Source organism: Rhopalosiphum padi, chromosome 3 (assembly GCF_020882245.1).
Source record: "Rhopalosiphum padi isolate XX-2018 chromosome 3, ASM2088224v1, whole genome shotgun sequence".
Taxonomy (NCBI): Eukaryota; Metazoa; Arthropoda; class Insecta; order Hemiptera; family Aphididae; genus Rhopalosiphum; species Rhopalosiphum padi.
The window spans coordinates 3,820,653-4,946,916 of NC_083599.1; the positions used below are offsets into that span (position 1 = coordinate 3,820,653).

The 1,126,264-nt window shown below is 29.1% G+C and overlaps 19 protein-coding genes and 6 long non-coding RNA genes across 30 annotated transcripts; 12 read left to right on the forward strand and 13 right to left on the reverse strand.

Moving 5' to 3' along the window:
* The first annotated feature begins 17,764 nt into the window (after positions 1 to 17,764).
* LOC132926642 (uncharacterized) lies at positions 17,765 to 19,570 on the forward strand. Its single transcript, XR_009661488.1, has 3 exons — positions 17,765 to 17,885; positions 18,744 to 18,947; positions 19,449 to 19,570. It is a non-coding gene; the product is annotated as an uncharacterized LOC132926642 (long non-coding RNA).
* A 1,935-nt stretch (positions 19,571 to 21,505) lies between these two features.
* Positions 21,506 to 22,834, forward strand: LOC132924719 (pterin-4-alpha-carbinolamine dehydratase-like). Its single transcript, XM_060989162.1, has 3 exons — positions 21,506 to 21,523; positions 22,426 to 22,548; positions 22,607 to 22,834. The coding sequence occupies exons 1-3, from the start codon at positions 21,506 to 21,508 to the stop codon at positions 22,793 to 22,795; spliced, it is 330 nt and encodes a 109-aa protein (XP_060845145.1). The 3' UTR covers positions 22,796 to 22,834.
* Positions 22,835 to 23,596: 762 nt separating this feature from the next.
* On the reverse strand, positions 23,597 to 24,844 carry LOC132927853 (putative uncharacterized protein DDB_G0293878). Its single transcript, XM_060992441.1, has 4 exons — positions 24,615 to 24,844; positions 24,391 to 24,550; positions 24,110 to 24,234; positions 23,597 to 24,013 (listed from the first exon to the last, which is right to left on the reverse strand). The coding sequence occupies exons 1-4, from the start codon at positions 24,783 to 24,785 to the stop codon at positions 23,774 to 23,776; spliced, it is 696 nt and encodes a 231-aa protein (XP_060848424.1). The 5' UTR covers positions 24,786 to 24,844; the 3' UTR covers positions 23,597 to 23,773.
* Positions 24,845 to 38,961: 14,117 nt separating this feature from the next.
* LOC132926708 (uncharacterized) lies at positions 38,962 to 40,664 on the forward strand. Its single transcript, XR_009661502.1, has 3 exons — positions 38,962 to 39,018; positions 39,819 to 40,022; positions 40,515 to 40,664. It is a non-coding gene; the product is annotated as an uncharacterized LOC132926708 (long non-coding RNA).
* Positions 40,665 to 44,682: 4,018 nt separating this feature from the next.
* On the reverse strand, positions 44,683 to 45,991 carry LOC132924720 (uncharacterized). Its single transcript, XM_060989163.1, has 3 exons — positions 45,821 to 45,991; positions 45,316 to 45,495; positions 44,683 to 45,219 (listed from the first exon to the last, which is right to left on the reverse strand). The coding sequence occupies exons 1-3, from the start codon at positions 45,989 to 45,991 to the stop codon at positions 44,980 to 44,982; spliced, it is 591 nt and encodes a 196-aa protein (XP_060845146.1). The 3' UTR covers positions 44,683 to 44,979.
* Positions 45,992 to 54,977: 8,986 nt separating this feature from the next.
* LOC132927720 (uncharacterized) lies at positions 54,978 to 56,563 on the reverse strand. Its single transcript, XR_009661813.1, has 6 exons — positions 56,389 to 56,563; positions 56,266 to 56,325; positions 56,076 to 56,185; positions 55,296 to 55,491; positions 55,172 to 55,231; positions 54,978 to 55,089 (listed from the first exon to the last, which is right to left on the reverse strand). It is a non-coding gene; the product is annotated as an uncharacterized LOC132927720 (long non-coding RNA).
* Positions 56,564 to 71,300: 14,737 nt separating this feature from the next.
* On the reverse strand, positions 71,301 to 81,308 carry LOC132924721 (SANT and BTB domain regulator of class switch recombination-like). The gene is made up of 11 exons (XM_060989164.1): positions 81,203 to 81,308; positions 79,127 to 79,297; positions 78,537 to 78,647; positions 77,608 to 77,825; positions 76,075 to 76,133; positions 75,819 to 75,972; positions 74,663 to 74,806; positions 74,402 to 74,555; positions 73,158 to 73,306; positions 72,975 to 73,067; positions 71,301 to 71,368 (listed from the first exon to the last, which is right to left on the reverse strand). Exons 1-11 carry the CDS (start codon positions 81,277 to 81,279, stop codon positions 71,301 to 71,303), a joined length of 1,398 nt encoding a protein of 465 aa, XP_060845147.1. The 5' UTR covers positions 81,280 to 81,308.
* A 1,812-nt stretch (positions 81,309 to 83,120) lies between these two features.
* LOC132924949 (GTP cyclohydrolase 1) lies at positions 83,121 to 100,364 on the reverse strand. 2 transcript variants are annotated; one of them, XM_060989385.1, is made up of 5 exons: positions 99,894 to 100,364; positions 99,412 to 99,621; positions 88,656 to 88,853; positions 87,328 to 87,412; positions 83,121 to 84,188 (listed from the first exon to the last, which is right to left on the reverse strand). In XM_060989385.1, exons 1-5 carry the CDS (start codon positions 100,048 to 100,050, stop codon positions 84,059 to 84,061), a joined length of 780 nt encoding a protein of 259 aa, XP_060845368.1. In that variant the 5' UTR covers positions 100,051 to 100,364; the 3' UTR covers positions 83,121 to 84,058. The 2 variants fall into 2 exon arrangements, with proteins under 2 accessions (XP_060845368.1, XP_060845367.1); XM_060989384.1 differs by having other exon boundaries at positions 99,882 to 100,364.
* A 33,922-nt stretch (positions 100,365 to 134,286) lies between these two features.
* On the reverse strand, positions 134,287 to 137,149 carry LOC132924722 (uncharacterized). The gene is made up of 3 exons (XM_060989166.1): positions 136,557 to 137,149; positions 135,924 to 136,425; positions 134,287 to 135,842 (listed from the first exon to the last, which is right to left on the reverse strand). The coding sequence occupies exons 1-3, from the start codon at positions 137,034 to 137,036 to the stop codon at positions 134,287 to 134,289; spliced, it is 2,538 nt and encodes an 845-aa protein (XP_060845149.1). The 5' UTR covers positions 137,037 to 137,149.
* Positions 137,150 to 170,565: 33,416 nt separating this feature from the next.
* LOC132928020 (uncharacterized) lies at positions 170,566 to 171,322 on the forward strand. The gene is made up of 2 exons (XM_060992577.1): positions 170,566 to 170,812; positions 170,881 to 171,322. The coding sequence occupies exons 1-2, from the start codon at positions 170,566 to 170,568 to the stop codon at positions 171,201 to 171,203; spliced, it is 570 nt and encodes a 189-aa protein (XP_060848560.1). The 3' UTR covers positions 171,204 to 171,322.
* A 17,513-nt stretch (positions 171,323 to 188,835) lies between these two features.
* LOC132926266 (uncharacterized) lies at positions 188,836 to 224,149 on the reverse strand. The gene is made up of 3 exons (XR_009661391.1): positions 223,735 to 224,149; positions 214,299 to 214,454; positions 188,836 to 189,185 (listed from the first exon to the last, which is right to left on the reverse strand). It is a non-coding gene; the product is annotated as an uncharacterized LOC132926266 (long non-coding RNA).
* A 93,372-nt stretch (positions 224,150 to 317,521) lies between these two features.
* LOC132927338 (uncharacterized) lies at positions 317,522 to 319,215 on the forward strand. The gene is made up of 2 exons (XR_009661703.1): positions 317,522 to 318,594; positions 318,763 to 319,215. It is a non-coding gene; the product is annotated as an uncharacterized LOC132927338 (long non-coding RNA).
* LOC132927337 (uncharacterized) lies at positions 319,025 to 321,641 on the reverse strand. Its single transcript, XR_009661702.1, has 4 exons — positions 321,394 to 321,641; positions 321,065 to 321,281; positions 320,747 to 320,998; positions 319,025 to 320,680 (listed from the first exon to the last, which is right to left on the reverse strand). It is a non-coding gene; the product is annotated as an uncharacterized LOC132927337 (long non-coding RNA).
* Positions 321,642 to 352,613: 30,972 nt separating this feature from the next.
* LOC132928070 (neurotrimin-like) lies at positions 352,614 to 533,256 on the forward strand. 2 transcript variants are annotated; one of them, XM_060992632.1, is made up of 11 exons: positions 352,614 to 353,534; positions 493,468 to 493,599; positions 503,476 to 503,676; positions 517,967 to 518,088; positions 518,762 to 518,912; positions 520,820 to 520,917; positions 525,168 to 525,342; positions 525,541 to 525,737; positions 525,936 to 526,173; positions 528,462 to 528,509; positions 528,764 to 533,256. In XM_060992632.1, exons 1-11 carry the CDS (start codon positions 353,372 to 353,374, stop codon positions 528,883 to 528,885), a joined length of 1,647 nt encoding a protein of 548 aa, XP_060848615.1. In that variant the 5' UTR covers positions 352,614 to 353,371; the 3' UTR covers positions 528,886 to 533,256. The 2 variants fall into 2 exon arrangements, with proteins under 2 accessions (XP_060848615.1, XP_060848617.1); XM_060992634.1 differs by lacking the exon at positions 528,462 to 528,509 and having other exon boundaries at positions 352,615 to 353,534.
* A 5,224-nt stretch (positions 533,257 to 538,480) lies between these two features.
* Positions 538,481 to 620,252, reverse strand: LOC132923690 (lysophosphatidylserine lipase ABHD12-like). Of its 3 annotated transcripts, none has more exons than XM_060987611.1 (10): positions 620,016 to 620,252; positions 553,997 to 554,036; positions 552,963 to 553,081; positions 552,112 to 552,217; positions 551,245 to 551,438; positions 551,047 to 551,179; positions 547,168 to 547,285; positions 546,873 to 547,034; positions 539,555 to 539,676; positions 538,481 to 538,798 (listed from the first exon to the last, which is right to left on the reverse strand). In XM_060987611.1, exons 1-10 carry the CDS (start codon positions 620,233 to 620,235, stop codon positions 538,771 to 538,773), a joined length of 1,242 nt encoding a protein of 413 aa, XP_060843594.1. In that variant the 5' UTR covers positions 620,236 to 620,252; the 3' UTR covers positions 538,481 to 538,770. The 3 variants fall into 3 exon arrangements, with proteins under 3 accessions (XP_060843594.1, XP_060843595.1, XP_060843596.1); XM_060987612.1 differs by lacking the exon at positions 620,016 to 620,252 and adding an exon at positions 558,556 to 558,822; XM_060987613.1 differs by lacking the exon at positions 620,016 to 620,252 and adding an exon at positions 555,248 to 555,348.
* Positions 573,973 to 576,005, forward strand: LOC132923802 (tigger transposable element-derived protein 6-like). The gene is made up of 2 exons (XM_060987774.1): positions 573,973 to 575,515; positions 575,911 to 576,005. The coding sequence occupies exons 1-2, from the start codon at positions 574,090 to 574,092 to the stop codon at positions 576,003 to 576,005; spliced, it is 1,521 nt and encodes a 506-aa protein (XP_060843757.1). The 5' UTR covers positions 573,973 to 574,089.
* Positions 578,527 to 929,207, forward strand: LOC132923691 (uncharacterized). Its single transcript, XM_060987614.1, has 7 exons — positions 578,527 to 579,349; positions 635,151 to 635,210; positions 734,436 to 734,685; positions 735,803 to 735,909; positions 837,538 to 837,667; positions 855,075 to 855,253; positions 927,610 to 929,207. Exons 1-7 carry the CDS (start codon positions 579,235 to 579,237, stop codon positions 927,690 to 927,692), a joined length of 924 nt encoding a protein of 307 aa, XP_060843597.1. The 5' UTR covers positions 578,527 to 579,234; the 3' UTR covers positions 927,693 to 929,207.
* A 127,003-nt stretch (positions 929,208 to 1,056,210) lies between these two features.
* On the reverse strand, positions 1,056,211 to 1,060,852 carry LOC132926609 (uncharacterized). Its single transcript, XM_060990982.1, has 7 exons — positions 1,059,759 to 1,060,852; positions 1,059,233 to 1,059,420; positions 1,058,867 to 1,059,071; positions 1,058,601 to 1,058,796; positions 1,057,887 to 1,058,096; positions 1,057,697 to 1,057,822; positions 1,056,211 to 1,056,427 (listed from the first exon to the last, which is right to left on the reverse strand). The coding sequence occupies exons 1-7, from the start codon at positions 1,059,811 to 1,059,813 to the stop codon at positions 1,056,304 to 1,056,306; spliced, it is 1,104 nt and encodes a 367-aa protein (XP_060846965.1). The 5' UTR covers positions 1,059,814 to 1,060,852; the 3' UTR covers positions 1,056,211 to 1,056,303.
* Positions 1,060,853 to 1,061,027: 175 nt separating this feature from the next.
* LOC132926608 (putative ATP-dependent RNA helicase TDRD12) lies at positions 1,061,028 to 1,066,449 on the forward strand. Of its 2 annotated transcripts, none has more exons than XM_060990980.1 (2): positions 1,061,028 to 1,061,743; positions 1,063,698 to 1,066,449. In XM_060990980.1, exon 2 carries the CDS (start codon positions 1,063,719 to 1,063,721, stop codon positions 1,066,104 to 1,066,106), a length of 2,388 nt encoding a protein of 795 aa, XP_060846963.1. In that variant the 5' UTR covers positions 1,061,028 to 1,061,743; positions 1,063,698 to 1,063,718; the 3' UTR covers positions 1,066,107 to 1,066,449. The 2 variants fall into 2 exon arrangements, with proteins under 2 accessions (XP_060846963.1, XP_060846964.1); XM_060990981.1 differs by having other exon boundaries at positions 1,061,028 to 1,061,660.
* Positions 1,066,450 to 1,069,439: 2,990 nt separating this feature from the next.
* Positions 1,069,440 to 1,075,855, forward strand: LOC132926323 (arginine/serine-rich protein PNISR-like). The gene is made up of 12 exons (XM_060990670.1): positions 1,069,440 to 1,069,778; positions 1,069,879 to 1,070,019; positions 1,070,087 to 1,070,284; positions 1,070,341 to 1,070,561; positions 1,070,623 to 1,070,737; positions 1,071,787 to 1,071,941; positions 1,072,031 to 1,072,195; positions 1,072,324 to 1,072,426; positions 1,072,571 to 1,072,615; positions 1,072,883 to 1,072,989; positions 1,073,083 to 1,073,260; positions 1,073,590 to 1,075,855. The coding sequence occupies exons 2-12, from the start codon at positions 1,069,932 to 1,069,934 to the stop codon at positions 1,074,093 to 1,074,095; spliced, it is 1,881 nt and encodes a 626-aa protein (XP_060846653.1). The 5' UTR covers positions 1,069,440 to 1,069,778; positions 1,069,879 to 1,069,931; the 3' UTR covers positions 1,074,096 to 1,075,855.
* A 3,928-nt stretch (positions 1,075,856 to 1,079,783) lies between these two features.
* Positions 1,079,784 to 1,083,522, reverse strand: LOC132926758 (cleavage stimulation factor subunit 2-like). The gene is made up of 9 exons (XM_060991149.1): positions 1,082,686 to 1,083,522; positions 1,082,542 to 1,082,620; positions 1,082,316 to 1,082,485; positions 1,082,101 to 1,082,249; positions 1,081,933 to 1,082,040; positions 1,080,621 to 1,080,720; positions 1,080,358 to 1,080,496; positions 1,080,105 to 1,080,291; positions 1,079,784 to 1,080,039 (listed from the first exon to the last, which is right to left on the reverse strand). The coding sequence occupies exons 1-9, from the start codon at positions 1,082,729 to 1,082,731 to the stop codon at positions 1,079,917 to 1,079,919; spliced, it is 1,101 nt and encodes a 366-aa protein (XP_060847132.1). The 5' UTR covers positions 1,082,732 to 1,083,522; the 3' UTR covers positions 1,079,784 to 1,079,916.
* A 337-nt stretch (positions 1,083,523 to 1,083,859) lies between these two features.
* LOC132926760 (pterin-4-alpha-carbinolamine dehydratase-like) lies at positions 1,083,860 to 1,087,615 on the forward strand. The gene is made up of 3 exons (XM_060991151.1): positions 1,083,860 to 1,084,202; positions 1,087,194 to 1,087,316; positions 1,087,375 to 1,087,615. The coding sequence occupies exons 1-3, from the start codon at positions 1,084,119 to 1,084,121 to the stop codon at positions 1,087,561 to 1,087,563; spliced, it is 396 nt and encodes a 131-aa protein (XP_060847134.1). The 5' UTR covers positions 1,083,860 to 1,084,118; the 3' UTR covers positions 1,087,564 to 1,087,615.
* Positions 1,087,616 to 1,088,767: 1,152 nt separating this feature from the next.
* LOC132926759 (protein ecdysoneless homolog) lies at positions 1,088,768 to 1,090,074 on the reverse strand. The gene is made up of 4 exons (XM_060991150.1): positions 1,089,774 to 1,090,074; positions 1,089,494 to 1,089,698; positions 1,089,213 to 1,089,337; positions 1,088,768 to 1,089,116 (listed from the first exon to the last, which is right to left on the reverse strand). The coding sequence occupies exons 1-4, from the start codon at positions 1,090,008 to 1,090,010 to the stop codon at positions 1,088,877 to 1,088,879; spliced, it is 807 nt and encodes a 268-aa protein (XP_060847133.1). The 5' UTR covers positions 1,090,011 to 1,090,074; the 3' UTR covers positions 1,088,768 to 1,088,876.
* Positions 1,090,075 to 1,096,879: 6,805 nt separating this feature from the next.
* LOC132924723 (uncharacterized) lies at positions 1,096,880 to 1,097,515 on the forward strand. The gene is made up of 2 exons (XM_060989167.1): positions 1,096,880 to 1,097,087; positions 1,097,157 to 1,097,515. Exons 1-2 carry the CDS (start codon positions 1,096,880 to 1,096,882, stop codon positions 1,097,513 to 1,097,515), a joined length of 567 nt encoding a protein of 188 aa, XP_060845150.1.
* Positions 1,097,516 to 1,099,954: 2,439 nt separating this feature from the next.
* LOC132927298 (uncharacterized) lies at positions 1,099,955 to 1,103,018 on the reverse strand. The gene is made up of 6 exons (XM_060991808.1): positions 1,102,721 to 1,103,018; positions 1,102,449 to 1,102,656; positions 1,102,168 to 1,102,292; positions 1,101,023 to 1,101,120; positions 1,100,711 to 1,100,946; positions 1,099,955 to 1,100,336 (listed from the first exon to the last, which is right to left on the reverse strand). The coding sequence occupies exons 1-6, from the start codon at positions 1,102,961 to 1,102,963 to the stop codon at positions 1,100,272 to 1,100,274; spliced, it is 975 nt and encodes a 324-aa protein (XP_060847791.1). The 5' UTR covers positions 1,102,964 to 1,103,018; the 3' UTR covers positions 1,099,955 to 1,100,271.
* Between the last annotated feature and the right edge of the window lie 23,246 nt (positions 1,103,019 to 1,126,264).

The following is a 1,126,264-nucleotide window of genomic DNA, read 5'->3' on the forward strand; positions in this document are numbered from 1 at the left end:
TTATAATATAAATATTTTAAATTTTATTAACAAAAATATATTTCACATGTTTTCTTTGTCAGAAAATTGCAATAAAAGAAAATATTTTACAAATATGAAATATTTAAATGTCGCCAGATGACTACCACTGTTGAAATTGATATTGATCAAATTCATCACAAGTAGCATTACAAAATATACAATTAAATGGCTGTTTGACTACACATATTTCATGTAATGCTTTTATATGATTTTCGTCAATTACACGTGTAATTTTTTGACACCTTATTTTACTATTATCGTCAATACTTATAAAGACTTAATTTGGTGATATAGATAGAAGATGATCAAAACAATGACATTTAAAAAATTAATCGTGATACATTGGTTTTTAAATAATTCAACACATTATTTAAAATGTTTTAGAATTAAACTAATAAAAATAATAACAAAATAATACCAATTATTGGACTTAATTTACGGTCGATATAACTTACTCCATCAGACATAGATAGTCAAAATTCAATTCTGTCGAATAACATCAGTGGAAGTCGAAAGATCATATAGTCGGTATAGGACGGTATAAGGCAATTTTACGACCAAATCTAAGATCTATTAAATTTGAAAATTTAAAAATTCACGTTACCATAAATTATAAACAATATAATTTTTATTTTTTTTTTATATATTTTTAATACCTTTTTTTTTTTTAATAATAATTTTACTATTAAGATATAATTTGTTTCATTAGAAACTCATATGGATATATTATATAATAAAATAATAATAAATAAATCATTTTAGTAAAATATAAATTTTGAAATTTTTAACACATATTTTGGTTTCATAAATACATATAAATCTGAGTCCTACTAATAAGTAAATAAAACAATCATTAAAAAAGATAATAGCCAATAACCATAAAAAAAATATGTCTGGAACACTTTATATATTTCAGAATGAAAACATTTAAAATATTCTAATTTGTACTTAAATTAATCTTTTAAACATTATAAAATAATATCATACAATAATTAAATTTATATTAATACATTATTATAGTTTATTTACAGATTCTTCATAATATACATAATATAGATAGCTTATAATATAAATATTTTAAATTTTATTAACAAAAATATATTTCACATGTTCATTTCATGATGTTTAAGTTTTCACTGTCAGAAAATTACAATAAAAGTAAATATTTTACAAATATGAAATTATTAAACGTCGCCTAATGTACACCACTGTTGAATTTGATAATGATCAAAATCAGCACAAATCGCTTTACAAAATATACAGTAAAATGGCTGTTTGACCACACAAAATTCACGTAATGCTTTTATATGGTTTTCATCAATTATACCTGTAATTTTTGGTGGTAAGAATTTACTTTCATCGTGAAGTTTTATATAGACTATATTAGGTTTTTGGTTATCAGTCTTTCTAATTCTATCTCTTGTTTTCTTCTGTTTGGTGAAATAAAGTTTGGAATTAAAAATTGAACTATCTTCACTTGACGCATTTGGGTTTAAATTTGTTTGACCGTGAAAATTTTTCATATGTGTTTTATATGACGCATGACATGAATAATATTTACAGCAGATTTCACAATATTTTTTCTTCTGTTTAGTCTGTTTTCTTGATTTTTTTTGATTGTTTTTAATAGTCATATTTATTTAAGTCAGTTGATAAATGTCTGGTTATTAAAAAAACAGGTAAATATTTCTAGAAGTAAAAATGTTCGTTTTTGATGATTTTTTTTGTCACATATAAATATTCACTTTTTCAATCAAATTTGAGAAAAAATTAGTGTTCGATGTGTTCATAAAAATATTATGATATTCAGTCAACCTGTCAACAATTGAAAAAAACCATTGATTTTTGTGACATTAAGTTAACAAAATAATAATTATATCATTATAATTTATAAGCAAATATTATATTTTAAAAGGAAATCTATTTTATTAAATTTTTATACTTGTTTAAAAATGTTAAAGGAATACTTTATACCATAACAAAATAATGACTATTGATTCTATAATGATGTATTTGTGTGTGTGTGTGTGTTTGTCATCATTTGTTGGGGCAGTAAAAATGCTTTTTAAATTGTGGGGTTGGGTCCTGGTATATAATTGGTTCAAGTTGAAATTTTAGAGTACAAATTGCCAATACTTTTCTTAATAATTGAGGAAAAACAAAAAGGGAATTATTATTCAAAATAAAACAGTTGAGTTTAAATATTGTTAATATTTTGGGTATAAGGGGATGTACAGGCAGCAGATAAACTGCAACTTCACAAACAATCTAGTCACACAAACATGTCTTTGTTTTCTTAACCGATTACCCATATTGTTGCTAGTATGTAGCTGATTCATACAAAATTACAGTTATTACAACTTTTTTGACCATAATTTAAAATAATTCTATTGATATTAAATATGAGTTATAAACATGTTTTGTGTGTGTATTGTCGTTGATTTTAAATTTTAATGAAAAATAAATAATTTTTGATCATTGGGTGAAAAAAAATACATAAAAATTTGTAAAATCATAAATTAATTGTTGAACAATTTAATGATTAAAATTTAAACATTAACTAGTTGTCATTCAGTTAATTTTAGTTTTAAAGCCTTGATTAAGAGATCAAAATAACTTAAAATTGAATTTTTACAAAATTGGTATTAAAAACACCTGTTGCTATGTAATAAAAATCAAGTTGTATTGTACTACAAGAAATATAAATTTAAAAATATATATTTTTTATTCCCTATCTCCTACAGAAAATCTGATATTCATTTGAGGTCACCCAACTGAAATGTTTAATGTTATCTAAGGAAACACACTAATTTTAATGCTTAGTAGTGTTTTTGGTAAGTTTGATGTAATAATATTAAGTGAAACCTGGATGTATATTGAGTTAAATGATATATTAAACGGATATTGTAGTATAAATTCATTGGGAGAACTGAATAAAAATGATTCCGTCACAATTTTTAGTAAAAATATTTTTTTACTGTCACAAGCATTTAAAAAAAAGTAATATCTGATTGCAATTCTATTACAATACTATTTGAATTAGATAAATTAAAAATTTCAGTAATATGTATATATAGGTCGCCACAATGTATTATTGATAGCTTTTATTGCAATTTGAATACATATTTAGAACAATTAAATAATAACAATATGCACTATGTTATAGCAGGAGACATTAACATTAATATTAATGATTTACTAATTTCTACCGATTATCTTTATGTTAATAATTTGCAAGCATTAATAATTAAATGTCATATCACCCACCACTATGGAACGATATTAAGCTTTAATGCTCAACCAATAGACTTTAATCATAACAAACAAACAAAATTCGAAAATGTCATTTATAAAATTAACATTAACTATTTAAATCTGACATTAAAATCTGAAAATTGGTCTAGTATATTAAACTCCGCATGTCCTGATAATGCTTTAAATATTTTTAATACTAAAATGAATGAGGTTATAAAAAAGTCATCATTCCTTAAAATAATAAAAATATCCAATAAATATGCAAAAATTAAAGAATGGATTACAAAAGGACTTATTATTTCAATAAGAAACAAAGACAAAATATTAAGATTTTGTCTATTTGACATTAAATTAAAATTGAAGCTAAATCGATATAAAAACATTTTATGCGCTGTAATTAGAATGGCAAAAATATTATTTTATCAGAAATCTTTAAAAAGCATTAAAAAAAATCTAGTTCAAAAAAAAATTTGGAAAATGATTAATGAAATAACCGGTAAAGTAAAATCTAAATATAGCAACATAAATAAAATAAAGCAAGGTGGAGGTAATTTGTTAGAAGATGAATTTAGTATTTGTAATGAATTTAATTCCTTCTTTGTGAATGTAGGTAAGAACATTGAAAATAAAATTTGATGAATTAAGATGGGATACTCAAAATTGTAGCTGTCATAATAATAAATCTATATTTTTAAATCCAATTCGCAAGGTAGAATAGAAAATATACTAATAAACTTAAAGATCATACATCTTATATTGAAAATAATATTTCTAACTACATTCTAAAAAATACAGTTCATAACATTTCATACCCGTTATGTATTATTTTTAACTTGTCTTTATCTACTGGTATTTACCCTTCAAATTTAAAAAAATGCATAGTAATTCCTATATTTAAAACAGGTAATAAGTTATTTTGTAATAATTACAGACCAATTTCTTTATCTCTTAGCCTTTCCAAAATATTTGAAAAATGTATTAAATCCAGATTAATGATTGCAATTATTTTTCTAAAAATCAATTTGGATTCTTATAATGTAAATCTACAACTGATGCCCATTTGATCGTTAATAACTACATACATTAAAATTTAGATACAAGTCGAAAAGTAATGGGTATATTCTTGGATGTTAAAAAAGCATTTGATAGTGTGAATCATGAGAAACTTCTAAAAAAACTAAATTATGCTGGAATCCGTGGCACTGCAAACAATATAATTAAATCATTCTTAGCTAATCGAATACAAGAGATAAAATTAAATAATACTTATAGCACTTCATTAGATATGGAGTACTACAAGGTACAGTCCTGGGACCTATATTATTTATTTTATATATAAATGGTTTATTGAACCTGAATATTGACGCTAAAATAATTTCTTTTGCTGACAATACAATAATATTGATCTAAGAAGAAAGCATTCCAAGTTTATATAACAAAGCTAACCTAGTTAAATTGTGGTTTGATAATGATTTCCTAGAGCTTAATCTTGAAAAAACTAAACACGTTATTTTTAGTATACAATAGGGAACTATACAACATAATTTTATTTTAACGGATTATTCTGACACATGTATAGCTAATAAGTATTTAAATTATACATGTAAAAATATTGATAAAGTTAATAGCATAAAACACATAGGTAGGCTACATATGGATAGCAACTTGAAATGGAATAAGCACATTGACTATGTAATAACAACAGTTAGACAATTTTTCTTTATCTTTAGAAACATAAGAGATATACTAGACAAGAAATACTTAAAAATAATTTATGTTTCTTTCTGCAACCAGTTATTACATATTATGGTATTGAAATATGGAGAGGAACATTTAATACTCACTTAATTAAGTTAAAAAATATTCTAAATAAAATAATAAATATATTCTGAAGTTACTTTGTTTATATAGTACATGTCTCATTCATAATGATCTCAATGTGTTCGGTTTTGATAAATTATTTAAAAAAAACTTAATTTTACTAGCTTATAAAAATAAAAACTGTTTAATTACATGTAAGCATAATTATAATACTAGATATAAGAAAAATATTAATATAATTAAAACAAATTGTAAAAAACATTTTGGATTGCAAAATTGTAGTAATACTGCAACTGAGCTATGTATATCATTAAATATTAATTTTAATAAATATCAAAATACTTCTAGTTTTAAAAATGCTTTACTCAAAATAATTTAATTTTCTGCATATTATTAATGTTTATTATATTTCTATTCTGTGTTCATAAAAGATATTGTATTTAAAAAAGTTAAATGTCATGTATATTGTTTTTGTTATTTTCGATTAATAAGAATGTAAATACCTATTTTTTAACTATGTAAAAAAGTAATTTTTCTTTTTATATACGTAAGAACTCTGACCTCCATCACAAGCAACCTTAAAGGAGGTTGAGCAAGTTTATTGTTTTAATTATGCAAAATGTATAACGATGTATTGTATAATCTTACAAAATAAATAAATAAGTATATTATCATGTATCAATAAATATGAATAAGTCAAACTGCTCAAGTCAACGATGAATTCCACAACGACAGATGGGTTTTTTCTTTAAAATTCCTCTAAATTAAAAGTGAAATAAAATATAACTAACGAATAATAATATCATATGATGTGCATATATCAGCTACATATCAGTTAATATATATATATATATAGGATCAAACATGAGTAGTGAGCTGTGAGCACATTTGTCGAAGTCTCGAGTACCGGAACACGAAATCAATATTATGATGAATGATCAAAAGTTAGTGATAACTGATAAGCAATATAGGAAAGAAGGAAATCTTCCCTTGCCTTGGTATTTCATATTATTATTAACGACTATTAAGGTGACTTTTGCCCGGGCAACGCCAGGTGGGACAGCTAGTGACTAATACATTTCAAAATACTCGGTACTTAACTGAGTCTTTTACTATTGTATTTAGTTATTAACATTTAAATACAAAATGAAGCAATATTGTAATGCTTTGAGAGTAGGTATTAAAATATTTTAAAATTAATTGATATGTATACATATTATAAACATTATTACCTAATACTATTTTATACAAACAATTTAATTAACAACTTACTTTCTCAGATTTAATTCTCGGGTATGACCGCAAGCGTTCTATTTTGAAAATGAAAATGCCTCAATGGTTCAAAGAGAACTGCCCAGATACATCAACAACCATGTGAAATGTGAATATTGTGAATGCTTGGAAACTGCTCAACAGAAAACGACAAATGTTATAATCACTTGTTGAAATAGTAAACAACATATCAATCCTTATCAATAAATAACCATTATTTAATAATTTTATTAATTTTAAATTTATAAATTAAAAAATAAGTGTATTAAATTCTGTTTTTTATACAAAATTAAAAATGTTGATTTTGATATTATGACGAATTTTGTCGTCAACAATTTTATAGAAAATGCGTGTAATAACGAGCGTTCCGTTAGGTTATGTATCGGTTTCGTGGTATACGGTTTAAGCGTGGGCGGTCCGTATAAGATTGTATTCACCAAAATACGCCATCTTCTAGATGGTTCTACATAATACGCACTTGTTGCGACGATCATCGCGAAGCACGACAAACCACCAACCGACAAAAGGTCACACGACGGTTGTTGTCGTACAGGATTATGTCGTTTCCCTTATCAAAATTCGACATAAAACAATTTCGGTGAATATCAACACGAATCGTGTGAACGGCAAGGTGGATATTATAATATTATTATATCCACACAAATATGTTACATTAATTTGTTAATTTTAACCGTGCACCAATCGTTTGAAATAATTATCATTTAAAAATCCAATGTTACATATTTTGTTATGAATATATTTGTTTGTGTCCAAACCTAACCGGTGTAGGGGGGGGTGGGTTGAACCTCAAACACCTCCCCGTATTTACGTGCTGCCTGTAAATACTTGGTTCAGGACACCAAAGTTCACGGGAATTCGGTTATTTGACATGGTCGTAGTATACAATTCAAAACGTATAATATACAACATAATATTATATCTTTAAATTATTTTTAAATGTTAAATTATTGTAACTATGGCTATATGAAATGATTTGGTGAAAATCCGATGTAAATAAAATTATTACTTTAGGAGATATTAAGAAATGTAAAATAGCCGCGTGACGTCATTGGGCCCTACTCTTCGTAATTGCCTATCTTATACGTGTAAAAGTTCCTCGCTTCTCACAACGATTTACCCACCTAAACATTTTATTTTTGAAATTTAATTTATGTAAATATGTGTGGTTTTATGTGTTTTAGACGACGCAAGAATCAGAATTTCAATATGACGTTTAGTTTTTTAAATATTAAAAATCTTATAAGAGACATTGCGTCATGGCGGTCGGCGGATCCGTTGTTCGAACGCCGCGCGCCGCTCGCCATGACGTGCTGTTTAACTAAAATGTCTCTTATAAGATTTTTGATATTTAAAAAACTAAACGTCATATTGAAATTCTGATTCTTGCGTCGTCTTAAACACATAAAACCACACATATTTACATAAATTAAATTTCAAAAATAAAATGTTTAGGTGGGTAAATCGTTGTGAGAAGCGAGGAACTTTTACACGTATAAGATAGGCAATTACGAAGAGTAGGGCCCAATGACGTCACGCGGCTATTTTACATTGCTCATAAGTCATAACTTATTGAATAATGTGAGTAGAAACGTAAAACCTATACCATTATCCTTAGAATTGAACATTCTTTCGAATAAAAAAAACTTATTTTTTGTGTTGTGTGCTCCTTTAATACCGAAACAGTCTATACGGGGCACAGACGGTGCAGTCCTGTCCGTACGTTATTGTGTTGTAGGTACGCGTATGTATAGGCAATTGGTATACACTCGAGAAAAATACCGTTTCCTTAGTTGCTGAACGCCGTGCTTTGTTAAGTTTATATATTAATATTTTAAATTCGCTTTTAAATGAAAAGACACCAAATAGGTGTATTGGCATAATAAATAAACGCTGGTTTTCTACAATTTTGTGTCTTTCCATTACATTATCAAGTACATACCTACATAACAACTTATTCTGTACCACAATTAAAACGTGTTCTGTAACAAGACACGCAACAACAACGTGCGGGTGTAAACAGATAAAGCCAACCGATTTTTTCAAACAAAAATAATTAATAATAATTTGTAAAAAATATAAAAATGTAATAATTTACAATCAATAATAATAGTAATAAGTAATAACATTATACATACACAGTAGTCATAGTACATTGTTATACGAATAAATTTAATTAATATATTATTAGACGAGTAATGAAAATTTTCATTTATCATTCTTAGCTTTAAAATACTTATTATTATTTCATTTTGAAAAATTATTAATTGTGCCAAAACTACGTGGCGTCCAGAAACCGGACACACTGCTATTGAACTCAAAGATAAACTACCTACTGGGACGTTGTTGGCTCATTGTTAATTGTTATCCGCAGATGTTTTTAATCGCCGTAAACATGAAAAACGTCTTTTGCACACGACGCAGTATTCGTAGGACAAGTACAAACGTATATAATACCTTTGAACCTACTATGTATTGTCAGGGACTTGCACCCACGTATTCACACCACTGATGGCGTGTCTCTTTGTGATCGGTTCTCGGTATCTCACTGTTGCTCTTGACTCTTGAGAGATCTATATATATAATGGTCGTGTGTTGAAATATTTTAAATTCTTCTTTTAACTATTCCGGTGTTAGTGAAACCACAAATGTATTCATTAAATATGCGCATACATATATATTCATACCATACAAATATATGTATTTAAATAATGAATGAATTATTTGCATATTCAATTCATATTACGAACAATATATATATATATATATATATATATATATATTATATATGGGCTACATTTATTATTTGAAATTCGATCCGAAAAGTTAGTAGATATAAAACGAAAATGATGATCACAGTTTAGTAGTTTACTAGCAGCAAATGTATATGAATTGATTTTACCTCAGATTTCACATTGAACTATGATTTTATATATTTTTATTAACTTTGTTTTCGCTGTTATAATATTTCCTTTGTCCATAAAATAAAATCATAACTTTGAGCAGTAGTTCCAATTGTTCCAAATGTATCGTTTATTATAATATATTATTATGGCTCACGGTCTCGCGCGAGATTAACGTCTTTAACTACGGACAACGTCTTATCCCGCAGGAGTAGGTACGATTTTCGTTATTATTTTTATTTCATGAAATTATTTTTGTAACGAATAAATCGATCGTGTAAGATATTAGAGTCATATCGAAATAATAACAACTATATAGGGGTGAACCTGAGCCGTGTCTGTGTTAAAAAAAAAAACAATAATCTTACACTGTATAAAATTATAATGGTACAAAATAAATAATATCTGTACAAATTTACGAAAAAAATAGACTTGTACGGGCGGAAATAAACGGAAATCGTTAAAGATAATATTTTTTTCCATCGCATCTGTATAATATTTGGTTTGGGACACCAGACTTCACGGGAATTCAGTTGTTCGACATTGTCACACTATTCAAAACGTAGGTATACACAATATAATATTATATTGTTAACACCGAAACGCGGCACACAGTGTGCAGTCCGTTTATACGCCGTGTCGTACGCATATATATGCCTATACAATAATAATAATAAAATACGGTCCACATTGTGCTGAGCATTTTTTTCGTTATAGCCGCGCATTACATATACGTATATAAAGTGAAATATATTATAACATCGACAACAGTCGTGTCCTCTCTAACGAGCCGCCGCCGATTGTATACACGCTGAAAAATCGTTTACTTTTGTACACACGCTGTGCCGCTGCACAGCTTACTTTTTCCCCGTAGGTTTTTGTTTATAAAATATGGCTTCTATCTTTGTGACGTCTGTACCGCCGACATTGTCCTTTGTGATCGGAATCCACGTTATGGCGCTATACCTCGATGTTGCTCTCGAGGAAACTATATAATATAGTTAATAATACCCCAAATTTATGGTCCCGATCCATTGTCATTGATTTCGTTTGGCCGAAGTGTATTTCGTTTTATTTGAACAGAATGGTGTTAGAGAAGCGTTCGAACGAAACACAATGTACACTACAATATTATCGTAGTATGGTAGGTCTGGCAAACGTCCGCACAAAAAATTATTATGTCCGTGCGGGCATAACCAAAGACGAAAAGCAAAATGTTCGACCTTGGGACGGATTTATACTGCCTTTTCATTTCGACGTATTGGTTGAATAAGGAAAGAACAAAGTGACCGAAACCGGTGACGTGCCGTGAGTGTGGATATTTGATGGTGGCCGTACGGGTACGGATCGTCGCGGAGTCGTCTTCGCTGTCGTGTTCTCCGTGTCGCACACTCCCATTAAACACGCATCGGTCATAATTATAATGTATACCGTCGTGTACCTCAAAACCCTTGGGCAGCAGTCAGCCCCGCTCGCCATTCCTCACACTCGGCATATTAGAAGCGCGTGTGCCCTACTTAAGAGGATGCCAGCGTAGTATTTGTTATCTCTCTCTAACTCACGCGCAACATAACACATTTTACGTTCACAACAATGACTATAACCATAATAATTTCTCAAATTAGAGTAAAATGGCCTATTATAAAATTTAAAGTTAAGAACATAATCTAGGGCATCTCATAAGCGCTTTATTATATTTTTATTTTAAAGCGAGTTATGAGTGTTTTAAGATGTATAAGCAATTTACAATTTTAAAATACTCATAACTCGCTTTAAAATAGAAATATAATAAAACGCTTATAAGATGCCCGAAATAACGTTCTTAAATTTAAAATTTATAATAGGTCATTTCACTCTAATTTGAGAAGTAACATGGTTATAGCCATTTTTGTGAACGTAAAATTTGCTATGTTGCGCGTGGGTTAGAGAGAGATAACAATTAATACTACGCTGGTATCCTCTAAAGGATTAATGTATGATGATGTGCATAGTACATTGTAAATATTATTTTATTTTGTAGTTTATAATTTTAGCGAAGGTTGGCCGTACTAAATTTTCTGAATTCAATCTAAGAATTTTTAAGTCCCATGGCTGTGATCGGCTGCAGAAATCGTTATTATGTACCATGTACGTACTATATAACATCCGATACCTATATGGCGCCAACGAACAACCCATCGCCTGTCATGATTAATGATTTTAGGGTTCAATAAATATATTATAATAGAATTGTACAATGTACATTTTTTCGTGTACAACTACAGTATATTTTAAGGCGATGGGGGAGGTTGCCAGTTAAATAAGGTCACAATGTGCATGTTACAATGTCAAGCCTGCACGTATTGTGTTACTCCACCTACATATTCGTATTGTATTTTTTCCATTTATATAAGAATAGGTACACCGTACACATTACAAAGACTTTTCTGAAATAAATCGAAAGTGGTCGATTTTATTATCTGCTGTATTATTATACAGGTGTAAAATAAAAATGTAGATATTACTTACATTCTGTAAACACATTTAATTTTGAAGTAAAATATACTTGCGAATTTGCAGTCTGATATTGTAGTATTAATCTGTATTATTAGCAGCTAGCTGTTCATTAATTATTTATTACTTTTTTTTTTACAATAATGGGTATAATTATTTCTTTTTTTTAAATAGTACTTTATTTTCAAATAACCAACCAGTATTTATAGGCTTATAAATGTTTAAAAATAATATTAATCACGAGTTATTATAAGTATTTTGTTAGATTAATTACATTATACCTATATTAATTATAATATATTATATTAAACCTAGTATACTTCATATAACCACCCAATTTACAAACTTATACAAACATTGCAGCCTTCAAGGTTTAATAAAATATTAGGTATAAGACAATTATTAATCTGTAGCAAGGTTTGTTTAACATTTATCAATTTAAATAAATTTATTTACAGACTTAAATTATTAAAATTTAATCAACATTGGTGGTAAACAATATTCATAGACTGGTCATTGTACTCTAGAGGTGTTCCGGGTCAATTCGGTCATCAAGTCCAAACCGGGTACCGATATCATACTCAGTACCCGACCGTCCCGATCAATACTCGTTATCCGGCGTGTTAGTAAATGTTGACTTAGACAGTACCCGGTCCTCGATGAAATACTACATTTTTTCCCTAGAATATACTCAGTACCCGGCTAACTGACTAATTGAATGATAAAAAAAAATGTGTGCCCGCAATCGACTTACCTAATACCTTTTTATACCCAGGGGCCGGGACTCAACTTATTATTGCTTCCAAAATTAACACAAATTATTGCAATTTACCTAGCCCCGTTAGGTTTTACTTATATTTAGACGATGTCAGATATGTCAATTTCAATAGAGTTAAAAATCAACTATGATAACAAGTTTGCGGTGGTCAATGAATAATTATAATTCAACGCGATCACAAAGGTAAAAATGTTATTAATAAAAACAAATTTTTAGTAAATAACCTATATCATATTTACATAATAATATAATATAATCTTTTCAGAAAATATAAAAACCAATCTTTAAGAAATTTGATTTATAAATGTATAATAATAAAATTAATATGTCCAATAATAATAACAAAATATGTTTCATATATAATAAAATATTTTGGTAATATTATTATTTAAGTGTTTTTTTTTTCATTTATAACGCTTATAGTTAAGTGTCTTTAGTCGGGGAATAGCAAGTTCCTACACGAGTACTAGGTAAACAATTATATACGTTAGTTCCTACACGGTAAAAACCAGGTACCTACGTATGTTAGTTCCTACACGGCGGAAAAAATTAAATATGTATATACGAATTATATATATATATTGAATTGCAGAATGTTTTACAGAATATTTTATGGCAGACAAACCTGATAATACGGCTATTACAGAATTTTGTGATTATTTGATAGACAATTATATATATAATCTTTCCCCCGAAAATGTGGGCGCGACAATGTTCTGGTAAAGTCCGTACGATAAACGCTTGTGAAAGTTTTCACTGAGATTTTAACTCAAATTTATATCACCAACATCCACATATTTTTAAAATTATTGAAATGCTCAAACTTTTTCAAGTAAATACGTATATTAAAATAAGAACCACAATAATTAGTAACACAAAACCAAAAATCAGTAAAAAATACGCCGAAAAAGAAAATTTCATAAATGAAAAAATTTCAGATTATACAACATACAAAATAAATCAATATGATTTTGTTAAATTTTTAAGATATAGAAATAAACCTCATAAAATATAAAATTTCACATTATGCGATTTTTATTATATTTTTTTATCATTATATTATATTTATTTGTGAAAATGCGCTATGAAATTTGTATTATATTTTTTTAATCATCATAAATTTATTTTTAAAATTTGTATATACATAATATGTAGCTTTTTACGCCGTATAGGAATTAAAATACGTACCTGGTGTTTACCGTGTAGGAATTTACATATGTATCTTTTGTACCTGCTACTGTCGTGTAGGGACTTACATTCGCTCCTTTAGTCCTGTAAGTTCCGAAAACTTTTCATAACCGACCTCATATAATACAGTGATATTTAAATTTATTATAATTTTTTTTTAATTTAAATATGATTCAGTTTGGTTGTGTTTTTATGTATAATTTTTTTTTTGCCAATCCATTACGTAGTTTATGACTGTTTAAATATAATCATACACTGTATATCTACTACCTCGTAGGTGATGAAATACTTAATATTATATTATTTATTAGGTACTATTTTTTTATTTCACGTTCAGTTCCGTGAGTGGCGGTGACTATTCACAACAATTGCAATACAATTTATTGTGTATAAACACTGAACACGACGGTGATGCGTGAAGGGGCATATAGAAGAAACCATGCGTGTCTATATGATAATTAATATAGGTATATATGTTGGCTGCGACAATACGAGATTTTATAATATCTTGTGTGAGTTGTACACTTTCTCCTATATGTATTTAACAGTTTTTGAAACAATTTTATAGTCAGGGTGGCTGGATAAGAGATGCCAGACTGCGTATACTACACATATTTTACTGTGACGATGAAACGTATCGACGCACCAGGTATAGAGTTTCGACTACAATAAAAAAATGCATAGCGCTCGTGTATTCACAAGTCACACAAGTCACGTTCAAGTCGTGTATCCTTCTGTTTTATCTTTTGCACTTTATTCAAAAAAGAGACGACATACATACGTATGTCCGGACTCCGGAAACACACACATACACGTAAAACGCATCATTTTATAACCAATACATTTTAACGCTCCTCTCAGCCCTCTCAGAATCTAAAATCATTCTTCAATCAAGATGAAATTATAAATTATATTAATACATTAACCTATACATAATAAGGTTAGGTTAGGTTTTGATTTATTTTATTTTAATAATTTAATTAACTTAATATTAAATATTTTATTCTCACAGTTACACTATTTACATAAAAAAATCTTATAAGAATGTGAACCGCCTTTTACAAATAAGCTATATATTTACATTGTCGTATATTAATCAAAATCTTATCAGTCTAATTAAATATTAAATTATAGGGAACATAATTCATCAAATATCATCACTGAATAAGTAAATAACAAATGTACAAAGATAAAATATAATTCACATCAATGTAATATTTTTCATATTATTCATGAAAGATAATCTTTTAAATTAAATATAAACATTTTTTTTTCTGTTCAACTAATGTTTATGACATGGGTTTGACAAAACATAAATAGCATTTACTAAATCGATTTTTCGTGTTTGTTAAATGTTCTTGATTAACTTTAAATGTTAAATAAACACATAGTAAATATATCTGTTACTTTGATTTTATTACATAAGTTTGGTAGGCAATATACGGTAATTTTTATTACGACAAGCTCTAGTATATAATATATATATATACGTATGCAATTAGTGTATACTCAATACTCATACGGTCATACTATAACTATATAGATATATATATATAAATTACTCAAAATATGACATAAAAATTACAAAAAGCGTCCTTTAAAATTAAATAATATATTACAAAAAAAAAATCATAAAATTTAGGTATATTCACTACAACATGACAATGGCGACTGTAATCGGTGAGATAAAATTGGATAGGTACTAATCTTAGTCCGTGGTACTTTCAAAGTTCTAAGTAAGTTATCGACATAATGATAAGAAGTGAACAAATGTGAAATCAGTAAAAATGACCCAAAAAATGACTTAAAAGCTTTAACCACCGTTTTAATTTTTGGCATCTCAAAAATATTACGAAAAAAATAATACAATATTTAGGTATAATAATATTCTCTACAACACGACAACCACGACTGTAATCGGTGAGATAAAATCGAATAAGTACAAATTTTAGTCCGTGATAATTTCAATATTTCAAAGTTTTAAATAAGTTATCAAAGACATAATGGTCGACAAGGAATAATAAAAAGTAAACTAATGTGAAATCAGTAAAAATGTGAAAAAATGACCAAAAAATGCAAAAAAAAAAAATTAGTTGTTCAGATTCACATGCTAATAAAACACAATTGTGTCTAGGAGAGGATTGTCTAATAAGTTCCAAAAAAAAAAAAAAAAATGCATCAACTTCCGAGCCCTAATAATAATTAATAATGATAATATATGACTTGGAACTATGAGACCCGTGAAAAAAAACGTTTGTAGGTACGGTACTTGAACGAAAAAATACGAACTTATAATAAGATCGTACGGGTTTTTGCCATTTCAAAAACTCGTCTACATAGTGCAGGTGTCTTCGAAGGTAATATAAAACATTTGAAGCTTTTAGTATAGCGATATATACCGTATTTATACGAAAAAAATATGTCAATTATAAACGTATACACTTACGTACCTACACTTGAATATTATATGGACAAAATAAAATATCAGTGCAGCTGCACAAACATAGACTAAGCAAATATATATTATTGTGAACTAAATTAATCAACTATAAGATAAAATTACAATTAATTAATTCAATTACCCTTAGACTTAGAAATAATCACAATCATTGCAGCTGTACAAATATGGGCTATTTAGTAAATAGGATACTGATTATGAGCAACGCCGTAATCTTCAAATTCTATCACAAAGGCGGCATTATAATGTCTATAAAAGGGCAAAGAACAATCAATTCCGCGCTCAGTCGCTTACACAACACTGTATCAATAAATGTACGATATTTTTCTGTGTCAAATTCTTACAAGTTTAGTCTCGAGTCATCCGAAAGGTAAGTGAAAATTCATATAATAGATATTTTAAATATAATAGTTTATTCAAAAGGAAAAACTCTGTTACCCAACCCCGTAATTTATCTTACAAGGTGATGAGTTAAAGACAAACATTAAAAATAAATAACATTTGAAATACTATCTCTTAATGATAATTATATACCATAATTTTAACTCATTACAATTGTATCAATATAAAATATTAAAGTTTTAGGTTTTTAAAACCGCTAAGGTTCATAGCCGGGACCCAACTTTTCTACTACCTTTTAATATCAGGGACTTAACTTACTGACATAATACCAATATATCATACAATATAGACAATAAAGTGATATCATAATATTTTACAATGTAATAATACTAGTTTATAAGTAATATTAAATGTTTTATTCTCACAGTTACACTATTTACATAAGAAAAATCTTATAAGAATGCGTGAACCGCCTTTTACAAATAAATTATATATTTACATTGTATGTAAACCGCCTTTTACAAATAATCTATATATTTACATTGTCATACATTAATCAAAATCTTATCAGTCTTATTAAATATTAAATTATAGGTAGCATTAGAAATATCATCCCTGAATAAGTAAATAACAATTAATGTACAAAGTATTAAGATAAAATATAATACACATCAATATAATATTTACACTAAAACAATATTTAATTATATTAATCGCTGTAAAAATTGTTTTTCAATAAATATTTAACATACCAGAGACGATTTGAACTAATAATAGGTGTATTAGGCTAACTGCATTCCATCTCATTGTTACCCGGTAATTATTTTCATTACATTACGTCCTACTATCTTTTTATACCCGGGACTCAACTTATCGCTTTCAAAGTTTCAAAATGTATACAAATTGTCATGGACCCGATTTACTTAGCCCTGATAGGTTCACTTATATATAGACAATGTCGGTAATACACAGAAATAAGCAAACTGTAAATTAAAAACCAACCACGATTACAATAGTTTGCGGTGGTCAATGAATAATCATAATTATTCAATAATTCAATGCGATCACCCAAAGGTAATATTGATAAATTAATATTATAACTGTTCTCTGCAGCGTTGGTCCGTCCTCCCATCCCGTGATCACTGTCAAACGCCAAACTATTGCAATCGTCTCCGCTGACCGCGTCGAGCGCTCCAATACGCCCCTCTTTGCGTTCCAAATTCCGGTTAGGGTAGGTGTCATTATATGCTCGTATACACTGGTCATTCGTTTCCGTATTGCACGTTTGAACACTTGTGTTTCACCTTGTTCATTCGCCGACGTTTTTATCCGAAAGGTATGTTATTCGTTTTATTGTATTTCTTTGCTTTAATATAGGTAGTATAATGATTAATACCATTGTTCGACTTTTAAACTTTTCAATTAATTTTAGACAATATAGAGACATATCGATGCAATATTCTCATAACCATTATTTTCTTCATAAAATATTTTTCTACATAATATTTATAGCTACAACATAGTTTCTTATTACTTTGGTTTTAAGAGCGGTACTTTTTTCTTTTTCATATCTACCGTAAGGGATATTGCTATTAGCTTGAAGACCATATAATAATTTCAAATTATAATATAATGTTTATAATTATCATCGTAGCAATTATAATAAACACCTTTTTACTCCGTCGTTTAATTGGTTATTATATCGATGAAGTTGGTCAGTTATGGAGCCTCGAATACAATATATTTTTAAAATTATTTTTAAAGCATAACAAAACTTGAACTTGTTTCTCTTAAATTCAAGAAATAAAGTTGTCGGTAAATTCGAGGGTCTTGTGATCAAAAATTGCTGTTTTAAGTGATCTTGGATGTGCAGTTGTCCACGTGCATGTCGATAACCACGTGGTTATATTGTGTACGTTACGGGTTACAAAATACCGCGCTCTCTTAGAGTCACTAAAATATCTAAATTTTTATACTACACACATAATCCCGAATCAGCCCAATCTAAATAAAAAAATCAATGTTCTATAACCTATTAACCTAATAGCATCAACGATTATGGACTTAAATAATCAATAACTCATAAGATAAATTAAATAACAACATGTATATTATTTCATAACTGTGATAAAATTAAATTGTTAGTAATTAATTAATTAGTACAAATAATTCACTGAAACTATTATTTTATTAGAATAATTTAAAATGGGTTACTCTCTTATCCCTGTGCGATATTGGTTCAAGAAACTTCTAGAAGACAAAAATGAATACCAGAGTTCGCCCATAATGAGTGTTGAAGTATCTAATCCAATACAAAACGACAATCGAGGACAAATAACAATTATTCATCAACAACATTTTTGGACGCCAAGACCTCAATGTTTATTGAGAAAACAGGGTAATGTATAATTTAAATACATAAATATTTTTTAAATTATATTATTTATGTAATTGTTAAAACATCAATATTAAAATACTAGAGCCAGATTGCATATATGAATAATAATCACTTAAAACATATAATAAATAAATAGTAATGGCCAATGGCTATTAACTAATACCTAATGATCTCTTAAATATTTAGTGCTTCAAATCTGGTCCGTTAAATTTTATTTAACCATTATATTATATTGGTCAATTTTTCATACAATCCTGCTTTAGTTTGTGCCTTATAATAAACATATATACTTATTTTCCTAACAAACACTGAGGAATTGCATTCATTTTAAATCATCTGTGATGAACTTTAAAATGATATTAATGATATTTATATGAGAAATTAGATTTTATGGAATAATTTAAATTTAGAAATATATCAAATACACATATTATTATCCCTGTAAGTCATATATATTTTTAATATTGAATACATATTTATTTTGATGTTTATATTTAAAAGGTTCAAATGAAAACGCCATTGACTGATGTTGCCGAAGTCACTCAAATAATGTATACAATTAATTGTAAAGAAACTATATTCAATCAAATCATTCACTCGTTCAACATCACTCAACACACCAGATCATATATATATACTTAAACCTATTCCAATATTACTGTTAACTTTATTTTGTCTTGGCAGATAATAAAAGAATTAATAAACTATTAAATAGTGTTTAATTTATTTCCTTTACATATTCTATTTTAATTTTAGAATTACTTCAACGTTAAAGGTTAAAATAATTAATAAATGTAAAATGCAAATGGTCCATTTAGTTATTTTATGTCAGGGATAGCTAATTTTTTTAACGTTTTGTGCAAAAAATTACGTTATTATTCTCCTGCATGTTATTTAACTATAAAATATATTATAAGAAAAATAAGAAAAAAATGTAGGTACCTATTACTTTAAATTTATTTATTGTTTTATTTAGTAAATGTATAATGTATATATTTAATTTTAAAAGAAATAACAATACTTTATTTATTAATTTGCTTGATAAAGTTGTAAGTAAAGTATAAAGTATTAAGTATTTAAATTTTTGGGACATTAATAATTATAATTCTCACACAATTGACGTACAAAACAAGTAGTTTTGAAATACAATATTTGTATATTAATGTTCTCTGTGTATTATATAATTTTGATGATTCGTTTCCAGAGATTTCCAATGAAATTAACTATATTTTATTTTACATATTTTTACATATTTTGCCATAAGTACATGTTTTTACATATTTCTCAGTAATTCAATTTTTTTCCTACATATTTTGACAATTTGTTCATTTAGGATTTTTTTTAATAATTATTAATTATGTACAATTGAATTTTCAATACAAACCATTTCCCAAATTTCCAAAAGTACAACATAGTAACAAAATAATACCAATTATTGAACTTAATCTACGGTAGATATAACTTACTCCTTCAGGCATAGTCAAAATGCAATACAGTTCAATAACATCAGTGGAAGTCGAAAGATCATTTAGTCAGTATAAAGAAATTTCACGACCAAATCGAAGATCTTTAAAATTTCAAAATTTTAAAATGGCTGTTATCATAAATTGTAATCAAGATAATTAATATTTTTATTTTTTTTTTACCTTTTTTTATTTCTATTTTATAATTTGTAACACCTTATTTTTAAATTATTTTACTATTTAAAATATAATTTGTTTCATTAGAAACTCATATGGATATATTATATAATTAAATATTAATAAATAAATCATATTAGTAAAATAAATATTTTGATTTTATTAGCACATATTTATGTACATATTCTGCTAACGTAAACACATATTTTGGTTTTATAAATACATATAAATCCGAGCCCTAGTGATTATATACATAATGTTTATAACATCTACTGTTTTTAAGTATTTAAGCACGACAGTGGTTCTTAACTGGTGGAAACAAATTTATAAAATAAGCAAATATTCTACTTTAATAATTTTAATCTTTTGGCCTTTAACAATTTCTAAGACAGCAGTACAAGTGTATAACCATCCAGAATAATTTTTAAGTTATTTTTTATAAATAGTATACCAAAATATTATTGTTAAATGAAAATTTAAAAAATGTATATACAAATACTATTTTATTTTACAGCTATTACTAGAAAGATTAAATGTTAAGTGTTTCATCATTCAAAAAAGGTTATGAAATACTGAGATACATTATTTCTATTAAAAATATGAGATTATAAATATGTATTATTATAAAAACTGCAATTTTTTTTTGTAGATTAAATTAATATTATTTTAGGTATCTGTAACAAACTTATGATAAATTAAATAATAATACAAATGCATATCATTAATAATATTTAATAACTAATAATATTTATTATTTCTCGTAGGTATAGAAATGAATACACTTTTTACTATTATTTATAACTTTGTTTATAAATTACCCCAATTACAGTTACAATAAAATATATAGTATTAAAAGCCGTGATAAAAGTATATTGCTAAGATCTGAAAATTCTTAGGCTTCCTCATAAGTTATTGTTAATGGAATTTGAGAAAAAGGTTTATTGTGAAGTGACATACATTTTATTTTTATTATTCAAAAAATATTAACTATAGCATTATAAAGCATTCCAATATTACCTAATACCTAAATCATAATTTCCATACAAAGTGAATTTTAAAAACTATTAATATTATAATTAATAGCTATATTTTATGTTTGTTGTTGGAAAAAATTAGTTTAACTTACCGTATTACTAAGAGAAAAAGAAATCACTAATACCAATAATGCAATATAAATATATATATATATATAATATAAAATTATTAAAAGTATAGGCTTGTTTTAGGGTTATCAGATTATATTTCTCTGAAACTGGGACATTTTGAATGGATATATATATATAATGAATTATGTATGCAAGAAATATTATACTAAAACCTATTATTCATATTATCTTATTATTTATAAATTATGTTCTACAACCGTTTTCAATCAAATTCTACGCCTGTCAATAATAATATAAATTATAATTATAATTCATTGATCAGTTCTTGGAACTTTTGGAGTCCAGGGTTTCTCCTGGAGATTTTACTAAATATTCGTGAACTCGATAGATCCATGAACTTGTTTTAATAAAGATTTATAAAGATAAAAATTTGGTAGTAGAATGCTTCACAAAATGTATGTTTGAAGCAAGTTTTTATAATAAGAAAAGATTTAACCGTTCTTGAATTTGACCATGTGTTGTATATGAGTGAAAATACACATTCCACAGCTGCATTGAACCCGTCAAAAAAAAAACTAAATTCAACAAATTTTTTTTGTAGGATGTTGATGTTTTCTCCTAATTGAAAATCGGTATTTTATCGAGTACAATTTTAAAACTGTGACAAATCACTATCCCAAAACACTTTCACAGGACACAGGGACACTAGGTTAAAAACCGGTAGTATATTAGCCAAGCCTATTAACTAAAGAAGAGAGAGAGGAGTTACTCCAGCTATTATTCTCTAATCAATGGTCATTAGTAAAAGACAGAGATGCTATTTACAAAGAATTTTTATTCTCTGACTTTATTCAAGTATGTACATTGTATAAATGTTAGATATTTCTATTAATTTCATGTTTTATTAATATAGGCATTTGGGTTCATGACTCAAGTAGCATTAAAAAGTGAAAAAATGAATCATCATCCTGAATGGTTTAATGTGTACAATAAAGTAGAAGTTACATTATCCACACATGACGTAAGTGGTTTGTCGTCAAACGATGTTAAACTTGCCACATTTTTGGACAAAACAGAAAAAACCATTAAAGTATCTTTATAATTTATGGATGTAATTTCTAAATAAATAAATTTTTAGAAGAAAAAATACAAAATTTGTTATTATTCGTTAATATTGTTAATTGATAAATTATTACTAGAAAGATTTCAAAGATTATTATTTTATTTTATTTTATCATTTGTTTTTTATTCTTTTTAGTATACTCAACCTAATAATATTAGTTAACCATATGAAAATATTTATTAGTTAAACCAATTTCAAATTTAACAACTGTGTGCCACTGGTACAATGCTTTAAGTATTATTTAATTATTTATATGACAAAAAAATAATAATTAAAAACCTTTGGTATCTTTCTATAAGATTGTATGTCGAGATAATAGCAAAGGTAAGGAGTATTCAACTTCCACTATTTAAGTCAGTTTCAAGCATGAACAAGATAATTATCTTAAAATCGTTATGTAGACATGTACATATAATTGTGATTAACTAGTAAAAACATACCCTATATCTTAGCTAGTTAGTGCAGATATATTTCTGGAAGAAAATAGTTTGTTTTCAAAACTATAATTGAATTTGCGATGAGCTCGTTCATACAAGAATATATAGTTTTATATAATGCGGCGGTACATGTCAACTCTTGTCAAAAATATAACTGTTGTTTTAATTCAGAATTTCATACATTATTATTATACATGTTTTTTTACAATCTTATTATAATTTACGTATATGAATAGGTCAACATTTTAATTATATTTAATATAATATTATTTTACTTTTTAAACAAATATATATATAAAACTGTCTTTTTTTTATAATACTTATGAGTAATGACATTGTTAAAAACAAACTGTTAAAAAAATAATAGTTAAATATGTAAAACTATTTAAATCTATCAAAACCTCGTCTCTTAAAACTTGTAAATTAAATAATTTAAAGACTACTACTACTACTACTACTACTACTACTACTAATACTAATAATAATATGTTAATTAAATTATGCCGTTGCGGTGAGCGTGTTAACCGAATCTTAACTCTTTGAACAAGTCTTTTTCAAGTTCCATTTTTAGTAAATGAGAAAGAGGAATATTAGGTTTTATATCTTCCTCTTCATCCTCATCACTTGAATATAAGTCTCTGTACCATTCTATTGTAGAATCTGATTCATCATATTCATTTTTTATCTGTTCAGTCTGATTTAATTCTTCCTCATGCAATACAAATTCTTTTTTTAAATCTGCACCTAGGCTTTCACCGCCCTAACAATAAAAAATTTAACATTAACTAGTCACTTATAATATAGTATAGCACTGTAATTAAAATCATATGCATAGGTATTAATAATTTATAATTACAATGTTTGCAGATGTTTTCGTAACATTAACATTCTCTTTCTTGACTTTTGGATTAATTGTATCTAATGAAATGTTCACACCTTGATAATTACTATTGTAATGATCAATTCTTGCTTTTTTATTCACTGAAACATATGGTAATAATTCAATATACGTAATATTATTGTTAACAACTAATTCCTTACATGATTGAACAAATAATCTTGTTTGAGGTTCTTTACCAAAGAAAAGTATTTTAAATTTATATTTTCTAAAACTTAAATATATTTATAAACACCTACCATTTTTAATATTTTGATTTTGTGTAATTGTTGAATCATTAGTTAATGGAACAATTTGTGCAATTTTTCTTTGTTCTCCATTGTTGATTGGATGATTTTCACTTTTAATATTATTGGAATTATTAGAAATATTTAACATATTATCTTGATTATTTTTGCACTAAAAGTTATAAACATTAATTATGATATAGATATATTTAAAAAATAATTTAACAGAATCTTACCTCTTTCAATAAGTCTTTTTCAGCTTCTATATTTAATAAACTAGAAAAAGGTTTTATATCTTCCTCTTCATCACTTGAAATTATTACTATGTTGCAATCTAATGTAGAATTTTTATTTTTATTATTACGAAAGTAATTATCTTCGTTCTTCGCATTTTTTGGTTTCACCATATTGTCAGTGTTATTCTTTCAATATGATGTCGATATTTATTTTTATATTTTAATTTTAAATCACTATATGAAAAGATCAATCAAAACCTAAATTTATTTTTAATTATTTATATATAAGTTACCAGTAGGTAATAAATGATATACATAAATTTTTTTTTTCTTACCTGTAATTAAATTATAGGCTGAAATAATCCATGATAATTCTATTGCAATATAAATTCTATTGTGATATTATATTATTGTTCAAATTAAATTATTTATTTTTTATTGATTTAAATAAATCTGAAATTTTAAATTCTTGAATGTTGGTAGTACCTAAATAAAAAAATAAAACAATAACATAAAATAAATCATTAAAAAAAAATTATTTCTCATAAACCAACATTAAAATTGCAAAGACAAAAAAAATTAACTTAATTGATCAAATATTAGAAATTGGGTACCATTATAAATGTATTATTATATCTGCTTTTATATATCGGTGTTAAATTTTTAACTATTGGTTTATTAGAAAACAAAAAAATATTATCATAAGCTTTAATATTGGTCTGAAATAGTACACTTTTTTTTATGTAAATAAAGCTATAAACTATTTTACTAGAACTATAAATAACTATAAAAAACTATCTTCATCTGAAATATCTATATTCTCTAAAACAAAAATAAAACTAAAGCCTTAGGCTACTACTGCGATAGTTAAATCCATACGACTTAGGGAACACCTCTACACTCAAGTTAGAAAATATCCCCTAAAATTAAAACTATATATAATCAATACTATAGTACAACTAAAAAAATGCCAAAATACAATAATTAAAGTAGCAAATAAAAAAGATAGGAGATACACAACCAAAATACTATATGAGGAATTTAACGTCCTCAATATAAATCAATTATATTAAGAAGCAACCACTATATATGCCTCAAAAAACAACCTTTTATCCATTATGCAACATGAAATCCACACTAGATAATATGCAATCAATAATTATTCATTAAACTGGCTGTGAAAGATGGTTTGAGTTTATAGGAACTCAAATACTCAATTTAATGCGTCGTAAGGTAGACAACATGTCTTTAAAAAAAGACAACATGCCTTTACCCGCATTTAAAAAATAGAATAAGTAGGTATATATATTAAATATTTCTTGTACTAATACTAGTATAATTTAATTATTGATTTTTAACTCAAAGTGTGAATTTTAGTTTAAAATATTTTGTGTACAAAGATAACTCCTGGGCCTCCGCACAAGTATTCTCAGTGAAGCCTTTAGTGAAAGTTGAAATATCACCACATTGGGCCTAATAAAAAATCAGTTAATTTATGCACTAGTCTTGTATTGTTTTTGCTATAATAAAGCAGATAACCCTTTAAATATACTAAATAATTGAATCTTCAAATTAAAAGTTGTTAACACACGTATAGCATAATAATAATAATATTATTGTAGATGGAAAAGACTTAGAAAACAAAAAAAATTATAATATAATAAACATAATATAAAAATATAAATCTATAATAGTTTTTTTTATCTTTTTTCTTGAAGTATTTTTTTTCTTCAAAATATTTAATTAATTACAGATATATTAAATTATTGCGTACCTGTCTACAGCTAAAGCTAATGGGGATCCATATAATTTGATAACACAACAAAACGTGTTTTGCTGAACGCAAATTTGCTATTGAGTATTGTTGTGTTTCTTACCACCGTAGTTGGAAACACATAATAATGTAAATGAACACCTTATTTCAATGCTGATTTATTTAAGTAAAATATACATTAACAAGACACGTTTACTTAATAAGTTTTTAAAATATAAAAAAGCGTGACAGCAAAACGTAAACAACTAACAAACGAAGTGAAAAGAACATAATCTAATTTATCACTCGTTTGGCAAAATCCGTCAGAGCGCGTTTGTGTGCATTATAACCACAGAACAACAGTTAAAACCGTATCCGTAATCTGATTAGAAGTTGGTAATGTGTATCCCTATTTGTTATGATATTATAAAAACGGAAACAAATTATTTATTATGTTTATTATTATTTATTATGTATTTTAATAAATCTTAGTAAAATAAATAGGTGTTACTGTAATATTGTTATTTGACACTGATTTATTATTAAATAAATAACAAAATTATAACAAAATATACTTCGCTGTAATAATATTGATATTATTTATTAAGTGATAACGTATGTTACGCCCACCGGAGACAGTGTTCAAAGCCAGAGACACCAGATTTGGCCAATATCAGACAGTGTCTATAACCTGATACAACACTACTTCACTTTTAATTTTAAAATACATGTATGAATATAAAAATGAGTAATTATATTTTATATAATACAAAAATAATAATAATAATAATAATAGAATGAACAAAATGTATATATTGTTTTAAATAATTAGTTAGTTCTGTATCTCAAAGGTAAAATACATTTCCTTTTAAAACGATTAGAGCAGGGCTCAGGAGTTACACAATTCGTTACTTTATTACTGTCAGTGTTTTTATCTTTTGCCCCCTTAGAGTCTTCTTTCCCAAAGGTATCCGAATCATCTAAATTGTTTGTTCCTAAAACTTCTTTTCTACTTTTCACTTTTAATCATTTGATCTACATGCCGCTTGTGTATACTACTATTTGTTGGATCTACACAAAAATAAACTGATTGACCTAATTGTTCTACTAGGTACAGTACAAGCCTTCCATCCTCTTTGGTTGGGTTTAGAGTAATCTCTTATATAAACTTCCTCACCAATATCAAATTGTTTGTTAAATTTTTTACCTTTGTAATTTTTTATCTCACTATTAGTATTTATTTCACTATCCTTATTTTGTTTTAATCTGTCGAACCGTGTCATAACATTCCTACCAAACATCAAGCTAGTTGGTGTTTGTTTTGTGCTAACATGACTTGTGTTTCGGTAATAAAATAAATATTTGTTTAGTGCTGACTGTATGGGTATATTTTTTCTATCAGATAATATTTTTTTAAAACCTAATTTGAATGTTTTCACTGTATTCTCAGCTGCGCCATTACTCGAAGGGTGGTATGAAGGACTGGTTAAATGTTGGATATTATTTTATAGGCAAAATTCACTTAATTCTGAAGATGTAAAAGGTGTACCATTGTCAGAGACTATGGTCTTTGGTAAACCAAATCTCGCAAAAACTTTTTTTTAACTTAATTAAGATATTGTTGGTGTCAGCTTTTTTAACTTTAAATATTTCAGGCCACTTTGAAAATGAGTCAGAAATAACAAGAAACATTTTGTTCACAATCGGACCTGTATAATCAATATGTATTCTATCAAAACATTTATAGGTTCTAGGCCATTTTGTTAAGACTTTTTTGAGGCTCTGGTATTTATGCATAATACAGATATTGCAACTATTCACAGTCGATTCGATATCCGTATCAATATTTGACCGCCAAAAATAAGATCTTGCCAAGCTTTTCATTTTGACAATACCAAGATGTGTGCTATGAAGTTAGGTTAAAAGTAATTTGGTAAATTTAGTGGGAATGACCGTTCTATACCCCCAAAATAACACTTTACCTTCTACATGTAATTCTAATTTACGATTATAAAAATATCTTATATCGTTCTTTACAGTCTGAGGCCAGTTACCTTAAAAACATAAGTGATTATTTTTTGTAAAATAGGGTCTTTCATGGTTTTAGTTTTAATTTGACAAAAATCAATTGGTAAATATTTTTCAACCCAATTTACTACATCAGAATTTTCATATTTTTGTACATTATCATTGGTTTCTGAAACTAGACGGGACAAACTGTCTGCAACCAAGTTGTCTACACCTTTAATAATATCATCATTAAAGCCTGTCACAAACTTGTCTTTGAGGACAGCAATTAAGTTGGATCCAAATTGGCATTGTGTAGCTGCATTTTTAATTTTCATGTACCAGTCGTTCACAGACTCTTGAGCATTTGTACGTAGAGTGTAAAATTCCTTACGTTTTCGGTAAATAGAAATTTTCGGTGCGAACTGTCTGCTTAAAATGTTGCATAATTGTCCGTACGTACTTTTCGCCGGTGTAATGGGATCGCATAGATCTTTCAACATGATGTATGCTTGTTTACCCATGCAAGTAATTAAAAGTGGAACTTTTCTTTCTTCTAGAATCATGTTTGCTAAAAAATATTGTTTCATGCGTCCTTGGTCCAATTCCTGTTAGGTTTGAATCCCGAAAAAACGCCAATAGTACCTACATGTGGACTCCATTAGGTATGGGACTATTTACAATTTGTTTGTTACCGCCGGTCATTTTTCAGAAAAATAGATTATTCAATTAATGAATGAATGACTAGCGATGCCGTGCCTCTAACTTTATCCGTTTTAATCTGGTATTGTGCTTGACGCAGTGTCAATTTGTATAACACGTACTTTTTTTATCTTCATCGCCACTGTTGTGTTTTTTGCCACCGTAGTTGGAAACACATAATAATGTAAATGAAACACCTTAGCTATGATGTACGTTAGACGTTAGTAAGATAGAGACAACACATACGGCCATACGGATATAACGCCCTTTTAATAAATTATTGAAGTAGAAGTCCCTTACAACTTTTCTTGAAATAGAACTTATACTAAATAAAAATATAAAATTGTGAGAATGGGGAATTGAGGTATCATTAATCATCTTCTAAATGTATAGACAACATGGTAAATGTCTTTATTAGTTATTTGTTTGGTAAATAAGTTTTATAAAACTTGGATACATTTAGTAAGTCATTTAAATCGGTTATTAAAATATCAAATTGGATAGATGATTGATGATTCAATAAAATAAGTTTTGAAAAATAATTATTAATGGTTTCAAACATTTTTTACCGGAAAATATCTATACATAATATGTATATATTATTTTATTATAGTTGGTAGGACATAACTTTTTTACAAAAATAAATAAATTGTAAGCTTGTATAATTAGTTGCGATGCCAGATTTAGGATTTTTTAATTTTTTTTTAGGGGGGAGGAGCAAAATTATTCATATTATTATATTGCATATAATATATTTGATGATTGGGGAGCTCCAATGAGACTTATTAGTCTGCTACTGATTAGCTGTGATAAGTTTTTAAGTCAATACTAAAATACTGTAGACTATTGACCTAAGTACCAGTGGCGTAGAGGAAAAGGGTTAATGATTAATGACACCTAGATATCATGGTAGAATATAAGAAAAAAGTGGTTAATTATTAATTTTGTTAAACCAAGTTAATTATAATATAAAATAGGGAAAAGCCTCTTAGAATTTAGTATTCTCAAGCAGGAATTAGTAAAATATAAGTAAGTGGGTAATTAAATCTTTATAAGTTTTAAGTTTCCTTTAATTTTTTTTTCTAACAAATTTCATAGTTGTGCATTATAGTTTACAAATGTTCACAATGCTATTGCTATGTACTGTATCAAACAGATACTGTTAATTTAGAGTAGAAACACTTCTTGAAGAATTTGGAGTTAGAACCTGCCTTACAGGTAATGAGCCTAGTTCAACTCAAAAGGTAGAGCTGGAGAAGTAGCAAAAAGATGACAAGAAATGTAAGTCTCTAATTGTGCAATGTGTTGCTAACAGTCACTCAGAGTATGTAATGGGCAAAGAAACTTCAAAGGAAATCTGGAAGTCGCTAGTTCAGACTTTTGAACGTAAGGGTGTTGCGAGTCAACTTTATCTAAGACAGCGGTTACTTACACTAAAATCTGAAAATGACACTAATCTTGAAGCTTATTTTATAAAATTTGATGAGCTTATAAGACAGTTGAAGTCAGGTGGGGCAAAAATGGAAAAAGAAGATAGAGTATGACGTATGTCATCTTCTGTTGACGATGCCAGAAACATAAAACAATATCGTAACAGCAATAGAAACACTTTCAATTGAGAAATTAACAATTGAATTTGTCAAAGGAAGATTGCTGGATGAAGAAGCAAAGAAAACAAACACTAGAGATATATCTCAATAAAGTAGTACAGCTACTTGGGACTACAAGTAATAGTAGTTTTCCATTTAAATGCTATGGATGTAATAAAGTTGGTCATCGAGTATCAGAATGTAAATTTAAAAAAAGGTTTGCTAGAGAGAAAAATAATTCAAAGAATAAGAAATTTTGGAAAAAGTCAACAGCAAATAATGTAGTCAGCGAAAATGAAGATGCAGTTTGTTTCTCAATTGGAGAAAATATGGAGTCTACTGAGAAGCCAAATGAAATTTTTTGGTTCATTGACTCCGGTTGTTCAGATCACTTGGTGAATCAAAAAAAAATATTTCTCCTTTATAAAGCAACTGGAAACTCCTCTGAACATCGGAGTTGCCAAAAATGGGGAAAGTTTGGTTGCCACTAAGACAGGTACAATAATTTCTTATAGTAGAGTTGATGGTGAAGAAATTCTGTGCAAATTTGAAAACGTATACTATATACCTAATCTGAGGTACAACTTGTTATCAGTTGGTAAGATCGAACAGTTGAATTTTAAAGTTGTGTTTGAAAATGGTTTTGCAACAATCACTCAACCTAGTGGAAATGTAGTTGCTGTTGCACTAAGAATGAAAACTCTGTATGGTATTATTTTTTCTCTAAAACCAAATACTTACGCCTATAATTGTATTGATACACAAATTGATCTTGATGAGAATTTGTGGCACCAAAGGATGGGACATCCAAACAAAAATTATTTATGGATGTTGAGAGATATGGTTACTGGACTAAATCTTAACAAGAATGATATTCCGGACTTCTGCCAAATATGTGTAGAAAGTAAGCACTCAAGAAAACCATTTCAATCAAGGTCTTTACAGACTCGTCGTCCGTTGGAAATTGTACACAGTGATATGTGTGGAACATATCACCGATTAAATGGAATGGTAAGAAATATTTTCTTTCATTTACTGATGATTATACCCGTTTTTCAGTTATTTATCTATTAGAAAATAAAAGTCAAGTGTTTTAATGATTTCAAAATTATGAAGCAACTGTAAATGCATATTTTGATTTAAAAGTGTCCATATTGAAATGTGACAATGGAGGGGAGTATATAAGCAATGAGTTAAAACATTTTTGTTCAGTTATAGGAATTGTTGTTGACTATACTGTTCCGTACAGACCTGAACAAAACGGCTTAGCAGAAAGATTAAATAGAACATTGGTAGAAAGAACAAAACCCTTGCTATTACAAAATGTATGTTTGAAGCAAGTTTTTATAATAAGAAAAGATTTAACCGTTCTCGAATTTGTCCATGTGCTGTTTATGAGTGAAAATACACATTTCACAGCTGCATTGAACCCGTCAAAAAAAAAATCCTTTTTTGTAGGATGTTGATGTTTTCTCCTAATTGAAAATCGGTATTTTATCGAGTACAATTTTAAAACTGTGACAAATCACTATCCCAAAACACTCTCTCAGGACACAGGGACACTAGGTTAAAAACCGGTAGTATATTAGCCAAGCCTATTAACTAAAGAAGAGAGAGAGGAGTTACTCCAGCCATTATTCTCTAATCAATGGTCATTAGTAAAAGACAGAGATGCTATTTACAAAGAATTTTTATTCTCTGACTTTATTGAAGTATGTACATTGTATAAATGTTAGATATTTCTATTAATTTCATGTTTTATTAATATAGGCATTTGGGTTCATGACTCAAGTAGCATTAAAAAGTGAAAAAATGAATCATCATCCTGAATGGTTTAATGTGTACAATAAAGTACAAGTTACATTATCCACACATGACGTAAGTGGTTTGTCGTCAAACGATGTTAAACTTGCCACATTTTTGGACAAAACAGAAAAAACCATTAAAGCATCTTTATAATTTATGGATGTAATTTCTAAATAAATAAATTTTTAGAAGAAAAAATACAAAATTTGTTATTATTTGTTAATATTGTTAATTGATAAATTATTACTAAAAAGATTTCAAAGATTATTATTTTATTTTATTTTATCATTTGTTTTTTATTCTTTTTAGTATACTCAACCTAATAATATTAGTTAACCATATGAAAATATTTATTAGTTAAACCAATTTCAAATTTAACAACTGTGTGCCACTGGTACAATGCTTTAAGTATTATTTAATTATTTATATGACAAAAAAATAATAATTAAATAACAGAATCTTACCTCTTTCGAATTATTAGAAATATTTAACATATAATCTTGATTATTTTTGCACTAAAAGTTATAAACATTAATTATGATATAGATATATTTAAAAAATAATTTAACAGAATCTTACCTCTTTCAATAAGTCTTTTTTAGCTTCTATATTTAATAAACTAGAAAGAGGTTTTATATCTTCCTCTTCATCACTTGAAATTATTTCTATGTTGCAATCGAATGTAGAATTTTTATTTTTATTATTAAGAAAGTAATTATCTTCGTTCTTCGCATTATATGGTTTCACCATATTGTCAGTGTTATTCTTTCAATATGATGTCGATATTTATTTTTATATTTTAATTTTAAATCACTATATGAAAAGATCAATCAAAACCTAAATTTATTTTTAATTATTTATATATAAGTTACCAGTAGGTAATAAATGATATACATAATTTTTTTTTTCTTACCTGTAATTAAATTATAGGCTGAAATAATCCGTGATAATTTTATTGCAATATAAATTCTATTGTGATATTATATTATTGTTCAAATTAAATTATTTATTTTTTATTGATTTAAATAAATCTGAAAATTTAAATTCTTGAATGTTGGAAGTACCTAAATAAAAAAAAAAACAATAACATTAAATAAATCATTAAAAAAAAATTATTTCTCATAAACCAACATTAAAATTGCAAAGACAAAAAAAATTAACTTAATTGATCAAATATTAGAAATTGGGTATCATTATAAGTGTATTATAATATCCGCTTTTATATATTGGTGTTAAATTTTTAACTATTGGTTTATTAGAAAACAAAAAATATCAACATAAGATATAATATTGGTCCGAAATAGTACACTTTTCTAATGTAAATAAAGCTATAATCATGAAAATAAGAAAAACAAGCAACAGAAATATATCTTTTAGTGAAAGTTGAAATATCACCACATTGGGCCTAATAAAAAATCAGTTAATTTATGCACTAGCCTTGTATGGTTTTTGCTATAATAAAGCAGATTATCCTTTAAATATACCAAATAATTGCATTTTAAATTTAAAGTAGGTAACGCACGTATAGTATAATAATAATATTATTATTGTACATGGAAGACTTAGAAAAAAAAATTATTATATAATATTATTATTATTATTATTATTATTTTAACATAATATAAAAATATTAAGTTTGCGGTGGTCAATGAATAATATAATATTATTCAATGCGATCACAATGGTAAATATTTTATTACTAAAAACAATATTTTAGTAAATAACCTACATTATATTTACATAACTAATACTATAATACTATAATACTATAATATATACTATAATCTTTTCATAAAACTTAAAAACCAATTTTTAATAGAAACTTGATTTATAAATGTATAATAATACAATTAATATTTCCAATAATAATAACAAAATATGTTTCATATATAATAAAACATTTTGTTAAAATTATTGTTTAAGACGTTTAAGTGCTTTTTTTCATTTATAACGCATAGTTGCAGAGTGTCTTTAGTCGGGGAATAGCAAGTTCCTACAAGAGTACTAGGTAAACAATTACATACGTTAGTTCTAACACGGTAAAAACCAGGTACCTTCGTACATAATATATAGCTTTTTACGCCGTATAGGAATTAACATACGTACCTGGTGTTTACCGTGTAGGAATTTACATATGTATCTTTTGTACCTGCTACTGTCGTGTAAGCACTTACATTCGCTCCTTTAGTCCTGTAAGTTCCGAAAACTTTTCATAACCGACCTCATATAATACAGTGGTATTTAAATTTATTATAATTTTTTTTTAATTTAAATATGATTCAGTTCGGTTGTGTTTTTATGTATAATTTTTTTTTTGCCAATCCATTACGTAGTTTATGACTGTTTAAATATAATCATACACTGTATATCTACTACCTCGTAGGTGATGAAATACTTAATATTATATTATTTATTAGGTACTTTTTTTTTATTTCACGTTCAGTCCCGTGAGTGGCGGTGACTATTCACAACAATTGCAATACAATTTATTGTGTATAAACACTGAACACGACGGTGATGCGTGAAGGGGCATATAGAAGAAACCATGCGTGTCTATATGATAATTAATATAGGTATATATGTTGGCTGCGACAATACGAGATTTTATAATATCTTGTGTGAGTTGTACACTTTCTCCTATATGTATTTAACAGTTTTTGAAACAATTTTATAGTCAGGGTGGCTGGATAAGAGATGCCAGACTGCGTATACTACACATATTTTACTGTGACGATGAAACGTATCGACGCACCCAGGTATAGAGTTTCGACTACAATAAAAAAATGTATAGCGCTCGTGTATTCATAAGTCACACAAGTCACGTTCAAGTCGTGTATCCTTCTGTTTTATCTTTTGCACTTTATTCAAAAAAGAGACGACATACATACGTATGTCCGGACTCCGAAAATACACACATACACGTAAAACGCATCATTTTATAACCAATACACTTTAACGCTCCTCTCAACCCTCTCAGAATCTAAAATCATTCTTCAATCAAGATGAAATTATAAATTATATTAATACATTAACCTATACATAATAAGGTTAGGTTAGGTTTTGATTTATTTTATTATATTAATTTAATAAATTTAATATTAAATATTTTATTCTCACAGTTACACTATTTACATAACAAAAATCTTATAAAAATGTGAACCGCCTTTTACAAATAAGATATATATTTACATTGTCGTATATTAATCAAAATCTTATCAGTCTAATTAAATATTAAATTATAGGGAACATTAGAAATATCATCACTGAATAAGTAAATAACAAAATATGTACAAAGATAAAATATAATTCACATCAATGTAATATTTTTCATATTATTCATGACAGATAATCTTTTAAATTAAATATAAACATTTTTTTTTCTGTTCAACTAATGTTTATGACATGGGTTTGACAAAACTTAAATAGCATTTACTAAATCGATTTTTCGTATTTGTTAAATGTTCATGATTAACTTTAAATGTTAAATAAACACATAGTAAATATATCTGTTAATTTGATTTTATTACATACGTTTGGTAGGCAATATAAGGTAATTTTTATTACGACATGCTCTAGTATATAATATATATATATACGTATGCAATTAGTGTATACTCAATACTCATACGGTCATACTATAACTATATATATATATAAATTACTCAAAATATGACATAAAAATTACAAAAAGCGTCCTTTAAAATTAAATAATATATTACAAAAATAAATCATAAAATTTAGGTATATTCACTACAACATGACAATGGCGACTGTAATCAGTGAGATAAAATTGGAAAGGTACTAATTTTAGTCCGTGGTACTTTCAAAGTTTTAAGTAAGTTATCGACATAATGATAAGAAGTGAACAAATGTGAAATCAGTAAAAATGACTTAAAAAGTAATAATCATCACAAAAGGCAAAAAAATGCAAAATAAAAATTAGCTGTTCAGATTCACATGCTAATGAAACACATTTGTGTCTAAGTGAGGTTTGTCTAATAAGTTCCAAAAAAAAAAAAAGCAAAATGCATCAACTTCCGAGCTCTATTAATAATTAATAATGATAATATATGACTTGGAACTATGAGACCCGTGAAAAAAAACATTTAAAGGTACGGTACTTGAACAAAAAATACGAACTTAAAATAAGATCGTTCGGGTTTTTGCCATTTAACAAACTCGTCCTCATAGTGCAGGTGTCTTCGAAGGTAATATAAAACATTTAAAGCTTTTAGTAAAGCGATATACCGTATTTATACGAAAAAAATATGTTTATTATAAACGTATACACTTACGTACCTACCACTTGAATATTATATGGACAAAATAATAATCTCGATGTCAACTTATTTCAACATGACAAAAGAGACATCATATAATAATGAAGGTTGTAACTTATAGGTTTATAATATTGTTATAATATGGGTGAAAAACATGAGATATGTTTCACTGTGATATACGTTTTACCTACCCAGGTTACACTAAAGAAATTATATTTTGATTTATATATTCCAGTATTCCACATATTATCGCATTTTTAATCGTTGAAATATTTGTTATTAAATTTATATTTTAATACAAATTAGTAAAATCATATTAATATCATATTATATTATACAGAACTATTTAAAAATAAATTGTGTAATGATATATACATTATTATATATCATTATTTAAATATTCATAAAATATCAGTGCAGCTGCACAAACATAGACTAAGCAAAAATATATTATTGTGAACTAAATTAATCAACTATAAGATAAAATTACAATTACTTAATTCAATAACCCTCAGACTTAGAAATAATCACAATCATTGCAGCTGTACAAACATGGGCTATTTAATAAATAAGATACTGATTATGAGCAACGCCGTAATCTCCAAATTCTATCACAAAGGCGGCATTATAATGTCTATAAAAGGGCAAAGAACAACCAATTCCGCGCTCTGTCGCTTACACAACACTGTATCAATAAATGTACGATATTTTTCTGTGTCAAATTCTTACAAGTTTAGTCTCGAGTCATCCGAAAGGTAAGTGAAAATTCATATAATAGATATTATAAATATATTAGTTTATTCAAAAGGAAAAACTCTCTTACCCAACCCCGTAATTTATCTTACAAGGTGATGAGTTAAAGACAAACATTAAAAATAAATAACATTTAAAATACTATCTCTTAATGATAATTATATACCATATTTTTAACTCATTACAATTGTATCAATATAAAATATTAAAGTTTTAGGTTTTTAAAACCGCTAAGGTTCATAGCCGGGACCCAACTTTTCTACTACCTTTTAATATCAGGGACTTAACTTACTGACATAATACCAATATATCATACAATATAGACAATAAAGTGATATCATAATATTTTACAATGTAATAATACTAGTTTATAAGTAATATTAAATGTTTTATTCTCACAGTTACACTATTTACATAAGAAAAATCTTATAAGAATGCGTGAACCGCCTTTTACACATAAATTATATATTTACATTGTATGTAAACCGCCTTTTACAAATAATCTATATATTTACTTTGTCATACATTAATCAAAATCTTATCAGTCTTATTAAATATTAAATTATAGGTAGCATTAGAAATATCATCCCTGAATAAGTAAATAACAATTAATGTACAAAGTATTAAGATAAAATATAATACACATCAATATAATATTTACACTAAAACAATATTTAATTATATTAATCGCTGTAAAAATTGTTTTTCAATAAATATTTAACATACTAGAGACGATTTGAACTCCAAAAAATAGCATAAAAACATTTATAAAATATTACTACAGGTAAGAAGTTATACATTTCCATCAAATCATTTATCTACCAGTGAATTAATTATTCAGCTACACATATACGATTAACAAGGTTTGCTTTATAGTGGAACTCTAATGTAATAGACATTTACGAACCTCTTGATAATAATCACTCCTATAGGATAAGGTAATCTAAATAATAGGTATATTAGGCTAACTTCAGTCCATCTCATTGTTACACGGTAATTATTTTCATTACATTACGTCCTACTATCTTTTTATACCCGGGACTCAACTTATCGCTTTCAAAGTTTCAAAATGTATACAAATTGTCATGGACCCGATTTACTTAGCCCCGATAGGTTCACTTATGTATAGACAATGTCGGTAATACACAGAAATAAGCAAACTGTAAATTAAAAACCAACCACGATTACAATAGTTTGCGGCGGTCAATGAATAATCATAATTATTCAATAATTCAATGCGATCACCCAAAGGTAATATTGATAAATTAATATTATAAACTGTTCTCTGCAGCGTTGGTCCGTCCTCCCATCCCGTGATCACTGTCAAACGCCGAACTATTGCAATCGTCTCCGCTGACCGCGTCGAGCGCTCCAATACGCCCCTCTTTGCGTTCCAAATTCCGGTTAGGGTAGGTGTCATTATATGCTCGTATACACTGGTCATTCGTTTCCGTATTGCACGTTCGAACACTTGTATTTCACCTTGTTCATTCGCCGACGTTTTTATCCGAAAGGTATGTTATTCGTTTTATTGTATTTCTTTGCTTTAATATAGGTAGTATATTGATTAATACCATTGTTCGACTTTTAAACTTTTTAATTCATTTTAGACAATAATAATAATATTTATAGCTACAACGTAGTTTCTTATTACTTTGGTTTTAAGTGCGGTACTTTTTTCTTTTTCATATCAACCGTAAGGGATATTGCTATTTGCTTGAAGACCATATAATAATTTCAAATTATAATATAATGTTTATAATTATCATCTTAGCAATTATAACAAACACCTTTTTACTCCGTCGTTTAATTGGTTATTATTTCGATGAAGTTGGTCAGTTATTGAGCCTCGAATACAATATATTTTTAAAATTATTTTTAAAGCTTAACAAAACTTGAACTTGTTTCTCTTAAATTCAAGAAATAAAGTTGTCGGTAAATTCGAGGGTCATGTGATCAAAAATTGCTGTTTTAAGTGATCTTGGATGTGCAGTTGTCCACGTGCATGTCGATAACCACGTGGTTATATTGTGTACGTTACGGGTTACAAAATACCGCGCTCTCTTAGAGTCACTAAAATATCTAAATTTTTATACTACACACATAATCCCGAATCAGCCCAATCTAAATAAAAAAATCAATGTTCTATAACCTATTAACCTAATAGCATTAACGATTATGGACTTAAATAATCAATAACGCATAAGATAAATTAAATAACAACATGTATATTATTTCATAACTGTGATAAAATTAAATTGTTAGTAATTAATTAATTAGTACATATAATTCACTGAAACTATTATTTTATTAGAATAATTTAAAATGGGTTACTCTCTTATCCCTGTGCGATATTGGTTCAAGAAACTTCTAGAAGACAAAAATGAATACCAGAGTTTGCCCATAATGAGTGTTGATGTATCTAATCCAATACAAAACGACAATCGAGGACAAATAACAATTATTCATCAACAACATTTTTGGACGCCAAGACCTCAATGTTTATTGAGAAAACAGGGTAATGTATAATTTAAATACATAAATATTTTTTAAATTATATTATTTATGTAATTGTTAAAACATCAATATTAAAATACTAGAGCCAGATTGCATATATGTATAATAATCACTTAAAACATATAATAAATAAATAGTAATGGCCAATGGCTATTAACTAATACCTAATGATCTCTTAAATATTTAGTGCTTCAAATCTGGTCCGTTAAATTTTATTTAATCATTATATTATATTGGTCAATTTTTTATACAATCCTGCTTTAGTTTGTGCCTTATAATAAACATATATACTTATTTTCCTAACAAACACTGAGGAATTGCATTCATTTTAAATCACCTGTGATGAACTTTAAAATGATATTTATATGAGAAATTAGATTTTATGGAATAATTTAAATTTAGAAATATATCAAATACACATATTATTATCCCTGTAAGTCATATATATTTTTAATATTGAATACATATTTATTTTGATGTTTATATTTAAAAGGTTCAAATGAAAACGCCATTGACTGATGTTGCCGAAGTCACTCAAATAATGTATACAATTAATTGTAAAGAAACTATATTCAATCAAATCATTCACTCGTTCAACATCACTCAACACACCAGATCATATATATACTTAAACCTATTCTAATATTACTGTTAACTTTATTTTGTCTTGGCAGATAATAAAAGAATTAATAAACTATTAAATAGTGTTTAATTTATTTCCTTTACATATTCTATTTTAATTTTAGAATTACTTCAACGTTAAAGGTTAAAATAATTAATAAATGTAAAATGCAAATGGTCCATTTAGTTATTTTATGTCAGGGATAGCTAATTTTTTTAACGTTTTGTGCAAAAAATTACCTTATTATTCTCCTGCATGTTATTTAACTATAAAATATATTATAAGAAAAATAAGAAAAAAATGTAGGTACCTATTACTTTAAATTTATTTATTGTTTTATTTAGTAAATGTATAATATATACATTTAATTTTAAAAGAAATAACAATACTTTATTTATTAATTTGCTTGACAAAGTTGTAAGTAAAGTATAAAGTATTAAGTATTTGAATTTTTGGGACACATGCTACGGATTCACCATCCATGTACTACGTTTTTGACATTAATTTATAATACACTGTTTCTATTCATTTCATTATGTTATATCGAGTTGGATTGTCTTTTTTAAACAAAACATCAATATGTTAAAATTATAAAATCAATTTAAAACTATATATAATTATAATTCTCACACAATTGACGTACAAAACAAGTAGTTTTGAAATACAATATTTGTATATTAATGTTCTCTGTGTATTATATAATTTTGATGATTCGTTTCAAGGGATTTCCAATGAAATTAACTATATTTTATTTTACATATTTTTACATATTTTGCCATAAGTACATGTTTTTACATATTTCTCAGTAATTCTATTTTTTTCCTACATATTTTGACAATTTGTTCATTTAGGATTTTTTTAATAATTATTAATTATGTACAATTGTATTTTTCAATACAAACCATTTCCCAAATTTCCAAAAGTACAACATAGTAACAAAATAATACCAATTATTGAACTTAATCTACGGTAGATATAACTTACTCCTTCAGACATGCAGTCAAAATGCAATACAGTTCAATAACATCAGTGGAAGCCGAAAGATCATTTAGTCAGTATAAAGAAATTTTACGACCAAATTGAAGATCTTTTAAATTTCAAAATTTTAAAATGGCTGTTATCATAAATTGTAATCAAGATAATTAATATTTTTATTTTGTTTTTACCTTTTTTTATTTCTATTTTATAATTTGTAACACCTTATTTTTAAATTATTTTACTATTTAAAATATAATTTGTTTCATTAGAAACTCATATGGATATATTATATAATTAAATATTAATAAATAAATCATATTAGTAAAATAAATATTTTGATTTTTTAGCACATATTTATGTACATATTTTGCTAACGTAAATACATATAAATCCGAGCCCTAGTGATTATATACATAATGTTTATAACATCTACTGTTTTCAAGTATTTAAGCATGACAGTGGTTCTTAACTGGTGGAAACAAATTTATAAAATAAGCAAATATTCTACTTTAATAATTTTAATCTTTTGGCCTTTAACAATTTCTAAGAAAGTTAGCAGTACAAGTGTATAACCATCCAGAATAATTTTTAAGTTATTTTTTATAAATAGTATACTAAAATATTATCGTTAAATGAAAATTTAAAAAATGTATATACAAATACTATTTTATTTTACAGCTATTACTAGAAAGATTAAATGTTAAGTGTTTCATCATTCAAAAAAGGTTATGAAATACTGAGATACATTATTTCTATTAAAAATATGAGATTATAAATATATATTATTACAAAAACTGCAATTTTTTTTTGTAGATTAAATTAATATTATTTTAGGTATCTATAACAAACTTATGATAAATTAAATAATAATACAAATGCATATTATTAATAATATTTAATAACTAATAATATTTATTATTTCTCATAGGTACTTACCAGAAATGAATACATTTTTTACTATTTATTTATAACTTTGTTTATAAATTACCCCAATTACAGTTAAAATAAAATATATAGTATTAAAAGCCGTAATAAAAGTATATTGCTAAGATCTGAAAATTCTCAGGCTTCCTCATAAGTTATTGTTAATGGAATTTGAAAAAAATGTTTATTGTGAAGTGACATACATTTTTTTTTATTATTCAAAAAATATTAACTATAGCATTATAAAGCATTCCAATATTACCTAATACCTAAATCATAATTTCCATACAAAGTGAAATTTAAAAACTATTAATATTATAATTAATAGCTATATTTTATGTTTGTTGTTGGAAAAAATTAGTTTAACTTACCGTATCACTAAGAGAAAAAGAAATCACTAATACCAATAATGCAATATAAATATATATATATATATATTATATAAAATTATTAAAAGTATAGGCTAGTTTTAGGGTTATCAGATTATATTTCTCTGAACCTGGGACATTTTGAATGGATATATATATATATAATGAATTATGTATGCAAGAAATATTATACTAAAACCTATTATTCATATTATCTTATTATTTATAAATTATGTTCTACAACCGTTTTCAATCGAATTTTACGGCTGTCAATAATAAAATAAATTATAATAATAATTCATTGATCAGTTCTTGGAACTTTTGGAGTCCAGGGTTTCTCCTGGAGATTTTACTAAATATTCGGCTGATCCATGAACTTGTTTTAATAAAGATTTATAAAGATAAAATATGGTAGTAGAATGCTTCACAAAATGTATGTTTGAAGCAAGTTTTTATAATAAGAAAAGATTTAACCGTTCTCGAATTTAACCATGTGCTGTATATGAGTGAAAATACACTTTCCACAGCTGCATTGAACCCGTCAAAAAAAAAACTAAATTCAACAAATTTTTTTTGTAGGATGTTGATGTTTTCTCCTAATTGAAAATCGGTATTTTATCGAGTACAATTTTAAAACTGTGACAAATCACTATCCCAAAACACTTTCTCAGGACACAGGGACACTAGGTTAAAAACCGGTAGTATATTAGCCAAGCCTATTAACTAAAGAAGAGAGAGAGGAGTTACTCCAGCCATTATTCTCTAATCAATGGTCATTAGTAAAAGACAGAGATGCTATTTACAAAGAATTTTTATTCTCTGACTTTATTTAAGTATGTACATTGTATAAATGTTAGATATTTCTATTAATTTCATGTTTTATTAATATAGGCATTTGGGTTCATGACTCAAGTAGCATTAAAAAGTGAAAAAATGAATCATCATCCTGAATGGTTAAATGTGTACAATAAAGTACAAGTTACATTATCCACACATGACGTAAGTGGTTTGTCGTCAAACGATGTTAAACTTGCCACATTTTTGGACAAAACAGAAAAAAACCATTAAAGCATCTTTATAATTTATGGATGTAATTTCTAAATAAATAAATTTTTAGAAGAAAAAATACAAAATTTGTTATTCTTCGTTAATATTGTTAATTGATAAATTATTACTAGAAAGATTTCAAAGATTATTATTTTATTTTATTTTATCATTTGTTTTTTATTCTTTTTAGTATACTCAACCTAATAATATTAGTTAACCATATGAAAATATTTATTAGTTAAACCAATTTCAAATTTAACAACTGTGTGCCACTGGTACAATGCTTTAAGTATTATTTAATTATTTATATGACAAAAAAATAATAATTAAAAACCTTTGGTATCTTTCTATAAAATTTTATGTCGAGATAATAGCATAGGTAAGGAGTATTCAACTTCCACTATTTAAGTCAGTTTCAAGCATGAACAAGATAATTATCTTAAAATCGTTATGTAGACATGTACATATAATTGTGATTAACTAGTAAAAACATACCCTATATCTTAGCTAGTTAGTGCAGATATATTTCTGGAAGAAAATAGTTTGTTTTCAAAACTATAATTGAATTTGCGATGAGCTCGTTCATACAAGAATATATAGTTTTATATAATGCGGCGGTAGATGTCAACTCTTGTCAAAAATATAACTGTTGTTTTAATTCAGAATTTCATACATTATTATTATACATGTTTTTTTACAATCTTATTAAAATTTACGTACATGAATAGGTTAAAATTTTAATTATATTTAATATAATATTATTTTACTTTTTAAACAAATATATATATAAAACTGTCTTTTTTTTTATAATACTTATGAGTAATGACATTGTTAAAAACAAACTGTTAAAAAAATAATAGTTAAATATGTAAAACTATTTAAATCTATCAAAACCTCGTCTCTTAATACTTGTAAATTAAATAATTTAAAGACTACTACTACTACTACTACTACTACTACTACTAATAATAATAATAATAATAATATGTTAATTAAATTATGCCGTTGCCGTGAGCGTGTTAACCGAATCTTAACTCTTTGAACAAGTCTTTTTCAAGTTCCATTTTTAGTAAATGAGAAAGAGGAATATTAGGTTTTATATCTTCCTCTTCATCCTCATCACTTGAATATAAGTCTCTGAACCATTCTATTGTAGAATCTGATTCATCATATTCATTTTTTATCTGTTCAGTCTGATTTAGTTCTTCCTCATGCAATACAAATTCTTTTTTTAAATCTGCACCTTGGCTTTCACCGCCCTAACAATAAAAAATTTAACATCAACTAGTCACTTATAATATAGTATAGCACTGTAATTAAAATCATATGCATAGGTATTAATAATTTATAATTACAATGTTTGCAGATGTTTTCGTAACATTAACATTCTCTTTCTTGACTTTTGGATTAATTGTATCTAATGAAATGTTCACACCTTGATAATTACTATTGTAATGATCAATTCTTGCTTTTTTATTTACTGAAACATATGGTAATAATTCAATATACGTAATATTATTGTTAACAACTAATTCCTTACATGATTGAACAAATAATCTTGTTTGAGGTTCTTTACCAAAGAAAAGTATTTTAAATTTATATTTTCTAAAACTTAAATATATTTATAAACACCTACCATTTTTAATATTTTGATTTTGTGTAATTGTTGAATCATTAGTTAATGGAACAATTTGTGCAATTTTTCTTTGTTCTCCATTGTTGATTGGATGATTTTCACTTTTAATATTATTGGAATTATTAGAAATATTTAACATATAATCTTGATTATTTTTGCACTAAAAGTTATAAACATTAATTATGATATAGATATATTTAAAAAATAATTTAACAGAATCTTACCTCTTTCAATAAGTCTTTTTTAGCTTCTATATTTAATAAACTAGAAAGAGGTTTTATATCTTCCTCTTCATCACTTGAAATTATTTCTATGTTGCAATCGAATGTAGAATTTTTATTTTTATTATTAAGAAAGTAATTATCTTCGTTCTTCGCATTATATGGTTTCACCATATTGTCAGTGTTATTCTTTCAATATGATGTCGATATTTATTTTTATATTTTAATTTTAAATCACTATATGAAAAGATCAATCAAAACCTAAATTTATTTTTAATTATTTATATATAAGTTACCAGTAGGTAATAAATGATATACATAAATTTTTTTTTTCTTACCTGTAATTAAATTATAGGCTGAAATAATCCATGATAATTCTATTGCAATATAAATTCTATTGTGATATTATATTATTGTTCAAATTAAATTATTTATTTTTTATTGATTTAAATAAATCTGAAATTTTAAATTCTTGAATGTTGGTAGTACCTAAATAAAAAAATAAAACAATAACATAAAATAAATCATTAAAAAAAAATTATTTCTCATAAACCAACATTAAAATTGCAAAGACAAAAAAAATTAACTTAATTGATCAAATATTAGAAATTGGGTACCATTATAAATGTATTATTATATCTGCTTTTATATATCGGTGTTAAATTTTTAACTATTGGTTTATTAGAAAACAAAAAAATATTATCATAAGCTTTAATATTGGTCTGAAATAGTACACTTTTTTTTATGTAAATAAAGCTATAAACTATTTTACTAGAACTATAAATAACTATAAAAAACTATCTTCATCTGAAATATCTATATTCTCTAAAACAAAAATAAAACTAAAGCCTTAGGCTACTACTGCGATAGTTAAATCCATACGACTTAGGGAACACCTCTACACTCAAGTTAGAAAATATCCCCTAAAATTAAAACTATATATAATCAATACTATAGTACAACTAAAAAAATGCCAAAATACAATAATTAAAGTAGCAAATAAAAAAGATAGGAGATACACAACCAAAATACTATATGAGGAATTTAACGTCCTCAATATAAATCAATTATATTAAGAAGCAACCACTATATATGCCTCAAAAAACAACCTTTTATCCCTTATGCAACATGAAATCCACACTAGATAATATGCAATCAATAATTATTCATTAAACTGGCTGTCAAAGATGGTTTGAGTTTATAGGAACTCAAATACTCAATTTAATGCGTCGTAAGGTAGACAATATGTCTTTAAAAAAAGACAACATGCCTTTACCCGTATTTAAAAAATAGAATAAGTAGGTATATATATTAAATATTTCTTGTACTAATACTAGTATAATTTAATTATTGATTTTTAACTCAAAGTGTGAATTTTAGTTTAAAATATTTTGTGTACAAAGATAACTCCTGGGCCTCCGCACAAGTATTCTCAGTGAAGCCTTTAGTGAAAGTTGAAATATCACCACATTGGGCCTAATAAAAAATCAGTTATGCTATAATAAAGCAGATAACCCTTTAAATATACTAAATAATTGAATCTTAAATTAAAAGTTGGTAACACACGTATAGCATAATAATAATAATATTATTGTAGATGGAAAAGACTTAGAAAACAAAAAAAATTATAATATAATAAACATAATATAAAAATATAAATCTATAATAGTTTTTTTTATCTTTTTTCTTGAAGTATTTTTTTTCTTCAAAATATTTAATTAATTACAGATATATTAAATTATTGCGTACCTGTCTACAGCTAAAGCTAATGGGGATCCATATAATTTGATAACACAACAAAACGTGTTTTGCTGAACGCAAATTTGCTATTGAGTATTGTTGTGTTTCTTACTACCGTAGTTGGAAACACACAATAATGTAAATGAACACCTTATTTCAATGCTGATTTATTTAAGTAAAATATACATTAACAAGACACGTTTATTTAATAAGTTTTTAAAATATAAAAAAAGCGTGACAGCAAAACGTAAACAACTAACAAGCGAAGTGAAAAGAACATAATCTAATTTATCACTCGTTTGGCAAAATCCGTCAGAGCGCGTTTGTGTGCATTATAACCACAGAACAACAGTTAAAACCGTATCCGTAATCTGATTAGAAGTTGGTAATGTGTATCCCTATTTGTTATGATATTATAAAAACGGAAACAAATTATTTATTATGTTTATTATTATTTATTATGTATTTTAATAAATCTTAGTAAAATAAATAGGTGTTACTGTAATATTGTTATTTGACACTGATTTATTATTAAATAAATAACAAAATTATAACAAAATATACTTCGCTGTAATAATATTGATATTATTTATTAAGTGATAACGTATGTTACGCCCACCGGAGACAGTGTTCAAAGCCAGAGACACCAGATTTGGCCAATATCAGACAGTGTCTATAACCTGATACAACACTACTTCACTTTTAATTTTGAAATACATGTATGAATATAAAAATGAGTAATTATATTTTATATAATACAAAAATAATAATAATAATAATAATAGAATGAACAAAATGTATATATTGTTTTAAATAATTAATTAGTTCTGTATCTCAAAGGTAAAATACATTTCCTTTTAAAACGATTAGAGCAGGGCTCAGGAGTTACACAATTCGTTACTTTATTACTGTCAGTGTTTTTATCTTTTGCCCCCTTAGAGTCTTCTTTCCCAAAGGTATCCGAATCATCTAAATTGTTTGTTCCTAAAACTTCTTTTCTACTTTTCACTTTTAATCATTTGATCTACATGCCGCTTGTGTATACTTTTATTTGTTGGATCTACACAAAAATAAACTGATTGACCTAATTGTTCTACTAGGTACAGTACAAGCCTTCCATCCTATTGAGTTCTATCCAATTAAGTTCGATCCAAATTGGCATTGTGTAGCTGCATTTTTAATTTTCATGTACCAGTCGTTCACAGACTCTTGAGCATTTGTACGTAGAGTGTAAAATTCCTTACGTTTTCGGTAAATAGAAATTTTCGGTGCGAACTGTCTGCTTAAAATGTTGCATAATTGTTCGTACGTACTTTTCGCCGGTGTAATGGGATCGCATAGATCTTTCAATATGATGTATGCATGTTTACCCATGCAAGTAATTAAAAGTGGAACTTTTCTTTCTTCTAGAATCATATTTGCTAAAAAATATTGTTTCATACGTCCTTGGTATACAGTCCAATTCCTGTCAGCTTTGAATCCCGAAAAAATGCCAATAGTACCTACATGTGGACTCCATTAGGTGTGGAACTATTTACAATTTGTTTGTTACCGCCGGTAATTTTTCAGAAAAAGAGATTATTAAATTAATGAATGAATGACTAGCGATGCCGTGCCTCTAACTTTATCCGTTTTAATCTGGTATTGTGCTTGACGCAGTGTCAATTTGTATAACACGTACTTTTTTTATCTTCATCGCCACTGTTGTGTTTTTTGCCACCGTAGTTGGAAACAAATAATAATGTAAATGAAACACCTTAGCTATGATGTACGTTAGACGTTAGTAAGATAGAGACAACACATACGGCCATACGGATATAACGCCCTTTTAATAAACTATTGAAGTAGAAGTCCCTTACAACTTTTCTTGAAATAGAACTTATACTAAATAAAAATATAAAATTGTGAGAATGGGGAATTGAGGTATCATTAATCATCTTCTAAATGTATAGACAACATGGTAAATGTCTTTATTAGTTATTTGTTTGGTAAATAAGTTTTATAAAACTTGGATACATTTAGTAAGTCATTTAAATCGGTTATTAAAATATCAAATTGGATAGATGATTGATGATTCAATAAAATAAGTTTTGAAAAATAATTATTAATGGTTTCAAACATTTTTACCGGAAAATATCTATAATATGTATATATTATTTTATTATAGTTGGTAGGACATAACTTTTTTACAAAAATAAATAAATTGTAAGCTTGTATAATTAGTTGCGATGCCAGATTTAGGATTTTTTAATTTTTTTTTAGGGGGGAGGAGCAAAATTATTCATATTATTATATTGCATATAATATAATTGATGATTGGGGAGCTCCAATGAGACTCATCAGTCTGCTACTGATTAGCTGTGATAAGTTTTTAAGTCAATACTAAAATACTGTAGACTATTGACCTAAGTACCAGTGGCGTAGAGGAAAAGGGTTAATGATTAATGACGCCTAGATATCATGGTAGAATATAAGAAAAAAGTGGTTAATTATTAATTTTGTTAAACCAAGTCAATTATAATATAAAATAGGGAAAAGCCTCTTAGAATTTAGTATTCTCAGGCAGGAATTAGTAAAATATAAGTAAGTGGGTAATTAAATCTTTATAAGTTTTAAGTTTCCTTTAATTTTTTTTTCTAACAAATTTCATAGTTGTGCATTATAGTTTACAAATGTTCACAATGCTATTGCTATGTACTGTATCAAACAGATACTGTTAATTTAGAGTAGAAACACTTCTTGAAGAATTTGGAGTTAGAACCTGCCTTACAGGTAATGAGCCTAGTTCAACTCAAAAGGTAGAGCTGGAGAAGTAGCAAAAGGATGACAAGAAATGTAAGTCTCTAATTGTGCAATGTGTTGCTAACAGTCACTCAGAGTATGTAATGGGCAAAGAAACTTCAAAGGAAATCTGGAAGTCGCTAGTTCAGACTTTTGAACGTAAGGGTGTAGCGAGTCAACTTTATCTAAGACGGCGGTTACTTACACTAAAATCTGAAAATGACACTAATCTTGAAGCTTATTTTATAAAATTTGATGAGCTTATAAGACAGTTGAAGTCAGGTGGGGCAAAACTGGAAAAAGAAGATATAGTATGTCATCTTCTGTTGACGATGCCAGAAACATAAAACAATATCGTAACAGCAATAGAAACACTTTCAATTGAGAAATTAACAATTGAATTTGTCAAAGGAAGATTGCTGGATGAAGAAGCAAAGAAAACAAACACTAGAGATATATCTCAATAAAGTAGTACAGCTACTTGGGACTACAAGTAATAGTAGTTTTCCATTTAAATGCTATGGATGTAATAAAGTTGGTCATCGAGTATCAGAATGTAAATTTAAAAAAAGATTTGCTAGAGAGAAAAATAATTCAAAGAATAAGAAATTTTGGAAAAAGTCAACAGCAAATAATGTAGTCAGCGAAAATAAAGATGCAGTTTGTTTCTCAATTGGAGAAAATATGGAGTCTACTGAGAAGCCAAATGAAATTTTTTGGTTCATTGACTCCGGTTGTTCAGATCACTTGGTGAATCAAAAAAAAATATTTCTCCTTTATAAAGCAACTGGAAACTCCTCTGAACATCGGAGTTGTCAAAAATGGGGAAAGCTTGGTTGCCACTAAGACAGGTACAATAATTTCTTATAGTAGAGTTGATGGTGAAGAAATTCTGTGCAAATTTGAAAACGTATACTATATACCTTATTTGAGGTACAACTTGTTATCAGTTGGTAAGATCGAACAGTTGAATTTTAAAGTTGTGTTTGAAAATGGTTTTGCAACAATCACTCAACCTAGTGGAAATGTAGTTGCTGTTGCACTAAGAATGAAAACTCTGTATGGTATTATTTTTTCTCTAAAACCAAATACTTACGCCTATAATTGTATTGATACACAAATTGATCTTGATGAGAGTTTGTGGCACCAAAGGATGGGGCATCCAAATAAAAATTATTTATGGATGTTGAGAGATATGGTTACTGGACTAAATCTTAACAAGAATGATATTCCGGACTTCTGCCAAATATGTGTAGAAAGTAAGCACTCAAGAAAACCATTTCAATCAAGGTCTTTACAGACTCGTCGTCCGTTGGAAATTGTACACAGTGATATGTGTGGAACATATCACCGATTAAATGGAATGGTAAGAAATATTTTCTTTCATTTACTGATGATTATACCCGTTTTTCAGTTATTTATCTATTAGAAAATAAAAGTCAAGTGTTTTAATGATTTCAAAATTATGAAGCAACTGTAAATGCATATTTTGATTTAAAAGTGTCCATATTGAGATGTGACAATGGAGGGGAGTATATAAGCAATGAGTTAAAACATTTTTGTTCAGTTATAGGAATTGTTGTTGACTATACTGTTCCGTACACACCTGAACAAAACGGCTTAGCAGAAAGATTAAATAGAACATTGGTAGAAAGAACAAAACCCTTGCTATTACAATCAAACTTATCAAAAGAAATGTGAGGAGAAGCAGTACTCGCAGCCGCTTATTTAGGAAACAGACTAAAAAGCAGACCTAAGAAGCGTTAAAAGGACAAAATAAAAAAAGATATGGAGCAATTAAGTACAAAAAACGTGGAAAAACACTAAGACAGAGAATTGTGAAGAAGTACTGTAACAAAAGTAAAGGCACTTGATCTTGAAGATCAGTAAAGCCAAAGACTGTAAACAAATAGAAATGCAAAAAAATAAAATAAAAATGATCTAGTTAAAAAAGTAAGAAAATGAAACGATGAATGTTATTTTCTATAATTTTTTTAATAGGTGATTTTACTCCAAGATTATTTCAAAACAAAGATAAATTATTTTGTGCTTTATATATGCTGTTTTTTGTGTGAACCAGAGATTGAAAATAAATATAACACTGATATTATTAACCAAATAATCGAAATGACACAAATAGTCATTTATCGTAACTTTTTCAAATTAATATTTGAAATGTTAAAATCAATAAAATCAAATGTTATCTTCTACTGTGACAAGAAAAATTGTCTATTGTTAATGCTAATAAAACTATGTCACTATGGTAAGTTAGACCTAATAACCTATGTCTTCTTCTAGATAATGAATGTGTAGAATGGGTATCACTGTGTTATTGCTGGTTAATAACAAATTAACCACAAATTGCATTTCTATAGTAAACAGAATTGTTAATTATAAAATTAATAATTTCTCCCGTTTATTATGACAGAATAAATATATTCATGGACATAAAACTAAAACAATATTTATTGTTGTATTGGTGCCTGGTGGTTATAGAATCAGAAGATTAATTTCATTACACAGAAAGTTTGTGGTACGGTCTTGAATTTGTATTTAAAACTAAATACAAAGTTTTTATCATATTACAAATGATAGTATTTTATATTCATAATATTTTGAATTCCGAAAATCTACATTTGCTATTTTATTAGGTTTCACACTTAAGTAATAGTGTTCCAGAAATATTGCGACTACTGGTTAGCTATTAAGTGTTATATTGTTATATTCACATTTAGATTAATACTATAATGTATTCACATATACATGCAGACTTTAATATAAATATAATACACTTACCTATAATAATTTGAATCCTTGGACTGCTGGATTTAATTTGTTTTTTTATTGGATATTAATATTAAAATTTAAAAATAATAACAATTTTTATAAGTTAAACCTGTATTAAATTATGTTTATTTTTAACAAGCTTGAGATATCACTGGAATATTGAATAGTCATGAATAAGCAACTTGTCGAAACATTAATAATTGGTTCCTTAGGATGTAAATATACTACTAAATCTCTCTCATCATAATATTATTTATTTTTATTTTACTTTATTAATTCAAACAGGCAAAGCCCAGATTTAAACATATAGAAAAAAAAAGTGAACAGAGTGAGATTAATAGATATTAAATATTCAAAATAGCGAATAATTAATTAAGATTAAATAATAACAGTAATTAACAAAAATAAGGTTTATAATATTGATAAATAATTTGCATGTGATAATTAATAATATAATTATAAAAAGGTAAAATTAAAAAAATCGACCTGTGTATCATTAGCTAACCTCATTATTTTATTAATAGAAGTATTTATTAAGTAATTATAGTTCTATGTAATTGCGTATAAAAAGTATTAGTAGATCTTGTTTGACATTGAGACATAGTAATTAAGATAATTTAGTAATTCATTAGAATTAATGATACCGTTTACCACTTAATATAAGAACTTTAAATCAATTATATTTCTCCTGGTTGCCAGACTATTCATATTTAAAGTGTTTAATAAAGGTTTATATAGTGTATGACGTTGACGCGGGATATTCCATTTGTACGATATAAAGCGAAGGAAGCGATTTTGTATACTTTCAAGCACAGTAGATTATAATCTACTGTGATTAGAACTAAACGTAATACCTAAATCTAGATTTTCAACTACCCAATTAAGTAAAACATTATCTAAATAATAATTATAAATAACTGGATTACGAGACCTGGAAAAAGTCATTACTTTACATTTATCAATATTTTGCATTGATTTGTTTTTTTGTTACACCAAATATGTTATATGAAATTATGTTTTAGAATATCCCATTTTAAATTTAACCTTAAGAAATGTCTACCTTTTTTTTTACCAACAAGTAGCTTTTAATCGATGAATGTTTAATAGACATTGCCACTAAAAATGATGGATATGCAATAACGATAGTAACATATTTTAATAAATAACATTTTGTCAGAAAATAGAGTTATCTAATCAAAGTATTAAAATATCTAACACATAAACACATCTAATATCTATATTAAAGTATATGTATTAACCATACTTATTTATAGCTTGGGAGATATGTCAAGAGCCATTAAATATATATATATATATATTATTTGTATTAATTTTAAACAATACTTTTTACCCTTCAGTAAATAATTTATATTTTTGACAATTAATGTTAATTTATCACATCAAAAATTGACTAATACTATCGATCCACTAGATATAAAGTACACCTTGGATTGTTATAAAAAAAAAAACCCTGTATGTAAATATTACATTTAACAATAAGCATTTTTGTTGAATTAAAACAATTTTTACTACATAAGGTTTAAAGTTCTACTAATCTACACATTTTATTATTTGTAGTTGGAAAATATGTACAAGGCGGCTTACGAAAACATTAGGAGAGACCCGAAAAAGAAGTAGGATGTTTCAAATTCAAAGATAACTACACATTCAAGCTCACTGTGTTGTTGCTGGATAACAATTAATCACTAATTGCATTCCCATAGTAAACAGAATTGTTAATTATTAAATTAATAATTTCTTCCGTTTATTATGACAGAAATAAATATATTCACGTACCTATATGTAAAATATAGAATTTTTTTATTTTATAATTAATGTATAAAAATTACTCACTGGTAATTCAAGTTATGGTAATCCATTTGATATAGAAGTTAAAAATAATATCCTTAGCATAGTAATTGACTTCACTCAAGTCGTCAATAAAAACCGAGTCATCTACAGTTCTAAAATTTAAATTGAAGTATTAACCATGTCTTCTAAGTAATTGTTAATTTGAAAAAAATATTCAGTTACATCAATTTTTACCTCTGTTACCGTTTCTGGCCAAGTTATTTTTCTTCTCCATAGTACATTTGCAAAGGTGTACTAAAAAACAAATTAATTTAATTAAATATGAAAAAATATTATATGTTTATATATGTATATATACCTTTATGCCAATTGTCCATTTATATTAAGAGTATCTACACATTTTATTATTTGAAGTTGGAAAATATGTACAAGGCGGCTCACGAAAACATCAGGAGAGACCCGAAACAGAAGAAGGATGTTTCAAATTTAAAGATAACTACACATTCAGGCTCACTGTGTTGTTGCTGGATAACAATTAACTACCAATTGCATTCCTATAGTAAACAGGATCGTTAATTATAAAATTAATAATTTCTTCCGTTTATCATGAGAGAAATAAATATATTCAATACTCATGTACCTATACATAAAATATAGAATTGAGATAGTTAAATAAGTTTAAAGACTGATTTTATTTTATAAACTTTTACACATTTTAGTATAATTATTACATTCTTTAAAAATATATACACATTTAGTGGGTTTTGTATTAATTTATTCAATATTGTTTATAGTATTTTTTTATTTTTATTTTCCATTGATGATATTGATTCTTAGTTGGTTTTTCAATTTTTTTTTCATATCTAATATCAATATTTTTTCATAATGATTAAGTATTTTGGATTTTTTTGTCACACATTTCAACAAAAAGTGATTTGGAAAAATTAACACAAAAAAGTAACATAAATTAAATAAATACTAACTAATTTTTTATAGCTACACGTATGTTTTAACTTAAGTTAAATCATACCTCAACATTGCAAGGGACATTAATGTATCATAGTCTGTTATTTCAAAACGGGATTGTATTTAATGCATTTTTTTTTTATTTTATAATTAATGTATAAAAATTACTCACTGGTTATTCAAGTTATGGTAATCCATTTGATATAGAAGTTAAAAATAATATCCTTAGCATAGTAATTAACTTCACACAAGTCGTCAATAAAAAACGAGTCATCTACAGTTCTAAAATTTAAATTGAATAAGTTTATTAACCATGTCTTCTAAGTAATTGTTAATTTGCAGAAAGTTACATCAATTTTTACCTCTGTTACCGTTTCTGGCCAAGTTATGTTTCTTCTACATAGTACATTTGCAAAGGTGTACTAAAAAACAAATTAATTTAATTAAATATGAAAAAATATTATTATGTATATATATATATATACCTTTATGCCAATTGTCCATTTATGTTAAGAGTATGTATACATATATCGTCATTGATCGCATTTTTAAGTAAATGATATCCAATGTGGTAATCTTAGGGTTTGAAATTTATTTTTTAACTATTAATACGTATACACTGTGTACAATTTAATTATTTTAAGAGAGAATATTTATATTAAATTGGTAATATTTTAAAATCAAAAGACGAACTTCGACATTACAATATAATATTACAATAATAATATGATAACTCAAAATCACAGACTGAGATAGTGTGATAATGGTAAATACGACAACTCCATGGCATTTGTGAAGTTAGTTACCAGTAAGTTAGTAGCGCTAGCGGTATTGCCGAATAAGCCGCGAAAGTAGGATTCACATCGTCACATTTTACGCGCGAATATAACATTGGTTTTTAAATTTTAACGATGAAAACCGTTTTTGGAGCGTTTAAGTGAAAAATGACGGAAAAATTGTCGTTTAGAAAAATCGTCACGCAATGGGTGCCTGACCCCAAGCTGGTAACTTCGTAATCATTTATATTATCGGCCGGTTAATAAATTGCTCTTGTTTAAAATTATCAACGCGATTTTCACGCTGTTTCCGATATACGTTCACTTTACAATCCAATCGTTGTAAACAGGTGTAATGTGATACAATTATAGTCGATCGGTATTATGATATTTACACAATATCACGAAAGAAGTTGAAAAAATATCGGAATTATAATTGTTAATATATTGTTAATCGACCCGCAAAAAAGAAAACGAAAAGAATATCTACAATATGTTGAAACGAAATTATGAATTATGATAATGATGAGTTAATGGTGCTGGATTATGTTATTATCCGTGTGTTCCTAAATTCATTACCTAATCCAGCGGATCGATTGGAGTTTAGGAACGCTTTTGTGGCGTTGCGTTGTTACCAGGCCCGGCGCAAGGCTAAATGACGCACCAGGCTAAAACGCCAACTGGCGCCTTTTTCATATCATAATTAGGGCTCGGGACTTAAAGCATTTGCTTATTTTTATGAATTGATTAAATATGTAGCAGAGTGCTATAGAAGTGTAGCCATGTTACAACACGTTCAATTATGAAATTTAAAAATGTTTTTTTTTGTTGCTTTTTTGGCCAGGTTTTCTACTTTTTATAGTTTTTTCAGAAAATCGCTCGGAAAATGTCTCGAAAGTGAAGTTTGATTTTTTTATAATATAAAGATTTATTTGTTTTTGATTTTTTAGTTAGAAACTTTTCCTAATCATTTTGTTTCAATATTTTTTGAAATCTTTAATTATTTTATTATTTTTAGCACAGTTACAAATTATGTCTAGTACCTAGTTAATGTTGCAAAAAAAAATTTTGAATAATTTTTTTGAATAAATATTTTTGCTCAATTTTAAGTTTTTGAAATGCTTATTTGAGTGCTTATAATGACGTTTTTAAGCGCTTTTTTATTGATCTTAAGTGTTATAAGTCTGGAGCCATGATCACAATACTCTAAAAAAAATGTTGTTCGTGGACAGAAATACAAAAAAATGATATATTATGCATTTATGCTTAACTTGTACATAATTTGTTATATCGTTTAATAAAAAAAAATAACATATTATGACGAAATATAATGTTTGTATAATATTATATTATACAGTAAATTCCCGATACAACGAATACCAATTTAACGAAAAATCCTGTTATAACGAATGTCATAGAAGTCCCCTGCCGAAAAGCAGGGCTCATAAAGAGCTTATTCGAATCTTAACGAAATTTCCGTTATAACGAAAAAAGAGTCGGTCCGCTGCAGTTCGTTGTAACGGGATTTTACTATTTACTGTATTTATAGAGCAACATATTATACAATAAATATTCTACATTATAGTATACGCTTATACTCATATTGTTTTAATATATGGCTAAACAAAATAACCATAATAATAATTATCAATATTTCAGTACAAAGTTTTAGGTAGGTATTTTATACTTAAAAAAAAATATTATTGACAAAAGTCTGAAAATTGTAAAAAGCAATTTCGGCGCCCCCCTGAAAATAGCGCCCTAGCCCCTAGGCGATCGCCTGAGTCACCTTACCCTCACGCCAGCCCTGGTTGTTACTATAGTTGTAACAAGTTGGTTAATACTTTTGACCGCCATCAACCGCCATATATCATCATATCGGTTATCAATTATATTCAAACAAGATTGTCGATTGTGTAATGTGTATAATTTTTTAAAACTTTGTTCAAACATTGCATTTGAATTATAAAAAAGTGGATAATAATTTATCAAAACTCTTTTTGTTATACGGTTTAAACCACTTCAAGCGTCTAAATGAATCATTGGATTTAAAAACAAATTTTGGTATAGTTGATAAATGTTTAATGGTATTCCATAATTTTAATACATTACAATTTCTTACTAGTTATTTCAAACAATCAGATAAATAATTTTAAATAACTTTGAACAATTATGTTGTGAATAAGCCTGCATTCAGGTATTTCTATAACAACTTTTTGATTTTCTTCAAATAAAACACAATATTTTATTAATAGGTCAGTTAGGTATGTTTTTACATAATGTTTCTTCATCAAGATCTAATTAAATTGATAAATGAATAATTAAAATATAACACATAACAATTAAATATCTTAATAATTATTGTTAAATATAAATTAAAATAATTAATAATAATATTTATAATTAAATAAATTAAGCCTTCGCAAAAGCCGTGCTATCTCATTATCTGGTGATAAATGTTTACCTGACAATAGCGATGGTGCTAACCAGTCATTCAGCTACCTAGTCATATATTGTGTCGATCGTTTACTTTTTACAAATCGGTGATTAATATGATTATATTATAATTATTACCTATACAACGTACAAGTGAGTAGGTACATGAATATATATTATTATTTATTAGTTTAAGTGATATATTCGATACGGCTCTACGTTGCCACGTTGACCTGGCCGAGTGGCGATTACGTTTAATAATAATTATAATTTATAGTACTTTAATATGTTATCGCAACAGGAAACGGAATGGATAACATCATTGTTGGGCTGTTTTAAAAGAGAATCGTATACAATGATCACGTATACAAGTCAAGCGGATCGCCGCCGAGTGAGATGCTGTTAATATCAATAAATCGTTTTACTAACGATGAATGTACACAACAGAAAAAGTCGTTCGTATAGGCACACGAATTAATACGTTAAATCGAGGGGATTGTCGAACTGCACTCATTACCTAAATCAAAATGTTTGAATATTGGACTTGGGGCCAAAAAAGGTACCTACATACTCGTAACGCTCGAATTGCACTCGGGTTACAGAACAGGTAATGTTCGAATTGCACTCGATCCGTGACATTAGTACTTTACTATGCGACGTACTAATTTAGAAATAAACGTAAATAATACATATTTTTACAATAATATAAAGTGTTGTTTTGAAATTCTTGTTAATTTTGAGAAAATCGGTTTTCATATCATTATTTTTTATTAATTTTTAAAAGTAAAAATATTTTTAACTTATTGCTATAACCTATATGAAATGATTATAACAAATACGCAATCGCCTTTAAGTATTATAAATACAAATTATTCTTCCATTCATCGACAGTTGATAGATAGATGTTGTGTAATGATCGAAACGAGTCTAACTTGAACATATAACCTTTTTCTTAACCGAGTGTGACCTTATACCCATATTGATGATAGTATTATAATAATAGTTCGATTGGAATCCAGCAAGTAGGTAGTACGATATACCGAGTGATCCATTTATCACGGGACACTTATTATTTAAAAAACAACTTTTTGAAAATATAATTTTAAGTCGTAAAGCGACAACGTTTTAAGGGGTACTCCGCAAAATATTGATTAATTACTCAGGCCATGTCAACTTTAAATACTTATTATAATTTATAACTATTAAACTATTTTACCGAAATTTAATTTTTAAAGATCAAATTAATCCGATTAATATTCAGCTTAGGAATACGAATTAAAAATTGTCTTTCGTCATGGATGTTTAATGATGACGATAAAAAATAGTAAAAACATTATTATTTTCCAAAAATGTTGATTTTTAAAAACTTAAAATTTGAAAAAATATATTTTCATAACCGTAAATAGCTTTGGAAATATGTATAATGGTTGTCTTACGGTATAGGGATCAACCCGTATGCTAACACAGTCTAAATAAGGGAATTAGAGAGTTTACAGAGTGTATACTACTCGACTATTTAAATTTTACAGTCAGAGCTCGGAAAACAGAGACTAGAGTATAAAAAATATAAAATATATATATATATATATCAACAATTGACTATTAAGCATATCATATGCCGTCATTAGCGCCTTATCGAAAAAAAAAAAAAATGATTGCCTGTAACCAATTTAGTGGCCGCCGTATATTTTATGATCGATAGCTACAGTCTGTAGCAGTCCGCCGCCTATTTACAGTCCCAAGTCTCATCTTACGCGCGTGCATCAGTCGATACGGGAAAACAATTGATACAGAATAATAATAATAATAATAATATCATAATATATTATAATATAAAGTACACAGTCTCGCGTCTCGTGTTTGTACTATTTAATACCGTCGTAAATGTCTCTCGTCATGGGATACTCATCATACCTCTATCTCTCTCTCCATATTTATAAACAACTAACTAGGTAGTAGCCAGGTAGGTGTATAACAGTCAATCGCTTGTATACGTAGGTACGCCAATATTCCGTTGTACCATCACCGCCCGTTAACATTTTATACAGTAGAAACCATATTTTGTAATGACACCGTTTATACAGTGACAAACCGGGTGCAGTGGTCTTGGATTGCAGATCTCAGCAAAAACTCTTATTTTGTATATGTACTATAGTTTGCATAAAATATTATGACGTTTGTATAACGACTATGCGGATTTCATGACTGTTATTTTTGGTTACACTGGAAAAATATTTATGAATAAGTATGATCTTTATACAAACAGAAACAGAATAGAAACTAAGATAAAAATGTTTCAATACAACGCAAATTTAATTTTAAAATAATAATGTAATTTTTTTTTCTGTATTCATTGACGTCGCGAGACTTAGTGATAAAAACATAATACATTAGTTATAATACAATATTGTGTTTATGTAAATATAATACATAAAGTCATATATTTTATTTTATCATTATCGGTTATTATAAATTTATAAGTAATTTTGACTAGTCCCTTGAAGAATGTCATTACCTATAAACGGTTTCTACTGTATTTATAAACATCGTTTTACGTAAGGCAAATGAGAACGGCGTACATTTTACTACGGCAGACGTCATAAGACTGTCTAATATATACAGTGAAACCTCTGAATAGCGGACAAAATGTCAGTGACCGAAAGTGTCCGCTATTCAGAGGAGGTACATTTTTAAAAGTCATAATGGGTAAATATTTTAAACAAAAAATATTCACTATGTTAAATTTAATTATAATGTTTTAGCAATCGACAAATTAGTTGAATAAAATATAAACAAATATTACTGTTAACATTTAAAAAATAATATCAATGTGAAATTTAGTTAAAAAAAAAATCAAAAGATTAAGAAAGTGGGTAAGTATCGAGTGAACCATTTTAATGGAAGTGTTCAATTTAAAATCATTGTTATAACATTTTATATGAAATTTTGGTAAAGGAACAACTTATAAGGAATCTTTTATTCAATTGTTAAGCATCTCAAACCAAAATAATGTTATCGGCATTTAAATAAAAAGATTGAAAATCCCAAATGTCTGTATATAGTTCAAAAAGAAAATATTTAGAAAATAATTTCATATTATGTTAAACATGTGCTAACATAAATATTTTGTGAAAAATGAAAATACTGAAAAAAAGAAAATCGATTTTGTCAAATATTGGGTTTGCGTAAGAATTCCAGCTATTTCAGATTTTTTTTTAATATGCGTCTGCTATTCGGAGGTTCTTACATTGTAAAGTAATGAAAATGTCTCGCCCCCCCCCCCCAAGAAATCGTTCGCTATTAGTGATGGGAACCTGCCAGGGGAGGTTTCACTGTATATATAAATACCATATTATAATATTTTACTGTAAATCATCAAAGTATTATAAGTAATTATTTGTTTCACATACCTATTTATTTATTAACCATTAGGTATATATAATTTATAGGTAGCAGACTTGTCTCGGAAACATTATACTGCGGCGATTTTCCAGTTTTTGTTTTTCACATCCGGTAACCAAATTAGACGTAATATATTTAGTTATCAAACATGTGTCTTCCGAAACCAATCAAAGAGGAAGTTAAGAAGAAAAATGCCCTCAGACACCATAACGCTTTAGTTGCGTTGCAATTGATGAGTGAGTTTTGATGACACAAGATCGGAAAAAATAATACATATTTTTTTAGTTATTGTTGACGATATTATTTCGAGCCAATATGAAAAACATTATTACACGCGTATGTATTCCAAATCGTAATCGATATTTTATTTGTACATAATATAGAGATATTCGTTAACATGTTCGTCTACGTGAACCTTATACACTACTGGTCGTTCGTCAACGGAGGGATCGATTTGGGGCTGTCTGAAGAGGACTGGATATTAAGTTTTCTGGGCCCCAATGGCGAAGTCCCGTACTTGTACAGAGCATTTAGCAACACGGGCTATACCTCATCGGAAGATGATGACGACACGACGTCTTGATATAATGACAGTATAAACTGTTACCATTTTATAATTATAAATTTGTAAAGTGAGTAGGTAAAATCTATGATAATTGTAAATCACAATAATTGTAATATTAATATTTTAAAAGTAAGCACATGGGAATCAATATAATTATTTATGTTTACAACGATAAAATAAATGAAAATTATTAATAATTAATAATTATTTATTATTGTTGACACTTGACTGTAGGAGTGTAGGTACTTTTGTGTGTACGAGTTCAGTGACATAGCCGGAAATTATCCACGGTGGGGCCGGCAGGAGTGTACATTATTTATTTATTTATCGTACCTATGACATATTGAGACGTATAATAAACACACATATTCAGATTATCTTAATGTTAATTTTAATAGAAATAAATGTCAGTATAATAGATAACATAAAATAAAAATAAATAATATAATATAATATCAAATAAGGTAAGATAAAATAAAATACAATTAATACTTTCGTATGATTACAAAATGTATATCAAGTATGACCGAACTCTTATCTATAAGTTTATGTCTTAGCTAATTATTATAATTATCCACCCTAGAGATTGTCTGGTCAGTTTCGTGATACCTATCCTTCATTTATCTTTGAAATAATCTTCTTGGACAATCTGACATAATATTGGGTTTCGCTGTCTGTATATTCATCATCACAATCAATTTAGGACTATCTCTAAGTTTCCACCGGCGTGCGTTGCATCAAATATCCGCATTTGTCTCGACTCGATCAGAGCCGTTTTAGAGTCACTCACTCTTGATAGTTAGGTAGTATAAAATATCCCGGCGGAGTAGACATTATAAGCGTATAATCGATGGCGGGGGAAGGGCCAGGGGAGTGTACAAGGAATTTTAATATATTAATTATAATATATTTTAATATACGATGTCGGGGAAGGGGTTACAAATTACAACACTTCAAATCCTCTGGCTATACATCCCTGTATGATAAAACCGAATGTCCTCTATATATATATAATAATATCTTCTCCGATAAGACGTGTTGGCAATATATACGCAATTATTGTGAAATTTCATACAATTTTTAGCTCCTAGATTCAACGCGCGGTGTCATTTAGTATTAACCAACAAAAACTCAAATTACTGTAACCAAGATTTTAAAATCAGAGGTCACGGGATTTTTAATTAAAACAAAAATCGGTTCATCGGTAGAGTTGATGGAAAATTATATAACAATTATATAAAACCAATTAGGTAAAAACATTAAAAACACTTTTGACTTATAAGAAAAAAACATAATTAATATGTAACTTATTGTGATAAGAATAATTGATGAGAGATCTTGTATTAAATGTTCAAGCTTTTTTAAATAACTCTTAAAAAATTAAAAATTACGATAATTACCTATATTATAGCTATATATTTACCATATAATATTATGACTATATAATACTTTCAAAAAATAAATTATTTTCGCAATGATGACTTTAAAATAAAAAAATGAAATAGATGTACTATAAGTCTATAAAGTTGTTTAAAATATTTTGTTAATTATTAATTGTAACAAAGTACTAATATTAAAAAATAATTCATTTTAGGAAAATGATAAGAATCGTCCACTCGTGGTGATGTTTTTTGGTACATCTAAAGTTTTCAACAACTTTTAGGCCTAGTTTTATTTGTTTTTATTTTTTTAGTTTTCAAATGATTTAAATGTAGTAGAGTATAACCAAATAGTAAAAATACAGTTCTAATAAAAATGTTCACCAATTGAGATTTATGATACATTTTGGTAGATTGTATAATATTCTATTGATTATTTATTTTTGAAAGTGTACCTATCCATTTCTTCGACATGGTTTTTTTCATTTTAAAAATAAATATAAAGCACTGAATTTCTTTTTTTATCAATTTGATTTAAATTTTAAGTTGCAACTAAATTTTATTGTTTGATTTTTTTCTCTATTTAAAGGATAAAGTTAAGTACACAACACGTTCGATGTCACTTAACTATTATTACTTAAACGTTTGAATTTTAGATTCTCAGCGAAGCAATAGATGTTGTATTGATTTTACAATAAATTAAATGTGTGATGTTTTTTTGTGTCCGTCATAACCTTTGAGATTTTCTAATCATGCCTAATCATAAATGTCAAATTTAGTTTAATTTTATTCTAATCGATATTGCTTATATCGTGCATTTTAAAAATATATGTTTTTTCTTTTTGATAATATCGGTGAAAGTTGCATCAGTTTAGCAACCATACGTTAATACCTTACATTTAACAGGATTACATGAGTCATAAATACCTCAAAGCCCTAAGGTAAGTTGAACAAACTCAAAAACAGAAGCGAATCGCACGCCACACGTATAAAATCCTGGCATTTAATGGCAGCGGAGTGATCCCTAAAGGTGATAATCGAACATTTTTTTTTTTTTTTTTTTGGTCTCTTCTTTTTGGTAAGCGTACCTATGTGGTGGGGTCGTGTATTATAAGCACGACACCCGTGGAAAAAAAATTTGTGTATCTCTCTATTTGACGAAATCAATGCGTGCGAGTTCAACAATATGCCGCGTGTGGTGGCCCCGGGGTTACATAACTCGATATCCAATAGCATTAGCGTTCACACTATAATATTATTAGTTATTACCATGTACGTTTCTGATAGCGAATGCTCTTGTTGTTAATAATAATAAAAAGTTTTTAATTATTGAACCGTGTGTGCCGGTTGTTGACCCGCGATAACCGTTCTGAAATGTACACTGAAGAAATAATTAGTTGACCCGGTGTCCGACATAAAAATTCGTAGAAATCCTTCTTAATCTAACTATTGGAAATAAATAATAATATTTATAATTCAATAGTTTGATTGAATAATGCGTTACTTATAATACACGTTGAAATTTAGCAATAACACCACAGTTCTAACCATAAGTCAAGTCATCCAAGGTTGAAATTAGAAGCGTGGCACGTTAATAGGAGAACATAATATTGTCGGCCGAACGTCACAAACATTCATTCAATTATTATAATAGATAATTTATAACTTTATCGAGACTGTAAAATTTTAATTATTATTAGTAAACATTATTTTTCACGTATAATATGTCAATGATAAAGTCGACTACCTTCATCATTTAAACGATTTATCAATAAAAATATTTCATAAAACACGTGTAAGTTTTTATTAGTAATTTAACTTTTAAATCGCACTACGATTTACAGATCTCTAATAAGCCGATCACCTTTAACATGACATTTTAATATCTACATTTTTTATACAATTTTGTAAATACCCAACAACAAGCAATCGAAATTACTTGATACCAAAATTTAATTCCACGAATATTTATTTATTATTATGCACTTTATACAAAATATGTGTAATAAGATAATTTAAAATTTAAAAAATATTAATTAAGAGTATTGTAGTATGGAAAGAGGGACATACCTGGAATAGAGCTGTGATGTAGTTAATTATACTAATAATTATGCATAATATCTATATTTTTCTAAGTAATAGATATCGTGATGTGTACTAATTGAGTCCCAATACCCAAACGGTGAAAAATAATATGATAATTATTGAGTCCACGGTTGGGAAATCATATAATTATACTAATAAATGAGTCCGACGGATTGTTCGGAGTAAAAATACAAAACCAATCATAATTTACGTATATGGACACAATTACGTGATATCGTTGATATAATTTTATACAATGCTTATCGCACACATTTTTACCAATATAAAAATGTAATTTTATCGTCACATCTTTTATTCATTTAATTATACACAAGTAACAACTAAATTATTTATATTATATTATAGTTACACATTAAAATATATTATAATATTAAACATAAATAAAACATTTTTTATGTCTGTAAAAATGAGAATAATTTTTTAAAGAGATATATTTTTTTAAAGTTTGACGGGACTCAGAACACGCGCGTAACACGATTGCGTTTGAGTTACCTTTTCACATAGGTCCGAGCCTATAATATAGATATTGGCCTTATTGCCATTATTGGCGTTATAAACATTTGTCATATTTTTGTTTAATAAATTTATTTTTCCAGTATGTATAACTACATGGCACATGCATAACCATGTTACTGGAAAAAAATAAAAATTTAAAAATACAGTCATTTTTGGTTAACTCGAACTTTTAACTTCGACTTCGAGTTAACCAAGTCTGGCTGTATTTTTAAATAGTGTATTGGAAAATTGTCAGAAAGGACAAGTACCTATATTATAGGCCGGAGCGCAGTCATGGTGGGCTTTTTGCAGGTAAAAAGGTATGGCGAGCGAAATCGTGTAACGGACTCAATTAGTATATACATAACCTAACCCAAGACTCAATTAAAAGGTTTTTGGGATTAGGTTCGTATGCAGTCAGATAATGGTTTGATGTTGAGGTCGTTTTCGACTTCAGTGTACAGTGGTTATTCTTAATTTTTTTTTAATAAATATGACTTAAGAATCTTAAATTATGCTCTTTCGATTTTTTTAAATTGGCAAGTATTAGAATGGATTAAATACTAATGAGTGCATAACGGACGAACTAGAACGCAAAATAATATTCAGACAGTCTGAGACAGAGGACAGTGTAAATGTTTTTAAACGATGAAGTAGATCTGATTAGAAACCCTTTAATGTTCTTATTACTTGTATACTACTTTGATCGATAAAAGTGAAAAATGTTAGATTTTGAGGTCATTTCGAGGTCATCACAGTCTATCTATAGCATTGGGCAAATACTATCGTCATACATTTTATAGTCAACAGTTATTTGATGTTTTTTATAAAAAAAAAAAAAATATGAAATTTTTAAATATTTTATCTCGGTCTATAAACCTTAACATTTTAAACTAGCGCAATATCGTTATTCAATATAATATACTAATATTAATATGCTTAGGTAATTTTAAATGATACCTGTCGGTGAAATCTCGACAGAACGACGTGAATTCGTTCGGAGGTTGTGTAGTATTTCTGAGAGACACCGTCAGCAGTGTCATGACAACCGACAGGTGTGTATAGGTGCAGTGTGTATCAATTGATACAGATGCGTGTTATATTGGACACTACAATTGATGACCTACGTGTATTCGCACATGTTAGTGTTTTGGATATCGCTCAATGGTTTCTTTTCTTTATGTTTGGGGTGTATGCGCGTATCATTATTCCACCACTGTTTGTTATTACAACACGTCATATTATGCTTTTAGTTGTACGCGTTTTTTACATTATTAAATTGTATGGTGTGATGTATTTATATAATATGTATAATATATTTTTAATACCCTCACCATTGTTGTAATAATTGATTCCGTCTGTGATGTGCTATTATTGAGACTACAGAATTGATTTAATGCGGTGGAGTTTGATTTTCGGTATCATTACGATACGTTTAACGTATAATATTTGATCTGTATCGTTTAAATGCGTATTATTATACGATGACCCGCCATTTTCACTACCGCAGTAGGCGATTCAATATGATATTGAAATGATCTGCCTGTTACACTATCTAATGTATGATTAAGTATGGAGAAGTCCAAGTTATAAGTATTCTGTTGATAATAAATATAGAACTTATCATATTTTTGATAAAAATATAAAAGGCTGACTTAATCTAAAACATTGGAAAATAAAACTTAACTTTAATTTAATCTTATCTCGTCTCGTCTCGTATGTTTTGCACGTAGTACAAAAATACTTAAATTTTTGACTATATAATTATATCTATCGTTAATCCGTTGATCACTGTCTGGAAATCCAAAAAAAAAACCAGAAATTTTGGTAAACTTTTCTTCCTACTCAAATTTATTGATAGAAATTGAAAAATCTAAATTATTAATTTGATTTATTATGAAATAGCTAAAAAAATATATTTTTATAAATTCAATCATGTTTTGAAAATTTTATCACAATTTTTTGGTAAAAATATTAAGTCGCTAGGATTTTTCCTTTCGGCACAAGCAAATTTTTTGCTCTAAAACATGACATGACGGATACAACGAATACATAAACAGATTAACAATGGTGAAAAAAACACATCATTATTAAACCAACACATTCCTCGTCTGTTATTTAAAAAAATATTATTACCTAAGTTACCTGCATAATAAGCGATACCTATTTTAAAACGCCTGAAAATATGCGAAAAAGCAACACAAAGACCCGTTATGGATGTACGTAAATAATGACGTAAATTTACACGAATCACTACTAAATCAATAATCTTGTTTATGTTATTTTTTTGTTGTTGTTATAAGCCATAAAAATTACTGAAATTATTGTGCCGTGTTGAGTTAAATAATATGATGCTTAATTTGTAGGTCAAGTGTTACCAAAATGTCGTCATCCACGTAGGTATTGAATTTTTTTGAATATAGTAAATATTGTACACCATATAGTCCAAACAGAATACGAAGCAGTATAAATCTATGACCCGGCCATTTGATACAATTATTTTCAAACCAGTATCTCATCAGTTAGATATTGTTTTTTCGCACAAAAGACTGCCTATGTGTAGTGCCAAATTTACGGTTTTGGTGTCTATGTATTTCAAAAAAATATAAGCTATATTATTTCATAATATCTCCAATGTGCTGTCGTTTATCTTCATCGTCGAATTAATAGAAAATAATAAATAAAATCTCCTGTGTTACTATAAATCGTTATAGGTTAGGTATTTTTGATTATTTGTTTTTACTCTGTTAAATATTAAACGAATGTTTACAGTGAAAAGTATATAATTTAGTATATTTTGTACCTCAAAACATGTGTTTTTGAAAATATATTGATAATTTGTATAGTTGATATTATTTCCTTTTCTTGTCTGAAAATACAATAAACACTTATTATTATGTTTATGTAGAAAAAAAAACTTTTTTATGTTATTTAAATTATGTTTCAGGTTTTTTCATAGCCTCGCACTCAGGTGTGTGCAAACGTTCTAATAAAAATAATGTATTTTAGTATGAAAAGTTGGGCTAAAAAAAACTATAATGAGTAATGATTAAAAATTAAATTTTTAGTTGAAAAATCTATGAATTTAAATAAATATATATTTATTAACTTTGTGAATACTAAAGGATTGAGTTTTTACATTTATTTTTGGGTTTAAGACGGTTTAAGTAATAACTATTTATGTAGAACCTTGTATTATAAACAATAAAAATTATAAATTTTAAAAATTTCTAAATGAACAATTTATGTAGAATCTTGTAATATATTTAATTTTTATGACTCATAATAAATATTTTGTATTAACACTTCAATACAAGAAAAAAAATTCTAAAATTTAAATTGTCTATAATTAACATATTATACGTTTTTCAAGTTTTTGTGATCTAGGGCACATGGTTGAAGCCGTTTGGACGTGGGGACAATTGGACTTACATAAATCAGTAAATAAAATTGATTAGCTATTTATATTTATTATAAATTGTAATATTATTATATAATTACCTATATTTAAATATATAAATTATTCATTATATAAAATATTCAAATTAAAAATATATATAAAACAAATGTTTTATTATAATAGGTAGGTACGCCAACAATTAAAATACAATTTCAAAAAAAGCTATTTATACTAATTATTTATTTATTCTATTTAATTTCATAAACATATGAATACTGGGCCCCACTGAGATGACTCGTGTATTTATTATAATAAGTACGTAAAAATGTATATAAAATATAAAAAAAAAAAATATTTATTGTTAAAAATATTTAAAAAACTTTTTGAATGTCAAACATGGTTATTTATATTAATATTATATTACCTATCATGTAATAATATTAAAAAAATGATCAACATTTGATTTTAATGCAGAGAAATATTTTGAGCGATTCCGCGTAAAAATTATATTTTAGTTCTAGTGTCATAACTTTGAAGAATTATTAGGTTAGGTTAATACATTTTGATGATGATTTATTATAATATTATCTGTTTTTTTTATTATTTTTTTTATGTACAATTGTCCCCACATCCAAACGGCTGCGTCCATTTGTCCCTATTCGAAGTTTTGGTTATTATGAACATTTTGAACATTATTTAAATTATGATGAAACATGAAATGATATTATTAAAATTTAAATTATTTATAGCTATTCATTTTAAATTATAATTAAATAAGGAAATAAATTTTGTCGAAAACTAGTTTAATTTAATTTTTTTTTATTATTATTCCTTATTATCACTTAGACGAACACTGCAGTGAATTTTTACTTTGAACGCCTAAAAGTACCAACTTCAAACATTTTCCTACAAAAATAGAGTTATAAATCTATAAATTGTTAAATGTATAAATGTAAATGTGTTGTAAAACTTATACATATCATCGAGAATTTAAAAACAAAGAAAATTTATCGAAATTAAGTACCGCATCATACGGTAGTGATTATTATTGTATATGCTTAATGATTAAAAATAATTTTGGTGTCAGGAATTGATATCAATAATTCAAAAGTACACTATATAGTTCCAGCTATGAGGGTGAAACTACGTTTCTTGTAACAATTTGATTTAGTTGGTACTTTAGAAGGCTAAAAGTAAAACAAATTAGGAAAATAGGTACCGCTTTGCGGGTTATTATAAATTGTTATGGATGTGTTAAATTTGAATTTAATGATAAATCATTCAATATAAATAACGGTTTTGAACGACGGACTGTCAGCTTAGTTTGTTTCATGACATATTTTTTGATATTAATGTTAAAGTATACAATTTAATTTACTGTTAGTATGGTTGTAAAAAACTAGTTGTAAATAACAATTAGTGTAGATTGATTTAATTTTTGCTGAAAACATTGCATTTATTATATTATTAATATTTAATTACTACAATAGTATAATATGTATAATACGATAAAAATCATGTCAAGTATCTATAAAATATTATAAATTATTTGAGTTACTTTATGGGAAAAAATCAATACACATTCAGGTAAATTTTTTTTTACTATAGATATAGGTTTGTTTAAATCATAAAAAAAAAATAAATTTGTGAATTTATAATTACAAAATAATTTGAAGATTTTCAATATTTTACGAAATTTGTAAAATTTGTAAAATTCAAAATTCAATAACTTAAAAAATATTATGAGTACCTATATGTTTTTTTGCTAATTTTAGCATGCAATAATCATTTTGACTTATAAAAAGCTGTTTATTATTATTTATATAATATATATAAAAAAAAAAAAAATGGAAAATTTTAAATATCTTTAAATAGCTTAAAAGCATTTAAAAGATATGTTAAATATAAACGTTTAAATTTTAAATTTTGACCAAATTAGATATTCAAACGAAGAATATCTGGTACTTAGCCACTTAGGTTGTTTTATTTTTTTTAACTATTTTTCGTAGAGATCTAAAGTTTTACGTGTACCTATTACTGTATTATTATATTTTATGTACAAAATGTAAAAATTATACTTTCAAAACATTTCAATTAATTTTATGCTATTGTTAATTTATATTACAAACTGTATTTAACTATTATTTACATTGTTGTTGACGGTATTGACGAATACGTTAATAACAATAATATATTATATAAATTCATACTATCATAATAATTAAATGTTGGTACCTAATACAATAAATGCAATATTTTTACGAAATATGTACACAATTAATTATCACTTTTCTTCTAATAAAATAACTTAATTAATGAAATACGCTTAGTGATATTATAGACTGCAGATCTCTGTAAGCAGGAATTGCAGGATCATTTCGCACATGCAATGGATCGTATCATTGAATTCGATTTTCATTTCAATCGAGTGACCTACTCAATAATGAAATACTCTCGATACCTACTGTACAATCGGAGCAGTTAGTTTTTATCGTATTATACAAATTATTACCGTGAAACAATTTTGCGGATTTCGTAGTCGCGGGTTTGACGTGTGATTCGATTTTCGCTAGCATATTTGCATGAACCAGCGAATAACTGTCTCCTTGGTATAAGCGAAGAAAAAAAAATTGTTTGTACACCGTTATATAAGACAAACACAGTGGACGTTACAATTTCCTAGGTAAAAACTTACTGAGTTGGTCGGAACTTCCAGGTGTACCTTTTTCTCCTTTTCTCGATTTGATGAGTTTTACCGTGAGTAGATCGAAGATAAGACTATCTTGTTCTCTTTGTGAATCCTGGATGGAAACCATCGGCGAATGAACTTTCCAAAAACTCCCTCTAAAAACCACGAGTATTTAAATACGTGAAATTTTTAAACGTGAAATTTACATTTCTCAGAATGCAAAACATACTATGAATATTTTTAATTAATTTATTTTTTTTTTATGGGAATAATTACGTTTTATTTTTTTATTTTACATAACATTTTCTAACCATTTTTATACCAGATACTTATTTTGGTTTGTACAAAAAATATAATATAACACAGTATTTAACAATATTTAATCATAATTATTACCAACGGTAAATTTTTCAAAAACATAAATTTTTTTTAATAGAAACGCAATTTAGTACAATTTATCAAATTCATTAAACTTAAATTTATTAACGTCACAATTATATTTTGAATGATGGTTGATTTTATGGGAAATAATTTAATTTTAATAACGCTTGTCACACCACTCTGATGTTTGAAGATTTATTGTTATTTCATTCGTACGTTTTAAATTAAACTATTATATGAAAAAAATTTTAAACAAAACCCATAACTGTCACTAACATTCCATAATATTAATTATATAATTATAAAATTATCAACAAATTTTGTTATATATATATATATAAACAAAAGCAATTAACAAGGGTGTGTTCCTTGGCTTCAATTAGAGAGTTATGATTTTATAAATGAAAATTATGTTTCTTATGTCTTACGTGCGCAGTCAGTGGAAACAAATACTTTGTGTACCGAAATTAAAGTTAAATTAATTTAAATATATAGTTTGAAAATCGTTTGATAGACATGTATTTTTAACAATATTTTTAGTTTTATTATCGATAAACAAATAATCTTGATTTGTGTTTTCTACCCATTAAATGATCTATTGTCATTCCCAAAATAGATGGCTTAAAAGGATTTTCTTGAGTTCTGGTTATATTTTAGTGATTACAATTTTTAGATTGTTTCAAAAGCATTTGCTCATACTGGTGATTATTCAAAACAAATTTTTTAAAAGAGTTTTTAAAAAAAATATCTTTTGTTAATTATCATCATAAATGTACGTATTATGATTCAGAAATAAAATTTTCAGTATTCAAACAATGTTTTTACTATCATCTGGTTGTATTATATTAACGTATAATGTAAGTAGGTACTGGGTTGTTAAATCCTTGTTGCTGTTATCACTTGACATTTGAGAAGTGATTTCTGGACTTTCTTTAAAAATTATTGAGCTATTAGATGGTGGACATATGTTCGATGGCTTATTGTTCATCCACCTCTTTAGTTCAGAAAAATTTTTTATCCTTCCTATATAAGTATAGAATATAAAGACACACATGCTATGGTACAATATAAACATGAATAGTTTGCACTTTTCAGATCACTATAGTTTAGTATGGTTTTAATCTGCTAACTTTTAGTTAAGTCCTTCCAATTTTTCCTTTTCTTCTGAAAGTTTAGAAAGTTATACTCTAAAGAAATCATTGGCTGGTGTATATAACCATTCGTTCCAAACGTTAATTTTGTCCACCAATGTTGATGATTTTGTCTTTTTATTCCTGTAAAATAAAATACTATTAAATAGTTATCAATATAAAATATTAGTAAATTATGCATTCGTAGATTGCTTGCGTATTGTGAAGGTGCAAACAAATATGCTCTTTGTTATGTATTTAAATATTATTCGAGTTATTAGTTAGCGCTGTTTGGCATCATTGCCGTCATTTCTAAAGCTATTATAGTTATTATGTATTATTTATGAGATACCGGAAAAATGCACGGAGATATGAAATTGCCTATCCAAAACGCCGCATCATCATTATTTGTCAAAAAGGTTTAGATAGCTTTAGCTTAAATATTTTATGTGAAGACTGTAGACTAACTTATTTAAATTATTTTGAATTCTAACAACCTGAGTCGTCAATAAATTATTGATATTAAACAAATTAAATAAAAATATGTAAAGTCGTACTAGCATGGATATTGTGATACATACGAAAGGTACGGTGACACAAATAATTAGGCAATTATACATAACTATATTAAGGACAGTGTGAAGAACGTAGCGTCCAGTGTGTGAACTTTATAAATAAACGGGGAAGGGATAACCTCAGGTATTCACCAGAAGTAAACGGATCAACTAGAATACCAAATGTTACAGTGAAATCCGCCTAGATTAATCGTTATAATATTATAACCACCAATCTCATTGAAAGATACCACATACCAGGGAGATGGACACGAGAGCTTGGCAGACGGTTAGAGATATCGAAGACACTTCGGGTTGTAACAATTCTCATAGTTGAAAATAATGAATTATAAAATTTAATTTGTAATTTGTTTTAAAACGCATTGAGTTGAATATACATTTATATTATTGATAAGGCATAAGTATTCATATTATTGGCAGATGATGCATTTTTAGAGAAGTTTAGGACCGTATAGAAATATTAGACATATTATATTATGCACACCGCCAATTTTTCTGAACGCCAGAGACTCTGGCTATTTTTTTTAAAAATTTTTTCTTTTATTATATTTAACATAATAATAACATGATCTTAAATTTACCAGGGTCCACACATACGAATTTCATGATTTTTTTTTCGTAATTCAACGCAGGAGGGCTCGCCACAGTCATTTCCATATTACTACACATCAAATTCATGATATGTTGACAGAATAGGTTTTTTTTATTCGGTACGTGCATACGGAATCTACAACCCTAAAATAAAAAAAAAATAATGAAATAAAACATTGTCTTACTTAATACAATATTATGTTGAAATTGAAACAATAAAGTACTGATAGTAAGACGTTATCTTACGAAAGGATTTTTCACCAGTTCAAATCGGAAAGCTCTTTCACCGCAACACGGATAACGGCCTGTATTCAAATATATAATAATAAGGCATATTTATTTTTATTTTTTTGACTTTAATTGAAAATAAATAATATAACTAATGAGATAAAACAATTATTTGGTAGTGACTGCGATAACTACTCATGGAAATTTTATTTGTGCACTATTGAATCTTAATGTGTATATTATTTTGTTATGCGGGTGATGTGGAATATAGAAATTCCAGTTTTTCCATGTCTTATCAGTTAACTAAAAGGATAAGTATTAATTTAAGTATAACTTGTTTGTGTATAAATAATTAATTAAAAAATTGTGTATAACTCTCATGTTTGTAATGTTATTTTGAATATACAAAGTACACTTATAAGTTATAATATATTATGTTCAAAATATATTATACATATAATTCCGATCGTCCGTTGGCGATAAATATCACCGCGGGAGTTCATTACGACTTGACGTGAATACAATATTATGCTATACTATACCACAAAGCTACCGAAATGATTGCAGTTAATTGATTTGTTATTAACAATTATTATTAACGCGAGTTAAATTATTTAAATTCGACATATTTTAACTAACAACAAGTAAAAGCCCGTAGTTCTAAAATATATATTAAACGGGGTGTTTTAATACACAATAATATTGATGCTCTTTGATCATTTATGAGGACTGCGAACTGTATAACAAGAAGAGGAAATCAAATACAAATTATTGTATTCCAAAAAATGAGTTTTGGATTAGATATTCAACGCATAAAAACATATTTAACGTTTTTCCGCGGTTAAATAAATTTTATCAATAGGTATTCTCAAGACGTGAAAATCAACTACTTTCTGTAATTTTTACGTATACAATATCATAAACATCGAAACGTTAACAAAAATAAAATGAGATATTTAAGTTGAAGTATGTGGAAAGAGATCTCACGTTGCTATAGGTTAAACAATGCCGATATAATAGATTATTTTAATTTCGACTATGGTTATAATTCGCATATAATCGACAAACAAGTCGAAGAATATTATCCTTAAATGTATATACTTAGGTATTTTATTGTTTTATATTTCTTATTTTATTGATGCCAGAAGAATTAAAGTCGACCTTTGATTAATTTTAAGTGTTTCATTATTTAATCTCAGAGAATATTAGATAGTTGAAATTTAGTAGTTATTTGCTGATTTATTTGATGCTAAATCAAATTTAAAAAAAAATTTATAAAAAACTAATAGTTTTATTCATTAGCTTAATAATTTTTACCTGATAAAATTAACATGTTTCGAACTAAGTAGTACTAATATAATAATTTACTTCAACCAGGGGCTTCTTTGGGACTTGATTGAGATGAGAGAACGTGGATTTTATTTTTATTTTGAATATACATACACATTTATAAACATAAGAAAAAATTAAATTCATAAAAACATTTTTTTTTTCAATATTTTATAAAAACGTTTATATTATTATTATGATAAAATACGTAATTCGTTATACCTATGGGTTGCTCCAAGCCCAAATCTCCAATCGGAAAGTATTCGGGTTTCTCCGGATGGTACAGGCACATACCTGAGTTCCTCGCCGGATATTGTAATTTACACACGATGCAAGATAAGAAATGACATTCCGACCATAAATGCCAGTACGTTTTTTCCCAGCTTCCAGATTCTTCGACTAAGGAATGTATGTATTTTGGCAAGTCCAGTTTTTCGCAACTAATCAAATCGCACAGATTTTCATTCAGTGATTATAACTCCGATTGCACGGGGCCGGACTCGAATTATAATTTCAGGGGGGGGGGTGCATTATTACGGTAACTGTTAATTAGTAAACTAGAAAATCATCAATTACCTATAATTTATTATTAAATCAAACGATATCTCTTGATTCTAGATCGATGTTTTCAATGGAAGTATAAGAAAATATAGTCAGACGATATTTCGTCTGAATTTAAAAAAAAATAAAAATATTATTTGTTCGTACTTTTCAAAACGAGAAAGTAATAAGTTAGTGTATTAAATTGGTTTTTTTTTCTTATCAATTATTAACACTCAATCTTTTAATAATTCCAAACAGTGCGTTGAACGAAACGGTGTAATTAAACATCACGATGATGCGTACTCCAACAATCCGCGTGCGAACGGTATGCGTAAAACGCGCAGACTATTATAACGAAGAGGTTTTGAATTTCCGATTTCTGATTTTTTTAGAGAAATATTTTCTCCTCGCTAATTACCCGCAGCTTGTCGCTCGTCGACGCACGCGAGCACTGGTTATTCGCATTATACAACCGATAAATTGAAGTCCGGCCCCGCTACATAGAGAACCCACACAGGTCGGAGTGGTTGCTTCACTCTGTGGTATTGGAATAACACCCTCACCCGACACACAGATCGCCCTCCCACCCCCTCCCGCCATCGGATTACTTAGTGTGTATGTAGGTCACGGTACCGTCTTGTTCCACGATAAACTCGGGCACCTTACACGGGATCTGGGAAACGTATTTTGGCCGCAGCATCAACCGACAGTCACGACAACTGCACGCGGGCGACGACGGGACGTGATCGTCATAAAACAGAATGAAAAAAAAAACAAACGATGATAAAAATAAAAATAAAACATTATATTATAATAGCCAATAGGTATACGTTATAATTAGGGCCAACAATTATATGCCCTATAAACCTATAAGATATACATTATGCAGTTATGCCCTAAAAATTATCAAAATATGCTCTAAAAAAATGTTTGAAGTTTTCACTTTCAGCGTTTTAAAATTATTTATCGATTTATTAACGCACGACTGGAGAGTACGAATTATATAATAAATCATAACTATATTATAATATACAAAAATATGCAAAATAAAATTGTATTTGTTATGAAACAAATTTTGGTATAAACTAGCTATTTTTTATCAATAAAAATATGCGAATGCATACAAGTGTTGGCCTTAATTATAACATATTTTCGTGTCGGATCGACTGTAAGCGGCGTGCGCCGTTCATAAACTCACTACATGGCGTTGGCGTAAGACTCGAAATGTCCGTACTCGGCATTCGGATTGGTTTTGAGCAGGTCGTTAATGAGGTTTGTGAATGACGATTGTGTTTGGTCCGTAAGTGTCAGTCGATTCGTATTGGTATCGTCGGCAGAATCGTCGGAAGTTTCATCGCCATAATCGTTCCTGCAATGTTATTCATCACGACGTCAACCGAAAAAACACGAGTGGCCAGTCCAGAGATCACAATTAAATAATTAGGAGTCGATCACAAAACAATAATTAATATGCACGGGGCGATTCACCAAGTATGCTCACTTTTACATTTCCAATTTTTCCTTTAATAATGAATTTATTGCATTTCCGATTTTTGTAAATCGTAATAATTATACTTAAAGGCCGTACTTTAAAATACTCGAAGATATATAATTTAACGCGAATTGTTAAGCTGATTATTGTTTTTAAAACGTTGTTATATATATATATATATATATCAACATTTGAATGAGTAGTATACAGCTTTATGTTCCAAATATAGTTCATGATAATACCTACGTCGGCCATGATTTTAAAACTATGCAAATTAATTACAATAATTATAATATTATGGTTTGTAAAGATTGTCTTGGTGTTATATAGCTTATAAGAACTGTATACCAATTAATAATTATTACATCGATTTTATATTATTTAATATGAAACCATAAAGCCATAATGATTATTAGGTACGCATACGACATACAATTTGATAACTCAGAAACTACTCGTTCAAATTTAGATTTAGAGCTATCAAAGTTTTCAAAAATATAATCGGCTTAAAAACTCGTATTAAAAAAAAAAAAAAAATGGTTAAGTAACCACTTTGTTCTACAATAGACGTTGAACGTACCTTGTTATTGAATAGATCACTGCAATGAATGAGTTAAATTTGAATTCAATGATAAATCATTGGACGCGAAAAATGATTCTGAGCATAATCTGTCAGCCTATATTTTTTATAAAATACATATGTATTTTATGGTGTACTAACTAATCTTGTACAACGTATTGCCGTGACGAATTAAATGCTAGTGGTTTTAACACTTCTTATACTCGATTAAATGTGAACTATAAACATACTAAACATCATTTTGAAGTATCGAATGTTTTGTGTCTTTGCGATCAATATTTTTGAAGTCGTTTTATCTATATTATTGAACGTTTGAATATCAATCACTCATAAATAAATTTTGTGAATTTACAAAAAACTTTTTTTTTTTTAATTGTTAGTAAATCAACTTATGAGGAATATCTTATCAAATGTTCAAGTATTTTTTTACCCAAAATTAAAAAGATTAATCACATTTAAAAAAGTAAGCAATTCAAGTAAAGCATACAAAAATCCTTAATACTAAAATAATATAATAAGTACATAATATGCAAGTATGTAACTTCATGTAATAATTTTTTAATTTTTTTTTTACCTGTATCACTTGGAAACCTGTCTAAAATGGAAAAAAAATAGCTGATCTTAACTGTTTCCATATTACACAGGTTTCACAGTAGGTACTTTGAAAACTAAACCAAATACTTATTTAAATATCTGTTAAAAATATACAATGAAAATAAAAAAAAAAAAAAAATTGAAAAACTGGTTTTGAATAGCTTTGCCATTTTTTATTTTTGGTTCTCTAAATTAATGTAAATGAAATAAATTAAAAGTTTATAAAAGATAGTTCTTCTTAAATTGGTATACAAATCTAAGTATTTGAAAATGAGCATGTTTGGTGAATTACTCTGTATGTTATTATTTATTAAAATGTAATATTATAATATATTATACAATATTTGTGTATAATATCGTATAATATTTATATAATCATATTCTTCTAATGTAATAAATAATAATTATCTTCTGCTCTCTTCGCGAAAGCAGTAACATACTGAGATTGTGTGATGAATAATAATTATTCTAAAATTAAATAAATATGTTTTTACGTAAATTGTTTATGAAATAATATTTAATTTGCATATTATTGAACATATTATGTTTTTTTTTTTGTTTTTTTTTACTATGAACGTAAAAGTAATTAAATTGCATTCGATACCTACATTAGACGATTCAACGAGTTAATAAATATTTCTGTATCCACTGTATCTGTACTCAATTTTGTTGGTAACTCCTCCATTTCATCAAAAATTTTGAAAACTTATTTAACTAAAGAAATTTTAAATTTTAAATTTTAAAAATTACATCAATTTTTTTCTTCTTAATATCTTTTGGTTGCTATGTAAATTGTTCCCTATAGCCAATACATTAAATACACAATTATAATAGTCAATAACTAAGTAATTATTATGTTCAATATTTCAAATGACATTATTTGTCATTTAAAAATTAAATGAAAATATAAGCAATCGCGTTCAAAGTACCTATATATAAACAACATATACTATTGCATATACGGATACAAGCATACAACATAATATTATAACCATCAGACATATACTAATAGTGTTTAACATCTATATATTAAAATTAGTAGGAATCAATTAAGAGTTTCGTGTTATTTGATAAAGTGTAATTTATTTATTGGAATTTAAAGAGAAATATTTATTGCAAATAATATTAACGTTTTTAAATATACGTGAATTTAATTTTATAATAATTAATAAATTTAACTTAACTTATTACGATTTGTAACTTTGTTACTTTATATTATGTTATTTTGTCTTTTCTATGTTAACTTTAATCACTTGTGCTTATTGTAAATAATTATTTTACAGATTGTACAATTTTCTAGCTTAAAAATAAAAAAAAAAAAAAAAAAAAAATAATTAACAAATTTTATCAGCATAAAAATAGTTTTCAGTTGATAACAACTTAGTCTTTGCATTAGAAACATCCTGTACCTATTATTAATAATAATAAAAAAAAATATATATATATATATATGATATTGGAAATATCGTAGATCGCTGGTCAAAAATTGCAATATATTTATGAGCATCGTCGGTTTGATACATCGTAACCGATTACAAAACTGTTTATCAAATATGAATGTATAAACTTTTTAGTTTTTACACAAAAAGTTATTTTTGTAGACTACCTATTATTAAGTCAGTGAACAAAATAACGTGCAAATAATGTTATTTTCTTAATGACAATATTTAAAAAAAAACGTCTTTATATCTCATATAAATATTTACATTATGTTTTTCAACAATATTTCAGACGCACTGTACTTTGAAAACAGTTATTTTAATCGTTCACATTAATATTATGATTCGTTTAAGTCTACTCGTTACTTGTTTCTCATAACACAGTCGTATTAAACAAATATTATAGCATTTCATAATTAGGTAGGTATATTATGTATATATTATTGCAGAATGAATATAATATTATACGTATTGTATATTATTATATATTTTCATCTAATAACGAGAACGTTTTAAACATGTTATTATTATCGGTCGTCTGTTTTAACATAAAAAGGTCGGCACAACAAAGAACTGTTAACGAATGGTCATTAGCGCGTGTTCAAAGGCTCCATATTTTGTTTTTTATACTTCTGTTGCTGGGCAATTATATCGATTACCAAGCCATCTATTTTAAACTTTTTGTTACGAATTTACAAATTCGAATTTGTCATGAATTATTAATATCAAACTCGTGTCTTGTACATTTATATTTTCTGCTGAACACGTATGACAGTTAAATGTGTATAATATTGTAAATTACAATGATACCAATTTGTTATATTTGTTTTTTTTAATGTTTTATCGAAGTATATCAACATTTGTCACCGAGATTACTACACTTGACCGTAGTATATACATACTCGAGTGGAAGGATAACGGGTTCACATTTCGTTCGTTGCGCAATTCAATACACAAAAATAACGTTTACAATTTTGAATTAATGATATATAATATATTATTTTATTATTTTAATAATTTATAATGATCAATATATATATATATATTATATATATATATAATAATAATAATAAATAAATGCAAAGTATAACCAAACCGTGCACAAAGCGAATATATTATTTTTCAATACAATTTGGTTATAATATATATAAGTATCAATCAAACCAGAACAATAAAATCTATTTCACGGCAATAACACTTTGACAAAAATATAAAAACAATAATAATATCGTAGATTTTTTTTTCTTAAATAACAAACATTAACACGTGACTCGTCTCCGAGGGGCAAGGGAGCACAGAAAGAACCAGAAAGGGCCCGTTGGTTAACAGTATACCATTAACGATATTGTAGTATTATAGTAGGTAATAATAATGATAGTTTTCGATTAATGCTAAGTTATATAATATTATGTTATGTTAATAAATAAACGATTCTGGACATTATAGTAAATCAGTTGTTTCGTTTTCGTTTCGTTAATACTGAAAAATGGAAGAATTATAATGTATAATATTATCTGTTTTTGGTTACTCGCGACACGAGTTCAAAGGAGAAATAACGACGAAATAATAAGATTAGAATCATATTGCAGTGTCAATTGAGTTGAAAACGGATTATACTTTTTTTTTAATTAAAATAACGATTAGTAAACATTTATGTATAGGTAGTATCAACAAAATAGTATGTCTGTAAATCAATAACAATCAACCGATCTTTTTTTTTTTCAATAATATTTTAAAACCCAGCCTTTTATATGCCCAAATATATTATGTGCTTTAATATCAGAAGTGTGCACACACACACATATAATTCCAGTAAATATTTTTTTCTCGTGTATACGTAGGTAAGTGAGTGGCTAATAAGTTTGTGTATAACGTTATTTATATTATGTATACACATATTGTATAAATATATATATATATGTGTGTACGAATGATAATAGTAATAATCCATTAGGGTTGTATATAAAGATTCGCTGTCGTAAATGTCTTGTGAATGTAATGACGTTGATGCTGTTTTGGCAAAATTCAATTTGACTGGACTAGGTTCAAAAATTCTTCGCGCGTCTTTGAGTCGTCTCTGAACACTCCCAACATGGTAGACGTGACGGTTTTGCTGTTTATCTTTTGCACGCCTCTCATGACCATGCACATATGACTGATAAAATAAATAGAAAAAAAAAAAACAAACAATTATCACGCCATACTTTATACCTACTCGTTCTACATATATTATGCGTTTGGCTACTGCGATGTCAACATATTATTATAGCAGTGACGGATCCAGGGGGGGGGGGGTAATTGGGGCGATCGCCCCCCCCCCCGTTCTCTCAAAAAAAAAAAAATAGTTTGAAGTCCCTGATTTTAGTTTTTGACGTAATCATACGTCTTCAAGGGTAACAAAATTATAGTGATATATTTTTTTATTACTAACTATTACTATAAAAAATATTTTTTTTTGTTCTGTACGAGACCGCGGAGAGTAACATATTATGTATGTACCTAAATAAATACTTTATCAAAACTAATGTGTGCCCTTTAAAAATCGCCCCCTGTATTATAGTATAGGTAACCGGGGATTGTAAGACATTATAACGGACTGGCATCGTGTAAACTGGAGGTGAAGAGCGGCGGAACAGTATATATTATCAAATGTTTGGCCCCGTACTTCGCCTATTAAAATCCGAGTGCTCCGAATGCCATCAACAGCATCGTTTTTGAAATAATGTTTTTTTTTTATATATTCCTTATTTTCTATTTTAGTTGGAAACAATATTTAAATTAATATTATATTCGATTAATGAGGTTTTCGATGCATTGATGTCGATGCACCAGATACCGTTGTGTTCCAATCCATTATATTTAACATTTTTTTTTTTTTTTTCATTAGATATTTCATTATATTATTATTATCTAATAATACTCCCTCTGGCCTCTGCATAATCCTTATTGTTTTTTTTTTTTTTTAAGACAACAAACGGTGATATCATAATAATATCATCTATTCGTATCAATTATTTGAATAGTTTTTCAGTTCATTGTTTAACATAATGATATTGTGCACTTATAATAACGTTATATTATACTGTAATTCATCGTTCGAATAATAACTACGCGCATTGTTATAATTTATTTATTTATTTGCAGCGGTTTTTAAAAAGCTGTTATCAAGTTTCTTTTTTTTAATGAAATCAACAAGTGAAATTTTCATATTAATTAAATATGCCAAAGCACAATTTTATTGACAACAACCACCTGCAGGACTACAATTTAGTATTTACATACCCTCGTAAACACCGACTTAATATTATATAATAATTGTGGCGGTACAGTAACAATAGCTATCATAACTTAAAATGATTGAATACCACTTATATCGCAAATTGAAAGTTAATAAATTTGATTGCGGGACATGATAAAAACGTATTTCACCACCGCACGACCCGTGGTATTCTTACACAGGTCGTTAAGTTATGAAAATTGTTTAAATATTTATTTTAAAAATCAATCTCGTTGATGGCCAGATACTGCAACTTTTATAATTTTCATTGTCAATCAGAAAAGGGCACAGTATTGTAAACATTTACGTAGAAAAACTTTTAAGATTCAATTTTAATCCTCGAAGCACAGTTAATTTGTTTCGCGATTTATTATGGCTACTGGCTATATACTGTTACTTCGTACTCAATGTCTGCAACTATAATGATTTAAAATACGATAGAAATGTTATTCAGCGGAAAACTGTTTCTTTTTAAATGCGATCAAGTAATTTATCTAGATTTATTTTGATGCGAGTTGAACACATTTTTGTCATTAATTTACAGAGTGAAAAAATACGTAAATTTGCTAAATTATAAATGTATATATTATAGTAACTGACACCAGGACGCATTCTCAGAAACATTTCCCCTCTCGTATTTCATAAATGCATAACTAAGTTATTGTTTATTTTGATATTATGGTAAATTATTGTAAGTGCCGAAATATTCGCAGGCCATTTAAAATTACTACAAGGCCGCGATCATGATGGGATTTTTTTTTTTTTTTTGAAGGGAAGGGTTCAAGGGGGAAACATACCTCCCCTGTCTGCTTATTTGCCTTGTCTGCTAACTATATAGGGTCGGCCGCCATTGTCCTATATACTTCCATAGTACTTTGTCCTCCACTTCTCTTTTATTCACACCAGCTGTTTCCACGTGATTTTCTATTTTATTCAACCACATTTTCTTCGGTCTTCCTCTCTCTCTATTTCCTTCGACATTCTTTCCCGTAACCACACTTACTGCCTCTGAGTTATCTCTCCTTACAACAACTAGTCATATTATCCACTATGTAAAATTTCAAAAATTGTAGAATATTTGTGTAATTTATTTAAGATGATGTCACTTATATTAGCATTAAAATATCCCCATCGCAACTATTTTTGTCTAATTATGTGTACTTTTTATGTATTTATGTTTATAGTTATTTCTTTGGTTACTACATTATTAGTGGTATTTACACTTGGTAAATAAATTAGTGGGCATAAGCACTTTAATAATAAAATATCTAAGCTAACTTTACCTAAAAACTTTTTAGTCCTGCGCTTGAAATATATAATATAATATAGTTAACTAAATAAAATCTGAAATTTATTCTGTGAGCACCCTTGCTAACAGTGACGCAATATACAGTTTACTTAATTCTTATTTCTATATTTTTCCATTTGCTATTTTAATTTTTTTAATTTTACAATCATAAAACAATATTATGACTCAATATCTGATTTATAACACTTGGGTATATCGGCGCTTATATTTTATTTTCAACAAGCTAAAAGGTAAGGCGTTTAAAAAAAATGTAGTCTGACTACACACCCCACAAAAAATGACGTCCCTGACTTAGTAAATTGTGATAACAGAATGTTTTTAACTTCATATACGTGTAGATTGTTGAGGTCACTTTTTAATTTTTTTGATAAAAAAAATATCAGTTACCTATTTTATTATTTATTTATTTAATTATTACCAGTAAATTTTCTAGACTTAAATATCTCTACAGTATTTATTCAAATTAATTAATTTCTAGATTTAATTAGATTACTAAGGTCATTTAACGTGATTTCCACACCAGCTGTTGGCCTGTAGCAATTGTAGCATACCAGTAAATGTTTCTGCGTTCTTTCAATCAAAATATATATATATAAAGCCTAATTATTCACTATTAGAATTTCTATTGAAAATACTTTGCCCCTTTTATAAAGTTATAGAAACGTTACCATACATGTAGACATTTTTTGAAAACAAAAATCAACTTACACTCCTTCAATGACCACGGCAACTCCAGCGGGCTGGATGGCTTGGGTGACAGCCACAGCGATCTGTTTAGTTAATCGTTCTTGCACTAGCAGACATAAAAAATAAAACGATGTTATTATTTATAAATTAAATATTAAACGGAGTGTGTGAGCCGAGCTACACCAAATTGTTCCCATTATTCCTAAATAATTTTAAAACTGAGAGGAAAAAATGTCGATTAAGCTTTTCTATTAAAAATCAGATCAAAAGTTGTAACGGAATTGGTTGCCTTGGTTTAATAGTCTATAAAGAAAATTATACGTTAGTATTATATTTTAAATAAGATTGAAATCTATTTTTTTTTTAAGATCCGGTGAACCAAAAAACTAGTAGTCTCAACGCAAATTTGTGATATTGAAAATTCCATATAGTTTTTAAAAATAATTTATATCACAAATAACTATAACATAGATGTAAAATGTGTATAAATTAAAAAGTTTATTTAATTTATGTAACAATTGATTGGAAGCGAATTCTGTATAACAATATAATAATAGTTTTTTTTTTTCAATTCGACTAACAGAAGCCATGTGTTTATTTTTCTATTCATTATTTTTTTATTCTCTCTTGAATTGTATTATTAATTTAAATAAATTAGAAATATATTAATAAAAAAATTATATCGATGGTTTATATTTTATATTAAAGAAACGTTTAATTTTTGGTTCAAAATAGTGATGTTATTATTCATTTGTACATTTTTATAAAATGTTAAATGACCTAAATGGAAAATGGAAATAATACAGTAATAAATATCGTTATATTTTATCTTGTTACAGTTTGTTATATTACGATATTCTGATAATCCTATTAGATTAGACCTTATCCTTTGAGTTAATGGTTTGTTTAGTAATTATTCTAGTGCTTAATATTTAAGTTTAATTTTGTAACGAAATACATTTTACTATTAATAATATACACATATATATTATATCTACACCAGATAGAAATAATAAAAATATATATTTTTATAATTAGGTATGTTTTTACAACTTTAAATTGCTATGTTGAGAGTACAATCCGAAAATATTATTCGATCACCACTACATGAAAAAAATTTCAATTTTAATAATTGGATTCCAATTTAAAGTTATGAAATGGGCAAAGTTTTGTACAACAATAGTTTCAAAAACTTTATCCATAATAATCAAAAGTCACATAAAAACATTTTTCATCCACCTAATAAATATCCAATATTTAAACAATATTGGTGATATTATGCGTATAATATTTGGTTTATATTTAATATTTATTTTTTAATATTTTTATTTCACATTGTTTGGTTTTACCTTGAAGTCTTCTGCTAAACATCTCCACGATGCGTGCAAGTTTGCTGAGGCCCAAAATTTTGTTTTTCGGCAAATATCCAATCGAAACTTTTCCGTAAAATGGAACTAAATGATGTTCACACATACTAAACATTTCAATGTCCTTCACCACAACCATTTCATCGTGATCCTCGTCAAATACAGCATCGTTAAGTACGTCTAAAACACAAACGTTCAATAATTTATAATTTATATTCATTAATTATAAAATACTTATATATATATATAATTAACATGAAAATAGTGCAATGATGTTTATAGTTTTCCATTTGAGTATTTAGAAATATAAATCATAATACACATAAATGAAATTTTAAAAGTTCTCAGCGTATAATTAGTACCAATGCCATTTTACTGAAAATAATATGAATTCATTATAAAATAAACTCTCAAGCATATTAAATAGTTTACGTTTATAAGTAAAAGATTTTTTTGTTTTTGTTTTGGGTGAAGGAAAAACACAAGGACTCTCCCTGAAAATAATACGTTGTCTTAGTAATACAATGATTAATTTTTTAAGAAATATCTAATAATATTTACGAATTATTACTATTTTAAAAATGTTTCGATATATTTATAGTTGTTATAATATATTATTATAAAAATAATTATCGTTGAATTAATGATATCATTATTTTATAATATAATATACTCCCTAATGAAATACCAGTCAATTATGTGGTATGATTGTTAGGAAAACTACTTTTAAATACTGACAATTTTAATAAACGAGTACAGTATTCGAGTGTGTTTTAATTTGCTCTTAGTATACAACATAATATTATATTATACACGGATAACGATTTGATTCGAATCGCGTTAAAAATAATTATTATAAGTCCTTGGCAATAAAAATGTTATTAAAGTATAACTATTATTACCGTTTTAAGTAGTGACTTTAACCATATTATGTAAACTACGTTTTTAAAGTTTCTACAAAGCTCATCCTAGATAAGCAAAGGTCTTGTAAATCTAAGGCAGGCCACGCTAAATTATTTATATGTTTTTCTGTTGTATTCTAGAGATTGTAATAATTATATTATAATCTCGTCTATCGTTCTAATCGAATGACGTTTTGTGATAACACATATTTATTTCAAACTACATCGAATGAAAAAAATTTCATTCATAGAAAATTCGTCTGTTTGAAATTTATACATTATTATTGCATATGTTGACATGTTGTCTCCCCTTAACAACGCATAACGCAGCGAATTTTACCGTGTTGATGTATTGTCGATTGTGATGTGTTGTTTTTAATATTAGAGAAAATTGATTTATTATAAAATGAAATATTATCTAAAGCCTCGCGAGTGGGTTTGTTGATTTTCATGCTAGTTATGAACCAACATTTTAAAACGTTTATATTTCGCTTTAAAATCAAAATATAAAACGAAACCTATCGCGGGACTAAAAATAATATTCTTACCCTTAAATTTGTGAACACATCAATTTACTGTTAAATTAAAAAATAACACAAGTAAACACATTGTTCTGAACGTAAAATTTGTTATTTCGAGCGTTTGTGAGATATAGAAAATACTCGTGGGTATATAATATATCCTTTTAACATTATTAGATTGAAAGTGAGTATTAAAATTTAATCCGGAATCCATTATAATATGCGCGGGAATCTAGTGATTAGAGGTAAATAATAGACACGACCTGGAATTATGTGATATGGAGAAATTCGGACTAGTCGGGATATTATTAAAAGTTTATAGTTAGACGAACTTACTGTATCTACTGCGCGTATTATAGCTGTGGCGTATTTATAGCGGTTTAAGATAATGGGGAGTACTCTAGACTCCTTAAGTAAAATTTAATAATACGTACATTTTCACATCTAAATAATATTGTATCTGCGATAAAGTAAAATAAGGTATGTTTTTTTTAATGTTTATTCGTTCAATAAAATTGCGTCACCTCTCCTTTGAAATTTTAAAATTTTTTCAATTTGCTCCACTGTTGCTGTTGCATTTAATTTATTGCCTAACATAGATAAAAAAAAAAAAAATTCAGAGACGATGGCTGAAAATCTGTGTACGAGGTCTCACCGCCAAAATATGAATTTAATTCAATTTAATTCAGTATAAAAATCCATCATGTCACTAAGTCCTAAATAAGTACTTAATTAAATGTAGTAAACAGACAAATAATGCATCTTGCGAGTAAAACGCTAGAAGAAGTATTTAAAATAAATGGTAATATTTTTATTTAGTAGTTTTGTTTTTAGTCTTATTTAAATATCAACAGTTGTCTCTTATTAGCTACGTATTAACCGATATTTGGCCTCCAACCATTGGTGGCCGTTGTACGTAGGAGTTTCATTTCAGTAATAAGTGGTAAGCCCGAGCAAATCGCCTATTGTTTCTCGGAAAATCAATAATTGTCTAAAATATTAAATTCAAAAACGCATTTCAGAGATATAATATTACAGTTTTAACCATAATTACTTACAATCGATTTATTATGCGATACTTGAGCTTTATATGTTATTACGAACAGCCGCATATTAATATGTCACGAATCACGATTATTAACTATCCACTAAAAATGCTACATTAACATTTTTAGATTAAATTGAGCCTAACTTATTGAATTATGCACATATTTATAATATAACATATTTATACATTATACTTTATACCTACGGCATACACTATGACAAATTAAAAAAATCTAATGAATTACTATTTATTTTGCATAATTTACATTATCAGCTAATCGAAATAAAAAATGTATTCAAATAGTAATAAAAATGTACGATGAATGCAATTTTAAATTGTGTGGAAATGTTTTTTTGAATTGTATTGAATTATCTATCTTACTTATTATAGACTATCTACCTACGTCGTATGGTTATTACCACATAGTCGTTAGGTTAAACTAATAGTTTATTTTGTTAAAATACAATAAATTTCACTATTAGAATATTATGTTGCAGCAATAGGTACTTATAGAAAACCTATTTATACGTATTTATCAAATTACACATTATGAAAACATTAGTTTATATTTGTTTATTAAAAATTATCAAATCTTTAAAATCTAAATTATTTTACAACGACAAAAAAAATTAATTAACTACTTACGGTTTTTAATTAAAAAACGAATCGATATATATTATATTATATTTTTGTGTTTGGATTTAATTCGTTTTTAAGACACGTTAATTGATTTTATATACTTTTGGCGCAAACATTAAAATAAATAATTAGTTGTAAAAACAAAATATGTATTTTTTAAATATCAAATATTATTTATTATAAAAACAAATTGGATTTAAATAATGGTTTTCGATCTATTACCGGTCTTTTTGTATAAAATAATAATAATACCGTATTATTTTTCCATTGAAATATAAAAATAATAATTCTTGTCTCTCGTTTTCATTGTACTGATTAACATAGCGGACATAGTGGATGCTTTGGAGTGCACCTACAACCTATTATACGTCAAATGTCATCGTCAGATAACGCGTTTGAAGATGTACCCAGAAATGGTATAATTGCTACGCTTTGTGCACGTACATAAAGCCAGCAAAGAGAAATCATGATTCAAATATGAAATATTCCATATAAAAGTGATGTCGATTAGAATAATTCACAGTAAACTTTTAAAAGCACCCCCCCCCCCACGTAGTGTTCGAATTCTAGTATGTGTACGAAATGTATAAGCTTAAATAAATTAATACGATACAAGTAATCTATGTATTTAAAACATTATGACGAGCAGACATCTTTTATTTTACTTATCGGCGTAGTTTTTTTTTTAATTTTTTATTAAAATATTACGTTTTTTTTTCTATTTGTACACATTTGTCGAGTCGTTGTCTTATAAAAACTAATCAAACAAATTACCGAAGACACATTAGTTTAAAATAAATAATTTAATCGACCGCCGTTTGAGTTATTTTATTTGTTCAATTGTGCAGTACACGAATTTTTGTATGCGGTTTTTTCTGTTTTGTTTTTTACATTTTTATGCAGACGAAATAAAGTAATTGGATTAAAGTACGTTAAGAATTATCGAGTATAAACCAAATACAATTAATTACCGCGTTCATTAGTTCTTTTGGACGGATTATTATTTGACCTAGTGATTCCGATAAATTTCGATTATTCGCTGATGCATATAGGTGATAATTAATACAGTGTACGTGTGTTTGATGATAATAAAAATAATAATTATACGCACAGATTACAATACCCCCACAATTGGCTTGTTATAAAAATATGTACGTAATGTGATATCGTTAACACAAATCAGCCCTCCAAATACCCCCATATCGTATTTTTAGTGGAAGGCAGGGAAAAGAGGTATGGGGCGTTCAATCAGAACGTCGACAACCACTTGTAACCGGACCAGTATTGTACAATACCTCAAAAGTACGATGATTTAAAAGCTTTTCCGTCCCGTTTCAGAAATGATGGCAATTTTCAATTTGCTGTTGCCAAGGTAACAATGCGTAGACGGTTTATCAGTATTATCGGGTCGATATGTACGTATATTATTTAAAAAAAAAAAAAGTACTTAAGAACCAATAAAATATATAGCCCGACAGCGTAATCGTATAGGTATATAATATTATAGTATTGAGCAGTCGGATTCTGTCTTATAAGACACCAATTCGATATTTTTGGATTGACAACTCACCGGTTTCGCTAATAAATCGTGATACGAAATTCATCGATTTACCGTAGTTTAACGTTAATTTAATAATAATATAATGTACCCACGCCGTAAATGACTTCACACTCGCGATTATTGGACCTTTTACACAATAATGTCCGACTCACACGTGTCCCGTTGAATATTATTAAACGATGTAACCCGAAGTGTTAAATTGAATTTTATGTAATGAAAATTCAGAGAAAAACATAGACGATAAAATAAATTGACATAGTTCCCGAGGCGCTTCCCAGTACCTTTATTGTTTTCAGAGAGCATAATATATAGGTAGAACGAGCGAAGGACACACAACAGACACTCACTGCACACGTATAATACATATAACACGTGTGTATATAATATTATGTATTTAATTACTATCTTCAGAATACGTCGGTAACCTTATGATTATAAAATGCATAATAATAATATACTCTTATTATATGCATAATGCATATTACTCGTGTACAGGCGTATGTACGTATATAGTGTATAATATTGTAATAATATAAACTCTTGGCTCGGTCAATTGAAGAGTTAAAGTTTTTAAATATTGTTTTCATACCTACGACGTAGATATGGATAAAACAGTTAATAAAAACGGAAGGACTCGGCGGTGTTGTTGACGACTTACACGAACCTATAATATATTTGATATGCTCGCTTATTTTGACATTTTTAAAGAAAATAATCGCATTACTATTCAATCACTCATATCCAATAACCGGAGAAGACATCCGAAACGTGCAATGTAATTGAAATAATCTACTGAAACTACTTATACTGAACAGAAAAAAAAAAATATATATAATAATAATAAACCGATATTCGCGAAAGGCTTATTTAAAATCTATCGCTGTAAATAACGCGAAAATATATAGCTGAGCCCCGTGAGCTTAAAATAAAACGGTTCGAGACGATAAAATACCACTGCACGTAAAATGATTTGAGTGATTTGAGTGGATTTTCACCCCGAGGTGTAAATATTTAAAAACTGCAGTAGCTATTGGCAAACTATTAAACATTTCAAAAGGACGGAGGTGTATAATAATTTCACGTATTATTTCGAGTTTGTCACATTTACATGATATAATGTGTACGCTTTCGGCGGTATACGATGAAACGGTACGAAAACGATTAATTATAAAACGTGAACCGTGAACAATCGTGTATATTATTATTATTATATGATATCGGTACGTGCAGTATTATATTTTATAATAACGGCGTGCGAATTCTCGGCAGTCGATTGTTTCTATAGCGAGTTATCCATCAACGATATCATCATTATAATGTACGTTTGTATCGTATTTCCTTAATAACGCAAACAGCAGCAGCAGATACCTACTTAATCCATTTGTTATAATATTTATCATCGAATACACGTGTATAATATATATATATATAGTATTGACGCGTTCATATATTCGCTCGGGGTTATTACGAATTATGATTTCAAAATGATGCACTATAGCCGGATACACTACGGATACGACCGCGTGCGCATATTTACTGTACATTTTATTGTAAATATTTAAAATATATTTCGATAAGTCGGTGACATTACATTGGGATCTGACCAAATCGTTGTGATGACTAACTATACTAACTATATCTAATACGCGCATTAATCGAGTAATAACAATTATTATAAGTGTTCTTTTTGAATATTCTACATATCCATTAATGGGGGACACTACAAATCAATTTATAACTTTAACAAATAGTATTATTAACTAATAACTACACCCAGTCGAAAAATTAAAAAAAAAAATATAGATTTTGTTTTAAGGACCGTATTCTGATAGATTTTTCTACACGTAGATAAGCATTTTTGTTTTATTTGAAAATATAGGTGTTTTTAAATTAGAGATTTTCAGTGTTATAATATATATATCAGTATTTGGCGAATTAAAATATTTTATATTCTCCGTGCATTCGTGCCGTACGATTAAATAATTAAAACCGACATTATTATATTTAACGTCGTAAAATTACTAGGCATTTAATTTTTATTGGTATTTATTTTGAGATATTATATTTATGTACATCGTCATTAAAACAAATCCATAAAGCAGGATAAATTACCAAGTATACAACAGATGTATAGGTAGTTTATAATGCATTTATAAATGGGTGTTTAAAAACGAACCGTGTTCTCGTGAACTATTCACTACTATGATTGTACGTCAAAATCAAATTACTGAAAGCTAATGTACACAGCGGAGCGGCAACAGCAGCAGTGGCAATAGAAACTAACCCGTGAAGTAATGATAGAATTTAATATTCTCGAACGTGATGTAATTTATAGCGTTATAATTATATTATTTCTTCCCCCCCCCCACACACACACACACACACGAAAAGCGTCACAAACGACATAAACCTATTTCAACGGTGTGTATATTATTGAAAATCTTTGCTCGTAATAATCCATTTAACGGGCGATTTGAATTCAAAACAATATCGTCTTCGTTCCTGTTAACACTGCGATATCGATGAACCGACGATTCATTAATCATTGCCGTAAAATTATTATAAAATAAGTGTACCCGCAATGCGCGAATGAGTGATGAGATGAATGCGAGAGCTACACGGTGTTCAACACCCAGTATTTGCGTTCTATATCGCCAAGTAATTAATTTATTCAAGACGTATATCCTCCGTGTTTACTGATTAGGTACTGTTGAATTTCTATGAAACATATTTAAAAACGGATTGTTTTTTATGTGATTTCTTTTTCACTGGACAGGAATTTTATGATATCACGCGTTTGAGTGGACCCAAATGTCTACAAAATCGATCGGATGTCTATAATGTTTATTTTCTATTGAGTTTAATAAAATAAGAATCTACGATGGATATATTCGTTAAAAACCGTTTTGAATTCTAAAATGGTCGAATTAAATGAAATTTATAATTTTTTCTAAAAATTTAATATACATAGAACAACTTAATTCTATAGGTACATTTATTTACAACATTTCGAGTGTTGAACAAACGAGCGGTGATGTGGCTAAATTGTTAGGAAAATCGTACTAATTATTTCAAGATTTTCTTTCCGATTTAAATTAAGTTAATTTATAATACATTTTACACCCGTAATTAATAATAATAAATCATAAGATATTTAATTTAATTTTCCGAATAATTTTTAATTAAATGTAAAATAAATTATAAATTAACTTAATTTAACTTGATTTAAATTGGTAAGAATTTTCTAGACTAAATATCTAATGCAATTATTAATAATGATTCATATTGATTTAAGAAGAATACGTTTACTGTTATTCAGTGTATATTTTAATAAAATGTTACACGCCACGTTCTAAAGTAAGTATTTATTTATTCTTATACATTTAAAAAAATAAATATAGCAATACAAAATAATAATCAAATCGCGTCGATTACTCTATATAATAAATATAATACTATCCACATCTAATTAGTAATTATATTAATCGATTATCATAATATAAGTTGTGAACAAATGAAAACGTAATGATTACAAGCTGATTATGTATTGCATTCAAGTAATCTAGCAATGTTTGTCTATATGAAAATATATTGTGCGCCAAATGACCAAAATCAAACAATTTTCACGTTGTCGCTTATTGTTTTTCTGTTGTTTTGTTGTATAATACAATATAGAAAACACGGAACGAAACAATAATTATTATCGTTATTATTTTATCAAAAGTGATTTACGTAGTCACGTCACGTCGGTAAGAGCAATATGCGTTGTATTATCGTGTCATAATGTGACGTCTGAGCTTGGCCCTACACACTTTTTCCTGGCTTAACGAATTACACAGTAATGCACTTAAAAATCGCATTTTGAAGAGCCAGCGGTGGCGGCTGGCGGCAATGGGCCTGCAGTTATATTCATGTATTATTCAATACCGCGAAACCTTTTCCACATACGCGCGTATCGTCGTCTAGAAGACAGCCGCGGAGTTATCTCGGGAAACTGGCGCATTCAATTACGGCGGAACGCTTTCGAAATCTCCGACACTTTGCCGTTTAATCAGACGAAGTACTGGCAATAAAAGGATTCCCCGGCGCCGAAATACGAATAATGTATACCTAATAATATCAAGGTTGGGTTTTCATTGAAAATGTTTTAAGCATAAACAACGACTTCAGGTTTTTTTCACGCAGTTACGCCGTCGCGTGCAACATAATATTATGTATATATACCTGCCTAAGATGATCGCCGAGAAAGAGTTGGCCGTACAGAGTTAATGTGTTAACGTGCTCGCCGCTGTTATAGATAGACAAGAAAGTCGTTTGTTAACAAAAAAGCTAATACCCATGGCAAACCACTATGTATTTTTTTTTTAAGCTATAAGCTTCTTAAAATTACTTTTTTATTGTGAAACTGGTCTCATAATTTTATCGTGTGATAAACATTTAGTTCGTTTACTTTGTTTCGTATATTTACTATTCACGGAATCGTTTCGTAATTTATTTAGGTTCATGCAATTAATTGATTTCATGTTTTCACACATGACATAATCTTATATTACACTAAAATTAAAAGTATATACGTCGACTATAACGATTTTTCCATTCTAGCGTTTAGATATATCACCTTTCAAAATGTATATGTTTGACATATTATGCTCTAAATTTTATAGTGATAATAACAATTATAACAAATATTAAAACCTAGTCACGAATTTCAAACAGGTTATTTATTAATGATAAGAGATATTATATTATTGTATAGTTGTCAATGAAAGATAAAATATGACATCTAATGGTTTTAAATTAGTTGTGTAAGACGAAGTATATAAATTAATATATATATATATATATTATATTGTATCATTATAATTATTTTTTTTTTTAAACTGAATCTCAAATTACAGCCATATTGAAAACGAAAATAAAATAATCTGTTTATCATAATAAATTCTCTCGTCTACAACTAGGTACATACCACAAAACATATCAATATTCAACTTCCTGAAATCAATTATAAATACCACTCGCATTATAGTTATAATAAATTAGCAACCAATTTATTTAATTAGTTATCAAATTTATTTTTCCAATTACAAAATAATAATATAGAAAAACACATACATATAATAAGTTATTTTCAATGGTGCAAGGCTAAGTTTATAATATACTCCTCAGCCACACCTTATTATTTGTGCCCATGCGTGAACGTTGTTATGAAAATTGTTTTTTTTTTTTTTTTGAAACTAAAACGTCAGGATGACTGATATGATAATAGATACTATACATTATTAGTATAAGATGTACAGTATTAAATATGCGAAATGTATTATACTACTGTTTGAAAAAATCCTAAGCTACGTGAATATATGACGGGTCCATGTCTAATCATATTCAGTGTTTACATCCATTTTTCTATTAATAATGTATTTAAACTAAAATTTTGATTTTAAAAATCATTTAGGCAGTCTTATAAAGTAATTAAGTTAAAAATATATTTAAATACTTTAACTCAAATACGTATTTTAAGTAGGTACTTTTGAAAAAAAGTATTTGGACAAAGTATTTTAAATATTTTCTTAACGAATCTGTATTTAAAATTAAATATTAAATTTAAACAGTTTTTATTTTTAGTTCATATATTTTGTATTTCCAATTCAATCATCTTAAAAAAAAAAAAAAATGAGAAATAGATGTGTAATTTGAGTCAGAAAATATAATTTATACTCTGTATATAAATATATAAATAATACAAATTTTCCAGAAGTTTTATTTTTATTTAAAAAATGATCTATACAATTAATGTAAGATATTATGATAATGTTATATTATAAATCTTAGAAGGTTTAGATTCAATCCAAGTACCTCTAAATATGGCCCTAAAACTTGGATATTTAAAAGTCAACAAAAAATCAAAATTAAAAGAAATGCAGTATTAAAGGTTAAATAGTGGTAAGATGGCTATAGTGACTCTGTATACACATTCAATTTTAATATATATATATAAATATATACATATTTATATAACGACTGTTGTATATAATAATAGTCAAACTCGAACGCCATATAAAATTACCTGTCAGCGTCTGATCGTAGCCTTTCGTGAAGAACAGCATTGCCTTTGCAGCCCTCTCCGGAGTCTTCAACAACCCTTGACGCTCGGGGTTTTCTCCCAACGCGCTCAAAAGCATCTTGTACGAGTCAGTCATGTCCGGTAACAGGGCTTCACGGGTAGGTGGCTTGTGGTCCAACTCTAAGTCATGGTGAAACGTGCAGTGCTCATGACCTGTGGACAACAAATTTGTTGTTATCATACAACATAATATACACATAGACTGTTATCTATGAGTTGTGACGAAAAGTCACCCTCAATTTATTAAACACACGATAAAATTATGTGTGTGTGTGTATAAATTTACTGCACGCATTCGTCATCGGAAAATATATAATACAAAATCATAACGCAAAACTATCATTGTTATAATAACATATTTATATAATTAGTGTAATATTTATTTATTAACGTGTGAATCGTCGTAACCGTACCCGGCATCTTACCCGGCGTAGTGGACGTTCTTGGCGTTTTTGGGTTGCCGGTATCGTCGAATTCGTTTTCGTCCTTCCACGACGCCAGTTTCTTCAGTGCCGGCGGTTTGGTCTTTTTCAGTAGGCTCACCACGTCAGTGCCGTTGCCGTTGGAAACCGTCGCGGCCATGGCTATCGTTAGTCTTTCGGGTGTGTATACAAAATTATCTCTTATCAACAGAATCGGTGGTAACGGCGGTCGGTGACGAACGAGTGGTGGACGACGGAGAGAATATCAAACAATGTTGTCGTGTTATAATATTATAACGGACGAGGAAAAAGGAAAACGATGGTCGACGGGACTTGGGCGACGGTGAACAGAGCCGGACGTCTGGTGGCGGTCAGCGTACGACACTGAATGCGATTCCGGGAGAGTATCACCGCGGCTGTCGTGGTCCGATCGGGTCTTCGGAGGAGCGATGCGCGCGTGTGCGAAAGAGTGCGCGCCGGACGGATTTATATGCGCCGCGGCGGAGGGGAAGTATAAAGAGGTGCCGCCGCCGCCACCCGCCGCCGCCGCCGCGTATCGTTTGTCAACTTCGCACTTTTCTCCCTCTTTCTTTCCCTTTACTCACGTGCGCGCACGCCGTACTCGTGTGTGTGTGTGTGTGTTTTTCGATTTTGGCTTTTACGCGACGAAGGATCGGCGACAACGGTATATGGAAATCATTATGTAATCACATAATATATGGACATTATGACAAAAAATTAAACGAAAACAGTATGGAAATAGATGATAATACTACGCGAGTGAGTTCTTCCGTCCTATACATCATATCGTATATTATTATTGTTATTATACGTTATAATATATGCGACGACAAAGCTAAAATAATTGTATTTTTACGGAAAAGGAAAAGTGTTAGGTTTAAAGCGTATAATACCCACTATATAGACCGTCATTGCGCATCGTATAAAACTATATAATAGGATGCAAAATAATGTATATAATTGTCGACGGACGAGTGGTATCGATAGATTTTGTCATAACAGAAGTGCACTGCAAAGGGCCTTTGCGTTTTAGAGCAAACACTGTCGGCGGATTTGTTTGCTTTCCCTCTCGGTTCACGAGTGAACGTCTCCAAATACACCGTAAAATATAACGATTTTGTTTTATTGAAATTCCGGTAATATATAATATTATAATATGTATACATATATATATATATATAGGTATAGGGATTAAAACCTTGACGTTTTGCCGTAATATCTGACCTAACGGCCGACCGAATAATCGCTATCGAACAATATAATATTATGTATAATATATGTCTCGGACAAATATTTTAATAATTATTACCATTGTTCGGGCAATAAAAGTTTAAAAAAAAAAAAAAAATCGTTAAGATTACAATATCCGTGACATAACGCGTGTTCTATAATGTATGATGATGTATTGATGTGATATATTTCATGGAAGATTCGAGATTATATATTATTATTAACGTTAACCAATTAATATTCTGAAATCGATTATATTCTATATATACATATACATATACGTCGTAAAGAAGTGGTGAAACCAGTGATTTAGTCGAAATATCCATTGGATTATAATAATGATATATAACGGAATTGTAAATTATATTAAAATGAAAAAAATCGGTGCATTTTATAAAACTGATAAAAGTACATACTATTACGATTCACGGGTGACAAAAAACAATTAAACGCACAACAATATATACGATAATATGCTATGATATTATACATCACTTCGTGTATATTATGATATAATATAATGCCGTTTAGATAACTCAACGCGCACTTGTTGTCCATTTATTATTGTAACATCTATAAATTATAGGTACTTACTATACTTATACATTATACCTATATAGATGTCCGCTCTCGGCTGATTATAATATACGTGTTATAGGTACAAACAGACGCGTAGACGATTTAACGGTTTTGAAAGGTATACAACAAAATGTACAAAAATTATACTCAAGGACCTTATTATTAATAATATTTATGATTTCACCGTATTAAACGAGTAATGAGTTGAGACGGCGAAAAAAATTGAGTACATAACTATGAGATCGGTCAGATCAAATGACGCCGGCACTTTAGGTCTAACATGACGTCTATAGGTACATTTTTGGAATTTCAAAGGTGCGGATGAATTACGAGATTATTTTGGAAATAAAATAGCAATAAAAATTTAAATATTTAATTATTGTTTGCTTCGAAATCGATTAGACGCAAACTAATTATAAAGTAATGACTAACGACGTTAAAATTATTTTATTCTTAAATTTTAGCTTAGAAAAAAATTAGTTTATAAAAAATATTTTTTAACAATTATTTTAGATTGATAGGTCATAGGTAGGTAAGTACCTACCGTAAAAGTTTTTCACTGTAGTGTGGTTTATTTAAATTAACTAGTGTTCAGAAACTAGTTTACTATATTGGTTTTAATATTATTTCACTTTTACCTACCCGTTATATAACACGTAATATACACGATAAAACTAGTTCTTAAATATTAGTTTCGTACATTTTACATTATAGGTACTAAACTTTTTTTTTTATATTATGTAGTATGCCCCTTTGGTTTAAATTCTATGTTTCCGAAATTTGAAAACATTGAATTTAAAATTAATTGAATGCAGTATAATATGTATATATTTATATTTTGTTTATACGCATGTGTACAATGTACAATATTAAACGAGTTGTTATACTTACAATAATAATTTAATTTATCTAATGAGTAATGATAATATTATTAAATTCGAAGCACATTCACCTAAAACTCACAACAACTGAAGTTAAAAACAATATTTATCACTAGGATCGACGAAAAAATATTTAAGACAGCTGAATCCAAAATCGATAGTAATATACCTTAAGTTAAGTTCATTAAATGTGTAAATATTACTTCTAAGTTCTAAACTAATAGGCAATGGATTGTAATCTAAATCAATTAAAATTTAAAAAAAAATAGATTGGTATGTATTCAATAATAAACTAAACAAAACATTTTGTTTTCGATTTTTATTATTACGGGAAATTTATTTAATTTGAATTGGTTCAAAAATGAATAAATTATGGTAATAAATACAAATTACTTCTAAGAAAAAAAAATAGGTTTCTTATTATAGGTATTTGTACTACATATAAATGTATAAATGCGTAATGTATAAATTATGTGTCTAATTTATATGTATTGATTTTTTATAATATTTTAAGTTACGGACGTTTAGATTATTTGTTATTAATTTAAATCACGAATAATTGCAGAGTTTTGTGAAATTTAATTTAGGTATTTATTATGTTTACTATATAATATATATTATTTTTTTAAACAAATTTTCCCTAACATATGTAATATGAATATTATTTAATATTATAATAGTTACATAAATTATTTAAACATAAAAAATAACACGAATACTTAAAAATTTAATTTGGTGGATAATTTCAACATGACACAAAAAAAAACTTTAAGCTTAGTACGTAGTAACATCTCAGAAACGTTGTCGTAATAAATTGTACATGATATAATATCATCGATATCTGAACTTCAATAATGATTCGTTAATGATTTGCAGTTTTTATTTAACAACATAACATATATTTTATGTATAAAATTAATATTATTATGTTAATACATATTAATAATTAGTATTCGCATTGGAAAATAAAAACAAATATCAGTTCGTAAATTGATAAATTCCTTTTTAAATCGGTTGATGTAAAAACTGGTTTTATTGAATCACATATAGTTAAATTAAATAAATAATAATAGATTCCATAAAATGAATTAGATGATCAGTCATTTTACAATGTTTCATCACCGTATTGATTTTCCAGAAGCATTACTAAATATTTTATTCAAATAGTTATTTCAATATTATAATGTGTGTGTAAACTGTAAATGAAATGTTGTTTGAACCTGTTACGTGAAATAAAATAACCTTGTGGTCTTAGATCGTTTTGCATGTTGTTCAATTATTTTTTGAAGGAATTATAAAAAAGTAAACAATTTTATTTCGTGTGATATCTTTACCGAAAGTCTTGTTTTTATATATAATCAGCGTAAGACGTAAATGGGTACCTTTAACACTAACAATAAAAGTAAAACAATGAAATACAAAAATAAAAATCACAACTCTACCAAATCATTGTGAACGCGAATAAATAATGTAAATAACTATTAATCGCGTGTTAAAAATATAATAATATACAGAGTAGGTATATTATTGTAAACTTAAACAAATTTGGATTAAAAATAAATTTGAAATAAAATGTGATTTGTAGTAGATGCATTCATATAATATAATATGTAAATGATATGCTTAATCGGACCAATACTTTAATATTACGCGTCATTGTTTGAATTTATTTTCGAAATTAACGTTATCGTTTTCAAATTTAAGATGAAAGCTCGTAAGCATCGCAGGGTCTTCAGAGATCAATACGTTTTTCAATATGTGATGTTTCACCCATATATCGTTTGTTTTTGTACTGAAATATTTCAGTTTTCGTTTTATACTCGGAGAGTAATAATTTATCATTAAATTTTCATAATATTTTCATCAATGATGTAAGACCATTTTAATTAGTGTACATTACGATGTCTGAAAAAACAACAATTAAGTGAATTATATTGGTTTAAAAATGATAACGTTCATGAAACATTTTATAAACATATAATATAATAACACAAAATTCTAAGGCACCAGCGCTTCTCGGTTATTTTTTTAAAGGATAATTTTTAGGCGTTAAAAAACACAGACGTATTTTAAATTAGTTTATATATTAATATTATTATCGTAGGATTTGGCTTAAACGTTAATAAAAAAACGACAGAATGCGCATTGATATTGGCCGAACGTACGTAGGTACCACAAATAAAATTTGGTAAATGTATAGGTATTACAACCGGGGTTATGGGATAAGCTTTTAATCCATTCACCGAAAAAGTAAAAAGTTATCGGAAAGTGGAATGAACCAGCTGTAGATCCAATTATGAGTATGATATTCTATTGATGATTTTGTTACCGACTGCTATATTATGTTATAGAATTATATAACTAATTAATTTTAACTATTGCGTAACACTTTGGGGTTGTATAAGAATACAATTATAAGTCAATATCAAATGTCCTTAACTGGAGAATTTCTAAGGATTCAGTATTGTATGCCTCTCATTTAAAACATATATATATTTTGTCAATGTTTTCCTTGCAAAATCTTTGGTTACACGAGTGCATAGAAAATTATATTCACCCCTTTGCTGAGCTGTCATTAAATTAATAAGTAGATACCGAGTTCATAATCGGTAACAAAATAAATAACAACAATGATATAACAATATGATTTTATAGTATCGCCTAATAGTTATTCATTAATCATTATTATCCTGTAATATGGTGGTGAATAATGTCAAAAATTAAAATAGGAACGAAATAATTACAGAAGACGTGTTTTGACTATTGTAATTGATTTAATTAGTGGATACTGTTAATTATCAGTCGTTTCCGAGTAAAACGAAAGTATCAATTAATGTTAATTAACAAATAATTATTATCCAACAATAATATTATTATAAAATAATACTATAACAATCAGTCGGTACTTAATATTCTAACAATAATAATAATAATAATAACAATAATATGGAATCTACTATACACGTTTACAATCGATTTCTGCATTTATTTTTAATATTTACGAAATACGAAATGCAACGTTATTTCCGCTTTTACCTATATATAGTATGTCGGGACTGCAAATAAATTTTATATTTTTATACGTATGCTTAATCAGTGTTGAATTCATAAATTATTCATACATTCTATGAACAGTATAATATGATTATTTTTTATCATTACTATTGCCAAGTAAAAGTAAATCTTATATGCGTTGTTTATGATACAGTAGAATATGTCACCGAGGTCGAACATTTCATACTTTTTGTAGTGTCGACTAAAAGGTACAACGACAATATTTTTCGTATCGTTAGTATAGGTACATACATTTTAATGGCGTTAAAATCTGTAAACTCCGTTATGCCAGTGGTAGATTAAATATCTATTTTCCTAATTATTATGGTTACGTTGCGTTTAAGCCACGATCATAACCATCGTGGTAAGTATATTCATCGGTGTGCACAACAGTATTTCATATTATATAGTATGTTTACATATAGTCGTGTAGTACTGTACCTATCATTATAATCCCGTTCAAATGCATTTGAACGATTCACTTACAACTGTTGCTTCAATTTAATGCACTGCTAAGTGCTAGTACCCAAGTGCATGTCCTATGCAAATCGTTGTTATTATATTTACACAACCCAAAAGCGTTATTAAAATTGATAAAAAAACATCTTATTTCTAAGATAATGATATTTGTATTGTGAGTGAACAAGCGATTACAAGTGCTTCAAAACGTGTCATCGAAAAAATCTTAAAAATATATTCAATCTGAAAATATTATGAAATAAGAATACCTATCTGTCTCTTATATGTATTTGATTGTCAGAGTAGAGCATAGGTGGGCGCAGACCTGAATTTCGGGGAGGTGCTTACAATTTTCGTGCCCTTTTCTGAATTTGGACCCTCTCTTAACAAGACATATATTAATCAGTGGTATACTGGTATTACCAGTACCAAGTAATATAATATTTCATTAGATAGTTGGATCTAAAACCTATTTTCAAGATAATTACAATATTTATTTATTATTTTTATTTTTGCAGTCATATTGGATCTAGCTGTTATATAATCATAATAAGTTTTACCACGCAAATTTAAAATATTTTACGTTATATTAGGTATTTTTGTTATCCCGAAACATAATTTTTTTTTACGACATATTTTAGAAAAATGTAGTAGAGATATCAGCTCTATAGGCGAATTATTTAGAAATTATAAATATATTATAAATAGATCGTTTTTCTCTTTTTACAGAGTCGCGTATAAATGGATATGCGCGTAGGCTAATAACGGTATTAAATAATTGATTATTAAGGACTTTTTAAATTAAAATTATATACACGGTATATAAAAATTTTAAAATTTTAATCTATTTGAAAAAAAATAAATAATTTTTACTGACTTGTACTATTTTATTGTGATGAAAAAAAACAAAATATTTTAATGGATAACGCTAGTAATTAGAACTATCTCCATAGTATATTTAAAACCCTAACATAGTCATTTTTTGTTATACGTATATTATAATTTATAACTCATATTATTCTCCCTATTAAAAAGTGTATTTTCATTAAAGCGACGAGGTCTGCGAGATCACGCTCGTGTGGCCCACAAACCTGTATGACCGACGGTATCGCGAACTGCGAACAGCCGACCCGCACGTCAACGCAGCGTGTGGCGTTGTCATTATTGTTAACAAAAGCCTTTATTTGCCATATAACAAAGTACATAATATCTTATGACTAAATGTGTGTCTTAATTATGTATACAAATCGTCTTACATCACATTTTTTACTCTCAATTCGCTCCAAACTCTTAATCGAGACATAAAACCCATCACTGTAGGCTTATCGCAATGATCCCTCCCCCCCATAATAATGAAAAAAATATATTCATAAGATCGTTTATCTATTTGAATGTATCGATTCGACATAGATATTTTGAGATTTTTTTTTTTTTTGTTTCGCTTAATTTGTAAAATAATCTAATTTAAAAAAAAAATACAGGGAACTCTCTCTACTGTTTGCGGTAGATTTCGACTTTTATTTTATCGTTTTTCTAATATATTATATTTATTTCAATATTCGAAGATATCCAATAAATTCCGTATACCTATCGCCATAAGTTTATAACTTTATAAAACGTAGTATATTTCTCCAAGCGTTTTTCACCCTAATACAGCTATACTATATAGTTTCGTGTTATTATTTTCATATTACATTCAGTCCTCCTTCACATGTGCTATCGTTTCAGCCTCAAAAATAAAGTGTACGTATTGGATTCTATAATCATATGCACAATGCTGGTATCTATTTCGTCTATCGATATATTATCTTATGAGAGTTGAGGTGGTTTATTCGCAACAGCATTTTTCCAACTACCTCTTACTCGCCAACGTATTTTTTCGATTTTATATTGTCTTATTGATTACAGTTTTATATGTTGTTTAATCATCTATACACGTTTGTTTATTTATACGCAGCATGAGAGTACATCGAAAGTTTAAAAACGAGAGGATATCCGCTCTGTTGTATATGCCTGGATAGTGGACAGTTCTACCGTAAATAGTATATGAATAACGATTCTGATCATAAACTGTGTTTTATTAGTCTCTATATTTCAATAGATATTTATATTACTATATAACATAATATGTAATTTATTTTTCCATTAATAATGTGTCAAGGTTAAAAAAGTATCATTATGTCATATTTTGTCATAAGTAGGTACCCTGTATTTTCATAAAAAGTAGAATAATTTTAGTTTCATGGAAGTATAATGCGAAAGCAGTTCCCACGGCGCCGTCGGTTCAAACACGAAAAAAAAGAAGAATAATTTTAATAGTAAATGTTGAATTAATGAATATCTTTTATTTATTTTTATATTTAATAAGATATGTTAAACCCCGAAATATGTTTTCAATTATGACTTTATAATATATTTAAATCATCGCGTTTATTATATCATTAATTTTAGTATAATAATTATATAACTTATATAAGTTAAAATGTAGAAGTCGATATCGGCATACCGTGGAGTGGTGTAATTATTTTTAAAATTGCATAGTGTATATAGAAACACATATTGATTTATAGAATGGAAAAAAATGTCAAGTATTTACGATTATTTTTTTCATTTATTTATATTTTTTTTTTTAATTACAGTAAAATAATTGAAATTATTTTTGTCAACATTTCAGCTTAATATGTAGTTTATCTATTCTAAAACTGTGTAATGTATTTTTAAAATTTAAAACCAAGAAAAACGCTTCTTTCGACGTTTATCTAAAAATAAAAATAAGAAAATTAAAAAATGTGCGATATTCCTTGTACAGTTTTCTACGATTGTATTTCTTTTTAAATTACAATAAAATAACCAAATCGATTTTGGCCGAAACCTATTGTCGCGGAAATATTTTCGTTTTTCCGTAATTATTTTTTATTTAAATTTTCATGATTATTTGCGGAATATATAAAGATCCAATTTATACTACCAGAAATTATCCTCAGAATTGAAGATTATATAAAGTCTTCTTTTTATCTGCAAAACGTGCAGGAAAACGCATATTATACATTCCTCGGTTTTACTCAGTATCTATCTATAATATTTAAATTAAAACAAAATCACGCGATTCGACACGACTACGCTATTTCGCCTCAATGCGGACCTCTGCAATGTCTCTTTAGAGTTGTTTCGATTTTTTTTTTTTTTTTTAACAACTGCTTTACTTAACGCGTATAACATCGCATTATTGTGTTTAGGTACTGTGCAGTTCTGTCATCCTCGCCGACGACGTCGTGACATAACGTCCGTTATATAATATCTAATATTAACGTCCACTGTTCTACTGTAGGTAGAATACAATATATGACATTGTGTATAGAGGTATTAGGATAATCGCGCGCTGTGCGTCGAGTCGACGATATGGTCGGCGTCGTAACGGCGTATTTATTTTATTGGCGGATTCGACGAGACGTGTGTTCGCCGCAGTTGTTGTCATCAGCGGCTAATCCGATCAAATTTTCCACACACACACACGCGGTGCAGTTATATAATATTACAATACCGATTTTGTAACACACCGTAGGCAGAGTAGTGTATCGTTTTTAAATTTCAGCCAACTCTCGCGGTCCGTATCATAAAAAATTAAGGACAGGTTTGTTAAAAGTCTTCTCATTACGTCGTACAAGGCACATATCTAATATAACACGTATTATATACCTATAAAATGTATTATGTGCCGCGGCATGCCTATATTACCGTAAACCGAATATATAATAATACGACGAAAACTAGATATTTGGCATTCGGCGGGACGCGCACACAGCGTGATATTATTATTATTATTATTATTATTTTAATGATATTATACTGTCAAGACGTCATAGTATGGGTTATTATTGCGTTCGATATTATATTTCAGTTGTCAAGCGGTCACAACTATATTATGTTTGTATAATATACTTTTGTAAACGGCTAATAATCAATCTGCGCCGTATATAATATATATTATACGAATGTGAAATGAGTTTTTTTTTTACTATAACGGTAATTCTCGGAAACTGTACTAGACCGATTTCAATAAAATTGATTCCTCGAGAGTCGGCGCTTGTTTTTGGCTTCGTTTTTCAATCCCTATAAGTATTGCTATACACATTCCCACGCGAATTTCGTTTTGGCTCACGAAAATCGAATATTTTTTCGACTATATAAACGGTAACATAATATATTATAATATTACTGTTGTTAGTAGAAATATGACATACAACTATTCAAGTATTGGGCCACCTCATACGATATCAGAGAAGAAAAACTGCGTTATAATAATGACAATCAATTTGTAATTACGTCGGTTTTTAAGTATTCCTTGAATAAGTTTCCAGTTTTTGTTGTATACTATTTAAGAGTAAATATGTCCATTTGAGTAAAACGGAAAACGATTTATAGATATAATAATTTTAACCCGGGAAAAGTTGAATAAAACAGCTCTAATAATCAATAAATCTGAAATTTTTTTATTTTAGATAAAAATAATAAATTCACAACGCAAACTTCACTGCTTTTATAACTGATTGCATCGTGCAAAGTTTATTGACTGTTGTGAAAATTTTGTAAATATCTCTTGCGACTATTTTCTGCCAGACTTCAACTAAACAAGTTATTTGGCAGTCAGATCTGACTCGAGGCATATTATCATATTATACTGTCGAGACATAATTATTTTTGAATTTTGATATTATGCTTCAGTCGTCAAAAGTCAATACTTACAGCAGCTATATTTTTGCGTTTTTAAGTGGCTAATAATATTATTCTTATACTACTACTGTTATACTGATACAAATGATACAATGTGGGTAATATACCAAAATATATAGTATACAGGGTCAGATTTAATAAAATTAGGGCCAAGTGCAAATTTTTTTTGGGGGCTTTCAAGTCGAAAAAATGTTTTAGAAAAAATCTACATAGAGGGGGGGGATATTGATAATAAAAAAAAATATTTATATTTTAAAAACATAGAGTATACTCTATATGGTTAAAAGTGTTAAATGCCAAAATACCTATCTCAAAACTCATAAAATATTTGTACGTTATTTCATGTATTATAAATACAATTTAGTTACTTGGTCTAGTAAATTAAGGACAATGAAAAGACAATACTAATTAAATAACATAACAAAATTATACTATAATAAAATATTAAAAATACTTAAGGATTTTATTATATGAATTTAAATTAAAATAATTAATTTTCAATCTTCCATAAAATTATATAAATGGAAAATAACTTATTAATTTAACAATTTATTTTATGTAATTAAAATGAAATAAGAAATGACCAATTTCTATAATTTCTATTTTTATAACATTTTATCATAAAAAAGTTTAAATTAGTTATTAGGTATGAAATATTTCTGATGTTCAAACAATTTTCTATTATTATTATTTTAATATTTTGTGATGGTAACTGATTAGCACTGGGGTGTGGAATGACAAAAATAACCAAAATTCAACTGACAATTTAATGATAAGAATATACTAAACTTTGAACATTGACAGTTGGGATTACATTTTAAAAACACATTTTTGTGGAATTAATTTAAAAAAAAAAAACAATTTTCTACAACTTACAGAGCCCGGGGGCTCCCAGAGATTGGGGGGGGGGGCAAGTGCAAGTGCTCCATCTGCACTTGCATAAATCAGGGCTTGCTAGTATATACGTACAATACTATACACATATGATAAGACGATAACATTGATTGATAATTTTAGTATCAGTCGAATTATAATTAAATTTTAAAGCATTTGTAAAATACTCTATACACAGTATACAACTTTTAAATAAATGTATAACAAATAATGAACATTTTGTTCACGTTTGGTCAGAATACTCATGTAAACGTAATAACTATAATAATATTATATACGATTTGTGTTTTATGAAATTCAGAAGAAATGCATGCGAATACACAACTGTACGCCGTACACAACACTAATTTATTACATTCGATTGTGAATCAATACTTTTCAGTAAACGAACCATCTAAATTGTTTTCCCTCTTAAAAAATAGATATATGAATGTTTTAGTGGCTTTTATACAGTTTTACGTATCATTTTATTTACGATAATATTATTACGTTTCTTATATTATATTTTATTTTTTTTAAAACATTTTCTTTCTTTCTGATGGTGTGAATATAGTACAGGGTTGAGCCATACAATATGATTGACACAGTTGAATCTCTACAAATAACGAGATGTAGTAATTTATTGGTTTCTTTGGATTTTAACTGTTCACATAATTGAATTTCTTGCGAATGTAGTTATATATTATATTACCATAATATTATGTTCACTATATATTACTCATTACAAAGATACCTGATCGCATTATCTTTGCAGTGTCATGTTTTACTGTATAGTAGGTAATAGTTATATTTATACGATCAATAAAACAAATTGGCGATTTTAACTGCGTTATTACGAATGTTACTTTTGTGTTTCTTTCAATAACATCCATTATTATATTCTCAAAATAATATTTAAACTTTAACAATATATAATTGTTTTCTAATTGATGCAAACTTTACGGCTTAATCTTAAAATAATCAAAAACTTTTCATCAGTCAAATATAAATATACAACAATATTATTCTGTATATTGAGATGAGGAGTGGAATAAGTATAAATAAGTATATATGTCCGTCAGTTGATTTATTTTATTTCGCTGAAGAGTTATGGAATTATTAAAATGGTCTGTGAATAGCTAGTTTAGAAAAAACAAAAAACTAAATTTATAATTCGGTTGTATTTAATTATAGTTTTCATTATTTTTGTTCATTATTATAATTTCAGTTTTATTATTATTTATATAATCATTAAAAATTGTAAACTAAAGGATTTTCCTGCTACCACACAACTCTAAAATGTGTTATTGTTAATTGGTGCTGAAGTTTTCGGTATGGCTTCGATGCAATTCGCAGCAGATTTACTAGAACCTAGTTTATATAAATAATGCAGTTGCTGAAATATATCATGTCTTGTAATATTTGATTGGTCGTAAATATAATTACAAAACTTGCGAAGTTACAAGATGTTCACTACAATTAAAAACAATTTTGTGTGTATGCGTGTAAATGTTTAATGTATAATAATGTATAATATTATTAATACATTTAGAGATTATTTTCATTAAACACATTAACTCAAAAAGTAAAAACAGGTTTTGAACAATTTTTTTACATAATTTAAATTCATATCAGAAGAAAATTGTCAAAAAAACTAAGTTTTTATTATATTTATCGTTATCATTTTTCGAATGAAAATTTACATATTTTTAATTATATATTATTCTGAAATTTAAAGTGGAATATTCTTCTTAATATTTTAATAGATTTATAAAAATGGAATTTCGAATGAGTTATTAATTATTTACAAACATTTAAAGTTATGTCGAGCAACGTTTTGCGGTTTGGTATAGGTATACTCTTGTTCCGTCTTACTCCGCTCGTTTAAACTTTAAAATACTTTTAAGTTATAACTAGTCCAATTAAATCTGGTTTGAAATTCGTCACTTTAAAATTAGTAAATACGTATATATTTTTAGAATGTTGTCTTGTAATAAATTAATTCAAATTATGTAACTAATAAATAGGTTTTCAAAGAACTTAATACTTTTCATTATAACGAGTGTTTACAGTTAAAAGATTTTCCCTCTATGGTATATAAAGTATATATAGTGTATACATATTATAATATATCAGTAAGTATAAAGTCGAAATTAACTTTTATGTTAAATATTTTATTATTATGCTGTCGGTGGTGTATTAATTAAATAGGATTATGTTTCAATATACGTTAAGTTATATTAGTACATATTAAAAATATAAACTGATATTAAATATATGTTGTATATATAGGTATAATGATAAGTAATAGGTATTGACAGTTAAAAACTATATATATTCTCTATATGAGTTTTGATTTATTGGGTCATATTATTTTTTTTTGAAGAAAAGACAATTTCCAATATTTGTATAATATATATATACACTGCAGCTCTGCGATTCGTAACTTATTAATTATTTTAATATTTTATAAAATCGTTAATTTGTTATATTTTTTTTATATTATACAATACTTTTACAGATTTATCGGCTATTATATTCGACGCAATACATTTATAGGCAATACATTTTTTATTTATTATATTATACCTACTTAATAAATAAATATGTTTAAGACACTGAAAAATGTCGATTTCATTCCGACCATATTATATATATATATATAGACATAGACAGACGCAGTGCGTGTACAATATTAATCGTCTTTTTGACATTATATCGTATAGCAAATGAAAATATGATGTGCCGGAGGAGTATATAAATAATTTTATCCTCGTACGACGTCAATTCATTGCCACACTACGATTTGTCGCGTAATATCTGTCCGTAATAGTTTTTCCCTACAATAGTCCGAACGATGTTTTGATACGGTTTGAAAGGTTCGCCGTGCGCACGCAAGACAAATGGGCACCGCTATTACGTCTTTTAACGAATGGCGGTAAGCCATCGAGTGAAATAAAATTGATGATTTATTTACGACAACTGTCGTTGATGTCGCCGTATCATTATTGTGCTGTACACACAATAATGCTTTGTTGTTGCAATATTGTATTTGGGTCAAGTCTGCGAGTAAGAACCTGTTATTATTTCACCCGTCATGTCAATGAAACGCTGCGGTTTTTAACCGATCTACTTTGTTTGCTTATTATTATTTACCTTGTCTCGGGTTGACGGAGTGGCGAGTTCACACGAGTGGAACACTTGTTGAGGGAAGAGACAGACACGCGGCGATGGATTAATTTCAGCAGTGGTTTACGCGGAACATAATACCGAATTATTATCAACATCGTCGTCGTCGTCGTCATCGCCTCTGAATCGCGATGAATGACGGGTGACGGACGACGTGACGGTTTTAATCCGAATGCGTCGTAAACGACGATTGTCATTAAAACGTATTAATAACGTTATTATATTATAATATGCGAAACGGTTACAGACTTTTGTTCGCATTAATTATAACGAACGCGACGGTAAATAAATTAATGAGTCGTGGTCTTATATATATATATATATATTGAACAGATTAACAATATTATAATTCATTATATAATAGTTATAATAGACGTAGTAACACACTTACGTCCAAAACATTAGTTTGATCGACAAATTAGAAGTTTCAATTTTACTTATTATTATTTTATATTTTTGAAATGTTATCGATAAAGCGAGGAAAAATAATTTTAATATATATATATATATCTTTATCCACAAACGTCTTTGGAAATTTAATAGCCAAAAACATCATGATGGTATTAGAGAGGAGTGACTGAGATTTTACCATACTTCTCATCGCTTTAATAATTATTTTGGCGCATTATTATTATAATATTATAATTTATAGGTAATCTTTAACTCATCACCGTATCTATCGGATTTCAGTTAGGTACTCATCAGTACTTACATAATATAACTATACTGTTAATACATAATTTTAAAATATTTAAATAATACAATAAAACAAAAAAAAACGTAAATGGTGGAATAAATCTTGTTATGATTATAACATGAATTACCGTGTATTAAGTAATTTTAGAGAAGTCATATACTCGTTCGTGAAGGGTTTTAAACAGGAGATTTAAGTTGAAAAAAAAATGAAAAAATATAATAATTTGAGTTTTGAGTTGACTAAGTAACTTATAAGTAGCCTCATATCAAGTAATTTACAACTTTTGTAAAAAAGTAATATTAAAAAAATTACGCTTGAACAGACACCATTTAGAGCATATTCAAATAAATTGAACAAATTACTGTTATAGGTAATAAATAAGATGATCATTTTTAATAATTTTAATTAAAAATTTTTCATGAAAAAATTTAGCAAAATGACAAATGATTATAACTTAATTGTGAAACATGAGTGATGTGTAATGTAATACAACTGTAAAAATGTAATATAATGTCATATATTTTTTTTATGATTTATTAAAAAATGTAATCTTGTTGATGTGTATAATTTGCAAAAAAAAGTTATTAGTGGTGCACATTATTTTGAACTAATTATTAATTTATTTTATTACTTTATTCGACTTAATTAAACGAGTTTTATTATTAATATGTAACAATTTTTTTTTAAAATAAATATAATTAATTAGTTGTTATTTTTCTAGTGAAATTAATGTTTGGATTTAGTAGAACAAGTAATAAATAATCTAATTTATTTATAATATTAATAAATAATTTTTGTTTTGATTGAATTTTCTGTATTTTGAATTTAATTTCATATCATATTTATTTGAGTTCCTGCATTTATTGACGGTCGAAATAGTTGACATCGATAAAATTTAAATCATCTATATATACAATTATAAATTTATGTACACCTAAAATAAATACTAAAAAGTTTAGAATTTTTCATTATCGAATCAAGATGTCTACTGGAGTATGTACCTACGATAGGTATTAGAAAATTACCGATTATTGATTACCTATTAAAAACTATTAACAATGGCGAACAAAAAAATGAAATGGACGAACTCTAGTCGACTTTTCAGGACAATTTTTTCGATAGGGCTTATATTGCAAACGTATTTTTATCAAGTTATATTTCAGCAAGTCAACCGTCGGTAAACAATATTAGCCAAAGTAAAAGGGTTCGTTAGCAGAACAAACGTATTTATAAACAAGAATTTTATGCAATTATAGATTTTAAATTAAGAACATCCAAAAGGCATATAATAATGTTATGAACATGCAGTGATTTCGAATCTATTAGCTAGATTTTGCATATTGTGCTTGTAGACATTCGGTACAATTACCAAGACGTATCGTAAACATTATACTTATATATATGTATAATAATTAATACGCGCAATGGACACGATGTCATTATAACACAAGTGTTGTATAGTTAGTATAGCACAAATCGAGTTAACAATCTAAATAGACATTACAAACTAATTATTTAGCGTAGATAGTGGGTAGGCACTCTTCTATCGGTATTTATAGGTAGTCGCTAAATCATAGATCACTGCATTATTATAATAGTGCATTAAATAAAATAATATCTATTATTGTAATCAGGGCCGGATTTAGACTCCCGGACGTCCGGGGCAAATCTTTTTTTTTGATGCCCCTGACAGAAAAAAAATTAAAAATACTCAATATCTAAGTGGTTAAGAAAAAAAAATTAAAAATTTGCAAACTTACGCATTATGTCTATTCACCTAAAATGTATTTATTTCTAGTTTGATATACCACTGTTCATGTATCACAAATTTAAAAATTCATTTAAAGATTTCAATATTATAATAATTTTATTAAGCCTTCATAATTTGAAGAGTTAAAATAAGTATATTAATCTCATTATATTTTTAAAGTTAATATTTTTTTTTTTTTTAGTATTTCAATATTCGGATGCCCCCAAACATCTGTTGCCCGGGGCAAGTGCCCCTAAAGCCCCCCGTCAAATCCGGCCCCGATTGTAATAAATATAAATCAAATACTTAATTATTATCGTTTTAATAATAGTAATATTTTTATAATATTATTATAGAGGTAGGTATTTAGAACGCGATCTATTGGTATAAAAAACAACTATGGTTCGAATGCGACTGTCTAATGTTTGACGCGTAGAGTGCTCCTCGCACTCGTTTACGCAGTTTATTTGAAATAATATTATCCATTTTGTAATATTCTACGTCATTATAGGCACCTAGTATATTATTATACGCAGTTTTACAAAAGGCAGTAAAATAGTATAATAGCCATCATTTTTTAAATTAAAAACTAATTCAAAATAAACAACAATAGTAGCGGATTAGAATCATTTAATTTTTAAAAAAATGTCATAATTTACGAACATTTTGCTATTAATCTTGTTTCGAGAGAATAATAATAACGTAATGTTTGTTCTTATTTTAAAATAATAATATGATTGTTTAAAAATCAAATTGTAGAACTGTGAGTACACATACTATTATATTACACAGTTATGGAAAATATTATACTAAATTGTTTAACAATTTTTTTACAATAAATTACGTTTTCTGTAAATCGAATAAAACTGTAAGAGACAACAAATAAGTCTACAACAGTCTGATCCACAGATTTCTTTCTATAATTCATATTCTAATTACAAAAAATAGATTTGCGTACAGTAATTTTCTTACATATTTTGTAGAAATTAAACCGTAAACAATTGTATCATAATGAAATAGTTAAAAATCAAGTTTAGATGAGCTTTCGTCATAATCCAGACTATAAGTTCTTATAAATTACTTTTATAGATTCGACGCGGAACGATGAATTTATTGATTTTACAATGTGTGTTTTAGATTCCGAGTCGGACGGTTATTAGGTTTATAATGATGTGTGTTTTCTATACTTTTGTTTTTTTGTGTCTGAATATGCTTTTTATAATAATAGAAATCGTCAGACTATCAACATCGAGGCTGGTTTCTAATAGGAAATAGAATCTAAATTGTACATTGAGGTAAAACAAGTAGAAAAAAATTAAAAAAAAAAAAACACGAACATATCCTAAAAATATAAATTTTATTTTGAAAATAATTTGCCAACAATTTGGACCATCTCTGCTCGGAATCTTTTTTTCGCCGTACACGACGATTTATCATTAAATTCAAATTTAACGCATTCGTCTCACGGTAACGTCAGTAACGCGGAACACTTGACATCTATTCTACAGTAGAGCGGTGGTACATGTCACATATACGTCCTGTCCGCTTTTTTACTTTTAAATATAAATATACCGAAAGTAGACAATATAATATTGTGCTAGTCAGAAGCCACGATAGATACGTATAATAATATTATCACATATTATAACCCAAATATATAATACCTACAACGTTACATCAGGTATAAGTGTCTGTATATAAAAAATAGTAAAAAATCAATTTTTTCTTCAACTCATACCATCAGCCGAGGTTCAGTATTGTGTGCCAACCGTAGATAATATTTTCCACGCGAATTCCGAATTTAATATACCTATATATATATAGGATTTATACTACCGCGGTTAAACAGATAATTAATTACGGTGATATGGGATTAAATATATAATATGATGATGATATTATACCATTACAATAAAATTGTATTATAATATGACGTATTGTAACTTATGAGGTTTTACATGATTATTACCGTTATTGAATACGGAATACGAATATTGTTCTTGTTACACTCGAAGGAATTATTTAGAGAGATAAAGTAGGCACGTTATTAAATGGAAGTCTGTCGTGTTTTATGATAAAATCACAAAATGTGCTCGTATAGTCAGTATACGTTTGAAATTGAAATTGAAATGCCTTTTTCATTATCAAGCCAACTATTAAAGAATATTATAAACGGCTATTACATGCTGACAATAAAATATATTATTATAAATGAAAAAGTATAATGATCACTGGGTGATTTTTTTTATATCAAACAATAACACACTCATTATTTCAAAAACTATAAACGTTTTTTAAAATATTTTTCTTACATAATTTTAAGTAAAAAAAAAAAAAACAACGTATTTTTACTATTTATTATTATTATTGTTATTATTATTTATCATATTTTAATATTTTTTAAAGTAATCCGATGCATACAATTTGAAATTTGGACGAGTAATTTTTGAGTTGTAGACATTTAAAAATTTTAGATAAGCGGAGCAGTGGACCAATATTTTTAAGGGGTACTACTCTGCCACTCCACATCGCTCATCTAGTCATTCTATTTCATAGAAAACCCGTGGTCCGAATACTTCGAATAATATTGGAATAATTTTTTTTATATTCTGCTGTCATACTGACATCATGTAGTTTAAAAATTCATGTTGGGACATTTCAATATTTGCACAGATATACTATATAGTATTAATTATTACGTTACATACTTATATTATACAAGGCATGTTACAATTTTATAAGTATTTTATATTTTAGAAATATTCAAGTACCTACCTACCAGCGGCTACTTTAAACTGCAGTTAAATTATAATAAAATTGTCTCCTCACAGGAAGACTGTGCTTGATTATTCGGATAGATTAGCTACGAACTTCGATGGCATAATGTAAAAAAATCATCTCATAACCATTTGTGGACATATATTATTATTCCACACTGTATATAATAAATTATATGTTGTTGAGAAAATGTGCGATCATTCGTCGTCGTTACAAGATTTTTTTCGTATAGGACCAACACATACTATGGTAACTAAATATTTTTTCGTAACTATACAAGTACTATTGCATAATATTCTCAGTTATAGTTTATACTCTGAGTTTTATTATTTATTAAATATCCACGTCCATGGGAGGTTATTTAGCAGGTATAATTATTTCAAAAAGGTAAGTAATAAAGTTTTCCATTTCACGACCGCAATTATTTAAAAAAAGGTTCATAGTAATTATGCATAATTTAGAGATCAAATTTAAGATGTAATATAAAGTACAAATTGGATTAAGTCAATCTTTACACAAAATTATATCGAAACAATAACGAAATAAAAAATTCAGACCAGTATAATTAATTTTATAAATTCGCACTGTAAAATAAAATTCAAAATAGTAAAACATTTTTTATGTTCATTTTAAATAACTCGTAAATAGTTAACAGCTATAAGTATATTTTCTGAGTTATTTAAAATTATTAAATAAAAATAAAAAGTTTTCAGTTTGATACATTTTAATACAAAACAAAATGTAAAACTGTATAATCTAAATTATTTTTATTTGAAATACTATATAATATGTGTATATGTATAAATTCCCCTAATTTTAAAATATTCACCAACAGCAGAAGTCATCGGGAGCGATTTGCATTATGTATAAATTGTATAAATTGTACTGTGAATAAAAAATGAAAAAAAATTAAATAACATGAACGACTTAATGAGATATTGCAGTTTGATACTAAGATGGATTATGGTGGCGAATATTGATAAGACCCTCGGGAACGACTTTTTAGCGATTCGGCTACTAAGTAAGGACGATTTGACATTTTTGATTTGTATAGTTTTTTTCCCCTATAAATGTCTAAAAAAATTTAAATTAAATTAACCTAACAGTAGTAAAGTTAGTACCTAACAGTAACCTAACTATAATAGTAAAATAAACAATTACTTAACGATACTGAAAAATATATTATTGAATATGCTTAGCGATATAGACTGACAGATCATCTCTGCAGTTGAGAATCATTTTTCGTATGAAATGATTTATCATTGAATTCAAATTTAACACATTAATTATTACTATATAACCCACTTATCACCTACTGCAGTACAGTGTACCCATTTGCTTGTATTTTTTAATAACAAATAAATTACATTTTAATTTTATAAATTTGTAAGCATTTATACTAGTTAGGTAGTATAGTTATACTTGAAGACCACATTTTCAAATACTTGTATTTTTTATACAATTTAAAGAGTATGTTATAAGGGTGTACAGTCGGTACAGACTTATTAATTATTAAGAGTTCTAAATGCGTTTGGTCGACACAATTGTATCGCTACAACTAAATAAATAAATTATATAAGTGAATGCCATATTGTCATTTTATAGTTTTAGTAACTTATCATTACATGGTTGGCCAAATAGTTGAGTATTGTTTTGTTTGTATTGTATAATTTATTTTTATTATTATTATTATTATTATTTCCACCGCCCAAAGAGCAGAGAAAACGAGAGTACAGTTTTAAATATAATAAATGCGAATGTATAAACAATTTAGTATATATATATATTATATAGTATTTACACAAATGTTATAATAAGAGATTAATATTATAATATAAAAAAAAAAAAAAATCAAAATTATTTAAACGGACATTAAAAAATCTCAATATATTGTTTATGGGACTGTTTGGGAGAAAATTAAAATTTCAATTATTATCGAAATAAAATATATTTGTAGATCGTGTGTTAATTACACAAAGCATACCATTATGCCGTTTAATAATTTAAATAAGAGTAGAGCATCATTGTAGTTTCTTCGCGACGATAAAGACAGAATATTCTATTTTTTTTCCTAAATCGGATGATGGCCGACCTGATTAATCTAATTTATAACAACTGATCATATGCGGAAGTCGTCTTTGAACTTTATCGACTTTGCTGATTAGACTTATTTGTGTGGTATTCCATACGAAAGAGCCAATTTCTATGGTTGATTGAACTAAGACGAGATATAAAACTTTTAGAAATATATATATTTATCGTATAATAACAGTGGTGATCAAACGGGGGGGGGGGGTAATGAGAGGGATAGATCTCCACTTGTGACTTTTTTTCTTTAATATTTATAACAATACATTTACGTATATTGTAGAATAATGTTAATGTATTAAATTTTGTTTTATTTTTTTACGCCCCCCCCCCATGACGAAATCATTTGACTACCACTGTAACATAATATGAACTACTTTTATAAGTGTTACAACTATATTATTGTTTTGATCAATCACATGACCAACGGATTGACAAAAGCATAGTTGCTAGCTAGTACATATGATATACCTATACGGTATACATATTTATATATTTGTCTAGGAATTGGCGTGTTTAGAAGGGACTATGCGGGGAGAATCTGAATTCATTCTACCCCACAAAAAACTCTTCGATTAGCACAATATGTTTTAGAAAAATGTAAATATATATGAAAAATACACGAAATAAATAAAATTTGTATGTACGATATTCTGACCAAGTATAATACTGTATACACAATATTATATTTAATTGAATAATAGGTAAGTTACACGACAATTTATTTTCATAACGTTTATTTCTATTAAAATATATTCAAGTATACTGTTATTAATTTCGAGTTCTACTATATATTATAATAATAATTGCATAACGAAGTATATAATTCGTGTTATTAATAACACGTATTACGAAATACCAAAACATCACCGAAATCTTTTATAAACCACTGTAATCTACTTACGTCCGATTCATCCATTCACGGCAGGCCAGGTGACCCCGCAAGACGTGACGTCACGGAAATGTGACGTTTTAAGCGACTAAAATCAACCGCTAAACTCCGCGCGAAGTCCCGTTAATGGATGGTTTTATCACTTAAGAAAATTCTCGGTTACGTAATATAATAAAATTCATCACGCTCAGAACAGTTATTACAGCAGGTTGTTTAAATTATATTTTATAATAATATAACGCTACTAATAATAAAAAGACAAATTATTATGCACTTGTTTTGCACCAGCTCGCTATGTACGCTGCTATACTATCCACGTGCATTACGCCCCCCCCCCTCACTTCTAAATATAATTAATATTTTACTATATGTATATTTAGTAAGTAATTGATATGAATTTGTTCGACCATTTTTGAAATTCGTACGCAACTCGTTCTACGATAAAAATCCATTTTTGTGTGGGGGCTGAAATAACGTTACCCCAGCCCCCCCCCACACACAAAAATGGATTTTTCTCTTAGAACGAGTTGCGTGCAAATTTCAAAAACGGTCGTATAAATTAATACTAATTACGTACTAATATTATACATAGTAAAATATTAATTATTTTTAGAAGTGGGGGGGGGGGCGGCGTAATGCACGTATACCATACGGCTTTTCGAAAACGATAAACCACGTGCATATTTTATATATTATAATATTATAAGTGATTATTATCGATCACGGATTGAAATTATTTGCATGTTTTTTTTTTATGCAATGCATTTGTGCATATGGCAAAGTATAACCGCACGTATAGGTTAATTACGGTTAGTAGATATATAGTACCTACTAACCGTTCTGTATATCAGGCATGTAGCCAGGGGGGGGCCTGGGTGGGCCGGGCCCACCCTAAATATACTCTGGCCCAGGGCCGGCCCCCCTCCAAATGCAAAATATAATTATTTTTACCAATTATCAAAAATGTGATTATGCACATTGAGAAAAATCAATTGTGATTACTACTAGGTAATACAATTATTATTGTAATAATTTAATTTTTATATTCGCGGAACCGAGGATAACTTAATCTGAAAAAAATATATCATAATATGGTCTTGATACCTGTTTTATAAACAATAATAGACTAGCCGCAGTTATAAGCCTATAGTCAGTGCGTACCCGACTGCTATTTGTAGACTGTCAGCGATTCAGTTGTTATCTTATCCATTAAATATAATTTTATTAAACAAAGATGAACTAACATATTTTAATATGCTTCATGCTTGATAGTTGATAGCACTGATATCAGATATTAATTAATGATTAGGTATAAACAATGATGAATTAAAAACTAAACTAAGAACTAAGAAGTACCTAATGGAATATATTTTGCAATTTGATTATTTGTATTGACCCATGAATGCTAACATCTGACCGTGTCATATGTCATACGTGAACTGTTCAATATTTATATAAGTATAAGTGTATTATTAATATTTTCTACTGTATGTTTTTTTTTTAATAAATTTGAGTTTCTTTAAAAATTATATTAATTTAAAAATCAATGATCATTTATCCCTATTATTTTTGATAAGTATTCAATTATGAATTAATTTTTGTAAATAGAAGTTGAACAATCGAAGCAGCTTATTATTTTAAATATGTATGTAAATTTATTTTTCATAGCATGAAAAATGTATCCCATAAGTGAAAATGTAGGTAATTCTATATATATTTTTTTTTATTATCAGGTACTTCCTATTTTTGTAATTCTCAAAAAGGTAAGTAATAGGTATAACTTTTTGTGAACAAAAATTTTTTAACCAATTATGAACTAAAGGTAAATTATTTAAATTACTAAGATTCTTTGTATTGCATACCCCCTACAAGAATTTCACAAAGAAAAATTATGGAGAATAATAAAAGGGCCAAACATTATTGGCCCCCCTAGTAGAAATTTACTGGCTACGTGCCTGCTGTATATTCGTAACAACATCTGAAAAACGATGAAGTATTATAATGATACATTTTATTGGAATTTCAATCATCAACGATGTACCTAATTCCCTTTTGAAGTCTTTGACGTATAATGTATACAAATGTAACGCGATCGTACAATATGTATTATGTATAATTATTATATTTACATAATACTTACGCAGGCTCGTCGTTCGTTCAAAATAACTAATAACATCACTGCTGTTAAACATGAAAAACTATAGTTTGTAGATTTATATATTCAATTGTTCGGCGTTTATTCAGAATGTATTGTATATAATTAAATAAATTACCATGATTGAATATATACGTGTATAGTAATACGCTGTTTATTGTCGAGTGTCAAAGAATCTGTGGCACTGCAGCAGTATTTCTATATATAATTATAGGTACATTTCGTTTTTCTACATATTTATTCGGAGTTATTTTTATAATAAATATAATATTATATACCATACACATACCGGCCACTCCTCGAATGGATTAATAATTAAAACCTTTAACGCCGCGTCGTTGTTCGTATTCGCTCATCGTGTAGCTCTATAAATACGAAAAATGCATTTGTCGCGGAAATAATATCTCTTTATATTATGTTTCCATTGGGTTAAACATTTCAGTTGCATTCTAAGTTAAAATTAATTAACATTTAGACGTAAATATTAGTGCACATAACTACATAGGTGAAATAATTCCGTTTCATAAATTAAATCAAAATTGCAGAAATATGCCAGTAATCGTGCGTGTCTTAAAGAAAACAAATTGTTGAATGAAGGTAAAATAATATGCTTGTTTATTCAGTTCTTATTATTTGTTATGAATTCGCGATAAACAGAATTATTATTATTCATTATAATATCTTCAACTCGTTAACAATATAAATATTTAATTGTAATACTTCGCATTCACGAAGCGCAATAGAACCGAAATAAAGGTCAATTCAATTCAATTAAAAAAAAAAACCGTTGTATAAATTATTGTTTTAATTACGTATATATATTATAAGTTCAAACGTTGTGATCATAACAATATTATAGTGTTTAACATATACCGACTCGTACGTAATATTATACTACAGGTACGAGTGTGCGACATTTATAGGTTAGGTTACTCCACTGTCACGTTATTATTGTCAAAAATACGCCCAAGCAGAATAATATATAACAGTGACCGTAAAGTGGAGTACTACTGTAGTCGATGTACGAGTATAATATCAATATTATAACGACTACTATACGTGCGATTTGATGTTGTAATGAGTAAAATAATTACAAAAGTTAATATATGTTTGACAGCATATAATATTGTAAAGTTATAAACAAATGATTATTTTAATCTGATTGGTGAATACTTAGAACACTTTAAAGTTTGATTGTATCCTAAGAAACTATATATTAATAATATATGTATATACTGGTTAGTAGTTTGTGTATCTATAATATAATTTTGTTACTTTTTCTCGCGGCTGGGCAAGTTAACACATTTATTTAACTCGTTAATTTAATATATAAAATGTAAGTTTAAAGTTAAAAGTAATTTTATTTCTATTTTATTTTGCAAACTAAAAAGAAAAAAATAACTTAGTTAAAATCAGTTACATTTTTTTTAAATTTGCTACTGATATTTACTTCAAAGCACAATAATAAACACAGTAACTGTATCAACTGTTGATAAGAAAAAAAAAAAAAAAAAAAAACAAAAAGACAGAATAATTTATATGTATTTAAAAAATTATATATATAATATACATATTAGATTAATAATTAACAGAAATGACGAAATAATGGTAAGTCATCCAATGTTATTCTACTAGTTATCACTTATCAATTAAGTTTAATTGTTGGTAGATTATTTTTAAAGAGATCGCAACGACAACGTATCTAACCGTTAGTCATCTCTAGAATAGTAGAGTTTTATAATTTATCAGATAACTCCGATCCTATTGATAGTGTAAATAGTATTATAGTTCTGAGATATGAAATTATGTATTTGGGTTAGACCGCAATTTTCTATGGAAATATTTATAAAGTTGTATTTATATACAATAGCTCCGTGAAGTTGGCCGCCCAAAATGAAAATTTTTTCTCCAAATTTTGTCAATAATTTGTAAGTTATATCTGTAAGTTCATTTAAGTACAAATTGGAAGTTTGTAATTTTAGTCGTTTTCAATTATCCACGACAGTTTAAATCACTGCTATAACTTTCGCGCGAAACTTAGCCGTTTCATAATTTCAAAGTTTTTGACCGTGCCAAATTGTCATGCGCAATTCGTAAGTATTTATAAGCACGACTTTAAAATTCTTAAGTAGTCCCCTTTTCTATTTATCCCCAAAAAGAAGTGGGACGTGCTTCTTCGAGCTTATTGAACTTCGACCGTGCCAAATTTCCATATGGGTATTCGATATACACTGTCGGTTTACAAATATGATATTTACAATATACATTTATAATAATATCATAAGTAATAACACCTTTTTCAGAATTTAATTTTTCTCTAAAAAAACTGTAACTCGCACAAAACGTATTTCGAATCCGTGGGGTATATATTATTGAGCTAATAGTGCAACCAGTAGGTTGGCAGCACATCGGGATAATATTAACTCAACGTGACTACAAAATGTATTGACCGCATATCACGAAACACATTTTAACTCGCTTAATTATAGAAGTGTATCTTAAAAAAAAAGTAACTTCTTATGTAACTTAACGTTAACTTTTTAACTCGTTTACGCTCAGCCTTATTTTTCGTGGTTTGCCTTGCCTTGGTTACACATCATTACTCGAAATACATATACTTTATTCACACCATATAATAATATTATGTCATTTTGTAGGTACAACGTTAAATATATATATATATATCTTTCCGGCACTAGTGTTTGCTAATCTAATAACGTGTGAACACACTTTACTCGGTTACTTGTACAAGCGAACTACGTTCAAATGCATATTTGTCAAATACACACAAGTCGTGATTGAGGGCCCGTCTCAAGAGAACGGTAGTCGCCAGACGGGGGGGGGGTATAATGTACGTTCATAATTATTTCTGTACGTGTCCAATTTATTGAATGATAAAACTAAAACAAAAAATAACACGGTATACAATAGACGATGTGGACTAGTGAAATCCGTCGTGTTCAAACATTGGCATTATCGTTATTTTATATTTTATATTGCGCCTAAACTATAAATAAGGCGATTCGTATATGCAGATAATATGCGTTACTGTATTATACAATTTATTATAAATAATCCGATTCGACAATACGATTGGTTAATAGGCAGAGTTATAGATTGGTAAGCCGATGAAATTGTACAAAAGTGCTTGTGTGTGTCTTGTACGGGGACGTATTTATTTCGATGTGTGAGCGTTCGCCGTTCGTGACATACGAGATGGTTGTCCCCTCCCCAGTTGCGCCGATTAAGTATCCATGTCAGAGTTACTGTGACTTATTCTCGCCATCACTATAAAATATAATATAGTTATGGTGATATTGCAGGCACGATGTTCTTTTGAACTGCAGTGAGGTACTGAGCTCTGGTCAACCCTTGACGTGGTTAGTTATAAAATAAAATGTAAAACGATTTTTTCCCCCTGAGCTGCATTTCGGAACCTACAAAATTATACGCAAATTTAGCCGACCCAGCAAGTGCCGGCCGTGTTTACATAAGTAAATAACCGTCTGTAGGTTATAGCTGAAGGTTAAATGATACGAGTTACGCGACGTCTCCCGGAGCAGATGATTATGACATTTTATTATTATACAAATAACGTACTATATTTTTATAATGTTGGTTTTACGAAAGACAATAGTTAACGCGCGTGGAAATGACGCGCTCCAGAGACTTCTTGGTGGTGGGTAGGGGGTGGTTTAAGCCATAATATTCATAATAACATAATACCGTATAGTTTATTTTATGTATTATTATTATTTATTTACACTTCACAGTATATATAACGGGTATATATAGTATACACCGTACGTGTCTATATAATTGCCAATGGTATAATATGTTGTTGTTTTTATTAAATTTTATTTTTGACGGTATATAACTACAATAGAAATACGGATTTGGGGGCAGCCCTAGCATCCCCTCCCCCCACTGGAGCTGCTCCTGAAACAAATGGCGCCAGAAGACTTAATCATAATATAATAACTCGAGGTCGCGGCAATAACCGGCGATAACTTTACTATACGATAACGCACGATATATAGGTGTACCTACAATGACGCACTATAAGTAAAATACGTGTAATATTATCATAGGGACCTATATAAATATAAAAAATAAAATCACTAACGCGGTATCGATGACGGGGTGAGATAACCACGGCAACGGGATGATTGGCGACGGGGCAGCAGGAAACGTGCGCGTATAATATAATACAACTACTGCGGAGAACGTTCTCTGATAATCAGTTGCGGCGTAGTGGTTATACATGATTACAACGATAATACGACCGTCACGATGATGATTGGTGCTATTATGGTGCGGGAGCGTTTCAATCAACCGTTTCGCGTTTTTGCGGCTGCTACCTATTATATACAGCCGCTATATCATATATTCCTCTCTAGGTCGCACAATAAGGTTTCTAATATATATATATAATAATGTTTAATGCGTCGTAGTTACGTACCATACGTTAATAATACGCCCCCGAGTATTATTATTGCTGTGATATCATATTATTAAATTTTTTTTTTTTTTGGGGGGGGGATTTTTGAGCGCTCGATTGCGGATCTCGCGGAACAAAAATAACATTATAATCTACCCTGTGTGCAAAAAAGATTCTCAGACATGTTATTATAATATAGCAGTTGATGTGAAGTTTAATATTACTATTATTAGTTACTGGATGCGATGTCGCACAACAATGTTCTATGTTTCGTCACATTGTAAGTTCCATATGCAATCAGATAGACACTCCCAATTTCAGCGCTCCGACTTCGTTTAGAGCGCACAAAGTGAAGTTCGGAAAAAATTTAAAAAAAAATTCCAAGACTACACGTTGTCATCGTCAAATTTGTCATTACAAATTTAAATCACATAGAAATCACTTTGTGATATCTCGGAGAATATAATTATAAACACTTTTTTTTTTATAAAATCTATTGGAAATCACACAGTAGTATAGTTATGTGATGTGACGTTTGAGACTTAAAAATACAATCTCTGAGATGTTAAAATCACCTTTATGCACACAGCTAGGGTATCGACCCCGAAGGAAATCAATGTTTTAGAAGCAACCTTAATATTAATATTTCTCAAAACTGAAAACACGATGTTCTGCAATGCATTACTTACGCGAGGAAATATTCTGATTAATTTAAACAAGTGCAAAATCGCCATTTATTGTACACCGGATTCGTCTAGCAGATAGTATACACTTAACTAGTTTTATGTTGGCGAAATTCGATAATCAATCGCCTGGTCACTGTGAAAACAGTGTAACCCAAACGAGAAACACGCGTTTTAGACGGCATAAACCGTGTTGCGCGATTGTGATGATGTGTAAAATAAGTGGGAACATTTTTGGCTTTAATATCGTGATAATATAATTTAATTTTTTTTTAAATAAACGTATTCACCTACATCACGAATTCGAAACATATTAATTCGCTTACCGCAATAATAAATGTGGCTTATTTTTTAATACGAGACTGATATATAAATTATGCATTTACTGGAATCGATTAATGCGTCATTAATATTATAATAACTATTATTATAGTGCACGTTTGGCGATGTTATTGTACATTTTCCATCGATATTTTAAACAAAACTATTACAGCGATATTATTATGAATAAAAATCAAAACACTGCCACACGGGCATAACACGGAATGATATAGTTTTATAGTGTACATCATATTTTATACATTATCGCGTGAGAAAAATATTAGTAATAAACCGTACAAAATGTTATTGAATAAATCGGAAAACTGTGCAAATGGATTATTTTTTGGTCCTTTGTTTTTTTCTTATGACCAGATTATACCATGGTATAGTATGAGAGAACAAAGAAAAAACTACGTTCAAGTTTATTGTTTTTAAGACAACTTTTATTTACCTAAATTATAAGTTTTTATTTTACTATCATAAAAATACTTAAATAAACAGACAATTTAATATAGTTTGAAATTGAATTATGATCGTTTTAACTTGGGTAGGTATTTAAAGAGAAAGGGGTTATGGAAAAATTATGCTTGGCAAGTACCTCAAACTTATTATTTCAACTTTGAGTTGAACGAAAAGTTTCTTCATTTTAATATTTATTTATAACTAATTAAGTAATTGTGTTTTGGTATAATAAAGAAATATAATTCAGTTAGGTAAACCTTTACCTCAATACTGCAAGGTAGATAGTCTGTCGGCTCGCGATAATATATCTACAACTTTTTAAATAAAATACAATAAATTAAACAATTTTTAGTTATTGATATACCTGCTAGTTCCATTATATTCAGAAAAGTTAATTTTACGAAATTCGTTAAGCTATTTTCATTATTTTAGTAAACCCATTATTCTGACATTAAAAGCAAAAAGTGAACATATTACTGTACATTTTGGAAGTAAGTAAACCTTGTAATACATTAATAATTATTATAAAGGCATGGATTTTTTTGTAAATAATTAAATTTATTGAATGCATATTTCAGAATTATAATAAAAAATGAGAGTGTTTCATAACGCACCAGATAAAATGGAAAGTATTTATTTTTCTTTAATACTGTAGCACATATTTTTATTAATTTTTTGTATATTTTGAAGTAAATGCGTTTTCTTAAATATTTTAGATGATAAATTCTATAATATTTCGTATTTTTTTACTAGCCTGTAGTTGTTATGGTTTGTTCGTTTGCTTGTCTTTTAAAAGTTTTTTTTTATATATAATTTGAATTTTAAAAATTATTGTTAAATTTACACTTTTTTGTTAAATATTTTATGTTTTTTAATGTTTACATATTTTGGCAAAAATAACAACAAAAATATTTGTATAATTTCACTTTTTATTACATAAAAATCCACATCTGTAGCTATTATAATATATAAGATAAGCGATGAATGATAATCATTATAGTGTTCACGTGTTTCACGGCTAATATTTAATAAAAATATTATGTGAGCCGTGATTTATAATATTATCCGAAACCGGAAAGCAGGAAATTGCAGTAGGTACTACACGGCACATTGTTGAACAAAATCACATGTAGCAAAGGTATATCACGACGACATAACTTTTCCGGGTTTTTGCCAGGACGAATCCAATAAGATAATAATTTATAATTTGCTAAAATATATATGCATTATACTCGCCGCAGTATACCACACAATAATAATTGTGTGTGAAAAAAAATATCAACACCGCAGTATGCCGAGAGAAGAATTTCGGTCAGTAAAAGCAATGTAAGCAATATTATTTATTTGAATACCAAGTCGTGGAGAATAACCAAGTGGTTTTCCAATTATGATTTTCCACGACGTGAGAGAATGTTAAAACCTTATGGCTATTTGTTTGACGTCCCTCCGATGTTATAGTAGTCCGCAAACGTGCCAGGAAGAGTGGATCGGTCTTTAAGTTAATGTGACATAAGCCATTTTAACGACCCTTCAGAATTTTCGGACCAGAATATTATCATATACGATTCAGAGGAGGCACACGGCCGGCGTCGGCTAATGATTAGTATTCAAATTTAGGGATATTGGTATTTGGAATTGTTTAACGAGATATGCGCACACATAAATTTATTGTGCTCTAGTTCCTTCAATAATTTGCATAACTCCAAATACATAAAGTTTATTATTATTATTATTATTATTTTTTTTTTTTGTGTGTTTTCTAAGTTCGAAGAGAACATAAGTGTTTGCGTGCGTGTAGGGCGTTTGAGTTTTCCCGTTGAATTATAATTTATTAAATTAAAAATAGTCAATGCGGATCAACGTACTCGTAAAAAATATACTTATGATGTAATTAAAATAACGAGACTACTATAACTCTTAAAAATGTCCACGGGTATTTTATATACGTCTTACCTGTTTATATTAACGGGGAGTTTTCAAAAAATGTGTGCGGTTTTTTAACTTTTAACTTGTTATTTAAAATATATTAAAATAAGTTAAAATGTAAAATGTATGTACATTTTTTTTGTCGGTAAACTTTGTGAGTATGGCATTGAAACGTTGAAATTCTTCTTTGCTTTGTTGATAATTAATATTTGTAACATGAGATGCTAATGACATTATAAACAGCAACTCTTGTATTACGTATATTTTAATTAGGCATAATTATTATTCCGTATTCTGATAAAAGTGAGGTATATATTATATTGATTTTGTTTTATATTTTTCAGTGCAGTGCTCCTCTAAAAGCTTAGGTATAATGTACTTGAAACACAGAAAAAGTGAATTTTTGATTTTATTAGTACATCGTAGAAGAACAAAAAAATTATAAAACTATAACTATGATATGCCATAATTTCTATAATACAATAATGTTGAATAAATTAAATCACAAGCAATTTTAGATATTATATGCAATAGAATATCAATACTTCCAAACCTTATAATATATTACAAATCTACTAAACGACACGAGTGTAACGCGCCCAATCTAATTGGTGTGAGCCAATCACCTGCATTACGACTTCTTTTCTTTGCAAATTTTGTAAACAAATGATTACTATTTCTCTTGTTTTAAACTACCTACCAGTAAAGCGGTAGATTGGACTTGATTTTATTGGAGGGAACAACACTAAACTGATTGCATATTATTATAACTAAGGCCGACACTTGTATGCATTTGCATATTTTTATTGGTTGGTCAAAAAAATAGCTAGTTTATACCAAAATTTGTTTGAAATGCTGTGATGCTGTATAATATGAAATTTTATTTTGCATATTTTTGCATTTCCAGGACATATTTTAGGATTTTGTACATTTTAAGAGCATATTTATGATTTTTAAGACTCGACAAATCAAGAATCACTAATTATTATATATATGATACTAGCAGACCCGGCGAACTCCGTTTCGCCACCAGATTCGTTTTATGTAACATTTCGTTTGGTGATTAAAAGATAAAGAAAAAAAATTTTTTTTGTTATATATTTGAAAAGGAAAATATTTATTTCATTTCACAACAGTAATAAATTCATTTCAATTACCTACTAAAATGAAGTGTTATTTAATTGTTTCATTGTAGTGCTCTTTGGTAAACCACATTTTTTGTTTTTTGGTCTGACGTTAACACAAACAATGATTTCGGTCCACGTACATTTACTAACAGCAGTCGCAAATAAAAACATTCATCGTTTCTAGGATGAACAGTGTACATACGACCTAGTGCATCAGTTGAAAACCCCTGTGGCCAGTCTGGAACTGGGGTTCCTTGTTTGCGACGTTGGAATTTCTTTGTTGATTGATTCCAAGTGTAATACTTGGGCATTTCAACGTACATCAGCGTCGCTGCGAATGGATCTGCTTCACACATTGCAAAGAAGCTAGTCAATGTTGTCGATGGTGGTCTCTCAGCTCGTTGTGCCGCATTAGCCTCAGTGAAGTAAACTCTTTGGCCATTTTCCAAATGCACTGCTAAATGTACAACTGTGGGATATCTTTCATGAATTTGAAATGACAATAATCGCCACAGTGCTTCATTAGTACTGACGTATCTGCCCATTTGGAAGTTGCTGATTTCGTCATTCACATTTTCCGACGCAATACCAAACACAGCCATGTCGCTGCCTTTTGTGACGTACTTGCACAAATATTTGATTGATTTGGCCGAATGACAACTCTCAACGTTTGCATGTGTTTCGAAAATTCGTGATAGCAGCGGGCAATATGGTACAATGAATTCATTTCCGATCTCAATCTCTTGATTTTGAACTTTAACTTTGATAGTTCGACCGTTATCTTCTTTTGAACGCCGACGATAAACTGGATATCCATCGTTCCCTGTGACTGTTTCAGCAACTAACGGTCGCGGATATCGTTTTGTGCACTTTCCATCAGCCATGCAAGGCGATAATGGATTTAATGCACCGCACGGTCCATGCACCATCTGTGTCGTCACAATGTCGTGTAGACGGGGATCAGTGACTGGATCAGGAATTTCAGCTGATATGATGTCATCCACTTCATTTGAATGTAATTTGTTCAGCAACCAAATTAGGATATGAGCATGCGGTAGTCCACGCTTCTGCCATTCCACCGAGTACATATAACAACGTGTGTCACCAAAAACTCGATACTTAGTAAGCACATCCATCATAACCTTGAGTTTTTGCTGAAATACTCTGGCGATTATGTCATGGCGATCTTGCGGTTTTTGACCCGGTTCCAACTCGCGTTCAATTTCCGTCCACTTCGGATTGCATGTGACCGTAATAAATAAATCCGGAGTTCCATAATTTCGCACGTACGTCATAGCGTCTTGAGCGTATTCGTGCATGTGGCGTGGGCTTCCGATATAAGTTGATGGGAGAATCGTCAGTCGTCCAATATTCTGAACATCACCATCTGAATGAATAGCATCACGCAAGTGTATATAGTCCTCAGATCGTAGCTTTGGCTGATTGAATCTGATGAACGCTAAACGTTCGGTCTCGACTTTGACATACATGTCAACAGCGAATTGCTGGAATAGCCGACCGCACTTCAGAATGACATTCTCCTCATGTGTACGAATCATCATACGATACGCATAGTAATTCATTGCGCTTAGATTTTTATTATTCGTTGATACTCCTGAAAATGCAAAATTAAATGAATTGTTAATGGAAACCAATAAAAGTAATAATGGAAATAATTAGTGTGTGAATATTGTACCTGTAATTGGATCGACCATCTTCAACGTGATGTCGTATCCGTCTTGCCCTTGCCAATAAATGATTGGATATTGTAACGCATCGTACAAACGATGTGTCTCGTTTACACGATGCATGATATTGCTTCTTCGCTGAACGACAATGTCTCGTGATTTAGTTGGATCGCCAACAATAATTGCAGCAACATCATTAACGGTGGGTGCATTGAATCTTCGCACATGTTCACCTGTCGGAGTACAATCCGCTCTTATGACAAATTTGTGCGTATCCGATGGCATTCGTTCCAATGCTGTTTTGAACATATTAACCACAGCATTATTAGCGTGAAAAAATGCTTGCAACTGTTCAATAATTCGTCTCTTTAACTGTTGTGCTCCCTGTATATTGCACCGCACGTTCAGCTGATCCACCATCGACGAAATGAAATATATTTGCAGAAATTGATGCGGTTCATCTGGTGTTGGCACCATTGAACCATGCAAATGATATATTTGACCTTGTATCTGTAATTGCAAATAATCATTAAAATTTGTTCATGAATACATTGTAAATCGTGTGATGGTGTAGTGTGTGGTGTATATGAAGTTGTTATGTGTTGCAATTATGTGTTGGTTATGTGTGTTGTATCTTTTACCTTGCAAGTCGGCATGAGGCCGCCTTCTCGAATGATATTAGCTCCAAAGGAAGTCATGCGAAAGCAGTTATTGTATTCAAGGATGTGTTGAAGAAAATGGCTGGAATCGGGATCACTTCCATCAAACAATGTTTTCAGTGGCTGTGGTGGTGTAAGTAATGGATCCAGTTTGACTTTTCCACTTGCGCAGCACAATCCAACCGTTTCTCTTTTGAACTTTACCGCATTGCAATATCGGCATATAGTCGTCATTCGTCCAATATCCAAATTTTCATCATCACTGTAGTTCGCAGTGGGATCATATTGGAATGCCAAGCGATTGTATGATGCCAATGATCTTCGTGTGCTCACGCGATGTCTCAATCGGTCATTTTCTCTTATTATATTTTGTCTTTCTTCTCTTAAGTTCCTTGAATAGACTTGTTGCTGGCTTGCATGTCTTGTGCGGCGGCCGATGTTCACACGTCGTTCTCTAGGCATTTTGGACTATGGACATAGTGTTGAATTTAACTTCAAATGCACGATCCATATAATTTACAATAAATGAAATTAACTGAACAGAGAATAATGATATCTGTCACACACTTTATCACGCACCGTTGCTATTGGTTTGAGGTACATGCTATGTATAATAGATGGCGCTGTATGTGAAAAACGATTTCCCCACTTTTCTGTTGAATTTTTCCTGAATTTTCCAGAATTTTCTTTGCTATAAACCTCACGGAGCCCAAGACCTTTCCAACGAATGCAAAACCGTGGAAATCGGTTCGTGCGTTCTGGAGTTATAGCGTCAGGGAGGAAAACCGGACTTATTTTTATATAATAGATATCCACCTTGGGTATTGCATAACAATATCATATAAATACGTAATAATATATTTTATCGTACCTATATCGTACTCTTCAGTCGTGGTTCATACTCGTAGTGTGTTATTAAATCGATAAATAATTTTAAAATGTTGAAAGTGAAAATTTAGTACACGATTTCAGAGCATATTTTGGTAATTTTTAGGGAATAAATGAATACATATTTTATAGGTTTATAGGGCATATAATTGTTGGCCTTAATTATAATATTATATCAATTTTTTTAAATTTATAAATAAATCAATATTTTTTTTTCACAATACTTGAAAGTATTATGCTATTTCAAATGTCTATATATTATCTGTATATCAAAGCATATCCGAATTGTTTAGTCGTTTTTTCATATTTTTTTAATCTACATAAAATAAGTGAAGTTAACTACAATGATTTAGGCATAGCAGATAATGTGTATTATTCCAGTACGACTTTATAAACAAATGATACTATATCCAGTATTCAGCTATTTAAACTATTATACAACAAATTGCCAATGTCATTTATGACTTTTTATATAATTATCTAATAGAGATTGACTTTTCGGCTGAAATACCGACAAAAGACAAGTAGGATAATGTAAAATATAAACGCGTGACATACGTGTATCGTGTTGGTGTAATGTATACCAGTTCTTTTTCACGGTGCAAAATTGTGTGGTCATCATAGTGATGTAAAGTTATTATGGATGTGACAAAAATATCATAAAAAAATGTTTTCCTCGCATCTATACAATATATTAATATCTATAATATATTATTATATAATACAAATAAATGTGTATGAATTAAAAATAAAATTATAACTTTCTTTTATTTTTATTTTTAGTAGGAAGGATGTTGGAGCGTCCGCTCTCATGACTCCACTAAAATTTTCCAATTCATTGGCGGGAGATATTTAAAATTTTTTTTTTAAAATCTGTTATTCAAAAAAAATTATTTGGAAAGTTGTTTTAATATAATATATATTTTTTTTTAAGCTCATAAAAGCTCCAAGTCATATTTAATGTTAATACATATATTTTAACCATATGCACGCAGTTTATTACCAAGTCACATAATTATATAAAACAACAAAAGTATGGTTGTCTACGCAAAATAAACATTTTATAGTGATACTAACTTAAACGTATACAAGTATAATCATAAAAATCTTATGTCGGCGGTACTGTATACTATACGCACGACAATTTCTTTTTCTAATTTTAACGAAGAGTGGGTAGAAATAAATTTATTTATTTGACTGCGTCAAAAATATTTATGAATACTACCCACACAATGAAATATACGATTTCTTAATCATTGAAACGCTGTGCTACGTGTATTCCATGTATATGAACAACAAAAGCCATCTCATTCAAATATTTGCGAAAACGTCCGCGCTGCACACTATATATACGTCATATAGCCGTGGAACGACGGTGCCTTAAATATTTATTGTCATAGAAACTTGAAAATTTGTGGTTAACTAGCAAAAAGGACGAGCTCGTTTCAACCGTCTTGTTCGTTATTTTTAACGAGATCACTGCAGTAAAATACGTGAAATGGCGTAGTGTATTTTGCACACCAGTAAGGTTGAGATAATGAGACAAAAATATCTATATATCTATATTATCATTATAAGATAACAAATTACTCGAAAAAAAATTATCGATATAAGTTTTTATCGCATTACCTATATTATATTAGTATATTACTCATTTGTATGCACTTTAAATTGATAAATTAAATTAGTAAATTATACGAGTTTTTATGAGCTTAAAGTTAAAAATTTTAAATAGGTACCTATTTTTATATACATAGTATATAATAGTATGTTAAGACATATTCAGTCTTGTAAAGTATTTGAATACATGTATTTAAATACTTTTATACAAATACTTTTGATAAATAAATTATTCGTCAGTCGTCACATATATTTTTTTGAAAAATATTATACATTTGTCTATTTTATTTATATTTTTCATTCATAAATGTTGAGAACCCTTGTCCTTTATTTCTGATGTCTTGTTCATTTGTGAATGTGATTATTACAAAATATAAATATATACTTAAACGCAACAACATTTTTGGGGAATGATTATTCTTTAATTTGCTTTGTATGTCCTATTTTTTATATTTCATTAACAACTGTTCAATTACTAATTAGGTACCTATATACTACTTCCTATAATATTAAAGAATTGCTATAATATAACAAGTTTTATTTATTTAAATTTTTTAGTATACAATTAACTATGTGGTACAAAAAGTTCTATTAATACCTATAGTTGAATGTAACATGACAATTTTAAATTAGTTATTATATTAACATTAATTTGGCAAGCTAACTAGTTGAAAAGTAAAAAAAAATAGTATTTGAAATGTATTTTAAATACTTTCTGAATAGATGTACTCGTATCTGTATTTAAATACAATTTTAAAAGTATCTTTTACTGAAAAAATGATCAATAAATTTCGCATTAACCATTTAAACTGCTTAATTTCGATACTTTATCAGAACGATAAAAGATTTCTTCACAAACCAACACAATTAGTGTAAAAATAAAAATAAAAATTTGGTTACGCTTTTAACGCTCTTTCATATCGAAGGTATAAACGAGCTGAGGACACAATTACACAACTATAAATTGTGGCTTCTAATGGACTTTGTCACAGAAAAATTACGGTGATTATATTAATAAAAAAACACATTTATTTACCCACAAAATTATACATCTTATATATTATTTGTTATGTACCCTATCGCTGTGACTTATTTGGCGTGCAAGATAATTATACCACTGGCGCGTTTTTAATTGGTACCAAATGTCTGTGAGACCAGATACACGTGCCGGAAATGTATGCATTTTTTTCTTTTAACAATAAATAAATCATCATAATTGTTGTCATTCTATTCTGCAGTAGTAGTGTGTGATAAGACTTATTATTATTATTATTATTCAAATTAAACCACAATAATTCGTTGTATATAAAACGCATATAATATAATGTAATACGATATATGCGTACCATCTACGCATATTTGAATCGAAAATATATGATATTATAAATAACTCGAATAGCTCGCACAAAATCGAATAAGTCTATTTACAATAATGTTTTTACTTAGAATATCAAAAAAATAATATTTATTATTTTGGAATAGGTCAAATCATATCGTTGTTTGTTTCGTAGTGACGCTGTGCTGTTCTCTTCTAACACAAACTTTTAAGTAACGATTTTACCTCGGATCGCGAAACACCGAACAGTGAAATTGATTCAAGTCCAAAGTTAATAATTATTGTTGTTTTATAAATCTCTCGGTCAGCTGATTATTGGTAGAATACTATAGAATCAAAATATTATATATAAATATAACCCACTTCGTTTAATATCATCCTAACACTGAATAGCACATATTTTTCGAAAGACATCAGAAAACCCTATAATACAGTTATATCGTATATAATATCTATATTTTTCAGTGATGCGCATCTATTTTTTTCTAATAATATACCTACTATTATTCGTATAGCTATCACATTCATTTACTCATCACGATTTCATTAAAAACGGTGAAAAAAAATCGATTATGCGCGTTTGGCCTTCACCAATGAACCTAATATCATATTAATTATTTTTTAACAATAAACCTATCCATTGTAATGGTATAATAATATTATAATCTGTAAAATCAGTCTGAAAATGTCCATAATTTGAAATCGAAGCATACCGCGAATTGTGCTACAGTATAGTATATACCTATTATAATAATTGAATATATAAGCGAAAATTTAAATTAACAACTGTTTTATTGTAGGTACATATATATGTTATTGGAACATTTTGAATCATTTGATGTACATTCTAAAAGCATTGTTTGTGTCGTCAACAGCACCTGTTTATGCAGATATTAGAAATTCATCTATAAATAACGTTTTAACTAAATATAATATACAGATGTACAATATAAATATAAACCTTTTATAGTTTCACGACTGTAATGTATATAGTCGTTTATTAATATGGAATATTATTAATTGTGTATTGTTGAACGGTATAGGTTTATATCGTATAATATTATAAACTGTAAATGTAAATATTTAATTAAAATGTCAAGTCAGAAGTTATAATTTTATTTTGTTTCCGCCATTATTGTTAAGTCGACGTGAACGCGGAATTAATGTAAATAATAATTTACGATAATTGTATATAACAAAAGATTTAGCCGTATTCGGTGTAAAATACCTAAGACGCAATATTGTAAATTTCCCTCATATTTATTAACCGTTTTCGGATCAAAGGCGTATGTCGAATTTGTGTATTCCGCGAAAACGGTTCTAAATCTACTTATAATACTTATATATTATACACGTATTATTTAGTAAGTAGTAACGTATAATTGATTGGAAGTTTGATAATATTCTGAAATAATCGAGACGCCATCTGTTGTATCTACTAATTTTCAATTTCCACGTCTTATTTTAATAAACTTTTAAAGCAAAAAAAAAAAAATAAGAAAGTATATAATTGTTTAAACGTACTCGTGTTACGCGTTTCATCGGAGAGACGAACCTACTACCTAGTCCAAATTGTTGCACGCGGCGGCGGTTCTTAATATATTTGAGCAACAGTAAATATATTTCCGCGCATTGAACTTTAAGCCTTAACAACGCACTGAAATTCCCATCATTATCAATGGACCGTTCAAATACCCAGAATCTCTGTGTACCTGTATTCTAAGAGAAAGACCCTATCGGCCTACTTTATACAGCAATTTCTATAGTTTCAACAATGGGCGATTGCAGTGCACCGCGTTTATCTTCAATTTGTTGTTTTGCAACTGAATCCAATTTAACCGTCGAGTGAATTTTGTTTTTTATTTTAACACAATTAACTTGTTATCACACAGTAATATTAATACGATATTTTGTGATATTCCTCTATGTATCAAGATTTATGAAAAACTACACCGTATATACTTGGGCTAAGTTAGGCTAATAAGTACCTAATAAATAATAATATTTTTTTTTCACTTATTATTATTATTTTTTTGGTCGCCGTTCTTAAAATTAATGAATTAAATAGGTAATTTATAATTCAGATTTACTGATTCGCTAACAATTTTAAAGCGTATGATTTTTTAACCTTATTTTCTGAATGGTATTGCAGTGTTCAACAACGATAATATGTTTTTATTTTTGCATCGTACAAAACTTTTCCGGACATGAATACATTTCAACAGTAACTTCTGGTAAAAAAATATTTGATCCACGTGGATATTTTGGTGAGTAAAAAACAGAAAATTTCCAGTACTTTTAAATTACTGTGAAAACTAAAAAAAAAAAAAAAACAGAAGGAAATCACGAATAGTACTCAACACGTGTTTTTAACAGAATAAAATAATAATAAGGTAATAAAAATAATGTGTTATAACAATATAATGTGTTATGTTTTTGGCAAAGATACTATACTGTGTATTATTATTAATAGAAATTGAATAACTAATATAAATATAAATATTATTGTAAAATATACTTAAAAACAGTCCGATACGTCGCTTCTAGTTGGGTTCGTCGTTTTTCGTGTACAATGACTGATCGTTTAATTCAAATTTAATTGTGAGAACAAATTGTTAAATAAATCGCCATAACTCATAAGATAAAAATCAAAAGTTGCAATTCTGTTACCAGCAGTATCGCCGTGGTTGTACAGAAACCTGCAGGTCCTGAACAATTCAGTTTTCAAGGTTAAAAGGATTTGATACGGAGAACTAAATGGGGTACAGTAACATTAAACTAATTAGAGGAAATCAGTAGGTTTATATATATATTAAATGGTGAAAAATGTATAGTCTTCGCTCAGCAGCAATAAACCATATCGACCATATCGTATAAGCTCAGAAATGTAACGTATAAAGTATATTTGTATTGAAAAAAAATACATTTTAGTTAAGCAAAATTAACTGAACGCATTTTATCCGAAGAAATAGTACAGTTTCTAATGTCGCAAATTCAACTTATTAGGAAATATATCATACAGATATTTATGTAAATAAAAATATTTACTTTACATATATACCATCAATTTATGGTTAGTTTTCGAGGGGCACAGACGAAAAAGAATATATTACTATATTAACTATATTTTACTTTTATTCAATAAGTCGGAGAAAAAATCCAATACAAAACGTTTGTATAGAATTTTGAATAGAAGTATAATCGACGTACATGAGAGAGCATAATATTTGTGTAAATAAAAACCAATCGTTCAAATAACGTTTATGTTATTGTTGTTTTGATGTTCCATTACTAAAATTTGTTCCTACAATATTATATATAGTCGATTTTTTTTTTCGCTACACAAAGCTACAATATAATACGATAAAGAAAAAATATATTCACACCGTTTCACTTTATTGACGTACACACATACTTTATTTCGCTTATATTTTTTAATAATATTTCCTGAAAATATAAATTCGATTAAATCACAACATCACAGATGGTTTTCGATTTCTTCTGCGGCGTTCTCGCATGTTACACATGCAGCAGACGCGTTCGCATAGTAAATGTGCGTTCGATTTTTAATCTTCCGTATCACACACACACACACACACACACACACACACATAGGTACCTCCTAATAGCGTTATAGAAGTTAATTGGTTTGGGGGGGGGGGGGGGTCTCGTACGTACTCTATACGTATATGTATAGCGATCAAACGCGTGTAATTTTTTTCGATGGCCATATATGTGTACTCGTACAACTGGCAGACGATCGGCCGAGCGCGTGTCATATATAAATAATAACATTATAAATGTTTTATTTCTATACCCGCGACGGAATAAAAATCTTAGAATATTATTAATATAATAACGACGTGAAGTACACTGGATGACGCGAGTCACAATCGCACGTGTCCGTGTGTGTACACACGTGACTAGTAAAACGGCGGCAGATTAATGCCGTACATAAATCATCGCGTATAGATCCGGACAATTGATTTCAGCGGTTTCCAAAACGGACAATCTGCCGCGTAGAAAATTTGGGGAAAAACACGGCTATTGCGCGGTTTACGCGACTCTCGCAATGATCGGCGGCCCCTACACGTCCTCTACATACCCTCTGTAATTCCGTTAGCGGGAGATTATTTACACGATCGTCGTGGCACCCGTTCATCCCGCGTTATTAATGGATACACTATTCACATGGGGTTTTAGTTATATTGTCTGGTTTTGCAGCGCGAGTCCGGGTGTGTGTGTTTTTTGTTTGGTAAACTAAAAATTCCGAAAATCATTTTTATACTACAAAAAAACAGTACCTGAAACAATAAGTTGTACGCGTCGTGTTATGAGAGAAACAACTGCACGCGCACGCTATAAATAGAAATAAGTCTCTCGGGATGTTTGTGATGAATTGAAATTTTATAACGATTAGTGTATTGATTTATGGTTTTTGCGTATTTAGAAATGTCTTAAGGGCCCCCCCCCCCGGGTACAAACAAAAGTTCAAATTTGCGTACATGGGGCGTAGAGTTGTAAAATATCTCATAATATAATAAAAATAAGTATAAAATATGGTGAATTGGAGGGGGGTACGGGCCCCTCCTTTAAATACGCCTCTGGCTCGATGCATATATAGATTCGAATATTACAATTAGTGTTGAAGCGACGTGATATCGAAAAAAATAATTCTTCTTCACAAACTATATTGTCGTTATACTGTAGTGTTTAGACAATTTGTAAGAAGAAAAAAAAGAACGAGTCAAAGAAATACAATAATTTAGCTCTACGAACCCGTGATAGTGCATGTATCGTGTATAGAAATATTTATTATGATGTCACTTGTAATAAAATTATTACATTCTACTATCTATAAAGTTTTTAATAAAAAGTAGTATTAAATGGAAAAAAAAGCTGACAATCTATAGCCGATGCATTTTATTCTTGTTCGAAAAAGAATTTAAAAAAACATAGTTTGTGTTTTATTGTCTACAACAGTTGTTTAATTCATAAATAATACAACTAATTAACTAAGTTTTCTTTTTTATTGCAAATTCGACGAACTATATATATTATATTTTCAATATTAATATACTCATTTAAACATATTGTTATTGTTATTGAGACATTTTTTTGTTTCATTTTTTTTAGTCATTGTCTTAAAATAATTGTGTATTACGCATCGTCTATATTATTATTACGTTTTCCGAGAAATCACAAAAACACGACAAATACGCTGCGCACGTTGAATTTTTCATACGGCGGCGGCGCCTCTGTTTCAATTTTTCTTTGTCGAAGAGTTTTCCGTTGTAAACCAAAGTTTTTTTTATTCTCAGATTTATACGTATTTTGACGGTTCACCGAGCAGAAGAGCAAAAAAAAAAAAAAAAATACATGCACATATACGTATATATAGAAACTTTTTCCGACCAAGGGACTCAACCCGAATGGTCATTTTTTTTTTCTTCGTAACAATGTGGAAAAGTAAAATATGCATACATACACGTATACACACACACACACACACACACACACACACACACACACACACACATATATATGTAGATGTCTTCTTCGGACCCCTATCAGCGGGACACCTATAATATTTCCCAATAAAAAGTAAATATTATAATGCACATTTATTTTATTATTCGACGGGTATATTTCTTTCTGTTCGAGTTGGTACGAGATCGTCCGGGTTTAAAACTACAAATAAAATAAATAATATTATTGTGTTGGGAACACTCTGTTTTGTCGTAAATATGTCAAGTGAAAAAGGCACCCTTCGAATATTTTATACCACGCTCCGTACGACCGTATACACGGACATTTACATTTTCCCTCTCAATCTTAGCTTATCTGTAAAGCGTCATGCATAAATATTAATAATTCATATTTTTTCGTTTTGGTATTTTGGATTAAAATAATGTTTTTGTTCAGATGTTTTATTCACTTATACGAGTTTTTGTCGGAGAGTTTTTAACCGATTGTAATTTCTGTATTAAATTAGTAAGAATACCTCGTCGTTTTACCGTCGTTAGCACCGAGTATAAAAGTTAATAGTTTTATAAAAATCGAACATATCATAAATATAATAACATTCATTCATTTAAAATAAATAAATTATTAAATTATTTTTGTATTACAATTTTTATTGTCATAAATACGTCATATTATACTTACATACAGTAAATGAGTAAAATATAACATAAATTGGCCATACCATATAAAATGAAAAAAAACATGTCTAAAGCCACGCCAATTCAAATTTAATTTTTAGTTTTCAAACAACTTAACAATTTACAGTTTACACATATTATATATTATATTTTAATAAAATAAAAATTTTAAATTGTTTTCAAAAACTCACTTTGTGTACTTTTCAATTGCACGTCACTTTAGACTATAACTGACACTCCAAATTCATAATTTCACTAAACTTGCCGAACTTGGATTTACGTGATTTTTCTTTCTGTCTTTAGTAATAGTGAACAGTAAAGGCGTTACGTTTCTTTGGCAGATATAAAATCTAGTTTAAAACAGGATTGTAGTATATCGTCATCTAAACTAATTTTTAATTTATTGAACATTTTTTTAATATAATTAATTTTTATTTAATTTCGTTATCATGCAGTTATATATTTTATATATTTATTTTTATTTAATCTTCAAAAAGAAAGATATTGGGTCCCGCTGAATAAGTTCGTGTAATGGGAGCCCATCGACTTCACATTTTAAACTATACATTTAATAAATAGATAGTACAATTAATAAAATGAAAAATTACTAAAAAATGAATATTATTAAATACATATTTATTATTATTCCTATTTATTATAACATTATTTATAAAACCGTAGAGTAAAATAATACAATATAAAATAACATAAATATTATCAATCATTAAAATAATTCTTTGTTATTGTAATTTAGTAATTTTGTTTACACTACCTAATACATAACTATATTTTTAGATAAGCTATTGAGAAATTTTTTTTTAATAATTTTGGACGAATGACCATGTTTAAATTCTAATAGTAGTTTGTTGTAAATTGTTGGACGAATATATAAGAATGTGGACTGTGTTAATTTTTTATGCATGGTTGGTACTTTAATGTAAAATATTTGTCGAGTGTTATGACCGTATTTAGTTTTAAAAGTAAGGTTATTTTTGATTATTTAAAGAACATTTTTTTATAATTAATTTTTAACGCATTATATATGTGGTCATTCTCTTTAAGATTATGACACATTTCTATGTGTTCTATATTTTATAAGTATTTACAAAATAAAAGTTTGACAATTATTACATATTTTTTAATTTAAACAATTATTATCTCATGTAAACATAAACTTATTGTATTTGGTTAATTTGAATTAACTTTATGATGTGATAAAATGGAAGTATTTTCGATGTTACGAAACACAGGTAACCATTTTTGGATTTTTCTCATGTAGGTATATTACAGAGGTGTACACAAAATAATTGCATAGTAGGTGTTTATTATTATATCATCGCTGTAGTTATTTAATCAGTGGTACTACATAATGTTTTAAAAAATAATTTCAAAATAATAAAAATTCAAAATGCTCGTACGAAAAATTTATTTTAATTTTTATGTTACAAGTAGGTCTATTTACTGTACATATACATAAATACTACCTATATTAATTATTAGGTATAAATTATGATAGTTGCACATTTACATCGTGTATTTTAAACATATAACTCTGATGAAATGTATCGAATTATTGTATTTATATAGACGTCATATTTTAAATATTTTATGTAGCTGTGGAGATATTATTACGATGTCAAAAAAAAAAAAGTGAATTCTCTTAAATTAACACAGCGAACCAAATATCGTCCTAATAACACTTTTATCCATTGTCATCGTTATAATGAGAAAGCGATATTTGTTTTGGCGTTTATATTGTTTGGTAAATTAACATTGTATAGTATAAATACGAACGCACAACGTCAACCCCTTCTGGAACTAATCGCGTAATGTGTTGTGTAGGGTGCACCGACGCGAATATTGGGTCGTAAAAATAAATCACAGATTTGTACGATTTTTCGGTTAATCTTTTTCTTCGATTTCATTCGTGCTTAAAAAGGGTAGATTCCAATTTGCCAGCCACTGATTTCGTGGCAGCGACCGAATTCCCTTTGTCAAAATCTCTAGATTATGCAAATGAATCTGGAGCAAGACAAGTTTAATACAATACGGAACCGAAAGAAGTAAAATATGAATCGAGTTGATTTCCATTAATAAAACATTAAATAACGCAAAAAAAAAACTATTTTAAATATTACTAATTATATTGTTCACGAGCTGTACTGTGTCGCGAGCTTATTATTTTTTATTCGTAAGTATAATGTATGAAAACTCGTCGTCGAACTTCGTCAAATAATACACAAGTATAATGTTTTACAGCGTCTTAACTATAAATAACATTAATTTCTCGTTAAAAAATTTAAAGCTCGTTATGATCGTTATTTTAATTCCACGTAAACTGTTCCAATGCATGAAAATATGCATAAAATAATAATATAACAATGCAATTATTGTAAAAGATATTTCATTATTTATTTACTACCAACTGTTTAGCTCGAAGGGTGAATCTCAAATGCGTGAAATTAGAGTAATTGAAATTTAATTCCACGAACAATAATATTCCTCGTAAACTAAATTAATGGAATTTTTTTACTGATTACGTCAATCATGTTTTAATCAACACCAGAATCTCCGAGACTACTCGAAACGATGTTAAAAACTAAAGGATTTGGTTTGTTAATAATTCTTATTTTTTTTTTTGTCAACTATTGGTCTTGCTGCGTAGTACCTGATAATCTATCTATATTTGGAAACTAATTTTTTCGACATGTGATTTATATTTAATATAATATATTAAATTATATATTTTTTTATTTTATTTTTTTACTTATTTATTACGGTTGGAGTGATGATATAAATGTAATTTAAAATTTCGATTCAACAAAGGCCCAATGTTATTATTATTATAAAAAATATTATAGTTGTGGGACACCACTAGCTATTATTATAAAACTTGACAGTACTCATTTCATTTTGCTATAAATGTGTATGAGGTTTTATTATTTGTGTGATGAATTTAAAAATGTCCATTATTTATTTAATTATACGCCTTACACGTATGCTCATTGACTCGTCTTAAGTGTTATCGTTATGTGCGTTTTTTACTTTTTTGTAATAATATATCAGTATTACAACAAATACGGTTTCTTGTGTTAAATTTAGTGTTAACAAAAAAATATTAATAATCACTGTATAGTATACTTTATTTAAATATAAATTATGGCTTTGACAACATGCTGAATATTATTGGGAAATGGTCTGAATAAAAAAAACAATAAATGATCTATAATCACATTTTCCGAGTTTTATCGAAGACCTTTCTCTACTAAATTATTGTCAGTTAAAATAGCATATTAGTAAAACAGAGATTATGTGCGCATTTTTAGTAGTAAATAAGTTTAACCGGTACACTTAGCAAGGTGACAACCATGATAAATTAAGGTAATAACTAATAATTAAGTTTTTACACGTGACTTGTAATCTTCCCTCTGAGTAGTTGCTTTTTAATACATTATATATTATCTACATTATACATAATATGTTCAAATTATACACAGGTATTTACATGTTATTAAAATACACATATGTAAATATTAATCATAATGTACAATAATATTAATAATACAATAACCATTATCCTAATTATTTATTTAATGATAATAAAAATTTGTTAGTTTATTCTTCACAGTTTGTTTGTTTATTTTTTATTTTTTAATAAAATTGATTTTAAAACACAAAAAAACAATTCATACTCCCTAATACCAGTAATACCTACAATTCGAATACCTAATGACATATTTAATGCATTTTAATAACATTTAACTTTCTGAAAAATTAAAAAGTTAAAAGTTCTTTCTGAAAACGACCAAGATATATATTGATATTAAGTAGGTAGGTTAGGTTAGGTCAGCATGCTGTTTGAATGGATCGGAAAAGTTCTCTAGCCAACAAAATGTACGTACAGACACAACAACCAAAAAAAAAAAAGAGTACCGTCATAAAACCAATAGCTAAATCATTTTTTATTTTTATCCCGAGTTGATAAATTTATAAGTCAAAGTTAGACCCTTCTATAAAAAGCATTCCTAATGTGTTTTGGTTTGACAGTCGTCTAATCGTTCTTCTTCTATACTCACATCCAGTAAATCATAATGTTTTACGATCAATATAACTTATTTAAAATTCACTGTTCCCCCGTTTTACTTTATTTTTTTTAAATATTTTATTTTCATATTAGGGTGGAAAAGTAAAGAAAGTTTTCAAGTGTAGAACGGCATTTGGATGTCCCCCATGATACGCTGACACCAAATACACATCCGTCGTGCTTCCGGAACTGTATAATAAATAACAGTATTTTTTTTTTTACTGTGATATGCTTAATAGATTTTCCCAGGTCGTTTTGCCAACAAATATTACCATCGAATAACACTGTAACAGTCTATTCAAATAACAATGAGATAACTCTGACAATAACTTGTGTATTGTTATCGCGTTTGTATGTAGGTAACTTACCCAGTCGGATATGAGTTTTTACAATAAAATAATATTACAATATATTAGGCGTATTGGGTCTGAAACATAGGCAAATGATTTCAATAATCAATGTGGAATATCGAAATATTGTCATATTGACGATTAATTGCCGATATTATAATGTTGACTCATAAAAATATGATTTGTTTTTTACCTTTGGTATTTTTAAGTATAATGTTTAAATGTATTTATGATTTATTATTTTATATTAATATTATTATTCATTTTGATTTCAAAAGATTACTGGACCTCACTGAGAATAGCTTGCGCGGAGGTCCAGAGATATTTTAGTTTACAAATGTTTGTTTATTAACATAAATCAACATATGATAATAAAATTTCATAATAATGAAATTCCTATTACAGATATTTAAATATAATACATATTTTTGTTTTCATTTCGGAGCCATGTGTGTTTTGTATGAGTGATGGCATATGGTCCACATCACTATCCATTAAGTAATATATCTGATTTTCTAAGAAACCGAACACCTTTCGCAAACAGTTAAATTTCGCATTTGGCCGATGTAAGGATAAATTATTAATTGATCCATAGTTATTTTCCTCCAATAAGAAATTAAGAATGTAATAAATATATTTTTAAGCCATAATGTATTACCATGGAAAAAAATTATATTTTATTATAACTATAGAATATTTCAGCAATGCAAAAATACTCGTTGAAAGAAAAAATATATTAGACACATAATTATTTTACTTTTTTAAATTTCCTTAAAGTCGTCTTTGTTTAACTCTGGATTTATGACCTAACCTAACCAGAATGGAATTGACAACTGATAAAACATATAGTGCGGCCCTAGCTCCCCTAGTTTTATTATCTCTTTATAGCTTGGTACACAACATTACAAACCTGGTGTAGGCTAAAATGTCAGATAAATATTTTAATATTAAAGGAGAATGGACATTTTTTTAGTCTAAAAAAATGTTTGTAGTAAAATGTACCTATCTATTAATTACTTATCTTGTATTGACCTTGGAGTTTATTATTATAAATAATAGATTATGTTTTTTTTATATGTATGGTAAGAGTTTTTATATATTAGTTAATTATATTGATGACACTCAAATTTTCAAATAATTATTTTATTTTGAAATTTCCAATCTCGTTTACTTGTGACCACAATTGTATTTTGGCATTTTTTAAGTTGTACAACAACAGCATCACCCCACTCAACCCAAATATAGAATATGCAATTTAATATTCAAAGAGTGTTAAGTACAGTTCATATGTTCTCGAATGTTAATATCTTATGTAGTTGTTTCAAAATGTATAATATCATCCTTTTTAACTTGTTAGAAATATATGTTATTTATTTTTTCTATTCCATGTCAGAAGATATTTCTATCTATATATGCATAGTTTTGAACAACAAAAAAACTATAAAGCTTTTATTAAAATTAAAATAATAATATAATGTATACAGATATTTGACATTTTAATTCAATTTACTCGCAATTATAATTGTAGTAATAATTTAGATTTTGATATAAAATGAAGTAATGAAAATAATAACATAAAAATTTATTTTAATGGGAATAATTGATTTATTTTTCATTATTTGCATTAAAATTTCTAGTTTATATTACATTCTATGAATTTTTTTTCAATTCATGAAATCAGATAAAATACTTTTTAGGGACTAGAAAAAAAATATTTTGGATATTCCTTAGATTAATATAGAAATACAAATAGTAAACAAAAAATAAATGAAGCAATTAAAAAAACAGTTTTTTTTTTAATTATTACAATAATATGGTGATTTCATATTTAAAACTAATTGTACTAGACAAATACATTTCTGGAAAAATAGGTATTAAAAAGAAATACATACTACAAGATTGATTATTACAAAGTAATATATGCCCCCAAAAAATGAAAAATAAGTTAAATGATAAAAACAGGAAAGGTTTACATTATACATTTAATTTATGGCTAGCTTTCCAAATTAGATTTACAATTTCAATTTTAGCTTTTTATAGTTTTACGCCTTTAGTGTTGTGTTATTATTATGTAATTAAAACCACATTGTCCATGAAATATTACAATTTATAAGATATTCATTTAATTTAGAGTTTGTGTCATTTGTATAAGTTAATTTTAAAGTAGGTACAAATGGTACAATAGGTTAAAAACACCAAATGTAATAAATTTATTTTTATCTTTCAGATGGCAATAAGGAATTAGCTGAATTTTTACTTTTTTACTCGATCAAAATAATATTAAATACTAAGATCTAATCGATTGAATATAAAAAGAAGGAAAATCATTGTATAAATGCTGGCACTGATCCATATAAGGGGATTAAAAATATATATATAGTAAATCTCATTAAAGTTAAACTAATAGCACCCGTTGTATAATAAACAAGTATGAGACTTACATGCTAAATATTGGCGGTGTCCATATTCAATTTATAAGTTACGATATAAATAAATACAATCATTTAAGTTTATTACTCAGATTGTAAAATTGACATTTGGTTAACATAATAAATTACTTATTATCATTACTTTATTGGTAGCACGGTATACGACGTAAAACACAAAATATTGAGAATTGAAATATAATGTGTAGAATGTGTTATCTGTGGATAGATTCATCATCTGTGACCTGTGTGAAATTAAAAAAAAATATAATACATTTTAATATGGTGGGACTAAATAATAATCAATAAAATTAGCTTATTACAGTAATCTACAACTCCTTTTTGTCACGTCCTTAAAGAAAAATTAAAACGTAATTGGAGATTGAACCTATAGTAATTCAGCCGCACATTTACACCACGGAGAATCGTGTATTATAGAAACGACACGAGTCTAGAAACTCAACATGCACCTCCTCTATAAGTCAAAACTTTTTTTTTTTACAAATTGTGTATCTCGTTGAGTTCTTTCCATTAGACCTCTTGATTTATCCACCATATAATATAACTGGTAGCGTAGAAACGGTTTTTTTTTATTGTTTTCTTCCAATTACCTTTTATTGACATACGTCGTTCTCAAATAGGCGGTTCATTTATAATTTATATACGGTCAAAATTGTATTCAAGAGTCATCACAGTTGTAAAATACAAAATAAAATAAGAACTACCTATATAAATATAGTAAACAGTTAAAGTATCTAGAATTACAGTGAACCAACCAAAATCAATATTATTAAAAACGGTTGTGCATAGGGTTGTGCTGTAAATTTCCCACTTTTCTCAGTTAAAATAAATATATATAAATAAATTTACTAAGAAATAAAATATCTTTAAAGTCTAAAGTCAATATATCTCCAGTCAATATATTCAATTTCCAATTTATAAATAAAAGCTAAATGAAACTTTAGAACTACATAAAAAAGTGTTTGCTATTAGAAAAAAAATACGATTTTAAAATAAATCATCACTTAGAAGACCTTTGAATAACTCATAATCTTAAACTCCGTTATGATTCAACCTTTAAATACTTTATTATTTTTTAATCGATATATTTAATATTTAATATATATAAAAAATCGAATATACTTATGTGAATATGTGATATATATACAACATAATTTTAAATGTAACATTATGGTAAGTGTTATTAAACAGAGAAAATTATGTTAAATAATATCTTATCTAAATACTCAAAATGAACCTTTTGTATGCGGATGAACTATAGTAGGTATACATACGTCTTATTAATAATGTGATAAATATGTTTAATGTAGTCAATCATTACGTTTACATTACGTTTCATATCATTATATATTTAATGTAATTCATGCGATTAGTTTCACTTTGATAACCACTGAAAATATTATAATGGTGAAATAAGAGTGTTAAATATTAAATAATGCAATCGAACAATATTATAATAATCACATAAATTCAACAACCAAAAATAATATAAACACGAATATTATTATACTAAATAAAAGTATTATGTCGAATTTATGATTAAATGTTGATTAATGGTTCCACTATTGGGTTTTTTATATTTGTTTTCTTCATAAACATCACCTTGACATATCTCAATAGTTATATAATATTGTATAATACATTTTACAATAACAGTGAACAAATATATCTGTTAAATGTTCATTCAGTTAACAAAATTCAGTATTACACTACAAATATTTGAAGTAACCAAACGACACAAAAAATATTTTTATTAACAGAGATCAATAACTAAGTAAAACAGCGGAAAAAAAATTTTTCCCCAAGTCTAGAATCTAAAAATAGAATTATAAATAAAAATTGATTATAAATCGTTAAACCAGGAATTTATAAATTAAATTTGACGATATTCTATATATTTATATACTTTTATGGTTTTCTTTGTTATTCGCCGGGTTGTAATAGTTTGGTAATGATCAAATAAAAAAGTATGTACAAGAGTAGGGCAAAATCAAAACGCGTAGAATTAAATTTATACTCTGCAGTATATCAAGTATTCGTCATTACAATTATATCAACATAATATTTTATATAATAGATACATATTAGTATATTGTGTGAAAGTATTCGAATAACTACGGATAGGTCATGTTAGGCACGGTTAGAAGTTTACCTACTTTATTATTTTGTTTGATATATTATAATATAACTACAATAGGTACACGTCGTAATATTACACAACTGCAAGTCTGTAACTGCAAAAGTTTCTGAACGAGCAGATAACGAAGCGAGACATGTATATATTACACTAATTTTTACATTGAAATATTGTACACCACGTACCATGTACTGCTACCATACCGTACCTCGTGTATTGGTAAATAGCCAAATGGACTTTTAGGTCATGTGGTAATATGGTAATAATGTTTCATCTGCTATTAGTCATTTGGGAGTACAGAAAAGCGTGTGTGCAAATAATAACGCGTATTACATTTGGTGACCGAAGAAAATACACTAAAATTTATCGTCGTGAATTTTATACACACTGTTTGAAAATTAAACTTAGCAGGTACAACGCACTATTCGTATATTCGTTAGTCGGGATAATTGTTTTTATTTTAAAAGTTTCTCGCGAGTTTAAAATAATAAAAACATTCAATTTCGTAACCAACATTCGTATATAAAAGTTGTGTACGACTTAATAGTGCAGTTGTGAAATTGACTAAAAGAGTTTAAACTTTTGGTCGTTGATAACAATAGATTTGAATCATACCTCGCGGGAAAACGTCACACAAAGCAGAGAATTTATAGTCAACTATAAGGTATTATTCCAATGTACATTATAGTCAATAGATGTCTACAATAAATTAACTATATATAATATTTGGTACACATTTTTGCACACGAATATAATTGGATAGCTATAAACAAATATTTTCTTATATTTTTGGTTCTGAAATTAATTTTGATTAATTTTATAAAAATTTTATTTGCAGCAATTCTAGTAACTCTTTTGTCAAATACCTTGGCTGTAGGAACACTTAAATAATTTCTATTTGAAACGAAATTGAATTTTATTCTGTGTCGTTTGACAACCAGGACAATCAATTTGCTGGGGTTTTCTCTCTTTTCAAGGCTTTTTTTTCTTTGATACATTTCGAACGTCCATTTTGAAATACACATTTTATTTACAAAGTTTTGTTTTATTTGATCAAATTCCAATTAAACCAAACTAAAAATTAAAAGCTATTGTTAAAAATTGTATAAAATATTTATTACAACTAACTTTTGAGGTCGAGTAAATATAACTGAGCCTCGTTATTTTTCTACATTGTGACGTTTTCAAGTATAAATTAGTAAAAATATTTTAGATTTATCACAAAGTAGAAATGGTTGTAGTCGTAGAGCTTTATGATATTATTAATATTTATTTTTTATTATTAAAGACTACATATTTTTGATTTTTGTTATATATATATATGTAACTATGTTACTCTACACAATTTATATTTTGTGTTTCATTTGACCACTCTGGTAATTGTCCCACGAACAGTATAAATATCTGAAATTGCTCACAGCAACTTACCTTTTACTAGTTATTACAATATACAGTAGAACATCAATTAATCGTCAGTCTCGGGACCAAATCCCTGACGGATAACCGAGAAGACGGTTTAATGAGAAACCAACATTTTTTTAAACATTTATAACATATATATCATTATTGATTTTTTTTCAATAATAACTTATGATTTTTCAGTACAAAGATATGTCCGCAATCTCAACAGACTGTTTTTATCTCATATCCATTAAATGTATTTATCACTTATCTAGTTAATATTGCCGGAAAGTTTCGTATAAATCAGCTCACATAATATAAGGCGATTCGATTTTACTTAAGCGCGTGAGTAATGGAGGTTAATCGAGAAAGGTGGTTAATTGGTGGGCGGTTAATCGATGTTCTACTTCTACTATGTACTTTTTGGAATATATATATATATATTGAATAAGCACAGTTATACATATTATAAAACAAAAAACGTTCTATATACCATTTAAAAGTTTCTTTGCTACTACTTGGTCAGTACCTACGATTTATTGTAACTTTCGAATATTTTATTATGTGTTGTTTATCTATGAAGTTCAAATTTTTACGACATTAGATATTCACTCGTATAAACAACTCCTCAAACAATTGTTGATATTTTCTTTTAATTTAAAAATAAATAACCATAGAGTTGAAATTACATGAACATTTTTGAGTTACACTGTTACACATTTGAAAATTGAAATTGACAATTTGTTTTAGTTTTCATTCTATAAAATATATTAATAATAATTTTTTTGTCCGGTGAAAAAGCATAAAAATTGAATACAAGGTTTAACATAAATTTTCCTTATAACCATATAAAACTACTTAAATACATCATAAAAATAATTTTTTTAAAACAATAGTATGCTTTTGGTATTGAGCTAAAATAAAACAGTATTTATTTAGCAATATTAAATTTTGTTTATTCAATTAAAAATAAATATTTAAGTATATAAAAATTATATTAAAATACAGATAATCATAATTTGGTATAAAAAAATAATGAGTAGATAGACTTTTAATTTATTTTTGTTTTTAAATTTTACGTGGTTTTTATATAAGTTACAAAATAGTGCAGTAAGTTATAACAAGATCAAATATGACTTATTTAAAACTGTAAATATTGCTAAAAAAAATTAGTGTTGAAGTATGAAGATTGAAGAAATATATGCTCTAAAGAAATTGTATTTTTAATCACGTTGTCTTGAAACTATTATGTGCTTACTTAAATAATATAGTACGATAAAGCAGCCAAAATATGCGAATACAAAACGGAGCCTAAGAAAAATAATGAGCCATTATTATTATTTTAGCTTTTTCTCCTTTATTTCATAAAAATGATAATATAAATATTAATTAGTAATAATTAAATTAAAACATAAATATTTATTTAGATAATACAGATTTGAAGAAAATTACTGTAATGTTATAACCTCATCATTCATATCGATAAGTCTTACGAGGTTATTATTAGCGAAGGACCCCTTATTCTATCAGAATACTATTTGGTGTATGCATATTGCATATTGTAAATTTTTTTCTTTCAAAGAAACAAATATATCGTTTTTACAATAGACTATTTTCACATATTTATGTGTAAACAGTATAATATTAAATTCTAGAATTATCGTGACTTGTTTTTTAATAATTTAATTTATTTATGTCATTGACTTATTTAGTTATCATCAATTTGTTTATATAGTTTTACAGTAAGAGCCACATTTGGTGTGTATGCATTTAACTAAAATGAATACACATTACGCATAATGGAGGTGCTAGATATAAGGTATTGGGGAGTTGAAGAGAAAGTATCCAGAGTTTTATTTTATTTATAATGAATATTTTCATAATGATATGAATTATACATTATGGTATGTCACAAAAAAAAAACATTTTGAAAAATTTGGTGTAAAAAAATATATCCTTAGAGCATTATTAAAAATAAATATATTGGATACATAAAGGTATCTTAAAGGAGTAATAAAAAATGGTTTTGTTTAGCATTTTTGAAAATTTTGATTTTTTCTTATAATATTACAAAATAATAATCACGCGTTTTAAATAAAATTAGAAAATATTTTTAAATATATCTTTATAAATCTTTTCTGTATCTTCAATAAATTTAATTTTGACTGTAATTTATAATATAATATGCTTAAAAAATATACATATTATAACTTTTAAGTCTATTTTGTCAAACTGGTAAACTTAAAGAAACAAGCAAAATTGTGTGAATGAGTTAATAGTTTTACCCGAAAATCATGACTCACAATTATTTAAATTTCCTTTGATTTGACAAAATATTTAAGACAAGTTACGAATAAAATTAATACATCAAGTCATATTATGACTTTCAAATCAGTGATATGACATATCGTATTATTCATTGTATGACAAATGATAAAATATATTATATAACAAACACTGTATTGATTTGAAATGTAATAAGATGCTTACGATGAGATGGTACATTATTGCATTATATTTATATCGGGTAAACTTTTAGTCCATTTTTTCCTATGAAATAAAGTTTTAATGGATAATATTATAATGGTTGAAAAAATATTTCAATAGGTATCAATATGCATATTATCGAACACTGGATTTCAAAAATGTCCCTATAATAATTTTGGGCGATTATTTGAGCGATCATCAGCATCTCCAAAAATACGCTCCTGCGTAAATTAGTCTCACATGTTGATACTATGTCGTCTCCGTTTTTCTTTAAAGAGAATGGTTATTATGCCAATATGGAATATAGTTTGTTTTACTTAATTTTCAGATGTTTATCAAGCATTCGACGATTAATAACTTTTAATAATATTGTGCTTAGTATAGTTATTAGCAAGTACTATATTATTGCACATGCGTACGGTTATGCAATTCAACTATGATAGTAAACTAAATTAATTTAGCTTGACTATTATCTATATTTTATCACCAAGAAGGATATGATCAAGCGGGAATGTTACACACCTAAAGCAACTAGCTGAATACTTATACTATCATTAATTATTACCGTAAGTGCAATGTGAATAATGTGGTTAAGTATATATATAGTTTATCCCAGTGGTGACCAAGTACGGCCCGCGATCATTTATTAACCGGCCCGTCAAAGTAATTAAAATTAAAAAAAAATATTATATTCTAAAAATATAACGTTTGTAAAACATTTCCTGTTTCTTATCGTATTATCGTCAATTACGTATATTCATACTTAATATTTATATTTAATTTTAAAACAAGCAATACATAATAAATAAGTAAATTTATTAGTATACCTATATTAAGATGTGTCTAAAATAAAATATATCATTCAATTTAAAGAAGAAGTTTAAATTCTTGGTCCGCCGAGAATTGTTTTATTTTTTTATGGCCCTTGGTAAAAAAAGTTGGTCACCACTGGTTTATCCAATAAAATATTTAATTTATTTCAATGAATTTTATGAAATGGGTAATGCGTTGAAGTTTAAGTCTTTGTTTTGGATTAAACAAACCGCATAGTTATTTAAATAAAACAACCTACTATAATTTTTGTATGCTTTATTATTATTATTATTGTGAAGGTAAAATATGAATTTTACAAAAAACATACCTTCTAGGAACTAGATAATAAAAGTACTATGACAATGTATAATTCTGTATTATTTTTACTTATACTCAGGTATGCATAGAATAAAAAAAATCCATGTACATGGAATCATAATAATTTAATTGCAAATTTATACCATCAACAATTTAATATGTAAGCCATATTTTAGTGATGTTAACACTAAATCATACGGGTCAACATATTTAAATAATTGAATGGCTTAGTAACCCACAACACCCACAAAAATTTACTCATGCACTTCCAAGAAGTTGATAGTATACTGATTTAAATAATTGAAAACTAGTAACGTAAATATGTATGATACAATTTTGCTCACTAACAAGAACTAGGTACTACAATAACGGGTGTTCAAAAATTAATTTTACTTTATAATAATGTTCAAGTCCAACAATAAAACATTTTTGACTTTAAAGATGCAAAATATGAAACTATTTTATTGTTTTATCTTATGAGAATTTTTTTTTTACAAACAACTAAATTTGAAAAAGATTTTTATAGTTTGTAATATTATTATAAAATTATATTATTTATAAATTACACAATAATTTACAAAAATATTACAAGATAGTTTAATGGGTGGTTCACTGTTTAAATAAACAAATAATGGGCAGGTATCTAAAACATTTTTTTGCTAACATTCTTTACATTTACTTTTATTTGTACTGTTCAAAATATTCTTTTAATGTATTATGTCAACAAGGCTTAATACATTTGTATATAATGCATTTTTTTTAATAAATAGAAGACAATATTTTACTGAAAATATTGAACTTTTTATTTTGTATGAAGTATATTATATTGGTATAGGTATATTTGGTTTTTAAACGGCAACTTATATTTCAAATTGCATTAAGTTTTTTTTTTTTTGTATTGACAATACAATGAGTAATACTGTGCACCAGTCATATCAAAACGGTATCTACCACCTTTGAAATATCAATTTCTATACAATAAAACCACACGCCACTGGTGTAGTTATAAGACTCTAAGTCACCACAGAGCAATGGGTACCTGATTGATAGGTACACCTATACATATTTTTGACGATTTAACAGCATATTTTGTAGTTACTATAATGTATACTGCGCACGATGACGTCAGTGTTATCGATGAAATTACGAAAAGAAATTAAATCGTCGTTATACATAATATATACGGGTGTGCTATAATAATTTTTAATAATAATAATAAGCTACATCCGTCTGAGTGTGCCAGCGACCCCATAGAGATGCTGTAGCAAACACACGTTTCTCGGTATTCGAACAACTACGCGATTCCCCGCGGATGACGGTATATATATATATCATAATAATTTATGATGATTTTATTATTATCGCCCCGAATCGAAACGCACAAGTTCTCGTTTCGCGTGTAGGTGCACGACGTACGTAGTACGTACCTATAGGGTTTTAATAACAACAAAACTAACGCAAAATAATATTATATATAAACGCCGCCGCCGCCACCGTTCGTCTACCCGCAGCGCATGTTGTGTATTAGATAATATATATATATTGTTATAAGACAGGTACATCTATGCGAATATAATAATAATAACAATAATAATAATAATAATAACAATAATAATAATAATATATCTAACAAACTCGCGGAAGTCGCGTACACAACGCCGCGGCTTATTTTCCCGGAAGTGCAAAACAGGGTTCCCCCCATCGCGCGTCACCCCGCAACACCCGCCGACAAACGCATCCCGCCGACAACACAACCGCGCGCACCCCCATCGCACAGCCGAATGTTTTTGATCGACATATTAATAATTATTCGGGGGCGAGTGTGCTATGTGTCTGGCGCAGAGGACGACGACTACGTCGACGGCGGCGGCGCGGGGATGCGTGTGCACACTCGAGTCGCGGCGATACACGACGACGACGACGACGACGACGTGCAGTATGACAGGTAATACAGTTAATTAAACACCGGAGGATATCGTACCTACTACAATATATATATATATATATATATATGTATAATAATAAAACGTTATATATACCGCAACGCATGCGCCGCCGCGTGAGACTGGAGGAGAGACTTATACGGATAATAATAATAATAATATGGTGCATATTATATTGTGCGGCTGCGGGGGGGGGGACGTTAAGACGATGCCCCAAGGTAGGGCGGAAAACCTTCGAGAGAGGGGAAATCAACGCCAAACTACTGCTCCTGCTGCTTCTGCTGCTGTTGCTGCTGCTGCTGTAGCCCCAGCCCCACCATAATATTGTATATACGCGCGCGCCGCTGTTCGAGTGACTTCTCTCTCGTCAAATTACATTCTTAACTATTTACCCTCGGGATGCTGTGCTGATAATAGACGTTTAATAAAACTTTTGCCGCACGCGCACGCAGTGAGAATATATACGCTAATTATTATTACGACATGTCTGAATGTACGCTAATTATTATTACATAGCGAGACGTCTCGGTTTCTGCGGCTGTGGTGACGGTGGTGGTGGTGGCGGCGTCGCGCCGTCACATCAAAGAGATGATCAACAAACTTCAAAGTTTTAATTGCACGACGATAACTGTGCCACTTATATATTATATATACGCGAAAGAGTCAAAGTTAAATATTAGTGGCAACGGTGCTGCGGTGTTTGGGGGGGGGGGGAGGGGGATACCGGCGGTGACGGAGTCGGCTTGAAATCTGACCGGGTCCCCTCCTCATCCCTTCTTCGTCGATCGCGACGGAGTAATAACAACAATAGTATTATATATTATAATAATATTGTCTTATTCGTCCGAGCCGGAGCTCCAGTGCGTTTTAAAACGACCGACGCGCTCTCTCGATATGTGTACGTACGACAGATATCCCGTGGCAGACGTATAATAATAACATTAAACGCGCCAAACAGAGAGCGACACAAACTTTGCGAATAACGATAATTGTATTTACTAACAACGATTTTCATTTCATTTCTCCGTTCTATATTCTGTCGAATATATACGATAACACGAATCTTGTTACATGCAGAGTAAAAATAAAAAAAAAAATAAAACAAGGGGCAACCGCTGTGTGGCGTTTTGTATAAGTGTTCAGTGTACTTCGTCAAAGTCACCGCGTTTTACGCGATAAATAAGAATTCAGTTTTTAATCGTTGCACATTAGAAACGTTTCAAAACGAAGACGGCCGTCTGTCAGTCTACTTATTTCTGAGTAAATTTGTAGGTGAGTTACGCTGGCATCCGCAGGTTGGAATAAATACTCAAAACCGGTACAAAAATTTGTAATATAATTTGTACGAATTTGTAATCGTATTTTGGAAATTTGTACACCCCCCCAAATGGGGGAAAAACACTTTTTCATCTCGGATGCCAGCGTAACGTTACTCCAGCATCCGCATTCATGATTTTTATCTTAGACACTCAAAACCGGTACAAAAATTTGTAATATAATTTGTACGAATTTGTAATCGTATTTTGGAAATTTGTACACCCCCCCAAATGGGGGAAAAACACTTTTTCATCTCGGATGCCAGCGTAACGTTACTCCAGCATCCGCATTCATGATTTTTATCTTAGACACTCAAAACCGGTACAAAAATTTGTAATATAATTTGTACGAATTTGTAATCGTATTTTGGAAATTTGTACACCCCCCCAAATGGGGGAAAAACACTTTTTCATCTCGGATGCCAGCGTAACGTTACTCCAGCATCCGCATTCATGATTTTTATCTTAGACACTCAAAACCGGTACAAAAATTTGTAATATAATTTGTACGAATTTGTAATCGTATTTTGGAAATTTGTACACCCCCCCAAATGGGGGAAAAACACTTTTTCATCTCGGATGCCAGCGTAACGTTACTCCAGCATCCGCATTCATGATTTTTATCTTAGACACTCAAAACCGGTACAAAAATTTGTAATATAATTTGTACGAATTTGTAATCGTATTTTGGAAATTTGTACACCCCCCCAAATGGGGGAAAAACACTTTTTCATCTCGGATGCCAGCGTAACGTTACTCCAGCATCCGCATTCATGATTTTTATCTTAGACACTCAAAATTGGTACAAAAATTTGTAATATAATTTGTACGAATTTGTAATCGTATTTTGGAAATTTGTATTCCATTCTAACCTATAGATCTAGACAAAAACTGATTGTAATAATACGTTACCTATTTAAAAAATAGTAGAGGTACACCTTCCTAACATGTGCAAAATCAACATTTAACGTCGGGCGCCAGCGTGACGTTATTTCATCAACCGTAGAGCTGTAGTATATAATCATGATTTATTTCCAAATAATTTTAAATTATACAACAAATGTATTTGTATTTTTACATATTATTACGTACAATATTCCTTATTGATATACTTAGAGATAATTTAAGCAAATAAGCAATGCTGGTAGAGTTTCTTCATTTTTTAAGCTTGTTTAATTTTAATTAGTTTCTAAAGTAGTAACTCAGTTATATCATATTAATATAATTGTATTCTTTGTAATATTTTTATGTATAATTGTTAATCATAATATACTATTTTATTTTGTTTATTTAAAAAAATATAAATATGATAAATATCGTGCAGTTTTTATTTTAACTGTATGGTAATAGTTAAGTTTATGTTGTGGTTATTCACGTGCGACGTGCAGCAGATATTTTGTTGGTTTTTCCTAATTTTGACGGGCGTCATCGTAGCGACCATCTCTATTATTTATTGTTATATATATATAATATATAATATATATATATATATAGACCATCCTCTATTGTTATAAATAGCTATTTTGGTCTATATAATATAAATTAAAAATAATTTTGTAATAATATGATTTCTGATGATTACCGATTAGTATTTTATACGATCATTTGTCGTTTGGATTTCTCCGTGATCAGATTTCCTGATTTCCGAGTTTTTATTTTGCTTAATTCAATTATTTATAATAATATTCAATTTCACCGTCGTTATAATGGTAAGTACCTATTATTAATCATCATAATATAATGTTATAATATATTATAATTACCTTGGGTGAAACTACGGGTAAATACTAGTAATACTGACTAACAATTTTTACATTTTATATATTTTAATAATTATTTAGGCATTATAAATAATATATTTAAATTTACATGTAAACGTATACCTACATCTGTACATTTTATATAATATAATATCAATATTATCATATAGTATATACTATATTTATATAGGTACAAATGAGGATTATAATATAATTATAATATTATAATATTATAATAAAAATATTAAAAAATAAAAAAATATAAATAAAAAATAAAAAATAAAAATATTATTATTTTTTTTTTTTTTATTTTTATTAAAATATTATTATAATAATATTATTATATTATAATATTATTATATATACTAATATTTTATTATTATATAACGTACCTAATAAAATGATTTTTTTTTTTAAATAACTAATAGCATACCTATTTATTTAAAATGAATAACTTTATTTTTCGCATATAAAATTTGTGAAATTTTTCGTTTAAATGTTTCTTACCTACTACACGATTATTATACCGCTCGTACCTATTAGAAGTGTAAGAATATGTGGAATTTAAATAATTTCTTAAATTTAAAAATTGTACATACTACACAATATGAACATAATAATTAATAATAACATTGATCTATGCCTAGACTATCTTCTATTTCATATTTTAAAATATGTCGTTAGTGATATTAAATTAATAAATGTTTTATATGTGTAGGCAGGTAGAAAACCAAAAGTCGATCCATCTGTTGTTGATAAAGAAGTTTTAAAAAATAAAAATGAAATTTTCGATGGTAAAAGTAAGTAAAACAATTATTACCTATACTGTTAACAAATATTATTATAATGAAATCAACACAATAGAATTCCTAAAAGCAACTAAATTAATGAATTTACTTTAAGATAAAATATCAATATTGTAAATTATATATATATATGTATTATTTTTTATGTAACGCTAATGGCCTCAGCTGTCGAAGCGGAAATTAAAAAATTTCAAGATCAATAACAAAAAAAAAATATATATTATTATTTCTAACAAATATCTTGTAGAGTAAATACAATTTTTTCGAAGTAAAATACTTTGTATTTTTACGTTTCAATAAAATTGTGTATTATAAAAAGAATTACCAATCTTTTTGTTTTTTTTGAGTAAGGTAGTTATAATTAGGGTCAGATTTAGGGATTACTATATTAGGTAACTATATTTTTCTTACAATTTTAGTGATTAAAGTCTGTCAATTTTGATTTTGTGGGTATATATGGTTCTCTTAAGAAAAGTGTAAAATGTTCATAGGTAGTATATTTCAAACTAAATCTGACACCTTTGCCTAAATCAGACGAGTTTAAGATGGTTTTCTTTAAACGCTTTGTTAATAAATTAAACGTTTACGCCATCATTTGAAATTGGAATTATTTGAAACAAATCAAATATTTACTTGAACATATTGATGAACATTGTCGGTGCCTATTTGTTGTCAGTAAAATTATGTTTTAATCTAGATATTGCTGGTGTTAACGCAGAAGTGTGGCGAAGAATAGCGTCCAGTGTAAGTGAAGGGATTCAAGATGTTGTTACACCAGGATCAATACGTATTCGTGTTACTCGTAATGGTGGAAATATACTAAATATTCTTGGTATTTTACCTGCTAATAAAACAGATGTAAACTCCCCCCACACAGTAAAAAGTAAGTACATATATACATTTTATATACCTAGTTTACATAATAATTCGATTTAGCTTAGAATCATTATAAACTTTATTCTAATTATAATTTTTAGAACATTATGGTATTAACTCTACAACATATTATGATACATCTTCTTCTGATGAAAATAATTTAAATTCTAATAACTATGAAAAATGTATTTTTGATATAACATTTTCTGTCGATGAATGGAAATTAATTCAACCTCGTCAAACAGTGCATTGCGAAAAGAGAGGTTATAGAACTTATAATATACTTACTCCGTATGAATGGAGCAATGTGATCCAACAACACTTTTTTTTACATACAAGATTACCTTGTTGTCTTAAATTTCAAAAAAGGCCGGTGGTCAGCTTTTCTGGTATCGTTTTTCTTACCATACAAGGACAATGTTCAGAATGTAATTCATCATTTAACGGAAGGATAGATTCAGTACCAGCAGCAGATACTCGGTTAGTATAAACCTATTTCATATACTTGTCTTAATATAATATAAGTTATTATTTCATATTATATTTTACAACTATTATTAATAATTTAGAGTAGTTATGAAATGCGTATACAGTGGAAATTTTAATGGAGATCATTTTAAAAAACGGAGACTTATGGGTGCGGAAAAAGAACGTGCTTTAAACGCATTGCTGAGTCAGCGAATGGATCCGTCGATTTATACTCGAAATCAAGCAAATGTTTTAATGAAAGAAGGTAATTATGATATTATATAATATATTATTATAGTACCTACTATTGATATTTTTGGGCAGCATTTATTTAAATAAACATTATACTGTAGATTCTAAAAAATGTGTATAACGTGTACAATTCTTAACCTTATACCTTTGTAAATAAACTAATCCAATTTTAACAAAATTATTTTATTTTATTTTTCAATTTTAAAGGTGACAGTATCCCTGCTCAAATACCTAATGTCAATGCTTTAAGAGCTCTTAAGCACAGAGCAGCATCAGCAACTAGATTTCACAGTGATCCAATTAAAGCATTAGAATTAATGAAAGACAATAGTACATTTTCAACATCCATTCATGGTATTGGTCTAGATAAATTTTTTATTCATTTTTGGAGCCCGTTACAATTACAAATATATAAACAGTATTATAACCAAAATAGTACACCTACAATTTCATTTGATGCTACAGGTGGATGTTGCCGAAAAATTAAAAGAAATAAAACTGGTCCTATATTTTTGTATGAAGGTGTTATAAATTTAAATAATAAAAATTTTACTGCCTTTTCGATGCTATCAGAAGAACATGACAATTTGGCAATATTTATGTGGCTTAAAAGATGGTTAAAATGTAATGTCAAACCTCCAAAAGTAGTAATCAGTGACCAATCTTTAGCACTGATGTCTGGTCTAGTACAAGCATTTACTCAATACTCATCTCTTGACAGATATCTGAATGCATGTTTCTCTCTGGTGGTTAAAAACGAAGACATAGAAATACCTTTATGCTATATAAGAAACGATATAAATCATTTTATACATCTTGTGACTCAATGGGGCCCAATAAAAAATTCTATTTATCCTAGCACAAAACAAATTATTACTCGAACTATGGGACTACTCGTTCTCTGTACATCAATTAAAGATGCCGAAAAGATTTTAGAAGCATTATTCGATGTCATTTTAAGTAAATTTGATGGAAATATAGAGGGGATGAATACGTGGACACCTTGTTATAAAGCCAAGCGTTATTTACAATCATTAGTAACAACCAGTGTTATAGATTTAGTAGAATCTGATGAGTGTAATGAACCAGATCCAAACAATACAACTAGCAGCATTGATGAATATAATACTGATGATGAAAATACATCTAACACCAATACGACTTTCAAAGATTGGGCACAAAGTATTGCTGATAAATCTAGATCAAAAGTTAAAGATGTAAAGGGAATTTCCGATAATGCACAATATCTACTTGCACTCGAACCTATCCTTATAAGAACATTTAAATTATTTCCTTGTTGGTCCGATATAATGAGACAACATTTTGGATTTGGAGAAGAAACTGCGTCTAGTAGCAGGATTGAGAGTAATTTTAATCATATAAAAAATCGTGTGTTCAAAAATAGTCATTTGCCCCTGAGAGTAGATTCATTTGTAGAAGAACTGATTTTATATTATAGAGGCGATCATCTTTTATTACAAGGAGAAAACGATAATAAAACGATAAAGTCACTCGATCAACGCTCACGTAGTAATAATGATAATAACACATATTATGATAATCAAAATAATGTAAGCTTATCCCATTCAATTAATAATGATGACTTAATGGCTTATGAAGATGATTTCTTGATAATAAGCGATACTAATTTTATGAATCAAAATGATATCAGCTTATCTCACAGCCATACTGATAATGACTTGAACACATACTCGAATGACAATGAGCTCTACGATAATTTTAAGTCTAACGAGCATAGTGATGCTACTGCCAATTCTACTGATGATTCATCATTATCTTCATGTATTTCTATTGACGTAAACGAGCACCAAACAAATAATAAAAGTTCAATTTTTGATACTGATTTAAAAAATATTCAATGCCAACTTTGCAGAAATGGAGATATCCCAACAGGTCTTTACAAGTGTATACAGTGTAAAAAAGCTGTTCATTTATTTGGTTGCTCCATTAGAATTCCTAACACGGATGAAGGTTATGGAGAACCAAGAATTTGTCTCGATTGTGATAAAAAAAATTCAACTATAGCTGAAAATAAAGCAACAGAAAGTTGGAATAGAAAAAGAAAACTACAAAATTCACGATCTTCGCGTTCCTATCTTGTTCGACAACCAGGATTTGAATTATTAGACCTCAATAAAAAGGGAAATATAACTTCAATTATACTTTTGAAAAATGGGAATTCTCTACTTAGCAAACCAATTATGGTACCCGATCATGGAAAGTTAATTATAAGCAATACTTGTTCGGTTGATTCGATATTGTCACTCTTAGCAACATCAGCTGCAGACAGTGGGGTTTATCGAAAATATTTAAGCGACTTAAGTTCATCAAATTTGACTTCAAATATAGCATTGCAAATGATTACTGAAAAAAAAGTTAAACAAATTTATTATAATCGAGCATTACTTTTGCTACAATTTTTCGCAAATAAAGTTGAAACTTTAGTAGGTGGTCTTAAATCGATTGATACAACTGATACTGCTGCATCCATGGCAAATAAAATGATGAGTGAAATGCCTTCATTTATAAAAACTAGTAAATGTAACCACAATTTTTGTTCTGTACCTGTGTTAAAAGTCACATCTACACAGCTTTCATTAAATGTGTACGATGGTCGAATAAATATAGCAAATGATCTGCAAGAATATATAAAGGACTCTGAAGAAAATTGCTCTTTCTGTGGAAATAAAAGAAGTATAACAGTGGAATCTACAACACATATAATTATCGAATTGAACTCGATTCCTTCAGGTAAATATTATTAGCTTGAACCAAAAAAAATTTATAAATATTTTATGTAATAAAATGCTTTTATTTAGATCTAGAAGCATCAACTAGCACGGGAAATATTGAGAGTGTTCCACTTCATTTAATAAAACAAAACTACGCACGTCCAATTACATCTAAATTAGATGATTTGGAAAAATTTGTAAAAGTTGGAGATAAAATATTCAAATTAAGAGGAGTAGTAAGTTTTTATGGTGGAGACAGGAGAGGATTGCGAAATGCCATGGGACACTATACAGCATCTGCTTTCAGAGAAAACTGTAAATGGGAAACATATGATGACACAAAAATCAAAGTCCAAAACACACGCTTATCGAGTGAAAATGATGTAGAATTATTGTTTTTTACGGTTTAATTATCATTACTTTTACAGTTGTATTTAATTTACAGATTGGTTTTTTTTTGATTTATTAGTTTATTTAAAAGGTTTTTAAAAGCAGAGAAGCATATGTAAAATTTAATTCAAGTTTATAATTTTCAGTTCATTTAAAAGATTTTATAACCAAATAATCTAATACTATTTATTATTATCTTTTTTTTTATTATGAAAATGTTTACTGTTAATTTTAAGATTGATCTCTACTATTTTTTAAATAGGTAACGTATTATTACAATCAGTTTTTGTCTAGATCTATAGGTTAGAATGGAATACAAATTTCCAAAATACGATTACAAATTCGTACAAATTATATTACAAATTTTTGTACCGGTTTTGAGTGTCTAAGATAAAAATCATGAATGCGGATGCTGGAGTAACGTTACGCTGGCATCCGAGATGAAAAAGTGTTTTTCCCCCATTTGGGGGGGTGTACAAATTTCCAAAATACGATTACAAATTCGTACAAATTATATTACAAATTTTTGTACCGGTTTTGAGTGTCTAAGATAAAAATCATGAATGCGGATGCTGGAGTAACGTTACGCTGGCATCCGAGATGAAAAAGTGTTTTTCCCCCATTTGGGGGGGTGTACAAATTTCCAAAATACGATTACAAATTCGTACAAATTATATTACAAATTTTTGTACCGGTTTTGAGTATTTATTCCAACCTGCGGATGCCAGCGTAACTAACCTTAAATTTGTTTAAGATATTTATATTGCTATTCAAGTTATTTATACTTTACTAATTATAAAATACAGTACGTTGAATTATGTATAACAATATATATATATGTATATATTGTGTATACAAAATATAATAATTAATAATTATACAATGACAGTTCTAAGTACACACGAGTATTTTAACTTAACACAAAATAACCTAAACCGTCATTTTTTGTTTAAATATCTAATTTTGTCCAAATTTTAACTTAAAAACGTGTCAATAAAGGAATTGTATATTTATTGTTTATAGTATAGATTACTTATGAGGGGAATCTCGTATTAGTTATAAAAATTGAATATTTTATACATTTTTAACTACAAAACTATTTGCAAATTTTCGTGAATTTAAAATGCTCGAATAAAAAAAATATATATATTATAAACACCAATATGTATCTTTATTATTTTTAATGTCTTAAATAATAATTCATGAAGAATCTTATAGGTATATTAAGTCTTCAAGTAATTTTATCAATAAAAAAATGTTTGATTGATATTTAAGTTTTTTAAAAAAAGAATCTTTTATTTTCAACTATAGAATTTATTATTTATTTTATGAATAATTATAGATATTCTAAGTATCTATGGTTTTCGGTATTTGAGCTTTACTAAATAACTACATTGATTTTGCATAAAATTACAATTTTTTGCTAAATTTTTTTGGGTTTTTCCTGTTTTTTTTTTAAATAACCAGCTAGATAGTAAATAGTATTAAATAAATTCTATCAAAATAACAAGGAAAAACTGTGATTTAATGCAAAACCAGTTTTCGATAAAAGTCATTTTGTCGTTTTGTTGTTAGTAAAAAAAATGATTAACTGTAGAGCTTTGACTTTCAATGAACACATTATGGTGTATATGGTGTAGCCGTATAGGTAACCCTAATTATAAGTTATAAATACAGATAGTTATTACTTAATGGATGTTTATTTGTTTTAATAAAAATAAAAATAATTGATATTTATAGACAATTATGATTCATTTTTGTTTTTAAGTTTGTAATAAGATTTGAAAATAAAAAATTTAATAAATAATAAAATTACAGGGAATAATATACTAATATACGTCATTACGTCATATAAAACAGACTGAATTTAAAGTAATTTATACAGGTTCACAATAGAATATTTAATTTTTTGTACGGTTAATTAATGCTTAGTAAGAAATTAAAATTTAATTAAATTTTAAATAATAACTGTAAAATATGAAGAATATCATTTTTATGGTGAGCTTCTCAATTTAATGAAATATTTTATTATATTTTATAAAATAGTAATGTATATTAAACTCAGTGTAGAAAATGTATTTGTATACTTAGGAACATTTTTATTTCGGGAAACATAAAATCACTAACAGATTAACAACGAATAATGCAATACATAACATTTAATGTGATAGCAGATAGCATCATGCACCTAAATTTAAAATACCTTAAGCACTTTATTACTTTAATATTCAACACGTTATCACGGGATTTGGGGAAGTAATTTTTTTTAAACAATAATAATTGATTATATGATAATATTGAAGCATTCCAATTTCATAGGATTTGTTGTTCCCAGTAGATTTATTAAATTTGTACTTTTTTTTTTTGAATAACTAAAAGGTCTTTAGCCTCAACAAATTCTTGAATGTCCATTCAACCATAATTTAACCGTCCTCTGGGACTCACGGAAAATATTCAGGATTCAAATGCAGCATGTAGCTCACCTTAATCTACTGTTCTTTTGCGTATTTGGGAATGTATTACTTTATTTAATAATTTAATAAATATAAGAAATTGTATGATTGTTTGTACTATAACTACAATTTTTACATACATGACATAATAAAATTAGCATACTATACGAATTTGTTATGTTCGTAATAATCACTTAAATATTACAAATATCTTAATTTAAAGCCGCAGAAAAAAGTAATCAATAAATTATATTCGTTGATAAAATATTAAAATAAATTGCCACTAAAATGAATGTATTTAATATTCTAAGCCATTTAAATCAATTCATTACAAATAATTATATTACTATATACATTTTGAAATGAAACTTTCACAGTATGTTGTCATTTTGTCATAATGTTAAGTATAATTTTATTGAACCAAAAATAAATTCTAGAGACTATTGCGTATGGTTTATCCAGAATTAAAGAAACTAAGTGTAGTATAGCAAATATTGTGCTTCTGATAAATTAATTTTAGTTAAAATATTGTGTATTTAGTTAAATAATAAAATACAATTGTAATTATAATAACTAATAAGTACTTACTTTAAATTATATCACGTTAAAAATGTAAAAAATACAATTTATTAAGTAATAATTTTGAAAAATTTCATTGATGGTTAACTCTTTTTAACAAGGCGCTTATTATCAATATTTCATATTATTTTCAAATAATTTAATAAAGTTTCAAAATTAAACTTTTATTTTTTTTTGCATATTTTAGATTGAAACGCAATATTGTATTAATAAAAGCGTCTTTCTGAAAAAGAAAATGTTATTTTAATTATTATTACTGTTAATATCATTTATTGCAATATGTTCTATAAATACCTGAGATTTTTTGAGATATTTCCATAAAAAAAAAACTAAGTCAAATGGAATATAAAATGTAAAATTCGTAGATATTATTCATAGGAATTTTTTTTTTTATGGAAATATTCTACTTCATAGTGTGATCAATGCATTTGAAAAACATTAATTTTAGTTTAATTTTCAATTACTTGTTCAATCAGCAAAATATGTAGAAATTATATAAGCTAAATAAAAAATAGTTCTATTTTTTATTTGCGTATTATAAATTGGTATTGAAATCCAATTGATAAATAAACAATAAATTGTATTGTTTCTAGATTGTTTTTATTTTTTTTCTTATATAAACTACTAATAATATAAAAATATTGTATTGTTTTTATTAATTTACTACGTTCCTTATAATTTTGAAATAATAAAATTCAATATAATTTATACTAACTTGTATATTTTGTAAATATATAAGTGTCAGGATCATTTTAAAATATTTTGAACATGTTTTATTTCTGAAAAAAAAACTCCAAAATTACTTTATGTGATGTTTTAAGACCCTTATATATAAATATATACAACTGGAGACGTCTCTTAATAATTGCCAGGGAAATGATAATATATCTAATGGCCATTTAAGTTGTTTCCTACCTTTTAAACAACACACAGCAACAAACCTAGTAATTTGAAACGGACCGCATGAAATCTGAAAGAAAAAACAATGTGTTCATATAATCACAGTTTTATACGTGAGAAAATAATTTCATAAGATATTTTCTTACGTTTTGATTAAGAAATAAAAATAAATTGTTTAAACGTAGTAATATCACGGGAAAAGTTAAGATTTTACAGCCAAATATTTTACTCGAGATATCGCACATATGAACAATATTTTTTATTTTTTTAATGGTTACTAGTTGTATATTAACATTTAATACTCTCTAATAAAGTATACTAAAAAAAAAAAACTAGTTTTATTGTGTCAGATTTTAAGAGAAAAGTCTTGTCTCAAAATGTATGCATTTTTTAAATTTACATGTCGATGTACATATTATGTATGATTATTCCTTGTATTATAAAACAATTTTTACTTTATATTATTTGAACATTATATTTAGCTTCATGAATTTTAGAAATTATTACTCGGTGATATGACATATATACCAGTTTATTGTTTTGTATAGATTAAAAAAGAGGGGACCTTCAAACGGGAGTAGGTGGCCACAGTCCATTATTTTCTCGTTAAATCTACCACTGATGTTCATATAATAGAAGTTTATGTAAGAGATCGTTCAGTATGACAAAACACGTGTGTAAAGAGAATTACGTATCTCAATTGCATTAATTCTTGTGCATGCTAATTCTGTAGTACAAATAAGTTTTCATATTAGGACATCAGATGCGCGTGTTTATTTCGAATGAATAAACCACATTTTCGGCGAACAAACAACTATTTGTGAATTGTGAACTGCTGATATACTATAAAATGAAGAATCTCAGAACGCTGTCTGACAGCATTAGGGAGCAATGGAAATTAATTGACAATCGAGTTTATGTACCGCCGATTCTTATGAACACAAATTCGTATCATGAATAATACGTGACTTAGAGTACTCGCGGTGACAATGAAAAGCGCCAGTTGCCACTGTGAGAGTGTCGTTGTTGTAGAAACGGAGTAATAGGTAATAATAAAACCATTGCGATAACGATAATCGAATCATCGTGCATGATAGCGCGAGAGTCACTATCACGAAAGTCTCAATGTATGTCCCACTATATAAAGTAATGCCGTACATTATAAAAAAATATTGTTACCTATACGATATCGTTAGTATTATTTTTTGAGTGCTTAAACAGTTTTGGTTGCATATTATTATTCATATAAAAAATAGATTGGCTTAATTATAGGTACTCGGAGGTAGTAAGATTAATATTTCACGGAATATAAACATTTTATCAAGTCATAGATTATAATTATTTTAAGTGTCTTATATTATAAGTATGCAATATGTATTATTTATTATTATTATATATAGTTTAGTTGAAAAACATTTAAAAGCCATTTGATAATAATTGATAATATTATTAATCGTAATTTGTATAATGTTAAATTAAAGTATCAAATAGGTACCCATTATTTTAAAAAAATATGCTAAAAATGTTATACTCAATTGTTTAACACGTGTCACCCTGAATTCTGAGGATATCGTTTATACAGTAGTTATTCAATGATAGCGCAAGATTTTAATCAAATTAGTTAATTTTAGTATTTAAAACTTTCTAATATTGAGCTAGTGCTCAATGTAATTTATAAAAACAAATTTTTTTTGAACTCGATTGTCTAAAAAATATAATACAAATATGAATGGCTTGCCCCATTAAAAGTCACGAAGGTCGAAGTACTTCTTTAATGGTTTACAGTCATATGTAACAAAACAAAAATATCAAGCTTAATATCGTTTTAGAATTTGTTGTGCACAAAACGGATATGTTATTGGAGTGGTATAAACGGTTATGAATGAATACGTGACCTTACCAATATAACAGTATTATACTATAATAAAGTGATGAATTGATAAATCACCGGGTATTCGAAAAACACGTTCTGTCCCACGATTAGGTTAAATTACATAATGAGAAAAAAATTAGATATTATTATTACTCACACTGATGAGCTTGAATGTGCATTAAAAAAGTGTTGCAGTGACTTTGTATAAAAATATTAAAATATCTAACTACCACACTTCGCTAGTCGTCGGATAAAAATATATTTCGATTTTAATTTTGTTTAATATTAAACTGTGTAAATATTAAATTGAATCATATCACAATAAAATATTATTATATCCATATGATATTATTAGACATGTCGAGAGATTATGACTCTTCTAATATATTATATTGATTGATATGGATTTGATTAATACGATATAATAAATAGTAAATACTGTCAATAATAATTGATAAATGTGTATTTTGATGATGAATGTTCAATAATATTAGATTATGAAAATCTAGGTCTATATATATATATGGCTTATAAATATTAAAAATATTATTGAAAACACGATATTATGCATTGCACAGGAATCTTGTTAAATATCTTACAACAGTATTTGGTATAGAACAAGTTAAAAAAAGTAAAAAAAAAAAACACATATTCTAGATTATAATAATTAGAACGAATAATCAGTTTTTCAGCGATATGTGTTTGTGATCATCTCATTTTGTCTGAGAACGTTTTTTTTAATAAGATTTAGTGTTCAAAAAGTGTTTTATATAAATATTAAACAGCGAACAAATGAATATTGATGAAACATGGAATTGTAATTTTAACTGTACATACCTATTATAATTTCGCTGTAATAACAAATTATACGTTTTAATATTTTTGACATTTAGTTGCGACTACTTGCCAGAATACATATCTCATAATATTTATTGTAACCATAAATATTATAATGTATAACCGAAGAATCATTAATATTGTTCAACGTACCTGTCTGGTGTATTTTTTTCTCATCGCGAGCACCCCTGCTACGCTCACGTTAGAGAATTCCCAACAGTAAGCGTGCCATAACTTCGAGACACCGATGATGATAGTCTGACATATCAAAATCAAATAATATAATCAGTTTGGTATTATAAAATATGATATACCATATACATCGATAAACTGAAAATAAATAAATATTAATGGATCGAAGAACCATGAAAAGCTCTATAGTAGGTAACGTATTTACAAATATATTTTTAACTAAATTGTGAATAAAATAAGTTATAACCTTTACATTTTAAAATATCCTTCACTTAAAGTTAACTAAACTTAGTGATAGAACTAAAGTGTTAACCCTTTCCGACCCAGAAATGTATTACAGAATTATAAATAAAAGTACGATTTTATTTTGTGTGTAAGTAGATAAATGTACGTACCTATAATATTGTAATCTAAGTCTTATAGAAGATTAGATGAGAATATATAGTTGGTATTTATATTTAAAAATATCTATGTTGTTTTTTTTTTTTTATAAAATTCGATAAATCATAAGTTTTTATTGTAACCATTGAGATTATTAAAGATCACGATTTTTTTTATAAGCATTTGAAGTTTAAATTTTGATAATAATTCATCATTGAATTTAAATTACATCCTTTAAATTGGTCTATTCAATGATGAGTTACACTTGACTCCTACTATACAGTAAATGAATATGTATTAAAAGAAAATGTTGTTAAGACTGGGTATCTAATTATATCTAAACGTGGTTAAAAAAATAAAATAGTGTAGGTACATTTTATTATAGTATTATTTTCATTTCACTTATTCGGTTTTTGAATACTAATTAACAATATGTTTTCCTTATTAGGAATATTATAATATTATTCAGTCTTGGGTTGCATATATTCAATGCAATCAGAAGTCAAAATGGATGATTACTATTTACACAATCTAATAGATTCTAACGGCCATAAAGGACTATGAATTTCATTAACAGTGTCCTGTCACAAGTACTCACAACTATCGGTATTGTGGCTAATATTTGAATACAAAGACCGAATACTATATGGTATCAAAATGAACAATTATTCTCCGCGTAGTATAACTAGACAAATTCTCTGGCGTAGGTCTCGTGGTAATCAACTTGATCATTAGGTCCATGTTTATTTATATTGAAGTAATACTAAATAAATAATCTTCGAAGGTTGATTAGCACTTTAATGGAAATCCATAATAGGGCTATATATACAGCATTTTAATAAAAGCACCAGATGGTAGGTACCCGGTGAGTTGTATCTTGTATTTTCCAAGCACCACTCGAAATGATACTTTGATAATGCTCCTACAGATTTGCGCTCAGTGGTGATTTTTGACGTTTAAAAATGTACTAGTTATCATCAACCAATTATACCAATTGATTATGTATAAGGCATTTTTTCTCGTTGCCAAAATAGAAAAAAATATGCACGATTATTAATGACAAGTAATTATTTTCGGTAGCCTATAAAGAACAACAATTAGACTTAATAACAGTACGCATATTATTATCACGATTATTAAAATTGCTTTCAAAATATAATAAACGTTATTAAGTACATTTTAATAGGTAGTCAAAAGTAGAAAATATCTAACGTCAATAATATGATGGTACATATACTACTATACGTTTTATAAAGATCAAATTACTCTAGCGGGTTATTGAAGTCATTTCAAAGCTGTACCTACATAAGTGAATATGTAGAGGTATTTTATTTTTAAAACAATCGAACATAAAAATTCGTCTCGTAAAAATTTAACGAAAGAAATTATTTCTAATCGCCTAAAACTGAAAGCTGTATTTGAGAAGTATATAACGCTTCCTCCAATTCCAAAATCTATTTCTAAAGTTCACCCCGTAATAAAAATAATTGAGTTACATGATTATAAATATGAGAATATTTTATGATACAATGACTCAGAAAATATTGTATATTTTGCAATACTATCAAATTTAAAACTATCATGTTCCCGAGATCAAATGTTCGTGGATGAAACCTTTGACTACCTACTGTGTGATATTTTTGCAAATTTCGACAACATATACCACGTAAAAAAAGACATTATAAAATAAATACTGTTAGGGTTTTCATTACTATCTAGCTAATCATAAAAAAATATGAATTTATTATTTAACATTTTGAAAGAATAGTGTACTAACTTTGAGTTTGCATTAATCCTTAAATAATCTGATTTCGAACAAAATATTTATAAAGCTTCCAAAGCTTCCCTTCACAGCTTGTATGAATTTGCATTTTCTTAATGTGTATACGCTATTTAAATAGTGTAGAAAAAAAAAGTTAAACTTTGTTGATAAATTATTGCAAAAATCCACTTCAGTGCGACTTTGATTTTTTTCAAAATAAGTGGTTATTTTGTTTTTAAGCTTAAATATGCTTGAGAGTTGAGATAGTTTTTAAAACGAGGATTCAAAACTTGTCATACAAATTCTTACACAAAGATAAAAATGCAAAACTAAAATGTTGACAAGTTGGCAGAGGAAGGTATAGCATCTCATCAATTCCTCAGAGGTGTTTTAGTAAATGTGTGTAAACAGGGAAATATTCATAGTTAAAATTCCATTCAAATAAGAATATAGCAATAAAATAAACATTATAATCATTAAAAAATACCTTTACCTATGTGGTGTACTTTGTCTATTGTTATCCATCCATAGTGTAATCCTAAGTGTGCTTACCTTTTTTGTAATATAAACATGTCGGTAGAAGAATTTACACTATTATTTATTTTGAAGAATCGATAACTAATTTTTTCATTAGAAAAAATCACTTAGCTGATTTTGAAAACGTGCTATACCTGATTAGGTAGTGAAGTAAACATTTTATAGTATAATTAACATAGGAAATAGAAATAATGATTGAAGTATAGAAGGAAGTTATATAAAAATATCAAAACATACTATACGGAAAAAGAAATGTTATTATTTTATTTTAATTGTATTTTTAGTAATAAAACGTCAATAAAAATTATTGTAACTTCAATTGGTAGATAAGATCATAATATAAAATTGTCATAGTTTAGTTAACAAAAAAATAAAACCTATGAAAATGTATTTTTAATATATCAGGATTATTTAAAAAAAATAATATTTGTCATCTAAAAATTATTTCCTCAACATCGTCATTTCTTATCTCTTCTAAGCACTTTTTTAAGCATTTTCGTAATACTGACTAATTTTATTTAAAATTAAAATTTGTATACTAAAATGCTAATAAACGTTGAGCAGCAATGATTGTCGTTATTTTTTTAAACAACATTGTTTACCAATTAGTGTTTACTAAATGGTGTATTATTGAAAATGAATCTAAAAAATTAAAAATCATTTAAAATACATTTTTTAAATTTACCGTTTTGATAGGACCCATATTACGTGGTAGGATGAACTTCACACAGTGATGAAGCTATAATGATGTTTTAAAATTAAGCTAAATTTTGAGGATCTGATAAAGTGATTTAACTTTAATAGAGCCCGTCAAACGGGATCAAGAAAAAAAAATAACGATCAATTATTTAATTTAAGTACTTTAAGCACTACTAAATAGTGCCTGTCAAACGGGATCAAGAAATAAAAAACGATAAGTTATTTAATTCAAGTATTTTAAGCTCTGGCTATATTAAAAATATGAAAATATTTTTTCTTCGATTTTATTTTAGGATAACTCTGATGGGTAAATTTACCAACCTAAAATCTCGTTTTTGACGACGAGATAAATGTTGATCGTCAAAAAAAATAGAGCTAGAACCTATGGAACATAATTTGATTGTCCACGAGTGTTTGATTTGTGTAATAACAACGAAAGACAATGCATGATACTGTACTTAAAAAAAAGGACAATACATCATTGAACGAAATTATATAAAGAGAGGTTATGTATAGTTAAAAGGTATACGATACACTCAGATTAGTAGTGAGGGTATACAATGGACTTTTGAACCCCTTTCTTACATATTATATAATGTTGTAAACTATAACGATAATTTTGTTGATCCGGGGTCAAATGCACATACTCGGAAAAGGGAAAGTTTGTAGAAGGCTTATTTGAGGTTAAAATTTGTAAACGATATGTGTGGTACAACTTTTGATATACTTCCAAAGTAATTATAATTATTACCTGTATAGTTTATAAACATATAATATTATATCAACTATTACAGGTATTGAATTGAAATTTTGTGGGTAAGCCTAAATAAAATAATAGACATAATTTACAATACATTTTGAAAGGAAATAGTGTAAGATTTTTATACCAAACCAAATTTATGTTAATTGTAACTCCTGTTTAAATTATAATTTTTTGAAATGATATTTTTTATTGGTGAAAATGATGTTCAGGCTTTTTTTTTTTTTTTTTTGGTTAATATAACTGTTAATACTACAGTGAAAACTCTCTATAACGAATTTGAAGAGACCAAGAGATTTCTTACGTTATAGAGAGTTTTCGTAATAGAAAGGGTCTAAGAGTTATTAATGTTATTATAAACTAGATTATAGATCAAACCAACCATTATAATGTAATATTTACGTTGTATAGAGTTTTTCGTTGTAACGAATTTAATTATAAAGAGTTTTTACTGTATTAATTTCAGTATATTCATATCAAGTAACTCTAAAAAAGTTCTAAAAGATAAGTATTATACAAAAAATATGAATTGAACATGTTTCGAATATTTTTAGGTAAAGCGCACATTGAAATATTATTACACTGTTGACAGTAGAGCGCAAAATAGTATGTTAAGATAGTCTTTAAAATTTATCATAATATTCATAAAAGAGTGGAATACAAAACGATAACAGGGAAAAATTCAAATTTTGTAAAAGTGCCTCCCGTGGGGGGATATTTTTTGATATTAACTAAATTACAATTACCAGTGATGTTGATGATACAAATTCATACCGATTGTATTATTATAGGTATTAAGGGTTGCATATACCAACAACTACAGTTATTTTAAGTTATACTGATGTGTATAAATTATATTCTGTAAATCATATATTTTTATAGCTATTCGTTTTCGCTATACTTGTATAGCAATATAAAAATATCACGAATAAATTATTTGAATATATTTCTTAAATAAAGTAAAGATTTTCCTTCTGGTAGGTATATTTGTCATGTAAACATTTTAACCAACTTTTTCACATAAAATATTCAGCGATTACGGCACTAAAAAACATAAGACCAAAGTAATATTAATTGTTATTCCAGTTCGCAATTAACGTTAATTCTGTCGTTGCAAAATTCATGATGCTCTCACACCGTTTGCATATTTGAATACACTGACAGCCGCGCACAGTTTATTTAAAAATTATTATTATTATTATTATTATCATATCGTTCCTACTGGCGGGCTTTTTTGCCCCGTTTGTAACGATTTTAATGCGTACTATGACTACCTAAGACGTATAGTCAGACAGCAGAAGTGTCATTATACCCGCACACTCATATAATATCTATCTTTATCATACCCGGTGACGTTACCATTGGTACCATCACCGCTTTGTTTGTATAACGTGTATAATGTATATGCGTGCATTATAATATAGGAATGTGTAGGTATGTGTTTAACAAAGCTGAATACGAAGAGCTTTGAAGAGTTAAAGTTATTCCCACAACATTCAAATTACAATAACAATAATCGGTTATGGTAAGAACACGAAAAGTGTAGTTTTGCCATGAAAATTTACGGTATTAATATTTCATAATAATAAGAAGAATAATGAACGCGAATCTGACCCGAAATTAAATTATTATTATTATTATTATACGTCACAGGATAATAATATATACCTTCGCATTGTTTACATATTCAAGTTTCCCCATAAGTATATCATGTATATATATATATAGACTATACACAAATGCGTGGGTATCCCTACATGTCAAAAATCCGTAAATTGAACGGCGGTAGGTGGTTGCAGTTGTGCTCCGATGCACATTTGGTTTGTTTTTGCATATTTATCCAATGTAAAATGGTTTCTGTACGTGATGTATATCCACACCACAGCGTTCTAGATGCAGCTGAATGACGTGAGCACACTGATCGGAATGCGTTTTTTGCCTGATTGAAACTATTCATCAACGAAACGTGTACATTTGAGCAGGCGATGCGTTGCTTATTTAGTAGCTAAATTTATTGTGAATTCCATTCACCCTCACAAATATTTAACGTTTCATTAAAAAAAAATCAAGTTTAGTTACACTGGAATAATTTTTTACTTTAATAAACGATCTGAGAACGCAATCGTTATAGGAGTTATGATAATTGACACAGTTTAAATTGATATTATATTGTACTAATTTTTTAAAATTTAACAAATTAAATTTAGTTGGTACTTAGAAAAATTTAAAATAGATATGCAGTAGTCCATATATTTTTAGATTATATTATTCATTTGTGATGTTTCTATATCATATATATAGCTATTTTCTCAATTGTTTCTGTATTGGTTTTACTGTCTATTTTTATTGTATCGATTTTGTATACCTGGGGTGGTAATGTAATTCTGATCAAACTTTTATACGTCCTCGAAGTTGCATAAGTTAAAAATATTTAAATTTTTTATTACGAATTTCAATGAATTTATTTTCGTTAGTTGTATTATGAATTAGGCAAAATTATAAATTATTACCTTTTATACGAGCAATTGTTTCTGCTGTGTTAACGAATCACGATAATACATTATGTATTTATTGATTAAAAAAAAAAAAAACTGAATAAGTATTAATTAATGTCGTAAAACTAAATTGTTTGTGATTGGTGTCAAATCGCATAAAATCTGTCTATTTAGAGCACTGGAATGGAAAAAAAAAAACTGTAGTTTCACCACAAACGCTCATAAAGATGTTGATACATTTAACGAACTGTCAAATAAAAATCCTCGTCTTGTTAAATCGGCGAGATCATATGGTAATATTATTACGGTTATTATAATCGTACGTGAAAATATATGATTCTATGCATAACTACGCTGTTAAAACATACCCTCGTTAATGTTTGAATTGTTATCACGCGAACAATGTATTCAGACTTCACATAGAGTTGTACAATATAATTGTCACTATAATAATATATACTTACCCAAAACAACAATCACAAATATTTCCTGATGAAATATTAATATATATTATTATGTGCGGTTTATTAGATAATCGTCTTGATATTGTACATACCAAAATACCTTCTTATTTTTGACACATTGAGTATTGTGTTAAGGTTTTAAGATAGTTTCAAAAATAATTATAATAGTAAGTTGTATATATAGGTAAAATATACGTACGTGAAGTTGGCTCACCCATTTAGGTTTAGTCGAAATCTTCAACAATATTTTGCAAGTCAATTGTGTAAATTTGCGAGTTCAATTTTAGAATTTTTAACATAGCCATTTACATGTTACAAATTGAGGGCTCAATTGCACGTAGCTCTAAAATGTCAAAATATATAGATATCAAAAGATGTGTCAAGATTTGTGAGCCAATTTTAAAAATTTTTGAGTTTACCCATCACTAAACTAATGCGTCAGAATTACATAAAGTATATATTCGCAATTCTTTCTTATGATGAATTATTGAATCTTTTTAAATAGTTATAGAAACAATTTATGGCCGTCATTAAATGTCTCCCGAATCCAGACCCATATAAAAAACAAACACATATCATTGTAAAACCAGTATAGTTTTTTTGAAATTTTATTTTAAATAACGTATAATAGTCATCCGTTCAAATGTTTGAAATGCTTAACATTGTCTAGGTATCGAATTAAATATATAAACAATGTTATTTAAATAATACATATTGCACACAACATTCTACGTGGAATTTATGATTATTTTATTTATAGAGCACCAGATTTGTGTGAATAAACATGTTATATGCATACGCATACTAGTTCAATAAACACGAGTAGGATTTAATAGTTGTTTAGCATATAATAATATAAATTCTATATATTCCATTAAACAAATTGTCATTCGATTCATACTATAGATGAGTTTCAGCGATATATGCATTTTAATGTATACAATATTTTCAGAAACGATGTATTGAATGTTGAAAATAACTAATAACTTTAATACATATACCAACTCAAAATTTAAACTTATGTGTGATCGTATTTCTGTTAAATATTATTTTCTTGAAAGTGTTATAGGTTCTCTGCTCATTAATTATAACTATCATCAAGTATTTTGAAACTCCCTAAAATTACAATATACCTATACGTAATGTAGCAATACCCTGTGTTTATTAGTTATTAGGTGCATACTACATTAATGGAATACCGAATTGATCAACAAAAATAGTACAATCTGGATTCAGTGTTTAATTACTGACTAAAGTCTTATTTTAAACTTATGAATACTATTATCCACTTGGTTCCATTATTTATGAATATAAATTGACAACAATTTTAAAATTTTAGATGAATTTATCCATAAAATTATTCCTAATAAAGTGATGAACTGACATTTAGAAAAAGTTTCACTGTCACATTATGTTAAGACAAAAATAATTAAACATTTAGAATTTTAATTAAAGAGAAGAAAAATGTGGGTATTGTTTGAAAATACTTTAGTCATAAAGATCTGATGAAACGCTACAATATTTTCGTAAAAACTTTGAAATTATCTGGCACTGAGAACAGTAATTATACTGCGTGTATTGCCATGTAAAATAAGTTAATCAAATACTGTTTATTTTTGGTTAAATTTTTTTTATAGAAATTTATGAAATATTAGTGATAGCTAATATAAAGAAAAAAAAAGTTTCGTAAATTTAAATATGGTAATAAAACATAATAATTCCAAAAACAATAAAAACAAATATATACTCGTTATACTAATTTAAAAGAATTATTTATTATAAAACAATTGTATTTCAAAGAGTAATATATTTTATTTGCAGCTTTAATAATTTGAACCGGTGGAATTCGAAAATTATGTCAGACTCGGCACATTAGGTATCTAACTACTCACGTATTAAACATGTATTAAAATTTATTGATTTTCTTTCAAAAACGTTTAAAATTTGATGCGCGCAATGTTTTCGAAGATTAAAATTTAACGGGGTAGGTAGTGTTAACTTACTAGTGTTAAATATTAATCTTGTTCCATTCTCTTTATCTTACTTATTTAAATGTTGAAATATACAGATGTGTTATAAATGTATTTAAATAATATAATTTTAACGATAGAACTTTCAAAGGACTAGTTAAAGTAAATCTAATCAACTTTCTCAAAGGTATAAACATACTTATTTAATTCAAAATAACATTAACAAAAAAAACAACATTTTTGAAACAAAGTGTGATTTAATACATAATAATATATTCTAATATAACACTTATAAAGCACGCTCATATAAATAACCTTAGTCATTAATCCCTACCTCATAAAAAAAAAAATAATAATTATACTAATAAAAACGAATAAATTGTTGTTGTGATCTAATTATTATTATTTACTAACTTGCTCTCTTATTCAGTTAAATTACATAGTTTTTATTTTCAAAAACATATTGCATGTTATATTCAAAGTTACTATATTATATTGGTTTTAAAATAATAGTTTTTTTGCCTGCACCTAGTTTTAAGTAGAACAATTCATTAAAAAAGTTTACAGTAACTTTAGATAAGAAAAATATAATCTAGTTGATATATAAAATACAGAATTTATAATATTAATTTATTAGCTAATGAGTACATAATAATAGTATACAATTAATTAATAATATAAATAAAAATAACACTGTTTAATTTTAGTTGTAAATAAAATCCCTTGGTTAATTTTTACCTAAAAATGTTTGATTTACTTTGAGAAAAAAACTTTGTATTAAAATAACAGTCAATTAGAGATGAAATTAAAAGTACTAACTAGACAAGTATAGAAAATTAAAAAATTAAAGTGCTGGTAAAATTTAATTAAACTCATGAAAATTGCACGGACTAAAAGTTTATTCCTAGATATTAGGTTCTCGTGTAACTACGAGTTAGTTGAATTATCGCCCAGTTGGCCAGAAAATGAAATATAATCACGACACGATTCTCCATTTAGCCCAAAGTCAAGTAGTTAACAACTTTAGTCCGGTCAACAAGGTATTACATTTTGTTTAATGCCATTATCTATAATGCAAATGCACTGGGAACAAAATAATAACATACGAAGAAACGCGGGACATAATATTTTAATTCGTCTAAAACGATGATTTATAAAACATGAATCTACTTACACGAAGTAACTTTTGTATATAATATAATTGATTGATAAATTACAGAATAGATTGTATTTCATTATATAAAAATCCTGGCAATTATAAATGTACAAGCTAAAATAATTTATTTTGTTATTTTTAAAATAATTTACAGAACACTGTATTGAGATTATAATATTTTTTTATTTACAAATCGTCTTAATTAATAATTTACATAATTTACAGTATAAATATTATTTTTTATAGTTGTTGTAGTGTTTATAAAAAAAAAAAATAATATTAATTTATTTAAGAATAGTAATGGTCTTTTAAGACTGGAAACTTCGATTAAAAATGTTTTCATTAAGTACTTGTAATATAATAAAACCATCTTTAGGGTATTATATTTAGAATTAGTCTTATAATAATAATAATAATAATAATAATTACTATATTATAAATTAATTGTCTATGATTATGTATTATATCCAACGCCTATTATTACTATAATCATACTCTGTACAGTGATATACATATTATAAGCATAAAAATGTATGTTTAAAAAACGAGTAAATGAGTAAATTATTATTAAAATATCGAGGTATACAAATTATTTAGAGTTGAGATACGTGGTTAATAATTTTGGTAAGAATGATTATGTTTTATTTCCTAAGGAAAAAAACCTAGCATAAAATAATTAAATGTGTAGTACTTACTTATATTTTTTTTATAGTTGACAGATGGAAAACTAACATATTATATAGGTTTTGTAGTATGTACGTTTATGAACCTATACTCAAGAAATGTTTTGAATCTTTTGCACCCCAGTGTTTTAACTTCTATGGCGGTAGTTGGAGAACTTTTTAACTTTTTGATCCTAAACTCTTTCGCTGTACTTTTGCTTTTCTGGGCGATAAAATTTTCAAATACAGTTTAGTATATAATATACTTGACTGCGTGAAATACTGAAAAAAAAAAATAAAATGCGATTTATTAAATTTATCAGACTTTTTTCAATATAGGTACCATCTATAACAATTTCGAGTGAATATGGATTTACTAACTTTAAAGGAGTTTTTTTTTAAATGCTATTGCGGAACACCAAGAAATAAAAGATTTTTAGGTTAATTTTCATACACGGACAAGATTAATGTATACATAATATCATGCATATTTATTTATTATTCATAATTATCTGGGTACCTATAACATGTAAAATTAAAATCTAAAATCTAAAACAATGAAATGTTTATCGAAGAGAAGGACCATTCGAATTATATTCATATACGTATAATATTAAAATAGTCAAAGATGTGTATTAAATAGATTTATGAATTCAATTGTGAATGGGCGCTAGATAAAATAGAACTTGAGCATTAGTTAAGTCACTTCGTATAACTCGTTTCTATTGATAAAATCTATAATATGAAACGGTGTAAAAGATATTTATTGTTTGGAAGAAAAACGAATTGCGTACTCTTGAAACGTGAACATTTCAATAAAGCTGAAACACCGCGGTGGTGCTAAAGTTGCATTTATTTTATTTAGTGTGAAAACCGGCATGATTATTTACTTTAAACGTAACTATATAGAGATATTTTTATCTACGCCAAACAAATTTCAGCCTTAAATTAACGTTAAACATGCTCGACGCACTTAACGCACGTCCTCTCAAATAGTTTTAAAAATCGAAAAATCCGTTTGTAGAGCACTGAAACGTCATAAGCAGCCCGTGTTCGACAAAAGTAGAGGAATTCGTATGTTTCAGTAGGAGCTGATGGTATTTCGTTTGAAACGATTGTGGGAAACCTAGAATCCTAGATATAATGTGCCAAGAATATCATTAGAAATATTTATAGCTGAATGTATAAAATAATTCATGTGCTTTACACAGATATTTCTACCATTTACACGTGTGTTCGGCCTCCCTACCGCTGTTGTACCGGAACTACCGTGGCAAATCCTTTGTGTTACAGTCGCTGCCGGTTCAAAGTATGTAATAGTAACAAATTTAATATTGAAACCCAAAATATACAATGGTTTATATTGTGAAAAGCACATAATATTATATTGTAAACCTATACACACGATTGGTGTATTAATAAATACATGACATTAAATGCGTTTGAAGTACGGGCCCAGCGGCGTATACATTTTGAACGGTCGACCGAAAAAACATACGACGTTACCCAAATAGTTAAACACAAATATAATATATCACGGTGACTTTCAATCGTGATGTTATAAATTATTACGATTATTTTAGTTTATTTTTTTCATTAGAAAAAAAAAACTACTTAAATATGTTACCAAAAACTCGAATGCTTCTAAGTTCTAGTTAACATATGTGATATAGTGTTTCCCGGTAAAATAGCATACTTATTTATTTTATAAACTACTTAATTTGTTTTTCAGCGTACCTATGCAGTTATATTGAAGTCAGTTTAACTTATTTTAAATGTCTATATCACAGTATTATATATAGTTCTATAAGCCGTGTGTGTTGAATCGTACCGCGTTGGAAATTGGCACGACGTTATATATTGTATTTGATTGCAAATACAGCAAACGAATTCATTATTTCGTTTTTTTAAATGTAATTTTTTTAATATTATAACTCCTTGAACTCTAATTTGTATACGTTTTCGCATCCTTCGATTACTAGCAATTTTCCAACAGGAGTATATGTACAGATTGTGTTCTCCACCTGCATAGTGATTAATTTTTTATCAAACCATAACAATCATTTACACATCACATTACTAACATACTGGTATAGTTGTATATATTACCAAATATTAGTTAGACAAAAGTTACTGTTGCGTACATTTATATCGATACAAAAATTACAGCATAACATGTAATAATTTACAATTATAATTTCTACATGTATAAAAAAAATATTTTATCCATTAGACTGAATTTATTTCCTAATCGTTAGAAGCTAAATAAGAAATAAATATTAAAAAACAATGGATAATTATTTCGATTCTAGGTCATATTGTTTAAACTTAAGTAACACTGATGTTTTGTTACAAAGGTTTAGTATAAAATATAGTCATTAGATTAAATATATGATATTGATTTTCAATTAGCATTTCCTTATTCCATATTAAATATCTAAAAGTAAATAATCATTGTTATATTTTCACGTTGTGGTTTTTCGTAAAACGCAATAAATAACTTAGACACAATATTAGAATTTAATTTGGTGATATAATTTAGAAACATACTTACTTCACTAATAACTCGTTAATAATTACATTAAATGTAATTGTAATTTTAACTTCTAGTTTTGCAATTAAATGAAATTATACATTGTAATGTATGAATTTTGTTACTCTTAATATTCACGGTGCCTAAAGTTGGCGTGTTGTGCTGTCGTGCTAATTTATAGTAATTCAAGTTCGTTTCAACGTAGCAAAAGAGTGGGATTTCCCCTGTTCCGACTATTTATGAGTGTAACCACTAACCTTTACTATGTAAATCAAGCTGGATAAATCTTGACGGCCTAATGGGAACGAAAAATTACGAGGGAGAAGGGTCCTAGGAAAATTAAAATTAACCCCGCTATTTTTTTAATTTTATTTTTTGTGTATTTTCAAACCTCATTAACCATGCAGTACGCGAGTGTTTCACTGGGATTAAGTTTTTATTAATATTATTATTTTTTATTAATTGAAAATAAAAAAAAAATGTTTAACAGATTACATAATAACATAACAGTTTTATAACTACCTACTAATAATACAAAATAACGATACATATTATCCGATTACTGAATTGGTTAACAACATGCAAAACGAAACTAATATGTAAGAAAAAAAATAGTATTAATTACGCAATAAAATGTAATTACTTCTATTACGAGTGGCGGGCGCATCTCTCAATCATAATGTTCTTGATTGTTTTTTTCCATTATTAAATTAATTGACTTGTTGTATTTTTGTTTTTAAAAACTCAAGCAAATGACTGTTATCATTTAAAATAATATTTAATAATATAATATATTTTGTATGTTTTACATTTTTTAAGTATTTCCATTTTACTGCCCTAAAGTTAATTTAATTTTGCACTAATCATGGTTAGAATGTATATAATTTCAAAAATGTCTACGCACAAAATTTATATTAATGCCTTATTTTATTGTATGTTTACTAATATCAACATTATATAAGTTAATTTAGATCAACTTGATTTCATCTAAATATAGACAACCTTAAAATAATTTTACTATCCATATAGTGTTTGAAATCTCTCTCCTTTTCCATAGCCATCGGCTCTTGATGAGATCCGTCTTATCATATTACTTATTAAATATTATTTACCTTAGAATGCTTGTTTGTTTGATGGAATAAATATTATTATTATTATGAAACATATTATAAAACAGAAAAAATTACATCAATCTTGTACGAAGTGTGATTATTTTATTTTATGCAACTCGAAATTACACATCCGTACACACACACGCATACACATACAATATAGTTTAAACAGAAGACATCCAAAATTACTTTTGCGAATGTATGAAATATATGAGAAAATAAGATGGTTAAACACTATCACAACTACAGATTTCCTAAAAGCCTATAGGTCCAAACTGAACGTCAACGAAATTCAAACTGTTAATGTATATATACGAGTAAGCGCGAGAAAAAACATTCTGTGCAAATAATGTTACTATACTCATTACTAACGAAAATAAAAGTTGTTATTAAATTGTAAACATTGTAAGAGCAATTCATCGAATCGTTAGACCATTGATAATAAGTAATAGAAATAATAATTGCTTTTAAATAAACAATACCTAATACAGTAAAATAGCAAGAGAAATCATTTAAAATTAAAATCAAAATTTTCTTAAATCAAGAACTAAAATTCGGGTCTCTGTCGTACAATAGGCGTCGAATGTGTACCTTGTAATTGAGTAGATAAATATAATGGATGTGTTAAATTTGAATAAAATGATAAATTATTACATACGAAAAACGATACTGAGCGGAAGTAATCTGACAGCATATATTTCTGAAGATATTTCATTATATTATATTATTTAATAATATATTACAACTAATTTATTTTTCTAATACGATAAGTGGAATTATTTTTGCAAAAAATAAGTATAATATGATATTACTTGATATTATACATTTATAATTTATAAGTCAATATTGGTTTGTATTATAAATAGCTTATAATTAATCTAAGCACTGAAACCATTTGATTATTTGCCAAAAGAATTTCGGAACAGAAAATCATGTAGTCACCTGTAACTTTAGGCAAGGTCACCAATCATAAGTCGAGACCCGAAGTGACGGAGTGCCATATATTTTAGAATTAGCTTGTGAACATATTATGAAAATTAATAAATAGCAATAATAATAAATAATAATCAAATAAAACTCATCACACAATAATGGGTAGAGGAAATAAATACGTATATTAAATACAAGTTAAATTAATGTCAAGAAATCTAAACGGGCGTAGAAATTGGACAGAAAACAATAGAAAAAGAAGTAATAATATAAGTATAATAATAATAATAATACAATTTAGAATGACAAGACAAAAAGGCATGACAATTGTGACGATTTCATAAATAAATAATGTGTTATTCAAAAACTCCTATGACTACTCTGGACGGAGACCGGTTAATAGATTATAATAATAATTCATACGTGTTTTGTATCGGTCAGATACTTAAATGATAATAACTAAAATATAACATTGTAACAATACATACATTATATAGTAGATCAAGAGACCAAACACCTGTTGTTATTCGATGGACCCTCATATTATCGTTATTCCCACAGATATCGCGGGGGAAAATTTTAGCTGGTCCATGTTGACGAAAATAAAAATGGTATTGAAAAAAATAAACTATTGTCCAGGTGTTTTTAGGTGGATGGTAGAAAAGGAAGAGAGAGAGAGAAGATGGAAAGTGATAGCTGATCAACGTCTGTTGAAAATTTTTTTGAGAGGCCGGTAATATAAAGGAAAATGAATAGTTAAAATATGTAATTGTAAGCAAAGTTGGTGATGGTTGGACGTAGGAGTGTGCGAGCGGTGGTGCCATGAGACTTTTAAACACTATCGCATGGTACCTACAAGCGATTGTTATGATAATAATAATATGTAAAATAATATGTTACATTATGATAAACTAAAATGCAATACCATTATACCAATAATAGTACAAAACGGATAAACCCAAGTTACACTGAATTTGAACTAATAATTTTTTTGGAAATTGTATTGTAAATTACGTATTAAAAACAATTTTCAAGTCCGTGCGAATAATATTTATGGAATTACAATAAAATTTCTAAGATCATTATTTATTTATTTTTGAAAATCTGAGTTTTAAATTAAAAAAAACATGTGCATTTTAATCTGTCTATGTATTTTTAACGTTTTTGTATTTCTATAAGATTATCTTTTGCCGAAATTTGTGATAAATTATGAAATATTTTTACTGATGTTTAAAATTGTTATCAACACTTACAAAAAAAAAAAACTAAGCACATTTAAAATTATTTAAGAAAACATATAATATTTTAAAAATTGTATTATATGATGTCTAGGGAATAATAATAAAAATATGTGGTGAAAAATGCATGTCTCTAAAGACTCATTTTTGAATTGCAATAAATCAACAAAATCTATTTTGTTAAAAACTAATTTTACGTAAATATCTCAATATTTTCTTGTTTTATTTTTTCTACAAGATTGTTTTGAAAAATACTTTAATTTTTCAATGATTGAAATTGTAGCAGTTCCACTGCTCCAATAATTGATGATTTACCATAAAAATATATACTAAAAAAAAACAACACATAATTTTAAAATCAATATATTCATTGCTCATCCGTTAGAATTTAAAAGTGTTTATTTTTTTTATTATACACTAAAAATAATGATTAGTGGGTAATAATCAGAATAAACAAATGTAAATACACATATAAATATACATCTAAAAGTATTAATATTTTTGATAGGGCATAGGTATTTACTAAATGCGTAAAATAATTGAGCTTAAGTAGGATTCATATTGTACAATGAGATTAAATATATTTTTTTTTTTTTCATGAATAATATTATATAGTTATTAGTAGAAAATAATCAATATTATTGAGTTCAGTGTTATAAGCCCTGTAAATTTTATCAATATAATGTATATAAATATTAAGCTAACCCACTGATACATTTAATGAAAATAAACTAATAAAATAATAATGTGATACAAATCCACATATCCTTAAAAAAATATATTTTTACCTACATCTATGTACATCCATCAAACAATACTTATCCGTAAAAATTGCAATCCTAAGTGTACAAAATATGGTTTTAGGAGGTTACAAACTGAAAACCAACTACAAAAGTGGAAAACGTTATTTTATCAAAATTGTAAACAAAAAAATATTTTTTTTCATTCGTTTAAATTTTTGCTTATCAATAAACTAAAAAAAAAAAAAATGATAAATTTTACTTAGATAGTTAGATCAAACTAACAATATAACAAATTATTTTAATATAAACTATAATTTATAAATTGTATTAAAGCAATGAAAAATATGAGAGGAAATAGATAAAATAATTAAGAATTAAAATAAGAAAATATAAACTAAATAAATAACTGGATTATAAAAATATATTAAACAATTACTTAGAATTATTATAAATAATACATTTTTTTTTATTGTACAATTTTTGCATTTTTTTAAATGATGAATAAGTTGAATTTTCTGTTATTTCAGTAATATCTATATCATTGGTATTTATTTTTAAAAAATATATGTTTTTGAGCTATTTTTCAAAAGTGGCTTATTTAGAATTATACTTATGTTTAATTCACTATCTTTAGAAAAGTTATTTTAAAAATCAATTTAGTTAAAGAAAAATAATAATAATATTTTCCAAAAAAAGCAAATCTATTAACATTATAATGCAATGAAAAATAAATCTTATATTTATATGTGTGACGCTAAAAACCAAATAATGAAATACTTATTCATTAAAATATTCTATAGAAGTGTATTATATAGTAAGGCAAAGGTTGGTTTTTACACAAGAAAAACATTTTAAAAAGCTAAAAAAGTATTCATTCTAATTTTCAGCAAAAATGAATTATTCTGTAACTCAAAATACATTTATCATCTATTCATCTGAAATACAAATCACAAAATTTGATAGCATTCTACTTGTCACTAAACCAATCATATTTTCCCTCGTATGCTTATTATAATGAAAATGCCAAATGTGACGTTTATCACATTTGAAACGACTGTTCACATTTTCTGTGCTTATTCTGATATTTTTATAGGTTCCTGTTTGAAATAATTTGGTTACTTATTATAAATAATAATTCAAAAAATAATTTATTTTTAATGACAATACCTTAAATATCGGAATTCAGTAACAAACACGTATTATTTCATTATATCCACTGAAATAAATGTATGTATGTATGTATAAAATATTATTATTAGTGTTATATTATTACAATCTAATAAAAAAAATATTGTTTGATAAACTGACATTTAATTTACGTTTTACTGTTAATACATTTTCTAGTTACATTTTCTAAAAGGCTAAAGTGAAAAGCTCATAATTTATCTTTTTCTTATCGCCAATTTAAAAGCAAATTACAAACCTTCGAAAACTTTTAACTAAATAAGTATACCGATCATATACTATGTTCTTTGTTGCAAAAACTGTATACTTAAATTGGAATTACGAATTTTCTTTTTTAAATTAAATTTTCTATGAATAACACTAGCACGTATTTCATGAAATCATTATTATACATTTTAAAAATATTGAATATATTATATAAACCAAAAATTATGAATATTTTTTAAATTGTTGTCTATATGGGTTATAATTTAATTATGTTTTAGAATATTTATACTTATATTACATAACTATAAGTATATGTATTAAAAAAATATTTCGTCGTATAATTTAAGCATTATACATTTTTTTTTAATTAGACAATGTTGAAAATACCTAATGCAGGTATTTAATTTATTAACTACGGAACTTGAGACATAACGAGATCATAAGGCAAAATAAGAACATTTATTAAGTACATGTACATATGTATATTAAGTAGGTATATGCATACAATTTACATTATTTTTACAAGTTAAATAAGCTTATACATTTTATTTATCACAATAAATATCTTAACTTTTAGATCATTTTTTTATGTTATTTTTAAATTATTATATTAATTTAAAGTAATTAATAATAATAATACGTGTATCAATTAAGCTAAGCTCTTATCCAATAAACGGAAGTATACATTTATTTTTATTTTTGAAGAACTCTAAAATAATGTCAATCGTTGCGATTGAATAATTATAATATCAATTTATATATCAAGTATTACAATCATATATTCATATATATTTTATAGTATGTCTAAAAGAATATTAAAAAAATAAACAATTTAGACCAATGCAACCTTAGCGCTATGATTTTTTTATCCCACGTCATCAGTTCATTTAAATATTTTGTCTTATAAAAATGTGTTATAACAGTAATACCTAATATTAACTTCGATCATAATACATTAATATGTATACTGTATATTTTTATTAATTTGTAAAAATTATTCTAAACAAATGTTTTTTTTTTATTATTATTAATAGTAACGTAACCCAAGATTTGTAATCTTTGTTTCTTTTACGTATGTCATAGAGAATACAAATGTATTCGTCACTAAAATAAATCATTGAGTTTCAATTATTTTAATACGAATCTTAGTTGTAGTTTCTTAAAAATTTTAAATTGATCTATGGTAACTTAATTAAGATACGATGCATGTGTGAGACACAAAGATAACAGACCTTTGTTGTCTGGTATAACTTTAAATTATCATTTATTTATGATTATTTCGAAGTTATGTGATACAATATATTTACGATAAATTTTGTATTATTCATAATGATCAATCAATATACCTAATAACTAAAGTGTGCAAGCATTTTCAACATTAAATTGTATGATTAAATATTACAAAATATAATGTTAAAATATTTATATATTTTATACATACTTTTTGAAATGTATTAGTACATGAAATATTGACTTTTATATGTTTGGGTCAAACATCTGTTATTATAAAAGCCCGATTAAATAAAATAAACATAAACTATTTTCCCATGTAAAATACAAAATTAAGATTTCATATTATTTATCATTTTCAGTTATAATGTAAGCCTCACTTTATTTATTTCGCGTTTTATTTTCTATATATTTTTTATTTATATGATATTCGTGACTAGTAATATAAATGTGAATGTTTTCAGACGGAAAATCGAAATTAGCAACTACAGAAAAATAAATATAACTAAAAAGTACGTGCTGTGTCGAATGAATACTTTTTGGAGTCAGTTCATACGTCACGTCTCTAGCTTCGAAAAAAATCTATTGCTAAATAAGTTTTCTTCGCTTTACTGCGAGTCCTTTGACGTTCTGACAATTTGTTTTGCAAATAATTTGTAGAAATGTGTTTTGGGACGTTACCAGATTAAAGGGGAAAAATCAAATGTATTCTGAATAGGTATTTTTCATCATTCAGTCGAATTGCAAAAGAAACAATAAAAATAAATATACACAAAAAACAATTTAAATTTCTATTTCCATTTAGTAATATTGTGTTCAGTTAGACATTTTCAAAGTTTTAAGCAAATCAAAAACAATTATTTTATTTTCATTTATAATTTGTAATTTTGAATAATGAATGGTATATTTTATAGCATTGAAATGATCTAGACAACAGCTTTAGGTTATATACGACGAAGTAAGAATACTAATTTTAATTTGTTTTTAATTAAAAAATATAAATAATTTGTTTCTTAAAAAAATAGTACAGGTTGATAAAATAATAGACGTGATAAACAAAAATAATATAATATTTTTAATACTTATAATAACATCGTTATAAATGGGCAAGTCGATGTTCCAATTTTACTAAACATTATTTTTATTTTTATATTTAATATTCTTGCATTGCTTTTTTTTATACTTCACGCATAGCTAGGTTTACGATAGTCACAAAAATAAAGAGATTTGGTTAAATGTGGAATTTTGGAAAAAAAAAGGAAAGCAGAATTAATGTCAAATCGACCGAACCTCATTGATGAGTGGAGGGAGTTCTTTTTAACGAGAAAAATAAAAAGATAAGGGTTTTGAGACCATTAGTATGGGCTCGAAATGTTTCTTCTTATTATATATATATATATACATATACTGTTAAGTTATTTAGATTTTCTTTTTTATATTTAAAATTTATTCGCACAGTTCACGCTTTGAATGACAAAACTTAAATAAATTTATAAGGTGTCAAGGTATAACCGAATCCAATTGATGAATAATTGAACCAATAAGGCACGTATATATATTGGTGTATAATAATAAGAAAAAAAACAGAGATTGTGACTAAAAAATACGGTTAAAACGCTACAACAACCACTGATTGGTTTATTTGAATTATATTTGGTTAAATATGCGTTGACATTTGACGGTGAATCAGATTCTATTAAATATTTATATTTAAATCACTTGCGGTCCCAATGGTTTATGTGTTATTTTATGTATAGTACATTCGATGGTGATTATTATTTTACAAAACGTAACACATTTTTAGGTTATAAAATAAAAAAATTAAACTAATGAATATAATTCACATAATTATATTTTGTTAATATTTATTTTTTAAATTATTTTAACCATCGTTTAGTATAGATCGAGTTATCTCGGAAGGCTTTTGCAACGAAAGAACGTGTAAAAAGGGTAGACAAGTGGGTACCGCTCTACTGTACATCACGTGTCAAGAAGGTCACTGTTACGGGTGTGTTAAAATTGAATTCAATCATTGTTTACGAAAAACGATTCTGACCGGAGACGGACTATCAGCCTTAATCACTAAGTATGTAATTTCATGATGTGTCTTTTTGTATATTTAACTATTAAGGTCATTTATTTTACTTTTAGTGTATGGTAGGTTGATATAAACTTTTACCAAAGATATTGTTTTTATAATACTTAATACCTAATACCTTTCTGTAAATACTATAAAACTTTAAAAATGGGTTCATAATATAAATAGAATATATCTTAAAATAAACCAAAAATGTCGTTGCGTATAGTAAAATAAATAATATATTATACGTTAAAAGTTTTAAGTTATTACAAATAATGTTTTTAAATTATAAAAAACAACTAAAATCGTTATATTTTATTATTTGAATAAATAATATCGTCCAAATATTTACTTAAAATATCTAACAAAATAATTGTAAACGATTACTTCTTAAATTTGATGATTCCAGTATGAGCTACCTATGAGGAATTCCTAATCACAAAATAATCTGCAATTTTTTGTGATTTTGACGAATTTCATCAATATTCTAACTTCATATGCATATAAAAAAAAGCTATTTATGTAATTTTTTTTATATATATAAGGACAATTTAAGAAGAATTTGTATTAAATTAAATAGAAATGTTGATCTGGTGAATAATTTTTTATCGAAAATTATAGAAATAAACTTGAAGAATTGTCATGCATATAAATAATTCAAAAAAAGTTAAAAATTTTGAACATTTTATTATGCAATAAGATGATAATATAAACATTTATTTAAAATTACTATATTATTTACTGCTATTTATTTTTTTTATACAACACGCTATCAAGTATTGTTTGAGGAGAAATAACTAATTTACAGATAAATATCCATTGTTGTAAATACTTATATAAAACATAAGGAAATATTTAAAAGTAGTAAATTTAATTTTTAAAAGCTATTTTAAAATTAACATAAGTACTAGCTATGTAAAATGAGATTAAACTTATTGTAATTTACAATAATTGAAAATGTAAAAAGAACTTTCCTTAGTAATAAATGATATGGAGGAATGCAATCAATAACAATACCTATGTTTGAGTATGTGAACATTTTAACAAACACTAAAAATAAGTTATAAAACTTTATTAAATGATAGAATCATGAAATTATCACCAGATAAAGATTTATTAAAAATGCTTAAGATTATAAAAATTGTAATTAACATAAAATATCAAGAAAATCATAAATTAGGATGTTTATACTTGACAAAGTATTATATTTAAACGTCGTGCCATCATACATGTAACATCAATATTGTTGAAAAGGAAAATCATTAATCAACAATAAATTATAAGTATCATAACACAAATTACATACAAAATGTCATTCAAGAATGTCAGTCAAGAATCTGACAAGTTTGAAGTATACATTATTAGCCTACATTAGATAATATCGCAGAACGGAATTTATATAATAATGTAGCAAAATTAATCAAAAGAAAAAATGTATTGTAAATCTAAGCGCATGATAATAATTTTTCTAGTGAATATATAATTATATTTACATTATAAACACTATTAACTGTATGCAAATAATACATATCAAAGCGAAAAACAGTATTGTTCCTATATTTGTATTATTTGAATTCATTGTATTATAACTTATTTAAATTAGTTAAAATAGTATTAATAATATTACCATGTAAAATTTAAGTTAAAATTTAGTAAAAATTTACGCGTTTTTAATCACATTATATAGTAGACAATTATTTTAAAATTCAACTAAGCACATTTAACTAAATTTTAAAATACCAGAAATCATTTTAGAAAATTAAAAAACTTAGGTACTTTTATATTCAAACTATGTGCTAATACACATAATTTAATTATGTGTTAATAGTTAATAGATAATTATAGAGAGTATGGAAACAGTATAAATGGATATGAGGAATTTAATATTTTGAAATGACTCAATATATTTAGGTATGTCCACTTAGCATTATAAATTATAATAAATTTAATCAAAATGTAGTATTAATCTAAACGAAAAAGCACAGAAAATTTTGAATCTGAGATGAAAGCAGTGGCGTCATTTCAGTTTTCAATAGAAGGCCGAGTGATAAACGGCCTATTAGGCAACTTAAAAAAACTACTCGATCACACTTATTTTTACTTTTTTTTATTAAATTACTCTGCCATATAATATTGCATATTTTATAATTTCTTTATTTAATCTTTACAATGAAAATTTTTTTATTAATTATATATATCATAGTTAAGCAACTGCAGGATAACAACCTCAATACAAAATATTGCTATTCGATTTTTAATTTGAACAACGTAACAATATTATGTTAATAAAAAAACAAATCATGGTTAACACAAAACATCTAGCTAAATTTTTTTTAAAACAATATCCTCTTCAGATTTTTATCAATACTTATTGTATTTTTCAATAAACTCAAAAAAATTGAAAAATTATCTTTTAAATATTTTGTGTTAAATAATTCGACTAATATAGATCAAAAGTGATGTGAAAAACATGCAAATTTCGCACTTATACCCTTCCCCCAAAAAAAATAAAATAAAAAATAATATATTTTTGTAAAAACAGGAAAATTCAATTGAAATTTTGTAGAAAAGATATAACCTTAAGTTTTAGAGTTTTTTAGATTACTTTTAAATGTGCATACAATTATTTTTTCTTTTCATTTTATTTTGAGTTATATATACAATTTATTGAACGTTTTACGAATATTTGACAATCCTTTGACAACTTTATATATTTTTTTATTTCTATAAAAATTCATTTCGTATTTCATTTGAACCTATATATTTATTTATGATTCTGGACAGCCTCGGTTTAGCTATGATGCGTGTATTTTTTTTTTTGGTCTATCACAACCTTTATAAAGCTATAAGATTAAACTTTGAAAGTGGTTTCTGATATTATGATCAATTCAAATTTAAGGACCACCAGCACCGGGTCTGAAGGCTCGTACCTTTTCAAGTCGTCGTGTCTGACACAGAAATTGTAATAGTCCCTCTTCATACAAGAAAAAATAATTTTGTTAGAAATATTATCCTGTGAATCACTTTATTTTAGATTATTTTTGCCCCTAAAAATTCAACCAAATTTTCGCCTATAAAGATTTCTTCCTTCACTAAGACGAAGTAAGTTCTTACTTACTATAACATCGGTTCATAACTATTAATTTTCTGCCAAGGTAAGCTGAAAATGGCATTAAATATTCATATTTACAATTACTTGACATGGGTAATTTTCAAAATAGTATGATCTTATTGTGCGAAATATAGAAATTTGAAATTAATGTACGTACAATAAGACTGATTAAACAATTCATCAAAATCAAGAAAATATAAAAGTTATTAATATAGAATTTTTTAATAGATATTTCAAGTTAAAAATATACCAATATTTAAACGAAAAAAAGATTTTAGTTATTTTGTTTTAATTTAAAAAAATATTATTGATAGGGACTTGAAAATGTTTATCATTTATATCGTAGGAATATTATTATTTAATACACATCGACAAAGTGAAATATATTAATTTTAAAATTATATGTTAGTATTAAATAATATTATAATAATTAGGTACTATATTAGTACTCGTATATTAAATATAATATATTATATAATTTGTTTGATTTTTTCATTATTTTTTTTTTTAAGTTTTTACGTATCTACCTTTTTCCATAACGAATCCATTCGAGCATTTGACTATAGTTTAATGACTATATTATCATTAGTGTCCATATAATCGTATTTAGGTACATCGGTATTTCATATCATATAAAAGTTTTGAACTGCTGAGAGTAATTTTTATTGTACTTTTTATAATACTGGCTAACAGTCGAATACTTCACCTTAACTGTTTTGTATATATATTAATTCTATTTCTTTAAGCAACGCTGTTTTCGAGTATTTTACTATATTATTTATGATTACAAGTATCGACTTGCCGATTTGTATATAATTTTTGTTTAATGTTGGAGTATACCGTCGTTTTGTAATACAGACGATATATTCTCACATTGGTACTTACAGTAATTATTATATCTATAGGAGTTTTGTTCTCCTCGCGTATTCTTTGCATGATTTATGCTCACCGTACAAGCGCACAAGGATAATTAGAAAACTTTAAAGAATTAACATGATACCGAGTAAATATTAATATTGGGTTGGGAATAAATATGTCAGATGAGATATTGACATAATAACATAGTCGACGTGGAAATAATATTCTCGTTTATTTTTGCTGTAAGTGATGAAAAGTGTTAAATATCGAGTCAATCAGTTAAATAGTAATATTCATCATTATAAAATAATAATATAGTATAATATAATCTATGTACATGATGTACCTATCATACTAAATTCAGTATAATTCCGTATTAAGATAATTAAGTTTATATGAGAAGATCAAAAATCCTGTATTTGTTCACGGAGCATAATATTATGTTTCTTTACTTTATGTTAATAAGATATTTACAACGAATTCAAGTAAATTATCTATCGATGAAATATAATGCGGGACTAAGTTACAATTCCATTTGTGGAATGATTTTGAATGAAACCTACATCACGAATAAACATATTATATATGTATAAATTGACTCTCGTATTTGATTTCCTACATCTTTATTTTTGGAAGACTTCAATAACACTCCCTTAATAAACATTACACAACGGGCTGCCTTTCAAAATGTATTTAATTTTTAAAGGTTTTGCAAATTTATTAGAAAACTAACCCAAGTATTAATTAAGTAAAACGTGTTTAACTGTTTTAGCTTTCTGCCATCAAACGATAAATTATGTAATAATGTACCTACATAGAAAGATACGGAGCGACGTGAGCTTTTTGTGATGTGATATTCAGTAGGTAGGTAGGTAGACGCAGGGTAGCTAGGCAGATATACGCGTCAGGTTCTAATTATAATATTACTATGGTATAGTTGTTACTATTAACTATTTAAACGTTTTAAAATTCCTCTTGGATCGTTAAAACGGTTCATTTTGTCAAGTTATATGTTGTAGAAACCGCTGCACATGTATAGCGAGTGATTCTAGTTTTACAATAAACCGTTTAAATACATTACATTTATGATTCATAAAAAAAAGCACTTTTAAGAGTTTATAGAAAATATTATAAATAAACAAAGATGAATAATTCTGAGGGTTAGGAAAATCGATACAGGAGGTGGGGGCACTCTGTGGCTATAGTATTAAATACTACTAGGCATAAACGTATATTTAATGTCTGTGTAAGCATGACAGTACTTTTGCAAACGACCGTAAAATTGAAAAAGGAAAAAAATCCCCGTGGAATTTATACACGGTAAACAAAAACCAGTCGTCGGGGTTTGTCGAAGATTTGCTATGACGGATGAGATGAGCTAAGAATACAAGCGAGACAAAGCTACCGCGGGACATTGTGAGGAGAATGCCCAAGGCTTTTTTCGCTTACCCACCGCGTAGACAAACGGCTAACCGGCCACATAATGTAATAGCTTTTTTTTTGCGTCAAATGTTATTTGGCATTGCTTATTGAACCAATACTTTTGCAGGAGGAATAGAGGAGACATTATATATATATATATATATATATATATATAAATAATAATAATATAATATAAAAAAAAAATGTATAAATATAATAATAATAAATACCAATAATAATAATATCGAACCTATATAGGATTCTCGGCGGGCTCCTCTTCCGGTCCGACTGACTTATAATGTTACCAGCGTTCGGTTTGCATTTACGTTCCAGTGCATTTTCATTAAGCGTTCTTGGTGCAAATCGAACTTCTGGATGAAAACGATGTTGGGCACGATTAACAAATGCTTACGCGATTCCAGTGGATACGAACGACATAACTATAATATATACGTATATACGCGTGTGCAGATATGGAGATTGGAAAATCCATTATAACTTACTAATGTATTAAAATACCTACGCGAAACCCCGAAACAATTTAAATGAAATAATATCAAACAGCATACCTACCGCATACGTGCATGCTATTTTGAATTATAGGTGAATTTCTGATATGGACAAAAGGTTAAATATTAACGATATTGTATTTTTATGAGCAATTTATAAGTTAAAAATGTTTTTAAATCACATATAAATACAATAAAATAACACTAACACCTCTGACAATCATTTTTTATTTAATCATTAATATTACTGCTTTTAATTTTAAAATAATAAGTTATCATTATGTTCTATCGACTTAAAAGAAACAAAACACGATACTTTAATCAATAACAAGTCTTACCGGTGACTCAAAAGGAAAAAGGGAAGATTTTACTTCTAACATTTTCAAATATCGATGATCTTTATTTTGTTTTCTTTTTATAATGTAATTTTTTCGTAATTAGTGTTATCACCTTATATATGCGATTACTTATTAAATGTGATTAAGCGTATCTTAAAGTTGTATAATAACGGTGATAACTGATAACTTAAAAGATTTTTTCAAAATACTATTAAAACCAGGATTCTGTGAAATCATTGAACATTTTTTAATATTCTATAATCTTAGTTGATTCTACATTTCTTATATATTCTACTAACCCAAACATTTTTACTTAAAGATAGCAGCTAAATTCCAATATCGTTTTAATAACATTTTTAAAATATGCGTTAAATTTTCTGTTGTAGGTGTCCGTATTATATGAAATGTTACTGCGCCCAGTACTGGATTTTGTCCTAGGTATGTGAGGCCAACGCCTAGATCAGTAAAATTTTGAACAAAACCAAATAATTTACTTCTTTTTTTTTGGTTAGAATCTTAAGGAGGGAGGTTTGCAAATCAGTCAAAATCTAAGGTGACCTATTAATGGAGATCTACAGTGATATTTTTTCTAAATCCGGTTCAGACTGCGCTTAAGCTTATTAGTTATAAATTAATTTATGTAAGTTCAAGTTTAATTGTATTATACATTTAAAATATTTAACTATAAATAAATTAGTGTCTCAACCAAGTGAATTTGTTTCAATAATTTAGCAAACGTGCTGTTGCAACAGCTATTATCGAATATAATACTTGACTTTATATCGTTCAACATAAATATTTACTTGCTGAACATAATATGTATTCATACATATTCATTAAATTATACTATAATATAAATGTATAAATAAACTTCTTTTAAAATCTTAAATTAAAGTTCGTGAAGCGTAAAATATGTATCTTATTGAAATTTCCATTTTCACTAACGTTGTTGAATTGTTGTATAATTGAATCCTGATGATAATATTACGGTCTGTATTGAATTATCTTTATTAACTACTAAAAATTACTCTAGTTCAAATGAATTTAAAATAAGGTTCCATCAGATCGATAAGGTGAAGCTCAGCCCCCTAAAAATTAAATTGCTAATACTATTAAAATGTTATAACAAACAAACAAATAACTATATTTTATTAATTGTTTAACGATTAGTAATGTTTAGTAATTATTTAGGTAAAACTGTACATATGTTTATAAAATAGTGAGCCCTCGTGACATTTTCAAAACCTGGCGCCTCTGGTTTCATGTATTTTTAACTATATAATATGGATCGTCAATATTTTGAATATTCTCTATAGCTGTTAATTAATTTAATTTAATCACTTGTTTGTTGATAAGTAAAGATAGATTTAATTTTTCACATTAATTCATAATAAACCAAGTAAAAACGTATATTTTTTTTAATTTCTGAAAGAATTCACATGTACCGGGAAGCATTTGTGTGCATAAATATTTATCGTACGGTATAAAGGATAAATTACATATTTAATTTTATACTATTACATTAAATAAAAATGTATCCTCTTATCGGGATAATTCGTATGACTAATAAGGTTAGGTTAAATTGATAAGTGCTTAACAGCTTTATAATATATTTATCAGGGTTGCATTTCAAGTATAACTACAATGTACCAATAACATTATGAAATCTTACTTTTTATACTCAACAATTCATAAGTTGTTTATATTATATAAATATGTAATATTTCGAATTCATAGTTATGGAACAAATAAATACTTGTAATTCAATTTTTAATATTATTAGCTTTTAAAAGTTAAAATGTATAAAATATCTAAATAAAATCAATTCTTATGTATAGAAAATATAGTTTAATATTCATATATTATTAAAAAACAAAATATAATCTAAATACTGAATAAATCTCGAATATATTATATAGTATATTGTATTTACCTTTACAAATATAATAAAATGTAAGTAAATTAAAATATGATTATTTTATATAAGAAGAGTTTGATATTAAAATATATTTTAATTCGCAAATAGTAATAATACAACAACATAATGTATTATTATTGCATACTATGCTTATATAAAGTTTATATAAACAATAAAGAAAAACTTAGTGATGTTTTAAATTCTAAATGGAGCAATTAATGTACTAACAGTTTTACAATAATAATAATATGTGTAATTTTATTTTATTATTTGTTTTTGTATACTCGTTTTATAAAAGGAAAAAAATATCTTGGTTATCAACTTTAAGGGTGGTTTATATTAAATTAGATTTAGTTGATATATTTTTTTTTTTATAAAGGGACAAAAATAAATTCCCTTTCACTTTTTTCAAAATATTTCGGGTAATTTTTACGCAAAATCAGTTGTTGATGAAACCAAAATTGTTTATTTGTTGCAATTCAAATATTGTTAAGGCTTTTTTTGCAGAAAATGTTAACATTTTTTAGACATGCTAAATTGTTTAAGATATATTAATAGTTTAAGGATTAATGCATTTCATCACTAAACTTATTATTTTAATGTTAACTACAAATATTCTAAATAAACTGTAGTAGAACACCTCGCTTAATTATTTAAAGCATAAACCTGATGTTATAGTAAACATTTTTTATCATTTAGTTTTTTTTTTGAATCAACGATTGACATACTAAACTTAGATTTAATTTATAAAAATTTTAAATTTTACAAAAAATAAAGCTACCGCAATTACAAAAATACAATAAAAATGTTTGCTAAGTTGTAAGACTTTTAGTCTAGAACACGGGAAATACAGACACTGTACGGCAGGGTATTTGAATTAAAGCAATTTATTATTTAGATATAACCACTGAGTCTCAAGAACATTCCACTAGTCTATCGTACTTATACAATTTTATTATATTAAACTTGTATTTAATTTAATATACTTATTATTTTTTTTATTTAACTATGAAATTGACTTGATATATTAATTATTAACAAAAATTAACAAGTATGGTTGCTAAATAATAAAATTGTTTGAAAGTAAAATCAAATTAATTACTCATAAGTTATTCTAACAGCAATTAAAAATACATGACCACAATTTTTATTTTAAAATAAAAAAGGAAAATTTGAATTAAAAAATTATGTTTAATGTTAAGGTTTGAAACTTAATACTTTATAAATTATACAATATGTATATCATACGTTTGTTTTTTATTAGAAATAAAAAACAATGTTAAGCATAAAACCACATATATTTTTTAGAAATGATTAAAATTAAAATATTGATACTATCCATCCTTCTCTGTTTGACAAATAACATCTGCGCCATGATACGTCTCAAATTTCTCATTACACAAAAACTTAAAAACTGAAATGGTCTCTACTCTAGCTAAAAACAACTATAAAGAAATCCTCACCAAATCAATCAACCACACAAATTCACTAGTATCTAAAACTTAACCATGAATTCATCTTAGATAAGCCCTTACGCAGCTTAAAAAGACACTACTGTCGAGATATCTTGAATCCCAACTTGTATATTGTAAATTAACTAAAAAAAACCTAGCCGGAGGGGTTCCACATTGGCCAACCATTTGTATCGCGTTATTCGTGTTGTATTGTTATCTTTATTGAATTGACTTATTGTATATAAATATCAAATATTGTGAATATTCTTTTATTTAAAAAATAAATATATGTTGATGACATTGTAGGATATTTAAACGTATATTACAAGGGTGATCAACGTGAGAAAAAAAAATCATAATTAGAATAGGTAAGTACATTTTTATCGCTAATCACTGATATACTATTATAAAACATAGCTACTTCCTACATTATTTTAAAAATTAATATATGAATATTAATGAATATAGGTAAGTATTAAACGACATATATAAGAATGTGGTAATTGTAAAATAATATAATTGATAAAATTTATGATTTAAAAGTTAGTATAATATTTTTTAGCACATAATCTAACAATTTTTTTATTCAACAATTTTAAAACATCACAGAAACTAACGGTATGCATATATAATATGGATATAATTTATCAAAATAATATATGTAGACTAATAATTATTATCATAGCATGAACATTGAAAAGCTTTAGATGTAACTCCGAAATTACTAAATATAGAGTACCTCTGATATTATTACTGTTATTAAAATTATAAATTATTCTCATCTATCAGTATATTTGTTATGGTTATATATTAAACATAATCAAAAAGGGATACGTTTATTAAAATATTTAAAATAGAATATATTTTGTATTTTATTAATATTGTGATAGTGTAGTTACGCTAAAAATTTTAAAAATTTATTCAATTACTACTGACTTGTGTGATAACCACAGCCACGATTAGACTCTAAAATGGACCGATAATTAAAGGTTTTTTTTTTTCAAAAAAAATTAATTCATACATATAAATATACTATTATTAAATAAAATTTTCCAATACTTAAGAGTTGAGGATAAAGATGATGTATTATTAATGCTGAAACAAATATACATAATTTATCGATGAAAAACAATATAGTTTATGAAATTAATCAAAATCTTTGATTAAAAAAGTTATTATCATTGTGTATATGTGTCTATGTGTTAATCTGTATTAATTGTATTAATTAAAAAATATATTTTAATTTATTCCTTGTTAACTTTACTGTGGCCATTAAATTTAAAATTACAAGTATAATTATTATAAGATAGTTTAAATCATAAAATGTATTATCAATTATATTATGTACAGTTGAGTCTTAAATAAATTATAACTTTGAGTAAGTTCGATATTCTTATGAATACTATCAATAAATTATTCGATGTTGCATAGTTTGAGGAATTTGACAGGATATTGAAATCTAGGTTTCCCGTATCTCCTTAGCGTTATAATCAATATTATATTAATATATTATCAATATAATAATATTAATCCATATTATAGTTAATGACATATTCCATGAATACATAAGTATTACATTTAAAATGATATAAATAATCCTTATCAACTGTAATCATCAGTTAATTATACAGTTGTTTGCTCTTACACTGGGAATAATCACAATTAATAATAATATATACGGAATTTCGAATTATTTTACAGTAAGAGAAAATCGATTAAGCATATTTATGATGTATGTAAGAAGAATTCATAAGAATATATTGCTAAAAAATATATATAAAATACACACACACACACACATTTATATATATATATTGCTAATATATGTTTATATTTCCCTATATATTATATTATACTAAGAACAATTTACCAAATATTTTCTTTGGATCAATAAAGGTAATATGGTACTATAGAATTATGTTAATGTTAGCACGCAGTTTATTATATTACTCAAAAATATTTTAATGTTTACACAAATAAAATTTAAATTAAAAATTAACAATAAAAAAGCAAAAATAACTATATATTTTAAAATTAATTAACTTTGACCATTAAGGTTTGGAATTTGTAGTAAAGCATGTAACGCTTAAACCAGGTTAAATCTGCAGTTAAAAATAGATCAATAAACCTAATATTAAACATTATTAAACATTATACTCTAACACTTAATAAAAAATATTGCAATTTTTAAACTTTTTCTTGAAATCATTATTTTAAATTAATACAGTTTTATTGAACTACATAAATATTTTTATTTACAGTGTTCTTCGTAGAATTCCACAAATTTTGTTTGATATTCAAGTTTTTCGTAAAAAGAAATTTTAAACTCTAGTAATTTAATGTGTCATTAAATGTTTTGTATTATCCATTATATTAACTTTTGAAAGGTTAATTTAGAGAAATAAACTTGTCAACGGTAACACAAACATTTCAATTTATTATAGCACTTATATATGTGTATTATGGAGTTAAAGTTTGATGGTATTTCATATTTGAGTTAATTGATACAAGTTCAAAGTCAGTTAAAATCATATTACCGTAACTGAAACTTTGACATCCCAAAATATTATCCTGTATTTTATAAGTTCTAACAAATCCCTTCCAACATATTATGCGATAATGACGAAAACTGTTAAATTATATTTGGTTGGTCCGTGAATAACATCGTAAGAAAATAATAACCTATTTTAATAAAAATGCAAATATAATCTTTTACGCAATAAGGGTCGCAAATAATAAATGTCGGTTTATCAGACCCTTTATCGGTCTTTCGTAGTTCAAACACGCATAAATAAATAGTTCGCAATTGTCATTTCCTGCAAAATATTTAATTATAATCGCGATTATTATAAGATTGATTGCACCATGTGACAAGTAAGGGATTTTGAGGTATAATGTATTAAGACTTAGTGGGTTTTTATGCACATTGTTCAAATAGCAATTAATAAACAGAAGGAGGGAAGCTATCAATCATATATTTATTTATTTTTTTTGTTTTGTGATATGAAAATTGTTTACATTGCTTAGGAAATGCATATGGTTCCTTGTAAATATATTATTCACGCTGTCCCATACATCATTTAATACTTAAAAGCTGTTTCACGCAAAAGTAATTGATGTGAATAATAATTATTTTTATAATTGCATCTCTCATATTACGTATGCGTAATTTAATGTGACCTAACCTAACATTTATTTCATAATTATGTGTACTTACAGGGTACAGTGTATAAAACATTATATTTTAATGAAGACCTTCGATCGTATTTACATAGGTAAGGTCGCAGGAAATTTGATAAATAAAAAATGCTCCAAATATAATATTACAATTGTTACTACCGTTATAATACATAAATTTCATATTCATATTGGTGTGATGATGATACACTGAAATTCATTGATCGTCATGAATAATCATGACTAGAATAAAATAAAAATGACATCACTGTACCGTTAATTAATGTCCTCAAACTACGTAGTGATTTTTATAAGAAAAAAAGCTAGCTCGCTATTCGTCCGCTCATCTCGCAAATAAGATGACACGCGGAGTTCGAACGTAGCGAGAAAAAATAAATACGAAAACGTTTTCGAAAATAACATTCACGCGTCCCCCCGAAGAGAATACCGACCTTTTGGCGTTTTCGTCATACTCCCGTCAGACAATAAAAAAAAAAAAAAATAATAATAATAATAATAGTAAAAAAAAATCAAAATAACTTTGTGCAAAGGGAGGAACCGTGGAAGAACCGTGTCGTCTCGTAGTCGTCGACGCCACCGCGCCGGAAGCGTGTCACATAATAATATACGACGACGTCGTAGTCGAGCATTCGACGCGAATATATGCGTGCACATAGGGAGTGTCAGCGTCAAGATTAATGTTATACATCGCCGTCGGCGGATAAACGGTCAATATGGGGTGTCGAATGGGGAGAGCGAAACCCCGAGATGACTAGGTGATGACAAATCGAGGCCGTGGGTCGTGGGGCTCCGAACACTGTATCGCGTCGTCGTCAACGAGTCTGTCAACCGTCGTTCGCCGCCGTCGCAGACTCGTTTCATGTTTTATATTATATACACCTATATTATATACACCTATATTAAACGTACACATTGGAATGTACCGAGATTTCAATTAAGATATAGTTGCGTGTTGCTCTTGAAGTTTCCGTAAAATATGTGCGTCGCATATAGATGGAAAAACACTATATACTATTATACACCTATCTAAAACATACGTATAATGTTTCCTCCGCTTGTGCGCTCACGAATCGTCGTTGTTGTGTGTGTATGTGTGAGCAGTATTCGCGCGTCTTGTAAAAAAAAAAAAAAAAAAAACCAGCGCGTAACGTATAAAAAGCAAGCCGTACAGGATATTATTATAATACATTCGTTAGCGATTCTCGAGAATTTGTATAATACATTTTTACAATTTTTAAAATATATCATACTGCAGGTTAGGCTATTATGATTCCTACATACTTAAAATAATAATAAATATAAAAATTGTAATTATTTGTTTTACATACCATCATAACATGCATCTTTATTGGTTACTCGACCAAGTGGCCAAAAACAAAACTGTACAGTTGTACTATTTGATAGATTATTAGTATCGTTTTGAACTACTGTAATTTGTAGTCCTTGAAGTCCAGAAGTATGACAATAACCCAATATATTTTATTCTGAAATTAAAAAAAAAAAATAGATGAGTTATTACTTACCTACTAGAAATATAGTAATAATAATTATGATTAAACTCAAAACAAAAATTATAAAATTATAGGCACCTATTCAGTAAAGGGCAAAAATATATATTATATGCATCTAAATTATAATGTACATTTTTAATATTTATAGAAACTTGATTTTTACAACAGTAATTTTTTTCTTAAAAACAACTAATTGATCAGAAATAAATTGATTTTAGGAATTAGGTAGGTACTAAATATCATATTTGTATATCTTTGTACCAGAAGTAACTATAGGCATTAAACATTCTAAATAAGTGTAATTTTTAAATTTTTAATATATATTTTTTGACCATCTTAAAAAAATAGGTATTTACTTTGTTTCAGTGTTGCAAAAATAATGAGTTAGATATTGCTACTCTAGTTTTTCTAATTTCCTTATCATATAGAAATAAGCTTACAAATAATAGTATATTAGTATATGAATCAGATAGGAATAATTAGGTACGCATATTTTCTAGTTAAAATGTGTATTATTTATATTATTATTAAGCGACTTGTCATTCTTATATATATATATATATATATATATATATATGTATATATATAAGTGAAATATTATAGAAATAAAATGTACCTACCTATAATTTATAATATTAGGTAGTAAAACAGAATGCATTTTTATAATGGGATGTTTTTAGAATAAAATTTGAATAGGTATATAATAATCAATATAAAAAAATCATAACTAAATAACAATAAATCACAATCATTGTTAAAAAAAAAAAACTTAAAACTCAATCAATGGTCAATACACATTTAAGTTGTCATCAGTCGAGTTATTAGTATAGCTAAAGTGGACAACATTTGACAGCGTGGAAGAAATTAAAGCCAAAGCGAAGGAAGTTTTCAACAAGCTGACAGAAGCATATTTTCTACACTATTTTGATTTGTGAAAAATTCAAATGGAGCGCTGTAGAGATCGTCAAGGAGAATACATGAAAGACGATTAACTTTCTGATGTAATTAATCAATAAAATGTTTTCAATCATAAGTCTGATTATTTAATTGCCACACCTCGTGTTGTACAGAGAACATTAATATATTAAATAATAATACATTATGAAATAACAAAGATAAATAAATGCTCAACAACTTAAAATGTATACAGTTTAACTTGTTTATACATTCATGTTATGCATATACTTATATACAATATACATAATATATATGTAATTCAAAAATAGGTAAAATTAGATTCAGAATATGAATTTAGGATTTAAAATTAGAAAAAAATTGTCTATGATCCCAAATCTACCATATCATACATGTTTTGAAAATTAACTACAGCTGTTGACTGTTGTTGATAAACATCACATTAGTAGTTTTAAAATTTGTAATAATACTAAAATTAAGTTAAGAACATTTTGTGTATAGAGTATAAAAAAATAAATATTACAGTAAAACAAATTACACTTAAATTCAAAGATAAAATAACAGTTAATTATAACAAACAACTGATAAGAAGGGTTTGTGATGATTTTAATTTATCACCGATAAGACAAATGATATACGTATATGGGATTTTTACCATGTAATATTATCATAAGACCAATGATTTTAAATATCCAGTTTTTAAATCATTGTTACGAGTATAATACATAAATATTAAAATGTCCCCGTTTTACCGCATGACCCCATTATGTCCCACGTTCCCCTATAATTGAGTTTAAAAAAAAATGACATCTGTAGTTGTATATAATGTATTATATACATACAACTATGATACAAGTGTAATCAAATGGTTTTATGTATAACATCTATATTTTTTTCACAATTTAAAGTAGTTGTATGAATTGAAAAATATTGCTTTTTATTTGTATAAATGTACTATATGTGAATAACAAAAAAAAACAGCTTTCAAGATGTCCCTCAACTGTCTCTCACTTGTATACAATAAACATATTACACTGCAAAACATATATAATATGATCGAATTCGTCTTCTATTTGCGAGGTCTTTTTAAATCTCGCAAAAATACATATAACACGAAATGTTATCCATTTTCAAATCTATGTACAGATGTGCGTACTGATATATTATAGTATAAGTAATAGTGTCGTCCAATAGACAATGTCCGTATAGTGAGCCAATACAATATAAATAACGCTAAATCGATCAACTCTAAAATCTACCTTATTTAATATAATATTATACACACATTATGCATATAAATTGTACAAACAATATTATAACCTATATTATTTGATCGTTATTAAAGTTTATTAATATATTTCGTTACCGTAAAAATGGATTGAAATATTCACAAAAAAGACCAAGCTTGATATTATTATAATACGAATATAATATATATTATGATGATGTGACTTGTATAAGTTCTGTGATTTTGTAATTCAAAATATATGTGAACCCATTTCATAATCATTAATTTTATTAAGTTACAACATATTTTTACGTTTATAAAATTATATTAAAGTTTTCAATTTTACGAAACAGAGAAAAGAATAAAAATATATTCAAATAAATAATTCAATGATTCAGAAAAACATATTTTTTGAAAATTTGATGGAATCCGCGGTTGTTGAGTCAGTTAAACTAAACTAGTTAAATTAATTTCTGTGTTATTTTTATAAATTGTACTAAAAATATACATGTATTAAGCTTCTAGTATTAAAATAAGTAATTCAATTTTTTTTCTTATGTACAAACAATTGATAATTCACATTTATTTTATAATTGTGTATTTGGAAGTGTTTAAATATAAATGTCGATTTAAATATTTTACAAGATGATTCTATTTTACTATAATAAAAAATGTTACACAAAATAAAAAATATAAATTATGTACTATATTTCAAATATATAAAATAATTGACTTTGTACGTTTTATTTAATGACTAAGACAAGGCGGTAGAAACACAATGCATGTTAACGTAATTGAGAATACTTAATAAAATATAATTTACCATTTTAATGAATAATTAAACCGTGGGTATTGCAATAAAGTGAGCAGATAAATTAATACCACGTAATGTAGTAGTTCACATCAGACATCCTTGTTAAAATTACTTAGTTTTGTTTTACGACAACGTTTATATAATCTATATGCTCAAAGTATGTATACCCACATTATTGAATGCCTGTAAACAATAATTCACTTTTAAAAATTAGTTTTAGCTTACTCGGATACGTTTAATTCGTATAATATAAAACTATTGTAGAGACCAATGTAACCTATACAGTTTTAAATAAAGTTTAGGCTGTGGGTATTATATAGACATGGCTGAGGTTAAAATTAATCATATGTTTACAAGGATAAAATAAAATATACTTAAAGTTAAATACTTTAACTCGATCATTAATGAAAACATTATAATTCGTAATAGATTCTCATAGTTTCAAATAATATTATATATATATAATAGTAAAAAGTGACGAATTTCGTACTCAAAAAGTAATCGTAGTAATAGGCCATGGCTCTAAAATTTGTACTAATCATTCATAATATTATTTTGAATTCTATTATACTTTTTCTGTCGTCATCATTTTTAATCTACTTGGAAATGTGCAATGATGGAAATTATTTGAAACTAAATTGGTTTCTGAAAAAAAAAATTACCTAATTTACTATTAAAGTTTACGTATAATACTTTTTTACTAAGTGATAATTATTAAATTATTTCATTGCCAACGTGTATCGGTATCGATGAAATCTGTTTATTTAATTTTTAATTTTGTGCCAATGAAAAAATGTATATATGTTCTATTATATAGCATACAATTGGTTTTTTATTTTCTATAGGTAACGAGATAAAATATTGTAAGAATAATTTTTATCACTCGATAATGCTGTAATAAAATATACAGTAGGTACAAAAAAAATGTCACTACACATTGTAGGTGTACAATATAGATGGTTTTTTTCATGAATGAATGTATTCTTTTTTCCAAGAAATGAACGACGCCAAGAATGTAAAAATGTCTAGGTATATTTCCCGAGGGAAAACATTCATATCTCCTTAGTACTGGAAATAGTACCGGACACAATGGACTCAGCTATCATTCGTTTTCATGTGAATTCCTCTTCCGTGGGGAATAAAAACAAATCGAAATTTTAGGTTCCTGCCTAATAAACGAACGATAAAATATACTATATCACGGAGAGTTGACTGAAAGTGTTTATTGATACAATTGTATCATAATGATACTTACATATTAAATTGGTCGTTCTGAGGAAAATAAATAATTATTATGTTTACAAATATTACAATAGGTAATTATAATTAATTAACAAATTTGTTATACCCATTATAGCTCTATTTAAAATTTGAATTTACTAAATACGATTGGTGGACATAGATATATTTGCTGAATGAAATTGTAATCAACTGATTTTTGTAAAATATACTTACTCCATTCAAATTGCTCTTATATATTTTAATTATTAAGTATATGACATCTATTTAGATTTTAGACTATAATTTTAAATTGTAATATAAATATATGTCTCGCTCAATTAAAATACATTTTATTTTATCCAGAGTCGTATGTACACATATCTTGTTGGATGTGTTAAGTTAGTTGACATTGAAATTCATAATAAAATATATGGATAACAAAAATATTGATTATATCAATCATATTATCAAATAAATAAAGGAATTTTGCATTGACTTGAATTAGCATTTTTTTTGATACTTAATACTTAAAAAGAGATTTTAACTTTTATTTACATATTATACATAATATTATGTTTATGATATATTATTTAAATATTATGTTTCATTCATCATTTTAAAATTCTAATTCGATAAATTGTATATAATTATATCAAACAAAATATTACGTAGGTATAATATCATAATAACATAATGTATTTATGCGTACATCTGCCTCTAAAATATAAAATAAAATTTAATATTAATATATTATTGTGTATTTTATATAATATTAAAATATTTCAATCTCATATAGGTACAAGAAGAAAAATGTAGTTTGTTGTGAATTTTATCAACTATACCTAACTAAGATTTTTTTAACTAATCATGTAATTATTAATAATTTATACTAGTTAAATACGTTATTTGTAATTTAATTTATTTAAGATAAGGTTTTTTTTAAATATATTAAGTAATTCTTATATTTTTCTCACAATATTGCATAACGTTGAATAAGAGAAATACTATATTTTGGAGCAAATGCGACGTATAAAAAATATTACTGCTAACATACATTTTAAACAAATTCGTATTATACATTCCAAACTATTAGGTTTTCCAATTCAAGCAATATATAACTACATTTAACAACACAATATATTATCATTATTTTCATGCGATTGTCTCAAAATATATTTTTTTGAAAAGTTATAATGAAAAAACGATATCTACTAAAAAATATTTACTTGATATTGTTATTTGATAACAAATTGTTAATTTATTTTTTATTATAATAAATTATTATTTATCCATTTAACAATAATATATAATACCTCTATTTGTTAATATAATAATAATTTTCAAATTAATTTTTATTTTTGCAGATAATTTTAGACCTGTATTTTATATTTTTTTTCTAAACAATTCAAATACCTAATTGTATTAAATATCTGTGCAGTTTACATTTGATGAATTTTAAGCTGGTATAAATACACGGGCATTCAATTGTACAACAGTACCGTGCATAATTACATAGTAATTAATAATATTGATATTTATAACAATTATTTAGCAAGTTATTGTTGTATTAAAATATTAAGTCGTATATTAAATAAAACTGAAATATACTCTTAACTAAAATGTACCCATGTAAATAATTGAATCAAACCAAATTATTATAAATATTTAGCACTGTTTAAAAAAAACCTATGTACTGTTTGTTATATATGATATTTTGAATGAGTACAGTGAATATGGTGTACGGTGTACATGTTTAAGTCGTAAAACAAATATTAAACACGTTGTCAAGTAAATTAAAACCATTAAAACAATTTTCGTTTTCATATTTCATTTTGTTATTGGAAAATTAATTAAGTAAAGCTTATATAAAAGTAAACTAAAATCTTAAAAGTAAATAAGAGATGAGGACTATATTAAATTTAATTCGAAACAGGAAAGAAAGATATGTAAGGATATTCATTATGGCACAAGGGACCAATTCAATGAGCCCCGGAATATAGTCTTTTGGATAAGCGCAGAAAAAGACAATTATGGAAGTTACTTGACATTATTATTATTATTTTAGGCGTATTCTTCTAGATTTATATTATATTCTTTGTGCTGCGTTTTCCGGAGACGTATAAAGTTGATAATTTTTTTTTTAAGCAACTTACATTTCGTATTGTATGATAATACTTATCCCGAGACGTATCGGCAAATACCTGCAATAGGTAAGACATAGTTATTTTCGACGTCTGAACTGAATTATTTGTCGACTATAATACGTCTACACACTCTATACATCGTAAGTAGAATCATTATTTGAACAAAGCTTTCGTCTACGTTAAGGTTTTTAACGATACAATGTTGTCAATATTAAATATACTTCGGTCGTTGAAGAGCGTATTGTTCAAAATAGGTACTATTAACTACGTATCTACGTTTCACGGTTTTAAAACATATTTCAAGTCCGGGTGGTCTGTCAATCATCATGACGAGTTTTGTTGCGATTGTTCTCGTTACTTACCAACATTGATTATTAAAATATTTTTTGTTTTTTTTAAGCGAACAATATATTTTTGTAGATATAAATTTAATAGAAAAATAAAACAAGAAAAAACCAATTATAAATAATAATATTGTTAACAAAACGTAGTAAAATGTTTATAATTATACTGTAATTGAGCGTTACAACACTATCCCTATTGGGACTCGAGTACCTGTCACATAGAAAGTTAAATAATAAGGTTATAAATTGCATAGAATTCGCGTTGGAGTTGCCGCACGAGATTGTGCATCTCAATACCTTATAGTTTTCGTAATATTGGAATTGCCCATCGATGTCGGGACGAAAAACCGAAACGAAAAAAATAAATTAATAAATAGACCTTATAAAAACTCGTACATCGGCGATAAAAATGTTTCTTCGCGGTAAGTTGGGGGGACAAAGACGAGCAAAAGTAACTATAATACTCATAATTAGTACTCGGAAGTTGATGACATTAAAAACATTAAAAAATGACCTAAAATAATTACAAATATTTGTTTTAAATTAATAAAAATATATTTTTTTTAAATTATACTATACCTACTCCCTCCGCTATACTAATACTTTTTATGTAGGTACAACCAAAAAAACAAAACTATAGTCACTATGCTCCCATGAATAGAATTTTAATAAATGGTAACTCCAATAAAAATATTGATTTTTTTTGATTCACCAAGCAAGCTAAAAAACGTTCTTAGTAATCAGTTATAATTTTCTACTTATTGTAATCATATGTTGAACATTTGTTGTTTCGATTATATTTCAATTTATTATTTACTTAATCGAGATTATTATTTACATTTATTACTTTATATTATTCTGTATTTACTTCTATATTCTGTACTCTTTGCCCTAAAGGGCGTTATTATTATTTATTGTAAATTTTCCTCTTTACAAATAAATAAATTATTATTTATTATAAAATTCTATATACATTTATCAACGCTTACAAATTACTCAAAATATGGCAAAAAAATGACAAAAAATTTCCTTAAAAATTAAATAAAAAAATTAAAAATATAGTTGACGTAGACGGACATTAACCGACGTTTTAATTTTAAGCATTTCGAAAATAGTACGAAAAAATAATAAAATGTAGGTACAATAATATTCACTACAACACGACAACGACGACTGTAATCGGTGAGATGAAATTGGATAGGTACTAATCTTAGTCCGTGGTAATTTCAAAGTTTTAAGTAAGTTATCGGCATAATGGTCGACAAGAAACAATAAGAAGTAAACTAATGTGAAATCAGTAAAAATGACTAAAAATGTGGGAAAATGACCTAAAAATGTCAAAAAATGACTTAAAAAATAAAAAATACCAAAAATGCAAAAAAAAATTTAGTTGGGCAGATTCACATGCTAATGAAACACACTTGTGGCCAGGAAAGCATCGTCGAAAAAGTTCCAAAAAAAAAATACAAAATGCATCAACTTTCGAGCCTTACTCATATATGTTACAAGACTTCGGGTTTATAGGTTACAATACTACGTCGGAGTTACTATAGTCCGGTAGTGCATCTCAATGCCTATATTATACTTCTATTTTATACTTTCCGTTAAACGTATAAGAACTCGGATCATTACTATTTCGATGATGTCGGGGCGAAGATTCGAAACGGAAACAAAAAATAAATATATCATATTATTATTACTATAATAGGAACCCAAACGTTGTCGACAAGAGTGTTTCGTCCTCGTAAACGGAGACAGAGACGAGCGACTCGCCCGGTGTGTAGTAGTTAGGTACAAGACGTCTTGTTCGCGGTCGGCAGCGGATAGGACATACGTCGCGCGAGCTGATTGAATTCGTTTGATTATTATTTGATAATATAATTTAATACACCGCGTACTCGCTCGTATTATACATTCGGTACGTCGTGCTATATATTTTATGATATAACCTGATCGTATATAGGTACCTACGACGTACCCATATTATGTCGTATATATATATATATATATATATGTGTGTGTGTGTGTGTGTGTGTGTGTTTGTGTGTATGTGCGGCAGTCATACTGATTACGAGCGTAACTGCGGCGCTGTGGCGTTATTGAATTATCCGCTTATTCGTCTACCACTTACTCGTTGACTGTCAATTTATGGTGCTAATTTACGTTAAACGAATGGTGTGTGTGTGTGTGTGTGTGTTATAATACAGTGCGCGCGCGGTGTGATATGCGTATATTATATTATAATAGGACGTGCACGTTTGGAAATCATTCGTGTTCGACAAAGTCGTCAAATATTTTAGTGTTGTGCGGTTCGAACCGCCGACGATCCACAATCGATGATATTATTATATCATAATATATTATTACCGTCGTATTACCCATAGTATTATAATAATATATAATATAATATTATTATGTTTTTGAAATCGTCGATACGGGCGCGCGCCGATTGCTGCGCGTGACGTACCTACGCCGCACGGCGATTTATTTATCAAAATAATATTATTATGTCATTTGCGCGTGTAGCTCGTAAAGGTCTACCCACCTCCGAGTCGCAATACGATTATAATAATAATATGGTACATACCTCTCTTATAATACGCCTATCGATTGAGTGCACACGTTTTATACTCTCTCCGATTTATAGGTAAGATGTCGGCCGTTGTTAACGGGTAGCAGCGCCACAGCAGATGATGACACGTGCAATAATTATTATTATTGCAGTGTTCGGCCGAAATTCAAACGTATCGATTACACGTTTTGCCCGTTTTGGTATTATACATTATTTCTGTGATGCGGTTTGCGAAAAACAGGTAGAGGACAGAGGTATTCCCGATATTTACATTTCGCGTTCCGCACTATGACCGTAAAGACGCGAAAAGTGTTGCAAAAACGACGTTATACCTACCGTACGGCCGCGTAATATTCAACAATTCCTCCGAAAACACGATTATAATAATAATAATAATATATTATACCGTACACACGGTCGAATTCGTAGTATTATTGTTTCCAGTGTGCGTACGCGTAGTCGTACCAACCCACTTCATAATTCATGCGGTTATAAAATGCAACAATTTTATTTCGCAACACGCGATATCAGAGTTAACGTTAGGTTTATTAGTGTTGTGTGGTCTTACGCGTTTCGTTTTCATTTATTTACTTTTGAAACTTTACCCACCCGCGCCAACTAATTATAATCACGTGTCGGAAGGAAGTAAAAATCACTACTCACGAATCCTCGCAACAGCAACAACGACAACGACAACAACAACAACGGCTAAGTACCTACCTACCTACCTACCTACCGGCCGACCAATATAATATACCCATACGAATACGTATAATCAAGTGCCGCGACGCAATGTAATGTATTACACATTTATTCGCTATTACGACAATAATAATTTGCGATAAGCGATTCGTAGTTATAATATATAGTACAGTATCCGCCGTTATCACTAGTCGGTCGGTTTTCGCGGACGTCAAATCAAAACGCCGTCCGGTCGTTACAGTAAGTGTACTTAAATTATAATATTATTTTTTCCGTTTTCATTTTTTTATCTCTCGTACGGCGTTGATACGCACGCCAACTTACTGTACTTTGGAACGCGACGACGTTCTCGCGGCTCTTAAATCTATCCGCGTTTATATTATAATATACCTATAATACGCGACACGACGATATTACGGTGTTGTAGGTGTTGCCCCTCCCTCCCCCCCCGCATCCCGTTCGACTAACAGGCCCATAAAAATAACAACCATAGATACGCAATATCGCAGCAGTTTTCTTGCGGCGGCGCGAGGGCATAAAAAATAACTGTCGCATCGCGGCGTCCTGCGTGTACAATCGTAACGCCTGGCGTTAACGGACTCGTATAGACGAAAAACTTTCAGAATATTATATAAAACTTTAACGGCCACACCGTAGTATTCATAGATAAAGTTTATTTTTTATTTATTTATTTTTTTTTGTATTTTTTTTTTGTTTTTTTTTTTTACGATTGCTAGTAAATTCGATTTTTTTGTAATGCTCTCACTAATAGAAACTGATTCGTTTGCGATTTGATGAACTTTTATGGAAACGGGCGGTGGCGGCGACGAAACACGAAAACGGCATTTTTATTACCCGCGGGACATTAACACTTGAATTGCTCGGGTTTGTTTTCAATGCTTTTAATACACACACACACACACCGAGCGAGTGATGCTGTACGCGAGTTATGCACAATTTATACATATATATATCATCTCGATAGTGACGTATAACTTGCTACATTTGACACTTGAATGTAATAAATGCACCGCGCATAATATCTATGTATATCGGTTGTCACGGTGTTGCAGTGGATATTTCTGAAAAGCACTACCTGCACACGTCCTCATACGTGTAATAATATGTAAACCAATTCGATGAAGTATAAAAAAGCACGAATTTATATTTCCATTGCTCGGAACACAAAAATTTTAACACTCAATACATTTTAAAGGTACTTATATACATATCTGATAATATGTCCTACATATATGTTATTATGTGTGGTGGAAATATTTACAAACCTCTAGATCGGGTTATTTACACGAGCGCCGTTATATAATTTTACCTATAGCGACGTCCACGTAGCCTTTGTTTTTTTTTTAATTGGTTCACGTGTTCAGCGTGAAATTCCTGCCATTACATATAACTTGCTTTGTCCTAAACCCATAATAATTGGTATAGGTAAGTCTTGATAAGAATTGTTTTGAAAAGATCATTTATGTATTATGTGCGTAATTTCCTATATCGTGCCTTTTTACAACCTAGCTGTGTCCCTAACTATTATTTTAACAATTGGTTATATTGTTATATTAATATAGGTATAACTGTAAAAGACATATTTTTTAAGAACGTAAAAATATTATTGCTTATATTTCACTCGTGACACACACACATATCATATGCACACAAAATGTTTATACAATGATATGAATCTACTACCAGTAAAAAAAATATTTTGTAAAGCTTCAGTACTTTAAATAATTAAAAATAACATAACTTTTAAAACATAATACTCGACAAATATCTAATACCAAAAATTAACACAATTCACATACCTACTTATTTATTGATCCAAAAATTTACAATATATTACCATTAAAAATTTAACAAAGCAACTCTTTTAATATTCTTAAAAAAAAATTTTGGCTACTATACAAGAACAAAATATAGACAAACTCATAACAAATGAATAGAGTTATTGTATTATTTACTTATATTAGTTAGATTTAATAACTATTGATATATTAAGCTTTTTTGCCAAATTTTTATTATTTAACTAAATGATTTTTTACACAACACTACATTATAATATTATATTTTATAAACAAAGAAAAAATATGTACTTATTTATATTGATATTTTAATTATGCGAGAAACGTTTATTGTAAATTGTAATGCTTTAATTCAATAATAACTAATTAATGAATTTTTATTTAAAATTGTGAACTCATGGGCCCCCACAAGAACATGTTCAGTGGGGTCCACTATCTCCTCGAAGAATAAATAAAATAAAAATATACCTATAATAATTATTTTTAATAAAATTGTCTTAATTTTCTTTTTTTTGTTAGTGCGTACCTAAATAATTGTTAGAGTTTCCCAAATATGTACCATTTATCTGATGCATCAGTCACTTCCGCGTAACGATTCATTACTACTTCGGGGAAACGACTTTTAGATAAATCCCATACTTCCTCGCTACAGCTCAAAATATAAGAACCGAGTACACTGCAACGGACGTGTTATTTTGTTAAATCGAATTCTTAGTTGGAAAGTAGGTTGTTTATAAGACTTCCGAGATGGCTCAATCCTATTTGCAAACGATTAAGGCTGCCCGAGTGCTCACGTGATTTTCTTAGTCATAAGTCCGTATTACCTATCTGATTATTCTGTAGTAGCTCACATTCGCCGACCGATTACATATATATTGCTGGTAAAGCGAGCGAGTTTTATTTGATGTCACTATCATTTTGTGACCAACAGAATTATCTGCAAAGCTACTATTAAAATTACAGTTTGATCATACGAGAAAAAATAATATTATAAAGCCTAAATCTTCGTATTATATACATAAACAAAGTAAAAATGAGTAAATAATTGAAACAAAACGATAATATTATTGTAAACTTTTTGAGTGATGTATATATACACATTATTTTTATCAAAATATAATTTTCCAAGAATAAAAATTATGTATAAAGATATAAGTTATGTTGAAAAGTGGGTATTTGTTTCATTTTATTTTAATCCGCCTATATAAATAGTCATGGTTTATTCACAAAAAATGCTTATACGTTATGCATTTATAGTAACTTCCCTAAGAAACTTATGTACAAAATTAAACATAGTAGGTACATAAGAAAATATTTAAGATATTTTTTAATTATAAAAACGTTGCAGATATCTAATTACTTTTGCGCAATATATTATTATAGGCAGACATTTAGAATTAAAATAGTTTATCATAAAATTATAATAATAATAATAACAATAATAATTTATAAAACAAGCGATTTATTTTTAAAAGACATTATTGTTGTTTGAAGTAAACAACTATTGTTCAAAAGTTGTTTCTTAATAATAATATTTTTTTTATTAACTTACGGAAATAAATTCCAATAACATAAAATAAAATATTATAATAATAGTGTATGTATATACTATTATTATATTATATATATATCTAACAAATACCATTATATTAGTGAGAAATATATAGATAGGTAGATAAATATAGAAATATATAAAAAGCAACATATAATATGATATCAGTAAAATAATTATTTATGATTAAATAGAGTGAAAAAAATAGGATGGAAAAGAGAGGGAGAAGGAATAATACAATGAAGGATAAAATAAAAGTTAATTAGATCAAATATATAATAAATTAAAAAGGTTCATATTAAAATATTAAATACATCGAAATATTTAGTTGAATTACCTGCAGACTTAAGCATATTTGCAGAAGAATATAACATATTATAATTTGAAGAAACAGAGGATAGACAAAATATTGAATTATTTCAGAAATTAGATTAGTTTATGCTCTAAAATTTAGAATTGAACTAGTGCGAATAGAATATTATAAGGATTGATTCGTTACAGATACGAATTAATAAGCCTAGTTTTTTTTATGATTTATTTCTTATATTTGTATAATTAACATGCAGATTGAATAAATGTTGTATAACCTCCAAATAGCGGACATTTTGGTCACCGAAATTTTGTTTGCTATTCAAAGGGGGTAAATTTTTGAAATTTATAAAGAGTAATAAATGTTTTAAAAGAAAAAAATATGCACTGTGTTAAATATAATTAGTGTTTTAATAATTGACAAACTAGTCAAATAAAATATAAACGAATATTACTGTTAACATTTAAATAATATAATATAATATCAATATTTTACCCAGTTTTATTTTAAAGAAATCAAAATATAAACAGTTGTGTAAGTGTAGAGTGGAACATTGTAATGAATACGTTCAGTTTAAATTCGTTTTTATATAATTTTGGTAAATGAACAACTTATAAGGAATCTTATATTCAATTTTCAAACATCTTGAGCCAAAAAAATGTTATCAACATTTATTTATTTACAAAAAGCTATATTTACAATCTATAAAAGCACAATAAGTAAATTGGATAATATAATAATAATAATATAAATATCTTGATTGGCCTAAGGGGGAAAATCGTCCATCAACAGTACCTTCTGTGTAATTTGGTGGGTTCATATGGAAAGACCGTATTTTTTTGTGTGTTATATGGCATAAGGCTTGACTATTTTCTTTTTGATCTCCTTAGAGGGATGGTTATTGAGGACTTACGGGGAATAAGAGGGTTTTGGTTTGAATAGAGTTTTGAGTGGAACTTTTTGTAGTGTCCAGTTGCTATTTCATTAACTGTTGAGATTTGTAGATCCTTATTCAGTGCGTCATTGCCATGGTCATATACCATATAGGGCTCCAGTTATTTATCTAAAACATATATACTGGAAAGTTTGTATATGGATATTATACTAGAATACTAGATGGTTTGGCTTGGCCCCAGATTTGAAACCATATAACCAAATGATCAACATTTAAAGTCCCCGATTTCTATAAATAGCTCAAACAACTAACATATATAATTTATGAAAATTTCAAATATCTACGGTTATTTGATTTGAGTTTGAAATTTGATTTGAAAAGAAAATCGATTTTGTAAAATATTGGTTTTTCATAAAAATTCCCGTTATTTGTGATTTGTTTTTTAATTATATGTACGCTATTGGGAGGTGTCCGTTAGGTAGAGGTTTCACTGTATTAACATTAAAAATTCAAATTGCAAATGTATGTAAATTATGAACAAATTATTTTTGGTTAATTTTAAATTTAATCATGTTAAATCAAAATAATTATTATATGTTGGGTAGGTTATAAAACTTTGGATAAATGCAATTGTAGTTGATTCTAACCACTAAACCAAATTTATTTGATGAATTTAGATACTTAATAGTTATATTTCTGAATAAGTTAATAATGTAGACAATCAAATAGCCCACTGTTTTATTGTTTACATTTTGGATATAATGACATCATAGAAAATGAATAATAATAATACCACGATTTAAACTTATTATTGTGAATAAAAAAAAACATAGATTTATTATCTTTAGTTTATATCCTAGAATACTTACTTGTTGGTTCCTACTTTTATGAATATTTTAATAAAATAACTAAATATGTGATATTATATTATTATAAAAGTAGGGCAAATACCTACTAGTATATAAGGTATAGAAATATACTACATTTTTGAGAAATGTAGGAGGAATCGTATGTTATATACATTTGATAATTATTCAAAATATGCATGATCTCTTAATCTGAATTATAATCAATTAATGTAAATAAAATGGTTATTAAATCAATAACAATATTACTTTTTAACAACTGAACAAAAATTAGACGGAAAAATAATCTGTTTTAATTAAAATACCATTTGTCACAAAAACTGTTATAAAAATTAAAAACAAAAACTATATTAAACAAAAATAAAACGAATAATTTATTTGTCTTTAAAACATAAAATATAATGCTTCAGGCTATTTGTTATGGAATACATATATTGTTTGCAAACACGGTACATAATTATGTGACATTTGGGATGGATTCATTACATTAAATTTTAACGCAGAACGCTAAAACTTCGAGTAGCCGTATAGGTATACACATAATTTAGTATTAAATTTCTCGCTTAACAATATATATTTATATATTACAACCTAAAGTCTTGGTCGACATATTTTCACAATAAAATTTTAAATTATAATATAAGACATAAGTAAACAGACAAAAATAAATAATACAATTTTTTTTGTATCGATTTTTGCAATATTTTATTATATATTTGATAATAATTATTAAAATAGGTATTTGTACATATTTTATTTTATCTTATCACAGTTATATTTTATGTTATGTGAATAAATAAAAAAATAATTAATTTTAACAATGTCGACGATATATGTATTAAAAATCGTATTTATTGTTTTAAAAAATATATAATACTGAGATCGAAAAAAAATTCATAATGGAATATTATAATATTATATATCAATAATTAACATCAGAAAAAGACAACGACGGGTGTAAACCAGTCTCGCGATGTTCGTCGAGCTTTTAAAAATATCACAAAGCAAATCATTTGTTTTGATTGTAAATATTTCCTGTCGAATGAACGAAACGTATTGTGAAAGTTTAACATAATAGCCCAGGGCGTGGCATTTTAACCCGAATTGTGGGTGTACCTATAATGAAATTTCCATCCCCTGGTTTCTGTTATCTGCAATGTAGGACTAGTGCATCGGTTGTAGCTGTAATATTTTTATCTCCGTGAAACGCTTTTGTAACAATATATCACGGAGGCCCGCGTTTCAATGCACAGTGAAATCACTACCAGATATATATTTTGATGTTTTGATGCGCGAAGGCCGTAATAATGTAATATTCAAATATGGTCGGACCAACGTTCAAAAGTTTTTATCTTTTGAAGCCGAGTAAATAAAATTACACGTGTATCGTTGTGATGGAGGGCGGTTATGTTCGTCTGAGTGAGTTTAAAAGTATAAGCCGCATAAAGTAGCAATCCAATGCGCGCGCCTTTTACGGTTTTTATAATGGTTTTGGACGATTTATCGCTGTATATTTTTTAAACAATATTGTATACCTTTTTCTAGACGAATGTCTCGATATCTGTGATTTCCACGTGGCAAGTTGATTGAAAACACAAGTCTGAAATTGAATTCTCGTGATATTCGCGAATGGAGTATAGGTAAGTATCGAGTTTTTTCCAAATGACAATCGTGAAGAAACTCTGCAGTCCGGACGAAGACAGCTATTTAAAAAGTTCGACAAAACGCTCACGTGTATATTATAATATCTCATAAACTTACTGTAGTCTGAAATCATTTTAATAAAATACTTTAACAATGGTCAATGACCCAACGTGTGCCGCGACGGATTAGGTTAAATAATAGGCACTACAATTATTAAAACTTTACCCGTGTTACAACTAGACTCTTAAAATTAAGATGTCAACAATAATTTATAGGAACAGTAATTTCAAAAACACCACGAGGTTTAAGTTTTCAGGAGTAGAAAAATACTGTTTTAAAACCACGGCAATAGATTAAAAATAATCACGGTTTAAAATATAAACCTTATGCACTGATTATTACGAGCCAAAACTATATTTGGAGTATAAAAATAGTCGGAAACATAAAGTTTGACTATTCAAGGGATTAGAAAAAAATAATTGAGCAAAATTATATTTTTATTTGAATTATAACTATAGCTATAATTTAGTATAGATATTGAATAATTTAAGAAGATGAGTGGCGTACGCAGGGGGGGCTAACGGGCTGAAGCCCTCCCATTGCCTGTATTATTATTTTTGTTTTTAAATCTACCAACGATTTAATATAGCGTGTATTTACCCATTTATTTGAACCACGGACTAAGATATTAATAAATATTATATAGGCATTATATTATCTTAGTCTGTGATTACGACCACAGTCCATAGATGGGTATTTATAATATTATATAATTATAATATAAATTTATATATAATTTTTTCATATATTTTTTGTTTATTTTATGCTTAATTTAAAAAAGAAATAAAAAAGCAACTATTTTAATTTTTAAGCCTATGCGCTTGTTACAACTGAGTCATTTTTTATTTTAAAGCTCTCCCCCTATTGTAAAATCCAGCGTACGCCACTGAAGGAGATAGTATTATGGCAATCGCCAATCAAATATTATACTAACCATATTGTCTGCGTGGCAATTGATTTATCACGATGAATAAATTTTGATAATATTTCAAGATATTAAAGGTTTTTCGAAACGACCGTTTGAATTATCAAAACAACGTTGGCCGAAATTAAAAAACGTGTGCTTCGGCAAACGCTGCAGGTCGGCCGGGGCAAAATCAGGATACAAACAGACATAATACAGTTGTTTTGATTACCCTGCGTGGTAATTAGTGTAATATAATTATAATAACGCTTTAATCGCCATTTTTATCTATATTCGGGACGCGATTATGGTGTGCAGCTGTTATGGCCAACATTATCCGCGTCGTTGTTTTTACAAAACTCTCACCGTATCGCGAATTTAATGACATCGTTTCTGTTTACACGTTAAACATAATATAGCTACACGAATACATTTTTCCGCTCGTAACAAATCGCTCTTCTTGTGATGGCCGTGGTAAATTTATTATTTTATTTCAACAAACCCAGTAATTGTGTTACTCGTATACATTATAATAATATGTCTTCGTTTTTTAATTTTTTTTTTTTTTGTGTGTGTAACGAGACGATAATTGTTGCGTGTGCAATATGGTCTGTCTGTGCGGGACAAAAACTAATTTCGTTTCTTAACCGTTTTGTAATTGTACATTTAATCGGATACATGCAGGAATTGACAGCGACTAATAAAAACAGTTAACAGTTTAAATAGTAATTGAAAATCAATTTTTTTTTTCATCCGTATATATTTGGACAATCAACTAAATCGCAGTGTTCCATGAGACTTGTTTTGATACCTCCTCCGACGAAAAAAGTGGTTTTGTTATAATTGATTTTAAAAAAGGTTTTTTTCCCCGGCCCGTTCAAACACTGCTCTGTACAGTCAACAACTTCTAACTCGCTGGTTATTCGAATGTCTCCGCAGTCCATAGTAAATATGACAAAATAAAACATTTATTTATTTAGAAATATATAACTGTTATGGACGATTCTGCGTAAATTGCATTTTCTTCATTTGTTAAATAAAGAAGGTACCTTTATGGACGTACATTTTGTACCGCTGTTATAATATATAAACTTGCCCTACATTTTATGATTGCATTCCAAGTAAACAGACTATTTAAGTAGTCTAATAATAGCTAAGATTGTATAACAGTTTGTATAGTTTTAAAATTGCTATTTAGGTTTCCAATGGTCTCATCAACTCGTCTTATCAGGGAAACGATAATAATGTTAGGTACCTAAGTAATGAAAATATATTTTAGAACGTTCCTTATTCGGAATAACCTAGCAAATGGAATAGCCAGCGACGGTTGGTTTCGATTCAAATAATTGAATATTCACATCACGTTGATTTCAAATTAGTATAGCAGAAATTAATGCGCTACATAAACTTTTAAGTTAAAATATATAAGATTTTTTTTAATTCGTTATTTAATGGATCACTTACGGTCATCAACTCGTTTAATTAAAATAGCACTAGTCGGAAAAATAGATTACAATTTCTCTTTTAATTTATTTAATTACACATATTTTTAAAACACTTAATTAGGTTTATTACAGTTGGACATTAAGTATCTATTAATTCTGTATTTGATTGATTGTTTATAGTATTTCATTTTAGCAACAACATATACATATTTTATTTAATAAACAAGTACCATGCATATTTTTAGATAATTAAATAAAATATACATACATATTGTTTTCGCAAACCTACACAAAACAAAATAGGTACATAGAATATTTAGGAGTTCGTATTTATAAATTTAAACCTAAAGAAATCATGAATATCAATTAAAAACAATAATGAGTATAATTTTTGTCATCATTTATATTACTATATCTTGGGAAATGAATAATTACAATTTTATGTTTATATTAGTCAACATACTACTTTTATATGAGTTTAAAATATATACGAGAGTATTTAGTTTTCTTTGAGAGTTGTACGAGTATATACCATAACAAGTAGTCTCCTTATTAAGGTATTTTTTTTTTTAAATATAATGAGAATTTCGTCCTTTTGATGAACTTTCACTACAATATACACGCTATGTCCAATCCAATTACTTTATAGGTAGGTACATTCACAAAATATATCCAAGCACTTTCACTGTTATAGGGAAAAATATATCAGAAAAGTATAAAAAAACCTCCATAGGTACCTACATTATCATTGTAAATCAAATAACTCGCTCATGATGTTCAGAACTTTGATGTGATTTAAAAATGAATTCCACGGTTTTATTATTCTCGTAGAATGTGAATTTAAACTACCAAATAGTTTATTTTCAATGTATGTGAATTATATTCCTACGTAATAATGATATGCACACATATTATATGTATTACCATATAGTGATTGGCGAATTTATTTAATAATCCCAAATTAAATGCTGTATGAAAGTTTAAAATAAATAATAATATGTATGTAAATGTCGTTATTGACTTAAAACGAAATTAGATAGACTAATTCACACATAAGTATGAATTAGTGTATTTTGTTTGGGATAATAATATTATCATATTAATTAATACATTAATTATGGTTTCCAATTGATTTTATATATATTATAGTATGATTATTCTATTGTATATTATTTTTTATATAATATATTAAATGTTACATATCATTTTTATTCTTTTAAATTCATTGTGATATACGTATTTTAAGAGCGCAATAGCATTTGTTTTGATTATACAAATAAGTGTTGCTCATGCATAATTTAGTTTTATATAAATATGTCTGTTCAAACACATAAATAAAAAAAGTTTTGTATGTAGAGATATAAAATATAATAATATATTTGTATCAACATAAATCTTCATAAATATCTCAGAACTTTATTAAGCTATTAATAAAAATTCTTGACTATGAGGATTACTTTCATTCAAAAAGGTATAATGATTTAAGCGAATTTTTCGTAAAGTAGATGGCGTTTCTTTTCGATTATAGAGTTTTATAGATTGCTTAATGGGTTATCGTTGTTCAAAAATAATTTTGAATTATTATAAAAGGTCTTTTGATGATATAATAATACATACTGCACAGTGTATCGGGTAGGTGGTACTGACATTAAAAAAAAGAATCCGTGAAATGAAAATTAATTTTATACAATAGTATGTTGTAATATTAATAATATAGTTGCTCAACTATTTTAGGTATTTTAGTTTTTAGTAATAAATATAGAAGATATTGTAGTTGAAAAATCATCAATGAATCATATAACTAAAAAAAGTTTGATTTTTATATTTTTTAGGCAATTATTATTATTATTATTATTATTTTTTTTTTTTTTATTAACATCACGTATTTAACTTATTAACGAACTAGTAGATGATCATCACATAGTATTTAAACTTACTTTAATCAATAAAAATAAATTATCATTTATTTACTGAGATAGAAATATGCTTTATACCAGTTAAATAGCTAAAATTAAAAAAAAAAAATGTTGAAATTTATCAACACCGTTCACATCATTAATTATACACATTCAATTAGTTCGATACGTGATAACTCGATGTACATTTTTTCAAATTACTAAAAATTCAATAACAAGAACACATGATTAAGAAATAACTGAACTGTATAAAGGTCAATAATAAGAGAACTCCGAGTGTTTTTAACTGATAAAATAAGTAATTTTGGTTTAGGTGAATAATCGGGAAAAAATTTGAAAGTTAGTTTTGGTTCTTTATTATAGACATTCATCCACATAAGACGTAATAGAAACTGAAAACTTGATTGTAAAATGAAAAATGAATAATTTGATTAAATATATTTGTGAAAATTATTTTCATTTAGTTTATTATCAATTAATTCATGGGTTATGATAAATTCGAATTGTCAAATAGTTTTGTAAGTGCATAATTAGGAAAATGTAAAATGCGGTAGACACAATATTTTTTCATAAAGATTTCAATGTCAACCACCGAATCATATTGCCTATGAATTATTTATCAAATAGAATAATATATATATATATATATATATATATATATATATATATATTCAATTATCCATATAGGTAAAAGCATCAGCATAAGTTCTATATTGTTGATTTGTGAGAGAATCGTTTGTATAACATAATACACTTTAAAAACGCTGAGTTAAACCTTTGTGATTATAGAAAGCGTATACTTGCTTTATCACACCAAATGTGTCAAAAAATAAAATGACCGAACACTGCAGGTGCGTTTCGTGGGTAAATTACTTATTTTACAGAAGCTGACCATGTGCGCGGGTTTTTTTTTTTTTAAAGGTCGATGCGATTTACATTTTTTTACGTGTTAGAAGCATCTGATACACGGGTGATGAGTATGTCGTTCTATGTCAACAAACCCCTTACACCTGTCAAAACCGTTGTGAGTAGATTTTTTTTCAATCTACATACATTGTGGAATAATCGCACAGCACCTCGCTTGTGGGAAAATGGAAAAAAAAAGATTAGGAATCTCTATACTCTGTATATATTAAGCCACTGAACAAACTACCGCTGTGGTTACCTACATAAAGTAGCACATTGCGTTATACATTTCATTAACATAAATAAATACAGTTATTTTCGCCAGAAATAGACTTTTGAAAGATAATAATATTTATATTTAAAATTATTAAAAAGTACCAATCATGGCTATACCGAGTATAAATAACGTATAAATAACGTTCTGTATACTTTGTTTTTCATAATTTTAAAGGTTCTCCGAGTTGGTCATTAAAATAATTTAGTGATAATTTACAATATTTCTAAAAATATTTAAATTTGTTTAATAGTAATCATAAATAGTAAAATAATAATATTATGTACAGCGTAGGAGTTAAGTGTGTCTCATATAAACAAATAGGCACTGTAATTACAGGTATATTTAATTTGAATTCAATGATAAACTTTTAAATATAATAAAAACTAATTCTCAACGAATATACAGAAGATGCTCTAAGTTTTACGTTATAATGGTTACCAAACAATTATTTTAATAATAATAATAATAACATTTATTTTAACAAGTGTATTTTTTTTTTTTTGATTATTTTAAAAATTACTAAGAATTTCAATTTTGACCGAACAAAAGTACAAACTAGATCTAATTTTCTACAAGAAACTTCTATCAAAGTATAAGATCAAAGCACTTTTTCTAATAGAAAAAGTGTCTTCCCATAAAAAAAAACATCATTGTAAAACCAATGCATTCGTTATAAAGTTAAAAAAAAGATTCACATTCTATTTTTTTGCTATTTGGAGATTTTGACACTCAAAATCTAATAATAAAAATAACAATTAATAACAGTTATATAATAAAAATAATGTTCAACATGGTACCTTTTAGATTCTGAACGGAACAAGAAATGTATTGATTTTACAGTATGTGTATTTTTTTTTTTTTGACATTTTTAGGGCAGTCAAAATTTCAACTTTGAAGATGGTTACTGATAGAAAATTAGATCTAGTTGGTACATTATTGGCTCAAAAGTAAAAATGTTCTATTATTTTTAAATTAATCATGAAAAACAAACAAAAAATTAAGACAAAATAGGAATTTTTACTCAAAATCGGATTTTAACAAAATCTGTTTTTTTTTGTATAATTTAAAAAAAGATAATCGTTAATACCTGTACCTAATGAAATTATTCACCAAAAGTTGTTTTTAGTATTTCTTAAAAACAGAATAATTTTTAAATATTTTTGTCTCATTTCGAACTATTTAAATAAATAAAATGTAAACCTTGCTTAAAAATGTATTAAAAGTTCTTCATAAATGGTTTATTCACCTATAAAAAACATCGAAAACATACGTCATAGAGTTACAATATTTTTTATAAACGTTTAATGTAAAAAGATTAACAACAATTTTCAAGGTATTCTAAAATTATAAGATTATAAAAAATTTTTTTTATATCTAGCGTAAGACTAGAATATTTAATACACAAATCGTAATATATTTTTTTATTATTAGTAAAATAAAATGTTTACATGTAAGTCAAAAAATTTTTATGAGCATTTTAAATTCAAATTTTTATTTAAACGAAATTTGATAGATATAGTGTTGTAATACAAAAGCAAATAACAGTAGATATTTGAAATTTCTACAAAATGTGTATATTATCAAAATATATTGATTCTTTTCGTGATTTTTTTTAGATACGAAAAATCTAAATTTTTTCCAAGTAAAAAAAATTTGAACATACAATAGAAAGTTCCTTATCTATAAATTATTATAATAGTCATTTAAACACATTGATGATATATACACAGAACTTTATTTAATTGAAATAGGTACAGTTAGTAAATTAGTTAAAAATCCATAAAATGTTAAATAATATAACTAAGATTTAAAAGTTTGATATAAGATTATTTATAACTAGTTTTTATTGAAATCACAAATTTAAAAAAAGTTAAAAATTTTTTTTTTATAGACATTTTGAAGTTAACATTTTAACCAAATTAAATTTTTAAACGAAGAGTTAAAATTTTAAAGTTAGCTATTTTGTTATAATTCAAAAAATCTATTCGCGAATACCGAAAACTTTTTACCTACTTAAAAAAAAAAATGAAATATTGAACAACACACGTGGTGAGAAATAAAGACGTGTTTCCCTATTTATATTTTTTTGTTGTAGAAATATTTTTGTGCAGTTTGCTGTTTTATCTGATAATCGACTCGAAATAATTTTTTATGTAATTGAAAAAGTGAATTTGAGATAACTACAACAATTTATGAATTCGGCTTTATGACTTGAAAGTTTAATCACTTATTGACTTGCTTATTTGAAGTGCTTACTGTGATAAACCGTATTGATTTACACTGATATATATATATTACGTTGCAAGGACGAAAACCCTAATTAGGTAAAATATAAATTTATACGCTCTTATATATATCAACTTTTGCCATAACTTAATACTTGGCAAAACTTCCACAATTCTACATACTCAGTTCTTGTGTATTTTAAAACTCACCAAAACATATATAATTTAGACTGCATGTATATACTGTGAATTTTGTGATAGATATGAAAATAAGAGAAATAGAATCTATCTTATAATTTTTAATTTTTAATTTGTGATTTTATTTGTATTATAACTTATTTGAGGTCACCTCAAAATTTACTTTAAAATATCTTATAATTAAATGGAGTTCTAGATTGACTATCTTCCACTTTTTTTTTGTATTATATACACACTATTAAGTCTATTTATGACTGATATTATTATTAGTACGATGATTTTTCATTTGTACAATGCCGAGTGAGTTTTCAATGAGACGAGCACATCTATCATGAACTCAGAAGCTACAAGAATAAAGACGAGTTCATCTGTGACTTAGTTAAATACATTAAATTTGTATGATAATCGTATGCCATGCCAGTGCTAATTATTGTTCAATCCTATTATTAAAAAAAAATTTAAATAGCTATATTTTATTGATCAGCCATGTCGTCACTGTTTTTTTCGGAGACACATCAAAATATCCTGCTTAAATATGAATTCATAATTTAAACCTTTTTATAAAAATTACATAGATATTACAATAATCCAATTATTATTAACATATTTTATAGAATACAAAAAAATTAATTAAAAAATGTTTTAAAAAAATATTAAAATTATATTGTAATATTATATTATATTAAATTTTATTAAATAGGTATACAATTATTATAACAAGTGTTAATTTAATAATTTAATTTAAGACTGTTAACTCACGAAACGCGTTGTAGGTAATTTTATAAAACCGTTATCAAAATAACCAATAACACACATTTACTTTAGATAAAGTTCAGTATTATTACTTCTAATCGCAACTTTTATAATAGAGCTTAACATTTTAAGTTATTATTTACCCGGGATATTTTGATTTAGGGATATTTTTGTGGGGGTATATTTTGTCATGGAGCCGTTTTTTTCATTTTCTAGCGTCTGTATCTACTTAAATTTGTTATTTGTGTTGATAATATTGTTATTCATCATATTTTGATAAATTGTGACATCATTGTTGTTCAAAAATGTCTATATTTTTTAGTATATATAGTATATACGTACTATGTGTGTTGTGTATTATACATTGATATGCATTTTTTAAAACTCAAATTTTGAAAGTTAAATATTACATATGATAAATGTTTTACGTGTTTACTTTTTATCAGGACTTTCGTTTCAGTTACTTATAAGAATACAATATAATATAAATAAATAAATATATGTATATACCATGTATATATATATATATAAATATAGTTATATAATTATGTTAATTGCTTAGTAAACTGTATAGTGTACATACTTTTATGCGCTGTTTAAATATTAATACTGTTCATATTATTTTTGTTTTGTATATTTTATTTATTTCAATTTCTTAACTGTATTGTTTTTAACATTTTTCTTTGCAAGTATTCGAATTCGACATTGGTATAAATAATAATGATAACGAGCAAGTTATAATTATATAATGCACAAATTAACAACAACCACAGTTTATTCAATAACGGTGTCCAATAGACTGGAGAATATGTGAAAAAATACGGTAATATAAATTATTTTAATACCCTAATAATTATGAAATAAATCAAAACAATAATATACTGTGTATGTATACTTAATAATTAAAAAAACAGTACTCGTGTGAAAAAATACTAATTTTGCCATGAGTTCAAAACGTTAAATAAAATAGTCATTTACATTATAATATAATACTACCACGATTATTTTATTAATGCTATTATATAATATACTCCAATCTTATGCTATCGGAAAAAAGTTGAATAAATATTATAAACAATAATTTATTTATATTTAGAAAAAGATTAAGAACACAGAATACATTAATTTTTTTTCTTAATTATTAAATGTAAGTAATATATTTAAAACATAATAATCAAATACAATTAATATAGCAGTATAAGCAGTAGCCAATATAGGAAAGAGAGACAATGTGTATCATTGTTATTCCACTGAACAAATGTAAAATTAAATACGAAATAGGAGAAGAATAAACTTTTATTTAGAAAAATTAGAAATGTATATATTTATAATTTATATATTATAAGCAATAAAAGAACACTGCAAGTGTAATGTAAATCTTTGTGTGTAAACTAATAAGTTATTACTTATAAGTAAAAACCATATGGCTGATGCTCTAAACATAAAAAAATATCAAATGTGAAATAACAACTACAGAATGCATCGATATAATTTAAATATTGTGTACTCAACTCATTGCTCATAATTCTTGTCGGATCTAGATAATGGTGAATTATTTATTAATCAATAAATGCATATATAATTTATATTATATGTAATTTAATAGATTATGTTTTATAATATTTTTATTTTTTTTTTTACTTTGTAGAGAAAATACAAAATCTGCGTTATTTTTCGCAATAAGAACTTGTGTATAGTGATTTATATAATATGTTCATCATTTGGAAGACTTGAATTTCGTTACGGTATTGCGTGTTAGGTTAATGTAAGACAACATTAAGAACCTTAAACTATAAGTTAATAGTTAACAGCAATACATATGACTGAAAGTTTATTGGTAATATTAACATGGAGAACAATATTAACTTAATTCAGTTAAAAATAAGTTATGTAATTCTTTTTTTTTTCAATTACCGTCTGGGTCATGAATAGTGATTTTTATTTTGTTACTACCTAACTAAACATTATGTTAAAAAAGGATCCTACTGTTTATTTTTATTGCACACTCGCTGCAATTGTTTAGGTAATTACACGTGTTTACTACATCAATACTACCTAATTATTAATTAATTAATTAATTAATATTTGAAATCATCACTTACAGCATAATTATTAAAAAAAAAAAATTAATTAATCAGTTTTAACTACAATATTATAGATATGTAACGATATGGTTTTAACTTACCGTATTATTTTTTTAAATTATTAACCACCATAAATGTTAATTTATTACAATGGCCACATAACTTGTTGAGTTATTAAGTCAATATTTTATTAGGAAAAAAAATATAACTCAGCTAATATTATAATATATATAATATATAATAATATTTTTTGAAAAATCATATACTAAGAGAAAATATTGAAATGAAGTTAAGGATAATCTTAAATTATAGTATAAGAAATAATATGTACTTAGCTGCAATTATATAGATCGGAAATGGGTTTTATAATACATTGCATATACAAAAACAAATAAATAATATCTTAATTAAACATTTAACGGGGTAGGGAATATATCTATTTTATATCATATATTTTTTAGTTTTTCACCTAAATCGGTTAGTAGAATGTTGGTCCAATTTACAAGGTCAATCCATAATTTTTAATTCAATAAAAAATATATAATAAAAGAAAAATATTATATAATATTTAGTCTTTTTAGTACAACATATATTTTAAGTCCTATGTCATTTTAGTCCAATTAGATGGAGCAGCTGTTAAAGCGAAAGAAATTGTTCAACGAATCAAAACGGTAGCTAAAAAAAAGTACTTAACTCGAAACCAAGTGAAATATTATAAACCAGTATGGAAAATGTTCATAAGTTCTTGTTAAATTTCCAGATGGAAATGCAATCAAACGAATGATAAACTTACAAAGTTACATCAAAAAAGAATGAAACCCACTGTATACCACATAATTTATTTGATGTTAAAATTCTCCATTTTTACAATGTTACGATAAGTGATGACGATGAATCATTTCTTCTTATACATGATACTGGGAATAATGATCCCGATTGATTAATAATATTTTCAACATTTGATTATTAGTTGCAAGTAACATAATTTTTTCAGATAAAACTTTCAAACTGTACCAAGACAGTTAATGCAATTATATACTATACACGGAATTTAAATGAAAAATGTATTTCTTCTATTTCATGCATTGATTGCTGATAAAAACGAACGAACCTATAATATAATTTATCAAGAACTTAAAAATTCTGCAGTGTGGTACATAACTTGAAATTAATAACTCCTCAATATTTGCAGTATATGATTTTAGTCAGTAAACATTAATGCGTTAAGAACTACATTAAAAAACTAGACTTAAAAAATAACGGACAAAAATGTACCTATATCGGATATAACTGATAGTCGCCAGTCGGATTAACAAAAATCGGACCTTATATTGTATATGACCATTATTCACGTAACCCCTAAATCAGGTTAATCGTGTTAATATGATTAACCTTCAAAAAGACAAAAATATAAATATTTGTTTGTTCAGTCAAAATAATTGGTGTATAGTATTCATTAAGATCATTATTTTTTCAAAGCGGGAGAGAAGCGTATCTCAAACTTCCCACGGCTTACACTCTTTCCATAAACATATATCTGTGCGGTATGTCACCTCATTACCACGGTATGGTTAACAGTAAACATGCTTCAACTTTTAGCTGCGATTGTCAAACCCGAACCATCCTCGCGCGGTGACAATAATAATTGTGCTCGATTTTGTTATAATAATATACGAGTACATCACGTTTGATGATCGGGCGTTTTTCGTCATTATAACTGTAGCAGAACTTTTCTCGTATCATAATAATATATGCGTCCGGTTTTTAACGATTTTAACACAAATATAATATGTAATCTTATTAAAGTTATTATCAACGTATTGACTTTACAATAAATGATAATGCGTGCTTTGTCGTCAGCAGAGTGTCTAACTCTCGTGTATTTATGATTTTTCAAAACGAAAGGCAGCACAATTTTATCAAGCCGTAGATAATAATACATACATAATTTATCATGAATATATATGTTGATTACCCGAGGGAACCGTGGGTATTTGAGTGTTCACAAAAAAAAATGTAATTTATACTAAAAATACATTTGTAAATAAATAAATATAATTTTAGTACATCAATAAAGAACGATTGAAAAATTAACAAAACTAAAAATATTTCAAATCAATTAACCATCATGATTTATCATAAATGCATGAACAATTAAGTAAAATAAAAAAAAATTGACCATCTAATTTATATAAATTTTATCATTTAACTTGATGCATTTTAAATCATACCGCTTCGATAATATTTTAAGACAATACAATAATAATATAGTATCGATTTAAACGCTATAGATTACAATATTGTTGTGTATTTCAAGTACTCTAAAAATAAAACTGATTACATTTTTATATTCACTTTCTAATGTTTCTATTATAATATTATCACATTCATATTCTATATAATATGTAATATTATTATGTACTAAACATGAACATAAGTCAAAACCCTCCCACCTCTACCACCCTTAGACAAACCGGTGTACGTCGATAGGACATAATAATAATAAAAAAAAAAACGGCAAGCTTAGTTACTATCGCGCATATTCATTTTCGATGTCGCCGTTACACGACTGCCGGATAATCGTGCCGAATGCACAGCGGTCTGCAACTCGATCAACCGAATCAATTCTATCGATTCACTCCGCGGATAACGACATGCCGTGCGTTTGTTTTAATTAACATTCGACACACATTAACACGTCCGTTCGCGTATACGACTTAATAATAATACATAATAATATATTATTATCAATGCAATACCGTCCACAGTTCTACACGTATATTATAATAACACCTGTATAATACGGCTAAAGACTACGCGTGTCGACGTGCGATCGCGTGAGTTGTCCAATGCGAACGCGCGTTTATCGCGAATTCTCATCGAATCGATAATATGATATTATAATATTTATCTGGCTATCGGTGTTGCGAGTTTGCGACGACATTGGAAACCGTCCAAAGCCTATTTTTTCTCCGAAGAATTTCTGCATTACGAAGATACTTTTATACGCGAGCGAGTCTCCGCGGTCGCGCAGCGGATGAAACGAGTTTTATTTTACTTTCTTGATTTTTAATCAAGTATGTATGGTAATTGAAATGAAAAAAGTCTGAATTTTTAAAACTTCAAGAATTTGTGTTAAATAGGAAAATGATAAATATGTAACTCAGTTGTAATGAGTAGGTGGATAATTAAGCTAGCTTTAACAAAAAATATTAATGAGAGAGATCCGATATCACATCTAAGCCGTATAACGATTTGATTCCACAAAAACGTCGGCGTGAACAGTCCCAAAATTTCTATTTTTTAACTTTTCTCCAAAACTATTATAGCTAAAAAATTGGTTGATAGCTCATTAAAAAGTGATGATCAAGTAGATACAAAATGTGAGATTAAAAATGTTCAAAAAAAAATATTTTTTTTTTCACAGTTCAAAAAAATAGTTATTTTTTGCTAGATTTTCATTTAGCATGGTAGATTACGAAAAATGGAAAACGAATTTTGTTATTTGGGGTCTTTTTAGATTCATATTAGCTAGGAGAAGTGCTGTGAAGATTTTCAGAACTTTATCTTCAACCGTTAACTCACTACAAAGCTAGCTGAAAAACATAAAAAAAAAAAACGCCCAATAAAATGTGTTTTAATTTTTTTTTTGAAGCTCTGTAGTGAATTATCTATAAAATATAAAGTTCTTAAAATCTTCACTGCACTTTTTCTAGCCAATTTGAATCTATAACAAAACCTCGAACAACAAAATCCGCTCTCCGGTTTCGGATATCTATCTCACTAAATGAAAATGAAAACAAAATACATTATACATACATATTGCATACAATTAATAAATTTCTAAAAATTGATAATCAAGAAAGTTTACATGCAGATCTCTGAGTTGACAAGCTATTCTTTTTAGAAGACATATCGTGACGTTGCGCGAGTACCGACGAATTTTCAAACAAACGGCAATACTTTAACGGTTTTGATATACGTGTAGTACCTACACCTATGAAAAATTAACGTGTTTTCGACTACCGAAACTATATAATGTAGGTAGGTAGGTACCTGTAGGTTAGTACTTACTATACCGTCATTAAATAATATAGTCCCGCGTTGTTACTCGTGCGATACGCGCACACTTTTGTACGGCCGAAGAACAAGGCTAGTTTAGATAAAATCGTATTTGTCGACCATCGACGACGATCGATATATTCTAATATTATTATATTATGTCAGTATTATATAGGTAGGGTGAGTATTATTACTTTTGCTGCTACCTACTCTCTCCGTAAGTTCGTTATTGTTAATATTATTATTTTACACGTTTTCATATTACCGATTTTATGCATTTCCGCAATATGTCCCGTTTGAAAATAATATAACGGTGAAATACAATATATTATTAAGTAGGACTTTCGATCGAAATCGAAGGAACGAATATTTCACAAGACGTATGTATAATAGGTATACGGTACACGTTAAATGTTTGTGAGCACAACTTATTTACACGTCAAATTGTACGAATAAGAAAAATAACTATATATACCGCAATTACGTATATGATTTGCTCGTTGTTAAATAGAAATAAGCTGTTTTACTTTATAGGTTCTTAATGTTTTTTTAAGTTTGTAAACAAGAGTTTTATGATTAATATTTTCCAGTGGATTATATTTATTTTAAAATAAAATGAAAGCGAATGGTTTATTTATTTATTTATTTGATAAAATTCAATTTTATAACATTAAATAATATTTACATTTAGTTTACATTTTTTTAGATTTATACCTATACTTCTTATAAGTAAGGCTACACTCAAACAATTTATAATTTGCTAAACCCATTTAACGTGTATATAGATCGGTTCACATGCGTCGATTATTTGAATCAAATATTAGTTATTTAATTGTTGTATAATTTTAGTTTTTATTATTAAAGATAAATTAAATTGAAACACTATGAATTAAATGCAGAGTGATACATAAATGAAAGCCAGCAGATTTAGAAATTTTAATGGATGCAAACAAATTATTGTGTTGTAAATGTCTATCGTATAGTGTAGTAGTGTTGTAGTAGCGCGAATAACTTTGGTAAGTAAAAATGTATTTTATGATTTTGTTTAGAAACATAACAATAAAACGGAATACCAATTTACGATTCCAATCAAAACTCCAAAGTAATTACACCACTTCGTTACCCCTGTAGTGTTTGCGATCAGGTTTTTTGTTTTCAATTTGTAAATATTTTAAAGTTATAAGCAGAATTTCCTAATTTATCTGAAAACAACTTCTTGCACTTAACAACAATGAACGTTGATAATTATGATCGGAATATTTCGTATGAAAAATAAGATTTTAAATCGAACAATTGTTAGAAACAATAGAAATACTAATCTTAACAAATTGATGGTGCCTTAAGTAGGCACTTTTTTTTTAGAAATGATAGTAAAATGCAGATCAGGTGTTTAATCGTTCCCGGGTTAAATTTTCCTGTTGAAATTTTAGAAATAGGGTCAGCTTTATTTGTTGAGTACACTATAAAGCCTTCAATTTATTTGAAATAATGTTGTGTAATTTATAAGTGCCTGATAGCAAAAAACTTAGATCAAAGAATAAAATAAATAGTTTGGACCTTCAAACGCTTTCAAAATATTATATTAATATTGTAACTAGAACTTTAACGTAGAAAATAAGTATTTAAATATCTATCGTGTTTATTGTATAATATTATATTTAAAGTACAATTTTAACTAAAACAATATTATAAAATGCATATCTATATAAATTATATATTTTATATAAATTACGTATATTATACAAACAATTAAATATTTTAAAACCCAATAAGTAACAATGTTTTGGTTTTGTCTAGTTATAATTATTTGCTTGTTTGTCTATCATCGTTGATCATTTGCACCGGTCTTTAATATTGACTAGACTTTCAGTAAAAAATGTAATCTATAGTACCTAGTTGGTTTATTATTTGTCGTGAATAATGAAATACCAGCGTGTTACTAAATTATTGGGAAAAACTAACAAAATGCAAATATTTACTCAACCCTTAATTTTAACAAAATCTTTTTTGTTGTAATTCAGAAATAAATGATATTAGATAATTGACATTTTTAAAAAATATTATTTTTATTTTATTTATATAATTTAAATAGCTTTTTATTGAAAATTTAATGTAATACAAAACTCATCATAAGTTGTTTGTAAAACAGTTACGTTTTTTTGTTATAAATTTGAAGTTAAATTTTTGAATAATTGGATATTTAAATGAAAAAATGACTTTAAATAGTTTTAGTTATTTGAAAGGTAATTAAAAAAATACTAATCGTCTATAAAGCTTAAAAATGTCTCTACAATACTTTTTGTATGGTAATTTCATATACCTGTGCAATGTATTTTCTAAAATATTTAGACTAATTTTTATTTATTTATATCACTAATCTATTGATAATGTTTATATATTCTTAATTAAGCAATTTTAAATTGTATACAGTGTTTTTATCACAAATTAGTTTAAACCTACCGTATTAAGAATTACCAGTTTTAAATATACTTTTAAACGCCAATTTCAAGTACACTTTATCCTTAAAAACAGATGCTGATCTAACCATTTCCTCAATCACTGAATCGTTTTACGTAGGTATACAACGACTAATCGTTGAATTTAAAAATTTAAATTTAACGCATCTATTTCGGCTTTCCCAATAACGATGATAAATACACTCTCAGTTTACTGTGTAAAATACAAAAATAAATGTGATTTCATCTTTTTTTTTTTTATTGTGATGATGTTTAATATTATTATTATTGTGTATTCGTTATTTTTGTATTCTAACTATAGCTATAATTATCTTATTCTCGAGTGTTACATTGTCATTCACGTTTTTCGGGTTTACGAATAATTTAGGATTTAATGTGTATATACCTAACAAGCCAGCGAATGTGAATAAATGCGCAGTGCATAACATGTACATGTGCATCATGTATTATATAGTACAATTTTAATCTAAAGTTTGTAATTATAAAATAAAAACGACTTACCGTGTAAAATTATAAATAGAACATGTTTTTGGTGAAACGTAACATAATTAACACTGCATCTGCAGAGAGTAAAAATATTAAAGACGTTACGTAATTGGGTTTGATCGTACAAGTATTTTATTTTACTTCGAAATTGCGGGAGCTGCAATGAAACATAATAATATATATGTATATGTACCCGTGTACTAAAACTAAGGAAGGGACGTGAATTAACATCGTTAGTAACTTTTTTTTTTTTTTTTTTAATTTCTTTATTTCAATTCTGGACCGACGGCGGATTCATATAATTATTTTTACATTAATTTCCTGGACGACGTCAGTAGGTACCTGAAAAATTGTCGCACACGCCTCGCAGACAATATAATGACGTAGAGAACATTATTAGCCGCAGTGGTCGTATTGTTGAATACATACGATTAAAATCAATAATGCAAAATTGTACAGCCAAAAAACAAATAGAATTAACAAACGCGTGTAAATGTATAATAAGGTGATTATTATGAACCAAAATCTGGTTAATTGCAAACTAAAAACAATTTAACAGATTTTCAGATTATTGTTTTTTAAATAAACTGTATTTATATAAATTATATATTGTTATATTTATACATGAAAAATGTTTTCATGGGTATAATATTATAATGAAAAAAATCCAAAATAAATACATAAATAATGAATAATAAATGTATATCATAAATAGGTACTCCGACAAAAAAATAACATTCTCAGAATTTATTTATTTTTTGTACAGTATTAACGTGTTTCGGTACTAAATAAAAAATAATATACTATTTTTCTTTTTCGCCAATTTATTTCACAGTAACTTTCAACAAGGTTATTAATCAATACAACAACTAGTGTGAAAAAACAATACCTACACATTTTTGTAATTTAAATGTTAGTTATTATTTAATTTAATCCACAAAAAACCCTTTATCTCTGCAGCACTATAGATCTTCTGCACTTAAAATTCAATCACGTGGACGACGATTTGTGCAGTTGTCTTGAATACAATATTATGATCCTTTACTTATAATAGTCGGTGTTTAAATTTGGACAGCTATAATATAACACTAGATTTTAACTGCAAAGTCTAATACCGGTCACTTATATTCTGTAAATATTTTTTGTAGTGTCAAAGTGTTTATTTGCAACGCATTTTTAATCTCTTGTGATGTAACTAACACTCTGCACAACGACTTGAATCAAACAATATTATGCTATAATTTTATTATTTATAAATAAGTATAATAATTCAATCATACGCTTTAAACAGTTCGCTACCTACACTATTATATATACAGTCGAGTCGCGATAACTCGAACCTCGATAACTCGAAAAACTTGACAACTAGAATTTTGTTTTATTCCCCTAGAAATATAATTTATATATATATTAATATAAATTCGAGTTAGAAGTCTTGAATAATACATATCTCGAAGCGAATTGTTATTCACTCCTTTCAACCTCGAGTTATCGTGACTCGGCTGTATTATAATATTATTTATAGACACCTCCGCAGAAATGCTGTTGCAGTGATTGAAAGATGATGCGATTTAGTAGATGGCGTACGACAGAAGAATAGGTTCCTAACGTTTAATTAGTAATTTGTGAAAACTAGGTTGATTTCGGTTGCAGAGTAAACATTGAAACTTTCGTTGTTTATTTACGTTTATAATGTTCACCGACGTTTACTCCCATCGCCGTCTTTGCCCACGCGGCCCCGAGTTTTATTTCTCATTCCGCAAACGTTAAATGCGTTTCGGACTTTTGAATTTCTTCGATATTTTTTTTCCCTGATAGACCTTATACTTACCGTTGACGATGTTTTTGTATCAGTGTTTATAAAGGATCGTCAACAACAATGGCCAATAGGAAACGGCGTATCAGTAAGTGCATTGTGGACAAGTCTTAAAAAAAAAAAAATTGAACTGCGGCATTTCTTAGTACACTATTTTGTATATTATGTTTTGTGATGAAATAAGTTTTTCCAATTCAGTTAAAAAAAAAAAAAAAATTATAATTTTATTTTACGAATACTTATTTTCCGTAAATAACTGTAACAATATCCGCCCTAACAAAGTTGAAATCAGAATAGAAAAAAAAAAGTGCATCACGTAATATTATGTAAATCTAGAAGTTCTATATCAATAACTTAAGGGCAGTTATTTAAAAAGTTATTGAGTAACTAATCACATTTATTAAGCCATGAGCCCATGAATACTCAAATGGGCCGTACGACTGATTTAATGCAAAACAAGCGTTATAAACAAAGAAATTAAAATTCAGTAAACACACAAAACTTTTTATGTAAATATTTATACTTAATAGTTAAAATGAAAATCTCACAGCGGCAACTGAGTTTTCATGATTTTGAAATTAAAAACGCTCGTATACGCTTCGTGTTAAATACTTTAATATTCAGGTCCCGGTGTTTAAAATTATTTGATGAATAGATTGTCGCAGGTATTTAACAATGAATTATAACGTTTTCACTAATTTACAATATTATTCTAATCTCAGTTCAGCATAGATTTAAGCCATCATTGATATTTGATATAAATATTGGAACATATTATACTTATATTACTATTTTTTTTTTTTTTTTTTTTTTTTATTAAGGGTGACATAGAAGCGTATGACAAACGTTAAAAAATATACAATTAGGTTAGGTTATGTCAGTTGACGTGATATATAAAATTAAAAAAAATGATTTGTTTTTATACAATCGCGGTAAATATAATATCTATTAGATAAATTATAGTGTAAAAATATTAAAACCGTTATTAGAGAACACGCGACTTAAAGTGCACACGTTACCTATGTCATAACAATATTATATCCGAGTTTGTCATCGGACAACTTTTTTTCTAATTAATGTTTTTTTTAAATTATAACCGCACTAAAATGATTTAAATATTAATTCAATCCATAATACTTTTTGTATTTATCTGAGCTCAAAATAAAAGTATATAAATGTATTTTGTTTTCGTATTACTTAGAAATCTGAGATAGAAAATTATGTTATATGTGTATATAGTAATAATTTATTGTGAATATTATTTGAAATGTTAAATTATTAATTTCCATAAAGTATTCAAATACTTAATAATATAAGTTTTAAACTTTAATCGGGTAGAGGAATTTATAAAATATAAATCAGTATGTCGGTATGTGTATATAGGTATATACAACACCGCTCGCGCCCCGTCTGTATTCGTATTTATGCGTAAAAAAAATGTATAAATGTTAAAAATGGTTTTCTAAGTAATAACCTACCAAATGATTCCATCTCTCGCATCCAGTCAATCCTGACGTCTAACCCCCTATTCGAGGCCGTATCTGAGGGGAAGTCCAAAGGGTCCAGACCTCCCTCCCCCCGAAATTCCTCCAATATTTTACAAAATATTATGTAACTAAACATTTTTAGTCATAAATGATTAGTAAACTACCGGTTTCTATAGCAACTCCCGAACGAACTTTTTCGACATTAAAACGCGTTAAAACATTTTTACGGAACTCTACAGGACAAAAAAGACTAACTGGGCTAGCTCTATTAAATGTCCATAGAGATGTTACGGTTGATCCCGAAGAAGTTTTGAACCAGTTTGCTTTTCAAAAGTATAGGAGCATATTATTGGTTTAAAAATTAAAATATGATATTGTGTTTGTGAAATTTTTATTTTTATTTCTGAATTTTTTTTTTTCCATATTTTGTATAGCGTAAGGTTACAACAAGTTTTCAAAGTAATTTGGTTTATTTTTATTATATTTTAATAAATGAAGATAATTTATTTTATTTTTTATTTTTAACCAACTATCAAAGCTAAATTCAATAAAATTATAATAAACATGTTTTGGACCCCCCTACCCTTCTCTACGAAAAAAACAAATTCTGGATACGGCCTTGCCCCTAGCCGTCTTTGATTTATGATAGCCCCGCACGGTGTGTATAATCACGATGAATATATTATTATGATTATTGCTGTACTATTATCGTCTGGCGACAGAAATCGGACGAGTACCATCGCGGACACGACCTCTGGTAGTAACCGGCAATGAATTTCCTATATATATATATATATAGTGGCAACAACATCAGCATCTCCGATCGGTGTGATGGCGACGGGGGGGGGGGCAATAATATATATGGTGGTGGTGGCGCACTGCGCGGCTTCGCTCGCATGCGAGTCACGTCGTCGACTAACCGCATCGGAATCGCGTTCTTATATTATATTATGATATTTGCCCCCAAAACCTAGTGATGGTTATCATCGACCTAACCGTTATCTGAACATAATTATCTCGACGCTTCGCCCCGCGCCGAATCGCATTTCCTTCGCGCCACCACAGACCCTCCAACCGATCGTCGAGGGGTTTTGCTATAATAGCTGTACGCCGCTCCGCCGTATCGTTTTGTCGCGAACGAAACGAAAAACAAAATAAAACGAACGCGAATGAGATACACTGCGCCGCGGCTGTAATAATATAATATGATATAATACACACGCACACACCTCAAATAATAATACTCGCGCAACACCTGATACGCCTATGTGCGACAATTTAATATTATTATATTATACACACTTAGCGCAATAAAACGCGATGCTCGTTCTCGCCAACGGCGATGTTTTGCATTTTTATTGCATTAAATAATAAATGCGCAAGACCGTCGTCGTCGTCGTCGTCGTCGTCGTCGTCGTCGTCGTCGACGTCGGCCGTGTGGTGTCCGGGAAGATATAACAATAATAATAATAATAATAATAATAATAGTATTATTATTATATAGCGACGTCACGATAATCGCCGCCACAGCTCACCTCAACCGTACCCAGCGGACGTACCGTCGCCTTACTTTTTACGGCACTCTCGCGAAACATGTGCCCGGGGAAAACATCACATTATTATTATAATAATATATTATTTTGCAAGTGTTGCTGGGCGGCGCATTCGCCACTAACTCCACGGCGCCCCGTTCTTAATACTATACCATAGACGATCCCGCACGGCGTAGCCCGTGACAAGTTTTATCATATTATTATTGTTGTAATAACGCCCGCCGATTTACCTGTGCTGCACTTTGTACACAACGACTCCGCAGTTAAGCTACACTGATTTTTAACGCAAACGTTTGACGGGTGGTTTTGACAAAACGCGAAATACGGGTCCAACACTATATAATATCCCGGTGATATTGAATTGAGTCCGTATAGATAAAATGTCATATAACTATACCTACACAGCGAAAGTCACTCGAAATTAAATGCTTTTTTCACTCCATTCGGGACATCCAAATATTTTTTTTCTTGTGGACACATGTAAAGATATATTAGAAAAAGAAAAATCTTTACGGGAGCAGACAAACAAATATATTATAAATAAGCAAATTTGGAGATAAGACTTTTTAAAATTTGTATCATTTAAATTTTTACCAGCCACTATTTAATTATCAACATCATTATATTACACATAATTATTATTATTTTAAAAACATTATTATTATTATCAAAAACAATGTAAGAAATCAATATATATATATATCAATAATAATTAATAGAGACACAACTCGAACAAACTAACAATATTGGTCGGACTCAACTCCGATAACTCAAAAGCATTTACGGGACTCAATTCAATATTTGGGTCTCAATTCAACGTCAGCCTTTTATTTTACGTAACCGCCGTGCGTTAACAACCTTTAGTTTATTACATGTTTAAAAAAAAGTTGACAATTTTTTTCTGAACCGACAAATAAATCAATCTCCTTCCTTCTCCATAGCTAAATAAAGCAATTTTTCGATTACATTTTTTTGTACATAAAATCGCTTATATGTACATGCCCAGACACTATTAGAAAAAATACTTTCCATAAGTCTTGATGAGATTGATTAATTTATATGTGAGTTTAAAAAGTGTATGTCAAATATAAAATACATAGGTACATCGGTATTTAGAGGTTTCTCATCTCTTGTGGATTATGAATTTCGGCGTGTAATATGAATAGGATACATTTTTTTTTTTTATTATTATTAATATTTATCTACAGATATATTTTAACACGGACAAAGTAGTACTATGCAAATGTGTTTTTCAAATGTATTATATATATATATATAATAAGTGATAATAATAAAAATAACAGAGCTGTCATCTATATAACAACTGATAACAACTGCAATCATTAAATTTAAGTAGGAAAATGGCTATGTTTAATGATTATATTTAAATACATTTACGTTATATCTTTTCTGGCTTATACTACTCGTCGAAGGGGTTTTTTTTTTTGCCACCCGAACAATTTCCCGACACTTCTGCCGATCTTGAATTATATTTCTCTAGTAGTTTACTCAGAAATGATTTAGGTTCTTCTCGATCATATCACACCATATTGTTCTGAGCTGACCTCAAAATCTCTTCTCTGCAGTTGGTCTCTAAGTTATTGCCCATTTAATTGTATTATGATCATTTCTGCAGCTTAAACAGATTAAACGTCCGGGTTTTAATGCGTTGACATTTATAAAGTTTGTATGTTATTGCTTTTATAAAATGCCTAGTACAGCACTTAATACTTTTTTACTTTTCCATATTGATTGCCAACATTAACAGGTTATTTTCGTCATTAAAAATATTATGAAAACTATAAAAGTCAATTATTGTGTGGAATAATGTGTTGCAAATCAATGCAAACTATAATCAATACGTTTTATTATGTTGCCATAACGTAATGATTGTAATGCTATATTTTATTCTCATACATACAAGGAAATCCATTTTAATTCAAGAACTGATACGATGTGTGTGTGTGTGTAACATAATATACTATTAGAAAATATAACAGTAACAAAAATCATAAATATTTGAAAAACCCCGTGTATTCCAATGATATCTTTATTAGAATTTGTGACACGATAAAATATTTTAATGTCACACAAATGCACCGTAAAATATAAAACCTCGAAAGAGAACAACAATCACGCAATCGTAAATAAAGTATCTTATTGGTAAAGTTTTAAAACTTTTTGATATTTCCACGTTTAAATGAATCATAGTAATTTGCAAGTGTGAAAAATCTCTGAAAGTGCTAGTAATAATAAAACATGACTTTTTTCGAGATCAAAGGACAGTTCAAAAATGACCATTGGATTTATACATCAAACGAAAAATGATGAAAAAAAAAAAAGCAATAGGCAAAATAATAAATATAAAATAAGCAACAATGCTCATGTTTCACCTTTTTTTCATATCACGGATATTTATTGTTTAGTATTTAAATTAAACATATTTGAAATACATTTTGTATTTTATATATTTTATTTATGTTAGTTTTTAAAGTAAAAAAAGGCGGGCAATCGAGTACCACTCTACTTGGGGATGATTTCTAAAGTTTAAAATCGAAACATTTTTTCGACTAATTATTGTGTACACATACTATTGCTCGTTATTGCACGTGTACCCACTTTCGCGTATTCGCGTGAAATCGAAGTTGGATGTATAAGACCCGTGCTTAAAATTTTCTGTGAATTTATAATAATATTATATTCACGTAAATGCGTGAATGTATACTACATACGCGCACACACACACACACACTCACAAAATATCATTGTAAAATCAATACGTTTATATTGTCCCGTTCAACATCTAAAATAACTGTTCTTACTTGAATTTTAGCTTATCATTGATATTAGTGCAGAATTAATATTACGGTATATAATTCATTACACCTTGTATTCATTACACTTGTCGGGGGACAATTTTTTAAAATTCATAACTACGTATTATAATATTATACTTTTAAAATATAAATTTTTCAAAATTATATTGTATCACGTCTTATATTCTCATTTTTTTTTTTTTTTAATCATATAGATTTATTAGAATTATAAATGTCATAATGCAGGTATGTAATATTATTTTATATATAAATTATTTTTCATGATTAATATGATTTTTATTTATTAAAAACCAAAGTTCCCTAACGGACCTTAAATTAAAAAGCATTTAGTATTTCACAGTGTTTATCAAATACATATTTGGTATCTTATTTCACCCAAACCTGTTTCCTCGTTATCCCATGTAAGATTAATGTTGTTTGCTTTGGCCATTATTGCTTGTGGCGAAATGTAAGAAGTGCTAAGTATAGAATTCGGCTGCATTGCTGCAGTATAGTGTTATTTTAGAAGTCGTTGGTCTTTATTCAAAAACCAATACTATACCACGAAGATAGACATAATTAAAATTAGTAGTCATCGTAAAGGATACCTTGAGATATTAATACATGCACATAAAATTAACACCATCCAATAGTTTCTGATGGCCATAGGTGAATAATTATTTTATTAAAAATACGTTGTTCACGAGTAATTTAAAATATTTGATACATTCGTATGTCCAATTAAAATCGTTTGAGATGCATTACACGTGTGAAAATGCATCATAAAAGAATTAAAATAATCTATTTTAAAAGGACGTCACATCACAACGCGTCGTCTACGTGTTACAAACTGACAACATAGCAAATGTGCGTTCGTCGGTTTCACTTAGGTACATATTATCATTAAAATAAATTGACCTATTAACAGATCTAAAAGTAAGACAGTTGTATTTTTACGTTGGTATCTTACGATATTTTAATATTTAAGCGAGCTATTAGCATTTAAAAATATTATAATTTTTGATATTCTTGATTTGGTTAAGAATTGAAATAATGTAAAAAAAAAGCAACAAGAATAACTGAACGGATAATAATAATATATTCAGGGCTCGGATTTTATAGTATTTGCTAATTATTATAGGATACAGATAAAAATAGCAAAGTGAGCTATAAATTTGTTTTATGCACCAGGGACAAATTTCATAATGCTATTTTTGGCATATTTGAAGTATTTTAGGTTTTAAGTGCTATTTTTCAAGTTTTGGTGCTATTTTTTGCTAATTTGCATAATATAACGTTTTATTTTGTATTTTCAAATTTTCAAATTTGGCAAAACATTTAATCGTGCAGTTCAACTCAGGTAAAATAATTTAATACATATATTATTTAATTAATAAATAATAATTTATTTTATTCTTATTTCCAGATAATTTTGAATAGTCGCCATGCCTAATTCAAGTAATTTTAGTAATTAAAAAATGTAAACAAAAATTAGTTTTTTTTTAATTATGAACAGAATACATTTTAGTTTTTGCTATTTTTCATGTTTTTAAGGCATATTATGGCGCATATTTCATTTATTTTTAGTGCTTTAAAATCTGAGCCCTGATAATATTTAATATTATTTATTATATAATATTTCAGTTTGATATATTCAATATTTATTAAAACCGCTGAATACGATTGATATCAGTATGTTATACTAAGTTAGTAAAACAAGAGACAGCATAGGACAGATTCTGGTACAAAGTTTTCCTTTTTGACGACTTTGATTCGATAAATCATTAGAAGGAAAACTCGGTAGGCTCGAAAAGTTAGCGTGGTTTTACGATGACGTCTAGACATTAAATGTAAAATTCAATGTAAAAATGGTATTACATTTTATTAATACAAATTCTAATAAGAATTTAATAGGTACATTCTGTCACTCGTAATAGTCAGTGCAGTCTCAGTGGTTGTCGTTACAAGAAATCTATATAATAACGTCACCAATGGAAGTCGCAGCCTATTACTCCGGTCTGTAACCGTCTCGGTCCGCGTCTCACCTCTTCAGCGAACAGGTCAAGTGAGAGAGTCGACCGAGTCGCGCTGTTCGTGTCCCGAAGTGGCGGCTGTACTTTGCATTTGTGACTGATGTGGACCACGACTCGAAGGTGTTATGTCCGTTGGGTTTTTATGCACAAACAGTTGTTTGTATTTTAATGAAACACCTAGTAAAACGACTTGATAATAATAATAATAATAATAATAAAATAAATGAAGCATATAAACTTGTTAGAAATAATGGTTAATTAGGTTAAATTTTGATAATATTTATAAAATGTAAACCAATCAAAAACAATTTTTCCATAGCCAATACCTATTAAAGTCTAAATACATAACAACATTAATTATTAAAAATAGTGCGACGTACTAGCACTAGCATATTAAGGAAAAATTATTCTTTTCCGTTTTGAAATAATAAAACCTCCGCTGAACTTCCTGATGTCAGTTGACCGAAAATGACAAGACCAAATTTTAAAGTAGATGTTGAAACAAAAACTTCAGTGACAATTTTTACCTTCTGGATGATTAAAAAAATATCACCCAATAATATGGTTTCATTTTAAATTAAATAATTTAGGAGAAATATAGGTTAGTATTCATTTTTTTTTTTTTTTTTGACCAAACGGTAAAAACAATGAAAACTCTGTAGTGCAATTCAAATGTAACCTATTCGATAATTCATCATTTGTTTTAAATATCTTTGACACGATTCAAGACATATGTATTATAATATAATGTAATATAAATATAAAATAATAATAATAATGCAATATGTTTACCTTAAATGGTGATCTTCGACAATACTACCAAAATTCACATTGAAGTGATACTTTAAAAGAGTATACTCAAAGCTCGATGTTAGTGGTAACCGTATCCTGTAGGTACATAATAATATACTTTTTTTAATAAATCGGCTTTGACTGCATGAATGAACTTGAAAATCAAAGCTATTTTTCAAGTGTTAAAATAAATATTATTTGTACACAAACCTTTTCTTGTATATTTTTTTTTTATCTCAATTTAATTTACTTGGTATGCCTACACAGAGACTCAATAAATGTGTTTGTTTTTTTTTTGTCTGTAAACAGTTTTTGGGACAGTAGAAATGCTTCAATTTTCAAAAAGCTGAAAGAGTGATTTCTGGTAGAAAATTAGATCTATTAGGTACTTCAAGGGGTCAAAGTAAAAAAAAATCCTAAAAATAAATTTTATAATCGTGTAAAGAAAAATAGAAGAAAGGCGGGAATTTTTACTAAATCCAATTTGTAATCAAATTGTTTTCGGTGTTTATTTATGTAATAAAAAAAAAGAATAACCATAACTACTTGAAATTGTTAAAAAATGTTTATATTATCATTATTTATTTACGATAATATTTCATTTCGAAAATTGTTGAACTATTTATAGGCATGATAAATTTTCAATTTTTTTCAGATTTATTTTTCTATAAATGTTGATTAACAAGTATATTTGCTTGGTAGAAATGCTTGACAAACCTGTCGATAAGTTGTTAATTACTCAATTAAAAAATATCACAAATTTACGGTTTTAATTTGTTTTTTTATATAATTGTTTAAATTAAAAATTTTAGCTGACTTTGTCAATATCACAAAACAATGTAAACTATTTTGTAGTTAGATTATTCATGAAAATTTTACTTTTTCTTTTTTACATAATATTTGAAATTGTAATACAAGGTTTTTATAATATGTTTTTTAACCCGTAAAATAATTAATTCTCCTAAAACAATTTCTGATATTTTGTTAAAAAAAGAAACTTAAAATGTTCACTAAATTTTTATACAATCATTTTCATTATAATATTTTAACAATTTTCAAGATTTTAAAATTTGTATAAGCTATTTATAGGCATGATACATTTTAAACATTTTTTTTTCTTGAATAGTTGATGAAACTAATAATCTACTAGATCAAAATTCTTAAAAGTGTAATATAAAATCCCAATTATTCTTATATCTGTTTTAAAATACCTATTAAAAATACATACACGATTTTTTTTTATATGTACCTATTTGAAGTTAAAATATGGACAAAATCGATAAAATCGCAAAAAATTTCAGATTATTAACTTTTATTTATATATCTAATTTTTATATTTATTACAATATTCTTTGTAAATACTTAACACTAAAACTATAAAATTTGATTAATATAGAAAGTTAATTATTTGCTATAGATATTTTAAGTTCAAATTTGGACAAAATTACTTATCTAAAAGATAAGATGCTAATTATTGCAGTGTAGTATTTAAAAATATTATTCGTGGAAACTTAAAGCTTTAATTATATTATTATTAATTTACTATACGCCATGACATTTTCGATTTATTTTTTATTATTTATTTGTTTCTATTTTTATTATGAATCTATATAACTGATTTACGTTGTTTACTGAAAACATATTATGTTATTAATTCAATTTTGAGTAATGTAAGTTGATAGTTGTAGTTTTTGTATACTATGATATATTATATCATTGAATTCAAATTTAATACACTCATAATAGTAACCTAATCGAACCTTAATGTACAGCAGAACAATAACTTCTTGTCTACCTTTTTAGTAGTCAACTTATTTCAAATAATAAGTTTGCACATTTATTCACAGACATAAAAAATGTTTAGACTGAAATAAACACCGTTAGTTTTCTATTGTATTCGAATTGGTATTAAAGTTCTTTGCACTATAATTGAATTATTAAAATAAAAAAATATAAATGTTATTGAAATTCATTTAAACATAACTATAAATTAACCATTAAATTATTAATAAACTTGTAACGAAGAGAAACTAGTATTTCTTAATCTGCGGGTCGTGGCCCCCTTCACAGTCTAATTTTTTTTTAAGGGTCGCCAACATGTATAAAATATGTTTGTACGTGTATATAAAATATATATTAGGGGCCGCTAAAAAATTAAACATTCATTTGGGAGATCGCCACGGTAAAAAGGTTGAGAAACACTAGTCTAAATAACATACAACATAACTTCGTTTGGAAATATGCCATTTCTTAAAAAATATTTTTATCTACAAGCCTCATTACGAGAAGTAAATACTATACAGATAACAATATTATAATTCAGAAAAAGACTCATTTGAAATACATATATTGGAATTTGGAGTATAACATACATAAATACATAATTTTAAAATTTATAGTTAAAAACACTTTTTATTTATTCGGATAAACGCTCACGTGACTCAAATACAGTACGGTAATATAACTTTATATAAACATTAATACAAAACTATTTACATTATACAAAATAATACAAATAATAATTTAACAACCCGTTGTTAATTAATTAATTTCAGGAATATTATTAAATGAACATAAAAATAACTTAGATACTTTACTAAATAGATATTTAACATTCTAATTGTACAATATGATATTATGTATAAACGTACATATTAATTGGCCGACAAATAAGGGTTTGATGGATATAAATCTCTCCTATTAAACAAAAAATTTATCAACGCATTACATTCCCTGGTTATGCGGACAAAGAAATTATTGTAACCATAGGATGTACGATTAAATGAAATTTCAAGCGTGGGACAATAACGCGATTCGTATTGAGGGACTTGGAAGTTAAATAACGGTATATAGTAACGCAGGACAAGTCATCAAACCATTTACTAATTTAGACAAAAAACATATATCAGCATATCTGCGTCGTCTATTAACAAAATTATCTAAATTAAGAGAAGCCTGAATTGAGGAAAGAGACATTAACTCGGGTGGGTTAACGTGAAATGCCCATATTACGTTTATAGGCAATAAGACTTAAAAATCTGCTTTGAACTCGCTATGACTGTAGACCTATTTGAAAAGGATTCCAAATGATTGAGCAGTGCTCTAATATTGGTCGATCTTAGAGAATAATATTATACTGTATTTTAAGACATCACATTTCATTTTTAAATTCCTCGGTGTTTCTAGTTATAAGCCCAAGACATCTCAGAGCTTTCGCACAAATATTTTAAATATTTTAAAAATAATGTATACATTATTGCATTAGAAAAGGTCTTTGCGCGCTGCTAGTATATGACTTTTATAAAGAGGAAGTAAAAAATATATCGTGTGCTATTTGTACTTAAAAGGTAGGTACACAAATTTAATTTAACCCACGATTAATTTTAATCTAATGACTCGGTGCATTTAGAATAGCATTTTTTCCTCTTCAGAATGTTTTTATTTTATTGGTATAATGAGGTATTTTTCAAATTACTGATACACTTAATATGTAGAACACTACAATTACTATTGATTAAATGTACATATTTAACACGATTGAAAATAATATTGTGAAACTACATTTTTTTCTAACTCGTATCAATGACGGTTAATTAAAAACAACCACCGTAACTTTACGTCGAATGAATAATAAAATTGAAAAATAAAAGCCAAATTCCTGTGTATTCCCAAGTCTTCACACATACTCGTACTTCAAAAGTCAAGTTTAATTTAAAAACATTCTGATGTTCACGAACCATTGATAATTGACGTGTTGTTTCTATATGGAATAATTGTATGACTATGAAATATTAAAAGGAAGATTATTACTACCTGCCTAATGTGAAATTTATGATAGTGACAATAAGAAGTTTATAATACAAAGTAAGTTTAAATATAACAATAAAGTGTCGAGTTCAAACTTCCGCTTTTAACTTTTAACTACCACATCAATTAATTTCTATTCTCGGTATATACTTCAGTACTTCAAAACTCATATCATACTGCATACATCCATCAAAGTTAAAAGCCTGTTGAAAATTCAAAACTATAAACACAACAGTATTTTAAGAACGGTAATTTACAATAATTAGAAAAATTAATAAAGCCTCTGTGAAATACATTCTCATTCAAATGTTACTCGTGAGAGTATAATAAATTATTTATTTATATAACGAGAGGTGAAAAATGTGATCGCAAAATAGGTATTTCTTATGTCAATTTAAACGAATTAATTGCACGTGTGACCTTTGAGGTCGTTTTTGAGGAGTGTCCGGACTACCCATTCCCTCGAAAATAATCATTTATTTTTAACTAAATTAGTTTTAATCATAAATGATCGTTTTAAAATTTCACTATTTACTTTTTTCTATCGTGTATATAATATGATGTATGAACTTCTGATAATAATCGGTGGTCGGTGACAATATCAAATGTGTGTAAATTACAAATATTTTCATAATATTATAATATACCATCGCCTCCCAGACTCCTCCCCCTGCCATTTGTTAATCGCAATCATTTCATTACTTTATTTATAATTTTTTTTTGTCTTTAAAAATGAATAAACTAGAGCACATAAATGTGTTATCAAATTAATTTTGACCAAATACTGTCAAAACTTAAATTCAGTATTTATTGAAATCATAATTAACGTATTTAGACTCCTCTCTTTCTGCTTATCGAAAAAAAAAATCTGGCTACCACCTTATAAGTATATTCATACTTTAACTATACCTACAAATCAGTTTTGTTTATCATGATCTACGTTTAATTAATGATCACAAAATAATAATACATTTTAATTAAATGTTCTTTAAATTTATTATTCTATTCTTTGATCTAATCATATTCTTTAAATTTATAATATATTTTACATCGGTGAAAATTAAAAAAAAAAAAAAATCATACTCCTCACAGTGAACATTTTTTTATATTCAATAAAAAATAAATACAATTAAATCATTATTTGTATTATTTTTTGGTTGGCGTACCATACTTGGATTCAATGCCTTGGTAAAAATGCTGGAGTTGTACAGTTTTTCCATGCGTTTTACTTAATAATTACGTCATTTAACTTAAAAAATAAAAAAGTTCTTTTTTGAAAAATTTCTCCAACTCACGGGTAATACAAATCGTTAAAAAGGGCCTTTGATATGAATATGATGATATGTCTATCAAAGTTTTTTGTATTCTGTGGTGTAATAGCATGTTCGATCATCGAGTATATAATACGACCAATCATCAGGTTTTATATATTTGAATACTCTCAACTAAGTCCATTTATTGGCACCTCACTATATTGGAACAATTTATAGTAATGCATCTCAATACAGGCGATTATCGGTGTTAGACGATCGACTGGTTAACGAGATTAATATCGTCATTGGAAAGTCTTAACAACAGTAAAAAACTATTCATAGAATTTAATCAGAAGTTTAATTTGAATAAAATCAGCATATTAAGTGAAAACAGTTGTGTTTTTCGGATGTACCTACCGGTAAATTTGGTACCACCCAACAGTACGCCATAGGTAGGTACGCATACAGATGCGAAAATACGTAAAATATGTATAAAATCGATTATAACCTTTTTGTTCCTAATATATAATTTCGTATGCTCCGTGGACAGTTGACACTTAATGTAAGACGTCGTTTCATTGGCCGACGCCAGATGGCACGAGATACTTTCCGAAAATGTAATGGTTGTGCTCTCGTTAATAATAAATTAATAAAATAAAGTTGCCGTTTTGTCAACATAATAATATAATACAAATAAACTCAACAAACGCAAATACGGCGGAATTCACTGTAATATTATGTTGAGTATCATTAGTATCAATACAATATTCATGTAAAATTTATAATACGATTTATATTTTTGATACAAGAAATAGGTGCTCTTCAAGTGTGGTATTAAGTTTAACATTACGCAACACCTCATTCGAATCAAATATAAGATTTAATATTATTGTAAGTTACAAAACAAGTGTAAGTAATTATAATAACGAAATATAAGTGTAATGTTACAGATTAAAATGAAAACGCTGTTAGCTATATGTATACAATATTATACATGCAACGGATGTCATTTACATATTATACATTTTTTAACGTCATATAAGCGTGCAACTCGTGATGGCATCTTCTTATAGTATAGACTATAATAGTAAATGTCGTTGCCTACTATTCCTTAAATTCAGTTGTGGAGGTCTCGGGTAAAATGTAGTCTTTGTGTAATATTGAATTCATTAAATTTTTAAAATTGATATATTTTCCTCGTAGAACTCTATAATATGTCGTTAATATTTAGATCTACAAATATAGTTTTAAATGTATTCGTTAAATTCGTACGCCTAAAATAACGGCTCGAGATAAACATTTTTGATTTATTATAAGACTTCTACAGTCGTAATCAGCTGTTAAAATATTTATATTTATAATTTTAAGTATAATATGTACTTTACCCCCACCCCTCTCTCTCACCATCAGATAAATTTGTTTTCAATATTATCTTTTAAGGACTTCATATTATGTTGAAACATGTTTAAAAAATATATTAATTGTTTTCAAAGTAATAAATGTGTCCTAAATTAAAAAAAATCATCCACTGTATATATATATTTTTATTATAATTAAATTATTTTACAGAAAGTCCAGAAGAATGCAATTAAATTATTGATACTAACAATAATACAATTATTACGTTGTAGATTTACAAGAACATTCATTTATTAATACAATTTAACTACACATAATATTTAACATTAAAAAATACCTATAAATTATAGTTGTGTTGAATTAATTATACAGTAGTAAAGTATATTATATATTACTATTTAAAATATTATTAAGAATATAATATCGGCCCTCCACTCTAAGTATCCTTAGCTTATATAGTTATACAGTTCCTCTTAAAGTTAAAGAATCTTTTTGAATTATTTTCGTAGTTATTAGATCTGTAATTTAGTTAGGTAACAAATTCGTTACTAAGTTGCTATAATGAAGAATCCAATTTACTGATTTTTAAAGACATTTATGAATATACCGGATTTTGCAAAGAGTACATATTATTATCAACAAATTATACAATTCACTTTGTATAAAAAAAAGACGTCTACTACAAAAACTAAACTAAAAACTGTTACATTGTTCAAAGACAATTTTTTCATTTTAGTATAAATTGTTCTTTTACAAATAATTATTATATTATACTGCGCTTAGTATTGTTGTTTTTTTTTTTTTTTTAATTTCCAGTTTATATGACTATTAAGCATCAACTTTATAAAACGATTTAAAACTAATAAGTGTACTTTTGTCACAGAATTAACGTTTTGTTATACTCGTATGTTGTATCTTAACAATTCATGTTCGGTACTTATATTGGCTATTACATAATTAATAACGCGTCTGCAATAGTAATTGTATCTATTGAATTTTTAAACTTCAAGTTAAGCCCGGGTATAGTGAAAGTTTAATATTTCAAATTATCACCGTTATAACCCTTAATATACTTAATTTTCTCTATTTGCCAGAGTTTGCCTTATTCCTGTTGTAACATTAAAGTAAAGAGTTGACGTCTCAACTCTCAACGCATACTATACATTTCTGTGTTTTATGTATTTCAAGTTACATCCCAATTAAGTTAATCAAAGAGCTTTTCGAGTATTAAATGCATACACAAAGTCAAGAAGAACTGCAAAAACATGTATTCAAGACAATTTCTTTTTATATACAATATATTATATGGGTAGTATATACGAACTAATACTTAAAAATATAATTTACCTCTATGAAAAACTTAAAAATATAAATTTACTAGCTGGAAAATTATTTTATATCTCAGTAAAAATTGTTTAAAAAAAATAATAGCGTTTCACGTAGTACCTAATTTTATAATACAAAAAAAAATAAGCGTTTGTTACTGAAATTTGAACGTCTAAAATAAACATAATGATTTGATTCACAAAATATGAGACTATAAGTTTATAGACGACTGACTTACTGATTTATATTTCTTATAAATACATTTCCTATACATACAAACAATAAATAATTAAAAAGGCGGACAAGTGGATATCGTTCTGTTGTACAATCAGTGTTGTGCCACAACTAAAATTAATTGGATAAATGCATCTAGATAGAACCATTGTATATTTATATTATCTCTATAAATTTAATAGTTGATATATTACTGCCATAAAAGATCAAAAATTATAGCCATCTATATTTTTCATGAGATGTGAAGCCTACAAAAAAATGCACATTTTTTCAAATTTTATTTATAAACTCGTTTTTGATGTCAACATATTATTATAACATTATAATACAACTTTAACAAAGAAAAATGATAAAATTACAATAGGTAACTTCGTAGGTATGTCTATATTTTGTGACATGGGTTTTACGTTTCCGAAAACAAATATAAATACGTTTTAATTGATTGTCAACGGTTCGAAGTATAATATTATTATGCAATGTACCTATATGGTTTCGTCGTTTCGTGTACCTAAATATTTTTTAGTATTATCGCAAACGTGTGCGTGTGTTCACTTAAAATCTAAACATGTTTCGACTTTCAAAGCAATAATATTATTTTGCTGTTGCTTAATGATTACTGCCTCACTTCAATGAAACCCCGTAAATCGTAAAATAAGCGCTACCCATAATTATTTTTAACCTTGAAACGATGTAAACTATCAACTGATGTTCAAAATATCGATGAATCGAAAATCAAACTAGGCAAGTTTTATTTCATTACTTATCTGCAGAAACATTCATAACTATTTTTAGAACAGTTTTTGTCATTCTTTCGTAATCCGGAGAAAAATGCATTAAATCAAATATATTTTGTCGTTATCAGTCGAGCTAGGAGAATCCCTTCCCTACTTCGAACCGAAAAACTTACTGTTAGTTTATACTTTTACAATAAAGTTTCAAACAGTTTTTAAAATATAAAATTATTTCAACGATACGAAAAATAATCAAGATACCTACATGATAAATTGGAGATTTGTTTCACATTTAAAGGTATTGAGAACATGATTAATGATTTTATAAATATGATTATTTTAATATATGACGTACAACTAACATTTTATAAATGTAAACTTATATTTCGTGTATCCAATAAAAATAGTGTTATACAATATCATATTGTCTAATATCTATCATCGTAAAAACACACATTTTAAAATACTTAAATACCTACCTAAGATATTTAAAAAAAAAAAAATTTACAAGATAGCGAGTAGTATTTTCTCAAAAGAATATTCCTAAATATGAATATTATAAATATGTGGAGAATATTTTCCAAAATAAATTCTTGAGAATTTCTAAGTATGGAATATTCTAGGAAAATTCTTCAAAAGAATTCGCTCTCAGTATTTTCAAACTGGAAATTTTAATTCTATTAAAATAATAATTCAAACATTTCCATTTCCAAAATAATCTCTGTAAATAATACCAAGTAATTAATTTAACAGACTATATCGTTAAATACCTATTTAAGAATAGTTTACATTTTTCTTATTTTCGTAGTACATAAATTATTTATTGAAATACCAATGTGTTTTATATTTGTATAAATTATAATTTTATCAAATCATATTTTTATACTTTTTATAGTTTCATATTATATTTTAATCCTAAATTATTTGAATTAATTGAACTCATTTTATATTATTCTTTTAAATATTATTATTATTTGCAAATTGAAATTATGGTGACTCACAATAATATAAAACACAATATATTTTCTTAAATATTTTTTTAGTATTTTATTAAGTGTTAAAATTTTTTTTTTAAATTAAAAATTAATTATTTAAATTTAGTGGAATATTGACTGATGATAGTTGGTTAGTAAAATAAAATAAATATAATTATTTTTTAGATAGCTTAATTTATTTTTTATTGTAAGTATTGTATCTTATTATTGTGTTAAGAAATATTTTTTTTCAAATTAACGATAAATATTTATATAATAAATAAATGTGTGACGGTTTTATATGATTTTTTATAAAATGTGTTTCTAATTTCTATGTCATAATGTAAGAAAGTCGTTTTAAAATGTCGTAAAAATAAAAAATATTGTCTTTAGACTTTAGAGCGTTATTGACAGTGTTTCATTATTTTTTTTTTGCACTTGGTCACACACACTTAGTCAAAACTACTCTCGAATTTTCTGATTTTCATGATCCACTCGCACGCTCTTAAAAAAATGCTACTACCTGTACTAGACTCCTTTAAAACGGCCAGTGTCCTCAGTCCGCACAATAATAACGTATACGATAATAATACTATAAAAATTAAACAATACGCGCTGGTAATTATTATAATAAATTCATCCCGCATCACTTCGGTCGTCGACTGCATATTGTACTCGCCACTCGGCGATTGACAACATTATTATTATTCGACGCGGTAAACAACGACAATAAAAAAAAAATTCAAAAAAAAAAAAAATCGGACGTATAGGTACTTACGACCCATATACTCGTACATATTTTATACACTCCAGATGTTGGATACCGAGACAGTCGGTTCACTGCGCACAGCTCGCTCAGAATAATTAAATAGGCTCCTCATATTATTATTAATATAATACTGCAAGTGTGATGCGATAACGGTGTATCGCGTCGTATATTATGATAATAATAATATGATATACGATATCGGGCAGAATTTCGAAGACGCGACCGCAGCATCGTCGACAAATGGTCCACTGCAGTGTCGTCGCTCAGATTTGGACTGTTGTGGATTATACATTATTATAATTTGCGCAAGTACACGATAATATAATTATTCTAATATACGATTTCGTATCGTCAGACCGGCAGAGCGGGCAAACTTTCGAGGACAACGATCCGTTGCGTGTGCAATATTATTGTTATTGTATTATAAGACGTTATACGTATATATTATTGAGCTCGGCGGAATCGATTAATATGTTATGACTCGTGTGGAGTAGACGGCCCGCAGTATACATACATAATAATATACTGTCTCGGAGGAAAAGTCACGTGTCGTGTACAGTGTTTTGGCCGTCATCCGTTCAAAGGACTAAACGGTTTTTGTGATTTTTAAAAACGATTTAGATATACATAATATTATATTTATGGGACGATTCCAAGTATTTATACGTATTTAATTAAGCATTAATATTCTCATCAAAAACCATAACTGATGCTTAGATTTTATATTTCGAAGTGCTTATAATATATTTATTTAAAAATTTTAGGTTTAATAATATCGAATGAAAATTTTTTCGTATTAAATTTTTAATGCATAGATACGCGTTTTGCGAATCGCTCTTAATGCGTCACTTCACTTAAATTGTCTAAATGTCAAACGATTAAAAATAAAAAAAAACTCGTTTTATTTATTAATAAATGTTCAAAAAATAAAATAATATTCTGCTTTGAACTATGTGAAATGAAAATATTATTTTTAATAAAAATAGGATTTTAAAAATATATTATATACTATAATTAGGTTTGGGGACTTGTAGCTCTAAAAAAATACCAAAATATGCACCAAAAAATGGCCAAATATGCTATAAAATATGCACCTAAAAATAACCGTATACGGTCTAAGATATGCCCCCCCCCCCAAAAAAAAAAAAAAATAAAAAAAATTAGGTATAACAAATATGTGGTAAAATTAAATATTTATTTTATTAGAATTTATATTATATATTACAATATTACCTTTCTAATATTCTTCTTTTTCTAATAATACTTTGAAAATATTACACTGCATAATAAGATATTTCCTGATGTTTTCAAATATGTGAATCTACGACGATTACTTGATAGTTAATTTTTATACACGGAAAAAATTTTCGACATCTACAGACAACATTGGAGCATATTATACATAAAATAAACCAGAACCTTCCATATCTTAAATTTCGCCATTTAAAATTTTTAAATTTTTCATAAAGCTTTGTAACCAGCTTTCTAAAACGTAATTTAACTTCTGTACGATGGCTTTGCCTTTTGTACATTTTAAATTAACAATTTTATATTTCGCATCTTCGACTGTTTTTGATTAATCGGATAATTTTATTCTTTTCTTTTCCAAAAATTTTATGGATTTGGGTAAAATATGTATAAAGTATAGTTAATACTTAATTATCTATAGTTTTTAAATTGAAATTGGAAAAATTTGTCAAAATATGCAAAAATATGCATATTCAAATTTTAGATATCACGACACCGATAAATAAATTTATTTCGCACTCTGCTATATTTAACAATAATTTAAAAAAAGTATGCAAATGCTTCAAGTCCCTAAGCCTAATTTATTATAATGTTACAGGTTTTTTTACTATAATAGAGTACAAAACGACAACAATTCAATGGTTACCATATTATGGTCGTGTCGGACCATTTTTTTCAGTAAGTACAAGAACGCGTCGAATGAATAAATCGCCTACAAATAAATGCAGTTGACGAGACCAGACGTTATTGAATTGGTAAGATTCGTTTAACGTGCTATACACACGAATACGATTTTTCCGAAAACCGTTAGTGTATACCAACTACGTTTGATGTCGGTCAATTACGTCACGATTGTCATCGGTCAATTTAAGAAAAAAAAAAAATAATGTCAGCTCCGACGGTTTTTCGGCGTATCAATAAAAAGTTATATACGCGGAACGGGTACGTATATGTATATATAACGTTTATGGGTCCGTTTTCCGGTCTCGTTCAACTTGTGTAATTTCGAATTTATTACAACGCCAAACGTTTGTGTATCGTCTACGTGGAGATTTGTAGCGAACCCGTCGCGTGTGCACAATTAGTTTAGGACTTATCCCTAAAACAAATCCGGAGAGAGCAATAGAAACGTTGCAGGCCACCCTCGTTTTGCATCGATTTCAATACTCTGATTATGCCAAACATTTGTGTATCATTTGTATATATATATATATTATATACATGTATAGAAATGTGAATAGATTCCTCGCCGTTAGTGCACAAATTAGTAAACGATACACACATGTATATATATATATATATAGGTTATTCGTGTGTTCGACGAACACGACGACAGTGCGTGACACGTGTACTTCACTTATACCTGAAATTATATTGATTACTTACAGCGGTTACCGCTATTGTAGTTCCGAGTAAGCTTTCGAGTTTTTGCAGTTGTATCTGTTATTATCCACTGTTGCACATTTTAATTTCATCACCCGCTTAAAATCAATAAAAAATTATAACAATTGTTAATTTCAAATGAAAATATATCTTCGTAGTACCTATATATATATATATATATATTATGTCAATAGGTTTAAATTCAGGATTTTAAAATGGGGGGGAGGCAATCTCAAAATACCAAAAAAACAATCAACAATTATTAAAAATAACACTTCATTTTTATATTAAGTTGATACTGGTTGTATGACTCACTGCCTCTTGTTGTGTGACTACGCCACTTGTTTGAAGGTAATATCGCATACAATGGTTTTGGATAATTTAAATAGAAATAAAAAAACAATATGTACTATTCAGTCTTATTCGTCTAAATAATATTTGAACTGTCTGGACTTTTAATAAAAACCATTGAACGAATTCAGATTTATAATGTGTGTGATTTTCGCAGCAACCAGCACAAAACGTTCCGTCATCCGTGTCCCGCAGACCGCAATAATATATCGTACACTGACGACTGATATTTAGTCACGCCACGGGATCGTTTTAAATAGACGTCAAGTATGGTCCGATGAATGTTGTATCGCGTGTGCGTAACGAACTCCGTTTTGTATATAAATCATATTATTATATAATATTATATAATTTTCAGTCTAACCAGATATTATTCTATTCAAAACTATAGTTTAATATCTCTTTTTTGGAAAATGGGTAGCTTGACACAGCCACGGGTTTCGCATAGACGTACATTTCGCTAATTTTTTTTTCAAATACATTTTCTTAGAAAAGTTCAATTGTTTGTTAAAGTTTCTTTTGCTCAGTTAACTGGAAAATGAAAATGAGCGATGTGTTGAATTAGTATTTTTTTTTCAAATTTCATATGGTTTTTTTTTTAAAACTTATTCAAATTGTGACTAAAATATACTGCGGGTGGCGAGAGGGAGAGAGGGAGAGTTAAAATTCGATGCCATTTATAAAATGGTTTTTCCCGACCTTTCTACTGAAAAATAATAAAAATAACTATCCAACTATACCGAGTGTGTTTAATTAAAAATATATAGTATATTATGATGGCTATAGTATAGCGACTGTATGGAACTTAAAGAGTATTGTTTGAAACAAAGACTTATATGTCTAATAAAAATAAAACCCACTCATACTCTTAAACTCTTAAATCAATAGATTCCTAGCGTTGCACGAAAAATAAATTTCTTTTATCATGGATCCACCATAAATACTCTAAAGAGCGACAACTGCACGTCTACAAACCTCTATGAACGGTTAACTTTCCTGAACATCTTTCAAATTTGTTAGTGAATTCTTGAAATTTGTTGGATAACTTTTAACTTTTGTCGGGCTTTTTAGTTCAGTAGTATTGAAATTTTAACTATATGCTGTCAACTTCACGCCATCGGTGCAACTATTAGTCAGGCCTTTTTTAAATGACTTTATATTGTTATGATCTGAACTTGGCTATGATATAGATACCACAAAGATTATTAATAAAATAATCAATTTTCGAATAAAAAAAGGTATATTTTTTATTTCATTTAATTGTCTTTCTTTATTTTCATGTTGTGTGAGAATAAAAGTCTGTTCTATAATCGCCATAATTGTATTAAATATAAAGATATTTCGGCGTAGCGATTTGTTCACCGTATATTATATGAATCGTATTTTAAATTCCATTTCGTACTATATAGGCATTTTAATTTAAAAGAACTATATTGAGTACGAACCAGTGCTCTGAATGTATCGGAATGCGCTGAAATGGAATTGCGGTCCGTAATATTGGCTTTTGCGTCAGTTCCGGTTGGTTAAAATTATAGAATTTAAGAGTTCCGGATCGTAAAAATATTAAGTCAATATTGAAAAAAAATAAAGGAAATTGCCACTCGATAAAATGTTTCCGATAGTATCACAATTATTAAGATGATTAGAGTTATTAATAAATATTTTTATGGAAATCAAATTTCCAAAAATGCAAGTAGTTACCTGTTACCTTATGTGTAACAATTAAACCTGTCACCGAACATATACCGTGTCATATGCACAAATGTGTCGTGTGTGACGTGAGTGTTTTTTTTTTTTAAATAATATCATTTAAATTATAAGTTCTTTTTTATTACAACGAGTCGATAAACGTCCGAGCGATTGGCTTAGAAACAGAAAAGTCTAATAAAAAGTAGCATTAGCATCTGCAGATACGGTTATCGAAAATGTTGAAAGTTCTGATCGTGATGAACATACTCCAACGTGCTGGAATAATAGTAAGTATAACGGTTTTAAATCATCATATATTTGGTTAATTGAAGAAAATAAAAAGTTGGTTGTGTGATATGCAAAAAAAATATAAAGTTTAAATTATGTATTTATTTATACATAGTTGTAAACATATATTTAAAATAAATACCATTAGTTGTTAAAATAATAAAACGTAATCAATATACATTTTATGGGTAGGTATATTCGTTTATGAAATATTTATTTTATAAGTGGCGATAAGTTAGGATTTTTAACACAAATATTTAACAAATAATAATTGTTAGAAATAATATTTATATATTTAATTTAAACTTATATAAAAACAATTAATCAATCAAAACGTAAAATTAAATATATATTTTTTATTGAGAATATTTTACTGCTGAAATATTTACCATATTATATTATTTAAAAAATATTTTAAATTCATATTATATTATTATAAATTATTATTATCATAATAATATATTTGACAATTAAATGGGTAATTTTTTTTAATAATCTGATACGATCAGAATTTATATCAAATTTAAATTACGATATTGCTTTATGCTATTTTATGTCAAATATCATCGATACCTAAATGGTTTTAGTGCATAATTTATATTTTTAAATATTTATTTCTGTTTAAGGTATGACAGGGAATTATTTCTTTAATCTAGTAATGGAGTCGCTTTGTCGATATAGCGACCAACAAAGGGACAATAACAATTTATCTGTGCGTTGGTCATTTCATTAAATAATGTCTATACCTGAACCCCGTGTCATCAATAATGAAATGCTACGTACACGCACATATTATATATGTGGGACGCGTGTGCGTTCGGGCGAGTGTGTAGTGATGAGTGTAATATAATGTTAGCAGAAACGTTCAACCAAAAAATGTCATGTTTGACACGTTCCTTTAGTGTAAAAAACAAATAGCTTATTTTATTATATTTATCAACTTTTTTATTTTTTTTTTATTTTTTGCATAATATTGTCGCATGGTTCGTAACGGCCGTGTAGGTGGTCATACAATATAAGGTTAATAGTATTTTAATATTGTAACTATGACGACTCAAAAATTGCAATAAAATTTACACATCGCGTACATTATTGCGTTTTATATATTACTTTATATTAATAGATTATCAATGCTATACTCGCGTATATTGAAACCGAAACATAAATGCTGTTAAAATTGTAATATTTCAAAGTTTTTACGTCCTATATATTATATAGATATTGTAAAGTTATTAATTCAATTTAAGACTCCAAATAAATCGACTACGATGATAACATCACTGTATATATAAACACATCATCGTGCACACAGTTGTATTATTATGTTAGGTGCAGTTTACTTTGAAGATAAATTATTATATATTATAATTGAATTAATTAATGAATTATAATATTATATCATGTGTACGCCATTTGAAATCGAAAACCGTCCCAAGTGCATTGTCGTGTGCAGCGTGGTGAGTACGCCGTGTTTAGCTTGCAATGCAAATGACATAATAATATAATATTATATAATATTACCTATAGATTAATTGAAAACAATACCATAATCAAATAAAAGACGCGAGCTAGGATGCCCCGGGGCAAATGTTCGCGTACACGATTATTAAATAATAATATTGCCGTATATTAATTTTACGTCCAAAGATGTTTATTCTATCGGTGATTTGTGTGTAGGTACGTACGAGTTTGCTAAAATAAGTTATAACGTCATATATATATATATATATATATATAGTACTGTTGTGCACGATAAATTATAATATTCGTGGTTAATAATCAGTCGGAATTCGAGATTTTTTGTTTTATTAGAGCGCTTGAATTATTTGCACGTTCCTGTATTGGACAGTTTTTTAACGAGCGACAAAAGTAAAACGTGCACCGATTTTAGCGAATTAATATATTTCAATAATGTTGCCGAGCGACAGCAATATTTTAACGGATGTAAAGCATATCGGTCTTAAGCCTAAAGACTTTAAGCGAAACGAAAAAGATTAAACATAACATATAATTGTATATAGGTACAGCACGCAAGAAATAAGATGTTATTTCCTTGGGAGGTGTATAATGTTGTAAGTTGTCGTTGTTGCCGTTGTCGACAGTCGTAGCAAACAAACAAAAATAATAATAATAATAATAATAATAATAATAATAAAAAAAATCTGCTTGGTGAAAATTAGCAGAAACCTTTTTATTATTTAATTAATAATTTCTTTAGACAATTATTGTTGAGACGAAGGAGAAGAACCGCCATTAATCTATTATGCCGGTAATTAGAGTGCTCGAGGAGGTAGGAATGGTTATAAAATAACATGACGGTTATTACTTTGCACGCTGTGCGTAATTTTTCGTACAAAAATAGAAAAATTAGACGGTTTTTCTTTTTGGTCACTGTAGATGAACGAAAACGTTATAAACCCACTATAATATAATACAATAATGGCGTGTCGTCTATACTATAGCCCGTGGGTGGTAACTGGTAAATGGTTAAACCCTTAAAAATAAGATTTTTTTTTTTAATTCGATTTCCTTTCCAGGAATTTTTGTACAATAGCAACTACTTAACTACCTAAATCGGTGTTTAACGGTCACCGCGACAAAGACATTGTTGTACACGAACGCGGGCGTTTGGATTTTTTAAAGGCGAAACAATTAAAGTCAACGAACGAATAATAATAGCTACAACAATTCCGTGGTATAGATTAAGATAAAAAACAATTTTTCACGCTTTTGAAAATAGTATCAGTTGTCTCACTGTTTAAATTCACTTTGAACTGTGCTCGTGGACCATAAGTATACTGCTTGTATATGCATCATATTCTATGGCTTATCAATATTATTATCAATTGATAACTCTACTAAAATACATAATAGTTATTTTAAGTAATTAAAATAAAATGAACTGTTTGGAAAATCATCTCAAATTAAGCATTATGATTCATCCGCAACTGAATCCAGTGCCGTTTTAAAGCACGGGCCCGGGACCCCGAAATTTTAAGGGCCCCTAATTCACATATATTACATTATGTTTACTAAATATCATACTTTTACATTTTTGTTTTTCTTAAAACGTTTTTAATATAAATCTCGAATGAAAAAAATATTAAAATTAGCTTTTTATCAAAATAATACAATTTAATGTATAAATAATTAATAGGAAAGTATTTTTTTAAATTATAACAAAAAAGATACAGAGGTTTACATAAAATTCACTTTTTTCTTATATTTAATAAATAATAATAAATCGTGTGTTAAGAAATGTATATATATCATAATTTAGTATTATAATGCCCCCGAAATATGTTGGGCCCCATAAAACTTTAAGACGGCTCTGGCTGTATCTCGCAGTAGATACAAATAAATATTATGCGCGTCGAGGACCACGATAATGGTTCGTACAGTTCGTAAATTGTTATATAATATTATAGTGAAATTCTAATGACTACAAGCCCGTTTTGAAAATCATAAACATTTACGTTCACTAATCGCCGATAACAATTAGGAGATAAGAGTATATTTTATTATAATCTCTTTTTAATAACTCTAATAATAATAATAAATATGTAACTGAACTCGTTCTAATAAATTCATATAGTTACAGTAATAATTGTTATACGTCCATAATATTATACCGTAAAAGAAACAATCGTTCTCACGGTATTAACCGAACGCGCACATGCAGAGCATGTAACAAGTCGTATAGGTACCACGAAAAACACACTAAATACTATAGGGTGAATTAAATATTATGTTAAACTATTTTTAATGTTTTTTTTTCTCTCTAAAACAAAGGAATGGCTTAGTGAATACGACCGCGTATAAATATTTTTAAATTATTATCTTTAGGCTACACGCAAACGAGTAGGTTACGATGATAACTGACAAATGTGTTTTTTAACACACCTAGTTGTTTGATTTTTATCGCAGGGGGTTCGCTGAGAAATAACGGGCGTGAGTGTAACTCGTACAGACCCGAGTCTCAGAGGCGGGGTTGCAGCCTAGAGGGTACTTGCCGCGGTCCCAGGTGAGCTGCAGGGGCGGTAAAATACCTTTTGCTGAAATGCTCCTCCTCGCGCCTGGTGCATGTATAATGCGGCGTACAACACCGGTGTCCGTGCAAGAGGAAATAATAAATCAACTCGTATATTATTATAATATTATAATAATCGCCGAGAGTGAAAGCGTTAATTAAATAAGGAGATAATCTATTAGGAGGTACTTGCAGTCGTCCGTTTATGAAATAAATTAACTATCATCCTATAATGTAGGAATGTCAAACTATAGAGTATTTACTGTACACAGTTTCATATCAATGGGATTACGATATTTTTCTGTGGCGTTCAAAACGACAGTATATGATGAATACCAATAAACGATTATTGCGATTTCGAATTTTATCATGACGTGTTCTAGTGTGCGGAGGTCCATAATTTTGTACGATTTTAAATTTGATTTTTGAAGAATAAAATGCCAATTTATATTTTAATGTCAAACCCAAAAATAAGAAAGACTTCTTACATATTTTACGAAATTCATAATATTTTAGATATAAAAACGATAAAAAAAAAAACAAAAAAAACAATGAGGTATAAAATAGTAATGATATTTTTCTAAAAATATAGTGTTTAGTGTCAGGACTACGTAGGCCATGGTAATAAATATGAATACCTACTCGAGTAATAAAATTCATCATAATCAATAATTTCCTCAATAATCAGATATTATATTGTTTTGTAGAATACACTTCATTCCCGGATAAAGCTGTATAATTGAAACTGTAAACGAAATAATACTCTACGATTTTGATCACATAATTTGAATTATAGGTATAACGCAATGATTATACATTTATTAACCTACCTCTTATTCGTTCAAAAGAAACATTACGTAGGTGATAGATATAATAATATTGTAATAATATAGTAATAGTAAATAATGGATGTGATATTTTAGTTTAAAGTAAACTTGAGTATGAATAAATTAATGTGTTGTGTATATCTATATGATCTATCATAAAACAACGAAATTAAAATAAATTATTGATTTTTCTATACCTCCAGCTATATGATAGTACTGTAGGTAGTATAAGGCTTAATGAAATTCGCCGTTTATAAAATAATACTTACAAAAAACAAAATTCGTGAAATAATATATCATACTGATTTTCATAATGTAAGAGTATTTTTTAAATGTGTTCGGTTATAGTTGATTAGAAATAATATATTGATTATATACAGAAAATATTGATGGTAAATATGCAAAAATATGCACTATAAATTTTTGATATTTATCACTTGTATTATTAATTGGATCCTTATTGGTTATTATTATTATTATTATTTATTATACATATTTTCTTTGTTTTACACAATAAATAACCAACTTTTGAAAATTTTCACTTGCTAATTGACGTGATTATAAACTTTAAGATATAATAATTTATATTTTATTTTTTATTGCAATGAAATTTTAAAACCCTAAATATACCTATACGTAAAACCATTATAATACCAAAAACGTCGAGAACATTTTTAATTTTAACGTGACGGATTATTTTTAATAAATCAACCGAAAAAGGCTAAGTTATTGCGACAGACTATATTAAACCAGTTAAGTTCTTAAGTTGATTAGCAAATTAACTTACGACTATAGACGATTCAAAACTTTGCGTATATTATATAAATTATTATTATTATGACGCGTTCTAATAACGGAACGTTAATCAATTATTAGCAATTATTATTGTCAAAATCGCAAATTTATACATACGTCGGCAACAATGGCGTTTATACATGACTATTAGGTTAGACGACGGTGGAGAAGTGGCGGAAACACAGGTATATACCATATATATATATATATACCATATATATATAATATATGGTATATTATGCGAACAAGTTTCAATAATGACGTATGCCTCTGTCGTGTGATCGTTGAGCTGAAAGAATCCGTCTCAGCGCGTCCGTTCAATCGAATTTATTATCAGTCGGCAACAGTCGTCGTCGTTGTCGTCGTCGTCGTCGTCGTCGGCATAATAATAATACTGTACAATAAGGATCGATTTTAAGCCTATATTATCTTATATATAATATCGTATACATATTATATAATAATATGTAGGTATAATACGTCGTTGTATGAATATACCGCTTTTGCCAATAATATAATATATAAAGCAGGTGGCGGTGGTGGTGGATCCGAGACATTTAATTTCCGAGGGGGAGAGAATTAATATAAATTATTAGAGTGAACGTTATAACGTATTATATATTTTCTCGGAGGATAAAGGTGACGCGTTATTTTTTTACGGTAAATTTAATACTTACCCAGAACTCAGCCGTTTAACAACCGTTTATTCTTCTGTTAACGTCCCGAATCGCTGCTAAATAACATTATGACGTTTCCTTCTCTATGCATTTTGTCATTGTATAATATTCAGGGATGAGCAACTCGATAGAGGGCTAATTTTTGAAGTGAAAATCTAACGGCCGCCAGAAAGAGGGAGTAATAACCCGTTTGTGCACTTACGACGTTTTTATTTTTTTTTGCCTGAAAATTGACGAATCGATTGCGCACAACGAAACCCGTCGTTAAGCTAAAAACGGACGAATCGTGAACACATAAGCGCTGCGTTAACACATATTTTGTATTTTTAAATTTGGACTTACCAAAGTAATTGAATTATCGGTACAAATCATCAATTTTCGAATATTCTATAGCAATATAAGTTTATTATCTGGCGATAAAACTATATCGTTAGCAGAAGAATACTATACCAAGGTATATCGAGAATAACCGTCATGTATTAAACATATAGATATTAAGGTATTGTGGTAGGTTTCAAACTTTTAAACGGTTGTTCGCCAGCAAGCCGTACTATATAACTACTTCTGATTATGGATATCCAAGTTTTTAGTGTTTTTGAAAAGCGTCGAGGTAAAAAGTGTATACGAGTAGGATATAGTTATAAATTTAGTGAATATCGAACTTTAAAATCTGGTGATACAAATTTTGGATGTACAAATAGATGCGCAAACGAGTCGTTAAAAAGGTGGATGTGCGCAAACGAGTCGTACCCGGCCAGAGAACACGGAGAGCAAAAAATAAAAAGTCATTAAAATTTACAATCGACATATTTTATAGTTCAATAATAGATAAGAATTCATATCTAAGTCTTACGATAATCATTATATACATCGATCTTATAAATATAATTAGATTGAAATACGGAAAAACTCTGACGTTTAATATTGTTATAAAGTAATTTGAAATGTGGTCCTGGACAGTCAAAAACGGTATGCGGGTCGACAGATACTCATCCCTGCAGGTATGATTAAATAAATTATCACCAATAATGTGCCAGTACAAATAATATCATTATGCAATAACAAGTTCGAAGTCGTTTAAAATGAATATTTAAGATTTGTTAGCAAATTTGTTCACTATCTTTAACGTACGCGAAGTTAGCACCCCGAAGCTATGTTTATTTGTACCGCCGTAAAAAAACGTGTTGCAAATTTTTTTATCAACGTTGCAAATTGTTGCAAATTAGTTGCAAAAAAATGAGACCGATTTGGAAACGATCGCGCAAAGTCGGGATGCCAACTTCACGTACGTCTATCTTTATTATTATGTATCGTTTATATGTTATTATTAGGGAACGAATTTAATAGTCTAAGAAACAAGAAAATCACCTTAAAAAAATACGATTTAATGCATTCGACAGATTTTTTTTTTTAAATGCACTAAAAAAATGCTCTTAAAATATAATTATCTTTAACATACTAATTTACAACATAATTTAGGTATTATATACATTTTTGTTCTTAGGTATTAAATTATTATTCATATCATTTTCCTATCTTCTGTGAAAATTATTTTCAAAAAATGAATATACAATTTATATATATACATTCGTTATACTTTTACCTTGTGTTTCATAATAGCAGTGTGTAATCAGGTAGTACTGCTTAATTTTTATCGAATTTTATCGATTTCCATACATAAAAATGATTTTAAAATATAAAAAATGCACTAAAAATGTCACAAAATGCTCTAAAAATCAAAAAAGTCTGAAAAATGTAGAAAAATGCAAAAAGATGCAAAATAAAAGTTACATTTTTTAATTCCTTGATGTATGAAATGAACTTTGTGCTTGGAAAGCAATGTTTTCGGACATTCAGAAAAAAATGCAATTTGCATATTTTATATTCGTTCCCTATAGTTATTATACTTACGTAGTACACGTACAACCCACGTGTCATATTTAACTATACTATTATATTGTATAAAATACTTTATTTTTTATTTTGAAATTTTTGGAGAGAGTATAGTTTTTATGTAAAACACATGAATCTTTTGTAACTACGAGAGCGTTAAAGATATAACACTATTATTATTATTATTATTAAACACGGTGTGTTTGGTGCAGTATAGTGTTGTACGGCGAGTGCAAACGCGGAGAGCTTTCGCAGGATAATGCGATTCATTATACTATTATTGGTCAACACGACGTGTAATATTATATTATTATTATTATTATTATAATGATGATAAGGCGAGCGGCATAATATGATACCATTAAGCACAATAATACTTAGTACTATGGCCGTATTATGTGACGAAGGGTCGGGTCCCTTGTTCGTCGTCTCGGCTCTCTCGCTCGGGCCACACACCAAAATTATATTATATATTAATCGCCTCAGCGCGGGTGTTATGCGACGCGAAGATATTATTCTCTCTATCGCGCGCTATGCAGTCCGTATAATAATATAATAATATAATATTATAAAATGTTTACGTACAATAATATTATATTATTATAGCGTTACGTGTGCGGAATGTATGCGACGGGATCGGACTCGGAACGAATTCGTAAATATTCACATAGTTGACCACCGCGCGGACACGTCAACCCCGCAACAGGTCATTCCACTGCAGCCGGTCCCGTTTAATGACGCTGTGGCGGACGACGTCCTCGCTATTGGCTCTATCCTCGGGATATTAATTTCCCCGAAATGCAATAATATGCAGCGCCGCAAGCTGTTTCTTACTATTTTTTTTTCCTGTAGGTTGACGTGGACATTTTTCTTCTGGTCACTAAATTCTTGTCGATGTCGTAAATTTTATAAATAAAACTATAATATTTACGGTCCACTGAATTCTGCAGACTCTGTAAAGGATAACACGTAGAGCCAATTTATAATAAAGTGCCAACACAATATAAACACACTTGAAATGTAAAAAAAAAACTTACTAGAAATATTATAGGTCTTCGCCGAATTTGTATATAATAAATTTACAACCATATTATACTTAGACGAACCGTATTCGTTTGACGGTTAGGACTTATAAATATGTGTGTACACGGAAAATGATCTTTCAACGTCAACCGAAGTTTCAAGTCCAGAATTTTTTTTTGCTTGATATATTTTGTGTGGCACAAATCTCGTAATTTATTTGATCGGTTTTGTATATTTTATTGACACGAGATCTAATTTGATAGACAACATATAGCCGAGATCGAATTCCCTTAATATACTTTCAATGAAGTAATCGTGTGTAGATGACTTTCGGGTATATCGTATAATATGTATTATTAGTATTTTTATTTTAATGGTACTTCAATCCGTAACGATATGAAAGTTGGAATTGAACTTGTTAAGTTTTAAGCTGTTTGTCGTAATTTTGTATAATAATTCCAGTGACGGAATTCGCGAAGGCTCTTTATTTCTTCATAGAAATGTTGATAATAATTATGATTATTTTTAATGAATATCGGTGAAAGGATTTTAATTATAGTATTTCAGTTTTCGGTAGCCATTGCAATATTAATTTTGATTATAATTTGTTTTACATTTTTGTCGACGTTTAAAGGACTGCTGTATAAGTAGGCACCAGTCTGGAGTAAAAAATATTTAAGAAGTTTATCGATTGCTTGATATTTTTTATTTCAGCGACATTCGTGGTAAAGTATATAAATTGTTTTGATTGAAAAGTAAAACTACGGGCCATTATTTTTTTTATTTTGTTATCCGAGCTGTTGTCATTAAATTATTTAGTATCGATACAAAAAGTACGTAGATATCTATTGATGGCATAATTGTACTGATTGTCTGTGTATAACTTTAATTATTAACACTTTATTATTTTTACTAACCCGAAAGTCAGTTTTCTGCGTGCTATAGCTATAGATTTATCCGGTAACTGTTTAGTGTTTACTATATGTACGTTTGGGTGAGACATTATTGTAACGTTATACTGTTCTCTACGGCATATTGAAGGTAATCCTCGGCAAGCATAATATTACGTGCGATTATTATTATAACGAAAAACAAGTTTGTTTTTTTAAATCCACACGTATAAGATTTATCTAAAATTGTATTGCTTTATTACAGACACATTTAATACATTTAAGCACACAGAGCATAAACATAAAAAGTAAGAGAGAATAAGTAAAAATAACATATTTTTATGTAAATCAATGAAGATATATTATAAAAACGAAAAATTTATTTATCGTCAAAAGTTTTCGATTGGGTATACTTTTAAAAATTAAACGACGAATAAACATACTTAATTTAGTTTCACAATAAAGCATTTAAGCATCGTACTTACTTAATATTTAAATGAAAGAATTAAAAAAAAATGTATACGCCTGTTTATTATTTGACTTTCGAACTTTGAACTTTTGATAGCGAAAAATCTCTACAAATCACTTATGAGCAAAAAATATTTAAAAATAAATTAAAATAGAATAGTATTTATACTATTATTAGAATATGATTTTATTTACTTTGATTACTACTTTTATTCAAAAGTTTCATGTCTACGCGTTTGTACTTAAAAAAATTATATTTTTACAAAAATGACATTAATTTATACAGTTCGCACGTATTAGGAAAATATAATTTTTTGCTTTTATTTTTAATACTCACTGCCAAGTTAAAAGTCTCAGTTTTCTGGTAATAAAAGTTTTTCAAGCCAATTTACAAAATATAAAATAATATTCTAAGAACGATTGTAAACAAAGAATTATAATTATTTTTGAAATATATACAATAATTAGTTGCGCGTTAATAATAGATATAGTCGGTACGTGCAATTTACTGTATGGCCATGTATAGCTTTACACTTTAATCGTAAATACTGGTAGACTGCTTTAACCTTATATTATAGTGTCTACTTTTGCACATTACCTATTTTTATAGTATCATTTGCTACTAGAACCGTTGAAATTGGTGAAATACATTTTGTTAGTCGATGTCTTACCCACAGTATCATTTCTTGTCCGATTTCTCAGTGATAAAAAACAATATATTATTACAAATAGTTATATAAGTTATTACTAATAATAATAAAAATGGTGATTGGAAATTTATTGTTCAAAATATATTAAATCAACTGTAACCTTCGAAACTAGTTTAAGATTTAAAGTGATGACCCTAAATACAATAATGTTAGTACTATGTGGTTATACTTATTTTTATTATTCTCGAAAAAACTTTTCAAGTATACATTGAAAATACTTGAACAATGCAATTGCATACACTGTTTTACTCGATGAAAAACGTACATATAATATATCCACTTTATGAATCTATAGAATTTTAGATAAACAATTAATTCTCCTCGGTATTATATATAAAAGCGTCTGTAATCAAATCGAGCTTTTAAAACATGGTTAATGGTTATAGGTTATATCGTATGTGAAAAAAATGATGTACGCGGTAAAAAAATGTACAAGTTTTGTTATTACTGTTACCATTATTTTTTTTTCATTTTAAAAGGGGGTGGTGTGGGTAAGCGCATAACGTTATATTATAATATATAGCTATTGATATCTTGTACATTTACATCAAACTTTTGTGTAAATTATTTATTTTAAATAATAATGCGATAGATTCTGTTTTCAGATATTCATTTTGATTATTAAATCATTATTTGAATTGTCATATGATATTGTCATAAATTTATTTCTAAAAACTAAAATTACACATGCAACGCGTTCGGAGATAATGTTTTGTGTTTGCTCAACTCATCCTCGAATTACCCGAATCTTTTCATGAAAACTTTTGTATACGTGAATAGTTTTAAATATTTTGAATCTTTCACGTCGATATACCCAAAACACCTTCATTTTGGCCTTATAAAATACTTAATAGGTCTCCGGGGGCCCCAAATATCCTTGCTCATATTTCATTTTGAGTACCATCGCATAGCACGTACTATCTGCAAAGAAAATTATAATGTAGGTAATGTTTGAAAGGTTAAAGTCTATAAGATTAACACATTTTGAATTACAACAAAATAAGTAAAATCGTTTGAAAATAATATAACGTATATCGTTAATTTTCGATTAATATCCAATGTTGTACAATTTTATACACTTAAGAAAACTAATGTAATTATATATTTTTGAATATATTTTGAAGTATTTAGTGGGGAAACATTATAATTTATTTGCTTTTAGACTAAGAAACAAAAATGTTATCAACATAAATCGAAAAAAAAATTTAACAAGTGGAAAATTTCAAATGTTAGTCAAAACCTTAAAAATATCCAAACTATTTTGATAACTATATGTCTCGAAAATGTTAATATAAATATTTGTTGAAAGTGTTTAGTGTCTACAGTTATTTCTTTCTGAAATTAAACATTCTTGATTTTAAATAAAAAAAAAACAAAATGGATTTTATCGAAAGCTGATAAAGTGATAACTATTACATAAATATTCCCGTTTTTTTTTTTTTTATTAGTTTTAACAATAGTTAAGATACTGCTTGACATTTTTATATCTTTAACAAAACGGTTATATATTATACAATTGTTTGATCTGTAACGTATACAAAAAAAATATAATAATAATTATCATAGTATAACTAATTTATTAATTTTATTGTTCCACTAAGAATATTTAGAATGTTTTAAATAATAAAATATAGTCAATTTTTTTTCTGTTTCGTTAACAAAATAGGAATAATTTGGTCGGTTTTATAACACAATATAGGTATTTTAATCATTTAGTTATTAATTTAAAAACAATTTTCAATATTATATTTACTATACATAAATATAACTACTATTGTCATATTTACATACTATGTATTTATTGATACTATGTATAGGTACACGTTTGGGGTATATCTAAGGTAGAAAAAAATAAATCAGCAAATGAAAAGTCTTCGATTTGAGTGCCAGTCAGATGTGTAATGTTGTTTATTTTATTAGAATATATTGTTTAGTTAGAAAATCATGTGTAAAACATTTTAAGTTTTTATTTCTCGTTTTAATGAAACTATATACATATATGTTATTATTTTTAAAATGTTGTTTTCGGAGTACTTTTACGGCCCAAAAAGTGATAACTAAGGAAAAGTACATAGTTACTTTCATTAATAGTTTTCATTAATCCTACGTGGCTATGTCCATACTTTAAAAGTTTTTTTTTACATCCGGAGTTTGGTGATTCTCGGAACTAAACAACTGAACTTTAGTTTAAACGTAACCGGAGATGTATGGTAAAAACCTTTAAATAATAATTACTCATAAATCGTTCAAAATCATTACAAATTTACTGCGGACAGACGAAATAAATCCATAGTAATCTTAATATCAAATATTTGAATGTTTATTTGTTAATCTAAACGTAATAGTGAATATAGTATTTCAAACAAAATCGTATCGGGTACGTGATGATGAGTTTAATAACCGCATTAATTATATTGTTCGTTTATGTAACGCAGCTTTCAAAAGCTTACACAAAAACACAACTATATAACATACTAAATAAATGATAAATTTGGCTACTCTATTTATTACCTCATAAATTGTGAAAATTAAAACTATTCCCGATATAGATGATATTATAGTGTTTAATGGTTAATACGTATAACGTCGAACAAAAATGGTTTCCGATAATGTCTTCAAATTAAATATTAAGCTAAATAGAAATAACTGGTAAATCGAATAGCGGTTTGATATAAAAAAATAGCGGATAAGATCATATTATCCAAAAGGACTTAAAGTAGTAGATAATAATTAACGTGTTGAAAAAAGGTATGGTATAAAATATAAGGGTGGGACAGCTAGTAATAAATATATTGATAAATAAAATACATTTTAGAGGGGAATATAATATATTTATTGTATTAAATGTATACTTACTACTTATAAAACGTGTAAACTTTCATAGTTTATCAAATGTAGTAAAAATGTTCAATATCGAAAAAGGATTATGCTGCGTTCCCAGAGCGGTTTATAAATTTATAATAAACAAATCAAACTATCTTATATTTTTATATTCTATTAATCATGTTAGCGCGATTGAATTCAATCGTATTATGCATATTAAAATGGATCATTGATCAATAAAAAATATTGTAAAACTACAAACAATTTGACCTAGATATTATGAGAATATTTTTTTTTTCGAAAAGTATTTCTACGAGAACATATTTTTAGAAACTACGCAAATGCGAAAATGTAAAGCCTCGAAGGTTAGTCACAGTGACGTTTTTGTATGCACAATATAAATTATTCGTTTTTTTGAAAAATTGAGTATTCCTACGCGATTCACCGTGTTTGAAAAATGTTCTAACGAAGAAAAATAATTACAAATGTGTATTCTAAGGATTCGGAATAGATTTATTTTTGGACGTCATCCGTGAAAAGTTTTTCTTAAGAATGACAGTCAAGAAAAATTCGCGAAATACTAAAGTAAACATACATTAAGAAACCGTATTTTGATTAAGGTTTGCACAACTCCATCAGAACGTCAAAGGAGTACCTCTCAACGTGTTGACCTATCTTTAATGTCATATATTATTATATTATTCTTTCACACTGATATTTCTTCGAATTGAAAACAATTTTCCATTTCGCACAATTCTAGACACCAATTTCATAAAGAATGAAAAACTATTAATATCGAGTATAACGTTACCATGTGAATTCGAATTTTCTAATTGTGGTTTTTTTTTCAATAGAACTGAGATATAAATAATATTTTACTCTGAATTTTATAGACGAATAATAATTTGTTTAGTTTTTTTACACTGTGAATTATTCGAGTGAAGTTTTATCGAATTCAATATTGTAGGTATAAAACAATTATGTTTTGAACAAAATAATAACATGTTCTGTTATCGTGCATAAATTTAACTTCGGAGAAAATCAATCAAGTATCTCGAGTTAATATAGGTACTAAGTCATTTAAAAAAAAATATAAAACGAAAATTAAATATCGATATCTTAAATTAATTATACAAAAATACAAGTGGAATAAAAATTAGTTCAATAATATTAAAGCTTTAAAATACAACGGATATTAATAAAGATACTTTATAAAATAATATTGAATTATAGTACGGAAAACGGGTATCTATGAAGTAATAATTAAAAAAATATATACAAAATGTCGCAATATTTATCGCGTATATCTTGGTATAATATCTGAGGAGCATTTTTTAATATTATTATACGAATCGGTATCCAAACAGTAATACCGCGTACAGTTATTAGATATTGATCAATATTTTATCGTTGAATAATGTCAAAGAAAACTAACTTTATTAAAATATTTAATAACATTATACAAATATTTATACTATTTTGTGTAACATTCTGGGTAAGGAATAATCCTGTAAAAGAATACAAATAATAAGTAAAAAAAAAAAAAAAAATAATAATATTATTCGTACCAATATTATGTAATATTTATTATTATTATTAATTTAATTATGTTTGGAAATGGCTTAATAATTTAATGGTAATATAGAATATTGACAGAATTATAAAATACTATACTCATTGCCGTCCTACTATTCAGTAGAATAGACGAAATACGTTTCTTTGTAAATTGGTGTTCAAATTATTTCTAGTAATAAAAACACTGTAATGGAATAATTATTTTTTAACGTGTTTTAAAATAAATATTAAAAACATTATTTTTATTATTTTTTCAATTTAATTTAATCACCTTATACAATTATATAAAGTTATTTATATGGAGTGTTTAAAATCTAAAAAAATAATAATAATGATATTCTGGAGAAATACATGAATTTGAACTTTATAAGGGCGCTGGGGCACGAATTAAACTTAACCAATCGACATGAAATTGTGTACACTTTATTTTTATGCTTATTGGAACTAATTTAGGGTGATCGACCGAAAAAATTTTAACATTGAAAAATAAGGTCCACGCTAATAACATGCAGAAAATGTAGTTAATAACCATAATACATATTAATAATAATATAAAAAATATTTCGAATTATAAATTCAAATGTTTAAATGTAAATTCGTAAAATAACGAATGCATATAAATTTGGATTTTTCCTTGCGCACATATGATTCCGTTACCAATTAACCAACAATTAATATAATAAATACTCATGTTATGTTAATTACAGCTTTAATATAAAAAATATTTCGATGTTGTATGTACCCATTTTATCAGTCATTTTTACTTTAAAATATTTATCGCAGATATTATCATTAAAAACCATATAATATAAATAATTATATTTATAATTATAATTTAAATCATTAAAACGGATTATTAGTTTAATGTGGAATCTAATATAACGAATGACGTAAGTATAGTTGATTTCAATCGCTGTTTAGGTTAAGGTATTTTATTCGTAATGAGATCCTCTCAGCTTATAAAGGGAAATTTTGGAATTTGTGGTCACTTACCTAAAGGTTAATTCAAGAGAATAATAGCTAGGTAACATTTGGTTTGGAGACCCATACAAAACCTAACATTAACAATATAATGATTTTTCTATATAATATAATATATAGATATGTATATGTAAATACATATTATAATATAATAATAATAATTTCCTTTAAAATGCAACACATTTATACATACGAGTAATATGTTCGTTGTTATGATTTATTGTATGAGTTTTCTACGAGTAATTAAGTTTTTTCATTTTTATATGTATGTATAATATATTTTAATTGATTTATTTACACCTCTCGAATCATAAAATATTCTCTTTATAAAATACATTAATAATTTCGATTTTATTAAATTGGTTTTTATCAATCAATCGGTATTATAATTCTATGAATATAAATGTAGCATACATATAATAATTATATTATTTCCAAAATCATCGTTTACATATACAATGAAAAATTCCATCTCGCACTTAATCAATTTTTCTACAACATTTCTTTCTATCCATACGAATATTGTCTAATTGATATTTGTCAGTATCGTAAGTGTTTTGCCCCGAGGAAAATGCCCTACGACTCGCGGTGGAAAATATTAAAGAAAACTCCGCAATCGCGTATTTTAAACCGATCTACGACCAGAAACGTTCTCCGGAACGCGGCGATTACCCTACACTGCTGTTGTACTCTTTTAAAATATTTATAATTACAATACATCACTGTCGTCTACCGAGCTGAACGATGCGAGACGAGTGTTTGACACTCACGAACTAGCTTTTTTTTTTCGCTTTGTTACTCGAAGGTGCGCATTTACTACGACACGAACGAAATACGGAAATTTACGGAAAAAATATACTCTGAAGAGAACAGTCGTCTGACAAATAAGAGCACTTCATAAAAAACAAAACTAGAAACGTAAAAGCAACATCATTACATATAATAATACACACATTATAGGTATATGCCATAATGTTATCTCTGTTATTATTATTTATAAACTGGTCTCGCAGGCAGTTATATGTCGTATGTATATAGTGTACAGTGTCTGTTATAATTATGCACAGGCGTCGTTTATTATGCCGATTGATAGAACGATATACGTATTGGTTATGATATTAAACGCAATAATATTGTATCGATGAGTTTTATTTTTAAACGTTAAAATGCGATTTTATTAGTGCACGATACGGGTAATATCATTACAAAAAAAAAAAAAAAACTGAAAAAAAAACTTTTTAATTAAATTTGGAAATATTTCCTTTTCTATTTTGTTTTAATTTATTTTTAAAATGTCGTTCAGTCTATACAACACAAGCGCACACACATACACTTACATTCATCGTTGGCGAGTTTATATTTTACACACACACACACACACACGAGTGCTGGCTGATACATATCTAAAACGCGATTACTGTTTTTTTTTTTTTTTTATTATATATCCTCTGTGACATCGAATTACAGCCTGATTAGTAAAGCTGTGTCCACGTCGAGTATTTTTTATGGCTATAGTGATTTTTGTGTGGGCCGTGTTATATAATGCTGACTATTAGTTGATAAATATATATTAAACGCATATTTCAATTGACACGTATAGCCGATTTATCCGTGTATAGTGTATATTGTATATACAGGTATACGTATATTCGATATTCGTATGTGTATTAATTTTAGAGAAACACAACGGATGTTAAAACGTTACCGGTTTCTGTATAAATTACGTGTAAGAAAAGTTTATGGGAAGTAGAGAGACATTTTAGATTATTCCGAATGGTTAAAAAATAAAAACACCTCTACGTCGAACAATCACGGTGATAATATTATGCTAAAGACGAATGACGATGATATTGTATTGTTATAAATAATACGAGTTTAGCGTTGTATACATTTATAATGAACCTACGAGTCTTTCATTCAGACATTTTCGTTGCACAACAGTAGTCGAATCAAGCCGACCCTCCGCAGGCATAATATGCCTCGACGAACGGATTGTCGACGTTTCTCCCACGCAAAAGAGTTCTGCCATTTATCATTTAGATGCATCGATTATGCGCACAGGTGACCACACCAACACGGGCGTATCGCTAAAAAAACAGCGAAAATAACTCCGACGAAAAAAAAAATATGTATACAAATCAAAGTGAAACACTCTACTATATAGCATCACAGAAACTCACTTATCGAACTCGTAGACAATTAAATTTCTCGGTTACAAAATATGTACCTCGCTGATCGTATTACTAATTCACGGGCCGTGGGCGGAGTTGCTATTCTTGTTCGTAACGAAATCAGACGACAACAAATGTCCAAACTTGTCCCGCCAAGCGTAGAACCCGCGTAGCAGTGCTAATTAAATAAAATAATAATATACACGATAGGTACACTTTTGTCAGCGCTTGTCCGACCTCCCCGCGGTCGCCGAACGCACACGACAGACGACGAAAAAATAAAGTTCGCAGATAACTCGATTGTTGTATATTGGCGGCCGGCCGCGGCAGGTGATTTGAACACTAATCATAATAATAATATAATATTATACTAAACGGGGCTGTCGGGTCATATTATTATTATTATAAATCCGAACGGCATTAAATTACGATCATTTATAGCCCACACGCCACATGCATGCGTCTAATGAACCTACTTATATTTCCCTTCGGACGATAATATTATTGCAGTAGTAATTAAATCAGTTCCATTCACATTCGTTCAAAAACCCTCCTCGCAGGACTGGACTCGGGCCGTAAACCAATAAAAATAACAATCAGCTCATCTCCTACCGTCTATGCCAGAAAAATGATTCACTATTTATTTTAATGGCGAACCACGCTGGAATATATTTTTCGACTTTTTTCGATCAAATTTTAAAATACCGACGTGTATATGTTATTATCTATACGACTCGATCATCAGAACGAGCAACCAAACTTTTTACGGACGTCATAACGGAATCCGCAAAGATCTGTTATTAAATCCCGTATCACAAAATCTACACTGACACCTGTGATCTTACCACACTTTGTGTTTTCACTTATTCGACGTAACCGTATCGCTAGGCGCACTTGGAAAAACCATAAGAACCCGATGGATGATCGAACAGTTAAAAAGACACTATAAATTTACTCACCCGATAAGTCCGGTTATCTCTACACGTACAGCAATAGTATTAATTATCAAACACGCGTCGGGGAGAATCTAACCTATGGAAAACAGTGGCGGTTATAAGGGGGTGATAGGTGGATCGTCCCCCTTGGGATTTGGTTTTTTTAAATTTAGTATACCACTGACCCAACAAAACCTACCATATTACCTACTATATTATTAATATATAAACATTATTATACATTTATACTATACCTATATAATTCGTGTATATATTATATTATATATATATTGTATATACTATACATATAATAATGCTATGGGGCGTGGGAGGGTTGGTTTTATTTTCGCCCCCCCCCCGCCGCTTGAACAGCATGTATAATCGCCACTGATGGAAAACAATAAAAATATAACTGAACTAAAAAATTAATATCATTTTTCCTCTTCGCAATGACGCAAAACTTGTCCTAATATTTCCATAGCTCACTGCTCAAATCATCTGGCTTACTCTATTACAATCTCCGTGTGGCGTGCACATCCCCCTCGACGTAAATTAAAGCGTGGCATCGCGGACGACTTTCTTACTTAAATACAACACACAATATAACGTTTATCTGTTACATATATTCTGTTAAAAATTGTGAATGTCTATTTAAATGTTTTTAAATAGTTTATTATTATTATTTAATTACTACGTAGTAATAAATGTAGGGCGCAAATTTGCATGTAAACACATAATTATATTGAATGCAAATTTATTAATTCTGATTAAAAATAAGCACGTTTCATAACACCCTGCAGAATAAAATTAGACTATTTATTTTACATATTTTCACATATATTTAAATATTTTATATCAATACAACTATTTCGTATTTTCATACCTATCACTTTTTATTTGTATAAAAAGTATTAAATTAGAACTTGGAAATTTTTTTATATATAGACTGTAGTATCCTATTAATATACGGCGTTGTACTAAATAATAAAAGATAACTGATAACTCACAAAAAACTTTGGTTTGCAAAAAATTAAAACTATTTACAGAGATATTCTTTTGAATAAAAATGAAAATACATCAATTGATATTGAATTAATATCATCTATTATATCAAATAATATGCTCCATTGTCTTCGGTCGACGTTGAACGATCTCCGTTGCATGTCAATTTTGAGACCTGTCCTAACCACTATACATTTAAATTTTGAATCCCCAAATTTTCGTTGTATTCAATTGTTTCCAAGAAGATAACATGAAGACGATTAGATGAATAATGAATTGAAATTTCAAAAAATGTATATAATAAACCTATAATAATATTGCTATATATCTATACAACAGGTACTTTTTGTACATGATCATTAATATAAAAAAAATAATGTAAAATACCGATTTTTTTTTGTTAAGTATTTCATATTTTTAAATACCTATTTTGGCAAAAATAAGAACATAAATATTTCCATATTTTGACTTTTTTATCACATAAAATTTCACGCCTTAGGTTATAGTTATAACTTATTATTTCGTTACTAAAATTGCTGTTATTAATGTTTTCTTAAAGATGGCTATATATATCCATTATTATCTCACTTTTATTATTATCGTGTTAATTGTTAAAAAATCACAATAATTTAGATATCCGTAGTTGTAAACGACCGCAGCTGGGAACAACTCATTTTTAATACCAATAAAAAAAAAATAATAACCTAATTTCAAATCGAACTGAAAATGTATACACATTTTTAGAAACTTTTTTTTTTAAATGACTATAAGTATTATTTAATAATAATTTTTTTTCATTTCACTGGTACATCCTATGTGTAACCGATTTCTATAACGAGTGTTCTACGCAGCTATTATATAAGTAAGTCAAAAGATAATGTAGGTACGTAAATTAATTTTTACGAATAAGATACCTAAAACCTAACATATTTTGGATCGACTCCCTGACAAAATCTATCCTTCAACACTGAAACGATATAATATCATACAAGTGCATTTTAGTATTTTACCTAAAAAACCTAATCTAGCTGAGCTTTCATTATTGTTAACGTCTCGTCCACGAATTATGTTTCCGGAAAAAAAAAACAAAATGTTAATGCCACACGGCGAAAACGAACAATTATTTATTATAATAGCTATTTAAAAGTTAATAAACTTGGATTACGCCAACCTTAGGTTTTATCTGTTTACCGAAACTGTTACATTCTTTCTTATACATACGTATATATATATATATATAGACACTATATTAAAATAAACTCAGACGTTGAAACCCATCAATGCATTCCAAATGCAAATTAAATGAATGCAGTACCTACCGTACAATACAGATGTTCGAACAGATAAGAACAATAATAATACAAACATACCTACCTAATTATATAACAATCTAATGATCAGTCGTAATATTAAATTCCCCATCATGGGTAGGGGGTGGGGGGCTCAAAATACCAACATCACATAATTTGTCACCCACCTCGTCATCACAAAATTTCCAGACATCAGTATAATAATATCGGTTCTTATTCCTTGTGCCCTAAATTTATAATACCAGGTAAATTGTGTCTGAAGAGTTCGTACGTAATTAATTATCGACGGGTTATTTGCATCTCAAATGATATTTTAATTAAAAACAGATAGGTACCTATTTACATTATTGTCGTATTTAATGATTTAAATAATGTTGTATATTCATAAAAAAAAACCGTATAGATTTATTCCACATATAATCTGTAAAACATTATATTGTTGGCGATTTATAAAAATATTTAAATACTATGTAGTGATTGGTCAATGTATTGAATTGTAATAATATGATCAAATATTGTAACATATTTTTAAAATACCAAAATACTTATCATAATATAATTTAATGTATATAAATAGCTGTTAAAAAAATAAAATACTGGTTTAATTGTGGTAGATAATACCAGGTGCACTAAGGAAAAATGTACTAATTCTGATAAATATATAATTTTCTAATGATAATAAATTAGAGGGCATATAATATACTGTAACGTTATTAGTTTTTTTGGATTATTGGTAATAAAAAAATGCCTTAAAACGGTGACTGTTTCAGATCTGAATCAAAAGTTTTATGAAAGCCATTTACGCCAGTATACACATGTTAAAAATTAATTAATTGACACTTAAAAAAATTTCAATTATATAACTAAATTAATTTTAAAAAGTAATGTCAGGTACAAAATTTGTGGAAATACCAAAGATAAGCTAAATTTACTTTTAATTTATTATATGGCTGGCTTACGTATTTCGATTAAACAAAATTAATTTCTCCCTTTGCAAATTAACTTGGTTTTTAATTGCTAGGTACATGAAGTCAATTTAATTTCCTTTGAAAAATTGACAATTTATATTCAAACACACGTACATAAAAATTAATTTATAATTTTTAAATTATGAAAAAAGGATTACATATACATATAATGTGTACTTATACATTAATGATATTGTAGATATGAATTGGATGTAAAACGCAGGTATGTGTATCTAATAAGTTAATGTTTTCTTATTTTCGAGTTTATCTCACTTCAAAGACATGACATTTCGGTACTTGTAAAAATTAAATGTCACTATATTTATTTTATGCTTTGAATGTATGAAAACATACTTCGCACCATAATTTTTGTTAATAATATGAATTTGTTAAATTATAAATAAATAAATATTTTATTTTTACTTTTTCTGAAATCACTGAAACTATTTAAAAAACATTTATGTATAATAAGATAGTATTTTTATGTTAAAATAATAAACTAGGTATAGTATTAATACATATTTTCGATTTTAGAAATGAAGAGTTTATATTGGATAATACGAAGATATACGATTGCGTACGATTTCTCTACCTGACCGTTAACAACATCACGATTACGCACGAAAATGAAATAAATGTGAAAATGGAAATCTTTGTCATCTGAAACTACTCATCCGATTATCTTGATTTTTTTTTTCAATGAAAGAATATATCACGGAGCTAGTTTTAAGTCAATTTCTTATTCTATAAGTTAATGAAAAATCAAGTTATAATTTTTTTTTCATCTGTGTTACCATTATTATACCAATTATCAGTTATTATTAGAAATTAATACTTTAGTGAATATTTTATATTGTAATATAACAGTACAAACTTTTTCGTTGTTTTTAGTTCATAATCAATATTAAAACTTTATGAGTCATTTGTTTTTGGTCCAGAACAAAAAGAATATCTGCAAATTTGGGTCATGTTAAAAACAAAAAAGGAAAATAATTTTTTTTTTTTTTTAAATGCTGCTGTTAAACGGCCAAAAATACATTAAATCAGTAAACCAAAAATATTATTTATCCTCGTGCGTTATGCTAAATGTGAGCATTAGGTAATCAAATTTAACACGAAGTGTACGGGCATAGTTAGTAAGTTATAAATTAAAACCAACCTTGGCATCGATCAACCAACTCAGTCAATAAGTTAAATTAGTTCAGTCCCTGTTAAAAATTAAATATATTACCGTCTATTTTAAATTGGTCGTATAGTTTTATTATATAGTTGATTTTTCGGTTAATTGAAATGACTTGGGATGCATTATTTTTTTTTTTTGTGTAGCGAAATCAGTTCAAATTCTGACTATTGGCCCATAAATAATAGTCACAGTAACGTAAATGAAACTATCAAATATAAGCAATAATTTTCTAAAATAAGTCATATTACACATTTTCACGGTTCTGAACAACGACAACGTTGCACTAAGTTTGGGTAGGTAGAACGTACGCAATCGTAATTATGAAAAAGGTCCAAACGCAATCGTATCATACGCAATCTTAACGCGCCCGGATAACAGTTCTATTTTTTTCATTGATGTAAAAGGTTTTGTATCTGCAAAATTTCCTTTAGCAATTAAAGTAATATACCTTTGTGTTATGTAATTATGTGTATGTCGTTATTAACTATTGGATTTCCATAAATCATTTTTTTTTTTAATCTGAATATAGAACTTATATTTTTATTTTATATGCTAGGTAAGTTATTTAAAAAAAAAACAATTTTTAAAATATCATACAATGTATATATTTTTTTAATTATTAATAAATAATGAATGCTATCGCTAAATTCCAGAAAATTAAAATGCCATGCTAGTTTTAAGTCTAGACAAATTATTTTATAATTCATAAGACATTAATACATTTAATTTTAATAATACATTAGTTTTGTTCAGAAACGGGATCTATGAATATTTAAAATGTTTTGTTAAAATATGTTAAAAATCTCGGTAAGAAAGTAATAATATAAAATAAATATGTTATATAAATAACAGCTTGTATTTCAAATCAATACAGATAAGTTGGCTTATGGTTGTATACACTATACCTACACAACTAAAACAAAAATTATACCTATACAACTTTTCGAACACGTTTACTTTCTCAGAGCACACAAAATCGTTGTAAAACCAATAAATGTTTGTTACACTTGAGAAAATAAAAAACACACAATTAAAATGGTTATAATTTATTAATCACGAAATAATTTTTGATATTATGATATAACAATATAATATAATACATGTATCTTAAAACGTTTCAGATGTATGTTTAAGATATTTTATTACGCGCACTTTGCAATTACCTACCATATTATTAGGTTGAACGGAAGAAAAGTTTAAATCCGTTTAATTCTGTAAATATTTGGGTCAGGCGTGTATCGACAAAGCAACATAGAAATACATACGTAGGTAGTACGTATAGGTGTACACATAGTCAGTATAGATAGGTAAAACATAGAGAACATGGTTTAGGACTTTAGGGCAATATCCGATACAAGTAGGGTTGGTAATCCCAAAAATTTGTGGGAGTACAAATACAAATGTATTTATATTTGTTGTTGATAATTAACTAATCTACTTTATATTCGCAAATTAATGAGATATTTAAAAATATGACGTATTGTATTTTAATAGATTGTATTTGCTCCTCCAGCGGCCAGCACAAGCTTTACTTATAGGAGTTGCTGTAATTTAATTTATACTAAATTTTTATATATACAATTTATCACTTTGTTTATTTTGCAACATATATTTATTTATTTATTTACTATTAATAATTAGGGCAATTTTACAAAGGTAGATCTACAAAAGAAACATACTACATAATATTAATATTGCTAATAATAGAACTGGGATATGTTGCCAAAATAAATAACAGACATCAATCAAGTATACGTGAATCGTTTCAATATAATGTATGTATCAACAATCTTCAAATGGATGTTAAAATAGCATCTCAACTACCTACATAATAAATCAAAATAGATATTTAAAATAATTAAATACTTATGTACTTATAAGTTGTAACACGTGTGCGCGTAGGAAGTGCAAGGTATATTTCCATATCAAGTATATCATGCATAATTATTGCTGTTTCGCCAACGCCGGACTTACCTTTGTTTTGGCTTGTGGACTATAGGGTTCTGATTATGACGAGGAGAGGGTAGGGTTAATTAATAAAGTAGAGCAACGATACCTATATATAAATCTTACAAATAATATTTCAAAACAAAATATAATATATCACACGTTAAATTATGTTATACATATATTATGTATATAAATAATAAAATAATACGCCAGCTGGCATTACCAAAGGGCAAAGACAATCCGTCTTGATTATATGAACAAATAATAATAATATAATAATAAGAGAAACGGTACCGTAAAGGGAACGATGGGAATCTGGACCACTTCTTGAGTTGAGCTGGAACCGACGACAAAATATCAAAATGTGCCGGAAATGGTGAATATTGAAAATTGCAGCTGCGAGTGACCGGAGCCAGAACTGGCCACGGAAGATAAAAGATAGAGCGAAGCAATAAGAAGGTAAAACGTGCTTTTCCTCAGCTTGACAACATCACGTCAATTTTTTAATAATAACAAGAAAAACTTATATCAGACGCGAGCGAGCGCATGACAACGAACGGCGGACATATTGTTCTTTCCAACGTCGCGCAGTATTGCCGGACGCCACACGTTCCAGCTGAACGGGCGGCGCTGATTTCTCGACCACGGGGGATGACGGTGGCATGTATGCCAACTTGCTTAAACAATTGCTTTGGCATTATTCAATTTGTATTTCATAATTTAAGTTATTTTATCATAATATTTCAACGAAAAAGTTTCTGCTCTGAATCTTTGATCGATAAAAAAAAGAAAAAAAAAAATAATAACTATCTAATTGAAACCCGCCGCTATCGATTATCAAAATAATTAATAAATATTTATTAATTCTAGCGATTTTTTTTTTAATATTTCGTAGTCCATTTGCCGAATTAAGTTCGCGGGAATCGGGGCCGCCGTCCCCGGTACGAGTAAAATGATAACACTGCAAACGAGAACGTAATAAACCGTCCAAGCTAACGCAAAGGATTCGCACGATGGGTACCTACACGTTTCAAGGAATATTCAGAAATCAAACGGGCGAATAACATAATAATGTGATAATATATTATGCATAATCATGCGGCTTGATCCTGCCGCGAACGAACACGCTATGTACGTGTATATTACAATGATATAATATATTGTAATGTGCCACCGAGACAGATCATCGACACGCCAATGTATACCGCTCATTCCTCTACCATCGCGGCAAATCGAATATTGACGAGTCACACCCGATTATTGCGAGTGAGTATATTATTACGATGATAAAAAAACGCTGCGCATTGTTAACCGTCTGCAGTCCTCGTCGGCGGCGCTCTGCAAAACTTATCGCGCGCAGTTCCTTAATGCACTCATCTCTGCTCTGTATTTGCACGTCTTCGTATTATTTTCTACGGGCGGGTTTATTATATCCACCGGCCGCGTTCTCTAGCTACCGTTTCGTTCTACTTATTTAACAACGAGTTTGTACGCACTCAGATTCTGGTTTTTTAAAGAATTTTTTTAAATAATATTATATTTTATTACTGTGATTTGAATGGCCTTAAAAATCCCAAAAATGTCTTCAAAAAATGTATTTATAATAGCTTAAAAATTAAAAAAAAAAAAAATGATATTACATTTTAAATAATATTTTATTACATGAGCGTTTTATTTGATCGAATATATTGAAAAAAGTTTTTAATTTTTATTCTTTATTGTTACATTGAATCACGAGAGCGTGCTTCAGATTAAAAATTACTTAAAAACCCTTATAATGCTTGAAAAAATGACTTTAAAATCAAAAATTGTTAAAAATTTCGATATTATTGTTATTCAAAAATATTACCTAAAACGGATTTGCAATAAAACGCGCATCGCACAGAATGCATAGGAAAACAATGCAAAGTGCATCGAAATACCAGCCCTAATAATTATTATATACTTACGTTTGAATAAATACGGTTTTATTCTCGAATTTTATCGATTGCACGACGTATAATAAACGACATAAAACCGTAGTGATGGCAATCGCGTTTAGTGAAAATCGCCCCGGCCGCATATATAAATACGTAGGTATACACGAGCTGGCTGCTGCCACTGACGTGACAACGAGAGCGTGTTATGTCGGCGCGCAGAGTTATGTTAATGAGGGACTTTAACGAGGATTCGCCGTGACAAAATTATAATTCGTTTAAACGATAACAAACAAACAACTTGGAAACAATTGGTGGATATAGACGCGGCGGCGGCGGCGGCGGAGGCCGTATACGCGTATGTCAGCCGATTGGACTGAGTGATCGTTATAGGATACGTAGGATAGGTGGGTATACGTAAAACAATAGTAAAACAATCGGCAGAAGATATAATACGAGAAACTTTAAACCACTAAATATATTACACGTAATATTATATAATATTATTATTATATGCTGTACCTATGTATTATAATAGCCGTCGTGCGACGCGGAAAACCGACCGAAAACGCCGACGCGTTGAAAACTGCAAGTAGAATTATTAACTTTGACGGTATATAATAGTGGGGGGGGGGTGCAACTAGCAGTCCGTGAACCTTTTTTATCTGGCCCGCGAGATACATTTTCAAATTACACCATACAATTTCAAAGTAAATCGCCTATACTCTATAGTCTATGATGCTATACGTCTATGCTAAATTAAAATGCATATTATTTTGAATGACCTTTTTTTGCTGCTCTCTATATACTCTTGCCCGATAAATTTTAATTTTCTAAAAATTGGCCCTCTAATAACTATTTCAGTTGCCCATCCCCGGTATATAATACATGTATGATATACACAGGTACGAAACTGCAGGTCCGTCACCCCGGCACCCCGAGTTGTGATCTTTTAGGAAGTTCAGAATTTCCTCGTAAGTTACAAAAAAATTTTTGTTGTTACATTTCGTCACATAATGATTGCATAATCATGTGAAATTTTGGTGTAAAAAGTCACAGCTCGAGGTGGCTGAGGTGACGGACCTGTACGAAACGTGTATTAGTTGGTCGGGTTTAGTCAGTCGCATTGTAGGTGGGTAGGCTGCAATAATATTGATTCCGTTATATAATATAGACGTGTAAAGGCTGTCTAAAAATGTGTTACCCGGACGGGCAGGCGTGCCCGGCGGTTGCAATGTTTTTAAAATCCGATATTGAAACACGTTTTATTATAATATTATATATTATATATTATTGTTATTAATATAATATATATACATACCGCCCGAAAGAAAAATACATTTAAGTCCCCGAACGTTATGATAATATTATGAATGCGCGTCAATAAATCATTAAAATAATGCACAACACTCTTTATAATAATATTGTTATTATAATATAACGGCGTTTACAATACTCACTAAATCTCCAACCATAAATATCACGTCGTAAATATTATAACTGTGCGTATTGTTATCAAAAGTTACTTGAATGAAAGAGCACGTACTATGTAATATAATATAATATGTGACTTCGTTTTTATGTATCCAAATATTATAAATTAAACGAAAAAACATTTCATTGTTTAAATTATTATTATCCGATCCTTTGGATTCCTGACACACGAAATAAATCACTAAATTAATAATAATTTACCGCGGTCTCGAAAGATATAATAACATATAATAGCAAGAATACAGATGTATTTATTCATATTTCAGTGGAATAGGCTGGCGTACTTGGTAAATAGTATACAATAAAATGATGTAAAATGTAATATTTATTATTGTAAAATTATGAAAATTTATTATGTCGCATATTTTTTTCCTACAAATTTTCTTTTTGAACACTTTTAATCAAACAAAATATCGGATATTTCATAATTATAGTTTTATAGTTAAAAACGGATAAACTGCGCGTTTGACATTTTACCATAAAAATATCTAAATTTATCGGTAAATTCGACAAAAAGTTATTTAGTTTCTTTACATGTTCATCGATAGGTAATGACTATTACTTCTAAACTCGCGCTGTTAAACGGTTTTGGCAGTTTTGGTGTACGTAACCCAATTCGTGTTACACAAATTACAATTTTATTTTTTTTTTTTTTTTAATAAATAGTTTGAATAAAATATTGCAAAGCTTACATTATTATTAATACATCAAATGTTGTTGTATTAAAATAACACACATACACAATTTATTATATATATATAATATGCAAGAGCGTAAAGTTTTTTAATTATCATATTTATTATAACACAAGTAAAACAATTTTAACCAATTTAATTTATTCATGTAAAAGAACGGTTATGTAATTTGTATACGCATTTAACATCACTTTTTTGATAATATTGATTATTTTTCTAACGTCCAAGGACATTTTTACGAAAGTCTATAAATCAGGTATTTTTAGTATAATTGCATAGTGTGTAGGAAAACATTTTCAATTAGTATACACTATATAGCTACTATATTCTTTTACTATAGAAAAACGTTTCAAACAAAACTAACCGTGAAAGAAACACAACATTTTAAAACCAATAGGTAGGTACATGCTTTCTTCAGAATATACTACAAAAGTAAATAAAATGAAAAATATTAATTTACAGATCTTGTTTATTTTATAAGTGAGATTTATGGTATTGATAATTGACAATATTTGTCATATTTAAATTATTTACGCATTATATTTTATGAAATCTATTTAAATTTTTTACATAAACTATATTATTTATCTTGTCTGAAGTTTTCCTTTTGTGCGTAAAAGACTGAACTAATGTCAATAAGAAACAAAACAAAGAAAAGATACCAAGAGCTCAAGCTTTCTTTTGTGTGAATTCCCTTAACCTTTTATTCTCTATCCTTTTAAGCCTTTCCTAAGAATTTAATAGAAATTTCAATGTTTTTTTTTTTTTTTTAGAACGCCGGACTTTGTTTAAATATTTTTTATTTGTATTTTACTTATGTAAAATTACAAACACCGCATTTTTAAAAATAAAAACGGCTACAGTTTTCGGTATAATATAGTGATACAATATGCCATATACTAATAATATTATACTCCACATTTTCTGATCAAAGTTCTTAAATTTTGTATTTTAACTAAAAAAAAAAATTTGTTCTTATTTTAATATTCAATATGGTGCGTAATAAAATAATTATAATTGTATAATTCAGAGGCATAATTATGGCTTAAAGGAGTTGTGGGATGGCGAGAGGGGGTGATTATTATTATAACTTATACGTCTATAAGTTTAAGCTTTATTTGGAATTGAAGATTTGTAATTGAAATGATTATTTGAAACTAAATGGAGTTTATAATTAATTGTTGTGTTATATTGACATTACTTACTAAGTAGTATACACTACCTATAATTATATAGTACTATATTATAATATCTTCTAATGCAATTTTAAATTGCTATTAAAATAGTTTTTTAAAGCAATACAATTTTTTTTACTATAAATTTAATTAAGCATACGTAAGTATGTGAACATAATACAGTATGGTATACTGTTATAAAATAATTGATAATTTTAAATACCAGTTAATATTTTTATTTGTTTATAATAATATGTATATAATACTATATATTTCGTATCATAAGAGATTGTTGTTAAATTATTATTAATTTTTAATTTTTAATTTAATTACTGTTTTACATGTAATGATGTTTTTTAATATTTTATTAATAGGGCGAGGATTTCAATGTAATAAGTGCCTATTTTTTATTTTTTGGATAATCTTAGACAATGCTTTCATAAGTACATAATTCATTTTATGTAACGAGTGTTTCAAAGCTAACAATTTTATTTTGCATTTTTTGCCGATATTGACGTTTTTTCATTTTAAGAACATTTTTAGCATTATTAGGCTTTTTTTTCGTTTTCAATGTAATATATTATACAAATTCTTGCGGATAATAGAAGATCTTTGGTGTTTGAACATATCGAATAATATATTATAGTTCAATGCAATGCTCACAATTTAGAAAGTAAAATAGGATTACTTAGAATTTTAATTTTACATAAATCTTAATGTATATTTCAGTATGTTTAGAATGGATAATAATAATAATATAATAATATATGCGTGTCATAGCAGCATCAAGTCAATTTTTCCAATTTTCAGATTTTTTTTTTTAATAAAATAATAAATAATAATTGTACCTTATTATTTATAAATTCCAAATTAAAATACTTAATTGTATAAAAAAAATACATGGCATTTTTAAAGTCATTTTTGTGGTAAAATGCATTTTTTAAGCTCATATATCGCTATTTTTTAATGCATATTTGTATGGTTTTAAGTGCATTTAAATTCGAGCCCTATTTATTAGTTAAAGTGCATAATATTGTAGAGCTTTTTTGCATTTTATATCATACGCAGTATGTATTTATTTTTTTTTTTAAAGATTTTGTTATTAAATGTATAACCCTGGTAATAATTATCCTTTTGGAGATGATAAGAATCTTACACGCGAACGTGAGCCATGCCGAGTTTTGACCAATATGGAACGATAAATAAATTTGTTTAAATAAAAATTCATTATTTGATTATACCGAGTTGTACATATGCTCGTATTATAATATGCACGTATAGGGAAAAGGCGTCGTACATATATTCACACTCCAGCTATGTTTATCTCCCTTGAGTTACTATTAATTTGAATAGGTATTTTTCATCATAAAAACATTTTGTATTATATTACTGTTATACTGATTAAATTATATGTATGTTATAGATATTATGTACATGTACTATTATAATATAATACTTTTTGTATCTTACGTTTGATAAATAAAGGTGTTATATGCATTTTTTAGATTTTTCTATATTATAATATTTAAATTGTTGTTTACAAAAAAACCCTCCCCTAACAATAATTACTGGGCACACGTCAACTCCAATACATATTTATACCTACTTATTATTTAAGATTATTAGAGGGGTGATGAATGTAATGATTATAATAATGATGTGTGTTTTTCTGTGCCTGTGTAGACACGATAAGTAATCGAAAATATTCTTTGATTGTTAACTTAAAGGGTGGCTTCGGATGACAAATTAAATCTTCTTTGTACTTTGAAGAGGTAACAATTATCAAGAAAAAAAGTTAAAAACGGGAATTTTCACATAAACTCGGTGTTTGATAAAATTAATTTTGTTTTATAGGTGTAATTTGAAGACGATTAAATATAGATACTTGAATTGTTACCAAATGTTTGTATGATTAGTTTCTATACATTTTGTAATATAATTTTAAAAATATTTTGACTTTATTTATGTTATATCATAAGCATTTTAAAATTTCCATTTTTTTTTTATTTATTTAATTAATATCAATGAAAAATATTTAATGATTAAAAGTGCTAGAACATTTAATAGGAGCTTCCTTATAAAATGCATATGCCAATTAAAAAATATTAAAAATACATAGTTACGACATTTTTTATATGCGATTAAAAAATTTAGATTTTTATGAAATTTATAAAATCTCGAAATATTTATAGTAAAGGATTGAAAATTGAATACACTGAAACTAACAAATCTAAAAAAAATATTTAAACATAATTTATATTAAAAGCATTTCGAGTTCCATCTTAGAAAAAATTGTATATTTAAACTATGAATAACGATATTGTTCATTTTCTCGTAGTTCAAAAACATTATTCATGGGGACATTAGTTTATTATACATATATTTATATTTTATGCACATAATAATATTGTTAAATGCGTTGTTTACAAACAAAAAATATTTCAACTTACTGTATTACTAATAGTAAAATAAATTACTTTACCTAATAACAATATCAAAAACATAACATGAAATATACTACTATTGTGGTATAGGCGGCCGATAGACCGTCTCCGCTCAGAATCGTTTTTATTTTTTGATACAGTGATATATATCATTGAATTCAAATTTAGCATATCTATTACAGTGAATAGTGACCCATTCGAAACTTACTGTATAGCGGAGCTGTAAGGTACACACTTGCCCACCTTTTTTTTCATTCAAAACATTTTTAAAAGGTAGTGTTTTTAGTTTTACTTTGTAAACCGTTTTTATACATCATAATAATATTATATTAGACTCTATAGAACTCGAGTTTCTGATTAAAGAAAATGAACAGAGCCCCAAGAATCAAACATACTAAAGTTTGAAGATTTTTTTTTCTTTCGAAACAGCTAATCACACTCTTGAGATTATATTTTTTATTGAGTCGACTTTAGTAAAAAGTAACTTAAGAAACAAAATATTATAATAATATCAATTAATGATAATCAAAGAGAAGATAAATAATATAATTTATTTTGATTGAATTGTCTTATCAGTTATTAAATACTCTATAGGTATCTAATCAATTTTTATGGAACAATACTTTGAACTTAAATTTATAATTAATTTCAATTTCTATTCTTGAATTTCAATGACCATCGACGCATGTTGTTTATTTCAACCGTTAGAGAATAAGCCAAAAAAGAATAATAAGCTGATATAATTATTATATATAGTAATAAACTAATAAATATTATTATTATTATTTAAATATCTTTGACCTCTTGTGATCATCGCACGGTATGTAAAAGAATAACGTGCCTACCTACTATTCTTGAATTATGATACACCCATTATGATTATAAATCAGTAATAATTAGTTCTTTATAGTTCGATATACATCTACGACATAGAACAATTCTTTACAAATCGACTGAAATCAATTTTAACATCATTATTGCGTAGGTACGATTATGTGGGCACATAATTTAATAATTGCGTTTAATACTAATTTGCAATTCGATCCTGACAAAGCATTCAGCTGCTTTTAATCTCATGTCCGTTTATTCCAATATTAAAATACATTTACAATGTATAAATTAACACGTAATTATTATACATAGTTTCTACGAGGACTATCATTTTATAACATTGTTTAGTGTTTACTTACAATATTCGTTGAGTGATGCTATTGAGTTTCTCCACTCTACTTAGGTAAATTTTGCATTCAGTCTTAAACCTTTAGTAATTGTTCTTGTGAACAGAATAGTTGTAGACATACATAAATGTACCTATATTGTAATAATATTATATATTTTAAAATTTCATGAAATATTTTATTTCCATGAAAAATAAAATAAAAATTATTATATCTTGAAGTTTATAATCACGTCAACTTGCAAGTGAAAATCTTTAAAAGTTGATTTATTGTATGAAATAAAGAAAATATGTATAATAAATAATAATAATAAATTAATATTCAATAAGAATCCAATTAATAGATATAATAATTAATACAAGTGATAAATTCTAAGGTTCGAAAATCGTTGTATTTACTTTTTTTTGGACTATTTGATTTATTCCTTATAGTGAGCTAAAAATCTTTTCCCGGACACAACGAAAAAAATATCAAAAATGTATATTTTTGCATATTTATTATCAATATATTATTTTTAACCAACTATAACCCGAACACGTTTAAAAGAAGAAAAAATATTTCAAAAAGAGTGAAATTTTCAATTTTGAAATATTTCAAATTTAGAACCCTTAAAATATGCATAACTACGAAAGCCGTATTAACAATATGAGTACATTGCAATTCGCCTCGATTTTAGTAATGCTTATAATACTGTATGTTTGTAGTATTTTTTTTTACGTAAACAAGTAATATTTACACTGTAAAATAAAAAACATTTTTAAAAAAAAAAATCCAGTGTGAATGTACGTAATTTCTACCTAAGTCATCTGAAATTATAATCTAGCAACACAATTAATTTTAAACGTAAAAAAAAATACAATATCAAACATATTATATGAAATAATAAGTGTTTTTATTTTTTTTATAAGTAAGTAGGTAGGTACTCATATTGTAAATAATAACTTACTACCTACCTCCTACGCGCGTTAATAAATTATTGTTTATCTTGATTATGTAGGTACATGTTATTTATTGGTGACATGTATGGATAAAAAAAACAAAAAGAATTTATTACGCTACACAAAAACCGAAAAACTGTAACATTTTTGTATATTAATACTAATTGATGTGTATAATACATGTGCGTAGGACCGTGTTTAACGCGCGCGCCGGCGACGGGGTGACGTGACGAGGACGCACTGCTACTATATAATACCACTCTCAGCTGTACACTTTTATTCGTCACTAACGTATAAAAAATAAAAAATAAATGTCAAGTTTATTTTCGTACGGGGTCAGCGTATTATTTTCACGAGAACGGCGGATAACATCACTTTGTGCTCAATAATATACACGTCAACGTCGTTCGGTGGACGTGTGTAAGATGTGTATAACGAGTAGATAAGTTTGAAATGACAAGCGCGTGTATACATTTCGGTTGTGCGGAGGAAAGTTCAGGATTCCAAATGACATTAAAAAAATAACACGAGTGCTAAGAATAGAAAATACATTATTTTCGATGACATTAATTTTGACTTGATACGAGATACTTGCATACACATAATGATAGCTTAGCATTTCTTTTTGTCAAAAAAAATTATCGTTCAAATACAACGGCGAGTTATATTCAATATAAATAATTAAGTTAAAAATTCGAATAAAAATCATAAAATATTTAACACAATTAATTATAGTCATATAGAAAATCATTTAATTTTTAATCCAATTAATTTTAAATTTCAATTATTATTATAATATATCTATCTACTATCATTAAACATATTTTTATGCAATAGATATATTATGATAATAAATTATAAAAATAACGATTCAATACAGGTGAGACGCGTATTTTAATAATATTATGATTGAAGTTTCTATCAACAGCCAAGGTATGATTAAAAAAAAGTGACTTACACTTGAAAATTGATTGCTTAAGTATAAAATATAATTTACGGAAAAATTTTACCAAAGACCACAGACATTAAATATTATTTGAAAATATCTACACAATTAAAATATACAATATCATAAACTGATATTATAATAACTCACTGCTTAAAAATATTAATTATTATTTAAACAATATTTTAAATTGAATTTAACAATATTAGTAGACTATTTGAATTAGACATTTATCAAAAATTAAACTTAGATATTCAAAACTGCTTATAAAAATGCTATACAATACAGTTACAATACATTTTTTTGGGGGGGAGGGTACGAAAAATATTATAATAGTAGGCTTGATCGACGAGTGCAATAATTACAGAGTTCACCGTGTTCGAAATAACTGTCAATGCACGATGATGTACTTAGGTACCTGTTAACCTATAATATTATGACTATATGGCTGACAATTATACACCCTAATACCTATAAAATATGTATGCAGTAATTCCCTAAAAAAAATACTAAAATATGCTCTAAAAAAAAAACAATATTTAATTAAATGATTTATTTATTTTATATTATGCTGCTAACAATCTATAAAAATGCGTGTTATTCTCTTCATCTGAAAACCTAACAAAAATGTTTAATGTTATTAATAAATAATAGTTTAAAAAAAACAACACATTAATTTTTAATGATGTTATTGCATTGCATATTTATTTTAATGATTTGGATAAGTTTTCAAACAGCATTGAGCGTCGATTGTCCATCAACAGATATTTGTAGCGTGAAAAGAGAGCCTTCTACATCGACGGACGTAATATGTGCGTATTTATAATGCAAAAAATCGTTGCTTATCAAATATTTTGGGATACCTCCAAACATGGACACAGTGCTGGGTAATACTTTTGACATTTTCGTAATAATATATAAAACCATAATTTTTTTTTAAAAACACATTTTTCGTTCATATTATAGTGCCGTCTGTACCACTAACTTCACGTGTTAAATTCCGTAGAGTTTTTATCAATTTAATCGAGTCTGCTAGTAATCTAACCTTACCTATATTATATATTTTGTCGAATTACCCACAATGACTTCTACGAGTGAAACAAATTAATATTTTTACTATTACGGTTTTGTGATTCTCAAATTCGTCGAGTCTTAAAAATCCGAAAAATATTCCAAAAAATATATACAAAATCCTGTATTGCGTCCTCCGAAAATGGAAAAATATGCAAATAAAATTTCGTGTGCAGCATTGTTAGGTTATAATATTCGAAACAAATTTTGGTACGAACAAGCTATTTTTTTTTGACCAACCAATAAAAATATGCAAATCGCGTCGGCCTTAATCACGAATTCGTACACACACACACACACACACACACACACACACACACACACACACACACACACTAGTCGTATTAACGAGTAATAATGATATTCGTGCGATTATTACGCATATCAATACGTCTATCATACCTATACGCGAACGTCGAACGAAACTCGCACGGCATTTTTGCCGCGTACCGCGCCATATTTTTTTGTCGTTTCGCGTGTGTGTATCTCAAACGTTGATTTATATGCGGCGGACGAGTCGCACGCGAAACGAAACGAAACAAACGACAGGCGGACGATAAATTGCCGTAAATAAAATCGCATATCGCGCGCTGGAGCTCATATTATATAATACAGGGTGGGGCGAAACAGACTACGCAACTTTCAGAAATTATATTTATTTAATTTTCTTCAGTTCATCATGCCGTTTTATGTATATCAAGTTTTAAAAACGACATTAGAAAGATGATGGCCGCCAGCAGGTTAGGGGATGAAGGCGATTTTTGAAGTTTTCGGCCGTATTTTGACACATTTCCAATGGTATTATAGTGGTATAGCGCTAATTTCCTCCCTAATTCGCTCTTTGAGATCTTCCAAAGTCTGAGGCCGACGTTTAAAAACCGTTTCCTTCAGCTAGGTAGCCCCAAAAGCAAAATCACAAATGCTCAAATCCGGTGAGCGCGCGTGCCACCCCACATCACCCCTCAGAGACGACCATTTTCCAAAAATGTACGTACGGCGAAGCCCTATTGTTCACTAGACCAAACCATGGTAATGACTAGGGAACGGATTTAAATACTCTAAGAAACAAGAAAAATGCCTTAAAAAATACGATTTAATGCATTTGTGACAGAATTTTTTTTTAAAATGCACTAAAAAAATGCTCTTAAAATAATTATCTTTAACACTGAAAAAAATTGTTTAATTTAGGTATTATATACATTTTTTTCTTAGGTATTAATTAATATAATTTTCCTCATCTTCTGGTTTTCCTATCTTTTTTTTACTGTGAAAATTATTTTCAAAAAATGAATATACAATTTACATAGATACATTCGTTACCTTATGTTTCATAATAGCACGGTGTAATCAGGTAGGTACTGCTCAATTTTTATCGAATTTTATCAATGCACTAAAAATGTCAAAAAATGCTCTAAAAATCAAAAAAATCTAAAATGAACTTTGTGCTTGGAAAGCAATGTTTTCGGACGTTCAGACATAACGGCACGGCCTGCCCGACGAGATGAGACCATCGCGTAATCGCACTACTAAACCCACCACACGCGGGAAGAACCGCCAACTTTCAAAACTTCACCATTTTGATTTGCCGCACCCTGTACGCACACAGTCGTATCGCATAGGTAGGTATAACGGCGCGCGCGTCTTATATACACCGGGCGCGCCGCCGCTGCAGTACGTATACTCGAAAATGGGAATCAATAAACGGTCGGTAAATCTATGTCGCGGCCATCGTAAAAACAACAGTGTAAGTGTATATAAATATATTAGTTATTTGATTAATGCTGAAAGTTTGCCTCCGCGAATTATTAGCCTCCGCCGCCGCCGCCGCCGCCGCCGCCGCCGCTGTCTGGACCGTCGAAGAAGAAGAAGACGAAGAAGAAGAGGAGACGCGATATCTCGTCCGCAACCCCCCCCCTCCCCCCGACTCGATCGTGTCTAACGCGCGCGGCTCTATTACGGCGACGACGAACCCGGGCGGGCCCCCGTAGTTATAATACTACCCGTGTACAGCATAAAGTTTCGCTCGTTCGCATTGGACTGCTTTTTAAGATTCCCAAAAGACCTATTAACGTTTTTCGCCCGTCCGTCGAGCGAGTGCATAAACACCGTGCAGTGTGCTGCGTGCATACCGCGAGTTTCCCGAACGACGTAAAAAAAAAAATTATACAATATATAATATCATATAAATAACAGTGAAATAGGTGGTGTGAGCAAAAAAAGAAAATGAATAAATTGATAAATAACCGGCCGACCTAAACGTCCCAAATTGTTTTTTTTAATCGTGTCACACGTCCATTTTTCGACGTACATGTCCCCAACCTCACCCAATCAAAATTTTGATATTTTTTTCAAGTCAACATTTAGCAGTCATTTAGCAACAATATTTGCAAGCCTATTTTTTAATCGTAAAAAATAAAAACTTAGGTTGGGGCTAGAGACACAATATGTCTCCAGCCCCACCCATATCATTCAAATCACATTTTCAAATTTTTCTTGAACCATCATTTAGCAGTCAATTAGCAACTACCTTGCAAAACGTCGTCGAAATTTGCTAACCAATATTTCGTCCGTAAAAAACGTTTTCGAAATTCGCGCATGTCTCCATTCCCATCTGTTTTTTTTATCTATTAATATATTTTTTCCACGAAACCATAATATTATTGTTTTTAGGATAACGTGCACGTGATTTCGTAACCACATACCATACCTACCTACATGACATAAGTTCGTAACGTTATCCTCTTCATTTTTGTTGTTATTAGAATAAATTTGCTGTTATAAAAGTTAAATGTAGCACAGTAATGTGACGATATTACCAGCGGTTAAAGTGGATAGAAATAAATGGTGGTGGTTGGGGGGTGGAAATAATCCGGCGAAATCCTACATTTTGCGTTTTCATTATTGCAGCTGTTGTCTGTATTTTTATGCGCTATTGTCTATTTCAGTTATTATAGTCGTCACTGCTATTGTCATACTATCGAAGATACGAAATCATATTATCTTAAGCTACGTTTTGCTGTAAGTACTGACTTTCGGTTTCGAAATGAAAAAATCCCGACGAACAAAATTGTTTATAAAATAAATTAATCAATACCACATAGCAGGATCTATATAAATTATGAAAATAATTTCAAAACCTACGCGGAATAATATGGAAAATTTTAAAATAAGTATGGGCTATGGAGCGATGAAATAGAAGTTCTATACACGAAGTTTAAGGACTGCGTTTTCCCGCAACCCTTCTCACTTCAACCACTGAATATTACCCATGTTTTATCTTTTGATAGTCTTGAAGTGAGTTGGTAAACATAGTAAACATACGAAATATACAGCAACTAAATAAATAATGAATATTCCCATTAAAATTGTGGTATTAAAAAAAAAAAACAGACTAATATTATACTATACAGGGTGATTTTTTTATCGTGAACCAGTAAATATCTCGGTAAATATTAGGAATTTTAAAATAATTTTTTTTTTAAACTTTCTAGGTTTTACTATTTTACACTGTGTTACAAGTTTGATAATTTTAACTTCTTCCCTTATTTGATAAAAAACTATCAACTTTCGATTTTCAAATGGCAATACATATTTTCGATAACGAAAATTTATAAACATACTGAAAAAAATAATTTTAACGTTTATAGAATTTAATTTCAGTAATCCGTTCGCGACTTATTACCGTTTAAATATTCGTTCAATTTACTGCTACCGGGTAGTTTATCAAACCCAACAGTAAAGACCAGAAGTAAAAACGAAATGATATCTTAATTTAACAATACCCATAACGATCATAATCGATAATAAATCTTAGGTAGCAAGATAGATAAACAATACTGTTAGAAAAAAAAAATGTCCTATCAACACTCCCACCAGAAAACCGTGGTGTCAGTGAGCGACTAGCCTGCCGCATCGAGGTTGAATCAGTTATAAAGTATAAAAATAACATATTACAATTTACTATCATGGTTACATAGTACATCACTGGTTACTGATTCTTGGTATAGGACTTATCACGTATTATTTTAACAAAAAAATGATAATAAATGGCGGTTAACTGTTAATGTTAATTTTCCATTATCAAATATCGAATATTAATTATTAATTAATTAATTAATATTCTTTGAACGTTTAACCACAGAATACGTTTTAAGTAAATACTATGTAAATGTGTATTATTTTAAATATAAATTTAAGGTTTAAACCAATTATTTCAATGCATATGTATTTTGTGATAGTGTTTTAATGTTGTATTTTGGTTAAACAATTTTAATTTAATTAAAAGTATACTTGATATGATATGATCACATTAATAGTTAATTGTATATTTAAATAATTAGGTCAAGTTATTGGTACATAACATAAGTAGGGCTATGGAGTTTTTATTAACCTAAATTGGCAAATTAAAATTTTTTTTTTACATCTGAGTGTCATTTTCATGCAATATATTAAAAGATTTTTATATCTTAAAATATTAATTAAAAATTAACATCATTTCAAAAATAAGTGTAAAAATCAATATTTTTTAAAACATTCATAGCCCTAAAAATATGTTATACTCTATGTATAGAGTAGATAATGTAAAGTATGTTCAATGTTCATTTAATTTGTATTAATTTATCTAGGGTAGTGGACATGTTAAGTGTTAATATTTTTTATTAGGTATGACCTTACCCAAATCCTGCAAAAATTTGCACTACGGAAATTTGTTCATGTTCTAGTAAAATTATTAATAACTAATGTGTTTATTGCCTTTGATAATTTAGTATTGAATTAATGTCCATTATTTGGTATAAGTTCAATAAACTTGAATAAAAACTACCTATCAATTATTTATGACTTATTTCAACGTCTTGAACATATTAATCCTACTGGTTAGTGGCTACTAAAAAACTAAATACTAATTAATAAATGTAAAAAAGTTAATGAAAAATTTAAAAAGAGTGAACATTTATAAAGTTGTTTTATTATATGAAACAAAGAAAATAAGTAACATACTTACATATTATAATGTTTTGTACTACTATAGCATAGAAAAGTACTATAGTACCAATACCAGAGATACCACTAACAATATTAACTAAATTAATTTGTATACCATGGAACAATATTATATCTTAGTTCATGTTTCAAAATTAAACCTATGAAGTATGAAGTTAATATTATCACAGAACTATGTAACCATGGTTGAAATACATACATCTTAGAATATAGTGAATATACCTTATAATTTATAAAAGCTTCCAATATTGGTAAGGAAAGTAAGGATTAGTTAAGTTCAAAATTTAATTAAAACAAACAAACACATACACAATACTTGTAAGTAGTCAATTAAAGTTTATTAATAATTTATTTTAATAGATGTTCAAACTGATGACCATCTACTTCCAAACAAATTGCCAGTCTTTTAAGTAATTCATTTGTAGTAGTTTTCATTAAAACATAATTTGAGATATTAGAACAAGCATCTTTAATTTTTTGTTTAAGATCATTTACATTAGCAGGCATTTCTTTGTAAACTACACTTTGAAGATAACCCCAAAGAAAATAATATGGCGAAGTCAGATCGGGACTACGAGGTGGCCAACATATTTTTGGACTGTACGTTCCCATCCAATTTGTACCAAAAGTGCAATTTAAATACTCTATGACAATATTTTTATTATGAGCTGGAGCACCGTCCTGCTGCCAAACTAAAGTTTTGCGTCTTGATAAAGATATGTCCTCCAAATACATACAAATACATATGTATTTATTTAATATAATTTATATTTCTATATTAGATTGATGAGTTATAATTAGTAAATTACAAAATAAATATTTTTTAAAAAACAATATGGTGTATCTTAATTACTATAGTAAATGATTATATTAAACAGATAACATTTTTTCATTTTAAAACAAAGTAAATCAACAATTTCTATGTATTTAGAAAAATAATTCATAAATGTGCAGATATAAATGTATATGGTTGCCATATGTACTTGGATTCAGGGTATAGAGCTAAGACTAAAGTAGTTAAAGGTCTATTCACACATTTCTTCTTTTTTTTTAATTATACATTTTTACAATGCCCCTTCCATTAAAGGTTTTCTTTTCATTAAACATAAAAATAATTACAAATCAATCTATGTATACTAAAAAAAAAATAGAATAGGTAAATTATTTTGATTACACAAATTAAGTGACATGACAAATAACCTACATCAGACTGATATTACAATGGTTTGTGCATCGAGAAAATGAGTCCTGTGTTGTTAATCTGATACAAGGTTATAGGCCTAGAGCTCGTTGTACATCGTGCCTACCCAATTTTCCATTTATAATTATAAGTTATACTAGTATATATTTTTCGTATAATGTATGATTTGCATTTTATATTAAAACTATCTTGTATGTGAATAGACCAAATAATGGACATTAATTCAATACTAAATTATCAAAGGCAATAAACACATTAGTTATTAATAATTTTACTAGAACATGAACAAATTTCCGTAGTGCAAATTTTTGCAGGATTTGGGTAAGGTCATACCTAATAAAAAATATTAACACTTAACATGTCCACTACCCTAGATAAATTAATACAAATTAAATGAACATTGAACATACTTTACATTATCTACTCTATACATAGAGTACAACATATTTTTAGGGCTATGGATGTTTTAAAAAATTATTGATTTTTACACTTATTTTTGAAATGATGTTAATTTTTAATTAATATTTTATGATATAAAAATCTTTTAATATATTGCATAAAAATGACACTCAGATATAAAAAAAAATTTTAATTTGCCAATTTAGGTTAATAAAAACTCCATAGCCCTACTTGGGCATCGCCCGTTATAAATATGCATGGGACAAAACTGCACACAGATTTTAAAATACTGGATATCCCATTGCCGCACATTTATATTTTGGACGATTATCGTCACTTATCGACAATTATCTATAACGACATTATTAAACTTTATCTGTAAAAGATTGTATTCACAGTGTACAAATTGGTTTACATTTTAAACCAATATAGGTATCTACAATAACATTTATGTTTAAATTATTACATTTGTGTTACTATTATTACTAATACTACTACAAATTATGACTAAAAATTATTTTTAACTATTTAATTCTATGTAAAATTTTTATATTTAATAAATTTATGTGGTATCGTACCATTTGTTGTATGCGGAATTAGGCTATACCTTTTTATAAATCTGTGCGGTATTGGGTCATGTTTGTGCGGTAATGGAAAGCGCCGCCCTACTTATGTTATGTACCAATAACTTAACCTAATTATTTAAACATACAATTAACTATTAATGTGATCATCAACAATTTTTACAAATTTAGAAGTAGTTGGTCTTGATGCTGCACTGTTATTTTTTTTATCAGAATGCAACTAAAAAAAAAAAAACATTAAATTATTTATAGAATTGATTCTATACAAAAAAAATTGTATACATACTTATTAAGTTATCAGGTGAGATGTACAGTAAAACTTCCGTTAATGGTCACCTCTATAGGACAGCTACCTCTAAATAGCGGTCATTATTTATGGTCCCTTTGGTGACCGTTAATTAGAAGTTTCACTGTATTATGCTGTGGCTAACCAAAACAGCAATTTGTATTTGTTCATCCAATATTGTTATAGATATTTAAATTAAAAGTTAGTACTATTAAATGCAATTGGAATTTGAAATAAAATAAAATAAATTTCCTAAAAAATGAACAAAAATTATAATTAACATCAAATTATTTATTTTATAAAAAAATTCATACTTACATAATAGATTGTTTAGTTTGTTAAAAGATTAAAATATAATATAGATATATGTATATTTTATTCTTTTATTCCAATTTTATTTTATTTATTAATTTATAGTCATCAGATAGGTACCAGTAGAAAGCAATATGAATTTGCATTAATTGCTGGTCAAATTGAGCTAGTCATATATTTCACTGTTATTTTTGATTAATTACACCAATTCTACGAATTGCCACTGAAATAAAATTAAGATATTTGAACCATGGTTATTATTTGCCAATAATATTATGCATAAATCATTTAATAAAAAAAAAAATTCTAATTTATTAATTTTAGATTGAACTTACCAATAAATTATACAAAAAAAGTTGTCGGAAAAGTATGAAAACTAATTGTCATACACATAATACTATTGCTGATTGGATTGAAGTATACTTTTAATTAAATTCAAATTGTTTAACCAAAATACAACATTAAAACACTATCACAAAATACATATGCATTGAAATAATTGGTTTAAACCTTAAATTTATATTTAAAATAATACACATTTACATAGTATTTACTTAAAACGTATTCTGTGGTTAAACGTTCAAAGAATATTAATTAATTAATTAATAATTAATATTCGATATTTGATAATGGAAAATTAACATTAACAGTTAACCGCCATTTATTATCATTTTTTTGTTAAAATAATACGTGATAAGTCCTATACCAAGAATCAGTAACCAGTGATGTACTATGTAACCATGATAGTAAATTGTAATATGTTATTTTTATACTTTATAACTGATTCAACCTCGATGCGGCAGGCTAGTCGCTCACTGACACCACGGTTTTCTGGTGGGAGTGTTGATAGGACATTTTTTTTTTCTAACAGTATTGTTTATCTATCTTGCTACCTAAGATTTATTATCGATTATGATCGTTATGGGTATTGTTAAATTAAGATATCATTTCGTTTTTACTTCTGGTCTTTACTGTTGGGTTTGATAAACTACCCGGTAGCAGTAAATTGAACGAATATTTAAACGGTAATAAGTCGCGAACGGATTACTGAAATTAAATTCTATAAACGTTAAAATTATTTTTTTCAGTATGTTTATAAATTTTCGTTATCGAAAATATGTATTGCCATTTGAAAATCGAAAGTTGATAGTTTTTTATCAAATAAGGGAAGAAGTTAAAATTATCAAACTTGTAACACAGTGTAAAATAGTAAAACCTAGAAAGTTTAAAAAAAAAATTATTTTAAAATTCCTAATATTTACCGAGATATTTACTGGTTCACGATAAAAAAATCACCCTGTATATAATGCTATATAGTATTTAATTCTGATACACAACATTAATTTCGTAGACGTAGAGGTATAATTTATGTGGGTGGTGATGTAAGGCAGGACAACAGATATTATATGGGTGGTGTTTTATAAAAAGTAGGTATGGTTTGAACTCTACTACCTAATTATTTTACATTACCTTTTTGTAAGTATTTGTTTTATACTGAGATCTGTATAAGAACGTTGAAACATATTATACTCGTAATATTTAAATCACAACCAAAATAAAACTATAATATAGTAATTTGATTTAGACAAAATATCATTTTAATTTAATAGTATATCCATGAAATATATAAAAAAAGTACTTACGTTTCAGACAAGTTTCCGGTGATTTTTAGTCGTTAGTTTGCCGCCACTAGCAACATTTGCTAATCGACTGTGTGTGTGTGTGTGTATTTTTTTTGTACCTCCTAAAACTTCTTTTGATCATTTAGACATTACAACTGCTGTTGTAATGCAATTTAAGTATAATGTAGTAGCATATGTTATAATATTATAGATAAAAATGTGCATAGTAATAATGTATCGTTTTTTATATGCATTTTTAATAATAATGTAAAAATATAAAAACAAATTTTAAAATTTCACAAAACTATTACATTTTTAATATAATACATTAATTTATTTTCCATCCAATGCATTTAAAACCATCTGGGTTTTTAGAAAAAAACGATAAAATTAATAACCCATTTTAAAACTTCTCTGCCTAGTTTTATTTTTTAGAGATCAAAATGTTAAATCAAATTTACGAGGAAAACAAATTTGCTTTGATTTTACTCTTTACATAGATACATAATATTGTTATTACTATTCTTCTTCCTCTTATTATTATTATTAAAGCAGATTCATAATTCTCTGTCCTGAAAATTCTCTGTCTCTCTTCTGTAGTCAAGAGTATAATAATATTTTTAACTAATAATATGGCAATAAATAAATAAAGCTATTTTTATATAGTAATTTTAAATTAAATCATTAAAATAGACGCTCAACATATATAATATCTTACTATTACTTTAAAAAATACACAACAAAATTATAGTTATTTGATAAAATTGTACATAGGTAGATATATTATAAATGATTTTAGGTTCAGAGCGGAGCGATGGATATGTAATATGTATATTAATTTATTTACAATGATGTGTGTTTTTTTGTATCCTTAAACACAATAAGCAGTCATTGAATCTAGTGATGGTTACTCTGAGGTATCAAAAGTAAAAAAATTCTCAATTAAATACGAGATCCCACAAACGTTGTTCATACACTTGTATAAAAATTATAAAAATAAATACGCATAATTCTTTTTTATATGCATTTAAAAAAATAGTTTTTTGTCAAAATTCGTAAAATCGTAAAATATTGCAAACTAAATAGCTTATTACAAAATTGTAATTATAGAAATTCATAACAACTTTTGTTTTTATATCTATGTTTTGAAAATTTAACACATGATTTCTCGTAAGTACCTAGTTTACACTGAAACCATAAAATTTAATAAATATTAATGGCAATTATTTTTTATAGACATTTTGAGTTCAATTTTGGATGAAATTACTTATTTAAAAGATAAGATGTTAATTATTATTTTATTATGATTTAAAAACATTATCCGTGGGAAATTAAAACATTTACGTATATTATATTATTATTAATTTTACTAACGCAATGCTATTTTTGGTTTATTTTAATATATCATAATTTATTTATACGATGAACCTATATTTACTGCTGTACGTTTTTTATAGAAAGATGTTATTAAATTTTGAGTTATATAAGTTGATATAATATGGTATTAAAAAATCTTCGTAAATTATTTTAATAATTAAACATTAATAATATAATAAATGCAATATTCTCCGAAAAAATCTTATCAATCTAACAGCGATACTAAAAGTAAGATAAATATATTTATTAATGATATTAGACTATTAGAGTACTAACAGTCTCCGCTCGGAATCGTATTTTGTACATAATGGTAGTAATTGTATTACATTGAATTCAAATCGAATATACCCATAATAGTGACCCACTCGACCTCTAATGTACATCACAACAATATCTTATTGCCTACTTTTTTTTGTGTATATTTTATTCATACATATGTTTTTTTCGGAAATAATTTGACTTTGTGAGCTAAAGTTATATTTAAAAAAAAAACTCTACGCTTTTAATTGATTTGAAATATAAAAAAAATATATCTACACTACTAAATTTGTTTGATATTCTTTGCTTAACATCAGTCACTGTAATGATAAATAAACGTAGTATGTAAGGACAATATATGAATAGGATGATGAATTTCAAAATGTAGGTCATAGCTTACTATAGGTGCACCGAAGTAGTTTTCTTTTTTTTAAAAAGCAGAAAAGTTGTTTTTCTTAGATTATATAGTACAGGCTACACAGGCAGTAGCTATAATATTATGAATTCTATAAAAACACAAATTTTAAAAATATTATGATTATAATGTTCTGAAATCAATCGTATATTGGCATAATATATATATATTGCAAAAAAATTAAAAAATTATTAATTAGCTAAATTCTAGTCATTTTAAACATTATTGTATTATATTTTGCGGATATTTTATTGTTGGATCTAAATGTATTCTTCTTTTTTCGCCCAAGAAAAAATCCTACCATCGAATAAAATAGACATTGAACTCGAAAAAAAAAATAGCTAAAATCATAAACACGGCATAATAGTAATGAAGACTTGGACGTACAACGAACTCGAAAAGGAGACAATAAAAGTTTTTGAGATGCGGTGCTTTTGACGTATTCGAAAGATAAGATGGACGGATTAAGCATTAAATTAACAAGTATCAAAACGAATCAATGAACAAAGGGCAATGGTAGATACTACAAGTTTATGAATAGCTCTATACTTACCAATGATATTGTGCAATACGTTGATTAACGATAGCTATATACAGTCAGTTCACTAGAACTACTAGGTATATCGTACCGGGCAAATAAAATGAGACGATGACGAGATCAAATTTAGTTTTACAAACTGCCAATGAACAAAGATTAGAATATGTGTAGACTAAAAGGTCAGAAATTAATGGATAAGACTATTAGAATGACAAAAACCAGTAATAGAAACACTGATATAAGGCCTAAAGAATAAGAATTTATTATAGTATAATGATTAGTAGGACTGGGATTTCGATGCGCTTTGCATTTTTTTCTGAAACTTTCTGTACGATGCTCGTTTTGTTACAAACATGTTTTAGGTATTTTTAAATTGGAATAAGAAATTTTATTTTGCAATTTTTTGAATTTTTTGGCCATTTTTGATTTTAAGTTCATTTTTCTCATTTTTTAAGGACATTTTAGGGGTTTATAAGGCATTTTTGATGTTTTTGAATTTAAAATTAAAGATTATAGATTTATAATATAAAATATTTATATGCTAACAAGTAACAATAAATGAAATGAGCTTTTGTATCTACAAAAAATTATTGGCGGACAACAGGAGGGCATTTCTATTTGAAAACCTGAAGCTACCTCTCGTGATTCAGTGTAACAATATAAAGAATCATTTTTTATTTATTATTATATTATTAATATATGAAGTAAAATAAAATATTTATGTACATGTAATGTAATTTTTTTTAATTTTAAGCTATTTTAAATAGATTTTAAAAACATTTTTTGAGTTTTTTAAGTCATTTTTGCATTTTTAAGGTCATTTTTCGGGATTTTTAAGGACACTAAAATCCCAGCCCTAATGATTAGTAAGTCTGAAATTGTTTATATTTAATTCATATCTTAATTAATTAAATGCTGCAAGAATATTTTTTCAAATACTTCAACTCTTAAATGTATACTCAAACTAATTAATATCTAAGACATGTCAAGATTTTTTTTCAGATTTATACAAACGTATATATACGCTTTAATTCGTCAAATAAGACACATTGCACTCTAAAGCTCTACAAGGTAATTAATTTTAAGGAACGGACCGGAATAAATTAAATCAAATAACCTTGTCCTCAGACTATATATACAATCATTTTAATGCAAACTAGATAAAAACTTAATTAACTAGAAACTATACTTCCGTAGTCAGGAGAATCTTTTTCATCTTGCAGCGCTTTCAACTCGGAGAGTAATATGACGCGTTTTTTAACTTAAGTGTACCGGAGTTTAAGTATATCCCTCCAAATATACAGTATTAATATTTAAAATGAATATGAACCTACTATTATTGTATAAATTATAAATATATTTCGGAGGTTATAAGTTTTTATGGTATACCACGTTAAAAAAAAAAATAATTCATAACTTCAAAATTAATTTCTAATTTTAGATTTTCATAGATCTGCTCTTATTTTTTTTTTAAATAAAAACCCATACTATACATATATATTGGCATATTGCTTATATTTGTATTATAAAGAAGCTTTGGGCTTTTTTTCTCCACTTCCCACTTCTAAACGATAAAAATGCGATAAAATTCGTTGCATTTCGCATTTTACAAACTTCGAAAAAATATTTACAAAATCCGACGAATTAACAGTTACTAGAATTTTATAAAGAATATTTTGATTTTCGACTCTTCATTGCTATATATTTTCATTACTCGGACTGTTTTCTAGGAAAACATCATAATTTATAACTTTTAATTCAAACAGTATAACTTTTTTATAAGAACTTAACATAATTTATATATTTATATGAATACATAATTCATTTGCTAGCAAATACTTCTCAAATTCGTACTACTCACTTCCAGTTGCAGGCTACTCATTGTGTTTCAGGGATTTATAAAAAAACAGGGGTGGACGATCAGGTCTTTATTTACCAAAAACCTTAACCCAATTTATTATGTCCAAACTTCAAAATTATTCCTAAGCAGTATAATACATATTAATATTATAATACTTCGTTTAGAATAATTATTAAGAAATATGCACATAATTAAGTATAGATTTCAATGACGTTGTTTTGTCCAAATTTAAATTATTAACATAAAATAATTGCATCAGACATATCACATATACAAAATATAGTACGTAGGTATATAACGTACGAAATGGACTTCTAATTTACGCTGGATAGCTTTTTACAATAATTTCAGTATAGTGTACTCTGATTGATTTTTAAGTCCAATAAATTATTGTCATATGAAATAAGGTTTTTTTAATACTATATTAATTGTGTTTATTAATTTTATACAGCTAAACATAATGCCTTTTACTGCGTATATCGAATTTACAAACCGGGAAATCATTTCGTCGCAAATTACGACGTTTGTTTTAGCATTTATTATCACTCCATCAGTCGGTGCTGAGATTGCCGTTCGATTTTATTTTTGTATTATATTATTGTAATCGTTTTAATCGACTATTGGCCAATAAAATATGTAATATAATATTATTATTATTATAACGGCATCGGCTCTCGTCGTTAACGACGGTGATCTACACAGATACCATTATATATAGGTAATAATTATTTTCACAACTCAATAACGCGAGCTGAAGTATTTGTGTGCAAATGACACGCCGTAGGTACTTTACCTATGTGGTAGAATCTATATAAACTTACGATTTATATATAGGTACTTATACAATCTGTTTAAGAACGGTTAATTTGTATTCCACTTATTTGCATCAAAGAACCCTTTCGGGAGATATGTTTTATTTTGTTTGTCGTGATGTTTAATATGTTCATGCGTACAATAATATTATAATAATAATATCTCCGCCGAAAGTTCATTAAACCGTAATGGCAGCGCTGTATGTTTTATTATTTGTCCAAGGCAGACTCACTTTAATAGCTTATATATCGAAAGACCGCAACCGTTCAATTATTTCATCGTTTAAGTTTTTTCAATACCGTTGCCTGTTTTTCAATTTTTATCATCTCCGATATAGCACTTCATCGTTATTATTAATAGTATTGCTTTGTTGTATTATATCAGTGACCTAATATTTTATATTATTAAAAATATTAATCGAAATCGCATTATATTATAATTTTAATTGTTGGATTATACACTCCAAATAGTTTTCAAATGCCATTTGTCGTCAACAATCGATCGCCTAGCGTATAATTATTGTAGAACTCTCATTTGTATACGTTAAGCTCTAAATGCTAATTATATTGTGTTCGTCAAACTTGTTCATTAATAACTTAGTCTGCTATTGACCCAATTTAGGATTGAATAATTAATTCATCTTTAGGAATAAGTAAGTACCTACATTCAAATTCGTCTTTAGATAAATTTTATTTTTAAAACGTTTATAACCACAATATGCAAATTAATTAATTTTCAACATCAATTGTTTTTAAGTTTAAATGCCTGTATCAAAACTTGCGTGATTAAATAATATATTATTATAGCTAATAAAAAACGAGGAGATAATACTAGGGGGTTGATATTAAACGATCAGAATAAATCGAACTAAATAGTTATTTAGAATTAAAAGTACAAATCATAGAAATGCGAGTAAGTTAGTACCGCTCTACTATGTAGAAAGCGTCGAGTATAATGTATGTATTTTATTTGAATTCAATGAAATCATATCATTGTATACGGAAAACGATTCTGAGCGCTGTGGTCCATCAGCATATAATTAAATATATTTTATACAATAATATGTGATATTGCCATTAAATTAATTTATTTTTCTATCATTAATACAATAGATTAAATTTTAGTGCACACACACACACACACACACATGTTTGTAAAATTAATTCATTCTTCACTCCGCTCAGAATATAAATTATAATCATTTTAAACTATTATGTTCGCAATAACTTGCCATAATAATTGTATTTTAACTAAATAAGTCCAATAACCTATACCTAATAAGAAGTATAAGATATTTACAGCTTAAGACAAATATAAACATCGATAAGTTATGAAATTTTTTAATTTGTTATAGAAGTTACGAGTATGTACGTGTACGGTGTTGTTCTCGTGGATATGGACAGTGGTAAGGAGATGACACGGAGAGGAATTGAAACACCGATTTCTAAATTAGCCGCGAGGATCGTAGCCACACACTACTTTAAAAATGTTTTCTCTCCCGCAAAACAATAGAGGATATGTTTAAAAATCCCTCACTCGTATTTAAAAAGAAATCATTTATTTTCTAAAAGTATATCAATATTTTTAATATTTGAAACATAACATTAAGCACTTTTTTTGGAATAAATAACCACTTCGCTTAATATTTATTATATCCAATTACGTTTAACTGTTGAGACGGTTATAGAAAATATTACGTTCAACTAGGAAAAATAACTAATTATTATATTGGTAAATTAACTACTTGCGTCGTCTTTAGCTATAGTGTGTTCCCATGAAATAGGTTTTTAGTCTTTTATACCAAATTTTGTATTTCCTAGCTATCATGAAAAGTGTTAAACATTTTTTCACTTTTGATCTCCAAAGTACCAACAAGAACTTATTTTTTACCAGAAAACCTACAGTAAATATTGTTAATCAAAGCAATTTTATTGCCTCAAAAAGTATCTTCCGACAAAAGTGAATCAACATTTATCAAGTATCACAAAATAGATACATATACTTATATATTAAATTAGCATAATATAAAAAACTCTTCAATACAAAAATTACCCAATAATTGGGAATTAAAAAAAAAAAGTCCATCGTTTGGGAAATATTTCTATTATATTATATTATCCTCCAAACAAACCGTAAGAATGCCCGCTGTACGTATACAAAATAAAATGAATCATTTATTTCACAAAAATCAATTTAACTGTATAAAAATTGTGCCTAAAGTTATCGTCAGCATAATTATTTTTAATTCGTTCATTAGATAAAAAAAAAACTATCTCGAAAAGTTTACGAGCTTCCTAACGAGTAACAAGCACATGGTTCGTCAAATAAAAAGTTCTGACGACCTTATATTATATTTTAGTGTGACTATCAGTCACCTTATAACTTCATCCTCGACAAAAATCGTAAAGCATCTTGAAAGTTGTGTATACCAAAAATTAGCTCTCAGACTACACTAGATTTAAAAGTTTTACTATAACTTGTTGATTATGTTCGTAAAATGTATTATAGTTATTTGTTAACATGTTGTCCTTCGTAACGTAACGCGTATAGTATCGATCAAATAAAATCGTACATTAAAAAAAAAAAAAAAAAAACGCTAAATAATAATTATGTTAGATAATATATCATATTATTAATTATTGGAAACGTCAGTGAAACGGTTTTTTAATTGTGATAGAGATATTATTAAATAAATTTTTAATTAAATTTTATGTTTATCATAAGTTTTAAGTTTAAATTTTGAATCTTAATTTTTTAAATTATTGATATTGAGATATACATATTTTTTAATTTGAATAGTATAGGTAGTTTAGATACTTCTATGTAGCTATGCACCTAACCTAACCTAACCTAGCTATTAGGTTCACAATCGAATACGTCTTTATAATAAATAAATATATTATGAATATTAACGATTTTTTTGACAATCCACATAGTTACAGGATATCATTAAATTACATTTTTTTAAATACATTCAAGTATATAACACAAACGTAAACAATTATTATTTTCATTTCTAGGAGTTGCTTTTAACATTTTTAATTTTTGTGAATTTTTGGTATTTTAAATTATAAAATGTTTAGGATGGGTTTAGTATTATATTCACAGTATTATTCATTGGCATTATAATAAATCAAAGAAAAAAATACATTACCTATTATATTGTGTGCAAGAAATATAATTGTATTAAAATTTACAATAACTATAATAACGATAATTTATTGATTTTTGTTAACACTTTTCAATTTTAATTCGTGTTTTATATAATATTATAATGTTTATTTAGTATTGTTTTGATCTATTTTAGTGATTCATTATTTTCTATAAGTACCTATAACGTATAACTATGATTTTCACATATTTTTATTTAATTGCACTATATATTATTTATATAATAAATTCTGTTGTAGTGAATTTAAAAATACAAACAAGTTATATATTATTGCATACATTGAGATTTTTATGAAAACATACATTTTTTTTTGGAGATCATGTTTTTCGTGTATATTTACTAAAATTGGTATGTTGTAGAATATGTATTTTTTATTTCGATTTAGCTAGGGTCAGTGAAATATTAATTAATTTTATCAGCAAAATATTTTCCGTACGCTAACGAATTCAATTATAATTGAGTAATTGGCAATCATCATACAAATATCAGATATTTGACGAGTAACTTACCGGTTTGTTTTTAAAAATAGTTCTCAACATGCAGCGCGTCATCGCCGAATTCAAGTTACGTGCTAACACGCCAGTCTCGTCTCTCGTATTATCAATATTAATAGTCGTGTATCTATATGGAATCTTATAATTTCACTAATTGTTTTTAATAGTCAACAAGCACATTTTTGCTGTAATTAAATTTAAAAACGTAAAAAAAAAACTTTTTTATTTATTTATTTAATATCTAACTTCACACGGGGAAAAAAAATGAACAAAGTCCTATAAAATACGGCTTTCGGTGTATTTTGATTTTAGTTTATCTCCCCTATACCTGTGCCCTAGATTACGAGGATGTCGGTGTCGGTGCGATCTATCTCGCCTTGTGGATAAATTCCACCTTGGTGGGCAATCCGCTGCGGTGGATTCGATACAACGCGCTTTGTGATATATTTCGGTTTAAGTATAATGAAGTTCACGGTGAGCTAATCGGTTTACGTGAACCTATACCTCTGAAAATGAACTGTTTTAAAATGCGGTATTTAAAACGTTTTTTTTTTTAAAAAAAAAGTGTTTTGGGCACCATCAATCAGACGTATTTCAAACTACATACTCTTTACGCTTTCCCGTATAATATATAGTATCTCTGTACAAACTACAATCTCTGAAATGTTCGTCAAAATCATTTATTTGTTTTACTTTCTTGATTTTTAATCAAGTAAGTATGGCAATTGAAATGAACAAAAGTCTGAATTTTTAAAACTTCAAGAATTCCTGTTAAATAGAAAAATGTAACTCAGTTGTAATGAGTAGGTGAATAATTAGGTGGCTAACTTTAACATACAATATTAATGAGAGAGATCCGATATCACACCCAAGCGGTATAACGATTTGAATCCACAATAACGTCGTCGTGAACAGTCCCAAAATTTCTATTTTTTAACTTTTCTCCAAAACTATTATAGCTTAAAAGTTGGTCGATAGTTCATTAAAAAGGAATTATCAAGTAAATTAAAAAATGTGAGATTTCAAAAGTTATTTAATTTTCCACAGTTAAAAAAAATAGTTATTTTTTACTAGATTAACACTAGACAACGGATTTTGTTATTTGGGGTCTTGTTAGATTCACATTGGCTAGGAGAAGTGCTGTGAAAATTTTCAGAACTTTATCTTCAATCGTTAACTCACTACAAAGTACAAAGCTATAAGCTGAAAAACATAAAAAACGCCCAATAAAATGTGTTTCGGTTTTTTTTTATGAAGCTCTGTAATGAATTAATTATAAAAGATTAAGTTCTGAAAATCTCCACTGCACTTCTCCTAGCCAATGTGAATGTAACAATAAGATCCCAAATAACAAAATCCGCTCTCAGGTTTCAGAGATCTATCTCACTAAATGAAAATGAAATTAAAATACATGTTGCATACGATTAAAAAATTTCTAAAAATTGAAAATCAAGAAAGTTTACTTGACTTGGCAAGCGTTTTTTTTTACTATTTTTAAGTAAATTTCATATGATATAATATTATCATTACAAGTTATTGCCTTTTTATAATACCTACTATAATACACGTACCTATATAGGCATAATTTTTCGGTCACAAAGGTATTTTTGTATACAATCAATTTACGTCGCGTGTATTTTACATTCATGTGCAAATTTTCATTTCGAATACCTGATGAAATTGTGATGCGTTTTTTCAGGATTTTCAGCGCAATAAAGCCCCGAATCCCCCATCACACGCGATAATAATATACGGTATGACCAATATAAATTCTTCTGTCTTGGAATCGGGTTTCGCGGTGAAATTAAGTACGGGCGCGCCTATTTATATGCGTCCGTTGGATAAATGACTGTACGAAATAAAATAGGTAGGTAACACACGTCAGATAATAGTATATATATATATATATTATATACTGCGTATACGATTTTCAGAAAAAACAACACATTTCAAAACGTTTCGATACGCCTAATAAATATATAACATAATATATCGTAATATTTCCGTGCCAATGTAAATACCAATTATAAATTATCATCGTGTATACACACAGACGATATTACGTTATTTATCGACAACGAGTGGGCGTGTGCGCCATATACCATATACCTATTACCTGTTATATATAGACATATAGTATCATATATACGAGCGGTATACATATACTTACCTGCGGTCGCCCGACGCACTCGTATATACGGTACCGGCTAATAATAATATTATATATATATATATATATATAATACATTATATGCGCCCATTACGGACTGTTATAATGCGGTATATCATATATACGTATAATATCAATATAATATTATGCGGACCTGCAGACATTACGATACGTATATCGTTCGTCCGTAACGCGATCGGAATGATGAGCCGGAACCGTCGGCTAATTTTTGGACAGTCGGACAGATCGCCCGCGGGTCGAAAAAAAAATATATCGATGTGCCGCGAAACGTTCGACGTTCAACGTATTGTATAATATAGCTAATAGAAATAATAATAAAGTTATTATATTATCGTCGGGTGGTTTTCGTGTACGTCCTACGTCGGACTCGCGTATATAATACACGGAGATGGAGAATTATTTACGTATCTAAAAAAAATATCGGTAAATTTCCTAATAAAGTGGTAAAATATAATGATAAAATAGCTAAGTCTTAGAGCCGTATCGTTTCTATTATAGCAAATACGATTTTTATTTCTATTTTCGTATCAAATTTAGTTCTTTCTTATAATAATAAAATATACAAACCATATGAAAGACTAAAAATGTGTTTACATACCTATATACTATAAATATTATGTATAACTATTAAATATCTTAATATTTATTTTATTAAAATAAAAAAACAATAACAATTTATAAAACATTACGGCGTGTATATATAAACATAATATGGCAAATATGATAATGTCCCGGAAATAGATTTATTTGTGGTTTACTCACAACTAATGGCAAAAATATGATTTGCGCATAATTATTACTGTATTATTTTTAGTTATTATCAAAAACCTCTACGAAAAAAAAAAATTTGTAAAAGCGTTTTTGAAAATTTACCCGGTAAACGTTCAGCACACGAGTACGTCTCTATATGACAATATATATATACATACGATATACCGGTGGCTGCGCATCGCACGAACGCCGCAGCAGTGAATAATCGTAATCGTTCGTCCCCGCGCGTCGACCGAGAAAAAAAAATTGTCTCCGGCGAGTCCATCATTGGAGAGACGACTGAGGTACTATGCGGGCGCGCGTAAGTGATATTATTCCGCGAGATATCATCGTAACGCACTGCTGTTTGTCACACAAATGGGCGAATTCTTTTCAGCCGAACATAGCCCGTTCGTACATTTGCCCGCTTTTTACGTAGACTGCACACACATTCGCCGCGGCGCCGTTCCATTATGCGCCCGTGCATTATGTACCACTACGCGCTGCCTGCGACGATACCGTCGTCGGTATATCATTTACAAAAAAAAAAAAAAATCCAAAACAAATGGGCAGTTATATCATTCTTGATAACATATTATTGAAATATGAATCTAACCCGTGGGGAGCGCGTGTCCCGAGCCCGTAAATATTAATTTGCACGCGAAGAAGTGCATATTTTAATATTAGATATGCGTATTCGTAGCAGCCGTACGCTATAATAAGCGATATCGATGATGTTCTTGTGTGCGCTGACTCAATCGTTTTATGCGCGGCACGATAGCTTTCCAAGCTACAAATGTGTTTTGAGTACCTATATACTCCATATTATTTTTTTGGTGCATTTTTTCAACTTTTTAGGACATTTTTTCCCTATTTTTTGTATCATGACTATAAAATTTGACTTTATTGTAATATAAGTACTATATACATAGTACTATAGGTGATATAAATTATTTTCATTTTGAAATTCACATCAGGTAATCTAGTTTTAAATTAGATAAGGCTAAAATGGTAAATAATTACTCTTATTGTACAGTTTAATGAAAATTTAAGTAATTTAATTAATTTTTTAATATTATACTTTTTAGAGTTTTTAGGTCAAAAATGCATTTTTTGAAAGATCATTTTTCGGTATTTTTAAGGGCATTTATATCCGAACCCTAGAGTCATTACATATACAAGAAGATCGTTAGTGTTTGTGTACCGACGATTAACCACCGTTCATATAATCAATATGAATATGATTATCGTTTTAACGTTGTACCAACGTCGTCATAATGGCGTTATATAATATATAAATGTGTTTGAAAATAATTTTTTATTTCACGATTTTTATGGTTTTTATTTTTAGCAATATACGCGTTTCGTGGGCCTATACTACGTGTAAATAACGTCGCTAAATATTTTATTGTGTTATTCGAATGCCAACGAACAACCGCGTTATTGTAACGATATTCGGATTTATATGCGTTTCCGAAAGCCGACGAGATGCGTCGATAAAATTAATATGAAATAATGTGCGTTTTAATTCTATAAGATTTAGTCACCGCCGATAACCGATCGAACCACACATCGGGTTGGAAAAAATATCAACACGCCCGCAGTATTACAATATCATTAATAATAAGCGCTGTGCACGGCTGATGATGATGATATCGTATATTATATAATATCCGTCGGGGTGCGGAGGAGATTTTTAAAACAGAAAACATCTGTTCTAAACATAATATAATGAATGATTTTCGTTTTTTCTTGACACGATAATAACCACGTGCGACCTATGATTATTATTGATATAATTTAAGTAAATTAAAATACGTTAAAATATAGCAGCCGTGGCGGCGTATCCGTATATAGTTGTTATAATGATCGAAATAGTTTACCGCCCCGGCTTATATATAGTTTCATGTGTGGGACAATTGAATTAAAAATAATTGGGGGGGGAGGGTCAAATTAAATGCAAATGTCCATTATCGTTCTTAACTTTGCATTATGCGACGCATAATAAGAATTAAGAATAACGAAATGTAGATAACCGCGCGCGTGGCTAATTTATTGACGGAAGACGACCATCACGACCACGGCGGCTAATTGTATAATATACTATATAGTATATATTGTAACTGCTGCTGTGCCGCGATTAAAATGGATCGATAAATCGGTTTTTAAGACGACGTCGGATGTCGAATAACACGGCGAAAATCTATTTTCGAATGATATGGTTTAAATAATATTAAATTAAAACTCGGGAGGGTGATGATTATAGCGAATGTTACGGTTCAATTTTTACTCTGCGACACGATGTGGAGGTCCCGCCTCAGTGTATATAATAATTATATGTATATTACATTTGTAAAATATGTGTATTATATATATATTTCTTAACTAGAATTAAATGAATTAGTAAATAAATATATATTTTACTATAAAAATGTCCGCGATCGTTGAATATACTGACTGCAGTCACCGGTTAAAGTCGTCGTAGTACACCAAAGCCATTGGTGAACGTTGGCATATTGATTAAATTTGGATACTGTTGGTAAATATTTTCACTATAGTAAATGTCGACATTTATATAGATGGGCCATGCCCCCCCCCCCATAGGTCGTATAAACTTAATATAAAAATGAACTGTTATTGTTAATCGTTGATTATGTTTTATTTTAGTATTTTAGGTTTGCCACCTCCCCATTTTAAAATCTTGACTACGCCACTGCTCTCATTTTATTATCCGGACAACCTCCGTGTTATGCTGCTTCGCCATCATTTAGTACGATATTTTCGTTCGACGTACAGTTATATATTTTATTGTATTCCTAACCCAATCGATTAAACACCAGAAATCAGTTTTTTTAAGTGTGTTAAGAAAATTTACTATCGATCACTGATACGACAAAGGGATTAAAAAATTTCCTCAAGGCAAATTTCTGCGTCAAATTCATCAATTGGTGGACAAGGCGGTGGACGTGATGTAATTGTAGAATAAAGTGTACCACAAAAAAGTGTGACTGTAGAAATGTTGGCATTTTTTTTTTGTAGTACACAATGTCATAACAGTTTGTCGTGTTATAAATTGTAATAATAATAGAATAATTTTCCCTGAAGGTTTTTTTTATTAAAATAATAATTTTTTGTACAGTAAAATAATCATAATTGTTATAATAATAGAAATAAATATATAATATTATTTATAATAATAACAATAATTATTGATTGATTTAATTAAACATACTCGTTTATATGCTGTTTCTATCTATTACAATATATTCAATTATTATAGTACTATAATAATAATGACAATACGTGCGAATACGTACCTATTATGTCAACATTAACCAAAACCATGTTGTGTACGACGAGATTGACCAAAATCCTGATGTAAATGTCAACATCCACTAGTAAATGTCTATATTATTTTAATTTTCCAATATCAATTTTGTATGTGTATGCAGACATTCGCCAGGTGAGACTGTCAGTATTTCCCGATACAGAAAATGCGGACATTCAAAGTAACATATAATATATACGTAAATACGCTGGTGACGATATCAAAATCATTGAAATTGTATTCTATATATGGACTGCAATTTTAGTCAAAAATACGTTTTAAAATTATTAACGTAATAATTCGTAATTATTATTGTTCCAAAATTAAAAAAAAAGTTATTTGATTTATTTGAATGTACTCTTGCATTGGTGTGCACACGTCAGTTTTAAATACTGATCAAAAAAAAAAATGTATTAAAAAACGAGAATGACGCAATGTTTATTAATACATTTTATTTGTATTTATTAAACCCGCATAATGCGAATTTGTTATAAAAATGTAATAATAAAACATGCATATTCGTATTATTTATTTTAATAACATATTACTTTATGATAACATAAAAATATAAGTAAATATACCACCGAATGTATACTTTTTCGTGTATGGTTTTTATTGGTTTTTATTCTATACCGATTCCGTGCACTGTTATATGTTATGTGTGTGTGTGTGTGCGTGTGTGACACTGTTATAAATTTAACTGAATCTGTATTATTGCTAAACAGAGGCAATGATATTTCATATTCTCTAATAATATCGAAATCGAATAATTATACAATAATTCGTAATTTTCCACATTTTTGTCTTGCTACTAAAGTATACATATATTTATATGTGGATATTGTTGTAGATTATGACAATAATTTCGAAAAATTTTATTAAAATATACATTATTATTATTAAAATCTGTTTCATGGACCACGTCTCTTTTGGACGGGACGCAAAGCAAGTATATATACCTACAACAATACAAAAACTCAGTTTTCTTGAGTTTTAGTAATACTTAATAAAAATGTCAAGTAAGTGCTCATTATATTATAAATTTCAAGAATAATCTATAGCACAATGATAACAAAACCACATTTGCTTACATTCCTTTTGCAATTAGTTTTCAGTCGTTTTCTTTGTTGCGTTGTGTCCTACAACTACGAGAAAATAGAATTGCCAATCCGAAGTAGGTATTACTATCACGTCTATAGACAGAATTTCCTATCTATAATTCAAACCTCACATGAAAATTTAAATTATGGTGTAATTTATTGTTCTTACAAATTATATATTATATATTCCCAACATTTTTTTTTTTTTTTAGTTTTTAGATTAGTCGGTGCGTATTTTTTGTATGTGGTAATTCATGTTTTAAAATAATTAAAATATGGACATACATACTTCTCACGTTTGCAGGTAAAGAACTGTTTTCGCAGAGTATATTGCTCGAAATGGTGTGTAAAAGGCGAGTTATTAAACTGTTAAATGATTTTTATCGCATTCTAAAACGATTTGAGTGGTTGTTTCTTTAGTGGCCTGTATAATAGTACTTTAAATTTTATAGAAAGAAAAAAAACAACAATTATTTCTTTTGAAAACTATTATAGAGCCTATATTATATTCAAACATTCATAATTAAAATATTATGTTTCTGTAGATACATTTATTTTATTTTAAATAAAATATATAATTAATTATACGAAATCTATCATTAGGAATTATTATTATTATATAAATTTAAAAATAATAGTTCATTAAAAAATGCTTAATTAATTACAGCTATTAGTAATTGAATTAAAAACTTCCACTGTATATAAATTACTATAATAAATATTAATTAAATAATCAATTAATAATTTCCCACCTCCATAATTTATGGTTAAACACTTAAATATTGTAAGTGTACAACTGAATCAAAAATCAAAACAAGATTTACAAAAATGTATTTGAGTTTGATAATTTAAAAACGAATTCTATAAGAGTCCAGTTCTAAATTAGTTAATTTATTATTAATATATTATGACCACAATATTATAATATATTATTATAAAATAAATTTTTAAATCATCTAAATATTCATATTTTATACGTATTATTACTAATGTTATCGAACGAAATCTGAAAGTAGTAGATATTGTTATGAAATTAATATAATTTTAATATAAGTACCTTAATATTTTTCACATTATTATATTTTTTATTATTTTATAAACTATGAAAACATTGCACATATTTTTAAATTGAAATTCTATAAATTTTCTATTTTCGAAAATAGTGAATTATTCTAGTATTTTAAATAAAATAACGTAGCTATATACATTAACGGGTTTTCCAATTTTATTTTCACGGATAACACAACAAATGTGAAAATTAGATAGTCCGTCTGTTTTCTATTTGTAATCAATATAGATGTTCTGCTATATGCCTGTACTATGTGTTGGATAATTCGCATTACGGAATTTTCCTGAAGTATTTTATTGAAGTATTAAAATTCTGGTTTTTAGTTATACTTTAAGACCATATTTTTTATACTATCTAAGGAAAACTATCTGTGATGATGTCAACTTATTTTTTAAAATCAGAAAACACTATTTTCCTTGTAAATTGTTAATATTAAAATTTTATGAACCCTTCTAAATTAAAATTTGAGTGATTAGTCTATATTGGTTTTATAAATGGAATTAACTTTGTATCAAATTACATATTATGCCAACTGAAAACTAATAATTCCTAATCCCTTGCTTAGAATCTAAAAATTCTAATTGAAAATTGTTTTATAAAAAAGACATGTTCTTAATGGTTTTATTTATACCTGACAAGTATCCCGAGAAACTCTAACATACCTTACTATAATATGAAGTTTTTTTTGGAACATCCAATGGATAAAACATTCTTTTGAATATTTTAGTAATAATCCGAGGTCAAAATCGGATAGCCAAGAAGGGCAATCGAAAATATTTTATTAAAACGTGATTCAAACGAAATATGTTCGGTACCATATTTTGTTTCTTTTTAGTAGAATTATAAAATATGTTTTTGCAACCATAATTTAATACAAAATTCAATATAATGAATTAGATATTGAAAAACTCCTATAAATAACGTACTGAACACAACGTTTAAAAATAATCAATATACTTTCAAAGTAAACATGAATGTTTAACACCGAATCCGTATAGAGTGTTTGATTGGTAAGATTTTGTTCATTATTTTATTTTCATTACAGTTTCTCAAATCTCTATTGACATTTCGTACTCGAGAATATATAGACAGACTGCAGTAATTCCGTATGTTATTAGGTCGTAATGTACAAAATAAAAATCACCAATATTCTAGAGCACATGGTAGTGAGCAAACAATTTCAATACCGCCCGTAATCATTATGACGACGTTATGGACGATTTATAAGTCGCGCGGTAAACAAATCTAAATTATAAATGTATACATTTACTTTTGCAATGGTACCTATATGTACGGTATAAGTTAGACGAGATAATACGATTTTTTTTCTCGAAATATACGCATTTAAAATTGTAATTATTATTTATTTTATCTACGTGTACGTAACAGACATTTCTGGTTTAAATTAAATACGTAGAAAACTCAAAAAAATAAAGTCAACCCTAATGGCTGTCCAAATATCAAACAATGGCTTTATATGGTTCAGCATTATAGTCGGGATTTCATTTTAACATGGATTCTAAATCTGTATAATAGTACCTATATACATGTATATACATGAATATAATATGTGTGTGTGTGTGTGTGTGTGTGTGTGTTTATTATAAGTTATAACTTATATTTGTATGTGCACTCGTTTCTGTGTATTTCAATTTATTTTATTTCTATCACGACTTCGAAGAAACCTATAATATAATAACATGATGTGTTTAAACTTATTTGAAATTCCGTGCAGAGAGAGGGAATTGAAGGTTTCGCAACAATGTGTGTGTGTGTGTGTGTGTGTGTGTGTGTGTGTGTGTGTGGGTTTTTTTTTTTAACAATTTTGGAAAAATAGCTCGACTATACGATGTTTGTGTGGGTTTTCTGTTTATTTTGATTTGAGCACGTCATCGTATTATTAGGAATAGGTATATTTTAGAAACTCAATTTAAGGGGAATTTATCAGCAAACGTTTTGAATATTACTTTGTCAAAACATGCTCGATGCGCTGTTGATTGGCTGATCGTTGTTATTCGAACAACGTTATTAAAACCGAGTTTAAGGTTCACTCACACCGCGAAATCACCAATAACGTTGCAATATTTGAAAAACTAATATCGTTTTACTAATAAAATCGTTGTCTTACTATTTTTAATAAATATTTTATCAACGCAAGAATGAAAACTTTAGAACTAAAAATAAAGTTTTATAGACATTTTTAATTTTCAATTATAGTCTTGAAATTTGTTTTAGTTATAAGTATCAAATTTAAATCACGAGCAAAGAACTGTTGTCGGATAATTTCACACATAAATGTGTCGCAGATAAAAAAAATACGATTCAGTATTTGTTTATAATATAATAATATAATGTGTGATAAATTACTTTTTATAGTAAACTACTGTATTATTAAAGAGCTGAACGTACTCGTAGATTATTTTTGTTTATAGAATACAAGTATAAAAGTCAATGGTAAAAATAAAATAGAATATGAACATCGATATAACACGTGGAGGGGTAAATAATGTGTACTAATAAGAAATTGTGTCATGAAACAAACTCAAAATAAAGAGATTGGAATAAAAATCACTGTGTTTACACTATCTTACCCGCCGAGAGTGCCTACACAGTATAATTTTTTTTTTTTTATTATTAATAGCTCTGTGATATCATGTCTGAGGAAAACATAAAAATATGCATATATAGCGGTTCACTAATAGATCGAGCTGTAGAGCTACTAAATATTGTTTATTTTTGGTCATGTTATAGAATTATTAAATAGTTTCAATTTCAGTTATTTGAATAGGTACATTACTACTTTGATTTGGTTTTATTACAAAATAAAAAATTACATCAAAATACCCAATTGATTATTTTGTTTATTTAACGGGGTAGTTTTAAAATGCAAATTAAACCGTTTGATAATAATTAAAATTAAATCTTCTTATACTGTTTAATACATTTATTATAATAAAAAAAGGACGTCGAGGATATGACACAGTTCTTAAAAAACAAACCTCTGATAGAGCTGGTAAGACGGTTTTGAAAATGTGTAGTTTTAAAACCAAAAGTTTTCATGCTTCCGATCAAAGTCTTAAATGCAAATATCGTACATAATAGTATATATTAATATTACAACTTTGATTCAACCAATATTCGATGGTAATTCAAATGTTATTTATAAGTTTTCCGAATGTATACACTTTAGTTTCTGCTACGTTTTGGACATAACTTTTTCTCGGTATTCCCGTCTAGAGTTGAGCTGTATAAGTTTCTAAAACGAATTGTTCTTTTGACAGCTGTCAAAACCAAACCATCGTTTAAGTTGTTACATGGATATCTTCCGATCTTCGGATAATAACTTATTTTAAATCTTAGAATATCATGGAACACCAACAGCGGTATATGAACGCTAAATCTATACATCCAATTATTTTTATCATCAACGTCTGAGGAAAATAATAGGTAAATTTAATCAACGGCGATTCGCGATTTGCATATTATCCAAAGCGAAATATACCCCGCCGCGGGTACCTCAGTGTTTTGAAATATTAGTTATATAGGTATACCCACACGTATACGTAGACCTATGGTAATCGCATCGTTTACGATGGATTAATAATAAAGACTAAATTTTAATAACGGACATATAATAAAACAGTAGGTAACCTGCTCGGGTTCGGGAACATTATTATTATAATCAATACCGTTTGACAGAAATGAAAAAAAAAAAAAACGAATAACGATGTCTTGGTAAAACAATATAACAGATATACATTCGTTATTGAAATACATAAATAAATTACATATTTTGTATTTTTATTTAAAAAAAAACGATAATAATAATAATAATATGTATACACGATTGTGATGTGTAACGTAGCATTATATGGGTACTACAATATTATTATATATTTAAATGTTTTTATTATACGCGCAAATACGAAACAATAATAAATCGATATGAATTATGTACAACACACAAGTGTACTTAAATATAATAATATTAATATTAAAGCGTAATATCGTAATAAACATATTTATAAATGATGATGGGAATATATTAATTCTGTATGTACGGTTAATTAAATTACCTTTGGAACACTGTTAAAAGGTTTCCCAGATATTCGTAATTCCAAACATAATACTTATTTAATTCGTACTTTCGCATAAATTATAATATTTTAATCCGCGGCTTTAACTTTGATGATGAATATAATAGGAACGAATAAATTAAAAGAAAAAAAAAAACCAAACAACAAACGTTTGCAGGATGCGACTACTTTTTCTAAAACGTATATACGATGTAATAACATGTCAATAATATTACGAAAATGATTAAAATTTCCGTTTCGCAAAACTCGTCCTTAAGTATTATAATATATTTTTTATGGTTCGTTGCGTTTCACTATCCAACCCTGGCTAACGCCGTGTATTGTGTTGTAAACGTTTCAATTTTTTCTACATGAATAACACAAACCACTTTCTTTGAAAAGTAACCCTTAAAATTTCATTTTACGTTTTAAAACAACTATACAATAATCCATTCCGTTTGAATATTAAAAATCCGCAGGTTTATATCGTATTATTTTTTTTTCCACAGATATAGAGTATTGGACTTTGGAGGATTTCCACAGGCGACGCGATTCAGGTTTATTTTATTTTTGGAATTGAGATCCTCGGCGATTAAAAGTCGACGACCATCTCGCAATGATTGATGTCAACCGATTGCCGCAACGATCCGGACAATTTAAATACGGACCCGTGTACGTCAGTGACCGGAACTCGCTGTCCGGTTAGCCGATCAAGGTACAGGCTGCTATTATACGCGTAGTATTGCTATGGAATCCGATATACAATGGAACATTAAAATATATTATACTCGGGATTTCGCATATCCGCGGAATCAAATGAATATTAAAACGCAATAATTTATCGCCGAATCCGCGTAAACATTAGACTGTAATATCGGCCAAATGCGTCTTAAAATATGCGCAAAGGTATAAGAGTCGTATGATTTAACATCATATAATATTATTTTATGTTGCGCTAGCTGCGTACTAAAAATATTATAGACAATTATTATGGCCATCGAACTATAATATATTCGAACAGTTTTTTTTTTTCGCGTAAATATTGTTTAATAATTTAGTGTGTGGTATTATAAGATTTAACCCGCGTATAAAGTGTATACAGTTTTTAATAACTCCGCATACACTTCGAGTTAAAAACAAAATTAACGAGACAACGGTGAAGTGTTTCGTTTGTTTTACAGCAATTAGAGCAATAAACTGTCATATGTCAGTCAGTAGGTAGACCGTATACGCGAGTCATAAATTATTATGTATTATTATTTGTTTTTTTTTTTTTTTTTAAGTTTGTAGACTAAACACGATACATTATGCATGTATATCAAAAGTATTAGTCGATCGAACAAAAGCTTTTTTTTTTTTTTTTAAGCGCCGATAGAATTAATTACATATTTTATTATGGCCCGAAAATAAGTCGCTACGGTTAAATTTGAATTTTATTTTATTTTTTTTTCACATTAATTTATGTTATATCGTATAGATGGATAATTATTTTGATGTTGAAATATTATCCGATTTTTAATGGGCTGTAAGAAAGTAATTTTGTAAACCGCGGCATCGGACATTTTTAGGACATTACAAACTAAATTTCCATAACACTTTAAAAACTTAAGTAACGACATATATAAATAATCATTACGTTCACGAGAAATGGTATGGAGCTTTGACGTTTTTTCAAGGAAATGCTAAACACGAAATTAGGTTAGACTACTTAGACGGTTAGTATGATAACAGATTATACTCTGACTAGATTATTATTATTATTATTATATAGTTATAAGATATTATTTTCTATTTACCGGCAACAAACATTATTATATTATGGCATTATGCAAAGACGTATAGTTTTGTTTTATTTACCGACAAAAAAAGAATTGATATGTGTCGTGTACGTATATATATATATATAGTAATATAAATCGTTCAACAATAATTAAAGTGAGTACCTATTATAATAGTATATATAGTTGAAACAAAAAAAAAAAAAAACTATCCATTGTTGACTGCAGCTCTTATCGAACACTGACCGATGTGGACAATTATAATTAAAGCCGTGTGTACAGGGTGATTCTCGGAAAGGTAAACACTTATTTTCTGCGAAATATTCTTATTTCGAAATACATATATATGAATTCGAGAACGCACCTATATACTCTCTCTTGGGAAGTAAGGACTTGAAAAAATAGTGACGATAAAAAATTGTTAAAAAAAAAAAAAAATAATCGTTTTTCCAACTATATGTAGGTTGTTTGTATTTATACGACTCCGAAGTTCGAAGAAAAATATTATCTTCTCTAACGCGATATGTGCTTTTCGAAAATAATATAACGACGGTCGTGTATATATATACCTACTAGCTCTAATGCAAAATGCACCCTGTATATATAGGTGTACACCGGCATAAGAAATAAAATATCAACGACCGTAAAGTGCGCAATAATATCGTGAAAGATTGTTTTTTTCTACACAATGTCCCCCACACCACATGCGGTATCTAAAATATGATATACTTGTGAGGGGGCTAAAAAAAAAAAAAAAATAAGCCACAGGCCATTGCGTCTTTCTCAACTGCAAATAATTGTAATCAAGATTTATGATTTGTCAATATTCGGATTTTAGCACGCCGTAATAATATTATAATATGGTCCGCGTGTCATATAAAAAACCGATTTTGAAAATACTTTACAAAATGTATTGAATGTGGTGGGGGGGGGGGTGGGGAGGTCGGGAAGTTTAAGATGTCTAAATCTCTTGTGGCCTATCGGCTCCAGGTTTTTTTATCGCCTCGATTGAACTTGCTGACGACACTATTCTATCGATCGGAGTGGGTTTATTCGTAATAATATTACATGTCTGTCAACCGAAATTCATATTAATATAATGTGCTTAAATTAAAATATAATGTGTATCGTGTTGTACACGTCTTACTTTAAATATTTTCGTTATTACAACGGAATTTAGTCCGAACACTTATTTTAATTTTAATTGTTTTTTGTAAAATATTTTTAATAATATCGACAACGATTACTCTGTATTATTCAAGTCGACATTTCTTATTATTCTGTTACTCCAAAGCACACATGTTTTATGATAATTCGATTGCAATGACAGAAACCAAATGCAATACATTTTTTATTTCACATTCAAGTATCTATGACACACATAACGTAATTACTTATGGTTGGATTCACCAAAAATAAAAAGGTATGACACCGATTAAATAACAAATGTCAACGCGAAAAAACTTTTTTTTTATATTAGTTGTATTGTACACAGTTTAATATTATTTGAAATTATATTTTTCGATAACATCATTTTCATTGTTGTTATTTTGATGTTGCGTATGTATTTTGTGATGTATCAGTGACAAATTAAAAAAATATGTTTTGCTGGGTTTTCTAAAAAAAAAAAAAATAATACAATTATTTACAATATATTTATTTTTATCGTTTGTTATGATAAATCGGTAATATTTTTCATATCTATCCCATTCAAAACAGTAAATGAGGCAGATAATATATATTATGTGAAAACGTATAGTTCAAAACAATTTTTATAATTTGTTTGTTTGTGTACAGATATTTTTCAATAGTTTATACATTTTATATTCATAATATTAATTCGTTATAAAATTTAAATATTATCGTTTTATTTGTATAATCTTATGAATTCTATGATTTATTTGTGTACGGTTATAATTCTATACATAGTACAACTCATAAATATTATAATATTATTATTGTTTTCATAAAAAAAAACCATTAAAATTAAATTTAAGAATAAAACAACAATATTCTCTAAACGAGAATTATTGCCAATTCAATATTCAAGACGTTCTTATGACACCCGTTGTTGGTTCATTCATATTTAATATTTTATGCAATACGAGTTTGTTCATATTATCGCTCCACCCGTGACAGGGTGTGTGTGTGTGTGTGTGTGTGTGCAGTACCGGTTGAGTACTCTATCAGAGCAGTCGTGGCCAGGGGCTAAAATAAAGAAATAATACTTAATATAATATTATTTTAATAGCAAATCGAGACTATCAATGATTGGCCAGTTTAGAGTAAAATTAAATATGAAAACTATTATTAATGTGAAATGATGATCATCATACCAGTGAAGTTCAGTGTTTAGTATATACATAATATTAAATTAAAATACTATAGTAGTAGTGTATTCATGTTGTTTTCGATCTTGTAATACCTACTTATAAAAAAATCGTGATTTTCGAAAGTTTTAAATGCGGTACGTTATATGTATTTCTCGTTGCGTTTCAGTTTATATAGTAACTGAATTTGTAAAAAAATCTTATTGAAAATATTTTGAGTAGGTACATCTGGTGAAATTAAATACAAATCTGTAAAAGTAAATATCGTATAATACGCATGGCCGATGCACACGATTCGCAATACTATATAATTTGTAAAACTTAAGTGTAAATTATTGTTTAGTCGTTTTATATTATACATCATCATATTCATAAATCGTTAATAATAATAAAATTAACGAAAAGTGTACACTCAACAGTTAATTATAATATTTACCTGTTAAACTATACAGTGTATATATTATTTTGTTAATTTTTTTATGTATACTTAGAAAGTAAAAATATATTTAAACATAAGTGTTGCACAGCGTTGAAGCATCATTGCAGGTGATATCGAGACGATTTATGTCTGCAAAAATAAGTAAAATTTAATTTTGAAACATAATAAACATATTGTGCGTTATGTGTGCATTTCCGCAATGAAAAATTACGATTTTATTGCAAAAGTTTGATGGTCGGTGGACTAATTCGATGGATAATGTCGGCGTTACGTACCTATTACTCGAAATGACCGGTGTTATTTTGTAAAATTCTGTGATGGACGTTCTTCACCTGTTATTATGACGGTTAGCAATTTTTTTTTTTTTTGTAATCGTTTATCCGATTGCAAACCCTCACGCGAGGCCTCGTGACGGATAGAATATAATATTATAATCAACAACGAATGCAGCCAGTCTGCCCAGTCGGCCCGTTATTATGCGATATCTAAAAAATAACACAAACATTTAAAATTCAACAAAATATAACAATATCAAATTGTTTTTCTATATTTTTATTTGGGACTTACTCTGCAAATATTATTGATATATACGCGTACTTTTAATGTGATATCAGTCTGTCGACGGCTCTCCGATCGAATTATTATATTCAAGAGGACGCGTGCGATACATTTGTTTATATGATTACGCACAAAAGCAAATGCCATATAATAGTGGAGTCTAAGCCTGCAACTAGTACGGTTTGCATTATGATATGATCTGAATAGGTTATAGGTAATTGAATTCCGATTGATATTTTAAAAAAAAATTTATATATTTCGTTTGTCAGTTTGCAGTATGCCAACCTCTGCGCCAATCGCATAACCGGTGCGCCATAGTCGTGTACATGATATATAATATTATACATAATTATATTGTCATGTTGAAACGTTTTATGTCCATTTATTCGACTAACAGAAAAAACGCGATCCATCGATATGGTTTTTTTTTTACACTGACAATAAATATATATTATAATTTTTCATAGTATATACCCATCGTATTTGCTATAACCCAGGCACGTATACAAGGGGGGGATGGGGTTCAAAAAAATAATTTCGAATAACGAGGAAAAAATTGTTTTATTATATTGCGGCACATTTTGTATTGCTAAATTTTATAAACCCCCCAGAAATTATTTTTTTGTATTCCATAATCTATCAGTGGTCTTCAACCGGTGCGTCGTTACCCATTTTTGGGTCGCGTAAGCTTTAAAGTTGGGTCCCGATAAGTCTTCTTTTGAAAATAAAAATTAAATTTATAAAATTATATAAGGTAAAAATAATTTTTAATTATTCAACTCGAAAAATTAATAAATGAAAATACCTACTAAAATGTAATTGTTATTTATTCAGTATTAATAGTACTACTGCAAAGCATTAAGCAATTTTAGCTTTTTTACAAAGCTTACGTGGGTCGCGAAAATCGTAGGCCTAAAAAGTGGGTAGCGAGTCCAGAAAGGTTGAAGACCATCACTGACCTATATGTTAATATATTTTCGATCGTAGTACAGTCATAAATAGGTACTATATATATGGGTATTACCAATACTGATGAACTTTACAAGCATTCCACCAAATTAAGTCTCGAGAAATAGATGTCATTATGAAAAATACCGACTAAAAAACGTTGATGCTCCAGCACGCTTCGTACACGCCGACAGATCTTTATTGTTTGCATAACTTTATGAAAACATACAATGGCGATTAGCGATAAGCGATAGTATACTATTAATAATAAAAACGTTAGGTAAATATATTTGTGCGATAAGTGTATATAAAATAATAGGACGTAGTGACTGTCACATTCGGTAAACACGTTGAAAACAAACTCGCCCTTGTCAGATCGTCGTTTATAACAACGTCTTGCGATGTCAGCATCTTTATCATGTTATTATAATCAGTGAATTCCTTTTATTATATCTGTTTCTAGTATACACCCACTGAAATGCTTTCAATAATATTCATATTACGTTTTCGTGTTGTACACGCTATTATACGTATAATGCTTAAATTATATTTTTTATTTTTTATTATTATTACTATTTCGGCGCTGTGATTGGTTTTAATAATTTATTGTTTAGTTAGCTATACATAATTTTTTGTTTTGAATTTTTAATTTTGCTGTATAATAATAATAATATACGGTTTATTTTTTTGTAAATTTTATCAGCGATAGCGTAATAATGTATAATATAGATTATATTATTTGTCCAGACCGAATTAATAATTCACGACTTAACAAAAAATGTATTTAAAAATAATAAAAATATAATAATAAAAAAAATAGCATTGTAATCGAATAATTTCAAAAAATTTTTAAATAATAGGTATATATTTATTTACATAAAGTATAAAAACAGTTTCCAGTATAATTACAGAATCAGTATCTTACGGAGTTGCCATAGGTACAACTAGAGAACATGATTATTTCGCCGGTTAATGGTCGAGTCCCAAATATTATAAATACGAACAAAAGGTGCAACACTAATTACTGCGATCCGAATTTTTTCCGGAGTACATTTTTCGGGAGTATCCCAATCGCGTTCCAAGTCGGGTCTGTCGACTACCTAAAGGCGTCGTTCCCGAAATATGAGTGGGGCTTGCGATGTATTAATATATAGTGTTATCGCGTAGGTCCATTTCAAATCGGAAGTTCAGTCATACTACTTATTTACGGTAACGGTATTCGTGATAAGAGAATATTATATAATATTAAATAATATATATATATATTATTTTTTTTTACATTCGCAATAGAAGTAAATGCAGCCAAATCATTTTGTTCGGGTATTGTGTGTATATATACTTTCACGAATAATAATAGTTTTCGGGGGGACAAGTGAATAATAATAGGTATAAATAAAAAAACTTCCTTCAAAGTTTAAATTGCTTTTTTTTAAATTTAACAGTAAGCGCGCACACTCGCCCGTTTAAATTTAAAACCGCGCCTAGGCATATAATGATATTATGATAATATACCTGTGTTCATGGGTACCCTATAACCTTACCTATTCGACACGCGCGTAATATTATTATTATGTGTGTCTTGGAAAAAATTCAAAATCAATTAATTCCGTTCGCTCATACTCGTATATCTATATATTTAGTTGGCCTAATGTGGAGATTTGGACCACTATTAATTATATAACACGATGATACAGTCGAGTCGCGATCGCTCGAAGTTATGAGATGGTCCACAAAAGTTAAGTTCAGAATGGTTTTACCCCCTCTCCATATTATAATTTGATCTATTTAAGTTTTAGTATTTTCATCCTAAATGACTAATTTTAATATTATTATAATAAATGGTAGCTTACCTTTTATTAAAACATAAACTCTTTAAATATTCAAATCTCACATTTTTATTGAAATACCTAACCTAATCAAAAAAAATTTTTTTCTTACTATAAACCATAATATTTTCATCGAGCATTGAGCTTATACTAGTCTAGTACTTCTATAAAAATGTGGGTGGGCACTTGCCTACCAGGCCCGCACCCCCTAAACACGCCACTGGAGATAAAAATTCGCTTTGAGATATGTATTATTCGAGACATCTAACTCGAATTTATATTAATTCATACGGTCTAAAAAATATATAAAAACTTGACAACTCGAATTCTATTTTATTCCCCTAGAAATATAAATTAATATAAATTCACGAGTTAGATATCTCGACGACTGTATTTTTAGGGGAATAAAAAATAATTCGAGTTATTGAAGTTCGAGTTATCGCGACTCGACTGTTGTAGGTATATCATATTATTATTATTATTATTATGCGATCGTCGTCGTCCGAACAGCATCCTGAACCGTCGGCGGCGGCCGTCAGAGAGAGCTAACGTACGCGATCGTCGTCGTCGTCGCCGCCGCCGCCGCCGCCGCTGCCACTACCGTCGCCGTCGGTTGGGCCACACTCGTTCTATACTCGTTGGATCGTCTCCGCGACAGGCCGCCCCCCGCTCGGAGCACTGTACACACGCCGTTTTCAGTATTGCCGCGTAATACATTGCACCAGGTCGCTTTCTGCCCGTCGACGCCGCTCCACCAGGCGCACGTGTTATCTACGACGACTATAATATTATCTTCACAGTGTCACTGTCGTTGTCGCTTGTAATACCATCGACGTTTGCGATTCTTCTTGGGAAATGGAAAACGTCCTCGTCCACAGAGACGATTTGTCGGCGTAAGACGATATAATAACACCTCATAAGTATATGATATACATCGTTTCGGTGTAGTGCGATTGCGATCGACTTAAAAAAAAATTTAAATAATATTCAAAATTTAAAAGAGACAAATACAAACCGTTTTCACCACCACCACCGCCGCCACCGCCGCCGTGAGCGTTCCCCCTTCGCGTTTCCCCTTCCCCGATCGCGACTTTTTTCGACACCTCCCCGTTTTTTTGTTTTTTTTTCCTCGTGTTTTTTTATTTTTTTTTCACTATTAAACGTTTTCCGTTTGATTTTCACATCGCGTACGCCCGTCGGTACTTATAATATAGAAACATTGCCGTAACATCTCGCGCGCGCGTGTGTATATCACTACTACCTTAAACGCCGTCACTCCGATCCACTACATCAGTGCTGAACACACCGATTGCAAACACTGCGACACCGCGAAAATACATACGTCATAAGATTCGGTATCTGATTTATGTATGGTAAAGAATTACCGCAAGTCGACGTTCAAAAGATCTAAAACTGCCCAAAGAGTCGTCACCGAGATGGATCAACCAGCCGCAGCTGAGATGCAGACAATGTGGAAATCGAGGAAACTTTGGACGTCCATTCTGCTGTTCGTGTTGCTGTTCATCACACCAGGTAAACACTACGACAATAATATTACACATCTGTTGGTTATATATATTTATTACCTATCCGATGTCATTCCTAGAATTAAGAAAAACAAATTTCATAACACGTTCATCCGTTTGTTTTTACCAAAAAAAAAAAAAAAAAAAAACATGGACCGAAAGTAAATTAATTAATTGTGGTTCGGCTATGTTTTTGTCATAGTTGACACAATTAAATTAATTATAATTATTTTATTCATGATTAACTATAATAACATTTAATTACTGTTTTATTTTTTTACTATTCTTTCGGGCATCGTATTATTTACGTATTATTTTCATATTAGTACGTTATTTACTTTCGTGGACAATATATAAGTATACGAATTAAGGTAAAAATTAAACGAACTTTATTATAATTACATACAATTATTGATAAAGCTGTCTGTGTTACAAAGATGAAGAAGGATTTCAATTCGCTGAAAAAACGTTAATCGATATTATTGCTCAAAACCAAATTCTTCAAGTTAGTTGTAGTTAGAATATTAGATGTTACGATACATTCATTAGGTATACGAGTATTATAGGTATTTATTATTATATATTAAGCAAAAATCTAAAGTTGTTAGTTTGTATACATTGCCAAAATATTTTAATACGGTTTACGACTAGAATTATTTAAGTTCTAACCATAATTCATATCAACCAAATTCCGGTAGGCACCTATTCAAAATTTCACTAAATGAAATAATGAATGATGAAGTTATTTAAAATATTATCCAACAAGATTTCTGACTAAAATAAAATTGTTTTTTTTTTTCAAAATTATCAAAAAGATATTTAAAATACAACAGTTATACATAGTATAGATATTATGATATTATTTTCAAGACAAGATAAGTACAGAAATAAGGCACAATAGTAATTTTCCTAATCTTGACTCTCGCAAATAAAAGCTTATATTGTACGAGATTATATTTTAGTTTACGTAATTCATGAAAATAATTGTATCCGATGTAAAAGTATCGAACGTTAAAAAAGTTTGAAACATAAACAGTTTGAGAATAGTCATTTTAAGAAAAATGATCACGAAAGTTAATGGTTCAAACGCACATTCAAGCAATACCATTACATTATTTACAAACTTTTTACGTACAACCGTTGAAATAACGACATCATTAATGGCATATACTCGCGTTTTTGAAGAAATTTAAAAACCCTTTTTTATTTATAAAAAATAATATATTTATTACACGATATCTGTATTTTAAGTGTATATTTTATTGCAAAAAAACGATGATAACTTACTGGTCTGTGGTATCTGTAGGAAAATATATGTAAAATGCTTAAATACGAAAATTTGATATTTATTAAATTTATCGCTTTCTTGATAACCATAAAAATAAAACGCAGTGATTGAAATGCAATAGAATCCTAGACACAACTAAAATATAAATCATAACTATAATTTAGGTTGTGTAAGAATATTTACATATTTTGTTTTTATATTTTTTAACTAAATATGTTTATTTTACATTTGACAAAGGTTTTTTGAAGGGGGTTAGACTGCTCTAGAGGAAAGGCTCAGCTTACACCCCTCTCCACACTAGCACCTACGATAGAAACCAATGTTGAGTTTTAAATTATAACCGTCTGAATAACTTTAAATTATATTTTCATTTTATTTAAATTTTAATACGCGTCAATACGTTTTTTTTAAATAAACCACAATTCATATTTATGTTTTGATTGTAACCTTTACATAATATTATATTTTTTACTCGGAGTTTTACATTTAGTCAGCTTTGTATTTATTTGTATAGGATATTTTTTAAAACACTTTTCGGACAATAAATAGCTTAGACAAATACTTTATTTGAATAAGGAAAATCATAATTCAATATTTTTCTATAAAATGTTGGAAAATTGTCGATGAAATGCAGAATTGCATAATTAAAAAAAATATTGTTAACTAGCAGATCCTTCACGGCGTTCCCCGCGTTATATTAAATGCCCTCGAATTTACCCTTTTTTAAACTCCGTTAAATGTAACATATTAATATTTTTTAACATATCAATCGTTTGAGTGGTTTTGATCTAAAGTAAAATACAGGTTTAATATAATTATAATATAGGCCATCGCTTAAAAGTAAAAGAAAAATATTCGTTTTTCGTGAGCCAACAAGTGCCTATTTTAACCGCTCTCTAAAATACAACATTAAAATGTTTTTCTTCAAGTTGTACATTTTCAGGTAAAGAATCATATCTTTGTACCAAATTTCAGAATCAAAATTGTAATAAATTATTAGTTGTGAATCATTTACACACATATTATATTATATGCATTGCCTTTTATAAACATAGATTGATGGGTAAGCCGATTTTAATTGATAATCGAATTCTGAACGCAATTATATAATATCCTATACTATAAGATACTGACAGCTGATCAGGCTAATCTGCCCAATTCTAGAAGTAAACTGTAAAATATTAATTTGTACCACTGATTTATAACGTTAAACATATATCTACTGAAGTGTACTAGAATACTTATTATAAATAAATTGAATTAGGACATGGATTTAGATTAGAGATTCGAGTCAATTAGCAGACTTATTTTTTAAATTAGATTAAAAATATTGTCCACCCGATTAAAAAATAAGATATTCTATCGACTTTTTTTTGCTTAAAAAGTAGTTAATGATTTTATCCTCGGCAGTTTATAAATTCAATAAAAATAAATACTAAGAATAAATATTTTCAAACTAAAATTAGCAAACATATCAAAGTGTTCAAGATTTAATACTAAATTATTCGTTCTAAAATTCTAATTTTCAGAGAAAATCTATTAAATGTTATTAATATTTTAATACATAATTAACTCGATTATTATTACTTAATAATTGTTGTACTTCTTCGTTAAAATCTGCAGTTTTTTATTAAATACTCACATTTACATATTACATAATACGAGGCTAACTTTTTATCTTGTTTAAGATGTTTGTTACACTCTTTGACTGTACCTACAATGTTTATAATACCGCCAAAATTCGGAGTAACCGTATAGTATTTTGATGGTTTAGTTTTTTTTATTTCGAGAATGCATACGATAATACGCTATGCAAATTTTTTTAAATCGATTTTATAACCTTAAAGTATGTCTATTAATGATGTTTTTTGTAAAACAAAATAATAGTTTATCATTATACAATTGTTATTGTTTTTTTGGGAATATATAAAAGTATCATGCATTATTGATAGCAGCTAAAGTAGAATTTTACTGAACGTAGTAAACTCAAACTTTTAATATTATATATGCAATTTATGAATTATTTATTTTTCTTTCTGTCCGACGAACACCTATAATAATTGAAGGTGCCTATTTTAGTGTAAATATTTAATGAACCGATATTGGTTATTTATAAATTACATATCATAGCATAATAATATATGTTTATGCGAGTAAAATAATAAAATATTTATGTATTGTTCTAGTTTGAAATAAATAACGTAATATAATATTTATTTTACGATCGTATTACCATAATATTGTTTAGATACCTGTATAATACATTCGTGATTTCGCTAAATTGTCGTTAACCACTTTTATATCAAAATATACGTTTACTATTATGAATTATTATTATGTTCGCTGAACATCGATTAGTCCGCTACGCGTCTCGTTGGGCACTATTTTAATTGCAGGTAAAAGGCATTTTATTACTTCAACAGCGGCATAGGTATATTATTATACCGAGAACAGCTAGTGTTTTTAATACGGTGTTTTTTTTTCTTTTTCAAATGTGTGACTTATTACACTGTATATACTAAGATGAACACAGCGCTAGATGTACTTGTGCAATCCACTGGTGTAAAAAGGTGAAAAAATTATAATTAATCTTAGAGGTGTTGAATTACTGGTTAAGGTTATAGCTATCGTAGCGTTTGTGTGCGTGTGTGTGTGTGTTAAAGTTTACCGTAGTACACGTATAGAAAATGCCAGTTATTGTTGCGAGCATGCATATACATTCGTTAAAAGTTTTAACTACCGTCGACTGTTAAAAATATCATAAAGACATTTATTTTTTATTTTTTTTTTTTATATATATATATACGCTGCGTTTATTCGATAACGTTTCATTTACTGTTAAACGAGCCACTTCCTAAACGCTGGCGTATGACGGAGACGAATAAAAAGTAATACATATTTAATAATATAGTAATAATAACATATATATATATTATATATATTATATTATTATATGGTGGTAGTATTGCACGTATACCGCCGGAAATATCTAGTGCGAAGAATAATACGTACGACTGTGCCAATTTAATGTGATGTCAAATAAGAGACGGTCCAAAACGGATGAATGGAATTTAATAGTGGTATAATATTTATCGCTCGAATTAGATCACAATATGGCATGCATTTACGAAAATATTACTTATACTATGCGCGTTATAAACCATACTATTTTATTATATTATTCTTTTTTTTCGAAGAGTTGTTTGAGGAAAATCATAATTTAGTCAAAATAATATGCCGAGCTTCAGCGTATAACGCGACTGCACAGCAACTCACAAGTCGCTATAGATAGTTACTACATGACTAATTGGTATTAAACATACAATACTGCCTTTAACAAATATATTATAAATTAATCGTTACACTCGAGAATGTTTTTTCCTCATAAAATATGAATAATAGAAACTTTCTTTTTATTTTTAAACTTTTAACGTGTATACACTATATAATTGAGTAACGGCGATGATATAAATTTCTGATGGATAATGTTTTTATGTTTTTAAAATGCTTCATTTTTCCGTAGACTTATTTTAATGAGCTTAAAGATGAAAAAATATCAAAATGTAAATACAACTGATAAGAAAAATATAACAGTCTTTTGAACGGAATAAATACTTTTTAAAAACATAAATACAGTAAATAATCTGTATATCTCTTGACTACCTCAGAATCATAATAAGAATTATCTTAGATACACACAAATAAATATAAAAGTATATTTTTAAATAATGCTATGGATAAAAATATTAAGTATATATAAAAATGTATTTGTGGATAAGACCAATAGTGAGTGAAAAGTTGCAAAAACTATTCCTTCTAAATGATTAAATTCAGTGTAGATACACTGTACGGGGTATACGAGTACGTATATAATAATATAATAATAATATATATAGTATTTGTTTTTTTTTTTTTTTTTTTTAATAATACACTATTATATTAGATTTATTGAATAATATAAATTGAGCAATAACGTTATGTTTTCTAAGTTTTAATATATGATTGAAAAAATATTGTACTATAATATATACGTTGTACCATGTTTAAATTGTAATTTACTGAAAAACTTTGAAGTAGTTAGGTAAACAATTTTTATTGCTCGTTGAAAATCAATCTGTAATAATAATTGTGGATATTATTGTGATATAATTAATTTTACTTTGTTCCCGAGAGTAAAGCAAACTTAGATAAAAACTTTGTTATACTCATTTTTTAATAATGGCTTTATTTTTACTAAGCAACAGTTATTTTTTAAATTCGTGTCGGACTCGAGTTTAATAATAAATACAATTTCGTTGCCGATACGCCGTTTGAATGTATTTAATGAGATGTTTCGTTTAATACTATTGAAAAGTTAAAAAATGAATATCGACCGGTGTCGAGGTTCAGTTCAGATGTATTGAAAAATAAATAAATAGAAGAAAAAAAATGAAAAATGAGATTATGCACCTATACATTATATACATTTTGTCTTGTGTAAAGTAACCGATCGTTAGTGGTCTCTGTAATTCAGCTGAAGATAGTTTATCCGTAGTTAACCTTATTACACAACTTTATATGTATTTAAATACGTTATGCATATTATATACTAAACGAGTATGTACAGAGTCTGGGTGTCACTTTCGCGTATATTTTATGATTATAATAATTATAAACTTGAATAAAATAACACGGAAAAAAACATCAAACCAAACAATTTAAAACAATTCCATTAAAAGTCGAAATATTATAATATAATCAAATTATATTCTTGAACATTTTACGATGTCTATAAAATATTAAAATAAATAATCGAGGAAAGTCAAAAACCGCAAGGATTAAAAAGTTATGAAATAATGAAAAAGTTTTCCTTAAACCCGGTTTCCTATTTTTGAATTTTGTCGGAACATATTAAATTTCAAAACTCGTTAGACGAAAATTCGGCAGACAATAGGACTTGTCGTATATATTTTCCGTTTTTATTGTGAGTTGATGAATTTTAACTCTCATTAATTTACCTTTCAACAACCGTAAACGGTTGTATTATGTTTTCATGCAGCCTAATAAAATTTGGCAGAGAAGATTACAAAGAAACGGAGTCTTGTTCGACAACAACAACAAAAAAAAAAAAAAAAGTTGATTTTAACAATTCAATAGACTGATTGTCCTCTGTACTGATTTTGGTTTACTCAGCTGTAGGTTTGTTATGCACCTTTCATTCAAATCTGCTACACCAATCAGAAAAATTCATTAAAAGTATGGTACATGATATTATATAGTTGCAGCGCATTATATAATAAAAATATTTATGTTTTTATTCTCGAAAAAATGTGTAAGTACCTACTGGAAAACAAGAAATATTGAAACACAATCTTTTTGTTTTACATTACAACTGTTGACGTTTTAATGTAAGTAAAATAAAAATAATCAAATATACTGAATAGAAAATCGAACGATCGATCGAGAACTTCCTAGTAACTGCGATAAAGAGACGATAGATATTGTGTTGCTGTTATGGTGTTATTATTTTTTTAATTACAATTTATGTATATAATATATATATTATATATACATGTTAATTGATTGAGCATATTTTATACAAGTAATGGTTATTTTCGTTATGTCTTTGAATATGTATGTGGGTGTAGTGTGTATAAAAAAAATACGAAATACATACTAATTGGAAGGATATGAATTCACATCAAATTGTATTGCTACTTATTGTATAAACGAATAAGGTTAATTCAGTTCAGTGTGTTATTGAACGTGTTCTTTTTAACCAGAATTAAGAAATCTGCATAGAAAACTATATGCACGTCCATACACTGTAGTGCCATGATGTTATAGCAAACAGAAATACACACAACTATTACATAAAAACAGTTAAAAAAAGATAATATTAGTTACTTATATCAAATTCTCACAAGTGAATCATATGCAGGTTTAATTGCAATTACAATTTATTTTTTATAGTATTACATTTTGCGATTTGTTTATTATTATTAGTATACCTACATTTTAGATTTTCTGGTCGTAAGCTTGAACCCATTTGGTAAATTTATGTGCTTGTTTAGAGGCAAGAGTGAGACAGAAATAGAAAAACAGAGAAAGTCCGTTTGTAAAGAGTAATTGCTATTTCTTTATCAGTCTTTACTTAGTTTAGTTAATGTGGTTAACCTATACCTTGGTCTATGTATCATATAATATATTTAGATCCCACATGACCTCAATAATAGTGCGTATTATACATCTTAAACCACATTTAAATTTAAAAATTGTTATTTAAGTAATAAATTTTAATTTTTATGTAAGTCGTTTAAAATAAAATACACATGTAAACTAGACATGATATAATATTTTTCTCGTATAATACCTATTAAGTGTTACTGTATTATCTAGAGCGTTGTTATGTTTTTTTTTTGGTCATACATTTATTTATAATTTTTTAAAACAAGTTGTTTGTTATATTGTTGGGTTTAATTCTTTTGTTAGTTTTATATTTTTCAAAAGTTTTCGTCCCAAGGGTATAGTTTATGGGAGTCTAATTTCTTCATCTGCGCCATTAGTGAGGAAGGTTAACACAATAAATAATCATAATAACGCTATAGATCGATAATATATAAGTTATAATATTATGATACTATATACTTAGGTACTAGGTAACATTTTTGAAGTACCAATACGTTATAAGCCTTCGTTATGATTGCAAATAAGTTAATATTTATGACGTTTATAAACCTGATTAAATTTTACATCGTTTCAATAAGATTACAATTTGTATCTTTACGGTTAAGTACTAACGATATTAATTTCTAAACGAATTAATTTATTATATTGTTATGAGAAAAAAAGATTAAAACAATTAAATATTATACACATTATAATCGTTTAAAACTATTTTTATAATAATCCTATTATTGTAGACGAACAAGTTATAAACTGTATAAATAATTACAAGTGAAATAATTAAAACAAATAAATACTACTACAGCCGAAAAATAAAAACAATAATATTATAACAAACGCTACAACAATTATTAGAAAATCGCTCAATAATTATGTCGAGAACATGTTTAATTATTTTCGGCAGGCGCCGTTGTTGCGAATATATTTGTTCAAACGTTGGACTACGAAATAGCTAGGAAAACAAAATATAAGACGCGCGTTCGCGATAATGTGAGCTGCGTTTCCAATAAATCGGTAAAATGACGAAGAACGATGTCATAACATCGAAACGTATTATTTTTCCTATGCTCATTGGCAGTGCCGCTGTCTTATTTGCCGATCTGTTTGGCTCTGTTACAAAAAATAAATAAATAAATACAATATAATATTATGCTTCGACGATTTCGCAAACGATAACGCAGAAGACCACTGAAAAATTACGATTTGTATATTATGTTCAATAACATTGTCGTACGTTGCAATATTCTAACACGCCACGCCGGAGGTCGTACGCGCGTTAATTGATCGCGTTTTTTTTCCAACGATAATATATTATAATAAATAATTATTTTTATTATTATTATTATTATTATCTACAAATCGCCGACTTTGCGTCTGTAAAAAGCCCTCTCACCGCGACGCCGACAAGTGAACGAGCAAACCGTAAACCGTAAACGCGGAGACCGCCGTCACCGTCGTCGGCCGTCCTTAATATCGCGTCTTTCGCGGTTTACGCGGCGGAAGCCGTTTAACTACGCGCACCTGCCGTTCGCGTGTGACGTCCGTTTGAAATTATTAAAAAGTTGATTTTGACGGATTGCGATGGCATCGGCGGCATCATAACACTATATAATACAGTACTGCGGCACTAAAAAAATATCTAAAATTTCCGAAGAAGACCGATCGGTGGGTGTCCCGATTTTTCCGCGTCGTCGAAAACGCGTTTTCCCGATGACATTTTCGCGCAGGCGACGATTCGAGCACTCCGCGAGTGTCTATAAACGCTCTGCAGAGTATCATCTATTATACTCTATGGTACGTCTATGTCAAATCAAAATGCATATTTTGAATGACCTTTTTTTTTCCTCTCTATATACCTACTCTAGCCCGCTAAATTTTAATTTTCTAAAAATTGGCCCTCTAATAACTTTCAGCTGCCCATCCCGGATATATAATATGTATAATAGCAAGGCCATAACTGGGAATTAATTTCGGGGGGGTTTTAATCTAAAAAATTGTGTTCTAATTTTATTATCATATTTTATAGGTACACAAAAAAATGTCGGCCCCCCCCCCGAGTTACGGCCTTGTATAATAGTAGTGTATAACTTACACCGCGTCCATTACTCCCGGCTCGTGTACGAGATGTGTCCCGAAATCATTATAAACGCAATAATAATAATATTATATTAATTCGACAGTCTTTGACGGTACGGCTCGATTGTGGCGAGCTTATGCACGCGCGTACGCAATAATAACGACTTCGGGAGCACAGCAGCTGCAGCAGTGTGCGGGTGCGACGCAGTAGACAAACAAAACGGTTTTTTAGGCAATCATCACACGGTCGGAACGGCACGAAACGGCTCTTTAACGGATCAAACGATTTAATATTATATTATGCGACTATATACATACACACATACGTATATATATATATATATATATATAATCTATAGTATATATTATATATTATTATATTATGTTATTTCTAATACCGCAACGGCGCGGGGCGGCGGCGGCGGCGGTCGGGCGAGGGCAGCAAAGGGCCCGGCGCTTTGCAGGTCGCTCGTCGTAATATTATTATGTACGTTTCGCGATCGTCGACGACACCGCGCAGTTATTTTCGTTTAATCACTCGGCCGTCATATTGCGGCGTTTCGGGTAGTCGTAGGTACCCCCCCCCCCGTAAAGTGTGCTCCGTGCCCGCGAGTCTTCGTCTGTAAACAAAATTATTGCTTTGACGGTGGCACGGACACGGTATACAGAGGTATATAATATATAATATCGATGCGCGCGCGTGGGTACCTATACACAATACGCATGAAATACGCCGCTTTATATCGTCGAAATTGCGTGTGTCATCTCTTAAGACTTAAAAGGGTCGCGGATCGGTCAGAGTATCCTGCGATGGACATCCCAAAAGGTTATAATGTAATATTATTTATTTTATACCTATATAAACCTATACCTATATTTTATACCTTTACGTGAAGTTTTTACGTTTTTACCTTATTCGATTTAGTATAAAACAAAAATATATCAAAATATTTCAAAAAATAACCAGGTAGACAATATATAATTATAATATCGTGACGAAATCAAAGTAACATTTCAATTCCCGCTTTTATTCACTGACGGGTGTTTGCTCAGAAAATTTAATTTGTAACTCTACTCTGTGTTCGATATCGCACAAAACAAAATATTATACAATTTTGACAAGTCGAAACGTGACGTATACATTTTATAATAATAATATTGCCCATATACATGTTGCTCGCGGCGTTCAATATTTGCAGTGCTACCAGACCGTTTTGAGGACTATTTTCGTGCAATTTGGAAACCGTAATTTTTTTCTCCGCCATAAAATTCGGTTGAACCGATAAAAAATTACTGCACGGCCTCCGCTGAGCCCGCCGTACGTTATCAGACGAGGATACTTGAAATATCGAGGGGCTCCGGGAACGGAGCTGCAGACGATCTAATAATTTTCCAGCCGTCCGTTTATATTGCAGTCGGCACGCGTTTTATCTGGTGATGTAGGAAATTCGCACGACGTGGGCTGATTTTTAATCGACCGCCGCCGTGTCTGCGGCCGCAGCCGCGTGCGTCTCGCAAGAGGTGTCTGCCGCGAGAAGAGGAAATACAATTAACCGCACGCGCTTATTAATGTACGAATGTCGCGAAATTCGTATCGTAAATGGTTAATGTCCGATAACACTTACTTACCTCGAACGGGCGAACTTACTGACAACCGACTGTGTTGTGACGACGTTAATTTTCAATTTATTTATCGGTATACCTATGCCGGGAAATTGCTTTTTATTCGATTAATGTCCACCAACTCGTGTTGATTATGTATATTATTTTGTTTACCGTCAAAACCGTCATAATCGGAACCGTTTACTATATACATGTACGACGACGCATTTTACGCATTAAAAATACGAACGGAAAAAATAAATTATATCCAATAGAATAGCAAAAAACATACCATTATAGTGCGATGCTCGGCGGCGGCGATGGTTCGCAGTAAAAAATTAATACGATGCGCGTGCAGTCTTCGCGACGTGTCACTGCAATAACGCACATACTGAGATTGAAACATAATATAATAAAATATAATAATATTATTACGATTCATAATTTGTCAGACGCGCGTGTACGGAGAGATGTAATATTATCATATAACATCATAATATTATAATTTATATTAATTGAATATTCAGTGTGAAAACAACAATATTTAATTTAATATACGCGAACACACTGCTAAGTCAATATCGATCGGATCAGTGTCAATCAAATGAACAATGAATAAAATTATTAATGGTAGTGAAAATAATATTATTACCACGCGGTACTACGCGCTGTTATTAATTTTTGTTATATTCAACTGTTAATAATTTTTTTTTTTTTTTTTTTGGTTGAAAACTATTCCCCCAAAACTTAAAGATTATATTAATATCATTAAAATAAATTATTCGTATTTAAGCAGTTTAAACACAATGGAATTTAACAAAATACATTATTTGATTATTAAAAATAATATATATTTATAGGTACACAATGCGAACACTGATAAATAGTTATTTGAATAAAACAATACATTTCGAGTTTTTAATTATTCGCTATTTTATTTTATTACCTATACATTGATTAAATTTAACAAATTTATCAACTGAAATTATATACACATTAAACTCAATTTATGAATATTAATTAAATAGATATTTTTGATTTAATCAATTTATCTTAAGTTTTATTTATTTCAATACGATATTCATTAAAGATCGAAAATAATATCTATATTTCATGCTCTTTGTCATTAAAAAATAACCTTAAAATATGTTCAAACAACTTACCATATTAATATATTTTGACAAACGTACTCATTTGTAAGAAAAAAAATTAAGAAAAACGAAATCATAATTAAGAGATTAAACAGAGTAAGTTAACTTGGTTCGTTAGTGAGACGAGTGAAAATTAAAGAAAATATTACCACGATAATGTACATTTTATGCGTGCGAGAAGTAAGCGGATGATTTTTCAAACCGTGATAAGTTTAATTTCCTAATTTCCGAAACCGTGTGAAACCGTTAAGAAAGGATTTACGACTTTAACCCTGTCACCGGCAGTGCCTCAGTTTACGGGGGAAAAAAAAAATAATAATAAAAATAAATAATAAGAATAATTCCGGAGTTGGCGTCCCCTGAAATGTATTTGCAGCGTTTATCAACGTATATATATATATATATGCGTACCTCTAATAATATAATTCGACCTCTGCGGTGGCACGAATATCGCAATATAATTTTCGAGACCGTTTAAGGGGGAAGAAAAAAAAAGGCACAATAATATCTAAAGTTACCGCGTCCATCGTTAGCGTCGCCGGTGCGTCTCCCCCCTCGTCGTCCTGCGGGGCGACGAATGAAGTCGTAATTCTCATTGTAGTAAAATAGACTCCCAGGACGATTCGCGCGTTGTTGTATTATGATCGTGCGAGCAGCAGCACCGATGTAATAATAAATTACGATAATATAGACTCGGTAAAATTTTACCTGTTTTGTACACAAAACCGACACGCATAATGTGCAGTGTCAGTGGCGGCCAGGTGGTGCGTCATTGCTGCAGCTCCGCAACAATGCGCAGTGTGTACGTAGTGTGCGCTTATGTATTATATTATGTATATTATATATTATACGGTGTACACACGCGAGTATATTATAATGGCGGTACGAAATATTGGCCGTTTTGAAAATTTTGGGGGGAAAAAAGTCAATTGTCGTGCGCATTGTCATACGAGACCGTACACACGTCGGGCGGCTGTGGCGTCGGTTCCCCGCGAGCGAACTCGGTTGGGGTCGTTACTGGGCAGTTTTTAAAAAAAAAAAAAAATAATGTCAATAAATCTGCGAGCGAGCAGAACAGCCACCATATACGTATAATATCGTATATATGTTATATATTATTATTATTATTATTATATACTCGAACAGGCCAATAACTCATGTATACTGCAGCGAAGAAGAAAAAAAATTCCACGGAGTTCGAGACATGTGTTTAGGGTCTTTTTATTTGCCTTTCGAACGTCGCATTCGTCATCGTCGTCGTCGTCGTCGTCGTTTTTTTCAAGAACTGCCATTCCGTATAATCACTATTACGTTACGCGAACCGTATTGCAAACGTTTCGACCACGTTTCGTCGTCGTACTTTTCACGCCGCCGGTCTCCGTATAGTATACAAACCAAAAACTTTTGAAACCGTAACTATATATATATATATACGCACCACCTACCTACCTACCTACCTACCTACCTATATACAGTATAATATATTATATACAATTGGATTTCGGGGCACGATTTACTAAACGCTTTCGAAACAAAAGTACTGAATTTCGCAGCGTATTACACTGACAAACGTTTAGCATACAGGTATATAGGTATACACACGCACCGGATATACCGGCGTTTCGTCGAGAAAAAAATCTTTTTCCGCAGTCCCATCACTCGTCGTCGCGAGTCCATTACAATATTATTATAATATACCTATACGCTTTCGTCGGGAGGGTTAACTATATATATATTATACTGTATAAAGCTCGTCGATCTCGCGGTCTTCCGCGGCGATCACGAGATCCCATCGCAAACAATGTGCACATAATAAAAAAATAAATAAACTGTTTGTAGACTTTGCAGCTGACGACGACACCGGGCGGCCACATGATTATAATATACAATATATAGATATCGAATTCGGTATGCGATCAGAAATGATTCGGGTGGCGACGAGGGCGACGGCGGCGGATGCAATAAAGCGATTTTATTATTCCGAAGTGCCAGTGATTTTGAACGCGAAAACTATATAATATATCTATATATAGATATATATTATTACACCGTTATATACGCGACCGCGCGTACGCCCAGCGCTCGTGCGTCACGTCGTCGCGGGTTCGGTTTTTACGGGCCAAATTTGTGACTCATATCACTTTACCTCCACCCCACCGCCGCCGTTTAATGCTTTTGCGGGGCATTATTATTATCTTCAACAATCTATTAGCAGACGTGTTCTACATTTCCAGGCTATTTACAGAATTTATTCATCGCGTCCCAACCCCTCGCGGGCTTAAACAAGTCCTCTTCAGTTTCCTCCTTTGTCGCAACACAAAACAATAATGGACCGCCACCGTTGCCGCACTATAAACATAAATTATTTATTACTGCACACGCACACACGCGCACACGAAACATAGATATAAGTGTATGTTATGAGCGCGCGCGCGCGCAACGACACGACGGAAGAAGAGACTAAAACCCCTCGTCGTGGCGTCGCCGCTGTTATGGCTGATAATAATGCGATACACAGAGACGGTGATTCTCTGCCCGTAGCACTCGAATTGTGCGCCTAAACGACTACCGGAAGGTCTGAACTCTGCTGCTGGCTCTTTCGACCAACCCAAATTAAACAACCGAATCAGCGGCGGCGGCGATAGTATAAATTTATACTGTGCGATTATACTCGGATGTGTACGAGTATGTGTGTGTGTGTGTGTGTGTGTGTGTCGTAAAGGTTCGAGAATATTCGTTTTGTGCATTGCCGAGTCGAGAATCAAGACTGACGGGTCGCGAGCGCACTGCTGTTCGACAGCACGCGAAAGTAATATAATATTGGCTTTATGCAATCTGTTTTTTTTTTCATCCGGAAAAAAAACTTTGGAGCCCAGTAATGCAAATAAAAGTTTCGTAAAGCACCTCTCTTCTCGTGATTGAAAATTGAACGTCTCTAAAGATGTCGTGAAAAACGTAAAAACAAAAAAATAAGTGAAATTCCGTTTAAAAAATATATATATTGGATATTTCTTGATAAGTCGAATACCGTTTGAAATCTTTTTTCCTGTATTTTGAAGTGAAACTATTTGATTATTACAAAAAAAAAAAAAATAATAATGTATGGTGCTGTGAACATCGGATTTATTAATTTATTTTTCTTTCTTATTATGTTTGGCAATAGATCAGTCCCGTGTACGACGAGTTAAGACCGTATTATTGGTTTTCTCTGTATTTATTAGAACCATATTTTGTATTTTTATTTTCAATGCTATTCAATTTCCACGTTATTATAATGTATCTGCGAGTACTGTGGTCTCTCCGGAACAATGTAAACGTTAATATTATCTGACTCCAATAACACATTAAATACAATTAACAAATAACTAATAGTTTCGTCATTGTGACGACTCTCAAAAGCTTCTGAAATGGTTAATGTTGACCGATCAATTAGTTATGTCGAGTTGACCTAATTTTTGATTCGTTCAAACTTCTGACATATAATATTAATTAAATCAACATTTTCAGACGAGTACAAGTAAACAACACTCTATAGAGCGTTTTAAACGATTAAATTAAAAAAAAAAAAAAAAAAACCGTTTATTTATTTTATTAATTACCTACCCGTTGGAATCACACAATTTAAAATTATTTCCGTGTCAGTTCATAAAATTCTCAATGGAAATTCTAATTCTTAACACAACGATTATACCGACAATGGTAGACACACAATTACAGTAACTTGCCAAATAGCTCAACTGGTGTTAAATCGTGCCTCTGTGCCCCTTGTTGTTGTTGGTGAATACAAAACAAATTATTAAAGTAACAACAGGTTATGATTGTTTTATAATCTAATTAGAACTTTTTTTTCCACTAGATATATCTTTTTATCAATATACAATAATTATAATTCATTAAACAGACCATATTATGTATTAAAGAAAAATATTTTTTTTTCCAATATTTATGTATCATTTTGGACAGTGGACATGAATGTTTTTGGAAACAACTGTGTAACCAATTTAAATTTAAAATAAAAGTTTAATTTAAAATATTTCCCTATTATATGTATATAGATATTCTAAATATATTCAAAATCGATGAGAATATTCAAAGTAGTTATAAAGATAAAAATTATTTTTACTAGAAAACCCATATCCTTTTTAATTTAAATTATACCAAGTCTTTATGTATGTTTAATGTATACATTTAATACACGTACATGTATTGTATACACATTGTAATTATTATAGTGACCTGTTAACAAAAATATATACTGTAAGAATCTTAATAAAAATCATAAAAAAAATCAGCTAACTTTAAATTAAATATAAAAAAAACACAGTAGAAAATAAAAAAATACAAAGTTCGAGTTAAAACTTGTGAAATAAATTAGTTTTATAAAATAGAACTTGCTACATATTGCTAAATAAAAATCGTTTTTTTTTTTTTTTTTTTAATAGTCTTAATAAGACAAACTTTTGCAATAAAATACGAAAATACAAAATAAATAAATTGTGTCATTTTTTTTTTTTTAATTATAATAAAATAGAGTGAACATTTCAAATGGTGTTATTTTTTCATCGATGTAATTCCAATATTCCTTGACATCGATGCTCCGTGAACGATCTTAGGATTTGTAACGTGCCAAAGTATATTATCACGTTGTTGTAGATAGTAAAATATTTCTCATGTAGCAACACGTATAGGTAGCTGCAACGGCACGCAATAATAGAAGCGCAATAAACAGTTTGAAGACAATTTGAAGTTATAAAATATTCAATTGGGATTATGTTTGGTATAAAATATAAAAATTTAATCCATTACCGAGCAAATAATAACGGTAGGTATATTGTGGAACTTCTGGCCAACTACAGCGTGTTGATTAAATCATATCAATTTTTCCACGGCTCTATATTTTATTCGTTTATATTTTGAAGATGAAAATCGATTATAAATAATTAAATTTGTACAGCTATGCGCCTACGCCGTCTAAAGGGTGTATATTATTATAATATTATACTACTACTACAATATGTCATTAGTCATTACGTTATATCACGTATATACCTATTATTATAGTTATGAACGTTTGAGTGTATAAAAAAAAATATTTTCTTTAAGCTCGTCGTTCTCGGAAACGGTGTAGAAACGTTCTATATAACAACGTATCGCATCTAATTCAAATCCCGAGCAAAGTGTCACAAACGAGTTGTTCCGTCATAATCGCGCGTTAATCACGCAACCCCCCCCCCACCAATGTCGTTTTTATGCCCCGGCATAATATCGCGCGTAGGTATAATATACTTATTGCGCTCGATTGTATGCGGATTGTGTAATATTATTATATCGTATATATATAGAGGTATATGAAAAACAAAAGCTCGTTCTTATATTTCGCCGCCGTCAAAACGCGTTTCGCTAACCGATCGACCGATTTACTCATTAGCGTTTTATAATACGCCGTTGTGTATATGCCGCCGACAACTTCATTCAGAAACTAAATTGGAACTCCGTCGTATATTCACACGCACTGCACATAATATAATAATATTGTGACGCGCGCGTAACGGGAAACCCGCCAAGTGTGTCGATGATTAAATGTTCAAAAGCACAATAAGCACACGCACACACGCTCGCGCGCACGAGCATTTATAGATCAGTATACACGTATACTCCACCTACTCGTAAATCACACATCATCATTGTTTGACGCGATTTTATGAATTTCCATCGCCGCACAGCATAATGGGCATATTGTTGTTTCCCGGGGAACAGTTGTTAATGTCAATCCGCCTTTTTCTAGTATATCATATTCGACTAGGTGGTACCTATATATTTTGTTTTATTCTTTTTTGAAAAAAAAAAAAGAAAAGTTTACTATCCCACACATAAAATAATTGCATTTTCATCTCTGCCGCAGTTGTACGTACACGTATACGTATATATATATATAAAGCATTTTACAGTGTTTCTTTTTTTTCGTCACGTCTCGGGTGCACATATATACGCGCGTTCAGCAAAAATCGTAAGAATATAATAAAAACACGACATTGTTGGTGGAAACAGCAAGGTCAAATAATAACAATAAAAAAAAAGTAATAATAATAATAATAATAAATAAATAAAATACTGGTAACGAAATCATTAATATTTCATCGGGTGTTCAGGGAGACTTTAATACTATTCATTGATGACATATATATATATTGTGTGTAGACGAAATAAGTTTGTTTCAAAAAAAAAAAAAAACAAACTTTTCTCCGTTAAGCCATTCTTCGGTCGTCGGTCGTCCATAGAATTACGATCGCCGCATCAATAGTGTGTCTTATAGTGATACGAGTTTTTTTTCTCTTGTCCATTCCCTGACCCAAAACTTTTGCTGCCCCCGATGCCGTCAACACTACCGCCAAATTCGTATCCGATGGGTCCCGGAACAAAACTATAAATTATGTGAAGACCCCTCAATCGTGCAGTACTGCATATATCCCATCCCTTTAGTTAATAGATTTCCTCTTTCCGATCATATTCGTACCCCGCTGATCTTGCGCCGCTGCAGCACGCACGACAATATAAATAAGTTCCCAATTTTATTTTGAATCCATTTTATTATCTACGTCCGTCCGGGCCGAATCTAAACACAACGCTGAAAAGGCGATTTGTGAATTTACGATTCTTTATGTGGCGGACGTCCGGCGAAACGATGGTTACATTTCTTACAATGACTAGTGTTATTTTAATCATTTTTTTTTTTTTTTAGAAGTGTTCAAACATTTTTAACGAAAACATTCGGTATTCGCGTAAATTTGCTTTTCTTTTATTTGGAAATATGCATACAGATTCCGAGTAAATTTACTCATTTCCGTGAGAAAACAATCTGTATTGTGCTTCCTTAACTTAATACAGACTGTTTCCCTACATTATTAAGTGGTGTTCTTTTTTCATTGTACTCTCAAACGAATTAATAGCGATTATTTTCAAAAGGATTATACTGTCTTGCAACATTTATATTTAGGACATTTTATTTATCAAATAAATAACGTTTCAAGACAATTAACTTCGAACTTTATTTCTAAAACAATTATAAATGCAACAAATATACATTTTCATTTTAAATGACTATTTAAATCCGATGTTCTCTTACAATTTATAGTTGAAAATTTGGTTTCCGTGTTCTATAAAATTGTATACGTCTTGTTCAAAATACAACAACAAAAAATGTGTTCAATTTGTTCTGTTAGTACTTTGTTTGCTTATTTTATGTATTTACTAAGCGTTTAACGGTACATGAGTTTTTCCATGTGAACTACTTAGACTATATTATTAAACTCGCGTCTAAAACTGAACGAAAATAATGCCTCATTATAGGTTCGTTTAACTCCTTTAAACCGTGTTTATTTATAACCATTCAATTTTTATTGTGTTGATGGACAGAAAATAAAATACTAGACGGTTTTAAAATTATCGATAAATCGTCCGTGTTAATTAAATATCGCTGCAGTAGTCGATAAAAACTTAAAACAACCCGCCGTTCGAGTATAATAATAGGATAGTACATAAAAAAGATACACGCGAAGCTATTCGGTTTTTAATATTCTAGTTAGCAGCTTGGATGTAATTTTAGATCGGAGAAAAAAGTAATCTTACGCCAAAAAGGCATTATTACTGGAACACACCCTTCTCCGGTGGCCACCCTTCGGTTAAAAACTGTCGTCGGAGTGGTAATAATTTCGGCAGTAAATGGCTGCAGTATAGAAAATGACATCGCAAAATTAGATTCAGCGGCATGAGCCACACGATAAACGGGGTGAGAAATAAATATTGGAATTCATCATCGCGCGTACGTATATGAAAATAAATTCCGTTCCAAAACGGCGGCGGCGGCGACGATCAAACAATGTCGAGGCCAATGTATACACAATAATCTAATATATATATTATATTCAAAAGTCACTAAATGGTCGTCTCTTTATATTGTACCGGATACGTGGAGTCGAAGTTCGAGTAAAGTGCTTTCGAGTTTGGATTTATCAATAGTAAACATCTGCCGCCACTAAATACTACAATAGTTTGTGCGATTCGAGATGGTAACTTGTGTATACTTCTCCGCGGCAAACAGTAATACGAACTTGAAAATAAAAACAGACTCACCCACCCACACACACACACACGCGCGCGAACACAAACACGACGTACACTCTTGTTGAATCCAAACTATATTGTGTGCAGAATCGTATGTACAAATATTATATTTATATATATATATATATATACAAACGATGGCGCCGACAAAACGAAATCGCGTGTTAATTTTCGATGCGAACGAAATGGAAATAATCGGCGCAAATAATAATTTGGGTGTACGCGAAAAACGCAGTGAGAAACCGTATATAGATTAGTGGTGCGCAAACAGGGGGTCACGGCCCCTAAGGGGGTGTCGAAATTTTATTAGGGGGTCGACAACGATTTCACACCAAATTAAAAAGTTATATACTTTATGTATGCGCTATGACTGTTAAATAAATACGTATTGTACACTTACAGGGGGGGATTCGTGTTATCAAAATAAATAATTTTGGGGGCCGTAGTGGATCAAAAAAGGTCGCGCACCACTGAATTATAAACGACCAAAATATTTTTTACAAATAACGCGCACATTACGATATTATTATCGAATAACGAGTTATCGATATTCGTGATGATAATAATATATAGGTACGCTCAGCGCATTCCGCCTCGTGATGTCGGTCGCAACGCAATTTAAAGTTTTCGACCAAACGCGATGTCGTCAAATCTATTTTCAATAAGACAAACGATACCGCGGCGTTGACGTGTTTTACATTTAAACATAACAACGTGTGGAAGGCTTATTTACACACACATTCTCCGCTGCGTGTATAGTCATCAATCTCCATAATGTGTAAATTAATAACATGAAATATATTATTGTAATATTATTATAGAATCGTATGACGACATGTTTTTTTTTTGTGTAGAAATCCGAACCCCGTGGATCACAATACAATATATGGATTTTTTTAACTTCCGATTTGGTGTGTGTGTCGGTGGGAGGGGGGTGGTGGGGGGGGGGTCGTTCAGAGCATCCGAAATACCCCTCGCGCGCGCAGACCGAGTCGCTGAACTATACTTATTTTTAGTCGTACGACGGCCGATCATATTATTATATCGGACGGGCCCCTCGGCCCACGCTCCTCCCGCCGCGGGGGACGGCGGATGACTCGTATACGAAAATCTCAAAGTTTTCCCGCGGAATGCGCCCGCGAGTTAAAAACCGCGGGGATATAAAGAGCTGGCGGTATTTGACGCTGCGAAATAACGACGCGTTAAAATTTCACGTGTACATTATTATATTATATTAATATTATATTATATATTATAACGCGCATTTTAACGGCGCAAAGTTGGTTTCGAAATATGCGCGCTTTTAAGTCGCGTGCACGTCGTCTATACACTGCAGAATTTCCCGCGTATGCATATATTTTCGTGTCGCGTGTACCGACGGCGACGATCTAAGTAGTAGGACGGTCGCCTACACACAGTGTTGGGTAGTAACGTAACGAAAGTAACGCGTTACTGTAACGCCGTTACTTTGTTTGTAACGCGTTACGTAATTTAATTACAATTATTTTCAAATAACGAAAATGTAATGAAATTTACTTTTGATGAGTAATTTACATAGTATAACGCGTTACAGTTTTAAATTATTTAGTACCTATTGCGAATTTCAAAAAAAAAAAAAAACTTAAAAATAATGCGGGAATTATTTATACAAGTGGCTAATGATTATACGTTCCTAATGTTATATGTACATCTTCTTCAAATTATACCATATTTTCTGTAGGAAGTGTATTTCTAGTTCCTTTGCTTTTTAAATGATAATTGCTAAGCAATTAAAAAAAAAAAATTGTAACGAGAAAGTAACGTAGTTACTTTTATATTTGAAAATTAAAGTAATTTCATTACAATTTTATTTAAGTAACGAGTAATGTAACTTCATTACTTGTATCTCTATGTAACGAGTAAAGGAACTTCATTACTTTTTAAAAGTAACTTACCCAACACTGCCTACACACGCTCGCGCGCCCCCGCCAAACAGCGGCGACGACAATGAGGCTCGTCCTCTCTGCCGCCGTCGCTGTACGCTCATCTCCGACTCGCCGCCGTCATCCGCCCAAATATTATTCAATAGGTACGTCGTACAACTACGTACACTGTTGTTTGCGTTATTGTTATTATTGTTGTACCAACGCCAAACAAACTCGGCCGCGATCTTTGCAACGTTTTCAATTAACAATATATATTAATTATTCATGCGCGAAATCGTGTTGCCCGTTTCCTGCACGTCCTGCAGTCGCACCCACTTAATCCTAATCGTTTAATTGGCAATTCATTGCCACCGCGTGCGCCTTATTACAGTGACGGTAATACACACACACACACACACACACACATATATACATACTTACCGCGCCTATACCGCCACTTTGATGATATTATATTACTTCCCCGCGAGTACGATGTTTTTTTTTTTCAATACTGCGAATATCGTATAGGTATTATCATTATTACGATGAGACGACGAGTACCTCACCCCTTTCCGTATAATATACGCGCTGCACGGCAACCGGCGGCAGCAGTCGCAGTAGTATATAATATAGCTATAGTATATACCGTTATATGATATACCTATACTACACTATAATCATAATCCAAGAGCCTTTGTCGGGAACACGAATATATAAGAGACCCTCATTATTAAGCTTCAATGAATCAAATAGCACAATAAATATTCTCTCTCTCTCTCTCTCACTCTCTCTCTCTATTTCTGGTAAATGCGATGTATATATATATCAGAATATACAGCTTACGTTATATACTATATTATATACATGGCCGTGTTTTAAATCTGAACGTTTCCATTTTCAATCAATATATTATGATGTTGTGATCTCGCTAAACGTGATATATAATGATTGAAGACGGTTTATATGTAAAAACGTTTCCGGTACGCGGAAAATGTTTTTCTGACCTTTAGACAGTATAAATACATTATACCAAACGGCGCGCACATCAAAGAGTTTTTTTTTTTGTATCGCACACTGTAGATCTGCTGATTTTGAAGCACGCTGTATACATATTATTATCCGCGACTGAAATTTTATTCAATTGAGAAAAAGAACGAGAAAAAGCTGCAGTCCTTGTTCTTTCTCGAGTCTGTTCGTTCGCTCCGTTTATACTCTATTCGCAGATTAAATCGTCTATTATGCATTAGTTTTCGTTTCAAAAAGAAAAATTCATTATTTTATAATACTCAACGTATAAAGTGCATTTTCTAAACACCCGATCCGTCAAAAATGTATTAGTTTCATTATTTTAAATTAAAAAAAATATAGTTTTACGATTCAAAAGGAACACCAGCAAATGTTGTCTGGACAGCAGCGAACAGCGCGAGTTATTGCTCTCGCAGGAACGACGAAATGCCGTCGTAAACTCCGTAGTTTTTCCGTTTTCGCTCGTCGGTGGCCTCTCACGTACGAGTAATTTTTTTGATTTATAATATCAGTACGGTTTTCAACCGTTGGTGCTTTTGCGCTCTAATTGCATTTGTTGATAACGCCACTTTAGTTTTTATTATTAAACATTATTGTTTCTGCGAAAAGCCGATCGGCGTTTAGTCATAAACCTCGTGCGCCACAGACGGACGACTCGGCAGAAAGTATACGTGTGACGAGACTGAGAATCGTCGCGATTAGCAGAAAAGTTACGAATTATATTGCACACACGTTCGGCCCGCACAATGAACACGTTCAGATTGGGGAAAAGATAGTCGAGAAATCCGTATATAGGTACCTATAGTACCCACCCCGCGGGCCACCGCGCCGCCGACAAATGAACAAGGACTCTGGGTCTTAGACGCGAATAACGAGAGACGGATTGCAGAGGGAGAACTTCCCGGAGAATTCAATGTGAAAATATAGAGTCGTTACGTGTTCCATTCAAATTTGTCGGTTGGGTATATGGAATAATTTAAAGAAAATCTGTTTGCATTCGGGCGTGGGTTTGCCGCGCCGTATAATAATTCCGGCCGAGTGTAATGACGGACAAATAAAATTTCTTATCATTACGATTATACATTTATACACGAATAAATCTGAATTGATAATAAATCCTTGTTGCGTTTTATTATTCAAATCGTAAAAGTTTCAGTGAAGCTTCCGGTCGATCGCGGTCTGCGGGCCGTGCCCTCGTATAACAATACGCCGAGTGTAGATTTTAACGTGACGGGTTTTTAATTAATTGCATCGTTTTTTCATCTGACCGCGATTATATTATAAACGACGTTATTATTATCTGCGGGATTAAGCAAAGAGCCGGAGAAACATGGCGTCTCTCCGGGCACAATCAATCAGCTAATGAACGACGCACTTTCAGCTTTTAAGTATCCAATTTGCAGTGCGCACGATCGGAGGGCGGCCGGGTTCCCTTCCGGCCCGGCGCCCCGGACGGAAGCTGTTTAAGGCCACCCCGTCCCTTTTTATACACGCGCGCGCGTGCTGCGCGTCGATGATATAAGACTGCGCGCACGACAGTATATATTATTATTGTGCGCGAACAAATACACGCGCGTATACATATATATTTATGGGCCGGAACCAATTTCGTATATGTATACAAGATAATGATCGGTTTTAAGTTTTGACGTGGGGCGGAAGAGACAGAAGAAGAATATACGCGAACATGACCGCCGCCATCGCCGCCCGGTCCAAAATGAAACTTGACAAATGACTGTAATAGCTCGTGCGGAGGACGAAGACGATTGTGCAGTACCGCCGGGTACGTGTATGTACGTGTGTGCGTGTGTGTGTGTGTGTGTGTTTTGCGGACCGGGCGAACATCAAAACTTTAATACTATTAACGACTGATTTATCGCGTTTGGTTCTTATCGTTTTTCCAACCCACCCTCCTCCGCCGGGCGCACCATAACTATCGGTAAATCACGAGTCGTTATATAGACTTTGACACAAAATACGCACTATAATATTATTACGTATACAATACTATGCCGCGTCCGTCTCCGCGGTCCTGCGCTAGAGATGTGGGGCGCTTTCACGTTTTTATGTCCGTAAAAAAAAAAAAAAAAATGTTAAAAGAACAGTAAAAATGGAATGCGGAGATCGGAAACTGCAGCGGTGCCGGCCGAGGGTAAACTCACACATGAAAATTTGCGAACGCACGTCGGTTACACACCACTTTTCCGCGGTGGCTCATTATTTTTCCGACCTACTATACCACTACCACTACTACTACTACAGCTATATTATATACTGGCGCTGTAGGTCCACTCGACTCGTGCCGTAAATCCGGTCCAATTATTTTATGAACGTTTGCTGTGCGTGCTCGAGAAGACTTGAAATTAAAAATAAAGAGAGTAAAAGAAACGACGGCAGTCGAAACGGGGGAAAGAGAGAGCACACGGACGACGGGCAAAAAGAAGAAAATATGCTATATATAATATTATGTATTATATATCATATAAATATGATACGTATAGTATCTGATATATACGTAAGTATATAATAAAATACGTTGTAGAAAAAAAATTATAAAAACGACCGGGTCGGCGATTGGTCGGATTCCAATATCCTGTTTGGCCGTCAATTTGGTGTGGGCATAAAAATTAAACACCGTAAAACAAAATACTTTTTTAGGATACGCGACCGAGAAAAACTTTTCATCTCGGTACGGTCGCTGTTACCGCGGTATGAGGCACCGGTCTTCGTCGTGGTCTCGAAACCGCTAGTCGCACACGTCTACGATTATAACAATATCGTCTAAATGGGATAATAATAATATTGTATATATACCTTCTGTAACACTACTATGTACTACTGCTACTAAGACTTCTATACCACATTTGTGGTATAGTAATCTTGTCCTTCCGGTCTATTAACACTGTCGTCGTAAATCGTGTCGAGTGGTTACCACTACTACTACTACTACTACTACTACTACTACACTGTTTTACAGCCAACGTGCTCGTATATGGGATGACGGAATTATAATAATACGCGTATATATGCGACCACCGTCATCGACTGTTTAATGTCTAATAAACACGACGGCCGTGTGCGCGGTGGTCGATCCAAAGTCACCCGCATCCCACGTCCGAGTGGTCCACGACGACCAAATCCTTACTTCATTAAATTTAATTAACGCTCACGCGTTTTAGGTGCGCGCGTGTACGTGTAATATATTTTAATAAGCGAATGCGTTGGGTTAGACGTCTCGCGGTGGTCATCGCACCGACAGCGCGCGCGCCCGTTTTTCCTATTCGAGACGTCTCGTTAAATCATAATAAATAACAATAATAATAATCGTCGTCGTCGTCGTCGCGGTCGTCGACATGTTTAATGATATATATTATTGGATTCGTATAGTCTTGTGCTCTGAAATTATACACTCGCGCACGCGCACACACGCGACCCACGTACAACACGATAATAAAGATATATATATAAATAATAATATTACTACGGTATCGGATCACTTGATCAGCTGTAGTGTACCTATTAATATGTCGGACGGTGTTCCGCCGCGTCGATTGTACACAACTACTGCAGCAGGCACCCGACGACAACGACATTTCGCGTAGTTATTATGACGTTATCGGACGGTTAATGCCCATAATATAGTTGGCCACGTGCTCGGGGGGGGTTACGCGTTTTCGATAGATGTTTTTTTTTTTTTGATCCTATCTAGGGGATGCGATTTTCCAAAAGTAATCGTTCGTTGTAACGTATATCATAGGTATATTATCGCGCTGTTTTTATATTTTTTTACCGAAACGAACGCGTCGCGTCGGTTTTCTCGTTATAAGTATCTATATGGGCCGTGTACACGTGATAATGTTATATCTGGAATAGATTTGTTGTTAACCATATATTATTTCGTTTGATTTTTTTAATCATCTTTATTTTTGACGTAAACCCGTGAATATAAACACATGCCCACCGAAAACAGACGATATCCCGAACAATCAGAATATTCCGAGTACGTACAACTGCAGCAGATGACGGTTTTTCCACATACGTATTATATCATTATGATTTATGATTAATGATTAAGCACGCCGTGTTCCCACAATACATTTTTTAGTGTACCTATATACATACGGATTTTCTAAAAGAAAAACGCCATTAAATAAATATTTGACATCATCACGTGTACCTCGGGTTACATTATAGGAGATGTAAATCAGTCCGGCTAAATTTTATAAAATAAAGACTAATGTTTACTCGATTGATTATATTATTAATTTTATATTTTTATATTTTATACGACGTGTTTGGATTTTTTTCAACGCATACCTACCAGCTATAATAAAAATAAAAAGTTTTTATTATATATTTTTATACTACCAGATTATATAATATTAGATCTATCATGATACCTACCGGCTTATACAGTCCATACACATAAATAAGACCGTAAGAAATATGACTTTTATTCTGAAATACATTAAAAATGTATACCTCCTAATAAAACATTTTAAATTTGATTTTATTGTATTTTGAGCGTACATAAAAATAATATACAACTATAATATATTAAGTAAACGTTAAAGTTTTTATTTAATGAATTCGTATAGAATTAATTTTTATTACTGGTGTTTAATATTCATACTCAAACTATACACAGACATTAAAAAGCTGTTTAATTAATTAATTTCGGTAAATTATAGAAAAGTGTACCTAATATGCCTGCATTTCGTAAAAAAACCTATTATTAGTTATAGTAAAAATTAGTGTACTATATTATCATAATGAATTTATTTAAAAAAATTAAAATACGTACACAAAAATGATTTTGTATGATTATTTTTAAAGTTTAAAATCAAAAAAATCTGCACGGATCAAACTATTTAACCACTGTAGTTCACTTTTTACTTTTTAGGTATTAATAGAATAATTTTTATTTTTTTAAGTTACCTTATAAATTGTTATTGAATTTTGTGCATAAAAATAAAATATGATGTAATATTGTTTTAACAATTTCTCGAAAAAATACCATTACACTGTCAGCGAAGGCAGTTTTATTTCAATATTTTCGAGTTGAAGATATTATTATTGTCATGACGTTACAAGTCTTTCGCTATAAATAATATTAAAATAGGACATATATATACGTATATTATATATTCTTGTTCTAATTCTGAAAAAAAAAGCATATATGTAATATACAAAATAATATATTATACTTATACGAATAATACGGGATTAAAGTTTGTCGTCTGACAAAGGAAAATCATCTAAAAATTATTGTAATTACATTACCTCTGCTACCTACGATATATTATGATATTGTTATAATCCGCGACGGGACGCGTGTTACTGCTGCATCAGTCACGGAACACTCGTGCAGATAACAACAGGAGAACTCGAAACTTTATACACCGACCTGCCATCCTGCTTCCTCTGTATACGTATGCATTATAGTTGTTGTAATCCGGACGAGGGCTTATAGAAAAACGTAAACCTCCGGCGGTCGTTTGCGCGCTCAGTTTCGTAACTGGCATGGTCGAATCGCGGGGGCGGACTTGCGATAAGAATATTATTATTATTATTGTTTCATGTCGCGCGTATACCGTCCGAAGAGTGCTTCCGACGTTACACCGTACGATATTATAACAATGTGTAATATAATAAACATAAAATAATATAGTAATTATTATTATTGTGTAGTCGTACGACGGTCATCACATAGGTCTATCTACTTTGTGGCGCATCGCGGGGACGTACTGCGCAGAGAGAGCTTAATAATAATAATAATAACAATAATGTAGTATTGTAATACATTATCATAGCATAAAGTGATCGGTGTGTATAGGAAGAAACGAAACAACCGCGGTCGTGGTAATAATAATAAAAATATCGTTATTGTACACGAGCGATTAATAAAGCAATCTCATCGGACGTCTAACGTTACCGATCCAATCCATTTAGTCACGCTATTTCGTCACACCACGCACGTCTTCCGGGACGAACTGACGGACGGACGCCCTGTTATTTATTTATTATTATTACTGTTTTCCACCCCCCCTTTTTTTATGTACAATATATTATATATATATTTTTTTTTTATTGTTCACACAAATGTAACACACCCTATACGACGAGGTAGTTTTGTGTACGGACGTGGGGCGGCGTGAGGACGAATGCAAATGTAAACGACGAGCGTTAGAGTAGAAAAAAAAAATATATATATAAAAACCAACCGATTTCGGTTGAGATTTATTTTTGGTGTCCGTCGTCGTCGCCACCCGTCTACGGTAATGCGCTCGCGAAATCTATACGCGCCGACCTATAACCGAATAACCGTATATTATTATTATTATTATAATAATATAATATACTATGTGTATACAACGACGACGATAATAATAATATTATGTGCGTTCGTACGGCAACACAGCTATTATTATTATTATTATTATTTTACGACGAGGAGACGTGCCCTCGGGGTCGGGGAGAACTAATCTAATTGTTGTCAAAGGGAATTTATTACGCGTAACACAACGCGTGGCACGGCCCCGATTGATTGCACACACATATAGTATTCATACAGTATATATACACACCGCTGTACTTTTGCACACACAGCCACGCGCGCAATCGTTTATTTAAATAAAGTTTATTTTGCCGACTGCTTTGTAAAATCGGATCCAATGAACTGCCGCAGAAGCAGCGCGTCGCCTAAATATTATTATTATTATTGTTATATGTGTACTATATACGCGCGTTTTTACTGCCGAAAACTATTATTTAGTGGCGGGACTAACGCGATTTTTACTGCCCTATCTGTGTAAAAATCGGTTACGGCCAAAACACACTCGACTTAACACCATAAACTTGTAAGTGTATATTGTGTGACAAACTGTTATTGTATGACGTGTATCGCCGCAGTCAGAATTTCCGCCTTCGCTTATTCGCACGCCACGCAGCGCGGCAAAGGAATAAACATATTTTTAACTGCGAGTTTTTCGTCCGACACAGCCGACGAGGAGCATTTATCGCATTACGACCGAAAGAGATGTATATTATAATATTCACGTGATTTATGCGATTTTGTTTTTAACGTATAAGACGTACCTGTACTTACCTAAAACGTATTATGATATTTTAGTCGACTCGTTTATTATATTATATACTATTTTTTTGCTGCCCATGGGAAACGTACAATATTAACGATGCTTCGCCGTTTGAATAAAAAGTTTAATCACATATTTATTTATTTTTAATTAAAAAATGTATTTAATATTTACATAAATAGTATATTAAACAGGTGATTATATATATATAGTATTTTACGATGTATTAACGGTTGCTGCGACAAAAAAAAACCAAGCGATGAATAAGTAACAATCATTGTTTTCTAGTAATGTTTTACTCGTAATGTTATAGATTATATACATAAACGGTATAAATATTAGTTATATGTACCAGAAAACAAAAATAAAATAATTTGAAAATATTATAAAGATACATAAAATAATTAAAAAACACTCCTTCAATATTAAGTTCTATAGTAATAAATAAATAAATATTTGTCTAAAATACATAATAATATGCTATATATAGGTATAAAAACGAGCCACTTTTCAGCCAAAATATACCATTCCCATTTTGACCAGTGTCGTGTTTCAGTCAACACATATTATACAGTTCCCTTTTCAACCGGTAATATTTTCTTTAAAATTTACAATATTATTATAACATCTCAACTTAACAATTTTTACGTTTAATTAAATATGATAATACATTTGAATAATAAAATATAAATTATAATAATTCAATAAATACACAGTATTTACTATTTTTGTGATAATCTATGAATTTAGTGATCTAGTGATCTAGTGCATTTTCTATATTTATCCTAATAACTTCTTCGTTTATTTTTCACGAAACTAATCCAATGCCTGTACTCGGTATTATCGTAATAGGTAAATACGAATTTTGTCCAATTAAAATATTTAATCATTTATAGACGAAACATTTCGATATTTTATTAGCGATGTACTATAATATACAAAATACTAGGTCTATATACGCGTACAATTTAACGACATATCGTGAGCAATTCTATTTTACAGCGGTAATTAACCATAAAACTTTAGATTGATAATATTTTAAAATCGTACCAGTAGAGTATAATATTATAGTAAGTTAAACTCTCTACAATAACGATATCATTAGAAGCACAATAACGACTCGGTAATACGTAGGTATATATATTTATACAACAATAATATATTACGCGAAATGAATGTTAACACGATACACATCACGCAGCTCCGATATATATATACATATTATTATTAGGTTGTTATTATACGCGGCCGCCACTGCGACGACATCACGACGACCGCGACGATGACGAACATTCGGTCGAGTTGACAAACTTTTCGATTATGCCGAGCATCATATATTATAATAGAGTGGTGTAGAGTGTGTGTCTGCGTTTCATTATAATATTATAATCATCTAGCCCGGACATAGTGATACGTAATAGTAATAGTAATAATAATTTCGCTCCCAGAGCACCAGTCGTTAAAAAAAAAGAAAAAAATCGTTAATTTATTTGTTCCGTCCATAAATATCTGTATAGCACGTGAACCGCATCTGTTCCCAATTAGAATAGAACATATATAATATAATATAATATAATACATATGTATATATATATTATATTCCTCGGCGGCCTCCACCCCCGTGTGTGTCCACTGGGAAACGGAGCGACAACTATACGACGACGACGGTTACAATATTATTATTATTATTATTATTATTATTATTATTATTATTATTATGATTTGTGGTCGACGACCGTGTGGTGCGATATTAATAATCCGACCCGGTGGTCGCCGCCGTTGCGTTATTATTGTTATTATTATTGTTATTATCATATACCTGCATACGTATTATTCAGCAGCAGCTACCTACACGGCGCCGCCGCAGTGATCAATGTTTGATAAGCCGGACGACCGCCGTACATAATGTATACGCGTCGTCGGACGTGGCGGGTACACCTATATATATTTATAAAGCGTCGTCGGTGCCGGGGCCGCGTCCTAGGAACGGACGACGCGGTTGACGGCCAGAGATGCTGCTGGACCCGATGAAGTGCCTGTACATTTCGTATAATACGCGCAAATGAAAAATATATTATTACTCGGTTTGAAAGAAGAAAAAAAATACAGTATACGCATATAATATTATAACCATTAACCATCGTTTACCGTGAACCTGGTACCGAATATCGCAAGTATATCGTACAAGTGTGCTGACGCTGTGCAGGCGGGAGACAAAGTATTAGAATATATAATATACCTATAATAACGTTTTCACGAATTAACTAATAATATATACGCGAATGACGATGGCGCTGCGGCGTTCGAAATGTCTTCCACTGTTGGGGAGGGATAGGGGTGGTTTGTACATCCCTCCCCCCCCGAATAAATCCCACACCTCTCGCGACGTATATCCTCCGCTCCCGTCGTCATGCGATATCATCGTCGTCTCGACGGCGCTTATATATATACGTATATATAAATCGAGATCCGGAGATTTTTTTTTCGCTCTCGGCCGCGGGCTGCAAAAGGGATGAGACGCGCGCGAGATGATCATCGTTGTGTGTGTGATGCGCGCGAGGGAAATTCAATTCGTTTTGGAACACTGTCAATGTACAAACACGCGTCAGACGCGAAATCAGACACTATGCCAAAAAAAAAAAAAAAGAAAAGAAAAAAGAACCAATTTAACATATTATATATACATATATGGGTACTCGTATTATATTATACACGTGTATAATACGAAAACATAATAGAATGTGTACGTCGTACATTATAATAACAAAACGAGGGACGACGACGACGAGTCTAATCGTGCGAATAAACATCGGGTTGATGATGGTTATCGGTCGCGCAGGTAGACGAGATAATATTACCTCGTCGCAGTCGTCGCCGCCGCAAATATAACGCCGCGTGTTCGGTCGAACGGAATATGTTTATTATTATTAAAAAATACCTCCGTCGCCCGTCTGTGACGATTGACTGCGGACTACTGACGGAGACGACGAGTCGCAGCGAAGACCGCAAGTCGCAAACGTCTCTTTCTTCGCTCGTCGTCGTCGTCGTCGTCGTAACCGACGCAACTACTGCTGCGTTTTCGTCTATATAATATTATTATTTAATATCACGATAACGCCGCAACGGTATGATATATATTTTATTATACGTATTTTCGTCGGTCTCGCGATGATCACATTATAATATTATTATAATACTCGCGTAGTAGCGATGGCAGTATAGACAGTTCACTGCGCATGATTTCGCGCGCGTCCGTCATCGTCGCCGCCGTCTGCGTATCGCGCGCGGTTTGCGTGTGCAGCTGTTCGTCGCGGTCGTTTTCGCTCGTCGTTTTTCGTCCGCCGCGTATTATTCCATTCAGTGGCGGCTCGTGCTATGCGGCGCGTTATCCATCAAAAACATGTATATATAGAGACATGACTGTTGTTAGATTAATAATAAATTATAATTGGTCGTTATGCTGCACATGCGAGTTAACAATTTAAAAATTGTAAAAAAAAAAAAAAGAAAAGTTTTTGCAGCTTTTGACGTGGACAAGCGTGTGCCTGTAAATGATTAGATAATTTCGCGCAGCACAAATCCGTCATGTACCGAATGTCCGCACTACAGTAGTATTATAATATGGTACGTGAAGCCGTATTCCCACCGACGTGAAATATAATATTATATACTTCTAAATGATGATAAAAAATTAATAATTTACGATAATTTTATTTCGATATTTAATTTTAATTTATTTCATATTAATTTATGACGTTTATACGGATATAAAACTTTATAGTTTCGTATTCGTATTGGCTAGCAAACGGTATATAGGTACTTATTTAAATTGATAAATGGGTGATGATTTCCTATTTTTGATAATGAAGATTTGTTTTGAATATTTTTTAGAGAAGTGCGGTATCCCGTTTTATTAGGAAAGCTGCTGCTATACGATCAAATCATTTACACGCATATACCCGTTACCCGGTATAAGGCGATAGTGCGATTACTATACACGTGGTATTTCGGAACACGATCGATCTGTGTACCACACGTAATATTTTCCATCGCCGAATGCCGAAATCGCCTTATTTCAGCGTTCGCGGACGTAAGCGATTGTGTCGCACCGTCATTTTCCGGATACCCGACGGTTATTCAACGTGCGTTTGGTAGATATCACACGGCGCACGGGCCGTACACAACGATAATATTATATAATATGCAGTCGCAGTCGGATAAAGGAAAATAAAATAAACAAATTGTTCGGAGTCGAAATCGTTCCTGAATTACACGTTCCGTTGTATACAATACGTCGAGTTCTAAATATATATATATATACGCGTATAGGTATCTACTTTAAATTCGCTCGCGTCTATACACACATATTATACAGAGTGCAGGCGCGTCGTCGGCCGATGGCTTTTATATGCGCGTATAATAATAATAATAATAATATATGCAACCGTTTCGCTGGTACAGCGTGTTATTTCCCGTATAATATAATATGTGATGCGGAACAGAAGTAATCTCTATACGTTCTCTTCTCCGACTCGGGCCCGACTGCCTTAAACGCTATAACCGCGACCGGCTTAAGAGAAGAATATACCTATTTCGAAAATATAAGTAAAAACCGTTTCACCGTTCGATATGATTGATTCATAACGATGAACGTTTTATTTTACCGCCACCGCGGTTTTTTTAAGCCTACTTAAATTTATCCCGTAAACTGGATTTAAGTGTATACGGTATATTTCCCCCCCCCCCCTCTGCGCGTATTCGAAAACGTTTAATAATTAATTTAAAACGAGCGCGTTTATATTTTGTACGTACCAAATCCCACGATAGCATTTAAGTATTGACTGAACTCGATATCATGTAATCCAGATATCGAATCTAAGAGGAAAAAAAATATTCTCCGGAAAATTATAATGACTTTCATCCTATTTTCCGCGACGTTCAAATAATGGATAATAAGCTTTCTGTGGATAGTTTCGAAACGATGACGTTTACCATTCATTTGAGCACATTCTTCCTTCGTGACATATAATAGTCTTATCATTATTCAATAACAACTCAATTCGACAGAATACCGCTGTACCCTGTTGTATAGTTTATTGTACCGCTTGATTTAAATAATTTTTATTTCGCAATAAGACAGGCAGAAGGAATAAAATAACTTAAGAGACTATATTTTTACTTTTGTCTGTTCTGTTTTGGGGCATTTGACAATAGTATCGCAATGCAGTAGTACCTATAATAGCAGTATTCATACAGTCGTCTATAGCGAAGACAGAGCTTATCGGTTTTATCTACAAAAGTTAATATTTACCTACGCGTTTTTTTTTTTTGGTATCTTTCTGGAAACCGCTGTAATACAACATAAAATAATACAAAAGACATTATATTTTTATATCTCGTACGTCTCGAACAAAACTCGCATTAAATGACGGTGATTTACATAAATTTCACTGGGAACCGCTACCAACACACACACACACACACACACACGCAATCTGGCATTATGCGAAATCTCGTACAATAAGCCCGTGTGACTAACAGCGACGAGTAGGTGAAAATATTATATATTTTTCTTGGTATATATACATATACTCGTATATTATATCGTATACGTTTGAACATTATACTGAAATAACACAGAGATTGAGAGATGACAAGACGATAACCGTGACAGTGGTACACGCATACATATATGTACACAATGTGGCAACATATATACCTACGTCCTACGGCAATATACGTAATATTATACAACGTGTCCACAAAGTTATAGAACGTGCATAACCCATACATACTCGGTTACGGGGTTGAATTATTTAACTCTATTTTAAACGTATACGTTTAAAGGTCAGTGTATTCTGTTGTTGGTAATATTATGTACCTACGCTGATAATAGGTTGTGTTGTACAAAGGCCGCTTTTCTTTTCTTTTTTCTATTTTTTTTCTCTTTTTTTTTTTTTTTTGTCGAAAAACGAACAAATGACAATCGGACAGATGCCAAATAAACGGTTATGTTTCGTGGGAATACGATTTACTTCTGGTCCTAAACACGTGAGTGTGTGTGATTGTTCCGTGAAAGAGACGGAAACCTTCAGTCTTCTCGAATTATAGATGCAGTCGTCGGTGATTCGGTGGAACACGAGAGAATAAATAAATAAATAAAAAAAATGGACGAAATCCTTCTGTTATCGAGGTTGACAGTTGTCGTCTGAGACTCACGGAATACGGTATATAGCGACAACGGTTGTAGGTATACGGTGACAGAGAAGAAGACGACCCACCGGGGTAAACTGCAGGGTTTGTTTTAATGCGCCAGCGAACAACAATAATGAAAGGAGTGTGTATTTAAAAACCAAAATGAAAACGCTTGCACGTGTAGAATATTTCACAATAAACGTAATCGTTTAACGAACAATGGTCTTTTGAATTTTGGACCATGCAACAGGAACCAGTTCTAATCGTAACACGAGGGATGTCAATTGGGCGATGAGAAATCCAGCCCCTTTACGTTTCATTGGTCGTGCACTCCCCACGTCGACAAAATATCCCTTTGTGATTTCAATTTGTCGTCAAGTAAATATGGATTTAGCCCCCCCGCGATGGCTTATGCGATGTTTAACACGATATCCCGTCATAACGCGTTACCCATGAGTTATAATCATATATTTTGATTTTTTTTTGTATGTAATTCTGTTTCGAAACACTTTAATCTAACAATAGAAAACTACCAATTTATGTGCTATCAAACTGTAATAAAATAACATAAAGACATTATTTAGATTTAGCATGTACGTTGTTTATTAATTGAGCTATTTCTAAGTATTTTAATATACACAATATAAATAAAATAAATACTTAAAAAAACGTAAAATTTTTATTTTTGGAAAAAATTTGTGTGTTTTTGATGCGATAATTTTTATTTGCTTTGCTATGTACAATAATAGCGTATATCTGTTTTATTCTAATTTTAAAATAACCTAAAAAAAAAAATACTTGTTAAATAACCCTTCGTAAAGAAGCTATTGCGTGATATTTAATTATGCCTGTCGATTGGTTTTTTTTACTAACAATAAGCTAAATAGAGTACCTACCATGTTTCAATTAACTATTGGGTGTCCTCTCCATAATGGTCTCCCTTAAGAGTGTCGTATAAAAAGGGGTGCGAGCTAGCTCTAGTGATTTTCTGACAAAAGGGCGTACGGAAATTGTATTAAAATGGAATTTTCGCAAAAGAATACATCGTGTTTCCAGGGGTAAAAAAAATGGTATTATAACAAGGGTCGACAAAAACCTTTTATCAGCTGAAACGAGTGAAACGCTTAGAAATATTTAGTTAGCGTACTTGTATCGACTACAAAATAAAATCTATAAAATCTCAAAAGCAATCGTCGTACACGCTAACCGGGCCGATTAAAATGATTAAAATCGACGAGTCGAAACCATCATATTATTATTTTTATCGGATTTACCTTATTCGTCAAAATCCCAAAGAACAGTCCTACCCACGTCATATAGTATATAATAAACGTAAACGGATATATAGAAAATGTGCCCACTAACCATCTATATAGCCGCGTGCAGTCCGATTTTGACGACGGGTTTTACGTCTTACAGGCGGCGAATTAAAATAAATTATGAATTTTTAGCCGAAAATTATTATCGTATAATCAAAAGCAAGGGAGGAGTGCAACCACTATACTATGGTCTCGTGTGGTGCAGTTGTTTATGTATATTATTCATAAATATTAATGATTTTAGTTAACAACACTTGATAAGCTCTTGGCTTTCTCAATACTTAATTTTACAATTAGCATTCACGTGTTGAGCTTTCTCATGGGGCTTATAAAATCAATTGCTAAGCCCCCATCGTTCTGCTGTTAGCACCAATAGCGGCAACTTATATGGCACTGTTAATGTTTAAAACGCAATAATTGGTTTGTTATGAACGATAAAATACTAAAACGTATGAACACCATGTTTAATAATAATATATAACGTTTTAATACAATCACAAACGCCCGTAAACTACTTCGTTCACATCACAATTAAAGATAGTTATGCCGTCATTAACGGGGGGGGGGACGATTCGTTGTTCGCAATACGTTCTGCCTCGAGCAATGAATTTACCAAACATTTGATTTTCTATATTGTATTTGTGTATACCTACATATTTAATGTATCGTGTGCTATCTTTTAGAAAAAAAAAAAATAATAATATATAATCATATATTATTATTTTTTGTTTTGAAAATCAATTCGTCGCTATTACCTATTATTATGGCTGTGGTTTTACTTTTAAAATATTTTTCCGCACTTACAGTTTATTTTTTCTATATTTTATTTGAAAAAGCATAGCTAAAAAATTTTATACAAAGAACGAGACATCAAATACTAATATTTTTACATTGAAAAAAAGTGCATCCAGTTTGTTTTGTTGTATTATGACTTCAATTCATAATAGAATCACGTGTGTAGTACACCCGGTTGTCCATTAAATTAGACATGTGCTTTTTCATTACGAATTATAAATTCAGGATTTGCATGAACGATTTTTTTTCATTAGCATTTCATAACGTACCACTTTACGTACGTACACCGAATTCGCTATACGGTTCACAGAACTATAATTCAAGTTAAGCAAAAATTATTTATAAAAATGAAACACGCCCGAATTAATATTGTTAAAAACCAATGTACATGGTAACATTTTAATGCTTTAAATGTATTTATTTTTAAAAAAAACGTACGAGGTTCGTTAGGCAACGGCTTAAATTCAATTTTTATTGTTCTTATTTTTATTCTCTTGTCTATTATTTTTTTTTTAAACTATAATTTGAACATGCGGCTTTTAGCCGCAAAAAAAAAAATGTATAAACAGTAATCATTTCGTATTTACTTTGGAAAAAAAAAAAATTATATGTTAATGCATTTTACTTCCACCTGCACAATGAAATGTAATTAACAGACTCGCAAAATATTATGAAATGGATGTGTATACTCTTACTTTTTCTTGAGAAAGCGACGCTCTTTTCCTGTTTGTCAAAATGAAAAATGAAATAAAATAACAGTGCAAAAATAAATAATAAACAATCCTGCTGTTCACATTCTTTTCACTCAACATTTTATTCCGACCAAAAGGAAATGAGGTTGATGACAACCCTTATTTTCAGTAAGGCTACTATAATATAATATGATTGAAAACAACAGCAAACTAAGACGAAAAGTAATTATAACCAACGTTTTTTTTTTTTTTTTGACAATCCTTTTAAGATTAAGCTTACGGAATTTTAATTTTGAAATACACACATATAAATATGGAAAATATATTACATTCATTCGAAGAACGGAAATGTATGACTGAATTGAGAGTGAACTTTATGGTGACGGTCGATGATTGATTTATAAAATGTACGTATATTAGGCACTTAAAATAAAACTCTTGTCGTAAACACTTCAGTTATCATTGTTCAAACGAGTCGGTAAATAATTATCCTCTATGCAAATTTAAAATTTAAGATTTTATGTATGTTATATCAAACGCATAATCGTAGTGTATTATAACATGACCACATCGTATAAAAATAATATTTTTGTAAAAAAAAAAAAAATAATTAAACAGCGAATTCGTAGTACGAATCGACTCGAGTGATTATTTTATGAATATATGATATATGCGATGAAAAAAAAAATAATAATAATAATAATAAAAAACCTCCGACTCAAAGTGCTCTGCATTATATACTTTTTTTCGTATCATTATTTCAAAGAAATAATAAAACACTAACGTGAACGTTTCGTATATATACGTATATACAATATACATGTTATATGAAAAAAAAAAAACGTACTACTCGAACGCTATTTGTGTTATCGTACGTTTGAATGGTCGTTATATTATTATTCGCGCGATGTATATTTTAAAACATTACGTTATAGTCAACAGTGGAAATAAACTATATAATATACGTATACAGACCATCGTTTGTTATACGCGTCGACGGCTGTCTAAAAACATACGGCCCACGACGTTTTAGCAGAGTGTGTCAAACGTATACATAAAATAATATTCTCATATACCTACCCATACTGTTACAGTGGAATCTCGATAACTCGAACCTCTATAAGTCGAATTTTTGATAACTCGCATAGGCGTGCGCACAGGGGGTTCCGGGTGTGCCTGGGTGCCCCCCCCCCGACATGTAATTGGGGCCCTAAAATTCAAGTCCTATGGTATATATTTTATGGGTCCGTATTTTAACTTATGTTACTAGTAAAAATAATAAATCAAATATATTGAATACTACTGATTAATATGTGATATTTGTAATGTTTATTCGTCCATTATAGTTTATTAACATATTATGTACATAATGTCTTGTTAAGAGAGGGCCCAAATTAAGAAAATGGCCCGAAAAAATTGTAGGCATCCCCCGAAATTCAGGTCTGCGCACGCCTATGATATAAATCGAATTTTATTTTCACCCCCAACCTATTCGAGTTATCGAGGTTCCACTGCGTATTATAATATCATGATATATACCTCGCACGGCGTGAATTAATATTCGACTTTATTTTTATAACCGTTAGACCGACAACCGTCGTTGAGCTGTCGATGCAGCGGGATCGTTCGAGTCGGTCAGCGAGCTGTGCACCCGCAAACTAAAACACGACGACGACGACGACGACGACCAATAATATATAATAATTGAGTGTGTTACGATCGTTGCGGTGGCGCACCGTTTCCGCGCCACACGCTAACCGAAGAACGACTATACAATATACTATGTACGAACGGTTTATATACATATACACTCGTATATATTATAATGATATATTATTATAACAGTGTCTCTCCCGTATACCGCAAACAATGACTATTACGTGCAATTATACATTCACACACACACACACACACACACATACACATGCGCGTGGTCGAGCGCGTGCTTAAACACGGGGAGCTCGCGATTGTTAAGGACGATTTCGCGTGTGTGCGGACTGGGGTGGAATATAAAATGAAAATAAATATTGACCCGACTCGAAAACGTAATCCCGCAATCGCATAGCGCGCGGCTGCTGCTGCTGCTGTTCGGCGTCCGTTTTCAGTGGCGCATACGACGTAATAATAATGACAATAATATATACTATACGGTGTCGCCGACGGCGTAACCGACGCGCGCGGACGAGGGTGTATAATACGCGCGCTAAATAATGCACATTATATCGACACCACGTCACGCGGTATCCTTCAGCTTACGTATGTATATATTATGAAAGAAAAAAATGTATCAAATATTAAACACCTATTCAGCCCGCGGCTCTCGGACGTGGGACCGTATACGGCGGTGGCGCGGGCGGCCGCCGAGTACCTATATTTATATACGCGTACTTAGGGCCTTTTCAATTTTTGAGCGCTGCGAATTCCCCGACCGGCACCACCGCGCGTTTTTATACGCATATATATATATTTAGATACCTCATATATTATATATACAAGTGTACGCCACAATCATAATTTAACAATTTATTATTGTATATATACCGTCGCGGTCTCCCACACACACACACACACACACACACAATGACAACGCGAACACAGACAAGTCTTACCGAACAATATATATTATTATTTATTATATTATTATTATTATATATATATAACATAATAGAATAGATTTTCTGTAAGTATATATATCTACGACTAGGAATCAATCAAACAATGTGTCTGTATACATCACTATAAGGTCCACTAGTTGTGTAGCTACTATATGATATATACTATTAGCTGCAGTTACCAATACTGTAACGATGTTACGAGGTATATTGTAGTTGTACAACTGATGATAATAATAATAATAATAATAATCGAAATAATAATCTGTTCGTTTACGGATGTCATTGTTAAAATAGTTTTAGCCACCGTCCACTTAATGCCGTGACCGCCGACTGGACCAATTGGCTTGGTGGGTGTTCCGTCCATCACAATATTTTGTTAGAACTTTGATGTATTACATAATGTAGTTTGTTCCCTCCACTTGTATACTTATTCTTCGAAAAACTATTCATATTTGTCACGTCTCACGATATTTTATTTCCCCGCTAATAAGTAATAATAGTTTTATCACACACTAAATAGACAGTCAGATATAATAGTTGTAAAAAACAATTCGATTCGGATACTAGACAGGATGTGTGTGTGTGTGTGTGTGAATTGTCGTTTGGAAATGTGTAGACGGTAATGGGCGGAAAATAACATTTCTTTGGTATGGAGTAATTTGGTATAAATCGAAAGTTTGAACGTGTGTAATATCATCGGTGGAAAAATAAATTCATAGTACATATTTTTATATATTGAATATTGCACGGATCACTATATATAATAGTTCAGTCTGTTCGGAGAATAAAACACTGAACGGAAGATTTACGAGGATGTTGGAGTACATTCAGTCTATATATATATAAGAATAATAATAGTCGCCCCGCACGAAACGCTGTTCAATTGGGTAATTATGAGTCACGTGTACATATATATAAAAAAAAAATCAATAAAAATATACATCCATCAAGCACAAAAATAGAAAATGACTATATTTATTTTTTAATGTTCGAAATCCTTTCTTTCTAAAAAAAAAAACGAGTCTGGATATGAACGCGCGTCTGCAATCACAGAGAACACAGATCGACGACACGAGCTTAACGAAGCGCGGCAGTTGTAGCTTACCACGTCACACGATTCAGAAATCTGTCGTCGTCCGTTTTCACGTACACACTAAATAGATCCTTTTAATTGAGGTGGATTAATATGAATACTCTCGCCCTGCAGCGCGTTACATCATAATAATAATACTCAGTGCGGTCGTATATAATTAAAAAAAATATATATCGCTCGCAGTCTGGTCGAAATTGACGGCTATTATCGTATGGCATTTACCCCGCTAAATGACCCAGAGACCTTTTACGAACTCGTACTTGGCACGCACACGTTTCACAAATGTATATACTACACACATTGTCGATTCAAAAATTAAAAACAACAACAACAACAACAACAACGATAAATTAACGTTAAAAAGTATCTAAAATGTGTTTGACCAGCGTTGCTATTAATTATAGATAATATCTGCAGTATACCGTGACACGACGGTGCACGTTTTCCACATATTATACCTACCTACCACCTACCTGCCTACACACACACACACATACCTCTGTATAATACGTTTACCACATTTATACGTAATAATATACACGTATTCCATAAAACGGGTTGATTTACAGCGATCTGGAATTACGTTGCATCTGCGCGCGCGTATATATATATATATATTATATTTTACAGTATATTATCGAGTTCATGCACATAACGAACGGTCATTTGTGCGGTGCAGTGTGTGCGCGGATCGAGGTAATATAGTAATACCTGTAAGTAGTAGTAGTACACGGTGTGCGCGCCGAGGTGCGGAAAGAGCGCGCAAAACAAAACAGGTTCGTGTCGGGGGGGGGGGAAATGTAAAAAAAAAAAAAACAAAATAATAATATAAAAACGCGTATACGCGAACCGAAAAACGTCTCTTTAGCACGCGATCGACGACACGGCGGCGGCGGCGGCGAACGAGCACGCGGAAAGTGTGTGTGTGCATTATAATAATATTATAATATATACGCGTATATTATGGCGTGGTCGAAAACCCCGTTCGAAAGGGGTGGAAAAAATGACGGAGAGAAAATAGCAAACGGTGACGGAAAAACACACACTCGCGCGCACACCAATAAATGTATACATATATATATATATATATAACAATAATAAGGGTGGCTGCGGTATATAGTGGCTGCGTATTACAATATATTATACATGTATAATGTACACACACACACACACACACGCGTGCGCTACGATGCTGAACACGGTACATGGTGAATGAGGTATAGTCTTTGGGCGCATATTATACGTATATTATAACTATATACACGACGGCGGCACATAATAGAGTACGCCACTTGGATGACGGCAGTCGACGAGTTCACACACACGAGCTCTTTGCACTGTACTTATACGTATACATATATAGCTGCACCGGTGTGCCTACCTACCGAGTATGTGTGTGTGTGTGTGTGTGTGTGTGTACGTGATACACGATGACACGATCTCCGGTGTAGTAGTGGTAGTAGTATATATTATAGTGCGGTGCGGTGCCCGGAGAAGAAAAAAAAATAATATTCAACAACTTTCTAGAACGGCTGCAGTTTCTTCTTCCCCGCGGAAGTGTGGTGCGGTTCCGGACGACGACGGGACGGCCGAGGCGTAGGGGTACTCAAAGTTTTCCGCGCGGCCCCCCCCGACCGCGACGCGCGCACTCGCACGGGCCCCGGGCCGGGGGCACGCGAGCATATTTTTTTTTTGCGCGCGCCAAAGCTGTCATGTCGTCTTCGCTTCATTTATCATTCCGACGCGTTAAAACGCGACCCGCAAAATATTCGGCACGGCAATCGCACACTGTTGCGCAACGGTGCCGCGAAAACGACCGCGAGGGAAAAACGAAAAAAAAATAAATAAAATATGCGGGGGAAAAGAATCACGTTAAAATTCATGAATTGTAATATAGCATCACGCGCGAAATGTCCTCCGTCGTTAAGGTAAAAATAATATAATATAATATAATATACGTATGCGCGTGAGCGGAATGCGATTTATTTCATTTTTTTTCCCTCTTGCCGTAATCTGCTTCTAGATTTGCGTGAAAATGATATTTTGGCGCGCGTAATTTATGTACCTATACCGCTGTCCCCGCGGTGTCGTCCGTGCGCGTGTAAATTGAATGTTTCGAGCCGCTGAAGTCAGATTTAAGTCGTCGCCGTCGCCGCCGCTGCGGATACGAAGATATCATTAGACATAATATATGCGACCGTTTTACAGAATATCGTGATAATAATATACGATATAATATTATATAATATTATAGTGTACGTTATGATATCGCGTTGTCGCAAACGAGACGCCGCCGGCGCGAGCTTTTGAAACGTACGACGCATACCCACCTACGCGTATACGCATTAGGAGATTAAATGTCATGATTCGACCGTATATATATATACGTATAAGGGAAATTAGAAATGGCAATGGCGAGTTTTACGACGACGGGCCACACTTAAATTGTTACGCACTCATTTATTTTCAATATATACTGGTGAAATATATACAACGCGTGTAACAAGAAAATCCTTCTTATACTTTGTGAAAAGCTGTCAGAACGGACACAAACGCGTAACATATTAACACGGTTGTCATTAACGACCCCTACAACCACCTCTAAAGTTGTTTCTTTGACCGTATGACCCAAATGCTCGTCTAGCACCACACCCACGACGTATACACACACACACACACACACGACAACGACGACGACGACGACGACGACGACTATGTAATGAATTTTTAAATTTTAAACGAGAGTGATGGTACCGCACACACGCGAAACAAAAATATAGCGATGATGTATAATGAATAATGATGTATATATTAGATACGGCAAAAACAACTTCTTAAAAAAAAAAAATTGCAATAATAATGATACAGTGAACATATACCTACCTCACGTATTAAAATATTCAAACATAATATTATAGCGCAGTAGTGTACGTATAGCAGCAGTAGACAGTAGAAATATAATAATATAAGCTTCGTTTTGCGTGTACCTATATATATATACGTCAAATGTTCGGCATTGTGTGTGACGGGCCGCCGAACACGCTGAAGCGTATACCGTCCACATTGTGTGAAACGGTTTTATGTGCAATAAAATAATATTGATAAAAAAAAAAAAATATTAATTTAATATCATCATGATAATACAGCGCAGGGGTGTAGCCAGGGGGGAGGGTTAAATACTTTTAACTTGAATTATTGAAAATCAAAAACAAAAATACTGATAACGTATGCGATGTTAACGTATATTTATTATTTTACATAATTAAAATTTGTAAGACGATTTCCATACTTATTTTTAAATATTGCCATACAATAATGTAAAAAATACGGCCAACGGGGGAGGCTATATAGGCCAAGTATAATATTTTGGCATTATCGGTTTCGTTTCGGTTGTATTTTCCTTTCCGTATTACTTTTAATCATACCAAATATTATACACAGAGTGATAAATAGAATATGCGCTTTTTAAAAATGTATGCGCCCACGTCCGCCGGGGATCCGTGTGTACTAAACAGTGTTTATTGCACCAGAATATTGGATTACGGCGAAACGATTACGCGCGGTAGAAGCAGGAACCATAACCGCAGAATCGAAAATGAATTTATGATGATGACGCCGCGATCACTTCTCGAATATTTCTCGCGGACGGTTTGGCGAAATCGTTATAATACGTCGTCGAACCGTCGAGGATTATAATATTATACTGTTATAATCGCGACGAAATAAATAATAACGATTATTGTGTGCGCCACCTCGAAGACAACGACTGTGGCTCCGGCGGGTTGAACACCACACTACCTATCATTATTATTATTATTATTATTATTATTACGCGCCTGTATAAACGTCTGTAGGTGTACAGCTGCAGCGCAAATTCCCTCGACGACGACTGCGACTGCGACTTACGACATCGCACAAACGGAGCGTACGTTTTTTAAACGACGTCGTCGTCGTCGGTGACGGCGCAAAACAATAATCGATTTTTTTTAATTTAATATTGAAACGCCGTTTCACTTTAACTATACACACGGCAAGACCTTCGAATTACGGTCTGACAACGATAATCGTATCGATATATACGCGCACACGGATGCTGCAGAAACCACGCGCGCGCCCATCTCAAATCGACAGATCGACAAGGTGCAGCAGTTATACAGTATTATTACTTCTGGTGTGTACGTATATATATATATATATATATATACCTGTCTATAATAATATACCGTCGTCGTCGTCGTCGTGGCATTATTGGACGTATCGCTTTTGTCCCTTTTTTTATTTATTTTTCCCCTCGTCCACGGGTATTATATGGGAAACGAATTAATTCTTTTCTACGTCTCCGGCCGTCGTCGTCGTCGTCGTCGTCGTCGCTGCAGATCTGTCGTCCTTTTGATGTTTTCGATGTTTTTATGCGTGTAAGGTTATAGGCTTGTACCTATACGTAAACGAGAGACATACCTTTACATGTGTATTATAGTCGATGACGAGGAGAATTTTCGAAGAGTAAAACATAATACATACACACACACACACACACACGGCATATACGCATTTATGTAATATGTATACCTTATCGACTGGAACAATCGTTCCACTGCAGCAGAGACATAATAATAATATTTTCATATATATCTGTCCGGGCACAGGTAGAACCAGGTGAACATGCGCACTGGCATTCAGCTCTTTGTATAGCTCGCGTTATTATTATTATTATATGTATATATACATCTCTCCGGTGTACGATATTCGCGCGTCGACAGATCGTCGTCGGATACACGCGCGCTCGATTTTCCTTCGGGCCGCCGATCCATTTAACCGGAACGAAATTGCCCGTTTGTCTTGATCCGAGATTAAAAGAAACAATACAATCTCCCCAAAAACGACGACGACGACGACGAGTAAATAGAGAACTCGATTCCGCAGCACTCTGGTATTATATTATTATTATTGTTATTACTTTTTTTTTTGTCCACCGTCTCTCTTTACACGGAATGTTCGACGTGCACTAAATTTCTATGCGTCGTACGTGCATTTGTGAGTGTGTGTGTGTGTGTGTTACTCTAGTTATTGTCAACCGCGCCCAATTCAATTTGACAAATATGGCCAACCCACCCGGCGGTCGCATTGTGCAGTTAAATACCGAGTTCTTATTCTTTTTTTACTTTTTTTTTTTTTTTTAACTCACTATATACTGCTGTATTGACAAGCGCCATTATTCTATTTACCATTTTTTCCTTCTCTGCATTTTTTTTTTTTTTTTTTTTGAAATTTTATTTTTATTTTCATTATTGTCGGTTTGGTTTTTTATTTTTTTTATTTTCTGAATGTGATATTTTTCAATTTCGAGGTTTTTTTATTCTCTCACCCCACAACGTTGTCGCGCCGACGGTATCCTCCCACGAGAGTATAACCGAAATATCATAAAGTATATTATAATGGCCGTATAATCAGTTTTATAAATGACCCGAGCCACGGTTTTGACAAGGCTACCTACAACAAGACCAGCGCGGCGACGGCGGCGGCGCGTTCACTGACACTCTTTCATCAGCGCTTTATAATATCGTTTACCAGGTAGAGGTATTCGCAGCGGCGGCCTGTTTTTGTTACTAATGCTTTTTTATTCATTCCGTTCAACTCGTCACAAAATACGGATTGTCATCCATCCCTGCGCGTAGTTGTCTGTCACAACAACGCGACGTGTACAATAATAATAATAATATTATACGAGTGCAGAGCACAGTATTTTAATAATTATTATAATACCCATCGTACAAAAAATATCATATTATTATAATTAATATGGGCCTTATCGTCATGCCGTCACACACATACACAATATAAAGACCCGGTTTATTCGTGGCAATAACAGATAGGTACCTACCTAATACCGACGACGGTGCATATTATCCTTTTCGAGAAACAATATAATAATGTTATACACACCGCCGTCGACGGACGATGCGCATGAATTTCGTTCGATTGTTCAAAACCGAAATCAGTTTTTGATTAATGAAACGGCTGTTACGGGTGTATAATATTATATAGGTATACATCTACGAAACGCGGCACGACGCGTTTACGTTTCGACGAGAATTTAAGAAAAAGGATGTTTTTCGATAATTAAGTGATTATATCTGTCGTCCTGGGTATCGGAACGTCATAATCTCCTGCCGCGTTACGCACGAGTTTTTAACAATAGCCACGGGAAAATAATAATATGTGGATATATATTTTATGTGTGTGTGTGGCCGTACGCAGACGTTGGAGTCATAACAATAATAATCACACATATTCACACGCGGATGGATGAACCTGTACAACGGATAACCCATATGCGCAAGTCGAATCGACTTCCGTTGCAAATGTCCACGAGTGAGGACGTCCGATAAGAATTATACAGGTCGGCGTACACGGATAATAGAACAATATAATATAATATTATAAGCCTATTTGAAAAGAAAATGAACATCATAATAAATAATATAATATGTAAAACGATGTAACAAAATGGTTGTATTATATGTATACCGCGGATTATTATGTATATTTTCTCATTTGACTCAATATCGACGCTAAAATATGATGAACCGGTCGCCGGAGAGAAAGAAAAAATCGGTCGGAAACTGTTTATCATAATTGTTTATCACGTTGTTATGATATATTATTTTTATTTGTGGTTAGTCGCTGTTGTAGTAGTTGACCTGACTCGCGTAAACGAACAACGGCGGCGGCGGCGGCGGCGGTGCAGCGCGAGCGGTCGTGATTTGTGCGAACGACTGAGACGCGGCAGAGGATAACATGGATAACTGCAACGATGACGGCGGAGTATAATATTATTGTAGTAATATTATTAATAAATAGGAGAAGAACCAACAGAGAGATTATTATTATTTCATAACGTCATCGGAACGTCTATTTACCGGCAGTGAATCGGCGATTATTATTATTATTTTTATTATTATTTTTTGTATTATTATTTTTGTTCTCATATCCGCCTAGATGTATATTGTGACTTGCATCGCCACCGCCGTCTCTATACATATATATATATACACATTATCGAACGTATGCCACTTGGCCCGTGAAATTATTGTTGTGCCGCCAGTGGATTTAGACGGATTCATAAGCCGAGACAAAAACTATCGGCGGCGGTGATGGCATTACTTATATATTATGCCGATGAAAATAATAACAGTAAATATATTATTTATACTCTTCGATTTTCCGAGAAGACTACTCTTCTCACATTATTATACCTATCGTCGTCATCGTCGTCATTGAACCCTGTAACCTAACCGCGAAATATTCAGATGACGACAAGATTGATTGGCCGTCGTCGTTGACTCAATAATCGCGCAGGCGGTGGTGGGCTCGAAAAAAAACAGCTTCGTTATTGAGTAGTGTGCTTACCTACTGCTGAGTACCGAGTGTAATGTCTACTGTTTGGTCGCTGTTTTTATACGCAAACACAATAATGAAAATAATAATGCGGTTGGCTCGGTATCAAAAAAAAAAAAAAAAAAATCAAAATAATTACAATTTCACGAGAGGGATGTAGTTTCTTTTTCTTATTTGCTTTTCGTAGCAATGATACACGTATAATATCACATAATATCATGTTCGCGACAGTGTTCGTTTTCAAGACACTTGTCGACGATAAAAATGTCAAGTAAAAAAGAAGATTTTATCGTAGTGACATTCGCAACGATAGATGTACATATAGGTGCACATATAATATGTACGTACTATATATGTATGTAAGTATACGTGAATGCATGTATATGTATGTATGTATGTATGTATGTATGTATGTATGTATGTATGTATACGATATATAGGTACTATTGTCAGTATATTACATTCGGTATGGGTTTTATACTCATTGCAGAGTCGGTCTCCGTTAAATGTCATGCCGTAAGTTCATCGGAATAAAATACGATATTTATCGGGACACAATATTCTGTACAGCGTGATTCCAATCAATTTCTTTTACATTAATTTGCTTGTATCGTTAGCGGAATGTTATTTCATCCGTTTGCGAAACCTATTCAAAAACTTAAAAATACCAATTATTTCATAATTTATGTTGGTAACGCAATAAATTCACCTTAGAACCCAACGATTATTATACACGGACTTATCAAAACGAATCTGGTAGAGTAATATATTATTATATTATGCGTAACGGGCGAGACGAAGTAATGCATTTAATGATTAATTTGTGTAAACTTTCTGGGCCATAATGTAAACGATAATAAATGTGCGTTTGTATCCGTTTAAGAATTAAACTAAGGTATCGAAATATTGAATTCCTAAAATTCTGATGACCTTTCGTTCGTAATAATTGTATAGGGACAAATATTTTATGAAAACACTGGATCAAATACAAAAAAAAGTCACTGTGTGTACATAAACGTGTAAATAAAAAAAAAAAATAGATTATAAAAAATGTAATTAAACTGTCATTAAATATGATAAATTATTATATTCGATATAAACGTAGTAATTAAATGTCGATTGAAAAACGGAAAAAAAAAAAGAACCATAGAGTAATAATAAACTCGGTGAAAATAGACAACACAGGTAGGTATATATACTGGAAATATATTTAAGAAAAAATAATCGATCACGAGTAAAGGTTTGACAGGAAAATACTTCAAAACCGTCCAGTCAAATAATATATAATATCATATTATTATAGGCGAGTAATTAAAAATTATTAAAGCGATTTTTTTTGTATTCGATTAAATTTTTATCGGTAAAAAAAAATATGCAGTAGTTTTCAAACTATATAACTGCTGTCAGAAAAGTATTCGCGTATTGTAATCTGTGGATATAATATTATATTAAAATGAACGAATACCTATATATAGCCTGCTTCGTGAAAACGAAAAAGTATTACAGAAATTCAACGCCGTTATTCAAAATATTATTGCTACCTTATTATTGGCACTGTAATCGTTTTGTTTGTTCTATGCAAGACACTTATTTTTAGTGCGTGCGCCTCTCCAATTCAATAAAGCGTTCACTCACACACACGTTCACACACACACGGCGGGCGCGCGCGCACACACATACGCGCACATATATTATATTTTCAATTTTCCACGGGCAGTAACTACTTTTCGCAATGGGGCACCATCGCTTCCGCCGGACGATGCCGGAAACACTAACGTGTGGAATATTTTCCGACCACGTACAAGCACCGTACGTCAGCTTCCGGTAGACAGGTCAACAATTGAAGGGTAATATTACTTTTTCCCTTCGACCCTGATGCCTGTGAGCTAACAAAAGAGAAACGCATGTCGTTGTCGTCGTCGTCGTCGGTGGATGAAGGAGTTTTGGTAATCATACGTCTCAGTAATTTTTCTGATTCTTTTCATATTCCGCTACCACTTTTATTCGGAATTTGAAATGTAATATTTTGTTTTTTATTATTAGTACCGATTTAAAGCTATGTACGAAATATATACATTATACATAAAATAATACAAAATAAAATTATTTATTTCCAATCAACGAAAAAAAAAAATTAGTACTTTCATTAAAAACATGATGTTAAGTTAAAAATTACAATTATGTTAGTGTCCGTTTAAAATACATATTATTGCGTATTTAACGTAACGTAAATTTCGTAAAGGACAACAGCTGAAAACATGTTTAAAAAACGATTACATGATTATAAATACGTTAGTGTATATCCAAATTTAGAAGTAAAAAAAAAAAAAACAAATAATATATTAAACTGCTTAAATAATTTATTGTTACATTATATAACTTTTGTTTGATAAATAATTCCATAAATAATATAGTGCTACATATTTAGTTTGTATTTCAAACGTTCATTTCAATCATAATATTATTATTATTATTATTATGTAATATTATATTGACTACAGTTGCATTATATTTTCCACGAAGCACTATATATTTTCAATATTAAATTATACAATATTCGATAAAAAAAAAAAAAAAAAGGTAGGGTGTTACTAGACACAAAATACAAATTTTAACATACTAAAAAAGCGTTATTTTAATGTGTGAAATAATAAAAAAAATATATATACACTGTTTTAAAGGCGTACCTTTAGTTAATTTTTATTGTTAAATACCTATACCTACAGAATAATAATTTCAATATTTCAATTTGCCGTGGCATTAGTTTGAAAGATTGACATGACGTGATAATAATATATTTTTACTGTTGTTCATAAAATTGTATTATTAGATATTATACTGTTATATTGACTAAAACATGTCAAACCTATACTTTTGCAAAGTTCGTTTTTCCGCGTAATAACAAATATAATTTACATAATCTTATCGTCTTTGACGAAAACACAACATAAGAATCGTATTTCGCCTCTACGCAGTATTGTTATTTTAATGCGAATTTATATTCACTCTGTATAATGTACCTACAACAGTTGTCGTTTATTATATGTAAATTTCCGGCCAAGCCAAACGAGTGATAATAATTATTACGGGGGTGGCGGCTGTGGCTTTTAAATTCGAATTTTCCGGAAACGCCAGTTATCCGGTCCTGGACTCCGTGGTAGCCAAAATAATAATAATAATAATAACGAAAAAAAAAAAACATTAATAACAAAGTGTGGGGGGGGGAAGTGTGAGAGTCGTAGTGTGTACAGTTTGTCGCTGCGAGGTGAACACGGACAAACCGCAAAATACGGCTCATACTCGGCGTCCCTTTTTTGGCCGAGGTGACGACGGCCGGCGGACGATGTTTTTCGGGCGAACCCGTACCGGGAGCGTATATATATATATATTATATTATACGTAATACACGAAACGGAGATACAACACACACAACCCGAAATGTCTGGACGACGCCACAACATCCGAACAAATTTAATGCGGTAATTGTCTCTAATCTTTTTCTCATTAGCACCAGGTTTTAGCCCGCGGACGCCTCTGCTGCACCGTCCTCGCCACACACCACCCCCCCCCCCCCCCAATCCACCGCTACCCGCACCCCGCGTAGTCCGTCGCGCATTACCACGCGGAATACACCTAAAGCTTAATATTATATACCGTTTCGTGTGTACATACATACGTATTTCCTTCTACTCGTTCTCGCCGAGCACTCCGCCGGCACGGTGTTTTTCCGCCTATCCGGTCGGTCATCAATCAACCCCGCGCGTACGCCTGACAATCGCGCGATGTTAGACGGGCAGGTAAAACACGCGGCGGCGCATGCAGTGCCATCACGCGGGTATACATTACGCGCGCTGCACATCAATCGTTTATGTGTATATATATATATATGTGTCGCGTGTATGACTCGCATCTCTTGCAGACCGACCGGCGGGGTAATGCGCAGTCGTATGCAATTGCGCCGCTGCAGCTCGTGCGTTTAAGTCGTCATTATAATATAATATACACGGGCGGGAGACGGACGTAAAAAAAGCGAAAACAAATAAATGACGCAGACGTCAGCGTGTCGGTGTCACCCCGCCGGCGGCGTACGAAAACGGTCCGGCAGAGCGTATCATCTGAAATACAGACAGACGCGCGTCTCTGCGCTGCGTTTCGATCAACTATTACTCGTCGAAAAACCGCGTCGAGGGGCAGTCGGATTTCAATATATATATATATATATATATATAAACAGTATTGGGTTTGCGTCGGCTGCTGTAGGGGGGTGCACTGCAACAGTGTTCGGGCGCGTTGTTTACGTAGGTCGTAGGTATATATATATATATACACGGTCTTATATTGAAATCGTATTTTCACGTTTACGCGCGCAGTCTGATTTACAATTAGGTGTGCTGGGGTGGCGCACAATCCTCGCGCGGTATGCGAGGAGCATACACAAACAACGGCAACGGCACTATACACAATACGCACAATAAAAATACGCGTCATCCGTCTTGTTCCGGACTCCGCCGTCCGGTATATACCGGTGAAACGGACGCCGAGGCGGCGGAAGGAGAGCATATAGTTCGTGATCCGGATGGATAGTATATATGTATATAATATAACACGCGGCGCTACTCGCGCATATATTATTATTTATTTCGCGATTGGAAAAAGCTCTCTCGGAAATCTCAGCGCGCGTATGTGAGTGCGGGTGTGCGTTCTCGAGTCGGCGTGAAGCTGATTTTTTTTTTTTTTCTTTTGATTTTTATGTACGTGATTTCCGACACCGGTCTTCTTCTTGTTTCGTATTATTTTATCTAATGAAATCGCTGTATACGGGACGCGCCTCTTTTTCGTTGTTTTCCTAATAGAAAACAATATAATAATAATCACGTCGGACTTTACCGCACATGCGCGGCGTGTACATATCGTACACAACACGCGCGTATAGTGTGCATTACACGTCGCGGTCGAAGTGGAAGAGGAGCGGCGGCGGCGGCGGCGGCGGCGGCGGCGGCAGGAAGACTCGGCCGGTACAACTACGTTACAATAATATTGTGGCGTTATATTCGGAGATGTACGGATAACGCGGCGGTGATCGACGTGAACGCCGCGGACGAGGAACATATTATATACGTATTATGTACTGTGGTCTATAGCGGCGGAGGATAGGAAATCGAAAAACAATAATAATAATGACGATGACGATGATGACGATGATGACGATGATGACGGCGATAATAATAATAAAAAAAAAATTGTCTAAACGCATTCTTTCCTGCGCTGCAGTCGTCGGGGGCACGTGAGGTTTAATTAATAGCGGTGTGGGCCGTGCCCCCGGACGACTACGACGACGACGACGACGAAGACTGCGGCGGCGGCGGCGGCGGCATCGGTTTCTCATCGTATTACGAAGTCCTAATAAGCACCTGTCCGGGAAATTTGTTGAGTGCCGTATCGGCGTGACCGGGTACGCCCCGACTCGCGCACGTACGAATAATACATGCGCACACTCGTATATATATATATACATATATAATATATAATACGTACAAGACAGACGCGTATAGGTTGTGCGCTGCGTATATATACACGGGACGTGTGCGTATGTACCTATATATAAGAACCGCGTGTATATGCGTTGTATATTCGAAAACCAAAAAAATTAATGCACACTACACACACAAAATCGACTTTATATTACTTTTTTTCGCGTCACGATTCTGTACGCGACTCTGCTGCTGCAGCGGTATACCTAACCCTCCCCCCCACAACACGTGACTTCGGTGTATATATATATATATATAAACGGAGAGAGTGCGACGGAGACGGAGCGAAGAAGACGGGTGGGCGAGAACGAGACAGATAGAGAGAGAGAGAGAGAGAGAGAGAGATTGACGCGCACGGACGAGAGACGACGATGATTGAAACCCCGTGATTTATTTCCAACTGTCGGCGGCGGCGGTTTTTCGTTTTCATTTATACGCGCCGTGTCGCCGGCCTCGTCGTCGTCTTCGTCGTCCCATTACTCGTTAACGACGACAAAACCGAATCGGTAAAAAAAAAAATAATAATAATAATAATAATAATAACTCCTCGTGTGTATAATAATATACGACCACTGTCGCACCTTTTATTTTGCGCGCGCGCGCGGGTAGTCGGTCGGCGGCGCGGTGGAAATGGCAAATTGACGGAAATAATAAAATATACGATCCATTAGACAGCGTATGCGTGTGTGACCGTTATCGGAAATCACGATCTGTACAGAAAAAGCCATTCAATAATCATATTATATACGTGTGTGTACCTCGCAGCACATTACTTTCGGGCCACGGACTTTATCTTGGTCAAATTTCACATCCGCCGCCGCTATAATTTTTCCGCTTCGTTGCGATGTACACAACGACGGCGGCGGCGGCGGCGGTAGCGACAACGACGACAACGACGACGACGACGACGACGACGAAAATCCCTAGTTTTTGCGCAGTCCGTATATATACACGGAACACATTTACCATCACGTGGAATACAATATATATAATATGTTCGCAGTAAATTCGTTTTTCGGTTCCGTACTTTCATTTCGCCCGCCACCGCCGCCGCCGCCGCCGCCGACATCGACATCGAGCTTTTACTATAGATTACTTTCGAAATTTCGAAACACTCGCCGCTATAAATCGTAAAAAACCAATATTTTTTTTTCCTTTCTGCGAGCACTCCCTCCCCATCTCCGTATCGACCAGCCGCCTGCCATTAACGTATAATAGGCTCCTTGACTTTAAATCAGAAATTACGGCGGCGAACACAATATTGTTTCTGGTCGTGAAATCGAGTATAATGCCGTATAATAATTAATTTTATACTTCACGAAACGCGCGCGCGCGCGCCCGCGTCCGTTTTTAAAATATTATTTATTTTAATTACGCCGCGTTTTATTCGAGAGTACGCTGCAGTCGAGCAAACACGACTTAATTACAAAACGTATACACAATAAGCGCACAACATTTGTATACGCGGCGATGAAAATTAAATACAGAAGGTGGCTGGCAGCCCTTTTTGTTATTATTATTATATACGCGTATACATACCCCGGCTGATATATTATTATAATAATGTACCTATGCCAATAAAACGCTGATGATTTACGCGGCGTTCGAATCGAATAAATTTTTACGTCAAAATAATAATAATTCAACGAAAACTGTTTTATGCATCACGCCGTTAATCTAATTCCGTACTACACGGGTTACTATATTATAAAAACTATACGTACCTACCTCTATAATAATAAATAGTATATTACTATATATATAGGTAACGACCTCGCGCGCGTTGACGCATCAACACGCCCGTCCATTTATTAAAAACTAAAATAAATGGAGTTTGATATTATATATATATATACCGCCGAGTAATATTACAAATCTAAACATATTATTTACATTTATAATGTTTAATATATATTTATATATATATATTGTAAAGCTGGCACATCAATCAATTTAACTTGAAATAAATTGATTTGGTAATAACGAAAAATGATAATAATAAACATAACATGATATTATACACTAAATGTAAATTATTAACGTATTACCAACATATACATATAAAATATAGTTTAATACGAAACGTAAATAATTGATTTGTACATCGAAATTTTAACATATTATACGTTTAATATCGCTTTCGAGAAAGCACAATAACATTTCGAAATGTTTACGATTTTTATTTATGTCTGTTATATGTTTTTTACTTGCCTCATACGAGAGTACTTACATACACACAAGTACACGACATTTTATTATGTATCGTATGGTTACAATGGGTTTGTGTTACGATTGACCATTGAACGTTTTTTTATTTTTATTTTTTTTTTTTTAATTGTAATTTACAACTTCAAACAAAAAGTACGCTTCGGTATTTTTTTTTTTTTCGTTGTTGTTTCGAAACTTGTACCCTCTTGAAATATTTCGCCACTGGCGCACTCCATGCCCTGCATTATAGGTTAGTTAGACACCAGCGATGACGACCTCGTCTGGTCATTTATAGACGATTAATATCACGACAATATTAATAAAGCTGTTTTTTGTATACTTGTATTTTCATACAGTTTGTCACAGACAGATAACCGATATAGTTATACCGATTAAAAGAGACGATAACACGGATTTTTAACTTTATTTTTTTTTATTCAAGAAAATACACCAAACTGCCTCAGGTCAAATCTATCGTTGGGCGTATATAGACTAAATATCTCACTTGCTCGTGAACGAGGCACACTGAAACCGATCTGTTTATGATGCTATTCGACTTAAACCGAAATACACCACGTGCGGTATCCAATCCGCCATAGGTGGATTTCCCAAACACGCTTAATTTGCTCCGGAAATCTCACTCAGTTTTCAACAACATTTTTGCATTAACAAAAAAAAAAAAAAAAAACACCAGACATGCTTCAAAGCGTCAAGTCTAATCATTAGTACCAAAATATAACAAAACCGATTTACTCCTTAGAAGGCTCTATTTCTTTATTTACTATAAATTTGTATTTTTTATTTTTATTTTTTTTCACTTTAACCCGACGGCAACTGATCAACTTAGCCGCATTATAATGTTATAATAATAATACAGCGTTTAAAACGAACTGGAACTGATGTATTTACAGCGGGACGAGGCGTCATAGAGAGTTTGCTGTGTCACAAAACGAGTTTAATTAATGGTTAAAGTTTTCGAAGAACTCGCACAAATCGTATTATATACAGATTCATAAAATAATTCGGTTTACTAAAACACGTTTCGTAGATTAAACGTGATGCTAAACGGATAAATCACCGGAATCTAAAATTAAATTATATTTTATGACTCTTTAATACCGAATACCTAACTGTTATTTTCACGTATACGGTGGAAACATTATTCTCTAACAACACGAAATATCTAATGTATGGGGAGGAGGATTAAATGGATATAAGAACATTCGATAATATTGTCGATACATTTCGAATCGGTGCGGTGGTGGTTCAATCGTAAAGCGGATGTGGTCAGTCGCGTTCGAAAATCCGCAAAACGTTTAATATTTCCGCGCCAGCTTGAAAAAAAGTGTGACAACGAGTTTAAAATGTCAGCCGAAAGCCCCGGAACGCACCTACTGCTATGATGTTTTAATAGTCGAGGGTCGTCTTCTCGCGAAATTGTACTACGTAAAACACAGGAATTTGCTATTTTTTGGTAATCATATCAAATTTTGCGTTTACAAAATAAACGGTTCTTTTTAATTATCATGACAATAGTACAAACGGTTAAGACTTTGTGAAGGTTCTGATTGTGCAATTTTTTCCCCGACACTGTCGCTGTGTATATATCGTAAGTTTAAGGCAATAGTTTATAGTATATGAAAATAATTGTCACCGTATCGGATGTATTATATTATTATCTTTTTCGTTCAGTCTGACAGTCTGTTGACATCTCTCGTTAGTATTTTCTCGTTTTACGTACTCACTTCGTGTCGCGTTTCTCTGCAAAACGTAATGAACTCAATAAACTGCAACGACAAAACGCTATAGTGTACAATACCAACACTACTCGGGCGTATAACAATCGCGCAGCTTACCGCACATATTATATACCACTGTCGCGTTACCGTGCACAACTCAATGGTCGTATAGTATCTCCAAAGCCGAATAAATTCTCAACTACGTCGTCTGCCGTGTTACTTTTATCGTATTCTTATTGGCCGTTGTAACCACGAATATTTTTCACCGACCATTAGATATTTACCAGCCGGTATATTTTCAGAATTTTGACGAGTTCAACTTTTGGACAGACAAGCTTGTAGTTGAGAACCCGGCTTAATACGTCGTTTGTCGTCGTCCCGTGTACACCTTTAATCGTATTCTGATCGGCATTTGATTACAAAGTTTGATGACGTGGTACATCGTTCATTAACCATGATCTATACCAGGAAATTTCCAGAGTTGAGTCGACCTCAACTTTTAAACACGACGTATACCTGTGAACACGGTTTAAACGTATTATAATACCTGTATAGGTTTTATTAATGCGGTATACTGTACCATCGCTATAAACCTACAATGTATACGTATTACACAGGTACTTACCACTGCGATGACTACGGCAGTCACACCGACCTCGTTGTCGGGTGTTTTTCAACCGCGACCAAAACATCATCGCGCGCACAGATGAATTGTATTCTGTTTCGAATGGAAAAAAAAAATGAAAAAAAAAACACAAAAAAACGGTGGCATTGACTGTGTTTTCTTCTTCTTCTCCGTCTTCTTCGGTTTTTTTTTTTCTCTCGTTACATATTATTATCGTCGATAATAAAAACACTGCATATATACACGCGATACGTCGGCGGCGGCGGCGTCGAACAGATACAGAAGACAACCATAAGTCCATTAACGTGCGCGCGGGGGTGCACGCGTATATGTACGTGTATGTTATATATAATATATATGATATTAATGTAACGTATATTATTTTGATGGGCCGCCGCCGCCGCCGCCGCCGACAACAAGTGGAATGGATGGCACCGTAAACAAAATAGGTATTAAAAGGCAATAGCCGGGTATATCGCGTAACAGCCACCGCCGTTGATAAATCGACCGATTAACCTAATGGACGTACTTGGATGCATGTGTAATGTGTGTGTGTGTGTGTGTGTGTATGAGAGAGAGTGCAAGCGACTGCAGCTTCCCTCCCCATATGCCGCACGTCGTTTTAGAAGTGCCTTCGCCGTTGTTGTTTATTATGTTATTACGCGTATCATATACGTAGGTATTACATATATTATATCAAGCCGACTTTTCTCCGGTTCTCGTATGTATAAGTGTAGAGTAAGACCACCGTTCCGTGTGCCCGGACGACATGCGCGCGAACAGAGTTCAAAATTTGGGGAGAGGGTTCAAATTCGGTAGAATAGAATATCGGAAAAGTACCTAGCAGAGCTCGCCTCGTTCCACCTGTATTAAAATCACTATTTTATATAATATAAACATTAATGTTTTTTTTTGTCGGCACCGAATCAAAATAATAACATATCATAATATGTATATACAAAACTATACAGCGATTTAATACTAAGCCATAAAGCAATAAAGCATAAGAAAGTATCATCATTATATAATTTATAATGAAAATAGTTAACTACATATTTTGTAAATGATACAATGTAGGTATATAGCATTAATAAGTTCAAGCAATTATAATGGGGTAATATTACCTATTCTTTTAGTTTATCGGAATGTGTATGTGTTTTGTTTTTTATTTATTCCATTATATGTACGTTGATACGTTGTAAAATATCGAAACTTTTAGAGTACCTAAATTAGTATGACACTAACGATAAGAAACCCAAAGTTTACTCAAAGCTAATCTAAAGGGGTCTATATAGGTACTATATAAAAAAAATACGAGATCCTAATACGAACGGTACATATAGTATATTATTGAATAAAACATAAAGATCGGTATATTTTACAATTAAATTTGTTATCTGATTGTTTTCTGTATGAACTAATTCACAGTTATTTTTCATTTCTTTCGATGAACATATAACATATTTTGTTTTCTCTCTGTTTATTTGGCTTGAACGACGGGAAATTTAATGAAAAAAAAAACAAAAAAAACATTGATTTGGGCCCACGAAATAATAGTATATTCTTAAAAATCGCTGTAATACGCGTACAGTGCACAGTAAGCACGTGCACGGTAAAGAACACGAGTTTTTCATCGCTGACGTGTTTCACAGGTTAAACTCGCGCCGATATAGGTAATATTGTTATAACCAAAGCGTACCGCAGACGGCAAATTATATATATTATATGTTCCGTATACGCCACGCCGTAATAATAATAATAATATGTCGTTGTAAAGTACTATTAATACGAGCTGATACATACATTTGATAGCTCGTATAATACGATTATTATTATTATTATTATTATCATTGCTGTTGTTGTGAGATCTCGTCCGCCGACGCATGTGCAGTGCGCGAGAACATCGTTGTTGCTATTTTAATATCATTAATAATATTACTTTCGTGTACCTATATAATGCGTTTAAATGGACGTAATCGTTTTTTAAGTGCACCTATTGCTTGTGTGTTTATTTCTTTAAGCGTTCGTTAAACGTATATTCTATTATGCCCGACTAATTAGAGCATTCGTAATTGCAGGTTTATAATAATAATAATACGTATATATAACCGGTGTTATAGATAAACGAGCATTAATTTTTATTTTTTTATTTTAGGGATCCGTTTCAAAATGGTTTCCTAAATATGTACATAACCTTGACACTGTTAAATTCCGGTACACAAACGCCACATTAATGACACTCGTCCAAGATAAATATTATTTGAATTTAAAAGAATTAATTATCTACTATTATGTGCATCCGTCATTATGTGCGTGAGTTTGTTTTATTAAAACGCTGCAGAATAATGATGGCGAACCGAGGGGTTTATATCAAGTATAGACATAGGTACACAGAAAACAATGGTTTATTCAAACGTTTGCATTGAATTGCGCTCGTGTACAACAAATATATATAAGTAAACGGTCTTTTTTTTTTATACTTAGAACCACGAGGGTATATTTTATGTAATATTTTACCCGTATAAATATGCACGGGAGGGATGAAAATTATACTTAAAAGATATATAGATTTCATCTGTCATAAAGTCTGTATAATATGGTTGTGTGTACAATATGCTTTATACGATTGCGTGTTGTTATTTTAAACGCCGTGTGTGTTATTATTGGAGGACTTAAATAAGCGACAAAAAGTCAAGATCATAATTATAAGTAAATACATAAAAAAAAAAAAACGTAAATTTCAAAAAATTACAGTCGATATAATATTTTATTTTACTGTGTCCACTGATTGTGCTATGATTTTGATTTCAAATTAATCGCTGTGTGTGTTATTAATGATTTACAAGCAGTTGAATAAAATATTAACGTTTGAAATATTTCTCTATGATATGATCAAAAAAATAAAAAAATTCACGGTAAATATATACAATAATATGATATCTATCTATACGGTATAAGATTGTATATATGATATAGGTATAATATACGTGTATAATTATCGACTTTTGGCATGTGAATAACGCGCGATCATCTATATGTGCGTGAATGTAATTAAATCCATTTCTTCTGTCGGTATTGCACCCACACAAAAATCTAAACTTTTTAATTAAATCGATTTTGACAAAACCGTAAAGACCTTCTCTCATTTTAACATTCTCCCTTGATTTGTCGTCTGAACCGTACCACGTTTAATTTTGTAAATCCTTTTTGTGCACAGCAAACGTATTTTTAATTAAAAAACCAACAGGAATCTGCATATATTGACGACGAATTCATATTCAATTTTCAAAGTAATGTTATACATTACTATATATATATATATATATATATATATATATATAGATGCAGTTCAGAAATCGTGTGCTGAATATAGCATTATTTTTTTTTTATTTTCGATGAATTTTTCCTAGAAATTTAAATTAAACGAAGAAAATGTATTGTCCTATACCTATATATAGTCTAGAACACACTCGGTGCGGAATTTTTACTGCTCTTTCAGCGATTCGAACGCGATTATTTTTAATAATTTTATACATGATCAAAATAATACAACAACGACGAGTACAAAATAATTAAACAAAAATATAATTACTTACACGAAACGTTTTATAAAATAGGCGGTATGTATATAATATAATAATATTATAATTATTACATTCCGCTGTGGCGTTGCTGCGTTACGAACCGATAAGCCACGCGCGTCTCTTGCTTAGACAAAACTACTTAAAGTATTTTACGTTTTTTTAGACACACCGGTGTATAGTATGTGAATAAATTATTATTTAGTCGAAACCGGCTGTAGTAATGAAATAATTATCTTACACTATATCATCGACGCATAGTCATCGTACATTCGTACCGCGCGTATGGGATGTATGAGTATATTATAAATTTGAATACGTCTCAACGACCTTGAATCACGTATACAAACGGTCGTTAAAATATTGTGTGATTTTTACACATTTGTTTATAGAAATGATAACTATAAAAATGATGAAATACCTTATATTAAGATATTATAAGTAGGTATTGAAATTACCGGGAGCAAAAAATAGTTATTATCCGTATTTTCATTATGTACTTTTTTTTTCTATTATCAAAAATTAAATCGACCGTTATAATTTAAGCACGTATGGAAAATAATTTATTTATGATAATAAATAGTAAATATTCATTTTGTTACAAGTAGTCTTTAGTATATTAGTTATATAATATATGTATATACACGAACATAAAATAAGTTAGGTGTGTGTTAGAAATAGTAAGTAAATAATCGGTTTGGCGGCATTTTAATAAACAAATATTGAACATTATGTTTAAAGTTTTTTCGCAAGTAACGTTTCACATTTCATATTAGATATCTAATATCTAATAAAAAATAATAAACAGACAAATGAATGCTGTCATTGACATTTTTCTCGTCTTGTTTTATCCTAATTAATTCACGATTTTAGAAACTTTTTTCCGGCAATGTATTTAAGATAATAATAAGATGATAATAATAATAATTATACTTTAATCGTAACATTACACATGAAAAGCCCAATACGTCATTGTCATCAGTTGTTGACTGTTGTTGTAAGTTGTCACAGTTGATGCGCTTTTTTTTTTCATTATTATTGTTTTACATGTTATCAGCGGGCAGTAACTGTGACGATGACACCGCGCCGTTTCGCTTTCACTACTTCGGTTTTTACGGGGTTAGAACACAATGTTTATTATTATTATAGTTATGTACAATACCTACCTATGCAGATCGTATTCTATTCGCATGTTTTATTGTGTATAATAATATCGTTATTATTTTATATATACTTATATTACGGCGATAAATACTCCGAATCATTTAACACGAGTCACATGTTTTGTTTTTTGTTTTGTTTCAGGTAAATACAACAAATAGTTAAAAAATAAAAATAAATAAAAAACCGCACGCAAATATCGTCACACCGTAAAACGACCGAACGGCTATATACATATATGATACGTGAGTATAATGTGGAGAATACGATTTACCAATGTCACGGCGGCGTGGTTGTGACAGTGGCGATGGGTGGCGGCAGCGTCGGCAGCAGCAGCAGCAGCAGCGGTGGTTGAGATCGGTATAATACACACGCGGTGTACAGTAATAATAATAATAATAATAATAATATATTGTTACAGTAATATGAAATGCAGCGCGTACCCTAATGTTTGTGATCGTTTGTAAAATGCGAGTATTAAACAAGTTTAAAACGTTTCTGGTAACGATCTCGTGAATAGTAATGTGAAAGAGGAAATAAAAAAAAAAAAAAAAAAACAAAAATGATCGATTGTGCGCCGGACTAGACTGGTCACCCCACACTGAGAACGTCTATTTTTCATATTTCGTTCGTATCAGACGTCTCCGACCGTGTATCTCACACACACACACACACACACACACATACACACACGACATCGGTGCGCCGCTCGTATAATATAATAATATATTATAAGTATATATACATATATACACGTAGAGATACCTATTTATATTATATATATAAAATATAATATACAACGTGATATTATTATCCACGCGCCCATAACGGCTGCCACGAGTAGTGACCATAATTTTTTATTAAAATTAATTCACAAATCCACGATTGCTATTAATCATTACGTCTGAGAGTGAAATACGCGCAGGTAAACATATATACTGTGTACACGCGTGTTTATCGATGATGTCTCGGGGATCGGTTGGTAATACGTAATGAGAGAGGAAAATCTGAAAAAAAAAAAAAAACAAAATAAACCGTACCGTAGTGGAATCAAAAACGCACGAGTGCGACGACAACGACACTACTTGGCAGTCTTTTCTTCGAACATTTTTCCGCGTGTACGTTAGAACATTTAGTAAAAGCTTACTGTTCCGGTTTGACTGTACAGTGGAAGCGTCGGCGGAGAGGAGTTCATTAATTTTCACTGAGATAATCCGAGCTAATTATACGACGAGGGGCAACACAATAAAAAATGTATTCCTTGGTAAAAAGCTCTCTTGATATTTATAGCGGTATTTAAACGTCGTTTTAAGAACTAATTTATTCATCCCGTCCTTTATGTATATATTATTATAATATGTTCGTATATATTTATATATTACTAATTTCGCAGTCGCTTATTCAAGTTTTTACACTGATATACGGAATTGCTAATGAAATTAATTTGCGATATATTTTTTTTTTCTTCATCGCAAGAAACAAATAGATTGTTGTTTTCGGACGGTTTCATGCGCTCCCTGGGATTTGTTTACAATAATTATTTGTTATAAAATGAATTCGAATATACAATTTCCTAACTCGATTTCAAATTGCTAACGTCACTATATGGGCTTAATCGAAAACAAACAACTGTCGACGTTGTACTTGTCCCTATATGAAATTTGGATTTGACGTTTAGGACAATAATGCGGGTTTCAATTTTGAATCATATAAATATTATTAATATAAATCAAAATCAAGAACTACGAAACCACGAAATGCTCGAACCCTTGTCGAACACTATATGTTATGTGAAGTAGTTGATTAAATTGGATTCAAAACTTGTAATGACGTTTTTGAAAATTAAACATGCGTGAATACTACTGTAGTATACATATTATGTTTAAAAGATTGATTATACGCGCTTTTACGTAGTGTAATATTATGACGAATTAGCTATTACTATATTATATTATTTGCATAAAAGTTCAAACAAGAATTATATATTATATGACCTGCAGCAGGAGCCAAACCACCGCATACAAATAAAGCGATATAAATAAATATGTTTATCTTTTTAGTGATTTCAATAAATTCTTTCCTAAGAAAACAAAATATGTCGATCAAATTCAAAATGGCGAAACCGCTTATTTAGGACAACGTAACGATATAAATGTATAAATGAGATTTTTTTTTGGTAATTAAGCGCGATGCTTGCTGTAACCGAAATACATCTTCGGACCTTATAATTAATATAATAATAATACATAATATACTACACGGTAAATGATTTTGATGTCAGCAAATAGGTACAACTAAGCAGTTACGAAACAGCCGTTTCAATTTTAATATGTATAGATACTCGGGTGTATGTGACCAACTATTTATTTAATAATTGATAAAATTTGATAAAATTTGATACACACTTGAGTTGTATATATAATATATACCGACTATGCATTAGGACAGACTCGAAAATTAACAACTTATTGGACGTGTTCATTTTTTTATACCATAAACGTAAACGTGTTCGCTGAAAAAAACTATATGAATGCAAACGCGATCGAATTCATCTTTACATACTGAACGTGAACGAGCTTGATTTTTAAGTGGACATTACTGGTCGTTTGTCACGTTGAAAATTTACCGCAGTCAATAATGTGTGTAACATATAATTATATAGTTTGGGTGATCTATCGTTATTTAAAATTACGAAATATACGCCTACGAAACACACGGACGCAACCGGGAGTCAAGACAAGTTATTTTGTTTTAATTTGTACGCGCGTTACTCGCACAGTTATATAATATGTATACACTTTATACAATATCGAACAATGAATATAGAGATGTATAGATCGCACACGACTGTCGAAAATTATAATCTACCTATACCTATATATATATATATATATATATGTATACGTGTATTGTATATTATCCACTACATAATATTTTCACCCTACACACATTTATATGTATATATATATATTATAAGCGTACAAAATCAAGAAACCCGTCTGTTCTCTGTGAGCTCATTTCCCGTACTGTATAATATACACATAACAATGAACAAATGCACTAGCACATTATACCTACGATACGTATATACACTATATATAAGCGTTATATATATATATATATGACGTCCGTGCATGCGTATCATAATATTATAATGTGTTGTTTATGGGCTTCTGCAAATTAAATCACAAGGTACAGCGATCGGACCCGGAACGACTTTATACTGTATAGGTACCTGTACACAGTATACATATAGGTACTGTCTATACAACCGCGGCCACGGTGTCGGGGAAAAAGAGAAGCAAACAAGAATAATAATAATAATAATAATAACAAGCTCGGTGTAACGTGGTTATGGTAATCTGAAACTAGATGACCAGCGTCGCAGTACAACAGTGGTAATGACGACGAGGGTGCGAGTGCGGGTGGTGACGGACGGTACAGCGAAACAACGCCAGTACGCCGCCCCTTTGGGCACCGACCACGTCATCGGTCATCGTACAGAAGAGGCAGCGGCGATCGGCAGACGGAAAACGGTTGATGCGCGAAATTTTATTATAATTTTTTTTCCACCCGTCCGATTCTAACGCTGCTGTTGTATCGTACCGTGTATTACACAAAAACGGCGACCGCTAATTGCGAGTCGGACTACGAATCCCGTTCCTCGGCGGTGGCGGTGGCGGTGGCGGCAACGGTCGAAAATAATATAATACTATTAATGAACCGGAACCCTATTGCCGTCAGTCGCTTTGCATTTCGTGTAATTAAAAATTAAAATTAAAATCTCCGCGTGCTAAAATAATTCCCCCCCCCACCGCCGCCGCCCAAAATGCAAATGGGGATGATTATGATATCGTCAGCGGCGTCGACGGCAGTATAGTGGTGGCGGTCGCGGAAAGGGTGACACGAGAAATGTCCTCAGCCACTATATCACGGGACACTGATTTTAATTACCAAGACCGCGTCAAACCAAGTGCAACACAATAACCACCTCACCGAGTAGAACGATTTTTTCTCTCTTTTATTTTTTTTTTTTTTTATCTTTACAGAATATTATATTCGCATAAAAATGCCCTTCGACATTTATACTCTTTTGTGTGTATTTAGGACGAGACATTGTATAGCGGTTTTGTTCAACAAATAGGCTGTATGCATATGCGACATTGGATAAAAATGTTTGAACACACGCATATATATAATATTATATATGAAAAAAAAATATATAAATAAAAGAAAAATCTTCAAACCCATAACGCGTCTAATCAAGACGACGTCATATAAAAGAAAAATATATATTATTATTATTATTATGAAACATGAACACTATTCAGATTGAAGGATCACAAGAACTCGGGCGAATCTCATAAATTAATGCGTCATTTGCAGATGTACCTGTACTGCTTTTAATAAACTGTCACACTGCTCGCACTCAAAAAATTAAATAACATTTTACATTTATTAAAGTATTGAATATTAAATTTAGGTTTACTTTGAAAACCACCAATGTTGTGGTAAAAGAAAAACAGTTTTGAAATTAGATCTAAATTAAATTGTGCCAAAATATACTAAATTCGTATCATCGATTTGAACTATGACTTATGAAATATAAGCACCACAATTAATTTTATAGATACAGACAAAGAAGGATACTATTTATAACGAAATAATTTTGCGGTATTTATTGATAATATTTTTTTATTATTAAATACTTGAATTTCTAACGTACTTTATGAATAGAACATCAGAAATGGACATTTATTGAGATAATATTTCGATTCGGGAGCGTCGTTGATTATTATTTTTTTCGACATATCAAAAAGAAAAAAAAGTGTGTCGAAGAAGATGTATTCCGTGTTTTATAAGATGTATCTTTTTATGTACCTACCGGTCCTACCGCCATACAATATTTACAAAAAAGAAAAATGATTTCTTTCGAACGGAACCAAGTGTCTAGGGAGCGCATGTCACTGTTGTTTACTTCCGGTTCCGACACAAGTTCGAATACTTTTGTCATACGTCCATCATAACCAATTTTGACGTTTTCAATTTAGAACCGACACTCTTCTCGTACACGGCTTCATCCTCGTTTTGAACACTGCAATTTCGCGTGAGTGCGTATACAACCGAAGCATAATTATAAACTTATCGCAGTTAATTGATATATTGCGGTTTTAAGTTGCACGTACTTGCACCATTCATTGCACGATTAGTTTTGACGAATGTTTCGACCGAGACGGTTCAACGAACGTCTAAAAAGACGGGTTAATTACAATTGCCGCAAGTATATATTGATACGCTAAGAACCACGGTAATATAAACAAATTAATAAACTTCTGCGAAAGCTCAAAAAACTTGCGGGGAGTTGAGAGTAAACGACGTATAGCCGATGATTCCTACATTATTTATGCGAAAACACTAAACGTCTGTACTGAAAAAAAGTACTAAATAATATAATACCGCCTATAGTATACGACTTCTGAACGTTGTTTTGGACGTTTTAAGACGATTTCAATCGGTGTCGATAGTAATGAATAGTAATAATAATAATAATGAAATTAGAAATAATGCGATATTATTCGGAACGATGAATTGACAACCTGCACAGACAATTCGAATTGAAAAAGACAAGAAGCGAAATCCTGTGGTAATGACGGAGTACTCGCACGGAACAGACGTGTATAGTTCGTCTGCTGTAAATGAAAAAAAAAAAAACAAAACACTTCGTATTCTCAGGTTTAACGACGCGTGGAACGCGTATATACATATTATATTATAATATAAAATATCACGATAATGACGCCGCCCGTATAGTGTACGGTAAAACCGTTTGACACAACCGAATATCAACCGATATTATATACGTATATACGTATACTCGTATAATGCACGAGACGAAAACGCTGTTGAATCGGCGAGACGGCGGCCGCGATTGTCGGAGATAATAAAACGTTAGCGATTTTTTTCTCTTTTTCTCTATTTTTCGGAATAACGTCATTACGTGTACTGGGGGTTTTTTTTTTTTTTTTGTTGTTGTTGTTGTTGTCACGAGAAGCCGCGAAGGTAGGTATATTGTTTGCGCCACACGGAAACTCCGCGAAAACACACATCAGTATTCGTCGTGGACGCGCGGGAAACGAACCGCTGAAAATTTCGTCTGCTATAAATCGCGCGCACACGTCGTGTCGTTTGCTGGTGTGCGTTTGTGTACATTGCATTTGGAAATGATGATAAAATAAAAAAAAACCGTCCCATACCGCGTATGTGTACGAGTGCGCCTGCGCGCGCTTGTGTGTGTGTGTGTGTGTGTGTGTATGCAAAGAGGAAAACGAGCTTCAACTCGTTCGAATTGCTTTCGAGTAATATGGCACGGGGCTGTACACACACACACACATATATATAATACAGTGACGGCATTCGGAGTTGACACTCTTTGAATGATTTGGTTCGTTAAGTGTGTAAACGCCGACGCTGCGTGCACTACCCTCCGACACCTGCACACAACCAAACGTTTACACATGTATCCTTATATTGCGCACACACACACACACATACACACCACTTTGTACATTATGTTTATCGCATAAAACACCACCACCGCCACCCCGCCACAAGTTTCGTTACTTGTTCGTCGCTTATAGGTACCTGCACGCGTCCTTCGCGGCGCTATCGAAAACGATAATAATATATAATGTGCTCTACTGCATCGCGATGATAGTATAGCGTTATATATATATAGGTTAGTCTCGATCGAACGTGTAACATAAAGAAAATAGCGATGGAAAAACTAAAAATTCAGTGCCTTCAGTACCTATAGTGTTTCGGCCACGAGAAACGCACATCCTTATCCTTTGCAGGGCCCGTTATGATATAATATTGTTTAATGTGTTGTTGTGGGTCAGAGACGCGAATGTGGGAAATGTCACGATTTTCTTAAAAATTGGCAAACGTTAAAATTGTACAAATTACCCGGTCGTCGACGTGCGCGGAAAAATCAGTCGGATATTGAAGTTGACTTATCATTACGAATCAAACGACGCATCGCTCATCGACGAAAACATTTATATTACACGCTCATCCAACTCGTTACACGACTGCAGTCATAAAAATAAACGGATAGGTATTATCATTTTTCAAACCATTCAAACCAATAATAAATATAAAATTATATACCATACAACTGCAGCAATAGTATTAAAGTATCCAAAATCCAATTTATCTACATCTGATCTAATAAAGTATATTATAAAAGTATTGATGTTTTATTTTGCGTATTTTCATGGTAAAAATATGAAATCATCTCAAAGTTAGAATCTGTATGTGTGCGGTACCTATATAATGTACTGGTAAATCGTGTGTGCGACGTGTGCATGTTATATTCTTATTATCGAATAATCATTTGTTATAACTTAAATTTAAATAGTTCACGACTTAATACGAATTCAACCATATAATATTAAAATAATAGAGTATTAGGATATTATGCAATGCAGAAATTGAAAGTAATATGAATATAAATCCATAAGTCAATATTAAATACTTTACTTCTACGGAATGCAAGATTCATTCAATACGATTAAAAAAGCGAGTAAAAGATTTAAAATTTTATATATATCTCACTATCACAAAAAACGGTATTGTTTATTAATTATTATTATATTCCTATTATATTATTACGTATCGTCTTTATAACCTTCAATCGTGAGAATTATTTCATTGACCGTTCAAAGATGAAAATGTTAATTCAAAATCTGTAGGTATTTTAAAACATTTACCTTCATAATAAACTAATATTTGAAATTCAAATGTTTGACCGTCACATATTATGTCTATGATAATATGAAAAAATACGTGTTTTATTATTATTCCCATTAAAGTATTTTCGTGTATCAATTTGAGTCATTTTTTTTTTTCATTAATATACACGTGGGGTTTGGGTATAATTTTTAATTTTTACAGAATATTTTATAAATTGATTTTATTAAACTTTACATATTTTATATTCGATGCATTATTATTGTTTATATATGCGTATGTGCATCAGAGTTCATTTAATTCTGCCGCTTGTTAAGATCGGTTGAGAAAGACTTTGATATCGATGATTCCTGTTCATATATCAACTAAACCGTACACGGTCTCTTTGATAATACACGATTCGTCCACGAGATGTTAAAACGTTTTAAAACTCGATAATTTCGTTATAAAAAAATGTACTTCACTAATCACTTTAAGTTCCTAAATAATGTTAATGTTATAATGTTTCATAATATTATTATTATTGAAGAGATTGAATTTCATACTTTTGAGGTTTTTCGATTATTGTCTATGATTATGCCAAAATAATACTCTCATCGCATACAAACATGCATACAAATAGTAAAAAAAAAAAAAACCATCATAAATTAATTTTAAGTACCGAGATAATTTCGTTCGTTAATGTATATGATTAGCAGCGGGTTCTTCAGTAATAACGTACACAGCTTCACTGTAATTTTATATAATATTATTATTACGACGATTGATTATTAATTTTTTTTTAAATTATTGGCATTGGTCACGTGGTTTGACTACACATTAATAGAATACCGTACCCGCATATTTAGATATTATGTTCGTTCATTAGTCACTACGCTCCTCCACAATGTACCGGGAATATTATCTTTATTGATGCTGCATATAGGCAGCAGTCAGAATAGATTATAGAATCAAAAAAACCTCGAACCCATTTCCACTTCTCGACAAATAGACCGTACGTACAAACGGCGCAATGGTTAATTTAGTTTTAATCATGTTGTTACATATTGTGTATTTATTTGCTTATTATTTTTTTTTCGTTTGTTTGTTACAATAATCTATCATCGTCACGATAATACATAGGTCTCAGAACCAGTCGTTACAAGTTCCAATCAATATTTCCGTACGCACTAATGTCCGGGCACATTATACAGAGTGATTCACTGAGTATACTCAGTGTCCATTCACATTATTTTCTTTAATAATGAATTAATTCAAATTATGTTTTTGGAATTTTTAAATATATTATAATTCTTTAATATCTATTTTTTTTTTTTTTTTTTTGGAAACCCATTTATTACTGTAAATTATTTAGTGAATAATGTATTTAAAAATATTTCAGTTTTTAAAATGTTTATATTAAGAATAATATTAGGTAGTCATTAAAAATGATTTAAGAAAAAATATCTAAATAAATCTATAATGTAGGATAATATAGTATTTATTGGGTATACTTAGAACATTTTTTCAAAATATAAACACGTTGATAGTTTAATATTAATTGAGATTTTCAAGTAACCATAACCCCAATTTCTTCCAAACTCGTCGGAAGAACGAGTCTTTTCAAGCCACGGGCTTATTATGCTAAGTACACAAAGTTAAACAACACAAAAACTACTCATTCGTAATTTCGATTGTAATAGATGCGTCAAAATAAAATTGTCTACTAAATAATTTATGGTGAAAATAAGGGGGACGGGAGAAGTTTTTATTTTATAAACAAAAGCTTGTACCTCCGCAGAACACTCTTTTATAGTATAGTACAAAACTCTCAAAAACGTTAAAATATGGTCTTCGAGTACATATATTTAAAAGATTCAAAAAACCAGGTTTTGAACAACACTACTGCATTATTAAAACAACAACAAAAAAAGGGGTGAGTACTAAGCGTGCTTGGCGAATCATCCTATGTATATATATATATATACATGAATATAATATCACCGACTGTCTGGTGTTGTAGTGGTGTACTGTACGGTATCCGATATACAAGCGTAAACGTATTGCCAATAACAACTATAATAATACACACATAGACCGTGCGTATTGGCCATAACGCAGCTGGCCGCGTAGTTTTCTTAACGTCTACGACGACGATGCTGACTGTGCACCAAATGAGAGGGTAGTACGTATGATATTGCAATGTGTACACGTCGTATTCGCGACGCGTACGACGTTTCAATAACAATAATAATAATATTAATACGAATCGATGAGTTTTGCGAGAGACGAATAAAATGCGGCGATAACCGGACGAAAGACCCGTTATTTGTGTTCGGCCGTATCTTCGGAAACCGTCGTCGTCGGATTAGGTATTACTGACCGAATCCCAAACCGGTGGAGCTGTTCGCGCAACCATTAGGACGTATACCCATAGGTGAGATATCCTCCGATAAAACCGCGATTTCACTGCTAAAACACGTCGCAATAATTGATTGTGTACTCATACAACGTGTTCTTAGTAGGTACGCCGCGACGACGGTAATAATAATAACAATAATAATAATGTATAATATCATATTGTATATAGCACGTATAACGTTCGCCAGTTGTAATTATTTGTGTCGGTTCTGTGGTGGAATTATAAAATATATGTATACAGTGTTTGTATCCGGCACCGAAACACACAACGCCGAAAATATGTGCCGCACACGCGCGAAAGAACAAACAAAAAGGATAAAGGTTTGCATTGCAAAGGGCGTGGGCTAATATGATGTGTTGTTGCACATTATAACGTAATTTAAATGTTTAACGATTGTTTATTACTCGGGTGGTTCTCAATTAAAAAAATAAAAAATATAAAAAAAATACTCATCGCTTCTTTATATCCGCAATAAATATTTGTACGCACATATAAATATATTACTACGTATAGGTATACGGCCACCCGTCTACGCGTACGCGGTATATATAATATATACGTGTGTTATACATATATAATATGCGTTGCGCTGCGTAATATTCGCGTATATATACCTAATAAAAATAAACTCGTTTAAAAACAAACCGATTCTGTATAATAATAATAATAATGTAGAAAAAAAAACATTCGCACGCCGTAGTAGGCACACGATATATAATATATTTATATACGATATGTGTGTAATATGTGCGTTTGTGTGTTTCATATATTATGGTATCCATATAGGTTTTCACATGGTTTTCGCTAACGCTCATGTTTATCGCGAATCGTCGAGTTGTGTTTTTGATATTCGTTTAGAACACGAGATGTATAATTATCACAGTAATAGACGAGTACATTTATAATACGATGTATAGTATAGCTGGTAATCGGTATTAAATCGTCGTCGCGAATGCGTCACCGGAAGAAATTATTATGTAATTTCTGAAAAACACAGTTCAATTGCTGCAAGTCGTGAATTAAATTTTAAAAAAAAAGTTTGAGCACTGACTCTGTTAAAATCCGCTGCAGCCGATGTCTAAATTAATGACGTATAACCTACACATGGTTTCGATTATGCGTTCTCTTGTATCGGCCAAAAGATGCGCAATAACGTTTTTAATAAGTCTGTCGATATTTTTAGCTATCTACCTCGAGAGTATTCAAATCATAACATATTCATATATCATATATATTGCTCGTATACTGCACGTCATGTGGATGTTGTTGTTCCTCGTCTATCGGCGGCAGTCCTTGACGTTTGCGTCGTTAACAAGAGTTTGTAAATAATATAAACGATGTGATGCGTGTTACATTCCATTTTGCTACACATGAACGATCAAATGTGATAATATCATTCTTTCTTTTTAAATATAACCTACATTTGTTCATTAGTGTTATAAAAACTAGAAATCCATTTCATTAGTTTGACTTTATTCTTAAACACAATTTTACAAACGTAATCTCAATATTCATTACGGTATTCGTATTACTTGCGTGATTTTAGTATAACTCAACAAAAAGGGACAATACTATATCAGAGTGTATTGTCTTTTTATCAAAGCAAAATATATATTATGAAAACAAAAACAATAATTAGAATGTTTTTTCTGTGAAATTTCTTCTGGAAATTTGTGGTGACCTGAAATTTCCATTTTAGATATTTATAAAATCTAAATTTTTTACTAACGCCACTATAAATAATTATTTGCATACTATTATTAAATTCATATAGTTTTTGAAAAAATAAAAAAAATAATATATAATATACTTATCATAAGGTATATTTGTTTTTTCTCAATTTTCTTTTATTATTATTATAATTGTTTAAGATTTATATTTTGTGCATCATATAATTTTAAACATTTATTAAAAATATGTTTTTTTTCTATTCAAAAATGTCGTTTTGCAATAAATTAAAATTATGTTTGAAAATTAAAAGGTTTCAAAAACACATAAACGTACCGATAAAATTACTGTAAACAGTAATAAAATAATCGCCTTTTATATGGTTAACATTATAATTTAGTTTTGCACAGTCGTATAATAATGGATGACGGAAACGTACACAGTCGCGATCTCGGTGATTGTCGCTAAATTCGGATGTACAAAGACCGCTACAAAAACCGGATGTTTATATATATATATATATATGTATATTGTATACACACATATATTATCTGTGTGTGTGTGTGTTGCCAATAGGATGCTTCGACGAAGTATACCTATATAGTATCTATCTATATCGAATATATCGTATATCTATGTGTAGGTAGGTTTACTCGCGCAGTCTATAAAATGTCATTCGCATAAATAATACGCTGCATTTACATTTTTCTTTTGGTATTGCGTTGAAAGTCGTAGGATCGCTCAAAGGCAACGCGCAAAACCATATTTTCCGATTCACAAAAAATAAATCCTTTCCATTATAATATTTACGAGTTGTGTAATATATGTAAAAAAAGATAACGAGTCATGCTAGAAATAAAATACATATATACATTATAATAGAATGTAAAGCACACAAAGCCGCACGGGTAAATCTACTTGTTGTACCTATATAATATGCCCACTCTTATTTATTTGTTCGCAAACCGAATTATTCTAAAACGGACGGGAACTACAGCCGCGCCCCGGTCTCGGAGGATTCGTTAAAATATACAACGCGGTTAGGACCATTGTAGCCCGCGCCGCGTGGTTGTAGGGGAATAACGGTTTTCCGCAAACAACATTATTAATAACATTTTTTTTTCGTTGCCTGTAAAAAGCTTACGTGTCGGTTTAATGATCGTACGGCTCACATGTGTTGTAAGAAAACGAAACGTAAGGATTGCTGTCGTCGTAATGGTGTTGGATTGAGTTGTGTTCGCTGTAGCTGCGTTAAAACTGGACAATATATTATATACCCGCGTGTAGTGTACGTATATATATATAATACGGCCCGCGATAATGATAATAATAATAATAATAATAACTACAACATTTGATATGAAGGTATACGGAGGTACAAAAAAAAAAAAACCGTGTAACGAATTGTCTAAGAAATATCATAAAGAAACAAGGCATAACGACGACGACGGAGTGGTGTCGATGAAGACAATTTTCCGTGACGGCCAACAACACTATATTATACATATACGATGACAATTGTGTACTGAACATCAATTTTAATTGACATCTTCTTTTTAATACGTATTCGGTCCTATAACAAGACACACGAGTTATTATTATTATTATTGTTATTATCATTACTATATATTATCAGTAGGTACCTATTATTATCGTTATTCCCGTTAGATCGATGGCGTAGAGCGGCTGTTTTTTTACAACCAATGAATGGTATGGAAACGGCGGCTGAGCCACAGATATCATCGTACGTATCGTACGCTGTGTTATAGGCAACCGCGGCCGAGGCGAGTGCGCCATCATAAACATGGCGCAGCAAATTTAAGATTTGTGTTACGATTAAATGATGAAAAATAAAAAATATCGAAATGCATAATAATGACGAATTTACAGCCAATTCGAGCGTTTTTAATTCGAACGAGAATTATTATAATACACGAATACCGAATCAATGTTTTAACCATTATAAACGGTAAATTCAATTATAATAATAAATTGAATATAATTTCCAATTTTCGTTGATGACGATAAAAAAATATCCGCACGAAATTATAATATTAAAAAAAAATAATTTATTTTGAAAGAGAATGACTCGTTGCTCATTAATTATCTGCAGTTGTCCGCAATCATTCTAAAAGTTTTAAATAGCTGTGCAAGAAAAGAAGAGAAAAAAAGAATAATTTCGTATGGCATCTCCCGTGGATGTTATAGTATTTAGTATGATAAAATGTTCACTTGACTATAAAACGGTTAGCAATATAAAAACTTGTATAGATAGAAATAATAAGTGCGGCACAAACACCGCGGTGTACTACGAGGATAAGCTCATTAAATTGTCGTTGCGATACCGCATAGATTCGGTCGATAACGTTAAGCGCGGTGTTGTCTGGTTTAACTAACTTAACGAAAATTATTTGTATATTATAACGTGTCCCGGTACGGCAAATATTATATGTTTTCACTCGGCCAAAAGCTTACGTCGGTTGTTGTTGTTATTATTATTATTATTATTTTTTTTTTCTGCAAATTACACGGTCGCCGACGACGGTTGTGTACATTCGGAATCGTGGAAGTTATACGATATTCGTTTACTTTATTGGTTTACGGTGTGAAATTCAATTCGCGTTCCGAGCAGCTCCCGCGCGTTTTATTCATAAATGGAAATGCGTTTCGCCGTTTCAATGATTTCCGAACGTGCCCCGGAGGTCGTTGAAAACTTTTCCGTGCCGAACGCGTGTTCGATATAATATAAGCGGCACTATATACGCGTACGTACGTACCTATATGTACTATATTGACGACTGGCGAGTTCACACAGTACTACGCGTTGCTGTACACACGTCGCGATGGCGTTGTTATAATATATAGGTATACGTATACGTATAATATACCGAAATCCGTCAACCCAGCTATATCCGATCGCCGAGTATATAAACGTCGGTTCGTCGAATACCCGCGGAGACACGTCGTCGTTAAATACGGCGACTGCATATAATATAATATTATTATTATAATGAGTATGCTGTGATAATAATAAAAATAATATATATTATTATTGTAGCGAATGTCGCATTATCCGCTGTCCGCAGTCGGCGGCGGCGACGACGACGAGACGGATATCAACAGGTCGTCGTCGTCTTCGTCGTCGTCGTCGCCGCACAGCTGCGGGCCTTGCACAAGTAGCTGTCGGTGTCATTAATCAACCGGGACGAGTGTATAATATGCACACGAGAGACGTGTACCTATAATAATAATAGTAGTAATAGAAGTACTGTTGTAGACGCGGTGGTACTAGTCGTTGTGACTTAGACTGTACCGGTGGGAAGGGCCCGCGAGCCGTATACTATTATATACGTGTATATATATATAATATCGCGTTCCACCTCATTTATTCATATAGTAAAGAATTGGCTTTAAAAATGCGATCATCGAAAGACAATACACCCACGTATAAGAAGTACACACACACACACACACACACAACGTTTCGGATGGGAAGGGAGGCGCGGAGGATGAAAAACAAAAACTAATATAATAATATGATACCATAATAACAATATACGCCTTATCGTCGCGCCATCGTCAATTTCTTTTTAACGGACTACTCTTTTACCGCGGAGAACGGTTTTTTGCCATTCGTTGTTTTATCGTCGCTCTGTCCGTTTAATTTTTTTTCCTCCTACGAAATGACAGCGCGGAACGTAATACACGTGATTTATAACGCGAAGACGCTGCACGCGGCTCTTATCCGCGGAGGTCAGGCCGCGCGAGGGACTACCACGAACAACCGAATGGATTTTCGTTTTCGGTCACCGTTCAAGTATATTAACGTTGATTTTGTCCTTTAAAGCCAAGAATAAAGGCTATCGCGACGATCCTAAAACAGTATTCCCCTAGGAAAACGTGTTTCCTTGACACAGTAATCACTGGGCTTGAACAGCGTTCTAATAGCATCGCAGCCGGAAATAATATTTCTTAGAGGTTAATTACACGTTCGAAAAATATATTAACTTAATATCGCACAGAGCACGCAAACCCTGCGTTTGTGAAATTTTAACGACAATAAACCAAAACCATGTAAACAGTATTTTTAAATATTATATTTTATAAATTGTAACATTTATTTTTATTTATGTTATGTGTAATGTAAAATAAAAAAAAAAAAAAAAATGCCGTAAAAGAAATTGCCACACGTTGCCCTACATTCATAGGAAATAAGAAAATTAGATTTATATTAAACACACTAACCGACGATTCAAACATTATTAAAAGAGAAAATATAACCACATAAAGTGTGAAGTACTGAATATTATATTAGATAGGTACATAGAATTATTTGAACGATAAGTAAACTGGACAAATTATATCTATATGCTAATAATGTTGGAAGTATGGTGTTCAGAGGTGCAACTAAGAGGATCAAAGTTCTGGGAAAGTGCTTCACAGCCCCGACTAAAATTATATACCAACAAATCAGTACTTAGCGCGTTTTCTACCAGGCAAAACGTTTTCAGAATAATAAAATGAATACACAAAGTCAAAATTATTCTTATGTCTATTTATGTTATAAATTATTTACGCAGTATTAGTTATTATGCTTTTCGCTGGGAAACGTTGTAAAAAAAAAGATGAAATGAATATTTAAGTTATAAGGGATGTGCTATATTGTTATTGTTTTATTTAATTTGAATTTTTAAACTTAAAAAAAAAAAACAATATTGTTATTTTAAAATGTTGTAGTATACTATACATTTAATGGTATTATGTATACATGCCCTATATGTGCTTCCATTAATAATATAAATAAGTAATATGATTGTTCATCAAATATTTAGTCTTAAAAAAATGATTCTACAAAAGGTACTTATATTAATTGCGTTAATAATGCGTTATTAAAATACATATTTATACGAGTACCAATCTTTTAGTAATTTCTATTCGGATAATTTACCAAAACATAATAATTAAATAAGTAGCTACTGGCATTCGTTGTTAATGCTGATTCGGGAGAGGGTTAAAATCTCATTTTCCGGGGATATTAGCATTAGCCTCCCGCACACAAGTGCGCAGATCGCGATATTATGTAATTACTAATTACTAATTAAATTCTAAACAACGCGTGGAAATCGGTACTCATCGTTATAATACCTACACATTGTAATAATGTAGTTATATGAATAAGCTGTTAGGTACCGGAGGAATCGTTTTAAATGTTTTAATCGCCATAATATATAGGTTGGTACGCTAAAAAGGGCGGCCGGGTTCGTTTTTTGGGTTTTCCACTCGTCACCGAAAACTATACGTCGTAAAATTTCGTACAGACGATACATGTATTACACAGCGTCGTGTATACGCATTATTGTAGTACCTATATATACCTATACCGAACTCCGGCCGGGGCGTCGCCTATAGCGGGACACGGTGGCGGTGGTGCAGGCGATAATACGAGAGAACCCGAATCAATGCAAGCGGCTCACAACGGTGCTCGAACAAAAACCACACACACACACACACACAGATACACAGACAGACAGACACACGCGCATACAAGTACTCACATAACGCACACCCAAACGGCGGTTTTAATTAAACGGCCATATAATTATATCCCGGTAAACTTTCCGAGATGATTGCCGCGGCCCGTCTACTAACGTATTAAATCCCGCCGTGAAAACGCGCCGCAGTTCACGCCTACAAAAACATAAACGTATAATTTATCGTCCGCGTCGGCTTTGCGGGACGATGAGCATATTATTCCCGCCGTCGTCGTCGGAGATTCGGCGAGGGTGTCGTCGCGGCCGCGCCGAAATCGTTTCGCACCCATCCGCGAGCGCGCCCGAACGCGTTTTAATGGCAATATAATAATATGATATCGGGTCTCGGACCGACGCAGTCGAACCCGCGTAAATGTAACCCGACGTAACGATATAGACGTGTTCCCACACGTCATACTATTAATATATATATATATATATATATATTTATATTACCATATACCTACCGTTCAATCGTTTGGGATTTAAAAATAGATTAGCGAAATGATATTCCGCCCAGGCCGACGAGTCGTTTTCGGTTAGCAAATTATTAAAAAACAGGTAAAATGAATAAAATACACTTATAGACGTTTGATTCGTATTACTACTACCTGCAGCGGTGTTGTGAAATTAATATTTTTTTGAAAACTAAAGGGTCGATCTTCTCGTTGACGCGGTCTTGCGAAGTCACGAATGTTATGCAATCGTCGAACGAGAGAGTTTAGAATAATTAAAATAACTTCGATTTTTAACGATTCGTCTTTACGGCCATCCATAAAAGAGTATCTCGTCGTCTGTTTGCTACGTATTTTGAAAGATAGTTTCGAGGAAAAGTAACAACGACAGGACTACGTCTGGAGTATTATTTGTCGTATTTAAATGAGCATAGCTACCAACTATTATACTACCACATCACTGTTCCGTAACAATATTTTGTTTTGTAATCTGTATTATAATATAGTACTCCGGGGGAAGTAGATTCCACAACTAAGGAGCTCGGACGGTCGAACGTTTTCACAAGATAACATAACATATTATATGGTTCTATTCAATAGTACGTATGTGTGTGTGTGTGTGTGTGAGAGTGCGTATGATATACAATTCGTAAGTAAAAAATATATTTTTCTCCGCAGAGAGTACAACGAACGAATTCGACGAAGAAAATACATCTGTATAATATTTGCATAGGTATACTCATAGGTACGTATATAGGTACCAAGAGTAGGTAAACAATTACTGCCGTGTCCAATATATATACAGTAACCGGTAGGCGTACAACAGTGGTGTCCCCGGGGGCCACGATTTTATTATTCGCGTATCGGTATTATATAATAATAATAATTATTATATTTCTGTCGTAAACGAAAAAAATAAATAAATTGCCGTACCGTTGCAGCTGGCCGTAAGTGACAGTTGGCGGAGGTACCGACACAGGTACGTACGTATATTATTATACACGTACCTCCTACCTACCCGAGACCCACGCACGCGTGTACGCGTAGAGGCGCAGCGACGACGACGGTCTCCTTGGGAATACGCGCGCCGATCAAAAAACAATACGCTCCGATAATACTATAATATAACATTATGCAGTTGTTGTAATGACCCTTAGATCGTATATTTCAACGTGAAATGATAAACGTCGCGAGGCATTGCGAGTGCACGTCGGCTGCAGCAGCAGTATTACCTAAACCCCCGTCTACACGCGGGCACCTCCTACTACCGCGAATTTATATATATATATATATATAAACGTAGGCACTTTATATACATATTATATTATATATCATATATTTTATGTACGTCGGTATTACGCATAAAACTATTTAGCGAGCGCGATCGGCCTATTACACTTGAAGCGGTGCATATAATATAACGGACATATTATTATAGGGGGTCGTATTATTATCGTTGTCCGCGTTGCATTTCGGAATAATTAACGAGAGGGCGGTGGCTCGAGTGAGGTGTTGTCTGTAAAAAAAATAATAATATTGTGTCGCACGCGACATTCGCGACGTAAGTACAGTTCGAAATTAATTACTCGCCCGGTATCGGTGCAGACGGAGAGGAGCGGCAGAAAGGCGTTCGCGGATTCTCGACGGGATTACAATCGATATTGTGATGCTAATGCATTTTATATCGTGATTGTTATAATTATAATATACGATTACGCGGCAATCGAGCCGGTTCCGCGAGAGATCACATAGCTGTGTAGATATATTATAATATTAAAATGTAGCCGTTCGCACGACTGTGCGTATTATATGCGAAGGTACTGCGTGTGGTTTTATTTTGCGCGAAAACGGAATTCGACTGGAACCAACAAGACAGATGTGACGATTTTATTTACCGTCCAATTCCCGGCGGTGTCAACGTCACGAAATAAAACCAGCCGGCTACTATATTATATTACAATACGAACAATGTTGGTAAACGCGTGTAGGTAAATAACATTGAAAAATACGGTACGTATAGGTATATTAGTTTTTTGATCGAAACAATATGCAACGTTATGCCGACAAACTATTTAAATTGTACTCTCATAATTGACTTATATAAACGCGTCATTATTATGCATATTATATGGGTGTTATTGAAGCGTTCGGTTATTTTGCTATTAACCTACGGGCTATACGGTAGTACTATACAACAACAGTGGTGCATTACATATTATAATGAATCGATAGGTCGTTTAGAATAAAAAATCATGATATTTTTTTTTTACTAGTCGTCATATAATATCGTGACGGACAATAAATTCTATAATATTTGCAGAAATATTATTACAAAGATAAAAGGTATTCACTTTTAACATAATAATATGATGTACATTCATAAAATCTAGAATAGTCTCGTATAGATCGTATAATAACAGAAACGCTACGTCATGAAATTTAAGTTCGCTAGATGTGCTCTTTTAACATTTAAACACAATACGTTTTATTTTATTTTTATTTTTTTAAACGCCCGTGTAGGCTCAAACACAATATAGGAAATATAACAATATATTAATTACTTTATCGAAATCATTATCTTTATAATAATAATAATAATAATAATATATGGTTTTGTGTAAATCGTCCAATTTATTTTTTCAATAGTGCTGAAGTGGAGAGTTTTCTCAACAAAATAAAATATCTGATCGTAAATCTTTTTTTCAAATAAAAAAACAATTGCTTTACAATATGGCGTGGTGGTCGCATTAATTATTATGCGTACGATGGTTTTCGTGGTATTTCCGTTAAAACTATAATAATCGTAAAAAATATCATATGATAATAATAACTAAATAATGAATAAAAAATAAATATGTTACAGAATTACAATGTTCCTAATAACATTATACGCAAAATCGCTGCAGTTTATACGACTGTGCCCCCATTGTATTGTTTATTCCATTGATTGCCAAAAAGGACTGGCATTCGTATCGTAATTTTTATTTTATTTTTTCGCGCGTCAGTAGCCAACTATAATTTTCTTTTGCATATATTACGGCATCACGTTATCATTGTCATTATACAAACATATTATATACGATTTGTGCACGCGTATATATGGATATACGTCTATGGCACTAATGTGGTCGGGGAAAGCAAACAAAGGAATCAATGTACATTATTAAACATACTACGCCTTATAACGTCTTGTATTTTTATTTTTCAAATCGGACGATTCCCATGGTCTTGTGTGATTTGCATCCGTCGTTGTTTCGAACCGTCGTTGTTATCGTGTGCCTGCATTGGAATTATTATCGAATAGGTGCACTGCATTTACCCAGAAAAAGGTGAGCACATCCACCGCAAAGCTATTCATTAGTGGTCATGGGCCCCTACGGGGTGAATCCTTTTTTTACCATTCGAGTAATTTACCACTATGAAACCCGAAAGTATTAATTACCAAACGCACTTTAATGATACGTCACGTAGAATCAATAATACGGTCTTGTCCTTAATACGTTTTCATTTTTTTTTTATACTGTCTTTTTTATCTTACAAATTTAATGTGGCCCCTTGGAAACCAATTTTTATTATATGTTTATGTCTTCGAAAATGACAGGTATTATTATTGGAGTGGATCGATCATTTCTTTTTCGAGAGGTTCTTTAAAACCTATCGTTATGATGTCCGAGCTCTTTAAACATAGCGATACGCCCACGCTTAAAAAAAAAACACATACGTCATACCTGCACGTATACAACAGCAAGCGCACACTTGGTATGTATTTATATTTGTGTGTGTGTGTATGTACACTCATAAAACAATAATAGGTTATGTGAGAAACCAGCCGTCTGGCCTTACTTAAGGGTTGCTTTTATGAGAGAATAGCAAAGACTTTATTTTTGTAAGACCGGTTAAAAATCACTTTAACCCTTCAATTTTTCGAGTAAATTTTAGAATTAGAATTTTTGTCGGAAAACCACTACTAAATTTCCGTCCAAAATAACCATTATTCGCCCAAAACTGCCGAGGATAAGTATCTAGTGAATATTACGCACATTATATAATACAATATATATATATATATATATATATTATATAGTATACGTATATATTTCGTTAAAACACTATAGTCATAGGCGTTAGGTTAACTTGCCGTATCACTTATGTGTGCAAACGGCTATAATTATTGATGAATATTAAATTGGACTACCATGTAACACGAAATCGGGTCGTTTACCGTTTCACGTTGGTTTTAATTGATAACAGTGTATTTTGCACCATAAGTGCCGTTATTATAATGAAAAATGGCAACAAGCCATAACCATACTACCTAGCTGTTCTTAAATATTAAAATGTGTATGCTAAGACCAAATTTTATACGGTTGAAATAATATAATTCTTGATTAGTATAACGATATTGTTATTCAAATAATATACAATATTGGCTCATATTTTAATATAATATCCAATGAACAAATTTCAATAAATTATAATATGTATATTTCACTTTATATTGATATACCATATTTTATCGAAAAATATAAGGTTATAAGGTTAATAAGTTTTTTCCTTAAATCATTATTATCATGGATTTAACTTTTAAATAAAGTTTTCAAAAATTACTTCCGTATTTCCTTGTAAAAAAATTAATAAAATCTATAGAATTACAAAAAATGTTCGTTAGGAATTATTATTTATTATATTATTACTTAATAAATGTATATCTACGGTAATTATTAGTATTACATTTTTTATAACAAATTATGTTTTATTTTCTAATATTTTAAATTGTAAAAAGTTTAAAAGTAAATATTTAAGATTCAGAAGGAGGATAACAAATAATAAATTATAATTAAATTATGTTTATACTGCCTAGTATAGTATCTTCTAATCGTGTTTAAAATGTTAATTATTAATTTACCATTTGTTTGTTATTTGAATTTTTTTTTCGAAATATATTAGACAATTTAATACCTATATCCTCTTTCATTTAAGTATTAAGTAAAAAACTATGGGTCTCGATTTGAAAATCAAAGGATATTTTTATATTTATGAGATTGAAGGAAAGTTTGAAAACTTTAAAATAGAAAATGATTCGTACATCTTTATAAAAATTAAATAAATGAATAAAACCTCGATAAAGCCAATATTTGTATTGAGAATCACTCATCCATAGTCAGTGTGTTGAATGGATTTATAAACTATTTATATATACACTCCAAAAGGTTTTAAAAAAAATATATATACATATATATATATAATATATAATATATATCGACAAAAAGAATAATTTTTTTTAACTTCAATAAAATTTTAGCATGAGTTTGTGTGTATATTTTCATTATTTCAGATCCCCTATAAAGGTTATTTTACTACAACCTATGTTCCGGCAACTCGTTACCATTTTCACGATCGTAAAATGTCATTAATACGAACACGAGCCGTGTTTTCTTTATCCTTCTATTATTGGATTAGTATTTCGATTTCACAGGTACGCGCCTTTAATGTCGTCTCAACAACGGCCATTAGTAATGAGTCATTACATTTAATATACCTGCACTCCCCAAGAATGCACAAAGTTAAATTTTATCCATGAAATAAAAAATAAATAATTATAGAAGCTGCAATAATGTACTCATACCATCTATATCGGATAACATACAGTAATTTAAAAAAAAGCATCTTTAATTAAAATAGCCATTTTATTTTTAGTTTAATTATTGGAGCGATAAATCTATTGGTTAAAATATAATTTTGTATGTTTATATTTTTCATTTTGTCTGAAAGCATAAAAAAAATAAAAATTATGAAAAATATTTATTTAAAATCAGAACAAAATCGGAATTTAAAAAAAAATATAGCATTGTCACATCTGGTTTTTTGTTAGTATTTGTCATTAAAATTTTGATGGGTGTATAATAACAATTTATCCTAAAAATATTTTATCTTAAACTACTAATAAATATATATGTACTATTATATAATAAAATGTCCTTGGAAATATAGGCTGACAGGCGGTCTCCATTCAGAATCATTTTTCATCATATATACATTGATTTATTATTGAATTCGAATTTAACACATCCATTACCGTATGACCTATACTCAATAACAATATATATTTGGTTCTTATTATATAGCAAATGACTGACTGATGATCAACTTCCTTTTTTTTCAAATGAACATTATGTCAATTGAAGTCAATGTAATATTTAAGAATGTGCTTAAACTTTGATTTTGGATTTTTATTTTGTATTAATTAAGGTTAATAATTAAATTGATAAAAAAAAAACACACTATTAGTAAAGCTCACACTATATCTGACATTATTGAAAAATACAACCTTTTTTGAGTAATATTTTTTTGTTTAACTTAAAAATCTATGTATTTCAAATCATTTAGTAATATTCACTGTAGAAAAATAAAATGTAAATAGATAAAATAAAATAAATTGTATTTGTGATTATTATTTATCAAACGAGTATGTTAATAAAGCATTTAGTTTTGGGGGTGAATTTGATTGCAAATACTTGAATTATCCATTTTTTGTATGATTATGTATAAAACAAATATTTTATTTAATACATACTTACATAATATGAATGTGCATATTGTGTGAGGTATAAAATATAAGAAAATAAAGCAACAATTGGATATACTTTTTTTACCTATTATTATAATCAATAATCGTGTAAAAGGGTCATGATGTACAATATAACAGTTTAAGGTCGCGTGAAAAGGGTTAAGAAACAGATTTACATCAAACATAATAGTGTCTAAATAATACTAACAATAATATGTAATAACAATATCCATTAACACGTTTTTACAATGATCTGGAATATGGGTACTATCGTGCTTGATTAAATATTTTCAGGCTTGATATCGTTGTTTTTATTTATACCAACTACTTAAATCATTAAGAAAAATTTTAATTTATCAGTTAAACGTTATAATATGTAACATATGTCGTGTATGAGTTTTTTTTTACGGTTCTGTCTTACTAAGTTTTTATACAATAGTCAATGATTTTTTGTTAAAATTTTAAAATCTTTTGCATTTCCTGATAATGTATCTCTTGGTTTGCGATAAAATATCCACTATCGTACATAATGACTGTGTGTACGTTGTGTAAGGTCTGCGGTGCATGGGACGCGCGAAAACAAATTTTCACCGGCGATACGCGAAATCATCACTTTATCTCATTGCTCGGGTATAACGTCCTTACGCATAAACACCGCGCGAACCGTGTACGCAAATACAATTTCCAATTGACGATAGAACGGAACATAGACAATTAGATTTGTTGCTGTTCGTGTGTGTGCGTGTGCAAAAGGGTACCTGAAAAACGTATAGAAAATAGAATATAAAGCAAAGTATATGTGATGTGTATGTGTATGCGCGGGTAGCCCTTGAATAGAGGAGAGACGTACGGGTGATGTCAATTCCACGTGCACCAACGACGACGTATTCCATGGTAAACACGAGCTTCGTAAATGTATAATATACCTATATATATATATATATATATTAAATATTATGTTCGAATCTCTATCTCGTCTATAATAGTGTCTCGCATGTACCCGTAATACACTATTGCCAGGAAGTTGAGTCGATTGTGCGAGAGCATCGCGCGTAATTATTTCCATGCGGACCTGCTGCAGGCGACTGTGCAGGACTTAATATACAGTAATAATGATAATGATGATAATAATAATAATAATAATAATAATAATATAATAATCGACTTGTCTGATGCACATCGGAAACACTTTGCGAAATCGGATATAGCATTTATTAATCCACCGTAGAACTGCAGCTGAAAACAGGCATAGTGAAACGTTTCTAAGCGGAACCAACATATTATTATTATTATTATTACATATGAGTTGGCAGTTTTGTAAAATAGGTATTGGAATAAATTATGTATTTAAACACTTTCTAGTTATTGGAAGGTACTTTTTTTAATTAAATATTTGGAAATTATTTTTAATATTGTATTTTGGGTGTATTAATTGTATTTTTAAATCAAATACTTTTATAAAATTCAAAAGCCATTTATTAATGAAATGATATTTCAGGATTAAAATATAACAAATTTATTTATTTTAAAAGCGCAATTCAAAATTAAATTATGAAAATTAAATAGTGCTAATGATACTTGTCTTAAATTGTTAAACGTGACATGACAATATTTTAAATTAGTAATTACTAATTCTAATATTATTATTTTTTTTAGTCAGTAGTACAATTAAATGAGTATTTTAATTTTTAGTACATGCCAAGTATTTGAATTTGTTCTTAAAACTTTTTCGTAAAGGCATTTTAAAATTTAAAATACTTTCCTATAATGGATCTGGATTTATGTATCTGGATTTAAATGTGAACATTTAAGAAGTATTTTATTTTTTACAAGGCTGGATACAGATACATCACATCATAATATTGAATACACCAATCTGAATTTCTAACCTAACCAATCGAATATCTATACTTACCTATAGTTCTGTATGTCATGTGATATCATAATACCTACCTACACGTTTTTATAGAATATAGACTATAAAGCCGCTATTGGAGCATTATAATCGCATTTTATCTATGTATCTACATAGTAATATATAATAAAATAGTAATAATATCGTTAATAAAATCAATATTAATGAAATGGCACAATCAACATTATATATTATTATCATTCGTGATTACATCACTCAATTATAATAGTGTTCCACATTTAGGTGGTCAAATTGTAATTATATATTCGATATTGATTTTTTTTTTTTAGAGATGAAAAAAAATAATTTAAAGTCATATTATTGTGGGTATTGACGGTATTGTAATTAAAAATATAGTAATAATAATATAGTATATTTGTTTAGTAAATTATTAATTGTTTTTATAACTTTGATTGGTTTCTATCTTAAAAAAAATCGACATACTTGTTATTTTTATCCTGAGATCATTACCTATACCTATACAAATTTTTTTTTGGTTAACAATACTTAATTATGATAATTGTAGAACCATAGATAAATAATTTTATAATTACTATATTATTATATTATCTTGTAGTAATTCAAATGAAAAACTAGTATACTTACAAAAAATATCTTTATCTTGGCAAGGATCAAGGCGAGTTTATAATCCGGTAGTTGAATTTCTCGCCACGTTAACTTTTACTTTATCGTCGCAGTCGCATGAAGTCAAGTGAGGTAATAATTGAAGAAGTACAAACTAATCCTGTTCGTCTAAGGCGTGATAAGATCTAGATCACGTGTTCTGGTTGTTGGAAGACCCTTTTTTGTTTTTCAAACAGCTTAAGCATATACACCATAATATAGGTATACATACTATATATCTTACTGTTGTATTGTATAATCGCTGTTAAGGTCATTTCAATAAATCTGGAAGAATAGAGGGAAAAAACTACACACCTAGTTTCGTTACTCTACGACTTATCAGCAGCTTCAAGAAGACATCTGAAGTTGAACCATAATCGTTTGGCATCATATATTAACAATGCATTGTTAATGCGTATCCAAAAACCTAGGTAACATACGCGTTTAAAGACGTAGGAAAAAATCTAGGTGTATAGAATGAGAGAAGAAAATGAGAAGAAGTTAGTGAAAGAAAAAGAGAACGAGAAAATAACTAAGACAGAGTGAGTAAGAAAGTAAGGAATAAGAGACACCTACTTATACTTGGGTTTTTCGTTGTCGGTCACACACACACTTACACACATTTACACACACACACATATATATATACAATATATATATAGGAATAAAGATACGTATGCGAAAAGTCGTAAAACTAGCGAGCAATATAAAGGCCAGTAGCGGAGATATGCAGTGTGGATATGGTGGTCGTGAACGGTATAGTCCGGGTGGAAAGGTGCACTCGACGGTTTTGGCACACTCGAACGAGTCCTTAAAATCTTATTGCCACCGGTCTGAAAACGAATGGTTTTAAGAGAGAAATATATATATATAGCGTCGTCTCGTCGTCGTTTAAATTTTAACCGCAAATCTGCAGTGTGCGTATATATGTATACAGACCCACCTACTTACATACTCATATTATACCATACGTTACACGGATATACCGCGTATACCTGCGCCCATCCGTGGACCGAACACTACATCCCCGTGTACCCGAGATCGCGATTACTACGACTACGCCCGCGTATATTTAATATAAAACGAACTTTGTAGTTATACTACGCGGCGGATGTGTTTCGCCGAAGACACGGTGTTGTCGATCGTGCATGATGTACTATGGCGACTTTGATCTTGACGTTTTGTTTTAACAACTGATAATAATAACGGTTATATCAAGGTGGATATATCCACCTTGGGTTATATACTTATATAATAATACAATATGATATCGTTTCGAACGTAAAATGCAAGTGCGTGTTAAAATACGCAGTCTATGTGCGCACCTAGGAACACGGGACGAATACAACTCATCGATATCTATACTGCTTAATACGAGTATTTTGCGTCGATGGTAATTAAACCCGTTTAATACGCGCGTTATACACGAATTATATATACATATATCAATTTACAACAGCGTAAAATACCATTACGCGTGTAAGAACCTATGTACAATACAATCCCGGGAATAAAGCATGATTTGTACACATTTTTTTTTTTTATATAATATACATTATTATTCTTTATTGTAACCGAGGTAGCTATACATATAGATATAGTCACAATATAATACGTTGTCATACGAATTGGATCGAGTTGTACTGCAGTTCAAATCGTAATCGTCGACCGTCGTCGGTATGAAAATCGAAATAATAGAAAAAACGTAGATTTTACAATATATTACAAAAATAACATATAATATGATTTTCGATTTTATGAATAATCGAAGGGGAGATGTATCTATAGAAATATAACTAAAAAGAAGATAACGGTTTACCTGAATACTATGATAATAACGTGTTCGATCAAGATGATATTTTGTTGACGCGTTAAATGATAATGTGCGTGGCTTGGCCTCGTAGTACAAGTATAGACATCGGTTTCACATCGCGGTCGACGGAAAATAATTAAGACGTTAAAAAACGCGTACGGTACGTAAGTTTTGCACATTAAAATGTTAAACTCGTCTGTACGTATACGCATTATACGAAATGAAAACTTGAGCCGTCAATAATACTTCGACTGACGTGTGGATGTAAGCGCCGCAAACGAGTTTGAGTTCTTAAGTTTCGCCGCCATCGGGAACCGCGGTCGACATCAGCAGCTGTTCTGTTGCTGACCGACCCGTGTGTGCGTTAGTAGGCACTGCTGCAAGGACAATGGTTTCCCCACAATAAAATTTGGTCGTGATTTCGTGCATTTTCAAATCCGTCGTCCTCTGCAGTGTCGCCGAAACTTTCGCGGCTCGTGTATTTTTAATTTTTTATCTAGGTGACACTGCGGAGCTCTCGTTTCGCAGTTCACGGACGTGCCCGAACAAAAGTGTTTGACCGACGACCACCACTGTCTCGGCGGGGCCCGTTTTCTTTTCGCTGCATTCGTTCGGCATTATTTGCACTATTGCGTATTCACGGTGTTCGTTTTCGTCGACTGCGGTGTTGCAGTTTTGTTCGCTTAATGATATAATATTATCTATTACATGAAAAAAAAGTAGGGTCTGTGACAAGTCAAAAATGAATAACCCCCCCCCCCATTTCAAAAAAGCTGAGCACGCCAATCGCAGGTAAAGATACTTACTACGTTCGAAGTTTTTGCCAATATATATCGTATTCATGTTTATTTTCCCCGGTTTTAGGGCAGTCATAAACACTGTGCCTGTAATCGATGTGAACAATCGTGATTTTCTTTTCTGTTCATATATATTTGCAGTATTCATTCGTGTGATCTTGTGTCGATCGCGCAATACGATTACCGGTGTCGTTGTGCGTGTGCGGGGTCAACTCTGTACTTTTTTTTATTGTATTTAAAAATTGTATAATTATACAGACCCCGACACCACCTAGAATCGTAACCGTACTTGGTAAGTGGTGTACCGCATATTTTCGGTAGGCCGACAGGCCGAGTTTTATATACGATAGTATTATTATTATTAGAATGTGCCAACCCGCAATTTATCGTTATCATGCACATTGTATATACCATTTAATTATCATTATTAGTATACCACCAGTTACATATTAAAACCAGTGACCTTTTCTTTTTATACACAATAATAATATCAGGTGTATTTCTTTTAATTATTTTAGGTCGTCGTTAGTGTAGCAGGTATTGTTGCCTAGCGTCCTGTCGTACCCATAATTGTATATCCTTATTTTTTATTTATTGTGTTTGTTAAGAGCTGAACGTGGCAGTGGATATACTTTTCAGTATGAATATAAAATAGTAAACGATATAGCATTTGGAATTATTTATATAATGATATGCTGTTCGACAAACTTTCAACAAAAACGGTCAGATTTTGTTTATTTTTTTTTTGCCGAATAATCAATAGTTGTATGTATATAATACAAACACATACCATAAAGCGAGCCTGTAATGTATGGTGTGGTGTCCCTTTCGGTCACGCCTCGAAGCTTTTAAATCGAACAAAACGGCGATTGCTTAACGGCGGCAGAGGCGGCGGAGGCGTTTGATAGTATCGACAAGACAATCATATACATTGTCGAAAAGGTTTCGAGAAATTACGAAATAACGCGATGCGTTCTGCGACAAAACCGAGTCCGATAGAACGTCTGGCGGTTTTGAATAATATTGTACAAAACAGTCGGAGTAGCGTTTCTGTAAATATAACATAATATATTATATAATATGCATTTATTATATTATACTATATTATTATACACGTACACGAATACATAAATCATTTCGTATATAAAACCTATGTGACCGAGTGTTTTGTGTTCGTGTGTTTTAGTCTTCGCCGTCGCATAATAATAATAATAATTGTTGTTGTAGTATATACGGGGACAACGACGACGACGAGTATCATAATATCATCATTATTATTCGAGTGCGAGCTGGACGAGATACGAGAACCGGTGGTGGAATTACTGTACGACATACAATCGGATAGCCGTTACATTTGTATTCCTTCGTCTCTCCCCGACGACCACTTATATACCTCTATACATATAATATCGTTATACGGCCGTCTCAGCATGCGATACAATCTCGCAGCCGGCCATTCATATCTGTGTTATTATTATTATATTATAAATTATTTCTTCTAAGCAGCTCCTTTCGTGTGTAATTGATGTACCTACCTACTATATCACTCGGGTCTCCTAGCCACGGGTTTACCTACCCGTATCGGATAAAAGGATCGACGAGTAGGAGTGCGCCGTATATGCTACACGACTTATAATATTATTATTATTATTATTCTGCTGGTATGCGTATAGTACCGAGGATACACCAAAGCGGCGCATTTAATATTTAAAACGAAAATAATAATAATAATAATAACTTGCGTGTTATGAAAACAAACCTAAGTCGGTTTTATTTTTATCGGTTTTAAGCGCTTCGTCTCATTCGAAAAAACGAAAACGAAACACTTCTATCGGCGTTTTCAGCTATTATATAAGTAAAAACCAACCTCGAGATCGTGTTAACTATTTTCGTTTTATACGATTTACCGCCAACGTTTTTTATTGTCCATAAACTTTGGTTTACACTTTAGAGTCATTGCGTAATAATAATTCTAAGAGAACTGCACGACACGGTCGTGTTACGCCTGCACTATAATATACGCCCAGACTGCGGGCAAAAAAGTCGCGAACGCGCACTGCTTTAATGTTAATAGTAATTATTATTGTGACGACGAAAATAAAGCCGTATCAAATCTCCGCTAAAAAGACCGAAGTCGTTCAGATATTAAACGTAGTTGACTCGCGTGACACACCTATAGCCGGAATAATAAAATTGAGTTCATATTTCGAAGGGGGATACCAATTTACACTGAGTAAGTCTGCTTAAGCTCAGAGAACTTTTTCACACGACTCGGTGCACGATAAAAAGAGGGACTGCGTATTTATGCAAATAAAAATATACACCGTAGGTATACAATGTCTCATACACGACGTGTACACACCGAGTGACTTTGACAGCAATTTATAACGCGGTATACGGAAATCAGACCGAACAACGATTTTTCTCCTGTAAACTAGGCTCGGTGTTTGATGTGTGATGATAATATTAGATGATTTAATGTACTTCGTACGTTACGAAAAAAATTGTAGTGGAGTAAATTACCTACTGGCGAGCATAGGAAAATTATGTTTGCTATGAGCCTATTATTTTTTTTTTAAGGGGCCGAGGGTTATAATTATGAAACATTTCTTAATAGAACCTACAATTTTACTATGGGTCATGGTTCATATTATACGAACTGGTGCGGACGTTTTCGTGATGGTGGTCAAAGATCGGGCGATGTGTGAAAAAGATAGCTGCTTGCGTGGCATGAAGAGGTTGTGTAAAGAGAGATAAAATAAATGTAGACGGATAGTACATTTTTTTTAATAGTTTCCAATTCCGGGACGAAAAAAATAAATACGCCTTCAGTTTGAGAATAATAAGTGTTTTCATCCTCTACGATGATGCGCGAGTGTCGTTCAATGGGACGCCCACCACAGCTTCGTCGCAGAGAATATTATTATACAACGGCAAGAAACGTGTTTAATATATAATGTATAATAATATACGGTGATAACAATCGACGACCGTTTTGTCAACAGATTTTCTTTTTCGCTTTATTAACAATAGTAATCTAGTAAAGAAGACGATGGGTGTCGTATGTGCACATGTACAGTGTGTGAGCGTGTGAGTGTGCATGGTGTATCTATCTCTTAGCGTCGTACCCTAAACTCGAGTTCTGCACGAACGATGATTATTTTCGAATCGATAAAAAAAAAAAAAAAATGAAAAAAAAAACTATTCACGTTCTCAATTATGACAAATTGGGAGTGTGTAATGATATGTTAACAATGAGTCATCGAATATCGCCGTTGACGAGTTCTTCAACCACAATACATGATATTATAACAACATGAAATACGTTAATATGGTATTACATATATATATATATATATATATGTGTATGTGTGTGCATTATAGGCACCTACCTACTATTATAATACATGGGTACGACGTCGTGTATATAACTACTACAACACACGCTGACCATGCACGCCCACGTCGAGTCTTAAACGGACTTACAAAGTCTGGCGACGAGGAGTGGAGTCTATTTCATATATTATAATATTAAATATCGTATGGACATTGGTCGGGATCGGGGATCGGCTCTCGCTCGTCGTTATTTTGTTGATACATCGTGGGACCGACGCGGTGGCGGCCCAGACCGACACTCTATTTTGACGTACTGTATATGGCCTAATACAGCGAGTACTATATACACATACGCGTATTATACACCTATTTTAATATTATTATATCGTGCACTCACTCGACGTGTGTCAATAATAATAGTAATAATAACTACAATGATTCTCCTCGAGGTATCGTCAATGTTGACAACACTACAGTCCTATGATACGTCTATAATACCTACGTATACTGAATACTGATATACCAAGACGATACCACAAGTGTATCCATTTAACATATTCCACCGGGTGTATAGAATTTTGAAATCTTATTGCGTTTTTACGGTTCGGCAAAATGTAAAATAATAATAATAATTATGATAATAAATTAGATATTAAATATATAATCGTTCAATCTTCCGGCGGCGTTTCCGAGTCAGTAAGAATCTACCGGTTCCGATTAAGAACAATAATATTCACGGTTACCACAAATGCAGTTTCCCGCCACCGCATTTTACCTTCGTTCACCACAAACGTATTTTTCCGCCTTGGTAGTTATAAACGGCGATTGTTATTTAATAAATTGAATGACACGGAACCAAACTAAATAGGCAGTATATCATATAGATACTCACCTACCATCGTGTCTCACATAGTTTTCGGCCGTTAGAATAAATTCACTTCAGAGAGAAAAAAATTAAATCATAGTGTTCCACATAATATAACTTATTTATTATTATTTAGGCCAGCGACGACAGATTGTTTTGCCCGATTTGTTCGTAGGCACCATCAATCACCTCGGGTAATTATTTTCAACAATTTTAACTGGAATTATTATAACTCATCATTCAAATATACGAGACATTATTTTCTTTTTTTTAATTAAACGACAGGTAGGTGCGTATTTTTGCAAATAAATTATTTTGTTTGACCGCCTCGGAAAAAACGCAATCTTGTTTTAGATATATATATATGTATATTATTATAATATAATCATTTGAAATATTATTTATTTATTTATACTATAAACATAATTCTGTCATAATAATTTCTCCATATAAAATCTTAACATTTGACGTATATTAAATATTGTTAAAAAAATACTTTTAGGGGGAAAAAAACGTGAATATTTTATAATACAATAGTAATATAATCAACCAAGGTATACGTATTGTTTCAAAATGAGATTCAAGAATAGTTGAGGAGTTTTTTTTTATATTCAACTTTTTAAGTTATACTCGATATATTATTCAAATGCCAAGTGTCATTTTTAACTTGATCAACGATAAGGTAATTTTCGAGGACTTTTGTGCTTTCCGTGGAATAATACTCTCGAAATTAAAGAGAACGAATAAAAATAATTTTTGAATGGGCATTTTAAATTGTACCAAAGTAAAATTAAAACATAAATAACCTAACGAGGAGAAATACCGTAAACACTGTAGATTTTTCGCATAATTTGGAGCTCTAGAACAGATCACAGTTAAGGTAAACTGTAAAGTAAGTGCTTTAATGTAAGCCATCTTAATAAATAAAATAAACATTTTTTGATTTGGATTTTTTATGTCGGTTGAATTGAACTTAAAACTTCACCAAAAAGCACATTCAAATTAGCCACTGTTAAAAAATATAAAATAAATCAGTCATTTTTTTTTTCAGCGTCTCATTTATGTAAATTTACGGTCGATTATATGGTGGAAAAAGTCATACAATTAAAAAATTCTACTTTCAATAGAATCAATAGTTTATTGGTAGTTTGGGTGGGGGGGGGGGGCACCAAGGCATTAAACAACAGTAGATTTACGCGAACGAAATATTGTATGCGTAAACAGAACTCACCAGGGAGTTAACAAAAAGATATCTCAGTTACGTGGCCAAATTTTATTTGAAAATATTCCATATTTATGTTGTTATCGTGACACATAAATAATGTATGCGTGCAGATAAAAAGAAAATGTCATTGATATTTATGTTATTATGCAGATCAAGATATAACACGAAAATCTAATGATCTTATAGGGGTTTCAAATATGGTGGAGGTGAGTTTTTCCCACTGATCACAAAATAAGGGTTTAATACAATCATATTTGCAACGATGTTGACAATTGTTGTCAGTCGACTATTCTGTCATTCATTTTGACATTTTTCAGCTTTATTGCAATACATTTTATATTAAGTGAAATGAAATAATCATCGATGAGATTAAAGTTTTTCAGAAATTGACAAAAAGGTTGATATTTTAACTAAAATAAATGCGACTATCAACGTATATTTTAGGTGTTTTATTATTATTATTAAAACAGCTTTAACAAGATAGTTAATATAACTGATATAATATTGCATAAATAACTATTTACGGTATAAACTGTAAAATAATAAGAATTTAAATTATAAGTCGACGCTTATTTAGTGACATTTACAAAAATTTAATCATGCTCGATATCTTGATACGTTTAACTATAATTATTAATTTGACTATAATTAATTATTAACAAGATAATGTGATTTTTGTTAACTTTGAATATCTTACTTTTAAAATGTTTGAAATGTTTTTGTATATAACGTGTAAAAATCTTCTTTAAAAGTCTCAATGTCCAATTTGAGCAAATATTTAGTTTATAAATATTTAAGTTAGTAAAAAACGTGAAACGCTTGACTTTCTATCATTTTAGATATTTATTTTTTTTTTTACTAAATACGTAATACGAGTATATAATATAATATATAATATTGTAGGAATATGGTTAAAATGAATAACATTAAATTGTATTTTGTAAAAGTATTGTTAAAATCTGTGCAAACTTATAAAGTTAAATATATTATTTTTTTGGTATAAGATTTTGGCAACTATTTTTAACAATCTATTTTAAATTAATAATTATTTTAATTATCTTATGTCATTTGTATGTATTATACTGAATTAACAAATGTATAAATATCAAAGTAAATAAGTTACTATAAATATTATAACTTCTTACAACAGAGTTTTTAACTTTATTATTGCATCTAATATCAGTTATTATAATATCCATTGCACGTTATTTTTATATTTTTAAATATGTTGCTTTATTTCCCTTATAATTAAACAATTAAAAGATTTTAAATATTGCTCGGACATTATTTTTTATTGACATTCACTGCATTTTTACAATTATCTCTTAAATATTTCACCACAGAAAATACAGATTGAAAAGAACTTGTATTTTTAATTAAATTATAAACGACCATTTGTAATTTAGAATTGTCAAAGTTCAAAACACTCATGGTTTAATTAAATTATAATCAAGAGTATTTTGATTGCAGACCGCCACTATAACAATTAAAATATATAATATTTAAAATGATTATTAATTTAACCGATTTTAACCGAACCCCCTTATTTATCGCGTGCAATACAGCAATATATATGTTTGTAACTTTTATATTTACAATGCAAAACAACTTTGATTAGATTTATTTAACTTAACAGGCCGTGAAATGATAAACAAATAACAATGTATAATATTATTACATATACTTACTCAAAAGTAATCAACTAATTATGATGAGGTTTTAATTTGGTTTTCGCTCTGCACGTCCCTGAAATACACGTCATATGGTTATAAGCACGTGAAAAACCTACTTACACTGTGGAAAACGGATTTCCCAATAATTTATGTTAGGTCATAATGCGCCGAGGACATTGTAAAGACCTATAAATACCACGGTGCTGACCAACTAGTAAGGAAAAATCATATAAATAAAATATCATAAAAATTTGTCGTCCATCCGTGGGGTATACACAACAACAAAGGGCAAGGCTAACATTGTATGCTTATTGCTGCCCTACCGTGCACGAGAAGAGTAGTATGTATTAAGAAAAGAAAAAATCTGTTTTTTTACTCGACCAAACTGGACAGATTTACTATCCATAAATTGTCAATCGTATTACAGCCATTTCGGGTCGGCACTTAAATACCCACCCCCTTCTGTACTCCACCTTCCATCGACCACTGAGTTGAACCCGTTCTAATCTTACTAAATTCTTTAGTAGCCGTTGTGAAACGAGAAGCCGAAAACAGAAATTTACGACTCGCACGAAACGTAGATATAACAATAATAATAACAATAACAATAATAATATTTTGTCAATGGATTTATGAACGTTTTTTCACGGTTACATTTCTGGTTTGATGTACAACTAAACAAGTATTCATATTTCAATACTGGTTTATGTCTTTATTATTAACAGTTCTGTTCATATAAAAATCATTTTTTTTATTATTATTATTATTATATATTATATTATTTTACTTGCATTACATGGAATAATGATCGCCCAATGTTACACAATTGGTTTTTATATATTTTTTTATTTTTTCAAAAGCAACATAATTTTTTACATCAATATTTATTTCTGAACAGTAAAATATAACACATAAATATGTACAAACGTATACTAAATCACATAGAAATACACTACGACTGCTGAAAATTCTATATAATAAAAATTTAAATTAATAATATTATATTATAATAAAACCATAATACAACTGCCTTTAATTATATTTTATAACTAACTAAAAAAGTATTCATTGATTAGCATTTTAGTTAATATTACATTGATTTATATTTGTAAAACCACGCATAAGTTAATGATATTTATTTCATTGGTAAGATATATAACATATTGTGAATTAGTAAAATTTCTAGTACCTTTCCTATGAATTATTATTAAACGTATATTTTTACTATATTATATAAACAAAGAAAATGAAAAGAACAGCATATTATGAAACGTAAAGCGCATGCATTTTAAATGTTAAAACTTGAAACCAATATTGAGAAAGTAATTGAGGACAGCTTTTATTATAATGACATTATTGAAAGAGACAGTTTTAATATAATATGATAAATTGAGAGCAAAGGAGGTATAAATATATTTTTAATTTAATTTACTGGGCGAGTGAAAGAGTAGGACAATAATTAATTAGTAAGTGTGATCCTGCCATATTTGGAGAGGGTACAGTATTATACTGTGATTGATCCGTAGGTTGAATGCATGGTTGGATAGAAAATTATGGTCAGTGCGTAGCTCGTTGCATTTCACAGTTATTGCGACTTATCTGTAAGGAAATAATAAATATTTTTAATTTTTATTAGTTATTAAGTATTATTAATTATTATTATTAAGGAATTAGCATCATAAGTACGTATGTCCTATATGCCAAAAAAAAAAAAAACACAGTAAATATCGTATTGCTTGCATGTCATATGCTAATGATACGTGACATTATTATACAGTCAATTTATAATAATGTAATAATAGGTACATACGTACCTATCATTGTGTTTATTTTCCCGAATGCTTATTATTTAACACCCTAATCTTTCTTCTCAGGCAATGTTTAAACGTATCATATTTAAGTATAATATATACACCGATAGTTATAAATCCCGTATTTTGCAGTTAGTATATATACCTAGAATATTTTTTTTTTAAATAAGTTACCTTTATTAGCGAATATATTAAAATAAATACTCAATATTTTATGCCGTAACGTTGAAAATAATATAAACATATGATAATTATAATACAATATAATTGATCGACATACATCGATATACATAGTTTCATTAATAAATCGATTCGAATTGTGTGTTTACATTAATACGTAGGTAAGTAAGGGTCATTTATTTGCAGCTACCTACTTGATTTACATAAAATGTAAATCAACGATACGAATTTCATAATATATATACATAATAAAATTAACTTTCTCTATAAAATAACGCCTGGAAAAAAACGCCAAATGACGTGGGCGTGAATGCTAAAGAATTATTATGATATGATTTTTCTCTTTTTTTTTTTTTTGGTTACGATTATACAAAATAATATAATGTATATAAATGGAAAAAAGTTTTTGAATAAAAATTGACCGATGCCTAACAATCACGATGTACCTGCATCATTAATATGGAATTGTTAGGGAAAAAAATCCCGTGAGCCTTCGTCCTCTAGTATTGTCGCTGTTGTTGCTGATGTTGTTATTATCATTGGCGTTATCATTGTCATCGAATCCGTAGGGATATTACTATTGCCATCGAGCATAAATATATATATACATATATAAGTATATACGCAATATTATTACTATTGCTATTATTATTATTATTACTGTCATGATTTTCGATGTCACCCTTTACTGTTTGCCGCAACGTCTCTAAGGTGGTTTCTAAGGTCTGCCGATCGGCAGAGGTGTTCGACTATGGCGCGGCACACGGCGCACCGCCGTTAAGCCCATAAATAAATGCGACTGTGAGGCGGCGGTGGAGCGTATTTACAGTGTTGACAATGGCACAAGCCTGCAGCCGGTTTGAATAGAAAACAGTAGACGCACCCGAAATCTCGTTAGTATCTCCCCACGTTCTTAGGACAGAAATTTGCATATTTTATGAATTACCCCGTCCGTGTCCCGTATAGCCTTCTTCGCACAGACCCGATCTCCTCCGTCGTTATATTGCTACCCTTTCGCCTCCCCCTCGGCGCCAACCAACCCTGGGCCACCGATATCATAGAGAAAGCTCCGCCAAGACGCATCCTCTGTCACCACAACCGTTCAGGAACTAAACGTTTAATTAGCACGAACGCCGCCACCGCTGCCCCCCGAAGTAAGCCCGTCATCGCCGCAACCCGCACATCTACGACCGTCTTCTCACGGTTTCCAGCCACCGTGGCTCTGCTGCAGTCACCGTCGCCGGAATAATATAATATATGATAGGCACATTATTATTATAATTCCATATTATTATTATTATGTATCGTCGCCTATACCGTTTGTTCGGGCCACGGAGGCAGTGTGTTCGACGATAAACCACGCATTTCCGAATTATAACGTTTTTATTGAAGCCATCACCACGGCATCGGCGAAATAGAATAAAATCTATATTATTATTGTAAATAAAATATTCGAAACCGATACTGCGGAGCGTGCGATGGTGGAGAGTAGATTTTAAGTAAATTTGTTGACGCGTATAAAAGTCTACGAAACTCGAACCAATATTTACTATGGAAATTTCAATATATAAATATATTTAAATTAAATATTTATCTGTATTTTGTGCGTGTGGGTGTTTATCTCTCGTTTTCCACATGCCTCCTTCTATTTTCACTTTCGATTAACCAACGTTAATTATTAACATTTCGTTTGCACATACGCGTTGTACATATAGTATGCCGTCGAGGCGACGAATCAAATGATTTTAATACATCACGCATGAATGCGTGATAATATATTAAATTTACTCATGACGATTATTATATATAATATAGGACGACTGCTGTAGGTACCTATATAATAGTATTTTAGGTATTATATTATATGTTAACAATCGTGCATAGTACGCGTATTGTGTCCATTATAGTGTATGTGCGCCATAATAGCATGTATAATACTCGCGACTCGAATACAATAATATGGTTCTGTAAATAAACTATTATATTTTTATACTTACTTTTTTTTTTTAATATATAAATATATATTTATATTTAAATGAAAATAGTACTGAAAAAGGCCAAACAGTGAGCTATTGTAAAAAAAAAAAAAGGCTGTGCATTTCGACAATGGCATATAAACTTGTGAATGCCATTTTTACGCTTTTTACCCAGACAACAAATTCACAGTTATTCGTTAAATCACGCGGAATTTACAGTTCTTAATTCAATAGTGTAGCAGTATCATTAAAATGTTGTGATCCAAGATGTGTGTGAAATTATTATACATTATTGTTATTATTATTGGAACACGCTTGATATCGATCGTAAGCTCTTTTGGAAATCGTTATAATATTAAATTGGTGTTTAAAACCAATCCTGCAAACGTGTTACCCACGAATTTATTATATTCCCGTGATATTAGCATGTATTCAATTACAGTGAAATTTAATAGTTAATACAACAACAAACTTATACGGTGGATGTAATTACGTCTAAAAAACAAACCTCGGCCGACTAAGAAACACGATTTGACTAAACTCCGTCGATTAAAGTGGCATAATTTTGCATAAAATCGAAAACGGCCCACGCGAACATTAGTGTCCCCTTCATTAAATTCAATTTACATATCAGAATCGGTTTGAAATACGGCAAGAAGTTCAGCATTTGCAAACGAAAATAAAAATATATAGCCGAAAACGTTATTATCATCGTCGCGAGCTGTACAATCCCGCCTATTTGTATAGTTACATCTGCATAGATACACAGCACGTTGGATTGGTGAATATCGGAGCCGTTGTTTTAGGTTCGTTTTGGTTCGGGATGAAACTATAGACGAATAAAGTAAAATAGTAACTAATTTACATTATATAAAAAACTAAAATTGTATATTATATAATAATAACTTATTATTAATACATTATTTTAAGTGCATTTTTAAAGGTTTTTAAATTCTTTTAATTCACGAATCTACTCACGATATTATAGTTATTATATTATATTACTATATAATATTACTATCGAATACAGTAGACACGTCACTCGCTTGAACAAACCTTACCAGTCGTAGGACGGCAATACAGACGAACGATATTGTTATTATGAATGAGTGAAAAACGTTTTATGTAAATCTCTTCGTCGTCCACATCGCCGTCGCCGCCGTCGTCGCCATTCGGAGGTATCGCCGATAATGTTGCCGTCGACAATCCGGTTTCGGGCGCGAAAAGTAAACCGATCGTTATCCCTCCTCCTCCTCCTCCTGCCTATAATACTCATCTCGCAACGGTAATAATGTCTATAGTGGCGTAATATATCCGACGGGGTTTTTTATTTTATCATTATTAACAGCCGTGTGCACTATCGTCGATCTACCGCGCACCGTACACCTACACACGACGGGTTTAATAACAATAATATTTCGTTGTGGTAAATGTTTTATTGATGTTTGCCCGGCAGCGGTACGTCGGCCGGTGTCGGCCAACCGCCAGTGATACGAATACCTATAGGCGGTGCTCGCTCGTTGTGTATAGGTACGTTCTATAATACCTATGTGTGCGACACGATAATACGAGCATTCAACGTGGTATTATAATGTGTCGGACACACATTTCTCCGATTATAACAATTATCATATGGTCTACTACTACTTATATTTTGTTGTATTAGTATAAACGGCCGAGGTCCTCGGTAAAGAAAGCACGGCGTACGCATAACGATAATAATTTGAACGATTAACGAAATAGACGGAGGCGTAACAACACTATATTATATTGGTACCGCAGAGATTGCAGAGAACGAAAATACAATAAGGAAACGCGATGTCGTGTGCAAAATATTATTATATAATATTTACGAGATACTATCGTGTCAAAATATATAGTTACTATATGGTTAGGCAAACGGTGGGAGAAGGTTCAGCGATGGCGTTCGACGTGATTCGCCCGAGCAGCTCTTTAGATAAATAGTCCGCAGTGACACGAGCATAAAGTATAAAAAGTAGCAGCAGAGGACCGGCCACGACGCGTGTACAATAAAGCTTAGTATATAGTGATAGAAGGGTATAGGAAAATCGATAACAATATATACCCTTCAACGGCGTATCGAGAAACTTAATACCCGCAACACGCCTATATTCGTTCGGCCAAAGAAGATATAAGTAGGCCCGGCAAAATAGCAACAGGGGTATAATCACGAGGTGCGCCGGGAACATGGGCGAGAGAATTACTTACTAGCCCGAGAAACTTCCGTTTTACTGCTACGGTGTAACTAAAACAAGTGTATATATAGGGGTGTTTTTTCCCCCGATATCGATTGTTTTTTCCTGTATTGCTTGAATTCGATCTCGTAAGATATGCCGTCTGCAAATCACATACTCACGGCGCGTACCACTCAACTCCCAGTGCGACGCTTTCCCGAACTTTCCTCAGGATACCATAAACAACGATCGAGTAATCCGATACTGCTCGGCGACCGGTTCGCCGGGAAGTTCGAAAAAGTCGCAACTACTACGTGTAAAAATATGTGCAACGTTCGATCGCCCACGGGTTGCAGCGTACAGACGAGTCGTTTAAGTATTGGCTATGGTTTTAATCGCTCGAGCTCGTGCGCCAACAGTAAATGTGTGTCATTCGTGTAATACCGAAAAAATAATGGAATTACTGCTGCATTGATACCGAACAACGGGGATAGCTGCAGTTTCAAGTACTTACGGAAATACAAATTATTTAAATTACGTTTAGTTATAACCATAAAAATAACGCGTAATCCGACGTCGACTTGAATGGTAAATCAATAATGGACGCTTTCGACGTTAAACCAGAAAAAAACATTGCTAGTAGTGGTGTAGAATAGTTATGATGATTATGTTTTTGATCATCTGCCTTTGTGATATAATTAAATCGTGTGGCCCCGGGCCCGATATGATCATACAGATATCTGCAGTTCTAGGTAACTAATAATGTAGTATAACGAATTTACGGTTGCCGTACGAATACATTTTTTTTTATTCTTTTTGTATATCATTTGTTATAGCTACGAATTATTTAAATATAATAATACATAATAATGCGATTTAATTGAATTTACGTGTTATAGATCCCAATGCGCTATTATTGTGCGCACGTTAATTTAATATTACTAATTATTTATATATTTTACTGGCACGCGCTAAATCGCAAATTTCATTAGTGGTACCTGCATCAGTATATATTATGTATAGCACTATATATCTACTGTATATTAATTTATTGATAAGACAGCAGTTTTTCTGACGGAAATAAACGGGAAAAATTGGCTTCGAAAATAATCGGAAACGGATCAGTGGCCAAAAATATGTGACAACACTCGGAAACATTATTCACTGCCGCCGTTAGACAAAATATGTCGCCACCGAAGTCTGCCGTGGACAGCCAGAACTCTATTTCTCAAACAGCAACACAACTATATAATACACACCCTTTTTCTTAACTTTATCACTTTGTTTGGCCGCAGGATGGGCGCCAAATGGTCAACAATGTAAATAAATATCTCTAAATGATTCAATACTACAAGCGAAAAATGTCATTTCAAGTATTTTGAATCGGTGCCGTAAGAAATCAATTTTAAATTGCAGAAATATATTTCATAGGCCAAGCAGAAATAAATTTGAACAATCGTTTATTCATAAAGTTTATTTGTATTTTTTTTTAGCAATATAATCCCACTTGGGATTTACTCAAAAGAACTTTGCTTAATGTTTCTGACTGATTTTTCTTCTACGTTTCTATGTACACTTGAGAAGTTTCAGATTTTCAGAAAACTAATTCCAAACAGATAATACGTAATTGCTTTTATCGTTATCGCTCCAATCTCTGACACCTAATTATACGCTCAGGATAATCTTAGTATCGGATAATTTTGGTATTAGTACTTGATAGTTGCTTATATCTTTGAAGTGGTAAAATGTGTTTGAATTATTTTGTATTTCACTTTAAAAATAAATATCTTTTCAATGAATTTCGGTTGTCGGTATGTATAATATATACTTTACGCAATCGTAAAATGTACAGCGTTGTTTTAATCGATAAAATGGTCATTTGTGTTATGTACAGTGGTCAAAAACTGTTACTAAAACTATTAATAAGCACAAGAACCTACTTATATAATATTGCTATATTTAAGTTTTTTGACCCTGCGTGTCACCTCACATGCTAAATCACACACACACACACACACACACACGGGCACGCGCACTCTACACCGATAAACTATATTAATATATAATAATTTATCACCAGCGGCATTGTCGTGCACGTTTTTCATAATCTGCATTTATTGTCCAATTGAACCATATGTTTCGCTGCGAAGTATGACTTCGTTTTCGTGATCGGTGCCGTATCGTTTAATTTCGTTTCGCCGGAGAATATTATAGATAGGTGCATTACTTAACCCGTTGAAGTCAATTCGTGTGACCTTTAAATTGGAACCCGTTTAATACGTAAAACGGAGTCTCAGTTAAAAACTAACGACTTACGCAGTAACAGTTCATAATACATTATTACCAAAGCGTTTACCACTTACCGTAATATCTAATCTCCCTTTCATTTATTTCACTCGCTGCGTTCATTGTGAACCTGTTTAGTTCAATACAACAATAATTATTGCACGAGACCGAATTTTCGTGAACATTTTTATATTGGCTATTGTGATCATAAACGGATTGGAATTCGTTAAAAAAAAAAAACTACCTTGTCCACATATCACATACAATCGCAGTTGAAAAGTCTACCGTCGACGTAACGTCGTTTAGAGTTTATCGAACGTCAATATCAGAACAGAAACGAGTGTCGTGTGTATATACTACAATACACGAGTGCCTATAAAAAAAGATATCTTAGAAGCGAAAAGCAAGACGAATAGGGTGCGTGCAACAATTAAACGTAATTGGACACTAAGGTACGCTTATGTGCAGTAGCCGTTCCTCGTGTGCCATAAACAACCTGCGCTCGACTAGCGTTCGCCAAACGCGCCACTGTCCCTGTTAACGTATTACCTATTGTGTACGGGTTGTGTTCACGAGAGGCAAGTAGGTGGTACTTAATTCCGACGGCCGCAGCTCGAATATATTGCGGAGTTCAGCAATTTTTATGAGAACCGCCGCGTATCGTCCATTACAAATACACGTCCGGGCATCCAGCTATAATTAAAAACACCGTCAAGATAATCGACAGCATAATATATATATATATATATATATATACGGGCCGACGAGGGGAAGGGACGACAAATCCGATTTGTCGGATAAGTCGCAGTTCAAAAACTATATACTGTGTGACGTGTTAAATTGTTTACAACTGTCGTGGATGTCACACTCGTCCCGGCGACGACTTCGACACGCGTAACGTACACGAGGCAATCTGCAGAATTCTCTCTATATTATGTTGCTCGAAAACATTCGGCGAGAAGTGTTCGAGGACCGACTCCGGAGACACAGAGTAGGCCGACTCACTAAATCTGTAGAAAATCGCAGCGATTAATTATTTTTACGCGATTCATTTCTATAATCATTTCGTCGGTTGTTCAGTTCTGCGCTGTCCTTTTATATTGATTACTGATCCATAAACGGCTGACGGAAGTGAGAAATAAGACATTAAACGTTCGGTCTTTATTTTCCATTTGTCTTACTGGAACAATGAACCAAATATATTACATAATATGTGCCAGAATAGAAAGTAGAAACACTATGGACGTCTGTAAAAATGTATAGAATTAAAAAAAAAGTTTTTAACTATTTTATCCTATTATTTTTATTTAAAATAACCTTCCAAATGTTTTTAGTTTTAAAACTTTAAATAAATCGTAGGTTACAAAAAAAAAAAAATGACATTGATTGGTCTTACTTTTAACACGGGTAATTAGTCGAAACAAGTTGAACGTGACTTATTTTTAATATTGTAAAAAAGTTTTTAAAAAATAATAAAATAAATAACATTGCTGAACTTGCTAATATAGTTTAAATTAGTTAATATTGTTAATATAAGAAAATAGCCAAAAAGTAAAAAATTAATTTCGGTTATACATAAAATACATCGGGTTATGTCTGTTATGTTATAAAATAAAATTGAACTGTGTAACTTATTTATATATTTTAAAAATTATAAAATAATTAATCTAAATGTAATAGTAATATTATCATAAAACATTTATTTAAGATAATCTTTAGCAATTTCCATTTTTAATAATTTGATTATAAGGCATGATACAAATTTGCAAACATTTTTAATTAAGATAATAAAAATTATATTTTATTTGGTAATTAAAAAAAAAGTAATAGAATTTATTTTTGTTGCCTAAAGATAATATTTATTTGTATACATATTATATTATTATTTATAACAGGGCTCAAAGAGAGACAAATAAAATTATTTTTTATATTTATTTAAATACTAAAATTTAATAAGACAAACAGTAAAATCAATGCTGAGTATTGAGTAATGTATCTTTATACTTGAAAAATAAAATGAAAAAATAATTTCAATCGATACATTTTTAATTTTAACTTTGTTTATTAAACACGCTGTTTGGTACTATAGATTTAATAAAAATTTAGTTTACGTTACTCCGCAGTAACTTCTGATCGACATAGCAATAAAATGCCGAAAATCGACCGTTTAGAGTAACGTTCGTATTCAATTTTCAATCTACAAATGGGATAAATGAAACTTTATGAGTTTTTCGGTAACTTAAAAATGTATTTTACAAGAATCACGGACAACCACTTTATTTTTTTACAATCTAACTTGTATAGATATAATAGGTGTATCCTTGTAGAACAACGATAATAATATAATATATTATAAGAATATTATGATATACCGTGTGCATTGTGCTCAGAAAATGCCATGCGCTTTAAAGTATTCCGGAAAGCACAGTGGTAGTCGTTGTGTTTTCAGTAAATAACTAATGGGCGTTTTAATTTGATTTAATCCACGCGCGGGTTTGACGAACGGCTCCGAGTAATTTGCGGGAGGATTATTGTTATTCTATAAACGTCCCGAGGACGGCGGAGGAAAGGCTTTTGGGTATGGTAGGGTATAGTAACATTAACTGTGGCAGCATAATTAATCTTTTGATAAAATGCCCCGGTTCGGTGGCAACGGCGAGGGGGGGGGATGGCGATGCTTTGATAAATCACCAATAGGTATATAATATACTTTGTACTATGTATATACAGATACATACATACACATAAGAGCAATTGGGTAGGGTATCGCCGAGTACTGCGATGATATCCGAACGGTTTCGGAGGTGGTGCAGAAAGACGCGAGTCGAGTTTCATTAGTAATTTTGTTGTTTTTTTTTTTTTTTTTTCGTTACTCGTACAAACGTTGCGGATAGCGATTTGTAAAATAAAAATACACAAGTCGTTGCCGTACCGAAAACACGGTAGACCGTAGTTATTCAATGATTTGTTTTCTTTTTAACATAAAATATTTATATATATACACACGGGTATAGGTACGCGCGTATATTGTACGATAATAATATATTCAATAGTATCATTTGGATGACGACAAACCCACTCGGTGACGGTGACAAAATGCTGTGTTGGCGCTTTGTCCGTCCCTTATTATCGCCGTCGCCGTCGGGACGATGACGGTACTGCAGTTGGGCACATGGACAGTATATTATAGGCGGACACACCGCAGCGACTATTGTTCGTTCGACGAGAGAAAAAAAGGCAAAAATGCGTTGAATCGTTTTTCGGCCAAAAAAAAAAAGGAGAGAAAGAAAAAAAAGCCAAACAAATAATGCGCCAAATGTGTTTTTCGTTAAGCTCTATTGATGGCCAATATACGCGATTCGACTTACGTATTACATAATATTAAGTAAAATGTATATACCTAATAATAATAATTATTATTATTTTTATCAAATAATGCGGTTTAATGTATTGTTTTTAGACATGCGATGATCCCTACCAGTATAGAACATCGCGCTAGCAATACCATCTAAGTTCGCTGCACCACCCTCACGTATTATCATTAAATCCATTAAGCAAATTGTCTAACGGAACATATTTTTGCATTTGTTTGTACACACTACGCATCGCGTGGAAATGAACACTCGTGTCGTTTACGAAAGACCATGTTGCATTGTTAGTCACTTCTATAAACGACATATAATAATATTATTATAGGTACACTGCAGTGCAGCGGTGCAGTGTTTAGAATTTAGACGATTATATCCGGAAAACGCAACACTCCGACGACGTCGGCATAAATCATAAGTGTAACAATAACATTTAAAAAAGAAAAAGAATCTTAAGCATTAAAACGAGTTAATGTTCATATACTTACGTGTAATATCGTTTTCTTAGAAGAATTAATGTTGAAAAATTATTACTTCCGCGCTGGTGCAGATCAAAAACGCGTATTCACCATTATCATTAATACCAAACTTTTAGCAAATGAAATATCCATAATATAAGCCACGGCTGTTTATGCCCCGATACGACTGTCGTATTGATGTAATTTATTTTCTGGAAACCCGCTACAAAAATGGTTGACTTTATGAAAGCCGTTTACAAAATCGAAACGGTTTTGATATAGTCATAATAATTAATACGCAAAAAGCAAATGAGATGATACCATCTGTTGTTATTAACAGTGGTTTTAAGGGGTTCGTAAATCTGCACCGCGCAGTTGTATATAACTATATAACTATATAATATGTATATATGTGCCAAGCCCAGTAATAATAATAAAAATAATTGATGTTGTATAATACACCGTAATCGGTATTGGAGATTAGAGAGAGAGAGAGCGGGACGTGAACCGATAAAATACCCCTTTTTAACGGGGAGGGATGTTATAAACGTGTTTCATCTATTTCCTTTTACTATAGCGAATAGCTTTTGAGTACGATGTACATCGTCTCTAAATATCAGTCGTGTTTGGCCTTCCGTGTAATCATTACATCAATTTCTATACAATGCCTTAAATCACGTGTGTATATATATATATATATATATATATATGTAATTATTATTAATAAAATGGAGATTATTGATTTGTAAGTTGACTTAAAAATTTCAACAAATTGGGTATTTATTGATATATGAAATGGTTGAAATACAATTTAATATTTAATTTAACATTTAATTTATACATATATAGCAGGTAGGTACTTACAAATTTTTAATTATTTTTCCCTTAATTGTTGTTTTCTATATTGTGTTGTTCATATATTATATTTTAATATAAAACTATAACAGTCAAATTACCGATTTACATATACCGAAAAGTCTAAGTAAATTACATATATAATATATATATATATATATATATATATATATATACTACCATTCAGCATCACCTAAATAAATATTGTATTTATTTCCACCTTAATGATAGTAACGACTTATGAAAAACACTTTTATTCAAAAATATGATATTCAATTCTGTATGCTTTCATCTATTTAATCTACTATCCTGTATACAACCCCATTTTTTTTTTATTATTTATATGTTTGCATAGCTAAGAGAACCCTTTGGTACCCTCGAAAGAGAGATAGACAGAGAGAGAAAATGGAGATATCATCGATATAATACGTAAAAACGTTATTCCGTACACGCGGCGGCATCGGCAGCGTTCCTTTCTGACGACGCATAGTAATTTCCATCAAATAAATGCTTTTTAGTTATCTGAGAATGAAAATCGATTATCTAACGATGATGGAACGCATTCAAAGGGTTTGAAGCGCTCAATGAGAAAATATCAAATACTCAGAGAAAATCCAAAGCGTCCGTATTTTATTTTTGTTGTGATGTATCTACTAGAAACGAAGTAGTTGGCTCGGATAAACCTTTCGTTGGTAAGCTGAACAGACAATGTTTATGAGATATAAAAATATAATATAAATTTAAAAAAAAAATAATAATTGTTTACTCTAAAGTTTCTAAACCATTTTAAGAAGATTAAAGTACATTTTTTCGTTTTCTTTATTCTAAATTTTATATTTTTTGTAGCTTAAATAATTTAATAGTTGATTATAAAAACACGTAGCCAAGTCGCATCAGTGAATAATAATAGACATAGTTTTTATCTTTTAAAAACATTTTAAATTTTGTATCTCAAATATAATATATTATATAGTCTAATTAATTTAGATAGTTTAAAATAAAATTGTATGTCTGATAACTGAACTACCGAATAATATTTTTCTAATAACAGTATTACCAAATAAGTTTTGGAATTAAACAGAATAATATATAAAAAAAAATCAGTTTTTTTCTAGCAGCTATCTTTCGATAACTGGCGCGCTTTAACGATTAAACTTTTTTCGTTTTTTGTCGGTGAACACGTCACAAACCGAAATTTTTTTTCTGATAATATAATATTATTAATTATTATCATCAACTACTTTATAATACTATACATTATATTATAATATTCCTTTCAGACGAACGTTTGCAATCGAGATCGTTCTAGAAAATTATATTTCATGTCGCGACCCGTTACGTACGAACGGATCGTCCTACGAGCAATATGTGATCCATTAGAAGGCATCTATTTTTATTTGATAGTTTCGTAGCACGCACTCGCCCCGTACCCGATTATTAGACTGTACATGCCACATTACCGTGGACAGTGGACACGGTTATTACCGATGAGAAACATAATTAATATATCGTTTTCCGACAACCATGGGGGATCTTCCGAGTGCGACCTAAAATGATACCTGGATAATGTCCCGAGAGCGTCTTTAAAAAAAGTATGAACCGTATATACGTCTCAAATTAAAAATAGTTTTTATATAACATATCCCATGTCCACCGCAGTTCAAATGAACAATATTCCGTGGGGTGCACCGCGAAGAGGACTACACCTCGAAAATGTGTTTTTGTAATTTTTATACGTAAAATTTTGTAATTAATATTTTATAAATTTAAAATTTGAATATACTTTTATATTGATAATTATTTCATACATTTATTTTTTATTGATTCTTAAATGAATGACATTTTCATAAAATCAATTCTCGCATTCTCGGTGTTTCTAAAGTTCTGATATTGTCCTTAGTGTCGTTTTTATTTTTTTATTTTTCTATATTTAATTTTTTATTTGATAAAGATATTGAAATGAAATTTTGTATCTAAATATATATTTTTTAAGATAACAAACGTATTCGGGCTTTACTAAAAATATTAGAAAAAACACTGCAAACAAACTTGGGCATTTAAAAAGATACAATTTTCAAAACTGGACTTACTCGTTCATTGCTCATCCTACGGTATAGTTGTCATAATAATATGTCCATGAGCCGGGACTTTACCGGTATGAATACATAGTGTCAGCAGTGTTAGTGTTCCACACTCCTAAATAGTGTTTCAAGGCGGTCAATTTTCCAAATTTCAACTTAAACACTTAATTTTGACTATCTTTGTCTTTTACTAAATATTTATGGTATAAACTCAAAATACTGTTTTTATAAGTGATAAAATAATCGATTTTATTACTTGGTTGACTGACTTAAAATCTATTCTATAATTATTTTCCCATCCTCCACTATAATTTTTTTTTTATTTATTAAATTTTAAAATGTTTCAGCATTTTATACATGATATTACAAGTGTATTTATATATTATTTACATATTTAATTAATTATAAATTTGGTGTGGTTGTGATAATTAACAAAAGTTATAACTTAAAATCTATTGCTAATTGATAATTTTCTCAGTTTCTTAGTTCAATTTTTAACACTGAGTTAGCTATAGTTGTTACCTTATAATTATATTTCTTAGAGTGCTGACCATTATGCGTGGTTTTCCAATTAAGTTATATTCCAATTATACAAACAATGTTTGTATAACGAATAAAAAAAAAAAAAAAAAACTGCGCCAATTCTAATCTACAGGTTCGGTGGTTAACTCGCCATAACGTATATAAGCATCATCGAACAATTATATTAACATCTTATCGTTGGTAATAATTTTGAGATAACGTAACGTAACGAAAACCAAAACGTCTAAGTACGCCGATACGTCATCTTTTCGACCAGTCACCATAATATTTAGACGTTCATACAAACGTCCGTTTTATACGCTATTTACGTATTTGAATGCGTATACGCGACGTGAATAAACGTTATTTAAATGCGTTTTGGGAGTTATTATTATTATTATTTTTTTTTTTTATTCACATAGTTCACACCGCGTTCTTTTCATTTATTTATATTTCCACCTGCGCGTATATGACGTATATAATATATATATATATATGTGAGGGACACAACGTTATAATGCCGTCGCATTAACATGATACAATCTTCTTCCCACCCCCCTCGCCACCGGAGGTTTCATGATAATAACATCCACCAGCGTGGAGTTTCGTGTGTTACAATACCATACACATAATACGTATACTACCCACTGGCAATTTGTCATCTCTGTGGATTCAGTAATCATTTTCGTCCGGCAGCGGGACGGGATACGGCGACCGCGGCGTATATATGAAGAAAACGCGCGTCCTTAAAGGATACGCCTCGGTATCGTTTGATTAATAGCTCCTGTAAAATATCAAAAAACCGAGCGCCCTCCCGCGGCGGCGTACTCACGGAACGTTATGGGTACTGATTTATGTACAGGTGGGCCACCTCTTTCACCCAAACAGTCTTGTTGATGTACACGTATAATACGAGTTTACGCGGGTCGTTCGTATTAAAATTATTCACAGGGGACCGGGTTAATCTACGAAATTCGTATTTATAATAATAATAATAATAATACGATGACGCCGCGTCGTGCGTCCTATACAACTTGGCACGGACAAACATCTCGGTACTACACACACACACACACACACACACACATATATAATAATAATATCATACTTACTATGATATATACTCACGATACGAGATAATATGTAAAACGCATAAAATAGTGTGACGTATAAAGATTGTGTGTGTGTGTTATTCGGTTGTATCGAGCCCACCTGCGAGACGGAGACGCGACCGCGGTGGTATAATATTCAACATATTCATATTATAATAAATATGCGGGCGCGGGCTGCAAAGTCGCTGTCTCCTGCCGGCAGTTGTTGTTGTTGTGGTAATCGAACGACACTGACAATAATATTGTTATTGTCGTACGAGGTATCACGGACCTACTTAATTATTGTCGGATTGGAAATAAGGAGAAAATGAAAATATATTAAAAGAAAAAATATATCATCTAGACAAGACCATGTTATATTGCGGTAGTGGCAATTAAATAACGGGAATTTGTTTCCAGTTCCACTAGGGGTGCTTCTAGAAATGGGAAAAACGCCGGACCAAAAGTGTGTTGGACTCGGGAGAGAGTACTGCGAGTGTATGATGGCCGCATAAACGATTGCAAATAAAAAATAAACGTTTTAAATTTAAAAATTCTCGTTATTTAATTGCCACACCTCGAAAGTAACGCTAATAACAACGAATGTAAACAAAGAAACTTAACGAACTTAACGCACTAACTCGTGTTCAGTAGTAGTTGTACGTATATCATTATTATGGTTAAACAAACTATACAAAAACCTATTAGTTTGATTTCCGAGTATGCCAACCACACAATGAGTGCGCAACACTCTAAACACTATTAACGCTCAGACCAACTTCGTTTCTTCTCTGAAACGAAATATTTTAACTTTAATTATAACACAACAGTTTCCGAGACACAGATACAAGCGAAGCATATACGCCCCATACGAAGTGGATATACATAGTAGTATAATATAATATAGGTACCTAATTTAATATGAATTATATTTCGCATTTAATATTGTGCGAAAACATCAATGCATTGAACCATACCGAATATTCGGTGACTTATCGTAGATTGAAAATAATAATTATTATGATGCAAAAAAGTAATTATTTATTTAGTTATAGTTGTACGGAGTAAGCTCCATTTAATGAAATGACATTAAAAAAAAGGTAAAACGACAACGGCGTGGAGGGCGGGTGGGTCTGAGTACCACCACTATAATAATACCACCGCCAACCCCTTCGTGTATGCGCTCAAGGGTCGTGTGCTAGGCGCATATAATACCAAGTACATATCTATGCGCCGACAAAGTGCAGTCGAAAATGGTTATCGGAGATGCGCACGTTTATGTTAATGCGTTTGATGCGCGTCCTTTTATGTTTTATTACGACGTTGAATAATATAATATTATATATTGGTACCTATTTGTAGTATTATTCAACTCGATTAGTATGCAAGTCGGTGACGGCGGCGATACCGCGTGCCTATAATATTATAATAGATAATAACGTACACACGCGCGCCCGCGACTATGATGAGTTTATCAAATTATCGTATATTATAATATACCCTCTCATCCGGTGCGAGTCGCTTGCCCGGCATTCCGATTTATTTTCACGTTCCGCGCGTCGTCGCAGGTATAGCTGGCCATAATGGTAGGTGTGCACATGCCCACGCGACCGTTTTAATTATCGCGACAGTCGTGTATTATAATATGCAGTGGAACAAGTCGATGACTCGAATCGGTTGGGGGCGAAAATAAAATTCGAGTTATCGACTTATAGAGGTTCGAGTTATCGACGTGCCACTGTAAATATCAGGATAATGGCCAAACCGCGGTTCGCGTCATAGACTTTTGCGGCTCGCATCTTATCGTAACATTTTTTTAATATAAATTTATGCAAATTTATATTTATGCATGACCTTTTTTCTTCTTACATTTTGGCTCTTCCATACTCATTAATATATTTGGTGGCTCGCGAGTCTAAGGTATAAACTATAATATTATATTGTATATGTGTTTGCGATTACGACCAAGACGAAGCTGCTGCGCGAAATATAACACATATTATTATTGTCTGCGTCGAGATGACAATGATTTTCTATATATTATTATCGACGTTCAATTCTAGTGCGTCTGGCCCCAAACTCCGCGGCTGCACCGGCGATGTGTTGGAGTTTTGTTTTTTTTTCGTCGTCCCTTTTACGCTGCCTCCCCGTTATTTGCCTACGCGTTCAATCGCATATATTTTTTTATCAACGCGACGAGTTCATTATATATCTACCGTACCGTAAACGATTGCGGACGACTATGGCGGAAATCAAATTTAAATAATATATATAGATACTAATTGTTAAACAGATATTATTATTCAGCGGGCGAAACGTTCCGAACACGCGTCCGAGTCGAGTGTGTACAGGCGGTATACGCGCGTTTAGCCGTCGGGGGGTTGTTTTATTCGCCCGCGCCGATTATAAATGATGCACGATAATTGGCTGTCAATAAAAACGCCGAACGTTTAATTATTGATACCGCCGCCGCCGCCGCCGCCGCCGCCGCGCTGCACACTGTCGGGTTCGCATAATCGCGTGCACGCGTATATTATAGCGGCACGCGAAACGCTCACCTGCGACGCGTTGGTATTGCCGTTATATTATTATTATAATAACCTACATATTATTATTACGACTCGGTTTGGATTCCCTGGCCGATCGCAGACACTCTCGCTTAATCTCCAGTTCTTCAAAATATTTTCTATCTGCAGGTAAAACAGATGCCTCACCTACCATCCTATTCCTGATTAGTTTTAACGTATACCTCTACGATCTATCATACACTCAGTCCCTTTTTCCATTCCACAAATTATAATATGTTAAACGAACTCATTAGGCGTATCATGTCCATCGCCAATGTGGACCTCTCCTTCTCGTATTGAATTATTAACTAATATTGTTGTACATATTTTTTAGTACCAGGCACGTATACCAAAAAAAAATTTCGGGGGGGGGAGGGGTTGAAAAATTTAGCAATAATTTTTAACCCCCTACCCCACCTCCCCGTAACGTGCCTGCTTAGTACTGTAAATTTAGCATTGTTATTGTATATTATATTTTGTGCTATGCACTATATTGTTAAAGGGCACAGCCCTTAAATCTTAATAAATAAAAAAATATTATTATTAATATAATATTAATATTATTATTATAAACTGTATAATTCCGGCGGATAAAATATGTGTCCGGAACGGAATGGAATACGTATACGATATTATTTTATATCGTAATATACGCCTCTGATGTTGTAAATAACATATATTATTATCATTATTATATTGCTGCGAATCGTCTAAAACAATAATACGTTTAAGCGATCGTCACGTATTATTATCGTTGTCATAATATTATTGTTGTCATCATATTATCAATACGGTTATTATCATTCCGCAAAACAATGGTTTTTACTCGATGGCGGTTTTGCGGTATATATAAATACGCCCGCGGAATGCTCGTCGTATACATTGCGCCAGTGTAGTGTATAGTACTGCAGCAGCAGCTGGATACGCATGTGGTAACACTATATATCTATTCTATCACTATAGCTTTCGATGCGAATTTGATTTGTATTTTATTAAAAATCCACTTTATCGTTCATTATTTCAAGTATGTACCACTATGTTTGTACAAAAAATATTTTTCACTTTTTTGTTTTTATCATATTATTATAAGCAGTTGTTTTATTAGTCGTCTGATATCTCGACGATAATCTAAATTTTTAATTAAAATTAAAATGGCAAGGAATATTCTGATAAAGTCGCAGTACTGCAAGTGCTTAGGATTAAATTAAACACCCGTTCGAAATAATTGTACACAAATGTGTTTATGTACATATCTAGTAATATTGTCGGAATAACTTCAAACTTGATAAAAAAAACAAAAAATACCGTACAAAACCGAAACAGAAAATTAACTTGCACAGTCGATCGGACCACTCCGTACACGGCACATGCACAACAATATCATTATAATAATACTATCATCACGACACGACGACAGTGCTGTGGGCCCGGATATTATAATATTATAGAACTCGCGTTTATAATAATAATAGTATATTATACTTCACCCTTATATACTATATACCTATTCGATGACACACCGTCATCCGGCCCGTCTGCAGGATACGTCCGACGTTTTTCGCGTAATCAAATTTTTCCTTCCGACCGGCCTTTGGAGGACGATAATATAATGTTTTGTTTCGGAGGGCCGCCGCCGGTGCGGTTCGGCCGATCACGTCCAGCGGCACCCGAAAACCTGCGCCGGCGAACGCGCGTCACCCCTATATTATTATGTGCTCGCCGATCGGATATAGCATTATATCCGTATAATACGGCACGACGTATAATACTATAAACCGTCCTTCGTATATATATATATATATATATATATATATTCTCGCACAGTTTGTTACTCCGGAAAGCCGAGTTTATTTTATTTTCTCCGCACGGTCGCGCGTCTCCTTCGCGCCACACGCCTCGTCGTCTCGCGCTGCCCGCTCTGCTGCAGTAGTCTCTTTTCCGGATGTATACCGCACACATACACACACACACGCACACACACACACACTCACCACGCGGAGAGATCGAGTCGTCGGCGATTATCTCAAGTTTATTGTACGGCGACCCACTACTCGATATATATATATATATATATACACACGCGCTTGGTGTAGCTAGGGCTCAACCAGCCGGTTTTCCGCGGCCGCTCCCCTCGCGGCCGTTCCTCTTTTTCGTCCTTATCGATGCATAATAATAATAATCCTATACAAAAATCCTATCACGTAATTACATTTCGGTCTGTGGTGGCGGTCCCTGCCGCGGCTCTCTCTTATATAATATAACATATATAGTTTGGCCTCTCGACGTTATTATCTCTCTCTCTCTCTCTCCCTCTGTGTGTGTGTCTATCCGTCTATCTTCGTCTCGCTCACTCGGTCTCTTTCCGTTTCCTCCCGCTCGCCCTTTCGGAGAAAACAAAATCGTATTACGAGATTATTGCTTTTCAGACCACAAGCGGTAAAATATATTACACACGACGATGACGTATACACCATCATACAGTATACACGGGTACCTATGAAAATACAACAAATTACTTTACTGAAAATGATTTTTCTCTGTATTAATGCCCCCCCCCCATATCTCTCCGCCTCACGTAACTTTAATACTTTCCTCAGCCGACATTATTTTTTATTCGAGTCTTATTGTGATGTGTGTATGTATACACATAAACACTATACAGACGTATACGCGCGTACAACACTAGCTGGTACACGGTAAAGTACACATAATATTATACTTGACATGACCAACTGTTTTGAAATAACTTTGAATTAACCGCGTGCGTCGTGTTCACGAGCCTCGGGAATAATAATATTATAATGGTTACGACGGACATATTATATTATACAAACACGAAAAACGACATTCGACATAGCGCTGTTGCCGTTACAACGCATGCCGTTTAATCGTACAACGCGTTTTTTTTTAAAATTAACACGAACAATTTCATATAAATCTTTCTTGCGTACCTATATGATATGTGCTCGAATGTTGTACTCGTATTTTTTTTTTCCACTTCGAGTTAAACCACTCCGTACCTGTATATTGAACGCAAAATGTACACGGCACGAAATGTGGTAAGTCATTGTTGAAATTATTATACTTATCGCGAGTATCAGTTTCGAGCCGGGGTATACAATAATAATAATAATAATAATAATAATAATATAACGACATAGCATTTTAATAGCGCGCGTTTTGCCGTATACGGTACGAGTATTTTACATGACCTTCGTCGTTTGCGGAAAAACAAAACCATGTAACCGTAAATAATGGGCGAGCATAAACCAAAAAACAAAAAAAAAAAAACAAAAAGTATAGTCGGACATTGAGTTAATGAAAACTGCATGTATATACTGTTAATAAATTACTTCAATCGGGATAAATATACTGCAGACGCACAGTTACGGGTACGGGTAATATATACCTACGTATATATGACTGTATTTGACTACAAGTGCGGTTACCTAACTGGTACCTAGGTAGGTACGTCTTGCAAAGGCAAACACGATTTCTTCCGACTTAATTATAATTTTAACAAACGTTTCAACTACGAGATGCATGTCAATATTGACGGGGTATTGTGTTTCAAAACCACTCTGGGGAATTTATTTTCCGAAAACCAATCGATTTTATCGGCGATTCGTGTCCGCGTCGGTTCTTCCGTTCGTAGATAGGTACGCATATCTCTATGAATCGCGACCGATGAACAACAGCAGTGCATACTGCAAACAAAAAAAAAAAAAAATTCAGCGCAGAGAACGACAATAATTTTTTTTTTTATATATAATATATAACAATCGCTCTGGAGAAATAAAATACCTGTGTTGTAACAATTATAGTGAGGCTTTTACGTAGAATATTTTAGTAAAATATTACTAAGATAATAATATTATGGTCGCAGTGAGTTATAATAGGTATTATACCTGTGTGTTGTACACTCGAACGGAAAGAATAGCGCACAGAAACGATGATTGGGCGTTGCGCGGCCGTCACGCTTCTTTTACCTTTGCGACGCACAGACGCGCGATATAACATAATATACCTCCTGTACAGTGTTGTGTTATATTTTGGCACTGACGATTATTTAGCATCACTCGTCTCGCTTCGCTCACCGAAGACAGTGCCGTGTTATTATTTACAGCTTAAAACCGAGATAAATCATTTCATTCGAACAAAACGATTTGGATATTATAGTTCGGTTGACTGTATACACACTATAGATTATAATAGAGTAACACGACGCACAAAAAAATAAAAAATATTCTGGGAAAATGTTGTTGACATTATCTTACTGGACGCGGTTAGAAAATAATATCGTAAATAAATTCACGATTACTATTTACTAAACATGTTGATTAGTGCCTTGACATTATTTTTTTTAATATATAAAAATAAATAAACATTATAATTATTATAATTCTGTAAAGTAAAAACACATTAAGTAAATTTGTCGAACAAACAAACACACTGCATGATGGCAAACAGCAGCAATATTTCAAAGAGATTAAAATGTTTAAAAAAAAATCTACAATACGAGTATAATAATATTATGATATGACTATACGAAATCATAAAGTTATATTTTATTATTTTTTTTTTTTTATCTGTAAAATAAAAATATATCATATATGAACAATAAGGAATTATTTACCATATCGAACAAAATAAATTTCAAGTTCCGATTCGTATACAGTTTTGATCGAGATTTAGTGATAAATATTTGATACTCTCCATGGTGGTTATACCACTTGAATTTATCATATTTTGTGTCCACTAAAGTGACTGAAACTAAAAAAAAAAACTTATTCTTTATTCAACGGTTGTGAAAAAGATAAAAATACATTAATAGAACCAACTGCAAATAAATTATTTGTCTCAGCGTATAATCTTAAATTATTATTAAAGTAAAACGATAAACGATTTAAATATTTTTATTACATTTTGGGTTTAAATGTAGTATTGTCATTTTTTTTCTTCGTGACCGATATTTATTAAATTGTATACAGATATTGTAAATAAATTGAAAAACTTATCGCATTAAGATTTGTTTATTAAAATAGAAAGCACTAAATTAAATTAAATACACGCATGCGTAACAAAAGAAAAAGTTTGAAAATTCCTTCAATTACATTATACGACAACTAAATTATCAGCTGTATGATTTTTCCGGTCAATGATTGTCACAAAAAGGAAAATACATCATTTTTACATAAAGAGCATCAGGAAATATCATATGGAAAAAAAAGAAACCATTATTCGAAAAATATACATTATTTCGGAACAATTCGTGTATCATATTAAAAAGGGAATGTGTTCTAAATTGTTAACATTTATAACTAAAAAAAAAAAACAAACGCGTGCATTAGTGGAATAAAAAAAAAATGAATTACGTTATAAGTCCTCGTAGGTACATCGTTGCGAATTTTTTTCCATTCAAATCATTGGTTAAAAATATATTCTTATGTTTTTGATTTAGTTTTTCACCATTGGCAGTTTTTATTAAATCAAAACAACATTATGTTATTCGATAACATTTATTCGTCTATATGGCCGAATAATATGTTTATCGACAAAAAATACCGAATGAAATTGGCCGTCTCGTGTGTTCAAAAACCGACGACAAGGGAAATAATAATTGTACTCGGTCGATTAGATTTAAAACAAAAATGAAAATAAGTTGTTCTACGCGAATCGAAATTGGTGTCGACGTCTGTTGTAGCTTGATGACAACGTGCACAATTAGATACAACCGACGGGCAGCGAAATCGTATAACTATTATTACTATATACACTGACACACGAACGCGTCCAGTGCAATCGTTTTGGGCGTTTTGATGAGAATTTTACTGGTTTCAGCTTCGATACATGAATAAAACAATATACATCATAATGTTGTTTTATATGAAAAATGTCATGATACATTTGGCGTTTCGAAAACTAATCTTTTTTTGGAAATCACAAAAATTCCGCGGTCTTTTTAATATAAAAATATTGTAATGCGATTTTTGAGTATTCGTACACACCGTGCATGGAATTAAAGTAGGCAACTAAACTAACTTTTATGTGTGTTTTTCACAGTATAACACCAACACAAACATTTTTGAAAATACACTAAATAAAATTAATATTTAGAAACGTTCGAATATAGAATTTGGTTTTTATAAAATTATAATATTTATTCAAAAAAAAAAAAATAAATAAATAAATATATTTTTGAATTTAAATATTAAAAAAAGAAGAAGCCAAATATAGCTTTATTCAATATAAATTTAAAATTTAATACAACCAACAGTAAATAAAATACAAACCAAACTAATATAGAAATATTATTTCATTAAATTTTCTATTCGATAATAATATTGCTAGACGATAAGCTATAAAATCACAATATCGACTCTTAATTATTATTACTTAAATGATGCACATGTTATTATTGGTAGGTACCATACTGCGTTGTCTACTTGCAATTAATTAAATGCATTTTTCAATAGTGTAACACAATAACAAGCACTATTGATTTTATATAAATATATTATGAATTGGAGCGAGCTATTCACCCAATAGATAAAAATAAATAAATCGTTGTTAATTATTTATAAAAGTTTAATTGAAATCGTATCAAAAAGTAATAGAAACAATTATTATTATAAACAACACAAATGCGCGCATACGTATTATAATATGTTATTATATCGACAATTTTATATAATAAAAATATGTCATTGTTTCGAACAAAATATACTAAAAATATTAATTTTTATAAAACTAGCACGTGCTTTTATAGAAAAATTAAAAGAAATATTATGTTAAATAGTTGAAATTATTATTGTATTACCTACGCAAAATGTAATTTAAAACTTTAGTTCGGTATATAATGATAATCACATGGCCATAAGCTTATATATACAATACAATAAAATGTGCATAATATCATGTAAGTACTATTGTTTATGTATTTTATAGTTAGTATAATATACAATACAATTATTGTTCGCGCCCAAGTTCTCAGAATTTTTGTTTTTTTTTTTGCTCTTCTCAGCTTCCATAATATTATCCGTGTGTATTTATAAATTTATTGAAAGAAATGATATTCACTAATTCGCAAAAAAATTCAAATAATTTTAAAAGTAGAACTTATCACTGATACACGACGTCACGACGATCATATTATATAATATTGTATATATTATAATATAAAACGCGTCGATTTCTAAGAACTGTTATTAACATATTTTTAATAGAAACCTACATATTATTATACCGTCGTATTCAGACAACAAATTCATTCTGTGAGTACAGTTGCTACCTCTTTTGACGGTTATATAATATTTTCTAGAGATATTTAATAATTAATGATGATTTATAGAGATATCTGAAGGATAAAAAAATAAATATATCATTTATAGTACGCGGGTCAAGTAGGTAATTCATAAATACCGACTTGCTGAGAAAACAAGCCGTAACTAATAAATGTAATAGGTACCTATACCAACCCACGTAAAAAGTAATATATTTTTCCGAAATTAATCCTCTTTTATTGTTATTATTACGTGCTTACTTATTTTTATTTTTGATAAATATTTCGTGGAATTATTAACGTTATTATTGCTATTGCATTTTTACGTAGTGAATAATAACAATAATGTTCATTGATTGTAATAAGTGAAACGACGATCACTCGATTTTTTAAAGGTTTTCTTGTTGGGAATTCAAATGGAATCGAGAAATAAAATCCTTACATTTGAATACATTTACAATAGGTAATTGTTGTTCCGTCATTATGCCTTTTTTTTTTATAATACACTAATCCTGTTTTCGGCATAAAAACAGCATAATAATATACAATACATAGGTATATAATATTTTAATATTATGCTTACGACTTAACTATACGGTTTTTGTCATAAATTAAGGATACATATTATATAATATTATTTTATCTGTATAATGTGTTTGTGATTTTATTTATACGTTTATTATTTCGAATTAATATTGCATTGCATTTAACTTATCGATATCGTATATATATATATATATCATATTATATCCAATTACCCTACGATGAGTTTATTTTGCTACAATATTATTATATTATATTTTTTTTATTACACACAGTGTTTGTCGACCCATATTTTTCATCATCTATATCAAATCATCTTCTCAGGTGAATCGAACGGGACGCCACGGTTTTATAGAGAATCTCTGACCCTATAATATAATAGGTTAGGTACAACTCGACATATATAACAATATATACGTATTGCGTTATAGAGCATCGCAAACTATAGGATTTGTCGATCGCAACAGTTTTAATCAACGTTAGTACTGTCACGTATTATTATGGATATACAGTAATAGAATGTCACTAAAACAATATTATTGATTTCAGATTTTCGAGCACAATACAATTTTGATTGCATTTTAATCTTCACGGAATACGATTTTCTTACTCGATTTCGTTTTTTTTTCGTTTTTTCGTTTTTTTTTTTTTGCTTTTATCATTATTATTATTATAAATAGATAACTGTATAGATTCTGACGTCGTCTTCGGGGCCAGCGATAGGCGTTGATTTGAAATGTACAGTGTGATGGATTTTTTTTTTTGACTATCTCACGAGTCAAAAGATAAAATTGATTAATATTTTTGACTATTTTAATTGTAGGTATTTTCAAATAATCAAATATTTATTATAATTATTGTCATTATTCTAGTCTTGTCAACTGCTATATTTTTATTTTATTTTTTTCATTTTAATCCCTCGTTCTTTGCGGGCCTTTCACTATTCGTCGTTTTGCTCGACATTTCGTATTCATTATACAAAATATATATTTACTATAACACATTTAAATTCATTGCAATAATATCTGTTGCTTTTCGGCCATTTTTTAACGGCTTCAGTTTGCTGTTATAGGTATTGTACGATAATCTCTCCCCGATTTCTACGATATCGTCCGAAGATATAATATAAACTACATTTTTTTTTCTCGGCCGAACAGCTAGGGCGTCCTCTCGAAAAGGTCTAAGAGATATTTTCGGCTGAGAAAATATTTATGTATTAAAAAAAAAAAAAACATGACATAACAAAACGCCGAGAACGTATATAGCTTGATGTTTATGCGAAAGTGTTAGGTTTTTTTTGCCGACCCGACTTTGGTTGTTTTTTTTCTATTGTACGATTTATGCCTGCAGGTTATGTCCCTTCTGCTACAGCATTTCCATAATGGATCCAACGGGATTTATTATTCTACGTATGTTTATAAAAAAAACAAAAAAAAAAAAAACTTAACTTTATATCGACACCGCGTAACTTATTGTATGTAGATATGAGACGATGACGAAGTATGCGTGTTTAAGTTCTTAAAGCAATAATATTATAATAAACGTATATTATACCTGTCGATTTTGGAGAACTCTCATATACTCCGGTAGTCGGTACTACATGGAATATATAATATTATATATTATATTTATATACATCGTATTATTATTATTATTATAATAATAATATAAGTCGCATGTGAATTCATGTACAGTTTGACTCGTTTCGACGACTGCGGAAGAAGACCGAAATATAGTTTTCTTAACATTACCATTCCAAAATATATAGACTCAATTTAGATTCAGTTATTATATTCATACATTCAACGCCGATGGCTACTAATCATACGTCTCGGAAATGGAAATTCTACGAGAAAATATTGTAGACACTATCTTTGCGTGACATTATATATATACACAATATGTACTTCGGAGTTTCAGAGTTTCAAATAGATGCTATACGCTTACATCGAGTATACTATATAATACGTATATAAAATATAAACATACTACAGAAAACACGAATAACGTTCGGTGGATTTAAATTGAATACAATATAATATAATCGTTTGAAATTCGTTAAAAATGAACATCTATAAGTAAATCTATAAGTTACAAATTTTTTAATCCGATCCAATTTATACGGCTTCAAAATTATAAAATTATATTAGTATTTAGTAACCAATAATTTAAGGAAGAAAAAACTTTATTTTTTATTCGAATTTATACGATTAAGTCCACTTCAATACGACATGATATTTACCAAGACTTTTGGAATTTTATAAGGGAAATGAACTCGATTTTATACTGTGGTATTTATATATAATATTCACCGAGAAAGACAACACGAATTCCATTTTACCTTTACGGCGAGGTAATTAATACATTCCTCGTGAGAAATTTAGATAGTATTTTTTATTATTATTATTATTATTAATATTAGTATTCCCTATTCCAACGAAAAAACGTAATTTTTGCATTGACTTGTTAACATTTTAATAACATTATAATCTCAGGTATGGATTACATTATAAGACGATTATTGACTAAGTGTACAAGACGTATTGCACAAAATTCCACGACCTACGTAGTCGATCGAATATATACAGCCTAACTATGGCGTTACAATAACGTACCCGCCGTAGTAGTTATATATTATTATCGTATCCTTAAAATTATTTTTCATTTCGTACGAATTTCGAATCTTACAGCGCTAGGACAATACTACGGTTCTTAAATACACGACCAATAAAATTGTATTTTTTCTATCGCTCTTATACAATATTTTACTTGCGCAATAAGTCGTGCCTTGTAATAACACAAAATATGATAAAAACCAGACCTTTGTTTTGACTGTTGAGAAGAAAACAAAATACTAGTTTCTCCGGTACAGTGCGTTTGTTGTCTATGGTTAAATTTTTCACGCCGACTAAAATGTCATTGTAGAACAATTGGCACTTTCCTTCCAACAGTAAACCAAAACTTTCGTATTGGGGCCACGACTAACAATAGACGTCGTTTTCAATACACACAAAGCCGCGATATACGTTTGTTTAAATAATATAATCCAAACATCGAGCGCTTTGAGAATTTTACTCGATGCACAGAAATAAGAAAAAGTCTCTCCCCCTTTCTCTCACTCTTCCTCTCTTCCCGGCACACACACACACACACACACACACACACACACAATCATTCGTCTAACATGTTTTCTGCGATTTGATTCGATTTTCTTTATGAACCGCACTATAGTGCCTATTCCCCCAACTCGACGACGTTTCTGTGTATTATTACGTTTAGAATTGATTTTCCCCGTACGGGCGAATATCGATCGGCATTCAAAAAAAAAAAAATAAAAAAAAAAAATTAAATAAATTCCCATTCATTAGTTACGATTCAACTGCCTAGATAGAAAAACATCACAGTTTTTTGTCGAAGCAATATCGTTTTATTTATCCCGGTTAATTTTAATGGTATCCGATGGCACAACACGTGTGTCGCTTACAGTCACGATTCGTCTGTATAAATATTATGCGCGCTTAATCACCGAGAACGATTTGCATTACGCACGCTCATCTGAGCTTAAAATCCCTTATAATATTATAGGTAATACAAACATATACACTGAATTAATACAATATTGAAGTATTGACCACATAATATATTATACAGTCTATCAAAAGTATTCCGTTTCAAACTATATGCAATTAAAAATAAAGGTTGTGATTTAAAATTAATATCTGGTGGACGGATTAACTGACGAACATAAACCAAGGTATAATACGAGTAAATATTATAAGGATGGAAAAATAAGGTTAATATTATAAATTATTAGAATTTCTTGGTACATACTTCCCCTCCCCCCCAAAGAAAAAAAATAATACACGTAACTCTGCTGTTTAAATAATTAACCTGCACATGTATTCTATAAAAGTATACACTACGTAGGTACGTTTTTTTTTTTCATACATATTATAAACTGAAATAAACCGAAAATGAACGAAAAGGAATTATTATTCGAGAAAATATTTTACTATATGATTCGTAATCCCATACGCACCCTTTCACCACTCGGATTCGTACGTCCGGGCGCTTGTCCGTTTCAATTTCGCTAACACTTTTCGTACGACATCGGGCGGGAACGAGCGCAGAGCAATATTTGCCTAATATAATCGGACTTGTCCACAACGCCGCGACGTGGCGGACGGCGGTGACGGTACGGTTTTTCTAAAGTTCTTGGTTCGGTGCACACGGGAGACAACACGTCAGCGATGGCCGAGCAAAAGTTAACACGGCGGTTAAATTATTTAACAGTGCGACGTTGGCGAAAAAGTATCGCGTAGTAGTGGGACCAACGACGAGTGTTCCGACCGTCGCGCGTCGCGTACACCGTTATTTAGACGAGCTCAAAGTGTTTGAGCCAGAAGCGTTTGCGTACAAAAGTCTACCGCGACGGCATCGCGCTAAATTATTTACAGTTCAATCCGTCCCGATAACCGATCGGCGAACGATGAGCGGCGTCCGCTGGCGTTGCATTAGCACTGAAATTATTCCGCTGTCTTAGACGTTAACGACTCGACATGACTATGATTTCTGACACGATACTTATTATATATATAGAGTAGGGCGAGTGTTCGTGATCGAATGGTATAAAGATCTAAGTATATTATATATACGGTATAGCGTGTAGTATAGAATAAAAAAAAAAAAAAATCGGATAACGCGTATCTATCGTTTCGGTCAGACGAGATTGACCCAATAACATACGCAGTATACGCACTGAATATTTCAAAGCCAATACAAATAATGTACATAGATTAATACATTTTAAATTCGAGATCAGCTAAAAGCACACATTTTCTCAATAGTTGTTTTCCTATTTTCCAAATGTCTTGCTCACGCTATATTGTATGTCGTGCAAACACTTTGAACAGTCGATTTCGAAATTGCCCGTCTAATGTAGTATATTAAATTTAAAATATACGCCTCTGATGATATTGGAACGCGCTGCAAATTAAAATCAACATTGTTCTGATAAGATATATCCCTCACCTGACGTTTAACAGATTTAGCTATTGCATGTTTAAATCGTTTCTGAACAGTAAGTAGTCATCCGTAGTCCCAAGATTAAAATATCTAGTAGATGAATGAACACTAATTCAATAGTAAAATACATATTTTATTATTTTATTTAATTAAAATTAAATCCGCGGAACTGATAGACATTATGTAAATCAATCGTCGCGTGTGTGTATTACATAATAGTTTCATTTATCCGTGTCATTGAAAGACGACAAATAAAATCTATCGAGACGTTTTCATTGCCATATAACTGTAAAATTACTTCGAGACTCGCTGGATTAATATAAATAATATTTAAATAAAGTTGAAAAAATGAATTACCATAAACACAAAAATTATGCAAATACAATATAATTAAGATGCGCCGATTTTTTGGTAGTTGTATTTACTGATAATAAAGTTATATCGTTCGGACTATTGTATTGTATCCCCCGGTATACTTGCGCTATTGTTGCGGAATCGCTTCCGCTTTCGATTATTATTATTTTTGTTTTTTTTTTTCATATATTTTTAAGATATTTTTCCAGCCCGTAAAATTCTTGTGTTTAAGACTACGGTGAAAAAACTAAAAAATTATTGCGTAAAATAGTACAGAACCGCCATATCCACCGGTGTGGCCTGCACGAGACAGCCCTCGTTTTCTTGTAAATTTATAAGCGTCATTTCATCCAGCGCGTAAAGACAATGTTCACCATTAGCCGCTTTTTTTTATATATATATACTGCAGCAAAAATAACGATAATAAATTAACCGTGGGAAATGGGATAAAAAAAAAAAAAAAAAAAATCTGAATACTTAATTACATCACATTTACCAGCTATATTCTGGGGATCCTTATGCAGTTGTATTTGCGCAACGTCTGAATGCTAAATAATACGCCCAAAAATGTCTTAGCCATAAAAATAAAACGTATAAACGTTAACACTAATTAAAAGAAAGAGAAATCTAGTTTTATTTGCATTTGATGATTTATTGTTGTCGCGCTTAATCGTTAAATGGCAAACGCGAAACCCCTCCTCCGTTAAACATTATGTTTCTGTAATAAACAAAATGAAGATAGTTGGCGTTTTATGCGAGTCATATTATATACAGTGTAGGTATAATAATCTTACCGTAGCGTAAAACGCATCATCACGGAACATTAATCGCCTAACTCGTTCGATTTGTTTTTCAATATTATTTCGCGGTCAAAAATCAATACGTTCTATTACATATTATTATTATGAATGCTTATATTTTACTTTTGTTTAAAATTCCCTTTTAAGAATTCCAATTTTCCTCCGGTTAGGTACGATTTGCTAGGGTATAATACGGTACTGAATTTGAATGCGAAATGAGAGGACATCAAGTGGAAGGGTGTGCAGAAAACTAAAAAAGAACGAAAATAGCCGAACGCGACGGTGGATAAAATGACGGTATCCATGTCACGACGAAGGAAAGGACCGGAAAAAACAAGTAGTTTTTTCGCCTATTCGAATTACATCAAGAATCCATAATTTCGTTTTATTTTTATATTTTATTTTCCATGTTCAGTCATCCCGAACTACACGATCTTTGACGAGCAGTCCTCCACTCGAACGCAAGCTTTACGTTTACTGTGCCCTTATTGTCTGCGACCCTTTTTGTAAATCACGAGAACAAAGGCTCGATACCTTTTTCAAAAGAATTTAGCAATATTGACGTGCGCGACACATAATATTTCTTTTCAAATACGTATGGCCGTATTCAAAAATAAATCAAACTGCGATCACTCGCAACCCTTAAAAGCGGTCACGGCATGGTGGTAAAATGGTCAGGGCTTAAACATTCGTCGCTCGTTAGTTACGCAGAGCCGTCTGCGCCAAAAGCATGGTTTAATTAGAAGGCCAAGGTTTCATTATAGTTTCCGTAACTTCCATCGCGCGGACCAGCGTGTGTAAATATGCTTTTAACGAATTTCTAACCGAGAAACTTTTAAAACTACCGATCAATGAGCGAAGGTCACTAAAAACTTCTTCGTCAAGAAAAGTATTCACAGCAAAGTTTTCGCTATCGCGGCAGTATTATATCCCACATAATATGTAGGTATAGCTTTGTGTATTATTATATATGGCACGGGACAGGACGGGTTGCATAAATTTATTCATTTTCTTTTCAAAAGTTCCGGAGTATCTACCGCATATAATATATACATCAGCATGAAAATCCGTTATTTTATTTATCGTCATATAATTATTTTAATATTCGACGGAATTCCACTCCGCCAGCGATAACGAGACAATATTAATCGCCAGCTCGTGCACCGGCAAAATTGATATACTGGAAAAATAGGTGCCCTGCGACGAGTAGACGCGGTTCGACGGCGTGCGATGCACCCGAAAACTTACCTGTAGCAATACCAGACGAGCACCGGAAGAGCGAAACTCCTTAGCTACTTATACAGTCGAAGGGCCACGTATTATTTCTCAACTATACCGCGTGCCCCGAAGTGAGACTCGGGGAAACGAGCCATAAAAGTACATTTTCGAAGATTAATGAAACAAATATTGTACTACTATTATTTTAGTGTACTACAATAATAATTATTAATACTAGGCCGACCGTTAATATTGCTGGCATACACAAACGAGTCAAGAATGCTCACGCACTCGATTTGATATTGAAACTAAACTAATTTCGCGTTAAAACACAACACTTAATTTTACCGTCGTCGTCGGTGACTTTGTACGTATATATAGTTCCGCCGCAAATGTATATACTTTGGCGTTATCAATTCTTGAGGATATCCGGTCTGTATGCGCATACACGACACGCATTCACAACAATATAATAATACAATAGTAATAGTAATAATAATAATAATTATAATAGTAATATTATTTACGTGTCTATCAGTACCAAATAAATTATAATGTAGTAAAATACACTACGGAGCCACGGCGGGACGCAAACGCTCGCAACGCAGATTCGGTGGCCCGAGGACATTATTGTTATTATTATTATTATTATCGCGAAAGATGAACGAGAAGAGTATAAATCTCGTCGGTGGCGGTGGCGATCATTATGGCGAGGGAACGAAGGGATTCAATTTTCTGATAAATAAAAGCGTTTTCAAATGTTATTTGTGCTGCGTTTGTGTCCGCGCAACCGATTCTCTCCTCGCCGCTCGATACGGTATATACCGAAGAACACCACGGGCAGGATGAATACGACGTGAGATAAAAACATTTTTTTTTTTTTTTTTTTATACATACATATTATAAGCTTAGAAGTTGCTTTGTAGTGAATAATATATCTGTTCTGACCAGTTAAAGCCATTGGTGGTGTCAAATAACTTACACACACACACACACACACACGCGCGTTTAATCGCACCAGCTCTTTTTCTCTCGCTCGAGATACACTTGACGTGTGCGAGGCACATTATTGCTAGTTTTTCTATTGTCGTATATTCACAATATTTCTAATATTTAAACGTAAATGGTTTTACATTAGAGATTCCGTGAAAATATTACTTCATAATTAATATTTATAAAAACATTATTTTTGTAAATGTATAAATACATAGAAAACGCGTAGTTATTCTCGAATAATGATTATTATTGTATGAATCTACGACTTACGACTTTCTACTGTACAAATATGTTACATGTATAAATAGTACCTATGTAATATATACTGCGAAAAATATTATTGTACTCACTTAAATCATGTTTAAAACCTTAAACAGATGATGATTATTACAGGTTTTCTTTTCGATTTTAAAAAATATGATATTTTTCATTTTTATAGATATTTGAGAGAGACGGGTAAAGTTTTTATCGAATAATATTATTAATTAAATGTACTTAACACACCAGCAGACGATAAAACCGTGTTACTTAATCAGACGTAATATATATATTACGGTTAGACTCTCGAATAGTGTAGTATTATAGTAGTAGTGATTTATTTTTGGTAAAATAAACAGTGCCTCGGGGATGTTCTGTTTTAATTATAAAAAACGTCGGGACGTTGTTAGACGAATAGGTAATTTCATCTGCTAAAAAAAAAAAAAGAAAAAAGAAAATCTGTATAAAGTTGGTAAAGGGATTCCTTTATAAGTTATTTGAATAAAGTAAACAAAATATATGTCAGACACAATATATTTGTTTTGTTTTGTTTGGGTAGCATATTCATAAATTAAATTAGCGTAGGTACTTAACAATTTATTAAAGAACATAACGCAATAATTATATGCCTAATGGGTGTAATTATTGTTATACACTATTTTTCACACTGACGTTTATGTTTACTAATAATATCATGTTGCTTTTATTTTTTTGTTTTTAGTGAACAAATTTCTGAAATAAAAAAAATATTTCTAAATTTATATACACAATACGTCTATAAAGATCGTATACGCCGTGTCTGAACGGTTCTCGGAAGGAATACGCGTTTTATTCGAATCGTTTACTGTTCACTATATTATAATACTGCATTGGGGTGGCGAAAGACGTAAGGCGGCGATACGAGCGATTGACGACTGATCTGTGAAAACAACCTAGTCGGAATCTCATCGATAATAGCAGCCTATCCGCATTTATTGGCTCGTATCGTTTGTAAAACAAATACACGAATTACCGTCGTGCTTTAAATATTACCAATAAACTCGAGTAATTCCGAAGATAATAATATATAACACGAAATTTAATAACCCCCCCCGAGAACGAACCGTTCGTTCGCCGCGGCTGCAGTCTTGCGATATTATTTCCGTTATTATGTTTCGAACTCGTATATAATACTAACTCTTACCGTCGCGATAACGCGAAGACGCGATGGAAATTATAAGGTCCATAATAATAATAATATTATACACATACGCAGAGACGACCGTATATCGCGGGGATTAGGCGAATATATTATTATATATTTTTATAGACGGGGCAGACCCGGCAGTCTATCAAATAATTGTGTTTGAAAACTTCATAAACAAACGAGTTTTTGATATACGTGACGACGAATGATATTGCACAATAATGTGTATATTATTATTATTATTATTAATGTGAGCCGAGAGTTAAACAGAAGTCATAAACTTTTGAAATAACCGAACACGGGGGCCGGTCGGGCGGTCGAATATTATTTGCGTTGACTCGTCTATAATTCCGCGCCAGAAAACGGCCGCTATTCGTCAGTGGCGACGGCGAACAAGGTAAACTTTATGCGCGTCGTCCGTAAACAATCAATACGATTCAAGAGTAAGGGATTGGGAATTATTAGCAGTCGAAGTGGGAATTATGAAATATTATAATAAATATGTTTTATTATCGCGCGCGCCGGTGTTAACGATATTCGCCTCCGACACGCGGCACATCAGACATTATTATTATTATTATTATTATTTATAATTAGTGTACTTTGCCTTAACTTAGTATTTTTGTTATTATATTACTATAATCATCTCGGCAAATATATTTTGCGAATTATACGGTTTTTTTTTTTTAAATTTAATTTAATTTTTCCAAAAACGTTTGTCACGGAATTTTTTTTTAGTACGACGAATATTTTTTACTAAATATTATCCGATATAATCGGTTGACCCGTCAGTCGTCTTATGATTTAATACGATATTATTGTTATAGATTTTAATTGACTCATAACATACGCGTCGTTATAAATGAATTATTATTTTTTACAGGTTTTGCTTCGCCCAAGAGACCCACTCAAAATCCGGAACCGGATACCTTGCCAACGTTCGGTTCCCAAGGAAGAAGGTTCAGAGTGGTCACGAATGACACCGTTGTCCTTCCGTGCGACGTAATCAATCCGGGTACGTACGACTTAACATGACGTATAACATAATATAATAATATTATATATTATATTTTAGCGTTTAAAGTACACTTTTTTTTTCTTTTCGGATGATGGCCGTCAAACAAAATAAAAATAAAAAAAACTGTTTTAATAAATAATATCGGTCAGACCAGGTGAAACTTGTGGGTAATGATCGTGAATAATCGTGTCCCGAAGACATTTAAAAAGAACGACGGGTGCTTTTAATTTTTAATTTGTTCGGTGGTCTCCAATGTTAAATTTCGTACATGCACTCTGATTTACATATTTAAGGTTGTTACACCATTATAACAACGAAAAAATAGTCGTTTCGCCTGCGGAAACAAACTTAGAAATACAATAAATTAAACGGCTTGGGTAAACACGCGAGCTCGAAAAATAGCGAAACACAGCCAGCAGGTAGTGCCTATAATACTTCGAGGGGGTTATGGGAAATGTTATTTTTACACCTCCTCTGCCTCAGTATATTATGTTACATAATTATAATTAAAAAAGTTATGATCAACTATTTTATCCATCAAAAACTGATTATAATATCGTTGTGATTAATACGTATAAACGATTAAATGTATCATTGTGTACTATACAGTGTTATTATAATAATATGTCTATATTTTATATACTATTTATAATATTAGTATCATCTGTACACTGAAATAGAAAAAAATAAATGTCTTGATTTTGATTTCTTCAACATTTTTTCAATTGTAAATTCTGCCTAAAAAAATTAAAATACTTACAAGTGTCTATAAACATTGACTCATAAGAAAAAATATAAAGAACTATTTACGCGCTTTTAGTATATAATATTATGCCTTTCTTGATTTTATACTCTGTGAAATGTAAACAACAATTTTTCTTTGAACTTAAAATAAGTTCAAAATTGAAATCACAACATAAAACAGTTTGATGTAGCCACAAGTTGACTTAAAGCATCCTTTTATTCTCAACTATCTTTTATTCTAAACAATTTATGTATATGACAATAAGGATAAAAACAAATCCTCGCTGGGGTATATACATACTATATAAAATATAACTTCTTCTCTTGAAGTATCAGCGGTTTTAATTTAATTAAATCTAAATTAAATAGGCATTTAATAAGTTTGTAATGTCTTAAATTCTTAATTAACTGATTTATATATTCATCTTAGTAAGTTGATGAGCGTTTTGTTTTTATGTCTCGGATTCTGTTATGAAATTATTCAACAATACTAATAAAATAAAACATACACCAGTTTGTTCGAGTTTTTTTTTGTTGGTTTATATTATATTGATAAAATAATTGATGTATTAGTGTAACATAAATTAAATATAGCTAAAATAATTTGGTGAACGCAGTCGAGTCGATTCGAGTTAAATCTCTACAATCATTTTCATTGACTTATTGTAGCCCAATCCACAATAAATTATGAATTCTTGATGTTAGGTTTTAAAATTAAAATAAGTAATATTAGTATTAACAAACTATGAATTAATCTATAATATGTTCATATTATTATCGGTACAATTTTCAAAATTAATATGCATATATTGAGTTTAAAACTTTAAACATAGTATTTGCAAAGTAGATTATTACTGTAACACTTTCTTTTTTTATTATTAAAATTTGCTTTACAATAGAATAATATTGTTCTAGAATTAATATGTAATATAATAATATTACAAGTATTTATCTATCTTTAAATTTAGTCATTTTTAAGCAGGTAAAGTGCCTTAGGTATATGCGTTAATTAATTAGAATACGCGGTAAAAAAACATGACATACAACTTGGTCAACTAATTGATAACAAAAAGAAAATCGCAAAGCAATAATATTAGAACATCATTAATAAATTATCTTAAAAAATATAAATAGTATGTTTATTTTTATTTTGAAAACCATTTGTAATTTCGATGTGTTTAGTTATCCGTTTATTAAATAAATAAAGAACAGACGAATAATTCATAAATGTGTAATTTAACGTTAATTTTTATACATATACATATTGATTATATTGATGAGTACAACGAACGACTATTGTAAAAATAAACTTAATATAATTTAACATAATTACAATAGTAACAAATCTAAACCTTCGGTGTGAATACGTTATAATCTGTTAGGTCGTTGATATTATGATGAATGATGATGCAGCTTCTACGTGATAAATTTACATTTATTTCATATATTGTATCCATGTTTATTAAGCGTTTTTCTCAAAAAAGCATAAAATCATATCTTTTGTACATCTTTAAGCACCAGATATAAAGTTTTTATATGGCTTTCTTAAAATATAAAAAATAGAGGGACAAATGTGATAAGGAAAAAGTTTGTAATACGTCTCGAGTATTCGTGTCAATTTAACTTATTTTAACTATATATATAATGATTTAAAGAGCATGCCACGAGATAATTATTCACCTCACATATTTCCACTTATTGTGTACACTTATTTATTTTCAAGTTTATATTTCTTTAGTAAAATTATTGTTTACTCCATGCTTTATATTGGTGTTGAACGATCGTAAATAAACTGATTTTAAACGATAAGGACATTTAAAAAGTGTTAAAAGTAATATTGACTTCTACCATATTCTTGCTAAATATTGACTTAATTAATACTACGATAATGCGCTTTGAGTTTAATCGCAAAAAAAAAAATCGATGAGAAGTTATTGTTCACTATAATCCTCTCACATTGAACAGATATTTTTTTTTACGTATTTTTGCTGTTGAAGTTGTATTTGATTTTTCATGAAAGTGGTTAATCCGTTAATGTTAATGCAGTGTGTAAAATGTAAATGTATTAAAAAGGAGCTCTGTAAGTCCATTGGTATTCTAAACGTTCACATGATATTGGAACAGTTAAGTTCAAAAAAAAAATCCCATTGTCTTAAAGTTTGTTTTTTTTTTAACGATAGCACTTTATTTCTTTTAATTCGAAACTTTTTTCAACACTCTTAGTTTTAATAGTCAATAGATTTTTTACCAAACTGAAAAATAAATGAATAACAATAACTGATGTCCATTGAACCAGAGCTCAGTGTAAGAAAAACAAAAAAAAAATCAAATACATTCCTTTTCATTCCTTAATTTTTTTTAAATTAAATTTTAACACTACATTTACACGAATAATGGAAACTGACAAATTATTATTGTATTAGTTATTCAGGCTTATACATAGATTTATTTTCATTTTTAATCTGCAGTTGTTTAAAATAATAAAAATATTTGAAACATTTATTTGAAATGATTGTTTTAAAATAAAAATAAAAATAATTTTATCATAAAAATAAACCAGATATAATAATTTAATATCATAAAAAAAAATTATGTAATACGAGAAGATATTATAATAATGAGACCGAGCATAAATATTATTGTAAAAAATATCATTATTGTCATTAATATAATAAAACAAACACATTTTAATTATTTCAACGGTATTATCTCAATTTCATAATATAATATTTTATATTTAGAAGGCAAAATGTAAAATCCATCCAAAAAGACGTCAAGAGACTATAATGTTATTTTTTCCCCGTAATGAGGTTCTATTTTTATTTAGTATGCACTTGGCGAATTAGAAAAGAAATAACGTGTCAAAAAATTGGGTTTGAAATGACATTTTATTATTTTAGTTTATATTATATTTTCTTTATAACGGGATTTTTTTTTTTTGTATAGATAATATTTGTCTTTAATTTAAGTGTTTGAGACTGTATAAATCATACGTTTTATGGATTACGAAGAGAAGCATAAAGAGAAAGAAAATAAATGTTTCTAAAGAACATTCATAGTATAATAGCATAAAATATAATATATTAAATTATGTAAACTCTAATATTATATAACTATATAATAGATAATCGAATGATTCGAATGGAATCAAAACCAATTATTTATCATAAAAAATAGTCTTTCTAATCGTTCTCATATTTTTAATACAACGTGATCGGAACAAAAACTGGTCGCTGGACAATACAAACTAATTTAAGTTAGATAATATCACGAAGAATAAATATTTTTGGCGGCCTAACTCTCATCGAAACTATGACATATTATTACTATAAGCGTGTGGTGTGGCACAGATAGCGAGTACACACGATGTTAATAATAACGCTGTGTAGTTTTAGTCGATAATATATTATGCATATTATGTTTTGTAATATTCACTTACTCGGGAACTCGACTGGCAATTATTCTTGAAATTTTCACAAGATCATCGGCTTTGTTTTTCAAATTACATTAATATCTCTCTATATATATAGGTAACAATAGAAAATGCTCTGGACAGAAAAAAAAAAAAATGGAAAATATTTTTAAACCCCGATGAAAAATCTCCCCCACGTCGTTCATTTGTGCGAGGGTCTCACTTATGACAACCTGAATATAAAAAAAAAAAAATGATAATAAAAACAGTAGTAGTATAACAATAAAAGTTCATCATACCTACCTAACGCAGTCCCCTTCTCGATGCTAATAATACCTGCCTAATGAAAAATTCTTTTCATAGCTTAATTTTACGCTCCGATTTTTTTTTTTAACTATCTCTCTCTCTCTCTCTCTCTCTCTCTGTCTCTCTCTCTCTCTGTCTTTATAGTCGTACATGTGTTGCGCCCCTCCTACCTGCGAAATTATATATTTTTCACTGTCCCCTGGCGAGACCTTTCGCAATTCTATATATTCGGTCACGTACTGCTATCATAATATAATGTGTAACACGCGGATAAGGTTTACTGACGCCGCTGGTATAAACAATTTCGGTTGACATATAAAGAGCAAAAGGTTTTCATTTTGTTTCGTATTTATTTGTGTTTAATGATGGCGTTCTCCGTCCAGCGGTGAAATATCCGACAAAAATAATATTATACATGTGTATAATACGTATACGGTGTCATTAGAGCCGAAAATTATGTAATGGAAGACGCCGTGCGTTTACTAAAAATTCCAGCACTAAAATATTCAACGGATTTTATACTATCCTTAGATATTCTTGAAACTCTTATGGGAATACCATTATTTAAATGAGAAAAATTTACAAATCAAATGCATTACATAATTTAAACATTATTATACATCGAATAACAAGAAACCATTTCGTGTGATGTAAAATAAATCGAATTCTCATTTTGAATAATGTTTTTTAACTTAATCGTACATCGTTAATAATATCAGGGAATTTACGAATTATTATTTGTGTTCCCGAAAATGCAACAATATGTATTTATAGTTTATAAAAATATCGAAAACAGAGAGGTTGGTTGATTCGAATGATGTAGATTTTATTTTTTTATTACAAATAAATCTTCAAATATTATTAGCCTATTTTATTTGGATTTACATTTTAATAATGTCTGTCAGTGTTTTTCAGTTTCTGAATATGTGCACCACCTGTATGTGCATATTTTGCAATGTCAATAATATTGTTCAATCAACATTTTGATGTGTTTCGATGGTAGAGACCTTGACGTTTTTCAACATCGTTCTAGGATAAATATGTTCGCATATGAAAAACATTCCACGTTTATTCAAAAATGGCTGAAGTTTTTTTTCTTCTTAATTGGTCTAAATGCTTATATATTTAGTTTTTAGGTTTTTTAATAACTTTTATACTAAAATCTGTGTTCAATTAAATTAAAAAAGTTGTGGCTTGAAACTTTGAGTTTTATTATGGCCATAAAATGTTTTCCAAAAAAATTGCTTCATTATAAAACCAATATTCAATACAGCTCTCTCACTACACCCACTTAAACTCTAAAACTCTAAAAAAAATACAAAATTTAACGGTATCCCATCAACTCACTAGGTATAGTCATTTAACCGGCTGTATTTCCTCTAAAGGAATACATTTATCAATTTAGACGCATAAAATCACCACAATTATAATAACACAAAAATATTTTTTCAAACAACTAAATGTTTATATGATGTTGTTCGAATCGTTATATGGGAAGGTGGAAATATAATTTATACGTTAAGTACTGTTAAGTAAGTTAATTTATCTAGCAACTTATTATGATAATCTTTATTCCTATAACTGTTATAGAATAACAATACTAATCTTAAGACTGAAACACATTATTTCACGACTAAATACAGTGTCATTAAATATTTTTCTTAAAATTATAAGTATAACGTAAATTTATACGTTTATTTTTATATAATATATTATACATAAATTACAGCTACTGTGACTTTGACAGCTGTAAAATATACCATGAATCAAGTTTGGATAAAGTTATGTCCAAACCGTAATGCGTTTAGGTTTTTTCGTTCGGCGAGTGCCTTTTTAATTCAACACTTTCTTGATACCGCCTCTAGATTTTCGTTATATTGGAGTTTACATTTATATATTTCTAAACACTTTTTCGTAGAAGACCTCCGATGTTCCCTCTGCCCGGTAAAACGTCTTCGCCTTCGCGTGATATTACTGCGGCGCTTGGTGTGGCGTACAGTTACCACGATGGTATTTACACAATGGCGACTCGAAAAAAAAAAGTATATTTCATTTTGAGAGCCATCCGTCGTCGTATATATATATATATATAAGTACATAAAAATTCACGATGGAAAGTAGTCGGGTAGCAATAGTAAAGCTTCCGCCTGTAATATTATACGAATTTATGCATACTTTCGACTACTATTTCGCTCCATTGGCAAAGGTGAATCAAAAACCCATCCATCAAAAGCGCAATTTTCGTATTCATTAATCGTGTTTTAAAATCCACCGCAATTTATTATAAAGCCATAAACTGCATATTTTCAATATTCGTCATTCTGTCTCTTATTTCCACTATACCCGACGGCTGAAACGCGCGCTAGTGGTAAATAGTCGAGCTGTACTTAATTAGAAAATCATATTACCTAGAATACTTCCGGTTATCGGGTTTGTATATATATATATATATATATAATATAATGTGTTCACTCGTGCCATAAGCGTCGTATTTATTATGTGTACTTACGTATACCGTCCCGTGGCATTTAGGATTGGCGGTTATTGAATCACACGGCTATTGAGTAAACCTCGCAAATTTTATTAAATTTATAAACTGGAAGTTTCGAACGCGCGGGCAGCATATAGTGATATAATATACAGCCACCGATATTTCTTAAACATTTGAATTATATTCTAGAGACGTATCGGACAGACCTGATCAGAAATATTTTTCTGTTCTAAGAATTTGGCATACTTTACTGCAATAACATAAATAGTATGAAAAATTATAGTCTCGTCTTCGTTTAGTCGGCATTATATTATTACAGTGGGTAGATTGAAAACGAAATTTGTGGTTAGATTTCAAAAAAAAAACGATATAAAGCTGAAAGTGTGGGTCAATGTAATAGCCTGATTCGGACTCAGTAGTATAGCTACACTGTCCACGCGCGTCTATTAACAATACAAATATAATGAATTATTAAAATGTCTATCTCTAAAAATACAATACATTTCATAACTGAAATAAGTGGATTAAAAATTGATGTTTATCGCGTAATGCAGTCCAAAGTTTGAAATTATTATTAATTGCTTTTTTTAAAATTGTTTATTCTTTTAGTAGAACTGTTGTTAGAATGATTAAATCATTTATTAAAAAAAAAAAAAACTAACAATTAAATGATAATTGAAAAATATGCAAACTTTTAGTAGGTGATTATTTTGTCACAAGTTGCCACCAACCTTAAGTATTATTATTATTATTATTATTTTCTCGATAAAAACGATTTTTTATTAGCTTTAACTTTTTTTTTTAGATTCAGTAGATGCAGTACTAGCACTACACACGAATGCTTCTAAGAAATTTTGTTTTCAATAATAAAATAACCATAAACACTTATTTAACCGCAGCACGTACATAACAATTTTTTATGACATAAACTGCGCAGTATATTCTAATCAAATATCATATCCATTAAATGTGTATGGATATAAACACATAATATTGCAATAATTATAGGGTGTCAAAAACTTAATAAACTACATAAAACAAAAATAATAATAATAAATTAAGCAGTTTTCAAATTAAGTTTTCTAAAAACAAAATCATTTTTATAACATTACGATTCAGGATTAATTTTGGAAATTTCATGTAGTCGATACTCCATTTATATTATTTATTTATTTTTTCAGCTATTTGTGTAAGAAAAACGATCGTTAAATTAATATATTATATATTTTATTAGCCATATATATGTTGTATTGTAATTCAAAACATAATAATATTCTTAAATACTTTGTTTTATTATTTAAATCATTAAATGTGTTAAACATTTCAAAAACAAAAACAGTTGAAAATTTTAGATTTTATTTGTATTTTATTGTTATAATATAATATGCTATTTTATTTTAGTACTTAAAAATGTAATAACTATAAACTTGAATGACTTATACGTACATAAATAAATAAACATATTTATGAAAAATCGGAAGTCAATATTTTTATTTTTTAGTGATCTCAAGAACTAATAACACCGAATTCTTCAGATTATATTTTAATAGTTTAGGATTTTTCGACTTTTTTTAAATTTGTACTATAATTAAACTTGGTTAATTAAATTTAAATCTTAAAATTAATGAAAAAAAAAAATCTCCAACTAATATAATATGTATACTCAGTAATATATTTGTGGTCTGATTAAAATAATTGTTTTTCTGAGTAATAATCGTATAATATTATTAAAGTACTATTTAGTTTACATTTTGTATTGATTGACATTGTATTTTTCTATTATTTTGTCGAGCGTTAATCATAAAAATAAATATATAAATATTTATTTAAATATATCGGAAGAATGATGGAGGTAATAATAAATTGAATGATGACTAGATGATCATGAGTCAACAAATTATTATCAATATTGTCACACAAACGTTAATTAAACTCTATTTGTATTGTTTCGTATTATACCTAACTAAACATTTTTTCTTCGTTATTCGTTAACGAATTGAGAGCACAATAATAAAATCTGTTTGGACTGTGAACATCTGTAATTAATTATACTTCCAAAAACCTGGCTGACCCATTTTTATTAAACGAATAACTACCATCAATCAACTGAACTGAACAGTTTTAACTCTTTTCAGTTTTTCAAATTCTAACTAGATAAACATTTTTTTTTTTTTTTTTTTAGCACATAAAAATAAACCACTAACATAAATGTTTTGCATTATATTATTAATGTTCTGTTTAGTTTTCAAAATAATAGTTCTTGTCGCCATCATAAACTGAAATTTCCATCGAAGTCTGCGTTTTTATACGATCGAATAAAAGTTATTTTTATTTTCATCAAATACGATTTATACGTTTCATTTACGGTTAATGTTAAACATTAAAACTATAAGAGGTATTATAGTAGGTTCGGCAATTCAAATCGACAATATATATATATATATATAATATATAGTATTTATTAAAATATACTAAATGTGTAGATTAGGCACACGCAGTAACGTTTGAAAAATAATTATCACCAGTAATTCATTTGAGTTAATACGTTTATGAAGATTGTTTATTGTCAGATGTAATTATTGACATAAGTGCATTTAAAAAGAAATGTTATTAGTACTTGCGTGTTATATTATACTCGAAATGGAATCGTAGACAATTGTTTAGAATATAATGTTATTGTAGAGACCCTAAAATGTTTACAACCCGGCAGATGTATAAAATCATTTTTACATAATATCAACTTTCTGAAATGCTGAAATAATACGAGACGTCGGCGTTCGAAAGAAAAAACTCCCATTAAAGCGAATCGTATACGTATATTTTTATCGCATTTTCCAAGAATTAAACCACACCGCACAGTTACGTCGGTTATATTATATATTTTATATTTTATTTTTTTTTCATTTTTTTTTGTTCGCAGGAGTATACATTTTAGCGTGGAAAAAAGGAATTGCGGTACTAACAGCGGGAAGCACTAAGGTGTCTCCAGACGAAAGGATACGTCTAGTGGACGGCAATAACCTGGAAATCCGCGATATTCAAACGAACGACGCAGGAAATTACGTGTGCCAAATAGCAACTTTGAAACCCAGGGAGATATCGCACACCGTCGAGATATTAGGTGAGCTACAGATTTCAGTATACGCACATAAAATATACATTTATAGGTACATCTGGTACGATCCGATGCTGTTTGTGTAGTATACCTCTACACCGCCTATAATACCAGCACAATATGACGCGCGCGTATTGTATAGTATTTATTATTGAATACATCAAACGGCACGGCGTACGGTCATTATCATAGGAACTGCACTAGACGTAGGCGCCGCTGTAATCGCGGAGCTTAAATCGGAAAAAACATTGTGCTCAAGGTCGGATTAAGGGGGGGAGGTGGTCTAGCCGAGGTGGAAGCCCCGGGGCCCCTTCGAGTACCAAAGTAAAAGTGGCCCAAACAATTTTAAACTGATACACATTTTTCAGTGATTTTAAACAATAGTTTTTCTAAAAGTAATTTTTTTTTATTGACAAAAACAACTAAATAGTAAATACCTATACAAAAGCACTGTGGTAGAAAAGACGCATTTTACTGTTATTTAATATTTATTTGTAGTTAATAGGTCTATGCGATAATGTCATCAATAAATGAAAACTTAGACATACTAATGACTTTATATTCTGAGAATGATTTGTTAAAATCATTAGATTTTAATGGAGTACCTATTAAGAGAGTTGGCTTCGAGTAAAGCAAGGAAAAAAAAATTATTTGATCAAATAGTTTTTGTTTTAAATATTAACTTTTGTTTGATATTTGTTGTAAATAAGACGTATACTGTTAATAAATTTAAAAGTTACTACGAAAATTTGAATTAAAATTAACGAAATATGAAGTACTGATTTTTTACTTTTATTATATTACAATCGGTAGTTTTACAGACATAAATTACATATATTAATTTTATGATTTTATAATGCAATTGTCAGTTTGTGAAATAGCTAGAAAAATGTGTTCTCCTGCGAGCGTAGTAAGCGGCTTAGTAAAGCGTGTTTTGTCAAAAGGGCCCGAATGAAATTTCAGCCCCGGGGCCCAATATGTTCTTAATCCGGCCTCAATTGTACTACGACATAAATTCGCCGTAATAGATTTAAATAAACGACGACGAACTCGACACGAAACTCTTCGAGACTACACTCATATACTAAATGCGTTCACTTACCTGCTATAGCTATATCTACGTCTTATCGCCGCCCATGTATAATAATAATAATAAATTATGAACACGTCCGTACGTGATACGTCCTCCTCGATCGCATTAAAAGCGAACGCCGATTAAAAAGCAAAAGTAATCCTCTGGGAGCGAGCGATCTCCGAACACTTAGCGTTGCGTTCGTATATCGCGGGGACGAATAGAACAATTGGCGAGTATATATATATATATATATATATATAGGTATACGAATAATTATTTGACACGAATACCCCGCACGGTGTTTAATATTTTATGTGAAGCTTCTGGCCGAGCAGAGGCGACGTGTCCTCCCCGTCTAGCCGCAACACCCCCCCACCAGCCAACACCACTACCCACTCGTCGCCGGAGCACTATACTCTGCGAATCCCAATAGAGTATTCGGATAAAAAGAGAGTGGCAGAGAAGTGAGAGGGATAGGGCGAGGGGACGGCGAGTGAGCGAGAGGGATCGGTGGCAGGGGTAAGGAGAGGGGGTGTAGAGAGAATCATCGAAAATTCACACAACCATATAGACGGTTTTAGTGTTCTTACATAATTAATGATATAGCGGAAACCCTTTAAAAAAAAAAAAAAAAAAAATCCCCCCCCCCGATATTCACTATTAAAGTCGAAACCCTCTTTAACTTACCCTTTAGGCATCGATCACGGCCATATAACACTGAGCTGCCACACGTATGTTTTTTGAACGAGTTGACGGGCTTGTACGACGGACGGGATACGGACGCGTATCTATTATTTTAATACATAATATTTTGACATTGTCGACGGTAGCCATTCGTTTTGTTTCGCTGTTTGTTGTTATTATTTTAAATTCGTTCGACATAATATTATTTTATGAACATTCGTCGCATTCGCAAAAAATAAACGTCAAAACGAATTTTTGGTCGCGCGTATTATACCTATTACTCGCAGAAACGAGCACATCACAAACGTATAGTCTTTTATCGTTCTGCAGATGGGCACGAGAGCTGTGGTTGTAATATTTTATGAAACGACATCGTTTCCGCGAAGAAAATCACTCCGCCGGTTTCCTCGTAGACGACGAAAATTTCGGAATATCTCGGCCGTAATTCTGCGACGCAGTTTCCCGCGTCTTAATCGCAGTGTTATACCACTACTACAGAACACAATAATGACATTATCACGTTATCACCTGTGCCGCGCTCGTAGGAAATATCATAATAATTCACAACCGTCGTGCGCTGCACTTAACTGGGCGTTTTATCCATTCGGATATGTTTCCCTACGACGGCGATATTATACAATACGGGATTTCCTGTGTTTTCGACGACTCCGATGCGCAAACGCGTCGCCACACGCCATATTTTTTTTATTATTTTACTCCGAAACGTACGTGCTCCGTGCTCAAACGCATAATCGCGTTATTATTAAATATTATATTTTTTATTTTATGTCTTTTTTGTCAGATCCCCTTCCGCTCTACCACACCGCGGTGCGGCGGGGCAATCTAAAGTTTTCCGGTAAAACGGACCGGACGAAAACCTATATATACATATACCTGTTAGTTGTAGTACCTACGCCGCAGTCACAGTTTCGTGTTCGAGATTTAACGGGAAAATGGAAAACGCGCGTCGCAACATTATATAAAAATGCTAATTGCGTTTATGATTAAGCTCTTCCGGTCCGATTAGGCGGCGGGCGCAATCAATCATACGATTGCTGCTGTTGAGCAGAGCGAAACGCGCAGAGGTAGTGTTCGGTAAATAATAATAATAATAATAATAACGTAGCGCGTTATCTATATATATATATGTATATAATGATTATACTATTACGGTGTACGGAAACTGGACGTTTTCGTCGCACACAACGATATTATATTACTATATTAGGACGATTTACGACGATTTACGACGACGACGACGACGCGTGTCACGCAACGATACGCCGCAAAACGGTCAGCAATATATTTTTAAACCGATGAATACCAAATATTATTGTCCCGTGTAGCGGCGATAAAAAAATTTCAATTAATTTGACGACACGACCGTCAGACCGCCAATTCGTTTAAATTATTCAAAAAAGATTAAATCGGAATCCGTACGCGTCGAATAGGTGCCATTCTAGTTCGTTACGTTAAAATATAATATTATGTCGTGATTATTAGCGTGCGCGGTAGTAATGCGCCATTTTTACTCGTCAAATATTCGGAATTCGATTATATTTTTACTATTATTATATGCGACGACCACGATAATCGAAAACGAATACATTCGAAACGACCAAATAATATGCACTCCGAGAAGAGTCAAAATTAAAAACACTTTAAAACACAAAATCGAAATTTTTTCACTGATAATTATTAAAATGTACGATTTTTTCATTCGACCATTTTTTTGTTGTTTTTTTTTTTACTTTATAATATAATATAATTTTATGTCTGTAAATATCGTGTATATCGATGATTTTTTTTCTACTCATCTAATCTATTCGTCGTACGCAATTTAATCCCGAAAGATCGAACATGGCCCGATATCAACATCCGTTCTAAAACCACAATATAATATAATTTATTTAGTCAGGTAACCGAATTCGGCCCGTTATTAACGAACAGCCGTGACACGAGCTCGGTATATATATACATATTATACGCCGGACCCAAAGGCACTCTCGATGTACAATGGCGCGCGCGCACGGGCGCGTAATAATAAGATTTTCGTATTGACAGTGGTCCAAGAAGGGATAATTTTAATACGGCCACATGACCTAGAACACGACAACCACGTCTATACAACATCTATCAAAACATTATTATTAATTAATGGTAATCCGAGTTCGCCGTCGGTCCGTGTACGTTCGTTTAACCGTGTAGGTATATACTATATAGCACTATAGCGCTGTGTGTAGGTGTCCCTCGTAGGTATTCTCCTTTGGCAATCATCGGGACGTTCAATACGTACATAATAGTCTTTATATTATTATTATTATTATTCCACGAAATTTATATCATTTTCCCGTGTTCTCGGGTAAGGGGGCGGAGGTCGAGGGGGCGCAAACCATCTCAAAATAACTCGCACTCCGCGGCCAATTCATTTTCAAAACTGATGAATTCTACTCTATAGATATCGATTTGTTGTACGTATTCGTATACTCTGAAGCACACAAAATATGTTTTTCGTATTGTTAAAAACTCGTTTAATTTAATTCAAAAATTAAAAAAAAACGATAGGTAACAATATACATTCTAAGAACATTTAAAATTGTATTTCAGTCACAACAATCAATACATATTATATTTTCTCGCGTACATCATACAGGTTGGCAGTTCTCGGTAATTACATTTGATCGATTGTTTGATGGACAATAGCTTTCTTATATATACCCTTTAATAGTGCAGTCATTTTTGGAATTGCTTATTATGTCTAAAAATCATATTTTTAGAATTTTTATACCGTTTAAGGAGTAACTACTTATTTTTTTTTCCAAACAAGAACGACGAATCCTTTCTACTGTAAACTGTTCAAAAATTAATTATTTTTTGAAAATGGTGATGGCGTTGATGTATTTGCATTGAAATTTATCGAACCGTTTTCGAGTTACTAAACTTTATGTACTTTTGTACTATGTAACTTTATCAATGGTCTTAAGTATATTAGATATAATATATTTATATAATATACTTAATACTTATACTAATCAGTCAAGTCAAGTATACTCAGACCGTTTTTCCAATCATGAAATGCTATTATATTTATACTTATTATGGTTTTTAAATTTATCACATTATAATATATTCCACACGTCATATTTAAACCTATTATCGAGGATTATTGTCTCTACTACACGAATCTCAATAATTCGAAAAATATACACTTATTCAAATTTCGGTTTGAATTATTACATCATAATTTATAATTTTTGATTTTCTTAAAGTAATAATAGGCTAAACAATTTATGATAAAAATCTGACGATTCTCATTTGCAGAAATCAATGTTTATACTTAAACAAAACAATCCTCAGATCGACGTTAAACAAATCTAAGTGTTTGAAATATACTTAAAATTCCAAAATGTAGAATAAGAATAAAAAAAAAAAAAAATGGAGTGCGAGAATTAAGTCCGGTGAATCATGCATCCATAATATATCCATCTAGTGATTTGACGTGAAATTTAGCTGATTATTACGGATAAAATATTCTGTCGGTATTATACTCGAATACGCTTCTCTCATTTTTCGGTGACCGTATTATATCATAATAATATGGGTATAGGCACTATGATAATAATACCAACCATATAATATACCACCCGTTCATCATTATAGCTTATCCATTTCTATGGTATTATCACGCTCGGTTTTTGTGTGCTCGCGACATAAACTTTGGATTCGGAACTACATGCATTAACCTAAGACAGGTATGGAGCCAAGTTTTTCGATAGCGCGTAAAGGGTTGGATCGGTAAGGAGGGCGGAATTAAGTTGACTTCGGTACAGCGTGTAAGGACCTCGTACGTATAATATAGTTTCACCGCTGTTTATACGAGCTACGAGGCAAACTATTTGTTTATTTACGATTTATTAGGGAACCGTATAAAGGAAGAGGAGGAGGGCCGAAATGGTTCAAATGGTGTGTGTGTGTGTTATATATATAACACAACAACAACACACACACACATGATAGCGTCTTTCCAAAATAACTCTAAAAACAACGCGGGCGTGTTTGTTTGTGTCCATGACGTAAACTGCAACAAGATGTACGAAATGGCTGGAAAATTTTTTTAAAAACACTTACGGATCCCGTACTAGACACGAGGTTGAGGTTCTACGAGTATAAGCTGCCGTGTCCAGAGTTATATAACCTACGGGATTTATACTTTTTCAGCGTTACGTTCCGTAGTGGTCGTCTCGGAAAAATTCCAAAGCGATGATTTTCGTCCGGTCATATCGTCCGTAGTTCCGTTCCCACTCCATGTTTTATATTGTTTTCGACCGAAATTAATAATACGCATCCGACGATAATATAATAATATCATAAACATGCTCTTGGAAGAGATCGGATGAGAGGCAACTTTACTATTTTAGAGCATTTTTGCTACAGTATTAAATTTTAGATATATATATATATATTTTTTATAAGACTACATTGACTTTTGAGTAGTTTTTATGTCACGATAGACAATCTCTGTTTTCTAATAATAAAACTTAAAAAATAAAATATTATTTTTCAATACCAATATAAAGTATATTGTCTTTATGATAAAAAAAAAAAAAATATGTTCTGCAATCATAAAGGAAATAATTTATAGTACGCCACAAGTCAATATACTGAGCGCATATGTCTATAATATTAGAATATCAATGCAGTAATTTCAAAAATGGCTAACCTATATTCAAACCTAGTGAGCCATTCTGAACTTAAAAAAAAAAAACATTTAAACATAACCTAAACAGAGTTGTATAAAATATAAAGCGATATTTTTATAATACGACGATGTTATAATATTTTTGTTTTATGCGATGATTTATGATTTTCTATAATATTTAAAAACGTAAGCTCAAAAGTCTATTTTTGATGACCAAGACGTGTGTTGTATAAGTAAGTTATTTAGCACATTTTATACGTAAAATACGTAAATATAGTTTTCTGAGGAAATTACTACCTAACAATATAATATTTTGATTACGTTTTTCCCATTCGTATTAATAATACTAAATAATAATTCAGAATATATAAATATTTAGAAATTTCGAAAGAAGCGTATTTTAATAACCTCGAATTAAAATTCGAGTTTTCTAAATGTCGAAAAAAAATAAGACGACTCGAGAATCGGGTGGTGTGGATGTTTTTTTGTGTCCTAAAAGTGCAAACGAAATTCTTGTTTTTATTTTCCAAATAAGACGGTAAATAATATTATTAAAAACGGTAGGTACGTGAGAACCGCGTCCACTACAGCAATAATGATATTCAGGCTGTGAATTTAATGTACTTAAAAACTATTAAATATGAATGCATATTATATGCACTAAAAACTGACAAAATATCCTTAAAAATATGCAAAAAAAACTATTAAAATTTAACTTTTATTCTTATTTTTTATTAATTTTAGTTTAAATACTATTAATATATATATTACAAATTGGTATGCTTGCATGAGAATATGACATATCGGGCTTGACTAGTCTCGATCTTCGTCATATAGAAGATCTATAAAAAATACATACATTTTATACCTTTAAAGTAGTTATTGCATTGAACAATCTACAATTTTTGTCATCAGTTAATTAATTTAATCTCGACTTCGAGAGTATAGAATAGTCAATAATACACGTTAAATACCCGATTAAAAATAAAATAGTCCAAAAAAAAAAAACGTTAAAATATGCGTTTATATGACGTCCTAACCCGAGTACTGTGCAAAAATATGCATTTGAAGATTTGGTATTTGAACTGTATAATAGTAGTAAGTCAAGACAGATTTTGGCCGAATCAATTTTATTTATTACACGGTGTAGCAAAAAAAAAAACATTAAATCCACAGCCTCGGATATTACAACATATCCGCGTTTGTCCTAATATCAGCCGTATAGCTGTTGTCCAGAAATCCGTACCAAGTCAAATATTATTCGAACACACAACAAACACGCGCCTCGTCGATATGTACAATAATAATAATAATTCAACAAGCGACGATGACACACAACGCGTATTATCTGCATCATAATAACGACGGTATATATATATATATATTATTATAACGCATTGTTGACGCTCCGCCAAATGATGACGCCGGAAAACAACATTAATTTGTTTAACTATATTATATTATATGATACTGCGACAACGCCGCCGCTGACACAGTGCCGACGTGCAGTCTGCTGTAGGTGGCTGCGCGCAGTATATAATAATATGTACCGCGATGATGAATCATCACCGCACACACTGTCACCGACTGTTGTATTCAAACTCCGACCAAACAGTAACCGGACAAGATTAAGTTTGGTATATCAACCATAATATTGTATTTGGTACGACGATAAACTCGTCGGATAATTTATGCGGTTTCGCCGTTACGATTATTGTTGTTATATTATTCGCCGCGGCCGCGGTCGATGCGTATTGCGCGTATATCATTATTATTATTATTATTATCGTATAATATATTGTGTGACTCGCGGAAATCTTTCGAAATTCACTGCCGAAACAGACGTAAATCTGTAAAATTGATCGCTTTCCTATATAAGTATACGGTGATATTATAACGACGACGCGGTTCCCGGCGAGTTGTCAACTCGTAAAAGCCCATTCTTGGCTAACAATTATTTTAAGTTGCTTTCTTTCCCTCGGGGTAAAACACGCGCACCTCACTCTATATATATATATATATAGGCTCGTTGTGAGGAATAACGATTTGGTTTCATTTCTAAAACGTTCTAGTCCGTCAGGTGCGCGGGTACGGTGATTACACGACAACCATAATGATGACGAGACTAAAATCTAAAAGCATAGTTTTTAATTAATTTTGAAATTTATTAATATACGCCGACGAATAATGAGACTTTTATCACTAGATCCCGTGTTCGGTGAAAACACTTTTTAAATAATTTTCATAATAATGTATAGCGCCAAACTTACACGAAATAATAATATTAAAAAAAAAAAAAATAAAATAAAAGAACTTCTATAATTAAAATCACTGAAATATTATTATTTGAAACTTTACTTTGATCGATATAACCTATAACGTTCAAAACAAATCACGTTATTGTTATGAAAACAGTCGGGGTTGAATTTATATTTTTGTAACTAAAAATCAAAAGATTTTGAAGATCTGAAGTGTTGTTGCTTTTTATATTTTTTTAGGACATATATAAATACAATGTAGCTCGAACATTATTTCTATAATATTTATATATTTATGTTCGGTGATACTGCAGGTTATTTTTGTACATTTTTTTCTTTGTTTCATTTTTTTTTTTTATTGTATTTAACAATTAGAGCATTAAATAATATCAAAACAAAATATTTTCAATAAATAATAATAGCTATGTATATTTATAATAGGTAAGTGTACTTTTACGAACCGTATAAAATCGATTAAAACATAAATGGCATTTTGTAATGATTTCAAGAGAGTCGATCTACTCATAAGCTAATGAACATATCGTGTTTTTGTTTCACTATAACTAATATTAATTTCAAATGTAACAGAAATTAGGGTATGGTAGACTATATCATGTTTTCTCGTATCTTATCATACAAAGTTCATAATAATATTATCACGAGCTTAAAATCCAAGTCCAATCATCGTATTTTAAATACCTACCGTACACCATAATAAGTGGTAGCTCGATTTTCCATCACGATATTACTTTATTTTATAGTTTGAAATCTCCATAAAAAAATTGCGTCAATATTTTTTCTAATAATTATAAAAATATGTACTATAATATGTTTTTTAAAATAAATGATTATATTCGCTATTTTTCTGGGTTATTTTTATTTTATACGCGATGCGCCGTCTTTCTCATCCGGTTCAATCGACTACGTTTAATTTTAACTAGAAAAAAAACACCGTATAAACATAAAAATAATGTTTCCACTCGGACATTTATCCCGAAGAATAACGTAGGTAACGTTCCAATATGGGCGTTAAGAGGTGTCGGGGCGATAACAACGGATCGTTTTCTAGGTATACCATGACGGAGAGCTAATGGGCCTCGGGTTAGTGGTGCGGACGGCGCGGTTACCGATTGCCGTTTGCTCGATAGATATAAAAAATATTTCGTCTGCTGACGCGGTCGTAAAAACAATATTATATGTAATTTATAATTTTTTATATTATTTATTTTATTTTACTGTACATCTACGTACAATAACATTATCATATGCGTATTGCAAAGTGGCTACACTTATCGCGGTCGCAACGGTTGCGGTGGCGGCGGCGCTGCACGGTTAGGGAGGTGATTTGACGAAGAAAAATCGCTTGTCACTGTACGAGATAAATCGGACGCGAATGCCAAAAGGTCTGTTTGGTAACAAATCGCCGCCGAAAGTGACTATCTTGTCAACGGGGGCGGCGGCGGCGGCGGCGGTTAGCGAGAGGGCTGCAGACCGAGCGGACCGAAAACACACAAACACACCGACGGACGTGGAGCCGAAATAAAAGAGATAGACAAAAAGCACTTTTGAAACACTGTGCGTCGTCTCCCGTGTGCAACAGACCATTATTCAAATAATAATCCCTCAGGGGGCATTGTTGGCAGTTTTCCAGAGAAAAATTAACGATAAACGTTGTTGCGGCGTAGGTAGCGTCTTTGTCTCAGTCGTCCCGACAACAGAACAACACGTAAAGTTTATACCTACTGCAAAAACACACGCACACAGACGCGCGATTTTAGTGATATAGACCGCGACCGGCGTTAAAACTCGAAATAAAACAATCTACAAGTGTCCGTCGGCCGATTAAAAAAACCAAAAACCTATCTACCGTCACGCCGTCGTCATCGACCTCCCCCCCCCATAATGGCTGCCGAGGGGTATAGCGTTTAGAAACGTCAAAGACAAACAAAAAATGTAAGACGATCGAAGTCGCGATCTCAGACGCCACAATACGAGCGCGCCCGTGGGAGTATAATATAACGAGGCGGCGCTTACGACTAAACGATGGCGGTTTTGTTTTGTCGGGTGTAGACGGTTCGAAGCGAATTAATAACCCGCCGAATGTGCGGCGCTTGATAATATATTATAATATGATATACGTTGTATCGGTTAATAATTGATGTTATAATATCGCGTATAACCGCAGCAGACGAGAGACGAGACCACTTTCGCACTCCAACCCTTAAATCCTAGCTTTGTCCGTGCGATAATGACGACCTCGTCGATACGCGCGTTATTATTATCGAATATCGTTGTTTAATATATCGTTGTGTATCGGATTATGTATAGGTAATTGCCTTTCTCGCGAGCGTTTGCTGATTACATTTGAATAAAACGACGTCGAAGACACTAAATAATTATATATATATATATATATTATTCATTGTTATTTCGTTTCGGTAAACGATATTGTTATACCTATAACATATTATAGGTAGCAAACTGGCAAATAATAATTTTATACGTATGGTGACCGGATATAAACATTTTAAAAAAAGTACATTTTTTTGGTAAAAATAAAATGCGTAAAATTTGAATAAATAAATACAAAACTAATTAACAAATTAAATTAACTAGTATGCTACCAACTAACCATATTAGATTGCATTAGATCGAATCATAAAATATAAATTAATACCAAGTTATAAAAATCATAAACATGTATTAGTCCATCATATTTTCAAAAAAAGAGTACAATTTTGTGTATTTCACATTATTGTTAAGGACACTAGGACATGCATCAAAAAAGAGAACTTTCCTACGAAAAATAGTACGTCTGGTCACCATAATTTGATCAACACTCGAATGAGCAGCTTTAATTTTAACCTTAACAATAACTTTGGTCACTTCTACTTGCTATGGTTTGGCTATAGATCTTTATGAGGCGTTGTAACCAAATGTTCAGTTCTAAAAATTAAAGTTCTCAAAATATCATTTTATATAGTGATAAAAATATTATACCATATTATATTATATTTTCACAGAGTGATCATGTCATTTGTATACATTTTTCTCAATAATCATTTTTAATCACCAAAATAAAACTAAAATATTGGACGGTGGCCGTCGCAATACCTTTGGCCGCTGCCGCATGCCCGCACAATATTTATTAGATAAAAATATTGTTATTAAATTACAAATTTCAAAATAAACTTTAATGTTTTATATTAATTATTAAACAATTTACTTTCGGAGTTTTGAATAATTCTGTTACAATAATCTTCTACGTCATACTACTTAGGATGTATCTCACTATCTTGTGCTCAGATTATTAGTCTAAAATAATCAAAATAAATTTGGAGGGCTAAGCCCCCCCTCATACCTCATATTAGGTCGTCATACTGCTTTTTTATCGATACCTACGTCGTTTTATCGTCAAGTTTTGTTATAATTTGTTACCAACTATAATACTATCTATTCTATTCTAACACTTTTTTATAACTATCGTAACGCTTCGATACACCACAAACCTACATGATTGTTAAATTTGAAACTGCCTTATTAGAGGCGATGTTTTGTCGGGTTTCGGAAAGTTTAAATGGTTTAAGTCAGAATAGAGGTACATCGTTCAATGCAGATACTAAAACTTGGTTTTGTCCTAATGAGGTATGCACTTTCGATAGTATTCGTTTTTTACAACACTTCGCGCGGTCTAAATCGTAATATTACATCCTTAACGATAGCACGAACTTCGCAATGTTTACGCAAAATTATTCCGCTCGTGGTATCAATTTAAAAAAAAAACGAATGAACACGATACTATATGGGTCCGATACGAAAGTGATCCTCTATAACTGTGGCTGGTGTATGTCACGAGCAAAAATGAACTATTTTATGAAGAGGTAATATGAAATAAAACATCGTCATACAGCGAGTTGTTAGTGCAGTACGGCATTATTGAATGAGCTCGAATGACTCTCAGTTTTATAATCGGCAAACAAAAAAATCCAACGAGTACATAGCCAGTACAGTGGAAATCTCACGAATGTGGGTGTATAATAATTGGCGTGTGGGTAAATGTTACGTATTATAAGACATCTTTTAAAAAATCCCAAGAAATTCGTCCTTGACGTTTTAATCGATTTAGTAAACCAAAAATCAAATTTCTTATCACTTCTTATTTGCTGGCTAAACAGCAATAATAATATATTCAACATGCATTATTTTTAAACGTGCGACCAATATTGCACCAGAAATAAAAGCGTGACACTACACCATTGTTCGGTAAAATTCTTCATCACTCTTTTCATAAATTTATGAATTTAAGTTTAAACAAATGGGTTTAGAATATTATATTATGTTTTAATGGGTGCTTTAAGTATAAAACTATTTTTTATTTTATTGTATATACATGAAATATTTATAAAAGTTCGAATTTATTAAAAAAAATACAACATTACCTATATAGACCAAATTCATTTATACACATCCTATACCCACAGCAAATTTCATTATATACACCAAAAATGGTTTATCTTAAAATTGTGTATTAAACATAATGCTACATTATGTTTTACATTTTCAGCACTACTAACCACTATAATTGTGGTGGCCAAAATGATAAAAATGATGTGACACGTGATTTCAGTTTTGAATTTAGGTCACATTGACATGGTGTAATTATATTTTAGTTAAGATCATATAGCAATTAATAATTAGAAAAACTCAAAATTTGTTAAAATCGATGTCTTAAAAGTTCAAAAACAAACATTTTGTTTTATTAGTATATGACATTTTTACTAAACTAATTTCTTGTCCTTGAATATCAATATAAGATATAAGTATATTTTGATGTCTTGTAGTATTTACACATTTATTATTTCAAATCAGCCCTTCCCCTCCTCCAATTAAATTCCAATTTGTATTTACCCATAAGCCGTTTATATTAATTTTTAGAAAAAAAAAAAAAGGACATTTGTAAAACTTTTGAAACGTACGTTTAAACAGACCTATATTTTTGTGTTAATAAAAATTCATTGTTAAACTATAGTACTATACACTGTTAATTTATAGATACATATTTGAACAATTTAAATTAAACGAAACAGCATTAAAAAAATAATAAATCACTTTGAAATCTCGAAAAAAAATCTTTTTAAATTATGTACATCACTATTTTGTCTCAATTTTTATAATTATCGTACAATTATTGAGCTTTAATTATTTAGGCCAGAGCAATTATTTAAGTCATCATCGAATCTACATTTTTTTATTTTTTTATATTAATATATCCGGGAATATTATTATACGAAATATATAGGGCATAAAAAACTCTGTCTCATAAGATTTTCTATTATACGGCAATGTCAAGAATGCGAGAAATTTGTAATCAATTCTGCAGGTTCTTTGTTCTTAAATTTTAAGACCATTATTTTTTAGATCCAATTGATTCTACCAAACGTCGCAGATAACTTATAGTTATTCTGAAAATATAATATTCGTATTATATACATATTATTATCTCAAATCGTATTGATTTGTGTGTGGTTGTGTTGTTACGAAAATAATTATGTTAATATGAAATGTGTATTTATGTTACAGTTCCATCGCGAATTAAGTCGGTTACATCTGGAGGAAATATTGACACTAAAAAGGACTCTTTGATCAAATTGAACTGCGAAGCTGACGGAAATCCTGTTCCCAATATAACATGGACAAGAAAAGTAATATAATATATTATTAAATTTATTTATATTATCAGTATAATATTATAAGCGTGTTTATTAATATTATTAATAATGATTACGATTAGGCAAAACATTTACGAAATCGCATAGATTCAATTAACAAATCGTACAATTACATATTATGTTATTATTTTAGAACTATGAATATAAATTCTTAAAACTCTAATTCTAAATAAACAATAACGGTTTTATGAAACGAAAATTTTATTTCTCTTCGGCATATAGCCGACAATCTAGACGTTCTAGACAGACACTTTAAAACAAGTGCACTATTCAAAATTACAATTATTTGAGAACTGTGTTAGTTCACTATTAATCTATAGTCATAATGAAAAAAGCATACAGATTGGACAATAAATCAAAATGTTTAAAAAGTTTTTAACGATAATGAAATCCGTCCGAGAATAATATTGTATACTTCTCTCGATTAATTTTAAGTGAATTTCACAATAAAATAAAAACGGCGAGCTTAATTAAATCTAACAGAATGATACTCCTCTACCGATTCTACCGAACGCTGTTTTTGAAAAATCTTGTCTTGTCGACGTAGATCCGCGTCAACAGTATAGTTATCGTGTTTCCCCGCGTCCCCAAATATTTTACTAAATAATCATTTTTGTCAATTAACACCCGTTTTTTAACGCTTTAGAACAACGTGCTTCCGAATGGCGAGAGAAACGCGACTGGCGACACATACATAATTCAATCGGCCACTCGTCACGATGCCGGTCAGTACATATGTACTGCTTATAACGACGTCGGACAACCAGCTGAACAAACTATTACGGTTAACATTCTGTGTGAGTATACTTGACATTTTCACAAACACAAATAACTGTAACTCCGGTTAAACGATATGAGCAGTTGCAAAATATAATAATATACAACTTGAAACTTCCAATTATTCGAAATCAGAAAAAAAAAAATAAATAAACTATGTACACTTTATCGTTTTGTGTATAACAATAAGCATTGTTACGTAGTACATAATTTTATTATTTTATGACTTAAAGTTAGGATGTTCACGAATAATATATTCGTTGAAATATTTAAAATTATAAAAAAAAAAAAAAAAAAAAATCGATAAATATAATATATGTCTCGTACAAGGCAATACTATTAACCGACGAATAATACGTATTATAATTTATTATTTATCGTGATTAGACAGACCGATTCGTTAACAATGTCTACACTTTAAATATAATAACTGAAAAGAGAAAATAATGAAGAATATTGAGATCACTCGTGTCACCTATAAAATATATATTATATATTAAAACTGATAAATTATAATAAAATAATCGTATAAAAATATCAGGTGTAGTATTTCTTAAAATATTTCTATTTTTATTTATTAAAAGTAGTTTACTCAACTTAAGCCCGCGACCCATGTTTAAAATATGTTATGTACATTTACGTTGATAAGTTATATACCGTAACGGAATTATATCATATACCCGCCCAGTTATACATTAAACGTTTTATTTATTTTTCATTATTCGCAGACTGTTGAATACTTTATTCACATATATTAAATTACCATTGTCTATAAGCACATGATAAGGGTTATGCGCATTCCACTTCTGTGCACATTCCCTTCGTGTATGTCTAAATAATGACGCGCACGTATATTAAAACCATATTATGCGTTCATTCATTGAATATCTTCAACTCATAAGTTTAGTTCATATTTATCGGTAGAACTGAATCAATTATTTATATAATAAAAATATATGTATATAAATAGCATCTACTCGATAAAAAGATAAAAAAAAAAAAATAATAATTCGCATTAATCGATCGTATAGTATTAGACTCAGAGCTTGGAACCGATATTTTTTTTCTCCAATTTTGGTTACCTGTTTTTTATTTTGTTTTTTTTTTCCCGTTTCCATTTAGATTTCGAAAACTGTTATTAGTTTTTCTCCGATTTCAATTCGGTTTTGATATGTTTTCGTTTATTGAACTTGCTTTTACCGGTATTCAAAACTGCTATTAAATACATATTTCCAGCAGCTATGTGACCGTAACTGCTGTGACTATTAGTGCCATCTGCAACAAAACGCACCTTATTACGTTTAATCACTATGATTATATTGCAAAATATCAAATTTAATACAAGAAGATAAATGTATTATTATTTAGCGAAGTATTAAACTTTCACCGTATTTATAAATTTTAAACGGCCTATGGATGCAGAGCCCCGAGGGATAGGGTACTTTATTTCGTTATCTTTTATTTTTCATCACACACAAATACACACATTATTATTGTTCGGTTCATAAAAGAATCTAATTACAAATCCTCGTCCCAAAGAGTCTCTGTCCTGAAATAGTCCTCAATTAAAGATAAGTATACTGAATCTTCCAGTCCTATTGTTTAATAAATCCAATTATGAACTGACAACTTTTGATGGCATTCGGGCCATAAAAATAGTTTGTCCCGAGTTAATTTAATATTTTAAAACTACGGAGATGAAAAAATAAAACAAAAACTATGAAATCAAATTCTTGTACGACAAAATTTAATTTTTTTAGAAAATAGACATTGTCAATAACTCGTATATAAATTTAACAATGTATATTATGCAAATACTATTATTCGTAGAAATATTACGATGTATTACTGTCACACACCGACCACTGATATTTAGTAAATTAATTACATTTAATATGCACGGGAATTAATCATAATCGATTTTTAGATCCTCCGGAGATTGAAGTCGAACGTGTATGGGTTCATTCTGGTGAAGGAAACGAAGCACTGCTAGTTTGCATAGTCAACGCTGAACCACACGCCGAGGTAAATAATGTTATAATATTATATAATAATATCGAAACAAAATCACGAGATAAATGATTGCATTTATCACCGGTTTCTAGTATAGTTTTATTTTTTTATAGTAATGAAGCTTGTGCTTCGATTTTAGTATTTCAATGGACACGTTTATATGTTATAATTAAAGACGATATCATTTTTAAATATTAATATTTAATCAACTAAACTATTAATAATTCAATATAAAAAACAATTTTATTTTGGTCTTCATTAAAATTGAAGGTATCCGATTTAAGGTTCTACTAATCGATTTAACTACTTTAAACGTATAATTATTAATTATTATTGTGCGTTAAAATTATAATATAAGTTTTAAAATCGAGGACCTTTGGATAGATGATTATAATACGATATATAATATTGATGGTTACCTTGTCAGGACAAACCTAGTGAGAAATCCTGTGTATTATACGTTTACAAAAAAATCTAAAACTTTGAACGAGGTACAGCGCATTGAGTCAGACACAGCAACGATCGCACAACATCGTGGCAAATTTACTTTCAGCAGCAGATATATAATATAATATGGTGTATATATATATAGCAATCTATATCACTTGTTGTAAAAGGTCAATTCAATTGATTTACCAGTGTATTCGGCGATACTCGACTCCTCCGACATTGTATTATTATGTGTAATTGAATAATTTAAATAGTTATTATTTGTGTTGATTACGTCTTATCCGACTACTGTTTGCTAAGATGAAAGTATTTTAATAGACAAAGTTCGCAGTGGCCACAACGCCCACGACCAGGTATTGCTTATGTATATAGTGTTTACCACAACAACGGTATACGTTTATGTGAAGACCTTCGAACAGTGGTTCTGTGTACTTATGGTCTGAGCTTACGGAGTTTTTACTGGGGATATAACATATTTGAGTCAACATAATATTAAATTCGGACATGCGTATTATATATAATATATATTATATATGTATCATACTGCTACTAATTCGGCGTGGGCAGATATTTTTCGAGTAAAGCCATTATACTTGGTCCAGTCTACAGTTACTATATTATACAGAGATCGATTACTATTATTTTCGTTTAAATAAATATAATATATATATATCGATTATCAGAAACCTGCGGCAACGACAACTATGTTTCGCTTTCATCGTACCTCGAACAACACCGCGCGTTCGCGTATACGGCTCGAACTGCACTCTCTGCACAGTGTCTCGTCGACGTAGCGCGCACATATTTTTGTAATTATTAACAGTACTCGTTTAGTATTGTCGTTAAATGTACCCACCTGGTTTTTACTTCGTATTATAACAACTGGTAAGTCGAAAACTTTTGACGAAACTCGCAGGACAATTAGAGAGCGAACGAACTACACTAACTGCGACGACATAGTACCGCCTCGGGGGGATTCAGCGCCGTTGACAGGCCGGTGTGTGCTGCCGCTGCAGTCGCGTAGTGGCTGGTACTACTACTCGGCCGTCCATTGTTGCACACGGTCCTCCCGTACGTCTTCGCTTTCGCGGAAATTGTGAATTGGTCCCTTCCGGCCGCCTTAAAATTACGAATTTTGTCGCTGGAAATCACCACGCGTCGAGTATTTGTCACTGTTTGTCGTCGTACACGGGAAACTTTCTCGCGAACAAAAAGCCTCGGGAAAAAAAACGACAGTAGTTTATCTCGCGAACATTAATTATATCAACAAAAGAACCGCATAGCGTATATTTTATATATCAGGTATACAATATTTATCCGCACGCGGACAAAACATAATATATTTATACGTTTTCTGGCATTTTCGACCTTTTTATTATGTAGTGCAGTCGTAATTATTTTCGAACAGCTCATTCGTAAACATCAGAAGTATTTTGCCTTCGCCGCGAAATAACGTTAGAACAAAAATATAATCATAATATAATCAACCGTTTGCACGTAATATTATTATTTGAAACGAACATATTTTTTCGTCGATCGATTTTTGTATTTAGCTGATCATAATCAATTACACGTCCTGTAGAATAAGTCCACGGTTATACGAATACGGCGACAATAATAATATAAACGTTAGCAGATGAAGTACGTATAGTTCCCGACCTTTTTGACACTATTACCCATAAGTCAGGTTATATTATATTAACAAATACCCCTCCTCCCCCCCAAAAAAAGTCGAGTAAAAAATAACGAAAACAAAATATATATTATATGATTGTAGTTATAATTTATTTTAATCTTTCAAACAAAGAAAACGAGAGTTTAATAAAAATACATTTACAGTCGTAGTACACATGACTAAATAGATAATAAGTACCTACAAATTAAAATAAATAGTTTAACCTTTACCGCTCAGAAAAATCGTGTTTTTACCCCCTTGAGGGTAACTGCCCCCAGGTCGGGAACCGCTGTTATACAGTTATTATTTTTGTACGCTAATGACGAAGTGTTTCTTTTGATTTTTAACGACTATTATAATGTGGGGTAGGTGTATGTGTTACCGCGAAGCACTATCGTGAAACTTGATGTCGGAGAACGACGGTGAATCCGACGATATTTTGTACCGTCTAATTTTTAAAATGATTAGGTGTCACTATGTGTCACTATATTCGAATAGTTTTTGAGATCTGATTTATTATAATAATACGCGTAACAATATAACGCTTACAGTGTAGTTATTTCAATTCGTTTTTTTTTTTTTTACTCTCAAATATACATTCCTATAGGACTCGAGGGATGTTTATAATTTATATTGGATTGAGTTCGGTTATAGAATACTTTACTATATAGGTACGCGTTATTTCAACGATAGGTTTTCATAATATGGTAAAATGCACGTTGATGGTTCAGATTAATCTTTAAAGGGAATCGTGATATATATATATATATGCGATAAATTAAGTGTATAGGCCAGAATAATGAGATTCCTCGTATTAGCGCGTCAAAGGCACCGTAACTTATTGATACACACTCTACAAACAACATACCATATTGGAAAGGCTCGTTTATAATTGATGTTCAAATGTTAATATTATATTTTAAAGTTTGTTGTTCGTAATAATATAATATTATATAATATTGAAATTGAGATTAAGACGAATGTTTATCTAATGAGTAGATCTCGCAGCACGGGAATCGTCGTGCTTTGTGGTACGTGATCATCGGTGTTATTCTATAATATACGTTCTAGTTCAATCGAATATCAAATTTCCTCAGCAGTGTGGTATACCTGCAACTTAGGTTCAAGATTGTGAGTAAGGTCCGTTGGATTATAATATTGTGTTATGTATGTATATTTCAAATAATTTAAATATCATATTTTAAATTAATATGAATAGAATATAGCCGAAGTCGATGTCGATTTGTATGATATACATATATATGTGGTAAAGTATTTGTACGATTTGTGTTTACTAACTGTGCGAATAAAAATTAATATATCACGATTTCTGAATATTTGTTTGAGTTTTCATACTATGTAAGCCATAACTGAAATGAGTAAAAAAAATGAAAATATTGGTTATGTGATTTTTCAATTATTTATAGAGCGTACGAAAATTACTACGGAATGCGAACAATATATTGTCTGACATGGCCAACAATGTATAAATACATTTTTTCTTAAATTTGCGTGTTATCTTAAAAAAAATAACGGACACTCCTAAATATATACATATGTATAATTCTGTGTATAGTTTATATAGGGTAGATACTAACTACAGGTTTTGAAAATGTCATGGGGGGGAGCTCACTATTTTATAAACACATGTACAGTTAAATATATTAAATTGCATATGTACCTAAATAATTACTAAACTACTAATCGTTAAACAATTACAAAAATATAGTTATTTGTTATTTTGTATTTTATAAAATTTTAATAGAATTAGCAATTTCAATTTTAGGGGGCTGAGCTCCACCTTATCTAGCACCTTATCGAGCCCCCCTGTACTCGACGCCCCTGGGTACCAGTGTATCACACAATTTGTAGGGTTAGATACCATAAGATGTTTATTTATTTTTATTAATAATATTGTACAACGTATTATATTATACATACGTATAATATAGTCATATCATATTAGGAAATCGTGCGGCGGTTATCACGGATATCGGGTAACAACGGTTAAAATAATTATTTTATTACCTTAAATGTTATATTAAAAAAAAAAAAAATAGAATTTATGTATTTTGTTGTAATTAATTATAATATCAACGATATTAAATTCGAGTATAATATTATGATCTTTTTCCAGGTGTCTTGGTATAGAGATACATTGAAGTTAGACACAAACGAACGTCGCATAACTGAAGTCAGAGGAAGCAGACATACCCTCATAGTGAGAAAAGTGCAGGCGAGTGATTTTGGAAATTACAGCTGCGTGGCCGATAACGTCGTCGGAAAAAGCAGAGCTTATGTCGAACTTTCGGGTAAACATAAATTATCAATTACAACATACAGTTTTATTTTGTTTTCTACTTTATCTATAGACGTGAAATAATAAAAATATGATAAATATTTATATTTTTTTTTATCTCATATTGACCTATCATTTTAAATATTTGAACCACCGCGTCTACAATAACTATGTTATAAAATAATATATTTTTTTGTGTGTCTGTAAATAGGAAAACCAAATCCCGTAAAAATAAACAGCAACAAGAACGGACGGCACCAGAATAATTACAACATATCTTGGTCGGTAGACAGCTACACTCCCATCGAAGAATTTAAACTATTCTACAGAAAAGTTCCGCTTCCGGACGAGTCTCCCGCAGACACGCGGACTCAAGGCCAATGGCCAAAGAAGCCGCCTACTCGAAACGTGCGTGAAACGATAATATTATTACGATATTGTGCAATTTAAAACGAAATCATTAATTAAAAGCGATAATTTATTTTTGATCGAAAAATCGATGATTAATAATATTATCATCTATCCCGCGGTTCCGACAATCCTATCGGATCCTATCAGTTCTGATAATGTAGTTATATGCCTGACCGTGTACACGGACGTTTTCAGGACAACGAGGGATACGCCAGCAGTCCGATTTACGGCTACAACAGCATGCGGAACGAATGGAACGACGTGATCCTCCCGGCCGTTCCCAGCGAACAATTCACTCACCGCATGGCATACAACATCCGCGGATTGGACACCGCTTCTGAATACGAGGCCAAAGTCATGGCCAAGAACCGATTCGGCTGGACCCCGATGTCCGATGTATTTAAATTCGTCACCTCCGCCACACCAGAAGCCGGTAAGAACAAACGTTTTCGCGAATGACCGCCGCAATATGATTATTGTTGTGTTCGTTTTGTTTAAAAAAAAATTTAAAAATAACAGAAATAAACATTTCTGCGTCTGTAGTTCATCTCGACGCAAGTGAACATTTCGACTGTGTTGTGTACAAGTACGTAAAAGATACGAGTTCGTGTAATTTTTTTTTAACACATCATACCCAATTATTGACATATAAAACGAGTTTAAAACGACAACATTTTACGATTATAATAATATCATGACCACTGAAAGTTCAACTGAAAAAAAATATATGTAAAATTCGATTCATATTTCATTTATAGTTTTATATTGTAGACAAAATTAATTATTTAATTAAAAGTACCCGAGTACTGAGCATCGAACACAGATGAGTACATATTATGTGATACAGTGGACGCCGCTTATAAGACTCGCGGATAATATAAGGTTCAGTCGCTTATTAGACTAAAAATCGTCTGGAACGGTCCGGACATTATATTATACAACATTATTCGGTTATAAGACTCACCACTTCGTTTGTAAGACTCAAATTTCGTAAAAAATAAATATTGTTGGTTAAAATTTATAAATAAATTGGTTTTCAAAAATTAAATATTTTTTTGGATTATTTCTGGTTTTGATTCGCATGCTTTATAATGTGTGTACTATGTACCTACAACCAATTTATCGAATTTCTCATTTTTTGCAATTATCGTATGTAATAGGTATGTAATACATAATAAATTATATTAAAGTAGATCAAAATTAAAGCAAAATATGTAGCGAAATAAAATTCATAAATATGCAATTGAACAATTTTTTTCCTACTTCGCTTATGAGATTCATCCGGTAATAAGACTCACTTTGTGCTGGTCCCAAAGCGAGTCATATAAGTGGCGTCTACTGTATAATATGATATGGATAACCAATCGTGTTATATGAGGTGTATTACGAAAAAGTTACATAATGCATATTATACACTGCTATACGCGCAGACGGAAACTTTGTAAATAGTCGTTTGCGTGAAAGGTCTCATTAAAACAGAAATATCGGGTTTTCGGTATCTTTCACTATTTTTAAATGTTTCATCTTGCGTGCTCTGTGCGTACAACATATCGTATCTCGCCTGAGGGTGCGCGTAATATTTCACCACCAGAGCGCCCTGTTGTGTCCCGCGTTGTAACGGGTGTCGTCTCTATAGAGAGTAAGACTTCACGAGAGAGAATACCTACGCTCAGTTAGCAGGCAAAACGTTGTCGAAAAACTCATACTCATAATATTATCACTTACACTTTTGCTTGAATAAAATCTCAAATTATATCATAAAACAATATTATTTCAACTTTTTATTTGATGTTTTACCTATAGGATGCTTTACGTCTTATACGTATATAAATGTATAACGTAAATTATACTATATAATATTATATACTATAGAAACGTCGTATTTTGAATTCGAATCATGTTTACAACGAAAAAAACATTGAACATGTCCCTCAATTTATTACCGATTGTAAAAATATGTGATATTTGTACTAAATATTCGAACAGACGTTTTTACAATATTATTATTAGCGAAACAACTGTATAGAGTATTTGGGTACATTAAAAATAATTCGTAACACGAGCACATCAATGATATGTGAAATGTACAGCTCAAAATGCACTTAATATCGTGAGCTCCGTAAGAAATTCTAGACACTTTCTAATAGTTTGTGTATTTTGTTTGGAAATAAAATAACTCAAATTTCCATTTTGTTGTTGTTTATAATGCATTATACAACAATTGCATGCTATATACGCGTTTTGAATGTAACAATGTCTGTAAATGTGTATTTTTAAATTTAATTTATTAGGTAGTTAAAAAAATATCATATATATATATACATACATAATATGGCGTGTTTGCATGAAATACTACTAATTGCTTGATTTTATGCAATACCACATAACTACACATTCGAAAAAAAAAAAAAAATTAAAAAAAAAAATGTTTGACGTTTATTAATTGTTTAATTACCTACCTGCAAGCACTATACGTGCAGCGACCGGCCGACGGGTCCGAGATAAAGAACACATGACTTATGACATAACCGAATCATATATAAATGGCAGCATTGCTTACAAACGGTTCACTCTTTTAACACGATACTATAATACACAAACACAAGAAATAATATTTTTATTTTGTTTTATTTTTTAATTTTTTTTTTTTTTTTTTTTTTATATGCATGGTTTTTATTTTTTTATTATTATTTTTTTTTTTTCATTGGCTGGCATGAGTAGAATCGAATCCAAAATATCAAGCATCCTATGGTATTTCAATGACATCAAGTGTGTATTCATTATATTGCATTATTATTTATTTTTTATTATTTTTATTTTAACCATTTTAACCCGACCAGCGTTCTACCGACGGAAACAATATTATGACGTGATTTGCATAAATGCATAATATACACCCTGAAATATTGTTTGTATTCCGTATATGGTGTTTGCCCGTTTACCACTTTTGTATACTACAATATTGTGCTATAAAAGTTTACACCGTGTCACCGTACACTCACGACACAACGTTTGTTTTTCAGATGCCGAAGCCCGTGACCTTGGCTCCACATCTTCATACAATGGATTCACCAAACGCAGTTACAACGTCATCATATTCGTCGTTTTCAACACCCTGTACTTTGCATACAACACCATTGTTTAAGTCCCTAAAAAAAAACTCGTAACCATCGAAGCAGTGGCATGAATATTGTAAAACAGGGCGAGCAAAAAAATCCACAAGGGGTATTGCATCTTTTTTAACTTAACTTTACACATTATTTTCCTAAAAGCCATCTCATCATTATCTGAATTGGGTATTTTTTTTTTCTCTACATGTCAAAAAATTGGGGGGGAGGGGAAAAGGCGAATGGATCTGCCACTGCTTTTACGTTGTGATTAAACAGTAAACGATAGGTACCTAAATAATTTATCACCCACAGAAACAAAGACACCTTATTAGAGCGACATAAACCTTCCAATCTAAACGTACACGTTTAAAATTCTCCCCGAGTTTCGATCACTTCCACAGTCAAAAAATTATAAAAATAAAATACACGATTTAATTTGAATTGCAAAATATTAAGTACCCGATAGATTAGAATATTTAACAATCCACTCAGTAAAAAATGGGCATTATTCGAAAAAAAAAAAAACATTTTAATTTTAAACTATAATAACAAACACATACATTTATTTCTAGTCTTTGTAGTATTGAGTTATTGTCAAATATTTCAGAGGAGTCGATTAAATTATAAAATATATACAGTTTCTTATTCTAAAGAAATTAGGTAGCGTATCCGAATCACTGTTAAATGTCCCAACCTAATTTTCTAACTTTTATTTAAAAAAAAACAAAAAAAAAACACTTATAACACTATCGGTTTCCAATCATATACAGATAATAAATATGATATTTTTCCTATAGAATTATTTAATCCACTTACGTTATGCATTTATGCCCACTTTAGTATAACGATGATGTGCGAGTCATAATGTTGACCTCAAAAAAAAAAAAAAAAAATTAAAAATAAACAAAAAAAAATAAATATCGTTTGCATCAGAAAAACAAAACTGTGTAGTGTGATTCTCGTTAGTGATATTTTCAATGAAATATTAAAAACACGATGAATTTATATACTTACGTACTTCAATATTTGTTGAAATTATATGATATGCAATTTAAAGCCAACTTTCACAATTACATTATTTCGAGTTATCAATACAGTTAAACAGTAAATTGATGAATACATTATTAACATAATTTACAGAATACACGGCTACTTAAAAATGCATTTTCTTCAAGTTAATTAAAAAAAAAAAAAAAAAAATTATAATTTGAACAAATATTAGAAAACCGTGCCAAATTATCCAAAAACTAAGTTCTCGGATAAACAGAGAACAATATTTGTTTCCCTTCATCGCTGTGTTTTAATAAAGTTAATGTTAATAATATTATTCGGTATGATATATAATATCCTTATTAACTATAAAAATTTAGATGTTTAAATTTATAAATGTACGTGTGTGGTAGCTGTTTTATTTCCCTCGTGATTTGACATAAAATTTATGCGTCACCGTCTTGCAGAAAACATAACGATACAATTTTGGACCGCTTTTCAACATACATACACATGATACACAAAACGTTATTTCTACCACGTGACCTATTCAATTTTGATTAAGACGTTGTTGTTTCGCGGTAACTTGAATCGAATTATGAAACGAATATATCGATATTATTTCTATAAGCGTCGAGGTCCATGAGATGACGTTAGAATGCCATCATAATAAAATCTAAACTTTGCAGTATGTTTCGCATCAAATTGTTTCGAACATAATATTACAATAATAATAATAATATACCCATAACTATTTTATACATTTTAAATTAGTTTTAAGGATTTGCACTTCATGGACAGTATATAATAATATTAAGTACACACATTATTATTATATTGTTCACGGATATTATACTATACATATGATCATCATTATCACATAAGTATTATTTTAGGATTATAATAGATATGACGGTAGTCTAAACTAGTGCTTTAGTTGTTTTGTAAATACGTATAGGAACTTTGTATGTACTCTATCGTCGATGGCCCAAGTATTTTACGAGTGTATACGACACAAAGAACGCGTTTAATTCGTGACGAGGACATTGATAAATTATGGCCTGTAATCGGCTTTTCACTGGCGTCTACCTATATCAACCGCACTGCTCGAACGGAATGTGGCCACATCGACATTTGAATGCGTACCTAATTTTAAATTTTTTTCGACGAGTTAAACACTCTATACTATGTGTTTATGGACATCCGATCGGTATCGTTAACATTGGCACTGATCGTGATTTCGAAATAATTTTATTTGTATAATATCTACAAAATATTATACAATTATAATATTAAATAAATCACGAGATAAAACGGGTTTGATAAACGTTGAAAACGAATTAAACAATTAGGCGGTTCGAGTTTGCACGAGCTCGTGAAAATTGTAATGCGTTTGGGGCAACGGTTATAAAAACATCGTAATGTATTTGGGTAATCTTTTTTGATAATACGTAATAACATGGTGTACGTGTTTGGAAAATATTTTACCGATGCACTTTCTCCGTCATTTTAACAACAGACTTAATACTGTACACGAACTACTTTTGATATGATCAAAACTTCAATAACAAAAACAAAATTATTCAAAATCAAAAATCAACCTTAAAAATCTTCTAAAAAAATTTTCTTTAAACTAAAAATCACATACTAAAAATCCTACTTCAAAAGATTATACAATTTTCTTGATTTTAATATCGTGAAAAACTATATTATTTGTTTTAATTCGGGTTTGTCGAATTCATATTTACACGTCGTTATAATATACCAAATAGGTACCCGGACGACAACGCAAACATAATTTGCCTTTGCGTTTCAAATCGTGAAACACAGGCGAAATATTTTGTTCGTTAAAATACATTTTACAACCGTTTTCCGAATATTCCTCTTGTCGCGACACATTGTATATTATCATACTCGCTCAAGCACATTACTATAATATCTCGACTATAATATCTCATTGCGTGCGCCCTTCATCTTATGCGGGTAAAAAGACGATTCGCCCAAACGCATTACGCTTAAATAAAATAATAAAATATTATAGCCTACTACTGTGCATCAAGGAAAAAAACTGTTGTTTAATGATTAGGTACGTCATGATAATCATTTGAATTCTTTGAAAACGAGATTTTTGTGAGGTGTCTGGAGGGGGTTTCGCGTCACCTTAAATCAGAGTATGTTGAATGATATTATTTAAGTTGTTACAATTTTATAAGTCATTAATATTATATTGTGTTACAATAGTTTCGTAAATAATTATACGTCTTATTCAATTTTAAAATATAATTAGTGTGTTGATGTTTTAAATGTTAAATTATATAATTATTATGAGTATATTATACACATTATTATTATAAATGTTATTCTTATAATTATTAATTAAATTAAATATTAAATTATAACATGTTAAAAGTAGAATATTATACTTCATAATACTTATACATTTCGAAACACACATAGGTCAAACCTGTTCAGAAATAATATTTACGACTTTTTGTTAAACGACAAATTGTATTTAAAAAAAGACTATAACACACAAATAAATTATAACACATTCTTTGTTAATTTATGTGTTTAATTCAAATGGCAGAATATAATTTATAACTATTTTAAATATAACAAATACATCTAAAAATGATTATGAAATACAATAAACAAAGTTACATAATTATCCACGTTATATCCAAATATTTTTACAATTTAAGTAAACATGGAAATAATATTTTATTGAAAATTGTCTATGTCCATAGTGTTAGAAGCATATTATTATACTTACTATAAACGAAAAAAAAATATACATTATGTCTAAATATTAGAATTAAGGAACTATTGAATATTTTTTATTAAACTATCTATCCCCCTCCTATATTATATATTTCTCGTTAAACAATAAATTCTTCATGATTCGTTCGTAGTTTTTTAATTTTTAATTTATATAATATACTTATATTTTAATATAATGAAAACGATTTCGTTATATATTATATGTGCATTTTACTTTTTATTTTTTAAATCTATGGACATTTTTAATAACATAATAATACATTATATTAAGTATTATAATATTAGTGGTATAATCATTATTATTATTATTATTATTATTATTTTTTTTTTTTTTTTTTTATCTATGTGTACCTAAAGACTTTTTGTTGTTAATGTAATAACTATTACTGCTACTTCTTTTATTATAATATGTATTTTTTTTTTATTTTTATTATTATTATTATTATTATTATTAATTTTTAAGAATACCTAGTGAATAGTCAAATACAATAGAAGTAGGTAATGTGTAAATAATAGTTACCTACCTACTTAGTAGTTACATATTAATATTTAAGGCTATTAAATGATAGTTCTTAACCTATAATATTATGATATAATTGATAAAATATTATTGAATAAATCTATCAGAGTGAATATTCTAATGTGTATGTTATTTTAGTGTAATGTTCACGAATGTGTATAATAATATTAACACCGTTTATGACAAAATAAGGTTTAGTCATGTTTAGGTAACGTTGGCCATCAATGCAATACCAATAACCGCGAATAAGAATATTATTTGTAATTACCGTAATCGCATATTATATAATAATATTATATTATTACTACAAATCACTTGTAATATACACCAATCATTGGTAGAAATGTGTGAAAATAGGTGTACAACGCGTTATCGCCTTTTCGGTAATAATGATATATTATTGTTTTAACTTATTTACCACTTCATACCATAGGCGTGGGCAGCCTCCGGTTCCAGGGGCGACAAGAGATTAATTCGGCCCATGCCCGTTCTTCAAATTCACCATTAAAACCGGCCCACAGTTTTACTTTTTTTTACTATTGAGTATTGGGTTTGGGTGTCAAAATTAAAATTATTTAGCCACTAAAGGTGTACTTTTCCACAAGCCTTTAGTTGATATTTATTATTTATAATATGATAAATATTTACGATTAAAAATCATGGCTATTTATTTTTATAGTAGACAGGTCGACCAGGTTTTATACTGGTAAATCATATGGGTAATCATAAAATATTTATTTAACCAAAAAAAAAAAAATCGTTTGTGGAAATGTAATTTTAACGAGGCCCATTATTTAATATTTTCCAGCTCCGGTAGTCCCAAAGAAAGTCCAGGAGCTGCCTCTGCTGCCCCCGTGCGCACGCCTATATGTTTCACACGCATTGAAATCAATATTACAGCGTGTTGTTGAATTATTTTTTGTAAACAATTTTGTACAATTTATAACGGTTTTACGACGACAAAAAAATCACGGCCCGTACAGTTTCCTATTACCTACAAATTGATGTATCGCCATATTGAGAATAGTTCAAACATAATTTTTTACACGTTGGTGTAAGACCAACAAGTCTTCATTTAATTAAGATTTTAAAATTTTGCTTTCAACACCATTTAAATGACACAAAAAAAAAAACTTCAACAGCAACATTCAAGAGATCAAAGCAACGGCTGTTAAAGCGTCAAACTGGTAGTGTTATTGTTGTGAGATTTTAAATTCATATTATGTATGTTTTTGTATGAGATCGAAATTTTATATGTTAATCTATACTTATTATAATGATTATATACGCAGGCCCGGCTCAAGGGGGGTAGGTGGCATAGGCCCACGACGTCTAGGGCGGCATTTTTCGGTATTATATAAAAATGTCCACGGTAAAAATGTCCGAAACCAATAATGTCCATGGTAAAATTTAGTTAAAATTGGGCAAAGAGATATAGGGCAAACTCCGGCAAAAAAAAAATGTATATTAATATGCAAGAAAAATTTAAAATAATTTGCGAAGAGTATAATAATAAAGAAAGAAGTATAGAAAACTTTTTAAAATGTATATCGTTGACATTCATAAATTTTAATTAGGCAATAATTATCTGGTTTTTTTTTGAACATTTTTATAATTTATTTTTTTATTTATTTTTATATTCAATAACGAAAGAATTATTAATTATTTTTTTTAAATATTATAATTAATGTTGTATAAATACACTTTTCATATCTGACTACCGCAATAATGAAATAATTGTTTATTTTTTTTTTTAATATTATTATAATCAATGTTGTAAATATTTTTAACGAGGTCTTTTACTTAGTTTATTTTAGAAAATTTTACCATGGACATTTTTGGTTTTTGGACAATTTTACCATGTACATTTTTGGTTTTGGACAATTTTACCACGGACATTTTTTTCCGGACATTTTTACCGTGGACATTTTTTCCTCGGACATTTTTACCTAGATTCACATTTTTCAGAGGTAGCATTTAATATTTTTGGATTATAGATTTGATGTATTATTTACATATAAGGGAAAAAAAACTCAAGTTTGCTTAGGTGTATTTTAAACACTTGAACTGGGCCTGTATATACGTTATTTTGATTCGTATCGGTAATTTGAAAAATTAGTGAGATTTTGACCGTTAAAAATGTATAATGCACATAACATTATAAATAATAATATAATACCCATTTACGGTTATTATTTATTTAAATATAATTAATAATTTATATATTATTGAAATCTATAATTCTTGAATATTAGCCTCTCACGTGGTGCATAATAATGTCACTGGATCTAGTGGACTAAATTTTTTTAGTGTATTAAATACTTAAATAAATTAAAATTTACTTATTAACGAATTATACTATAATACTAATAATCGTAAATTATGTAGGTATTTTATGTTACAATATTTTAAACTGTGAATTCAAATTATGAGATAACATTTATTTATAAAATTATTTTTAAATATTAATAAACGAATCGATTTATTGACGCATTAAACTAATATAACTGTTTGCTATTCCGACGGATGTTACGTTGGTATTTAATGTGGGAAAGTCACTTCTGTGGAGATTTCATGTACTCATTAAAGGTAAGAAAAAAAAAACTGGTGAAGTTTAAATTAGACCTTTTCGTAACCTTTTTATTTAACCGATATTCTGGTGGTTAATAATCGCCCGTTTTTTATACAAACTCTGATTACGCAAAATGTCTATGAATCCGCTAAAAAATCGTGCTCCGAAGTGTGTTTATAAGAAAGAACACTCGTCTGTCATAAAAATACAATAATTTGTTTCTCGTACAACTGATTGCGGAACTCGATAAACTTATTTAGATGTGCTAAATGCCGGCTCTATAACCTTTATTATTTACAATATACAATATGACAAATAATTTAATTTTAAGTAAAAAAAGTGAAACAACTTGCTCGAACATTTTATTTCCATCCGCCTTTAAAACAATCTAAAGCATCGACATACGTCTGATACATATTACATAATAATTATATTAATTATAGTGAACAGGTACTCGTAGTCATCAAACTTCACACAGCATATTTATAAAAATCAAAAATAATAATATGTATATCAATTTAACCATTGCCAAGTGTATTATCACAACTGCTATACTATAAACTATAAAGAATATGAATTTAGCTGTATATTACATTATTTATGCTGAATAAGATTGAAAAAAGCTTGGCAATTTTCTAGAATTTCAAAAATACAAAAAAACCAGCTTAATACTATATTTTATTAATCATTACCTATTTAACAATATAGGAAAAAAGGCGAGCTGTGTGTTAGTCATGCGTAACATTTTCATTACAAATATTCATATACGACGAAAGATGGTAAAAGTTACCCAATTAGAAGATATCGATCAGTATTTTTATATTATGTAATTCCGATTGTCTTCACTATGGTTATAGTTGGTTCATACCATTATGTAAACAGATCACAGCACCCTTTACGCATAGTTCGCCAGCACGGTGTTGTTTGACAATGCTATTTTCGCCATATTTATCGATGTAAAACCGTTTTTGTGTCGTGTTGGTCAATGGTTGGTTTTGATAATATATTACAATATTATGTTCCGTTTCTGACAATGTCATGCGCCCTTACAGTATTTAAAATGCTTACTTTTATTTAATGTGTGAGTAAAACACTTGAAGCACCCTTTATCTGCACTTTTAAAATCATTATTGCTGGTGTCGTATTACAAAAAAGTACTTGTGTTTTAAATGTCCGGTTAATATTTATTTCAATAGTATTATCGTGATTACTACACTGTGAACATAATATCATTAAACAAATAAATTATACAAACATTTTTTTTTTTTTTTTTTTAGAGCTCTTAATAATTATATTACATGTGCACTACATCAAAATATCAAAATATGCAGTATTTCTACTGAACGACATAGGTAATAAAAGAACGATAAAAATCGGGAAATCATGAATTTAATTTTTATTTAGGTGTAATTTTAAATGTGAATAATACTTGATGGTTTAATATTTTTACCATTGATATTAAACCTATGGGTACGGTTTGTATATAAATCTGTTTGCATTAACTGATACCATTGTGAACCATAAACATCATTGCAATTATTTTCACTTTTGTTCAACTATAAATTCCTGTATTATTCAGAAGCTTGTGTATGAATGAGAAACATCGTTTCTCTCTCTCTCTTGGTTTTTTTCGGAAAAAAGGGCATGTTAGCGGAAATAAGAATGCTGCATCCATATTTATATATATTTAATATTAATGATTTTTACACACGCGTGAAACATATTACTGTGGTTATTATACCACAGAAAATATTTGTCTCATAACAGAACATAAAATAATACGATAACACAGTTTTGTAAAAAAAAACTTACTAAGAAAATACTCAATACACATTATACAATAATATGATTTGTATAGTTGTACAAAACGTATTACCTATCATCGAGTAGAAGAGTAGAAATAGTTTAGTGTTATATATTTATAAAAAAACGATTCTAATTAAAATAACTATTAAAGCATACAAACATAGTTCTAATAAAATAAATTCATTTTTTTAAATTATTAATTACTGACTTATTAAAAAAAAAAAAATTAGCATTTTAATTTGTTATCTTCCTCCAAGTGCCGATAACTCTATGTATGTGTGTGTGTGTGTGTGTGTGTGTGTGTGTGTGTGTGTGTGTGTGTGTAATGTATATAAAATATGTGAACATATTTATTTAAATATTATTATACATTCATATTCAAATATAAAATTTACAGTAGTTAAATACCAAAATAATAACCAACCGATAACTCATACTAATTAAAACGTTATTGTTCAAGAGATCATAGGAAGCGCGTAGTTTGTTAGGCATTGTCCATGATTCGATAATCGACTTCTCAATAAAATCTTAAAACGTCATACAATGAATCCTATTTTGTTTACATATTTTGGTAGAACTTACTAAAAATTACGTTACCTATATTGGCTATATTATTACATTTAATTACAAAAGTTGTAATTTACATGAATAGTATTATTATTATTAATAATAATAATAATATTAAAAGTCAGTTATAACATTGTACTAATTGGTCGACTCAATTATTACAAATGTAAAGAAGTCAGTACTAATAATTAATTTAGTGTTATAATATCCACATCTGATCTCCAAAAGTCACGGCAAGTATTGATTATTTATTTTTATAATGTTATATAATATATATAACGCTAGGGCTAAGTTCAAAAAAAAAAAAAAATGCTTGATATTTTTTTCACGACTTTTTAAACATTATCTTAAAAATGTTTTCGAAATTATATTTTTAACAACAAAACAACTAAGATAATACGACTATTGACTGTAATGAGTATAAAATACAATAATAGGTATGGGATTATAGTAATAGTTAAGTTTTTAAAAAGCACGTTGTTAAAATACTTTACAATAAATGTTTTACAACGATACAATTTAAAAAAAAATATGAAAAATAATCTCATAATCTCAATAATCCGATTCAAGATTGAGAATTTTGTATCATAACGTATAATACACAATATTATATTGTAATAACTACGTGTACGTGACAGGTGATGACAATTTTGACAAGCTTATATATTTTCACCAATCAAGACGTCATTTTAGACAATTCTGTATAAATTTCCTGAAAAAAATAAAATAAAATATAAAAGTGCGTGTTAAAATACAAGAAAGATAAAACCAAGACACGCTGTGCCTGACTGGAACACTTAACACCCATAACAATAGACACCCAAGACCCATATTACATTATATTAAAACATAAATAGTTTTTTTTTTCGAAACACTTGAGTTAACAGAAACTAAAAAAAAAAGTAACATCTGGGTTGACCCAAATCTGTTAATATTTCTTACTATAAAAATTTCATAAAACATCATGTATTTTTATACGTGTTTTATATGATTTATCCGATGTTGTAGTTAGTTTTATTTCATTAAGAATATAAAAATTTATCAACACGTATAGAAAACCATCTAAATGACAATAATGTTGTAATAACAATAATCATAACTATATAGATTTTATATTATCAGGATTATTTTACGATTTGAAATAATATTTCAAAACAAAACATATAAATTGAAAATGTACTAAGTTTGCAAATGATTTTTTTTTATATACCCGGTAACACCTGTAATAACTAATGAACCGTTTGAGTAACCAAATGTCTGATACTATTTTTTATTATTCCCATAGTTGAATACACTTAAATAAAGCTATTACCCAAAATCCAAATACATAATTTGAACACATAACACTATAATGCACAACGAAATTGTTAAAACATAGGTAATGCGATTTCAGGCATTAATGTACTGTAAAAACTAAAAAGTGTACGAGCGACTGGTTTAAATCGAGATAGTGTCAAATAATACTCACTCAATCTTCTTTTCGATTTCCTTATCCCGACAAATGAATTGGTGGCCAAACTCGTACTTGGCGTCATATAATACTAGTTCAGTCAGTTCGCTATTCCGAGTTGTTGTGATGTAATTATACAGCTGTAGGAAAGGAAAAAATATTATGTACACATATATAAATGTATTAATTATTTTATTCCGTGTTATAATAACCAATTTCGTAGTATGTAAATTTTATTTTATTTTTTTTATCTGGAGAATAATAAAATTTTACTTGTAGTTTATTACAAATATAATTTACTGCGTTTTACTACTATACGTTTTTATACGTTTAAATCAATTAATATTTATACAAATAATATTACGGATATTTTATTTGGTAGTGTTTTTAATTTTTATAACTTGAAAATTAATTTTGTTGACTTCTCAAGTGATTTGTTTAACTTAAAATTATATATGCTAATACATTAAGATGTATACATAATAGTATTTCGATAATATGATCATAATTGCAGACATTATTGTGAAAATCTCGGAAATTCTAGGTATGCCACTGTGTATGTAATATTTATCAATGAAAATATTTTAAGTGTGTCGATTTTATCCATAAGTAAAGTAATGAAAGAAAACGAAATTTAATAGTTAAATTATGATAACACGGCGTTTTGGTTAGGCGATTTAGGTACACCAACGCTAAGAATATATTTTGTGGTCCATCATTAAATTTGATATTTCATAATATATTATTTATTTTGTACACAGTTAAACTACATAGCAAATATATAACTTTTTGATTTCATAAGAAAACATATTATTTTTATATTTAAAATTAGAACACGAAAATTAGAGTTATTTTTCTGACCAACCAATATCAAAGAGAGAGGGACAGGAAATACAAATCGTATTTAGATTAGAATAGTTAAACCTTTTTTTTTTTAGTCCACGTGCCAATTTCTATATTAAATGAATATTGCAGATCAAAAAGAAAAAAAATATGATTAGTTAATGAAAATTCACCGGAAATTGTTATTTTACTTATAACTACAACACCCCCATGACTCGTATAGTGTATAATAACTATAATACTACACTGTTTAATGCGTATTATAAATATCGATTCGGTGACAGCGAATGTATGCCGTATGCTTCCTACGATAACTTTTAAATTATTAAATACACTTTCATATACTTGGAAAAATTGTAAAAAGATAGCGTGCGTGGGTTGGATCACACACACACTTATTTAGATTATTACTAGAGTAGTTTTATGATATTTATGCAAATATTAATAGACATGTAATAAATAAAATAAATACCCAAATGAAACCACTTTTAGATCCTGACCGAACATTTTAGCAAAAACATAGTATACTGGGTACAGAAATATTTTTCAATTGACCTTAGACTAATCGAAAAATTTGTAAATTTAATAAATTACTTAAAAGTGATGGACCTAATTCATTAAATTTAATAAATCATTAAAATGGAAAGGTGAAATTTCGTAAAATAATAATAATAAAAAAAAGAAGATAAACCAATATCGTATTGTAGCCTGTAGGCGGAGTTAATTAATCGAGTAAAACAAAATAACTAAAACTAAAAGTTATATTCCTATTTTTAAAAGCTGCAACGATTATAATCTTAGAAAATGGTGATTGGTCGTTGCCTAATATTAAAGTGATTTTTTTTTTGAGAAGTTTCATAAGTATCTCTATTTAATAAATTAGTTACATTACAATATTTAAATCCAAATTAGAGAATATATACTGCAATAAAAAACAGAATCTGAATTATATTCTATAATATAAAATAAATGTAGGTATTTATATATTATATAAATATATACAATTGTTTTTTATCTGGAATATTCCCTAATTTATTTAAATAGTCGCTAATCATACCTTAATATTTGAAAATGGTGAAGTAAAATTATGAAACAATTACAGACCAATTGTTTTGACATCAATAACCAGTAAAATATTTTAAAAAATGTACAAAATCTAAATTGATTAAATGTTTAGATAAATATACATTTTTTAGAAATAATCAGTATGGTTTTAGAACAGAATTATTTACCAAACATGCTTTGTTTAATATCACAAAGTTTGTATACTAGATTAATTAATAATCGTTGGAATATTTATTGATATAACGAGTAAAGAAAGCTTTTCCATAGACCAAAATATTATGTTAAGAAAACTTGAGTATTATGGCAGACGAGAAAAATCATTAATATCATTAATTCTATTTAGATAATATTTTCCTAATAGAACCCAAGTGGTTAAAATAGAAAATGTTATAAGTAATGAGATTAAAACTTCTTTTAGAATCCCATGAGGATATGTTTTAGGTTCTATATTATTTTTGATTTAAATTAATGGATTATTAAACCTTAACATTGATGGTAAAATTATCTGCTTTACGGATGATACAGTCTTATTATTTAATGATAAACTTTATGGTAAACAAATAAAAAATTATCGTTAGTTAAGCATTGGTTAGAATAAAAATAATCAAATAATCAAATATTGAAAAATATTGATATTTGCACTTAAGTACTAATAATTTAACTTTGGATGATACAAGGTAAAATATTGTTATAAAAAATTAAACATAAAAAAATATAATATAATAAAATATATTAGCTTAGCACAGTCTATTCTTACTTATGGCTTACATTTTTGGAGAGTTTCTTACAATGTACATATACATAAGATAAATACTTCTAAAAATTCTCTATTAAAATTGATATTTTTCAAGTCAAGGCTATACTTTAGATATAATATCTACTTAGATTTTAATCTTCATAATTTAAATTCATTATATTTTAAAAATATATTCATATATTTTGTATTTAATTCCAGAGATATTATTGAAACATTTACACATAATCATAACAAGGTTCAATAATTCTATTGGTATTATTGTTCCAAAAACTCGAGCTAATTTTAATTTTATATAATGCTATATATTATGTGTTTTTTAAAATTTGTACTACTTTAAAAATTAATTTACATTATTTTGATAACAAATATATATTATTTAAACGAAAAATAAATATTATAGTTTTTAGAAATATTACACTTAATATGATATAAATTAAAATTTAAGTTTATCTTGTACATTTTTTAATCATATGATTTATATCTTACTATATTATTATTTGTTTGATAAATATTAAAATTGCAACTACTACTCTTATCACAGCCATAGGTTATTACGAGTAGACCAATATTGTAATTATTATATCTGCTAATTGTAATCATTAATGTTATTGATGAAATAAATTATCATATTTTATAAATGAACGAAGATAATTTTTGTATATATAACTTAAATGGATTAAGATAAACAGTTTTTTATGATTTATTATTACACAATAATAATCGCTTAAACAAATTTGAAGAAATATTATATTTAAAAATAAATAATATAATTAAAAAATAGGGATGTAAATTCTAGAGAACACATTATATAGTTGATATAAATAAAAAAAAAATAATTAATTAAGCGAGGAGTTAATACGGGTAAAAGAAAAATGGAATAATAAATCCATATATTTTTTGACAATAAAAATCAAAAAACTATGTAATGATAATTAGAATTATTACGTAGACATAGAGCGTAGTTACGACAGAAATAGAGGCCATTATTACGGGAAACGTGAATATCGAGATAAGAGATTACTCATATAGAAAAAAAGTTGTGACAAACTCACAGAGACCACATTCGACACATTGAGATTACTTTTGCTAGACATTCTAGCAGGGGACCGAATAAGAATAGATATTATTATTGGAAAAGGAAAATATACATTTATACTACACGCACATTAACAGTTGAGAAAACAACAGCGATTGGTATAAATCTAATAGGTGTTACAATAGAAACTATTATATTGTATAGCATGGAGAATAACACAGAAAGTATACCTATACATCACAGGTATTTTATACCTATACATCCCCTAGAATAAAGGTATAATAATACAATGTGGGATTCAGTCAGAGTTATTTATTTTAACATGACTATACGACTAAACGAGACACAATGTGCGATCACTTATAAGACACACACACACACACACGTCTATAGTAAGTGTATAAACCAGGGATTCCTGGTTAGATGTGGTCAACAAAGAGTTAGCCGTGGAAAAAAAATACTAAAATTTCATTAGTTTCATAAAACGATATGAGTAATACGAGTAAACTGATACAAAATATTTTCGTATGTATGAAATACACAGATAAAATATGATAAATTTAATAATGCATAATTCATGGATATTCCATATAATATTGTATATTTACAAACAAACGTTCTGTTTACACGCATCGATTTTTTTTTTTTTTTACAAAACACCACCACAAAATAGTCTACGCTGTTTGGTTGCGTTCTAAAATTCTAAGCTATGCTCACAAAAATATTGACTCATCACACGTTTTATGAAACGTTCCGTATTACCGTTTTACATCAAAATTAGTGACGGCGGTGCCACAACGACTATATTATATTATTATGCGAAGTCTAGACGAAAACAAGCCTGGGGTTAGTATTTTATTGTTTATGCATCAGCGCATATTTTCCGATGGTATAAATTAACATATTTTTCGTTTAAATAAGTGTATTTTCCTAGGTTCAGTAAGTCATTTCACATAATGCTATACATAACCAAAACAACACCGTAATAATTATTGGCGGGTCGTTATCAATATTAAGTATTAAACCAAAATGATAAAACCCAACAAATTTAAAAATTGCATGAACTCGAACACGACCAGAGTTATTCTGAAAACATGTTGTACGCATTATAATTTTTTTTTTATTCATTATAGCCGAAAAAATGTCTGATATCCTATTTAGCAACTTTTGTACCATTCTGGTAGTAAAAATGTTCGGAATTATTTAAATACATCTGATTAACGAGTTTGTACTTTATATTTATGTGATAATACAATTTGTTTTAAACAAACAACACAAAATTAGTTAGTTAAATAGAAATTGTTGTCGTTAATCGGATACGTTTTTTAATGGATATTTTATGGTTCTATATGATATTTCGTTGTATAGAAAGTTCTGTAATACCTCCCGCATGATTCCCAGTTTTAGATCTTTTAATTGATATGTAAATATTTTATTTTAATTAATAGAAACAAAGTGGACCTAATTAATTTTGTATATACATATATTATGTGATATTTTTAAGGAAATAAAAAAAGTAAATCCACATAAAAATGTTTAACAAACATTAACTGTAGATAATTCATATCTTGTGAACGCATTTGTAATAAAAATATCACAAAATAACAATTATATGAGATTTTGGAAATTATATATAATATATTTAAATGTATTAATATTATTCATTTCAAAAATAAATCTATTACCGTAGATAATCATGATAGTATATAAAAGAAGAAATCACCGTGTAGATTCATAAAAACGATATAAATTATTAATATATTTACAAAATAAAATGTGTAAAGAAAACGAGTAGAAAAGTAATCACAATACAAAAATAAAGTAAGTCGTCAGTATATAAAAACCAATAATTTTAAATTCATGTATAAACTGAAATGAGTGGATCGATTAAGTAAGCAGAAATATTTACTACTTGAGCAGCAGATGTTGGACAATAGTGCAAGTCAGGTTTTTCTTTTTGATTTTTTTAAAATATATGTACCTATCCACCAGAGGGGAATAGCTATTGTAAATATTATGTAGAATGAGAATATTCTTACGTAAAAAAAAAAAATATGATGACCAAATACAAAGTATTTTTTATTTCACCCACAGTATTTGTAACAATAAAATAGAATCCTACGAGCTCCCGATAAACAGAGGGCATTGCATTAACATTTCTGCTGACCCTATTAAAGTGTAACATAAAAACCACGTGTGTCAATTAGCAAGTATAAATATTTATTTACATCAAACCAATTGAACGACATTGGAAAATGTACAGCCACGTGAAACTAAATTAAATTCAGACCAATTAATTGTTTAGGTTTGTAGCGTCACTTCCAGAGAACAGTTTGAAAAATCTGTCAACTAGGTAACTTCCGCTGTTTAGTAGACGTCGAGTTTATATCTTCATTGGGTAGGTCAGCGTAATGAGTATGTTTGACTTCAATTCAATAATAAATCATACGACGACAAACGAATTTAAGTAAGAAAATCTAACTTTTTGGTAATTAAGGTTATTAAATTATTATTTTGATAACAAAATCAAAATCTCAACATAATATTTTAATGTTCATATTTATTTTTTAATATTTGCCTCCTACTAAAAGTAACAAATCGATATTAATTGCAATAAGAAACTCTCCTCAATGCTTATGATTGGATAATTGTTTCTACTAAAAAGAATTTCTTTCGACAAAAAAAAAAAATGAATTTAAAATCAAAATATATTATTTAATAATGATTGATTAAATGATATAGGTAAAACCAAATAAAAATTATTTTATGACGCTTGTTTTTTTTTTATCCAAAACAAAAAGTAAGGTTAGATTTAAGAGTAAAGGATCTTTTCAATTTTCACCAGCTTAACAAAACGATACTTAATAAATGCAAACCTTAAATCTTGGTGTACTTATTTAATAATTTTATGTGGCCAATCATTTTTCATCTGTACTATGAAACATATATACTTTAAAGTTTTTAAGTTGTAATTAAAAAAATACGATAATATAGAAAAAACTGGGTATGAAAAGATTTTCAGTTAAAAAAATGAATGCGAATATGGAAAAATGTACTTTAAAATTTCAGTGAATAAAAAAAATTATGATAACTCATATTAAATTTGTTTATCGGCTAAATTACATTTGTATTACAAAATTATTATAATAATCATTATCAATTATATATTAGATGTTCGAAAGATAGTTTACAACTTAAAAACTCAATAGTTTATTTTTTACATTATAAAGTAAGTACCTAAGTAGTAATGGGTTACTGTCATTAGTAATAACATTAAACAATTACTATAAATTCTCAAAACCCAAAAAAAATCATGGAAAAAATATCGAAATAACTTATGCATTGATTAAACGAATAGGGGATGAAAAAAAATGACTGAAGCAATACATTATATACTATGTTTTTAAATTTTAAATAATTTTTTTTATAAAATTTAAGTATACTTAAATTATATAATATACCCATATATATTATATATATATATAAATAAATAAAAAACAAATTCATCAAAAATAAATTATAGTTAATTTTAATTACAAAAATACATGGTCCATATTTTATATTAAATCCATGTATCATGATATGTAGGTAAATAACTATCAAACATTTAAGCGTAATTATATTTTTCTACTTACGTTTTCACTTAGCTGGTATGGTATTATAATATCGTCTTGTGCGTGTAATATAAGTACTGGAACTTTAGCATTTTTCAAGTTTTGTTCTGTATCAAAAACAATCCCGTTTTCAATGACTGGGTCAATGATAAAAAAATCAAACCAAGGACAATAGCGAAGAACCTAATAAAACACGCAATTTCTCATTAAAGAATAAATGCAAGTAATTCTTAATATCCAACATCGTATGGACTAACAAAATATAGTTGTATTCGTTGGATCAGTAGATTAGACTAAGCAAGGAAATAATTAATACCTTAGTAGTTGAATATTCTCTAATTGCTTCACTAATTTTATTGAACGGAGCTTCTAAAATAAGTCCACTAGGATAGATGTTTTCTTTTTCCAATAACGAAAATGCGTGAGCTCCAATTCTAAAAACAGTATTATCGCGATTATTGAATGATTAGACAGCCGAATATTCTTAAAAATATCTTATCTTCCGATGGATAAGGATAAATATTTAGTAAATTATTACGATCTTTGTTGCATGTGTTGAGTCGTATTTTGTTGTTGATATTATGTTATCAATAAACATAGCGTAAGTAATAAATCATAACAACACTCGACCACAACGATTAACAACAGTTAATCAGTTAATATCGTTTATAACAGTTTAAATTATTATGCATATTATAATATGCACACTGCAGTGTTTAGTTATTATTTTATAGTAGATACAAACTAATTTTCAAACTAAAAAATCAATTAATTAGATTAGATATAATAAGATCAATCTGAGTATTTAACAATATAATAATACACATTTATTATAATGCATCAAATATAATATAATATGTAGAATGGCAGATACAATTTATTATTAACGAGCCATATCCGTTTGCGTACATTTACCCTTTTTTTTGTGACTCGTTTGCGCACAAAATGCACAACTCAATTGCACATATGAATTTTTAATACCTCCGTTTAAATAACCAAACGTAGAACTCGTTTGCGTACATAAACTATTGCAAACATCTACCAAAACTGAAAAAGACTTACAAAGAGTTCTGGCAACTCGTGTGTGAATAACCTAAAACGTTCAACTCAGATAGGCATGTAAAAACATAATATATAATAACTCAAAATGTAGTCGAATTATCGCCATAAAAAATTGTAACTTGACTAAAATCGATTCAATTAATACGTGTATATTATTAGAAAATATTCAAGAAAAATCGTATCTTTGTATTGTATTAAGTACTGTAAAGTTAAAATATTAGTCGAAATCGGGAATGAGTTTTAATACTTGTGTACAAACGCGTTGTCAGTTTACAGGTAAAAATGTATATACATTTGGAAAACGAGTATTATTGATATTAACTATCACGAATTTCTCATAAACATAAAATACAGCTTTACATAATGTTGGTTTAAACCAGTGTTTCCCAACCGGTGGTCCGTGGGCCAGTCATAGGTGGTCCGCGGTACCTTTCTTAGTTTTCTATTAAAAATTATTATTTTTTTTTTGAACAGCGAAAAATATTTTATTTTACCGTAATATACGGTTATCTTATCGTTGTTTCTGCCGACGACCGATAAGTATTTTCCACTTTTATAAGTGTGTAGGTATCAGAGTAATAAATTATACTAATAATAATAATAATAAATTTTGTGTATTCTTGTTAATGAGCAAAAAAAAAAAAAAGGTCTTCCTAGTTTGTGTAAAATTGAGGTGGTCCGCGACCTATAAAATATTGTGGAAGTGGTCCGTGGTGGTAAAAAGGTTGGGAAACACTGGTTTAAACTTTAAACGGATGTCTGAATTAAGGTTCGAATCCAATAAAATGAAGAAAAAATAATAGCCCTAAGCGATGTAATAATATTATTTTAATATTGTTTATGCTATATTTTCATTTTTTTTTTAATTTACAAAATATTCTGATTTGAGTTTAGGGTATGCTTTGTAATCACGTGCAAAATTATTTTACAACATTTAATAAAAAATACGTTTGCAATAATTTGTTTTCAATTTTTCTACTTTCTTCAAAATAATTTTCTTAAATACAAATAGTATAACTTGTAATATAGAATGTGTGTTATAAATACAGAATGGGACAAATATTGAAGCAGCCAATTTTAAGAATTGGTTTTATCGATAACCATTTAATATAAAAATACTAATTAAATATTTTATTTTAGAATACTTAACTGTTAAGTAAACATTAAGAGTAAAGTGAACAACGTGATTTTGTGATCAGCTTCCAAAAAAAAGAATTCGTCTACAGTCCTTTGAAAATAATACACTATCTAATGAGAAATTTACAAATAATATTAGAAGAGTACTTACAATGGGATTGTATAATATCAAAGGAGAATAATTTACAAAAATAAATATCATATACTTTATTGTAATATATTAATAATAAACGTTCATTTTATATTTAATTTTTAAAATTTGCTTCAAAATGGCTATTTTAATTTTTTTCTAAATAATTAAATAAAAAAATATAATTTTTTAACTTTTTAAAATAAATTAAAACACGAAATGTTTGTAGTTCTTGTCCATGTGAATCTTATTAAAAAAAAGCAGAATCGTGATAATATCTCTATTATTTCAGGGGATATTGCAATGGGTAAATCCTCAGGGGACACTGCACATATAAATTTTAAATTGATCATCATCCATGTAGGCCAAAACTTCTCGAACAATTTCCTTCCGATACTTCGTTTTACAATTTTTTATTATTCCCTGGTCTACCAGACGGAGAGTCGAATTGTGTTGGAAGGTGAAAAATAAATTTTTAAATTTTCACGATGAGAAATATTGTGGCGATAGTACAGTTGTCAACGAATATCAAAATTGTACATCTCCCACCGATAGAAATGTCGAATTATCGAGAGGGCTGAAATACACGTATTTTCTTTTAATTATATATGTTTTCTCAGGGGAACAAGCGTTTAGTTCGATGTATGGATTTTTTTTGAATTATTGGGTAACTATTGATAAAATATATCAAACATAATATAACAGTCAAATACACAATATATCAAAATGTGGAAAAGTTGAAATATTGTTTCATATGAAATAATTTATGATGGGTTCTATGTTGCTATATACCCTTGTTAATATACATGTTGCGTAATAAAGTTAAAGAAAAAAAAAACAGATAAATATTACTAGTCTGAGTTATTGTGCAAGTAATATATACATAAGGTACTCAATATTACACCTTATGATCGTATTGGCATATTGTTATAGTATATTTATTCATAAAATATGTATTTCATCAAAGTTTATTTCAAATATAATCGGAATATTGTCTTTTTGAACCCTATATAAATACCAAATACTATCAAGTGCAGTACTGTTCGTTATATTATTAATTAAGCATGTCAATTGTTAATTTATTTTAAACAATATTATATACAGTTTAAAATAATTCATTTTTTTTAATATTTATTACCCAATCACATAAAAGTTTTATGTTTAAACTCTAATCAAAAATAAATTTGACTCTAATAAGTTACACAATTTTATTATTCTTTTTTTTTTCCAGTAACTTTAAATTATTAAGTTTTGTATTAAATTAAAAATTATTTTTTTTTTTACTGTAGAATAATTCTAAAAATTACAAATTTCGTCAAAACCATGACTATGTATTTTTGATATTTTTAAACTCTTTTATGATTTATGATCCTTGTATTAGATTGTTGAACTTATTGACTATTGAAGAAAATATTTTACTCATCGATTTTAAAAACTAGTGTTGAGTGTATCTTTTCATTAATTATTCTATTTGTACAATACAAATCGAAATTAATGATAAAACATCGAATATTCAAAAATCATTCTGACCAAACACAGTCTACTACAGCAGTTGGTTAAATTTTTTTTCATAACATTTTTATTAGAAAATGTTATTTAGTGTAAAAAATAAATTAATATACGTTTTACATTTTAAATACCCACGAATAATATTTTTTAATTTCAATAAAAAATAACTATAATGGTTATTCTTCGTTTAAAAATCTAATTTGATAATTTGATCTATAAAATACATAATCGTTTAGTTACATGCCAACACCGAAGCCCATCGTATGTATAATATTTATTAATATATTATAATATTAATATATTCTTATCATTTCTTATTTATTTTTCGTTTTATATGGCAAACACAAAGTACATTACCCGGTTCCAAGCGAGTGTCCCCAACCAAAGATCGGCGCTCCTTTTGCGCGTTTGTAAACCCATTTAAATGTTTCCATTACGTCCGATACTATGCCGGTTTCGTCGAGTTCAACGACTGTAGAATCGGCATAACCTGAAACGAATCGGTTTTCATAAAACTAAAAATATCAACGATAAAAGATAAAAGTTGAACTGTACTTCTGTAGTCTACAGCTATCACGTGACAGTTGATATCTCGGAGTTTTCGATATAATTCTATCCGTATATCATTCGCTCGGGCACCAGAGTTGCCATGCATGTATATAATAATTGGTTCACCGTGACTCAAAAGTTGTTCGTAACTAGATTCGTTTTTTCCGTATTTTTCAATTAAGTTACTCGGTAATATGTGCCTGTAATTATTGGATTAGTAAAGTAATAATACGAGTAGAAATGAAGAGAAGTAACTGAATGAAAAAAAAAACTATTCATCATAATAAATAGACAAATTATTTAAAATATGACTGTATGACTTAATTTAAAATTGTTTCATGCAAATATGTACTTAATTCAACATTTTTTTTTAAAGTATTATTAAAAACTAGAAATGTTTTTTTTTTTTTTGAGGAATATTATTTTTAAAAAAAAGACAGAAAACAACGTCAAGATTTATACTATAAATACAGCGGTGTATTCATTCAATCATTTAAAATGCAATAAAACACTATCGTATGACATTAAATTATTATGAAATTATCATTTATGACACATTGTTATTGTTATGTAATCACGAAAACAATTGCTAATACAAGTCGAATACTAATTTATTATTTACAGTAAAAAACATTGACACTTAAATCGGATGCATTTTATTAGTTTATTTATATAATTTTAAGTGGATAGTTCGGAATTACTTTATTGATTATGCGTATTTGAAAACCAATTTGCTTAAAATTCGTTTTAACAGTCACAATGTTGACTTATTGACGTATAAAAAAAACCAAAAACCTATTTTAGGTTAATCATTGTTTTCTATTAAATTATTAATTTTCAATATTTATTGTGGATATTTAAATAATTGCTTACCACACTCCTAGCGTTATATGATCTTTTGTATCAATGTAAAAATTTCTAGTTCCATCTATGCCATAAACTTCCGGATAACTGTAATTTTGTATATCAGGCATATGGTCTAAAATAAATTAAAAATTATACAGTATGATGTTCGCAATGTAAAACTATAATCGACTTATGATGACTTAGCAAAGAATATTTATGTAAGTATATGCTTACATATGTAACTGCGACACTACGTAATTTGTAAATTTGACTATATAATATTATAATACAAGACTACAATAGTACAATGCATCATGTAAGTTTGTTGTAAATTAATAATCGAAATAATGATGCGATCACCATGTATTGTGTTAATGAATTGAAGGCACCAAATATCATAACATTCATAACCATCACGCAATGTTGAATTTTGTTTATTGTAATATTATAGTATTAGAAAATATATTTTTGACGCAACAACCGGTTATGTCACATCTTTTTTTTTTTTTAGTTTAAGTTATTTATTGATTTTTTTCTAGCTTAATCGATCGCACCAAGGAATAACCTAGTTTATACGTATACCCAAATGTCCCGAATTAATACTCCATTGATTCAATGAATTACCATATTGTCTTTCTTGATTCCGAAAATCAAATAGGACCGTCAGTTGTTATATCACAAATGCATCTATAATTTTTTAAACTAAAATTATTTTAAAAAAATGCATGTCCTTTTTAATTATTATTTATGGTCCACATACTGTACCTGAGTACTTTCAATTGTACAATTGGCATGTATTAAAGTTATAACGATATGATCAATTCAGTTAAATAATAAATAGATATAATATATTATGTATTTTTTTTTTTCATAATTACCATGATTCAGGAATATCATACTCTTTTGAATTGAAGGTGAATATCGCCAAATAGTAGGCACGAGTAAAAAAATGATGACGAATGCGATACCGAAGAAGCCCACCGTCGTGTAACACGCCCTTGAATAATACGATTTACAATAATTATTATGTGCCATTTTACATAAATATTAAATTTAAACCGTTATCAATATGAATTATACTTATACTAGTTACAAACAAAATGTTCACTACCTATATAAAAATAGTTCTATTACTAATGAGGAATAATTTTGTGTGTACTGTATAGTCTGTATATAGTCTGGTCATTATTCTACATTGCTATTTTTAAATGGTGGTTCATTTAAATGGGGTTTCTGTAATTCTTAAAATTTATTTAATTTTGAAATAATTATTTGTAAACTTCATGATGATAATAGACTAATTAAAAACGCAACGCAATTATTCTACAAATTAGTTTGGTACATAAAATATTAAACGTCACACTAATACAATATTAAAGTATAATAATAGTATATACTTTTATATTTTTAATTTTTTATGTCATAATAGTATTGAAAATTGATTTTTTATCAAATTTATAAAAAAGGAATCGCCTACAAAAATTCCAAAAACAATATTGTGTTCAATATTGATAATATGTGAAGTGGAAGTATTAATTTTTTAAACAAACGAATAACACCATAACAATTAAAAAAATGCGATTCTAATACCTATAGATATTATAATAAATAACAAACTATGACATAAGTATCTAAAACAAAATACAATTTTTATGAAATAACTATAAATAACAATCATATTTAAAAATGTGTTGTAACTTGTAATCATAATGTATTACGTACTAAATATACGCGATAAAATCATCGAAGAGGAGATGCAACCTATATAAAATAATTATATGGGTATTTATATATATTTTTTAATCAATAGGTTTAAAATTTGTATACATAATGTTCTATACGAATTGAAACAATAGCATAGTTGACAGTTTATCATGATTTTTTATTGTGATGATTTTATCTGATTACTTACTTTCTCTTATTGCAGTTAATAAACATCTTTGGTTCTTCGTCTAAATAAAAAAAAATATATATATATTACTATAATAGGTACTATATAATACACAGTGTTCATAATATTATGTGTACGATATTTTTATTATCATTAAATATCATCGACTGCGTGGTCATTGGGTAAATTTACATAATAAAAACGTTAAAGTAATGGTTTGTCTAATTTTAGTTAATTTTTTTCACCGCAGTAATAATTATATATTTTAATTTGGTTATGTTTTGTTGTACAAATAAATTACTTTTTTCTAAATAATATAATTACTATTACGATATTATGTAACCTCGTTAATCACAATACGCAAATTGATAATTATTTATATAAAAAAAAAAAATACTTTATTTTATATAAATGGTATTAAAATATAGTTTTAGTTTAATATCTAGAAATTATATTGGAGATATGAAAATTCAAGCACACATGTAGTGTCGAATTGAAATATCTCGAATTTTACATTTTGGAAATTAAAAAAATATGTATAAATAATACGATAATATATTATGTATTTAAAAATGTTTAGGAATATTCACAACTAATTAAAGACATTTCCATAACAAACATTAAGTAAAATATAAACAATGAGTTTTTGTTTTAAACTTGTACGTGTGTTGGTGTTATATTAAAACGTTCAGGTATAATATACCTAATTGCAATTGTTGAATAACTGGACACAGAAAAATGGATTGAAATTAGTACTTATGCTAATTTATTGTCGAATTTGATATAGATGGCTTCGTAATTAAAATAAAAGATTTTTTTTATTAAATATCTGTATTTAATAGTTTTAAAATATAATCTTTCTGTTTTGTATAGGTAATTTAAGTACCTTAAATAGCCACTAGATAGCAGAACGTAATACGATATTTATAAACATGTAATAGTAAGTAGTTATTGTATGGTCAAAATATAATAATTAGTTAAATGATTAAATAATAAATATGTTTTAAAAACTTAAAAATATGACTTTGATCATCTTTAATTGTATGGATATTTATTTTATCGATATTAGTTTAAACAAATTAATTGTCCATTTATGAATACTTTTAGGGTGCAACGTTTCCCGAATCAAAGTGCAAAATAAATCGTACTCGTATATTATCTATATTAATTTTATAATATATTAACATAGGGCGATTAATGATTATATTTATAACAAAAAATAATTGGAATAGACAATTTTGGCGTAAGTTGAATATATAAAAAAAAACCAACCTCCAAACATTTTTAAAGATGTTGTTGAAATAAAATGTCCTGTTAGGCGAGTTGTTGGATCGTGAGAGTTCATAATTGCACTGTGCAATAGACCAATACGACATGTCTCATTCTCATTACTCACAATTGTTTGTCAGAACTCAACGTTCGTTATGTAAAAACTGTTGTTTATAACTAATAACTCTGATTTCAATTATTCAATATTTAACTGTGAAACTATTGTTTTTTTATTTTTTTTTGTCTACAGGTTTCTCTCTATTTAAGACACGTAGAAAAATAATAATAATAATAATAATAATATGGACACCATATTTGATTAAAACGGGACTATTTCCTATCAACAGGGGACTACAAAGAGCATCTCGTTTGAAGTTTAAACGATGTTCAAAAACCGAACACTACAATATTCCTTTTTTAGCAGAACGTATATGGTCGCCCTATACTAAAATGATTCACTAATAATTATTCCAAGTGTATAAAGACATTTTAAATTTTTTTGAAATAATACCATTTGGTACATTTTTTATTTTCCTTCGATTTATAATTTATGTATATATTTAATTCATGTATTTTATCATGATTTTATTAATATTATTTTCACTATTGTTATTTATTGTGTATACATATAATCAGCATGTTTGATTATCTTAATGATTTAAGTTGTATTTTTTGAGATCAATAGTAGGTATTGACAAATTCTTATAAGAGTATAACACTGTACAAATATCAGTGTTGGGTAAGTTACTTTACTCGTTATTTATATAGATTCAAGTAATTCCATTACATTAGTTTTTAATCTAAAAAGTAAACTACATTAGGAATAAAGTTAATAGGTATATAACAATATGAATTAAACCTATTGTATTATCTATTTCACTGTACTGTCTCACACTATATTTTATTCAACTTGAATTGTTTGTTATAATAAAATATTGTTCATTTATAAATACTCAAAAATAGTACTAAATACTTATTAAAATTAATTTTTCAATATACATAATAATTAAATACATTATCCTTTTTAATTTAAAACTTTTCTTTATTATTATTTCTGTGTATCTATATTTGTTAATAGTGTTCTTACGTATAAAAACTTGAAAATACCAGTCCACGCGAGTTAATTATAGGACACATTGTTCTATATACTTAGAGAAAAGATAATTAAATAATTAATGTAATTAACTTTCATCGTAATTTACGGCACAAGTTGACATGTAAAAATCATTGAAAACTAAATAATTGTGAAGAGTTAAAAATAACTTACATATCACATTATATATTTGTTACTAACTATATTTACGAAAGAGATAATTATTATAAATTAGGCACAAAATTATGCACTCGATACATCAACTGCTACAAGTTACAAGGTTTTAAGTATATTATTTTGTAATAAAGGCTAAATATACATTTTTTTTTTTTTGGTTCAATTGTTATTGATTTCATAATTTTACATTCGTATTAATATTATTATCTAATTTATGTTATATATTTAATTATGAAATGTATTTAAAAAAGTGGATTATTTTTTAATATTCAAAATTTAGAAATAAATTATAATTTAAATTTTTCTATAGATTCAAGCACATAATATTTCCTTAGTATCACAATATACAATTTAAAGTCGTTTTTTAATTATATGTTTCTTATCTTTCGACTTAGTCATGTAAATTAGCAATTCTAATATTTAAAAAAAAAAGAACAATGAATATTGATTGCCCCTACGAACCTATATTTGAATATTCCATAGATATAAATATACTATTTAGATGACATTAATTTTACCTTGTTAAAATAAATCAAACGAAAAAAAACACATTTGTAAGTACTCTAATAAATTTCACTAAATTATAATTAACATTTTTAGCACAAACACATCAATAAATATGTGTTTTTGAATTATTGAATTCTCCAATATTGTTATATATAAAAAAAAATTGGCGGGGTATCGCTTTGATGAATAATATATATCATTATATATGAAAAATGATTTTGAGCGGAGACGGTCTACCTAGGTTAACCAATACTACTAAGAACATAATATATTTTTTGATATTGATAATAATGTAATTATTATTATTATTACTATTATTATTACGGTAGGTTTATTTAATTTTTCAAAACAAAAAAACAGTGTGACAGATACTATCTAAAATTAATCTACATATTATTTTGAAAATACCATTATGTCAAGTAAAATGTATAATATACGTATACGTTTAAGACCCTTGAATAGTTATTTAAATTGTAACAAAATAATAAAATGAACATCATTCTTCATCGTTTGAATATGTAATTTCGTTCAAAATTAAACTTCAAATGTTCATAAAAATAATGTTATGTTTATATTATAATTCTAGTATGAGCTGCTTATGAAGGAAATTGAATAAATAAAAATTGAAGATCAAAACTCGTCTTTCGTTACGAATTTTCATACAAAACAGTCGTCGTATAATGGGGGGATTGCATTCGTCATAATATGCCACTTAGATGTGCGGCTCTTATGCGTTCTCTCATGACACGAAATGTATAGTTTATTAACTTTCTTGATTTTGCATTTTTGTAAACATTATAATATTAAATGCATATACAAATAAATTGTAACCATGTTTTTTCAATATTTTTTTACTGATAAGTAAATTAATTTGATGGTGAATAATTTTTCATTGAAATTTATTTAAAAATATTAAAATTATTGAAAATTTGAATGGTCTATTAATACTCAAAAATATTAATACTACTTTTACCATTCAAAAGGTTATATTCTTACTATAACAAATATATTTAAAGTTTAATATACAAATTTGGTGAAAAGTGTATTGAAAGATATTCAGTATTCATGAATTGTTCAGATCGACATTTTATTGGTTTAACGTTTAAGATGTGGTTATTATATTTATGATTTAACATATTATTGCACAATGTTATTAAATTAGACTAATTTATTATAAATTTATAACGAATGAGCAATATTATTAATGTAAAACAATAAAATTCGTATTAAAAAATAATATATAATTGTAAATTGTTTTACTAAAACAAAATAAATCAACCGACCGCTGTATTTATATTATATTTACTAGACCATTCTATAGGTACAGTCCGGACAAAGTATAATTTTGCACACATTGCCCATTTTCCCGTCGAAATCGGGCAGTGGGCGAGTACTAAATATCCCAATAGTCCGCTTTGTTAAAAACACGATAGGCAATACATACTATTACGGTTCGTCTTGTCGGTTTTTACGTAAAAGTCGTAACGTCCGGATGAAGATAATATAAACAAATTATAATAATATGTATACTCACGCGGCTTATGACTGGTTCGGCGGGCGATGAGTTGATTTCGTTGGAATTTATTAAAACATCGATCGATGTGCATCGATACAATAACAACTGTGTTTATTTATCAGTTATTATCTACAACACATGAGTAAAATTGATAGCGAATTCGTGCCACGGCAGTACAGTGTTTTTGTACCGCACTGGCGCGCGTCAGCTCTGTCACGCGCTATACGCGGTCGACGGTCTGATATCGAGTGGGCACGGAAAACTGGTTACGTCCCGACAGTCGGTGAAACCGAGACGAAAGCCGAAATAATAGTGTGTTTTAGGCGGGACCGTCCAAAACGACATAGTGACCACGTCGGGTAACGGAAACATCGTTCCACGGACACGCGTACGATATTTATTGTAAACACATACACGACGATCGGTCGCGACTCGCGAATGACAATCTATTGCAATATACTGTACGCGACGATACGTGTGACTGAACACACACACACACACACACACCACACACACATATATACAAGGTGATTGTTTTATCATTGTACACTCATTATTTCAAAAAGTATTCATGTTTTTGAAAACATTTTTTCATATAGTTTCAAGTTGTTAAAAAAAACAACGTTTTTATTAAAAAAATATATTTTTAAATATTTTTTTAAGTTTTTTAATTTCATATTACAAAGCAAAATAATTTTCTGAGTATTTTGAAACATAAAAATCAAATTTAGGGCGAGTAGTTTATGAGTTATACGTATATTTAAAGTAGACAAACATTTTGCGGGGTAACTCCATACCACTCCACTCGGCGCATCTAAACTTTAAATATACTTATCTCATAAACTACATTTGCTCTAAATTCGGTTTTTATGTATCAAAATATTCAGAAAATTATTTTGCTTTGGAATAAAAAATTAGAAATCTATGTTGTCATTCAAAAAAGTAAAAAACTTAAAAAATATTTAAAAATATAATTTTTTAATAAAAACGCTGTTTTTTAACAACTTGAAACTTTGTAAAAAAATGTTTACAAAAAAACATGAATACTTTTTGAAATAATGAGTGTACAATGATAAATGAATCACCTTGTATATGTGCGCGTGTGTATTTTTTTTTGCAATTTAATTAGGCGACACGCGTTGAAATAACGTGCTACAAGGTGATGCGGAAGTTATTGTTTCCGCGCGACATACGCCACAACGTCACTATTATTATTATTATAATACAGCAATAGCAGCTATTGCGATTTTCGACGAATGATGTAAGTTTTACTATACCTAATATTATACACGCTCACGCCAAGCATAAATTATCTGCTAACAGTGTGCCCCGATGTTGTTAGAAAAACGATTATATTATGTGCCTCGTGCTGAAATAAAGTATGGCGAAAACTATAAATGGGTGAAAAAAAAAAAAATTACTGAAGTTTCAAAACGAAACACGCCAAATAGATTTCGTGTTAATACATAATGAATTATTTATGATTTCGAATAGTGGAGTTATTGTTGTAATAGTATAGTTATGCTGACGCGTAAAAAATGTCTCCACATGCAGTACCAATGAACGGACGCAGTTGTATGATCGATGATGACATTATTATTAGTAACAACATACGATTTTTTTTTTAAAATAATATTATTAATATAATATGTTTTACCGATAATAATATTATTATTGTACAAGCCATTCTCGATCGGTCGTTGCGATCGACGTATTGCAGAATCTCTTTTGATTATTATTTATTCGTATCAGACACATTTTAACCGGCGCGATGGTAGAAATCCATTATTTTTTTTTTTTTTTACTACGATGTGTTTTTCAGATAGCTTTTAAATTTGTTTAAAGTAGGAATTTTTTAAGCATTATTTATCGTATATATTTTTGTTCTAAACAAGCAATTAAATATAATGTTATTTATAAAATTACAAAAGTTTTATTACTTTTAAAGAAACGACACAGTTTAATGTGAAATTGATTACCATATATATTTTAATGATTACATAGGTAGGTATAGTATAAAAGTCGTGTTTACAAATATTAATTCAATATTTAATTTATACCTTATAAACTTTTATAGTATATATAAAAAAAAAAAATAATAATATTTTGTAAGATATAATATACGTCATGTACATTTTGAGTAACTATTATAAAGTTTATTTATTTTACAAGTGTGCTTATACGTACAATTTAGTTTTTCATCAAATTTTTGACGATACTTAAAATATAAAACGGTGGATAATCATAATATTATTAATACGTTCTAAACATGTACAGATTTAAAGATACCAAAACCAATTCAATATTTTTAATTTAAAAAAATACTACACGTCAATATACACATAATTGGATTTCAATAGATACATTTACAATTTAACTAGGCAGATACAAAAACTTGTTATCACTATAATATTATACAGGCTTGAATGGAAATTGTATTGAACTTACACAGTGTTTAGTGTTTACCCACGTGTCTCTACTCCCTGGTATATATTATACTTAATTAGTATCCTTTTTTTATTTTAAATTTAGTTTACATTTTATGTTTTTTTTTTTTTTACAATACCTATGGTATAAAAAATAAAATTAAACCTATAGTTGCGTAATAATATATGTTAAAAAATTAGTATTTATTTTGTTATTTGATTGAAGGAAAACGTGAAATAATTATATACAATAAATTATGTTACTATACTTAACCATTCGCCATAAACCTTGTTCAAAGTAATAATGTATACATATTATGAATATTCTAATATATTCTAATAATTTAATTACTATTGATTCATGATCAGTTCGTTAACTGTTGATATTGATGGTCACAATATTTAACTTTACAATCAGTACTTAAACAGTTGTTTTATACAGATAAACAACTATTCTAATTCTGTATAATAATTCAAACAAAAATGGTTGATACGTCTTTGATTGTCAATAATTGTATTTGAATAATTACTATAATTTATGGCAATTATTAGAGTACTTTTATTTTATTAATACAAAAAAGCCAAACCAGCAACGTGGCCATTCGCTGTCATTTGATAATTTTATTTTACATAATATATTAATTAATTATATTTAAGATAGGTACAATCATTTTCTTACGTATTTATTAATAGTTTACAATACATTTTAAATTTGTATTTCTTTGATAGAATTTAGTGTCTGCTTAATGGCTGATTCATTCGGAGAGAGGAACTGCTTATATAGATGAACTCTGGAATGTTAATTAGAGCACTGTATTGTCTCAATTGGACATTTATATGACAATTATACATAATAAATGTTAATACATAAATTATATGCAATTTACTTTTATTTATAATTTAAATTCGGAATTTCTGGTTAATGATTGGTAATCTCTAAAACTAAAACGTTGTTATTCCTATGCAGTGCATTATAGACTATATTCATAGTATTATACATCGCTAGTACAAAGTTTTGTGAAATTATGGGCAACATCGTAATTATAATCCAAAAGATATGGCAATTATCATATTTTATAAACTAAGAAGCCCTCGTAATAACTTAACAATAGTATACTCTAAGAAAAAAATAACAATAATGTTCTTCTTTATAAAGTATTTTATAAAGTAAAATTTATTTTCAAATACTTTTACTTTTTACATCACATTGTAATACACTAATACTAATATAATTTATTATAATTTTGCTAGGTCAAGGCAAATAAATTATTGAGTTGTGAATAGGCATAAAATAACGTGGTATCCTTAAAACTGGTATTCTAATCGGACTTCAGCGCATTAGAAATTAATGTCGAGATGACATAACATAACTCTTACTCTTAGATAAAAATATATAATAATTTTATTGCCCACCTATTTGTGATACTTAAATTTTATTATTGTATTATACTCGCTTAAAAATTCAAAGTCAATCTGCACTCCGTCGTCATTAAAACTATGTTGAAAGCAATTTCTAGTATGTTTACTCCAAGGCCACCAATTATTTATTTTTTTTTTTTAATATATTAATATAACGGGTTTTCGATCAAATTAACGTGTCCAGACATAAAATATTCTTGTAAAATAAATTATCAATTGATATTATTGTTTGTCTATATTATGAGGTATGCGTATCAATGGATTATAATACTATATGTGTCTATGTTACACACACGTACACAATAGAAAACATCATTTATGTTCTATCAACAATGTGGAATTTGGAAAATGATTAATCATATTAATAATACATAATATAACTAAACTATACTACTCAAAATAATTTTAGGTTATGAAAAAAATAAAAATAAATTTTAATATGACACAAGCACGAAGTATGCAAATAAACATAATCGATACTATTAAAATATTATGTATTTATCTCTCATTTTTAAGATTCTGATTGAAAGGATGAATTACTAATTTTAAATAATGAATGTTTTGTATATATATTGTATATAAACATGATTTTAAGTAGAAAAAATGATTAAATCTTGAACTTTGATGGTGGTTTCTTATAGAAAATTGGATCCGAAATTTCATCTTTTAAATTAAGTACGTACCTACTAATACGTATAGTGTGTACCGATAATGCACCGATACATTTCGGTATACATTAAATAAAAGATCAATCATTATCTTTAAATCATCATCTTCAATACAAGCACTAGCTTACAGAAGATGAGCAAACTATTATACATTAAGGCATTATATTATAATCTATTATAAAATGTTTGTTCGCATTATTTCAAATAAATAAATAAATAAAATACAATCAGTCAAATAGCTAAAAAAATCATAATAATAAAACTAACTTGGGATATTTTTTACTTTAATTGATCATAGATTTATTTATTTTATTCTATATGCTTTTCCGGAGATTTAAAAAATGCAAATTATTTTCCTTGCCTATACACAATTGAAAATATATGTTAATACGGGTATTATACATTGTACGGAAACATCGTATATTAGCGAGGCCAATTTTATCGCATATTGAAAAAATATTTATTAATTAAGTTAAATATCTCACTGGCTCCTTTTTCTAAATGCCCAATTTATATTAGCCAACGCCGGATAAATTTTTATAGTAAAAATCTATGCGTGACGTTAATTAAACATTCACCATGGTAAAAAAGTAGTAAAACGTTCCTTTTTTAAATTACATTCGACAAAAAAAAAATCCTACATAATATGTTTGTCAGTACACATTGAATCTTTTATCGAATAATTATATGGTTGATGAATAATGTATCGAATTCAGCTGTATCGAACTTTTTTTGTTGGAATACACATTTATACAATATACACTATTATACTAAACATATTATTTACAATTGCTGCACAAACAAAATCTTATCAAGAAAACGACAAAACACAAAATAAGGTTCTGGAATAAAACACTCAAATTATACACGTCATAGGCAACCTTTAAATTTGTCTAAAAAACGAAACACGTCATGTCAGTTGTTAACCATGAATATTATAATGTATTTATACTTACTGACTGTATGCTGCTGTTATAAAATACATATTATGCAAATAGTTATTAATTTTTAAGGTATCTATCATTCACGAGATTCGGATAGAATTTTATTATTTTTACATTTTTTAAAGCAAATAAATTGATATGCACGTTATAAATAATTAAAAAGGATTTTTTATTTTTATTTACATTAATTTTTTTTAACAAATTTAAAAATATGTAAAAAAATCTTTAATTAGATTCTTGTACAAGTAATGCATGCAACACTAGTTTAAATTATTTTATAAAAAATAAAAACTATAGGCGAAATCGAGTCAAAATTCTTTTTTTTACGACCATAATATCATGTTTTTTTATATAATTTTGATAGAAATTTAAATTTTACAAACGAAAAAATAAAATACAAATTTGTAACAAGAAAAAATCTGATGGATATTTTGTTTTTGTTTTATGTGTTATTTGTACATTTAATTTTTATAAATTATATAAATAAAAGACGATTTCAGTTGTGACGCATGATCTTGTAAATCATTGAACTGATTTACTTGATATTCGACTGAAATATTCCTTTTAAACCTATAAAAGATTATGTGATATTTAAAATCTTTTTTTTTTCCGTTAGCCAGAATTCTGAAATTATTATTGGAATTAAGTTTTACGAGTATTTCGTGATGTATTTGCTTGTTTAAACGCGAATACAGTATAATATGTCCATTTAAAAGTTCTCGATAATGGCTTTCTAATAAATAATGTGTAATTAAGTATTATAATAATATAATATATTATGTTAGAGTCTAAAAATTATTCTGTATAATATTTGAAGTTATTTCTGAACAAACATATGATATGATTAAAACATGATTTGTCTGTTTTTTTTTCATTCTTTCATGTTTTATTATTCTATTGCGAACTGCGATATGGTGATTGTGATGTATATGATGCATATGATATAACTGCAAAAAATGTTTCTATAAAGTTTTTATTTCGTTATTTTTTTTTCTTAGCAAATAAAGGTAATATAAAATAAAATATATAAAACTAATATTGATTAAAAATTAAAAGAAAAAAGTATAAAATGCCTCTGCTGCGTGGGACAATAAATCAGAATAAATTTAAGCGGTAATTCATCTATGAAAATGTTTTTTTTAGAGGTTTCAATAGTAACGTAATTTATATTATGCGTCGGTTACTAAGGGAAACTTAAGTATTGTATAAAAATAGCTTTATAAAAATAATTGTATCCATCCTAAGAGTATCTATGTTATAGGTTTAAGTTATTTTCTTATAATGAAAATAAATAAAATTTAATGTCGCTTTTTGTTGTAACGCATGAGCTCGTGAACCATTGAACCGATTTACTTGACATTTGACATAGATATTTCTTTTTAACCCATGAAAGTTTTTGTGATATTTGTGATATTTTTATTTTTTTTATCCCTTGAGTCGTTGTTGGTATTATTTTTGGATTTAGTGATGAACAAATATAGAAATTCTTTTTTTTTATTTATATTATGTTAGAAAACGATCTATTATACGCCGTTTTATTTAATTTAAACACTACAACAGATATGATAAAAAAATAATACCTAATATAAAATCTTACGTATTCAAAAATCAACCAAAATATTGTAATTATTTCAATAATTCCCTACGAATTTTAAGCACTGAAAGCGCTGGAGACAACAGACGCATTTCATGAAAGCAACTATAAAAACTTAGAGAATACATAACCTATGAACCTAGCTCACGTAGTACCGATGAAGCTGGGATTGGTAAATCGGGTTCCGGAAAAAATATATACGTTTATCCCATTTTTTTTTAATATCTAATCATCTTACTACCATTATAGTATAAATGTATGGTATAAATAATAGCATAAATAATTGAAAAATCTTATGGTATAAATTAAAAAATAAATTTCATTTTTCTAATATAATTAAATTAAATTATATATATGTTTTCGGACATGTTTTCTATAATATTATGTTCTCAAAACTTAACTGATAAAGATTTAACAAACTCAAATTGTGTTATCATATTAATAGTTTATTTTGTAATTTGTCCCTTAAGTATTGTTCTAATTTTTTTTGTATTTCGTAATTTTACATACGTTTTACTTATAATAGTTTGTCAACAAAATTAAAAATATTAAGACGAGTAAAAGCGTTAGCTTAATGCAACATGATATGAATCGCAACTCTTTGTTGTATGCACAGTGGTAGCTGCAAATTTTTGTCAAATATTTGGGGGAAACGTAACATCAGGTGAGATATAAGTGTCTAGTATATTATTGCAGAATAACTGTATTTGATTGTCACTTGGTTGTATGATGGCCATTACAATTTAATAGAAGATTTAATCTTTTACAAAACAATCGCCGACTTCTTCAAGTCGCGGAATTGGCAAACCAAAAAAATATTTTAAAAAATTGCTTTTTCTATGTTTAAACTTTTCTATGAGTCAAACAGCTAGGTATATAAAAGTGGGTTTATTACTGAAACACAACTTATTTACTACATTTTTTATATCCGAGACTCCTATTTCGATTATTGTGGACTTAATTATGCCTAATTATGCTAATTTAGCCCTGGTTAAGCTACGTCAACCATGATCATAGTTTAGAAAACAAATAAAACATAATGTAACCTTTTAAAGGGGGATCAGATATTAATGTAAATAACAAATTAGAAGTTAAGTTTTATGAAATTAAAAGAAATTAAACTCTATATCAAACATACAAAGTAAAATAAACATAAAATTAATTCAAAAACATCATTTCTCATTTTATTGCAAATTCAAGAAAAATCTTTTAGTTTCAAGCAAATTTATACTGGTGTATACATACATGAAGTAGGTTTTGCAGCTAACCAATAAGAAGCCACTATTCAATATCATTTCCTTTCTGAAAAAAAAAATATATTCTGAACAGAAAAATGTCGTCGATACCTAAGATGTAATTATATCAACCGATATAAACGTCTCAACTCTAAATTAATATAATAATCTAAAATGTTTACCAAGCGTTCATAAAGCACTCAATAATTATATTTAAAATAATCAAAATTCATAGTTTAAGCATGTTATTTCGTCCTAGTTTTGACTTAAAACGTCTATGGAAAAAATATAGTTGTGCTTAGATATTTTTTTAGATTTTTGGTTTCAGTATGAATTACTTATAAGGAACTTTGTAATACATTTCTAAGCCTTATTATAAAAATTGAACATTTTATAAATTTACAACTGCAAAATAATTTGCTAAGTTTCATGACTTTTATGATTTTTCTTTAAATTTAAAATTTAAATGTTTATATAAAACATGCTCTTGTATTTTTAATATATATAATAGAAACTTATAAGGAATCTTGTACCAAATTTTAGTATTGACTATTACACATAAAATTTATATTGACTCATAATTTATCAATTTTTTTTAACGTTCATTTAATAAATTGCTTAAAATTCAAGTAAATTATAATCAAAACTATAAATCGATTAATTTATATACCAAAGATGAATTCAGTACAAAAATGAAGTATTAATAGAACTTGGTACTTATAAATATTTAGTGCTTAAAATAAGCTACTTGTATAATTCGATATAATTATATTTTTAAAATCGGAAGGCGATTCAAGTACACTTTAAAAAAAAAGATATGATTGGCAATTTGAAGGTAAAATGGGAGGTAATTCGAGTGTACTCCCACCATATATATTTATATTTATTGTTACAATAAGTAGGAATTTTTTTTTTTTATTACATACTTATTTTTCTATTGTTTTCATGTTTCTTGAGCTCAGAACTTTTAGTTTTATAAGTTAGTTTCAAATTGTGTTTTTTTATATCTTTATACTATTTAATATATAATATTTTAATGAAAATAATTGAATGAAATGTTTACTTTTTTACCAAAATGCTTCAAAATTGTTTGTCGTGTGATTATTGATACTAAACATTATATATTTTTATGCTGCAATACCAACGTTCATAATTTTAAAAATGTATTACATTTATCACGGATATATACATATATATACAATATATATATTAACAATATTTTTGCAAGATGAAAATAATGGTATTCAATGAATAAGAATTAAACTTAGCCAAGAGATGTATTTTGATTTGGAAATATTCAAAGTGTACTCTAAAAACAATAAATGTACTCATGATAATAACATCAAAAATATAGTAAATCTGTCACAATGAACCAAAAGAAATAAACCGAGACCATTATTAATAATTATATCTATAAAAACCAAAGATGGAAAATTTTAAAAATACTCCAGGTGAGGAATATAACTAAGAAAATGCTTGGTGGTTGGTAATATGGATACAGAAGAACCATTCATAAAAAAAACCTCATTATAAATCGTTATTAAAAAAGAAAGTCATCCACCTGAATGACGAAAAATATTCTGATTAAAATCTTAAAACTAAACCAAATACGTCTTATTCAACGAATATTTGTAGAAGTGTTAAAAACATTCAAGAAGTCCGTCAACATCAAACAAACACTCTAAAAACAAATCATAAAAATAATATTTAAGTGTTCACCAAAGTAATTGCAGTTGTGTAGATAATTTAGCGTTGACGATAAACCTAAAATAAAAAAAAAAATCGAATGAAGATAATAATAAAGGTAGTTGTTAAGTGAGATAGAGAAAATATACCAAGATAATAACAGACTTATATTATTATTATAAGGATATATGGCGAAGACTTACGTAGACTATAAAAGTATAAAAGGTAAAATTTAAAAAAAAAAAAATGATGAAAAATATCAGAAATGACATAATACAATTTATTAAAATTGAAATAATACTCTAAAGTATAAAATATTTTAGTACTACGAGTTATCAAAAAACTTATCTCTTATATTTATAGTAATATTATTTCTTTATCCGTCTATTACCTATATTACGATAATAATATAAAATATTGCTAACTAAAAAAATACGTAAAGGTTAGTTCAATAATGGCGTGTTACATCGCCAGACAATAACGTCAATAACATTTAATATAGTAGACTATGTATTATAACAATATTGTATGTATTGCTAAAGACTTGTTATAGTAATTTACTATTGACAGTCAAATTATTAATTTATATTATATTTTATTATTATTTATTGCATTATTTGAATATTATATAAAATATATCATACACAATTAAGAATAATTTCTTATATCATGATTACAATGTAATTTATTAAAATTAAAAATCTATCTTCTTAGATGTTCTTGCCACTATACATACATACTAATACAGTTTTAGATATTTTTTTTTTTTATGATATTCTTCAAAGATTTTGCTCCACTTCTATTTTTCGGTTTAAATGTATATTATAATATGTTATAATTATTAAAAACTATGCATTTCTATTTTTTGATTAATTTTTTATAACAATTTTATTTCACGATAAATTACATATTTTAAATTATACGCTCAAGAAGTAAAATGTATATGATACTATGAATATTTTCGTTGTCTACACATTAATTATATAAACCTGAAAAATGTTTTTTGGATAAACGTATTTAAGAACCAAATAAGTTTCTTCTGTAGCAGTTATTTTGTGTATAATTAAACTGTCATTTGAAAAGAAAAAAAAGAAAAATGTATAAGTATATACTTTCTAAGTTTGTGACACATTTTACTTGTACAAATAACTTTTGTTTCAAATTTATTCTCATGTTATTATTCAACTTAAAAGAAATATAGCTTACGAGTACACGCAATTTGTTTTTTCAAAGCTTTATTTTTGAAATTACAATATTTGTCCGGAAAGGAAAGTATTTTTTTTTATTATTAATAAATTTATCGGGAAATTCATTAAAAGTATGATATATAATTTATTAGAAAGCGACTAGGAATCTTATTCATAATTTTATCAATACTTTGTAAAAATAATGGTTTTTATAATACCCGAATCCTTTTTTAAAACATACCATATCAGTTCAGTATTTCCATTATTTTTTTTAAATTTAATAATATTATGATTGATTCCTAAAACTGCTGATTGGATTAGGATTGAATTTAACTCTAAAAACAATTTTACAATTTTTAGATTCTGAGCAGAGAGTGAATGTATTGATTTTACAATGATATGAGTGTTTTTTTTTCTGTATGTCATCACATTATGGGAAGTAAAAGTGTTTCCATTTCTAACATTGGGGTGGTTTCTGGTAGCAAATTGAATTTAGTTAGAACTATAGTGGTCTAAAAAAAATAATAAGGAAGAATGGGATATTTTATGCAAAACCAGTAGTTGACTCGTTATTTTTATTGTAATTCAAAATAAAATAATTGTAGATACTTGAAATTTTCACCAAATATTTATATTATTATTTTTATAATAATATTTTCAATTTATTTTGACTCTTATTTAACTATTCGTATGGTGTATAGAATTTTTAATTTTTTTTTTTTGGTTTAATTTTCCTGTAAATATTAATAAAAAAATTAATCACTGGGTCAAATATTTTGAAAATTGAATATAAGATCCTTCATAAATAATTCTTATAATTATGTAAAAATATTAAAAATATATGGTGACAGTTAATTGCATAGACATTTGAAGTTCAATTAGAACGAAGTTCCATATTTAAACGATGAATACCGACCTTAATTATTTATTATACTCCAAAAACATTTGGCGTAAACCACTTTGGCGTATGGCTACTTTGACGTAAGACTATTTTGGCAAAAAAATGTTTTGGCGTAAGTATATTATTTAGTATTTACAACAATATTTTATTTTTAATAAAAAAATAAATAAAAAATTGAACATGTATGGTGATATAAAATGCTTGTAGGCTACAAAATCAAAATGATACAGGCAGTAGGTAGTATATCATCTGTTGTCTGTACCGGTATAATTATCAGTTATTAAATTGTCACAAAGTATAATTTTTACTAATTAGTTGTAATCGACAATGGCCCAAGTAAAGAGTAGCATTCGTTGTCGAGAAATATACACACATGGTTATTATATATTATTAAGGAACAGATTTAAATATAAAAAAAATGCCTTAAAAAAATACGATTTAATGTATTCATAACAGATATATATTTTTTAAAATGCACTAAAAAATTGCTCTTACAATTATTTTTAACATTGAAAAAATGTGTTTAGGTATATACATTTTTATTCTTAGGTATTAATTATTCGTATCATATTCATAAAATTCTAGTTCTAAAATCTTCTTTTTACATTGAAAATTATTTCTAAAAAATTATTATACAATTTAGATAGATACATTCATTATACTTTTACTTTATGTTTTATAATCAGGTGCTGCTTAATTTTTATCGAATTTTATCTATTTTCATATAAAAATGACTTAAAAACATAAAAATGCATTAAAAATGTAAAAAAATGCAAAATAAAAGATACAATATTTAATTTCTTAATAATATATGAAATGAACTTTGTGCTAAGAAAGCAAGTTTTCGAATATTCAGAAAAAAAATGCTATTTGCATTTAAATCAGCTCCCTAATTATTATACTTGCATTGATAACTACTGAAATATTAGGCAATTTTTGTTGTCTATATAAACATTTTATATCTCAATGCAAATTCGAATACCTACAATTATTTACAATTATTTTATATTTATTTTATTTTTATTATTTCAAATATTGTTATGTAAATAATATACGCCAGAATTTAACGCCTAAATGGTTTACGCCAAGATGTCATAGATCGGGTAATAACTAGGCTAGTCCGAAAAAATTTAAATTATGAAATTTTGCATGAATCTTGATTGTTACAACCGTTCGTTAAAATGGAATATTATTAACTGAGTTCTGTGTACGCGCGATGATTGTATATTATATCGCTAAGGCCGTTGACTGGTTGACCGTTAAACAAACTTTTGCAGTAAATTTGGCGTTTGCCATATGTCATTTGAGCATATTTGAGCACGATAACATTTTTAACTTAAAATTACCATAGGTCGTTCGTGATTGATTTATGTGAGTATAGTGTATTCGATAGTGTATTCTAAAATAAGAAAAAATATGGCTATTATTATCGTCTATCAATTCTACGTACGTTAAAAACCTTTTTTAGTTTTCAATACACATTTAGTCAATAATGTGTATTATTTATAAATTATAAATAATATTAGTACTTGTACGAACAATCCGTTATCTATACAAAACTTTTTTTAGTTCTTACTATTTATATTTATATTTTTGCGCTCAGATCACAAACTTATTAAGTATTTTACGAATGAAATAAATTTTAACCACAACCGAATATGCTATACGAATCAAATTAATTTTACGCTTGTACACCTTGTATGATTTAATTACGATAAACGTATTGAAAACGAACGTCCACGAATACAAACAAATAAGAAAATATTTTATAATCGTGTTCATGCGAGCTGTGTAACTTCCTATCTCCGTTAAACGACGTTACTTGGCATAACGAACATAAATCGATATCGTGACCACATGACCTACGACATTGGATATCTAAGTATCATCAAAATTTCATCTATCATTGATGAGATTACAGTTTGGGTGATTGATTCCGATGATCGCACGGTGGAAACTTATTCAAAATAACACAATATGTACGCACGCCCAGTAGCAATACGCGGCGGGTCAAACGACGGCGAACCTCGTTTGACCCGCAATATAAACCAGTAATTTTTTTCTTTCGGAGACCAAAAAAATAGTTTAAATATCTTAAAATTAATTGTATTTTTTGTACATTTTGTTTGAATTTAAATATAATATGTCTTGGGTCACTGGTATAAGGTTTAGTGGGTTAATTGTGGACCACGAGTTGGTCCTCAGTCATCACTTACACACAATTTAATAGATTCATATTAAAGCGTCCAAGTGTGAGTTGTAAAATCGCGCGAAACGAAGACGACAACGCTATAACGCAATATTTTTGCGTGCTCGTCATATTACACACACGCGCAGAAAAAGGAGTAAGACGGAACGAAATGTATATTATTCGTGCGCGGTAGAACAAATCATATACGATTGTCGAACGCGTCCACCCTCACCACATACTCTTATCTTTATCAGATTAATCGAGAAAAAAAAACGTATTCGATCGCTATAACGGTTACGCTGTTTGCGACATGATAAAATATTAAATGGTTTTTGAAATGTTCGAAGCGTTCGGAATTCTAGATACAACGATATCATTCACGACTTAGACCGTCCAATGTTGAGGTGTGATGAAGAGACGAATTATTATCTGGACGAAGCATTTTTTCTGGAAAACAAGTTTAGCAGCATATGCAATTAAATCGAGTGCGAATAATGATAAATTAACCGCTCGTTCATAAAACACTATTTATTGCAAGGATACGATGCCAGACAACTATTTACTAAATTAATATCAGCTGTTAATTATTATTTTTATTTGTGTTAACTCTAAAAAAATTTAATGTATTGTATAATGTATACAGTATACAGGGTGACTATTTTATCATTAAACACTCATTATTTCGTCAAGTATTGACATTTTTCATGTTTTTTTTTTTGTTTCGTGCATTTCTTTAACTGTATTAAATTTTTATTTTTTTCTCAATTTTATTCGTCGTGAAACCACTACCAACTTTTTGTTTTCGAATGGCAATAACCTATATTTAAAATGTACTAAATTAATAGAACTATTTTTTTTTTTTTATGAATTTTAACGTTCAAATTATTATTTTTCTGTATTTTTTTAGCTTTTCATAGTTGTGCGGTGGATTTCGGTTTTTATAATACTTCTTGTTTCTGAAGGCTAGCAGTCACATATCACATGGGTAATTGATAATAATAAGAGGTACATACAGTAGTCACTCGATAATTCGAACCTCGATAATTCGAAAAACTCCATAAGTCGAACTAAACGCTAAGTCCCCTGAGAAAACCTCTATAATTAGAAAAAAATACATGTATTCCGGTCCCCTCGATAATTCGAAATGTCATATAAGGATTATGATAGTTAAATATTATCGTAGTTTAATGTTATCGTATCTTACCTGCCTAATCTATACCAAAATAAACCTCTGCTATGGGTAAACCGTTATTGAAATTGAACAAACGTAATCAGTCGTAGCTAACGTAGTCAGTCGCAATATGGGTCCCGTAAAAGTGTACAAGTGTTTGTCGATAGCCGACAAACAAAAAGTGATCGCAGCAGTTGAAGCCGGTGAAAAAAAAAAAGATGTTGCTCTACGTTTTGGTATACCAGCTTCTACGCTTTCAACAATACTAAAACAAAAGGACCATCTTACAACATCAACACCTTATTCATCGCGGATCAGACAGAAAAAATGTGAGTACCCCGATCTGGAAGAATGTCTTATGGCTTGGTTTACTCAAAGTAGGCAAAATAATATTCCAATATCAGGACCTATTTTAAAAGAAAAATCTAAGTTGTTTGCTACCAACTTAGGTATCACAAATTTTCAAGCTAGTGAGGGTTGGTTAGAAAAATTTAAAAAACGTCATGATTTAACTTTCAAAAAAGTATGTGGAGAGAGTGCAAGTGTTGACCCGTGCATTTCACAAGATTGGAAAAATGAGTTAATCAATCTATTGGTTGATTATGATGCTAGGGATATTTTTAATGCCGATGAGACCGGACTTTTTTACAAATGTTTACCAGATCGCACTTTGACATTTAAAAACGAAAAATGTCATGGTGGTAAAAATAGTAAAGAACGGATAACAGTGATGTTAGCCGCGAACATGGATGGATCCCAGAAACTTAAGCCCTTAATGATCGGAAAATTTGCTAACCCACGCTGTTTCAAAAACGTAAAATCTTTCCCACTAATGTACCGGTCAAATAAAAAGGCGTGGATGACAGGTGTATTATTTACAGAGTGGTTGTCATGTATCGATGTAGATATGAAAAAGGCAAATCGAAAAATTTTGATGTTCGTTGACAACTGTACCGCACACAATAATATTCCTCATCTTGAAAATATAAAAATTCATTTTTTACCTCCCAACACTACATCAACTCTCCAACTACTAGACCAGGGAATAATAAAAAATTTTAAAACGATGTATCGGAAGGAAATTGTTCGAGAGGTGTTGGCGTGCATTGGTGAAGTTCCATGTAAAATTTCTATACTCACTGCTATGGAAATGGTACACAAAGCATGGGAAAATGTTAGTGCACAAACCATCGCGAATTGCTTCAGAACTTGTGGTTTTATTAAGGACGGACAGACAATTGGTGAAGGTATTCCTGTTCAATGTGAGGAAGTTGAAAGCACATGGAACAGACTAGAAGTTCCTGTATCATTTGAAGAATTTGTTCACTTTGACGATAATGTCGCAACTGCTGGTACTTTTACTGACGAGGAAATTATTCAATCTACTTTAGCCAATCAGCACAATTCTGACAATGATGACGAGGAAGAGGAGGCGGAGGCGGAGGCTCCTGTCATATCGTTAAAAGAAGCAAAATTTTTTATGTCAGGATTACGTAAATTTTTTGAGCAATCTGAAATGGACGAAAAAAGATGCGATACAATTTTCAATGCTATCAGTAAGTTAGACAATGCTATGGACCAGATTGTGACCAACAATTGTTCACAAAAAAAAATAACAGATTTCTTTAAAATGTAATAATATTAAAAATAAATGTAAAATATAATAATATGTATGTATAATAAATAAATATCTATTAATAGTTTTAAAATATACACTGTAATAATATTTATAATAAGTAAATGTAAAAATAAACGTAATACATACATACATTATCTACAATTTTCCACCTCTCTTTAATTCGAATTAATTTTTTTCCCTCGATAATTCGAACACTCGGTAAATCGAAAACCTCTATAAATCGAATTTTTAACTCGGTCCCCTGAATTTCGAATTATCGAGTGACTACTGTATTTTTATATGTAATAAACTCGTTATCGACTATCGGTGCAGTGAAGAACTTTGTATCTGTAGTTACCAACGCCTCACAGCCGTATAATAACCTCGAACACCTAAAACCCTCTACCACTCAACTTTCAGCTCATTAACGGTTAAATGAAAAATAATGATTTTAACGTTAAAATTCATAAAAATAAAAAAATAGTCCTACTATTTTATGACATTTTAAATATAGGTTGTCATTTGAAAATCAAAAGTTGATATTGATTTCACTATTAAATAAATAATGTTAAATATAGTTTTAGAAAAGCACGACAAAAAAAAATTTTGGAAAAAAAAATTGAAAAAAGTCAACACTTTTTGAAATAATAATTAGTGTTTAATGATAAAATAATCACCCTGTATACTATATACAATGATTTATTTTAATTAGGGTGGTATACTTATAATAAACCAGTCACCACTTTAGAGAATACAAACAATATTTTTTTTATTTTTTCATTTTTTTTTATTTTATGTTATTGTGTTGAACAATTCTGATAATTAAAGACAAATGTAAAATAACAATAAAAATAAATACTTAAATTTGGATAACAAACCAAAACGTATTATTTCTAAAATTGAGTTATATAATGATTCTTTTAGAGAAGCACAAGGAAAATCGAATGGTGCCATTATATTTTACCGAAACATATACGTTTTCCATTGTTAAATTAATTTAAAATTCACGATGAATGACGTCGAATTTTACTATTTCCAAATAATGTCGAAAAGTAATAATTATCATGGTAAATAGTTTGTTCGTTTTAAAAAAAAATGGATCAACCTATACTATTTTCTCAAATTTAAACAAAACCTATTAATTCCAAATTAGGCTCCAATGCATTATTTATCATAATTAAAAGATAGACAACGGAATTTGATGAAATGCATAAGTTACTATTTTCACAATTTTCAAATTATTATAAAAACACGATTTGTTACATTATTAATAATTAATATTCAGTAACTAAACACATAATATTATCTAAGTATAAAGGTAAATTGTCTTCTAACAATGTATAAGTATGCTTGCGATATGCCTGACGTATACGTAGAAAATACTATAATGCAGTGAGCAAAGAGTGAATTTGCTAGCCTTTATATTTATTTATTTATTTGAAATACACGCCCGAAGGCACTGCGTATAGTATAATATTATTAACTACAATATCATATAATACAATGAAATTTTAAAGGTAACATAAAAATTAAATACTAATTTAAAACAATAAAACAATAGCAAAATAATACATGATTGTAAGGTATATCAATGAGTAGGTGTTGAAAGTTTATCATCATTCATTAAACAGTTGTACTTATTTATTATATAGGTAACCTTATGACCATGTTACAGATATAAACGATTGCGTGATTTACATTTATAATGAAAAAAAAATGATGCACATGCATTATTGTGTGATCTTATGTAATATATTAATTATATTTTCAATAGTTTGTGTATGTTATCACCTGATAATAAATTATCGATTATCTGACTTCGTTATTATTTAAAATCGACTTCACTAAAACTGAAGTATTGTGCGCTATCCTGGAATGTCATACAATAGACTTATGACATTTTACATTTTACTGAGTTATTAACGTTTCAAAAATTTTGATTATGAAAATATCTTAGTATTTTTTTTAGAGATGTTCACCAATTGTGGTCATTAACTGCAATATATTACGTCTTATGGTACATAATGAAAATAAATGTTTATTCAAATATTACATATTTTTAGCGAAATTACTGTCATATCTTTAAAATAGTTCAATAATCTTAACGAAACCCTATTTATACTGAAAAAGTGGAAAATTGAGACAGTAAGTTTTGGATTATAACCAAATTAATATTCTCTTAGACGTTGTAAAAATAATAACTCAAAAATATATCGTAATTCCTAAGGTAACGTCAAGTACTTCTTGTAAAATCGCGGTGTAAAAACTAATGATTATATAACATTTAAGATAGTTGAAAGTCTATACGGCTGCAGTCAGTATCGTACTTTAAGATTTAGGGTCAGCTACTCATAGATAATAGTTGAAATTTCAGTTATGATCGCCTTGTGCATAAATACATAAAAGCTAAGCAATAGACAAACCTAGGGGAACTGAATATATTTTATTAATTTTTTGAATCACAAAACGAAATATCAACCGTCCGAGAACTAGAAAATATTTTCAAATTTCGGTAAACACGAATTTCGACAACCGTCGCCCGTGTATTTTGTTAGTCTCGGTATAATCACTACGAGTCCCAGCCGATGATCAAAAATACGAAAAAAAATTCTAAAACACATAAATTCCACCGCCGGCATTATAATATTGTCGTCGACCGAACTCGTCGCAGCAACCTTCCTCGCCGACGGGTTAACCGCGGCGTCGAGACAACACGACAGTAGTGATGATAACAATAATAATCGTCGAAATTATGATAAAAAAAAAAAAAAAAAAAAAAAACACTGTTCTACGACAACGGCGCGGCGCGCAGGAGACCGTGTGACGTGTGGCTAGAACAACAGATGGCGCTGCCGGATTGCGGGGCGGGCGAGCGCACAGCGCCACCCGCCGACTCGGGCGGCTGCCACCCCGTGGCGTTCGCGAGGTTCGCGCGTCGCCGCCGCCGCCTTTTCGCCCGCCGCACGTACAGACGGACCGCGTTTTCCCGTCGACGCACGCGACTCGGCATTTCAGTGGACTGTCCGCCGTTGGTCTGAACGCCGGTGTGCGCCTGCCGAACACTTGTGTCTTATCACTGGGTGATAATATTATAACGTTACCGTCGTCGTTGTCGTCGTGGTCGCGCGATCGCGGTCATCTGATATAGATAAAAATTTTGACCGAAAAAAAATTGTTAAAAAAAAAATCGTCCCCGACGACGCAGCCGCCGCCGCCACCGCCGCTCAACGTTGGATCACCGGACCTCTGTTACTGTCGTACCATGAGACGGAGTGTTCGCACCGACCGAATTTCATCGTAATCCGTTATCACCGTCCATGCACCAGTTGCTCGGCCAGTGTTCGTGACGACGTCCTCTCATCACACGATATCATTACAACATTCGTGACGACGAGATCCTGCCACATCCGATCGAATGGTCCGTTAATATAATTATTATAGATTATTATTGACACCGTCGCCGATATCGCCGAACGTCGAGTGGTCATCTGCCGCACGGACGGAGGCAATTTTTTTTTTCTCTAAAACCGATAAGTTTTGTCTTTGTTAAAAAAAAAAAAAAAACGAAAACGAAAAACGAAAAACAGAAAATTGTTCGTTAAAAACAACAAGTGAACGGTATATACTCGCTGAACCTCCCTATCCCTAGAAAAAAAAATGGCTCCACACGGGATCACCTTCTTGAGACTGACCGGTTGGACGTGGAAAATCGTGTTGGCCCTCATCGCGTGCAATCATCTAGCTCTGATGTGGCCGTTCTTTTTCGCCGTCGGTGAGTATAAAAAAAATATTTCTAATTGTATAATAAACGGTAGAAATCATCGATGCTCTTGAGTTTTTTTTTTTTTTTTTTTTATCATTTTTGTGTCACGCTCATATTATTATGTATAATATTCTCGCGCTAACCCGTGACCACATGCGAATGAAAATCCTCACTGCTTATTTAGCTCACGATCATTATTCAATTTTTCGGTAAAAGCGATTTTTTGATTTTTACTTATTTTACCATCATTATTTTGGTAGACGTTTAGATAAAACTCACTATTTTTACAGATTTTACATTTTAGAATAAAAAAAAATATATATATATTTGGATAACCTAATGTTTTGGAAATTTCGGAATTGATGGATTGTGTTTTTCAGAGCTATAAACGCTTGTTGTCAATTGAATGACATTTTTACGCTAAACCGAATTGTTTTAAGAATTCAAAAATTCTTTTGCACCGTGAACGGCAGGTTGAGAAAAACTGATTTTAATGCGCGATTTGCTTATTATGTTTACTCTGAAAAAAAAATAGCTTAACTTGTCTAATTTATATTATAATATACCTACAAGGTTTTACTTCGTTCAATTTTCACATATTAATAAATCAATATTTTAATTGTTTCGGATTTGTTTTAGTTTATCTTATACGGGATTATTATAAATATAATGTTTTATCTCGATTTTGTTAAAACCCTATAGCTTAAAACTAATCCATCATTTATGAGCTATATGTTATACATTATACTGATTTACCGGTGTATTAAATTAAAAATTAATATTAAAACTGTTTTTATTTTTATAATTTTAAAGCACAATATAGTCGTATGCAAAAATAAATTTCACTCACTCATTTATATAATATGATTCTTAATACAATATCACATACATAAAATAGTAGCATTTGGCTTATTTCTTTCAAAAAGAAGTATTTTTTTTTTCTTCATAGAACTTCTTTTTTGAAAGACAATTTTTATCTTAAGACTATATTATATTATTCGTAAAAAATATTCCATTATTTTTATTAAAATGTAATTAATATAAGGTGAAATAAGGTTTGATAATTTTTAATTCTGAAATACTTTTGTTAGCAGTAATCAATTTTATGATATTTTTAGTTAGAAACTAGAATTAGTAGAAAATAAAAATACATAGTAAAAAAAAAACATGGTTATTTTTTATCATATTACTGGATAAATAATATATTTAAATAACAAACAAGTTAGAATTTAATTTTAATTTTTTTAAAGTAAATAAATACACAACATATTAAATCGCATGCAAATAAAGCGGGTTATATATTTTATATTATTTATCAGTATGTTATATTGCATGCAACAAGGTACTTAGTTTTTGATAATTTTTACTAAGATAATATTAAATATGTTTTCAAATTAATTTAAAATAATGTCACACTCGTGTATTTGCAAATAAAACATTTTAATTTTGTGATAACCCACTCCATTATATGTTTTTTTTTTTTTTTTAATTAAAGTATTATTATCAAATTTAAAAATAAAATGTTATCTAGGATCAGCAGTAAAGTTGTTTTATTTCAATTGTGTCCAAGTTAAAATCATTTTAAAAATTTTAAAATAACTACAACTTCAAAATTTTAGTATAAAAAGCCAAAGTTGTAACCTAAATAATATACTGTCTTTTAAATTTGATATTAGGTAATTTAATTGTAATATTAAAAACATCATATTAGTGAAAATGTATTATTTTGAAGGTAAAATGTTATGAATCTGTAAAAAAAAAAACAAAGCTTAGGGATTTAACTTCTAAAAACAATAATAAACTATGCATTACATGTGCGAGTAGTAAGTAATCAGTAATGTAATAACTTATTGTACATTATACATAAATATTAACCAAGTGTTATGCAATTGTTATATTTGAGTGATAAGCTGAGAACTAATCTGTTTTATACAAAATATGTAATAATAAGGATACACACAGGATTTGTCGGACATTCTTCGCCGTTGGGTAGATTTGTTATTGTTATGTTTAGTACGTATAAGGGTGAACGAGTATGAATTACTCTATCAAAAATAAAATATTATAAATTGTGAATTTGAAATCGATATGTTAAACAGGGTGGTCCAACCTTTTGTAATTGGTGGGCCAATTTAAACTTTCATAAAAACACCGAGGGCCGCCAGAAGACAAAAAAAATATGTTATAACCTATTTATATTTTATTTTATAATATATTTTATGATATTACGATTTTGTTATAATATTATTGTGATTTTAATTTTTAATCGTCTTTAAAACACTTTCCGTATTTCAACGAGTTTAGAACAAAATGTAATTATTTTAAATACTTGAACCTTATAGAAAATATTTATAACAAATGAAAATAATATATTATTTGATCATTTATTAAGTATAATTTGTAACCACTCTTAATTCAGTAAAATGGATTAAAAAAAAAAAAATAATAATAATTGAAAAATGATTAACATCTTTTCCGAATTCAACGTGATCAAATGAGTACATAGTAAAACAAATTTCTCGTAAAAATTAATTTGATTATTCAAATTTCTACAGATTTATTCAACTCTGAAAAATTAGTCTTATAATTTTTACGCCGTACTTACTATTATACATACCTAGGTAATAGTATTAAGTACAAGTATTACAAACAAGTTTTTAAATTACACTGGGATAAGTTCTTTATTTGAAATATAATCTTTTATACTTTGATTACGGTATTTTGTTGTAGTAGGTGCATATAATTTTCATTCAGTATCGTTTATTAACAAATATGAAAAATACTTTTTCGTTTGATAAAATAAAAAAATAACATTATTTCTATGTATATTTTTTGTCGTTGGTAATTGCTTATAAAAGAAACGTGTACAACGTATACAACTTTGAATAATGAAACTACAAATTTGATTGTGTGAAATAACGTGTTAGTCGACAATAGTAACAATCATTTTGTTTTTTTTATTAGTAATAATAATAATAATTTATAATAAAAAAAAAAGTTCAAAAGATATTAATGATATTTTAAACTAAAAAGAAAGCTAGGTACCTAACGTATTTTTTATTAACCTTAGTTAAAAAGAACCCATTCAATAATAAGTACTTAAGCTATAATTATTTTCAATCTATTTTTTCTTATGTGTCTTATAACGTCATTAATTATGGTTTGACGTTTGAACATTCCCGTATACGATGACATACGATTTTAGCGATCACGACAGTTATGTACTAATTAAGTAATAATCGTGTAACTTAAAATAGTTTATATTGATCCCATCTATGTAGTAATTAAAAATATCAATGTTAACGTTTAAAAATGCTTACATAAAACTATTAAACGTACCACTTATATTTAAGTAAAAATATTTTACAGTTTGTAACAATACTGGTTATAAATAAATTGAAGTAGCTTACAATGTAATACGAGTACTTACTATAAATTTGTATAGTTAATGCATTTTAAAAGGGTAGAAAGTTACGTTAATATCGTTGATATTATTTTCCCGATATTCGGAAGTAAACAACACTTTTATGCATACTTATAATGTTACATAGTTTGTTGAAAATACCATAAATATACCTAAACATTTAACTGTACAGCTTTTAAGATAGAAAAATAACTTCTATGATCAAAAAGTATTTCTGCACATAGACACTAAACAATATTAACGAAAAAAAAATTATTAAAAAAAAATATTTTATAAAAAATATTATTTAAATAATAATAATATATTATTGAAAATTAATTTGGAAATATGTAAATCTGTTATTAGATGTATACGATTTGTTTTAAAATTATTAAAAGAGTAAAACAATCATAAACATATTTGATGTACATAATATTATAACAAATAATATTTATTTTTGTTTTTATGATTACAATTTACAATAGAAAAACGATTAGGTATCTATTCATGATTAATTATTGGAAAAAAGTTAATTATTGAATTGTGAGAATAAATGATCACTTATACAATATCTGGGTAGTTTTGAATTTTAATAACTTTTATGATCTCAATATTAATTTTTAAAATAATATTTTAATCACAAAATAAAATGATTAATATTTTGTTTGTTTTTTAAATTTATTTAAAGATTTTTTCAGTTCTATAATAACTTCTGTGGATAAAATAGATATTTTAAATAATTATTAAGGAGGTGAAAAAAATCCAAACTTCTTTAATATGTGTTTTTTTTTTAATTAATTGAAATACTTAAGAGGTAATTTTTTTATTATATCTTCCCTTTTACAAAAATATTTATAAGTTTAATCATAAAAGAACGGTAACAAGTTACAATATTATTAATTATAACCCGTCAGACTGAATACATGAGTATATAGTACTTCGTATTGTGTATTTGATATCCGTCTCGCTTGTCTTGACCAGTATAAATTATTGTGTTGGAATCACGAATTTGTAAATCATGATCCACGATTATATTAATACAAAACAATTATGAACGCTATAATGGTAAAATCAGCATAAATATTATTGCGTTTAAACTACAAATCAGCTAAAATCTCACTTGTTGGGAATAAATTAGGTTTGAAGATTTTTACAAAAAGTTTCCTTATTATAGAAAAATTAAAATTAAATCGAAAAGTAACATTTCGAAATCAAAAACCTCAAAGAACTAATTGAAATATACTAGAGCATGGATAATTTAAATAATAATAATATATCTACGAAAATAAATTAAAACAATTTCAACATGAATTAATGCCACGAATTGCCATTTTGTTGACATTGATTTGGAACTGTTGAAAAGAATATTCGACCCAACTTCAGAATAACTTTAAATCCACATTCTATAAATTCGAAATCGGTTACTGTTGATTGATTAGGACAGTTTCAAAACTATTTTAGATTTCATAACACGTGCTATTACATGCCATAAGTTAATTTTAAGCTATTTCTTATTTATTTGTCGGAATACTCTTTAAATAACGTATATCTTAGTATAAGTCGCCTTAGGACAAGAAAATAAAAACATTTTGAACACAGCATGCATAAACCAGAAAAACGAATTGCTCGAAATAATAAAATAAAACCTGGGAAACGCCAAACAATCCCTTTGTACAACTTTTATTATTTAAACTCGAAAAATGTAGATTTATAGAACGTCTGACCTCTTCATTTATGAACTTGCCAAATCCATTTGTTTTAATATACGTGATAAATTTAAAGAGATTTATAAATAGATCGATATCTTTATGTTGACCGTGTTTTTATAAGATTCTAGAGAAAAACAAATGTCCATGGTTGACTGAACTGATGGGTAATACAAGAGCCACTTGAATAAGGTTGTATGAGTTTGAATAAACGTTTTTTTTTTTCTTCTTTCATATAATATAATACAAGAACAATTAGGATTCCGTACACTGGAGAAGGTCCATTTACTCTGAAATCGACTAAACGCAAAAACATAATAATATATAAAAATGAATAATATAAATTGCAGTTGTTACAACTTAAAACTACCGACTGAAATGACGAACATTTTTGAGTGACTCGAATAGATAAATCTATTATTCTTGAATCCTTAATACATTAATGTATTTAATGTACACTTTGGATAGATTGTTACTTTATATAAACATACATTTTATATTTATATGGTTTCACCATTTCAATAATTAAATTCAGACAATTAAACTTAAGACCATTAGCTAAATTAAGATTATTTACTTAACTATAATATATGCATACGTATAAACCATTAATCTTAAATTCTCGTTGTCAAGTAATATTAATTTGTTTGCGTTATCTAAAAATAAATCAAATTAATATATTTTTTTTTAATATTATTCGTAATTGTGCATTGTGTACATTAAATCCCGTTTTAAAGAAAAAAAAATATTTCAATACAATAGTTAATAAATATTTTTAAATATAAAAATCAACAAATTTTATTTGTATATTACCTTATCTTATTACAAAAAAAAAAAAAAAAATTAATATTGATTAAAACGAATCAGTGGACTGTTGAGAATGTCTGTAAATACATGTAGGATTAATTATTTCATTGAAAAAAATATTTTAATTAAAACTGAGATTTTTATCAACTTTGTAAAACATATATTTTTTTGTTTTGAGAGCGCATTATTATTATTATTGACATTTAATATTTTATTAATAAAAATGTTAAAAGGGAATCAAATATGGTTTACATGGTTATATAATATTGTAGTAACTGTGTATTCTAATTTTAGATTTTAATAGGTACTAAAAAGTACAAAGTTAATCGTGAAATGAAATGTACTATAAAATTAAATCAAGAGAATACAATTAAACTTGATGTAGTAATATTTAATTTTTACCACATTTTAATTTTCGCGAGAAAAAAAAAATAGAAAGTTAACAATAAATCTCTATTCATACAATGATCGAAAAAATAGGATATAAATTTAATAATTAATAAAAACTATTATACTAAAATTAAAATTTCAACAATGCAGAAATTCACAATATGTTTCTAGTTAAATTTAAAATAAAAAAAAAATCACGGTAGTTATTAATTAGTTTGAAATTTTTTGGATATTTTTTAAAAATGTGGCATAAATCATTTTACGTTACATTTTCGGGTTTTAAAAATTATAAAAAAAACTGATCGAATGCAGTGACTGAGCGTGTTAGTAGTTTATTAGTTCGTAATACTTTGCTCATTTTCAGATATAATATTAGTGTGGGATATATTTTAAAAATAACATACATTTTTGAAACCTAAAAACTAAAAATATTTATGTTCAGTACAACTGGACTTTTTCGTGTATTTTTTTTTTTTTTTTATGTACGTATATAGTTATTACATGCGAATAAACAAGACACATGGCGGCGCATTAAAAATATCAAAACTAAACTCAATTCAATTCGTTTATTCGGAATAGAAGCCGCTGAAAGAAACCATATATAATATTGTTTAACCATTACATTCATCGCATCGCCCTGCTCAGTTTCATAATATAACTTGTCTAACTCTTTATTTGCTATTGTTATTACGGTTTTTATTGTTAATGGCGGAAATTATGAACGCCAAGCAATAAATCACATAAATTATTATACTATGAGTGTAGTATATAATGCCTACTCAATTTTCACTACTGAATATTCAATAACGAAATTAATTGACTGCCGGATTAATAAATCTTTGACGCAAAGTTAAATGTTATTAGAGTAACTATCGAAACTATAGATAAAAGCTTTTCATGTATACACACTCAAAGTAGCCCAAATAGTAACACTGTTCAGAGATAGGGAGGTTGTTTATTTTTTAGTACACTTACAGATATCAATGTCTATCGATACAAGTAGTCAATAGGAATTAGTCACATACAAATATGATTTTGTTTAAATTTGAATATAATAAACTGTTATATTATAATATGTATTTTTTAATAATATACAGGCTGTATCAAAAGTCTTCATCCGATTTCAAAAATGTATGTTTATTTTAAAAATGAAGACACAATAAGTGTGAAATAAAGTAAAATATATTCTTACAATAGTCAAAACTTGGTTTTCTTATCTTTCCATTAGTATATGGGTCGTTCACTTGTGGCTAACGATTGCCAAGCCATATAAATTTGTGTTTGGACGAAGACTTTTGAAACACTCTGTATAATATATAGTTGAATATGAAATATTTCATTATTTACAGTATATAGGGTCTTAAAATGTACCAAAATATTAAAGTAGGTATTGTTGTCTATATACTCTATGGTGAAGTTTATATTTATAAGTATATATTCTATTGCAGGTTTACTGTTATGTGGTTTTTATAGACATCTTTCAGAACTTTCTAAAGCACGTTTTTACTGACAATCAAGCCAATTGAATACAAAAAACTACAATTCGAAAAAGTGGCATTTACACGTAGGCATTGGAAGATAAAACGAATAGATAGAAAAAAGTGACAGAAATAGAAAATTATTACTGTTTTGTAAAATACCAGCTGACAAAACGATCATGTCCTTGTAGGTACATTGTCGGGATGTTGAAAAGTAGCGAAAAACGAGAAAACAACGAATTAATCAGTTATTTGAAATTTTAGAAAATCGTAACCACCTGTTTAGCTTGCTTGGTGGCGTTCACATGAATTAATCAATATTTATTTTTAATATTTGTTTAATTCTTGTAATTATTTAGATTGTTCAAACTATAAAACACATAAGGAAACTAATTAAATATTTACATTTTACACGTTAAATACCAAAACATTGCGAGTATAGTAACACCTTGCACTCAGTAGGATACACACAAGTTAACAGTGATTGGATTACAAGAAAACATTGAATTATTTAATACTCTTGAATGTCTGGTTACATTTTGCTGAAAATAAACCACCATTTGTTGATTATTTTTCAATGTCCCGCTTCGTCCATTAACTGTCAGGAAAGAAACAACATTGGACCGGACGCAGATTTGATTTTAAAATTACTTTTATTGTTCACAATTTATAGTACCTGTAATATTAAATTACTGTAATTATTTTTATCGTTATATTATAACATTATATATTTACAAGAGTTAACGGAATTATTGTAAAATATTTATTCGTACGGGGTGTTTGTCTGTGGACATTTCAATCGAAAATTGTCTATATAATATCATGTTTATTAATTGGCAAAAACATAAGGAAAATTTCTAGTTTCGACATATGGTACAACAGGGTAAAAAATAAAATCAAACTAATGACTATTCAACGAAATACATATCAAAATACTCTAGAATGGGTGACTATTTAGGCGCTTTTCAAGATGTTATTATCGGAGTTTGTAATTAGTCCATATATTGACCTCTCACTAAATATAAATTGAAACAGATTATAAGACTATTTACGAGACGCGAGAATTTCTTCCGTGAAATTAGTTTTTATTAAAATCACGTAGGCCATTAAGCACACGCAACGATTATGGATGTCATAGAATTACGATGAATTTAAATTGGACAACGAATAAAATAGATACGGTGCAATTTATAGCGTTATCGTCATCAGAACTGATATACGAGTGAACTGTCGAAACAGTTGATTTGTATGTACGTCTTTAGTGCTTTACTGTGGATACAATTTACTGGCATTGGTTTTGTACAACAAGTTAAATCTTGTGGCTTATCAAAAAATATTATATTTGTTTCGAATAAAGAAAAAAAAACAGTTGTAATATTATCCGCAAAGCTGTTTTTTAATAATTTTCCGCAATACACTACTACTCCCAGTCGAAGCAAACAGCTAAGTATACGTATTAGTGGACGGTATTGTTACAGAGTGTATTATCGAACAAAATTAATTTTAGACGAAATATAATATATTTGTGTTTAATGATTTCAAGTTTTATATAATTTAAATAAATTACTTGAATCAGAGCATAAAACATGCGATAAAATACATTACAATGAAAAAAAGTTCGAAAATAAAAATTGTTTTAGAAAATATTCTTATTGTGGATAAAAAATCAAAAATCAAATATTCTATTAATCTTGTTTTGATGCTTTCGCGTACTAGTATTATATGTTATTCACGTGACGGCTGCGCCATTTCTTGATATATTTTGTAAACATGAGATGAGCAAAGTAGGAATCTACTTAGATTAAAATATAAATATGTAATAATATATTACCAAATATACTTGACAAGTATTCTACAAATTTGAATAGGTAGGTACACTGCACTGAGCGTATGGAATTCACTAGAAAGAAATTGTATCCGTCTCAAAGGTATTTATGATCAAAGTTTATTATGCTCTTAAAATACTGTTATCGTCGACAATGGTATGTAATTATATTAAAATATTCAAAACTTTAAAATTATAATTACAAACTGCCCTTATTTATGTTAGGAGTCAAAAGGGACGTTTCCGCGAATATTTAGACAAACGATATCAAGTCGGTGTTGTCAAAAATCGAGCACCCGTATGATTTTACCATAATTTAGAGACCAAGATAAATAAAAGATAATTAAAGTATACTCTAAGGGCTCTACGTGTTTTTTTGCCATCACACAAGGGCTCAATAGCATATATAGACAAGTTTCCTCTTGTCATTTGAAATTATAATATCTATATAATATTATGTATAACGATTATTGATATATTTTGCGCTGTGCGCTGTGTATTTGACGAGTACACGAAGAGACTAAAATGTTCGAGTTAAGCGCCGAATAATAAAGGTTAGTTCAAAACAAAATTATCATTTAATTTATTTATTTAATGAAGTTCAGATGAGCAATTATTTCGGTATTTTAAAACTCTTGTTTGCACGTCGAAACGTTATGAGTATTGGATTGAAATCATACTAAAATACTAATGAACTATATCAAATAAATGTAAATACCACAATTTGTGATCAATCACAGAGCAATAAATAATTTAATGCTAATGATTACTTATTACTACGGATGATATCAATTAACGGAATCGAAACATTTTTGTGCGAATTCGAAAACAAAACCAAACACAATTTATAATTTAAATATTAGAGAATGTCTCTCGCATAAATTCTCATTTAGCTTCATTAGTTTTAATATTATTTTGAGTGAAACTACTAATTATTCAACTTAAAAGTAATAATATTTCCAGTGATTCGATAGGGGTTTTTTTTTTTTTTTTAATATTTCGATATTGAAGCGATACAAGTTACGAGTGTTTTTAAATTGTAGTATTTTACACAATATAATTCACTAAAAAAATTAAAATATTGAAAAAACTCTTCCAAAAACCAAGAAAAAAAAAAAATGGTATTGCATTAAATAATTTTTTTTTTTTGTATTAATAGGCATTTAAAATGAATGAAGCTATAATAGAGAACTGATGAACGTAAATTTATGGTTTAATTCGTCGGTGAATATAAAAATTGAATAATATTTTAGACATTAAATTATACGTAATAATGAATACTATTTTAACTACTATTTTTAATGTACAAGTGGTAAAAGAATATTAGATTGGATTATAATTCAAGTCGATTTTATTTTACTATTATGTGCAGTTGTATTGGTTTTATAATGGTTTAAATACTTAAAAACATGTTCAAATCGATTAATTTTGTTTTATAGTCAAAACGTTACTGCGAAATTTAAGTATAATATTATAAGTATTAAATGCAGTGAATTTTCTGCACCGTGTAATTTGCTCATTATTCTTACCCTAATTAATTGCCACTTGCAGATTTCTTTCGATAATTTTTTCTCATGCTGATCTTTCTTTTCGTTTTCTATAATTTCTCTAATCTAAATTTAAACGTAAATTGTTAAATAATCTTAATAGTTCTGTTGTTTGCATGTCAAACCCATTTTGATCGTACGTCTTTCTTAGTATCACTAAATAAATTAAATTTTTTTTAGATGTAACACTAAAAAAAAAAAATCAAAACCATTAAATACAACTAGTGATATACTGCATTTACGATTAAAAACATAAAAAGTAATTGAAAACTATGTTTTACATAAAATGTAAAGCGTTATTTTACCCGATTGCACGTGTTAATAATATTTTCCGCCTGAAATTATTTTTATCTTAAAATCAACACCGGAATAGCTAATATATTGGGCTATATTGTGCGTACATTAGACATTATGAAGTCATTAAAAACGCAACAGTCGTTCGAGACGTATGAAATTTCATTAAAGCGGAGAATTAATAACAACGCGCGAAACGCTCGAAAATATTGCCCGTTATGACATCTCAACGGCGGCGATACGAAAAGTTTATTTATCGCTTAATACCAAAGGTCCAAAGATGTACCACGCCTGTGGTAGTGCGCGGCGAATGGACCGAGAAAATTCTAATAATTATGATTTCGTAAAACAACAAGTGATCGCGTACTATATGTACGAGGGGCCGAGCTATTATTTCCGACGTTTTTTTTTTTTTTTTTTTAATTTTATTTAACGCAAACTTAGACATTATAATAACGACGTTGTAAAAATGCATATACAGTTATACCACCACTAACGGACACCTCCCAATAGCGGACACTTCTCAATAACGAAGGTTTTTTGGGGAACTTGGACATTTTCACTATTTTTCAATAGGAAAACCTCCGAATAGCGGACTCTTCGAATAAAGGACATTATTTTAATAGGGAGTTTTTAAAATAATACGTATTCACATTCGTATATGTATTCTCGTATTAGTGTATTACTATTGAGATTGCACAGGCACGGTGTAATAATTATAAATAGATAAAGCTCATCACCGATTTTTTCAAACAAAAACAATTTAACGTGTACATAATTTTGATTTTGGTTGTAAAAACATACTTTAAATAAGAATAATCAATAATAGTTTTTAAAAATATAAAAATGTAATAATTTACAATAAATAATAAGTAATAACATTATTATACAAATAAATTTCAAAAACGTATCCCCTCTGAATAACGGACAGAATTCTGGTGACCGAGAGCGTCCGCTATTCAGAGGTTTCGCTGTATTTCGATCGCAGAGCTAGCCAGCCGACCAGTCTTATCCCAGATCGTATACGTCATTTCGATTCTCATCGCGCCGTGTCGTAGCATGTATACCGAATTCGAGACTGCAGTATTATTAGATTGTTCGTCATCACTTCTCCGACGATCGCTGTCGCCGTGATGCCACGGGCGCGATTCGTTTCGAACTCGATATTAGCATTCGAGAACGTTACGCTCACACGCTCGCGTATTGTGTGTATACGTTTGTAATAAACGGTTAGGTCGCGAAGACAATAGTTTTCGCACAATATAATATATAATATATATACACATAGATAATATTCGACGCCGCGCAGACAAATCACAAAACAGAAATGTCACAATAGTCTCATCTTCCGGGAGTCGTTTTTTAAATAAAAAAACACGTGTGACACATCGTGCAAGCTCGCACACATTAAACGGGCGACCTTCCCCGTATCCGCGCGTATACATGTATAATAATATAGATCAGCGTTTTCCACCACACGCGTTAGGTAACTGCGATGTATACACACACATATATATAGATCCGTCGCTTGCGTGAGAGACTTTTATTGACATTTTGCATTCGCGTTATTATGGTAATTTACAAATGTTTAGCCCCGGGACTGTGGCGTTGACGTCAATATCGATAACGCTGTCAAAACGTGATATTAAAAGTGAAAAAAAAAAAAAAAACGTTTTGATGTGTCGACAATTTTTTTTTATTTTTATTTTTTTTTTTTTACACGCACACACAAGCAAACAAATTCTCTCCCTTCCGTTGATCGATGACTGGTACACGAATTTACTACCACAAGGCGTGAGGTAAACGGATAACGCCGTACAATGCCACTGTAAAACGAGGAGAAGAAATGCGCAGCAATTTCCACGACGCGTTTACTATATAAATGCTATACACGGCATTATATTATATACATTTATTTTTTAGTCGAAAATATATCGAAAATTGACTTTGCAATATTATAATATATTTAGTGTTATTTCGATCTCAAATCGGTTAGTAAAATATGTATACCTACCTACTGAAAATATAGAAAAAGTACACCTCGCGTGCGACGATATAGTCGAGTGTTCATTTACTCGACCCATGAAGCGATTTTTAAATTTTCATTCCGATTTTTATTATATTGTTGTATACGGATTAGTAGAAGTCTATTATAGCACATTTATTATATAAGATCCTGTAAGTAACGTATAAAATATTGCAGTGAGTGGTGGTTTGGTGACTGAGACTAGTGAGGCACAGCCTCGGCACTACGATGTGAGGGTAGGAGAAAACAATGTAATTGATACTTAAATTTCAAAGGTTACTTTGATTTTAATAATACTTTTTTTTTTTTTATTTTGATAACTTTAAATTTTCAAAAATAAATTTTATTTTGATTCAATTTTATGTGATTTTAACTCACAGATTAATCTGGATAACTATAAATACGATAACACAGCAACAAGTATTTGGCCGTTATCAGACATTACACACTTCATAGTCCTGTCCATTGGCAACTCTCACGCAGACAAAAAGCAAGATGACATGTCATCTCTGATGACCGATTATGGTAATGAAAATCACAATTGTGAGAAGTTTAAAAAAGTATGCTAAAATGAAGCGAAAAGAGTATTTCATTATTTTAATGTAAACGTTAATTTATTGATCAGTTAGTAATACTAAATGAATAAAATTATACCTAATGAATGTCTTAATTCAAACAATAATATTATTCTTATCACGTAGTTAGGTAACACTACGTCGTCATATCATACATTTAACATTCACATCGTTATTATGATATTGAAAATTGTATAATATTCACTTACCTATACAAGGTTCACAAGTCTTATTAGATTCACTTATCATTTCGAAAAATCATTCGGAGTTAAATAAATAAATTACTAACTTTATGTATAACTTAGTTGGCTAAACTGTGCAAGTAATACGATTAGTAAGGAAATAAGGAATAGAAATTTATTGATGGGTTCACCGGAAAGCACTTATCGTAAAAATAAGTCTTTTTTTTTAAATACAAAATTACCAATATCAATAACCTAACCCATAGCCGCAAGTCTGCAGAGTATCAGAAGTTTATAATGCGTTTTATTTATATATATATCTCAAGTAAAATATGACAAATTGACAATTATAGAAAAATATAGTACGCTACCTATCTATATATTTTATTTATTTTTTATTTTATAAACTGCTTTATATTTTATATAACTCTCGTTCGTAGAAAATAATATATATTAATATATTAACAAGATGTTTTATATTTTTAATAATGTTAACATTTTTCAATAGAAATAGGGTTAAACAATGTTTTCGAACCTTAATGAAAGAAATATAATATAATATGAAAAGTACGTATTACGTAGCTTTGTAGGCAATTTTTTTGTATTAATTTTTAATTACACATTACGATTGAGTAGGGATATCAAAAATTACGTATAGTACAATGATGGATGGTAATGCTATAGAGTTATAATAAATAATATATATAGAAGCGAACACATTTTTTTTTATATAATAATAATAATATTTTTCACACAGTGTACGACTCACTACTCAAATTAAATGATCGTTAACGAATAAATTATTATTAAATGGCGCTATACGTGTTACAGGTTGATTGGGAATTTTTATTTAATTCAATTTTTTTTTCTCATAGCACATTTTTCACCTTAATTATCATCCAATAATGAACGAAACAAAATTTACTAGAGGCTCAGGAAAAAAAATCATTTCTTTTTCATTCAAAACACGTTAAATACAAAAGTTAACGACTATCTGAATAATAAAATAACTATTTTAATTAATTAAAAAATACGGAATTATTCACAGTCACAAATATACAATGTTATTATGGTCATATTTAATACAAATTTATTTTGAGATTTGGTAAAACGTTAAAATATGATTTTGTTTATATGATGTAGGTGCCTACTAAATTATAATATTTAATTGATATTTTAAGTACATTTCAATCGTTTGATATTTTTTTTTAAAAAACTGTTTTCATTAGGAAATCAACAAAACATGCAATGTATTTTTTTTATTATCCAATATTGGTACAATAATATTATTTTATGATACCATTAATAAAATTTCTAATAATGACAGGTACTCCTAACAATGATTACTTCAATATTTATATTAATTGTACAATAAGTTGTTATAATACGTTATACTTATGTTCATTGCACTTCTTACTCTTTACTTACTGAAATATGTTTTCTCACCAAAAAAATTATTTATTTATATTGCATTGAATTATTCCACTTTATTTACTTGTTCAAATGTCATTTTAAAATTCAGCAAAGTATTATAATATAGTAGTTGACGCAATTAAAAATACATATTAAAAAAAAGTTTTAAACAACGTAGTTTTGTATAAAATCGTAAATACATGAAAACCCGTAGTTTTGTGTTTCATTGTTTATGTGTTTTATGCTTAAAAAATAAGTAGGTAAAAAACTCGTTTTTTTTTTTATACAGACAGAAATACGGCATGTAATATATATATATACGTATTTTAAATTAAAGTTTAATAAAAATGATTAAATTTATTGTTTTGATTCATTCGATTTAATAAACAAATATCTATAATAATAATATTATAAATTCTTTCGGTTAGACTTTTTGAATTTAACATAATATTTTTTTCAATAATATGAAATAATTAAAAGATAAAACACTATGTGAAAAAAAGAATACATATCTCATATTCACAGATTATTTGAACTATGAATAAAATGTAACACAAAATAAAATACACAAACAATTAAAAATTGTTCCCCTTTAAATGTCTATACAGTATATTTCATTTTAATATTGTTCAATATTATTATTATCAGCATGAAGCTATATGTCTTAAATAATTGTGAACAGACTTAAAAAATTTAATTGGTTTATTTAAGAGTAAAATACTCCTCAGAATGGACCAAAGAGAGTGTTAACTATCTTTGACAAAGATAAGCTGACCTTTTTGGCGATTATCTTTCAAAAACATTTACACTACATTCAAATATAAGTACCAAGTCTAAATAGCATGACGATATAACCACTAGCTTCCTCAGTAGACACATTACCAATGTCCTTCCGATAAGACACACAGCTTGAAATTAACTAAACTATATAATCAACAAACTAAAAGTAGGGAAAATGCTTTGATACAATCTAATTACAAACAGAATACTTATAAATAATACGCATCCAATAAAACACTAATACATCTTACATTTATGTAAACTTTATACTGCGGCGGCTTTCCGATTATAATTTTGTATTCGCTATACGTATGTACGTAGTAATAACACACTATGCATAATATACCATTTTATAAACGATAAACCTAAACACTCGCAATAATCTGACCTGCCACTCAGTTTTGGAAAATATAAATGAGAAAAAAAAATCCTCAAAAGAATTATGCCATTAACATATTATTATATCCCAAAACGGCCAAAACTACAGCGCTTTCAGCGATAAAAGTGACACAAAATATTTCGAACGCATGGCCCAGAATCGTATCCTGGTTATTTACAATACATAAAATATTTAATATCTCGCACACACACACACACACACACACACACACACACGCAGCAAAACATTTTTACAAAGCAGAACGCAACATTTCCAATAATCACCTTCGTTTATTTCGTCCGATATTTAGATAGTATTAAGTATAAACTATCAATTTATAGAGAATCCACACCGTACAAATCTTTATTGATGCATATATTTTGGGCTTACGTTTGGTAAATCTAGAGTTCCGCAAGCCATCCGAGCTTTTCAGTTAATCGGTTTTTACCTTTTAGCGTCGAATTCCTGGTACGTAATCGATAAATCTCTAAACAAAGACCTAGAATTAAAAACCGTTGACCAAATGCCACTACTAGGTTTCACTTAAAACTTCTAGATCATCCTTGTTCTCTAATCTCTCATTTATCACAGGCCACTATTCGGCTCGACACACCAAAGTCACTCGATAGATGCTGGCAGTGTTACTTCTCAATTTAGTTGATTAAATAAACAAATTTGGTTTTGAAGAGTTTCATCATCGCCGGACGGATGGCTTCCCCCTTAACGTATTATTTTATACGTAATTACTTATTAGTTATTATACTATAATTAATATAAATCGTGTTAGTTATCGTATATTTACGTATTGTGCTTATAACACAATTTGTATGTTATCCTTCTCGTTGGCTAGCCACTAGCTATTTTCTAATAATTATCAATAAATTGAAAACAATTTAAATGACGAAATACGTTTAAAAAGTAGATACCTGTGTGCAAATATATCAGCATTAGCTTACACGTGACCTGTATAGTATGACCATGGATAAATATTAAAATAAATAATATTATAATATACTCGATATATTTTAAATATTAATTAATATTATTATTTTTTCAACACATTCTTAAAAAATAAAAAATAAAAGGTATTATCAACTACCTATCTTCAAGCATATTCTATTCGTCTAGAAAACAATAAATTATATGATAATGTATTTTCTCAAACTGGTTTTAATTATGATAAAATGAAAGAATTTAATTACGATTGTTATATTATATATTATAATAAATATAAATTAAGTAAAAATCATGTCTGTTAGGATAAAAGGAGTATATAATACTATTTAGTTGTATGAAGGGAGTTTTTGGTTTCCAGTAATGTGACTTCATAAAATTATTACTAGTCACACACTTTTGTTGAGTAGATAATTTTTTGATTTTATTTTATATTCTATACTATTAATATACAATATACATTAGATAATAAATTAACATTATTTAATATTTATTAATAATTATTAAGTCATTATTTAAATTGTAATACATTACATAAAATCTATTTCAAGTTTTTAGCTAGGTATATAATATTTTTTTTATAATAAAGGGTTATTTTACAAGCAATCCTTTTATTCTTACCAATACAAAATATTTAATTTAATAATAGATTTACTATCAGACGAACAACTACCTATCACACATCCGCACCTAGTGAAATAGTGAAATTTTGTTATTTTATTTTTATTTTTAAATTGATGTAATTTTATACAGGTCAGGTTAGAGTCATTGAAATAGATATTTTCAAAAACCTCAATAAACGTAAAAATAGTAACATATCACTTTCAAATAGTTTTAAATATTTTTTTCCTGAATTATTTAAGGTTAACTCAATAATCTGAGTTCAATATACGATCTGAAAGTAGTTTTCTTTTTTTTTTTTAATAACATCAAAATCAGACTATTCTATGAGTTATGACTGTTTTTCCTATAAAATAATTTTTGGTCGTTGAAATGGTTTAATTTTATTTTTTCCGTAGGTATGCGTAGTATGGTCATCGCGAAGCGTAATTATAAATTGCCTGAACTTTTACCCGTTAATAAATAGCCGTCTAACACCTTTTATAATGATATTTTTAATTTGTTTAGTAATTTTTAAAAATATATAAGTTTTTATTATTTAACGGGCTTCCAACAATTTTCTAGCGATACAAACTTTTTTCTCAGTCGGGAATCATTCTATAATACTATAAAATTATTTATTATTTAAATGTTGATATATCTAAATAAAAATTCAAGTATGCTGTTTTCTAAGTTATTAACTATTATGTAATTGTGAAAATAGTCCATGCTTCGTAACGGTTTAAAAAAAAAAAATAATAATAATTTGGTACGCCACGAACGACTCGTTCAATGGTAAAAATCTTAGTATAATCGGAATGCAAATGCATTTTCCACTGAAAAAACAATACACGCGATTGGTTAGCATGCTTATAACGAATCGTTTGTCGTGTATATTATGCATATTTTAGGCGTCGAAGGTATTGTGCGAATTGAAATATTATCAACGATTAGTAGAAAATATCACTAGACGTTTCAGGAAACAACGAAGATCCGTAAAGATTACCAAAAGTTTTTTTTCATTTAGCCAATCTAGAATTTAATTAATATTGTATTCACCATTTGAATATCCATATCCACGTGATCGAACTGTTTGTGTATCCGTATATGATGTAATTGTCACGGTTTCGTGTGTCCGAGTGCATTTTTCATGTTTCAAGCAAAACATTATACGTTTATAATATTATTACGATATTCGACTCGCATCAATTTCGAAACAGGTAACCCTAACATTTTCTCAACACGAACTGTTTTTGCATAATTACGACGCCGTACGAATATATAATGACTGTTATTACAACGGAAACTACAATATTATTCAACTCGCGCTGAATAAACTGCATTCAAATATACGCTGGCAATCAGAACGCACTAAAACAATATTAATACTATGAACTGACGATATTAATTAAATTAATACATATTATATACACCCTCCCCGGTCGGATTTAAATTATATTTTAAAAACGTTTTAAATCTTTGAAACGAACGACGACGCGCGCTTGCGACATTGTACGTAAACTCGGGAGAATTATCTTGCGCGTTTAAGAACTATAATTGTGTGTAGTGTATTATGATAAGATAAATTATATTCGCGGCGGAGCAAGATGGTTTTCGTGAGACGATTTCGTCTTGCGACCGAAACGGAGTGGTTGCAGGTGGATACTTCTAATGTCATTATATAGGCAGTGGCTAGTGGCCGACGAGCACAGCAAACACATTGAATACTTTTCATTATTATATGCCACTAGCCACTATATAATAAATTATTGTATTTCAGAACGTCAGAACGGCCGGTCAATAAAATAGGCGAGTCGTGTGTGTGGTACAAATAACATTTTCTCGTCTCGATGACAAACACGTTCGTGGGCCACCACTGTCAACATATATAAATAAATATATATAAACAGTAAAACCTCAATAAGACGGAATCGCTTGGGACCGTGCAATTTTTCCGTGTTAACGGGGTTTCCGATTTGACGGGGCTCGAAAAAATGAAATTTGAAAAAAAGCACCAAAGACATTTTCCGTTTTACCGATTATTCCGTCGTATATCGATCATGTGTTACTGTATTATAATTTTATGCGTTGTTACGGGTTAGGTATAGGTACGACGATATTGACACGGTACGCTATAGTCTCACAGTCAAAAATAAACTGTGCACATTTATAATATAAAATATATTATTTTTCATCATCAACACTGAAATACACGAAACTTTAGATTTCTGATAAAATTTAACGACCAATACGGCGGTATTCTGACGTCCGGGAGTACAATTTTTTATTTAATACGCATTCATTAATCAAGGCACGCTTTTCAAATCTCTCCGACGTTCTTCGTGAATTATTTTTCCCTCGACTTTTTAGCAGGATAATATAATATACCTATACTGAACGGTGAGCTTATTTTGTTAACATAACGTTTAACTTTTATTTTATGCTAATGTTGTTTTTGTATGAATTATTGTGATCGAATTTAATTACCGATTTTATTTTCCGTTATATTCTTCATACCACGTCATCGAGCCCATCGATTGATTATTTTTTTTTCGTGACGGTAAAAACAATTGAGTGTCTTCAAAATATTTATGAAAATAAAAATTATATTATAACAGTCGTTGTACCCGTACATAAACGTGTAGTAGGTTTATACCTACTGATCGATAAATAAATAATACTTATAATAGTTTAATAATACATATTTTATAGTATAATTATTATACATTTCAGTGCGTAGTAGCAAGTAAGTTCTTAAGAGTTTAATGATTATGATTTTATTATTCCCCATCCCTTGATAATTCATTATTATTATTATTATTATTATTATTACTGTTATTATCTTTCTCTTTTTTTTTTTTTTTATGATTATAACAATAGTTTTATAAACGCGTTTTACCATAGCCGTTTTGAAGTTTATTTATGATATTTTTTTTTATTTTTTATTTTTTTTTAACAATGGATAGTATGCAGATCGATTATTTTGCTATTACCATTAACGTGTACCACAAAAAAAAAATCGTATAAATGTCAAACTTTTAAGAAGGGACTTCATCCAAGTGTTCGGTATATATATAATATTTTATATGTCGTTTTTGATAAATATTAATAATTTTTTTTTTTTTTTTTTAATCATTTTAATAATATTTTGAAACACAAATGTTTTTTCATGTGCAATTCATTGAACCTTTGAAGCATATGGCATTGTGTATTTAGAAATACTTAACTCGTAAAAAAAAACTATACATGTACATAATATTATTGTTTTGCTATTTTAAAAACGGATACCCTCATTCAAATAAATTTACTTGTAAACGTTTTATATCGACACAATATGTTTAAACATATAATTAAATTTCCAAACATTAAACGTAATATTAAATATTATAGATATAATCAAAAATGATAACGATAGTAAATCAAGGTGTTTGTAATATGCATCAACTCAGAGTTTTTGGTTTTTGGAGAATATTCATAATTTCCGCTTGAAATAAAACCTTATTATTTTGAAATGTTTATTATCATATTATAGTATAGTTTTAAGCCATGCGCACTCAATATAATGCAATGCATTTGTGTAGTTACGATTACTATAATAAATATTCAAGTAATTAGGTTTCTACGGCGAAGTCATCATATTTCAAATTCATGAGAAATTAAATAGACACACTAACTAGGTAGGTACCATCATTGTAGCCAATTATGAAAGTTTAACCTCATTCGATTGTAATTAAGGTTAGAATATTCATGAAGTAGTATTATTTTTATTATTTACACTAGCAAAAAATCAAGTTACGAATATATAACTTTATAAATATTTATTTTAAATCTGCTTTAAACATTTATAAACACAAATAAAAATAATATATACAAAACCCAGGTAAAGAAGTAATGATTAGTTCGATTGAAAATATTATAATTTCAAACGACATAATATTATAATAACATTATTATGTTTAATGTGATATGAATAATACGTCATAATCGTTTAGAGTTAAGATAATACTATTATGGCCATGCATGTCATTCGTGATTTCTCAAGTGTAATTATTGAAAAATAAAATATTTATCACGGTTTGATTTAAAGAACTTTAATTTTGTTTTGATTAAATTAGAAATAGAAACATAAAAAATAAAAACTAAACGTAAGATGAAATATTAAACGAAACTTCAAAAATAGATACATATTAAACTCTTTCAAAGTACATATTTTAAAATAAAATTGCAATCCTCTTAAAACTTATAATAAATTAAATATATAAACAAAATTAACTCAAATGCTAACAATTCTCAAATATTATTTCTTTGCAACTTATAACAATGTTTTTGTATAATTTTTCTTCGATGTATACGACTGACAGAATATTTTTCATATTTTTACAAAAGTTAACTATTACTGTTTGTATTCTTGGAAACACTCACGGAATATAATACAAATTAGCATATTATTTGATAATATTTTAACTTCAAGTGGTATTATTTTTAATATTTTAAGTGTTCCAAAATTCATTTTTAGGAAAATCTAGTGATTAAGGCTATTTTTAATTAAAGTCGTTGAGAAGTATAATAATACGTCATACTAAAGGAGATACAAGTAGTCGACGTTTCACAAGAATAAAAACAAAGGGTATGATTATTTACAAATACAAATTGAAAACATAAAATTATATTTATTTACTACGGAAAATAATAGAATTTAATTTAAAGTTTAATACTAGGCCGAAGTAAAATATTAATTAAAAAAATTGATTTCCTTTATAAATTATTAATAATTAGGTATAATATAAACTCGTAAGCATTTGAGTTTCAAATGATATCTAATTTCTTAGAAAGAATGTATTTCGAAAAGAATTTAATGTAAAATATTTATAAAAAAATAAATTAAGTATTTCGAAAATATTTCGAGTTCATTATTTGTTAATGGTAAATAATGAACATTTTAATTGAAATATTATTTATATTTTAGTTAAATATTATATCTTAATGAATATAGCTTATTGATCTGTGTAGGTAAAGTTTAAACTACGACACTAGATGAATGTTAGTAAATCTTGAGTTTTGGCGTTTTGCTATAATTAAGTAATGCAAATCACGATGAGAAAACATGAATGATATTGTTTTTAGATCAATAAAACAATTAACGTGAATATAAGTGCTTACCTTTTTTCCTAACAAGTGATTACCTGATTCGATTATTATTACCGGTAAGGAACTATTGATAATTAATTATTTTAAAACGATAGTATTACCAATTTAAAATCTGTGAACTATAAATTATTGTTTTAATATTATGAATGTTTTTTTTTTTTGGAACTCAAAGAATTTTACTATTTTATTTTTTTTTTATTATTACTATTTAAACCATTTCTAAATAAATGATAATTTTCATTGATTATTAAAATAACATTTTCACTTACCGAGAAATTATTAATGAATGTAATCAAATAATAAAGATACGATAAGTAATGAAATTACTGCGCTATGCGGTAGTTATTACTATTTTTATTTATAATTACTTAAAAGAAAAATAATATTAGTGTAGTATACCTTTTTTCTAAAACAATTTACGAGTATGCTGTCTACTCTAGTTGTTCAACATTTCAATTATATGGAAATTATAAAAAAATATGAATATACATAATACAAATTACATATCAGCAGGATGTTGCTGAAATTTAACACTTGACATTTCTCCTCAACCTCACTGGAATGAAGAACTTTTATGGTGTACTAGAAAAAAAAATGATATTTTGTAAATATAAATGATATAAATTAAAATCGTAAGGATGTGAAAAAAAAATGATATTTTACTATACCCTTTTTTTCTAAGGTTATGGCGGTATGTCACGTGTATGCTATAGATTACAAAAGAAAAACAATATTGTCATCATGCTGAATATAATAACAACTTGTGATGACGTTCCAAATTATTTCGTTGATTTTAAATTACAGTGTAGATTATGTTTTATTTTAATGAACTTTTAAATATCAACCGTTAACTATTAATTTGTTCTAGAAATAAATTAAAACATGATATTATAATAAAAACAATGTGTGCGCTAGGAGATCATAACGCAAAACAATATATATTGTTTAATTGTAAAAGCGTATAATATTATAAATTTCAAGAATGATTTTAATTAGAAATATCAAGTATGTAAGTTTTTAGTATCTACAGGTAGTTCAGAATCTTCAAAGAAACAATTTATATTAAAATAACAAAAATATTGTTTTATATTGTGATTTTAATAGTATATATAAATAAATTGTATACGAACCACACACATTCAGAAAAATGCCATCAAAAAGTGTCATAATAATTCAAAATGTAATACGTAACCTTTGAATAATAATAATATATTTTAATCAAACTATTTGTGAAAATGTCAAGATAATACGTAAGAATATTTTGTCTAAATTCCAATAAAACAAACCAATATTTCTCAAACAAATACGTTTACGATGAATTTCTTTCACATTTGTCGATACATGCCTTCGCGCTAACAGGAAAAAACTCTTCTAAAAATCGAAAAATATCTCCCAGGAAAAGCAATATTAGATAAAATTCAATCTACAGGTAAGTCAACACGAAACTTTTTGAGAACTATATTTTCTACTCGAAAAAATAATAATAATGAACAGTTGTATGAAAAAATGTGTGTCGTAAAATAAATCGTTAATTAAATTTTTCACTTTAGCTAGAGTCTAGAAAAATGACAACATCGTATATATAGGTAGTTTTGGCATTCCATCGGAAAAAAATGGTAAAAAAAAAAAAATAAAGACTATTGGGATTTCACTAAGGAGTGGTTCCGCGTAATATCGTAATTATTAAGCGCAATCAGTTGACATAATATGCACCACAACATAGCATAACATTTTATGAGAAAATAATGTGTTTAAATTAGATATCATCGGATACATTATTATAATAATCACCGCCATCCGGGAACGGAGCATTCTCGTGATTGCACCGCGTAAATTCGTGTGATCATAATAATTTATGGTAATTTTGAACGAAAAAAAAAGTATGCAGATTTTTGCGCGCGTTCGTAAAAATGAGGTAACCGGGCAAACGACGTTTTGTTTTTCTATGCAGATTACAAACGTAACACGCGTAGTGGTGGTGGTGAAAAAGTAAATGCCCATATAACGATCGCCGCGGCGCACAATGTCGGGTTGTAGAATTGTATTGTGATTTTTTTTTTTTTCTACCGAATCGATTCGTTTTTTCCTCTTTTGCATTTTATCACGCGACTATTAAGCGACTACTTAATAATATATATAGAATACTACTATAATATTATCGTAACGCTCGTCGGCGGAAAACGTTATTGCCGCCGCCGATGCACTCGAGACACATGCAATCAAAACGCCGAGAGATTATTATATTGTATAGAACAGGGGTGGCCAAACCGCGGCCAACGATTTTTTAATATGAAATGTATGACCTTTTTTTTTTTATTTTTACATTTCGGCTCTTCCATATATTTTATAAATATATTTGGTGGCTCGCGAGTCAGTGGCGTCATTTCAGTTTTTGTGTTTCATTTGGGCAATTACTAACTGATTTTCCAACTCAAAATGTTTTCCACGCAGTTCGCACAGAACAGTGCTATAGTTGGTGAGGGGTGGGGGTAAATTTTCAAGTATATGGCGTTACACACAGGATTTTGAAGTATTAAATACAAACAATTTTGTCAAATATTTGTTAGAATTAAGAAGTCAAATATAGAATAATTGAGTGATGTGTAAATAAATAATAAATAGGTAATAGATACCTTATAATAATGTAGATTTACAGGTAGTTAGCAGTATTTACAGTCGCATAATGTAAATACAAACATCTCGATTAACAATATATTAATATACTTCTTTAAAAAATACAACAAAAAAATTAACAATAAATCTTTATACTTATAAAATATCAATATTCAATATTATGATTTATAAAAATGACCTTTAGTAGTTAAAAATAAGACTTATTATAATTTTTAAATGTGTCGACTTAAGGTCGATGTAAATGTCGGATTAGGGCAAATGCCCAAGTTGCCCCCCGCCCCCCCCCCCAAAAAAAAAAAAAATGACGCCACTGTCGCGAGTCTCTTCTGCTCGCTGGCCACCCCTGATATATATATATAACGTCATAATAAAATGGTTATGCAAATATAAGTGGGAGGCAAAACCTGTCCTGCAATAATTTGTAGGCGCTCGTTTAAACATATCCGTTTATACGGGACAAGCGCTCACCTGCATACGTCGTACGCGCGCATAGTATACGTCGTTATAAACACACGTGTAAAAATATTATATATAGACAGTCCCGTCGGTCTGCAGCTGTAGTGACACGACCGCCGGCGGGTGCCTCGATCGGTTGTTTACGGAGACGTGCCAAAAATAGATTAAGCCAACCCGTTCTCGATAATATTTAATATTGCCTTTTTCCAAAACTTTCCGAACAAACCGCTCTTGCTGAACAATATAACATAAAAATATAGACGTCCGATTGATATTATATATATATATATGATATTGAGTCGTGTTCGCGTGCACGCGGTCGTAATATCGCATTGTTACACGAAGAACTCGCGATGAAACATCCAGTCGATGTCACAGGCTCAAAATTCATTTCGAATTTATAAGTGAATATAGACCGATTTCGAATCGTGTACTTTTAAAATGTGTTTCCTCGTCCCGTTGAAAAAACAACGATAGTATATTATTAGATTTATAGACTTTAATAATTAAGAGGACGTTATAGCCGCGTGTGCTGTCTCTGTCTTACTAAATCTGTAGATCATAGAAAATTTGCGTTCAGCATCTCATAGGCTTTTGTTGAGATCTTTTAATTTAAAAGTGAGTTATAGTTATGTAAAATATTAAGACTTTAAAACGCTCGTAATTTGCTAAAAAAATTAAAATATCAATAAAAGCCTATGAGATGCCCTAGTTAATATTATTACCTTTAAGTTTTATAATAGGTAAATTGACTCTCATATTAACGCTAACATCACAAAATGTGTTCAGCTGAACGCAAATGTGCTATGACCTACATTAATAAGAGACAGACAACACATGCGGGTCCTCTTAATCATAACTTTATATTGTACGGAAAAAGAATCCAAAATATTTGAATTTTGTACCATTTTACAGTTATAACTATTTATTACAAATAATCAAGATTGATCGATGTCGTTTTTGTAGATATTATACTAACGCAAGTCTACTTACTAATGTCCAAGATACTGCCGTCCCGCGCGTCCCCATGAACAGTAGTGCTTGTATTAATATGGCGAATATCAGATTATCACTTTAAGACAACGTATAAAACAATATACTTTATCACATAATACAAAATATTTTTTAATAAATTATTTATTATAAAACTGTTAAATAATACAACATCGAATTAGCTATACCTACTTAATTATTTAGATGTTTTTATTTATTTATGAAATGCTTGTATGTGGGTATTTTAATTCTTTTATTTTCGACGGAGGCGGGTCTTCGGCATCATAATCAAAAATATTTAACTAAAAAAAACATAATATATACATATGCATATACTTACAAACATTTAAAAAAAAATCATTTGTGTTATAATTTAAAATTAAAAACAAAGGGTTTTTATTAAAGAAAAAAAAAAATTAAAAACGTTTGTATTGCCACAGGACGTATGTATAATTCTATGTAAGTGCCTGATAATATGGTCTCGGTGAATCACCCTCTACACACAATAATGTTATACGTTTTTAACATTTTGTATCATAATTTTCACTAACACTAATTTTTGAGAGAGAACTGCTGGAGCGTAGTCCAGTAAAAATTAAACAAACATAATAATATATTCATACAAATATGTAGATAAATTAAAAATTAATAAAACCTTAGCACTCGCGTAGGAACTAAAACCAGCTAGTTTTATAGATCTAAAATACATCAGCTGTTCTAAGTAAATCGCGTAGGTACTCGCTCTATTTGTAATTGATTATTTTTCATTAAATCACTGTTTGCTATAATATATTAATTCCTCGACTAAACATCAGAGCGTCCCTTATAATATGACGGCTACACCGTCGATTTTGTAAAATGTAAATCAATTTTATTGACATCTGTCCAATAAAATAATAACAATACGTCATGATTTGATTTATTTTTATTATTCCATTGCTTCGCGTGACTTTCGTGAAAGTACCTATATATATTTTATTAAACGGAAGGAAATATTTTTCCACGCATATACGATACAACATAAGTCGGGTGAATAGAATCAATTTATTGTTACGAGTTTATGACCTATATGGATGATTATATATTATATTTTTTTAGATATTATTGTACAAAGTTTTCGTTTTCATTATTGTGCACTCCTCCTCCCTTATCCCTTTATGTATCGTTTGTGCCGTACGTATAATAATATAGTATTCGAGTTTTATGTCACCGAAAAATCGTAACGTTTTCACGCATGCACACAATACCGCCGTTTATCGTTGCCAAACGTGTCACATTCGAATTCGTATGCAGGTGAACAGTGAATGCGAATGATGTGTGTGTGTGTGTGTGTTTGCGTTTTCTTCGATATTTGTATCAGCTTATTATAAAAATATGAGTTAGTGGTTTTTTTGTTTTTTTTATTTTTTTATTTTTTTTTTGTTTTGGAATTTAAGCTCACGCGAGAACGCACAATTTATTGCACAGCCCAAAGGGTGAAAAAACAAAACGTTGTATCTAAAAGTCATATATACACAAAGTAAATACATAAATTCCTATACACAAACGTATGTGTGTGTGTGTATTATAAATAATGTGTAAAAACGAATTTATATATATATATACTCGTATTATGTATATGTCACGCGTTAACATATGTGTGTGTGTGTGCTTACAACGTAAAGTACTGCACGATTTTGCACATGATACGGAATATAATCGTCAAAAGAAATAAAATCATTCCGTCCCGCACCACTATACAACGGCGCTCACACACACACACACCACCACCTGCCACCACGCGAGCGGTCCGACTTTATATTACATTATCGCATTGCATATAATAATAATAATAATAATATAGTGATCGATACACGGCCTGGTACCGAAATGATAAAAATCGCTTTTTAACCCGGAGGTGTTGCGAGTCGAAAATATGGCGGTATCTTGTGCGAGCGTAGGTATATAATATAATAACGCGCGTAAGCATATAATGATATAATAATATTATTATAAAACGTAACGCGCCGATAAAAAAAAAAACGAAAACAAAAACAAAAACTTAATCATATCGTTATTATATAATGCGTTTCGACCGACTTGGAACGTTAAACGACAATAATAATATATTATAATATTATTAAATTATCGAACGCGCGACGGACGTTCCGCGCCGATTATCGATGTTATAATAAAATATTATGATTATATTATTAATGCCCCCCTCCCCCCCCCGAAAACGATTCGGCTTTGGACGTTTCGCGTTTTCGAATAACGCTCGTATAGTACGTTTATTGTTTCATTTTTTGATAAAAATTCAATCAGTAAAATTCCTTGTGCATCCCAAAACGCAGTAGCCATCACTTTTTTTGAGGAAATTGTTTGTTTGAATTTTTTTGGAACTGGCGATTCGAGTCTCGTTTGTTGTAAGGGGTAGAATAATGAACCCATGTCTCATCTCCTGTAACGAGGTGATCGAGGAAGCTTTCGTCATTACGAGCACGATTCAAATGCTCTATGGATATCCGCATACGTTTGGTTTTGTGGTCTGCTGTAAGCGTTTTCGGTACCCAGCGCGCACAAACCTTACGAAAATTTAATTTCTCGTGAACAATTTCACGCACAGTAGTCTTTGGGAGATCGAGTTGTGTGGCCATTTCCCTAATCTTGAGTCGTCTATCCGATCGTAGCAGTTTTTCGACTGCATCAATGGTTTCGGCGGTGGACGTGCTTATTTTGGTCGACCACTTCTTGCCTCATCTTCAACACTTTCTCGACCTGAATTCAATTTTGAACACCAAACCGATACACTTTTTCGAGACATTACTTGTGGGCCATAAACTTCGGTTATCTTTCGATGAATTTCAGTCGGAGAAATATTTTGAAAATTAAAAAACCTAATGACGGCGCGGACTTCTTCTTTTGTGCAAAATAGATACTGGTTTTCCGTGTTTATAATTACGTAGCTGACGGAACACTAAACCATAATAGTTATATCACATAGAATATGTCGTTTGTTACCTAAATTATCAATTCTGGAAATTTCCGGCCGATGTGGTTCATTGTTTACGCTAAAAATAACTTTGTACTTTATTTATCGGACAACCTACGTACCTACGGATATATAAGACAGCTTATGAATTTTAGAAGGTACCTATATATAATATTATGATGTATATAATCGCGGTCGGGGCCGTGATAGACATGCCCGTTTACAACCGAATAATGTAAATCGATGTCAAATACATTTTGCGAGTAATTTCGAAAGCAATAGACTAAACGTTTATTTGTTCAAGCCGCGCCGAACCCGCCGCGGAGACGTCGATTTACATTTTTGTCGAGACTCATCAGCGCCGGCACTGCCGCGTGTCCTATATTATGCATGCGATGTTGGTTTTCCAGATCAGCGTCTCCGGCGCGAACTGCCGAGTTCGCCGGCTTGTAACGGTAATAATTCGCTACGATTATTCGGAATAATAGGGCCGATTCGGTTGTATTCATTATCGGCGGGAGAACTTCGCCAAACTACCGGATAATAGTTTTTGGACGTAACGATCGCGCGGCGCCGTATTGTTAACATAATAATAATAATATCGTTGATGTTATCGTACATAGCGATATGTATAGAATATGCGATACGAGACGAGATGAGTGTCGTGATAATATTATTGTCATATTATTATACAGTAAGACCTTTAAATACCGGACACTGAATCGGTCGGTGAAATTTTGCCCGCCGTTTGGCGGAGTCCGGTATTGAGAAGGAGAAATATAATATTACAAAAAATAAAAAAAATATAAAATAATTGAAGTTTTAATTAAAAAAATGTATTTATTTAGTTATGTATACATATAACAATATATTGTATACATAGTAATTTAATTATTTTTATGTATTTTTAAAAAATGCGAAGGTAAAAAGATAAAAAAATTAGTAATATAAAAATTTAAATTAACATATTTTTATAATAAAAAAATCAGTTATTTTAGAATTTATATTGTTTTGTGTTTTGGCACGAAGTCATTTTGTATGTTAATGCATTTTCAATTCCACAAATATACGATAAAAATGATTAAAACCAAAATTGTAGTGTCCGTTATTTAGAGGTTTTCCTATAGAAAAGTAGTGAAAATGTCCCCGTTCTCCAAAAAATGTCCACTAACGGTGTCCGTTAAGGTAGGTTTCACTGTACTATGATTATTTGAAATCACTCGTCTCCGTCGTTTTTCGAGGTGCAACTCATAAATTTTAATGCAAATAAATTACATTCTATCGCAGAAATTATATTTATGTTATTATTCAAATAAAAATATTCCATTGTTACCCATCATTTAATTTTATTTAAAAGTCATCTCATGTTTTTTTGTAATAATAATTGGATGTTAACGAAAGGTATTAAATTATGAAAATTGCATTATCAGAATAATAACAATCTTTACTTATATAATATTTAAAATAAATTATTGCCGATTGCATAATATACAATTTTTATGACACGAAAATGAACAGTCCAATAATGAAACTTTTAATGATTACGAAAAAATATATAATAATATGATATGTATGTGTATATTTACAACATGATTTAGTTTAAATGATAAAATAAAATACAAATAAAATATTATATTATTTAATTTTAAAAATACGTAATTTGAACAAAATTTAAATATTTAGGGCATATTATTGTTATATTTTATTTGTGAATATAACTCGCCGTATTGTATTTTTTGCAAAACGATAAAATAAAACTGTGGTTATTATAATGAACTAATTTGAAAAATATTATTATATATTCTATAAAATGAAAACGCGAATTTAAATAACAAATTCTGACGACGGAAATCGTCGTATCGTTTTCTCTGTGACAATCAATTAGTATTGTATTGCTCGATGATATCAAACAAGCGCTGACAATGACGTTGGTGCTAATCACTTGTACAAACAGTGATTAATTATGGTTACATTGTAGACATCTGTAACCGTACATATTATACCTAAATTTAAGCACGACTGGATAATATTTGTATATCACAGATAACGGAAAACGTCTGTAATATTATTATCGTCTTGACCCGCCGGCGGGTTAAACGCGGCACCGCGATTGTTAATCAATTCATACTGTGCGATACAAATCCGTGGAGTACCACCACAGGATTACCGTTAAAAATAAAAACAAATAAATCCAGGTTAATGGATACTTTTAACATTTGTCTTATTTTCGGCTCAGGCGCTGTAGTGGGCGCTGATAAAACTATTTATGTCCCAATGAAAAAATACCGATTTTATAATATAGAACGCAGATAAATCGAGGAAATGAATCAAAGGATATACAAGACACGTACATACGCGCGCCTATGAACTGCGCGTTTAAGATTAGACCTAAACTCAGATAAATAGGTAACTGAAATCATTTGTCACGAAAATATAACGACTTGTAAACTTACGATCCGTTACGTTCATCTCGTATTTTGTCCGCGCAAAAACTTATTTTTTTCCTGATCTCAATATAGGGATTGACGATGATGACGATTCGATAATTTAACACGAATAACACAAAATATGTATATAGCTAAACGAATATAATATATATGTGCATATATTGGAGATTGGGTTTTTTTTTTATTTTATACTAATATCTATAAGCAATTTGCAATTACTAGCATAAACTATCCTTAAGCTGCAGTAATCGCAAACTGTTTGTACGTAATAGTAGAAAGAAAAAATTCCCATGCAAATTCGAAGTAAGAAGCCACTCATCGATGACATCCCACTGGCAGTTGTTTTTTAGATATCTGATTTTTATTTTTTATTTTATTTTCGTAACAAGTTCCGGAACAAATTTCTTTTTAAACTACACCTACGGTTGCCAGGTATGATGTAAGCGGAAAAGTATTTTTATGAACGGGGTTTTGAGGATTCGAATGTGATCATACACATTTATATAAATACGCGTGTGGTTTCATCCGCGTCAGTTTTCACTAAAGTCTTTATGGAGATGAGCTAAGATTATGATTTAGGTTTTATTGTAAGGTTATAATTAATTATTATTCTGAAATTTCTTCTCCAGCGCGGGTGTTGCTTTTTACTGCTGATGCTAAGATATTTCATACTCAGACGACTGTAAAATACTCAAATTTATTCAGAATAAATTTTCTACCCAGCGTTACAGTGTCGGCTTTCCCTGAACATTAGGACATTTAAAGTCGTGCCATTCTATCGAACTCGAGATATTATAGCGTTTGTCTACTCACTGGATGGTCTGAATCTTGACCGCGTTAACTAAATTATTGATTTAGGTTCTACTAAGAGTGAATAAAGTGCAAAACAGGTTTCTGAATAATTATGCTGGATACCGTTAAAACTTAGTTTACCTAGCCCGTGATAATCAGTCTATAAATGAGGTGCTCGGTCTCGAATCATTATATATCATCTAGACCGTCAGACCCTTAGTTACCGTTTTATTTTAAGACAAACAGATGCGCCTCGCTTTTTGGAGAGACTCAGTATCCGCGTTCCTAACTACACCCAATTTCAGGGAACTCGTTATTACGTATCGGCAACCCGGTCTAACGCTCCCCTCACTAGAACGATGTGTATATACAACTCGCATATTATTTATGACAAATTCGTACCTAAGTTGTTTGTCTCATTTTTATCAGTGTCATATCGTTTTAAAATAAATAAATACATTATTGTTAGATCATATTGTGACAATTTTATTAAAATTATTAATATATTATAATATCTGCTGAAAAGGTTATTTTCAAAAAATAAACGATCTATATATATATATCATCATTTTTATTTTTAGAATCGACACACATAAAAATTACAAGAACTTGAATAATCGTATCAATAAATCATGCATATGATGTATTAATGTGCATACACTGTATATAATGTATCTAAAAATATTATATGTAATAGCTTGTCTGTACATTATAGAGTCTTTATTATTTTTGTTTTAATTTTAATGGGATCAATTATCATTAATTATCTTAAAAAAAAATATGCACGGGGTACGCACACTGAACTTGGCAGATTGATTGTTGCTCGTTTAACACTTTCAAGAGGCCACTCGTTCAGATGTGCTTTGAAATCATCCATTAGTACTATATTATTTCCAACATATTTTGTTATTATAGACATAAAATTGTTTCCGAGGTAGGTGTTCATTAAAATGAACATGAACGTGTTATGCACGTATCGTGTGGTTTTCTAATAGTCACTCAAGCCGTGTCGTGTGTTGAAGGCAAGTACCATCTTGTTATGGGGTTATATAAGTTAAAGGCAACATTATATTACCATGCTACGCGTCGATTAAAATAACAAAAAAAAACCCTATGAAAGCATTATGAAATATTATTAAACTGAAAAATCATTATAAAAAAAAAAAAAAAAGGAAACAGAGAAGTCGCTCCAATGTTAGTTGGTTTCGAGTAATTAAAAGGTTTCAGTTCTTAATTGAGTAGGTAGTCGCTAAAATGGTTGTGTTAAATTGGAATTAAATGACAAATTGTTGCATACAAAAACGATTTTGAGCCAAAGTAAATTAAGTAATTTCTGTTTTTAGAAGTAATTTTGTGTGTTAAATTAATTTATGGATACACAATATCCCTTTTAATATAATATTATTATTTTTGTTAACTTCTAAATGGATTTTATGTAGAATGATGTTGTGTATAGAATAAATAGATTATACTTATTCTTAATATTTTTAAAATTTCATTGTGTATAAAAAATATTAATACACAAAATCGTGATAAATTACATGCCCATAGAGCCAATATTTTAACAACACTATAATTAAAATTGTTGTTTTTAGTTTAAAAATATAATTTAATTCAATCCTGGAAAAATTGAAAACTCAGGTACCTATAAAAAAAATAATGCAAAACATTTAAAAAAAAAAATAAAATAAAAAATAATATACATCATTGTAAATCCAATACATTCACTGCTTCACGGAGAATCTAATAATATTATGTCTGTTAAATTCATTGGTAAAATAAACTCTCGTTGAACTATAAAGTATGTTATAAATTTAATTAAAATATTTACATTTTACTTATAAAAATTATAAATAAACTTATTATTTGAATAAAGTTTACGAAAAGTTTGTTAATAATTTTTATGATATTGTAAATACAATTTATTCATTAAAATACTTGAATGTGATATTTTCCGCGATTCTATTATCACAAAGTTTTAATATATAGGTTTTGAGTAATTGATATTTTTATTTTTATCTCAAATAATATTCTAAGTTTGTTTCTGTGTTAAGACTAACGATGATCACTTACAATCAAAGTAATAATCATAGTTTTTTTAATTTAAAAAAAAACATAAGTTTAGACTAAATTAGTAAGTTAAATCCAATAATAAATTAGAAACTTTTTCAAATTGTCGATGGTAAGTATGATAAATCAATATTATGAATAATTTCAGAAAAATATTCTTTATAAAAATACATTTAAAATAAATGGTTATATAAGATGTAAAAATTGAATGTGTCATACCGTCATCGTTTTAACAAAACACGGAAGGGGTCACAAAAATATATCTAATTATATCATAATATTATTTTTTAAATAATATATTATAAAAAGTAGGAAATGAAAAACAAATATTTTTAAAATATATCATATTTACATTAAAAATTACAACTAGTCAAATTTGTTTTGTTTTAAAAAGTACAAACAATTTTCAAGTATTTTTAAATTTAAATAGCAAGAAACTGAACTCTTTGAAAAATCTACATTTTCTTTTGTATTGTAACGAGGTCATAGAGAGCTTATTACAATATTCGTTATCCTGGAAAGGATTTCTATTCCTTATGGATACGTTTTCCGTAACTGGTGTCTGAGGACTTGTGCAAGAAATGTTTGTATACAAAATATAAAAGACAGGTTTTTCATGTATTTAAAATAATATATTTACTGTATGGAAATGGTTATTAATAAATGTATATCTATTTGAGTTCGCTCGTGTCGATGATGAATGTCAAACTGAGTGTTATTTTAATATTAAATAATAATTTGGACGGAATAAAAAAGTGTCGAGTGTTTATGTTTGTTATATTCAATTTTATAGTGTGTATCGACATTTATAATATTTTTACTTTGGGATGCAAAAAAATTACAGTTTGTGGTGTTATTAGCATATTATGTAGTTATCAATATTATCTGTTGTGCTTATTGACTACATTTTTTTAAATTCTGAGTATACTCTCTCTATACAAATACTTATCATCCCATTCTATTGATATTGTATATTATACTGTACAATGATAAGAATGGAAAATAAGTTTCAAGTAAATTCCTAGTGGTACCGAAGAAACTATACATAAGTTTAATACCATGTGTTTTTACTCGGAATACTTTTGGAGCAATAAAATACTCACTACAAAAGTTTCGTTATGACCCTTAATCAATTGTAAACTGGACACAGATATAGTACTTTGAACGGATAAAATTAGGAGTTCTTAGTAGTTTTTAAGAACATTTTTACAAACAACGACGTATCTTATGACATTTTTAGTAATCATAAATAAAATCGTTAACGTGTAGTTTGAAAAATACATTTTTTAGAATCAAATAATATGTTGATTAAAACTTTTGGATCTATTGAAATTTATATACGATTTTTAAATATTTATGCAACAAAAAAAAAAAATGCAAAAATGCCCATTGACATGCAAAATTGCAATTGATTAATTATTAAAATCAAAATATAAAATTAATTTGCAACTTTCAAGGGCATTATTGTAATATTAATTTGAAAGTTTGCTTTATTTTCGTTAGGCGTAAATGATGAAAAATAGGAAAAACAATAATAATGTGCTTGACATAATTATAATTATTATTTTTTTTTTCTGTAATTAAAATTGATGATTTTTAATTTAATAAGATTATGTTAATGCAACCATAATTACACGATTATACTTTCTAAAACTTAATAAAATTTGATTGCATAACTCATAAACTACCAGAATTATTTTTCGGTGGTTTCTTATATTGTTGTGAAATTATGTTGAGTTGAAATATGTAAAAGAATATTTCCTGTGTCGATTGAAAAATTGTTTTGTGTAGGTGAGTCTCAAAATTCTAAATTCTTGAACACAATAAAAACTCTTTTAATCATAATTTTGAATCAACCGAACTTTGTACTACTCCCATCTTTGGACGAAAAGTATAAAGTTGGAGAATTTTTTTTAACATTGTATTGTTTTAAATCATGTTATACAGCAAAAAAAAAATATATATATATATATATTAACTGCTAATTAAAATATATTGTTTTAAGTGAGGAGGGTACCAAATGCCAAATGTATTTTTTTTTTTAATATTTGTAGATAAGATTCTCATTTCATATACAAATAAAAGCTTATACACCTTGAACAATAACAATTTTGAGCACAATAGAAGATATTAATATGGTTTACCAAACCGCTAAGTCAAACTGTTCACGATTTTTAAAAGTCAAAACTTCAACGTTCTATAAACGTGTGTTTGACATTATTTCTGTTATTTAAATAAGTATATAGAGCTCACCGTAAATGGAACACACGCGACGACGTAGCATATTATTATTATTTATTATACAGTTGCCTACACGACTGCTGCCAATTTATCTTTATTAATATACAATAATATAATATGAAGTGAATGTATAACGATACAATAACGGTATTATATTTATAAGTTAATATTTTTAAAATCGCACTTCTACAAATATATTGGAAAACAATATAATTTCATAATCATTTTACATACCGTATTGTCTGCATATTTGTAAAAAATATTATTTATTTTTTTTTAATTTATTAAAATATTTAATATTTATCAGTTATTATTTTAATAAACGTAATTTAAAATACTTTCAAAAAATAAATTACTAGTTTCGCTAAAAGATTGAAAAAAAAAATACAAGTTTATTAATTAAATAAGTAAAAAGTATAAAATTAATCAATAACAATAATACAAATTATATATATATATATATAAAAAAAAAACTAGCATTAATTGAATGTATAATTTTTATTACAACTGACTTAAAATATGAGAACAGATATTTCGATGAATATCTTTAAAATGTTCATGATATCGTTTTTTTTTTTTTTTTTATCTTCAGATAATATACGATACGTGAAGTAATTGTAGTAAATGTTTAAAATATGTTAATCGCAGATACGACTTTGATGTGTGTCTCTCGCTGAACTTTAATATTTATTAATATAATATTATAACACACGTTTGATATGGAATATTTATATATCAAATCAACATTTAACACATTATTTATTTATCAGAAAAAAATAATATACTTTGGATTTTGGAATTAAAAATGTTGGTTTCCACATATTTTTATTAAATTATAATTTGATATTGATTTTACCAATATACACAAACGAGATTCAGATAAGGACAATATTGTTATACGTCATAATTAATAATGTTAAAACTAATTTATATTGTTTTAAAATTAAGCAAGTATTTGCCATTAAAAAAAAAACCAACCATTATCATTGAAATACATTGTATTGATATTTCCTACTCTTACTGCATGTGTTTAATCTGCTAACATAATATATATTTTTCTTATTTTAATTCGTTCTTAAAAATCAAAAATTAACAAAAAAAAAAAAAATGAAATGAAATATTCACTGTTAACGAAAATATATTGCTCTTACTAACTATTACTATTTTTCAGATGTTGGACTCAGTAATAAAAGATAATTTTCAATTTTAATTTTGAAAAGTGTACAAAATTGAAATTGATATTGTTGTCAGCTGTGTAAAAAAAGTTTCCTTCTCCTTTACAGTAGATGGGCATCAAAAAAGTTAAGACGTTGATTAGGTCTTGACAAAAACTAAAGACAGAACTTCTTAAAATTATTATAACTGGTTTTGGAATAATTTATTTATTTAATAATTTACGTCCACTGCAGTGTGCGTAATAATATACTTTTCTTAAAATACGAATTTGATTTAATTACATTGACTATTTGAGACAATATCTATCTGTATATATTTACTTTACCAACTTCTCACTTACGCAAACACAATAATCAAAATTATATATTATACTATTTAAATAAAGTGCTTCTATTAATTTGATATGTTGTAATATAATACGAAACCAACGTTAAAATATGATTAATACAACTTAAAAGCGTTTGAATTGGTCTTTGTTTCGTACTTTATTATTTCTATTTGTATTTGTATTATCATTGATAAAAATCAATTTTCTCAAATGTATTTGAACATAGGTACAGTCCTATGAATGATATATTTGTTTTTATATTACACGATGTGATTAATTTTTTTGTCGTTAAGTAATATTTGTTTTTTTTTCGGAAACGGTTACGACTAATAACCACATAAATAATTTATTGAATTGATTTGGGAAACTTAATATTTATATATTTATATCAATAGTGTTCCAATAAACCATATAAAAAATTCAATTTATTATTACATTGTTTATTTACTTTAGAAAACGTTATCTTACTTGTTATAAATTATTGATAACTAACATATATAAGGTACAAAAGTTACTGTAGGTTTGACTACATATTTAATTAAATATGTAATATATTTATCAGATGTTTTATTACTATGGTTTTGACATAAAAAGTTTAAGACCCGGTTAAGTATTAAAAAATGTTTTGGATAGTTATAAAAATATAAATATATTTTTTTATTATTATTAGATTATAATATAATCAGCGTCGGCCGTTTAATAATAACAATGACAATTAGACGAATAGTGTATTACTGTATTATAAAGCTTAATCCTAATAGTAGATTTTTTTTCTTTGGTTATCATAATAACAAATTATGATAAACCTATTACTTTTATATTGTTTATTTAATTGAAAAATGATTATAAAATATAATAAAATAGAATGATTTAGTCTTTTTAATAAAATTAAACGATATTACCTATTACTTACATAACTATTATAAACAAATGTGTTTCATTTGAATACTTTTCACACGATTTGTCATTTTTTGTCATTACATCTTAATATTAATACAGATAATTTCTGCTTGAGCATCATTATATATTATATTATATTTAACTTTTACTTTTACAGTACCTGTTGACTTTGGCAGCTTAACTGCTGAATTTCGCCGGCCATTTTCCGAAATTAATTTTGAAACGTAATCCAATTTGTTTTTTTTATTCGAGAAATATTTTGAATTCTCAATACTATGATTATTAGCTAGGAAACCCGCGTTTTTTTCTTCCGCTGGTTTATTTAAAATACTTAGATTTGTTTGAATTTTTAACACGGTACGTTTTCTCATGGTCGTCATATTAGCACGCGCGCACGAACACTACAACAGCTAATAATACAGTTATTAAACTTTATTACACGCTTATCACTTAAATTTTGCCAAGGTCATGGGTCAGGTTACTCTTGAGATAATTTTATTTATACCTAATTTGTATATTATTCCTATCTCAATATACGTGCAAACATATTTATACGTAGCAATCTATATATTTATGAATATTTACAGTAGACAAAACACACTGGTCGAGGATTCAGCAAAAAAATTAAAAATATGAGCGCAAAGACTTGGAATCCTCTTTACGTAAAACGAATGGTCATTTTTACATTTGGTGATGTTTTTATTTTATATCGCTATGATCAAACTATTGCACATAGATTTGAGTGTTTTTCGTTTCGGGCGCCAGGTATAGTAAGGTTGACGAAGTCGGGTGTATAAGTGTTTTTTTTTTTTTTTTAAATCGAATATTCCACTAGAAAGTGCAAGCGGCAGTTAAAAATCGTGTTCTACAGGCAATATCAGATACAAAATGCGATGCTCGCATATGTCCATTTGTCGTTGTTTTCCAGATTATAAACGTGTAATAAATAGTAATATTTTGATTATTAGATTTATCTATTGAAAAAATACCATAACAATTGATAGTTACTAGAAAATAGCAATTTACATTATGGTGTGTGGGCGTGTGGCTAAATAGTTTATTATAATTTTACGATTAAAATTCACAACAAAATAAAAGATAAAAAATACACTTGAATGAGATACCAAAAAGCCAAAAAAATTATGTGCATCAACGTCAAGTGTCAAACAACACCACCCCATATAGAAAATCGATAGTTTTTGTCATGCAATATATTTAATATGACATTTCTATGAATTTGTGTTATAATATGACGTCAAACCCTCATTTTACAGATTACACCAAGTGAGATTTAACCAACACCCGCCGGCACTTGCCTCGTCTAAATTCGAATTTTTTACTTTTTAATTTTTATAAGTCATATGTATGACTTTGTATTCGTACCAAACCCTCGTTTTAAAAACAACATCTGAGTAGTCAAGTACAAATTCGTCTAGGTACTTGATTAAAAAAAAATAATAATAATAATATTTTCATTATACATTATATTTTATGTTATTATTAAAATATTAATAAATTAAAAAAAAACTGTTCAATAATTTAATAAACTACAAGCTATGTCGAGTTTACATGTCATGACATGGTGACCTCTTTGTAGTCATGGTGCTCAAAATTAAAATTATTACTAGTTGACGAGTCGGTTAAATCAACCCTTTATTTGTTTGTTTTATAACTCAATTAACCGGACTTGGTATTATAATGACGATATTGACCATAACAATTTATGACAAATGGTATATAGGCACTGTATACTAAATGTTACGTTGCATACCAAAAACGACAAAAACTACCTTTTTATTATTAGGTCGAGGTGTTATAAAAACACTTGGAAAAATACAAGTTATATACCTAGAATGGTAATTATAATAGTGGTATTAACGTTTTATTGTGTGATACTTCAAGACTTGGAGTTTATAGCGATTAATTTAAATATTCAATAGAATTTGTTTAATTTAGTAATGTCAGTATTAAACATCAATTTAATTTTGTATAAATGTTTTTTATATTGTTCCTTTTGTTTAGAGCTTTAATATAATAAACACATTAACATTTATTCATTAGACTGTACAAATATGCCAACCATGTTAGTATATTGAACACATTACACACCATTTAATTTTTTCATTATTCACGCGCAGTATATTACCACTTGTGATGTGTTTGTGAGTTTCTGTCACATTGTCCTATTCCAAAAACAAAAATAAATTATAACACACGAAAACGTTTCAAATCTCTAGTGATTAAAAGTTTTAACGAAAAACGTCTAGAAAAAAAAAGTGATTTAGGGCTGAGGCTTGAGAGTTTAAAGTAGTAATGTACATTATTAATATTATATAAACCAAATTTGGCTACACAAAACAATACGATTCGAGTTTAAAAAAAAAAAAAAAACACTTCACACAGACAATTCAATAATGACAGACTTTCGAAAAACGAGTGAAAAATTTAAGGCGTGTCGAATGGACAGTTCTCGCGCAGTAAGTGTTGAAAAATATATCCAACAGCGTTTTCAGTCAAAATGCGTTTGCGCCAATGACCAATACGATTATTGTAATACGTTCGGGCTAAATTAGCGCAAATCCACAGGTATGATACAATAAATTACAACGCAATACTGGTAATCGCGGTTACTGCGGTGTAGAAAAACAATCAACGAATTGTAATTTTTCTTTTCTTTTAATCAAAAAACGCTCGAGCTTTTCGATTTATTTTACTTTTTTTCAAATATAACGGTTAACTTACTTTTCGGAAAACATCCGCAACACAAATAGGTAGAACAAAAAAAAGGTGTTTTTCAATATATCATTTCATTCCGCGTACACAATAATAATAATAACAATAATAATAATATTACACAAAAGCCTTTATCGTATTGACCGTTCGGCGGCGGTACAGTGTGCCGAGGTAGGTCGTATTATTCGTCGTTATAACAAAACAATTATTTAATACGCCGATTGCCGCAGATCGAATGTCAAGTCGATGCCCCGAGAGGCTTCTCGGAGAACTCAGTTTTCGTATTCCTATAGTGAGACTGGGCTTCAGTGTAATTTTTATAAACCCACCAATATAATATATCTAACTTTTCCGGGAATGCCCCACTTTTAAGGACGATGCATAACGTGAATAATCATCATAGGCTATTGAACCATGATTAGTACGAAGGCTGACATTAAAAAAAAATCATGTTTCATATTATCATTAACACCGTGTTTTATTTAATTATTTATTATTATTGTTTTTTCTTCTCTCTAATATTAAAGTCAGTATGAGTTATATGCATCTTATAATGATATGTTGATATAATATGTTTTTATCTGTTGTTATCTATGTATTTCTTGTCTGTTGATTTCGTAAAAGCCGTCTCGCGTTGATTATAATAAAATATATAAATAAATATAAATTATTATATTGTGCACTAGTACACCGCCGCCGCCCTTATGCCTCGCCTCGCCGCGTACCGTAACATTATTATTAATATACCTTACACTTAAACGTTTAACTACAGAACATTGGTTTTTGGTAGGCTTTGTGTTCCGTGTCGCTGCAGTTGTACTGCGTAGGTAGGTTGGCCGAACACGTTTAACTCCACAGCCATTACAACCACAACTACTATATTATATTGAGTATTTATTTAGTAAAAAAAAATGTTTTGAGAAATTTTAAATTTTAGAATATACTAGAAATGTTCTACTTTTTCTACTTTGTTAAGGGAGGGGGGTTTGAACCCCCTAAACCCTCCCCGTACCCTACGGTCCTGGTCACAATATAATATTAGGAGCCTTGTATTAGTTTTCCAGTCTTTTTGACCTAACGAATGCAATTTTATTGACAATTAAAAAAAAAAAGAAAAAAAGCTCTGATCAGTAAACTTTTTTCGGCCAAATGGGATATTTGTTATCAATCCGAATACACAACTGGTTTTTTTGTCGTCGGGAAAGTGGGATTCGGCGAAATGGGATGAAACCATTATTACAACTACGGCTCGTCACCGCTCGCCTGCAAACCGTACGCGGACCCTTTCCGGCGCAGATTAAAATATAATATACACCGCTAAGCGAACAACTACGCCGCGGCCGATTCGTAACTAATCACGCTCCAATTGCCGTTGTTGTTCCATACCGTGTACTCGTGTATAATAATAATAATAATATGATATCGTATAATATCATAATAATATAATGTCGTAACGTTGTTTTACGCGGTCGATGGTCGGCGGTAGAACGAAATTTGCGTATAAATTCAACGGGACAGAGTAAAATATTTACTTGGGGGGGGGGGGGGACGCGGGCGACGATATTCGGACGGAGGATTAAATTATTGTTTTATCATTACACGTCTCGAATTCTAAAAAAAAAAAACGCTTTTTCGGAAACGACCATTGAATAGATTGAAAAAAATGAGTTGGTTTCATAGGCGCCCGGAGAGGGGAGGCAAGCTGCGGAATTTCCCCCTCAGGTTTTTTCAAAATTATTTCTTAATTTAATGTTTTAAGATAAATTCACTATACAATAATCAGCCGTAAAAAAATAAATACATACTTATTAGAGTGGTCCTTATTTTTTAAACTTAATTAAACTTAGTCCGTACCCGCTAGATTTGTTAAGTAATAAGAGAAAGTAATTGGGGCAAAATTTTGAAGGCATTACTGCCCTTCTTGTTCCGACTTAGGGTTGAAAAATGGCAAAAGGGGGTAGTTTAGCTGCATTTCAAATTTACGTATAAAACTATAGCACTTAGCATAAAAATGTATACGATCTTAATTATAGAGATTAATAATATCTATAAAATAATAATGAAACAATACATTTTTCGTAAATTCATTATTTTTCAAGCAAATATTAATAAAATTATTTTTTGACAAAATCGATTTTTACAGTTATTTTAATATGTTTAACGATTAATAATTGGAGTCAACGTAAAATATATAGAGTAAAAATTAAACTAAATTAAATTTTCTTAAAAAAAGTTATTATTAACAATTTCTTTATAGATTAGCTGTTTTATGATAACAGTCAGTTTTATGTAATTAAAAACTCAGAAAACGCACTTTTTCTTCTTTTTATATAGTATATATTATATATATATATACGACAAATCGAAAGTGCTTATAATATGAATAATAGGTAACCATTACAAAAACATTAGATTCGATTATTTGCTGTCGATTGATAATTATATAGTGTATACACTGTATATCTTGTAAAACTATAATATTTCTCCTAAAATCCTAACATTGCACCCCCCCACCCCTAGAAAAATGTCTGCAGACGCCTATGGTTGGTTTGTGTTAGGTATACATAATATTATCATAGTTTTTAGTATGATATTATTATATCGATATTCAATCTCATATTATAATATAAATATACAAAACGACGTATCGGACGATTGTCTTTGATCCGATGATCCGACAGTGACCATAATATCACGTCTATCATATTATTATACAGAATTAACGGATATCTTACAAATGCCATGTGCGATATGATTTCGATAAAAGCTTTATGTAATTTGTTTAAATAGTCCATCTTGGGACTAAAATTAGCCCCGCCGTTTGTATGATATGTTTGCGTTAAAACCACCACGTAGGTCGTGTAATTTATCAAATGTATTTTTAAAGGAAAAATTATATTTAAACGTAAACGTAAAATAAATTATTATTTTGCTTGCATTACTGTTTTAGATTTTCCGTTCCCAGTAAAAAAAAAAAGTCGCTCAAATCACACGCTTTAAATTCGGCGTACTATTTAGATTTTACACTTCTCAGTACGAATGTATGTGCGTGTACATTGTTCATATTATTATTTTAGCGTTTCACTCAACTGTCGTCGGTATACTGTACGGTTTTACGTCACGGGACACGAAATATAAAACATGTCGGTCGGGTTTAAAGTGAGTTCAACTCGGTGGGTTAGGCAAGTATTATAGGTATAACGTCTATTATTCAAACGACTGCGTTAAGTACGCGTCATATTTTATATGTGTATATACAGTCTGCTTTTTATCGGATTACTTCTCATCATCGTCTCGAACGCCGCCGACTCGCTACTTTGGCCGTTTGACATTTTTCCTGCTTTAAATATGTACTAATCGGTGCGTTTTAAACTCATGAATATTCCCGCATATAGTCGTAAAAACAATTTGAGGCATTTATTAATGCAAGACAACCTAAACCAAACCGAGACGCCTTTGGGCGAAGTTTCAACAATATTTTCTGTCCTTATTAGCTCCGAAAGCTGATTACTACGCAAAGCTTTCTCGATAGACTTGAATGTTTAATATCAAATCATATTCATATTTCAAGTTTAACGTATGTTTAATGCACATTTTTTCCATACAACACAATCCGCTTAATGATTAAATTTTGATTTGCGGTTAATTATTCATCTCCCGTTTCGATATGTTCCCGGTTGACTAGAAGGAAAAAGTAATTTCATTATTAACTGCAATATATTTATCGTGCTTATTAAATTCTTTATTCATAAAACCCTCCGTTTTTTTTTTCTTTGTATACAATTTAAAAAGTTTATGGACCTGAATACAACCGTCGTTTTGCCAATTTTAATATTACTTTATAAGCTGTTTTGAAAATAATTTTGATAAGACTATATCATTGAATCGCAGTAAAGATTACGAAATAGAAGACAAAATATGGCTACGCGTATTACAATACATTTTAACAATATGAAACGATTTTTTTGTACAAGCAGCCACAGAATGTATATTAAAATAAAAAGGGACATAACTTTGAAAGTTTTAATTACGCTATAATGATAAAAAAAAAAAAAAAAAACATCTTTGATAGTGTTTTTTTTATGCATGTCATAAAAAATATGAAAATATATTTTCAGTAAAAATGAAAATTGTCATTTACGAGTTTTGTTTTAATACGATAACTATTTTCGACTAAGAGTAATTAACGGCGTTGTTAATTAATTAATAAACTACCCTTAAACAGTTATTTGATTATGTTATTTTTTCTATAGTGAATATAGGTGCTCGAGAATAAGTTTTGTGATCTAGACTCACGCTTTGGATTTATTTTACGGTAAAGATTACATCCGTTACTAATTACATGTTTGCGTCTAGTCCCGTGACGCCCGAGGATAGAGTCTATTTTTTTATGACGTGAACGTGTTATACACAGGTCAGAGAACAATGTTTGTGGTAACGTGATAAGAGCACTAACAAGTAAAACACTCATGAATTGAACTGAAATAATAAAATAGTATCCTTAACTAATAGTTCAAGTCCTCTGTATCTAATTAAATTATGAATAAATAATTACACAAATAAAAAGTTTGATTTTGATATATTTTAATATTATCATAATGTTTTTTTTCTTTTCGTCACTCCAAATCATTCAGACTCTTTGCCACAATCACCATTTTTCTTTATCATTCCCAATCAACAACCACCCCATTTTATAATGCTTCTGCCTAATATTACCATATAATCTTTTTAACTTTTTTGAGACTGTAGTCTATCGATATTTTCCCTAGAAGACAAAGCGGACCTTTGCTCACATATACCCATTTTATAATTTCCTCAATTATTCTACCTGCGCCCTTCGCTCGCAACTCGCCAAGTCCATTACTGTTTTAATCCATTTTTGCATGCGTAATATAGCGCAACGGTATGGACCATAACCTATATAGTGATAAACTGTATATTTTATTGAGTACTGATACCATAGTCTTGATTTAAGAATTGTTTTTAAAACAAATAAAAACATTTTACCCCCTCGATATCAATTATATGTGTTCTATTCCGAATATCTCAGTACACCTATGTACTTAAAAGCGTTTACTCTTTCAAACGCCATAATTTCTACAAGTAAGCTTTGCTACTATAGAGGATTTTTTCATGCGAGTACGTATCAAGAACTTCGTATTGATTTGTAGTCAGACCCATCTACTTACTCTCCGATATGAGAAAACGAGTCATTATCCGTAGATATCCTTCTGATTTCGCTAACGCCACGACATCGTCTGCGTACGTCACTAGTTTAATTAATTTTTGACGTTGAAATTTGATTCCTATGTCGGTGTTAAGTACTCTTCTGCCTGCTACTTCCGACGTAATATTGAACAAAATTAGAGATAAAACGAGATACAGCCCCTTGTGTCAGTTCTGTCTTAACTATAAATTATTTTTACAAATGACCGTTAACTGAGCAGCGGTACTCAAAAATTTAGATACCTGTTCTTATCAACTTTATACGCTTTGACGGTACACTAAATTTTTCATTTTACTCAATCACTCGAAACCTAATATAAAGCTGAGCGCCTTCTCGGTGTGTTTTTTTTTTGTAATGTTATGGGTTTTATTTTCAGGGCCGTGCGATATTCTATAATACTATTAATACTGTGTCATAATCACGTATCCACACATATACAAATAATAAATCATTATTGAAAATTCAATTAAAACTTTTTTATCTAATTAAATTTTAAACAGATTAATCTTTTAGTTTTCATTGTTTTTATGTATTATAAAAAAATAATGATAAATAATACTACATATTCAAGACATATAATACGTACAATATGATGTGCAAAACAATTATAGTATATATCACATTGCATTTTTATTATCCAATTGCAGATTTATACTTGGCGTATTCAATTCAACACATAATACTGTTTTATATATTAGTTGAAGATATTATTGAGTATTTTTAGAGAGACACGGTAATGTAGTAAAAAATATTTATTCGATCAAAGTTTATTCATTTTGGAAAAATCGTTTGATTTTTTTTAAAGTGGATTTGTATACGAATTGTACTCGTAATAAAATATTATATTATATTATGTTTGTCGTTTATATGTATATACTATGTTACAATGGATATGATATTTTACAATTACTATGTTGTATTTTTTTTTAACATCATTGTTTTTACGATATGCCCGACACACGCAACCAATACAATATTGCTACTTTGATCGGTTAAATATTAAATTTTACTTTATCTATTACTCGTACGGAGCATTCATTTGGATATAAAAACGCAATCATATCATATTCTATTCAAATAAGAAACAAATTATAAATGGTATTTATTTTACACGAGATTCACACTCGTGTACATATAAACACATGCAACAAACTACATGCAACTACGTACATTAATCATTGTTGTATTATACTATAAAATATATAACATATTGGTATGCTTCATAATATTCTGTTAAATGAGAAAAACTTCAGTCATTAAAATTGTTGTTAAATTTTCTCGAATAATAGTAAATAAACAAATTATAAGTTCTCGAGGAATTTGTGTTAATTTAATTTAACTTTTTGTCGTAATTAAATTTAATGTTAATATTAGTGTTGAATAATATTAATATTCAGAAATCACTCGTTGGCTAATTTTCTTGCGAAAGAGAGAGAGAGCAGATAAAGAAACCCTTCAACTATTTTAACAACGCACTTCAATAATATGTGATATTATGTTAATATTTTGTTCTACGAATGTTTTTGTTTGCTAATACGTATATAGTAATCTTACAGGTTTTCTGAGTTTACGGTGAATATATATTATGCGGAGAAATAGAAACTTATTCGGTATATCTTAAGACTATTGTAATAATCGTCCAACGTCAATAATTATTGTTGTGAAACAATCGTGGACATAATATGATTAAATAAAGCGATTTTCGAAGAAAAAAAAAAATGCTGAAAAAATAGGTCAATAATATTATGATAACAGTTTACACGGTGACCTTAAAATCTCCGAATATCTTAGTGCTCCGTGTTAAATAATAACGACAACCGACATCATTTTTATCAAATATATATTATGGCACTTATTAATCTCGTTGTAAAAACAACGGAATTAACGTGGCTAAAATCTAATAACGAAGGAACAGCCGACGAGATAAAACCGAAATAAAGAGGATGGTAGCAGCGTGCATATCATTTAGTGTGTTCACCCGTCAATAGACTGCGCGTAAGTAGTAACTTCTCCGAACCACCGAGAACGGACACCGGATTTATTTCCAGTCTAAATCATTAAGAATACAGATTTAACAAATTGTGTTCGTTACCGGAATACAATAATTAATGAACCGTCTACGATTGCGATGAGCGAAAACCAACAACGACCACTATAGTAGTTATCACACGACTCGGAGTGATTGTTTTGAAAACATAATGTAGTCGATTGAAATAATATGCAAAAATGCAAACGTATAGTATACGTATGGTATGCAAATTATTATTGATAAGCGAGTGCGAAATATAAATAAAAACATCTCTATACAAGTACCTATAGTACATATTTTGATAACGGACAGTTCGAAAAAAAATTAAATTTTCTTGCGTTCTCGAGAGTTACGATTATTTTAACGAAATTTACCATTAGATATACTTAATCTATCCTATTTACAGTACCATCACTGCTGGTCGTTACCAACGAAATCCTTTATTTATTTATGATAATCGATTGTTTTTACTTTAATCGTCGTTCGGGAAACCCAATCCTTATTATCAAAAACCTTTATCATAATCGTCCGTAATAAAGATAATATTATTGTTATGTACCATAGTAATGTGCATAACATATATTATTATGTTCTTAAATCCTGCGAATGTCCTAAAAAGCCTATACGAAATCGTAAGTGCCCATTAAATTGTCAACGACATTAAATCATAATTTATGTATGGAATATAATCTATCGCTATCCAACTACGGTTGTGACGGACAAGCGTGTAATATTGTGTTTGTCGGTAATTGCGTTTCGTTAACTATTTGATACGTTTATTTGAACTCGAATTAGGCAATGGCGTAATAAGCCAGCCCGACAACGAACAGAGTGTTGTAATGTCGCCAGTGTGTCCTGAATTGCATATTATATTTTAATTTTTTAACCTGATGTAACACAATTCGAAAAAATAAAATAAACAGAACAACAACACGGCGATTTCTGGTTTTTTTTTTTTAATACGACGTCTTTTGTCATTTTATGCCAGCCACTTACACACTGTTTTCGTCCAGGTCTCGCCTTAATTAAACTCGTGTTTAAGCTATTTTTGTTTTTTTTTTTATACGTTCTGCGATATTAACGCACGAAATACTATTGTATTACTTGTCCTAGTGCCTACACATATTTTTAAACGATTTCCGACGCATTTCAGCAGAACCGATGGCGATCGATCAGATTCGAAAAGTAAATAAATCCGTAAGATGTATTTAAAATCAAATAGTTTTTGGATTTACGTTTGTGTGCGACATAACGACATTACGTTATGTCATATTTATATAAAATAAAATAGGACCCATGATTTTATTACAGTGATTTGAAATACCAGAGAATAGCGCTAAAATTAACACTAAATGTATTAGAAAATTGCACATGACGTGCAATGGTTATTTTACAGATGACCAAACTCAAATCATACCACACAATACGTATAGATTTTAAAATACATAAATCAATTTACATTTTAAAGGGGTTCGCGTTCAAACAGAGTCTTTTAAACTTAGTTTTTCAACGCGAATCGCAATGAATGATATTTAATGATATATAAATATATATATATTATATTGTGTTATATCGACTGATTGAACGGATAAAAAGGGCAAAATATCGCGAAAGCTTTCACAATATTCGTGTTTGATATTATATCTGATTTCAAAATAGAATTGTATGTTTTTTTTTATTTTCAACATTTAAAATATGCACATTATTATGTTACACCGAACACGTGTTGTACGTCAGCCGAAGACGTTATCCGTGCAAATGATCTGTCTCGCGTTCTTAACCCAAAGTATTGATCCGAATTTAAACAGACTAAAATATGTATTATTTAACTCTAGCAATTATTAAAATGTTCGTGTTTCGATAGGACGGGTCGGGTATAATATTAATATACACATAACCGCCGCCGTCCTTAATATACACTACGTATACGTAAACGCGCAATGCGCATACATAATATAATGATATAATATGCACAGCTCTCTCCTCTCACAGCCTCTCTCTCTCCCTTTCTCTCTCTCTCTAATGATCTTCTGAGAAATGCTCATTTGTTGTAAAAATCCCGAGTGTACTTACTTGGTCTATTCTCTCCGCCGGCGTTATATGGTCGTTTTAATATCGTTCGTTTCATTTACCTATTTTGATAATAATATTATTATCTACACGCTGCAATTAGAGTGTCGAATACATCGGTCCACGGTTCCACCCTCGTTAACCGGGCGGCGCGTGTGACAGGGGACGGGTCCGTCAACATTGCGTGCATTTATAAACCGTATAATAATAACAGTAATGATATGATATTATTATTATTATATAAGTATATTTGTACCTTGGGCCATGCAAATTTTTAACGAAGGGTGAACACTGTGCGCTCACACACACACACACACACGCTCTGAGCCTATATAATATATATATATATGTATAGTTGATGTTTTGTTTTGTTTTTTTAGCATGCGTTGCATTATACAATTTTTATTCACATCACACCCGCCGCCGGAGCGTAACCCTCGGCAAACACAAAAATATTGCAAATCCGTTTCCAGTTATAAAATATGGTCCGCGGATTACACGATGATTATAATTTGATTTAGAGAACGCCGTGACAGGCAGGCGTACACGGTTTTTATTGGGCCGCCCCGGGACAAAAGGTTAAATCTCCAGATTTTTTCATCGGCGGGGCAAAAAAAAAAAATAAAACAACACAAAATATTATAATATAAACACGCACATTCGTATACATATTCAAATGTTCGTGGGTATTATATGTACCTGCTGCTACGCGGGCGAAAAAAATACCGTACGCGCATACGTTTTGTTTACAGAAAGTGTGTGCACCATGTACATATAATATACGTAGGTGGCGGATAGGTAGGTACTGGTAAAACGTTCGTTTAGCTCGGCTGAAAGCGGCTGTCAGTCTAAGGCAGCAGTCGAACATATATTTACCGCCTCGGCGGTAATGATAATAAAGTGAAACGGACTGGAAAAAATAATATTTACCATACCTTATAATATTACCCCGTCGTGTGTGATGCGAAAAATGAAAGAAGTCTAACGAATTAAATATGTCCGTCGAATATAATGCACACGGATAAAAAATAAATTCGTTGAATAAAACGTCGGAAGTAGATAATATTACTTAAAAGCTAAACTTTTGATTCCCTCGTAAAGGAATATTGTATAATACGTTATGTTCGTTGATATTCATATATAATACATAATATATAATATGTATAGGCACACATTATTATGACACACTCGGTTGAATGAAACGTAAAAACGAATCGTAGCTATTTCAAAGTATTTCCTTTTACCAACCATAACAGTTATTTCAGATTCACGTGTATTATTATAAATAATATATTATGATAGAACATGACATGAATTATACTATTATTCGACCAACAGACATTACTCATTAGTAATTAAAAATATACATAAACAAATTTATCATGTATAGTCCATTTAAAATTTTTTGAATAGACTTCACGAAATTAAATTATACCAAACCACTATTTTATACATAACGCAGGGCGGTTATTTAATCGAAAACCACTCGTTATTTTGAAATCCATTAATGTTTTACATAATTTCAAGCCAAAATAAAACAATTTTTTTTGAAAATTTTATATTTTTAATGCTTTTATCGTTATATATTTTTTTAAATAACACATATTTTTATTTCAAATTCTAAAGTAGAATATTTTTCGGAGTATATCAATACATACCAATTTAAATTCGGACGAGTAATTTATGAGTTTTAAGTATTAAAAGTTTAGGTAAGCAGAGTGCGTAGGTACGGAGAAACCCTGCAAAATGTCGGTCCATTACTCTACTTATCTAAACTTTAAATACTCATAAAGTTACAACACATAAATACCATAAGAAATGTTGTTGTATTTCGACCGAAAATTATGTAATTTTTTTTTAAACGTTTATACATTTTGAATTAATAACTTACTGTTGTCTGATAAAATTATCACCAAATCCAGTACATTATGACTAGAGTGGGACGATGCATAATATTCAGTTTAAAAACATCGTCATTTGATTTTAATAAATATATGTGAAATGAATTGTTTGATTCTAAATTTTAATAGCAGAGTATCGTTCTCGTGAGTAAACTACCTGTCGACAACTCTGTAATAAACACTATAATTCGCGAATTTATTTTAGGCGCTTCTATCGTTTCGTCGACAATACACTATAAATTATTTCCGTAATTTAGTATTAGTATTATGATTGTATAATTATATACGTTTCCCGGTGCCCTCTTGGACGGCTACTTAAAATTAAAAATAACACCGCCGCCGCCGCCGACGGAATTTCCTCGTGTGCCTTATACGCGTAATATTATATTACATACCTACGCATACACAGCACAGACGCGCGATCACCGCAGCAGTCGACGACGAAGTGAGCTCATCGAATTTTCGTGTTTTTTATATTACCCACCCCCCACTCGGGGAGGGAGGCTGCACAACTGTACTACTGTAGAACAAAGAACTCTATCTGGCGAAAAAAAAAAATCGAATTTAAAAAATAAAAATAAAAAACTATTCGGCATCCTTTCAATTCGAGTTTTTGCGTTCCGAGAATTTGAATTTACCAATAATAGTAACGATAATTGAACGTCTTATTGTCTTTCGGTCTCGAGGCCGCCGCGGAAACAATAAGACCCTATAGTATAATAGCATATTATTACATAATATAATATAACAGTATATACACACCATCGCAGTATTTATTTTATTATTATTTGCGGCCGTTATGAACTGTAAAAATATGTGCGTACACTCGTCACTCTCGTCTGTACGCGATTTGCTGTGTATAATGTGTACAAGAATATATCGTACGTCGCGCGATAACGCACAGTCTTACGCCAAAGCGACGGACGATGGCCGCTACTCGAGTACACTCGAGATTCGTTCAGTGGAGTGTATATCATTCCGGTGCGCGTTTACCAAAAGTGAATTTCAATTATTAAGAGCCGCTGCAGCCGCCGCTCACGGTCCGGAAACGGATTCGTTCCGGGCATTTGAGGCAAACCGGAAACCCAAAGACAATCGACCGTTTTAGCATATTATTATTGTTATATACGTACAATACTATATTATACTATTATAATATATTGTTCTCTCTGTCGCGCGGAAAAGGCCGTTGTGCCGCTCGCGCGTCATCTCGCGGCCGAGTACTGACACTGCAGGACGCTCGCTAACGTCCCGTTTTACCGCAAATCGCTGGTATTCTCCCCGAATTGAAAATCGCACTGATTATATAACTTTTTTCGTTTTGTTTTTCCACAGGTTGCAACGCGAAGATCGAAAACCAGTTCAAACTGCAGTCCGCGCCCGTCGTACGCGAACGTGAGTACACACGACATATTAATTATCCGTCACACTTTTCAGGCGTAAAAATACAGCGTTGTCGCGCTTAGAACGCGAGTGCAAACTGCGCTATGTCTTTATAATATTATCGTTGTATGTTTTCAATAATGCTGTGTGCACGTCATATTACTCGTGGACGGACACGTTAGTGGCGGATTTAACGGTGCAATAATATATGGACATTCGTCGACTCGACCTTTTCGCGCGTGGGACTCTGTAACCTCGCAGTTCTCTTTTTTCTTTTTATACCAAAAATGAAAATAAAAATATTTCGATATAATTACATACAGACACGGCGTTCTACGTGTGTATGCTCTACCGATATGTTTTACTATAAGAAAAAACTATGATTACTATACGCGTTTTAAACGCGTATCTCCATATCGACTATCTATGGGCAAACATACGTATATTATTAACGTACATTTTATCGTCTATGATTACAAATATTATCAACGATATTACATTTACAAAAATAACAGTCTTACAAACTAGTTTTCTATTTGTTTTATTCATCATTTGAACACTGTTTTCTAAAAGTTCTCTTTCAATGTGAAAATGTAATTTTTGAAGACTGAACTTTTTCCCTGAAATCCGCCACTGTAAATCCAATATAATAAATACATAAACAATATGACTTAATGATTAGATACAGATTATTGTTACCAGAATACCTTGAAATTTTGCAAAGGACTAAAGAAATGGTAAGTCTTAGTTAGGTTTGTAGGATTTTTGCATATCATGCGCCACACTTTTTTTGTAAGACTTATAGGTAAGGTACCCAAAAAAAGAATATGAATAAATAAAATTTAACACTACTTTGTACATCTCCCCAATATTATAAAATAATGTGCACGATTAGCATTTCGTGAGTGTTGTGAAATTAAATCAAAAAACGTATTTAACATAAAAATGCTTAGAATATGAATGTCCTACCGTCTGAACTGCGATCGGATTAATTCCGAAACATTTTTTTTTTTTGCAGATTTCAATCTTGTACATGTGTTAAATTATTATTTTCTTGGCTTATAGGTATAAACCACGTGTTTTAATTTTCAAAAGCATATATCCTTTTGACGTTGAATTGATACAGATGCACAGTGGCGTATGTGCTAAATTAAGTATAAATTAAATTATTATTGTATTCTATAGCTGATTCTAAGCGGTACCACTAATACCAGTTTTTTCGATGCAATAAAAAAACGCTATCTAAAAAAACACCCATAAATTCGGTTTCCTGTTTTGAAAATATTTACCTAAGATTATTTGAATTTTATTGTTTTTCACTTCAAATCAGAGTCCAACATGGCTGATACGTGACTTGCAATTAGTTTTCACCAATATAGTTTTTAGATAATATTTTATCTAGTCAACATATTATATTGTGTGTATACCCAGTACTTTTGAAGTATTTTATTTTAATTTTAAATAAATCTTTAAGTTCGTATTAAAAGTATTACGAGACTTTTAAATTGAATAATCAATGCAGAAGACTTAAAATCGTGCAACCATTGCATTAATTTGTTTACCCTAATCTGGATTATTGGGCTCTGGTAATTACTAGTGGGAATGATTTATTTTCTTTTGGTTATGTTTTAGAGACATTTATTTTGAAGCGTCCCCGTGCATTTAAACGGACCGTTCAGTACCTATTATTACTTAATTTTTTTTCAACTATCAAAATATAAGACTATTTGAACACAACTGTTGGACGAGATCCATAATAACACTAGCACATTGCTACGTGTAAAGCATTTTTCAATTTAACAGGTTTAAAGACTAAACAGCTATTAATTGGCAACAGATAAAATCAATGTTGAATTACTCGTTGTCGTCCCGCGATATAACACTGTATTTTCCAACATCACTATACAACCTACACGACCATAGTATGTTATTTATAATATACGCCACGTGTATGGATAAGCGCGTATTAGGTCACTATCGTTAGACATGCACGTATAGTGTATATAGGTACTTTATGAAAAAAAGTGTATTTTTTCTCAATTTTCGAATAGTATTATTGGTTGGATTAGGCAACTGTTATTTCTGCAAGTATGAATAATATTATGTAAAATATGTATACGTCGATCGTAATATTAAAAAAAAATATTATTTGCCACATTTCTATATTGGTTTTCTCACTCCAAGGGTTTCGAAAGGCGATAAGTATTTCACAATCCTAATTCTAAACATTTTCTAGGTATTTTCTTTTAAATTTAAAACATAACATTATTACAGTTGGATGATTGATATATTTTAATATCATTTTATATTAAAACCCTACAATGCTCAAATTAAAAAAAAAATTGAGTTTTAGTTTCAAAAAAAAAAAATTTTGTAGTTATTAAACTATAAATAATTATGAAAAAATAAAAAAAATAATTTTTTTTTTTATTTTTGAACTTGGAAATTCAAAATTATTATCTGTTAATATGGAACAGTTATACAATCAATTAAATGGCGGTCAAAATTATGTTTACCCTAATCCAGCTGTTGGTTATCAATTAAATAGAATATTGCCTATCCAATCGTATTTTTTTCGGACTGTTAACAATTAAATTCGATTTTATATAAATTTTTATATAATCACAGTGAAACTGTAACCAATGATCATATGGTTTAGAATGTTCTAAACAAATTTAAACCTATATAACGTTATATTAACGTTTCATCGTGATAACTAAGTAATGATAGACATGTTTACTTTCAAATTAAACAGCTGTGTTAGAAATTCTAACGATAATTTAGGAGTTATGATAATAAATATAAACTATTCCATATCATATGGAACTATGCGCAGTATAGGGTATATACATTCATGTTATATTATATTAAATTATTCACAATTATTTTGTTTAAATTTAAATTCATTTGATTATAATGAATTGTACATTTTATTTTAATTTGAAATGGCTTGATATAAACCGAAATTTTATTGACAATTTACTATTCAATTTACTATACTCTTTTAGTTATAGAAAGGCCAAATTACATTGTAAAATCATACTTAATATTTAAATATATATGAAAATGGGTTTGGAATTTTTTTATCATTATTCCCAAATTTACCAAAAATTAACTAACCAATTTAATGAAACTATTTAAGTTTGGTAAAATTATCATTAACAGTCATGCGATTATGTGAATCTACGTTTTTAGTACTGAATAAAATAAATCGCTAGAACTTCACCAGTCATATACTATATGATTAAAGTCATGTGATTTTTATTATGAGTTTTATACTTCCAAGAACAATAATGGTTTATATAAAAACGTGGCAATATCAGATAAATAATATACTAATATCCTAATAATAATGATAATAATGATAATAATAATAATAATGATAATAGGGTATGTTCAATCACGTTAATAAATATTTATTTTAATCTACTCCGAATCTAAAATCGTTCAGCTTTTTACTAAAAAATATAAATCATATAATATGACCCATTTTCAAAGGATTATAGTTTAAACCTCAACACTCCGGAAGATAATATGATATCCGTAGACAACGTTAGAAATAATGCGAAGTCAAACACAGAGACAAAGATCATGAAAGAAAATGTTGGCCATTAAATAAAATTTACTACTTTGAGTAAGCAGAAAACGTGAACAAAAAACACAGACTTTACGAGTACAACGGATATTATGATAAAATAGCTTCCAGTTTTTAAGTACACATTAATATTGACTACATAATATTATGTGTTATTTATTAAATGCTATTATCTTGTGATTAAGTTAAAAAACCTATTTAAATCGTATCCGTGACGTCGAAACAACCCGCGCGAATTCACGAAAACACATTTAAAAGTAATCCCACACGATATTAATTTTGTATTACTTCATAAATATTAAAAACAATGGAGAATAAAATATATATCGTTCCTCGACCAAAAACCGCTACAAAGATTTATATAAAAACGGTATAAAATCGACGTAAAACCGGCGGCGCGGTTATCCGCCAAACGTCTAGTGCAGTAAAATATCTACTACCATACGTATTAATACCGACTTATCTACCTGTGAGTTGAATAAACTTATTATCCGTAGAACGCAATAAATATAAACCATAAATATATAACGCAAAAACGAGGGATACGGGGGGGAAGGGGAGAAATCAGGATTTCCCAAGTCTGCAAAACCAACTCTCTAACACACTTGGCACTAACCGCACGTCTATATATAGTACGGTATAAATTATATTTTTTTTTTCCGCCGTAATTTTAATACGCTGCAAAGGACGGTTTTTGTTTTCGAAATCGTTACTATTATTTCTATACTATTTCGTTGTGCACTCGTTCAACTTGAAATAGATCGCTTTTAGGAACAGCCGTACCCTCAGCCCGGACAGTATGTACACCAGCAGAAGGTTCGTTATTATCGTATAAGACTCGCGTGGTTTTTGTCGATAGCGCGTCGTCGTCGTCGTCGTCGTCTGCCGCAGTGTTGTGTGTTACGGCTAGAGGTGGCGGGAGGATGTCGGAAGGCAAATTATCTTTTCTGGAATCGGAACCACGACCGTTTGGCACGGAGATTATTCAGAAGAGCCAGTCACTAAGAGGAAATCTCTATCTATACACTATATTGTACTGTATACAATATGACGATGTAGTGCATAAACTGTATACATGCATAAATATAATGTACACTAATTTAGTATATTGTGTACGAGGGGGCTCGCGATGATTTTCCGTTACCTTGAGAGTTAGGTTAGGTTAAATGAGAAATCGGGAAAACACGGCGGATAGCTCTTTGTGGTAGGTAGGTAGGTACAAATTATTCCGGCGAAATTCTCAAGAGTTCCTATTGAAGTTTTACGACTTATTTGCATATTTTCTATAAGATATATCCTTGCTGTTTGTCTGTATTTTCGTTGGTTAATTAAAAGTGAGCCCTTCACCGGTCCTTAATTTAATTTAAAATTCCAATCAACGTCAATCATTTATTAAGATGTAGTGGAGTGTAGTCTGCAGTTCATTTGAAGTGGCTAATAATAATGTATATATATAAAATAAACTCTTTCACTATACTATTCTGAAAGTTGATATTAATTTTAACATTTTTTTTTTTTGCGGTGTTTTATTCAATAATAATAAAAATAATAAAAAGATATTATACTACAGACAAACCATTATTTAATCGAGAAAATTGTGTAGAATTTTATCGATTAAATAGTGACCACCGATGAAAGGTTGACATTTACAAGTCTTTGCTTTAACGACATAAACTGAATTAGACAATAATAATAACATAGTAAGAATATTAAAATACATGAAAATTATAATTTCAATCAATAATTTTAGGTTTTCTGTTACTAATTCGTTCACTCTCAAATTCACATTCAATTTACTTCAGTATAAATTAAATTAACACGAATTTTTTTTTAAAAACCTAAACTAATTATTTTTTTAACGCCGTAATAATATTATCTCTGTGATAATAAAATGTTTTAAATTATTCAAGTACTTAGAAGACAAATTTCATATTTCATATTATATTGTTCAATGTTTTGTTCTTACAACAAACATTGATATGTCCATTTTTTTTTTGAGAAGAAAAACCGTAATTTATTTAATATAAATAACACTGACGTCGTTATAATATTGGGTATAATATATTCTAAAATACTAATAATACTTTTTAAGTTGTAAAAACGTATTTTCAAGAAAGTCAGTGTTTTTTCGTAAATACGAGTATAATAACCCCGTATAACCTATCGAATTTTTTTTTTTTTTTAGTAAAAAGTAGTATTATTATCAGCCCGAACTAATGTTTTGATTTGAAATACCATCCAATAAGAATCAAGCAAACAATGATTTTTTTTTTTTTTCGTAAAAGAGCCATGTTTTTTGTTTGTGGTTGCTCTAAGCTTTAATTTGTTGACATTTGAAAACATAATAGGAACACGGAAAAAAATCTTTTTTTTTTTTTTGTCCAGTAGTTGTTGACCTGACATTTTACTGAACAATGTGCTTTTATTATTATTCTAGAAGGGCTTAGGTGAATTTATCCTAAACGCCTATTCTATAATAATTTAAAATAATTGTTTAAAGTACATAAAATTATTTAAAAATATGATGTTAAAGTTTAACATTACCATCCACCAAGGTAAACAATCTGGTGTTTATTATAATAACGTCGGTGGTATTACAAAAATAAATGAGGAAACGTGTCTTAGAAAATAGTTGTCTTTTATAAACGTGTTGATTTTATGTCTTTGAATGAATGTCAGGCAGTCCATCACGCTAAGTATTAATTGCAGTTTACTGTTTAACTCAAACTCGTACTAATGACTATAGGTACAATGTATTCAACTCTTTTATTGTTTAAACGTACAATTTGTGTGTTTGTACTATAAACATTGCGATACTTAAAAATCTCATTACGTTATCATTTTTTTTTTTTTTTAAACAGTTTTTGTTTGCATGTATAATATTGTAATATAGTTTTGAATTAAACGTGACTAGGCGCACATCCAGAATTAATTCGTTCTTTTGAATAACTCTTGGAGATTATTAATTTTTTTTGTACATCACAATTCGTACAATTATTCATCCCGCAAGTCCGCCGTAAACACGAGGTAGGTATTAAAAACAAAACGTTAAAGTTTTCAATAAATTTAATTTCAATCAGATTATGGAAAATATTTTTGAACTAATTCCAAGGGTTTAACCACATAACCACTCAAATCGTTTCCGACCGAAATATTATGCCTCGTGGCTACCGGCCGTGCAACGATTAAAATAATAATAATTCCTAAAATAAGGTTTACCGAACGTGTGTCTGACAACAATTTATCTTAAAATAATTAAAACACTCCAGAATTCAATAAATTAATATTCTGATCATAGCGATTATTCATTGTTTTTTTTGTGCATTTCGTTTTTTTAGCTGAATATTGCGTACCTATTATTTTATTATTGACTGGGCTGACATTAAGACGAAACGAAACGCTAAAATCGGCGATTGCTGTTCATAAACATATTATATTACGTATTATAAATGTATCGCCATTCTACCAAAAATAACGTGAATACAGTTGTATAGTGCTCATCGTCACACACCTGTTCGAGTTTATATTATTACGCATTACACGCTCATTATAATAGTAATTATGTTATACGTCCTACAACGAATGCGAAATATTATCGCGATTATAACATTGCTCTACTACCACCACTACCACTATCAGCACCGACGCGAGGAGTGGAAACAGATGAGTACATTACAATAATTAAGACACGCGGCCAGTGCATATCATAATTTTATGTAGCTATAATAGTTCATTTTTAAATGTATTTAATTAATACTGTTACGACATCAGGTGTTTTACCGTTTTATCGCCCTACATACATAATACGATTTTGGTTTTCTTGTCGCGTACATTTTAATTTCGTAATATTATGTCAACATTTGACGACATATTATTATTATTTTGCGTTACGACTCGTAGAGGTCGAAGATTGAAAAAAAAAAAAAACACGATCGAGGTGGATAGGAATTTTAAACATTATCTTCAGTCGGTCGCATCGTAGCAATCCAATAACATTGTGTAAATACTATAAAAGCCGATGTAGCGTTTTATCGCTGTGTATACAATAATCGAATAATTATTATAATATAAAATATAATAAGTGTACACGAACAAGGTAAAATGTAAATTTTTACTTTGCTTTTCGAACTTACCGCTTACGTCAACCATTACAGTGTTTACTATTGACATTGTTTTGTCGGTCTCGTTTTTTATTTTTTTTTTTTTTTTTATTATCTGAAATGTATTGTCGTTCGCGAGAAATCAAAACGGTGCCGTCAAAACGTTTGTGTTCTCCTGATGAATCGGAACGCTATATGTCTAGTTCTGGAAACGATGACCTCGCCATTCAATCCGATAAAAAGCTTTTTTCGAAAAAAAAAATATAAATAAATACTATAAATCATAGCTTCTGGATGCGTACATCGCGACTCACTGCTATCATATCCGTATATGTCTATATAATAGTGACAAGCAGTTGTTATACAGACGGTATTATCGCAGTCACAACAAGTGAACATTTAAAACGTTTGAAATCTCTGTTGAGATGCTGCAGGTTTATAATGATAATAAAATATATGTTATAGTAAATTCTATACTAATGTCTAAGAGAAAATCTGGACCAAAATTGATATTGACATTTGCAACATTGCAAACGTTTAAAATATTTGCGAAAAAAACGGCCATCATACAAAATATAAAATTTACGTACACTATAGATCGTAAACTTTATTTTAATTGTAATAAATATGACGTGGTCATCGATACATAATTAAAATTTCAGGTCAATAAAGTCATTAACTACTCGTCGTTTTTGGCGAACTAGGAAAAATATGCTATAATAACTCCGCTTAATATTGTTTTAAATACGATTATAATCGGTTTAAAATGCGCTTTGATAACAGAACTGTCTCTGAGGCCGAACTAAAATAGTGGTCTACCCACCGTACACGGAGTTATTAAATTGTAATTTGTTGGGTATTAAGTAACCCAAAACAGTAATCAATTTATGTAATGCATTAAACAAAGCGAAATTAAATGAAAATTATAGCCATTACAAATATCTGAAATCATTTGTTTTTTTGTATAGAAAAATCTCTCTCTTCTTCACCCATGATTACACAATACAAATATTATTTTGTTTACTATGTTAAATGGATATGATTATGCTTTATAACCGGAAATTTATAAATTGATAGTATAAAACGATCAATTTGAATTTGTTTTTTTTCCCGATTATGTCGGTCAATAGTTTGATGATTAAAAAATAATCGAATTTTTACTGTTAAATTACTGGCAATTCTTCTCTGAAAAAAAAAGCCATGGCATAAAACTCCATTTATAAACAATGTTCATTGTAATGAATTCCTGGGTTAGAAAATGTCCCTCGGTGGCAGTTTATAATAAGGTCTTTTTAATCAAATAAATTGTGTTCGCCATTATTTTAGTTTTACTCAAAATGAGTAAAATATATAGAGAAACTGGAGTTAAAAAACCAGGGAACGAAATATTTTTTATTTTTGTAAATATAACAAGAAAACGTCCCCTGATACTTAGCAAATTAATTATTATTTATTTAATATATGAAGGTATACCTCTGGAGGACTTTTTTTTATAAAAACTACTCAAGTCAATAATGTGATTACCTACTGTATTATGTATATTCATTTCCATTAATATTTTTCATTTTTTTTTTTTTTTTTTTTTTGGCGAAATTTCGATTATTTTACGAGTATATTGACGAAGATTTATTTTAAGTATATTTATCGGATCATTAAAACAATTAAAATTGTATTCAGTTGCTATATCTGTTATTATTTATTATTTTTTAATTATATCGTATTTGATTCCGTTGATTATATTAATATTAGAACTTATTTTTTTCTCTATACTTGTTAATTTATAAAGGTACTACTCATATGTCCTGTTGTAAACAGTGTAAAATAAATAAATATGTTAATAATGTGTTAAGGTTTTAATAATTGTTTTCTGGTTTCTTATTCTATAAGATGAATAAACTTGGTTATCATCGTTGTTTTTAAAATTTCTTAAATCTTACAATAATATTTTGTAATTTTAATTGATTTATTTTACCATTTGTTGTCGGTAAAGATTAAGTGTTCTAAACTGTTTAGTAGTCCAGACACACATATAAAATGGTTACATTTACAATTCAGTCGTTATGTTATGTGTAAAATATTGAGCGGAACGATTAAAATATTGATATTAAAGTTACGCATAAAAAAAAAATAGTAAATATATTTTTATTTCTTTTGAAAATGATCAATTTCATTTTAATTTAGGATGTTTGGTAAAAATTATTCTGGTTGGTTAGGTTATTTTTAACCTCTGGTACAACAAAATTTAATAATATAGTCAACATGTAGTAGGTTTTGCGAAGATAGTAATATTGAGTAAAGGATGTTTATTATATTTTAATATTATACTTTTTTCACTAGTAGTTCTTAAGGCAATTTCGACGTACAACTGAAATAAAATGTGAAATTTACGGTGAATACATTCTTACAAAAATCGATTTTAGTTGTTTTTTTATATATATATATAAAGGAGATAGAAAATAATAATCCTGAACCAAGAATGTTTTTGAGTTATTTTCTCAAGTATTGAATAACAGTAATACCATTTTCGAAATGAACTTTTAGTTGAACATTTTGGTATAAATATAAAGTCATAAAAATTTAAGAAATTCCTTATTAATTATTATAGATAATAAAATCATAGTACGAGTATTACAATTTTCATAGAATATATTGACAATTTGAAAGCTCGACAAATTATTATTAAATGCATGTTTAACTACTTCGAATTATAAATAAAGCTTTTTTTCTTTATGATTGTTAATTCTTGATATTATAATAAAATTATAAGGTCTTCTCCTATGAGTTTTCTACATTCTGTGAAACGTTTTTTTTTTTATCATGTTCGCTTATTTTTTTCTATGAACGTGTAATATAAAATAATTAAAATTTAAAAAACTTTTAAAAATTTTTAAATATGTTATTAATCCTGTAACTATATCCTTTAAATATTAAATGAGTGATTTTAGTTAAGAAATATTTAAGTACAAATTAATATAATAATAATAAATGTACATAATATATTACACTAAGTTGATATACATAGAAAAACTGTTTAACAAATTATTAATGTTGATAAATTATTTAAATTTCCCAATCTTTATATTATAATTAATTATTTTAGTCGTATAAAATGAATGTGTTTACCTATTTAAAATATTTGATATTATAACTTGAAATTTTAATTCAAAATAACCTAACCTAACCTTGATTATCAGTATATTTCATGAGGTTACTCGTGTTGATTTTTTTTTTTTATATACTGATTAATAATATTTACAAACAAATTTTGAATATTTATGGTTATTTGAAGACCCCTTCTATTTGATTTTCTATTAGAATAATTTGATGTTATTTTCGAGTTCAAAATAAATTAACAACATCGGGTTATACTGAAGTGATTCCTGATTAGGGTTGAGAAATTTCCTTGAACGTAACTTAGTGTAAATTTCCGGGAATATTCTGAAATGGACAGAAAAATATTACAACATTAATAACATAAATCAAATAGAAAAATGTTAAATGAACTACGATATTTTCGGTTAATATTAGTGATTTTAATACCTTATTGTTATCAGTTTAAAGTTAAAATTACTTAAAACACAAATTGCAATATTTTTTTACATAATATTTTGTTACTGTATATTTCGCTATTGAAAATTATGTATTATTCTACTGTCATATTCAAAAAAATATTTCTTAGTAAATCGTTCACATAATATTTTCATTATTACATTTTCATCATAAATTAAACACGTGTTCAATTTCTAGCAATAATTAATTTTTATAATCTTTACTCGTTATTATTTAATACTGAACTGTGCAAATTTTCAAAAAAAGAATGATTTTTAGTCATTGATACATTTTAAAAAAAAACTAGTATTTTTCTTTTTTTAAATTAGTCGTTTCTATTATTTCAATCTATTTATATAATTCATATACATTTGGTCACCGGGTTGGCCAAACAAGCGAGGTATATTCACCCGGTGTGGTTTTATACTTTTTTATATTTTTATTATTATTATTATTATTAGTAGTAGTAGTAGTAGTAGAAGTAGTAGACAGTAGTAGTAGTAGTAGAAGTAGTAGACAGTAGCAGCAGCAGCAGGAGCAGCAGCAGTACTATTACTATTATTTCAGTTGGGCGTGGGCATGTATAAACGTATACGCGTCGGTATTTAATGCGCGGGGCCAAGTCACGTTTGGCTTGGCCGTCCCTTTTTGCCAAAACGCCACCGATTATCCGCAGAGAAATATTATCGTATCGCATCTAGGATTTCGGTCACGATCGCGGTGACGGGTGCGGGGGAAGGGCAGTACAAGTGGATCCATTGTTCAGACGTTGTTCATCGTGGGCACGAATCGTTTTGATCGCACGGTCTCCTAGATATGATAGTAATAATAATAATAATAATAATAATAATACACCATAACACGGATCCACGGAGTGTCGAGCGAAAACGTCTTGTCACGACGGCGTACATGTTATTTACTGTACTGCAGCTAAATATTACATTATATTTATAATGTGTTTGGGGGAAGAGATTTAAATTATTTAAACTTCTTGGGGATGAAAGGATAACTAGTGGGGCAAACTAGAGATAGATAGACAAAATATGATTCCACGAATATCTACAATAATATTACGACATTGTAAACTTAAATAATAAAATTACATTTTGATTTTTAATAATATAACTTTGCTTCGATTGTCAATTAGAACAATATTATAATGCTTGAACAAAAAAATATATATTATATATTATATTTTATTACTACGAATTTGAGATACTAAAAATTATGATCACAACAAACTGTTGTACCTAAATTGCCTATCTAAATCGCCGTGTTAGGGTAATTTTACTATTGGAAATAATAATTATTATTAAAAATAAATAATAATTCAAATAAAATAACAATACAATATTAATGTTATTAGTATGATTTATAAAACTAAAAAAAAAAATGGATTCAACGGTGGCCACATAATGAAAATAATTAAAAATGAGTAATTTATCATTACTAAATTATGTAATATTGTACAAAATTATTTATAATTTACAAATTAAAATTAATAGCACTTTGTTCAAAAGTCCTGAATTTTAGCGAAATCGAAAAAATTATAGGTCTAATCAAGGCTATACTACACGGTCAGTGTGAGTCAACGAAATTTTCTATTTCCACAATAATACCACCGTCAACCCGGTAGTATCTTCATGGGATTTCAACGCGGCCACTGACTGCCGTGTTATTAATTTTATTTTTATTATTTTCGACTACCTAAATGCCAAATAATGTTTACTATAGACATTAAAACGATGGTGGTAAAGATGTTTGTATAGTGTAGTACACGGCCTGTCTATCAATCACACACGTTTTAGAGGTTTACGTGTAAATACCTACTTGTCCTCAAAGTTCTACTACGACCGACTGTTGTACGATACTATGCCATTTTACTGTATTCATATTGATTATTTATTTATTATTTTTTTTTGAAAAACATTTCCAATTCATTAAAAAAAAGTTTCTACTTCTTCGAGCATACTGAAACTCTCTAAAATACCATTCGATGAGTTAGGAAAACCTTCATCTGTGGCATCAACGATTTCCGACATAATTTAAATATTTTCTGGCGAAACTTTAAACGGTTTATGTACTCGTATCATTCAAAGACATATTATAATAGAGTATAATAATATTATATATTATTCCGCACCACAAGTTTTATCATAATATTATTTATATAGGACACATCATTAGTCAAATGTTTACCCACGGGGTCCGATCGTTACGTGACTTTTCTTAAACGTTGGTCCGCATTTTAATATCCAAACGTTTAAGTTTCAAGACTTGCAGACGCACAGTGAACAAAAAAAAAAAAAAAAACAATTAAAATTACTACCAACGGCGCACGCAGTCATTCGGTGGTACAAAAATCATAAAACTATTTTACATAATTCTGATATAAAAAAAAAAAAAACCGTCTGCTAGATTTTTCCAGATCCCTTTAATGTGAAATCCAACAGTTATTGTACCGAGGGGTACATAAATAGCAACACTTTATTGTTGGCCAGTGAAAACCTTGTGCGGCATTTGCCTTACCAGCGCAGTAAAAGGGAGGCGAACCGTCCTATAAATCAGAATGAGTTTGAGAAAAACGAGTCGGTGGTCTGTACGTTACTGCAAAATACATTAAAATATATCCACATCGTAGCTAACACACACACACACACACACACACACACACATATATATATAATATATAATATGCACACACACGCGTGTGATAAAGTCAGTCCGTTTATAATAAATACCAATATAAGATAATAACATTTTTCTTTAGAAAAAAAAAATATGATGTTAGATTGTGTGTGTATATATTCTTCTTCTAATATGCCTACGAGCTATATATAATATACTGTTATAATAATATACTATTTCGTGCACACGCGTGAATGTCGTTTTATCAGCCATAGTATACGGTTGACAATTTATAGTACGACTGTTCGATTACGCAAAATGCAATTGGATATTATTTCATAATTAAGTCGAAAACGTTATTAGGATTTTGTTTGCAATTTTAAACACCACTCGTTTTGAATAATTACATCGGTATGCAATAGGACCATAGGCCAACGTGCAACGTGTTCGGCAGTATAAATCGATGTAATCGAAATGTAGAAAAATCGTTTAATTTGTATGATATATATTTTTTTTTTTTTTGTCGAACGTATTGATTTGAATTATATTTCATGATTTGTTGAATTATAAAGAATATCAACGAAGTAATTGTATATTAATATTAGCTATAATACTTCATTTAAAACGTTTAATATGATAATACGATACCATAATTAGGACTATAAAATAGATACTGAGGGGAGTGGCAATTGTATTGATTCTACAGTCTTGTATGTGTGTGTGTTTTTCTTTTTTTTTAACACCATCTTTTAGGAAAGTAAAAAATTGTAATTTTGAGCCGAATCTAAGTGGTGTAGGAATTGGGCGATAAGAGTACCCAATGATTTCCTGAATAATCAATGATCTTGTTATTTATAAATAATAGAAATTATAAATATAATAAATTATACAGTTTAATTTGTATCTGTGAAAATAAATGTTGAACGTTTAACAAGGTGGTTCATCATTATTTTACGGCAAAAAAAAAATATATCAATAATACATATTTCACCAAATCTTTATAATCATTTAAAGTTAAAAAAGTTAAAACATATATACTCAATTTGTCAAATCATAAAAATATGTAAATCATTTTGTAGTCAAGAACCCATAGAGGAGTTTTTAATATTATTACCCATTAGGTTTGAAAATTTAAAACAAGATTATTCATGAATTTGTATTAGTATAATTTAGAAGAAAAAAAGTTTAACATGAAGCTGCGTACAATTTTTTTGATTAATTAAATTTAAAATGTTCATGTCAATAGTAATTCATAGATATTTTATTATTTTATATTTTATGATTTAACGATTTTTATGTTTTGTTGTGGTACATATTATTACAAAATATTTTCATCTTTCGTACGCTTTTCTTACAGTTTTAAAACATTTTTATAAAACATTTCAAGTACAAATTTTGATAACTAAACAATTGATAACGTTTTCTTTATTTAAAAAAAAAAAAAATAATAAATATTATAAAATCGTTTACACCTTTCTACGGTACGTCAGTATTGACATCTAAGTCAGTAATAACAGATTATAACATAGTAGAAAAAATATTTTTATAATAATTATTATGAAATGTTTTATGCTATTTAGTTTTTGGCAAAAATAAGTTTATTTTACCGTATCCTTAGTAATTATATAAATTCGATATAAAATATCTTTGGAATAATAGGCTGACATATTATGTCCGCACTCAACTGTTTTTGTACGAAATGCGATTTATCATTGAATTTAAATTAATCAAATTCAATACAGTAACCTCTCAATGAAGAGGTACACTCATCTAAATCTACTTTATGGCACAGTGATTTTTTTTTTTTAATTGCTTTAATTGTTCACGGTTATTGTATAAGGAATTGTTTTTTACTTTTGCAAAAGTTTTCATAATATTGAAGCTATTCTTTTTTTCTGCGTTCTAAAAGTAAGATATAACACGAATAAACTATACATAAAAAACGGTTAAGTGCAGTAAAAAGTAATACATTTTCAGGGACTGAATACATATCTTGTTAGATTATGGTATTATATTATAATCTCTACTTTGTCGACCATTTTAATTAGTTAAACTTCATCTTAAACTATACTATAACAACACTTTAAGTATCCAAAGTGTTATTTTATAATACATATAAATTCATGTAAACCTACGTGGTTATAAAAACTTATTTACGGTAGGTAAATAATAATATTAAATTTTACTTATTAGTTGTTTGGCGTAAACGTTCAGCCATTAAACACAAAAATTATAACATTAGCATGAATATTATATCAATATCGTAAACTAATTAGCAGGTATCTACTTTTAATGTTATTTGAAAAATATAATATACACAAAACGAAATCAGTTTTTTATCGGCTGTATACGTACATAGATTGCAATACATTTTAACAACAACAATAAAACAAAATAAAACGAAATTGAGTTTATTTCACATTTTTTTTCTCTGTATTTCGTATCTTATTTAACATATTTTTTTGTCGATGTCACGACTTAAACATCCACTACTAATGTTCGAAGCATTATTTATAACAATATCGGCACTTCAGTAATAATGCAATAATCTAACCACCCCAAACAACAGAAACAACATGAGCCGTGCACAAGTGTAAAGCTGGCGAGACTAAGTGTTTTCAACGTGTACCAATCATATTATTATTCACCCGCGACCTTTGAATTACAGACGAAATATTGATGCTAATAATCTTTTCGGGAGTCATTTCGTGAAACGATATAGGACATTTCCTCTCGCGAGTGAGAGTTAATTTGCTTTTAAATTTAAATTCGATTAAATTAGAGTATATTAAATACGATTTTATAAGAGAACGTCGCACCCGCATGTATTGTCTCCGTCCTACACACGTACGACATAGACAAAACGCGTTTACGCCGCCTGAGTAGAACTCGCTCAATTTTGGTTCCAGAGTAAAATATATACTTATTATAAAATTAAAAGATGACAATAATATTTCGGAGGGCACGATGCTGAGTTTTTTTTCCATTATTTTTCATTATAATCGTTTTGGAATTGACAAAAATATTTTAAAATATCCTTTAACTTTTCAAAATTTTAATTTTTTTTTAAAAAAACTCAGCGTCTCGCCCTCCAAAATATTGTCATTTTTTAATCTTATAATAGGTATATTTACTGTCGAACCGAAAGTGAACTATAATAGTATACTATTAAAAATATGCAGTATGTGCCCGAACCGTGGCGGACAATGACGGTTTTGCAGACACAATAGTATACAATTGTAATCGAATATCCACACTCGTACAACACGTCCGATGTAAATATCATTATACAGCTTACACGTAGTGTCACTCGTTTTGGTCTTCGTCGAAGACCAATACCTCAATTACTATATGACTACGTCTAAAAAACGGTCGCGGAAGTTCGAGGCCAAGACAACGTTACACTCGACGTAATAATAGTACGTCGTGTTATTAATATAACCAGTGGCGTATTTAAGGTTTTTCTGCCTATAGGCACTTTCCAATTTGCCGCCTCCCCCCTCCATCATTCCTAAAATTATTTATAAAACATATTTGAATATACAATTTATTATATTAAAAAATATACATTATTAATGAACATTAAATTACAAATATTAAAACTTTAAATTTTTTCTTCTACTTTTTTCCTCGGCAAATTTGTATAAATATAGTAGGTACATGTAAATAGATGTTTAATTTTGTGCGAACAAAAAATTAGTTATAAGTTTGATTTCATCAAATGAAAAATACTTATTGTAATTTTGTAAAAAAATATCGTTAAAATTTGCCGCCCTCCAAATGTTGCCGCTCTAGGCCCGGGCCTATAGGGCCTGTGCCTAAATACGCCCATGAATATAACCGTCGAACGAAATTCCGCTGTACGATAAATTAATAGATTACCTTACGTGGCGGACGACGAGCCGAGTAGTCGGGGCCGTACGCGGGGCGGTTGATAAAAAGCCACAAAGCGCAGTGACGCTGCGCAGTGTGTTTTCGGATACCGTCGAGCGTGTGTTTAGTCGCGACGTACAGTACATTATTATATTATATTATTGTTATTATTATCATTATTATTACTAAGTACAAACCGATATCGGATTACCGGGCCTGCGGTACATATTATAATATGCACGTAATACACTCACCCGAAATATAGTCGTACGGGTAATATTATATATGTATAATAATATGTTATTATGGTCGGTAATCGGGCCGAGTAAAACAACGCGTATATATATATATATATATATATATGTATGAATTATTGTATGTAAACAGTACACGTAATTTGCTCGGCGGCGGTAATTAAGTGCATTATGTTTATTATACGCGCATGTACGTATTCCCGCGTTTATAATACATATATATATATATGTGTGTGTGTGTGTGTGTGTATATCAGCCGGTATGATATATACTTACGGACCGGAGTCGCGTGTGACAGGTTACCCGGTCGCAGGTTAACCTCGACGTGAAATTATGTTTTTAATATTAAGCCGCCATCAAAAGGGTTCTTTTTTAATTAAGAATTGTTTATTTACACGTCGGTGCGCGCGCGTCTATCCGAGGCAACGACATATTTATTTAAGTCCCCTTTAGTCGGCGCGCGCTCGTCTGTGCGCGTTTGCATTTTTTTTCGCCGCCGCCGCCGACGACGACTACTACTGCCGTTTTACGCGTCGTCGTACGCGATAATATTATTGTAATTATAATTATTATTATTATTATTATTATTATCGTCATCGTTGTTATTGCTGTACGCGCGTATTATTATATTATTATAACGCGAGTATTATAGAGGTGTGTTATATAGCTATACATAACAATTAATATGTGTGCCTGTACATTATAATGAGTACATTAAAGTGCACAGTTTACGTAATATATTATAATTACGTAAAATATAATTATTATTTTTATTATGACTATATTTGCGCGTATAATATAATATACACGTAGTTTATATTTATAACGACTGCAAATAAATTATGCCCGAAACGACCGGTAGGTGGGGGGGGGGGGTGGCCGTGGCGGCGGCGGCGGCGGCGGTTAACGCTGCCACCTCCGACGAAACGCGCTGTGCTGTACGCGCGTCTCCTTTTTTTTTTACTGCGTTCCGTCCGTCCGAGTATAAAACTTGTTTGTTTGTTTGTTTGTTTTCGCTGTTATTTTTTAACGGCCAAACTTTAAAAAGAATAAAAATTCCAAAACTCTGGCGTTTAGGCACACGGAGAGCCGTCGTAGTCGTATACAGTGAAATAATATACACACACACACGTATATATATATATATATCGTATATATACAAGAACGGCGGCAACAACAAAACGAATAAAACCGAGTTAAACGATAAGTTTAAAGAGACTTTCTGCTAAGTTCCAGTTAAAAAATTTAAAAAGAAGAAACAAACTCCGCTGTCAATTTAACAATTGAAATAATTTCGCCGTGTTCTCTCGAACGGCATGCGCTGTACCAGTGTACGTATATATATATATATATATGTATATATAATAGGTAGTGAGCGAGAGGACAGCCGTAAATAAACGATATTAATTTAGTGGGGAATTCGCCGCCGCGTGCACGTCCGCGGTAGGTGTACACCACATCCGTAGTTGTAACCGTATACGCGTCGCGACGCACAAATGTGGTGTGTGTAGGTACTGCGAATTTCGTGATAATTATTTATACTTGTCACGGTCGCGGGACGAATTTACAAATTAAAATATTGCAAATGCGTCGCAACACTTCGAATAGAAAATAATAAGAACGATTTTCCATAATACAATACTACGTACCTATTATAATGTGTGGTGTCTGCAACACGGACACGATATCGAACGATAATAATAATAATATTATATTGAATAATACCATACCGTATTATTTGTTTTTAGCGAGGACGGGAAAAACGCTGAAGTGCACATTTTAAATCGAAATGCAGCTCTATACTCTTTTTAAAATATATACATAATGAAGGGAAAAATAAATAAACATATGTATTCGTTTCGAGTACGTTTAATAATATATTTTATGATCGATATTGTGTTGTTTTTTTTTCGATCGACGAAAGGCAATCAATCAAACCGAGTTTTTATCTTTTTTTTATATATCGTTGTTGTAGAATTCTTATTTTATTATTAAATTCTATAAATTGAACACAATTTAATAACATTCGATATATTAATTTGTGTTTATTATATTTAAATAACCGTACGCGCCTCCGATACACGTCGTAGAGTGTTACTAGAATGTATGTTGTAGGAACTACATGATATTATTGTATCAATTAAATATCGTTTGTCGGAACTCCGAGAGATTCCCGGGAACATAATCAGTATAGTAAGTAATTCCCAGAGGATCAAAAGAACGCGATATGGTTCGCGGGAATACGATAAATTAGAACTTATATTTTTTATTTATAATATTAAACAATTATGTGTATAGCAAATCGTTGACGAAATAAATATTGTTCAGTAAATCAAGTAAATTTGAATCATCTTTAATGTTATTTATTATTTGAACTTAAATTAAACTATACATCTTCAAAGAGATGTATGAAACTATGAATACGTCCACGTATTAAAAATTATGCGTTTGTTGGCATGTTTTGGTCTTGCGATATTATTGTGTCACATATAGATAATATGTTATTATTTAACTTCAAATAATTGTTATATTTTATATTCATATAATATATAACATACTATACAATATCATATCATGATATTGCTTTCGTTCTTCAATGCATTGGTATAATAGGAATAGCATCATTAATCATTTTAAAATTAGTTAGAGCTATAAAAAATTAAATATAAATGTTAATTTTATAGATAATTTTCTATACCTAAGCAAAAAATACTATTGTTAAATTAACAATTATTTTATCAAAATAAAAAAACCAGCAACAATAGGAATTTGATTTTAAATCAAATCATATTCCATCATCGATATTTCACTTAGGTACGTATAAAATAATATATATTATATTATATTATGAATAATATTTATATAACAACTCATCACTAACGTATGTGAATTTAAAGTGTAGGATGTATAATGATTAATGATATACTCGAATCTATTCTGAATGATAATCATAGTTTTTCTAACATTGTTTAATATTGATTTAATAATAATAAGGACTTTAGTGATTTTATCATAAATGATTTGACTAAATAACATATAAATGGTGGTCTGTGAAAAAATTCACGATTCAAATAGTTATATTATTGTTATCGTGTATATTTGAGTTGAAAATGTAAATTTCGATTAAACAAAAAAAAAAAAAAAAAATCATCTATCTTTATTTTGAGAAATTCGGCTAAAGTAGAAGTTAAAGCAACCAAGTTTTAAGTAAAAGTTTAGTATAATATGTATTTTTTAATAACTCTTTACAATTATTATTATTGACACTTTGATTTAGAAACATCGTACAAAGTTATTATCTCTGTAGTAATACCATTTCTAATACCATTTCTAATACCATTGAATACCACAGCCACAAGATTCAATAGTGATGACAGTCGTCCAGTTATATAATATATTTCATTTCTATAAAATATAAATTAACATTCTATAAATATATACACAGTTTTATTTACTAATAATATCATATGCTCATTCTCACGTTTTCTTTCTAAATATGATTGAGGACCATAATTTCAATTATATAGATTTTTAAATTATTTATAGAGTGCCCTATAGAAATGCAAAGTTATTTTATTCGAATTAGAACTACCTAGTTTTGCTGTAAAGTATTAAGAAGATGATAATTTTGAAAAATTGTAAATATTTCAATCGAAATTTGAATGAGTAATTATTATTTAATAACACTTCAAAAAAATAAAAATAGTTGTAACATGGAACCTAGTATTGATAAGTGTATATAATAATACGCAGATATTTTTTTAAGTAATAAAATATTAATTAAACATTAGTAATGATAACTATAATAATAATTTTCGAATCGTAATAGTCCAAACATGTTATCCTTAGCACACACAATTAAATGATATTGTACAATTTAGTTATATTGATGGTTTTTTTTTTAAATTCTGATTCATTTAATAATCTTGTTAAAAATTAAGGCAATATGGGATGAAAAAACACATGGTTTTGAACGACAAAACAATTAGTGATTGCTAATATGATGAAGACCCCACTTTTACTTTTATTTTTCCATTACGAGCTGTGCTTTTATTCGTGTTTCATATTATTCCAGTATCCTTTTTTTACATATTATTTTTAGTTTAAAAGATAGAATATTATATTTCATTTACCCCCACTTAGATACATGTGCGGAAAAGGGTTGTACACTTACAAATGGAATTCGAAGGGGTGGAATGGAAGAAAAAGGTTCTCGTTCGGCGGAATTGTATTGTATACACGCGTTGAATATTCATAAAAAATGTATGTTTTGCACGCGTAATGTGTATACTTTTTATGGATGATGAATTCTATTATTATTGTTTCGAGTGAGAGAAAACGTAGGTATACAATTCTGGATAATTCGATAACACCTCGGTCGCGTGCGTCTTTTCCGATTTTGCTATACTTGCGCATTTTTAATTAAAAACCAACTAGACAGCTCGGTTCAGCTGGAACGCGAAAGATATTTGATATTTTTAAACATTTTTTAGGCCACGGTGTCATAGGATATTTAATTATTCTACGATGAAATACGAAACTTCTGGGACACCTTTTAATTAACAGTAATTCTTAGTGTTAGCGTTATATTTTTTTTCGCGTCGCGTTTAATTGAAACGAACAATCTTTGATGTCGGAAAATAGAGGAAAAAGAAAGAAAGTGGAAATTTCATCATATGAATTAACAATGCTTCTAAGGGGAAAAACAAAATCAAAAAGTAAAAATATCTCATAGAAAACATACACACTCGCACACTAGGAATTTGTTAACGCACCCGGTGCTGGTGATGTACTTGACGTACCCCCTCCCCGTAAAACCGTGTTTACATACATCGCAAACTCGGCAGGGACCACCGGAAAACAGTGGCGTGGCGAGTCGACAAAGGGAACAAAGAGAGACTTACACCGTGCGCGGCTTTGATGTTGTTAATGAGAGGAATTGAAGAAAGCGTGAATTAATTATCCTGCTAGAATTAGATACGTCTCGATTGACGAAATAATATAATAATAATATAAACAATTAATATCGCGCTAAATAAAATGCAACGACGGCGAAGACCAACGTGCGCGCAACATAGCTCCGCTTCACACCCCGTTTAAATGGGCGTTTATACACATCGTTGGATTTGGGCCCGTCACGGGGTGCTGTAAATTAACGTTTGTACCTCCTCTGGTGATATATTTATTTTTGTTTCTCGTGTATTATAACGGATATACTACTACCGTAGCTAGGGCGGTTGTGGGTGCGCGTCTACGGAATAAGAACAAAAGTAAATACTACCCCTTCACCACCATGTTTGCCACCGATGCAGCCGGCACCCTATAGTACCGCGGCTGTCCCGACTTTGGTGGGCCGTACATTATTGACGTTAGGAAACAATTTTCGGGCCCGATGGTTTTAAAAAGGGACAGAGAAAGAGAGAGATAAAATAGAAAGAAAGAGAAAGAAAGAGAGTGAAATTCAACGATAACAAATAGTTCCAGTTTCTCTTTTAACCTTTCCCCCCGGCCAAAGTATTCACGAGAACAACTGGGTAAACCCATCACAGATAAGTAAACGTTTGAATAATAATAACAATAAGTAATAATAATAATAATAATAATTTAACGAAAGACAGACTACGGAGCTCATATTATAATATTATATCCGTACACAACATCCCTAGGGATGAATTCAAAATTTTCGTTCACCGGGTAGTAATTTTCTTAATCAACTCTTCGCTGAAAACACTTTCAGTTTAACCCCACTTATTATGGTACGACCATATACGCGGTGGTAAGCGGTAACACTGCACTGTATAATATCATGACGCGCGTCGGGGTGACTGACCCGTTGGAAAAACTTAATTTTTCTTCCTCGAAATCCCGTCTTTAAATAATATTAATATGTACTTTCTAATTATTATGCATTTTCGTGAGCAACAATATTGTTGTACATTGTAGAACAACAAGAGTTGCACTCATTATGCAGCTTAGGAAAATCACATCACTATATGCACGTGCTGAAGGCTCTTTCATCCGCCGAATCGTAAACACGGTTGACGTATACGTCGTTCTATATATCAAACGATTTGCATTTCGCACGTCCCACGCGATCGTGCGGCTTATAATAATAATATGCTTTAATACGATACACAATGTATTAACGACCGGCCGCGTCGTTAATCTCGTCGGATCGATATTGATATAGTGCCGCCGCGACCAGTCCGGAACAGAAACGATCGCCGCAAAGTCGGCACGGCCCGCAGTCCAGCTGTATACACCATTACGCGGGTAGTAGTTACACGGTTACAATAAACGCAGCACGCACCGCAATCACGTCCAAATATAATACATTATATATAATATTATCGGTTTGACCTCCTCGGGTGGTAATGCACTCTCTGCAGTCGTAGGTACCCTTCAGTACAATGCAACGACGGTAATAATTTATCACGGAATATAATGCTCGTATTGTGAGAAATCGCTTTTTTTCCCTTTATTTTTTCTTCTTCTTCTTCTTCATTCGCCGTTCAAAACGCAAACCCTATGGCACGCCATCATATTAGATATTATATATTATTATGTTTTGACGTACGGCCGATCTAGGCGGTGGGCCAAAACGTGGCTCGTATGATATTTACTTTTTTTCTTATTATTATTACTGTATTGTTAACAACATCATCGTCGTTGTGAATAATACGCGCTGTACAATAACAACAACAACAACAACAATAATAATAATATTGCATACGTGTAGGTACGCTCATTTTGACGCGAATCGATGTATCGTACACAAGTTCTCACTGGTTCGATATATTATTTTTTTAATTTATATATTATATATATATATACACAATCGATTCCAATGAAGCGAATGTGTATATAAAACCGACAATGATCTGGTCGGTATCACACTATCACACAAGTCAAAATAACAAAGTTTAATCAACCGGTTTTAAAATTGGGTCGCGATAAGTCTTCTTTTTAAAAAAATTATAGGTATAAGGTAAAAAATAATTTTTTAATTAATAAATGAAAATGCCTACTAAAATGTAATTTGTATTTATTCAGTTTAAATGGTTTAATGGTACTACAGCAAAGCATTAAGCAATTTTAGCTTTTTTACAAAGCTTACGCGGGTCACGAAAAATATAAGCCTGAAAAGTGGGTCGCGAGTCCCAAAAAGGTTGAAGACCACTGCGATAGACTATAGCAATGGTACGTGCTATTCGACTGAATTCAGTTCAAAAAGCTTTCGTTTATTTGCATGTGCCTATAATAATCTATCTTAGAGATTCCTTGTGTCCCATAGAAATCATGACACAACTTACTATGTGGGTTGCCCAAGATTATTCCCGTGAGTTATGACGCTCACACAACTATGGGACTGAGTGAGCATATTATTATAATAATAGTGAATTGCACTGCTGTGCGGTAAAGTAATATACTAATGATGAAGTGTGGAATTTTCGTGCTTTTAAATGAAACGGCTAGAACGTAGTCCATATTCCTTTGGCCGCGTAGCGAGTGATATTGGTTGGGTCTGATAATGGTTACGATGTGAAATAAAAGTTCAATCGTGTTTATTGCCGAAAAATGTTTTTTATTTGTGAATAATTTTGGGATACTTTGATGGAGTACCTCGTGTTGGACGCGGCAACTAATCTTTTATGTCGGTCCGTCATCAGAAGCGTCGATGTTAACAGTAATATTATGTGCTTGTATTAATTCTTTAGCTACGAAAATAGCCGTTTTAATGATTATTTTAGAACGATAGTGATTTATGTTGATTGTCTTTACCTTTTGTGTGATATATTTATTATAATGATCTAAATACCTTCAAGAATATAATATGGTTCTTCACGATTCGAGCACTGATCATGAGTCGTATAAGAGTCGTATCTCACTTCTATAAATATCAGTTGACAGTTCTCCAATATTTGAATATTCTGATACGATATTCTGATTGACCGTTGTTTTTTACGATTCTTATTGATCAAGATTAAAAAACCTTTCCCACTTTCATTCTTTCGTTAAGATTGTTTACCGGTGACCCGTTCTCGTACATCATCAACTCTTTGCCCTTTTTATATACTATCACTTAATACATTTTATTATTCAACGGCATTCTATCGAGAATAAACTACACGTTTACATGCGAAATATTACCGATTAGAGTAAAATACGTTTTAAAATAGTGCAGCAGTTTCCTATGACGTATATTATAATATTACCCACATGTAATAATTATTAATTTTATTAGTATATTTTTATTTGTCGTTTTCGAAAATCCTTTTGTCTTAAACTCGATTTGGACAAAATGACCGCAAATTGTATACGCATGAAATGTCGTTGTAAATATGATTTAATGGTTGTGCAGCGTTCGACCTACATTCGCATCAGAATAATTGCAATATTATATACAACAACTAGTGCGATTTGATATAATACAATAAACACGAATCCCTGGTATTTTCAATAACGTATATATTATTATGCTATTGTTCACGAGAAACAACAACTCATCGCGATGATTTAATAATGTTGTATGCACCTACGTGTGATTCTATTTTTTCAGTATTATAAGACTTTTCAATATAATGCACTTATTTACTATGTGCACGTTCACCATTGATACTACTCTAATATTCTTATGTATTTTAATTTCCAAGAAATTTATGATGAGCATTTTAAATTTACAATTTGCTACGATTCGCTTGTATAATGGAATTTTATATGTATACATTTTGCAGTGGTAATTTCATTTAAATCATTTTAAAAACAAAAGGGCTTGAAAAAACGAAAAATAAAATTACAACAATAAAATTAATTATTACGTGTGGATATTATATGCATGCAAAACTGCTACACTATTTAGTATTTATAAAACGTAATTTACTTTAATCGGTACATAACTCGTTTCAAAAATTATAAAAATATCGAGAAATTGATTTTTTTTTTTTTTTAATTATACGATTGTGTAAACGATTTTTTAGTCCTATTCCAAGACTTACAACTTTCCCTTTTCAATCAAGACGAATATGTTTTATCCTGCGTTCAGTTCATTTTTTTTATTTCGTACTTTCCATTCAGACAAAAACATACTGTTTGAACTTTATATTGATCGTTTTGCTCGATTTGATCTAGATTTAAAATCAATCTCTTTTGCTAAACGGTCCGTTTTCCCGTTCAATTGGAAATAATATTTGGTAAAAAGGACGTGAAAGATTATTTTACCGCATCGTTTTTGCTGAAAAATCACGATGCGTAATATATTTTTCTCAATCCTGTCCCGAGGAAACCATAATAATTATATTACGTAATAACCCTCGGACACGAACGAATAACACTTCGCGATACGACTTTATATAACACACACCGGAACGATATTGTATACCAAGAATAACACCGCTGGGCGTTGATCCGAATTAATAAATAATTATCGCCGCCCGGTGCGCATGATTTAATATAGATACAAAACGCTCGATTGACTTTACCGGAGGGAAATGCGTAGGTATTAATTTCGACTGTGGTATAGGTACCGCCGGTAGTACATTATGTAATACGTGGGTATCATTATTTTATATATATAATATATATAAGTGTATAGATAAAGTGGTGATGAAAATTTCCTTCGGTCGGCTCGGCGGGACATGGTATAGATTTATCGTGCATTGAAAAACTCCTGACGTTCCCGAAAAAAGAAAATAATAATAATAATAATAATAAAATCCCTAAGACTCCGGAAAAACTCGTAAAACCACATTCGTCTGAGTCACCTGAAAATGAAGTCGAGCAAATCGGATCGTTTAGTTTCCCCCACGAACGCTGCACTCGCGAGACACACACACGCGCTCGTATATATATATTACATACTATTACGGCAAGGAAATGCGTCTATATTATATTGCTTCGCGGTCATCGGGCCTTGAGATCGAGTACCCTGCACAATACCGTTGGCGGATCCTTAATCAGTACGGAACGCTCAAAGGCGACTAGGCAGTGTCGTTTTCGTAAACGATTGATTTTTTATTAGGTACGACGATTGTTGTTTAACCGTGTCGGTGAAAAATAATTGATTCGATCAATACTTTATGAACTCTAAATTAACTTGAAACTGGATAATTAGCGAGGAGAATAATATTCCCATTAATCCAATATACCCTGTAATGCCGTTAATAATTAATATTATACCATATTTTTAGTGGGTAATTAATTATCTATGCATATTGAAACTCTTTAATTATTATTTTAACGGCAAACGCTCATTATTTTGTTTTGTTTGTACATTTTGTTTTAGAGAAACATAAGATACCTGTATTATAGATATTTCTTTATTGACGCTAAAAAACCACAAAGTGAACGTAAATTGTTTCAATAAATTATTGTACATCTTAGAATATAATATGTATACGTCGTAAGCGATGTACTCTTTGCGTGTAACTTGAAAGAAATATTTTCATTAACAAAATCCGTTCATCTCATCCCGTTTTAAGTAACAACGAATACACGATATATAAATTACAAACACCCCCATGGCATACATTTTCAATTTACTGCAGTGTATAGATCCTTTGTAGTAAGATCAATAATGCTATTCAAGTGTTTGATAAATATAAGCATTTTGATTTAATCATTTGCGTGGTCTCAATTCATCCCTTCGCGAATCTCTTGGTTCTTCATTATAGGGATAAGTGTTTGTGCTTCTGTTTCGTTTACATTATAGAATCCATACTAGAATTCAGATTTCGCTAGCACAGTTCAAACACCCAGTTCTCTATTTTGATTGTTAATCGATTTATTATTATTACCTCTATTATTTATATCTGCAGTTATTTAATTTAAAAATCAATCATAATATACATTTGTATAGTTTATGTCTGATGTATCCGATTGTATAAGTTATAGTCTGAATCATTTACTAAAATCATTTATAATAAATAAACAAAATACATGTATAACAAATTTTAATAATTAGAAAGTTTTTTGCAAACTAACCGTTATCATTATAGTTTTTAATTTCTATATTTTACCTAGATAAATGCGCTGATTCAATTGGATAACAAATCGTTAGTGAACTACCTACGAATAATAATGTATACTTTTTAGGAAATACGTTCCGATTATTAAACATAATAAGTATCACTCTTATGCTGTTCGTTGAGTGAAAAATTAACAAAAATCATTCGTTTTATGTATTAACAAATTTGAATTTTGAATTATAATGTAGAACGATATTTGTTTAAAAATATCTAGTATACGAACGTGAGTAGTTTAAATTTTAAGTTTTTTTTTTTCAGAAATTGTTTTTTATTTTTTAATCTCTAATCTGATGCTTTTACAACTTACTGTTAATAATGTGCAAAAAAAAAATGGTAAACGGCCTGTTTAAAATAATTAATACTATTAAAATAGTACATATAATACGTTGCTACTTACACAACAACGGAAGTTATAGTTATTGTTAGCTACCGTTAAGCTCACCGTATGTATGCGTTTCCATTTGGAGTGCGTATAGTATGTTTCCAAAAAGTCTCCACGTCGTCTAACCACCACCGAGTCGTTGCGGCCTGGAGGCCCGTTGTATCGGACCTAGATGAACACACACACACACACCCACCCACGCTCTGTCTCTCTTTTTCTCTCGTTTTCTGATTTATTGGGCCCTAAGAAGTTTCCGTTTACATCCGCCCAATTCCAGACAAGCGCAGTCCGAACGCAGTAAAATGTAGCTTTTTATGTGCGCCCCATGACATATTATACCGCAACTGCGTCGGGATTTTATTCGCGCCCACACTAATAAAGAGGCTTTTAACAACCGGTCAGGCGTTATACATTTTATACGATTCGTATGCCGACAACAATATGTAAATTCATTAGTTCCTTTCCGCCCATCACAACCGGCCGATCGCAATCGGTCCAACGCGTCAACGCATACGCACTATAACGTGTAATACAATATAATAATAATATTCGCGTATTTACTACTACGACACGAGTATATTATATATGTATATGTATATATGAACGCCGTAATATAATACTATACGGGTACAACACCGGACGACTGTGTTTTTTTAGTCGTCGACGTGTTCACACATAATACCAACTCGCATCCATCACTCGTCCGGCGCACCCAGCCCATCATAAATCCGCTATTTTAATAAAAATAATAATCGTCTTCGTGAAGTATTTTTATTTTTTGGATAATTCAATGCAATCGGTTGCAGCGGCGATTTTCGAGTACAAATCGATTGTTGCATTATGTTTCGTGATGCTGTCTAAACGTCTACTCGTCGATGAAATTAATCATTACAATAGTACGAAGAAATGTAATAAGATCGACTGCAATGATTTACCAAATCGTCGACGTTCGTCAACGTCGAGATTTTTAAAAGAAGAATTAACTTTTATAAAAATGCAGATGACGATAAACAATCTACACTGAATAAGTGTATAGTTGATCGAAAATTACTTGAATTGCAACTTGTAATCTTAACACACACACATATCTCTATATAACATTATACTAGATACTATCCCTGTGACTTCGTAGCCCGTAATAATGTATCAGCGTGAAATTCGATTTTCCAACGCAAACATTTCGCGTAACGCGTGTGGTGGATATCCTAACATAGTCTATTGTTACTTTTTTTAACACTTAACGGCTACATTCTTTTTTAAATTAATTTTCTAATTTTTTTTTTTTTGTTGGACCACCCAAATTTGGTTTCCTTTTCATTCTGGACTAAAAACCAACAACTCAAAAAGTTGTCATTGTACTGCTGTCTGTTATACTACATCAACTTTTCACTAAAATAATTCTAATAATAGTTGCAGGTAACATGGATTAAAAAATAATATCTTTTTGTGCGTATTTGCCGATATATTAAAAAAAAACTCGATTTTTCACTAACTTATAGAATTAAAAATAAGCTTAAGACTTGATGTATGATGTACTCTATTATTTAAAAAAAAAATCAAGATAATCGGATCAGTAGTTTCAGAGAACACGCGTGACAAATATTTCCATTTTCAGGATTATATTATATATAGAGAGAGATGAGAGACATTTATAAATTGTGCGTCATACTCGTGTCTTGTTTTATTATTATTATTTGTTTTGTTCGTATAGACTATAGAAACTTGAAGTCTCGATGGCAAACAACTAGCACAAAATATTATAGACTAGAGAAAAAAACTTTAAATCGTTTGAATGTGATATTATTTAAATACTCGACGGCTTTTATAATCCTAATTATAATCCTTTTTTAGTGATCATATAACTCCAAATAAGTTGGGTTTGCCGTGATGCAAGAAAATTGGTTATTTTTTTTTTTCAGTTAGTGCGAAACTGTATCATTATAGTTAAAAAATTATTTAATGGTAAATTATACACTTTGTTTCGAAACTTTTTGGAAATCTTTATCGTGCTGTGGCTTATATGTCTTTGAAATAATACATTTTTCTCTTTTGTTTATTTTTCTTAAATAGCTAAAACTATTAAAGAGAGAATTTCACGGACAAATGAGCGGTGACACAAAACTTATGACCGAAGTTTTAAGAAATGTATTTCTTGGATGGTTCCAAAAGAAAAACACATATTACGTAAATTGAAGATAATACAATTTATTTATTTTTATTCTAGGTCGTTGGTCATTACACTTAATATTGTTCTTAGAGCAGTTCTACATATATTGTATGTTAATTTTAATGAAATTTTTAATCTCCATCTCATCTCATCTTTTTTTATTAAAAAAAAAAAAAACAATGTAAAACCTAACTATAATAAATAATAACTCATGAATTTAATTATTAATTTTCTTCTGTAAGTGATTTTAGTTTAAATCACAGTAGGTATTGTTATTTATTTATAAAAGTTTAAAATTTTAGTTATAGTCTTAAAACCCATTTAGAAAATCGAAGGTCATATTTTAGTGTTATAATCTATTCAAATTATATAGTGTAATCTATTATTATTAGGATTACACAATAATCAATTTTAAAGTATTTATTTTATTACTCTGATAACTCACAACATCCTATTTCAAAGCTACAGGTATTTAATTGGTTTGCGAACTGCTCAAAAATAAAATAAAAGGAAACACTTTTTAAAACTAATTGTATTCAAGAAAAAAATACAATTAATTTCAACAAATAAAGATTTAAGCATTTACGCTATAAAATAAATAAAAATAAATAATTTTATAATACGTATAAATAATAAAAGCAAAAAAGGTTTTTTTTAACCAATAACTAAATATAATTGATATAATAAGTATTTTTTTCAACTTGATTAAATACTTTATAAAAATTATTAAAATTAAAATTACTATTTTTTTTTTCAAACGTAAGTACCAACTTTCATTTCAAATTAATTGTTCTTCCAATAGTTTTTTTTTTTTTTTATGAACTTCAGTGCACGTGCAATAAATTGCAATTACATTTGGACGTCGAATTAATTAAAAAAAAAAAAAAAAACGCCATACAGAATTTATCCGAAAAACAATAATGTAGTACCTATATAGATGTTTTAAATGTTATAATTCAATGGTGTTTAAGTTTAATTTGAAAATATAAAATTTTTCGTAAATGAGTTTAGTAAATGAATAAATTAACAAACGTGTAAGTAGTGATTGTGTGATATAATAATTTAATATTATTTTTTTTTACCTACGAATATGAAAACCATTTTTCCATTATTTGTAAATATGCATTTCGCAAAAAAAAATAAAATAAAAAATGTAATAAATCACCGAAGCGTACGATATAATATAGGTAAGCCTTGTATATAATTAAAGTGATATTTTCTATATAAACGCATAAGCTAAAGGTAAATTTGCTCTTTTTAACACATATATAATATAGTTGGCAGTTGCATAAGTAAATTAAAAAATTCTCACTCTGTAACGTTAGTTTCATTTACTTTTTATGTGTGGAAATACAACACGTTTAACATTTAAAATAAACTCATAAACTCTGACTTTTCAATAAAGCAATTTTTTTAAATGAAGCATTTTTATTCATTTATTTTTTTGTTTTCAAAAACATTTTTATTATTAGTGCACTCTGGATGTGTTTTAATTTCAAATCTATTCTTTTTTTTTTTTTTTTTAAAAAACCCTTGTAAATATTATCACCCATGAATATATAAAATATTCAATTGGTCTTAAAAACGTATCATATTATATGTCTTAAACTTTAATATTTTATCTTAGCTTGAATAAATGGGATACGCGTAATAATATACATCATTATAGGTATTACTATAAGTCCAGGGGTCGGCAACCAATCGTTCACGATCGATTGGTCGATAATTCTAGAAATTATATAGGTCGATCGTTAAAAAATTAATTTTACCATTATCGGTCGATAAATAATCGGAATAATTGTCAGAATTATTGTCAGCTGTAACGCCTATTAGCTCGACTGTCAATTAGTCGTCACGCGCATAATATGTGCAACACGTTTTTTATTTTCCATATATTTTCGTTTTTATGTTCCGATAACATATTTGTTTTTACAACAACCAATCCAAATAACAAGTCTGAAACTTATCAATTTAATCAAGAATGGGAGTTGGAGTTTTTTTATTTTTTGTTGACATTAAAGGCGCGTGTGTTTATTATTATGTTGAGATACTCTTTCAATTGTCAAACGTGGAAACATAGAAAGGCATTACCGAACTAAACATGGGGATTTCGATTTAAAGTTTCCAATGAATTTCAATTTACGACAAGTTAAGCTAAAACACAATGAAATTAAAACTAAACCGGTAAGAGCAGTGTGTTTTTAAAAATTAAAATAATTTGGCCCAAAATGTAACCATTGCTTCATTCAAAGTAGCATACTTATTAGCAGAGTAGAAAAAACCTCTTTTCCCAATGGTTAATTGACTCTTCTGAAGCTTCTGACTCATTAATTACGGTCTTCAAAAACAAAAATAAAATTGTAAGTGCCATTAATTCAATTCAATTATCAAGTAAAACGGTAATGCGTCGTATTAGAGCAATATCTTAAAATTAAAAAACTCAACTACAGACTGATTTATCGAAATGTTCATACTTCAATTTGCAAATGGATGACTCTAACGATATGATTGATACAGCACAGCTTTCTATTTTCATCAGAATGTGTTTTGGCGATTTTCAGAAGTCTTATCGTTAAGTGGAAGAACTAGAAGAGAAGATATTTATAAAACATTTAAGCAATTTATTGAAGAAGAAATTCCAATTAAATAATTAGGTAGTGTTACTGACTGAATCCCATCGTTTTGTGGAAATAAAAAGGGACTTTTAGCGTTTTGCAAAAATTATGATTCGTTTGCTAATTGTTTCAATATAATTGTATACTCGTATACTTCATCAGCAAGCATTATGTGGTTCAGTTATAAATATAAACAATGTTATGGATCACGTAATTAAAATGATTAACAGAATTAGAAGTAAGACATTAAAAATACGTCTTTTTCGTGAACTGATACACGAAATAGATTTCCATTATGGAGATTTACTATTACACTCTAACGTTTGTCAAATAAATGTAAAGTTCTACTTTGTTTTAAAGAATTATTACCACAAATTAAAATTTATTTTACAAGAAATAGATATTGTGTATGGAGAATTAGAAAATATAAAATATGGTTTGCAGATTTTGAATTTTTAGTTGATATTACTGAAAAATGTAATTTTCTAAATTCAGAGCGTTACTCTAGGATAAGTAAAACAAAGTATAAGTTATAAATGATAATGGTACAACGAATTCGCAATAATTTATTTTCCTTTATATTTACTGTTATTTCACTTCTGTCATATTGTTGTCTATGTTTTTTATATTACTTAACTAACATTTTACTAATTTAAAATTTTTGAAGATTTGCTCAGAATATATTTTAGAAAAGAAATGTAATAATTGAAGTAATTATATAACCTACTAAATTTCGTCCATAACGCGTCGTTATGCGATCGGTTTTTAACACACGAGTATATTAATATACATATTTTATAATACGTGTAGTATATTCGGTATTATAGCGTGAATAACGAACCAGTTTAATGGTATTTTCTTTCTTTTAATCGAATTAAATTTTAATATATTTAATAATACCGATGATAACTATATGCGTAGATGTATTATTGCATTAATAATTCGAGCATTATATTATTATCATTATACCTTATTGGCATACGGTTTGTTTTTAAAGTCTGCATAGATTATAATATAATATACCGCAATAGGATACGCGCGATAATAATATCGTGTTATATATTAATAATAAATATTGAAATTTAACAGCGCATAGCTACCGTAATTTGTATATTAACGAATGGCAAAGCGGTTTCGACATTCATTTTTCACCGTAAATACATTATGATTGATTAAAAACAAATTAAATTTTGATTTGTCAATAATATACGACACCTCCGAAATAGACAGCTGTCATAAATTTGGGTTTTCTACGCCGGTGGAACATGCATTGTATTATATCATGTGCTTTGAGTTAATTTCAAATAATTACAGTACGATTGGTTTATCGCTTTTATAAAAATGTGAACAAAAATTTATAACAAAAGCCTATAATAATAGTGTTTGTACAAAACGTTTGTGCCACGATGTGTTAGAATATTCTTCGCGAACATAAACACGCCGAACAGATTGACAGACATATTCATATTATTGTGGAGTTTAATAGACGAATTTTATGAAAACAAATATATACATCACATACAGAATAATATCTCTCCACGTAGTATCGAGTTTTAAAAGTTTAAATAATTAAACGTGACGTTTCGAAACCTTTCTGGATCATTCGATCGAGTTATTACTTATTATTATTTTCATTGGAGCGAAAACGGTTAGTCATCAGATAGCAAAATGTCTATAAGCGAAAAATAATCATCATGAATGTTTAATGTTACTATATTATACATGCGTCATAATAGTTTATACTTTTGACGTGAATACAGAAATGTTATAAACAGATATAGAAAATTGACCAAATATCAATACATCCATAGACAAACACCGGAAAGTTTATATATCATCGAAAACTATTATTATTATTATTATTATTATTATTAATTATAGAGAGATACAAAATTGGATCAGCAAATTTCCCACACAGATGTGTTTCACTATTATAATTTATAATAATATTTGGTATTGACTCGAAAAACATTATTTCATTGCACGTGTAGTTGTGCTATGAATATACATATTTTGATTTGAACAACAACAGCGACAATATTATAATAATACCCAACTCCAACGCGACCGTATACGTACAATTTCTTAAAAAATGTACGTTTTTTTTAATAAAAAAAATTGTCGAATGTCGAATATCGATGATAGAATTTACGTAAACCACAATTAATTCTAGTTTAGTCAGTGAAAATTGTTGGGACCGTATAGGTATAATTGCCGATATCTTTAAGACGTGTAACTAAAAACGTTTATTCAATAACAGACCAAAACATAGTATATTATGCAGTCGTACAGATAACAGTAGACAAAAGTACCAGACAAAATCATAATTGAATAATATCTGTTTTTAAATAATTGTTGTTTTTATTTTAACGATCGACACAATCAATAGTAATAATATTATTATCAAATAATATGCAATACGTGTACTATTTTACCTATTCTAAAACAAAAAAATAAATAAATAAACCTACACAATATATTTCAATAACAGTATTATCGCCCACAACTACAGTATAGCGTATTGTTAGGGTGTTGATTTATTATTTTTGTTGATGACTTTTAGCCAACATAACTGTGTTAAATATGAAGTTGAAACAAAAAAATAAAAAAACCGTAAACCAGTATATTGATATACAGTCACGGTAAACAGTGCTCGAATGGGGATGGAGCTCCTGTACTATTTTTATTTATTTATTGCGTACCCAAACTATATATTTTTTCAATGTAACGGAGGGGATGGCACAAACTTATGTCTTAAAAATTGTTATTAAACTGTGGATTTCAATGTATGTCAAAGTAAATTATACAACGAATTTTACGATTTATAATTTCAAAAACAAAAATTATTAATTTTGTTATCTATTTAATGTGTATTATTATTGAATATATTTTGTATGTTGATTATTATTTTTTTTTTTTTTCTACTTAACATGTAATACGTGAGTATTACCATCAAAATATGAAAATATATTATATTTGTAATTGAAATTTCTGTATAGCTAAAAAGTGATATTCAAAATATAAATACGGTTGGTGAGGGAGGTGTGGAGAGCAAAGGCCCCTACGAGTCTGTGTTATATAATTGTGCACTTGGAACACAGTTTTAAAATCGTTGAATTGAGCTCCTCTACTTAATTTATCCCAATTCAGGCACTGACAGCAGAGAATATATTTTTATTATACTCATAGTCTTTGACTGTGCGGTATATTGTATCGATATCAATGTATCATCATCATTCCCAAAAACAAAAATATTTATGTGCACATTAGAACGTGGTTGGGGGGGGGGTTAATATTATAATACCTACTTGTTATTTGAAGGCAGTTTTTTCATTCTTGTTGGCTATATTAGAAATAAGTTTTCTGTTGCTCGATGTTTGAGCATTTTTGCAACAGGTTTTTACCAGTAAGACAAGTTTTGTTTACAAACCTAAAAATCATAATTATTATAATATTTGAATTAGTGTTTTATTCTATATTTATGGCTGTTAATAACTACTCGAGTTCGATCGTGAAGATGGTAATAAATTAATGTCAAACTGACTGCCGTGTGTTATTTAAATAATAAATAATATTTTGAACACGGTCGAAACACATAATATAGTACACGGTTATATAATATGTGGGTGAACTGGTGAAGCATTAGTTTATGAAACGTCTCCGATTCCATTTATTACGATCAAATTATATTAAAAGAAACATTATTGTGCATGTATACGTCGACACCGATGTGCTGCTATAAAATAATGTATGGCCATCTTCAATGCACCTTTTTTTTCAAACGGTACATAAACCTGTAGTGCAATCCAACAGCGTGCCAGACAAGTTTTGTGTGTAAAAATATGTCTTCGTGTATCTCTGAAGATGCTTATTATCTGCAATGTTTTTTTTTTAACTATTAACGTTCCCGGTGAACATTCAAATCGATAAACCTCGATGATGAACTCTATCGTTTATGCATATTAATGATACGCACGCACAGTATGTGTAATTCTGTAATTTAAGAAAATATTATAATTAACGATTGTACTTTGCATTTGATATTATGCACGATCTACGACATATTATTAAACTACGACACGATTGATGGACATAATTAGATTGTAAAATCAAAATACATTTTCAACCTAATAAATCAAACTAAAAATGTGTTTGAAAGCTATGTAAATCTATACTTTTAAATTTAAACTCGGTTATGTAAAGTTAGTTTAGATTAATAAACTTAATTAAATTTCATTCGTTTTCCACATTATTTCACCAACCCCAGGAATAACTTCCGAGCGATATATGTATTTAACGGAAAGCTGTTAACAGTAATATTAATAAATGTTATTTATTGAAATTGTCATGGATTTATTTTACAAATAACTCATGATTTACTGTTTATTGTACAAGATTTTGTTAAGTTAAAAGTCAAGTGAATAAATACCTAACTCATTAAATTTAATATTTTAACCTATATATATATATATATATATATATATATATATATATGCATTTAATCGGTATAACTATAGGTCTTTCTCGTTCAGTCTGGAATTTTCCCAATAGAAAACATATTGATGGATTTCTTAATAATACAAATCATCGTAGATTTTAAGTTATGTATTTGGTAAGAAGGTAAGCAATAAATAATAAACACTGATACGACATAATATTTTATTAACCAACGCTGGGTATATCCTGCTTTATTTCGTGTGTATATGTAAATACGATCTAGGAAAAATGGACGTAACCGATTGGACGTAAAAAAAATGTTAAAAATAATTAATACAATTAATAAGTTATTTATATTTATTATAATAAATCAAGGGGGGGGCTAAAGGGGCTATAGCCCTCCCCCATTGGCCGTATTTTTTATATTGTTTTGAAATATTTAAATTTAAATATGGAGATTGTCTTACAAATTGTAATTATTTAAAATATTAAATACGTTAATATGTTATCAGTATTTTTGTTTTTGATTTTAAATAACTCGAGATAAAAGTATTTAGCCCCCCCCCCCCATAAAAATCATGGCTACGCCTCTGGTGAACGCGATACTATGACGTATACAATACCTACACATATTTTTCTATACAAATCAACGAATCGCGTACGTCGAATTGTCGTACGGAATCGCGACACAGTTCGAGAGGACCAGATTATAATATATTCGATCGGCAAAACGAAAATAAACGCAACGCGCAGATAATACGAGTGTCAGGAAAAACATATATTAAAAATAAACTTATTGTCATCAATTCTTCGTCCCGACTCGAAACCGTCGTTGTTAATATTTGGGTATACGATTCTATATAGGATTCCGGACTAGGTGTGTGGTATTTTTTCTCGGAGTTTCACGAGCAAGACCATTATGCCAAACTTTATCGTGATTTTGAGATTTGAGCGGTGTAACGCTTCCGATCAAATCGTAATGTTTCCGAACAGAGAACGAGGCGGAGGTAAGATAGAGAAAGAGTTACTGGGCATTGTAAACTATAGGACGCCGCGACCGACAAACCTCTGTATAGTTGTATAGTAGGTACACGCGTTATAATAAGGTTAAAAGAAAGAAAAAAAAAGTGCTGTGTCAGATTATCGGTTTCGCGCGGCTTAATGTATATATATTATGTTTGATACTCTATCCAACACCGTTAATTTAAATACAACTTTTGCGTAATTCCCGATGATATTATATATAAAAACTCTGTTTTTTTTTTTTTTTTTTTTTTATAAACATGCATGCAACATACACAGTTTTTCATAAGCTGAGTAAATAAATAAAATAATTTAATGTTATGCAAATTCTGTATAAAGCACTCTTGGTTTTTAATTAAATTACTTACCTTTGAGAATAATTATATATATATATATATATATATATATATATATAAAAAAATTAAAAAAACCGTTAACTGTAATATTAATTTATTTTCTTTGGAATGGCATACATGAAATGAATGCAGTTTATAATTACAATGATAAATAATTGAAGTTACAAAAACGTAGTCGGATAAAATGTAAAATAGTAATTATGTTCCAAACACAATTTTTTTTAACTCAGTGCACACGAAAAAAAAAATAACACGTAAATATTCATAATTTTCTCATTTGAAATTCCACGGATTTGACAATGTACATAGTATTAGGTAAATCAAATAAACAATTTATACATGGTTTTCCGTCATTTGAATATCGGTATAAAATATAATCATAGTAATATATGCATATTATATTAATGACTGAGTATAAGTCAATCAGAATCGTTTCGCGTTCTGAGTCCATCAGGTATTCATAAAATCTCTCACGGTCTATGTTCCACTAATTATTTGAAACGTGTAAATTTTGGTTAGGGTGCGGTTAACCAGCATGCTCGTATACATTTGTATACACAATTTATTCTACTGTGTACAATAATTAAAATAAATTGCACTCGGAATTCCATTGCAACATTCTAGGGAAGCCAATTGAATTCCTGGCATAGGTATAGTTATACTATTTATACAAATTATGCAGACAAAAATAGATTTTCGAGACACGAGTTACTCAGAAATATTATGATCGCGGAATAAAAAATTCTATATAATCGAGATAACAAATATTATAAAAAAATTATTCAAAAACTTAAGAGCATATTGTAGTGACTCGATCTTACTATTAACGTACGTTAAACAAAGTACATTTTACGCGATCGATTTAAATATTAGACTTTAGAGTCAATTTACCGATTATCAAATTTAAAAATAAGAATATTATTTAAGGAAGGTCATAAGCTTTAATTAATATATATTTTTTTTATATAAGTTAATATTAAAATTCTAAAAATATGCTCGCTACTCGTTTTAAAATCATAATATTAATAAAATCCTTTGAGATGCCCCAGATAATATCCTTACATAATATAAGTCTCATAGATTAGTCGACAGCATAAAATGAATCTTCCTGAAATTGTTATGTTGTATATCTTAGTAAGACGAAGAAAATACATAATATGGGTACTTCGTTGCAGAAGGACAAGGGTTCTGCCAATTTTATCAATAAAAATCGGTTTATAGGACTTACAATTTGAAATATTTCTGGTATGGTGTAATAATGTACACCTTTTCACTATCTTTAACCTTATACCCACGACGTTTCGTCTACGACTACTTGCGGTACACTTTCGACTCGTTTCGTTTTCGATTTTTGCCAACGTAGTTTCTCATTTATACGGCCATCGTTGCTAGAAAATAAAATTGCGCGAAATAAAACACTTACGTGTTCTATAATATTATTATATGGCACGTAATATCTTCTCAGAAACATCTGGTTTGAAACGATCACATGGCAATTATTCTACTCAGATAAAGTTAATTTAGAGGCTCACGACAGCAGTTGAATATTACTATAATCACAGGATTTCTTAAAAGTTCGGCCTCAATAGTTTTGAAACTTTAATTAAAAGTTTGTTTTTCAATATTCAATATTCATGGGATTTATTTTAGTTTAATACGTCAATGTAAAAATGCAATTAACTCAAATTTGTCATATAAAAATGGAAAATGTATAATTCATGGCGAAATAAAAATAGACTTTATACATTAAAAAATATACATTTTATTTAAAAAACAAGAAAATAATAATTAAAACAAACGTCTACTTATTCTTTAAACACCAACTTTCTAATTGAAAAACAGCTACTTATTGACTGATTAATAATACGTACTATAGAGTATATTATATTAGTGTATTATATTATACTATACTATAATATTCTAAAAACGACTTGTATGCAACAAATAATTTCTATTTAGCGAAAAACCAATAGTAAATAATAATAATAATTACATTATTTTTTACTCCTACCGAAAATAAGTAGCATTATACAAACTACAGATTCTAGAAAAAAAGTGCCTTGCCGTATTATAAGGCCAGTAAGAGTTTTTCACGTACCGTTCGAATTCAAAAGTCGATTTGAAAATAAAATCAAATTATATATATCTAAGCCCATTTCCAGTACGAGCCCGTGAATAATTATTGTGGGGTGGCGGCCGCCGTGTGAATCGTCAAAGGATCACAGCTCGAATGCATCAACAACGGCCATTGCAGGTCACCGCTTCCAATATGCATGTTAATTTTGGGACCCAGGACACAGACGTACAAACACACCGGATTGCGCGCGTGCGCGTACCTACGATCCCGTTTGCATTCAAATAGATCGTATGCGCGCGTGTATAATATTGTGCTGGTACACACACACGCACATACACACACACACACACACACACACACACACACACACACACACACACAGAGTAGTTTGTCGTGTAGTGCATATTATATGAAATACAACACAAACGTATACTTATACGTGTAAACAGCCTAACAAATCGGAACACCGCCAATAGTCAACCGGAGGGGCGACATGTGTGCGGAGAATGCGAATGACGAGGAGACGACAGGACGAGAGAGAAAGTGAGAGAGGGTGAGAGAGAGATGGAAGGAGTGAGAGAAAGAGAGAGAGAGAGAGAGAGGAGAGAAGTTAGTGGAAGATATGGGGTAGACTAGGAAGAGGGATGAAGTGGCGTGATGATAGGGTGGTGTAAAGGGGTGCACGCGGTGACGTGAGTGTTGAACGGGTCCGCGTCGGTGGTGCGGTGGTATGGCGTGGCGCGGCGGTGGCGATGAGGATTGCAGTGGTGGCGGCTGGCGGATGGATGGTACAGGATGTTCAGTGGTGGACGCCTTTTGGGAAATTATCGAAAGCCAAATCGAGTGCAGTCCGCCACCGACAGAAAATTTGGTTACACGACCGCGGACGAGTTGTCGCGTTTGTCTGTTACGTCGAGAAGGGTTGTTCGGGAGGGGTGGACGGTCAGCCACACCGTGGGCGTACGAAGGACGGGAATATAAGGGATTTCAACCTCTTCAATATATTTTAATATACTCTGCGTGCACGACGCTATAATAGTATAGCAACTATTATACCAAGCTCCTTTGCAACTATCACATAATACCAAATTTGGGTACGATAATATATTAATATGTAAATATCTATCTTGCAGACCTGCGATGGTAGTCGTTTAATCATGGTTTTTGATTTTTTTTTAAATCTTAATTAAAAATTGTATTCTTTTTTTTTTAAATGAATTCCAAAAACTTCTTGATAATTTATATTGACGCGACATAATATTCATAGTATCCATACATATTTAAAACAGGTTAAAATATTATTATAAGATAATACAAGTTGTCCATAAACCTATTATATTGCAATATAATCTATTATAACATAAAACTACATAGGGTGAGAAAATTATTATACATGTATGTATAATACTATAATATAGTTGAAAAAAAAAAATTTAACACAAAAAATTAAAACGTTACCATTTTATTTCTTTATAACTTATAATTATTAACTTTATATATTTTATATAAATATTACTATATTTAAATAAAAATGTATAATATAATTTATGTATTGATGTATATTTTATATAAATTATACACACGACTAAAAATAAATTATAAAGTTAAAAATTTAATTTGGTCGATGAAAGTTTTACGTGATTTGTATACATAATTTTATATAGCATGAATATATTTGAAAATTCAGTTAATGAATGAAAACAAATGAAAGGGGTAACTAATGGATGGTTTGTTTTCCATCCCAAAAATATGACATAATGTGATAAACAAATATTTTATTATGTTTCACGATTTTGGAGTAAATGCGATAATAATATCGTAAAATGGTAAATTTTAAAACTTTAATATGTGTACGAAATAAGAAAAACAAGTTAAGTAAAAGCAGATAAGGCAAAAAAAAAAAATCTAAAGTAAATTACACAGTAATTTAAGTAGCAGGAACCTTCTTTTGAGGGAGAAACCGTGGATGAACGATGAAGTTGATAATGTTTACTCACGAACGACATGATGAAAATGATACCCCAAAGCTGTTTACAGACATAATTCGTTTCAACGAGTTCCAATGGGACATGCGAAAAACTGAGTTTTGAAGGGTATATTAAGTGCTAAACCATGTATGTGAGTTACCACAAAAATGTCCCCTGAGCGTCGTGTTTTGGCTACTGATTTCAACTCGTGTGTACCACACCAATTTTGTCGTCAAAGTCAAAAATATTAAAAGTATTATAATAATATTAACCGTGTAAGATTATATTGTAATGAAAACATCTTTGCCATTAAAATATAAATTAAAATATTTAAATCGTTTAAACAACGTTATCTATAAAACCGCGTTCGCTATTAAACGTCAAATTATTATTTTATTATTCCACCGTCGCACGAGGAACATAACTATAATATAATAGGCTTTATACTAAAATATCTAAAAATATGTTTTCGTGGACACTGTTATGACTACAACAGAGCTAGCTGTGACCTCCCCAATGGCCACTGAACTACAATTCGAGTGGCACGTTTTCGGTTGTATATTAGGGTTGATAACGGTTAAGTTAGTGTTTTTTTTTTTTTACACGAATCACAAAGACAAAATATCAGTGCGATTGGAGAAATAAGAAACACAATATAATGTTACTAACACGACGAATATACTCTGCTCGTGTGTAATGCCGATCAGATAACCAAAACTTGTTTTGAACATATTACACGCGTATTATTATACGACATACAATATTATTTATAAACGAAAAAAAGATTAGGCATGATAGTAATGGGCCTGCGAAATAAACCTCTCGTGAAACAAAGTCCGTGTGTATATATATATTTTTTTTTATCAACGATATATTGAATTATTTAATACGAAAAAATAAAGGAAAAACTAAATGCGTTTTAAGCGGTTTTCTGTACCTACAATACAAAGCGAGCACTTCATTGCTACCATTATAAATCGGAATAGTAAATAATTCGAATTAATCATTCATTATTGTTACGCAGTCGTGAAATAAAATAACGATTTATTATTCACTATACAGTTAGGAATTAACATAATCCACCGATGAATGTACTTGGAGGTTTTTTCCCCTCAAAAAGAACACGGAATATTATTATTGTTTTAAGATCCAGCGGTAAAAATACGTAATATTTTGGTCTTTCGCGTAGAAATCTAGACTCCAATTAGTATCTAATTTTTATGAATAATTATAAACTAACAGAGAAGCTAAATATAATTTAAGTAAATTACTTTATAACTACTTTATATCAATCACTTGTAACAGCGTTATTAACACGTTAATTTTTAAAATTATAATTAAAGAACACCAACTGATAGCTGGAATAATAGGTGCAATACTACAGTGTATTTATGTTGAATTTTTTGTTTTAAATAACAAATTAAATTACAAATTTTATCGAAAATAATTTTTTTATATTTTTATTTTTTATCGTAAATGCTTTTGATTTTAATAAAGAAATATGCAAAAATAAATGTGTAAATTAGTTTAAAATGTACAGCCATTTGAAGTTTTGGATTTTAGTATTATTATGAAAGTTGGGCAAGCACTAAAAAGTAGTCACATACGAGTTACGCCTTACGCTCGGCGTTGAATTTATTATACTAGATTATAATACTCCAGCCTACGATACTATACTACGGTGTAACTAACCAACTTTGACCGGTAACTAGGTATACCGGAAATGGTGGAAGTTCATTAGTTTTGTCGTTTTTCTGATAGTCACTAGATTAAACAATATCGTAATATATTTTATTTTTTAAGTAATATTATATAGTTGATCATTACAACATATTAAAACACTTTTATAATGACGAAAAGTAAAACTTACGAACTAAAATTTATTTTGATTTTACACTTTTTGAGAATGCATGGTGGGTCTTCTCGATGTATGTGAACAATTTTTACTACTGAGTTACTACTACTTAGAATGGTGACCATAGCGGGCAGGCGTAAGGAGTGATTATACTCGTCAATCGTCATACTTTAACTGGGAAGGTTAAACACGTTAAATTACTCATATATCTTTGTTGAATGACTACCCTCATCAAGATACAACAATAGCATTAAGACAGGTTTTTCACAGAATAGCTAAATAGTATTTTATATTCATTTTTTTTTTTGAAAATATATTTCAAAATATTTCGATTATCTAAAATTCTAAAACGTGTTTTTTTTTCTTAGTCTTAGTTCTAACAACTTTATCAAATTTAATTTTTCGCAATATTCATTTTTTTTTTTTAATTTCTCTATATTATTCAAAGTTTCAAGTATTACACGTATTATTTAAATTTGTAATGGTATAATAAAATTTTTTTTAAGTTTACTTAACAGTCACGGTAAAACAAACAATAGTATACAAAAAAATCTTAAAACAAGATTTTTGATTCTAATTAAATAGTGAAATTGTATTAATTTTTATATTTAACATTATGAATAATATTATAATTTAGCGTATCAAAAGTTCTTGATTTGTTCCAAGCTCAGAAATATTTGCCAATTATGTTTTAAAATATTTCCATAAATTGATAAGTATAAGACTATATTAATATCTCAAACCATAAGCAAAAACAAAAACAACTTTCAACTTTCAACTATTTGAAAATTCCCTTTAATTTTTATTAATACGTAATAATTATAGTGCAAAGTTTATTAAACATAAATATTAAGTAACCTGCATTAAAAATTAGGAAATCTGGCCATAATTTTGTGTATGTCGTATATTGTTGTGTTTGTTGTATTAACTATAAAATAAATATGCATTCTTGCATTCTTATATTTATTTTAATCAATTTAAAATATATTAATATATTCAATAATGGTCTTATTAACTTTTATAATTCAACATAAATAGCCTATAATATGCTATTTTATTTATACACAAATTTTTTTTATCAATATTTGGAGTTTTTACTTTTTGAAATAAATTAATATGTAAATAATAAAATAAATATATAGTCAAAAGTATATTTAACAACTTTATAACAGTATCAAAATATACATTATTTTATAAGTATTAATAGTCAGTTAAAAAATATTTTTAACTTTTTCAAATGTTCTTCCCTACATACACATTTAAATATTCTGTAAATATAAATCATTAATAAATTAACGGATATTTTACATCTTTGTTATGAATACTCATAATTGGACAGAATTTTTTGAACAAAAGTATCAATGATATCAGACAAAGATAAGTAGCTTTTGTAGGATAGTGTCCCACGACCATTAGCTGTACAGTATTCCTTTTCTCATAAAAATATATACATAAAGTAAAAATAAATATAGACGGAATCGCCTGATGGACGTACGCATTATCAAATTGATCACCATTTAATTAAATAAGGGTACAGATATTAAAGTATTTCGGAACTAAGAAACCACTGGGTTGCAGACTTTGCTACTGATCATTTACCAGTATTTTCAATGTCCAAACTCAAGCTAAAGGCCATATAACTAACTAATAACTAACAATATAATTATAAAACAATATTTATATAAACTGAATATTTAACTAAAATATGAAGAGTGAAATAGTAAATATATTCAAAAATTCGAAAAATAATTTAGGTCAAGACCAATAGTTGCTGTGGTTGTTGCAAACATTGATATTATGGATGAATATGACAAAAATCACATAAATTCTGCAAAAATAAAACACTGGAAAAGTCTATAGAGCGATTGAAGAAAATGTATAATAGCAATTAAAAAAAACAATTGAGGAAACTGCAAGAAAGTTGTACAAATAGAAAAAATATATATACGGCGCGGCTTGGTGTTCTTAAGATATTTTATTATTTATACCTAAGTATTTTAAATCATTTTTATAGGTATTTGATTATATTATATTATTATATATGATAATAACTGCAGAACGATCACAGGTTACCGGAAACTGACACGCCTACATTATCATAATGCGTCAAATAATATTTATTAAATAAAGATATACATTTTAAAATAAATATCCTAATACACATAGAAACGATTATTGCTTTAGAAAATAATCTCATTTTTATTTTTCTTGTTTGTACAGCGGATAGATACGTTTAGGTTTCCTAAACGTTTCGACACTTGACGATATCGTACCTATTAGTGATTGAGATAAAATAATGGTAGGCACTGGTTTAAATTATTTTATAGTATAATTCGATGTCTAAATAACAATATTCATCTTTATCACTACTGTGTCCGTTGGATGACTACAATAAATACATTTTCTCGGCACACGAGTGGTTGTAGATATTTCGCATATACATCAACTATAATAATTATAAATTAATATTAAAAAAAAAAAATTCAAATTTTAAATGTAAAAGTACTAACATTATCCCGTTAACCTTTTTATTGTATTTTAGATTCTAGAAATTTGATTGTTATTTGTTTTTCGTTCCAATAAAATTGAATGAACGTAACCGCTTGACGTTTTAGAACAGACAAGGATATTCTGAAAGACAGATAATAATGTATGCGGAGAACGAACTTTACACAAAAGTAATAACGTTGACAAGTAAATAACATGAACCAGAAGAACAAATCCTTCTCTATATAAAAAAAAAACACAATTGTAATAATAATAATAATAATAATAATAATAAAATAAAATAAATCTCCACTGTCATCGTGAAACACGTGTCTTTGTGTGAATGTGTGTTTGTGTGTGTGTGTGTATAATGGTTATAAATTTAACATCGTTTAGGCGGTTTTCATCAGTTCGGGTGAGAAGATAATTTTGACGTTATCACCGATGACCTCGAAGTCAGTCGTAGTGTGTGCGTGAGTTGGTGTGCTTGTGTGTGGTGCAGTGTGTGTGTGTGTGTGTGGTGTGGTTGCTTTGTAGGGAAAAATAGTATATTATGCGTTATGTATATATTTTCTGGTAAATAGAAGTTTAAAAAGGTTTTTTTAGTTTTTTTTTTTTTTTTGTCAAATTGTACAGCAGAAAGATTGTATCTTAAGCGAACGCCACGCCGCCGCCATATAATGGGCGTGACCGACAGGGCTTTTACTTTTGGTCATGCAGGACTTTGTAATAATAATATAATGATAAGAACTAATCAGTTTGACATGTAGAAATGTGGCAGGGGGGTCCTTAACCGGCATTTTCGTGAGTTAATAAAAGATATCGTGTTTTTTTTTCTAATGTAATAGGTACATATAATATTATTATTATTATTATTATTATTTTGTTAGCAAGCTACTACTTGTAGTTTTTCTGTCTAAATAACTAATGAAAATAAATGCACCGCGATATTGGTAAATACCGTATTTTTGTGCAATCTAATATGAATGAATTTGGAACTTTTTGTTAAACGATTTAAATGACATAGAATTATTTAACATGTACAGGTGCTATGGATAATAATATTAAGTCATAGATATACTGTATAAATAATAACGTATAATAATATTATTGTGCATACAATGTGGCTTGCTTAACATTCAGCCACGTGAAACAGCAAAACAGTCTGATCATTATATTTCTATTAGGTTTATAAACGCTACAAAACGCCATGGCACTAAAACGAACGTAAGCTCAATAGTGTATTATAGTGGCCAATTAGGGAAATGTTCTTGAAAAACGAAAACGTTCATCGTTGGTAGATTATCGTTACAACAATGCCGTGGTTGTGACTCGGCGGCCCACAATGATCTACGGATAATCATAAACGGAGTTTAATGAAACGAAATTATTAGGTGTTTAACGTTTTTGCTGCGCTATCGTAAGGCATCCTGATAATTATATACAATTCGTTTGTAATGCAAACAGAAATCATTTTCATAAGCTATTTTTAAGTGACACATTTCTTGAAATCTCGACGACCTTTTTATCTCCTGGTTTATAGTATCATATCTATCTCCGTTCCTGCTACTTTAACCGGTATTTGTTTTCCTACTCTCGCAACGTCATTCGAGTCATTATTTTCCGTCCACCGAATTCAAACTTCAAGTCGGTCGGTCGTTGAAGAAAAAAAAAATTTGAAATTTTTCACGTGGTGATGTCTATACGGTCATGGCGTCTCAGTGCTGGCCAAAATATTTACTAGATTTTACAGTCACACAATAATTATCAGAGCTCGGAAGTTCTAGCAAATGCACACTTCTCCGATGTCATACACAAAATTTAATTTTGCTATTTTTTTGTAAATTCACTGGTTTTATTACTATTTTGCTAATTTAGGGTTTATAGTGATATTTTTGGCTATATTTTTACATATTTTCGAAAATATAAGAAAACATTTAATAGTTTAGTGTAATTTCCAAGGTAAATATGTATATAAAATAATTTAATAAATTATAAGTAAACTTTTACAATTAATATATTTAAATATATTAACGATTTTGCTAAAAATTTATAATTCAACTAGTCCATACAGTCCCTGACGTCTATGAGCCCAACAATTTGTAAAATTACATTTATTTTTTTTTTCTAATAAATTTATATTTTTTTCAAGTTGAATGCATATTTAAGAGCTAAAAAGTAACATTTTCAGTGTTACAACTTCCGAACCCTGATAATGATATAATGTAATATAATATTTTATAGTCTTAGAAAATGTCGAATCACAGCGGGCATATATGGTCTGCAGAGCTTGGTGGTGACGTTTCCAAATTGATCACGCCCGAGCCGAGACAATAATAGTAATAATAATAATAATAATAATAATATATCGGTGACAATATTTCGCAGAAAATCTTCGGTCGGTCCGACTAGACGGAGAAGAGTAAACAACGAAACCATCATAAGCCCACCTAAGTATGGGATTATGAATACCTTTCGCGCGTACGGCTGTGTATATGGGGATTACCTTCCCCGTGTTGTGTTTGAATTTCACAAAATATTATTATAACTCGTCGATGACTATATTATAACACAAACGTTAGCTATTTTTTTCCCCTCCGGCAGTGTGTGTGTGTGTGTGTTCATATACACGCGGCGCTGTTCTATTATACGTTAGTGCACTCGACGGCGATAAGCGGCTCTTAAAAGAATGTCTCCGGAGATCAAACGACTTGCCGCAGTATTGTCTTGATGGCGACACAAAAGAACTGTGTCACCCGTCATCGTTCTGAGCACACACACACACACCCACTTGAACATATTGCATACATATTGTTATTATCCATGGGGTGGTCGGTTAAGTGAACACCGATGGTGAACGCTATATTGAGAACGTGAAAATTAATAACATTATATATTATTATGACATTATAAAAAAATATGATACGCGCAAGTCGTTGTGTGGTATATTTTTAGGTTATACCGCTGTCGTCTGTCAGACAACAACAAAAAAAAATTGGGCCTCAAAAATATGATTTCGTAAATTGCTGTTTTCTAAAAAATATATTTCAAAAGTTAAGTTAAAAACTCGGTGGTAAAATAATAGATTAATATTCATAAAAAATAGTAAAAATTAATCTATCGTTAAAATACTGATGACTATTATTTACTATGTATATTGCGATATTATATTATGTTATTGACGTTTGAATTTTTTTTTTTTTATGGCAGCTTATTATACATGTTAATGCTAAGGTTAATGCTGAGTACACCAATATTTCGACATTTTTTTTAGTTTTTTGGGCACTTTTATTAATACATATTATGCGCGAGTGACGAGTCTTGTTTTGACCGTTGTATACAAAAGTCAAAACATAGTTCTTATTTCAGATAAAAATGGCATACAAAACGTTTGGTTCTTCAAATTTCTATAATTTTATACTTTTCAATGACTTTAAGATAAGGTGCCATTCTCGCTTCAATAAAACCTTGTTAGCTATAATTTTAGGAGATTTTTTTTCTATCGGTTATTGGTAACTGGTGTATTATAAAGTAGTATATCTAAAGAAGTAATTACATATTATAATATTTGGGTTATAAAATTACAAAAATCACCTACAGATAAATCAAATTAAATACAAACAATTCTGTACTCGATTATAATGGGACATCGCAGTCCAATAGTCATGGATTATGTCTTAGATCACGATTATTTTTGGGTAAATGAATTGAGCATAACACGACTATAATTGTAGACCTGCCAGATTAGGCACTACTTGCCTTTTCCACTTCTACGATGGTCATTCTGAATCATTAATATTTCCGAAACGCCATTCAATGCAGTAGACGATAAAATGTATAATAATATAAAAATGGCAGTGAGCCAAAATTATTAATTATTATCAAAATAATGTTAAAACAAACATAAATACATTACTACAACTAATATGCTCTTTTATTTTTCAACGAAGCAATGTACCTATTTTGCCTATACATGTTGCCGTCAGTTTGTAATATTTTTATTTAATATAATATTATAATAGTAAAAAAAAAAATTAAAAAAAACCGGACAATACAATATAATAGCATAGAAGCATGTCATTCATTCTCGATTGCTATTTGTTCACTAACAATTAAAGTATCTAGATTGTAAGTATTGTGTACACAATAATAATATGGTTTTACGAGAATAGCGCAAAGCACAAAAGGAACATTATTCTCATTAGATTACCGTGTACGACGAGTGTAAGACACGGTGACAACTGATTTTACTATTTGACTATATCTGCAATCGGTTTGATAATATTATAATGTATTTGAATTACGCCAGACGAGGTATATGATATCAATACGAATATCCGGTGTTGTGTTCAAAGTCTCTCAGTGCGTCACGATAAACACCGTGATCCAGTTTCCGGTCCGACTCTCGCTGTTTCACATGATCAGAAATACTATACGCGAATAATATTATATTATATATCGTTTAAATCGGTCTAATAGTCCATAATTCGCTTCAATGAAAACTAATATTAATTGGTAGTACAATCGTGATACACACACATTTATATATATATATATATACACAATAATAATGTCACCGAGTAACGGCTGTCCGGATGCAGCATCTTGATACATTCATGCCACAAAATCATTGCAAGTCACGATTTATATCGAATAACATAATAGTTAACGATACAATCATTATACACCCACATAAAACGATCAGAATACGTGTATTAAACGCTTGAACGCATTTGACAAATTTCAGAGAATTTAATTAGGGAAATAAAATACTTGAGAGTAGATATAAAAACTAAAGACGGGGAATAATTTGTGGAAAACACCCATGTAACTTTTATATTCAACGAAGAATATGATGAACTATAAAATACAAATAAAAAATGGTCAAACACATTTTTACCGATTTCTGGCATTATTAAACAAATTTAAGATGATCTAAGCATATTATCACACTAACCCATGCCGATATTAAATTTAAATTCGCATTTTACATACGCTAGGTTGAACTATTTTTATCAAAAATATATAACATTTATAAATATGCACAAATAAATAATATATAAACATATTTTATTGTTTCAATATAAAATTATAATAATTTATGGTTTTTATTCATTTTTAAGCCAATACCTAAGAATCCGATAATACTTGTGTAAATTGATTCACGACACTAATACCTACCTAGTTAAATTTAAAATAAATATTTTTAAATTGCAGCGTATATAGAATGTAAAAATATGTGTAATAGCCAAAAGCTTAAAATTTCTACGCTTAATTTGTTTTGGATATTTTAGATTTGATTTTCGGCATTTCAAATCAAAAGTCGAACCTAGTTATAAAAACTAACCGAATCGAACTCAAACCAAATATTTGAAATACTATAGATAATCTGAAATCTAAAATGATCGTATTCAAAAGAAATGTAGGAACTTAAAAAAAAAACATTTGAATATGTCAAACATTTTAAGCAAAAAATATTTTTGGTGGAGTTCGTTGAAAAGTTTGGATTATCATATTATTATTAAAAAAACTCGGCTGGAAACCAAATTTTTAGTTCATTTCAAAAAAAAAAAAAATATCGAATTTTGTAAAAATGGTGTTGCGAAATACGTTGGTTTTTCTCGTTTTTGTTTTGTTAATTTTTTGCACTGGTAATTTCCTACTTTTAACCGAAAAAACTAAATCTGCAACCACGCCTCCATTTTAAGTTTGAAGCAATTTTTCTGATCAAAAAAGTGTCATTACAACAAAAAAATAGTGAAAAACTTGCAAACACACACATACATACTTGACGTAGTATCGATACATTGTTCGCTTCATGTTTTTGAATCGAATACAACAAGACTATATTATTATATTGTCATTATTTATAAGTATCATTTTATTTACAACATATGACTCACAAAATCATTACTTATATATTTGCACTTTGTAAACATTTAAGAATTCTAAATAAATATTTGATTTTGCGGAATCTATGAAGCCCCATGCATGCCAACTACAGCCCTGGACGTTATTAGTTGCAGGTGTTTTTACCATAAGACGTAACACGCAATTTTTTTTCAAGATTTTATTCCTTAATGTCATAAAACATATTTTTGTTGACATTTATACAACCACCGCATCAGCATATTGCCGTGTTCACATAATAAAACATTCAATATACACAATTAATTTCGTATTAATTTATTAGTAACAATAGTTATTAACAGTCAAAGGCAGTTTTTTCGTGAAACAATGATGGTATTTATATTGGATCAAAGACGATTGTTTATGCAAGTTGGCATACATGCCACCGTCATCCCCCTTGGTCGAGAAGTCTGCGCCGCCCGTTCAGCTGGAACGTGTGGCGTCCGGCAATACTGCGCGACGTTAGAAAAACAACAATATGTCCGCCGTTGTTTTTTTTTGTCTTGCGTTCGTTCGCGGTGTGATCATTTTTTATTTATTATTATTATTACGTTGCCGTTTACGGTTTTGTCGTCGCTTCTCTTACGCTGAAGAAAAGCACGGCTTTTATTAACTCTTTTATGATATTACCGAGGCCAGTTTAGGCACGGTTAGTATTGGTACTAGCTTTGGCCAATTATCCAAGAGAGTATCAACTGCTGCAGATCGGCGCGATTTAAGAAGCGGTCCAGCTCCATCTTACCTCTCCTAACGGTACCGTTCTCTTTTTTTCATTATTATTAGTTATAATAATTTAGTTATATTAGTTTTCTATATTAAGACTTATTCATATATCACACAGGACGATCTGTCTAGTGCCAGTTGGCGTATTGTTCTATTATATATAACATAATTACTTATTTATGATAGATTATGATTTGGTTTGTTTTCCAAATATCATTTGTAAAATTTATATATATATATCGTTGTTCTACTTTATTTATTAACTCTACCCTCTCCTCGTCATAATCAGAACCCTAGTCATCGCCGTCCACAAGCCAAAACAAAGGTAAGTCCGGCGTTGGCGAAACAACGATGTATTTTGAAAGTCAGCGTTGCTGCTGTATTTATGACTTATTGGAAAAAGTGCCAACAACGACAACAACTACACCGAAAATTATTTTATGGGTTCACCATTATGCCTATTATTATGAGATAAAAAATAATTATTCGAGTAGGTGTTATGTACATCTATAATCTATTAAGTAATGATTATAAGTTGTTGTAGGTAATTAATTTTTATAAAATATTTTCGAAGCAATGTTACTGAATTATTATACCTATTACTAAAATTACGAGGTCTATAAAGTAATTTAATAACTATTATTCTTAAAACGCAATTTTTTTTTATTTGATTCTTTGGTTAATTTATATATTGATTTATAAAAATAAAATTTTTAATTAAGTTTTATGTGCCTAAGAATTTACTTGATTATTAAGTAGGTAATTATAATATATACAAAAAAAGGTTATTAATTAAAATTCTTTTGAAACTAATGTTTGAAAACACGAATAATTATTTTTCTTTGATTATAATTAAAGGTCCGACCAACCACCACAATATTATAGCCATTTTGAATACGATTATACTATATAATAATTTTTTGAATACGACTAAAAACATTTTATTTATCGACATTTAAACATAAAATATTGATTAATCGTAGTAAACTCACAATCGATTTAGTATGTTTTCATAACTAGCTTTATAGTTTATTTAAACCTTTTAAAATTAATTTATAATACAATCATCGTTACCAACCTTCTTCGTATTCGCATGATTTGTTTTTTAACTATTAAAAAATCAAATTGTACATCAGATTAATTTAGACGACCGGTCTTAGTGATTTGTTTATTTCTACATCGATAATATACATAGTATAATATATCAAAAGATAATGGAAAATTAAATTTGATGTTTATCTATGTATAGTATGATGTATTTATTTCTACATACATTGTATATTTGCTTCTTTTCAATGTCACAAAGCACTGTAAAACTGTGTCTCTTTTATATATTTTATTATCCACTATGATTGAGGTTCTCCAATAATACACAATTTGATTTGTCAGATAGTAACTATACGAGATCTTTTTCTGAGCCACTGAAAGTCCTGAGTGTTCGTATACAATGTATTTCCATCAGAACGTTTCAAAAAGAATATTGTCAGTAGTTGTTATTTTTCTTCGGCGTAAACGCAGGTCTGTAAATAATGATTTGGTATTCACTTTAAACCGTGTACTCTATATATAGAGTCACATATTTACATAGAATAACGCTAATTGTACGTCTTACAACTAACTCATTTCCATTTGATAAACTCGTGAAATTAGTGACCTACCATTGCGATTGTCCAATAAACGAGTTTATGTCGTGACTGGTCACGTACAAATGAAAATGTGACCCTTAATTAATGAGTCATTTACACGTAATTTAACCCGTACACGGTTCACATCAAATGTGCAGGTTAAAATATTATAGTAAAACAAATACGAGTGTATATAGGACACACGGCAGCTATAATATACAATCACGTAACGAGTAAACGAGTGCATTAAATCATTTTGAATCACATATTTTTATTTTGAAACTTTTTAACTTGCGAAAAGTTAGTCGACGCTATTGCACAGAACACGTGTTTTATTATTTTTATTTTTACGTTTATATAATATGCGAATTAACTTGACATGTTGTTGTGTTGAAGATCACGACCGCAGTGTACCTGTAATATAAAAAACGATTTATTCACGATATTTATAATGTACGTACTGCTCTGTATTGCATGATAAAAAAAAAAAATCGATCATACGGTCACACGATGTTCGTGAAGTATTTAACGCAAACTATTCATTGGACGTTATATTTGGAAGTGGTATGCGATTTGCGGTATCTCGTGAGTGCGATGTAATGCGATTACATAATCACGTAAAAATAAAATTGACCAACCATACATGTTACAATATGTCACGACGATTATGAATTCACGGGGTCGATTTATGAAAAAAAAAACACCGACGATACATCTACGAATAGCACAGAGAGCAGTCGGACACTGCAGTCGTACATTACTCGAGTGTAATGTGATTTGGTGCGTTTCGGGGATCCGAGATGACGGACCAAACCCTCGACACGGGATGAAGAAGGGAGAGCAGGGAGAGAACAGAACTACGTCAGATCCGGTTACAATCACCGCGAAACCGGCATGGCGACCGGACGAAATGAGCGAAACCCGCGATTCACATCACGCGGTCTCCGGGGACTCGGAAGTGGATGTCGCCGCCCGGGTATCTCGAGAAGAGGACCATTGACACAATGTCTTTGGCGGTGTTCTCAGACCGTGAATATGCTCCAAGGTGGAGCACGCGGATACTTGCTTTCAAACATCAAAGGGTAAAAATACTGCGGACCGGCGATAAAAAGTAAAGAAAAAAAAATGATAATAAAAGGAACAGTATAAGGATGATGACGATGATGATGACGAGGAGGACAAGGAGGAGGAGCTCTCTTTTAGAGTTTTCTTTTCTCTTTTCTTATTATTTTCCCCTTGAACGTAATAAGAGTGCGTCGAGTGCACGTGGTTTTCTCTAAAAGCGGTCGACTCTCGTTCACCGTTTTACAGCGTTAATAATATATGTATACAGACAGTAGTCGCGGCGGTGTTGTACACAACACTGCAGGTACAGAGTGTTTGGCTTTTTTTCGCGCGTATAAAAAAAGAATATCGAAAGTACACAAATGAATAGTCGCCGAGCAGCGCAGTTGTGCGGCACAAGCGTTTTTCGGACAGTAATTGAAAGTAAAACGTCGTCATCGGCGAAGGGAGTAATCACGTCGACGTTGAACTGTGTGTGTGTATGTGTGTGCGTTTCTTTTTCGTGCCCGCGTAAGGGTCGTATTGCGCGAAGAGGTTTTAAGAAATCGCACACAATGTGAACTCCAAACGGCTCAAAGGCAGCTTTTCATTTTTGACACAATATATTTTCGAAGTACTAAATAACGATGATCAAGGTAGGATTGTTATCCGTCCTTTTGGCTTTGACGATCGTACTCCGCTGTACGCGATATTCGTGAAAAAGATTGTTTACGAGTCATTTAAGATCTCGTTTTTTGTCACACGCAGTCGTATTAATAGGTACACTAGATTTATATGCACCATTTTTTTTTTCGTCGGGTTTTAAAATTATTTATCAAACGCCATTATAATAAAAATATGGGTATATACAATGAAAAAACTGCATTATTCGACGCAGTTATTTGTTAAATAATAATAATTGTTAAATGTGTTATTTATAACGGTGTAAAATTGAATTAAGTAAATTAAATTTCATACGAGTGCGTGCGAGGACATAGTCGGTGGTTATTTTATAGTTTAATAGTTGTGCTCGAGGTACAACGCTAACGCCATTCGATGGTGGTAGGTAATGAAAATATTTGTTTTATTTTTCATTTTTATCGTTCATATTATGAAATAACGTTACACGCCGCATTTTATTGTATGTTATCTGCAGCAAATGTTTTGTTAACCACCGTAACGGCCGTGTTTATTAAAACTCTACCCAAAGGTCCTGCAGATGCCTTTTACCTATCTATTTAATGTAATTCACCGCGGTCTTACTGTTAATATTCGCAGGTGCTGAGTTTATTATACACCCGACGGGATTTATCCTCGTTGGAATACCGCACAATGTATTATGGGCTAAATCGGTGTTGTTAAATATGTCCAACTAGTTTAGTCTCTGAACTAAATTCATCCGGATGGAATTATTGAAAACGGACATAATATTATCGTGATAATAGTAATAATAATAATAATAATAATAACGCCCACCCTAAATCAGACCCGGCTATAATTCTGTGTTTTCCTCCCTTGTATCGTCCAAAGACAAATACTTTACTTACCTTCATATCGGTATCGAACGCAACATCCGTTATTATAAATGCAATTGACCGTGATAGTAGAATGTAACATAAATTAATAATATTATATTTCTATATGAGGGATTTTTATTTACCTATATCTTTTTTGTCAGCGATTTAATTACTCTACTTTAATCGTACATTTCAAATAATCGCAATGACTAGATCAAACCGCTGTGTGTCGACTAAAATAATAAAATTAATTACACTAAAACGTGGATCGAGTCTGACCGTGTTGTACGTATGTGTTATTATAACGATGCTAAAGCGAGAGACGGAATTTGCAGAAACGTCGCGGCTTCGGTAGACGACGACTGCTGTCACTGTTCTCCGCTCTACCGTATACACTGCAGCCACCACCTCCACCACCTCCGCCAAACACCTTTCCACCACCAATTACTCCGTCTTCTCGCCGTGACATATTATAACTTCAATATCCACAGCCAAACGGTTAAGGGGTGTATGCAACAGACGAGAGCGCATGGGGGTGGTCTTTGCACGGCACACACTCGAAATATCGCACTCGGGTGGATGGGCAAACAAAGAGTTCTAGGAATATATTATAATTTATAATATTATCGTCGCCGTACCATGCGCAGTCAAAACTTTTAAAAGCACTATCACATAATACACACGCTATAACACGGAGTAAAACCGCGGAGATTAATACCGGTAATGTACAAGTTGGAACGCACATACTATGTCGACATAGTGCCTATACAATATTCACACACACACACATATATATATACGTATAGCTACAATGCTTATTTAAAACAGTGCACGCGTGTTTGTATAAGAATTATTTGGAAAAACAAACAAGCCGGTTCGATTTGCCGAGCTGTACTCGCGGTGTTCGGGCACGTGGACTGTAATAACGATATTATTATTATTATAATTATAATAATAATTCGCTTTATATACTACGACGAGACGCGTTATTCGTGCGTTGTGGTGCCGATGGCGGTGGGAGGCAAGTGCGATGTGCCTCCCCGATCTCTCTATAATTTATAACGCCACTATCATTATTGTTATTATTATTATTATTATTATTATTATTATTATCATCGTTATAATCATCTCGATGTTCTGGTCGTCTGCGTGGACTTAAAAAAAAAAATTGTTTATACATTGTTGTGATGACACTGCACTTATCTCATAAAGGAAGATTTATAGTACACAAGCATCGATACGAGTATAAATATATAGCGTGTGTCAGTGGCCGAAATATAGAGGTAGTCAACCGCTCAGACCGGATAAATTATATTGACTCGGCGATAACGACGGTCTTTATTCTATAATGCACAGCTTCGTGTCATGAAATATGTATATATATATATATATATATATATATATATACAATACGGGTATATGATGTATAACATAATATTATATTATTACATATTTGCATACATATAAATAGAGTGTGTGTGTGTACTGTGCGAAATAATAATATACCTACAGTATATGTATACATATAATTCTATGAAATATGTACGAAATCGTTGCCCCGTTAATGTGAGTTTGTTAGAATATTTTATACGTTATAGCCGGTAACATACTTTTTACCGGTAACGTCATGCCGTACGACACGTAATAATAAAACGCATTGATTTCTCAAGCTGACTTTACTATACTGGGCACGACTACGTAGAATATAAAATATTTAAAATATATTATATTGCGCTAAAATTCCTACATTTTATCGCCGATTGTCGCGGTATCCTATAATATGATACACGTTTCGAACGATTCCGATTTGACGTCTACGATGGTTATTATTCAACAAAAAAAGAAAAAAAATTTAAAAAAAAACCGTGCGCGACTATTGCACGAAACAACTTCTTCGGCTCGAGCTTTTTTTTTTTTAACACAAACCGTCTGCGGGCGGGAGAAATAAAATGAGTTTGCACGGCTATCGATGATCGATAATCGTTTTCGTATTTCGTTTTGTGTTCGACGTTATTCCGCCATATTTCACTTTTCGCGATAATAATACAAATGGAATGGAAATTAAACAATATTATTATCCCCGAATTAATGATATCTCATCGGACGGAAAACATATTTCAATTTTTCCTTCTTATCTTCGCGCCGCGACGACTTCGTTTCAACAAGTGGTGGATCAACCGTCATCCGGCTGCGCGGTTTTTCACGTTTATCGTATCGCCGGATTAAAACCACAGCGCACCAATGGGCAACAAAGCGGATATATAATATATTATTATTTTCACGTTGCCATCGTCGTCGCGACGATAAAGCCCACCAGAATACAACCGAACACGAGAAATAAAAATTGCTGAGACCGCAAAACTACAATAATAATAATAATAATAATAATAATATATCCACATATTACACAATGTGCGTCTAACTATATATATACATATATATATATTATATAATATAAAATGTACGACAGCCACACGCACACGCACACGCACACAAATATATATATATATTATACGAGCGGTATAACTACATCGGTTTCGCGCACCACAATAATATAATGGCAGTGTCACACACACGGTACGAATATGCGCTTTTTCCATCCATTATCGTAATTGTGTGCATCGACGTTCGTGATGTATAAAATAAACCGCGTACGCGCAGTTAACGTCAAGATATCGAATATTAATCGTGAAGCGAGTAACGCGTGTTACGATTTTATGAGATCGATATAATATTATTATTGTTTTTCGAACATATTATTATTTTATCGCGAAATTATTATTATTATATTATTATTGCTATCGCCGAATTCCGTCGCCGCCGATGCTACTGTTATGCGAGTATTGGGTCAGTGGCGTGTCCAGCACAAAATAATTGGGTAGGCCAGTTTTGTTCTGTATAGTGCGTATGTGCGGTGTTCATAACTATTAGGGAAGATTTGTCCTATCACGTGGGATATGAGTATAATATGATAATAATATTAAAATATTCAATAATAAATATTACTATAATATTAATAGCAGGTAACATTTTTTATTTTTGATAAATAAAGACCAAAACAGTCAACTAAACATTGGGTAGGCCCGAGTCTAGTCAGCCGTACCCTGTAAGCACGCCACTGAGTATTGGTCGCAAGTCACTAGGTATATATTATACCTGACCGTACATACCGCGTTACGATGGTTATAGTCGTCGGCGACAACGACGGTGTTATTATTATTATTATTTTAGCAATAATATTATAGCGATGGGACGACGACGGTTCAATAAAAATGTCTACGAAATGTATTACAAATATTGTGTTAGCCAGACCACTCGGCGCGATACGACGACCGCCACTTCTGTAATACTATACGTATACTATTACACACGAGAAAAAACATTTGAAAATATCATCAAATTTCGACACTGCTAATATTATTACAACCAAAATTAATTTTCTATTTCGGGAGAAAAAAAAATATATATTTCAACGCTCTTATCGAACAACGACTTTTCGGTATACATTTCGAACGCGTTAAGTGAGCGACAAGCCTGCTATATATTATAAAGTTGGCAGGTACCACTCAGCTGTACGGCGTATGTCGAGTGCGTACCTCGTCATCGAGTAGGTCACTTTAATAGATGTGTTTAATTAGGATCCAAAGATAAACACACATGTATTTGATAAATGGTTCTTGGCGGAGAGAGACGTATTTGTTTTGTATCAGTATAACATATGTGTGTATAATATTATAGAAGTGTTATTTTAAGTTTTTAGACAATTTTAGCTGTCTTTCAAGGAAAACAATTTCAAACGTTCAAGCATTTTTCGTTTTTAAATAGGCATCAATTAAATCGTAAATTTAAAACGTTTAATATTGAACGTAAACCTTGAGTTCTACATAAATTATAATTTTATATGCAAATTTGGATGGTTCGAAAAAATAAAAATAAGAGTATCTATACTTGATTGAATATAATTGTACGACTTATTATTGTAATATTTGTACTTGTATACATACAATATTAGTTTCACGATGAAATACCAATATTATTAAAAAGGAATAGTATTTAAATTTAAGGAAATTTTTTCAGTAATGTTTTTAAGTTTAAATATAATGAACACGCAAACAACGTATATGACAAAATATTATTATTATAATATCAGTCACCCGTAGTCACACAACCAGAACTGTCGTATTTTATGTGTAGTGTACACAGCGTTCTTATAAATAATGTGACGTATCACTGGGTGGTTTAAGGTGAAAATTTACCTCCGACATATTAACCACGGTTATCTAGATGACCGTGGTATTAACACATAATTTAAACCGGGGCCGGAGCTCTCGCTCAATCGTAAAAACGTTGATCCTAATCGCGCCACTGCGCTCTCGGCGGTCGGCAAATGCGACAGTACCGTAATATTCGACTTTAAAAGCGTCGGACACGTGTTTTATGATCAGGCCTTTATATAGTTCACGTATACGCATAGCAGAATACCAGCGACTACGTCAAACGGCAGTAATGAAAATTCGTTTGGCACACGTCTTATCGGTAGTTGAAAACGTGTCAGATTCCCGGACTAAAGTGAAAGTAATCTCGGTGACAAGTAAAAACAACACAAGAAGAATTGCCGGCATTTCGGTCGAAATTTTCGACGACAATCGCGCGTGCTATGGTTATATATTCATCGCCGTAAGACAATAATAGTTGCCGTCGAATCCAAATCGCTCCGCGCGCAATAATAATTGCATTCGGGTATACAAATTTAATGTTTTTTGCGGAACACTCTCGTTTCGCGCGAATACGCGTCTTACCGCCGTGTCATCTCACGTTACAGGCATTTTTATAAGACACTAAACGCAAATTATCCTAAACTTATATTAATATAATAGAATTTGTGCTGTATAGACCATACTGACCAATCTGTTATCACAACGTATTGGCATAGTCGATTTTCGGAAAAATAATGTCTACGCAAATTAGTCATCAGGATCACTTAAGAATAAAATAATATATCAAGGATAAAGTCGGTATAACGTATCCTAAAATCATAAAAGATACAAAATACATAAACATTATAAAAAAATAATATTAATTTATTTTTTCCCGTGATAAAAGAAGAAGTAAATAACTATATAATAATATGTTTCAACGATGTTTCAACGATGTTTGCAAGTTAAAAATATATTAAACAAAACAACTTATATTCTTTGCCGAACACTTTTTTTCATTCGTAGAATTTATATATTCACGAGCTATATCCTCTTCAGCCTTCAATATTACTTCTTGAATAAAATGGTTTTAAAATTAATTGATTACTACAAATTATATTTACGATACAACTCTTCAGAAAGTATATAATAATATGTAATAAGTTAAGTAAATTTATAAGTTGTATCTCCTGTGACTTTTTTCAATGCATAAATAAAATTATATTCATCCGCAAAAATATTATGACGTGTAACATACTGTAAACTGTCTAAACTCAAATAATAATATTATGTAAGCTGTGTGTGATAATGTCTTTCGTAAAAAAAAACTGTGTACTGTTAACCCATCGAACACGACGTTTAATCTGGATTTTTTTTACATAATATTATTATTATACAAACTATTCGATGAATTTAACGTAGATTATGATTCTGTTTTGACGGTTTTTTATTAGTATAAATTAGGTCTCATGATTCGGGTTTTTCAGCATTTCTTTCGACCTCGCATATTATTCTAACAGCTGTACGAGTCCTCAAAAATGGGTATTATACGTGTAGACAATTTTAAATTACAATCGCAAGTGAATTCCATAATATTCGACTGGCAACCGTTATAATTTATAATGATCAGATAATAAAATAATAATTATTTAAAATTATTGGTTACAATCTATACAGGTTAAAACATTTATTGACTATAAATATTATTATGTCTATACGCGTCTTTTATCACTTAAAACTTTTCGTATAGTTGACACCTATAATAGTGGCAAGATATTATAGAGCTACTGTTTTATACTGTGAATGGTTGTGACGTGTCAAATTTAAATCACGTAATGAACTGACATAGTTTCCATATCAAATCGCATTTACCGCAGTATAGGTATAATAATAATAATAATATGTTAACGCGCGAACGTTTCTGATTTTCCACGAACGTCAACTTATGATTTTCATTCGATATAGTGTCGTTTAATTTTTGTTATCAGTACAAACAATTTTTTTTTTTTGAGGCAAGTTTCCCGTGCGTTTCGAACGAATTCGCTGAACTTCGGTTGTTTGATAGACGAACAAATGTTAACAAACTTCGATGGAAACAATAAGAACCAATGTCGTTTATATAATATCGAACGGGGCGATATCCCCGCACAATAGCACTCACACGGGGCCAAATGGATGAACCCTCTCACAAACCTTTTCGCGTGGGTCGTCCAAAATAATATGCGGCTTGCTATACATTTACAGACTTTTACTTTTACTTTTAATATCGTTATATATTATACTTTAACACTATATCATATATTATATTATTTTATAAACTGCTTCTATGGACGATCTTGAGTTATTTTTGTTTACAGTAATGTTCGAAATGTTTGTTATTCAACTCGTAGCATGATACATTATTTTTTTTTCTCCATTAGTACAGATTAAAAGCTAAAAGTTCGGCATCAACTCTTTGGTTGTCAGTACAATGGATATTCAGTGAACCGAAGTATTTCGATTCATTTCTACAAGTTTTTATTATTATTATTATTTTCCGCAATAACTCAACGCAAACGCGATTGAAACGTGACTCTTTTCCAAATTATTTATATTTAAGTGTATCATACGCACACACACACACACACACACACACACATTATATATTATATATGTGGTATAATAATTCTACTCGGATTTCAACGATAATAATTGTAACATACGTAAGAAATCACAAACCGACGACGAATACATAAAAATTTCAATTAGGTTCGCTCGTTTTATTGACAATAATGCATCGTTAAATTATATCGATAGTCGTCTATAATACTTGTACGATAGTAATAATATATAATAACATAAATGGATATATAACGCATTCGAATAATCATATAATGCGTGACTACGGTCTTTGCTCTCCGTACATAAAATCGATACGGGAGAGTGTAAAATAAATAATAACATCCTACATATTTTATGAAATCAATATTATATTTTTGAATTTAATTTTCTGCGATATCTCATTAAAACGGTTCGATTTCAAACCACTTTATCGGCAAATCCGATAAAATGTAATATTAATAATCACGGTCACTGTTATTTGTATTTATCCACACGTCATTTATATCCTCGTGATATTTTTCATCGCTTTTGCAAAATTTTAAAGTAGTTATCCGAAAATATCAAATATCTTATGTAATGATTATTTTTTACGAGTATTGTAACGACCATAAGAGAACTTATAATTTCCATTTAAAGGTGCGTGAATGGATTTTTATTCGAAAACCGTGGACTACGTAATGTACTCTTAAAACATTTCAAAACTCTAGCTAGAACTATTACAATGTAATTGCTTAAATATTTAAAAAAAAATACATAGCTTCATATATTTATTTTTTGTTGTATTAATAAAACGTTAACGTATCGAAAACAATATTTTTTTATCGAATCGTCTATAAATACATCAGTTTTTGAAGACAGTATTACAAGCATTTTAGTACAAAACGTTCGACATAATATACCGAGTCAGACATGCGTATATTATATATATATATCTTGATAAAGTATGTGTATGATAAAATATAACTTATGTGTAATACGCACTATTCTGTAACAAACAGTTAGTCCGTAGGAATATGATTATGATGTGCTGTTGTAATAATTAGTCGAGGTCCGTTCGCCTGAAATAAATTTAAAAAAAAAATGAAAATATTTCCAATTTGTCGCCGAGTGAACGGCGTCAACCGTTTTATATAATCGATGTGATATTATAATAAGCATTTGGCACAGAGACGACAGGTCTTGATAATAATAATAATATTATTATGTATTATTATTTATTTTGTATGCGTGTAAAATGCAAGACCGTATTGCAGGAAATGTTCAAACAGTGCTGCATAGGGTGGGGGGGAGGAGAAGATTTGCGTGTGTATTCGAGGCACGTGCGTTTCACTTGTTTTACGCAGAAACTTGCTTTATTCTCATAAAGTTTTAAATTTAGATTGATTTAATTTTCCGTGCACAATACCGGGGCGCTGTGGATCTAAACTTTTGACCGTGATAAAAAAAGAAGAAAGAAAATAAATAAAAATAATATACATAATAAATAACTAACTAGACGTCATTATCTGTGTCCCTGTCGTTATAATGTAAAGGCTATTATTACAAAAGCAGTTTTGATAATGTTTATTAAAACTTCTATCTACCATAATATTATGTCGTTTGTAATCCCGAAAGAAAAATAGTTATGTGTTCTCGGCGTCGGAAATATCGTTTTATAGCTTAAAATTCGCATTTTAAAAATCTCATTTACGATTACGTTTTTTTTTTTTTTTTTTTTATTGGTCTTGTAAAAACTCGAAATTCCTATAGAAATATCTCAATGGATTTTGGTAAATGGTCTCCGGTTTCGTGTTACGAGAATGGCGCCTTCTTCGAAAACCGTAGGCCACTAACCCATCACGGGATCACCGCTATAAAAAAATTATTTTCGTTTGTATATATTGATGAAGTATAATAATAATGTACCGATTTCGCATATAATAAATCATCAAGTCGATGTTAAATTTTATGTTCTTATGTTTTAAAATCTATTATATTAAAATGAAATATAAATGTATTATAATACCTTATTTGTTTTCATAATATTATGATTCACGTCTGTTCCTGCATAAATACATTTTGTTTTTGATAGTAACAAAAAACACCGCACCGGTCCACTTATTGGTACAGTCGAACCGATTGCGAATTTCGTCGTCTGCTTAAATCGTATCGAATCTGTAACCAGAATTTTGCCGCACATCCATTTTTATCCGCCCGAGTGATTCGTGCCATGCGCTTAGACATATATTATTATTATGAAGTAGTTTTGTGTTTATTCCCCCTGCATATTCCCATCCACATCCAGTAAGTATTAATTTACGATATTTTTATACACATGCGTGTGCGTGCGTACCAATAAATTCTATTATCCGTATAGTTTGTGCCGGCGTTGGACGGACTTACGTAATCGAATTTTGAACGTTAAGAATTGCTGACAACTTTGAAATCGAATTATTTGCCCCTCGAAAATTTCACTAGACTAGTTTCAGAGTGAGTTTCGATTCGTCTAAAATCACGTCGATAGCCTTTAGCTATAAAACGTGATATCAGAAAGCTTTTTGCACGGTTCCGAGAAATTAACGTTAATACGCGTATTATAGCACTTCGTGCGAGTATAGGTTGGTAAGTATTATAGGCAATGTAATATAGATTTCCCCATTTCCGGATTCTAGATCGTCGCAAATTCCAAACTGCTATTTTATAGGTAACTCATCTTGACCTAACGAATATAATATATTATGCTTATCGGTAGTTATCGATAATAAAAAAAATACGCTGATATTTATTTGTTTACTTTTTGAAATCCCACAGTAATTTTTGGTTATTTTGTAAGAGTTTAATGTCCCAGTTTGTTTAAGCAATTATTTTTGTAGTATATTTATATTTCACAATATTATCCTAATAGATTTTTTATAATTTTTAACGCTATTTATCACGAGTTTTAAATGGTAACTACTTAACATATTTCAAATAAAAAAATATAACATTCAACAATATTGCTTTAACATTTCAGCTCCTATTTAACATAATAACATGAACATCATTTAATCATGTTTATTATTAAAATTCATTGAAAACTAAAAATTAAAAAAATAATTTTAAACATGTCATCGTCACATTGTCACTCGTTGTGATACTATTAGTTATCGTATTTAACGATGCACATAAACTATTAGCGATTTAATAGGTTTCAAAATAACTGTAAACATAAAGAAAACAGTTAACAATTTAAGAGGACGGATAGTTGAAATTTATCAACTTGATTTCTTTCAAAGCACTGTCGAAAACCCTTTTACAGTCTATTTGAATTGCGAGTCGGTCTGGTCGGCAGAGAAAACTGACAGTGGTATAGCGATGTACAAAAGTCATGACAAGGAAACATGGGTTTTACTTATTTTTTTTTATTTCGTAGACCTGCGTATATCGATTGGTCTGGTGACATCGTGAAACATTTTTCGATTAAAAGGAGCTTGCGAACAAGTCACCATAGATCAGAACGAATGAATGCGAAAACTCAATGGGTATTACTTGTCAGCGTCACAAAAAAGAATAATAAGTTGTCGTCAGAACTGATAAGTCATAATAATGACAATAAAACAATAATAGGGCGTGGTGCATACATTTGACACAGTCAGTAATTGATTTCGATAAAAAATAAACTTCAGCACACACATTTTTTATTAACTTATAATAATATATGTATTAATTATTAATTGATATGCATTTAATACGGCAAATTTATCACGATTTTTCGACAGTTTTTGTATTCAGCAAATTGAGTTGATAAATATTTGTTTTAAATTTAAATGATACATATAAGTTCTCTGCATATCGTGTTTATTTTAATACATTGTTGTAAACACGACGTTTTTTAGTGTATTATGATTTTAAGAACAGTGTATTTTCCATGACTCACCAATATTTGTTTTTATTTTTAATAATTAAGAGCGACTGAATTAAATGCGGACCCGTGTTTCGTTAAAGAAAATAAATCGTTATTTTATGGTAATGTATAAATACATAATACAGAGAACATAAAAACGCTACAGCTTCCAATGTTAAATTATTATTATGTAATATATAAGAACTAAAAAGAGCAATACACCGATCTTGCCCTCGGAGGAAAATGTTTTCATATTTCATAACAACAAAAGCAACAACAACAACAATATTATAATATACTATTATATTTTAAATATTTTATACACTAACAAAATATTTTCATAAATTCTTTACGTTTGAAAACAACAATAATATATGGCGATTTTATCGAGATGTACGAAAACAGCCGAACAACGCGTTAATTGAGATTCGGCGGGGACGGAATTTCAATATTTAAACGGAATAATTATTAAATATTAATTCGATCGCGACATGTCGGTGTTTTACTGTTCGTAATAATAATATAATGTACCGGGCGATCCGTTTAACGAGAGCGAATTTTAATGTGATTAACCCAACATCTTACGCGAGATAAATCATCCAACGCACAACCATCATATCATGTAATATTAATTTTGTATAGAGCGCCCGTTAATACATAATAATTATAATAATAATATCATGTACGCTGTACAATACGTATATAATATTGTATATTATTATTATTATATGCGATGCATGAATACATATATATATATATATATTGTTTATACTGAAAATTAATTTTTTAATTTCGTCAACGCAGGTATAACCTTTTAAATAAACATAAATTATTCAAATCTTTGTTGCGTCGGTGCATGTGAATAAGCTATTTAGACCCTTAGATTTATGTTGCCTAGGATTTATTCGAAAGGTAAACCCATATATTATAATAGTCGGTAGACGGCAGCAGAGGTAGTTATACCCGTTAGTTGAGCATGTCTTTAAATATATACCTACTTTATAAAACGTAAACATTTTAATTTTCTACTTATTTGAGTACAGTTTTTTATAATATAATAATGCGCCCATGGGCCCCGAAATAAGGTTAACTGCTTAAACGGTTGTTAAGTGGCCGAATATAATATGACAACGGCGTTTTGGAAACGAAAATAATGACAAACATTATGGATAATATAATAATAAAAAAAAAAAATAATAATATATAGCATCATTATGTCCAAACCGTTGTAACGATGATAATAACATAACGACAACAGCTATTTCAAACAAATCTCACATGATGTTACCACAACATTCATGCAGTGCGCTTATAGTTTAGAATCTCTCCATATTGTATAATAATAATAATAATAATACAACATACAATTTCAATGTGCTGTTTTAAATTATGTGTATCATCGGCGAAGAATTGTGCAATGTAATTATTTTTGTCTGCAAAAAAACACCGCATCAAGGGTGGATACAAAGGGAGGTAATGGGGGCAATTGCCCCCCCCCCCCCGTTCAGAAAAAGTTTTTTAGTTGATAACTAACAAATTGCTCCTCCCTCCCCCCCGTTTAAGACCTCTGTTGTATCCGCTCTTGTTCCGCGATTTTAAGCGATTTTATTTAACGTGTTCTTATATTTTTTTTTTATAGTAATAATACCACAGTTAAATGCTCAAAACTGGATATTTTAAATAATCATTCGGGTTATACGGTTCTTTGAAGTTTTTCGAACGAAACTACCATTCATAATAAAATTTACACGGTATTCATTGCCGATAGATGATTTACTTCTATTATATAATGTTAGCTGCTGAACCTAATCCAACCTAACCTAACTACCATGATATTATGTATTTTCAATTTCAAAAATATGTTTTTACGTTGAGTTTATTTTATCATTTCCAACGGACCTATTACGTATACTATAACATCTGTGTTTCATGAGACTCGCGAATCAATTCAGTTTTAAACGATTTGATATAGTTAAAGATAATATTATTCATTGATAAGTAAAATTATTACTAAAACAAAATATATTTATATTAACTTTAATATAATATTTCTTGTTGCGATAACACAATAATAAGAAATTATGTTTGTAACTTCGATTATTTGTGTTAGAGGTAAAATTGTTTTCGTTAAAAAACATACAGATCAGAGATATAATATATTATTATATTATTAACAATGGCTATACAAAGTCATAGTAGCTTCAGTATTATAGAATATTGTACAATATAATCCGATATCGTAAATTTACATTTTTAATTTATCTTCTTTGACAATTGTAGAAATCCCGTTAATTTTATACAGTGTATATTTTTGTGCAAAACACTAAACACTAAGAAATAAGTAGGTATTTACTTTTTTGTATTTCAATATTGTCGAGTAATCACGACGGTCTAAACGCACGAATAATATTATATTTCATATTAAGCTTTTAGATTCCAGACAAAATCTTGAGTATTTTCGAACAAAATATAATACCTATATATTACATTATTATTATATCTATATTTTTCGTCGTCGGGATATAGGAAGGAAATTTCCGTGATGAGATCTGTGCTTGGCACACTGTCGGGATATCACTTGAAGTTTCGCCGATTTTTATTATCCAGAAAATCGAATCTCATATAACAATATATTATGATAATTTTAATATACTATATAGTAAGCCACCGTGAATTATTATTAGCTCGTACAAGCATACTATTATAACTAACTATGCATATTATGTATGAATACCGATCGTCTAAAATCCTACGCCCGTAATAATAAACCGAAAAAACGATGGTACGTTATCATATTAATATAACGAGTATATTATGATTTTTTTTTTTATCGATTTCATTGTAAATATATTATGTAAGTAATGTGTAGTACCTGTATAAACAGTAACAGCAAAAGCTACTCCGATATTACTTTTGGTATTATTATTAATAAATAATACAGTTTATCAGATTTCGTTTGCTGTGCCAATAATGATATTTGTTCACATCTCTCTCACGTTATACTACGTCACTCCGATGTCAAACAATAATTTCATTTGGTGTGATATTATATAATATTATATTTATTTGTATCGTATAGGTAAGTAGGAACTTGCAGTTACTCATATATTCATAATAAAGTCTGAAATAAAATAATATTTAAAATGTATACGAGTAGGTTATAATAGTTTATGGTTCGTTATAGTTTTTAAAATACCCATGTAAAATTTTTATTTTTTATTTTTTAAGACTTACACAAAAAAATCGGAACCATCTTATCATCAGTATATCATATTATTAGGGTGCGACTGTTGACAACAATTATTAAAAACTCTCGGTCGATATGGATTTCCGAATTCTGTTACGGTAAAACACGACGCCCTTATTTGATTCGAAAATTTTTGTTTTTCGTGCATATCGACTAGGTACCCGTAATAGCTTACGAAAATCATAACGGATTTAAAACAAAGTGACAAAAAACAAACCAATTATATTTATATAACCGAGAATACTCACGACACAGTACGGCGTGTGTAGAACGTATGCGCTTAAAGTCAGATTAAGTGCACCTATAATTTGGCGCGTAGATATAAACGAAACAGATGCGCAAAGGTCGGGGATGTGTGTGACGATACGGAAGGATTTAGTTGTTAAAGCGAGCAAGTATACGCATCAAAGTTTATAATATTATGCAGTCCAGCAGTTGCGTAGGTATATACGCGCGGCATAATGCTTCTTTTTTTTCCCACCCCCCCGTTTATACCATCTGACAAAACCATGTATATTATATAGTATAGTCAGGTATATACACAATATATATACATCGCAGTATGTGGACGTGCTATTTAATCTTTTATAGTAAATATTAGTATAAAAGAAGACTTGCGCTCTCTCTCTCTCTCTCTCTGTCTCTTTTGCTCACGACTACACGCGACGGGCGCTGATCAAAAGAGTAGTCATATGCACACACAGAGAGTGGTATTAACAAGTCGAGGATTAAAAATTAACGGAATGAATAAGACGAAATGTGTTTACGTATCATGTTATTTTATTATGTATATATAAACCTGCGCCGAGAGAGAGAGGATATATCGTGGGAGATTAAATAATGAACGAATGTACACGCGATACGGGAAGGAACGACGACGTGCGCTGCAATAACGTATATTAAATAATAATATAATATTGTGGGACGAAACGCGTGCGGGCGGATTCGCTGCAAAGCTTTTCGTGTCCGGTAAAACGGACATCCCCCGTGCCGAATATTAATACTGAGAGACCGCCGGAAGAGCAGACGCGTAAACTGTATAATAATTATTAAATTTCGTCGTCGTGTAGTCTGCGGACACTCGTCTTCGGCGGTGACAATATATAATAACAGCAAGCACGCGTTGTATTAATATTGTCATAGTGCACAAAACCTCTTATTACGGGAAAATATATACAGCAAAACCTCGGTAAGACGGAACTACGGTAAAACGGAAACTCTGGTAATACGGAAAAATTTTTTGGTGCTTTTCTCAAATTTCATTTTTTTATTTTTGAACCCCGTCAAAACGGAAACCCTGTTAACACGGAAAAATTGCATGGTCCCAAGCGATTCCGTCGTATCGAGGTTTTACTGTAAAACGCATTATAGCAACAACGAAGAAGGACGGAATGTTACAGACAAGTTTTTTTTGTTTTTAAATATTGTCGTGAAATAATATGGTGTTTTTATTTTTTTGTTTTTAGTCTGCGTGGTCGTCGCCCCCTCGTTTTTTTGTTTTTAATATACGAAATAACGTCCGTCCAAACGCGAGCCGGTAAAATAATATGACGTTTAGTAGTGGTCATGTAAGTGTCGTGCGAACGTCGAAGGGCGGGAATGGGAGGGGGGGCTTTAATTAATATACGAATTATTATTATGTAAATGCGGGATACGATAATTTTTCGAAACTCTCGTACAGAGACGGACGAGAATTGTGTTCGAGTTCTAGTCGATGCACGCGGTGTATAATTTTTAGTGTAAACAACGATAAAAAAAATATATATAATAATAATAATAACCATTAAGTGCGTAATATCCTAACGGGCGTAGTTTTTTTTTTTTTTTAGTTTTTGTTTCCCATACATAGAATAATACGATTTCAAAGTATGTAATAGGTGTAATTAACACGCGCGTATTTATACAACTTACAATAACTTTATAGCAATAACGGAAGCGAATCCCATTTGTGATTAGGCGCAAATCGTCGATTAATAATAATGGCGCTTACGAGCGACGAGGAAACTTTCCTTGGCATAGGGTCATTTGAATGCTTCAAAGTACTATTGGTTAAAAATTTGACATAATATTAATAATATCACAATAATAAATTTATTTACATATTATATACAACGACAAAAAAAAAATAAGAATATAATTATGTAATAATTTAACATTGTGTTAAGGTTTTTCAGAAAAAACATATCAAAATAATATATTAAAAGAACTGCATTTTATGCTGTAAAACAATTTGTTTGATAAATATTATGATTATTATCGTTTACATTATAATTTTGTTTTTTTATTTATGTATTTTAAGTTATCTAATATATACAACACGAAATATTATATAATATTTATTATTATTATTATTATTATTATTATTATATTATTATCGGTGATAGTTGGGTATTTATTAGCGAGTACTTAACACCTATTATGCGAAATTTGTTAAATAAGCGTTAGGATTCGCGGTACTCAGCAATCTATTATCATCGTTTTTGTTCCTCGATTCGTGCATACTATTATATTATGAATGTATTTCTATGGAAATTATAAATGTCATAAAAATTTGTTACAGAGTTTGATTCAAACGGTGAAATAAATACACACATTTATTGGTACTCATTACAATTTTTTGATTTAAGTCTACGACGAACAATTCGAATACAGTTATTGTATTATAATACTTTACCACATTGTTCCATAGCAGCTATTAAATATTTACTTTACTGAAGTTCACACACGTAATATTATACAATAATAAACGTGTTGTACTACTGTACAATATAATACTATTATATATAGCAGAAAAACAAGTGGCCAATAATATTATTAATACACCGTTAATTGAAAATATGGTAATTCACTGCGTTTGATGACCTCTATCGAGCAATTTATTTTCGTAAATTTGCGTGCACGATAAATATTTCCTGAGTTTTTTTTATATAAATAACCTCAGTTACATATTATATAGTTAAACCGGCCGCTCTTATCGAGCGTAAAAATTAGTCGAACACTCTGAACACACTCTGAACGTATGCGCATGAAGCATATACAGTATATATAATATAGCGAATCATGACGGAAGCGAGATTTAAATTATTGAAGCGCATTGCCACTGGGACCGCATGTCGGTCAATTATAATTTATAGGTATATATGATGCATTGTACAGTCATTGTTTCGTGTGTACAAACATTTCATCATTACGCAGCGCAAATAAACCATTACGGAGTCACGTGATGATCGTATTACTCCCGCAATCAGAGTTTGGCCGACTCGAACAGAAACACGGGCAAGTAAGTTTCGGTAGGTATTCTCGTTCGACATCATCAGAAACTCAAACTTCATAAGGTCATCGTATAGCTTTACTGGAGAACCGTGTCTCGTGCTTGTTATATACGAGCGGCGGAAGTTTTGAAACGTCGTCGCTCGTCGGTGCAGCGTTAAATTGGCGCGTCGAGCCTAATGCATCCAGTCCGAGACCACTCGTCGTGGTTGGCGATCGTTACGGAATTCAGAGTTTTGATGAGAGTATTTTGTGGTCACAAAAAAAATGTGATCACGTTTTTTCGAGAGGTTTGGCCGGTTCTGTGGCGGCCACGCTCGTGCGCATAACTATCAAAAATATTTTGATAATTTAACTTTAATTTAGCACCGTTCTAATAAACTACCGGAAAACAGCATTTGCTTTGCGAAACGACGTCCGGTACTCGATTGTATAATAATAATAATAATAATAATAATAACAATTATTACAACAACGGCTGGTCGCTTAGACGTTTTGCATAAATAATGTGTTTGACTCGGGAGTGTGTTATTAAAGATTGGCATTTCAAAACACGAGAACGGAAGAACAAGCATCAGACTTCGATATTATTGTGTAAACGCGATAGTTATTGTTTGTTTAATGGTCCTCAAATTGTAATCATCAGCACACAACTTAATCTTTATTATCTCACGACTAATTACATAGACAAGGAACACGAGTACACGACTATAAAAAAGAAAATAATAATAACATTAGTTTTTATGAGGAAAAAATTTCATTAACAATATTATTAGTTGAGAGTAAAATACCTATATAATATGGCAATGCAATAATATAAATATTTATTACTAATAAATTATTAGTTTATCGTATTTTATCATAGTACGAGTAACGGAGTAAACGATTAAAATAAATTATGTAGGTATTAATTTATTTATTCACGTAAAAATAACATTATAATATATTTTATTTATTTATTCTTCAATAAGATAAATGGGCCTAACTGAACATGTTCGTGTTGGGGGCTCATGGATTCACAATTTAAATAAATTCAATAATGATCACTAAATATAAAATTAAATGATTACAATTTACAATAAACATTTTCACATAATTAAAATATCAGTATAGAAAATTACATATTTTTTCTTTATTTATATATAATATAATATTATAATGTAGTATTGTGTAAACAATTATCTAATTAAATAATACATATTTATAATACTAAATTTATCAATAATTACTAAAATAAATTAACTAATATTTGTAAATAATACAATTATCCTATACATTTATTGTGAGTCTGTCGTCTATATTTTGTGAACCGTTATACTATTTAACTGTTAAATTTAGAGTGATACAATAGGTAATCAATATTTTAAAAAATAATATTTAATACGACACGAGTATTCACGACGGTCGACTTAGGAGGCGGAATGTGAATTACTCGAAGCACGATTTATAGTTTATACGAATGTTTACTACTTGCTGGGTTTTTTTTCATCCGTCGTTTGCACCCACTTGGATATCTCGACATGATATTGTATATTATTTATTACTACACATTTTTGTTTATGATACATTTCTTCAAACGAGCTATCACAATCGTAATTGTAATTTGAACTATTACAATTGACAATATTTGTCTTGTATAAGATTATAGTAGTTGTATTAAATTATAGTCGAATATGATGTGAATATATTAAGTAGAATTGATCTAACTATTCAGTTTTTTCCGTGTTTACAGTGTTATAAATGAGTATAGCGACAAAAGTGCAGACACGACTATACTCTAGCGTTATTTTTTTCGATTTGGATTACTAAAAAGTTGCGATACGCGTGAGTCGGTATATACCTATACCTTTAAATTTTGTTTTCAAACGATATCACTCATAAGTTGAAACAACTTATATTTTATATGCATATTAAAATATATAAAACAACATGGAAATAAATGACATTATTTAAAGTTTAAATTTAAATTATGAAATGTATTTAAATTTTAAACCATTAGGTTACAATAACGTGTGATTATAATAATCACAACATTAATCGTGTGTTTATAATTTCCATAAAATATGTGCGACAATTACAGTTATATAATATTATCTGCTGAAGTTTGATGTAGTCGTTGGTGATTATATTACACTTTATTGGCTTGACGTGCTTACATCAAAAACTCTTGTAAGTAATTTTTGCCAATCTTGTTGGTATAAACTTAACTGTTGTTATATTAAATATGATTTTATAAAAATATACGCTCAACCTTCAAAAATGATCAGTATAATCGTTTTCAAACTTTTTCTGTTATCATCGTTTTAATACAAATTAATAAAAGCGTGCTGATATTTTATAATTTTGTATATTATTTGAAATCACAGAACTCATATAAACTGAGAGACCCATTTTTTTTAGAATACGACCGTATCCGTGATAATTGTGGTCCGCTAGCAGTGCCGTAAAACAATATTTCAATAGCTGTGTTCAGTATGCATTTTATGTACATTTATTATTATAATTAATGATAGGTATTATTAGCCGTCTATTACCTACTTAGCTTAGTTTAAGCATCACGTTGCTTGTGATACGCTTATGCCGCATCCGATTAACGAAGTTTGGTTTTTATACATTAAATACTTTTGAATATTATTTAATATTTTACATGGTATGAAAAATATGTTTAAAATATAGACACCACTAATGTAGTACACGGACTTACCTAGCTGTTATCCTATTCACGAAATTCTGAGTGATGGCCGCAAACATTCCCAATGCACGAACCATTGGGGCTGCAATAAGTGAGTGGGACGATAAGGGGCTATAGGCTATAGCACTCACCCCTTCCGTCGTTCATTATTTTGTTTCAAAGTATATTTAAAACTGTTCTGTTTACGACGTATATTTACAACGTTCAGTGTACTCTGGGACGGTGGTACACAATTTTGTTACGAAATCTTTTAAGTTATAACGTTTATTACAATATAATATTAAAATATTTAGTGTAGGTAACATGCAGTGAGATGAGGAGTAACAAAGTACTTAATAGTATTTGTGTGTGTGTGTGTGTGTGTGTGTGTGTGTGTGTGTAGATTTTCGCGACGACAAACCATGTTATTATAAAATATTATGTTTATGATAAGAACTTTTTTTTTTACCGAGTGAAATAAAGTGATGTATTTTTTTTATCATTATTCTTCTTATTATTTTTATTATGTATTCATACACGATTATACCTGGATACAATATACAATAGGGAACGGTATTCACTGAATGGCATTAAAATCCAACCCGAAATAATTAATTTTATAGCAATCGTAAAACTTTTGATGGTCTCGAATATCATTATAGTAAAATATGGTTTTTGATTTCATAATCTCGCATCATTGGTTTCAGCTCTTTCTCTTTCTCTCTCTCTCTCTCTCTCTCTCTCTGTGTCTTTCTATGTATAACAATAAAATAAATTCGTATAAATAAGTATAAAACTTGTTTGTTGTAATAATCGACCGCAATATTATATATTATTACTTTGAGACTAGCAAATTTAATGATTTCCACCAAACGACCATAATTCTTTAATGGGTTCAAAATACTTATACCATCTAATGTATAGATTTACTTGTAAAATAATGACGGTGCAGCTATGTATGTACACAGTAAAGACACACAGTAAAGATAAATGTTATTTGCTGTTTCATTAGTTTCTGTATTTAAAAATAATGGTGTTATTCTATCGTTTTATTTTCTTTATTATTCAAGAACTGCAATTATTTTAAATATGGGTAAGCTAATAACTATAATACCATCTTGTTACACGCACGAGTGAAATTGTTAAACACAATAATTTTTGAACGAAAATTATTAAGTAGCAACTGAACTTTCTAGGTAATTATTTTCTATTGACAATTTAGTATTCCCAATAAGCACAGAGAATAAAAAAAAAACGCATACATTAAATACGAGCAAATAACGAGAAGAAAAATTAACGTTTGAAGTCGATTCAGCGAATATCTTCCAAGAACTTCTGCATACAATTTGCATGGTAAAAATGTATTCACTTAGCTAAATGATTGACGGTTTCTTCGGTACGAACCACATATTTAATAATGTTTAAAGACACTAGCAAAATCTGTCAGTTACGAAGCGTAACGGCAGACAAATAAAACTATCGATTTTGCCGGTTTTAATTGGGAAAATTCGCGTATCAGACATAGGTGGTATTAAATGTACGTATATATGCATGTGGAATGCGGATTGGTGACATCTCGAATTCAAATAAAACATCGTTGAATGCGGACGACAACCGCGCGTGTAATTCAAAATGCACGTACGTCACATCACCCCACCACATATTAAAAATCACTTACTTGTAGTAAAACTGCAGGTAAAAGAGTAATATATATATATGTGGATAGAATTACGCTTGAGGGATGTCAACTCTCCCTTAAAAACCAACACATACAACGTAGTGTTATGCACTTCTCTAATCTTCCCATAATTTCCCACCTCTTCTCAGGCTCTTCAACAATTTATTTTGCACTCACGTCATCTATTCGTACGCCGTTTTGATGGTAAACGTCCAATCTCTTATTTTGAAATCCACAACTGAGTCGACTGGTAAGGTTTAATCCATTCTCAAAATCGATATGCTCATTTATACTTTGTACATAATTCGTATGCGTTTTTATGAGGCAATTCAATCCCCGCGTGTAAAAAATACCGACGATATTCATTAAATAAAAAAACAACTTAAAAATTAATTTCCCGTAGAGCAATTGAAATTGTTATTAAAGCAAACATAAATTTATAATGCTGTTTTAAAAAATAAAATAAAATATAGGATTACATACAGTCCTCAATGAGATCATAACTTCTTTCTGTACGATTCTTAATAATATTCTACCCACAACGAACAAAAATAACGATAAAATAATCGTAATAATATAGTAAATTAGGTATTATAATAAAATAGAATATTATAACTACTTATAAACGATCACATAGTAAATACGATAAAGTCATAACCATCGGCCACAATAATATTATAGAATGAGATTATAATAATATAGTTCACGATGGGTCCGATTTTTATGCCTTAAAAAGTTTCACTATAAAAACAATTTTTATGTTACTAATTATTAATAACTCTAAAGCAAGTAAAGTAAGCACAGTACTTATGTTTCAACTTTACCATTTATATTTTGTGAAAAAAAAAATAATAATAATTTCCCTTTTGTATAAATAAAATACTTATTTTGAAAACATTAAAGTTGTTAAAGTTTTTTTTTGCAATAACTTTTCAACGAAGTTTGACTTACTTCTAACTACATTTTTCTTCATATAATTATACATCATGATTCTATTGTACTAATATCATACATGTTAATGGAAATTTTTACATTTTTATTTTCATAAGATATAAAGCCCTAAGGTATAAGACAACTTAACTAAAATATGTAGTATTGTTTGTAAAAAAATAAAAGAATATTATATTCTATTAGTGATTATAAATTAAAATTCATCCAAAATATTCCACTAACCCTTAAACTTTTAAAGAATTTCATGTAAAACCAAACAAATGCATACTGAATTAACGTGTACAATTTTTCTATCGGTTTTAAAAATTGATTTCAAACTAAATAATTATAAGGTTATACATAAATATATTTATTTATTTATTGTATATGTAACAGATATAGTTTAAAAATAATTATGAAATATACTTTTTATTGCGTGCTCGGAATTGTCATGGTATACTGAGAAATTTTGTGTACTCACGTACGTTGGGTTTGTAAAACATAATTTTGACGAATAATGTACAGACGAACGGTACAATAATTTTTTTTATGAGCTAAAAAAAAGTGAAAATACACAAATCACAATGTGATCATAAATTCATAGTGATAGTATCGATACTAAAAGTTGGATCCGAAAATTATAGACATTTCGTATTTTTATTTTTGGAGTGATATTGTGATGTACGTGTGTACAATTCCTACCACGTGTACAGTTCAAACAGAACATTATTTTTTAAAAAAAAAGAAAAATATATCATATTATTATTTGTTTAATATGCATCATTAATAATGTCAATTTTTCGCGTTAAATCCGAATACAATATAGCGAATACGGTTTGCATTAATTAATTCGCGAACATGAAAATCTGCTTTGCAATATTATATTGAATACAGTCATTACAATATTACTATGCATATATATTATATTAAAATTGTATAAGGCGTGCGACATAGACGACCACAGAAATAATTAATTAAATTATTATTCCTGAATGGACAGCATCATATTATTATCTAACGTAATTTAATATTATTCGGGTGACGATGTACACGCGCATACAAATAACTCAGATGTAAAGGTTAATGATGTTGCTATTATTTGCATCACGAACGAGAAAAACGATGACGAGTTAGAGGTATTAAACTATAAGAATATTATTGTTATTTAAATACTAGCTAGGTAGGTGGAGGTCTATAATGCGTCTATATAATATACTATATGGCTGGATGTGTACAGGTGGCGATTTCGACCCAAAACTTAATGACACGTACTCATAACTACACGCACTAAAATTATGACCACTTGTTTGTAAAATATTTTATTTTGAAAATACTGTATTCGTTTAAAATTTCAATTGCGTGTTAGCTACAAACATTACACATATTTACACCATAATATTTTATTTTTTATTTTTATCGTAAAATCCGGGTTTTCCGTATGGGTAATCGGTCATATAAATGATCGTATAAATCATGATAAATTTAAGTATACCTATCATATTTTCAACACTGTTTTTAATTTATTTTGAAATGTGTATGTATTTGACTGTACGAAAGTTAACGTCTCCAAAACACAAGTATTACTTTAGTTATTTTAAACTTTCCATTTTGTTTTTTGAAAGTTCACAGATAATCGAATTCAATAACGAAAACTATACTTTTCTAAGTTAATTTAAACCAAACTTATGAGTTTTTCAATGTTCGCATAATGTATATATATATATATTTATTTGCTTGCACCTAAATGTTTAAAAAGCTATTATTTTTTAACGGGTAGATTAAACAGCCTTTTTTTCTGTTGCTAGAGTGTTGATTTCGTGTACGTAATAATCCATCAACCGTTATACTAAGTAACGAAATTTGCAGGAGGGGAAAGCAAGACTCATGCGATTTCGTAATAAAATAATACTGCTGTGTTACTGTGATATTATTATAACTGTGACGAAAGTACGAAACTTCTATTATATCTTGAAGAAGCCGACGTAATAAGTAGTATGGATGATTATTGTATCGAAGTGTACACATAGAGCCGAATATCGTGTATATTATATATATATTATTATTATCGTGTACTCCGCAACAAAAAAAACATACTTTGCTGATGCTCATATATTATCCCACTGTATAAAGTACAGACTATTTTCGGTTTTACACCAAACGTGGCGTATAAACGCGCTGACTATGAGACGAAATCGATAGAAAATGTAAGTTTAAAAACGCACTAGTGTTTCTTATACGACGAGTAAGCGGTAAACGTTGCACGCGAGTCGGAATCGAATCCTTTATTTGCAACATAAATTTTAGATTTTGAAAGAGAATAATTACACTGTTTTGGCCACGTCATAACAAGTTCTGGTCGCTTAAATGCTAAAATATTGTATGCGTTGTGTCATTAGTCACCGCGGACAAGTTCAGAAGGGACTACAGTCAAAAAAATCAAAAAAAAAAACACAATGATGGCGTCGCCGCTGGGGTGATATTTTAAAATATTGACGTCTTATTTCTATAAACTGAGATAATAATCATCAAAAGCAATTAAGCGCATCAAAGCTCGGAAAAATAACTGAAATAGTTTGGAAAGTGCGAAAACATTTAAGTATAAACCAGCCTACGTCAAATTAGGAGCGCTAAGTGACGTTTTATTCCAAAACATTGAATGAATTGACAGTTGAATGGCTACCATCGCCGCCGCCGCCACCACCACCGCCAAGTACTTAGCGGTACAACAATAGAACAATATTATATTATTTTAGTCAAAGCAAACACTCGTTATACCAATCTATATATATATATATATATATATGTCTCGTTTGTCGTTCTGGGTAGTTAAAATAAGGACGCACCGTCGTAGTCAAAAATCGACATTTGTTCGACGCTTCCTCCGCAGTTGTAGTCATACACCCGCCGATCTCTGACGATCTCGTCTTTAAGTTGTCCACTGATTTCCAAAAATATTGATAACCGCGTAAAATTTCTTTTCGGCGTGATAAAACAACGAGTTTCGGCGCTCAGATCGTTGCCATAGTTGCAAGGACAAACTTCACCCTTATATTATATTATATTATATATTTTATGGATAAAAAAAAAAATAAGAAAGATAATAATAAAATATAGTCGCGTAGAGCAGACGTTGTATTATGCGCTACATATATATATATGTATATATATGTACATAGTAAAAGTCGGCGGTGAGTAGCCATGTTGGGCATTCGGGGGAGGATTTCGGAGCAGCAGCACTTTAAACTGCCAACCAATTTGTATCCCTTTTCTCTACTTCTATTAAATTGTGCACCCGCAAGACGGAACACACGTTATTATGTGCCATTTTATCGAGTACCGAGGAAATGACAAAAACGAAAAAAAATGAAAATGTCAGGGTGTAGAGGTTAATGTGGTCGATCACTGCAAGGACACGGAAACACTATTTTGTTAAAAGATTGTAAAAAAACATGTCGATATGATTGATTTTTCTGGCATTGAGGAATTATATGCAGATATAATTAATGTTATAGAGAGTTGGATAAGAGATTGCGCGGATGGTAAGTCTAAACCCGGCAATAGCGACCTATCACTAAACTATCCTCGTAGTAACAAAATCTGCATTCTAAAAGAGAATTCATATGAGAGACAATAACCATCGCTCGTCTAAAATCGTTTTAAACTTTAAACTCACGCAACGTCCTTATATGTTATTACTGTTCTTACTTCTTACTGCTTATTATTATGCGCGCAAGACTTTTTTTTTAGTATAATTATGTTATTATTTACTGGGTGAGTTGAGACGGGAAGTAGTGATGATTAGACCGATATCCGACATGCAAATATTTAAATGCTTGCAATAAAATATATATACTGCCTATTTGACAGCTACATATTATATATCAGGGGTCGGCAACCTTTTGAGACAGCAGAGCCAAAAGTTACAATTTACATCATTTCTCAGTTTTTAAAAAGCCACTAAAAATTGTTGTTTCAATATTTTTGAGATATTTGCTTAAAATATATAATTGATTTTCGATTTAAAATAAACGAATTCATAAACGAAATAATATTATTATAAACGATTTATTATCAATAATTTATAGCCAGTAGTTTATATTAGTTTATATAAATATAAAAATAAGATTTTCCTGTTTGTATTTTTCACACTTTTAATTTTAGTTGATTACGATGGCTTGTGACGCAGGTGTTACATGTTCTTAAAAGCAACAAAAATATAATTTAAAATAATATATTTACTAGCAAAATATACGTATAATAATAATAATATAAATAATATAATAAAGGAGTCGACGGCGAGTAGGTGACCAACGAATTTGATTTTTCCCGGACCGTGTCCAACCCACGTCACATTCGTCATCGCCCGACAACTTTGCCGACCGCGCACCGCGAAGTCACCTTTGAGACCGACAATGCCCGGCCCCTATATATTATATTAGCTACCAAACCCGGCCGTCCTGCAACACGCACGTCGCTGTCGTTTTTATACTATACACCGAAAATTCCATATTTATATGTGTACTTTTGCCACCCTCTCCCGCCCCCGCAAATCATCAGACCCGTTCTTAAAAAGAAAAATAAAGGAAAAAAACCCCGACCTCCTTTCCAGTTCACATAAATCTTTATTAGAATTTATTATACTCTCCGCCGCCGCAGCAGCTGTCCACACGACTCCGTTCTCGGTTCAGTATACATTTTTTTTCTCGTTCTCTCTCTCTCTCACAGTCTCTCTCTCCCCATACATATTTTCCTTACAGGACCGCGCGCGCGAACACCGCAGAGCGCACATTAGACGCGTCTCGGTAGTTTTTAAACGACTATATATGCTCTCTGCCATCGCCTCTGCCGTCGCAGTTTTGTATACAGCACGCTTGGTAATTTTATTTATTCGCGCTCGGCTTTTTATTTCGTATTTTTTCGCCTCTTGTAATTTTTTTTTTTTTGTCTAACGCCTGCACACCGAAAATAACAATACTGACACGTAAATACAATATATATATGTATATAATATATTTTGAGTGTTTGCGTGTGTGCGAGTGCACTTGCGGGTTTATTAAATTTGTACACGTAAACGCGTTTAAATACGATTCACTTACGAGTTACGGTTTTTTTTTTTTTTTTTTTTATTGTTATTATTCGCTGTTTTATCATACTGACGACTGACGCGTTATGTTTCACGATGTTTTTTTTTTCGTTTTATATTTTTGTATTAATCGAAAAAACGCTAATTGCTCGTCAAAAAAAACGTTCCGGTAGCCTGCAGATAATAATAATAATAATAATAATGTGCTGCGTGTGCCAAACGAGTCCGAAATTAAAACGCGGATGCAGCTACTTGTGAAAATTAAAAAAAAATACAAATTACTTCTAGCCGGATTTTTAAACATCCGGAAATCTCGTTCTTCCGGAATCCCGGATCAGACAGGATACGCAGTATATATACTCGTATATAATACTATTATGACGTTATCTTATATTAGGCGTGAGGGATTCGTTTGTAATATTATTCATCGTAACTGTTGAAGTCTTGTCTGTCACAACCGAGCATTGATACGACCGCTATTGTATATAATTATTATTTTCACTGTTTTCAGTTGTAGGTATGCGGTCAATACTCGAATGTGTAATGCTCCTTCTATACAAGTGTAACGTAAATCACACTTTTTCATATAATCTGTAGACTCTTATAAAATGCACATAAAGTTATTTAGCTATGTTATTATGATGATATCATTACATGGTTTAGTACATATTTAATTAAAAGTTCCTCAATTTATTAAGGTCTGAGATTCCTTTGCGATTGGCAATATATATATTGAGATCGTTTTTCAAAGATAAAGTATCAAATGCTTATGCAGTCTTGTTTTATTAAAATTTACAAACGAGTATAATGTAATAGTTTTTTAGTATTGGTACATAATATGCAATATTGTTTTGCATTTTATGAATGTTGACAAATGATCAGTGTATTCAACGACGATTAATATACACATTTTGCAATAATTACATTATGTTATTAGAACAATTTTTTCAACTAGAAAGGTTTTTTTATTAATTTTATAGGTTCAATTAAATATACCAGTGCGACTATATTAAATCAGACAGTTGTAATCAGACAAACGTCTATTATATTTAAAAAATGATCAAATTTACATATTTAATTCATTGAAAAATATTATTTAAAAAAATATTTAAATATTCAAATGCACTTTCTTATCACTTTTTTTATAATATGTTAGTTGTTTTAAAATTATAAAAATAAAAAAAGTTTAGGCATATTACTCTTGGGTTAATTTTCGGGCATACGTGTAGGACATTTTCTTTAATTTTTTTTTGCATCCCCCTCCCCGTCTTACTAATTAGTTAATTTTTATTAACTAACTATAATATTAGGTTGTAGGGAATATTTCAAGTTGCTCCTTTTTCAGTCTGGTGCCATTTTTTTTTAAATACATACTAGCTGCAATATAATATAATTACCTTTAACTTTTCAGCGTTATCCATGACCTTTTGAAAATATGCATTACCTACAGACTTGAAAACAAGATATTAAATTATGTAATTGGAGATAAAATGCTTTAATTAATTGGTCCAAAACTTTTTTAACAAGTTGTTGTACTTAGTTAATTGAATTTATGTCTGGCAATCAAAGTGAAAATCTTACATTAAAAAATATTAAAATCTCAATGGGAGTATTTTTTTTATGATTTGTATTATTAACAATTATTTTTAAATAAATATTTTTAGATTATTTTACTCAAGACATAATTGTACGCTTAATGCTACAGCTTTTATTGTGCGACTAATAAAATATGACTTTATTTTATTCATTGTTATTATTATATTTAATTAAATTAAATCGACCAGTAAAAATGTGATTTCAATACTAGACTATTAAAACACTCCATCAATCTATTTCAACTGTTGAGAGTATAATAAATACAAATATATGGAATATAATCGTTTGAGATTATACTAAATATCAATATGATATGCGTTTAGAAATTATAAATATTATGTTAACATATTATATTGATTGAACATTTTTATAATAGACACTGATTCCGATTAATTATTTATATAACCTAATAACTTGACTGTTTAATATATATTATGCTGCCATACTTCCTTTTTTAAAAGTTTTGAAATAATTTGATGTTATCTAAATATTGTAAACCACATATATGATTTTTGTAAAAAATATATTTTCTCGTAAATTTTGAACATGTAATAGAATATTTAGAAAAAATTACTTTTTAGCAATTATTATCTCAAGGTTTAAAATATAATAACGTTGAAATATTTAATTATTGGTATTCACACATAATATGTTTAGAGTGCTCGTATGATATTTTATATCTATTTTAGTATCCTCTATAATTATTATTATACGGAAACACGTCATTAAATAGTGCATGTTTAAAACATGTTATGAAATATGTTTTTTAACTTTTTACGATTCCCAAATTAATTACGAATGTATAATCTGATTGCCGAATTGGCCTACAAGAAAATTGATATTGTGGCTGTAAACTTTTGGGACGGTATATAGTGAATAATTTATTCTACTGTCGTAATAATAATAATAATAATAATAATGGTAATATAACCAGAAGGGAGAATTTTTTATACAGTTTACTCCTTGTTTTTCCAAGTGTATCATCTAACGTTCTCCGCTCGCATCACCATATCGATCGATTGGATTATTACTTTTATGTCTAACAGTGTGGTTCTATCGTATCAAACATTTTAATTTGGAAATAAAAAATGAAATATTTTTATAAATATAATACACAATATTATATAAGTTGATTTAACGTGCCGATATTATTAGATTTTGTGGACATTTCAATTAATAACGGTTACATTTAAACATTTTAAACATAGACTAATTGTAAAATATCACTCAAGCATCAATACTATTGGGCAAGGAGGTTTTCTCGGGACTATTAGCAAATAATACAATATAATTTCATACACCCTGTATACACATCGCTGCATAATAACGTAACTAGAATAATTTTCACGTCAAGACTTAACTACAAAGAAGTTTTGTTAGATTTAATTTTGTTTTTAAACTATTCAAAAACCTTTGACGACATTCTACGCCTTTGCGTTGTTCCGTTATTACTATTATTATCGTTGTTGTTATTATTATTACTATTTTATTTTATTTATTCTTTTATCGTTTTACTTTTAATACTCTGTTAAGTAAAACAAAAAAAAAAAAATCTGGTTAAATTGTATTGTATCCACTGCAGCCCTTATCCACATGCGCTTTAATTTATTCTTTTTAAAAATTATTTTGGAAAACACAGTTTTACCTAAAATGGAAATATTTAATAATATTATAGTTTTAAAATATTTTTTTTCTTTTTTTTTTTATATTATTGTATTATGTGTATGAATTCCAACAATTACATTAAGCGATAAATTTAATTCAGTATAAAAATATAGCTCTTTAAGAATATAATTTAAAAATACACATTATTAAATATACATCATTTCGAACCCAAGATATTATGTATAATCGATTTATACGCATTCTTTGATCATAATGAAATATTGCAGTGAATACGATTACCGACTCAATTGTAGATATCATGTCTCAGTTTTACTCATAATTCGTAAAAAATATTTATTTTTCAAGTTAAAAGTCTTTTAAAAAAAAAAAACTGTTGCGTTTATATTCGATATCTTAATGTCAGCATAATATTTTTTAAATTTAAATACATTTAATTTAATTCAATAATGTTCTTTTGTTTTATAGTAGGTACGCGTATTACTGTTAATAATATGTTTGTGGTTTTAATACCCAGGTATACGAACAAAAATGTAGCTATAATTCGATTGAAACAATTAAATATTAAAAAACAATGCTAAACTATTTTCATTTTGATAATTAGAAAACAAATATAATGACATGTTATACACCACTAAATTATATATATATATATATTGCGTTTACACAATACTAACTACCTATATATATACATATATAATGGAAATAAGGTCGTTGATAAACACGCAAACTTTGACAAAGGGTAATATTCACTAGAACTACGGTGGTTACACCGAGAAAATAGTTTTTAAACTCGACCACTTCCTCCTGGAAACTGATTGACAGGATACAAAAATAAAAATAATATTTCAACGAGATTATTGGTTATCGGTTGAGTTAAGTTAAGCTTGTGGTGTATATCGCGATGAACATTTTAGGAAATGGCATTTTAGAATTCAATATAGATTTTGCAACATTTCAAATTTAATGCATTTAAATTAGGTCAACTTTGATCATATTATGAAACATTTGTAATAAATTGAGAGCTTATATTATGCGTAAATTAATATCTTGAAAACGATTTACTAGATGTAGTTTCATATCTTTGAAGTCATTGGTACGAAGTATTTCATAAATATGAAATATAAACGGTGTAAGTAAACTATGAATACTTATAGTTGTCGAAAATTACGACCCATTTCGGTTTAACAATCAACTCAATCGTATAAAATAAATAAAATCCACTTCTTTTAATATTTAAATACCTATCTTAAAAAAATGGCACACATCTTCATCTACGACGCGTAAAAGGGTTACTAAGTGAAGTTAATAGAAAAAATCCAGTGCTCAAACATCATAATCTTGTACATCCATAATATTTTTGAGAGTTCCTAATAAAATTTAATCCAACTGAGTTCTTGGAAAAATGAATGGTAATATGTGATATTTGATGAGAAGCGGACAGCTGACGGAAAAACTTCTTAGCTAAAATTTGTCTAGGATAGAGGCACTCTAATATTCACATACGTACAGGACATGGAATATGCGAATACCTTATGTACAAGTCAGAATTTAATACATAGTGTGATTTGTGACGGCAGACACACATGCATTACCTACATACTCTGCGAGGAAATGCTGTGGTAAACTCGAAGTTGTGTTAAACGATTCTCCTGTAATCCATAGAATGAATAAAAAAAATCCCAAAAACGATTTAAAGCCAGATATCAATGGAAATGCATTTATTATTATTTTTTTTTTTTGTATTTCTCTTGACGGTCTATTCATACTCGTTTTATTGTTTTATTGCCGTACGGATAAAACATTTTTAGCAATTATATAGATAGTAGAATTACGCACAGTGAAACTCAAGTCCGCGTGACAATTTATGAAAAAATCAAAAGCAATAACACGAGGATCGCCATACCATAAACGCGTTTACAATGCACTGCAACCACGTTCTGGATTTTAAAAAACGACACAATTGGATAACGACTGCTGCAGCAGTACTAACGCAAATATTATTGTGTCGTGTCGGGCATACACACATCGGACGACGACGATGGCGTGGCACGCAGCTGACGCGATGCGCGTAATGCTTTTGATCCCGGAATGCCTTTTAGAACGTTAAATTATTTAATTTCGCGACGTTCTGCGGACCGAAAAATGGCGGCGAATCGTAAAGGAAATATATACGTCGTTGGTCGTCGCGTCGTCGCGAAACGCATTAAACGAACATTTATCGTCGCGCGCGCGCGAGTTCTATAATTAAGTGCCGAGATCACGGTTTTAAACCCTTTGCCAGGGGTCTTCAATTAAAACAAGGTAGACGCGATGTATGTGTGTGTGTGTGTGTCTCCGTCCCTCCGCCGACTCCGTCCCGGACGAGCACTTCTACCGGCATTTCGCAGTCGTTAAACGGTCTGCGGGTTTAGACCTCTAAGACCTATAGATTGTGTGGTGTGGTGCCGCGTCCGGGTTTCGGGGCTCAAAAGTCATCGAGTTTTAATGGGTGTGTGTGTATTTTCGTATTTTGTATTCGCCAGCGTGACACCCCCCCCCTCCACGCAAACGGAATTTCGACGTTTTACTCGGGTTGAAGAAAAATGTGTACAAATTATTGCACACGTCTCTGCGGGCGGGTCGCGCCGGTCTGCTGACGAATATTAATATTATTCTTTCGCGAGTTACTTATTACACTTTTTCGGCGCTCCAACAGGTTTTCATCGTTAGAATATTATTATATACGCTCGATTAGTGTCTACGTCACACGCGTTATCAAATGTTATAAATGTTATCGAATGGATCGTTTTGGATCCAAACTAAAAGACGCTTATTTAAAATGTATACGAAATAAATTATTAAATTGATTTTGTTTGTTAAAACAATTTAAAACAGTTTAGAGCATTTTTTTTATTTTGCATTTTTCATTTGCGAATAGATCTAATAGATTTAGCTGTTTTAAAAGACTATAACTACTACTTACGAACTTATTTTATTTTATATATTATATTTCAAATGTGTATTTCGGTTTGTTTGGATCCAAAATAATAATAATAATCGTCCGTATAATATGTAATTATGCGCGATAGACATAATATTATTGTTCGTGTATATCTGCGCCCTTAGGTCACGCCTAACTTTATCGCTTATATATTATAGTGCGTGATGTCAATGGATGTCTCATAATATTGTCTTTTTATCATTTTATTATTGTTTTTATTATTATTTCGCTATCGGTCCCGACGTCGGATTTTCCTCCTCGCGGTACAGCGAACTTTGTTCGTGTCGAGTAGCTCGACGTCGTTCGTATGTTATTATTTTCACCGATCACTTTTTTATTCGATTTCGGAGCCTTTGCGCAAACCCGCATCGCATTACATAATATTATATATACGTATACCTACGCGGTGCCAAAGTGTTTTATAGGCATATAAAATAATAATATATACGTATATATGTGCGTGCGTGTGCGTGTGTATACGTATATGTATACGGATATAACATATAATGCCGATAATACTGCGCACACCGACCGAACTATACGTATATATGCGTTTATCGACTGACGGGGATGATATTGTTTTACGGGTGTACGAACGAACACAGTGAATATTTAATATTATAATACAACGCAATAATAACAATATATTATATTGTGTCCCTCTCGAGTTTATTTTAATTCTCCTGTACAATTATCAATTCGAATTTTATGAAATCATCGTGATAATAATAATAATAATAATATACGTATACAGTGTAATCTCTTAATTCAACTCAAACGCAATTATGTATCTCGATTAAAACATAAAATCATATATTATTATAATTTTTTTGTATGCGTATATTCTATGGTTGTTTATTTCACAGTATATTATAGTCGTACTATTATATAATTGAGTCGTTGATTAATAACATAATAATAATAATAATATATGAAAGAAATTGATGTTTTTTTTTCCTCGTTGAATTTTCATATCATATTCAAGATGATTCACCCGGTATTGTCCCTTGTCTCTATAACATGATAATATATTTTATTCGAATTCTGGCTTTAGGAATTTTCAAGTTTATTCGAAGATCATAGTATTATTTATGATTCCATATTTTTAGTACACAATTTAAGAGGTATCTATCCAGGGCGATATACCAAAGCCACTATATACTTATTGAATACCAATAATACCACATTTTCAAATTGATCGAATTTTGTCGTCATTTGTTGATACGAAATTCATTTGTTTTAAACTAAATCACTTATCTTTACTGTAAGTCATGATTATTTTTTAAATGTTGATACATTCAAATCAAAGTTTCTAACGTATTAAACTTAAATTAATAATGATAAATATCCTTATCAGTGGATTGACATTGAACAAATAAATATAGAATAAATCATTATGTAACATTCGTTTTAAAATAGAACTTATTAATTATTTTATACGGTTGCGTATAATTCAGAAACTACTCGTTCAAATCATTGTTTGTATACATTTATATTTGTTAAATAACCATCTGTGTCATCATTTACGGTAAAAAAGGGTAGTACTCGATTTGAAAAATTAATTTTGTATCAATAAATTACATAAAAAATTGAATTATTTGAAAAAAAATATGGTATTTAATTTTACTTTTAAATTCCAAAAATCAGAATTTGAATACGTTCATTATTAAAGGAAAAAATAGGGGTAAAATGCTTATCAAATCACTCTTAATATATATATATATATTGATTGAAAGTTATCGTCGACAGTAGTGGCCATTGAGAGTGATTTACATATATGTATTTACATAACACAATGTTGACAAGTACACATAATATAACATGAAAAAAAATAAATAATAATAAGTTATGAGATATTAAAGTGTATAAAGTGCGCTGTAGACATTTGTATTACACTACAATACAGTTATTAACGATCATTAACATAGTATAAAACTGTTGTAAAGTGAAGCCATTTTAACGAGTATAAGCAGAAGTGTAATGAAATATTGTAGAACTTAAACATACTACTTTCTTGAATATAATTAGTAGGTACCATATCTTTTTCATCATTTTATATTAAATTTAATCATATATATTATTTTATCTAGTGATAATAATATCCTATAAAATTAATCCCTACTACAACTATTAATTAGTTAAACATATGACTCGATAAGTTTGAGCACACATTAATATTGACATAATATAGTAATTGGAAATAAAAATATATATAAAAACGTAAAATACTAAATTCATATCGGTTACTACACATTGTGTATTTGTTTTTTTATGTATTATAAAATATATGGTTCCATATTGGTTCAAATTTGTACTAAATGTATTATTTAAAACTATTTTTTTTTCGGTAACTAAATAACTTTTTAAGATTTTTTTTTCAAGTCAATTTTAATGATCAATTAACAAATTGGTTATTGTGAAAAACATACATTTAATACGTATAAAGACAAGTTGAATACAATATTGTTTAATATTTCAAAGTATCACGAGAATACGGACAGTGAATTTAATCTCCTCGAATAACGAAATTAAATAAAGACCGTTCAAAACCTGACGAATAAAATTCGCGGTATACTGTGAGTGCAATTCGCTATGTTCAATGCCCACGTTTTAAAACAAGAATCTCAATTTGATAACTGTTTACTGTTTAGATACCTGTAAGTGCACTACACGGTCTCCCATTATAGATTCTATTATTAAACATTTAAATGGCAAACAAAACGAGCACACGTGCTCGCGCACACACACACACACACACACACACACACACACACACACACATACACACACATATACATACGATTATCCGAATGGCGAATACTATTTTACTTTTACTTTAAATTGGAGTGTTGGATACGAATGCATGCATTCAAGTTGACGAGAGAAAATTACTGTTTACTGAAAAAAAATTTAAAAATCTCACGAAAGTAAACACTCGGAAATCGTTTTTAATGGAATTGGATTTCATTTGTAGATCGTTCATACTTGTCCGTGATATAATTTAAATAATATTATGCTATCTGCATTTGAAAACATAAATCGTGAGCTCGTTTTCGTGAAATGTATTTTGAGATTGCTTGCGCAGACATGAGCGGTTTTGTTAAATATATAATATAATATTATTATCCGTCGTTTGGCATAATAATAATAAATAATAACGCTCTTATCCATCTCGACACGAGTAGGCTCGTTTAGTTTCACTCGAACATTAATGTAACATATTATTATGTTTTAAAAACCCATGTGAACTCGAATGAATAAGATTCAGTTATCGAGTATGTCTGCTTAAAATATGCGCATTGATATATATGTAGTTGTGATAATAATAATAATATTATGTGCATGTGGTGTTCTTAGAATGGCTATGAACTGTGAATATTTTATTGTTATTATCATACAAATTATTCATGTTATTTATCTTCTTATTAGCGCCTCGTGTCTCATATTATACGATAAAAATATGCCACTCGAGACGAGCCGAATAAGTGGTGAAAATCATTTGGGAAAGAAATGGTTTGAACATCCTTGTGAAGAAGGAAGGGGAGAGATAACAAAGTTTATTATGATATTATTATAATATAATAATAATAATACAATTAACTGACTCCGACACCGTTCAAAGCTTATTGTATACGATAAACAATGCCATGTTCGTGTCACGAAATTCCGTAATTATTAACAAAATCAATTATTGTCCCCCTTCGGTCCGTCGTACGTTTAAGGTATTTTCTTTTACTGATTACATAATTATATTATAATCCAGATATGTAATGCAGTCTCTATTTGTGTGTGCAGTAACGCATACAGTGTTCAGTAGCAAATGACAAATGGACGAAAAAAGTATGTTTACTAGTTACAAACCCTTAAAAGATGTTTGTCTTGGTATGCTAAAAATAAAAAAAATAATGGTAAAGTGTGTAGTAGTAAAGTTTACAAAAAATAGAGACTGATGTAATTATTGTACAATGTATAGCACACGATATAGATACTCAAAATATACAGTTCTTCGTCGCATCTAGACCTAGCCTAATATTAAATTAATACCTACTACTTTTTATAATAGGGGCATAGGCACAACTAGACCTCTTAAACGTGCAGTGCTAAAACTGTTGACATTTTACCAATCGATGGTATTTCACTTAAATAATAATTGTTAGGTATAAGAAACAAGAGGCGCGAAATTTTAACTTGGAGGTGCTAAAGACCTTTTTGCGTCCCCCCTAGTTGCGCCACTGAATAGGGGACATATGTTAATACACTATGAACATTTATTAAACAACACAGGAAGCATGACTTAATATCATATTTGTTATACATTTTTTTTAAATTTAACTTACAATGTTTTTGTGAGTGTTCAATAAAATTGCATAATATGTAATAGAAATTTGGAGAATGAGTTAAAACATAGGCCTTAAGTAACAACAAATTTAAACTAAACAAAATATTCCTTGATACAAATATTTCTGTTCCCGATGCAGATACTAAAGAATAAAAATTACTTAAGTCTGCACAACAATAGTTTATAATATTCTCACTAATTATCATGCCTTCCATATTAATTTAATTTCTATGAAATTCTTCAAATGCCAAGTAAAGCCGAATTCGTGGTATTGTAAAGTAGTTTTCAAGTGCCACATTATTGTTCATTGAGTAGGTCACAATGTATGTGTTTAATTTGAATTTAATAATGTATGATTGAATACCAAACAAGTAATGATGTCGGGGTGTGTTAGACGTCAACCTCTATTTCTAAGGATGTTTTATTAATTTATTTATTTTACTTTTTTATTTTATTTTTTATTAAATAGTTTACAGAATAAACAAAATCATTCTATTATCATCTTTCCGAAAATATAAATGCATTTATGCATTTGATATTTTCTAATTTCTTTAAGAACTACTTGTAAGGGACGTTATATTAAATTTTATAATGACACATAAATCGCTACTAAGAAAGTAACTATGCCTATAGTTGCCATAGCTGCAACTGATATACGAGGAATCGACGTCATCTTAAAAGGTCATTCTTAGTATGCTAGTACTCGTAGTATATTATATAAATAATAATAAGATATCTGAAAAAAAAACAATAATTAGTTGTAATCAACGATTTTTTACAAAGAAATATTCATCAGCCGTTAAAAGATTTGATAAATTGCGCCGTGTAAATGCGGACAACTTGGCTAAACGCCAACGTCGAATAATACTCCTCCGGAGAAATTTAGCTGGTTTAACATTAATATTCATTATTTTTTAGTTTTTATTGATTTTAAATTTGGATCAACATTATTGTATGATGGTTTTGTACAATTGCAATAAGTAGACGAAAAATAAGCCGCAACTTGGGTTCATATATTTTTTAAAACGTCACGCGTATACCTTACGCATTCGTTTTATTCTTTATATTTTTTTGTTTATAAAACCTTTATTTGAACATGATCATCCATGTTGTGAAATGTGGCCGTGTCAACAGAAAACTTTGTGCACTATATTCCGAGCACGTCCACCTCTGGTAGAATGGTGATGTAATTTTATTCACAGAAGATAGTTTTCTGTCCGGCACACATGTGGTGTTACAATAAGTTTATTTGAAGAAAACGAAGGAACGGGATCATCAGTGCACGCTTGCGGGGGACTCAGTACTAAAAATGACATATGCATTTTTTTTTAACATTATTATTATTATTGTGCATTCATAAACCTGACGCGGATATCCTAAAATGTTAAAATTTATTAAATTTACCGTACGATCTGACGATCATCGTAAAAATGGCTTTCCCATCGGTTTCGAATGAATTATTATAGCCAAGAACCAACCCAGTTTTATCAACTAAAAATAGTATAGCAACGGTCCCCGTTTTGATTATGAAACCGAATTTTTATTTATTTATAAAATATATGGTTTTATTTTTTAAATTTATTTTTAATATTTTTCAGCAAATGAGTCCTATATTTTTTAACAAAATATTTGAATCAAGGTTTAAGTACATACGTAAATGTATTTATTTCCTCGTGTTAAATTTTGAGTTAATTTTGAAATGTGTTGATTTAACAATGATGAGTTTTTTTTACCTTTTTTCAAACAAAGAGAGTGAGCTATAAAAATTGTATGTTACATTATTTTATTCCACATCTTTGTCGTACTATAAATCAGTATATATTATTTTAAATTCATATTTGAAAAAAAAATGTATTATTTATTGTGTTAAGTTTTCTTCTTATATTCAATCATTATTTTCTTTACATGAACTCTTTTTGACGACGTCTTCGATGCTGTTGTATGTTGCAGGTGGTGTAACACTCACCGAGCTTCGAGTGCCCACTTCCGTAATGGCCAGCGTAAAAAATGGCGTCGTGCTTGATTGCTTGTACACGCTACGTCCAAATTCTATCGGTCTAGTAGTAGCCTGGTATTTCAACAACAGCGCCAGACCGGTTTATCAGTGGATTCCCGGACAGAAGCCTTTGAGCATCGGCGTGTTCCGTCACAGAGCCAATCTTGACTACAAGGTGTCCGATGACAACGAAACTATGCACAGGTAAAAATAATATGGGCGTTCGAATATTAGAAAGGCGATTTTTGAAATAATTAAAATAAACATTTTTTTTAATTACAACAAAAACTAAAATCATTTAAAAAAAAAAAATTATAATATTCAGTTAGAAATACGCAGTTTTAACTCAAAATTTTTACTTAATTCTATAAGAATCATTTTGATATGATTTATTAAGAATATTGTTTTAAATTATCAAGCATGAATTGTTAAATTACAAAATATATTCCACGATTTAAATGATTTGGTTACTCAACTCGGGGTATTATATTTGTTTAAAAATAGACAAACCCATTATAAATAATTATTAAACACATAAAATAAAAATAAAAATATATACAAGTTATGTATATGAACACATTGAAGCAATTAGTAAAATTAGTTTTAAAAATAGATAAGAAAAATAAATGTTTAATATTAGCAAGTATCGACACGTCGATCATTGTCTCGAATGTAGCTAAAAATATGTATAGTATATAATCATGCATACTAGTCCCTGACTATCCTACAGTCATTATTAATTATCCTTATTATAGATATGAGTTTGAAGTGATGTAATAAAATTATGATAGACCTATTTTCTCTTTTGATGTTAAAAGAAAATAACAATGTACAGTTATTAATTGTATTGAATGAATTTAAATTTTAAACTTCAAATAAACGAAAAATAAATAAAGTAGACATTTCATGATTTCCCAAGCGTCGGTGGTTAATTTTAAGTTACCCGAATAATGTGAAAAATATAACCAAATAATTATATCTCATCTCATCTATAGTATGCCCTACCCAAACTGCTTGTGTAAAGTCAATCTTACCCGATTAATTTCAACTTAATCCGTAAATCGGGGATTACTCATATAGGTTAGGTTATATATGATATTAATTATACGGTAAAAATAATAAAATTACAATTTGGCAGTTGCTCCGTATTAACCTAAAAAAAAAAATTAAAAAATAATAAATTGCCAGTAAAAATAATAATATGTGTCTCTTAAATTGGAAAATTTTATGAATTATCATAACTAGTAATAATGTAGCAAATGCACGTATTAAACTAAACTTTAACTAAACTCTTTATTTATATATATAATATTAAACACAGGGCCTTGCACATCATTAATCCGACCATCGAGCTCTCCGGCGACTACAGATGCGTCGTGTCTACTTACCACGATGAAGATTTCATGATCAAAAGGATGATCGTATACTGTGAGTACTCACAAAATTATACATAAATGCAATATTATATTTTATTAGTAATATTCAGTGGTGTCATTTCAGTTTTTGAGAGGAGGGGGCAACGTTTTGACCGGCTCATAGTAGTAATAATAATAATAAAAAAAAAACCACTAGCTAACAATTACATTTTTATCTCAATATAAACAGACTTCTCATCATAGGTGAACCTCGGTGGGAGGATTTAGGGGGGCTTATTGCCCAAAAAAATCGAAGGTAATATGTTATACTTATCTCAGAAGACCGCGATTATACTCTAGGTATAAATAAAACATTTCTTTGAGAGATAATAATGTCTAAATAATACATATTATATGATATGTAGAAGGATACCCAATATTACCTATTAGCATTGAGTATATAATATATTGTATACTCAATGCTATTAGCTATTATATGATGACTTATTTTGAGGGTAATTTTACTTCAATTTATGTCCCATTTTCTCCAAATATGAGTATTAAGGTATTTACAAAAAATAAAACCAAATTAGCACATACGACATACCCAGCCCCGGCCGTCCTGAGAGCGGCCCACTAATGACAAGGGGGGGGGAGAAATGCCCACCTTGCCATCACCCAAATGACGCCACTGGTGATATTATTATAGCAATAATTCGATAATGTAATTTCAAATACGTATTATTTCGTTTAATTTTATGCACACGTGATTATTTTTATGTGATTGTTCACATTATATAATATTATAATGTATTTAAATATAAATATCGCCGTGCTTGAACAAAGTTTGAAATACAAAAGTAAAATAGTTTTATAAAATATTTCCAGAATTAAATCGGAAACAATAATTTATTTAACTGTGGGTACAAAAAATAAAAGTGGTAACATTAAATTCATTTCAGTGTTACATTATAAATACGTAGTTTTTATAAATTATAATACACCTGCTCAACACGCAATAAAATATTTCATTCTTTAATACCATAATTTTCTATTTTTGAACAACATAATACTAAGTACTAATACTAGTATAGAGAAAGAAAAATGGTCGTTCGTATTGGAAAAATTACATGTTATGAGGTACCAAAACATGTTTGCGATTAGCGATCTTAAATTTTCGTATTGTTTATAAAGTAGCCGAATTGTTTTATGTTATATTTCTAGGAAAAATAATAATTATAGCATGTAAGATAAAATTAAAAAACAAAATAGACGAACATAATAATATTATACTGTTATAAATGGACTGAAATTAACATTATTGTTACAATTTCAATTTCAATTAAAAGTCCCAAAAATGGAGAAATTCGATATCGTCACAATATTTATTATTCTCTGTATAATATTATATTTAATACAAAATCAAATATTTCGTCATTTTATTTTGTAGGTCTTCGTTGAATATATAAAATTAATTAAATGTTTTATTCGTTTTTTTTTTTTTGCATATCTTCGATGATTTGCGATGTTATATTTCATCATTAAACGCGTATATAATATAATACTATAAATTGGTTTTGTAGTGAAAAAAAATTACTTCCATTCATTAGTAATATAAAAATTAGTAATTATATTATGGGTTTACTGTTGGTACACAATTAGATTTTTATGAAATTTTAATACCCAAATAGACCCGTATGGGATTATCGCGAAGTTCAATAGGAAGCGTTATAAATCACCATAGGCTATTTAAATATTTGTACCTGCGGTTTGTGTTTCCGGAATTTGATATAACTGAAAAGGAACAAATGGAACACACACTACGCATTGAAATTAAAATAGGTGTGTAAAAAAAAAAAAAAAATCAATGGTCGTGAGACATATAGTGTATATTTTATTAGTGTAGACGTGTAATTTGATAGTTAATTCGTATTTATATGGAGTGTAATTTTATATCGTGACTGCCAACAATGGGTACACTATACATCATACAATATTATAATATTATCATACTATCATTTCAATAAAATTGATTACATCTAATAATTATTATATTCCTAGTCACATTCGTGGCGTGCTTCTGTACCTTATATACCTTGTATGTTCCTTATGTAATTGGTACTGCAGGTGCAACGAAACAAACTTATTATCCCACCGCATTGATATTACATTTTTCCTTGACCTTTATCGACAAAACGTTGTGTTCTCTTAATCAACTGTTATCATACATTGTGTGGACCATTATCGTTATTATTTGCTATTCTAATATTATATAAATTTAATCAAGTACGATAAGATGTCAATCACAAGTCAACAATCAACAAATTACCTTGGAATAATCTTATAACATTTACTGACTTTGGGGAACTTTGGCACATCATACAAAAATAAAAACAAATAACAAATAATAATAATAAAAGGCTATACCCAACACACTCATTATTAAACTTACATATTATATTTTAATAATCAAAAAACGAATATACAAAGCAATAATACAACTAGTTTGGATTTATTTAATTCGAAAAATTGGGTGAATTAATGCGTTGAACATTCATGCATTTGAGCCTTTCACTCAATCTTCTTATGATTAATAACTGTAGCAACAGAATAAATCTTAAATGCATCACAATAATAAATCAAGTTAATTTAAAAACTATCATCGAACACAAACAACTTTACTGCCGATGATTCAATTTCCAGTTAACCATTAACAAAGATAAAAATAAATATATATTCGTAAATTTTCCCCAAAACTATTTCTTACTTAACTAATATAAGATAATCACATTAAACTGGTATACGGAAGATCTAAAAAAATCAATTTATAATATCCTCATTTCGGGAAATGCTGAAATGTTTACCAACATTATAATATAGCATATAACTTACCATACATTTTTCATATTGTAACTCATAACCAAAATAATTATAAATTATACTTTATTTAAAAAATGGCAAAATAAGGGGATTTATATGCTCAACTGTATTATTTTATTTAGTCTGATATTTATTTGAATCAAATACTTTTCAATTAGCTATAATAATAGCAGGACCAGTCATTTATTTTGAATTGACATATCTTACCATTTATAGGTTAATATTTGTATATTTTCTACTGAAATAAATAGTCAACAATCGCCTTTGGTATATTTATGTAACTATACCATGACTCCTGGGGGAAAAAAAAAACTAATTAGTTTTGAACAAAATTTAAGACGTTAACAACCTTTATTCTTACAACGTCAGTAGTATAATACGAACCCGCAGTAGCGTAGACATAGAGTCGCACGATTCGTTGATGTGTCGTTTATTTTCTTCCCTTTTGTGATAGAAATTTAGTATTATCACTCCCTGTAGAAAAAATCTTTTGTGCGTCGTCGAACGTCGCGTGGTTATTTTTCAACGACCGTTTTCTTCTCGCGCACGTCAAATAATGAAACTGAATCGGTACGAAATCGATCCTTGAAAAAGTTGTACTATTATAACTTATATACATAATATTACTATAATTTGAACTACGACGTTTTTCCGTGATATCGCATGCAAATCGTGTGAGCGCACAAATGTAAACTGAGGCTATATCGATTTGTTTAAGAAATTATTAACGGACAAAGAAGTAAAAAAATAAAAATAAATAAACACTAAGCGTGCACACAATTCTTAAATTAATTTCAAACTTTACGATAAAATGGTCTTAAAATATATTATTAGTCCAAACTATTATTATTAATTAGGTTTATTTTCAATGTTATTTGAAAACGCTTATTTACTATCAATAAAAACTAATAGGTATGTATTATAGTTTATGTTAGTATATTGTGTTCGTATTTATATGTGTGAGTCTAGTAAGTTTATGTTTTATACCTAATGAATACGTTTGGTCATGTTATCGTGTTTGATTATGAGGGGCGATATCGTGTATTGAATTTGACTTAGTATTGGTATTAAAATCGAAAATTTTCTTTTATTTCATAATTTGTTCTATAGGTGGCCATCGATAAATATAGTTATTTGATGGGAGGATTGCCATGCATATTGCACATTTTGTAGATAGTCGATATATTTTATGATTTTCACCACAATAGACATAATATATTTGAGGTGTGTTTTGCTGTATACTCTAACTTGGACATAGTTTAGGTAGTTTAGAGATTTTAGTGCCTGTTTGTTGACTTGAGATGCATAAATTTTTAAATTGATGTGGCACGAATATTATGACTCCTCTAATATATCTTAGTAGTTTAACTTTAGTTCTAAATCAAAAAAATAAATAAATAGTATTTGGGATTTTTCGCATATTTTGTGACGATTTTTCTTAATTTTTCAGCAAGAAATCTGTTTGTTCGAATTCCGATTATAATATAATTGAATATTATGATGAGACAATCTAAAATTATGGTTTTTTAATTGTAATCTATACGTAGTAGTTCCGACCTCTAACTATCTAAAAAACTCGATAATAGTTCTCTCCATTTTCTCAATTTATAGTTTACATTTAAATAGTATGTTAGACTAATTTGTAATATGTATATTCTTTGAATATTAAAACTAATTAGTAATTAGTACCTACATGCATTTTGCAATAGAAAAGATTGGAATGAATGTAATTTGATTTCGGAAGAAACTTTTTGAAGAACTTAAATATATATTAGATTAGTGTGCCTTTTACACTTCTAAAGTAAATCAAACTTTCCAAATTACGACATTTTCACACGAAAAACAAGCTGACAATGGAATTGTGTTTTTTTCCTAATTAAAGTCTGCCGTTGTTATCTCATAGAGATCAGTCACAGTCTATTTGTAGTTTTGAACAATTTAATTTGACACAGTACGAGTACAGATTTCGAGGGTTTACTACTGTAGCTTTTGTTCGCAGATGATACAAACTTTGGTCGTATTAGAAAGTCAAAAAACCTCGTTTTCCACTGTGCCAAGAAGCTGTTAAACTTTGGTACGATTCCAATGTCCTTCTTCTATTTTCTTAGACGCACCGCATTCGATGTGTTCTTAAGTATTCTATATAACTAGTATTTTACGTGTACACATATTCACACACACACACATATATATATATATATATTGATATGATAGATACCTAATGGTGACTTCGAGGATTAAATGGTATACTTTATTTTGGTAAATGAAAACCTACGGACGCAATACACTTTTCGTTGTATACGATCGTTATAAATACTAGCAAAATATAATGATATTTGAAACAGTGCTCGTTTACTCGAAACGTAAATATGTTAATATATTATTATTTCGATCGGATATCCGACAAAATTATATCAATATTTTATATATTCTTTGAAAATAAATTACACAGTTTTGTTTTTTATCGTAATGATATGGGTACGGACAGTTTCGAATTACATATCGATAATAATAATGTTATTGTTTGACATTCCTGGTATTCGGTATACTTAGCATTCCGCAAAGTCGCGTTCCGACGGTTTTTGAATATTATCTAATAAAAAATTAATTGGTTTAATACGTTATATTGTTCAGGTACATCTAATAGTATACCGGGAATCGTTATTATATACGCAGTCTAAAACATAAGCAAACACACAACATGGAATGTTCGAATGTTAATTTAGTGTTTCCATTCTACAACCATTCTGCAAACATACCAAGTGTAAACATCGGAACCGCCCCACAGGAATAGTGCAACTGTGTATATATACGTGTTTACGTCAATCTCGAAGAACATTATAACGAAAATTTGACGGTGTAATTCTGTTGTTGGGTTTACATATTTGCTTTTTTTTTTTTGTTCGTCACAGCAGTCTACGGAAGGAAATAATGATGAGTAATAACCCATAATAATATAATATTATTTAATATATTATTATTGTTATGTATTGTGTGTGTGTTTTTTTTTTCGTTTCGATAATATTATTACAGCTCCATCTTATTATTGTACGGATGAGCGTTTAGGTACTACAGGAAACTCAATATTTATGCACACAGACCCAAAGTTTGAACGAGAAAAAATATTTGTCTACTTTGCACACGAGTCAAATACCTATGTTAATATATTTTAATAGTTAATAACACACTTGTTCGGTATTCTTTATTAAATTTCCATGGTTGGCTCGTGATATGCTAATATTATAATAATATAAATTATTATAGTACAAATTTGTACTATGAAAATGCGTAGTAAATATTATCACAGAGAAACGAAAACAAACAATATTTTACTTATCGGCCATTCGTGTATCTGACTCTAGTAAATATAATATTGTGTACAGGTCTATAATGTTCAGCCGTTAACCAATCGAGTCGGGTCACAAATATTACATATGCTTGGAAACCAGATTGCTGATAATGTATACCTAGGTACTAACTTAATATGCAGTTTTTACATAAAATTACGTATACTTATATACGATAAATTACTATATTATTCTATTTCATTTTTCAAACCAAGCACATAGCCGAAAAAATAAATCCTTTTGATTTAAACAAATCGACAATTTTGTACGAATTCTACAATTGTCTGAAATAAAGCTTAAACCGCTAATCATATAAAGTTCAAAATATATAATGCAAATTTTAATATCGCATACTCATATTTTTATCATGTCTGTAGTTATAATAATAATATTTAAGACGCATACTTATATTTAAGTTAGTACTTAGTATTGTTAATACTATCCAAATCACAAATGGTATCCCGGTTTCACTAGGTCGTGGGTTGCACACACGCATGGTATACAGTGGTGGGTACTTGGGGTGACTACGGGGCAAACGTACGATATTTCTCGGATAATATTTTCAAGACAAATTTCTCGTAGATCATTTGAAAAAAAAAATTCAGAACATAAACGTGTGATACTCGAATCTCTAATGATGTCGATGACATTTCAAAACTACAATACGTGCTAATTATAATAAAAAAAAATAATAATTTTAATTATAATATGTACGTAATTATTATTCGTCTACGTTTTATAGACGAGTGCACATTTTGTGTCCCTCCCCGATCAATGTTTTTACATTCCCAAATCCGTCCACGCGTCGCATCCAACACGACGTACCCTATATACCAGATACCTACAATGTGATACCTAACAGAGTTGTGATCTAGCGCAATCGGAAAAGACCTCTATATGACTAAAATATTAAATTATATCGCAATATAATACTCATCAGTCGTCGCAGTCGCGTAGCGAGTTTACGAACAAAATTTTGTTTTAACATAATATATATTAATATTTCGTCGATAGCCAGACCGAAGAGCGCGGTGAAATTTTCCCACCTCCACTGGGTAACCGCCCCCGTGGTTTAATATTAACAATAACAATAACTACGCATGTATTAACCGATATTATACGATAATATGTAAATTTTCTCCTCTGGTCGTCCGAGAAAGGGCTGACGAACCGACCGGTACCGTATCAACTACCGATATTATATATTATTTAGCCGTCGCGTATTTCGAACGCATGTGGCACGCGTGTGCATGCATAATATGCCTAGCGACTCTAAATATGTCGGGCCCGTCGAATTAACACACGCTAATCGTATGCACGCGCATAAACGATACCGCCACCGCCGCCGAGTGCGCCACAATATTATATTATTATATCGTCGTTTGTGTTGTATATCATTATTATTATTATTATTATTATTATTATTATTGTGTGACATAACAGAATAAATTAGGTACATCGCGTATAATGTGACGCGCGCGCTTTATAAGTAATATACGTATAATAATAATATTGTAATATAACTATAATACGTATATTATATAGCTGACGATATACCAACACCGCGGTGGAGGTGATTTTAATGAAGTGCCGGTATAGCAGTTGGAATTTTTATTTTACGGGATACGTCTGAAGGCACAAAACAGAACAACGCTGTACACAACATAGAAATCGAATAGAACAATATCGGTTAAAATTACATTTTTTAATTTTACAAAAAAAATCAAATTAACATTCAGGATTTAGATGAGGGCGTTAGACATTATAAAAAAACATATTGATTAATACAAAAAATATATATATATAATATAATTCATTGAAATAAAATGTTTTCAAAGAGAAAATTATAATAATTGTATTATCTTTGTTGAATTAAACTTGTCTGTAGACTGCAGACAAAATAATACTCTCATTTGTACCAGGGAGGGGTAACTGAAAGTTATTAGTGGGCCAATTTTTAGAAAATTAAAATTTAGCGGTCCAAAAAAGGTCATTCAAAATATGCATTTAATTTAGACGTTAGTCGTGGCATTGAGCCACAGACCCTTAGCTAAAACTTAAATTGGACGGGGGACCCCTAATTTGTGATTACTTACTTTTAAATTTTGTTTAGTTATAAAAATAAAAAATAAAATTATAAGATTTATTTTAATTTTACATATTAAGTACCTTTTTGTAATAATATAAACATTATAAACACAGATGTTCTCAATAAATACAATACAAAGAGATTTATTTGATTTATAAAACTTGACTTAATACAACATTATTGAAATTACCACTATGTGTTTAATAATTATTCCATTAAAATAAATTAAAAATATCACCTCAGTATTACATAACCACTGACACCCCCCCCCCCCCACACACACACATCAACACCAATTGGGAACCACTGCCATAGACGATTGACTTTGAAATGACTATGCATGACTATATTATACTAACACATGAAAACTATGTGATGTAATTTGAAAATGTAGCCTGGGCCAGATAAAAAAGTTTCGCGCACACCCTTGATCAATACAATAAAATATTTAATAATATAAATACAATATTATTCGTTTTATTATTTAAATCATACCATGCAAATATTATTATATATTTTATTTTATTTTCGTATTAAAACTTCGGTGATTTTGATTTTATTTTTTTAAATACCGTTCCGTTTGTTGAAACGCGGGGGTTAGGCTCCTCTAGGCCAATGCCGTTTATGAATTAGCGTTAAATTGCTTATCTAAAACGCCGTGGTACATTAATAATATTTTTAAAAATAATAATATTGACGTATTGTATTGAAAAAACAAAAGATTAACTTTAGGTTAACAAAACAATTATTAATTCACGTGTACTATATCGATATATTATCCTTCACAATATTTTAGTTTTATTTACAAATAACTCGGTGGCAATAATTAAAATAATATATATATTTTTTTAATTACAGCGAAACTTCCACGACCGCGCGTGTATAATATAATATAATATCATAATCCGTCCGGAAATGACTCACGAGTTGAAAATATAATTTGAAATGCACAGACCTATATTATAATATCTTCCATTCGTATAATGGTATTATTTTATTTAAACATGTGCGCGACATAACGATATTGTTATCCCACTTATTATATTATGTGCGTGTTCGACCTTTCAGTTGGCGACGGACAGCCCACTTTACCACACGTACATTATAATTTCAGTGCATAATAATAATAATAGTAATTTATTCAAGAGGACACCATCGAAAACATTTTCTGTTTTTAATTTCGTTTTTATAAATTATTGGAACCGACCACACAGCCCGAAGGCAGACAGATCGAATTTTTTCGTTCACTTCACGAGCGACGAGTTTTGACAGTTTGTCATGACGTATTGTAGCGCAGTATTATTATACCCGTCGCGGACACTGACGGTAATAAAAATATTTTCGTTATACATCAACATCGACATCCTTGGCCGCCGGCTGACTAAGTTTTAAAACGAACTCGTTAAAACCAGCAGCGGCAGTAAATATACTGTTTTGAATCGTTTTATCATAATATTTCCAGGTATCTCCTGCGGCATCGAGTCGGCGTCGATTTATAATATTATTATATTATTATTATTGTCATAATATATTTCTATATATCTGTCTGGTACCTGACACCAGTAGTTGTAGGTTTAATCGCTTAGCAGTGGCTTTGTGTTGTTATTGTGTGTATAATATGAATTCGATGCAAATGTTTGATTCGATTAATGTACGACTCCATAATATATTATATTTTAAGCGCGTTAAAATATTTCAGTCACAATGAATATTGATGATATTATTACCTACAATCTACACAATAGTGATATACCCGCGTATATCACACGGAATTTGATTAATCATCTGCAGACGTGGATTTAGAACTGGATAATAATATGATTATACGCAGTTAATAATTATTATATACGTATTAGTATAAAATACTGTTTTCGAAACGACGATAGCGCAGCATAATAATAATTATAAATATTATATTATTTAATAACGGTAATAATATTATTAATACGTGTAACGCTCGATATCGCCCGAATCTACTGAAATACGTATACACCACCTACGCTAATTATTATTCGAGAAGAAACCCGGTTACGGTGTGGGCGCGCGAAAAACCCGTCGTTGGTGTCGCTATGAACATTTCGCTCACACAAAATTGTCATTTTAAGAACCACTGGTTTAAAATTTTAAATATTATTGGATTTTGACAATATTACGTATATAAATGCTTTCTTGAGTTATTTACAAAAAATGATTACGGAAAAATCTTAAAAGTTATAAATAATCTTACAAAGTTATCGGAGTCCAATGTTGCCGTATACGTAATAATACCGCATGTAGTTAGCGTTGTATTCGCCCGTCATTGACCGCCTTACCGTAAATTGTATAATATATATATACTGTTTTTATTTTCGGTTTATTATCTTGTTATTTTATCATCATCTCATTATATATTATTATACTATAGCAGTATAATGTTGATATTTGTCAGTACCATATTTGTATGCTCACACTCGCATTTTGATATGTGAGCGAAACCAACTATGGGTTAAACTGGTCGACGAATCGAGAAAAATTCTGGGCACAGACCACGATCGGAACTCGATTAGAAACTGCGGCGACGAAAACATAAAATATAAGCTTACCATTATAATTATCGCGAAATGCCAAAACCTATACGAAAAATATTTTTCACTCGCCCCGTTTTTGTTTTTTCGGGTCTTGTTAGTCTTTATACCGCGGTGGTTAGTGGTAGTCGCCACGCGGTCATCCCCAAATCCAATTATTATCCGACCACAATAAATCTCCCTCGCCACGCACGCGCGTGCGTTCCGCGATCTTGGGCACACAGAAAGAGAGAGAGAGAGAGAGAGAGAACCCCGTTCGATTGAACACAATAGTCGAATAATAATATAAAGTTTTGTTTTTTTTTATATTTTTTTTTGTTGGCGTTTTTTTTTCGTTTCTCTCCACCGCCATTACGCTTATGCCGTCGCTTATAAATTATTATCATTATATTTACGGTTATCCGTTTTCCACGCCGCCGGTGACGTGTACAATACAAAATACGCGTAACCGATTGAACGAACGGCTCGCGGAACAATCGCCACAGTCGCGTGACAAAACTTTCCGTCGAAATAATACCGAACCGTTCGCGCGTTAAAATGCCAACGCCGTCGCGATAACTACACGTAAAATGTATACGTACGCGCCGCCCCGCCGCCGCCGAGGATGGGGGCCCCGTGAGTTATGTGCGTCGCACTAATTATCGCTATGAAAACGCGGCGCACCGCGAAGGACCAACGTGATAATAACAATATGACGTTTTCCGACGACTATTATATTAATATTTGTTTGAAATTTTTACCAGTAGGTACACTCGGACTCTCGAATCCTCCCACACGAGCGCTCGGCGATCGCTGTCGACCGCCGTCTGCTCGCGCTTGATAAAACCGTTCCGTGTGGGAGACTGACGCGTTTTGTTTTCTATCTGCTCTACTCCGTATTTTACATTTTTAATAAAGGAATTATTCACCGCCGGGAAAACATTTTGTCCAAAGTGCTTTATTGTCTGTTTAAAGAATTTTGGTTTGGTTTCTTTTTTCCCCCTTATTCTTATTGGTCCACTTTTATCTTAAAACAATTTCCCAATTTCGCTTTCTCTCGGCTATCGTAAAAATCCCTTTGATATGTTTTATTATTATCCTCCGGCGTTTTTCGAGCATTTTTGAGCTATTTTAAAACATATTTACGTATACGCGATACACATTGATTTCGTGGCTCGTGTATACAACACCACCGTGCGCTACACAAACTGTATAATAATAATATCGCATTAGGCCGTTTCAACAAGATCCGTTTCTAATTTCTCGGCCCCGAGTTTCCGCGAATACATTCTCCATTTGTAATGAGTTTGTGCGAAGAATGTGTACAACATTCTCGTTTTGGGCTCCGGGCCGGCAGACTGCGTAATTTATTATTTTCGACGGAATGAAATACGACGATTCATGCTGATACTCACGGCCAGTGCCGGATCTAGTATATTTTTTACTCGGGGCAAAAAGTATAAAATTAGCATCCTCTCACAATTCAGCCCCCCCTATATTATGTCATTGTTATACTTAGGTACCAGTTACTCTCTCTCTAAAAAAAAAAAATGGGTAAACAAAAATTATTATTAGGTAATTTTGCGCCCCCTCCCCACACCCTACAAAGACTTCCGGTGTAAATGCCCCGGTTCGCCGGCCCTGCTCACGATTGAGTTGAGGTTATAGGGTTAAAATCCCATAATATCATTGACGTTTTGGTATATTTTTTTTCAATATAATAATATAATAACAAAAAAACACAATTGTTGTTTGGAAATCTGACAAATAATACCCTTTTTGTCCCTTGATAATCTTAAATCACAATACATTATCTCAGCGGATAATATAATATAATAATATACCATATTATTATTATGTCTACAGCTTAGATCACATTCAATCTGAGAACCATATGGGTACAAATCTAATTCGGACGAGTATAGTTGATTAGTCACGAGCTTATATGGAATATAATATAAGTATTTAACATATTATTATTAGATGTGCAGAGCGAAATGGCACTAATATTATTACTCGAGTGAACGGAGATTACCGATCTACGACCACTATTCGCAGTCACTTTTTCCACCCCCCCCCCCTACCATTAATACACCCAGATAACTATTATACTGATAAATTATACAAATAACCGACGAGATATTAAAATAATGAGAAAAAGACCTCTTTGAGCACAATATATTATAATAATACGTTTCCGCGGTTATTTTATCAGATTCGGGAGTTTATTATAATTATTTGCATAAGTATAATTAATATTATGTAATATAATATTTACACGAAACCGTGATAATATCATCGCAGTCGTCACCGACCACACACAAATCAATAGTTGTCATCGTCCGCATACACGTAAATCTCGTGTTCAGTGCTAAGTCGTGCATTCCGCCTCACGCTCGATACCTCTTCACACACGACTGTTGTTGTGCGCGATGACTGTTCTAGTTGTAGTACAAGTGGTGACGAGCTGCTCTCCACGCTCGCGCCGGATTGACACAATTAAATATATTAGCCGACGATTCGTGTGCAATATTATGCAATCGCACGCACCGCGTATTCTAACAACATGATATTATTATCATCATCATATTACACGGGCGGCGTGGAACGATATTAATATAATATTATAATACACTCGCATTCTACAGACATTTATCGATGCTTATAATATTATAATCGCAGAGGATGTTGTCAGTCGTGTATTAGACGAAATTTCCACGAAAGCTCAATGTCCAATTAGCCGATATATTATAGCGTATGTAAACGATACACACTTGATAAACGTAAATTGATAACGTTAATCGAAATTCGATTAACACAATCGGTAATCTCAACAAATAGTTTAATTTGATTTTTCAATCAGTTTCGGAATTTAATATAATATTTAAAAAAAGAAAATACAATAAACTCGATGATTTAAGACTGTCAAGGTATTTGCAAAGTAGTCATAATAATAATATAATAGCACTATTTCGATATAACATGACACAGACGTCGTTAGACAACTTATAATAATAATAATTCATACACAATTTGAAAACCTCCTTATCTGCGATTCAATATTGTACTCAAATACGTATACCACCGTTTGGTTTTGATCATAATTATTTGACGATTGCAATATATTTACAGTGTACTTTATTATCATATTCAATTTACTTAATAATAAAAATATATATGTAATACTAATAATGAAGTATTAATTTCAAATATTTTGTTTAAAATGTTTAAATTATTTTGAATCCAAGAATTCATGTACTAGAATCAAAATATATTTTAACTATTTCTTAATTTTTTTGTAGGATTGTTCACGCTTAATTTATTTGTAAATAATATCAAACCAAAATTACTTCATTTTATTTTTGATATATAAATCTTTACGGTTCGTGTTAAGGATAAATTTCCAGATACTTAGCTAAAAAAGAACTGTTTGATGATTGTATTAAAAAGTCTTAAAGACATAATCCTATGATGGAAACTGTACCAAGAAACAATTAATAACTCAAAGTCTAGACTACAAGAAAATTTAATTGTTTTACAGCACAATATATTTTTACTAGTCAACATTAATACTTCATCTTAAATCATTTTTCTTCTGAATTATTTATTTGCCGCCATTAATACCCTTAAATTTAGTTAGCGTTATGGTGATTTCATTTTTAATAATAATTGGTTTTTAATCTTTCTGCAGTATTGAGTTGCAAAATTATACATCTTAAGGTTATAATTTTGCGTCAGTGTACAATTATTATTGTAGAGTAAATGCGATATTTCATACTTTAAACGTTATGTGTATTTATTTTTATAAGGTTTACTCTCGTCGAAAAATTTAATCTAACATTTTCATGACGATACAACGTATATATAATACGTATTATACGACTCATAAGGCTATTAACATCAGTTCCATCGAACCGTATCGTAACTCGTAGGAGGTAAACACCGGGAATGAACACTGTAAAACAAAATTATAGTGTCCATTACATGAGGGATAGAAAGACTGCATCGGAAAAACGTATTGGCCGTACCCAAAGGGATGAACCTTGATATACGAAATAAAAATAAAATAAAATAAATATCACCAGCTATATAAACAGCGTATACACTTGTACATATATAAAATGTATATCGGGTGAAGCAAACCGAGTGCGTGTCTGTGTCTGTGTATGAAATAGATAGACAAAGAGAGAGAGAGAGGAGAGATCGAGTGAGAGAAACTAGGAAAACAGTAACTGCGGGCGCTTATTGTTTTTTTATTTTTAATGTCGAGTCTGCACACTGTTGTCTGGAACTTATACAACTTGAACGTTTAATTTTGTACCATTTTTTGTATAATGTTTGGAAAATGCAAATTATACTGCGCGTTCATGCTTCGATGAGGCGCATCTTTAATTCGATTATGGTAATAATAATATATAATATGTAAACAAATTAATTTTGCATGATAATTTTGTAAAATTTCGCTCTAGAATTTATTTTATTTATATAATTTTAAATGAATCAAATAACCGAGAAATATAATAAACGGCTCCGCAGTCACTCGTCTTGTATTACATTTCTACTTCCACCTCTTCGCGTGAAACCGTAGGGCAAGTAGTTGCAGATAATATGACACGAAATGCATACATAAAACGCGTTGGTTTTAATGCATGCATACAATTAATTTGTTCTAAGTCAGGAATTTAAATGCGAAACCCGATTAATTTATTGTCGATTGAAAATAATTAAAGCCGTTGCGTAATACAAACGTTTCTGAACGTAAATAATAATTAAAACATCCGAGAAAATAATAATTATGACTGTTCGATCGATAATAATATCATCGAAAATATATACCTAAGAAGGAAAAATTGCTCGTGATATATAATATACGTATTAATTATATTATCACGTCCACTTGTATAATATTCATAATATTCGTTTTTCGTACACGATAATAATAATGTAATGCGTCATTATATATGTATATCGTGTAGATGACTAATCTCATATTTCTCATATTATTATAATCTCATTATTGATTACTAATATACGCTAAAATAATAATATCGTATACTGATATTGTTTACTCTCGGAAAACAGTAACCTGTAGTATGTCATTTATCACATCGGTGTTTCACTAAACATACGTTTTTAGCCGTATTATACACACTATAATATTGTATGTGATACGTTTATTGGAACAAATAACGCCTGCAATGAAACGTCAATAAAGACAATTCCCTACACTGCGCGGGAACTTGGATTTGAATTTCAGAGCTTTCATGAATTTCCGCTGTATATTTCCAAGGACTCTTCTACTGATATTTTTAATAATTTTTTTAAACAGACTTTTTCTGTCTCGAAGAGAGAACGACAAGATTGAGGTTACAATATTATTAGATAAAAATTAAGATTTATTTGAAAACTAAACGGGTTTACTTTTCTAAATTTGCCAATCACTGTATAAATCAGCAATCACGCTTCTGTTGCAATTGCACATGACATATGTTATATTATTGAATTCGCTATGCACAGTAAGTTGTGTATACGCGCTAGTTCAGTCCACATTCGGACGTATACATTTCCGGAAACCACTTATATCATTATAAAAAAAGCATACACTACCTACGTTGTAAAAAATTATATTCAAATTAAGTGTTTTTTTGAAATATGTTTTATCATTGCAACTCATTATTATAATATTGTTTTGTGTTGAGTTACTTACAGTTGTTTGAATAAAATATACACGTTTCCCCGATAACACTAAATTAAAACGCAAATTACTTGTAATATATTTTATTGTTTATCTATATAAGAGTTACCTATACGTGTTGTCCCCGTCGTGTGTAAACGTGCAATATAACAAATTTGCGTTCACCTGAACCATTTATGTGTTTTCAGTTTTAATATTTTTATATAGAAAAGTGTAAATATCAAACACGAAACTAAATACATTATATTTGTATTTATACAGTGAATTTAAATACACTAAATATCGGTTTATCGTGTAAAATATTGTGAATTAAGATTAATTTAAAAACTATCGGATATTTTAATAGTATTAGGATATTTTTATGTTCTAACCTTTAAGATTAATAATATAAAGGCCCATTCACTGTAATATTAAAACTAACAACGCACTATTTCTTCTGCCAAACGCGAATTTGTTGTGTTGTATTTTTGTAGGGCGTATTACATATGTGTGAGACCTTAGCAGCGAATAGATAAATCCAGAATAAGGTTAGGGCCACAAATTATTTTTGCCAAGGAAATATATGGATTAATAAATTAGAAAAGCAATCCAGGCGTAAGGTCTAGACGGTCGGATTGCTAATCGGTGGTTATTATATAATATGTACAGATAATAATTTATTTCTTAGGAATAAACATTTCAATAACGCGGAGAATAGCTACGAATATAAAGGTTATGTTTGCAATTCATTAGACATTGAGAATGAAGAAACATTGCAATGCTTGGTCGCGTGTGTGGGGGTAGTATTATAAATAGCCACTACAGAAAAATATCTCGCCGGAGGTCTGGAATGATATAATCAAATCGAGTGGAAAAAGAGAGACACCGAGAGACAGAATTCCATAGACTGCACAAATCGGGACGTCGAAAGCGCTCGTCGAAGTATTGCAATATTTTTTATTTATTTATTTATTTTTTTTTTTTTTGGGGGGGGGGGGCGTATAATGCGTTATAAATTGTACGGCTCATAATAATATGATTATATTATAATGTTTGATGGTCGGTATATACCGATTCTGGAGGTGGTGAACTAGAACGGGTTCGTAGTGTGGTATTTATTTTTCGTCGGAAAACGGCACACGCGACTAAACGGTGAGGCTGCTGCGGCGACGGTAGTGGTGGTGGTCTGTAGACACGGAGAAAAACTCGTTTCGATAAAAGCTGCTGCAGTCTCCTCGTTTCGGTCCACGAGTGGTCGAGGTGACCGGGGGCGGGTTCGTATTATTAACCGAGTAATACCACACGGTATACATTTTATTATATAATAATATATACTGCCGGCATTACGGTGCTATCGCGCGTGGGCTTGGCCGCCCGGGTGGGCCGACGTCTAATAAAAACCGCACAATGTATATTATATTATACGCGTTATTATTATATCCTCATATATATATATATACTCAAGCGTGTGTGTGTATATCTATATAAATATACTATCGTCGGGTAACAAGGGGTTATTTTTTTATTATTTCTGCTCGTCCGCCCCTCGTCCGCGCGCGCACTGCATCTCACCGAAAACCTGCCGCGGTGGAGAGAAGATTTCTCCCGAAAAAAGATTTCCCCCGAAATAACCTTTTCGCCTCGTGCTTGTCGCACGACGTCATAGGTATCTATATATAATACATATATATATATATATATACGTATTTATGTACAATATTATATAATACGCGTACTTGCCACCGATGCCGTGACTTTTATCTCCACATAATAATATATAATATTGTATATTATATACACGTATAATAACAACAGCACTATAAGGAAGACTTTGACTTTTATAGTGTACGTATATATTATTATTTTTCGCCGCAATGTTTTTCTTTGGGTTTATACCGCAGATAATCCGAGACCGCTGCCGCCGTCGTCTACCATACGATATTATTTGTCGTGCGTTTAGTTTTTGTACAGCAGGTAAAGCGGGAAAAAAACCACCCGACTGGCCTATATCAAAAGCGTACGTACACGCGCGCGATCGTTCCGAGGCGGCGGCAATCGATTGCCGCCGAAAACGTTAACTGCATTCAAACCGTGTGAATTTTTTATACTTACGGGTTTTTCTCGTTTTTTTTTTTTTTTTTTGATAGTCGTACGGGGACGAATTAGAACTATTATGCAGTCTTACGAGTAAACGAGAAGAGTCCCGGCAAAGGGATGGGGGTTTTGTCATAATCTTTGTTATTATATTAAATAGGTATATTATCGGTTTGAAGTATTTTTTACTCGAAAATAATATAATGCCGTTCAATTGGTATCGACGCGCGAAAACGTGGTAGAACGGTTTTGAATTCGGTACCGGTAACCCGTTTGAAAAATATAATGTAGACTACGACCGTAACATAAATTAATTCCACGCATGGGTTATTGCTGTTACGGCGACCGTCCACTTTAAATATCATTTCTCAATAAATAACCATAATACGTATGTTTGTTTGAAACATAATATTTTATATACTGACTTTTGCTATGATTTAGTATGACAAATATTATTTAAATATAAAGATATTATGTTGACCAAGTGCTGTATATGTAATTTATTTTAAATTCTAAACAGAACAATGAATGTATTTATTTTACAAAGAAATGTGTTTTTATTTTTGTGTCTAAACACACTGTTTCGTTCGAAAATTATCTGATAATTTTAATGAGGTAATGAGGTGCCTGGTGGAAAATTTAATTTTATCAATGTCTTTTGGGAGGTATACGTTAAAAAACATGTGTAAATGGAGAACGCTTTTACGTACATCATTAGATGTCGAGTGGAACTAGTTATTGAGTAAATCAACGCTGTGTATATAAGATTAAGTACTTTTTAAAATTGTCAAGAAAATCAAATATTGTGGACACATAGTTATTATTTGTTAATTAAAAAAAAAAGTTAGACTGTCTTCATTATTTTTTCTTCAAGTTATAATGAACAATATTATTGTTTGATTGGTCAAAACTTTGAAATATTTAATAAAGAGTTCCTTGTTAATTGAATGTTTATCAATTAGCATTTTTAGTGAAAGTTTAAATACAGAATTTTGACGAATAAGAAAATTAATTTTAACCTCTGTTTCGCGTGAAAATGTCTGCTCCCCAATTTTTTTTTTATTATTTTTTTCAATAATTATTAAAAAAACACACTAGTAAAAAATAACATTGTAATTATTTTAGTAGATAATATATTATATTGTTATAATAGTTCAATTTTAATTATATAATAGATGCAGTATTTTCGACATAAGCTAAATCAACCTATCGTGTTTCTATAATAGATTATAAAATGTAATTTTTTATTAAAAAATATACTTAGTTATATATTATGCTAACAGACGATCGTCGTTCAGATTCATTTTTTGTATACACTGATTTTATCATTGAATTACAATTATTTAACATATACATTACTGACTACTGTGACTTCTCGAATGATGATGTACTCTCAACATAATATTATGTCATATACTATACAGCAGAAAGGGATTACTTATATTTTACCCTCTTATTATTATTATTATTTTTTTGTTAAATTTATAAAAATACTGTCATACTTTTATATAAACATGTACAAGCGAACTGGATTATGATTTCAGATATCACATTTGGAACTAGGTGAAAATGTATGTCGTTTCGTCTATAAGTCGGATAAAAATAATGAAAAAATAAAAAATAAAATACAAACAGTAGTAATAATAATAATAATAACGAGAAACGAAAATATAAAATATAACAAAGGACGATTTGTTTTTTCTCATCGTCGTTCGATTATATTGTGTGCGGAAGAAATGACAAAAAAAAACACAATATTTATTGTATGTACGCGAATCTCTGTATACATAATATTATATTACTATATTATATGTATATAGCTACTGCTTCTGCTGCTGCTGACAGTGCAGTGAGTTGCAGGCTTTTATATTTATATATAAATTATTATTCTCCGCGGTTTCATTAGAAAATACTTAACCCCCTCCGCTAACCGCCAGAGAGTCGGCGGCGCAACCGGGTTTTCGTCGCACGTGTTTGCATTTCCGGTTGTTTCCGTTCGCACCACGCCGGCAACGTTCGATGATGCCGCACTTACGAGTTACGACGACATCACTCGTATGCGTATGATAAAATGCATATAACGTACATGCATATTGTGTGTGTGTGTATTTAGTTCGTTGGCGACAAGAGTGAGTTTAGCCGACGATTTTTGTTGACTTCTTCGCGCCTTACCGCTGCCACCCCGACGATTTCCGATCCACAAAGTCACATATTCCAACCCGACACCACCGAAATGATACGCGTCTGCCCCTCCGCCGGCATATCGGGCGACTCTCACGCGCGTTTACTTTTCACCCCTTTGCTACCCCTATCGTCGTTCCGTCGTATTACGACTCGTGTTTTCTTTCATTCCCGGCGTACTACTTACGTGCACGCGCACGCGTTAGTGTATATATTGTGTATCGACGTGTGTACACACAATATTTCACAAATACATTTGTGGCACGTTTATTTTTTCCTCCCGGTTCCGACCCTTATTTCGATCCCGTGGACCATATTGTTTTCAGCGGTAGTTTATTCACGCACGCGCGTTCGCGCCACCGAATTTTGGCGGTCGTTAATAACGCGGAGGAAGAGAGTGAGCGAGAGACAGAGTGACGGAGAGAAAGGGAGAAATATAAGAAAAAAATGAATCTGAAAACACACGCCGCCCTCGTGGGCATTGGGTCAATGGTCAAAACGGTCGTATTTGAAGTGGCCCGAAAAAAAACACACGCGCTACGCGTCCCTCTGGTCCGAAGTCACACGTGCGACACGATCAGCTGCCTTACGACTCGTACTCGAAATGGACTCGACGTAAAATATTATATATTATATACGTACGCGAAAACAATATCGCGTAATATCATATTCCGGCCATCGCTGTACAGTCGAACTTAATGACCACGTTATTATTATTTATTATGAATGTCACGACGACCGTATCGACGACATCCGCTGACGGCGGCGTGATCTATTGTGTCGCACTTTTCAAACCGTCGAGTGACGCGCAAAAACAAGACCACAGACAATAAGACTAACGTGCATAGGCATAACTAGATGGGGCTTACGTGGGCTTCAGTCCCCCCCCATATTTTTTGTGTAAATGTGTATGTGCTCATAAACATGTTAGTATTAACTTTATTATTGCCAACGATATAAAAAAAATATAATGTGTTACATATAAACGAATAATCATTCAAGTCAGTTGTAATCAACAATAAATAATAATCTAATTAAAAAAAATTTGCTATTAAACATTCCTAGGAATCTAACCCCAATCCCCTTGACTTAAAGGAATAAATTACGCCTATGCTAACTTGTCATAATATTATATACTCGTATATGTTTTAAAAAAACTGTTCAAAAGCAACTTTTATAGTAATTGGTCTGAAAGAGAAATGCAAGAGAAATGGCCGCAGTCGGCGGCGTCGTGTATAAAAAATACACGCGTAGTATATTTTTTCTTATGATTTTTTTGTTGTCATTAAAAATAATAACAATAACAATGAATATTTATTTAGCAGTTTGAAATCATTTACATAATGATATCAATACTGTAATATATATATATACAATTATAACACAGTATTGTATAATACTATTATTTTTATACAGGCGTACTATAAGTGCATGACATACTACGTATATCAGTGGTTCCCAACTTTATTCAATCTTCACCCCCCTTGTAAACGTACTAAAAATCTCATTCTCCTCCTAAAAATTAGAGTTTAAGCGATTTTTTTTTTGTGAGTGGTACAAATAAATCAATACAAAATAACTATATATTATACAATATAAAAAAATTTACTTTTATTATTTTCATAATTTTTAAAAATTTATTATAAATATAACTTATACGAAATAATAATATTAAGTATAAGACAAAAATATTGAAGATAAAAACAAAAATATTAATATAAAATTAAAATAATATAAGTACATTTAATGAGTAATTTGAGACTGTCTTACCTTTTTCTAAAACTAATGTAGTGATTTCAATTTTACTCATTGTAAAATAATATAATTTTTCTCGTAATTCTATCATCACTTTATTATCCCCCCCCTCCCGGTTGGGAACCGCTGACGTTTATCGTATATTATATAAATAACCCGTCGCCGGACACACAGCACTATAGCGCGTTTGACTGTCGTCCGCGTATTATATTAACTATACACCGACTACCCACGGGTGTGTATAATATTATTACGGTCCGACGACGACAACGACAGTATGCTCTTTGTTGACGTGCAGATGTTCGAGTATCGAAAAGTTTTTGGTTTTGCGTTATACATTTTAATAAAATCGGGATTAACGCGGGAGAGAGCGGTCGTTCGCACTGACTGTGTTGGTATATATATATATATATATACAGAGCGGCGTATATTATATCATATTATTATATACATAATATACATATTATAAGACCCGGCGTGTAACTTTTCTAGGTGGGTTTTTTTTTCGTATTTCCAACGGCTCCCCGGCGAGGGACGATAAAGATCAGAAGGATTCTGTTTGTTTGTTTGTTTTTTTTTTTTTTTTTTTTTAATTTAAAATGAAGTTCAAGCAAAATAAAAAAAAAACACTCTCCGTTACTACGCACTACGTCGAAAAGTTTTGAATTTGGTCATGTTTAAAACATTTTGGTCGTTTGTCGTCCGCCGCACATTTTATTTAATTGCCTCGACCGAACCGTGTATATACTGTAAAATATATATATATATATATATATATATAGTTGTCCAGTCGCCGTCGTTGTCTCGTTGACTTTTATACCAAGTCCGCTGACATCGTTCACCTGCCGCGAACCGAATCGACAACAAGTCGCCACGACCGAACCGTTAGCAATACGAATCCACAACACAGTCACATAATTTATGCCACTTGATTTCGTTGTATATCTTTTTAATAACAATAACATAATATATTAAAATATGCGTACGCGCAAGTTATAACAACAATAATTTAATAATACAATTTCGGATATGTACATAATAAAATAATAGAAGATTTAGTCAAACTTTAGTGGAAAGGAGTTTAAATTACATTTTTTTTTTTTTTTTTTAATAATAAAGCCAAGATTTAGATAGGAAAACCAATTTGCATAATTACCCGATCGAAGAAAACGTTTAACTATAAAAATATATCAAAATTGAATCCATTTCAAAACATAAACAAATCGTTCTAATATAATTTGCTATAAAAACAATTTAATATTCGTCAAACGTGAATATTTATTGAGGGAACTTCATAATTATTATTTGAGGGACTTATAAGTAAATCCTTCTCAATATCCACCAATAGATATTAGGCTTTATATTTGATTGACAGATTTTATCAGATATCCTATAATCACGATCATAATAGGCATAAAACAAATTCCAATGTAATGGCAAAAATTGAAACCGTAAAACAATAATAATATTTAAATAGACACATAAGTAATTTATTTCTTATAACTTAATTATTTTGATGAACTAAAAAAATTGAAACGATTTTTCATAAACAATATCCTACGGGTATTTTAATAATCCAATGCATTATACTATTAATATAATATTATCATAGAATTTGAAAAATCGTTTTGATTTCTTTATTATATTTTAATATTTAAGTTATATAAATATTAATCTCGTATTTATTTGTAACGGTAATTAACTACCAACAGTTTTTAGTACTTATTTGTTATAAATATTATAAACGTTTACAAATTAAATTCAAATTTTTTTTTTATATATATATACATTATATAAATTAGATTATATGAATAATCTGATTATATATTTTTTTATTTTTGTAAATAAAAATGTATTTGAATTAAAACTTATTTTTTTATATTTCTAGAGCTGCTAATTTTTTTTTCTATCAAATATTATATTAGATAAATTTAATTTCATAAATGAATTACAACTTACACACATGCGAGGTTTATTTAAATATTTACTATTTTGTTTGAATAGGAAATGTAATAATAATAACTTACAAAATTCAAGTTTTCAAGACAAATATAAATTATCATTACTATTATTATTACTATTTTCTCGTGATGCACCTACTTGTATAACTTATCAAATATTTTCTAATTAAGCTGCGTAATTTATGTTAGAACTTGTCATGAATATTAAAATCAAATACAATATGTAGTTTTCATAACTATTATAATATGTGATTGTCTATATGTATACATTTTTTATTTCAAATTTCAAATTTTAGTTATATAAATATTATACATATCAAATACAATCATTAACTATGTCTTTTTAATCACTGTCTTGTATTAAATTTATTTATTATTAACTGATATCGTATATCAGTTCGTATATATCGATTAAGTGCTGGCCAGTGCCCATTTAGAATTTTTTTTTTTGTTTTAATCATTACAGAAATAAGTAGGAATTGAAAATTATTTTATTATTTGTAGTTTAAAACATTCTTCGATAAGTAAAAAAAAATAAAAAAATATACAAAACAACAAAAAACACGATATTTTTGATCTTAAAGTGTTGAAGGCTTGAAGCGTTTGAAAGGAAACTTGGGGTACCTCCGTACAAAGAGAACTTGACAATACGATAACATTTCATTGCATAGTTATATTATATGTATATACATATTATATAGTTCAATGGTTTTACCATATCACGCAAACATCTCTCCCAGTGGACCATTTTATAAATTCGGTGGAAAATAAATCTGGAAATAAAATCACCGATAGGATCAGCAAAAAAATTACCAAGGGGGTCTCTCGATAATAACAACACTATTTCACTGATGTTATCGTCCCCGCGGGTGACATAATAATTTAGGGTGGTCTGTCAAATCGAAAAAAAATAAGGATTCAACATCGCTATCTTTATTAAAATCAACTTAGAACACTACTATAATCGTTTTTTTTCCATAAGAATTTTCTTCATAGGGTCTTTCCAACTTGTAGTTTTCAAATGAGAATAAAAAACCAATAATAAATTTCATTCCATGAATCAATTTTTATGTTTAAAAACAGAACAAGGGCGTTGACTATTTTCGAAAGAAAAAAACCAAGATTTAATGATATTGGCAATTGAAAATGTTTAAGTCCCCATCGGCGATAACATTATCAGATCTATATTTAACAGAACCAAGATCACCGATTAGAACAAACGTTTATCATAAAATTGAACAATTTTTTAAATAAATTATATTCATCGTAGTCTTCGTTTTTTGTGATCCATTCAAATATCTACATTTTTAGGAATTGATCAAATAAACATTTAGAATCTCAAAACGAGCACGATTAACGATAATGTTTTAAAATATTTCTCTACAAAATTTAAAAATTTAGATTGCGTATGGTTCATAAACTATAGAAATATAATAATATATTTTATTTTGTTTTCTTAGAATCTACACAAGTAAAAAAATATAGAAATGTATCGTATTTTATAAATTTGTATTCCAAATAAGATGCGATTTTAAACTTTTCACCAATAAATTAATCTGCATTATACATCTATATATATATATATAAGTAATTTAACCGCATCTTATTATATTTATATTTTCTAAAATAATAACTATATATATTCATATTTGTTCAACACAATATTTTCTGTCTGGTGCATACTGTATATATATATATATATATGTGTGTATGTGTGTGTGTGTGTGCGTGTGTATTTTATATATATATTTAAATAACAACAAGGATAATCAATACAATTATTTTATTTTTTCTATCGTAGTGAACGATAGGTTATATCGAGTATTCTATAAAGTTTTCAATTTCTATTCCAAACTCGGATATCGGGGTCGTCCAGATTAAATCAACAAAATCGTCCAGTAATGAAATGGCATGAAACAATTTTTGACCGGAAATTGATAAAGCTCACCGAAAAAGAAAATATATAATAATAATAATAATAAAAAAGAAAATGGTAGAACTCACTTTGTATAGTAGACTATATAGAGCAGTTGTACTATACAGTATACATAATATGCTGTATGCCGTTTATAAAGTATTGTAGTGAATTCGATTCAAGAAATTCGTAAACTGCGGAACCAAAACGTTTGATCGTTTTAAAATTGAAAAAAAGAGAACAGAATAATCGTATAATCAAATACATCCATGTACTGCTGTACGGATGAAGACTTTGGGACGTACGATACATAAATAAATCGGTATCGTAATAACTATGTATTGGTTGTTGAATTTTGATGTTATTAATTTTGGTTTATTTGATTTATTACTGAGTGTACACATTTCTGATATGTTTATAATAATTTCATTACTATGCGAATGAAATATCAATTGGTTTTAGTGAATATATAAATATAATATATATGTATATATTCATTTTAATAGAACATTCTATGGTTTTATGACTAAGTTCGTGTTTAAATAGATATTGCACGTATTTTGTGATTAATACAAGTTTAAATAGTAATTATCTGCAATATGAAAACTTCGTAAATTCGTAAATTAAGAATTAAACGTGTGGGATGAACTCGATACTAACAATAATTATATTTCAAAGTGATATTTGTATTACAATCTAATAAGTAGCTGTTGTAAATTGATTGTAATTAATGTTAAAAGTAGAGAATTGTATAAATTATAATTTAAAATGTAGCTGTATTTCAAGAAACTTACTGTATATTTTGCTCCATATAAACCGTAAAATTCATGAATAAATTAAAAACATAAAAGTGTATATTTTGTTCTGTTTAACTGCATCATGTATATTTACTACCTTATTAATGTTAAAGCTCTGATAATAATAATTCATTATATTATTAAATCATTTTTTTATTTATTTATTTTTTTTTTTTTTATGACGGGAATTTATGCTTTGCTTTAGGTATAGACCAAAGCTATATTACGGATAAAGGAGAAACGCATAATAAGAACGATATAAAAACAAAATACTAAAAATTTCGAGGAACTCATCGGCGAGGAATTCTTTGATCAAACAGTAACAAGTAATAACGGCCGATCCTGATTTATATAATAACAGAACCCATAAAAATATCGTTTATAATTGTAGCCAATCAGCGGATTTCGTTGCTCGTGTTATTATAACAAACTATGACTTGATTTACCAAAACCACATTTAATGACCAACGATATCAGTAATTATTTATAACTCCAAAGTGATTTTTATCGACAAGACATATATGGGTATAGCTGCAATCGTCGTTCCGGTCGCGGTATAGGCGCAAATAGGGGAGAGGGCTTTAGGGGCTAAGCACCCCCAAACATTTTCTACATTTTTTCAAGCTTTATCAGTATTATTATAGTAAATTATGCAAAATTCATTTTAAGATTATGTAATTCGTAAATGTACAAATTTTATTTGTCGTGGTATTATTTTTATTATCATTGTACATTGTAGACTTGTAGTCATAAACCATAATACCTAGATACCAAAAACTAAGAATACTAAGCGTTCTTATTACGGAGTCTATGATGGTTGCAGGTTTGCAGCTCATATTGATATACTATTTGGCTATTATACATTTATACGTCATATCATATACGCCTATACGGGTTATAAAGTATACGGTATACCATAATAACAGGTATACCATATACGTATACCTACATGTTGTATTAATACATTTTTTAGGTGTTGATTACTTGCATAAATGCTTCGTTCAGAAAGCTTGGGTTTCAGCCCCCCCCCAAATCTCAAACGCTATTTGCGCCTATGGGTCGCTGATATAATATTTTCGATTTCGCACGTCGTCGTAGTTCGGTCCGAAAACGGTTCTCCTCCGGCAAGACGATATACTACAACTGACCGTCGCGAGTCCGCGGCAGCTGTTTCACGACAGTGGCGGACCTACGGGTTGGCCCGCGTGCTTGTCGGCGCGTATTCGGCTGACGGGTTAGTGGGATAGCCGCCGGCAAAGGAACGGCCGGAAGAGTATATATATATATATATACTGCGCCACGTCGTCGTTCCGGACGAATATAAATTCGTTATTAATCGAACCGTAATGTGTCGGTGTATATGCTTGCCCGCTAAGATTGCGGTGCTCCTCTCGTCTGCTATATTATTGCTCAGTCTGTTCTGTTTCGGGGTCGGTGCCAAAAACTTTTATTAAAAATTCTTTGACGTCCGCCGCGACGTTCGTTTCGAATTTGTTCGGGAGCTCGCGAAAGTGTATATTCGTGACGGCCGTACAGCGCCGACGAGATTGTTTCTGTGTTTCGGGCGGGGAATTGGCCGAGGGGGCGGAGAAGTGTATATAGGAAAACGATACGAGTAATATTCGAAAAACCCGAATCAAATTCGACGACGTTGGTATAATAATATGGTAAGACGTGTACTATACAGAGTGATTCTTTTATCATAAAACACTCGTTATTTCAAAAAGAATTCACGTTTTTGAAAACATTTTTTTACGTAGTTTCTAGTTGTTAGAAAAACAACTTTTTTATTAAAAAATTATATTTTTAAATATCTTTTATCCTTATATTTTTTAAGTTTTTACTTTTTTGAATGACAAAATAGTTTTAATTTCATATTCCAAAGCAGAATAATTTTACGTATTTAAAATTTAGACAAGCGGAGTAGTGGACAAACATTTTGCGAGGTAGTTAACCCTGTACAACTCCACTCCGTGCATCAAAACTTGAAATACTAATAATTCATAAACTACTCGCTCAAAATTCGATTTTTATGTATCAAAATACTCAGAAAATTATTCTGCTTTAAAATACACGAAATTAAAACGATGTTATCATTCAAAAAAGTAAAAAACTTAAAAAAATATAAGGATAAGGAAAATATTTAAAAATATAATTTTTTAATAAAAAGGTTGTTTTTTTAACAACTTAGAACTATGTAAAAAATTGTTTTCAAAAACATGAATACATTTTTAAATAACGAGTGTTTTATGATAAAAGAATCACTCTGTATAATATATATGTATATTATATTTTACATAGTATATACCGCCCTAACAGTATTTTCTACGACAGACGACAACTCCATACAAAAACGCGAAGTCTGTCGGCATCGTCCGCGTGTAATATACAGCGTATACACACACTACACGTAGTGACTCTATACATCATAATATTATGTTTTGATGGAGGACGATTTATCGTAAGAACGTTTACTCGCCAAAAAAATAGAAAAAATAAAAAACCATTCAGTTTAATATAACTGTCGTTACGCGGTCATTAATCAAATGTGCCTGCGGAGCACGCAGACTCGCGAAACCGCCGTCCATGTGATACGCCGTCGTTAAAAAAACTACATTCGCGACGATGAATGGATAATCGTCCGGGCGAAACGTCGACTGAAATATTTCACGCGTGAGGCTGTATAAAATATATTATTGTAATACGGCGGCGGCGGAGGACACGTAATTATCCGAAATAATAATTATAATATTAATATATTCGAAGGCGTTCAAACCGTCCGCGTTCGGCACACACGAAAGGGCCGTATCCGCGAATTATAATTATATTGTATTGTTATTGTTATTGTTATTGTTATTATTGTTACCTACACACGTTTGTAAAATATCGCGAAAGATTTTCGTTCGGAAGTTTCCAATCGGTTTTACGTGTGTTTAATAATACGTTATATTCGTTTATCTGTCGTTTTATTACTCCGTACACAACAAATATATATGCTATCTGTAAACATATAGTACATATATACGTATATATGGACGGGAATTCGTACGTTGCGCAAACAAATTTCTCTTCACATTATCGTGCGATTTTGTTTATCGACATTGTTTAGATATGTTATTTCTTTCGAGTAGTGGATATATGATACACACACGACAATCTCGAATAGCGATATGGCTCTGTGATAAAAATAATAATCAACATTCTTTCACAACGATAACCGACCGGAAGCACGGAATATCGTTTTTGTTATGATTGTTATATTTTTATTTTTTTTAATCTCGATCCAAGATGTTACCTACTTCCGATTTCCGATTACTGGTGTATTCTTTATTTATTCAGTGTACAGCATAAAATAAACGAACAATACGACGTGTATGCGATACTAGTTTGTATTTCAGAAAGGGAATCTATAAATTAAAGTAAACGAATAGCAGAAGAAATCGTTTCTTTCGGTAGTTAATTTAAAAACAAATTGTTGAGTTTCCGGTTATTTGTAAAGTAACTAAAAAGTTGGCAATGTATGGTTCTTCTTTGCTTAGAAACTTTATTTTTTTCAAATCCCGTTTCTGACGGTTATGTTTTTTGTTAAGCTTGCGCATGATGTTTATGTTACTATTGTATGGAAAAAATCAAAATGTTCGAAAAAAAAAATTGCTTGAATGCATTTCCAGCGATTTATCTTGCATGAAAACGAAAATCCAAGTCATATTATATTCTCTAAGACAATTACTTAGATTTTATTAAAACTACAAAACATAATACGTATAAATAAATTTCTTTTGAATTTTATAATGAGATTATAATAGATTAGATAATTGGTGAACATTGTCAAGTTCATAGAAAATACATGATTATTAGACGCAAAACTTATTTATTATTTTAAAAAAATAGAAATATTTTCTTTATCTTAACTGTAATGTAGAATAATGTATTAAGATGAATTAGGTAAATACTAAATAATGAATTATTTTGAGAACATATAGTTTGATTTTTATCTTTAGCCCGTTAAATCTATTTAATCACTTAACGTGAACATTTATCAGAGAATGTGTACGTGAGTTTTGATTTCTGTAAGATATACATAATATTAGATAAAGTAATATGTAATTTTTGTTGAAAAAATACCTCTTACTTTTTATAGAACTTGCAATTTGGGCCATTCTTTGTATAATTTTCTTCACAGATATTGTCTTAGATTTGTTTTTTTTTTTAATAATATTAATGTTAATATAACATTTAAAAAAAAATGAAATACTACAATTAATACGAATAATTAATTTTGAATAGAAAAATATATATACACAATGATGAAATATGTTATGGAACGAGCGACTTAGCGCCATTTTATATTATTTCGTATGAGCAAATATAGAGAGTATAAATGCTTCCTTTGAAAGTAATCAAACCGTAAATTGAGGAATGATTCAACCATATTATATTTTATAGTATATGAGACATTATATTATTGTAATTATATTATAAGTATTAATATTGTGAGATGATAGCTAATAATATAATGATTGGTCTTTTAAATGTAATATTTATTCTTATAAATAAAGCTATTATACATTAATTGAATTTAATAATCTATAAATTATTTATTTCGTTTATTCTAAGTGTTATTGAATTATAATGTTTATAATAGTATTAAATAACTTTTAAATATTCAGGATTTCATTTTTATCGACTTTTAATAGTGAACAATGTTACATAACTTTTGGCATAATTACTATTCAACGTACAAATCGAGAGTTAGTAACAACTAAAATATTGTTGATACTATATTTTTGTTCACTTAATTTATATTTATTCATAGTTTTTGTGAAATGTGCAGTAAGTTTACTTGCACTTCAATAAAGGTTATGATACCTGCGATTTGTGCTATATTTGAATAAAAAAAAAAACATAATGCATTTCTAGAAAATAATAGTTTCATTTCTTTTTTAGGAGTTTCAGTATCTTGATTTTTATATAAATGCATATGTATGGCAAGTAATTGCTATACAGATGGTTATTAAAAAATAAATATACATACACCACTCAACCACCGACCAAATTAAACGAGTGCAAGGAATCGCGTGAATATATTATTTAATATACATAAAAACATATAAAAGCAGTAGGCAGCCCAATTTAAAAATTCTAAATATGAACGCGGGTGCTCTCAAATATCCGTATATGATAATAAAAAAAACACTATAGTCGAATAAAATGTCTATTTTAGTGAACACTGTTGAGCCGCTATTGGCCATATCCAAGAACATTTTTTTTCTCTCACAACAGAAGAGTATTCCCCTTAGGATGTATAATATTTAATAATATAATCTCGTGAATCAACAAAAGATTTCATTATTTCGCCGTCTATTGTTTAGACCCCGCAGTACTATTTTTATACATTTCGTATGACATTCTTAAAAAGCAATGAAATAATTATTTACGACTTGCTTGTGAAATTAAATTCGTTAATTCAGTATTGGATTAAATTAGATTTACATTTTCAAATAAAAATGATGATTTAAGTTTATTTACGAATCTCGAGCGGCCGCTAGTGATTTTGTTTCAGAGCTAAATCAAATTACATACAATACATAGTCGAAGCATCAATTATTTTAATATTTAAAAACGAAAAATGTATTTAGTATTCTTATTTATTTTTTTTTTATCTCTGGGGTGACCAAAAGATTCCGCTTTTTATATTTTTAATAGATTAAAAAAATATATATTATTTTATGTCTTATAATTTATAATTTATAAAAATATAATCACTTCTGTTTTATTACGCTTCTTTCGTATTATGAATTCTTCATTAATATTTTTGTAGCGCAATCAGCTTCAAACAGAAACGCGGACGACTTGGAATAACTTAATAAGAACACTGCAGTAGTACACTATAGTACCTACCAATCATAATATTATAATAAATTATTATTATGTTACCAATATTATTGACGACCGCCATGTAGCAATTTTGCATACACATCGCGCCGTGTTGAAATTGCTTTAAAATAATAACACTTATTGACTGTGGATATAATATTTTATTATTTTCTATATATTATTTTATCATTCGACAAAATACGTCGTTTAATAATTCTAAATTTACAATTCGATTAATGAAACGTAACAAGTACCACAAACAATGAATGCAGGTATACACAATATTAAATTAGTTTAAAAATTCACATTATATTATAATCATATAATAAAACACACATTTCGCATTCAAAATACGAATAATTATATTTTATAAATAATAATAAACCCGGAACGTCACGTAGTGATCATTTCTGCGCTTTTGATCAATTTCCACCACCCCTCCCCCCCTAATTTTCACTAAATATTATAACATTATTATTATTTTACCGTATTCGCATAGGGACGTAAATAAAATACGTTTATGTTAGTTTACCTTGCGCGTTCGCTGTAGACTTCTACGCTCACGTCGAATTGTTATTATTACTATTATTATTTTTCGCAACAAACGCCAAATAATAATAAAAACACGGCGTGTTCGCTTTTCGTGTTTGAATTGGCGGCGCATACCTCCCCGGGTGATGAGCATCCATCGAACCATCGGTCCAAGTACCGCGGTTGCACGCGCGCCAAAGGGATTTAAACGACTACGGGGCTTCCGGATGCTGTGTGTGCATTAGGGGGGGAGTTGTCGTAAAATAATATAATATAAATCGTTTGCATGCGAAAGACCGAATGTTTGTTTTCGCGTCCGAGCAGATATCGACGTATGTGTGTGTGTATGCGCACCTACGCGCACAGATGATAATAATATGATCGTCGAGCGACGACGGGCTGCGAGTGACGGCAGTGACGCGATGACAACGCGTTATTATTAGAGAATATGACGTGTAATGAGTGTGCAATAATTATTATGGTCACGTCCCGTAATTGCTTGACATTAAAATCGCTGTGGGTTTTAGTTTTTCCTCGTGTGGTTTTACGCCGGCACGTCAACCGCAGTACGTTTACGCGTGCCACTAACGAAATCTTATCATTATGACGTTGATATTTACTTATTTAAAATTTGTTTATAAGAATAATAAATTATCGAAATGGGGCGGCGCTTGGTAAAATATGTTCAGCTCGATTATTAGACGTTTCCCGACGATCATTGAGTCCGTATCGACCGGAAATCTATTATAACGCTATAATAAAATTGCCGTTTAATGATTCTTTTGCGCAAAACGCATCGTTCTGATAATCATAATATATGGCACATCGAATCCGATAGTCCACGCGTGATATTGGATATTTCACGTGTATACGGTCGTTTACGGACGACAGTCACAAAAATGGCAGAGTACTGGCGCGTACACCAACTGCACAATTTCAATAATATTATGTACGCACACGGCGAGTACAAGAACGAATGCTCCTTGAAACGGAATAGAATAATATACGGAAACGATATCGTGAGGCAACGCGAACAATGTCTGACGTACAGTGGTTTGGAGTATAAATATAGGCAACCAGAAGAACATCATATAGTCTTATAAGATGTTTTTAAATATTCTCAATATAACATAATATTATTAGGTATTCGTGCAGTTGTACACCTTAAAAAATATAACTATTAGTATAGAACTCTATATTATCGACAGTACAATAAGATAGTATGCCCAAAATTGTACTAAAATATGTTTAAACTTTATAAACATAGTAAAATAATTACACTTAGCATCATAACTTATAATAGCACATTAATACGTTATAATTAGAGCCCGGATTTCTATGCAATAGCATGTTTTTTCCTTTTATTATTTTTGGATTTTTGTCAGTTATCTCCACGAATCACCATAATATTTTTTTTTGCATATTGCTGCATATTTAAATGTTATTGCATATCTTTGCATATTTTGGCAAAATTCAAAATTTATTGTATATTGAAACAAAAATTTAAAAAAAATGTATAAAATAATATTCTGTTGAGTAGAAAAATTAAAACTAAATTTTATAGTCACTAAATAATAATTTATTTATATTTAGTATGAATAAATAATCGATTACGACGTAAACTTAATCATCGGTCTTGCTGTGTCAGTCTGTTACCGACATACCACTCGGCACTCGACTACATCGTTTGTCGTTGTCCGTAAATCATGAATATGCCGTTCAGCTCGAAGATCTTTATCAAGACCCGATAATATTAAGTTTCTTCAAATATGCCCCAATAACTTCGGTTGACGTCGAACGTTCATTTTCAGTCTTTAAAAATATTTAATAATTTTAAGTAAATAAAAAATTCTTGTATATTTTTTACATATTTTCATGATTTTTACTGCATATCATATGCCATATGCCATATTTCGATACTATTTAGTGCATAAAAATCGTCGCACTTGTTATAATATACCTAAACATGTATTTTATGATAATATCAGGTATAACAATATTTTTAACGAGCTAAAAAAAAGAGTATCAAACAACTGTGTCCAACGATAGCGTAACAGATTATTATTTACATGATATTAGTCGAACGTGAATATAATATGTAAAACAGCGATTGGAAACAATTGAACACGAGTGCAATTATTATTGCGTAAATTACTTCTTAATATTTTACACCCCATAATGATGTTATTGCCCGAAAACATAAAAATATTTTCGGTGTTTGGTCTTGCGAACGGCGGATGCCGTAGGTAACTTCCGGTTGGTCGAATAATCGCTCCCCATTTATTGCCAGCAGGCCGGCCGGCGTGGTGCTAATCGAAATCGGTATTGGCGTGCTGCTTAATCCACACTACACTTCGGGCTAAATATATACTGGTACATGATAATGAACACTCCTACTACTACTACTTCTACTGCCACTAATACCTCTGCCACTACTAATTCTACCACTTCTCTACTATAACCACTATTACCACTACTGCTCGAACCAATTTTACCGCTTTTCCTATTACTAACTGCTATTACTGCTATTACTGCACGGGTGCGTGTGGAAAACCCGACCGTTGACGTGTGCCTTTAGGCTCTGTGACTTTTTACATTATCCTTTTTAAATCACATCTATAGGCCATACTCTGATTACACTGAACTCATCTACGCGGGTAACGTACGTTATTAGAAAATTAGACTTCGGAAAAAATAATCGGGTGTTAATGGGTATAGGAAATTGTAATCAACTAACTGATCTCGTACCAACAAAACACTATCACTTAAAATTCACAGGCATCGGGTTTTATTATTATAAATATAAAACAAGTCATATACGTAGACATAAACAATAGCACATTTTTCACTGAGATTCAAAACAAAGCTATAATTTCATATTATATTCATAATATGTAGTATTGTGAATTTGAATGGATTTTTCAACTTGCAAGTACAATACGTGGAAAGAAGTTGATCGACATTTTCAAATACGTTTTTATTAATTTAAAACACTATTTGTCTGTGAGGCCCAAACCACATACATTTAATCATAAAAAAAATAACTTTAATACTCAACATTATAAATATGAAATTACAATTATTATATAAATAATGTATTCATACATTTAAAATTCAGTACAAATACTACCGTAATAAATTTTAATTTACGTTAAAGGTAAATTTAAGATGCTTATGAATATAACTGTTGGAACCAAATATCCAATTTTTGAATGGCAGTGTAACATTATTCGTCGAAGGTACGTGACAAAACTGTTATTCATTTTCGTGACATCAGTCAATTTTGATGTAGCTCAGATCGCTAAATACACGTTTAAATGTTAAAACAAAACTAATAGTTTTAGTACCTCGAGTTTAACAATTCAATATAAGTATGAATATTTTTTTTATTTTAGATTTTTATAAACATTTAAAATAAGGTTAGGTCGAGGTAAGGTAGATTTATTTATGTAGACTTAATAAAAAAAAATAAAAAAAAACAGTGGAATTTTACGACCTATTTACTCAAATATTCTAAACTACAACTCCCGATTCATCACTTCAATAAGTACTGCTAAATATCGCGCGGTAGTTACTGCTGCTATTACTTCCTATCTCTCTACTCTTCTTGTGATTTGTGATTACCAACTCCCGCGGACTGACTACATTACTGATGTTTTCGCATTGCTCGCCCCCGGGGCTACACCGTCATCTATCGGCGATAATAACGGATAAACAATTTACAAACTGTGCCCATATCAGCAGATGTATAATATCCGACAGACATTACTCGGTGTACATCGATGGCAAGACGCGCTTGAAAAAATCAAACAAATATTAATTATTTTGAAATCATTTTCCGGATCGCCGTCTGTGGTACAATAAATACGCGTTACGGTTACGAATAATGCAAACGGCCGATGCAATCGGCGGCACACACTATTCAATTTTACTGGACCGATTGTATTGCAATACACATTATTTAATACACATTGAGCGTCGTTTACTCATAAACGATTGCGGTCGATGTGCTGCGGACGGACGACATAATAATAATATATTCTCATAATAATAACACAGTTCCATATATTATTGAAGTGGACGTTGTCCATCTATTAAATCCATTAGGTTTCAATTTAATTTGAATCGTTTTCATTGCATGTATATACATTGCGTAAGTGTGTGTTATAAGTAATAATTTATTATAATGAAGTTTATTTCGATCATAAACGTATTATATTTTTGAGTTAAGTATCAGATTAAGAAAAAAACGAAATCGATATATAGACTGTGAATTACAGCAAAAAGAGAATATTCAACATGAATATTCTCGTTAACGCAGTACCGTGAAAAAAAAAATAACCCAATATATCGTTATACAGATATCATATTGCACTCGTATATATTGGTTTACTGTAGTACATATATTATATTATATAATATACTTATACGACACATAAGTAAGCCGGTATACTTTTGCCACTATACTACCTCTAAGTGTGTTGTTAGTTCAACAAAAAAAACCATGATATATTTTGTAAAATATACATATTTTATTTATTGACAATTTTTTTATTTATTTAAAACATAACAATACGCTATTTTATAGGCATATATGTATATTTTTAAATTATCAAAACTTTGTTATTCACTGTACCAGTTGTTCAGTGTTGATTTTTAACATTTAAATTGGAAATAGGAATATTTATAGATTTTATGTACCATATAAGTTAATTAAAAGTAATTGAAAATATTTTTATAATATAATCGTTTCCTGGTGGTATTCCTACAACGTAAAATGAGTTTTTTATTTCAGTTTTATGAGTTTATATAGTTACAGAGTACTTAGTTTTATAAGTTGAAGTTTAATCAAAATAATCTAGTTGAACATCAATGCTCTTTTAAATAGCATAATATAATATGTATTCTATTCCAACCTTATAGGTATATCGCATAATAATGACATATATTATGATGGTAATTCTTATATTCTTAGTGTAATATTTCAGAAATAATTGTATTATATTTAGGATTAACTATTACGCATAGATAAACAATAAAACTTCTCCATACGTGTACTTGAAAATAATTATATTTTTATGAATTCATGAATAATCAATGAGTATTAATCATATTACTCATATTATGTAAATTAATGTTTTTGTTTAATTACACTGTCATTTGTAAATTATTATCATACAATAAACTCGTCTTAATTACTGTAAGTATACGTTTTGTCACGAGAAGTTCTTAATTTTCTTAGCTCTATAATAATAATATTAAAATGGTTTGATTAAATTTCATATTCATTATTACATATTACAATATATCCTAAACTAGAACAAAAAGTTCTTTAATCTGTGATTGGAGCGTATCTTTTTAAAACATTCGATCAAATTTTTCAAAACGAGTTTAAACAATGCATGCAATTAATAAAGTTGACATATGGAGATAATGAATATATTGTATTTTAGAATGTCTGTTCAATCATTTATTCAGAAAAGGTGATTGGTTTTTTTTTTTTTTGTATTTTAGTCACTCCGTTAAATGATTTAGAGTTTGCACATTCGACAATTTTGTATTTTTGACCGGAACAGACCACGTCGCTTGAGACCAAAAGCTATTCCAATCTTTATAAGACTATAACGACACCAATATCCTACGAAGCAGCAAAAGCCCAGCATTTTTTAACCACACTGACTTTGCTGTATATAAAACCTGTAGGATATAATACGCGCGGCCGAAGAGGAAAAACGATTCCGATGTTTTACCAGAAGTATATATACAACTACACTGGTCGACGGTGAGGAGGACGAGAGGAAAAAGTAGCCATCTGTCCCATCACATCAGAAACAAGGCCTTTTATTCTCCATTCTATCTCCTGCAATCCTTTAATAATAATAATAATAATAAAAATAATAATAATAATAATAAAAAGAATAGGATTTATATATATAGACCATTTTTATATAACAGAAAGAAGAGAAAAAAAATAGGAACAAAATAAATAAACCCGTTGAACACAATTGTGGTTTCTGTGATTTCACAAAAAGCCACAAAGTGTGTTGCGTCGACCGGCTAAACTAAAAAAAAAAAAAAAAAAAAAAAAAAAAAAACAAACAAATACCTGTCTATGATTCGGTACGGTCTCGCGTGGCATTTTATTATTGTCTACTACTTCAATGATGTAATATATCAAACAAACACACGCACACACATAAAATATATACCGCACGATTTATCACTTATTAATAAAGTCGTAATATATTTATTAACGGGAACGGTTGTGCGTGTGCACCACTCGGAATCAATAACTGTTCATTACACGATGCGCTTAATAATATTATATTGTATAATGATATTATTATTATTATCATTAGTATTATGACGGCGACGGCGTACCGAATTATTTTCGTTTAAAACGGTTTAGATTCGGTGACAAATTCGTTTAATACATATTAATTACCGAAATGTCGATGATAATAAATCATCCGGCATTCTTTGTTGAATTAGAAATGAGGCAATAAGTCGTTTATTTTAGTCGCGTGACGTTGACGAATGACATCGTTAAGATGATTAACACGGGGATAATGTCGTGTTGGAATTGTATATATATTATTATTATTATTATTATTAAGACTACTGGTGGCATGCGTTAGGTACACATGCTACGCGTATATACACGTATAATATAATATACGTATAGGTATATAATTGTAGCTGTATATAATTATGCCGATGCTCGAACGACTCGCCGAAAAATATTATCAAAACACATTTAGCGGTCTTAATGCGTTTTTAATTTACATCGAGTTTTTTCGTCGTTTCATCGGTTACCGCACAAGCCGTATACTTATATATATATAATATATACCTATGACATAACCGGTGTTGTCCGAGTTCGATATAATTGTGTTTTCCGCGGACAATATACTTTCCTTCTAAACGTTATAGTAAAATCGTTTTCGTTTTCGAGGTTTTATTATTATTTTTTATCCAATATGCCTTCTGTACTATTATAATACGAATCCGAGAGAGAATTAAATTACATATACTTTATGATTGTTACAATGCTATTAAAAAGTTATAATATTTTAATAGATAATTTGATATTATTAATCTATTGTTGAATACGCTTTTAATCAAAACATTAACTAAAATATCTTCAATTATTTTTATAAACAAAAAATTTACGAACACGAATAGGAAACATTTTTATTTTTCAAATATAGGTTTATATATTTTTTTTATTTTCAATTGAATACTTTGCGGCTCAATGAACTATAATAACTTTAAAGATTAAATCATTTTAAAACATTAATTTAATAATACACACCTAAAAATCAATGTTGTTTCGTAAATGGTGTGTCTGTAACTCGCAAGTAAGTTGTCGAAATTAAATATTTATAAATTCTTACAAAAAGTTTTAAACGTTTTATTTTTACCGCACACCACGAGTAGTCATCAATAGCCTAACCACAGTAAACGAAACTTCAGTTAAAAATATAAATACTAAGAAAACGTTGTATTATAACACCTAAAATACTAGAAAACATCAATGTATAAAAAGAACCCATTTATTTTTGAAAAATATTGAAAACCCTTAACGTGTTTTATATACCAAATACCAATACTATTCAATATTTAGTTTTACATATCGTGAGAAATTTCAACAAAACTTTAACTCTTTTCTTCCCGAATATTTTTCAATGCGACATATTTACAACGAATATTATATCATTTTTTTTTTTTAACATGTTAGGTGTATTATTGTCCGCAAATATGGGTATTTCTTTACTCTTGGTTTTTATGTTATATTACTTTTAGTTCATAAATCACAAGTATTTAATTAATATTTTTTTTTATTTTCATTATAATGGTTTTGATTCTTTTATTTTCATGTCTACAGAGTTTACATCAGTAGATTTTCTCCAGGCGTTACTTTTAGGATTTTACTCAATTTAAACATTGTCAGATTGTATTCCTTATTAACATTTTATTTTGTTATTCTCCTTTTTTCAAATACTTTTTTTTCCTTTTGTGACGAGTATCATTGCATACATGCAGATTTTTTTATTCACTTATTTAGACGCTCTAGGCAAGATACAAATAACCTTATGAGAAATTTGAACTCTTAATGTCATCGAATCTTCGCCCCGGGATAGACTTTAGAATCGTATACCACTAGGCTCTGCAATGTCGATTAATTTTCTCCGAGACGTTTTTTACAACGTCTCTCTGTTATTCAAAGTAATATTTATACCAAATAATAATATCTGAACAAATAAACATTGACATACTTTATTTCCATTGTTGTTTTTGACAGTAACAATATGCAAACACAACCATATCATATTAAAGACTATAACTAGTAAGTTTAATAGAGTTTTGTAGTTTCAGAAAAAAAAACCTTCTATAGATTACACAGTAAATATGTATGCGACTATATTATATTATTATTTCAAGTATGTACAACAGAAAACTAAATGTTTTTTTCTTTGCATTTTATTTACGGTTCAACTTATTTGTGCTGAATATTCACTGATAAATGGAAAATACTCACTGTACATAAAGTTTTAAGGCCAAAACGAAGGCGCTAAATCATTAGATGTTATCCAAAATAATTAATTAGAAGATTGTATGATATTGAACAATGTTGTCTTTATTGTTTATCAGATTAGGCGTTATAACTATTATCAACTCATACTGTTTATAATTTGTAATATTCGATTTTAAAAACATTTATATTTTTAATTTATTTCATTACGATATTTCAATTCGTTTTTAATGTATACGTATCGACATGGGTCGTTTTATTTTGAAATACAAATATTATAGACATACAATTTTTAAGAAATATTAATATTATATTGAATAAAATATAATTAGTATGGGATTTTTTGTTTATTCGTTATAAAATATCTTGTAAAAAAAGGTGATTTGTTAGGTAGAGTAGCTGAGTAACGTACTCAGAACATTGAAATTAATTATATTATTATTAATCGTAGTGCCTAACTATTAAAAACCAAATATCACAATAAAATTTAATAAATTTAATGGCGAATTGCTAGAAAAGTTTCAATTCAATTGTTTTGTAAATAATTATATTGTATTGTTTTTATATGTTTTTTCAATAAAACAATACAAAAATAAAGTTTTATTGTTCGGTATACAAAAAAAAAAAATTATAGCTTATTACAATCAGTTATATTATAAATGTTAATTTGCAAAACATTTTATTCTGATTGCCCATTAAAAAATACACTTAATTCATTTAAAATTTCGCTTAGATGCACCTATTATATATTGTATAATTTTATTAATTCTAATAGGATACCAGAAAAGTGATGCAGCTATATTGCCTATCTATATTTCCGTGGTATATCAGTTAAATAATATTATTACTATTGAAATGTATCTAATTAAATGGATAGTCATTAAAATTATGAGCATTGTACTTATAATATTAGGAAACACCTTAAGAATAAAACCCATTGTGAGCGCTGATTGTTTGCGCGTATTAAGTAAACTCCAGTAAATATTTTTAATTGGATAATGTTGCTATTTATAAAAAAAAAATAGATATATTGACATTGTTTTCTAACTTCTATTAGCTGTTCAAATATTAGCAAAATAAACAATAATCACATTAGTTTGTTTTATAAAACAGTGTACCGACAATTTTCTTTGTATTTTTTTTTTTTATTATGTCGCATGTTCATATTTTATACAATATTAATCGTATTAAAACATTGTAAACTTTACTCGCGACGAAACGCGAAATGCGTGTTCGAAAAAAAAAACAAACTATTATTGCGCCGATTTATAAAATTATTAATAGTTAAAAAGTTTTAAAACTAAATCATATTATCAACAGCGTTAGCTATATATTGAATATTATGAAATTCAAATATATATATAGTCACTATATTCGGTAACTAACTAGCTATTATATAGGCTATTAAAATGTGGATTGGTGCAAGAGCGGGCGGGGGGGGGGGGCTCGTGTGCGAAAACAATAATGGCATTGAGATACACTCGCAATGTCGGAAAATAATATACCTAACAGAAATAGATGTGTATATTATTATCATGAATTTCGGACTGTATTATGATGCAGACTGCATTGTGGTGCTGTAGAGTGTACGGTTGAAACGGTTATGCAGAACGATGCGCGCGTGTAATACAGTAACAATATTATTCGCGCACATACGATATTAATATAATAATATTTTATCGTGTTTTATCATATTATATTGTATTATTTTATTTTTATCATTATCATCATCATCATCATACGGCTGTGCGTGGTGCACACATAATAATATTATATTATTTTAGCAAGTGGAAATTTCGCGAAATTACGACTGATGAAAAAAGGAAATTCATAAAAACGGTCGAAAATTAAACAATTACAACAGTGTATTATTATTGTGGAAGGTATAGCGATAAAAATGAAATGTTAATGCATCGTATTACTATATTACTACTACTACTACTACTCTTACTACCTACCATACCATTATTGTTAAACTCTCGCATGGAATGGTTTGATTTCGAAATAATTGTTACACAGTTTCGGATTCAGCACGTACACTGCGGTGCAATAACGCGAATAATAACAATAACAGTAATAATATAATAATATATCCATAACCTTGTCCATATTATTATCATCATCATTATTGGCTAGTGTTCGATGTCAATAATTTAGATGTCCGATGTACAGAGGAAGTATTATATTATATTAGTACAATGTCTATTATCGTGTGATGCATATATCGGGACATCGGGTACGGCACCGGACGTTTGACCTCTTGACAAATCGACATTTTTTCAAGTATACCGTGGAAAAATTGAATAAAAAATAATAATGTTCTCCGACGGTATTTACGCACACCAACCGCAGTAAGTTCTTTCAGTGTTTTTTTTTTTTTTTTTATCGTAACGGTCACGTGGCGGTTTTACGCTCGTCTTAGACGTTGAAGTACCAAAAATTTGCCGACTTTTCGTTTTCAGTATTTTTACTGCGTCCCGCCCGTACGCGTTGCGATGCACTGTCATATTGTTACACACATAGCGCCCTCGTCTCACCTTCGATACGATTCTTTTTATTACAGTCTCAAATCAGATAATAATAATATCTAAGATTGTTCGGTGGTGCTATGTGGACATATTATTATTATTATTATTATTATTATTATTATTACGAGCGAAACGTTATACTTTCGTCCAGACGATTGGTAAAATAATATCGATAAAAAAAAAACACTCGAATAAAGCGTATTGCCGGCGCGGAAAAGTATTTTCTCCTAAAAAGAAGTGGATTTTACGTTGTGTAGTGCAATGCTTCTCAAACTGTGGGCCGCGGCTATATGACTGGCAGGTCGTGAAATATTTATTTTATTTAAAATATTTTCGGTTATTTATAGTTATTAAATAACCGACCATAATATGATGATCATTGTCGATAAAGTCATATGTCAGAAAACTATTATTTAATAATAATAAAATGTTCATATTATAGAGTCGTTAGGATTAGACCATCGACAATGAGGAGAACTTTAATGATGTAAGCTGTACAGTCGTACAGTCGTGTTTCTTTGTTCGAAATCGTGCGTTTTATTTAAGAAAAAATAGTTAATGATTTTGATTTAGGGGGGCCCAAGAAAAAAAAGTTTGAGAAGCACTGGACTGTAGTGTATGAATAATAAAAATAATAATTTACCATCGACTATTTCCAATAACGATTAAATGTATAATAGGTAGCCGTGTGTATGACGGAAATATAAATATATTTGAACAAACAAACCCTATACGATAAGCTATACCTGTATTAGACTAAACATTCGTATCGCGTGTACAAAAGCCGCAATATCCTTATTAAATCTATTATAATAATAAATCAGAATTATTTTTGATATTTAGCGATTGTCGTTATTGAAAGATGTCTATATATTTTATTATATTGTCTTCTACACTTCGCTTTTACACATTGTCGTCGGCGGTGTACAAAGTGAAGTTATGTATTTATTACGGACACTACAGTTCCAGATGTGATTGTGTTTATACACTATTATTGTTATTATTAAGGCATTATTCACGTCGTTTTATATATCTAATAATATAAATATGAATAAAAACACGGGCGAATCGACGGCGACGAGAAGATTTAATAGTATAAAATGTAACGCGATTAACGACGCAGTTTATTCGCCAACAATAAAATGATGTCGTAAACTCGCGGACCGGTATAAAGAATAGTGCTCGCGTGATAACACTATAATAATATTATCATATAATACAAGGGCTGACATTGAATTGAGTCCCGCAAATACTTTTGGGTTATCGGAGTTAAGTCCGACAAATACTGTTAGGTTGTTCGAGTTGAGTCCCTTCAACCTTTTATTTATATAATATATTGATTGCTTACATTCTTTTTAATAATAATAATAATAATAATAGTGTATTTAAAATAATAATAATTATGTGTAATATAATAATGTTAATAATTAAATAGTGGCTGGTAAAAATTTAAATGATACAGATTTTAAAAAGTCAAATCTGCAAATTCGCTTATTTATATAGTATTTGTTTTTCTGCTCCCGTAAAAATTTTTCTTATTCCGATGTTTCTTCACATGGCCTTTTTGCTTTGCTTCTTAATTTTATATATGTATCAGACGGCAATACTGTATTCCCAAAAGAGTGTCCACAAGAATAAAAATATTTGGATGTCTCGAATGAAAAAAAGCATTCAATTTTTAGTGAATTTTACTGTGTAGGTAGTTTTGACATTTTAAATTCTATACCGACCCAATTAAAAGATATTAAGATAATAAGCAGAACTCAATTTAAACGCACAAAAGTAGCATGGACTAAATTCAATATCACTGAATACAAGTGCCTCTATACGATATTATCGTGTAAGAGTGTGGTCATATATTATATCGTCAATGTACGCGTATTTCGGATATCGACTGTTGACACACGAAATTATTTCTCGATATTATAATATTATATGCATATTATTACGAAGTGCGTTTCTTTTTCGCACCCCTCCCAGTTCGAAGAGGACCGCGAGAGGTCGTTCTACTGTAAACACACGCGCCTACGGAGATAATATCGTATTTTGTTGAAAATATATTAAATTACATACGAAATACACACGAACCGACGCATTTTATACGCGTCACGCGTCGGTGTTTTCGTTTGTGTGTATGTGTGCGCGCGTATTTTACGTTCATCTGGAATATTGTTTAAATCGTAAAAATTGAATATACGCAATATACGAGGGACTGATACCCTTTTTATGGAGGATTGGGGGGGGGGGGGCGAAGAATAAGTCGAGTAGTCGCACAGACGGCGTGAGTCGGCGTTATAGTCGGTTGTCGAGGTTACACGGTCCCGCACAGTCGCGGGGTGTCGCAGTCGGATCCGGCGGATAGTGAAAAGTAAAAAAAAACACGTCACTGTTGAGTTTCCCCCTTACACGCGAATATCATTCGTACATTTATACATATGTGTGCGCGTATATGTTGTATACATAATATCTGGCTAAATGGAATGCGACGCATGCGACACTCGCACACACTCACATATATATATAATATATACTTACTCACATAGATAATATTATATACAACGAGTTTATAGATATAATCTATACGGGCTACATAATATATTATATATAAATAAAATAATATGTATATAGACGATATATTTATATACACGCGTATATCACGACGAAAATAATATCGTTTTCGATCTGATGATTCCGAGTCAGATTTGTTACGGAGCGATTTTTTCTTTTTTTTTTTCCAGTCAACTAAATCCACGACAAGGGGTTAGGTACGACGACGAAGACGATAGATAAATGTGCTCGTACAGTCGTATATTATATATTGTTTTGACTTTTAACAACGGCGATTTCCGTCCTCTCCCGTATAAAAGCGTTCATATTATTATTATTTTATTGTCTACGGATAGATTATATTATTATATTCTTTACGGTTCGGCTAGCGAGTGCGACGAGACATATTTCACGTGACGTGAAAATATAATAATAATAACACCGCGCGCACGCCCTTTTGTGCGAGTTGAAGTCGAACCGAGATAAAGAGAAAAAGCACGATTTCCGTGCGTTACCGACACAATAATAATAATTGACGTTTGACTTTCATTCGAAAACACGCCGAACTTCGTATTGTTCGTTAAATTTTAAAGTTTATATATTAGATTAAGGTACAGCCAACGAAATATTATTATTATTATTATTATAATTGAGTTATAATATGTTATTTAGAATGGTGTTTAATTTTCACGATGATAATTTTTAGACGTAATAGTCGTCCCGAGTCAATCAGTTTAATGTTGACACTATATTTTATGAAAGGAAAATATCGACGGTCAATGGTTGTTAAAACCTTCAAAAACATGATTGTAACAGTCAGTTTTTTTTTTAAATTCAATCAACAGACTAAAGTTCACTAAAATCTTGACGAAGGCACCTACTGAGGTTCAGAACACGGATAATCAGAAAAAAAATATTTTATTTTGATTATACATAGTTTTCAGAGAGCCAAATAAATTATGTATCTGAAAATATTGATAATACTAGCCTGTGTAACATACATGTGTCACGTAGTATCAACATTGAATATTATGATAAGATATTTTCTTAGCTTTCAATTGTTATAAACGATAAATTTAACACTTTTTAAAATTATTTCATTATTTCGAGTCATTGAAAACCATTTACGGGCGCGTTTTTTATAATTTTAATTATTAATGCCGTCGAGTATTCCTTAGTGTGTAGGGAAAAAAGATGGGTAAGTATAGATAACTGTTTTTATTTATAGTAAGTATAAGTATTACGGATACATCGTCATTCAAAATAGGTTACCGTAGTGTATGTTTTAATTTTGAATTCGATGATAAATAATTGACCGCTTCCCTTAAGTATCGACCACATTTCCTTTCCTATCAAAAAATATGTTTAAGTTAAAGTTTGAAGCATTTTTACTGCTCCTAAAGATGATGGCAGTTTTCAAAAAAAAATAAATAAAAACACTGTTAATTTGAAAATCATTATACATTCGTCGTTCCGATTAGAATCTAAAATTTTAGCATCTTTATCTTGTCAAGACATTCTTAATAAATAATATTTATACAATTTATATTACTATCTATAGCAACATTTAAACCGTTTTTCAATTTGATGAGAACTCTTGATTTTACTTATTTCTCTTTTTTTAAGTGCCCGAGCGTTATAATAAAAAAAATAACACTATTGTTATCATTACTATTATTATTATTATTATTATTATTATTATTATATTCACACTGATTTCGGAGTACGTCCCCCGACGACAAGTATACAATAATTCAAACCTTCAACTACGGCGTAGCTATATATACCTACCTCCGTAATATTATAACGCACCGAGTAATAACTAATAAATTAAACTAAACACAATGTTTCGCACCTCGAGTTCAGTTCTCTTCGTCCTCGGGTACATAATTGTGAATTGTTATATTTAGTTTAACCTCGGCTAATGTGTGTGGATAATATAATATAAACTCTGCTACCGACCAATTAACAATACGACGACGACGACGTCGGCGGAGGCAGCGGAAATGAATGTGGATGCCAACTTGTACTGAATTGCGCGAACTCGCGGAGAGTTCATTCAATTTTTCAATTTCTCATTTCGCTCGAGGTACAGATTACAGTTAATATATAATATACTGGGTGATTATATTTTTATCGAAAAATTCTCATTATTTCAAAATCTATAAACTGTTTTGAACATTTTTTTTTTTTCGTAATTTTCAGTCGAAATAAAACACATTTTTATCGTCATGATTTATTAAGTTTTTTTTATACTTTTTTGAATAACAGCATACGTTTAAGCATAACAATTTTGACGGGTTTATGAATTATTTAAGCTGTTGATGAGTGGAGTAAGTGTTGTAGTAGACCAAAATTGTATAGGGCATTCGTGTACCACTCTACTCCGCTCATCAATACTCTTTTAAATACTTTTAACTCATATAAACTACTCGTAAATTTTTTAAACATCAAAATAGTTTAAAAAAATAATCTGGTGCAAAATATGAAATTAAAAATGTATATTGTCATTAAAAAAAGTAAAACTTAAGAAAATATGATAAAAATATTTAAGAAGAATATCGTTTAATTTTGACTGGGAATTATGTAAAAAAATATTTTCAAAAAAGGTTAATGGATTTTGAAATAATGATTATTTTTGATAAAAGAAACATTCTGTACATTATAATATATATTTTCGTTATTAAAAAAAATAATAACAGTAATTCCCGTAAAATTGGTCTTTTCCCAACAAAGAGGATGACAACTAAAATGATCGGTCGATTAAAAGCATATAAAAGTATCCCATTTACGTCTGTCAATATCAGTATTACGAATTAATTTTAGAATTGTCGGTGGAATGAAAAAATGCTATTATTTTTCTAATTACATGACTTTTTGATTGGATTCAATAAACTGGTGATTTTCTTTTTACAATCATCAATGGACCTTTAGTTGGATCTAAGAGCTTAGAATAATACTCTTACGGAGAATTTAATAATAATAAAAAAAAAATTAAGAACAAGAAATAATATGTTTGTATTTTTTTTGTGGTTTTTTTTATTTAACAATAATTAAGCAAAAAGATACTATACTTACATAAAAATAATCGCGAAGACCATCATAAAAAATTCATTTCTAGTGATTAATGCCAAGAAAATATTGCGCAATTAAGTCGAGCGATAGAGTTTCCGTATCACGTTGCGATAGTCATTTAAACCGAAATTATATTTTCAAGATTAAAAATAACAATAAGGTTCTTCTGCCTTGTTTTTACTATTTGACAGTCGGGAAGAGTGATAAATTTAATGGGAATAAATGTCAAAAAGATACAAATTATAGAACACCGTCGTGTTCTCTGGAGTAAAGGATGTATTAATTTATTATGTATATGATTGTTCCTTGTAATAGAACAGTACTAACCACCTTTATGGCTAATTGAAGAAAACATCCATGAGTTTTCAGGATTTATATTTTCCCGGATGCACATTTATTACCATTTGTCTTTTCTTATCCTATACATGTGATAAGTAATTGTCTTTCATTTCCATTCATGCATTAATTATGATTAAAATAAAATTGTATTCACGTTTATGATCATAAAGTCACCCAATTCCACTGAACTTATTACGATTCACGTTTGTATCGAAAATAATAATTATTTAGCAGTATCATGATTCCATATTATGCTTACTTAACGCTGTTGTACTACTGTTATTGTCTACGCAGTGAATTTAATTATCGTTAATATTAAAAATTATGTGAAAAAAGAAGAAATCGAATCCAAAGTCTTGCCTAGTCCTAACTATCTACTGTTTTAAATAGTAAAAATATAATGTAAAAGGGATAATTTCAAGTTAACACTAATTTCCTCAACAATTCTTAACTTTTTTTAAATGTATTCATATGTTATGCTTATGCATACTTTTTTGAATAAATTCAAGTTTACATTAAACAAATTATTATTTATTAATAATCAATGAAAAAAAAATATATTTTTTACAATATATTTATTTTATCTATAACCAGTCATATTATATTATACATATACATTATACATAGATATATTATCTAATTATTTAAAAATAATGAATATATGTTTCAAGTTCGTAACTAATATATAATTAACACTTTCAAAAATAATCAAAATACTATAGACCCATAATTAAAAATGAAATGTCATATACTGATATTATAATTATCGAATTCACTAGTTGTATCACGATAAAAGAAATTATGGTTATATTATTATTTTATTAAAATAATACATAAAACATTTATCCAAATAGGTTATGTATTTAAATTATTTTTTTTTACAAAATAGAGTTTGTAACTAGTTAGTAGGTACCAAAAATAATTTGATACAAAACTCCTGCTGGATTTTCTGACGGTGTATTTTGTGTTATGACTAACCGACGTAAAATCAAAACTTAATAGGTAATTATTGTAGCCCACCGATGTATTTTGTTTTCCCATGGTACAGATGATATTGCGTTAACGTTTCATCGTAGATCATTAAAACGTTGATAAATAATTGAAAATTTTTAGAACTTGGAATTCGTAGTATTCTATTGAAAACTTAATCCATCGTCTTAACCATTTTATATAACTTTAAGTAATAAAATATGGGAGCTTTGAAGTGTGTGTGTTTAAGAATTACGTCTTGCATATTGAACGTTGTATTATTATTTAATTTGTTAGTATATAAAATATAAGAACAACATAATATTGTTTTTGAAATGAAAAATTCCAAATTGTTAAACGTTCAACTTTTTTGTTATACATTTTAAAGGTTCAATATAGTGCACAAAGTCATTGAATTTATTTCGTTTAAATTGAAAATAAGAATCTTAATTTATTATTTAAACATTTTATTAATTTTTTTTTTTTTTTTTAATCACGTATTTAGTCTTTAATAATATATTAGGTAATATTTTTTTATTTTGTATGTGCGCAATATTATACTTCTTATTTACCATCAATAATATATGTAAACAATAATATCGTGGTTGTAAATGTACAATTGCAATTATTGAAACAAGGATTTAATTACAAAGATATGAAATAATAATTACGATGGCCTTTACAGACCACATGGAATTGATCCATATTAAATTACCAGGTCCATGGACCTTTCTGGGAACACCGGGGCGATAATAACAGAGAGCGCGTGTGTTTCCCAATTATAATGTATACACTTACAAACTGAAATTACCAATAGAAAAACTAAATTGTACAGTATTATAAAATATATATACGAATAACATCGATATTATTTAAATTTTTTAATAAAGGAATTTAACTTGTTGATCAGAAAAAATGTTAATCTTAACTAGAAAATTATTCAATTTTCATAATATTATTATATTCGACGCTCGACAAGTATGATAATATAATTTTGTGTTCGTTATACATATTGAGGTTGTGAGTTTAGAGTTTGTATATTAAAAATCAAAAACGTCTCAAAACATTATTAATTTTCGTATTAAATTTATAAATAATAACTATATTTCAACATAATAATATTATATTTACTTATCAGATGGTCGCGCCCGACATATATATTATGTATTAAATTCATCGAGTTCTGAAAATAGTCAACGGTTATTATCATCTATTACGTTCGGCTTATCGCGTAGACTGTACAGTGATATAATAATGTTGCGTATAAATACATACAATATACGTGTGTGTTGTATTTCTGTTAACCGTATATAACCGACCGCAGACAGTTGCAATAGTTAAATGTTAAATGTTCGTCTGTCACCCGCCAACCCTATACCTGCTGAGCTACGTGAAGGTAGAGCATTTGCTATATTATATAGAACGCCACCGTGTCCAAGGACGTTTGGGGAAGTTTTGAGTAGCATACAACAAAATAGGTAATACGATAATTATTAAATCGGAAAATATTATGTTATTTTATTATATTACAATATGAACTATTGAATTACACATTACTTATGTATTTCAACTTCAATAGAATATAAAATAATATATATAAATGCTTATAATATGTGATTATTTGGGTAATTTTTTTTCGATTATAATTTTTACATTAAAATCATTAAATAGAACGTATATAAATGTTTATAATATTTTTTAAAAAATAAAAACAAAAAAATACTCTTTAGGAATTCATTATTGATACATTTTCAATTGTTCATAAGTTGCAATAAACAAATATTATTTCTAACGGTTATGAAAACAAAATAAGAATACAACGTTATCTAATTTAGATTCTACATTTACTATTTCAACATGTTTTAACTTTTTCACAATATTAATTATTCATGTCGTTGAATTACAACATTTAAATAAATATGATATTATATTATATAACAATTTTTTTATAAGTATTTACTTTTATAAATGGTAACAGTATGTTTTTTTCAATTTTCTATTACAAAAATTGAAATATTTTCGGTAATAATAAACAAACCGAATTTAAAACAAGTAATTAATAAGTTATAAGTTATAAAAATAGTGAATTGTATTTTATGAGGGGTTGCTTTTCAATAAACTCTTATCATCTAAACTTTTTAAATAGTTTAAATAATTGACTACTGTTGAACATTTTATTTTTTTAAGTATTTACCAACATTTTTAAAAAGTATATAGCTTTAGAATATGAAATTAATTTTTTTTAATTTAAAAATTAAAATACTTAAATAAGGATAGTGGTAAAACAATAGCAAACAATAATATTTAATTATTGTATACCATGTGAAAACAATTATGAGATAAATATATTAAATTAATTATAGTATTCATTTAAATAAATCTCTTTGTACATTAACAATTTTGATTTTCATAATTAAATTGCAAGAAGTTAGTTTATTATTTCAATTAAGTGAACCACATCAAATTCATGTCACTTACAAATGTGTATGTACATTTAATACAAATTTATATTTTTACTTGTCTTTTAAAAAGTTTGATTCATTTCTTGAGTTGTTATTTATTAAGTTATTAATATTATAATAAAATTTGTTGAAATACGAATTAAATAGGTAGTGTAACAATATCATGATGGAAGTAATAACATAAAATAAATATTAAGTTTTCTATGTTTTTTTGATTATTTTTGTATTATAAGGTATAACAAAAAATCGAAAAGAATTTACTTTTAAACTCAACTAAAAATAAGTAGATAGTTATCTATATCGTAGTTGGTTTTCTTTTGATTTTTATCGGAATTTAATACACATGCTCGGTATGTATTGCGTTAGCTATTTTCAATTTTCAATTGAACACGATAAAACAATATTTTGAAAAAAAAAGTAGAAAATACTAAAAAGGGGTTTCAAATAAAAATAAATGTATTATTAAATATAATATATAATATTATACTATGCATATATATCTAGTGTCTACACACATATTCGAAGCCAATATAACTTATTCAATCCACTCAGAACCTAAATTGTAAAATTCCTTATTTTCAATATTGTCCTATCAATAAATAATAATATTATATTATATACATAAAAAAATGGTCATATAATAAGTTTTGTCATATCGAATAAAAAATCGAATGTAATAATACTATTTCCGAAACATTAGAATTGGAAATATTATATCAATACAACTACAGTCAACAGAATTTGTTATAAATCTAAAACAAAATATAATTTTAACTCGTGTGTACTTAGCCTTTGTTCGATGTCACTATCGGGTAGGAAAAAAAGTCATAAAAGGTGAATGGTTATTTTTTTTTTCACCATATTAATTATTATAATATTATAATGAAGTAATGGAATCGTATGGTGGAAAACGAGAACATTGATACATCGTGCCGCGTTGGCTAACACGCAACGTGCGGGTGGCGCACACGGGCGGGGGAGGGGTGGTAGCAGTAAGGGGCCATTATACAACGTAAGGGAGTGGAAATGTGACACCGGTTGAAAACGCAATAAAAACAAAATATAAAATTAGGACTCGCATTTGTACATTATGTGTGTAACGCGAGCCTTTTCGGGAAAAGCTCACTTACCGCTCGCAAAGAATACTGTGCGGCAAAGGCACCTGTTTTATGTCTCACACAAACACACACACGCACACACATATACGCGTGGTGCACTGTTTCTCGAACGAAGGCGCTTGCGGGGGGCGTACACACGCTGTGAAAAGGTTCACAGCGAGGGGTTGTTAATAACTCGCGAGGGAGCCGCCATGCCGCCTCGTGCCCAAAGGTTTGGTGTTGAAACTAATTAACTGGACCGTCCTTGTGTTCGCATTTTTTGAGACAAGCGCAAAGTACGCGTTGTTTAATCGACAGCGTAAATGTCAAGTCCGAAAAATCGACACATCGAAACGTTGTAGTTTGAGTGGATGTAAGTGTAGGTGGTATCCACATCCGGCATTATGTGATATATAGTCCGGAATATTATGCAGATATTATGTGTATACTGCAGAGCTTCGCGGCAACAAGTCGTTAAATTACTGAAATTAAACGCGAACGTTTGATGTGTTGTTATACACGAAATGCGATATGCGCGACAAAACATTAAAACGATCATACGTACGCGCACACTGTACTGCAGCTGGTAGTGTCGTAGTCGCATTTTTATCATTTAAATCTTCGTATATTATTGTTTGGTGAGAGTTAAATTTCGATATAAATATATTCCGCAGATAGAAACATTATTTTCATTAATCGTCTGTACGCATTACGCATTGTTACCGTGATAATAATATAAATCCAGTTGTATGTCCTTACATCGGAAACGTATCTTCCTGATTTGTAACTTATTGTTATTGTTTTTTTTTTTCCACGGGATGAGCTAACAGGATGTTGAACATAGCGCAACGCTATCGGAAACACCGCTGGCCATACCGTCCGATAAAGATGGCTATTACATTATTATTATTATTATTATTATTTACTTTATTAGTTATTATCATTGATATATACCTAATGTGTAATTTGTAAATATTATAATATGTGTTATTTGTACTTTAAACTTATATTGATCAATTTTTGATTGGTGGAATGAAACCTTTGATAATAATAATATTTTATTTACCTAATTTAACCTATACCTACATCAACAATAATATTATTATAATACATGCTTGTATTTGAATTTTTGAATAAATTTAGACAATCAATTTGACAAACAGTCGAGGTACTCTAATTCGAAACTGAATCAATGTAGTTATTTAAACTGATTTTTCGTGCATCGGAAAACACCGAACACTGTGTTTCATCTTCATATGACAATTCCATATCCCGGTCCGTATTTCTGAGAACCAATATGCACTTCAGCCAAAACACGTTGAGTACCACCTAAAACGTTCAATTAATTAACTAGACACTCTAATTAAGCACAAATTTAACACATTTTACATTAAAGTGATAGTGGGTAATATTATGTAATAGAACACTGTATCCAAGACAGGTAAATTTCCACAATCCAATACACCTGCATTTAATTAGATACAGTAGAATACAGTAGAAACTGAATTCAATCCACCGTAGGTAGATTGCCTTACTAGGTCCGATTTGCATATGATTATATTATGTCTGAGAACTAAACGCCAAATATCAACATTAAACTTAATCCTTCTCACTTTATACGAATAACCAGACATGCACTGTAATAAGTAATTATTGAAACGACTGTAAAAATCAAATTTTAATATTAAGATTTTAAACTTGAACTAAAAAATATGTTGTGTGATTGAATACACAAATATGTCAATTGCCAACGAAACAAAGATAATTTATTCCAAATTATTTTTTTTTTAAATACTAAAATATCAATTTTTTTCAATATCATATAATATTGTATAAGATGAAGCTTGCTTAGATCACAAACAAATGTTGTTTTAAAATTATTTTAGCTATTTACAAAGAAATAAGTGTATATTAATAAAACACTATTAGCTTATAGAATATTTTAAATATAAGTGTTATGTGTTTCACTTTATTAAACACCTGCAAATCATATAAGTGGTAACCAAAATTATCAACATTATTTCAAGTAGAAAAATTTGATGTATTATTTGTATGGATACAATTATTAATGTGTTACACATTTTTAAACATAACTATATTATAAATATTATTAGTAATTTCTTATTGTACATTTTTATTGGATTTCGATAACTACTTTTATTTTAGTGTCTTACCATTTTAATATAATTGAAATAATCATACGTAATTACCTAACAACATAAAATACGATTTAGAAAAAAAAAACAATTAATAGTTTGTTAAACTTTGACCAGACAAAAAAAAAATAAATAAAACCATTATTTATGTATCTAAGGTTTCTATACTCTTTACAATTGCTCGCAATATAAGTTATATAGTGCGCCTAAAGATTATTGTTCTTTGAAAACCATCCACCAGTAACAAAATGGTTTAAAGAGATTTATTTGTGAAAGTATTCCAGTGGACAACGAAATTACGAGAGATCTTTTACGAATTATATGCAGAGATATATTTCTCAAAGACAGTGGTTTAAAACTCTTAAATCCAACAATTGTGCTTTGCTCCTGAATGACAACAATATGTGTTTGTGATTACAATGTGACCTTTGTAACGTAAGTTTAGAAACGTATACTATATTCTAAAACTAACTTTCCAAGAACTTCGTTTCCCAGATTTCCTTTGTTTCCAATGACGTGAGTTCTAGAACATGTATCGTATAACAAACAAGGCACGGCGTCCGACTGAGTTGTCAAATATTATTCTTAGGCAAAAATTCGATTTAATAATAATAATAATAAAAAAAAAAAGGATATGAAGACGAAAAACTTCAAAATATGGTAGAGAAAAAAAATATAGAGCTTACCATGGCATCAAAGGATAAAATGTTATCGAAAATATAAGTGTAGACCATATATAAAAAAATACAACCAGATCCGGTAGTTTTTTGTGTGTTGTGTCCGGGACCAAAGAAAATGATAGTAAAACATTGCCGGAAAGACGTCAAGATAATAAAAATTCAATTTAACTAAAACATGTTTCACGGCGTAAGAGAAAGACACAAACATTTTCATGAAACATCCCTTGTGTCTATCCAACATTATTGTTGTGAATTAGCCAAAGGCTTTTCTTTTATTTATTAAGAGTCCAACCCCGCATACCACATCGGCGTCGTATAAACGGAAAAACGTAGAGAAGGTCTAACACTATTAAAATCAAATGAATTCAAAAATAAAAATATAAATAAAATAACAGAGAAAAGAAACAAGTGAAGGAATAAAACGTTACTTATTGAAGCGATGCGACTCCCTATATATATATATATTATATACTTGGCCATTCCCACGACACGGTGGGATAGCTGAAATTAATCCCGGTTGGAAATCGAAAACCTACAATCGTAAATTCCGTTTGTTATAAAATCCTAATTTCATTAAAAATTTAGCGGCCCAACCCCAAAAAGCCCGTCTAACCTGCAGGCATCCATTCGGCTTTTAGCTGTACCGGATTCCTGTCTCGCGGTGACATGATTATAATCGCAATACGTCTACGTATATCGTATTACATTGTTTTACTGTTTTTATTATAATCTCGAATTATATTTGTTTTTTTTTTGAGTCGTCGCGACGTCATATCAAATCATGATGGTGCAAATAATGTATTACATGTCGTTCTATATAATATTTTTTCTATTATAACCCAGCAAACTGCATTACTCAGGAAATACGACGCTTTTTACGCGCCCATCACGCTACGTGCGAGTCTCTGCGGTCGGTTTTGTTGTATTAAACTAAAAATATAAATTAAAATGGGTAGTAATAATAAGAAATGTTAGTATTTAAAAACTAGGTTAATAAAAAAATATTGTGTAACAGTATAACAGCTAGTATAATCATTTTTAAACATATTGTAACTAGGGTAAGATAACAATAATATTACAATTAGTATAATTGTACAGTCTTAAGCGACGTATCTGAAATTATAGGACAATATAAATACAGTGGCGTTATTTCAGTTTTTGTTTGACTAAAGCAACTACTAACTGATTTGCCGACACAACATTTTTTCCACGCATTTCACATAAAATAGTGCCATAGCTGGTGAGGGGGGGGGCGGTAAATGTTCAGGTATATGAACGTCACACGCAGGATTTTGAAGTATTAAATATAAGCAATTTTATCAAATATTTATTAGAATTAGAAAGTCAAGTATAGAATAATTGAGTAATGTGTAAATAAATAATAATTAGGTAATAGGTGCTTTTTAATACTGCAGATTTACAAGTAGTTAGCAGTATTTACAGTCACATTATGTAAATACTGAACATCTTGATTAATAATATAATATACCTATTTAAAAAATACAACAAAAAAATCAACAATAAATCTTTACATATAAAATATCAATATTCAATATTATGATTTATAACAATGACCTTTAGTAGTTAAAAATAAGACTTATTATAATTTTTAAATGTGCCGACTTAAGGTTGATGTAAATGTTAGACTAGGGCGAATGCCCCAGTTGCGCTCCACATGACACCACTGTATAAATAAGGTTGTTTTTGACCCAAAACTGTACGTATATCCACTAGAAAACAGTCGTATTGAAGAGTGATAATTTTTTTTGGCGTGCTTTTGATTTAAATACCTTACGTTAATATCAAACTGATTAATAAATTGTTATATCATATTTATAAATTCATATCATGTACAGCATTATAATATGTATTTTGTGTTTAATTTCACTATGTAATATGACTATTGAATCATGTCGCGGGGTTTTTTGGTGACGACGTTTGAAAATAGAAATTTCTGTTTCGAAGCTTTCTGATTTTTCATTGGAATTATTCACCCGCATCTCATTTGAAAAATAAATAATCAAACAATTTAAATACCTGCTACCGCCTACCTATATAATACAATTATTATAAATGTGGTTCAGCGTGTTTAATTAGCTTGTTCAATGCATACTGGTGCGTATAACATGACAACTGTTATGAGTAACAGTAGATAATTTAATATTTAAAACCTCCGAGATAACTAGGCTCAGTCATTATTATTAGAAATACGTATTATACAATCACTACAATCACTGTACACGGGAAATATGTGGTGGCTACAGAATTCCCGGCATTATTAAATCGGTTTTAAACGATTGAACTCGTCAGCGTTCTGCGAAATCGACTTTTATTACCAAATCACGTAGTGTGCAGTCCCGCATTTATTTAAATTGTATGCAAATAGTAGAAAATTTCGGAATGGATAATGCATGCGTGTGCATGTCCAGTGTCCCTGTGCATGTAAACAAGTTTAAAGTCTAATGCTAATTTTGCAGAGTAAATGGAGCCACTCTCGAGACTCACCGGCAAGTCGCCATACATGACGATATAATGAGCGCTACCAAACGAATAGTTTTTATTATCCGAGAAAAATAATAATTATAAATGACGTTATGTAAAAGATTTAAATAGGTTAAATTATTATATTCGAAATCTCAATACGTTTCGATATTATAAGAACTAAACCTTTCTGTTCGATAAAAAATGTCTGCAAAAGTTCCGAGTACTTTATATCTAAAATCCTTTGGTGTCTACCTAAATCAAATTACAACAGCAAACAAACTCGGAGTTGAGACACGTGTGCTCGGGAAATATAAACGTATATTGTTATTATTGTATATTATTGCACGTTGATAACTGTTTTAAGGACTTTTATTTGCACCGTGTCATTATATATTTATTGTTAGGTAGTTAACAACGAGTTTATACCATTTGTTTGCAACTTATATCATATAATTCGAACGCCATTGAATATTATTCAACCAAATTAATTGCCAGTAATTATACGAAATTAATTATTATTTATTGTGTTCCTCTAGCGAGTGCACATATTTTTTTTTTCCTATAGAAAATGTTCAGACCCACAACGGCCGTCGAATCGCCAATCGGCATTGTTTGTCTAATTATATACATTTGAATAAAACGATTTAATTATTATTTTTTTCTCTTGTTATTATTTCAATCCGAAAATCGATTAAATCGCTTAATTAAAAAGTTACTTGTTAAAAATAACGTTGTTAACACATTATACAACATGTCTATTAATTGTGACACACAAACCGTAATGAATAATCAAGTATTGCGCTGGAATTAAATCACTACGTATCTGTACACGAAGTTGTCGATTGCAACCAAATTGTTATATGTCACAGTACAACGGTTTATATATTGTGAAAAAAAAAACGTGTACGTTTTTCACGCAAGTCGCTTTACGCGGTTCGCTCGTTCCTATATTAATCGCCATTTCGGAACACAAATAGCGCGACCCGTTCGACTCGCTCCCAACCTCTCTCTAATCATTCTCACGGGTACCTAATACGTGTTCGCACAACCCCAATTTCGGAAGACAACGACAACCGACGATCGAAGTTATCGCACAGTCCGCGACAAATTGGCTTCGCGGCGGAGAATCTAACTCCCGTGTCCCGCGTGAAGGGCGGGGGGTGGGGATACTTACCAGTTACCACTATCGAGGATTGACACGGGCGGGTTGTCGTGTGTGCGAGTGGTTGGACAGTGGCCACGAGCAACCGGGTCGGGTATTGTCAGAAGGGACGACACTCAAACACTATACGTGTCACGCTGTAAATGGAATTTTATGTTGTACTCGTACTGGTTAGTTTGTGTTAGAAAGATACAAATAACAATTATTGTGCACGATAACACGGTGACGTCCGAACACAAAAACGAACGCAGAGGTGTCGAAAAACGGTACAGTAGTCGTATGTCTGGCAGTCCGCGTCACATTATTTTTTAAATGTTAATATTATGTACTTCGGATTTTTTTTTTTTTGTTTCCTGCACACGTTGAAACGTAAAATTACAATGGTAATAAACAATTGTAAAAATTGTGTTACCTTTACACAGTTTATTGTTTTAATCGAAAATGTTGTATTTAAATTAAATGTTATGTTATGCATATATGTATACATTATTTTTTCCTAATTTAATCTAACTGACTTTTCTAACGTTTAGCCTATAATTATGCACAATTTGTGCTGACTATAATGATATAAAATATTTTAAATAAACTTGATCAGCTGATTTTTTTTTTTTTTTTTTTTTTTAATACACGAAAGCATAAAAGCATTAACATTATAATAATCTATGACAACTGCCTTATTTAAATTTATCATTTTGTGTAAGATAAGGAGCTTTAGTTTTCGAGTTTAGAAAGTAAAATATGACACTGATGAGAAGGAAAAAAAGATTTAATGTTCGCTTTTTATCAAACGAATAAACCATCTCCGATCTCCAAATACTTTAAACTTTTTAACATCAAAATGGAATCTCGTTAGAGGAGTTTCACACCCTCATTATGGCTCTCACTAATAGAGAAGATGAAAGACTATGGAAATAAACTTTAGAATGGCCAAAATAATAAAAACTACAGCTTATGAATAATTATTTCAAAATGGGAGTAATTAACTAAAAACAAAATACATTCAAATAAGATATTAATGGCAATTGAGAAAAATGATTGATAATTGTTTTCTAATTAAAGACTCAAAAACGCATGCAAATGGAACAAAATTGTTTATTTTATAATTGTTTTTATCAATAAATTATTATGGGGAACAAAAACGATTTTACAATCGTTATACCATATTGGTCTAAACACAAAAATATTATTAAATACAATAAATTAAACACGAACTTGACGCCCAAGTACCTATAAATTTAACATAATACATACCTAATATTCTTTTGGTATTTACCTATCAACATCCAGTTAACATTCCGTCGTTTGTGTTAAAGGCATAACATGTGATCAATATGCGATATCATAATATTATTATATGATTTTAAAATTGTTTAGAATGTCGTTGTGCAAAAATTTAAACAGCACGCGCCCATCAAAATTAGTGAGCGACCGTTGGGGCGGGCCCGCTCGGTCAGGCGGCATACGTGATCAGCGAGATCACGTATGCACTTTAGCTTTCAAAATCGATTTCAAACTGAACGGTTAATTTTTTTTCCCCCGACGATCACGGGTTCGTATTATATTTTTATCCGAAATGGCGGATCGGTGCGTGACATCGATAGGACCCAATATATATATATATATATATGCATGCCTATATATTATATACACACATACATAAATATATATTCTCATACTATGCGCGTAGCTCCATCATTATAATAATATATACGAATCCGGAACTCCGGAAGGAAAACTTTCTGTAGATGGGTGCCGCCGAATAGTGAACTGTATTGTATCGCCCCTAAGCATTGAATATTTGAATGTACGCAGTCGGCTTGTTCGATGCAACGATGTAAAATTGGTATGAAAAGTTTACGGAGTCGATATTCGGTGTGCAAATGATTTGATCAGGAGCACTCGCGTATACGCATCATCGCAGACTTTAAAAAAATGTACAAAAATAAAAAGACCGGTTTTTCGGCACTAGTATCGCTTTGCTGGTCGTCCGTCGTCAAATAACAGTGGCGTTTTGTTTATCCGCGATAAATCGCAGCAATCGAAAAGACCAATCTTATCGGCGGCTATCGGGTACACCGACTGTTTACTATATTATGCGATGCGTTTAAACTCGACGGTTCTCGCTATGGAAAATCCTGTCCCGGCGATTATTTTTATCGCGTTTCGACGGATTTCAAACGAATATACGAAAAAAAATCAATCAAAATCGTAAGGACCTCCGGCGTGTCGAGGTGCAGGTCTACACCGCAAACGAATGAAACCATTCGATCCGTCGGAAAAGCTCGTGGTCTTTACATAATATTATTATACGACCAAACGACGTCGAAAGTTTTTTTATCGCCACTGAATTTGCCATCACGATACGTATTACTCGTTCGCATCACTTATCAATTTACAGGTACACGTGACGACGAGCAAAAGAGATCGAACGCCGACGACATCGTCGCATTATTCGTGGTAGATAATAATATACACACACACACACACACACGTATATCATATACACGGCTAACACACAGTGATGGGTACATGTTATCATATGATAGCATATTATAATGCCGTAGCTTTGAGACGGGGCCCGATATCGGGTTATGTGCTCATAAAATTATAGGGGAGAAAATTCGGGAGGCGGTGCCGGGCAGAGGGGCAATTAGGTAAACTCGGTTCTGTTAACGAGATTAGATTACTCGGGCGGCGTCACACGGCGTTTTCCGTTCCGTTTCATTATTATCAACGCATCTGCAACACCCGCGAGTTCCACCCGCTGCCACTACCACACGTGCGCCCCGGCCCTAAGCGACTTCGATATTAAAACATATTATTACAACAATAACATTTCGCATGTGCGTGTGAATGTGAGTTTTTGCGTGTCGTGTGTGCGTGTGCGCGCGCGTGTGTGTGTGTTATGTAATTCTTAACGGATTTATCGATCGCATCGTCGCCACTAACGCCGCTGCCGATTGAGTCGTTACCCGGTTGTTTTACAGGACCATAAATCCTTCTCCGCCACACCTCTCTATATAACCGAAGAGGGTCGAAAAAGGTGGTTTTTATTATTTTATCGCACACGACCTTGCGGCGTAAAAGTCGTGGCCCGTACGCCTTTTGTATTGTTTCTTTATTTGGTTTGGTTTAATGTGTGAGTGTGTGTTTTTTTTTTCCTGTTGTTGTCGGTCGTAAAAATTTACTGCGCCACTGCTGCAGGTTCCGTTACTCGTGTCATTACTGTCGAAAACGAATAATTGACCGCCTCAAAGTTTCGCCTCGTGTTACCCAAAGCGCGAGAAATCATTAATGAGGACAAATACGTGTTTTTCGCGTACGTGCCTCTTTCTACCCATCACATTTCGATACAGTTATGTGATTTGTCGGTTTTCGGATACACACAATGTACAAAAAAACTTCGGTTTGCGTGGCCCGCGAAAACGAGAAAAGTGAAATATGAGAGAGTGGTGTATTGTATGTCTGTATAGTGTATACAACCTATTTCTTTGTACTGATATCCAAAGGAGGAAGTAATGAAAAATTCTCCAAAAATCTCCAAGTTAAAAGTTAATGATTGTATAAATAAAAAATTCGTGTCGATAATTTCAAAGTTAATATGGGAAAAAAAGATAAATTTATCTAAATTTAAAACGATTAAATCTACTTGTTAGTTGTTAAATTATTTTATGGATCACGTGGAGTATTTTTCTTTATATATTGAATATTATTTTATGAAAAAAACATAACATAATTTATTATTATAGTATAAGATTATTTTCGGGTAAAACTGTGTATACAATAAATAATGTACAAAACTAAACTTTTTTAAAGCAATTTCTAATCAATTTAACTTGACTGATTATTTTTAAATCAACGTTTTAAACGTTAAGTTGTTTTAATAATCAATTCAAATAATTAAGTTTTTATATGTCGATTTGAATATTCACCAACTAGTTAAGATAAAAAGTTTAAAAAAATAACTATTTAACTAAGTAATTCCCATTTTTGCATATATCTCATAATTTATGACCGTAACGATTGGATATTAGTATACTACCAACGCTGTTCTCATGCGATTTGTCAAACGTAAAATCATAAGTAGATTATAACAGTAACTATGTTATTGTAGTTGTATATCATACAATACAACAAGTCTGTGACATAAGTTATGATTTAATTGCTAAAAAAAAAAATCGTATTGTCGTATTTTAATTGTATTTATGAATTATTTTTATGAAATCGTTTAGTAGACTAGTAATACATTTTATCTAATTATAATTTATATAATTTATACAACAAAAAAAACTTGTTTGATATTACAGAAAACTTGACATGCGTAAATTCAATATAATCTAATAATCATCCTTGTTGGGAAATGTTACACATTTCATAGAATAGTAATAATAAATATTCATATGGCAGCTTTGGGACTATGGTAATATTATTTGTATATATAAATATTTAACTAGAGAGCAATAGTTAACAATTCAAATATAATATAAATCAAACAAGAAGTTAGCCAAAATACGTTTTTCGAATAATATTAGTGAATAATATAGTTGTTAATATCATTAGTGTTTATTATAGTGGTGAGTTGGAAACACTGAAGTTTACAACCCAATATCAAATTGGCAGAAATGTGAAATGTGTAGCATAAGTTGATTAATTTGGTTTTAAAATGTATTAAAATAGTAATATTAAATATTGTATAAATATTTTTATTTGGTGATCATCCTAGAAAATGTTTAGAATAATTGATCTTTAAAAGAAAATTATATGAATAACATTTATCGTTCTTTAATGCATTACGATAAATTAAAATTTGATATGTAAACAATGAGGTATTTAAAGTTTTCCATGAAAGAATAATAATTAAAAAAAAGTATTTTACTATTTTTTTTGAATATTATAATATATTAAATAGAGTTATTTCAAAAGGTTTATTTGTAAAATTGTATCAACAAAATTGAAAAAGTAATATATAGGGGAAATATATGTCAAAATTAATGGAAAAATTATTTTTAAAATAAAACAAACTATAAATAAATAAATTACCACTTATTGTTAGTATACTGAAGATTTCTATAAAAGAAATCAAAATAATCTACATCATTTTTGTAGTAGGATAATTATTGAAACCTTAAGTTAGTTGCCCATCACCGTTCTCTAATGTCCAACTAGTCTTATATTATAATTCAATTCCATAAATATTAACAAAATACATAAAACTTCTTGTCTTGTGAAAATCATATTATGTATCACCCATTTATTATAATATTTTGAATTTTAATAGAATAATCAAAATCTATTTCGTAAGTTAATCCTCTTTCGGATAACGAGTTGTACGCAATTTTCTAGAGCGCCAATGGAAACGTCCAAATAATATTACCTCTCATGAGTGCTGTACAACTCGTGGACGATTTTCCCCCGATTGATCGAGCAACAAGAAACTTTTAGAACACTCTTTTTAGCCGAAAAACTGATAACATATACTTGTCCGGGTGAAAAAAAAACCTACTCGCACACACTATATCTATATGATAATCATTGTAAAACCAATTCTATTCCCATTCAGCGTAGATACGCCATCGGAATCTGAAAAATAAAAAATAAAAAACGAAATAAAATCAAAATCATACTTCCCATAGCCGTGTCACGATGTAATATTTATATTTGTACCTATACAATAATGTGATATATAATATTATTATGGTATAGTTTCACACAAAGTTCGCATTACCAGGTTCTTCTTTTTTATTTATTTTTTTTTTTTCATAATGCCCTACAGGCCGTCCGCGACGGCTGATCGATATATGATAGACGTGCGTTCTAATAATTCATGCCGAGTTCGGTACCTATACGTATATGCACTTATATATCGTACGGGGTTTGTGATTTAAACATTTATAATATAGACTGACGCGTATAATAGTTTTTAGTCACGTTAATGGCATTGCATATTATGTAGTACACCTCATGTCTACGACACGATACGTTTGTAATTATACAACACACGTAGACACAGTCAGTGGATGTGCCCACACCACACACGTCACGGAACAGCAAAACGTGATGGTTTGTTTTTATTTTTTCAAAATGTTTGTTATTATTATTATTTTTTTTAATCGCGTTTTTCATCAGATTTTGGATTAATATTATAATATAGTTTATTCGTTATTGCGGTGTGTGTAGGTGCGCACGCCACCGCACCGACAGATTATAACATTGAAGAGTAGATGTATGCATGCGGAATATCATGCATGATGTAAAACGTAATGAAATCATCAATGAAAATTAAACGTTTTTATTTTAATATATTTATTATTATTATTATTATTATTTTTTTTTTTTTCGTTCTCCGTGAAATCAATTATAATATTCAATATTTGATGGTTTTTAAAGTTGAAAAAAAAAATTAATAAATAAAAAATACAATATTCTATAAATATTAAACTGAGGTTTTAAAGCCGACGAACAAAACGATATAATTTTATGCAAGTATATAATAATGTTAAACCACCGCCGTCGTTTCGAAAGGAAAAAATAAAATGTCGAAAATATCAAAACGAAATTTGCATCTGTCAGACACGTCAGCCGACTGCCATAACACGTGGATATCACACGAGTAACATTCATACATAATAATGTTACGCGTGTGCCGTCATGATATTATTATTGTCTGGAAACCGAAAAACATAATATTATTTAATAACGCCAATATAATGACAGTAGTGTTAATAAATAAAGAACAATATCACAACATTATTCCCACGTACGGACGCGGTACCGGTTTTTTTTCGATAGCTATTCGAATAACAACCTGACAATAACAATGATAATTAGTGATAACAGAGACTTGCACGCATCCCATCGACGTGATAACTAATTTTTACCGACCTAACACAACCCGCGAACGATGTGGACAATAATAGTGTCACGACAACTATTATAATATTATTATTATTATTATCGTTATCACAATGTACAGAGTTTCATACGAACGTCACTTATTCATACAGTAAAACTTCCGATTAACGATCACCGAAGGGACCATAAATAATGACCGCTATTTAGAGGTAGCCATACTATAGAGGCATAACGCTCGATGGGACCAAAAAACCTAACCGTTACGTAGAGGTGACCGTTAACGGAAGTAAGCACGTGTATTATATTAATATATTTCATTAGTATAATATTCTAAAATATATTTATTATATTTGCCGGACCGACAAAAGAGCCGTTGTCGTTACGAATACGGCTATCGTTATTATTATTATTGTTATTATTGTTATTACAACAATAACGCCCGACGACAAATATTACAACGTTTAATTTTAACGAGCGCCAGACGGTATTGCGATTGTGCCGATGAATTGTTTTATTATTGTTATTATTTTTTTTTTTCATGTCCCGTAACCGTTCGATACATTTAACGCGATTCAGTCGCTCAGTTGTGTGGTACGATTTGGTGTAAAATTAAGTACCTTATTATAGAGTCTTAAAGACTTCTTATAGTGCGAAATCAGTGTAGTTTGGAATTATTATCATTATATAAACCATATACCGACCGGCAAAGCAAAATACATTTTTATTAAAAATTAATAAACACTCGTAAACTATTAGTTTTAGTTATTTTTTTGTGTGTTCTCGAGTTCTTAATATTTTCTTTTGTTTTATTCTCTTTCCGTTTATTACAATATTATTATTTATCGTAAACGTCCGATTCCGTTTTTGAGAGGAATTAAATTAATCGAGTGTGCTGATCTTTTTTCCACTCTTTTTTGACCAAAGTTCCGGTCTGAGAATTTGAGATGTTATTACGTCTGAACCAATTATATACAGTTAGCCTTAAAGAGACATAATTTATTTTCCGGTCTGGTTTAATCAGATAGCACGACAAAGTTGAAACATAAACAGATACAGTTTATGTGTACAGCATTTTAGTACTTTTCCGGTGTTAAATTAATACTTACGTATATGTGTAAACATTTTTATGTTAACAGTTTTTTGAGCTGTAAACAGATAATAAAAATCAACTCAATATGTTATTATTAGAATTTCCAACCTACACTTTGTTGTAACAATATTTAATACTTACACTCTGTATTAGACTTAAAATTATATGAGCTGGACAATTTTCTTCCATAAACCTCGCGTGATTTATTTCCGACATCGCTGCAAAGGCCAGATAACTGTAGTAAGAAAGACTTTTATTCTTTTTTTTCACGAGAATTCCTTTTACAAATTAATCGAATTCCAACAAATCTCTACGAAATGGAAAAGAGAAAAATAGTTTTATTCTTATTTTTGACAAATCGGAGAAAATGTAAATACTAAATTAATTTACATAAATAAAATTTATGTATTATTGGTATTGAAAAGTTTTCAAAATTAAAATAACAGTGTATATTTGATACAATTGTTATGAATTGGCACTAAATAACGGTATAAAAAAACCTTTATTTTAAGAATTTTTAAAATTAATAAAAAAAAAAATCATCACTTAACTTCTTTTCAATATATTTTTGATATCGTTTTTTTTGTCTTTGATATATGTATTATGTGTTCTATCAACAACTAAAAAAGAAAAGAATAAACAAATCGCTATACTATTATGGCAATTTAAACATTTCCATACCATTATATATACATTATTATGGTTTAAATTAGTATAACTTATGAGAGATTTCGCGTATTTCATGGACCGAGATATATGTTTTGACACAAAACTTTGTAGTTTTACTTTAAAACGCACTTACTTTAATTTTAGGTAGTTATCAAACAAATGAAAATATATTGTAAGTACATTCGTTATGTATAATCACGTGATAGTAACATAATAAATCACGTTGACATATTATTATTGTTATTTTTAGTAATAACCGAACAAGTTTCAACTGTTTTGGGTGGGAATTTTGGTCGAGAACCATGCGCAGATGGTTATAAATTATTATGAATTATTCGGTTTTTAAACAAAGCTCCATGCACGGATGTACGGTGTATGCACGTTGCATCGTAACATCAGCAAAGAGCAAACAAAAAGGAGTAAAGAACATATTTCTGCACGAAAGTCATAACAGTAATGGTATAATATCTGTGTACAATATTAAAGGGTCGTTTTTATATTTTACCCGCAGGAAGTGGCCGTGGTTATATACGCCCCCACACTGGATTGACCACTATCCACCCCTGTTTACTACCATGTCGTTATGTTATCGTATGAGTGTACAGTTGTGTTTGCGATAAATCTTCAAAATCGTATTCAGCTTATGAAATAATAATAATCTACAATCGCAATATGATTGCTGAAAAACGATACCGCGTATGATAAAATATTAAACGTTTTATTTTATTCACATAAACGAAACACGCTTTATTTTATAGATGTCTTCCTAAATCGTGTCCGCGATATTATTATTATTATTATTATTATATGACGTTATAGACAACAGTGGATCGAGACGAGTATATTTTGGACAGTATCATTTTTCTAACTATTTTTTTATGACAACCGTTGCCTTTATCCGGGAAGACGTAAGTTGTTGTTTTACAGTAAAAAAATTATACATTTAACGGACGGGACAGTCTCTTCAACGTTAATATAAAATAATGGACGAGATGAAAAAAAAGCAGCAATACAATTAAAGTACATAATGTTGTGCTCTAACTTTTTGTATTTTACTTTTTGACGGCGGACGTTTACATTTTTTTTTTTTTTTTGCTAAAGGGTAGTGAATAGAGTAAATTCACAGTATACTAACATTTTGGGAATATCTTTATTTCAGAGTACACGTTAAAATTAATATAATACGCTATTTTTAGTGCCTTTACATATTATTATAATATATATTATATTTATATAAATCGTATATTATAATATTTGAGTTACATGATTTATGTTTTATGTAAAATAGAATATATCCATCACAGTTACAAGTATTCGATGGTAACTGAAATAGCTAACGTGATTTTGTGTGTTTGTATTCTGTCCGTTTCGCGACAAAACACACATCATCAATAATTGTCTGTCCATGTCGAGCGGTAGTCGAATGTGGATTATAATAATTCATAACCAAGTTGAATATATTTTTAATGAATATCTGAAACGTTCGTCCCATGATCTGAATTCAATTAATTACAGGTTGACATGATGTGCTAAAATTGTGATCCAGTAATTTCATATGAAATTATGTAATTACAGTGCCTTTACATGTAATGCAAAATTATTAATTCAGCGCCTGTTATTGGAAAGTATATTTGTAAATATTTGGTTTTTCTGCGCCATATAATATTACGACATTTTTTGTGGGAAAGATTATTTTTGTCGTTAACAGAACTCCTTATACACTAATGATGTCACAGACTCTGATTTTAAAGATGTCTAACTTGAATTTAATTTTTTAATTTTAACGAACCCAAACTGAACTTTAAACAAAAATACAAAAGTGTCCAGTATATAAATAGCAAAACAATTTTTGTCGTTCTTCGATAAACCAAGTTCGAATTTTGATTGAATATTTTTATGTTTTCGAAAGAAAAAAACTATTAGATATATAATATGATATGGTTTGGTTCGAAAATTCTCAAATTTCATTACATAGGTATTAAAAATAACTGTCAGATGTTAATGATTATAAATTTTTAATAATGTTCTACGGTATATAACGACGTTATAACATAAAATGATATATACCGGATTCGCAGGAGAGAAAAAATAGTTAACTGTATATTATAATATATACACACTCATCAAGGACACCATCCTTATATTATGGTGAGTCACCCTCTATTGCTATACACGGGACGGTCATATATGGATAAAATATTATAATTTATATTTAATATATATATATATATAATATGTATATGTATATATCGTATACACACAGAGTACATTTTCCATTACACTTTTTGAACGTCATTCATTTGGTCGTCCCGGTCGCGACGTCCCCTTTGGGGATCGCATCATTAAACATTATTGTTGGCTTCATTATTTGTAATATATTTCAAGTCGGTATACGTTCTGGTGTGAAAGTTTTTCTCCCTCCGAGCGCGCACGTTATTCATTTTGCGCGTAAAATTGAAACGTTTCATAGGTCATAGTATTTTTCTCTCTGTTTGCACACTAGTGTTTGTTTGTTATTTTTTTGTATGATAATAATTATCATAAATCATCATTAAGAACGCAAAACGTAACATAACGACGTGTAGATGAACAATATATATATTTTACTATATTATATAATTATTTTCTTCCAACATACATTTTTAGGTGTAACGATATAATATGTATATGAATTCTGAAAAATTCAAGTATAATAATATAATATGTGTTCCAATATTTACAAAAACGAAAATAATACAATTCAAAACTTAAAGTTTTTGATTAGAAAATAAAAAGTATATTATTAAGTTCGTATATATTCATATTATTTGGTTTCGTTAAGAAAACATTTAGAAATAAGAAAAGAAATAACGATTGTAATAAAAATTGGATTGCGTTAAAATCAAATACGACTATAAAATTGTTAATTTTATTATTTAGAAAAAAACAATAATAAAAACATAAAACCTTTGCATATAACCGCAACAAATATACAATATACCTAGTATATCGTGTCGCAATACGATAATAATATACTGTCGAATAAATACGTCTATGACATATTACTATTATTGTTCTCGCTTTAGACGTTTTACGTCGATTTTTCATCCACTGTTTTGTTTTTTTTTTCACATTTTTTCACATTTTTTTCCTTACGCGTAATACACACTCCTGCGTACTACCGTGGAATGCAGTAATAAGTGTAATATATACGGCACGTGATCGCCGCCGTAGTATTTATTTTCATTGTATAAATGAAGGAATGGGGGAAAAAAAAAAAGAAAAGAAAAGAAAAAAAGTTTGCCGTGCCGCGTTGTACATCAGTACGAGAGCAACTCGGCGTGGAAACGTCGCGAGATTAATCGTATCAATTCGCCGAGGTGTCGTTGAAAGACAGTTTTTGCTTGCCACCCGGGAAACTTTCGAATCACCACCACGTCGAAGGATTACACACGTATATATATAGTTATAACGGCGGTACGCCGTGTACCGATCGTGCTAAATGTATTATATATATTGTTATTATTATATTGTGATAGGCTTTTTTTATTTTATTTTATTTTTTTACCGATTGTCGTTTGGAAAACACCGCGGTTATGTTGTAACATATAATTATAATATACACTTGAAAACGCCCACGGTGCAATGTCGCGACCATGATATATACTTAACAAATTGGATAACTCACGCCACCTTTATATAATATTAAATGCAACAAATGAAAAAAAAAAAAACAAATCAAGCAAAGCCCCGACGACGACGCCACCGAGTGATATACCGTCGGGATTTCTTCCCCTACGTCATGTAAATGTCATTAATATCGAGCTTGGATGTTATTGCAATAAAAAAATAAATAAATAAAACAAGTAAAATATCGATCGCATCTGTACCACACGTAATAAAAGATACAAACTAAACTCGGTTTTACTTAAACATTTCTATAGATTTTTATTTCATAAGTACCTATAGTCTTTCGTCATAAAAAAAAATGACCAATCAATAGATTATAAACAGCTGCTTAGCGCATCGCGAATTTAACGATTTGACAATAATTACATTATACAATAGTTACAATAGCTACATTTTTAATCTCCTATTAGGTACTCTTAATCACATAATACTTATCTAACAAACGTTAAATAATATAAAAAACAAAACAAATAATAACAATTTATCGAACATCTATAATACGCCTATAGTACTATTTCATCGCACGTGATCGTAATGCACTACTACAACTGATGTAATTCGAAGTCGCCAATTTACTATATTATATATTACACTTGTATAGTGAAATAGACGAAGACTATTCGTCAGTACATTATTATCATAATTTTTAACAATCATAATTTATAGAATAATATGATTAAAATGAAAATAAACGTTCAATATTATAGTACTTAAAATATAGTAAGCCTGTGGATCGTTTATAAATTATTATTATTATTAAAACGTTAGCAATAAACACGAAATAAATAATCTATATATATTGTATTAGTTTATTAGAGTGATAGAACAAATTTCGGTTATATATTTTCATCATACGCCGTCAATTTTTTATGGACAAATTTGTTGAGCTGGGCTTACAAACACTATCAAGAATTTAGCCCCATGTATTATTTATATAATATGATAGGATACTATTTTATCCACATATTATAACTTGAACGTTTATGGCGGCTTTTGTAACTTTCGGGATCTAAGCCATCCAAAATCGCTCCTCGCCCACTCAAACCCCTCCCACCCTCGCCCCAATCACGCATGCGGTCATATTTATCGAGTTCTGAGAAATACGGTCCCGCGGAAGCGAATCGCCGTTCGCGGATTTCATATATATATAAATATATTATTATAAAACTCTAGATGTGGTCGGGCAGCAGTAGCAGAGGGTTTCTCGAGTTATAATAATATAATAGCCTAGTCTTATACACTCTTAAACGGTTTTGTGAAACGACGTCGTATTATCGGTACGATATACAATAATCATTAATCATTTTTCTAAATTGAGTCAGTGACGGCGAGGAGACGGGTGGCCCTGGGACGTGGTATAACGTACATCTTGGACGGGCCGCACGGGTCGCCGGACGAATTATTGGCTTCCATACTATTTTTAACCCGTCCACCTCCCGGCACAACACACTACAACAATATATAACTTCTAATCTATAATACAATCTACAGCAAAAGTTGCACTGGTGTATATATATATATATATATATGATAGCATAACGTAGTGCGCACGACGCGTGTTCTGTATATTGTTATACAATAAAGATGAGCTCCGTGACCGATATTCGGTGCACACACACACACACACACACACACATCATGATATTATGTAATTACTGTACATAAATCTACTGCTGCTGATCAACGCGACTTATGCTCAGCGGACCGGAAATCGTCACGTGTTCGCGGGTCCGAACGGCCGAGGTTGATGAGTACCGCTGAATTTGAAAAACTCAACGTACCGCGATTGATTTAACGCGGCTAAATACACGAAACACGCTCGCGGGTACTGACTGCTGCAGGTAGTGTACTTACAACTCGATTTATGATCACTGGTATACGTTTCGCTCACCTGGTTTGTCGCACTATTCGGACAAGCGGTGAAGCGACGACGACCCTTCCAACGAATCCCGATAATTAAGACCGAATATAATTAAGTCAAATATAAACCTCCACGTCCGCCCTCCATTAAAAAAGCCGTCTTTTTGATTTTAACGAACGAGCCGTAGTTTTATTTCCAATTTGCGATTTCCCGTTTTTGGTTCGACACGAAAATATAAATAAATATAAACCGACGTATATATATATATATATATGTATTGCATAATTAATTTCGCAATTTGTTTACCGGAAATGTGTTCACTCCGGGTCATCTCCCTCAAAAAAAGGAAAGGGGTAACGAATAATAATAATTAATAAAATGCGAACAATCGATTTTCTCAGAAAAAGTCTGTGCGCGTTCTCTGGGATTTTTTTTTTCTCTGGCGAGAAGCAGACGGAGCTAGTAGATGCACCAAAAACGAAAAAAGGTCGTATTATATATTTTTATTATTATTATATTCTGTTGGATTTGATTAAAAACCCAATGCAACTGTTTGGCCGGAACGAAATCACGCAGCAGTGGGAAGTATAGACAGTGGCGCGTTATTGTTCTCGAAAAAAAAAAAAAAAAATACTTGGAGTGCATTTCGTTTACGGGGTGAAACATACAATATTTTGCTTTCATCTTTTGTTGTTCGCGCGGGCGAGTATTGTGCAAAGCCAAAACCATCCGTTTTAATTGTTGGCCGTTTACCAGATGACGGTGCGTGAAATTGATTCCAAATTCTCACACTGCACATCAGGCAAACGAGCAAGCGCACACACACACACACTCACACATAATATATACATACAAACACACACATAAATGCACAAACAATCGTCAGAAAATCCGAATAAATCGTTTTTTTTTTCTTCTTTAATTAGTATTGTAATTTAGCGCATAATATACACAAGTCACGTATACCGAACCCCTAGACTATATCCGTTCCTATATTATAATATTATATGCTGGAACTACAGTACGGTTACGGATCGTATCGGGAAATCGTTTAAAACTTATTTATTTTATTCGCCATTCGATATAACCCGTTCCACGTCGACACAGTGAACGTTTTTAACGAAAACTCGAGCATTTTACGAGGACCTAAAAACCCGGGATAAGTTACGACGACACTAGCAGACCGACTAGCGAATACAAAAGATTTTTTTTGAAAAATAAATAAAAAAAAAAACCAATTTTATTGGTAATCCTCAGCGATCCGAGTTCAGTACGAGAAGTAAACGATAATCCAAGCGGATCGTAATATACTTACATACCCAATTTATTATGTTATACAATAATGTCCGTATTATTATATTATAATACGAGTATCTAAGATAATAAAACGACGAAATTAAGTGTTTTTCATCACGTAGCTTAATCGCTAAAAAGCTTTTTTTTTTTTAATGAGATTATCACTTTTTTACTGTAAACTATTTTTAAATAAGTACATTTTGAATTATTGAACTAAAGGTTGATAGGTCTAAGTTTGATTTTGATACGTCAACATTCTCAGAAATTGTGTCTGATAAATAATTTATAACAGTAGAAAGGGGAGATTTATCGTTTCAAAAATAGAAGTTTATTACTTCACGGGAGACTTTATAATTAGTACAAAAAACTTCAAGACTTTGAAAATCCGGTCTGTATAATATTTAAAAATTACAAAAACCAGATACTACGTATTCAAAGTCAATATTTATATTTTGTTTTGATTAATAAAACAGTTGTATAATTACTTCGATGGTAAATTTAAAAAAAACTTGCTAATTATAATAAATTTAGACATTTTCAATAGTTACATTAACTAAATTTCGATTGTTAGTTTATATAATTATTATTATACCTATTTAATATATCGAATAACTATTAAATGTGTAAAAAAACGGAATTTTAAACATTATCACAATAATGTATAAAAACCTATAAACGAATACGAATTTCTCTTGTGCGGTATAAATTTACTGAAATTCAAAAGTATCGATGTGTTTATTGGTGGACATTGCGCGTGTCTAGACGGTCTGTTTCCTTTATTTCGGTTGGCCAAAATCTCATTTACGCGTAGCGAAGTTAACATGACCGCAAGTTATAGAAGCGAAGAATTGTTTTTCCGGACATACATCGCTGTATAGTTTTGGAACTTTATCAGACAGAGGTATCTTGGAGGCGCTTTTAAACTTAGTTTCAGTATGTTACTCCGGAGTTATCTTTTGGTCTGATAAAACGAGATTTTGTGGTTAATTGTATTAAAACAATATAATAAGTCATTGTCATTTAATTCAATGACTACTGAATGTCTCCACGCATGCACCGGAAATATTCTGTATAGGGATAGTGTATCAAAAGTCTACAGTAAACGTATTATTTAATAGATTAGAGAAAACCCAGTGCTGCCTTTTAAAACAGTAATTACGCATAGTGGACGATGGCTCTTAATTTTCTATATTATCGGAACGATATGACTTCAAAATCGATTTTAATCCTTCCGTACTCGTCAATCAGTGTGTTTATACAAAAAACTTTCTTTTTTTTTTATCGTCGAATCGATATTCTGCACTAGACGATGCTTATAATATACTATAAATAGCTTACAAAAGTTCGTATGCGGAGCAGGAAAATATTGTTTTGTCATTCAATACGATGTAATAATATCGTTCGATAACTTGTACGTCGTATAATATGTTTTATACAGTCGTCCGAGTGCAAATCGTGTTTCTGGCCAATGTAATATTTCGATAACGAATAATAATAATAATAAAAAAATAATAATGATAAACTAACGCCTAACGTCATCGAATAAAACATAAATTCATAATATTATTATAACTTTGTCCCGATGAATATCTCGGAAATCGCGCACTACAGTTGTATTATTATAATATTCGTTTTGAGTTATATCGTATTATACGAAGGTTTGAGGTTTCTGGCGGCGCACGTCTAATACGCGTAGTATTATTATACAGCCGTACAGGCGACTGCGGCAGATATCCCGTAACCGTTCGAATGTATATTAAGCTGACCCGCGAAACGCAATGCATCACACGTACTATACAATGCATATTATTATTATTATTATACGAGTATATAATATATCCCACCTATTTGCGATTTCGTTCTGACGCACTCTGCAGTTTAACTCGGATTTATCGTCCGCGGTACATATATATATATTATATTATATTATTATGATATTGTTTGAATATTAATCCCGCGAGCTCGTTCGTTGTGGGTCAGCGAATCGCTATACATATATATATATCACATATACCTATATGTAATAGATGTATAGTGTATACGTTCTCCGACAGCGTCTGCAGGGTGGCGGCGGTAACGCCTTTGGTAGAAGTGGTCTCCTACGACTCGGTGACGACTCTACATATACATGTATATTATATTATGCACGCCGACGCGTGTATATACCGTAGCGGTACATGTATAGTATAATATTATATGGAGAGGCTATCGTGTGAGGTCAAATTATTCACATACCAGTAAACTAGCTAGCAAGTAGTTTTGGTGCTGCGAATCGGAAACCTTTGATATTGCGGATATATATTGGACGACTCGCAGTTTATTTGCAATGCACATGATATGTTTGTGTGTGTGTGTGTTTGTGCGTAATACGGCGTATTTGCATATACCACGAGGTGGTGGTGCGAGTCTGTCGCGGGCAAATAATACGGTGTGTTTTCTAATATTATCGTATCGGATACAAATCATTACATCGCCGGTTGCGTTTTCGAGAACTGTACCGCGGTTATACGGTTCTGACATTCAACGCACGCGGGACGTAGCGTACCGAATGTATCATATTTTTCGTTTTTTTTTTTTTTTTTTTTTTATACTGAAACATATACATATAAATTAGGGCTGGGATTTTGATGCAAAGGCATATTTTTTTCTGGTGTTTTGAAACGTAGTTAGTCCATAAGTATAAAATATGTTTTGGGTGATACTGATTATTTTAAAGTATTTTTTTTTTCCATTTTTTGACAAATTTAAACTTGAATGAATTTTAAGGGCATTTTTAGTGCATTATCTTAGTTTTAGAGCGTTTTTGACAATTTCTTAATTAAATGAACGAACATTTTTGCGATTCACAGGAAACTTTCGGCAAACTGCGGACGGTACGAATATTAAATTATAATATATAGTATCGTCAATAACAATTTTATCATAGCTAGGCTTTTCCTCGAAAATAATCGCCGTTATAAACTTATTAGGTATGTATTATATTATCCGACCAACAAAGATCATATTTGTTTGAAAATATAAGACAGCATATCATTATACAGTGCAATAACAATTTTATTCAGGTTAGTAATAATAACTAGAAAAAACAAGTTAAAATATTAACATTTTTATTACATGATTACTATAAAAAAAAAAAAAAATACATTACTAATATAATTTTTTCCAATTTTTAAGGTATGATAAATATAATTTAAATTCATTTTTCGAGGTTTTTAAATCATTTTTGCATTTTGGGCATTATAATAAATAAATTTTTGTAAAAGTGCCTTCACTGGAAGGTATCTTTAATCCGTCCTTCACGCCATAGTTATCTATTTCATCAATTTCACTTATTGTTCAAAATTTATGTAACAGATTGTGGAAATATAAATAAAGTAATAAAAAAAAAGGGCATTATAATATACAACTTAAGAAATTAATTTAATGACATCAGACATAGAGTATTAACTGAACTATACGATTTCCTATCAGTGATATTTTGTGAACTTGTAGATTTTAATACTAAAATATTGTTGAATACCTACTTCAAAAAAAAAAAAAAAAATGTTTAGATTTTTTTTCTCTATCGAGTGTTAGCGGGAGAAAGTTTTTAAGGAAGTTTTTATAGACGGTTGAATATAATTGCTGAACTTGATTTATTAAGCTGGTTTGCTTTAAGACATTTATAAAATCGAAGTTTTGTTATTACGAAATCGAGGTACAGTCAATAATTATTACTGTAAATATCCCCTTATATCCGTGCTACCAGACATTTTGAAGTGTATAGAAATTGTTAAGAGTTATAAGTCTTCATAATTATTTATAACATAGTAAAATTATTGTTTTCCCCAATTAATAAAAAATATAATTGGGCCTACATTTAAGTGTTATGGTTATTGCACTGTATTAGTTGTGGAATTATTTTAAAAACATTTATTTTTGGAGAACTGATCTTTGACGTTTGTATATTTCTAAATGCACCACACGTAACGTTCCTATCGGCCTCAGTCTGTAATTAGAATTTTTTTTGAAATTTTGTTTATAGACAACATGACGTACAAAATACGCTGTACGTACATTTTGTACTTAATAATAATGTAAAAACAAATCGCCATACTCTTAAATGATAATATATTTATTTACAATACGACAGGAGTAAATTATTATCAACTTATTTTTGCCGATTGTATATTATATAATAATGGTGTCGGTCGGTCGGTACGAATTTGTTAACAGGCCAACTGTACGTCCAACAACATCGGATTTAATGACACTTCATTTGACGGCTCTTCTTACACAAATAATGGGGAGTTAAAGATTGGATACCACTAGACATTTTGTCGAAGCCACGCTCAACAATGTATTTTAATGAGCACTTATTCCGTACCTTTTGAATAACAGTATATATATATTATATATATATATATGTGTGTTATTAACTGTAGTCGTCGAATGTTTCAATTTGTCGGTTAAATTATTTCTCAAAAAAAAAAAAAAAACACCAAATATTCATGATGATTACGCTGCGCTGCATTGTAAACGTAGACAATTCACGGGTCAAAAATTATACGCTCCGTGCAATACTACACTATATTAGGTTATTGGCGTCCCGCGAAATACGGTCTATTTCTAAAAAACGAAATGTATCCGAAAAAACAAAAAAATACTACTAATGTGGTTAATTAGATTATATTGACGCGTGTGTGTCGACTGCAAAAAAATTGTGTGAAATGTTTTTTTATTATTCTGTACAATATTATACTTTTACGCATTAATTTCCTTTACATTTTTTTTACACCATACACGTTAATTTAGGAGACAAAGTTATTTTGTACGTAAATACCCATAATAAATTGCCTGCGTAGGTACCCGACATAGAGGACTTAATTTATGTAATAATACGCGGAACGTAAAATAATTAAAAATTATAGGAATTTTTTCTGTTTATAATAAATCACCTTATTATTAGATGGTTATTACGTATTAAAATATATATGTTTATAAAAAAAAAAAAAAAAAAACAGGAATTACTATAACGTACTACTGAAACTTATTAAAATTAAAACAGTAGGCAAACTAAACAAATAAATAAATTAAAAAACACGGATAATCAAAATTTATGGTTTTTTATTAGAAAACAAAGTTCAGGCTATTATACTATTACTATTTATTTTAATATGATCAAATTAAAATTAATATGTAAACTAACTTTGGTATATTGATTGTTGTTATTCGGTTATGAAAAAAATATGTTTATCGATCGAACATTATTTTACCTATTTCAAAATAACGAATAGTTTTTTTCATGCGTTTTTGTACGTAACAGGGGAAAATTATATTACCTAAAAAAAAAGTTAGCGGAGATACCGAATGAATATTTTATTTATGACGGAAAGCTACAATTGTGTTAATATATATTTCTGTTATCTAAATATAAGTTTGTAATACTGAAAATAATAGCTTAGGGTTTTTTTTTTATTTTTAGGAAGTATTAACTTTGTTACGTGCAGTATTAATACTTGTCATTTTTTTTTTTTTTATATATATACATTCCGAACCCAATGGTACAATAATATGATTTATTATTTATTAATATTGAAATACACTGCTATATAATATGAGCTAAAATATTAATTTAATATTTGATTGAAAATATTAAATGATACGAAAAAATGCGTTCGCAAAGACGTCATCGTCACGTAGTAAATTATACAGTATATAGTTTTTACATTAAAATGCGCTGCGTTCCTTGTACGGCATTATATTGTATCTATAAATAAAAATTGTCGCCGAGGAAGATGGCTATTTCGTGATACCGTCACACAAGACGGAGACGGTTGTTGATTAATTTTCTCTCGACTTATATATAAATGTATTATGTGTATATATATATATATATATATATATATAACAGCGTTTCGATTACTCGAGTGTAAAGCAATATTCAGCCGGGTGCTTTAACTCGCCAAAGGCCGTTTAGCGAAAATGTCCACTTACCTAAAGTGGGCACGGTCAAAAGTGTTTCTAAAAGCGTCCCGCAGCATTATGGCGTCGCCGCTCCGTTTTCGAAGGACCGTCAATTAAATCGCTTTGGACAGCTGCTGCCACGGAACGACGCGACGCGACGACCAGCGCCGATTTCCTACAAACTCATTACGCCAAATCAAACTCGACTTCGCAAAGTCGTTTCCCGGACGCCGCGGCGGTGCGAGGCAATACTTTATTGCAGCACTCCGCTGTGCCGAAACCGAACCGCGCGCGTCCCCAGTTTTTAATCATTATTGTATTTTTCATTAAGTATTTTTATTTTTTTTTCGTCGTACCAATGACGTCCCCACACTATACGGGCGGCCGTCTTTACCCGACACGACGCGAAAAACACTATACGCAGTGCACGAGTCGGGAGAATATAGTATGAGCGAAATAATAATGTATAAGCAATATCGAATCTATAATGGAAAACGAGTTTTTCCGAGAAAAAAAATTATTAATTACCTCTGCCACGCGCCTATTCGGGTCAGAAAATAATTCACGGCTCTCTCAAACGAATTACTAAAAAATATATTAAATCTAAAACGGTAAATAACCGATTTTCCTATATTAAATTCAAAATCGTCGAAATGAATATTATTATATGAAACGATTTTCGCGCGGTCGGCGTACGCTTTTCGCCGAGCAGCAGATCGCGATGATAAAATGGCTGACATTGAATTGAGTCCCGCAAATACTTTTGGGTTATCAGAGTTGAGTCCGACCAATATTGTTAGGTTGTTTGAGTTGAGTCCCTTCAGCCTATTATTTATATAATATATATGGTTTTTAATAATAATAAATAATAATAATGTTTTTAAAATAATATAATAACTACAATAATTATGAGTAATATAATAATGTTAATAATTAAATAGTGGCTGGCAAACATTTAAATAATACATAATATGTATTATTATTTTAAAAAGTCAAATTTCCAAATTTGCTTATTTATATATTTGTTTGTTTGCTCCCGAAAATTTTTTTCTTTTTCTAATGTTTCTTTACATGGTCTTTTCCTTTGCTTCTTAATTTTATATATGTATCAGACTGTATTGTCAGCAGAGTGTCCACAAGAATAAAAATATTTGGATGTCCCAAATGAAAAAAAAGCATTTAATTTTGAGTGAATTTTACTGTGTAGGTAGTTATGACATTTTATCTATACGGACTCAATTCAAAGACATTAAAATAATAAGTTGGACTCAATTCAAACACGTAAAGTAGCATGGACTCAATTGAATATCACCGAATAAAATTATATGAATAGTTTGGTCGTATTTATGTATTATTTTGAAAAATCAGTTAATACGCTATGTGCGTGTGCGTATATTAATAATATGTGCACGTTCGGGGTGCACACTGCACAGCGTGCGGTCTATGTTATGAAAATCTTCATTACTGCGACTCGGCCTCGACGTTTTTCCGATTTTTCTTCTTTTCGAATCGGCCCACTAGTGGGGTCGACTGACCGCCGAAGGAGCCACTGAAAGGATCGCAGGGCGATTCGAGTATTGTTTCTGGCTCCGGGGGATTGTTCCGTGACGTTTAGATTGCACTTTACACCGTCGCCGACCGTGGCCCGGCAACGTCTTTAATTACACGATGTTCCACGAGAAGGGCTTTGGCCACCTTTAATAAACATGTAATTTCGCCCGGGACGTGGATCATTGAACAAAAGATGTGCACGTTTCTCACAACACCCACTACTACAGCATCCACCCCACTATGACTATACGGCGTACGATGTTTTGTGCCAAAGGCTATGATCTTTGCAGGGCGCTATATTAACCGCCTCGGGAAACCCGGACGTAATGCACTTGATGAGACGCGCTAAGAGACGACAAACATACAGTTTTTTTTTGTTTTGTTTTGTGTTCCTCGGTTGATGGGTATCGCGTTCTATTGAATATATTAATCTGTTGTACCAGATGACCATGGTGTTCGAACAGTATAATAACACGCACGACGATGGTTAGGAATAGTTTCACGGTTAAATGTTTAAAGTTTCATTATTTCGTTGCTCTGAAACACGCGTGTATATTCATTTCCGCCAACATTCTACAATTATAAATTATAATATAGTAAAAGTTGCTCGTGAATTCATGTAAACTATTTATACCCTTTTAACGTGGCTAACATAATTAAACTGAAATCGAATGTGCTTGGCCATACTAAAGTACCTTATTTATTTATCATTGCAAATATTTTTTTTTTCGATTCAATGGACATACTATTATGTATGATAATGTACATATATAGTTAAATTGCATTATTAAAAAACCATACTAATAAAAATTAAATAAATTAGAATCCATAGATAGTATAATAGTTATAAATTAGCAGTTAAAAATTAAATTGCATACCGGAAGCGAATTTGAAATCTGTTAGTTACAGTTTTCGCACCTCCCTATATTATTGTTATTAGGGCAATACAAAATAAAATAAAAATAAACATGGTAGCCATATTATCTGTAAAGTATTTTTACACAGTTGGTCGTACAGAAAAAAATAAAAAAACATATTTAAAAATAATAACACATCCGCAAATACAGATTGTGTAATGTGATATATATATAGGTAATATCCATCAACTATTGTTCTTCAAGTGATAAAATCCTGTACGTAATTAATTAATTAAGTAAATTATTTTTTAAAAATATTAAATCTCTATCGGCTAGTTATTATTGTTGGAAACAAACCAATATGATTTTGATTTAATTCATTATTTCAAAAGGTATGGGACAGAAAAGAAAAATTGAATATGATGTGTGATTATATTTTACATAAACAAATGATAATATTATATATAGTATGATATAATAAGAATTGTTTGTAGTGTAAACTGTTCGTTACAGGTTCTGTCCATCAACAACATTATTATTAATAAACAAGAAATAATATTATAAAAATACAAATAAAATAATAACGATGCATAACGCTATTCACGTCTACTACTCAATATTATAATATACGCGTAATTCAAAAACTGTTTGGAGTTTATATTACACGATGTCAATGGAGATAATGAATGATAATAAATTAATTTAACGATGAACAATATATTATTAAACAAATTATAAAAAAAATATTTCGACAAAAACGAAAATGTTGTTAATTACGCTAACGAAATAGCGTAAATATTACTTATCGGTGTATCGATAAGTATACTTGTACTAAATGGTCTAAATGATTTTTTTAACCATTAAAAGTGACAATAAATTCAGAATTTAAAGACCATTGTTTGATACGTGAATCCCCAAAGATGCATAATCCCTATTTTCTATTATACATTTTTTTTAATCCTTTTATTATACCAAAAGGTTTTGAAAAAATTACATAAATTATATAAAAAAAAATACTAAAAAGGTTTTATTTAAAAAAAAAAAACTTATAAAAAATTAGTATTAACCTTTAAACGGATTTCCCTATATTCTATAAAATATAAACCAAATAATGAAATATAATAATTATTATCGACAAGATAAAATCAAACTTCAAATATTGTAATCAATATTTATATTTAAATTATATTAGGAAAATATATTAGACCTTTGTTAGGAGAATAAAAATCGATTGCTAAATTCTGTGGTAGTCAGAAACTAATATTATTGTTCAATGCAAGACAATTATAATATTAATATGTAGTAACTTTTGTCAAGTTCTATAATATACTCAATCACTTTAATATTATAAATAGATAATATAGCATATTGGTAAAATCTCAAATATATATTTAGCTTAGTTTAACGTCGCTGTGCGATAATTTTTAACCGGGAAATAGACCGGACCTCGACGAGACAAAAAAAATTATTATTGTTGATAATTTATAGAAATTAAAACAACACAATTACTGAGATATAAACTGCGTATAACAAATATCTGTTGATGCCATTAAGAAAAAAAATATTTAAATTACGTTTCAGGCCACCAGATTTATTTTACATCAACTTTTCATCTTTTGCGACCCAACGTGAAACTTTTATTCACCTAAAAATTCAAAATAATAATATTTTTTACCAAGTGTTTTTATTATTGCAATTCGTTACGTTTCTTTTATTCGTTTCCCGTACTCTTTTTGCGCTCTTGCACGATTCACTCTTATCTTGTAAAGGGTAGTTTGCTTATTGTTCATTCGACTTCAGAAGTTATAAAACCGTAAATACATAACTTAAATAAGTCTCCTATTTATTTTAAACACAATCTAAAGTTTTCAAACTAATTTTATTGTATTATACACAATTAAAAATATGATATTTTTGTTCAGTATAATATGTATATTATACATTAATCTGTCGTGGCCTTAATCAGCTGAGTACCTATATATTTTATCAATTTACTCAAATCTCAAATTCGTATATTTTATTCGAGTCATTGTCAATAATTAATTAAAAATATAACGCCAAGAACAAAAAAAATAAAAAACAAAAGTTAATTTAAAAATCATTATTATGTTAAAGTGATATGATTATATTATACTATAATCGATTTATTATGTTTATTAAAAATATTTTCATAATAATGGACATTATGATATTCCTAAGATTGATAAAAATAAATTATAATATTTTTAGACAAGTTTTTATGTCAGCTATTTGGACGAGCATGAACATTCAGTTATAATTAATAATATTTATTTGTAGAAAAGAAACAGAAATAACGTATTTATCACTCTATTTTGTGGTTACTTAGATATTTTAATTTATTGTATTATAATATCAGCGTAGTATAACAATAAATTTATAACATGCCTATTATTTTGAATATTACTGTTTAATTTAGTGTTCAGCGTAGGTACTTATCATAATAAATTAAAATATTTAATTAACGATATGATCAGTTAAATATCACGTTGTGTAGTTATAAGTTTATTTAAATTTGTTCAAAATTATAAAATTACAATATGCAAATATGTAAAAGGTTAATGTAAATTGTACTCCTTTTAACGTAACATTTGATCATAAAGTCATATAATAGTTTTCAATAATAAGTTTCGTACAACTTATTTGTATTCAATATGCCCCAATACATTTAAAGTTAGTTTTGATGCAAATTAAAAATTAAAACTATTTATTTATAATTAATTTCAATAAACTCTTGAATGACAGTAAGACAATAATTATGACTATTGAATAAAAAGAACATTATAATTTACAATACACTCATATTATAAACTACTTACAAAGGTATTCTTAAATAAAATAATATTTTTTATTATTATTTATTTGTTTTTATTGTGTAATTTTTCATTTTGTTAGTACATTTATGATTATGAATAATCATCATCATCATCATCAAATAGTAATAGAATCGTAATATTAAGTGACAATTTTAGGATTTTCGAACTAAGCCGAAATAAAAAATAATTATTCAAAAGCTTAATTGTCGATAAGCAGCGGACGTGATAAGTAAACATAATAAAAATATAAAAACAATGCTTCTTAGACTGTTATAGAGGTATTATTTGTTTAAGAGAATAGTTTAAAAAGAGATTTCGCAGAAATGACCCGTTGCCCTAATGCGAGACAAATAATCCACATCCAGAGGCACGGCCAAGAAACAACTGTTTCGGTGCCAGCTAACGATTCCGTTATGAGTACAGTTTAATAACAAAAATGTTAATTCTGGCTTGAAATCGATACTCGCGATATACGATTTTAATTAACATTTTCTACAGCGCGTATAGTAGCTATAGGAGAAAACGCAAAACGACGAACTATATTATGTACAACGCAGAAATACGGTTTCGTGGTTTCGTTACCGCGGTGATAGAAACAGACAATATTTATATAACATTATCGGTATCAATTCCTATCTATCTATTGTAATGACGATAATTCGCACCAATATAGAATACGACGTATGGGTACGCCGGTGGCTGGCTTTTCTTTGTGTGTAGCGTTCAACTCGTCCCATCAAATTGAATTAGCGTCGAGCAGTGAGAGAATGAATATATACGGTATTCCGAAACTCACTAGTACGAGATCTAATAACGCGGCGTGTGTATAACGATCTGCGTCTGACATATCGTGTTTGACAAATTTATATAATATATATTTAAGTGCATATATAATAATATAAGCAGTTCAATTTAGAACCACGTTGTGCCATTATTCGTATATGGTATATCAACCATCAAACTTACGACAGTACCAGCACGTTAAATTGTAATAATAATAATAAAAAAATGTTAGCGCGACCATTAATTTCCCAAGGGGGGTCTTGAATACCTATTTCTGTTTTGTGCCTATTCTCGTGTACGGCGCTTCTCTCTCTCTCTCTCTCTCTCTCTCTCAACCTACAACACTCATATACACAATAATTAGTATGAGCCCAAATATCGTGTTCACACACACACACACACACACACATTAGTAAAAATATACACGGAGAAAAACGGTGTGTATAATCAAACACGAGTAAAAGGACAAAGAGAAAAATTTCTAGAACGCGATAAATACTAGCAAGAAACGCAATAGTCCATCTCCCCCCCGATCAATATAAACCTTTTGTCGCCATTCAATAATATTATATTTAAAACGTATGGTCGTCTAAGAATTTTTTTATGAACCACTTGTGCTATAGAAATGTGTATTGTTATATTTTAAATTATATAGGTATTATTGCTGTTTTAGTATTGTATTATAGCTAGTATACTTACATTCAAATGTAAAGTAACAACCGTTTTATTCTAATTATTATTCTATAATATGTAAATTTTATCAATATAAAATAATATATATTTTACAACACTATAAAATACCGTGTTGTAAAATATTATTTTTATAACTTTATATAGTATTATATTATGTCATATCGAATAAAATCAAACACTCACTATGAATAATTAAATTATGCTCAATCGAGACGGTTTAGAACCTAGGAAAAGCCCTTTATAATATGGTTTATACGACCGACTCACAAATAATGTCACGTCAAATTTTATTAAGACCAAAATGTCCCAGAACAGTTGTTTTTACGACTTTGATTATTATAATATTATTTTTCGAAGAAGTCACGCAACAGTACGATCATATAACATCGCTACATTCAATTTTCTAATGCACAATATGTGTACTCGTGAGTCACCGATATTGCAGTATAATATCATATATTATTAATTTTGTCAGTTTGTTTTCATCCGAATTTGGTCTTTTAACTATTCCCACTGAAACGTAGATTATCACATTTTCTAATAATATCACTAGCTGTCTATTATCGCATACAATTTATTGTATTTAACATGACGTGCTCTCAATACTCGCCACTTTGCAAAAGTATCGGTGAACGTTGACGTTTTAAGTAAATTTTATAGTAATCATTTACATGAATTATTAGTTTTAAAATATTTAAATTTCAGAATAATAAGTCATTTTAGCCGTGAGTTAAGACATAATCTATATATAATACGAAAGTATAATAAACGAATGAGCTGAGCGAAATATTGTGTAAATTAATATTTACTTTGAACAGCTTGATTATTAAAGCTATGGCGACACTGCAATCTTTCGAACACATTATAACTATAGAGTTATTATAGGCGAATACTGCATATAGTAGATACCTATAATAATTTATACTTATTAGATATTATATTTTTTTATTTGAAATAACTTGCTAAAATAAAAGAAGAAAAAGTCACAGTATTTTTTTTCAAAATGTAGTACGCATAATATTATTATGTACCTATAAACGTTTTATTTTTAAACTTTAAAACGTCTATGACTGTTAGTGTACTTCTCCAATATATACATTTACTTTGATATTACAACTAACGATAAGTGAATTAATTTATCTGATCTTTTGAATAACTCGCCAACAGCAGTTTTCTTAGAATACAAGCATTTTTTTTTCAAACGGTTTTGGAATTCTAATAATACTCCGCCCGTCGTTGATTTCTTGCTAAAATTGTTATTGTACCGGTAACCCGCGTAAGTATATAAATACACCTGTTTGATGATAATAACAGAAGGTAATAATCGGGTTTTCTGGGAGGAAACAATAAAGCTCCCCTAAAGACGTCCTAAATTATTTCGAACTATAATGTAATATAGTGGCTTTGAGCCCCAAATCCTCGGAGGAACGCCCCGAAATTAAAGCCCGTACCCATATACCCTACAATAATAATAATAATAATAATATGCGTATTGCTTATTCAACACGAATATGAATATTTAGAATTACGCCATGTCAAATATCGTATTTCAATTTATTCACAGCGGAAAGCGTTTGTATTCGTTGCTTTTGGTTGTCCGCACCGTAAATAATCACAGGTCGTGACGTGCGAGATCGACGGTGTTTCGTGTGGCTACGCGGGGAAAAAAAACAAAATCGCCCGTCGAAACGACGTGTCGAAATGGAGAGCGGTCGCGTTATCTTTGCGCCGCAAGGATTTACCTACACACCTACATACCCGTACGATATATCGACAATCGTAAAATAATAGCATTTAAAGTAGCCGGCTGTCCGTATAGATTTATTGTTCGCACCGTCAAAGCCGAGTTCCCCGTACCCCCCACGACATATAAACATAACATAATTTATTCATATAATTATATAATATAAGCGTATTACCTATTTACCTACATATTATAATAATATAGGGATCAGTACATTTTCCAGACATTCAATCGCCCGACACTATATTTGCCCGATACTACACGTCTTGCCCGGCAATATCAAATCAAATTATCAATAAATTTGTGTCAGAAATTATTCAAAATTTCAACAAAATATTAATATATTATATCATATTATTTACAAATTAATCTTACATTCGAAATTTTACAACTTATAATAACACATTTCTATGACATATCAAGTCGTGTTGTAAATAAATATGGTGATACGTCAAAATATCCAGGTAAAAATATCCCCGACATAATATCCCGCGTAAATATTAATTCAAAATTTAAACCTTTTTATAAAAGTTAATTTTTTTAAACATATCCTCTCATTTTTCAAAAATACACAAAAAAACTATTAAAATTTAATTTTTATTCTTATTTTTCATTAATTATTTTAGTTTAAATTAATAATTTTAGAAACTGGTATGCTTGCGTGAGTTTATGACTTATCGGGCTTGACTAGTCGTATATATTTATACCTTTGAAGTAGTTATTACATTGTACAATCAACGTTTTTGTCATCCGTTATATACTAGTTGTTGATATCAGTAAATTAATTTGATCTCGATTTCAAGATGTACAATAGTCAAAATACACGTTAAATTCTCGATTGAAAATAGAAAAGTTAGAAAAAAAGCATTTATATTTAATTATAATTTGCGTTTATATGCCCTAATCCATAATGAAATTTGGTATTTGAATTATAAATAAGTCAAAACAAATTTTGGGACAAATCCATTTTATTATACGGTGTAGCAAAACAAAAAAACATACAAATGCATTAAATAATTCACAGCTTTGGCTCATCAACCTTCGTCGTAGCGTTATTATTATACGCCTATAAAACGATATCATATATGTGTTGCGGTGGCGACGTGAAACGCACTGATTGATTATCGGTCCGGTCCGGTCCGGTGTCTTCAAATCGGAAACACAACACTATAATATTATACACGACGACCCTCGGGTTTCGCGCGATATCACCGACGCGGTCGCCATCATCATTTCCGCGAATATTCGGTGGGAAATTCTGAACCGCCACCGGTGTTCATATATAGGAATGGCGTGTTTCGGTTCCGGCGACCCTATTTGTACCGCGTCCTAATGGCAATTTTTTTTTTCAATTACGTCGTCCGTCCGATTTCAAAGTCTGAGCACGTCATTTTCTTACATCAAAGCCGCGTCAGCGGTGGCGATAAATCGTCAAATTAATTCTATTTGAAATATCCGAGACGTATTCTACGCGCGCTGCGCACAAAATACGATTCGATTAAAAACGTTCATAAGACGAGTTGAAAATGCGTGTTTTAATTTCTATTACCATTTTATTATATTCCTTTGTGGGGGTATGATTAAAATATTCTATAACCATTTTCCGTCTTATTATTATTATTATTTCTATCGTCGTTATCGGCGTATTCATAGCGTTTCAACCGTTTAGCCGTTCGCGTTTTCTATATAATAGTATAGTATAATAATATGATGTTATATACAGTGCTCGAATTGGGAAAAATTAAGTAGAGGAGCTCAATCCAAAGATTTAAAAACTGCGTTCCAAATGTACAGTTACTTAACACAGACCCGTGGGGGGGCATTGCCACCCCCCACCCCTGACAACCTTAATTATATTTTAAATACCACTTTTCAACTACACAGATATTTTAATACTACATTCATACTAGTTACAGAATAGATATGCACAATAAATTATAGGCAAAGAACAGTATGATATTATAATCAATTAATAAGCAAACTACAAAAAAATATATATAAGGCCATAGAAGTGATAATAATAATAAATTAATAAACTATTATCAAAAGTAATTTTGATACTAAAAATTAAAATTTGTAAAATTCGTTATATTATAAATTAAAATCCACATTATTTTGATAAAAAATATTTTGGACATAAGCCGTCCCCTAGTTCTTTTGAAAAAATAAAGTTGGGGTATGCATTAAATAAATAGTAGGGGAGCTCCGTACCCATGCGCAAACTCACCCCCCCAATTCGAGTACTGGTTGTATTTGTATATAATAATATGAACACTGTCATATCAGCTACTGTCTATGTTAAAATCTCTATGTGTAAAGTTACCTTTGAAATAATTATTTATTATTAATATTGAGTATGATTTACCATCTCAATAATTTCACGCACTCGCATGTTATTCTGTTCTACTGTGGATTTATCTAACGCTATCATATTTTTTTTTTTTATAGTTGACTATATGGTGTCGTATCACTACCGGTTTTGTTGTTGTTTCTTGCGAGATGTATATTATATTGTTTAGTCGTTATAGCGTTAAATGATACAAAAAAATGATGCAACATCATATCGAATAGGTATACCAGATTAAGGTCTAAACAGAAAATACTTTCGGCCCCTAAGATTTTGTCCACTATTCAGTGGATTCAGTTTGTAGGATGTTTTTTGTTTGATCGATCCCGAAAAAAAGTCTGATATTTTGAGGTGCACGTTAGGGCTGTTTAACTATATATATATATATATATATGTAATCACATAAGACGAAATTGTTTTCGACTAGGTACGTCGTATACCATTGAAGTAATACGTACTATAATATTGACATGCTCGTGATTCTAAGTAATAAACGTCTGATTGTCGTACGCGGAGACATTGAAATCTCTAGGGTTAGAAATAAATCAGTTGAATGAAAACTGTTTCTTCTCTTCGGACCACCACGAACAACCACTACCGGCTATACCACGCACCGGATATGAACGCAATATACATATACTTACTTACTGTACTATAGACTATGTACTATAATCACATATATCTATATATATCTATATATATCTATATATATATAGTTTCTATTGTCATCAGATTGGTTTCGATACGACGCGCGTGATCCCGCATATTATCCGTATACACGTCGCCCGTGTCGTGTATACTAAAAAGAGCGTTATTGCGAACGTTCGGGTTGAATTGTAAATAATATGTCAATATTCTCGGATCCCGCAGCGAAGACCTAACACGAATTTACCTACCGTTCGGTAAGGCGCGGTCGCGTTCCCTAAGTAGATTGTTCGGTTATTCGGTTACCGACCTCATACATATTATAATCTAAATATACGTATATGTATCTATCAATATACATGTATGTGTGTGTGTGTGTGTGTTTAAAAACCGCATACGAAAATACTCTACCGCTAAACAAACTTATCCGCTTTTAATGTGACGTTTTATCGAATAGTATACGTCTACTACTACTGCTGCTAAACCAGTCCGGTTTACTCAAAAAATAAGTGACTCAAATCCTCGCACGCACGAGCCATCGTTTAACACAGAGACGTAATTGTTAACAAATCTCGTATACGTGTATCATAATATAATACATATAGGTATTATTATTGGTGATGACTCGGCGTATCGTTATTTTACCTATTATTATACACCTGTAATGCTCCCAAACGCTTCTAAATTATAATTATTTTGATCAGAGCACTGCGCTTAGGATCGACCTGACAAACTCGCCATCGAAATGTTATTATATTTGTTTAATTACTGTTACGCGGTATTTCCGTAATGCCATTTTTCATTTTTCATTTGGACAACGCCATTGGATTTAAAATATTTACTACGTACTAAATGTTAGGCGTCCGGGTGAACGGGAGTGGATATCCGAACATAGGAAGCTAGAACATCGTACACGTACAGTACGCAATAACCCCCCGGATAAAAGTACATTCGTTACAATAAATTACTATTAAACATATCAGAACTACACGGATGGTACAAAATTACAACGCCCTCACGCCCCTACGTACGGGGGGTGTTAAATTTTTCATTGGTTTTGTGTATAACCGTACGGGCGGGTTCTAACTGGATAAACACAAAAACTAATTTTAAATGTTATTAACATGTTTTTTTATTATTTGCATGGGATTTGTAACTTTCTTATCCTCTACAACTGGTAACAGTGCGCAGAATAACAATAACTGCAGTTAGTAAAGTATTATTAAGGAGCTGTTAAACACACGACCGAATAGTTATTTTTTCGCGTGTATCGTGAGTCTTGCACGTTTTTGTAGTACACTATTATAGTGTATAAACGATTTATTAAGAAGTACGTTGGAAAGAAATATTATTATTGCGAACGATAAGCAGATCAATACGACTTGAATAATACGTTTTGGAAAAACTATATTTTAAAATAAGTCGACAATAATAAACATTATTAACAATATATTCTAAAATAACGAGCGCGCGATCGGACGGAGACGAAATCGGAGCATCCCAATAATAGACGTTTTATCGCATATATTATATTAAATCGAGAATAGCCGAAATCTATAGCCGATTTATTCGTGTGTAAGTTTAGAAGACTTTTACGATTATTTAGAGAGCTATTGAACCAGTGCGGTACGGCTGACGTGCCTACGTATATTATAATTAAGGTTAGGTTAATTAAGTATATATTGGCTGTGCAACCGTCGTATTTTTCTTACCCACCGACGACGACGACGACGGTGACGACGACGGTGACGGTTTTTAGACATCTCCATCGCCGCGTCGGTACAATATATTACAATATCATGTACGCGGTGTACACGTGTACGCAATATATTATAATAGTTCAGTAAGTCGAGAACTCGTGTTTCTCTAATGAAGGTCTGGGCTGACGTAATAAATAAATAATGACAACGGGCGCGGGAAACGGCGGGTGGGATTCCCCTACGCAATTTAGGCTGTAGGAAAAAAATTACGTGTCGTGACGCTTTACGGTCGTTTTGTTGCGTTTAAATTTAGTGCGAACGAAATCGACAAAGTTACTCTCCGGCATATTTGTCATGCAATGCACTCGTTCGAAGTGCTTTATTTTTCACTTTTTTTTTTCACGGTGACATTTCGTGGACAGCACCATTTGTTTTTCGTGCCCCCCCCCACCGCGCGCCGCCAGCACCGCCGCCGCCAGACTGTACCACGCGTGCTAACTCGTGACCCGCGAGAGGGCAACACGGACCAGAAGCTCGGAGGGTAAATTATGCGTCCTGCTGGAAAAGTTCCCCGTAACCTGCAAAAACGTACTTAAATTTGAAAACCTTGGGAAAAAATAAAAATAGTCTACATTATTTTACGTCTTCAAAAGTAGTTTATGATGACTCTTCCCCGAACTCTCACGTTGTTCTTAAAACTTACCGCATTTACCGCCGTCACTTGTCGCCGCCGTCCGTATAATAATACCTAACGATATTATCAATTTCATCCCATATTCCCGTTTCGAACAAACGAAATAATTTATGAACGTTTTAAACTTAAGAACACCGCCGTGGTTCGACTAAAAGTAATATCAATTTGGAAAAGTGTAATGTATTGATCGAGAATCCTTCGGGTGAAAAAAATAAAGAGAAAAACTTGTGGCCCGGACCGGCGTTATAAATTTTAATTTGCGAACTATACCAGTGTTGTTCGATTATCGTTTTGTGTGTGCATAGTACTGCTATTAAATGTTCCGCAGAAAAACATAAATAATAAGTTTATTTTTGATATTTATATAAAAAAAAAACAAAAACAACGGGATAAAAAATACTCTAAATTCAATAATAACGTGTCAGGACCCTTCGTACGAACATTATATCATATTATTTAACTGTAATAATACCATCAACGCATAATTTGCAATACACTGTTTCGGTACGTACACACATTTTTAGGTTTCAGATATTTTATTTCTGCGCGGTAGGTCGTCGAACGGTTTATATATATATATAATACAGAGTGATTCTTTTATCATGAACCACTCGTTATTTCAAAAAGTATTCATTTTTTTACATAGTTTCAAGTTGTTAGAAAAACAACGTTTTTATTAAAAAATTTATATTTTAAAATAATTTTTATCCTTATATTTTTTTAAGTTTTTACTTTTTTGAATGACAAAGTAGAGTTATGATGCGTGGAGTGAAATGGTACGGGGTTACCTCGCAAAATGTTTGTCCACTACTCCGCTTGTCTAAACTTTAAATACGTATAACTCATAAACTACTCGCCCTAAATTCGACTTTTATGTATCAAAAATATTCAGAAAATTCTTCTTCTTTGGAATATGAAATTAAAACTATGTTGTCATTCAAAAAAGTAAAAAACTTAAAAAAAAAATAAAAGGATAAAAAATATTTAAAAATACAATTTTTTTAAATAAAAATGTTGTTTATTTCAACAACTTGAAACTCTGTAAAAAAATATTTTCAAAAAAATAAATAATTTTTGAAATAATGAGTGGTTCATGATAAAATAATCAGCCTGTATGCGATGCCCAGTGTTTTGGTGCGGTTCAATTCGATGTGTGTACGGTACACGCAGAGTAAACACGGGCAAATACAAATAACAAACTTTGAACATATATAATGTTATGCTCCATTTATAAATATCTTTTATGAATGGATATTATTCGCTAACTTTTTTTTTATTTATTTTTAACACAGTCAGTGGAGTCGGACTATTATGCAATACGTCTACCTGTACAAACACTATACGGCGAGCCGACGCGTTTTTCCCGCCTTCCTGAGGGAAAACCAAAAGCGCGACATAATAATATACGTACAATGTATACATAATATTATTTATACGTGTATTTGTACGTCATGTTATTTTCATAAAATTAGTGAATTTCGTAATCACGCGTGCGTGCGACGACAAACATCGATCGGAATAAAAATCTGGTCGAAAAACCGCGCTGTTTAATATGTACGGGCCGTGCAGCTGTACCGTGTGCGTGCATCGCAATATTTTTTTATGTTATATGCAAGTGTACAATTAACATAAATAACGCATGAGCTATATTATACGAGTATGTGGTGATTTTGATCCATCGCATGCGTTGCCTAGTTTGGATTTGTGTCCATTGCGGTATTCAGATGATTTAATAACCCGGTGGATGTGCTATGAAATCCATACAATGCTACACGCATACGTATTATGAGGTATTCGTTAGCGGATTCAGGCATAATACGATAAGAAATGTGTAGGACCTAACCTAACCTAACATAACCCAACTTAGAGAATATCGGGACTCAAAATGTTCTTAAAAGGTATACGGCATAAAAAATAAATACACTAGTTCAAAAATACTAGTCAATTTAAACTTGAAACAAATTCCGGAAAAAAAGGCTAAACAAAAAAATTACTAAAAAATTCTTACTAGAATATTAAACTTAACTAGCCATCAAAATAATATTATTGAATAATATATTTTATGTATAGGAAAAATATATTTTTATTCTTTCAAATTTATAACATAAATAAATTCTATAGTTCTTAGGTAGGTATTATATACACTTATAATATAAAACTAATTACAGCCAAAAATAAAAAATATAGATTTTCATTAAGGATATACCTATACTTAATAAATTTCGTATTACAAAAAAAAATAATCAAAATTACTACTTTTTACTTTTTAACTCCCGAAAACTCGCTTTTTAAAATGGTTCGAAGTTGACAAAATTATAAATAATCATCAAAATGTGTAGTTATTTTTAAAATTTAAATTGTTAAGTTTCAAATTTCAAAGTAAAATATTTATATTTACATTTAATTAATTTATTTTTTTTTGATATTTAAAGTTCAATTCAATTATTGACGAAATTTGAGATGATTCCAGTTATTTATTTATTTAATTCAAAAACAATATACGTGAATTTATTTTTGCTCAAAATATTCATTTATATTTTATATATAATTGTGTATAATTGAATTTCAAAATCAACTCATTTATTACATTGGACTACTTTTTAGTCTTTAACGATGTATGTACACTTGATATATAGATATACCAGGATGGTTACCTACTGGTCAATAACACACTTTTTTAAATTATTTATTATTACCGTTAAATGGTGAATTTTAAGTGCACATAATATCATGGAATAATATTGGTATCGCTTTGCAGATAGATTGTATAATATTATGTTCTATATGCTAACATAAAAACTATTTATTTGTATTATTCATAATAATATATTAACTGTGAAATCGTTTTGATATTTTTTTTGTTAGTTATTTTTTTGCGCATACCACTTTAATTTAAATCAAGTATTGTAATATATTATATGAGATATAAGTAGAAGTATTACATTTTTTTTTTTTTTTTTTATAAATTTAAATTATAAAAATACTGCTAGAAAGATATCTAAGATGGTATCTAAGGTATATTTTTCCTCGAATGCCCGCCCCCGCGTATTCACTCCCGGAGGTAATATTAATGTAAAACGTGGCATGACCATCGTGTTGCAAAACATTATCGAAGTCAGTTTTTTCACGTAATATCTCGACGGTTTTAGCGCTGGGCGTGGGGAGGGGGATAAAAATTACGTAGCTGCCAAAAGTGTAAAGTACTGCAGTGCCCACCACACTGCCCTCCGCGCTCCTGCGGACCACTATAGGTTTCCATTATATTCGCATATCGTATTGCGAGCACGCTGGTGGTAGATACAGCTGCAACGGGCGGTATACATGCGGTGCGTTGTGGCTGGTTGCCAAAAAAACGCGTTTACCACGGCGAAGAGTATCGTCTTTGAACGGGGGAAAAAAAAGGAATGAAGACAACATTTTAGAGTGAGTGAAAGAGATAAAAATACGGAACGGTGCGGAGTGATAACGGTATATATATATATATATATATATATATATATATATATAAGAGAGAGAGACGCAAACGCATTCATTTATATACAAATATAATATATATATATATATACACACTTAGACGCACGCACATGTACGTAATATGAAACAACATGACTCCGAAGTCGTTAGCCCTTTATTTTTATAGTGAGACACCAGCCGACCCTTAACGCCAACCCCTTCACCCTCTTCAATGCCGTCCACCACTGGGGCATCGGTCCTCCCAGAGCTAATTTTCCAAAAAAAAAAAAAAAAAAAACAGTTAATAACCAAGAACGTAAACACGACAGTTCCCAGTGACGTTATTATTTTAATGAAAAATCCAATAGGCGGAATATCATGAGCCTTACCGAAAAAAAAACTACGACAATGAATACTTGACCGTATAAAATGTATATAATATTATACAGAGTGATGCACCGTTATTTCCCATTCAAATATGTATTTATTCAAATTTTTTTTTTAATTTTTTAAGTATACATATTTTCATACAAGTTTTGAATTTTCTTAAATTTGTAATTATATTGTAATCTAAATCTAAATAAAAAATTATTCCTTGTTACCGAGTAATAAGTTATAAAATTATAATATGTACCTTTGAATAATAGTTCTACATTAAATATAATAATATCCAGTATATAACTTATTAAATTTAGACAATTTTATCAAATATAAAATAATTTAAGTTACCATAATTTTCAAACTATTAAAGCTAGTATATCGTTAACTATTACCCTTAGTAGGTCCATAAAGTTTAATAACGCATACACTACTTGTTTAAATTTAGATTTAAATACTTACATAAATTTAAAAAAAAAAATACTTATCTGCTTAATAATGTTCAGTAATAAAAGATTGTTCTTATTTATAAAAAAAATAAGATTGTATTCCACGAGAAACTCCTTAAATAATAATAAAATGTAAGTCTGAATTTTAATAAATGCATTATAAAAGGATGAAAGGAGGGTGATCATGCTTGGTGAATCGTCAAATCACCCTGTATACATACACACGCACACACACATACACACACACTTTCGAGGGTAGAAGGCTTAACCGTTGAGCGGCCTCTGTGTGCCGATTACGTTTCTCGTGTACGGCTTAAGCTCGTTCCGAGTATTAACCGTACGGTTATTTTTTTTTGTTTTTAAGTTTGCAATTATTATTCATTCCTCGTTTACGTGATTAGGATATTTTTGTTTATTTATTTTTGTACATGTCTTCCAAACATGTAATTTTTTGCTAAATGTATATTATTCACCAGAGCAACTAAGTAATTTTTTTCCGTGTTTTTTTCAGCCCCGGAGAAGAAGTTTGATGTATATCAGAAAAGAGTCAATAACGATACTATACGAGTAACTTGCATGGTCTCTGGCGTTTACCCAGTACCTAGACTTACCCTCTACAACAACTCGGTCACAGACAAACAGTGAGTAGTTTTAAATTTTAAATTCTTATTTAAAATGTATAAACTTTGGTGTATCGGTAAAAAAGGTATTCATTTATAAATTTATAATTGTATGTTTGTTTAAAATATCAAAGTATGTATGTACCAGGTATATTGCACCTACTACAAAAATTCCAATTAAATTTATAAATAGTTCTAGTATTTATATTAACACCAAAATCCAGAAACATAATAATCATAATAAGGCGTTTTAAAAATATTCATAAAAACAACTTAAAATGTTCTATACCATCGACGGCATTTCACAAATTGAATAATTTAAAATTTTAAGATCAACTACCATCCAATCATACATTAAGTTCACATCTAATAAATCAAATAATCGATTTTGTTTTTTTTCCAAATAAACATTATTGCCAGTGACAGAATTATCCAAAATCGAATAATGTATAAAACCACGAAATAGGTACTAATCAGTATACTATAAAAACAATCAAAACGAATAATTTTGTTAGTTTATCATCAATACTACACCACACTCGTGTTTAAACAAAGTATTAAACAATATAATATATCATGTGACAAAAATTTGACACACTTTACACATTTAGTTAAAAAACCCTTTATTTTCTTATCAGAAAAAAATTATTGACCAATATACAATACCCCCCATGTACTATTTTTGAAGAATTCTCAATATTATGTAATTTTTACACGCTCAAAGAAATTTCTTGTATAAATACTTGATTCCCTTTGTAAGTGTAACTTTCATAATGAACTTTAACATCGTTAATATAAGTTACTAATTAATAATGTAAATATTTATTATCAAGTAGTTTATTTCGATTTATGTTCCTTTATACTATTAATTATTAAGCATATCAATCGGCTAATTGTATATAATATTATTGACTAATAATCTTAGTTGTTAAAACGTTTTAACGTTTAGTTCAAAAAAAAAAAATAATAAAAATAATTTTACAATGGTCATTATATTATATACGTGCTAGTATCATCAAATCATGTACGGGATAGACTTTTTCATAATAATAAATTAAAGATGTTGATAATAAATATAATTATTTTGAATATTTTTTAATATAACTTTTTTATCTAAAATCATTGTATTTTATTAATTTTAAATTTTGATTGTCATTCTTTACTGTAATTTTGATCTATATTCAAATTTATATTTTATCTACATACCTATTTATTTGATCCACAATAGGTGCATCGGTAGATTATATTCACAAAATGTGATATAGTTTACTGACTTTAACAATTTTAAATGCAAATTAGATTTTGTAGTACTAAATTTAATTATTCAATTAACTTTATGGCATACATTTAAAAGCTAAGCATTATATATAAGTATTGTGAACATACGACAATAGAATATCTTGCATTTGAATTATTGGTATATATATATACATACATTAAGTTATATTATGATATTTAAAAATTATAAACGAAAATATACAGTAAAATACAGTATACCGGAATACATTGAAATGTTCGATAATGTACCAAAGTATCTCTTATCATCCAGTTTCACTTGGCAATTATTTTGAATAGTAACGCATAAGGCACTATCATAATTATGAAAAGTCTCGAATTACATAAATAAGAAATAAAGAATTTGAAACGATAGGCATGAAAAGCGTATATCACTCGAGAACTTTATAATAATTAAAGGTATTAATCAGGTTAATTGTTAGTAAAAAGTTATGACATAATAATAGATATTGTTAAACATGATATTATGCTGTTGTTTTTTTTCACTAATTTTAAAACTATAAGTTCATTTTTTTTTTGTTTATTTTATTAGTAAGCTAATAAAATTAAAATTCGTTGTTCATAACATGATGCTATGTTGTAAAGTTCAATTATTTTAAGTTATTAATATTTTTTTTTCATTTGTTAGCTATTATATTTTATATTTCAATTATTAAAAGCTTAAATAAATTGTTGTTCCAGTTTTTAATCATATACTTCAAATACGATGTACATACACATAATGTTTTACAACGAGAATAACAAACCATAATGTTTTCGTTTAATATATTAGACATTATAGATTAAAGAGAATGTCAAGTACGAAATTAGTGGCGTACTTTATGCATTTGACGTAAAAAAGAGTTCTTTTGTAAAGCAACATTTTTTTTTTTTATAATAAAATCGATAAATTTTCTGGTATGTGTAGCATGTAAAAAGAAAAAAAAAGAAAGATACAGCGATATCGTGTTGACTATATAACAATATCGCGCGTAGCAAAACCATAAACGGCTATCTTCGCTGTATTTCCATGGTCTGGGAAAACTAATGTGCAGACGAGATCGTTATTTTGAATTTAGGGCGTTATAAAAATTGTCACCGTCGACAGTGCACGCGCATTTATTATGCGCTGTTGTAGAGTCTCAAACAAGACCATAGCACGGTACACAACCTAACGGAGAGAATACAATTTAAAACAATGTTCATAAAAAATAATAATTATAAAATAAATAAGAATTACAATAATATGTATGGATAACTTATACTTAAATGTATACACGCAGAGTATTATAAAATTAAAGTCGTATTACATACGTATTACGATTAGATTTATTGATCAGTCGAATAAATTTAGTACATTTATAAATTTATACTACATATAATTAAAATTATTTGTTTTACTCAACCCACTCACGCGTGTATTGATTCATGCAAACTTTTGATACAGATATTCAATTTTTTTCTTAGCATTATAGCATCATTATTTAATCTTATCTTCTGGTATCTCATTGTCATTAATGATCATTATATTATTATCATATTTTTTTTTGCCAGCTTTATTTATAGAAATAATACAATACAATTAAATGGGATTTTATAAAGGTATGTAATTAATTTACCGATTTCTTTAGTTCTTTTTTCGGATACTCTATAAGTCATAAAAATATTTTTCATGTTTTGAGAATAAATTGCATATATTTCAATTAATAGGCCAGCAGAGCGTTGACAATATTATGTTATTTGGGTGCCAACAAACAATAAACATAATAAAATAAATAATTATTTTATAATGTCAAGAGTTTTAAAATTTAATAAAACTTAGTTTTTTAAAATGTTTCATTTATATTGCAAATAAATATAAATCTAAAATCAATTATTCAGCATTAATTAATTGATATTATTTTTATGATTATTTCAAATTTTAATAGTATATTTAAAAAATTATAGCAATTAGTTATTGTTTATTAATATGGATATTATTTACTAATCAAGAAAAAATGTACAATCAATCAATACTGCAGTCTGCAAGGAATTTGTACAAATTACTAACATTAACGCCTTCATTTGGCTCCAAAAAAGCATAATAGTGAATAATACAAATCCGATTGATAAGTGATAACTGATAAATGTATAACCATTAACAAGGTAATTTCTGAACTAAGGCTATCAACGTTGATAAATCATTCATTACCAATGTTTGCAATGTGTAATCACTATCCAATACAAAAACCGTCTATACCAGGATATATACATAAAAAAAAAAATAATATAATATATATGAAATAATTTATTTTTCATAATTTCATTGAAATATTTCATGTGGAGAGAAATTCATTTTTTTAATATTTCAATTGGAACATTTCTAGTGATTTGTTTAAAATTCAGAACTCTAGTCATATCCATACCGCAGCGTGGTGCAACGGCTCGGAAAACCAGAATAAATCGGTCTACCACGTCTGAGTGGCGCGATGCGATATAAATATAATGTAATATAATAATAATAATAATAATAATAATATGGTAAACATACTAAGAAAAAACCATCTCGAACAGCGGGCGACAGCGATAACATAATATCAGACGACATTTGGTATTCCGGCGAAGTGAATAATATTATAACGGGGTGGGTGAGATAGCGCACCGCTGCTGATGTGGAGTTGAAATGACGTTCAGTAGGTCTCTTTTTTTTTATTATTATTATATTTTACACACCTTCTAGTCATAGTAATTTCGTTGTTTTTTTTATTTAAAAAAAATTAAAAATTACACATTTTTTGTTGTTTTTTTTTTTTACAAATGTTAAATACGATTAAAGTTGGCAATGTCTGAAGCGGCGATGTTAAATAATCAAGGGTTTTTAAACACAAAACGGGTGACGATGACGTGCGAAATTAGATACGTACACGACCGTGATGGTGACAAAAAGTGTACGCGGAACGTTCAAACGATTTTCATTTATTTATTTATTTAACGCCGACCGGCTGGAAGACCAAAAACGTCGAGTGCAGAAATAGATTAATGTTCGCCTCGGCAAACGGTGGTACGTGTATACGTGTATAATAATATATAGTGCGTCGTGCGCGTATATAATATTATGCGTTTTCGTGCACAGGGCGTTTATCCTATTACACGTCCGCCCGCTTATTCGGTATGTATATCGTATTAAAACACTAGTGCACCGTGACTTGCAAGGTTGCAACCTAAACTCAATGACCGACGTGCCGTCCCCGTTCGAGTCATCGAGAAGAAAACGAGTATTGGGATTTTAAAATACAGACATATTATCATCGTATAACTTATGACGGTCGTCGGAAATCGTTGAAAAACTGGACGGTTCCGAGTCGAGGAGGCGTAAACCTGAAATGCACACCGAAACGATCGTCGTGTCGATCTCTATAAAATATGTGGCAGTTTTTCAAAACCGTTCTGACAAATCGTACAGACGTCTGTACCGGACGGCCAGTGTTTTAATAATGACGGCGCATTAATAATAATATGTCTTATCCGCAAACGCCGCGGTGGTCTGACCGGCGGGTCGGCGCACTGACGATTATCGTCCGGTCGCCCGCGAATGCGATCGTCACGTAGTAGGTACATAACAATATTATGTTAATGTTTGATACGACTTCAATCCGCAAACGGGCCGAGGAGTAGAAATTCTAAAAATTCGATTCTAGACGTTCGTACTCGTACGCACTTGATGATACAAAGCGAACGCACCGTAGAATTAGGTATGCTAAAATATATTTAGCGGTGGACATTAACGCCTTTGTACCTGCAGCAGTGGAGTCTCCCGTAAAATGCGCGACCACCCTTCACCACATCCGACTCGTAATAATCCTGAAATTATAGACGTCGGACCGACGGTTTCTTCGCGCTAAACGGCATTAAACCAGCGTCCGTCTTCCGTCGCGTGGTTTGTGCGCCAATCTTTAAACTCATCTAAACAATATATTACATACTTCCGAAATCGTTATTATTACCGTGATAATTATGTAGGCGAATCGCCGGTGGTATCGTGTGTGTATTTTTTAAAACCAATCGATTCCGGTGTTGTGCCTGTTTTAAAATTGCGACGGTCAAATATTTGACGTAGCCTCAAAAATCGCACCTTATTTATTATTTTAACGTATTCGAAACGTCGGATACCTATCATAATAATAATAGCCAAAGTCTTGCGTGCGTATCGTGTGACCGTCGTGTGTATTTTTAGAGTATTAGCTATTAACCGGGCATCGCGGCACACTATTATACGCGGTTGCCTTGAAGTTAAACACAACAATTAAAAAATAAAAAAAAAAAACCAAGACAACAGACGGACAGCAAAAATACGACGACGAAAATATACAGTGCGAAAACAATAAATCGACGTTGGCTGTAACAATAAGGGAAGAACATACAAAAATCGATTTGACGGCAGTCGCTGCTGCCGCCGTCGCCGCCGTCTCCGGTTAACGGTAACAAGAGTGTTTTGTTGGATGGGAATCGGAACGAGATAAAATATTGAAAACGATTCTCTTATTCTTATTGTTTTTGTTAAACACAACGATATTATGCAATATGCAAAAGTTCGCGATCGTGTCGCAGATATGCTAATTTTTCGGGCTCGTACACAATACCCACAAGCATGTCGCATGCTACATATAATATATATATATATTATTATTAGGAAGTACATTTTTGTATGGTTACGTCGGAGTTCCACACGACGATTTTCAAACTATTCAAATTACACAACATGACGTATACACGCAGTTGTGCGAATGTCAATAACGATAGTTATATTAAATCTAAATAATTTACAACAACCGCGGGGCGCAGAGCATAATAATTTATAACGCTAACGAATTTATGTTTTAAAAAAAAAAAAAAAAGCATAAACGTATCACGAGACATAATAATAACAATAATAATATTATATAGTTGGATGTAACCTGTACGTATCAGCATAGATTAAATGTTGTTGATGTCTTTTACGGATATTAGAGAACATTTGAAGCGACTGTTTGAAAAAAACCGACAAATTATGATGCTGATATTGTTGAAGGATAAAATAAATTAACGAGTGACGTGCGTAGTTAGTGCTGTGAATTCAACGATAATGAATACAGTGTATTTCGTCCTGAATTAAAATTATAAGTGGAATAAACTACATGGGTTATAAGATAAAATTAATCATTAGTTTATTTCCATTGTAAACACAAAATTTTATTTAGCATATTTTAGACATTAGTTAGTGCAAACGCATATTAATGATGTCGTTTGTTTTTTTATCCTGATTACAAATTCGGGACAAAAATGATGAATTTGGCTCAACTTAATATCATTATTTAATATGTTTAAGATTGAAAAGTATTTCCTAATTTCAGGGTGAATTATTGATTTCATAAGTGCTTTTTAGTTGATCGCCGTCTTTTGGAGTATTACTATTTCTTGTAAAAATTCAAGTCTAAGAATAATTTCTGGTAAAAAATCTGATTGTTAATCCGAATGTGATTAAAAGTAAAATATTCCCAATACGTTTAAAATAGCGAAAAAAAGTATTAATAAAAATTTGAAATAATATAGTAGTAAATAATTTAGTTTGTAAAGTAGTATAAATAACGAATAGTAATACTATTAATAATCACTATATTATATAATATTATATTATATGCGACAAAAATCAGTTTTATCTAATATTATATGACTAATAGTAAAAATAAATAATTACCAATAGAAATTTAAATATATAATAAAGTATCCTTTGTAACATTGTCACAATAAACCAACTCCACTGAAAACCATTTTTAGCGTATTCAGTGAAATATTATTAATAATAATAATTATTTTTTTGGATTATTTTAATAAAATATATTATACATATGAATGTATAATATAATGACACACCACTAAGGATATCCTCTTATTGACAATTTTTAATTATTTATAAAAGTAAAATAAACGTATTTTGATATTATTATTTACTAATATTTTATTCCGATTTTACATTATATAATTAATAATTTTTTTAGGTTATTAAATAACTGTTTTTTAATAAATCTCTTGTATTTATAACATACAATTAATATGAATTCCAATTTAATACAATTATTATTATAATAATAACCTATTCAATTATGAGATACATCATCAACACCTACTTTACAGCTGAGCGAATTCCCCAATTTTATCATAAATATCCTTCCAAGAATATTTTTATTTGTCTCTCTCTATATATATATATATATATATATAAATGTTATTGCATTTGATCATATACATTTAAAATATTCTGCGTATATATTATATAGCAGTAATTTCAGCTATTTAAATAACTGCGAATTAATCTTAAAATTAATTTTGAGTTATTTATCATATTTTAAAAATGTTGAGTTCTTAATACTGCAAGTATGTTTCATGTTTTATTATAGGTACATATATAATAATAATTAAAATAATTGTATAAATAACATAAATGTTTTCCGTTAAAAATTATTGTTTCTTAATTTTTTTTTTTTAATTATTTCTAAGTTCACAAAAATATTAAATTTTCGTGCTACTGATACTATTTTATAAATAAAATCACTTAAAGTATTAAAAAAGAAAAAAATTGCAAACTATTATGCGAACCTTGGGAAACTGGCATGCTGATACAATATAATAAATAGTTTATATTTTTATTTTATGTTCGCAATTTAGTTTAGAAGGATAAATATAATTTTAGTCGTTCTGAAAACCGGATTGGAAATAATTTACCTAATCCCGATGTTCTGGCACCTTAGGACTTGTACACATATTATAATAGGTAACTGTCGCACGAAATTTCATCAGGAAATTAGTTTTCACGTTCAAATTGGATGCGCAACGATTACTGAGTTTCGTTTTATATTGTCTTCAACAGTGACCTTATAGATAAGTCTTAGATGGTGGTAGAGTGGTATATATTAAAAAATATATGATAATGGCTATTTTGTACTATGAAATAGATTAGATAAAACGAGAAAAGTTTCGCCGGTTGAAAAGTCCTCCGAGTCAATCGAGCGAAAAAATCGTTATTTGTGTTTATTTTTATGTATGCATGTGTGTGTGTACATTTTTTTTTGTAAAAATGTCGGGAATTTACATAAACCCCGTGTACATTTCGACGTTATTACCATCCACCTTTCAAACAGTCAATTCCACTCCCAAAATCGGGTCGACTGTAACGCAATTTTTGTCACACGGGGACGACACAAACGACATCTCTGTTCATTATGTATGTATGTCCGTAGTGTATAATATAATATGTAACGAACCGTCTTGATATTTACCGCACAACGCTTAATATTTTAAGTCTATAGGAATGGAGAGGTACATATTGTATTCGCGAAATTCGTTTCAATTCTATACAATATGCAATAGCCACGGATCACGTGATTTCGTTATTGATTTTTTTTTTTTTTTTATATTATATTATATAAACAAGTTTATACAATTCAACTACTTGTTGTTCGTCCAATTTAATGATAACCGAATACCGACTTTTATGACGTGCGAGATAAATATATATATATATATGTACAAAAGAAAAATAGGTTCTATTGGGGTCGCGCCATTTAAAATATATAATATTATATACGTCACTGGGTGCGTTTTTCGTTTAAGATATCACGAAAATAAAGCGTGTGGCGTATCGTATCCGGCATCCGCCAACCAGCAAGATCCGAGCTTATTCTATGAAAAAAAAAAAAAATCGATTTTATTTTGAAAGCTGTACACCACAGCTCGATTTATACGTCCGTTTTTTTTTTTTTTTTGGTCGACAAACCAACGCCGATCATGTTCTGAATAAGAAATCTTTTTATTTGGTTTTTTTCCGTCGTTGATGTCTGTTGTTTTTTATTTTTTGGACTCATAAACAGTCTTATGCGTATGCCGTTCGTATTGTGTCATCATAATATACTAAAATATTAAAACGTGTGCTTGTGACGTATTGTGCGCTGTCTTGTGAATGATCGGCAGTAGTGAATCGATCGTTATCGGTTTCATCTAGTCGATTTATCATTTTAAATATTTCAAATAACACTGGCCGGTGGATATCGGTTTGAATATTTGATAAAAAAACACAATTATATAGACAGGCGAAATATAAAAAAAAATAATAAAAATAAAAATTTAAATTTAAATTATTGAAATATGTAATTACCGGATTCCAGTGAAAACGACCCCGCGTTGTTATACAATATTGTTTATTAAATTATTAAAATGTGTATATAGATATAATATTAATACTCAAAATAAAATGTTATGACGTGTAGGTATAATATACCTACCTACCTACCAAACAACGCTTATAAAATATAAACTTACCGTCATACACTGCACTATACGATATTGTTTTATTATACCGTCAAAATAATTTACAACTACCAAATTCTGTACATTAATATCGGACCAATGTTTTACAACCATGTGTAAACATTTTGACACACAACCGTATCGTACGATGTCTCTGATGCGTACGAATTATGCCGTGCGTGCATCACGTAACATTGTGTGTATAGCGGCACAGTATGAATATTTTACTCCGCCCACTAGATCGAGTGTTGTAGACGTCCGTGTACGTGACCACGCCAAGACCGGCGATTTTCAATCTAAAGGTCTTGACCTCTTATTAAGTTTACCGGTTAGTTTAGTGTGCGCTTTGTTTGTCACGTCTGATGGTCGACCGCCCACGATATATTATGGTACATTCACTGCTTGTAAATAATAAATTAAAACAATCTTAATTACCGCGAAAAAATACTTAATATTATCTAATTTGACGATCAACAATCACTGTGACCTAGGCGACAACCCAGATACAGCAATATCATATGCGTCTTAGACGGGTGGTTTATTATATGTATTCAGCAGAGTTTACGATTCGGCAAAACGCTACGACCACCCGCCGCCGGGGTAGTAAATTGATGCTGGGTTTCGCATTACGCGGGTCGAGATCGCGCTGGTGCCGGATATGTAGATTTCATTTGTTTCCGATTTCATCGAGAAATTTCCGTTTGCACCGGCCGACGGCGGCACCGCCGGAAGTGCTGCACAAGAACGGGATGCCGTCGCGGGGATGGAAATGATAATAAAATAAATAAAACCATACACGTACGCACACATGCACGTGGCAAACTCACTCTTAGGTTTTATTTTAATTTCCATAATCAACAGGTCCGGGACTGCCGAGCATATTTATTCGCGCGAGTAATCCGACACGACCATTATACTTTAAGTCTCGCGCCGCCGACCATAATATACATTGACCGTTTTACGACCGGGCAAATTCAATTAAGCTAACGAAACGATTTCGCGGCATTAAGTTCTCGTGCGTGATAAATGGTTTTTGAGCCGACCGTCAGCGAATAAAATGTTTCCTCGATCGGTCGGTGCTTGCCTACCCACCCTTGGCACACGCATATATAGACACAGCGCCACCGTGAACCACACCCTCCTCGCCGCCACTTGCAGCAGCACCCTGCTCTGTTGCAACTCTCTATATTGCGATATATTATAGTCTCGTGTTTCTAACGACGACATTTTTTACACGATTTTTATTTTTTTATTATTTTTTACAACTCCGTCTGAGTCCATTGTATTTTGCGTTGTACCGAAGACTTTATACATATACATTGCTATAATATACACCCTCGTTTAAAATCGATTGCTGCGTATTCCGCGTAGTCAGTGAACGATCGTTTTTTCATCGATTGCGTTCGCATTCGATTTGTTTTCAAATCGGCGGGATGATAAATTATAATTTAAAATAAAAATAAATTATATCTGTTTTGTTTTAATTCTACGTCACGGATCATTTGGCGGAAATGCTTGATGTCCCATTGTTCGCAGATAAATGTATAATTAATAGTCAATACATTGAAACATATTGTAGTATACGTGTGATATTTATGAAATTATGATGTAAATACTGATATTACACATAGAATAAAGTATATCTTACGATAATTGGTGATTCGAAAAGAAAATTTTCATAACAAAAACCTAAATTATTTTTTTTTTTTTTAAAAGCAACATTTTGATTATTTTATTTCTAATAACAGATTGATACCATGTCTGTGATTCTGTTGTACTATAATACTAATACTACAGAGCTCATTCGAGAATGAAGTCAATCTAATATAAATCTAAAATTAAATAATATTTATAGTTTTTATTCTAACAGAACAAATTAGGTATCATAAAAAAAAAAATAAAACCATAAAACATATCAGAAATTTAACCTATAATGATACTTTTTAAAAATGTCAAATTGCATTCATTTTTTTCGTTGAAAATAGGTTAATATTTTAATTATTTAGGTACCTTTGTACGTTATTTGTCACGCGTTGTTAATACAATTACCACTATATATAAATTGTTCAAACAACAGTCAACCAACCAACACGAATTATTTTGTAAATAAATTGTAATAATTTATAATTCTTTTGTTTTGCACACTCACACATACACTCGTCATCCTTCAACGTTGGTTTTTCATTAACAGAAAAAAACTTTATTTACCGTTGAAAATTGTTTTTTTTTTTTTTTTAATTTAAAACAGTACTATATACACATTCGACAATATCGCATACCCTGTGAACACTCTACGTTTTAATAATGCAATTAATTCGAATGGATTTTTTTTTTTTTTTAACTAAATACGGATGTTTTAATGAAAATCTGCCATTGACTTCCACTTAAAAATAAATTAAAGTTTTATACTGTTGATATATTTTGAAGTATGTGCAGAAAAATTCACCAGCAAAATTGTCTATATCTTCTAAATATTATTAAATAAGTAATATTAGTGTCTGCTTCGAGTTATTTCTAAGACACGTCTATTTGAAATTTACTAACACAGCAACACCAAATAAATTATCGAACTGTAAAATGAATAATGTTATTCTTTTCCCACGAGAGTTGTACAAATTATGTATCGTATTTCAGTGAATAAAAATATGACTTATACAACGTGATGAAGTAGACACAGCAGTGTTTGGATAATATATTATCCTGAATTTTTTTATTTCAATATATTTTGTTATGCATTTAAAAAAAATTAATCTACATTCAACAAATACCAATTGTTGCTTGTTATCAAAATGTATTCCAAACATTTAGAATTTCCAATTTAAATACATCGTTTGAAAATAAAAAGAAGTCATGTAAAAAAATTATTGAACATTTAGTATACGAGCTTATTCTAAAAAAAAAAAAGTTAAATTGTTCACGACCACTATAATATATCATTGAAAATTTTAGAGCGTCAGAACGTGGTTTTGCATGTCGGTAGAATTTCGTTATACTATTGTGCTCTCTTCAGCTGCACATCACAAACGACACAAACCAGTGTGTAAAGAAAAATTATGTATGTGATTATTTAATTTTACACCACAGTGTTATCTTTTCATCTAACAAGCGTGAACAATATAATATTTTTTAATTATACGCATATTATTTTAAAAACAAAAACAAAATGTCAAGATATTTAACGAGTTTGTTGTGAATTCATAAATAAACGACATACACTAAATTTTACCCCCTAAAGTACCAACCAGATCAAATTTATGATATAGAAAATGTTATAGTTTTAAGTGAACCTTTTACATCATAACATGATGACGGACGCACAACAAAGTTGAAAAAATTACACACATTTGTATACAACAAATACGTTCTATGCGCTCCGATCGATATATTATTATGACGCTTTGACACTCGATGCTCAGGCTAAAATGAATACCTCGTGAAATTCCCGTTTTAGATAAGTCACGTGGTCGAGTGTGTTAGCGGTATATTTTCTTTTGTAACATATATAGCTATTATTGATCGCATTAAAAAAAAAAGATTGTGTGTGGGTGTAAAGTGGGACTAAATCGTGTTGTTTATTTTGACCGTAAAATTTACAGTTTTTTGCTGTTAACTCCAAAATTAATGGACATTTTATAATATATAATATACAATGTGTATTGTATTTTTAGTTTATGAAAATCGTAAATAAATATAATATATATACACTGTTGAAATCTATGAAATTCAATTATATCCAAACTCTTTTAAGATGATTACTATAACTGATATTATTATGCCAATATATACAGTGTAAATAATAGACTAGATATTAGTTTAAAATAGAATAATATAAATGGTATTTGACACGATGTATACAATTATTTCAAAATTAATATATTTTACTGAAAATCTAATATTCAAGTGTCTTCGTGATTTTATTCATTGTAAGTAAATGTAATAACTTAAAAATGATTAGACAAACCTAAACATGAAAAACATATGATTTTTTTAATATCTAAAGTATTATCATTCTCACTGCGTTCAGATTAATAAAATATCGCAACATTAATGTTTTTTTTTATTATTATTATTATTATTTACTTATCTAAAAGTATCAAACGAAAAATATCGTTTTCTCATCAATGTTCTATAGTAATTCTAAAAAGTATTAAGTTCTCATTTAATTTGAAAGATCTGTGAAAAATATTATTTCTAAAGATATTTTTGGATGCTCATTATTCTTATTCGTACTTACATTTACAGTACTAGCTTTTTTTTCATCCATTATTCTTTTAGGATAACTATACACCAGTGGCCATCTTTCGTTTTTTCCTTTCTTTTCAGACTTAAAAAAAATTCAACTTTAATACACATACAATATTTCCACGAGCTATTTTAGATATTTTGTCATTAAATAATAATATGTGGTTGTTTAAATAGCTGACAATATGTAAAACAGTCTGCACATATGTTTAAACCAAAAAATAAACGTTGTATAATCAATTAGTTTTCATCAAATAATTTTCTTTTTCAACAGTAGAAAATTGCATTTTAATTTTCGTTATAATACATTGACTTTTGTTTCAAATATGGACTGGATAATTTTTAAAATATAATTGTAGTCTATAAAAGTTAAGAGATTTTATAAAATTATATTTACTAAAATTGTTAAGAAACTACGTGGTACAAAGTTTTACACAAGTTCGACAAGTTATACAACACACAAAGAAGAATGTACAGACAGAGTTCATTTTATTTCTGAACAATTTTGTTACAATATTCAAACTTAAACATGTGAATTTGTTCAGTTAATAAATTTAATATTTGTTTGTATAAATAATATTTAAGATTTACTTAAGGGAGTAATTTGTATGCTTTAAATTACTTTAAGAATGACATAGTTGATATGAGACATTTGCCCGTTTACGTCAATTGCGTATTAAAATATTATTGATTTTAATTAAAGTTATTAATAACAATAATTTTCAAGTACACACATTTCTGGAAAAACAAAATAGTTAAATATAGATAAAAATACCCGTAGTTGAAAAAATTGCATAATATTGATCTACCACTATTCAGAAACTATTTAAATTGTTTTAATAATCTTATGGTTAATCTGTTGTAGTTATAATCCGTCATGGAGTGGTCATTATATTATTATACTAAAGCTAAATTTCACTTACTAAAAAAACAAAACAAAAATACGTTACGTTGAGTCCACGTAGTCAATATTATACATCGTGTTCCTAAATACCTAAATAGTATTAAAAGAAAAATCACTAAATATTGTTTAAAAATCAATATCTATAAATATTCTGTTTAAAAAAAAAATGTTTAGTTACTTTCTATTTTTGTACTTAGAAATTAATTATTTTATACTCCATATATTATTTAGATTGAAATATTATTATATTTACTGTTTCATAATTGCATTATTTAATTTATAGCTGTTAAATGATTTCATTTTCATTTTGATAACTATACGTATTACCCAAATGAGTTGTCAGTTTTCTTATATTACTTGTATTGCATACATATTGTCTAAAAAATAATTATTATCTATAGATATAAGAATTATCGGGTTATATCTTACATACATTTTTTTTTCTTTCAAAATATCCACGAAGTTAATATAACGGGAGTCGATAAAATGTAATAGAAATCTAAGTTACAACTAAGTAATTAACTAAGTAATTACTAAGTCATAATAATAATTATTATCATTAGATTTTTATTTCTGCATATTATTAAAAAAAATGTAAGCACTACATAAAACAATTCAACAGTTATTTATGATTTAATAACCATAAAAAACGTTCGCAGAAATTCATTGTATTCTTTTATTGCATTAATTTAACCAATATATTATTACAATTGCAATGTTAAGTTATTATCATACTAATCAAATATAATTTTTATTTACATTTGATAATTTATTTCATTTTTCATTTGAGTCAAAAAAGTCATGGTTGTTTAATGAATCAGATACAAAATATAATTATATTTATAGTTACTAGATAGAGTTTTTTAATCGTTTACAGTAGATTGTAGATTATGATTATATTAGTTCTTAAAAATTAAAATTTATTTATAAAAATAAATTGACATTTTTATATCTGCGCTTAAATACTAAAAATATAATATTAAACCAATAGCATAGTGAACGTTTGGAACAAAAATCTTACATAATAAATTATTGAATTTTATTTACAAATTACAAAAATATCCTTTAATATTTCCAATGACTATTTTCAAGTAGTCCATAATATATCGATAATAATATAGAAATAATATAAACTAAATATAGCTACTCATGTTTATTTATTTATTTATTTTTTTATCTCAATTTCAACTTTATAACAATATATTATATTTGCATTTGATATTTACATTTACAAGTTGTTACCTACTCCTTAGAAACAATAGTATGTGGTGAGAGTAGGAAGTTTATTGCTATTATTTATGAATTCGTGTTTACATCATTACAATTATTTATAATACACAGTTGCTACAACAGTGTTGATAATAAGATAAGAAACAAAGTGAAAACAATAACAAAATCAGTAATAATAATAATAACTTCTACTCAATACGAACAAAAAAAAAAAAACACAGTATACATAATATAATATATAATTTATATTATACATAATGTATATAATGTCAGTACGACCAATGATATTTGTATTTCGTAATAAAGTAAAATAAAGTTGCTTCATTGTGTACATAATAATATATATATATAGTTCATCGTGTGCAATGATCGTTGAGAAATTCACCGAGTCAATTCCTACACGATAATAGACCAGACCGGAACACATTTATCTTGAACGTCAGTGGCCAGGATACGTTTTTAACGTAACTTTTACAGTGAAAACCAACATTTCCGGATATATTGCTCAGACCAAAAACAGAATTATTTCGCTTTGCGTGTTGGCGGACGGCAATAATCGTACAGATAACGAAATAGTTGCCGTCTCGATTTTGATAGACAAATCCCTCCGACAGATGACGGTCAAAAACATAATACTCGTATAGTCGTATATTATTATTGTTGTTGTACTGCTCGTAATTATTATGCTGTTATTACAAAACTGACTACCAAAATATTGTTAGCCGTGGATTGACTGTATCAAAATGTTTGGCTGTTATTAAATGCTTATGTTTATGACAGACGATCCGAGTATACACTTTCAAATATTTTGGATATTTCGATTCGGCATTGATCCTAATAATAATAAATTATAATTCGTTTTACAATTTTTTACTTTTACATTTACGATCGCGCGGCGTCTTAGATATGCAATATAGCTACACCGCCGTCGTGGTTTAATTTGTATACACAATATTGTACATTATGACATTATAATATCGTGATCTTACATTTCAATATTGTAAAATACAATTATTATGATAATAACAGTGTTGACCGGTTAAACTTTTGACAAGGGTGTATTCTTTTAAATCACAACAAAATCCAGTTTAAGCGAATAAAACGCATAAGTATAGTAAAATCAGTATGACAGTGTATATTATTATTTCTATAACGACTAAATAATGTTTTGTATAACCTAGAACGAAATAGGAACTATAAATTCACAACAACTTCCAAAATCGTTGTAACTGTGATTTAAATTTTAAAATTTACACCAATTCGCCTGCAATAGACAAAGCTAAATCACTGACCATGAGCACTAAAAATTATATTCTACACTCCGATCGAGACGTATAACTTACTGTACTATTATAACATCAAATATTATATATGCTGCTAAATAAATGACAAAAACGTCTACCTACCACCAGAGAAGCATTAAAAATGGTTATTTTAATAACTGTCTTTACTTTTCAGGAGCTACCCGTTGGTTCATTCCCGCGTCGATATCAACCGCTTGAAGGACACTTCCTACGAAGTGATCATAAGCGTCCTGATCAACGACGACGACATTACCACTCAATCCACTTTGGACTGCGAACTCAAAATTCCGGACACCCCATACGTCAAGAGAAAGACCTTCGTTTTCTTCCAAGGTAGGTGTATTGATTTGTTTTTATTTGTTTGTCTCGTCAGACGCGTATGCCGAATGCGAATCGGACGAACCGAAAAAGTCCAGTACGGCATACATACATATATATATATATACGGCATACCTATATAGAATATCATACATAGATAATAATAGATATTATTGTTACTGCCGTCGTATAGTCGTCACACACGAACACGCCATCACAATACGCCGTGCTATTATCGTAATAATAATACGATCGTCGAACGTATACGAATCGCGCGTGCGCCCGACGCCTGTCGAAAGACGTACACGCCGTTTGTTTTACATTTTAACAGCCGGGCAAACTTTTAATCGCCGTCGCATCGCATCGCAGTGTTATTACGTATGCAGTGCTCCTCCTCTGTAATAGCGGTCGGGTCGCACGCGAAGAAGAATAAAAGAAAAAAGCAACAAAAAAAAAAGGGTCGACTTATATACCTCTACAAATGCGCACTGTAATGGTACGACGTGTGTGTGTGTGTGTGTGTGTGTGTGTGCGAGCACGGTAAATCGGGTCCGAAATGATGTGCGGTTCGTGCGGTGGGTGGGGGGGTGGCTTGTGCGGGGGTTAGGGGTAGCGGTTGACGTATAATACACCGACGCGTGCAAAATCGCACGGAATGCACGCGCGCTCGCATGAAAAAAAAAAATAAATAACGCTACCTTTATAATAATATAATATTTTATAGGGTCATCCATCGGTCTATAGTAATAATATTAATAACAATATGATATACAATTATTGTTTTATCGCGGGTCGCCGAAGTATGCGCGCGCGACAGTCGGGGACGATAGTATTATTATCATAACGTCTACACGTGACGTATTTTTATATGCACACACGAACACACCGCGCGTACGGAAGACCGGTCGGAACGCGTTCGCGGACGACAGTGGAAACCGTCCTCCTCGACCGGTAGCTTTATATTGTTAATTATATTATCCTCCTTGTCCTGTAGATACACGATTATTATAATATATATACTATATGCTCACAATAAGTGTTCACGGAACACAGACAGATAACAATAATTAACGTTAAATATTTCTAGGGGGCTCCAACGACAAATTTATACTTAAAAAAAGGCTCCGGAGCTAAATTTGGGAATCGCTGGCCTAACATAATCGTATACCATCACACTATTAATAATGTCAATAAAATCGTGTGACGCGGGGACGTAATACGGAGAAAGTCCGATCACCATTTCCGTCACACACACACACACACACGCCCGTTCGCCGCAGAACTTATTTCTGCTAACGCTTCGAGACTTGTGCAACTATTCGACGAGTTATGTAAATCCACAAACTCGAATCGATCTCACACGTTAAATATGTTGTACGAGTACGACAATTTTATCACGAGAACTTCGATTTATTAATTTTTTTTGTAAAAATCAAATCAAGCGACTGCGGTTCAATCGTGACGATGTGGTCGTAAACGAATCTGGTCGGTGGGCGTTGATTTGTACGATCGGCACGTGTAGAGGAAGGAGCGTATGGACCACACCGCAGACAGACACGAAGAATATATATATATGCAATAATTATAATAACAGTATTGTGATTTCGTCGCAATTATTTTCTGGACACACCGTTTGTCGACTCGTGGTGAAAAAGATTTTCAACCGTATCACTGTTTGCATTCCAACGCGAATGTATAATAAATAACATGACGTGATTTATGCATTATTTTTTCACCGGGTCATCTGTCCGCAGTCCTGTATATTAATATTATTGTACCGCCGGAAATCGAGTTGTTCTCGCTTCTGCAGTCCGATAGGATGGGGTGCATAATAAAAATAAACAATATCGTCCACGCACTTCTGCGTTGAATCCGCGAGTAAACAACGTAGACGATTAATAATTTGTTCACGTACTACTGAATATAATATTATTATTATTATTATTCTGCACTCAAACCGGTTGCGTTCGGACGAGTGAACAAAAAATATACCTAACGAAACGTGTGCAAAAATATTATGTATTTATAACACGTCGCCATATCTCGTTTTTCGGACCGGCCTATTACGGCCAGCCGTACAACTATTGTGATAATAATATTGTGTACACGTACCGTCGTAACAGTAGGCGCAAACGCAGAAAATCAGAGTCCTAGTCGCGGTGCGTCGGATAGTGAATATTTCGTGATGTCTGCATAATGTTTACTCGTGATAACCGTAATAAGTATATTATGTTATTATACTAGGTATATACCAATGATATTATTATTATTATATAACGATCGCTTAAGCCGCACCATAATATTGCTTTATATATTATTATTATTATTATTATTATTATTTAAACGATGTACCATGATACCATTATTGTGACTTTTCAAAAGCAGACTAGCGCGCGCGCGCACACACACATTCGCGCATATCCAATTATATTGAAAATATTTATGTCCGTCCGGGCGCAGCATATACGTATTATAATAATATTATTATACTATTATTATATATTACTCGTATCCGTTCTGGTGCGGAGTATACAACAACGCCGAACACCGTTCGGGCGTTCCGATAATACGTATAATATACGTATAATATAATCGAATCTCTCCGTCGTCGACAGTGCCGTCGCATCACCGCCGTCGGGACGGGATGACGAGAAGGGTTTGTAGTTATTAACTTTCTACCCCGATAAGGCGAAAAAAATCACTCACCCGATATCGGTTAAATGAAAAAAAAAAAAAAAAAAAACGTATATTTAAAATAAATATTGCAGTCTATACCAGAGGATTCCGTTGCCGAACGCTCGCGCGAGATAGATGCGCCGACACACGCACGCACGCGCGACACACATTTATATCCCGTGACGTGTTAAATCTAAAACGCATTTACATTTAAATGTCGGCGGCGGAGCGGTAAATAAAACTAGCGGAGAATAAAAAAAAAAAAAAAAAAAAAAATGAAAAAAAAAAACAGTCGCGCCGAAAACAATATAATATGCACGTGGGGCAGCCGGTGTGTGTGTATGTGTGTGTGTGTGTGTGTGTGTGTGTGTGCGCGGGAACAAAAGCGTGCACTTAACCCGTCTGTTGAATTTGACAGTTTTTTATAGGAAAAGTTTGGCCGAACAAATTTTCGGAATAAATCGGCATAGTAACGCGTGTTTACGGGGGCCCAGCGAACGAGCGCGAGTGGGGGGGGGGGGGAAACCGAAAACTTTGTCCGCGCCCGTCCGAGATAAGAGCTTATCGCACGAGTCGTCTCCCGACAAAAGCCGCGGAGGACGTTTACTCTCGTATAATATGTATATATATTGTTTGTATGGTATTTTTTTTTTCGGTTATCGTTCGTTCGTCACACGAACCGTCTTTGGGGTCCGCGTGCAGGTTTATCCGCCGTATACATATATATAATATAATATCGTATTTCGCGTACCTATACAAACGAGTGACGACATGAATGTGTGTTTACGCGTTTTGCCGCGAAATAAGCTGGCAAACCGTACCACACCGCATTGCTGCGGAGTCGTAGTGTTATTGTAATATCCGCATATTACGACGGTATATAAACAATTTTAGGAGATCGACAAACACGCGCGCGCGCCGTATATTATATAATATTATATAATATTGTTATACTCGGCGTATCCGTCGTCGTTCGGCCCGCGATATTGCAGGAAGCCTTTCGGGCATCGAACCGAACCCGAACAGTTGTTTTTAAATAAATATTGATTGTTCGCAAACCCTATAAACAATATTATTGTATAATCATAACACCGGGCGAACGCCGGTGGGAATTTTATTCGAATTTCGTTAATAACGCGCCAGTCATTAATACAATATTATTATTATTATTATTATAATCGTCGTCGGAATTTTCTATGCACATTATGACGGGGCATGCATATAGCACGTATAGCCGGTACGATATAATATTATATGTATATTATATTAGATGTAAACGCATACAGAGTGATTGTTTTATCGAAAAATACTCATTATTTCAAAATTCATTACCGTTATCAAAAAATATTATTTTACATGATTTCCAGTCGAAATAAAACAACATTTTTATTAAATTTTTAAACTTTTTATATTTTTTTAATAACCACATCCATTTTTAATTCCATATTCTAAGCAAAATATATTTTTGGAATATTTCGAAAAAAAAAACCGAAATTTGGACGCGTATATTTTATGAATTATAAGTATTTAAAGCTTTTGTGAGCGGAGTAGATAACCAACATTTCACGAGGTATCTTCGTACCGCTTTACTCCGCTCACAAACATTTTAAATATTTATAACTCAAAGAATACTTGTCCAAATTTCGATTTTTATGTATCGGAATTCTTTAAAATATATTATGCTTTAGAATATGAAATCAAAAATACATGTTGTCATTCGAAAAGCTTTAATAATACAACTATTATTAGAACATAAGATTTAAACATTTTTGATTTATTTCGACTGAAAATTATGTAAAAAATATATTTTTAAAAACGTTAATAGATTTTGAAATATGTAATGAGTGTTTTTCGATATAAAAATCATCCAGTATGCAGAGAGAGAGAGAGAGAAAATTATAATAAGTTATCGTGCAGTACGATAGAATTGACGATTACACCTTTACAAAAAAGCGAGCGTTGAAAGTAGTAAAGGAGACGATTAAATTTCGTCTGGTATATATAATGTATGGGTAGGTAATATATATCGCACGAGTATATTATATATGATAAATAAACGGGATTATCGCGCACATATTATCGTCGTCTGGTGCCGGAAAATTCAGTAAAATTGAATTTTAACGAGTTGGCAACGACCGGGACAGAAAGTCGGAAAAACAAACGAGCCGGATGTATATCGCACATGAATGCTGCTTGTGGTTGGCAGGAGTTTAACAGGACGAGTCATTTTTTACTACATTTCTGTGCGCGCAATATTAAATTAATGACGTTCACGCGTATGTAGTTACGAGCAATACACCAAAAAGAAGAAAAAAAAAAATGTTTCAAGCCATCAAAATCTTTTTCCGCAAAGTATGAATGAGGTGTATTATTATTATTATTATGACACGTTCACATCCGGTGCAGGTATCTATTATTCGTGTAGGCACATATATTATTATTATTATTATTGTATAATATTATTATAAAGTAATTGCGCGTTTCTATATAATAATAATGTTATTATTATACCGCGCGTGTACCTACATGTATATCGCTCGCATTTAAATTTTAAAGAGTGTTCTGGACGTGGATCCGTGAGGTTATCAAAACTACAGGAGCAGATAAAGTATATTAATATCATATCATATACGCGCAAAATAATATAATATTATTATACGTCATGTATATAATAATAATAATAATAATAATAATACGTAATGTATATGATATGAATGGCAGACGGCTCGACAGTTCGCCACCTCTCACCCCGCCGCCGCCGCCGCCGACTTTGCTCATGGGGGAATTATATAGTGCGTAGAATTAGAGGAGCTCTACTCACTCGGCGGAAAACGAAGCCGTTTTAATTAAAATCGGAATTTTTTCAAAACTTTTTTCGCACACACGCGCCGCGCGCGCGCGTATACAAACATAGCTGAATACATATCGTGACGGGTATCGGACGGTCGAACACCAGAACATCGCCGCTCCTGTTAGACGGTATATTTTTCTATCTATTCGCAATATACGCAAAATCGAATAACACGTATTATAGTGGTATGCAATAATTAAAACCGTCGAACGTCATCTTTTCGGGGAACACTCGTCCCGCAAAGGGATTTTTAATCGAATCGGAGAAACGTCACTTCGGCGAGCGAGAAGAATATATTTAAAGATCTTTTTTTTTTTCTACCAACAAACATTATCGTTATGTTGCAGGCGGTCCAGGAGAGGCCGACTCGCGAGATAACACAATACAATATCACAACAATATAATATAATAATGTATACGCGCGCGGCTTTGTGGTGAACCGTTTAGATCGATACGATTTGTCGAAAACTGTCGTCTTATATAGTGTTATACACACCGTCGGTCAAAATATTCGCACTTCCCCCCCCCCCGTGAAACTATTTTCGTTTTCGTCCCACGTCGTGATACATTATGACGACGTCGACGTCGACGACGACGACGACGATGACGATGATGATGATGATGATGCTGATGGTTATGATGATGATGTATATAATATTTCGCGCCCGTTGACAAGTAAGGTCCGTATGCGCAGTATGATATATAATATCGTATATACCACAGCAGCATCAGATCGGCGGCGGTACACGTCGCACACGTGAATGTGTGTGACGTTTTACTTTCTTTTTCCCTTTTTTTTTTTTTTTTTGCCACGCGCGTAGTTTTTTCCTCTCCCCCCCCCCACACCACGAGACAATCGGAATACCGTAAAACGCACACGCTCGCCCGTCATCCTCGCTGCGGGGCGGTTGACGTGTATCCTGCTGCCAACTCGCCGCCGCCGCCGCCGCCGCAGCCCGCTCACCGAACCATATACCGGGTTATAATAATATATTGTATGCGTTCTACACGTCGGTCGGACTGCTGGAACACATCGGCACACGTATCTCCCCGTGTGCATGCGATACGATATTATTATAATATTATGCGTGACACACGCGTACCGATATCGTATAGAGTCGTAACACTACGACACACACGTTACTGCGTATATTGGATCGTATATTTATACAGGGTGATTCAGTCGGCACGCTCATCCCCCTTTTTTCCCCTTTAATAATGCATTTATTCAAATTCTGATTTTTTTTTGGACTTTTCGAGTGGGTATACACTTAGAGGCGGCCGTATTTGTAAGCGTTTAGATTTATTTGCAGTGTACCCCATCAGGAAAAAGTCCAATGGCCATACAGACGTTAGATTTTTTTTCACGCGAAAACTCTCTCTCGCTAAAAGTTTCGAATAGATTATTTTTTTTTATTATTTTCTTTTTATAATATATAGGACCAGGTACTACAGATCGAAATTTGAACGAATATTTTTTGAATCATTAAAATATTTACAATATAGTGCTTACGGGCGCCGGTCGGTATACGAAAATATGAAATAGACGTAATAATATTAACCAACATATAGTATTGTACTCAGATAATATTTGAGAAATAATTATAAAATGTTAAAATATTAGTATTAAGAATTTGGATGATATCATCAAAGATCACAATATATCTTTAAATCCAATACCTTTTTCTCTGTACAAAATCTCAAAATGTCCTTTGCGTTGTACAAAACGTATATGTATAAAAATTACGTTTGTGGTTTTTGAAAATTAAATCGCTTGGATAATGTCTTCGGCGTGTGTATATTCGACGCGATAGCGTTGGCGAGACCGTTGACATGTTTGCTCGGGCCTAAGCTTTGTTCACACATGTATATACTGATAATACACCAAACACTGAAACACGACAATATCGGTCTCGGGCGAATTTTCTGGAAAGTCGAATAGCAGTCTGTTATTTTTATGACGTTATTTGTTCTAACCCAAACGAAAATATCCATTATTACAATTTTTTTTTTCGTTTTCCATTTGCATTATTGTAGTAGGTACGCTAGTAGTTATTAGTGCGTATAATATTTTATATAAATACACGGTTTTTAAAAAACGAGGGCTATTGAAAACGAGAAATGCCTTATCTTGCCTTTGTTTTTCTCTCGTACTTATATATACAGCGCCTACCGAATATTTGATTAGGATACGAATTTTGTAAGCCACTTAATCGACGATTGACCGGTAAAGCTGTTTCTATTTCGAATCGTCTCTTCATTTCGCTCGAAACAACAAATCCTCGGAAAACGATTTACAACACGAACATTTTAATCGCGTATCGAGTTAATACTATGTATAATACATGTATATGCGTATAAATTAATAAAATTCTCATTTCAAAATCAATCTCTAAACTAAAAACGTCGTTATTATATTATTATTCGTACACATAATAACGAAACCATTTTGACTTGGAAATCGCCAGGACGCGAATATTAAATGTATACCTATCGAAAAAATAAATATTATAAATATATATATATATATATATATATATCGAAAGTCAATGACAATTATATATAATGTATTAAAATGTGTGCTGAATTTCTAATGAAAAATAAATCCGATTATATGTAAAAAAAAAAAAAATTAAAAAAAAAATTAAAAAAAAATATTTTATGAATAATTCAATTTTATTACGAAAATATTATATTAATATATATTATTTCGTCGAAAAATGTAATCCAATGTTTGAGTAAGCGTACTTATTATTTATTTATTTAAGACATATTTTTTCAACTCGCAGCATTTCAAAACGATGATGTGTATAATATAATAAATCTTTTTATACGGAACAACTAGACGACAATATCACGCACGTAATCAACATTTTGTACACACAACTACTTTAATACGTTTTTAATTACGGCCGCAGTACCTGTAGTTCGGTTATGGAATATTTAATTAGTAATTTTTCCGATCGTAAAGTCTCTCCTCTCTCTGGTAATATCCGTCTCTTGCCATAGCGAGGTTTTTATAAAATTGTATCCGCGGCAGCGAAACACGATTCCGACGCGCAAACTATAATTATATATAGATGGGATACTTTCGTTTAACGAACTTTTTTGAAATGTCCACGTGCGAACTTACACTTTTAATTTAAAACAAACGATTTTTAGAGACTTTGAAAAACTTTACTAATGACAATACTGTTAAATTATCGGATAAGTTTTCAGCGATTCACCATCACCGCGGTGTATATAATAATAATAATAATAATAATGATAATATATAGCAAGTTGTTTTGGTTGCATTCGTGCCACATATACAATATAATAATATACACACACTATACACTGGCGTTGAATTTTAAATTACTGCACCTACTACAAAATTAAACTGGAACTTTGTGCGCATTTCAAACGAGTGGATTACGGACAAAAGACCTATTGTTTGCTAAATTGAATTTAATTACACCAGTTTACAGTAGGTACCCGCCATTGTAGTATAGTAGCTGTGTGTTAAATCACAAACTAATTATGACATTTCGAATTTCTCTAACGCATTTTTAATAACTCTGAAATATTAGTATTGCGAATTAAGGAATGCGGCGCGCGCGCGCACACACCCGCACGCACGACAATTATTATATCACAACAAACGACATTATAATATAGTTTTGTGGTATGCACCTCCACCTATAACGTTCTATCGTGTCGGTTTGAAGAATCGATATTATATAGTAGGCATCTACGCGGGTTTAAGAGCATGGCAGATTAACAAAGTTTTAAATTAGCTCAAATTTATTACAAACATTAAGTTGCATACATAATTTAGCATAATTTACTATTACACGAATTTTTTTTAAGTGCAAAAGTTATAAATTTAGTAACTATTTATTGATATTATACTTTTATAACTATTTAAAAAAACTTTTTTTTTTTTTTTGTTTCAAACTATTTACAGACTTCATTTTTCCGATTATTTTAAAATGTTTACAAAAACTAAAAAATTTACTTATTAAATACAAACAAATATAATATAATACTATAAACACGATAAAATTAAACGACCTGAGTTTTATTGATTGTAATGATGCATAATAAAATATTATTATAAAAAATAGATAATATGTAAGCATAATACTCGTTATATCAACGTAACGATTTAAACATATTATTGAATGTTAGATAATAACATAATACAATATATTACAATGTAATAATGTTCACCTACGTTTTCTCTTTAGTAATGAATTTATTCAATTTCAGATTTTTGAATTTTTAATATATTACACTTAAAATCCATATTTCAAACCCTTTTTTTAAGTACTAAGCACATAATACGACACGCAAACTCATAGATTAAGTAAATCTATTAATATTTAATAATTTTATCATAAAAACATATTATTACAATATTAGATAAATGACAGTAAAATATGATTTGAATAATATGTGTGAAATGTACCTGGCCCTAAAAAGTGTTATGTTTTGATGCGACTTAGCGTGATACACTCGTCTGTATATTTTCTCATTTTGACCATCGTCTACCGTCACCGGACATCCTATTCGGTGGTATATGGACTCGGCAGGTCGCTCTAAAAACAATATTATTAGATTTGATGTAAAACCAACCGTATCGGCAAATATCATCTGTGCCCGTTATCTCCGTCTACTTCTAGGTAGGAAAAATGTCAACCAGCATAAAAAAATACGTCTTCGCGTTTTTTTAGTCATTTTCTTTGTATTTGCTTTATTTCAATACGATTCCAATTGCAATATATAAGCATAAGCATAAATATATTTTTGCTATTTTATTTTTTCATTATAAAATATGCATTTTAATATTATTTTAATGATGAATATAATGGAGTACTGATCAAAATATCATAATATTTTCTGTGTAATACGATAATTTTAATTAATTTAATAAATTTATACGATTTGATTTAAAATACGTATTTAATAATTGCTTTACGAAATTATTATTTTTATTATTTATTATATTATCTAAAAACGTGAGTACTTACGTCTAATATTTGTATATGTACAATTTAAGTTGATTTTACGTGTGCCAATACTCAAGTATTGTAGTTACATAAAACATTGATGTGTATTTAAGTTAATATTTACTTTTATGTATGCACTGTTACTATTTTTAAACTGTCATGACGTAGTGTTTGGCTTATAATCCATTTTTATTATAATCATAAAAACCGACAGTTATATTATCGTAATTAGTACATAATAATACACTATCTTTAACCACACATCAGTAAATCAGATATTTTACACTAAATAATAATCGTGTACGTACATTTTTTTTATATAATAATAATAATCCTTAGCAATAGGTACTATATTGACTTTACGCTAAACCAAGAGTGTAAAATTAATATATTCGTGCTAAAAATAACGTTCAGAGTGCACAGGTAGTTAGTCGGCTTAATATAGCAGCCGTCGTCTCGTCGGGATAACATCACCTGCACCACAACTCTACACTGTCTTATAAACTGCATATTACACTATATCGTATATAAACCACTTGACGCGATCTCCGCCATCATCTCCTCCGGCGGTATTCACTTTGATCATTTTTTTTTTTTATTTCACTTACTGCAACGCTGCCGTAAATTCTTTCCTCGTTAATTCCGTCCGTTAGAGCCGCGTGCACATAATATATAGTTCTATATTATATTTAATTAATGTTCGCAAACTATTTCAATCTATATTTTCTCCCGTTTTCTTTAAAATTGAACTCTTTAAACTTTAAGCCAACTAACGGTATAGATTCAATTTTGTTACCTACTTATTATGCACTCACATTTTCTTCAACAATTTTCGTCCCTATTACACATAATATTTGGATACTTGCTGCAGCGCATACTCCTCCGCCATTGCCGTTCCGTGCACTGTCAACGGTCTTATGATACGCTTTTAAAACTTTTTTTTTTTACAAGTATACAACGTAAAACTTCCATTATTTTAATCATATATAATGTTGAAACGTCTACTCATGTTCTTTTTTTTAATTTCGTACGTCATTAAAATTCAGGTTTTTACCGCCGTCACGTATTACACTCTTATTATAATATTATATATTTCTGCATTTCGCGTATTTTTGTTTCGATTAAAGTTTTATTTCTCATTTTTTTTGCTCAGTTATTCTCTTCAGACATTATTTATTTTTTTTTTTTTATTCGCGGTACATTTCGGTTCCCTGCAGTAACTAAATTAATATTTCTTAATCGCCAATCTTAAACCATCGGGTCTTCCGCTATAAACCCCTCGTACTGTTATCAATTAGGGTACCGTCATTAGCAAACATTAGACACTCCGGACTTATACCCTTGATTATCCTTTGTAATCTCGCCCTTTACAGAGGATAACACGTTCATCTCAACTACTCATCTTTGATGAACCTTTACTAGTGCTGTAAATGTGATTCACCGGGTACACATTGCGCGTTCGTTACGGCAGCATGGCATATCTCCCACTAAGCCGCCTCGTGTATTTTGTATATTTTATTGAAGCGTTTTCTCGAGAATAATAATCTCCGTGTAAACGCAATAGTTCTAACGGCGGTTCGCCGGCGTCTTGCTGCTCGACACTGGCCTACTAATTAGCTAAATTCGAAAATACATCAACTTGTTATTTTTACATGTTGTATATAATAATAATTTATTATACTTGTAGTCTTATGTCAGTAGAAACTTTGTGTACACGAAAAGCGTATTGAATTATTATTGGATTTTTGGTCGTTTAAAAGTTTTACGAACGGTTTTCTGGTTCTCTGCTAGCGCATTTCCATAGGTAACAATAATATCGCATTGTTACATCACATCACCGTGCAATGATAAAATTACAATTCAATGGATTTTCGCACAGCAATATTAATATTATTATAATAATTATTTTTTTAAAAGACGACCATGTTAAAGCTGTAATAAATGTATATAATATGTGTACCTAGTCGCCGACGTGGAAAAATAAAAATTTCGCTAACCGATAAATTCAAAAAAAAAAAAAAAAACATTAAATTCGTTTTAAATGCCATTCTATGTACACAATAATACCACCATCACAGTCGTCAAAAGAGGCGTTTGAAACGTGCGCTCGGAACACAGTACATTTTTCACGGTTTCCCGGTTTAGTCTCTCTCACTATGTGCATACAATACAAATTATAATATAACAAACACACTCACACATTCACATACATACGCATAAACACACACGATATGTGTATATAATATTACGTGTCAAACATTGACAAATCGTTATTGAAGACAACTGCTATTATGGTACTCGGGGACGCTTTATTGGACGTAACAGCGATGTGTATAGATGGGTGGATGAATGGATATAATATGACGTCGAGACTTGAGCATTCCATATTATTATTATATACATATACGTGAATGCGCCCGGCACACAATATTTAAAAGAATAATACAATACTTGATAATATCACACACGATAATATTAACAATAATAATAATAATAATAATAAAATAAAATATACAATAATATCACCAATACGTTTAACTAACGGTTGACATATTGTTATTATTGTGCGGTACCGCCATACATAGTTCTCGTTTGGTAGTTTTTAATGTATTTTGGCTGTTGAAACGTGTAACGGTTGACAAACAACTTACTGTCATAAACGGCATCCCAACAATCGTCCTGAAAATATATTATTATTATAAACCACATTTTATATTCGACCGCTTATTTTAAAACAACTACCTGCTACTTTCGTTTACTCTAGAAAATAAATGACTTTTTGTGCATTTATTTAAAAAATATAGTGTCTAATGAATTAATATTACAAGCGATTATTTACAAATAAAAATGCATTTGAATTATGAGTTGCATCTGCACGACTGCGACAACATTATATTAGCGAGAACTTTTCATTGATTGCAATATCGTAAAATATTATGTGTTTTTCGAAAGTAATTATAGAAAGTGTATACTCTTTTAATTTATACTTACCACATGTGTTGTATTCTCAATATCTATACGAAACATATTATTTTGATTGCAATAAAATATAAATAATAATAACACTAAAACTAAAATTATGCATTCAATAGTTTTACAAGTCTTGATATGTGGTTATAACTTTAATATTGTATTATATTATGCGTTTTTATCATCTGAAATATCCAGACCCGATTGTTGAAGTTTAATGCGGTGTTCCAGATACTACAGTACTTGAATGTGATTTATTTTACATTAACGTGTACATCAGAATTTCAATTTTGTTACAACTATGACGTGTGGTGATTATTTTAACAGTGAAGTTTTAACTCACATCAACGTTATATGTATATTATATTATTTTTAAAATTTTAAAAAAAATATTGAAATAATATGCAATCCAAACATTTTATATTTTTTTTATTTTTTTACCGTGCAACACATTTTTTAGTAAAAGGTATCAATATCAACTGTTAATTGAATTTACTGTTATTGTTTTTTTTTTACTTTTTTAATTTGTTGATGGAAAGTCGGTAGGTATCGGTAATATTTGATGCAATCCAAATGTTGTAAGGCACCTCTCATTGCCATATCATTCCCTTAGCTACATTTTATATGGTAATTAATTTAAGAATGTTTGTCCATTGTCAATATTTATACAATTCCTGGTTTAAGTAATAGCAAAAAGATTAGGGGAGTACTATTTTATTATAATTATAATGTTATAAGATGTATCTAAAAAAAACATGTCAAAAACATCATACTTTTTGAAAATTTAAATGCATTTGATAAAATAATCACCCAGTACTTATGCGGTATATAAACAACGTTAATCCGCAAAATAACGAGAGGGTGAGGGCCTCACATGGCTACACCGTACAATATACATTATATACGAACACCTGATGGACATGCGTGCTGCGTACTCGCATACTATCATAATATTGTGTCACATAATAATATGCTCTATGTGATATAAAATAGCATAAATATTGTGGTCATTGGTTGACATTTTCCACAACGCGACAGTTGTATTAATAATAATAATAATAATAATAATAATAATAATAATAATTTACCGGCCGACTGGATATACGGCGATGTTTTGTAAACGCCGACTATGGTCGTACTTAATCGAAACGTACAACAACCCTTTTCCTACGCAATCCGACTCGGAATAACCGGATTTTTGTTTGTTTGTAATATGCTTTCGTTTTACGAGTGTTGTAAATGCGATAACGTATGCGTGAAAGAATTTTTTTTCGCTCGGTCTCCTATTTATTATTATTATTATTTTACAAACATCGTCTTTCTTCACGTCAACCCTCATCCACGGGGGACAATGCTGGAATCACAAATAGAAATGTCATCTGCCGGATGACCTAGTTTAGGTGGAAAGAGAAAAACATATTATATTGAATGAACTTCGTAAATAAAAAAATAAAATTTTACAGCTAAGTGGATTCATATGTGTTATTGTATTTTGTGTTTGTATGTGCCAATGGTTTGGAAAAAAAAAATAATGAATAACAATTTGCAAAATTTTAATTTATGATATTTCTATTATGTTTGACAAATAAATTTGCTTGTGTAATATAATTCTGGTTTAGTTTGCGTTTGGAAATAAAAATTTAGATCAAAATATTCTAATAATGAATAAGCAATATACATTGAAACTTTCTTGATAATTTGTACTTGATCATTCAATTAAAACGTGTGGGCAAAATTATTTTATGCCATCTACATAATACAAAAACCGTGTAAATATTAATAAAAATATTGGTTTATTAAAAAATTGTATGATCGAAATATGTTTATATAAATTAACTCTTTGCCATAAACAAAAATACTAAAAATTGTACAAAATTAAAAATCATTGAATATGCGTCTTAAAAAAAATTTCAATATAAAAATATAAAAGACAATTAAGTGTTAATATCTACCTTTATCATATTAATATTATAATTTTGTGTTTTATTTCGTTTTAAAGTCAATCACTAAACATAATGTTAATGATGAAAGTGGCGGAAAAACTACAACGATAATGATTAAGTTATTTTACTAAAATAATGATCCATCGATGATTTAAACTTTAAAAAAATTACCAAATTAATAATTAAAATTATTCTTGATTTTCTAAGTTTTTATATTTTTGAATTTTGACAAACGAAAACTGATTTATAGCGATTTTCATAAACTTTAAAAATGATCTTAAAAATTTAAAAAATATCAATTTTTTAATACTCTAGAGTATTTAATTATTATTAAAAATAGTGGTTATAAATAATTTATAATTTATAATAATTATTTGTTTTATAAACGTCTCTATAAAAATATTAATTTTTTGATACATATTAAATAAACGAATAATCTTCTATACATTTTGATTCAAACTAATACCTACTAAATCATATAATGTTGCAATAAATAAATAACACTAATTATAATATTGATAATAATTCAATTTTACTCTTAATAAGTGATTCGATGAAGAACTAAACAAATACATATTAAAATAATTTTAAATAAAAAAAAAAATACATGAAATCAGTGATTAAATTTGAGTAGGTATCCATATTTTTTTGCGCTTTTACAGAATAAGACGTAATATATTATAGAATAGATTTTATTAAAAATTCATACATCATCACATAATTATTACATACTCAATTTTTATATTGTTATTGTAAATATATGTATTAGGCTCTAGCACGTTTATTAAATTGTAAAATTAAAATTATTATCTCCTTCAAAGAAGTAAAAATAATATAATTTGACAATTTATTGAGCCATATCATAGAATAATTGGTATAAAACATTTTATATTTTATCTACATCGAATAGATGTGCTTGCACACTTTTTATTATTAATCTTGTTCATTCCACGAATGCCATTGAGCGATGATGAATTCGATCAAATTCGTTTTTTACAGCCTTTGAAACAGTATCTATAAGAATTCGGAATTGAAATTAGAAACAGGACGTTATGCGTCAAAGCACTGGCGAGGAATTCAAAAATGTTGAAGATGTTTGCCAAATGCTTTGAGTATAACATAAAAAAAAAAAAAAATATATATAAAGTCAACTCATTTCGTTCAATTTCACTCGGGTTTTCGTATTTGAGAGGACGAGTACCGCTAGAACCGTATTATGCCTTTTGGCATATAATGGCTCGTAGGATTTGAACATCTTTTTAAATATTTAGCCTGCATAATATACTCTGCGCGCCACCGTAACGTTGAAAATAAAATAAAACACAATAGAGATGGATTATTATGGACGTTTCACCTTAAATAGAATATACTTTCGAGTCAAACTTGACAGGAAACAGTATTGTGTACCCCATTTGTTCGAGACGCAAATCATCGGTCTCTGAAGATTCATATTGCAATAATTATTTTCGCTGTTTCAAATGACATCAATAAGCTTATTTTCATGTAATATTACGACGTTACATAATAAACTGTAAAAAAAATAAACATACACAACAAATTATTATTCTTAATACTCTTATATTATTTTTATTATTTTTTTTTTTTTTTTTACTTAGCAATATTACTATATAATTATATTATATTTTTCTTTCGCCACTCGTAGATTTAAAAAAATTACACAAAAGTGTGTATCGTCAGGTAATATAAAATATAGGATTTGAAAATAAATCAATACGCGTTATTGGACGCCGCCGTATCTTAGGTTATTAACAGTCGTTGTGATTTATCACGATTTTTCGGGGGAAACTGTTAAACTCACTGCAACCGACTTCATGTAAGACTGTTACGCGTATCTTGTACAGCATATAATAATGATAATAGTACATCGTACATTCATTTCCCGGCGAAATTCGCCTATTACGGTCAACCCACATTGGCGGACAGCACTAAAGCGCCTGCGCAGCAGATACGGACAAAACCAAAACGCTAATTTTTAAATAAATATTTATTTAAAGTATTAAAATAGATTTTATTCATGATTTTGAATCAAGTCATTCAAGCTGATTGACGCCTATTACAATAATAATTAAATAATAATATTTTCAAATTTCTTAATTTCTTCTGCGTCTATATCCTGCTCGATGGAGTATTATAAGCAGCATCATGACGATATTCGTATGTATACATATTATAATTTAAATTTAAAAAGAATACACCAAGTCTTACCGTATTATCATCGATATTTCTGTAACACTTTCATCGATCGGCATGAAAAAAAAAAAACATAATATAGTCTTATGAAAGTGAGTAGTAAGCAGAAGGTACCCCCCACCCCTCTCACACACACACACACCACATTCTCCGATATTATTATACGTCGTATATACCAACATGATTTCGTTTCACGCCTCACTAGACTAACAACCACCAGCGGCTCCGCTACGACGCTATTGCGCTATAAATCATATGATGCTATTGTTTATCAATTAATCCACTAGGAAACGGAAGAAAAAAATAAAGAAAAAAAATTGGGAAATTCGAAAATATCGTAAATAATATTTCGGGGTTTTCGGTATGCCGTGAAAACATTAAAAACATATTATGATGACGTTTAGATTTCCCTTATTCGGTTCCGTCGCAATAATGCTCGTACGAATCACCACTGATTAAATCATATTGTAGTGTCGTGTTATTATTCGTCCCGAACAATGAGCACGGTTACAACGTCCGTTTTAACTATATGTACGGACGGAGAACCCTCTGGAAACACTTCTCGCCGTGCCATATAATATTATAATACGTGCGAGTACTAAAGCGCGTGCCGTTTATATTATTATTTTCATAATATTATAATCGTTGTACGAGTAACGCGTTCGCCGCCCGCCGTCAGTCAACTCTCGTCGTTTTAGGGTAGTGGCAGAGGAGTAGGCACCGCCAAAAAACATATAAAATTTAACGAATCTTTATAGTATAATCTGCGACACGTATAGTATGATAGTGCCTACAATTTTAGTGTTACGTGTGTTGCGTTATTATTGGCATTACATCAAACACCACAATACGATAAAATAATGTATTTAAAATTTTAAAACAAATTTATAAATGCATCTGATTTAATATATTATAATATGATCGGAGGTAATTCTACCAGTCATGCTCACGTCCATTTTTTTCTTTAAAAATGAGTTATAAAATTCTGATTTTTGAAATTTTCAATCACACTTTAGACCGCCATGTTTTCGAGTAATCACATAGTTCAATTTTTAATAAAACTGAAAGGATTTCCGATAGCAACACAAACTTTGTTTATATTTTTAAATTAAAAGCAACGTTTTTGTAACAGTGTTACGCAGATCGATTTTGAAAATATTGACGTATCTGTTTCTAAATTCGAGCAAGAAGTTTCTGAGTTACTAAATTAAACACGGTGGATTAATTTAATAACATGAAATCATTAAAGATCTAGATATATTAAAAAATAATTTGATTCAATTTTATTAAATGATTATTAAATTAAAAACGAGGGAGATCATGCTTGCTGCATTACCATGTATGTTATGCGCATTGTAACTCTAAATAAAGTTAATTTAGGAGGCTTCACGTCTAAAATTGAATACTCTTTAGCACTTAAAAAATCCATATTATAAAGCGATTGTTAATATATTTCTCGGTGAATACGACCGATACGCGTAGATTAATATTAAATATGTCAATAAGTCACAGAAAAAAAAAACTACCAACAGGCCTTGTCACTAGTTTCGAGGTTAAAATACACACGAAATCAAAATACGGAATACCTATAATAGTTTTCCATTTGTAAATCAATATTTTATTTATCTTCAGTATTTTTTTTTTTTAAACAATAATATTTTTAAAGCTATTTAGCAGTCGCGGCGCTTAAGAAATATCGAGTCGTTGACGTGTGCAGGTTTTTTCAAACCATTTCCTGCTATTATTAATAAAACCAAAATAATGTATATTATAATATTACGAAAAAAAAAATAAATACAATAGTCATCGTTTGTCATTGACGTACATATTATATATGTTTATTCTCGATCCTAGGATGTTTTAGTATCTTGCCTATTTTATTTCGGTTAACGAATTTAACCCGTCGTTGGTGCTCGCCGCTCACACAGATAGCATTTTGAGTGTTATTCGTACAAATATTATCGAATTAATCTGATACTATGAATAATACCTTCAGATAACATGTCTATAAATATTTATAAAAATTAATTATTGTGCTATTTGCTGTTTCCTATCAGTTATCGTTAGACAAAGTCGACAGTACCAATTAAATGACCGTGTCAATATGTAAGGAGCATACGACGAGCATATTATGATAAAGTAAAAATAATTTTTTGAAATAAGATTGTAGTTTTTTATTTTTATTTTATAAATTATGAACTGTACATAAAAAGTGTTTATTAACATGTTTGTAAAGGATAAAAATATACATATTCCTAACTATGGTTTAATTTTTTAAGTTAATCGATCAATTAATAATAATATAAAAAGTAAAGTGTGCGCGCCGCGCTCACAGTGTAGCAATCATATTACGAACTATAATATGTGTACCAACGACGGGTTAAGATGTAAAAACAGAAATTTTATGAAACTTAGTAAGCAATATAGAAATGGATTTACTCTAAAAACTGGCTTTTATATTATTATATCAATATTGTTCCGATATGAATAACTGTTTTTGATTTGAACGTCGTAGGAAAACAACGGGAATAACAACATAATGCAGTAAGTACATCATATTATAATATTCAAAACTGGTCAAATATGAGTTTTAAGTGGAACGTTATCAAAAAAAAAAAAAAAACATGCAAATACCAAAGCTATTGTCTACTCTGTAGCAAATAATAAATCATATTATTATTATTATTATAATATCCTAACAATATAGTATATTTTATTGTCCGTTGTCCGTTTGTACAATTTTAGTTTTTTTAGGAGAATTCGGGGGTTACACATAAGTCAGTCTATTCTATGTTTTTATATTTCAAAACACGGAAAAAAAGTAAACATCCATTATTATTTTGATTTTATTTACTCAGTTCAATACCATAATATAATAAAACCTATCATCGTTGTTGGCTTCAATTGGTCTTCAATTCGATTGTTCTGATTGTAATGTTAAATGTATGATGTAAAGAATACTGGCCAATGTAATTATTTCATTTTTTTTTTCGCAAATGAGCAGTGCTTCCTTAACAACAACAACAACAATAATAATAATAATAATAGCAATAACGATAATAATCACGATTATGGTTTGTGTGTTGTTGTTGCTGTTGTGAATTCGATAAGCAAACCGGAAATTAATGTAGTAAATATTATACGAATAAAAAGTAACCGATTTTTATTTCAAAACATCGTATCTAGATAATAATGATACAAAAAAAAAACGTGAAAAAATAAAAACAAATATAAATATAATAAATACAATATATTATTATGTCTGTGGAGCGAGAAATTTTCGGTATACTTGTATATCAGATGCATTTATCAAATTTTTGGTGACATCTCCCCCAACCAGATCAAAAAACTACGCCTACCAGTATACATAAAAAAAAAGAAATCATGTCCTAGTCTCGTTGTTGGTATTATTTTTTTATCTGCTCCACAAACGATCGTAGATTTCGTGAAACCAAAATTTGTATATTCGTTTTGGTCACTGGTTATACGCGCTATGTGTGTCGTTTATACCAATAATTCATCAAGCACAACTCACACCGAACTTTGTTTTGGATACGTCTTAAACATTTAAAACAAAAAATCACCTACTTAACAGTCTATAGGAAAATAAGGTATATACAAAATAAGGTATTTAAGTATACCTAAAAATTGTAAAAATCAAAATTTGAATAAACGTTATAGGTATATAATAATATAATATATTACCAAGTCATAGCGCATAGTTTTATTGTCGTACACACTTCGCGTGTTAAAATATTGCGATTAGACACTTGATTCGTCCAACATACAACGCGAGACATATCATTATTATTGTTACTGTTATTTTCTGATTATAAAAATAGTAGATATACGTATACATATTATACGTATTGTAGACAGTTAATTGATTTCGAGACCAAGTGGATAATATGGTGTTATTATGTTTTTGTAGTTTTCGTTATTATTATCATTATCGTTTTATTATTATTATTTTTTTTTTAATCCTCATGCGCCCGAGTCATCTTGAAATTTACCGCGATAAAAATAATGACAATAAATAATAATAGTTACAGGATAAGTCACCGTAAAAAAACAATTTCACTTTGGACAGGGCTTAGTTGTGTATTTTTTTTTTTTTTAATGCTATATAGTATAATATAATAATATTAATAATAATAAAAAAAAATGTTTTCTTTTTTTGGCATCTATCTGATGGATAATTTTAATATAGAGTTGAACGCGCAATTATTCTACAAAAATGGTTTTGTCTTACAGAATAAACAATAAAATTCAGAACGACGCTAATATTACTACATTATGTATAATATAAAGAATGTATTTGTATTTGATTATATCTCATTTAAATACATTTTAAAAACTTAATTATAATTATAATTAAATTCATAATTATTAATAGGTTAGTACCTATAGTTTAATTATGTTTAGTTTCAGATTGAAAAAAAAATATATTAAAAATCATAAACATCAGTTGATTGACTTTTTTTTATATACGAGTACACATCAGTGTATTATGAAATGCACATTGCATTATAATTGCGTGTTCACACATTTTCTCCGTCGTTGCATCTTGGTTTAAATTATTCTTTTGGGTTCATAAATTGGATTTAGGTTATAAATACGCAATTTAATATTATTTATATTACTATATACATTTTTATTCAGTCGACTGTAGACAAGTGAATGTTTCAGATTTTCCACAAGAACGACTCCATGGTCTCGAGGTGAACATCTGAAATGTCTACAAGTGTAGATGATAAAACTTAATGAACTGTAATCCAAAGAGAAAAATGACACTATCTCAGATTAAAAAATATTTTGAAATCTTAAATTAAATAATTCCCAATTAGTCATCATTAGTAAATCGTGTCGATTGAATAAAGTATAAATTTATTTAAATAAGTGCAATCAAAATTCATGAAAAAAAAGTATTACAATATTATAATAATATGACGTATCCTTATAATTATTTAACATTTTGAGTTATCAAGATGACAAGATGATTAAAAAATTCTAATGGGTAGGTATAATAGTATAATTAAAGTTACATTGCAATAGTATCGCACCTATAGATTCAATGAGCGGTTAATATTGAACAATGTCAACCCTAAACGTAACATTAAATTACGAGTACACTACTTTGTATGAGAGTAAATTAATAATAAATTGATTTTATCATGATTACTTTTATCGTACACGTGAACGGGTCATTTGAATTGTATATTTGTTGTATTAAATATACAAATGCTTATGATTATGTATCGTATATATTGTATTATAAAGCTTCTTTATGTTTTTATATACCAAAAATTGATAGCTTATCAATTTTCGCAGGCTGGTCATAAACAAGTCAAAGTCCAAAATACTTTAACATCAAGTAACATAACAAGTTACTTTTTTTTAACTTCTACAACTGTTATGGGGAAAAAATCAAGAAATCTTTAGTTGTATTGGACGGTGGCTATAAACCAATCCATATGAAAAACTAATGCTAAAGAAATTCAACTATTATAAACAACTTAACGAAAAAAAAAATAATATACCTCACAGAATGTGAGACAATTTTTTTTACTCGGCTACTAACTGGCCTTTTACGAGTTAAATCGTCAGCTATGATATTTAGTTATTAATTAGTTTATTAATTATATAGCCACACCGAGTTGATTTTTTCCTAATAGATCCAGTAAAACCTATATAATATGGAAACGGCTAGGTTCTAATATTTTTTTTCAATCTTAGGCAGTAAGTATAAAAGGAAATTTCGTCAAATCCAAGTATTCGAAATATCTTTATTGATTTTTGCTTTACCAATTATCAATATATACACATAAATTATCGTTTCATATAAGCATAAAAAAATATGGTCAAATGTTCTTTGAAAAACTTACCCAAGTGATAAGCTATTACCTAATACAGTTTACATTTATAATCATTTATATCATGTTTTGCTTCGTAATATGCAAAATACTAAACTATTTTAATCACCATTATAAATTATGTTTAGTTATATAACTTTCAATAATTAGTTTAACACAATTTGACTTAGCGAAATCTAATTTGAACGATATTATGCCGTATTTTAAAATCCTCCAACAAGTTATTTGATGTTTTAAATTCGGTGTTTGACAATTTAAGTATAATTGGGTCAGTTTTAAGTAAATTTGTAGCTTTAGAGCTTATAAACCACTCCAAAATCAAATTGTTTTCTAATAATTATAAATAATATCCACCACAAAGTTAAATGGGTTTAATTTTTACTAATTTAACGATAAAATGTATTAATAAATTAACATACCGAAAATTAAACTGAATAATAAATAAATTCCATTAATAAAGTTCTATCAAGAAATAACCTACCTTTCCATTATTTTCTTTGGCAATTATATATATTATATTATATCGTGTATATTATTTGTATGTTTATTCATTGAACATATTTTCTTATTTTGCTTTAGCATAGGTTGTAAATATTTAGTTAAAAGAAAAAAAAAATGTGTAATTGATTTATAATCAAGTTAAGTTACTTTTTTTACTATTTAACTTTTAACTTTTAGAAGTTTAAAAAAAGAAAAGGAACTTTTTACTTGAAACTTATATTTTTTTATATTAACTTAAGTTAACGAGTTAAAAAGACATATTTTACTTGCTCAATCTTACAATGTTACAACATCGTACAATTCTCAATTACAATAATAATGACAATTTCAAAGTATTTTTATGATGGTTTTTAATCATTTGCGTATTTTATGTCAATTTTAAACGTTTTAAATACTTTTGTAATACTATAAATAAACCAATCACTGATGTCGAAAAATAAAGTTTACTTTAAATAAGAATAATTATTAAAATACTGTAATATTTCACACATTAGAAAATTTCAAACGCTTTTTATATGGTACCCCAAGTTGAATAATTAAAAATAATGTATTTATTTATTTTATCACAATACAATCGACTATAATAATAACGAATTAGTAAAATGTAGTGTAAGACATTAAATACACGTTTTGAAAGATAAATATATTTGGAGCGACATAATAATATATCATTCTCTAAAATAGCGTATTTTCCTACCCAACTATAATTACGATTTAGAATCGGTAGTTGGCAAAAAACCGGAAACGGCACTAATAGTAAAACACAAGCACGTACTTCCAGTACGCGGATATGGAGGTCGATCAGAGAAAAGTAAAAAAAAAAAAAAAAATAAAAATCAAATTTTGCCGACCCTCCGCGCGCGCCAATACCGTGGCAGACTAAATTGATCAAGCCAGACTCAAAGGAATTGTCTTTTAAAATATTCCCTATATTGTTACATTTATTTTTTTCTTGCGTCCGTTTTTTTCCCTTCTATCGTTCACAAAATATACGTACACACGAAGTAGGTAATAACGTATTTAATAATACTTATTGTATACGGTTCATTAAATCGAGAGTGCGGTGACGGGGCGGGCGACCGACGTCATAACAGTACGTTATTTTTTATTTGTTTTTTTTTTTTTTTTAATGCAACACTATATCGCATACTACCGTCTGTCCGTCATTAATGCTAAACTACAAAACGAGTAAAAGTCATTTGAATAATAACACAGAGTCTACGCGACGCAGTTCGACTCGTGTTTGGCACGGTAAATTAGGTTAGTTAACGTAATTATTGTCCGTTGTTGGTACACGCGCGGTGCGCAGAAACGATCGGGTTCGCGACATTCCATTCTTTCCGCACATTACGTGGTATCGTTGACAATAATGACCGGAAAAAACTGCACCTTGTTGCGGAATTAGTACTGAAATGATCAAAGTTAATGTACCTCCGTCGGACCAGACGAAATAATGGTTTTTTTTTTTTTTTAACGTTCAAACGACCGACACTTGAAATATATTATAGGTTTATTACAAATTACAATTATTATTGTTATTGTTATTATTATTCCGCGTACGGAGGAAATCAGTGATGATAATAATAATAATAATAATATATCATTAGTGGGTCTGGTTAGGCGAGTATATATGTTTAAGTCGAATTTGTGACGGTTCAAAAGTTCGTAATGTTAACACTCTGGTAGAAGTTCAATTGCACCGAGAAAGCACGCACGTTTTCATCCATTTTGCAATCACTTATTTTATCATAAGAGGTGTCTGGAGCGCCGGCAATTCGATTTTCCTGAGATATAAAATGTATCCCGAGGTGAGTTTACACTCGACGCCAGCGTGTGGGAGACTTTTGAAGAAAACAAAAGCGATAAAACACTACATGTAAATAATGATAATAAACTTTATCCGTACAGCTTATTCGCTTAGACATATTCAAACACTACTGGAACGGATGGGTTATTTTTTATATGTTGTTTATATTATACGCACGCGGCACACGTTTCAGCGCATAATTGTATTAACCGCTATCGGCGTAGCACAATATTATAGTCAGTGGTTAGACTTTCTAGAACAAAAATGATGTATTAAAATACTAAAACACTGTACAATAATACGTAGTACTGTAGCCGATGCAACTTATTTGAAAGGCATTAATGTTACTCGAATCCAAAACTATAATAATATGTGTAATACGCGATCCTCGCGGAACAATAAAATACAAATTCTCGTTCGTCGAGTATTATAATGTTATAGTATATAATATTTTATCCTTTATGAGATAATTATTTACCCATAAGTCGTTGTCTCGTTGGATTACGATATATTAAACTCGCGTCTTCAACTGTGTGTTGCCGGCCGTATGTAAAATAATAACTTTGCATTTCAACCGGACGATCGGGTCCTTGATATTATACAAATTTAAAATATTGTATTTGGCGTTCAGGAATAAATAATATAATTGTTTGATAGATATAAGAATAATATATAAATGTATTTCATAAATAATAAAATGCGTATATTATTTTTTTCAAAAAATTCATCACTGTGTAGAGATATAACTTAAATAATTTTAATTAAATAGGATTTTATAATTTATTTATTTATTTATTTTTTTTTTTTTGTAATAGTGAATGAAATATTTATGAGAAAAAATATAAGAAAAATTAAAATGACTTAACATTCTATAAACTATAGTTTGTTATATGAAAGTTATTTTAAATTACACTACCTGTGTAAATGTTATAATTTATAAATACTTATCTATGGTTTAAGTCACTAATTTCTTTTTAAATTCTGCATATTTATACGTCGTTAAAGATTTCAGTAATCGTGAAAAATAAAAATAAAAAAAATCGTTTATACTCTTTTATATTATATCTAAATTGTTGTATATAGTGTACACTGTACAGTATAACATTGACAAAGGTATGCAAATACTATAGCTAAACACTTATTTGTAAATTATAACATTATAATTTTATATTTGTTTAACTGTGCGTAACTTTCATACAACTATACTTCACGATAGTTCCATATTAATAATAATAATTTATAACAGTTTGTAAAATAACTATAATACATTCTACAGGTACTTATACAGATACACTATACACGTATCTGTGGAAGGGACGGGGGTGGCGGTTAGTGTGCTTAGCGCACCAGAAGTTTAGTCCATCTACATTGTGAAAATCACTAAGTCCCCTTCTCCCTCGAATCCACACATTTAGTATGTACGGTGGTGTAAAAACACCACTACCTCACTTAAGTGATCACTATACACTCATGCAAAATACATTATTTTAGCACAGTGCTCGTATGATAATAAAAAATAAATAAGATAATATTATACAGTTAATAATTTTCAAATGTTCCATTGAAATAATATTTAAAATAATATATTTGGATTTCATAATCCAAGTAAAGTAAGTGCTCTTTTAAACTCTCTGGGAATTAATATAAACTAAGTGAAGATAACGTATTTTCATGTATTTTGAGCGATATCTACTGTACGCAGAAGTCTGACATTTTAATCTCAGTAGTCCGTGTGTATCACGAGGATGAAATTGGTAAACTGTCAGCTAGATTTTTATTAAATCAATTGTAGTGTTACCAACTGGCCTAGTTAAAAAAAAAAGTCTATTGGACGGACATGCAAGTTTCAGACAACCCCCCTGATAGACGTAGAAAGAAAAACGTATAACCATACCACAACAGTGTACGTAACATATTCGGTTGATAGTTAAAATATTAAAATAAAGGATGTTCAAAAAAATTGTATAGGAAAATATATTATTTAGTCATTAATTTTATTTTTTTTGTTTAGCAATTATAGACCTTCGTATGATTGTTTTCTTTTTCCGTGTCGTATATTAACCCTGTACTAGAAATGGTGGAGACATGCGCGGTAATTAATAGAAGACTTTCAAAACAAAATTATAAATAACTCAAATACAATAAATTTTTTGGGGGGGGGATTAATATAAAATCAGATGCGAACATTAAACCAGTTCACTTTTAAGCCATTTCGAAACGAGTTAATTAAAATGCGTCTATGCGTGTACCGAAAAATTCAATAATTTCATACAAATACTTGTGCAGTTATGCTTTATTATTATAATACAGATTGTATATACACCACAAGTTGCATGTTACTTATAAAGTTATGACTTATGTAAGGCAAATCGTAATGCAACTATAATTTGTCAAAGGGATTTTCCTGTACTGCACGGTTCTCGCATAGTGAAATCAAAAAGATATTTTACATTTCCCCAGAAAGCGCTTCATAATCTGACGTGTTTGCACGGGAATATCCTATATATCATCATCATGTCAACTATCAAGTCGAATCACTCTTGTGCAATTGGACTGTGATATGAAAACTATATTAAAAATATTATACCGTGGTCATAAGACGTGTGTAATATAGGTTCAACGAATTTCAGTGATATTTAAATTCAAGTGAATTTTCAGCGTCAGTATGAAAAAATATAATCTCGCATAGGTACAATTTGTATATTATTTACTGCACTTTTTCATTCTCGTCGTCGTCGTCGTGTCTAAATGGACTATTTGATTTCTGAAACGAGCAAATGTCATTGGATACCTAACTCATTCGGTGTTTATTTATTATTATAAAAATTCGTGTCTTAACACAATGCAAAATAAGGGAATTGTAATAATAATAATATTTATAAATTGCATTTCAAGAGGAAATATAAATATATTTTTTTTCTTTTCCCAGAGAAAATATTAACATTTATTTTTTGTTCGGGTTAATTAAAGGAACGAAGAGAGAGCTGTCAAAACAATGTTTAAAAAATGTGCAATGCTTGGACTGGAAAAAATGTAATTCGATTAAACAAAAAAAAAAAAAAACAACAAGCTAATCAATATGTTTTCGATTAGAGTATTTTTCGATTTAAATTAAATATTGCTACGCGTTCATCCATGTGCGTGTAGTCATTGCTGCGAAAATCTTCGGACGATTCGATGGGAAAAAAATATTTTTCATAATTAATTACGTTAGCAGACAGCGAGTGTTATAGATGATGTTCTAGGTAGGTACGTATAGTAGGTTTAATATGCAACTCAAACGTCGGTTACTTGCATACAAAATATTCGGTCAGCGACGTGCTATTGATTTATCGTTATCACAGTCAGCTCCCCCCCCCTGTTGGGGTTCAACATTTATTATAACGCTGTAGTACGACTGCAGTATTTCTGTGGTCAAAACTGATGTATATAATAACGCATAATTGCGATAAATTCACTGAAAACGGACAACCAAAATCTGAATTGCAGTCTATCGGTCTAATTAATTATATGCGCCCCGTTTGACAGACTTGATTATCTTTTAAAGTTCGAACCGGTTTATACTTATTTATAGTTCTTATCCATCACACGGCTAGTAAAGTTATGATATTATGTATTTTAAAGTTGTCGTTAAATAATGACGATGATCTATGCAATATTATATAGATAGGTTATTTCGGTAGGGGAGCGCATACGATATTGTTTTTCAGACGCGATGTGAACTCCGGTAAAAAAATATACGAATTACCACGTGTAAATAAATTGTCCAATGTTTCGCTGAGAGTAAAATTATATTCCCAATTGATACCACAGATTGTTATAAATATAATATCTAATATACCTCATAATAATAATAATAATAATAAATAACAATAATAATGATAATAATATTATATCATTATCGGCGGTCTCAAGTTCGGTTTTCGAACATCACGCCCGACCTAAAATATCATATTACACTGTAATAAAATATTACACCATTTTTATTGTAATTCGAAATATTATTAATAACCACAATTAATATTAAAATCATTTTAAACGTATTAAATATCTCTCGGTATCGGTATATTTTATTTCCATACATATCATACAGCGCATTATTATTATTACATATTTATTTGCGATTGTATTTTGAAATAGGTATTTAAAATGTAATACTTCCAATCGAAACGCGCGCGCGTATACACGCATTGTGCATAATGTAAAAACATACACGACGAAGTCAGATATTATATTATTATTATACACCGATATTTTGAAGAAAATTGACTAACACTTATTTGGCATGTTATACGGTGTATGTATTTATTTTCTCTGTAATATATCTAAAAATACATTTTGTAATCTTTATAATAATATACCACATGCGGCTCCGTATATTTTATGAAACCGTAATACGAAATTATTTCTGCGTTACCTAATACTATAATACACCTACACTCGTTTCACTCCATATATATAATATGTTTGACACGAAAATAATAATATAATATGTATTATCCGTGCTTAAAAATTGCTCGAACGCGATAAAATTACTGTTGCATTCGAATAAATCACACTTTTCTCTGCGGTTAATTTGAGAATTAATTCCATAAACGAATATCTCGACGTCTACGACATTTAAGATATTTATTATCGTGGAAAAAATTGAATTGAATTTAGGTCATTGCGTTCGTATAAACATGCCCGCCGTAATATATATTGCTGTGGGTTATATTGAACTCCATTGCCGGTTTAATTGTCTCCGAGCATAAATGCTTAATGAAAAGGCACTAGTTTCAGGGATGCGCCTGGGAATAAAATATTGCTCTTTTGTTTTCGAAGTTCGATCTTGCCTTATAAAATTGTATTATGTCGAATGCCGCCGAACTGAATGTCAAGGAAGTTGACGATTCTGGTCATGTTCCTTCCGCCATACGACGGCGGCTGAACGTGAACAAATTCGACTCGTACTATTTAAACCTGATTTGTATTGATAATAAATATTGAATGGAAATTAAATATATTTTTATTTCAACATTTATTCATTGCATTTTATAGCACTAATACAATATATTATAATATTTTATTATTAAAATAGTCAAAGCACACTGATTATCCGACCGACGATATTCAATATGCACATACCTAATACTATTATATTACGAGTTTTTCAGAGAAATTAATTTTAAATGAAAAAAATAATGTTCTTACGACCATTAAAATAAAATATAATATGACCTATTTTTATTAATTGATCAAACAAATCAAACTTTGTATAATTAATAAAAAAAATATGCATAGAGTAATAATTAATAGTTATTTTTAACAAAACAAATCAAAAAAAATACTATAATATAATTATGTTAATATTAACTAAAAATATATGTTAGATTGACTATTCAATTTTTTCGTAAATACTATATTATTTTAATGTAAGTCACTTTAAAAGTTAGCACATAATTTAAATGACATTTTTATATTATCAGATAAAAGTATATACGTTTTGAAATGAAACAAATATTGAATATCGAAATATTTATTACCTCTTATTGATATTGTAATCATATTTTATAAAATAATTTATCTCAAAAACTGATTAAAAATTTGTATCCTCGTAATAATAGATATACGACTATAGGAAGTAATTTTTTTTCAATTCATACATTTCATTCTAATTGGCCGACAATTAATTTGTATTTTGTTAAATTAAATGAAAAGTTTATTAACACTATAAATATGAATGATATAGGTACTAAATGTTTCTTATAAACTAAGTACTTACCTTATTTTTAAATTGGTTTAAGCTTAGTAAGTCAATGCATTATTTGTTATCTATTAAGTTATTCACTTCTTAACATGAGCTAATGATTTTCTTTAATTTTCCCGTATTGTGGGGTGTAAGTTCCCATAGGGTATACGTATACTATATATACACCGTATACTCTCAAGATTTTATTTCAATATTATGGGTATACTGCGTATGCTCCCAATCTCGATTTTTTTCCATATTATTGACACACACTTTACCGGCTTTACTCCTATAGACCATAAGAAAAATATTCTTACTGTATTAAATGTTTATAATATTTGATGGTTTAGTATACTCTCAAAAAAATTAATGGGAACACCACTGTTTAGATGTACTAGGAATATTATAGAAGGGTCCGGTATTGATTAACAATCAAATGCCATGTCGATCATACATAATATATGCACCGATAATTTGCTCTTAGTATCAGTACACAATTATAATAATAACACTCAACTATCAAAATACGCGCACGCGCGAGTTACAATTTATAACAATAATAATTGATAATATCATATTATTATTGTATTATTAATACATAGTTGATAATAATAACACACAATACGCCCTATCGTCCATATATACATAATATAGTATTATATCAATACGATAATATAGGTATTTAATGTGCGAAGTATAGTGCGAATATAATTGACGTCTGAATATATATAGTGTAATACACATAATAACTGGCTAGTGCGGTAAACTCGTCGGTAGTAAGGGCCTGAACGATAATGTATATGTATATACGTATATATATATATAGATAACGAATACAGAGGAATTCAATTTGCTGTAGAGTAGATGTCAAGAGTTCCTCTCCATTGAGTAGGTCAACGCAGTGGATTTGTTAAGATTGAATTAAATAATGAATTATTTTTAATATTAACATACGTCTATGCGAAAAACGATATTATACTACGTGTCAGCACTTTTTTTAAGGACGTTTTTTTTTTTTTATATATATATATATGTAATTGTTATTAATTTATTTTTCTATTTGAGTTTTTTTTCCTAAAAAAAGAATCTTGAATACGATATATTAAAATATTATTTCGTATGATGTATTTTGTTATTATATCGGCTTAAAATTCAACACTAAAATACTTACTACTTACGTACCACAGAACAGTGTGATATTCGTAAAATGAACTGCTTATAACTAAAATAAATATTTTTTATTTAATGTAATTTTGTATAGTAAATGTAATACTATTTACATAATGGTAAAATCTTTTATTAAATATTCACGTTTGAAGTATAACAATTAAGACAATCATACACTTTTTTTAGCAAATCATTGTAATGATGACGATATTAATTGTGGTAGTTAATTAATTTATATAATTCTAGCAAAAACAACTTATGATAAACTTGTATTAAATTTTCAAGCTTATTGATACAGCATTACTTTTTTTTATAAACATAGATAGGAAAAAAAATGAGATTTAAAAATTATAGGTTCTATTAAAATTTTTAAAGAAAATACAAGTATCTAAATTCAATAGACTACGTTTTTATTTTTATTTTTGAATAACATACAATAAAATAACGAAACCAATTTCTTTCTAAATTAGATGATGTGTAAATTTAACGTTTTTCGTATTTTTTATATTTTCTCAAAAAAAGTACCTATGGAAATTTTTACTTTTCACCCCTCTAAGTACAAATTCTAATTTTCTACCGGTAATCATGCTCAATGATCAACATTGAAGTATTTTTTCTTTATTCTTTGTAGACAAAATTAAATGAATAAAAATAATAATAAAAAATACACTATTGTAAAATCAAGACATATGTTTTTCCGCTTTGCATCTAAAATATTGTAATAATAATGATTGAACCATTATTTTACCATAATAATTATCACACGGAAGCTGAACTTTTAGTTTTAAAAAGTTAGAATTGAAAGCTTTTAGCTTTCATTATAATTGACATTTTGATTTACAGATAAATATGCCAGTTGATCAATACGTGTACATTAAACCTATAATATATTTTCTGAACTATGTGTTCATTTGAATATCTTTATTTAATTATTCAAATTATAAGATCTACTTATTGTTTTCAAAAAAAAAAAAATATCGAATAAAATTATCAAGATCAGATTTTTTGTAAACTCGTATCTTTGTAATTAGTAATCAATAATCATACAAGAATAATGACCGACAAAATATATAACAACAAAATCATTTAAATTATGAAAAAAAATTTTAATGTAACGTAAAATACATTATGTATAACTACAAAAATTAACTACTAATTTATATTATTTAAACGTATTTATTTTCATGATATTAGTTAAACACTTAATTTTAAAAATCTTAAAAAATATAGAATTTTTTTTCTAGCATATTATAGATTCTACAATGTACAGAATACTAATAATATAATATATAATCAGATAACACAGATTAAGTATTAATTTATTCGTAACAAACATTCATTACTTCATAAATTATGTTATTTTTAAACCATAACTTAGGTTTCACAGACAAACATAAAGGTAAAAAAAATAACATACGTAATTCATAATATAAAATGTTAGAATTGTATAATTTTTAGATGTTCATAAAAAAAAAAAAAAAAAATGTCAAAAACAGCGAAGTAGGTACTTTTCTAAACAAAAGTTTTTACAGTGTTCATTGTTGTTTGTAACATATTATAATATTATTTTAATAATAAGCTTTTTCTGTATTTAAATGGAAATTAAATACATCTGACTAAAATAACATTACAAATCGATTTTCTAGCCATAAATCGTATTATTATAATTATTTTCTAGAATTATTATATAGTTTTCCGAAATTCCAAATAAATTTAAAAACATTTTTATTGATTTACTCATTTTATTCTCCCGGTACATTAGTTTTATACTGTTAAGTATAAATTCTGTAAAAAAATGTCGGAGTTAAATTATTGGTTGACAGGACGAGTATTATAATTTATATTCAAAAAAAAAAAAATACAACGAAATGGCAAAGGTGGTATAATAATGGTATTAATAGTATCATTATTAATAACTCACAGTGAAAACATTTCGCCACCTTATTGTTCACGATTTTTTTTACATCTTAATAAAAAAAAAAAAAAAAATAAATAATAACAAGTTGTTATTTGGAACATGAAACAAAAATAACTCGAGTGACGATGTGTTTATGTGACAAAATGTATATTATAATATTATCGATGGGTTTAAGACGTTTTGATATTTTCCCAGATAAAACGTACGATAATGTCGAAATACACTAAAATGCTACCTATCTCATACACGTTGGAATTAAAAAGGACCTGCTACCCATTGCATTATTATTATTATTATTATTATTATTGTTGTTGTTGTTCTGCGTATAGCGTTTTGGTCTTGTTAAAATTTGTCAGATCCCAGAATACGCATCAAAGAGAAAAAAAAATCGTATAATATGCATAGTATTTTTTACAGACCACTGTAAAAAACTTATGTTATATATACACGATTTTAATAATTCTATGTAATAACTATAATAAGTACGTAATTTTATTTTTTAAGTCTATTCGTGTAAAATCGTTTTGATACTGTTGGCGTAAAAAACATTATTGTCTTTTATCGTTTTGTTATAATATCGAAGCTTTGTGCTGGCGTATAGAGTTGGAGGCGGGGGAATTTATATATTGTATAAGTACATATTGTATTTTATACATATGAAATATTTTATTTTTTATATCGACACAGAACATGACCTAGTTACATAGATATATGTCGTACATATCATAATTCTGTACATACACAGTATTGAATACTTAGAACAAAAAATTGATGAATCGTTGTTGTTTGATATTCACGAATAATATCTTTATCTTTATTATTTATTGTTGATGAAGTTTTAAAATTATTAACACCTGTAGTATTTAGGTGATTGAAAATCAGAAAAATGTAGAGTGTCTAGATTCGATTTTCGTATGGTTTAATAATATTATTACATATTGTGATGAAATAACGATATTATAATTATGGTAATCAATTATTTATATATTTTATAGTTTCTCCAGTATTGATTTTGTATTTGCTCGGAGAACTGAACGCGCGGTATTCCTTTCATTGTTCGGATCCGGGCCTAAACTTTTACCAATACTATGAATTATTTTAAGTTCATCTCTGTGCTTCTTCGAATCGCCTCATTCATTAAATGTATATTTGATTGTTACAATGGCGCCGCGTGGTTGATATTCAAGATGGTCGGTTTTTTTCTATCGAAAGTCCGTTTGTTAGTCTGCTATGACCAATTTCTAGTCCGACCCTTATCGTTTATGCTTACACAAACGACGCGCACGCACAATTTAATCATACAAATACGAATAAGACGTATCATTTTTCACTACGAACAGACGTAGAGTAATCAGTTTTTTTTTATCGAATAAATGAAATACTCATATATTGTTATTTTAAATTATGATATATTATGCATTTATTCGCACAAAATGCGACACACGCTCGATAGATTACAAATCCTTATAACAATATATTATGATATGTATATTATTATTATTATTATTTTTTTTTTTTTTTAAGAAACCTGAACACAAACCGCGAGTGCGTTATTCAAACTTTCGACACCGCTGTTGTCAGAAATATGAAAATAATTTTTTTTTTTTCCCCATTGCCGACGGCTTTTGTATGTTTCATTTCTACCCTCTCTGCCACACTAACTCACCTCAAAAGTGTCACCAGACGATTTTTTTTGTTTTCCCCCCGAAGCGGATTATTCATGTCAATGCGACGTAATGTTTCACAGAAAAATAATAAACAACGACCTTGTCGACGCCTTCCCGTGGAAGACTTAAGTATTTGCACCCCTAGGCCCTACTTGTTGCCGCTACCCTCTCACCACTAGTCGTTAAGGGATGTACCGCGTTACGACGTAACTTGCGATAATGCAATTTTTTCACACCATTATCGCAAAACGCCTATTTAGTGGAATTTAAACCACGTTACGTTATTTACACCAACCAATTGCAATGTATATCAACAACGCACGCTTCCCAATCGCCAATATTGTTATGGCTTGTTATATTGTATACAATCCTGAAATATATAGGTTAAATTTCTTTTTTAAATAGGTAAATAATTGTCATTATTTTATTTGCGACGACCTATATCGCACCATGATGTAATAGTAATACAAATTGCCACCAAATCTATATAGTAATCGAAATAATCCTTTGTCAATTTTCCATTCAAACTATATAGTTGGTTTACTGTTGTGTACCGGTGTTTTTCTTTTGTTTGCTTTGGTTTATGCGTATACATAAAAAATATCATATAAATAATAAAAACCGTGATTTTTTTTTATACTGTTTTTTTTTTTTTCCCTACGCTCAAGTCTCGGATGGTTTTTACTGTTTTATTTTATTTTTTTTAAATTTATTTTATTAATTGCCTACTGTTGTTGACTATTGAAAACCGAAATTTTTCATTTTACTTTTCTTCAATGTCCCGCATACATATACACGGTGTGTTAGTGCGTATATATTATGTGTGTGTTCAGTCAAGAACAACACCATTTTCGCGAACCTTTTTGTGAATTTTTTTAAGCTTTTTATTATTTAAACGTAAATACATATTGTTATAGAATTCTTTTGGGAACGAACAAATTCGAGTTTCGTAAAACGTTTTTGGGAGAGGAAATATGGCATCCCACTTACCACGTGGCCGTCACACAATTCAAGTATACTTTATATTTACATTATACCCCGTGTCTTGTCAAACATTTCAATTCACTCGCAATATATTATTTCATGTCGAATATAAAATATCACAATTATTATTACGTTGAATTGACATAAATACCAGCATCTTACAGAGTGTGCTATACTGTTTAGTTTAGCTTAACTACATAAATCATTCGTCCATTCATTCATTTTAAGAAAACAACAACTATAATATCTATAATACTATGAATTATGCTAATCCTTTGTTCTATATATTTTATTCGCAACACAATCGAGTCATGACACAACACCGTTAGGTTACCGTTGATAGCTGTAGGTAGACACCATATTATCATACTGATAACACACTTATTTACACTGGAAAATGTTAAATAAACCAATTTTAAATTTAAAACTACTATAATTTCTTTACGTGGCAGTACAAAACGATTAGTCCATCATAACGATTCATTGCGTATAATATTATAACTTGAATGAAAACCCAACGATCTCGCGTAGTAGAAACATTTTAAGTATATCCATAATGAATAATTATAACATGACAATATATACCACGAAATAGTACTTATACTGTTATCTATAATCCGCATACGGGACGTGTATTTATTATGAGAATATTATGAGAATAGGATATCCGCCGATCGTGTGTGTGTATTACATACAGTGTGTATATATATATATATATATTTATGTGCAATCCATTAGAACCAGAGGAGGCGACCTATACAGTGTAAATAAATAATACGGAGAGGAACGATTTGGCATCCAATCAGCAATATTCTCGGTAGAGATATTTTTACGTCGGATGGCGGCAAGGGCCAAGGGGTATGCTTGCGCGTTTAATGTGATGCATAATATATCATTATAATACCCTGAGTACAGAGTCTAAGCCATATAGGTTTCCTCGACACCACTGTGTTTATTCTTCATAACTTAGTTTTTTAACATCATATACCGCACCCTCTTCACAAACATGATGGTTTTCGGTTCGTTTTTACCGTTAGATCACACGATGACGATGACGGTATATATATTATTTACTCGCGGTTATTGCAGTAAAACGAAATGCGAACTCTTTCTAGAGTGTCAGAAATTCCGTCATATTTGACGTCTAAAAAAACCTTTAATTCTTACTACGTCATCGATAGCTGTTCGATAAGTTTTACATCTTTCGGGAGATTTGTGTGACTTTTAACGAATTATTCGTTGTTCACTAATAACCAACGATTTATGGTATCTGATATATGGTATCAATCCGTTATTATAGTTGTGTTTGTATATTAATAGTTAATATGATTAAATTCTAGAATTAATATACGTAATAGGGCTTTTTCCCGTAACAATTCTCGTCTGTCTTAATGATACAATAACGCGACTAAATATTTTTTACTTGTTGCGTGTGATATTTTACGCCGATACGCATTCGTATAATTCAACTGCAGTGATTCACCAATAACGACGGACGCATTTCGAAAAAGCATACCACTTCAGACGAAAGTATGCATATCGCACGATAAAAGAAAACTAATACGAATCGATCGTCGACATAAAGTGTGTAACCATTATTGTATGTATACGCTATACCGTATATACCCGAATAATAATATTACAATATCTGCGACGCATCTATCTCGGTGTGGTCGGTGTTTGTTTGGCGATTGACGACCAAATCGATATACCGTGTTCTATATAAACTGTATGTATATGACGCAGTATCGTCAAAACGTTTGTACAGCGTTTAATCATCTAAGCCCGACATGACGGCGGAAAAAAAATTGATTGACACAATCGTAAATTCAACGCTACCGCGCGTCCCCCGTTCAAATACGTTCGGAACGTATATTATTATTGTTATCGTCCGACGATGATACATTATTAATAATAATGACGATAATGCCGGTGATATTCGACGTACTGTGGTGTATTTCGAGGTACATTTACCCGGCACCCCCACCTTTGAATTTTTAAAACCGAACCCGGGGCTTTCGATTGTTCTTCGTTTGTTCTTGTTTGTTCTAAAAATTTCGTCGTTTGTTCCATCGCCGTTCCCGACTTATAGCCGATTTACGGTGTGGGTGCCAGGGAAATGTATACCTTTTTGTATTTCGCGGGTTACGTTTTGGGTATATCACACGGCGGTGCGTTATGGGTCACGGGAAAAAACAATGTCATATTATTATTGTTATAATATGATGTCGTAATGGGGGGAGGGGGTCGTCGTGGTCGGAGATCGGCACGAGATCATGTGCGGAAATTCACACGTGCGCGTAATAGTATAATAATATAAAACTGACGATGGCGAATCATAAAACATAATAATATTATCTTATTCCCGCCGGAGTCTCGCGGCCGTTTCTCGCACGCCCCGTCCAAATAACGCGTACTCGTTTACTAACTCTGGCGTATACTTACTCTTCGCGTCCGCGTTTTTCGTTTGTAATATTTTGATGATTTATTTGCAAATTCTAAAATTTGATTTGCAATCGTTTGCAATCGATTTGCAAAATGTTGGCATATTTTTCGAATCGATCAAAAAATTCGGTGGGGGGGGGGGGCAACTTCACATAGGTAATACATGTATATTATAAGGACGTTTTTATTCGGTTATACATTATCATAATATAATTACACATCATACTACGGGTATACGGTTACGAGCTGCGAGGCGCTGCTGCTGCCCCCGTGTTTTCGTCACACACATTTTTACGCGTTACGCGGGGCATGTTCGTACAAAATATATCGTTATTAATAGAGTGATGATTTTTATTTTATTTTCGTTTTTCCCAACACGCTGCACACGAATGCACAATGGCCGGCGTCCGTGAATTAAAGACTACTACAATTACTTACTACACACACACACACACACACACAACACCGGCGCGAAGGCACCGATTTGACGGGAATTAAAACGAACAAAATAATAAATGGCACGCAGGTGAACAAAACGGTACGAGTTGTTTAATAAAATCCTGACAGCGCCGACGGCGTTGTCGAAAATGTTTGCTCGTTTTAATATCGAAACGTTCGAACAGTTCGGAAAGGAAAACACAAAGAATTCCAGTGTAATATTTATAGTCATCATAACGGTGTATAACTATATCTCTGAAACGCGCACGTAATAATGTGTACAGCAGGTTGTAGACGCACAGGATTCGGCGGGTTACGGCGGATTTACCGGTGAATTCAAAATGTAAAATGAGTAGATGAAAAATGTTTACTTTGTCGATATTATTTAAACTCACTTTTGGTTTAATATCTGCTGTGTGCGTATAACGTTTGTATACTTCCATTTCATTATAATAATAATAATAATAATAATAATATAGATATTACACACAGACACATATATATGTATAAAGCGATGGCAGCTCGTGAGATTATGTTTTAGGCGCGCTGTAGTTGAACGTCAAAAGTGAACAACTGTATAGTCGTTGTCTACAAAAACTAATATATCACTTTGTAATTTCCGCGGTCGTATCAAAAACGAACGTCTGCGCATTATAATGATATAGCAGGAGAATGAAACTTCGAGTCTATTCAATATCATCACTTATACTGTAAAATATGTTCTCAATCGGCTACTTCATAATAATATGTATTGTAACTCCGGTTGACCGAACCTAACCTCGACGATACCGCGTTAATAATACCGAACGATAAAATCTGACGATAAACTATGACCGGCAAACTGTCGCGCGGAAGCGGCCGCTCACGAAAACCGTCGTAAAAAATACAAACATTTTCCAGGTAAAGAATACGCGACGGCGTAATTGTATTATATCGTCCGCTACTACGCGGCGGCGGCGGCGGCTTTCCCTATAATTATATACTTTTATACGAGTAACTGCGTAACCACGCGTCGCCGGGCTGATCGTAAAATTCCGTTGGATTAATTTTTAAAAGTTACGAGCAATTTTCTTCCATCGCAGCAATGAACGGCGGACGGCTCGTCGCTCTTAATTTTCAAGTCTCGAATTATATTAATACGTGTCTGCTGTTACTCGTTGCGATGTTGCGAAGAGTTTGGCCGGCGCGGCACGTGCTTTTGCTATGCAACAATAATTACATCGCGATTCCCGCCTCCTCCCCTGGCCGCGCACTCGTCCGAAACCGACCCTCCTCCCCACCCGACCAACGTGCTGCCGTACGCTTTTCAATCCATTAGTGTGCCCCGTGGTCCGCGGTAGATGGTTAACATTAAGTTTTCTTCATTATTATTATTTTTTTTTTTTTTCGTAATAATAACAAATTATAATATTAAATAATAATATAATAAAGAACGGTGTAAACTTGGAGTATTCACGCCAAATGCCTGCCTAAAATCATTATTTTTTTCTAGAACCGAGTCCCGTACAAACACGTCATGTCTTAATATATTTGAGCACCGTTCGTGTTACATCGTTTTTTTTTTTTGTTTTGTTTTACTACGTTTTACGGTGACGTGTAAAAACAGAAAAAAAGAGCTGCGTTTACCGCCATCGTAACCGGTATACCTATGATAATATATTACTATAATATTGTCGTTACGATTGCCGAACGAGTATATCGCAGAGCGTTTACATTATGACTACAACACTGTAGTTGTGGCAATAAACTCACTTGTATATAATAATATCGAATCAAAAACTGTCTCGTTAAGTATACCGGAAACACACCGCGAGCGCAAACACGATAATATTATCTGAAAACTCTCGTCGCGCATTCCGAACGTAGAAAAGCCGATATCGCCGCCAACAGCTCGTCAATTCCAGATTGACGTGCGCGTGGGCATCGTGTTCGAGAGCGGTGTCAGCAGCGGTTTTGCAGTAATGAGGTTCAACAACCAGTGTCGAATGATATCTAGATCAATCGTCTAGATACAGATCAAGTACCTTCATATTATTATCTGAATAAATAAATAAATTAGTATCTAATCGGTGTCTAAAATTTAAATAAAATTACGGAAATCTACATAAATATCTAGATAAATCTCGTTGTGTAATTCACATGTACCTATCTTTTTCAATAATCGTTTACTAATTGTATTTTATACATAATATATAATAATAATTTTTCAATATATTTTTTAAACGAAATTAACCTTCCTGGCCATGACGCCTCCTCCGATCACATCACTCGGCTGATAATCCAATATGCTTTGTCGAGCATTAGTAAAAATGAACTATTTTAAGATGAAAAATCAAAAAAAGAAAAAGATTTATCTACATATTATTATTTATCTATAGCAGGGGTAGGCAACTGGCTGCCCGCGCTACATTTTCAAATTACATCATACAATTTCAAAGTTAATCGTCTATACTCTGGCCCGGTAAATTTGAATTTTCTAAAAATTGGTCCTCTGATAACTTTCAGTTGCCCATCCCTGATCTATAGACGAAAATCGAACACACGATCTTCTTCGTCTTAATCGCGATATTTATTTTGCCAGTTATCTAATATTCAACTAGATATTTGTTTTGCTATCTGAACAACTCAACACTGCGGGGTACAACGCACTATAGCTACAACACCGTGATGGAGATAGAGAATATATAATGCACAATGTATAACACGCACGCTTGAGGCCGACTCTCGTCGCCGTGACCATCGCCAACCGCCGCCGCCGCCGCCGTCGAGCTCACACGGGGTCCCGTATCGTCTCGCGCGCGTATACACCCGTGGTTGGGGGTTTTGAGGGGGTGCGGAATTTCGAATCGCTACCGATCGCGCAATTATATTCCGATAAATAAGTACCCGCGCGCGTTATTCAGGTACCCTTGCCGGGCGTACATGCCGTGCATAGCGCGGACTCGGTGGACCGTGTGCGGATACCAATACGAACGCGTGTGTGATATAATATATATGTTTATATGATACGAATACGTATAATATTATGTATTTCTCAACCCCCGTCTGCTGCTGCAGTCTACGGCGGCGGACCGTTGTCGTCGTCGTCGCCGTCGCCGCCGTCGGGAATAACCAACCCCCCCCCCAACGCTTACGGGGGTGATCATCGATCGCGCGCGTATTTCAACGTCCACGATATTATTATCAGCTGCAGAATATACCCACATCACATTATAATATTATACATTATTATACCGCTGGTAGCCGGTACGCAATAATATTATTGTTCGTCATTTCGTGCGCAGTATTGTGAAATGTGCAAAACCGATCGTTATGCGTTCGAATTCGGCATAATACAACGTTACACACATATATATATATATATATAAACATTTATTATTATTATTATTATTACCTGCTGCCGCCAAAGCCGGAGAATACGGTTTTCGCGAATATTCCGAACCGCCGCCGAGAGAGACGTGGTTCGAATGTTATTATAACGCAATAATAACCCGCGCCGTATTTATCTGCCTGCGAATTTCAATTTACAAGTCACGGTAAAACATTCGCTAGTGCGTGCTCGCGTGAGTGCGCGCAAGTGTGTGTGTGTGTGTGTGTGTATTCACGCACTTGCCCACTCTCTCTCACTCACTCTCTAAATATATATATTCAACATATATGTATACACACATGTATACCTATTATTATAATATGTGCGTATGCGAAATTGTTTATTTAAATCAAGATTCAGTAGCGGTACGCTAAACGTTAGTACGACCAGTTCCCCCTGCCACCGACCCTCGCGGCGCTCTCTCCGGCCATTATGTAATGCTTCGACTTACAAATATATATATATATATATATATGACCACCCCGATCCGCCGCGAACCACTTTCCCGGACGATGATCTCTCACAACATTATGGTCGGTCGCACACACAGCGATTTCGACCGGATGTGTGTTAACCATGCAAAATAAAGTGGGGTTTGAGGTAATGGTGTCCACCTGGAACTGTCTCGCTCATTTCCTCTCTCTCTCTCTCTTTTGCATACACAAACCCACTCACAAAGTCCACGGCATTGATTATCTCTCTCTCACACACACACACTGTTATTTCACACTCACAAAGTCTACATCACCGAGTCTCCTTCTCTATTTCACCGTCTCCCTAGTCTGTCCTACACCATATCGTTGTTTGTCTTTTTCCTCCATTACCTCTTGAATATTGGGCTACGTCTGAGTGTGGTTTTTTACTACTAACTGAAAGCTTCGAGTGATTTAATACAATTTTTAACACAAAGATTTAATCGTGATCGGATAAAAACATTTTACTATTAAAGTGATATAATGCATAAAGTTAGGATATACTATAACGAACTTCGGTGTATTTGAAAATTTATAATTAGTTTCACTAGTTTTTAAATAATGATACCATGGTAATACATTTTAAATTAAAAGGTAATTTTTTCATTTTTTTATATTAATTTTACAATCTTATTTTTTTTTTTTAAATACACATTATATTCATCTGTTTCTATTTATATTGTATATACCCATATAATTATTATTGATAGATCCTACACCTATATACAACACATAACACACAGAATCCTTAATCTATCGCATGAAACATCAAAGAAGCCCTCAACTAAGATGAGCCACAAAAATTATCACCTTTTTCACCAAATTCAACTTACTTAACAAACTTAAATATTATAAAAACATATTTTAGTTAGTTTTTTTTTCTTGCCTTTTATAAATATTATTAATTTATCATGTCAAACACATCTGTAATATTGTTGAATAATAATCTCTTGAAACCTCAAGCCTCGCTGCATTATTATAATAATAATAATAATAATAACAACAACAATAATATCGTAGTGTGCCTAGTCATGGTACTATCGATTTCAACACGAAACTAAATAACATTAACTTTTCTCTAACTACATATAACATATTCCGGATGTAAATTGTATACTCCTCAAACAAACTGAATATTGGCTGCGGCCGTAGGTACAGCGGGTACACACTTGTGTGGGTACATAACGCGTTTGTAGATAAATTCATCAATATTTGGGAATATATTACGCTGAGTATATAACCTTTCAATCTCCCCCAAGGCACCGACCTATATCGTTAAAATTAATTTTCGTCCATGTTTATATAGATGCATGTATATTTACACCATGCTTGACGATATTATTTAAAGTGTATATAAATCAATTCATATCTCGCGTGGGCCGTGGCTGATAGCGACGGTGGAGCAGTAAGCATTATTATGTTGTTAGCGTTCTATAATATACCTTTTAATTTTTTATTTTTGAAATGTATTCACGAAATTAAAATTAACCCTGTCATTTATTTGTCGAAAAATATTTTAGTACTTTAATATTATGTAACTGGATCCTTAGCGACGGATGAAACCGTTATTTCAGCAGAGCATAGGTTAAAACATAATAATAATACTGCGCATCAGCGACACGGCGATGATGTAAATTCAGCCCGAAACGCGTTAATCAGTACCAAACGGAAACTCAGCGAAACAACGGCTACAAGCCCGTTGTTTTAAACTGAAGTTGGTTAACTATAATTTAAACACGGTGAAATTTATTAGGCTTTTCACCGGTGCAATACATACATAAATTTGTGCGCTCCATCATAATTTTTATTGTCGTTTCCGTCGTTTTCACGCGACTAGTGGTTACATATTATGTTGTTGAAGATTTAAAATTGTTTACAGTGTGTCCTCAAGAGACTGCTTTAAGTGTGTACGGCGTGGTATTATATACGACTAAGGTACCGTACGTGTTGTTATAGTTGTACCTACGCGGTATTCGGTCAATAGTTGGCGATATTATTGTTTTTCAAATAAATATGTTATATACCCGTTAGCTGATGAAAGTATACTCTGTTGAAAACGTTTTTCATTTTATAATACGTTATCGACAGTAAAAAATATAAATAAAAGCAAACCAACCGATCATCGTTCGTTAATGAATTTCTACAATAACACTGCCGATAGTCGGTGTGGTTAGTACAATATTATAGTCTGCAATATTACAATATAATATCGTTGCTGCAATAGAAGCATTCTAGTCAACATAAACGTTTCCTAAGCCAATCAGGGCGTAATCGATTTGGTTGAAAAAAATGAAACGGCCGTTTTAATAAAATATTCCGTCCTCTGTACGGCCAGGGCCGCGTAGACATGATACAAGCACTAATAATATATTTTATTATATATCATGTCACAATGTCACATCCATATAGCGCAATAAACGGAATGGATATCCATTGCATGAACTTCGATCACAAGTCGTAATAAAGTGCAAGACGTTTTTAGGTTCGTGTAATGGACACAGATTTTATCGAATACGTGAAATAGAGTCCATTATAGCAGTATAAACGTAGTTTTTTATTTTTATACCACCTAAACAAGTCACTTTCGTGAGATGGTTCCCGGAAAATAGCATTGTGCACCAATTATATCAATATTATATAATATTATACTAATATTAAGTATTGGTATAAAAAGTAGGTACTCGTTTTTATTGTTAGGGTCATACATAAAAACTACAGCGTAATACAGTATATTATATGATTGAAGGAATAGTATAATGCAGCGAAAGCATATTGTGTATCCATAATTAATATTCATAATTATTATCAATTTAATTATGCTGCGAACGACGTGTTATTTGTAAATCGTAATGTTCTTAGTGTATTATTATGACGTGAAAAGTCACAAACAAAATGGGTTGGGTAAATAAAAAAAATGCACTTAATTTAAAACAATTAATTACATATTTTCACGAAATGGATTGAACGTTTTCGGTATAGTAATCAAAACATCAGACATAATGATATACCTACGTAATGGTATGAAGTTTTCGGCGCAAACAAAACATAATGACGTAATAATCAACGTAGACATTCGAAATATAATATTATATTTCTTACAATCGAAACTAGCAAAACGGCGAAATACGTTTCGCCAACCCGAACTCTACGGCGGTTTACCGCTCGAGTGTAACCCCCGCGGGTCGTGGCCCTAATTCGGAGACCGTGCAGCGATCCGCGGACGTACTCGAGCGTCGCCTCATTATACTCGCCTCTTCGCCGACGTCTGGTCGGATATTCCGCCTGTCGAGTTCGGTTCGAAAGACGCGGCGGCGACGGGTACGACATCGCGTTACGCTCTCGAGGACGCGAACGACGGTGTGTATATAATATACTTATGGGCGGGGGAAAAAAAAAAACGCAATTCTGTGTAGATTTATCGAGCAAAGGTTCTCTTAGCTTCCGCAGCGTTTGCGGATATTCGGTTTGCGGACCGGACGCGTGCCGGAGAATCGGTGAGGTTCCGCGGAAATGACTGGCGAAACGCATGTCTGACGGCGTGCGCGCGTATCCTCGGGAGGGCGCGCGTGACGGGAATTCGGTAAAAACCGTCCGGGTCCGGCGTTATACAAGTTAGATTGTTGTTATTATTATTATTATCGTTGTTGTTACACAGATATAGGTGAACACCGCCGTACACCCCGTCGACACCCACCCCCGCGTTTACCCTCTGACACGCCGACTCGCCCGTTATTAATAATAATAATAATAATACGTATATGTTACCCCGCGCGGCTGCTGCTGTTATTCGTCTTCGTCGCCGTCGCGCCGTAAACCACTACAACAGTATTACTATAATAGTAAGTACACTGCGCTATGCCGCTGCCGCCACCGCTACAACTTTCGAATCGAGAGAAGTCGGTTTGGCACGCGCACGCGAGAGAACAGAACCGTTTCTTTTTTTATTATTTTACCGCTGCGGCGCAACATCGTGAACCGTGACAGACCGACGGGCTAGCACATACGTAGCGTTATTATTATCGTATCCTTTTTATATTTTTCCGTCTGGCACGCACGCCGACACAGTATCGAGCTCTGCTGCGCCGTACCGGCGGTCCCGCAATTACAATAATAATATAGTCGTATGACACCACGGTACCGGCCACACCGGTCGACCGCGACCGACGACGTGATCGGTTTTCGGCGACGATCCTACAGTTCGGATATTCTATATCAGCTGAACCGTAGCAAAACTTTATTGACGGGCTCGGGAGCGTTCGATAAAAATTTCAAAATTTCATATGATATTCACGAAAATTCGATTTCATTAAGTTGACGGTTTACGACTGATGAAAACAACAAAACCGTTATATGACGTACACACGCGGCTTATATATGTGTGGGCGCGCGCGTTCGACGAAATGAAAATATTTTACACAATCTATTCGAACGGGCGGCTGTTACTCGCACACACACACACACACACACACACACATCGACGACGACGGCGGTTTTCTCTTGGCCGGAGAATGCGTCGTCGTGTCGACACGAGTGCTTCGAAAAAAATAAATAATAATAATACGTACAGTAGACCCGCCGATTTCGGAGTGGGTGCGCGCGACAACCCGTCACTGGTCGATGACACCGATTTTTTAAGAAGAAGCAAAAAAAAAATACCCTACGCGAGATGAAAACTGTAGTGCGACACTGCGGGGCGCACGACTGTAATTCCGAAAAATCAGACAGCCGGATACGACGGTGCTTTACAAGGGACACACGACTACATTGTATAGTAATAAGCTACAAAACGTGTACGTATATACGGGACGGGTGTGTTATCGGCGAAAAACATTCGAATCGCACCGAATTCGCTTTCGACCGCCCGTCCTCTTTAACCCCCTCGCACCCCCCCCCCCCGTCGCCGACACTCACACTCAGCCCGCCAAACTTTTGACCCATCGATTTTCATACGTTCTTTTGTTTCGGCGACACGTTTTCAAACTCCGACCAGGTACACATAATAATATTATTATAATATTATGTACACGGTTTTGTACGTGAACAATATTATTATAATTTACGTGCGCGGTCGTCGTTGTCGTCCCGTGTCCTGTCGTGAAAATATAATTACGAACCAGACAATTAGTCGACAAATCGCTATATACCTATACGCACAGAGTTACGTGGTCAGACTGTCGACGAAACACTACTAATGATACATATATATAATAAATAACATACCGTACACGGAGAACGGGTCGTGCAAATAATATGTCGTCCTCTCGCGGATGTATTTCAGTTATAACATTTTTTTGTCCGATCGAATCGTTTTGTTTTGTTTTGTTTTTTTCTAATAATATACCTAACAATTTATTATAATACAGTGCGCGCCCACTGGTAGAATACTATAAACGTCACTGAAACTTGCGTTATTGAATTAGTTTCCTCGGGACGTCGACGACATAACGCATTAGTACTATGATAATTATACATGCAACATGCGCATGTACTACGCATATAGGAAACGCACACGCACACAATAACTACGGACTTTGACGCGAAATTAGAACGTAATTATTGTGTTCGGAGTTTTTATTCGTACCCGTATTATGGACATATCGACGTCGTAAATTTTGAATAATATCGCGTCGGCCAGGTATATAATTATAATAATATAATATTATTTTTTTATTAATTTATCAAAATAGTCGCGACGTGAAATCGATCACATAATATCGATGTAAACACGCGTAAGGTGTATATTATTTGTATAATGTCCGTTCGCATAGTAAAATTGTTTATATTGAATAAACAGAACACACGTTCACGTTGCATATTATGTAATTTTACGTCGGATCTATGACGTGTTTTAATAAAAACATAAGTAAACATAAAACAGAAATATTTCGAAGTATTATTTAATCAATATTAATAATGTTTAATTCGACACATGACTGGAAAATGTCGTATATTATATACTACTCAGTGTTTAATGGCTAGAGATCTCGTCATACTGTATAATAGTAAGTTGCAAGTGCCTATTTTTAGTAGGCCTCTGTAATGGATGTTTTAAATTTGATTCCAATGATAAAATATTGTCGTAGATGAAAAACTACTTTGAACAGAGACAGCCTATATATTGTATTTCTAATTAAAAATTGTAATATATTTATATTACAGTAATTAATTAATTAATTTCTCTTTACAATATTATTTATAGTTTTAACTCATGTTTGATATTATATTGCCACATACATTATATTAGTATGATGCTGTATAGACTATTATTATTATTATTATTAGTATTATTAACTTTTCGTGTTCATGCTCAATACTAACCAGATGTGAAAAAGTTCGTTGTATGAATAGTATAAATTTGGTCTGAATATTTTTTTAAATTGCATTGCATAATGCATATAGATAATAAAAATGTATATTATCATTATGTCTAATCGCCTAAAGTCTATACCGATAATATTTCGGGAATTGAAACTAAGAAACTAGTTACTTGAAGAGGAAAAATTATTATTTTTCAAATTTTCATTTAAATATGTATATATAATTTTATTGATATTTAAATTAAAATTTTTTTATAAAAATCTGTGAAATTATATTTTTGATATTTTTTCAAAACTGATTTAAACACAATTTATCAATAGTAAACGTTGTAAAAGATGTGAAGCTTTTTTTATTCTAAAATAATGATTTTATTAACATTAATAAGCATATTTTAAAAAAAATTCGAAAAGTTTTAAATGTCTATACATTTTTTTAAAAGAATCAAAACATTCAAAACATTTGACATTAAATCATGTATATAAAACTCAAAAATAAGTAGTCAGTGAATACTTTAAGAATATTTTAAATATCTTTTATTGTTATTTCTATCAGAGTTTCAAAAAGAAACAAAGTTGATTATTCAAAAATTGATTTATTTTATACATATTTTCGTTTTCTCACAGTTTTTTTTGTGACTTTATTCAAGTATAAAGGAAAAGTATAGAGAATCCATTCGTTTTGATTTACAATTAAAAAACAAATAGATTACATTTTGTTTTACCAGAAACATTTTAAGTTGAATATAGAAGCAAATTATGTTTTCCTAAAATTATAATCACATACAGAGACAAACAATATAATTAAAAAAAAAATTCTTACTAAAACTTAGTCGAAATTAATTTTAACTTAAAAATATACGTAATTTTCAAATTTAATATGAACCGCGTACAATACCGTTCATTGGAAATTCAAAAACATAAATCAAACATTTTTTTGTTAAAAATGTTTTATTTTTAAATAATTTTTTAGATTGTTGTTTTATTCTATTCTATTGTATTCTATAAAAATAGCACGTTATTACTAATTTTAAAGCAGTGGTTAGCAACCAACAGCCCACACCACTATTTTATACAGCTCTTTTTAAATTTTAAAACGACAACTTTATTTTTTATAAATTTCATTACTTTAATGTTTTATACAGTATTATTTTGCCATAGTAAGTAATTTAAGAATAATATAAAATTTGTATTTTTGTCCGACTCGCGAACTCTTTTAAATTCGTAAATGTGACCCGAGAGTCCAAAAAGGTTGCCGACCAATGTTTTAAAGCGTGTTTTTCAATTACTTTTTAAGATAATTTCGGGTTAGGTCAAAGGATTTTGTAAAGTATGTTATATAAGCAAAAGCGTTTTTAGAAGTTATTTCTAAATTACATTTATATTTATTTATACATTTTTATAAAACTATATAAATGATTGACATAGATAATATCATTCTATGCACTACTAAATAATTATATTAACGGTGAACCAACACATTTTTTTTTTTTGAAACATATTTATGTCATTTACTTATCGTCTGAAGTTGCGTGTTTAGTGCTTACTCGAGGTTACTCGCCTGCTACGATTTGTGTCTTTTTTTAATTCGATAGTACTATAAAATTCCAATTATGCGTGTATTTTTTCTTTTATTGTCTCTAGAGTGAAAACTGTTGTTTTATTAATGTATTAAGTATTACTAGCATTAAATGCGTGTATATTAAATTAAGATATAAGTATGTTGCTTGAAATGCATATTTAAATATTATTAAAGCTTAAAGGATGGTCTGGAAAACATTCATGTACTATAATTATGGTATATCGAAATGTACTTATATAAAATATATTACATTTATGATTTAAGTAAGTTATAGGCACTTGGTTAGTCGGAAAATAACGTTAGTAGATTAAAACTAATTATTTATCAGCAAATAAAACTAGATTATTCTCCACTTGTGTGATACGAAAAAGAAATAAAGTGTTAATATTTTAATTATAGTAAGTTTTTTGTTTTATTAATATATGCCAGGACTCAGAAGTAATCGGCTTATGCAACACGATATAGGTAAAAATCTTTCAATAGATCGATGGCTTGTTAGTCTCTTGGAAATTGACGATATAGTAATAATTAAAACGAAATTCAACATTTCAATATCGCTAATATTATAATATTCAAAAAGAAAGAAGTGTATTTTTATTATAATTATTATGATTTTCTGTTTTTGCTGTTACATGCATTAGATAATGTTTTTTTGAGCTGTTTTTGTTTGTTTATTATCATGGTAAATTATATAAGATAAAAATAATGAAGAAACATGTTGCATCCATATACATATAATAACGCACTAGGTAATCACTTTGTCTCAAATCACATCATGTTGTTGTCCTGAAGATAATTATATAGGTATACCATAAATCTATTACGAATAATTATGGTCAGTCGACTTTTTTCAACAATGTTCTCGTGTATAACACACGATAATACTATGACAATATAATGTGTTAATAATATGCTTTATGACGAGGGGTGCCATCAAACGTAGGAACCTCGGGGAACGAAAAAAAAAACTGATGCAATGGCGTATGAAGCGGTTACTTCCGCAACTACCAACTCCATAAATAAAATCATTACTAAAGACCTGATTAATGAAGCTCAAAACGGATCGTTAAAATATGGCAAAACCACCGGCGTTCTATTTAAGTCAACAAACAAACTGAAAAAATTCAATAAAACAATAACTAAATGGGCATATCCAGACATATCATCTAGGAGAGAACAAATAGTTCTAAACAAAGCCAGAATAGGTCACTCCCCATCCTTTTCACTGTTATTTGATTACTAAGCAACCAAATAATCCGTCATGCAACATATGCAAAAACTCCCTTTACAATTGAATACATAATTATTAACTGCCCCAAATATTCAATCTCACGTCCTTTCCTCAACAACCCCGTGTTTCATTTGAAGCCATCTATTATAAAAACGTGACAAATATATATTTATTTTTTTTCAAACAACTAAATTACGACAAAAAAAACTATAAATATACCTTTAAATATTATTATATGTTATCTCTCATATCGTTTATATTATACACTACGTATATATAGTAGGTAAATGTTACCCTAGGCTAATAATCTTTGTCCTTGAATTCATAATGTTAATGGAAAAAAAAAATACGCTTTAATAATAGGTCTATGTTTACACTACTATATTTGTTATTATTTAAATTCGACAAAAATGAACTAGGTAGTCAATTTTTAAACAGCTTTTATATTTTCGAGAAATACATTTATTTATACAATATTATATTATAGTAAAATATTGTAAATAGTATAAATAGTATTTAATGATATATTTTTTTTAATCCGTCTTAATCAATTAAAAAAAAAAAAAAAATTCTCGCATGTGTTTAAATTAATCATTTAATGTTGTCGATGAACTTTTATGGAAAATAATTTTATTTTCACTCGGAATACTATTTTTTTTATCTTTTATGTAAATAATACTATATTGGTTATAAGCCATAACTATATTTAAATTACCTCTTTACATATTTGTTACGCAAATACAATAACCGAAGACATGACTAATTTAACGATAAGCAAAAGCTAAAATAAAGTGTTTAAACAGTAATAAAAAAAAAATGACTAATCATTTCAGTTTTCAAATGCGTATAATAATACGAGTAAGTATACAAATATTACGTTCTGGCACAAAATGCAGGTTAATTTTTTATGTATTTTAGCTCACCACGTTATTTTTTATTTACCATTTGACCCTTATGTTTTTCATTTTATTTCATAAATCCGCGTTAAAACAAACATTAACAATGTGTCTCTATTTTTGTAATTTACCATGGATTAACACCTTATTTTTCGTCTCGCCACGAATGTGGTTTTTAATATTGTGTAGGTCTAATTCGTTTTACATGTTCCGGGTAAATGTTTAAAAGGTATGGTAAACGCTCGTATTTACCACAATGGCATTTACAAAAAAAAAAAAAACGAAAACGAAAACGAGGAAATAGTAAAAACCGGTAACAACTATGTTTGTATTTTATTTTAATATTATAATGAAATTTATAATGTGTATCAGTTGGAATGCATCAAAATATTATAGATTTGTAAGACGGCGCATTATATAGGCAAAACAGCTACTCGGTTGTTAAAATAATTTTATTATTGAGTAACCGAAATTTTTTTTTTTCGTTTGACGTCATTACTAAATAAATGCATGAATTCAGCTAGTTATCGCATAAAATATATTATGGTTACACAAAAATTCAATTATTCATTTTTTTTAAATGTACACACATAAACAGCTTTAGGTGTAATATGTAATGGTTTTAATGTCGAAATAATGTCTACGCGTTATCGATATTAGTTACAACATGGGACATTATTATCATGATTTGAAAACTACAATAAATTTGTGTTTCAAAATATTGTAACTATACACATTATAAGCTATTCAATTTCCGCAGTTTAAGTAATTTTTTATAAATATTATCTTCTAAATTCTCTTAATCCGAATAAATTACACGTTACACTGACATCGTTTTCATTTATCCTTCGGTCGGAAAGTGTGTGTATCGAAGTATCTAATAGAAACTGAATTGCAGTGAATAACATATATGTATAATACCATCGATCGTTTTTTATTCGTGTTTTGAAATGTGAACTGTCAGGACTGCACTTTTATTATTCATTTAAGCGTTTATAAATGTTCGAGTCGACAGTTCTTTAATGTGTGTGCCGCTTACATAAAACAGTATAATAGCGTAGTTTCTGGTTATTTTTATTATTATTATTATTTTTAACATAAAATTATTTAACTGTTTCGCGTCGTCGTGGTAAGAATAAATAATGTGTTTCCTAGTTTTATTAACCAAGCATTGAAAATTCCTATGGTAGGAAACCAGTCGAGTAACCCGTAAAATTTTAATAGAAGTCTATCGTTAGTCCGCATCGTCCTTACGTGATATTTAAAACGTATTGCTCGGATATAGACACAAAACAATATAGCTGCCTCGCATATACAGTGAGGTGAAATTTAAAACTAAGTGCGTACGAAAAAAAAATGTTTACAATATTATATTACAACGTTAAATTAAAACTCTTAAGCATTGAATATGACGTCCGAAAATATTAAATATTATATTTAATATAAATGCTTGGAAAATGTTTGTTATCTAACGTTTATTTTGTTAATTACTGTTGGTTTTTCGCCATCGATAGTCAATTTATAGTTTAACATTTTTCCATCCCTATACGTTGATTATTCAGACTTTTTTCATCATGACACAGATTGAACTTACGCGTTTCTAATCGCTAATGGATAATTATATTATGTTTTTTGAAAATGTACGAGTAAAACGCACTTGTTTTTTTGGCACATTAACGAACGAATTATTTTTCACTGGAGAAGTATGTTATGAATATTGCATTTATTATTGAGTGACTGCGTTCAAATGGATAATTTACAGTGTACCACAAAAATAACGTTATACACACTGATTTACATAACATGTGATCTGTAACCTTCGGATCATATTATTTTAGACTTTTATCTGACCCGACTAAGAAGATTATTGTATTTGTGGACCACCGTTTTCCTTGTTTTGTAAATAAGCGACGTGGGAACTAAAAGACAAATACAATATTATCTAAATAATGCGTCCTTAATTTTATTTAAAACAGACTACTAAAAACAATTATTTTCATATTAACTAAAGCATTAAGTATTCCTAACAATCAAATAGACTAATATTAGGTACGGTTATGTTCTTTCCTATCCATCTCTTATACATTAATTTATTTTTTGTTAAAATAATTTATTGTAAAGTCTTTATTATATAATATTTTAATCGATTTTTATTTTTCGTAATAGGCAAAATTATAATTTACATTGCATGGTTTTTTATATATTATACATGAAATTAAATCTGGTAGTGTATACATTGTGGAAATATAATGTTTATAACGTTACGTTATTGAGTTCAATATATTATTAGAACAAGAATAATAGCACTTATTCTGAGTTCTTTCAGAACCTATAACATCGTTTATAGTTTAAACTAAACACACTTTGAATTTCAAATAAAGTGAAAACTTGTACTAACCACAAAATAATAATAATAAATGTTTAAGCATAGAAACACTCATATTACGTTTTTATGGATTCTCAATAAAATAAAAATATATGTACAACTATTTTACAGTTTCTGTTGTGAAAACTTCTATTTGGCATAAAAATAAAATTAAAAATACATTATAATATACATAAATATATTCAAATAATATGTTTGAGTATAAGATCGTTTTTCTTAACCTAAATTCTTTAGCCGTATAACTAAAAATTTAAATAATATTGAATAATATAAAAATATGTTTTAAAAATAAATTTTTATTAGTTACATACAATCAATTCATTCATAGCATAATAATCGATAAACATTTATTAATACGTAATTATTTCAAATATGGAAGAAAATGAATAGGTTTTTTATAAAAATAATCTATATATTATATATTTGAATATCGTACACATGTTTTTTCATCCTCCATTACCAACTTTGATGGTAATTCAAACTTATTTTCTGATGATATTCAGGTATTTAAATAACAATTGTATTTTGGATTTAAAAACACAACTGGTATACAGATATTATGTTAACTTAAAAAAAAAAAAAAATGTATATATATATATATGTAAAATTTAATGTATAACCTCACTTAAAAGTGTCATCACTGGATGGCCGCTTTTATCAGGTCTATTCATGTATTATAATATTTATTTTAGCCAATACTCTTACCTTACTCTGTACCCTTGAAGTACAGATTGTGTATAATATAACAATAAAGGAAAAAAAGACAAATATTTTTCGGTCCAATTTACTCCTAAATTTGTTTTAAGGTAGGCAATCTTCTATCTATTTCAATTTTGTAATTTTACTCCTTATTTTAATTTTAATTTTTTAATTAATTATTTAATATAATATCATGTCATTTTGGTTAAATAAACTAGAATAGATATTATTTTTTAAACGTATTGTAGCTACGAAAATTGATTAGATACTATTTGATCAGTTCAGAATGATTATGTTTTTTGTTATCAAGTTAGATACGCCAAAATAACTACAAAAAAGTTAAATATAAAAGAACTTGAAACGTTTGTCATGTTTATGTATTAGGACTTCAAAAAAATAACGAAAATAAAATATAAATTAGAAAAACATAATTAATTAAATTAATTATGTTCTACAAATCAATCAAGTATTAATGTATAATATCTGCAAAATTTTAAATTTAAGATTTTTTATTTTAGATTTTTGAGATTCATTGAAAAGTTTGGAGAGTAAGATAAAACATGACATTATTAGCATTATTAGCAAGTCGATAATTTTTTCAAATTAAATTTATACGACTATTTGTAATCTGTATATTAGCAATTGACATGTCTAAGTTGTTTTGGTATTTTCTAAAATAGATTGTAAAACACTAAGAAATTGTTAAAAAATTGCTGAAAAAAGATATAATAAATATATATATATACACATAGTTTCGAACGTTAAACGTTAACAAGGTTTACGCACACAAGTTTGTTTTTTTTTTTTTTTTGCCTTATATAAACAATACTGGCGAATTTAACAAAATTAAATTTCCGCGTGATAAAAAAAAAAACACAATAATGTCTACAATATTGAAACGATATGGGTCTAGGTACGAGGACGCTTGCTAACGTCGAAACAAAAACTACAAAGGTGTTGGGTTCAAGCGCTGAAAGTTTTCTTTGACTTGATGGCAAAACTTATTACAGCGGAGCTCCCGTCCGTTCGGTATACGTATTTTTCAGTTGGGCGTGAATGATATTATATTATAAAGGCAGGTAAGGTTTTGAAAAAAATTAATAAAAAAACCCTCTACTTCCTCGGCTGACGTACAAATGAAGTGTTTTTATTTTTCTTTATTACCATCGCGGGGTATTTGTATATATTTTATTTAACGAAATAAAGTGGCAAATATACGCGCGTGTGAACAAAAGCGTATAATGGCGTATAGGACATGGGTATAAAATATTTCTCTCTCTCTCTCTCTCTGTCTCCCTACAACTCGCTGCTTTCTGGTTCACCTATTCTTCGAGCGGCTTTCTGTGTAATTGAAAAATCGGCCACTCGTGGAAACGGCGGCAGTGTATGGAAAAACCCCGGCTCCGTTACCGGCTCCCGTTATCGGCTTTCGTTTATATACGGTCTTTTTATATCCTTTATTATTATTATTTATTTTATTTTTTATTTTATTTTTTTTCACTACATAAGCTTATCCAAGACCGTTTAAAACCGTATACGCCGCTGCCGGGCTCGTATGCAGGCCGTTTTCTTGTTTTTTCGTCTCTCTTGCGCAAACGGTCACGCCCGTTTTGTGTAGGTAGTTCATATTTGTGTGATATGCAAACGAGTGCTGCAGTGGGGTAAGTATGAATTTCACCAGAGTGCACGGTCAAAATTGTATCTGACTTGTAAGGCGTAAAAAAACTCATTTGCAGGCTACCGTTTGTAAAAAAAAATGTTAGTTGCAGTGAATTGTGTTCAGCTTTATAATATATTATTATTGTGATGTTATGAAGCGGTAGCCTCTGGGTAAACAGCAAATAATACGTTTAAAATATATTTTCATTATTTATATAGTTAACTAAAATACATTCGTTCGTCTCTATATTTAATCACTTTTAGAGTAACCCAGATCATAAGTTTTTTTTCAATGTAACACAACGATTTCATCGCAAATCGAATTACTATATTATTAGTTAAAACCTTTTCATGTACCAGGAAAATCGCATTCATTTATAAAATGTATTATTAGATTATAATAATATTTTTTTTTTTATTATTATTGTTCGTTATAATTCCTAGTAAAAGTAAAAAACAAAATCATTAGTCTTCATCGTCGTGTCAAAACAACATGTACGTCTCTCGATATACATATATTATATGGTCGTATTGATCGATAATTAATTAACTCAAACCTAGTCACTATGTAAATATAATTTTAATATAAAAACGGAGTGTATTGCAATGTTATTTTTATTATAGTATAATATAAAACAAAACAATCTCGTGAAATTGGTGCCAATAACACCTTTTTTGCAATCTTACCCGTTTTCTAGGTATATATATATAATTCGTATGTATAGGATATTATACGACACTTTTAAACCAATATCAATCTCCCTACCTGTGTAGGTACAATTACAGTTTCAACAATCACATTGTCGGTAGAGCCAATAATTACGGTATTTAATAACTAATATAAGGCCTACGCCGATCTTTTGAAATACGGTTTGGACGACGACGACGGTGTGGAACGACAAACAACCGTCGTGTTCAATACGAAAACCCGGAATCGACTTTGGGAATTGTTTTTTCTCTCCTTTATTATGTCGGATAGTATACGAGGAACAGCTGGCGTGAAAAATATTGCTTCCGTATGTTACTAACAACGCCGATGGGTGTGAATGTAGTGAGTAAAATCTTTTAACTTCGAACGTTACGTACATATTATAGAGGTACGTTTCGATGTTCCAGAACGAAAAAAAAAAATAAAATAATACAATTAATATCATTGTACAAATGAGTTTAGCGTTTACGAAACTTAATTATGAATTGTGAGCGAACGTATTACGCGAACGGTTATATAACGTGATACATCAGATTATTCGACCAATAAGCTAATATTTGTACAAAACGAAACACATAACGCGCTTATAATAATATCAATAATAATAATAATGTATATTATTAACATCGTCAGAATAATATAATATAATATTTCGTATACGTAAACATTATTATCGGAACGCTGCATACTATTATGCATAACAATAACGTTAATAATAGCAGTGATATACCATTGTTTCGCAAGTATTAGAAGATTCCCCAGGTGGAATCATATGAAAAGAAAAGAAATTATAAAAAATAAATAACGTAGAAACATTTTTAAATGTACATTCGAGATTTTAAGTGTTACAATTTTTTTCAAATTTAATTTATTGATTTCGGGGTGATGGGATACAACAAACATGTCGTACGTTTTTGAATATATTATTATTGTCTACGTACTATGACGAATAAAAAAATGTTTTGAATAACTATTGACTTTTTTTTTTTGTTTTAACATAAAATTAACAATCGAACGTAGCAAATGCATAATATACTGAAAACAACAAATATTTGGTTAGATTCAGTTCGGGTTTATATATACATTATTATATATTCAAATTTGTAGCGACAATTTTGAGAACGCCCGCGGTGACATTGGTATTCGGTTTATCTTTTCCAACGAACTACTCAACTGTCGGTCGGGTTTCTCTGACGGAATAAACACCCCTTCACAATCGTATGGATATTATTATATTATATAGGTACGTAATGCAATGTTATTATTTCGACACCGTCTACGACACGTAAACGCATCGCGCCGGGACAATAAAACAGTATTATTGTCATCGAGCTTATCTCGTGAAATCCGACCAAAGTCGTTTCGTCATCGCATCGAGGAGTGACAAAATAAATTGTTTTAAAAGTAAAAAAAATAAAGTCGCATGTTTTAATGGTGAGATACGTGGTGCGAACGTCTGTCTGTCTACCGAATTTTTTATTCTAACCGTTATGAATGTTGTCGGAAGACGCGCGCATTCCGCGTCGTTTCTTTCCGGTCTGATGTGTGTGTGTGTGTGTGTGAGTGTGTTGTACATTCTCTGCGCCAGTCGGGCGACGACTGACGAGTGTAAATCGTAAGTAGTTACCTTTCTTGACACATCAATTATATCACGTTCTCCAAATCACACACGCTTTCGGTCGCCGCACGACGAGTGTATTCCGTCTTCCGTCCCACTAGAACCATTCACTGCGATTGTTGGTTTACTCATATAATAATAATCGTATTTACTCCGCGGGCATAAAAATGTAACGTATGCAGTTGAACGCGTCTTACCGGCGTGTGTACTGCAGGATTTATCGAGTGTACGGGAAGCTGTGAGGTCTAAACTACACAACGGACCGACAGACCAAAACTTTACGCCGCGAGGAACATGTTTACAAAAAAAATTGCATAATTAATATTAAATTTAGATGACGTCAGTGAGGGGAGGGTGGGTACTTCAGGGCCGCGTAAATAACATTCGGCGCGTCTAACTCGTCGCGTCCCTTTACTAATGGCTCACACTGTCAAACCGTCGAGACCGCGGCAACGAATCGATATCGTCAAGAGGCGCGAAGACGAAAGGGTAGTTTTTTTTTATTCTCTATCAAAAGGTCTTCGCCGTATTTTCCTAGCACTTTCTTTTAATCGTGATCAACCGACGGCGATGAATAATATATTAAATTTAAAAAAGTATATAACGCCAGACGAATATAGTATAATATCATTGCAACTCAAATAAATTATGCACGAAACCTATACGAATACATATATTATTATTATATTATTACGTGTTTATATACACGTACAGATATGATTCGATGGGAGGACAACAGTGGTCTGTCGCGTATAGATGCGTTATTCCCAGTGTTGAGACGAGATAAGCAAAAGTTATCTAGATATAGATAAAAGATTATTGCTCCAATATTATCTAGATTAAGAAAAGATAACATGTATTTTAATTATCTCAGATAAGATAAAATACAAAAAATTTTGATCTAGATAAAAAATAGATGACAATTTAAATATTTAAAATAATTTCATTAAACCAACAATTAAATTTATATTTTACTATTGGAAATTATTATACCTATCAATGATAATTGAAATGATGATCCCGTGAATAGTATAAAATACCCAGTGCCCGTATATAACGTCATATTATTATCATTGGCATAATAATTTAATTTAATATTGGTCTATTTATAGAGTGGGCATTAATTTTTTCATGTTATAAGCTTGATAGTTCTATATTATGATTTATAAGTTATAACGTTCGTAGATTATTTTTGTTGATCCTGTTTTTATTATATTTTATATTATTACTATTGAAATTATTTATAAAATGGACTCCATAGTCCATAGACCATAATATTAACTTGCATGCATACAGGGCGCTCAAAAAAAATATCGGTTTACACATAATATTATCTAGATAATTACTAAAAAGATACCGATTTTTAATCTAAGATAACCCTTAGATACATATTTAAATTTTCATCTAGATAAGATAAAAGATGAACAAATACTATCTAGATGAAATATCTAGATAAATTTATCTAGATAAGTCTCAACACTGGTTATTCCACCAAAGACCGTTGGTGCGGCGGTGGGTAGATGAACGGGTGACGGTTAGGAGACGAGCAGTGCCACAGCGCGTCAGACGCGACGAAAACTACAGACTGTTGAATAAAAATGTAACTTTGCAATGAAGTTAAAACACTATTAATTTTAGCTTAACTAATGCGATTCAAAAATAGTGAAACTGTTATTTTATCAATCGTCGATATCTTGAATTTTTCCAACTAGAACTACATTTAAATCACTTTAAGACTACTGTTACACTAAAATTCAAATACAATAAAATTCGGTATCTCAAACTTTCTTCTTTTTCCTCGAAATTAAATGTAACAACAAACGTTCACAGTACATACTAATAGCCTAACCTTCAACAGATTTTTTTTTAATTTTTAGCATAAAAAAACACTTGCCCGACCAAAAAGATGATATTTTATCGGTACAGATTACATTAATAATGACATTTTCAATGTTTATTTAAATTCCGTTATTTAATTTGATTTATAAAAATACAATGATTACATTTTAAGTACAATTTATTGACATAATAATGTTCAACGTATTATTTACTACTTACACCTAATATAATGTTTAACATTCTATAACGTATGACTTGGGTACTTGATACAACAATAAATAAAACTATTATTATATTATAATAACATTCAGTCACTAAATTTGAATTCTAAATATATGAAATATATTGTAGTAAAGTGTCGAGAATGTTAACGAAACTTCTTCATTAGACATAAAATATTATTAATCGTTTTACAGACAACTATGCAAACAATTCTCATTTATTATTATAATGAACATTTAGCTATAAAGTCTGATGAAATATTTAGTTATATGGTAATATTTTTGGTATACCTTTAAAGTGTACGTATAACTCTGTACACAAAAACAAGATAGCATCATTAAAATGTAATTTAATCTAGACTAAAATAATATGATCTTTTGAATTTTACACATTTAAAAAATAAAATTTAAAAACTCAAGGTAAAATAATATTGCAGTTGGTATATAATTCATAAGATTTTATATTTTTTAATTGGAAAAAATTGTATTTTACATAAAACTATACTTTATATTCATACACAAAATTTTTAAATGTACTTTGAATGAAAAAAATATTTGTTGTTAATTTTAAATTTAAAAAAAAAAAACTATTTTGTTGTAGGTTACATTAAAATAAAATAATTATTCAGGTCCATGACGTTAGGATTTCGCAAGATAAAAATTAATATTTACGTATTTTTTAGTTTATTATTTTGGCCTAAGTGCATTCCGTGCCAATAATATAATATATAATATACAATGTCTTCCTCAAAAATAGAGCGAAATATTTAAAATGTTGTTTATTAGACAAACATTTATTAAATTATTGATTTTATTAATTTACATATTTATGAATAAAATTCACTCACATTTTATATTAGTAATTTAAATATTAAACACTGCATATTATTAAAATAATCCATTAATGTAAAATAAATAAAATAATTGTTATAAATATTAAGTTTTAATTATTTATGTTTCCTTTTTTATAAAGGACAATTCAACATGTTTACCAGCGAATATTGTTTTATGCCCGTGGTTATTGTGAATTACAAATCTCAATAAACATATTATATATTATATAATATATCTGTATAGATATATTAGTAATAATTACAACACACGGGTATAATCATTTCTCAGATACGTATTTTTTCTATTAGGGTAGCGTTATGTAATACAATAAACTACATGTACTATATATAATATAAATCTTTTGTTTATGTATGTTATGTGATTATTTAAACAGTTTGCGATTTTGTTCATTATAGAAATATAAAATATTCGATACTTAATTTCAAAGTTAGAATAATATTTTTGTTTGAACAAATGGTGACAATTCGTTGTGTAAATATTTAAACTCGTTTCCCGTTGTTGTAACCGTTGTTGAAAACGATCATTGCCTCCATTGATCACAACAGCAGTTGCACCAAATATGCTGCAGTGGCATCACGATAATACGATTTTATTATTATTATTATTTTACAACACCTTTTTGCGTTTCCCTCTTTATCCCTATTCGATAAATAAAAGCACCTAATGGTTAAAATAATTGAAAATTAAAACAAAATTTGTTATGAAATTAAAAAAAAAAAAAAAACAATATTTTAGTCACAACACAAAACACGTGTATATATTATGTAGATATTTTGTATAATATTATGTAGCTAACAAATTACATTAGCTCTCTCCTATATATGTACTGGCATTTTAAAATACAATTGTTAATTACGCATTGATGATACTCACACTCGTATTGTTAATTGGCTGTTTTTAATAAGTTATATAACGATGAATTAAATTAAAATTTCAAAACACGTGTGAAAGTTGTATTTATATGGTCCTTTTACATATATCCGAATAAAATTACTATAATTATCATTAGGTATCTAAACTAGTTTTAATTAAACAATATGTGAAATAATTAAATCTACATAATATAAAATAAACAAATTACAATGAACAATATTAAAATAAAGGGATAAACTAAATATTTAATTCGAGTTCAGAGCCCATTAGGGATATTATAATATTTCGTTTTAATATTATAGACGAGTTATACGTTTGAACACAATTTCGTGCGTAAACACGAACGGAAAATTACCTATTCGTATAGCTGTTAATTATTGATAAATGTGAAATGATGTTCACCTAAATGCAACACTATCGAATTCAATTTTTTTTTATTTTCGCGTCTGTAAGTCGATCACCAAAATTATAAATATATATATATCGTATTGATTCGAAATATTAAACTCTCGTTTTTTGTTTACCGACCATCTGGGAAATAATATGTTCATGTCAGATAATTATCAACATTTGACCGGACATTATGCACGCGATCGTGCAGAATCTTTCGCGTAATCGGTGCGTTACAACATTGCAACAGTGCCTACTGTGAAAGGTTTCCTCTGACGGACACCTCCAAATAATTGACTTTTTTTCGTCGTGCGGAAGCTGAAAACTCTGAACCCTATTTGAATAGTACAACAGTAATTCGAAAACCGGACACAGCTTTCAGTGACCGAGAGCGATATTAAGAGGTTTCGCTGTATTATCTTGTACGATGAATGAAACCCCGGCGCACGCGATCGACTATATATTATTAAATAGCCTTAAAACCGGCGCTACGGAAAGTTTTTACGGATTTAAGAGCGTACACTGTTAGTTATCGTTGTTATCAGAAGTTAACTTACGATTTTAAGCTCGTCGGATATCGATAAATCAGTATTGTCCGCAGTGACCTTTGGTCTTTTAGTCGAACGTATATACTCGCGGTGAGTACTTTATTATGCAGATCACTGCGGTATGTAACGATAAATTCGAAATCATCTGAAAAAAGTTAATCAAACCGTGCCCGTCGGACCTATTTCACGGACGAGTTTAGTATATTATTCTAATGTGTTGCGTACGAAATCGCCAACGAGGTCTGCAGGCCATTAAACGCGTGTGTCACGTTTAAAAATAAAAAAAAAACACATAATAATATACGACCGGTGACCACAACTGCTGCGAAATACGCGTAGCAGGTATATGCGTTTAACTGTTTTGGAAGTGCGGTTTTTTGATTTTTATTTATTTATCGTTGTTTGTACCGAAACTCTGTTTACCGTTCGTACGTATATCTTACGACCGGTGTCCTATCGGCGAACAGTTTCGCGGTCACGCAGACCGCAGCTGCACGTATTCGCAGTAAACGTGTTTTTGTTCAACGAGCGAGACGACTCGGACGTCCGATTCGGCGGCGTTGTCGAGAAGCCGCGGCGGAAAGGAAATGTGAGTGGGGGGGGGAGCGAACGAAAATCCGAAAACGAAAGAAGAAAACGCACAAACGCCAAACAACAACAACAACAAAATCTCGTAGATTACAACGCGCGTCGGAAAATCAATACAATTAGTAACGTTTTAGTGCGATGTAGCGAATAACGCGCGTTTGCCGATAAAACAGAAAATTACCGCAGACGCCCTTAAAAGGTCACAATAATGGTTATTACGCCGCTTGAAAGGCCTCAGGTACCACAATTTTCAATGGAATTTCATTTTCATATAATATATATATATATATCATATGATATGTGTACGATCCAAATGTACCTACCTATTTATGTGGCCGCGATAATAATATTCTTTCATTAACGTGTCATGCCGGAACGTGGGTATCTATACACATATATATATATAAACCCGTATAATAGGACCACCGATTGGCACTATATACTATATACGGTGTGTAACGAGCTTAATACTATGGAATACGTATTATTATTATTATTATTGGCATTATCGTTTCGCGAACGATACGAAACGATACGGCTACTACATAACCATAATATAATGTGTGTGTATGGTCCTACAGGGGTTTTATTATACGAGTGCAAATACAGATGTACGCGATACCGGCAAACTATATACGTATGATATACCTATAGTTGTTGTTCTATATATATATATATATTATACGCAGCACAGGTACATAATATCTCTATAATGATAATAATACTTCAAATTCCGTGTAAACACTACGAAATCGATTTTGTCGCGCAACTACAATAATTATACGTATATATGGGAATATGTCACGACGTGTTATTTATTCATCGAAATCGGCATAAGAAACTATAATATTATGTTTTATTGTCGCGTCCGCTAACGCATGCATGCAGTCATAGGCGCCATTTGAGGGGGGCTTGTGTGTGCTTAGCACCATTCCAATTTCGAGATTAACTCCGGAAAATTGTTTCACGATAATATTAACGGGTATCCCATAACCTCGGGATGACATTTTAAGAAAAAAAGATAGAGCAGCTTCAGCAACCTCAGTTTTTTCATCGAAATCGCGCCCCCGAAACGGCAGTCATATAGTAGTGTATCGTCACAATAATGTCAGTACACTATCCTCTCATAAAGATTCGTGTCCGCGATACCCGTGACCCGGTGGTGGTGTTTGTAAGTAGCTAGTCGGACGCGACGACTTCACGCGCGATTTTTTTATTTTATTATTGTTTTCCGACCGTTTTGTCTCCCGCGACGTGATGACGCGCGTTCGCCGCTCATTGATTGATAGTCTGTTCGTAATTAATATTTTTTTTTTTTTTTTATTGTTCGTTATTATTATTTAAAACGGCTTAAATTGAGTTCCGCGCTTTAATTGAGTCGAAATAGTTGATTGAATGAAACGGTTTTATTTATAACCTCCCGCGTGATCGTTAATTCATTCCCCAAGTTTGTGTTTCGTAGTTGATTTCATTACTCTTACAAATTCGTCTCGATTAATTTACTAAAATGTTAGAACGAACTCTATAATATATAATATGCATGCTATCCGTATTATATGCAGGCGTAGAATCGCATATATTTCATTTTCCATTTTCCTATTAAACTAACACGTCGTTATTATAAAACGTATCTATACAGCAGAGTTATTTAAGTGTTCATATGAATTTATACAGAAGGTGCGCAAAATAAAAAAAAAAAAGAAATATTTTTCTCATTCGCACATTACTATAATTTTTTTTAGTATATTATAAAATATTATATTATTTTCCACGTGCTTAGAACGAGTTTCCATGACCAATAATAAACCTATACATTTCCAGGTCAAAAAATATTTAAGTAATGAATAAACGGAGTAGTTAAAAGCGTTTGCTTTTCGTTCCCCTCGTGATAATTCCGTGTTTTTACAACATAATAATTAATGTTGGCCATTAAATTGCCATTAGCACTTATACGCTTTTTATACAATATATGACGTATTCGTCAGTTAATTCAATGATACATACGGGAACTATAGTATAGTCTGAAGACCGGGAAATAGCCAGTTGTAGTATTTAAAAACGATCAATGTCCGTGTCGATTTTATATAATTTAATATTAACAATATATTTTTTATATGAGCCGAATTTTTTTTTTATATATTATATACTACGTATATAACCTACACTTTGAAGTCGTGCGTACACACTGCTACTATAACTTTTTTTTCACCAAAACTCAAACTACTCGCGTAGCATTGACGATGAAGTAGATTTAAAGAGAGTAAGCCATTTCGCGGACGCGTTCGCGCACAACTATTATATTATCGAGGAACTTCGACTTTCGGAACGTCGTTTATGACTTTGAAAACGTATACGGCGCACGATATTCAATTATACTTATAAAAAGTTTTGTTGTCCGACGCGGATACAGCGGGTACTTATGTGTGAGTGTGCGTAGATACCGCTGGCGGGAGGCGATAGATGACGCGCGTAACAATATCGTCGAACTCGCAGCGCTCGCTCATTTTATTCTATTTCGCTACGCCGAAACCCGTCGGCCGGAAGAAAAAATATTCCGCTAAGATCTGCCCGCCACCGTCGCAACTCACACATAATGTTATTCTCGCCGCCGCGGTCGTCATCATGAATATTTATCTTCCCCATTTGCGCTCATTCGTATGACCGACGATCCACAGATGCGAGTAGATCACGTACCGCGCGATAAGTCTGCAGCGGAGTACATGTATATATATATATACAATACATACATAAATACGACGGTGTATACCTATATTATGTATAGGTATATATATATACCGCGTATGCGTTGTACTATATGCGTGGGGTGATACACCATGTGTGTGTATATATATATATATACATGTGTGTGTGTGTGTGTGTGTGTGTTTAAATTCGATGGATTTTTTTTTTTCCACTGATACGTAATCCGACAAGAGCTTTTTTACAGAGCATCACGCGCGGATATACTGCAGACACCCCGCCATAGGTTTTTATTAAAATTTAACGCGGTTTTTCAAAAGGAACCACTTTGGCCACCGTTTGCACGAAAATGTAATTTTCCGTATTATTATTATTATTTTATTCTTCTATTTCTTCTACTTTTAGTATATTTTTTTTTTTTTTTTACCACCTTTATTTTGAATTTCATTTATTTCTCATTCGTTTTATTTTTTCCTTCTTTTTTTTCTTTTTTTTTTTTTTTTTAATAAAGTGGCTATATAAATCTAAAACTAAATACACGGGGATATTAGTTAGAATATTCGAACAACGTCCAATTTCATTGAAAATTTTAAAAATTGAACTTTTTATTATTTCCAATTACAATGTAAATACAGTCTTGTATTTTATCCGTAGACCAAAACTTAAAGTGATTTGAATATTTGATTAAATGCTTTTATATGATGTCCTAATCAAGTTATTTACGAATTGGTTAAATAAAAAAAAAAAATAATGATAAAATAAAATATTGAAGAAATTACAACAAATTAGGTTATACAAATAACTGTGTATATATTATGCGCGAATAAAAAAAAATACATGTTTACTATTAACATAAAATTCAATTGTATATCAAAAGTTTACTATTTAAAAAAAAGTAGCTAATCTATACACTAGGCGATATTTAGATTTGTTATAATTTTTTTTTTTACACGATGTAATTTTTGTAATATGTATTGGGTATGTAGTATTTTATATTTAACTATTCTTTCGATTTAACGTTGAACCAGAGAAAAACTGTTCAGTTAAATTTAAATGAAAAAAAAACCTATTTAGGCAATTATATAATCATAGCACAAATGTATTCAAATGCAGAACGTTTAAATGGTATAATATTATAGCAATATACTATACATTAGAGTGAATTCCAAAATATAAGTTACACAGATACGAGAAAATAAAATATGAAGAAAACGCACGATAATAATTATTGTTGAATTTGAATGGGATTCGTAAGTTTTATGGAATATATATATTATAATATACACAACACACACTCACACACACCATATATACATATATATATATATATATTTATAATGTGAACAACTGAACTCAACTTTACTTATCTGATGCAAAAACCACTTCACCATATCAACTATATTTATTTTATTTATGTTTGGTATTATTATTTTAGTTATCACTTATCAGCTATATTTTATGTTCAAAATAATATCGGTTCACGGTCAGTTAACTGTGTCGGGAGTATTCAACTGGCAGTATGCCATTACAAGATTGTCTTGCTAAGTTTATAATACAATCAAAAGTTGTATTATATTTATTAACAGTTACGTTTTTAAAAATATAACTTAATAATGCTTACGACGAGCGTTCCTTTCAGTAGGTTACGTATGTAAACCTGATACGCCGTTTTGTGATAATTGCAACACGTGTTACAAGCTACAACTTCTTATTCGCAGGTAACGCGCATTGAATGTAATCGTACAACTTAAATTTTAAATGTTTATAACAATACATACTCGGTAAAAACAATTTTAGTCACAAAAATCCATCGATCTGATGGATTAAAATACAGTCCTTATACAGCAACTAAATAATTTTAATTTACCTTAGAATATTATGCGATTACTTATTATTCGTACTAAAATAGATTTTCGATTTATTGTACGTAAATAATTCGAAATTGTTGAAAAATCAGAATAAAATGCAGTTTTTCTAAAATATTCTTCAGATACAATTCATGGGTTCTTTATATTTTAAAACCGATTATTTTCTACAATAAAAAATGTACTCATTATACAATTTACATCAACTAGATAATGATTTAAGAATCTTAATTATTGATAATTTTGTATAATATGTATAATATGACATTATTTATAAATATATACAAAATTGAATTTATTTATATTTGTATTTAAGTTATACGATAAAAATGTATTGTAAATAATTGAATTGTATTAACTATTTGATGAATTTGGATTATAATTTATATAATTTACGAACATATTATTTAGTTAGGCCAGTCATCTTCTTGAAGAACAAAAAAAAAATGACATTTTATAGTTGTTGTTATTAATGTTATTATTATGCATATTAACGAAAAATTACTATGATAAATCTATAATTAATTACCTTACCTAAATTATTAAAATTAATTTTGACAATCTCATGACTCGAGTTATTTTTTATAACCCTTGAGTTTCTTGTTTTCGAGATTATAGTGTACAAGAATATGTTTTACATTATTATTTATTATATAAAGAACCACCAGCATTGATGACTTAACAATAATTACATAGTGTCTTTGTACCTCACAATGTATTATGAAATATAAAGTTCTTAGTTCTTATTGTTATTGTATCGAATAATACTGTGGTGATAAAATCAATGTATCGATGATAAATGGTAAATATTATACTATATTATTAGGTAACGTACAAGTTGTTAAGTTCAAAGTAAACTTCCATAGTTTCGTGTTGTTATCATTTTAAACATATATATCCAATTTATAAAAGACTTAAACAAAAATAAATCTTTCAAATTCCTTTCAAATTTCAGTGATAACACGGACTAGAAGTATTCATCTGTACAAATTGTATCGTGCATAATCGACCTCAGACAGTATAATACAGACAAAAACGCGAGCGGGAATAATAATTGTTGATTTTGAAAATTCAAAAGCGCAAAAACTATTATCAACTCCGTTCAGTCTTCCGGAGTGATAAAAGACAAACAAAAAGTTTTCAAACGCCAATTTAAACTTCGATAGTATCTGTTCGTCTCTTCGTGGTTCGGTTATAAATACACTTTCCGAATTAAATAAGCTGTATATTTCCATCTACTACTTTGGTGGTTTTATATGCTAATATCTACTAAATTAGAATTAAATAGTTTGTTCACTACCAAAGCCTCGTACCTATATACGGTATCAACCGTTTACTATGTTATTAACCATATATTTTTTTTTTCTTTTTGATTTCAGATCCAAACGCTGCCAGCAACACCTATTCCACCATCTTCTATGCCGTTGCTTTCTTCTGGGTTTTCAAATTAATCGCCTATTAAATTGGCATCAACAATGATAGTATTAACCGCAACCGTAGTCCACAATTTAAATAACAATGGTGTAGAATCAAATTCAAAAATGTTTTGCAATAGACACAAAAAAAAAAATGAAAATAAAAAATTTATAATGATAAAAATAATAATACAATATTCAATTCAATTACATCAAAAACCGATGTGGGGGAAAAAACCATACGCAGCTAGACATAATAATATGAATAATGTAGTAATAAACAGAAAGTTAGATAGTAACGATTTATTATTGAATCATAAAACAATTTCATATCTGAGCAAATAAAAACTTACAGGAAAAAAAATGATATTGAACCGTCAGAAGTTTGAAGCTAATATACCGGACACGCAACTATTCACTCTACTCACCGTGTTAGTAAATAAAATAATGTTATTTAGTATACGATTTTCCGGTAGTGTATAAGTCAGTTATTTAAAATTAGTTTGAGAAAACAAAAATTATATATCATTGTTCATTAACAATAAAATATCTTTAGTCGTGTTTAAAGTTTTTCCCAGTCGTCATGATAATATACATTAATCAAAGTTCAAAACCTTTACACACAATTTCGTTGACATTTACTCAGTTAAATGGTTTAATACAAAACTGGCACGAATACACTAAAGTTCGAGTGCGTATGTTTTAATGCAAGTCAAAAACGACCTAACTCGTTTTCATTTTTGTTTTTTTTTTTTTTTTTTTTTACTGGTGTTAATTAAAAATTTGTCACACTCTCGTTACTTTTAATAATTATTATTATACGTTTGGCTCGAACTACCCAATACTCACGTGTTTATAATTATATATTATACATATTGTATTTAGTCTGGTTGCTACTAATGCGGGTTAAGCCAATCATTTCATTAATTATTTATAAACGGTTAAATTATTAAATAGTACCTAATACTAATATTATTTACATACAGTATATTATTATTATTATTATTATTACTATTAATATTATTATTTTACTACCCTTATTATTTTATTATATGGTATAAACATTATTATTTATCGAGTATATTATTACAGCATGGTAGTAAATTACTATTATTGTAAGAACAATTGTAATCATATTGTTGGTTGTTTATGTTTTATATCGGGAACATTGTTAACAGCTGATTCGTTGTATTACCATAAAATTTACGCTTACTTCTATATGTTATATGTAATGTTTAAGATTGTTTATCCAAATAAGGAATTTTGAAAAAAAAAAAAATGTAAATGAAAACTTTTTGTCTACAGTGGCATCTCTGGTGTATCGCGAAATGGTATTCCGATTGGTTGTTTTTGGTATTTACCCCAAAATAATGTGTCCGGCCGAACGTTACTGTTAAATAAACCGACCGGCTCGTACAACGAGTTACAACGGTTATTGGAATTAATCACAGTAACTTCAGGATGTTCGGAATAATAACAATAATAATGATAATGTGAAAACACAATTATGACAAATTAATTAATCTGAAAAAAATAATCCCTAAAGAATATGCGTTATATTAAGAATGTGAGAAAAAAAAAACAGAATAACTTGTATTGGTTCCGTGTACCTGTTTCTACCCAAACTGTAATATTATAGCAGCCTACTTATCACAGTTCAGCAGATAGGCATGTACCAAATAACGCCTATAAATCGAGTTCCACCGATTCATACTTGTTCAAACCTACACAAAGTCACGATATTATTATGCTACTTATTACACTGTCATGCATAATATATTTTATTAACTGTAGACAATCTAAATTTATCGGCAGATTATAATGGCGTACAAAACCATACAACCAGATTAGTTATCAGCTCGTAAACGATACACTATTATTATTTATTGTTACTCTGTCGTAAGAAAATAATATAAAAATTAACAACTCCGCCGATTTGCCAACAAAATCGATATTATTTGTATGAAATTATACGCACGACATAAACGCGATTATTTAAAACTACCTATTGATCGTTATTATATATTTATTTTTTTTTTTTATCTATTATTAGGATTCGCAATTTTCAACGTTCGACCGTTTTGGAACAATTATTGATGAAAAATAGTAACGCGCGTTTACTATTTGTACATTTTTATTTTTAATACCGACCGCTCTTCCTATTTATCGTTTAGTTGTATTATTTTTTTATCGTTTAAGTAACTACTGTATACGATTTACTGTAACTCTATGTACAAGTTAATATTATTTTTGTTTTGTTAATTCACTTAACCTTTGACGTCATAAAAAGCGCACAACTCGTGAGCAACAAAATAACGGGGGAAAAAAAGAAATAAATAACTATAATAATAATAATAATAATAATAATAATATTATCATACTCATGAATGATATTGTCGGGGATATACCTAACTTTGTTTCACGTTTATCGTGGGAATGGAGGGGCATTGTCGTAGGAAAATTCCATTGTCACTGTCTGCTAGGTTTTAAATTATTTGCGCGCACAATGGTCGGGCGGAAAATGTTAGAAAGGTAGCCGTGTTTGGGATAGACGAGAAGAAAAAGGTCGCCCCACTTACAAAAAAAAAAATTAAAAAAAAATTATAATTATAATAACAAATAAATAAATAAATAGCGTCAGAGACCGGGAGGTGCGAGCGAGAGAGCAAACACGAAAAAGGGTAGGTATGAAAAATAAAACGGCGAAAGTAAGAAAGAGAGAGTGAAAAAAAGGAACGCGCGTGTATATAATACTATGTAATGCAACTACAGCGATCAGTCGGACGGGCGGCCATGGACTCGTATACCACTGCGGTAACAACCTGCAATATCCTACATACCAACCAACCTACCCGGCCGCTTATTATACCTCTCGCTGGCCGAAAATAACGTCTTTACAATATTTTATTCGCAATTGTTGCGTGTAAGATGTTTGGGTGGTTGTAAATAATTGCCTATAACCGAGTCGTATATTACGTTTATAATATCAGCACTCGGGTAAACACCTCGTAGGCGTGCGTATCAACACGAGACTTCCACTCGGCGTTCCTACTACCGCCAACATCGCCCCGTCCATCTTTGGGGAGGGTTAGGTGGGCTAAATCGGCGTGACTTTCGATATGATACGTATAATTATACGACTGGAGTAGAACGAAAAACCTAACGCAGTGGCGGGACAAGTGACTCGTCCACGGGGGCCCCCGCCGACCTGCCGTGAGTCGTTTTTGCGTAAAAGAAACAGAAAACCGGGTAGGTAACGAAAAATACTTGAAATTTCCACCGCTGTCGGTGATGCTTTGCGCGGAGGAGACGGATTCGATGCCGGTGACAAAAACGGGCGCCGAACCGCCTTTTTGCGCGGCAAATGGCATTATACTGCCGATCTCGACCTCGTTTTCTCGTCATCCCGACGATATACACTTGAAAACCCTCCAAAGGAAAAGATCTCTCTCTCTATCTCTCTCTCTCCATCTCGCTCTCTTTTTCGTCGGAAATCCGAATTTACACCTGTGTACCGCAAACACGGTATCGCGTTATCGGCATTCGGTGGTCTCGGCCCGCCGCAGGTCGTGAACCTTTGACACCGTCTGGGGATTGGAAATGTACATTTTACTGCCCTCCTTTGCCTTTGTTTTTTCGCTCGACACCCGTGCGCCGTGACCTGGACCCCTCCCCCCCCTATACCCCTCCCCGCTAAACAATAATGCGCTCTCGGAAAATACATAAATGCGATTAGGCTTTAAAAATAAAATAACATCGTCAGACGTCCGCACCACGTACGTCATATTATACCTATGTATACAAAAGTTCTACATTACAGAGTTGAATTTTATAATAACGATATTATGTATACGAATTTAATATACACTGCACTCGTTTTTTCCCCTTTTAAAACTTCTAAATAGTAATGATATTGTTAACTTATATCCTTTTACAGCCGGGACGGATTGTATGGAAAAGAAAAAAAAAAAATGAATTTTCTTATTTACTCGAATCTCGCTCGTTTGTCCATCGCGCCAGAGAAACTATATTTTAACTGCATATTATATATTGTCAATCGAAAACGCCGTTTGGTTTGACGCCGTCGAGACGACAATAATAATATGTTTTAAATATATGTTATTATTATGTATACACTATTTCGTACAGTTAAGGTGACGACAAAAACGTCCAGGCATATACCACTGATACCGTTTAAAGAATCGATTATCTCAGAAGTTAAATGTAATATTCGAGCAAAAGTCCCAGGATCAAATTATAGGGTAACAGTACTCGGTACTGGTTTTACGTATTTGGCCATTTTCAGCTTCACATATAATAATATTGTTCAGTCGTCTGTTGTATAAATATTTATACTTTTTTTTTTTTTTTTTTTTAAAGAACATCTATTTATAGACGACTTCTCTGGGTGTAAGGTTTAACAGATTAATTAAATATTTCTAATCCCCGATACGGTTGCAAGTCATAATTTTTTTTTATGTAATAACAAGAATGATACTGTAAACTAATGAGAAAAAAAAACATTTACATCAGCAGTTCTACGATACCAACTAACGATCGGTGTACATTGTACATATACAATTATTATGTTGTGTTTTTTTATGTAATTTTGTTTTTTTTTTTTGTTTTTTACATTATTTACTACAATTATATAATATAATTATATAAACTAGTACTCGCACGGATATTAAATATTTATTACTTGAAAACTATTATAATATTGCACTTTTAAAATAAATTATTTTACTATTCTATAGTCAATATACTCGTGGATATTGTAGTCGTATTGTGTAAGAAAACTTTTTGTGTCTAAAAAAAAATTTATGTATTTTGTTTTTTATTATTATGAATATTATTATTATTGTTTGGTCCAAATGAATATTAACATGGTTGTGTGTACTCATTGAGTAGACGAAAAATTATTGGTTTCATTCGTGAGTGCTGTAAGACACAATGAGTTTTTCTGATGATAAATTAAATTACTCGCGTTTTTAGTGTACTAGTATGCCATTTTCTTAGTTTATAATATTGTTGTATCAATGATTTGTAGATTTAGATTATTCATATTATATTATATTCATAAATATAATAGGTAACTATTTAATAATATTAATCATCCTTCTTTAAAACTGTCTTATAACTAATCTATTTTGGAATATAATTAAATAAATATAATTTCAAATATTGTGTTTTTATTTCATATATTATTATTTCTATTATTCAAGAATCCTGAAAATTGCAGGATACGTTTGTATGTAATTAAAAGTCTGTACTACCAAATAAATACTATGATAAGGTACATAATGACAAGTGACGTTTAATTATAGTCATGTAATCATCATATTTTGTGTATTTACATGAGATAATATTATCGATATAAATCTTAAAATAAGATAGTGTCGTATAATTATTAAAAATAGAAAAAACTATTTTTTAGAAGGATACGATGAGAGTACAAATATATAATAAAAATCACTATTATTTTTAAATCATCTATTAGCGTTAATACATTATGTTATTATGTATACTTAAAGTTAATCGAAGCAACCGAAACTACAAGCTGCAAGAGGTAATTATTATCAAAATAATAATCTATTAAAATTATTATTTAATATATTCACATATGTATAATAATTGTGATGACAATTGTATAGTACATAAATAGTTATTATAACTAAAACATCAATAAACCTAACCAATAATCAAGAATGAAACACGTTAATTTTTTTTTAGTAAATTACAGTTCGGCGCGCTTTCCTTGTTAAACTTTTATCGAATCAGGCGATGTTGTATTATGTACCTACACTAACCATATATTTATTAATTACAATAAGTTATACGCTTTAAACAATAAAGCCAATATCAATATGATAAAGTAAAATAAAATAACTAACTGTTTTCTAAACAAGTTATCAAATATATTATCTACAGTACCGCTGTATAATATTATGTTCTACAAAATAAATCATACAATTCTGGATAGAAAACAGCATAATATGGGAAAAGTCTAAAAGTTCTATATTAACATTAGAATTTAAGATTCTGAGCAGAAAATTCGAGTTATTATTATTAAATTAACCATTTAGAATGGTATTACATATTTTAATATAATCGTATAGTTTTGTGGATTTAAAATTTAAAATTATCAGTTTATTTTTAATAATTAATAACAACTATATCAATAAACCGTGAGAACGGTAATATTTACTTAAAATTAGTTTTCTCTAAAAAAATTTTTTTTGTTTTGTTTCAAATCATAAGGGTATAAATTTAACCGCAATTAACGAGTTGTATCCTGATAAAATTTCTAGTACATGAATTGTGTCTTGATGATAAAAGTGAGGTAAACGTTTTGTATTCAAACTATTTTTATTAAGTTCTACACAAGTTGTGTGCTGATAAATTCAAATTGATATTTTACACGAGAATAAAATATGTTATTTCTTCAACTGAAATAAAAAAGTTTTTATGAATTTAAATCGAGAAATTTGTCCTTTAAAATATTATATAAATACCCATCACATATATTCTACAAGACATTTACTGAATACAAGTCGATCCTGCCCAATATTATTATGTGGAGATAAGGTGTGCGTGAAGCTACAACAATTGTCATTGTACATTTACATTTTGTACCCATCATTCTTGATTATTGACCATCCACTACATCGAGATAGCAAACCATATTGTAAACATGTATTGTATTCGAATATTTCAATATCACACTTTCATTTTTGACGATATTCGATAAAATAGTAATACAATATTATACAATTAATTTATATTTTGTCAAACAACAGACATTCAGTATGAAGTAAATGACAAAAGAGAAGAACAAAACAGTTTTGGTAATTGATCGTTACAAATTTTGTTTTTATAAATTATTAAAGTCCGAATTGCATAGATGGAGATGTATTTTAACGTCATATTATATAAGCATTTTATACAAATTGTTCTATTTGAATTGTTGCCTATTATGTAATACTAATAAAATTATTTGTGTAGTTATTTTTACTTTTTATTTATATTAGTTAGACGGAACTCGTATAATCTGAAAAAAAAATCGTGGGACACAAGTCAGTATTTGAGACAAGACTTGTTTGCAGCTTCTTCGTTTTATTATACGCGGTATTTATTATTTTCTATATAGTTTTGCTATTTTTGAGTTCATTAAATTTTAAATTTTTATAAATTTTATGTTGATCAGCTGAATAAATAAAAGTAGCGATATAAAGAAGCTAGTTAACTTAATACAAGTTTCTTAAAACATGTTTGACAAACAAATTAAAGGAAAAAGTTTTAATTTTTTTTAATACATTTTTAAGATTTTTTTAGTGATGATGAAAATGTATATTTAAATGAAAAATAACGGTTTTGATAATTTAAATAAGTTTTTGTACCTATTCTAAAAAAATATTAGTCGTTGCAATTTTAAACTTGTTATAATAAAATTACGAATATTACTATATTTGTGAATAAATAATTAAATAAATTTAGACAAATGTCATACTATTTATATCACGAACATACTCATAATCGTTCTATGATACGTTAGAATTGAATTAACAGCTAGTAATAAAAATAAATTTTTATTTTCTAATATTAAGATGTGATATAATATGATTTAGGTGATTTTTTTTTTAGGTAAATATTTGTTCAACCTACCTTATTAGTAATAAAAGAATAAAAATAAATACCTTTAGAGTTCTATGAATTAATTATAAAATATCCTTACATACGAGTGGAATTTAACACAAATTCTTGGAAACGTTTTGCATAAAGTATTAAAGCATTAAATTTAAATTTGACAACTTTCTTTTTAAATAATAATTTCAAAATATATTGATTAAAATAATTAATACTTCTGAATTAAGATATTGAATATATAAATAATCTGATTTTATTTTGGCAAGGTTTTTAACTCAGTTCAATATTAGCTACATTGGTATCTACCAAAACTAAAACTCTAATGAAACATAAAATAGGTAGTCTTAAAATATCATCATAAAAATTAATTAAAGTTTAACAAGAAATTATGTTGTTTATCATTATATCTGTGACTCACGCAGATAAAATAGTGAAATAAAACTTATTCAAAATTAATTATTAATTAATTGATTAAATATTATATAAGAAGTAATTTCAACCTTAAATCAAACATTTTATTAAATGAAAGAAAAAGATAAATAAGTAATACGTAAAATAATTCATTAATGTCACATCAACAAGTTTTGACTCCGTTTTACAAAAAGAAGAGAATTTTCGTTCAGCTGAATCTGGAATTCTGTTTAATTATAGCTTTAATATTAAATTAAATTGACTGATAATCAAATTTAAACGTAAAATCTTTATAATATGTAATTTAAAGTTGAGTTTTTTGAATAAGTACTATGTAAAATATAATCAATTGAAAATTCCGATGACTTACTGAGTGATAATTTGATATGTTGTACGTTTTTCAGACGTAGACGACGTAACTACTTACATTTTTACTTAGGAAAATAAACTTCGTGTGATTTTTGCATTAAAATAAAAATATTTTGTGAAATTATCATATTCATTTTTTTACATATATATGTATATATGTGTATTTGCCTTCAATTAAATAATACATAATTATTAATAACACAATATTATAGTTTATTATAAAATCATCTCAAAGTAATACGATAACAGTCAAAGGGATTCGTGTAGCACGTGTGCGATGCATACAATGCGAAGCTATTCGATTCTCAAAAATGGTAAATACATGTTATTACACTATTGGTTCAGAGTACATTTTAACGGACGTGTAATAATACAACAATCATACGTTTTAGAAGAATATTATAATTAGACGCGGTGTATGTCAGCATCAAAGTATGAAACGATATATTGTTGCGTAAAATCTCCGGGTGCTTTGAATATTAACACATCAAAGACGATAAACCATAGAATGTATAATTTGACTTGGGTATTTTATCGATTGTTGTTCACTTATATTTTGTACATTGGAAGTGGTAAGGATATACAATTATTTCAGTGCGGAATGATTATAACTAGTTAGTGTCGTATTCGTACCTATTGTACGACGATTATATCGATTGTATTATAATTTAATAATAACAATGATACACAGTGTTACGGTAAACACAACCGGATACAGTACTTCAACTCCAATATTTGTTCATCGATACGTATACCATAGCTATGACGTGTGAACGTGTCTTACCTCTATTAGCGTACACAATACTATCATATTATTATTTAAGGACGGTGTAGATAAGTACTATACAACTCAAAACGTCGCAAAAGGTATAATAACAAATAGAAGATACTCCACAATATTCTACGTTTAAAATTTGGGCGATTAATAAATGAACGCGTATTTTTAAATATTGTAAACAAATTATATTATATTGAAAATTTAGATGAAATAATTTATTATTTTTTAATATTTAAATTATAATTTCCAATCTAATCTTCAGCTAGTCAATATTGTCTATAGTTTAAAAGTTCTCGATCGAAAATTGAATAAATAGCTATATCATATTATTTATGTATAATATATATATATTTAATTTTAATGTACATATTTTAATTAATGTATAAGTTATAAAGCAACAGATTTCATACTTTAACTATGATATACGCGTATACATTTATTTGTATGACTTCCAAAAAATAAATGAATACCATTTTTAACACTTTTTAGCTACCTCATCATAATATTATCATCGAAAACATTTGATAATATTTTATTAATCCTTAAATATAATTAACTATCATGTACAAAGAACTTAGTTATTTTTGATTACATTTAATAAACATTACTACAATATATACTATTGTTGTACTCAGTAAACTAAAAAAACTTCTTCACACATTTCAAAAGAAAAATTCGATGTTTTATTTATATACTTGTCACAATAGTCGTTATTTCCTTGTCATTCTTAAGTATATTTAGGTTACAAAAAAAAAATTTCCAAACTAATTTAAGTTTAAAAAGTTTGTCATTGTATTTTTTAATTAAATTAAATAATTCGTTAAGTATAGAAGTTTTTGGTTATTTATTGAACCCTGCATCATTAATTATTAAATGGCTTTTGTATACTTGGCAGCAATAAGACACTATTTGAGAACTTATAACTACTTCCTATAGTGTCATAAAGTGAAAAATATCAAACCAAATTGGTATAAATATCTTGTTATTGACTTTTATTGTAACCATCAAAAAACTAATTGATTATTTAATTAACAATTAATTCCATGGAACAATATTGATGCATATTTTTTTCTAAAATTGTTCACTGGCTTAACAAATATTAGCATGAAATGTGATAAGAGTTGTGTACATGGATTTTACTTAAAACAAATGCGTGTCCAGAATAATATAAAATATTAAAAACTTGAAAAATTTTAGCTGCTGTAACTTTGGGTAAATATAAAAATAAACAGAAATTACTTACTTCAGCAAATTCAAGTTTAACAAACGTTTTAATAGCTCACAGCTAAATTATAGTGGAATTCTAATGAATAGCAATGTGGTTAATTAACAACAGGAGAAAATCAGCAACAATAGTGTTCATTACCGTTGATATACTTTGCAAAGTGAATTTACATGGCCAAAATATCTGATTAAGGCTTAAAGTTATTGATAAGGTTACAAATGCAAAACAATACTATTTTATTATAGTATATTTTCATTAATTATTATAACATAAATTATTTAAATTTGATTCAAACCAAATTTATTTTCATAATTTAATTCTAATTAATCAAACGTAAATACATTCGCGGGTATTTAAAATTAAAATTTTACCTTGATGTAGGCATAAGCTATAACAAGTATAATATTTAAACACATATTTTTATCATTTACTTAAACACGCTAATCGATATTTTACTTTAATTTAATGAATATTATGTCTTATATAATATACATATTATAATATATGTATAATATACATTTATACATATATATATATACAGAGTGCAACAAGTCTGTTTAACAGATATAGTAACATTTGTAATGGAAGTTTGTTAAATAGACAAATAGTCTTGTTACACCTTGTATATGAATGATTATGAAAACAGACATTAGTCTCTTTAAAATAACAATTATGCGGCAAAAGTCATCTGATTGGATCAAGTACAGTTCCAAATCCGAACAATAGAACAAACATGCTTGAATTATTTTAAATAATTAACCGAAATATTATATCTAATATAGCTAACAGTATTTTTTCGCAAATGTAAACAACAGAAAATAATGAGTATATATAAAATCTTCATTTATCATATTACTATAGTTTGAAAATTGAATACAATGTTCCATACAAGTATTTCATACTGGAAACAAAAATCTAAAAAATTCGCAATTAAAATCGCAATTATTTTTTATAGACATTGAAATACAATCTTGGACAAAACTACATATTATTTTAACGATGAATAATGATATTAACTATCACATTAATATTCAAAAATGGTATTGATAAATCTATGGACTTTGCCATATTATGCAACATAATTTCAAAAATAATATTATGTCGATCAATATTCGATTAATATTATTTATTTTGGATTTCAAATCCAAAATATATAATATGTTGTATTATTTGAATGATATTTTAGGTACCTAAGTATAGCGTTATCAAGAAATATTGAACAATAATATTAACTACCTACACAAAATAAGCTACACACTTTTGATTTTTACTGTATAGTTAAAAATTCTACTGTTGATAGACGATTTTGATTTAAAATATCTTTGTTTATTGTTGTTTTTATTTATTTACATAAATATTTTTTGAAGTATGAAGTAATTCGTGAAAATTTTTTTTCCCTATCCTAATCGTATAAGACATATAATTGTTGGTTCTTATTTTCAACTGTTTAATATTCAACAACTATATTATTTTACCAGAAAACAGCTTGTCGTTGACAACAATGCAATGATGGTATAGATACTATTATTAATTACTATAGACAACTATAGCTATTATCACGATTATATACGATTGTTATGGACGTTAAACACTTGTCAAACATATTTATTGTAATAATTCAAAAATGAATGATAAAATATTTGTACAGGCTTTATTTATAATAATATAAAACTTATTGTACAAATTGAATAATTGTTTAAAACTTTTTAAATACTCTTATCATAATATTATATAATATATATATATATCGTTGATTAAAATGTTCGAAAACAAACTTATTTTATTTAAATATTCCGCAGCTTAATATTTCATTAAATCGCTGACTATTAATTTTGTCATTATCATTATTGATTTAAATAGTCCAATAGAAACAAAAAAAGAAATACAAAAACATTGTTTAACGCAAAAATTAAAATATAATTTAGTGTTAAAAGAGCTAGATATATATAGAAGTATCTATATAAACATTTTACTGTAATGTATTTTATTTGTTTTTTATTTCGGTCAATGTATATTATTCATTGTTCTTTGATGGCCAAGCATTTAATGTATTATGGTATTATTTTCGATTAACTTTAACAGAAGTAAATCATTATAATGTATGGTGGTTATGCAAATCAGCTGCTAATAATATTATAGCCATTACGTGAATTATTTTCAACACTAATCTAGTCATGTAAACTAAAGAAAATGTATCTCTATAATTTTATATTTTACATTTCTTAAAAAATTACTTTATATTTTTTAGATATTATCTTAATAAAAATATTTTAATATTTATGGTCTAAAAAAAATTCATTATAAGTAAGTACACTATCCAACGAATATAAAACAAACACGTATTATATTATATTTCTAATTAGTCGTTTTTAAAATAATTTAAATCCTAATTAAATTAACAAATGCTTGACTTGTTTATATAATATAATATAGTTTCTCAAGATTCACTAAAATGTATTGTAATGTATTTATTTTTAGTTTAGTTCTGTAATTAGATATATTTTTTTATAAAATCTTCTAATATTCTAGAGTTGATAGTTGGTATTACATAATAATATTAAGAGCTTGCATTTGTAAAAAATGTTTCAATTTATCTTATATTTACTGACTATTGAAAAAAAAATTATTCATATACTTACTTTATATTAATTCAAATTGTAAGTACATTTTACTATTCAGATAATTCTAGTGTCTCTTATAAATCTACTCTTGGAAAAAACCACTGTAAGTAATGTAATTAAATATATTTTCCATTACTGTTTCAATCATTTATTCAAAATGTGTCCTTCATTGAACTGTAAGACTTCATTATTTATAAAATTTTCTATACTTAGTTTTGTCAAACTCCTTTAACCGGTAATTTTTATCGATTAACTTGTTTAAATTACTTCATCAAATAAACTATCATTACTTTTCATTTTGAAAAATATTCAATATCTATTTTAGATTCTTAACTAAATTATAAATATATTATTCTTTCAATGATGATGAGCGAGATTGTTTTTGTGCTTAAACACTGTTTTTATATTTAAAAATTATACATTCTTCAACTGGAATGAAGATTTCTGGTATTCTGGTAAACATTTTAAAAATAATTTATAAAAAAAAAATTAATTGTTTGTAATACAATAGTCGTTTCGCATCCTATTTTGTGTATGATATTATGGTCGTTTTTAAAGAGTGAATTCATAGAGATAAATGTTCTGTTGTTTATTATGACTGATACATCAATGGTAGACTTTGGGTGGATATAATGAAGGTTCTATTTAAGCCAAACCATACGTAGAGGCTGTAATATTATAGACAACTTAAAGTTTTTGCTTATTTGTAGATGATAATAAGATTCTCGAGGCAGGACCTCTATATGAAAATATCGGAGTTATCTAAAGAAAATGGTGTTCATTTTAGGCTGAATCAGTTTAATATCGAGTATATGTGTGGTGGTTACTTTTTCACCACCAAGTGAACACTTGAACTACGAATCTAAGTTTTCAAACAAGTAACATCCCGATGCTTGAGCTATTTGGTGTTTAAAAATCACGGTATTAAATTATCATCGATTGATATGGCTGTTGTAAGATGTGATGCATCTGGGACGATCCAGAATTACCGGAACCATTTTTACGGCGATAATCTTCAGTTATTTTCAGTCATTCGAGACCATTGATTTAAATATCTGAGTATCAGGTATAATTTTTCCCGAGATTGTAAATTTTCCATTGTCTGAAAAATACAAAATAAGAATATTATTGAAGTATAATTATATTATTGTAAGCTGAATAGAGTCATAAATATTGTAACCAGGCAAATTCCTTGCGATTTCTGGTCTCTTTTAACTGGATAACAGCTCCATAAGAATTTGTCAAAAACCCTAACCCTGAATATGTGCGAGAGCATCTGAAAGATAAATTTTGAATGTTAAACTTGTGTGTCGTAACCGATCAAACGCCTTTTATACGTCTGTTAAGGAAGCAGTCGTCGTAAACTGTTCATTATTATCATTATTAGTTATATGATCGATAAAACAGATGAATTTGTCATTGAATATTTTTCATTTGACACATATTATTTGATTTAATTTTCTAGCTCTATGCCGTTTAGTTAACGTTAATGACATGTTCGAAGACTTTAGATAGTAAAGGTAACATTGCGTTAAGGCAATAGCATACTGGGAAGCAATAGTCATTTCCTGGTTTGACAATAACATTGTAAAAATTCTGCATTTCCATGATTTTGGGAAGTTGTCAGTTATCAGTCGAACACCAAACAAAATATCTTTTAATAGAATGATACAACTACTATAATTGTCGAGTTTTAACTATTATATAGTCGCTCTGATCGTTAGTTGTATGGTTGTATTACTCTAATTTAGGTATCCTTATATTATAGTTACCATTTAAACACAGCCATTTTAATGACTATTATGGTCCTTTTATTAGTCATTTATGTACATCATTTTTTTTTTTTGTATCTTCTGTTATATCTTCCCGTGGAATATATTTTCGGAGGAAACTAATTTTTAAACTTAATTGTAAAATATCTAATTTATTTTTCGAAAAAGCCACGTCTGTACTGTTTTTAACTAGATTATTTTACTATTCTTTTAACTTTACTGAATTAGTTTCATTTTAAGGAACTGTAGTAATTACTTTACCCAATGTAAGTACAGCTGACTTAAATGTTACTTGTATATAAATTATTTAATTTATTTTTAATTCTTTGAAATTTGTAATTTTCTTTTATAAAATTAACTTATATGAGCAGAAAGACATTTTTAAATTTTAAACCTATAATTATACAATATATATTAATATAAATGATTTATGTAGAAAACATATAAAAGTGATTAAATATTTATTAAAAATGACTAAATTATTTGTTAAATTAGTATTTAAATATTCAAAAAATTATTTTATTAAAAATTACGCATTTAATTATTATGATCGTATTACATTATCTTAATTAATATAATATATAAGTAGCTTAATTTTTATTTTTATATCTCTTAGATTATATATTTAGCTTATAGTAATAACTGAATTATTTACAAATTTAAATTTAAATGAATATATTGACTTGTTAACAAGTTAAAGTACTTACTCTGTATTCAAAAATAAAGCCACTTTCACAAAAATGAGTGTATCAAACATCGGCAATACTTATAAAATAAACTTTTTCTAGTTCTGGTAAACATACATACATATATTTATTTATATGACGGGACTATTGCATAAAATTTAATCCGTCAAACCTGATAATGGATAGTATTACCAAAGTGAAAACTGCTGTTGTTTGCTTACCAAAAATAAATATTTTAACATTTACACTATAGTATTCAGTGTAATTTTTTATTATTTTATATTCTAATGTATCTGATATTCTTGGAATAATTTATATCCAAAAATTATTTATGTCATTGCAAAAACATTTGATCATTTCAATCACAAATAATTAGTCTTCAAAAATTGAAATTTTTATTAGTTACCTATATGCTTTTTAAAATAATAATAATAAACATTAGAATTGCCAGTTCATTTCATAATATTGTAAATAGTAATCAACGGTGCAATAGGTGTTGTTTAAATTAATTCATAAAACTATTAATATTACTTGACTACTTATATAAAATAAAATTTATTTTTTATTTTTTAATATATTTCAGTTGATTTTGAAAAACACAAATTTCTCAAATACTAAATAAAAAATAAAACACAAATGTTCACCAACTACTATTTTTTTATGCTTCCATAATTTATAAATACCTACTCTTCTTAAAAAATTAATTTTACAACAAATTCATAGAATCAGTCATTAGAAATCACAAATCATCATTACATTATACTGTATCAACGATTTCAAGATCATTGAACACAAAATTAAATCACTAAAATTATTAAAATAATATTATTAATACTTTGCTTGAATATGTAATACTGTAATAATTATACATACAATCATGTGACATCGCAGATTTAAATTAAAAAATGCCTACGCAACAAAAACTAAATGAAATAATATTATTACATTCTTATCATTAAAATTAAATTGCAAACGTTTATCGTAGTAAAACATTGCTCATGTTATTACTAAGTTAACAATATAAAAAATGTATTTAAAACAATAATATATATTATATTATATCTCTGTACGTAAGAGTACTGTAAGGACTTCTAATATTGAACTATTTTTATATATGGTTGGAAAACCAACTAAACAATTAAGTTAATTATTGCGTAACAGTTGTTATAAATAACATTTTCGAAATATTTTTTTGCGGAGATTGAATATCGGATCTTTAATTTACTATAAGGAATTGGGTATTCTAAAAATGTGGAAAACACATTTACTAATACAGTAGGTGTGTCAAGTGAGTCATTGTAAAATGGGAGTGTTAATTTTTAATTCAGTGACATATAATAATGATACACGAAAAACAATTCTGAACGGATAGGTACGATCTATCAGCATATAAGTATATTTAGGTATATTTAATAAGAATGTTCAAGTATCATTCATTTGTTAAAGATGTCCAGATAATATCTGTTTCTGTATTTTTAAAATTACAAACACAAATACTATTTTTTTTTCCTCCAATGAAATCAAATATTAAAAATTAATACTAATAATTTTTTTAAAGATTTTAAAATTGTGTACATCACAGACCAGCAGTTGTATGCAATTAAATCCAAAATGTATCCTAATTTGTATACAAAGTCTGAAATTCATTAATATAATGTCGATATTGAACAAGGTTTATTGTTGTGTATTATATAAATAGAGTTGACGGAAGGCTTATGGTTATTGCATTGAGCTTACTAAAATATCATTTTGATAAAATGTTGTACCTACATTATAAATTCCTTGGTATCTATGTTATATAATATTATATACATTATCCGCGCGTTACAAACAATTTAGCCACATTACTAAACAAATAAAAAAATAATAATAATAATTCGCAGTAAACTGAGACGGTGTTTGATTAGGATTTTTAGAAATGTTTTTAGAATTATACTAATGTTGGACAAAATAAAATATTATTGTAGATATTTATTTTCCAGGTCAATAGTTTTATTCAAACAAGTTTAAATATAAAAAAATAAAAATAATAATAAACATATTTTGTTTTTTACGGCAGGCTTGTTGCTATATAATTAACAATATTGTTAAAAATCAAATGATTCCAATACTTTTTTGTACTATTATTACAATATTATTTATATCTCTATAAAAAAAAATCGATTTCAAACTTATTAATAACGATGTGCTACATTTTTCCAAAAGATATAATATATAAATTATGTTATAATATTATAAGATAGTATACAGATTATTCAGATAGAATATCGTAATATGTGCGTTAAATACTCTCGTGGTACTTTACTAGAAAGATAATAAATTTATTTGAAATAAATTCAAATTTAATTTGCATAATTTAAAAATACACAGTATTTATAACTTAATTAAATCCCTTGTCAGAACTTAAACTTAGAATATTAAATAATGAAACAATATTTTTTTTTTCAAATAAGTAAGTAATAACTAATAACTAATAGTTTTGGTTATTTATGAAATAATACATATAGGTACATAAAATGATTTTTTATCAAAATTATCTTACGATTGGGATATTTTTACTAATTAAATCGCCTTACTTTATGACCCATATGACTACATTTTTTCTCAGAATGATAGCTTACGATATCTACTCATATGATATTACCTTGATATTCACATTCCAAATTTCGTTACTAAAGTAAACATAATAAATACAATAATTGTTGGAATATATTATATTGTTTTCTCAACCGTCAATCATAGACTGTGCTATTCGCTATTGACCGACCAACGTTAACATTATCTAGATGATAATATGTTGATGTTTGTGTTTATTAACGATACATCACACACTAGCAGAAATGCATGGCTAATGTCGGCATTATTCAAATGTAAACATCGCATGTAATATAATATATTATAATGTACATATTATACCTAATCGATAATAATCTAAGATTTCACTATATTACTGAAGTTATTGAATTATATTAAAATTAAAAATATGATCGATCCATCATTAATATAATATCAGAACTAAATATAATTACACATTATAAAACATAAATATTATAATAATTATGGCCGTAACGAAAAAATTTCGGGGGGGTTTGAACCCCTAACCCCCCCCTCCCAGGTACGGCCTTGATAATAATATGTAATACGATAAAACATAGTTGTTTGAACTCGTAACATTATTTCTTGACAGACGACCGGTTTTATCATTCTTCCCCAGTCTCTATAAGTGGGATTTTCTTATTCGTGGTAATATTATTTCCGATGCAGAGCGGTCGCAGCAAAATGATATATTTAACAAGAGCATAGTTGCTTTTTTCTATCTTAAGGACTTTTATTTGTGATCGTATTTTTATTCTACTTGAAAACATTTTTGTTCGTTCATATAACAATAATATGTCAATTAATTTGCTTTTATTTGTGAATATTGTTGAAGTTATCGGTGTCCATTTTTCAAACTCTCTATTTCCTAGTTATAAATTATAATCTGAATGACACCAAACATAACACACCTGATTCATAATAATAGGCTTATGCTCGTTTATATATCTTTTGTTGTCATTTCAGTCCGCAGTCGAGTTTGTAATGATAAACACCGTACGAAACCAAAACTCAAAGCCAACCATAGAAATGCGCAACAATGACTTTGTTTTTTTTTTTCATATTTTCTTTTCTTTTTTTCATTTTTTCCATTTATATATTTCATGCCAGAGAGAAAGAAGGGTATTTCATTTAATAATAGTTTTTAATGGGTTGCAAATATGATTTACTGCAACGAAAACACTGGTTCATCGACAAATATATTAAATAAGTAGTATTTGAATATCTACTATAATAAATAAATAAATATAAATTTATGTTTGATACACTTATTAATTTCATTTGGGTATTATTCATCTTGGATACTTTTTAAATATTTGTTCTTGATATTTCAGTTTTTGCGATACGATTTTTAAATTTGAAATAAATTGAATTACATTTTAATTGCATATTTTATATTGAGAAATTTCAATAAGTATATTTAATATTTAAGTGGCAAAATCAGTATCTGGGTAGCTTACAATATATTATGTATGAGGAATACTCATCACACTTCGGGGTTTTAAATACTTTTGCTATAATTTCAATAATTTTGTAGTTTAATTATAAAATTTAAGTTTTTTGAGAAATTATACAATAGTACAATATAAATTACGTCTTTAAATAATCATTCGTCTTCTATAGATTATATATTCTTGTGTATTATGGAGCATAATATTCACGTCAGAGAAATAATTTAAAAATATTTAATTTAACTAACTTATATAAAAAAAAAAAAAAATACATCAATAATATTACATACTTTTAAATTGTTTCCCACTAAAGATGTCAATTAACTGAAATAGTTTAAAGAATGATCGTATCTAAATAACAACTTTGACCGTGTAAACCATCAATTTTGTCAACAACGACGAACCCAAACTAAAACACGTACGTACAATAACAATAAAACATTTAAAACTATTATGTTAGATAGAAACTTATATGTATAAACATGGTACTTAATAAAAAAATATATAATGCTGACATCATTGCATGATCTATATTGAGTTCTAAGTGAGTATAATTCTATCATTCAGTTCATGAAAAAAATAAATAAATATATAAAGAAATTGAATCTATTAAACATTATTATACTTAAATGGACTTTCATACAACTAAGAACCCAATTAAATATTAATATTTTAGTGAATCTGTATCTTTTAAAGTTATAATAACTTATATTTTCAATGACAGTTTAATAATTATAATATTAACTCCTTCAGGATCTCTGAAAACTTTTTAAGTAAGTAATATTTTTAAGATAAATGTGAACATCTAAAGTAAATTTAAAACACTTAGTGTTATTTAAGTTAAAATGTAATTTAATCTAAAAAAACTTTTCCCAATTAATTATTTTACTATTTATTTTACTTAAATATTGCCATTTTGAATGTTCACCAGGTTATAGAGTAGTGTTAATTTATCATATTTTATTTTTATTTACTGACAATAAAAATAGTTTGCATTCGCCTTCGTTAAATTTTAATTTTTAACAAGGAGGGTTTTTTTTTCAATTGATCTCTAAAAGTAATAATATAATATATGAATTAATATTATTTGCAAATAGTAATATTTACTATTCGATATATTTTTCATATTATAAATAATCTTAACTTAAGAGTAACTATATTACTATTACCTTTGTAAATAGTCATTATTTTGTTTATCTGAAATGATAATTAAAATGTTTTAGTTTTTTTTTTTTAAAAGTCGTGTCAGTAATCACATTTTTAACACTTTACTTCAATTCTCAACATTGAAGATGAATTCTGGTAGTACATTAAATTTATATTTTACTTCGGTGATTCAAAAGTATAAAAAAAATGATATTTCTCAATAGTTATGATTAATTTATGCTATTTAAAACACTTTAAATTTTCGATTCTTTTAAAAGTTTTTGTTTTTTTTTTTAAAGTTTCAAAATATACAATAATTTTTCTTGCAAGTTTTTCTTACAGCTATTCAAAAATATCGAAAATCTACAGTTATCTTTTTCAGACACTTTATGTTTAAATTTTTATGAAGTGGAAATTTTAAATTTTAATATTTAAGACGTCATGGAAATAAATTTATTTCAATAATAATAATATTATAATATGCACTCATTAACCACTATATTGTCTTGTGTTTATTTAAATTTAAAAAAATATATATGTTTATATTTATTTTATTTTGTTTCATTAACTATTTGTAATTATTTTATTATGAACTTATATTATTATAACTTTATTTTATTATGAATTTATTTTCATAATTTTATTTTATAAGCGAATAATTGTTATGTACGCGGCAAAATAATTGACGGAGCAGATATAGATTAATTTACATTTTTTAAACTAATTCTGATAAAAACATCAAATCTGTATATTAATCTGTATTGCTATTTTTAAACAAATAGGAAAATTATTTTAGTTAAAATCCCTTATATTAGTAGTCATGTAATAAAATATGTTCTAATAAATAAAAACAGTGTGTCAGTCTCAGCTTAGAATCGTTTTTTTTTTTTTTTTGTATGCTATGGTTTATCATTGATTTTAAATTTAAAACTTTAACTTACAGTGACCCACTCAATGACGGTGTACACTTGAACCGTACTAAACAAAAAAGCGAGTTCCCGGGTCTTAATTTAATTACACTATTGCGCCTTATTTGAACATTGATTCAAACGTTTATTTTTAAATAAATTGAAATCGTAAATTTTTATTTGATTGTATCATCAATTAGTCCTCGTATAATGCAATATATTAATTCAATGTTCGTCTTCAAAGTGTTTTAATATGTTAATTTTCACCCGGAATCGCACAATATTTATTATTATGAAAATAACGATTAAGTCTTTTCCAGCAAAGCAGCGAATTTTTTTCAATAATTCTTTGTGTTTCTTTTGATAAATCGATGTGACTGAATAATAATAAATTTTGACTATTTCAAGAATCATAATGTAAAATTGGGTTTGTAAATAAATATGACGTCTGTTTGTATATTCTTTCGATAGAAATTATTGGTTGTTACTTATTAGTTATTATAGTTATTACTTATTAGTGATTACGATATATTCTGTAAAATAATGTTTATGAAACCTTTACTTTAAGTAAAAATATATATATTATCTATAAGTTTATATCTTTATTCGAAAAATAAGTGTAATTTTTAAATTTGTTTTTATATAATGATGTTTAGTAAAATTATAAAAAATAATTCTGAAATAATATATTGAGAATAATAATATTTGTTTAATTTTAGCAAAAAAATAAGAAGTTTTATTTTTAATGAGTGTTCGTTTACAGTAAATAATGATAATATAAAACAACCATTTTTAACGATTAAATATTGTCTACTGAGTAAATTATTTACAACACGTTTGTAAGACTCAATTATGAGTGGGTACTGACGGAACTGTACGATTTATCACTTACTATTACCATTTTATACACAACAAATTTCAGATGGGTTCCAAACACGGTTTTCCGGTGTCACGGAAAATTGATATGTTGATAAGGTCCGGAAACTCGTTTAGTTATGAAAAAAAAGTTTTACAAAAAGCGGCATCGTCACTTTGTAATATTAATAGAACGATTGCGTGGTAAACTGACATTTGCCGAACAAGTCGGGATGTAAAAGTCGTAAACTATTTCGAAATTCACGCAGTTTTATGCATATTATTTAGTATACAGTGAGTATAAAGTATTAATACAATACATACAAAAACGTAATTTTATTTTAAATAATATATCAAATCAGTTTATAATATCACACAACCAACGATTGTGATGAGTTGTTAAAACGTTCTTAGTTAAATTTAAATTCAACATTTTTCATAACGATACATTATTTTCGAGTTAATTTTTAGATTATGATCGAATGATAAATATATTTATTCTACAATGATGAGTGTTTTTTTTTTTTTTTGTCTATGTACGACGTAAATTTTAGGGTGGTTTCTGGTAAAAAAAAATGGTATTAAAATAAAAATTCCAATTATTTATCAAAATAAAGATAAATTTTTTTTAATAAAAAAACGAATAATCCTGGAATATTAATTAAAATATTTAAATACAAACAAAATTGTTTCCATTATCACCAAAATGTATTTTGAATTAAAAATTCGAAAAAATAATCAATCTTAACGGCAAAAGCAACATTTAGTTCCTAGACGGTTCTTTATAACGAAATTATTTTTATAAATTAACTATAAAATATTCTTAAAAATAGAGACTGACAAAATAACTTTTAACACTTCGTACAAGCATATTATTTGTTATGACTTAGAAAAGATACTATATCGCATGGACGTGTCTTTTGAATTGCAAAATATTCAAAAAGGGATTTTATTTAATAATATAATATATTATATCAACGAGTTCATCGTAGTAATGAATCATGTCACAATATAGCAACTCGTAAGCAAGTATTTGATAACAAGTGTAACGAAAAAGTCCTGAGAGTTTCGGATAAGATTGTTTGAAACCCCCGACCAAAAGACACGATGCTCATAATATCAAAAAATAAAATAAAATATATTTTTCGTATGTTATACTTGCGAATTGTATTAACTTTATATTACTCTATATTAAACTATTCTGTTTTATTTATTGTAGATTATTTTTATAGTAAGAAATATACGTCGTAAACACTTCCTAATATATTAACGCGAACAGTATGACAACTTAAATTTATATTATTACTTGAATTTACCTGCGTAACCATGGTTATATAGATAAATAAATGCATTTAGTCCTTCTTACCAGTTTTTACATACTATTTTAATGTAAAAACAAAGCATAAATTTCTGATATCCAAATATGAAATGAAACAAATTGTCTGTAATATTATTTTTTTATTATTATTTTCATAGAGCATTAAATATAGCTCATATAAAAAGGTATTCTATTTAAATGTGTTATTTGGTTTTTGCTTAATTTTTTTAACGTATAGTGAAATTTCTCGTTTCACTGATAATGATATCACGAAATCATACAAAGGAAATTAAATAGTATCAAGTATTTTATTTTCAAAATCTATTTATTTATTTATTTTTTAATTAATATTTTAATACTTTTATTCATATTAATAATGGTTAAAAAGATATTAGGTATTTTTATTTTTTTTACATATTAAATGATTAATAATTCAAATAAAATATAATATAATATAATGGAAAAATAGAAGTTCCAAAAAAAATCTTAAGTACCGTAACCTGAATGCCAACCCCCCGCCCCCATTAATACGCGAGCTTGGTAATATTACTTGTATTTCGTCTAAACATAATAAATTTAATTTTACATGACGTACAGTACTACGGTAATTAATTGAAAAGTCAGTAATCCTAATTATTCATTATGTAATGCAGTATACCTGCAAATCACCTTTCATTTACTGTTACTTACGAAAAAAAAAGTTTATAATTGTTTTGATATATTTCTTTATTTTAATTTGAAAAAAAAATATTGATCACAATCGCCTATAACTTACTATAAATGAGAGCAATACATTTACGTAATTTTAGTACCAACCAAAAATACAGCAAATTGTAAAATTGTATAGTTAATAAAATATACAGCTAATGCAATTCTAATAATAATAATTAATAACACATTTATATATTTTTTTTAAATTTCCATCACGAACCACTCTATTATTATTAATAATATTATAATCTCATTATTAACATTAACTGCTATTACTGTTAATTTGAACTGCCTTTCTTAAATCAAACGAGTTTTCTTCTTGGAGAAATCATAATATATCACATTTAAAATACATATAATAATTAGTCTAAAGAAATCTATTAAATACACAGCTAAATATTTATAATTATTGTTGTTTATACTCTAGTGAGGGAACTTCTTAGTTAAGATTCTTATTTTAATATTTTTAATCTATCATAATTTTAAAATTATTAAGGTACATAATTCATATATGTTTTAAATAATTTAATTTTTCATTACTCGTAGTTTCAGTCAAGGGCGGATACAGTGGTTCTAAACGAGGGGGAGGGGCAATTTGTTAGTTATCAACTAAAAAAGGGTATTTGAAAAAAAAAATTCTGTTTGAATATATGATACTTTTTTTGTGAACATGGGGGGGGGGGCAATTGCCCTCATTTCGCCCCTTGTATCCGCTCTTGGTTTCAGTTTGGTTTCATTGTATTAAATGTATTGTTTGGGAGTATGTAAAATAGTACTTTTTTTGTATTTCAAATAATAGAAATCAACAAGCCACTTTTAGAATATTTAGTGAGTTACTATGAGGTCATAGCCTTTGATTTAAATATGGTTTGATTTTATATTATGTTGAAATAAACAAACAAAATATTTATTTAGCCAAAAAATCTGTCTTTGCGGGTATATATAATTTGGAAAGTTAGACTACATATTATTATTATCATTATGTATATAATAACACCACAATATCATGTAGATATATAATACTTGTATTCTGTATACAGACGATCTTTTGAATATTATATACTGTAATACAATATAAACTAAATGGGGACATTTTTAAAATCGTGATGCTCTAATAAAAACTAATAAAATTACTACGAACGAAATAGAAACAAATTCACTTAATTTTCTAAGACGAATTTGTTCTGTTGGTTTCATTCTTGCATCATATCCGTTTGTATTGAGATGTTCAGATAAAAGTGTTTTTAAATCAGTTTAAACATCATTGTCTTATACATATTTCGAAACGCATTATGCTGAGCCATATAAATCTAAGCACTTAATTGAATACGTGCACGCATAGTGTTTTTCATTTTTATACGTAAATGACGTACCTGAATAATGCATATTACGTTGTTATCACGGTACGTGGGTATAAGGGAATGCATTTATTTTTGCTATTTTTCGTTTAACTATCAGGAAAAAAAATATTCAACTTGTTTTTTTATCTTAAAATTTCTATGGAAAATTAAAAATCCATTAAATTCAATACACAATACCAAAATATGACATGTTTTTTGCGGTTCGCAAAAATGACCGCTTTTTAAATTATTTCGTTTAACCCGCGCACACTCCGATTATAATAATTATATGTATTGTTCGATGAACCGCGATTGTTATACCTATAATAATAATATTATCGTTTTAAAAAAATCGTTTTCACGGTGTCCGTGCAGCTCTGATAGTATCTGTCGCGTCGGAAGGACGCGTATAAGGCTTAAAACTTATGCTGACGTTCTGTTTAGGAAAAACAACAAACGAATAAAAAACGAAACCATCCATAGACCATACGCGTACAACTTACCATACAACTAATTAGTATGGAGAACACGGACCACATTACATTGACGGGCCGAGTTGTATGCATAAGACGGGATTTCGTTTACTCGAGTGGGTGTAGAATATGACGTGTCGTTCGAATACGAACACGATTTGGACAGACGGAACGAGTCGTCTAATTTTCTATGCCAAATAGTTGTCACGAAAGCAGTTTACGAACGTAGCCGCTATGACTTTAATATAAAGTTTACAGCGAAGGTTGAAATAGACGATTCCGTCTATGGTTTACCGTCGGGCGAATAACCGCGGACAAGGGAAGACGACGACCGCGGTAATCAATTGACAACCAAGTCCATATAGGTATTAAGTACCTATTATAATAGATTTTACTGTTTATTTTTGATGATTATAATAAATATATTTTTGTCTGGATCCGTCTGATAATACCGACAATATCAACGTATCCGAACATGGTAATAAAATGTTCAGGATTATATTTAAATAAATAATAATTATCAGATAATTAATTGTATTTAAATTATTTTATAAACGTTCTCGAATATTAAAATGGCATCGATCGAGTCACTTGTATCGAGATTAAATATTATTTTATTATAAAATTGTAAGTTCTATTGCGTTTTGAACATCTCTAACACATTAGAATTTAAGTAACCGAAGTGACTGATAAATGTTATTGACTATCAGTGAAATAGCTTTTGTACTCTGCTTATACACAATATAACTGTTTTATATTATATAATAATGTATTTTAGCCGTATTATACCCTACTTTGGTCGGGTAAAAATGAACATATCCTGTGCATAAAATATGAAACTCACCATATTTAAATTATTGGAATACCCTTACACTTCAGTTGACTGACAACGCTTTGTGCGTGTGTACCTACATAGGCATGTCCAGCCGATATGGGACATCCACTTGCGCTTGACGTGTCTCATTGGAACGGTATTTAAAAAAAAAATAAAAAATAGATTTTCGCGTACGGTACGACGACCAAAATGGCTGGTACAGAATTGGTTCCCGAGCTCCAACCCCGCGTGCCGAATTGGTTTCCGTTTAATTACGCACATTTTCCTTCTCAATTTTACAGGCTCAGGACTGTCGACTTAAAAGTAGGCTTGGTTAAAAATGTACGTTAACGCTTGTTATAAGCTTCTCATTAAGGTACTCAGTCATAGAACTTCCCAAGCGTTTGTTATTTCCTTCCTGTTTGCCAGTAAGTTTCCTAGTATTATTACTTTGTAATTTAATATAATTTAACGTGTCTGAATGCTGTTTAAAGTCTCCGTGAAATAAAATATATTAGGACGGGCACTTGTAAATTCTTTGTTCAGCTTTGAATTGAACGATTCGCAACAATTTGTAGTCCTATCAATGTTTTTGTCGAATCTAGCTCAAACACGAACGGGAACCGCGTCGGTTACTCCCACCAAAATATCTGCAGATCAAATTACCCGAAGACTCGTGGACACGACCGGCTGCGGGGAAAACAAAACACGAATTGTCCGATAGCTAAATGTTACGGTTTTCACGCGTAGACAACCGTCGTTATAACATATTATGATAGTAAGTTGTACTCACTATTACTCCGTACCACCCACTGCGTACAGGTACTTTCTTCGACGCTGCGCGGATGACGTTCATATACGTAAAAACGTGTACGAAAGTAAACGGTGTGGGGGGGATGGGGGAGGAGCGACCGCACGTCCGGCAAAGATGTTACACGTAGTGATTTACGCCATTTGGTTATACACGCGTATATACGTATATATGTATTATAGTGTGTGGAATTCGTAACCCCGCCGGGGCATATCAAAATAAACGACTCGCAATAATTAGTTTCGCCGTTGTATAAGCTCTATAGTTTTAATTAAGTTTTAACGTAAATACACACGACCTTTGCGCCGAGGTTCGTGTTTTCTCGTCGTATAGCACGCGGAAAGTGCAGCGCGAGAGTCGACGACGACGACGACGTCACGTTTGCCGACTAGGTTTTGGGCATGTAAAATATTTTGACCCTTACAATTCGGGACAAAAAAAAAAAACACATAAAACATTATACCGATACACTATTCAGCAGTGGTCTTCGACCTTTTAGAACTCGCGACCCACGTAAACTTTGTAAAAAAGCTAAAATTACTTAATGCTTTGCAGTAGTACTATTAAAACTGAATACAATACAAAAATGTTTAAACTGTATTTTCATTTATTAATTTTCCAAGTTTAATAATTAAAAAATTATTTTGTTACCCAAAAATGGGTCGCGACCCACCGGTTGAGACCACTGCACTATTGCACGAGCGAATATAACGACGCCACGCAGTCGCGGGGTTAAATAATCGAAGACACGCGGTAAACCATAATATTTTAAACGGCACCGTATCGGACACCTATATAACTCATATTTAACCATACTATAAACACGCGTAGCTAACCAACTAGGTTAGGTACCCATTCGAAATATCGCTACAGGTCGGCGGTAATGCGTTTGGCTAAGATATTAAACTCCATTGTTGCATAAAATAATGTGCATTGTATAATGTGTAGGTACATACTGTAATATTATTATATTTTAATATTTATACAGAGTGATTCTTTTATCGTGAACCACTCATTCTTTCAAAAAGTATTCATGTATTTGAAAACATTTTTTCACATAATTTCAAGTCGTTAAAAAAACAACGTTTTTATTAAAAAATTATATTTTTAAATATTTTTTAAGTTTTTTTTACTTTTTTGAATGACAACATAGAGTTTTGATTTCATATTCCAAAGCTGAATATTTTTTGTGAGTATTTTGATACATAAAAATCGAATTTAGGGCGAGTAGTTTATCAGTTATAAGTATTTAATGTCTTGATGCGCGAAGTAGTCGAGTGGTACGGGGTTAACCCCGCAAAATATTTGTCCACTACTCCACTTGTCTAAACTTTAAATGCGTAAAACCCATAAACTACTCGCCCTAAATTCGATTTTTATGTATCAAAATACTCAGAAAAATTTTCTGCTTTGGATATTAATTCTGCTTTAAAAAATATAAAAAATATAAGGATAAAAAATATAATTTTTTAATAAAAACGTTTTTTTTAACAACTTGAAACTATGTAAAAAATGTTTTTAAAAACATGAATACTTTTTGAAATAATGAGTGGCTCACGATAAAAGAATCACCCTGTATTATATTATTTATCGTATCCGATTTTTTTTTTATTCTTCTTCTTCTTATTATTATTATTATTATTATTATTCACTAAATATTATTTTAAGACGTGAAAACACGAACAATGTTTTTAAATAATTAATAAATAATTTCGAGTCTGCTGTCTGCTATTATTTATAATATTTTATACAAAGACTAGTCTAATTATTATTACCGTATTATACGTGAAAATCAAATGGTAATAAAAAGTGGAAAATAAAATTCAACTCTCTCATTTATTATCTAATAATTAATATTTTATTTAAAAATGTATGTATTTTATTACCATATAGAATATTGATCATATTAGATTACAACTACTATATGCAGTGGCAGATTTAGCGTCAGGCAAAGTAGGCAGTTGCCTAGGGCGGAAAATTTTTAGGGGCGGAAATTTTAGGCCAATATTTTATTGAAAATATACTCTAGATTTCTTTTTGATTTTACGGTGATTACTTTGAAGGATGGAAAATGAAAATGTTTAATATTTGTATAACATAATATTCTTGTTAATATAATTTCTTCATTATTTTATAATATCAATACTTAACAATAATCGAACGACTGCCGGAACGTATATTATCTATTATCTAAATACTAACCATAGATTACATATTTCGTTATTTTGTTTTTTTACTAAGTCGTAATGGGGCGGCAAAAAAAAATTTGTCTAGGGGCGGCAATTGGGTAAATCCGTCTCTGACTATATGATTAAAATGTGAAAATATAAAACTAGATGCGTAAATACTCGAATAAACAAATCTCTGCCTATTTTCATATTATTTAAACACAAAAACAACGCGGTATGTTTTTTTTTTTTGTATCAATCTAAAATAAATTGGTAGAACTCAAAAACTCATTTTTTCAACCAAAAAATAAGTACCTGTAATCTATCAAATGTTTTAGATGCTTATTATTTTTTTTTTCATGCTAAACGATAACAAAGTATCTACATATTTAAAAATAAAAATTATTTTAGAGAATATAAGCTTTACAATATTATTTTAAATTTGTATTCATAAGAACAAAATATACTATATATACTTATATCTACGCGTATAGTTATTCTGTATTTTATATTAACTTGACTCTACTATAGCAACATTTTGTTATATATTTACATGGCCATGTCAGAAAAATATGTGAGTAAAATTAAAACAATTTAATGAGTTGTATTATACATCATACAAACACAAACATATTATAGTACTCAGAACGTATATAGTTTTCATTAGTGTTCCTATGAAAGTAAGATAAATTATTGTACATGTTGTATGAATTTTATGAATAATAATGTATTATACATTTTTATACTTTGAGATAAGCTACTATTTACTTTAGAAAAAAACATTACATTACATTAAACTACATTTTTTTATTCTACCTAAATTTCCCTTCATTTTCATGAGTATAACATGTACTATATATTTTGTATTACTGTAAATGAAATGTCTTTTATTTCAAAATGTAATTGCATTAAAATTAATCAATATATTTTACGAATAAATTGAAATTAAATTTAAAAAAAATATAGGATATAGGTACCTGATGTTTGCCACTTGTCTCACGTCACTCACGTCAGCGCAAAATAAAAGTATGTTGTAATACCAAATTTGAAAGAGGTATAATAAATCATTGCAATCGGAGAACATTTCCTCCGAATCAAGACAGAGGTCGGTTATAACCACGAGAGTGCTGACATTTATTTTGTACAAAATGTTTCGTCGGTTGTCGGTTAACCGTTCTCTATCCTTCCGTAGACTATTGAACGATATAACAAAACTATTGAAAAAAAAAATCGTAAACTGACCTTTTCAAAATGTTACCAGACTGGTTTCTAACTTATTATGGTTGTACGTGATTTTTTTTTAGTTTTCTTTCTATCCAATAAACATTCTCGAAAAATAATAATAAAACAAAAGAAGGAAATAGGAAACCTCTCTGTAGAAGTATAAGTGTCGAGTATATTTCGCCATTGATTACCCAAGTCATTTTCAAGTAGTATGAGATACATAAATTTGAATTGAATGTACAAAAAACTATCCTAAGCAAAGGATGTTTAACTTTTAAAAAGTATATTTTATGAAATATTTTTTTTTGCGATTCATGTAATTTATTTTACTATTAGTAATATGTTAAGTTGAATTAATTTTTGCCAAAAAACTTTGCATTTAAAAATGTCATTTTGTTTATAAAATATAATAATATACGTTAAAACTTAAAAGTTTCAAGTACACACGAATAATATATTTAAATTACAACAAAATAACTAAACTCGTTATTCTTCGTTTAAATACTTTAAATATCTAAATTTGTTCAAATTTGAACTTAAAATGCTTACAAAATAACTAATAACAATTATTTATAAAAACTGAATATTATCTCATTTTTAATTACAAAATAATTCGCCATTTTCGTGATTTTGTAAAAATTTGAACTTAAAATGCTAATAATAAAAAATCGTGCTATTTATCTATAGTGTTTTTTTTTTTTTTTTAAATAATAATATTATAATATATGTATTTTTTCTCCCCCTAGGTTATAATCAAAAATAATAGTTTTTTTGTCTGAAAAAGTGACCATAAACGAAAATGTTAATCCAATTTATTCTTATATTTGCTTAAAATAATGTGTAAGACGTAATGTTTGTAAGTGCTTCAACAATTGTTCAACAATCTATTTAACATAGGTACATAATCCCGATTTAAATGTATTGGGCTTTAATGTGATACCCTGTTCAACTATTAAATGCTCTCAATGGTAAGCTTCTTTGTATTTAATCACTAGCCACTAATTTTTCGACTTCTGTTTGTGTTTGTGCTAAGCAAACATTAACTAAAAAGCTCATTATCGTTTTAAAGTCAATTAATTATACAAGTTAAATAGTTTCCCTACTCTTTGATTTATGAAAAGTGTATCATCTATACTAAATTATTAAAATAGTCATAGTATGTTATTGAAAATCAAACAACCATTTTTTTTAATGTTTATTATATCGTTATAACCTGTTGTTTTGATAATTTTAGTTAAAATTGATTAACATTTAAATACTAAGGGATCGACAAAAAAAAATGTCAACCTATACTATTCATCAAATTGTTGTGTATTATACAGTATACAGTATACACTGTATGCATTTTTCTTAAATTAGATGATTTCAATTGATTTCAAATAGCTTTTTTTCTTTCTTATATTTACCAATGTTGTACATAAATATTAAACTATCTACATTTTATATTGTTTAAAATTGAATCATAATTTTATTAAATGTATTACATAATATTATATTATTTTGTGTATTTAAATATATAAATTCTTTATGCGTTAGATATTTTTAGTGCTTAATTAATTTTGATGTATTTATCTGGGCGATATATTTAATAATACCATTTGTACACAAAAATCAGAAATCGTTTCCATAGCGTATGAAAAGGGTAAAACTCGGAAACATGTTTATCCATTCAATTACTATATTGATTAGTGCAATGATGCAAAAATAGGATTTTTTTCCCATAGTTTTCTAGTTTCGTCCAAGTGCTAAACCAGGTCAGTACATTCCATTTAGGTTAATACCTGTTAACTTGCTGAAAAAAAATGTAAAAATGTATACATGACACTAATCGTGTAGTATCTTTATTGTTGTATGCTTAAATACATATCTAATTATATAAATACATGTATTGATATCGATGTAGAATTAGTAAATATATAAAATAATTCAAAACTAATAGTTGTTTTAATATATCTAATTACAGTAACGTTTATCTATTTAAATTGTCAAATTCACATTAAATTATTATTAAAAAAAATTTAAACCTAACCTTCTAGCAGTAGGTTTCTACAGTATGTGCCGATTACTTTTATAAACTTGTATACTTGTTTCACTATGTTATACTATCATACAATTTAATCACAGATGATTTTAACCATAATCATAATGGTACGAGAACGACTTAACTATAAACATTCAATTTATAATACATAAATTATGTATTTTGCTAACAGAAGTTAAAATTAGATAAAAATGCGACCTGCCTATGGTACGTGGGCAAAACTTCATAATTTAATTTTTTACGGACAAACCTGGTCGTGACCAACTTCATTTGGACAAAACCGTAGCAACTGTACATCTTTATATTCTACAGTACCATTTTTTAGGTTCTGACCGATGAATGTGTTGATTTTATAATGATATGTCTCTTTTTTTTATTTTTGTTCTATTTGTTTTCACCTTTTGGAGTATTCAATTTGCAATTCTGGAAGTTGTTTCTGATAGAATATTTTATCTAGTTGATACTCTGGGAGAGGGGAGTGTAAAAGGTTAGGGTTATAATCAAAAAAAAAAAAAAAAAATAGTGATGCCTTTAGAAAGAAAACAAAATTCAGATTAAAATAATGATAATAACATTGATAAAGCTATTGTGGTACTTTAAAATTTATCATTGGACTGGAAAAGGTTAAGCATTCCAAGTATTTTTATATTATAATTAGGAAAAACTAAAAACAGGATGTTTTATGCAAAATTATTATTCGACTAAATCAATTTTGGTTTTTTTTCTTTCTTTTTTTTCAAACCCAAATAAATTTAGAGCTTTACATTTGTCACCAAAAATTGTATTATTATTTTCTATACGAATATTTACAAAATTGTTTTGACTCTTTTTAAAAAGTTTTCTAATACAATATACTTAGCTGACAGACGGTCCTCATTCAAAATCATTATTTAGTAAGCAATGATTTATCATTAAAATCAAATCTAACACAGAAATTATAGTAAGTTATTCCTCGATAGCACACATAACCACATACTGCACGTCTGCACAGTAAAGTAGTTATCTACTTTCCTCGTTGGTATTTAAATATTACCTATTATAAATAACAATAAAATAAATAATAAAATTATAATCGTTTTATACTATAGTTATTGTAATATTATAGTATTCATTTATTTTAAAAATTAAAAAAAATTATAATAAAGAAATTCACAAATTAATTATTATCCAATAAATTGTTCTATATACTTTTCAATATCTGGTTTCTGCCATCATTATTCATTAATAACCATAATAAAACCATATTATTTTCATTATTGTTTCTCACTATGTATTATTTTCCCAAACTATGTTGTTTTACAACTAGGTTTGCCCGGACAAAAAAAAATGATATTCTGCACAAGTACCGTGAGAAGTTTGTGTTTTTCCGATATATTTCTAAGGTTTGGCCGATTTCAACTTGAGCCCATATAATTTCACTGAATAATACATATATACAAGTCATTTATATACATAATATAGATAGCTGTACAAATAAGTGGTAGGATAAAATAATATAGCAATATAAACTATGCAATTGAATATAACACAATCAAACATCTGTTAAAACTCAAAAGTTTCCGTAAAAGCATAGCAAAATCACTTTCGGTAGATGGATTTAAAATAACAGAACTGTATTAAAAGGCAAACTAATGAACAAAAAATAGTTTTTAATACAGGCCGTACCTAACTTAGATTTGAAGCACATTCGCTGGAAGATAAAACCAAAAACTTTAGTCGTTCTAAAGCATGTCTTTTCAAAATGTCTTAGACATAATGGTCGGGTAAATTAAAATCCTAGATCACGGAAAAAATAATTTTTGTCGAGTATAATCTTGATTTGTATTATTTTCTAATTAGTAAAACGACCATAAAATAAAAAACTTTGTACTAGACTTTTAGGTCTTTTTACGAAGAAACGTTATTTTGATGAACATGCTCGAAAAAAATTAGACAACTTTAAATCTCTATCATGCATATCTTACTAGAAAACGTGATGACAGAAACAAAAATCAATTAATTAATAAAAGCCATTCATTTATTGATCTACTTAAAAACAAAAACATAACCATATAAATTTTTGGATTTTATATAAAAATGATACAAATGATACGATTATAGCGATTTAGGCATGTCAATTTTGAAATAATATTACAACTAATGTTTTTGCAACAAACCGCAATGAAAAGCGCATAAAAGCGTAAAAGATGCAACAACAATAACATAAAATAATAGAATGACACATCTAAAAGCTCTCTGAACAATAACGCAACAAAAAGTTTTCGAAAAATTATAATATATTTTTTCAAACCATACATTATACTGAGTACTCGTATATACTATCGCCCGTAACGTATCGGTTTAAACAAATCTACGAATAATATCTTTCACTCGACATATTAATATTATATTACTCGAAACAACAAAATTATTATTTTATCTGGTACCTATATCATACTTAATACGTATATTCATTTGTATTTAACAGCGCTACGAGAAATACATTTGCATATTTATTCAGCCGACGTCAAAACTTCAAAATAAAACCATTGAATGGTGATTTTCATTCGCTTACTAATAACACGCTCGAATAAGTTATATACACATTAAATCGTTAGATAGTATTCGATGATAACTAAATAAACATTTCCATTATTATAAAATGATGCACATTAAACGTCTATTAATGGTCGTTAATGGAAGTAGCGAGTTAAGCATTTACTATTCAAATATTACGGTGCATCTGAAAAATTGTGAATTTTTAAGGATTAAAATAAAATAATATGCTCAACGTGCACCGAACTATCATCAGTATAGTTGTTATAATTGATTATTTTCAATGGCTAATACTTAATACTAATCTATGCACGAGTGTTAATAAACATTTTTCCAATAATCCCAATGTTATAACATAACATTACGATTTACGGCACACGTCCGTACTTAGGCTAGATAAATTGTTATTATTCGACTAAATAATATAATACAGTAATTTCGCGAATCACTATAAAATTTGTATGTTGTTTTCACTAGTTTATTTAGATAAATTTCACGTTTTGACCTATTTTATAACATGTTAAATTTTTGTGTTTTTTTTAAATGTCTTTTAAACACATCGATCGGGTTTTTTAAAAAAAATTAATTTTTATTATACACAGCTATGAGTCACATCTTATAATAACGACATCTTGACGAGTTATGAAGAAATTAGGTATAAACTATGATCTCTATTGATGTTATTCAGTTTATGTTGATATAATATTATTACTTTTGGCAGAGTGAGACCGATAATGTGTCAGGAATTTAATTCACTAATAAATTTACATTTTTTTTTCAACTGTACCTAACATAAGAATGTCGGTAGTTAAAAAATTAAGTTCAATATTCAAATAGGTAATATTATAAATAGATAAACGTGTTTATGATAAATATTGGGAAAATAGTCCGCGGTGAAACACGAATTGCCTACTGTAGTCTTGTTTCTTAACACCATCATAAAAACCGCATTTATTCAATAAACATTTTAAAATTAATCGTGCATTGTGTCCATACCTCTACCAAAATAGAAACAATAAATAATTTTTATCGAGGTACACTCAACATCTACTATACAACAGAGGTTAGGTTATCTACTTTTCCTCTTTTCTAAACAATGCAAATACTTATTATTGGGTTGTTTTTTTTTTGTTTTTTTAATGATATTTCCAATTAATATTTTTACTGTTTATTTATAAATTAAAACAGTTTAAACTAATAGATAAAAAAAAAATGTTAATACCCAGTTAAGTAAAAATAATTGTCTGAAAACTTATTATTTATTAACTAAAATGATTTAAAGTTTTGAAAAGATGAATAAAGAGAACAATAAAATGTATTATCTATTTCTACATTTTACCGACTCTACTCCTCTTGTCATAACTTAAAAGAACTATAATTAATAAGTTGTTAATTCTTAATTATATATTTATATATGACTGATTTTCAGAAAATAATCGTTCTAATAGTTTCTTAGTTTTTAGTGTGTGAAAGGAGAAGTTTATTGTAGAAGATATATTTTTTTTAAATATCCTTAATAAGTATTAATTAAATTGTCAGGTATCTGTTAAATGTGCAAGGTATTATTTTGTATTATTCAAACAGTTAACATAATATAATTTTTTCATATGCGATTTTAAAAAAATATTCATATTCACCCTTTGTATTCCATTTTAAATTATTTGAAAGGTGTATACGTTTTTATTCAGGATTCAAGAATATGTTAGACAATATTTAAATTTAGAAAGTATTAGTATTTCATTATTTTATATTTGTAGGAAGTGAAAAATCTGTCGACGAGAATAACTGATGCGTTCATGCGATATTGTCTGCGACACGTTTTTAAGCCATCGAAATATTTCTGAAAATTTTCTGATGTGAGCTTTGAATTTGCATTTTAAGCATTGTTATATGAAAAAAAAACCTGTCTGTCATTATTATAATGAAATACATTTACTTTATGATTTTATTTTAACAATTTTAACAGCAAGATTTTTACTAAGTTCCAATTTTTTTATTATAAATATCCATAATACCATAAGGTACACAAGTAAAATTAATAGGTCGTTACAAATAATTTTAATAGAATTCTGTAATAACTTATTAGCAACAACGAAATTATATTATAGAAAAACAATCTCACGTGAGAAAAATTCACTTGTAAAATATTTTGGTATACCAAATGTTTTCACTATTTCGAAGATAAATTTGTCATTATTGTAACGTTTTAATTTTTTTATATGTACCCGCACTAGTTAATTATAGACAAATAAAAAAACAAAAATATATAAATATTTACAATGAATGGAGTGGATTCACTTTACGTTATAAAAATTACAACTCTTGATAAAATTGTACTATATACATTTTGATAATTTGTTAAAGTTATTCTAAATACTATCTTCATAATTTTATCTAATACTAAACCATTTTCTTGGATACATCTAAGGTGGTCCGCTTAATATTCTACACACATTTACCACATATTTTAATACGAAAAAACAAAAGTCCGAGTTATTAATGTAATAAATTGTCATTATTGAATCGTCGAGCCTTGTCAATAGACAAGTAAAACATTGCCGAACACGTTACATTTTTTGTGTTTATATTTATACTCGAACAGCCTATTTGTAGCGTCATATTTATGATTTATGACTTATGATATTATTAATCATTATCACTATTTACTTGTTTAATACACATTGTTATAATTGACTAAGGACTTTCGAATATGAAAGAAAAAAAATAGTATAAATAGGTGTGTGCTTAATATGAATTTCGATACATTTTGCACACGAGCATAATCTAGTGATAGAACTCACAAACGCTCTTGTAAAACTATCGGAATAGCACGCCATCTGCGATTTTAAAAAATACTCAAGGTTACTCTTTTCGCATTTGTTCGGTTATACATTTCGTTTAAATTAATTAATTTACTTGTTAAGTAGTTTTACTGTGTCAGTTTAGAATGTTTAGATGCACGTAAGTATATTTATTTTAATATTTATTTTTATTTTTCGTATGGTGCTCTGTCTCGGAGTAGAACCAAAGGCCTAGTTCGGACGCCTATTTGGTGGAATTTCTAGTTGGGCACCCGTAGGTTTCTGCTATATATTTTGATATATAATTCGATTGTTATCATAAATTTAAATAGCTATTTACTATTATACTACTATAATATTATCTGCATTTTTTACTGTTGTTATATACATTATACATGTATGATTTACTATTTTATGGCATGTCAAACTATACGTTATATATTATGTTTAGTTCACTAAAATGAAATAACTTTCTAAAAATGTCTATGTGACTATGTCAAATACTGAACTTACTAACGGTTATTTATAATATGCTTTTTAATAATATTACATGAACAGCCGAGTAGCGTAGCGCACCAACATTTCTCAAAGTGTCGTACTCCATTAATTATCTTACATATTAATATATTTATTATTAGACTATTATTCATTAAGTCTGTTCAATCTGCAAAATTTGAAAAAAATTATCAAACTTACTAAAATAAAAATAAATATTACTATTATCATTATGTATAAAATTACACGAACAATTAGAGGTTGTTTTATAAAATTGTAATCAAATAGTTATATTTTACATATATATATATATTTATATATTTTTTTTTTTTTTAAAGACATCAATTTAAAATATAAATTTTTTAAACCTAACTCGCGTATTTATTTTCATGCGATAAAAAAAAACATTTTTTAAGTACCTTCATCAACAATTATTATAATCCAGAAAATATCGTCTTAAAACTACGTTTATCATCATGACTTATAAAGTATCTTATTTCTTGAAATGTATTCAATAAATCGTATAAAATAATAATATGTACTACATACGTATACTTATTTCGAATCAATACCATAAACACTTTTTTAATGTTTAATGTTTATATTCGTTACGAATATTTTTGATTGATCTTACGGAATATACATATACATATTCGTAGTAATTTAATTTGTGTTAATGGGAACATTTATCTATCTACTGTAGATTATTTCAACATAACCGCACAAACAGTTGTATAAAATTAAATTTACTGCGTATGAGCACACGTGTAGGTATGCGAAACCACAGACTTAGAACGGAAACTATAAATCCGGTCATCTAATCATTATTACAGTAGATGTCTTGTGTGGGTGAATGATTATGGAGTATTACTGGAGATTAGTGGAGCATTTTAGGCTTAGTTAATGTGTCTTTGTAATACACGAGCAACATCGCAAAATTATGGTTCACAAATTGTTCAATATAGTATTACCCGTGTAATAATGCACATTAATAAAACATATTTTAACGATACTAAAACGTTATGAGTGATATGTTGGTAGTTATTAGTGTTACTATAATAATACCATTCATTTACAGTGTCTCATTAGTTGCGACTCGAAAACGATAAAAGCAAAATATTAACATTTAAAGCTGTAAGTAATGACAAATAATAAATAAAATCGTGATTAAATTGTTTGATTTAAAAATCAATTTTTGAATAACAGCACTGGTATAAACTTAATTTACAATCAACTTCTCAAAACTAAGGCAATAAAAATTATCATTAAATATTTTTAAAGACGAACCTACAACTTACCCGTAATCTTGATGTCTTTTGAAATACTTACATGATGTCCTTTTAGATCCTGCAGAGCTGATCGGTGAATAAATTGGTTATATTTTTTAACGTATTTTATTACATTTTATACACACACATAAATACATATGAATATGTATGATATACTAGTAACATAGGCTTATAGACCGCTGGACCGTCTTAACACAAAATCATTTTTGCGTGCAATGGCTTATCATTAAATTTAAATTTAATACATTCATTAAAATGACTTAATCAATATTGAGGTATATCCGATACTTACTGTACTTACATCAGGGTGATTAGATACATACTTATTAATTTTATTTTTTAAGATTCTTATTAATTTGTTTTATTAATTAAATTTATAAAACTTATAATATAAAAAAGGATTTTAATACGAAAATACATTTTAAATTTGTAGAAAACCATGGTTTTTATTTTATAATAACTTAATATCTCTAAACCATGCAGTCTCTTGATGTTTTTTTACAATATTATGTTATTATTATTCACTCATTCTGCAGTACCAATTTGAACCCATCACTGTGTTTGATTTCACATCAACATAATATTATATAAGAGACATGTATGCTAATATAGAGGATGAAGTGGCTTTCCAGTAAAGGCACTTCGACCACTTGTTATAATTAACTGCAGTAATATTATGATAATTATTTTAGTGGGGTTTTTCAAATTTACCCAGCTCTTATATTCCCTGCTTTCATACTTTTATACAACGTATTATTATAATATTAAATGAAGTCAACTAAACACGATATAACATATGAATTCAAATCGAACAATGTTTTTCAGCTAACTGGAATGAAAATATTCGTTGAGTAGAGTTTTTAATTTAATATCTAATGTACCAAGTACAAACACACGCCTACTTGGCTACTTATTTTTAAATTTTAAAGCTAACTCGTTCGTGGTAATAATCATTAACATATTAAGAAGAAAAACAGAACAAAACAACAACGAAAAATACTACCTATCTTGAACTTTAATAAACATATTATACTCATTTAGGTAACTACCTACGTCGTAGTATATAGAAAGTTTTAATAATACCCCATATAACTTATATAACTTATAAACTTATTAATCACAAACAGTTTAAAAATAGTGCATGCGCTCGATATACTATTTTACACTGTTTTAATGGCTACGAGACTAGTTGTAGACATAACATAATATTATTATAAGAAGATGCATTTAAGGAAGCGCTAGATTGGCTACTTTTATCATTGTAGCTTGTCTACATTTATTTATTGGTTTATTTATTCCATTTGATTATTTATATCGATCCGTTATCGTTTTCATATTTTTATTTCATTCCGTCGTTATTACCTTTTGCTTCGTACACCGAATAGGTACCACGCCATATGCAATAAAAAAATAATAATATATAATATAATGTTATTGATCAACTCCGGGATTCTTGTTTTCTGACCTATGTTTATCGAGTCAATGTTGTCATAATATGATTATACTCGTTTTTGCAATGCAAAACACGCGCACATCAAATAATAATAATAATAATAATAATATTAATATAATATTTTTACGACAGCTAGAAGTTTGCGGGGCCAACGATCAGACGTCTCGACTGACAGACTCATCCTGTGTGTGAGTACAAGAACTTTATTTTTACGCTAAAGTACGTACAGTTTATTTTGTTTATTTTACATTTTTTTTTTTTTTTTTCCTAAGGTCTAGTACATTTATGACACACGAGCACGGCGTTGGATACAAGTGAAGAGCTCGTCGGGTGACAAGGTCGGTGGCAACGGTGGTTTTCCTCGCCATTTAACACGCACGCGGCGGCGACGGCACGCAGTACTATCGTTTATTTTTATTAAACCCGTTGCGGTCGAACATACGGCTCACGACCCCTAACGTTTGGCTCCGGTCCAGTTTGGCTCCCGTAACGGCTGCCGGAGAAAATTTTTCCTATTCTTTTATTTTATTTTTATTTTTTTTCACACACAATATAGGTACACTGCACATTCGCACAAATAGGCTTTTGCATAATAATAATATATATACACACACACACACACACACAAATGAGGGGTGTTAGGGTGAGAGGGAGAGAACGATGGAAAGAGAGAGATGTATAACTGATGGTGTCAGCTGAAAAAAAATGATCGTCGGCCATATAATATATTATTAACTTTGCGGGTTAGGACGTCGTTAAGAACCGTGTACCTAAACTTCTACGTTGAAGAATATGAGTTTTCGTTGAATATACGACAATTTTATTACCTGTGCGATAAAGAAAAAACTTTAAAAAAGAAAGAGGACATGGTGCATAATAAATCGATGACGATACGTCGCTATATAGGATCGTAGAAATAAAGAAATATCACAATGTTTTACCGGTAGATACTCAGAAATAGTGACGACAGGAATTACACCAAAGTCCTAATAATTAGAAAAGTAACTATATCTACATTATGTTATTACAATATTTACAACGTGTGTAACATATAAATTATTAGTTATCGTTAAAACTTAAGCTCTCACTCCAGGAGGTGGGGGGGGGGGGTATTACGTACCCAAGTTCTGAAACATTGATGGAAAAACTGCTCGAAGAAGAAATTTAAAAAATAATATATAATTGTTAATTAATAATTAATTTACACTCATAATATAATATTAAAACAATATGTATTCTATACTTTTAATATACTTTCAATACACTCGTAATATAATATGCATTCTACACTTTTAATGTTTTAAATTTTTAATATGCTTCGATATCGATATCGGTATCGCGTTACGATATCGGGGGAAAAAATACGATATCGATATTGAAAATTATATCGTTGGCCAACACTAATTATAATCTTTATTATACGAAGAATCTCCGTTCGCTGGACCCGCGTTTTTCAAGTTTTTTAATAATTTTTTCCACAGTAATATTTTCGTTTATTATATTATTTAATATGGATTTGACAATTTAATTATTAAAATTTCAAATTATAAATATAGGTGCGTAACAAAAAACGAAGGACCTACTTCCAATGGCGGTGGGAGTATCCACAGTTCGTGAACTCCCCAAACACGCCACTGTCATACACACATACATCATTGTGTCGTGAACGGAACAATATTCGTCCTTTAAACTGGTATTTTGATAGATGAACAATACGAGACGGGACCTATACTATAGAAATAGCTAGTGGTATTATATACATTGTATTTTTAAAAAAAAAAAATGAGTTTATTTTATTATAATATTATAATAATACGATAAATCGTACAAAACCATTGTATAAGACTTGAAAGTATTTTTTTTCGTTTTTAGTGGATAAGTAAATGTATTAAAATGTATTTGATTTGAATAATATGCACGAAAACCTGTGTGTATAATAATCTGTTTAATTATTTTTTTTAAATCTAAGTGTTTTTTACTACTACTACTACTACTACTACTACTATTTTTATTTTTTATTTCACATAATATGATTTGTAACAATTATTATACGATCACGATATTTACAATGTACAATTATTAATAATAATATATAGATTTCAATATCAAAAAAATCGACAAAAAACATAAATCGTATACATTTCCATAACAATTAATGGCTAAGTTTTTACCCGTGTTACTTACGTACATTTTTACACAAACTTATATATTTTATCTAAAGTATGTATACATTTGGTACGCTATTTATTCATTATATTTGTGTGTGTGTGTGCGTGTATTGCATATGTCATAATATATAATTCATACATAGGACACATATGCGTATACTCAGTATATTATAATAATATGTTGACCACGACAAACAGATTTCCATCTCGAATTTTGCTGGCAGTCAGTAGGTAGAGGTGGTCTTACTGTCGCACCTCAAAAAGGTTTAATAGGTAAAAAGTACGCGAAGATCAGTCAGCTTTTTGACACTCTGTAATAATTAAAACTGCATAATCAACACCACTCTGTCGTGCTTTTTTTTTTGATTTTAACCTCAGAAATAAAACCTCTCGATAAACATTGAGAAATCATACTACGATCCGTGTGTAAGTTATTACACCAGTCATACAAAATATATTTTTATTAACACTTATATTTCTCATCTCGCACCACCTTTCCCTATGCTATTCCGTGTGTTTTCATTCGCTGTTGTTGTATAGCTTACAATTGAATATAATATGATGTGTACATTATAATATAATTTGAACCTAAACCGACTGTACGTCTTATAATATTGTATAATGATGAACACAATTGTATATTTTACATAATATGGAAATTTGAGATTGAGCTTAACTCGATCCCATAATGCCATTAATCACGATTAAACACGTGTTCCGCCCTACGAGTTTTAATAGTTAAATCAACATTCATCTTATTTTCAATCTCAATATTATATAACGCTGTGAACCAAATTTACTGTACATAAGCATTTGAATATCAATTATGGCCGGAGCAGCCCAATATTTGTAAAGCGTGTATAAATAAGTTACGATGCCCTTGACCACTCTATAAAGCAAAGCGCCGCGTTATCGCGACCCATAATTAATTTATTGAATGCATCTGCTCATAACTTTTTGAACAATTTACATATATTTGACCGTCGTCTGAAAAACACCGTTATTGGAGTAACGCATAATGTTAAATTATATTACGTTACATTATAGTCCATAACGTCAAAATAGTGGTTCCGATCGAATATTATACTATACATATTTCAAGTTGAAGTATTGAAGTAAAAAGATATTAACATTATATTCATCAATATGACGTGTAATATGTATACGAAAAATTTATAGCCACGAATAGGGCTGGGCTTGTGCGGACTTAACTACATAATACATTGGAAATTCGGTATAGAACTACCCAAACTTCAAAACTATTTGTGCCCACGACAAACACGTTCTTTAATATAGATACATATTATATACGTATATAACACTTGGTAATGAATTTTATTATTATATCGACCCGAAAAATTGTGTTATACGCACATGATAAAATACACCACAAACTGCAATAGCATAAAACAATATTATTCCGACATACCTAGTGAAACTAAAAACGGAACTGAATAGAAGACCACTGTGACGAGTTCGACGTTATACGTATCCGCCATGTTACACGTATTACCCGCGTTTAACGCACTATAAGTAACAGATAAAACCAAATATTTTATCATTCATATACCAATGTATAATATTATAATAACAACAACTGTAAAATATATTTTATCCATCCGCTATAGTCTCGCGTTTGCCGTATAGTTTCTACATCGTATTTTTATTCTACTGTTATACTACAGCCCGCAAATATCGCATAATATTAATCGTCCGGTGAGAGAGATGGCATTCGAGAACATTTGACGGTGTTTAAGTATCTCGAAGTCTTGTTCAATAGAAACTGTCGTGGACATAAAGAAGTCTCGCTTCGAATAAGTATCCGTTGAACATCGGCACTAATGGAGCACTAATATTGCTGCACAAATCCAATTCAAATCTAAATCCCAAACCGTTGTTCAAGTCGCTTATAATAAAACTTATACAGAGTTTGATTGGACAATAAGTTGACTCTTAATGGTACACGAAAACGATCGAAGATAATAGTGACAGTTATGATGGTTGCTGGACGAGTATTGGATACTAAAATATTCTTATTACTGTATTATTATAGTCGGAGTAGACAAATAAAAAAAATTATATGTTTCAAAATATATTACTAGTGCAGCGTACACAGATAATGCATTTTTCAAATTAAAATTTATCAACTAAATAACTTACTTTTCTTAGATATATTATCCAAGTTTAATCATGTTATCATAAAACTGCATATTGCGATATAATCATATTAAAATATATAAATGATGCTACATTATTTTCAAATCAAAAATGGAAATAATAATACTATATTATATTTTAGAATATAAATATTTCTAAATTTATTGAAGTACCTAAATTGCATAATTCGTGCGCCGTGTTAGTATTATTATAGTATAATATTAATGTAAAGCTTCATAAATAATCAAAAAAAGTATCCTGAATAAAATTAAATATTTCATTCATATCAGATTTTTTCCTTCTTGGCCATGTCATGGTCTTTTAGAAAACAATTTAAATACATAATATTATAATTTTATTTAAAAAAAAAAATCAATTCAACTATATATTCAAAATAGTTAAAATGGGGGTTAAAATGTAGTAGATTAATGATCATGTTATTTATTTTATAAAAAATAATTAAATACTTGAAAAAAAATTATAATATTTTATTACCATATAATATTTACGATAAATTTAAACTTTAAAGAATTATGTTTACGCCCAATGTTTTATTCTTAGTTTCTTAATTTGTTGCATAATGATTATAAAGTAACTATATTTAAATATAAGCTAACTTTAATTTAGGATTTTACCATTTTTATAATACCTTTCACTAAGAAATGGATATCAATTTCACACTTATATTTACTTATCTAAAAGACATAAAGATATTTACGTTTAGAAAACTAGAAAAGTTTTAAGTGTTTTTCCAATATTTGATAAAGAATTTAATTCTAATAATATATTTTAATATTTAGCTAAACGTTTATATATTTCGTGCTTAAATTAGTTTAACTATTTAAAATTAATTAAAGAAAAAAGTAATACAAATCCATATATTTAAGAAAGTATAATTTAAGTTCTATATCAATATATAATTTATATAATATATAGACTTGGTTAAAAGGGCACAGTCACACACGTTTTTACGGTTTATTTCTTTTGAATACATTCAAAAGCTTAAATTTCAAAAAAAAAAAAAAAAATTAAAAATACTTATTTGTATCACAACAAATGAATATATCATTCTGCATTTATAATAAATTTAAATATTATTTTGTCAATGCTATAAAAATAATTATAAATTAGTAAATATAGTAAGTTCTAAATATATTATATATTTTTATTTTTTAAATTGTTCGTAGTTTAAAATTTTTGTTGTCGATTTTTAAACACATTTATAATGATACAAGGCTTTTTTTTGGTACCTTTATTAATTATTTTATTTTTAAATAATATAAAACTATTAAAAATATTTTAAAATTATTTATATATAATCATAGAAAGTTGTGATTACTTATTTTTAAAGTGAAAAAGAAAGTTAAAATGTTCAAGTAAAGAGGAGCCCACTAACAGCATTGTGTTTTGTGGGGCACTGGAGAGGTCTACATTTCCAAAGAGCTGGATATAAGAATAATTTAAAAATAAAACCACCTTCGCATGACCTTTTTTTTATTAGTAGGACTGCTGACCTGTAAGGTCAATGGATCTTTAATCTGGGCTTGCGTAATGTAGGTATATAGAACATCAAAAGACGGAGGAATATAATATTTGCCAAAGCAAAATATCAAATACTTCGACGGAACATAATATCGAAATATATAGCTTTCAGGGCTTAAATTTATCTTCTGTTTTGTTGATTCCAAACAATACAAAAAAAGTTTAATTTATTAAGAAAATTCGAAAACAATTAGATTAAACTGAATCCTAGTTAATAAATTCTAAACAATCGATTAAATTGTATAGGAGGGACGCAAAAATATAATACTATTAACTGAGACTCGTGTTGGAACTCTTAATCCAATAATATATGATATATTAAAGACAAATTATTGTTAAACAAGCGTAAAACATAACTGATTAAGTATTATTATGTACCATAAAATATAAATTTATAAACAGATTATAAAACAAATACATTTATTTTTTTTTTTTGTTTTTATTCGAAACACATTATTTCTCGTTTTATTAGCGATTAATGTGCAAACATTGCCGTGTACATTTAATATTACACGATATTGATCAGAAAGATGAAACTATCAGCTTTATAACAATGTGTTAACTTTTTTCGTTGAAAATACGTTGGTTAAAATTTATAAATTATAATGAACTATGTTAAGAATAAAGTTTTGATTACAATTATTAATCATTGTTGACACGCTCCACAGTAATCCATCAAGCTTTTACCCTGTATCTTCTTTACAATTATGTGTTTATTTTATTTTATTTTTTTTTTTTAATTCCAAGAGGAGCAATAAAGGTATACATTTTACAATGATGTGTGTGTGTTTTTATTTATTTATTTATTTATTTTTTTTTTGCTTGCTTGAAGTTACTTTTTACAGTAAAAAACTGTTTCAATATATTTTTTGAGAGAAAGGTAAATCCACTACATTAGGAAGGTCAAAACTAAAAATGTCCTCATTTAATTAATTTTATAGCTAAAAATTACTGAAAAACTAAACGAGAATAGTAACACAAAACCAGCTAGTTATTACTTTTTTTGTAATTTCAAAACTAATACTTAACTATAAATACTCGAAATGGTCATAAAATATTTATAAGTACAAATATTTTATATGAATGATATATTTTCAAAATATTTTGATACTATTTATTTTTTAACTATATTATATATGTATATATCTTTTAACATCTTTAATTTATATATTTATACACAAACATCGATAAAAATTCAAAATTATATTAATTACTTAATAAAACGTTCTTAACAACAAGTAATAACTCCTTAAATTTAAAAAAAGTGAGTGTAAAACACGATAATTTTTTAAAGGAATCGGAAATTTATATTATGATAATTTGAAATTTTTAAACAAATGGTTTTATTTTTATTAATTGCTTGAAAATTGTAATCGTAATAATTTAAAACAATGCACTGATAGGTACTTAAATTGTCGTCTTCTATAATCAATGTTATTTTAATGAATTTATAGAAATTTAAAAATTTGTATGCAATTGTACACATTTTTAGAAAATGTAATACAAGTTTCTAAGTAAGTTTCTCTTTTAGAAATATAAGAATATTAAAAATACATGGGCAGGTTTTTATAAGTATTTCAAATTTAAACAAAATACTTAAAAATAAAAAACATTTTTACTATAAAATTTTGGATAATAATTCTTATGTAGTCTTGAAAACTTAATGCAATGTATATTGCAAGTTATTTTTACTGAAATTCAAAAATTAGGTATCAACCTAATTTTAGAAATTGTAAGTTAAAATGCTTACAAAATTAGATATTTAAACAAAGAATAATGATTTTAGGTATTTTGTTGTCATTCAAAAATATTATCTGTAAATAAAATCGTACATATATTATTACATTTTACAATATTAGGCAATTACACATTCAAGACATTTAAATTAATTTTAAATTATTGCGTAATTATACCATGAACATATTCAAAACGTTCTGTGGTGTAAGTCAGTATTTACTAAAAACTTATTAAGAACATATTATACATTATATACAAATATGAATTACCATGTCTAATATATTTTACATTTTATGTAAAGGAATCCGCGATTTGTATAAAATATTTCAAGCATGATTTTACCCTGTAGATACACACGATGAATCTATACTCTTTTATTATATATCTTATATAATTTATAAATATGTAAAATACATTGACTACTAGACTTTATAAATTTTTAGTCTTGATTATTTATTTTAACAACGTTATTATAATAAATATGCAAATTAAAAATATGCTAATTAATACGACCAAAAATGAAAATAATATATCGCTAAAAGAATCCAATTAAAAACTGTCGTGTTGTTAAAATTAAAATAATAAAAAAAAACACGACTAATAAGTATTACTTTATTATACGCACCTACCTTACAGCACTCGGGGACTGTATATAAATGGCATGTGACCATTAAATTACATATTTTGTTATCGAACAAAACAGATATTTGAACTCTGTTGTATTAAATACATTTTCGAAAACATAGTACCTACATAATATTATAACGTAAAATAATTTTATTAAATCAGTTAAAAGCTAACATAATAATGTGTACTCCACCAATGTTATTGTAATTAAAATAACAATCCGTGTACTTCAGCTTAATAGTATAAATTTTGTTCCTTCAGAATTTTTTTCCTATGAAATAATACATATTATTTAATAATGGTTTATGCAATAATATTATTGTTTTATTAAATTAAAAAAAATATACATTAAAATAAAAATACCCATACAGGATTTTGGCTATATTATGTATTATTTTATATTTGAGAATACCTACTCGGAAGACAATAATAAATTGGGATTATTGGAAATTTGCTGTCTTGAATTTTCAAAGATTATAATATTGTACATTTTAAAACGTATTTAATATATAACCGAATATATTATTATAATTTCTATATCCGTAAACATAAAAGATTATGTGTGATGTATTGATATTCCGAGAAAGGGCAAAATGTAATATTAATAACGGACCCTCCGAGAGATTCATTATATATCATGGAAATTACTTACTAAAAATGACACATTCAAAGTACTTTATTAATCTAGATGGTATTTGCGATCCAAAAAGATACCTAAAGGCATAAGAATAGAAAGTTATGAGAATCTTGTTTTAATATGGTACCGCCGTTCAATGTTTTATGTATACCTAATATAGAGAGCGGGATGATCATAAATCTGTTTTGCAAATAGGGCAACTGTATCATATACGATTCTTAACCTATTTTATTTCCATTTCACGAAATTCTGTCCACCGTGTTTATAAGCAATTATAGATAATATTTTAATTTATTACATTGCATGCAAAAAGTAAACAAAAAAAATAAATATAATTATTTAAGTTTAAACACGTCGTTAATTAACAAAGATTATATTATTAACTTCGCGTCTGACTAAATATATTTTAATAATAAACAATCAAAATGTATACATAATTTAAATCACCTTTTATCGAGTTTCAACATGTTTTAATATGAAACGAATTTTAATAAAAGCTGAGACACTGACTGCAGACCATCATTTATAAATTCTTCTTTGATTAACGCTATCCGTTAATTAAGAGATTTCATAGAACATATGCTTATGTTCCATCTCAAAATTACATTTGAAGCTTTCTCCAAAAGTTTTAATTAAACTTTATGTAACAACCTGTATATTGTATAACATTAACACTTTGTTGCGCTTATAATTTAATTTCAAGACTATAAAACGTAGCGATTTGACTATTGCATCTGGTTTTCCTTAATTTATTTCACCCTTGTAAATAAAATTAATATTTTAAATAGCATATATTCAGTGTAATTTTTTATTCCCGTAATTATCCACTTAATTTTGAACCAAATAAACGATTTAATTTATGTTTACAGCCGATTGTAAGTATAATTTGTTTGTATTTAATTTTATTCTTTATTGAAATTATGTTACATTATGCATACATTAATTAATTAAATTGCCTTAAGTATCGCAATTAAATTACAATATACATTTTATGGTAACATTTTTATAATTATTAGCTAAATTCGATTTTAATAAATTTGTTACTTTAATCTGAACTATATTAAATATATTATAGGATATGTCAAAAAATATATTTTATTTAATTATTAAACTGCGTGACTTACTAATTCTCAATTATTATTTAAAAATATTTTTGATTTTTTTTTCATGAATAAAAAAAAAGATCAATACATAATACTATAACAAAATACATAAGTAGGTACGAGTTATCAACTGATTACAAGTAGCAAACTATAGTATTGAGAACATTCACTGTCCACAGAAAAGTCTATTCTAAACCAAATGATTTAGTATTAGAAATAAATGAAATAATGATGTAAATGGATATAAGGAAATATATTAAAAGCAATCTTCTTATCATACAATTAGAAAAAAAAAACATGTTTAAAGCCTTATAATTATGTATTAATTAAGATGAATGCTAAACATATTTTGTATATTATAAAACAAACTGTTTAAAATCTTTACACATTTTAAATGCATATAATACTATAAATAGTCTATGAATTAGAGTAAATAATTTATTCAACAAACTTCAGTTTAAATTTTTCAACCTCGATCATAAAAAAATTAAAATTACACAATTTTCAATTTTCAAAAACTTATGAAAATAGTTGTATTATGCAGTTTCATATTTTTTTACAAGTCATTCGTGAATTTCTCAAAAAAATACAAGCAAGTATTTACAATTTTTAAATTGTAATTAAGAGAGAAAAATCAAACGTCGATGCGCGCTTTTTACCAGAAAAATAATCGTCTAGACACACGAATATAGAAAAATACGTTACTATAACTATATCAAAATATAAAAATCGTTATACTCAACAATTCTTCTTGTACGCATTTGAAGTTTTGAATTATGGCCAAATGTATTCTTTTCACGGAGCTATTAATAATATTTGTTTAGCGAAATGCTGTGGGATCTATCTTTTTGTAAAAGCACATTATCTATAAACAAGCATAAAGATTCTCATATCGGGGAGCCATTAAAAATATTATTTATTTTAATCAAGTTGAATAAAGATTAACTTTATATCTTAGAAAAATAATTTATAAATAATTGTTTAACAACTAATATACCTACGTAATATGGGAAAAAAAAAATTATTTTAAAAAACGTTGATAGAATGTGTATTGTTTGATAAAAGAGAGTTATCCTGCATCATTTATACATGATATTAATATATTAAGTATTGTTGGTTGCTCGGAGAATATTATAATACTTATAAAAAAATATATATATTTCATTTAAATGCACTTTGATCGAAATAATTAAAAAAATTATACTTAAATTTCAAGTAAGTACATATTTATTATACGATTTTTTAATTTCCGTAGTATCACAGATAATATATTTAAGGAGAGCGATTAAACTAATGGTTCTTCAAGAAAAAAATTAATACAATAATCTACGGAAAAATATAAGGAAAAATTTTAATTTCTAGGACTACAAAAATTTAATAAAAGTTTGTGTTTCCAAACACTGAATAACTTAATAACTTTATTTTATAATTTTAATTACCGTTTAAAAGAGCATTCAAGTTTATTATTTTTTCTTTTTTAATTCACTTTACTTACTCCCTCGCCTAGCTAATATCCATCGATTTAAAATACTATTAGCTTTAATTTACATCATTTAAAAAATTATGTTTATACAGTACTACTATCAGATACACAATATAATATAATACCATAAAATGACTATGAGTGCGATCTCACGCGTCATCAAACAACCACAAAACCCATTGCATTTGTCTCGAAGTCTCTAAGAATATAAACACTTACCAACGGCTCTACCTTATTTTCACTCGGGACAATGTTAACTGTTTACCACAAACATAATATTGTTCAGTTCATCATCATATTATTATATTATTATATTACATATTGTACTTTATTATTCCTATGCCGTGGCATTCTTGTGTGTATAATTAAAAACAATTGATCAGGTATATCATTTTTTTTTTCTTATTCGTAAATCGAGTTGAATGACTGAAGACTTCTAATTGTTCAGTTGTAACATAAACATACCTAGTTAAAATATTTACTATATAGCCAATCGTAATATAAATGTAAAAAAAAAATATATTCGCACCCAATGGCCAAGATTTCATACAAAATCACGATTTAATTAAAAAGTAATTGAGTTCTGTGCCGTCGTTAATACATAATTTTATAGGTACGCACAACAATTATTAATCACCATTTATCGTATTAATAAAACAATCAACTATTCCATGAGTAATTTATCATCATCATCGTCAACATCCGAACTTGGCGAAAAGAAAAAGTAAATTTTTAACTTCACTAATCGTTTTTCTTCTTTATTTCACTGAAGTGTTTAGCCTTCCCCCCCCCCCCCCGTCACATGTTCAGAAACTTTCCATCGATTGACCTCAAGAATAATATACAAAAATCACCACAAACTTAAATAAAAAAAAAATTCTTAATTCATTGAGCTTGAAATTTTTTTTATACTCACGGGTATTTCTCACTCCTCTCACAATCTAAAATTTTAAAATTGTTTTACTTGATTTCTATAAATCCACGAAAATCCTAGAGTATTGCAATAAATCTTACAATTATTTATCACCTCGCTTTGCCCGCTCAATCGGAGTAGTTAACTGTATTATTTTTTACATCATTCTATACACATAGACGTTATCAATATAGCTCTCAATAAATTATAGATTTCTCACGTAGACCAACTCACGCTACCTCTTTTTTCTTTTTGATGTTGATCTTGAACAAAAACAGGTAGTCTAGAACATTTACCAACTATCAATAGTATTAAAAAGAAAACTCCGCCGTTGAAAAATCTTTAAAAGCCTAAAGTCTGTCAACCTCCGCAATGCAAGCGGTGTCAACCAAGTACGGTCATGGTACTGTGAACACTGCACCCCCCTCCCGCATTGCGTCAAAAGCAGTAATGAACATCTTGCCGTGGATTGCGTTAAATCTCATGAGCTACCGGCCAAATGCGCTTTATGTTTCGGTGCACATTCTGTGAACTATAAAAGCTGCCCGTCATACAACAATTTTAAAATCTTTCAAAAGAAGAATCGCCCGAGGTTGATTTAAATAATGTCCCAGATATCCCAGCAACGAATGCTACTTGCAGTCGTAAAAAATTCAATAAAGAAATGCATATTATGCTAAAGGAACACGGACAATTATTATTGTCTCAATATATTTATTATAACATGTTATCTTAAACAATTTTCTACTTATAAAATACATTCAATTTTATTCTAAATCAGAAAGAATCAATCACAATCGTGAGCGTCCTTAAAAAAATAATTAACTTTTTCTATACACAAAATATAAAATTAAAATATTTAAAAACTAATTCAGTGGTTGCTAATAAGACAAATTTATACTTTCGCTTTTGAGCTACATATATCATAGGAATATCGCGTCTGTACATATGTCATTAAGCTAGTTAATTTTATGCACGAAGTGTAAAATTAAACATTTTCAATAGGCATTTTTTGTTAGTAAAATCGTATACATCTTATATTAATTCGACCATTTGTCATCGAATTTCACATTTGACTTCACGGTTTTAATTAAAAAAATAAATTATAATGAAAAACTTCTATTGAAAATACATCAAACACGAATTGATTGAAAAAAATAAAAATAAAATTGCAAATGTCGTCATTATATTATTAACTCTTTGTTAAAAAGCATTTTCATAAAAAAAAAAAAATACGAATGGTCACACAATTTGTTTGCTCATAAAAATGCATAACAAAATAATGATAACCTTCCATCCACGTCCGCCGAGGTAAACATTAAATAAATATAAATACATTTTGTATAATTTAAGTGATTACATTGTCTTCTTTTCGAATAAAATATATAAAAATTGAATTTTATAGAAAATAATAAAAAATGATTTTTCTTAAAAAAAGTTTCAATTCATAATACATACATGCGCTTTTGTAGATTATGGTCATCGGAGTGATTCGTTTCGGAGGTTTAATACCACCTACGTATAATCGTCATGGATTTTTCACTTTTTACGCTGAAACTTCTATCAGACGCGGGGACTTTATAATAATAAATAACGGTAATGATAATATACATCTATATAGAGTGTGAAAGAAGGGTACGGGGTTTTTTTTTTTTTTTTTTTTTAATAGCTACTCGCTTTGATTTTTTTTTTTTTTTTATAGGTACATACTTCTATTTCCACTCGCTCCCTTACGCCGCTTTGGGTGTTCTGCCATCAACACTCGGTCAATACCCACTTGGCACACGTTGACAACGGCAATAACATTGAAGTAGGTATCCAGCGTATTGTTCCCACACATGCCCTCTTACTTTTATTCTGTTTCCCGCCCCTTTATTCCAGACAAACAGAAAAATTGTCTTTGATCCTTTACACAAAGCAAAATAAAAGCCAAATACCACTTTAGCGAGTGATAAAAACACACCCCTTTGTATTCGTAGACAACTGCCGGTAACCCGTAAACACAGCGGCCTATTACTTTACATCAAAATATTATAATATTGGCGAGTAGGAATAAAGCTACGGATGTAAATTTCATGTAAGGAAATGTAACGCCATTCTGAACATTTAGAACAGCAGCAGATATTATATTTTGATTTTATATTAGGTACAACTATATTATTTTTTTTACTGTTTTAAAAACACTTCGATGCAATAAATGTACCAAAACGTCTAATTACAGCCCCGCAGTCTATTGTGGAGTGGACATTGTAGAGTTGGTTTTTTTTTCGAATAATACACAGAGTACAAAGATTTTTCGTCGTATTAAATGAGAGAGTTAACATTAAAAAATTCCAATAACTTTTCTTAATGATTGGAAAAATCGAAATAAAATAAAACAACAATTTTACGAAAAAATCGATTTCTTAATTTTGTTGTAATATTTAAAAATGAATAACCGTAATACTTAATAATTTATTATATTATCGTATATTATTATATGATACAATTTTCAAAAATAATGTTTTCAGAAAAAATTAATTCAACTTATCGTATTACTAATAATAAAATAATTACTTTAATACAAAATATATAAATGAATTAAAAAACAGACTTGGCAATATAGGCTGACTGACGTCTTCAATCGAAATCGTTTTTCGAATGGCCTAGGTATACATTCGACATTTACTTCTCCCTATTTTATTTTTATTTTAATGTTTTGTTTTCTCATTCAAAACGATTATGCTTTTTTTGGACTTTTTCAAAAGGTGTGGAGACAATAAAATTCCATTACCACGCCACAAAAAAAAAACCGCATAATGTATATAAAAATATACAAACTAATAAACCCTTAAACAAATATTTAAAGGTTTAATACGTAACCATATATGCGATACAATATATGATACGAATGGACCGTTATATTATTTATGAATATATAATCCAAATAATGTATAAGTTAATCCTTTCGTCCATTATTGCCTAATAGCCAGTAGTGCATTTAGGGCAAGTGTGGGACAGGGAACCTGCAGTGCCCGAGGCATCTACATTTTAGGCAATGTTGATTTTAAGAGAGCACAAATCACAATTGTATACTATTCTGTCAATCGCATATTCACATGTGGTGAAGGCAGGACAAAACTTTTTGCATCCATCGAGTGTAAAACTCCAGAAAGTGCAGTGCAACCAATAACACAAACTCGTTCTTGTTAAAACGCTAGCCATGTAAATTGATATACGCAGAAATCAGTCTGATAATCATAAAGGGAACAGTTTTGTATTAGAGACATTTATTGATTTCGTACCAAAGAAACCTTTTGATATTTTATTATTTATATTATACACAATATGCTCGTGTTAAAATTCAAAGCTATAAACAATCGTTATAAATAACGTCGTTTGTACAAATCTGTAAATTAAGTTTAAAAATGCGATATGATAACAAAAATGATTTGCTTTTTCATAACATTTAATGGGAGTGGACTGAGTGGAGGTTTAGTTTTATATCTGAAAATTTTAAAACAAAAAAACGCACTAATACATTATCAGATTAAAGAAGCAACTATTTTGTTATAAACATTGATTCGACGTTTACTGTGTATACTATTATAGCACAATACACATAAAATCCACAAGTTAAATTTAAGCAGTGAGCGTTATCCACTCCATCATGTTCCGTACGAAAGGTTAAACGCTTATTGTTTTAATATATATACTTAAATATTGTTCAAACTACAATGTATGAAGGAAATATTATTTAATAAAACATTATCTTTTGAAACATAACATATAGGATACTATTTATGGGGTCCGCGTGTAGTGTTTGTAGATTTGTAATAATTCTTTGGACTGCGTTTCGCTTATAATGGCATAATAAAACCGAGCTCCGAATTTCCAAAACCGTGACCCTTCGGTTAAACTTTGGGTGCATACACTCGATAAATTATAAAGGACGTTGTCTGTACACGTACAAATGATTTTTTTAATATTTTATTCGTGTTGACTTTTTTTAAACCATAATGGAATAGGTAATAATTTCAACGTTTCAATTATTGAGATCATGTGTAATAAAATAACTATATATTTATTAAACCGCTTATGAATAAAATTGATAATTATATCAAAATTTACATCATTGAATTCATAATTAGTGAAAATGTAATTATATTTAAATTGAATAAAATGTTTAAACACATTTACAATACAATTTACATAGACAAAGTTTATCGGTGTTATATTACAATGTTTATACTTCTGATTGCAAACATTGTAATTGATACAATTTGTATTTTTTATATTATAAATTGCGTTCTAAAATAAATAAAAAAATAATATTTAAATAAACTTCAAAGGCTATTCAAAACAACGATAAAATATAAAGTCAAACGTATATTCTTTTTATTTAATTATTAAAAAACAATATCGTATTAAAATTGAAACGAATTAAACATTAATTTTATTGAAAATTAATTAGCTTAATACACTTGATGAACAGTTTGTAATCATAAATAAAGGATACCTCAGAAGTATTATGTTTTTGTCATTGCTGAATGTTCCAAGTTCTGCGTGGTAAACTTACACGAACCCTCTTCAAACTTTCAAATAATAATGAAATTATTGGTTTAATACTTGTAAAGCAATTTAAGATAATGACATAAATAAAAAATAAATTTTTTTATCAAAAAGTCTCAATTTACAGAGTACCATTTCAAAGTTATTTATTATATTTATAGTTTAAAATTTGTATAAAATGTATTTGAAATATTTCATGAAATTTGTAAAAATTGAAATAAATCTCAAATTAAAGAAAACAATTGTTTTAATATCTAGTTATTATAAAACAATTTTAATACAAATGTAAGCAATAAACTCATTAGCATTATTAATAACCTCATGATACGTATTTTAAAACTAAAAAAAGAGGAAATTAGTTAACCGCTAAAAAAAAAATAATAATAGGTAGTTAAAGTTAATTTTTAAATATTAATTAAATTAAGTAATTAAGTTAAGTTGCTTTTTTTTTAGTTCCATTTACTATAATCATAAACATTTGTTCTCATCAAAAGTAAAATTACTAGTTTTATAGACTTATAGTATAATAATATTCAATAGTTTTATTACAATAATTTCCAATTAACAGACTGGTTTTGTTCAGACGATTCAATTGACAATATTATTTACAATTGCAAAAATTATTCAATTTATACGATTTACGTGATAAAAAAAAATACCAGAAATCAACACAAAAAATATGCAGTTCATATAGTTATTACCTCTCGATCCCCCATCATTCATCCATCTAGAAAACTTGTGACTTACGACCTTTTACCCATCGGAAAATCTTCCCGGCCTAGGAGATTCACTCCAAGCGATTTTCACGGTCAACTAGTACAATAAATAAAACATGAAATACGAAATTTTTAATTAAATTCCGTTGTTGTGTAAGATATAATGTATATTTTTTATATCGAATGCAATTTCTTATAAATTCAATTGATTCAATTTTAAGAAGAAAAAAATGTTAAAAAATAAAATAAAAATCTGGAAGCCAACTATTTCTATTGAATATGATGATTCGTAGAAAATGAAATTTTTTTGTAATAAAAATAAATTCAATATTATACAATAAATGTTGATAGATCTATAATATTCTAAGCTATCCCTATTTCAATATGAAATCATAGAAAGTAATAGTATAACATTATTCTAAATATTTATTTAATGGATATCAATAGTATCTATAGAACATAAATATTATCTAAAAATTTGGTTTGGATTTTAAGATATAAAACGATTGCATATATTACAGTTCTATCAAAATATTACGTGCATTTTGAAACACACCGTTGTGTACGTTTTTTACCAAAGATTTTCGTTAACAATATTGCCGGATTTTCATAACTTACATAACGGTATCTAATATTTTTTACTAGTTATAACATTTATCAAATCTTTTGTATTTTACATTATAAACTATTAAATATCTGTTAGTTAACAAAACTTTTCCAAACACAATACGAGTACCTATGTGTATAAAAGTTGTGACTTGTACAACAGTGCTACAGTAACTTAGTTTCATCCAAAATTCACAAATATTTATCCAATTGAAGTTATTATGATATATAATATGTACATAATCAATAAAACTTACGATTATTGAAAAAAAAAAATACTATTTGAGACTTCTCTTCAAACGTACAACGCCCAGTACCACAACCCACACTCTTCCGATCGCTTGATAATTTCAGTTATAGAGGAAGCACAAAAAAGGGTTGCGCCAAAATAGGTTCAGAATCTAATTAACGTATTAAATAAATTGCTTTTAATAGATGAAACATTTTAAATCAAACTTTTTAAGCTCATTATGCGATAATATAAGATTAATAATTAATTAATTAATCGTAGTACGATCAAATATGTATTACAGGTAATAAGGTACATAAAAATTAGTAATTTTATTTTTTATTTTTACACTTTTAAAAATTGCTTTAACTATTAATACTTCATAGATGATACATTATTTGTAATGAGTAAATTATATTATTAGTAATTTCAAATCATAAATAAGTTGTATATTATTAGTTCTCAAAAATATATATTATAATAAATTTATATCGAAAATATAATATAACATGTTAACAAAGCTAAACATCCAACATAATTTAATTATGCCAATATACCGTAATATATATTTACTTAATAATTTATTAATGACATATAAATTCATGATAACTCGTTTTTCCTCATTTTAAGGTTTCTGTGTTAATAGTATTATATAAAAATAATTTAAACCGCTGTTGATTATTTCAAAATGAATATATTTTTTAAATAAAAAAACAAAATAGAACTAGGTAACTATTTAAAATTAATGTTGGCAGATAAAATTCTCGAGCATAGAGTTAAAATATTACTATATAGCTCGGCGGTCATCGTCGATGGTGCTAAAAATGGTGTCGCTCTATCTCTAGAGGATCTTTCATTATAATTTTCCCCCTTTTGAGTGGGTAAAAGTATTTTCTCATTTTTCAGAGTCCCTTTGATCTATTGTAAGCGTGATCAAAACCTGTGAACCTTTAATTGCCACTTATATTAATTTTACGCGTATGTAAAATGCGGGCATTTTATACAGAGTCAGAACGCATAAAAGTGGACGACTGTAGTACCTGTTTTATGTATTATTATTATTATTATTATTATTATGCTTGGTACATATTATATTAAAATATTTTAATAATAGCTATTATTATCCACGCGTGCAATCAAACATGAAGTTATTATTTTCGTTCGTCTATTTATCCGAAGACGATGATTGTGGCGGTGTATTAATAAAAGCACAAAATAACTACTAATTTTCACGGTTCGAAATATATTATAAAACATAATACATTGCTTATTCAACACAATACAGAATCTATACATTATAGCGAATACATTATTATATTAGTATAATATCTGTATGGTATAATATTATATCCTACTAGTATACACTCGTCATATTATGGAACCCAAAGTAGACAAAACTAATAAAATAGTAAACATTTTCAACAACAATAGTATTTTACGTGCAGTTAGAATGCTTTTCGTTACAAAATACAATTTGATATTCTCGTTTATTTTTCATTCTTACATTCCATATCATAACTTTAACTATATCAATGACACCGACGGACAACGATCAAGTAAGACGTATAATTATTAATATTATTATTACCAAGGCAACACGGTTGTCGATTATATGTTTTGTTCCGCAGCTACTCATTTGCATTTAAGTATACAGTGAAATTTAGATTAATAATATCATATGGTAAAAAAATAGGGCGGAAGTAGTTCGCTTTATAGAAGCTTTCAATTACTTCCTACTCAAATGTTATGAAAAAATCAGAGACACTCTGTTTTTGTGTTGTTTGCATATCTATCCATTAGTCCCTATATTGTAATGGACGTGTTAAATTTGAATTAAATTTTATTATAAACCATTGCATAGGTAGGAAAAATAATTCTGAGCGAAGTAGTATGTCAATCTCTATTACGAAGGTTATTTTAAAATTTAATTTTGTATCTATTTGTTATAAATTATATTTATTTTTCTGTCATAATAATTGCTATAGGTTTAACTAACATGACATACGTTATACTGTTTATCATTATAATAATATAATATCATATCATACAAAATCAGTTGTTAATAACAATAACGTATATACGTACTGTGGAACGATCTGAATAATAGATGCATGATATAATGGCTTCAAATTAGTCTAAATTTGTTGAAAACTCTATGTGATATTTTTTAAATGTTCACAGTATAATTAAAACCGTTACAGAAAAAATGTTATTTTTAGTCTAGTTTTATGTAAAATTATGTAAAAACTTAAACTTCAATGTTCACGAAAAAAAAATTCTTAATGAAAATCATATAGTATAAGGTTTTAAAGTCTATGATATTGCTAATTAAACCCAGCTCATAAACGAAAAAAGAATTAATCTTCAATCGATTGAGAATTGAACATACAAGACTTACCCATAAATGAAGAACCCTTTATATGTGAAGTATGTGGCATAACGATCACAATTTAATAAAGAACTTATTAAAGAAATGCAAACTCTAAATATAAAACTTTTAATGTTTAAAACAAATTAAACTATTTTAATAAAAACAAAAAATAAATTAATAATGTACGATTAACTTCATAAGTACCCAATACACTTTTATATATTATTAGATATCAATATTCTTATAAATATGTATAGAAGATATCGTGTTATGAGCATAAGTATATGTATTTTGACATTTTGTTAAATTAAATAATATACAATACTTGATGTTTGTATTATACTAGTCTTAACTGTATTGTAAATAAAACTAAAATTTCCAGTTTAATACATATAAAAAAAATTTATTAAAACAACATGTTATAATATATTTTAATATAAAATACGTTTTTATTATAGTGGCTGAAGCTAAAATTCTTTCAAATCAATAAATAAAATTTATGTAAATAATTGTTCTAAGACATTTACTCTGATTGTATTTTTCTAGTTATTTCGGTTCACATTTTACTATTTTATGTTTCTATTAAAATCAACACCAAAAAATGTACTATACCTTTGTTCAGCTATAGTATAACTAAAGTTTTTCTAATCGAATGACAAATTACATAAAACTTTATAACAGCCTTCTCCAAATATATAAAATATAATGTTTAAAGACAAATAATAAATACAAATTAAGGAAAAGAGCGAATTGTTACGCTAAACCAGAATTTGATAAAATTTATTTTTTATTTGTTTATAATTCAAAAACGTATAACCACAAAAACTAGAAATGTTGACAAAGTATTTATATTATCATTTCCTGTATATGGTATAGTTTTCAAAATATTTTGTTTTATTTTTGAGCTATTTATAGACAACTGAAATTTTGTTAAATTATAAAAAATGTATGAATATGCAAAAATGCTTATACGATGAATCTATTTTTACTATTTTCTGGTATATACAGAAAGTTTTTATTAAATATAGAGTTTTATAAGCAGATATAATTACGGTAAAAATATATATTAAAAACATTAAATACTAATAATATAAAATATGCCAATATTTTCGAAAAAAAAACTTATCAACATATCGTAGCATTAAAATTAAAATAAATAACTTTAATTATAACAATTGTATCACAAAAATAAATTAGTTTTCCTATGATTTTATAAATTTGGATATTTATTATTAACCATATAATGATTATACTTGTTTACATTAAAAATAGAATCATCACAAAATATAATATATATATATACGTCATATCAACAGAAAATAAAGGAACGTAAACAAACATATAAACATATAATAAACATAATAACCTTTGAACACATTATATTATTATATTAGTGCTATATTTCATTTATCATATTAAACATACAACCAATAATGACCACATAAAAATATTTATTAACTGTATAATATCCCATATTTTCTGTATTAAAAAACTTTTATTTTATGTATTTATTATATAAGAGCAAAATAATAACTTCCGGTAAAGGAGAATGGAATATAAAAAATTGACATACATAATAGCCTAACAGACTACTATTATGATTTCAAAATAAAAATTCATAATTGATTTGAATTAAATCAAAGTTTTACTGAAAAAAACGCACGCATGAGATTTTCTAAAATAGCACATTTATATCTTACTAATAATAAACATTTAACGTAATACATCTCACAAATCACAATTTTAGTAAGTATACATAATAATAATATTGGATTAAACAAAAATTAACAGTTCATACATAGTTATAATATTTTGTTTTACTATGGGCAAACTTACAAGTTATAATAATATATAATATTATAATAACTTATAATAATTTTAGATTAGTCGTCTGAATTATTACATTTAGTTTGAACGCTTATCGATGACTATAACATCGTAGTTTTTAAGAATTTAATTCAACCAAAAATGACCAATTAAAGCAAAAAGGTATTCAAATGGTATTTGTTAATTGCTATACAGTAAATTTCAAATAAGTTACTAAAATAGATATGTAAATAACGATGAATTGTAATTCAATGATATATTATTGTACGCGTAAAAACAATTCTGAAAGCAGCCGATCCATCAGTCTATGTCATAAAATATATTTCATGATATTTTTATATATATTTTTTTATTATTAATTTATTTTACTTGATACCTATTTTACAAGTGACACGTTATAATAGGTAGATTTACTACATTTTTTCCTAAAACATAACATTTGTTTTATTTTAAATATTTAAATATAATATGTTTATATGTTATTACTATTGACTTTTGAGTCAATACCACCTTACTATAAAACGGTGTAAACGAGTAAAAATATTAGTGACGTTATAATAAAATTATTTTAACTTGCAATGATAACCACTTATAAGTAACTGTTTTAAATTTTCAATTCCAAGATGAGAATATTAAACATTTTATAAAATTGTATTTAGGTACCTACAAATAATTTTCAAATTTTCACAACCTTCGTACAATTTATCAATTGGATTCAATATAAAATAATTATGAGCAACATTATTTTCAAGCCTTAACCATACAAATTAAACATTTTATACATTTTTAACTACAAAATAATTTTAAAAAGTTTTAGTTTTAATGACTTTTATCAAAATTTAAACTACTTATACTTAAAAACAATGCAAAAAATAATGTACAAAATAAGTATCTTTAATTTTTTTATATAGTTATAGTAACAACTTTAAAAAAACATAAAATTCATTCGTGTTAAATTTTCAAGTTTTTTGATTAAACAAAAATTTAATTTTAGACAATAACTGAGAAAAAATTAAAAATAAATAAAAACATTATCATGCATAGAAATATATAAAAAAAAATTGAAATATTTTGATAATTTGTTTATTAGGTATTAATACAGTAAATGATAGTAGGACGAACATTTTAAGGTACCTATCTAGTATCTATAAATATTTGTTTTTGAAGTACACTAAAAATAAAATTAATTTTGTCAAATTGATTTTGCATTAAAATTTTCATTTTACTTTAATTTTTTATTTATTTTAAAAATACTGGCAAGTTTTTGATCTCATAAAAGCACAAACTATGTCCAACTCTCTTATCATAAAACACTCTCTAACTGAATATTGAAGTATTTGTTAAACTCCTTATTGTGTTTACAGATACAAAAAACAACAGTGTTGTAAAATCAGTTCATTCGTGCTCTGTTCATAATTGAATAAGGTCTATAGTAAATTTCACTTCAAAATGTTGTAGGTACAATTTAAGTGTATGTAAATTCCGTCCAAACTCTAAATTAAATTTAGATAAATAGAGTTTACAATAATAATATGTTATGACATTTAATCTTTTAAAACTTTAAATCTAAGTTGTAGACGCGTCATCGTTATCGACAAATCGATGATTATGGTGTGTATTTTATCCTTATATAATATTATCATATGATTAGTAAATGCATCAAATATTATATCGACGCGCAATAATGTTTATCTAATTTACTGCATTTTACATCTGATTATTGAAGAAGTTATCTAATAAAAATAATAAATAGTTTGAAACAGTCATCAAATGAAAATATGTATATTATAATACAATATATTATTATTATTATTTTATATAAGTTCATTTTAAATATTATTATTATTTCTATTTACAGTTTAATTTGTATAATAGCTAATTATACATTATATGCATTTTAATCATTATTTTTTTTTTTCATTAATTTTAATACAATTTTTAATACTTACTCATTCAGGTGGACTTTACCTGTACCCAAAATTTAACTAAACATTTTTAGAGCAGGATTTACAACCGTTCATTCTTAGATAAAGGTAACTACAATAAAAATGTTTGATTATAGGGATATACCAATCATTTAAAATAATAATTAAAATTAAAATAACACCTTTAATATATTTATGAAAAAAAAATATACACCATATTGTGTGCTTTATAACTGAAGCTAAACAACTTTATTATAACCTCATGAGACTTAATTTATTTTCTTTGTAGGTGAGATAATTAACAGCTAGTTGTCTTCAAAATATTGATGATATTTTATGTATCAAAAACGTTACGATAATAATTATTCGATAAAAATAAAAATCTGTAAATCTCATAAAATAATTTTAACATTCACAGCGAGCATCTTTAAATAGTTATTACTTTGTAAAAATATTCAGATTTAGATAATCATAATGTGCTTTATAGTTGAAAAATGAAAACATTCACTGCATTAATGTAATTCAAAAATGACTCACAAAAAATAAAACACCGAAATCTCAGACCAATCAAATAAAAAAATAATTTTACTAGGATTGAAAATATAAAAAGAAAAAAGAAAATGTAAAATACGTCCGTACGTGAACAATGAACATGTTATGCGTGAGCATGACATTATATTATATTTAAGAGTGTTGATGTCCGTGAACCTGGACCAAACTTTTGAGAAAGATAAAAACTTAATAATTTGAAGTCGTCTAGTCATATTTTTACACAGAAACTTTTAAAACTTGTTCGGTTTGACAAATGTTAACTTCATTACTTAATGACTAACCAAATCCGTTTGTTGGTATTTATTCCGAATTTCTGTTGAAACGTGTATAGGTACTTGAAGATACAGCCCATCTTACAGTTTTTTAATGATATACTGGGCACTTGACGACTTCGATGAGTTACTTGCTAAATATTGGTATTCGTTTGAACTTTAAAGCACGCTCCAAAAGAATGTAAACGTGACAAACGGTACTACATTAAACAGCTAAGATTCAGCTATAAGAACATCTTGATGTGATTCTTCTGTTGTGGAGGACCGAAGATTACAGTTTTCACCGTGCCTGTTTGATGGTAGACAGTTTGTAATATTCTTTAAAAACTGCGATGTCAAAAAAAAAATGAAAGTGATAAGTCACTTTTCAAGCAACTTCAGGCTACGTGTTTGCCTGTTTGAACTCGTACAAGTGTAAAGAAAAAAAAAACTATGTGTTTGGCCGGCATTATAGAACGTACCATCCGAGGTCCGATGAATAATTAATAGATGAATATGATTCATTGGTATTAGGGGCGGTAATTGTCGGTAAAGGTACTGGAACCATCCGGTTTATTACATTGATGCATCGCTTATAAAAGTATCGGTGATGAGCTGAACGGAAGGGGTAGGTGGTGAGTTATGCTATGTTGTTATTCAAGTAAAATGGAATCGTAAATGAGCGCAATGGAGAATTTGAACAACGCAAAAAGCCGACACCGTAAATCAATTTATAATATTATTAATAACGCGGCTTATTAAAAAGTTCGATGTGAACGCATATACCACCAATATTATATTCCGTAAAAATATAACGTTAGTTTATGGATCAGTTAACAAAAAAATAACTTAAAAATAAATAATTATACAGACATCCCACGCACATACAACATCGTGATGTTGACAAGTCAACCCGTGTGGTGAGCGTTTGATGTGTCGACAGCGATTGATATAATAATAATAATAATAATATGTATGTACATGGCCCGCCTCATCATCACATATACAGGCCGATTCATCAGAAACACCCACTCTCTCTTTTTTTTAGTACTGGAAATATTCTGAAATCTGATTTTTGGAATTTTGAATGTTTGTCATTCCTTTATTAGAAATTTTAGATTTATCAGACCATACATATAAATATATATATACATATACGTATCTTTAAATTTACTGTCAACGTCCAAGGACACATATACAACCATTATCCGTAATATGCACTGTGATTTAATATATTTATTTTATTGTCGTTATCGATTTTGTCAGCGGCTGACTACGATCGCACATTTTTTTTTTCATCTGAAACCAGGATGATTGGTAAATTATCTTGTAATTAAAAATGTATAGAATATTCAGTTTTTGTAGCTATAGGACTTGAAAATTTACCACAAGATTCCTCAATAATAGGTCTTACTGAAACTTAAAAATATAGGTAAATTTTTCTTTCTACAGACATTTTAAGTGTAAATTTAAACGAAATTATACACCGTAAGTATTTAGAAACCTTACGTTGATTATTACATTTTATATATTATACAATGACATTTTCAAAATGTTTATAGATTAATTTTAATCTATAGTCTACCTGTACTAAATTACTTTAATACGAACCTATTCACACCGTATAATGATAAGTTGGCGTTGACACAAAACTTAAGAACAATGTAGTATATGATATACATATGATACTATCATAATAATTATAATTGAATAATATCATAAAATATATTCATTTATACGGTATAAAGGATCACCTTCGCTCAGTATCATTTTACGGATGAAATAAAAGATCAATCCTTAATTATAACATATTGCAGGCGTAGAGAGAGTTTGAAATAATTACAAATACGACTGGTGACGATAACAAACTATAATGTTGTTTAATAATGACATTAATAAATAATGCAATTGTACGTGGACGATAGTCTTAGCAAAGCTACTGAGCCGTTGCCGAGTGGCTCTTGCCTCTGCTGACGGCCACACCGGCTGTCAGTCACGTTTTTGTAGAAGTTGAAAGAGACACTTCAGTCGTTACGATTACGATCGTGGCAATAGAATAATACAAAAATTGTTTACTAAACTAAACTCCATTAAGGACCATAATAATTTAAACCAAAAACAACAATTAATTTAAAATATTTAGATATTTTATATTTTTAAGCGATTTTAACATACGATTTATAGAAAATATTGTTGTTTAGTTGAGTGATTTAAATTTCTGGTTATGAGTAACTTAAACTATGGCAATAAAAGTATGGACATTTAATTTTAATTTAAATGTTTAAGCTGCTTGTTCATAAATATCACATCAGCCATTGTTTGCCTATTATTTTTAGACAAACTTAATTTTGCACAATTTACACGCTTCACTGAGAGAACAATAAATTGTGCATACACATTTTTTAAAAGTAATTAAACACTCAAATATAGAAAGCTTTATCCGGAGTCTATCAATTTTATCTATTAATTAATCTGCTTGAATTTGACCCCACGCTATCGATCACCAAAATTCAAATGTTGATCGTAAAATACTTACTGTAAAACTTTTAAAAATGTATATCTGAAAATTCCTTTATTAGCGCTCGATAAATCTAAATATTCATAACGCTTTTCTACTATAAATTTAATTTGCGCGACGTGACTTAGGTGTTTGGATGGAATTATGTCTGAATCTTTTATAAACTATTTTATCATCGAGTGACATCAACGTGGCATAAATAAGTCTGGTCAATTATAGTATGATTACTCAATGTGTACGTATAGGTAATACAATAAAATAATTGCTTCTTTTAAGTGATCATCGACAGACCAAATTTCTATTAATTTCTAATAAATAATTGAAATAAATAATATCATCTTTGATTTATTTTATATTTATATTGTTAACACTTTAACAGCGACAAATTACAAAAGTCTCTATTTCGTTTGTAATAAATATTATAACTACTGACATACGCCAGTGTATATTATGCATATTAAATATAAAGTATTTTCTTTGATAAACTATGTCTATACATAAATACATATATTTTTTTAACCCACACAAAATAATATTAAAACGTCATATTTCGTTTTTAAATTATTTTAATTAGTGGTACGCACACTGTTTCAATTCGGGTAGTGAAATATTGATGACTGGACGCTATTAAAGGGTGAAGTGGTCGTGTGACGATATGGTAGTAACAGTTCTGTTGAAATTTCAACTTTAAAAGACAAAAGAATTTTAGATTAAACAGACTTTGATAGCGTGGACAGTGGACGACAAAAGTTACAAATCCTCTAGCAAGGTTGGGTTACCACTTACCCCGAGTTAATCATAAGTAGTTTTTACTTCAATAGTTCTTTGATGTCGTTCACACCCTTCATTCAAAGAGTAATTCCGTACTTTTATCACATACTTGGGTGCACACGCGGTTCAGATTTTATCTTTGATGACGTTCCAATGTATAATATTTACGTCAAGTATCCAAAGGATTTAGCACATATTATAATACCTTCACGACACAAGAATCACGAGCATTACAGTTTTGTATTTTTATTTTATTTTCGTCGGAGAAAAAAATATTTATTTCCTAATAATTGGTTGACATTAGTTATGGGTTTTAGGTTTTAATGAAACGACTTGGGAACCAATTATAATACAATTTATTATAGTTAATTCAGTGAGGGTTTTCAGTACATTTGAATTATAATTTTAACTTATTATGGTCTGTTTGCTTTTGAAAATACAGTTAAAATAAAATGTACTAATTGATAAATTTTAATAGAACACATAATAAAATCGAATAATACAGACATTTATTTCGAAAGACTAAAATTAAAATAATTTACAGATTTCGTTTGTGTGCTAGCGATGTTGTTGACATAGAGCTACCAAAATTGACCTAGTGTGATTATTTTACTATTGTAACATAGATTTTTGTTAAATGTATATTTACGTGCATACGAATAAAATATATAAACATTTCCAGTAAGCATTATTATATACTAATTATATATGTATATGGTTTTTTTTTTTATTTTAATAGTGTCATATTATTGGTTATAGTCTGAAGAAACACCAGAATCAGTATAACATTATTATGTATTTATCAAAAATGTAAAAACATTAAGCACCTTCTAATATTTTACGAATAAAACTAATTTGCATTATATTGATTATTAATGAAAAATAATTTCCTATATATATATATATCCTCTAAACACATTTCTACAGACCAGTAAAAAACACTGTACAACGAGAAATACTATTATATAAGTAACTTATAACTTCATCGGTTTAAAAACTAACATGAGTTTTACTCTACAGTCAATATCATAGTATTTATATTAATTTCAAATAACTGATATGTACTAAATATATGTTTCAATGTAAAAAATATAGTATTTCTCCAATTATTCGTATACCCACCTATAACTAATTATAATACCTTATAATTTATAGTGCTACAGCAGTACTATGCATGAATCAACAAGTAAGATTATAATATAATGTAGTTGATTTAAAAATAAATTTCGATTACTTTTTAAGCATAAAACTAAATAAATCTACTACAATAATATACTAAAATTATCAATATACAATAAAGACACAAATTCAAAGTAAAAATTATTAGAAAAAAATAATAAAATAACTAACAAACTAACAACCTGCAAATGTCTAATGTGCTTGACGACTACTATAGACACCACTAGTAGAATAAAATAAAATAGTTTTCAATATTTTGTAGCCACCTGTTTTTTTTTTTATAGGTCTTAATAATTAAAGAATTTTAAAGTGATTATTATAGAACTTCACAATATAAAAGTTTTGACTGAAGTTACTGTAGATGTTAAATTAGTTTTAATCTTAAAACATAAATTATACAATTTAATGATTTTAAAAATGTAAATTTATTTTATTTTAAATAAACACTATGATATAGCATCGTACTATAGAAACTTTAGAGTATAACATATTATATTCTAAAATACTGTAGTGAACACTAACTAATAATATTACGAACCTATTATCTTCGCTATTTACTACACAAATTTAAAATTAAGCATTTATATTTGTCTTTATTTCAGCTTATTTTAATCATAATATAATATAATATATAAATATAATTAAGTCTCTTCTGCAATTTTTTTTTTTTTTTTTGCTACCTGCATATTAAATTAAATAAAACAATAGTATCATCTCTTATTATTCAAACGTATATACCAGTGAATTATACAGTTAACGATTGGTATACAAGATAACAATTAAGTAAATAAGGGAATGACACAATGAAATATTGATCGCAAAAACCGTTGAAAATTAAAGTGAATTTAATATATATATATATATATATATATGTATACCTAATATGCAGTGTTCATTTTGACTGGATAATTTGTAGCTTAAGGCACCGAGAGAGTGCAGTATTCCAGATAAAATGGAAACGTTGTGCTTCAAACTTTCTTCGGTTTGATATAATTTGTGATGATAATTTTATGCAGATTCGAGCATGAAGTATTAAACGTAAAACTATTTACTGCTTTTTAAATAGCAAATCAATATAGTATTTCGATTTCCAATAAAAGGGACCCTCATACTTCAGTTTTATTAGATGCCTTTCGGCAAATATCGTGTATAACTAAACAATTTTTGGTTTCAACATAGTACAATTTCAAAAGTCCCAATAAACTTAACGCAGTAAAATTATTTATGAACATCTACAGAATACATTTTTTTGGATTATTTCCGGTTTGAAGATAAAATACACACATAACGTATCTGTTTATAAACTTTATGAAACAAAATGTATTGATATCATATAATACTATACGCGTATATACATTAATATTATTGCATATTTATATTTTGAAATATATATATAAGATAAGAAGCATTATAAAACAAAAAACCCAACAAATACACAGCAACTGTATTATAATAGTTTCTTATATTATTAAATGCTTTTAAGATTCGTATATTTGTTGCATTTTGAAGATAGTGCACTACTTACGGTAAATAATGGACACTATTAAGACAAATGGTTAGAAGTCAAATTTGAATTCATTTTTATTGGTAACTACTAACTTAACTAGTTATTTTGTAAAAAAAATATATTATTAAAATACAAAAAATATGTTTTATAGAGTTGACAAATATTATATTTAATATAAATAATAAATAAAATAACGATATAAAAAATATTATTTTGTTATTACTAGTAACTATAACTTGTTAGTTACTTTTTTCTAACTTAGTCAATAGTCATATTAGTCAATTATACAACCAAATTATAATCTAACTAAGTTGCTATAATTTATAAAACTTTTACAAAACTAATTTTTTTTTTATATATTCTTACTTTAACTAGTTTGGAATTGTCAATAACTTGTACTGGCTTGTTTATATTATTATGTATTAGTCATTAATATTTTAAACTTAAGTGTTTACCTACAATGTAAACTATCTATAAAAAATATTTATTTTTAATATAATACATATGATGAATATGACTAATAATTAAAATTATAATTAAAAAAATGTTTAATTTAATCTATAATTCGAATTTAAACAAATAAAAAAAAAAATATATATAAATTATTATCGAAGTATATGTAAAAATGTACTGGCTTGTTTATATTATTATGTATTAGTCATTAATATTTTAAACTTAAGTGTTTACCTACAATGTAAACTATCTATAAAAAATATTTATTTTTAATATAATACATATGATGAATATGACTAATAATTAAAATTATAATTAAAAAAATGTTTAATTTAATCTATAATTCGAATTTAAACAAATAAAAAAAAAAATAATATATAAATTATTATTGAAGTATATGTAAAAATGTAATAGTAATATTTTATATAATATAAATACTCCATATCGTATATTTATATTTTAAAACATATATAACTATTTCAAAAATTATTACTTAATGGAAATTAATAATTCAGTTTTAAATTATAAATACACAAACTTTAAAAAAAAAAAATTAACTATAAATTCCTTATTTATTTTTCTAAATATAATTTTTCGAATCAGATTATATTTTTTACTTAAGAGAAATGATATCACATTAATAAATTTTAAAGATATTTTAGAGTTAGACTATTTACATAAATTATTTAATATTTATACATATTGTAATAGAGTTAATCAATGAAAATACAACTTTTGAAAGTGGAATGATTAATAATTTCTGTTAACTAAAGATGCGTGTATTAGTATATTTGGTAAAATAATATTTAATTAAAATATATATATTATAACGCAACAATTATTTTTACTACTTATATCATGCATAAATAATATTGTAAAAATTAATATTTTTTTTTTTTTAATTTTATTGGAAATTTCCAACTTAATTACCATATAGCTATCATCTATCAGTGAAACTATTTTATTTAAAAAATATAAACTATTCACTTATTGTATTTGGTCAATTCTAATATTTCGATAAATAATTTATAGAACATATTAATAGTATTAAGGTGACTTGAATAAAAAAAAAAAAAAAAAAAAAAAAAAACTGTTTCATTAAAATTTTATCGGCACAAGCGCAAAGTATACCGTATACTACCGACTAACGGTCTGATTAAAATACGTACCATATAATATACGTATTATATGTCTCATAAATGGGTTTTTTATAGGTTGTATACTTGTATGCTGTATATGCTTAAAATAATACGCCGCACAAACACATTTTTAACACGGTTATAAAAATTGTTACCAATAAAATATGGTTTTTATTACACATAGTGGATTTAAAACTAAAACGTACATATGTGTCTTGATGTCTGTGGAAAAAACTTCTGTACACTTTATTTGGTTTTGTTCGCAGTGCGAAAAAAATAATAATTTATATGTTTCTATGCACTAACATTTTAAAAAGTGAACATATTTTGTCACTCGTATATGGTGGATTTTAAAATAAAGTACAAACTAAAAGTTTAAATTTTATAAAAAGTTATGATTAATTTATAACAATTAAATACATTTTTGTGGCTTTTTTCTAATTTTTAAAGTTTATAAAACTGTTAAAAATACTTCGATGTTGTGCACGGTATACCGTTCAGTTAAATAATGATCTACATTAAATTATTTTATCATATCAGCTTTTCACAAAATCTTAATAAATAATATATTTTCCAAGAATTTCATAATTTGTATGAAATATTTCACGTCTTAAAGGTTTAGTTCTAAGTTTTTATATTCAATAAGTTTTAAATTATTTAAATACGTATTATAACATGGTAAACTGTAACTAAAATATTAGGAAGATCTGGGATTTCGTACTTGCCGTTTCAACATGTCCTAAATAAAACTTTAGTTTCATTTTGAAAAAAAAAATTACTAAAAAACATTATTGAAAAACAATATTATGAGTTATGAATTTATGATTTCTTTTCTTCCGCCTAGAACCTATAATCTTAAATCAATAACTTACTGTGGACTATATTATGTTATTAATATTAAGATAATTTAATTTATCTTTTTTTGTTCAATACGATTCAATATTTTCATACGTAATGATTCTGATTTGTTATTAGTTTTTTTGTTACACACCAATCAGTGTAGTTTGATTGAAGTAAAATCACATAAACAACTTTAATCCCCCTAAAATAACTATGCTTGTACTAATATACTAACTATGCTAAACTTAATATTACTTATAATATATTACCACGCGTTTATGAGATAATTTGATAGTTTCGTATAAAAACTATTCGGACGAATACGTAATTTTGTTCTCGGCGAGTGTCTATACATGGTCTATACCGCTACTACTGCAGTAATCACGATAAACGGTCGACATATTCGATTACTACCGAAAGCCTTGAATATTAATTTGCGTATGTAAATTTCGCAAATTATTAACGAACTTAAGAGCCGATTTTAAAACGTTGGTTTGGGTCAAAGGGTTTGATAAAAGAGCCTATATATAGAGTCCCGTGCTCCGCCTTCTCCCCTGTGGTTTGCCGTTCCAATATATCAGTTGTACTTGTTGTAGGCCTGTATATATACATACGGGCGGTCTCAAAGTGTTACGCCGTCGGCCAAATATCTCCCCACGTGATCCAAGAGAATTTTATGAACCTAAGCACATACACGCACACGTAATATACCATCTGGTCAGGATTTTTCATTACTGCGTACGTGATTTAAAATAGCCACTTATCTTTTTCTGGGTATTTTGTTATTATAATTTTGTCGTTATCCTTCCGTCAAAAACATCTTTGATATCAAATAACTATCTTATTTATATAAACGTATTTTACTTTGTCCATTACAGTAAATAATATAAGGAGTTCCTTTACAACGATTGTGCCATCTCTCATTTTTATACAATATAATAATATATGCATTATAATACAATATGTGTATGTGTGTATTGTAAATAATATAAGTAAGTATTAAATACAAACTGTCTTAATTTTTTTTTTTTTTTTTTAATAAATCATATGCGATAACACTGAACCAATCATTATATATTATGTCCATATATAGTTTCCAAGCTATAAACATCATTAATAAATAATTATGTAAATATCATTCTTTTTAAATCAATATTAGTTTAGAAATTCATTTTATTTGAAAATTTATTTGCGTTTTTTTGGTCATAATAAAATGCCAAGTATCGTTATCATAGAAAATTCATTCATTAAATTCATAAATTTTAATTTTTTATGACATTTATATTGAAGTATAAAAAAAATAAATGTTAGTTAGATTATATAAAACCAATATACTTTTTAAAACTTGATCAAAGTACATATTATGTGGACATTATAATTTTAAACAATTATTGCTCGATGCAGAATTTATATTTTTAGTCTGTACTTCTATTACATTTATTTATTATAACGAGTATGTTGAAAATAAATATATATTTAATACGATTATACCATTTGCATATTCGTTGCATCGTGATTCATGAACATACTCTTATATGTAGACTATTTTTTATACTACGTATATCAACTACCTACTATACGCCCGTAAAATATACATTCCGTAATCACAGTACTTACATTGTTAAAAAACATCTTACTTTTAATACTTAGATATTTATTATAGTTATTGTAAAATTGCACTTATTATTACCGTAACTAATTATTTTATATATTTTTATTTTTGTCGATCTATATTATAATCCTCATTCAAACATATAATATACCTCTTAACGTAAGATCTTTATAAGATAATATCATTAATAGTGTAATTAATCAAATAAAAACTGGAAAGAAAGGCATAAGACAATTTCAGAATTTCACACGAGCATAAACCTTCATCAATAAGTTTTTAAGTTCGATTTTAAATTTGATCAGAATGATAATATTTATTAAAAACGATTTTTTTTTTTGTTTTTTTATGTGCGTTTACTGTTTTTAGATAGGTTTAGTATTAAAAGTAACATTATACAATTTTACAGTAAGATTTCATCAAAACAAAATATTATTTTGGAAAAAATTATTCATACAATGTTATATTTTATTATAAAAGGTAAATTATTATTATTCAACGTGGAAATAAAAATAAATTACAACTTAAAACAATAAACTAAATATTTATTTTTGATAATAATTTATAGTAAATACAACACATCGTGTACCATTATTTATTAAAATAAATGTTTAAAACATATATGATTTAATGTTATACTAAAATAGGTTAATCTATATACTTTTACAATGGCAATATTAATATTTCATCTAGTAAATTTCAAATTACTTAAATTTTACCTCTACTAACACAGTACGGGTGTTAGGTATGACCGTATGAGGTAAAAATATAACATTAAACATTTATTATCATCATAAAAATTAATGTTTTTAACAAAACCTTAATGCATACTAAATGTATATGATTTAAATAAATTATTGAATATTTATAAATTATATAATATTTTGTATGGATAAAATTGACGTAACCAATAACTAAACAAAATAACTTAGCAAATTATCATTGTGTTGTACCATTAACATTCTGATTACAGTTCAGATTTTTGAAAATGATAAATTTTGATTTTTTTATACTGCTTATCGGTTAATTTCGGTGTTTGATATTTGCTAATTTTTTAATCTATCTTTTTAACGTTAAACACAAGTCATTCAGCTTAGAATTAATTTTAGTGCATTGAATTTCTCAGGGGGATAACATTCCTATGTGTAATAGTTGCCTGATCTTTTATGAATTTTTGGGTATGACATTAATCATAAACAATTTATTTTTTATTTATATTTTTGAATAAATAAATGTTGTTAAATATTTAATTGCACTTTAAGTACTCTTACAAAACAGTAAAACACTATTTTTGTTAGTCACACGAACCATGATCAAATATTATTCACGACATATGACCTACTCGTAGATCCCTAGGCAGTATATTTAATGTTAAACATAATAAACTGTACAATTAAAAAAAATTAGATAAGAAAGTTATTAGGTTATTACTATTAAAATTATGGTGACCCTATTAAATAATTGAATTCCTATGTAGCATATTTTACTATTTTCGACTGTTTGGTGTACGCTAACGATAAAACACATAACAACTACACATTAAAACCAATTAAAATACTTTTAGAGTGAGTAACATAACAAGTATTCTTTAAAAATATTTGAATACCCTTTATAAATACAAATTTTAAGTATTCTTAACATGCATGGGAGACCCTTGAAAAAATGGATTCCGGACCACAGGATGTAACGTAAAAAACTGAAATCTCTGTATAATAATACGCTGGTTACCCTCTACGTACCTACCACTAAAAAATTATTACGTCACGTACAAACGGTAATTTAGTGGTCCGCACAGTTTTTTTTTTATTATTTTTTTTTCGTAAACCTGTAAAATTATTAATAAACAACCACATTGCCCATTAGACTATAGTAACTGCGGGGCAAAGAGGCCCGAACAAATGCTATATGCGAATTTTTATTGTTTTGATAAAAAAGATAGCCGTGCAAATGAAAAATAAAACAGCTATTCGTTTCGTTGCAAAGAATCACTGTTGTCTCTCTTTATTATTAAATCGGGAGAGCGGTGGCGCTGTCGACTACAATGTTGTTTTATTATCATAATATAGTGGTTGTGCAGTGCATGTCGGTTATGTCTATTTACAGTATTCAAAGCCGTAGAATTAATAGACCTGGGCGTGCATATCATACACGGTGTACGTAAATATTTCAAAGGCCGCGCAGTATAGATAATAATAATATGTGCACTGTGCGTTTGGGCGTGTATAGCTGGCTCGGACGAATTTTATAAAGCGCCTCGGAGTCGTCGTAAGAATCGTTTCGTGTAATTTTAAGAGCATAGATTTGATATTCTTATCGTATCTAGTATGCGCAATTAATGTTTGTGTTCTTGAAACACTTGTTCAACTGTATTTTTTACTTTTTTCAAGTCATTTTCCATTTTAGCCCTTTTATACTGATAAAATATTGATGTCTATAATAATTATTACCGAACGAATAATGTAATATTTATATTTTGTAAAATGAAGAAAATGTTAAGAAAGCCTAAAAAAAATCCCTACCTCACCACTTTTTAATCCAAACTTAAACATCAATAATCGACTATTTTTTATGATCGAAGGCGCTAAAGTGAGATACGGCATATCATTGAGCAAAAAAATATAGTAATTTCCCTACAAATTGAGAAACATCGTCGACTTTAAGTTCAGCTTATTTTACACAAAAATACAACTATTATAGACACGATTCGAAAGGGTTAGGTTTATTAAGCACCTATATGATGAATCAGCGCCCTCATAATTTATTCCTCGAGTGAATTAGCTCTTGTTTCATATATAATAAACATGATATGTACACTACAAAACCATCATTATATATCCATGATCATACGACCTACTGTAAAATATGGGGATCCAGCACCCCTAGTTATTCATTTAAATTGCACCCCTAAGTTTACAACGTATTATATTTGTGTTATCTTAGTGGTGCGCCATTCTTGGGAATCGACATCATTGGCTGAATACGAAATCGCTTGTACAAAATATGTTTTTTTTAACAACATTTCCCTGCAATAGCTCATACGTATATACAGGGCGCAGGCATTGTGACTTGTGAGCATTTCCAAATATTATATATTATCGTCTTTAACCGCAACGCGCATGTATATACGCGGTACACACGTGAACGTTTCAAAAGCATATATGATATTATTCTGCTCTAGAACACGGGAAATTTTAAGTTCAAGTGTTAGTGAACTTTTTTATATTTTAATATAAATTTTTGTAAATTTGTATATCTATTTGTATATCCCAGGAATACAAAAATTATAATTAGAAAAAAGCAATAAATAACTATGAAAAACGAGATTACACACAGATATCGAATGAAAGAAGTGTAACACGCGTGTTCATATTATACTAACATATGATATTATATTTTTTGTTTTTGATCGATCAACCTAGAAAATCTCGGATGAGGTCGATCGCAAGTCTATTAAATTTTGGCCGCCACCTCTGTAACAGGGTATCGGCCGCAAGAACGCGTGTGCGAATAAGCGACGCGTTTTCCGTCTCTTTGGTCTGCAAACGTGAAGGTCGCGCGAACGCGGATGGGTTTCGCGACGAGCTCGGCCGATAGCGCCGCGTTGTCGTCGCCTCCGGCGATACGGCGAAAAACAACGAGTCGGTCGCCGCTGTCGCCACACGCGGAGAAATTTACAATGCAAATCTCCCGAAACCCCGCGGGTGACCGTATTCCCGCGGCGGCCGTTAACGAACGTCCCGAAAACTGCACCGCGTCCCGCACGCACGCCGAGTGTCGCCGAGTCGCGCAATTACCGACGACCACCGCAACAACGCGCGTCGCGACGAGAGGCGAACACACGATGTCGTGTTATTATATTATACGTCGTCTCGTCGTCCAAAACCGTCGTGTGGGCGGCGTAGCGATCGACGTACCGTTCACCTCGTGTGCGACGATTTGGAGACGGTAAAATTTGACGCGTTAAGTTTACCGCATCGCTCAGACGCGCAGAGTGTGCGGTGGTGGCGGCGGCGGCGGCGGCGGATACGTTTGACGATATTGTCGTGTGCACACGCCAAACTCCGAGTGACGTGTCGCGACAACCGCTGACACGTGTATGTGTACCTACACGTCAGTGGCGGATCCAGTGGTGTCATAGGGGCCTCGCCCCCCCCCCCCAGACCTCTTCGACATTCTTTTTACTCACAACAAATATTTTGAATTATGTGATAATTTTATAATTATAATTTATTACATAGTATTTAATTTGGAAACCATTGCACGGAATGTTATTGCCGTTCCTGGAATGAAAACAGATTTTAATTAACATTAAAATAAACAACATAAATATAATTATTATGTATTATGTATATATAGCTCAGAAGTCATTTTTTAGGAGCCCCTCCCCTCAAAAAAAAAAACAAAATTCAACTGCATCCGCCACTGACCTACGACATGTCTGTGTCGTATGATTAGCAGCACTCGTCGTCAACGCGCACGGCCGTCGTGCCGTCTGCGGGTGAAAATACTTCTGCCGCGATTGTGTGCGGATAATATTATATGGGCGATATACACCGCGAATATTATATAATTATACCTACGTACAGTGGTGGATTTAGCATCAAATAAAGTAGGTAGTTGCCTAGGGCGGCAAATTTATTCGAAAAAATGGTGATAGATTAAATTTTAATAAATATTGTGTATTTTCTTGATTAGAACAGTTTATGGACATATCCAATAATTATTGTTTAGTATCAGTCTTTATGATTTATTTTTTTAGTAGTTATGTTAAATGAGTACTTAAAAATACGTTTTCTCGTCAATAAGTTTAATGGGGCGGCAAAATAAAATTTTCCTAGGGGCGGCAATTGTATAAATCCGTTTCTGCCTACGTACATAAGCGGAGCTTGATAAATTTAGTTGAGGGGGGCTCAAGTCCCAGATTACTTGATGAAAAATCAGCCAACGTTCAGCGTTTGGCAGCTAATTATATTTCAATACGAATATGAACCAATAGACTAAATGTCTAAATGTATTGCATAGTATTTAAATATTATTACAAATACAGAAATAAACTGTAAAATAAAAAAACTGATGTAGAAGAAATAACTTTAAATGTTTTATTAATTAACATTTTGAATTTTATAGGTAAAAAAAAATTACTGTTAGTATGGCCTTTAAGTAGTATATTTGTGAATAATGAGACAAAACTGTAGGTACATAACTAGGGTATACATTTGAGGGGGCTTATCGGAAACTTAGCGTAGCTTAGCTCCCAAACCCTCCACTAGCTCCACCTATGCTTACGTAATATGCTAACCTAACGTTACTAGTCCCGAAATCATATTTTTCGTTTTGATTTTTGTGGCCGGTGCGATATCATTATGTTGTACCGTATTATAATTTTATGTATACGTATTAGGCATAGGTACATATACGTTATGCGTGGATAATGTAACGATTATCGTGTTACACGCCGAACACGAAACGCGGGCCATCGCATATAATCGCACCGCGGCACAGCGTGTAATAATCAAATCCCATGTTGTACCTGCAGTATTGGTTATTTCGCGCGTTATTTCTTTCGTCGAGTCGATAAACGTAAGAACCGAGAGGTGTACTAATTTAAATTATCGAATTGTCCGGAGAAACGATATTTTAGACTTCAAACTCAGTAATAATATCATACTCTTTCGTAATGAACTTGACAAAATTGCACTGACATTTTTTCGTGAAATTTGTTTTTTCTTATAAATAAATGTTTACGTAGAAAAAACTTAAATAATGTGAAGATATTCATTCGTGATCCAAAAAAAAAAATAAAATAAAACTGGTGTCTAGTGCAGATAAATCCTTTTGGTTGTTAATATAATATTTGTTTCACCACACACGGAAACTACCAGAGTGACATTTTTGTTCTGAATTAAAATTTTTGTTATTACTATAACGCAACCTTAAAATAATAAATAATGTGGCATGGAATTAAATATATACTATATTTCACTGTTTATAAAATATAATATTGTAAACCAATCAAATGTTTTGGCTTATACGTAGGAAAAACAATAATAAATTAAGCCAATCCTCTGCTCACTCCAAACGTGAAATGCAAGTAAACCGTCAAAACAAAAATGAAACGATTGTTACATGAAGTAAAAACTACTCAACTAGAGTTATATTATGGTCCTATTGTTATTCATTAATAAAATATTTTATTTTTTGTTTATGCACAATTATTATTAATAATATTATTCTATTTGAATATTATCATATTATTATTGCCTTTGGGGGACACGCAATTAATATAAGACAGTACTTTTTGGATATCACTAATTTATTTTATCGTGTAGACAAAACCTATTGGTTTTAACACTACAGTTTACACACTCTGGGTTTATCGTCTTTCAGCTACAACCCCGGACCTTCCATTAACTCTGAGAACTATTCAAACGGAGGTTCACGATATAATTAAGTCGATACTGCCCGTGTTTGATCACCCACGCGTCGTCTGTAGATCACGAGCACCATGATGTTTCATGGAGTAATCGCGAAGCTGCCCTGCTAACACCGACATGCATAATCTCTATAACTACCTTCTTTGGATATCTTATATTCAAAAGTCCACCCCCTGGTTAAATTGTAATGATAATTATTGATATATCATAATATCATATTATTAATTTCATAGCGTATCATATAACATAATAATATATTGGCGCTATAATACATATAATGTTCAACATAATATTATTATATTATTTGAATCAACAAAGAATATAAGTAATATAGATGTGAATCAATAATTATGTGTTGCGAATGGTTTCCTAACATATTTTAGATTAAACTTTAGAAAATGGTTGGACGAATACATTTTTTTAAATTGCTAAAATTATTGAGTACCTACTCCTACAACTAAACAGATATATTATCTTGAACAAGTCAAATTGAGAAAAATATGTCTGAATCTCTCAAACCATAACAATTAAAATAATATTCATATAAACGTGTAAATAGTATATGACAACTATAAAAACTTCTTTAATTAAGTAAATACATTTAATGATTTAAACATGCAATTATGCAAATACATTTCAAATTGTATTGAAAATATGTATATTGACATATTTAAAACATAATAAATTTATAACTATTTCAGTTTTTTAACTACAACAAAATTCAGAAATAAACCTGCAATAAATTTGATTTCGTTTTTAAAACATTTAATAGATATACCTACCATATGTATATAACACATATATAATATACATAATATAACAATCTATATTACGGTCTTATATAAATTATACGAAATTATAGTGCTTAATTCTTATAGTGCAATATACGACGAAAAAACGTCCTATGTTTATATGACCTATAAATTTTATATTAAAATACAATTGTATTTTTTTTTAAATTAAAGTAGTTATTCTAATTTAAATTTTTTTTAACGTAACTTAAATATGTGTTTTCATATTTTAAATAAAGTTAAATTGTGTATTCAAGTTTGTTAATTTAAGAGTAAAATTTCCATCTGACCTAGATTATGATACAAGCATCACAGAAGAATATGCAAATTCAAAAAGCTTTGAACCTTAATGATAACTAAACAAAAAAAAATTTAAAAAAATATATTTATACATATTCTTAACAACTTGACCAACCCATCATTTTTGGTGAAAATTTAATATTCATCACATTATTTCCATAAAATGATTACAATCTAAATAATAAACACGCATATAATTATCATCTCAACCGAGGTTTAAATAATTCATAAAAAGAATGTTTTTAAAAATTTAAAAGATATAACGTTAAACCAGTTGACAAGTTTAAAAATATTTTGATAATTAAACTATAATAAAACAAAACGTATTTTCACACAAAAAGAAAAAAATCGTTTCGATATTTTTTTCCGAGTATTGGTTAGCGATTACGATGATGACAAGTGGATTTTTTCCAAAACCGCATGACAGTGAATAGCGATTACCGTGTGGCAGGATAAACAAAACGTCGATGGTCTGGAACGTAATTCTAAATTAATCACCGCACAAAATTATTACCGTATTATCTGTTATACTACAACCAAAACTCCATTGAGAATACTACCCACGCAGGTGTACGCTTGTAAATATGACGTTTATGATTATCATCGAACTTTATTATGTATATATTACGCCGTATGTACCTAGTTTGCATTATTATATCACATTAACCCAGTGCCCAGTGCCCACAACGGAGCCCATTTACAAATAAATGGACGCACCGAAATAGAACTGTACATTCTAAAAATGCATACATATTTGTGTAGTTCTATAATGTGCGATGTAATTTACAAGAAACGCGTAAAGTTCCCGGCCTTGGATCGACGTAAAAATGACCAACAATAAAATGATAAAACGACAAAATACAACAATATTGTTCTTACTTTTTTATCATAATACGCACATTAATTGATGATTCGTATGAATTAAAAATAAATGACTGTTTATTATCAATATACGGGGTGATTCTTTTATCATGAACCACTCATTATTTCACACGTCTTAACTTTAAATACTTGTGACTGATAAACTACTCGCCCTAAATTCGATTTTTATGTATAAAAATACTCAGAAAATTATTCTGCTATGGAATATGAAATTAAAACTCTATGTTGTCATTCAAAACAAAAAAATAACTTTAAAAAAAAATAAGGATAAAAAATATTTAAAAATAAAATTTTTTAACAATTTGAAACAATGTAAAAGAATATTTTCAAAAACATGAATACTTTTTGAAATAGTGAGTGGTTCGTGATAAAAGAATCACCCTGTATATTATGTCAATTAATATCGATCTCCATTGGGAAAATGTATGCGTTCCTCGAGTAATTTTCAAAATTAATAATATTGTCCCTTTCTAAAACACTAGAGAAGACCGCTGCACTATGTAACCAAACACGACGTGTCAATAGGTAAAATCCGTACACACGTGCAGTGCATATAAACCGAATGCGCTTCGATACACCCGCGGTAGCCCAATCTACTTTACTCGCGGTGTCACTACCTATTTGTACCCAGAAGAATAAATAAAAGTTACAGTCGTATATAGGTGGGCGAGTAATTCAAAGTGAAAACGGACGCCTCGTTTTAAAGTTTAACCGAGTTACATGACGTAATCAACAAAGGTACCTACATTTGTATTAATTCCAAAGTTAGTTTCAGTGTCACAGCTATATAGAAATGTATTTCGGTGTGTACGGGTTTTCTTAGTACGACTATGGCTCGGCTATTTTTGTGGGATTGATGGAAATCATTAGCTTGTTTTTGTCATACCGTCGCCTTTCCGCCGTAAACGAACCGTATCACCGTCTTTACACGATTTTTCTTCTTTTGGCAAAACGTAGTTGCAGCAGTGTTAATGATATCATCATAAATGAATAATTAATTAATATAAAAACAATAACGAAAACACGGACACAATAATATGTTTATTAAACAAACATCAACATCAACAAGTTCAAGGAGACACACTCGCTGTTCATTGAATAATTAACGAAATAACATATATTACATTGTCACATAGATGTACTCGTCGTTTAATGCTCGCATTGCGAGACCAAATACTGTACAGTATTAGCACACTGATTCTATTCAATCCCTTCAGCGCATTTAATTTATATTAGATATATATTCGAGTGCTCTTCACGTGCGTACGAAATAAATTGTTATTATTTCATATAAAGATTATCTTTATTTTATAATTAAATACATTAAAAAGCATAAAATTTATCTGCGTTTTCAGAAAATACGAAATCCATTTGTTTATTATATCTTTGTTTCTATGACAAATATTAATTTTACAAACTTTCCAAGAAATTTTATATGGATATTATAGTTAAATTAGAATATACGTAAATAATAAAATAAAAAAATGTACAATCTTTACATATACCTAGCTACGTAAATAAAATATAAAATAAGTAAAATAAATATATATTTCCTTATAAAAATACATAAATAAAAACAAACTTAAATGCATTTTGTAAGTATTATCAAATTCAAAAGAATTATCCTTGACACTGTAAGTTAAAAATTATGACTTTATCTTATATACGAATAGTGAAAAACATTAACATTTATCAGCGGCTCATTGTTTCATTAAAATATAAAATAATGTGAATAAAGTTAATTAGCAGTTACAATTACCATCTAAAGCAAGTTTATGCACAAAGCTCATTTATTATTATTAAAATTAACACCCTGTTTGTACACGAGCCGGAAATATGCATATTTAATTAATGTACGAATAAAAACTTTACCATTGAAGTAAGATTCTGTTAATAATGAACTCAAGAGATAACTTCAAGTTCATAATAGTGACACCGTTTTATTATTATTTTTATTGGCATAGTTTTGAGTAGGTATGCATGTAAAATATTTTTGATATTAAGTGCCTAAAATTTCCAATTGGATCAATTGGATATAATATATTATATTATGATCTGAAATATATCTAAGATAAAAGATATGCTAAATAATACATATATTTTAATAGAAAAAAAAATAATTATATAACAATAATTAATATATTTTATCAATTAATCGATAGTAATTATTATTAATTATTAGAAAATAAAATATCAAATATATATTTAAAAAAAATTAATAACAATGTTTTCATATTTTGTTTATCACTTCGTAAATAGATAAATTTTGTTCATTTTTGTATACATAAAAATATTATACCCGGGATATAATAAAAATGAAAATATTTAGGCTATCTAATGTGTATAGGTAATGTGTACAATCGTCAATAATTGTAGACTCATCATTTTTTAATCTTAATTTATATCCTTATTCATTTGTTTATATTCATAATATAATACAATTAAATTTTATTGTAAAACTTTAAATGTACAAACTTTTTTATGATATGTTTCTTATAATGTTTATTTATACTATGATAAATAGTGTTATAATTTAAATAACTAACGTGCATTTTTTCTATAACAAGAAACTTTGCCATCAAGCTTTTTGTACTTCAAACGCCATAGAAATTAGAACTCAACATTTTTGTTTTGTACATTTTTGTTAAAAATAATAGCAGAAGGTGATTTTTACCGTATAAATATTATATTATAATGTCATACAAAAGTTACGTTTTCTGTCCCCTTCAGTACAAAAAGAAATAGGATAACTCGCTCTGGAGTAAGTATAGTAGGTATTAAAAGTAACTCGTCATTAATTAGGTCACTGCATGAATGTGTTATTAAATTGGAATTCAATGATAAATAATTATATAATATATAAATTCTGGTCGCTCAGAAGAACTATTTCTCATTTATATTGTATATTATTTTATTTTTTCTAATTCGACAAATTGAACTAGTTTTTGTCAATATCAATTATAAGTCATAACCGATGACGTACTGAAGAATAGTACTGATCCAAACTACATTATTTCATTGCAAATTTTAAATTTACAAGAGAGCTGTATTAAAACAAGTATTCAGAGTGTAACAGATAGACTTGATCAAAAAAAAAAAATCGTATGACAAAAATTATTAATATTATATGATGAGTAAATAATTTAAAAAATATACTTATGTTAGCAAATTCTCAAAAATCATATTTTTAAAAAAGATATTACGTTCCATTTTAATTTAATCAAAAAATATTGATATTTTAAAAAAATTGTAAAAAATAAACTATTTGACTTAATTAAAAATGTTTACCATCAAAATTGTTCTTATATTCAGATTCACAAATTGGCTGTTTTTAATTTATCCAAAAAAATTTTAATCAGATTTTCATTTTTTTATTTTCAGTACTAAAAAATAAACAAAAAAAAATATCTTAATGATAAATAAAAAAAAAAAATAGAAAATATTAATTAGAACAAAAGTTATTCTAAAAGTTAGTTCTAACTGTTATACTCTGTATATTCGTATATATTCGTATTAGCCGTATTTACTTTTATTGGTAAATTAAACATATATATATATATATATATATATCATTTATCTAGCATGTTCACCATCTCCCCAAAATAAATGCTTTTTTTCTTATCAGAAACCAGGTAACTAGTAATCCCCTTAATATTAAAAATGATTCAATACATTTTCTTTAGGAAATCTCTGGTCCAAAACATAACGTCAAATAGAAAAATAAAAGAACGCGTATCATTGTAAAAGTTTTTGTAAGACAAGTTTAAAGAAATATACTGTAAATAAATAGATCGAAGAATTAAAAAAATATATATTAATTTGGACAATTTTCTCAATAATTGTGTTATCTAAATAAAATGTATGAAAATTTAAATATACTTTATTATTATACATATTATATAATTATATCGGATAGGAAGAATAATATTGATACAGAGTTTTTTAATTACTTACTGTATTCTTTCAATTTTCAGTCCTGAGCAAATTATGTTTCTGACTAAATTATAGACACATGTTTTCGTCACACTTCTCCCTCAATTTTTATACATTTAAAAAGCTATTTCGGAAACAATTATGGATACAGTGTGATTATAGCGTGAAATACGTTATTACCGACGTTAATTATTTTCCAATTAATTACCAGAAAATCTATCCTTCCCTAGTCACTCAATACGCGGATATGTGGTGTCAGGAGGCCAGTATTTAGGTAGGTAATCGATAAAGTTCATATGATTAACATTTTAAAATGCTTTATAATCGTTTAAACATCGTAGTCCAACCCAGCGAATTTTTCTACTTCGTATACTCCAATTATTATTATTTAAGAATATAATAATATTATTCTGTGTCGTGTCCACGGGGGTTTTTATCAGGATTGACTCTGTATCCCACTAGTCACTACCTATTGATCTGAGATAATAGGTATATATTCATCAATATCTTACTAAAATATAATATTAATAATAACATTAACATTTTTATCTTTTTATTACTGCAGTTAAACACAGTTCCACCTGCAGTGCAATTTTGAAAATCGTTACAACTTTACTAATTTGGTACTTCATGAAAGTTCAATTGATAAATATCTTCTAAAAACTTTTTCTAAAAACTTTATTTTTATGAATAGGTACCTACTTCTTTTATGTACGCGTGTTATATGTATATAATTTCAGCATTAATGTATACATTTAAAATATTATAAAATATAATATTTATTTATTAAACACACCTTTTAACTCTAAAAAAAACTAATTTCAATTAAACATAAATAATAAGGCAATTTGAACGCTATATTGGTATATGGGTGACCGAAATGTTTAACAAACTGACCGAAAGCAACAGGCTCGCAATATTATGTGTGCCCGCAGTTTAATTCTATTGTGCGTATATTTATTTGGCATACCGCCTGGTCATATGGTGGCAGCCACAGGCAATTCCGATTCATTGGAAATTTATTGTTCCAAAAGGACCATAACTGGAGACCCTATTACAGATTTATCATTTTCGATTTATTGGCACCGTTATCCCAATTGTTTTCCAATTTACCAACTATACAATTACACAATTGGCAGACCGTTTATAATTTTGTTTGACGAAAAAATTACCCACGTACCATGCACGCTTATGTTCAATTTGTTATGTATATTATACTGAAACAATATTCTATTCTAGATCTAATAATATTTCAATGTTTTATTTATTAGAATAATAATATAATATACGTTATTTTTCTCTATTTTTTTAAACCACTAATGTTTTAAATAAAAATTATTCACATTAATATTTGATGTTTTTTTTTTTTTAATCATTATTTTACACACTATAGCAGAGACAATAGATTTTTATTGACTAAACACTGCTCTTTTGTTCTACATAATTTACCACTCGTGAAATATTAGATTATTAGTTCGACCGGAGTTTTAAATTTAAAACTATGGCCGATGACTTTTAGTCTTGTGGTTAGTCAAATGTCGACTATCAACAAATTACAACTTACCTCGATGATTATTTATATATAATTATATATATTAATCAACTTCTAACATTGTATGTGATCGCCAAGCATATATATTATGATGACCACAATGATAATCGATAAAACGCAAAACATTTTGATTAAAAATTAATGACATAAATTTTCATGACTGCGAAATGTGAATGACAGTATGATTTACAACGATAAACATAATATTGGTAATATTTTTATACATTTGATATTTCCACAGAAAGTTTACACGTGTTCATATTGGACGTTGGCTGTGGTACAGTCTGTGTATAATTATAATATATCTCTGTCGGTCGCAATTAACATGCATTATATATTTTTTAATTATAAATATCATCAATCACTTTGAAACCCAATTTGCCAATATACGTTACCATAAAATTTAATAAAACGTCAAAAGTATCAATAACATCAAACATAATATTTTTCGACAACGTGTCGGCGGTTTTCATTATGCATGATAATTTTTAACAGGTACCTATTTCGACGTATTATGTAGTACAGCGACAAAATTTGATACTCAACAATATACACATTTAGTGATTCACACTGCCTATGTGGATCACAACTCCTTGCATAACGATAAACCGTTAAATTAAGGCGCAACGGAAAAAAAAAAACAATTTACACAATTAACGAATATCCGTTGAAAACGTCAACGACTTCTTCGCCTTATAAGCCCTCGAGGGTAGTTTATTTCGCACAAATGGTTTGTCAACCCGAACTGCGATGTCACCGCAATCGCGCACGCATAACTATATCATAATATTATATATAATAGATATGCGCGTCTCGCGTACAACACGCGTAACTATATATAATAATAATAATAATAATAATGCGTATATTGTTGTATATAGGTATTGTACGCGCCGAGGATGATAAAACAATCGCGTGGATTCGTCACGGCCCGAACATCGTGAAAATGTAATTTGCGTATTATTACAATTATACGCGGCGGTGTCGAAGCCAACGGCGTTTTTTGAACTTGTAACTATATACAGCGAGGGTGTATGTATGTGCACGGGACCGCCGCCGCCGCAAGCGCCTCCGAAACGGTTTTGCCGCCCTTCGCCCCCCCCCCCCCCCAAAGAAAACTCCAGCAGACAATACCGGCTATACGGTGACGGCGGCGATGGACTGGAGGGCGCGCGCGTGTACGCACAATTAATCCACCCCCGCGGAAAGGGTTGCGAAACGATCCTGAGAATTTCGTATTTAATTACCGCCACCGACGAAAACTCACTACATATCTCATCTCGTCTTCTACTTCTTCTTCTTCTTCTTCTCTTCCTCTTCCTCCTCCTACTGGTCCTTCTCCTTCGCCTTATTCGCCGTTTCCCGTCTTCCTTAATATGATTTCCCGCGTACAATGAACCGAAATTACCGCTGCGGTCGTATCCGCGTGTACCTATATATACACTGGTACGACGGTGTTATATTATGCAATAGCAGTTCCGCGAGTCGGCGATGGCTCTTGCCGAGACATTTGACACGCACCGCGCACACACACACACACACACACACAATAGGTACCCTCTCCGTTCACGTACACGCATAATATAGTATTACGGTCGTGTCGTCGTAGTGCACACGCACTCTCTGAATTCGCGAACGGCGTTGTAGTTTAATAATATTATGTTGCGAGTGGGTCGTGTGGACGAGTAGATTAGCCGTTTTTACGCTCTGCGCAACAATCGCGCAAAACCCCTCCGCGATAGTCCGAACCGCGACCGCGGTAATAAAGCTATTGCGAACACATCGCGAGTCGTATAGGCACGCATATAGCGATAATATACTGTAGACACTGTAGATAATGGTCGACTTGCACCAATTTATTATATTATTATATTTATGATGGGAATAATCGTTGATCGTCGTCAACCGAATTAATATCGGAGTTGTTTTTTTTCATGAAAGTCTAATATTATCCGACATCTGTGTTCCGCGAGATATCTTTTCTGATAACGCGTTGTCTGATCAAAATGACATCATCACGAATGACAATTATTTTTCTAGAAAGAAACTATTTAGATTTAATTTCGACAAAGTCGTACAGAAAAATACGATACTATAATAATACATATACATTAATTCGAGTTTTTCAAACCGCACAAAGGTGTTATCAGCAACGATTTTTCTCAATAAACCGTTTGAATGGTCAATTGCATATGTCAATGTGTAATATACGTCGATACAATTTAAGTTAAACAATTTATTGATTCTCGAGCGATTTCGTTGAGACCATTACAGACCAAATAACGAACCAAATGGCCTCATATTTGAAATTACTCCTTGTTTTGAAAGCTATATGCAGTAAATGAAAGTTTGTGGATCCTTTAGGGGCCCCTTATACCATCTTCTATAATCATCGTATAAACACCATCACCACATATAGACCATATGTGTCCATTTTCAACGTTATATAACTACTTTTCCTAAACCAATAATACTTTTATAATAACTAACTTTTTAATGTGAACAGTTTTCTTTAAATTAAATTCATTAAACTGTATATATAAAATATATTATACAAAGTATAGAGTGAATTTTATTTTTCATTGAACTTATTTAAGATATTTAATTGTTGTATTAAAAGTCGTGTTCTTGAATCTATAAATTAAGTTTATACGATAGTGTACATTCAATCTCAGATGAAATGTAAAATAGATATTAATATAATCAAATATAATTTAATATTATTAAAATATATTTATTAATCAAAATAAATCAAATGAAGATTAATCTTTTTTTTTAATTATATTTTATTAATTATAAAGAACTTCGGTATCTAAATTATTCTTTGTGTAAATATAATTGAATAATAAATGCTCAGTATAAAAATGTATTTGGATGAAAAATATTTAACGCTAATAAAAAATGTATTAATTCATAGTTTTAAATATTTTTAAAACCGTAAATATTTCAACAATATTATTATAGCGTGAAAAAAAAATATCAATGTTTTTTCAAGATTATGAATTAATTTTCTGTCTTACAAGCAGTCTTATACAATGGAATTTTATACGATACGTGTGAGCAGAAAATCAAAAAAAAAAAAAATGTTTATTGGTATTTGGCATAACGTCTTTTTAATTATGATAATATATTATAGAACTAATGATTGATATTACAAATGTTAAGTAAAAAAAAAAAAATACTTAAGATTTATTGACATAGCAGTTGCGTTGTCTGTTTGTTGAACGTTACAAAATGAAAATTCAAAGTATAAACGACATTATTAAACTCGATATAACAGTAAATATTGCACATTAATTATGTACTAGTATTTTATAGTCGTTGCCAAAATGAAAAAATCATAGTTTTGATCAATGGAATATCCAAGAGTGCACTAAAAGGACCGAATTATTGGTCGCATCATAGGTACCTCTGGATGCAATCTCTTGGGAGCCGTAACTATATGTTTTTGTTTTTCATTACTTTCAAATAGAAATTTATGTCTATACTGTCAAAACATTACAGACAAAAGCATTATATATAATACACAACGTGTATGTATATATATATATATTATATAGTGTACATAAATGGGCATTATCAGCTAACGTTTGATCCTGTAAAGTTCATTCTCGGCGTCTAATGGAAATTTCCAATAGAACGAAATATTATACATAACTATCAACTATCTACTTACATATTTTTATTATTATTTGGTGTGTAGGGTTTTCAATAAAGAAAGGTATTAAGCCTAAAGGTTAACACGTCTGTGCAGAAATTTCCAATAAATTACAACGGTAATACACTCTTTGAGTGAATAAGTGATATCTGAAAAACATAATTTCCCATCCCTTTAGTGATCCCCCACATTACACGCATTGAAACAGTTTCAAAAGACTATAGTTAAAAACATTACAGCTACGTATTTTGTAGTAAATATTTATAATATAGTTAGGTACTTGTGGCACATCTACAATGTATAACAAAGAAAAGATAACTAACAAGTGAAGGGAAAACGTTCCGTTAAAACTCCCTTTGGTGCAACTTTCTTAACTCACTTTAAACACTTTGTATAAACAATAAATTATTCAATTTACTTATTTTTCCATTATTATTATCTCTTTACAAAAACACGTGTTTATTACTTTTTAATACAAATAAAATGGTCTAAACAATTTTATAAGTAATTCAACATATTATCTAAACTATAATAATGAACGCATTTGGCATTTCTATAAACAATATTTAGCGTGTGTGTCATATACCACGGTCATAGTTTATAGGTATGTGTCTACAATACTATATAATTACGTTCGTGAAAACATTTACTTTAACTAAACTAACATTAAAGAAAATCAATCAAATTGTCAAAGAGTGTACAATTCGTCATGGGAAATTGAGTATATTTATATAGTAATAATTAAAGTGTTATTAAAGTCTAATACGTTTTTACAGCACTAATATGATAAAGAGTTTCACTTAGTTAGTAAAAAAATATTACTATTCCATTATCATATCATAAGCAAAGAGTTACATCACTTCCAGAAACTATAAAAAAAAACTAATATAAGAATGAGATCAATCATCCATTTTTAGAATTTTAAAAGTGTAAAAAACAACATACAAACGTATGTTTTAACATGTCGTTTATTATATATTATAATAATATGACTCTTGCACGTGTAATATAAACTAATTTTAGAAAACTGTTAAATATGATAAATTTCTATTAAAACTGATCAAAAATTTGAGAGCTAACACATATAACTAAATTCTTTATCTACTTTATAATAAAAAACGTTTATTATTTGTGTTTATTAAGTTGCATGTTATACGAGTATAACTCTAATTCCATTTATTTTTTATACATCCAACACACATGCATTGTATTTATATGTATACATTAAACATTGTATTTTTGTTTGAGTAATAAAATTAATTTTTTTTAATTATATTTTATACATTAAAAGCATTACCCCAACTAAAATTTAAAAGGAGCCGATAAGGTACCGAAAAGGTACGATTTGTTTTCTTAAGGGGTTTTTATTTAATATTTAATTTATAGTACAAATATGTAAATAATTTAAAATGCATATACATATACTTCCTATTAAAATTAAATTTTAATTAATTTTGGTAATTGGTATGTACTTATACTAACAGTTATATCATAAAGTAGTTTTCAATTTTTTTTTTATTCCTTTTCACTTAGCTAAATTGATCGGCATATTAGAAATTAGAAACAAATTCGTGTAAATTCCATATTTTGAAATATTTAATCAATTATAAACAATATTTCAAATTACTTGATGAGCCATAAATACCTATACATTTTATATTTTACAATGATAAAAAAAAATTCATAAAAAAGATGGTTAAAAAAAATATTTTATAATGCTATCGTATAGGTATATTTTTAAAATCTGAAAATCAATAATTCTTGTTTGTATTCTATAAATATAAATTAAACTTTAGTAAATTTAAAAAATAATATTGATGATAATGCTACCATATTAGTTACCTATACTTATTATATATTTTAATATAATCGCCTAAATTATAAATTTATTCATTTTCAAAGTTTTTGTTAAACTAAAAATAATTCAAACGATGTAGAAAAGAAGTTCAACGATTCTTGACAACAGACAAATAAAAATATTAATTACTATGAGTCGTTTGGCAGATAATGGCTTTCGAAAAGCCTGTTGTAGTCGTGCGTTGGCCGTCAGTATGGTCAGTGGCCTCCCTTCAAATTACCCTCTCCATATAATATATCTACTCCATTTACCAGACATTTCTGGGACGAAGGAGATGTGTTGGACCTCCACTCGTGTGTTAGAGTTGGTGATACACTAACAAAAATATTATACATACCTACCTATAACCTTTACAATATAACATGGTCAAAATAGATTCAACTAAAAAAAAAAAAATGCAAAAGTGGAGTAGATGAATCAAAAACTTTCTGGGATATTAGCTTCTAAATTTGGTGCTTCAATGGCCCTAGACAAAATCAGTCATAAATAATAAATTTATTTTAATCCTTGAGCGGTGTTGTGTTGTGCATATATAGTCAGAATACGGTGCAGCAGGGAGCGCGGCAAATGATGTTAATTCTGTTGTCGTGTATACACAAGCCGAGTAAACAAAACGTTAATATACAATTCCACGCAATGGTCTTCCAATTTAAAATTCAACTATAAATACATTTTTTTTTCTTTTTGCCAAAATTATATTTCTCAACCAGTATAATTGTGGACAACCAGCGTAAAAAATATTCATTATTTTATCAATAACTAACACAGTACTTCTGCTACGTCTGCTACTTTTGTTTGCATTTCTAAATAACCGCATTTTGAGCTTATTATATTTAAATGTCTATATAACTACTTTTTATGTTTAGAATTTATTTTAAAAGAATTTAAAAATTATGTATAATATGACTGCATAGTGCCTCGCTCGTATCGCTATAAAATAAAATAATTATTATATTACACCAATACACTATATTATATTATGTAAGTCAGAAAATCATGTTAATTTGTAATCTACTAATGCACATCTAATAAATTTAACAAATCGTTAAAATTCTATGAACTAATCATAAGTCACCATTTTATGTTAAAGGGACTATTAATTATTTAAGCCTTAAGGACCTGTAAACTCTAATGGACGTTTGTGAAATTTGGCATAAAACTACGAATAAATAATATCGTTATACTTGCTTTTGCTTATAAAAAATATTCTCTTTAATCAATTCGTTGCATACTTGCATAATAATTGTATATAATTATTATTTATTTGCTACATGACAGCTTTGAATAAATCTGTATTATAATGGCTGTTCAAAAACTTTTCTGTGGTTTTTAATGTATTTTAATCAAAAATCGAACATAATTAATTCATAATTTTAAACTATAATGAATAAATTAATATTTCTTTTATTGTTTCTACAAAATTAAAAACATATTAATTCATATTATACAAATGTGTATACAATAATATACATTTAATTTTTGTCAACTATAAAATTTTAGAAAAATAACTTAATTCAAACGCTAATTTAAAATTTATTTTGAGCGTGTGTCAAGTATTCGTGTTTAAGTATTTAAATTTCAAATCATAAAACGTGTATTTTGGTATAGAAATACAATTCCAGATTGATATGTTCGGTAAAAATAATTCCATATTATTATATATATTATATTTTTAATCTTATAATTAGCATCTGAAAACGTAAACGTTTATTTTAGTATTCAACTATATGTTAAATAGTATATTATACACTATTGTATTATATAATAAAATATTTCAAAATACTTAATGGGAATCTTCAACTGGGATTTCATTTTTATGGTTTATAGTATGTTTATTGTGTATAATATTTCTTTTTATTTCCTTTTATTCAGATCTGAGTGGCCAAAATAAGATATTATGCTCGAGGTCGAATAGCTTATTCATAAATTCGGTATAATACATAATACTGGTATTTAAAATTCTGACAACTACTATTTTATTTATTTATTTTTATTTTTTGTCACTGCTTTCACGCACTAAAATAGTACGGTCGAAATAATACTTATTCGTCCGTGAAAATAGCAAGATTGAAATAAAATATTTAAAATAATGATATCGTTGACGGGTATTACAGTCATTCCAATGAAGGTTTTTTTATTCAACCATTTGATACAGAATATATTTTATTTTCATATTTTCCCTGTAAACTTAAATGACTATTTCAGATTTGAAAAGGTCTTATCATTATTATTTTTTTTTTTTTTTTTTTATCATAAATTCGTCTTACAAAAATTCAGTTATAATTACATTTCATGAAAAACGTATTTTATTTTATTTAATATAGTACATAAGTACATATAATACGTAATGTATGCATCATCAGAACAAAGCACAACAATACAAAGACATAATTTATTACTGCAATATTAGTGAATCCCACGTTTTGATAAGGTTGTATTATCTTATATGATTATAGTTTAGTAACTACTTTTATAGTGATCCAGTAATTTTTTTACTACAAATATTAATTGTTCAGTACGATGATTAATTTGTAACAGTCTGAACAACAGTTTTCCTCAAAAAGGTTCCTCATAATACCTGTTAATGTTGTTTAAAAGTTTTAAAGCTAACGGTCTACATAACTAAGTTTTTTAACTTCACTATAAGCATTTACTGAAATTTAGTGTTCTTATTGCGAAACTTTTTAGAAACCTAATAAAAATGCATATTTGTTTTCAAAGTTAAATTATTTTACGTATGAAGGAGATCATTTTTATTAAGTTTGTAAAATAAGGGTCTTTAAATTTAATCCTTAGGGACTCATTCTTATAATCAAACATGAGATTGTTAAGCCAAAATATCAGGTTTTCTTTGGGATACCCGATATAGTTTTATAACTTATCAACAAAAGAATACTATGAACATAATACAATATTTACATTTTGAGCTAATTTATAAAGACATTAACGTATGATTTTTTTTTTAATTTTTAATTACAATAACTAAAATATAAGAATTAAGGTAACTTCAAAAAATATGTTTTATAATATAACTTTTACTGTAAAATTAAAAGTCTGTATAATGTTAAATGTTTTATTTAACAGTATTTATTATTATAAAATATAATATTTATTAATTAAATAATATAAAAAAGTTAAACTCATTAATAATATAATTTATCAAAATATGAGTTGATAGCTTATATTATTTCTTATATTATATATTTATCCACAGTTTTGATGCATTTGATAGCATATTTCTTACATAGTTCTAACAATAATGTTTGTTATTATTTGAGCAAAAAAGAATGTACAAAGGTTTTTTTACATTTATATCTTAAGTATATTTTTGTATTTTAAAAAAAATGAAACGAGACTGCTAAAAATTAATCACTTGTGTTCTATATAGAAGTTTTACTTTAATATATATTTTTCTTAATTTATAAACTTAAGGTTTTACGTTACTGCTTGATGTCTTCATTAGATATTTTTATTTACATTCTATTTGTGAGTCATTCATATGGCAACAAATTAAAAAAATATTCAAATTTGCACTTAAATATTTTACGTAGTTATCTCATACACCAATTTAAACAAAGTAATGCATTTATTTATATAAATTAGTATGATAGAGGTACAAAATAATTAAAATCATAAATTATAAGTAAATCACAATATTATAATAACTGCAGAATAACAATAAGGTATTTTTATTAAAATGTTTAATCATTGAATCCAGTTCATATAATTTTATATACTAACTAATTTTAGTTACTTTAAAATTTACGAACTAACTGTATATAGACGATATATAATTTTCTTTCCAATTGTGTTATTATACAATAAATGTAATATTTTATTTATAATTTAAATTAAAACAAATGTGATTGATTTTGTAATAGGTACAAAAAAATTATACACTACTTGCGAGTGTACATCTATAATATACATATTATATTCTTATGAAATTGTATAGTTAATCTATCAATTAGTCAATGTTCAAAGACTGAATAATGACTAAAGTAAGATAGAACATGTCTAATGTGTTTTATGGATTGTCACTTTTTCAAAAACAACAAAAAAATTTAAAAATATAAATATATAATACTATTTTATCATTACTTCTAATATTTTTAGCTTCTAATAAGTTATTTTAAATTCTACATCTTATTAAAATATTTTATGATTGTTTTAGATATTAAAAAACTCCACTTTTTGAAAAAAATTACTCTTAAAAAATTAAGTCATTTATGTAAATTTTTCAACGTAAATATAGAAGTAATTTCTAAATTTTATATTGAATATAAATTTGACTATCTGCTCTATAAAAATTCAATTTAATTTTAAAAAAAATGTCTATTATTCAACATTCTTATCACATAAAAATCAATACTTATAAAGTTATGTACAGACCATAGAGCTCAAATTCTATAACAACATTTGATATTATTATAGATATACGAAAAATAGACTACGCTACACATTTTTTTTATACGTCAAGAATTCTAAGAATAAAATTAAATGTTACTGCATAAATTTGAATATTCCAAGCATTTAAGAATTTGAGTGCTATTTTTTATATCTATGTTTAACATTCGTCGTTATCCATTGACTATTATTTAATTAAAAAGTTATTAATAAAAATTATAGTTTTAACTTATATAAATATCAGATAATATAATTAATTTCATAAATATAATATATATTGGTTCAACATATTTAAATAATTTATTATTATTATAAATGTAATTTAAAACCATTGTAAGACGTTTTATTGTATATAATTATTAAATAAAAATATCACCAGGTATGTATTATGTAATTTTTTTTTTCTAAAAATTTTTCAAAACTAAAACTAGCATTCTTAAAAAATATCCCTTATAATATTATAGTTATATTAATTTCACATTGATACACCATAAATCATTTAAACAGCATATTTAAATAATTAAAAGTACATTGAGTTATATCAGTGATTATGATGTACAAACTAATTTTATTTGCTTAAGTTCTTCAATAACTTATTAAAATAGGTTAGATGTTTTGGTAATTGGATATTTGTTCGAAGCCAATGCACTTAAACTATATTGAAAATCTTGATGACTCACGATTTTAATAATTTAATAATAAAAATTAATAATTTTAAATATAATGCAAATTTTCAGTCAACAAAAATGTTATGTTTGTTTTTAATATAATATTTTTATACCAAAATAATAAATAAACATAATTATCTTTTATTTTGAATATTTAAGATAAAAAAATCAAATATTTACTTAATATGTATTTTATAATGGTTTATTAAAAAGTACTAGTCGTTGATATAATTTGGTGTAAGTGGCTATCCTTGGTCAGGAAGATAGGTACTTGATTTAATATTTCTAGTTGAAAATCTTCAAAACAAATTTTAAAAAAGACTTAAAAATGTTATCAACGAGTAGTAATTAGAGTTAAAAGATTATTTTTTTTTCTAAATAGGATGCAAAACCAATGAGTTTGTTAAATTAAAATCATTCTTGCTTATAAAATAAATGGAGAAATAAGAATAAACGTAATCATTAAAGTGACTTACACTTACGTTCACTAAAACTATTCTGCTTATAACGGTCACGTTTTAATTAAAATATTCGTACAGATATACTTAAATTACTTTTGTTGTACATTTTCAGAAATAAAATTTACTCAACAAAAATTAGTAATAACATGTACGTTATAGTATGTAGGTACATAATGAATATTAATAAGTGCGCTAATAACAAAAATTAATAAAAACAAATCAATTCGACAAAATATGTACTTACAATAAATAAATTAAAATAATATATTATACAACAAAATTGAAAATAAGAAAATATTATTTTTAATTCTGAGCAGAATCTGAATGATATTTTTTGTGTTTATATTCAAGATCCTTTGTATGATAGAAAAAAATTACTTTTATCTACAACTTCGAGGTTCGTTTATGATATAAATTAGATTTAGTTAGTATTTTGATGAGGCTGGGAAGTGGGAGGTCTTAATATAACCCGTAGAAATATATTCTTAATAAGTTGTTTCATAATCGCTTGTGAATTTGTTCTAATTCAAAAGCTAATAACTATTTACTTGAAATTATCAACAAATATTGAAATTCTTTTCTAAATTCGTCTTGATCCAAATTAATTTTCCATTTTTTAAGAAAATGTATTATGGAAATAAATATGTTACTTTAGAAATCCTAGATAAATATACATTTTTTGAATAAACAAATTATCATTAACCCTTTCCATGGACAGTTTCATTTTATAGTCAATTATATTTATATCTAATATCTTTATATTAGCCCTTACACGACTAGACTAAGTAGACAAATAGTGGGCCTGTATTCTTCTCGTAAAACAATTTAACAACAATTAATTACCTACTGTAAACCGAGAATATTTATACAACATGTATAGTTTTTGACAAAAATAATTTTATTATTTTGTTGTAATTTAAAATTAAAATCCGAAAAATACTTAAGATGATTACCAAATATATATAAAAAAAATAATAATATAATATAAAATTTTCTAGACACATAAAATTTTTGATTACTTTCTATTTTTATCAATTTATTAAGGTACACATGCAGTTTTATAATAATTACTAAAAATACAAAAGGGCCTTTTTATAGATATTTTCAAATAGACATCTTTGACAAGTTCAAATTTCAACGACTTTGGTTATTTAAAAAAAATAATTATTTTCCTGACAATTCAAGTTATTCCTTATATTAACAACATTAACTACTTTTTGCCATTTTGTTTATCAATATTATTTTCATTATAGGTACATAAAAATGTTCAAAGTATTAACATTTATTTCAATTTTATTTCTATTACCACTAACCTATTTACACCATGTTATGATATTATGTTGGTATTTACTTTTAAGTTAATAATATCAATATACTAAAAAAATTATATGTCATTATTAGCTGACACACCATCTCCGCTAGGAATCGTTTTTCGTTTTTCATATGGAATGATTTATGTTTGAATTCAAATGAAGATACAATAAAGCTTGTATGAAGGAGATCCTAATAAAACAGATTTAAGACATATATTAAATATAAAAGATCTAAATACTCAAATTTGTTTGTTTGGTAAATAAAATAATCATATGCATTACGATAGACTTTTTCAGTACTTACCTAACTATTAAATATAAAATAAACTATATGATTTTGGGATCAATTGTTTTGCATTTTCCTTTAAAGATTCTACCGATATATCCTGGTTTGATAAAGATATATAGATTCTTCATTATCGTGTTTATATTATTTACATATTTACATAAATAAACTACACTGATTATTGATTGATTAGTAGAGACCAACCATGAGTTTTAGATATTGCATTAAAATTTTAATGATTTTTTAAAAATTCATCATAATAATTGATTTATAATATAAGTTCATTAATACATTATATTAGTAAATATTACCTATATATTAATATTATATATACAATTGAGTAAAAAAGCCTTAATAATTGTGTAATGCTGCAATTTAAATAAGAAATCCCCAAACATTTTATACATATTATAATTATGTATAATAAATAATCTAAAATTGTCTAGTCCTTATTTCCTTAATGCATATCTCCTAGCATTAAAAATGCATCATTAGGAAAATTGTGAAGCAAATAGGGAGAATAAATTAAATTCGACGATTCTGTTTAAATAATTGTATAAACTAAATTCAAGTGTAACACAAACAATTTTTATCTGCTAAATAAATTTGCTGCATTTTGATTATTTAAACAAGAAATATTGTTAAAACTTAATAAAAGACGTGAGCTAATTGTTGTAAATAAATTTCTAAAATCATCGTGAAAAGAATTTTAGTATGACTTAAATAACTATTATAAGTTATAAAATTGTTTTGATAGTTGTTTGTATCGAACACGACACATGGGAAAACTACGATAGTCAGCAAGACTAAAAGTTGTCTTATACTTTAAATGTACTCCATTTTTCTCAAAAGTAAGATTTACTTAGTTCAGTAGTAAACCATTTAAAACAAAAAGGACAACACGAGAAAAAAACTATTGTATAGTACTGCAAAGTCCATTGTAAAAGTGTTTATAGTAAAGTTGACACTCAAAGAAGAAAAACTAACTTATCAGCTAAATTAATTTAGGAAGTAAAATGCTTTTGTATAATTTGCATTAAAAAATATAAGTAGTGCCGGATCTGGTAAGTAGAGAGAAAGAACACACTTTAATATAAAGTGATATACATCAATTGGAACAGCTATGTCTAAGGAAGCGGAAACTGTCAAATCATTATTACTACTACTAAATATTATTAAAATTAAGTATAAAATAGAATTAAGCATTTTTGAAATAGAAGAATATTGACATTTTAAATAGTTTTATTTTATCAACAAGTATGTACATGTAAATGAATGGAATATGACAAAAAATATTTAAAATTCTCTGATGAAAACTTTACCGTTACGTTCAAAGATTATTTACAAAACGCTAAATCTATTCTATTTGAATTATATTAAATCAAGTCGAAATTGTTAATTATTTCAATACGTGCCAATTTGAGCATCAACTAATGCACAAATATAATAATTTAAAACGTATATGCTATGGGAATATATTATGTTGATCCCCATTCATGCACGTCATATTATATTAGTTTTTAAAGTCTCAAAAACTTCAAAAAATATCAGCGAGATTTATGTGGACTAAACATTTAATGAAACTTAATACGACTGCGGTACACGGTGTATTAATCTTGTTATCCTAACACACGTGTCCGATCGGGATGACCATAGCTAACGTCGTCCGAAGTGATTTCGCACTTTGAATTCGTGGGCCATTCGTCGGCACCTGTATAAAAAAAAAAAAAAAAAAAAAAGGTAAGCGTACCTATTCCTCCGTCAATCAGCACATAATATACACTATTTATACACGCGAGTATTATTCACACGTTGTACGTCTAAAACCGTCTGACCTTACACACCCGTCGCCGTGTACACTACCTACAACTACACACACCTATAATACTACACACCATATACGGTTCGCGTACACTCGGTCGGCTGCGAAGAGGCGCGCAGTAGACGCGTAGAAATGTGCATAGTTGCAAAAAACAAGACGAGGCGTCGTCTATTTTACTTTTTTTTCTCTCGACGAATCGACTTACAAAGCACCACATTACATTCATATTGTGTTCGCTCACTCTTTGTTCGCGCGTCCGTATATACACACACACACACACACACACACCACCGAGTTCGCATTTGTTACACGTTCCGACCCCCTTTCCATAATATAGTGATGTGTATATATATATATGTATATATATATACTCGACGACCCCGTGCCGGTCATGAAGCCTATGTGCGTGCGTGTTGTGTGTGTGTGTGGGTTTGCTTGGATAGGCGATGGCAGGTTAAGGGTGGCGGGGAGCTGATTTATCGCAAAAAGTCGGGCGGTAATATTTCTTGATTATCGTGGGCCCATATTTTCCCGCCACCGCCGCGCCGCCACCGACGCCGATGCGTATCAGTTTGTCCACGTTTTCGCACTTTATTTTCCCGTAGACGCGCACTCCGCGCCGCTCCACACGCGCGCGCGATCGGCGCTCTTCTCTCGTCCGTCCTATACCACCGCCCCGCGCGTCTCGCTTATACCGCACACTACCGTCCCCACGGGTCTCCGGCGTCGGTGCTTACATTATTAATAGCTACAAAGAGCGATCCAACCCAAACGCATTATTATTTTAATCCCTAATTTTTAAAAACCGCCCGCAACAACCATACGCGAACCGGTGCGAGAGGCGTTCGGTCCCTTGAATTTATCATCGCCCGATGAGTAGGACGTTCGGCGTGCGCGCACGTATCTGCAGAGCTCGTGACGGAGCCCCGACGGCGACCACGACACGAGTCTGCCGCCGCCGCCGCGCGCATGAATATTAAAGACGCATTCCGACCAAAGTCATACGTGGACGGATCTCCGTCATAGCCACGCGGGCATAACTCACTATCGGGATTAACTCGGGGAACGCGATGCCATGAACATTTATTATTTACGACTCTATCGGCGTCCCGACGTCTAGTCCGACGTGTAGTACCTACACACACACACACATGGTACCTACATTGAAACATTCGAATTTAACGCAATACCGGAAACTTTTATGTAGGTGCACCCGATGTTGTATAGGTGTACCTTGACGCGGACGTGAACTCATTCATCGCGAAACTTTGTAAATAAAAAATCCACGTCAATCAAATTATTATTTTTACTCTCCGGTAAATTGATTAAAAAAAAAAAAAAAACTAAAAAGCACTCCGATCCTTTTGACGTCGTCCTTTCTCCCCCTTCGGTTATATTATACATGTGTTATGAACGCACGCACAATAGAATTATTTTAATAATAATAATTGCATTTTATAAAGAGACTGTTAATACGAAATTAATCTTATAAACCACTTTACTCTGGAGTTTATGACGAATCATATAGCCAATACGTATTATCAAAGAGAAAGAAATAATTGCATTATATAAATTATTTTCTTTTAGTTAAAACTCAAACGGGTCTAAATCTATTTATTGCAAAATATTATATATTTTAATTTACTAAAATCAAATTTCCATCTGTTAAAACGACCGTTTTCTATGTAGGAGTAAATAAAATATATAGATACAAAAACTCAAAAGATTACAGAAACTTAAAAGGTTGAGTCTTGTTTGAATTGTAAGATTAATAAGATGTGTTGGCTTATAATTTGAAGAAAAAAAAACAGTGTTTATAGTAAAAGTAATTTACATCTTTTATGATTAGTATTATTTTTTTTCTACCGGGAGTATATACATATATATATATATACATTTATAAATCAGTTATTTATTTCAAACTATACTGGATCTTATTAATACATATTTACAAGTTGTGTAAGTATACGTTCCATCGTGATTCACGATATGATTTAGTTTTTTGTTCCAAGATTATTTCACTATACATTTCTACATATTTTATTATTTAAATATAAATTTTAAATTCATGTTTCGTGTTATATTTTAATATAGCAATACATAAAACTTAGATATGGGATAACCTTTTTATGGTTACTGATGGTTATTATTTTCATATGGACATAACATAATATTATGTAATCTATAACTGTATATTAAATTATTATATTATTTTACATTAAAAACAGAACATATACAGAGTGGCATAATTTCATTAGAAAAAACTTGGAAAGCAGAAGTCCCTTAATTTTTCAGTCAGTCCACAAATAGCATAAATTACAAAAGCGCTGATCACCCTAAGCTCTCAAATTGTGTCTATATGAATATTTAAAATATTATCTAAATTGCTAATATTGTACGTCGTAATAAATCGTTATTGATTTTAAAATTGAGCAATTTTTTTAAAAACCTAGAACGCCTATAGGTAACATTTATTGGTACTATTGGTAAAACTCAAAAATTATAATCCACTGTTTATTGGTAAATTGGAGGATATACAAAAACACAAAATATTTATCTACTCCAAAAATATTGTATACTAATCAATTAGTAATCATATATCATTACTTTTGAATTGGCTCTACATAGTCTTCAATTTGATCAAGCAAAGCTTACCATATATTCACAAGTTCACAACCCGAATAAGCTTAGATGCAATCAAATAATAGGAATTTAAAAAAAAAACACCAAAATATTACAGAAATACATGCAACGTTGTCGAATTTATTTATTTTTATACTTCGAAATACATTTGTATAAGTTTAAAATAATATTTAATAACCAAATACGTACATTTCCATGTATCTCGGTGTGTTGCATAACAATATCAGAATCGTTTCGAGTATAATATAATATGTAATATTATACGATAGAACGACTGATAATTAAAGTCAAATAGGTAAGTGTTAAATTAATAATTAATAATTCTAATTTTTTTTTTTAATAGTATTTAAACTACTCTAAACTAAGAATAAAAATCCAATTTGACATTGAACTGCGTATTACTAATTTTATTCTAATATCACAAAATTAAAAAATATGTGTAGATTACAATAATTAATAATAACACTCTAAATATTATTGTATTATTTGAGTATTTCGTAAGACGCGTATATGGCCCGGCCTGATTTCGGAAAGACCGACAAAGAATTTTATATGTGAAATGAGAATATTCGTTCTGTGCTCAATCGGGTTGTTTAAAGAAATGGACCGCGCTCAATCGTGCAACGCCAGCAGATATATATATATATATATACGTCGGTGTATTATGACGTGCATTGTGCATTGGCTATATTTTCTAGATAAAAAAAAAAAAGTTCAAAAACGTTGGATTATATAAATCTACTGCCTGCCACTATATTATATATTATTATTACGATCGCGGAATGATAACCATAACCATAACCGTCGACGAACATATCACTTTATTATGCTGTATATACGAGCGTGGAAAGGGTGGTAAGCTGCAGCGGCCGCAGCATTATATAATAATAATAATATTAATGCAACACACGTGTATAATGTATATAATTCATAGGTAGTAGGCGCTACGCTACTGCGGCGGTGACCGTATACCGTAACAACGGTCCTGCTGCAGGACATTACTCGTTTTCGTATAATATGACGTGTATAATAATATAGATATATATTTTTAATTAATATAACGACGGTGTGGCGATAATTTATAACATAATATTATTGCCAATGCGCGTGCGTCAGCGCGGTATGGGACCGTCGGACGAAGGGTAACGGTCGTGCGCCGACTTCGCGACGTCGTCGGATGTGTAACGTATAGTAAACTGCACTACGCTGTGTAGAGCCGAATCGCGAACCGGGGTGCAGCTGCAACAGAAGTGCTGCATCAACCCCCCCCCCCCCCGCGCGCGCGCGCGGTCGAAAAACTTTTCGGGGCCACGGTCGTTTTTATTTATTATACTCGTGGGTCTCCTCCCCGTCCGCGGGGCGATGAGCGACGCCGCCGGGCGGTTTCTCCGTTTTCTATATACTAACGTATATTATTGTTGTATACGTTCGCTGTACACGAACGCGATGACGACGGACGGGAAATAGAAATAATACGCTCGACTGCCGCCACCGCCGCGGTCGTCCGGGAGCGGCGAATTTTCCGGTAGTTTTCGTTCGTCTCGAGACTCCCCGCGCGCTGCTGCACCGCCGCGAAACGATAATATTATTATCTGCCTCCGTTCTCTTCTTCTCCCGCGAAACGACCGACAGACGCACGCGGTTTTCGTCTGCGCTGCAGCCGCCGCCGCCGCCGCCGCCGATATTATTCGCTTTCAGCATGACGTTGTTTTCCGCCACACCGCGCGGTCGTGATACGGGAAATTCGGAACCCGCGCGTGATTGATACAGCTGCTGCACTAGGCAGACATCTGACCAAGGTCATACGGCGTGTTTATATACGACTGCGGTCGGTGATTCTTTGAGACACATATTAACTAGAGAGACGTAGCCTGCAGGATTTTCTTATGTAGGAGGGGGGGGGCTAAATACTTTTGACTTGAGGTATTGAAATTCAAAAACAACAACAAAACAAAACTACTGATAATCAGGACTCGGGACTTACAATAAGCGCTTAAAAACATCATTAAAAGCACTCAAATAAGCATTTAAAAAACTTAAATTTGAACAAAAATATTTAATCAAAAAGAAAAATTTTATTTTTACATAATAAAGTAGATATTAGACATAATTTGTAACTGTGCTAAAAATAATATAATTAAGGATTACAAATAATATTTGAACAAAATGATTAGGAAAAGTTTCTAACTAAAATTCAAAAAAAATATTCAAATCTTTATATTATAAAATTCAAACTTCACTTTTGAGACATTTTGCCTTCTTGTTTATAGATTTTCCGAGAGATTTTCTGATAAAAATTATAAAAAGTAGAAAAACTGGTCAAAAAATAAAAATAATCAGAAAAACTGGAAAAAAATCGTTGAAAAAAGCAATAAAAAAGCACTTTCAAAATTCATAATTGAACGTGTTATAACATGACATGCACTTCCATAGCACTAGTCAATCCATAAAAATAAGCAAATGCCCTGCTGATAACATATTAACGTTTTAACGTATTGGATATACATAAACTGCACCCAGATAACCTTTTTTTTTTTTTTGTAAACTGCATCCGACATTTTATCTATGTTAAAAAGGTATAATGTAAACTGTACCCGACAACTTGAAGTTCAGTATTCACCTGAAGTATAAGCTCAAGTATTAACAGAACCAACTTTAACTACTAATGCAAGTCTTTTCATTCTTACTTTAATTCTAGATTTTATACAACTCATCCAAATATTTTCATGTTCACAGAAAAGTTAAAAGTAATTCAAATAAAAACATATATCAAACTAAATAGTATAAATGAACCCTTTAAATACCAAAAATTAAAATTCCAAAACAAAAAAAAACGCGAAAAGTTACAAAATTGAATTAATAAATATAATAATAGTCAAGCTCTAATTTATGAATATGCATCAACAATATGCTATTATTTGTAATATTTGTAATTATTTTACTTTTTATAATTATACATTTTTTTTATTTCTTAATTTTAATTTTAATTATACATATTATATGGCTGTAACGAATTAAGCATACATTAAAGATAATTTTGCAAAAATATAACTTTTGATTTTTAAAATTTTACCCCGGTGCAGTTTATATGTCACTTTTTTACACTTGATGAACATTCGAGCGCAGTTTACATGAGTAATTTTGTGTTTACCTGTATTTTGGCCGCAGTTTACAATCGCCGAACGTATTTACTATTTTAAATAACTAAAATTTGTAAGACAATTTCCATATTTAAATTTAAATATTTCAAAGAATATAAAAAATACAACCAACGGGGAGGCTATAGCCCCTTTAGCCCCCCCCCTTGGCTACGCCACTGCACATCTACATAAATTCGTACGTCATAATATGATATACGCGTTTCAAATTTGGTGCCATAGTAATACGATATATAAGTATTATAATTACCTACATGATGTGTGGTTATTGTTGTTTCGATTAAATCGCGGATGATGACATTTTCGTATTTAGTTTTAAGTAATAATCGACGACGCTAATCGGCTTTGCACAATATTATAGTCTACGAGTTAAACTCAACGAGGAGATGAAAAGTTATGTTTTTATATTTTACTACCATTGATAATTCGTAAATAAATTATCAAACACATGATCCGTTAACCGTTTTACAAGATAAATGTATGTAAGAATAAAACATACCAACTAAAGTATGCAAATTTATATACGAATTAAGATGAGTGTATGCAAAAAAGTCATAAAAAATGTACAATTTTTCAAACATTCGAATTACTTTTATGACTGACGACTCGTGTTACAAAAGTTTATGGTGAACATACATGATTAATATATACATTTATTATACATGTATGTGTGCGTAGTTATATAGGTGTAAATTTACCGTCGTAACTATTATACTGAACCGGAGTGTAAAATTTCCAACGCAGTCTTAGTGCAGTTTATTGGCTACTGAGAAAATATGCTTTGGTACTATCCGACACCTTTTGATTTATACACATGCATGTTGGTATCATATTTGTGATATACTTTGAAGAGTACTAAGCAGCTTCTCTTTAATTCCATCAGTGAATCTACTTGTGGTGTTAGGTTTACGAATGCACTTCGTACTTATATACGATAGTCAAGAGGCTTCCGCCAGCAAAAAATACCACACGCCTATTATAATAAAGAACTCGACGTAAATGTGAGATAACGTATTATTTTACACCCGAATAAAGAAACTATAACAGACAAGCGCATTAAAAATGAAAACAAAATAAAATATATAATATACAAACTCCATTTCATTCGCTTTAGATATAAAACAAAATATTATATTATACGTACACTATACTATTATCGCTGTTCATTCAAAATTAAATACAACTCTTGTTATAAATATTATGTTTTTCACAGTATTTATTTAATACCCCAATATTGGCTAATGAATGGATGTGGTATTTATTTATATTCATGATGAACATTTTAAGTTAAATTAAATAGAAAATTGAGAATAAACAAAAAAAATATGTTCAGCGAAATTGCGTAATAAGAAGTTAATAATTCAAATTAAGTAATATTTGTTTTGAATTCAAAATATATGCATATTTTTTTAAGAACAACAAATTAAGGTTATTTTGCAACATTGTGTATTCTTAGTATCCACTAATCATTCAGTTGTCCGATTTTATCCATTCATGTGGCAAAATTGTGCAAATATTTCATTTAAAAACAACAAAAAAAAGGACTAATTGGGGACTAAGAACAAAATGTATTTATTAACTACCTACGCCTTTGTTTGAACTTATGAACTTTTCTATACCTAACCCACATAGTTTTTATTTTATAAACATGAACGATAAGATAAATGAGGATAGTAATAAAAAAATCAATAAATACGAATTAAAATAAAAAGTCATTATAAAAATATGTGATTTTACTTAAATGCATTATTTATACTAAAAACTAAACTTAAATAACACTTCATGTTAGGTTATGCAAGGTAAGATTAAATTGGCAAATAATCAACAAAAAATATCTAAATGTTTTTAAAATGTCATTGTTTATGAATATTACTGTATTATCATAAAATATATACAACTATACATGTTTTAAGATCCACAAAAACAATTTTTGAATTACAAGAAAATAACAAAATATCGAATTTTATATGTCTATAAATAAATTGTATTTATATATTTTTTAGATTTAAAGGTTTCAGTGTGAACAATTTATTAGAAACCTTGTATAAAATCTCCAATCATTATAGCTATAAAAGTTGAATATTTTATATATTTTTTACTACAAAATATTTTGCAAAGTTTCATGATTTTGTCGATTTTTGTAAAAATTTTAATTTCAAAAATGTATAAAAAAAAAATCTGCACATTTGTTTTTCACAGTTTTAAACAACTTAAATAATAACGTATAAAGAACTTTGTATTAAGTTATTAAGATTTCCGACTAAGTAAAGAATTTTTTATCGATATTTATGGTTAATAATCTAAAATTTAAAATGTCTATAATTAGCTCAAAAATAGTCGAAATATTTTGAAAATTATACAATATATAGAAAACTATAATAATATATTATATTGAACGGACATATAATATGTGTTAATATTTTATTACAGGCTTTATGTTTCTAAAATACAAATATATAAAACTTACCAGTTTGGGTTATACTGTGCTCTGACTAGGTTCACATTGACGTTATTCGAAAATCATTTACTAGTTTTCATTCCCCCCAAGACATTTGATTGTTAAACGAAAAAGAAAATTGAGTTCACCAAGATAACTTTTAAGATATTTTAAACTTTGAGTTGATAAACTTTTGATAACGATTTTTGATATTTGAGGAGTTTTTATTTTCGATTAACTCATGTCAAACTGATAAATGAAAAGCAAATTACTCTCAAAACAAAAATGTAGGATTTGAGTTCACTTCACTAAAATTCAAATCCGTCCCATTGCGATAAAGGGCTTAATGGGGTGAGTAAATGAAAATAAATCATCTAAAGCTGAATATATTCTTAATTACTAAATTCTTCATTTGTTCAATACTTAAAATGCATGTTTTATGAATGGTCACGTAAATCCTCCTGGCAATTAAAGCAAAATTACAGTTAGTAGTTATTTACGCTTTCAAGCCTGTCCAATGCTTAAAATATATGTTTCTCCGTTGAAACACATTTATTGCACAGAGTATAATAATACATAAAAAATAATTAAAACATTTGTGAAATATACTTTAGATTATTATTACAATTTATCTCATACCATATAAATTTAGTTTTCAGTAGAATATCTAATTGGCTACACCAATATCTACAATTTATTTAGTAGTTCAGTTAACATATTTAAAAAAAAAAAAAAATTATAACAATAATAAAATTAACGAAAATTTCAAAATAAATGATAATTAATATGATCTTAATATTGTAGAACTATAACATAAATTAATATAAAATAGATATTTCTCTCTGTAAACTTAAAACTAACTAATAATTAAAAATATGTATATTATCATAAAAAAATTTTTGGACGTTCCAAAACAAACATTGTCAGAATAAATTATGTTTGCATAGGTCTCCTGGCAGATGGGTTGGTTTTATGTGTGCGATTTCAACCAAGAGTGATATTTGGATATTTGTTTAGCATCTCAGCCGTTAATATCGTTGTATAGTTGCAGTAAATCATTCGTTTTACTTTATATACAATACAATATTTTATTTTTATAAATATTTACTTTTGTAAATTGTAATATATATTATTTTCAAAAACCAAACTTCAACTTTCAACCATTTTACGATATTATTCCACCATAAACGCTATCATAGATACTTACCACATTTATTATTCCGAAACAGATATTTCATTTTTTAACTACCTATGCTTGTGTGTGCAGTTCTGCAGTTGACTGTTGTGTAGATTGTAAATTGTCAGCATTCTTCAACAAAACAAGTCTTTTAATATTTCATGTAATAACTAATAATATGTTTTGATTGTCCAGATTTAATATAAGTGGAGTATATTGTAGGGGCGTATAAGATAATCTTATCGGTGTACATTTAAACGAAAATAAACTGAATAACATTTCATCAATTAGAATAAAAAAAAATAATTTTTAAATATATCTATTAGGTACTCTAATATTCTCTTTAAATTATAACTCTTTTATAGTAAAATTACCATTAAATATACAAATAGGTATATAGATTTAAAACGTATAGAATAAGGGATTTCTTTCATCAAATAAACGTCCGCAGTGTTTAAGAAAAAAAACACATAATATAAAGATCAAACAATAAGATACACACAGTTTCATAAAAATACACATTATAATATTACAGTGAAAATAACTGTTCAATACGATAAAAGGTTTAAAAAATGTATAACTGCGAAAAGACTTTTATACAAATATACTGAAAACTTATCAAATTAAAAAAAACAGTTTAAATGAGTAAGTATATAATATACTTATATACGTACATCATACCATGTATTATACTAAGTAAATACCCCTTTTGTATACCATAATATTACTATCTACCTATTCTACCCACTACCATTCCCTATATTAAAAAATTTTTATAATACTATACATTTTTTCTGTGTGCTAGACAAAATTGTGAGAACCTGAGAGCAAACAAAATAATAAAATTGTTTTTAAAATATTTGAACTCTCGAGTACAATAAAATTCTATTTTAATTCGTTCTACTCATTTGCATTTTTGTAGACAAAATAACAATTATTTTAATAATTTCGTATTAACTGTATGTAAAAATAATCAAAAATAACCATTGAAACTCAAAACCTTCTAATCTATTTAATATTTTAGTCTTTATAAACTCTATTTTTACTTAAATTCATAAATAATACATAAAAAATATTCACGAAAAATTATTACCATTAAAATTGTTACTTGTCACTAGACACTAATTGTTAGGAATAACTTTTTATACTATACGTGATTATATTATGAATTTAAAAGTTGTTTAGGAATAGTTCAACAAATATAGTTTAAACTCCTAGATACATTATAGAATACATATATAAATTATAATAGTATATAATTAAAATTAAATTTAGCTGAATAAGTTATGAATGTGCTTCAATAATTTAAATTATATTTTACGTATTACGAGTACAAATGAACAAATTTCAAACATACATTACATAATAAATATAGATATCTTGTGATTTCACAATATTTAAAAGAGACTAAGTGTGAACGTTTTTGAATTCAAAATTATAAAACTTAAGTTTAGTAAATAGGTACTTAATAAAAATAAAGCAATTTTAATGATAAAGTATGTTGAATATTCTCTAAAGACAATTCTATAAGTATGCTCTAATAAAGTTAGCTTGTTAGGTTATTTTATCTAATAATTAATACTACAACAATACATACAAACTATGGTTTTATAGGTATGACCATCATAACATAGTTATATAAATTATGTTATCAGAGAAAGACAAAAGAAATAAGGTTTAGAGTACTATCATTATCTCAGTATATTCAAAAATTTTTTTCAAATCGGAATACTCATTAAAAAGTTTTAGTAATATAGTTGTTCATGCTTTTGAATTTAACTTTCCTAATGATTATAATGATAATCGTGTCAAGTATTAAATTATACACTTGGCATTCAGAGACCATAGTTATATAGATGATCATGACTATCGTATCGTCATCAGTTTCTTCAGAAAATAAACAATTTTGTTTATGTTAACAGTAATAGACTTAAATAAATACATTTTATACTTAAAACTCATTCCAAATTTGTGCGGCACATGTATTTTAATTCTATATCTAACACCCTTGAGTAAAAATAAGACCTAAACGATTAATAATTCCCTCGGTAATGTTTTTCTAATTATTGTTAACTATTATTTTGTCCTGTATGTATGAATTGTATATATTGTATATTCAATATATATAATTCATCATTTAATGTTAATTTAATAATTTATCCTTCTATTTGATCTTATTTTTGTCGTTGTGTGTCCCTCTAAGAAAAAATTGACCTTACATGAATGGTTTAATTTATTATAAAAGGCGATAAATTACAATTCTTTTGAAAGATGGATTGTTTACTTTTGAACGGAATTAAATAAATTAAATGTGTATGATGATTATTTATTATTATGAAAATGACAATAAACAATTAACTTAAATTGAAGTTAGAAAATTGTTATTCGTGATTTATATATTCTAAAAGTCATAGTAAAATATATTAGTATAAAGTATTTTTGATTTTAAATCACATAATATATTTTATATTTTTTTATTTATAAATATGAAAAAAAAATAGTAAATATCTTGTTTTATTAATTCGAAATGACGTCTCGTAACCTCATAATTACCTAAAAATAATTCAGGAGTACGTAAAAACAAAATGATGTAGATAATACAAACGCTTAAATTATGTTTATTTTAGTTTAAGATGCTGATGAGATATAATATTCTTCGTAAATAATTTGTAGAAGTATAATATTCTACTTCCGACACAAATAACCTACTTATATAAAATTAATATTATGAACCAGTACGGCAATACCGCAACTACTAGTTATAACCTTAATTGTGCTTTTTGAAAAACCAAACTTTGCCCCCTTCGGCCATCGTTGCCCTCCATTACTATGCACATTATAAGAATTTTATGCTCTTACATTCTTAGCAATCGCCCATATCGACTTTATCACACCTGTCAATCTTTAGCCAGTAACTACGGCACTGTTATGACTTTTTATCTAGATATTAAAATATTAAAAAAACAAAAAAATAAACAATATCAAATTTTCGACAGTCAATAACATTCAGATTTCTATCACGTGGATTTAAGCTACAATATCGACTTAGAGATGAATCAAAAATCAGGACGAAGATTTTTTTATCGTATTGCGCACAACATAAAAACGATTTTAATTTTATTAGCGAATACTTCAATACTCGCGCTTGCGTTATATTAATAGCATCATAGGTTCCTGATGTGTGTGAATGATATTTAAAATGTAGTTCCAAATAACATAATCGCATAGAGTAAGATTAAGTTCAACCCATTATGTAAACCCTTTATAACGTTTATGCGATAATAAATTATAAGATTAAATGACGCGGGAACATTGAATTGGGGCAAAAGGCGTATGCCTTAATATACGCCAGTAATATGTTTAGGCTACTTCAATCCCTTGATAGTCATTACAAGGTTTAAATGTTTTTTTTTTCAATTTCCATTTTATATAAAATATTTTCATTGAAACCTTCGCAATTGAAATAAAGAAATAAAGATCAAATCATACTAACTATTCTCACAAACATTATATTTTAACTTTTTAGGTTGGATAAATTTAAATAGCAATTACAAATTACAGTTTTTTTATTTAAAAAATAATAAAATATTAGAAATGACAAAAATATAGATAAAATGAATTGAATTCAAATATTTAAAATGTCAAAATTATATATATTTTTTATTAAATAATAAAGAATCTAAAATTTAAAACTATGAAGAAATTAAAATATAAAATTTAATTGCAATAATTTCAAATGTATTTTTAAATTTGATATGCACAGATATCTAATATATCATATTCAAATAAAAATGTCAAAATAATTAATATAGCTTTAATAAACGACAATATAAAAAAAATAATAATAATAAAGGGTTTAACAGTGATAGGTGTTTTGCATTGGATCACTTAAAAGTTTGATATAATATGATAGTCCACTTAAAAGTTATGATAATATAAATAAATAATAATACTAAAAACTATTACGTATACATTATACATGTTTCATACGTTTTTAAAGTAATGTTGATGCTCATTTATTACTATTTAAAAAAAACTTAGGTATTTAAATATAGATATAAATTATTGTTATTTTATATTAGTCACAGATAGAATAACTAGGTATCGATATTGTCGATATTTGTATTATTTATTTACTTAGGTGTCGATAGATGTTAGCACTTAAAAATGTTTTTAATTCATGCTTTGACAAAATATATAGGTATCTATTAAAATTATAAATTAGATACCATAATTATTGTTTAACTATCGCTTCACTAAATTGTCTAATTATAGTTTGTTACAAATTATTATTGTATGTATTAATAAATATTATATATTATATAACAAATTGGAAATGTAATTATTAGATATAAGTTCTTAGTTGAAGGAACCGATAAAGATAAATAGGAAAAGTTTTTATGACTTAAATGTTGCAAAAAAAATAAATGAAATAATTAATCTTTATTTACTCATTAATTATACTTTTTTATGTGCATAATTTAAATATATGTTTAAGGTTTTATAACATAAAATTCCAAATGAGAATTTTGGGCGCTGGTGGATTTAGTAAGAGTTTAGGAAATCTACCGGAATTAAGTCACAGCAGTAAAAAAACAAAATAAAAAGGAATGTAAATCAACTAAAATAAAGAAAAATATTTTTGTAGCCCAATTTTCATAATATTTAAATTCAATTTTTTTAAATAAACTTTTTGTTTTTAATCAATTGCTTTAATAGATGTTCAATAATTTCAGATCAACATTCCATCTATAATATAACTCATTAATTAAGCTAAGTAGGTATAATATATAACTCATTTCAAGCGCACAATATATATAAATATATAAAATATACTTTTTATATAGAAGTGTAGGTTCATTATGTATAATATAAATACAATACTTATATAGATTTTTCACTGTAAAACGGTCTATTATTTTGTTATATTAAAATGGATAATCAAGTATTTAAAAATAGTTTAAAAAAGTAATATATACGATTTGAAATTAAAAATTTACTATACATATATTAAATTAAATTAAATAAATAATATTACCAATTACAATATACGATAAAATACTTTATATAGGTACGATAAATGAATTACTAATATAGAAAAAAGTAGTAGTATAATATATTTAAAATGGTACCATTATAATTGCACAATTAATGAGATAAATTTATATAACTATATTTTAATTAAAAAATAATATTAGATATTTATTAAAAAAAATAAATATTATTTCAATTTTTAATACAGAAATATGTTAACAATAATGTATGATTGTTTTATCATGTTTCCAAGTTGTCTAGTGCAGAATAATAAGTGGGAAAATATATGTGAAAAATCTAAGATTTATAATACTACATAATCTGTTTAAACAAAAAAAAATAATAAAACAATCTGTTTTTATTTTTATTTTATTAATCATACAATATAATATTAGTGGCTATTGCATACGATTACCTACATATTTTATCTGTAATTATTTGTTAATTGATCGTAATATCAAAACACTGATTAAATATTTAAATTTTTAATATGCGTTATTATAATACAGATAAGTAGCTACCAAGTTTAATTTTTTGATTTTTCCTGATGAATTTAAGGAGCCGCCACACCAACAGTTGTTTTCTTTGTATACCTATCTCCCGCATAATATAAGAACAAAGGTATTTCGTGTTTCCACGATTACAATTTACAACTCTCTAGTTCAATTTAAAGCAAAGGCGCCTATTATACATTTTATAAAGAAGAATATTTCCTGTGCATTGACAGGATAGATTTTTTTTATAAATATAACCATGTTTTAATTTAAAATAATTTTTAATCATTAATAACTCATTCAAAAATGTAAATATTAAATATCAATCCGGTCAATACACAGGAAGTATTCTTTTTATAAAATATATAATAGGTACTTTTGCCCTAAACTGAACCAGAGAGTCGTAAACTCGTAATTGTGAAAATACTGAATATCTTTGTTATTTTATTATGTGGGAGACAGTGGTGGTGCTAGGGGAGGGGGCACTTCGTGCCAATGCCCAAAGCCCCGTGTCTACTTATTTTATTAAGTATTTAATATCTAGTTCCATAATCATCAAGGGCCCAAAATACGTAGTGCCATCACTGGTGGGAGATGAACAGAGAAAACAAATGTTGGGAAGGCAGCCCTTTTAGCAATTGATATACTCAAATACATAGTTAAAATGTTTTGATTGTACATAATTTTTAATTTTTAATTAAAAATATTACTGTATATTATCATAGCAATGACGGCTGTAACACGGTTGTGCTCGTTTTACCCTTTTACACGAAAAAACGCAACGGGATTGTTCTTCATGAAATATGGGTGTTGTCCTTTTGTAAATTTTTGTAAACAATCCTTACAAATCATAATAATTAAAACTCATAAGAATATTTTTTTTCATTTAGACTATAATTAAATATATTAAAATAAAATTATTTATTGGATATTTAAATGCAAATCATATGACGAAATTTTGGCAAATACTCGTGATAGAGAGAAACGATAATATACCAGTTATTATTCGATTCACATTTAGCCGTTTAGGAAATGGAGGTTTAGACATTTAGAAGTGGTTGAGATAGTCTCATCATTGACGTTTTAAAATAGTAGTAGGTGCTTACTATATTTACCTAATTTATCAATTGACACCGACTATAATCTTATCGATATCGATATAATCAAATTAATTTATCATTATTTTATTAAAATAGTATAAGTTAAACCTACATGCTACGAAATAAATATGTACCTATATTTTGAAAAACATATTCTTGATTATATTAAGAACAGGTCAACATGGATTAACATTAAATATTGATAAGTTAACATTTGTGTCAACTCATTCGTAACTTTTAAGAACAATAATTAAAAATCAGAATCTCAGAATATATGCCTTTATATGAGTTGTTTTTTTTAATTATTATTAATAATAAATAATTAGACTTTTTATCTAAATTATTTAAATATTATTAATTATTATTATTTTATTTATTGAATATTTGATGCATATTTTCATAATGTTTACTACATGCCTATTACATTATTATTTCTTTAGTGCATATAACTCATTGCTTTAATAAATTATAAACTTTACAAAAATCATATACGACAACGGTATCTAGTGACTACAGCGGGCGACTGTTTAGCGAGGTTCTTCACACACGGGCGATAGGAACAATTTGTATATAGTGTAAAACTCTGGCAACAGATAAGGCTGCTGTTATTGGCTGGACTAGTCAGGCAAATAAAATAACACATACAAGATGTTACCTAAGAGTACTACGCCTATATAAAATTGAAATAAATCATAGTTGCTTAACATTATACAAGTGCAAGACTATCATCATTACCAGTGGCGTATTCGCATTTTTTTTTTTTTTATTGAAGGGTGACGGGTAGTGTAAGTATAAAGAATAACTATAAAATCCTTATAAGATTGGTAGTAAAATAAAAGTGACTTAAGGAGATTTTAAGATTCAAACAAATTACATGACACTACAGGCATCTAGCAGCTATTAAAAACAATAAAAATAATTAATACAATTGTAATTTTAAAAAAAAGTTTTATAATTAAAAAATATTTTTAGAGGCTACAACCAACAATTTTCAATTGGTTGAATTTAAAAAACCTACTTTCAAATAAGCTTTCAATTAATTATCAAAGATCAGTTCACTCTAATATCGAAAGTAAGTAACACAGATTTGGTTTTACCGAACAAAGAGTAGAGTTTGTTATTTTGTACGTACCTATGTACATTATAAGACATTGATAACATATTATGTGGAAGTAACAAAGTGTTCGAAAAATCGTTGGTACCAATTTTTTCAAAATAGAATCTAACTAAAAATAGTAATGAAAGCTCACTAGCTAAGCTCTATTCAAAAACGAATCCAACTATCCAAGTATCAATTATTAATACGTTTAGAATAACAAGTCCAACAATAAATACATAATGCCTATTGCCTTTTATACTTTGATCTAAAAAAATTACCAACTAGTCGAAACAGAAAAATAAGTATAAGAAGTAGAAGTTTGATGAATCAAATAGGTATTATACATAATATACTCGCTAGTACTCGCAAGTGGCAATCAATAATTACATTGATTACAACATAATATTATAAATGGATTACCTATTATAATTTTAAATTTAATATTTAAATGATCGGTACTTACTTGAGTTATCATATAATTTATATTGTAGTTTAGTTATTTTTAACTATGAAATAATATAATGTTAACAACGCTAAAAAGGCCAATCACACGAGACTCAGTTCTACATGAGATAACGATCATTCGCCCAGTTTTTCTCGCCCTTATATCTCTGCTTCTTATGGTTCCTTGACTTTTAAATTGTAACTTGTAAATAGGTACTTAGGTACCTACCTATGTATTTAAACTTGGTCGTGATCCGAACTAATAGTCACACATTAATCCTTGTAATAAAGGGGATAAAATACAGACACCAAATACGAAATTGAGTGTATATAATATGTGTATTGTGTATAATATATCAGATATCGATTTTATTAGATCGGTATATACTATAAATATTAATTACACTGGTAATGGTCAGTGGTAGTCGCCACGGGCCTGATTAGTCGTAGATAGGGCGGCTGATAGTATTAAAATTAATTTTCGGTATTAGTTTGAAACGGTGTATAATACTATATAGGTGCCGAAAAACCGAAATGATTCAGTAAATTTACCAAAATACCGATATGGACTATACAGTACAGTACACCGAAATGATAAATAAAATCTACTAAAGTACCTATAGGTACCTACCGTCTACCGATATACTTTACTCAAGTGTCATTTTACAGTATCTATATAGAATTTATATTATAATTAGTAACTATAAAACAACAAGCAATTAGTGCTTGCACTAATAATTATTTTATATTTCAAAATAAGTTAATTTTAATAAAATTTTCCCGCAAAATACTTTGCTCCAATTTTTTTGAAAAAGAATACATTTTTTAAACTGTCCTCACTTGCCACAATATCTGTAGGTAGGTACCTATAAAACAATATTAATAAATATTGTACACTGCTACTGTAGCATTTACTGTAACAGCTAACAGTAAAAGTTTAAACTTTATAATTAATCAATTTGGAGCAAAGTAACCCGCCTAAACGGTAGATAAGTAGGTAGGTAGGTACTTAAGTTCCATTGATGTTAAACTAACTAGTCCATATTCTTATTTTATGCTGATTAAATGTGTTATAGTAAAAATGTGTCAATTATTTATTTTAAATTACTCAATATTACACTAAATAACCAAAGTCTAATAAAGATATACCGATTCAAAATTCAAATAAACTCCTGTCTGCAAAATTAGATGAACATTGTAAAGATCAGCTTCCAAATAAGTGACCTGATAATGATCTAAAACCAGTCAATTAATTTATTAAATTATTACTATCTGTCCCGTATTACTAATGAAACTGAAGGCCCAGATCCAATAACAGGATACCTATGTCCGTTTTTCAAAATGTTTAGGAAATATAAAAAAAACTATATAAAATGGTAAATGAACCAAAAATTAAAAACGTGATGGTGTTCTTTTTATCAGAATAAGACACATCACTTCAAAAAATTCTCTTTGGTTTGAATTTTATAGATATTCATGAATTTATGATATTTATAAAAAACTAAAAAAATTATGATAATTATATTTTCAACGGTCGCAATTCACAATAACCGGATACGTCCAACTTTGTTTTTGGACGTATCCACGTATCTGGTTATTGCAACCAATAGAAAACAAAAATTTGCATAGAAGCGTTGGGCGCAAACAAAATGGATATACAGCCATACAGGGTGTAACTTTTCTATTTGACATTATTCAATTATTATATTTGCACTATTATTGTATTATTGGCAAATAGATGAGTTACACTCTATATATACTGTGTCAATGAATACATCCAGATTATACCCAACAGAAATTTAAAAATTGGACGTATTTGGTTTTAGCACCCATCGATGGACATTTTTTTCTGAATATTTCTATATCAAAAACTAATTTTTGAAAAATATGAATGATTTGGAGTCTTTATATTTCAAAAGTTAACAGAACAGAAAAAAATGTATGCTGTTTACAGGGTAGATATAGGTATAAAACATTCACTGTAAATCATCCAACCCACAAGCAAATACTTGATTTATAAAACAGTATTTATGAATATTTATTATAATCATAACAATTTGATGTACTCATTATGATAGATTCAGTCAGGAAATAAACAAAAAAATAGTATTGTACATATTAATTAAACAAATAATATGCTTTTTTTAAAATTAAATGGTCTGTTGTTAAATAAATGAAATAATTTAAATTAATCGAAATGATTTATACTGTTGAATTATTAACAATTTTATAAATGTAGGTACTTACCTACAAGTATATTAAATATATGAACATGTTTTTATTAAATAAAAAGAATAGTGAAATATGTTCACTTGGTTTTACTAGTTTAAATTCATCAAGCATATTTTCTTCATATATAACATTGGCCATTGTATAAATATAAGAAATGATTGTACAATAAATAAATGTTTAACACCAATGAATAAATTTAATGTATGTCTTTAATAAACATTACAAGTATAGTTTTTGTATTTTTAGTTATTTACAATGTTTGCAACAATTTAATCTAGAACAACATCAACTGCATTACTTACTTAAAAGTCATCAAAACAATCAAATTAGTTGTTAAAGAACTCTTTGACAAAAAATGCATTTCTTAAATGTACATAAAACAAAACTAATTATCTAAAAATCTTCAAATGTAATCTAAGTATATAATAAGTGATTGTAATAGAAATGGTTATGTTAATTTAAAAAATTTGTATTATAAGTATGATAATTAACAAATAAAACAATGTATGTTCTATTAATAATTAAAATAGAGAAATAATTAATTTCATATATTCAGGATCCCTTTTAAATATTAAACAAAATGTTTGGAAAAAATGTATTATATTATGTTTATTCATAAAACTGAAAAAGTATCTCAGAATCTAGTTAATATTTTGTTTAAATAAGCAATAATCATTAAATTTATAACTATCGATATTAACAATAATTCAAATTCAAATTGATACTCAAAAACCAAGCAAGTAAGATTCAAACATTTACCTTAATCATAGGCGTAACTAGGGAGGGGCTAGAATGGGCTTCAGCCCCCCCTAGAATTTTTGGGTAAATGTATGTGCATATAAGATATAAACATATTAGTAATTTTTGCCTACAATAAAACAAAATATAATGTTTCATAAAAACGAATAATCATTCAAATCAGTTGTAAATACCAATATATAGAAACAATAAATAATGATCAAATTAAAAAAAATTTGCTATAAAATATTTTTAGGAATTTAGCCCCCTTTACTTAAAAGACTGCTTACGCCTATAACTTTCATGAAAAGAAAATAGTATTGCCACAAATATAATTAGGTATAAAAATTAACAAACAAAATTTCTAAAGAGGAAGGAAATAATTGGTTAATATTTATTAATATTTGTCAAAACAAAAATGTTAAACTTCAATCCGAGAATAAATCTCTAAGAAACTCTTTTAATATAAACTAACAATCATGTAAACATATAGGGGAAAGATAAAGAATTATTGACTTAAAATTATTAAAATATGAGGTTATATTTATTAAAAGTTAGGAGGGGACTGTCTTATTTATTAACAGACTTTACAAATATTAGGATAACAGCAGCTAATTTAAATTTGCATGTAAGTACATTTTTAGTAACAATAACACAAATAAACTGAGATAATTTCTAATTTTTTTATTAATTTATATGAATTTTTAGCATAAATGTAAAATAAAACCACTAAATTAATCATAAGTTATATCTTATAATAATAAATATATATATATATAATATTGAACAAAAAGTATTGATTAGGAAATCGGTACAAAGACATTTAACATTGAAGACTAGCGTGGCTTTTATCAACTTAATATAAAACAAAATACCGTTTAAAGTATTTGTTTCTTTTGTATTTTATATGAATGTGTTTGATATCATAAACTTAAATTAATTTATGTTTAATATTAATATAAATTTAATTATGCTACTCATACCAGTTACATAAAATAAAAATAATAGTATAGAGTCAATACTCCAGTGGTCTATAGAGACCAGTGATCTTCAACCGATGGGTCGCGTAAGCTTTAATATTGGGTCGCAATAAGTCTTCTTTTTAGCAATTTTAGCTTTTTTTATAAAACTTACGTGGGTCACGAAAATGTAGGCCTAAAAAAGTGGGTTGCGAGTCCAAAAAGGTTGAAGACCACTGGTATAGACCAGTGTTTCCCAACTGGTGTTCCGTGGAACCTAAGGGTTCCGTCAGCCAATGCCAAAGGTTCCGTGAGAAATTTGAGAAAATATATATTAATTAATAATAATTTTGATTTGAATTATGATTTGAACATAGAAAAGCTAAAAAAATTATATGGGGGTTCCACAAAACGTTCAAGCTCCTGCAAAGGTTCCGCGAGTAAAAGAAGTTGAGAAACACTGGTATAGACAATACTGCATTGTGCAAGACAGACTATTTCCATTTTATTTTTGAAAAAAAGGAGAATTTCTAATTATAGTGTATTTTTGCAAAACACAAATATTTAACTCAAGTTAAATTAAATGATTTTTAATTAAATTTAACTCTTTATTTTAAGTAATTAATACATTAATTGAGCTGTAATTGAAAAAAATATTATGTGTATCAATTAAAAATTATCTAACTGATTCTGTATTTAAAAATCTATCTTGAACATGAAACAGTGAAAAATGTATAAATCATAAGTTATTGCCAAATCCATTTGATAGATTTGATTATTTGATATATATTTTAGAAGGGCGTTATACCTGCATGTGTTGTCTCCATCATACAAGTTCATAACATACCAAATGTACGCTCATCATGTTTAGCTCCATTAGTTTAAAAATTAGAGTGAATCGACCTATTATGAAACTTGATGGTAAGAACATTATCTGTGTTTGTATGTTGGTTTTTTTACGATTATTTAGTTTTTAAATGAGTTATGAGCATTTTTAATTTACACCATGTTATAAACACATAACTTGCTAAAAAATTGACCTATCGTAAAAAAACCTACATACAAACACAGATAAGGTAGTAAAAATGCATAAAAAAATTATTGTAAGTCATATAAATTTATGATCCATTAATCTAGTTTAACGTCCCACAGACAAAATTAAAAAATATTTACAGGGTAATTAGTGATAAAGTGTACCCTACTTCTACAAATGCACAATATTATACATAATATTATACTTAGATTGTAGATTATCTCTAATATAATTTATACAATGTTCATAAATTATTTTGATGTTTAGATAATAGGATAAGGTAAAATGTTTATACTAGATTCAATAAGTTAAAAATAGTTTATTTTTTTATTAAAAACAACATTAGCACTTGCCAACAATTAATAAGTATAAATTCAAATTCAAATTTAGTTATTTATTAACGACTTTTTTTTGATAGTTTTTGAAATGCGGGTAGAGTTGCTAATGGAATTTTTAGTGTGTACTTGGTTGGATCATCTCTCATTAGTGATGCTCCTACTACCTTCATCAGTAATGTCAATCTGAAATAATATAGATAAAAACTTTAATTAATAATAAAAAATCATATGTACAAAAATATTATCATGAATGATGTATAATTAACTGAAAGAATTAAATATAAAATATTATCTTATTTTGCACCAAAAAAATACATAATAATAAAGTAGTTGTAAACAAGGCTCAGAGACATACAAAATATGTAAAAATGCATATTTTTGATTTTTTTTTATACATATTTTTAAATATTTATAATCACTAATACAAAAAAAACAATATGTCATTAAAATAATTACATTTTTAACTGATTATAGTACATAGAATATACATAATATGTAAATGCATATTTTAATATTTGTCATGCCTATTGCATATGTACGAATGTTATTTACAATGTTGGGTAGTAACGTAACGCAAATTACTTTTTTAGTAACGCAGCAGTAATTTCATTACATTTTACTTAAAGTAAAGCAATTTCTTTTTGAAAGTAATTTCTATCAAGTAACACTCTAAGACGTTTATTTAAAACGTTAATAAAATTATAGTTTTGAATGTTTAAATGTTTTGTATTTACAAAAACAAGCCGATGCATCGCGATGGGATATTCTAGAAAAATTAAAAATCAATTATATTTATTTTCGATTCCGATAATAGTTAACAATATTGTAGAACATTCCAGGAATTATGTTATTATTTTATTAGCAAAAAGAAAGGAGTTAGGCTTAAAAATAGAATTAATTAAAGAATTCAAAAATAGTTAAATTGTACCTATTGGCTATTACCTATTATATTAATAAAATTGGTCATTATAATTTATGGCATTATTACACTGCATCATTTAGTTTCACTTGTTTCATGGCTAAATAACTTGTATAGACATGAGTAGTTGAAGTTTAAATTTATACAACTATATAATCATGGTATAGGTGAGATGATTGTACATAATAGATCTATTATCACTAGGTCTTTGACAGTAAAATATAAATATACATATTACTAATAGAATATGGTTAAAAAAGAATGGTAACTGTTATCAATGATAGTAATGAAAAAAAAGTAACATTGTTTATAACGTCCTACTTTATTAATGAAAAAGTAATGTAACGTGCTAAAAATAATTTTAGGTAATGCAAATGTAATTTAAATAAAAATATTTGAAGTAACAAATAACATAATATTATTACTTTTGAAAAGTAACTTACCCAATACTGGTTATTTATGATTTTAAATGTACAAAGTCTCAATCCTTGGTTATAACTCATTAATATAAATATGTTAAAATTTTAAATTACCTCTTTTGGCTACTTGATGGAAGAAATGATGATATCCAACTTAAGTCAAATGAATACATGTTGATTAACATCATGATTATAATTATATGACACACAGCTTTATCCTTCATCTTAGATGTCAAATCTCTAGATAATTAAAAAAATATATAAATAAATTAAATGTATTTTTTTTTAGTTATTTAACTTTTACCTGCCAGTTATACTGTATTCAACAAAATTATCCAACACCTTATCATTTATTACTTCGGAATTTGGGTAAATTTCAATATTCATAAAATTCAACTCAGCTGATTTTGCTCTTAACAATTCTATCAGTCCATCAGCAAAGGTAAGGAGACAGATATTTTGAATATTTTTATGAGATAGTCTATTCAAATTTGTTATGAAAAATGATGATAAACTAAAAAAAAAAATTATATTATTTAAAATAATAGAACCAATCCAAAATATGTACTTCAGTGTTGATAAACAAAAGATTAAAATATGTATTAAAATAATAGTTAAATTAATTGTAAATGTAAATATTTACTATTTTTATTACCAAAATTCCTTAACCTATCTTTTTAATAATTAAAACTGAAATATTATTAAAACTTTTCAGATTTCTAAAGCTATGCTACAAGCGCCGCTGATACAAATTTATAACATTATATTATTGATATAACGCATTAGTTACATTTTTACTCATTAATGATATGCTACTGATCCACGATATAGTTAATGAGGTTCATGAAAAATACTTTGAACCTCTGATCTATAACATAGGTCCTCACTTAACTTTAAATTTAAAAATATCAAAAAATTAAAAATATACATCATAAATTAAATATTTTAAAATTATGGTAACTTTTAAGTCACTCAAAACTATTTGAATAAAGTTCCTTTAATTTTTATAGAAACTTACTCCTCATTGTCACTGGTAATCGGTAACATACTTATTACTTCTTTAGCATAATCAGTCATTAAGTCTATTTCATTTTCGAGCAATAATGTAGAAACTGGATAAATTGTTTCTAATTTACTAGAAAAACGATTACATCCCAATGGTAAATATACTAAAAATTCATTGGTCTGAGAAAATGATGGTTGCAATGCATCCGCTAAAAAAAAAATAGTAATATATTTAATAGACATATTAATATAAAAATCCAGATAAAAATCTATACATACAAGAAAAAGAAATGTTTTCAAAGACATCTGTTGGAACTTCAATGGTATTATTAACCTTAGACTTTGAAATACGTGATGACTTTTTAGTTCCAAATACTAAATTAAATTCTTGATTTTTATCTGCCAATGTCTGATCTTCAAACGTTTTCATTTTAAAGTAATCTGGCTTTTTAAGATAAGTTACTTTGGTACCATAAACTAAAACCTACAAAAATACAACTCATATATATAAGTTTATAGTTTTTGCAATTAACAGTAATTGCATAATTTAATCAAATAATAGATTACATTTTCAAAATAAAATATATACATTTAAATAATAAAGAATTGTATTAACTAACAACTTAAATGTATAAACTTAGCTACCTTATTTGTTTTTTTATTTCTCAAAATTAAGTATTTTTTTCCATTATCCTTTCTACTAGGATCTTCTTCTTCAACTGTACCACCATGTTGATTAAATATTTTTAATATGGGTCTATTAGATGTATTCTCAATTGCCATACCACAATCTAAAAGTGTTGATGAATTCAAATGGCCCACTTCCGTAATTGCTAGAAAATAAAACACAAATCTGTCAACATATATTTAATTAAACAGTTCATTTGGTTCTAACAAATGAAGGAATCAGTACACTCAGATAATACATTATCTAGAAATTCATTCGCCCAAACGAGTGTGAATAAAATCGCACTAGGATTTTTACATCATATCATTGATATGGTTCGTTATTCTGAAGTGTGATAATTTCATACCAATTTGAACCAACAAATTGTTAGTACGTATGATTACATTATTTGAATATATTATAAGCAATTTGAATCATTATTGGGTAGAAAAATTATTGAATGACTGGAAATCTGTAGATATCAGATTTCGGAGTAAGACTCACCGATTACTGGTGGTATGTTGGGTTCCGCATAAACGTGCTCCACGATGCTGTCCATGGCACGGTCTCCACGCGCCGACGAAACGTGCGAGAAGAATTAATTAAAGAATAGGTGTTTCAAACGCGTATGTTTATATTATTATTGCTTACACCAAAACTGTACAGTGTACAGTAACAATCTCACGTTCGCTTTAGCTGTATCATAAGCAGTCAGTAGTAAGTAAATCGTCCGGCCGGCGGCCAGAGCGTTTCGCCTTATCACTATTTACAAACTCGTATCAGATCTACGACAATTGATCCCCGTGAAAAAATGCCATATGTACGAAAAATCTGCCTCCGTTATAATTTCATACCCGGACAAGATAATCCGGAAAAAAATGTATATTACGTCATATAAAACACTTAATTTTTGAAATGTTCACACTGTTCACAGACATATCTATTATATATATTTTAAAACATAAAAAAATCTTTACCGTGGCTGGTTTTAAAACACTCCATCATTGTTATTATTACCAATACGCACGACATAGGTATACAGCGAGAACTATTCGGAATTAAGTTTACAGCTCGCAGTGGCGGCTTGAGTCTTCAAAACAACCCACCCACACACACACAAACTAAATTTACTTGGACCAATGTAATACTTTTTAGGTTGTTCTTAAGTTAAATTTTTATTAACTTTTAAAATTTATGATTTAGATACACTTATTTTTACTTAAATGATTAATCTTCTGTTATGAATTATGATTAAACCTGTTCAACTTAAAACGATTTTTTTTCCTATTTTCGGGACAGGAGTAGTCACTCCTAGTATTCTTATAGCAGGCCGCCCCTGTCAGCTCGGGTTACAGTCAAAATTAACTAAAAGGTCGAATAACCGGATAAATCGGTCGGCAATAAAAAAATTATATTTATCAAGAGAAACATTTCATTACAGTTTGCTAAAAATAATATATATATTATAAACTATGTACAGAGAGTTATTGTAGTTATAACCGATCAAAATATATCACGTCATATTATAAACTTTGACACTTTGTCAGTGACAATTTAAATTAATGAATAATGCAACTGTCCTACAGATCTCGAAAAAAAATTTAAAGTTGTCCATTTTATGTCAAATTATGGCAGAGACTGATTCACTGATTGTTTGTCCATTTGTCCGCATACGACGTTTTTTCTTGGTGACTAATTGTCCGTACTCCGTCTACCGTCGCATGGCCCGTGAACAGAAAATGAGTTTATCAGTTGTCGCCCGTGGCGGGAAAAAATAACAACACAAACTGCAGTGATCATCGAGCGGAGTGCTCTATGGTACGAGCAACTGTATTTTCTAACCACGATTTAAGATGTCTCAAATCGTGATTCTAAATTCTAACCCATCCATAGACAGCATAGGGCAGTGGTTTTCAAACTTTTATTATACACGGCACACCGTACACTTCAAACAATTTTCACGGCACACTGACCTTTTTTTTTAGATGAACAAAATTGTTTTGAATTAATTATAATTATATATACATTTAATAAGAAACGTATGATTGATGGGCTAACAAATATTTTTAATTCTTGGACGAATAGTTGACACATACCCGCATCTTTTATATCAAAATTCAATGCAATCGGTAATTTATGGAAAAATCGCGGCACACTTAGTGGATACTCGCGGCACCCAGTTTGAAAACCACTGGCATAGAGTAAAAACATAAACCCATATTCACTATTCAGACCATTCTACCGTGAGTCCGTATTCCAAGCTCGTACTGTGCATAGATCGTTCTGGAATTTTTTTTTGTTCGTGATGATGATGAAGAATTCGTAGTGTTACATAAGTTTTTCAATTTCATTATTGCAATTATATTTCCGATACTTCTGGCTTTCTAATTGTTGTTATTATTGTCGGTTAGTAGTTAATATATGGTAATCATAATACTCTTATAGTCTTGCCTCATAGTTAACATTTTTTAAATTGCGATTTATGATAAGTGAGTATAATTGTGATGATATTTTTGACCATTACATATGCGTTATTTGTTAAATTCATTTTCAAATTAAATAAGTAAAAATCAACTATATTCATTTTAAAGTAGGTACCAATGTTTACGACACAAGTGTTTTTGTTTATAATATTTCTGATTATTTTAGTTTGTACATTATACATTATAATAATGCTTAAATAATAAACTACAGAGTATAATATTATTTATCTTTGCTATCTTATATAATATACATTTTCATTTTTAATCATTCCTATAAACTCTAACCTAAATCAATTTTTTTATTGGTACTTAGGCAGTGGCGTAACTAAATTTGGGTCCCCTGGGCAGTATCAAGTGTTGCCCCCCCCCCCCCCCGTATATAATATGTACAAGACTACAAAGTAGTTATTCAAAGTTTTTTTTTTTTAGCTTCCATCTCAGAAAATTTTTTTATCAGTTCTTTAGTGTCTAAATGTTTTTTTTCTAATAATATGATAGGTATGTTTTAGCTGTTTTGCACTTTTTTCTAACAGTACCTGTCTCATGAATTTTAAAATAAAATTCAAATGTTAATGTTTATATATCATATTAGATTCTGAACAGAGTGTGTATTATTTTACAATGATGTATGTTTATTTTTATTTATTTGTATCTTGTCATCACGTTTTGGAGCAGAAATAATAATTTTTAACTTCAGCCCCTTTTTTGAAAAGGAAAATGAATCTAGTTGGTATTTTGTTGTCAAAAATAAAAAATTTCCAGTAATTTTCAAAAGCGTCAGGAAAAACATTAAAAAGTAACAGAAAAATGGAAATTTTTATGTATAATCAATTTTCAACAAATTTATATTTTCTGTAACTCAAAAACGAATCATTGTAAATACTTGAAATTTTTACCAAATGTTTATATTAGCGTTATCTATTTATGATTCAATTTTAAAAATATTTTGACATTTTTTTAAACTAGGTATTTGCAGGCAATTGAAATTTTCGATTTTTCTAAATTTTTTTTCTTGGAATGTCGATAAAAAAAATTTGGCATTCCAAAAAATCTTTAAAATTTAAAACAAGGTTTATTATAAGTTGTTCTTATCGTAGTAAAAAAAATCAAAAATGGTTAGTCACAATTTAAGCTAAAGTTAAAAAACTCAATACAAGATTTCCCCTAAGCTTTCCTTCAAATAAAGTTAAAAAAAACTCCAGCATCAATATAGAAAATATTTTGTGAGCGTATGAAATTTAATTTTTTACAAAATCACGTAAAATAAAAATATATTACAATTTAAATATAGGTAATAATTAATATATCCTACTAATTATCCTAGACTGACAAATCATCTCTTCAGAATCGTTTTTCGTATACAATGATACCTGTCATTGCATTCAAATTTAACACATCCATTATACAATAATAAATTTTACAAGGGTCAAGGGCCCCTCCAAGTCCAGCGCCCGGGGCATTGCCGTGCCTTGCCATACCATGTACATACCATGTCACTGTACTTAAGAAATAATACAACCATCTGAATAAATAAATAAACTTTTTAGAAATATATTTTCATAACTTGAAGATATGTCAAATAATTGTTTTTTTTATTACTATTTTAATCGTACAAAATAAATAGCACGTGTTTATTTTATAAATTGTGTCAAATATAATACTGTCTGACAAAATTATTTTTATTTGAAGCTTTATAATTTATACAATAAAATTTTTTTAAAGCTTTATTGTCCTTTAAGGTATTTAATAAACATTACTTAAACTTGAAATTTAATTAATAGTAAGTTATCTTGCATCTATATGGCTGTATATAATAAGCCAAGGAAAAGTTATCCCTAAAAAAAAAATTCCGCAAACCCCTCAAATATTCTTCTCACACTCATATTTCTAAATTTACCTTATCTTTTTATTTTTATTGGTGAATGTATTTGTTTTAATATTTTTCTCTTTTCTCTTATAGGTATTGATATATATATCAAATATGTTTGATTTTTTAAAAACGCCATTCAAAGATAGTAAAGTATCAATTTCCCGTCCATTTCTTTGTGATAAAGTAAAAGAATTTGGTACTTGCGAAGGAACATGTGCAGAGCGTCATATTTTATGCAAAACACTTGATAAAAAATGTCTCAATATTCCTATGAAATGTTTGGTTACAATAAAACTGACAAAAATTGTAAGTGCTTCACATTTTTATGGCAGAATTCTTAAGTATAGTACCAAAAAAAATCCTACAAAAGATCAAGATTGGATTAATATTGATGATTCGTTTGAAAAAATAAAACATGAATTAAAAAACATCTGTTCAACTCCAAATACTATCATTTTATGTAAAACCTTTTCTATTGGTGAAATGGTTATGATACAAACTGAACAAGAAGAATTTTATCGAGCAGTTGTCTTGGATATAGTACATGGATGGCTTACAGTTAAGGTAAAAGTAATATTAATTGACATTGGACAAACAAAAGAAATTAGTTCAAATAAAATATTTGTACTGCCAAACCATTTAAAAGAATTTCGGCCTGTAGCTGTTGAAATCATCATATCTTCCATGGAACCTGTGGTAGAAGGAACGTCTGTTTTCAAATGGCCAGTTGATACAACAAATATTGTACGTAGTTTATTAGAACCATTTATTTTGACGGATTTAGAATTTATTTGCAAAGTTGAACTTACATTAGGAATACATTTATGGGTTAATTGGATATTAGCTAAAAAATGTATTAAATGTTCTCACTTTGCATGTAAACTTTATAAAAGTTCTTTGATATTACCAAATGAATTAATTAAACGCAATCTTGCAAGACAAAGTTCTTGTCTAATAGATAAATTAATTAGCTTAGATAAAGATGCTCTAATATGGAAAAAACACTTAAATGTTGCAAAACCACCAATTGTTAAAAAATCAAATATACCATTATTTTCATGTGATAGACAAAAAAATGAAGTTGACGAAGTAATACAAGTACAATGGGCTCATTTGTCCAAGCAAATAATTTCAAATGTAATTGTTCATTACATAGATAGTCCAAAATGTTTTTTGATAAGTAATTTGCAATATTCTGATAGAGTTATTGCTCTTCAAAGAGACATTGATGATGCTATCAATAATACATCTGTTGAAAAATTAACTTGCGCCACTGTTGGAAATGTATGTTTAGCATTAATACCTGGAGAAAATAAGTATAACCGTGTTATTATTCAAAAAATTGACAATCAAATAGCTGATATTCTATGTATAGATTATGGTGAATTTTACCAAGTTGAAATTCATAATTTATTAACTATACCCTCAGATTTGATAACAAAGTTACCATTTCAAGTAATTGAGTGTAGTTTAAGTGGTTTTAATGATAGTTTACCAACCAATGTTGTAGATCAATTTAATAATCGTTTATTAGAACTTACAGATAATATGATAAATTTAAAAGTTCTTTCTTCTACTATGGATACAAAGTTGACTGGAGGAACCTGTTATGAAGTTGTATTATTTAAGCATGATATAAATATAAATGTCACACTGGCTGATGAATTTAATATGTATGTTGATAATACTCAAATACAAAATATTTTAAGCATAAATTGTAAACATGAGGAAAATGATAGTGAGGATGATAATGAAATTGATGAAGAAGATTTAAAAGGTCAGATAGATCTACTAAACAGCCTATTCAAAATGTCAAATCAAATAGATGAAACTCAAATTGAACCAAGTTCAACAAACGAAACCCAAATTATACCAAGTTCAACAAATGAAATCCAAATTTTACCAAGTTCGGCTAATGAAAACATTAATGAGTCTGTTTCAAAAACATTAAATAAAGAGAATATAATTTCAAACACAGAACAGATAAAAGATATAAACATTTTAAAAAAATATTGTCTAGATTGCAATAAGACTCCAGTAGTCCCTCAATGTTTTTGGCATCAAGATAACACTTGGATTTATCTTAAATTGAATATTTTGTCAGTAAACAATTATCATATATCAAATACAATAGATACCATAACAATAAATGTTGAAACAAATTCTGTATCCTATTCTTTTACAGCAATTTTGTGTGGGTATATTGTAGATGAACTGTGTACTTGTCATGTAGGTTTTGATGGGATTTTCATCAAAGCACAAAAATTGATAAAAGTTAAATATCAATGGCCTAGACTTTTAAAATGTACAAAAAAACATAAATATATTATTTATGATACAGAATTCTGCAATACTGATAAAAACTGGAATTTGTGGTGTAAAGTATTGAATAATTTCAAATTAAGAGCTCTTGGTGAACAGTTAAATAAAGAATATCTTGATAGTGATTATGACGATAGTGATTGTACCGATAATAATGATACCATTGTTGAAGATTGATTAAAAAAAAATTTTCCATACCACATTTATTTTATACTTAAATGTTTAAATATAAAAAATTGTATAACTGATGTATGTAATATAGATATATAATATTATGTATAAAATTTAAACTATTATCCATTACGTTGTTATACATCTAGCATGTTATCTATGTGTTTAACAAATGTAAATTTGACTTTCTGGAAAACATGAAGTACTTACATTATTGTCTTTTCATTAAAAATAAATATATTATATTAATAAGTAATTGTTCACATGCCACAGTTTTTCCATCCCTGCAGATTACATTATACTTAATTACACCTACATAATATTATTATAATTTATATTTTTATAATTGTAATATAAATATCTGAATTTTGTACATATTTTTAAATGTTGTTTATAAATTTTCTTATTCTCAACATGATTTAAATACCTATTATTAAAAAAATATGTATGTTCTAGTATTAAAATTGTAATTCTTAATGTCTGAAATAATACAATAATATGAATTGTTTTAAATATTCTTAAAAATAATTGTAATTTGTAAATCAAGCTTTATTAATGTACCTTTATACTTAAATTAATCTTATTAACTGATATTAATCAGTACACAATGTACATATTCCCTTAAACATTACAGTAAAAATATATTTTAATTGTTGAATCTAGGTATTCTTTTATTTAGTGCATTTGTAATGTGGGTAATAATATGATACAATTTGTCTCAATCTTAATTGTAATATTTTTGCAGGTTTTATTAAATGTATTACCAGTAGTTCTATGTTTACATTTATTTTTTAACTAAAACGAAACAAAAGCTAAATTGAAATGTATATACAAGTACAGACTTTGTAATAACTATTATTACCAAGTAGTATCAGGTATTATATTTAAGCAAGATCATAGATATAAGTGCATTGAACTAAGTAAATTGTAAATCTAGTAGTAAAAGTATTTTTATGTTCAATTGATTTGTAAAGTATGTACATAAAAAATACTAAAAGTTTACAATTCATACTATACTCGGCATTAAAAATCAGCCAAAGGACAATGATTACAAAATGTTTATGTAGATCCAGTAAAGCGTTTCAGGTTTTACAAAATGTAGGCCAAAGGTATCATTTCAATAAAATAAAGGACAGAAATTTTAATTGGCCTAAATAGGTAACTTAAAACAATCAGATATGTAACAGACTCTTACAGGGAGTTCTCTTTTATGATTTTTTTCATTAATTAGAGTAGTGGTAATTATTATTATAGCGATTATCCTAGGCTGGATTGTTGTGATCTCGCGAAATCGTTTTATTAGACACCCAAGTTTGACTTTTATCGTTAGAGACGTACGATTTTAGTTTAATTATTTTATTAAAATTTATTGTACGATGACAATTACAGTTGTACTTATTGACTATGATATTGTATATTCAAGGAGATTTTCTATTTTTGTCTTACGTGCAACAAGGGATTATAGACAGCACCAGATAAACCACTGGTGGATTGCACTGGGGTCCTGACTCTTTGAAATATTAGCAAGGCCCGAGGCCTCGATATTATATATATCAAACATCAAATAAAATAACTATTTTTAATTTATTCCTATTGGTGGCTGATTATGTGAACTTTACCCAAGATGTTTTAATGAAACTTGGGTTAGATATTAAAAAATGTCAAGGCCAAGGATATGACGGAGGTTCTGTGATGAGTAGAACACATTCTGGAGAGCAAACAAGTATAAAACATTGTTCTCTATCAGCCAAGTATGTCCATTGCTGACTGCTGTAGTAATAACTTAATTATTGTTATTTTGAATGCAACAGTCACAATTTAATAAAACAGTTTTTTGAAATTGTTCAAACTGTGTTAAATTTTTTTGCCAGTAGTGCCCCCAAGATGGGCTTTATTAGTTTTAAGTCAATATTTTGGAAATAAAGTAAAAGAAAAAGGAAACTCATGTCAACAAAAAAGTTTATCTAGTATAGAAATTTTAAACATAGAATAAGAACGAACCAAAACTCTAAATATTGTGAAGATAATTGACAATTATTCCAACACAAAATCAAGGAAAATAATTTTTTTTAAATAAAATAAAATAATTAAAAAATAATTGACTTGCTTTATTTAATAAATTTGAAAACATATTCAATAAAGGTACATGATATATTTATTATGTATATTATGTAAACTATTTGCTTTGCACAGCATTCCCATACATAATTATATTAAATACCTACATTTTCGTCAAGTCAACTTTTCCATATTTTTTTATATTTTACTAAAAAATCCTAGAAATGTTATATTAAAAAAAAGTAATTAAAAGATTTTTGGAAAAGTTAAAACCAAAAATAAGGGAAAGTCTATCTGAAGAAATTCAAATCTGTTTTCAGAAATCTTATGTATAATATACCTTAATTTATGGTTGTATTACAGATTTACAACAACAAATCGAAGACAAACATATTATCTCGATCATTTTTTCAAATGTATTATATATAATAAGCAGGGCTCGGGACTTATAGCACTTAAAATCATTAAAATAAGCGCTTAAAAACATCATTATAAACACTCAAATAAGCATTTAAAAAACTTAAATTTGAGCAAAAATATTTAATGAAAAAAAAAACTTTTTTTTACCAGGTACTAGATATAATTTGTAACTGTGCTAAAAATGATATAATTAAAGATTACAAATAATATTGAAACAAAATGATTAGGAAATGTCTCTAAATAAAAATAAGTCTTTATATAATAAAAAAAAATCAAACTTCACTTTCGAGACATTTTGCCTTATTGTTTATAGATTTTCTGAAAAAGAAGGTAGAAAAACTTGTCAAAAAAACAAAAATAATCAGAAAAACTGAAAATAAGCATCTTTTTAAAAAATCGTTGAAAAAAGCAAAAAGATCACTTTCAAATTTCATAATTGAACGTGTTGTAATATGACATACACTTCCATAGCACTCTGCTACATTTTAAGTCAATCCATAAAAATAAGCAAATGCTTTAAGCCCTGATAATAAGTAAGTAATCACAGTAATGACTCTGATATCTGTGAAAAATTAGAAATGTCGACAAAATGTTATACTTGCAGACAAATCAAACGTAGGTACTCATGATCTCCAAAATGCAAAACTATACCATAACTATATCATAGAATAGATGAAAAGATTTCTGTGACTGTACAGCGTAACTATTTTTTTTATCAAAATTTTTTTTGGTTGAGATTACCAAAAGTACCAGCTGTATTCGTCCATGGAGGAAACCGAGATTTTTGTACCGCACAGTAATTACGGTACAAAATGTTGGCATTTTTCTTATCGAACTTCTCTGATAATGCATGTGCCGTAATGCCGTAAACGCGTAAACCTTACTGTACAGTGTACACGAATATCAGTTCATCACTACATTGTACAAGCGCATGTCTTCTGACTATGTTTTAATTGTTTTGTCGTCATAGTTAAGTTTAATAGAGTTGTTTGAAGTTTAGTCTGAACTGTTGACTTCTAGTCACTATAGTTTACTGTAAATTTGTAACTTACAACGTTGAACTCAGCATTTGGTAATCGGTACAAACGCTGTCGCGCATTTGCCGCCGCAAATTCGCTGAACCGATCGACATCTCTTTGACTTGAATAGGCCACGCTATCCTTGAAATCGTTTTCGACGTCGTCATACTCGTATGAAACAGTAAGTTGTACTTCTTGGTCGTGTTTAAAATATGCCACTTGACATTAGGTGTACCGATTTGAGACTTCTCTAGCTATAAATTTCTATGCTTTGAAATTAGACTTTAACAAAATTGTCTTGAGTACTCGCTCTCAATTGTGTGCGCTGTGGTTTATGTGGTCGGATCCATCATCAACAAACATGGCTTATGGGAACCAATGGATGAACCCTGCTTTATATAAGAATATGAACAACGAACAAGGTATATAGTATATACGGTAAAATGTTTGTCGTTAAAATTATATTCAAGACAAATTATTATCTTCTAGTGGATTGGGCAAGTTTAGCTCAACAATGGATCAAAATGAAAGAAACTCCACCTCCGATGCTACATGGCCAACAAGATAGAATTCCGACTTCTGAACACACTTTACCCAGTCAACATGTAGAACCTCAGAATCTTTCAAATGCAGCAGCAGGAACGAATATAACTCTTAATGATCATACTATTGCCAGTCCTGCTGCACGTTAGTAATTTACCAATAAGGGTGTTAAAACCTTTATTAAACATTGTTTTTTCTAGGAAATAAAATTGAAAAACCTAGTGCTTGGAATACATGGACTTGGCAACAACAACAACAATGGAATTGGAATTGGGCATCTTCTTCGACATCTGTACCTAATAAAACACCTATTATGGAGTCAATTAATCCACTTAGACCCCCTTTTATTATGCCTCCTATATTATCTGAACCACCTCCACCTTACCCAATGATGACACCAAATAAATCATATCCACCCAATGTACGTTTTTATAATTTTAAAAATATAAATTATTATTAATTAATTATATATAATTTTTTAGAACTATTGGGTAGGGCCCAATACTAGAGTGCCGCCGCCTACTGAACCAGATCAATGGAATAAACTTAATGTGATTACTAATGTAGATGATAGAACTCAAGATCCATCGTTTATTGGTAAGTATCAATTTTTATTATTCTGTTACGACGCATATCCAGAAAGTAAGAGTACTGAGGCTCTTACGACTGCAGCGAATATTTTTTTACTATGTTCGCTACACTGCTGTATAGCTTTACTCCTCTCCTTTATAACAAGACCCCTAATAACAAGTTCAATACGTTGAAAACTGTGGTCACAAGCATTTTTCTCATGAAACATGTTCATCGAGTTTGCCACCAAGTCCAAAATCCACGCCGTCATTCATTACCTCTTTGAAACGCTATAAACTGGAGGGTGAACAACTTCTCAAGTCTATTGTTACTGGAGATTAAACTTAGGTTGCACACTATAAGCCTGAAACCAAGAGACAGTCCGAACACTAGCGTCACTCCAGTTCACCCTCAACCAAAAAGTTCAAAACCACAATTTCAGTCAAAAAAATAATGGCATCAGTGTTTTGGGACCACAAAGACACCATATTGATTGAATATTTACCTCAGGGGGAGACCATCAAAGCAGCAAGGTATTGTAAAACCCTAAAAATATTGAGAGGAGCTATTCAAAATAAAAGGAGGGGTCTGTTAACAAGAGAAGTCTGCTTGCTGCACTACAACACAAGACCCCACACAAACAATATCGTGAAGCAACTTTTTGGATGGGATGTTTTGAACCGCCCTCTGTATTCCCGACCTGGCGCCTTCAGATTACCATTTGTTCACTTCCCTGAAGAAGCACATTGGTGGAAAAAAATTGTCTACCGACGAGGAGGTGAAGGGTGGTCGAGAAGTGGACAAAGGAGGTGGCAGCAGACTTGATCGACATGTTTTACGAGAAGAATTCTTGTGACCACAGTTTTCAACGTACTGAACTTGTTATGGTCTTGTTTTAAAAAAAAGGAGTAAACTATACAGCAGTGTAGCGAACATGATAAAAAAATATTCCCTACGGTCATGAGAGCCTCAGTACTTTTACTTTCTGGATATGCCTCGTACTAAACTAACAACAAAATAAACTTTCCTTTCTTTTGTTAAATTATTATGTTTATTTTTTGTTCATAATTTATCAGATGCTGCTAAACGAAAGCAATTACCTGCTTGGATTCGAGAGGGACTAGAAAAAATGGAAAGAGAAAAACGAAGAAAAATTGAACAAGAACAATCCTTTAGTGAATCTGATTATTCTAGTTTTACAAATGAAAATATTACTCAGGAATTGCCAAATGTATACATTGTTTTTATATTATTGATTTATTAATTCTATTTCAAGTTTTTATTATTAAAAAAATATTATAACAATTACATTTTTTTTAGTCACCTTTGAATTTAGACCATGAAACTCAAATGATTGATGACGATGTTGAACCAGCGTCTATTGATTATGTCAATGATAATGAACCTAGAAAAACTGAGTCTGTGAAGAATGACCTTTCTCCTCTCAACCCACGTAAGACTAAAGCTCAAATCTGGGAAGATACGGTAATACAGTTTTTAACATTTACCTACTTGTATTTACAACAAACAAAAATAATTAAGTTATTATTATTTCTTTAATTGTATTTTAAAATGCTTATAATAGTAATTGTAATTGGATTCAATTTTTTCAGATGTTAAGTCTACGAAAAATTCTAACAAAATTATTAATGGATGTTACTAATGATATGATGTTAAATATAGTCAAAGATGTGCTGAAATCTACTTTACAAACAGGTAATATTTTACATAATTAAAACTCCTCATAAAATAGTCCGATATCGTAAGTAAAATTTAATGTATGAGTAAACAAAAAATAATTATTTTGTACTTTTAATCTATTTTTAAAATATATTATTATCAAAATATGGCATGTAACAGATAATCAAGTGAATCGAAATCAAACATCATTAGCTGGTAATCTGGGTAAGTTTTTAATGTTGTTTTTTTAACTATAATATGTATTTAATTAATTTAATAATTACATTACTTGAATGCAAGTTAAAATGTACTTATTGTGAAGCTATTGTCAGTCATCCATTAATCATATCAATAATTGTTTATGTACATTTTTTTTTTTTTACTGTATATTGTTATCACTTTTACCAATATTTTCATGTCTGACATCTACAAACACATTTTTTTTTAAATACATTATATGCTAACTTGCAATAACAATGACTTTTTTTAAAGGACTTGGAGTTTATGGTTCAGAATCTGGGTCATCTGATGAAAGTGATGAAGAACAGCACATTTCAGGTCATAAACAATTAAAACAGGATTCTGATGAAGCTATTCAAGTAAATTATATTTTTACTTGGTTTAAATTGCAATTAAATAATTAAATTTATTATCTTCAAATTAAAATTTAAAATAATTATTAACATACTTAGGAAAGAATATTAAAACGCCAACGTGAGTTCAGTTATATTGAAGCAAGAATCCTTATAGAATTAGATCAGCTAGAAGACCGGGAAAAACTTGTGAGATCCAAATTTGATAATAGTATCAAACTCGGTGAAGAGATTAATGATAATAGTAGTCAGGTAGTGGAAAACATTCAGAAAAAAGGTAAAATTATGTTAATTTAATTAATAAAAAAATGTATATATTGAACATGTTTTTAGTTTAGTAATCAATAATTTCAGAGTTAGAATAGTTCAAAATAAATTAACAATATTTAAATATATATATATAATATATATATATATATATTTGATTATTATTTAGCAATTAATTGTGTTGAGTGATTTAATTTTTAATTTTAATACCAAGTATAAACTATTATATATTATATTGTGGTATTAAAATGATTCCTAAAATATCAAACTGTATTTATAATGTCTTAAATTTATTGATTTTAAAATAACGATATAAATATTTACGATTGTGAATTTCAGGATGTACTGAGGATGAAGGACCTAGCCAAAAGATGGTCAAGGAACATGATAAAATTAAAAAAGAATTATCAAATGATTTGAATATTAAAAATGGACAAAAAAAAAAGAAATCTAAATCAAAAAGATCATCAAGTTCTAGTTTATCGAGCAGTAGTAGTGTTAGTAAGAAGAGTGATAATACTGACTATAAATACAAAAATAAGACAAGTGATAAAAGTAAATCAAAATCTTCGATTAAAACTAATGCAGATAGTGTAAAGAGAAAACGAAGATCGCGTTCTAGAAATAGAAGTAGATCACATTCAATGTCAAAGAGTAGTAGGTTGCATTCAAGATATAGGAGTAGGTCACGTTCAAGAAATTATGATAGAAGATCTCCGCATAATTATAAATCAAGAAGAAGTCGATCGCCACCATCACATAATTCCAGAAAGCACAAAAGCAAACGAAATAGTTCTTCTAGTTCAAATGAATCAAGAAGTAAAAAACACCGTTACAGACGATAATGTTCTGGTTGAAATATAATTTTAAGAGGTTAAAAATTATTTTTTTATCAATACTGACTCATTAAATTAATTACATTTTAGCTTTATTTATAAATAATATATATATATATGTATATATATTTAATATATTTATATATATTTATATATATATATTACACTAGGTTTTTAGTTCTTAATAAATTAAATAATTCAATTAGACCCAAAACAAAAAAGTAATACATTTTTTAATTATTTAATTTAATAATTACTGCCAATTCAATTTTTATTAGAAATTTATAATCTTATCTCAATCGTTAAAATAAACATATATAATTTTGTACATTTATAATATATGTGTTACTTATAAATAATAGATCCAGAAACTGTAATTTGTTTATTTAAAATTAATAGTGTTATGTTTATACTCTGCCGTTCTTACAATAAAATAGTAACTCCTAAGTATTGAACTCATGAAAGCACTTTAACATTTTAGGTTTGTATCAGTGAGACCCAGTAATCTCAATTATATATATATATATTTTAAACAACATTAAAAATATTATTTTAAAACTAATTCAATTTTCACTCACAGAACTTGTGACCTTGTAACCTTATAATATTAACTAGCTTTTTTGTTTTATCTATTTTATAAGTAGAAATTATAAGTACACACAAATTGGAGTTACTTCTTAAAATATTATGGTTGTTCAAGCTGTAAATATAGCTTAATACACTAAACATAGTATCTAATTCTACTTATAAAATAAAAATAATATGTATATTTTTTTAATTTGAAAACCATGTACTTTCACTAAAGGGCTCATTGACACAATAATATAATATAATACAATGTATAACAAAATAATTAGTATAAAACAATCAATTTTTCTAGTTTTATTTTATTACCTATAGATAAATGGATCAATAAATATTTAATGTTAAGTTATGTATTCAAAAATGTGGAACAAATTCAAAAACTGGCAGAAAGTATTTCAAAAGTATCAATACGGTTTTATTTTATTTTAATGTAGAATTTAAATATTCAATTTTTTCATTAAAATAAAATATAGCATACCAATAGTATAATTGAGTTAATTTATAAATAAACTATTAGAAGGTCTATTAAGTATGAAGAAACATCTGAAGACGATGTATAATTATAATTTATAAGTTATTGATACTATTAACACAAACCTGGTTCTGCTGACTATAACGTTGATATATACAGTGCCCAGCGAGGATTTACCTATTGTGATATCTCCTGAAATAATGGAGATATCATAGTTCTGTTTTTTTAATAAGATTCACAGGGACAAGAACTACAAATATTTCATGTTTTGGTAAAAAAGTTAAAAAATGTATTTTTTTATTTAATTGTTTTCAAAAAAATCTAAGATAGCCATTTTGTAAAGTTTATTTTTCTGAAAATATTGACGTTTCAACATTTTAATTTCATCAATTTCCTGATTTTTAATATTTTTTTCAAGTTTAAAAAAAAATTGCGAATTATTTAATACGATTGTGTCATAGAGGTATCATTGTATCAAACATGTGGCCCGCGTGCACGTACGGCTGGTGAACGCCTGCAGTGTGGCTCATAATAAATATATTTCGTTTCTTTAACGTTGTTAAAATTTTAAATTAAATAAAATTGCTATTGTACAAAATACCAATATGTACATCTTTGTTATACCTAGCATTAAATACCGTTATATTATAATATAATTATAATAAATAGATAAAATAAATGTATTTTGTTTACTTTGGATTTAGTACAAAAAGGTGTTTTGTCCGCGAACGTATAAATACGTAATGGTTAATATTATATGGTTTGTTGGTAATTTGAGTATGGCATAGTACACAATTTAATGTTTTATTTAAGATCTCCATTAGGTAATGTACCTGAATTAATAAATTTAAAAATAATAATTCACCTACATTGACTAAATTCTTAATATAAGGTTGTGAAATATCTGTTCTACACATACAATTTTCAACGTTTTGAAAAGATAATGGAGCTGATAATTTTCTATTCAGAAACCTTTGTAAATACAAAGCAACAGTCTGCCTATTACCATAAATGAATAACATATCAACATATTCAGAGTTGCTTTAAATATAAGGCATTTTTAGAAGAGTTAAAATTAAATTGAATAGAAATAAGAATGAAATTGTAATTTTTTCATGTGCTGTTGAAAACCATTTTATATGTATGTATAAGTATTATACCTATGTTAATAATATAATTATGGAGTGTTTTAGATTTAATTGATAAGAGTATTTTTGTACAGATATTATAGCTTGAGCATTGAATAAAATTTAATAAATAAACCTGTTTGATTATTATTTATATTGCATTTAATTACAATTAGATAATGTAAATATGCAATGAAGTAATAAAAAACGGTTTCATTTTGGTTATATTTCCTTGAAAATCCACATATAAAATGTAATTCCCAATTCATATAATATTTATTATTAATGATCATTCAAGATTTACACTTTGGTAGAGTTACAGTGGTTTAACATTGAGTTAAAGTCAAATTTTTAAAAATTTAATCATGAACAACTATTGTTTATCTCGTTCCGATTTAAGTTCTACAAGCTCAGCAAATGAATCAACAGATATCATAAAAAATTATAAAAAATATAAATAAATGAGCAAGGAAATGAAGAGTTAAAACAGGTAATGCATATAAAAATAAACAATATTTTTAGATACTAGTTTATTAAAAAAATAATTATCAATAACATATCTTATGAACAAGTTTTTAACAATTTAATATTACAATTAATGTTAGTTGATGAATAAAAAAAAAAAAATCAACACCCAATAATATAAGTTAACAATTTGTTGGCTAAATGTTCATAACAAATAAAAGTAATATTATAATATTACGTAACGGTTTGCAAATAGCAGAGGATTCATTTATAATACCATAAACTCCTATTGAAGTGTTTCAAACAATTTAACCATTATCATAAGAAAAAATAATGCCACATATATCATGACGTAGAAAATTTAAAAATATACATGTATGTATGTATGATTTTGTACGTTATTTACTGAAATCTGGCAATATGTAAATCTTAAAAGGGATTTTAATTTTACTATGTATTAATATTCTAATAATAGATCTGTAATAATAATTGTATGCATCACTTATAATATTTAATATACAAAATAGTTTTTTTTTTTTTATATAATGCAATCAGCCATCAAACAATTAGCCATGGGCTGCGACACTGTGTATTTGATATGCCCTTCTTACACTAAAATATATAAAGATCTTTAACTTAAAATCAAGGTGAAAGATCACAATGAGCTTTAACTCATGATTTTATTTTCCTACAATTTATTATGCTAATTATCTTTAATATTATATCTCTGTTTGGTAGCATTTCTACATCTGAACATTATATCATACCAAAACAAAAATTAGATTGACCGATAATCAAAAACTAATTTTGTCAACTATGAAAAAAAACTTAAGAAAGCTATTATATTATTAATTTTATAATATGAAAATATTATTTTTAAATAATGAAAAACAAATTAAGGAAAATTATTATAGTTTTTATTTTTTTTTCTCAAACTCTGATTAAGTTTGAAGACCCCATTCTTAAAAGGTTCATGACAAGTGTGACATTAATTATTCCAACAATTTCAAATCATTAACTTGAATATTTAATGGATTATTTTTTATTATTAGTACACAAGAAGGTGCTTGACTGTAAGAGGTTCTTCACAGGTTTGATACAGTGTTGGTATAATACTTTTATTATATGTTTAAAGTCTAAATAAATTATAATTGAAAAATACTATATAGTTTTTAGAAATTCTAGGTTAAACCTTTTGGATTATAATATATTTTTTTACCTTTTTTTTTTCTATCGTAAATCGTTATATAATTATTGATGGTAAATCATTTTCACATTATATGCATTATATGCAGGTTAAAATAGCACCTAGAAACTACAGTAACAAAACAATGAGTATAATAGGACACTTACTTGCCACTTGCAAGTTCATAACAATTTCTTGATGATAAATACTTATATATCAAAAAGCTTTGTACATAAGCTGAAAAAATTGAATTTCAGTGTACTAATAAAATAAATAAATAATTTAAAATGTAGGCTTATTGTTTTATATCTAGAATTGAAGTTTTTTTTTTTTTTTGCTCACAAATGCTTAATTATGTTAATTTATAAGTTTTGGTTATTATATCTGTAATAACTTCTATCAAATAGGTAATTTTCTATAACTATAAGTCATAGGTGATCAACGTGAATAGATTCATAGTCCATATATATGCATACAATGATACCTAGACCCAAAATATTCTACATTTTATGTAATTTGATAATTTTTTATAAATGTAAAAATTGTATACTTAAAAAATTTAAATTCATAATAATAATGTATCAAGCAAATTTTAATTTTATAAATAAAACGCGAGCCACATACTAAATACCATAAATTATATTATTATTAATACTAAAAAAAAAAAAAAAAAACACAAAAATATAATAAAAAGTACCTACCTATTGTAAGAAACTAAATTACTAACATACATTCGTTTTTCTGCTGTAATTGTATTAATATCAATCCAATGATTTGTGCTAATATGTAGCACAAGTAATAATTTATAAGTACACTGAATTAATATGTATTTAAAATGTTCACATTGGTATGTTTTTTAAATAATAAAAACAAAAACATAGTATATCTATTACATAAATATGAGAACTCGATAACTAAATGAATCTCAATAAAAACATATTATAAATTCAGTTAATAATTAAAAATCACCACTTCTTTATTATACCAAACTGTAGTTGTTTAAGATTATAACACAAATTTAATTTTTAATTACTACATTTTTAGGTAATTGGTAAATAATAAATATAACTAGTATGCAATATTATATTTATAAATATCTTTTAAACAATAATAATTATTTTCAGAATATAGAAACACTATATATATTAAATATTATCTGTTCATAATTTTAACGATATAATTTTATCGTTTGCTACATTTTTCTCTTCTGGTTTTACTAAGAATAAAGTATGTCATTTCAAACAATCTTAATGAAACATAACCAATATTGTTCATGATTTTAATTTAAATGGTATGTCTAACGAGTAACGAGACTAATTGAAGAAGATATTGTTTAAATATAGATAGATAACCCAATCATGCTTAAATAACAGGACCAAATAGTATTGGACCAATATTTTAAAATAATTATTTTAATATGCTTTTTAAACCTTTAAACTTGTTATCTTTATAATATTCATATTTCATATTTTCCAAATTGTTGGAAAAATTCTTTTATTTTTCTTATCTATAAATATCATGATAAAAATAATTTAACAACTATAAACTAATTTCTAAACTCTCAATGTCTAAATTATTTGAGGCTATTATTTTAAAATAAATCTTATTTATTAATTTATGTCATATGATATGATATTCAACATTATTTGTGTTATAAGAAATTTTTCAATATGAAAAACTTGAATAATAGTAGTACCTTTATCATAAATTGGACATTTTACTGTTGAATGTTAACACAATATTAGATTGTTAAAGAAAATATATCAGATGGGTATCTACTGTCTACTAAACTATTCGAGTTTGTTAAAACTGAATGTTTGAATATTATAATACATTCTTTATTTCTATACAATAAATAACAATTTATTATAATTGCAATTTTATTGAACTCATAAATATACATTTTAAAAATATATTAGTTACCTTAAATTTAAATAGTATTAATATCAAAGTAAAAAATAATGTATACAAAATTATATAAAAATTAAATGAGATTTAATCTTTTTTTTTTGAATTAGAAATTTTTTCTTTCAGTTGAAGTATACTTTGGCGTTGTTCGTTAGGCAACTTTGCAATCTGTGCATCAGTTAATTGTAATACTTGCATTATCAGAGCAGCCTAAAAAAAATTTAATTGTATTTCATTTATACATGTTATAAAAACATTAGATTAAAAATTATTACCTTTTCAGAATCAGATGTTTTAGCTATTTGATTAGATGGTGCTTGTTGAACTTGAGAAGACTGAACCATTCGTGGAGGTACTTGTTGTTCTGATACCATTGGTGGTGGCATTGCCATATAACTATTATTAGGTCTGCGATCTCTATTATAACCATCTCCAGATAGCCGTGGATAATCTCTTGTAGCCCTTAAATAATATAAAATTGTTTAAAATAATTGGTTTTTAGGATATTCATTATTTTATATAATATACATAAATGACTGAGGAGGTTCATTATTGGACCTCAATGATGGTGTTGGCGGATGGAATGGCATTTGATTTTGTGCCTGTCTTAAATCTTGGCTTGAGCTTTGCCCACGATACATATTATTATGTTGCCAATCCATATTATCTAAAAAATTCAAGTAATTCTAAAATAAATTATTTGTGAAAATAAAGATTTTAACCAGATTTAGGATGAATTTGAATCGTAAGATTTAAGTTTTTAAATACATTTTTGTACTAAATAATAATACCATTATTAGGTGTTTGAGGCATTGTCTGAACTCTTGAAGTTGATGCAGTGTTAGGAGTGTGTAGTGGTGCTGGAACTTTATGTACAGGATGCAACATAGTCTAAAAAATAATCACAATATTGCTTACAAATTTTAATTTTTTTTTCTGCTTATTTATTATTTATAGAAGCAAATTTTTATCATTATAATCAAATTATACATAATTTATTATGTATCACATAAATTAAAGTGATGAATAATGTTTTACAAAATTATATTTAACTGTTAATAAACAAAATTATTAATTAATCGTTTGCAGACCAAGTGTACAACATGATAACAATTTTTTTTTTTTTGAAATAGTTTCAAGAAAATACAAAAAAAAAATGTGACTGTACTTAAGAAGTTTAAGAATTTGGATAAAAGTCCTATTGGCTAAGACTCATTTAGGAAGTAAACTTGAAAGAACCATATTGAATTTAACAAAGTTAACAAAAAATACTACAATACTAAAATTGATATGGTTAATTTTTTTATGTTTTATTTGGAATTCAATTAGGTATAATAAATAAAATAGTATATTACACATATTGTTTTATTTATTTAAATAAAGTAATTAGTGTTAATATATTTTTTAATAATATTAAAAACAAACTTTATTGTAAGAGAAGTTATTAACACGTTGACTATAATGGGATAACTAACGTTTGCACAGTAACTGAGTATTAAAGTATTTTTATGGAAGCTAGTGATTAAACCTTTTCATTATTTATACAACGTATGACTACGGCCCATGAGCTGTCATAATCACATATATTTATAAATGTGGATTTAATAGCATTGAATTAATAATGAATAGTTTTTTATGATGACATAGAAGATAAAATTAAAATTGGTCACAAAAATAATAAAAAAAAAAAAAATTAAATTTTTATCTATATCTGATTATATTGCAGCAATTTTTAAAAATAATGAAATATTTTTGTTCCCAATTAATAAAAAAGTATATTTAATACTATTATTACACTATGTATTATAAACATTAAAATTAAAATAATGTGACAAATTTGTCTCAATAGTCAGATAGTACATAGTTTATTACCCTTGTATTTAAATGATTAAAGTATAATGAGGCCTAAAATATCCCAATGGTCAGCAAATGATTAAATCAATTTTAGAAATTGAATTAATAAATTATAATTACTGATAACAAATAAAAACATTAATCAGTGACCAAATTTATTTTCTCATATATTATATAATATTCAATTACATTAAATATGAATTGACAATAATAATCATATAAACTAGTACATAAGTAATTTATAAATACTTTAGCGACTTCTGGATCCACAATTTTCATTATAACTTGTGCTTGCAACAATGCATAACCAAGTTGAGGATTCTGGAGCAACATATTTCTAGCTTCTACAGGATTATTCTAAAGATTGAAGTCAATCATTATAAATTAAATATTTATTTATTTGTTTATAAATATTACCTGAATACATTCTTTCATTTGTTTCATAAGTTCAAACAACTGTTCTGGTGGTAAAGTTGAAACTACATTATTTATTATCTCAGGTGCTTTTTCTGCATTAACAGCATCACCATAATTACTTTCAGAAGTAGGCATTCCCATCATTAATGCTATAATAGATATTTATTTAAAATAAATCTATTTTATGTAAATAAGATAATTATGTTAAAAATTACACTGCATTTCTAGTCTGGATTTCTCTGTACAAGCATTGTCAACGCGTAGAGTACGACCTCCAATTTCATAGCCATTGAGATTACGCATGGCACTCAGTGCAGTTTCTTGATCTTTATATTCACAAAAACCATAACCCTTTGGTTTACCAGTTTCTCTGTCATATACCAATCTACAAGAAATAATTGTTTTTAAATTACGATAAAAACTGATTTATATTAAACTCACTTAAATGATATAACTGGTCCTACTTCATTAAATATATCTTTTAGTTTTTCTTCGGTTGCCTCATATGGAATATTTCCAACTAAAATGTTGACAAATTATTATTTTAAATAAATAATACATTACAGAACTATTTAATAAACATACCAAAAACACTCCTCATAGACTTGTCTAAAATATTTAGATCACCCATTTTATTAAAATAGAAATAAGGTTTTTTCACGATAACTAAAAAAAATGTTAATATGATTGCTGCGAAAAAATATTGACAATTTCTATAGCAAACGTTTAATGTTTTGAAACGTTAAATTAGACGAAAAACAAGTACTTTATTTCATAATATAATTTGTAAAAACTGTTGTACTCGACTCGAAATTCACCAAGACACCTAGCGATTAACTCGAATAGTCGTATATTTCAAACGAACTATCAAGTGGAAATAAAAACGGTCAACTACAAAATGAAAACAAGTCTCGTTTCGATCGTTGTAAAAAAAAAAAAAAATTATTGAAATTCGTTTGCTAATATTCAATTGATACGAAACATTCCATTTGGACGCCGATCGCCGCCGAACCGTGGGTTTTTTGATAGTGCGATCCTACAGGGTAGCCATACAGCCACACGGGTGGAATAGATAGTAAATACATAAATTGTCGTATTCCGCCGAATCCGCGATTCGCGAATATTTAAAACGTTCATATTTTTTTGTAAAACGTTTTGTTCGGGCAAAAATGTCAAAATGTGTTAATGTCTTACACTTTTGCGTACGAGCATATATGATATTACGTTCACGTAAACCGATTAGGTTGGATATCGTTTAATACGATATGATAATATTATAACCGAATTAATATACTGATTCACGGAGAAAAAAGTTATTCTCGGTTATTTCGTGTAAGATTTAAAGTAAACGGCAATAATATTTCAGCTTGGTCGTCCACGGCGGACCCGCCGTTATCCCGACAACGATATTACATTTTTATTACAATCCAAATAATGAGATATAATATGTAATTACTAATTTATCATTTTACAATGACGAAATAGCCCCGCCGACCCGAATGTAATCGAATTTAATTTTGTTCCATTAAAACATATTTTATTAATTATTATAATAATTGTCATGTAATACGAGTACGAAGTACTAAGATAATAATGTAATAATGACACAAACTATTATATTTTAAAAATGATGGTACATAATAATATTATAATAGGTATCATTCGAATTCATGACAGCTGCTGCAGCAACGAGATGATTCCATTATCACATATCATTGCGTACCGGCGCCGATCACGAAAATAATGATTTCGATTGATAAGCGAAATCTGGGCGGAACAAAGCGACGAGAGTAAAAAATTAATGACCATAAAAATATAATAACTTGTTTTAAAGTTTCTAAACTGATTCATTTCTCAGTTAATATCCGCAATTATAAATCGATCGACAAAAACGACGTGTCATTAATAGGCGATAACCCAGGCTTAATGCTGAACGCTGGTTCGGCATTCTAATCCCCAGACATTAAAATATTACGTAACGTAATTTGCTAACTTTCTCTTTGCGACCAGTTCGTTAAATGACGGCAGTGTTCTTTAACAGTACGTGGAAACCAATACTCAGTTGTGTAGTTAAATATTCGACTAAGCGTACTAGAAAAATGGTGAGTTATTGACTACCATGTATATATTGTGTATTTGTATATTATTATGTATTGATATTGTATCCTGGATCTGTGTACGAACACGGCTATTGTGGTCGAGTATAATTCGAAATTAAAAATCGTTAATTAAAATTATAGTGTTTTATTTGGTCCCAGCTTTACACATGTCAGTATTTTAAACGAAAATTTGTCTTCTACCATCAAGCATAATATTAAACATTTTAAAAAATCTCATAAAAGCTTGAGGTGTGGTCAGTTTCTACTATCTAATGTCATTAAACAAGAGCAACCAAGGCCGCACCTTCAAGGCCCTCAACTTATAGTTTTATAAGGGGATGGCAGCTCGCTTAGGCTTTTATCTGTTAAGGTAAATTTTTGTAGAAGGGAATTTCTCGCGACGTGACAGAGCACAAGTCAATTAGTTAACTGGGTGGGTTCAACCATCATTGAATGTATTTGTGATTATTAGGGCTCGGATTTATATGTAAATACATATTTTCACTGTGACTTGATAAATTAATTTAAACGAGTGATAAATTCGTTTCAAGGGATTTCCAATGAAATTAACTATATTTTATTTTACATATTTTGCCATAAGTACATGTTTTTACATATTTCTCAGTAATTCTATTTTTTTCCTACATATTTTGACAATTTGTTCATTTAGGATTTTTTAATAATTATTAAATATGTACAATTGTATTTTTCAATACAAACCATTTCCCAAATTTCCAAAAGTACAACATAGTAACAAAATAATACCAATTATTGAGCTTAATCTACGGTAGATATAACTTACTCCTTCAGACATAGTCAAAATGCAATACAGTTCAATAACATCAGTAGAAGCCGAAAGATCATTTAGTCAGTATAAAGAAATTTTACGACCAAATCGAAGATCTTTTAAATTTCAAAATTTTAAAATGGCTGTTATCATAAATTGTAATCAAGATAATTAATATTTTTATTTTTTTTTTACCTTTTTTATTTCTATTTTATAATTTGTAACACCTTATTTTTAAATTATTTTACTATTTAAAATATAATTTGTTTCATTAGAAACTCATATGGATATATTATATAATTAAATATTAATAAATAAATCATATTAGTAAAATAAATATTTAGATTTTTTTAGCACATATTTATGTACATATTTTGATTTCATAATACAAATAAATCCGAGCCCTAGTGATTATATACATAATGTTTTATAACATCTACTGTTTCAAAAAAGGTTATGAAATACTGAGATACATTATTTCTGTTAAAAATATGAGATTATAAATATATATTATTATAAAAACTGCAATTTTTTTTTTGTAGATTAAATTAATATTATTTTAGGTATCTATAACAAACTTATGATAAATTAAATAATAATACAAATGCATATTATTAATAATATTTAATAACTAATAATATTTATTATTTCTCGTAGGTACTTACCAGAAATGAATACATTTTTTACTATTTATTTATAACTTTGTTTATAAATTACCCCTATTACAGTTAAAATAAAATATATAGTATTAAAAACCGTAATAAAAATATATTGCTAAGATCTAAAAATTCTCAGGCTTCCTCAAAAGTTATTGTTAATGGAATTTGAGAAAAAGGTTTATTGTGAAGTGACATACATTTTTTTTTTATTATTCAAAAAATATTAACTATAGCATTATAAAGTATTCCAATATTACCTAATACCTAAATCATAATTTCCATACAAAGTGAAATTTAAAAACTATTAATATTATAATTAATAGCTATATTTTATGTTTGTTGTTGGAAAAAATTAGTTTAACTTACCGTATTACTAAGAGAAAAAGAAATCACTAATACCAATAATGTAATTTAAATATATATATTTATTATATAAAATTATTAAAAGTATAGACTAGTTTTAGGGTTATCAGATTATATTTCTCTGAACCTGGGACATTTTGAATGGATATATATAAATAAAATAATATTTTTTTTATATATATAATGAATTATGTATGCAAGAAATATTATACTAAAACCTATTATTCATATTATCTTATTATTTATAAATTATGTTCTACAATCGTTTTCAATCAAATTTTACGGCTGTCAATAAAAAAAAAATTATAATAATAAATCATTGATCAGTTCTTGGAACTTTTGGAGTCCAGGGTTTCTCCTGGAGATTTTACTAAATATTCGGCTGATCCATGAACTTGTTTTAATAAAGATTTATAAAGATATAATTTGGTAGTAGAATGCTTCACAAAATGTATGTTTGAAGCAAGCTTTTATAATAATAAAAGATTTAACCGTTCTCGAATTTGTCCATGTGCTGTTTATGAGTGAAAATACACATTCCACAGCTGCATTGAACCAGTCAAAAAAAAAACTAAATTCAACAACTTTTTTGTTATCACTATAATCTGTAGGATGTTAATGTTTTCTCCTAATTGAAAATCGGTATTTTATCGAGTACAATTTTAAAACTGTGACAAATCACTATCCCAAAACACTTTCTCAGGACACAGGGACTCTAGGTTAAAAACCGGTAGTGTCTCGGCAAAACTGGGACGTATGGCAACCCTAGGCTAGTTATAGTTTTTATATATTACCTATTATTACATTAAATTTAAATTTAATACATACACTACTGAGAACTACTTAATAAAGATATTCTACATCTATTATACAGAAAAGCAACTTCTATATTGTTTTTGGTTTATCGCAATTATTTTGAAGTGAGAATTTTGTTTAATTTTAAACTGCTAATTTCCCAACTAAATTCAATTTGCTACCAAAAATCATCCTCAAAATTAAGGATTAAATTATTTTCACTTCTCCAAAAGGTTATGACAAAAAAAACACATATTATAAAATCAATAGTAGTATTCATCAGAATCTAAAACTTGGATAAAATATAATATTAATTTTTATTTTAAGAATTTAATTTATCAAGTTATAATATTTTAAGAATGTGTATCTAATTTACGTTAATTATTTTAGCCAAGCCTATTAACTAAAGAAGATAGAGAGGAGTTACTCCAGCCATTATTCTCTAATCAATGGTCATTAGTAAAAGACAGAGATGCTATTTACAAAGAATTTTTATTCTCTGACTTTATTCAAGTATGTACATTGTATAAATGTTTGATATTTCTATTAATTTCATGTTTTATTAATATAGGCATTTGGGTTCATGACTCAAGTAGCATTAAAAAGTGAAAAAATGAATCATCATCCTGAATGGTTTAATGTGTACAATAAAGTACAAGTTACATTATCCACACATGACGTAAGTGGTTTGTCGTCAAACGATGTTAAACTTGCCACATTTTTGGACAAAACAGAAAAAACCATTAAAGCATCTTTATAATTTATGGATGTAATTTCTAAATAAATAAATTTTTAGAAGAAAAAATACAAAATTTGTTATTATTTGTTAATATTGTTAATTGATAAATTATTACTAGAAAGATTTCAAAGATTATTATTTTATTTTATTTTATCATTTGTTTTTTATTCTTTTTAGTATACTCAACCTAATAATATTAGTTAACCATATGAAAATATTTGTTAGTTAAACCAATTTCAAATTTAACAACTGTGTGCCACTGGTACAATGCTTTAAGTATTATTTAATTATTTATATGACAAAAAAATAATAACCTTTGGTATCTTTCTATAAAATTTTATGTCAAGATAATAGCATAGGTAAGGAGTATTCAACTTCCACTATTTAAGTCAGTTTCAAGCATGAACAAGATAATTATCTTAAAATTGTTATGTAGACATGTACATATAATTGTGATTAACTAGTAAAAACATACCCTATATCTTAGCTGGTGCAGATATATTTCTGGAAGAAAATAGTTTGTTTTCAAAACTATAATTGAATTTGCGATGTGCTCATTCATACAAGAATATATAGTTTTATATAATGCAGCGCTAGAATATGTCAACTCTTGTCAAAAATATAACTGTTGTTTTAATTCAGAATTTCATACATTATTATATTATACATGTTTTTTTACAATCTTATTAAAATTTACATATATGAATAGGTTAAAATTTTAATTATATTTAATATAATATTATTTTACTTTTTAAACAAATATATATATATAAAACTGTCTTTTTTTTATAATACTTATGAGTAATGACATTGTTAAAAACCAACTGTTAACTGTAAACTTAATATCAAGTACGTTTTTTAATGATTGAAATACATCCCTATAGAACTTTATTTAGTAGATATTTGTCTTCATAAAATTTGACCTGATTATCACTTCTTTAATCGTATAATATATTAAGAGTCAAAGTCTTAATATAATAAATGATTCTTTTTTTTTTTTGATTAGATAAGTATTATTTTAATCCATCTGTATAGGTTCTAAAGGTCAGATAGCCCTTTGGTGATGATCACAAAATTATGTGTCTAGTTTATATACCTAAGAATGTAACTAAATAATGTGTTGTATTTAATACTTACAAAGTACAAAATAAGGATTTATACTAAAGAGAAAATAATAGTTAAATATGTAAAACTATTTAAATCTATCAAAACCTTGTCTCTTAAAACATGTAAATTAAATAATTTAAAGACTAATTTATAAGTTGTAACTACTACTACTACTAATAATAATAATAATAATATGTTAATTAAATTATGCCGTGGCCGTTAACGTGTTAACTGAATCTTAACTCTTTGAACAAGTCTTTTTCAAGTTCTATTTTTAGTAATTGAGAGAGAGGCATATTATGTTTTATATCTTCCTCTTCATCATCATCACTCGAATATAAGTCTCTGTACCAATCTATTGTAGAATCTGATTCATCATATTCATTTTTTATCTGTTCAGTCTGATTTAGTTCTTCCTCATGCCATACAAATTCTGTTTTTAAATCTTTACCTTGGCTTTCACCGCCCTAACAATAAAAAATTTAACATCAACTAGTCACTTATAATATAGTATAGCACTGTAATTAAAATCATATGCATAGGTATTAATAGTTTATAATTACAATGTTTGCAGATGTTTTCGTAACATTAACATTCTCTTTCTTGACTTTTGGATTAATTGTATCTAATGAAAAGTTCACACCTTGATAATTACTATTGTAATGATCAATTCTTGCTTTTTTATTCACTGAAACATATGGTAATTATTCAATATACGTAATATTATTCTTAACAACTAATTCCTTACATGATTGAACAAATAATCTTGTTTGAGGTTCTTTACCAAAGAAAAGTATTTTAAATTTATATTTTCTAAAACTTAAATATATTTATAAACACCTACCATTTGTAATATTTTGATTTTTTATAATTGTTGAATCATTAGTTAATGGAACAATTTGTGCAGTTTTACTTTGTTCTCCATTGTTGATTGGATGATTTTCACTTATTATATTATTGGAATTATTAGAAATATTTAACATATCTTGATTATTTTCCTTAATTAATTTATCATATAGTTGGTCTTCTAAGGATTTTTTATTTTTGCACTAAAAGTTATAAATATTAATTATGATATAGATATATTAAACAAAATAATTTAAAATAATTAAACAGAATCTTACCTCTTTCAATAAGTCTTTTTCAACTTCTATTTTTAATAAACGAGAAAGAGGCATATGATTTATATCTTCCTCTTCATCACTTGAACTTATTTTTATGTAGCAATCTAATGTAGAATTGCAATCATCATTAGTTATTTTCACAGTATGATTTACTTTTTTATCAGCCCATCGACAATTTTTTTTTTTATTATCACGAAAGTAATTATGTTCATGCATGGTATTATATTGTTTCACCATATTGTCAGTGTTATTCTTTTAATATGATGTCGATATTTATTTTTATATTTTAATTTTAAATCACTATATGAAAAAATCAATCAAAACCTAAATTTATTTTTGATTATTTGTATATAAGTTACCAGTAGGTAATAAATGATATACATAATTTTTTTTTTCTTACCTGTAATTAAATTATAGGCTGAAATAATCCGTGATAATGCTATTGCAATATAAATTCTATTGTGATAACCTATATTATATTATTTATTGCTTTAAGTAAATCTGAAATTTTAAATTCTTGAATGTTGGAAGTACCTAAATAAAAAAAAAAAACAACATTAAATAAATCATTAAAAAAAAATTATTTCTCATAAACCAACATTAAAATTGCAAAAAAAAAAAAATTAATTTAATTGATTAAATATTAGAAATTGGGCATGATAAATGTATTATAATATCCGCTTTTATATATTGGTGTTAAATTTTTAACTATTGGTTTATTAGAAAACAAAAATTATCAACATAAGATATAATATTGGTCCGAAATAGTACACTTTTCTGATGTAAATAAAGCTATAATCATGAAAATAAGAAAAATCAAAAACAAGCAACAGAAATATATCTTTTAGTGAAAGTTGAAATATCACCACATTGGGCCTAATAAAAAATCAGTTAATTTATGCACTAGCCTTGTATGGTTTTTGCTATAATAAAGCAGATACCAATTTAAATATACCAAATAATTGCATTTTAAATTAAAAGTAGGTAACGCACGTATGGTATAATAATATTATTATTGTACATGGAAGACTTAGAAAAAAAAATTATTATATAATATTATTATTATTATTACTATTATTATTATTTTAACATAATATAAAAATATAAATCTATAATAGTTTTTTTTATCTTTATTCTTGAAGTATTTTTTTTTCTTAAAAATATTTAATTAATTGCGGATACAACAAAACGTGTTTTGCTGAACGCAAATTTGCTATTGAGTATTGTTGTGTTTCTTACCACCGTAGTTGGAAACACATAATAATGTAAATGAACACCTTATTTCAATGCTGATTTATTTAAGTAAAATATACATTAACAAGACACGTTTATTTAATAAGTTTTTAAAATATAAAAAGAGCGTGACAGCAAAACGTAAACAATTAACAAGCGAAGTGAAAAGAATATAATCTAATTAGTAATTTATTACTCGTTTGGAAAAATCCGCCAGAGCGCGTTTGTGTGCATTACAACCATAGAATAACAGTTAAAACCACGGATATAGATACTATGGTTGCACGACAGTCTATATTGGATCACGGCGTTGAGCGGCGCAGAATGTTCTTATCAAATCTGACAAAAAGTCGCGTACTACTAGTGCCCTCTACAGTCATTATTATAGAAATCTTGTACTATGTTACCACAGACTACATTTAGTTTGTGATGTTACCATAACTAATAACAATAATAGAGGCTATAGAGAGCGCTAGTATGACGCGACTTTCTATTCATTCTTGATAGGAACATTCTGAGCCGTCATATCCGTGCTCGTTGTGCAACCATAGTATCTATATCCGTGGTTAAAACCGATCCGTAATCTGATTAGAAGTTGGTAATGTGTATTCCTACTTGTTACGATATTATAAAAACGGAAACAAATTATTTATTATGTTTATTATTATTTATGTATTTTAAAAAATCTTAGTAAAATAAATAGGTGTTACTGTAATATTGTTATTTGACACTGATTTATTGTTAAATAAATAACAAAATTATAACAAAATATACTTCTCTGTAATAATATTGATATTATTTATTAAGTGATAACGTATGTTACGCCCACCGGAGACAGTGTTCAAGGCCAGAAACACCAGATTTGGCCAATATCAGACAGTGTCTATAACCTGATACAACACTACTTCACTTTTAATTTTGAAATACATGTGTGAATATAAAAATGAGTAATTATATTTTATATAATACAAAAATAATAATAATAATAGAATGAACAAAATTTATAGATTGTTTTAAATAATTAGTTAGTTCTGTGAGAAGACTCGCAGTACTACCAATCAGCGATAGGTCTTCTTTTTTTGAAAACTTTCCACTTTCAAGCTCTTCCATCCGTCATAGGGTATTCACTTACAGCGAGTTTCACTCAAAGCGAGGCACACTCACAGCGAGGCACACTCACACCGAGGCACACTCACAGCGAGGCACACTCACACCGAGGCACACTCACAGCGAGGCACACTCACACCGAGGCACACCCGCAGCTAGTCTTATATTATAAAACCGCAAGCGTTTCGCCCGAAACCCACTTGAGTGCGCTTGCTGTACTCGCCGCAGTTCCTAAAACGGAAAAAAGAATGCGCTCCGGTCGCCGTTATCGCGTCCGGTCGGTTATCAAAAATATTATGTTGGACAACTATACTATTACTATTATTATTATTATACATTTCACTTTTATACGGATTTTATAGCGTTTTCCGAGTTTTCCCGTGTTCGCGTGATTTACGATATTTTATATATTAGCGATTGGGCGTGAGAAAAAAGTCGTTTAATACGTATATATAATAATATAATAAATATAAATAATGAATAAAATACACATCGAACGGATATTTCAGATATTTACAAATATATTTTAAAGAAAATTAACGAGAATGTCTGTGTGTGTGTGTGTAATGAAATACGAATTAAACGAGTACAACGCGAATTCGGTGACGGTTCGGAAACGGTTTAAGTGCTCGGGATTTGACACCGGTTAACAACTCAAACTGTAGTCGATAGGATTAGGCGTTAGGATAGGATAGGATTTAGGCAGGTGTAACGAGTTCGAATCCCGCTCCGGCGGCGACGTTCCCGGCGGCGCTTTGTTTAACACTGATAGTCATTTTTTGCATTTTTTTTCCAATGTTTTTTTTATTTTTATATGATTTTGCCGGCGACGTCGGTATATTTTTTTTATTACTCGACTAATAAAAAGCAGTATTTCAACATTTATGTACTATTTTTTTTTTTTTTTGAATATTGCGAGTGTTAAATATACGTGTTTTGGTATCAGCTTTGTTATTATGTTTTTTGTAATAGTACTTATCGACTACCACCGAGTATGTTATATTATATTATTTATAGTATATATTATATAATATGTAAACACAATATGTGTAGTGTGTACGTATGGAATATTTATTAAAGTCATATAGATCGGGTATGCACACTAATATTTAATTACAACCTGATGTAATAAATGTATTGTGGATTATTTCACTTATAATAACTCATAATGCTCACATCGTCCGCGATCCGACGCAGTCGGATTGCCTACCTGAGGGGTTTGGTAACACTTAAAGTATATTCAATTTTTAGCAAATAAAAAATTCAGATTTCATAATTTGCGCCCACATAGTCTGCCATTCGACGCAGTAAATAGGACGTAGATGGGACGTTATAACACTTCGTTCGACTTAAACTTTTTCCCCTACTATACGACATCAGACTTTCGACGTCAGGAGGTATAACAATCCGCCGTAGGCGGATTGCCCAGCACAGATATCGATTTGCATCGAATGAGGACTGATAGCTAGACACTCGATTACCATTTTTCGTACTTATTTAATTTTTATATATATTCAAAAAAGAACCGGGCATGCGACAAGACACGGTATACACCGGTTAACGACTGATAGCTAGACACTTAGTTACCATTTTTCAAACTTATTTAGTTGTGTATAAATCAATTTTCCCAAAAGATATGACGTTCGTCATAAATTTTGTCCCCTACTATACAACATCAGACTTTCGACGTCAGGAGGTATAACAATCCGCCGTAGGCGGATTGCCCAGCACAGGATCGATTTGCATCGACTGAGGACTGATAGCTAGACACTCTATTACCATTTTTCGTACTTATATATTTTTATACATTCAAAAAAGAACCGGGCAAGCCTCGAGTTGAACTATATATGTGACCGATTTCTAGACACCCGACTACCATTTCCAACCGAATTTCCCTTGGAACGATTTTCACTCGACCCCCTCGAAGGCGCCGGAGGCGGCTTCCACAAGCCGGGAATCGAGGCATATATATATAATAAATAATAATAATTTAATAAACAATATTATTATCGACGCCACGAACGTCTTATCAATTCCCGACAACAACCGCCTTATCATCATTCATCCCGATAGAAGACTCGCAGTACTACCAATCAGCGATAGGTCTTCCTTTTTTGAAAACTTTCCACTTTCAAGCTCTTCCATCCGTCCTAGGGTATTCACTTACAGCGAGTTTCACTCAAAGCGAGTTTCACTCAGAGCGAGGCACACTCACAGCGAGGCACACTCAGAGCGAGGCACACCCGCAGCTAGTATCTCAATAAAGTATTACAGCTACTTGGAACTACAAGTAATACTATTACTGTAATAGTAGTTTTCCATTTAAATGCTATGGATGTGATAAAGTTGGTCATCGAGTATCAGAATGTAAATTTAAAAAAAGGTTTGCTAGAGAGAAAATTAATTCAAAGAGTAAGAAATTTTGGAAAAAGTCAACAGCAAATAATGTAGTCAGCGAAAATGAAAATGCAGTTTGTTTCTCAATTGGAGAAAATATGGAGTCTACTGAGAAGCCAAATGAAATTTTTTGGTTCATTGACTCCGGTTGTTCAGATCACTTGGTGAATCAAAAAAAATATTTCTCCTTTATAAAGCAACTGGAAACTCCTCTGAACATCGGAGTTGCCAAAAATGTTGAAAGCTTGGTTGCCACTAAGACAGGTACAATAATTTCTTATAGTAGAGTTGATGGTGAAGAAATTCTGTGCAAATTTGAAAACGTATACTATATACCTAATTTGAGGTACAACTTGTTATCAGTTGGTAAGATCGAACAGTTGAATTTTAAAGTTGTGTTTGAAAATGGTTTTGCAACAATCACTCAACCTAGTGGAAATGTAGTTGCTGTTGCACTAAGAATGAAAACTAGGTATGGTATTATTTTTTCTCTAAAACTAAATACTTACGCCTATAATTGTATTGATACACAAATTGATCTTGATGAGAGTTTGTGGCACAAAAGGATTATTTATGGATGTTGAGAGATATGGTTACTGGACTAAATCTTAACAAGAATGATATTCCGGATTTCTGCCAAATATGTGTAGAAAGTAAGCACTCAAGAAAACCATTTCAATCAAGGTCTTTTCAGACTCGTCGTCCGCTGGAAATTGTACACAGAGATATGTGTGGAACATATCACCGATTAAATGGAATGGTAAGAAATATTTTCTTTCATTTACTGATGATTATACCCGTTTTTCAGTTATTTATCTATTAGAAAATAAAAGTCAAGTGTTTTAATGATTTAAAAATTATGAAGCAACTGTAAGTGCATATTTTGATTTAAAAATGTCCATATTGAGATGTGACAATGGAGGGGAGTATATAAGCAATGAGTTAAAACATTTTTGTTCAGTTATAGGAATTGTCGTTGACTATACTGTCTATACTGTTCCGTACACACCTGAACAAAACGGCTTAGCAGAAAGATTAAATAGAACATTGGTAGAAAGAACAAGATCCTTGCTATTACAATCAAACTTGTCAAAAAAAATGTGAGGAGAAGCAGTACTCGCAGCCGCTTATTTAGGAAACAGACTACCGACACATGCAAATATAAAAAAGACTCCTGTTGAGCTTTGGGCTGTAAGTAAGCCTAACTTATCTAATATTAGAATCTTTGGATGTGTTGCTTTCGCACACATACCAGACCAATTGAGATGTAAATTAGATTCAAAGTCAAAAAGGGGTATATTTGTTGGCTTTAAATGGTTATAGATTAGGGGATCCATTAACAAAGACTGTTTTTGTCAGTCGAGATGTCATATTTAATGAAAAAGAATTGTTAAATCCTATAATTACTAATGAGGAAAAGAAAATATTTGTTGAAATAAACAATTCAGAAATTGCTGAGGAATCAAAAGAAACCACTAAACAAGAAGCTCAAGATGAAGAAAGTAAAACAGAAAATGAAGTGGATAAAGTCAATGAAAATAATATCCCAGCACAAGAACATTTGAAAAGAAAAAGAAAAACTCCGACGTGACATAAGGATTATGACATGTCAATGATGGCACTTTCTGCTGAATACTATGTTCAAGATTTACCAGAAACTTTTGAAAAAATCAAAACTCACTCAAATCATATTGAGTGGAAAGCAGCTATGGAAGAAGAAATGAGAGCTCTTAATGAGAATAATACATGGACTTTAGTTGAACGAGTGCCTAACAAAAGGGTTATTAACAACAAGTGGGTCTTTAAAGTTGAAACTGATGAACAAGGAAATGTTACACGATTTAAAGCAAGACATGTTATCAAAGGCTGTTCTCAAAAATTGTGTTTTGACTACATGGATACATATGCAACTGTAGCCAACATAGTGACTGTTCGCACATTACTATCACTGGCACTACACATGAACTTGCATATTATTGAAATGGATGTGACAACAACATTTCTGAATGGAATAGTTGAAGAAGAATTGTACATGAAACAACCTAAGAGTTTTGAGGACTTGGTATGTAAACTAAATAAATTCTTATATGGTCTGAAACAAGCTCCTTATTGCAGTTGGAATAAAATATTTAATCAATTTATCGAAGGACAATGATTAGTAAGAAGTAATTCTGATCAATGCTTATATATAAAAATTAATAGTAATGTATGTTTATTTTTACTATTGTATGTGGATGCTGTTTTACTAGTGAGCAACTCTATGAAGGCAATAGATGACTTAGGAAGAACACTGAAAAAAGAATTTAAATTAACCGATCAAGGTGAAGCAAAATCGTTTCTAGGTATTAAAATAACGGACTAAAGAAACTATGAAAATTAGTCAAACTCATTATTTGGAAAAGTTGCTGAAGAAATTTTCAATGGAAGACTGCAAGCCAATATCGACATCTATGGACACCAAATTTAATACAGAAAATAGAGGGACAACCAATAAACCTTATCACGAGTTAATTGGATGTCTTATGTATATAATGATTCAAACAAAACCAGACTTAAGCGTTGCAGTTAATTTATTTGGTTGATATCAGTCTCAACCAACAGATAGCTTGTATAATCAACTAAAAAGATTACTACGCTATGTGAAAGGTACTACTGATGCTGGTCTTATATATACAAAAGGTAAAGAAGTAAGCCCATTAAGGGGATTTGTTGATGCAGATTTCGCTAATGACATCCACGATAGAAAATCTACCTCTGGATACTTATTTCAAATATATGGATCTACAGTTTGCTGGTCTACAAGAAAGCAATCAACAGTAGCACTTTCTTCAACAGCTAAATATCTATCATTGGCATCAGCTATACAAGAGGCTATGTGGCTCAAAGACTTACTTGTTGAAATGAGTGTTATAGGAGCAGATGAACATATTGTTTTGTATGAAGACAATCAATCATGCATCAAAATTGCTAAGAGCCAAGAAAACATCAAAGACTTATATAGATGACTAGATACCAAGTACAATTTCATTAATGAATCCATTCCCAGCAATGAAATAAAACTGGGGTATATCCCATCAGAAAATCAGCTAGCAGATATTCTTACTAAACCACTGCCAGTTTCAACATTTACGAGACTAAAGAAATTTATTAGTGTCAATGAATACTAAGATTAGTGAGATTAGTTATATTAGTTATATTGTTTTATATGTTTATTATTATTTTACTTATGTATACTAAAAATGTTTAAATGTTAATAGTTACAAGATTAAGCGGGAGTGTTGTTAATTGTTATCATTTTGTAATCTTGTGTACACCTATCCTAAAATTGTGCTTAACCATGTTCCTTTCTTTCGTGTGGTTGTGTGTGCGAAATTTTAACGTTTCAAATAATAAAATCTCAATATGAGTTGTACTGAAAGGAGCTGTTATTTATTTTGTCATCTATAATAAACAACAGATCTTTAACTTCACACTTAAAACACAAATTATAATTGTATTTTTAATATTTATTTTAAATAATTTTCTAAAGGTATGTTTAACTTATAATAAACATTAAACATAGAACTAAATATTCCTAATTGTTTTTTTATCAAGCAACAAATTTTAACTTGTTTATATTTATAACTATAATTACACAAAATGTGAGCAATATTTAAAAAATTAAATCGTGTCTAGTGATTATAGATATTTGTTGAATATTTCAAGTCTATAGTTATTCGTTTTTTAATTAAAGCAAATTCAATTTTGTTAAAAACGAGTTTTGAGTATAACGTTTAATTTGGTTTTTAAATATTAAAAATTTAAAAAACCATTAAATCCACATTATATCTACATACATGATGTAAAATCAATACATTAATCTGCTCAGAACCTAAAATAGTTGAAAAAAATTAGAATTTAATGAATAAGCTTTATAAAATATTTTCAAGGTTCTTGAAATAAAACTTATTGACATCAAAAACTAAAAGTATACATTATATTAGAAAAAATCTTATTTTTCAGGTATACAAATATATAATATAACATTATGTTGGCTTCATCTACCCGTTGGTTGTTTTTTTCAGCTCCATTGACAATTATACATATTTATGATTGCAAATATTGATTATTTATTATTTATTATAATATTATATGATATGTAATTATAAATTATAATTAATATATAGCAATAGAAATGGTTTATTATTATCCATGGATACAAATTTTATTTATTATTCGTTTTAAAAACAAAACACCCATTATATAATTGGTTAGCTTTTAAAATATATAATCAGAGTCGTATAAATGTTCATTAGCGCTCCTGGCCATTTAACATAATTCCGCCCTTGTAAAAATTATTTACCCCCCCCCCTCCATCACCCACATACTTACACATATAAAAGATTTATACATTGGTTATTTTATTTTATTTTTATTAGGTATTATAATAATTATTATATTTAATAAGAAAAAAAACACTGCCAAACTTATTAAAACCTTATATAATAATTTATAAAATAATTATACTTTTATACATTTCATAATTTCACTTTTCGTGCTTTTTTAGTAGCAAATTCATCTATAATAATTTCAAAATAAATTTTTGAAGCCAATTCACGTTCAATCGATATAATACTCATATTTGTCAATTTTTCCTGTGACATTGTAGACTTTAGATAGTTCTTAATAATTTTCAGTTAACTAAAACTTCTTGCTCAAGTGTTTCCTTTCATGGACTGATACGAAAAGACTAAATACTAAAATAGGAGTAGTTATCTACCACCCATAAATATGAATAAATTGATGAAGGTCTTTAAAATATAAAAATAAAACATTTAGAATCCTAATTTTAAATTAAACATGCAACTATGAGTTAATAATAATAATTGATTTAGAAAATCATTGTGTCTCATCAATCGGTGTCTGAGTGTTATATTATAATGATATATTATTTTGTACAAAATACGCCATAATAAAGTACTATAGTGTAGCTATTCTAGTATAATTATTTTGCCCATATTCTAAATAAAATTTATGTTATTAACAATTGGTATAATATATGGTATATTTTATTCTAGATTTTACGCCCCTGGCCTGGGCTGGTTTCGCCAAACCCTAGCTACAGCTCTGTATATAATAACTAGAGTCCGGATTTATATTCTGTTAAAACGTTTGAAATATGATGTTTATATGCAGCTAAAATTGACGAAATATTCCCAAAAATATTCTTTATATTCTCAAAATATTTCTAATATTCTCAAAATATTCTGAAAAATATTGATAATACTAACTAATAGGTAAAAAAAAAAAATGCAATATGTTTATTGATTATGAATTTATAATTTATCATTATGTATATAATTATATCTTATGTTACATTATTGTCTTATATATGCTGAATATCCTTTAATATAATCCAATATTACGGAAATATGCTAAAATATTCTATAATATGTACCGTATACTAAAATATTTTGAAATATTCTCTGAAGTCAAAATATGAACTAATATGCAAAAAAAACTTTTTTTGACATTTTCTACAGGTTATGAAATGCAAACATTTCTTACTTCCATTAAACAGCATACGCTTGTTAAAAATATGTTTTTGCATAAAAATCCTGACTAATAATAACCAATAACGCTATGAGTTATTTGTTTTTTTTAGTAATTAATTAAATTAAAAACTTAATTACCATTTTATGGAATGGATTACCAAACAATTATTTGTAACATCCAAATTAAATCAAATGATAGTATTGATTATTCAGTTGACAGTAATAATTTAAAGATTTTGGCTAAATCCTAAATAAAATACACCGTATCCATTTACTATTGTTGATAAATTATCTGAAATTAAATATAAAGTAATTATAAATTAACTTAAAACATTCATAGTAAATGTAATAAAAAATATTTGAGTTATCTCGAATAAAATCATTAGATACTTTGGGACCTATATTAAAATGTGAGTTATTAAAATTAAATATTTAGTAATAAGGAATGGGCAAACTACAGTGTAACCATGATATGATAAAACAAAGTAAAATATTATATAAAACTTTTTAAGCAATTGTATTTACTGTTTAAAACATTGTATACATATATAGGTATGTAGCACATAAATTAAACATAATAGTATTACATAGAAAATGTTGTTCAACATATTGTTGGCTCTTAAAAAGTTTTGCCCATTTCTCATACAAGGTATTAATATATGTTACCAGGATTGGTCATTGCTGATTTTATTTTATCTTCATTGTTTTCAACAAATTCAATCAAACTTTTTTCCAAAGTGTTTATATAGATACTGTTAATAGTCCATGTATCGTGTTGATTCATATTAATTGGAAATGAATTACAATAAAAATATTTTTCATGGAAATCATCAATTATATGGCTTAATATTATATAAATATATCCAATATATGAATTATTTCTATAAAAAGGGAACCAATATCTAAAAATAATACAAACATAATAAAATATTATTAATAAACAAAAGAAATAATTAAAGTTAACAAAATACCAAATACCTGGCAAAATTTTGTATATCAAGACAAGATACATTCTCTGTAGCAGAATTCTTTATAGCTAAATATATTAAATGAATCCAATTTAATGGTGGACACACCTAAAATTTTCATGCAACAAATATTAGTAAATAAAATTATTATTATATTATAGGTATGCACTAGTGTTTATTTTATACCTAATAAACACTAGTGCAATGCTGTAATAAAACAATTAATTAATTATTTGATAGGTACATCGAGTTCACTTTAATTTTTATTAAGATGGCTTCTTGTAAAACTAATATTATAAAATATATTAAAAGATGTATTTATTATGGTAGTATGAGAAAAAATTTAAAAACTCAATAATATATTTATATATATTATATAACTTTTAAAACTTTTAAGAGGTATATAATACAGTAACCTATCTATATAACTTATAAGTAATCAGTGATCTTTGATCTTACTTTTCAAGTTTTAATTTATGAGCATAGATTAAAATCTACAATAGGTACACAGAGTATGAAAAATATAATGCTGCTATTTTACTAGCTCTTTGTGAAAATGCACTTTTAATATTTAATTTGTGTTTATTAGTTTATTGTACAAATTTTTTTACAGTTTTAAATCAATATAAAATCTATCATTGTTCAAAGAAATAAGACCATAAACATAAACTAAAAGTAAAACAATATAAATTATAAATACCACCATTCTGTGTCCCAACATATGTAAACAATTTTAATTTATAAATAATTAAAATTCAACAACTCAACCATATGGTTTTAGGTACGAATACAATTTTATTTTCTATCATAATTCATTGCCATAACCTCTTGTACTTAATCAAAAATATTTTAAGTTTTTTGTATCAATGAAAAAAATTATTTATCAAAAATATTGAAATTGGTCTCAGAAATCTGGTTAATCATGACAGTTCTGTAGGCTAGGCTATAGACAACATAATTGCTTATATTTTATCTAGGCCTGCTCATTAACAGGAAAAAAAATAAATGAATTTTATAAAGAAATTTTTTTTTAAAATCTGGACCATAGCTTCCACCGCCCTAACAATAAAAAATTTAACATCAACTAGTCACTTATAATATAGTATAGCACTGTAATTAAAATCATATGCATAGGTATTAATAATTTATAATTACAATGTTTGCAGATGTTTTCGTAACATTAACATTATCTTTCTTGACTATTGGATTAATTGTATCTAATGAAAAGTTCACACCTTGATAATTAATATTGTAATGATCAGTTCTTGCTTTTTTATTCACTGAAACATATGGTAATAATTCAATATACGTAATATTATTCTTAACAACTAATTCCTTACATGATTGAACAAATAATCTAGTTTGAGGTTCTTTACCAAAGAAAAGTATTTTAAATTTATATTTTCTAAAACTTAAATATATTTATAAACACCTACCATTTGTAATATTTTGATTTTTTATAATTGTTGAATCATTAGTTAATGGAACAATTTGTGCAGTTTTACTTTGTTCTCCATTGTTGATTGGATGATTTTCACTTATTATATTATTGGACTTATTAGAAATATTTAACATATTATCTTGATTATTTTCATTAATTAATTCATCATATAGTTGGTCTTCTAATGATTTTTTATTTTTGCACTAAAAGTTATAAATATTAATTATGATATAGATATATTTAAAAAATAATTTAACAGAATCTTACCTCTTTCAATAAGTCTTTTTCAACTTCTATTTTTAATAAACGAGAAAGAGGCATATGTTTTATATCTTCCTCTTCATCACTTGAACTTATTTCTATGTAGCAATCTAATGTAAAATTGCAATCATCATGATCATTAGTTATTTTCACAGTATGATTTACTTTTTTATCATCCCATCGACAATTTTTTTTTTTATTATCACGAAAGTAATTATGTTCATGCATGGTATTATATTGTTTCACCATATTGTCAGTGTTATTCTTTCAATATGATGTCGATATTTATTTTTATATTTTAATTTTAAATCACTATATGAAAAGATCAATCAAAACCAAAATTTATTTTTGATTATTTGTATATAAGTTACCAGTAGGTAATAAATGATATACATAAATTTTTTTTTCTTACCTGTATTTAAATTATAGGCTGAAATAATCCGTGATAATTCTATTGCAATATAAATTCTATTGTGATAACCTATATTATATTATTGTTCAAATTAAATAATTTATTATTTATTGATTTAAGTAAATCTGAAATTTTAAAATCTTGAATGTTGAAAGTACCTAAATAAAAAAAAATACAATAACATTAAATAAATCATTAAAAAAAATTATTTCTCATAAACCAACATTAAAATTGCAAAGAAAAAAAAAATTAATTTAATTGATCAAATATTAGAAATGTTTAACTACTGGTTTATTAGAAAACAAAAAAATATTATCATAAGCTTTAATATTGGTCTGAAATAGTACACTTTTTTTTATGTAAATAAAGCTATAAACTATTTTACTAGAACTATAAATAACTATAAAAAATTATCTTCATCTGAAATATCTATATTCTCTAAAACAAAAATGAAACTAAAGCCTTAGGCTACTACTGCGATAGTTAAATCCATACGACTTAGGGAACACCTCCACACTCAAGTTAGAAAATATCCCCTAAAATTAAAACTATATATAATCAATACTATAGTACAACTAAAAAAATGCCAAAATACAATAATTAAAGTAGCAAATAAAAGAGATAGGAGATACACAACCAAAATACTAGGTATATGAGGAATTTAACGTCCTCAATATAAATCAATTATATTAAGAAGCAACCACTATATATGCCTCAAAAAACAACCTTTTATCCCTTATGCAACATGAAATCCACACTAGATAATATGCAATCAATAATTATTCATTAAACTGGCTGTCAAAGAAGGTTTGAGTTTATAGGAACTCAAATACTCAATTTAATGCCTCGTAAGGTAGACAACATGTCTTTAAAGGTAGACAACATGCCTTTACCCGTATTTAAAAAATAGAATAAGTAGGTATATATATTAAATATTTCTTATACTAATACTAGTATAATTTAATTATTGATTTTTAACTCAAAGTGTAAATTTTAGTTTAAAATATTTTGTGTACAAAGATAACTCCTGGGTCTCCACACAAGTATTCTCAGTGAAGCCTTTAGTGAAAGTAGAAATATCACCACATTGGGCCTAATAAAAAATCGGTTAATTTATGCACTAGTCTTGTATTGTTTTTGCTATAATAAAGCATATAACCCTTTAAATATACTAAATAATTGCATCTTAAATTAAAAGTTGGTAACACACGTATAGCATAATAATAATAATAATATTATTGTAGATGGAAAAGACTTAGAAAAAAAAAAATTATAATATAATAAACATAATATAAAAATATAAATCTATAAGTTTTTTTATCTTTTTTCTTGAAGTATTTTTTTTCTTCAAAATATTTAATTAATTACAGATATATTAAATTATTGCATACCTATCTACAGCTAAAGCTAATGGGGATCCATATAATTTGTACTAACACTTACACATAACTAAACATATTAGGTATGTATAAATTGACCAAAAGAAATAAATATCTTTGTAATACATTTTATTGGAGAATATAAATAAATAAATAATAAAAAAATATTTTAATTAGTTAGTTTTTTCCGTAGATTTAATTTAATTTTTGTTATTTTTTCAGGATTTCGAATAGATACTTCTTAATATACTTTAACGGAGCGTGTTATCGACAATGTTACTATTAGGTTAAGTTGAACTGTTATATAAAAAGAAAATAGAATTTGGAGACTCACTATTCGATCTAAAGTAATGACGAACATCGTGTAACAAGTCACAACAAATAGGACATTATACCTCCATGTGTTTTCTTGTACATATACAATATGGAAAATCTTTGTTCTGCAGAATTGATTTTGTGATGTTAGCTTTAATATCATAGTAAATTTACATATTATCAAATTAAAGGTAAGAATATTATCTATGAAATATTGCTATTAAATATGCTTTTATTTATATTTTCATTTTAAAGTTGTAATATTTTACATAGCTACAACTCAATTTAATTTTATTTTATTTTATTTTATTTATTTAACGCCAAACGGCAATTTATAGATACATTATTCATTATAATAATTAGTAGGTTAACAAAAAATGATAGTAATAAAATAATATACATGGAAATCAGTAGTTATAATTATAGACTTAAGTTTAAACTTATACTAAACAGTGTTTAATTATAGAGAGTACAAGCTTAAGTAAAAACTAAAGATGAAGACATACAGTAATAAATAAAAATATAGTCAGCTACAGATCAGGAGCTATTAAGTAGGCGGAGCATTCTATCTAATGAATTATTATGAGAGTAATTAGTACGGTGAGAGGAGACAAGGTATAGAGAGTGATTTCTAGTGAAATGCACAGGAACGCGGAAAGAGATAGAGGACAGAAGGTCCGGGGCATCTATTGAGCCGTTAAGGAGAGAGGTGATGAAGGAGAGGTCAGCATCTACACGACGAGAAGCAAGAGTAGGGATATTTAAGGAAGTTCTAACTGGTAAGTAATCATGGGGTGGGTGATCAATATTGAGTATAAAAGCGGCATAGGAAAGGAAGCGGTTTTGGGCTCGCTCTAAACGTAGTTGGTCCTTGACTAGATATGGGTACCATACAACTGAGCTATATTCTAAGACAGAGCGGACAAGGGAAATATAGAGGGAACGAAGACATGTAGCGGACGTGAAAAGGCTAGTGTTGCGCTTTAAGAACCCCAGAACTTTTAATCCTCTACCAACAGTAACATCAATATGGTGTGCAAAAGAAAGAGAAGAAGTTAGATGGAATCCGAGATCTTTGATAGTGGAAACACGTTCGAGAGAGGAACCATTAAGATAATAAGGATGGATTATACAAGTTCGCTTCCTATGAAATGACATAACATGACATTTGCTGAGGTTGAGTGTTAGGCCAATACGCTTTTGAAGCGAAATTAAAATTTAATGATATATAATTTCAATAAACGCATATGGCATTTCCTGGATAATATTCCTACTTATACATTTGGTAATAGGTAAATTTACTCTAATAGTAAAGCTAATACGACAAAATGTGTTCTGCTGAACGCAAATTTGCTATGATATACGTTAGACATTAGTAAGATAGAGACAACGACATCAATGGCTTCAAATAATTTTTACTGGAAAATATCTATACATAATGTAAGTGTATATATTATTTTTTTATAGTTGATAGGAGATAATTTTTTTACAAAAATAAATAAATTGTAAGCTTGCATGTTGTGATATTAAATAATATCTTACTAGTATACTACCAACGAATCGCGGACGAAAAGTCCGCTTTAAAAAAAGTTGAACAAAAAGTCCGGATTCATTTTTTATAGTCGGACAAAAAGTCCGAAAATACAAAATATTTTATGCACCTAAATAATATTTATTTAAAAAATTTAAAAATGCTGTACATTGTACACATATTATTATATTTTCGTATAACTAACAAAAATATAACGGATTTCCATATAGTAGTATAGTAGCTGGGTATCTATAATAATGATAAACTTAATATATATTTTTATTATAATTATAATATGCTATTTTTTTTTTTAGTTTTGTTTAGATTGACGTGTTTATAAATAAAATAAAATTCATTGTTTGTTAAAATGTATTTAGTTACAAATAAATTTTGATATTATTCTTCTAATATGTTGTAATGAACATTATAATTATAAATGAAAATAGAATCAAATATAATAACATAATGTGTATAATATATAACATCTATAAACATTTTTTATGTTCAGACTTTTTGTCCGACTATAAAAACTGAATCCGGACTTTTTTTCCAACTTTTTTTAAAACGGACTTTTAGACCGATTTCCACTACCAACATAAATTATTGCTATAATAAGTAGATAGCAGTGGACAGTGGTTCTAATATTATGTACAACAATCATAGACCTTATACTAATAGAAGGTACATGGTAGTAGTTCCGCCGCAAGATCTATAAAGAATAAAGATAAAGATCTTGGTTCCGCCGTCCATATACGTAGCTAGGTTGCTGATGATTGTAGTCCAGTGAATATTTTAGGGAATTTTTACTGGGCGACATTAAAAAAATAAATTCACTCTACATGTCATAATCAAAAATTAAAATCAACAAATATTATGAGTCTATAAAAACTTTTTTGTATTAAATATATAATTTAATATAATTTACCTACTATATTACTGTATACTTGCGCAGTTAGAAAAACCCATTGATCACAAGTTCAATGAATAACATCAAATGAAAAAAATAATTTTATTTAATTAGTTAAATAAATTAAAAATTATGGAAACTAATATATTATCTTAATAATATAAATTAGCGGACTGTAGATTGAAAACTCTTGGTTTATACTGTTAAAAGGTTTAAAGTGAAATAAATTTTAGCTATAATAGCTTGTAGGAACAATGACTAAAATAAAATCGAAAACAATTAATTTGTAGATATTTGGCGGAACGACTGAAGAGTCAGCAGATGAAACATGTTATATTTTCGCGTGGAATAAATTTAATTATTATTCTATGGGTATTGGGTACTTACGGTGAACGGTCACATAGGTTTTCCATTTTAAATAATTATTAAATTTGTACTTTTAAAATTCAAATTATCAAACGAAATGATATATACATATATATAATATATAAATAAATAACAACATATAATTAAACATAAGAAATAGTATTATTAAATAAATTATATAATAATTTCAAACATTGTCATTTTTACAAAATATCGTTGTCGCCCAGTAATTAAATAGGTATATCATCTGCTCGGCGACAAAAAATTTACTCTGGGCGACATGTAATATAACAGATAAAATATCCACTGTTGTAGTCATTATACAATCATTAACCGGGCGCCTTATCAATACTCACACCACGTACTATCACAGTTAGTAAAGACTGCACCACCCACTCGCATCCATCCCAGATGTCCCATCTATTTATTTATACAACTTAAGAAACATAATTTTTAAGCGTATACATACAAATCACATAATATTTCAATGAAAACAGGTTCAAAATCATACCTCTTACTAAGGTTCAGTTCAAGTGTTTAAACATACCTAGGCAAACTTGAGTTTTGCCGTCCCTTATAATATGTAAATACTACCTAAATCAAATCTTTAATAAAAAATTGTTGCCTCTGAAAAATTCCGCCCTCGGTGTGAGCCTATGCCGCCTATCCATTGAGCCAGTCCTGCTCTTATCAATATAAAACTAATAAAGGTCCAAGGTCCGATCAAATATCAGAAGAGTATTAAATTATCGCGCACAAGCTCAAAGTATAGGTAAATATTAGAAGTAATACACATATAGATTATCTATAAAATAATATAAATAACAATAATATACGCATTAAAAAATACCTTACCTTATAAATGCAGTGTATTAAATCTAGTTCCATTTGTTGAAAACAAACTTCTCATATCAATGTTTATATTATGTTCAATTTATAAATAAAAATGTCTTACTTGGTTCAATTATTGATAGATTTTTTTTTTATTTTAAAATAAAAATAATTTTTTTATAATGTTTGTATCACGGACTAAGATATTTATGACTGGAATCGAATGTTGATAATGTTATCACTTATCACCTTAATACTATGATTGAGCGGGGGCACGGGGGGATTTTGAGCTCTAATCAACACTAGTGCTCCACGTGGCCAGTTTTGAGTTTATTATTATTAGATATTACAAATATCATTTATTAATAGAAATTACAACCAGGAATTTTTTATAGCATAATTAAAATAAAATATAGCACCTATTATAATTTGTAAATTATAAATTAAAATGTTGCTAAGTTGTTATAAGCTTTGATAATTTTAGATTCTGAACAGGTTTTGAAGTAGTAATAGTGCTTTGATTTATGAGTTCAGCCCCTCTTTGAAAGAAAATGAATCTATACTCGCCGCGGAATAAGAACGTACCTGGGCAGCGGACCAAAACAGGTACTTCGCGCGCAGGTCGTCGCTAAATGGCTAACAAGAACGAAATGAAATTGATATACAGCGCTGTGTCAAATATGAACCTTGTACACAGCTTAATGCATATTAATAATAATATATAAATAAATTCATATAATAATTGTTATTAAGTTATTATTTTACAAATAGTAAAAATTTTAAATAACGGTCATGTCTTACACTCGTAAGCGTCATCACTTCAGCGCGGTGTATAATAATTAATAGTTAATTAATATCGACGTTCTGTATGCAATATTAGTGGTGCCTAATTATGACAAGGTTGCGGTGGGCAACTGGTCTGCCGCCGGCGCGACGAGGTACGTTCTTATTCCGCGGCGAGTATAGTTGGTACTTTGTAAAAAATGTCCAGTAGTTTTCTAAAGCGTCAGGAAAAACCGTAAAAAAAAAGTAACGGAAAAACTTGAATTTTTACGCATAACCAGTTTTCGGCAAAATCGATTTTTTTTATTTTGCTGTAACTCAAAAACGAATCATTGAAAACACTTGAAATGTTCATTAAATGTTTATATTAGTGTTAGCTATTTACGATTAAATTTTCAAAATATTTTGAATTTTTTTAAGGTATTTATAGACAATTGAAATTTTCGATTTTCTAAGTTTTTTTTTTAAAATGCCGATAAAAAAATTTGTCATTCCAAAAAAAGATTTAAAATTTAATACAAGGTTTATTATTAGTTGTAATTATTGTAGTAAAAAAAAAAATCAAAAATCGTTAATCGTAATTTTTGTTTATAAGCAATTAAAGTTCAAATTTACGAAATTACGAAATATATCAAAATTGCGAACATTTGAAAAGAATTTTGAAGTGGAAAGTTCGTAAAATTGTTGTGATATACATCTAAGGTTAAAAAATCCAATACAAGGTTATTCATAAGTTTTCCTTCAAGTAACTAAAAAAAAATTCTAGCGTCAATATAGAAAAAATTTTATGAGCGTATGAAATTTAATTTTTTACGAAATCGCCTAAAATAACGATATATTACAAATTAAATATAGCTAAAAGCCTAAAAATATAATATATCTATATATCCTACTAATTATCAGCACAGCGATACCCACTTGCCTACCCTTTTTTTCTTCAACTTCTTGTTTTTAATTGTTTATTTTGTAATAGTGTGAATTGTTTCATTCTCATAGTGATGTAGTATTGGAAAATATTAGTTATTATTTCAGTTTTATGATCACTACAAGGACATTTTGTTTTTCAAGAAAATGATCAATTGTTTTGTTAAAAACGTCTGGATCAATACAATACTTGGCATAACCTTTTATTACACAACAACTCCCCATAATTGTGTGTATTTTCAGCACGAACGTCAACTAAGATATAAATAAGACTGTAAGAGTAAGTTATAACTATGTACTGAAGTATAAGATTAGTTCGTGACTTTTCAGATAAATATAGACTCAAATTAAAATTAATATGCTGATTTATTAATTGCTTATAATGTATAACTAGATAGCACTAGTATTGACAAGAGCTCGAAGCCCCTCGTACTCCGCTCATTGTATACATTAAGGTAGACGCATCTCCAGTGCTCGACTTAAGGGGGAGAAGGACAGGGGACGGAGTACTCCAACAAATTTTCAGAAATTTTAGCGTACCCCTACTATTATTTTTAAGGGGAACACACGGGACGCTGCATCATTCTGCATTTTTATCAAAATGCACATGATAACATCATAATTTTTTTTCTATTAAATTTTATTATATAAAATCTTGGATATTAAATGGTAAACGAGATGCAGAAGAAAACTGTTATCCAAAAAGGATAAAATTTGAAAATAAGAAAGAACCTATGATAAATTATGGAACTATTTATATTAATAGTTTTTATTATTATTATTATTATTTTGAAAAACTATATTTAAAATCTATACATAAATAACAATAAGTGAATTAGATAATAATAGTAATAAAAGATGAATTGATTGGCTTGAGGGGGGAAACCGTCCATTAACAGTACCTCCTGTTTAATTTGGAGGGTTCATTATGAAGAGACCATTTATTTATTTTATTTTTATTTTTTTGTATTAGGTAAGGGCATCTCTTGGTCATAAATAAATAGTTAAAATGAATTGTATGTTTACTTGGTTACTTTTGAGTTTGTTATTATATTTTATAAGTTATAAAATATATAGTATAATATTTACAGTAATTTTTTATTATCTGATTATTTATAAATATTTTTTATATGATTTAAAGATGGGTATAGGGGGTGTGGGGCGTAGCCCCCATGGCTTAGTAACGTTTAACAAGTGATGGGGACGCTATTTTTTTAAAAGTTAACAGAGTCCCTTAACTTTAATTTTGCCAAGTCAAGCCTGCGCACCTCTCATACCCTCCAACCATATCGTATCCAGTCTTGTATATTATAATAGTCCGTGGTTTGTACTCTTTCAGTATCAATTTTAATTTTTAATAATACACATACAAATAATAATATAATAGCATTACCAATTATATAATTATACCATTAAAGTATAATTGTAACTAACTTACGTACTAAAATAATAATATTGCATATTATGTTAGCCGGTAAGTTATAATATAAAATGGTTTTATGAAATAGTTTAGCTAATAGGTAAATTATACAGCTTTTTTAAGAAACAATATACTATAATTAAAAATTATATTTTAAAAATGCACGACTAATAAATAAAATACAAATAATCAAATTAATATGTTATCACTTTTTTTTTATCAATTTGATAAAATTTATAAATTTTTATGCTATTTTATGAGGTTGCATCCGAGTTCCGTCCCGGTTTTTTTTAATGGATATACCAATTCCGTCCTTTGTCAAACATTTTGCTTAATAGAAAAATAATACAAAGAACCAGTAGAAGGAAAAATTAACTTATTTTTGAATTACTTAGTTGATAATAATTATATTTCACGAATCTACTTTTCCACCTCGTATAATAATATGGGCTGAATTTTTACATAGTACTTTACGTACCACATTTAACTGTGAATCACTTCATTTGAAATTTAATGGAATGTTTTATCTCGACCATCCAAATATTTATCAATTTATTGAAGCTTTAAAATATATTCAACAAGATTCCTACGTAAAATTAAGAAGCACTATATAAAACGAAGGAAACCTATTTTAGATAAAAAAGATTTTATTAAAGAAAAATTGTATGAATACAGTTCAGGTCAAATATCACGATTGGAATTTGTAAAAAAAATATCTAATAAATTCAATCTAATCACAAATTTATAAAAATGTATTTCTTTTTACAACATTTTTTATTATTTTATATGTTATTACGATTAATTATACAATTAAATTATGAAGATGTACTATACTATGAATATCTAGATTTTTTGTTGCATTTTATAACAATATTCATACATATTATACCGATTAAATTTTGAAAATTTACAAATATTGTAGTTAACCTTCTTTTTTAACCGGGACGGAATTAGTATGTAACTTTTTTTACTGGGAAGGAATCAGTATAAAAAAAGGTTCTCCGCAGGACGGAACTCAGATACAGCATTTTATGACCTCAACACACGTTTTGAGGAAAGTTAGTGATACCTATTTTAATTTATTTTAATGTGATATAAATATTTACTTTCGTAGTAATCGTACTTATAAAATATTCTGTACCTTTGATTATAGAAAAGAACATTAGTGGCCGGTTGCACAAAACACATCCAATATTTATTTTATTGATCCGATAATTTATTGGCTCTATAAGTTTTATCGATTTGATAAAATATTTTAACGATGGATAAATATTAAAAATAGTTGCACGAATCATTGTTAATATTATTATATTATATTATACTACATTCATTATATATTTGTGAATATAAAATATTATACATATACAAATTGACATTTTTTTCAAAAATAATAAATAACAAATATCTCATTATTATGTTGATAAACTTTCATTAATTTTATTTTATTTAACCAGTACAACTTACTTATTGGACCAAAATCGGGCCTATAAATTAATGAATCAATAGTGATTGACGGCCGATAACTTTTTGATCCAATAAGATATTATGACTTTGTGCAATGTATTTTAATTTTTATCGATTCAATAACTCAATTTATTGGACCAATAATATACCTATTATTGAACCAATATAGTTTTGTGCAACAGGACCTAGATACTATAATAGACCATTCTACAATCAATGGTTATAATAAATATTTATTATCAGGTCTAATGTTATACCTGCAGTTACCACTTACCATCTTATTGCATCATTACATAAATACGAATACATTAAAAACTACTGTAAATTAAAAAATGATTTTTTTTTCTGAAAATCGAGGACATGTTATCACGGAGCATTATGAAGTCGCCTTAAATCTATGTGTTTTTGTTTTACGTACGATTTAACTTAATAACATCTTTGGAATTATTTTCTCTCCTAGCAGACTAAAAATTTCAAATTTGAATATCTGTAGCATTTTGTTTTAACTGCTTGTAGACAAAACGCATTTCGCAGTCTGAGTATAGAACTGGCTGAATTTTAGTTGTTGAGTAAATACCTAATATAAAATTAAAATATGATAATATTTCAGAGGGCAAGACGTTGAGTTTTTTCCATTATTCCCAATATAATCCCAATATAACATGCATTATAATTGTTTAGAATTAGCGAAAATTTCAAAAATTTTAAATAACCTTTAACTTTTCAAAATTTAAATTTTTTAAAAAAACTCATTGTTTTGCCCTCCAAAATATTGTCATCTTTTAATTTTATAATAGTTATATTTACTCTAGAACCAAGATTGAGCGACTTCTACTCTGACTGCATAAATGCGTTTTGTCTATGTCGTACGTGTGTAAGACGGAGACAACACATGCGGGTACAACGTCCTCTTAACACACTAACCAATTATAAGTTATAACACGCCTTGATGTCTCGCGTTGTATAATATATAAGACTCAAATACATTAACAAAAACTATTTTGAATATTTTTAAATTCCTACATATATATTAGGTGTGTTGTGAATAGTATTCTTCTTCTTACCTTGAATTATCTTTTGGAGATTTGAAGAATGGTGGCTTTTTCATTTGGTGTTTATAGTTTTTGACAAATAGAACATCCATGTATCCAGAAATAATTTTTAAATGTTTCATAATAAACAATAAAATATTTTAAGTTGAAAGAGTACTAAAAAAATGTTGTAAATTTAATATAATATGTCAATATTTTAAAATACACAGGAAATATTATAAGATATTCTATAAATCTATCCAAAAACTTAACACACTTCACAAATAAAACCATATTTTTATAATTGTATTGAACATTATATTATATGTCCAGTTGACGTCAATAACATAGACACTTATGTTACTTACTTAAACTCTAAACACTTGCCACTATTGCTGACAACTGACAAGTGATAGGTTTATCGAGCTTAAATTGGGTTATAGACAAATTTTGTTCTGAGTTTTAATAGTTATAATCATGTAGGTACTTCAATATATTTTATTTATTTTAAATTAAACTTTTAAGTAGATAAAAGTAACCTAATTAAATATTGATATTGGATATATATCTACATATTCATTCCCTAATATTTTTTTTCTTAATCTTTATCCTGTGGTTTACGAAATTAAATTATACAATCAAATACTTCTATATAATTTTAAAATAATCCTAATTATGTCCTTGTTTATACGTTATAATTATTAACTGATTCATGCAATTTTTGACAACAATTAGACCAACCAACCGTATTAAGATATTGCTAATAGTATAATTAATATGATGCAATATTAACAATGTTCTTCGAAATAAAATAATGCATCTTTTTTAAATTACTTAACTTACTTAGTTACCTATTTGCAACACCAAATTTGCACCAACATTTTTTACGACATTTTGACTTTTCAACCGTCGTTCTAAAACCATCATTGACTGAATTACGAGTGAAAAAACGAGTTATACCTAGTTTCAACTTAAATGACTAAATTATTTAATTTTTCAACGATCATTTTATGATTTTCAAAATTTCCATTCCATTTCATAAAACTATTTAGCTTAACTTTATTCTTTACTGTAAATCAGTCAATTTTTTGAGCCACGAGCCACAGTTAAATAGTAAAAATGGCTTAAACAATTAGTATAATATCCAATATGCCGTTTTTGAAATATGTATGTTAATTACCGTATTGCGAATTCACATAACAAAAGAGCTAATAATTTGAAAATCGTTAAAAAATGCAATTTCTGTACCTAGCTATTCTTTTTAAATCCTCCCGAAAACTCCATTTTACCCGAGATTACTGGACAAAAACATTTCGTGTTGCCTTTAAAAGAAAACACACTGACTAGTTTTGCTTCGATCAGCGTCAAAGTTACGGTATATAACCATTTTATAGTGCATGATGCATATAGTGCAGACAGTTGTATAGATTTTCAGAGCCCATTTCATCAGTGTAATCTAAGTAGCTAGGTTAAACTAGGATAACTCCACGTCTCTCCCTTTTAACGGGATTGTTATTAATTGTCTTGTTTTCATGTTCCGCGATAAACTTACTGTGGTTCTAGAAGCGTGTAATATTATAGTAATATGTTTGGCCGGTTTTTTCTTTAAATACTATATTGATTGAACATTTTAGTCGATTGTAATTATGTAAGTGCTTAAAAGTGTATTTTTTAACAATGTTCACCTCGTTAAAAATATTATATTATATATAAGTATAACAACTTATAATTAAAGAGTAGGTACCTACAATTACTATTTATTGAATATGTTTTAAGACTTGAAATAGGTAGGTACTGTATAGTATAAACTATAATATTAATAAATATTATATACATTATACATATACCTAAGCATATTTATTATTTTAAATTATTATTCATAAGTACAAACATTAAAAATATGATGTGTAAAATAGGTACTAAAAACTAGTTAGGTAATTATTTTCGCCACTGGGTGGACTGTTTATACATTTTATGATTTAAGTATGTCTAAATTTCAGATTTCTACAATTAAAATTAAATGAACTAGTTTCCGTATCAAATAAAATAATCAATTATCTTAACTATCTATACTATAATCTTTATTACCTAATACCAATTTTACACAATTTATTGAATATGCAGTCCATTTTTAATTGAATATTATGTATATAGAGTATTATTTATTTTAATTATTATTATTTTTATTGAATATAATAAATTACTATAAAATATATTATTAACCTTAAGTAAAAGAATTTTCTGTTTCAATTTTTTTCAACGTATTATTTGTTTATTAAAATTATGATGTTTGGTATAAATACGAATGAATTAAGATCAAAAAAGTTTTTTGTTCATACTGAAAATTTGTAAAAAAATGTATATTGATCCCTTTAATAAAATCCCATTCCCTTACCTATTGAACTAGGTAGGTTATATATATATATATATAATCCTTAACATAAAGTAATTAAATTAATAAACAAGATATAAATTATCTTTCAAGGATGAAGAATATCCATAATAATATTAGGATAATATTTTTCAGAATATACCATTATAACTAAATATTATCTATTAGTACCATCTTATAATTATTATTATTTGGTAACTCAACAATCTATTTTAAGTATAATAAATGGCGTTTGAATATATTTTAGGATAAATATAAAGGTAGTTTATCTAATTAACATATACATGGCTTTATTTATGTACGAGTAGGTAAATATAATATAGGTACTTGTACAGACGTACAGTTGTACTATACACTGCTTTTATTATATTATAGCAACTGGTTTTTTGTTTTTTGACACTATTTTATTGACTAAATCATTTACTGGCTACTATCTAATATATTATATTAACTAAAGTTAAAAACCAAAATGTTATTGTATATTTTGTTAAATATCTATACATTTATAACATACATTTTATAATAATTAGTAAAGTTGCTGTACTATTACATAACTGTATTATATAGGAAATGTAATTATTAACATTGGAATAAGTAATAAACTAATAACTCTCGAAACAAACACATAGTAAGGTTAAATCATTTAAAATGTAAATAATTATTTAGCAGTGAATCGCTGAAAATAATTTAAAAAAAAAAATTATAAAAAATTAAATAAAATTAAATATAGGTATAGTATACCTATAAAACTACTAGGTAGTTAATACTGTTTCAAATTATTTTTAGTTATATTTTATTTGTTCTATCAGTATTTTTTTTTCAATTTTGACCTGTAAAACATATAATTTAATATTCAACTAATTAAATGTACGATAGCTGTTATCATGATAAAATACCGCCAATACAGGTCACATTATTATAATTTTAATTTATATAGACGTATAGTTGTACAAAAAAAATAATTACGACATTACGTACTTGAAACTAAACAATTTTTATTTAAATTTTAATAACAAAATTACATTTTGGTTATTGTTTACGCAGGAATAAAAAAAAAAAATTAGTTTACTTATTGATCATTCTATCATATTTTTTATTTTTTGTTTTTAGACCGATACCAGTTATAGTTATACATTTATAATAGAATACTATGAAAGTATGAACATATACATATTATATATTTATATGATGATTAATATAATATAATATTATTATTAACACATACGTTTATAGTAAATTATTATTTAATATTTATATATTTTACACTTATAAGTTGTAACAATAGTATAACAGTTATTAGATTTACAGCATCTATTATTAATTAATGTATTAACAATCAACTAAAGGATTTAGCATTGTAATTTAAATCAACAATTTTAAATCAACAAAAAATTATTGCTTACGAAGTAGGTACACGAGTCTCTTTATAAAAAAATTTTTAACGTTTGCAATTTCTCGTTGTTGCACATACGAGTATATAAATATATAATGTATAATGTATTTAATTGCTTATAAGTTATAAGTTATAGTCTAGCTTATGGCTAAAAAAAATTATAATAAACAATTATAAATGTTCAATTAATTTCAAAAGTAAATATTATTCTTGATAAATGTATGATTTAATATTATTAAACCAGGGAATCTAAATATCTAATAAATATTTTTATTATTTTATAGGAGTGTATTAATTTATATAGTATATTAGTATCACATTTAATTTATATTTTCGATTTAAATATTTAAATTACAAAACAGTTATATCACATTAAAATTATTATTATTTTTACAGTTACAGGATATCAATAAAATTTAATATTTAAATATTTGCATAAACTAAAATTAAATTAAAACCTTGTAAGTACATCAGTACAACATAATGCGGGTGACAGGTGGGATACATTAAAATAAAATGGAAAGTGATATAAGCTGAATAAAACTCTCCAAAAAGTTGTATATGCAAATATAATAATTATATTCGAAGAAAGAAAGATCTTTGAAAAATATATGATCTGTTAAAGAAAGTAAAAGAGAAAACATGTAAGTAGGTATACAGTATTTTTGTAATGAATGTGACATAACTCAACTTTCGCCGGTTAGTTAATCTTACACATTTGTTGTTGAGTAAAGATTTTATAAGCTCCGATGTTATATTATAATGTAATAGTTAGTATAGTTACTTCTGAGTCTCAGTGATTAATTTTTATGACTTAAATTTTTATATTTAGCATGTAGGTGAAATACTTAACTAATTTAATACATATTGGCTATTGGCTATTATAGTAATATAAGGCCTATATCATTCAATGTACGATTGGTAACTCTCATGTTACCAAAATAATTAAATACACCGATACTAGCCAGTATGGTTACTAAAACTAGAATCACATTTTTTAAATTTAACTTTATGTCACATAAATAATATAAATAATTATGTGTTACAATAATTAATTTATTATAATTATAAGCAAAACATTTATGCAATATATTATATATTAGGTAGTAGGTACATTATAATAAATTAATAGCTAGGTATTTAAGTATATTACTTATAGTAATAAAAAAAGAATTCAATAAATTTATTCTTAATTATAATTTATATGTAATATTCAAATCAGCGTTATTACTAACTGTATCTTTGGAATAAGCTTCAAAGCTTAAATATTGCACTTAGAAAAGTTAATATTTACGATAAGCATAAGCACACTCTATACATAATTATAATGTGTTACATAAGTATAGGAAAAAAATCAACCGCCAAATGGCGAAATTTTTTATTTGAATTTTTTTCTACAAATAACAGGTTAATTAAGATTTTCTAACCATGTAATCTATTAAGTCTTCTAAGACAAATGCTGTAGAATGGTGTCAGTGCTAAGAACGAATATTAGAGAATTTGAATAGTTTGATAGCCGGGGGTAAAAATATTTGTACAGAGTTAAAGTTATTAATATATTTTCGTCCGACACTCCATCATTATAATAGTTTTCATTACACTGCTAGAACCTTTTATACCTCCTTTAGGTTAGGTATATTTAAATCTTAATTCATTATCAGTTTAATTAATTTTTTAATTATTGTACGTAATTTATATTATGGACCCATTGAACATTTTTGTTATTATTTTTTATTTGTATAATATTTAGGTATATAATTTTATAAAAAAATGTCTTTTCTTATACTTTGCCAACATTATTGCGATATTGCGAAATAGTATTGTTATCATCTTTCAATTAACCTATTTAACATTCAAGTTGTTACAATCTATTATCAAATAATATAATTATTGTTAAGTTATAACAGTTTATTTAAAATTGTAATCTTAGAAAGTAATGGTTTTATAGCATATTTACTTATTAAAAAAAAATTATAATTATATTGAATAATTAATAAATAAGTAATTATTTTTAAATTAAAAATGCATACAATTTTAAGATCCAAGACGTGAACACTTAATGCAAGATTTCTCTTAAATTTTATTGGCAGAAATTTAAAAAAAAGTTTAGTATTAAGTTTAGTAATTTTATGAGGTATTAAAGTTAAAATGTTTTCGGCATTGGATAATCAAAGACATAACAACAATATTTATTTTTGTTATTTTGTTATTAATAAAAAAATATTAACTATAGGAACTTTTTAACTTGAAATATTTCACTATTACAAGTTTATTAATATTTAATATACAAAATTATAAATGATGATCATTTTTACGAAAATCAAAACACAAATGGTTTGCTTAGATCTATTTTTTTTTTAATTTAATAATTTATCAGGACTTTAAAGTGTAAATATATTCCCAGAAAGTAGGTCAACTATCTCATGTGTCATTATTATTTTTATTTTTTTGTGGACTTTTGATGGTAAATTTTACGAACAAATCTATTTATTAATTCAACACTAGTTGCGCTAGTTGAAACCTTCGTCATAACTCTGTCACTACTTAGACAGAGACCTTCAAACGTTCAAACACCTTCCATAGTGATCAATATACAATACGGGTTGGCTTTGCAAAGGTTATCAACAGATATTTACTTTTCCTAGGTTTTATACAATAATTCGGGGCGAATAGTAAGGTAAGAAAACCAATATAATTATGTAAAAAAATGTTTTGATTTATTCGAAAATTATTTATTAGTAAATAAAATATTAAAACTTCCAAAAAATAAAACTATTTAAAATTTTAGTTTTATAATTATTATACAGACCTATACTTTAGTATATAACCAAGCTCAGAAACAATTTAGAGTTTTATTTAAATATACACTATTATAATATTTACTATTTATAGTTAATACTAATATGGCAAATGAAATGATTTATATTTTTTAATATACAATCTAACTGCATGTATACCATCAGAATTTTAATATTTTAATAAAAAATTGACTTTAATTTCATCAAAAATTAAATTTATCATTATTATTATTTATTCTATTAGTGACTTGAGCAATGAGTATATTATTAAGTAGGTAGGTATATCAGGCACTTTTATAAAGTTTAAATAACAACTGTCTATGGCCTATCGGCTATCACCTGTATAATATATAATAAAAAGTATATAATCCTCAGAGTTATGAAAACTATATTCAATATTGGTTAAGTTATAGACACCACTTCAAATGACCTAAATCAAGCATGTCTTATGTCAATTCAGCTATATTTTTGATTTTTCTCGGTTTTAATATTTAGGTACGGTATCTATCTTTTACTATGAAATTTATAAAAACGCTTGTATCGTCTTACATTTTGTTTTGTATTATTACCATGTCCCGACGTCCCGTCATACATATAACTATTTTTGATTCCATTACTTAATCTATATAAATAATTTATTGGTCCATATTGAATATATATACTGAAACGATTTTGTTTCATCGCTAGCTTCGTGTATTGCTTGATACTTTGGTAAAAAACACACATTCAATTTTATCCGGTATAACTATATGTGTCTTATTGACAAATTTGGGGTCTAGGACTTTTCGGCGCTGCCATTTCGGCGCTGCCGTTTTGACGCTGCCGTATCGGCGATAGATATTTTCGGCGCTACCGTTTCGGCGACGCCGATTCGGCGAAAATGACAAAACACATGTTATAGTGAAAATTTCTTTTAGTACAATATTATGTGTAATTAAAAAAAATATTAAGTTATTTTAATAAGTACTTTTATTAAGTACTAAATTTATAAAATTCAAGTTCAACGACATTCATGACTATAAAAATAGTGTATAGTAATAATTAGAATTGGGATTTTAGTACAAAATAATACACATATAACTTATAGTCAGTTATTTCGATAACAATTTTATCATAGCTAGTAGTAATAGTAGCCAATTAGTACGTCCATAACTAAACAACTAATAAATACAAAAGTAACAATACTATAAAAATAAAATATACAATTTTTTTTCCAATTTTTTAGTTATTATAATAAATATAATTTAAATGCAATTTTATAGTGCATTTTTTTATTTTTTTATTCTTATACTTTATTTTCATTATAACATGTATTTTGTCATTATCGCCGAATCGGCGTCGCCGAAACGGCAGCGTCGAAAATATCTATCGCCGATACGGCAGCGTCGAAACGGCAGCGCCGAAATGGCAGCGCCGAAAAGTCCCATTCCCACAAATTTGACATTAGAATCCTTTCATATTTTACCATTTGTAATCATACGACATGTAGGTACTAGGTATAACAACATAACAATAACAATTATAATAATTCATCCATATAACAATTCAAAATTATAAAAAATGTATTTTTATTTATTTTTGATTTCATTAAATGTCTTAAATATTTAAAATAGTACTTATAATTTAGATAAAATCACTATTCACTAGCTATACCTACGACACTTCAAAAATTATTTGAAATTTAAAATAAAGTATATTAACATGTTCACACATAGTTTGTTTTTTACAAGCTTAAAACATATGCTATATTCTACATCAGAAGTAGGGAACATATTGCAATGTTAAGAAACCGCAAGTTCCTGGCCCTTGTCCTAGACCCTAGATAGGATTGAATGTATGAAATAACAAATCTTTAAGATTGGTAAATAATTGATAAATAATCATTTATTCAGTTCATAATAAATCTCATAAATCTAAAAACCTTTTATATTTTAAAAATAAGTATATAATTATAAAAAGACGATTTTGATAAATATATATATATTTTATTTAACTCTGTAGTAGTGATTTTATATGGTTTATAGGTTCTCATTTAAGTTTGCGTCTGTCATATTGAGAATAAGGATAATGATACAAGCGTTAAATCTTGAATTATGTCAATAATATAAAATATGAATGTACTTACCTTGTCTAGTAGGTACTAGCTTGAATATAATACGCAGTTATGTGTAAAATATTTATATGAGTGGTAAGTAAATATTATTAGCATAATGACACGTCTTATTCAATGTAGATACACCTATAATATATATAATACAAATAATAATATGTATAATAATATAGTATTTACAAAAAAAAAAAAAAAATTGTTCGTATTTATATATAGTTACCGTATAATATCATAGGGTTTATATTTTTAGTATTTTTACAGAGTAACGTTTAAATTAGATAATTCGTGGATAATACTTATTTACAAATTATGAAAATTTAAACATTTAACTTACGAGTTATTATTAATCATTTATACCTACTTATTATATTAAATCTAGTGTTATGTACTTATCAAATAAAAAATAATTTTCAGTTTGGTTATATACTTGTATAACATTCAAAATTGTACATTAGATGAAAATAATAACAGTCATTAATAATTTTAATAAATTAACTATTGAAACTGATTAAAAATACCTACCCATATCCTTGTACTAGTTACCTATACTGTTTTAGCTTATGGTAAGTATTTTTCTCAAAGTAATTGAATCAATAATATAACTATTATATTTTATACTTTAAATACCTACATAAAATCTAATTATTAAAAAATATTTCCCAGGATATTATCATTTAATATATTTAATGGATATTTTAGTTTGCCTATTGCCTATTGTGTTACACTAAGCTTTCCTCTTAGTCAACATAAAAACCTTGGACATTGATATTTGATTAACTATACTGGTCACTAGATACTCAAATCTATTTTTGATATTTTATAATTATCATATTACAACAAATTGACTCAGAGTTTTAAATCAATGAATAATAATTAGTAATTAATTGTTAAGAGGATGCCACGCCCGTGTTTGTTGTCCCTGGTTCACAAACATGCAACCTAGCAAATTTGCGTTAAACAGAACCAATTTTGTTTTTGAAATTGAGTGAATTGAAACATATTATCATTCATAGAGTCGAGAGCATTATCTATGTTTCTTAAAGTATAGTTTTCTATAGTATCTCAAATATTTGTTTATAATTAAAAGATAATTTATGAGTAACCTCTTGTTTTTAATTTTTAAGCTTTTTGACAAAGCAAAAAATTATTTATCAACATTTATAAAAAATAAAGGAACTAAAAAAAACTTGAAATTTTTAGTTTTTTTAAATAGTTCAAAAGCAGACAAATTATACTTAATATACTTATACATTACACTAATAGTGCACTTAGTAAACCATTTTTTTAATAAATATTGTGACTAGATAATATGTATTTTTAATATTTTTTAATTAGTATTTGAAAAGTTTATATGAAGATTCTTCAATATTTATTTTATTACTTTTAAAGTTTTTTAATCAAATAAAATATTTTTTATCAATATTTATGGAAAAATTTTAATTTCATGATGTATTTACTGTTATTTATTTTTGAATTTAAACAAAATATAAAAACTGAAAATTTTGCCGAGATCTGGTTTGATATAATTATTTCCTTTTTTCTTATTTTAGATTAAGTATTCGATATATATTAGATTTTGAATGGAATGTATTAGTTGTACAATGATGTGTGTTTTTTATTTTTGTTTGTCATTATCTTTTGATGCAAAAAAATGATTAAATTTCCAACTTTGAAAATTGTTTTTTATAGATAATTGAATTGAATTGGTACTTTGGGGATTTAAAAGATAATAATTCATAAGACTTTTGAAAATAACTGGTGGGGGGGGGTAGTTATTAAGAAATAACAGAATTTTTTACGCAAAACAGTAATTAACCAAATCTATTTTGTTTTTATTAGGTACAACAACTCAAAAACTAATTACCTTAAGTACTCGTACTTGAAATTTTCACCAAATGCTAAAATTATAGTTTCTTAACGGGATTCCATCCAATGATTTTTTTGTCTTTGTCGAACACACGCGTGATATAATATTTTTTGCCAAACATACCAATTGATCTAATGAAGCGATAAGAATTCTGAAAATAAATTTAAATTTGTCGTCAAGACTATTTGGAATCAACTTTCTCACAGCTTTGATATTTTCCTCCAAATTCCTAAAAAAATTATGTTAAAAAAGATTAATTAAAAATGGCCGTATTTCAATTTTTGGAGAAGTTAAAATCAAAAAGTCAAAAATCTGGGAAAGTCAATTTCAAGTAGACTTGACGAAAAATTCAAATCTGTTTTTAGAATTCTTATCGCTTCATTGGATCAATTGGTATGATTGGCAAAGGATCCGTCTAAAATCTTATGCCACGCGTGCGTTAGACAAATACAGAAAATCACAGTAACGAATCCCCCAAAGTTCAAATTCTGACTAAATCACGAAAGTTTGCAAATAATTTTATAGTTAAAATGTATAAATTTTTATTGCAAGTATTGAAAATTGAATACAATAAGTTTTCTCTAAGTAATTCATATAGTGTAAGTAGTGTAACCAAAAATCTTAAAAATATAAAAACACAGTTCGAAAATTAATACCCATTTATATATATATATAAAACTATTAGCTAACTATAGTTTTTGATAAGTATTAAGTATAATTTATAATTAATTATACTACAATGTGCATTATATATTATATAATAGCTACTAAATTATGATGATTACGTTAGTATATACTTTTAAATAATATTTATAGTTATAGTATAATATGGTAGACCTGCAGGCGCGAACGCAGAGGGAGTTGGGTTTTTAAACCCTCTCCGAAATATCAAGATCAAAAAAAAAAAATTACCTGACCTACAAATGAATAGTATGATATTTATGAACATGTTTTCAACCCCCTCCCCCCCGAAATTTATTCTTGCGTTCACGCCTGTGGTAGAGTATATCTTAACCGTTACCTATTCATTAGAATATTTGTTTGGAAAATTTGTGATTTAAATATTTGTATTTAATATTTATTAATATATATTTTAGTCATGACTACATAATATTATGGTTCTTATATAATGTTTGCACTAATATGCGTATAACTACAAGTTGTAGGAACAGCACAAATATTGTTGTATTATACTAATATTGTGTATATAATTGTGCCTATAATATGAAATAATCATTCGTGAAACTTTTAACTCGCAAAACATAAACAGTGAAAACAATTATTTAAAAGATTGAAATAGATTGAAGGAGTCGTATGATATCTAAGTCTAAAATTATATTCACTGTAACAGCGATGCCTAACTTTTTCTGAAAAGATTTAAGATTTATCTCAAAATTCGTATAAAAATTGAATAATAACTACTAACTAGATACTATAGTATCTAATTACGACCTTCACCTTGACTATGTGTAAGGATCGATCACGTAACCAAATTTCATAAAAAATAAACGGTTACCTATCATTTATTGTAAACTAGATATTAAAACCTGACGAGTGACGATTTTATGTCTTAAAAAATGTTAAGTCTTATTTAGAATAAAGAAGTTTTATTATTCGTAAAAATGTT

Coding starts and splice junctions, on each gene's coding strand:
- LOC132924719 (XM_060989162.1), top strand. Junction 22,549..22,606: donor TATTCTCTGACTTTATTCAA/GTATGTACATTG, acceptor TTATTAATATAG/GCATTTGGGTTCATGACTCA.
- LOC132927853 (XM_060992441.1), bottom strand. CDS start 24,785: ATGGTGAAACCAAAAAATGCGAAGAACGAAGATAATTACTTTCGTAAT. Junction 24,551..24,614: donor AAAAAGACTTATTGAAAGAG/GTAAGATTCTGT, acceptor TATAACTTTTAG/TGCAAAAATAATCAAGATAA. Junction 24,235..24,390: donor AAATCAAAATATTAAAAATG/GTAGGTGTTTAT, acceptor CATATGTTTCAG/TGAATAAAAAAGCAAGAATT.
- LOC132924720 (XM_060989163.1), bottom strand. CDS start 45,991: ATGGTGAAACCATATAATGCGAAGAACGAAGATAATTACTTTCTTAAT. Junction 45,496..45,820: donor AAAAAGACTTATTGAAAGAG/GTAAGATTCTGT, acceptor CAATCATGTAAG/GAATTAGTTGTTAACAATAA. Junction 45,220..45,315: donor CGAAAACATCTGCAAACATT/GTAATTATAAAT, acceptor TTTTATTGTTAG/GGCGGTGAAAGCCAAGGTGC.
- LOC132924721 (XM_060989164.1), bottom strand. CDS start 81,279: ATGGAGGAGTTACCAACAAAATTGAGTACAGATACAGTGGATACAGAA. Junction 73,068..73,157: donor TGGAAGTTCCGACCAACTCA/GTAAGTTTTTAC, acceptor GCTTATACCAAG/GAGACAGTTATTCGCTGGTT. Junction 71,369..72,974: donor ATCCGCAAAATTGTTTCACG/GTAATAATTTGT, acceptor CTATTTTTGTAG/GAAAATGTTTGAAGTTGGTA.
- LOC132924949 (XM_060989384.1), bottom strand. CDS start 100,050: ATGGCCGCGACGGTTTCCAACGGCAACGGCACTGACGTGGTGAGCCTA. Junction 99,622..99,881: donor TACGCCGGGTAAGATGCCGG/GTACGGTTACGA, acceptor TGTTGTCCACAG/GTCATGAGCACTGCACGTTT. Junction 84,189..87,327: donor GCCGTGGTCATTGAAGGAGT/GTAAGTTGATTT, acceptor TTATTTTATCAG/TCATATGTGCATGGTCATGA.
- LOC132924722 (XM_060989166.1), bottom strand. CDS start 137,036: ATGCCTAGAGAACGACGTGTGAACATCGGCCGCCGCACAAGACATGCA. Junction 136,426..136,556: donor GCCTCATGCCGACTTGCAAG/GTAAAAGATACA, acceptor TTGCAATTACAG/ATACAAGGTCAAATATATCA. Junction 135,843..135,923: donor GATGGTCGATCCAATTACAG/GTACAATATTCA, acceptor TTGCATTTTCAG/GAGTATCAACGAATAATAAA.
- LOC132928020 (XM_060992577.1), top strand. CDS start 170,566: ATGAGTGAAATGCCTTCATTTATAAAAACTAGTAAATGTAACCACAAT. Junction 170,813..170,880: donor ATTGAACTCGATTCCTTCAG/GTAAATATTATT, acceptor GCTTTTATTTAG/ATCTAGAAGCATCAACTAGC.
- LOC132928070 (XM_060992632.1), top strand. CDS start 353,372: ATGGTAAAGAATTACCGCAAGTCGACGTTCAAAAGATCTAAAACTGCC. Junction 353,535..493,467: donor GTTGCTGTTCATCACACCAG/GTAAACACTACG, acceptor TATTTTTTACAG/GTTTTGCTTCGCCCAAGAGA. Junction 520,918..525,167: donor ACGCTGAACCACACGCCGAG/GTAAATAATGTT, acceptor ATCTTTTTCCAG/GTGTCTTGGTATAGAGATAC.
- LOC132923802 (XM_060987774.1), top strand. CDS start 574,090: ATGGGTCCCGTAAAAGTGTACAAGTGTTTGTCGATAGCCGACAAACAA. Junction 575,516..575,910: donor TACAATTTTCAATGCTATCA/GTAAGTTAGACA, acceptor CTATCGGTGCAG/TGAAGAACTTTGTATCTGTA.
- LOC132923691 (XM_060987614.1), top strand. CDS start 579,235: ATGGCTCCACACGGGATCACCTTCTTGAGACTGACCGGTTGGACGTGG. Junction 635,211..734,435: donor CGCGCCCGTCGTACGCGAAC/GTGAGTACACAC, acceptor TGTATGTTGCAG/GTGGTGTAACACTCACCGAG. Junction 855,254..927,609: donor GACCTTCGTTTTCTTCCAAG/GTAGGTGTATTG, acceptor TTTTGATTTCAG/ATCCAAACGCTGCCAGCAAC.
- LOC132923690 (XM_060987611.1), bottom strand. CDS start 620,235: ATGACGACCATGAGAAAACGTACCGTGTTAAAAATTCAAACAAATCTA. Junction 552,218..552,962: donor TATGATATTCCTGAATCATG/GTAATTATGAAA, acceptor AATTTATTTTAG/ACCATATGCCTGATATACAA. Junction 551,180..551,244: donor GATAGCTGTAGACTACAGAA/GTACAGTTCAAC, acceptor GATTCGTTTCAG/GTTATGCCGATTCTACAGTC.
- LOC132926609 (XM_060990982.1), bottom strand. CDS start 1,059,813: ATGGACAGCATCGTGGAGCACGTTTATGCGGAACCCAACATACCACCA. Junction 1,058,097..1,058,600: donor ATTACCAGTGACAATGAGGA/GTAAGTTTCTAT, acceptor TTTTTTTTTTAG/TTTATCATCATTTTTCATAA. Junction 1,057,823..1,057,886: donor GAATACAGTATAACTGGCAG/GTAAAAGTTAAA, acceptor TTAATTATCTAG/AGATTTGACATCTAAGATGA.
- LOC132926608 (XM_060990980.1), top strand. CDS start 1,063,719: ATGTTTGATTTTTTAAAAACGCCATTCAAAGATAGTAAAGTATCAATT.
- LOC132926323 (XM_060990670.1), top strand. CDS start 1,069,932: ATGTGGTCGGATCCATCATCAACAAACATGGCTTATGGGAACCAATGG. Junction 1,070,285..1,070,340: donor TATTGCCAGTCCTGCTGCAC/GTTAGTAATTTA, acceptor TGTTTTTTCTAG/GAAATAAAATTGAAAAACCT. Junction 1,073,261..1,073,589: donor GGAAAACATTCAGAAAAAAG/GTAAAATTATGT, acceptor TGTGAATTTCAG/GATGTACTGAGGATGAAGGA.
- LOC132926758 (XM_060991149.1), bottom strand. CDS start 1,082,731: ATGGGTGATCTAAATATTTTAGACAAGTCTATGAGGAGTGTTTTTG. Junction 1,082,621..1,082,685: donor GTCTATGAGGAGTGTTTTTG/GTATGTTTATTA, acceptor TCAACATTTTAG/TTGGAAATATTCCATATGAG. Junction 1,080,497..1,080,620: donor GCCTCAAACACCTAATAATG/GTATTATTATTT, acceptor TGAATTTTTTAG/ATAATATGGATTGGCAACAT.
- LOC132926760 (XM_060991151.1), top strand. CDS start 1,084,119: ATGACGGCAGTGTTCTTTAACAGTACGTGGAAACCAATACTCAGTTGT. Junction 1,084,203..1,087,193: donor CTAAGCGTACTAGAAAAATG/GTGAGTTATTGA, acceptor TAATTATTTTAG/CCAAGCCTATTAACTAAAGA. Junction 1,087,317..1,087,374: donor TATTCTCTGACTTTATTCAA/GTATGTACATTG, acceptor TTATTAATATAG/GCATTTGGGTTCATGACTCA.
- LOC132926759 (XM_060991150.1), bottom strand. CDS start 1,090,010: ATGGTGAAACAATATAATACCATGCATGAACATAATTACTTTCGTGAT. Junction 1,089,338..1,089,493: donor AAATCAAAATATTACAAATG/GTAGGTGTTTAT, acceptor CATATGTTTCAG/TGAATAAAAAAGCAAGAATT. Junction 1,089,117..1,089,212: donor CGAAAACATCTGCAAACATT/GTAATTATAAAC, acceptor TTTTATTGTTAG/GGCGGTGAAAGCCAAGGTAA.
- LOC132924723 (XM_060989167.1), top strand. CDS start 1,096,880: ATGAAAATTAGTCAAACTCATTATTTGGAAAAGTTGCTGAAGAAATTT. Junction 1,097,088..1,097,156: donor CGTTGCAGTTAATTTATTTG/GTTGATATCAGT, acceptor GCTATGTGAAAG/GTACTACTGATGCTGGTCTT.
- LOC132927298 (XM_060991808.1), bottom strand. CDS start 1,102,963: ATGGTGAAACAATATAATACCATGCATGAACATAATTACTTTCGTGAT. Junction 1,100,947..1,101,022: donor GATATACAAAATTTTGCCAG/GTATTTGGTATT, acceptor TATTATTTTTAG/ATATTGGTTCCCTTTTTATA. Junction 1,100,337..1,100,710: donor ATCAGCAATGACCAATCCTG/GTAACATATATT, acceptor ATTTAATTTCAG/ATAATTTATCAACAATAGTA.